This window comes from Rhinolophus ferrumequinum, chromosome 8 (assembly GCF_004115265.2).
Source record: "Rhinolophus ferrumequinum isolate MPI-CBG mRhiFer1 chromosome 8, mRhiFer1_v1.p, whole genome shotgun sequence".
Taxonomy (NCBI): Eukaryota; Metazoa; Chordata; class Mammalia; order Chiroptera; family Rhinolophidae; genus Rhinolophus; species Rhinolophus ferrumequinum.
In genome coordinates this window covers 55,377,852-56,531,284 of record NC_046291.1, presented here as the reverse complement: position 1 = coordinate 56,531,284, position 1,153,433 = coordinate 55,377,852, and the positions used below count along the sequence as shown (strand labels likewise).

General features: G+C 36.8%; 3 protein-coding genes and 4 pseudogenes across 13 annotated transcripts; 4 read left to right on the top strand and 3 right to left on the bottom strand.

Annotated features, from left to right (window-relative positions):
• The first annotated feature begins 63,120 nt into the window (after positions 1-63,120).
• On the top strand, positions 63,121-64,487 carry LOC117025716 (elongation factor 1-alpha 1-like; annotated as a pseudogene).
• A 49,101-nt stretch (positions 64,488-113,588) lies between these two features.
• XIRP2 (xin actin binding repeat containing 2) lies at positions 113,589-215,912 on the top strand. Of its 2 annotated transcripts, none has more exons than XM_033111811.1 (9): positions 113,589-113,730; positions 163,917-164,077; positions 171,841-171,978; positions 194,259-194,369; positions 194,752-194,824; positions 195,747-195,877; positions 196,545-205,929; positions 208,107-208,240; positions 214,022-215,912. In XM_033111811.1, exons 1-8 carry the CDS (start codon positions 113,694-113,696, stop codon positions 208,199-208,201), a joined length of 10,131 nt encoding a protein of 3,376 aa, XP_032967702.1. In that variant the 5' UTR covers positions 113,589-113,693; the 3' UTR covers positions 208,202-208,240; positions 214,022-215,912. The 2 variants fall into 2 exon arrangements, with proteins under 2 accessions (XP_032967702.1, XP_032967703.1); XM_033111812.1 differs by lacking the exon at positions 113,589-113,730 and adding an exon at positions 140,441-140,583 and having other exon boundaries at positions 214,022-214,158.
• A 31,113-nt stretch (positions 215,913-247,025) lies between these two features.
• On the top strand, positions 247,026-760,063 carry B3GALT1 (beta-1,3-galactosyltransferase 1). 6 transcript variants are annotated; one of them, XM_033113021.1, is made up of 7 exons: positions 247,026-247,335; positions 427,915-428,018; positions 722,167-722,293; positions 733,016-733,096; positions 736,856-736,897; positions 752,645-752,709; positions 755,257-760,063. In XM_033113021.1, exon 7 carries the CDS (start codon positions 755,482-755,484, stop codon positions 756,460-756,462), a length of 981 nt encoding a protein of 326 aa, XP_032968912.1. In that variant the 5' UTR covers positions 247,026-247,335; positions 427,915-428,018; positions 722,167-722,293; positions 733,016-733,096; positions 736,856-736,897; positions 752,645-752,709; positions 755,257-755,481; the 3' UTR covers positions 756,463-760,063. The 6 variants fall into 6 exon arrangements, with proteins under 6 accessions (XP_032968912.1, XP_032968913.1, XP_032968914.1 ...); XM_033113022.1 differs by lacking the exon at positions 733,016-733,096; XM_033113023.1 differs by lacking the exon at positions 736,856-736,897.
• LOC117026316 (tubulin alpha-1B chain-like) lies at positions 274,634-275,988 on the top strand (annotated as a pseudogene).
• On the bottom strand, positions 499,055-502,699 carry LOC117025557 (60S ribosomal protein L34-like; annotated as a pseudogene).
• A 73,119-nt stretch (positions 760,064-833,182) lies between the features above and the next one.
• STK39 (serine/threonine kinase 39) lies at positions 833,183-1,110,007 on the bottom strand. Of its 5 annotated transcripts, XM_033112648.1 has the most exons (18): positions 1,108,681-1,110,001; positions 1,054,328-1,054,440; positions 1,039,158-1,039,266; positions 1,035,942-1,036,083; positions 1,034,685-1,034,740; positions 1,012,067-1,012,176; positions 1,011,710-1,011,811; positions 1,009,412-1,009,545; positions 1,001,286-1,001,334; positions 1,001,118-1,001,183; positions 951,251-951,373; positions 951,093-951,122; positions 943,299-943,361; positions 941,419-941,486; positions 891,590-891,642; positions 887,328-887,396; positions 846,777-846,841; positions 833,183-834,734 (listed from the first exon to the last, which is right to left on the bottom strand). In XM_033112648.1, exons 1-18 carry the CDS (start codon positions 1,109,426-1,109,428, stop codon positions 834,660-834,662), a joined length of 2,175 nt encoding a protein of 724 aa, XP_032968539.1. In that variant the 5' UTR covers positions 1,109,429-1,110,001; the 3' UTR covers positions 833,183-834,659. The 5 variants fall into 5 exon arrangements, 4 of the variants coding, with proteins under 4 accessions (XP_032968539.1, XP_032968541.1, XP_032968540.1 ...); XM_033112650.1 differs by lacking the exon at positions 943,299-943,361 and having other exon boundaries at positions 1,108,681-1,110,002; XM_033112649.1 differs by lacking the exon at positions 951,093-951,122 and having other exon boundaries at positions 1,108,681-1,110,002.
• On the bottom strand, positions 911,423-920,358 carry LOC117025910 (translationally-controlled tumor protein-like; annotated as a pseudogene).
• Positions 1,110,008-1,153,433: the final 43,426 nt, after the last annotated feature.

Sequence of the window (1,153,433 nt, the reverse complement as noted above, 5' to 3'; positions counted from 1 at the left end):
CTTAATTAGTAGAGGCATAATTACAGGGAGCTATTGTAGAATAAAATCTAAATTGTATTAAAATATTTTTTCAACTGATTTGAAGATGGAAAAAGCATGTTTTACACTACAAACAATTTCTTCAAATTACTGCCCGTCTTTGAATTTCATAAATTAAAACTGAGTGCTAAAATAAAAGCCTGTTGCTACCATTCGTTTTGTTTAGTCAGTTTGGAGTGATATCCTAAGGCATTTTTAGAGCAGTACTATTGTTTCTTCCTGTTGTATATGATGAAAGCTGTCCAATTATTTTCAAGGTCAGAGATACCAGTGATTATTAAAATGTATAGATAATACAAAGCTCCCTTTTTAAGAAGTCGTTCAATTACTTGATCAATAAATGAGCAATTATTACATACATTGACAGCACAAAATAGGCTCTCAGCATGATTCTTGGTACAACTAGGGATGCTATCTGGGAGGAGCTAAAACTGATGTGTGTGTGTGTGTGTGTGTGTGTATATATATATATATATATATATATATATATATATTTGCCTCTCCTGTCTTTGGTCCCAAACAATCTCCAAAGAGGCATGAATTAACAGGGATATGACAATAAAGGATAGAGTAGAGGGTGGAAGATAAAAGTATTGAGTTATTATTACTACACAAACTATTTTAAATGCAAATATCCATATATTTAAGAATTTATAATGTCATAATAAATTAAGCTTGATTCTTTTAAAATAATTATTATGTTAGCTTTCAGAGTTTCTTGTCTATAGTTATGGCTTCTAGATTTTTATATTTCATAATTCAGTATATATATATATATATATATATATATATATATATATATATATATGGAAAAATAAATCCATTTCCAGCCATTTCCACATACAGTGTGGAGTTTGCACATTCTCCCCTAGTCTGTGTGGGTTTCTCCGGGGTCTCCAGTTTCCTCCAACATCCAGTAGCTGTGCACATTGCCTGAGTCGGCATGTCTACATCTTCCCAGTCTGAGTGAGTGTGGGTTGGTGTTTGTCTGCTCTGGATGGAATGGCGTCCTGTCCAGGGTGGGTTCCCACCTTGCACCCTGAGCTGCTGAGAGAGGACTTGGCCACCCATGATCCCAAACAGGAATAAGAGGGTTAGAAAATCATTATCTTTCTTAAATGTATGTATAGCTTCCGTTTATTTCAATGTTTAATATTAGATGTTAGATTCAGTCTTTATTTAGAAGTTCAATGATGTTTTGTGACCCGAAATATGCTGTAGGAACTTCTTTTGTTTGTATCAATTAGCCTATGGTAAAATTGGGTTTATTGTATGTTGTTTTGCATAAAGTTACAATTTCTAAGAACCTATTTCTGACAGTTGAGTGAAGACTTAACTGTACACACATACACATACACACACACAAACACAGAGAGACACATACACATGCATACACACAAATATGTATATATTAATTTGCCAAGTAGTAACATGAATAAAACAACTACAATGCTCCATTCTCTCATTTATTTTACAAAATAAAGTACATATATATTTTTTAATTTAGGAAGGATATTATTACAAATGAAGGGAGAGCCCTTCCAAGGAGGAAAAAATGAGTGGGCAATCTGAACATGTCATGTACTGAATATGTTATACTGTTATACTCTTTGGTTTTTTTTTTTTGGCATTTGTCAAGAATTGGTCAAAATTCCATTACCGACTAAAGTATGGGAATCATTGGCCCAGAGGTTAGGAAGTATGATGTACGGGCTTGTCACTGTATAGCTCTAACATTTCTCCTCTCAGATTCTACAAAGTTAGCCTTGAATTCTAAGCTTCAGCTGTACTGAACCACTCGTCACATCCCTAAAGAGCACATGCTTTGGAATGCACAGACTTTTGATCCGATCCAACTATAAGGCACTTCACTTCCCTGAACCTCGATGATCATGAGGCAGAGTATGATCGTAAGATCGTGCTTTGTACTTAGGTCCCTCCACTTATCAGTGTGACTTTGAGAAAGTCACTTAGCCTCTATGTACTTCAGTTTCCTCACTATAAAATGAGGACAATCATATTACCTTCCCCAATGAATTGTGTGGATTAAACTAATTAATAAAGGAAACTTCAAATGTGTAAGCACATTTATCAGTTTTCTGTTGTTGTATAACAAACCACCCTAAAATGAAATGGCTTAAAACAACAATGATATAGCATTTTTCACTATCTTTTGGTCGGCTGAGCAGTCCTTTTATTCCACATGTCACCAGGAGTCACTCATGCAGCTGACGTCAGCTACTGGATGAGCTGGACTGGAAGTTTCTGGAAGACTGTCAGCGTTGATACTGACAGCCAAATGGCGAGCCTGACACTTCTCCATATTGCCTCTTCTACATGTTGTCTCTCCCTCATGAGATGTCTTATCCCGCATAGTTTTTCCACATGACCTCTCTCTCTTGCAAAATATCCTGGACTTCCAAATGGCATGACAGCCAAATTTCAAAAGAGTAAAACCAGAAATATGCAGATATCAGAAGGACTAATCTTGAACCGGCACAGCTTCAGTTCTGTTGCATTCAATTGATCAATGCAAGTCATTGAGGGAAAGGGAAACTAGCCTCTTGCTAAGAGGATCGTCATGTTCATACAGGATGGGAGAAGTTGTGGGCAGCCATATATGCAAACAAAACAGCACAGTACATAATAAAGTTTAGTTATTATTTATGAAATTGAGTTAATGCTTTCTACCCACTCAGATCGCTGTGAGGATTAAGTGAAAAAATAAAAAGATATAAGGCACTGCCATTGTCATTGACTACTGATTTTCACTTGTAATGGATTCTCAGCCCAGCTGTGTTTTTGGAAGCTGTAACAGTTGAGATTCTGCTGTAGCTGAATCATTCCAGCACATGATTCTCAGGCCTTGGGCACAGCAGGACCAAGAGACCACCTGTACTCCTTTCCTACTTGGGCCCTCAGAATGTTCCAAGCCATAGATTGTCCTAAATCTTTCTGCCAGTTGGTAGAGAAAGAGCTGTAGGAGGGGACTTGTATCCGGAAAAGTGGTTTTATGAAACAATGTTAACCACAGAAACAAAAATGGCGATTATGTTCTCTAGAACTAAATTGAAACATGTTTTTGGTATTTATGGGCTGATTTGAGAAGTCAAACTTTCCAGTTTTGTTTTTTTTTTTTCTTTTTTCTTTTGTTTCTCTGACTCAGAAGAATGAATTTTTAACCTAAGCTGGTTCTGAATTGGGACATACAATGTCAAGAAGATGGGTTTCATACCTAATTTTTATGCACACCTAATATTAATAGTTAAGTACCATTTGTAGTTACAGTAGACCGTTTTTTCAAAGAGACTAAACCACTAAACCATTTACAAAATCTCCATTCCCTGCCAATCTCTTGTCTTTTTACTCTCTTATCTTCCACACCAAACCTCTTTTACACTGTTAATGTTCACTCAGTTTAAAATGAACAAAATTCAGATTTTAACACATTTTAATTTAGGTAATATCTGAACTACTGATGTTTTTATATGCCAGTATTTGACTTCATAAAGTAATAGATCTAAGAAACTCCCTGCAGAGACCTGATAAAATTCATTCTTCTGGGATTTTTGTAATTAGGACAAATATGTCTAGAATTATATATATTTCACAATTCTCCACATCCTGAGAGTAGGTTTTTATCACCATGAACACCAATTATCTTTGGGGATTAATATTAATATTCCTACATGAATCCTGAAATAATAAATTATTAGTCTTCTAAAGGTTTAATTTCTTGATATAGCAACTTTGATCAATTCATCAAATTTTAAAATGTAAAAGAACAATTTATATGTTCTACTGTGTTTTTTTTCTTTTTCTTTCAGTCAGACTATCCATGATTTTGGTTCTAAAAGTTTCATTTTAAATAAAACTTGAATTTCAGACTACAGCAGTGTTTCAACAACTGTCTTCACTACCAGTATAGACTGTAGTAAAACAGACGATTAAGAAAGTCTCCAGTAACATCAGTTACCTCAACTATATTGTACATATATGGATAATATCAAATTCAATTTAAAAATGAAGCATTTTTATAAATACTGTTGTTGCCGACATTGATAGAGATTATCTCAAGTAACATGTTCTTGATTTCAAAGGAACTAACTTGTTTATTCCTTACAATATCCTACTGCGATCAGTTAGGGTACCCTTGGCTCATACTGTAATGTTCCTGTCCTGTCACGCAAATGTAACACGTATTGCATGCTCTTAATGGCAGACACGCAGTGCACATCGCATTGCTGCTTGCAAAGTCAAGGCTCATACTATCGCCTCTTTAAGAGAAATAATTCAACACCATGTCAACATGAATCTAGAAAATCTCTTGGAATTGCAGGATTCCTAGGATGTTATCAGCCATATAAACTTGCATATATTTTTGGATTTGATCATATTGAAGTAGCAACAACAGATTGCAATTGTCACTTTCCGATTTCATTAGTCTAGCCTTGCCTTTGGAAAGGAAGTAGAATGTTCCATCAGCTCTGAAACCAGTATAGGGTCTAAGGGTGAGGACTCTGGATCACTGCTTCTGGTGCATAACCTCCTCAAAAGACCCTTATTTCACACAGGACAATCTACTGCAGAACATTCTTATAGTCTCCATAACACCCACCTTCCTTCCTTCTTTCTTTCCTTTTTGCCTTCCTTCTTTCTTTCCTTCCTTTCTTCCTTCCTTTCTTCCTTCTTTCCTTCCTTCATTCCTTCTTCCTTCCTTTCTTCCTTCTTTCCTTCTTCTGTCCTAATTCTTGCAAAGTGATCATAACTCAGTCTCTCCCCTCTAGCCTTCTTTCACTTTTTCAAAAACAAAACATTATTTTAATCATGCTGATAATGTCCAAATACACTATGTATGATGTCTTTATATTAAGATATAAAGAAATCATAGGAATTTTCCCCACATAATTTATTTTTACATTTTATTTTTTAATTGCAAAAGTATAAAATATTAAGATTAAAAAAATGCTTTATAAGCCCATCACCCTAGGCAATTAATACATCTTTTGTTTAAACCCATTAATCTTCTCTGTGTGTGTGTTAGCTTCCAGGATTTTATCCTTTGTACTATCAATATTGTGAAATATAATAGTTCTGATCATTTATTTAATATGAAGGGGTTTTTTTGTTGTTTTTTTTTTCCTGCTAGCATCATTTCCTCTGGGACAGCCTCATCCTTTTTATCACAACCACTTTCCTCATTTATGTCATAAGTTTCACTTCACTAAGTTCCTCTGGCTGCATATCTAGAGTCTCTCAAATGGCTGCAGTGTTGACACTCCCATGCTTAGCTATTACTTCTGTAACTTTATATATTACACTTGACTGGAATTTTACTTCCAGAATTTTCTCTTTTCATTTCTGTGCTTCATTGCCATCTTTGCTGGCCAAGTCCTTTCCATTATCTATTTTTCAAAAATGTTCAATGGATTTATCACTGGAAGACAATGCAACTCTACACTTTGCTGTCTGTGTGTGAAATGAACAACAGATGTGTAGTGACCAATCACTAACAGACCTTTGAAGAAGTGATATGATTGATCATTGATCATAATGTGCATTTGTTTTTTGTGTAATAATTTGTAAACTGAACAGCTAGAGTTGGAAATTTGACTTAATGCAATAGCTCACTGCTAATATTCTGTAGTAACTGAAATTAGAACTGTGGCTCTGTGGAACTGGTGTTGTTTAACCAAATTATAGTGACTGAAATAACTTAATGTTGACACTCTGCAAATCAAGGACTGCCTGCATTGTGTGTGTGTGTGTGTGTGTGTGTGTGTGTGTGTGTGTCTGATCGTTGTTTCATATTATTTGTTATACTTGTTATAGATTGCATTCAGACCTAAGTAACAAATCCCGAGAAAGAGTGGTTTAAACGTATTAGTTTTGTATTTTCTCTTCACATAAAAGAGAAGTACAGTGTAAACAGATGCCATGTACCCAGGCTAATGTCATGTCCCAGGTAGCTTGTGTTCTCATACATTCTCTCGTGGTTGTAAGATGGCTGCTGTATGTGTAGCATGACACTGGAATATTAGGCAGGAAGAAGGGGAAAGACCAATGGCAGAACATATACAAACAGATTCTGTTCCATTTTTGAAGAGTTTCCCTGGAAATTCCTCCCACTGACTTCCACTTACATCTCAATGGCCAGAAATGTGTCACGTGTCAGCTCTGCACAGCTGTCTAGCGAATGTTTATTGATTTTTGAATCTAGTTCTATTGTTACTCTTTTGAAACTGGAGTTCTGTTAATTAAGAAAAGAAGATTAGAATGGATATTGAACAGGTAACTAACAAATTATGCTACATTAAGTATTTTACAATTTCACTTTATTGTATTATAAGCACTTTATACAATGTTAACCATTGTTAAAAGCATCATGCTAGAATATTGTATAATATTCCATGAAACACAGGTATCACTAATAACATCTATTTTTATTTTGTTTAGTACCTTTTATTTGTTGTTCATTTTTCCGTTTTGATATTTTCATTAATTAATGATCAAAGAATACTAACATTTTATATTCTTAAAATTGTTGATTTGTAAAAGACATTCTTTATTAAAATTAAATTTTACAAGGGAAAAATATATATGAAAAGGCCCCTCCCAAAATTTATATCTACCTTTTCTTACTCCTTTGATTAAAACAATTTTCTTCAAACATCAACATTCAAAATAAAAATATCATTTTATTCCATTTGTACTTGGTTGTGTTTTTTTTTTTTGCTAAAACTTGGAAAATGTTTCGTACAATTTTCCTAGGCAAATATACATTAATTTACATTTATGATTCAATAAATGGATTAACCTAGGGCTTAACATGACTAATTATCTTCGTTTCTTTGAATTTTTTGGATGCTGCATACAATGCACATTTTGTGTATGCAAATTTGACTATACACAATTTCCAAAGGTGGGGACAGGTGGGGGGACCTTTTTATACAATATGGCTCCTAAATGTAAGCCAAGTGTTGTGCGTTATGCTCAACAGAGAAAACTGTTGTGTATTCCTACACAGAGGAAACAGTAAGCATGTAGAGACCCTATCAAGAGACAGCTCTGTTTAACCCAAAAACCATGTAGACAAGCGTATATATGTGATTTAGGATCTCTTCTGGGATAATTTTTTTGTCTAGCTAATATTCTCATTAATTGTTGACTTTATAACCTAACCCCATGTAAGATACCACTGCACAGGAAAATATTCTGCATTGTATAGAGCTGGTTTTCTTTTGAAACTGTGTCAGGAACTTCCTTTGTTATGTTAGATCCTTCTCTGTATGTGATTGATAGCTACTTGCTGAGTGTTGATGGTAGTTGAATATAATTGGAAACTAATGAAGAGGGAAAATCTTAAGACTCCAATATAATTGGAGATTTGGGGATCTAAGAGTCATTTATATTTGCCCTTGAAATATAACAGACTTTTCAAATTTTGTTTTTTGTACTAAAATAATGATAAAATTTAATTCGCTGCCTGAATATTTCCCAGAAATGCACTGATAGACAAGACCAACTAACAGTGGGTAAAGTGACTAGACTTATGTCAGGCAGTTATGGAGGGTGGTCATTAGAAATCTCAAGAAGTTGTATAAATTAGATATATATGTAGCAATAACTAAGCTGACTTAATTGCGTAGAGAAAGTAGTTGGATTTAATAGAGAGAGAAACTGAGGGCAGGTTTTACTTTCTTTGCTAATAAATTTTTATGAATTTATTGAAGGGACTTTAAGGGTTCTGCCTAAATGAATCATACTGATGATTCTCCCCAGAATCATACTAATGATTTTCAAGAAAGTATTCTCACTTACACACATTCTGTTAACTGTAGTTAACAGTTGAGTCTGAAGCCATATTGCCTACATTCTAGTCTCGGCCCCAGCACTGCAATGTGTGACCTTGTTGAATTACGAAACCTTCTTATGCCTTAATTTCTCTCTGTGCAAAAAAAAAAATCAAAAACAAACAAACAAAAAAAGATTAATAATAGTAGCTGCCTTGTAGGGTTGTGGGTTGTGAGAGTAAATGAAAACACACAGAAGATACTTAGGACAGTGCCGTGGACTTGGAAGTGCTCAATAAGTGTTAGCATTATTATTATTGTTTTATTTTATTGGACAAAAGAGCATCAAAAGTATGCCATCCATCTTTCTGTGGTGGAATTGCTTCTTTCCATGTCTTTCTCTTTCAATGTACAATATATATCTTTTTGTTTGGGTATCTTAAACTTAAATTATCTGCACCATAAATGTATTACCATCCTGTCACTCACATCATATGATCGTGGAATTTCAATGACGAAAAGGATTTTAGAGGACATCTATTCCAATCCCCTCTTTGTCAAAGAGGGACAGGAGGACTCCAGGACTGGCTCCTCCACCTTATACAGTGACTGCCCCACTTCCCATAATGCTTTGGCAGATATATCTGTTTTTTTTCCAACTTCTTAAAGTAAAAACATTCCTGAAAGAAGGCAGGGAGTCTCTGTGGTGATCGTCATCCCTCCTGCCTCAAGAGAATCTATTTTTAATGCATTTTTGTCCTGGTTGTATCCCTGTTTCTTCTCTTGCTGTCGTCTTTAACATATATCAAAAACAATTTAAAACTAAGAAAGTGCAAATGTCCCTGTTGTAAGAAGTAAATCTGGGCCATTTCTCTGATCAAACCATGAAAAGTTGCCCCTGGAGAGAGCCAGATAAACAAGGGCTATGGAGACCTTTCATGGACAAGAGTAATAACTCATTTTTGTGTATTTGCACTGCTACGCTTTACTACGCAGTTCTGAAGACACAAGCCAAGAGCAGTAGTGTGATTAGATTTTTAATCCCATTAACTTTAATTGCTTCTCAGAAGCTGTGCACTTACAGTATGTGTCTAGTTTTAGAAATGCAGGGGAAAGGGAAAGCAATGAAATGTTTCCTTCATTCTAGAGAGATAATGGAAAAGCAAGGAGTACAGTGTATAGGCAACCAGTTGTGGAGAAACACTGGCAGAGTTTTTTAAAGACTATTTACGATGATTAGATATGATTTTGGATATAGAAATCCTCCCGACTGCTCTAACATTTCAGTGTAGGAGGACTTATTTCCCGGCTGTTCGTTCTTTGGGGTTAGACTTTGACAACCTTATTGTGCTTTTGATAATTTGCCCACAAGTTACTGCACTGAAGATAATGAGGCTCCGAGGTTAAACATCTTCCATTTCAAAGGATACAATCCCAGCACCCATCCTTATGATTCCAAACGAGGTCTATTAAACACAAAGCTGACCTAGTGGAACTGATAAACACAATTGCTTTAAGGAAATGGAGACGGATTGTAGCTGAGGTTTAGGAAAATAGGAAAACATAATTGAGTAAATTAAAAATAATTTTAAATCATAATTATAACAGTGCTTCATTTATTTTTACCCTGCCAGTTTCCTGTCTCGTGGTCTGTAATTTGAGATGTTTCGGCGTAGCTAAACTTACCGTTTAAAAAATGCGGTTATTAACAAGCAAACTGTTCTGTATAATATCTATTCATTGGAGAACATTGGGCTAAAATTGGGGTTGCCTTTTTAACTAAGGACATCACAACTTTGGAGGATTTAACAGTTGGTGGAAATGGGATGTGTTAGTTGAATGATGAGAGAAAAAAAATGAAAAATGAGTGGAAAACAAAATGCCAACAACAAAAATCCATCTTATCTAGAGCCCATACAGCGAAGAGCAGAACAAGAAAAAAGAAGGGAGGAAGGGGAGAAAAGGTCAAATAGGTGAATGTGTCAATTTAGTTAGAACAGTTGTACTTATGAAAAGGGCATGTGAATGTTTCAAAAATAAGGATTCTAGGTCTCCTGCCAAGATCAGGTTGGATGCACTTTTGCAACCTCCTGCTTTGATGATCATATTCCTGGATGTTCTCACAAATTCAAGAAATCTTGGAAATGAATGTGCCCCCTTTGTTTTGAATCTATGCACTGCTCTTGAGAGGACAAATTTATGAGGATTCCCTTCAAACATCTTTATGAATCTCAGATTTAAAACAGTAGGTACTATCGGGGGTAAACTTAGTACAGGATCATAGTTTTCTTTGGGACTAAGTTAGTTTGTGCACGCCTATAAATCAGAGAATTGGGATCAATATCATGTATCTCAATGGGAACAGACATGAGCATAATTAATATTTGCAAAATACTTGAAAATGTAAGTCAAGTCAGGAGTTTTTATAAGGAGTTTATTAGAGAGACTAGAATTAAGTTTTTGTTTTGTTTTGTTTTTCCAAACCTCCTACTTTGAAGCACTTGCTGGCACATTGTAAGCATCCCCAACATTTTAACTTCTCCAGGAGGCATGGATTAAACTCATTGGGAGGACAATGATTTGTACCCTTAGAGGCACATGATTGCAATTAAAAGCTCAGTTTAGGTACCATATTGCATCAGATTTCTATATTTGTTCAATTAGCATAACATGAATATGAAGAGCACTGTTAATGTAAAGTGCCACTGCTTCTCCCCCTCTCCAGAACTCTGTGTGGTATTTCATAGATTTACTGGCAAACTTGCAGCTAGGAAGAGAATATTTTGCAGAGCAGCGTTAGCCCTCACTTCTGGAGGAGAGGATCAGAACCATTAACAACAATGATTGAGTCATGTTGTATGAATTGTCATTTAGAGATTGTTTCTTCCCTTGGACAAAAAGCGACCTGCCCAGCATGAGAGGAGTTATGGCAGAGAGCATTGAAACATGCCTCATCTAAATTCATCGGAATGGCATCAAATTAAAGCCTCAGAATATTTCTTGGAGATTTCAGAATTGATGTCCAATAAATTTCAGAGCCATGAGGTTGCTTTAAATTGCCTTAATTGTTGTGAGTTTGCATTATCAGTTACATAAAAGAGAGAAAAAATAAATTAAGAATAACTTCAATTCTGGCAGCTGAATTAGCCTTCAAACAGCTAATATATCTGTTTACTTATTTTGTATTCTATTTAGAAAACATGGAAATGAAATAAAACATGCTATACGCAACAAGAGAAGGTAGCTATAGCCTTGATCAAACATGCTTCCCCTTTTCCTATTTTATGAGGAATAGATATGAGCATTTTACCGTCCAAGTTTAGGAAGTAAGGGCTTCGAAAAGGGACATTGTAACTAACTACCTAGAAGTGTCTCCATTTATAAATGCACCAGATGGTCATCCTTTCTCATCTCCCTAAATTTATCTTCTCTACTTTTCTCCCCTAGAGCAGAACTCCAGTTCAGCATACCTGAAGTTCTTACCATTAATTTTAGTATTTTTGGATTAGTTAACAAATGTTAATGTTCTATGGCTAACGGAACACATTAAAATATGTATAATAATCTACTTAAGGAAAAAACATCCATTGAACATTTGCCAGGTAGGGAGGATAAGGATGAGTCAAGCATAAATCCAGGAGTCAGTCTAAGAATCTTAATATAGTAGAAAGATTGTAATATGCTCCTGAAGGGTGACTGAAGCCTAAAACAGGGTCAATGGAGGGAAAGAGAAGTTTAAAAGAGGATGAGATATTTTTCTAGTTGTTTCAATAGGGATGCTCTTAGATTCTTGGACAGAATAATATTACGTTTAGAATCCCTTGCTCCTGTCACCCACCAGTCTTGTAATAACTTAAAAATTAAAAAATATGTACATATTTCCAAAAGCCTTCTAAACAGCCTACATTGCTATTGTTGACAATCACATATTTCTAGAGGATTCAAAGGAGACTTTGGGGAAGAGATAGCTCTTGGAAAGTGCCTGTGACACTAAAGATGTTCTAAGCATGCAAAAATGGGGTGGAAAATCCATGTAGGGAAACAGGCTAGGGACCAGCATAAACAAAACCACAGAAACCGTATGTATGTTCATACAAAAGCTTATAGGACGGTAACATTGTATTGCTGTAGGATACACTGAGGGCAAATTTACCTCATCAGGACTGGTTTGTTATACAAAATCTAAATTATTTGGGGAGGCAGAAACAAAATGCCTCATACATCTATAATAGGAAATTAATTATTCATGCAATCGATATAATCATATGCTCAAAATTTGTTTCAGACTTGCTTCAAAAGCTAAAAATAATCTAGGAAAAAGCCACCTAAAGATTTTTCTCAGGCGAGATAAAGAAAAAAGGTGATACAGTAAAGGAATGCTTTGTTAAATTTATTAGTTTGTCACAGGGATCCAAGATCAGTAATTTATGGGAAGGGGAAGTGGTTTCTCTAACTTCCCAAATGGGATTCTTAATTTCATTAAATTCTACTCACTATTGCTCAAACATTTGATCAGAAATATTTGTTACTTTCAAGAGGTGTTCTAAATTAGAACATCCCCTAAATTCATGTCTCAGAACCAGTTTAGAACAATAGTTTTTTTCTCACATCTTAATATCCTAATACAATGCCAACCACTTAAAAATAAAAAATAAAAAATGTAAAAAATAAAAGATAAATCAAATCTGTTAAGAACTTATAAGCAACATAAATCCAAACTAGCACTGAATAACTGTTTGGTTATTTATATTTCGTTTTGATAATTTTTAAATTTATCCTCTCATTCATTCACTCATTCATTCATTCAAGCTGCTGGAGATTCACAAATGACAAGTCTGTTCACTCCCATAGAGTTATATGTTCAGAGAAAGGTAGACTAAAATAAGTAAATAACTAAGGTAATTTCAAATAGGTAGCAGTGAGTGTTAATGAAGGCTATAAAAAAAGTGTCAATGAAGAATAAAGACATGGAGGAGGAGAGAATATTTTACAAGGAATGGTCATGCATGGCATGTGTAAAGAAGAGACATTTGAACAGATATCTTAAAGATAAATGAATCATCAATGCAAAGATTTTGATTAAGAGAATTTCAGATAGAGAGATAAGTTATGACAGAGGAACTGAGGCAGATGTGGGATGGTGTAGGAACCTCAAAGAAAGAAGTCCAGCTTGGCTGAAGCAGAGCAAAAGAGAGTACTCACGGAACAAGATAGAATTCAGAGAAGTAAGGAAGATCTACATTATGTAGTCTTTTGTAATTAATGGTAGGGAATTTTTACTTTATTTTTAAATCAATGGAACATTCTTGAAAACTTTTAAACAGAGGAAGTGTGTGACGATTCTGGCTACTCTAAGGAAAATGGAAGCAACAATGATGGGAGGCAATTACAGTTGTCCAATTGAAGGGATGGTGTGTTCTAAAGTTGGGTTGTAAGAGGAAAGAGAAGTGGTTAGAGTCAAGATGAGTTTTTAAAGTGTATCTGACAGGACTTGTAGATGAAATGGATGTGAGAACTGAAGGAGGGGGAGTAAAGATGACTGATGTGTTTATGTATGGAAGATATAAGTACGTTGGCGCAGGGGTGGTCATTTTATTAGGCATTGTAATTTCATTCTACAGATATGCTGACTCTAAACATATGGATAAAAAATAATTGGGACCTGAATTTTTACTACAGCAGCTGTTGTAGGTCAATATCATTTAAAATTATATGGATAATATTTCCAAATATTTAATTGTGTTAAGCACACTGTCATTCTGTTAATATACAGGCAAATTGCATCTCATAGGAGGATGTTAGAATCAGCAAAAGTTAAAAATTTGAAATACTGATTGACAATGTTAAGGCCATCTAAGCTATAATTTTCTTCAAGAAATATCAGTGGTATAAATTTAAATATGTATATCTAATATTAATACTATCACCTTAAAATATTTTTAATTTGATTACCACAAATAGAAGGTTTTAAATGACTTTTAAGGAGTAAAACTTACTTATCTATTGAGTTTACAAGTCAGTTGAGAATAAGTTTGGTCCTGATCTCTTTTGCCATTTGTCCACTTATGTGGCTGCATACCTGTGGCTTTAGAACTATCAGTCTGCTGCTCACATGTCCACCTTCATAAGCTAATTGGACAGAGTTAAATCTTTTGGTCACCTCTGATTTAGCTGTGCTTATATATACAGTTAGATTTCATATGCATTTCAGAAAGGTTGGACAATATTTTGAAGTTAGTTAAGTTTGTCTCAGGCAGCCATCATGACCTCAGTCTGATCTACATCTTCTCCTTCTAAATCATTCAGATTAAAGTTAATTATGCCACGGCAACAAATAATGTTTATAACCAGAAGATTTGGTTTTTGTTCATGATCGTGTTATATATCCACCTGGAAGGTTCTGCTCATCATAGTCATTAAGAAACATGGTCTGTGAGAGCAGTAATGACCCTGAACATTGCAAGTTGACCACTAGAGGGAAAGAGCAAGGACAATCCTGTATTAGTCATCAACTACTGCAACCCAAATGGGATGTATGTTACTTATTCTTAAAACTCAGTAAATAGAACGAGTTATGTGGCCCAACCCAATCTAAGAGACAATTCTAACATGTGCTTAGAAGGCAGAGTCAGTAATATTTGGTGATATACCATATATGCATGTACATATATATATGGTATATATGTCATATATATCACATATAAATATATATATGAAATATATATGTATATATGATAGTGATGTCGGTGATGCAGATCATAAGGTGTGTTAGTCATTCACCTAATATTACTGATATTATATTGATCCGTCGATTCAGAGAGAGAGGCAGAGAAAGAGAGACAGACAGACAGACATTGAATGTCCCTCACATGTGCTCTAGTGGCTTATTCACTTTTATAATTTCACATGGGCAAAAGCAAATGGGTTAAGATTTCTAGAAAAAATAAACATCAAAAATAAAAAGCAGTACAGAGATAAATGGATACTAAACAATGATAGATTTGTACAAAATGCTACTATGGCCCCAAAATGTACATAATTTTGAATTCTATGCAAAACTACTTAGCATCACAGGTTGATGCATTGAAGATCTCTGATTTATTACTATTTGGCATTTACACATTGGAGTGTGTCTTTTTATAAGTACATTTTTAAAACTTATAGCCTCAGGAGCATGGTACTCAAGGAAGGGATATAATGTACACTCTACAAGAAAAAGATTCTTCTTCTAGCTGGTGAGACTTAGTCCTTTACTTATGAGTCAAACTTTGCAGTTTATGCAGCGTAGCAAGGGTTCAGAGTTGTATGTTTGACCCCAGATCCACTCAGCAACATTGATTCCTTACTCTCAAGGTATACCTTCTGGTCGTATACTCAGATAAGAAAACAGCAAAAGTACCGGTGTTCCTCAGGGGCCTCTGCTTAACATGAATACTGTTTTTACTTTCCTTTTCTTCCCCTTGACTTTTTGGTATGTTTAGTCTTTTGTCTTCCCTCCATCTTGTGGTTCTACTCTGTGATGAGCCAACCTCTTGAATGGGTTATTCATCTTTATTTGCTCCATCTAATTCTGCTATTGTAAAAAGATATGTGGAGCTTTAGATCATGAAGGTGGGTGATGGAGGAAAATAAAGGCTATCTAAATGTTTGGATGCCAGGGTAAATTATAGATAATCAGGCCATTTGCAAACAAATGTCAACCTACAGTTTGTGCATCTTCAAGCTGTCACATATATACATATATATATATATTCAATGTGTGATATTTGGACCAGCAGCATCAACATCACTTAGAACCCTGATAGAATCTCAGGCCCTTCTCAAATCTACTAAATCTGATTCTGCTTTTTGGCAAAGTCTGTATGTAATTTGTATGCACCCCAAAGTTTGAGAAGCATTGCTTATAGTCAATAAAGTACTATGCTGTATGTCTTTCTCCTTTTCTCCTTCGAGTTGCCTTATAAAATGTCACTTTCCATTGCCTACCCTTGATAGTTATCAGAATCTTGATAACTGGGGTCATAGGAAGAAAAAACTCATTCCATCACCCTAGTTAAGAAAACATTAAAAATAAATAAAATAAAATGTTTCAGAAACGCTGAGCAAGTTTTTATAAGAGATGGACCCACTGTTAAGAATCAAACTTTCCCCAGGTTAAGGAAGAACAGAGTACTCTCACATATTTGAAGTTTCCTTTAGTTGGAAAGCTCAAGCTTCTTAAATTATATGAAATTAGTTTAAAGCAATGTTGATGAGCCACTAATCCCAGGTAAAGCCCATAAAGCACAAGTGACATGTTGCTAAATTATATTGATTCACACATTGATCCTGTTTTTCAGCACAAAGTAGTCTGGGCTCTTCTGAAGGAATAGTGAAGAAATGCTTTTATCACTTTCTCTGGCATGTTTTGATCACTATGTGATCAAAAAGCTGATGTGAAGAAATACATGGTAAAGGGACACCACTTTATCTCATGCAAGGAGGAGAGAGGCTTATGCTCATATGTAACCATGTATAAGCATGCAATTTTCCACTAATTGTCATGTTACATACTCTTATCAGGAGTGTGCCTGTAATTAGTGAAACATTTCGTTTCCAAAAAGAATAGTTTTGCCATTTGAGTTATATTCCACACAACTATGTAATAGTAAATAGAAAAGAATTTTATTTATGTGACTCAGTGATTTTGAAGTCATTGAATCTATGCTGATGAAATATTTGTATGGTTGTAAGTCATTAAACTTCTATGTAAAGGATTGCATGTTTTAAGAAAAGCTGATAACAATAAGTATAATACAATGATTGAGTACAACAGATTTCTCCAAAAGAATATATTTAGCTACAGTTATAACACAAGTATGTCAGATGAGTTTCTAGAACTTCAAGGACTATGAAGGTTAAATATATATATGGAGGTACTAACCATTAGAGCTATATGAAAGTGGAATGAGCTTCTGAGAGGCTAATGGGTCCTTCACCAACAAAGGAATTCTGAAAGCGGCTCAGTGAAGACTTGGAGGACATGTTTTAAGGATCCACCCAATAGGAGAAAAGCTTTCTAGTTCTAACTTTTCAGGTTTCAAGTATTTAAAATATTTAACATCAAAGTGATTCTCTTTGGTGCATATAATTGGTTATGCAGAAACACTTAATGAAGATATCCAATCACGGAAAATTTAAATATTATCAAAGAGTATTTTGAGACAAACCATGCAGAGAACAGACAGAAGATCTGTAAGAACATGAACAGAAAAACAACACTATTTATAAAGGACAAAAGGATTCCACCTTTCCCGATGATGTCCATCTCCATTTGCTTTATGCCTCAATCACTTTTCTCTCAAACCCCTAATATTTCTTTGCCACAGAATCATAGCACATTAAAGCTGGAAGGAAACTTATAAATGATTTGTTGCAGTGTCTTTTCACATAGGAGGAAATATCCGGAAGCTGGTGTATTGCCACAATGTTCCTTTATATTGAATGTTCTGTTTTAAAAAATATGTGTAAATAATGGTAGACAGTTAACTCTTAAAGGTAAGAAAACTGATTTTAATATTTTCTATTTCTTTCTACAGAAGCTATTATAGTACAATAGTATGCGTGAATATTTTTGACTATCAGAAACAAAGCACATAAGCTGTTATAATACTAACATTTACAAGACTGATCAACATCCAACTTTTAGCTATCAACAATGTGGGTTAATGTTTAAAATGTCACCATTAAAGGTCTGAGCTATCTGAATAGCTCATTTGAATCTAAGCAGAAGCGATTAAACAATGTATGCTTTCAAATGGATAAGCGGTTTCAAAATTAGGGCATTGATATTTGCCAAAGGCAGTCATGTCACTCTTAGATTGCATATTCTTGATTCCAAAGGAGTTTAAATAATAAAGATAATTTATTTCTTTGCATAACATGAAAGCCTGAGGCCAACTCAAGTGCCAGGAAGAGTTTTATCAAATTTTGGTTCCTTTTTCTGCAATTCTCACAAGGACACCCTGCTCCACGTTTATGCTTAATCTTCCTCCTGGTGGCACAGTGGCTTCCAGAAGTTCCTGAGCCTACACTTTTCCTCATTCCCCTCCAGGTACTGAATAAAATCATTGAACAGAAGTCTTGAATATCATTTTGATGAGAACAAATGAAGAATATGCCAACTTCTGAAATAATCACAGTAGCAAGGAGATGGGATCAATTCCACCCAACCTCAAGAATCTGACACTTTGAGCAGGAATTCAAAGGGGTTGGGAGGACAGCACAATGTTTATTATATAATACAAATTTATGCGTAGTCAGTATTCACCAATTACAAAGGTTCTATGTTTCCATGTGTGAAAGTAGTTTATAAGACCTGCATCCTTTTAATTTGATAAATAACAACGTATTAATATGAAATGTGATAACCCATTAAAATAATTCAAAAATCCTGCTGGGTTTTGTAATGGCTTCTGCAGCATGGGTGAAAATAAATCATATCGCAATAAAAAAAAATTTAATCATTGTTCCTTTAAAAATGGTTACAATTGTAGAGCTTTATATATGAATTTTCTAAAAATATATTAAAGCATCCCAACTGGGAAAGCAATTTCATGCTTGCTTTTTAAAGATTCTATTCAAAGAACTCATTAAAACCATTCATTTAAATAATCTCGTGTATGTTCATTATGCTGTGTCCTTTGGGATAAAAAAAAACAAGTATAAACTGCTGCCAGAAAGCAAATGAAGGGAACAAATGTTAAATGTAAAAGGTTAGCCCTTCATTAAAATCATTTAAATAAGCAGTAACTCCCCCTGTACCTTTAAAACCCTTCCAAGAAACATTTGTACACATTTAAGACAGCAAATTAAAAGCAGAGACAGTGAAAAAAAATTCTATAGGTCAGTCTCATGAACTGTTAGCATTTGCATCATTTCTGCTTTCCATTTTTGTGACTGGAAGGGACACAGCCTGCCCACATATTGTCAAATGTTTGTGAACAACATGAACCTAAATGTTATGGGGAGAGAGGGGTCCTGTAAATGGCAGATATTAGAAACTTGTGCTTTAAAAAGCATCTTCAGGCTTAACATTTCCACCCTTACTTTTTTATAACAATCTTTAGGATCTGAAATGGGCTTGGTGAGGGAGACATAAATAATCTAAAATGATTTGATTTACCATTTAGGGTTGTTATATGGCATTTCTTTCACCCTTACTTCTTGCCTAAGTATGGAAATCACTATAATTTGATCTGATTGTTATATATGTCTTAAGTGATATGAGTTCTTGCCAAGGAGATTTCCTGTTGCTTTTTTTTTTGGGGGGGGGTGTTGTTATTGCTGTTGTTGTTCTTATTTTCTTTCTCCAGTTGCATTCAGTTGACTGTTAGTAACTGACAGAGTAATAATATGACAGTTTGGATTTAGTATATGATTCCCAATCACTTTTTCTCAAATAATATGGTGAACTAGTCTCACTTCTAGCTTTCACTGAATTTAAAGGAGAGCGTAATGGTTATATTCTCAATGAATGCATATCCTTTTGAGGGACTCATAGAAGACATGAACAAATGAAAAACATGATTTTAGAAAATTTGGGGCGATGTCGATTCTGCCTAATTAACATCTAGAAATCTAAAGTGATCCCAATAAAAATGTAAACAGTATTTCCCTTTGATAGCATGTAAGACTGATTCTGAAGTCCATATTTTAAAATAAATATATGATTATACATAGTATTAAAATATTATAAAGCTATAATAGTAAAACAGTTCATGAATAGATAAACTGAATACAAAGTCTATAAAGTGAACCAAATACATATACCAAATATATTGTAAGGTGTCATACAGATTTTTAGGGGAGAAATAGATCATTTAATATGAATGTTGGAATAATGCAATGACTATATAAAAAATTCGATCCTGGCTGAATGAGCAAGGAAGTAAGGGGAACATTAAGAGCAGTATGTCTATTGAGATTATTTTCCCATATCACATACTCTCCTAATAGTAAATCTCTACCTCTTAGCATTTAATACAATTGTAATTTTACTTTTTTTATAGTTTAGTCAGTCTCTTTTCCTAGAATATATGCTGTATCAGAGAGGGAACTGTGGATGATTTTGCTCATTGTTTTATAGAACCTAATACATTGCCTGACTCATTGCAGGAGCTCACTAAATGTTTGTTGAATAAATGAAAACTAACATAAAAATTCCAATTGTTTCTAGGAAACAGTTTGAAGACAGAAAATTCTATAAATTTAAATAATTTATTGGGCTCTGGTGATAACTAATTTGGGGAGATGTTTTAAAACTCAAATATCTTGCTTCATTAGATAAAAAACATGGATTAATTACTTCTGATATTTTAGACTCCCTACTCAGTTAGTCTCTTCCATCCATAAGCTTATGATTTCAAAGGTAAGAAATGAAAAATATTTTACTTGCTAGACATAATTAGTTCCCTTTAAAGGTACATTATATTAATATCATAACTTTTTCTCAAGGTGGCCATTTTGTTGTGGCTTTTATAAGTCATTCTACAAAATCAGACATTGACCTACAAGATTGAATTTAAGACTATGTCAGAAAATCTAATGAAAAATATTTTATACGTATCTTAGATATTCTTCGAAAATCGTTTTTAATTATCAAACTCTGAGGGAGGATATTTGAACAATGTAGCATGCACAGTATTGCAAAAATAGTTAACAGCTTTGGTGAAGAGCTTGCTTTAGTGCAAAGTAGTGCCCGTAACTAACTTGACATTTGCATGCCGCTTTTAAATACAATTAACAGAAAAATGCATGATGAAAATGGAAGTAAACATAAAGAACACTTGCTATGAAGAGCAAGTGTTCTCTCAAAATTCATATGTTAAAACTGGAATCCCCAATCTGATGGTATTTGGAAGTGGAGCCTTTGAGAGGTAATTAGGTTTATCTGAAGTCATGGGAATGGAGCCCATGATGGGATTAGTGTCCTTATAAGAAGAGGAAAAATCAGATCACTTTCTGTCTCTGCCACATGAGGTTATAGCAAGAAGGCTGCTGTCTGCCAATCAGGAAGAAGGCTCTCATCAGACACGAAATTTGTCAGTGAATTGATCTTGTACTTTCTGGTCTGCAGAACTATGAGAAATATGTTTGTGTTTAAGCCAACCAGTGTATGGTATTTTGTTACAGCCTTCCAAACTGACTTATACAACTATTTTCTCATGTACTACATGTCAGATAGAATGATCTTCATATGCGTATGAATAATCAGCAGCTCAATGATGTCAACAGGAAAGCAGCTACCAGCTACTGATTGGTTTAAACTAATCAGGATCTATACCTGTTACTGTATCACTTTTCCAGCTTTTCTGAGGAAAAGATTCTATTAGGAAGTAAGAGGGGAAAATGGATAAATGGGCACTGGATAGTGTGCACTAAAACACAGTTCATATTCTGCACCCCCCACACCCATAAAAGATTCCTTTGAGTAAAAAATATACTTGTAGATCGCAGTGAAATGAAGCTATCTAAAAACTTGAACTATTACAGCAAAAAGTTATTCCCTGACAGAGAATATAAAGAATTTATATATAAAGAAGAGATCTTTGCATGTATCTTGTTTCCCCGAAAATAAGACCTAGCCGGACAATCAGCTCTAATGCGTCTTTTGGAGCAAAAATTAATATAAGACCCGGTATTATATTACATTATGCTATGTTATGTTATGTTATGTTATGTTATGTTATGTTATATAAGACCTGGTCCTATTTTACTATAATTTTTTTAAATAAAAAAATTAATATTTACTAAATATTTTACTAAAATTAATATTTACTATTAATTTTTGCTCCAAAAGACACATTAGAGCTGATTGCCCAGCTAGGTCTTATTTTCGGGAAAACACAGTACATTTCTGGCACCCTTATTGGGCATGGAAAGCATAGCAACAGCTGTCTCCAGGGGACTGTTTTAATCTTCATTCCACTATGTTGTCAATTCAGACTCAAGGTGTAGCTAGTAATAAAGGAGAAGGATAAATTCCAGACTAAAATGGGACTTGTCAAAAGAAGAGTGGCAATTTTTGCAATAAAATATTTCATGTTCCAGATATCTTAATAATGCTTTCCAAATTTATCATCACTCTTCTGACATGATGTGAATTTTGAAAGTATACTTCATGTTTCAAAAAGATTGCACAATTTTGTTTAGCTTAGCTTTTTCTAGCAAATTTGTTAATGGGCTGAGTCAATCTAGCATGAATTATTGCTTCATATCACACCATTTACGTTTTGTTGGCTATTTTGCTTTTGTATAAATTTGCCATAGTTTGGCAAATGAAAAAAATCTTTTTAAAGCAGGAGAAGTGATTATGAATTTGACAGGGAGTATAGTATTTTAAGAAAGAAATATTAAGTGAGAAGTATCTGCTTATGTGGAAACTTGACATTGATTAGAAAATTGCAGAAACTATATTTTTTCTAAGCACAAGATGTTCAACTAGCGAGAGCTTCTATTATTATCTTTTATCTTTTGGCTTTGTTCCAAGTACCTTACAAACATTGAAGTTTTGTCAGGTGGTAAATTATTCCCTCTTTAAAAAAAAAAAAAGAAAGAAACAAAAATATATATGGCTAAGAAAATAAATTTATTTGCCCAAAGTCACACAGATCAGGGTGCTAAACTCAGGTCTGTCTGGTTACAAGATCCAAAATCTATGCAATGCCCCTGTGGGAGAGTGGAAATTGCCACTTTCCCGCTTGATTCTTATGGCTGGTACAATAATTAAAATGACAAAGGCAAATAAATAGGAGAAAATAAAATTTTAATACATATGCACGGATCATTCACATAAGCAGGAAAACTCCAAAGACAATAAGACAAAATGAGGTCTACGAGGTCTGACAATTAAGTTTGTGAACTTGTTGCAACGATGTTGCTAACTTTTTTTTTATATCAGAGGGATTATTCATTATGAATTTGTACCAATTGGACAAACAGTTAACCAAGTTTACTATCTGGAAGTGCTGTAAAGGCTGCATGAAAAAGTTAGACGAAAACCCCCTGAACTTTCTGCCAACAATTCATGGCTCTTGCATCATAACAATGCACCAGCCCACGTGGCACTGTCTGTGAGGGAGTTTTTAGCCGGTAAACAAATCATTGCATTGAAACACCCTCCCTACTCACCTGAGCTGGCCCCCAATGACTTCTTTCTTTACCGAAGATAAAAGAAACATTTAAAGGAGGACATTTTGATGACATTCAGGACATCAGAGTAATACAATGACAGCTCTGATGGCCATTCCAGAAAAAGAGTTCTAAAATTGCTTTGAAGAGTGGACTAGGCGCTGGCATTGGGGCGTAGCTTCCCAAGGGGAATACTTTGAAGGCAACTGTAGTGATATTGAGCAATGAGGTATGAGCAATGAGATATTCAGCAATGAGGCACTTTTTCTAGGATGAGTTCTGGAACTTAATTGTCAGACCTTGTATATGTGTTCTGGATTAAAGGGGGGGGGGATCTGAGACCTCAAAGGGAAGTAAGACAATTCATGGGGAGATAAAAAGAGATCATGTTTAGTAAACAAATGTTTACTGGGCCATCTACAGACAGTGAGCTCAGGAGAACATTGATCAAAAGGGCTTTGCTCCATTTTTCTCTATCTAGTACTCCTAGTTCAGATTAAACTATAGTCATCAATGTTAATAGCTGTTTCCAGGAAGAGGCCTTCTATCTTAAATTCTTTTAGGTAGTTAGGAGGAAAGTCAGAGGTTCTTCCTGAGCCATCTAGGCCTGAAAAATACCAGCTTAAAAAAATCAATATCCCAAAGAATCATATTTTGGGGTGGCAAACTCTGCTCCCTTTCATCACTCTCTACTATAGTGTCTCACTAAATGTGTTCCATAGACCAGTAGTATCGGTGTCACATGGACACTTCAGAGCACTGCAGAATCTCAGTCCCCACCTTAGGATACTGAACAGAATTGGCATTCTAATAATTCCCCATTAAAGTGCGTTAGGTTATTTGTGTCATTGAAGCCCAAAGAATGCAGTGTCTCAGTTATTTACCACGTATAGAGTAGGAAAAAATTACGAAAATTCCACAATAGGTCTAATGTTATACTCAGATTGTTAGACATGAAGTCATTTGGTAAACACCTTATTTTATAGAGATGAAGCAGAGACTGATAGAGATAAAATGATTTGTCTTATAATCCATGGACATTTAACCAAAGATGCATCACATAGCTACATACTTATCTCAATAAATACTCTTGAAAACATATTTTTATATATAGATAGATGCTTCCATTAGTTTTCCATTAAGTTGTGGATATAGGTCTTATTAATGGTTATTTATAACAGATAAATCCTTACGTTATAAAACCGAATTTTAAAATTGAGCAAATGAAGGGATCTATTGTCAGGAATGGCAGAGTGCCTCATAGCAGACAAACCTGTCAGAGATAAAACTTATGAACTTAGGATAAATTACAAAAGACAATTATGCAAAGGACCATCAGAGCAACCAATGTAGGGAGGAAATGGAAAATATTTTTTCCACTGAAAAAAGGAAAATGTACTGAGTGCAATCTACATTTATGTGGCTTTTACATGGAAACCGCTCCCCAGTCTGCTCAGTGCAAGTTGGCTAGAGACGAGCACGACTCTGATCTTACTGATTTGAGGGTTTCAGAAGACAGTCTCGTGGCAGACCCGACTACAAGAAACAATAAAGGAAATCCTTAAAGATGAAGATAAATAACACCAAGTGGAACCTCTGCTCTAGAGAGAGAAATGGAGAGCACCAGAGACGATAATGCTCATTTGTGGATGAAATATAAAACACTATCATTTTTTAAAATTTTTTTCTTTCCTTTTGTTAAAAGATAACAAACTATTTCATCAAAAATGAAACTTTATATTGTAGGGTTTAAAAATATATATGGAATTACATACATAAATATGTAGTTATGCTGTCCAAGCTTCCTACATTTTACATGAAGCAGTATAATATCTACTCTCAATAGACTGTTATAAGGATAAATATTAAAAAATAGTAGCACTTTCACTAAATAGAAAGTAATAAGTAACGAGGTAAAGCTAAAAGTAATTAAAACATCCTACCTAAAATTGATTATATTAAAATAAAGCAGGATAGGAAAAACAAAGGAAGAACAAAGGACCACATTGGACAAATATGAAAACATTGCAAATATGATACATCTACATCCAAATATCAATAACATCAAATGTAAATGGAATAAGCCTTTCAAAGCCAAAGAGTTAAAATAAATATAAAGTACGCTCCAACAATACGTTGTCCAATTGAATCACATTTTAAAATTAAAAAAAACAACAACATAGATTGAAAGTAAAGTGCTAAAAAGATTCACCATACAAATAGTAGATACAAGAAAGCTATATTAATATCAGACAAGACTTCAAGGCAAGAAGTATTTCCAGAGGTTAAAAGTATAATTTCATAATGATAAAGGTCAGTACATAAGTGAGACATAAATCCTTATAAATACATATGTATCTAATAAAAGTGCTTTAAACTACATGAAGCAGAGACTGCCAGAATTAAAGAAATAGATCCACAATAGTTGCAGATTTTAACACATTTTTGTCTTGGAAATTCACTGCTTACTACATTGTGTTGTAATTATTTGCCATAGAACCTTCAGAACTCCTGCTGTTGGATGTGTTATATAATTCTTTGTTTTCACATTTTGCACAAAGTTAGGTCCTTAATAACGATTGGATTGATACTAAACATAAGCTACAACTTTTTCCGCCTTTGTCTTCATTAAAAATGGAAATCAGTTAAAATAGCAATTAAAGAAATTATGAATACAGCTAAGTGACCCCAGATAACATAGGCATGAGAGAGAGAAAGAGATAGATACGAGAGAATGTATACAGTTATAAGAGCTTATAACAATGTGTATCTGCTCAAACATGTAGTTGTTTTTTTTACTCACTAGCTAACATTGCCAAAATGTTTTATTTATTAATAGTGTTTTCAATTACATAATTAGTTCAATTTCTTTACCTATTTTTTTTTTCTCACAGCTAGTCTTACTTAATATCGATCTGGGTATGGAGAGATGTTAGGAATTTCTAATCACTCAGCTCTGAAAACAACAGCAATAATATTCTCAGGGTCCAATTCCCACCAGAGGGAAGCACATTTCCAAGATCAAATGATCTAGTCATCTGGGAGGAGAAACAACAAGGCAGAAAAGGGCTCTTAACTGAGAGAACTGATGGAGATAGAAAGACTTACCCATCTTTCCTGTAAGGGCAGGAAGAGAAGAGCAAAGAACCAGACTGCGCCAGAGAAAGAAAGCATGTCATGCAAGTCCATCCAGATCTATCAGTCATGTCTGTGTCTGATAGAAGAGGTTTTGAGAATAAGAGACACACTTCATATATTTGAATTGATGAGGTTATTTTATGATATTTTGGAATGGCCAGATGAGTGCTCTGAGATCTCCTCAACCCATAGTGAGACCTTCTAACTGACCCTGTTGTTTTGAATATATTCTCCCAGTGTCCTCAGACTTTTATTAAATTAACATAGGGTGGGGAATCAACATAGCCAATATCTCAAAAATCTCTGTGTAACTGATATATTGTTGAGGATTCTTATAAAATGTTTTCAGTTCCATCAAGGCTGCGTAAAATAGCACTGATTATTTCAACTGATACCTTCAATGTGGACTATTGTTGCATTGTGACAATCATTTTGTTGGCAGTCAGTTATTCATAATAGATAGGTACATGTCAAAGTGGGGAAAGCATCACAGCATAAACAGCATCAAACAAGTCACATCTGCCTTTAGAGTCTGCTTCCTTTCTAGATGCTCATGTCACCAAATAGTTCCTAGATAGCAGGGAAGTACTCATTTTCCAATCAATTTAAAAAAGTACTTTATGATATTCTGAATGTAAATTTATGAGACTGGTCATGACAGATGGTCCTTTCAAATGTTCATCTGAGATCTTTGTTTTGAATTACTTTAACTTTTTTGGATTACGAAATAATGTAATAAAGCATATGTTTAAATAAATGATGTTATACTAGTGGTTGCACAGTGTAAATAAGTTGTATTCAGATTCTGACCTTCTTTCTTCTCACATACTGAGAAAGAACTAGGATAATCCTAGACTTAGTATTATGCATTTTGGTAACAGGAATCGTAACAATATGCAAAATACTTCCCAAAATATTTTACTTTACTTCATCACCAGGCCTGGAATTCGCTGAGTTAATAGTCAATCTCATTTAGACATTAAATTAAATTTGAAAATCTAAATGGAAGGTGGATGTCAGTGACAGTCAACTTAGTATGACCATGTTTACATCTACTGTTTTTCTCTCAATATCTAGCCATGTCAGCAGTTTTGAGGATTCAGGAATTTTGACTGGGACAGAAAGAGGGGAAAATATAGTGCAAGATAGGCTCCTACAAGGCAAGGTAAGCTCACCTGAGTCACCTCTGTGTTCCTTCTGAGTAATCAGGAGGCAGCACTAGGACAGTATCTGCCTAAGGGGCGAGGCTTGCTCTGGAGTAAGTCAAGAATTAAGGCCCAGAGATAAACCGATCTTGGTAAAAAGACTCTGGGAAGGAGGATGGCAACAACAGGAAGAGTGTCTAAACTGGAACAGGAAGACCAAGGTAATTGAAAGCAACCTGGGAACCATCAACATGCACCCACAGGACATCCCTGCAAGGAAATTTTGGCTTGCTAACGTCCATACAAACAATGAGATATCTGAGGAAATCTTAACAAAATACTGTGGTGTTTTGATATGGTCGTGTGTTCAGTAATGATGTGTTCATTAAGGTCAGATCATTCATAGCATCATTGAGTAATGACAACCTCACCAGTGAATAATATATTGAATGTTAAAAATAACAAATTTTTATTCTATAAAAGATCTTAAAAGCATGCGTTTAACTAGCATCCAGATCTTGATTTCTAACACACATATTCCAATGAGAGGAATCAGAGCTTCTTGCAGAAATGGTTGATTCCAGAGACTGGGAAAATAAAATACAGGATATACCTGAAATATTTTGATGTGCTAGAAAATAAGGAAGTGTTCAAAAAATAATGGGGTAATATATAAAGTATGTCAGGTCCTATTTGAAGGAATTCCCAATGTCCAAATACAGGACAAAGTGAACAACAAAATAAGTAATAGTAGCAACAGATTACAGCCAATAGAATAAAGTAAATATCCATGAATGAGTCCATATTGATATAAATAAAAAAATGAATACATAAAAAATGGGAAGGAACATATTCTTCTGTACGATGGATTCCAACTAATTAATATATAATGTATGAGAAATATAAAACAACCCTTAGGCAAACTCCACAGAAACTGTGGTGGCAAAAGACACTGATGGATTCAAAAGTTAGTGAGCAAAAGTATGATGAGAAATACTAGGCTTGGTTAGTTTCAAAGCATCTTCCTGCAAGATAATTTTTAATTAAAAAGGAAAACAAGAATAACTTTGCATCAGCAATAATAAGACATATGGACATCATGTGCTTCCTGCTATGAAACACTGAAAAGGATACAGCATCACCTCTGTCATTTTCTTGCCAAATACATATAAACATAATCTAATAATGAGAAAGCATCAGACAAACTCAACTTGAGAAACAGTCCACAAAATAACTGCCAGTATTCTTCAAAAGTGACAAAGCCCAGAAGACAAGGGAAGACTTTGAGAAACTGTCACAGATTGGAGGAGACAAAGAAGACATGACAACTACGTGCAATATGAGATCCTAGATTGAATCCTGGACCAGAAAAAGAGCATTAATGGGAAAACTGTTAAAATTTGAATAAGATCTGTAGCGCAGTTACTACTACGGCATTAATGTTAATTTCCTGGTTTTAATCATTGTACATGGGTATATAAATGACGCTGTAACTAGGGGAAATTGATTGAAGGGTTTGCAGAAAATTTGTACTACATTTGCAACTTTTCTCTAAGTCTATAAATATTGCAAAATATAAGTTAAAAAATAGAAAAATGTGTGCTTTGATTTTCTTTTTTTATTTTAACAAAAGCTCCATTAGAACTTTGAACATTTAACTTTAAACTTCAGTCCTTTCAATTTTTAATTTTTAATTTTTTTTTTTTTAGTTTTCTAGAACCTCTTCTTGTTTCTAGGAAGTGGCTAGTGTATACACAATGGTAGAAATTACCATCTGGGATTTGGGGATATGGCTTGTTGTGTGGTTGAATATGATTACATTTAATTTTTAAGGAAAAAAAAATTAGTGACCTCCTTTCTCTAAATGATGCTTTACCACAAGTGCTGCCTCTCTAAATTGCTGGCTCTACTCTCAACAAATTTTACCAGAATTCGTTAACGTCGATAACTAGTTGTGATGTCGCTTTAAAGATGAGGGATCAATAAGAACCTCTTTTTGTGAAATTTGTCAAATCTTCTATCAGATTCCTGATAATATTTGTTCTATTGCTGTCACCTTTAAAGAGATGGAGAAAAGTTCTCTTCTGATTCAAATATAAAATGAGAGAAACACTATTTAGTATCTTTATCTCTTATAATGGAGAGAGAAAAGAAGAAATAAAAACAATTAACATACAACAGTTTTGTAGCAAAAGTAATTTTTCAAATATAAATTTCTTAGCAGGTGTAGCATATTATTACTGACCTTTAAGCTGCTTTGAAATTTGTAACAAATTAAGAATTGAAGAAAATTCCTTCCCTTTTCTGTTTCCTTGAAGAGAATTTGTCTTTGTCCTCATGCCAAGCTGTCAAATGCCGCTTTTTAAAAATTAGTTTTAAGTGTACAAAACAATGTAATGGTTAGACATTTTACCCCTCACAAAGTGATAAACCCCCTCCCCCAATCTATTGCCCCTCTGACGTCATATATATCTATTACAATTCCACTGACTCTATTCCCTATGCTGTACTCCATATCCCATGACTCTATACAGCTGTTAAATTACAGTTGACATACAACGTTATTCAGCTTCAGCTTCAGGTGTGCAGTGCGGTGGTCAAGCATCTACTCTGTCCATGAAGTGATCTCCCTAATAAGACATGTGCCCATCTGACACCCTACAAAATCTTTAAAGCATTTTTTATTATATTCCCCATACTGTATTTCACATCCCCATGACTATTTTATGACTACCAGTTTGTACTTTCTGATCCCTTCACCTTCTCACCCATGCCCCAAACCCCTTTCATCCAGGAACCACGAGTCAATTTTTTTCTCTGTATCTATGAGTCTGGTTCTATCTTGTTTTCTTGTTTATTCTGGTCTTTGGATTCCACATATAAGTGAAATCAGGTGGTATTTGTCTTTCTCAGTTCGACTTATTTCACTTAGCATAAAATCTTCTAGGTCCATCCATGTTGTTGCAAACAATAAGATTTCATTCTTTTTTATGGCAGAGTAATACTTCATTGTATAAATGTACCACAGCTTCTTAATCCAGTCATCTCCCGTTGGGCATTTCAGTTGTTTCCAAGTCTTGGCTATTCTAAATAGTGCTGCAATAAACATGGGGGTGCATGCATTTTTTTTCCAAATTAGCATCTTGGATTTCTCTGGATAGATACTTAAAAATGGAATTTCTGGGTCATTAGGTAGTTCTGCTTCCAGTTTCTTGACATACCTCCATACTGATTTCCATAGTGGCTGCAACATTCTGCAATCCCACCAGCAGTGCACAAGGATTCCCTTTTCTCCACAGCCTCACCAGCACTTGTTGTTTGCTGATTTATTGATGATAGCCATTCTGAGTGGAGTGAGGTGGGATCTCATTGTGGTTTTTATCAAATGCCACTTTTTATTTCAGAACCTTAACTTACACTCGCTTGAAGTTTGCTTTCCTCTGTCTTCACAGCCTAAATTGACCGTCCTTTACTTTTCAATTCATCACCTTCATTAACTCTCCTTGATGTCTCCCCTCCTGTTCTCCTTCCTGCGCCCTTTCTTGTCTATGCCCTTTGAATAGTATTATCAAGGGACCAGTCACAGTGATTTATAATTACGTCATGTCTCAGAGTCCCCACTAAGTTGTAAGCTCCTTGAGTCTTATTCAAGGACTGAGTCTTAATCTTTTCCTATTCCTGCTCCGTAAGAGAGTGCCTGGTACATAGCAGATATGCAGGAATTATTTGTCAGAGAAATGAGTAAATATATGAATGACCTGGGAGAAAAGAGGATAATTGGTAACTATGAGGTGATGGATGTGTTAATTAGCTTGATTGTGATAATCATTTCACAGTGTGAGTGTATGTGTGTGTACACCTATGTATATGCATATGATATATATGTGTGTGTGTGTGTGTGTGTGTGTGTGTGTATCAAAGCATTATATTGTACACTATATTGGACAAAATATAGAAAACTATTACTTTTTAAGCATGAAAATGTGCAATATTGTGTTTGACCCCTCGGAGAATGGCTGCACCTGAAGAAGAAAAGAAATGCACAAACATGAATTTACTCCTTAAGGGTTACTCATGACCTGCCTAATGCATACTACATTCTGAAAACCAGATTTCAGAACTAGCAAATATTTGTGAGTCTTGAATGCTAAGGGAAGGTCTCTAAACCATTTTAAACCAAAGGGAGTGGGGATTGCCCAATATCTGTAATATAGCTGTACCTTTAAAAATCTCATTTTAAGATGGGGGTATCTAAAAACAAAGATGACAGACAGATAGATAGATAGATAGATAGATAGATAGATAGATAGATAGATAGATAGATGATAATTCAGCACAGAAAATACATATGTATATGAAGGAAGTATATATTCAATACATATATATATTTTATATTTATATTTATATATATATATATATTTTATTTATATTGGAAAAGGAACAAATTCTTGGTGTATCAGTCTCTTAGTTGTATGCAACACAAACTTTCTCTGGCTATCCGAGGGAAAAGGCTTAGGGATTTCGGAGTCTATCATGTAGTTTACAGATCTTGTAAAACTGCTGCAGAAGTAGAAAATAGGCAGGGGTTCTAGTTTGCAAGGAGAAGAGAGAGAGAAAAGCTGGGCATGAAGTTTCATAGTGGGGAGAGGTAAAGGCTTGTCTCCCACTAAAACCCATGAGAGGTGCATTTCCACCCAAACAGGAGGCGTGTTACGAGTTAGAGAGGTCTCAAATCATCAAAATCTCTACAGCATCCGTACAGGGATAAAAAAAAAGGTCAACTGAAAAAAAAAGAAAAAGAAACATCAAATTGGCATCAGAATTCTCTAAAACATATAAGACAATGGGAAATGTATAAAATTTTGGAGTGAAAAGCTTGTGACCCAAGATTTTTGTACTCAGCCAAGTTGTCATTCACATAAGACATCAGAAATATATTTAGAAGTACAAACCTATCTAGGAACTATATAACTCTGTACCCTTCGTGGAGAGATGACTTGAGGAAGCGCTATAGCCCAGCAGGAGAGTAATTAACATAGAGATGTGGTATCAGGTACTGAAACTTATATTAAGCATGGAATTACCTTCCTAATTATAAATATAGATTCAAACATAGTTAAATTGATAGTTATTTAAAGACAACACAAATAATGTAAAATGAAATAATTTTAAATATATTAGATTATAAAAAGAATAAAATTTGGGAGGCAAGAAGGAAGATGTATACTAATTTATTCTCAGATAAAAATAGACGGAGTTAATTAGTTTTGAAGAAGAAAATAGAAACATAGATTATCATGTATATAACATATTTATAGATACACATATTTTTTGGAAAAAATGAAGTGACTCAATGGCTGGAATAAAAACATTGGGTTAAGGATTAGGAATCATATTTAATAAGGACTTGCCTTGTTTTAATTCAGTTAGGTCTATAATAAATAATATTCTCAATATATTTTTTCTTTCCGTTTATATATGTACAGTAAATCTTAAGCTCTGAACATAAAATTATCACTTTTTGTATAAGATAGATTATGAAAGTAGGAAAAAATATGGCATTGGAAATAACACCATCACCCAGTGGTTACCTAATCATTACTATCAATGAAATCCTTATCAACATAAACTCTGCTGTTATTATTAGTTAACTATTTAAAACAGAAATGAAATGCATCCTACACAATACACAGCCTAGGATTTTCTAAGTGCCCCTAGTATAGAAACATATCTTTTGACTTTCAAATATCTATGTGCTTATTTGTCTTTATGTTTGAGACTTTATAATTCTCCAAGTGTAATGCGAGCTAAAAGAATCATAAATGAGACATCCGTGTTGAACATATCCATCGATTTTTGGTATTCCTAAACTGTTGTGCAGCACTTAAATTGATGTTATTATTTTCTTCATTTTACCTTTTATGTCAATCATCCATAGTAAAAATTATTCTTTAATTCCAATTACTTTATTTGAAATATTTTATTTTCACTTGAAATAAAGTATGGTTTAGAAAATTACTAAACTTGCTCACTAAAGTAATAGTCTAATTCTTTTAAAAAAGACATGATTTCTTAGAGAGCAATACATATAATTCTCAAAGAATTTCCTAGCTTGTTTCGGGTTGAATGTGGCCCAAATACATTTGAATGACTCTATGACAATATTATTTTTCTGGGATTTTAAAATCAAATTTCAATTATTTAAAATATCCAGATAAAAATAACTGAATAGCCCCAACTAGAGAAAGAGTCAGTCGTAAGCCTGGATAAATCTGTTAATCTAATTTAGTAATCCATTATTGGACAAATCCATTAGACTGTGACTCAACATCTAGTATTCGTACAGTTATTGTCATCATGATGTGAGTCGTAATGTTTTCTTACTGTAATTTAAGTATGTCTAAAGTGATTATGGTAGGTTTTTAATATCTATGCACTTTTGTTCACCAAAAAAAAAAAGACAAATATTGAAATGTTGGCAGTGTTTCATCATCAAATATCCAGAGATTGTTAATGTCTTAAGGTACAATTCAGAAGTTTTCTTCTCTATTTCTAAAAGGGAGTCACCTTTCCTTACTTTAAACTTTTATTGTATTTCATTATTATCTCATGTAATTTATCATTATCTGGCTTATTCATATGCACACCTTACCTCACCTTCTAGAATTTAAATTCTTTGAGAATAAGAAATATTTACCACAGTGTCAGGTCTAGTGTCATGCACATAGCAATTTTCCCAAAATATTTGTTGAATGAATGAAAATTAATTAATGAGATTATGTCAGTAAAACAAAAAATGATAAAGTTATCTTTGGTAAACAGCTCCTTAAATAGTCTAATGTGGTGCTAATGTATTTCAGGACATACTGTGCTTCCCATTTGATGCTTGAATTATCAGATGCTCATGGCTTATTAACCCTGTAGCTTATTAAACTTGAAAAAGAAAAGTCACTAGTATATTTGCATATTTCTCAAAACCATTACTTCTTATATTTCTCCTATTGAATAATTCATAAAATAAACAAATAGTTTTAAGGTAGAAATACCAAGAGAAAATAAAATATGTCTATATTAGAAAGAGAAGCAAGTAGAGATATAATTTGACGAAAAAAAGAAAACATGTAATATTCATTAATTGCAGGTGAATACTGCATACAAAAGGGCCTCATTTATTCAGTCAACAAACACTTGTGTAGGACTGGCATAGGTAGAAAGAAATGATGATAAAAAAAGGATACTTCTCTTGAAGAAATCTCATTAAGTTAGAAGAGAGAACTATAAAACCCTATGTACAATATTATGGATTAAATAAATTCTGTAAAAAGAAGACTGAAAAGTACAAAGGAAAAACCTAGAAGGACAGAGGACATTAAAAATTAATTGCTGGGGTTAGTCAGGAAACTTCAAAGAAGAGGTGGCATTTAAAGGATACAATACGTTTTATGTATAATATCTGTGTGGAGAAGGCAGTGAAAGGTATTCCAGATACAGAAAGCAGAAGTGCAAATTTATGGAAGGATGAAGAAATATGAAAGATTTAGGGAACAGGACATAATTCAGTATGATTGGGGTATCGATTATGAATGAATAATTTGGAGTAATTAGGGAGTTTGTTCCTAGAGAAAGCAATTTAGAATGACATCAGAAAAAAAGACTTTAAAAGAGTTTCTAAGTGTAAGACTTTATCCTCGAGGCAATGGAAAGCTGTTGGAGGTGTTTAGGTGGTAAATAACATAATGAAATGTGTATTTAAACTAATAACTCTAGTTGATGCTACAAATAAAAATAAAAAAATACAAGAATGTATTTAAGTATATATTTTGGCTCTTGTCTTAATAAATTGTGTTTCTCATAACACTTTCATCCATGCTGGAAATCTGAAACTGAAATCAAATAAGTTGCAAAACATGTGATCATTGGGTAGCAGAGCCTGAATTAAGATGCCCCTTTTTGTTGTTGGAAGATTTTTAATTATGATTTTCTTTTCTAGGTCACGAAATAATTTCTACATTCTTTCATTCTAATAAAGCTGTTAAATCCCTTAATTTCAAAGGTTATTTAAAGTAAAAGAAAAAGTCTGTGGAGTAGTTTTGTTTGTAGAGCATTATACAGAAAACCCAAATATTTTTAATCTATGAGGATATTCAGCAATATTAGAAGGCAGAGGCCACCATTATTTATTAAGTGTATACACACACACACACACACACACACACGTGTATGTATATATATATATATATATATATATATATATATATATATATATATATCTGTCACATTTTTGCCTGCATTTATATACATTATTCCATTGATTCTCTTTTAACCCTGTGAGATGTGCAGATGTGGGATCCAAACCCAAGAGAAGTTTAGTACCTTTCCCAAGTTAATCACTATAGTGGTGACAGATCCTCTTGACTTCGAAAACAAATCAAGTTAATGGATAAGTTTTAAAGAACAGATATCTTCTCCGTGAATTTGATCTGCTACATGTGAATGCATCTAAAACACTTAGAATTATGAGATAATTAGACGACAAATTGGATGGAAACACAGTGCTGTTTGTAAAAGAAAGATGTCACAACCTCAAATGAAACATGTAGATAGATTCTCACAAGAGTGGGATAATTGAAGGTCCTGACAATAGCTCTCCACATATAATCTCCATTTATACCTGACATCTGGTACAGTGTACCACTGTGTTTCCCAAGTGAGTTGAAGTCACTTAGTATTATCTGGCATTGATGGGGATATGTAGCAGATAGTCTAAGTCTCTATTGGCAAGAAATTGTAAATTCAAAACGAAAGCAACTGAAATACTTTAACATAAAAGTGCCATTGGGGGATAGACTTTTTATCTTACCTGTTTCTTGTGATACTTTTGCAGGTAACAACTTAGGACCAATTTTGGAGCTTTTCCAATTTTTTCTGAGTCATTCTACATACAATATGACAAGAAAAGTGAAATACTTTCCATCCTAAGTACACATACTCTTCCCACTTACTCTTTAGAAGAATCAAGAATGCATTTTATAGCATTCTTGAGAGACTAGGTTAGCCTAGAGCGTAGGTACTGAATTTTATCTATTTTGTTTGCCCTTGCAGACACCACAGGTGGTGAATCATAGGATCTTCTAGCTGGAGGGAACCTTCAAGAGAGTACTGTAGTTCAAGCCCATCATTCACAGATGAAAGAGCTAAAATATAGAGATTAAGATCACCCAGGGAGTTAGTGGGTGATGAAAATGTTGAGAATTATTTAGAAAAACTGAAGATTATTTAGAATAATTAAAAATTTGTAGAACAATTATAATGATCTTGAGAAGACGGTAGAATGAAAGACCCCATAAGTAACTTATAGGAATTGCTCGGTAGGAGAAGTTGTGTAGCTGTTATCAATTTACCCAGAGGTTAGCATAGAGCAGGATAAATTTAAACTCTTTGGTGTGGGAAATAAAGACCACAAAGAGCATCTGGAAAGTGCTGGTCAAGTTTTATGTATGGCAGGAAGAATGTCTTTATTGAAAGAACTGACGAGTTATACAATTTTTGCTGAGCTAAGATTAGAATCAGCTTAAAAATTCTTGACATCCCTCTATATCTGAGTTAGTGTGTGTTTGAGGGTGGCAATGCCGTTCTAAATATATTTAGTCTGGTGTATACCATGTCAGAATCATAACTCGTTTCAGTTGTAACTTTAGAAGTATTTATATGATAATTTACTGTCTGTTGTATTAACTTACTAGGGCTGTCATAACAAAATACCACAAATTTGGGGGGCTTTAACAACAAAAATTTATTTTCTCATAGTTCTGGAGGCAAGAAGTCCACTGTCAAGGTGTCAGTATGTTTGGTTTCTTCTGAGGCCTTTTCTCCATGGCTTGAAGCTAGGTGGCCACCTTCTTGCTGTGTTCTAAAATAGATATTCCTCGGTGCGCACATAATCCTTTTCTCTCCCTGTGCCCAAATTTCCTCTTCTTGTGAGGACACCAGTCAGATTTTGCACTCTAATGACCTCATTTTAACTTGAGATGAAGTTAAATATATCCCTAAATATAGTAATGTTCTGAAGTATTGGAGGTTAGGGCTTCATCATATGAATTTCAGAGGGACACAATTCTGCCATCATATCTGACTTACCTTTAGAATGTAAAATTCATGTGGCTATGTACTGTATTAATTTAATTCCTCACTGTATTCCAGTATCTAGCACTGCGCCAGCTTGTTTTAGATGTGTGATATTATTCTTGAATGAATGAATGAATGAATAGATATGAGGTAGAAACAAGAGTCACACACACACACGCGCACACACACACACATTTTGTGGAGATGTTTATAAGACATAAAAGTGTTCAGAAACTTGCTATTTTTGTTTTCCACAAACTATATATAATGTTAGAGGCTGTCGATGATTTTTTTTTTTTGTCTGGAAGTTATAAAGGACAGTGTACATGGCAAAGGAATGCACAATTCTAGGAAAAAAATAATGGAGTGTGTAGAAGATCCACATTCTTTGATAAAAAGAAGGGGGAGAAAGTCCGGTACTGCCCAAGTGGGAAAAGTTAGCTAAAATCTTGTGTATGAAGAACTGCCACATTAATTTTTGTAAAGACCCTTGTCCCTTATTTATTTATAGATGAGGAATAGTCTTCTTTGGAAATATAATATTTGTGTCATTTCTGCTTTTAAGCAGTATGCATTGTATTTCTATGGGGGTGTTCAGCTAGCCGATTGGCAAAACAGTCCCTTGTGAGGGCGAAAATGATACTCTATTATTCATAGCCAAAGCCCATTATATACAACAATCCTTTGAGTGCAAAGGAGACGCACCATCTCTGAAAAATGCATACAGCTTTCCTGTCAGTAGCTACATGAAAAATCCTTTGGGTGAGCTGAAAGCATCATTAAAATCCCAAAACATCAGTAAATTTATTTTTGTTTATAATATTTTTATCTTTGAATACTATTCTGACCACCATAAAGGTTTAAGTCTTAAATACTTTACCTTTCTAATACCTCTTATAATCTCATATTTTCCAGTTTTCTTTAAGGTGTTTGCTTTAAAACCTTTTCTATTTCACTAATCTAGAAAAGTAATAAGAAAATCTATAGGAATAATGAAGAAATCTTTCATGGACTACAGAATTAAAACAGATTTACTATACCAAAGGAAAATCACCTGAAACAACATCCCTTTTAATGAGCAGTAATGTTTTATCAAAAACAACACTTTATTTCTCTAGTTTGTGATTTTTTTAAAGATGTTGACAATAATTTCTATATTATAAGAAATATCGCATTACATCCCCCCAAAAAAGACGGATTTTTTTAGTCTAAATTGAAGATACACCTAGAAACCACACTCAAAACGAGGAGGTGAAATGAAGTTAGAAGTAATATAGTTCCAGATTCAGAAATCTCAGAGTTAGAAAAAATGGCATTACCGAAAATGTAAAGCTGAAAGAAACATTTCTAAGTTATAATTTAAAAATGGATAGTCAACCTTGCTAGAGAAAAAATGAGTTATCTTTCTAATACCTAACGGAAAATGATATTACAAGATTATTATCCAAAAATGATGTGATGGAGTGTATGCAGTCAAAAATATAAGAGGGAAAGTATTACAGAAGTAGATCAGAAACTTGACTAAATTAAATTAGGCTATTTTTTTTTTTTTGCCGTATTTGACATATTTTGAAAATGCATATTTTGTTGGATATTTTCTCATTCTAAATATTTACTTCAAAATGTATTTTTATATTCCAGTTATGTATTTCTGTTTGTTTTCTTAAAGATGACTCCCCAAATTGCAAAAACTTCAAGCCCCACAAAGCCAGGAGCCCTCCTTGGATTAAATTTACTTTATCTCCAATGCCATGTCATCATAGGACATGTTGCTAGAATTTTTTTCTTTATGTTAAACTTGAACTTCTCAACCTATATCTTTTGTTTATAGACCCAGGCTTGATCTTCAGAGGCCAAATGCAACAACTTTAATTTTTCTTCCAAAATAGAACTATCATTCTTTCTACTCTCTCTTATTATTGCTGGAAAGTATCCTCAATTTCTTCAATTGTTTTTTAATATGGACATATAGAACTGGTCTCCTTTCTCTCTATGCTTCATGTCACTCAAAGTGTGTTGACTATAACTGTAATAAGCAAGATGTAACATGATATACTTATAATGAAGTCATAAAATACTGTTATTTATACTACAAGAATATTTTTGCTACCCCATTTTACATGCTATTCATAACATAACTGAAAAAACAATCACCTTTTGTTCATGAGAGTTGCCTCACAATTAACCTCTCTCCTGGGTAAAATTGACTAGTTTAGCAACATCCTTTTCTGGATAATCATCTTATTCTCCTTAAATGAGGTATAAATCTACCATTATGTACTATTCAATTTTCCATAAGGAAATCTTCTATAAATATACTATGCCTGTCAAATATCTCTGCTCTGCAAAAACCCTTCTAAGAGGAAACTCTTTTTTAATTAAATTTATTGGGGTGACATTGGTTAGTAAAATTATAGGTTTCAAGCATGCAATTCTATAATACATCATCTATATATTGCATTGTGTCTTAGCTCTATATAGGTAATCTTAGTGAACTCATTTTTATTTTCAGTAATCTTTTTTCTACTGCACACAAAATATATTTTAATAACACAATATGTCACTTTGTCTACAAATGACATTGTTCATATTTTTTTGGACATTGAATAGAATTTGCTTTCTCCATATTTTGAATATCCAAATGACATTGTTGGGCTACACTTCTCCTTGCATCTCATGCTCCTACACATCTTGCTGAGTGAACGTGGCTACATAGGAACATAAGGTCCTAACTTCTCCTTCACTAAATGTTTGTTGAATAAATTAAGACCAATATAAAATATCCAATTGCTACTAGGAGATAGTTTGAAGAAAGAAAAATGAAGTGTGTAAATTTAACTAATTTATTGAGCTCTGATGATATTCATTTCATAGGATTCTGTTTGCCGTAAGCAACATTTAAGGATGAAGTAAAGATTGGAGCAAAGAGCTAGATTGATTGCTCGTGCTATAAAGTAAAGGGTTTCTGATATTCAGTGTTCTTCTCAAGAAACATAACAGGCTGTGTGCACAGGTATCCATCTAGGCCTCTCTGCATCACCCCTGTTGGAAATGGGATTTGGGAAACTGACACAAACTTACACCTGGGTATACCTTTTGCTATGAGTAATAAAGTCTTTTGTCTCTGCCCTAGGAAACTCATGTGTGCTGGCACCATGCATGACAGATTAACTCATCAGTTTATAAGTAGGTCAAATCTCAGACCCTTTATAGTTTCTGACAGACATATTTCCTTATGTTATTTTTCTCTCTATCCTCATTTCACAATTTCTCAAAGAGGTTAATAATGGCAATTGGTCGACTTCTGGTATAAAATGTCTGTGTTAGCCAACACTTGCTGTTTTTCCCAGAAATCATCCAAATGCAACAAGAAAAATAAAATAAATAAATAAAGCTTTAATTTGAATTTGGATAAAAGTGGGAGACACATGTAGTTGCAGCTTCCTAAGAACATACAAAAATTGACAAAATCAGCCAAAAGTGAGCAAATATCCTATAGGAAGAAATGAAATCTTCATTTTATCATCTTCCTGATGCTTCTCAGCAGGATGTGTGTATCTTGAGATACACTTGTCATGATTAATCAGTGGGTTTAGGTGGTATCAGTATAAAATTGCCCTTTCCTGATGCTGGTATGAGAGGCCAGCAGCAATACATCTCAGCAAAAATAATCTTCCTGGAAGGAAAAGGTGAGGCACAATGAGCAGAAGTTGTGCATTTTATTTTTTAAAAACTGGTGCAGGTGTGTGGGGATGAGCTGGTATAGTGACAGAAGCCTCTGTGAACCATGTTTGGTTTGAGGAGGCAGAGATACCTAAACAATCATCCTAAAAGATACTACATTCAGGAAACTATGTCTATACCTAGAAAAGAAATAACCTAGACGCCCATCAGTAGTGGACTACTTAAATAAATTTTGGTGCATCTATACAATAGACTACTATGCATCTATTTAAAATAGGCAATATAGTCGAATGATGAAATACAGGGCAATTAAAACTTCAATTCAAATAAGAGTACAGCAAATTTAAATAGATAAAAATTCATGAATTCAAAATGACAAAAAATACTTCATTAATCACTGTTGAAGAATGCTGGAACACCAGTTCATTATTCCAAAAAGTGATAAATTTTCTGTATGTATTTCACAGTACCCAAAATGTTGGTGAGTGAAAGTTCTTTATTAAAGAATTACAGCAAATTAAAGCAAGAATGATGATAGAATTATAAAGCCATCATTTTGCAATTCCTTACAAAATGGTGGATCTAGGCAACAAGCATCAATGGCTTCCTAAAGCTTCAGGGGAGTGTTGAGGGAGAATTTTATACTGAATGAACCAGGCTGATACCACCTAAAGCCACTGATTAGTCATGACAAGTGTAACTATCTCATGATACGTGCATCCTGCTGAGATGCATCAGGAAGAAGATAGAATCACTTATGAAGGATGCTTGTAAATAATTACACCTGAATTTAATAAAGCACCTGACTCTAATAAAGCCTCTAGTTTTATCTATCCCTTTATAGGAAGTAGAGAGGGAAGAGGCCCATGTTAAATACTAGGAGGAAACATTTAACCAAATCTTAATGTGGAAACAGTTAAATATGAATGTGGGAAATCCTATAAGAAAAATTATTCTTAGATTTAAAGGGGGACAGGGGAAAAGGGAAATGTTATAGATTAAAAAAGACTTAAGAGACATATCAACTAAATGCACTGTGTAGACTTGTGTGAATACGGATTCAAATAAACCAATGCAAAAATTAACTTTGAGCAAAGATGGAGAGGAGTTGAACATGATCTTATATACCTAAGGAAGTGATCACGACGATAATTCCAGCAACCGCATGATGCTGTACTATGCCATCATAATGTTATGGACTATTATTCTATATGTTAAAAGCCCATGACTTATTCATATTATACCCGGAAATTTAAACCTCCTATCCCCCTTCACCTTTCAATTTTTCACCCCGCTTTTTCAATTTTTCAGTTACAGGTGACATTCAATATTATTTTATATTAATTTCAGATGTACAGCATACTGGTTTGACATTTATATAATTAAGAAGTGATCCCTCTGACTAGTCTAGAACTATACATAGTTATTACCATATCATTGTTTATAGTCCCTATACTTCACGTCCCCATAGTAACTACCAACTTGGACTTCTTAATCCCCTCACCTTTTTCACCTTGCCCTGCAACACCCCTCTCATCTGTCAGCCCGATAAATCTAGTACCCATCTAACACTATGCATAGTTATTACAATATTATTGACTATATTCCTTATGTTATACCCTACATCCCCATGACTGCTGTGTGACAACCAATTTGTACGTCTTAATCCCTTCCCCTTTCTCACCCACACCCCCGAACCCCCTCTCATCTGGCAACCATCAAAATGTTCTCAGTTATCCATGAATTTGTTTCTGTTTTGTTTGTTTATTTATTTTGTTTTTTAGATTCCACATATAAGCAAAATCCCATTTCATCTCTCTGTCTCTATCTGACATTCCACTCAGCACAATACCCTCCAGGTCCATCCATGCTGCCACAGATGGCAAAAACCCATTCCCTTCCCAGGCAGAGCAATATTCCATTGTATATATGTATCACCTCCTCTTTATCCATTCATCCATTGATGGACTCCCAAGCTGCTTCCATATCTTGGCCATTGTGAACACTGCTGCAGTGAACATACGGATGCACATGTCCCCTTAAAGTAGCATTTTGGGATTCTTTGGATAAATACCCTGAAGTGTGATTACTGGGTCCTTTTTTGTCTCTTGTAATAGCCTTTGTTTTAAAATCTGTTTTGTCTGGTATAAGTATTGCTACCACAGCTTTCTTTGTTTGCTTTCATTTGCCCAAAATATCTTTTTTTATCCCTTTACTTTCAGTCTGTGTGTGTCTTTCTATCTGAAGTGAGTCTCTTCGAGGCAGCATATGCAAAGGTCTTGTTTTCTTCTCCATTCAGCCACCCTATGTCTTTTGATTAGAGCATTTAATCAATTTACATTGAAAGTAATTGTTGATAGATATGTAGTTATTGCCATTTTCTGATTCACGTTTTTTTATTTTTTATTTTTTTATTATTTTTTTTTGTCTTAAAGAAGTTCCTCTAAGATTCCTTGTAATTTTGGTTTAATGTTGGTGAACTCCTTTAAATTTTTCTTGTCTGAGAAACTCTTTATCTGTCCTTTGATTCAAAATGATAGTTTTGAGGGGTAGAGTAATATTGGTGGTAGATCCCTGCTTTTCATCCCTTTGAATATTTCCTGTCAATCCATTCTGGCCTGTAAAGTTTCTGTTGAGAAATCAGCTGATGGTCTTATGGAAGCTCCTTAAAAGGTAACTAAGTGCTTTTCTCTCGTTGCTTTTAAAATTCTTTCTTGTCTTTAACCTTTGGCATTTTAACTATGATGTGCTTTGGTGTGGGCCTCTTTGGGATCATCTTATTTGGGACTCTGCACTTTCTGGGCTTGTGTGTATATATATATATATATATATATATATATATATATATACATACACACACACACACATATATGTATATATATATAAGTATGTATATACATATATGTGTATATATATATAAGTATGTATATACATATATGTATATATATACATGTATGTATATACATACATACTTGTATGTATGTGTGTGTATATATATACACACACTATATATATATATATATATATATATATATATATACATTTCTTTCACCAAGTTAGGGAAATTTTCTATCATTATTTCTTCAAATATGTTTTCAATTCCTTGCTCTCTCTCTTCTCCTTTTGAAACCCTTATGATGCAAATGTTGGTATGCTTGATGTTGGCCCAGAGGTCCCTTAAACTGTCTTATTTTCTTTTTCTTTTTTGGATTTCCTTTTTGCTGTTTAGATTGGGTGTTTTCTACTATCTTATCTTCTAAATTGTTGATTCGATCCTCTGCTTCATCTAATCTATTGTTGATTCCCTCTAATTCATTCTTCATTTCTGACTGGTTCTTTTTATTTTGTTTTGTTTTTTATTCTTTATTTTTATTTTATTTTATTCTTTATTTCTGACTGGTTCTTGTTTGCTTTCTGTCTCCATTTTTTTTCTACCTCTTTGTTGAAGTTCTCCCTGAGATCATTGATCATCTGTATAACCAGTGCTTTGAACTTTGCATCTGGTTGATTGCCTGTCTCCATTTTGTTTAGTTCTTTTCCTAGAGTTTGTTATGTTCGTTTATTTGGGAAATGCTTCTTTGTATCACCATCTTGGCTTCTTCCCTGTGTTTGTTTCTATGGATTAGTCAGGGCTGCTATATCCCCTGGTCTTATTTGAGTGGCCTTATGTAGTAGGTGTGCTATAGGGCTCAGTGGCACGTCTTCCTGTCAACTGAGCTGGGTACTCTACATGTGTTCCTTGTATGGGTTGTGTGTGTCCTCCTGTTGCTGTTGAGTCTTGGTTGCTGTTTTGCACATCAGTGGGAGGGATTGACCCTCAGGCTAATTGGTTGTGAGGACTGGCCATGATTACAATGGAGGAACAGTTGTGTAGGGGCTGAACCTACAGAACAGGATTCCTTTTAGTAGGGCTCTGGTGCTTGCCCAGTGTACCTTTTGGGTGTGTCATCCCTGGAGTTATCCAGGTGATTGTTCATCTGGGTCCTAAGCAGGATACTGGGTGTGCCAGCCCTGGGCCCTCCTCAGAGGGGCCCTACTGCAGGCCAATTTCAGCCCCAGCCTATGCTCTACCTGGGGCCACCTGGCATGAGCCACATAGCAATCCATAAATGGCTGCCATCTGTGCTGGGCTTGGAGGTACCTCGAGAGGCCAAGCTGGGAACTGAGTCTAGTTGTTGCTAGTGCTGGGTTTAGGGCTGCTCAGCCATGGGTATGGAATATGCTGAAGCCAGATGCTGGCAGTTTAGGTTTTGTGAACCTTTGAGAGATTTTAGGAATGTCTGCAGTGTGAGCCAAGGCAAGCTGTTTATATGGAAAAGCAACTTGAAGTGGCTGGTGTACCTGAAAGGTGGGTAGGGCATGGTCTCCAGGAATCACCAGGGTGGGGCAGATGAAAGGTGATAGCCATTTTGATGGATAGTCAGATACGGCATCTGCCTACATCTGCATGCAGGATGGAGGAGGGCTAAACAAAGAAGCAATGGCCTCTACCAGCTCCTCTGTCCAGGAGAAAGCTGCCCCTCCAGTCCTTGCCCTGAAGCCAGACAACTTAGTTCCTACCTATATGTCCCTGGAGGCTTTTGAGCTGCTGCCCCAGCACTGGAGCTCACATCCAGTGATTCTGTCAGTGAGTAAGTCCATGCGCAGTCCATTTAAGAGGAGCACCTGGGACTGCAGTCACCCTCATTTCACTCAGTCACAATCTCTGCTGATTTTCACAGCCAGAAGTTATGGGGACTTCTCTCCCTGGCCCTGAAATCCTTGGCTGGGGAGCCTGGTGTGGGGCTGGGACCACTCACTCCTCCAGCGGAGAGGGGTACCTTTGTAGCTGAGCTATCCCTCTAGATTGTTAATGGTCATACACAGGTATGCGACCAGCCCATTCTGCATCTCCATCTCTCCATTAGTCTCGAGGGGACTTCTGTATGTCCGTAGTTTTACAGCTTCAGTTCAGCTAGACTTCAGGCAATTCTCAATGATGGGTGTTTGTAGTTGTAATTTTGATGTGGTTGTGACAGGAGGTAAGCACAGAGTTAACCTATTCTGCCATCTTCACCAGACATCTGACCAGTTTTCTTTTAGTCTCAGGCTAAGGGGTCATATCTAACATTATTTTATCATTTTTGAAATTTGCTTCCTATAATTTAACATGTCAGTCTGGCTATGCCTAGATTTCCCTCATTATCACAAGTTTGAGACAGTTAACCGTAATTCTCCAATATCCTATTATTTTCAATTCATCAACTGTCTCTTCCATGATGGTAAAATAGGACAAGAGCAGTAAAACTTCTTGTCAGTTATTCTTCCTTCTCAGTGGGAAAATCAACATTAAGTCATCAATTAAAGTGAAAAATTTATCATCAGCCATTCTGTTTTTGCACTGAATCATTCAGAAATTGCCTACTTAGTTAAAATATCCACCATTACTATATTTTATCTGATTTAATTTTGTCATCTCTAATATGGTCATGCCAGTTATTTTCTCTTTGAATTTATTTTCACCAGTGTTTTTCAGTACATTTCAACCCATATTGCCAAGTACATGGATTTTTGTGCAAATATATGACATGAAATGCTACTCATTGTTCTTCTCTAAGCTTTTGAGTTTCTTCTGAATATATTATACCAACGCTTCCAACATTTTGATTTCCAGTATGATTTTCAACATAAAACATAGTATAAGGAAAAAACAGTTCTAGAATAAAACATAATGACTCAATTTGATCTTCACTATCTACTGATGCAGACTTTAATGAGCATAAGAATCAGCTGGGAGTCTTGTTAAAATGCAGATTCTGATTCAAAAGGTCTGGGAAGGACTGAAATTCTGCATTTTTAACAAGCTCCCAGATGATAATGAAAATTCTTATTAGCTTTGTATAGCAAAGCTCTTCATCATATTAAAAGATATATAATAAATATATTGATTATACAAAAATTTCTAAGTTAATATTAAGACTATGCATGTAAAAATATAGGTGAATATACTAACTACAACATTAATATAAAGAACAAATATTTTTTATATTTGTTAAAGACAAATTTGTCTGCCATGTACAAGTCCTATTGGTCATGAAATTTATAGAGGCCTCTGATTTAATTCATGTGTCTCAATCTAAATCACCATTTAAAGACAGCACCCCATATTTTCAGAGTATTACCTTTAAGCTTTTGTTTCACCTGTCCATTTAGAAGGCTATTGTATGCTCTATCAAAATCCCATTGATTCTAGAACTTAGCAAGGCATTATGTTGTTTTCTTGGGAGTGAGCACCCTTAGCCTGTGATTTCCCATTCTTGTCTTTTTTTGTTGTAGGTGTTCAGCATCCTTTTTAGCTGCCTGTCTACTTGTCCCAAAGACATCTTGCTCTATTAAACATCATCACAACTCCCTTTGAGTCAATCCTTCCAGGTTTTCTGTTTGACTTTTTAGGTTATTACATTAATTTCAGTCTCTTAAATCCTGGCAGTTAAGCACTTCCACCTTGCCCCTAATCGTGGGAGGGAGGAATTATCCCCATGGATATTAATGATCCCAGCTCTGTGACTGCACTTCTTAACATTGTCCCTGGCCTGCAAATAGAGTCACCACTAAACTCTTTGGTGATGCTGGTGTTTCTTTTCCCAGTGAATTCCCAATGGTCTTGGTGAATGCTATGTCCTTTGGGTCCTCCTGTGAAACATAATCCTCTTTTGGGTCTTCTAGCCTCATATAATATATTTATTCTAGCATGTTCAGTTCCCTTACATCTTTATTTGTCTCCCATCTGCCAATACAACTCAGGCATTTCCACTTTGTTCAGCATGGAGCATAGCTTCTTTGGGTCTGTAAGAACCACCCTACCAGCAAATTTGCCTCATACCCTAAAGTAATGACAGGGTGTTAAATCCTGTGGTCCCCAAAAAGTGCCTCCAAGTGAATGGATCCTTGATTTCTTAACCTTACATCTCACCCCAGCGAATAGACACATTCAAAATTCAATCTCAGATTTATTCCCATTGTTCCTTTCAGTGCATGCTAACTAATGCTTACCACTCCGTCAGTGTATTCTATCTTTCATCTCTTAAGAATAACTTCACCTGAATAATGTTGGGATTTAACCCTAGTTACCAGCCTGGCAGCCAGAGAAGGAAGTTGGCACAGCTTCTGAAGGATGCACCTGTTGCCTTGAAGGGAAGAAACTTACACAGCATCTTCTAACACAGCAGATGTCCTACCTCTTAATAGGAAGAGGAGAACCTCCTCTGCAAGCTCTGATGGTTCAAGAGGTTCTTCAGTGCCAGCATTATCAGAGCCATTCCTCCAGATGTCCCTATCCCATATTTTAGAGTCCCAAGATTTCCCAACTGGAGCCTTGACCTCAGCATAAAGGACCAGCCTTGTCTAAACATTTGAACATCTCTGGAGCTCAATGAATCTAATATTAAGTCATGAGCTTGCCTCAGCTGGGTCCACAGTTTTACTGTAGGATACAAGACATTCCGTAAGCTACCAATGAGAACCTTTGGCTCTCACACTTTGTCTTTTACTGCTTGCTAACATCCCTCAGTTTCTCATTATCCCTTACAAGGGATATTGTACAAGGGATACAAGTCAATTCAACATAGTAATAAGCAAGCCAATTCTGAAGTCCTTGTAGGAATTGGTACCCTAATACTTTTAACAGGCTGGGATCTTTGCACCTTCTTGGAGTTTCCTCTATACCAGGACATTTCCCCAGGTTACCTGCAGTGAAATCTTTAGCAATTAGGCCACCAGCTTTGCTGGGGGCTATCTATACCCAAATACCATACAGGACAGTGCCCTCTTCCCTTACTGGGCAAGAGGTGAGCCAGTCCCTAACCCCATTTTCCTTGGACTACTCTTGGTACCACTTGTGTTAATTCAGGAATTTATGCTTAAATTCCTGAATTTAGAAGTCTCCAAAACAGGATTAGTCAGGAAAGAGATGTTTTGGGGGAACCAAATCTGAAGGATAAAGAGGAGAAAGAAGAAATAGAGAAAAACCATTCAGTCCATGATAAGAAGTCTTACACCTGAGAAAAGAGAGGTGAAAGGAAGGAATTAGAAGGAAGAATCTCACACTGCAGCACAATTCTAAAAAAGCTTCTCGGACCCAGAGGAGTGTAGCCGAAGTCATCCATTCGAAAAGTCCCACACCCCACAGGAATGGGCCCGAACAAGTACCCCACAGCTCAGTTGTTGGCTCAGAGCAGGCCAAGAGAAGCACGGCCTCTACATGAATAGAGTGACGAGTCCAGCCATGGATGCCAGTGAGCTATGTTCCCTGCAGCAGGAGATGTAAGCGGTGTATTTTCTTGGCCAGCAGAGACCTGAAGCATCATTCCTTACCACGTGCTGACATTTACCCATAATTCAAAATTTAGCATAATGTTTATTTCCACTGGGAAAACCTCCCTTCTCACTTTCTTTTCTCTGTGTTCTTATAACATGCAAAATTTTATCCATCCCCAGGTTCTCAGTGTACACCAATTGTCTGCTTGCTTTGATCTTCGATGTTGAGTGCCTGGAAGGCAGGGATTTTGTTTTTCTTTTTTAATCTTTGAGTTCTTACTGCCTAGCACGGTTCCTAGGATGTGGTAAATGCTGAACAAGTGTTTGCTGACTGAATAAATTCATTCACAAAAGACTAAAGGTGGGCTACTTGGTTAGATGTTAGAAAGCCTGTATACCACAGCGATTAAAACAAATTGCCAGGAAAGCTCTAAAGTCTGTCTGTACATAGAGAAATATTTTCAACCTCCTGGCATGGTTTAAAGACTTAACATTTTGAAGTGATTTAAAAAGGAAATGATTCCTCAAGGTGCCATTCAGTCCCTGCTGTTATCAAAATCTGAGAGTCAACCTATTAAAAAAAGAAAAAAAGTTGTACTTTAAACTAAAAATAAGATATACACTGAAAACAAGGAGTGACCCCAATAATAACACTATGAATGAGAAAGGTTAGCAGGTGAAATAAGTTACCACAGAAGGTGAGCAATGGATAAGGTTATTAGAAAGGATGAGAGTTTAGGAGAAATATAAATATAGAGGGAGTTGACCTCTTTACTATAAATCTAATCTCTGCAGCAGTGTGGTTGTCAAGAATTTTTGTCTTCATTAAAGAAGAAATTCAAAGTGAAAAAGAACAAGTCAATAAAGTAAAAGTCAAACATGCCCAATTAACCAGCTATGATTAAGATCTTCAGTCTTGAATATAAACTCAGATTTATAGTGTTTGAATTCATTTTTTAGAAGTGGCAATGTGGTCAGATTTTCCATTGATTAAAGTAAATTTACTTTAAAAATATTTCCATAATCTTGAATTTTTACTAATATGACATTTGGCAAAACTATCAGGAAATGAGTTATATACATTAGGAGTTATGAATTTTTAGTTATTACACTTTCTCCATCTGAGAACAATATCACATTTTTATTAATACATTAAACCTTGGACACATTTTATAGCAATCATTTATACTGCTAGTCTAAGTGCATCTATTTGTACCAAAATGACTTTTTAAAAGCTTGTATTTTTTTTTTTTTGTAGTTTTCAATAAACTTAGCTTTTAGGGGATAGATGTTAATATCACTCATTTTTTCAGGCATAATCAAAGCCATAATCAAAAAATGTCCACTGATCAACTTGTTTCCATCCATAGCAGAGCACATGTTTCAATTTTCATGTAGATTTTATACAGCCAAAATTGAATGTGAAAAGAAAACCAGGATGAAGGAATGTGTAGGTGATCCTAAAAATTAATACTAAAATCTTCGCTTTTATCTCATCTATCTGGATCTTTCAGGGAAAAGTTCATTAATGGATTTTTTTTAGATACTTTAATAGTAGCTAAAAATATGTCTACATAATATTTAAACATAATATTCAAATAATAATGAAACATAAGTAATAACCAATCAAAAGATTTAAAAAGTTCTAAATCTCTATTTCTACCATCAACAGATCATTATGTATTTTTTAAATGAACTCATGTGTGTGTATATGCATGTGTGTAGAGTATATTACACATACTACTATATACACAATATATTATATATAATATATAACACCATGTATTATGTAAATTGTGTATGTGTATCTTAACTGGAAAGTCTTTTTTTTTTTTATTGTGATTTCTTGAGACTAGGAATCAAGTCTACTCTGAAATGCGTTGCTCCACCTGTTTCATACTGGACAATATGTATTGTTAATTCATTGGCTGATGCTTTATTTTTATCTCTTTCTAATTGCCTCAAATGAAGGAATTTCTCTCAGTATCAGATGGCTTTATTTCCTATTTCATAATTATTTGTTTCAGCCATGTCTGTAATGTCATCACACCCTCCTCTGCTCAAAGGACTAAGTAATTTATTATTTTTATTCCTAAACTTATTTTTATTGAACTCTTACTTATTTTAAAGCATAATTTGTTCATTAATTCTCAATTAGAAACAATCTGTTATTTCAGTGGTCTTCTAAATTTATTGCTTAGATTCTGAAGTTAACAGGAGTAATCCAAGTGAATGGGTCCCCAGATCATCCTCTAATTCTTCCAGAGCCCTTGTCCGCATCCCTAGCTGCATGTTAGAATCACCCAGGAGGAAGGATTATTATTTTTAATTGTCTGTGAGGCAGTCTAATTGGTGTGCTTTTAAAACTTCCTAGATCATTTGCATATAGGGTGCCAAAAGAAAGTGCACACATTTTAAGAGATGTTAATACTTTGGTCAACGTTGCTCAAGCAGTAGTTTGCCATAATCAGAAGTGTCTGGACCACTTTGAGCACGTCTTGTAATTGCAGAAGTCAAACGTGACTTGTATTCATCTTTTGTTATCAGCATATATTAATACAGTTTTTTTCCCTTTCTTAAAGGGTGTATACATTTTTTTTTGGGCACCTTCTGTATAATCATTTGGCACCTGTCATTCTAGAGAAGCTATGCTTTCAGATGTGTTTTATAGTGTTATGGCTTTTAAGATTTTATTCGAATGAATGGTCTCCCTACAAAAACAGTTGAATGTTATGCTTTATTACTCCATTTGCCATGTAGTTCTTTTGTCAATAGCTTCAGTGATTTTTGCAGGAAAAGTTTTATGGTGATATAACTATTTATTAATTATATTCTGATATCTCTGCTTCCAAAGGATGATATTATATTAATAGTAATTATATTGCTATACTAGAAAAATTTATTGTTGGTAATATTGAACTTTATTAAACCTCTTACTTTTGGAATACTACTTTCAAACTCTATTTCCATTTTTTAATGAGTGTTTTCTAAAATTTGTTGGAAATTTTTCTTTTAAAAAGTTGCCATTATAAGAATGATTAATTATATAAATAAATCTGTAAAGTCAACTTTCTTAATAGTTTTTAGATGCATTTCCTATATTTCATCATAACATTGCCTTTTAATTTTGAATGTAAATATCCCTACAAAAGTAAAGGTTCAAAATATGGCACAAATATTAAATGTTAGTAGTTTTTTCACATGTTTTAATGACCACCACAGCAGTTTTCAATGCTTGAAGAACTTTTCAAAGTAGCTTGATTTATTTTATTTTCTGTTTTTCTCTTTCTTTATTAAATTTATTGGGATGACATTGGTTAGTAAAATTATATAGGTTACAAGTGTACAATTCTATAATATATCATTTATATATTGCATTGTATGTTCACCACCCAAAGTCAATTCTCCTTCTGTCACCATATATTTGACCCCCTTTTCCCTCTTCTGCCACCTCCCCCTTACCTCCGGTAACTGCTAAGCTGTTGTCTGTGTCTATGAGCTTTCGTTTATTTGTTTGTCTTGTTTGTTTGTTCTTTCAGTTTCATATTCCCCATATGAGTGAAGTCATTTGGTTCTTGACTTTTTCTGTCTGACTTATTTCACTTAGCATAATAATCTCAAGATCCACCAATATTGTCACAAATGGCAATATTTCATTAGAAAGCAGCTTTAAGATTCTATAATCAAGATCATAACATAACCCTTTATTTTTTTCTCCCAGAAAACATAGCCACACACATATAAATATTAAGGTAGAATATTCTTATAGATACATAGAATAGTAATATATGGAATTGTGAGGGTATCAGTATCTTGGATTCCTGAGACATCAAAACTTTCCAAGTAGAATGATTAGTAAACACCATAAAAAAATTAAAGGCAAATAAAATAGCCTGATAGTAGTTTTTGCTATATATACACACACACACACACACACACACACACACACACACACACATATACACACACACACACACACACACACATATATATATATATAAAACACGTAAGTACTTCATGTAATCAATATTATCTTGTATTTATTGAGTAAATGTTGTTGGGTATTATCCTAATTATTAATTCATTTAATTTTCCTGCAACATATTGATTACGTAATATTATGTATCAATTCTTATAGGTAAGAAAACTGAGTTCTTAAAACGTCTAAAAAAAAAACAGAATCATGCAACTGATAAGTGACAGAACTGGAGTTTGAATCAACATGTATTGATTTCAGTCATTGAGTTCTTAATCATAGAACAACACCACCATTCAAGGATCACAGATAATCCTAAAAAAAATAAGCATAAACCATAAACATAATTACTGTCATAAATTTGTCTCTTATAACTCTTTTCTACACTTTCATTATTTGTGTTTTCTGTACTCCATTCAGATTACATTCTATTTCTCTATATTGATGCACAGACTGGAAAAATTATTTCTGTGTGCCTCCCTTCTGCCCCATGATTTTGGCATGAAATTCTGGCCACTTTCATATCCCTGAATTCTGTTTTTTTCCTCGCTAGAATTGTGAGATTATCAAAAGCCCTTTTGGTCTCTCAGCCTCTTAGCTGCTTCTCTCTGTCCAGTTTCTTGGCCTCTTGTCCTGAACTAAGAGTAGGCAAATGCCTGGAAGGGAAAAGTAGTATGCAAATTTCTGAGCTTACCTCAGTGACTTGTTTTTTATTTTTTATTTTTCTGTTTTCTGTATCTAAGATTATTCTTCTCTAATTCTGGCTCTTTGGATGCTCTAAGTTATCTTTAAATGGATTTTTTTTTTAATCAGACTTTGTTGGTTGCTTTCTGTGTCATTATATGTCTGGTACAAGCATTGCCATCTTGGCCAGAAATTGAAGTGATTTTTTTATTTTTAAATTTGTTTTTATATAAATTTTTGTCTGTATTTAGTTTATTAGCAAATGAAAACCAACATTATATTTAGCTGAATGTAAGTATTAGATATCTTTTGCTTATGTGTTATAAAAATAAAGCGTTAACAGGATGGAATGCCATAGTTTGTATTTCTTTCTTAACTAGATTTTGTTTGTTTCACAGATATATTTTATAAATAATGGAGACTCTGCCCAGAAAAATGCACATAATTAAATTAACAAGATTTTATTTAATTACATGCTGTATTATATTAGTTTCAGGTGTACAACATAGTGCTTGGACATTTATATAACATATGAGGTTACCACCCCAATAAGTCTAGTACCCATCTGACACCATATATAATTATTACAATATTGCTGTATTCCCTGTGCTGCACTTTACATTCTCATGACTGTTTTTATAACTGGCAATTTGTACATTTTAATCCCCTTTATCACTCATCCTCCCAATACCTCTCCCATCTGGAAACCATCAAAATGTTCTCTGTATCTATGCATTTGTTTCTGTTTTGTCTGTTCATTTATTTTGTTTTTAAATTCCACATATGAGTGAAATCATGTGATATTTATCTTTCTCTGTCTGACTTATTTCACTTAGCATAATACTCTCTAAGTCCATTCATGTTGTTGCAAATGGGGAGATTTCATTCTTTTTTAAAGCTGAGTAATATTCCATTGCATATATTATATATATATATATATATATATATATATATATATATATCACTTCTTTATCCATTCATCTATCAATGGCCACTTAGGTTGTTTCCATATCTTGACTATTTTAAATAATGCTACAATGAATGTAAGGATGCATACGTCTTTTCAAATTACTATTTTTGGATTTCTTCAGATAAATACCCAAAGTGTGATTGATAGGTCATGGGGTAGTTCTATTTTTAATATGTTGAGGAAACTTCAACTGTTTTCCATAGTGGCTACAGCAACTTGTCAACAGTGCAGAAAGGTTTCCTTTTCTCTGCATCCTCGCCAACACTTGTTTTTTGTTGTTTTATTGATGATAGCCATACTGACAGTGTGAAGTGCTATCCCATTGTGGTTTTAATTTTCATTTTCCTGATGATTAGTGATGTGCATCTTTTTATATGTCTATATGCCATATGCATATCTTCTTTGGAGAAGTGTCTGTTTAAGTCCTCTGCCCATTTTTTAATGAGATTGTTTTTCTTTTCGGGGGTGTTAAGTCGTATGAATTCCTTATGTATTTTGGATATTAACCCTTATTGGATGTATCATTAGCAAATATCTTCTCCCATTCAGTAGGTTGTTTTTTCATTTTGTTGATAGTTTTCTTGGCTGTGCAAAAATTCTTTAGTTTGATGTACTCCCATTTGTTTATTTTTTCTTTTGTTTCCTGAAGAATGCACATGATTAAAATATGTGCAATGTAACTCTTTCCTTAGTTCACACTCTGTTAAAATGCTTTTATGGATCCTAAATGTATTACCTCTGTGTTCATCTATTGAAAATACATAGCACAGGAATTATCTTTTCACATTCACAGTAAAGAAAATTAGAATGTTTGAATTCATTTTTGCCTTTTTATCTGGCATTTGTGATGGGCAATTTTTTAGAAATACTAATTCTGTTCAAAGTACCAATTCATTTTAAAAGAAAAGAGACTGAGAATTAAAAGACAAATGAAAAATGATAGTGGGAGATAAAGTAAGTAGTAATGGAATCTATATGGAAAATTCCCTGATAAGAGCCCATGATGAACATAGTAGCCTTCATTTTGCTTCAGCTACAGCTACTACTTAAAAGAGGAAAGATTTCAGATTTCACATTCCCTCAGGCTTTGTTTTGGAAGAAACTATCTCACAAATGAGTTTGACATGCCGGGTGGGAGGCCACTCATTATAGCTATATGGAATTTTTCTTCCACTTCAGTACTTGCAATGTTAACAGCATCTGCCCTGTCTATGTGGAACAGTATAATACTCTTAACTTTGAAATCCAGTTGCCAATTGACTTGATATTTTGCTTTCTTCTAGTTTCTAATATGACTAGGGATGGAGTAATTGCCACAAACTTGGACTGTTGTTTTGAGGAAGGAACTACCTTTCTGCTATCACATCACATGTGGCAAAGCGTGCTCCAGTGATATAGAGATGGGATTTAATGCTAGCCTATTATATTACATATTGGTTTAGGTGTCCAAAAATAAGACCAAGCTTTCTTTTAGTAATGCATTGACTCTTATATTTAAACTTGGAAATCCTGTGTGAAATGCCCTCTCCAAGCAGGGTAGTTAATGAGTGGCTCAGAACGATGCTCCCTGTGATGTTTCTACTCTGGTGGCAATTTCCCTCACCCATTCTTGTGTCTCCTGTACCTACCAATTATTACTGTGTTTGTATTATCACTATATTTTCATGCAAATGCATGAATTCTCTGTTTTATTTTTTAAATGCTTTCAAAGCATGCCTCCTATTCTGTAGATATAACTGAGGGAATCCAGGTCTCCAATGTGACATGAGGCATATGGAAGGATTAAACATACTGGTGGTTGTTTACTTGCATGACTATGTTTACATAGGTGTTTATTTGTGTATATATGTACCATGTATATATTGTATATTTGATATGTTTAATTTTTCTTTATTTGACAAAATATAACGTTCAATTGTGTTCCTTGCACTATCACTTAACATTTGGGTCTTATTGGTATATTTTAAAATATGCAGTTCTTAGGAGGACAGGACACAACAGATTGTTTTATTAATCTTTCTATGTAAGCATCTTACACAGAGCCAACTGTGCAAGATGTGAGTATCTAATATAACACGGGATGATGTATCAGAAAACCAAGTTCTAAATTTTGTTCTTAGATATAAATATGACTCTTGTTATTGTTACAGGCAATGTAAAGACAGAAAAGAAAAAAAAAAACTTTTTGTACCCGAGCACTTTCTTGGCATTTCATGAAAATTTCGATAATTTATCATGTTTTACTATTAAGTAATTCTGTATGGTAATAGAGTCATTAGACATATAGTTTTAAGCTTTCAATTACTGATCTTTGACATCTTATATTCTTCGTTGTTCTCAAAATATCAAACTAAATAAGCACATTGCTCAAGACATGTTCATCATAATAACAATTTGCAAGTCAAATTTCTTGGTAAGGAGTAGGCTGAGTGAAGAAACATTAAGTTGTACATTTTGAGTAGTGTCCTGAAGTCATATTTCAGGGGAAATGATCTGTATTATGGCTTAAGAATTGCCTTGCCTTTGCCCTTGAAATTTTCCTAAACATATTGAGAAGTAGTTGCAATCGTTTTCACAATTAAAGTCAACAAACTAAGACTCCAAGATTATATGACCTCTTAATATTTGACCAGATGACCAGCATAATATTTTGCATTGACTGCCTTAAAAAAAAAATTTACTAGCATAGTATTTTTTATTATAATTTCAACTAAAACATGCAAAATGCCCAGAGAACTTTTCTTATTTCACCTCTATTTTCAACAGAGCTGATTTCTCACACTAACATGATTTGCAGTTTTTTATTGTTAACGATCTGTCTTTTGATAGCACGCACTTAACATCTTTGCTTAATGCTTTAGCAAAAACAGTTATTAAGTAATAAAAACCAACACACTAGTGATTAATTAACATGTGTTCTGAGGTCAAAGGGATCAGGATCAGGTTTTATCTGAAAGTTGATTTACCATACGTGAATTAACCTTTATTGGCAAGATGTGTGTAATTTTCCAGAGACAACTAAAATTCTCTCTCTCTCTCTCTCTCTCTCTCTCTCTCTCTCTCTCTCTCTCTCTCCCCCCCCACCTTACCCAACCCATGTGATCATAGAATCTCAAAGATGACATTGATATTTTGACTTACCTTCCCCAATTAAAATAGATTATTTTCAACCATGATAACTTAGTTTTTGTTACATAAAAATCTACTAACAATTTGCTACTTAAAAATGACTGGGTCAAAGAAGAAATAAAAGGAGAGATCAACAGATACATAGAAACAAATGAGAATGAAAATATATGACATCAAAATTATTGGGATCTGGCGAAAGCAGTATTAAAAGAGAAATGTATACCGTTACATGCCTATCTCAAGAAACAAGAAAAATCACAAATAAACAACCTAACATTACGTGTTAAAGAACTATAAAAAGAATAACAAATTAAACTCAAAGTCAGTAGAAAGAAGGAAATAATAAAAATTAGAGCAGAACGAAATGAAATAGAGAACAAAAAGACAATAGAAAAAGTTAATGCAACAAAGATCTGCTTCTTTGAAAACGTTAATAAAATTGACAAACCTTTGGCTAGACTCACTAAGGTAAAAAGAGAACAGACGCAAATAAAATCAGAAATGAAAGAGGATAAGTTACCACGGATACCATGGAAATACAAAGGATCATCCAAGAATACTATGAAGGACTATATGAAACCAAATTCAATAACCTAGAAGAAATGGATAAGTTCTTAGAAACATATTGGCTTCTTAGGCTGAATCATGAAGAACTGAAAATTTAAATAAACTGATCAACAGTAAGGAAATGGAAACAATCATCTAAAATCTCGCCAAAAGCAAAAGTCCAAGACCATCAGATGTCTTCACTAGTGAATTCTACCAAACATTCAAAGATGATTTAATACCTGTTCTCCTCAAACTCTTCCAGAAAACTGAAGAAGAGGCAATACTTTCTAACTCATTTTATGAGGCCAACATTACCCTGATACCAAAATCTGGTAAGGACAGCACACAAAAAAGAAAACTACATCAATGTCTCTGATGGATACAGACACAAAAATTCCTAACAAAACACTAGCAAACTGAATACAATAATACATTAAAAAGATTATACATCACGAGCAGTGGGGTTCATTCCAGGGGCACACGGATGGTTCAACATACTCAAACCAATCAATGTGAAACACCGCATAAACAAAATAAAGGACAAAAATCATGTGACCTTATCAATAGATGCTGAAAAAGCATTTGACAAAGTAAAACATCAATTTATGATTAAAATACTTAATAAACTGTGTATAGAAGGAATGTATTTCAATGTAAGAAAGGCCATATACAACAAACCTTCAGCTAATGTCATACTTAATGGTGAAAAACTGAAAGCTTTTCCTTTAAGATCAGGAATAAGACAGGGATGCCCCCTATCACCACTGTTATTCAACATGGTACTGGAAGTCCTAGCCAGAGCAATCAAACAAGAGACAAAATTAAAGGACATCCAAATTGTCACTTTTTGGAGATGACATGATTCTTTATATAGAAAAGCCCATAGACTCTTCAAAAAAACTATTAGAAACAATAAAAAATACTCTAAAGTTACAGGATAAATAACCAATGTACAAAAATCCATTGCATTCCTGTATACTAACAATGAAATTTCAGAAAAAGAAATTAGAAAAACAATTCATTTTGCAATTGCAAGAAAAAGAATGAAATACCTAGGAATAAACTTAACAAAGGATGTTAAGTCCCTATACAATGAAAACTGTAAGACATTATTATAAGAAATTAAAGAAGACACAAAGAAATGGAAAGATATTCCATGTTCATGGATTGGAAAAATCAATATGTTTAAAATGGTCATATTACCCAAAGCAATATACAGATTCAATGCAATCCCAATCAAAACCCAATAACGTTTTGTAAAAAATAGAACAAAAACTCATCAGATTTATACGGAATAAAATAGACCCCAAATATCCAAAACAATACTGAGAAAAAAGAACAAGGCTGGAGGTATCACACTCCCTGACTTCAATTTATGCTTCAAAGTGACAATAATCAAAGAAGCATGGTATTGGCAGAAAAAAACGGACACACAGACCAATGGACTAGAATTGAGAACCCAGAAATAAACCCACATATATATGCACAGATAATTTTCAACAAAGAAGCCAAAAAGATGCATTGAAGAAAAAGAAAGCCTCTTCAGTAAATGGTGCTGGGAAAAAGACACCTGCAAAAAAATGAAACTAGACTGCTATCTGTCACTATATATCAAAGTTAACTCAAAATGGATCAAAGACCTAAACATTAGACCTGAAATAATAAATTGCACAGAAGAAAGGATAGGTACTAAACTTATAGACCTTGGATTTAGAGAGGATTTTACGAATTAGACCTCAAATGCAAGGGAAGTAAAAACAAAAAATAAATACATGGGACTATATAAAACTAAAGAGCTTCTCCACAGCAAAAGAAACCATCAGCAAAACAAAGAGGTAACCAACCGAATGGGAGAAAATATTTGCAAACAACACTTCAAATAAAGAACTATCTAAAATATGCAAATAACTCATACAACTCAACATAAACAGATAGGTAGGTAGATAGATAGATAGATAGATAGATAGATAGATAGATAGATAGATAGATAGATAGTAAAACAATCCAATTAGAAAATGCGCAGGGGACCTGAACAGACACTTCTCTCAAGACATACAAATGACCAACAGATATGTGAAAAAATGCTCATCACTAGATATTAGGGAAATGCAAATCGAAACCACAATGAGATACCACCTCACATCTGTTAGTATGGCTATTATCAACAAGACAAGTAATAACAAGTTTTGGCAAAGCTGTGGTAAAAAAAGGAACCTTCATACACTGCTGGTGGGAATGTGAATTGGTATAGCCACTATGGAAAACAGTATGGAGGTTCCTCAAAAAATGAAAAATACAATTACCATATAGCCCAGTAATCCCTCTTCTGGGTATCTACCCAAAACATCTGAAACATTTGTCCGTAAAAGTATTTGTACCATTATGTTCATTGCAGCATTATTCACAATGTCCAAGACATGGAAACAACCAAAGTGTCCTCGATAGATGATTGGGTAAAGAAAAAGATTCCATATATACAATGGAATATTACTCAGCCATAACAAAAAATGAAAGACTGCCGTTTGTGACAACATGGATGGATCTTGATATTATCATTCTAGGCAAAATAAGTTAGACAGAAAAAAATCAAGAACTGTATGATTTCACTCATATGTGGGATATAAAACTGAAAGCAATGAGCAAACAGGACAAACAAACCAAAAAATTTCATAGACACAGACAAGAGTTTAATGGTTACCAGAGGGTAAGGAGGAAAAGGGTGGTAGAGTGGGTAAAGGGGATCAAATATGTGGTGATAGAAGGAGAACTGACTCTGGGTGGTGAACACACAATGTAATATACAGATGATGTATTATAAAATTGTACACTTGAAAGCCATATAATTTTATTAACCAATGTCACCCCAATAAATTTCTTTAAAAAAATAAAAAGAATTTGTAACTGAGCTAGCTGTAGTGTTTTTCTGATGTCTGAGCTCAGCAGGACTCACTAATGCATCTGCAGTCATGAAGATAACCTAGTTAGGGAAGGATCAGAAGCCCGTTCAAACTTATATACTTTCTGTTTTCAAGTCTTTTTGTATTGTACTGTAGTATTTTCTAAGAACTTTGAAAAATGCATTCTTTTTTTTAACCATGCCAACAAAGAGAAAAATCTCTGTGTCCATGCTTGAATAGAAATGATAAAAAACAAAAACAAACAAACAAACAAACAAACTGTACACTTCTGGGGACTGAGTAAAGGTAGCAAAAATACAATTCAAGAGCAACAGATGTGGAGTAACTCAGTCCAACTACTCTCCACCTAGTGATTATCTTTCTAGTAGTAAAACATTAAGGCCTTATGTGTTTATATTAATGAAGGAGGCAATTCCTTACAGGAAGGTGTTTTTCATCTAGGATATTGTATGACTCACTTCATAAATAATCAAATTAAAATCTATAAATTCTATGCTATAGGAATAAGTATATTCCTATATACTTATGAGAGGATTTATGTTTATCAGAAATATAAGCCTTTCTCATCAATGACTATAAAACATACCCCTTGTCTAAGTCAGTTGGGGCTGCTATCAATGTACCACACTCTGGGTGGCTTATGATAACAGACATTTATTGCACACAGTTCTGGGTGCTGGAAGTCTAAGATCAGGATGCCAGCATGGTCAAATCCTGATGAGAGTTCTCTTCTAGTTTCAAATAGTCAACTTCTCCTTGTATCCTCACATGGCAGGAAGAGGGCAAAAACCTGTCTGGGTCCCTTTTATAAGGGCACTAATCCCATTCAATAGGGCTCACCTGTCATGACCTCATCACCTCCTAAAGGCCCTACCACCTAATACCATCACATTGGGGGTTAAGATTTCAACGTACGAATTTTGGAAGGGACACAAACATTCAGGTCATAGCACCCCTCTTGGCTAAAAATATGACGATACAGTCTCATATCTTAATATGCTATTTGACCTAATATTAAGAAACCCGGTAAATGAACAGATTTACGATACTAACCTAGTATATTAAAGAACATATATTGGGAGAAGAAGAAATGTTTTTAATAAAAACAAACAAAAAAGTGGTTGATTAATATAATCTGAAAATCACAACCTGATCTCAGACTAGATAGTTATTATTTTCTCCATTTATGCAGTTTTAGGGCAATAGAATAAAGTTTTATCTGCTACCTTGGATTATAAGCTCTAGGATTCAATTTTATATGAAGTGCATTAATATATCAAACATTTGTGGATTTAAATAAGACCTAATTTCATAATTCTGTGGTGCATCACAGGCCTTTCTTCATAAATACACCAGGTTTAGTAAATACCTTCTATTCCGTTTTAATTTCTTTCTCCCTAATTTTCATTTTGAAACGTTAATACGTTCCTTTTTTTTTTTTTTTGTAATGGGTTTGCCACCAGAACACAGGTGTTTTGAGAACCACTGATAAATCTAAGCCAAAATGGGAAAGGAAAAGATTTTCATCAACATTGTTGTCATTGGACACATAGATTCCAACAAGTCTACCACTACTGGTCATCTGACCTAAAAATGCGATGGGATCAACAAACAACCATTGAAAAATTTGAGAAAGAAGCTGCTGAGATGGGAAAAGGCTCCTTTAAGTCTGCCTGGGTCTTGGATAAACTGAAAGCTGAGTGTGAGTGTGGTATCAACATTGATACCTCCCTGTGGAAATTCAATACCAGCAAGTATTATATGACTATTGTTGATGCCCCAGGACACAGAGACTGTATCAAAAACATGATTCCAGGCGCATCTCAGGCTGACGGTGCGGTCCTGATTGTTGCTGCTGCTGCTGGTGAATTTGAAGCAGATCTCCAAGAGTGGGCAGACTCGTGAGCATGCCCTTCTGGCTTACACACTGGGTGTGAAACAACTAATTGTTGATGTTAAGAAAATGGATTCCACTGAGCTGCCTTACAGCCAGAAGAGATTCGAGGACATCGTTAAGGAAGTCAGCATCTACATTGAGAAAAGTGGCTACAACCCTGACACGGTAGCATTTGTGCCAATTTCTGGTTGGAATAGTGACAACATGCTGGAGCCAAGTGCTAACCTGCCTGGGTTCAAGGGCAAAAGTGCCCCTAAGATGGTGATGCCAATGGAATTATGCTACTTGAAGCTCTGGATTGCAGCCTACCACCACCAACTCGTCCAACTGACAAGCCTTTGTGTCTGCCCCTGGAGGCGGGTAGTGGTCCTGTCCCTGTGGGCCGAGTGGAGACTGGTGTTCTCCAACCCTGCATGTGGTCATCTTTGCTCCAGTCAATATTACAACTGAAGTAAAGTCTGTTGATATGCACCATGAATCTTGGAGTGGAGTTCGTCCTGCGGACAGTGTGAGCTTCAATGTCAAGAATGTGTCTGTCAAAGATGTTCGTCATGGCAGTGTGGCTGGTGACAGCAAAAATGACCCACCAATGGAGGCAGCTGGCTTCATGGCTCAGGTGCTTATCCTGAACCATCCAGATCAAATCAGTGCTGCATAAGCACCTGAATTGGTTTGTCACACGGCTCACATAGCTTGCAAATTTGCTGAGCTGAAGGAGAATATTGATCATTGTTCAAAGAGAAAGCTGGAAGATGGATCAAAATTTTTGAAATCTGGTGATGCTGCCACCGTTGACATGGTTCCTGGCAAGCCCAGGTATGTTGAGAGCTTCTATGACTCTCCTCCTCTGGGCTGTTTTGCTGTCCGTGACATGAGACGGACAGTTGCTGTGGGTCATCAAAGTAGTGAACAAGAAGGCAGCTGGAGCTGACAAAGTCACCAAGTCTGCCCAGAAAGCTCAGAAGGCTAAATGAATATTATCCCTAGTACCTGCCACCCCAGTTTTAATCACTGGAAAGAAGGGTCTCAGAACTGTTTGTCTCAATTGGCCATTTAAGTTTAATAGTGAAAGACTGGTTAATGATTACAATGCATTATAAAGGGAAAGATAATGTTTTGTGGATCATTTGTTATTTTGTGTGTCTGTTTGGTGGTTTTTAAGTTATTAGTTTTTTAAATCAGTACTTTTTAATGAAAACAACTTGACCAAAAATCTGACACAGATTTTGAGACCCACTAAAACCAAATTTAATGAGAAAAAAAAGGTAAGATGTTCCTTAATAAGTGTACAATAAAAATTAATCCAGTTCTCCTTAGCTAGAGCACAAACCTTACCTGGAGTAGAGGTATTTTAATATGAAAAGCAAGCAACAGCTAGGGTGGCATTTACTGAAGAAACTGAATCCAAACAGGGTTTTTTGTTGGGCATGGATTTCTGAGTCACTGGGGGAAAGTAAAAGTGGACATTCCTCTCATTTGCTGCTAGAAGCCTGAAGTTATAAAATCAGTGTTGGAACATAAATGTGAAATTACTTTTTCTATGGATACATTTCTGCTGATTGATTCAGTGGCTCCTTGTTAATGTCTGCCCGCGCTCTCTCTGTAGACAGAACATCTCAACACGTATCTCTGGTTATTGAGAGTCCCTCTGTTCAAACTGGTAGCAAGAAGTGTGAAGTTTCCTTCTAGATAAATATTGGAAATTCCCAGTTTACATAAACTCTGGTTTTGTTTGTTTGTTTGCTTTGTTGTTGTTGTTGTTGTTTTATATATTTACACTTCCCTAAGATCTCCTCCAGGAGCTATTATGACAGCCTGATAATGAGTTCTGTCGCCACTCCTAATCTGTTGCTCATAATCACGTGATACCTTTGTGAGCTTGGGCAGATTGCTTAACATTACCGAGTGTTAGTTTCCTCAGCTGTAAAATAGGAACACGTTTAGCCATCATAATATTATATATATTAACATTTTATATGTTTAGTATAGCAAGATGATGTGGGTGTAATGGACCATTTTTGGCTAACTGAGCTGGGTACACAAGTTAATGTAGACAGCTCCTCCATATTTTCCTTTCTTCCTTATGTTTTCATTCTCTTACAAGGGAAAAGCTTTCGTACAAAATCAAGGAGATGGAATTGGGGGTGGGTTGAAAGTGTCTGGTGGCAATTAGACCTGGGTGAGCAAATGGAATGGGACATGACACCATCCAATTTCTTTGAACTGGACGTGTTCTCCTATGATCAGAGGAGTGACAAAAATTGATGTACTTTCTCAGAAACTTGTTTAATCTTGGGTAGTTTAACCTCTAAGTCTGCATTCCCATTTCTGAACTGATGATGATAATAGTATATTTCATAGAGGTTCTGGGTTTATTAAATGAAACTGTGGGTAAAAAGTAAAATGTTTAGTCAATGATCAATAAATATCTATTATTACTATAATAATTATTATTACTTTTATTATCTATGAGAATCTTTGCACAAGCTGACCTTTTTCAGGATACAGATAACAAGCACGGAAAATAATTGGGTAGGAGGCCATTTTTCTCAGCCATACTCTTAATCCCAAACCAAGGAATTCCAACCTTTGGGAATATAGGGAGACCACACTTGGTGTAGACTGGAATATTCATGATGCGATATCACACTATGAAATTCCAGCAAGTGAATTCGTGATCAGAAGCATAAATATGCGGAGCCAGAACAAGAGAAGAGTATGTAGTGTGGTAGCTTCTAGATGATGACTTTCTTTGATAAGCACTGAATACTGAGGTCTGGGACCCTGGATTACATATTTAAAGACCTTAACACAGTGCAGCAAGTAATCAAGAAACAATTGTTGTGATTATTATCATTGGGCCCATTTTCCACTACCGCAAGAGCCAGATAGCTAAAGAAGAAAATGAACTCCTGAAACAGCTTCAGTCATCTACAATAGCTGTTTTCGTGGCATGTCGACAGTTTATGATCACTTGGGTTTAAAATAATGATACAGTATTGTAGTTCCAGCTGGTTAATGAAAATAGAGACAACCATAAATCCTGGGAGATTTTCTGCTTGGTGAGGAGTAAGAAAGATAAGCCAAAACATATTAAAAATATAGGATGCTTTTATCACTTTGCTCAATACTTAATATCTCAACATCTTGAAGGATGTGTAGTATTACAATAGGCAGAAAGACATACATATTCTAGAAGGAAGTAAAAACATAAGAAAACCATAGAAGAAGCAAAATGAAAAGGAATTTATAGAAAACGTGAGTAGTCCAATTTGTCTGGGGACAGGGCATTCCATTGTGTATGTTTCCGTTATTTATTGCCTCATGACAAACACCCCAAACTTAGTGCCTTAAAACAGTGATTTGTTATTTCTTGTGATTCTGGGGTTTACTGGTCAGATCTTCTGATCCATATGGTGTTGGCAGGGGTCACATACGTGGCAGCATTCAGCGGGGACTCTGGTGGCATGCCTCAGTTCTCCTTTCTCCCAGTACATGAAGTCTCATCCACCAGGGCTTCTCCGTGTGACCTCTCTCCAGAATTACCTGGACTACTTTATAGCATGGCTCCTGGGTTCCATGGAGGAATATTTCAAGAGGATAACTCCCAATGTGGAAAAAAACTTGTATGAGTCTGCTTCAGTCTTTTTGCTAATACCCCGCTGAACAAAGCAAGTCATGTGAACAAGCCTGTGGAGTTAATGTGAGTACTTGGAGGTGTGACTTATGGATAGGTGTATTGTGAATAGGAGATGTTGCCTGTTCTAACAGAAACGATTCAGAAATGGGACCAACTGGAGTCATTTAGATTCACTTATAGAGAAAACTGTGCTCAAAGGAGACTTGAAGAAAAAAAAAATCTCTATAGAGGAAACAGTCACCCCAGAAAAACTGGAATCTAAGAGTGAAGAAATAGAATTAGCAGAATCCACTTTGAGGAAAATTTTCAGAAAAATATCTCCCTTTCCACCTACACAAAACCCAAATATAATAAGCAGTAGGCAGCCATGGCTGCCTGCTTAGGGTTCCAAATGTGTGGCAGACTGTTATATTGGAGACCCCCCATTGAAATTCATCTCCAGGATACACACCTTGTATCCTCCCTCCAAAGCTGAATCTGGCCTTGGCTGTATAACTTTCTTTTGTCAATGAGACATCAGCAAGCATGATACTAACTTTACAGCAGCTTACCTAATGAGCTGTATGCACATGAGAAGCTTTTATTAGCATCCTGCCTTAGAAGGAACTCTGCCGGTAAGTAGCACTTGATAAGAGAACACATGGAGAGAAGCCTTGAAAACTAGTGGACACTTTGGGCATTTCCATGCCACCTGAGCTTCTTCCAGCTAAATGTACTCCCATGAGTGGTCTCAACTGATGTCACAAGAGGATGAAAAAACAAGATTCCACCAAATTCTGCCCAAATTGCTGAATTTTGAGTGAACAGATACTTATTTCATTAACCATTACATTTTTGGAGGATTTGATAAGTGAAAACAAAAATAAATGACTATAGAAAAAAGACCAGAAATGTATGTAATTCCATATGTATGACACATTCATGAGGTGGAGTTTAAAGGAAAAAGGAAGGCAACTTACATATATCAGGGAAATGCACTGAAATCCCCACCACCCATGTTTAGTATGGTGGGAGTGGTATCTTCATGCGTCTCTATTCTGCAACTAAACTAAAGCAAATTCTTCTTATAAATACATCCTTTCCACTGACAACTAAGCCTAAAAAAGGGAAAGTATTTTTTCCTTTAAGTTTCCTTCTATGAGTTTTATTCTTTTAGTTCTTATGTTTTGATTCATTTTGAGATACTTTTGGTACATAGTATAAAGTAAGCATTGAGGTTCATTATTTTGCATATTAGTAGCCAATTGACCCAACACCATTTGTTGGAATTCCCCAACTAATTTCCTTGGAACTTCTCAAAAATCTTTGATAATGTATGTGTGAGTCTATTATGAAATCTATTGCATTTAATTGATCTATATGTTTATTTTCATGCTAATATAACACTATTTTAATTACTGTAGAATTATAGTAATTCTAGGAATCAGTTAAGTCCTTTTAAAAATATATTCTTTCTTCTTTTTCAAATTTGCCATGGTTGTCTAGATTCTTCCCATTTTCATATAAATCTTAGAATTAGCTTATCAATTTGTACAGAAAACGTGACAGAATTTTGATTAGTATTGCATTGAGGAGAATTTGTATCTGAACTATATTAAGTCTTCTGACCTATATTCATGCATTTTCTTTATTGAGGTATTCTTTAATTTATCATAGCAATATTTTACAGTTTTTAAGCATACAGTATTCAACATCTATTGTTAAATTTATGCCCAATTATTTCATGTTTTATATAATTGAAAATGCCTTTCTTTTATGTCAAGTTCCAGTTGTTTGTTGCCAGTATATAGAAATACAAATGACTTTTGTATACTGATCTTATTTCTTGTGACAATACTAAACTCAAGTTAGCTTTAATAGCTAATTTGTACATTACTTAAGATTTTCTACATGGACAATCAGGTGGTTTGTGAATAAAAAATATTTTATTATTTTTTCCAATCTGTATTTTTTTTTTTTGCCTTTGTTACTCAAATTGGGATCTTCAGTAAAATTCTGAGTAAAAGTGGTGTGACCAGAAAAGTGTGCCTTTTTTTCTAATCTTAGGGGAAAGCATTTGGTTTTTTAAGTGTGATGTTAGTGTTGGAGTTTTTGTAGATGTGATTTGCCCAAGTTTACTCAGTATTATGGATTGAATTGTGTTCCCCAAAAAGATATGTTGAAATTGTAACCCCTGGTACCTGTGGATATGACCTTACTTGGAAATAGGGTCTTTACAGATATAATCAAGTTAAGATGAGGTCATACTGAGTTAGGGGGACTCCTAATCCAATTAGACTGATGTCCTTATAAGAAGAGAGGCAGAGACAGACACAGAGAAGGCCCTTACAGGAGGAGGCAGAGATCAGAGTGATGTAACTCTAAACCAAGGAATACCAAGGATTGCTAACCACCACCAAAAGCTAAGAAGAGTTAAAGAAGAGTTTCTCTTAGAGGCTACAGAGAACGTGCAGCCCTACTACCAACAACTTTAATTTGGATTTCTAGCCTCCAGAACTATAAAACAATAAATCTTTGTTGTTTTAAATCATCCAAGTTTATGGTAATTTGTTGTGGCAGCCCTGGGAAACTAATACACTCAGGTTTCTTGATAATTTATATTGAATGTGTTCAAATTATTTTTCTGTATCTATTGAGATGATCACATGATTTATTTTATAGTCTGTTAATATAATCAATTATTTGACTTTTAAATGTTAAACCAGTGGCATACTGATTGTGTGCATTTTTTTTTTCAACTCTGCATTGGGTAAACAGTGATAACTGGAAGAAGTTGGTCGTAGTGGAAATTACACCAGGAAAACGGACAAATGCTACAAATTAGTTTTTCTTTCCTCCCCCACTCCATGGAGCTGGTTCTTATATATACATCCACATACCTCTCTGTTAAACCAACTTAGCATTGCTGTGATAAATCTGTCAGTCATGATGTAGTATTCTTTTTATATTTTTCTGAAATTTATTTGCTAACATTTTGTTAAGTTTTATCTATTGGTTTGTTTCTCAGTTCATGAGACCCACTATTCTTGTTAGGTTATTCCTTTCTCTTCTATTTCTGGAGAAGATTGTGTAAAATTAATATTATCTCTACCTTAACTGTTTGATGGAATTCACTAATGAAGATAGGTGGGCCTCGAGTTTTCCTTGTGGAACAGGTTTTACTGTTATGTCTGTATCTTTAATAGATAAAAAGGTTTTTCAGGTTATCTTTTCCTCTTGGGTGAGTCTGGAAATAGGCGACATTTCAGCATTAAACTGTGCATTTCATTCATCTAACTTGTTGAGTTCGTGGACATAAAGGTGTTTATTAAATTCCTGTATAGTGCTTTTAATGCCTAAAGGAGTGATAGCCCCCTTTCATTCTGATATTAATAATTGGTGTCTTTTCTCTTTTTCTCTTCATCAATTTTTTTTCGATCTTTTCAAGGAAACAGCTGTTAGACTTATTGATTTTTACCAATTTTCTGGTTTTTTGTTATTGATTTCTGTTATCTTTATTTTCTCATTTTGTTGTTTTTTTTTCAGTTTAATTTCATCTTTTTTTTTCAAGTTCTAGGTAGAAGTTTCTAACATTGCTTTGCGATCTTTCCTGTTTTCTATTATGAGCATTATTGCTCTAAGTTTCCTTCCATGAACTGCTTTAGCAATATCCTTCAAATGTTGTTTATATTTCCAGTCTTCAAAATATTGTCTAATTTTTCTTGTTAATTATTTTTATGTAGAAGTTGTTAATTTCCAAATATTTTGGATATTTTTCCAGAAATCTTTTTTTTTTACTGATTTTCAGTTTAATTTCATTGTATTCAGAGTCTATATTTTATATAATTTCAATCTTCTCGTGTTTACTGAGACTTGGTTAATGATCTATCATATGGTCTATCTTGGAGAATATTGTTTATGCACATGATTTATTTTCAATATTTTCTGTTGCTGTGCCTTCAAGTTCACTACTCTTTTATTCTGCAATATTTAATTAACTGTTAATTCCAATGTATTTTTAATTTCATATATTGTATTTTTTATATCTGAAATTTCTGATTTTTCTTCCATTTCTCTTTTTCTTGTGCTCATGTTTTCCTCTACTTACTTAAAAATATAGAGATATTTATAATCGGTATTTGGAAGCTATGAAGATGTTTATAATTGCATTGTGTGTTCTGCACCAAAGTCAGTTCTCCTTCCATCACCATATATTTGACCCCCTTTTCCCTCTTCTACAAACCCCTTCTCCCCCTTACTCCCTGATAACCACTAATCTGTTTTCTGTGTCTGTGAGTCTTTGTTTCTTTCTTTGTTTGTCTTGTTCATTTGTGGCTTTCAGTTTTATATCCCACATATGAGTGAAGTCAAATACTTCTCGACTTTTTCTGTCTGGCTTGATTCACTTAGCATGATAATCTCAAGATCCATCGTTATTGTTGCAAAAGGCAGTGTTTCATCTTTTCTTATGGCCAAGTAATAATATTCCACTGTATTAATGTACCACATCTTCTTTATCCAATCATATATCAAAGGATACTTTGGTTGTTTTCATGCTTTGGCCACCGTGAATAATGCTTCAATGAACATAGTGGTACATATATCTTTATGGATAAACATTTTAAGATTTTTTGGGTAGGTACCCAAAAGACGGATTGCTGGGTCGTATAGTACTTCTAGTCTTAATTTTTTGAGGAACCTCCATACTGTTTTCCATAGTGGCTATACCAATTTACATTCCCACCAGCAGTGTATGAGACTTCCTTTTTTACCACAGCCTCTCCAACACTTGTTATTACTTGTCTTGTTGATAATAGCCATTCTAACAGGTGTGAGGTGGTATCTCATTGTGGTTTTGATTTGCACTTCCCCTAATAGCTAGTGAAGTTGAGCATTTTTTTTCATATATATGTTGGCTGTTTATATGTCTTCTGGGAAGAACTGACCATTCAGTTCCTCTGCCCATTTTTTAATTGGATTGTTTTGTTGTTGTTGTTGTTGTTGTTGTTGTTGTTGAATTGCATGAGTTCTTTATATATTTTGGATATTAGCCCCTTATTGGAGATGTTGTTTGTAAATATCTTTTCCCTTTTGGTTGGTTGTCTCTTTGTTTTGTTGATGGCTTCTTTTGCTGTGCAGAAGCTTTTTAGTTTGATGTAGTCCCATTCATTTATTTTTGCTTGTACTTCCCTTGCCTTTGAGGTCAAATTCATAAAATCCTCTGTGAACCCAAGGTCCATAAGTTTAGTACCATGTTTCCCCGAAAAGAAGACCGAGCCGGACCATCAGCTCTAATGCGTCTTTTGGAGCAAAAATTAATATAAGACCCGGTCTTATTTTAATATAATATAAGACTTGGTATAGTATAATATATTACAGTATAATATAATACCAGGTTTTATATTAATTTTTGCTCCAAAAGATGGATTAGAACTGATTGTCCAGCTAGGTCTTATTTTCGGGGAAAAGAGGTATGTATGCTTCTTCTATCGATTTATTGTTTCAGGTCTTATGCTTAGGTCTTTGATCCATTTTGAGTTAATTTTGGTATATGGTGACAGATATAAATATGCATATTTTCTAATGTCATGTATTACACTTCATTAATCCTACCTTAATGTGTTATTTATCATAATTTTTCATAGTAGAGATTTCCATCTCTAGAAATTCCATTAGATCATATTGTGAAAATCTCCAGATCACCTTCTATGTTTCCATATTTTTCTCTAACTTCTTGACCATATTAATCATAGCAATTTTAAAATCTTCCGCAGCTAACACCAATATATGGTCATCTTTATATATCTGTTCCCATTGTTTGTTTTCTCTCTTGGTTTTCAGTCATATGGCCCTTTCTTTTACAAGAATTAGTTTCTTTAACTGAATGACAAACTGTACAAATAATTGTAGAAGCTATAGAGAAAGTGACAGCAAATATGTTTGGTTTTATAGGCCACATATGATCTCTGTCTCATATTTTTCTTTTTTCTTTCCCTTTATTTTTGGTAACAACCCTTTACAAATGAAAAACCTTTTAGCTTGTTGGCTGTAAAAAATAAAAACAGTCTACAGCAGTTTTGTCTCTGTGGCCATAGTTTGCGACCCTGTGGTGATTAGTACTATATTGGTAATTAGTTCAGTGCTTTGAAATTTTGAAAGGCTGGACTTTAGGAGATGAAAACTAACTGTGAACTAGGAAAAAGGATGCCAGTGGTACAAATGTAGACATCTTTCTGCGAGCAAAGTGGAGACAGGAAATGAGGTGGCAATTAAGTAATTGACTGCTTTCAAGATTAAATTCTTTTTCAAGAAGATAGTTTAGGGCAAGGTCAAAGGTACAGTTGAACAAAATAGGAATAATCAGACTTTTGTTTTGTGAATTTCCTAGATAAATATATCTGAAAAAAAAATTCCTGTTAAGTTAATACTGGGGCAGAAAAGCATATTTTGTAAACAATTTTTCAAACCACATGTTAATAAATAATATGTGTGAAACTTATGAATACCTGCCATAGCACCAGAATAAGTACTGACCAAACAACATGTCTTTCGTCATGCTTTGGTACAAAGTCAATCAAATAATAATATGTATTTTTTTAAATGACTAACTATATACTTACATAGATGAAATAATCCAACTTTTCAACCATGATCCTTTAACAATTATCTGTAACAACTCAAATAGGTATTTTTAAACCTAATCTTGAATATATATACGTGTATAATATATATATATATATATATATATATATATATATATATATATAAAACTACTAAAATTGTAATACACGATATATACTGATAACAAAAGATGAATACAAGTCACATTTAACTTCTGCAATTACAAGAGGTGCTCAAAGTGGTTACCATCAGCATAATTATAATACAGTTTTTTTCCTTTCTTAAAACATGTATACATTTTTTTGGCACCGTCTGTATATATATCTTTAACTTTCTTAAGTAGTAGTGGTTGTGATTAACATTTAGCTATTGTTAGTAAAACATTTTGGTGTTCAATACTCCTGTTGTAAGGTATTCTGTTATTGCCTTGCTCTAGAGTCTTATCTTCTATTATAGAGAATTTACCCTTCCTTGTAATTGGCAGATAGAGGGTGGTTGATCTTAATGTAAGCAAGGACTGTGCTGATTTGAAGCTGGGTGGAAGCCTGCTGATGTTCTATCTCTGCTGTAACCATGGTCCTCCAGCATTTTAAGTTAAGAACATGGTATAATCTGCAGATTACTCCTTTTAATGCATCCTACATTCTAATCATCATCTTGTCAGAACTCCAACATTTCCACTCTGATTCCAGCGGCTTTCTGCGCAGATTTTTAGTCTCCCACCTCATGAATCCCCAGTATTGGAAATATCCCGAGGGGAAAACTGGCCCATTAAACTCTCCCCAGTAGCTCTTCCGCATTTGTCAATGGCTGCAAAGGACAGGTGGGGTGGCACAGCCCTCCGGGAGTCCCCATCCCTCAGACTGGCTTCCTTGGACCTGCCTGTGGCACTGACAATATTCGGCTCCAGTATCTGCTGATTCCTTTTGTATATTCACCCTGCAGCTCTCCAGCGGGCATGTCCTGTGTGTGTGTGGGGGGGGGGGGGGGATGGGAGCAGGAGGAGCACTACTGTGAGCTTGGCAGAGGAGATGAAGCCTGCTGTTACCTGGCCAGTCTCCAGGCATGGTCTCACCCTAAGAGGTGAGCTTGGGAACCCTCTGATTCACCCCACCTCTGCCAGGGCTCAGCTCAGATCTCCACCCAGAGGAGTATTCACAGAATGTTTGTGAAAATAAATAATAACTATTAAGATTAAAAACAAACAAACAAACAAACAAAAATGCCTCCCAGGCCTCTGCCCTCCACCCCAGAATAGCATTCCCCAGAGATTTCCAACAAGCTTTGATCTGCATTCTCCATTTCCTATCCATTCTCAGGATTGGCATATACTCCTAAAATAAACTGGCAAAGGCCAGCTCACTTCTCTAGGTTAATTTCCTCTCTGTTATCTTAGCCTTTCTATTTCTCATTGCTTCTGCAATTTTCTTTCTCCTTCAGACAGATGATTCCTAAATTTTATTTGGCTTTCCTAATTTTTCTGGGAAGGAGTGCTGCCCTGCCATGAGCTATTCAGCTTACTGGACACAGAACTCTTTAAGATGGTTTTATATTTAAGCAGAAAAACAATAATTTAGTCTTACACAGTGTGACCTCGACTTATAATTCAATCATAGCTACATGCCTGCGTGTACGTAATGATTCAGTCCTAACTTGCTGAGTGCTCCAAATATTTTCTCAACATTCCTGACTGGAATTCCTTAATCTAACCTTTCTGGATCTCTGCTTGTAGAAGTCAGACCTACTTACCTCATCTTCACAGTTGTACGCTCTTTGAAGTTAGGGTTGAATCTTGCTTATGTTTGGATTCCCCGATGTCTCATAGCTCAGAGTTTTACACATAGCAGGAACCCAATCAATAGTTGATGACCTTAGTTGAGTAGCCTTTATTTAGTGATTTGATACTTTGCCCTTTCTTTCTATGACCTCCTACTCTAGAAAAGTTCAGTTCTAGATAAGTCTTTTATTAGCTAGGTTTATATTCCTGAGAGCACCAAATTTTGAGCTCACTGACTTTCAGGTTAGACATACAGAACCAAATAAACAGAAAATCCAATATGTAAATGAATTTAAGTAACTGAACAGGCTAGTGAAAGTGAAATCTTTATATTTGACATATTCTGAATTTAATGACAAAACATAGTTTGGAATTTAAATATAGATATATTGTTCTTTAAAATGTCCGTAGGAGCCCAACAATAAAAATAGGCTTTATTTTTTATCTCTCAACATAGGCTCCTGAAAAATAGGCTTTCTTATCATCATTTTTATCTATTCTTTCCTTTTATGAGTTTTTATTATAGGGACAGGCAATATGTCTGCTGGTAGAAAATCTGCCATTATAACTGTTAAAGATTTAAGATGGAACAAACTAGGGTCACAGAAAGTTGTTTTATCCCGACAATGATTTTGGCATTTTCTTTTAAAGAGCAAGTTTATTTTGTTATCCTTTTAGTAAATTGATTCAGAAGGAAAAAATAAAGAAACGACAGTATGCAATAGCAATGACAATTGTTTTTTGAAAGCTTCTTATTTTGGCATCACTGTATTAAGTGTATATGTCAAGATTATATCTCATTTAAAATTCATAACAACATCATGAGGGGTTTACTTTTATCATCCTCCTTTGTAACTGAAAAAGTTAAGCAGTTTGGCCAAGATCCAACATCTAGCAAGTGCCAAGATGAGGGTTTTACCAAATTTTGTCTGAATTCCAAATTGTGTTCACTTAAACTTATGAGTTATTAGCTTTCTACCAAGATGTGGAAAGTCATCAATAGTGAATTATTAGAGAAGGAATCAAATTAAAATAATAGATCGTGAACATAAGAGATTTAAAGTTTGACCTTGGTCGGGTTAACATAATATACTTAATTTTGACTATAAACTGATGTGACTGTTTTCTTTGAACTATCTCCACCAAAAAAATGTTCATTATTGGGAAGCAATGTAAGTCACAAATATAAGAATTTCAGGAGAAGCCTAAGGTATAATATATGCTGCTGCAGTTCCAGCATATCTGAACAAACATGCCTGGGGAGCTAGACGGGAAGTCAGAAGTCTATTTTATTTAGGGACTAAAATTTCTTATGGGAACAAACTTATAAGAGAGCTTGGTCTCATGTTAAAGCCCTCATTTTCTGAAGGGAAAGGGTATTCTGAAAATAGGGTGGAGTCAGTCACCCAGATTTAGCTCCTGGCCCATTTCCCCACCTATTGTTATCTGTAAGAAAAAATTAAAATAGCTATTAAATTGTGTGAAGCAGCACAGCAAAAACATGAGAAATAAGACAAGTGGGAGAGTGTCATTAACCCCATTTCCCATGGAAGCCAGCAGGCCTTCATCTAGGGGCGGGTCCTAAGAATGCGGCTCATTGCTGGCAACAGTGTCTGATAAGTGTGGCATCTCCTGTGAGAAAATGAAGACTCATCAGCCATTCTCAGTGGAAACAGGCACAGGGGTGGAGAATCAAGAGCCTAGATCACATCCAGCCACTACCAACTGTACATTTGGTGGGAGACTTTGGTCCTAAGTATGTGTGAGACATTATTCTCAGAAACTATAATTAAACATACAAGAAAGAATTAAAATAGAGTTGTAGATGAAATATTGAGAAATGATGGAGGATAGTGTAACTAATATTGAAAATAAATTGGAATACTTCACAGAGGAGATGGTACTTGAAACGGATTTTATGGTAAAGACAGACTTCATCAGGCAGATCAGGAGTGTCTTGAGCTTAAAAGTCCTGACAACCAGATTTCAGTGTCATCACGTTCATTATTTAGTGCCTCGTTTTGATTCAATCATTTTTGTAGCAAATGTCCACCTGTCTAAACCTACTGGTGATACTAGAGGCTAGAGTAAAGAACAAGTAGATAAATTAAATTTAGAAAAGAGTTTCCTTGGCTGTATCAAAGCTCTCTATTCTCATAAATATGGAATACTTTGATGACCATTTGGCCCTACTTAGAGGGGCTAGTTTTTCATTTCCCATTTGTGAAACTAAATAATGTCCTTTATGTTAAGCAGGAAAAAACACAAATGCATAAATAATACACATCTTAGATTTAAATTTCGTCTTTGAATGTCAAAGCAAGTTTAAGATTTTAATTGGATGTTTCAGCTTAGAATTTTTAAAATATTTTCTTCACTTTAAATTTTCATTTGGTTATTTAGTTAAAAGCTTCATTCTCACTGAAAGTCAGCAAGCTTTAAGAGACAATGAATTGGATCAGGCATCAGAGGTTCTATTTTATAGCACCACCTTTTCACCATTTAAGTAAAGTAGTGATCTCAGACATCTACCTGTAAGAGGTGCAAAGTCATCAACTGTGTATGGGGAATGGATGATTATCTTCATGTTTGCTCCCAGCTTTAACATCTATAATTTGTTTGATTATGTTAGTGTGTGTATGTGTGTGTGTGTTTACTCAATCTAAATCCTATTAATCATTAGCACCTAGAACACTATATGGTCCCTAGTAGTACTACATCTTTTTTTTTCCTAAAACAAGGAAGGAGCAAAAGGTAGAACAGAGGTGAGAAACAAGGGAAGGAAGGAGACAGGAAGGAGGGAAGGAAGAAGTGTTTAGAAATATGGTATAAAAAAGACCATTGCCTATTTAGTAAGCCTTTCCCTCTGGACACCTAATATCAAAGAACGATTTGAGGAGTTATTTACTTTTTTACAATCTAGCCCTTTCCCCCCACATCTGGAACAACAGTTCACTCACACTGAGGCTCATTCTTTCTAACAGCTTCACAGCTGCTCTACCTAAATATTGTCATCCTATCTTAGCAACAGCCAATTTTATTAGATTGTTAAAGATTTTGCTTCTTAGTATCTCTTGGTTTTATTTTCTCTGCCCATTTTTTAAAACATTATCATGTTTTAAAAAGGACCAACGTTTTAAAAGAGATTTATGTATACTCTTGTCCCTTTTAGTTAAGACTTGTCTTTCAACAATGTGTAATGAGTATTTACTTTGCAATCCAACAGAACAGGCAGTTCTGTACTGGAGTTTCCTTAAAGGAAAAATGGATTCCTGAAGTGTAACTTCCGTAATATGCAGAGGGTGGTATCATGAGAGTGGTGATACATGTTTACTAATTATGATAGAAAATGGTGGCTCACTTCTACTTTTCATAAATGTAAATGATCTAAACTTACTAGGTTTTCAAATGATCAGTGAAAGTTAACATTTCCAAGGAAATTTAGAAGCAATTTATATGGCATCCAGCACTTTCTGCCTTAGAGTATACTCAATCTTTTATTTTAATGCTGACACCTCGAGCTGAAAGTCTTTCAGTTACTGGTGAAGTTAAAATAACACAACTAGGGAAGTTAATAAACTATTATAAATACATGATGAATGTTCAGAAAACATTGTCTGTTATATAGAAGAGAAAACCCATAGAAGAGAAAAAAAATGAACTTGCAAAATGAATCAAGAAATGAAAGATAGACAACTACTTAATATGCAGAAAAGTGAATACAGACTGAAGAGGGAAGAAATTTTATTAAAGAAAAACAAGGACACTGTCTTCTTTAATTATAGTTTATAAGCTTTAGAAATGTTCTTTTTTAGCTTTTTAGCAGTCCTTTGTTAGACTTCAGGTTGACTGGTCTAGGTGAATTGATTATATGTTCAAGTTGTGAAAATTATTTTTGAAATGGAAAATTCACTGGATTCATAAATATTGAATCTGTATTCATTTTGCGGGTAAGAGGAGAGCTAAGGAAATATTTTTCTATTTTAAGGTAACTACTGCTGTGATTATTTGTCTTTGCTTTGTTTTTCTAAATTATTTGGGGGGAGAAACAATTATTCAATTAAGAAAATCTTTGTGACTGAAATGGAAATGGAATAGTTAGGTGAGTTTTGTCAGATTGCATTCAAAGGCTGGTAACACACTCGCTTTAATGGAAGTGTATGCTTTTCTGCTATTACGGTAATTATCACTCTTTCTTGGTGTCTATATTAAATCACTTATTCAACAAATATCATTGAGAGTTACAATGTACCCGGTGCTAATCTAGACACTGAAGATGGAGCAGGAAAAAATGAAAAAATAAAAAAGTCAAAATTTTCTCCATTTAATAGCTGATTTTCAGATGAGGAGACAAAATAAATAAATACATACACGGCATACCATAAATGCTATAGAGAAAGAAAAATAAATGGAAGGGCACAGGAACTACAGAGATGAAAAGAGGATTGCAATTTTAAATAGTGAGACCCAGGAAAGTAACTGAAATACCATGAAATATCTGAAAGCCATGAATAAATAAGCTGTAAGAATGTCTGGAGAAAGTGTGGTTCACACAGAACATCAAGTGCTAAGGCCCAAAGGCCAGAGCATGTCTGGAATGTCACAGAAAAGACCTGTAGACCATGTTTTAAGGTCTGACTGACACCCAGAGTCAAATGGGAAGCTGAGGAAGGTTTTGAAGAGAGAAGTGACAAGCTGTTTTAAGTTTCTATAGGATTATTTGGTTGTCTTTTTGAAAATAGACTGTTGGTGTCCAAGGGCAATAAAAACAGTGACCAGTTAGGAAGTATTGCAATAATCCAACCAAGATAAAATGGTGGCTTGAACCAAAGTGGTAGCATGGGGGAAAAAATAGCAAAAAGTGATTTGATTTTGGCTTTGGTGACATTGTTGTAATAATGACGTTAGTTACCTAAACCAACTCTGAAATAAAGATGCAGGGAAACAAAAGTAAAAATCTTTCTGTGAAAGCTTCAGAGAACTGACCAGATAGCAAGGAATTTCAGAAGAAAACCTCAGAGAATTCTAAACCACAGAAAGATAAAACAGGACACATAAACTACATTGACTCAGAATGCACTTGCTGACACTGCTATAGGAGCTGATATTGTGATGGACTCTCAAGGAGAGGGAGAAGAACTTTATGCCAGGGGTACCAAAGGGCAAATGAGATAACATGCATAATGTGGTAGAAACCTAAAGGGAAAGACCTTATTATGGTAAGGACAGCCCAGAAGTTAAGTCAATCCCCTTCACCCCTGAGGGCAAAAAAAGCAGAGCAAGGAGATGAAAGGAAGGAAAGTTGAAATACCCCAATCTCATTTCGGGGGTTGAGATATACATATTTGAATAAATGGATTAACTCGTAAATTTGTTTACTATGTGAATATTAGTTTGTGCTTTGGAGACAATATTTTTTCTCTTTATTATTTCAATGGAACTACATTTCATTTCCCTACGAAAATACGATTTCAATTTCCCTAGATGTAAGAATCATTTCTGGAGAGAAGTGTGGCCATTTCAATGATCTTTTTTTTTTTATTTAACTCCAATTTGTATAAAAATTTAATAAACATGACATTAAGATTGAATTAAGGATGTATTTTATAATTTCCAAAGTATTAGATGTGAAAATTTTGAAGGTCTTGGACCAATACTATGTAATAAATTTTTGTCCTAAGTATGTAATATTCAATTTAATTACTGTTTTTTTAAATAAAGTGAAGTGATTTGACCAAGAAATAGTGTAGGATTTGCTTTTCAGTATACTTTTTAAATCTTCACAGGGGCACAAATACTTAAATATCTAAATGAAGTAACACATATAACTTAGATCATTTAATACTGTTATAGCTTCAGAGAGAACCCAAAAAGCTCCATTCCTTTTCAGTTAAAAGGAATAGAAATACGTATTATATGGTTATTTTCAGTAAAAATTGTCATCTGTTAGTAAAATAATCAGATTAATCAAAGACTATTCTTGCATAAAACGCTTTCAATTTCTGAGATGTATTATCTTTTGTTATTTGTCCAAAATGAACAAAATAAATAATCTCTAATTACTGGGTCAGAAATTATTTAAATATAGATCCTTTAACTTATGATTGGAATTAAGCTATTCAAGAATTAAAAGAAATAGGCACACAAAAATATACAGCTGGCTGTTACATATGATTTGCTTTGAATTTCTTCAAATATTCAAGTAATATTTGGTACCTTCAGTGAGAAAGCACAGATAGCTAGGAGTAGCGGAATCATACAATTTCACCAATTAACCATGTATTTTAACTAATCCAATTTGATCTCTTAAAGATAAGTTCATATCATGTGTCCTATGAAAATATTTAATTGAGTGCTATTACATTTCTGGCAACAAAAATCTTAAAACTTTTCCTTTGGAGAGAATAGGAATTATAAATGGAATGTATAAAAGTATAAACACACTATGAAGTTAGATAAAAAGTTAAAAATGTTTATCCAGGACTTGTTCTACAGCATTTTAGATGTGCTCACTCCTTTTCCCAACCCCAAAAATGCAAGTCTGTCAAAAGTTCCCCGTATTCTTTATTCTAGTCAACACACAGGCATCCTTTACATGCCTGCTCAAACCTCATGTTCACTCCACCTCCAATTAGGTTACATTTCCATGATTCCACACCACTGTCACTGTCCCCCTGAAAGCCACTTCATCTCTCTTACACTGCTGTCTGCCTTTTTCCTGAGGTTTTGGCTTCTAGTTTATTCCCAGTGTAATCCATTCTCCACATTACAGCTAGAATGATCATTTTAAAAAAATGTTAATCTGAATATGTCAGGGACCAGATTTAAAACTTCAATACACTTGTGTATCTTTTAGGATAAAGTTTAAAATCTCTACTTTGTCTATAACATGCTAAGATTGCAACAGGACCCATCACTTTTCCAGCCTCTATGACTGCTATCCCTCGTTCGTTGTGCTTCAGGCATACTGGCCTCCCTAAACTTCCTAGCATGTGTTCCCTGCTTTCTAATACCTTAACAGCATTGATTCCTTTCTGGAAACTTTTCCCTATCCTTTATCCTAGACAATTCTTTTTCACCCTCCAGGTTTAGCTTATACCTAACATGAAGCACGCACTGGACCCCAGATTAGGTAACATTTCCATAGCGCGCTGAATCCCCTCATGCATTTAATTACAAGTTCATTCTCTATCTTCCCTATTGGAATTTAACTTCTGGTAGGTGAGGAACAGTGTCCTTTTCCCCTGTACCTGGCTTATAATTAGCATTCAGTAAATGTTTGGTAAGTAAGTAGGTAAATTAATGACCTGATCAAAGTGGAGTAGTAACCCTTGTACCAAAATACTGTCATACCTTCCATGTGTCACTTAGGATGTTGTTGGCTTTGTCCTCAGGTAAGCCGCTTTCTACCTTACAAGACGGTTGTCACAGGTTGGAGCATCATATGCATAGAGGACAATGTCCAGTGGAGGAAGAACGACTATTAGGGAGTCTCTTTTAATAGCAAAGACAACTTTTCCACAAAACTCCTTATAAGAGTTCGCTTCATGTTTCATCAGCTAGTCTATCAAATTTTAAAATCTAAGTTACTATAGTCATCTGTTACTTGTTCTTTCAAATACTGTGTTTTCCTGAAAATAAGACCCTAGCTGGACAATCAGCTCTTTTGGAGCAAAAATTAATATAAGACCTGGTCTTATTTTACTATAATATAAGACCAGGTCTTATATAATATATAATATAATATAATATAATATAATATAATATAATATAATATAATATAATATAATGAATATATAATATAATAAATACTGGTTCTTATATTAATTCTTGCTCCAAAAGATGCATTAGAGCTGATTGCCTGGCTAGGTCTTATTTTCGGGGAAACATGATAGCTATAGTATTCCATGGAGAAGCAGTTAGGTCAGCTCACAAATGATATAATCACATAAGAGCATTTCTTCAAGATATTCATCATACTTCAACATGCAGACAAAATGCTTTATGCTTATTTCTCATTATGTTATAAATATTCCTGAAAAGATGTGTATTCAAGGGTGAATCTTAAATAAAATCAATAATTTCTACTGCTTCAGCAAGAACATTCTTAAATAAACCTGTGTGTGTGTGTTTGTGTGTGTGTTACTTGTTTTTACTACAAATGTGTTTCATAGAATGGAGGTCAGCAAACTATGGCCCACAGGTCAAACGTAACCCACAGTTACTTTTTAAAAAATAACCCTTCATTGAAATATAAATACAGCCATTATTCATATACTGTCTATGGATGTTTCTTCACTTTAATTACAGAATTCAGTAATTGAGACACAGACTGCATGGCCTGCAAAGTCTAAAATATTCCCTATCCAGACCTTTACAGAAAAAAAAAAAAAAATGCTGACTCCCTAGCAAAGAAAAGTACAATGAAAACTAGTTGAGTTTAGTATCACTGCCTTGATTTGGAGCCAGCACTTTTAGTCACCATGGTTTCTGCCCAATCAACTCGAATGCCAACTCCATGTAAAGGACAAATAAAATCATGACAATAATTTTAATGGTAATAATGTTGTCTTTATGGACCCACTGAAAGGGTCTTGGGGATCCCTTAGAATTGTGGACCACACTTTGAGAATAGCTCTCCAGATTACTACACACATTCTTATAAAAATCTAATGTAAATTAGTAGTTTTACCTTTTCTCAGACAATGCAAACATTTTAGAAAAACTTTAAATCCATTTGCTACATTCATGATTGATGTACTATTGTTGTGATATGAATTCTCTATATATTTAACTCTACAGATGTTATTATTTTTAGTTTAGGCAGTTAAGATCCCTCAAATATTTTTTCATATATTTCTTCCTGAATCTCCAAACTTCTGTCAGGGAACACTAACCATCCATCTAAAAAAACAAACAAACAAAAAAACAGAAAACCTTATGGTATTTTGTTTGATCTGTGGCTGACGGTGATATATGATCTCTATTTTTTATTTATTTGACAGTTTTCCTATTGGGAGAATATTTTGCTGGATAAGGCATACCTTCAGTATGTTGAAATGAAATAGTTGTAATTCTAGATGTCATTCCATTGCTGGTTGGCTAACGGGGTTTCTGATGAGAAGTTAACAAACAGTCTTGCTGTTGTTCCTTTCAATGTGGTCCAGAATGTTTTTTCTTTGACTTTCAGTCATTTTCCCATGATGTTTCCTTAGTGTCATTCTTATAATATATGATTCTTAGATTTATGGAAATTTTTATACCTGTGATTTGATATCTTTATCAGTTTGGGGAAATTTTCAGTAAATTATCTCTTTAAACTTTGGTTCCCTCATATTCCCTCTCCCATCCCCTTCTGAGATTTCAATTATACTTACAGTAGGCCTTTTCACATATCCCCTGTCCTGTGTCTCTTCTGCTCTTGTCTGTTTTGCATCCTTGCTTGTTTGCATTTCAGTCTGTATATTTTTTCAGACATATTACCCACAAATTCCCTCTTCAACTGTGTCTAATATCATTTAAACCATTATATTAAATTCTTAATTTTTCTTCTTCTAGAGTTTCCCTTAGGTTCTTTTTAAACATATCTATTTCTTTCTTGAAATTCTTAGACTTGTCTTTTTATTTCCATATTAAGACATAGTTTAAATTCTGTATCTGATGATGTTTTCTATTGTCTGTTCCTCTTTGGGTCTTGAGGATTTATAGTCTCATGTTCCTGAATAATTTAGACAATGTATATGGAAACTTGTAGGCTATAATAATTGCAGTTGTCTTCCTTCAGAAAGAATTAATAATTACGTCTGGAAGGCTATTATGGGTACAAGACATCCCAGATCTTCATAACCCGATCAGGGATTGAGATAATATGAAATTGGTTCTCCTTCTATTTTAGTACTAGTCAATTGTCAGTTCGTCCTCATTTTTTAGTTTGTAATATCCCAGGGTTTAGTCTCAAAGCCTGGAATGTTTACTAGATCATCTCTCCTTAAGGGACTCCAAACTCTACTTGTCACTCTAGTCTCCACAGTTTGTCAACAGCCCTGCTCAACCTCTTTCTCCCTCTGCCACTTTTTATGGTATCAACAGCTAACTCTAAGAGAAAAGCTGCCCTAAATGTGAGGCTTACCATTCAGAGTCCACTTCTTCTCCTGGATCTTGGTTCTATACATCTATACTACTTTTAAAGCTTGCTGATGCTTCAAGCAACTTTTAAATATTTTGTCCAGCTTTTCAGCTAATTGCTATGGTTTGGAAGATTGAACCAAATTATCTACTCTACCATTATTGGAAGTAAATTCTGGATTGGTACATCTCTGCTACAGGCCATTCTGCATGTCACTCTTCATTAGCTCACTTTGTATATTCTTTGATTTTGAGTACTACATAGTTCATGCCCCATAATATTTTGCTACATTTACTTTTTCATATGAACTTCAGAACAAACATAGCAAAGTTTCTCAATCTCTCCAGCTGCAAGTGGTACTTCCATGCTTGAAGAAGAAAGACTTTATCGGTCACACTTTTATATCTAAAGCACATTCTTATCTTCATCACACAGAACTGCACAATATTAACACTGAAGACAAAATCGTTTATAAAAAAAATCCCACCAAACAATATACTTTTTAGAGGAAAGATGTATTTTTTTATGTGACATTGCAGTTTGCTATGATCTGTCCCTGGATTACATTCTGAATTTAGTATCTATGTTGAATCTAAAAATTATTTCTAAATAGGCAACATTTCTTGAACAGTATAATACTTCTTGCCAATTATCTTTAGTGACTCTCCTAACTATATCTGAACAGATTACATAATTAGACATGCCAATGCCGTGGATCTACCATGGTTTATCCAGGGATTGGCTTTAAGAGAGATACCTAGAGGTAGGAAGTGATGATGGTTGTGAGCTGTAGAGAGACATGGAAGCAGATTACAAGCCAGGCACTGATCTAGAAAGAAAAGACTCACTACCGAAAACTAGTGAACTTTAACTGGAGTATAAAAAGAACATAGCAGCAATTTTAGAAATATATGTGTGTGTGTGTGTGTGTGTGTATATATACACACACACACACACATATATTAAGTCATAGTTTAAATTCTGTATCTGGGTATATATAACATAGAAAAGTAATTTGCATATATATATCATAGAATATATGTGTAATTTGCATGTATATATCATAGAATACATATGTAATTTGTGTGTATATATATGCAGAAATGACTCTAATAGTGAATAATTGAATTGAGATATGAACACAGCCTTATTTGATCCCCCAAACCATGATTTTTCTCATTATACTATGTTGTCAAATAGGAGGAAAAATTGCGAAATCAGATGTCATAGTAGTGTTAACAACCATATACGAGGTCTGACAATTACGTTTGCAAACTCATCCTAGAAAAAAATGTTACATACCTCATTGCTGAATATCACTACAGTCACCTTCGAAGTACTCCCCTTGGGAAGCTATGCACTGATGCCAGTGCCTGTTCCACCCTTCAAAGCAATTTTGGAACTCTTTTTCTGGAATGGCCATCAGAGCTCTCGTCATATTACCCTTGATGTCCTGAATGTCATCAAAATGTCTTTCTTTCAATATTTCCTTTATCTTTGGGTAAAGAAAGAAGTCATTGGGGGCCAGATCAGGTGAGTAGGGAGGGTGTTCCAATACAGTTATTTGTTTACTGGCTAAAAACTCATAGACAGTGCCATGTGAGCTGGTGCGTTGTCGTGATGCAAAAGCCATGAATTCTCAGAGAAACATTCAGGTCATTTTTATCTAACTTTTTCAGTCAGCCTTCTCAGCACTTCCAAATAGTAAACTTGGTTAACTGTTTGTCCAGTTGGTACAAATTCATAATGAAGAATCCCTCTGATATCAAAAAGGTTAGCAACATCATTGCAACAAAGTTTGCAAACTTAATTGTCACACCTTGTATGATTTATGAAGTATTGTGCAAGGATTTCTGATTATGGTTAGGATAGTTAATTAGTAAAAAATTCTTTGAGAAATGTTGACTTCTTTAGAATATTTTTAAATCTCTTATTTTATCAGAGTAGATAAAACATCTTAATCTCTGAATTTATATGGGTAATAAGTAATGTAATAGTTGCATGGAAATTATTGAACCATATGTGACATGTTAGCCTGTCTAGATTATTATCCTGAGGAGATAGCCAACTTAATAGCACCAAATTCTCCCCCATAGAGGCAAACCACTAAAAACTACAGTACTTCCTGTTGGCCTGAGAAGGAAGCTACATGTAGTGTTAATATTTTCAGCAGACTTCTTGAGTCCATAATCATTCACCTGGGACTGAGCATATATTGTGCTGAATTGTCATTTGTCTTTCTAGATTAAAAATACGTAAGCATCTTGCTTGCTTTAATCACTCAGGAAATACTAGTTGACATGAAATCAAAGCGCTCTCTCTTGTCAGGTCTCTATATGCTGCTTTGATCTTCAGACTTCTACCTCCCACCTCATTCCTTCTATCGTTAGTAATTCCTTGCTTCCAAGTCCTGGCTAGAGTCATGTTTTAAACATTTTTCTCATTTCTTGCCAGCAAAATAAGTTATGGAGAATATAAAAGAGAAGTTTATTTCTTAGAGGTTCAAAAAGGATCTTTTCCAAATTTCTTTTTTTATTTTTACTGTTTTTCTTTATTCTATCTTTCTAATATCTTTATCCAGATGCTCAAGGTTACTGGAAGACTAAGACAAAAAACTGTTAAGTTATTTTGAGTTTGTAATTTCACAAAACTAAGATTTACCATTTACCTTACTCATTTCTTCCCTGTATTCTAATTCTAAAAGTACTATTTATAAACTGTCATATATTTCATACATTGGAAAACTATTTAGCTGTGAAAAAGAATGAGGGTCTAACTGTGATGATATAAATAATTTACAATATTTTTTGTTAAATAAAAATTAAGTTATAGGACTGTGTGTAGAATATAATGTCATTTGTAAAAAATGGTGAAATTATTTGAAAAAGTGCATATATACTTTTATATGCATTTACTGAGTGGAAAAATATGTAAGAGTAGTTTCTGAGTTCTATGGTGGAATGAAGACTTACATTTTACTCATACACTCTTTTGTACTATTCAAAATTTTTTTGAAATGCTTAAGGTAATTGAAATTTTAAAAAGTTAATAGACTGACACAATTCAAGATTTCTCAAAATATGGTTATAGAAGGTATAGTGCATTCATTCATTCATTCATTCATCAAAGAACCATTTATTAAACCTCCACAATGTGCTGCCTATTAAACTTGAATTTTTGTCAGGGAGGAATATGGGGAGTATAGGAGTCAGTGTGCTTCTAGGGTACAATGAATAGATGGGACGATATGAACATTTCTGAAAGTTAAAAGTGAATGCTTATCTGGCCAAGGTGAATTTCACACTCTGTGTCCAGGTAGCCCCGTGTAGATCAGTGGTCTCGACTGAAGGATTTAGTTGCCAGTATAGGGAAGTAAGCGGTTGCCCCTAGAGAACTTGTTGACCTTCAGTAATAACTGCTTGATTTGGGTTAGCTGGGGCACCAATTCATAGGGAGCAAACTTGAGATTGTGGAAACAGTTGTCAGAATCAGAGACATAGAGGTGCACTGTAAAGTGTAGGTGCTAGGAAGAAATAATCAGAATCCTAAAGCAAAGGAATTTGGGATGGTGGCTTTTAAAGCTTATCCTTTCTCACTGGTCATCTTTATACACTTCAACATGGCCACGTGTGAACCACTTTCTGTCAAATCCAGCTGCAAAAGGATGCACATTGGCCTTCACATACAAGTAACGTACAAGTTACTTGTATACTTAACAACATACAAGTAAATATCGTAGAGAATCAATTAGCTTCAAGACAACTAAGAGTTATAGGTACAGCCTGAAAACATGCTATGGGTGAAAACTACACTTTCTCTATCATTAACCTAGATATATTGCTATGAAGAGTTTGTTGTAAATCTGGAGTTTAAAATGCTGATGTTACCATCGCTTTTGGATGGAATAAAAATTATAATAAATGCTCTCCTTTAAGCTCCATAAAAGAACCATTTTCAGTAAGACGAGGAAAATGACAAGAGCATCAGCAGTTTTCATTAAGCACTTCTCCATTTGAAGGCAGTTTGGTCAGTTCACAGTGTCACATTTATTCTCCAAACTTCCTCTCTCTCTGCAGGATATAGCAGACTTTGTTGATAGCAAGTTTTTCATTCTACCACTATTTGGTTTTCAAACGAATGTTCTTTTTCTTCCCCCCCCCTCCTTTGAGATTCAGGTCATATTCTTTATCTCTTGGGCCATTTTATTAAAATATAATTTTTCTATAACTGGCCTGTCAGACAAAAGATTAATTTCCTGTAAATAAAAAGAATAAAACCCTTTGGATTTTGCCTACTGCAAACTACCAGATTAGCTTTCTATTTTCAAAGGAAGAATTGTACCCTATTTTGGCACAGTTCTGGGAGAATTAGCTTTTTCTTTTTCCAAATTAAAAATCATTGGCTATGATATCTGAACAGGATAGTGATCTATCAGACAAAACTTGCTTTAGCTTGTTTTTTCTTTTTCTTGTTGCTCTTTGAGATTGGCCTCTTCTGGATTTGCACAGTAAAACTTCTCTCTATGTCTTACCCTAACAGGCATTTGCAACAAATCTCAAGATTTAAGGGAGTCACCATTGCTTCCAGGAATTTATGGCACCCAAAGTCAGCAAACAGACTTAGCCAGTATTACAGCAATGCTCTAGGCTACAGGAAAGCTGTTATTTCACCAGATGTTATTACAGAGAAGAAAAACAGATTACTCTTTGTATTTTGGTTCTACAGAAACCTTTCATAAACTAGTTATATCTAAGGAAATACAGAAATGTACTTGTCAGGAAACACTTTAGTTAAATGGAGGTAAAAACTACTAGCTATGTCCTTGCCCAGTTTTGTGAAAACGTGTGTCTATGACCTTACATTATAAGAAAAAGCATATCTAGTAAAATACCAAAGCCACGCTGCAGCTATTTTAATTGTAACTACTCTTATCACTAGACTCTGTTCAGTCACTGCATCATTACCAGCACCAGTGATTGTTTTTGTGCCCTAATCTGTATTTCCTCTGTTGGAAAAAGCAGTCAGCTGAAGCCTTGCACGTTATAGGCATTGTTAGGGATCCTTTAGAAATTCTCTTACAAAGTGTTCACTTGGGTTTTGTATGAAAATAAAAATTAAGCTACCACCATACCAGTTGAATGAGTTGACCTCCTTCTATTAGTAATTCTCCTTAATAATAAATTACTGTCTTTTATTCTCTTGGTTATTTAGTATGTTTGTTTGGTTGAAATAATCATCTTACTTTTTCAATGCAATTTATCTGAGAATTTTTTGTTTCATTTTTATTTTCCATTTTATTCTTTTTAAAATTATATTTAAAAATGCATACTCGTAAAAATTTCAAAAAACAACAAAAAAAACAACTCATATCGAATAAAAATTGTTTCCCTTTACACTTTCAATAACCCTACATAACAACTTGATTCTTTCTCCCAAAATAAATGCTATCCTTACAGAATATTCTCAATTTACATTTATATACACTCACAGATTCTAATTTTCCACTTCCAACACACCAAATGACCAAGCTATTTAAATTTTTTCCTGAAGTAAAATTAAATGAATAAAGTAATGACCTGAACCAAACAATTGTGCTTTATTGTATGAACTTACTGACTTTTCTTGGCTTCTTAGAATATATGCTTGTTTTTATGAGTCTTTCTGAATTCTTAATAGTTGTAGTTGTCAAATAAGTAATGTCTGGGTAAATATTGTGTTTCAGTAGCTTTATTTCAATGTTGCTTTTTTATTTCTTCCCAAAAGAAATTGAGTTTTTGCCATTATTAATAGTGTTAGACAAATGTATGAATCAAATCAATTGACCCACAATCATATTCATGATGGATTTATACCACCAAAACTACTTTGGATTTGCTTTTTTTTTAATAAAGTTTATTGGGGTGACAATTGTTAGTAAAGTTAGATAAACTTCAGATATACAATTCTGTATTATATCCTCTATAAATCACATTGTGTGTTCACCAGCCAGAGTCAGTTCTCCTTCCATCACCGTATATTTGATCCCCCTTACCCTCATCTACCACCCGCCTCCCTTCTTACCCTCTGGTAACCACTAAACTATTGTCTGTGTCTATGAGTTTTTGTTTCTCATTTGCTTGTCTTGTTCTTTTGTTGTTTTTGTTTTATACACCACATATCAGTGAAATCATATGGTTCTCTATTTTTTCTGTCTGACATATTTCGCTTAGCATTAGGTTCCTCAAAAAATTACAGATAGAATTACCATATGACTTAGCAATCCCTCTTCTGGGTATCTACCAAAAAAAATCTGAAAACATTTATTCACAAAGACAAGTGTGTGCCAATGAACATTGCAACTTTATTTACGGTGGCCAAGACGTGGAAATAACCAAAATGTCCTTCGATAGACAAATGGATAAAGAAGTTGTGGTATACTATTCACACACCACATGTGGTATACAATGGAATACTATTCAGCAGTAAGAAAAGGTGAAATAGGACCATTTGTGACAACATGGATGGATCTTGAGATTATAATGCTAAGTGAAATAAGTCTGACTTTGCTTTTGTGATCCCTCACAATACCTAATAACATTTAATTATTCTGTACATACCTTTTAGCTAATTTGTGCCATTAGTTTAGATAATGAAATCATCTAATATAAATGTTGACAAAAAATAAAACCTAGTTCCTCCAGAAAGTTTTTTTGCTATATTGATCTAGGAACTAAGTGTTAAATTAATATATTGAGTAACAAAATCTACTTGTGATTAATAACTAATTATCAAATGACTTAGTTTTTTTAATCAAGCTTTATTTTGAGATAATTTTAGATTCACACATGAATGCAAGAAATAGAGATCCTGTGCACCCTTTACCCAGTTTCCCATGATGGTAACATCTTGCAAAACTCTAATACAATATCACAAATAGGGTATTCACATTGATACAAGGTACAGAATATTTCCATCACTACATAGATACTTCCTGTTCCCTTTCAGAGTCACACCCACTTCCATCCCAGCCCTATCACACCTCCTCAACCCTTAGCTACCACTGATCTGTTGTTCATTTCTATAATTTTGTCATTTCAGGAAAGTTCTATGAATGGAATCTTAGTTGTGACCTTTTAGAATTCGGATTTTTATTCAGCATAATTTCCTGGTGATTCATCTATCATCTATTTGACCCATCTAAGTTGTTGAATATATATAAAATACATATTCATGTCATATATATATATAAGTATATATATATCATATCTATCATATCTATCATATATATATGTATATACACACACACATAACACCACGGTGCCAAAAAAATGTATACAATTGGATACTTTGGTCAATGTTGCTCAAGCAGTGGTTCACCGTAATCAGAAGTGTCTGGACGCTGATGGTAACAACTTTGAGCACCAATTGTAATTCCAGAAGTCAAACGTTACTTGTATTCATCTTGTATTTTCAGTACATATTGAGTATTACAATTTAATAGCAGTTCTCCCATTTTAAAATGTGTATACATTTTTTTGCATCCTCAGTGTGTGTGCATGTGTGTGTGTGTGTGTGTGTGTGTGTGTGTGTGTGTATAATGGTTGTTTCTTTTCATTACTGAAAACTGTTTCATGACATGAATGCACCAGATTGTTTTGAGTGTTTTTTATATATTATAAATACTTGTCACTTGACATATATGTGATTTACAAATACTTTCTCTTATTTTGTTGCTTGTTTCTTCAACCTCTTAACAAAGTATTTTACTGAGCAAAAGTTTTGTTTTTTATTTTTTGGTATATAGACTTATTTTTTTTATTAAAGTTTGTTGGGGTGACAATTGTTAACAAAGTTACATAGATTTCAGGTGTACTATTCTGTATTACATCATCTATATATCACATTGTGTGTTCACCACCCAGAGTCAGTTCTCTTTCCATCACCATATATTTGAGACTTAATTTTTTTTCAATTACAGTTGTAGTCTAATTTATCAATATTCTCTGTAAGAATCATTACTTTGATGTCAAGTCTAAAAACTTTTCACCTAGATACTGAAAAACTTCCCCTATGTTTATTTCCTAAAAACTTTACAATTTTACATTTAAGCCCATAATGCATTGTGATTTAATTTTTGTGTAAGATTCGAGATTTACCTTGAAGTCTTTTATTTATTGTTCATTTATTTATTTTTGCCTCTCCAGCAATTGTTGAATAGGTTAAAAAGCTATGTTTCTTTATTAAATTTATTTTACACTATTGTCAAAAATCAAGTGGGCACATTTGCATGGGTCTTTTCTATAGGTTTTATATTGTTCCACAAATCTATATGTCTATGTGCTAATATAGCACAGTCTTGATTACTGTACCTGTGTGTAATTCTGAAAATCAGGTCGATTGCTTTTTCCCACATTATTTATTTTTCTTACAAAATTGTTTTAGCTCTTCTAGTTCCTTTGATTTCCATATAAATTTTAGAATAATCTGGTCTATATGTACAAAAAAATTGCTGATATATTTTATAGGAATTTGTTAAACCTGTATATTATTTTGAGTAAAATTGGCGTCTTTGCTATCTTCTAATCCCTAAGCACAATATGTCTCTCCATTTGTTTAGATCTTTTTTACTTCTTTCATGAATGTTTTGTAGTTTTTAGCATCTAAGTCCTGTGTATGTTTTGTTATATTTTCACTTACATATTTTATTTTTGAACAACTACAAATCTTATTGTATTTTTAATTTCAACGTCCAAGTGTTTATTTCTACTATAAGAAATACAATATTTTTTGTTTGATTATCTTGTATCCTGTGACTTTGCTGAACTTACTTTTTAATTCTAGCAAGTTATTTTGTAGGTTACTTGGAATTTTCTATGTAGTCAACACGACAGCTGCAAATAGGAACAGTTTTAACATTTCCTTTCCAATCTGTATGCATTTATTTCCTTTATTTGCCTTATTGCACTGGTTTTAACTTCCACCATTGAATCAGACTGGTATGGACATCCTTGCTTTGATGTAATCTCGGGGAAAACATTCAGGCTTCTCCATCAAGTATCATGTTAACTCTAGTTTTTTAGTAGATGCTTTTATCAAGTTGAGAAAGTTTCCCTCTGTTTGTACTTTACAGAGATTAAAAAAAAACTCATGAATTAGTGCTTAATTTTGTCAAAAACTTGTCTGCATTAACTCATACAACTCTGAGGTTTTTCCTTTTTTACCTATTCATATGGTAGATTTCATGGATTGCTTTTAGAATATTGAACAAACCTTGCATCCCTGTAAAAATTCCACTTGTTCATTGTAAAAAATTCTTTTATACATGATAAATTCTATTAATATTTTGTTAAGAATTTTCATACCTATATTTATGAGGGATATAGGTCTGCAGTTGTTTTGTTTGAGTACTATCTTTGTCTGGTGTTGCTATCAGTGCAATACTACCTTCATAAAGTGAATTAGGACGTATTCCCTATTCTTCTATTTTCTGGACGACATTCTGCACAATTTGTGCTGATTCCTCTTGAAAGATTTGGCAGATATCTCCAGTGAAACCATTTTGTGTTTGGATATTTCTGTGGTGGAGTTTTTAAAGTATAAATTCAATTTCCTTAATAGTTATAGAATTATATGAATTATCTATCTCATATTGAGTAAGTTGGTATTTAGTGCATTTCAAGGAAATAGTCCCTTTCATCTAATCTGTCATATGAACACATAGTATTCCTTTCTTATCCTTCTGATGTCTGCAAGGTCTCTAGGAAGCTATAAACATATAGATGGAAATCACAAAGACAAGATTTCCTAGAAAAGAAAAAGTGTCTCTCTCTCTCTCTCTCTCTCTCTCTCTCTCTCTCTCTCTCTCTCTCTCAATATATATATATATCAAGTTGTGAAAGTTCCCCTCTATTTGTACTTTACAGAGATTAAAAAAAAAACCTCATGAATTAGTGCTTAATTTTGTCAAAAACTTGTCTGCATTAACTCATACAACTCTGAGGTATATATCAACTTGATATATATATATATATATATATATATATATATATATATATATATATACACACATACACCAAGTTATACATATATATATATATATATATATATATATATATGTGTATATATATATACACACACACACACACTCACACACACACAAAGAGTGGCCAGAGAAATAGGAGGAAAATCAAGAGAATGCACTGTCATAGAAACCCAGGGAGGGGATGATTTCAAGGGGAGGAAGGGGCCTAGAGTATTCAGTGAGTTAAAGACTGAGACATTGATTTAAGCAGCGAGGAGGATATCGATCAGATTGATGCCATTGATGGCAAGATCAGTGCAGTGTATTGGTGGAAACAGAAGCTGGGTTGGGATGGGTTGAGGAGCAAGTGAAAAGTAATGAACTGGAGGTGGTGGCAGTGAACAGTCCTTTCAAGAGGAGGGGGAAGATAGGGAGCTCCTGAAAGGTAACCAAGAGAGGATTTTGTTTTTGTTCTTTTAACATTAGATAAACGTTGGAAACTTGGAATGTTATTTGGGAAGAATCTAAAAACAGTTAAATGTATTTAAAATATAATTTTCAAGATGGTAAAATCATAACAGACAAATGAAAATATGAAATCAAAGATTTTATGTAACTCATTAATTAATGAGGGAAACAGTATGATAGTATGACCCATTCCTGCATTATCTGAGAAGCTAAGATATGTATAGGCAATTTAACAAAGATATGTTAGGATAAGATTACTAGATATAAAAGTTGTTCATGTCCAACAGGCCATAAATCACTGGAATCATCAGTTGTACCAGTCAGAAATTATTTGCATTTCTATTGGACAAAATTATGCATAATAAGATGTGTCTTCTCTTAAATTTACACTTTGGACTTTTGATCAATAGTAAACATATGAGGTGAACTAAATACATTCAGCAAGACAATCATTGCACGTCCTTAGCTCCAATATGATATTAAAATGTGTTGCCCATCTTTCGGCCTCACCTTCAAGTTTTAGATAATTTTTCTGGCAAGGAACATTAGAAAAGCTGGATACCTGTAGAGTAATGTACCTAGGAAGATAAGAGGACGGTTTTCTCACCCTGGCAGCACATTGGAACTTCCTGGAAAAGTTTTAAATAGTACTTAAACCCTGGCTTCACACAGAGGAGTCCAATTTAATTAGTGCCTGGTGGGGCCCCAGCAACAGTCAGAGGTGAGAACCCTGGCAGACGGTGTGATAAGAGGGGTGCAGCTGAGACAATTAGCCTTAGGGAAAAAGGAGGATACATGTTGGTCTATAGGAAAGGACCAAGGGTGGACTGCAGCGGCAAGTTTATAGATTTGGAAAAAAATTAATAATACCTGCCTGCTTCATTTCATCTGGTTGTGAAACGCCAGTGAGAAAGCAGTTATGATTTCTTTGAAATGGGATACTATTTGAATTGGGTTGAATATATTCACCTCTCTTTTTTTATAGTTTCCTTGTGTGTGTGGACACAAACAGTATTTTAAGGTAAACCTAATGGTCTTCATACAATTTTAGTTGTTGAATTCACTCAGATTTAGCTTTTCCATTTAAAAATGTGATTTCTTAAACAATAGCCAGTTTTGAGAGCAAAATGTCCACAGACAAATGATTGTTTCAGATCTTGAATGTGAGACCGAACAATCGCATTAGGTTGTGGCCTAATTTTGGGATGGACGTGATAGATTGTAGTCATAAGAATGACACATTCTCCTAAGTAAGCTCATGGTTTTCTGCTGCAGTGGTTGCACTTGCATCCCTTTCTCAATTAATATAATGCTTTGAAATGCAGAGAAACAAGAATAAAATACTAAGGGATCACTGTGAACCCGAGTGAAGAGGGAGTCTATATGTAACTCACTTGCAAAGTTCATTACTTGAGCACAATCACAACTCGCCATCTCTGAGAACCATTTTACCAGCCTGTGGGTGCTTCTCCCAGACTGGGAACTCTTGAAGGACAAGTTCTTGACTGTTCATCTTTGCAAAATTTTAGTACTGATTTTGACAATGTTTTAGGCATTCAGTAGGTACTCAGTAATGTTTGCTGAATGAATGAATGGCTTATGCTTATGATGCTACAATTGTTCTAAAGGCTACAGAAATAATCACAATTCAAAACACACAGATTCAGAGTTAAGAAGATTGATTATTTCTTAATATGGCACATACTAAACTTCAGCAGTTTATTTATAGAAAGATTTTGTTTCTGCTTCTCTCCTTCGTTGCTGCAAATGTTAAACATCAGTCTGTCATGCACGCTAAATGCTGATCTAATTGGTCTATAAGAGCCCTCTTTTCCCATTCAGTGTAGTAAAGATGTTATAAGGATAATCCACTTAGAGCCTCCCTTCTGTGCTACTATATCTAAAATAGCTTGTTGTGGTGTTCATGTGGATTTATGAAATGAGTTTCTAAGAAATGAGAAATCATAGAGTGCTAGTGTGTTTTCCACTTTTCACAGAGCCTTTGAAAGAATTTACCTCAGTCCCAGTGGGGCTCACTCCCTTTGACACTTTTTGGCCATCTCTAGTCCAGTAATACAGAAATGGGAGCTCTCTCGGGAAAAGCTTTAGAAAAGATGAGGGCCTGTCTGTACTTCTTCAGTGCCACTCCGTGAACTTCTCCTCTCAAGGGCTCTAGCTGGCTTCCTAGAGCTCCTCCACGTTGTTATTTCTGGTGGAAAGCACAGTCCCTTGGGAGTGGGGAGGACTTGAGCAAGCTTCCTTTGCCATCTGTCCCTCCATGGGGTTCAGTGTTATACTCCTAGGAACAGCAAATAACTGTGTTAGCGTGTCCAATCCTCCACAAGTCTCAATAGAACTGCCTCTTGATCCAGAACAAGTCTAACTTGGAACGAGGGCACCCTGCCTCCGAAGCATTTAAGGCATTGTATAGGTATTGTGTTAAGTAATTATTTTAATTATCACTCCAGCAGGTCTGAGGTATCATGGCCCGCAATTTCTGGTAAAGAAAAAAAGTTACAGGGAGTTTATGATATATCAAAGTTTCCATAGCTCATAAGAGCTGAAAGAAGATAAAAGCCTTTTTTGGGGGGTAGGGGAAGGGAGATAATTAGAAGACTGACTTCTATAAAACACGGACAGCCAGAAACCTCATAAGACCATGTGTCTCAGGCTCTAACAAAATCCCAACATGGCATAATGAGCCCATGAATATAAATCTGTATGTCTTATGAGAATCACATTTTTTTCCTGAAGATTCTCTTTAGTGTCTACAAAAGAGTTCACAGCCAGAAATCAAATACACTCCTCTAGAAACTGTCTCTTTCATATGTCTTTAAATTTGGAAAACTCAGTTTCATTCTTAGCCTTCCACTGATGTTTGTGAAAACTGTGTATTGAAATATCTATGGAGTAGCTACCAGGTATTGGATGCTTACTCTAGCCAGTGCCATGTTTTGTATTCACCTCAAAGTAGCAATACTATCATAATTTGACAGATAAGGAAATGGAAGCTTATAAAGGTAAAGTAATTTTCTCAACTTCACTGAAGCGAAAACTTGGTGAAGTTGGGTTTTAAACCCAGGTCTGACTAGCTTCCAGCCACTTTCCACCATGTCACCCCAACTCAGTACAATTATGTGAATGTTCTGTCTGTCAGGGACTTTCTGCTCCTTAGGTAAACATAACCATTCACTCTGAACATTGTTTGATCACCAGCCACACAGATATACATTTTTTTTTCACGATATTCTTTTGCATATCTTTGGCATTTGAATACAGAATTGGATAGAGAAATGTGTTTTTAACTCATTCTTGCAACTCTAGGGAATATCATTGGGTTATCTCATTTTCAAAAAGTTAAGGGGAAATGAAATAGCAAATGAATATAAGAATAGGAAAAGAAGACACTTTGCATGCTAACACCTAAATCTCAAATGGCACATCAGTTTTAAAATGTGTTAAAGCAGATTAGCTTTAAAGGTTTAGCCATTAGGGATTTTCCCATTGCCAGTAATATGGTCAATTGAAACTAGTTAGAATATTTTAATAGAAGTTTTCTTTTCATTAGAATTATTTCAAGCTTGGATATAGTCTCATACTAATAAAGATAATCATGAAATACTTTAGGGCCCTATTTGAGAAAATGAGAGTGACTTGGGTTAAGTTGCAGAATTTTATTCTTGACTGAGAAAGGAAAGAAGGCAGTATTTCTGCTTTTTATGGAAAATTAACTGCCTAAATGTGATGCCAGCATGAAAATAAGAGTACATAGCCCTAAAAATCTGCATCTCGTGGGGAATTTGTATTCAGTTCTCCCTGAGCATAAAATGCCACAGGCTTTCTTAAGCACACAGCAAGTCGAATGAGCATGGTCTCTAAGGGGGTGAAAACAAAGGGACATAATGATATGCCCTGCCACTCAAATAGCAACTTTTTTTTGTCCACACATGGGAAATGTCAGTGAACTTCGAGACATACCTCTTTCAATTTTGCAGCATTCTTTCTGTTAGGTCAGTAGCAAATCACAAAATAACGTGTACATGCCGAGCTCGCGATTTCTCAAGAAATTAGGAAACATGAACACTAGACCTGATTCAGCTTTCCCCCTCCCTGTAGAGTCTTCCAAGAATATAACAGTGTACACACATATGCAGAATATTTTCTTTAAAAAGTTGGGACATATGAGCTTTAATTTTGGACCCAACCAAAATGGGGTATGAACCAGGACTATAATTGTAGTGCCTCTGTGCTTAATTTCCTCCACCTAGAAAATGAGGATAATAACATCCAACTAACCATGTAGGGCATAGCACAAGGTTTCTCACCTGCAAGGTGAATATGTGCTGAATTGTTTTATACTCATCTGCACAATCTAGGAATGGGGAGGAGGAACAGGCTCGTTCTGCAGAGAAATACCCTGACTCACAGGAAAGGTGGAAGGCCTCCCCAGAGTTAATAGCGGCGTTGTCTGTGGCCCGAGAAGTGAAGTATACGTGACACTGTTGTCTGGAATGTGCAGGCTCACCGGCCTCTCTGGCAGATCACGAGTACCAGAGAGGACCCAATTCTGTCTTCAGGGAGACCTGAGGCCCCTGTGGCTGAACTCTCCTAAGTCCTGTAGGTACATGGCTGCCCCCTAGTTGCATTTGTAAGCGAACGCCCCCCTTGTGAATGAATACATTTATCAAATTCTTTGACAATATAGTAACGATTGATAGGTGCATTACCTCAGACAATCTACAGAAATTCAAGCGACTGTCTTTTATTTTGAGAACATTTCTAAGTGCATGCCCTCTTCCATTCTTAGCCCTAGATGGGGCACTAAAAGGGAAAGAAGAAAGATGAAGGAGACATAGCTTGTTCCTGAGGGCTACCACATGCATTCCTGGAATCCTGAAAAAGAAATGTACATCTCAGGTTTAGGGATAATAGGCCAGAGTGGTAAAATTCAAGATGTCTTTACATCATTCTAGAACTAAAGTCAAGGTAAAGAATGGCCTTACGTGGTCAATCTAGAATTTAAGAAAATAAATTAAATGTAGTATAAAATAAAACAGAGAGAGAATGACCTTGAGGGTCAATGCTATTTATGTGTTTATAGTTTTTTGCTTTAGGTCTTCATGTCACAGAATTCTGTGGGACTTTGTGCCTTTATTTGTGCTAGCTTGTCAAGGGCCTGATAAGGTTTGCATTCATTTTACCTGAGGACATAAAATTCTGCCAGAATTTAGTACAATTGACTGCAATGCAAGCAGAGTCATATGGGAACATATTTGAAAAATTCAGCATTTCAAGAATGTTTATCTCACTTTGATCAGAAGGTGAGATAAACCTCCTAGGGAATAGCTAGGAAACCTTTTGCCTGTGGTTTTGTTTCAGAATCTAGGGCCTCGCATAGTTATATCACATATGATATATCACCCAATGCAGAGTAAACGTGGTGAGGTAAATATGCATTCAAAAATTGTGAATGGACAACTATCTCGGAAGTTGTTCTATTACAGTCATCCATCCAATAAGAGTGACTCAGTAGTAGTTAGTGAGGAGTTTTTTGTCTGTCTTTGGACACACAATCAGTTAAATAAGCCTAATGTTTCTAAAGCTACTGAGGAGCTGACTAGCTTTAATCGACATATTCAATGACCAGTTACATACCCTCATTGCCCTAAATCTAAGTGTAGTACATTAATTTGCTAGGGCTGCCATCACAAAATACAAAATACAATGACTGAGTGGCTTAAACAGCAAATATTTATTTTTGCATAGTTCTGGAAGGTGAAGTTCAAAATCAACTTGCCAGCAGGCGTGGTTATCTCTGCGGCCTCTCCCCTTGGCTTGCAGATGGCTGCCCTCTTTCTGCGTCTTCATACGATCGTTCCTCTGTGCACATGCACTCCTGGCATCTCTTTGAGAGTCCAAATTTCCTCCTATAAGGATACCAGTCAGATTGGATTAAGGCCCAAAGGAAAGGCCTCATTTTCACTTAATCACTTCTTTAAAGGTCCTTTCTCCAAATACAGTTACATTCTGAGCTACTGGGCGTTAGGGCTTCAACATACGAATGGGGAGAAAGGAGACCCAAATTCAGACCAGATCAGTTGTAAGTGAAATGAATGAATTATGGTTTCTGAATGTGCTGAATACATAAGAGTAGATCAGGAAACTGTAGACTACTTGGGCAAAGAGTTCCTATCAGAGTGACACGGTTGGCATTGATTTTAGGGCCGCATAGTCAATAAAGATTGATAAAAGTAATTTGAAAAATATTAAAAATTATCGATGCATTTTTTTCCCTGGAAAATTGTAGCTTTTATTTTGTTATTTACTATATAAACCCATTCTGGAAGGAGTAATAGAAATATAATGACAACTGATAACCTATGTTTAAAAAAGGAAATTGTTTTATAGTACTTTCGAAAAATGCGTATTTCCTTTTATTTATTTGTTTGTTTGTTTGTTTGTTTTTATTGGGGAACAGTGTGTTTCTCCAGGGCCCATCAGCTCCAAGTCTAGGCATTGTTCTTCAGTCTAGTTGTGGAGGGCGCAGCTCAGCTCTAAGTCCAGTCACTGTTTTCAATCTTCAGTTGCAGGTGGCACGCCCCACCATCCCATGTGGGAATTGAACTAGCAAACTTGTTGTTAAGTTTGCTTGTTGTTAAAGCTCACACTCTAACCAACTGAGCCATCCGGCTGCCCCTCCGGCAGCTCAGCTGCAGCTCATTGTCTTCAATCTTTTTGTGGCGGGTGCAGCTCACTGGCCCATGTGAGAATCGAACCAGCAACCCTGTTGTGAAGAGCTCACACTCTAACCAACTGAGCCATCCGGCCACACCAAAATACATATTTTCTTGTTCACAGAATACAATTTTAGTACTCTAATGGTCGCTCTCATGTATCGTGGGTTTTTTTAAGTTTAAAGTTATTAAAATTTTGGTACGATTATTTTGCATTAGACTACGAGGAAAATTTAGCCGCTAAGTTCTATCTAAAGGGACATTTAAAAGGTATTGGCAGTAAAGTTCTGGGTTGTTGTATGTGGGGTATAAATTTTGTTTTCCCTTTTCTCCCTGAGAGAGTCAGCCTCTTTTCTTTATGTCTGTCCCTTTCACTCTATGAGACATGTCTTCAGCATCTTTGGCCATTTCTAGATATTCGCCCATTGTATTTTCTTCTGAATGCTTTATGTGAATGTAAAATTTTTAAAAATTATTTCAGTCCATTCAACAAACATTTAGTAAATATCTGCAATGTTCAAGGGAAGTAATGCATTAGATTCTGTGTGGGCTGTAAAGATGAATAGAGCATGTCCTTAATGAGCTGACAGCGTAATTGGATGAAACACAATGTGTCTAAAATGACTCAAGTACAAGACCTAATGAGAAAGGCATTAAGGAGAAGGCAACTACAGAAGAAATTCTGATGTGAGAGGGATTGCTTTTCACTGTGGCAATTGGGGAAAGCTTCCTAAAGCAAGTGGCACTTAGACCTCATGTGAAAAGGCAATGGGAGTTTCTATAGGAAAATATCGCAAGTGGGGGCATGGGAGGAAGTGTTCTTTAGACAAACTTGTATGAATTCAAGTTTAGAAGTAGGAAGAAGGACAGAGATGATTCAGGGAAACACCAAGTGCTGTCCCTTTGAGAATAACCCAAAAGATGGCAATCACAGGCTGGTGGGACCCAGTGGAACCATGCTAAAAGGTTCTAAATGCCAAGTTCCTGAGAAGTACTGGGAAATCATGCAGCCCAGTTTACCCAGCTGGTAAACCCACATCAAAATTCTTTACCAAGTGTGCTTAAGTAGGGGAGCGAGCCGCATGGTTTCTTTTGGCGCTCTTAAGTGATGCATGCAGTAAAGTGTGATAATGTGACAATCATTATGCTTTCTCCATCTAATGATTGTATTTGCCTGTTTTCTTTGCTTCCATTCCTGGGTACTATGTGTATATAAAAGGTCATGAGATTTTGAAAACTCAGCTCAACCTTTATTAAATGCTTGCAGTGCATAAGGCATAATGAATGCTATGAGAGGTGTAAGGAGGAATAAGATATGTGTATAGCTGTGAAACACTTGATATTTTACCTGTCATCCCATTCTAACCCGTATTATTTCAGTTTCTGCAACTGATAAACAAATTACACTAGGAAGACAAGCTGATGTAGCAATTAAAAATATCAACTTAGAATCAGACAGACCAGCATTTGGAGTCTAGGTCTAACTAACATTTTTGACTGTGTGGCTTTGGGCAAGTACCTTAAGTTACTTCGTCTCTCTAACCTTAGTTTCTTCATTGTAAAATAGAAGTAACTATGTTCTTAGAAATATTAAATAAAAATATTACATGTAGAGCAAAGCATTTGGCACAAAGGAATATTAAGAATTGCTGGTCTTTACAATTTCTTTAAGGAGTTTTCTTATTTCTGAGTAGAAAAATGAGGGCCACACAAGCTCAGTGAATGGATATATAGTATGTGAGGATAATAACTTCTGGTTATTTATTACCGCATAACAAACCAATCCCCAAATTAGGTGACTTAATACAATTTGTTTTTTGTCTCTCAGGGATTGCCTTGTCTCAACTGGGCAGTTCTTAGAATCTTTCATTCAGTTCCAATCTAATGTGGCATAGGGCTACAGGTGTCTGAAGACTCTACAGGATTGAACGTCCAAGATGGCTCATGCACACTGCAGGCACTTGACGCTCCGGTTACCTGGAAAATCAGTTGGGGCGATAGAGTGGAGGGTCTACAAATGATCTCTCCCAGGGGGTGAGCTAAAAGGGAGCATCCAAAAAGTGAGCATTCTAAGGGACTTGGCCAGAAGCTGCAAGACTTCTTCACTTGAATGTCTGATCACCTTGTGCTTCTCTCTCTCTCCGTCTCTGTCTCTGTCTCTCTGTCCCTCTCTCACACACACACACACACATACCCCTCCTCATTCCCCAGGGCCCTTTATTCCAAGGCAGTCTCACTTGTAAGCATACCTGCTGTAGTCACTGGGCAAAGCTGCCAGGTCTCCACTGACTCAGGGAGGTGAAGAATTAGACCTTACTTCTTGGAGTAGAAGATGGGGAAGTAGAAGATGACATTCCACATGAGCATGTGGCTGAGGGATGCTGTTGGCACTTTGTAGCAAAAAATCAGTATTTTCACATAAAAGCATTGTGAAAATAGTTGAGGTAGACACAGTAGTTGTCTTCATTTTTCTGATGACAAAACTGAGGGTCAGGGATGTTAAGAGTTAGCCAAGGTAACTTCATTATTAAATAGAAGAACTTGACATTGAACTCTGAATCCAAATTGGGTCTTCTGGGAAAGTTACTCTCTGCCTCTCCCCATATAACTCAACATGAGCCCCTTTCAGAGATGGGAAAGAGACCATGGAGGCTCAAAGCAGTGATCTCCTTCTAGTTCCTTATGCATCTACTGTCACCCTTACTTTCTCTCTGTGCCCTTGTCCTTCTCCTGTGAGCTTCAGTTTCATCATCTTTAAAATAGAGATAATGGCACCTTCTCATAGAGTTGAAATGACAGTTGCATGAATGTAATGCATGTGAAGTGCTTAAAACAGTGCCTAATACATAATGAGTGTTCAATATCATTTAGCTTTTATCGTTATTATTATTATTATTATTATTATTATTATTCACCTTCTTCAGGATTGGGATATCCTTGTCTCTTTCTCCTCATTGTCAGTCTGTCCTAAACCAGCTCTCTTCAACAGGAGTGGTTTTGCCTAGGTTATCTCCTAATTGCCCAAACCCAATATTTTTCATTGCTTAGTTTTCTCTAAACTCCCTGCTGCATTTGGAATGCCCTCAGCGTTCATGGATTTCCCTCTTCCTTTTATCAATTTCAGAGATCCATTCAAATTCCCTCTTCTTCCGCTGCTTCTGGAAGCCAAGGTCACACATCTAAGGGAAAGCAGTGCACGTCAAAAATAGTCTTAAATCTATTATGACCATTTCCCAGCAGATGGCAGTAACATGTTCCGGTCTAACAAAATTAGTGTATTACGACAATTTTTTGCTACATTGAGTAAAGTGTCCTGAACAAGAAATCCCTTTTTCTAATTCACACAAAGGCACCATGTGGACCGGGAGTGCTCCTACTTCTGACTATTCCTCCTCTCATGAAGCTGTCTCATGAAGGTAGCTTCATGAGATAATCTTCCTTTTACTGTTTCTGAAATGCCCTCGAGGTTCTTTCCCTAGCTCTCTGACTTATTCTACATACAATGGACTCTTACTGTTGTAACTATCTCACCTTGTTAATGAGTCTTTCACTCCAGCACGGACTTGTCCTTTGAGTTCCAGAAGTCTGTATATCTTTATATATCAACCTTGAAAACTCATGTTCAACATGCCATAAACTTAATTTGCTATCAGCCCCTCAAAAATGAAACCCAAGCAATATTTTTAAAGCAAGACAACTCTGTTGTTTATCAGTATTTCCAAGGAAAAGTTCAGTTTCACTTTCATGTAGGAAATGTATATTGGGAGAAACAAAAGCATATATGTTTGTGGCTTCTCTCAAAAACAGTATTGACCCAAAACTGAGGGTGTAGCATATGCTTGATCCCCCAGAATCCCTTCAAGATCACTTTGTTCTTTGCGGTGGGTCTAAAAGGAACCCAAAATTGGTCTTCATCTCTCTGAAGCACTGATAGGTTTGGGGAAGAGGTTCATCCTTTTTTATCAGAGATCCATTCAAATTAGAAAATCAATGAGTTATGCTAGACTTCATTTAATCCTCCATTACTTTATTCTACAAATTACTAAATGCCTAAATTTTTTTTAATGTGCTCTCCTCTTTTTACTCCCCTTCTCAATTAACCTATTGTAGGCTTGTTCTACCTCTCAGTTGGAAATTTTTTAAAGTCCTTACTACGTGTATACTTACTGCGTAAGATGTTGACATCTTACTCCATTATTATATATTTTTACATAGCTGACAAATGTATCCATCTAAAGTATAAATCTAATATTTTCACCCCTATTTGATTCACTTTCAAGAATTTTTGCTACCTTCAGGATGAGTTTAACTCCAGCCCACAATTCAGCTCTGACATAACCTACTTCAGGAAACTTTCACACCTTCCAGGAATCCTCCCTCTGTGTGTCCAGGATGCCTACATTTCTTTATTATTCCTCACTCGTTTTTGTGTTATAAGGTTCAATTGATATCTCTTTCTCCACCACTAGACTACAAGCTTCTTGAGGGCCCAACTTGCACCTTAATCATTTTTATATTCACAGTGCCTAGAACAGTGCTTGACACATATTAACTGTTCAAAAATGTGTGGAATAAATGAAAAATGGCTGTTGAACAGAATGATTGAAGAAAGTTTTTAAAGGAGTTTACACTGAGGTCAGTTATGATGGAAGAAATACTTTTAATACACAGAGGGAGGACATAAATACTTTTAGGAAAAAGATTGGGACAACGGGATTATAAAACTTCAAAGGCATGAATGAACAAGAGACTTGCCCATCCAGGAATTGTTCAAGCTATGATTGGATTCCTCCTTTTCCCTCCATACAGCAGAATTCACTATGAGGAGGTTTCTTTTCTTGTCTCTCATATTTTGGTGATTTTCCTTTCTTTCTGGCATTCCTTTTTTTATGTTAGCATAAAACTTCCTATGTTTGTTTATTTCATATTTTTATTTCTCTAAAACCAATAACCCACTGAGTCTGGGGATGTGCATAAGCTAACTCAGCATTTTAAATATAGACAAGTCCAGACATTTTTATTTTATTAGCCTGTGCTCATCTTCTACCGCCTCCCACCTCATGACCTCTTCACTCATGAATTGATCCATACTGAGAGAAAAATATATAAACTAATAAAGCAAACTATTTTCTTTCGCAATGCCTGGTAAGATTTTCTGACTCTTTTATGTGATCCCATAGTTCCATGGTCTCTTGTAAAGTAGATGCTAGATCACGATGAAAGGCTGGTATTTTCCATTCCCATATTTTTAAATATATACATATATAATCTTCTAAACTTATAATTAGAGATTATGTTAAAGAAAGAAATGTACATAAATAACAAAGAAAAACTATCTTTTGTAAGCTTAAATTCTCCCTATTCTCCATGGTTTCAAGGTGTCTTAAAGCTAGAAAAGATTTGAAATATTATTGAGAAATTTTATTTATTGATTTAGATATTATTTAAGCTGGAGCTTCCACCAGTGCTTCTGGAACTCTCTCTCTAGTATCAGCAGCTTCCTGTGTACTCTCAATCTCTTCTCCAAATGCTTCCTCTACCTTCTTAGAGCCTTAACAGAGCATGATTCTTCCCTGAAAACCGCCATCCCCAAATCCTCCTCATGTATTTTGAAGCCACTATTCTTTCTGACCACTCCTCTCTCACTCTCATTAAAAGCTCTGCTCATTCGAAGTTCATGGCAATGAGGTGTATCCCTTTTGTCCCCCTTTACCACTATTATTTATTAAATTCCAATTAAGTTTCCTTTGTTTATCCAGGATCTTGACACATAACTTACAGTCTTTTTCAGCCTAATAAGCCCTTCCGTTATAGTAAGACATCGTGACAGCCTCTGAGTGCCTACTTTCCTCCTACTATGTAACGACTTTCTTCTCTATTCCACTTTAGTTTCCATTTTTATGGTCACAGCCAGATCTTAGCAATTGTAACCGTGCTACTTCCCAAATCACTAAAGCGAACATCTGGTTAGCTTTCTTTCTAATTTGCTTTGCCAAGTATTCAGTTACAAAGATTCTTTATATTCACCAAGATTCCAGTCTGTTGATCCTTTTTCTATCTTCCAATCCACTCTTCCTTTATTTTCTTCCTTTTTAAATCCATTTGCATTCCATGCTGTATTGTTTCACTCACTCTCTTAATTCTCTTGGTGGTAACCTAAATTCCCCTGTACCCCTCCCATAACTTAGCCTACCCTGCAACTCACATTTTACTTTTAATTTTTTTCCTCACAAAACCTCTTCCTGGTTGAAGTCACCTATCCACTTTCTCATTGCCTGAAGTAGAACTGTGGAGAATTTTCAGTCACTCACAAGGCCTATCAGTAGCCCTGTAAATGTAATATTACCAACCTCAAATGACATCCCAGTGCTACATTAGCCATTGTCATCTCTGTCTGCTCATCTCACTTCCCCATTCCTCACAGCAATGAGATTAAACTTTCTTTATTCTCTTCAAATACTCCTCCAACTTTCATCAGACCTCACATTCTAACAGAAAAAATATATGATTTCAGACTGGAATTTTTTTTTTTTTTTATCTTCCAGCTACCAAGCCACCAAATCATTTATATGTACAGTAATTTTACCTTCCTTCCCCTCTGTGACAACAGGAATGCTTTATGTTTTCCAATCTTTGGGTTATATTTCTATCTATGCTTTGTGATGCATCTTCTTACCCTCTCAGGAATTTTACGTCATTGATTTTACCTTCTCTCTGTACAGCCGACCTGTCTATCTTTCTAAATCCTTCCAAATGGTTTTTCAGTATATGCAAGTACCTCCCTTTAAAACAAAACACATGTCTTTTGAGTAACTGCTCTATTTCTCCCTCTACTTCAATGCTAATCTATTCAAGAAGTTTTCTGTACTTACTATCACCCAGTTAATTCTTTACCCATTTCATTCTGCTTTCTTACCTTCTTACTTCCGCTGAAACAGTTTTGTTCCACAGTTTATATTCATGCGGCTAAACTCAAGGGACATATATAAGTTTTTACCTAATTTATGCTGTCATTAAGAGTTCAATATTGTTAAAGATATTCTTCCCTTCTGATTTTTCTTCCTTTTTTTTTTTTTTGGGGGGGGGGGTCTGCTTTTGCTCCTCTGCCACAATATTAAATGTCAGCATTTTTCAAGGTTTGATTCTGGTCTTGTTCTTCCTCACACTGGAAGCAAGTTAATCGACATCTATTGTTTCAATTACCACTAAAAGGCAGATAACTCACAAATTACTTGTTCAGTTAGGACCTTTCCTCCAAGCTACAGGGCTACATATCCAGCTGCCTTTGGACATCTTTGGTACGCAGCTCATAATCTATCTTCTCTCCCACACCAGATGTCTTCTGATGCTCTGACATTATTTAATGGTATCACAATCCATTTAGTTGGGTACACCAGAAAGAAAATGAAATGTTCTCTCTCGCAAACCTCAGATTCAATCCATTACCTAGTCTTGTCGGTTTTACATCCTAAATCGTTTTTAACTTAGTTCACTTCTGTCTATTTTCATCACCACCCTTTGTTCAAGATGGTCATTGCTTGGCTGGAACACTGTCATGGTCTAACTGATCTTCCCACATATATTTTGACTTTCCTCCAGTCTAGCCTACTCTAGAGCAGCAGCTCTCAACCAGGGGTGACACCGCTCCCCACAGGAGATTTGGCAATATCTGAACACACTGTTGATCATGACAACTGGGGAGCAGTGCTACTGACATCTAGTGGATAGAAACAAGGAATGCTGCGAAGCATCCTAGAGTACACAGAATAGCACCCCCCCGCCCCCATGAGGAATTATCTAGTTCAAAATGTCAATGATGCCAAGGTTGAGAAAACCTACTCTAGTGACTGAGCTTTCTACACTACACACTGAGCATGTGTGCACATTCACACACACACACACACACACACACACACACACACACACACACACACGGTTAAAATTCTCCAGTAACTCCCCATTCAGTTAAGACCAGAATAGTTACTATGACCCTCCAGGTGCTTTGTGATCTAGCCTGTACCTACCTCTACAGGTCATTCTTCACCATATTCTCTTTCAGGCTCCCTGTTCCAGCCACATTTCTCTCCACTGTGCTTCCTGTCCACCCAAGACAGTTGCACGTGTTGTTCTCTCCACCTGGAGAGATCTTCACTTCATTAAGCCCCATTTTATCCTTTAAATACCATCTGAAGATTGTTTTCCCAGGGAGCTTTGCATGACCTTCCTCACTAGATTAATTTCCCCATATTAGATATTCAGGATTATGTGTCTCTCCTTCTGGGTCTGTACATTGTTGCATCTTTACATTGATTTATGTGCTTTATTGTTCTTTGTTTCCCTCACTGGACTGCAAGGTAAAAAAGATGAATGATATTTCTTTATTTTCTTTAAAATAGCATTAGAATGCAAGTGCTTGGTTATTGAATGTTAGATGTTTGGAGACTACGTTTCTTCATATGACATATGAGAAAATATGTTATAGACATGTCCCAGACATGTCAAGTGACCTGAGCAAGGCCATACAACTAATAAGTAGCAAAGGGAAGGCTTCAGTACAAGTTTCTCGAGTGCTGCATTTTTTCCCTCTAAACTGGTGTTTTGTGCATGTGTTGAAGCCTGTAGATTTTTTACTCAAAGCAAATCTTTTGTAGAAGCACAGTACATGAAACAGATTAAAAGAGATTAAAGCAGATCACTGCTTTGATTAGAGAAAGCTCAATTCCACCTCACCTAAGACGTTATTTTCCGTCTCTACACAGGCCCCTCCCCACCCCTTGCCAGGGTGCTAAGGAGGTTGCCTCAGAATGACTTGGATCTGATGATGGAGGTTTGCAAACAGGTCTACCTACTACATTCATCTGTAGATTGTCTGTGGGGTCCCTTCCTGCCTCCGGCTCTTGGTATTTGTGAATTCAAAATTGAGAATGCCGATATAGTAAAAGTTAATGTCATGCCTGACTGAAATATTTGCTTAAACATTTTCACCAAATCACATTTTCATGTTTCTATATGAAAGAGAGAGATGATCCTTTCACATCACCACTTGAGTCCATGGACCACGTTCAGCATTCTGCCCTTTGTCAAAACAAAAAATTTCCAGGGAATCACTACTTTTTGAGAATCTCCACTTTCTCTTTATTTACCTCATTTTATTCTGCCAGTGCTAGGAGTTGGATTAAATTGCTAAAACAGAAACAGACAAACATATTGCATCCATTTCATAGCAGTCCCTTTACGTGACAGTGGGAGAGGACCAGAATGAATCGAGGTGAGGATGCTGTGCTTATTCACTAGCTAAGAAGCCTACACCCACATAGCATGACATGTCTGACACTGTGTCTGAACAGCATAAAACATCACTATTATTAGGAACCTTTGGGTTTTGATAATAGCTGGAAACACAAATGTTAAAGGGAATGCACTGAAAAAAACAGAAACATTTTCCTGTGTTTTTCTCCTATAAATGTTTTTAGTTCCAGTTAAAGATCACAATAATGAAGATTATGTTATATATTTTATATATATGTTATATATTATGTTATATGTTATATATTTGGGGGTACTTAAAGATGAGATGATTAAACACATACCAATATTTTCTAATTATTCATATAATTATATGTGGATATAAATTATATAGAAGATACAGATATAGATAGATAGAAAAATTAGAAAACATAAACAAGTCAAGAGGTTATTTTTACAAAGCTTGCTTTTTGCAACCATATTATAGATATATAAAATGTGCCCACTTTATGAAATGTTTTAGAACTTTTAGCTGTCTCTCAAACTTGACTCACTCATGCTAGTGTATTTAAAATTTAACAAAAATGAAGAGTAAGTCATCACATCATTGTTTGAATGGCTGTTGTTTAGAAAACACAACCTTATGTACAAAACTCCAAAACTTATAAGTAGCTATTGAAAATATTTCTACATATTACTTGAATTTCATTTTTAATACATTATTGCTTCTCAACCTGTCTTGGCTTATTTACTTAATTTTTACAATTTTTTATTCAAAATAATTAGTCTATTTGACTTGGTTTGTCTTATTAGATTATACTACTCAATGTATAAAACAAGTAATATTAGATTCCCTATATTTGAAATACTCTTTACATTTTGGGGGTCAGTGGGAAACTTTCTCTCTCTAATTTTGAATTAGTATGTCAAAGAAGTAATTTCACAATTTTCATGAGCTGCCAAACTGTACTTACTGCATGGTGGCTGGATGATTTTGTAATTTGAGAGCTCTATTATTACTAAGATTATCATTATAAGATGAACATAACATTAAAAAACTAATTTCCTTCTGTCTTAAACATATAATGTTGATATATTGCTATTTTTTGAAATCCCTCATGGATATTTCTCAGGCCTCAGGAATTTGCATGTATTAGCATATTATATTGTATTGTGACCCTTATTTCCACTTTCTCCCTCCTTGTGGAAGAGCAAAAAAAAAAGAAAAAAGAAAAAAATATATACATGAAAGAAATGCCAATTCAGAAGTGGAAATCGTGGCAAAAAAGTAAACTAAGCATCAGATATGTGTTTGCAGTTCTTTGCTAACTTATCAAAATTTTCCCTGAAGCATATTGGCAAACATTACTCATAGAAGCCCCCTCCCTCTCTCATTGCTGCCTTCTAAACACCCTGAAAAGCACATCTGTTTCCCACTGATAGCTTTTAACACACATTCCTTTAATGTCTTCCAACAGGAAGTGGAAATAGAGAGAAGTTCACCAACATTTAAGAGTCACCCTGGGAGCCAGTCCGATGATTCACTGAAAGATTCAGACAAGAAAGGCGAGGAAACATCTTTTGACAAGATGTCACCTGAAAGTGGTCACAGCCACATATTTGAAGGTTAGCATAATATTTTGATATGATTTCTTGGGATCATACATTATACAAAATGAATGGCTAATAAATAAAACATGTCAGGGTTTTATTTTAAAATTAATAAGAAACAAGATGATAAAAGATAGCTCAAGAAACACAATTCAGTAGAAATAGTTGTATGTTTAAATATTTTTATCTCTGTTATATTTTACTTAAATTTTTAAAACTAAATAAAATATATTTTAATTGATTATAAACCAGTACAACTAGCATTTTTAGTATTCGGCTTTTGGAACAAAGCATTTTGACCATCATCTGACTTTCCTTTGGTGAAAAGAAAGGAAACATATCTGTCTTCCTGTCTGTGGCATAAAAAAGGATAAAATATGAGTAACTGTCAGGCAAAGTTAAAAAAATTAAAAATGCCTTCAGCATCTCTTTTTCAGACAATTAAATTAAATGTGCTTAATGAATTTGGAATAAAAAGTAACATGATAGTGTCATAATTTTAGGGAAAACCTCATAAATTTGATTAATGTTTTACAATGTCATTAAAAACTTAACAGCTCATATGTTAGAAATTACACTTTTAATATACTTTTCAACTATGACAAAAATGCAAAATATAAATAATTTATTGGAAAATACAGATATCATTTATCATTTCTGGTTAGTCAAATTCTGGAATTTTCTATTTTAACAAAGTAATGCATATTATAGTATTTGTGATGTTTGTTAGATATCATAATTAGTACAATCTTTAGGACATCATTTTGTGTGTGTGTGTGTATTGATTTATATCCAACTGTCAAGTTGCCAGTCAACATGAGCAATGCGGAATAGTCTATGGAATACGACAGACAGTTGACAATTGGGTAGCAAGTGATACACTCTGCTTTAAAAATGTGCTATACAGTGTCCTCTGTGAATCAGAGCATGAGCATCACTTGGAAGCATATTAGAAGCATGCAGAACTTTGGGCCCCACACCAGTCCTAATGAATCAGAATCTGCACTTTAGCAACATCCTCAGATGACTCATGTGCACATTAAAGTGTGAGAAGCTATACAGTACTCTGTGACAGTGCAGACTTGCGATTTAGCCCATTTTGATTCCAGTTGGTTGAAGTATGGAATTTAGAATGGGAGGTGGGTATGGGAGGAATAAAGGGGAATTTGCTAATGATGAACTTGGCTAACTACATGGATTCTAATTGCATGTAAATTGGGATCTCAATCTCTATCTTTTATTTTCAATTCATTTTGTATACCCAATATGATTAGTAGCAGTCTCTAGGAGTACGTACTCCATATATGTCTGGCCTGTGATTAAACTTTATGTGCATGTGGATGAAAGCAAAACAATGAGATTAACAGAGGCCCAAAACAGGAAGTTTTAGGGAATGATTTATTTTCTGATAATGCTGGCCCGTGGACATGTTAGCATAAGGGAGCAAATATGAGGTTGACAAACTGATCAAAATTGCATGAGATGAACATCTCCACTCATCTCACCTTTCTTCTCTCCTGTGTTTTCTTTGGTTTCTATGCAAAGATTTTCAAAAACCTGTATGTTACAAGCTTAGAAAAGGTATCCTAGAAGTTAACTATTATTTAGCGTCAAGATACAACTTAAATTTGAGTGACCTCAGATTTAAATTTCGAAGTATTTTTAAAATATCAAGAAGTAAACTTAAAAAAGGGATGGGAAAAGTGCACTGAGGATGAACATAGCAGTGTGAAAAATGACATAAATGGAGCGATTGTAAAATGGAACCAGAGCAGCCATTCTAGAGGAACTGCAATACTTCTCTTGTTCCTTGAAACTTTGAGCTGGGACAAACAATTCTTTGGAAAGCCAGCAGGAAAGCAGACATCCGGATCACAAGGACTGATAATGATGGACCTACTATCTAAAGATAGAATCAGTGACCAATCGTGCTCATATATACAAGAGTAGCTCATCTTGTCAGCATCAATAGGAACTTTTTTCTTCTTTTCATGTACTTATTTCTTTCATTTTTCTCATAAAAACCCCTTGCTTTCACTCTTCAGTCAGGACACTATCTGGGTTTCTCCCTGAATCCGTGCTTCCAGAATTGATAGCCTCACCTACTAGTTAAACATTTTAAGTAGCCTCAAGAGTTTCATACTTGAAAGCAGTATTTATTTCTAGCCCTTTCATAAACAGTAGAATTTTTAAAAATACACTTAAAATATCATTAAAATGTAGCTACCTAATGTTCTGCATTTTTAGAATTTAGTAAAATCCATGCGAATTGACAATTCCGTCTTAGAACTCAGGAATAGTGATGGTCGTGGGGTTAGTTCCCGCCCCTCATCCTCAGCAGCAGGTGGTGGCAGCACACTCCTTCCTAGGCCTGACTATCGACCCCCCCAGCTTGTGTTCAATTGCTCTCACCAGTCACCCTGATTCGATTCATCCCACTTTCCTCACTGAAGTATTGGTGTAAGGTAAATCAGAGTGCTTCATGGGCATGTTGGTGCATTCTAGTCATGTTTTCTTTGGGGTCTACTCTAAAGGGTAGTTGTTCCAATGATTCAAAGAAGACTTGACTCATGGGAAACTAAATATCCAGCATGACAAATCCACAATTTCACCAATTTGTGTAATAGATGTGAGGAAAAAAATAAATCCATGTAGATGGTTTAGACTAACTGTATGGTAGTGATGTAAAAATCTGATTTGTGGAATTTCCTTTAGATATTTTAAAAGTAAGTTGGAAAGTGAATATTGGGAGTCTAAGTACTGATTTACATGGTCCGATCTACTTATGCTTGCCCTTCCTGGATGTAGAGTAAAAAGCTATTGTTTTCTGCTGAAAAATTCTGGATCAAAGGATGTTTCAAATAGTACAAGTGATTGGTTAATGTTCATCAAGTTTAAATTACTTGGGATTTTTAATATGACAGTTACCTGCTTTTAGCTTTTATTCTCTGAACCATAATTTTAATATTAATCTTCTAAGTCATCAAAATGTAAAATGCTAACAGGTAAAATATACCTTCAAAGTCACCCTTTCAAGGCTTTTGTAATAAACCTTAGAAACGACCTGCTGTATTTCTCTTTTTTATTCTGCTCCATTAAAGCTAAATTCATTCTCTGTTCTTAAAATGGCCATTCATCTTCTCTGGCAGATTTTTCAAAACAAACTAAGGATTCTGTTCTTTTAAATTTTCTACTTCTCTTTAGTGATGGGATACTTTCAGTTTTTAAGGTTTCTAAAATAATTGATGTATGTGCAGTATATGTATTTGTCTGTGAATGATTGCTATTTACATATCTTATTTTTTGCTTAAAATCAGATATTTTGGAGTAGTGCTTTTTGTGATATAGAAGTTTTCCATATGGGTGCTGTTCAATATGGTAACCACTAGTGGCTATCAAGAATTTGAAAAGTGGCTCATGCGACAGAGCAACTTAATTGATAATTTTTTTGAATTTTAATTTAAATGCAAATAGTCACTGTTTTGGACAGTACAGTTTAAGCAGATGTTATTTCTCTAAGGAACTGGTTGTTCACCTTTCTTATAGAAGGGATCCAGATGCTAGTTATTCATTTAAATTCATCCTTTCTCTGCAAAGTTACCATTATTAAATATATATATATATATATATATATATATATATATATATATATATATATATATATGATAAGCATAAAGAGACTTCATGTAGGCAAAATAAACAAATAAGTAGCAATAATCCACATATTTTTTTAAAAATTGCCTTCAAGAGTTAGTGGTGGTCTCTTTTCTGTAGTATTTCCTAGTGATAAAATTAAGAAAAAGTAGTTTCACCTATGTTCCCTTTTCAACATGCTGAAAAACAATGGTTTTATCATAGGAATAGAAATATCCACTGTGAGGCTATGCCTTTTCCATACACCTTTTCTAGAGCTTAATTGTCTTGGGAATGTGAATCCTCTCAGGCTGGGAAGCAAACTGTTCTCTAAATACTTCGAGTCAACAAAGATAAATGAAATGCAGTAGCAGGACACTTTAAAATTAGCAGAACCATTGATTTAATAAAAAAGAGCTTTATTTGCAAATTTACAAATAAATCAGACATTTAGTCACAGAGGAGCTCCAGGGAAGGCCATGGGCATCATCATTTTGCTTTGACTGATTTGTTCTCTCTAATGAGAGAACAGACTTTATGACATACGACAATGGACTCAAGACTCCCGACACTGGCTTCTGCTTCCAGACTGGCTGCGTTACCCACCCGTCCGTACCTTCCTTCATGCCTTAGACAATCTCCTATAAAACAGCCATGTGACTTTAATTCACATAGGAGACATTTCATTACTAAAAATATTGTCAGTGAATTACCATTTTAAGTAATCCTGAGGTGACTCCCTTTACAAATTGAAGAATCCTTTTGTCATATCAAAAGTATTTGATCTGTTTATTCAATTTGGGTGTGTATTTTCTCTCTTTCTTAAAGTGGGTTTTACCTGCAGTATTTCAATGACTCCCACATGTTCCTGTTAGTAGCTTTTATAGTCGGTGAGTCAAAACAAATTCCAGAGTTAAATCATGGACTCTACTGGAAGAGTCAGCTGGGAGTTTGCTATTCTGAGGAAATTATAATGAAAGGTCTATTCATGAAGTCTTCCGCATGGTAGCTATAAGTCAGCACCTTGGAATCCTGGAAAATGTCCATCGATTAATATTCAAAATCCCAGGAACTCATTTTGAGCTCATTCATGGTCATGGTCACACTTAATTTTAAAAGATTGTATCATCAAAGAAAGAGAACAATGAATATAAATATCCCTCTTGAAAAACCATTCATTGATTTGATCTCCTTGCAACTGAAAAGAACGAAATATTATTTTTACACATTCTGATTGTAGAATAGAAATGTGTATCTATTCCTAGAGAATACTTTTGGCGTGCTGTTTTTATGTATCCATTTATTCATGCATTCAGCCAGTATTTATTGAATGCTTATATGTGCCAAGTACTGTTCTAGGTGCTTGGGGACATCAATGAACAAAAGAGACAAAAGAGAGAAGAGAAAAACTCTGCCCCTTGTGCAGGTTGTTTCCCACCAGGGAGAAACACGTGAACAATAAAAATAGTGAAGTAAATTACATATCAAAAGATAGTGAGTGCTACAGAAGCTGTGAACTAGAATAAAGGAGCTGAGGCACGGTGGAGCTTTGCAATTTTAATTAGGATGGTCATGATCAGCCACAGCGGAAAGATGACATTTAAGCAAAGACTTAATATTTTCTCTTTATCTTCATTCTTAAAAGCATATAAAGTCCTATTTTTAATGTGTTCAAGACAGCGCAACTAAAGACACTCACAAAAGAGGACTTCCAGAACTGCTTCAGAAAGTGGCAAGAACTATGGGATAAGTGTGTTCTAAGTGAGGGGGTGTATTTTGAGGGGGATTAATGGCAATGTGTCTTTTACTGTAGTATTTTTTTTAATTTAAATATTCACCATATTGTTTGATTACATCTCATATGTCCAGGAAGATTTGAGGTAGAATTCTTTCTTGGTGATCCCAGGCCCCATGATTAAAGCAACTATATTGTCAGTTTCTCTGCAGTTACTTGAAACAGAGAAAAGATATACATCAGTAAAACCCTTATGCTGACTACTGTCACCAATGCACAGTGTATGAAACTCCTCCTCCCTTTATTTCTCAGAATGTGTCCTACGCATCTGGGGAGTCATTGCTGTATTGTATTCTGGTCTCCAGAGGACAGGCCAACAGAGGAGGCAAGGCGTTCAGGCAGACTCATAGGGCTGGCTGAAGACTTGGCGCACACACAGGGGAGCCAAACCAGGAATTGGTTATTCTAGGGGAGGGGACATGAGAATTGTGTTACCTAATAAGTTTGAAATTAGAATGGCAGTACAAAGATGAAACACAAGAACCCCACATCTTAAACTGAGTCCATGATTCCATGTGTTTGTCCAGGTTGGCAAAGCTCATATGACCGTCAGTGTTCCAAAATAAAGACATCGTTAGAGGTTCATGAATGTGCTGTGTCCACACTGGACAAGTTTGTTGACAGGTGTTAATGATGCAATCCTAGCTGGGTTTTAGGATTAAAAATGCAGTCACTAAGGATTAGTGCATGACTAAGAAAACAGATTACTTTGATGCAGTGATTTTGAATGAAAGGGAAAATGAAAAAAGAAAGGAAGAGAGAGAGGGAGGGAGGAAAAGTAGGGGACAGAGAGAGAAAAAAAATGGAGGAAGAAAGGCAGAAGAGAAGGGGAGAAATAGTAAAACAGTTCTATGAATCTTTTGAGAAGCAACTAGAATCCAGTTATTAAAGAACTGTTTTTTTGGTGTCAGAGACAAACATGACGGGGAAGCAGTAGCAACACCCATAAATTCAGGAGACGCCTACAGAACACACACAATGGACCTGCCCCTGTGCTTGGTATTGGGGAGTGGGGAGTGTGAACACACAGATCCTTCTCTTGAGTAGCTTATAATTTAGGAAAGGAGGCAGGTTCAAAAACAAATATCAGTATTAGAGATGAGCAGTGCGAAAGTAGGAACACATACAGGGAGCAACAACTTCTGCTTCTAGGCCCAGAGATGCTTCATAGAAATGCTGATTTTCTTTTCTTTTAATTTTTTTTCTACCAATCTTGAAGCATGATCAGGAATTGAGAAAGAGGAGAAAGAAGGGATGTGTGAGAGGGAGGACTAGGAGGAAAGGATGACACCCCAGGTAAATCCAGCAAATTCGTGAAGGGACATTGAAAATAAGGAATTGGGCAGGGGGGATAGAGATGCTTCCATGGTTGATGCTTAGCAGTTCATGTCAGTAAATATTCTTATAGCCCCATGAGCTAGGGCTAGAGTGGGTTCTAGATTCTAAGCGGGGGAGTGAAACAATTCAGGTTAATTAGACTCAGCTGCCAGGTTAAGAAGGATGGTTTGAATGAAAAAGGAACACTTGATTTTTGTGATTTCAGAGTTGATTAAAATGTTTATTGACATATTTGAACAAAGTTTACAGACTATAAAGAGTTGGCTGTTTTCACCATGATAAAAAGCTAACATTCTAGGGACAATTCTAAGCTTTAGACAACCCCAGATATGGGGGGTAGGGGGGAGCCATTAAGTGTATTAGCTAATTAACATTTTTAAAAATCCAATTTTCAAAGTATATGAAATTTTTAATTGTGTTTGTATTTTCAGATTTTGAGCCAAATGTTCTTATTAAAAATATTTATTTTCTCCATAACAATTGGTTATGGACATTTAATGTTAGAAATATCTTACATAAATATTTAACTTTTAAACATAATTTCTGGTTGATGTAGCTTCACATACCCTTTAAAATACATAGTGTCCATGATGAATTATACAAACAATAACTTATTAATAATAAATGTGAAAACACAAATAATAGCACATGAATCTTTCGCTTTGTGGAGTCACATTTACAAAGAGCGACTTATTTCTATATTTGGTGCTTTTTCCACATCTATAAATATGGGTATGCAACTAAAATAATGTTCTATGAATAAATTCTGCATGTCACAGTAATGGTTCTTTATTTGCAACTTCCAAACTGATGAAATAGTATATGAGGCCTCAATTAGAAGGTACACGAAGTCCTAGCCAGAGGGTCTCAGGAATTCTGGAAGACTACCACAAAACTCTGCATTGCCTAATACAAAAGGTCAGTCATTCCATTTTTTGAAGATCATCTAGTAAAAAAAAATCAGTTCTTGCCAAATACAATAGGAATCTCTTTTTGTTTAATAGTTTATTTAGTCTAATATTTCAGCACTTAACATTCTAGATAGTTCTAGATTTATTATAAGATATGTAATCATTCTCTAGTGAATTGTTAAGACTATTGCTTTCCTTGAACATCAGGGAAGAATTTGATACACCACCTCCAAACATATTTTATTTCATCATATCACAATACTTTTGACTCATTGCTTAAATATCTTTATTTTCCATCCTTAATGATGACATACGGCGCCTGTATTGCCCTACAGGAAAATTTTGTCAAAGCATGGAGCCTATTACTTTTCATTGTATTATAAACATGAAACCATTAAGAAATGTTCATATTAATTTATAATGGATTTCGGTTGGTAAGCAGCTGGTAGAAGCAAAATACAAATCATCTTTAGAAGAATGCACCTTCAGCTGGGGCCTCAATAAAACTCCAGAGATAAGTTTCCAATAAATATGAGCTCACCACCAAAAATCACAATATAGACAAGAAATGCAGCTGTATAACAGTCAACAAGTATAACAAAGCAAAACTATACCTATGTAGACATCAGTTATGGATTAGAGATTTTATGAAAGAGAACTGTGTATATTATAGAATTTAGTTTGTAAAACATCTAGCATTCAAGTTAGTTGGAAATGAATGGACTAGAATTTGTATAGTTGTCTGCTATTTAAAAAAAAAAAATAGACCCTGTCTTTCATTATACACAAAATTTCTTCCAGTTGCTTAAAAGAACTAAACATAAAACTCATGACTCTAATGAATATTAGAAAAATTCTAGAAGGATATACTTATGACTTTAGAGGAGAAAGGAATTCATAAGAAACACTAAAAACAGAAGCCAGAAAGAGAAAATATAAGAGATAAAATATAAAAATATGTAAACTTCTGTTCTATTAACAATATATTAACTAATTAAAAGATAATAAAAATAGAAAGAAAATATTGCAGCACAAAAAAACAAAATATGAATATCCATGATATATAGGAAGCACCTACCAAAGAGGAGACAACCAAATTTAAAATTGTGCGAAGTCCATAAAGCAAAACAAAACTATAAGTGGATAATAAAAATATGAAAATGTGAATAGCACTACTAATAATTAGGAAAATAAAAATTAACATAATAATTAGGCATAGTATTTTCCATCAGAGTGAAAAAAAAATTGTACAACAGTTTACATTTGTAGGATGTGTAAAGAAATAAACCCTCTCAAAATTGATGGTAGTACAGAAATGGTATAGTTTCTTGGGGAGACAATTTAACAGTATTAATTATAATTCAAAATGTCACCCCCAAAATTCCATGCCAACTTTTATCTATTTGTGTAAATGTAACACTACACATGAGTACAATCATCAATGATGAATGATTTTATTAGAGACCAATTAAATACAATTTATATGTCTATCAATAGGGAAATGATTAAATAAATTATGGTTCACCCATACCATGAAATATTATGTAAAACTGATAAGAGTGAGATAATTAAGTTGGTACTAACATAGAAAGGTTTCTAAGATATATTGTTAGGTTGTTGTACGCTTTAATGATTTATAGCAAGAAAACATTCATGTCTTACTAATTTAAAATAGAAATTTTTAAATTTAATTTTTAAATTTAACGAAAGGAAAACAATTTAAAAAATAAAAAAAATTTAAAACTAGAAAAAAATATTTTAGTAGAATTATTTGAAAAAGTAGAAAAATCCCTAAGAGTGTAGCAACTTTCTGTTTAAGTAAAGATTAAAATTTTCATACTATCGAGGGGTATGCTGTGTGCTTAAGAATTTTTAATAGTTGTAAAGAGTTCACTTTAAATTTTATAATAACAATATAAACAAAAACTATCATATTAAAATATGGTCATTTGAGTAGCGAAACTGACCTTTTGTTCTTTATTTGATACCATATTTTTTTTAAATTTGATTCCACATGTTTCTTTAGAGACCATTGTTGTTTCAGTTTCTTTTCCATTTGGTGGAAATTTTTGGGGGATTATCATGTTTAAAAACATTAGTGAGTAAAGTATTTTAGGAGGGTTTAATATAAATCACATAACTTGAAATAAAATCTATTTGGGGGCACAGTTCAATTTGTTATATTTCATTGTCTGAAAACAAAGTCTAGATTCTTTTACAGGTTTGCAAAGGAGTGAATTCAATATTCAGATTCATCGCTAAGCAATCTGGACTAGGTCCCAGTTGCTGTAGGACTTTACCTAAATTGTTTGCATTTCAACTGGCTCTTAATAAACAATTTAGATATCTTAAAGTGATACTGTAAGTTGTTAATGGCATAAAGAAGTCTCTCATTAAATATAAATCAATAGGCTGAATTCCTATTGAGACCAGGCCTGTAGCACAGGATAAGAAATAATAGGAAATAAATTTGGGGACAGCAAAAGGTTAACAAAAGAAGACAGATCATGAGAAAACAGATTCTCTAGGGAGCATAGACATCTACATTTTAAGAGAGGATGTTAGCACCAGTTATGTGTTAGGCATAGGCACTGACAATGCAAGGATGCATAAAACATCCTCTCTGAACTCTCAAATCTTATGATCTAGCCCAGCTTTCTGAAATCTCTTTCTTAGCATGATTACTAAAATGCAAATTTCTCAGTGCAACCTACAGTTTAAAGCACAATGTAGCTTAATCTCATGTATTTAGACTCTCTGAGTATCGGTATATTTTAATAAACTACCCAAGTGATTTCTTTGCATTCTAGTCTAATTTGATAAACTATATTATCTTGGATTTTTGTTTGCTAAGGGAAATACCACTGAATTCTAACCTGTGTTTGGGGAGGGGCTGGGGTTGGGCTGGAGTGGGATCAAAGTTTTGAGTTTGGGGTAAGGGCCAGTCATCATGGAAATAACTACTAACGACATAAGGCACAGGAACACACAAAGTACTGTAAAAATTGAAATCAACAAAAAATCTTTTTACACACAGGGAAATAAGGAAAATTATTCTCAAGTGGATCCTGGGACCCTCCCTCTCTTTCCATTATAGTCATTTAAGTAAATTCTATGTTGAAGTTCTTTGTGTGAGTGAAGCATATTGCAACATCAGTGTTGCATTAATTCATTTAACATGTGATGGCTGAGTATCTCTCATAGACACAGACATGAGTTAAGACATATCTTGCTTTCAAGGAGCTCACAGTTCAGTGTAGAAGACTGGTATGAATATAAAAATACTAAGATAAATGCTAATAGAGCTATAGAAATCGCTATTCATGTATTCAAGCAACAAAATCATGAAATGACTACTGAGTACCACGCACCAGATATACCATGGTGAACAAAAATGTGGTCCCTGTTCATATGAGACTTTCATTCTGGTGGGGAAAGCAGACAATAAGTACTTACATCCATAACAAAATAGGTGATTATAAATTGTGTGAGTAAAGGAAGAAAACTGGGTGCACGTGGTTGTTATGGGGTTACTAGGGACAAAGAAACCATTTAAACATCATCTTTAAAACTCAATTTCTTACTAAATTTCAAAAGGATTCGTTTTTGAGTCTGGCAAGGTATTTCTGTACTGTTTATGTGTTGATAGTCTGTCAAATGATTGTAAAGGTGACATCAACTCTCTTTTCCTGTTGTCATATTTGTCAGGTTACAACTCCTGAAGTGAGCTCCTCGTGGCTGACAGTTCTTTCTGTGAGAGGAATATTCCAACTCTGTACTTTCTTTTCATTCAGCACAAGCTTACTTTTCAGACCAGCTGGGTATTAACATTTATGATTTTATGGTCTTAAGTTCACATATATAATCTTTGACTTTCTCACAGCCATAGATTTGATACGTTTTCTGTGCCTAGCATAACCTGGACTTCAAGAGCAAGAAGACAAGTTGAATCATATTTAATCGGGCCTAGAAAAACAGTGTAATAGAAACCTCAGCTCTAGATACGTGAATAGCTATTGCAGTAAGAGAAAATGGGCCTGTGGAGAATTGTTCACCACTTTGATGCCCTCCTTTGTCATCACTTTGAGAAGCACAAGAGTCTAAAAAATGAAAAATGCCCAGCTGGCTTAAAGGGAAGTTGGTATTCTGAGCCACTGGCATTAGAATAACAGAAAAAATGATCCCAGGATGGCTTCTTCAGACGTTTCCTCCAATGCAGCCGCTCCTTCAACTGCACAGGCAACTTCTACATATAGCTGTATAATGATTCTGGCATATTCTACACTGTTATGATTTGTCTGTCTTATTCAGAATTACATATCAACATGTGCCCTGTGTGGAATATATGTTTAAAATACTCGTTGAGTGTGTAAATGAATTAATTAATTTGAGTACCAGAATCATTGAACATAGTTGTAATTTGTGAGCATATGAGAATATGTTCTTTCATATACAGACTCATGTGATAAAATAGTTGAACATGAAATTTAGTGGTAGGAAAGCCCAGGTTAAATCCTGTATTTGGCACTTACAAATTGTGTGACCTTGAGAAAGTTACGTAACTACTCTAAGCTTTGGTTTTCTAGTCTTTAAAATAGTAAACCTAATAATAATAGTTATCTCTTAGTCATGTTGCGGGGATTGCCTGAAATATTACCTGAAAATAACTTAGTACGCTGCATAGCACTCAAAATGGCACTAGTTTTAGTAGAAATTTAAAACACAGATTTAGTTTGCCAACTAGGGGAAGTACATTCTACAAAACTTCTACAAAATATACTGAGAATTAGAGTGAACTATTTTAAAGCATCTCTCTAAGATTTTTCCAAGTTCTTTGAATTGCTAAATAACTGTAAATTCATCAAGTGCGATGTAAGCTGTACTTCCATTCTCAGTGCTTAGTAGACTTTCAATGAATATAACTTGGGTAAATGCAGGGATTTCCCAGTTTTTGACAAGATGATAGTTATGGATTTTGCATTTGAGGTATAAACTTAAAATAACAAACTCTGAAAAATATCCTGTCAAATAGAGCCTGCCATAACCATATTTTTATGACCTAGGAAAATTTTTTTTTTTTTGTAATGACCTAGTCTTGAGGAATAAGAGAAACTGACCTGTCCACCTAAAATGACAATTGAAGCAAAACATAGCTCTTTGGTCAGTCAATAAAAATGCCTGAGGAGATGGACACTTCTCAGCTTAAATGATAATGAAACTGATAGTTCTTGGTGTCGCTCTTCCAAGCTCTATACATTTCTAGACTTTTATTTACTTATTTATTTTTCCTTTTTTTTTTTCAGTTCATAGTCTAAAAATGCCCATACTAAACCATTCTTACAGTTTCCCGATTCCTAATATAAACAATTCAAATGTTGCCTGGAAAATCTACTATGCTTTTTTATTCACAACAACAAAATGCACCAAGTGTAATAAAGGCATGAAAACAAGCATACTCGATAGACACATAAAGTAGTTTATAACATTTAAATGACATTCTTGAAAATAGTGGTAGACTCATGAGAGAGCCCAGTGTTCCCAGTTATGTATTGCTGATCTGTTCCTCATACCTCTCAACTTTCATTCATTCATTCATCCATTTATTTTTTGTTATTCTGTATTTCATAAAACAACTCTACACTTTGGGTGTGGTTTTTACTTAAATTCATTATTCTTGCTTAGGATATCATTTGATCCTTGTATGTTCACTGGGATGTCCCTATATCTCAGAGTCTGTATTCACTTATACAGGATTTGTTTTTCATTTATATGAAGTAAAGGGAAAACGTGTACACATATATGATACTGTGTAAATATACATGAACAATTGTTTGGAGGCTTAATTTTTTTTTTTTTTAGAAACACCAAACAGACACGTACAACCCCCCCCACACACACACACACAGAAAAGGAAGTCCACTAAAAATAAGTGATATTTCATTACTTTTAGAAAAAGTGTAGGGAATCCAGAATCATTGCCTTTCTTTTCCCTCTACAATCAAAGTAGCTTGGGTAGTGTTATTAATTTCATGCTCTTAGAAAGAAAACAATGAAATTCCTTGACAAAGCTGCTGGAGAACATTTTGAAAAATGTTGCAGTAGGAAGAGCAAAGAGTACATGAGTATACAAGCCAATGCACTGAGACAAGAAGGAAAAGAACCATACAGCTTCATCTTGGCCATGGTAACATATTTTAGCTTGATGTTTGTCTAGACATTTTGATGAAAATATTGTAGGAGAGGCTATTAAGAGTGAAAACAAATCTATGAAAAGTATTTCTCTTCTCTCTAAAAATAAAGGGCATCAAATGTGAAGTTATTTATTCACTTAATAAATGCTTAAAACAACATTCTAGTTATGCTGTAACTTAAACAGTTTGCCCTCAGAACACGTGGCACATAAAGATAACAAAGGAACACTTGTGGTAAATTATATGCGCCTTATCAGTTTGCAAAGTAAATAACCTACAAAATGAGCCTGAAAATAGTTAATTAAACAGTGCAACGAAGTTTTGGTCTCTAGACTACATAGTTTTCTCCATATTTTCTATTTTTGTCTATAAGTACAAATGTGTTCTCAGTATGATCCTGGAATATTTTGGAATGCAGTTGAAGGATACTAAGTATATTTTTATCATATGATATTTACCTTCTGCAAAGTTGAAAGCACTAGATTTATTTAAGTGACATTTTGAAATTTAATTCAAATGGACTTAACAAGCATGAAATGGAGCAATATCAATGTGTTTATGCATCTGTTCATCAAACCAACATTTATTGAGTACCCACAGCATACAAGGCCCTGTGAAAATCACTGGGTATCCAGGAATGGCAGGACAGAAAGGGGCCCACCCTCACAGAGTTTACCACCTGGTAATAATAACATATTTCTACTGTGCTTTCACACTATGTAAAGCATTTTCACAAACATTGCATTGCCTATTCCTTCTTCTTTGAGATAGGTGTTATTATACCCAGCTTATAAATGAGACTATTGAAACTTGGAAATTTTAAAACTGAGATGTTTAGTGATAGCTACACATACATATACAGGTTTTCAACCACAAAAATAGCCATTTATATTTTGTTGCACTTAATGGTTTTGTCAATAAGGTTGAAATCAGAAGACAGGAACCAGATAGTAATTTGAACAAGGAAAGTTTACAATAAAGAATTATTAACTATAAGAGGAGATAAGGGTACCAGGAAATTGGACACCGAGGGGTAAAAAAATACTCCAAGGAATACAGAAATAGCAGGTATAGGAAACAGCCATTACCTCTAGGGGTAAGGCAGAGCATCCAATGTAGAAACAAATCAGTCACACCTGTTAGAATAGCTATCATCAAGAAGACAAGAAAAACAAGTGGTGGTGAGGATGTGGAGAAAGCGGGACTCGTTGCACTGTTGATGGGAATGTAAATTGGTTCAGCCCGTATGGAAAATAATTGAAAAGTTCCTCAAAAATTTAGAAAAAGTGCTGCCATGACCCAGCAATTGCACTTCTTGGTATATACCCAAAAGAAATGAAAACAGAATATTGAAGGGATACATGCACTCCCATGTTTATTATCCCATGTTACAATAAACATACAATTATGTTTATTGTAACATAATTCACCATAGCCAAGACATGGAAACAACCTAAGTGTCTGCCAAAGAATGGATAGATAAAGAAGATGTGGTATATAGATACAATGGAATGTTATTCAGCCACGAGACCATTGCGACAACATGGATGGGTCTCGAGGACTTTATGCTAAGTGAGATAAGTCAGACAGAGAAAGACAAATATTATCATTTGACATATAATATCATTCATATGTGGAATCTAAAAAATACAAAAACAAAAAACGATCTTGTAAAATCAGAGAGTAAAATGGTGGTTACCAGGGGTTGGGGTGTGGGAGAATAGGAGAGATGTTTAAGGGTGCAAACTTGCAACTAATAGATAAATAAGTCCTGGAAACCTAATGCACAGTGTAGTGATTATAGACAATATTGTATTATAAATATCAAATTTGCTAAGACACTAGATCTTAATTATTCTCACCACAAAAAAAGAAACGATAATTATCATATCACGTGGTAGAGATACTAGCTACATTATCATGACAATCACATTGCAATATATAAATGTATACATCAACATGTTGTACACCTTAAACTTCCATGATTTTATATGTCAAATATATTTCGATTGAAAAAAAATCTGGAAGTGGACTCCTACCCTTTAAGACTGAGATCCAGTTGTATATGGAGAGGGAACTATGGTGGCCCACTGGATGGCGGAGAAGTTTATTGAGGGGCTTCCCTGGGAAATTGACTGGGAAATCACATTCTGGGTCATGAGGGAGGTACCATGGAGAGGTGCCATGTGCTGCCGGCCACAAAGTGCTGCGGGTGCCTGCCAGGAAAGAGGAGGCACAGAAAATAAGAACTCCTTCTCCTCCAGAATCCCTCCAGGGTCCTGTATTGATGAAGCTTACCATCTTGTCAGCTGCCAAGGGAGAAGTGTCCCAGCATCGCAAGTAGAGCTTCATAGAGTAGATTTGGAGCTTATAGGAATAGAATGATCAGTGGTACGTTGGGATATCAAGAATATTTAGATAAATTATATCATATCATTTATTTGTCACAGCCAAATGATGGGGATACATATTTTATTATTATATCATGGGTGAAGTCATTTAAAAATATATGTTATGTAATTATTTCTAAAAGATAAAGAATTTTGAGATCAATTGTTTTGCTCCTGACTATAGAGAGTAAAACTACAGCCTGGTAATCGAAAACATCGAATTTGAACCAGACTGTTGTGATCCAGTTTCTGACTGTCAGACTTTAAGCAAAATATGTTGGGAAAAATATTTAACTTTCTTGTATCTCTGTTTCTTCATTAAAAACTAACAAACAAAGGACTTACCTTGTGTATTTCTTATGAAGATTATATTGGATGATGTTTGCAGGGTGCTTGGAATATAACTGGTACATGCATAATTCTAATGTATAGACTTCTGTTGTTATTATGTATTTTTATTAAGTTACATCTTCCATTACAAAATCTTAAATATCTGAGATAAAGAATAAAAAAAAGAACATGCATCCTGGAAAGAAAAATCAGTCACATACAAAAGAACAAAAGTCAACCTTCACTGAGTATTTATCCAACCTATGCAATACTAGAAAACAGGAGAATGGCATGTGCAGTTTCGGCGGAAAGGAGATTATTAATAAATAATTTCATAAACACTCTAGTTGTTTCTTATTTGTGTATATAGGCAACAGAAACATGAGACAAAAAATTATCTGGCTCTCAAAAGTTCAGCTACTTGTGTATAGTCTGACGGCAAATGACAGCATGTTCTTATTTGAAAATTTAAATGAGGTTTATTGTTTTGTTATTGTTCTAAATCTAACATGTGACTTTCTATTACAAAATAGAGAAAGTTTAAAAAAATAAAAGTTACTCATATTCCTACTCAGAGAGAAACAAGTGTATTTCCTTCTTGTTTTTTTCTGTATGCATGTACATGAATATATGCATATAGAAATATACATTTTTAAAAATTGATGTTCTACTAGATATGTAGTGATATTCTACATTTTACTAGATGTGTGGTGGTATTTGATTGTGGTTTTATTAGTTATAGTAATAGTGGAGATTTTCAAATATGTAATCATGCTATCTGAGAATAGTCATTATGTCTCATATTTCTTTTTCTTGCCCTAGTACATTGGCAAGGCACTCCAGTACGATGCCAAGTGGAAGGAGTGAAAGTAAACATTTTTGTCTTATTTTTAATAAAGACAAAGCATTCATATTTTTATCATTAAGTGTGATGTTAGCTAAAGGATTTTCTGTACGTACTGTTTATAAAGTCTAAAAAGTTTCCTATTATTCTTAGTTTGTTCAAGAATTTTAATTATGAATGGGTATTGAATGTTGTCAAGTATGTTTCTTCAGTTATTGAAATGATAGATGACAAAATTTTTAATCTATAGTTATAGTGAATGACTTTATTTCCTTTGGAGATGGAAATGAATTTGCAACATTGTTCAGTTAAAAAACAAATGTGGACCATTGGGTATATAACTCTCCCATTTGTATGAAAATGAAAAGTATAGTTTCATATACACATATATGTATACATGTGTTTTATGCATATATAAATACATATGTGTGCTTTTATAGACAGAGAACATTTCAGGATACATGAAAAACTTAATGGCAATCTGTTGCCCCTATGAAAAAGGACTAGGTATCTGGGCTAGCAGAAAAGTTTTATTTTATGCATATTCTCTTGTACTCTGTGAAATGCTGACTATGAAAAATAGTACCTACCTCTATTTCTTACAGTTGTTTATTGCATTTAGCGTTAAGTATTCTATGAGCTGAAGTATAAGTTGAGCCTTTGAAATAATTGATGTTTTCCCCCAATTATTTAGTTGAGTTTCCAAACTTTGGGAAATTTCTTCCATTGTTACGTTTACTGTTGTTAGATTCAGAATGGTTACTTTTATTCCACTAAAAGGAATGCTGATTTTAATGCCAGTTTCAAAGCATTTGAATTAATGTAGCTTCATAAATTGTAATTTTGTTGGGACTAGTGTACCACATTGGCTTATCAAGTTTTGTACCTCACTCTTCTTTTTTCTATTTATTCTTCTGATGAAATTTAAAATTTGGTCACAACCTTAAGATGCTTACCTTGACCACTCAAACTGAAGTGTTTACTTTTTTTCTTTACTCTGATTTCTCCTCCATAAAATTATCCCACACTATGTATACATATATCTATTTGTATATTTACTAGGGCCCATGACTGTTTTGTTCATCCTATAAGCACTACATCTAGCACAGCACTCGACATACAGGTGCCCCATAAATGTTTGATGACTTGCTCACTCAATGAATGAATGCAGGAATGAATGATTGAATAAACTTATCAAACTCCAAAAAAAAAAAAACCCTCAATTTTATTTCCCTTGCTTTTCTCCACTCTTGAGATTTAATGCCACAGAGTTTATTTTAATCTGTGATTACAGCCCTGAATTATTACATCATTAAGGTAAGATCATGTCATCAGTGCTAAAAATGTATTATTGCCCATAAACATTTTCTCAAAGTTTTTTGTATGTTTGCTTGTGGGTTTTGTTTTGTTTTGTTTTGTTTTTGCATTTACATTCAATTTTGTAACTACAACTACAATATTTGTTTAATTTTAACTAAAATAAGAAATAATTTTATACAATAAATTTCTCATTCTTCTATTTTTGATTTTGAATAATCTTTTGCACGCTTGCAGATATATTTTAGTTGCTTCCCCAGTGAGGATATAGTAATCGTTTTCTTTACCTGAGAAAATTTTTATATATTGAAAAATATGTCTTTATATCCCTCATACATAAATAATAGAAGCTTTTCTATAAAGAGAATCTTCAATCAAATTTATGTCCATCGTGCAACAAACGAAAACAAAACACCTTATATACAATATTCCACTTTATCAGAATATATAATGTTTTAGTGAAGAACTCTGAGGCCAGCTTGTTTTTTTTTCTTATTTGTTATTTCTTATCTTCAAAATTCAAAAGTGTTATAAGGACATATCCCGCTGTCTTGATGAGCCTTAGGTTTGTTTTCTCAGATCTTTTCTTAGCTAAATTTTTTTTTCCTTTAAATTTAATTATTTATGTCCTTGCTATTTTTCCCTTTATTCTTCTGAAATAGTAATGTTTCTCTGATGATATCTATATCCTTCATATCCATCATTATCGAGGTCATCATTTTCACCTCTGATTTTCCTCCTGCATTACAGGAAAAATAGTCAAATTTTTCCCCACTTGATTGACTGATTTTATTTAAATTTTTCCTGTGTGCTTTTTACTATATCAAATGCTATTTTAATTTTTTTAATGAAGTTTGCATTTTCTTGCAACCTATTGTAGCTTTCACTTTTTCCATTCTTTCATTTCATTCTATTTTCTCATTAATAATACCTATGACAGTTTTGTAGAAGTTTCTCCTCCTGAATCTTTTTGAGCATATCAAGAATAACTTGTAAATTTAACTGGTAAATTTTTCAGCTATTTTAGAAATGAACTAATTTTAAAAGCTATGTTATCAATTTACCTCACCATATCAATTCCTCTCAACATCTTCCAGCAATGCCTCTTTATGCCGTCTTGACTTATTTACTTTAGTTGCATTGTGTTGAGATTGATTCAGGTTTGGCATTCCCTTCAGATAAGATGGGTCAATTTTTCTTATTGTACAATCACTGAACCCTTGGCTCTTACAATTTCTTCCATATGTTTTCCTTTTTCCCTCTGAAATACATCTGAAATCTTTAATTTTTGGTCCTATGCAAATTTGCTGAATAGAGGTTGAAACTTCCCCCATTCCTTGTAATACTAACTTAGATTGTCAGATACAATGTGTAGACTTTCCTTTGTATGATGCAAGGTGTGAAAAATTACATAAAATTCCATATGCACTCTCTAAAGTGTTTCCTTAGGAATATAATAACCCATCCCGTCTCCGCCCTTCTGTTCTGGGAGATGCGGTGCATGGATACATATATACTGAGCAGGGTAGGGGTATAGACAAGTCAGGACTATAGCTCAGGTTGGTCCAGAAGATATTTCACATGGTATCGGGGGAAGACCTACAATACATAGCAACATGAGACTGTGTAATGAATCAATCTTGCTCAGTTATTTGAGAAACTATGTATCCACTTCTGACTCAGAGGATGCTCTTTGCAGTGTGTTATTCATATTTGTTGTTCTCCATGATAACCACTATTGAAAATTCTGTATAAACCTCAACCTATTCTCTCCTCCTCTTCCTCTCCCTTCTCTTCCTCCTCTCTTGCTCATTTTTGTCTTTGTGTTCTTCTTCGTCTTCTTCTTGCTCACACAAATACACAAACACACAAATAAATACTCTCTGTAATTATTAGCAATGTGTGCTATTTTGTGCTGCTTTTTCTTTTTTCTCTTTTACTATTTTAATTGAAAGTTGATAAGGAGCCTATCAGGAACATCTTGTCTTCTATCATTTTTTAACTAGGTAGCTCCATAATTACAATTTACCTCTTTTTTTCTGGATCTAATTCCATAGATTCCCTAGAGTTCTTTTATTCATTCCAGTCTTTCTTACAAGGGACATGTCTAATCCAAATTATATTTAAAGGATAGGGATGATTCATACACTGGTGTACCTAGTGAAGAACTTATTTGGCTTTATTTTTCATATTGGAAGCCAGGTCACTAGAAATCTCCCTGAGTATGGACCGCAATGATTAGTCAAGGGGATCTTCATTTGGCTTATTAGCAGGTGATTACGCATCCCTATTTGCATTGGACTCTCCCAGATTGTTCTGTTGTGCTAGCATAGTTATTAATAGTGCTCTTTCACTCTCAAAACCACCCTGGCTTGCATGATAAATTACATGATCACCCAATATAAGACTATGAGCTATGATTTAAGTATGAGTCATGTATGTCTTATTCATGCTTCCTTAAGATCATGATGTAATTCAAATGAAATTAAACTTGAATAGGTGAAAATTACAGTTATTTAAATTCAGCTGCAATTCAGTTACTAATACCCTAATACTCACATGACAACTGAATGGATCAGGCCACCAACAATGTTCAAAGTACATTGCTAAACCTTAATTGGTGGGCTAGTATTTCGTGTATGCTAGACAGTAATGTAGAATTTGAGTATACATCTACTCAAGTTCTTTTAAATTTAAAAATTCTACAATTTTTGTTCTTTATTCTTAAAAGTCTTAGATGAGCCCCATTGGTCCAGGGATTATATAGTAGATATACTATATAATAACTATATAATAATATAGTAGATAATACTATATAAAGACTATATAAGTTTTTCTGGCCTTAAAGTCCTTGTTTATCTATTCCTCTTGTCTCTGGGATGTCCAGTGATAGTTCACTCCACTACCATGAGCAAAGAGGGCCTTGCCAGAGCCTGTCTATTGCAGGCCTACGTGATGCCTTAACCACAGTATTGATTAATAAGTGAAAGATGTGATCCTTCTCAAAGCATATCATCCAGCATACTTAATAGTGATTGGATAGAACCTTTAGATTAAGGTCAAAATAAATAATATATCCAAAATAACCCAAACATATGAACAGAATTGAGTCAACAGAATGGAGTGAACAGAATTGAGTCCAATCCCCACTTTTTGTGAGTATTAACTTTTGTCTTTGGAGAAGTTACTTAACTTCACTCATCCTCAGTCTCCTTCTATGGAATGGTGGTAACACCAAAATCTTTGGGTTTCTGTGATAATAAGAGAAAATAAATGCAAATCACCTACTAAATCCCTGGTATAGTTATTTTACAAAGTGTAGATATTATTAAGGAAAAATTGAAGGAAGAAGAAAGATTTACTGTTTTTCCTGGAAACTTTTCGTGTTAATGAACAAGAAAAGAAAGTGAGACAAATGGATCTCTAGATATGTCTACCTTTTATAACAAGAATAGGCTTCAATCAACAAATGGTAGCACCAGCAAAAGTAGAAAAAGGAATAAATTTAAGATGACAGATGACCTAGTAAAGAAGAACATAAACTTTTTAAATCCCCTAAACAGATACATTTTATTTCAATAACACCTACAAATGTAAACTCATAAGTGGAACTAAATTCATATTCAGTTTCACCTCAGAGGGAGGTCTTTAGCAATAGTATGACTTAATGTGTTAATGGCTGTTTTGTTAAATATTCTTCATCATAGGCTTAGATAAGACATGGATTTCAACTTGTGAAGAGAACACCTATACTCGATGACAGAAGTAAGCTGAAATAATGGGGTGGCACCACTGCTATTTACTTCGGCATAAATTGAACAAATATAAGGGAATGGAGATGTGGCTTCTCAGTTTCCTATGCAAAAAAGACTTAGATTTTAGTGGACCATAGCTATATGATTCAACAGTGTCATATTGCTACAGAAAATCCAGTGAATACTTTTCTATATTTAATATAAAAATCAAGACCAAAGTCTTTTATTTAGTATCCACCCATCTTACTGGTTACTAATCTTCTCTTTTGTTGTCTCCAATCCACTGGTAAACCTTTCATTAATTTCTGATAATTGTATTTTTCAATTCTGGAATGTCTATTTCATGATTGTTTTGTAATTTTAATTTTCTTGTGAAATTCTCCCTATTTTATATACTTTGTTATTTTGTATATTATCATAAATATGTTAATCTTAATTATTTTAGAGTCCTTGTCTGCTAATTTAAATATCTACACCATCTGCTTCTTTTCCTGTTTTTCTTTTCCCTTCTCTTAATTACCAGTGAAGATGTTCTGTCTTTGCAAGCTTTGTATTTTTTTTTTAATTGAAAGTCAACCGTTGTGTTTTTGACAATAAAGGTGAAAAGCTCATGATGATGTTAATTTTATCAGAGAGGTTCAGCCTTTTCTCTGCTACACAGACATAGTGGAGTTGGGAGAGAGGCTGGCCACCTTCATTTAGGTTTTTCATTCAGAATCTGTCAGATCCTTTTCTCCTCAGCACTGAGACCACAGGAATCTCTGCTCTACTTTTCAGAGGTCTTCACCTTGGACATTTAGCCTTCTCCCCCGTGAAGCTTCAGAATTTGGCAAATATATTGAGGAGGAGACTGGCTATGTTTGAGTCTACTGAAGTCACCAATTTTTTCACCCCAAGCTTGATCAAGTACCAAAATCTTTGCTGGTTCAACTGTCTCCCATCTGCTGGAGGCCAAGACAGGATCCTTACTCAGCCTCTAGCTAACGCTCTACTATCAAGCACCTCCAGGGACAAAGCAGTTGTTGCAGATTATTTTAAAGTTAATTCTTCTTTCCTTTAAGGACTTTTAACGGTTACCTGTCCTCCTAGTGGGTCCTTGTCTCCTAAGTATCATGAAAAATATGAAGACTATTTCACTTTGTGTTTGGGATTATGATTGTAATCTGCTATCCTGTGAAATTTTGGAAAAAGGGGAGAAAAACGAATTTGAGGTTCAACTACTCTCTAATTTTGTCACTCTAGTCCCATGTAACTGCAAAAAGTTTTCTGTTTTTCTGTACCCCTGCAGTAGTGCTCTTCCTGGGCTCAGCCCAGATTCTTAGCCCTAGCTGCATCTAGAACTGAGAGATAACCTTCAGGGACAGCTTCAAAGCCTCAGATCCCATTTGAAATGTTCTTGCATTGCTTGAATTATACTCCCTCTGGTCCTTAGTATTTGGCTGATCTCTGATGCCTTACATATATTATTTTTGTAATTAATCCAGCTTTTCTAATCGTTCTTAGTGGGAGCATTGGTCTGATGTTAATTATTCATTCTCACTAGAAGCAACACTCCTGTGTAGGTTTCTGTTGAGTACAAGTTTTAATAGGTAGAGGTATCTAGGCACTGTGAAAATAATTTAAAGTGTGTTTATGGATTGGATAGGGGGCAACATTTTCCATTTAAACTTTCTAAGATTTGTGACACAAGGAATCACCTTGTGTATCCTTCTACATGTCTATCTATCTATCTACCTACCTATCTATCATCTATCTATCCACCTGTCCATCCTTCTTGCTTTCATAGTAATATCATAGTAATTGATTAGATTGCCATTACATAAAGAATGAAAATCAGTGTCTGAAACAAATGAAATAACGAATGGTAAGAATCTCCGTCTAATGTTGTCATTGTCTTCAAAACTAAAACAAATAAATCAAATTGTATGATAACTATTAGGCTAGTTCAAAAGTAATTGTGGTTTAAAAGGTTAAAAATAATTGCACAAACCGCAATTACTTTTGCACTAATCTAATAGTTAATTCTATAACTGAATTGTTCTTTGATCTTAGGATAATCAATTTATGCATGCTACTATAGATCTAATATTTATTGCTTAATCCATTATCCATTATTTTATAAATTTCCATCAAGGTTTCTTTTTCTATCCATTATTTTTTCTTTTAACAATGCATAATCCTTGAGTCTTTGCACTATTATAAACATTGGAAAATGAGAACAATATAAAAAAATAATTTATGTATATTTATTTAAATTACATATATTTCTTTCCCGAAAGGGCAAAAGCAGAAAGTTTGAAGTGAGGTTATCTTGAGTGAAACTTAAATGTGAAGAAAGTTATCACTACAATGGAATGAGAAAGCATATAGTTTTGAATAAAGAGAGAAAAACGAAGAAGCTAGAAGTCAGATCTTCGAGTAATTATAATATTTACAAAAAAAAAACAACCCCACCATAAGCATCGTTAGCATCTATATGCAAATACAAGAGTAAGGTTGACTGTATTTACCTTTAGGATCAATCTCCTCATAACTTCACTTGAACTGGTTCAATTTTAGATCTAGTGCCATTTTCTTAAGTATACAGTAAAGTAATAATAATTTTTAAACACGTATTTATCCTTGATTTATTTATCCTTAACTGTGTTTTCTATTTTATTTGTATTATGTCTTTTAATCTTCATAACAATCGTTTAAAGTAGGTAAACTTAGTCCTGTTTAGTCACAGGTGAGTAAAATAAAGCTTAGACAACCTATGAAATTTACCACATCACAGGGTTTACATCACAGGGTTTACTTAGTGTCAAAGCTGTACTGCAATCCTGTGCTCTAAATCAACATCATCCTATAGAATTTTCTGCAACAGTGGAAATGCTCTATATCTGCACCAGTACATAGCCACTAGCCATACGTGGAAATCAAGTTCTTGAAATGTGCCTGGTGCAGCCGAAAAGCTGAATTTTTAATGAATTGAAATTAAAGTAGTCACATGTGTCTAGTACCTACTATACTGGACAGCACGGCTCTAAAATAAGTAGACTATGCTGGCTCCTGATCCTGAAAAATCTTGTGGAGTATGCAGAAACACCATTTTAGAAACTTTTTCTTAGAGTTAATCTGCTGGAATATCATTCCTTGACCTACTTTAATAGAAATCAATATTGTATATAGGGGGAAATATAATGTATATACTGGTCTTTATTCATAAATAATATGGTAAATAGCTCATTTGTAAGCATTTTGTAGGAAATAAACACTATATAAGTCAGGTGCTTTCTTTAAGTCAGAGGGCAATTTCCTCTTTCTTTGGATTGTGAGACCATTTGGATACACACTTAACACCAAACTAGGAAAACACTGAAGAAGAGGAAAGACAAGGGAAGCTAGTTGTTTTACATTTACTTAGGATGTATTAGATGTTGACACTATGGAGCTAAATGGCAATTCTAGATGAATTCCCTTATTTCCTGTTAGGTTGGGTTGGCAGGGTGTGCTGAGTAAGTAGAGTGGCAGCAAAGGACATTTAATATGATTCTCTTAGGAGCATGTGAGGTAACTCCTTTCTGCTGCCTGCCCTTCCTCATGCCAAGTGATTTAAACCTAATATTACTGGACAGAAATCACAGGGTAAGTGTGCCCTAGAATGCCTTCTAACCTCTTTTCCCCTCACATTTTTAACCTAAAGAACACTTCCTTTACTCTAGAAATACAACAATAGTGTTTTGCTTTATATATGAAGCCTCAAGAAGCAAACCATTTTCTATACCTAAGAATGTTTTGTAAATAAAATAATGTTTCCTTTTCCTGAGAACCCAAATTCCACCAAAATAAATTGGAAGTTTCTCTATATGTTTAATTTTCATATTTTTGATTCTTAAAGTATTGAAATTATTAAAACAGATGCAAGTACTTCAAGTACTTTTCCTCATCAATGCTGGTTATTTTTCAGGCTTTGTTCAGAAGTTGAGAGTTGGCGTGATGGCTATGGGTATAGAAGAGAGTTTGATTGACTGCACATGTGTTAGAGCCATGCACACATACATGCCGAGAACACCACGAGGCAGAGAGCCCTCAGAGACACACTTCTGAAAAGAGTGGTTGACTCAAGCCCCACCTATACTCAGCTCAGTTCCTAAAAATAGGTGCCAATTTGCATCCTTTAGACACAGGGCTAAAATAAATTCAGCCGTCCCATCTACTTGCTTGATAGACCTTTCAGTGGAGCTGGCCTCCACTCCACCGATTGCTTTCAGGGGACTGGGAAATTTGCTGTACACGAAACGAGGAAGGAAACAAGTCTGTGAAGAGCTGTAAAGATATATGACATTCCACGGACTTGGGGTTAAGTCTGTGTATTACAAAAGGTATGTGTAATATAGGCATTGATATGTATCTGCTTCCGGGACTGTAAAATGTTCTTACTGATTGCTTAAGATCAATGAAGACCATAGGTCAAATTGTAATTCTTATAAAAGGAAGTATTCAGTTGGATTTTCTTTTTATGGCAATATTTAGCATTACTTTGTATTATTAAATTTAGGGCTTCATATATTAATCTCTGCAAAATTAGCATTTTTTTATATTTCATATTGAAGAATAATGAGCCAAAGGTGATAAATAGTCATGAGTGAAAATTATACTCCAACTTACAACTAAAAGGGAAAACTGAAAAAAAATAGTTTATCTTTTATGAGCATAAATTGATAACATAGGCAATGAATATATTTAAAAAATATAAACTGTATATGTATATTTTAGAATTTGGTGAGGGAAAGAAAGAGTTGGAAAGTATTTTCATCTGTTGCAGCTTGCTCAAAGAAATGTATGAAAATTATTCCTTCCCAGCCTTACTTTGATTTTGCACTTCTTGCTCCAGCCACAGTCTCATCTCCTTTGGGAGTATTACTGGAGTAAGGATTAAAGAATCAGGTTCTTACATGTTTTGCAGAATTAAGAAAAGCACTGCCAGTTGGATCTGCCAGCCCTAATTATAGTAACTGCAAATTTAAAGAGAGAAGACTGAGATTTTACTTTAAAAGTATCATGGCCTACATACTATTTCAAATGGATTTTTTTCTGTCTTCGATTGCTTGTGAACACCTTAATTTGGTCCTGTTGTGCTGTAAGTGTTTAGACGTTAGAGACTGAAGTGATTTGGGAGAGACATTGTAACAGAATCTCTTAACACACCAACTAAAAGCAGGGACACTGTAAGATTACATAATACAGAGTATAAATTTAGCCAGCTGGTGCGGAACTGAAAAATATTTTATTTTTACCAGGGCTCTATTTGGTCACTGATAAGCTTTAGGGTGTTTCAAAAAAATTTTTTTTTTAAATTATATGTGCAGGGTGTCAAAAGATGAGTAAAATATTTACATCAGCTACATTCAGAGTCATGCATTTTAACCTGAAAGAAAACCTGTTTTGAGTTTTAGAAGATATGACTACTGAGTGGCAGAAAATATTGGGTGAGAAATGAGAAAGCCTTAAACTCTAGGCTTAAATGTTTCTCTACTTCTCTGCCTAATATTTTAATATTTTACCTTCTTGCTATCAGCATGTAAATGAAAACTAAATCCATTTTTTAAAGTCAGTCAGCATTTCAGATGCCTGCAGTATGGCAAAGTGCCAAGTGTTTGGGGAGAATGTAGTCGGGAGTTTTCAATAAATGTTTCTGCTTTCATCCAGTGTTGGGTATCCTTAAGATACAACTTCCCTCAACCACCTGAAAAATAAAAGTAGACATTCTTTAATGATCACCGAGAGCTTGACTTCAGAAAATGGTCCTGCAAAATCGTCAGCCTGAGCCTCAAGTCTTCTGTGATTACAGAGGAACCAATGATTAGTTGTCTTTCCTCAGATTTACTTTTGAGTAAAAAGCTCACAAAATTATTGGATCATTTATTGTTGTTTACCATTGATAGCTCTCTGCTATTAGGTAGTGCCTGCTGTCTGCCTCCCACTTACATATACCACAATTGATAAACCTCTACACGTCAGTGTTCTTTTTAGTTGTTCGGTGAAACTTTACTTGTGATGAGGCAATTTGGGCTTGGACTCTCCTGGTAACCTTAGTACTGGAAACTGACATTTCCTCTCTTCTCTCCTTGCCTCCCTCTGTCTCTGTCCCCTTCTTTCTCATGCACACACTCAATTCTGGGCAATCAGACACCATTTTGTAAGACCTGTTTGATAGCTAGGAGTCGTGTGTAGATTCAGTAATTTATAGAGCAGGGAAGACACTTCCTAAGTGCCTGGCAGTGTAATTCCAAGATTTTTGATTGAACTACTTGTGGGGGATCAAATTTAATTGACATTAAATTGTCCATTTTATTTGCTTCTCATCCCCCTTTTTTGAAAGCATGCAAGTTACACTTCGAAATTTAATTAAATTGTAATTTGTTTTTCCTGCCTCTGAAACAAACCATGCTCATTCAAATTATAGATCATCCCTTGCACAGTAGTGTGTAACTTCAGACTTTTCTGATTCAGGAATGACTCTTTTAGAACACTGATTTATTCCATATAGGTGCATGATTTTTATATGACTGTGTGATGTCATATTGTGGTGTTTTATTTTTCCTGACACCACTTCTGATTTGGCAAATGTGTGATGTTTTCTGACACCAACTAATTCTCCAATTCTCAGACACCAACTAGGTGTACAACAATTCAATTTGATTCAATTCGATTCGATTCAATTCAATTCAATTCAATTTGATTCCATTCCATTTTCACACTAATGCCCATAGTTAAAGGAGACCCCACAGATTGCCTGCACTACAGCCTCCAACTCAAAGTACAATTTAGGAACAGCCACGATGGGGGGTGAGGGATAGTGACATAGAGCTTCCATGCCCTCTCTGAGTTTGACACCCATCAACACATTCACCAATCTGTAAGCTCACCAAACCCTGTTGTTGTTTAGAGGTTTTTATCAAGGTTTCATTATGTAGGATTATTGTTTAAATCATTGCCATTGGGGACTGAATTCAATCCTTAGCTCTCTCCTCTTAGAGGTAGGAAGTGGGTTTGAATGTGTTCTAACCCTCTAATCATTTGGTTGGTTTTCCTGGCCACTGGCTCCCATCCTGAAGCTACCTCTACTCCCACCCTGTCCCGCAGGCAGCCAGGAGTAATCTTATTAGCATCCTACAGACACTGCCACTCAGGATTCCAAGGGTTTAACAGTTCTGTGCCAAGAACAGGGGCAAAGACCAAATATTTATTTATTATACCCCTTATGTCCACAATGTCTCTTCTCTTTTGAAATGCTACCTATGAACTCCAGAATAAAAACTTCATACTATTTATTTTCCTAGTCATTGGAATCCATCTCTCGCAAATTTAACTAACCTGAGTTTTTTGGGTTTTTTATGCTTATTTTTTTTTCATTTGTACAATATAATCAGTAAAAATACAAAGAATAATGACAAATTGATAGGCAATGAAAAGAGCAAAGGTTTTGTTTTCTTAAAAAAGGTTGACACTCAGTAAATTCAATGAATCATTTGTGTCACTTTTGACACAACAAATGACAGTGTGGCTATATTTAATGACTCTTAAGACTTTGGGCTTAAATGATGGCATAAAAATAATCTGCCAGTAAGCAGCACAATAGGAATCTAAATTCCTGGTAGTGTAGCTATACTTCTTAAAAGGTCACCAAGGATAAAAGGAATTTATTGCATAGGTAACTGTTCGGTTTAACCCCTTTAAGTTTTAGGTAAGAAAATTGAGGCGTAGAAACATTACGTAGTAACTCATAAGATTTAAGCAGAAAGAACTAGAAACCATCTCCCCTGACTTATATGTTAACGCTATATGTTATTCTGCACATCTTTGTGCCATAATATCAAACTTTTTTTTCCATCCATATCTTTTGTTGCTTTTTGTTTTTCCATTTCATGTTTCTCTTAAAATCAAGATAAATTGTAGAAAAGGAGACATGATCCCCATATTCAGTTACAACTCAGAAATAGTGGTTGGTTTATTTTGTAATTTTACTAAGCTTTTAAGTGTGCTCATCTTCTGTGTTAGTTGAGCCCTTTCCCCATCGCCCACTAACTTGTCATTGAACACCTCATTTTTCACTGCTCTTTTTGGCAGACCTGCAAGCAGATTTTTTTCGTCTACATTTTTCGAATTGTATGCAGGATATATATCCTGTTGTCTGCTGAACGGAACGGTTTAGATATGTCTGGCTGTTCAAAAGTAAATAATTACCAAATTGCCCCATGCATGCATATGAGTTAAAATAAATATAATACTAAAATAATGTATTTTGGGAAGTTTCTCTGTCAGACCAAAAACCAATAGCATTTTCCTCCAAAATCTGAATATATCAGTATGTATATTTCTAAATGCGTTAACTTGGTAGTTACCAACACAGAAAAGCTAAAAAAAAAAAAAAAAAAAAACGTATCACCATTAATTTTAAAAACAAAGTCAGCATTTAAATGGTTTCAAAACATGTTCTCAGTGCTGTTGATTTAATGTTCGATAAATGTGCATCGAGTATAAAATAATGTTTGAATAACAATTGCATTATTTTATTTTGTAATTCACAGGAACTTAATTTCACTGAAACAAAATGTAGGTAGATCTCACATACAGTAGCTTTTTTTAAAGAACTATGCATATTAAATTTTGGTAAATAAAGTCACATTTCCCCCATTGAATTGCATTATAACATCATGCGTTCTTTATCAATATCTCTACTGTTGGTTATTTTGTTTGTTTTTAGGCAGTACTGTCATTATAAGAATTCAGCTTTATACTATCTAATCAGTAAGCCTTTTGTCAAATAATCAGACGTTTTTAAGTAACTACAGTAAATCAGTGCTCCAAGGAAACAGTGAAAAATCATTTTGTAAAGCTAAGGATTACCTTTTAATTGATCATTCTGTAAGTTAGACTTGTTGACTGTGGGACACAAGGATCATATTGTCAAGTTGGAATGTTCTGGGAAAGGGACAAGAATAAAGTAAGTCTGTTTCATTTACTGAAAGGTTGTCAGTTCCAGCTACAAGTTTTATTTAAAATTCACTGTCTCTGCTTCCATTGGATACTGAGCCATTTTCCTGAGCACTGGATAAGGGCGCTGGCTGTTCTGTTATGTAGGAAGGTGAAGCCCTGCAACAGTTTCTAGTTGGAACACAGGGCCTAGAGCTAGGGGTGCCAAAAGAAAAACAACTGATGGCCATCAGCAGCTTGATCAGCTCCTTCTGCCCTCTGTGCCATCCCAGGTCATCAGAGTGGGAGCAGAACCTCATTACAACCCTGACTTCTTCAGTAGAAATTATACTAGCCTTCGGAGTCCTGAAGGGCTTTAAAACATTTATTTTTAGGATTGTAACTGTATTAGTCCATGTCTGCTTCAGTCACTGACTCATTCTGAAATGGGGATAATTTCAGGAATCATCATCCATCCGTCATCCAGAGCTGGACTGCAGCCACTCCTTTTACACTGTAAAATATCAGAGAAAGGAAATTTGAAAAGAAGACATGTGTTTTTAATTAAGTTACAGTCATTTTTTTTCTGTAAAAGATCTAGCCCACTACTGTAATTCTCAACTCAAAACTACAATTTATAGTTTTTAATACTCGTCCTTTATATAGAAGCAGTAAGTTATCTCAAACTTCAATTTTCACCTCTTTTCATTTACTTCACCCTTTCAATCCAACTGTTCGTAGCTTTTTGATTGTTACTGTTATGTTATTACCATTTCTTTCATTTATGCTCCATTATTCTAATATATATATGTACATAGTATATATACACATATATATTATTTTCTGTAAATCATGGTGTTACCTGTGCCTCCATATTATTCTCAATTTTTTTCATATCCTTAAAGTAATTTGGACGTTCAAAGAAAGATCAGTAGTCTTCAAACAATAACGAATAATCAATAACCACAATATCATCCATAACAACACCCTTTTTTACCCTTTATGTAGCATTGTATAGTGAGCCTGACACATCATTTTGTAAACATTTGTACTGAGAAAGTGTCAAGCTACATTTTTCAATAATAATAATAGTAATAGTAGTAGTAGTAGTAATCAACCTTTTCTACAGGATTATTCTGCCATGGAGACATATATAAAAGGAGTTCCAGGAGTTGGTATATAAAATTTCATTATTGATACTATCTTTACATTTTGATTAATCTGAATAGATCTTGTAATGAGAAAGATTTCACAAATTATGTGCCGTGTTCTTTCTTTTTCCCTTTCTCCTTCCTTTTTTTTTTTAAAGAACTTTTGTCTCATTTCTATTAAAGACCTCTGAAATATATTCCTTAGTCTTAGAACCGTAACTATCCTTAAATAGTTGTGAAATGGACACAGTTAACCAGAATCACGAAAACATCATCTCCTAGGGCCAGAAGTGATTCCAAATGAACTCAACATATTACTTTGCTGGGAAACCAGAAAATGCTGTTAGATAAACCCTAATTATTTGAACACAGACTTTTGAACCAGACTGTCTGGGTTTGAAATCTGGCTCCTACACTTCCCTACTGGGTGACCTTGGGCAAATTATTTATCTCGGTGCCTGTTTTCTCATCTGAAAATGGAGATACTAATAGTATCTGTCTTATAGGGTTGTTTTGAGTATTAAATAAATTCATATTTGTAAAGTGATTAAAACAAAAGTGTTTGGTATATAGTAAGTGCTTTATAAGCTTTTGCTATTATTGTCATCATCATTATTATTATTTAATAGATGAGGCTAGTGTAATATAATAACCATTATCTCTTTTCCAGAGAACATGATAGGAATATAAAGTTTCAAGTTATTCTAGACACTGAACATTCAAAATAACAGCACACTAAAAAATTGTTCACGAGAGAAAATTGTCTCCCTGACTTAATAAGTTGTTCTGTTGTGAAAGGCATCCTTACCTTTCAGGAGGGCACTCTTGAGTTCAAATTAAATTTCTGTCCTTTCTGGAGTTGTAGAAAGCTGTTATGTGATCTCTTTTTATTACAATCATTCCGAAACTTAGAGCTAATAACCTTTCTGTTATCCTTGGTGATGTCAACATCACACTACTTCAAGCAACTGAATTCTTCAACCGCCTCAATCCTAATGACTGTCTCCTTTCCGATGGAACTGCTCAAAGCCATGGGCTGGACCTTCTCATTACTTTGACTTAGTTCTTGGACTCTCAAAATATTCTCTCAGACCTGAGGGTTTGTTGTTTTTTTTCCCCTTTTCAACTAAAACTGATCTTGACCCTCAACATAATCTCGCCATCCTCAACATGTCCTGCCCGTCAGCGCCTCTGCCGTAATTTGCCTCGGCTCTCTGTATTTTGTATCCCTTCACAGTATCTGAGTAAAGATGGAAGGAGAGCTCTCGCTTAGGAGGGAGGCACTGAAAGATGTGCCTGTGGGAGAACCAGACTGTTTATCAAGGGAATCTAGAGCAGCAAAGGCAAGAAGAAACCAATAGTTAAAGAGAAAGCAAAAAGATCATGAGCCAGTGAAATGGTGCAGGGTGTCAGGTTCAAGGGATGAAAAACTAAACTATGAACATGAAAGTAAATCACAAGGTCAGAAGTAAGGAGGGCTAGAGACAAGATAGGATGAAGCCTGTGGTGGACTACGTCATGCATTTCAAAACTAAGGCCAAGAACAGTTCAGGAGTCTTGGAGGCCTGGTGTTAAGGGTTCCTGACTCAAGTCTTCAGGGATGGATCTAAGAGCTGAAAGGAACCATGCTACACCTCCTGTCCCTCAGCCTGGCCTCCATTGTCAGCTGCCATTGACCCCTGTTTCCTTCATTCCTACAGTCTTGAGCTAAATCCACCTCACCAAAAGCCAATTCAATATTTTTCCCATGAACTGCTATTTTTCTCCCATTCCCAGGTTGTCCCCCCCTCTCCATCCCCCCCCACACACACAGAAGGGGCCAAAAAATGTATACACATTTCAAGAAAGGAAAAAAATGTATTAAAATTGTAATACTCAATGTATACCGATAACAAAAGATGAATACAAGTCATGTGTATATATTTTGGGGGCACCCTGATATATATAAAGGTTCATGATTTTGCACATATGCTCATACTCAACAATCATTTTATTCACTTTTAACTGACTCCTTATCACATTTATCATTATTCCTAAAGAGCTCAGATATTCTCTATTCTAATATACAACTTGAAAATTTGAGAATTGAATATGCTTGTGGGTAATATTAAAGAAAACAAGCCATGTTGAATTTCAGAAGGTTTGGCCACATAAGATTAGGGATTAAATACAGAAGGTGCCAAAAAATGTAGAAACATTTTAATAAAGGAAAAAACTATATTATAATTGTAATACTCAATATACTCGTATACTGATAACAAAAGATGAATACAAGTCATGTGTATATATATTTTTGGCACTCCCATAGTTTCTAGAGATATATTTTGTGTGTAATGTAAACGAAGCTGAGAGCTGATGGAGCATGTATGGTAAGAAAAAAAACGAAGACTGGTGATGGAGCCCTTGAGGAGATTATACATGGTTGGGTGTCAGGAATTGTGTGTGTGTGTGTGTGTGTGTGTGTGTGTGTGTGTGTAGACTGGTATTGATACATGAGTAGTATTTGTGTCTGGTCTAAGCCACTCACCAATTCTACACTCAAGTTGGAGATTGTGTAAAGAACAATGTGGAAAGTGCTTTACAGCATTAACATTTTGAATTGTTCCTTCTAAGATATTCTCTGTAATGGCAAGTGTCAGGCTTGGTGAAGTTTATGACATATTCCTCAGGCCCTGCACTGCTGGAGAATGGAACCTAGGGCTTTCTGCCACATCTGCTTTCCTTGGTAGGCTTCCAACTCAAGAGTGCACTGGGACATCCTGAAAATCTCCTGAGGTCTTCCTCCTAGATCTTGCAAATTGAGTAGGATACTACTTGTGATTAAATGGTCCTCCAAGGAAAAGTGTGCGTGCGTGTGTGTGTGTGTGTGTGTGTGTGTGTGTTGGTGTTTGGATGTTCTGCCTAGACTTGACCCACTGGGTTAGAGTGGCTAGTTATTTTCTTTTGGATTGAACTGTTGATGGAGACATGAATATATTTGGAAATTTTTTTTAACTCTAACACTTTTTTAATTGCTTACTGCAGATATGTAAAAACAGGAGAATTTCTGGCAGAAATTCAATTTGGCAGGGAGCCCAAAGTTGACTGGTTTCATTTTCCAAGCAAACATTTTTTGTGCAGTTCTGATTTTCACCTGCTCATGTGGTTTCCTGCTGAGCATTTTTGGTGATGAGCTGAATTTCATTGTGGGAGACTCACAGGTTCACAGGCAAGAAGTTTATTTTTGTTCCCTCCTGGAAGATCTAATCCCAAATTTCACATAACTTCTTTGTACTGTTTAAATAACTTCTGTTGCAGAATTTGGAACAGAAGTGTTTTCTACTCTATAAAAAGAAGTAGGAGAGAGAAGATAACAAAATCTGTCAGCAGAAACCATAAAAAGATGGGCATTGTCTTCAATATTATTTCAAGACAAATTCATTCAATAAATAATTAATGGGCATCCACTCTGTGTACGTCATGATGTTAATGTTAAATAACTGTGAAGTTGACCGTTTTAATCTCAGTTGTCAGTTTGCTTCTTGGCAATGTAGGAATTTTAGTTCCAGATAATGATAAAAATTTAATAATCAGTTATGCAAAAATGTTAGGAAAGGCTCTGCCTCTCATTGTTAGAGAAAGCACAAACATACCATTCTTAAAGATGCTTTATGTTTCTCCTAGTCCTATATACAGGTCTGTAAGGAGTGTTTCTGGACACTGTGTGACGGCCATCCTTCCATATTTGCAGTGTATATTTTGTCATTGTGAAAACTGATGAAGCTAAGAGAGTCTTTGACTGAAATCATGGTAGATGATAGTTACGTAAGTTACTAGAAGACTTAAGAGATGGAAACTGATGTCGAGTCCTGGCTTTGTGGTTGATAACTTGTAGTTGTAGTTAACTGCATAGAATTATAAAAGCAGTCTTTAAAGATAAAGAGATTCTTAACTTTACAATCTGAGTTCCTTTCCAGGTGAGTTGTCCTAATACAGTCACAATAAGTTGAAATGACTTCTCCATCTGCCCAAGGCTTTTGTTGCCTGAAAGGAATAGTCTAGGAAAGCGATTCTATTTTAAAGCTGTGAAAGCCTAGCTTCATATGGAATTTTACAAAGAAGCCCAATATATAGATATACGGATCTATACATATACATATATATATATATATGAAAATAATTGCTCTTTACATTTTACTCCCCCAAATTTCCTTCCTCTCACCTTCTACTATACTTGAGTTTAAATACCATTGGTTTAGGACAATTTTTGTTTGCAAGTTTTAATTAAATTCTCTGTTGTTCATAGATAGTACTAGCTTAGTTTTCATGGAAAAGAGCAAGTTTCAATCTGAATAACATTTCAAGGCTGAGTTTTACATTTTTCCCTCTGAAAACACGAGAGAAATAAGCAGCATAAACTGAGTTCCTCCATGTATGGTACACTCCAAGGATTAGGTTTTGAATCTGAGGGAAAAAAACAAATGCCAAGGCCAAATTTTTGAAGATAAGTAACTATAAATAAATCAAGGGATGATGAAACTGACTAACTATGCACTTCATGTGTATCTTAAGCAGGGGAGACTATTAAATTACTTCCGCTCTTTGGACTGTCCCGAGTACCAGTGTATCATTAGGAAGCTGAAGTCATCTCTTTATTTTGAAATTACAGGCTGCATTTGTATGCAGAAGGAATTCAGGGCATGTTAATGGTGACAGGGAGGATAACCCATCACCTGACTGATTCAAAGTTTTGATACATTAAAATTATGGCAGCTGTAATTTACAAACATCCCTGTTCAAAATGTATACAGCGTTAAGACTGTTCAAAATGTATGTAGCATTATCCAGTGTCCTCTACAATTATGGGGACAGTAGTCAGAATGCAGTTGTCAAAGTACAAACATTTGAACAAGATGCCAATGACCTTTCATTTTTGAGCACGCTAGAAGAACCATTGGATTTGGTAAGGAAAACAGTATATGTTACATGGATTCTTAACATTCTACCCAAAATTAAATGATTGAAGACCACAAAATGTTGAAAGAATTCAATTCTTCAGGTGAAATGTTTCTAAGTACATCACTCTTCTGAAAGAGTGAGTTTACTCCCAGAGGAGTCAGTTATCCACCAAACAATATGTTGCATTATTTAAGCATTTTCACTTTTCTCCTTGATTGCTTAGCTTTTCCAAATAACATTCAGTAAAGAAAGAATGTGAAATTAATGTAGTTTTCTTTTGATCAAGGTTATCAGCCACTAAGTTTAAAGGAAACATATCTCAGTATGCTGCTGCTTGTGGATTTAGGCGGAAAAGCATTTTAAAAAACGACTTCCTTAAAGTCATTGAAAAGAGTCTGTAAATTCAGAGACTGAACTTCTGTAAGACAAAAGGCAGATGGAATTAAATAGTCAAAGGAAATGGATGATTAGTAGGAGGAAAGCTGCCACAGCAATAATTGTCTAAGTCAGGGAGAGTCAGAATTTGATGATTTGGGTTTTCTTTTAATATCCTTTATCAGAATACATTTCAGATGCCAACCTTAACGGAGAGGTGAAAGTTGGAAAGAGGGTGAAGAATTGGGGAATTCCCAAAAACAGATGTAGAAAATCTGCAGCTGTTCCAGAATGCAACTGGTACAGAAATGATTTAAGCTAACAGTCAGTAAGTAAGGAACTTTTCCTACTTCTGCCTCTCCTCAAATAACTTAAAGGTGAGCAAGCCAAGGAAGAAGTCTTTTAAAGCTGCAGATTATTAAAAGTTCATCTCCATGACATTACTGTTGCTTATTTTTGATCAGTTAATAGCCAAGAGCATACTTGGAACGAAACAAAACAGTTTGGTAAACATGAACTAGCTTCATATGCAGTTTTACAAAACCTATGAGAGACAAAAGTGGATCATTTTGGGGAAAGACAGATTCTAAGCTACTGTGTGCATGAGTCATCGTTATCTACTAACACATTGCTTTGACCCTAGAATGAAATCACTTTCTGTGTTTTGGAGGCCCAAAACGGTTTGAAAGGTGCTGGTGGACATTTTAACCAGCCTGCTGCAGCAAGACCTTTCAGAGGCATGCGCGTTTGCTGTTAATCACAAACTCAGCTTGAAGACTGTCTCTCTGGCTGAAGGAGTGAGCTCTTGTCATTTCTCAAGTCCAGCGTAGAGAAACAGAAAGAAAATGCTATGCTCTTCACAAAGGCACTGCCCACTAGTAACCGAGCCACACAGGAAGGAGGATTTGGAGAGCTGGGAATCATGGGGAAGTTTGGAGAAAAGGAAAAACAGAAATTAAGAAGTAGGAATAAAAAGGGAATATGTTAGGAAATAACAGGTGAGAAAAACAAGTTATGTCAAAGAGGTAGCAACTTAGGGAGGGGTAGAACAATGTAAAGTGATATGAATTTGGGGATTTTCTAGAACAGAGACTTTAGGGAGAAAGGGATGGAAATCAATTTAAATAGAAGGAATATTCAAATTAAATAGAATACTTATATGCAAACTTACCCTAAATATAAAAACACTTCTTTATTTAGGAGTGTTTCGCACAATGTAGTTTTGTAATGCATAGGTACTTAGTAGAGCGACAGTAGAATGGACTGAGAATGAGGATTCCAAGACCTGTCTCTTTGCCTTTGGTAGGGTACAAGGGCAGCAGGGACTTGGGCAGTGGCCCTGTATCAACACCTGGCTGGTCCAGGACAGGGTCACTGTGCCAAGCCCACTGCTCAGAGGCCCCACAGGGAAGTGAAAATTGTGAATAACTTTGCGTTATGGTTTCATGCTTTTACCTAAAATACATATATAGCAGAAAACATGAAGAACCATTTGGGTAGAAAAAGGAGATGATCTTCCCCTAAAGTGTAATATATTAGGGTAATATTCATGAGCTTTGCATTTGCAGAGGACTGCCATGTTGCTGGTGAAAAATTGATGATTCATCAACTAGTACCCAAAATGCAGATAAACCAACACTTTGAATATCATATTCATTGAGTTGGTACTTTCTTCTCTTTTATGTATTTCCTCCATCCCCACGGCCATATGAGCTCGTAGCACTATGCCACCTTCTTTGCTCCAATTTCATTGGGCTATTATCCATTCTTTTATAATTTATTGTGTTCTTGGTACAGGGAACATGATAGAAACTTGGCTTATAAAGATGAATAGACTATTCTTACAGAAAGCTATAGAATCAGATGGAGTTGAATCAAGTCCTATCCTTGCTACTTACCAACTTTGAATTTTGGAAAATTTTCATAACTTTTTTAATTCTCAGAATTTTATCATCTCAGATTATCTGGATGAAAATACCTAGAGTATGTAATAACAGGTAGGGTGACTAGAAGATAGTGAGCATTTATTGTTTACTATGCACAAGATACTATGTAAAACTCTTTACTTTTATGAGATCTCCTTCAGTCCTCCCAGGCAATCATAGGTTCTGTTATCATTCTCATTATACAGGATAAGAAGGAGGCTTAGAGAGGTTAAGCAATTTGCTAAAAGTCAAAAGTAAGTGTCAGACATAGAAGCTTGTGTGCCCAGAGGTGACAGTTAATCTCCCTGCAGGTCTGCTTCCTCCAGGATAAAGTGGCCAAGACATAGCTCATGTAAAACAGGTTTACAACATTTGTTTAGCTCCACCCTGTCTTGGAGGAACTTGCATGTTGGTGAAAGGTGAAACTAGTGGGGAGGACAGAGGGACCAAAAGATACACTAAAAAGTAATACAAGTAGAAGCATACTTCTTAAATGTTGGGAGAACATAGCTGAGGGTGGCACTCACTGACTGGGTGAAGTGGAGACAATCTAAAAAGAAATTGAGTCACTATGAAGCTACATGTAAGAGATTTTTCAACCCGATCAATTCTGGGGTTGAAATTGGGCTGTATGCATTTTAATCTAATTTCATGTCTATATAAGTAAATGTGGTTTTGGGGGTGGGGGTATGGAGTGTGAGCCACCACGTTCCTCAAGATTCCCTACCTGATGCAAGGTTCATTTTGGTGTTTCTTCAAACAAGCCAACTTCCTTAGCAGGTCCAGCCATCTGGCAACTTGTTTTATTCAGAAGTCAGCAAGTTGAGAGGCAGCCAGATGGCTCAGTTGGTTAGAGCACAAGCTCTTAACAACAGGGTTGCTGGTTCAAGTCCCACATGGGCCAGTGAGCTGCACCCTCCATAACTAGATTGAAGACAATGAGCTGCTGCTGAGTTGCTGGTGGGGCAGCCAGATGGCTCAGTTGGTTAGAGCACATCCTCTCAACAACAAGGTTGCCGGTTCAATTCCCACACGGGATGCTGGGCTGTGCCCCCTGCTACTAGATTGAAAACGGCAACTGAACTTGGAGCTGAGCAGCGCCCTCCACAACTAGAATGAAGGACGACTTGACTTGGAGCTGATGGGCCCTGGAAAAAACACACTATTCTCCAATTAAAAAAAAAAAAAAATTAAAAGGAAAAAAAGTCAGCATGTTGAAATGATGCAACCTACTTATATTTTTGTTTTGGGAGATACGGCCAGATCAACAGTTCTTAGAATACTGTATTTCTTGAGGAACTCTGGTGTTTTCTTCTATTTTCAAGTAGACAGGACTGAATATAATGTTAATTAATAAATGCCCAGCCCTGAGCATCATGCTTGTCCAGCATTAGATGTGCAATAGATGTTTATGAAATGTATGATTAAAACAAAGGTTATCAAATACCCTCATTGTGCACCTGGGGTGCAGATTTAAACAAGAGGACAATTTGATGGAAGGCTGACACCACCCCCAACACTGGAGCAGAGCAGATCAGTAGAAAATGAGAGAGAGCAATGGTCCTTGCTTTGCATTTTCTTTCCTTTATATCGTAAAGCTCATTCTTCTTCCTTTTAATTTGAATTAATACTTAACCCTCTCTCCAGTTTCATCTGCATTGTGACCAAAAAACTATAACTGAGGAATTTGCTTTGATTTCTAAGTTTAAACTCAAGTTTGTAAGGGCAAAATAGGAGCCACATAAAGCCATAGAAATTCAACTTATTAGTTTCCCTTTGGTTTATCTCTAGGTAACTGAAATAAATGCTATGTAGAAAGGATTTGTGTGTAGATGTTTAGGAAGCATAAAGGAGTGTTCATACCTTTAATTAAAATTTTACTTTGTAACAAAATGTTTTATTTTAATGAAAATATACTTACATAGGTAACTATGAAGAGTTGAATAGCCTAGTATTCAGAAATACCTGAAGTCAATTGCAGGATCAGCCACTTACTATATGATTTTTCCTTTGGAAATTACTTTCCTTATTTGTAAAATGGAAATAACACCACTTGTCAGTATGGTTGTTATAAGAATTAGTGGGATAATACATGTAAAATGATTAGCACATAATTGGCACTCAGTAACAGATAGTTATCGTTATTATAATGCAATCTAAGTCTGGTTGTGCTAGGGAAATGTCCAACAAGACACTTATGCTATAAAAATATGTATCCTCTACGGGCATTCAGTGCTTCTAATTTATCTGACCATTTCAAAGAAATTAAGTCATTTTATTCAATTACTGATTTTCTTAAAACAAATTATTTAGCAAAACTAAGCAATTAATTCAAAAATATTTCATACCAATATGATTAAATTTTCAAATGCCCCAACTAACAATATTAACGTATTAATGATTATTTAATTTCTTACTAAATTCTGTTCATTCTTAACCGCTGTAGTACCAGGAACACTTCTTTTGAAATGGTGAACTGCAGATGACAGACGATAAGTCTATATATTAGTTTGGTACAAAAGTAATTACAGTTTTTGCAATTATTTTTAACCGTTTCAATCTCAATTACTTTTGCACCAACCTAATAACAAGAAGTTATTACACTTAGAAATGGCAGTTCATTTACTCTGATTAGAACCTAAATGTACATTCACATTGAGTCTTATCTATAAGTAGGTGGACATTTCTTTTTTGAGGCATAAAGAATAACTTCAAAGATGTTTCCATTACAGAGTGGTTTGTGTACATAAACCTGTGGGATTTGCAGGAGCTAGAACTGAAATATGCCTTATAAAGGATCTACTGTGCAATGAGTTCTGACTTGGACAGTTATATGTATGTTTACAGTGGATGCTTGTATTAGTTTCTTATTGCTGCTATAACAAATTATCACAAACAATAGTAGTTACAACAGCATAAATTTATTACATTACAGTTCTGGAAGTCCAAAGTGAGTTTCCTTGGGCCAAAATCAACGTGTTGGATGGGCTATGGTCCTTCCAGAAGCTCAGGGCAGGGGAAGGGGAAGGGGAAGGGGATCTTTTTCCTTGTCCTTTCCAGCTTCTAGAAACTACCTGCATTTTTTGACCCATGGACTTTCCTCCATTTTGAAAGTCAGCAGTGTAGAATCTGCATCTCTCTTTCCCTCCCTTCCTCCCTTCTTCCCTCCCTCTTTCTTTCTCTCTCTCTCTCCTTCTGCCTCTGCTTCTGTCATACTTCTCCTTTCTGACTCTGCCTCTCTCTTTCACTTTTGACAACCCTTGCAATTACATTAAAGCTACCTGGATAATCCAAGATACTCTCCAAATCTCAAGCTCCTTAACTTAATCACATCTGCAAAGTCCCATTTGCTGTGTGCAGTCACATATTACAGAATCTGGGGATAAGAATGTGAACATCTTTGGACAACCAATAGTTTGTGTACCACAGTGCTGAATCTTGTCTTCTTTCTCTGGCAGACAACTGGATGTACAGGATATCCTCCAGTATCTAGTTACCAAGGGGAATACTAGCTAGGGAAGGGTTACTAAGGAAGTAGGACAATTCCCTCTTATTACCCTCAGAGATCTGTTTTGGTTAATGTACAAAGGATGATAATCAGATGAACGGATGGATTTGGGGGAAGGTGACAAGTGTACATGGGATAACACAATGCATTTGGGGGAATAGGACTATAGGGAATATAGTTTAAAAAGTGGAATATGATTCACGGTGTTTGTAAAGTGGATGGATGCCAAAAACATAGTTTTGTGCTGTCACTTCCATTCATTTTACTCTGCCCCTTCCTCTCCATGTTTTTCTAAGAACTGTAAATCAATGCAAGATTGCACTAGATACTTGCTCTTTCCTTTTATTCTCCATCCATTTCTTGGTTTTATAATATTCAAATGAGGTAAAATGTATAAAACTCAAATTGATTACGAATTTGATTTGGCAGCTACATTCTGAATGTTTAAAAGAGATGAATTTTCTTATTAGCTGAGGGATATGCAAATATTAAGAATTATAGATTTATTCATGCTAATGGCTCTAAGCCTATGAAATGTCCATTGGTAAATATCCTGTACACAAATCCGAGCCGGGTTATAGGTCATATGTTTAGAGTTGTTAAAATTTAGTTCATCACTCTCCCAATTTAGCTCTAAATCAGTTTTCCGAATACTAAGAAGTTGACTTCTTTGTAATGCATCCAGAATATAATAGTGAAATTATTGATGTGTCATTGAAAGTGTGCTGACTTTCTTAAGTCAATGTCTGTATTTATGTCAGTTCTGTGGGATTTCATGGGACATGCCAGCTCACTCTCTGCTGGTTCTTAGTTCAGATTAAATAAATTCTTCTTAAATTAATTTTAGAAAATTTCAAAGCAAAAAGTCACTAAATTCTTGTTTTTCTGCTCAAGAGTTCAGGAGTTAAGAGTTCAATGAATCCTTAGAATTTCTTTTGAGTCATAATTATACACTGGATTAGCTATCTGGGGCTATTATATATATAGTATATACAGTATAAATCAGTGCACAACCAAAAGGCATCCCTTTGTTGTTTGAACTTCCATCTTTTTACTGGGCAAACTGACTGTTTGGGTTTGCTTTTTGCTTTTTGGACACCTGTACTTCTTGAGAAGCAGCATAGAATTGTAGTGCAGTCACAGAACCTGGAGCCAGACTGCCTGGCTTCCCCTTCCTGCTCTGATGTTCACCAGCCACTTGAACTTGAGCAAATTTTATAAGCTTTCTGTGTCTCTGTTTCTTTATCTGTAAAATGGAGATAAAAATAAAAATAGCCTCTGCCTCATAGGGTGGTTGAGAGCATTAAATGGATTAATGTCTGACAGATAGAAAGCACTTTATACATATGGCTTTTTTTTTTTTTTACTGCAATTCATTCTGTTGAGTCATTTATCCATTTTTCAGTAATTAGTTTTTTCTCGCCCCTCAATGTTCTTGACTGAAAACTAACACTTTATTTAGCCTCTTCGTCATAATTGTCCCACTTTGGTTTTCCTTTTGTCTTATAAATTTTGTTTAAAAGATTTCTTACTTTAAAATTTTTATGCTTAGAAAGTCCAACTGAAATCATTTTATGAATTACTTACATTTCTCTAAAGATTTTTCATCATTTTAAAAAATATTTAAGTCTTTAGCCTATCAAATACTCTATTTGCAATATGCAGTGTGGTGAGGAAGTCTTAATGTTTCCCTCAAAATTATTACCCAATTTTCTCAATGCGATTTGTTAGTAAAGCTGCTGTTTCATCCCCTTTCTGCATCTTTCTTTCTCCCACATATTCACATTGGCCAACTCCTTCCTGTTTCAGGGCACATATTCCACTTCTCAGGATGCCTTTCCTGCTGCCTGCTCACTGACACACCCAATAGAATATGTCCTCTCCTGTAGACTCCTAACTCACCCGGTATAAACCCAGTAATTTGGGGTTGTAATTGTCTATCTCTCTTTCCAACTAGACTGAGAGCTCTGAAGCATAGTGGACATATTTATGTTTATTGTACATAATCAATATGTATTTAATGACAATAAAGATATTAAACATATTGATTATATGATTCAAATCATTTATTTTTGAAATTGTATATGGCAAAGATGGAGGAAGATATGTTAATGTCACTCACAGCAACTATATTCCCATACAGTTCTTCTTTTTCTTTTTAGTGATGGTCTTTATGTGTTTCTGTAGTATGCTAGTCAGCATGTAGAGGCGTACAGTGTTACAGCTTCAGAGTGGGATCTTCTATCTATAGAATAGCCCTCTGACTCATTTCACGCTTCTCTGCATGAAAGAATATATCCATGATGACATTTATTCATTCATATTTACTTGGTAATTTTTTTACCCAATATTTTCTCTTTAAATTTTGTGGTTTATTTTAGGTTTGTTCCTTACAGGTGGCATATAGTTGGATTTATTTGTTTTTGTTTTTCAGTGTAAAGTCTGACCTGTGTTTATTTTCATGACTATTGTGTTTAATTTTACTTCTACCCTCTCTTTTAGGTATTATATTTTGAGACCCCTTGTTTTCTTTATAGCTGATTTTTTTTTAGACTGTGTTTGACTTTTGTGGCCTTTTCAGATGAGTACCAGCTTGGATTCATATAGTCTCTAGTTCACAAAACTAAAATTTCAGTAACCAATTCTCTAATTCCTTTTAGTTTTCAGTGTTATAAAGAATATATATGGATGTGTGACTTTCGTTACTTTATCACAGAAACTGTTCATGTGTCTGTATAATTGTAGAATTTTTCTTTTTCTTTGAACATGAAATGTTATACCAGGATTTGCAGATATATTGGTGTTTTAAAATTAATTTTATTCCTGGATTATGGTAAATATTTTTAAACTATACCCAAATTGCATCTTCAGCATTTTTGTCTTCTGTTACAGCTTACTTGTTCTTATATCTTATTTGTTCTGCCCACTCCCTACCGTCCCACTGAAATACTGTTGTTATCTTATAGTTTGGATTTTTCTCTCTGTCATCTTCTTTTACAGTGTTGTTAATATGTTAGTGATTTTCTTTTCTGCAGCATATATTATTCTATTTACTGCCCTCAATGTGTCTTTTAATTCTTCTAAAAACTTGAATACCCCTCATTCTTTTCTAATCTCTGGCAACTTTCTTGTGACTTCACCTCTGCTCTAATTCAGGCACAGCTAATATCATCTTCATAACCCAGATAGTAGCAAGTGGTCTCTTTACGAAATAAAAAGGTCAAAGTATTTTATACTTTATTCTATAGACTTTCACATTATCCAAATTGGGTAGGCAAAATAGAAGAGAAATAAGGTGACTCACATAAAGCGGAACAATATTTGGGTAAGCCAATTTTAAAGCACCTGGTGTTTAATATCTTCCATCCAATAACATCCTGTGTATTGTTACATGACCATCCTTTCCATAAAACTTGATCTACAACTGCAATATGGGAATGCGCCTTCCATATTTTGAGAGTAAGAAGAAATCTTTGTGTTTAGAAAATGTACTGAGATGGAATCTTGCTTTAGATATAAGATTAAGAGAAAGCACTTATGTGAACCCTGCCACATTGGACATCTTGTGAATAAACATTTTCAGATTTTGGCAGTATTTTTTAATAATACACTGATCCTAACACTATGTATCAAGCCATTGGCCTTCATTTCCAAATTGTTACTCTATAAAAGCTTAGGATCATATTCATAACTTGTTATTTCATATTTTTAGACAATTATTTAATGGGAAATGAGAATACATTTGTCATTTCTTAAATATTGTAAGAACATTGTTTTTATGAACCATTGAATTCCATATTTGAAACTTCCTTAATGACTAGTTAGAAGAATGGTTCATAACAAATGTAGCAATGACCTTTTTGAAATGTTTCATGATATTAGTCTGTGCATATGTCCCAGAATTCTTTCACTGATAATAGAAATTGTGAAATTAGGAAAAAAATCCAGAGTGTATTAATTACACTGGCTATTCCTCATTATTTTATATATCTGACTTCTTAAAGCTATTATTTTAGCACCTCTAAGTAAACATGACAGGGTGACTATGCAATCCCTTCTGTAACAACAGGTGTGTGAATAATTGCTTAAGAAGAGTATTTTGCCTTATAGTGTATTATTTTGCTTATTCAAAAATGTTTTAAATGTAGACTCTCCATAGAAAGTAAAATTTGGAAAGGCATAATGAATTTTTCCACCTGGGCATATTTGACTGCTTGATTTAGTCAGTTACTTCATTTTTAACCCCTACAGAAGAAGAAAAGCACATGTTTGCAGATGGAGAAAATAGATCTCTAGTTACACAATCTCTCATAATTTAAGAAAATAAGAAGTAGACAAAAGCTGGATCTATATGTATTGGATCTATATGTAGTATATAAATGTTTATATTTCCAAAAGTTACAATAAAAATATTTTCCCAAAGAACCTCAGAATTCTCATAAAAGCCACTCTTAACCTTGGTATCTAGTAGTTTTCATTATAATAGCTTGCATTTTTTAGTGCTTTATTTTCTTTCAAAGTACTTCCCTACATGTTCTTTCTGCTTCATAAGATTTATTCTATCACACAAATAATTAATATTTTGTGTGGATTAGAAATGATTTTCTGATCATCAAGTAAAGGAAAACATTTACTATTTAGGGTGCAATGGATTCTAGGCCTTGCTATGTTGTTAGCTGTGGAGACTGGAGAATTCACTGAAATTCTTGGGTTTTTGTTTATTCATTTGCACAATAAATTAGCTCTAGATCTCAGAGACAGGTAACTTCTAGTAAAGTCATTTGGTGATATTAATTATTATAATTCTTTCTAACAGAAATGGTCATGTGAAAATTTTATTTTTCCCTTCCTCTTTTTCATAGGCCATGTTAGCCTTGTAGCATGTTCCTCCTCTGTCTGAGTTGCATACTTACACGTTCCATCATTTCCCGTTTTTCCAGGCATTGTGACAATAGCATCTTTATTTGTTCTTCTACAACTCGTTTCACCTTGTTCTGCAATCTCAAATGCATTTAAGTCTTCTGAAATAGGCAGCCAATGTTCCTATCTCTTCCCCACACATCCTTAAGAAAGGAGCTGTCTTATCAACCTTAAAAATTTGCATCCGGTGTCATCAGCATCAAGATAGGAGTGACAGGTTCACTGCATTATAGTAGACTGGGCATGACACATCGCCTTGTTTGTCAGATGAAGAAAATGATAAAATATTGACTTAGGAGGTTAGGAAACAATATGCACACAGCTTGTTAGCTCAAAGTAAGTTTCCTACTCCATGACCCTACCTGAATAGGCAAAGTTACTAATGGGAAAAAGAAAGATGGAGATAGAGAGAGATTAAAATGTGGTGTCTTTTCTGTGATGAAAACAAAAGGCCACAAGGCAATGGAATCCAAATCTCTTACGTTCAGGCCACTGAATTTCTGAACATTAATCTCGGGCATGTCTCAGTAAGATGAAAAAAGATAAAAACTGAATATTTGAAAAGTAAATACTATCTGTAAATTTTAATAAAAATAAATTGTTTGTTAAGATTAATTAAAGAATGACATATTTTATAAATAATATACAAAATGGGTTTTATATTTTAAGATAGAAAATCTTTAGGGGGTCATGTTCAATAAAATCTATAAAATGATTACGCACAACGAAGTAAAAAGATAGAGTTGAATATAGACTGAACTGACCCGTGCAAATAGATAATCCACAGGGAAAAAATGAAGATATAGTATCATTAGCATGTGAAAGAATTTCAGTGGTTTGTGGGAGTCTCTTTCTAACAGAATAAACTGGAAGCGTGTACTTTTATATGGCAATGGTTTTGGATAACATGTGAATTTCAAAAAATAACTGACATTTGTTGTCAGCATATCAGTGTTGTACAATCACAGCATTCATATAATACAACTTCTTATTCCTTTATGTTTTATATTTTTTGAAAGCATGTTAAATAAAATATATTTACAATTTTAATTAAAATATATGAAAATGTTTATTTGAATAAGAAGTCCCTATGGAAAACCAAAAACTCAGAGAGTCAAAACACAAATGGTTTTTAATTTTTTCTGGGGAACAGTTGTTCTCAACTGCTTTGTGTACATTAACCTTAAAGAAACTAATAGAAAAAGCAAACAAATAAGATGCTTCAATATGAAGACTTGGGGAGGAGGTAGAAGGACCGGGGAAGGGAAAGAGCAGCTTGGCTATCTGTTACCTGGGGTTCTTCCGACTTTGGTTCACAGTGAGTCAATCAAACCGATCCGAATAACAAACTACACGAAAGAGCCCTACTCTATGAGTCGCACAAACTACCTGTTCTAAGGTGAAAAGCAGGAGGTACATGAATGAGTGATATAAATATATGTATATTATACACTGGTCCCAAAAAGAGTCCTTGAAATGATTTTGAAATTACAATATTCTGTTTAAGAGTGAATAGTAAACCATCAAACAGAGTGAAAACAGCAAAGAACACTAGATAAAATATGACAAACTAGTTTTAAAGTCAGCTCTGTCACATATAACTAAATAACCATGGAGAATCACATAGCCATGGAGAATCCTTATGTTCCTTTCACATAGAAGGAGCTGGTTAGATGAGGTAAGACTATGTGATCTCTTTTCTTTTGATGTTTGTATAAGCATATGGTCCTATATAGGCATTTTGTAGCTTTGCTTGAAAGCTTGAAGAAAAGAGGGTGACAATGAAACATCGTAAGTATTTGTGAAATGTTGCAGTCTGTTTCAGGAGACCAGATATTTTAAATGTCTTCACTGTTCATAAGGTGATGCTATTTTCTTTGCAAAGCCTGACACATATCTGAGCATGCTACATTTCTTTTCAGTGGCTGTTGGCCCTAACAAGCCTGCGAGTGGATTTGCAGAAGACAGTGCTGTGCAGGCTGAGGGTGTGTCAGACCTCCAGGAGGTGGTATCCTTGAAGGAGCGGATGGCGAGGTACCAAGCAGCTGTTTCCAAGGGTGACGGCCGAAGCTTCTCTGCCAACGTAAGGGGCTCCTGGTGGTTTTGCATTAGGCACTGTGTTTGTTGTCTACTCTTCACATACCCTCCTTATATTACAATATAAGAATACTACTGGACAATGGCATAAAGTAGAAAAAGCACAGAATAGTGTGAAACAAATTTAGAGGATCTGAATTTCAGCTTCAGCTCTGCTGCTTATTAACTGTGTGGATTTGGGCTACTATCTTAACCCCTCTCCGGGCTTCAGTTTCCTTAAGCGAAAAATGGGAATAGCCATCTACCTCAGAGGGTCTTAGTGAGGAGTCAAATAATTTATGTGTCAGCCACAAGGCACTCTATCATTGTGTTATTGCCATCATTGTCATTTGACCTATAGCTATTCTCCTCAGGAAGTGTGGGAATTAATTTCAAATTTTAATAATGTGGGCCTGAGTGCCTCCCTCCTTGGTCTCATGTATAGTTCATTTAAATTTACTGGCAGAAATTTTTTTCGCTTTTCTTCTTTCTCTGTGTGTACTACAAATCCACTATGAGTAGCTTAATCAACATAGGAACAAGGGAGATTAGCAATGTAGGCACTCTGCTAAACCAATTATGGTTATAGGAAACAGCAGGATTCAGTAAGACCACCAGTTTTTAGAGCCAATGCATAATAAAGTCATATTCAAAGAATATGTTGGGTTGCATATTCTGTGACCTGCAATCCACAGGATTTGATGAGTCATTTTATTAGTAGCAGCTTTATAGCTTAATGGAATATAAGTATATTATTTTATAATTATAATCTCCAAATTAGCAAAGTTGTTCATTTAACCAAAAGAGAAAGAGAGAGAATAGCCAAAAAGGCTGTATTCTAAAATAGCTACTCCTAACATTCTTCTTTATAAATGATTTAGAGACAAGGCTGACTATGCCAAACTCATTAACAATGTTGCAATTCTAAATGACATTTAAGTTTTTACACAGTCATTAAAATACATTTTAGATGCAGCATAGATTTTGAATGAATGTGCAGAACTGACATAAGTAGCTAAATCACTTCTAAAACAAATAGTATCCCTCCAGCACCTCCTGCCAGTCTTCTTAGATAGCACCCCCTGCTGGATCATTAAGGAACTTTACTTCAAATTAGTGTTTTAAATTGGAGAAATGATTCTTGGGGAAACAAACTGATTTTGAGAATAGCTAATTAAAGATTGGTTATTTAGTAAAGCATCTTTTATTTAGAAAGACGTTTATCTTTCCAGGCATAGGAGAATATACCATAAAACCATAAAAATTTCTGTAGGGCATGATTTGTATTTATAATGTGCTAAAAAGGGAATATTTAAATTGGGCACATAAGGAAACTAAATTATCATTATTTAATACAAAAATTTTAAAATGTAATTCTATTCTGGAGATAGTTTACATATAAGAAATTTAAGAATTCTCTTTCCTGCTTATTTACAGACAAAAAAAAAACTGAGGAAAAGTGATTTATGGAAATCATTGAATTAGCAACAAAGCCATGCTAAATGTCTAGTCTCTTTATTCCAGTATTATTTTGACTATAATTAACTCCTCTCATACAAGAAAGCATCTTTGGCCCAACAAATGCCCTCCTATTTGATTTGACCCTAAGTAAATATTGTGACAGAAAAACAAGAACACATATTATTATTTCAGAGAAATCCGGGTAAATATCTAAAGAAATGTAAAATAACTGCCTATTTGGTCAGTTGTATCAAATCCTTGTTCAACTTAAAAAAAATCATGGAAACTGCTTATGACTACAATTTCTGTCTAAACAAATAAACCAAATATTTTGCATGTAAAATCTGGAAGTCAGTGATTTGGCCCCAAACTGAATCAATTATATTTCAATCAAATTGAGATAGATGACAACAATCAATTTCTTGTTGTCCCAGACTCAGCCAGATGGCATTTGGTTGAACCTAAATGAATATCATACCCATGAAAAGGCAACAGACTGCAAAATCCCCCTGGAAGAGAAGGGGGAAGTAACATTTGTTCAGAAATAAATTTGAATGCCAGCTTCTGGGCTGTTCACCTTTATTTCTTTTATCTGTTTTAATACTCACAAGAAATCTGTGAGAAATATATTGGTATTCCAAGTTTATGAATAGGAAAACTCACGATCAGGAACTCTAGCCCAAGCTTTTAAGTGTCAGAACCGGGATTAGAATCACTGTCTGTCTAACTCCCCAAATTATATTATTTCTATTATGCCCTAGAACACAAGAAGAGTTTTTTATAAAGGAAATTGGTGATTATGAAATATATTTACCTAGGTTTAAATGTTGGGTATTTAAATTAACTTACTAAAATAACTTAATATTGGGTAAATTCTGTGTTAGATATTTAACTTAAGATAGCATTGTTATTTGCATATCCGTTAGATTCTAAATCTTACGTCTGAGTCCAAGAATAAGAAAGCTAGAATGAGGATAAACATGAACATGTTCAAAACAAAGCAACCTAAGTTATGTGGTCATTTACAAGAACATGGATGCGTTAGGATATTTAGTATATGGCGCTGAGCAACACAAAGTCATGGGAGTAATTTCCATCTGAGCCAGCTCCCGGCTACAGACGGCTGCGTGAGTGAATCCTGCCGTCTCACATATGTAAACCTTCACTTACAAGCTGAGCTGAACACCACTAAACTCCAGTTAAAAATCTTGCCTCACTTAGATAGGCGAATAGCAGCTGTAGTGTAACAGCAGTACCAGGGGCGTTAGGGGTAGTGGTAGCACTACTAGTAGTAAAAATAATCAGCTGTTAGCACTTCAGTGTAACTTGGTCTGATTCCAAAGCACAATGCGAAAGGAAATGAATGGGTATATCTGATTTTTAATACACTTGGTAGATCAGAGGCAACCTGTTCAGTATAGGAACTGATATTTTTGAGAAAACGCACTACTACGAAAGTATCCGTTCATTAGCATAATTACTGAAGTTTACCAGATTGATTTGCATGGGATTTGGACATTGTAGTTGTTGGAAAGGATAAGGTTCTTCTTAACTATACTTACCTTAATTTCTATAATTTAATATTTATGTATTTTCTATAATGATCAATTGAGAAAGGCCACTTATGTCAATTAAATGGCAAAGGGGTAAACAAAACAAAACAATGCAAAAACAAACAAAAACAAACAAAAACCAATATTGTAGCCTTAATTCACCCTTCCCCTTTATTATCTTAAATTTCAAAAGAAATGACATGCTTTCTCATGACTTTAACATGTATCAAATGGCAGTAATTGACCAGGACTTATATTTGAAGTTTTTTGCAAAATCTGACAAAATATATATGAGGTATGATCAAAACATACAGTGAATGTTTAAACTAAAAAAAAAAAGAATTGTTATAGTAAAACACACATTGCCATTAATCCCCCTCAAAATATTCTTCCTTGTTTCAAACACACTTATCCAGTCATTCTTGCCACTTTCTGAAGGGGTTCCGGAAATCCTCTTTCATGAGTGTCTTTAGTTGCACTGCTGTAGCCTCAATGTCCTGAATCATTTTGACTTTGGAGAAGAGCCAGAAGTTACATGGTGCCAGACCTGGTGAATAAGGTGGATGAGGATACACCATCACGTTTTTACTTGACAGAAATTGCCATATACCAGAAGTGATGTGTGACACGGAGTGTTGTCATGATGGAGGATGATTTAAGACACACTTTAAAACACACCTTCTCTCAACCGTAGCTTACATCTGACTGACTGCACCGAACAAGTTGAAACTTGTCACACACTGTTACTAAGGTTCGTTTCACTGCTTCCCGTATTGAGGATCCCTGCCTTTCCATTGGATGGCACTCAGCAGTAGCATTCACCATATTTTGTTATCACAGTGGAAAGGCTTCGTTTCACACATTGCTTCTGGTATGGCAATTTCTATCAAATAAAAACATTGCGGTGTGTCCTCATCCACCTTATTTACCAGATCTGGTACCATGCGACTTCTGGCTCTTCTCCAAAGTAAAAAGGACCATCAAAGGTAAACTTTGTGAATCGATTCAGGACATTGAGGCAGCCATGACAGCGCAAGTAAAGACACTCACAAAAGAAGACTTCCAGACTGCTTCAGAAAGTGGCAAGAACTATGGGATAAGTTTGTTCAAAGCGAGTAAGAATATTTTGAGGGAGATTAATGGAAATGTGTCTTTTACTGTAATAATTTTTTTTTATTTAAACATTCACCATTTGTTTGATCACACCTCGTATCTAGTACCTAGACTGTATTTCCCTGAAAATATGACCAGGTCTTATGTTAATTTTTTGCTCCAAAAGATGCATTAAGGCTTATTTTCAGGGGATGTCTTATTTTTTTTCATGTACAACAATCTACATTTATGTACAAAAATCTACATTTATTCAAATACAGTCATGTCATCTTCTTCTGGAACATTGTCGTAACTCTCCAAACCCCGAATTCTGGCTTGAATTTCTTGCGACTCCATTTCCTGTAGAACCATTGGCCCCAATCTCTCATGTCCAGGAATACAGCTCTCCTTAAATGAGCACTTCTTGTCCATGTAGCCTGCTCATAGTGCACTGGCAACACAGCTGTCAGCGATTTTAACCCATGAATTCTTCACCCAAATCACAACCTCTTGCAGGCTAGGCTTCACAAAGTTTTCACATTGATTTCTCTCCATTCAATTTTCAATGTAGTCATTGATTTCCATGCGCAAACGGTCCTTGAATGGCTTGTTTATTGCAATATCAAGAGTCTGGAGATAGGCAGCCATTCCTGCGGGAGTCATTATTTGATCTATTCTTCTCTCTGCAAGGAAGTTCGTCATGTCTTTAGCGCGGTGAGTGCTGGCTGAATCCCAGTCTAGCAGAACTCTTTGGCCACCTCGTAAAACAAGTGGCAGCATTAAATCGACCCACTTCCTTATAACTGCTTGTGTGCACCAGGCTTTTTTGGTTTCAAGACCATAAATGCCTGAAACACGTTCAACCTTATCTTTCTTGCCCTTAGTGATGATTAGAGGTGTGGCTTTCTTTCCATCCAGACTAATTGCCAAAATACAGGTAACACGTGCACTTTTGTAACCAGTGAAGGGAATGTAGATTGACGAGGCACCTCTCTTATCAATTGTCGTTTGAGATCCTTGGCCCATAAACACTGCAGTTTCATCCATAGCAATCATGCTGGAGAGTTGGTATTTAGAAAAGCCAATGCCATCGACAAAGGAGTTGAATGCAAGTGCACGTTTAATAACTTCAGTATCTGCCAGTTTGAACAGTGTTGTCGATCCTAGAAACAGTTCATGTTGCTGAAGGAAGCCAGCCAGCCAGTGTTGTGATGCTTTGAATTCTTCCGGGGGTATTTCTAACTGTGGTACCATTGCAAGGGCAAATGCTTGAACATCAGCCCTGAACACAACCAAAGCCTTTGCTCTTCTGTCAGCAATCCATTCATAGATGATGTCTTCCAGTTCAGGAAATAATGGTTGCCGACCGATCCACACTTGTGCTTCTTAATATTTCCCTCGTCCACCTGTTGACTGAGGTTATTGTACTCTGCTCATCATTTTCAGACCATTCGGAGATCCAACTTCTTTTCTTTACAGAAAGCTGTAAGATTCTTGCCCTGGGAGTCCTCCACGATTCCTTTCTTGTACTCGATGGAATAGCTCTTTCTTTTTGCATTCATCTTGTCTGGGAGTCAAAATATCATCCTCTTTAAAATCTACCATTAAATCAAGTGTTAACTGAAGACTTATGAGACAAGAGCGGCAACAAAAATGATGACAGTTAAGAATGATGATCCACGCAAAAGCTACGAAAAATTGAAGGCACCAAAATTCAGAAAATGTTTCTTTATTTCACACAAGTGCATTAAGTACGTCCGTTACAACACATGACATATTGAACTATGAAGATTCAGATTAGACACAACCATGTCCGATCATTATGAAATGCACAGGTTATTCGTGCTTTGTGTCTGTATTCCTATTGGTCATTCGCAATAAGTCTTGAGTTCATCTGTTTACATAGGCGTTTACCTCTCATCCAAAGGCACACACTTGGGTATTTACAAATAATTATAATTTACATTATCATTTATTTTAATTATCAATGTCAATAATATTATTTATTTATATTTAACTATATATTAATATTATTATCTTATAATTCAATACATCTGTCGTGCGTTGCAATGGATGTACGAAATGAGTCCATCTATCTGGCTGAAGATCTTAACTGGGACTTATTTTTGGAGTAGGGCTTATATTTACGAGCATCCTGAAAAATCATGCTATGGCTTATTTTCCAGGTAGTTCTTATTTTCAGAGAAATATGGTAATTACATAATCTTATCCCTCTTTCCATGGAGGCAATGTACATATTCTTAACTATTTAACAGTCCACATAATTGGAAAAGGTTATGGACTTGACGAAGCAACCCCTTGAGTATTAGCTAGTAATTCAGATAATCCTGAATTCAGTCTCCGTAGTTGATTTTTAGTATCTGTTTGAGAGAATGCATGTTGGGGAAAAGATTCCAGAACCCCAGGAGTCCACAGTCTGTGGTATGGGAACCTCAGCTCACGGGTATCCAGGACATCCAGTTTCTTTCATGTCTCAAGGCTTCCAAGGTTATGTCAGCAGTGGGCCAGACCTCAAGAGACCTCCTGTGATTTGAAGTGTTCCTGAGTCCCCCCCAGTTTTAAGCAGACCTGAAGGAGGGCACTTTGGCACGGGGCCTCTTTGCTGGAGAGCTGTCATTCCCATCTGGGCTTGAGTGCCTGCTGAGCTGAGGAGTGTGCTGAATTATCAAAACCAAAGCCCTTGAGTTTATAGCCCTTTCCGCTAGAGCATAAGATCTGATAAGACTCCTCAGTGTTTTTCCAGTTGCTCCAAGTGATGCCTATTGTAATAAACTTTCTTATCTGTAAAATGCTAGTGATAGACTACAATCTTTCTAATCTCAACCCCCTCCTGACCCGCCTCTGATTCTCACACACCTATACGAAGAGCTGAGTACTGCAGTCATATAGCTGCTGCTTTTCTGCCTGCCATTTAAGGCTAATAATTAAGTATGAATTCAAATTTCAGCTCCAACACTCACACACTAGCTGTGAGAACTTCACAGGCTGCCTTACTTTTCCAATACTCAATTTCCTCATTTTAAAATCAGGATAATAAGTATGCATATTTCACAGTATACAGAGAAGCATCAAATAACAAAATACATATAAGTACATAGCAACTCACTGTGCACTATGTATTAAGTAGTTGTTATTATTGCTGATATTAATCTTTTTATGTAAGAGATACTCAGAGTCTATTTTATTCGTTCTTGATGATTTAAATACATTTTGGAATTAATCAATTGTATTTTATGTTCTTAATAATGTGTTGCCTATATGTACATTTTGGATTTTATTAACTACTTATTGTGAGTTAAAATTGAATCCATTATTCGAATTTCTACTACTTGTGTATTATTAGAGAAATACATTCTAATAGGTCTAATTTCCAGATATCAAAATCTGAGGTAAGGAGAATTAACTCAATATTTTGAAGACTTTTCTAACTTCTGTCAAAGGACTGATAAATGAGAAAATAACATGGAGAGATTGTTTTTATTAGGGTTTTCTGTAACAGCCTACTGATGTAATTGTGTATATTAATATATTTTTAATATACCACCCATCAATCATTGTCAGCTATGAAAAGAAAAAAATAGCTTGAACATCCTGTTCTGAGCAGATATAAAGCTGAAGTTTCCTTTTTCTTAAATTGTCCTAGATGATGGAGGAATCAGAAATGTGCACAGTGCCTGGTGGTTTGGCCAGAGTGAAGAAACAATTTGAGAAAGACAAAACTGATTCTTCCTATAACACCTTTTCTCAGTATCAATACCAGCACCGGGACAGATCTGAGCAGGTAAGGCTACTGTAGTTAACGGACAAATCATGTATGGTTGAAATGCTCTCATTTCAGCACCAATGTAGGAACCGCCTCAACGACCGGCTGCCTCTTTGGTGGGATGGTACATGTATTTTCATTCTTCATTAACAAAAATGGTAAATTTTAAAAGTTTTAGAAAACCATTTTTAAATCATTATCAATGTATTGATTTTCTTACTTAGAGTATTTTGCCACGTTTCTTGGGAACCATGCTGGAATATTTTTTCCTCTAGTATCTAATGTTTCAAACATAAATGAAAATCAAATGGGTTAGTCAACAAGAAAATAGAAATGTTGAAAACACTGAGCCTCTGCTTCTAGATTATAAGTCATGGTAACTGTTGCTGCTTGTTGACATAGATTAAACTTAAAGCATTATTCAGCTATTTATTGTGGTGAGTTTTCTGTTTTCTTTAAAAATCATCAAAAATTGAATAGTGGAACCCAGATGTTACATAAAATTATATAATTTAACTTTTAAATGCTATCTTATATAAAATATTTGTTTTCCCCATTTCCTTATTCCATTATCATATATCATCAAATATCGTCATGGGATATAATGATTTTTGAGTGTGAGACTCTAAGTAATAAAACTAATTAAACTGAGCTTGGCACTTTGAAAAACAGTAATTGCATTGTAAACAGCTGCACTTAGGCCCGTGTTTTCCATAAGGAAGAAAAGTGGTGTATTTCTGAAATTTTGTAGTGGGAAATAAAAGTGGGTGTTTTTGTTTGTTTTAGAAAACCCTAGGATACTTAGAGTTGCCTAAACTTTAATAAATAGGCAATTGTGTATGGTGGGGGGGACTCTATCAGATAAAATGATTAAAAATCTGATATGTGAAATAGTATTTGTTTTCTTTATCTAGCTTTGTCTGAAAAGTAAAAATGAGCGATATAGGTAGCTTAATAAATTTCTGTAAGATTTTTAAAAATGTTACCTCAAGGTAACATAATGTAAATAAGAAATTAAAATTGGATATACTTGTGATCTAATATATAGCTGTTGCAACATAGGAATCTTTAAGTGAGTCATTAGTGTTTGTTTACTTGAAATTAGTCAATAATATGAAATAGTTATCATTAATAATTTGAGTAAATTCTACATAGAAGTGTAGGTAATGTATTTAAAGATCCTGTATTTTGCAGGGAACCAGTAAAATAGAATGTAAGGGCTATGGGACTTATAGATCTTGAGTGCAATGCTACCTCTGTCACCAGCTGAGTGTCGTAGACGCAGGGCCACCTTCACAAGTGTATGGCCTGGGCGGTTGCACAGAGCCCCACTCTTAGAAGAGCGCTGCACTTAGTTTCATGCTCTGCTGTCATCACCTCGAAATTCCTAATAATTTTTGAACAAGGGACTCCACATTTTCATTTTGCACTAGGTCTGGCAAATTATGTAGCTGTTACTATATAAACCAAATTCATAGCCAACTCAAGCCTCAGTATCTGATGAGTAAGATGGGAAAATTTTGGGTGATTTGTCTGTCTCATGAGGTTATTGTAGAGATCTAGGATAACAAAGAATAATTTCCATGAAAGTATTTCATTATATGTGAAACTTGGAATCACTTAGGACTCTTTAATATTACAAAAGACAAAACACAACCAAAAGTGGCTTAAACCAAAGGAACATTGTAGATTCACAAAAATGCAGTTGTGGAAGGGAGGTTTGGTGTAAGCTCCAGTCGTGTACTAGAGCAGCTGGCTCATACTAACTCTTCGATTATTCATTTTTTTTAGGAATTTTGGTAACCAGATAATGTTATGTTAATAGCTTACACTCAGCCACAGTGAGACTATTTATGGCAAGGAAATTGGCAAATGCAACAAATCAAGGGTTCCCTCTCTCTCTCCCTCTCTCTCTCTCTCCCTTTTGTGTTTTAGAACTGATTTTTAAGTATGTATTACCTTACCATTGACATAAGTAAGGGCTCAAACTACGTGCCTAGCATAGTGGCTAAGCACCGCATCGAGCCAAATCATTTGGGTCCAAGTTCCTGCTCCACTTATTAACTGTGTTTTCTTGGCCTCAGTTTCCTCAGTTGTAAAGTCAAGGTTATAATAATACTCACTTCATAGGTTTGTTAAGACGATTAAATTACTTGTTTTTGTAAAGTGTTTGAAACTGTGCCTGGCCCATTGTAAACACTACACAAGTGTTTGTTTAAAAAATATTAACTATCACCTTGATCATATTTCTTCTTTTTTATCTCTCAGCCTCGCTTTCTCTGAACTGGCCACATTCTCACACAGGATTCCCCCAAAGAGCTTTAAAAAAAAAAAAAATGCAGAGAAAGAGTAAGAATCCGTTTCCCAGAAGTCCTAGGAAAAGACCTTACTACATCTAAAAGGCTCTAAATTAAATAAACATGCTGCTCCTAGCACTAACTGCTATAGCCAGCTGAGGCCTCTGTATTTGTTTAGCTAAATGGAAATTCTCAGCATACAGTTATCAATAGAGAATAAATGGATACTGGGTAAAAACAAAACCAACCAAACAAAGTACAAGGTGTGATCCAAAAATACAGTGAATATTTAAATTAAAAAAAGAAATTTGTTACAATAAAATATACATTGCCATGAATCCCCCTCAAAATACTCCCCCTTCTTTCAAACACACCCCATCGTTCTTGCTACTTTCTGAAGCAGTTCTGGAAGTCCTTTTTTGTGAGTGTCTTTAATTGCACTGTCGTGGATGCCTCAGTGTCCTGAATCGATTCAAAACGTTTACCTTTCATGGTCATTTTGACTGTGGGGAAGAGCCAGAAGTCACATGGTACCAGATCCAGTGAATCAGGTGGATGAGGACACACTGTATTGTTTTTATTTGACAGAAATTTCCATACTAGAAGCAATGTGTGACATGAATGAAACTGCCAAGTAACATCCAACAGCGAAGCAGGGATCTTCAATACAGGAAGCGGCACATGGAACCTTAGTAACAGTGTGTGACAAGTTTCAACTTGTTCGGTGCAGTCAGGCAGGTGTGAGCTACAGTTGAGAGAAGATGTGTTTCAAAGTAAGTCATCCTCCATCATGACAATGCTCCATGTCACACATCGCTTCTCGTATACAGCAATTTCTGTCAGATAAAAACATGATAGTGTGTCCTCATCCACCTTATTCACTGGATCTCGCACCATGAGACTTCTGGCTCTTCCACAAAGTCAAAATGGTTTAGGACATCGAGGCAGCTACAACAGCGCAACTACCATAAAGACACTCATGAAAGAGGACTTCCAGAACTGCTTCAGAAAGTGGCAGGAATGATGGGATAAGTGTGTTCGAAGCGACGGGGAGTGTTTTGAGGGGGGATAATGGCAATGTGTCTTCTACTGTAACACATTTCTTTTTTAAATTTAAACATTTACTGTATTGTTTGATTGCACCATCTATATACCGGGGCTGCCAAAAAAATATATACAACTGGACACTTTGGTCAACATTGAGCAAGCAGTAGTTCGCCATAATCAGATGTGTCTGGATGCTGGTGGTAACCACTTTGAGCATCTCTTGTAATTGCAAAAGTCAAACATGATTTGTATTCATTTTTTGTTATTGGTTTCTATTGAGTATTGTAATTTTAATACAGTTTTCCTTTCTTAAAATATGTATACTTATTTATGGCACCATATATCTATATATCTATATAGATATATATATACACACACACAATAAAATGTAGTTGCTGCTCTATGGATATGAAAAACTAATCTGTGTGGGAGTCGTGAAAAACCAACCATTCACTAGAAGTCAGTATCTGCCTGACTGTAGTGACTACTCAGTTTCATTATCTGCTTCTAGACATGTTAATAATATCCAATAATTCCGTGAGGAATGACTAAATCTGATTCATAATGCAGAAAACATATATAAGAATAAACTCATAAATACTATTTATTGAAATGTATGCTACAGTCTGGGAAAATGAAAGAAAAGGGTCACCTGCACGTTAGAAAGTTAAAACTTTATAATACTTATTGGAAATTTAAAATACATGTCCAATTTAGTAACAGAGTGGAAAATGTAGGAAAATCATGTCTTAGATATTAACTTAAACTTTTAAACCTATCTATAGGTATTTTAAAAAACCGCTTCTTTCATCAGCAAGGATTGAAAATAAGACATTTACTGGTGGAGACAGACAGTTAATTCTTTTACCAAAGCTATTTTCAGCTCTAAGAGGGTTTTCAGTCTCTGCTTGTGGAAAGTACTTGAGATTTATCTCTCTGCTAAGTCTTCCCCTGGCCAAAAAAATATATATATTTATTTTGTTAACATATAAAATTGATATTAATTTGGAAATCAAGTTTAATTAGAGTTAAGAGAAAGAACATTTGTTTAAGGTTCCTAACAATATTTACTGTCACAACTAGTAATAATTTCACACGGTGTGATAATTAAGTCCAATATACCTATTTTCTTCATAATGTATTAAAGTCAGATGTTTCGGGATAATTAGCTGGTGATTTGATAACAGTTTGCCTGGGAGATCGGCAATGGGGCTAAACAAGTTTTGAAAATTGAACTATCTCTGAGGTTAAAGATCCCTTCTGTTTGCTGATTGAACAGACTATTTTATACCGATTGAAAAGGGGGTTCTGAAATAGAGAAAAAGAAAATGTGGTACGAGATATAGGAACATTCATTCATGCCAGACATTTTAAACTTGGGAAAATATCCTATTTATATATTCTAAACTTGTCCTGCCTTATGGCTCTGCCTGCTTAACATTTAGCAATATAACTGGGAGCCAGTGGAGTATCTTTATGGAAATTAGAAAAAAGAGCAACTGTGGACCATAGCAGCCCCTGGTTGTGGGAGGCATGGGGAGCAGATTCAGCTTCTTAAAAGAATGTGTTGGGAAAACTTTACTAGGTGGCTCTGGTCGGTAATAGTAACCCTTTTAACATCACCCATTTAGATTTTGCTTTTCAAAACCATCATTACTGATTCCAGTAGCTATTAATGAAACCCACTCCTCCTAAGGAAGTATAATCCACTCATTTCTGTCCTGTTGATATTTAGGATAAATGATCACATCAGCATTGTTTCTGACTTTGCCTTGAGACTGAGTTCTCAGCATTCCATGTCACTGAACATCAGTAGGTTCTTAACGCTAGAATGGAAAGGACCTCTTGAGAGGGATGTTTTGAATCCACTCATTACAGCAGGCTCCATTTGAGAAGAACATTCTGAATAATCCATCCTTCATCATTAAAAAGGTGTCTTTTTTTAATATGCCAGAACAGATATTGGATTAAATTATCAGTGTGAAATTGCCATTGTCTCTTTTCTGAGTTCATTTTCACTTGCCCATTTTATGGTTTCAGTTTTGTTGTTGTTGCTGCTGCTGTTGTTGTTTTTTCACAGTCTCTTTTTCTTTTTTTTTAATTAAATTTAATTTCATTATTAGTTTCAGGTGTACAGAACAACATAATGATTAGCCATTTACACCCCTCACAAAGTGGTAACCCCACAAAGTCTACTACCCCTCTGACATTGTACATAACTACTACAATACCAATCACTATATTCCCTGTGCTCTACTTCACATCCCATGGCTATATATGTGTGTATATATATATATATATTTATATATACACACACACACATATAAATATATATATATATATATATATATATATGTATATAACATTCAGTATTATTTTATATTAGTTTCAGGTGTACAGCACAGTGGTTAGGCATTTATATAATCTATGAAGTGACCCCCCCCCATAAGTCCAGTACCCATCTGACACCCTACATAGTCCTTACAACATTATTGATTATATTCTCCATACTGTATTTCACATCTCTGTGACTATTTTATGACTACCAATTTGTACTTTTCTAATCCCTTCACCTCCTCACCCATCCCCTTTCATCTAGGAACTATCAGTCAGTTTTTTTCTCTGTATTTAAGAATCTATTTCTCTCTTGTTTGCTTGTTTATTCTGGTCTTTCCACATATAAGTGAGATCATGTGGTATTTGTCTTTCTCCATCTGACTTAATTTCGCTTAGCATAAAATCCTTTAGGTCCATCCATGTTGTTGCAAATGGTAAGATCTCATTCTTTTCTATGGTAGAGTAATACTCCATTGTATGAATGTACCACCATTTCTTTATCCAATCGTCTGTTGATGGACATTTCGGTTGTTTCCATATCTTGGCCATTATGAATAGTGCTGCAGTAAACAGAGGGATGCGTATATTTTTTTGAATTAGTGTTTTGGATTTCTTTGGATAAATACCCAGGAGTGGAATTTCTGGGTCATAAGGTAGTTCTATTTTTGATTTTCTGAGGAAACTCCACACTGTTTTCCATAGTGGCTGCACCAATTTACAATCCCACCAAGAGGGTTCCCTTTTCTTCTCATTCTCGCCAGCACTTGTTGTTTGTTTATTGATTGATGATAGCCATTTTGACAGGAGTGAGGTGATATCTCATTGCAGTTTTTATTTGAATTTCTCTGATGATGACTGACTTGAGCAATTTTTCATACATCTGTTGGCTATTTCACACGTCGTCTTTGGAGAAATATCTATTCATGTCCTCTGCCCATTTTTTAACTGGATTGTTGTTGAATTGTATGAGTTCTTTCAATATAAATTTTAGATAATAAGCCCTTATCAGATGTATCATTGGCAAATATCTTCTCCCATTCAGTAGACTGTGTTTTTGTTTTGCTGTGAAAAAAAAAAAAACATTTTAGTTTGATGTAGTCCCATTTGTTTATTTTTTCTTTTGTTTCCCTTGCCTGAGGAGATGTATCAGTAAAAATATCACTGAGGGTGATGTCTGAGAGTTTCTTTCCTATATTTTCTTATAGGAGTTTTATGGTTTTGGGTCTTACATTTAAGTCTTTAATCCATTTTGAGTATATTCTTGTATATGGTATGAGAAGGTACTGTTGCAACAATCCTAATGTCAACGTTAGCACTCCATAAGATTATTTGGATTTGGAACAATCCCCGGACAATTTTAGATTGATAGAAATTATTCTTGACAGCTTCTGACAGGTATAATCTGACATTTGTGTGTTTAGACTCTTTAAAAATGACCTATAATTATTTTCTAGCAAACTAAACATATTTTTATCAGCTAAATGTCCACATTGCAAAGCATTCATTATAAATGTGCTTTAAACCTACTTTTAGCTTTCTGCCAAATACATAATTTTTCAAGGTCATAGATGGCTGTTAATAGCCCCAATCTAAACTAAATCGCCATCAGTATATAAGGTTATGACCGAAAGCATGTCTTGTATTGTATTTTAATTGTGTGCACCAATTTTAAATGACTATTACAACTTAAAGTAATATCACTCAAAATGTGGCAGTTTAGAGTAACGATTAGTTTGTCCTACTGCCTCCTGAATCCGATTTATCTCTGGTTATAATCCCTGAGCTCGCCACCTAATCTTGTCTGTAAAATGAGGATGAAGTAACAGGTGTATTTTAAGAATAAAATGAGATGGTTCATGTAAAACTCTTACTACAATGCCTAGCATATATGAATTGTTCAATAAACACTAGTTATTACATCAGTAGTCTTGCCACTATAGCCAACAGACTATAATCACATGGTAATTATTCTCCAAGTAGAATATGATTCATAAACATTTTATGTATATGTAAAAAGACAAAGAAGGATAGCATTGTTCTGTGCTTTCTTTTTAGTACCTTAGCTTTCTTTTCAGTACTTTGGCCCTGGGAGACAGAATCAATTCTCAGGAGCTCATTAAGTAATTAAAGATTAGTTTAAAATTAACATGCCTGTTTATGCTTTGGACATATGTTGCTCTGGAGTAATCAGTAACATTAGTGCATATTTAAAAAATTGTACTAGTAGACCTTCTTTGAGGAGAAAGTATTTAACCCTGACTCTAGGAAATGATAAGATGAGGGGACCTCTTGGAAGGCAGAGGAGGGGAATAGGTAAGACATGCTTTGCACAGGTACGCCGAAGCCGAGATGATGCCATTGTGAATCAAAACTTGCTTTTTTAAGTGGGAGCAAATGAATAACATAGCATTTGTTTTTGGATACTGCTTGCTTCACACTATTGTGACAAGATGCACTGGAAGGAAAATAATACAATTAATATATGAATTGAGTCAGGCAGGAGAGAAAAGCCCACACTGCTTGAATAAATGAAGAAAAGAAGAATTGAGGGAGTATTGATTTTTTTTTCCAGTTTCTATGAGTCTTATAGGTTTTCAGCATGTTTTAGCTGATGTATAGAAGGGAAAGAAAAGTATTTGTGAGGGACAGAAACTACCTCATGACATTTTCTGGTTTGTGCAGTTGAAACAATGAAGACAAATATATTCCTACAATTGTCTTAATAAAATATAGCAAGTGTTTTTTTCAACATACAGTGTTAATATGTATAAATACTAAGAAATACCGGCCTCTTTGCCAGAGAACTGTTTCTTTTCCAGGGAGTCATCTTGACCTTTCTCCAGATAGGCTGATGGATCCACATGAATATTACACAGGCTGAGTGATCTCAGCAGGGTCCCAGTGTGTGCTGGGTATGAGCTTGGTCTCAGGGAAACACAGTCTTTAAGAGGCTCACAAGTAAGGCTAATATGTCAACTAGACCTAACAGTCTCACTCTGTTAAAAATTAAAACTCTAACAACAAATCTTTTACCTCTTTTCCCTTCCAAATCCAGACCCTTTAAGCTGTTTATCTTCTACAACTCTTTCTCAGTGCCTGTCCCTGAGTGGGCTTTGGTGATGAAAAGAATACAATGTAAGACTCATTTTTGAACGATGTCTCAGAATCAGAATAATAAAACAATAGCCTCCGCCAGTTAAGGTCTATAATCTACTGGAGGCCAGACCTGTCCAAACTGGTTTATGCAGAATTCAGTTGACTGGGTTATCTATTGGTCAAAGTATCCCAGTTTTTGACTATGCCATACAGCAGGCCAGCTTTGCTCTACACTAGTAAGTTTTTCTTTCAATTCAGCAGGCAGTGGAAACGCAAACTCTGATTCAGTTGTCGGTTTCTAGATCCATATTTAATGAACTGCTTTTTTTCCCCTCCACTCTTGCATTCACATCTAGTTCTGTGATGATCACAAGTGTTCATTTCATTACTGTTTTCACACCTGTGTGCTGGCTACTGCTGCCTCGCCACTTTGTACCTGGTGACCTCCTACTGGTACTACTCTATCTCCATCTGTGTCTCCTCTCTTCCTACCCAAGGCCTCTGTAAGTAAGCCATGGTGGAATCCCGTACTTTTTTCTATAGAAATTCAATAGTTAAAAAGGTATATTTTGTGAAAAATTCCTTGCTCAAGTTGTGAAATAAATAAATTGCATTTAGCGCTGCTTGCTCCAATATGAGAAAACAAAGGCAAAACACAAACTAAAGTCCATGACAACTTGTATTTCCAAGGATGAAAGGAAGAGAGGCTTTCTCTACAAGCCTCAACAAACTACTAATTCTTCTCCTGCTTGCATTAAGACTTGCGTGAACCTGGTCTGTCTAGAAATGCACCCCACACTCTTTACGAAGCCCCTGTTAGGTGACTTTACCCCAGGCTTCCCGGGGTTGGGGTACAGGAATGTAGTGGGAGTGGGTTTGTGGACTTGAAGCAGGATATCTTTTCAGAGTCCCTGACATCTCACCTCCTACCTTTTACCTGACTGGATAAGGATTCAGAATCAAATCACTCCTCCTGTTAGGCTGGGACATGGAATTTCAGTGGGAGTTCTGATTATCTATGTCATCCAAGCCCTCAGTGAAGTGGCCTTGACTCTGACAGTACACAGCTCCCCAGGTGGCCCAGGTAATGATGATTTCATTGTTGTGCCATATGATCCGGAATCAGGGAACGGTATAGCACTGCAGGTGAGTCTAGTGTGCAGCAATGAACATGGCAGCCCAAACCTGAGCCAAGGTTTGTTATCCCAGAGACGACCATGACCCTCTTAATTTTTCATCTGAGGCTTGTACCTGCCCACCTCATTCTTTTCCTGATAGCAGGGCCCTTCTATTTACACTGACATTTCTCTTGAGGTGCCCACTGCAGTCAAGGAATAGAACAAGGGACTGCAAAGAGTAGAGAAAGCTAGAGATTACACAAACCATGCTAAATGTAATGAATGTCAGTTGTCCAAACAACTAATTTACTAGCACCCCAAACCCAGTTAACTCGCTTGTTAGTAGCAAAAAGTACTGAAATAGTGTTTTTGTATATATACAAAGATATATTTGAATATTAAAAATAAACAAATAATAGATAATATAAATGAACTAAAGAAATATATCAAAGCATTAAAAATAAACCAATTAGAATAAAAGTAAACTAAAAGTTAATGAAATTTTAGTTTAGGCCACACTACTAACCCAATAATTAATTAAAACTGAGATTTAACTTCTTTTAGATTATTGCAATCATTCATTAGAAAAGCTTTAATTGCATAGGATTATATAATCTATACACCTACTGTCTCGAGTTTGTACCTTTGATACTTCTATACAAACAATATTATTTTCTGAAAGACAGAGGACTTAATTATGAAGAGATAAACCTTATTATTAAATAATATTGACCTGCTCATAGTCATTCCTCTCTTTACATAACTAAACCAATTAGGGTCTTCCTCCGGGATGCAAGGTATGCCCATAAAGTGCAATAAGATTGTTTTCTGTGATCTCCTGACATCAATCACATTATTTTAGAGTCACACATTATAATTCTCAACCTCTGCTCTTTCTAAATGAAGTTGATGGCGATTGCTAACTGTCTGCTGAGGTGTGACCATCAAGTCTTAGTCACGGTCCCTTTGCAACTTCCAATTTCAGCTACTTCCTGCAGAATCTGTTGATATATGAGTTCTGCTAATGCATAGAGAGATTCATTCATTCTTCCCTCTCTTGTGGCAGCACTGCAGGCCATCTTAGTGTTATCATTATGAAGGGAAACTAATTCCAAGCCCACACTGTGAAGACATCCACAAAATGTTTGTCTGGGTCTCTTGTGACAATTCTGTCTCCTTGGTGAAATAGCAGTCCATCCAGTGAATGCATTCAGCTTGGCTTCCTTTACTATGCTGTTTAGTAACTAAACAAACTAATCTGCCTGATGACTTGGAGAGGGTTAGAAATATTTCCATATGAGGGGTGCCCTGACCCTGATCCTCAGGCAGTCAGGGTCTCAGTGGATAGTAGAAATGCCGGTAAGTAAGCCTGAGTAGCAAGTACAGATTCAAGTGCTTTCAAAAAATCCTGAAATGGTTGCTTTTCTTTCTACGGATCACCTTACTTGTTCTCCAAAATAGAATGTGTAGGAGCAACGTTTATCCCAATTATTGGAGTACCACAAGAAGAGCTTCTCTTCTTAATGATATTGTGGATTTCCTGTTTCTGTAAACCTGTTTGTTCTTATAGAACCCACTTTCAATTTCATTGCAGAAGACAAGCACGCTTACAGGTACACCCTTTCCACCTTTAAAGTACAAAAATATATATATATAAAAAGAGTACAATGGATTGGGATTGCATTAGGAAAAATAGAAGTGGTATTGTTCTTCTCTCAGGGCCCAGAATTGTTGAGGGAGTATCACCTGGACCCTTTCCCCCCAGCCCCCAATACAAAATTACAGCACAGTGTCATGTTCTCAGCGCTTGAGCAGATGATTTCAAAAAGTATTTGGTGGTGATAAACATGTAAAACACAGATATTTTGACATAATGGAATTTTATGTCTTCTTTTATGGGAGGGAGTGGACAAGTAGGGCAAGTAGGAATAGAAGAAATACATTTGTATAGCCCCTTCTTCAACAGGAAGACTTATGTTAGTTTAAAAATATGAATGTCTTCTTCCTATAATTACATTTTAAAAATTCTCAAGTATGTAGACAATATGTTATAATATACTAACTAAATTTATTTTTAAATTGTTATAATAGAAATGCAAGCTACAGAATTTTAAGTTCTTGGATTTTGCTAGTTTTTGATGAGCAAGGAAAATTATGATGAAAGAAACCATTGACATTACAGAATGACTATTTTTGGTAGAACTTAGTCACATCTGCGAAATGTTTTTCCACATACTTACTTATATGAAAATGGGTATTTTCCGTAACTACGTAACATAAGAAGTTATTATTAGCTTTCTGTTTCTTTTGAGTCTGGTATTTCTCAAAAAAAATTTATCCTCATGGGTCTTTGAAGATAATTAGATAAAGTCAAGCTTGTCTATTCTTTTGGATGTTCATTTATTCATTAGTTTGCATAATTACAAATGAATTATCATGCTATAAAAAAAACCTGGAAAAACACAAAGCCTGAGAAAAAGAAGAAACATTAAGAGATTCCACCTTTAATACCATGCTATTGCAGAGATATTGTTTGGGGAATTTTTTTGTCTTTTTTTCCAGCTTCTATGCAAATCTCAACATCACAGAACATCAAGTAAGATTATATCTTCTATCAGCCTTTTCTTGTGCTTGTTCTTTATCCCTCTCTGTTCTGAGTGACCTATGCAGGCATGGTGAAGAGCAAGTATTGTTCATCTCTGTAGGGACCAGTAGAGGCTACTTCATTTCCAACATTATATGGACAGACCACATTATAGACCAGGACACACCACATTATATACCAGGACAGACCACATTATAGACCAGCCACTAGATTGTTACCAAGAGAGGGAGCCAAGACCCAATGGACCTTCCTTATTTTGGGGTAAATACCAGAGCCTTCTAAAGATATCATCCTGCTATGGCATTTGAAATTAATTTATTTTCTTCAGAGGACAAATGGCAATAATCAAATGATACAGTTCATCATATTGTACAGTGTTGAGAAACATTTGGGGGAAATTTGGGGGATTTCAATGAAGTCTAGCCTGGGTTGTTGGTTTTTTTTTTGCCAGTAAGCATTTGTACTACTATTCTAAAAATATCAGCAAAGGTCCCCCCAAATCAAATGTTCTTTGTTGTTTCTTCTTTTGAAGGATCAGAAAAGGAGCTTTCCTTTTGTCCCTCAACTCCTTTCCTTCCCGTCCTTATTTTTTCTAAGCTTTCATTACAACAGAAGGGATTATGATCATGAGAAAGTGCACTATCAAGTCTGGGTTCAGAAAATAGAAAAAGAAAAGGAATGATTTGTGGGAAGGACAGAGTGTGAAAATATATGGATGAGAGAATTGTAAACACATACAGACATGCTTTTTCTATATCAGAATCAACTGCAAACATGTTAATTTCCTCCCATAAAAAATATTGGTGAGCCGACAGTATCATTTCACACAAAATGTAGGTTAAATTAGTTAACTAAAATGATCATGAGCTCTGCATTTGGTACCTACATTTCTATGTAAAATGAAACTATTTAAGCATCTACTTAAAGCAAATAATTTTTGTCCTTTTTTTTATAAGAACCTTTTTCAATTTTGAGACCCCCCTCTAACTTCTGATGTTGATTTTTCTATTTGTTGAATTTTTGCACTTGATGACTCATATTATGTTTCTAGAAAGATGTTTCACTGACTCACCCACCCTAAAAGATACAAATGTGTAGTTACCTGATACAGTAGTGAAAAGAATGTTATGATGAAAGACCCAGTGATTTTTTTAAAGAATTAATACACAATAAAAATTACTGCATGTGATTATTAATTTCTGGATTCTTTGAAGGCATTTCAGAATTGTGCATTTCTTCAGCATATTTAGCTACTTGAGGGTAATGGCTCTCCTTTCTTGTCTCCATTTTATTTTTTAAATTAAATTTATTGAGGTAACATTGGTTATTTAAGTTTAAGGTGTACACTTTTATAACACATTATCTGTATATTCCATTGTGTGCACACCACCCAAAGTCCACTGTCCTTCCATCACCATATATTTGACCCTCTTTGCCGTCTTCACCCTCCCCAAATCTCCCTCCCCTTCTGGTAACCACCATTCTGTTATCTGTGTCCACAATGGCCAACCCTGGCCAACCAATGTCTCTTTAACAAATTACCTTTCCTGTTTAAATCAGTCCGACGCTGATGCTTGAAATTGAAATAGTAGATTAAATCATGGTGAACTGACTGTTCATCATGTATCAGTTCATGAAAGATGAACCATAGAAAAATTGGATAGGTAATCACAAAGCCACTTTCTGGTCTTGTCTCCATAGACTATTTCCATGTCCTAGGGACTAAAATGATTTGGAAGAGTCATAGTACGCATGGGCACCTTTTTTGCTTCTCTCTCACTGAGTAATACTTTCCCCATCCCCAGTCAAATTCACTACTTCTCTGTTGGGGAAAAGAAAAAAAAAAAAACTGTATGTATTGCAACGTGCTTCTTTTTCAGTTTCTGGGCTTACTTCCATAATGAAAAGTTAATGGTAAAAGTCAGTGATATAGGCAGATAACCTACTTTCATTCAATCTTATTCTTTTTCTTTCCTTGTTTAATACCATGTTTCTCCGAAAATAAGACCTAGCCAGACAATCTGCTCTAATGTGTTTTTTGGAGCAAAAATTAATATAAGACCTGGTTTTATTTTACTATAACGTAAGACTGGGTCATATAATATAATATAATATAATATAAATATATAACATAATACCGGGTCTTATATTAATTTTTGCTCCAAAAGACGCATTAGAGCTGATTGTCCGGCTAGGTTTTATTTTCAGGGAAACAGGGTATATATCCTGAGTTACTGGGAAAATAGCTGACACAAAGTAAGATTGCAGTGAATATTTGTTCAATAAAGATAGTGATGTAACACTTATGAACCAGGTTTTCACATATATTAACGTACTTCCTCTTCACAATAACCTTTTGATATAGTACTATCATTATTACTTTTTTTGTACAAGAAATGGACACATGGAAGGTCCAAGTAACTTCCAAAGAAAGTGAGCAAATGTGATCCTAACCAGGGAGGCTGACTCCAGAATCTGTGCCTTAACTTTATTTGTTTTTTTATTCAGCTGATAATCATTAAGCATCCACAATATGCCAAGTACAAAAGATTCAATGATGAGTATATTTTTCCCTCAAGGAGTTCATTCTATCAGAGAGACAGACATACAACAAATAATTGCAACTGCAATGTGATAGATTCTATGATATAAAATATAAATGAGAGTTTTGGAGAAACAAAGAGGTTGTGATAAACTCTACTCTCAATAAAGGATTATGAAGGAGGACACCTGAGGGCAAAGAATACTTCAGCTGAGACTTGAAATAATTTTTCATGAATATAGAATTGCATTATAGGCAAAAGAAACAACTTATGCAAAAGGTAAAATAGCATGATATATTTGTGAATATAGTGAGGCATAATTGAGGCATGGAGCTGGAGCTGTAGGCAAAGGCCAGGTAATAGAGGACATTATATGCTATGTTAAAGAATTTTTACTTTATTCTAAGCAATCAAGAACCATTGAAAATACTTGCACAGGGAAGTAATATAAATAGACATGCATTTAACAAAGATTTTTTATGACTGTATAGGATTGATATACAGGGTATCTATCGAGGTTATAAGAATACGTATTAGGAAACTACTGAAATACCACATTAAACAAATGCGGACTTAAATGGGTCAGAAGTTCTAGAGTAAAGAGGGCTTTAACTCAAGAAATAATTAAAGACAGAATTGGCAGGACTTATAACTCATCAGTTGAATATTGGTGAGGGAGGGTGTAGTGCAGGGGATCCTGCCAACTTCACCATGTGTCATGCGGGGCGTCCTGCGGGGTCTCTGGTCCCGCTCCCCACATAAGAACGCAGGACACGGTGAGGCCAAAAAGGAACACCCACGGAGCCATAGGTAGGGGAGTCATACCATTATACTCTCACTGGCGGCTGGGTTGGAGACACAGGAACCAGGAGCAACACAATTCTCAACCCTCACTGTGCCGCTTGCAGGCTCAGCCACCATCTTCTTGCTAGCTCCCCCACTCTTCTGCTAGCGTAGCCATGGCGGTTATATTAGTGCCCAATGGCTCACTGGTTACAGCTGACGGCCAACTAGCCACAGCTGATGGCCATTTGATCGCAGTCAATGGCCATTTACTACCTGAGCCAGCACCTTTCTATGTGAGGCCGAGAGCCTGGAAACTGCTTTTTGGGGCTCTGTCCCCACAGAGGGGAATTAATTAAGAGGTATAATAATTCCGTTTCTCTATTTTGGTTTGCATTAATTGACAAAAGATACATGTTACCTCTGTTTTTTCTTTAGAATGTTTTGATTCATTTTGCAAGCTTTTTCTTTGCAATTTCACTGCTCCTGGAGGCTCTAAGTTTTAGCCTCTTTCCTTGTACTTTTATGTTTATTTATATCCTAGTGTCTCTTTGATTTTAAGAGGCTTTATGTCTATGTTAGATTGAAATATATATATATTTCACACAAATAATTGTGTGAGTTACACAAAGAATTGAATAACCGGCAGTTGCCTTGATTCGTCTTTCTCAATGTTATTTTTCCCATTTGTATAAATTAAAAATAAGGATAAAGTAGTGTTTTTCATTGTCATCATAAGTAATCTCAACTTAATTTTTTAATGTCATAGTAATTCTGCCCAATGTATTTTACTGCTGTTTCCACATGATGCTTGACAACAAGTCAGATGTCAGATTTATCAACACAGTGAATAATAATTCACTAAAAAGAGCATACAAACTAATTTGTTTAGCACAATGAAGATCTTTTTTAAAAAAAGGTTATTTGAAACTATATTTTCCTATTTTGAACGGTTCTTTACCTGTATGTATGTGTTTGCTGCCTTTGTGTGTATTTTGGTTTCTCGGTACAGGTTTCTCCTCTGGTGATGCCAACTACTCTTTACAGCATGAAGCACTGCCCATGTTCTTTCACAGATATTCTGAGTCCTTGCAGTGTTATCAGGAGGCCTCTTTCTGAGTACACTTTGTAAAGTGACTCACATGTTATTGTTGTGTGCATTAGCTTCAGAATCTCCACTTACTAATTATGAAATTTTCAGGTTCAAAGATTGTTAGCTGAAACACACACACACACACAGAAAAAAAAACAAAACAAAAAACAAATAAAAATCCTAGGAGTATGTGGAAAATATTTAAAATCACTCTTTTTAAGCTAGATTTGTGTAAAAATCAAAATTTTTACACTCCTAGAAAAAAAATGTGACTATTTGCCCGTGTGTTCACACCTTGATGTTTTGAGTGGCATCTACTATCCACCAGGAAGTTAAATATTGGGATTTGCAGATGCACGGGTTCAGTGAAAGGAGAGTTTCATATTATCAAGTAATGACTCTGAAATGTGATAGGTAGATAACAGAGGTGTGTACTGACAATACAGGAATAAAATTTTAAAAAAAGGAAGAAGAAGAAGAAGAGGAGGAGGAGGAGGAGGAGGAGGAGGAGGAGGAGGAGGAGGAGAAGAAGAAGAAGAAGAAGAAGAAGAAGAAGAAGAAGAAGAAGCAGAAGAAGAAGAAGAAGAAGAAGAAGAAGAAGAAGAAATTAGCAACTCTGTCTAGAAAGGTTGGGAAAGTTTTCAAAGAGAAAACAATTTTTGAGCTAGGACTTCCAAAATACATATGTGACTGTGGAAAAGCCTTAACCCGAAACTCAAACATGAGGGATGTCAAATTTCGTGCTGTAAATTTTTAAAGTACATTTTTAAAAAATAAAGAGAGAAAACTCAGGGCAAAAGAAAACATGTTTGAATTCGAATATATTCAAATCAAGACAAACACAATATATCAACCACTAATTTTTATGCTCATCACTTAAAGGAAAGAACTGAATATTCTTACAAACCTTGAATCCATTGACATTTTTGTTAACATAAATAGCACATTTTTGGTATTGTTTCTGCCTGACAACGATGCAAATAACATTAATACACCATAAGTCTAGTTTTATTAGAAATGAGATTACTGATGGGTAAAATTGTTTAATTACTGGCATTCAGCATGCACTGTTTTTTCCACTCTACCGAGGCAGTTATCATTTAGTATTCTGCCAGTCTTTCATCATCTTGTTTTCTATTGGCTATACTTCTAACAGTCACAATAATAGTGAGTCACCATAAAAAAAAAAAGTCTGTCCTTTTCTTTCCTTACTCATTATGCGAGAATGAGTTTGCATTTTTATTGACATAAATATGCAATGTCTTTTCCTATAATGATAGTAACGATGACGAGTTTGGTAGTCAGAATGTGAACTCTTCCTGTGCTGTAGAAATATCCTCAGGAGAAGTGTATATCAAGAATAGATTTTCGTAATATACTTGGCTAATATACGAGCTGACTTCACATTGGTGTGAGCTATGCAAACATCATGATATTATTTTACAATTGTGCCACATCTTCTCCTTTAGATTCCAAAATTAGAGCACATGTTTCATCTGTTTTTCTTTTTTTTAAAGGATGAATGGATGAACAAACCAAGTTTAGCTGTGATTTAGTAACTTACCCAAGATTATGGCATACCTAGTGGAGGAGAAATTAGGACTAATCCGCAATTTCTGACTCCTGGTTAATCCACCTGTGAAAAACACTGTACTTTGTCTCTTGCAGCTTTATCTAAATTTAATTTTAGGGAACCGATTGTATGAATTGTTTTGTGTGAATCGATATATGGTGTTCTGGCCAGAATTCTTTGTTACATTTTATTTGTGTAATTTCATTTTTTCCTGAGCGTTATGCTGATCCATCTTTTACCTAATCGTACACTCTACAAATATCAGCAATTGGGAATAATAACAATCAGATTTAAAATCCAAACTAAATTCATCGTAAAATATGAAAAGGTAAATGATGGAAACAAAACCTTGGAATATTTTAACAGACATTATATACATTACACTAACCAGGGGGCAGAAATATTGATGCATTAAAACTAATATGCCAAACTAGCGTAGCAATTACAGTTCTATTTAGTAATAGCACATAAGTGCTGAAGTAGAAATTTGTAATTCTAAACTAAATTTACATACCTTTGTGCTGTTTATCTTTTGTCATCTCTTACAAGAAAATATACGTAGAGATGATAGACATGGATTGTTTTTACTCAAGTAGGTACATATTAAGTATAAAATGTTTTTGCTCCAGAAAATGATAATTTTAAAAATGTATAAAAAATACATTTATTTACTCTTTTTCTACTACAAATATTTTGCATTTGTCTTTCTCAACACAGAGATTCACATTGCTAACTTTTTATTTCACTCAGATTATTAGCAACAAGTATCAGAAACTAAAATTTCTATGAGTTCCAGGCAGGTTTTTTAAAAATGTCAACGTGGTGTTAAATTGAGTGAGTGACGGAAATGGTGATTACTTGAAAAGCACATACTCCAAATAAAAAGGGCAGCTGCTACTTTGTTCCAGCAAGCCACTGCCATGTTGGAATGTGAATCCAGTGTTTGCCAGATCTTCAAAGTTTTCAAAGGCAGATAGAAATCTTGATTTTTGTATATGTTCATTGACTAATTCAAAACTTTGAAAGCATTGAGTGAGCCAAGTAAGCATGTCTCTGGGCCACAGCTTATCACAGGGGCCCTAGGTATAAATATGATTCTGTAGTAATGATGAATAAGATCATTGCCCTTCAATAAGAATCTGGTCAGGTTCTGTTTCCTTTTCTCTTCCACTGTCATTTAATCAGTACTTCCTATTGCTCAGTGTAGTATAAGGAAGCCATGGAATATTCTCATTATTCTATTCCCTATAGATGGAAAGACTTGTCACACTTGTAAACAGTTGTCATGCAAAGAGTTGATATTTATGCCCATGAATTTTTTCTATCTGCAGTCTTCTGTGATTGTTATTGTTCCCTCCAGTCTGATATTATTGGTATCCTTAAGTAAAACTTGTTATGCGAAGATTCTTATTATATGGAATCATGATCCTTTGAATTTAAAGCAAAGAATATGGTTTATTTATTTTCTATACTTCCTCTTGAGAAAGTAAAGTACATGTTTTGTTCATTGTTCTATCCCCAGTTCCTAGGACATTCTCTGGCAAATAGAAGGTTGAATTAAATTAATTTATTAATGGGAGTTTGCTATTTTAGTCATTTTTTCACTAAGTAAACTTTTCATTAGCACAAACTGTGTGTCAAGCATGTCGTTAAATATCATGTGATATATGTGGATAATTAACTTGGGCTAGAAAACCATTCTGCTTGGGAAAAAAATGACACTGGTCTTCCATTTAATGAGATATAATCTACGTTTTTCTTTTCAGCTTAATTGAGGTATAACTGACAAAATTTTAAGATATTTAAAATGTATATCATGATGACTTGGTATACATATACACTGTGAAAGAATTCCTCCCATCTACAAGTAGTTACTTAACACATCCAATGAAATATAATCTACATTTTAAAGTGTGAACCTACGTTCTGCCTTCAATTCCCTATAGAACTTGTGGGAGGGTATCAACTTTGTGTCTTAATTCTCCTTCCAAGAAAAGTGTAACAAATTAGATCATACTACTGTGTTGCCTTGAAAATAAGACCTAGCCGGACCATCAGCTCTAATGTATCTTTTGGAGCAAAAATTAATAAGTCTTATTTTATTATAATATAAAACCAGGCCTTATTTTACTATAATATAAAACCAGGTCTACTAATCATATAATGTAAGACCGAGTCTTATATTGATTTTTGCTCCAAAAGACGCATTAGAGCTGATGGTCTGGCTAGGTCTTATTTTCAGGAAAACAAGGTACACCGCTCTAAATAAACGTCTGACTGATGCTTGGTTAATCAGAACTTCAACCCTTATACCAAGTGCCCTTGTAGGGGAGGCGACAGGGAGCCACACACTACAAGCCAAAAAAAAAAAAAAAATCACAAGTCAAGATCTCATAAGTTTAAAATTAATAAGTTTAATTAATTTTAAACTTATTCTTAGTTTAAAGGATTAGAATTTGAAAGCTTAAAACTATTTAACCCCATGTAAAAAATAAACAAAACTTTAGTGTTCCTATTTAACTAATAGTAATAAAGCACTTTTGCTCACTTGATTATTCTCTACTAAGGTAAATTTTTAAAAAAATCAGATCTCAAAAACAGTATCTATTAGTTATGTAGATATCAAGATAAAAGTAAACTCCCAATTTCAAACAAGATCAAATACATGTGTTTTTGGAGAGTCATCTGTCCATATCCTTATTATTTGATGTTAAGATTTTTAGCGGTATGCCAACTGTCTCATCATATCAATCAATCAATCAATCAGTCAATCAATCAATCATATACTTGTGTCAGATCACATTCTGTAGTAACAGTAGGGCTGGATCAATAAAATAAATAGAAGTCACGGTTCCAATTCAGCTTGGATCATCTGTACTAACTTAACCAAAATCAAAAGTATCCCTATGTGTGAAGAGAGAGAGATACATACAAGCATAATGTGATCTGTTTATGTTGCTTATAGCTAATGGTTACATTCTTCAATTGAACACTGGCTGTATCATCAAACTAGATGGCCAACTTGAAGACTGGAATGTCTTCCTGTAACATGAAAATTTGACTGAAAAACAACAAAATATGTTTCTTTTTCATCAGGGATTTGCATTTTCTTTTTGAGGATAATATTTCTCATATTGGCTACAAAATGCATCATTAACATTTATTGCTTACTAAGGGTGGTAGGCAGAATAATGGCTCCCAAAGATATCTATGTCCTAATCCCTAGAATTTGTTAAGATGTTAAATTACATGGCAAAAAATAATTAAGAAAATGAAATTAGGATGGCTAATAACTTTACCTTTTGACAGGGACATAATCCTGGATTATCCAGATTGGTCCAATGTAATTACAAAGTCCTTAAATGTTGAAGAAGAGATCAAAAGAGAATCAGAGAGATAGCAATGTGAGAAACTCTCAGCCTGACAGAGGTGGGAGGCCATAAAGCAAGGAAAATGGGTAGCCTCTATAACTGCAAAAGACCAGGGCATGGAGTCTCTCCTAGAGATGCAAAAGGAATGTGTCCCTTCTAACATCTGCCAACACTGAGTAAGACCCATCTAGGGCTTCTGACCTATATAGAACAGTAAGATATTAAATTTGTGCAGTGTTAAGCCACTAAGTTAGAGGTAATTCATTATAGCAGCCAAGCAAACTAATACACTGAGGAACCTTAATTTTTTTTTTCAGAAGCCTCTGTCACTAAAATTGCATTAATAAAAAAAGTTAAAATTTTTAGACTTTTCTTAAGGTATTGTTTGTTCGTTTGTTCATTCATTCATTCATTCATTCATTCATTCCTTTTCAGGAGGTAATCAATAGCAGCCAGGTCAACATTTCAAGAAGCAGCCAGGAAATGGAAAGACATGAGCAAGAAGCTTCCAAAGTGCACAAAATGGATGTTCTTGGAACAGAAATGGTAATTACTTAGAAAAACAACACTTTCCAAATCGTTTTCAGAACTGTGTGGAAATTCTGATCCTTTTGTAAGCAATTGCTTTCTTTGTTCTTTATACATTTAGTAGCAGTACATATCAGTATCTCGCTCCCCTTTATGGAGTTGACATTCTTTGAAAAATAAAACAAGCATTCTAAAAATATAAGTGCACTTTAAGTATAAATTCATATATGTTCTGTGATAGCATGAGCCCTGCATTAAAATATGTGATAGAAATTTAATTATCATCTCTCAGTGTGCACGGAATTCCTGGATGAAAATCACAGTGAAATAAAGAATATATGTGCTGAAATAATTGACTTCTCAAAAACAATTACTTATTTAAAATTATTTTTAAATACAGGCCTCTCATCTTGAAAAACACACTGAAGAGATAAACCAAGCTTCTCAGTTACATCAATATGTTCAAGAAACAGGTAAGAATCTGGTATTATATGACTTCAGTATCCCTTTCTCCTATTCATACGCCTGGGTTTCAGTGGAAGAATTCCAAAGCACAGCCCCTCTCACTAAGTAAAGTTAGTAATTATGACTTATGGTCCCAAAAAACAGGGTAGTATTTCTATATATACTGAGGTTCTCCCTGTGGTGATAGCTGCAAAAGCTTCTAACCTACTTCATTGCCCATCAACCCTATGATGTATTCATCCTAAAAACCTAGAAGGTGATAGGCCAACCACCTCTGAATTGCTTTCGCCTCAGAGAATTAGAATAAAACTCGATATTTATCAAGCTCCCTGAGAACAGAAATGTTATGTATATTGTAGTACCTTTAATAACAGATTTAAGCACTTTTAAGTCCAGTTCTTCAACGTTCAGATATGAGATTAGACTACAGGCAAATCTGTGCAAGTGTTCATAAAATGAGTACAATTTGTCTTGCCTATAAAAGGGGAATGAGAAGTTTTGCTCTACAAAAGAGCTAAGCTAATTGTAACTGAAATGTTACCTGACTATATCTGTATTTTGGTTTTGCTTATGGAAGGCAGTCTTCCTTTTGTGTTCTTCTGCTGTTCTTTTCTTGTTTTATAACTTTTATTATTTTTTTCCCTGAGCATAAAAGTAAAACATGTTTGCAGAAAATTTGCAAAATATTTGCAATTAAAATAAACACCAGTTTCATCACTTATGACTTCCCATCCAGAGATAATCACCACCATTTTTCTTCCTGTATTTCTTGACATATACTAACTTATATAATGAAATAGTGCCATATGTATGCATTTGTACCTTGATCCTTTTTACTTAACTTTTAAGTTTCCCATGGCATTATAATTTCTTCTCAAACATCACGTTTATTAGTTGCATAATATCCCTGGTGTTCTTTTCTGTTTCTAGTCATAGATACACCTGAGGATGAAGAAATTCCAAAGGTTTCAACTAAGGTTTTAAGAGAACAATTTGAAAAGTCTGCCCAGGAAAAGGTCCTTTATTCTGACAAAGAGACAACTCCAGCCAAGCAGATCAAGGTAAGACAATGTCTCTACACAGAAACATATTAAGTGTAAAACCAGACTTAAATACATAACATTTTTCAAATTATGGAATGTTTGAGGTAGTTGTTCAACAACAAAAACTATCCTGACTGAATACTTATTCTATTCCACAAGAATATTATTACCCTACATGGGAAATGCGGTAGAAAGAGTTAGAACTTTTCTCACTAGAGAAAATTGGGGAAGAAAAAAAGTATGTGTGCTCCAAAGTTTAATAACTAAATTAGATAAAATAATAAAGTCAAGTTTAAGTGTCAGATACTTATTCTTTTTTGTTTAAAATTCCAAGGAAAACAAAACAACTCTCAAAATTATGTTACGACTTTTATTGTTTCCCTCTAGATTACTGGCATAGCAAATTAAGTAAAGGAGGAAAAATAATCAAGATTATGTGTATATGTTAAAATGCTGAGTCATTGATGTATTCAATAGTGAATATAACTCTAAAAGGACCAATGGATTATATGAAAGATAGTAACAAACACTGAATATTGCTCCTAAGTATAGATCTCTAAGTGGAGTATATCACCTGTTGTTCCCTATGGAGATGTCATAGCAGGTGGACAGGTGAAGGGCAATACCTAGGAAGTCTTTACCACGCCACCCACCTTTATAAGATTTGATTTTCTCTCCCTTAAAGATTGAAAATGAATATGAAGAGATTTTAAAGCCATCATCAGTTGTGGGTACCTCATTCACTTCTTGCGCTTCAACCAGCCAGAGGAAGGAAACATCAACCACAAGATGTAGTGACCACAGTGCCACTTCCTCAACTCTGGCACAAGCTCATGCCACTTCTTTGGGAAAGACAGAAGAATTTCCTCCTCCCCCGCCTGATATATTTCAAACTCCAATAGATGTAACAGCATTTTCCCAGTCCCCTGAATACCCCAGCCCTCCTAGAATACCACCAGTTCCCAAAGAATTATATTCCAAGCAAAGAAATTTGTATGAATTAAACCGTTTATATAAACACATCCATCCTGAGTTAAGAAAAAACTTAGAAAAAGAGTATATCAGTGAGGTTTCTGAGATTGTTTCTAGTCAAGTGAACCCAGGAAGCTCAGTTTCAGCAGATGTGCAACAGGCCCGGTATGTTTTTGAAAATACAAATGACAGTTCTCAAAAAGTTCAGAACTCAGAAAGAGAACACATGGAATGGGATGAAATTCTGAAGGGGGAGGTGCAATCTATGAGATGGATCTTTGAGAATCAGCCTCTAGATTCCATCAACAATGGCTCTCCTGAGGAAGATAACATCTCCAAGGGCATTGCTGATCAAGAAATCATTGCTGGTAGTGATGTGAAGTATACCACATGGATGTTTGAAACTCAGCCCATAGATACACTGGGGGATCATTCTTCTGGCACTGAAGAAAATGCTGAGAAAATTCCGGAGTTAGCCAGAGGAGATGTCCGCACAGCCCGGTGGATGTTTGAAACAAAGTCATTAGACTCAATGAATAAAATGCATCAGAGTCAAGAAGAATCAGTGGTAACTGCCATAAAGGACATAACTGGGGGGGATGTCAAGACTGTGAGATACATGTTTGAAACTCAGCATCTGGATCGTATTGGACAGCTTCATTCAGTAGATGAGGGTTATCTACTGCAACTGAGGTCTGAGCTCAGAGAAATTAAGGGGAATGTTAAGAGAAGTATAAAATGTTTTGAAACTCAGCCATTATATGTTATCAGAGATGGTTTAGGTCAAATGCTAGAAATTAAAACTGTTCACAGAGAAGATGTTGAAAAGGGGGATGTGAGAACAGCACGCTGGATGTTTGAGACACAGCCCTTGGACACAATTAACAAGGATATCACAGAAATTAAAGTTGTCCGAGGAATATCCATGGAAGAAAATGTCAAAGGTGGGGTGAGTAGGGCAAAGTGGTTATTTGAAACCCAACCTTTGGAGAAAATCAAAGAAGATTTAGAAGAAGTCATCACTGAAATGGAAACAATAATAGGCACAGATGTCTCCAGAAAGTGTTGGATGTTTGAAACACAACCATTAGACATTCTAAAAGAAGTTCCTGAGGCAGATCCTCTAAGATCTGAAGAGATAATAGGAGGAGATGTAAAAACTACTAAGCATCTATTTGAAACACTTCCGATAGAAGCTTTAAAAAATAGCCCAGATATAGGAAAACTTCAAAAAATTACTGCCTCTGAAGAAGAAAGAGGGGATGTTAGGCACCAGAAATGGATTTTTGAAACCCAACCTCTGGAAGAGATCAGAGAAGATAAAAAAGAGTACATACAAACAGTGAAACTTGAAGAAGTTGACAGAGGAGATGTAAGGAATTACACACATATCTTTGAATCAAACAATTTAATTAAATTTGATGCATCACATAAAATAGAGGTGGAAGGAATCACAAGAGGTGCTGTAGAGTTAAATAAATCACTCTTTGAAACAACACCACTATATGCCATTCAAGATCACCTTGGAAAATATCATCAGGTAAAGACAGTTCAGCAAGAAGAAATCCTAAGAGGTGATGTAAGAAGCTGTAGGTGGCTTTTTGAAACAAGGCCTATTGACCAGTTTGATGAAAGCATTCATAAATTTCAGATAATCAGAGGAATATCTGCTCAAGAAATACAGTCTGGAAATGTGAAATCTGCTAAATGGCTGTTTGAAACCCAACCTCTTGATTCAATTAAATATTTTAGTAATATGGAAGAATTAGAAAGTAACACTGAGCAAGCTACAGACATTGTTAAAGGAGATGTCAAAACCTGTAGATGGCTTTTTGAAACCCAGCCGATGGAGTCTCTTTATGAAAAAGTTTCATTAATGACTGGCAGTGAAGAAATTCACAAGGGAGATGTCAAAGCCTGTACTAGGCTCTTTGAAACTCAGCCACTGGATACCATAAAAGATGACTCTGAAGCAACAGTCCAATCGCAAACTGTAAAACAGGAGGAGATCCAAGGTGGGGATGTTCGTACAGCGTGTTTTCTTTTTGAGACAGAAAATTTGGATAGCATACAAGGAGAAGATGGAAAGGAAATCAAGTCTGTGCAAATGGATATCCAAGCTGGGGATGTCTCCAGCATGCGCCATAGATTTGAAAATCAGTCCTTAGATTCTATAAGTTCCAGTTCAGAGGAAGTTTTGAAAAAGATCAAAACCCTAAAGGCTGAAGATATTCAGAAAGGTGATGTTTTAAATTGTAGGTGGCTTTTCGAAAACCAACCAATTGATATGATTAAAGAAGGCCACGAAGGTGATGAACTAGTTAAGACAGTGACAGACATACAAGGTGGAGATGTAAGAAAAGGGTGCTTTATTTTTGAGACTTTTTCTTTAGATGAGATTAAAGAAGAATCGGACTATATCAGCGCCAAAGAACCAATTACTGAAGAAGAAATAAAGGGTGATGTAAAAAACTACAGAATGCTCTTTGAATCCCAGCCACTCTATGCAATTCAAGACCGAGAAGGGTATTATCATGAAGTGACAACAGTTAAAAAGGAAGAGGTAATTCATGGAGATGTTCGAGGGACTAGGTGGCTTTTTGAAACAAAACCATTAGACTCAATTAATGAATCAGAGACTGTGTATGTAATTAAATCAGTCACACAAGAAGATATTCAGAAAGGAAATGTCAGTTCTGTCAGATACAGATTTGAAACGCAGCCACTGGATCAGATTTCAGGAGAATCACGTGATATTGTGCCCACTGTAGACTGTATTCAAGGTGGGGATGTCAAGACAAGTAAACAATTCTTTGAGTCTGAAAATTTTGATACAAATGCATATATAAGAACAGTAAGTGTCAATGAAATACAAAAAGGCAACGTTAAAACATCTACTTGGCTCTTTGAAACCCACACTATAGATGAGCTGAGAGGAGAAGGGTCAGAATATGAAAGTATCAAAACAGTGACCCAGCAAGATATGCAGAAAGGTGATGTAAAGCAGGCAGTATGGCTTTTTGAAAATCAAACTTTGGATTCTATTAAGGAAGCAGATGAAAGCATCACAAAAATCACCAAGGAAGACATCCCTCCTTCTGATGTCAAGACAACTACCTGGCTCTTTGAAACTACACCCCTTCACGAATTTAACGGAAATAGGATAGAAAAGGTAGAAATTGTTGGCAAGAGCATTAAAGAAACTTTAGAAGAACTCTACTCTCAAAAAGTTATAGAGGCTCCTGGAATCATCATTGAAGCTGATGAAGTTGGGGATGTTCGAATGGCAAAATATAAACTAATGAATCAAACATCTCCAGAGATACAGAAAGAAGAAATTATCAGGGCTGATCTCAGAAATATAATGGTGAACCTACTTTCCAAAGGAGACAGTACAAAAAGAGAGATTTGGGTTAGTGAAGAAGAAAAGGGAAATGTTAATCTGACCAAAACTCAATTATTAAACAGATCAGGAGAATTTCATGCTGAAAAAGAAGAGATAGTGAGTGGTGATGTAAAACAAGCAATAAAAAACCTGTTCTCTGAGGAAAGATCTGTAAAGAAAGGCATTTTAATTCAGGAGGATGAAAGAGGAGATATCAACATGACCATCTACTGTCTTCTTCATGAAAATGCTGGTGACACAATTGAGCGTGAAGAAGTAATAGGCGGTGATGTAAAACGTACCATTCATAACCTGCTGTCTTCCATATCAAACAATAAAATATCTGAAAGGGCAAAAATCGATGCCTCTGAGAGAGGAAATGTTCAGTTTTTCACCACATGCATAGAAACTGGAGCTTTGGATTATCTCAAACAACTCCAGACAGAATCAGAGGAGACACTAACAGCTAAGACACAAGAAAGGGAGGAAGAAATAATCGGTGGTGACGTAGAGGGCACAAAACTGTTACTAAAGAAAAGACGGTCTCGGGTTGAACATACAGTTAATGAAACTGACATCATCCCAGGAGATGTGCAGAATACAGTTAAGGCTTTTATGACAGAGCATCAGAGTACATCTTGTAAGACACCCAAAGAAGAAATTATAAAAGGTGATTTGAAATCAACCCTAAATTCCCTCAGCCAGGCCACAAATCAGAAAACTTTGGCTAAAACAGAAGAAATTATAAAAGGTGACACACTGGCTACATTCAAGTCACTTAAGGAATCAAGCCACCAAAAAAAAGAAACTAAGCAGCCCGATGCCATCCCTGGTGATTTTAAGAAAGCTATTGAATGCCTTGAAAAGTCCGCACACACAAGGACAGAAATCTTGAAAAAGGAGCTTATCCGAGATGACCTTGAAACATCATTAAGGAATCTGAAAGAAGCAGAAAGAGCTTTCAAAGACGTGGATAAAAGAGGTGTAATCAAAGAACATGTGCAAGCTGTGATGGTCGGATCCTCACAAGGTCAGCAGAAAACAGAGATTCATCAGGTGGCTGTCCAGACGGACAAAAAAAGTGTTCTGCAGCCAAGACCAGGACCACTTGAGCCAGCAGCCAGGTGGCAAGGGGGAACAGACACTCTCAAACAAACTACAGGCACCTCTTGTCATGGGAATTTAACAGAAGAAAGAACTGAGGTTAATCTTCCAAAAGCCCCTAAAGGCACCGTAAAGATTGTCATAAATCGTGAACAAAACAATGATGCTCTTGAGAAAAGCCTTAGAAGACTGTCTAACTCACACCACAAAGCTATTAAAAATGTGTTGGAATCAGGGGACAGAATGGGTGTCTTGACTGATACCACAACAAAGCAGCATCTTCGAGATGAACAAATGAGCAGACAATTGACTTCGACTGTGTCAGTGAAGGAAAATCTAAAAACAAAAGAATCAGAGATAGTGAGAGAACAGAAGAAGGATGCTGTTTTCAATTCTGCCCAATCTATTGATGAAACAGTTGGAACGCAATGGACTCAGACTTGCAAACTGAGGCACGAACACCAAAAGACTGAGTCGTTCCCTGTGAAGAATTTAAAAAATGTCCAAAACACTGAAATATCAACAGAAACACAAAGCTCTAAGCCCAGTCCAACCCGGGGTCCACTCAACAAGACAGCTGGAGAAACTTGTGAAGTTTCAGGGGACTTTCAGCAACAAACTTTGTTAAAGCAAGAAATGCAATATTCTAATAAAGATATAAAGAAAAAGAAAGTGAACCCTCAACCAGTATGGCAGACTTTGCCTGTAGATCAAGACATGTCAAATACAACAGAAGTGAAAGTCTCCCAAAAAGGCCACAATACATTTAAGGCAACCAACAGAAAGCAGAAGACTGATGTTTATTTGAACAGCCAGGACTTTCTAATGAAGACAAACACTTCCACAGACTTAAAAAAGGCAATGGAAATGTCCTTTAATCCAATCAACTTGAACCCTGAAAATAATGTAAAAGAAAGCGACTGCTCTCTTCCACCTCCATCTCCACCTTCTCCTCCACCTTCCAATGCATCATCTGAAATAGAATTTCCTCTTCCTCCTCCACCTCCTTTAGTGATATTGCCTGAAAAGAATGTGTTTCCTCCCTCACTGTCCACAGAGAAGATAAAGGCTGAATTTGAAAGTTTCCCAGGCCTCCTTCTTCCTCCACCACCAGAAGATGAGAAATCTGAAAGAGAATGTCTGTCAGTGTTTCCTCCTCCTCCCCGTCCTCCAACTCCATCTCTGAAACCAGCACATCTCCTTTCCTCCTCTGTTCAAGAAAAGCATAGTGGAGCATTCGTACAATATTCCCAAGAAGAAGCCTCAAGCTCTCAACAAACTCATTCTCAGGCTAAAATCGTAACAGGGAAATCAAGAGCACGTCTACCACCTCCTACACTTCCCAAACCCAAACTACCTAAGCATATAGCAGATAAAATGTATCATGGTTCCCCAAAAGTTGTATCGGAAAATTCCCTGGCAGATATAGAATGTGAAATTCCTCCCTCAAAGGATGAGAAAAGAGTAATGGTGGCAACTAGCAGTGAACACACCGAGACAAAGCAGAATATGTCTAAAAAATGTACTGGTGAAAGAAAACAAGTGTCTATGGACTCTGCAAGGTCTCTCTCACAGACAGTTCCAGAAACTTCAACACCCAAGGACAAACAAGGAAAAACACCTCTCGTAAAATCTCATTCATTTCCTGTGGGCTCAGGACAACAAAGTCCAAAACCTTATGTGAGAAAATTTAAGACACCTTTAATGATTGCTGAAGAAAGGTACAGACAACAAAGAGAACAGCTTGAAAAACAGAAACAGCAGAGTTCTTGCTATAACATGGTCAAAAAGGAATGCCAAAATCAAAATATATCAGAGTTGGAAAAGGAAGTGCTGTTACAAAAAACAAACGCAGGGGTTCCCCAACCTGGAATAGAATCAGGGGTCACCATAGCCCAACCCAACCCAGACTCTCAAAATCATTCTCAGGCACTAGGACTATGTATGGATAACCAGCTTTCCACAATGCCAGCAGTAACACTTGCTGCCAAGAGGCTCCAACATGTTCTAGCAGCCTCAGAAGACAAAAGTACTACGAAAAAGGAAGTTTTACAGAGCTCAAGGAACATGATACAATCTAAATCAGCTTGCGAAATGAAGCAGAGTCGCCAAGAATGTAGTACACAACAAACACAGCAGAAGTATCTGGAGCAGCTGCACTTGCCCCAAAGTAAACCAGTTTCCCCAAGTATCAAAGTTAGAACCGTCAAGATTCCAACTCTAGATCATGAATTAAATGAAACAGACCACAGCTACGAAAGCCATAAAAAGCAATCTGAAGTTGCCGTGCGAACCATCACCAAACAACAGTACCAGGAATCCAAGAAAACTGAAGCACGCAATGAATATAGTGATAAGCAATCAGTACCTGAAAAATGTTACCAAGTACCTAAGAAGGAGAAAAGAGTAACACTAAGATTGCCTGTAGAACCTGCAGGGAAAAGCCTTGAAAGTAAGCTCAATGGAGTTAATGAGAAGCAGAGAGAATTTAGAGAATCTGAGAGTGGAAAACTTCCAGGAACGGAAGAAGCAATTGAGGGCGCACCGATGATTCGTTCAAAAGAAGAGAGACTAATAGTTGAAAGAAAACAAGGACATTTGAATAAATCAGAACAGAAGGTAGTCAAGCAAAAGGTTACTGATACACATCTTGATTCACAGACTGAGGATTTTCAGCAAACACACATACAGACTTCTGAAAGTCAAGTTGAACAGAAAAAATTGCCGCAGCCATATAATAATCTTCAGGAAGAAAAATGTCTTGGAGTCAAGGGCATACAACAGAAACAAATCTTTTCTAATACTAAAGATTCAAAGCAAGAGATTACACAGAACAAATCTTTATTTTCCTCTGTGAAAGAATCTCAGAAGGATAATGGAAAGTGTGCTATAAATATATTGGAGTTTTTGAGAAAACGTGAAGAACTACAACAGATTTTGTCTAGAGTAAAACAGTTTGAAGCAGAGCCAGATAAAAATGGCCTTCAAACATTTCAGACACTGTTAAATATTATTCCGGTATGGCTATTGAGTGAAGAAAAAAGAGAATATGGAGTTCACATTGCTCTGGAGAGTAACATAGAAAAAATTAAAGAAGAAATAATGCATATTAAAACTCAAGCGGAGGATATGCTCGAGTCCTGTGAAAATATAATTCAAACAGCCATGATATCCTCCAAAGCAGGAAAACAGAGAAATAAACCTACCGGTCTTAATGAAGCATTATCTAAAGTATCTCATGTCGATGTCAGCTGTAATAAAAGCACTGAGCAGAAAGAAAATACCATCACAGAAAAAACCCAGCACCGCCAAGCAGCAACTCATCACCAAGCAACTACTCATAATAACGTGAAAACCCATCAGGAAATTAAATTAGATAATAGGAAGGTTTCTCCTCCTTCTTTAAAAACACGCTCACCATCACCAACTTTTATAACAATCGAGTCGACCGCTCGACGAACAGAAACCTCTCCTAAGGATGAGTTTTCTCAGACTCCTAAAAAGGACAGTTTTGCTGAACCATCACCAAGGCCTGTGTCACAAACATCTGGAATTCACAGAGCAAATACTTCCCCTTCTCCACCCAGGAGTCGCTCTGAACAACTTGTCAAACTCAAAGACACCACTGCAAAGTTATCCAGAGGGGCCATTCCATGTTCACCAGTAAGCCCGGTTCCGATTGTAGAGAAAAGATCTGAGATCATCACGTCTCCTGCAACCCTTCGTCGTCAAATTAAAATAGAAACTCGTGGTACGGACTCTCCCCCTACAATCACAATACCTATAAATGTAAATCATGTTGATAGTGGTTCCTTCAGAGAATCCATGGAAGCTCAAGAGGAAGTTAGGAAAGTAGAGAAAAGGGCGACTTACGTTCACAAAGAGGGGATGAATTCTACTAAGCACCTAGTGCCGGAAACTGAAAGTTTTGACTCAGTCGAAATCATCCGCCAAGTGGAAGGGCCTCACCTGTCAGAGCACACGCAGAGATATGAAGCAGCCAACCGAACTGTTCAAATGGCTGAGAATTTCGTGAATGACCATGAAAATGAAATAAACAGATGGTTCAGGGAATTTGAAGATGACCCAGTTTTTGAAGCCAAGTCAAACACAAGAGTTTATGTAAATGGAGAAGCAAACCATAATAGAAAACAAGAAAGTCGTGCGTTTTGCAAGGAGGGATTTGGATTAACATCTTTAGAAAACACTAGTTTTACCGGCTTTTCTTGCAATCGTCCTAAAGAGTTGCAAGAAAACATTCCTGTTAAGCAGCCCAGTGTACGCTCTGAAACAAGGTCTCTAAGTGAACATTTCTCAGGCTTGGATGCGTTTGAGAATCAAATTGTTGGATCGAAGATGACGGTGTCTTCGCATAACTCAGAAGCTGGCAGATCTGGCTTTGACTTCAAGCATGCCCCACCGACCTACGAAGATGTCATCGCTGGACATATTTTAGATATTTCGGATTCACCTAAAGAGCTCAGGAAGAATTTTCAAAAGACGTGGCAGGAGAGTGAAAGAGTTTTTGGAAGTCTGGGATGTGCAACCTCAGATTCTTCTGCAGCTGAGATGAGAACTGCCTTCCAAGAGGAATCTGCATTTATAAGTGGTAACTAGGCTTGCAAAATGTGAAGGGAGATTAACCCATTTAAAGGCATGTGTTCCATAGCTAAGATGCAGTTAAAAGAGTGCGTGGAAGTAACTAAACAATATAACCTAAGACTAACCGCTTTCCCTGGTTGCCAATGTCCTTGTGTTTACAACGCTTCCTTTTACCACTTTCCCTTTACAAAAGCATATAATATGATTCACCTGCACTGTGTGAGAATAACAAATACTATTACATATATAGATTACAGTATTTTTCAAGGTACAAAGCAGCAGATAAAATAATTGTTATGATGACAGTATTAATGATTATATGCAACTATATATTTATTAATAATTGTACACCCATAGCACATTATTAATATTCCTTATTAAAAGTTATTATTTCATCCGCTTGTTTAAGACAATATTAGATAATATCCCTTGACCTACTATTGACACATTTTTCACTGCCAGACTGAAGTGGTGGTTGCAGTTGAACTCAATAAAGCCTGGTAATAATCCAAGAAATAATTTACACTCATGATATGTGCTTTAAGGATGTTTATTGATTGGTGTCTCTGACAAAAGTGTAGGTATGGAATTAGACCCTTTGTGTATTTAATTATTGTCATTGAGTTCAATGGAGTTAGCTTTCTTTAATGCCACTGATTTTTTTTCTATGACTGATTTTTTTCACCTTTCTTAAATCTTGAATGATAGCTCAGTTCACCTCATTCGCAGATGAACATGGATAGTGCATTTTAAAAATTTGATTGTATTTGGAAGGAGGGAGATTTAAAACATGAACTTAGTACATCAACGAACAGCTCATTTATTTATATTTCCTTACATTTTACAATTAATGAGGCTTCACAATAAAAGGATTTGACATAATTAATGTGTATCATTAGCCTAATCCATTCTTTTAGACAGATTGAAAGAAATAGCAAGCCTAAAAATAAAACTGCTGAAACTAATAACAATGCCTCTATCATATTTGCAACATATGTGTCTAGTTTCTTGGGTTAATATGATTTCTTAATGTGCTTGCTTCTGGCATAATTAAGCAAAGTTGTCTAATTAATTTCAAATGCTCGATTTCTGTTACGATAGCGACAAACATATAGAAAATACAAAAAAATACCCCACAAAACAAACAAACGAAAAATCACCCTGATGTTAAATATAGAAATATTTCTCCTACTAGAGCCCAATAAACAAAAGTGATCTCTCAATAGCTTAAATTGAGCCTCGAAGCACAAATAAGTATATATATATATATATATATATATATATATATATATATATATATATATATATATATTTATTTATTTGTATAAAAATCCTTGAGCTTGTATGCTTTTATGTATAACTAAGATGAAAACTTAGTCATTCTCACTGGATCATTGTGAGGATCCAAACGATACTGAGGTAACTTCTGAACCACTGTGCAAACACTGGTTAGTAATACAACTACTATTATTAGTCATAGGAGCTAGCATTCACCTGACAGCAGCATGTAAATATAGGTACTTTAAAGCAAGGGAAGTGGTGGGGGACTTTAACAGGCAGACATGCAAATCCAGAAAGACCTGAAATCCAAAGCCATTTAGACTGAGGACAAAAGGCCATGAACTCTTCAATGTAATCAGGAGTCTCTTTGGATTCAAGTTAAGAATTGGTGTCATAGAGGTCAACACTAAGTCATCCAGAAAATATTTAAACAAACACAACGTCCTTAGCTGAAAAGACATGTGCATATTTTAGAAAAATCTCTCCAGAATGCTTTAAACAATAAAAGCTTTGGACCAAGTTAGGTGTAAACCTTTATATACATGGAAAGTTCAGTTATCTAGCTAGAGTGATTAGCGGACTCCCCAGGCTGAGTTTACTATACATTCTTTTTAACGTATTAAAGTTAACAAACATATTTTACTTATATATGTTTCCTTAAACAATAAAAGTCAACTTGTACAATGTATAAAATAGTAGAGACACTAGAGTAAGGTTGATTGTACCAGAGTCTCAGACCTGTTGGTAGGACAGCTTATATCCAGAGAAGGAATGTCAGAACAAGATTCTTAGAGCTTTCTACTTGAACTGCATGACCAGTTAATATGTAGCTGATGTTTGTTTTGTTTCTACAGTATGACTGAAAAGAACACTAAATAAGCTTTTGTACATTTTTATTTTTAGAAACTGCTACTCCAAGACAAAGAAATATGTATACTTTGTCAAAAGACAGTTTACCCAATGGAGTGCCTAACAGCAGACAAGCAGAGTTTTCATAAGTCCTGCTTCCGTTGCCACCATTGCAACAGTAAACTGAGGTAAGTGTTCTGTGGTCTGCAGCACACATATTCAAGAGCCTGCGGTGGACTTACAACATCGTTTCTCCAGGAAGACGTAGATGGTTCCAGATCTTTCTGCCATCAGTTGACCCAAACACAAAAGGGATGTGGTCATGTTCTGTTATGTTTGCTTAGGATGGCTGTGAACATTTTCCTTTTGAAATTTTGCTTTCCAAATCAACCCCAGAAGGGTTCCTTTTGTCTAAACATGGAGATCATACAGATACAAAAAATTAAGAGTTACTGTGCAAGTCAGGATTTGTAAGTTGCTGCTTTAGTCTGAAGTCTAGACTCTAGGTCGGGCGTCAGCAAACTTCTTCTGTAAAGGGCCAGGTAGTAAATATTTTCAACTTTGCAGGCCATGCATTTTTTGTTGTTATGTAAACTTTCCAATAGAGTGGAAAAGCAGCCACAGATGACTGAATAAATGGGCGTGGCTATAAACTAATAGGCCTAGCTATATTCCAGTAGAACTTCATATACAAAAACAGGTGGTGGGCGCTGGAGTTTACCTATGTTTCGATTATTCCATCTGAAAAACAAATAAACCTTAGAATAATGTCAGTGTCAGGTCAAATAAAATGCTCTGTTATTCTCTGGTGAAACAGAAGCATCTTATCAACACAATAGCAAATGCAGTCATTTTCCAAACCTCTTGAAGTAAATGCATTTAAATGAATATGGCATTTGGTGTGGCAATGGTCTGAGATGTTGAAATGTAATTATTTTGCTAAATCCAATGTCCATCTCTCAGACTATATCTTTCCCGACTTTAGTTGACAATGTCAAACACCCCTTATTGCAACATTCTTTTCCCTTGGTTTCTGTGACACCAGAGTATAATGGTTTTTCTCCTATCCTTCTCAGACTCCTATGTGGGTGATTCTTTCTCTGTCAATTACAGAGATGTTAGAGTTCCTTAGAATTCTGTTATGGGCATTTATTTCTCTCACTGTTTATATTCTCTCTGGTTTATTGCATCCATTTACATAACTTTAATCATCATCCACGTGGCATTCTGAAATCTGTACCACTAGCCCAACTCTCTCCTCTGTGTGTCAGACATTTATATCTCAATGACTAGCATATATATCCAATTAGATTTCTCATAAGTACAGCAAATTCAATATGCCCCATTATCTACCAAAATTTCTTCCTTGAATTCATGGTCTGTGTGCTACTCTCTCAGGAAATGACATTAACTTTAATTCAATGACTGAAACATAAAAATTACCTTTGACTCCTTCCTATCCTTCTTTCCCTATACCCAGGCAATGACCAAGTTCTGTAATTTCTGTCCTATAAATGCCTCTTGACCTGTACACTTCTGTCCATCCCCACAGCTCAGGTATCTTTCAAGCAAGTGTCATCTCTCACCTGTACTAAGGCAACAGCCTTTCTAGCTAGTCAGCCTCCCCGCTTCCAGTATCTCTCACCAACATCACCACCGCTACCAATCTGCATCCATGCCATGCTCTGTAATGTAGGGAGAATAGTCTTTCTAAAATGCAAATCTGAGGTCACGTACGTTTAAAAGATAGAATAGTTTCCTCTATACAAAATTAACATCTTAATATGAATTAAAAGGTAATTCAGGATCTTGCCCCTGTTCCTCTCCCAACACCTCTCCCTCGCATTTTCTTTTCATGTTACTTTTCATGAAGACTGAACTTCTTTCAGTTCCACAAAATCACTATTTTTCTCTCTCATATCGATCTTGTCCCAAATGTTATTTCCACTCCTTCCAGGGGTGTTCCTCTGCTTCTCCCCCAGCTCTCCACCAAGCTAATACCCATGCATACTTCAGACTTTGGAAAAAAGCCAAAGTCTGGCTTCAGGTTTGGAAAAAGCCTGCTTGGACCCCCATAGTTGGATCAGGTGTCCTTCTCATGTGCTCCCAAAGTATCTCCTATACTCGCCCCATTCTTAACACAATCTAATGTAATTGTCCCCGCTGTACGAAATGTGTTAATGTTTGCCTTGCCAACATCAAATAAAGGCTGATATATAATAAGAACTCAAAAAAGATTATTTAATGACTATTTTTAAAAATCGTTGTATAAGCAACCATAAATACAGAAAACCAATCAAAGCAAGATATGGCTCAAAAAATTATTATAAAGTGAACATTTTATAGCCACTACTAAGGTCAAGAAATACAATATCACCAGCCACTCGAGAAGGTCCTTCCATGTTCCCTACCCAAACACAGCCTGCTCTGTCCTGTGAGTAGATAATATACTATTCAATAATTGCTTCCTTGGATTTTTATAGTTGCTTTTTTTAATCCAAATGTGCTTTCCTAGATACTATAATTTTATCCACTTTTTAATACTTTGATATGTCTTTTAAGTTTTTTTTTTCCATCCATTCCTTTCACTTCTTACAATTTATTTGTGAAGAATTCAGGACTTTTGACCTGTAGAGTTTTCCCCAGTGTAGACTTGCTGATTGCATACTTACAGTGCAGTTTTCATGCTCCTGTTTCCTCTGACAAATTGTCAGCTGAATCTAGATTCTGGTTTAAACTAAGATTTGATGCCTTTCACAAGAGCATAGGGAATATTGGCAAGAGTATATATAGTAAGCACGTATATCTGCTTCTCTCTCATTTTGTGATCATAGTTGGTATTGAAGCTTAGTACCTATATCCATTAATTGATGTTGGCAAAAAGTTCTTTTGTTCTCTCTTTTCATTATTAGTTAGAATACTTTTACAGGATCTGCTTCCCTTCTTCTATTTGGTTACATGGTGGTAGAGTCGGTGGAGGAAAGGCAGGATAAATGTATCATTCTGTCCTTTTCTTTATGAGTTTTGCCAACGCATCAGTTACTTATTTAACAATATAATGAAATGATGCCTCGTCATCCCCTACAGGTAACCAATTTTAAAATGTTTTTTAATATCTTTATAAACTCAAAGATTTACACGATTGGCTTCAATCAGATGCAATTATTATCATCACTGAAACTCAAATTATTCTATCCTTGGAGAGTAGAAGCCCCTTCAAGTTGTCTTCTGAGTCCTTTTGACAAGACCATAGCAGACTTTGCTAGTTTCCTCATTATCTTATGGGACTAGATGTTCCATACTCATTCTGTACAGTTATTGCCCCAGGCCTGAAATCAGTCATTTCTCCAGGCCCTGGTTCTTTTAGTGAGAAATAACATTTCAAGACAATAATCTTGAGGCTCTTTCTACTGGGTTGGTTACGATTTCTAAGTGTTTTAAGTGTTAACAGTCATAAAGGAAAAAATACATTGATTTTGTAGTGATATTACTAAATTGAATTCAAACTACTTTGCTTTTGCTTAGCCTCTTCTCCATGACGTTGGCATCTCCTTTCTTCCAGTTCAGGACTCAAAGACAAAGAAGACAACAGATGTAGAATATCCTATATTCATTTGGTCAACAGTATTGGAATAACAGAACTATCAGCACCACTAACTTGATTATCAAAACATTAAAAAATTTCCTTTACTCCCCACTCACACGCTGTTTTTAAAAATTGTTGTATTATATCGTCAGGGTCATATTACAGAGCCATTACATATCATATATCTCCCTCTTTGCGCTAATTTCAGCTTTAGTTTATCAGAAAATAAATATATCTAATGCTTGCCATCAGTCCTTATATTGATGTTTCTGTAGTTATTCTGGTTCTTCAAACTTGTTTTCTAGTAGATTCCTCAGAAAAGGCTCACGGAAACAATATTCCTTGAGCTCTTACATGCTGGTAACAATTTGTGTTTACAATGGAAAGTCAGTTTTACTGAAAGTAAAATCCTTGGCTTACACTTTATTTAAATGCATTATTCCATTTCTTTCTGGCATAAAATGTTGGAAATGTCTGATAATAATCTAACTTACTTTCCCTTATAAGCCATATGCTTCTTTCTTTTTCTTTTTAGAAACACAAAAGGATTTTCTTTTTCTTTAAAGTCCAGTAATTTTACTAGTATAGTTCTTGGCATTGGTCATTCTGGGTAAATAGCGTCAGTTACTCAGTGTGCGCTTTCAGTTTGTAGCTTCATACTTTTTATATCCGGAAAGTGTCCTTAAATTATAGCTTTTTAGTATTTAACCTGTTTCATTGCTTTCTTATCTTCTTCCAGAACTCTGGTTATCTATACATGACATTTTGTGCCTATCTTTATATTTATATTTCTCTCAAATCCTTATTTCTTTTTTCATATCTGTTTATAAATTTTTATCTCAATTCTCCTATTTCCTTCCTTAAGGCACTTTCTATTGTGTTTATTTGCTCTTTATTTCTTTTCATTTAGTTTTTGATTGCTCACTTTTTTTCTCTTTTATTCCTGTTTTTTTTCCTGATTTCCAGAACCTCATTTATGACTGTTTCTAATTCCAATTCATTGCCTTCTTTCACGTCTTTTATCATTTTCTTAATGTCTCCTAGCTCATTTTGAAATAGTAGGTTAAAATTTTGATGTTTTGAGAACATGTTTTTCTGGCACATTTTCATTGTCTACGGGGATATTATGATGTTCCTTACTCTTTTATTTCTTGTAATAACTTTGTGTAATATTTGGCTTTGATTCTTTTCTGTTGCTCATTTGTATGTAGAATTAGTTTTCCCAGATCTCAGAAGGAAGCACAATTCAGGATGGTTTTCACAACTTCACAGAGCTACCGCTTATAGTATTCATATTTTGTTCAAAAAACTATGATGTCTTGACTTCTAGGATTTCCTACCTTGGTTCCTATCACCCATGTTAGTGAGAACCTACTTTTTTATTTCTGTCATCATTATACAATTCAATTTTGATTCCACTCCCATATGTTTTTTTCCTCAGTGTGGGGTCTTATTTTGAAAGGGGATCTCCATGGGTCAGTTCTGAGAGTTTGATTCTCCAGCCTCTTCAGGCTTTCCTACCATAAACCCTTGCTCTCACTGGCTATTGGAGAGGGCAAAATCCCTCCCAATTTCAGCTGCTGTGCTCTGATTGGTATGTGGTACTTTCCAAGAAATATTATCTGGCTGTTTTGTCATCTCATATTTTCAGGTTCATCAGACACCTTCCTTGCTCCCTCTGTTTTCACTCATACAGATGTGACAAATTGTGCTAGTCTTGTAGCTGTTGGTGGTTTGTCCTTAACTTGTATTTTGGGGTCGGTGGGGTACCTTGTCACTTAGTTTTGTTATAAATTTTATCGATGGGTTTTAAGGTTTGCTGTCTGTTGATGTATCTGTTTTTATGTGGAGATTCATAGATATTCAAAAATGATGCCATTGCCTTTGACTAAATTCAATTTTAATTTTAACAGGCACTCTATTTGTTGATCACCCCAAAGAGGCCCGATAAACAATTGCATAGACAAGCTTTCCAGTTCGTTCAAAATCCAGTTAATAAGGAAGTTCAAATAGTTGATTTCTGTGTGTGTGCTATTCAGGATTTATTGCCACGCCTCACATAAGTTACTAAGTTAGCAAATATTTAGTCCTATCATTTTGCACCATCTATAACTGCATGTGCATTACACTGTACTATCTATTATAGCAATACCTGACATACGGCATGAAATCCTAAATATCACATGCCATGTATCATGTAGGGTATCATGGTAACTATTATCTAACAGAAATGTTCAATTATAATAATAAGCACATTCCTCTTGCCAGTAGTTAATTGCACAGAATCTCTGACTCATTCTTGAAATAATTAATTCCCTAATTCCCTATGAATTTGCAGGGCATATGTAGAATTTTCAATTTTTTCTTTTGTTCTTTTTGGCAGTCTGGGAAACTATGCATCACTTCATGGACAAATATATTGTAAACCTCACTTTAAACAACTTTTCAAATCTAAGGGAAATTATGATGAAGGGTTTGGACACAAACAGCATAAAGATCGATGGATTTACAAAAATCAAAGCAGCTCAGTGGACTTTATTCCGAATGAAGACCCAAATACGTATAAAAACAGTGCAGAAAATAACCCCGAACTTGAAGATCTTAATAAACATATAGATGCTGGTGACAATGAAGGGCAAAGGGATGACTTGAGAAAATTTGGGGAAAGGGGAAAATTAAAAATCATTTGGCCCCCTTCCAGGGAGATGCCTAAGAAAACCTTCCCCCTTGAGGAAGAGCTCAAAATGAGTAAACCTAAATGGCCTCCTGAAATGACAACCACTACACCTGCTGAATTTAAAAGTGAATTACTAATAGAGCACATTAAAACTCTGGAAAATAAAGGACAAGAGCTAGATAACATTTCTTTCCTGCAGCCATATCTGCAGTCCATTCATATGTATCAGAAAGAGGCTGTTATAGGAATCATAGCAAAGGATATGTATGAAGCAAGAAAAGATGAGAAGAAGGAAGGAAATAAGAATGTGCACGATAAGCTGAATGATGCTGAAGAGACAAAGAACAAGAGGAAAAGTGAAATGGATCTTAGTGACAATAATGTGCTTGTGCAGAGTGCTGAGAAAGAAAGAAATGAAAAAATGAATGAAGCTGATGGTGCAGAAGTTTTACAGGTTACTAACACTGACGATGAGATCGTGCCAGAAAATCATAAAGAGAATTTGAATAAGAATAATAATAACAATTATGTAGCAGTCTCATATTTGAATAATTGCAGGCAGAAGACATCTACTTCAGAATTTCCTCATCTATTACCACTGTCAAGTGAAGCGAACTACACTGCAAGTGAATATCAAACTGAAAATTTAGAAAATGCATCTAGAATCTCGGAGTTACTTGGTGTATTTGAATCTGAAAAGACTTATCCAAGGAACATACTAGCTATGGCTCTCGATAAGCAGACTGACAGAGCTACTGCTGGCAGTCCTGTGCAGTCTGCCCCCAAATCAGGCCTTAATAATGGTGGGTTAATAGTAAAGGCGAAAAGTTCAATAGCCTGTTCTGATACAAACATCTTAAACAACAAAGGAAACCACTCAAATAACAAAAATCTACACTTCTTCTTTTCTAACGCTGTGAAAATAGCTGCTTTTTCCAAGAAGAACGAGAACATTTTTGAACGCAATTTAATAGATTCTGTAGATCAAATAAAAAATATGCCATGTTTGTATTTAACAGAATTTGGGAAGGACATCAAACATTGTCATGGCGAAACAATAGGCGCCGCCCCCATCAATGGAAATACAAGTTTTCATGCTCTGAGCAGTGAATGTGCAGCTAAGCCTGTGTGTCCCACAGTGGAGGTCCAGTCTGAACAACTCACCGTGGAAGAGCAAATTAAGCGGAATAGGTGCTACAGTGACACTGAGTAAAACAACTTTGGCCACTTGCAGTCCACACTCAAGCACTGAGACATAGTGATGTCCTGAAATAAGACTTTGAGTATTTTGATAACATTTGTTGAATTTGTTGTAAAGGTAATGTTCAGATATCTCCTATCTATCACGGTGGGAGATTCTTTGTATTACACTGTATAATGTTTTCCGTAATTGGTTTGAATCTACTTTTATTCTGAATGGAAAGAAGACATGGAACAATATGGGTATGTTTTCCTGTCAAATGGCACTTAAGTATACCACTCTGTTTTACAACACGCCAGCAAACATCATTGGTGAGATTCTATACTGCTGATATTTATCACAATTCTTATACCTCCTCTATAATTTCTGTTGAAATAAAATTAAATTGCCTGGGATGTAAACCAAAACACTTCTGTTACTTTTTCCCATATATATGGTCATTCTACATATATACGTTTTCTATGGTTTCAGAAGTATTTGTCTTGGAGCAAGTATGTAATATGCACACGCATGTGCCCACACACATTCACACACAACCTTGGGAAAAATAAAATACGAAACCAAAGCCACAATATTATTAGAAAATATAAAATTGTCTTTCTCTTTTTTAAAGACAGAGGGATTATTATGGTTCTTTAAATAACTGTCTATATTAAACTACCATGGAATATGTCTACAAACTTTTAATGAAAAATATCCATTTTCCTCAGAATAATGTGGAGTCCATACTCAGAAATTAACTGGACTGGAAAGGTTTTGGAAGTTACTTAAATAAATTATGCACGTTGCATTTTTTTATTACTTACTATATGCAATTGATAAATATATAAACCGTTTTGCGTCAGGTTGTTTTCCCTTCAATTTAATGGGTATTAAGTTTTTCTGTTAGGAAAACATTGTCTTTTGAAAACTTCTGAATTTTCTGCTGATTTTGTCCTTCCTCAAATACATTTGATAATTCTGAGAGGAAAACATATCATGCATATAAATGAGTGGCTTCACATTAATTTGGAGTGTACGTATATGAAAGCAGAGTCCATGTCTTATAGATTCCTACAGAAACACAAACTTTTGACTTTCTATTAAGTATGAAACCAAAATGCAGTGTTGAAACTATTTTATTTTATTTTTTTAGAAAGTATCACAAATTCTTTCTTGCGGGTATGTTCTCAACAGATATCTATGACCTACATTATTAGTTTCCTGGAGCTGCCTTAAAAAATACCACAGACTGAGTGGCTTAAACAACAGAAACTGATTTTTGCACAGTACTGGAGGCTGAACATCCAAGATCAAGGTGCTAGCAGGATTGGTTTCTCCTGAGGTCTCTCTCCTTGACTTGCAGACAACTGCCTTCTCACTGTGTCCTCACAAGGTCTTTCCTCTGTGCGTGCACGTTTCTGATGTCTCTTCCTCTTCTTATGTGGACACCAGACTTATTAGATTAGGGCCCCACCCATATGACCTCATTTAACTTAATTACCTCTATAAAGGCCCTATGTCCAAATAGTACTTCAACATATGACTTTCATGGGGACACAACTCAGTTCATGACATACATTTTTACCCAATTTAATTGAATACTCTGAAAGTCTGCCAAAAAAATGGCTAACTATGGAGGTACAATAGCAAAAATTTTATTTAAATTGAGTTACAGTACTCTTGCACTGCTCTTTATATATTCTTAATGACACATCATTATTTCTACAATGATTTATGCTAAGATAACACAAATGTTTCCATAGAGAAAGAACTAATTTATGACATTCATGACATAATATTTTAATACATAGTTTCTTAATGTCAGTTGTCCTTTTATAGAAGTGGCTCTTGTTTTACAAAAATTCTTCCTTGGGACTCTGCCCACTTAATCTTGGTAGTCCAGTCCACTGTTCAATTATGTAAAAATTTGGGATTCAAATACACTAAAGTACACATCAGAAAAAACAATGTAAAAATATGAATTGATCTTCTGTTTTTTATTTAATCAACAAAGTATTGTTTTAAAATCTTCTTAAATAGAAATAGAATCTTCTCATAATTGTTGGCCGCATCACCTTCACTGGATGACATATAGGAGTTAAAAAAAAATTCAAATATGCTAAAGAAACCAAATACTGTTTTGATTTAGTAATGGTTATTGCTTCATTCTAATTATGACAAAATTTCCAGCTAAATAAATAGCAATATTTAGGAACTAAAGTATAGCTAAATACACAAATCAAAAATTCAGTAAATTTTCTTATTGTGCAGTGTATTAGTTTGCAAGGGCTGCCATAACAAAGTACCACAGACAGAGAGGCTTAAACAACATAAATTTATCTTTTCACAATTCTGGAGTCTAGAAGTCTGAGATCAAGTTGGCAAGTTAATTTCTTCTTCTGAGTCCTCTCTACTTGGCTTGTGGATGGCTATCTTCTGTCTGTACATCATCTTCCCTTTGTATGGATCTGTGTCCTTATTTCTTCCTCTTACAAAAACACCAGTCCTATTGAATTAGGGCTTACTTTAATGATCTCATTTTACCTTAATTACCTCTGTGAAGACCCTATCTCCAAATATATTCATGTTCTGAGATACTGAGGATTAGGACTTGAACATATTAATTTTAGGCAGGCACAATTCAGCCCATAACAGCAGTAATCACATTGCACCTTTAGATTTTTTTAAAAAAAATACGTTATCTATTAATATTATAAAACAACTTTTTGATATTCTTTCACTTGGGCTTTATATCACAGAACTATGTTCTATATTGACTTACTCTATGAAAATTAATATTTCCAGAAACATAATTATCTTATAAGAAATCAAGATAGGCCCATGATAGACCATATGTTTTACCAGAGGAGGCAGTGATGGCAGAGCTTGGCATGTAAGGGATTTTGCATTATTTATTCAAGAAAGGGCCTTCCAATGAATCTTGCAAAATGTTCTATTCCCCAGAAAATTGTGCTGAGTTGTCTTTTACAGCTCTCACACAATCAATCCTTGTGACAGATTTGGGACTCTGGGCAGCAGTTTCTTTGGATTGAGACAATGGTTTTCCCATAGTGCAAACTGTAGAATGCAAACCTACCACCAACTTACTAGTGTGCAACCAAATGTGCATCTGGCATATTTTCCCCATACTAACAATTTTCTGTAAACATCTCTAAAGTAATTTCTAAAGGCACATTAATTTTTTTTAAAGAACTGAAACAGAGAATAAAGAATACTTTCTCTGCTATGTTTTGATAGTTCCTGATTACTTGTTACTATCCAACTGAGTAGAAAAGTTTTCCCATCGCTGAGAAAATGAACTTACAGCAAGACAATCACAGATGTTGAAGTGAAAGAGAAGTGCAATACATTTTTTGTTGTTGTTGTTCCTCTCTGGAAATGTTATTGAGAACCAAAGGTGATTTCCAAATCTAATGTAAATATTTGAAATCTACAGGTATTAACGGTAATGTGAAATCTTATTTTGGAAAAATTGAATTTACGTGGAGATCAAAAATGAGCCAGGAACATGATACTCAGATTCAAAGTAAGGGCCATGAGAGCATGTGAGAGTTGCTGAAGAGTGCAGAGTCTCAATCCCCTGGAAATTAACTCGAATGGAAAACAAAAAATATTTTTGGATAAATGTAATCTAAAAGTAATTTAATCTCACCTTTTATGGAGTCCTTTGCAAAAGCTAATTTAAGCTATCTAACAAGGTCTATTTACCATGGATGTTGTCCCTAAAATATAATGAGAAATGTTAAAACTTCACTATTTGTATGCAAATTAAGAGGTAGAGAGAAAATAATAGAATATCTACAGTGTGGTCATTATCTTTCAATATAGGACATTTTTATAGGAAGTAAACTGATCTGTAGAAAGCCTGACAAATAAACACTGTCAACAGCCATTCCACAATCATTATAGATCCCTTGGTAGGTGTTGGCAGTTATTTTTTTAAAGGATAAATCATATCTTTCAGATAAGTTCTCATGCTAGAAAGAAAGTTGTCCACAAAAATAAAAAAATAAAACAAATTATAGTTGAGGCTTATGGATGTCGAGGGAACCGACCCAGGAAAATGTATAACCACAAAGAGTTCTCTTACATTGGAAGACTTTAAGATAACAATAAATAAACAGATGGAAAATTTTCAAGTTGGAAAGCTAAACTGTCTTATTTTGCCACCGTCATCATTTACTTAGATCTAATTATGTGGTTGAGGATTTTGTGATGCCCAGCGAAGATCCCCCTTCAGGAATGAAGGATTTACTTGTCCAGATGCTGGAAGTGCTGCCCACAGAAAGCCCTCAACTTTCAGCACCTCCTGAGGATTGCTTTAGATGAAGAGAGCCATTTCCCACAATTTGGAGTTCAATATTCAATAAGTGATCAATTAAAGCATGACTCTGAAGTGTCCATCACCCTGTTTGGTTGGCTGAGGCCTCCATTGAGACTGCATCGCAACTCAACTTCTCTTTCTGTCCAAACCTGCTTCTTCCCCATCCCTTCCCTTCCCTTGATATCAAGAGCACACCCTGATAAACCTCCTCCACATTCATCTCAGAATCTACTTCTTTGAGAACCTAACCTGGACTAGCTGGTGCTAGGAGTGGTGCTGGAGCTGAATTATTTTATGCCTGTCTGACAGTGGACACAAGATGGCAGTGCAATTGTTAAAATTCACAGCAGTGGTGAACTAAGATGGCTATACTAGTTGAAGCAAATGCATAACTTGTACTATGTACCAAATATCTGAGACATGTAGGAAAAATAGCAATTATAATCAAAATGGAATTGACCAGCCATTGTTAAACTCTATATCTCTAGGGGGGGAAATTAACAAAAAGCTGAAAGTATTAATTAACAATTAAAGTTTAAATCTAATTAAATTATAAATGTTGCTGAAGCTCGTGGAACGTGAAAGGTTTTGCCAAGGTCAAGGACCTGTTTGGAAAGAAATGGGATCCAGAACATGGGTGGAGACAAGCTGGCTGATGCAACCAAACATGTTGAAATGCTAGATTTCTGTGAATCCTCTAACCTACAGAAGTGGTGCATTGCTCCCCATTAAGAGTCACCACCTGTATGTCTACTCAAAGATGGTGCAGATGCCCCTCTCCAGCTCAACCGGGTGTTTCTGCTGGTCTTGACTGCCCTCACTCAAACATCAGCAAGTCAGCTTGACACTACCGTTTAAGGCTGTGCTTGCTTGAGGCACCTTAGTTTGGTCAGCTCTGTACTAGGTGATTTTCATCATCCTCCTGTGACCAGTTACTCTGAGCATGCTCTTCCCATGGCAATGGCAAAAGTAAAAGAGAAGAAGGAGAGACACTGGCACCCTGTCACTTCTGCCTCATTCTAATGGCCAAAGCAAGTCCTGTATTCAAAGAGTCAGTGAGAGCTCTGCAAGGCTCAAGTGGTACAATGTTTACCTATAACAAGAGAAAAGAGTGCACAAGATCCAGTCCCTTGCAAAGCATTGGTCCCCTACGGCTGGTGGATCCACTCCACAGCTTATGGGGGCAGCATGGCTGCACACACCTCACTACCTGCTGCAGTAGAAGGACCCTGACTCTTGCCCTGTGGGGTCTGAAATACAGAAAGTAGGGGCTCTCCCAAGAGCCATTCATGCTGAACAGTTCCAACCAAAGTTTGTGTGTGCAGGTTACAGAGGTGACAGGGATATATGTACTGGTTGTGCTTAAAGCTCTTTGCATACAATGTGATTTGTGAGCTTGCCAGCATGTCCTTTACCAAACACAAGGTTCTTTTTGGTAACAAAGGGGAGGTGGCTTGTTGTGCTTGGACCCATCCCACATATTACATTTTAACTTCACATCATTTCTGATGAATGAAGATTTAAAAGGTTCAAATAAGTAAATGGTAACAACCACTACTGTAGCCACCCTCTAATTTACTGCATGTTTTGTAAGATGGTGGCAGATGTTTACTTATTAATTTTTATGGTGTTTCTTTCCTCCCCATTAAACCATTTCCTTTAGAAGGAGGAAAAACTGGTTAAAGGATATTTCTGGTGAGCACACCTTCCTATATTGTATTTATTTGCCGATATAGAAATTTCCTCAGAAGAATTAGTTAAAAAGCCAATTCCAAAATAATTCACTATTTCCTGAATTCTAACCTAAAATATTTATTGTTCGATAAAAATTTCAATGATTTTGTAACTAAGATGATACATAAAACACAATGAACGTTGGCAATATCTCAGAACAAATAATGAAATAAATTATTACATTCCATGCCCTATCATTAACTGATCTTTTAAATCTTAATCCCTGAACTTCATACCGTAAGTGTGCATGTTTGTGTTTGTAAATGTGAGTGTATGAGCATGTGTTTAATAGTTAATGTTCAAATTATGAAAAAATCATTATCAAGCAGTTTCCAGTGCTATTCAGGATGTTTGTAGCAAACCAGCATGTTCAATCTTAATGCCATCCAAATCACCAACTCTGCATATATATTTGTTAAAAGTTAATAACATTATTTGGATAAATACTTATTATCAAGTGCATAACATCTTGGTTACCAATTGTAATATTCAGATTCTTCATTTCACTCCTCTAAATTTTATTAGTACCTGCATTAATTTGTTGTGATTTATGTACTTATATAAGGAAATGCACATCCACTAAACATAATTTCTTATAACCATGCTAGAGTTACTCAAAACCTTTTATGAATCTTTTTTACTTCCTCATCTATAGTAGTCCCAGCAACGTTCTCCATGCCCACGGCCTTAATTACCTCCTCAATACCAATGACTCCCAAATGGATATCACCTTCCCTGAGCGCTCTTCTGAATGCTGGAATCATACAGACTTGACAGTTTCTCTTGGATGCTTAAATGGCACCTAAAACCCAACATGTCTGAATCAGAGCATCACCCACTCCATCTCCAACCTCAGTATTGGGCCTCTTTCAACATTTCCTATCTCAGACACTGTTACCCATCCAGTTGCTAAAACCAGAAAACTAGGAGTCATATTTTATACCCTGTTTCTTTTATCCATTCCCAATTAAAATGTGACCAAACCCAGTCGACGTTCACTACTTAAATAACTCTCTTATCTTTTCTTTCTAGCTCATATCACATTTTTAATTTTACATATTTTTGTAAATTATTTGATTAGTGCCAATAGAATCCCACTTCCCCCTTGCCCTCCCACTCAGCCGTACGAACTGGAAGCTTTACAAAGACAGATGGTTCTGATTTTACTCTCCAGATTCCCCCAATTCCCAGTAAAAAGTTTCATAGGGTAGGCATTTCCTAAACTTTGTTGAAAGAGTTCATCACCATTTAAATCTAAAACTTGAGCCACTGTGCACACTGTGTTAGAGTAACATATAGAAATTGATAAAGATACCTTCTGAAATGATTTTTGGATTATATGCAAAATATCAACCACAGACCGTGTTGATAATGAGTAAAAACTATACTTCCAAGAGAACTGCATTTAGACTCCCAGATTGCATATCTGAGTGCCAATGGCACCCTTGGGTACTTTTCTAGAAAACTGCATAGGTACGTGCACCAATTCTGCCCTACATTTCATTATTACTAATAGGGCTAAGCAGATTTTATAATAAAATATGTTTATTATCTTAAAGATTGCCAAAATTAATCTAGTACCAGATAGACAAATTCATTTAGGAGTATATAAACACACATGTAATATATATACATGTATAGATATATATAGATAGATATAGATATAGATACATATATATGTATATAGGTGTTTGAAATGTAGAGGCATAGGTACCTGACTGTACTCATGGTATAATATACTTACATGTATATGTGTACAGACACACATATGCACATAGCAACAGACACACAAAATGGCATGTGTATATACCTTTTACATGTCTTCAGCATAATATGTAAATTTATATAGTCATAGATACATTATGATTCATACTTGTAATTTATGTACGAGGTCTGACAATTAAGTTCGCAAACTTGTAGCAATGATGTTGCTAATTTTTTTTTATATCAGAGGGATTATTAATTATGAATTTTTACCAATTTGGACAAACAGTTAACCAAGTTTACAATTTGGAAGTGTGAAAAGGCTGTGTGAAAAAGTTAGACAAAAAGGTACTGAACTTTTCATCAACAATTCATGGCTCTTGAATCATGACAATGCACCAGCTCACACACACACACATACATATAAATATATGTATGTATATATACATATATATATATATATGTATGTATGTATGTATGTGTGTGTATATATATATATATATTTATAACAATAGTCTTAAAGTATACATTTTCCCTTATATTAAAAGTTAACATTTTCTGTACAATAACTTGTATAGAACATTTAAGTTGGATAGTTAAAAGTTAGAATGATGGTAAGTCTTTGGTTTGATGATTATATTGCAAAATATATACTCACATACAAATAAAATGGTGTTATACATGGATTTTTAAAGGAAATATTTTTTTTAGTTATTCAAAGAACAAGAATTTGAATGTTAATACCTCTATTACTTTTATTAGCTATAGATGTTTGTATAATTCTTTGTAATTTATAAAGCATATTGATATGATTTAGCTCACTCAATTTTCACAACAGTCCTGCATTGTATGTAAATCTTGATCTCATTTGACATAGGAGGAAAGTGGGGCTCAGAGAGGTTAAGTATTTATCCCAAGATAACCCAGTGAGTTAGAAATGGAAGAGATTTTAGTATCCCTGGTTTATACTTGAGAAAAACAAGATTCAGAGATATTGAGTTGCCCACGATCACATTTCTAAGTACTGTGACACAAAGACATGAAGGAGTTATTGTTTCAAGTTCCATATCCTTTCCTCCTTCCAAGTAGTCTCTGAAATTATTGTAATTTTGCTACCATGCACTTAATTTTTATTCTCTGGCTTTATTTTTTGCTCTTGCATTTATCATTGTATGTAATTGTGCTGTATGTATATGTGTATATCTCACTCGTGCATGTATGTAGATGTATGTGTTCATGTTCATGTGCATGAAAACACAGATGTTCCAGGAACAAATAAGCATCCATTCCCTAATCAACGTTCTACTCATAATTTGGCTAAAATATATCATGATTTATTAGTTTTTACACATGCACATTCATAATTTAAATATATTTAGAAATTTAGCACACTGATCATTTTAATGAACGTAGATAATTTGTGGAGTCCATTGGTCTGGGAAGATTTTTAACACGAATTGAAAAGAAAACATGTTATGGATTAACCATTATTTAACCTGAAATAGATAGGCAGGAAACCAATTACTGTTAGAGAATGGCTTTGCATGTCCATACAAAAATCACATAAACTAGTAGAAGGTAGCATTCATCTCTTGCTGTATTCCAAGCTCACAGCAAGGGCAAGCACTGTGGTTCTTGATCTTCGCAAATATTCCATGGGTATAGTATGAGAAAATGTTTTATTATTCTTGATGAAGAATCTGTGGATGAGGGATAAAAATCTGTTGTTGATGGAGTTTACCAAGTTTCCAGCTTGTAAGTGCTGAGACATGGACTGAAATTAGTCCTGACAGACTGAAAAAAGTCTGTTAAGTATGGCTTTTACATATCCACCTCTCAACACTTCATTTTGTGTAAAACTATATGGATGAAATGTTCACACATACATGAGGTTTGACAATTAAGTTCATGAACTCATCCTAGAAAAAGTGTTACATACCTCATTGCTGAATATCACTACGGTCACCTTCGAAGTACTCCCCTTGGGAAGCTATGCACCAATGTCAGCACCTAGTCCACCCTTCAAAGCAATTTTGGAACTCTTTGTCTAGAATGGCCATCAGAGCTGTTGTTATATTACCTTTGATGTCCTGAATGTCATCAAAATGTCTTCCTTTCAATATTTCTTTTATCTTTAGATAAAGAAAGAAGTCATTGGGGGTCAGATCAGCTGAGTAGGGAGGGTGTTCAATACAATTATTTGTTTAGTGGCCAAAAACTCCCTCACAGACAGTGCCGCGTGAGCTGGTGCATTGTCATGAAGCAAGAGCCATGAATTGTTGGTGAAAATTTCAGGTCATTTTTGTCTAACTTTTTCACACAGCCTTTTCACACTTCCAAATAGTAAACTTGGTTAACTGTTTGTCCAAATTGGCACAAATGCATAATGAATAATCCCCCTGATATCAAAAAAAAGGTTAGCAACATATCATAGCTACAAGTTCGCAAACTTAATTGTCAGACCTCGTACATAAACTACAAGTATGCAACATAATGTGCCTATGACTATATAAATTTCCATATTATACTGAAGACATGTATAAGGTATATACACATGGCATTTTGTGTGTGTTGCTATGTGCATATGTGTGTCCGTACACACAAACATGTAAGTATATTACCATGAGTACAGCCAGGTACCTATGCCTCTACATTCCAAACACCTTTGTAATGCAAAGGAGAGAACCAAAAAATAAGATTACTTACTGAAAATGTCATCAACCTCAGGGAATGGAAGTGAAGGAAATACATCCCTCCTCGCGCCTACCTTGAAGCCGAGCAGAAAGCAGAACCGCTCTTTTTAAAAAATTGATGAAATTAACAAAAGCAATGGAATGTGGCAAAGAAGAGATGTCAGGTAGGAATCAGCACATGTGGGACCTAGAGTTTGTGAATCACTTAGAGAAAGACATCAATGCCTGTGCTGCTAGTGATTACCTCACTCTCTGTGTGGCTGTATAACATGGCAGCAATAGTCCCTGTGCCAGGAAACATCAGGATGTTAAAGGTTCAGCTCTGGTTATGTGAAACAGGACAGGAACTCTTTGTCCTTAATACGAAACGTTTTAATTTTCAAAGTTCTGAAATATTTAAGCTAGAAATACTTCCAACACTGAGAGATGTTAAAATGGATACTTTATTTAAAAAAAAGGAAGGAATGACATGTGCCTATTTTTTAATTCATAAGAAAATGATTAGATCACTAACATTTCAAAGAGCGCACTTTCAATTACCTATGAAGAGACTGCCTACAGAAAATTTTCAGTTCCAGGCTGGCTCTCGAACCTCCCCAGACCACTACCTCTCTTCCACCTTCACCTGTGTCCTCGGGGAATAAGAATGAACATCAATATCAGCAGAAGTAAAACATAATGGCCACATTTACAGAATAATTTCCTATATTTTTATTCCAAGGCAGAAGGAAAGGAGTTATGGGTGTAAATGGCATACCCAGGATTTCTGCTGCTTCTGCTTTCAATAGCAATATTCTGCAACATCCAGCTAAGGACCTTCCCCATGGTTCTCCTTTTCATCTTTCTTCTACCCTCAGGATGTGCAGCCACTTAATCCCACACCAGCTTTTCAACTTTTTTAACTAGCTATCATCCTGGCTCTGTGTCTCTTAACACTAGCATATGATGAGTCCTCAATGACTATTTGATGAATGAATGAATGATTGAATGAATGAATGAATGAATGAATGTCATAGGTTCCTGTGCACAGGAAATGGCAGCACTTTGCAGAAGCACCTTCTGTCCTTTGTCCCCAAAACATAGGTAATTGATTGAGGGTAGGGGGATACGGAAGGAAGGGAGGGAGCTTATATGGAATGCCTACATTTTGCTCAAGTTCAAGTTTTTCAAAATAAAGATCTGTTAATATCCATTTGATACTTACATTAAAATACAAGGCATATACTTTGACATCATGATTTTTTTAATTGAAGTAACTGATGTTCAATTAGTTTTGACAACATATGTCTGAGATAAGGTATTTTTATCTGTATGTAGAGAATTTAAGTCTTGAAGAGATTAAATGCCTTTCCCAAGGTCACACATCTAGAAAGTGGCATATCATAGTAAATTGTGAGAGACCAGGGGAAAACTAGCCAAAAATTAGTATACCTGAATTAATATGGGAGATCTCATCTCTACGAAATAGAGATATGTGGGAAGTAGTAAGAGAGAAAATTATATAAGGAAACAGCTTAAAAGGATGTTTTTATTTTTGCTTTTGGTTTTCATTTAAACGAATGTGGTAATGAGCAGATGAAGGAAAGTAAAGGGTGTAGCTGCGTAACTGGAGTTTCATTTGTGAGGACAGGTTAAAAACTGATGGGTTCAAGTTCTATGGCTGAAACCTCAGAAGCAAAGAAGGCACATAGATGTCATATATGTCATGCTCAGTACCTCCAGATGTATCAGATAAACCCTGAAACCTCCGTGGCTTAAGACAAGAAAATGTTAATTCTTGCTCAAATCACCATGCACTGTGGGTTGGTGAGGAAGTGACTGTGCTCCAGCCCCAAGTCCTTCAGGAACTCAGCCCTTTCGTGTGGTGGCTCTGCCCTCCCCCGAGGCCCTGGAGCCCCCTCCGTTGGCAAGCAGAGAGGGAAAAGAGAATAAGCCTCACCAGCTGGAGGTTTCTAAGTGCCAGGTTTGGAAGTGGGGCACATCGCTTTTGTCTACATTTCATTGTGCCGAACTCAGTGACACGGCCACACCTACCTGTACGGGAGCCTGAGACATGTAGTCAATGTCAGGCCCAGGAAGAAAATAAAAACATACATATCATGGAAGCTCTGCCACAAGGAGATAAAAGGAAGTCCAGACTTTCAGACACCACATCATATCTATGGTTCGGTACATTATTACTGAATATTATTATTTAATACTTGTATTTGTAGGATTTATAGTTTTCTATTTAAAAGCTTCCATTGATATTTTTTGTATGTATGAATGAATCTAAGTCGAAGCAGACATGTAGGCACCATCTGGGAGGTTGGGCACGAGGCTCGGGGATATGCCAAAAGGCCAGGAGCACGTAGATTCAGGCGTCAGCAACAGGCGAAGAGAGGCCAGGCGGGCAGGTACTTTACATCGCAGTACTGAAGGCAGGAAGGCTGGGGGATGTCAATCAAACTTGCATCTCTGCAAGACCTGAGTTCAAAGCAGCCCCTACCTGTAAAAGAGTTATGAGGCTTCCCAGGTGGGAAACGTGGCAGGAGAGAGGCTGCACTAGTGACTTAGTTATGACAGCTAAGATGCAAAGCAGAGTATCACTCCCTTAGAACAAGGTGAGAGCCCAGGTGCGAGCCTGTGGATAATGACTGACTGGGTTACTGGTCTCAGCCTCACCTACAGAGGTTTTTCAAGACACCCTGCCAGACACGGGGAACAATTGCTGCTAAATCTACAAGTATGTGCAAAGCAGAACAATGTTAAGAATAGAGATCATGAATAGGTTGGCAAAGATACGGCTCCAGCTTCAAATTCTGAGGGAAAAAGGGACAAGGTCCAAAGTCGATCATCACTGGTTTTAGATAAATGTGCTGGGGGCAAAGCACTCTAACTCCAAACACAAATGGATATGCCATTGGCATTATCTACTGCTTTGCATGATCTGTGGCCTCGGCTTTTTTGCTGGAGTAGATTATGGACAATTCCAAATTTTGGAAGGCAGTCACTGGCATATGACAGACCCATGGAGCCCATAACACATGACTGCAGGTGCCACCAACTACTGTGGCTCTGCCCCCTTCCTTCTGCAGGGATACTTCTTGGTAGTTGGCCATCTAAAACAATTGAATTTAGCTTTGTAGTTTTTGCTGTGTGTTCCCTCATGCTTTTTCTTGCAATCGTTCAATTTGGGTGCCTCTTTAAGCTTATGGGTGCAAAAATCTGGGACTACTTTGAAAGTATGGTCTTTACTTTAAATACATGTATGTCAAAAGAAGACTCATATTCTGCTCTTGTTAAGAGAATAAGAAAGTGGTCTCCTAGGGCCTGGATGCATGGAACAGAATATAGATATTAGATACATAAGTGGATAAGTTATTCTTTTTTCAAGTATTAAAATGCAGTTATATTTATAGAGATACCTGGCTGAGATTCCTAATCAAACACAGGTGTTTTCTAAAGCCTATTTGAATTCTAATTGTTGAAATACACTTCAAACATATTAACTAACTAGTTAATTCAATTCTATTGGCTATAAAATGACTAGCATCTACTATGAGTAATAGGTTAAAAGAATTTAGTGAAAGCAAAGGTAGAAATTTTGCCTGTGAAACAGTTGTTTATTTTCCCCCATCAAATAAATAAGTGACTTATGATGAATTGAATAGGAATATCATTATTAATAGATTTAGGTGTCACCTTACTATTCATTTGACTTTTTCAATACTGATTTTAAAAATAAGTTGTTAAACACTCATACTAAATGAGCTTAGATTTTTGGCAAATGTGTCGCACTGTATCTACAGGTATAAATGTCTTGTGCTTAAACTCCTCTAAATAGTGCAACCAGGCTCTCATACTACGCGTTCAAGTTTTACTAAGTTTCGTCATTAGTGTGGACAAAATAGGAGAAATGAAAGTGTCTGGGGTTTTTTTCCCCCTCGTATCAAAAGTCTCAGAACCTAAATGTGGCTAAACTTTCCTCCTCTCTTCTGGATTTGATCCTTCTGCCTGTTCTGGGCTCCTATTCCATCAATTATGCTTCCTGTCTCCCAGAGCTGTTACCTGGCCTTTTTCCATGTTCTGATCACTTATATGTTAAAGGAAAACAACACTCTAGATTATGCACCCTCCTTTAGCTGTGCTGTGTCTCGTCCCATTCACAATGATGCTGCCTTAGAACACATTATTTTTAGTTGCAGTTGATTCTTCTCCATTGTTCCTATATAGCTCAACCAACTATAAACTGGAATTGCCCAACACTGACTAGTGGAACTCTAGTTAGGGACCCTAATTACTACCTTTCTGTATGATTCTGGCCCTTCAACACCAATTCAACACCACTCTGTTTCTGGTCTTATTAGTGCTTTTTCCTTGTCCTCCTGACTCAATAACCGTAGTTTTATGTACTCTGTTGACCTCCCTGGACCTGGTAATGTTTTTCATTCTTCCCTTGACATTTGGAAACTTTGTGTTTTATGAGGTCTTTGGCTTTCCCTCTTTTTCTGTTTTAGAGGTTTTTTCTTTATGCAGGGATCACTGGCCTGGTTCTTAATTTGTGGCAACTCTCCCCAAAGCTGATTACTTGGAAGTAGCCCCTGAAATAGAAAGACTGGTTCAATTCCCTTCAATTCTCGGCGGTATTTGACACTGTTGATTACTACCTCATTGAAACCATCTTCTACCTTAGCTCCTCTGACACACGTCTCTTCTGGTTCTGTTCCAACTCTCTAGCTGTTCATTATCCACCTTTTCCATGTGCAGCTTCTCCTCTATCTCTCCCTGGAATGCGCACTCTCCAGACTTTTCTTTTTTGGCTCTCAATGCTTCTTTCATTATACATCTGCCTAGGCAATCTTATTCACATCCATATTCACTTTGTATGGAAAATCCCACCACTATGTCTCTAGCTCTTGACACCAGATATTCCTCCTGAGCTCTGGCTCTTGTTTCTAATTATTTGCTCTTCCACAAAGACCTTAAACACAGCAGGTTGAAGTGTTCTCCACAAGTATTGCCCTTTTGTGTGTGTATTTGTGTGTTCCACACACACAAATACATGGTATGTTAATTGAGTGGGATATCCACAGACAGCACTCAATTTAGCAGGCTGGTGATCATCCTTAATTTTTTTCTTTGTCTCCTCTTGGTCTCTCTTTCTTCCTTATGGCGTCCTTTTTTTCCTGAAGGCCCTTTCTCTTCCTTTGATTAGGTTAACTCATATCTCCTATGTCTCTCAAGATCTATTCAAGCATCACTTCATTTTGAGAATATTCTTACCACCCAAGATTGACTTAGTTGCCTCTTGTTTATACATTCTGTTGTCTTTGTGCATGGAATTATAGAAAATTGTGAAACATCTTGAGGTTGGAAATGTCTGTGTTTATCATGTCTATATTCTCAGTCATAGGGAAAAACGTAAGTCAAGATTAAAAAAACTAAAGACATATCAACTTGGAATTCATCCACACAAAATGGATATGGGTCTGGATGAAGTAACCTCAGCAGAATATGTAAGGACTGATGAATTGAAAACATCAGATTGTACATGAGCATAGCAATACATTTAGTTTGCAAAATAAATGACTGAACTTTGTATGTAGTACATATGAGCTCAGGATGTGAGACAAACAACATTTGATGCTGATAAACTAATAAATATCTACAACCAAAGAAAACAGAAGCATGAAAATACATGTTCAAGGAGTAAGATAAGCTGAAAAGAACAAGAGCAACCCAAAGGCTTTTGGAGACGACCACTCTGATTTCACTCTGACAAACTGACAAACAAGGTTTGATAAACTCTTTGGATAAACCAAGAAGACAATTGGATAAGCTACTAGACAGGACAAATAATTCCAGGAATGGTATGTTGATTACTAAAATTGGAGTAGGATAGTCTGATAAAGAATAAGCATATTGAAGTAAATGCACCCAATGCATGTAGGACTAGGATTAAGAGAACAGCAATCATATTGCTTATGTCATGATCCCTTTCATTTTTAATGTTTAGACTCTGAATACCATGAGGATGTATTAGTTTCCTATTGCTGCTGTAAGAAATAACCACACAGTTCGTTGGTTAAAACAGCACACATTTATAATCTTATACTTCTGGAGATGAGAGTTCCCCAAATCAAGATATCCACAGGATTGTGTGCCTCCCAGTGGATCTGGGTGAGACTCAGTTTTTTTGCTTTCCTTCACTTCTTAGAGGCCTCTTGTAATCCTTGGCTCATGTATGCCAGCATGGTAGGATAATCACATCATCTTAATATCTTTAACTTAATCACATCTGCGAAAGTCCAGTCAGCCATGTAACTAACATATTCACAGGGTCTGAAGATGAGGATGTGTATATCTTTGGGGGGCTGGCATTATTCTGTCTAACACAAATAGTCAAAAGGATATAAAATTAGGCAAGTATTTGCATTTCATTACTTCATTAACATTTGAGAGTCTATTTTCCATTTAAAAACAATCCCTTACATTAAGAGCTTCATGCTTTTTAAGGCATTATTATCACACTCATAACTATGATTATTTTCACACTCATAACCACACTCATAAAAAACAACACTGTGAAAGAGATAATGGAGATATTATATCAATTTAATAAATGGGTTTTATATCCATTTTATAGATGAGTTTATGCATGTGTTTATAAGAGTTTAGTGGCACTAAAGAGTTCACTAGGCACACAGCTAGTGAATGCCATATAAAAAATGCAATATCAAGTTTTCTAACTATAAATCTAGTGTTCCTTCCACTACTATATAACTTTTCCTTGTGAATAAAAAAATAAAGAAAAATTCCTAGATTCACTGAATGTTTCATGGCAGAAAGAAACAAACAAAACAATAATTTAGGTGTTGATCCAGCATTATATCTTTCCTAAATGTGTTCTTCAGTTTGAATGAAAGTGAGAAAGTGGAACACATTTTTATCCCTTTCAAATTTTGGATTTAGGGCTGAAGCACAGAGTGGTCTAGGAGACACAGAAACTGGTATAGACTTGGCACCCTGCCTCTTGGCGTCCTACAGAACTGAAAATGTATATAGCTCTGAGTAGCACACACAAATTCCCTTAGAGTCAAGCAGAGCTTCTAAATGTGGTAAGCAGATTGGATTGTGGATTGCAAACTGAAGCATAAGGAGTAACTATCACTCACCTTCTTTGACACGGAACAAAGGGGATCAGTGGGGCCTGTGACAAACTGACGTATCCTTAGTTTATCAGAAGGGGGAGCTTGTTCTCAGTACCAGACTATCGTTGCTTTAGAGAAACGTGGACACAATGTTGACAGATAATCATCTTTCAAAAACGGAAAAGCCAGAAATTTGAATTCTTATATTAAATCTCCCAAATTTTAAGGGTTAGCATTTTAAATTGTGGAAGCACATTGAATGGGCAGAGAAAAAAAGGAGGAAGACCAGAAAGAGTCTACAATAATTTCCAGTTTATTATTTCTAGCCGAAGGACATCAATAGTACTAGACTCATCTGTCCCAAAAAATGTTTGGAAATAAAGGGTTGAAAAGTTGTTGAGAGGTAGCCAAAGAGAGACAGAGTATGGAATATTGTCTTGATTGTCCTTTACACGTTCCAAAAATATATATCTGCTCTTTCATATCTTCTTTTTTCTACTTTATTAATAGAAACTGATGGCAACATTAATAATTAGGTCATCACAAAACAAACGAAAGAGTACATAGGTGCAGTAAGAAGACAATTTTTTTTCTATACTCGCACAAAAAATGACTGAATCACGGAAAAAAAATGGTTTTCGTCTTAAAGCTGTGAGGACAGATTGACAGATTCTGGAGAAACAGATCCCTTGGTTGAATGGGACTATATTCTAACATTCCAACCCAAAATTCTGCATCATTTTTAAGAGCTAAGAGTAAAATAAAAGAAAAATTAATTAAACCCAAACACTGTAAGTTAAGGGGACATTTAGGATAAAATGAGGATCCCCTTTGCCAAAGGCTGCTGGGCAGTCAGAACAGATCAGAGCAGGGAGAAATCCAGAAGCTCAGGTGTCAAAGAAAGCATGGATGACCTTGGCAACAGCTGTTTGCTGCTATGCAGCGAATGCGAGCTGAGAGGCTCATAAGAACTCACTTGTTAGGTAAGGGACAATGGCCTCAGGTGACAACAGTAGGCAACAAATAGGAGGAAAATCACTTCCTGGTTTGCAATTTTTGAAAATGTGGCCAGAATTGAATGAGGTGTGCAATGGCTCTGAGGCGATTCTGGAAACTCACTTTGAGTCTGTTGGTCTTCTTGGTGAGGAAGGTGTTAAAGGTGTTGGAATTAAATGTTTATGGGGTTGGGAAAGACTCTACAAGCCTGAAATTTGAAGTGGTAGAAGTTAGGTAAGCCAAGAAATACTTCAAGCAAGGTTTGGAATTTTTATAATGGTGCCCATTCCTCCCATTTTGACACAATTAAAATAACGTTCTTTAAAATGTCAATGTAATTTCATAACCAAGAGATAATCATTGCTATTTCTGGGAATATGTTTATATACCTTTGTCCCTGGGATCCGTTGACTCCCAAACCCTATATATATTTTTTCTACATATACATACCTATGATAAAGCTTAATTTATAAATTAGGTACATTATGATATTAGCAACAATGACTAATAATAAAATAGAACAATTATAGCAATTATACTGTAATAAAATTTATGTGAAATGTGAATGTGGTTTCTCTCTCTCAAAATATCTTATTGCACTATACTCACCCTTCTTCTTCTTGTGATGATGTAAAATGATACGATGCCTAAGTAATGAGATGAAGTGAGGTGAATGATGTAGGTATTGTGACAAAGTGTTAGGCCACTATCAGTGTTACTTGAACACAAGCGCTGCAATACTGCAACAGTCGGTCTGATAACGGAGATGGCTACTAAGTGACTAACGGGCAGGGATATGCACTAGAAAAAGGGATGAATCATGTTCCTGGCAGAAGGGAGCAGGATGGTGTGAGATTCCAACACACTACTCAGAACAGCACACAATTTAAAACTTATGAATTGTTTATTTCTGGCATTTTCCATTTAATATTTTCAGACCGTGGTTGACTGCAGGTAACTGCAAGTGCGGGAAGCGAAACGGCAGATAAGGGGGGACTGCTGTAGGTTTTGAACACATTCCTTGCTAATAAATATGCACTTATAGTTTCAAAATCCAGAAAAATACTGTCAGACAGAGAAAAGAAACAAGTAGGAAGGAATGTTTTCTAAGTTCATTAAGCATAAAATTAGTGCAAAAACTGGTTTTGGTCTTATGAATGAATGAATGTTTTATTTGAAACACAATTACCATTATATTCTCTGTATTTTTCTGATGATCTCTTCTTAACTTCTGTTCTGCTACCACCACTGTTGCATTGTCAAGGTTGATGCTTATAGATAATTAGAATGTTAACATGTCTTTGGTTGTGCTGCTTAAGGTAAAAACTAGTTATATAGTTTTATTTTATAGTCATACAAAATAAAAAGCTTTAAAATCTAATAATGGAACTTCAAAGAGGAAAGACTTAGTTGGAAGTGAATTTGAATCATAGACTTACTGACTTTAAAGATGAAATTCACAAGCCAGATCAGGATTATGTGTTCTTTGAGTCCCTTGGATCATTTTTGACTAATAACAATCAGGACAAGGAGACATTATAAATTAAGAGTTTGCACTTAATATTCCATTCTAAAATTTGTACACAAATTGCCTTTCAATTCTGATAATGTTAATCAAATAAATTAGTGTGTAATATATACCTGGGGGGAAAAAAATTACACCTTACCTTACGCCATTATATCTTCTAATCTTCATAATTTCTTTACACAGTAGCTATTATTATTACAGTTTATAACAAATGGAATATAGTTGTTGAACAGCTTACTAGTGGTAAACCCATTTCCCTTTCCTTCATGACAACTAGACTGTATTTCTCAACCTACCTCACAGTTAGTCTGGCCATAACCGTATATCACTTCTAGGCCTGGCCCATAAAAATCACCTATATAATCATCCTCTCTTTCTTTTCCTGGGCTTCTATCAGGATGAATGGCTGAGTGTAGTCAGTACCGCCTACTCCTTACAGAACTTTATGAGAGCAACGAATAAACTTTCAGTAATTTAAGCCAATACTATTTCTAGATTTATCTGTCACAGCAGCTAGTATTACCTTGACTCACACATAAATTGGTACCAGAATCGGGATGCTACAAAATAAAAACCTAAAATATGTGACACTGGTTTAGTAATTGGGCAGTAGGCTGCAAGAAAATTAATATTATGAGTTTGAAAGATATAGAATGATGCTATATCCAGACAAAATATTTGGGAAAAAATTTTTGTCAGCAGTAAAATGATAGTACCAAATATCCCCTGAGCCTTTAGAGCTAGAGGTAGAAGTTTGAATGTGCATTTGTAATAGTATGCATTATTTGCTAAAATTCACCAAGGTATTTAAAAAAAGGAAGACGAGGTCAATCGAGAATTGATCAGTTTATAAGCAGAAATGAAAGGAAATAGTGAAAAACCGAAAAATTGAGGATTTACAGTGTTGACAATTTTGACTCATGATGGTTCCTTACATATTGGGGACCAGCATCAGTCAAATAAAATAAATAAATAAATACATTGAGCAATTGATCCATTAAGGTAGTTTAAAATGTATCCACCGCACCCATTTCTGTTGATTTCAAAAAAGCTTCCATTGGGTTGAAGGACAGGGGATAGAAGTGCAAGGATAAAAACAAATAAATTAAGCTTGAGAATTATATCTAAGAAATAATTCCCAGTGTGAACAGTAAGTAATATACAGGACTGTCTGGAAACAAATAGGACAGAATCCTATTAAATTTTTGATGAATTGTATTATCGAAAACAATCGTTAAGTTCAGGCTTTCAAAATAAGTACAACAATAAAACTTGGACTCTTTAGGGTTTGAAACAACCAAGTTTCCAAATTTGCACCAACAAGAGGTAGGCTGCAAAAGGAGAACATATTCCCCATCACCAGCTTCATGTGGGATCACGGAGAATAACTTACAAGGGGAATTTCTTAGTGCAGGTGGAAGCAAGACCATGGAGAAATTTGCACAAGGGAGTTCTTCCCAGAAATTAGAATCAGGACCTCATTAAAGAACTTTGCTCACCCAGACTGAGGGCTTACAAGAGTCCCACAATAAAGTTTTCTTGATTGCTATAGACCAGTGTCTCCTTGATATCTCCTATTTTTATTTCTAAGGAGATAGTTTAATTGCTACCATATTTGCCATTGTTCATTGGGAATGGGTGGGGTAGCTAACTAGTCTTTTAGTTTATATTTTATGAGGAAGCCATCAAAATCTGATGGAGAAGAATGTGCAGCACACAAATATGTTGATGATTTTGAGCCAAATGCAGCAACTGGCTGGGAATAGGTTTATCTGTCTGACCATTGGTGAAGGGGGGTGGGAGGGGAAGGGGCGACTTAAAAAAAAATAAAAGGAAAGGCTGTGGCAGAAACTGACAAGCTGCTCACTAAAATCATTTCTATTTCCTCCGAGTACACAGTTAGTTAGACTCCTTCCCCAGCCTCCCTTGCAATTGATGTGGCCACGTTATTGAGTTTTGGCCGATGAAATATCAGTGGAAATGATGCCTACCACTCCTGAATAATCTTTCTGGCTCTCATATTCCATCTTTCATCTGGATGTTGATTCCCAGAATCATTTTGAAAGCTATGTGTTGAAGATGAAAGAGCCTGAATGAGCAAATCCCTTTGTTTCTGCTCCTCACAAAACCCATGGAATAAGAATGAGTGAGAAATAGATTTCAATTTTGTTAAGTCATTGGTATATTGGGGTTTATCTGTTGCAGGGTAACTATCCTAACAAATACTTTAGGAAAGACTTTTCAGAAAAAAAAAAGAGACTGACATGGTCCCTGAAATTTACTTGCAGTGAAGAAACAGATCTGCTTTAGTGGGAAAAGCATGAGCAGAAATTGAAGACTGGATTGAGCTTTAAAAGAAGGAATGGTAGTGGAGCAAGTCAACTATCTCACTTGGTGATTACTTCTGCTTTAAGATATTGATTGATCATAATGCTAAGTATCTACATAGCTAAAATATATTGAGCCGCTGTCTTCCAGGTACTGAACTAAGCACTTAGAATATATTATCTCATTTAAATGTCCCTCTAAGAACTAGATTATCTCATTTAAATGTCCCTCTAAGAACTAGATATTATCATTCTCATTTTACATGAGTGAGGAAAATGAGACACAGAGATATAAGTAACTTGGCTAGATCACACATCTCATATGAGGTAGACCTAGAATTTTAACTCAGGTTGGTCTGTCCCCAGATCTTCATTCTTAGTTACTTCATTCTCTTGCTGAGAAAGCAAAACACTTTAGAGCATTCCTGACATTAACCATTTGATGTAAATGAAAATGTGCATAGAATGATGGAGGTTTTGTAGTTGAGTTTTCCAAAACGATTCAAACAATGAAATGTTCAACACATTTTCAGTTGATCACTAAAACCAGCACTCACCTTATGGTACCGCTATCACTCAGTTAATATCCAGAAAAACCCATAAAGTACAGAGGGTGCCAAAAAAATGTATACACATTTTAAGAAAGGAACAAACTGCATTAAAATTGTAATACTCAATATATACTGATAACAAAAGATGAAGACAAGTCACGTTTGACTTCTGCAATTACAAGAGGTGCCCAAAGGGGTTACCATCAGCGTCCAGTCACTTCTGATTATAGTGAACTACTGCTTGAGCAATGCTGACCAAAGTGTCCACTTGTATTGCTGCACACGTTGTTTCAATTTCTTCACATAGTACCATGTGTCTCAAATGTATCACGAATGTGTACAATTGTTAGGCGTGTTGGAGGTTCTGTTGCATACTCATGCCTCCATTGTCGTCGTACTTCCACAACGTTCTCGAATTTCAAACACCACTTCAAAATGGTCTTGCACTCCTCGAATGACAACTGTGTTTCCTCCATTTTCTTTGACTGTCTTGCCTGTCACATGGTGATGCTAGCATTCATTTGGTTAATGTCATCTTTTGAGTGAATGTCATACTACACATCACTACCGTAACTCAATTCAACTTTGAAAAGTAATACATGGATGATAGCTCTTAAAATGTGTATACATTTCTTTGGATCCCCCGGTACATATCTCACTTGCATTTATGTCATTGTATACTAGCCACTCCATTCCAGTGAATATAGACATAACACATTAATGACTTAGTAGTTAATTTTCATTGGTTTCTCGTTGAAAATCAAACAAAAAAAGGATACTTACACATTTTTGAGTTTTCTTGTTATTTTCTTCTTTTGGCTGATCTAAAATTGTGCTTCATGCAATTATGTTATTACTCTTCAGAAAATTATGATGTTCTTGCCCCTAGAGGCTAAAGCCTAACAAAGAGGATCTATGGTCTAGTGCCAGTACCAGCTGTTGGAAATTATCTTCCAGCTCAAATTCGATCTGTTGCTTTTAGATTGCAGGGTCTTCTGTTCAATTCTCAGAAATAACAATTTTTTCAAAGACTAAAAGGACACCAGTTAGTTACATTATAGCACTTGATTTAAATGTTCTGTTAAGAAATGTCCAAGTTGTCACAACTTCTTGAGACCATATAACAGATAATGTGCTGTCCTGTTACATTTTTATATACTTGACTAGGGGATATAACCCTGGGGTGCTGTTAGAAAGGCTGAGATGACCTGTGACTTAGCACTGGATTTATTCAGGGTGATTTGCACTAAAGACTTAAAAACCACAGGGACAGGGCCATGGCTTTATGAAGGTTGAACATGCAGGAGGCACTGGGGGAGATAGTTAAATACAAGCAAAGTAAAATACATTGTCCTCCATATTTCTTATACATATTAACATTAATTATAATATAACATATTTCTACAATACTTAAGCCTAATAGAGATGTTATAAAAGTTTCATGTGGAGAATCTGACTTATCTTACCCTATGCAGCCACGTTTTGCAATGTCCTTGTTATAAATGTTTATAATTAATGTCCCAATTAAAAAGTGCTTGATAATAATCAGAATTACTTTTCTAAGAATGAAGTACTCAAGTCAAGTACTATATAGGTCTAACTTGTGCGTATAATTAAGAAAAAAACTGAATGTCGTGTATACACATAAAATCTCAATCAAAACACTCAAGGATACAAAAAATAATAGAAGCCATTATTGTTACAACTTTTTAAGATGAACTGAAATAATGAGTTTTTTCATAGACATTTACATAAAATATTAAGAATTCACATCTTTTGGAGAGAAAAAAATCTATAGAGGAAAAGAGTTGTAATATTTTAGAAAGGATTGTAAGCCTGGAACATAGAGATCTAGACTATAAGATTTCTGATTTCATATGTTACCTAAACTAGATTTCAAGAAAATTCTGAAACGTGCAACCAGATTTTCACTTTAGATGAAATGAATGCTAATAAGAAAATTAGGTTTCTCTACCACTCTTTAAAAATTGACTTCCACTTGCTCGCTCTAATCACATCTAAAAATCCTTTCTGCGAGCAGCTAGAGGCAAATGGGCATGACTGTGCAAAGCAACTTATAGTCTATGGTGTTAAGCTCATAAACACATGCTCTCAACTCCCTGGTTTATTTTAAAGCCTCAGAAATTCTTGACATAACAAGGGTATAAAATATTTTGTTGGGTATTTTTATTTAAGGCCTTCAACACTGAGATGTGCAAGTCTATTAGATTTTTTTTCTCATGAATGTAAAGTGTTCCACGGTTCTCCTTTGGTCTCTGTGTAGTCAACATGCAATAAAGCAGAAGCAGCAATGGCTTGCGTGCTTCACTTACCATCTAAACAACATAGCATACCTCCCCGAGGCATTGCCAGGTCAACAGCTACTATACTAGCAGATTGCAAGCAACGTACTGCAATAGGCTTGTGACTTGGTGTTATAGACATTCAGAGAAGTGGATTTAAAGATATAAGTCCTGTACAAGATATCAGGCCACTGTTACATAGACACCAAAGGTTACTGAATATAAGCTATGCATGAGGCCAAGCTCCATAGTAAAGTAACAACAACAAAAAAAGATTGCTAAAGGAAAACATGATAGGTACAAAGACTAAGGCAGGCTTTCGGAACAGAGAATATTTTTAAGGAACAAAAACACTTCAGAAACTTAATTTTTAGAAAGTAATTATCAAGCTGCATGGTAACATAAAGTCCTATTGATCCAAATGTCTCTTTCTGTATGAACTTCACAGACTTGCATGACTTGGCATCAGTAAAAGCTAATCATGATTCATGCTCTTACCTTCAGCAGCCTCAGTCCCTAGGAACCCAGCTTTGACCTTTTATTAGCACTTTTCTTCCAAGCAGGTAAGATCTTTCTCCAGGCATACTTCCTAATCTCCTTAAATCACCCCGAGAATTAGTTAAAAGCCTGATGGGGTGAGGGCTGGGATGCGAAGGGAAAAATGAAGATTCACTCCAAGGAGATAACACATCCAATGTGAAATCTGACCAGTAATCCTGGTAAACCCTGGAAAATAAAATTACATGCTAGGATTTCATTTATGTAAAGTTAAAATACTCGTAATTACAAGAAGAATGTTAAAAGTTATCAGGTGGCTCCAATTTTAGCAGCAGTCTTCTCCTTCTACACACCACCCAAAATCCCATGCAACATTTATGCATTCATTTTTTTCTTCATCAAACATTTATTGCCTCTTAACACTATGTTAGGCACTTAAATAGCATTCTGTTGTGGTAATGCAGAAGTCACTATTTTTTTAAATTAATTTTTTAGTGTCTTCTGCTTTAAGTGGCTTCTGAAAGAAGTATTGATTAATGAACCCATGGAGAACCACTACACAAAACTTTAAAACACTGCTCCTCTCCTGACTTTTCCCATCTCTTACTGCTCCTCCCTCACTTGCCTGCCCCGTCCCCAAAGTACACATACATGCACATATTTCATTTCCACTTTTCTACTTGATGCTGAACCAATGTAATATACAGCTCTTCTTTAATGATTAAGACTAAAGTGGGGGGAAAAAAACCTCATTTTTAAAAGAGTTTGTATTCTCTCATTCCAGCAAAGAACCTAATTCTAAATGATAAAAATTGAAGATGGAATCTATAGGGTAGGTTAAGAAATATAGTTTTGTCAATTTTGGTAATGGTTTGATTTCTATAACACAGACACTGATTGAAAGATTGGATATTTTTGCAAATAATTTTGTTTTAATAATAACAACAATAAAGACTGTCAATAATTTAAGACTTTATTTCAATTAAAATTCTTTAAACAGTCTTCTGCATAAATCATGACTCCACTTCTATATTAAAATATTGAACTTAAAATGACATACCTATTTTCTAATATTTTAGAAACATACCCATTTGAGCTATCCTTTCCTCATCCTGTGTGGATCAAATGGTTTTCACCCTAATTACCTACCATAAGTGTCGTTTTAAAAGAAACCAAAGATCTGAATCCACCATCTCTAGTCAATACAATCAAGAATTGATAAAAGTTACTTTCTAGTCCTTTAGCAACCTTATATTTTCTTGGATTCCATAATACCACATTACTTTGTATTGTCTTCTTAGATTTCAGATTAAATTTTCCTCTTCCCTCCAAAAAAAACCTCACCATCTTTACTTTCTCTTCATTATGTAAGTGGTCTCCTCGGTGTGTTTCTCTGTTTACATTTTGTCCTGGGATATCATTTACATTCTCTTAGTTTCAGTGACTCCTTCTCTACGGATAATTCCCAAATCTCAGGAGAAATTTATGATGTGGTGGAAAAAGTATAGGACTAGGAGTCTGAACATGTGCTTGGTTTGGAGTCCTATTTCCTATAAAATTTTGATAAGTGACCTTATTCTGTTTACACAGGTGTTGTATGTGTGTGTGTGTGTGTGTGTGTGTGTGTGTGTGTGTGTGTGTGTGTTGGGGGTGGGGCAGAGAGAACACTTGTCCTGGTATGTAGTATATATTTTTTTTTAAATACTAGTTATGATGAACCAAATACAATCCAATTCCACTCTGGTGGTTTTCGTTATTTTCTTGTTTAGATTTGCTTCAACATTTTAACATAAAAGACTTATATAGTAATCTTTTAACATGAGTTTGAACAATATCTACTGTTGTAGATGTTTTAGAGTTTTAAATATGAGAGGCTTTATGTGTTTTAAGTTATCAAATTAATTATATTGTTTGGGGAAATAGCTTTGTTCCAGGTGCTTGACATCCAATATTAAACAAAATGAGTTATTCTTCATTTAAATTATGGTGCCAGTATTTAAACTTGCATATTTCAACTATGGAAAAAACATTATTTCTGGACAACATCAACAAATAGTGTACCTGATGGTCAATGTATCATAAAATGAGTGTTAGTTTGGTGCAAAAGTAATTGCAGTTTAAAATGTTAAAAATAAGTGCAAAAACTGTAGTTACTTTTGCACCAACCTAGTAAAAGAGCCTCTTTGGAACTTAAATATGTTCACTTGTAGAGATGGCATTATGTATCCATAATGAACAGAGTTATTGTGAGAATTAAACTAAGTCACATTCAAGAAAGGGTAATATTGTCATTACATTCCAGTACTCTACCTTTTTGTAAGGGTTTTTCTGCAAAAAGCTCATTGTGGTTTGCAGTTCCAATTATAAGTTAATCCTCACATCTGAGAAAGGCAGCTATAGGTTTGATTTTGTTTATAATCTCTAATTTGCAGGTAAGGATAGATGGGAAAGTTTAAGTGACTGACCTACAATTTCTCACCCAGTCATAACAAGCACCAGAACTAGACTGATTTATTTCCTTTGTATTCAGTTTTTTGCTTCCTAGATATAGCTTTTGTCAGAACTAACTCTGAAGTATTCAGTTTCTATTCTTGATAAATATAGACTTTTTTGCATCAATTAACGTGAAATTATTTAATGTATTTTCAAGATCAGGCAAGTGGTTATTGATTTAAGTAGTGTCTATGCAAATATCTTCCTCCACTAAGTTGAATGAATTCTTTCATTGCATGGGGAGGCAAATGGATATACCTAAGTAGGCAAAAACAAATTATTTAATTAAACATGATCAGCTCATTAAATAGTCATCTAATTAAATAACACTAGACTTTCTGCCCGATACATTCCATGAAATTCAACAGCAATGCAAAACACCTAACATCCTGGTACATATACACAATGGAATGCTACTCAGCCATAAGAAAAGATGAAATAATGCCATTTGTGACAACATGGATAGATCTTGAGATTATCATGCTAAGTGAAATAAGTCAGACAGAAAAAGTCAAGAACCGTATGACTTCACTTATATGTGGGATATAAAACTGAAAGCAACAAAGGAACAAACAAATAAGAAACAAAAATTCATAGATACAGGCAACTGTTTAGTGGTGACTACAGGGTAAGGGGGGAGGTAGTAGAAGAGGGAAAAGGGGATTAAATATATAATGATGGAAGGAGATATGATTTTGGGTGGTGAACATACAATGCCATATATAGACGATGTATTATAGAAATGTATACTTGAAACCTGTATAATTTTACTAACCAATGTCACCCCCATAAATGTTAAAAACCTAACATCAGCATGCAATCTTTTCAGTTGTTTGTAAAATTTTCCCTTAATTTTCCATCTTCACTGATTTTAAATATTTCATGGTTATTACTGTTAGCAGGATGTTCATTTGCAAGTTTGTTTTGCTCAGAGCTACTTGTGTGTGGCACTAGTCATATAAAGTATTGCTGTTATATCTATATGCGTGTTGTTCATTTTCTTTAACATTTTTGCTTCTGTAACATAGTCATTTGATTATCTTAATCACTAAAGAGTATGGTACATAGGACCCATATATTTTCAAGATTAACTGTTGCAAAATACCAGATAACATGAAAAAATGTTACGAAATACTGGACAATAGTTTATTTGGCAGGGCATGGAGAAGAGGTTAGAAAAATTATGTGGGTATTTTTGTATGCACATCTCTGAAAGTTTCTCAGTATCGTACGACATTCTAAAGTCTTATAACATTTTCACATTTAGTGAAGATTAGTCTTTTGATTAAGATCATTCTAAACTAATCTTTAATCAGAGATATTTCTAAATTGTCATTGCAATTAAATTTCCCAGCATTAGGATTTAAGTTTAAATACTTCTACTTTTTGTAAATATCAACTCTCTTTCCCCCATGAAGTTTGAATAAAAATCTTATTTTTATCTTTCTCTCCCAGATTTAAACACCATTCCTCTACTGATAACCTCATATAGTTAATGAGGGTGTTGATTTTAAGTTACACAATAAATACAAACAAAAATGATTTTTAAAAACTAAATAAACAGTAACAACAACAAAATATTCTAGATTAAAAATTCAAAGTGACGTGGTACATATCTGTTTTTAGCCTAACAAATAAACGTATCATTATTTGTTTTAGCACAGTTGGTTCCTTAAGAAGCGTTGGTCTAGCTCCCAAACTAGATTGATCAAATGACTGAAGAAGGAAAGAGCACAAGAAAATTGGGAAGAATGGTGGTGATGTGCATACATTTTCTATAGTACTCAAAGGTGGCAATACACAAGTCTACTCTGCAATCAAATTTTCCTTATGGTGCTCATAAAATTTAGGCAGAGTTTATTTTGGGTATCACACGATACCTGGAGTTATCTTAAAAAGAAGATAATTGAAGAGAGGAGTGATTATTGCAAGGAAAAAAAAAAGAGGGACACTTAAAATATAATTAGAAACAGCAGCAGCAGCATAGCTAACATACTGAATTCCAAGTTTGTCAACTATGTATGTAGCTAACTTACACACTTGATTTTTGGCTCCCACAGTAACCTTGTAAGATAGCTATGACTATCCCCGTTAGAGAGAGAAGGTCACTTGGGGAAAGATCCAGACCTATTAAAGCCTTCAAGTAGAACTTAGCTTGCAGTTGTCAGTCGTTTTCAGTTGCCTTTTAACTGTGACGTGTATCATAGCCTTATCAGAACTCTGGACCATTCAGACACATTCAGATTGAAGGGACTTAAAATGCTTCACAAGAAAAGATCATTACAGTGTTGTAAAGAAAATAGTGCGGAAAAAAGTTTGCCACTTTCGTTGTCGTTTTCTTTCCCTGCTAAATAACATCACTTCTTTGGTGTTTGTGTCACACACACACACACACACACACACACACGCAAAACAAGCAAGAAAAAAAAACCCTATTGTATCACTCAAAAGTGATTCTTCAAAGAAAAAGAAAAAAAAAGCAAATCAGCTAGGTTTCCTGCTTAAGCTATCTTTCTCCATTTGCTTCTTGAGGTGTTTTGTTGGGTGTGTAAAGGTGGGGGCATTTATAACATTTGGAGGGAAGGTAGAGAAGGTCCACTCTACCTATAACTTTGAGAACATTTCTCTATGTGCCTCTTTTATTAGCTCGGGCACACTTCTGTACTGATTACTGTAAGGAGTGGTTCGGAAGCTCAGAAGTACCACTCTTTCCAGCGGCCAAAGCTGCCAAAGGGAGAAGGACGGGGGCGCTGTCTGGTGACTGTTCGCGTGATTCCTTCAAGGCGGCGACCACCTCCAGGGATTCGCTCTCCAGCAACGCCGTTTGTTCTCGCGTCCCACGACCGCTAGGCAGGGATGCCAAAATGCTGAACCGCCTGGTCCGGGCTCTGGGGACAGTCATCCCGGGGCGCCGATTTCTGCCAAGCCGCGAGTACCCGGCAGTCAGAAAAGACCCCAGGCCCACTTCGGTGGGCCCGGCTGTGTCGCCGCACCTAAGGTTCGGGAAGCAAGAGTCCTCCACCACGCGCCCCTCCCGCGCCTCCCCCATCCCAAACCCCAGCAGCGTCGCCTCCTCTCCCGGAAACAAGCCTGCTGAGCAAAGGCGGAGGAAAATCTTGGGCCTTCCGCTCTGATTGGTCTCCCCCCCTCCGCGCGGGGCGAGGCAGCGATTGGCTGCCGGGCGTTGTCAGTCGCGGAGGCCAGAGCCTTCGCCGGGGAAGCGCAGCCGGGCTCCGGTGCTCCGGCTGACGCCGCGGCTGCTGGGGCTGGTGCAGCTGGGCGAGCTCGAGCGGGCGCTGCCGCCGCCGCCACCGCTGCTGCCCACCCCGCCGCCGGCGCTGCCAGTCTTGCATTCGGCCGCCGGGGAGGGGCGGCCGAGAGAACAGAGCACTAGGAAGCGGAGGCGGCGAAGTGATGCTGGCGCCGGGCATCCGGACAGCGGCAGCGGAGCAGCAGCATCTCCGGGACCCCAGCTGCAGCGTCCCTGTGGCCCTCCGGCCAGCCGAGCGGCGGGAGACCGCGCGCCCCGCAGGTAAGGTCCGCCTGGGCAGTTCCTGTGCGGCCCGCGGGGCCACTGGTGTTAATCTTTGGGGGTTACGAGCCTTGTTGTGCCCGGGGCATCCTGACAAGGGTGTTTAGGAGCTGGACAGCTAGTCCGTACGCACGGCTAGGCTCATACCCGCGCCAGTGCCAATCCAGCTCATGTGTTCTCCCCTCGGCGCTGACGGACTTTGATAGCGTGGGGATGGCATTGTGTGTGTACATGCATGTGTGGGCGCGTGGTTTGGGGCACTTTGCAGGTAGCGCGTTGGGTTCCCTCTCGCGTGAACCGACGTCCTTCAAGGATCCAGGCTGGGATGGAGTGAATAGGATGCTCTTGGCTCAGCGGGAGGGAGAGCGCACGTTACGCCTGGGGAAGTCCACAGTAGCTCGGGACGAGCAGGGCAAATTGAACTTTATTGCCTTAATGAATACAGGGAGCTGTGTATCCAGCGCGTCAGGGGACAGGCGCGTTCACCGAGCCTCCTCAAAGTCCCACTTGGCGCTGGGGACTTAGGGAGGGCGAGGAGGGGAGGAGAAAGTAACGGTTGGTCCGCCTCTAAGAAGAAAAGAAAGGAGAAGGGGAGTGGAACTAGGCTAGACTTTTTTTGCGTGTGACGTCCCTTGGTAGAAAGCTCACTATACTTTTCGGGAGCGCAGATTTGGGGATGGAGAGAGTTCTGCTTTGAGGGGCTGACAGAGACTGATCTTGGCCGGCGCGGGCGTGGGGCGCGGGTATCAGCGAAAGGATAGCGTGGCAGAAGCGGGGCGGGGCTCGTGTGCGAGTCCAGGTGGAGCCGCTTCCCGGTGATCGGAATAGGCCTGGCGAGCCGGGGGCAGCTGCGGACTGCCCCGCGGCTCCGCACTCCGAGAAAGTTTTGGCGGGCTGGGGTCTGGACAACCAGACCTAGAGTACTTTGACCACCAAGACTAACCAGGTTTACGTACCCAGCTTCCTCCGTTGGCTACGCTGCTTTTATTCTATATTAAATTATTTTATTTTGTAAAGCCACTGGGAGTTCCACCCGCACTACAAATCTTTCCGCAGGAGGTGGATTTTATGGGGGCTGCAAATGGATGGTGTGGCTGGGCTAAGTCCGAATCTCCGTAGCTCCGTGCAGTGGTTTCTAGATCCCTCTTCAGGACGCACAAACTTAACTCTTGGCGATTGTTTTGTGTGTGGTCTTTGTCTCCATAGCAGTCTTAGCTTGGGAAAGTTCTTGAAATACCTAGTCACTAAGGAACTGTCCCCAACCTGGCACAGTTGAGAAAGGTTGTGGTCCTTGACCGAGGCGATGGGATTGCAGCGGGGAATGGAAGTGGACAGGGCAGTTCCCTGCTTGCCAGCTAGAATCTGTGGAAAAATAAAAATTGGCTTAATACAGGGAGCACTTGCCCTGTTGTGTAGCTTCTTAATATCTTTCACTGGAGGAATCTTGCCCTAAAACACAACAAAAATCAAACCCAAGCCCCAGAAACCACTCCGGTTGGGCTCATTTCTGATTTGGTAAAGCAGAAAAAAATCAAAGTGAGACACATAATAGAAATGCTGTAGGGAAAAAAAAAAAAAAAAAAAAAAAATCAGAAGGGAGCTGTCCAAAATGTCAGCATTTTCAGTCAGTGTTTTTTTAATAGTAAAGGTTTCATTTTCTCCCTGCTTAGTAATGTACATTATTCTGAAACAGATAAATAACTTACTGGCAAGCTAGCAGTGATGTTAGTTTTGTGTCTGAGGATAGATGCACATTTTTGCATTACTTAATTCATGAACTGTAAAATGGAATTTTAATATTCTTTTAATTGAATACTATGCATTACATTTGGGTTAGTACAAAATTAGTAGTAAATATATTCTCCTTAGAAGTTATCACATTTGGTTTAAAAGTCTAGTTTTCTGATAGGATTAGAGTATGATTGTGCTTGTTACACTCCCATAAAAAATTTATTTGCTGCCACGTGATTATTTTAATATTGCAATAGTTCAGTTGTTGTAACTTTCAGGACTTTATTAAGGTTATTAAACATATTAAGCAGTTGTTTTAGTTTTGTGTTTTCACTTATGCAATGCTATGAGCTGGTAACAACTGTTTTCCCGTATGCGTTGATATAGAGGTAATAGAATTAAAATGTGTTATTCATTACTAATCAATAATTTTAAAATAAGCTTAAATTAAAATCAAGTTACCAGTAAGAGCCAATAATAAAAGTTGAACTTCTGAGGAAAAGTTGATCTACATGGCTAAGAAAGTGTTTTTTTCACATTGCTATCAAGTAACAGCTTGTAAATCCACTGTGTTATGTATTGAGGTAAGCCACAAGTCTTTAAACAGAAACAGAGCCTTTTTACTCATTTGTAGTTTGTTTTTTTTTTAGGGGGACTTTTACTTTGGGAAATTTTTTTTCCCAGATAATTAAATATATGTTCACAGCTACCAGGACAAAATGTGATCAAGTACAGAGAAATGTGTCAATGAGCATAAATATTAGGATAAAGCAGTAGAGTCAACCTTTGACTGAAAGCAGAAATTGTGCAAGGTGTGTTTGGGGGTCGGGAGAAATTATGCAGGCTTTGGGGAGGAATAGTGGTAGCCACTGAGTTTATGCAAGCAATTCAAGTTCTGCCAGTTCTGCAAATTCACTTCAGTTTTGACTTGTCTTGCTGCAGGGCAGCCCATGAGCTCTCCGTCTGCCATATTTTCTAGATGGATTTTAGTAACACAAGTAAATGTCAACTTGTCAAGACTCTAGGTCACTAAATTCAATTTTTGACCTATACCAGATTTTAATTTCAATACTGGATAACTTTTATAAAAAGATCATATTTACTATGAATCACAATGCAATAAATACCATTATCTTATTAAATAAAACATATTTATTTTGTCAAGTGGTCATGATTAGAGTTTCTACATCGTTAAGTAAGATAGTGAGACTTATTTTCTTTTATTTAATAGTAATTTGTTTCTATTCAATTAATGATGAAATCATTTTGTGTGCCTGTGTGAAAACTAATACATTTAAGGGAATTAAAAACCTCATCCAGAAATTCATTCGCACTCTCTCTCTTTCTCACTCTCATACTCTCACTGGAAAGGCTCTCAGAAGGAATGCAATCACCCACATTTGAAACAAATTCATGAACCCATCCTGAGTGATGAATGCACTTCAGAAGGCAAAATTCTCATCTCTTAAGTAATCTAATACTAAATAATTGTGGTTTATTCAAGTAAAATTTAACAAATTTTACTGTGTTCCTACTATGTGCAGGACATTGATGTAGTTCCTTTGACTATATCAGAGAGTAAATGAGACAAACTCTCCTGCCCGCATGAAGCTTATATTTTATTGGGGTGAAATAGATCGTAAACAAAAAAATAATAAGTAAACAACTTATATAGAATATTTATCTCTTAGTAACCAATTTTTTCTACACCCCCATCCTATGGCCTAGTCGCTTTCCATCTTAACTTTATCTCCAATTAATACACACCTACCCACACAGGTATACTCAAATTAATCTAAGAATGGAAGGTAATCATGGTGGTAATCTAATAAATATTAGTCCTGAAGCTACGGATTCGAACAACAGCACTGCATACCATCAGGATTAAAGGCAGGAGAGGGATTCAAAGGTGATTAAGCAATTAAATGACAGGATATCTGCTTTTTAAAAAAACATATTTAAAATCGAATCATATTTTTCAGAGGAACCAAAGTGGGAAATATGTATTCTTTAACATATTTGTCAAATTAACAACATTTAAAAAGTCATTTATGACTACCCAAGATTAAATCTATATAACCTAATTTAAAGAGCATGAGTGAATTGGTAGTAAGGAAGAATTTAAAAGCATAATTTTAATGAGAAACATTCCATATTCCGCTTCTTCTATATTTGGAGTGACATATTCATGTACCTCTGTGAAAGCTGATCAAAAACCCTAGGGTCTGAGATCAAAGTTTCCCTAAAGTTTTCATAATATGATCTTTTGATAAGAAATGCCAAAGTACTCCCAAAATTTCAAAATAAGTTTGTCTTTAATTCAAAATCAATTTGGTTATCCAGTCAATCCAATGGCAGATAAACTGTGTGATATTTTCCCAAGTTCTATTCTCTTATGCATAAAACAGTGTGCAATTATGATTCCAGTTTCATTTCTGTGCTTTCCATTTCATTTTCTTTAGGGTCTTTAGCTTACATTTCAAAAGAATTGCTATTTTTTTTACCCTCATGTGAATGGAACCTAACTTCACTTTCAAAAACTGGTTGGTGAGCTAGGTTTTCATATTACAGATCTAAAATTGTCTTCCCAAGAAGCCATACCACATAATGAATTAACACCAGCTGACTAGCATCTTCTCTTATGACAAGATATAAGTTCAGAGTACACAATGCTAACAGTAATTTTTGACTGGATTTCCGTCATTCAAGAAAAATTTTTAAGACTGCTGCTATAAAATCCAGCTTTTTGAGATGGGGAAGTCTTGTATATAATGCCATGTCACTATGTTATTTATGCAGATTCAAGAATGCATATACCACCCACTTAAGCCTTACCCTTATCCGCCCCTCTCCCCGCCTCCCCCCTGTTTCTTTTCGCTTCTGAAAAGCAAAACTTTAGGAAAATAGTGTTTTAAAAGAGCAAGTAAACGAACCATTACCATATCTAGCACACAAAGTCACTCTGGATGATTATGAAACTCTTAGATGAGAGTTAAGCAGGAATCAGATATTTGGAGCAGGAAGAACCCAAGTCATTAGTCTAACTTCCTCTTTGTGTAAGGAAGAACTTTATTCCAAGAAGTCAATATTGACTATCCAAAGTCAGTTGAAGGTAGAGCCAGGTCTATAAACATTTTTTGTTAACTACCAAGGGTCAAAGTGAATCCCATGTCAGTTGTCCATGAAATAGCTCTACATTTTGTGAAATAGTAATTTAGGAAGAAATGACTGTATTTACCAATTTGTGCATGTACCTATTTTAATATCTGACATAATATTTCATTATATTAATATTATGTTGAGATCAAGAAAATGATAAATTGGAATGCATTTAGAGATGTTATCTAAGATTTACAGGGCTAAAGGTAAGTTTGCATGTAAAATATTTGCACTTAATTCAGTCATTGTCTATAGAATTTTAAGGAATTATTTAGTAAATTTAGCATCTCTAAAACAGGATTTCTTATTTCCAGAGGTCTGAGGACTTCAGAGTGATTGCTAGGTGAACTTCAGGGACTCCTGGTAATACCACAATTGTTTCAAGCTTTTTCCATTCTCATATGTTCCAGAGTAAGGAAAAATTGTTTAAAAAGCTTAGCAGCTACAGCTCTAAGTTAGCTTAAAACAGAATCAAAACCAAAACAAAATGAAAACCTGCGTGGATAAGGAGCATTTTAAAGAACTACTATCTCTCTCATATCATTCAAGGAAACAAAGGAAAACAAAACAAAAAGTTTTGCTAGATTCCATCAGAAAACAACCCCACAGTGGTTGGAAAAGACACTTCATTGAACTAAAATGTAAATTTGCAACTGAAGAAAAGAGATGGTTTATAACTGATGCGCAGCACTTGGTTCTGAGTTGCTGTAGTTAGCATTTTGTTTGGACTTTGACCATGAAATGTTTTCATGACATATAGATGACATCAGGGCTGAATCAATTACTCACTGAACGACAAAATTTGTGGGTGACTTCCCCAGGGCCCTAGCCCTCAGTCAAAAACAATAGCCAGAGGTAGAGGCTGGTTGTATACAATTAGTTGTAAATTTAAATACTTCTAGACAAGAAGAATTGCAGTAAGTATACACAAATACACTATGGCTTCATGAAAAGGGCATGTAAACTAATAGATTTCTCCATTCTGTATCTGTCTCTGTGTTGGTGAGTGCCTACATACCCATCACTACTTGAGTTTCTTTGTCTAGAAAATAATGATAGCACTTTGATTTCTTGAATTCCAATTTTTGAGGAGTTAGATGAATTGATGATAAGAAACACATGTTGACTTCTCTGAGTGAACATAGCTATCTAATTACAAACAAGAGAAGTACCATATTTTATATTAAGCAACAATTAGCAAATAATGGATTGCATTGATAAAGTTATTTTAGTGATAATGTTGGCCTAATTCTCTTCATTTAAAGAGATAAAAAATAATCTTTGGTTTTTAATCTAGCTGACTGAAACACAAAATAGGCTGATCCTGAAATTACTTGAAGGCAGCTAAAACATAATTTCTACCCTCTTTGTTGGTTCCTTCTCTCTGTGTATGTCTCTCTTCATCTGTTTCACTCTTTCCATATATATATATATGTGTATTTCAACTTTATAATTTAAATGTTATAAGGAGTTATTTCAATGCTGCCTGAAATGTTCTCATTTTGTTGTAATAAGCCAAAAATCAGAGGATATTACTCAAACCTTTACTAACAAATAATTACAATAGATATGAAGAAGTAGAGAAATTTCCAAAATAGAAGCACTGAATGTGTATGTATGTCTATAGACATACATATGTATGAGAATCCAAATTAAATTCCAAAGAGATCACTGTAAAATTTAGAGATTGTAAAGTTCATATGGAATATCAAATAGATTATAAGAGCAAATTTTTTTTTTAATTAAAAAAAAAATTGAGAGGAAGTCGCACTGTCAACCAATTTCAAAGATACTAAAAATGGCAGTAATTAATACAGTATATTAACCTCCAGACAAACATTCAGAATAAATTAAAAGAGGCTCAGACACAAACTCTAAGACATGTGAAAATAAAACACAATATAGACAATAATCATAAATCTATGGGAAAATTTAAATAAATTATATATATATGGTGTTGGGAAAATTGACTATTTGTTTAAAAAAAGTACACTTCCTATCTCACGTTGCATTCTGAAATAAATGTCAGATAAAGCAAAAAGTTGATATAAAGAAACTCTAAATCAAGTTAGAAGAAATTAGAGGCTATACAAACACAAAATATAAAGATTTGACCTTATAAAAATTAACAACTCAATTTTAAGTAAAAAATGCCATAAGTAAATCAAGGAAATATTTTAAACACGATACTAGTAATAGTTTAATATTCACTCTTATAAAAACCTCTTTCACTGTGTTTCCTTCTAGTATAGGATTTATCTCAAAATATTGTGATTCCCAGTTTATATCAATCCCCTTCATTAGACTGAAAACTTCTTCAAGGGAGAAACTCATATTCATCATTTGATCTCTAGTTCCTTGAATATAATTGGGATGCAATAGGCATTATTATTAGATAATAAAAAATTATAAGTACACCAACATAAAAAAAATAGACAAAGGAATAAATTGATACTATACAAAACCATAAGTAATAAGGCCAATAAGCAGCTAAAAATTTAACTTAATGATAAAAAGTAAAGGAAAATTTTAAAAAATGGTAACACTTTTGAGCTGATCAAATTAGCAAAGATTACAAGTGATTCATTTACAAAAGCTGCTGGAGATGATGAAGATGAGGTGAACTGCAGATTCTTCTGAAATGGTAAGGCTTATTATTCATTGGTGTTTACAGAATTCTGTTGCATTCTACAGAAATCAGTGATGACTAACTTAAAAAATAAGGCACACAGCAAAAAGAAGGTAGGTATTTGTAGCTTACAGAATCAAAAGAAAAGGGGAAGAAACAGAATAGTTACAGAGCAATAAGAGAAACTGATGAAATCTTTGCCAGCTACGGTCACTAGGCTGAATCAGCATTGGTCCTTTTCTGTCCATGTGTCAATTTGTTCCAGACCCAAATTTCCCGAATGAGATGTGTGACTGTCATAGACAGGTTTCATGCCTATACTTTAGTCCATGGATCACTAGGGCACCTTCATTGCCACTCCCACCAAAACCATATTCAAAGGAAAATCAAGGGACTTTTACCAGCAGAAGGGAAAATGGATGCTGGACTGGTAAAAACAGATAACCACTGTGTGTGTTAAAAGCCTTGAAAATGTTCCCTTTGTTACAGTAATACTGCTTCTAGAATTTAATTCCATATAATTAATCAGAAATATACACAGTTTTATTAAAATTTGATAATAAAAATAATCTATGTGGCCAATAATAAGGGAATAATTACATTATGATATATATGATATATACCATAAGACTATGATTTTGAAAGGTTGGTAATAACATTGGAAAATGCTGATGAAATAATAGTGAATAAAGCAGAATACAAGATTTAATATTAAGGAGGAATTTACATTCACATATACAAAAGGCTTAGATAAAATATTAACATTTGGAGGGATTATGGGAATTTTATTTTTAAGTATATAAATAAATTTTGCTAAGAATAGGTGCTACTATAACCATACAAAAACCTATACTAAACAAACAAAAGAATAATTGAAAAATTATAGTGCTTTTGGATTCTAGACAACTATATTGGAAGCAAAACATTGGACTGATAAACTTACTTTTGGAAGGAAAGGAGCTAATTGCACAATATTCCTTTATACACATTAAGTTACTATATATTAAGCAAAATTCGGCCAACAGTTTTTCACTTGGAATACTTTTCAGGAGTCATTTTGGACTTTATTTTCCAAATCTTTGTCTTGATGTAATAGAATTTAAAATGTATTTGAATTTTATGGTTCAAATAAAGAATTATTATTGGCATAGCAGCTTAAAAAATAAAAATAATAAATGTATTGATATGTATGTATATCTCATCAGTTACCCTGCTAATTCTCATTAGCTCAAGCTGAAATTGAGACATTATGAGCTGTTCTATCTTAAGATAAACTATAGTCTGACCCAGTTATTTATTAAATGCAATTAAAGATTATGTTAAATTTGACTTTAAATAAAGAAGAAAACCATGCTTCCTTATATAAATCAGAAAGCAAATACAGCTGAATGTTTTGAAATTTTTTTTCTCTTGGTTCATACTTACAGCTCAGGAATTATAACTGCCTAGAGCAAAGCGATATAGGAATGGGTGGAATTTTCCTAAAAGCATAAATGCATTGTTATTGTAACATATTTTTGAGTAACAGTTTCCTCTGGCATATTGGCTGAACTCTGTACAGCATGATTTTTATGATCTCATAAATTATACTTAAACAAATCATGCAATTATTGGAAAAGAAAGGAGAGGAAAAAGAAAATTGGTTGATTATTTGCTCCCTCTAATAGCCATTGCCTTCTTGTATAGCTCATGGGTATGTTCAATCTGACAGCTAGTCAAAGCACTAAACTTTTTGTTTGTGTGTTTGTTTTCTCAAATTTATATACAAATGGTAACATTTTATATACATGTTTTCCTTACTGCTTTTTAAACTCAACACTCTTGGAGGACTATCAAAGTTGATGCCTAAAGAGTATCCTCATTCATTTTTACAACTCTATGGCATTACATTTATTGAAAGCACCATAATTTATTATTTAACAGTCCCCTCCGATGAACAATTATATTTTCCCAAATCTTTTGGCTAACACAACCAACGCTGTCATGAATATTCTTGTACACATTATTTCACGTGTGCAAGAATCTGTAGGTCCTAGAAGTAGAGTTGCTGGATTCCTTTGAAAGTGTATGTACATTTGTTTATTTTCACACGTGAGTATCTTGCTTTCCTTGTCTTCAGTTGCATGATTAATAGTGCTGATTTATATTAGACCAAAGAGTTGGATTCATGACATTTCCCGAGGCTCCTGCCCAGGTTTACACTTACCTATCAGCATGTTTTATGTGTATGCGATTTATTGTGAACTCAACTTGTTTGGTGATTTTCCAGCATCTATTTAACCACCTTGACCACAAAGATTGTTAATGGAATAGGGATTTTTTTGTCAGATTGTTCCTTACTTTCAGATATTCTCCTTTCCCATCCTCTGGTCTCTTAGATTAAAAATGATATGAACAATATAAGGACTTGTTATTCATCTACTAAATGACAGTATTAAAAATAATCTTGTCCCATGTTGGCAGGGATGCAGTGAATCTGGTACTTTCAGAAACTGTTCGTTGCAATTAAAATTGGCACAGCCCTTTTGAAAAGCAATTTGGCAGTATATAGGGGGAAAAAAACTAGAAAAGTATTCATAGTGTCTGATCCATTAATATTCCTTCTGGGAATCTATCCTAAGGAAATAGTACAAAATATGGGAAAGGTCGTATGTTTAAAGATGCTGATGGATGTATTATGTGTAATAAAAACTCAGAAGCAACTGAAATGGCCAATAACACTCTTAGACACGCACATTTGTGGGTAATGTGCAAGCATTAAAGGTAAATATAAGGATTATAATAAAATAAAAATGCATAAGCTGTACTGTCTCTTGGGGAAAACGTGGTACAACATTCTGTGTGTCTTACTATAGCTACACACAACCTACACTCATGAACACGGAAATTATAAATATATTATAAAACAGTGGGAAAATAGGTGATTCCTTTCCTATATTTTTATCTCCAGTTTACAAGAATATTTGACAGTTCAAATTTTAAAAATGATAAAGCACAACAGATTTTCTCTTTTGTCTTTGATATTTTGCCCTGAATGTAAGCAATGCCTTTTGGTGGTTCTAACTTCTTTGCCGCTATTCAGTGATGTGAGATTTTTCACCTCTTTTTTTGTACAGGTGAGTTCATCCTATCGTTTGTAATGCAATGCACATTGTCTTCAAAAGTGATCTCTCACTCTCTTCTGTATATCAAAACATCTTCATCACTGAACTTTCTTTCACGCTCATTCCTCATGACAGATAGTCTTTCTCTATTGGAAGAACAAATTCTAATATTTTTCACTGTCCTGACTTTGCCTCTTGCCCGTTTCTCAGACTTCGTCTCCTAACGCTGTCCCCTTTGCTCACTAAACTCTTGTCGTACTAGTCTTGCTCCAGCTCATAAACACTAAGCTCAATCAGCCTAATTCCTAATTCTTTATCAAATTCCACGTATTTCATTAAAATATACTCCCAGATAATTAGTAACATGGCAAAAATATCATACATATAAATATACTTACCCTATAGAAGAGATAGACACTAGGTAAGATTGCCCATAATAGTTATTTACCTTAAAGAAAAAGCAAATAACTAAATATAATGAGAAAAATACCCTTATTGCACATATATATATATTTATATATATATATAATTTATATATATATATAATTATATATATATATATATATAATTTATATATATATATATATATGATTTAATTTGTTAACTTGAAGTGCAGAAGGAAGGAACATGAAGTATATATTTTTCTCCAGTAACTCTGGAAAATGAATCCAATGACATTATCTCTCTTTAGTAAAATACATTTCATATCATTAGACTACCTTGGTATCTTTGCCCAGTGGATTGTCACATTACCTTAAAAATATTAAGCTCAAGTTAATTTCAAAGAGACTGCAATGAGAAGAAGAGTGTCATCTCGTGTTTAAAACACTGTTTTACAGTTCTATCTACTTATCTGTCCAATCAAGTGAACTGATTTATAATTTCTTCATACTAAAGATGTTATTTTCTGAGGCAATACACCAATGATTAGATAGGGTCATTCTGAAGTCACTGTGGTGTAGCTGTTTAAAGGACTTGTTTCGGACAGCGCCCTCTCCAATGGTCTGCCAAGACTATCATCTGAGACTGGGTCCCATTGTATAGAATCCATCTGTTTTGCTTATATAATGTTAAAATTCCTCTTTCTCTCTCCACTGTATGCTTTAGGGATATCATTGCCAATATCATGCTTCTCCTTATCTTTTCCTAGTTGAATTCAGAGATTTCACTCAGCTACTCCAAAGTCCCCATGAACACCAGTTGATAGTTGAAAAATTTGTGGATATCTTTATTAAAAAGACCCTCAACAGCCTCTCACACATTGAAAACAAATTTATTTAAATTACATTTGTAGTTAAATGTTCAGTTCATGATTAGGAGTGGGTTTGACATAACAAAATTTGAAAAAGAAGTTAAAATATTATTTTATAAATGGGGCAATAGTTCCGATCTCATTAAACTTTTTATTAAGAATAATAATAACAACAGTAAATAATTTTTGGACTGTTACTAGGTTAGATATAGAATTGCTAATCACTTTATGAGAATTATATGATTTAATACGTAGCAAAACCTTATGAGGTACATGTTATTAATATCTCCATTTTATAGACATTGAAACTGAGAACAAGATATATGTAGGTTAGGTAACATTTTCAAGGCTCAAAAATGAGCCAAGACTTTTTGATATAGCCAGGACTTCAACATTAGAGCCTCAAACAAAAAGTGAACTATTTTTGCTTATTGGCTTTTGGTGTGGAGTAATTGAATTTTCAACTTCCCTTCCTCTGCTGAACATGTTCAACAAAGGAGGTGAAATTTCAAATATATACAGTGTGTGTGCGTGTGTGTGTGCGCGCGCGCGCATGCACATATATGTATAATTTGTCTCTGTCTCTATCTCGGTCTCTATCTCTATCATCTCTCTATCTCTGTCTGCCACTAGAAAGGAGATTTCAAGTGAGTAGGACCAGGGTAGTCTAATAAGTGGGAAAATAGCTCATCTTTCTCAATCTTTGGCTATAATTTCTGTCTATATTATTCATATTCTCTGTCATATCATTTACTATGCTGTTTCATTATTTTGTATTTCAATTTAAAATTGGGAAATTAAGTAAGTAGCATTTTTAAAATCAGATTTCAAAAACCCTCTAATAAGATTCCCTCCATGTAGTCTCTTTAAAACGATATTAAGAGATTTGGTCGATAACCAAAGCTCTTTTGGGGGAGGGTGTGGATGGAAATGAAGAGTTGAGTACATTTGTATTATTAAATTTCTTTAAGACTCACTTTAGTTTGATAGTTTATTTTCCTTTTTTGGTTGGTGATGGGAAAATGATAGCCTGTACTTAATTTTCCCTTATAACTCAGATAGAATGTGAGAACTACATTATGCCATCAGTGGCATGAGAAATTTTTATGATGGATGGTCTTTTTGATCTATAAATCATGAAAAATAATCAAAAATATACTAAGCAATGATTTCAGTATTCAGAAACTCAATGATTAACTCCTATTTGAACTTGGAACGTAAACCTGAAGCCTTATTTCCTAGTTATCTTTAAATCATAGTCATTGCGATATTTATAATCTACAACTTTGCCAGTTGCAAAAGATTTACCCAGCAAGATCTGGCTTAACATCCAAGGGACCATGGATTATAATCATGGGATTTTTTTTTTAACTAAATCTATTAGCGTTATATTTTAAGAAACTGAGTACTTATAGCTTGAGATCGAAACAAACTATTAAATGCAACATGGTCTATATTTGGTGCTAGATGCTCCAGAGCAGAAAGGTTAGATTTGGCATTAATCACTTCTTAGTTTCTTTCCTCATGTTTGCTTTGCTTTCTTTTCAGTTACTTTTTATAATATCCAGTGTTAGCTCAAAACTAAATTAATGTACTGTAAAATCCCAAATAAATAGCAGGATATCAGAATATATGAGAATGAAGAAAGAGATAATACATGAACACAGGAAAGATGATAGATAAAACCTTATAGTTTATATACCTTAAAATTATATACCCACTTCCTCTGTATTACTTTATATGCATGAACTATTTTTGTATGTGTACGTGGCAGAAGTACTGTTATGTTGGGCACACAATTATATGATTTAGTAGGACTCCATAGCTACATTGACCTACTTCTTAAAAATAATTTAGGCTGTTTCCTAATCTGTCATCTAATGAGTTAGAAAATATTTGGCATGTATATTCTCTTATGCCTGTCAAATCACGTTATAATTCCAAGAGCCTAATTCCTTACTGATGAAGGATGAAATGATAAAAATAATTTGTAACAAATTTAAGTTGATAATTTTGTAAAATTTAATTGGGAAAATATAGTGTTTGCAAACTTAATATTATATTTTCATTTTAATTTTTCAAATAGGTATTCCACAATTAGAAAAAAGTATTTAGAAACTTTTTATTTATATGTTTTATTCAAATTTTATTTTTTAGCAAATGATGTTCAAAATAGGCAAAAACTGCAACTCATCTAAAGTAATAATGGATAGGATAAATGAATATTTGGATATTGTACACACGCAATATATGTTGCTTTTAACAGAAATGTCATGTACATACCACAAAAATGACATACAAGAACATATAAAAGATTTTCTGGGTAGACATCAAAAACAAACTTAGCAGTGTACAATGTTGTTTATGATTTAACTTTTTTGATGGAATGCATTATTTTCACTGAGGAACTTATATTTTTATTGGTAAACCAGTATTTTCCTTGTATAGTGCTTATTTATCCTTTTTTTGGGGGGTAGCTTAAAAAAATTGAAAAATATTTAGCTCAATTACAGTCAACTATATAGTCATATATATATATAGTTATATATAGTTATATATATAGTTATGGTGAACTATAATTTGTTCAGTGTCTGTGATGTATCAGGCACTATTCTAGAGACTGGGAATACAGCAGGGAGTAATATAAAGTCCCTCCTCTCATTGAACTTACATTTTAGTAGGGGTGGAGGTGAAGAGAGAGAGACAGGGAGAGGGCAAGGAAGACAGAGGAGAATGGGCAATAGGAAAGGGGGAGGGACAGAGGGAGTGGAGAAGCGGGAGAGAGGCAACAAACAGATAAACAGCATAGCAGAGCATGTCAGGTAATGTGTATCACGAATATAAACAAAGCAGTAGAAGGGCATAACGACTGGTGGAAGAAGAGTGCTCAGTATGTTTTAGGTAGGGAGCTTAAGAACGGTTCTTTAGAAGATGTGATATTTGATGAGAGACCTGAGTTAAATGAAGGAACACCCATGTGACTATCTGGGGAAGAATCATCCAGTAAGAGGTGCTGCAGAAGGAATGAATCTGGTGTGTCAGGCAACCCAAGCAAACCAGGCAACACCTAAAGCAACTCGGTGCTACTAGAAAGAATGAGTGAGGAATAGTGGTAGGAAATAAGGTTGGAGAGGTAGCCAGGGCCCACAATGCGCCCTTTGTAGGTTGTATAAAGGATTATAGAGTTTGAAGTGTCACGGGTCGAATGGTTTTGATTGAGAAGGTAGGGTGATGTGTTTTCTGGCTGCCGTATGTAGAATTGACAATAGAAAAAAAGAGAGCCTGCTAGGAAATGAGTTAGAGGCTATTTCTAAGAATCAGATGAGAGCTATGGAATAGAACTCCTCAGCTGTGTGCAACCACTTTTCAAAATGATTATCTTGTTCGCTCATGTCTCACTTTTCATTCTATATTATATAAGGACAATGGAAGAAACCAAGGTTGTGTGGACTCATTTGGGAGCAGTATTATACACTTACCATGTATGTGCATTTTATTTTTCCCGAGGCAACTTATCAATAATAAAAACATGAAAAGATTTGACTACATGAAAATTAAATGTGCTCATTAGCATTTCTATCTTCTCTTTAGATTTACTTCCTGCTACACCATTATCATTTTATACGCTTTCTCCTCCTCATTTGGTTATTGCTTACTGACCTGCATGGAGAGGAGAGACACTCTAGAGTTATACACAGAATTTTATTGTGTACATAGATTGTAAAACTTTTTAATCAGTTCAGACTCTGAGTTATAAGAGACAGAAACCCAGTTCAAAATAGCTTAGGAGAATTTATTGGCTTGTATAACCGAGCAGTCCAGGGGGGAATTTCAGTGATGTCAGGATCCAAGGTTTCAACCGGTGATATGGAGGTATTCTCTAACCCTGCCTGTTTGTATTCTGGCTAGCTTATACAAGGCTTCGTTCTCAGGCAATTTCTCTTTCTCTCTTTTTACCACCTCACGCTCCCTCCCTTCCCACACCCCAAACCAGCAATCTCCAAATTAAAGATGTCAGAACGTGAGTGAGGTTCTTTACTGATAACTCTGGGAAAGGCCACAGTTTGAGTCATATAACCTAATCAATGAGACTAGGAGAAGATGGTGCTGACTCACACATCTGTACATTTCTTTTCTGGAACTCTCTATAAAGGCTGATCGTGACCCAGAGGAAAGTTAATGGGGAATTGAAAAGAAATTATGTCCACTTCAGTTGACTTACTTGAAATAAATTTCAGGCTTTCTTGGAAGCTGCCACTCCATATTTTTGGGTTAACATATGTGAGAAGAGGTAACAGAATATACCTCATTGTTATTTGGATGAATACAGAAATTTCTCAGTGGCCATTAGCTAACGATGAGTGTTCATCTTCTGTTAAACATTGCTTCCAATAATGCTACACACATTAATTTGAACCACCCTTTGCACCAAGAGCAATAAGAAAAGTTGGATGGAATTTGAAGAAAAATAAAAAAATTTAAAAGCGGTGTAGGTCATAAAGCATTACAGTGCTGAAATATGAGACAGGACAAACTTCACAGAGTTGATGAGTCCAGCATTTAAGGATATTTTTTATTGTCAGGAAGACATGACTAAAAGGCTGAATTGCACTTTTGGGGGTCTTGTGTATCTGGGTGGAATCTAAGAATCTTCATAGAGTATTCACTGGCTAACCATCCTCCGCAGAGGACTGGACTTCTAAAGAGCTGCACCTTAGGAGTAAGTTTGTTGAAAGCAAACTAGTCTTTGTGTGGACTTGAAATCCACCTCCATATCATATGGCCAGCCTGGAAAATTTCAAGCTTTGGAACCAAGTTAAGGTGGTTCAGCGTGGCTAGTACCTCGACTGCCTGGAAGAAGAAAATGAAAAGCCTCTCTGGAGGAAAATGCATCATCCTAGGCTTGAAATGCTTTCACAAATAATTGTTGTATGATACCCAGTATATACAGTGTATGATACCCAGCATACATTCAAACCAGGCATACAATGACCGAGTGATCAAAATTACATTGTCAATGAAGGGTAGAGAGTCATATGTGCTTCCATATTTGATGCTCTGAGAAGATAGTATTATTTATGTAGTGTTATGGTTGAGAAAGTATCATTTGAATCTAATCATTGGGAAACAACAGATAAACCTTAATGAGGTTATTCTATTTAAAAGAAGAAGAACAATACTAATATGTTGTTCAAATATGTCAATGTCATAAAAGACAAAGAAAGGATATAGAAATGTTCCAAATTAAAGGAGACAAAAGAGACATGACAACTAAATGCCATACATGGTCCTAAATTGGATTCTGTATGGGAGGGAAAATATGCTAAAAAATAACATTATTATTTAAATTCACAAAATAGGATATTGAGTGGAGAAATACATTAAAGTGTTTTTCTTAGTTTGGGATGCTACAACGAAGTACCCTAGATGGGGTGACTTATAAACAATAGAAATCTATTGCTCACTGTTCTGGAGTCTGGGCTTCTGAGATCAGAGTGGCAGCATGGTCAGGGTCTGGTGAGAGCTCTCTTCTAGGTTGTAGACTGTGACTTTCCACATCATAGAAAGACCTAACTAGCTCTCTGGCTTCTTTTTATAAGGACACTACTCTCATTCATGAGGGCTATACCCTCATTATCTAATTACCTCCCAAAGTCTCCACCTCCAGTTGCAATCACATTGGGATTAGGGTTTCAACATATGAATAGACACAAACATTCAGCCATTGCAGTATTATAACAATGTTAAACTAACTAAAGTTGGTAACTGTCATGTGGTTATATGGGATAATATCTTTATCTTAGAAACTAAATACTAAATATTTTATGAGTAAAGAGTCAAATATGCAACTGATTCTGAAATTTATCAGAGAAAAAGTTTATATTATACATACGTAATTACGTCGTATATATATTTATATGGACATAAATACATACACACACACACACACACAGAGTCAAAAAATGTATACACATTTTAAGAAAGGAAAACTGTATTAAAATTACTCTGATAGTAACCACTTTGAGCACCTTTTATAATTGCACAAGTCAAATGTGACTTGTAGTCATCTTTTGTTATCGGTGTATATTATTATAATTTTGTTACATTTTTTTCCTTTCTTAAAATGTGTGTACATTATTTTGGCACCGTGTGTGTGTGTGTGTGTGTGTGTGTGTGTGTGTGTGTGTGTGGTTATAAATCAAAGGGGCAAAATTTAAAAATTTTAACAGTATTTGAATTAGGGAAAGCTTGTATGGATGCTCTATATGCTCCTTTTATTCCTACAAATTACATTTAATTTTGAAATTATTTCCAAATGAAAAGTTAAAAAGGAAAATTAGGCCCAGCAAGACCTAAGATATTTAAATTGTCAAATGCAACCTGTAATACCACTAAATTTATATATATATATATATATATATATATATACACATATATATAATATATATGTAATATATACATTTATGATTTTCATTGAGATAAAAAAGCTAAATTTGAAATTTTATATAAAGGTGACATAGCTGATTTGAAAAAGTCATATTGAAATTATGAATTGAAAATATAATAATTGAAACTAAGAATTTTTAAATAAGTTTACAAGTAAATTAAACACAAAAGAAGAAGGTTTAGCAAGCTGGAAGATGGGGCAGAAGAAACAATCATGATTGTAAGATGAAGATATAAAAGGAGGGTAAGAGAAGAAAAAGAGGGGAGAACATACGTGCATCTAATTGGAGTTGTAGAAGGACAGGCAAGATAGATGCAGAAGCAGTATTTGATGAGATAATGCCTGAAAAATTTCCAGAACTTATTAAAAATTTTTATCCAAAGAATTAAAGAATCCAAGGAGTCCCTAAAAAGTTAATTAATAAATAAGTAAATAAATAAACAAACAAACCATACTCAGACACATAGCAGAAAGATATGCACCCGCATGAAATTGCAATAACAGAAATACAAGTGGAAAAAGACAGATTTTCTTTAACAGATTAGAACAATATGCAGGACACCAGTGGAAGCCAGAAGACAGTGAAATGTTATATTCAGTGTATTGAATGAAAATAACCTCTTATCTTTAAATTTATACTCAGTGGAAATAGTAAAACAAAAAAAGAATGGAATAAAACTAGTTGTCAGATTTAAAAAATAATGCCAAACAGAAACTGAATTTATCACCAACAAACCTGCATTAAGAGTTATTTGTGTATGAGGCAAATGATCCCAGAGGTTCAGGAAACAATAAAGAGTAAAGATGATAAATGTGCAGATAAATCAAAATGAAATTTGGCTTTATAAAATATTAATGACATTGAATAAATTGAACTGAAAGAACTAAAATATGTAAGAAAAAAATCATATGAGTAAAGGGGAAATTAAATGAAGTTAAATTGTGGGGTTTTTTTGGTCCTTGAATTGTCTGAGGAGAGATATACTGCTTTTTAAGTTGGAGAAACTAAATAAGATGAACTCACAAAAAGTGAAAGTAGAATGGTGGTTGCCAAGGGTTTGGAGTATGAGGGAAATGGGAAGATCTTGATCAAAAGGTACACACTTTCAGTTATAATATGAAGTTCTGGGGATATAATGTACAGCATGGTGACTATAGTTAATAATATTTATGTAAAATTTATGTAAATTAAAAAAAAATAACCTGTTCACTCATTTCATCCACCCCGCCAACCCCCGCCTCTGGCAACCATTAGTCAGTTCTCTGTATTTATGAGCTTACCTTTTTTGGTTTTTGTATTTTACGTTACACATGCAAGAGCAATCATATGGTATTTGTCTTTCTCTAGTTGACTTATTTAATGTAGCATAATGCCCTTGAGCTCTAGCCATGCTGTTGCAAATGGCAAAATTTCATTTTTTTTTATGGCTGAATAATATGAATAATATTCTGTTGTGTAGATAGATGGATGGATGGATAGATAGATATCACAATTTCTTTATCCATTCATCCACCTATGGATACTTATGTAGGTGGTTTCCATATCTTGGCTATTGTAGGTAATACTTCAGTGAACATGGGTGTGTATCTTTCTGAGTTAGTATTTTTGTTTTCTTTGGATAAATACCCTAAAGTAGAATTGCTGGATCATATGGTAGTTCTATTTTTATTTTTCTGAGGAACCTCCATACTGTAATCCAGAGTGGCTGCACCAATTTACATTCCCCCCTAATAGTGCACAAGGGTTCCCTTTTATCCACATCCTCACCAATACTTGTTATTTCTTGTTATTTTGGATAATAGCCATTCAAATAGTTGTGAGGTGATATCTCATTGTGGTTTTGATTTGTATTTTCCTGATGATTAATGATATTAAGCATCTTTTAATGTACCTGTTGGCCATCTGTATGTTTTCTTTGGGAAAATGTCTATTCAGATCTTTTGTCCATTTTTTAAAATCAGATTGCTCGTTTTTTTGCTATTGCATTTTATGAGTTATTTATATATTTTGGATATTAATTCTCAGGAATAATGATTTGCAAGTATTTTCTCCCATTCAGGCAGTTGCCTTTTCGTTTTTTTGTTGATTTCCTTTGCTATGCTGAAGGATTGTTTTCTTTTTAATTAAAGTATAATTGACATACAATATTATATTAGGTTCAGGTGTACAACATAGCGATTTGACATTTATATACTTTATTATGTGATCACCATGCACTATGATGTTTAATAACCATCTGTCACTACACAAAGTTATTATGATATTATTGACTCTATTCCCTATGCTGTACATTATATCCACATGACTTACTAATTTTACAGCTGAAATCAACTGAAGTCTGTACCGCTTATTCCCCTTCACCTTTTTCACTCCCCCATCCTTACTTCTCTGGCTTATTTTACTTAGCATAACATCCTCTAGTTATATCCATGTTATTTGTTGCAAATGGTAAGATTTCATTCTTTTTTATTGCTGACTAATAGTCCATATTGTGTGTGTGTGTGTGTGTGTGTGTATAGCATTTTTTTAATCCGTTCATCTGTGAATGGACACCTAGGTTGCTTCCATATTTTGGCTATTGCAAATAATGCTTCAATGAACATAGGAGTGCATATATCTTTCCAAATTAGTGTTTTTTGTTTTCCTTGAATAAATACCCAGAAGTGGAATTGCAAGGTTGTATTGTAGTTCCAGTTTTGATTTTTTGTTTGATGAAATCCCACTTGTTTATTTTTGCTTTTGTTGCTTTTGCTTTTGATATCAGATTTTAAAAAGTCATTGACAAGACCAAGGAATTTATTGTCTGGTTTTTTTTTCCTAGGAGTTTATGGTTTTATGTCTTATGTTCAAGTCTTTAATCCATTTTAAGTTAATTTTTGTGTGTTGTGTAAGTAGTGTTCCAGTTTCATTCTTTTGCATCTGACTATCCAATTTTCCTAACGCCATGACTGAAATGACTGTCCTTTTTCCATTGTATGTTCTTGGTTCTTTTGTTATCATAAATTAATTGATCATATATGTATGGGTTTATTTCTGGGCTTTGTATTATGTTCCATTAATCTATGAGTCTTGTTTTATGCCAATACCATACTGTTTTGATTAGTATAGCTTTGTAATATAGTTGGAAATCAGGGAGCCTGAATCCTCCAGCTTTATTCTTCATTCTCAAGACTGTTTTGGCTGTTTGAGGTCTTTTGTGTTCCATTCAAAATGTAGGATAACTTATTCTGTTCTGTGAAAAATGGCTTTGGAATTTTGATATGGATTACATTGAATCTGTTTATTGCTTCGGGTAGTATGGACATTTAAACAATATCATTTCTTCCAATCCATAGCATGAATTTTTTTTTTCCATTTATTTCTGTCTTCTTTCAATAGTGTCTTACAGTTTTCAATATACAGGTTTTTCACCTTCTTGGTGAAATTTATTCTTAGATATTTTATTCTTTTTGATGTAATTAAAAATGGTGTTTTCTTTTTAAATTTCTGTCTTTTATAGTTCATTATTAGTGTATAGAAATGCAACAGATTTTTATGTATTGTTATTGTACCCTGCAACTTTACTGAATTCATTCATTATAATGAATGAGTTCTGGGAATGTAATGTACAGTATAGTGACTATAGTTAACAGTCCTATTTATATACTTGAAAGTTGCTGAGAGAGTATATTTTAATGTTCTCCCCATACACATACCAAAAATGATAATATGTGAGTTGATGGAGGTATTAACTATAACACTAATTATGGTAATTATTTTGCAGTATGTAGATGTGTAAAATAATCTTAAATTTACACAAGGGTATATGTCAATTATACCCAAAAAAAGCTGGAAAATTTTATTTGTGATAAAACATTAGATCTTATTCACATAATATACCTAAATAGGTTAGTTTAAAAATAGTGCAAACAATAGACCTAAACATGTACCATTTAACTGAAACTACAATTCTACTATAGTTTTAGTTTATTTGTCTGCGAATTTTATTTTCTTTCTCCCTCACTTCCTCCAAGTATATGCAAATGCATTAAGCAACGTCCCAATATAATGATTCGGTAGAGTAATTAACGTGCTCAATGCTGCAATATCTTGGATTTATCATGGCCTGATTTTCTTCTTCATTCGTGGAAAAGCCAGGGCACCATTACTTTTGACATTTCTGTGACGATCTTACTAAACTAACTCTCCCCTCAGAATAATTTAGAATACATTTTTGTCTACCTGTTTTCTACTTTTCACAGAGAAAGGCAGGCACAGGGCATATGTTGAAGTCCACATCTCAACCCCTAAACCACCTTTTGGTAAATGACTTAGCTTAATTTAAATAATTTTACCTAAAGGATTGATGGACTTTTCCTGACCATGATCAACATGTTAATGGATTTAATTTAACTTTTGAATTTAAACATAAGTAGATGCCTGCATATAGAAAGATTAAGGGTATTTTTAAGATCTGAATCCAGGTTGGATCTCTCCCAATCCAACAGAACTCTTAAGGACTCTGGTTGGTCTTTTGATGACTGTAGTATAAGAGGCCAGATAAAATTCCCCTCCCATGTGAAGCATTCAGTTTTGTTTGCTCACCTGGTTAAGGCAGAAAGAGAAAACAGTTCTCTGCTTAGCCCATTTGGATTCTGTCATTTGGAATTTTTTCATTTGGGTCTGTCTCTTTGTGGAAGGTGGTTTCTAGTCCTATTTCTGTCAATCAATAATTGAGAAAATAATTGATTTACTGATAATTATCAGATGACAATTGAAATAACTGCATCTAATGAATGCACAGAAAGTTAGTCTACCTAATAAAAAAATATCCTTTCTTTGCAGACTTGTCAAAGCCCAGGTTACCTATAGTCACTTAGATTTTCTTCATCATTATTTTTCTTTGCCAGGGAAAAGTGCCCTTGTGTCTGTTGATTGCATTTCTTAAGACCTGAAGTGTGTTCTCAGACACCCATTAAGAGTAACATGGCTTTGTCATTAAGTTAAAATCCTCAGTGAGATCATTTCCTATTATGAGCACACTGACTAGGAGATTGGAGGGTCATAATCCTTCACAAAAAAATATGTTGTAGACAATATTAGCCAGATGTGATTTTGAACTGAACTTAGCAATGGACATTTTACAATACTCCCGACTCATGTGTGTATACATGTTGCTTGGCATTGGTTTCCAGATTTAAAATGTGGAAGAAAAATGTTTTTGAAAAGAAGTTTGGGGAAAATTGGCCTACATGCTGAGGAATCTAAGAGTCCCTTGGGAGGAGAGAGAAAATTGCTCAAATGACGTCTTTGCCCTATAATAACATATCCTGGCTTCCTACCAGCTCCAGACTCAGTATGTCACCGTGACTGAGCAAACACAATTTTATTTTTAATTGTGTGAACATCATAAGCTAATTGGTATATTGCCAATGTGTTCTTTGATAAGTATGGATGTTCACTGACTCCTCCAATGAAGACAAGATTTGTGCCAAGAGTTGACGTGTCACTTGTGGTTACCAAATTAATTGTTTGTGTGGAATCAAACTATAAATTTACTTTGTTGTTTTTTATATGCCAAACTATTTTAATCTAATAGTGATTTACTTTTAAATTGTCATTTTTATTAGGAATTCATATTTTGCCTTGGTTTGCATGCAAATAGGACACATCTTTATATGGACACATTTTTTTTTCTGAGTATGATGATGCTGTTATCTTGGGCTGCTGAAATGTTTTGCTACATTTATAATGACTAAATTAATGCTTCTATTTTGTATTTTAAAGCCCTTCAAGATTCTGGACCTCCCTTTTCTCACAAATAAAGGTCATAAGAGGTATTTTATATAAATTATATGACTATATAGTCTCATATCTTAATAAAAGTCTTATATTTATATAAATAGGTGTTATTATTGACTGTCCATTTCTAATTAGAGAGCTGTTTCATGACTCAATTCAGTGTGCCCGTTGCATGGCAAAATATCTCCAGGATAGGAATACTTAATAAATTATATCTCTTAAACATTATTAAAATAAATCATGCATATTTAATAAGAACTGTTATAATGATGTATATCCATTGATTTTTGAAACTTAATTGAACTATTAGTTCAAGGCTTTACTGTGTTTCCCTGAAAATAAGACCTAACCGGACCATCAACTCTAATGCGTCTTTTGGAGCAAAAATTAATATAAGACCGGGTCTTCTATTACAGTAAAGTAAGACTGTCTTATATTTATTTTTGCTCCAAAAGACGCATTAGAGCTGATGGTCCGGCTAGGTCTTATTTTCGGGGAAACACAGTAGTAATGAAAAAGCTTTAAAAATGAAATGTTTGTTCTGTATAATAAAAGCCAGAAAATAATAATCCATTATTTTTGTTCCATATGAACCCATATTTAAAATCCCCATTTAATAGCATAGAAGTATAAATCCAACTACTATGAAGAGGTTCCTAGAATAGTTGCTAATCTAGATACAAAACGAAGTTAGAATTTTTTTCTTTGTTATGTTTATATGTCTGCAGGAAACACCAAACTTTTTGAGTCTTGGTGGGATTCTTTCAGAGTGCATCACTCAGTGGCCTATGGCATGATATTTGGTTTTCTGTGACAAAGGGAGAATGAGTAATAGCAGCTACCACTAACTTCATCATCCCCTACCTTATATTTATTTTTCTTTATGGGCTTGCAGGGAGATCTTGACTGTTTGTCATATTTTCTACCTGGAAAAATGGAGGGGAAGTAGCACCTTACCTAGCTCAGAAAAGTTTTATGAGATTAAAATGAGATTTTTGTATCTTGAAAGCTTACACTGACATAATACTTTGTAATTACTATGAAATTCAAAATGACTTTCCTCCCCCGTTTTATCCTTCTGTTGCTAAACATAATCTAATTTTTGCTCCGTAACTTGAGCAGAATTACTTGTCCCTGCAGACCTGATTTCACAGCCTTCCTGTTTACTTCTAAGGCAACAGGTTTATGTTGAGAGATCTTTTGAAAATGTAATGATAGTTATGTTTCCACACAGGTAGAGAAGATGTACCATTGACTTAACATGATAAAATGTATTTTGATGCTTTTCTATCCAGCATATCATATTTAAATATGGTATCTATTATATCATATTTTAAATATTTTATCTATTAACAACAACAAAAAAATACATGTTTTTTAATACCTAGTCCTTCACATATTTACATAACTCCCCATAGCATAAAAAAAATATAAAACAATTGACCAGGATTTTCTTTCACATTTAATCAGGCTTTGGCAATAAAAACAATAAAATTCTGCTGAATTTCTAGCACAACTGTGCTTTTACCAAGATTATGAGAACTGACAGAGATAGACGGAAGGGTGGGAGAGCTAGCTGTTTGGTCCAAAAGATGTCATACCAACCTCTTTAGAACTTTTTTATTTCCTGGGAGGAAATGGTAAAGAATGCTTTATACACACCTAAAATATGAAAGTGCATGTGTAACAAGAATAACAAAAACTAAATGAGGATGGGCGTTTCATTCACAAAAACTTTTACCCTAAGATTCTTGCATAGCTCAGTGCTTCCTGACCAATAATAGGCAATGGAAAAATAATTATTGCGTATATAAATAACAGTCCTGCTATTATCACTTAAAGTATGACTTAAAATATTTTGGCATCACCTTTGCTATGTAAAGAAGAGTAGTATCTGACCTTTATTTTATTTCTGCCTATTAGTCACTCAGCATGACCATACTGGCATGTGTCCTTACTGCAAGTTTTGTCTCTCTCCAACTGATGCTTCCAAACCCCCTGCAGGACAGGTTGGACGTGCCCGGAGGTTATTGACTCCAGGAAGACATCCTTAGCTAATTTATTAAAGTTGGAGGTAAATATTAATATCTACGCTCGTTACTCCCTAGGTAGGACAAATCTGAGTTATATTCTATGTTGTCTCCCAACATTCCCTCGCAAGAAAGTTGCCTAAAGCAGTAACCCAGTCAAAGACACACCCTTTATTGGCTTACAGCCTTCTTTATCTCACTTCTGCATTCCCTTATTGGTGCTTTCTGAGTACAGTTCCCAAATAAACAATTTGCTCTCAAATCCTCCTTACAAGGTCTGATTCTGGGGGAATCCAAACTAACATAAGCACCATCCACAAAATTCTGAGGACACTAATAAGGGAAAAATCATAGCACAGATACTAAAGGGATACACTAGTCAGATTTTCTTTTATCAATTTTCATTTGGTGTCAATCCTCTGAGACTTGGTGATGTAACTAGTCCATTTTCCTAGACCACAAGGATTGAGTGGGGAGGATATTTTAGGATGAGAAGAATAAACAAATAGAACAGCTCCAATTATTTCACTGTGAAGCGCTATAGACATTTAGAAGGCTACATAAATAATGTGTGTGTGTGTGTGTGTGTGTGTGTCAGAAAATGGACTGAAACACCTGGGCTGTTCCAGCATTGATCCAAACATAAATGACCATTGCGGACAATGTGAGAGTGTCCAGATAATCAGCTCAGCTACCTGGGATGGCAGTCAAACAGACAAAGGAATGGATAAATCAGCTTTAAAGGGAAGGATGTGCTAATAGGACTCAGCCTGCCTCCCGTTCCTCCAGGAGTGAGGGAAAAGGCCAGGGTGATTTCAACTCTTTCAACATGGTAGTCACATTGTTCCTGGGGGTGATTTGAGAACACATTTAAAAGCATGTGAACCTTCTAAGCACCAAACCAAGAGGGTCTGTGCACTTCGTACAACCTTAATTAAGAAGCTTACCCTTGTATTTGAATTTCAAAACAAAGCCTTTTATGTTATCCTTGAATAACATCATCACAATATTAGGTGTATATATTTCATATTTGCGATCCAGTATATATAGGAATTCCTTTAAAACATCAAAAGTCAGAGTGCGTTACTTACCTTGACTCTCAACTTGTCAGGGACAGTAACCGGTGTCTGTTGTCTACTTCTGTTACCTGCGCCTGCTAACCCGTAGACATGTGTGAATGCATCTCCATCCACGTTGGCCAGGCTGGTGTCCAGATCAGCAATGCCTGCTGGGAGTTCCCTACTGCCTGGAACATGGCATCCAGCCCAATGGCCAGATGCCAAGTGACAAGACCATTGGAAGAGGAGATGACTCCTTCAACACCTTCTTGAGTGAGACAGACACTGGCAAGCATGTGCCCAAGGCAGTGTTTGTAGACCTGGAACCCACGGTCATTGATGAAGTTTGCACTGGCACCCACTGCCAGGTCTTCCACCCCAAGCAGCTCATCACAGGCAAGGAAGATGCTGCCAATATACTATGCCCAGGGGCATTACACCATTGGCAAGAAGATCATTGACCTTGTCTTGGACCAAATTTGGAAGCTGGCTGAGTGCCCAGGTCTTCAGGGCTTCCTGGTTTTCCATAGCTTTGGCGGGGGAACTGGTTCTGGGTTTACTTCCCTGCTGATGGAATGTCTCTCTGTCGATTATGGCAAGAAATCCAAGCTGGAGTTCTCCATTTACCCAGCCCCCCAGGTTTCCACAGCCGTAGTTGAGCCCTACAACTCCATCCTCACTAGCCACACCACCCTGGAGCACTCTGATTGTGCCTTCATGGTTGGCAATGAAGCCATCTACAACATCTGTCGTAGAAACCTTGATATTGAGTGCCCAACCTACACTAACCTTAAACGCCTTATTAGCCAGATTGTGTCCTCCATCACTCCTTGCCCCAGATTTGATGGAGCCCTGAATGTTGACCTGACCGAATTCCAGATCAACCTGAAATTTGCATCCAGTTCCCTCTGGCCGCATATGCCCCTGTCATCTCTATTGAGAAAGTTTACCATGAGTAGCTTTCTGTAGCAGAGATCGCCAATGCGTGCTTTGAGCCAGCCAACCAGATGGTGAAATGTGACCCTCGCCATGGCAAACACATGGCTTGCTGCCTGCTATATCATTGTGACGTGGTTCCCAAAGATGTCAATGCCACCGTTGCCACCATCAAGACCAAGCGCAGCATCCAGTTTGTGGACTGGTGTCCCACTGGCTTCAAAGTTGGCATTAATTAACAGCCTCCTACTGTGGTATCTGATGGAGACCTGGCCAAAATATAGCGAGCTGTGTGTGTGCTGAGCAATACAACAGCTATTAATGAGGCCTGGGCACGCTTGGACCACAAGTTTGACCTGATGTATGCCAAGCGTGCCTTTGTTCACTAGTACGTGGGTGAGGGCATAGAAGAAGGAGAGTTTTCTGAGGCCCGTGAGGACACGGCTGCCCTTGAGAAGGATTATAAGGAGGTTGGTGTCGATTCTGTTGAAGGAGAAGGTGAAGAAGAAGGAGAGGAATACTGATTACCATTACTTTTAGCCCTGCAACAGGTCATTCTCAGAACTTCAGCTTCAAGCTGACAGGCGTTAAAGCCTTCTGGATAGATTGTCTTTGCTTTTACCTGTGATCATGTCTGTCTTTTTAATGTGTGCCTACTAGATTTTTTCCCTCATGTCTCAAAGTAAAGGCATTGAGGAAAAAAGAAAGTCAGATAATTGAGGATAACTTTCGTCACAGCAATTACAGTAAAATATATCAATGCATCTTACAATGTTTTTGCAAAAGGTTGCTGCTTCTTACGCATGAAGAAATGATAGGATTTTTTTTTCCCTAAGCAAAGTGTATAAGTTAAATCCTGAGATGATTTCATTTGAAAAATGGGAACATTTATATCAGAATTCCCACAAGGTGAGTTTTCACATTGCAAATAGTCTCAATTCCAACATAAAGACCAAAAATTCATTATTGGAAGCAGAATAAAACTGGCTGAAAGTTTTGTGAGCATACTCATCACTAGTTGATTATAGGTCTATCCAATACCAAAATTATTACACTATGTATTTGATTTGTTTGCAACTTTAATATTCTGATACTTACATTAAGAAAAAAAGACAGCTGCAACTCAAATAGTAGCAGACATTTATACAAGTTTCATTCCCTAAGCAAATCTAGATATAAAATAGGATTTTCTTCTTATTGTTTTTGAGACGAATGAGTCATTCACTGTTGGTTCCACTCTCCAAATAGGTCCTTATCCTATTAAGAAATTTGATGTTTAGGAGGGGTTAAAAACAATCCAATTTACGTTTCTGCAGCGATTTTCTATAAAAGATGGGTATTTTTTAAAAATATTCATTAAGATTTCATAATTATTTAAGTTTAATATTTGTTAGTATTAATTATCCAATTTGGGTTCAGAAATGTAAGCCAACTGTAGTCCTTGGCTAAGGAGAGGAAACAAATTCCTTCTCCAATCTCCTGGATTCCCTGAGGTGCCTGGGCTTTCCGCCAGCCTCCCTGGGAGACATGCTCAGCTGCCCTGGCCTACAGACTCCTGTCTGCATGGAAGCTGAGAAAAGTCTCTCTGACAGGCTGAAAATCAGCCGCAGAAAGCCAGCTGCAAACAGGACAGCGGGGTCCCTGGGAAGCTGGGAGGCTCTAGCCTGTTGGATCCTGCAGGGTGCCATTTCCTGTCAGGAACACCTTTTTTTCTTTCTTTCTTTCTTTTTTTTTTTTTTTGTCACTTGGCTCTCAAAGGAGCTTGAGCCACTTCTTATAGCTGTGAGGAAGAAGGATGACTTCCAGAGCTGCCTTAGGTGGGTCAAACAGGCATTAGAGAATTCAGCATTAAATGTCATTGCCTTGTTCTGTGATGGGTTTTAGGATTCTTTGTGAAGAATAATAATGGTTAGGGCAAACTGAAGGTTGACCTCCTTTTGCTCATGTTGTCTGTTTGGAGCATATTAGAGGGAAGCTGCCATTAATCCCCAAAGCCTTGATCTCATTTCTACAATAGGCAGGTCTGCATGCAAACATTTCTAGTCTTCTGACCTAATGGTCTGGACATGGTACTCATGCACAAATGCAGCAAAAGCTTGAAATGGTTTTCAGTTATTAAATACCCATGCAAAGATACAAGTGATGATAACGTTTCTGTAAACAGTGTCCACTGTAATTAAAAAATAGAAGAGCACAGAGAATTTCTATAAGTCATACGTTGAACTTTCTAAGAATCCTCTTACAAGAATAATACCACTAGCCTAATAACTTTTTGACATGAAGGACAAAATAAAAAAAAAAGAAGAAGCATATTCTCTTTAGTTGGAACTCAAATGAAGAAACTTATCTCCTTATCATTTGAAGGAGGGGCATAAAGAAACATAATACATACGAGGTTTGTAATCCCTCGGATATAGGTACTTTGTCATACACAAAGAAAAGTCTTTTAATGATTAATAATACTGGCTTATGCCACTGAGTGTTTACTGTATGCCAAAGCCATATGCTCACCCTTTGTTATAGTTACCATCAGATCCCAACAGGCTACAATGTGGATGCATTAAATCCATTTTCAGATGAAAACACTGTGGCTCAGTAGTAAGGGACTTCGTTACTTACATGTCTTAGGTTTCATACTTTGAACCCAGATCTGTTAGAATATTGTGTTGCTTGTCTTCTCCTTTTTTTTTTTTTTAAAAAAAGGTGTACAACATGATTTAATATATGTATACATTGTGAAATGATTACCACTATCAAGTTAATTAACACATCCTTCACTTCACATTGAGACCATGTTTTTTGTGTGTGGTGAGAACATTTAAGATCTATGAAATTTGAGTTATACAATACGGTGTTATTAACTATAATCACCAGGCTGTACATTAGATCCCCAGAACTTATTCATCTTATAACAAAAAGATTATACCCTTCGGATTGTCTTATTTTTGAAACACAATAACACCTGCCTTATCCAGTTAGGTTGAAGAGTGTTCTGATATTATGAATGGTTTAAGTGTTTCTTAATTTATACAGTCCACATCTTGGGCTATTTTTAAAGACAGCCTATGGTCCTCTAGATCTAGGCTTCACACTTTCCACTATTATTTCTTTGTTCTTCCTTTCTTCAAAACATCCTCACCCTAATACATTTGAGCATAAAAACATTTTCAAAACACTTTCAGTAATGTTTTCTGTATAGATTATAAACTGATGTTATTTGGCTATATTTTTAGAAAACAGCATATTTTAAAAAAAAATAAGTTGAAAACATTTAAATGGAAAAATGAGAATCAAGCAATTCAGGAAGGGGCATTATGCCTGTGTAATGGCTCTTGAAGAATAGCATTCACCTAGGGTTTGCTTTATACATTAAAATGAAGATTTCTAACTTTAGATCCATCAATCACCATAAAACATAATCCTTATTTTCAAATATCTTAAACAAAACATAGTCACATCTTTTTAATGAATTTTGTTAATTGGGGCAGAAACGAAATCATTACAAAGATTGAAAAGAAAAATGAACCCAGGTCGAAAAGCTAGCATGCATTAAAAATAGAGAAAAAGCTAGAATTATAAGAATAAAATTAAGCCAAGACCTTCATATGACTTTTTCTAAGGAAAAGAAAAAGACTGCTTTTTTAGAGCAGTTTTAGGTTTACAACAAAATTAAGAGGATAGTAAAGAGATTTCCCATATACCCTCCGTGCCTACACATAAGCAGCCTCCCCCATTATCAACATTATTCACCCGAACTACAGATTTTTACCCAGGATGCACATACACTGACACATTATAATCATCCAAAGCCCATACTTGACATTACAGTCCACTCTTGGCGTCGTACATTCTGTGGGTTTGGACAAATGTATAATGGCATGTACTTATCATTATAATACCATACCGAATATTTTCACTGCCCTAAAAATCCTCTGTGCTCTGCCTATTCATCTCTTACCACCTCCCACCGCCAACCCCACAACCACTGATCATTTTACTGTCTTCATGGGTCGACCTTTCCCAGAATAGCATACAGTTGATGGCGTACAGTTGAAACATACAGTATGTAGCTTTTTTCATATGGGCTTCTTTCACTTAGTAACATGCATTTAAGGTTCCTCCATGTCTTCTCATGGCCTGACAGCGCCTTTCTTTTTAGCGCTGAATAATATTCCATTGTCCGGATGTACCACAGTTTATCCATTCGCTTACTAAAGAACATCTTGGTTTGCTTCAGTTTTTTGGCAATTGTGAAGAAAGTTGCTATAAATATCCATGTGCACGTTTTTGTGTGGACATAAGTTTTCAGCTCCTTTCGGTAAATACCAACGAGTGTGATTGCTGGATCATGTGGTAAGAGTATGTTTGGTTTTGTACAAACCTGCCAAGCTGTTTTCCAAAGTGGCTGTACTGTTTTGCATTCCCATCAGCAAGGAATGAGAGTTCCTGTTGCTCCACATCCATGCCAGCATTTGATGTCAGTGTTCTGGATTTTGGCCATGCTAATAGGTGTGTAGTGGTATCTCATATTAATTTGCATTTTCCTGATGGCATATGATGTGGAGCATCTGCTCATGTGCTTATTTGCCATCTGTGTATCTTTGGTGAGATGTCTGTTAAGGACTTTGGCCCAATTTTTTAAGGGGTTGTTTATTTTCTTATTGTTGAGTTATAAGTGTATTTTGTATATTTTGGATAACTATCCTTTATTAGATGTGTCTTCTGCAAATATTTCTCCCAGTCTGTGGCTTGTCTTCTGACTTACTTGATCATACTTTGTTTTCTTTCCAACTTTATCGAGATATAATTGACATATAATATTGTGTAACTTAAAGGTGTTCAACATGTTTATGTGATACTCTTATTTATTGCAATGATTATTACAAGAATGTTAGCTAACACCTCCATCACATACATAATTACAACTTTTTTCCTGTGGTGAGAACATTTAAGATCTATTCTTGTAGCAACTCTCAAGTGTATAGCACAGTGTTATTATCTGTAATCACAATGCTGTGCATCAGAACTTACCTTCTAACCAGAAGTCTGTACTCTTTGACTAACATCTCCCCATTTTCCCACCCCCAACCCCTGGTAACCACCATTCTACTTTCTGTTTTCATGAGTTCGGCTTTTCAGATCCCACATATAAGTCAGATCATACATATTTGTCTTTCTCTGACTTATGCTACGTAGCATAATGTCCTCAGTGACCATCCATATTATCACAAATGCCAGGGTTTTATTCTTCTCATAGCTGAATAATATTCTATCATATATAAATACCACATCTTTATCCTTTCATCCATTGACGGGCGATTAGGTTGTTTTCATATCTTGACTATTGTGAATAATGCTGCAGTAAATATGAAAGTGCAGATACCTCTTTGATATCCTGTTTTTATTCCCTTTGTATATATATCCAGAAATGCTGGATCATATGGCAGGTCTGCTTTGAATTTTTTGAGGACCCTCCATACTGTTTTCCATAGTGGATATACCAATTTACATTCATATCAATAGTGCAGAGGGCTCCCTTTTGTCTACATTCTTACTAGCTATTGTTATCCTTTGTCTTTTTTGTGATAGCTATTCTGACAAGTGTGAGGGGATATCTCATTGTGGTTTTGATTTGCATTTCCCTGATGATTAGTGATATTAAGCATCTTTTCATGTACCTGTTGGCCATCTGTATGTCTTCTTTGGAAAAATATATGTTCAGTCCCTCTGCCCATTTTAAAATCAGATTGTTTGGTTTTTGTTATTGATTTGTATGAGTACTTTATATGTTTTGGATATTAACCCTTTATCAAATATATGGTTTGCAATTATTTTCTTTCTGTAGGCTGCCTTTTCATATTTTTGATTGTTTCTTTCGCTGTGCAGAAGCTTTTTAGTTGAATGTAGTCCCATCTATTGATTTTTGCCTTTGTTATTTGTGCTTTTGTTGTCATATCCAAAAAATTGTTGCCAAGGCCTACGTCAAAGAGTTTTTTCCCTATTCTTTCTCTTAGGAATTTTATGTGTTTTAGACTGTGATTTAAATTACTAATCCATTTGACTGGTATAAGATAGAGTCAAATTTCATTTTTCTGCATGTGATTATCCAGTTTTCCCAACATCTTTTATGGAAGAGACTATCCATTCCCCATTCAATATAATGGGTTCCTTTGTCAAATATTGGTTGATAGTATATGTGGGGGATTATTTCTGGGTTCTTCATTCTGTTTTATTTGTCTATATGTTTGTGTTTATGACAGTACCAAACTGTTGCGATCACTATAGCTTTATGATGTAGTTTGAAATCAGAAAGTGTGGTAACTCCAACTTTGCTTTTCCTTCTCAAGATTGCTTTAGCTTTTTAGGGCTGTGATTCCATACAAATTTTAGGATTTTTTTTTTTTTCTGTTTCTGTGAAAATGCCATTGGGATATGGTAGGAATTACATTGACTCTATAGATGACTTCAGGGAGTGTGGACATTGTAACACTCCAGTCCATGAACATGGGGAATCTTTCCATTTGTATCTACTTCAGTTTCTTTGACTAGAGTATTACAGGTTTCAGTGTACCGATCTTTTGCCTCCTTGGTTAAATTTATTCCTCAGTATTTTATTGTTTTTAATGCATTCTTTTTAAATATGGAATATTTTGTGTTAACATATGATAATATGACACTTGAAATCTGTTAAATGTATTATAATCACAAAGTTAAAAACTAAAGAAGGATATTTATTGAAGTGAAATGAATACTGAAAAATTAGTTTTTATAAACCTGTTAGAGAAAATAAATTTCTGGGCATTTCATTTATACAGAACATAGTCTTTGAAAAAAAAAGTTACAATATATATAAAGTGATTGGTTTTAGCATACCGACTATTAATTATCTTAAACCATCAAGCTGAATATTTACTATATATGATATCTATTTGTCTCTTACAACACCTCCTTATGCAGCATTGAATTCCATCTTCCTACAATTCTCAGCTTCTAACATCTCCTGTCAATGTGCAGAGAAAATCAAAGTCAGGAAGGGAGGATCACCTCAATATCCAAACACCACAACTAATAAAACTCCTGCGTATTTCCACAAATCCATTGATCCTTTAACTAGGTCAAGGTGGGAGAAGCATCCCTCCACTTTGCTGTCAAGATTTTTCTTTCATATTTTCTCAGGAAACTTAACCTCCCTCTCTATTGGTGCCTCTCAATGTGCATTTAAAGATTTTCTTTCTATCTTGAAAACAATAACAGAAACAAAGTACCTGCCTATCCCAGAACTCATTTTAACTGCCACCCTTTCTCTCTCCTTTCACTATTTGAACTTGTCAAAGTGATAATCTAAACTTGGGTCTATTTTCCCAACTCCCATTCACTTCTCAACCAGTTTTAATCCAACTTCTGTAGTTATCACTCAGTTGAAAACCTGTCAAACCTTTCAACATTAGCATCCAAGGTGCTAAATACACGGGACACTTGTTGGTCCATTTCTTGCTTGAAATCTTGGAGTCATCCAATATCTTCAGCCACTCCTTTCTCACTCAGAAACTTTTCCTGGGTGTGTAAGACACTGCAGCATCCCGTTTTGTTTTGTTTTGTTTTGTTTTCCCCTAGGATTTGGTTGCTCAACCTCAGTCTCTTTTGTAGCTTATCTTCTACTGTCAATTCTTTAAATGACAGAGGTGATATTTTCATTAGTTTGTTCATTCTTTCATTCTATTAACAGTTAAGTATGTACTTCATAACCAGGCACTTTTCCGTGGCTATGTGGTCTGTGAGTTCCTCAAAGTGTTAGGACAATCTCTCTCTCTCTCTCTCTCTCTCTCTCTCTCTCTCTCTCTCTCTCTCTCTCTGTCACTTCTTACCTAGAGCATCTGCATAAAAATCTGACATTCAGAATTATTTAAATGCATCAATGTGCTATATTTTTTCCTATACATGATAGATAATTTTGCAGCTTTTATATACACAATAGCATTGACTAGGTGACAGAAGGTTAAAGAAGTAACAGACCAAAAGTAGAAAAACTAAAGTTGTATCCTTGTGCTTCTAAGGACATGGTAATTTTTGTCTACTTTCATATTTTTTATGGCAAGTATTTACGTTGTTAAAGGATGATAAAATGCCATTTTATAGGATTGCATTATCTTCCAGAGCACTGGCATTCAAAGCTATTAAGCTATTTTATTGTAATAGACTTGAAAACAATAAAAGAAACACACTTACAGAGTTAATTTCAAGGTAACTGTTACTTCTATCCTTCTTATTTTTAAAAGTTAAATTGAATAGTTTCAAATTTAATTCTCCTTGTAGGTACTGAAAAAAGATCTAAGTACTAACTATCTACTCCACCCATGAGCAGTAGTACACTGCATCTAGAGATGTTTGTTTCTGAAGAGAGATGGTTATATAAAACAATCCATGAAGAATTGACTGTCTTTCGAAGACTCCAGTGTAAGACCTATATAGTTAATTCCATTCGATTGAACCATCTGGGGATAACGTAATGTGCTTACAAGTTCAAAAATATGTGCTATATAGTATATATATGCATTTTAATAAAAAAGACAACACTAATATTGCATGACATATTACAGAAATAGTTCATTTGCGAAATTTTTATAGTTATAAAATTAGATTCCCTTGCCTCTGAAATATTTCTGCTGCTCACTTTGATGGCTTCTTATCAACTTCCTTGAAGAATTTATCAAAAGAAGTGTGCACTCCCGGTTTTCTCCTCTCTGTAAAGGAACCACTATGTGGCTACAGCTCTGCGGGACTGCGAAGGCCCTCTGAATCCAAATCACGGGCAAGATCTTAAACCTTGATTTTTAAACTTATAATTTTAAATGCTTATTTATTTTATCTCTCACTAAATGGAGGCTTTCAGACAAAATCTTCACTGATAGAAATCTGGTGGTTCTTTTTTCCTGCTTTGCATTGTGTTCTTTTTCTTCACAATTGAAAACAAAGCCAATCAGCTTAGGATTCATCACTTTTGGCATGACTAACCATTTCCAGTTTGTCTCAATTGTATTATTTCCAAAACAGTAGCTTTATTTTCTATTTCCTGGTCATTTTTAATGAAATAAAGGCAAAGAGCAATAAAACATTATTATGATTGCTCAAACAATCAAGGCTGCATAGACAAAAGTGTAATTTTTGTGAGGACACAGGCAGGCAGGTAGCCCCACGCTCAATAGCTTGAAATATTTGTTCACCAAGTGGTGTTACAAAGGTCATAATTTAGCAAAGGAAAGAAAATTTAAGGGTGTGAGTATATAAGTATGTAAAACTTTGTGTGGCATGCATGTTGGATATGCGAAAGACTCATTTCGAGTGATAAAATATACCCTAAAAGCAGATTGTTTTCTATCCTAGAAAATCCTTGGTCAAGGCCTCTGTATTCTTATGTCTGTAAATGCGACTGCATTTATTCTACCACTTTAAATAGATTGGTGTTCGGAAAATGTTTATTTAATGTATGTGTGATTAAATGAATGAATGAATGGCTATTTTGCTGAAATGCCAGGCTATTAGGAAACTCAATAACTGAACAAGAAAGGCAGCGACATTAAACTTAGAAAATGCAGAGGGGATGTTAACAGTGAGCATGTAGAGACAAAGGAAAAAAGAGTAATAGAGCTTTATTAGGAGAGAAAGTGATGCAGGAGAAAGAGCACATTGCAGTAGTGCACACATGTCTGCATATTCTACTCATGGCATTTCAAAGCAGTGAGAATGTCAGCCAGTTACTTACAATCTATATCTTCTCATTCATACAACTAAGCCTCAGTTTTTACATTCATGAAATGGGAATAATTGTATTTTTCTCATCAGGTTTTGTATATAAGCACTTAGCTCAGTGCTTTACATTTGGTAGACATTCAAAAACCCTTAGGTTTTTCTTTCATTCATTTGAGAAGTTGTATTTGTCCTTTGCCTATGGCATCTGGGATCTGGTGCTCCATAGTTATACTTTAAGTCCAAAATTTAACATTGGCTCAGTTGCCTGATTCCTTTTTGAAATATGGCTGATAATACTGTTTTGCTAGTGGGAGCCTGATAGAAACAATCCTGGCCACCAACATTATTCATGGTGGCTTATTACTTCGTGGCTCACATGTAACTGTGATTGATGAGTAATGTTTCAGCAGGTGCAAGACTTGGCTACACTATTCTGGCTGGAAATGCTCTAGTACCCTGCTTCAGAGTAAATACTAATGATTCAAAATGCAATTCAAGTTATCGCTATAGGTATTGAAATTCCTATGGATATGGGCCAGAATTACCACACCTATGTTTCTTTTTTCCTGCACATTAGCCTAACAGCTGAAATTGACAATAGCAGTTTGTAAAGCTATCCAGGAATGTAAGCAGGTGGAAAATCTACATCCTTGGAATTCTTTATTTGTTATGACTGCTTCAGTTCATCACATTCAGTTCACAGTACGAGACACATTAATATATGATAGATGATGTAATGTCAAGATAATAATTATGAGTAATCAATCATTTATAGTTTGTCCACATGGCACCAGAAATATGTGCTTAACTTTGCCGCCTGCTGCTGGCTGGTTTTTGTTATTGTTGCTAAAGTTTCTGGGTGGGTGTGGGGAGGTTCAGATTAAAAATGGCATGTTTTAATTTACTCATACCTAAGGCTTTTATTTTTTAGGACCTGAAGCCAACAAAAATAATTTTTACCTAGTAGATATAACACTGACTTGTTGTGCAAAAAATCCTGAAGCAATATTATGAAAATGTAAAATTATGTGATCATCTATGCAATACTGTATGAAAATGTAAAATTATATGGTCAATCTGTTGCAATAATGGGGCAGTTAAATAGTGTTAGATTGCTAGAGAAGAGTCACAGGATCCAAAAAGGCAACACATGCAAATCTACAATTTATTGCACAAAAAATGGTGAAATATAGCAACAACATGTAATTAAGTATATGCGTCACATCCAAAGGCTATTTCACAGCAAAGACTCAGCAAAGGGCAAGTGCCAGCTCCAATTGCTCTCCTTAATAAAGACCATACTAGATGTACTTTCTCTCTTGTTGGTTCCCAACCCTGAGAGCTCCCTGGGTGAAACCTGAAACTGGCCCCCATACCTGGAGGACAAGGAAAAGGTAGACCACTTCAGACTGAGTGGTAGTTTTAATATGGGAACTTACATATGAGGCTTGCCTTGTCTTGGATGCTGCAAGACTAGTAGATCGCCTCACTCACCTGCCACAATCTTAAAGTTTACATAGAGACCTTAAATGGGTTCAATCACATATACCGTCCAGATGGTCTCAACAACACATTACTTTCTCAAGGTTGGGTCCTTGAAACTGGCTCCTAGTACTAAATAGTGGGCTGGACGTAGATTTCAAAGACAAGGAAGAGATGAGGAGCCTCTGATTGCCTGAGTCCAGCTCACAGGACAACTGGCAGTCATGTCCTCTCAATGACCTTCAATATCTCTTAGGTCAAAATACCTTGGAGCCCAGGAGCTGAAATAATTCTCAGCTAAGATGACCTTGTCATGTAGGCAAGTTGTTTTGCAACATAACTAGCTCCAACTGCAGGCCCTGTAAGGGTCTCATGGAGACCAAGTGCAAATCATCCATCTCACTGTTACCAACCAACAGTGCTGACCAGCTTCTGCAAACCTCCCCCAAACTCTTTGGAATTAATGTGGATTAAAGCAACACTATTAATTAGTACATTTCATGCCTTAATCAGGTGTCAGTCCTGTGCAGGTACATTTTTTATTTTAGTAACCATGCTTAGGCCAATTTCAGGTCTGCTGGAATTAGCCCTCACGGCATACTTTTTCTGAAACAAGTTTAAGAAAACTTAATTCTAGTTAGTAATGGTAAGTTGGACATGCATATTTACTTCCACTCTTTTCTGAAATACTCTTAATAGCAAGGGCAGCTTTTTTAAAAGGCATTACAATTTCCAGTCAAGATGGTAGAGGAGGTAAATGCTGTGCTTACCTCCTCTCATGACCACATCAAAATTACAATTAAACTGCAGAACAACCATCCTGAGAATTACCTGAAGTATAGCTGAACTGAGGCACACAACTAATGACATACAGAAGAAGCCACCTTGAGACAGGTTGGCTGGCAACGGGCTGATGGAACGGGCTGACATGGAACGGGCTGATCCCACACATGTGTGACCTTTAAAAATTGGGAGGGATATCTTGGCTGCTGTGAAAGGCCTCCCTCCCTACTCCAGGAGAGACAGGTCCCAGTCCTACACCAGGCTCCCCACCCCAGGGTTCCAGTGCCAGGCAGAGAAGTTTTAACTTCTGGTTGTGAAAACCAACAGAGATTGTGGCTGAGGGATAGGGAGGGCTGCTGCAGTTCCAGGCACTCCTCTTAAAGGGCCTGCACATAGACCAATGGAATCACTGGGTCTGAATGCTAGGGCAGCATCTCAAAATGTTCCAGGGACATATGGGGAGGAATTGAGTTGTCTGGCTTCAGAGCAAGGTCTGGAGGGGCAGCTTTCTCCTGGACAGAAAGCTCGCACTAGAAATTGTTTCTTTGTTGAGCCCTACCCGCTCCTGGAATACAGAAGCAGGCATCCACCATATCTGAGACTTCATCAAACTGGCTAACACTGTTAATTCATCCTGCCCTGGTGATTCTGAGATCCTATGCTACCCAACTTTCAAGCACACCCACTCTGCCTCTAGTGGCTTTTCCATACAAACAGCCTGCCATTGCCCATCCTGCAGTCTTTCCTAAGATCTCGTAAAAGTTCACAAAACAAGCAGCATCTGCCTTTGGCATATCACAACACCTGGCTGAGCAACCCTAAGCCCGGCACTAGTGACAGTTAGTCGGCCTTTGTTCGTGGCTTGTCCTCAGCAGGCACCTCCAAGCGCAACACAGATGGCAGTCATCTGTGGATTGCTTTGTGGTTCATTCCAGGTGGCCCTGGGTAATGCAAAGTCTGCAGCTGAACTTGGCCTGCAGCGGGTCTTTTCCCAGGAGACCTGGGGACTGACACACTCAGTGGCCAGCTTCTGACCAAGTTGGAATATCACCCAGCCACCAAAGGGGATGAGACACCCAAAGAGTACACTGAATAGGCACCAGAGCTCTCCTAAAGTGAATACTATTCTGTAGGGTCAGCCCCTGTACCATAGTTTTTCCACTATAGTCATGTCCAGTCCTCACAATCACTGAGCCCAAGGGTCAATCCCTCCCATTAATATGCAAACAGAAACCAAGGCTTAACTACAACATGAGGGCACACAAAACCCACAAAAGTGACACACTTGAAGCACCTGGCTCAGGTGACCAGGAAGACTGAGCCACTGGCCCCACAGGACACTTACTACATAAGGCCACTTTACTAAGATTGGGAGACATAGCAGCCCTACCTAATACATAGAAACAAACACAGGGAGGCAGCCAAAATGGGGAGACAAGAAACATTTCCCAAATGTTTTCCCAACAACAGAACAAAGCTCCAGAAAAGGAACTAAAAAAATGGAGACAAGCAATCAACTGGATGCAGAGTTCAAAGCACTGGTTATAAGGATGCTCAAAGATCTCAGGGAGAACTTCAACAAAGAGATAGGAAACATAAAAATGGAGAAAGAAAGCATAAAAAGAACCAGTCAGAAATAAATTATACAATAACTGAAATGAAGAATACAGCAGTGGGAATCAACAATAGATTAGATGAAGCAGAGGATCAAATCAGCGATTTAGAAGATAAGGTAGCAAAAAATACCTAATCAGAACAGCAAAAAGAAAAAAAAAATCCAAATAAATGAGGACAGTTTAAGGGGTCTCAGACAACATCAGACATACCAATATTCACATTGTTGCGGTATCAGATGGAGAGGACAGAGAGCGAGGAATTGAAAACCTATTTGAAGAAATAATGACTGAAAACATCCCTAACCTGATGCAGGAAATAGATATACAAGTCCAGGAAGCACAGAGAGTTCCAAACAAGAGGAACTCAAAGAGGCCCAAACCAAGACACATCACAATTAAAATGCCAAGATTAAAGGAGAAAAAAAAAGGCATCTTTAAGGCAGCAAGAGAAAAGCAGTTAGTTATCTACAAGGGAGCTCGCATAAGACTATCAGCTGATTTCTGAACAGAAAATTTGTAGGCCTGAAGAGATTGGCAAGAAATATTAAAAGTGATAAAAAGCAAGGACCTACAACCAATATTACTCCACCCAGCAAGGCTATCATGTAGAATCAAAGGACAGATAAAGAGCGCACCAGACAAGGAAAAGGAATGTAGGACTTCTTAAGATGGACAAAAAAAATAAAAAATCAAAAATATGAGTAATAAAATAGCAACAACTACAGGTCTATCAATAATTACTTGAAATATAAATGGATTAAATGCTCCAATCAAAAGACATAAGGTGGCTGAATGGATAAGAAAACAAGACACATACATATGCTGCCTACAAGAGACTCACTTCAGAATGAAAGACACACAGAGACTGAAAGTAAAAAGACAGAAAACAATATTTCATGAAAATGGAAACAAACAAGCAAAACAGCTGGAGTAGCAGTAGTTATATCAGACAAAATAGACTTCAAAACAAAGGCTGTAACAAGAGACAAAGAAGGACCCAATAACCTTACCTCTGGGTATTTATTCAAAGAAAAACAAAATACTAAATACTTCAAAGGGACATGTGTGCATCCATATTCATTGCAACATTATTTACAATAATGAAGATATGAAGGCAACCTGGGTGTCCCTAAATGGATGAATAGGTAAAGAAGAGGTTTACATATATACAATGAAATATTACACAGCCATAAAAATGAATGAAATTTGCTTTCTGCAACAACATGAATGGACCTAGAGGTATTGCGCTGAATGTAGTAAGTCGGACATAGAAAGACAAATGTCATATGATTTCACTTATAAGTGGACTCTAAAGAAGAACATAAACACACAAACAAAATAGAAACAAATACATAGATACATAGAACATTTTGATAGTTGCCAGATGGGAGGGGGCTTGGGGTTGGGTTTAAAAGGGGAAGGGATTAAGTATAAATTGGTTGTTACGCAATAGTCATGGCAATAGTCATAGGGAATAGCGTAAGGATTATAGTCAATAATATTGTAATAACTATATGGTGTCGGATGGGTACTAGGTTTATCAGGGTGATAGACGGAAGGGGTTGGGGGGACAGGGTGAAAAAAGTGAAGGGATTAAGAAATACAAATTGGTAGTTCTAAAATAATCATGGCGATGTAAAGTAAAACATAGGGAATATAGTCAAGTATGCATAATATGTATAATGCATGTCAGGGGAATATGCTAGTTGGGGATCACTAGTTAAATTATATAAATGTCTAACCACTGGGCTGTACACCTGAAATTAATATAAAACAATATTGAATGTCAAAGAAAATTTAGAAATAAAAAAAGGCAGGAAGACAAAAGGACAAATATCAGAAGAGGAGATAACAGTAACATAATTTTGGAAACCAAAATGTAGATGGACAACTGGTAACTAATCTAGCAGTCCTAAAAATGTTAAATCCTAACGTAACTGCTTGGAAAGCCAAGACATACATAGCTTACTTCATAGCTCTCCAAAAGTCTTCAGCTGGTGCTCAGAGGTACCTCTGAAAGTAAGTGTAAAACAGGGCTAACGCCAGGAGAAATTGGTCCGAGTTCTGTTTAAGAATAAGTTAAATCCTCGGATCTCCAGCTGACCGCTTTCTGCCTGCCAAAGTGTTGTACAGATTCAGAGTTTCATCACCTGGAAGTCAATTTTAGGTTGTATTTGAGGCACGGACCTATTATGCCTTTCTCAAGCTCGGATTGCTAGTTAGTTACTGAGGCTTCAGGAGAACTGGGCTCTGAATTTTCTTCTACCCACGTTGAAACCACTTGAGAATCCAGAATGATTCTGCAAGGGAATGATTTGGACCTATAGGTATAGCCTGTCAGTAACAGGATATGCAGCTTAAGATTTGGAGCCGGACCATGTCATGAGAAATAATTGGTTGGTGCAATGCACTAGATGTGATTTAAATAGTAAGGAGGAAAATTATTTAAGTTATTGTAATATTTCTGGGAGGAAGTAAATTATGGTGAAATTACTGGGAATGGAAGGATAAGGACATGTTTAAAAGACTTAAAAGCAGCCTCTCAGACTTGTGTTTGGTGGCACTGAGAAACCTTCCTATTTAGGTTTAAGGAACTTCAAAAAAAAAAATCTTTCTAGTGTGAGAGCACTGCATTTTTTTGTCTCATCATTTTCTTAATGTTCATATAATAGCTTACTAAAACTTTTATTTGGGTGCTTATTTTTATTTTATTACTTATGTCAATTAGCGTCATTATTATAATTGAATACAACTTAGCACATGACCCTATTTATGGATAATAAATATAGTACAATGCAATACAACAAGTATTTTAGCTACTTGCTGTGATTAGTCTACTAGTGACCCTCAAAATATCTTATACACTATGCACAAAAGAATTTAATAATAGTATGCATCATTTGACATTTGACTGCCTTTAAGATTAGTATGGATGGACAGCTAACCATCTGGTATCTCCTCCTAATCTTCCTCAAAGAAGGATAATAAGTTGGAAAGTAAAAGGCCTCTATTCACTTTTAAATAGTCCCTCCAAGGTGATTTAACCAGGCCTTTTAATTCACTATGTTAAAAAGAGCTGACGAAGCATGAAGCTATCATTTCAGAAGTTAGTTTTAAAGGTCATGAGCCAAATATCATATGATCTTGCTTATATGTGGAATCTAAAGAGCAGAATCAACGAGCAAACAAAACAGAAATAGACTCATAGGTACAGAGAAAAAACTGATGGTTGCTAGATGGGAGAGGGGTTGGGGGATGGGGGAAGGTGAGGGATTAGAAAGTACAAATTGGTAGTCACAAAATAGCCACAGGGATGTAAAATACAGCATGAGGAATATAATCAATAATGTTGTAAAGACTATGTATAGTGTCAGATGGGTACTGGACTTATTGGGGGGGATCAATTCATAGATTATATAAATGCCTAAGCACTGCACTATACATCTGAAACTAATATAAAATAATATTGAATGTCAATTATAATTATATATATATATTTTTTTTTTCCACGCTATGTAAAGTACAGCAATGACATTGTAATAGCTATATACAATGTCAGAGGGGTAGTAGACTTGGGAGGGTTGCTACTTTGTGAGGGGTGTAAATGTCTAATCATTATGTTGTTTTGTACCCCTGAAACTAATAAAAAAAATAATAAAGAAGGTCATGAGCTGCTTCATTCAGGTTTACAATTCCCTTTGAAACTAGCTTTGAACCAAAGATATTTTGGGTTGGGCTAATCTTGAAACATATTCTCTACTGTTATTTGATTACTTACCGAAGGAAAAGGAGGTGAAATGGGCAATAAAATGTTTTCAGTCCTTACATGAAAGATAATAGCATAGCTTCTCTGCCTTAAGGAAAAGGATAGTATTTTAGGGTGCCATTATGTATGAGGAATTTAAATTTTATTTACAAAACCGATGAAATGTGATGTGTAAGGTGAATGCAGAGACATTTTAACAATTGAGAATATTTGAACATAATCAAAAGTTTATTTGTACTTACTAATTCTGGAATCATCTCTTAAGAATTATATGTTATAAACATGGGATAACTTTCCTTTGTGGGAAAATAATCTTCTAAGGTCTTTTCCTCAAGTTCCAAGTGATTGCATTCTGTAGTTTTATTTATTTATTTATTTATTTATTTATTTATTTATTTATTTATTTACTTACTTACTTACTTACTTATATTTGTTCTTAGTTCTAGTCTTTAAAAAAAAAAAACAAACCTTTTTATTTATTTAAATGCGTTTTTCCAGGACACATCAGCTCCAAGTCAAGTAGTTGTTTCAATCTAGTTGTGGAGGGCGCAGCTCACAGTGACCCATGTGGGGATCGAACCGGCAACTTTGTTCTTAAGAGCACCACGCTCTAACCAGCTGAGCTGTCCAGCTGTCCTTTTAGCTCATGTTCTTGCTTAATTTCTCAGATGTTCTGCGAAGCTTTACTACTATTGCTCTCTTGCTAGGATACTGGAACTTTTTATTTCCTCTTTTATATTTCAACTTTAGGTATATATTGTAGCTCTATTTATATGGCTAGGTCTCTAGGTTAAGCTCCATTCTCTTTAAAAGCCCCTTAATTCTTGGCCTGTTTTCTCCAAAACCCCTTGAAAAGGAAAACAAAACAAAACACACCAAAAATAGCAGCACAGCTTATTTTATTCCAAAAAGTGAACTGGCTTATCTTTCTAATGACCACAGGTATATTTTTGGCCACCTATTAACTTATATAGAAATGTTATTTGTATACTGGTAACCACTTCTTTATATACTGTCTGTTTTCCTCAGCTCAAGATCTTAGAAATAACTGTTATTAAATATTCGCTACTTAGCCTACAATTACTTACATTTTTAATAGATAGGCATAATGGGAAGCATATAATTCCAGTTTATCTTCACGAACCATTGAGTTTTAGTGCTATATTGACTTTTAGAAATTATCTAATAATTTAACACCTTCATTTTAGAAATGAGAAAAATGAGGACTCAGGGAAGTTTGGAATTTTAGTCAGAGTTCCCCAGCTAAATGATAGCAAATTCTAATTCATTTGTTAGTTTTTTGGTGACTGTATTGTTTGGAGAGAATAAGAAGTTCTAGTTTAAAAAAAAAAACTAGTTTGCATACACTATTGCCTGTTTTGCCTTATTGAAATTATATTTGCCATGCAATGGACTGCTTGCTAATATTTTGTTGTTGGGAAATCCATAGGATAACCTAATATAGTTCAGTTTACTTCCACAAATTGTGGCTACAGTGACTCACAGATTGAAGTATTTTTCTATGTGTCAATCTGGATTCTGTTTTGGGCCATGTGAAAACACTATTAAAGTAAGCATCATGAAGTGGAGTCCTTAAACACTACCTACATTCCCCCCCTGTTTAGAGGGTGGGCATTGGGATTCATCATGCTTGGTGAATCTTTTAGAGTTTACCCAGAAAGACAAGATTACTACCCAGAAGGCACTTGCTCTAATGTCATCAACAAAGATGCTGATCAGACTAAATAATTAGTTGGCATTCAAATTAATCTCTGAAAGATGTTGCTGCGGCAGTACTGTAGCACAGTCTTCAGTCAACTAGGACCTTCTTAACAAGGAAGCAGGTTAGATCAGTCTACTGAGGCAGGCTGATTATTGTTCTCCTTCATTCTTTTCTTGGTGCTTGACGATTGATTGGTGGTTATTTTTTCTAGTTGTTTTTATAGGTGTAAAAATTTAAGTTGGGTGTCTCCATTTCAAGGTCCACTCTTTATCTTAAAATATACTTATTGGTAATCATTTCTTCGTTTTCAACTCTTTACCAGTGTACCATAAAGTCTCTAAACTGGTGAATACAAGCTATGTAGTAATTTTAGTTTCTCTAAATCAATAAATGACTTACAATAATTTTAAAAGTTCTAAACGTTTCCCACACGTGCCCATGTCTTGAAATTTGTCCTGAATTTGGCCCAAGAGGCCCAGCCAGTTGTAACCTCAGCATGGAATCACGACTGAGCCGAGTTTTACCTGGAAATCCCTCCCTCATCTAGTAGGGGGTAGGGGGAAACAACAGAACTTCCACAGTTCCCCTCCAAAGTTTACCCTCCTTCTTTACCTTCCTGCCCTTTTTCCATGGATGGAATTAGGATGTAGAAAAGCCAGGGCTGGTTAGAGCAGGATCAAAATGTTGAGCAATACCACTGTTATATGGGGGCTGGTTCAGAACTATAGTTGGAGCGGAAGTTGTCCTTTAATTTTACTGAAAAATATACTCCACTACAGGAAAGTCAAAGGATATCATTGTTGTGGCTTCATATAATGCAGGTGCTTACCAGCAGATGTAGGTAATATGCTGTGAGGATAGTAGTATATAAAATTATTTCAGGAGAATATCCATCTATCATCCATTCCTTTGCTACACTTCTCAAACATACACATAAACACACATGCACACACACACAAACACACACACACCACAATAAAATGTTTCCCAAAATACATTTGCTTTGTGAAGAAATATCTGACCAGCTGGGTTTCCTGTATAATTTATTTTCTAGCAATAACTTTAGGAGCTGGGGTATGTAATTAATTCTTTCAGACTACTGAAATAGTCTTGAGTATTCATTTGCTAACTGTCATCCTAACAATTTAAAAAATAACAAAGGATGCACCTCCTTTGGTTTCCATTGTCCTTTCTTGGAGAAATTTATTATTAGAGACAATGTTGTTAGTTGCATAGTTGCTGCATAGGATATCTTTATTTAAATTCTGAACCTTAGGTAAAACTAATATTCCTTTATAGTCAATGACTTTTTAGTACTATGTAAAAAGCATGAAAATTAGTCTGTTAAAAAAGCAATAATTCATATGGATTTGTTTTCTCAAGTTACTATTAATAAAAAATAACCAATGTTGTCACTCTCATTGGACCAATTCTCTGGTTCCCAGAAAACAATTAGAGGGGGCTTCTCACGTTTATAGTACTGCCTTCATTTTACTGTCACAAGGGAAAACCTCTGAAACCCTAGCAGGCAATTGGTCTAGCAACTCTTGCTGCATTCTCCTCTATGAATAAGGGAAACACTGAATGTTATGGATTGAAAAGGTGATAAAATTGCAAACTTCAAAGATACTTTTGAAGGAAGTGACCTAATTTTTTAAGAAAATTTAATAAAGGCAAAATGGTTACATACAGAAGACAGAATCTATTGTTTCTTAGAACATATGTAAAAGTGTACAGGAATCATCAAAAGTGTTAAGCTAGAGAAAATAGACTTTTAGTGATTTTAGTGTTTGGTCTTGGCACACATAGCTTGGCATATAGTTGATATACTATCAAAGTTTATGGAGGGAATATAAATGTGCAAAATTAAATCATCCCATTCACCCATGGCTCTATAGTTCTGTAGCCAATTCTATTTCTCTATAAGAGTGGGTTTTCTAAAGATAATCTAAATAAATTAGAGAGATATACTAAATTTATGAGCAGAAATATTCAATATTAAAAAATATCATTTATGTCTTCTTTCACCATTACTTTTCAGCATTGTACTGGAAGTTCTACTTAATGCAATAAGACAAGAATACGAAAGAAAATGTATTCAGATTGGGAAAGAAGAAATAAAACTATCTTTCTTCACAAATGACAATGGTTATCTATGTAAAAATCTAAAAGAGTCAACCAAAAAACTTGAACTAATAAGCAATTATAGCAAGGATGCAAGATACAAAAGTAATATACAAAAGTCTATTGCTTTCCTATATACTAGCAATGAAAAAGTGGAATTTGAAATTAAAAACACAATATAATTTATATTATAATTATATTAGTATCCTCAAAAATGAAATACTTAGGTACAAAGCTAAAAAATGCACAATATCTACATGAGGAAAACTATAAAACTCTGATGAAATAAATCAAATAATTACTAAATAAATAGAGCAATTTCATATTCATGGATAGGAAGACTCAGTATTATGATGATATCAGTTCTTTTAAGCTTGATCTATAGATTTAATGCGATCCCAATTAAAATACCAGCAAGTTATTTTGTGGATATCCAGAAACTGACTGTAAAGTTTACATGGAGAAGCGGAATAGCTAGAATAGTTAATACAGTATCAAAGAAGAAGAATAAAATTGGAAGAATAATCCACCCAATTTTAAGACTTACTATAAAGCTGCAGTAATCAAGACAGTGTGGTATTGGTAAAAGAATAGGCAAGTAGATCAATGAAACAAAATAGAAAGCCCCAAAATAGACCCCCATAAATATAGTCAACTGATCTTTGACAAAAGAGCAAAGGCAACACAATGGAGCAAATATAGTATTTTTAACAAATGGTGTTGGAACAACTAGACATTCACATGCAAAAAAAAAATAATTTAGACACAGACTTTACATCCTTCACAAAAAATGGATCACAGACCCAAATGTAAAACATAAAAATATAAAATTTTTAGAAGATGACATAGGATAAAATGTTTATGATCTTGGGTATAGTGATGACTTTTTAGATACAACACAAATGTCATGATTCATGAAAAAAACATAATTGATGAGCTAGACTTTATTAAAATTAAAAATATCTGCTCTAAGGAAGACGATGTCGAAAGAATGAGAAGACATGCCACAGACTGGAAAAAAATATTTGCAAGACACAGCTGATGAAGGACAGCTATCCGAAAAATATAAAAGAAATAAAAAATAAAAAAATAAAAAATCCCTCTTCCCCAAACTGTATTTCACATATGAAATATATATGTGAATACATATGAAATACAGTTTGGGGAATATATTATATAATATTATTTATATACATATATATATATAAAACCTCTTGTAGCATATATATATATATTTATATATATTGTAGTAAATATATATATCTACATATATATGTAGATGTGTAGCATATATCTTGTACCATATATATATATTTATATATATGTATTTATATATATATATAACCTCTTATAGCTTAACAATAAGAAAACAAATAACCTGATTAAATAATGAGCCAAATAGACATCTCACCAAAGATATACAGATTGCAAATAAGCCTGTGAAAAGATGTTCCACACTATATATCATGAGGGCAATGTAAATTAAACAACAATGAAATAGGTACCACTACATATGTATTACAATGGTCAAAATCAAGATCACTGACAACACTAAATACTGGTAAGAATGTGGAGCTCTGGAACTCTCATTCATTACTGGTGGGAATTCAAATTGGTGAACGACTTTGGAAGAGTTTGGTGGGTTCTTATGAAATGAAAAATACCCTTACCATATGATCCAGCAATCATGCTCCTTGGTATTTAGCCAAAGGAGATGAAAACTTATGTCCACACAAAGAACTGCATGTGGATGTTTATAGCAGCTTTATTCATAATTGCCAAAACTTGGAAGCAAACCAAGATGTCTTTCAGTAAATGAATGGATAAATAAACTGCGGTACATTCAAGACAGTGGAATATTATTCAGCACTACAAAGAAATGAGCTATCAAACCATGAAAATACATGGAAGAACCTTAAATGCATATTACTACAGTGTTTCCCCAAAAATAAGACCAGGTCTTATATAAATTTTTGCTCCAAAAGACACATTAGGGATTATGTTCAGGGGATGTCATCCTGAAAAATCATGCTATGACTTATTTTCCAGTTAGGTCTTATTTTCAGGGAATAAGTGGAAGAAGCCAGTTTAAAAAGGCTACCTACTATATGATTCCAACTTTATGACATCCTTGAAAAGGCGAAACCATGGAGACAGTGAAAAGTTCAGTGGTTTCCAAGGATTAGGTGGTGGGAGGGATGAATAGGCAGAAAACGGAAGATTTTTAGAAGCGTGAATATATCCCGTATGATATTATAATATGTCATTATATGTTTGTCCAAATTCATAAAATGTGCAACACCAAGAGTGAACTGTAATTAATGAAAACTCTGGATTCTGGGTGATTATGTTGTATCAGTGTTGGTGCATTAACTGTGACAAACGCACCACTCCAGTGAGTGATGTTGGTAGTGGGGGAGGCTGTGCCAGTGTCAGGGCAGGGCATGTGGGGAAATCCCTGCACCATCCCCTAAAATGTGCTGTGAACCTAAAACTATTCTAAAATATTAGTCTTAATTAATATAAAATAAAATAAATCAGGGAGCGGCCGGATGGCTCAGTTGGTTAGAGCACGGCCTCTCAACAACAAGGTTGCCTGTTCAATTCCCACATGGGATGGTGGGCTGTGCCCCCTGCAACTGAAGATTGAAAACAGCAACTGGACTTGGAGCTGAGCTGTGCCCTCAGCAACTAGATTGAAGGACAACAACTTGGAGTCGAGGGTCCCTGGAGAAACACACTCTTCCCTAGTATTCCCCAATTAAAAAAAAAAAAATCAGTTTTCTTAAAATTAATCTATAAATTCAGTGAAATAGAATTAAAAATCACAGTAGGTTTTGCATGAATGTTTGTATGTTTAGCAGAAAGTATGTACCTTTACGTTTCCAAGCTTTCCATACAGTTAGTTTGGCCAGGTGATTAGCACTAGCCCAATAGAACATGAGAGGAAATGATATCCATGAAGGCAACTTTGAGGCCCACTGACATGTCCATGAGGCCACAAATGAAGTATCCTAGATCCCTGCTTTACCACTGAGAGGTGAGCCACTTTTTTTTTGTTTTTTTTAAGCCACTGAAATTTTATGAGGATTTTTTGCTTATAGAGCGTAGCCTCACCAATTTTGATTAATAAAACTAATACCAAAAATTGATAAAAAACAGCAAAATGCTAAGAATAGGCAGCTAATTTTGAAGACAAATAAATATGAGGTGAGAGATAGAATAGATGAATGGAATTAAATTGACATTCAAAACAACACATGTATACTTGACAATTTCGTATATGATATAGGTAGCACTGTGAATCAGTGGAAGAATGCTGAGTCCATTGGCTGCACATATGAAAAATAAAATTGGATATTTATCTCATACCTTATTCAGATATTGATTATAGATGGATTAAAAACCCAAAGTGGGATTAAAAACCTATAAAGCAAGCATATGACATGTAGAATAAAATTTAGAGAAGGGATTTTGTTCTTAAAAAATACATGTGTGTTTTAAAATATATATAAGCCATAAAGAAAAGAAGTGATAAAGATGAATACATTAAAAGACACAATGAACAAAAAGAAAAAGAAAAACTACAGACTGAGCAAAGGTTTTGCAATACATATAATAAAGAAAGCACCAATATGTGTTTGGCACATATAAAAATTCCTTCAATAAATAAGAAAATATAAATTAAAAAAAATCAAAATAAGGTAACAGTTTATATAATTAGATTGACAAAATTATAAAGGCTAAATAATCTCAGTATTAGTAAGGATGTAGATGAACAGAAACTCCCATAAATGTGGATGGCATTTAAATAATTAATGTCACCTTTGAGAGCAATTGGCTTAGTTTGAAGGTGTACATAACCTTTGACCTAGCAATTCTCCTTCTAGTTATATACTCTAGAGAAATTCTTATACATGGGAAAGGAGAAACTGCATAAGGATATTCATAACAGCATTGATTGCAATGGCAAAAGGACAGAAAACATTCAAATGCTTTGAAAGTGTATAACAAAAATTGCATGGATCAACACATTAAATTTCAAAATAAGAATGTTGCTTTAAAAAGTAAGTTACACAATGTAACACAATATATGATACCATTTACATAAACTATAGAGACATACAAAAAATACTAAGTAGTAAATTAAGAATTTGAATGCCTGTGTGTAGAGGATTGGGGAAGTGTGAATGTGGATTGGGTGGGTGTAAAATAAAGGGCATGATGATGTTATAAGAATAATAAATATTAAATTCAAGATAATAATTGGGAGGGAATTATATGCAGGAAACTTCTATTGCATTTGAAGTGCTTTATTGATTAATTTCGGAATATTTATTTCTTAAGCTGTGTGGGAGATACACTGGTGTTTGATGCATCATTCTCTATATGTCTTGCTAGTCTTAAAATACTTTATAAGCAAATGAGGGTTTCAGTCGAGTAATGAAAATTCAAACCAAAGGGAGCCTTCCATTTCCAAGAAGGATGAAATATTTCATAGTAGGCTAAGCATCTCACTAAAAACAAATAGAGAAGCCAATTCATTACAAAAATTATATATTTGAAGGCATTAAAGAGCAATGGAAGCAATGAGAACTAAAATTAGTAAAATTCCAGGCCGGGAGGACCTTTCAGATGTGAGTTCAGGATGTGCAGTGTTACCTGGGGGCAATTCCTGAATCTGCCCACAAGCTACAAATAGCAATTAATTATGGGCTATGCTCAGACAGAAGGTCACTTCTAGAAACAAAGAATCTAGCAGAACTTTTTACAACCTCAGAATTGGAGTAACAAAAATGGAACTTGAGGAGTCTCAAATGCATATTTAGTTTCCAACTCTGAATTCTGAAGCTACAGAAGCTTTGAGCAAAAACTTTGTAAAACCAGAGTGAGCTACTTCCATTCATGTATGTTTGGGGAATGAAGATCTGCCAAGAGTGGAGGCAAGGAGAGGTGCATGAGAACAAGAGGTGGGAGGTGGAAGTACTTGAGGGAGTGACACATTGACTTTGATGGTCTTCTCAAACCTGTTTATCCCTATGGTCACTTAAAAATCCTGACATAATGAAAGGCTGATAATCCAGGTGTGACCCTTGAGGGACAGAAAAAAACATAAAGAAAAACACAAAAACAAAAAACACAGAGCTTTGGCAATGAACAGGACGGGCATTACAAAATCAGGGACTTAAGGGACCTCAAAAGAATATGTAGTGTACCCCTAAGACATTTGTCAAAATCTGAAGCTGTGCAAAGAAAGAGCTAAAAAGTAGGTTATAAAAGTCTTTTTAAAAGGTGAAATTTTGCAGTCTTCCAGTGCTGAGGAGACAGATTCACAAGGTTTTCCAAGGAGAGTCGTAATGGGTTATCCTGTCAGAAGAAAGGAAACCAGATGTAGCCTGAATTTTACCAAACTAAAATTTCACCTTGACATAACTCTCCTTGACTACATTAAGGTTCTCAGCACCACCTCACACCTATCCACTCTAACTTCTCTAGTTGAAAGTATCATCATGAGAAGCCTGTAGCATTGTTTTGTTTATTTGTTTGTTTTAAATAAGCAATGTCTAGCATGCAAACAAAAATTACTGGGCATGGAAAGAAAATTACTGGCCATGAAATCGATTATGGAAAGCACCAGATGAGATGATTTATTTATTTGTGTTGGCAGGTATTCACTTGAAAATAACTGTGTTTAATATGTTTAAGATAATAGAGAAAAATAGGGGCAAGATGAAACAATGGAAAACTGCAACTCAAGTTTATCAATAAAATCAAACAGAAACTCTACAACTGAAAATTGATGTTAAGATTCAAAGGATGAACTTAACAACAAGCAACAGAAGATAGGAACATAGAACTTAATACAGGATATTAGAAAATATCCAAACTGAATAACAGGTAAATAACATGGATGAACAGGAGAGACAATTCTGGAAGATGAAGACAAAAGACCCCCCAAAATGATTCAAATGAATCATAGTGTTTTTGTTTTTTGTTTTTTTGTTTGTTTTGTTGTTGTTGTTGAGTGGCTTATTCCAGGGCTTCCCTGAGATGTGAGGGTGTTCTGATCAGACTAATGATTTGAAGTCTGATGTACTTCAAATATTTGTTTACCATTTACTTAGAAGAAAGACTGATATCAGAAAAAGGTAAAAATGAGGATTACTGCTCATCCTTTTTTCTCTTGTGATCAATTCACATTCAGCTCTGGTTCCAAATACACATTCTTCACTCAACTCTATAAATGTTTCTCATCAGACTAACTTTCCTTAGAAGGATAATAAGAATACCCTGCTGTTACTTGAGCATGACTTTTATAACCTCACACTTTATCCAAGGAGTTTATGAAAATATTCATTCCAATCACATGAAGTATTCTTTCAGAGAGTAGTTCTAGAAAATTACAATTTTCTTCACCTTATTAAGATTCTAGTAAATTTGGATGTTGTTTAAACAAATTGATGGATGTTGTTTGCCTGGCGGGATCATCACCTCTTAGTGCAATTTTTCTTGAACTCAGTTATCAAGCCACATAAAAATTATATTGAGCCTTATCAGAAATAACTAAAATAATCAAAGTCAGCAAGTCTTTGAAAGCATCTGAAAGATATTGCTTTAAGCAATAGAATTGTAAGCCTTTTAAAATCTAGAGTTCCAAGGAGAATTAAAGTGAGTAACATGAAATAAATATTCACAACAACAAAAAAAAGACATCTTGAAAATGTCTGAGAAGAGACAAAAGATCTTGGGATCAATATTTCCTAATATGAGGTGGAGTTTATCAACAGGGAATAAGAAACAACTTGTAAAATATTGCTGGAAATGAGTCTGTCATATTTTCTGGTTATTTAGTTCTCTGTTTGTTTTTCTCCCTGTATGCCTTTTTTGAGTTTCCTATCCCTTGAAATACAATTCCAATTCTGGTGTACATAGCCTGGTATGTATACTGAACATATAGAGTTTGGTCATAGAACACCTCTTTCTGTGGGTGTTGTCACGGTGTTTACCACCTGCTTTTATTGCTTTCTTTTTCATTATCTCAACAATTATGCTGCTGGGCTCCTAAGAATGTGCTCAAAGGAGGAAAAAAATAACAACAAAAAAAAGAACTCTTAAGGTTGTCCCAACTTGTCACCCCATGGGGGCATTCAGGATTTATTCATTTTTCTTTCTTCAGAGAAGTTCCTACCCTTCCCACTATAATGAGTGTCTGTGAGTATTATAAATTGGGATATCCTGTAATGGTAAGAAGTAGCTTTATTTTCATGCTAAGTGTGAAGCAAGTTGAGTGCAAAATGAAATCAGCATCAAAGGAAGGAGCAAAAGAGCAAACTTGCTTTATGACATTAAACTAGTTTTGGTCTGATATACCCATGTTTTTGCAAACATGGTATGAATGATTTCCTATGTTGAAACTCAAATTTTGGGAGGATTTTTATTCCAAAGCTGTAAAGAGATGAAATTAATTTTAAATAAAATAATTCATCAGTTTGAATAACTTTTTGTAAATTTGGCAAGCTGGTGGAAAAAGAAAAGAACCTTGTCCACTTACTCCCCAAATAAACTCACCTTCCAAAAGTGAAGAATAAGGGACAGGAAAAGCAGCATATTTGATAAACTATTTAATAGTATTTAAATTCATTTGACATTCTGTTCTGCTGATATTTTGATCATGTGCCTTATAATCAACAATTTTTTTCCTCATACTAATCAAATACTCTGAAATTAAATTAAACTTGAGGCTTTGGTTAGATGAACGCAGTGACAAATTACAAACTCTCCTTGGGGATATAAATCTATCAAGGTTTAGAGCAATATGCTAAGTAGAAAAAGAAAAGAGAAATATATTTGATCCTCATGGATATTACGACAAATCTAAGAAGCGGGCCCTGATTTGAAGTGAAAGAAGACTTCTGGGTCAAGGCAAGTGCTTAACGTGCTATCTATGTTGGATGGATTTATTTCCTTTTAAGTAGAATCAAATCTTACTAGATTAACCATGATTTTTATAGTGGAACCTCAATAGGAGATATAGAAATAATATCAAAGTTGATTAAAAAGAATGCATAATTGATTACACCTGAAAATAATATAATATTGCATGTCAACTGTAATTGAAAAATTAAAAAAATATTTTAAAATAATACATGAGAAGTTTAAGATTCTTTAATTAATTTAGAGAATTACCTCAAAACTTATATTTGAATGATTAAGTATGGGTAGAAAAGGAATAAAAACCTCAATTTTTACTTAAGAGGGACCTGAAAAGAATATGCTATAAACTGAAGTTTAACTTCAGTGAAATGTTTACATCTACTTCAAAAATAAGGTTGTCAATTTTAATAGGAAAGTAGTAATTTGACATAAATAAAAAAATAACAAAATTCCCATTATGCCTTAGGACTTAACCAAAAGACCTTTCCTGAAACACTGAGATAGTTTCAAATCAACCTTCAAAGTTACCTAAAATAAAGTTCTAAATCACTAACCTCTATTGGGAGAAAATATGTTGTAGACAAAAGTATTGTTAAATATGAATTTTTTTGCAGCAAAATATTGGTTGGGGGATATCTTTAGTATTTCAACCACAACCAGGAAGGAGTTAGTCATTATGTCAAAGTCCTTTGGGATTCTCCAGTTATAATTTAAATAATGTAGCCATCCTGATTGTGATTTGTCTTATGCACTATTCTGTTCAGGCTTCTATAAACAGAAATACCATAGACAGAATGGCTTATAAACAAAAGAAATTTATTTTTATCTTTTGAGTTTTATGAGAATCTGTTTTTATTATTTTTAAGTTTTTCAAGTATAATTGGCATTCAATATTATTTTATATTAGTTTCAGTGGTACAGTGTAATGTTTAGACATTTATATAATTTATGAAGTGATCCCCTGATAAGTCTAGTACCCACCTGGCACTATACATAGTTATTACACTATTATTGACTATATTCCCTATACTGTACTTTACAACCCCGTGACTATTTTGTAGCACCAATTTTTACTTTTTACTTACCTTCACGTTTTTCACCCAGACCCTTAACCTCCCCCTGCCATCTAGTAACCATCAGTTTGTTCTCTATCTATGAGTCCATTTCTGTTTTTCTTCTTTATTTTGATCTTCTGATTCCACATATAAGTGAGATCATATAGTATTTGTCTCTCTGATATATTTCACTTAACATAATACTCCCTAGGTTCATCCATGGTGTCACCAATAAATAGTAAGATTTCATTTTTTATGGCTGAGTAATATTCCATTGTGTGTATGTACCACATCTTCTTAATCCAATAGTCTATTGATGAGCATTTCAGCTGGTTCCATAGCTTGGCTACTGTAAATAGCACTATAGTGAACATAGGGATGTATATATCTTTTCGACTTGGTTAAACAACAGAAATTTATTTCTCTCATTTCTGGAGGCTGGCAAGTCCAAGATCAAAGTGTTGACAGATTCAGTGTCTGGTGAGGGTCTTTCTCCTCATGTACAGACAGCCGTCCTCTAGCTGTGTCCTTACAAGGTGCGAGGGAGCTCTCTGGGGTCTCATGAGGGATTTTTTCCCATTCATGAAGTACCCACCCTCCTAATCAACTCCCAAAGGCCTCACCTCCAAAAGCCATCACTAGTAACCGTAGAAGTCTAGAGATGAAAGGGATGAGCCTGACTGAGTGAAACGACATGAAGCTCTTTTACCTTAATGACCATGAGGAATCCCTAAAGCAAATCCAGTTCTGCAAGAAATGCCCTTTGCTGAGGGGGCTTCTGAGCAGTGTCATTTCTCTGATTATCAGAGCATCTTCCCAACTGGTTGCTGGAATCGTATTAGAGGTTCTGGATTAGAAGGTTTTGTTGTGTTTTGTTCTGTTGTTTAACACAGGAAAATTAAATTTCACTTGTACTGTATCACTCTTCAAACTCTGTGACTGGGGATTCACAAAAACTAATTATACGTGAAGTTGGCTTGCCATTTTCCAACATCAGTATCAGTGCCGGTAGAGTTCTTATAAAAGTTTGGCTAGAATGGATTCCTGCAGAATCTGTAATTCCATCTTGTCTTTGCCTTGGTATCCATGGGCTTTCTGCTCTTTCTTAAAGGTGTCACTTATGTCAGTGATCAGGTAAAAGAAGAAAATAGAAAATAATCCACTTTTATTTTTTCCCTGGAAGAGCTGCATTAGTATCTGGTAAATCCAAAATCAGCTTTACCTTTAGAGACACTAGTATGGTGTTTAGGCTTGTAAAAAGAAGTGACGATAGTTTTGTAGGTTGGCTGACCTGGGTAATCATCTCACACCCAATACTTATTTTACTGTGTCGTGTTGGGTATTTCTGATTCTTAATTTCTTCCTCTGCAAAATAGTATTAGTCATTCCCAAATTACAGAGCTGCTGTGATGATTGAAGACAATGTGGGCAAAAGAAAATTTTGCTTAGCACCTGGCATGTAATATATATTCAGAAAATGTTAACTCTTGTGAAATTGTTATTAGAAACTAATAATTTTTAAGATAAAAGACTCAGTACATTTAATATAAGTTTTAAGTCATGTTGGCATACATACATATATTTAGCCAGTTTTTCTCCCCAGATGCCTTTTCAATATTTTTACTTTGTTTCTTCTATATTATACGACACGGGAGATTGCATTGAGGCAATGTTTTGAGAACAAATTCATTTCTTTATATTCTTAATGGGAACTACTACCTTTAATTGTATAGAATATCTTCATGCATAGATAGAGCTCAACAAGATGAATTTTATTGATGAAGATCTTAGGGATTAAGATTTGCCAAAAAATTGAAGCAATTGATAGAACTTGGCATGCTTAACCATGTTAATTGACCCAAACCCAAACTTCTTAGTCTGTTGTTCAAAGCCTTCTATGAACTGTTTCCTTCTGCCCCAAACTTATCTTCTAATTTACTTCTTATGTGGGCTGAACTTCAGTTTCTGGCATCATAAATTATTTTTTATTCACTCAGCGTATAAAATATTTCCTTCCATCCCACTCAATATGTTTACATTTCCTTCATTGTCAAGGTCACCTATTCCAGGAAACCGTTCCAGATTCCCTTAGTAAAAGCAGTTACTCTACCACTAACTCCCATTGTTATTTTTCAATAGAGATTTTATAGTGTCTATGTTTCTGCTTTGCAATATAATAATATTCCCCATGTCTCACCTTCCCTATTATATTAACAGCTCCTTGAAAGTTGGATCTATGCTTGATTAATCTTTGTGTCCCTGCAGTAGTGAGCAAAGGGCCTTACACCTAGTAGGCACACCATATTTATTTGTTGAACTGGTCATAATTTTAAAATTTCAGTTCAGGATTGAACTGAAATAGCTATTGAAATACACTAAATGACAAGTGATGAGATGGATAACTCAGTCTTCTACAAAGACACAGCCTGTAACTTCTTCTTATATGAATGTTTAATGGAGCATACTATATCCATATCTGTAACAGTTTATCTTTAAAACTAACTCTTTTCATTTTCCTCTATAAATAATATTGAAGAACTGAAGTACACAATTAAACCTTAATTCCAATCAATGTATTCCATAAACAGAATACAAAAAAGAACTCCATTTATAAAATGCTTTTTATAAAATGTCTGATATCAATGCAAAGAACTGTAAATATATCTTTATACTAGTAATTGCCAGTAAGGACTAATCAGTATTTTCACATGGATAGCAAAACATTATTACTTCCAGTGTTTTAAACCTTAAGTAGAGCATGGTAGTTGAAAAAGATTTTAAATGCTTGTCAAAGTGACCAGAATCATAACACTAATTCCACCACTAATTTCCAGTGGGGTTTTTGGTAGATTTCCTAAATCTCTTTGAATTGCAGTTTATGTTTCACCTTAAAATGAGTATAATAGCACATGCCCTGCCGACCCTGTGGGTCGTTGAGAAGATCTACTGTGAAATTATATAACCAAAGGAACTTTAATCTTTGAATTGCTTATAAAATATAAATATTATAATTGATTATAATGCTTGTTTACAGATTTTTAAAAAGTTGTGTCAGTGTGGGAAGAGTTCAACCTCCCTTTGTTACCAAGAAGAACCTTGTGCTGGTTAAAGAAAATACTGGCAGTCTCCTAAATTGCAACGCATGCGTGAAGCTCTGAGCACAGATAGTACATCCGGGGGTGCTAAAAACATATACACATGACTTGTATTTATATTTTGTAATAGGTATATATTGAGTATTACCTTTCTTAAAATGTGTATACATTTTTTTGGCACCCTATGTATAGCCTTGTTCCCTCAGTATTCAGCACGTGCGAACTTTTCTTGGAATTGGCTAGCTATGTGCTCCGCTGGCCCTCGGGCATGCCCCCAGTTTTCCGTATTCCAGACCCCTCAGGGCAAGTGTCAAGGTGCTTCTACTGCAGTATGAAGCAGGATGTGTGCAGCTGCACTGCCCACCTCTGCTGCAGAGTGGATCCACCAGTCATGGCAGATCCATGCATTGCAAGGGACTGGATGTTGTACTCTCTCTGTCTCCTTGCTATAAATAAACACTGTACCACTGAAGCCAGGTGGTATGTGTGTTGTGTGTTCTCAGTGACCTTGATGCATGTACTGATCTCTTTCCCGGGTGGTATTTACGTGCCTTTCAACCTTGACCATACTCATGTTGTATTCTATACTGGGGTACAGTCCGACCACTTAGTGAACCAATATCATTTTAAGTTTTATTGTTATACTGGAGGTGTGTTATAATTTCTCCATGTGTTTGCAAATAAAGGTGCTATTCATGTAGTTTATTTTACAGCAAAACAAGATATGTCTCATGACCATAACAATCATCCTTTGTAATTTTGCGTTAATTCCTATTTATGGAATGAAAAGTAAAAAGCAATTCTGCTTTGGAAAGCACACTTACTTTGTGAAAAGAGATTTGGTCTGGCAAATCAAATACAGTATACAAGTATGTGTGGGGGAATGGTCAAGATGGAAGGTTTGTTTCGGGTTCAGGGATATTTTTATATTTCTGAAGTTTATATATATAATGAGCAACATACCGGTAACAGATAATAAGATGGAAGTCAAGGGGACTGAAAAGTTTGAGGAATATGAAATGATCCACTTTTCTTTCTCCCTTACTTTCCATGCCTACCTCCATTGTTTTAAAGTGTTATCTGTGTTCACTAACATGGGTACAAAGACATACACAACCACCACTCTACTTGATTTTCACTTTTAACACAGCTAATAAACTGTTGTGGTTATGGATTAATAGTATTGACTAGAAGTCACTGGTAGAATCTCCCAATTCTGTGAAATGAGGAAGTTCTTTTTGTATTACTTTAAGTCCGTTGCTATTTGCTTCTCTACATTATCAATTTATTAAGCAATATGTGAGTAGTTTGCTTCTCTGGTATAAACATGTCTACAGAGTTTGTTTATGTAAGTAGATCAGGAGTATGTGAGATAGTTCAGGAAATGTAGAAACTGTACTGAAAGGAGGAAGGACTAATGGAATAATAAACATTAGTGGCCATACTCGTAACCTGTTATAGAAAGTCCCAAAGAAGGTTTGAAAGTGATGGATTACCCAACAGTCTCAAAAGGAGAAGTATTGAGGAGACATCTCCCATCCTCTGGGAGGGTGAATCTTATGACAGTAATTATAATATTCTGATAATTACACATAATACTGTAAATAGTAAACGCAGTGTGATTTTGGGTGCCAAGGGATTATTGAGAATGGAGATTTAAAAAGAAGCCCTCTGGGGAAAAGTTAAGGGTGAGGACGCAGGAATAACAAAGATTATATCTCTGTTTTTTAAGTATGTAAGGTTTTTACTGGTTTATCATTCTTGATCAAACTGCGAGAATAAATGAGTTACCTTCAGAGGCTAAGGTTTCACTCAAATGGTATTAAGGTAAAAGTAGTTATGCCTCCTTTATTTCCTCCCTCAGTTGGGAAAAAAAAAAGTGGTATATGAGATGAGTGGGCAACAGTGATTTTTCTAGAATTTTATTTGGGGTGGGTGATTTGAGGTCTTGACATGGTATATTTTAGGTGCAAGATTATTGGCCAGGGTTCCACGTGTAGAGTCAGCAATTTGTTCAATAGAGTCCATTAAAACTCAAGCCATTCTGAAAGTTAGGTGACCTGTGACTTACTGTTTCACAGTTTTCTCAAATATTGCTTGAAATTTAAATTCAATGGTAATTCCTACAGTGGTTACTTTATTTCAGGTAGACAAATGGCTGTTTTGTGTTGGTCAGCTATTTTTATATAAGCATTGCTCCAATGTTGTTGGGTAGGATATTTTCTAAGGTCTTGAGGTATCTTATCCATTTATTGTACATATATATCTCAACTAAGAGGGCAAATTCAAGTATCATAAAGGGTAATTTTTTTTATTACTGTAGCGTGTATCATTGTAAAATCGAATACATCAGATAAATAATTAATAGTATAAAATATATATTAAATTCTGAAATTATTTTGAAATGTATCAATTTTGGAGATTTGCATGGGTTTTGTGTTTCACTGTATTGTACCTGGCTGAGTTGCTTGGAATACCTAATACCTGCTAATAAGTGCTGTGTTTGTTTATTTGATACTCCCTAGAGGTTAGGGGAAATAATTGAGTGTTGAAGTTTTGGATGATAGAATGCCAAGCCTACTTTTGTTTCTTGTAATAACAAAGGATGATATAGTCATAAATATAGTTCATCAATGATAATAGTGTAATCTTACAGAGCTAGTTCAATTCATAAAAGCATGAAATGTTGATACCGATATAGATTTCTAGTATTTTTCTTGTTCTGAAAGATACTACTACCATTTTGGCACATGGTTTCAGGATGCAATAAGTCATGAGGAAGCTTCCACCACCTTTGTGTCATCTTCTTTGTCCGATAGGCACATTCCATAACAATGCCCTGCCCAAGTTGTATAATGGCTCTTAGTTTTATATACATCTTTTTCTGACTTATCAAGCCACAGTACCAACCTGTCTTTACAATAGCTAAAACCTCTTTAGGTTATTTCCAGCTTTCCTTATTTCCTCTTTCTCATAGTGTAGTCGTTTCTTTCTTTGTTAAATTTTTTGTGTCTGTCCTTTTCTTACTACTTTCTTTGCCCTTGTTCTGGCTAATGACCTTATAACTTAGTACTCAGTTTTCAGGAGCCCTTTAATAGGACTGTATGCTTCAACGTATCACAGTATTTCATGCAAGTTATTCCCTGCTTCACAATCCTTCAGTTGTCTCCCATTGCCTGGGCCACGTTAACTGTCTGCCTGTGCCGTCTAATTTTAACTTATTTTTTCATCTTTACTTCTCATAATGTCATTATACCAGCCATTGATTCCCAGCAAATTGATTCACTAGAACATGCCATGAAGAAGCTAGACTGTCACCATGTTTTTGCTCATTCACTACTCCCTTTTTTCCTCTTCCTAAAATATCTTAATTATTTCCCCTCCTTCGTGGCTAACTTCAAGTCTTATCTCCTCCACAAAGTCTTCTAAATCCATCAATGCTGGCCCCAAAATAGCTGCAATCACAATAGGCTTTAAATTGTATACTGTAGGAGACTAGCTTAATTTGTTATGTAGAAAGTGGTCATTAAATATGAATTTCTTTACTTCCACTCTTTTCAACATATGTCTCAGGATGATAATGCATTTCCAGTTCAACCTTGTAGGTGACTATCTCAAGGACTTTTTAAGGCTCTCAGAGCCCTACGAGTAATTTGCAAATCACAGTTAGTCTAAAAGTGGAAACTGGATTGATTAAAATTGCATTACGTGGGTGAGGAAGTGAGAGCTGAGTGGACTCAGTGCTCTCATGAGGTATGCTAACTTATAAAGTTGAATTTGGTGAGTAACTATCAAATATACCTATGTATTATGTTTAACAATTTTACAGGGACAATAAATACGATATATTGCCTGGAAACAGCAGCCTTTTGCTTTCAAGCAATCTGAACTAAGTATGATATTTAAACATTTTATATATGATAAATGGTACAAGGGTACAAGGCTGATACTGAACAGTAAATCTAGGAATACATGTAAATATAGTATAATACATATACTATATTTACATGTATTACATGTTTACAAATATGTATACAAATACTATATTTACATGTATTGCTAGATTTACTGTTCAGTATTAGCCTTGTACCTTTGTACCATTTATCTTTCATGAAATATTTTTATTGAAATATTAGTTATTAGTTAATTAAACTATTTATTAGAACTAGTCCTTGTCCTTGTTTATATTATATTATTGTTTTTGTTATATTATATATGTTATATATATTATATATGTATATATTTCTGAAATTCAGAATGTCTTTTCTTTATAACGATTTGTTTGTCTTATGATTTTTAGTCCAAATGATTTTTCTCAGCAACTAAGTTTAAAAAGTGTGCAATTAGTTTTAACATTTGTACTGAATTCCAGAATTCAATGATGCCCATTTTTAGTGTAATAAAATGTAGAAATATTAGCATTCACAGCTTTCCTTTTCTAAAAAGCATGATTCATGGTAAATGTACTGAGACATGCAGTTGGGGTGGTAAGAGTGGGAGAGCATTTTTATTTCCGATGTGGAAGAAAGAGATCAAACTCTAGCACTAAGGGAGATTCATACAGTATAGTGTTTTCAAGTACGCCAGAGCAATGTTCATAGCAACTGAGTGTATCAAGTTTTCAAGGGAAAATGAGAAACTAAGCACAACTGGTGGAGTGTGAAACCCAAGATTGGTTAAATCTCCTCCAGCTGGGTAGTTACCACCCTAATTGCTCTCCCCTGCTCACTGAAGAAATTGCTCTGGATTTGGTGGTAAGGTCGATAGTTCATTTATAATACATTATGAACAGTGGTGTCTGAAGTGGTCATATTGTACACATATCTATAGTTACCTTGCTTTTATACTGACTACACCAACTAATGAAAATGAAGTAGACCTTCAACACACATATATGCCCTTGGCCAAAATGTGGGGGAATGAAGGATGGATGAGGATGTAGACTAGAGTGATATATTTGACTTTTTAAAGTATCATTGTCTTAAAACTGTAGCATAAGGTATACGATTTTTCGTATATAAATGTGTTAATTATGCTAAATTACATTTCTTCTTTTAGCAACACTGCAAATAGACAGGATATATAAACAAACATTACATATTATTGGGAGTCATATTTAAAGAAAACTAGTTTGAAATCCTTTTGTAAAGTGAAATTTTTGTTAATCTGAAAAATATAATTTTATTTAATATACTCTAGAATTAGAACATAGTGGTCTTCATTTTATATGTGTTCTAGAATTTTCTAATAGATTTGAGTAAGGTGATTGCTAAAGATTGGTTTTAATAAAATGTACATAGTCATATATTCATTAAGGATGGATAGATAGATAGATAGATAGATAGAGAGATAGATAGATAGATAGACGGACAGAGACCAGTGTATTGCTAGTTTCCAAATAATTACTTATATGAGTCAAGCATCATTAGGGTAGCATTTCAATTCACTGATAGTCACACAACAAATAACTCTCAAATGGATTCATATTTAAAATTAAGTAAGAAAACCATAAAAATACTAAGCAAAAAATATAGATACACAATTAACCTTATGCTTAGCATGACTATTGCAAATAATTTCTCTAGTTTAAGTTGTGTGCATACATACATATGTATGACCATAAACACATACCTGTAAATATCCATGTATGCAGATTTATCTTTTTAGTGCTTCTAGAACTTTGACTTGCATACAAGTTATATAAAAAGTGTATAATAAATACACAACCATATTTATATTTAATACCATTTAAAATATGTATTTTAATGCTTATCTTGGCATTTCTTTGTATTTTCAAAGTTTTTTAATTAACTTGCATTTCTTTTGTGTGTTGTTTTTTAAGTACAATAGGTGCAGAATGTTTAATTAATTAATGTTGCAAATCCAGGAAAAAAAAATTGTGATTAAAAAAGAAAGCCAGACATTTAATTAACTTAAAATTTGTTTTCTTTTGGAAATTCATTTCAATGTTACTATCCCTATTATTATTATTACTATTATAATTGATTATTATTACCAAAATATAACAGTGCTGGTGTTAATCTTAGCTTCACTCTAAAATAGAACATCTGGTGTATTGAATTACTTTTGGATACAGTTTGTCACTCCTGTAGTTTTGTTAAAGAGGAATTTTCTTCTTTTTTAAATCTCTGCTACTACAACTTTGTGTCAAAAAGCCAATCAATTCTGTCAGAGACCAGGATGGTGCTTAAGAAATTGAAAACATTTCTGCTGGCAGGTTCACTATTTATTTCTGACACCCAGCTGGTACAATATTGAGCACTTTAATTTATTGAAGTTGCTATTCGGAAAATAAAAGCCATACGTTTCCCTCATGGAACCTATTTTAACATTTCTTTATATCTGTTTGGATACAGTTCATAGCTTTTTAATAAAGCATTGAACATTCATCTTTTAAAATTGCAATTTAAATGACAGGTAAAACTATTAACTAATTTGAATCCAAGATTCATTTTTAACATTTGCAGAAATCATGGAGTATCAAAACTAAGAGCATTTGCAATGTGTCATCAAGTGAATTTTGTTTGGTTTGGTTATATCTTCAAAATGTGGGTATTTGGCACAGGATTTAAAATATAAATGCCTGTTTTCTTAAAAGCCCACTTATTTCATATCAAAATTACTATTGACTTCTTTTTGCAAGGGACAGGGCAAAACCTCTAGATAACGCTGATTACTTGGATAAATGCTGGGAACCAGAGCTAAGATGATCAGAAATTGAGCCTGTGCCAAATACCTTAGAAAGCCAAGATCAAGGCAGGGGAACCAAGATAAGTTCATAAACCCAGAGTCCTAGAATTGAAGCACATGTGAGGAGCAAGTACAATTTAAAAAAGGAGTGAAGCATAAAAGAGTCAAGGTGATTTTAATGAACTGCATTGAAGTTTAGGACTTACCTTTATGAGCAATTCCTTAGCGGTCCATGGGCAGATTAAGCTGGCAAAATGACAAAACCTCAGGCACATTCTGTTTAGTGGTTTTGTTTGGTTTTGTTGGAGACAGTATATGTGAAGGGTGTTTTTTTAATTACAGTTTTCTAATTATGAATAAAGCTAAGAAAATCTATCCAATGTTGTAGAACATCTTGAACTTATTTTTCAGTAGTAATTTGAGTATTTAACAAGAGGCTCAATCTGAAATTGTCAAACCTTATACTCGTTAAATCAGACATTAACAACCCTTTATTTAGATGTGATACCTGAATCACATACACTAATTATGTGACACCACACTCTATTATGTGACAGGGTTTTAATAAATGTTACCTATACGGATTGCTAACTTCTAGTAAACTAGACACTGCAATTGTTATTAACTATGTAAGGTAACAAAGAATTTTTTAGCAACATTCATATAATTTTAATTCTTCATATTTTGCAATTCATGCAAAGATCATTCTTATAAATTAATGTAGCTCAGAAAGTTCGGTTGTTATTGCCATTAGTGTCGTCTCTTTAGTTGCACACGGGGTCTACATAATAGATTTTAGAATATGTGAAGGCAAAAACTCAATCTGTTGAATTTATATGCAACACCCTCCCCAAATACAAAATATAGCTGCATACTGCTTCCTTCTGTGGTACCCACAGTAAATCTCCTCGGCCATTACCCATAACTGCAGGGATTCTGAAAATTTGGGGTGCAAACTTTCAGGTACACCTTAAAAATATTCATTCTTGACACTGTATGCCTTATAAATACACATTGTTTACACACATCCTGGGTAATTCTGACACAAGAGATCCACGGACCACATTTTGAAAACATCACAGTGGTGGCTACAGAGGGCAGCAACGCTGTTGGGTGCCAACAGTGCCTCCCTGTGGCTGCCAATGGGAAAGATTTAACCTAAGCTTGAATGCTTAGCACCTTTTTCTTTTTTTCCATTCAGGAATGCGTATCATTTGTACCCACTTGCAAAAGATTTTACCTAAATCCATCTTAAGAAATACGTTTACTGCTTTATACATCTCTGTCTTTCATCTCTTTCTATTACAACATTTGCCTTGTTAAACCAAGAAAACATTATGTTATTCTAGATACAGAACGAGGTGTTTTGAGAAAATCTACTTAGTAGGATTGATCTACTTCAGTGATTCCCAAAGTGTGTTCCCTGACAGCGGCATCTGCAGCACCTTGGAACTTCTTAGAACTGCAAATTCTTGGGCCTCACTTCAGACCTGCTGAATCAGAAACTGCAGGTGAAGCTTCATGTTCCTGATGCATTTTTAAACATGAGAAACACTGACCTGCATACATGGCAATATCGTTTATCGTGGGGGAGCGTATGACCAGTCGTACCACAAGAAAGCAAGAAAATTCTCTATGAATCATCTCTCCTAAATGATACAGAGAAAATTCTTCATTAAGGGGAAAAAAAATCAAGTGATCCAGCAAAAACTGACAATGCGTGTGGTAGTGTGGAAACCACACGAGACAAATGAACAGAGATTAAAGTCCGGTGCTAGTCAGGGTACCAGCAGTTGCTGAGCTTCTGTACATATAGCAGATTGTGATCCCTGAACAAAAATCCAAAAGGACAAATCAGAAGGAAAAAAATCTCTCTGCTTATCCTTTGTCAGAGCGTCTTACTGCTTAGCATTCTTGGTGACTATTCATCTGTTTCCTTCTTGTCAACATGCTGACAACCAGCACCAATCAACACTTATTCCTGATTCCTTCTGTTTCTCTTTCCTTTGTTTTTCATTCTAAAACCTTCTTTGTCCCAAATCAGAGTCTCAGATTCTAAGAAAATTACCTGTCACTGTAAAAGAGATTTTTAAAAAATAAACACATATTTCATAGTTCAAGCCATATGATTTGTTGTAAATCTTCCTTTTACATGTAAGTATGTACATTTATAAATAAATCCTCCTTTATTTATAATAAATAAACTGTCTCAATTTTGACTTTAAAAAGTCTTCAGGTATTGCCTGACAAAGATATAGTGATACATAAGAATATAAAGAAAATGTAATTAGTGCCATGAGATACATCTATATTTCTCCCTCTTCTATGTTTATCTTATTCTCTTTTCTCGCTTTTGTTATTTCTGCTTATCTGCATATACCTTTGTCTCTCCCTGCTGTAATCTGTCCTCTTTCTGCTGGGCCATACTTCACTGTCTGTTGGTCTCGTCCTTCTGAGCACCTTCTATATCAAATTATTTTCTTTCTTTACTTTCTTCTCCTTTTTACTTTTTTAAAAATAAAATTGTTAATTGAGAAAAGTACATTGAGAAAAATACATCCTGTATGCAAAGTTCTAAGTGTATCCTCATTGTAGCAAGGTGAATAAGGCGTGGCTCTTGCCCACAGAAAAGGAAGCATCCACAATGACTTGCCTTATTCCTCTGAAATGTATCCTGTCTCTTATCCACTGAGTCCTCAGTACTTGGTGATAATGACATACTCATTGTGACTGATAACACTTTCACACTTGCCTCATTTTTCTTCTTCCTTCAAGCCCTGTCTTAGTGTTCTCTATTGTTAGAAGATGGCTTTGCCTCTATATTCACAAACAAATAGATGCCATTGGTCATACAATTTCTCAATTTTTCTAATCCCCTCCTTCTCTCTCCTCAGTCCCCATACTTCTCCCGGTAAACCTTGAAGTCCATATAAAGTGGGATGCGTTCCTCCTCCAGTTTCTATTGTTCTGCAAGGAGTGGCCTGCCTTCTTTGTGGGTCATGCTTGCTTTTGTATGCCCGGTGCCTGCCTCACAAGAGGAACTTAATACATATTGGTGGAACCAAATTAAAGTAGATTTTCCCCAACCATACTATAGATACCATTTCCTCCCATTCTCTGTGGCCCACACACTTATTATTGCCAAATTGTTGTTTGACTTTTACTTTCCTTAGTTTTTAATAGCAAAATTCCCACCTCTGACTCCCAACATGCTAGTATCTAATACATATCAGAAGTTCTCAAAACAGTTTTACTAAATGTGAAAGTAAACATTGAATGAATCCATCATTTTGCCTGCTGTGAAAACCGAAGGCATTATCTATCCAGCTCCACTTCTTGCACTTCCGCCATTCTGTACATTGTTATCCAGGTGACTGGGAGTGATGCTGAGGTAGGTGCTCTCTGCATACACCTAAAGACTGGAATCCATTTATAAATAGGTGTCCTCTTACTGTTTCATACCCATTGTGTACTTGGACAGCTCTTGTATTTTGTATTTAGCATAAGTGTTGATACTAGCTCATCTCTTCATTTCATTTACTTTGTCCTTTCCAGTGTGCACACCATGGAAACTGCTAGACTAGAATCAAAATATGGAATCAAAATATGCATGCTATCCTCTTAAAACCCCTGTTATTTTTGGGAGCATTGGGTATTATTTTGATGAACAATCTAGATGTCTTTAAATTACTTCTTAAGAATGCCTCATTAGTAGGTGGAAATTTTTCCTTGGACTTTAAATATCTGAAATGTAACAGCAACAACAACAAAATGTGAGGTATGGGGATTTCCTTTTTCTGATTGACGTTGCACTATGTATGATTTTTTGATAATAACGCAATACAGACTCCGAAACAAGTTTTGGAATTTCTTGATACAGTTAATTTCTGGGGCTTCAGAGATTGAAGTACAGTTCAGGAGTTAGAAATAGAGACTTGCATTAGGATCTTTGTCCACCTCCCTTCATAGTTCAGGAGCTGAAGTCGAAGAACAGTCTCGGAGTAGGAAGAGATCAGAAAGAGTTATTTTATATTCTTCCTGCCCTTTCACATTGGAGCATTTGGTAAAGCTGCCTGGAAACCTGGCTTCAAAAACTAGTATTATACTTTAGACTGTTTGTCATTTAGTCTCACTAAAATTTGAAGAGATTATTTCACTATGAAAGAATCAGAGGTACTGGCTCTTGCATATCTGTTCTTATTGTTTTTGCTGCTGCTGCTGTCATGATGATGTTTTTCTTAATCACCCCTAGTTTACAAGATGCTGAACATAAGACATAAGATGGTCATATCTCTTTCCTTAGGGAGCTCTATTCATAATATGATATAAGTGTGCATACACACACACACACACACACACACACATTCACACAAAGTGCCTTTTGCCACATTCTCAGGGAGAAAAAAAAGTTTGCCTTGTTTCTCTTGTTTTCTCTCATTTTATTTCTTCTGCATGGAACTATAAAACCACTTTGTCCTAAAAATCTCTAAACCATAACAATGAAGACATGCCTACTAATAGGGCATACAAAAGAAATCAGGGTGGTAATAGTGACAATAACTATCGACGACCATTTATGGAATGCTTTTGTGGTGCCTCTAACAATAAGTACTTACACAAAACAGCAAGGCAGGAATAGTTATCCCTAATTTCTACAGAAGGAAACTGAATCTCAGAATGATTGAGTGACTGGCCAAAGGCTACACATATGTAAGATTCCTGTGTTCCTTTTGTCTAGCAATTTGGAAAGCATAAGAAGAAAGAGCAAAATTGCTTGCAGAGAACAAATTGGGAAATATATTATTGAAGACACATGTAAAGTTTGCAAAAAGTTTTTGAAAGATTAGTAATTCTGAAATACTTGGTAATTGCTTCTCGGAAATGACAGTTGTGCACAAGTATAGCAGCATCTTGTTTATTAAGTGTTCAAACCGCTGGCAACTGTGGCTCACCAACTTGAAATCAAGTACAAAATCAAGTATAATGATGCAAAAAATTTAAGTTACCTCTTTGGCTCTAGTTACTTTTATATAGGTAGTACTAGAAAAGAAATTGGACTTGGGAATTAAAGGTAATCGCTAACAGTTGAGTAGGTTCAGATTTATAGAATAGTTTTGAAACTACTGTGTTTTATGGCTCTCAAACTGTACAACAATCCTGTGGGATAGTCAAGATTTATACACGCGGAAATTGAGAATATGAATAACCAAGGAACCATGGTAATACATGGTGAACCTGGAAGAAGAATCCAGATATTCTTATGTCTACTGTTGTGCTCTTCAAAAAAATAATCATGATCATTATCCATTAAGAAAAGATCAAGTACAGTGTTTCAATTGACTATTTTCTTAAAACATAGTGACTTAGAATAGCAACCATTTATTTGCTGATATGCCTGTAATTTGGGCATGACAGTAGGGAGTAGCTCATCTCTGTTCTATGAGATGTCAGCTGGCTTGGCGCAAATGGGGCTGGAAGATTCCCTCAGAAGGTGGTTCACTCATATGTCTGCCAACTTGGTTTTATCTGTTGGCTGGAAGGTCAGCGGGGGCTGTCAGCCAGGGACTTCAGACCTCTTCATTGTGGGTTCTTCATGAAGCACAGGGTAATTGGACTTCTTATTGGGCATCTGGCTTCCTCTACAGCACAAACACCGAAGCTACCAGGCTGTCTTAAGGCTTTGGCCTTGACTGGCGTAGGGTGATGTTCACCACATTTTATTGGTTAAAACCAGTCATTAGGCTAGTCCAGACTCAAGGGGAAGAGACTACACCTTGCATAAATAATGGCAGGTGTGGTCCCTTGGGTGCCACTGATGTAACTGACTATTATATCACATAGAGTTTAGCATATTCTGATTAAGGACAGAGATGTTGTATACAGTTTTGAAAGAATTCCAACAAATCAGGTTTTTATAAAAATAAATTTCAGTTAATGGGAAATATCCTTTACTTCCTCCAATGAGCCAGGTAAAAGAATCTACTGTAATTTGAAAAGGATGCTAAAATAACAATCGTAATGATTTTTTTTTCCTTTTAGCAATTTGGTAATCTGACTTCAATTAGATCTTTGCAGTGAGGATGTGATGGGTTACACATTGCTTAGTTTGGGATCTTCTTTGGGCAAGTGGCCAACATTTTCTGGCATTATCTACTGGATATAGAGCCTAGAGAATAGCCTCTCATTCATATTACTGTGTTACCTTGGAGAAATCACTTATCATTTATAGAGGACACATTTTTGAAGAATAAGCTAATAAGATATGTTAGAGATGAGATGTAGGTTTGCATGTTACGTATTCAGTTCTTTCCAGCAAGAGGAACCAGCAATTCGATTAAGAATTGAAAAATCAACTATTTTTACCAACTTTACATTTGGGAAAGGCAATGAAGTTCTTTCCAGTTAAGTATATAGACTGGCCCTAGAGGAGTTTGATCAAGAATTTGAACATTTATTTGTCAACTAAATAAAAAACCACACAACTCTCCCCTAAGACTAGCCTCCTTCGTGGGATGTTTATCAAATACTATGTCTCCCTTGCTGACATCCCCTTACACTAGTCTAGTCATTCTTCAAATCATAAATAAGAATCTCCGGAGTGTTTCACGGGATAGTAAATCAAATATAACAGGACTTCAAAAGCAAGAATTTTCCCATTTATTCTTCTACCAATCTCATGAGCATGAAAATGAATTTTCTGTTGGTAAACACTAAACTGTAGCCTTCTACTGTGAATGCTTCTTCATTTAGCAGCAAGCCTAAGGAGCAAGAGGACCAAATAGCTATAAGGAACACTTTTTTCTAAGAATGAGAAAAGTATGACACCTTCATTTCAAGTAATCTATAGACCAGAAAATGTGAAGATTCTGGAAGCAGTTAAATGGGAGCCAAGAAAAAAATAATTTGAGGGGAAAATTGTCCTCTGGAGTATGTGACCAGAGTGTTCAAGCTCACACAAGTTTCATCGATAGGTTCCTTGAAGTTTTGTTCCATTTTTTTTTCCTTTATTACTTTTAACAATATATGAGATGTGTAGTTTAAGTCCAGAAGCTATTAAGAAAAATGAAATTCTGTTGCGTTTGCACTGAAACATAAATCCTGAGGATAGTATTTAAATTTTGGAAGCCTTAAATTCCACTGCCCTCACCCATGCTTTCCATTGTCCCTATGCCCTTCATCTGTTTCCCTAGTTGGCAGGAGTAGCTAAGACTGCTGTGATCACTTCATGGATATATAGAAATTATGTAAATAAAGTAAAATTCTCAGCCAGAATTTGCCACATATGATTCAGACAACCCTCTTTTTCTGTTCTGTGAAAGTCTGGCACTTCTGTTGCTCCTATTTAAGCGGTTTGCAGAGAGGAATCATGCTTGCCTGAAATGTCTGATGAGGACGTGTTAATTAAGATTTTATGTGATTCACAATTAACTCTGTAAATTTAACCTTGTCTATGTCTAAATAAATGTTATCCTTACTGTCTTCCTTACTACTAATAAGCCTGCTATGGACTCATGCTCTTTTGAATCTTAGGATCCCTGCACCTCCTCAGCTGCACTGCAAAATGCTGCAGTTTTCATTTTCATCATTATTATTTTTCTTTGTATTATGCTTACTAGCGGTTGCTTCTCTTCCCCACTGCAACCCCATCCGGAGAGTGAAGCTAGTAAATGGCATCTAAAGCAGCCAGTTTAAAATGAGGAATTTAATCAGTAAGTCAGTTATTCACAAGGAATTAGTTTGACTGTTTTTTAAATATTTTTCATTTTTCAATTACAGTTGACTTACAATATTAAATTAGTTTCAGGTGTACGACTTAGTGTTTAGACATTTACATACCTCACAAAGTGATCACCTTTAGCGTGACTGTTTTTATCACAAAATTTACTTTTTCAACTCAAAGTAAAAACATCTTTTTTTTTTCGTATTGGCTAGAGACAACTCGTGTATGTGTGTGTGTGTGTGTGTGTGTGTGTGTGTGTGTAAGTGTGTGTAACTCAGTATCTTTGAATAGGACAAAGATCGGTTTGTTTTTGTACGTGCGTAGCTTTGGACAGTGAGACCTCTGGGTGCTGATATATACATGGCTGAATATAGTGAAGTTGTTTTGCAGGTTTTGCCTTTTACTATTTCTGTATTCAGATAGTGGGAAAGAGTGAGGGGTACAATATTCTAGACTTGGAACCACAGTGTGGGAAAATCAAATGAAAAGTTGCTAAAAATGATAGTGTTTGTAATATTTTGTATTTACTTGTTGTATGAAAGATGGGAGAGGTTTTCAGGGAATGGTTGTAGCATGGAGGTTTTATTTTGAATGATAGCAGACAAGATTATAGTTTGAAGTATTACATTGAGTAAACTAGGGAATGGAAAATTTGGAAAATATTTGACATCGACTCACTACCAAATCAACTGAGCTGTGAAACAGTTGAGTAAAAATATATACCTTACAAAGGTAGTGGTAGTAATACTCAATTTTCGTGTAACCATCCAAGCATAGATTAGAGTACATTAAGTGAAGGAAATGAGGCGAGGAGAATTTTATAGGTCTGGAACAGGATTGCTTTTAGCTTCAATACAGCGTATATAGCGGCCAACAAGGAAAGGAATATGTGATATTAAGTATAACAGTCATTATGATTAAATAAAAAACAATTTTAGAGGATATCATAGCAGGATCACATTGGACCAACAAGCAAAGTGAAGTTAAAACATAGTGCAGGAGAAAATATTGTCCTTTATGGCTGTCCTTTATATTTATTTTTGGAAGGTGGTACAGATTTTTTGTTTTAATTCTGTCAGTTAAATTAATAAAATAAACCAGAAGACTAGTTTCTTTACTGAGACTTTGTAATCCTCTATGTTTTTATTTTGTTTCTTGGTGTGTTTTTTTTTAAATAATGGAAGCAGTGATGGTTGAAATTAACTGTAATTAAATGCAAAGCACGTTAGTGCTCTTTTTTTAAGCCAAAGTTTCTATTGCTATACAAATGTTAGTGCATTCCCATTGCTTGTATTATGAGATTTTAATATACTTTACAATGATTACCCAAATACCTCATTACCGTATGTACGTAGGAGTTTAGGTTCCATTCTCTGAAAAGGCCAAGATTGTATCCATTTAACTGCTGAGCCTGTGCACAGGATGGTTCATTGTGGTAAGCATATTTCTTGCAGAGGTATATCTTATACCTAATGGCAACATCTGCAGGACTGAATGACAGAACCTGGAATTCCTGTAATGCTTTCATTCAACGAACAGTAACTAAACACATAACCTGTGCGAGCCCAGTGCTAGGCCTTGTGGGAAGAGAATGAAGAAGATACAGTAGAGCATATATACACTCAGGCTCCATTTTGATGATCCTAAGATGGGAAGATTAGTCTACTGGAGGAATTAGAGAAAGAATGGCTACTTTGGTGGAAGGGCATTGAGGAAGGTAAGGAGGTAGAAAACATGTAGATATAATTAATTGGTAGTATTCTAATTATTTGTCTGGGCTCTATCTCCATGGTGTTCATTATTTTTTAAAATAAAAATACCTTGTTCATCAATTTTGTGGAAAAATAATGAAATTTTATCATTAACCATGAATTACAAAAATTCAATTTTGTGCACTTAATATCCTCATGAGGGGGTGGGACAGCAGTGATATAGTAGAGATAGAAGAAATCAATGGAAAGAGCTATTGCAAAATTTCTACTGTGAGTCAGGAATGTCCAAGAAAATTCACTGGTCTTATTCTTCTTCTTATTTGCATTCACAAGAATATTTGTTCTGTGAGGGCAGAGTACTTTTGTTTTTGTGTGTGTAGTTTTGCTCATTGCTATATCCTTGGGGCCTTGTATACAGTATGTGCTTCGAAACATATCTTAATGTTAACATAGTACAAGGTCTGACAATGAAGTTCGTGAACTGATCCTAGAAAAAGTGCTGTATACCTCATTGCTGAATATCAAAGTACTCCCCTTGGGAAGCTATGCACCGACACTAGTGCCTAGTTCACCCTTCAAAGCAATTTTGAAACTCTTTTTCTGGAATGGCCATCAGAGCTGTGATCATATTACCCTTGATGTCCTGAATGTCATCAAAATGTCTTCCTTTCAACATTTTCTTTCTCTTTGGGTAAAGAAAGAAGTCATTGGGGGCCAGATCAGGTGAGTAGGGAGGATATTCCAATACAGTTATTTTTTTGCTGGCTAAAAACTCCGTTTGCTTTTGTTCATTGGTGAGCTCCTTCGGGACCATTTTTGCACACACCTTTCTCATGCCAAGATTTTCAGTTAAGATTTTCCTAACTGTTTCTCTATCGATGTTTACTTGGTCTGCTATGCCTCTCACGGTCAGCTGACAATTTTGACACACAATTCGACGTATTTTTGGAATGTTTTCGTCAGTTGTGCTTGTTACTGGCCGCCCTGAACTCTCTTCATCAGTGACATGTTCTCGCCCCTCAGAAAAACGTTTAATCCATTTGTACACTGCTGTTTTCTTCATGGCATTATCCCCATAACCTTGTACTAACATGTCCCTGATTTCACGTCCACTCTTGCCAAGTTTAGCAAGAAATTTAACGTTTGTTCATTGCTCTAATTCAAGCTCAGACATTCTCACGATGATACACGAAAACATACAACAGCAATAATGAACGCCACTCAGCAAGACACCGCCACACATCGACCCGAACACAGCTGTGAGACACTGATATACCAAGGTTATGAAACCTTACTGAGCTGTTTGTACAGTGTTGCCAATGTAAGTGCATGGTGGCAAGTTCGCGAACTTAATTGTCAGACCTCATTATGTTATATAATTCTAATGTCTTTATAAGTCACGCGTCTTTTAATTTCTTTCAAAATTTAATAACTGTGTTTCTGTACTAAAGAGTACATATTACTAAAAGGGCAACGTTTAAATCTTAAAGATCTTGCTTGGCTATCTAAAAGCAATGTGATTAAATAGATAATACTATTGCATCTCCACTCCATATATAAGGAGAAAGTCCAAAATTGCCAAATATGTTCTTGTGAAGTACTTTAAAAACTCCCCAAATAGACATAATTAATATTATTGGCAGGCTAAATTTATGCAAACTTTAGGTGAAACATTTAATACCTTTTCTGAAGAAACTAATAGCATAACTTTGAATTAATAGGCTGTTGTAGCTGGGTAAATTTGTAGACATTATCTCTCTCTTTTTTTTTTTTTAACTTTGTCAGCTTTCCATTTACTAAATACCAGAAAACATGAAGGAAGAAAATGGCTCCTACTTTCTACTGTCTCTCTTCTATTTAATATGTAATCATTAAACTCTATGGAATATAGATGAATTATAATGTATTCAAGAAAACTTGAAGGTAAAACATGTCACTGTGAGTACATTTCAAACCATGCAGTTGAACTGTGTCATAATACATCAATGAAGTCACCAATAGACATTATCTCTTTATTTCACAAGTTAGGAAAGTGAAAAGAAGGGTAGAAATTATGAATTGCCAAACTATATATGTTCTTAAGGGGAAATAAAATAATTGCTTTGGATAAGTTGTTACAGCTTAATTCTGAATCTAATAAGAAATATTTAGATAGTATTTTTGCTATCAATTCTAAAATTTCAAATGCAAGATGAAATTTTTGGAAATTAGAAACTTAAAAACATTTGTTAACATAAAATAAAGTGGATTTGATCATCTAACTTTAAGAAATAAATATATTTGCAATATTTTTCTTCAAAATTGGTAATCTATAAAAATGTGGTTAAAACATAATTGAAATAATAAATTACAATTAAAAATACATTAGATAGAACTATATCTATTAAAGGAATTAAATTTATAATAAAAATATTCCCACAAAGTCTGGATAGTGTCATTGGTGAATTCTCTTGTACATTTAAAGAAAAAATAATACCAATTTTACACAAACTGCTTTACTCTTTTATGAAGACCGCATAAATTTCATAACCATGACCAAATCATTAAAAGTAAGGAAAATTATAAACCATATTTCTCATGAATATAGATGCAAAATTCATAACAAAATGGTAGCAAATTGAATCCAGCAATACATAAAAAGGTAAAACATCATGACCAAGTGGGATTTATCGCAGAAATGAAAAGCTAATTTAACATCCAATCATCACTTCCTGTGATTTACTGTATTTACAAAATAAAGGAGTAAAAAATATGATTAATAGGTGCAAAAAGAAGCAAATTAAACACCCATTTGGCCAAATTAAACACCCATTTATGGTTTAAAAAAGAACCTCAGGAAACTGAGACTAGATGGAAATACTCTCAAGCTTATAAAGGAAATCTGTGAAAAGCCTATAATTAATATCATATCATGGTGAAATACTAAATGATTTTTGTGGGACTGGGGACAAAACAAAGAAGTGTACTCTTACCACTTCTATTCTACCTTTGGTGAAGGCTCAAGTCATTAAAATAAGAGAAGAAATAATAATAAAATTCCTACAAATTGGAAATGAAGAAGTAACGAAAACCTGACTATTTGTTTAGAAAATCTTAAGAGTCCAAAGAATAACTTCTAAATGAATAAAGAAATCAATATCATCGTTTAACAAGTAAATATATAAAAATCAATTTTATTTCTATATATCAAAAGCAAACAATTAGAAAATGAAAATTTAAAAAGTCCTTTACAATAATATCAAAGTAAAACAATACTTAGAAAAATTTAACAAAAGATGTGAAAGGCCTGTAAACTAAAAACTTTAAAACATTGCTGAAAGGAATTAAGGAAGACCTAAATAAATGGAGAGCTATATCATGTTCAAATATTTAAAAAGTCAGTATTGTTAAGATGTCAATTCTCAATCTGATTTACATATTTAACATAATTTTAATCATAATCTCATGGCAGCCTTTTTTGTAGAAATGTAGGAGGTTAAAATTTATGTGGAAATACAAATCACCTGACCTAGAATAGCCAAAACAATTGCAAAAGAAGAAATTGCAAAAGTAGAATTGCAAAAGAAGAAAGTTACAGGACTCATACTGCCTGATTTTAAGATATACTATAAAGGTCTGATAATAAAGACAGAGTGGTGTTAGCATAATGATAGACAAATACATCAATGGGATATAATACAGAACCCAGAAATAGACCTACACATTATGGCCGATGGATATTTGAATTAGGTTCGAAGTTAATTCCATTGTGAAAAGAACATCGTTTCAAGAAATAATTTTGAAACAATTAGATACGTTTATGGGGAAAAATAGGAGCCCTAACTCTTCTACAAATCATGATGTAAAAACTAATTAAAGATGGATCATAAACCTAAATTTAAAATCTGACAGATTTGAAGCTTCTAGAAGAAAATAAAGAAGAATATATATTTAAAACTTTTTGGGGTAAACAGGAAGCAAAGCACAAACCATACGAGAACATAATTTATAAATTGGGCTTCATCTAAATTTAAAACATCTGCTCTTTGAAGGAAAAAAATGAAAAAGTAAGCCACAGTCTGGGAGAAAGTATTCTCAGTACATACAGCAAAGAACTCAATATATACCTCAAAGAAAGAACTGGTATCCAGACTACATAAATAATTTCTATAAATCACTAAGAAAAACAGACAAATAAAAAGGGAGCAAAAGATTTAAACAGATTCTTCATAAGAGAAGGAGTTTAATATCATCATGGCTTGAAGAAGAAAAATTGATACAATTAGCATTCAGGTGTTGACTTGTAAATGCTTTCGTAATTTTTCCAAATTATATTCTGATTCATCAGGAATATCTAAACCAGTGATTTTCAATATTGGCTGCCTTTTGGAATCACTTTGGCACCCTTTAAAAACAGTAATGCCCAGGGTCCATCCGTGACCAGAATAACTGGAGTGAGGATCCTGGGATATCAGTATTAGATGAAAGCTTTTTGGTGATTGTAATGTGCTGTCAGAGTTGAGAACTAATGCTTGGATATTTACATGATGTTACACTTGTGACTCTAGATCTGAGGGAAGCTTACATAAACTGCTGAATTTGTACCATGAAAATCTGATATACGATCACCAACGTGAAGATGTATTAGTCATTATACAACAGAAACCTATGGGGAACAAGTAATACCAACTGTTAACCAGAGAGGAACTGTTGTTTTAAGGATCACATAAAAAGCCTTTCTGGTATTGAGACTGCAAAATTGGCAGCCGTCTCATTTAATGGTTTATTTGCCTACAATTTTGATCAATTTATCCTTCTTACTCTGATGACAAAGACAGCAGGATTCTTTAAATTTGGATCAAGTATGTCGGGCATTGCCTATTACCTCAGTAACCAGTGCTGCCAACTGTTTTATTGGAGATTGATGTTGTGAGCCAAAGGTGGCTGGTTCTAACAACAGTAGCAAGAATAAGTTACTGGGCTTAAGTTGAGGCTATTCATTTTACAGTTGCAGGTAGTCATTTTCCCATATCTCCTTTTACAGACTTAGCAAGTCACCTTTAAGTCCCATTTACATAATGTCAGTGATTTCATCATTAAATAATTTTCTCTCATGTGGCGAAACTTTGTTGCTGTTATTTAGAATTGGTGTCCCAATCATAGTTTTGGGATTAAAGCTCTTCTCATTCGCATTCCACCCTGTTGCATGAGTATTTTTCTCCCTTCTTTGTTTTTTCTTCCCTAATATTTTGTTTGTTTGCTTGTTTTCCCTTCCCCTTCCGCCCCCCACAACTTCGATTCAAGCCATGGTTCTCGGTCTAGTTGTGTAGGAGACACAGCTCCCTGACCCATGCTGGTATTATGAGACTTGTGCTCACCCCGTCCCCCACCCCCAACAGTCAGTGGGTTGCCGGCCTTTGGTCCACTGCTCACGGCAGCCCAGCTGTAGAGGGCGCAGCTCACTGGCCCATGCGGGAATCGAACCAGCGACTTCAGGGTTAGGAGCACCGTGCTCCAACCACCTGAGCCAACGAGCTGTACCCCCCATATGTTTTTGTTTTTGTTTTTGTTTTTGTTTTTTTTTAGTTGAACACTTTCTGACCTTCTTCACTACCTTTCCATTACTTTTTTCTTTAGTTAAGAATATCACTTATGGTCAAAAAATTATATTTAAGCTGAGTCCCTGTCTATCCTTCTCTTCCCCTTCCTTCCTCTTTTCCTTCATTCCTGTCTTTCTTTCTCCATCCTCCCCCATAAATTTATCCAGAACGCTATGAAAATCGTTCAAGAGCTAATTGGGGCTTTACCTTAGAATGGAAATCAGCAGTTTTAAAAGATCACTGTTAGAATACAATAGGCAGAAGAAACTGCAAATTATATACCTAGAAATTAAACTTGGTGAGTATAGTATATGGAAACCTAGCCAACCGTCTCTGCAGGTGAAGTGAGGAAGAGTGGGGGATGGGAAGAGGGGGATGGGGGAACAAGTCATGTCTTAATTTTCATGTGTGCTAAATATATTACTTTTAATAAATCATCAGGGAGGGTTGCACCTATCTCCTTAACCTTAGATGCTGTACTCTATACCTTAGTTGTAAACACCTCCTACATTCCCAGGTTCCCTAGATGTACACACTAAAAGAGTTGGATTCAATTCCCTTCCAGCTCTAGCATTTTGTGATTCTATATGTAGAGCCTTATTTTCACGGAAATTCATTTGATAACCCCTGGAATTCATTTGGTAACCCCTTTACCGAAGTTTGCCACCAGAGGACGGGGGCAACTCTGGTTTAATTTTGACTAATTTCTAATCACAGCTGTTCAAGATAGAAGCTCCAAAGTAAGTCAATCTGAGGACTCAAATCAGAGCAGGAAGTTTCCAAACAATGGGAAGGGGGTCTTGACTGTTCCCACGATTTAACCATCAGCTTGCCCAGCTTTTATCTTGGTTAACTACTACACACCCTTCACACTCAGGTCACCTCCCCTGCAGGCCTGCCTCAGCTTTAGAGCCTAGGTTAGGGTCCACTCCTCTGAATTTCCTCCATCATAACATGTAACACGTGGTATTACAATAATAACTTCTGTGTCCTTTTTTGACTCCTCTACTGGACTAGGATCGGGGATCATATTTTTTAGCTCTGAAACACCAGGTGTAGATGCACAGTCTTGTTTTTTGGGGGTTTTTTCGTTTGTTTGTTTGTTTTGTTTTTTTGTTTTTGTTTTTGGTTTTGGTTTTTGTAAGCCAATGCTTATTATTCTGTCTGGGTGGTAAAACTATCCACAGTTCCCTTCTGCTCGTGAGCACTTCAGTACTGGTGAGCCAAGCACTTCATGGCCGTTTGTAGTATAAACCTTTAATTATTGCTGTTGGCGAAGTTTTTCTCAATATTTTTTTAATGCAAATTTCAACTTTTCTCAAATTTCAACTTTTATGATTAAAGTTTTACATGCTATGGCTAAAGTTTTTATTTGTGCATTTTGAAATGTAGTGTAACATTACTATGAAATTTCTAAAAAGAGATGTCATACTTTTAAAATGGAAAATATTTTATATACATACTTACACTTTTATACTTTTACATGTTACATATACAGCTGTGGTTAGAAAGAGTATGGATTAGAAAAAAAAGCAGCAGGTGATTCAGTAAACCTGCTATTTGTATTTGAGCAAATCTTTCTCTTTTAGTTTTGAAATAGTGGCAAAATCCCATCCCTTTAATGTATAGGAGATGGTGCAGCAGAATGAGATAATGAATTTGGAAGAGTTTGAAGACCATAAAGACCACACACCACGATAGCAAAATGGTGCTACCTGATAGTCTTTTCTGAATCCTTTAAGATTCAGAATAGTACTAGAAAGTATCTCCCTCTGTAGACAGTGCAGATACATACTGAATAAGCCTTGTTAACTGACACACAGCATTTTCCTTGAAGAAACTATCATATAATGTGAACACATGTGCTTCCTCAGGGAGGATGCTAGGGCATCCTGTAGGAAGCTTGGGTAGTTTAAATTCTAAATTATTATTTTTGAAACCATCTCTTGACTGCCATGCACTCATTCCCTCACACATACTCTTATATTCCCTGATTTACTTGTCAGAAATCATTATGCAGTCAGGTGTCCAACCTAGAAACCTCTGATTTGCCTCCCCTTCCTCCTGCATGCTGCCATCACCTGGCTTCTCCAAAACGTCTGTCATATTGTCTCACCCTCACTGGGTGTACTGCCGCTGCTCTGGGGTCAGCCGTCTACATCTCTCTCCTGAACCACTGACTGCCATAGTCCCTGCTCCTTCCTCTTAGCAGCTGGCCCTGCCTTTCTTTCTCCCATCAAAACCATCATCCATACTTCACACCTCTCACCCACGTATAAAACCTCCGTTTCCCAGTTTTTGTGGGCTAAAAGCCCAGTCTTCCCTAGCTGGACCAGAAGTTCCCAAAGGACCACTGGTCTCCTTTATACTTTTCCATCCCCATCTTCCTTTAAGTCATCCTCTGTATCATCACCATCATTCCCCCCCCCCACTCTCCCCACACAGAACCACAGTAGTAACTTAACCATCTGCCAAGCACTGTGCAGAGAACCAGAGTATTTCACTTAATCTTTACCACAGTCAAGCACAGTGGTGATAGGGAAAAGGAAATTGAGGTTTGGGGAAACTCAGTAAAAGCTGGGAAGCAGAACCCCAACTCACGACCACTGAGACCCCAGAGTCAGAGCTTTGATCTACTGTTTCCTTGCCAGTCTTCCCTAAGAGCAGGCAGGGGATAAGTCCCCACTCTTTTCACCCATGCTGTCCTTTCGGACCCAACTGTTCTCTCCTCTCCTCTGCCTGCCAATTCCACATTCATCCCTGTGAGATACTGCCCTGATTCTTCATGCCAGAAGGGTTGTGAAGATTCCAAAGGCCACTCTGCTAGGAAACAACATAATTGGGATTAAAAATGAGGTGACATCACTACCACTTTCCTTTCATCACAACTGTTGCTTTAATGGACATCACTAGCACAGATTTGGAAATCTGTCCAAGACCACTCGTTGACTATCACAGAATTCCAATTTGCAGCCTAATCTCAAGTTTCTTGGAGGATGGCTATTAGAAGGGTTCTATTAACCCATCTCCCAAATTTTCCTTTCTGCAAACACATTGATCATTGAAAGGAGGACTGTTTACAAACTTGCATTTATATCCTTGGGGAACATATTACACTGAAAGCAAATAACACCCAGTTTCTTAGGTCTCTCCTTTCCTATTTGTCTTTCAGGCTGCAGTTGTTAAGTCAACGCAGGTTGGTTTCCTACACGAGATTCTAAGCCTGTAGTGGCTTTTGCTAATTGATATAGACTAGAATTGAAATAGATGCACAGTGTAAAATCCAGTTATTTTTTCTTCAGCAGAAACCTAGCACTATTACTCCTTAAAAGATGCTAATAAAGATCAGCTAGGTATGGAGAGCACTCTGAGTGCCTTGGCAGGCCATTTTGTATAAGACTGTACTGCTCACTTTATTATTATTATTATTAATTTTTAATTTTTCAATTACAATCGACATATGATATTATATTAGTTTCAAGTGCAAAACAGTGATTAGACATGTATATAACTTACGAAGTGATCACCCTGATAAATCTAGTAACCATCTCTCACCACACATAGTTATTCCAATATTATGAACTATATTCCTTATGCTATACACTGTATCCCCATGACTAGTGTATAACAACCAATTTGTACTTCTTAATTCCTTCTGAATTTTCCCCTACCCCCAATCCCTCTCCCATTTGGCAACCATCAAAATGTTGTCTGTATCTGTAAGATTGTTTCTGTTTTGATTGTTATTTTATTTTGTTCTTACATTCCACATATAAGTGAAATTACATTGCATTTTTCTTTGTCTGTCTGACGTACTCCACTCAGCACAATACCCTCCAGGTCCATCCATGCTGCTGCAAATGGCAAGAACCCATTCACTTCCCTGGAAGAGGCAATATTCATTGTATATATGTACTACCTACTCTTTATCCACTCATCCATTGAGGGACACCCAAGCTGCCTCTACATCTTGGCCATTGTAAACAATGTCGCAATGAATATATGGATGCATATCCTCTCGAAGTAGCATTTTGGGTTTCTTTGGATAAGTGCCCTAAAGTGGAATAACTGGGTCCTTCTTTGTCTCCTGTGATAGATTTTGTTTTAAAGTCTATTTTGTCTAATATAGCTATTGCTACCCCAGCTTCCTGTTTGTTTCCATTTTGATGAAATATATTTTTTCATTCCTTTAGTTCCAGTCTGTGTGTATCTTTTGACCTGAAGTGAGTTTCTTATAGACGGCACATGTAAGGGTCTTGTTTTCTTATCCCTTCAGTCACCCTATATCTTCACTGGAGCATTTAACCATTTACCTTTAAAATAATTGCTGATAGATATGTGGTTATTGACATTTTCTTATTTATATTTTTTACCCTTTCTTTTCTCTCTCTTTTTTGTTTTTTTCCATCTTAAAAAAGTCCCTCTAAAATTCCTTGTAATTCTGGTTTGGTGGTGATGAATTCCTTTAGTTTTTCCTTTAGTTTTTTTGAAAACACCTAAATGATAGGTTTGCAGGATAGAATAATCTTAGTTTTAGGTCGTTGCTTTTCATTACTTTGAATATTTCCAGCCAGTCTCTTTGCCCTGCAAAGTTTATTGAGAAATTAGCTGATAATCTTATGGGAGCTCCCTTGTAGATAATGAACTGCTTTTTTCTTGCTGCCTTTAAGATTTTTTCTTTTTCTTTAACCTTTGGGATTTTAATTATGATGTGTCTTGATGTGGGCCTCTTTGTGTTCATCTTGTTTGGGACTCTCTGTACTTCCTGGGCTTGTACACCAGCTTAGGCAAGTTTTTCTCTGTCATTATTTCATCAAATAGGTTTTCAATTCCTTGCTCTCTCCCTTCTTTTTCTCATACCCCTATGATACGAATGTTAGTATACTTGATGTTGTCCTAGAGGAACCTTACACTATCTTCATTTTTTTGGATTCTTTTTTCTTTTTGCTGTTCTGATTGGGTGTTTTCTGCTACTTTGTCTTCTAAATCATTGATTCAGTCCTCTGCTTCATCAAGTCCACTGTTGATTCCCTCTAATGTATTCCTCATTTCAGTTATTGTAGTCTTTATTTCTGATGAGTTCTTTTTTATGTTTTCTATCACCATTTTTATGTTTTCTATCTCTTTGTGGAAATTCTCTTTGAAATTGTTGAAAATCCTTATCACAAGTGTTTTGAACTCTGCATCTGGTAGGTTGCTTGTTTCTATTTTATTTAGTTCTTTTCTGGAGCTTTGTTCTATTCTTTTATTTGGGACGTGTTCCTTTTCTTCCCCATTTTGGCTGCATCCCTGTGTTTTTTTCTATGTATTAGGTAGGGCTGCTATGACTCGTGGCCTATTATAGTAGGTGTCCTATGGGGCCTAGTGGCACAGTCTCCCTGTTCATTTAAGCTGGGTGGTCCAGGGGTGTCCCTTTTGTGGATTGTGTGTGCTCTCATGTTGTAGTTGAGCCTTGGTTGATGTTTGTACATCAGTGGAAAGTATTGATTCTCTGGCTGATTGGTTGTGAGCACTGACTGTGACTACAGTGAAGGAGCTGTTGTGCAGGGCCTGACACTACAGAGCAGGATTTGCTTTAACAGGGCTCTGGTGCCTACACAGTGTGCCTTTTGTGTGTGTTGTCCCCAGAGGTGGCTGGGTCATGCTCCAGCTAAGTACAAAGCTACTCACAGGGCTTGCCAGCCCCAGGACCTTCCAGGAGGGGCCCCATCACAGGCCAAGTTCAGCCACTGTCTGTGCCTTACCCCCGGCCAACTGGCATGAGCCACAAAGCAATCCACAGACGGCCACTGCTCGTGCTGGGCTTGCAGGTGCCTCCAGAGGCCAAGACAGGAATTGAGGCTGGCTGGCACTTGTGCCAGGCTTATGGCTGCTCAACCAGAGGTATGTGATATGCCAAAGCCAGATGCTGCTTGTTTGGGTTTTGTGAAGCTTTAGAGATTTTAGGAAAGTCCATAGCATGAGCCAAGACAAGCTATTTATATGACAAAGCCACTGGAAGTGGCTTGGGTGGGCCCAGAAGTTTGGTGGGGTGGGGTCTCAGGGAATCAGGGCTAATGAATGGTGTTAGCCAGGTTGACGGAAACTCAGATAAGGTGGCCTCCTGTGTCTGTATGCTCTAAGGGGGAGGGCTCAACAAAGAAACAATGGTTATCTGCAAGCTCCTCTGTCTGGGAGAAATTTGCCCCTTCATCCTTTGCCCTGAAGCCAGACAATTCAGTTCCTCCTTGTATGTCCCTGGTGCCTTTTGAGCTACTGCCCCAGCGCTGGAGCTCAGAGTGAGTGAGTTTGTCTGCAAGTTAAGTCCGTGTGCATTCCTTTTAAGAGGAGTTCCTGGGACTGCAGCTGTCCTCATCTCACTCAGCCACAATCTCCTCTGGTTTTCACAGCCAGAAGTTATGGGTTCTTCTCTTCCAAGTATGAGAACCCTGGGCTGGGGATCCCAGTGTGGGGCTGGGACACCTTTCTCCTCCAGGTGGGTACCTCTGCAGCTGAGATATCCCTCCCAGTTTTTAATGGTCACACAAGGGTGTGGGACCAGCTCATTCCCCATCTCTGTCCTTTCTACCAGTCTTGAGGTGGCTTCTTCTGTATGCCTGCTCACTCTTTACAAAGAAAGTTCTTTAATACAAAATGATAATTCTACTTCCAAAACCTAGTTGATTGCAATGGTCATATTCATTTTATGGTGGGAAGTCAAATAGAAAACTAAAGAGTGAAAACACATAAAACAATAGTGTAAATAATGGTTCTTAGTTGGAGGTTAGCAGCAAAATAACTTGGGAGCATGTTTTCAAATATATACCAACATAGCCAACTCACATTTCCTTCAGATTCTGGCTCAGTACAGCTGGAATGTTGCCAGGTATTGAAAAAAAATTTTTTTCCCAAAGCTTTTCAAGTAATTCTGATGTACTATACTGTATTACTAATAAGAATGACAGTCTCAAACCATGTTAATAGCCTTACACACTCTTAGGGTTTCATCGTCTAATATTGAAATCCAACATAGTATCGCTGTCTAATATGCAAATTCAAATTTCCTGTCAGAGGCTTAGGAAACATGAGCTTAGCTCCTATTGTAAAGTGTTCTTTCACTTTAGGAATTGGGTAAGACCTTGGCCAATTTTTGTTTCTGTGGTGTTTCAAACCTGTTTTAGAAACTGAAACCTTTATGTTTTTTATTTTGTTTTGTTTTGTTTTTTCTAATAGAAATAGCCCTAACTATAAAATTGATGAAAAAGGACACCTGTTGGATGAAGTGGGGACTGCTTAACTGCCTCCCACTTCCTTTGGGCCTTGATTCTCCTTGATTCTCTTAGGGCTCCATGGTTTTAACCACTAGTCTAACCATTTCATTTCACAAGTGAAGAAACTGAGGCTCAGTGAAGTAAAGTGGCTTGCCTTGGAAACCAGTATTAGAACACGAGAGTCCTCGCTGCTGGTAACATTTTGATCAACAACATGCCATTCATGAACTCAGATTTATGATTGCTAAAATAAATTGAAAAATACATGTAAAATCAAATTAGTTTTATTATCCCATTAAAGGAACCATTTGATTTTGTCAGTTGGGAAAAATCTAATAAAATCAGATGTATTAATTAAGTAGAGTAATATAATGAAGCTTCAAAATTGTAAATTGGATCTGGATTGGCCTGTGTAAAGGAAATGATATGTTATGAAATCTCATGGGTGTTTCTCTTGTATTTATTCAACAGCAAAATGTAGAAATTAGTTGAGTCCCCATCCCTGTAGTCAAAAAAAGGCTAAGAGGCATTACAAAAGGAAATTCTGATGGTAAAGAAAACCAAACTATTTAAGTCAACATTATCTTTTTACTTTAGCAAGTACTAAGCTTACCTTAAAAACTTACCAAAAAGAGGCTGATTCAATTTAAGTTGTTACTAAACTTGCACCTTTTATTTTTAAATACACCTATTTACTAGTTAAATCATAGTCTGTGTTGATTTACATTGCATTTAATTCAGGTTGAATAAGTCTAAACCATATAATACTGCAGATGTATTTTATTTGGAATACGAAAAAAAGTGTATTTTAAATCTCAGCTGACAACCCACCCCCAAAAGGCTAATAATACCTTATTTTCTGCAGCTGGCAGACTATAGAATATTGCATTTCAAAATTCAATTTTCTTTATTTCATAATAGCATTGAAGCATATTTGAAAGGAACATATGTAACTTAATGGGATGCCACTTATTACATCACTAGTGGCATTTTCTAAAGAGCATAACTTGAATAAAAATTGAAAACAAATACTGAATATTTTTGAATAGCAGGTGACATTGGGCAGAAAGATAGCTTTCCTGTTGGCAGCATTAAATACAATTTTTTAAAGGGAGCATTTTAGATGGAGGAGAGCTTTTGAGGCATTACAGTACTAAATCCTACATTTTGGGGGAGATGAAAGATGATGAGATAAATGTATATAACCAAATAAAGGGATAATGAACTTGGGGGCTATGTAATTCACTGAGGAGGGTAGAATAAGCTTTACCTGGTAGGGTTTAAAATTGCCTTGAAACCCACTGAAGGCTTCTGTGCAATCCGAGGGAAGAAGCTGGCCTTAAATCATCAAAGAAATTAAAAATAGCAAAAAGTTTTGTTAAGTAAACCATCTGTTCCAAAGCATCAGAAGGAGAGAGGCTGAGGAAATCTCCCGGAAGACTCTTGGGGTTTAGGAGTAGGATAGTCACACTGCGACTGATCTCCTCTGTGCTTCACTCAAGTTCATTATTGATCCAACCTAGCCAGACTTGAAGGTCATATCTGGAAATTAGAAAGTGAAAATGTCTGAGGTCAGTATTCTGTCTGGGTCACCAGGATTCCAGTGCTCAGAAACAAAGACAAACAGAGACAAACTTATCTGGTAGCAAGGGTTCTAGACCCTGGCTGCACAGTAGGATTGCCTGGGGAGCTTTGAAAAAAAAATATCTCCAATGCCTGGGCCCCACTTCAGGTCAATTTAAATCGGGGGAGGGGTGGTGTTAGGGGAGAGATGATGCAAAGCATTAGAACGAATTGTTAAAAACTCTGCAGGTGATTTAATATTCAACCAGCCTTGAGAACTTCTGTAATAAGAATACAATAGAAATACTTCCTGTAGAAACTAGGAGAGTCATCTCCCTAATAAAACATACACTGACATGGCAAATTGGGCTTTTGTAATAGCAGGACAAGGAGGTCTTGTCCCTTAAGGGCAAATGCATCTGCTTTTGTGGACAAAATAATTTCCTAGAATGTAAATTATCTTTTTTAAAAAAAATGCTGGAAGAGATATTTCCAAGAATGTATCAGGTTTTTTTGGCTGGCAGAAAGAAGTCACAATCTGGTTACAGAGAGAGCCAGTATATTATATAAGAAGAACATCTTGTCATAGACTCAATTCTGTGATTCTGGTGTGCCTGTGAATACTTTTGACGGTAAAGGAAAGTCTTAGGTTATTTATTTTTCCCTATAGCCAAAAGCATTGGATCTGAGGAATTTGAGATTTTTGTCTATGTTCAGCATTCTGGTTCTTCTATTTGCAAGTCAGAGAACAAATTCAGATCTAGACCTTAGTAGTTTCATTCAATAGAAACCTGGGGGAAATAAAAATGCCAATGAACCAACCACTGATGGGACCCAGGTGTGAGTTTTCAGTGAGTTGGTACCATTTTATTATTTCAATGTCAGTTTGAGTAACTGGCATTACTCAATAGTTGTAGGAGACAACTACCCTAAGAATAAGAAGAGTCACCATCAAGAGTGTCTGCTGTAGATAGTGTGAATTAATCAGCTTCCTGATGCTACCTTGATTGAGGTCACCCAAATACTTCAGGGCCTAAAGAAGGGAGCATAAATATCTCATGCATCAACAGGACCCCAAAATGGGAAAGCCTAGTTGATTGTACAGTGAACTAGAGTTGCATGGTGGTGTGGGAAATTTGCTTATTTACAAAAGGACCCTAGTCAGAAACCAGTGGTATGAGAAGCTATATCTAGCCACCTACAGTAAAAGGTGCTGGCCAGTTGAGTTACAAGAGGGCAACCCCATGAGAAGAGGTTCTAGAAATGTCCCCTTTCTGAAGGGGCCCAGCCATATTAAGGAGGGATCAATGCAGAAGCCCAGACCTATTCACTGGGTCACTGTGGAGGAAGAAGGTAAAGTATCAGCTAAGTCAGACCCCAGGACTAAGCCATTGGTGCACTCCACTAATAGCCTCTGAGCCCCAACAGCAGGTAAGACTAAGGCTGTTCAAATACTTGCTGTTCCAACTAGGATTTATACAGGATTAGAGCTAGACTGGTATGCAGTATGGCAAAATAGTTGACTTAAGTCTCGGGAACCTATAGAGATACACAAGAAATGAGGCCAGAGATGATGGAGTTGTTCCCAGTGTACATGATCCTGATTGTGTCACCTCTCGAAATTGCCAACAGTGGTCCGCCACCCGTCTTTAACAGAGATGAGCTCGTACTCACCAGCCAAAGTACCTTACTTCTTTCCTCTCCTACTCTTCTCATTGTCATTGGACATGGAACAGCAGAAGGTTCTCTTTAAAGCTCTCAGACTTTGACATAGATTCCAAGCAGGGGCCACCAATTGGAGTACACATAGTATCATCATCTTTGGAGATTTCGCAAACTAAACATATCACTACCTTCTCTTTATATTTCCCTGAAAATTCTGATTATATCCTCTTCTTCTATCCCTTAGTCACCTTATCCAGGTCCTGTACAAAATGCAGAAATATTTCCTATTTAAGATCCTTCCTCCATGTCATTCACACACTTGTAATTATGTGTTTAATGTATTCTATGCTAGGATGTGAGCCATGCTACTGATTTCTATGAGGGAAAAAATGTGTGTCTGAAGCAGAAAAGCATTTGGTAAATATCTAAATGAATGAATGAATGAATGAGTGGATCCACTTAGTTAGGTAATTGTTTTTAATTCACCACATTCATTGATCTTCCTTCCTTCTTTAACAACCACAACACAGAGATGAAGTCTTTTTATTTGTTTTTAATTATGTTACCTCTTAACCACCTTTGTCATTTTTAGTGGCTTTAGATATAGGAGCATGGAAATATACTATAAAAATTGTTTTCAGACAGAATTTCTCACCGCTGTCACCTTGAATTATTGAAGGAAGAAGAATGTGCCTACTACATGAAGGAATCTGATTTCTTGCCTTCCTGAAAATGGAGATCATACTCTTAGTCCTGTCATTCATTGTCATCATGACTAAGTAGTTTTATTGTATTATATTAGTTTGGTGCAAAAGTAATTGTGGTTTATAAGGTTAAAAATGACAAAAACTGCAATTACTTTTGCACCAACCTAATAGAAAATTTGTCTCTGCAGAACACATCAATACTATGCAGATAAATAAGTGAAGTGGATAGCAGTGTATTTATGTGGCAGTTTGAATTATAGTTCCAATTACCACGAGGTGTGATCAAACAATACAGTGAAAGTTCAAATAAAAAATGATTACAGTAAGAAACACATTGCCATTAATCCCTCTCAGAATACTCCCCTTCGCTTCTAATACACCTATCCCATCATTCTTGCCACTTTCTAAAGCAGTTCTGGAAGTCCTCTTTTGTGAGTATCTTTAGTCGCACTGTCATGGCTGCCTTGATATCCTGAATCATTTTGACTTTGGGGAAGACCTCAGAGTCTCATGGTGCCAGATCTGGTGAATGAGGTGGATGAGGACACACTGTAATGTTTTAATTTGACAGAAATTGCCGTATACCAGAAGCAATGTATGACGTGGAGTGTTGTCATGATGGAGGATGATTTACAGCACACTTTAAAACACATCTTCTCTCAACCGTAGCTCACACCTGACTGACTGCACCAAACAAGTTGAAACTTGTCACATACTGTTACTAAGGTGTACTGCTTCCCATACTGAAGATCTCTTCCTTTCTGTTGGATGGCACTCAGTAGCAGCATTCACCATATTTTGTGATCACAACGGAAAGGCTCCGTGCTACACATTGCTTCTGGTAAGGCAATTTCTGTCAAATAAAAACATTATAGTGTGTCCTCATGGACCTTATTCACCAGGTCTGGCACCATGTGCCTTCTGGCTCTTCTCCAAAGTCAAAATGACCATGAAAGGTAAATGTTTTGAATCAAGTCAGGACATCGAGGCAGCTATAACAGCACAACTAAAAGACACTCATGACAGAGGACTTCCAGAACTACTTCAGAAAGTGGCAAGAATGATGGGATAAGTGTATTCGAAGCAAGGTGGCAGGGGGTGGGGGGAGTTTTTTGAGAGGGTTTAATAGCAGTGTGTCTTTTACTATAATAAATATTTTTTTATTTTAACATTCACCGTAATTTTTTTATCACACCTCATCAGATAGCAAGAGTTTTTTTCAACTTTGTGAGCTCCTTGGATCCTTTTTGTTCCTTTATTATACCTCACTTATCATTCATTAAACTTTTGCATAACAGCTTTGTGCTTTGATAAGATTTAGATTTACCTTACATTATTGGATTTTAGACCTGAATCTGTTGCTGAAGAACATTTGTATGAATCATGAACACTTGATGAAAGAATAATGAATGCTCTTACACCCACTGCTGGTTGCTTTAATGATAGCTTTCATTTGGTAGGTATAATTTTGTTCAAGCTCAATCTCGAATAATCTAATAGATTTTTATGGCAAATGTAAGCTTTCAAAGTTTTCTATTTTTAAAGGATCGATAATGTACTAAGAGTATTGTCCTCCCAACTACCATTACAAACTTAATCCCCATTTTCCCTTCAATCCCAGTATTTGCGATTTATTTTTTATCCTACTGTAAACGAACTGTAACTTCTATAAGGAGAGCAGGTTGTCTACTTTGTCTCAACTTTTGATCTCTTATATCTAAAGCAGAGCCTAGGACAATGAAAGCGTGCAATATATACCTGTTGAATCATTAAATGATAGCACCTTAACTACCATCTCTCTTTGAATAAGGTGTGTGTAAATCTGATTAGCAAGTGCACATGTTTTAAAAATGACTAAATATTGAATCTATCCCACAACCTTATCAGACTTGACGTTTTGGTCTCTGTGGAGCTCCATAGTCTTCACCAGTTCCACGCACGTAATATTTTCTGGCATTTGAACTACTCAGATAGATCACTGTTGTTACCTTCCTGTGACCTTTTTATTCCTCTCTTCTTCTCCCCAGGTCCTACAAGTAAACTAGACCAGGAATCTCTCGTCCTCCTTGTTCTTCAACTTTTAACAATTATCTAACTAGGGAAGTTTTCTCTCAAGGACAAAAGGGTTGGTAATGTGTTAGAATCTGAAAATATGAGCGCTCCCTGCCCCTGAAAAAAAAGACAAAGAGAAATGCCCCAAAGATGATGCTTTTTAGGGATATATACTTCTTTTCAAGCTGTTGATTTGCTTCTTTCAGTGCTCTTTTAGAATGCATGTCCTTTGAGTACAAGAATGTAATTAATCTATCATATCTCAAACTGCTCCAGGTAATTTTGATGCTCAACTCATAGTAAAAGCAATACACTGTGAATTTTAATGGCTTTAGGATTATCTGTGGTAGGAAAAGTCAGAGTTCACAGAAGCAGTTTGACTTTCATTTTTGAAACTTCTCTTGTGATGTACCGTTGTTTTAAAGTTGAATTATTTTTCAAGTCAAGGAAGATATAATTACAATTTCTTGGTTAATAAATATTTTTAAGTAACTACTCTGTCTTAGAGAACTTTAGTGTTTTGGAAAACAACATAAAATATCACAAAAGAACATTACAACTTACAGATAATAACAGACAGAATTTTAACACATTTATTCGGCTCAATATATTGTTTTTGTTGTAATTCAACAAAAATTAGTCATGCCCAAAACAATTTATAACCCATATCATACCCATGGATATATATCGTACGTAACACACTCTTCTTTAGAATGAACACTTCTGAAAAAGCCATGTATTTCTGGGCTGAATGTAAACCATTAAGTGTGTTTTGTTTGTGATCTGGTGGAAACTCACCTAAGCACCACGGTTCATTAAAGCACATTTGTGTAATACTGAATCGTTCAAGGGCAGGGAGAGTGTGGACGGTAAGAGCGGACATGCTGGGGTTGGAGGAGAGCAGTGAAGGCAGCATGGTCTCTTTCGTGTTTTGTTTCTCTCCCAATAGACACACAGCATGAAACACAATAACATTGTAGAAAACAAAACAACTAAAGGTCAATTTATATAGCCCTTACTTCTTTTCTGAAAAATAAATAGAACTGTACAAGATTTTTTCAAAAGATAAATGATTATGAAAACCATTTAACTTCCTACATTCCTCCTTTTGAAATCAGGGATTATTCTATCTCAGTAAAGAGGACCTGCTTTCAATGAGACAGAAATCCACTGTGTAATATTTTGGAGGTCACCTCAACAAAATCTTTCAGCATAATGTGGTATTTTTTTTCAACTGCAAGCCTACAATGTCACCTATTAATACTCATTACATAGGGCAAGAGTTTAAGGCAATAAATAGAGCAGAAAAATGCCTCATGTTTTAGAGGCCTTATCTACTTATCTGACTTTGCTCTAATTTATTCTAAATTGGATATGGAGTGAACAATATTCTTTATCATTATATTTAAATATGATAATTTAATTTTTACAACTTATTACTCTGCGGTCGTCATCCAGTTAGATTTTCTCCTTCGTTATCAGAGCTAGCTAGTGGAATTAGAGGGAGAGATGGCTCACAGTTCAAAGACATCACAACTTTGTTCTAGTTGGAATTCTTATCTAGAATAAACAATCCAAACTTCCTATTCAATTTTAGCTGTGAAAGTAATCCAAAAGTAAATAGAAAAACAAATTGCTGCCTTACTGTGTACCTTTTAACAATGAATTCCCCACCTACCTCTTAATTATAAAGATTTCCAACAAGTTTGTTTCCAACAAAAGTTTGGGGTCAGGAAAAAATTTTAAATGAATCATTCCTTCTACTGATTTAAACATTTATAGTTTTAAGTCAAACACACTTTGTTTTTTATATCGATGTGGGAGAAATTTGGCAATTCTTCTAAATTTCATCCATCTTTACAGAAGCCAGATTATCCCAAGGTAGTCATTGCATTTAGTTCAGAAACAAAACTGCCCTATCCAAATTTTCATTATACAAGATGTGCTCTGATGTATTTCTGAAATAGTATAGATCATTGTAGCAACATACATTTTTATATATATATATATTACTCCAGTTGTGTACATGATATTTTGATACTGTAGTTTGGTGCGGTCCTATTGTAGCACAATTCTTTTTTTTTTTCTCTCTCTCTTTTGGGGATGTTTTGAAGTGATCTTTTTGGTAGGAGCAATTTGACGTGAGGACATTTTTATACATTACACGTTTTTTAAAAACCAAAGTATTATTTTCAGCATTTCATTTCTAAGTGCTAGGCAAACTTGACATTTTGCTTCCAACTCTGAGACACACTCCACCCCACCAAATATTTCCTACTCCCCTGACCTTGGAAACTGGGAATGAGGTGCCTTAGGGGTGGAGGAAAGTCCCAGATGGCAGAAGTGCACACCACGGAGGATTACACCCAAGAACTGCAACCTAATGGAGTTTCCCCAGTTAGATTGGACTTTGTTTAGGGCCAGTGATTCCTTTCTTCCTTCTATTGTCTTCTCTGTGGAAGGGAATGTCTATAACTGTTATCCTATGCTGTCCCACTATTGTATTTTGGGAACAGATCATTTATCCTCTAATTTTACAAATCCACAGATAGGGAGGACTTTTACCCCAGAATAGCTCATACCCAGAGTCTCATCCCCACCTGGTTTAGATGAAGAGATTTGGGACTTTTGAGCTGATTATATTTAGATGAGAGTTTTTACTTTGAGCTGATGCTGTAATGGGTTGAGACTCTGGGTGATATTAGGACGGGGTGAATATTCCCGGGCCAGAGGGTAGACTATTGCAAGCTGAATAATGACAGATTCGTTCATGTCCTAGTTCCTGAAACTTGTGAAGGTTACTTTATATAACAAAAGGAGGGACATTTGTAAGTAATCAAGTTAAGGATTTTGAAAATCGGGATTTTTCTAGATGATCTGTGTGAGCCTGATGTAATCACAAGGCTCCATATAAAAGGAATACAGGAGGAGTCAGAGTTAGAGGAGAAAGTGATCATGGAGGCAGAGATTGAATAACATGTTTTGAAGATGGAGGAAGAAGCTACAAGCCAAGGAATACAAGTGGCAAAAACGAACTGGAAAAGGTCACAAAACCAATTTCCCCCTTGAGCCTCCAGAACCAATGCAGCCTTGCTGACAGCTTAACTTCAGTCCAGTGGAACTGATCTCAGGCTTCTGACCTCCAGAATTCAAAGATTAAAATTCATGTTGTTTTATGCCACTAATTTGTAGTAATTTGTTACAACAGCAATACACTAATACAGAAGGTCCATATGAAACTGCTGTGTAATGATTGATTCTGGTGGAAAACCAATGATTCCTTGAATATTAAATTCATGCTTTTTGAAAAAATTCAAGCAAGTACAGGAAAGAAAACTATGTAATGGGGGTGGGAGCCGGAGATGAAGTAAAGGTCAGAAACGTCTGCTGCACACATTAGAGGGTAATAAAGAAGAGGGATTTTACAGTTTGATAAGGCCTTTTTGACTAGTGTCCAAAAAATTATCGAAAATCATTTTCATCTTGTTTTTTGGGGATATTTTCTTTCCTGTGTCACCCACTCCCACTCCTCCAGAGCATTTCAAATTAGACCTGCAAAGACCCTTTTGAAGGTTAAATGAAATTCATGAACTTCACTCTTAGTTTCCCTGCTAAGATAAAAAATATACTAATTAATGGCATTTATAAAGACTTGGTTTTTACTGGAAATAAAACCAAATAATTCCTCTGAAAAGTTTATAACTAATTGCTATTTAGCATAATTTGATTTGAATTTCTTATGGAAAAAGTTGAACGGAAACAGAGTTGATTATTGTGAATTTAATAGTTTTTTCATCTTAAGATTAGCCAGGCTAAAAGCCTGTATATCACTTATAAATATCATTCTGCAATACATTTTCTGTTTGGCTGCACATTACATGTTAGAATCCTTATTAAATAGAATGAGACTTTGAAGGAACAAAAAACTTACTTTATTACGTAAACTAAAATCTTTACCACCAGGAACTCTCAGTAAAATCAGTTGTTCCAGACTGAAACATTTTCTGGAGACATATATATCTATATCTATATCTATCTATCTATCTATCTATCTATCTATCTATCTATCTATCTATCTATCATCTATTGTACACACATACACACACACACACACAATTACATTTGTGAACTCATCCTGGAACTCATACCTCATTGCTGAATATCACTACGGTCACCTTTGAAGTACTCTCCTTGGGAAGCTACGCACTGATGCCAGCATCTAGTCCACCCTTCAAAGCAATTTTGGAACTCTTTTTCTGGAATGGCCATTAGTGCTGTCATCATGTTACCCTTGATGTCCTGAATATCATCAAAATGACTTCCTTTCAATGTTTCCTTTATCTTCAGGTAAAGAAAGAAGTCATTGGGGGCCAGATCAGGTGAGTAGGGAGGGTGTTCCAATACAGTTATTTGTTTATGGCTAAAAACTCCCTCACAGATAGTGTCATGTGAGCTGGTGCATTGTCATGATGGAAGACTCACAAATTGTCGGCGAAAAGTTCAGGTCATCTAACTTTTTCACAGTCTTTCCAGCACTTCCAAATAGTAAACTTGGTTAACTGTTTGTCCAGTTCGTACAAATTCATAAGGAATAATCCTTCTGATATCAAAAAAATGTTAGCTACATCGTTGCAACAAGTTTGTGAACTTAATTGTCCAACCTTGTATATTTGCATGTTTGTTTTTTTTTTTATTTTAAACATTATAGAAAGAAACTCTTACAATATGTAAATCATACTTACTTATTTATGATTTTTAAATAATATATGGAATATAAGTTAATTTTTCTTTAGTGACACTGTATTAGCAATAATTTCCCTGGTCCAAGCACAAGAACACAAGAATAAGCCTGTTGAGATTATAAAACCTGAGTGTGTATGAGGTCTAGAACATGCCCAAGGAGAGTCATATGTATGGTTGTGAACTTTCTAAAAAGTAGTGCAAAAAAGGGTATTATTATCATTTACATGATTTAGTATGTATGAAGAAAAAGGAGTACAACTAGTTGTTGCAAAGAGAAAATATTTCTTCAGAAGGCCCTCATGAAAACTGGCATACTCTAACGCAGTGAAGAAAGTCATCAGCAGCATCCTTCTGGTTATTATTACAGAGATTTTATAGGACTTTTTCAAATAATGAACATTCATATTGGCTCATGGAGTAAAGCCAAAGTAAAGTTTGAATAAAACAATTGTAATCAGAAGCTTCCAAATCTTCAAATCTAAGACTTCCTGAAAGACTTTGAAATTGTGCCATTTTTAAGACCATATGATGTTTAGAATGAGATCTGTATTTGTTACAACCCTACGTGAAATCTGATCTTTGTATTATTAATCATCTTTTATATAGATTGAGATTCCTTCCTTCCTTCCTCCCTCCCTTATCTCTTTCTCTTCCCTCTTTCCGCCTTCATTTTACCTCTCTCCCTCTCATCCCCCCTTCTTCCTTTACTTTCTACCTTTCTTCTTCTTTCCCTTGCTTCCTTCCCTCCTTCCTGTCCTTTTTTTCTTTTTCTTTCTGTCTTCTGTCCCTCCTTCCTTCAACCACCTAAGAGGACAAATCAAAGTTGAATCTAAACTGCTGAGCCCATTTTCTGGGGCAAATATGAAGAAAATTTATTAAAAAACAAGTTTTTGAAGAGGTGAGGGGGAAAGTCTACTTCCTCTCAACTCAGAAGCCATTGTATCGAAATGTCATTAATATAGTTTGAAAACCTCTTGAAACATCTTATTGTCACTTGCTCCCTAATTGTACTGACTAGCCCTCAATGCAAACAGACTCTTGGACAGTTAAAGAGAATGGAAGATAATTAGGGGGGAGTGATCATTTTCTACTCAAGTATTTCATATTGCATATGTGACAAATGAGTTATTAAGAAATGTATTGGTGTCATGTCTTTTCATGATATTATAGATTTATCACCTAAAGGATGAAAAGTTGTTTTCCCCTGCATGCTTTTGTGTTCTCGGGTTCTGGAGTTTGTCCAATAAGTGGATGGAATTTGCCCTTATTCCATCCAAGAACATCTTCGTCAATTAAAGACAGCAGATCAATGAGTAGAGTGACGTCTCTCCCATTTTGCAAGCAGTGATATCCTAGGTTCTTCCACAATCTAAGAAAGACGGCAAGAAACTCTGCGATTGAACTTCTTACTAAACTAGGTGACTAGCTTCAGTCCTAGCTTTGATTTGATTTGTACAAAAGCAAAGTAATATGATATTTCTTGCACTACGAGGGTTATGGAGCAATTAATCTTTATTAGCCACACAAAATAACAGGAAACATTTTAATATACAGTAGTCTCTTCTTATCCATGGGGGATATGTTCTAAGATCCCCAAAGGATGCCTGAAACTATGTATACTACCAAACCCTATGTATATTATGTTTCTTTCCTATACCCTTTATGCTTTATGCTTTTCTTGGCATATATGAGTTGTCAGTGCTTTGGGGCTATTAAGTAAAACAGGGGTTACTTGAGCACAAACACTGCAATAAACCCCACAGTGGATCTGATAACTGAGGTGGCTCCTAAGTCACTCATGGGTTGGGGAGAGCATACAGTGTGGATCCACTGGAGAAAGGGCTGATTCACATTCTGGGCAGGGACTGTGCAAGATTTTATCATGCTGCTCAGAATGGCAAGCAATTTAAAACTTATGAATTGTTCATTTCTGGAATTTTCCATTTAGTATTTTCAGACTATGGTTGATTACAGGTGATTGAAACCATGAAAAGCGAAACCGTGGATACAGGAGGACTCCTGTCTTCCTGTATTTGAAATCCAGTTCATTGAGTTATAACTATAAAAAATGTGTTTTATTTACTAACATGAACAAAGTGTATGGTTCAGTCTTTGAGGATATAATCAAAGTCAATTCAAGTTAGTAGTCAGTAGTTACGCAATTGAATGGATCAGCTTCCCAGAAATGACCAAAAATCGTATATATTCACATTGTTCATCCAACCTTGGCAGTTATATTTTCCCTGAGGTAATGAGAGAAATATTTGATTTTGCCTTTCTAATCTCTCTTTTCTCTTTCCCTTCCACCTTCCTTCCTCCATTGCTAGTGTGATATCTCTCTACCTCTAGCTCTATCTTTATTTCTATCTCTGTTTCCCTATTATTCTCCAACTCTTAAAAAGTAACAATAGTTAATAGCTGATCTTTACTGAATGTTTACTGTGTGCCCGGTATAAATCTACATGAATTTCAGTTGTATTTGAAGGGATGGCAAAATGGAGAACAAAGCCAATTGTTGGACTTGAAGGTATTATAAAAAGTAAACTTCAATATACATTTTAAAGGGTTAACCATTCATGAGAGGAATACTCAAAGATATTCATGAAAGAAATGTCCACTAAGATTATAAGTCTGATTAAACTAACTGGTCAGAATATCATTTATTCAATCACTCATTTAATTTACTCCTCCTCTTCTTCATTCATCAAGCATATCTTAGGTACTTACTATATCTCAAGAGTTATACCAGGGAGTGGCTGGTTAGCTCAGTTGGTTAGAGCTTGGTGCTAATCACACCAACATTGCCAGTTCGATCCTATGAGCTGCACCTTCATTTAAAAAAAAAAAAAAATGTTGCATTTTTATGCGAGAGCTCTGTCTTCAGGGATCTATATTCTGACATCGTTAATATCTAATGCCAAGATGACATCTGCCAGCACAGGCCTTCATCTGCTAAGATTTTACTGACTGCAGTCAATCGGTAGAGTTCACAGCTTCCAGCAGTTTGAGCAGCTCTAGTGGTGGCAAACTGCCATGGCCACGTCTGGCAGAAGCATGTTCACAGCCATTACAGTGTAGACTTCTCATTTCAGTGAGATGCCTTGGATAGCAGTGGTGCAGGTGGCTTCATTAGCTGTGTTACAGAATGCAGTCAGCCACGGCCCTCTGAAATTCTAGAAACACATGGTGCAGCAGGAGCAACACACACTAGTAATTGAGTTGAAACCTCCCATCAGGAATCATTTTCAAAACAATTAACAATTGTCCCTTAGAATGTATCAAATGTGTTTGATTTCTTAGAGGTCAGAATAGTTATTAATTTGTAGCATAGACAAAAATAAATCAGATAAAACAATACTTAAACACCCCCTATTTTTCCCCACTAAAATATAAATGAAGCAGTGTAAGTCTAATGTAGTAACACCTGTGCCACTTGACAGTACATATTTCTAGCATCAAGGCCAGATGGCTCAGACTCATTGTCTTTCTCTTTCATTCTATTTCTTTTTTTTTTACTTTCAATTGTTTAAAATTTTGATATAATAGTCTTTATTTTAACATTCATTGTTTTGCTTTCAGTATTTATTGAGTTGTTTTAGTATTGCCTTTGCTTTTGCTGGTTCATAGAAGTAATATATTCCTTTATTCTTCCAAATTAATCATTTTTTTCTATTATACAAGGAATGATCTTTCCTCCCAGTGAGGGCCATCCCATAGTCCTTGATCTTTCACTCTACTGTGGATTATTTGTTTTCTTTGCATGCTTCACAATTATCTTTATGAGACTTCTCTTAGATGAACTTCTGTGTTAGAGGCACTGTTTTCTGGGGTTTTATAATTTTTTCTACCTTATTTGGCCCTCATGTTGCTAGAATATATACTCAAGTTGGTTTCTCAGAAGCAGAAACTGAAGAATAAAGAAGTAACAATTAATAGTTGCATATGAGCAAGTGTGTTTATTATACTTTTATTCTTGATTAATACTTCGTTGGACATGAAACTATAAATTATTTTCCTTTAAAATTTAAACAGGTCACTCCAATATTGTCTAATATTTATTTTTGCTTATCAGTGATTCTTGTTCTATTACAAGAGATCTGAATTTTTAGTCTTTCTAAGTTGTGAGAATTTTCTTTCACTTTGGACTTGTAAAATTTCATAGGTATGTGTTAAGACAGAACTTGCCTCAGTCATTCTGCTTGGATGTAGGTGAGCCATTTCAATCTAAAGACTTACTTTCTTCAGTGTTGTGTCAAGTTTTTTGTTACCTCTTTGATAATTTCTTCCCCTAATTTATTCTGTCCTTTTTTCAAAATTCTTTTTAATTAAATCTCTGATCTCTTGAGTAAGAAATATTTATTCATTTATATATTTTGCTCACATTTCCCTGTCTCCTTTTATATCTTGCAATAAATTCTATTGTTATGTTTTATCCATTTTTATCTACTTCCTATCAGCTTTTCCAAATGAATGTCTGTTAGGCTTTTTTAATTGGGAGAGATGGAATCCTGTGCTCTGACTAGACCCTGGAGATATGCCATTTTCAGAAATTTGTTGTGAACTCATTCTATTTCTTTCACTGTTGCAGATTTATCCTATTCTTTGTGCATCTTCACTGTCAATTCCGTGGGATTTGGAAAGGGCTGGAGGGAAAACTTGTGTAGCAATTTTGCCATCTTGAACTGAACAGGGTGCACATTTTTAGTAACTTAATTAGATGAAGAGCCTACTAAAAAATCTGGCTTTGTGTAGGAAATCTATCCCTCAAGATTGCCAGCATAGACAGAAAAGAGAAACTGCACCCTAAACTTCCAAAGACCTGAATTAAATAGGAAATTCTCATACTTAATCAGCTAGAACTTCTAACAGACTTGCCAATGACTGATATAGGGTGAGAATGTTATTTTGCTTCAGTGTAATTTTTCAGTTCCTTTTTTTCATGCACACATATGTAATCAATTTGAGTAGGCAGGTCTCCCGGGATATAGTTAGAAATCGTCATTATTTTTGTCTTCTACTGTCCCCTTAAGTCTGCTTGGTGAGTGAATATATGTTCCTGCCACTGGAAAATCCCAAGCCAAATCAAGAGTTATTTTAAAATTACCAAAAGATTCTCAATTAAATAAGTAAAGTTGCTTGGTCCCAGATAATATACAAAATTTCACACTTTATTTAAAATTAGCCTTCCATCTTTTCTTGCTCTTCTTTCAGCAGGATCACCTTCCAACGGGAGTTAGAAGAAAGCAAGGGCAGGATGATCTTGCATTCTCTGAGTTTAGCAGATGTTTAAAACTGACTCTCTCATTGGGACTTTTGTGAATTCTGTGAGGAATCCCCTAGTGAGCACCTCTCTGCTACTGCCTTGAGGTGGGCATTGCCCTCCTTTGCCAGGCTTCTCCCGAGCTCCGTAGCTTCAGTCCCTACACATAGGCTTCTTACTGTTGGAGTCGTCTTGCCCCAGCAGGCTGTCTTCTTTAGCAGGATCCTTTTCACAATGCCCCTGTCACTAATCCACTGTATCCACAACTACAGTGGTTGCACATCAGGTTCTCTGAGAAATCCCTTAGACTTCTCTGTTACTTTTCCTTGGGGTTAGAAGATAACACCCTCATGATCCTTCCGCCTCAGGGATGGACTCCCTCCACAGTTCTTTTCACATAAATCCTCCTCTCAAATTTCAGCAGTTATGGTGATTGCTCTCAGAATTGTCTTTGCCAGCACCTTCACACCTCAGCCAAAACTGGGGAGGGTCATATTTTAACAGCATGTTGAGCGCCAGTTAATACTTGAGGACAAGTTTGGATTACTTTTGTAAAAGTCTGTGAACTAAAGAAGATTACTTAGGCTTGAATTCTGTACCTGGAGTAGAATTTCATTAAAAGCAAGGAACTCATTGGAAATGAATGCACTGTTACCAATAAATTGTTTGAGATAATCATTAATTTGGAGGTGAAATGTTCTGAGGGAAATCCGAGAATGTACTGGCTTTTAAATAGTTCAGATAACATGTATTTGAGTAAGAATTGGTTTTGAGTTGAGTTAAATAATAAAAATATAAACAATTTTATTAGGAGAGCTAAATGGTAGGAGGTGTTAAAATACGTACTGTTTAATTCTATTATTAATATAAAGTATTTTAATTTCTCAAAAAAGTTCATAAAGAGCTATGGATGATCTTGATCTTTTTGAATAATTGAAAATCATTAATTTAAAAAAATTCAGAAGTGTAACAAAAACATTTTTTGTTGATTATCTTATGTGCCTATATCACTACTTAAAAGAAAAAAGAAAAAAAAAAAAGTCGAAAGACCTGACAAATCAGGTGGCACCTGGAAATAAGCATAGTAAATTCTGAAAAACTACTGGCTAATAGAATATATAACTGGACCACTATTCTGGTCTCAATTCTTACAAATTGATTGCAGGTTAACAGCTAAACACCTAATAAGGCTTTCTTTAAAATTAATGTATTTTAATTAAATGTGTCCACACACACACAACACTAAGGTAGGTATTATTGTTATTTCCATTGTACAGATAAAGAAATAGCACAAGGAGTGTGTAAGTAAGATTCCACAACTACTAAATAACAGAACTTGGATTAAAGGTCAGGTGGTCAGGGGCCAGAGTTCCGCTCTTCCGTGACCAGGCCCTTCCAGTGAACTTCCCAGTGAAAAGTGGAAGTTATCATGATATGTGAGTTGGCCCACACGTCAGGGTCATCAAATGAGATTTCTGAAGTTCCAGAAGTTAGTCACATTTCCACGGCATCAGAATTTGGAAGATGATTGTAGTGTATTAGGAGGCGCTTAGCAATGCCATTTTGATAGTGCGATTAAAATTCAAAAATTTCTAACCAGCACATATGGAATAATGGGAAGACCTACCACACATTGCATTTGCCTCTAAATAATGAACAAGATTTGGCTAAATAGAAGCGTGTTTTGTAAAAAAGGCAGCATGTTTTTTGTTTGTTTGTTTGTTTGTTTTAAAAGACTCAGATGTCTTTGCACAAATATGGTTTTAGTTGAGTCAGCTAGAAAGTTAAGTGATTAATACTGTGATGTGGCCAATGAATTTCTTCTTCTTGTTTTTTTTTTTTAAGATTATATTGCGGAAGGGGAACAGGACTTTATTGGGGAACAGTGTGTACTTCCAGGCCTTTTTTCTAAGTCAAGTTGTTGTCCTTTCAGTCTTAGTTGTGGAGGGCGCAGCTCAGCTCCAGGTCCAGTTGCTGTTGCTAGTTGCAGGGGGCGCAGCCCACCATCCCTTGCGGGAGTCGAACCGGCAACCTTGTGGTTGAAAGGACGCACCACAATGGCCAATGAATTTCTGATGATGGCTCTATGAAGAGTGGCTAGAAAGAGGAATAGAAGGCCTGATCTAATCTGCACTGGAATGACCAGACTGGAATTCTGCACACAACTATCGGCAAACTGGATACATTCATAAGGGAGACAATTCAATGTGGGAAGAACCTGAAACCAGGTTGATGAAGAATAGTTGACTGTTATTTTGGAAAGAGGGGAAGGAAAATGAAGAACATGATTTTTTTTTTGTAATGTAAACGTTTAAGGTCTATTCATAAAAAGGGATTAAAATTATTATTGTTTTTCTTTTTTGCTTGATCCCAGATGGATATAAATAGGTTTCAGGACAATATAAAGAAGTACTTTGTCACATACATTGTCAAGTACATTGTATTTTGACAAAAATACAATAGACTATTATGAGATTAGTGATCAAGGAATTAAACTGGAGATAATTTCAGTTAATTAACAGGTAGTTCTGTTTTGTCATTTTGTTTCTTCACTGTTCAATACAACTTGTTTGCCTGGTATTTGGCTGATATGCCCAACTTGACTAATTATTTTGAAATTGTGAAGATGCTTCACAATCAATATAAAGATGTTTATTATAATGTAAATCCTCTTTTCATAGTGAAAATTGATGTTAGATGGCACAGTCATCCTTCACTCAGTATAGTTTGCTTAAAGACATCTCCATTAACAGGAATGTCTTACCTTCACATAGATTTCAAATGCTTTGGTGATTTGTATTATGCTTAAATAAAGCACCTCCCGGCATGAAAATGAATGAATGCTTCCTGGCACTCGGCTCATGCATTCCTCAGAGTTTATGATAATTAGAATGTTTGTTTCATTGCTGTCCTTTTATTTCCACTGGGTTGTGGCAGCTAAAGAACAGCTTTCAAACCATGTGTGTTATACACAGGTAATTTGTAAACTCATTTTTTCTGTTATGAGCACAGGAAAAAAAAATGCTGAATGTCAGTAGGTCAATGTTTTAATCATTTTGTGCTCACTTTTACTAAAGGTACATTTGTTCTGTTCCTTAGACAAGGAGGATGACAGTTTGGCTGCATTTCATGGCTGTGTTCACTGTGTTCACTTTAGCCACAGTGAGTGTGCATCATGTTGCTGTAGTAATTTTTATAGAATAAGAACTCTTCAGATTACTTATAGGTGCAACCAGTTTACAAATGCAGTTAGTTAAAATAGTATAAAGTAGCTTTCAATTACATCTGGAACACATATTTTCTTCTATATCAGTATTATTAAATAATAACTGTAACTTAAAAGGACTGTAGTGTAATAATGCCTTTAGTAATCCCAAATATATCTATTTTACTATGTTAGGAATACTTAAATAATATTGAATTTCTTTCTTTTAAATTTTTGTTTATTTATTTGTTTGTTTCAGGTGTATAAAACAACATAGTGATTAGACATTTATATACCACATAAAGGGAGATATGTAAATGAATTTCTAAAGGTTGCTAATGTTAACTCTTACAGGACAATAATTGTTTTACAAATACTATTCTTATTATAGCACTTTTAAGTTATAATGAACCTGTATCCTGGGTGTTGTTACTGGGTCAGAAGCTGGGGTAGTATGTAATATTATTCCTTATAGGAATTAATTTGCCCGTTCACGTTAAAGGCAGGATGAGATCAAAATAAAGAGAATGTGACTGCTTTGGTACATTAGCATACAAAGGAGTTTATATATATATATACATACACATATTGTTATAGAATTACTTAATCTTTAGATTATTCATGCCTTCCCTTTTATGTGAAATGTAAAATATTAAATATATCGTGTCGTTTGATTCAGTCTCATTTCTTTTATTTTTAAAAGATTTTTTTAAAGTACAATACTATATTAGTTTCAGGTATAACCGTAGTTATTCAACATTTATATACCTAAAGAAGTGATTACCATGATAAGTCCAGCAACCATCTGACACTGTAAACATCTGACACTATCACAATGCTATTGACTCTATTCCCCGTGCTGTACATTGTATCCCCATGACTTATTTATTTTATAAATGCAAATTTGAACCTCTTATCCCTTTCACCTTTTCCACCCATTTAAAAAATTTTTCAGTTACAGTTGACAATGCATATTAATTTCAGGTGTACTGTGTAGTGGTTAGACATATAATTTAAGAAGTGATTCCCCTCAATAGTCTAGTACCCACCTGGCACTATACATAGTTATTACCAATAATGTTACCATATTATTGACTATATATTTCTCATGATTTACTTTACATCACCATGACTATTTCATAACTATAAATTTGTACTTTTTAACCTCTTCCCCTTTCCCCCAACCCTCCCCATTTAATACTATCAGCTTCTCTGTATCTATGAGTCTATTTGTGTTTTGTTTGTTTATATTTTTTGTTATTTAGATTCCACATATAAGTGAGGTCATATTGTATTTGTCTTTCTATGTCTAACTTTTTTCACTTTGTATAAAATACATTCCAAGTCCATCCATGTTGTCACAAATGGTTACAAGAAAAAAACTGAAAAACATACAAACACATAGAGGCTAAATAATAATGAGTTAACACTGACAATGCTACTAAACAATGAATGAGTTAATACTGACATCAAAGAAGAAATCAAAAGATTCCTTGAGACAAATGAAAATACAAACACAATGAGCCAAAATCTACGGGACACTGTGAAAGCAGTCCTAAGAGGGAAATTCATAGCAATATAAGACTACCTCAAGAAACAAGAACAATCTCAAACAATCTAACCCTACACTTAAAGGAATTAGAAAAAGAAAAGCAAACAAAGCCCGAAGTAAGTAGAAGGAAGGAAATAATAAAGATCAGAGCAAAAATAAATGAAATGGTGTCACACACACACACACACACACAAATCAGTGGAACCAAGAGCTGGTTCTTTGAAAAGTTAAACAAAATCGATAAACCTTTCACCAGACTCATCAAGAAAAAAGACAAATGACCCAAATAAATAAACTCAGATATGAAAGAGAAGTGACAACTGATACCACAGAAATACAAAGCATTATGAGAAAATATTATGAACAGTTATATGCCAACAAATTGGACAATCTGGAAGAAATGGATAAATTCCTAGAAACAAACAGTCTTCCAAGACTGAATCAAGAAGAAGCGGAAAATCTGAACAGACCGATCACTAGTCATGAAATTTTACCAGTAAAAAAAAAAAAAATTCCCCACAAACAAAAGTTGGACCAGGTGGCTTCAATTGTGAATTTTACCAAACAATCAAAAAAGAATTAACAGCTATTCTTTTCAAACTATTCCAAAAAATTCAAGAAGATGGAAGCCTTCCGACCTCATTTTATGAGGCCACTGTATCCTGATTCCAAAGCCAAAGATATTACAAAAAAGGAAAACTATAGGGCAATATCCCTGATAAATACGGATGCAAAAATCCTCAACAAAACACAAACAAACCAAATTAAGCAATATGTTAAAAAGATCATACACCATGATCACGTCAGATTTATTCCTGGGATTCAAGATTGGTTTGATATCTGCAAATTAATTAACGTGATACACCACTTAAACAAATGTTGGATAAAAATCATGTGATCGTATTAATATATGCAGAAAAAGCATTTGACAAAACCTAGCATCCACTTATCTTAAAAACTCTCAGCAAAGTGGGAATAGAGGGAACATATCTCAATGTAATAAAGGCCATATGTGACAAACCCACAGCTAACATCATACTCAACAGAGAAAAGCTAAAAGCCTTAAGATCACGAACAAGACAAGGATGTCCACTTTCACCATAGTATTGGAAGTCTTAGCCACATAAGTCAGACAAGAAAAAGAAATAAGAGGCATCCAAGTGAGAAAGGAAGAAGTAAACTGTCATTATTTGCAGACATAGTACTATATAGAGAGAATCCCAACATTCCACCAATAAAATACTAGAACTGATAAATGCATTCAATAAAATAGCAGAATACAAAATTAATATTTAGAAATTGGTTGCATATCTGTACACCAATACTGAAATATCAGAAAGAGAAATTAAGAAAACAATCCCATTTATAATTACATTAAAAACTACCTAGGAATAAATTTAACCAAAGAGGTAAAAGAATTGTATCGGAAAATTATAAGACATTGAAGAAAAAAGTTGAAGAAGCATATATCATGTTCATGGATAGGAAAAATTAACATAGTTAAAATGTCCATACTACCCACAGCAATCTATAGATTTAATTCAATCCTTATCAAATTACCAATGGCATTTTTTCACAAACTAGAAAAAATAATTCTAAAATTTGTATGAAACCACAAAAGACCCTGAATAGCCACAGCAATCTTGAGAACGAAGAACAAAGTTGGAGGTATCGTAATACCTGATATCAAACTGTATTGTAAGGCTATAGTAATCAAAACAGCATGGTACTGGCATAAAAAAGACACGTAAATCAATGAAACAGAATAGAGGGCTCAGAAATAAACCCACAAATATATGGTCAGTTAATCTATGACAAAGGAAGCAAGAATATACAATGAGGTAAAGACAGTCTATTTGATAAATGGCATTGGGAAAACTGGACAGATACATGCCAAAAAAGTGAAACTAGGCCGTGTTCTTACTACATTTACAAGAATATATTTAAAATGGGTTAAAGACTTAAACTAAGACCTGAAACCATAAAACTCTTAGAAGAAAACATAGTCAGTAAATTCTCTGATATTGCTTTTAGTAATATTTTTTTTCCTGATATGTTGCCTTAGGCAAGGGAAACAAAAGAAAAAATAAACAAATGGGATTACATCAAACTACATCACAGCAAAGGAAACCATCAGCAAAACGGAAAGACAACATACTGAATGGGAGAAGATAATCACCAATGATACATCTGATAAGGGATTAATATCCAAAATTTATTTTTAAAAAAACTCACGTATCGTAACACACACACACAAATAACAAAACAAAAGCACAACCCTAACAATTTAATTAAAACATGGGCAGAGGACCTGAATAGACACTTCTCAAAATAGGACATACAGATGGCCAACAGACATATGAAAAGATCCTCACGGTCACTAATCATCAGAGAAATGCAAATTAAAACCACAAAGAGATACCACCTCACTCCTGTAAATGGCCATCATCAATAAATCAACTACAGGTGTTGGCAAGGATGTGAAGAAAAGCGAACCCTGCTGTACGGCTGGTGGGATTGCAAATTGGTGCAGCCACTATGGAAAACAGTATGGAGGTTCCTCAAAAAATTAAAAACAGAACTACCTTATGACTTAGCAATTCCACTTCTGGGTATTTATCCGAGGAAATCCCAAAGTAATTTGAAAAGGTATATGCACCCCTCGGTTCGTTGCAATATTCTTTACAATAGACACGATATGGAAGCAACCTAAGTGCCCATCAGTAGACAATTGGATAAAGAAATCCAATCATGGTACATATATACAGTGGAATATTATGATGCAGCCTGTCCCATTTATTTTAGCCTTCCTTCAGTATTTCTTGTAATGCAGGTCATGTGTTAGAAAATTCCCTCAGCTTCTATATGTCTGGAAAGGTCTTTATTTCTCCTTCATATCTAAAGGACACCTGTGCTGAATATATTATTCTTGGCTCATAAATTCTCTCTTTCAATTGTTTGAATATTTGATTCCATTCCCTCCTGGCTTGTAGTTTCTGCTGAAAAATCTGATGATAATCTAATGGGCTTTCCTTTGTACGTTACCGTCTTCTTTTCCCTGGCTGCCTTCAGGATTCTTTCATTGTTGTTAATTTTATCTCATTTATTTTAAACCTTATTTTGTTTTTGGCTATGATTTAAATTGAACTTCCCTATAGAGAATCATGAAATAAACAAATCTGACTATTATCTAAAGAAGTCAAGAAAGCCATAGTGAATTGCCTACTCTAGGAACTCAAATAGTAGAATTATATTAAAATACTATGGTTGAATAAATGAAATATGTAAATGTATATTGGTAAGTATGTAAAAATGAAGAAAAATAGTGGAACAAAATACTGGGAAATAAAGCAGTTGTAAGGATTGATGGTATTTGGGGAAATATTTGTATTTTGTTAAGTTTTAACATCATTGAAATATTTTAAATTAATCATTTAAAATGGACACCCAGTGCAATTTCTTGCCTTGAACCAGGGTGGCATAAAAGTATTCCGGAAGGGAAAAAATTAGAACTGGAAGGAAAGATCTTAGCAGGAATTTGAATCAAAACCCACACATGTTATGGCTGAGGAGAATGATGTCCAGAAACTGATTTGCTTCAGTGTTGACAGCCATGGAGATGAATGATCATCTGATTTCCATGACATTGTTCAAAGAAGAATATTGAATTTATGAGATCATTTCTAGGTTTAAGCTATTTTTTTTAAGTTTTTTAAATTTTTTTTTTTTATTCATTGGTGGTACCATGTAGTAGTTGCTTCAGAGCAGAAGGTAATATTTAAAGCTGTGACCCAACTTCAGAAAAGATAAGTTTGAAAAAAAAAAAAGTTATATTGACTCTATGTCATATACAAAAAGCAACTCCAGATGGATTATAGGAACAAGCATGAAAGGCAAAACAAAAAGGCTTTTTAAACACAGACAAGTGGGAATTTTTTCATGACATGTTGTTGGCAAAGATTACATAAATAGCATGTAAAATACTGACGATGTAGGAAAAAAATGATGAAAAATAAAGAAGAGAAGTAAACTAAGTTACATTTTAACTACAAATTTCTGTTCATCAAATGGTGTCATTAAGTAGTGAAAAAACCCAGCCATAAAATTGGAGAACATATTCACAATACCTTGATCTAGCAAAGGACTTGTATCTAGAATATGTAAAGAATTTCAATAAATCAACTAAAATACAATCAAATACAGAAATGGGCAAAAATCTTGAACTATTGTGTATATATACCGTAACATGGAATACTATTTGGCGGTAAGAAAAGATGAAATAGGACCATTTGTGACAACATGGGTGGATCTTGAGATTATAATGCTAATCGAAATAAGTCAGACAGAAAAAGTAGAGAACCATATGATTTCACTGATATGTGGTATATAAACTGAAAACAACAAAAGAACAAGACAAACAACTGAAAGAACAAAAACTCACAAACGTAGACAATAGTTTAGGGGTTACTAGAGGATAAGGGGGAGAGGGAAGTGGGGCTCTGGAAGAGGGTAAACGGGGTCTAATATATGGTGATGGAAAGAGAACTGACTCTGGGTGGTGAACACCCAATGTGAGATATAGATAATGTATTACAGAATTGTCCACCTGAAATCTATGTAACTTTACTAACAATTGTCACCCCAATAAACTTGAATTTAAAGAAGAAAAAAAAGTCTTGAACTAGCACCTTGTAAAAGAGGATAATCCAAATGACCAATAAAACTATGAAAATGTGTTCAACTTCATTATAGAAACAAAACTTGAATTTGCAATGTAATACCATACGTACTTGCCAAGTGGCTACTATAAAAAAGAAAAAAAAAAACACACCAAGTGTTGGCAAGGGTATGAATGAAGCATCTGAAACTTTTATATGTTGGTAACGAGTGTGTAAATTGGTACAAGTACTTTGGATAATTGTTTAGCAATATTTACTGAAGTTTAACATATGCGTATACCTTATAACGCAGCAATTGCATACCTACTATAGAGTCAAAAGAAATGTGTATGTCTCTTTACCAAATGGCATGTACAAACATATTTATGGAAGCCCTGGAACTGGAAATAGCTACAAAGAACTCAAATGCCCATTAATGGATTGGAGTATATTTGAATACCTTACAAAATGAGAAGAAAATGAAAGAAAAAAAAATGAGAAAGCTACAAACTAGATGGATCTCACAAGTGTAATGTTGAACAAAAGACATCATACACAAAAGAATACATATTATATAATTCCATATGTTGTATTAGAAATGATGATATCCCTTGCAAAGGTATAACATCTAGAAGAGGACAAGAAGGGGCTTTGTAGATTCTGGTAATATTTTATTTCTTATTTGGTAGACGGATTATACTCTAAGTTCACTTTGTAAACAATGAGCGTACAATCTATGATTTTTGTACTTTTCTATATGTGGATTATGCTAAATAAAACAGAGTGGGAGGGAGGAAGGTAGAGAAAGACAGAGGGATAGAAATACCGAGAGACAGAGGAGGGAAGGGAAAAAAACTGGAGAATATAGTCAGCGTTATATTGATCCTTTGGAATTTATTGAGGCTTTCTTTTTGACCTAATAAATGGCCAAATTTGTAAATTTGTACATGTGTTAAAACACATTGTGTATTCAGATTTGGTAGACAACATTTCATGTCTAATGGCTCAAACCCAGCAATAGTTGTAAAGTTCTTTTGTTGAGGTTTTCTTGATCACTTGCATTTTTTTGTTGTTGTTGCGTGAACTGCATTTTCTGAGAGGAGTATGATAAAATCTTCAATCCAAATTTTTTATTTATCACTTCCTTCCCCTTGTTTTGTCAGATAGTTTTTCTTATATATTTTGAAGATACGTTTGATGCATCTGTATTTATGATGAATGTATTTTGTTCATCTCTTGCTCATTTTAAAATTATGTAACATCTTTTTTGTACTCTATTTTTTTACTTTAAGGTCTATGTTTTCAAATGTTAATATTACTAGAGGTTTCGAGGTTTCTTTGGTTTCTTATTTTCCTGATTTACCTTCTTCAGAAATTATATCATAATTTCTATGTATTTTGTTTAGTGTCATTTACGTATATCGTAATTGCTGTTTTATTAGGGCTTAAGTTTGTCTTCTTATGCATATTTTCAACTTTTTATGCTATGATTTGTTTCATTTTTTACTCATTTTTGCTTTCTTATAGTAGCTCAGTTTGTTGGGATATTTTTTCTGATGGTTTAAAAGTTATGTATTCTATTTTTTTTATTATTATTGTAGTTGCCATAAACTTAAGAACCATATTCAGCTTATTTACCCCTATTGTTGTATTTAACATATCAACATTTTCCCCTAACAGGACAGGCCCTTTTAGTAGTTGAGGGAAAGTATTGTTTCATGATTTAATACTGATATGTGTGTTTATTGGATCAAGATATGAGATGTTTCTTATTGTAGCTGATGATTAAAAATGTTGAAAGTCATGAGTCTACTCTATAGGCCCTTTTTAAAAGGTTGGCATATTTGTTTTAGATCTTCAATATATTTCTCCGCTCCAGTACATTACCAAGATTATTTTTATTCTGGTATTTACTGCAGCACACATCCAGCAGGGAGTGGTTCTTAGAATGATTGAAGAGCATTCAGGTATCAAACTTATAATGGAAAGGTCTCAACGATCAATCTGCTATGCTTCTTTAACTGAACTCTAGACATTCCAAGTATAATGACAAGTTATTTTAATCTTTGGAAATAGTTTCAAAAGAGACAAAGAAAAAGGAAATTATTAAAAATTAAAATAGTTTTACTTTTTCTGTTTCTTTAAGGGAAAAAAAAGGAACCTGTATCAATGATCTGATAGAGTGGGAAAGAGATAGCCAACCTCCTCATGTGTAAAAAGTAAAGGTTAATGGAAGCACGAGGCCATTCAGGTTACAGGGTAATTTTGATTAAACAGGAATGAGAGAGACTTACTGCTGATACCTAAGCATTATGCCTCCATTGATTTCTCATTTTGCAACATCACTTTTAAATCTTTATCTACACAATAGGCTATTGCACTACATTAACTCATTGACTTTAGGAACTGGTAACACTACGTAAAAATTGAAACAAGTAAAGTTTTCACTGAGAGCTAATAAAGTTGTTATTCACTCTGTAGTGCTTACAATGTACAGCCACTATCCATTTTGATTGGCCAGTGCTCCTATTGTACATGTTTTAAGATCTTTTTATTAACATGAATGATTAAAAGTTCTCTTTACAAATGAATTTCACAATACCCCTTGATATAGGTTAAACATAAAACTCCTTTACTAAATAGAGGGACTGAAGTAAAAGAGATTCAAGTTTTCATTATTTGCTTTTCATATAAATAATACAAAGAGTGAAGGCGACTTTTTTTTTTTTTTTTTTAATCCTGGGTCAGTGAATCCTAGCAATTTCTATGAAAACCCCGAATACCACTAAGTTTCTTCTTACTACTTCTTGAGAGAACACAGCAAATAGAATGAATATTAACTTTGAATCCAGAAGATTTGAGTTTAAATCTTGAGTTGGCAATTAACTGACCGTGTAATTCTGGCCAAGCAATATAACCCTTCTGTGATGCAATTTTTTTTTCTGTAATTAGCTGTAATTCATAAGGTGCAAGTAACCAATTAGCTTATAATGTTCACTTTATGAAAGTTATTTTTGTTCACTGTGTGTTACATTTCTCCTAAAGTGGCACATAATTAAACATGTGTCTTCCTCTTGGTTCAGCGCCTTTTATAAGAACCACAATAAATTAAAGGTGCCAAATCCTAGATTTCAATGCAGAAAAGTAAAGTGTTCTTTGTCCATAAAAGCCACTAATATGAACTGTGGAATCTGAAAAAGGATAAGTTATGATAAAGGTTTATTACATTTTTAACAATTTTGGTAACCTTCAATATGAGGAGTATGAGGTATATGCATATTCTCTATATGCATGTGTAGTGCAGGGGATCCTGTAGACTACGCCACGTGTCGTGCGGGGCAGCCTGCGGGGTCTCTGGTCCCGCTCCCCACATAACAACGCAGGACATGGTGAGGCCAAAAAGGAACACCCACGGAGCCATAGGTAGGGGAGTCATACCACTACACTCTCACTGGCGGCTGGGTTGGAGACACAGGAACCAGGAGCAACACAATTCTCAACCCTCACTGTGCCGCTTGCAGGCTCAGCCCCATCTTCTTGCTAGCCCCCATTTGCTGCTAGCATAGCCACGGCAGTTATATTATTGCCCAATGGCTCACTGGTTACAGCTGACGGCCAACTAGCCACAGCTGATGGCCATTTGATCGCAGTCAATGGCCATTTACTACCTGAGCCAGCACCTTTCCATGTGAGGCCGAGAGCCTGGAAACTGCTTTTTGGGGCTCTGTCCACACAGCATGGCACAGACTTCTGTTTTAATATTTTAACAGACATTTGCAAAGTAACATACATTTAGTGCTTTTCAACTGAGAAGGAAATTCGTGTTTACTGAGTGTTTATTACATGTTTTACATGCATTAGCTCATTTAATTTTGTAGCAACTCAATGAGATAGAGATATGTTATCCCCCCTTTTGCAGATTAGAAACTGCGTCTCACAGTGATCATGTCACTTGGCTAAATTTACATGGGCAGTCAACTCCCCAAGTCAAGATCTGTGCTCTGTTAAGAAGTAGTTAAAAGAAACTAACATTACCTAGGATTTTACTGGAAATTTCTAGGACTCACTGGCCCACCACTGAGATGTAGCCTCAGGAAGAATGGCTAATCTACAAGTGAATAGTATCATGATTTCGCTTAACCCATTCGGCCCAATGACTCACAAACTATCACAAACTATCAACCATCATGGTTGTTGAAAGTACAATAGTCACACCCCCATCCAAGGTTTTGCTTTCTCTGATTTCAGTTATTCACAGTCAACTATGGTCCAAAAATATTAAATGGAAAATTTCAGAAATAAACAATTCATTAGTTTTAAATTGCATGCCATTCTAAGTAGCGTGAGGAAATCTCGCGTGACCCGCTCCATCCCACGAGACATGGATCCCCCCTACCCGTTAGTCACTTAGTAGCTATCCTGGTTATCAGATTGACTGTGGTAGTGTTTATGTAACCATTATAGTACCTAATGATGGTCCCGAAGTGCTGGCAATTCAGATTTGCCAAAGAGAAGCTGTAAAGTGCTTTCTTTGAGTGATAACGTGAAAGTTCTTAATAAGGAAAGAAAAAACCTGTAAGCTGAGGTTGCTACGATCTGTCGTAAGAACGAATCTTCTATCCGTGAAATTGTGAAGAAGGAAAAAGAAATGTATGCTAGTTTTGATCCTCCTTCTGATGAATAGTCAGAAGTCAATGGTAGCCCAATGTACGTCAGAATGCCTGCATTACTCATCTCACTTCATCCTACCACGCAGGCATTTTATCATCTCACATCACCACAAGAAGAAGGGTGAGTATGGTACAAAAAAATATTTTATTGTTTTATTTAAGAGAGAATATTTTATTGTTTTATTTATTGTTTTACTTTATTATTTTATTGTTTATTTAAGAGAGAAAGACCACATTCACATAACTTTTATTACAGTGTATTGTTATAATTGTTCTATTTTATTATTGTTTTTAATCTCATACTGTGCCTAATTTATAAATTAAACTTTCTTATAGGTATGTACATATAGGAAAAACATAGTATATATAGGGTTTAATACTGTTCGTGGTTTCAGGCAGCCACTGGGGGTGGGAACATCCTCCCATGGATAAGAGGGGACTACTGTATTAACTACTAAAATAAACACTAAGTTCTCTGGCAAGATGACGGTTTTCCTATTGCAGTGCTGACTCAGATGCTATCACGAGCATTGTACAGATCTTGATCCAGTAATTGTACAATATGAATTGCATGGCATAATCAGGTCAATGTATCGCGGTAGTAATTCCTGATGCTTTTATGATGTTAAGCACTATTTATTGTGTTGCAAAAGTTCCATTGTGTTCTGCAGTTTAAAAGAGTTTCTTAGCTCTTGGAAATGGCAGATTTTGGTCAGAGTTTAATATTCACTTAGAGTTTGCCTGTGACTTATTTCCACTTGGACCTCCTACCTTGTGACAACTTTATTCTTTGATTGAAAGCAATTTCAGGAACCACTTGCATTTGTTTTCATCATGCCAGTGACCCCCAAAGTGGCACACAGCTCTCAGTCCGCATACTTTCCAAGCACTTCCAGAAAGCACAGATCTCCAAATATCTATGAATCAACTCTGACTATTCCTACTTTCTTTCACTTTCTCTCGTTAGATACAGGTATAAAAGCTGTGACTTACCTGGGGAAAACAGCGTGATGCAAAGTCTAATGTCCTCAATACCTTGGGGAACTAACAGTAGGAGGTTAAGGTATGAATGTGGGGAAAGGATTATGAAAAAGGAGAGTTCATGTTTTCTCTCTAGTGGTTGAATGGACCTTGTCAGAAAAAAGCCAATTGCCTCAGTGCCAGAGAAAACCAATTTCCCATTATCTGCCAATATGTTAAATGGCATTGCGGAGAACTTCTACAGACTCCACTTGCCCTAAAGCAATTGTAGAATGGAGTTTGTGCTTCCTAGCGGTTCCTCAGCCTTTTCTCATGAACAGGACTGCTAGTGTGACAAAGGTTACAGCTGAAGCCACTTTCTCAGCTTCTTCCTTTCTTCCACCTTCTCTCTTTTCCACTCATCTGAGTGAGGAGATGCAGGATGCTTGACCGAGGGGTAAAATCGCTGTGGTGGTTCTAACTCCATTGGAGAGGACTGTGTGTTTGCTATTGCTAAGTGGCACAGGGTTCAGCTAGTCCCTGAGTGCTGTGTTGCCTTCATTTGCGTCCTACTGTAGGAATGACGTGGTGCTATGTGTTCAGTCATTGTTTGTTTTTTGTTTCTTTACTTTCCCAGAAAAAATAAATAAATAAAATAATTAGGAAAGTAACTTGCTGCCCTCTGGAATGATGTAGAAGGGAATACTACCACGAAATTAAAAAAAAAAATAGCTTGACTATAGGTGAGTAAACTTTATCTAAATGAAAAGGTCTTATCAAATAAATAACTATTAAGCAATCCCCAGAATTTAATCTATTGGCAGCTACTGTGCTTTCAAATAGGATCACAAAAAACGACAGAGTGCCTTATCAGAGTAAATGAGGTCTTAATGCTTAATCACTGCCCATAAAGTGTAACAACTTTTCAATCTAGTTTCTCCAACCCAAGAATGGTTGGCATTATGCTTAATGCTGATACAGACATATTTATGAGCCACCTTCTATTTGTCTAGCACCAGGCTGGCACTATGAAAAATATAGGAAATGTGTGAGGCGTGCCTCCTGTCCATAAGCGTAGTCTGAGTGTGAGAGGTGATACTAGAAGACGTCATTAAATTCGCAAATCAGATATTAGCAGCAAGTACCACAGGAATTTAGAAAACGTGAGAGACTGATACAAGTTAAAGCAGCTGGGATGGTCTATGGGGGGAAGTTGGGACAGAATGCCTTTAATCATGTCATCAGTCATACTCAAGAATGAAGCATTTTAAATCATATGCGAGTTAATGTACTTTAATACACCAAGATGCATCCTGATAGCCTCTTCAAATCTGCACATCCACAATGATGATTGTGCTTGTTATTTCAGTTGCTCTTGACTCTATTCACCACCTTCCCTCTGAAACAATTCCGTGGACCTGATTGAATCAAAACCAGTAGTCTGCTAATAATGTTATTTCCCAGCATATTCCAGCAGTCCTAAATCATATGAAGTTACCATAGTGGACTAAAACCACTGCTAAAATCAGAATAATTGGTGTTAAGTAAACTGTATTTTTTTCCTTTGGAATTTGTACTGAGGATTTAAAGGGCGATTAAATATCAACTTCATGGGATAACTTCCATAAGATTAGTTCCAGCAAACTGATGTCTAGGTTCCCTCCATCCCTTAGAGCGTAACTCCAAAGTGAAGCTTTAAAACAAACTGAAGGTTTTTGCAGCAGTCTAAATGGATATATATATACATACACACACACACACACACACACACACACACATATATACACACATATATGATTTAGAAATTATTCAGAATTCACATAAGACTTCTACAGATCGGTGTCAGTATTTCTTCTGTGCAATCCATTGTTTCAAATGACAGAATCAGTAACCAATGAAATCCTGGAGTGTGCCCACAACATAGCCACTGAATCTCAGTGCCAATAATGAATGATGGATAGAATAATGGTGAATAATGGATAGAAGCTGAATTGGCAAACTAATGAACGGTAACTACAAAAATAACAAGAAGCAGAAAATACTGCAAATTTACTAGATGAACTAAAAGCAATGTGGGAGCTTCTAGTAAACCTCAGGAGTAGCTAGTTCAGCATAAAGTTGAGTTATCAGAGATGATATGGTTTTGTTTGTATAAACACATTGTGCATTTCAGGAAGCAAGGACAGATTCATAAACCAGAAAAACTCATGGCATACCGGGATTAACCCCAGAAAAGACTAGCGGGCACTGCATGACTTCAGCGTGGCTTTTGCCACTCTAGAGTGTTTTGAAATAGATATCAATGATCTCATACCCAACAGGGTCATCACAATCCATATCTACCATTATGACTGGCCTTGGAAATGATATGACGATTATATCTGTGTCCATTCTATCAATTGTACAGACTCAGTCTCAGAACATATATAGTAATTAAAGCTTCTTCTTTGAAGCACAAATAATGTCTTAAGTCCTATTTCCCAAAATTACTTTATTGTATGAAGTAGAAGGGCATAGGCATAGTTGTGGTAGCAAATAGAAAGGGACATTATTTGGTATTGGAATGTTATCAAAAGTGACTTAACACTAATATCACCAACTACACATATTTAAGTGGTAATCTTTGCTAATGTGAAAATGATGAAATAGAGCCGTTTAGTATTTATTGAGTAGAATAATATAATGCACTATAAGTAGGACATCATCATGAGTATTGTTCTGCAAAGGAAAAGAATTAGAAATCAAGATTCTAATCATTTGGCACTGCAACATTTGATATAGTAGGTACGAATCACATGTGGCTATTAAAATTTAAAGTTAATTAACTTTCTAATGTAATTTGAGTTAAATTAATTAACATTAAATGAAATTAGAAGTTCAGATCTGTAGTTGCACTAACCACATTACAAGAGCTCACAAAGATGGATATTGGCTACCATATTGAACAGGGCAGATCTTTTCATTATCACAAAAGGTTCTATGGGAACTTTCCCCTTGAGCTAAATGGTGGTTTAGTCTAGAGCTAAATGATTTTAAAGTACATGAAGAAGACAGGGCACACAACAATAAAGCAAATTCAAACAGTTACTATCATAGTATAAGAACATTTATGAATCTCTCGGGCTCTACTGAATTTAATGTAGTTATTCTTAGTGTGTGTAGTTTGCTGTCAAAGACTTTATGAAGGAGGAGACAAATATTTAAAAGAAAATATGAGGCTGTATAAACGGAAGAAGGATGTTAGTTTCTCAAGCATTCATGTTTTTATGAATGTTGGCACATTAACCACTGCTATAGCCTGAATTGTGTCCCCACCCCCCCAATTTATATGTTGACGCCTTAACCCCCAGTGTGATGGAGACTTTGGGAGGTAATTAGGTTACGGAGGCAGAGCCACCATGATGGGATTAGTGCCCTTGTAAGAAGAGACACAAGAGAGCTCTTTCTTTCTCTTCTGCATATGAGGACACAGCAGGAGAGTGGCCATCTGCAAGTCAGGAGGGTACTCCCCAAGAGCTGAATCTGCTGGCACCTTGATCTTGGACTTCCCAGCTTCTAAAACTGTGAAAAATATTAATTAAATGTCTGTTGCCCAAGCCACTCAATCTGTGGTATTTTGTTATGATTCCAAACTAAGACAACCTTGTTTTGGCTTTCAGGTTGATGAAACATGGTAAATAGGATTTCTTCACAGACAAACTAGATGTAATGCTGTGGCATTTCTCATCTTCAGTGCAGGCAAAAAGTGCTCTTTCCCCTTCACTTCATGCCAAATGAGGGAGAATCCTAAAGAAACCTTGGGCCTGCTTCACTTGAGTCTCTGGAGATTTGGGGATGAGGTTATGGATAACGGATTCATACCCATAAAAGCATAGAAGTCAGTGACTCACAGCTGAGCAGGGTTACCTTTTGCAGCAGGGCCAAGAGCACGCTCTGGTCATGGTCTCCCCTTCGAAAGATTGGCAGGGCAAAGGTGCATTTTTCCCATGAGCCTGCTGCAGACTCTACATAAGGTCTTATCTTGAAGACTTACCAGACTTATCTTGAAGTGGACACCAGCCAAGAGTCATGGGGTATATCATCTTTAAGGGTCAGATGATTTATTGAAGAAGTCATGCGGGGTAAATTACTGCGAAAGAGGGCTGAGGAAAGCCAGAAGCATCACACATGTCAGAGTATCGGAGGTGGGAAACCCTCAGCAACAGAAGTCTGAAAATCCCTCAAAAGCATCCCAGAAGAGAAAAGCAGCATCTGGACATCAAAATTTGTAGGGAACCAATAGTAGGTTAGACCTGTATTATTCAACTGAGACCTACCTGCTTTTTGCTTCTTTATCACCCATTCCAATCTGTGATACCAAGAGACAGTGCCATGAATAAGGAAAACACCTAGAAGAGACAGGGGTGGGGAGTAAAGTAGTTGACTGTATCCCCTGTCCTTATCGGGGCGTTGAGTCCAGGCTTCAGCTGGGAGGAGGAAAAAATTTTCAGCTGGGTGAGTGATTAAATTAAACTGGACTGATCTTTAAAATACCAGAAAACAACTTTAAAAAGCAGCAGAAAGGAAATGTTATGGACATCGTTTGAAGGGGACTTCGTGGAAAAGAATCTGTTTGCTTTCTGCTCATAACCCTCTAGGACCAGATTATGCAATAAAAGAGATACATATCCCCAAAATATTTATCCTGAATACAATTAATAATTTAAAATCCTTTAGTACAAAGAGCCTTTAAAAATGCACATAATAGGGTGGCTGGTTAGCTCAGTTGGTTAGAGCATGGTGATGCCAGTTCCAAGCTTGCCAGTTCGATCCCCACATGGGCCACTATGAGCCTCCTTAATAAAATAAAATAAGCACATGATATATTGTCCAAATCAAGCTGAAGGTTTCCATTCAAATGAACAAACTGAATATTTCTGCTCTGGGTTTGTCACCATCATTCTTTGCAGCAATTAGTACCAATCCAAAGAGGTGTTGTGAATAACCTGGGAACCAAGAGCAGGACCCAGAAGACCTGATGACTAATTGTGTCCCTGCAACTGCTTACTATGGACCAATGTTTAATTCTCGATACTTCTGTCCCCTCATTTGCAGATTGGTAATGATAACCTCCAGAATATAATCCCCTCCCCTTAACACAGGGAAGTATCCTTTATTTATCTCTCTATTCCTAGTGCCAAGAATAGTGCCTGGTGCGTGTATTTACAATAAACAGTAAATGCATGCCTTTCTTGCCTAGCTCACAAAAATACAGTGAAGTTCAGATGAGGTGACAGACATGACAATGTGCTCTAAACACTACACCAATGCCAAAGGTATACAAAGTATCATTTTGCAAGATGGAGATGCTTTGCAATGTCCAGATGCCATCTTTCCCGGGCACATTTGGCATCTCTAATCATTTCAGTTATAATTTATTAAATGCCTAACATGTTAAGTTTTTTTGTTTTGGTGTGTCTATTCCAGTCTGGCTTAAGTACTACACATGCCATAAGTGAAAGGGTATTAAAAGGAACCAAAAAGGTAAAGAAAAAGAAATTTTAGAACAAAAAATGTTTCCTTAAGAATAAATAAAATATGAGGAAATTTGGGATAACTCTCATGCCACAAAATGCGGATAGGTGCCAGACGATCTGGTTTTTATAGGCATCTAAAAATGATGGTGAAAATAATGTAATTCTAGATCAGTGGACTGGCAGACTAGCATAATATGCAGGGAAGCCAGATGCTGGAGCTTCATTGATCACTGAAATACCACCTGCTAAAATGCCAGAAGGAAGACATAATTAAAATTATGGAATCTGAGGAAGAGCCTTTTTATTCCCAACTTGAAACTTTCAGAAGTGTTCCCTATAGTTGTGTGTGTGTGTGTGTATTTGTGTGTGTGTACTGATTTCCAAAATGATGAAGCAAAAATAGGTTGTAAGCCATATTTAGATCGAGGCAAATCTGTAAGTCCTAGGGCTCTCTCATCCTCTGCTCATTTTTCTAAAGCTGACAATGAGAATATACAGTTTCGTAACAGCCATTGCCTTTTACAGCCAAGGGGGTTGTTGTGAAGGATTGTGGACTTATAGCAATAATAGAAGTCTTACATATACTATACCTGATTTCCTGCAGCAGGCAGACAATGAAATTTAAAAGTATCCTGTTTAGGTCCTGTACCTTGGGGTGAGCATAGGAGAAGGAAGAGAATTGTTTTCCTATCATTTGGAAGTCAACATTGCATTTTAGCCAAATGCACACCCATATGCCTGCACTTCTTTCCCCAGCTGCTCCTTCTGGTTAATTTGTTTACTTCTACAAGCTACATCTTGCCAGTGGTTTTATCAGCCTCTCCCGCTACTATAAATCTACCCTATTACTTAATATGCTACAGTAAGTAATTTGTATTTGTCACTGTAAACAGTGCTGGCAACCTCTCAGGAAAATAGGCACTTGATGAAGCCTGCAAGAGTTTTCATTTGTCCATGGCAGACAGAACCCCACTGTTTGTATCCTGTATTGAGTGCAAATCCAAAACTTGGAGATTTACACATTCCGTTGGCAGTTGCCATTTATCACTTTAAACTAATTTTGAAGTCTGCTACTGCTTTGATTGTTATTTTGTATGTGATTCATACTTTTTGCATATTTCGTTGAAGCAATGCAGTGACAAGTTGCATGGAATAATCAAGAGATGCTACACAGATTTAAATAGCCACCATGGAATGTTAAAGTATGAATCCCACCAAGGGGAAAAAAATTGCCAATTTAAAAGAAATGTTTATCTTAAATAATATGAGTTTTAAAGAATAAGAAGTGTAGTAATCGAGTTGAGAAAAATCACTTTTTCACACATCTCCAGATAATATGTAATTCTTCAGTTACATGCTGTGGGTCCACTGCCAGCTTTGGGTTATCAGAATTAATTCCTCTGGCAAATTAGTATGGGAATAAGAGAATTGCTATGTTGTATACAGAGGGTGCCAAAAAAAATGTATACACATTTTAAGAAAGGCAAAAACTGTATTAAAATTGTAATACTCAATATACACTGATAACAAAAGATGAATACAAGTCACGTTTGACTTCTGCAATTACAAGAGGTGCTCAAAGTGGTGACCATCAGTGTAATGTTAATACAGTTTTTTCCTTTCTTAAAATGTGTATACATTTTTTTGGCTCCCTCTGTAGATAGGCTTTTACTTGATATTCAGTGCCAGATTTCCTCAGATTCTTTTTTGTTTTCTTTTCATTCTGAATTTATGTACACAAATATATATTTGTATGTGAGTATCAAAGCTCTAATTATTCAGTATCTTTGTAGATGATTTATATGCACTAACTTTGAGATTAGGAGCAGTAGATGCATGTGCAAAACCAGAGGCACTCAGAACAGTGTGTCCATTGAATTTAAATGAAATCAGAATTCCTATTTAAAAACCGAATTGATTAAATAATATTCTGACATGAAGCATAGCATACCATTTGTTGCTGTTTTGAGGCACCTCTTCTTCCTCCCGTCAGTAATTTGTCAAGCTAGGACATGTGACCTATAACCCCCAAAGCAACAATCCAGGGATTGTTTCCTGTGACATCAAAGAAAAATATTCCCCATGTAAGGCCATTTAAGATGTGCATCTCAAACCAATAGAAGTGAAGCAACTTGAACTGCTGTTGAATATGATCTCTAATCATTACCAGTATGATGCATTAGAGTCATTACCTGTGCAATAGGACTCTTTCCTGAAAAATCATGTTCAGAGTTTATTGGCCCACTGGAGTGCTGACAGAAATCTGAATCCTGAGGGGCACTCAGGATTTGTTCATCGTCATTTCAGTTTATAATGCACACAGTGAAATAGAGTCTGTTGTATTAATATTCTATTTTGTGTTCTCAGTGCCTAGCACACTGACTGGGACATACAAAATCTTAAAAATTATTGAATGAATGGATGGATGAGTGAATCAATATAATAAACTAACTAACCTGACAAAGTTACAAATTAGGTAGTAACAAAGTTCTCAGAAATACTCATGCACTGCTAATAATTATGTAAATTGGCAAAACCACTTGAAAATGGTATAGTGTTATTTAGTTAAGTTGAAGATATGCATACCCTGTGGCCTGCATTCCACTGCTAGATATATATCTGAGAGAAATGCATGGTTAAGTGCCGTGGGAATGTAACAGCATTGCTTAATATATCCTTAAACTGGATTCAACCTAAATGTTCCCCAATAGTGGAATATATAAATGAGTGTGGTCTAGTCATGTAGTAGAATATTATACAGCAATTAAAATCAAAGATCCACTATGGCTCAACTTTCCAAACATTAAAAACTGAACAGCACAAAGGAACACAAAATACAATTCCATTTATAACAAGCTCAAAAATAGGCAAAACCAGTTTTAGTTTATATAGCGTATACAAGGACTCACACGATTAAGATAACAAGGAAATTAGTATTATAAAGTCAAGATAGTGGTGACCTCTGTGGGAAAGAAAGAGTTGTGACTTAAGGAGATCATGGGTAGGGGAGAAGATCGATGATGTTCTATTTCTTAACTTGATTGTTACACTAATAATCACTTTATAATTATTGATTAAATTCTGAAGGTTTTATATACTCTGCTATAAATATAATGCATGCGTATATCATAAAAAGGTAAAACAAGTAGAAAGTTCAATCCAACTTATATTAACCAGAATCTACTTAAAGCAGTTGGACAGTAATTTAATCATGAATTCCCCACTCAAGGAGCTGTTGGGAAAAAAGCAGTGTTATTCCCCCACTTTACTGAGATAGAATTGATATGTAACCTTGTATAAGTTTGAGGTGTACAACATAATGACTTGATATATGTATATATTGTGAAATGTTTACCACAATAAGCTTAGGTAATATATTTATCACCTAACGTAGTTACAATTTTTTTTTTTATGATGAGAACTTTTCAGATTTTATCTTTTAGCAACTTTCAAATATACAATATGATATTGTTAACTATAGTAGAGCACTAAAAACCGATTACTAATTACTTTCTTTTGATCACTAATACTATACTTATCAAGTTATCATAATCACCTTTAATGTTAGAACCATAAGATATTAATATCAACATTAGTTGACAAAGCCAGTCAAGTAGTCCAACCCTTTATGTCACGATCCAGATGAAGACATTAGGTCCAAAAGGAATTGGATAAGTTTAGATAAATCTGAGTGTTAAAGGCCAGAAAGTCCAGTCTTAGTTCTCTCTGATACTGCATGTTATTCCTACATTTCTCTCCTGTCAGGAAAGTTAAGGGGAAAATGTTGATCCTTCATTCCCAGTTGGACTCCAGGTTTCTGTTTTTTGAGGCTATGTCAGTATTCACCTCATAATGCTTCTTTGTCTTTCAATGTTCTTTTCTCGATAGTCTAGCTTCAGTGGGCTGAATAGGATGGGGCCATGTCTTAATATAATAGTATTTACTGATTCTACTGTGAGCTAAATAGTGTGCAAAGTAAAGCATTAGTGTTTCTGCAGAGAGGGGGGTCTTCTATAGAGATTTTAATGTAAGATTGAATATGGTGCAGAAGTTCTTGAATATCAGGAAGCTCGTTAGATAAGAACCTAAGGATGGAATTAATACATTGAGATTAGACTCTACAACACTCCTTAACAAATACCCATAAGATTCTGATGCTGTAGCACAAGCAAAGCATAGATTGGGTTGAATTGGCATGAAACACAGTGGGTTGAAAACCCACCATGAGCAGGTTTCCCAGTCTCTGTGTTACATGTTTCCCCGAAAATAAGACCTAGCCAGACAATCAGGTCTAATGCGTCTTTTGGAGCAAAAATTAATATAAGACCCCGTATTATATTATATTATATTATGTTATATATATTATATTATTATATTATATTATGTTATGTTATATTATGTTATAATATAATATAGTAAAATAAGTCTTATAGTATCTTAAGTATTATAGTAAAATAAGACCGGGTCTTATATTAATTTTTGCTCTAAAAGATTCATTAGAGCTGATTGTCTGGCTAGGTCTTATTTTCAGGGAAACACGGTATTGAACATTTTACCAGAAACTTTTATGAGTTTACAGATTGACCTTAACTTGAAGAATTTCGTTTTTTTTCTTTTTTAGTGTGAATTTTGACTTATTTTTGAATCTCAAAAAATATATACTATGACATTAAAATGTTAACATTTACGAAAGGCACATACCATGGAAAGTACGAATAACAATGCCAGTTTCCACTCCAACAGCTCCTCTATAATTTCTGTAAAATAAATAAGAGAGTTTAGGCCTAAAACTTTGACTACTTTGGATCTTTTATAAAACCTTTATATGACATTAATTAATTTTTTTAGTTCAGCTGTTTAATGAATGAAAACTAAATTTTAAAATGACACAATAAACTCTACCTGAAAGCCTATTTATTACAATACTTTTTGGTAAACTGGAAATTCATATAGGGTATTTTGGAAGTATTGCATAAGACAATGGATCTCCATTTTCATCTAAGAGAATTATGGGCACCCGTAAAAGAACATCCCTAGGGGTAACTACATTTTTCAATCCCACATCCTGCTGGAAGCTCAAGGAGCACAGGCACATTGTCCTGATAGAACCAGTGGGAAAAGAAGGTTTTATCTGTGACCCTCTATTCTGGGAACATGCTCCTCCTGCTTAACGGAAACGGCCCAGATTTCAGACATAACATCCCAGAATTATAGTGGAAGTGGAGCTGGTAAGGCACTAGACAAGGCCATAATGAATTTGAGAGATGTGTTTGTTCTACACATCATAGGAGACCAAAGTTTACGTGACTACTTTAATAGTAAAGTGCACATTAACTTAGAATGTAACACAATCATTATTATTCATTTCTTCTTATTCTGTAACCAGTCTTTAAAAAAAAGTAACAAATGGAGGGGAAGAGTGCCTGAAGGTTATGTTTTAAAATTCAGAGTATAGAACTGAAAATATATAACTAATAATAGCAATGACTATTTACCAAAGACTTAGATTAATAAAGTACTTCATATTAAATTATTGGTTGTTCCTCAAATGATACTTTAAGATGTGTAATCTATCTTGTAGGAAAGAGAAATTTGATAGAATAGACTTTAATTCAGCCTTCAGGGTATCAATAGCAAGATCATTTGAATGTCGTTTAGAGATTATACTTTAAACCTTGTCATATCGTTTTAACTCTGAATTCTTTATCTTTCATTCGTATCACTTTATTTGTATGTTTTCTTATTGGTTCATGTATTTATTTGTCGTTGGGTTGATTGGTTAGTTTGGACTGTGTCGGGTTCCAAAAGTAACTGGAAGCAGCTTATGCATGTGTAGGTTCACAAACTCAAGTTTGCAAAAATGTTACTTTTTACAAAACTATTTTCACTGACTCAACTCAGTATCTGACCCTGATCTCCCAGGAGGTGGTAGAAAAAATAACCTCGGTGCTTCCTACATTCTTACTCATCCCGGGGATGGTTCCTCAACTTTGGTGTCTTTCAGAATGCCATGGTCATTCTTTTCCAGGTCATCTTCTAAACAGATGGCTTCGGGGAAGCTCCACTGCCTCTGGCTGCATAAACCCTCAGCTCTCCACCACTTCTGTGCTAACCGGGAAACCCTGGGGTTTTCTGTGAGACTGCCTATGGTCTAGTGGGCCCAGACCCTCCACATAGGCTTTCAGGGCTCTGGATGCCTCCTAGTAATGCCGCCAGAGGCAGGGCTCATCTCTGCTCTTCTGGGTCTCGTTGGCCATTCTCTGGTTTCCCTCATCTTCCCTTCTTCATCCACAAAGGCCTTCTCCCTTGCTTCTCTCTCTTCCACCAACCTCCTTTACATTTTTTTGAGGATATAAGCATCTGGAAAGCAAAAGCAAGTAATACTTGCATGCTGTTCTTGTTTCATGGATGCTCCTCATGGTACGTCACCCACAATATAAGCTGAGAACATAACACTAAAGGACAATTGAGGAATACGCAATTTTCTAAGCGGTTAAAGCAATTTGGTACAAGAACACAACTCTTTGATTTAATTTATAAATAAATATACGTGTCTCTTTTCCATCTCATCCCAAAAGAGATTTGGGGAGTTTACACAAATCTTTTTTGGGATGAGATGGGGAGTTTGTAGGATAGTTGTACCGTACACTACAAAACATAAAACACGTAATGAAAGAAATTTGAATGTGTATGGGAGTAGGGACTTTTACAAAGTGGTGTGAAGTCAGGGTTAAGATGAGGACCCAACACTATGCTAAAACGGAGTTCAAAATTGCTCTCTGAGTTTCCTGGTGAAGAACCCAGCTGGAAACACAAACACTCAGATACTTCACAGTGCCCAAAAGATAAAAATGAGCTAGATATCTAGAGAAACATACCTTTCTGTTCTTGAGACCTGAGAGAAATTTCTTCCATGGGTTTACATAAAAGAGAAACTCTCTCAAATAGTGAACAATGTCCTCTAGTAAAAACAAAGACAAAACAACAACAACAACAACAACAAAAGGCATCCAGTGTCCCATGAGTTTCTGATAAAAGCAAGTGCAGTGCTGAGATTAAGGAAGTGGAAACTTACGGGACAAAGAGAGGATTTGGATTTTAGCTCATCCACTGCCAAATGTGTGACCTCAGTAAGTTTTCCCTATGGAGAAACTTCATTTCCTCCCATGGAGAAAAAAGCACCAAGTTGATAGGATTGTGAGCATAATTAATTCCCATGAAGACCATACCTGGCCAATAAGAAAAGGAAATTTGTGTTAGCCTCTAACATTGTCATTATTCTTCATAATTATTTACTCAACACATACTTATTGAGTGCTTGCTATATGGGAGGCACCATTCTAGACTTTGGGGATGCAATAACGAACAAAACAAAATCCCTGCCTGCAGAGAGCTTCAATTAAACTAGGAGGCGGCAGACAACCATCAAAGTATTTAAGTAAAATGCATAGTGTGACAGGAGACCATAACTGCTATGGAAAATAATCGGAATCAGGATAAATGGTGCCAATGGTGACTGTGGGTGGTCTCGATTTTAGGTAAAGTAGCTGAGAGAGGCCTCTCCTGAAGGGATAGAGAGAAGACATGACTATATCTGAAGGAAGGCATGCCAGACAGAGGGGGCATTATAGGTGTCCATAAGTGTTTGAGGGATGACCAACGGACCAGTTTGGTTGAAACAAGGGAATGAGGAGGAGAGTAACAGAAGATAAGGTCAGGGAGCTAATGAGGGGCCAGACCCAGGAGGTCTGTAAACCCCTTGTTGCCTTCTCAGTGCTGTGGGGGCTACTGGAGAATTTGAGCAGAAGAGTGGTACAATCTGACTTACATTTTAATGAGGTCATCTGATTCCTTTGTCCGGAGGCTCTTGGATTTATCCAGGTGAGTAGCAATAGTAGCTTGCATCATAATGGTAGCAATGGCGGTGGTGAAAACTAGTCAGCATCTGTATTATTATTATTACTATTATAATAATAATAATAATAATAATTATTATTATTATTATTATTATTATTTTGAGGTTAGAGGCAACAAAATGTGTGAAGGAGTACATGTGGGATATCAGAGGAAAAGAGGAGGCAGGATGGCCCCAGTGTTTTTCAGCCTAAGCAAATGGAGTGATGGACCTGATACCAACTAGATAGAGTCAGAGAGGTACTAGGGAAAGATTATAATAGCCAGTTTCAGGGAGAATAATATCAGCATCAATATTATCATTGTTACTGTTAATACTGTTTTCCTCAGAGCAAAGTAATGGCACGCCTCCAGAATGTAATTGAGAGAAAGCACTTCAATGAGGATCTGAGAGAATGCAATGTGCAGATTGTTGATGGTCTAACTAAAGCAAGAATAAAATTTAGATATTCGGAGAAGTTAATGAACTGTTTATCCTTCAGGCAACCTTCCATTTATTTCTTACAACTGCAATGTTGATAATATTTGAACAACAGAATTCTTTGGCATGAAACTGTCATGTTCTTCATGCTGCTGCCCAGGGAAAATCCATGTGCTTTGATAGTCAATTGAGTGGATAGTATAATTAATTATCTACAATGAAAATGAAAAAAAGTTGTAGTTGAAGAGATAATCAAACCCCCTTCACATAGAGGAAGGTGAGGGAGTAAGTGGTTGGAGTAAATATTTTTCTCAGGAAACAACCCTTAGACAAATGAGAAAATAAAGGGCCCCCAAATTCTTTTCCAAGGAACATTGCTCTAATAACTTAGGCCTGGCAAAATTTCAAAGCAGTATTACCAATTACTTACCATAGAAAAATTTCATTAGTGGACCCATGCGAGTTTTAATTTTAAAATAATATAACTTCTTGATGAATTCTGCAAGACTAATTAAGTTGCAAAATTGCATCTGCAAGTAGCTAAGTGGGTTAACCTTCTATAAGTTGTTATGTTTACAAGGCAATTTAGTGTTAGAAGGCATCTCCTTCAGATAGACATTTTTTTTTTGCTTTTAGAATATTAATCCTTAAGTCATTTTTTCTTGACAATAATTGGACATCATGTACAGTTGTCTATTGAAACTTCTCTTTGAGATAATAAAAATACATCTTTGGCAAGTTTCTGTTTACCGTTACTGTTTAAAGGTACTTGTGTTCAAATTGTCCAAAAGCAGTTTTAAGTCATTAGGATACCGGTTAAGAAAAGAGGGGCAAATCTCACCGTTCGTTTAGACCACTTACAATTATTATCTGAAATTTGGTCAGTCTTTGTGGAAAAAATGATTGCCTGGGAATTTTGGGGGGCAGAGTGTCCTCTTCTAAGAAAAATATCTAGAACATATTAATTAGGGAGAAATCTGCAACAACATTGGAAACTAGGGAATAAAACCATAAAATGCCACTAACTTTAAAATGCTTTCTGCTAGAATCAGTATAGATGAGCAATGAATAAACAAGAATCTACTTGTAAATCACTGGCCCAGAAGGAAAGGATTGTCTCATAGGAAGCATGCAATCCCTATCCTGGAGGACATATGCCTTCCTGGGCTTTAGAGCAATGACCAGGCTGAATCCATATACAGCCCTATCGAGTCCCGTGGATCAGCAGAAATCCCATGCATTGTAGTGGCATTGGAGCTGGGAATTTAGAAAAGTAAAAAGAGCAGAAAGCTGCAGTAATGATGACTGCAGTGAGGTGACTCCACACGCTAGTGACTTATAAGATGAAATTGAATTGAGACGGCAGGAGCTGTCGATCTGGAATAGTGGTATCCCGATACTGAGTGGCAGGTTTTGTTGACTATAAAGTTAGTACGTTTGGTATAAAGAAACAAAGACTATTTGTGTACCTAGAAGAAAGCTGAGTCTCACCAAATCTAGCTACTGACCCAGAGGCTTCTGCAAAGACAGAAGAGAAAGCATGCAGGAATGAAGATGGCCTGCTAGCATCATTTTGAGCCTTGGTGGCCCCACTCCTCATATACCCTATGTCAACACATAAGCAGCAAGCCCTACGGTTTGAGCTTTAAAAGAATTTTTCTAACAGCATGAAAGTGTAAAATAAAGAGGCCTAAGAAGAACCCCTTTGCCCTGTTTTTGTGGGAAAATACCAGGCGTAGATAGTGTTGCCATTTTGGGGGGGTAAAAAAATTCAAGGAGGGGCCTTATGAAAAGATTTTATAAAAAATGGAGCATAAAGCATTCAAGAAGCAGAGGCAAAACATTTTTAAGAAATAGTTTACTTTTTAGAGCAGCAAAATTGAGCCGGAAGTACAGAGATTTCCTCGATAGCCCCTCCCTGCCCCACCCCCCACGCATAGCCGGCCCTTGTTCACAGCGCCCTCCACAAGAATGATGCCTTTGTGACTATCAATGAATGTGCATTAACACGAAAGTGTCACCCAAAGTCCATAGTTTGCATTATGATGCATCCTTGGGGTTGTACATTCTATGGGTTTGGAGAAATGTATAATGACATGTATCCATCATTATAGTATCACGCAGGGCATTTCTACCACCCTAGAAATGTTCCACCTATTCATCCCTCACCGTATTCCCCACTCCGTACCACATGCCCTGGCAACCACTGATCTTTTTACTGTCTCCATAGTTTTGTCTTTTCCAGAATGTCATGAAGTTGAAATCAAATAGTATGTAGGCTTTACAGATTGGCTTCTTTCACTAAGTAATATGCATTTAAATTTCCTCCATGAGTTGCCATGGCTTGATAGTGCGTTTATTTTTTAGTGCTGAATAATATTCCATTGTCTGGCTGTATATACCACAATTTATTCATCCATTTACCCACTGAAGGACATTCTTGGTTGCTTCCAAGTGTTGGCAGTTATGAATAAAGCTGCTGTAAATATCCAGAAACATATTCTTAAAACATATTTTATATATGAAGCAAGAAATTTCAGATTCTATTTGCTTTGTCCTTTGACAAAAGAAGAAAACATAGACTACTATATCAGGCAAGAGATAAAAGGTAAAAGAAAAGAGATTATTAAAATGGAGCTGTCTAAGAGGTAAATAGAAGTGTGAAGAGAGAGCAGTCATATGAAAAAGTAAGACTATGAAGTTTATGGAAGAATTTTTAATTGTTTTATAACCAATTAAGAACAGAAAGCCGTACAACAGAAAACTGAACAAATGCTGTAGATCTTACAATGGCGATAATAATAACAAACTTATAACAGCAGAAGAAGATGTGATGTGGAAAACAACATAGAATTGCTGAAAAAAATCAGTACATTAAAAATGATATTAAAATCATTTCATTCATGATATTAAAAACATTTCATAAATAAAGATAATTTGGTAATGAACAAAATTTGTACAATTGATTTTAAATGACTAATGGATATATTTTAAAAAACTGAAATTGAAATAAAAGGAATCCAACAAGCATTCCAGCAGGAAATAATGAGTAAATATTACTTTTCTTGACAGGGCAACTATATCCTTAGATCTTTTCTTCTGCAACTGTAGAAAAGAATAAACAATAACTAACCTTTATTTTCTTTGTTGTTCTATTATAGAAATTTTCAAATATATGCAAAAGTAGGGAAACTCATATAATAAATCCATATGTATCCATTCCCCACCTCAACATTTATCAACTCATGCCAAGCTGGTTTCATCAGTATCTCCACTCACTCCCCCCACTCCAGTCTTGGAATCAATTCCAAGGCATTGTGTCCCTTCTTTCATAAATATGTCAGTCCGTATCTCTAAATATAAGGGTTCTTAAAAAAACATAACTACAAACTATAACCATACCTAAAAAATAAAAGTTCTGTCATATCAGTCCTAGCCAATCAGTGTATAAATCTCCCCTAATTTTATATATTTACTTTTGGTTTATTAAAATCAGGATCCCAAATACATTCACAAATCATTTGGTTGCTTAAGTCTCTAAAGTGTAATTTAATCTACAAATGTCTTCTTTTTCCCTTATAATTTTATTTGTTGAGGAAATTGTTATTTCTCCATTCTACAGAGTTTGAGGGAAAACACTGGATTTAAAAGTTCTAAATTTAGTCAACTAGACATTTATTTTTCTGTGAGATTACAAAATGTGTTATCCATGTACGTTTCTTGCAATGTAAGCAAACAAAAATCTATGAAAATAAAGAATCTCAAATTGGCATATAGAACGGACAATAAAAATAGGATTACGTCTTAAAATTACAAGTCTACAAAGTTGAATGAAAATATCATGACTGGTTCTTAAAAGCAAAGATAGATAATGTATGAGTCTATAATCCTCGATGATTTCAACAAAACCCTATTAAACTGATTTTTTCCTTCATAATGGATAGTCAGTACATTTCTTCTTCATGGTTAAAGTAGATCATTAGAAAAGCAAAGTTTAAGAAACTGAAAGCAAATTTTATGATACATAGTTTTTCTAAGTTTTTTCAACAACTTTTGCTTAATATTAATCACAAGTACTAATATATTGAAGAGGATTTGTCTAGTTACTTATTACTTGTTACCAAATTCTGGACTTAACTTTTGCAAGAGAACCACGTTTTCATCCTACTTTATTATTATTATTATTATTATTATTATTGATAGGTCATTTAGCAAAAGCTTGAATTTTCTGCTCATCGGGATGCTAAGGGCTTTTTATGATCTTTCCAGTGTGAATATTCTGATGTGAATTCCAACTGCTCTTTTCCCCTTTTTATTTTAGAATCGATATATTCTCAATGTGAGATCTTTCATGTTGACTAAAGAATGAGTGATCTTAAAGACATCCCCTTCATCATGACACTAAGGGTGTTTTATAATGCGAATCCTCACATCTTTTATAAGTATCACTCTATGAGTAATGGATTTTCAATGTAATTAATTTTCAACGTTTACTTTACTCAGTTCCTTCTCCAGTATGAATTACATGCTTGGTGTCCCCCAAGAGGATTCCCTCTCTCAGTAAGAACCCATACAAGACAGAAAGCCAATGTCTGTAATCCTTGTGGTAGAGACTTCAGTGACCATTTATCCCTCAAGCAACTTAGTGAATTCATACTGGAGAAAAGCCATTATGAGTCTCTACGTGGCAAAGCTGTTTATGCATTTTCTGTCCTTAGACAGCATCAGAAACTTCACACTGGTGAAGTTTCCAATAAATGAGTGTGGGTAATGCATCAGCCAGAGTGTGCATTTACATAGACACCAGAGAATTCACACAGGGGGAAAACTATATAAATATACTGAATGTAGGGAAGATGTCAGCCAGAGAGCTAACCTTTATTCGCCCCAAAGAACACATGGTAGAAAATCTCCATGTCTATAATCATTGTTGAAAGACTTTCATTGATCACTAATATTAAAAAAGAAAGAAAGAAAGAAAAGAAAAGAAAAAGCATGAGCAGGTTCACTTTGAAGAGCAGCCCCAGTTCTGAAATCAAGGTGGAGGGCTTCAGCTCAGCTCCAGCCTTGGTGTGCACAAGAAAACTCTGGATTGAAGTAACACATAAAATAGGAAGAAGGCAGGAAAGGCTTTACCAAGAGATAGATGCTTTAAGAACATATACTTTACCAAAAAAACAAAACAAAAAGAACCGAGATGTATACTTCTAAAAATAACTGAGAGGTAGGATGTGGAGAGAAATCATAAGAAGTCCTGGACCAGGGATGGGGGAGAGGGTAGGGTGAGGGTTGTTCTGAGACAAAGATCGGAGAAATGTAAGCCTCGCAGTTGTGCAATCTTGCTCTATGTCTGGGTGAACAAGAGGATGGCCACAAGGATCCTCGTTTAATAAAGACTGTCCGGTGATAAGCTAAAAGTTATCCAGAGGTCTTTAAAATATTTCCAGTAGGTTAGATTTGTTGTCTATTCTATCACTGTTAATGTTGAATTTAATTTTGTTGTGATTGAAAAATGTTGCCTATGTCCATTCTACATTTTAGAATTGATTGAGTTTTAACTGATATCCTCGCAAATGATTCATTTTTATCAATGTCTCATCGTTGCCTGAAATGAATATGTAGTCTCGGTCTGACGGCGTGGAATTGCTCTGCCTTTCTGCCTTGGTCTCTGTCTTTCTCTATCTTTATCCTCCAAGGACATGGACCCCCCTGACACACACCCACACACACACACACACACACACACACACAAACACACACACACACACATACACCTTAGTCCAAGTCACCATTATGTCCCATCTTGATGACTGCCATAGCGCTTAACTAAGCTCCCTGCCCAATACTCCACCCCCATATTCCACAGGGCCACAATAATCCTTTGGAAAGTTACTCATGTCGTATCACTCTTACAGTTCAAAACCTTCATTTCATTCAAAACACAATTCAGAGTGCTAACCAAGGCCTAAAACACCTTACACCATCTGGCCCTCGACAACCACTCTAACCACTTCTACTAGTTTTCTCCATTTGCTAGCTGCTCTGCTCACACTGGCCTCCTTGCCTTTCCTTCAACCTGCCAATTACAGTCTCACATCATGTGCTTTGCATGTACTACCCCCTCTCTGCTGTGCTTTTCCCCAGACATGTGTATGACTTGCTCTCTCATTTCTTTCAGGTCTCTGTTAACATGTGTCCTTAAGCAGGGGTCCTTTGGCCAGCCAACCAAATAAAAATAACCTCTATCCATTCTCTGACCCTGATTGAATTTTCTCCAAAGCTCGGAAGCTCCACTCAGAACACTGCATATGTCTTTATTATCTACATATTTATTATTTATTTAATACATTTGCTTATTATCTGTCTCCCTCCAATGGAATATAAACTACATTGCAATATCCCCAGGTCTTAGAACAGTGCATTTACTCAATTTTTGTTAATGAATGCAACCCACTCTCATGTCTCACTTCATACAGGTAAAATCTGGACCACCCTAATATGGTGTGGGCTTCTAATACTCCCCCATTCTGCTTTTACCCTGCAGTTCCCAACTGAGGAGCATTCAATCTAATTTGGTACCATTGGTTAAGTAGCCTAACTTCCACACTGATACTAAGAGGTATTATTCCTCAAATCTCTCCCTGAGATTAGCTGCATACTGGTTTTTGTATTATATTATAACCTCCATCACTCACACAATACAGATAAATGGTAGCTGCGGTATGTTTCCCAATATGAAAAACAGAGGATAAATCAATGGCATTATTCTTGTAGTATTATGGAGGAACACTATATTTTCTTGGGGAATGTATCCTCAAGATATTTAGCATGTTTTCATTAAATGTCTCTGGTGTCTCTTGTGGAGGGACGGAAGGTTCTGGATTTCTGAACTCCCACTAGGGGGAGCACTTTCCACACCAAGTTTCTCCCCACCATGTTTCAAACCAAGGGTTTCGGGAAAGCCCCTAATTGAGGTACAAAAACTCATACAGTGAAAAGTGAGAACCATTTGTCCCTTCTCATCTTGGGCAGGATAAGTTGGGCCTAAAAGGTGAAGTGCTCAGCCACTGCATATTCCCTAGTTCTACACGAAGGTCTATGAACATGAATTCCAATGCTTCCTTGTTTGGATTGTCTTCAAGTTAAGCTGCTTGTGCGAGCAGAGTATTCTACTAGGAGCAGCAGGCAAACATTTTCCATTTGGATATGATGACTTCTATAAATTGGGGGGTAGAGGTTGGAACTCACTGTCGACTTCATTTTAAAATTTGTGTCCCCATTCAGAAATCCAAAATCATCATGTAATGTTCTCAAAATCAGGGAGATACTCATGGAGTGAAGCCATTTGTATCCTCTGACTTTGAACTGAGAGAACCATAACTTATTTAAGAACTCACTACCCAAGAAACATTTTAAGGCTTGGAAGTGGGCTTGGTCTGTCTGTTTAAATAGCTTTTGATCTTCCTCTTTATCACCTGAAGTGATGGAAACAATCGAGGTTTCCCCAGTGTCACATACTTCTCAGCCACCACAAAATCCCCAAATGCTCAGCCATTTCTTCTTCCAGAATGTTTTATGCCACCATTGAGTTGCAGATTGCCTTGATTCTCATAGGAAACACTGTCCATGATGTGAGCTGGAGAATTTCACATCTTCATTGCTGATATGTGATGTATCACAGACACTGGGAAATTATAGTCTATGAAGGTGGACCTGTTCTCCCCAATGCCACTCACTGTGTAACAAGATGTTTAATGGGACGTTAGTCTAAGATTCTAGTGAGGCCAAAATGACAGAATAGGAAACAATAGATGACAACTTCTGTGGGGCAAAGGTGTTAGACCACACATGCCTTGCAAAGGAGGTTTTCAGCTTCTATCTAACCTGTAAAAGATGCGTGTAAAAAGGGATAGAAAGGATGAAAGGGAATTGGAGGTTGTAGAGAAAATTTCTTTGTAAAAGGTTGTTAGAATACTGTGCCAAATTCCCACATATAACATGAGGAGAGGAGGGAGGTGCTTGTCCTCTAACCTCAAGCAGATGGAAGGAGGTTTGAAAGAGACCATTCGGAAAGGTGATGTTTTCTGTGGAGGCTTGAGTGACATTGTTGGTTAGTGCCTGACAAGCCTGAGGGAACCAGACGGCAAGAAATGGAAGTTGCTTGGGGCAGCCCAGTAGAAGACTGTGATTGGGAGAATAATGGCTTTCTCAAAGATTAGCTAGAGACATGTTTCCTGTGGCAATATTTACAGAGTTGTCATATTGGGAGTATTCCTAAGAGTGCAACCTGGAGATTTGGTGGAATTCCAAGAGAGCTTCTTGGATGGGCTTAGATTGTTGAGAACCCAAATCTGAAATGTGTGTATGTGTGTGTGGAGGGGGGAGCGGGGGCAAAGGGGGGAGGGGTTGTCATCATAAACAGCCAGCTGCCAAGTTCATCAAAGATTTCAGCCAGACAGTCAAAACAATGAGTATTCTTCATGGAATCCACAAAGCACTGAGGAGAGAAAGTCAGCATTACCATCTTCGGAGCTAACAGAATACTGACTCCAACTTACAATTCTTTCAGTTTAGGAAGTTATTCTGTGTCTTAATTCTCCCCACCATGTTTCAAACTTCAAACAGCATTGACAGTGTAGTGAATTGGTACCGGGCAGAGGGACTGTAGCTTCAGGTGAGGGCAATAGAGAAGAAGTAACTTATGTCCCTTTTCCCCGTGAAATGTTTTCATCTGTAGCACACAGAAGGACTGTACCATCTAAAAGGGAGCAAATAAGAGATGGGATCTGTCTGAGTTTTTATCCAAGGACAAGGAAAGACCTAGACCCCACAGAGTGAATTTTCAGAGTTAGTCAAGAAAAAAATAATAAAGTTGCCTTATTTTGCCTCTTTCTTTGGCTCTTTGCATGCGCTATATATATATTATATATGTAATGTATGATATACATAACATGTATATGTTTTATATAATATATACAATATTCAATATTATAATATATACATTTTATGCATATTTAGTATATAATGTATACACAGTATATATACTACATATACAGAGGGTGCCAAAAAAATGTATACACATTTTCAAAAAGGACAACTGTATTAAAATTGTAATATTCAATATATACCAATAACAAAAAATAAATACACGTCACGTTTGACTTGTGCAATTACAAGAGGTGCTCAAAGTGGTTACCATCAGCTTCCAGACACTTCTGATTATGGCAAACTACTGCTTGACCAACGTTGACCAAAGTGTCCACTTGTATACATTTTTTTGGCATCCCCAGTATATATACACAAAGTCAGTATTTGTTATCCGAATCCTTTGTATCCTAAGTAGGTTTTGCCTTTATATTCCGATACCTAAAATAGTAGCGGTAAATTCAATGTGCTCATTGTTTTGTCAATTTTCATCTATACTAACAGGTTTTAGTTTTTATACTTTAAAGCAATATTGTTTGATGTATAAAGGCTGTGGTTACTATATCATCTTAGAACACTTTAATTATTTGAATCCTAATTTTCATATGAATATGATAAATTCTGCTTTTGATTTATTAATATTTTTCTATATTTTATATCTCCTTATTTTCACAGGTGTAATTTATTTGTTACTTTGCATTTTTTTTTTTTTTGGATTTGGGTATATATTTTCCCCAATCTGCAAATTATTTTTAGAATTACAGATATCTTTTTGGTTTCATTTCTGTTATATTATTCTATTTTATTTCTCTACTAGTAAAAATTACCTGTAAGTTTTTAATAGATATTGTTAAAGAATAAAAATTCAACTGAGTAAATTTAAAAATCTGATGGGCTTTATTAAGTGATTTGTGAATTGGGCAGTATCCCATTGAGCAAGGAGAGAGGGACTCCCAAGGACTGTACAAACTAGAAGGGTTTTTGTGGGCTGGAATACAGGGCAAGGAAGTCATTAGCAAAATAAAAGAATGAATTGTTTCAGGCCAACTCATCTTCTTTTGGGGGGAAGGAACAGGCAAGGGTTTTTCCTCAGATTACCTCACTATTGTTAATTTCAGGTCGACTCTAGGAGTTCAATTTCCTAGGAGAGGTGAAGTTGCAGTTAAGTCTTGGTTTGCTGTTGTGGAAGCAAATGACATCATTTTGGGCCTGTCATTTATTTTTAACAATATATTTAAACATACATTTTGCTATCAATGAAAATATCCAGTCAATATCTATAATGTCTCTGGTGAATGAAAAATATTTAGCAAAATTTTTACCTATTTCTTTTTCTACCCTATTCATCTTTCAGATTTTGTAATAATTGTTTACGATTTTAGTTTCAATATGATATATTGTGTTTTTCCATTATGCCCCTTTCATGAATCTTTATGTTATAAAAGCAGTATACCAGTACTTCACAGCTACAATGTAACCAATTATTTAGAGTTAAATACTCATTTTCCAGAGCTCATGGCTTACCTTTCTTTTAGCTTTTGTATTCTTGTACTTTGGATCTTTGTTCTGTCTTGTTGTTTTCTCAGACATCACCAAGAAAAAATTTCAAAGTCCCATAATCATAATATTTTGAGGTTTTAAATATATTATGAATATGAATTGAAAATACTGGTTTAACTAGTATAAGAGTTGATGTTTGCATTTGTTTCTCTTTGTGCTTTATAAATATTGCACTGTGTTTTTCCTAAAATTTCATGTTTCAGGTTAAAGTCTTATGTAAGTATGATTCTTTTACCTATGAAAATAACATTTTTTATCCTTACATGGTTTTATGATTATTTTCTTTATTTATTTGATTCTTAATTTAATTTAGTTATGTCCAAGTCTTCCCTTCCTTCCTTCCTTTTTTCCTTCCTTCCTTTCTTTCTTCCTTTTTTAAATTTCTTTCTTTTTCTCCCCTATTCTTTTTTTTTCCTTTTTTTTTTAATATTAGCATTTATTTTTATTTGATTATTTCTTCCTCCTCCTTAGCTCTGTTATGTACTTCCCTCTGGAATAACAATTTTGCTGTTTATTTTAATAGATCTGTTAAATTGACCCTTCATACCTCATAGCTTTTCTTTCATAATTTTCTTTTTCTTTCCATTTGCATTGTGTTCTGAGAGAACTTCTTTCTTCAACTTTCCAGATCGCTAAGTTTATCTTTTTGTTTTGCTCTTTTTCTTTTTCCTCCAGCCATAACCATTATTTTACTCAACTTTGTTCTTGAGCCTTTAAAATAATGATCATGATTAATTTTTGAGAAGTCTAATTAAACATGATTGGTCATTGATATTATAAAGGATATATATAGTCTAGATTGATCTGTACTATTGTTAGACTGGGTTTATTTCTCTCTAATGGCCCTCAAGGACAATAAATCTAGAATTTGATTACAGAATCCTTGGCTGTCATGGGTTGGATTGGGCATATGTTTAGTCAAATGGACTCAAGTATTACATGCCATGAGTAATTGAATTCCAAGTTTCACGTAGTTGAATTCCAAGGATCTGGAAGTTGCCTAGACCTTGGCTCCATTTTTGGGTTTGGTCCTTGCACCCACAGTGTGAATTTCTGGTGGTGGGTTGTTTACTTTAGAGGGCTGTTCTTTCATGTTTAGTTGGATCAAACTACAGAGCCAGCAATTCTGAGAGCAGAGGAATTAAATAGGTTTGTACAGCCTTTTTATTAATGAGCTCACAGACTGCCCACCCTTCAGCCTTGCACTCAGTTTCTGCTGTTTCAAGTCTTATGTTTGTTAACAGAGCCTTCTGAGAAAGCTCATTTTTTGGATGTTCTGTTTTTATAATATTGTGAGTTCTTAAATTTTGCATGGTTTTCCCACTAATCTTATATCATACTTATATTAGCTTCTGGAAATTCATCCAGATTTGATTTGATGGCACCCTTTCCTGTTAACCACTATTACAATGCTGGATTAACTCTTACTTTTATTTCCATTTTAACATTTCAGTGGGGTTTGGAAAGAATGAGTATAGTCAGATGCCCTTCTGGTTTTAATGACCCAGATTATTGGATTTAGATATCTGATCGTTAAAAGGCCCATACATTTTTTTCCTTAATGTAAGGTGTCTTGTAATAGTTACAAAATAATCATTTGAGGTAACTGTGATTCTGACACCCAGTTCTCTAAATTACTTGTAAAGAATTGAAGTCACATACTTTGCTATTTACAGCTTCTCTAGCTCACATTCCTTAACTTTTACTGGACAGATACATTGAAAATCTGCCAAGAGAACACATTCTGAAGCAGAGATACTTAGGAAGAATATCAGCTGCTTTGTTTTCGCTTCCTGAATTCAGAGAGAAATGTTCAGTTATATGCTCTCATCCCACTCAAACAAAGGAGGTTGCCAGAGTGTATGAGGTGGAGAGAATCATCCTTCTTTTGATACTACTAGCAAATAATGGCAGGGACTCTTCCTCATCTCTGTATCTCGTCATTCATTCATTAAAGGGGGATATTACAGACATCCCCCATAAAGTGGGAACTCTACTGGAAAAAAGGTCATGACATGGCATCCTAAACATACTTATTCTGTTATCAAGCAATTGTATTTGAGGGAACCATTCTCTAATTGAAGCTCTTCCTTTCTGAAGCACTTACTGGGTCAAGATCATGGACTCTTATTGATGACTAGGTGTTTTCCACCTTTAACTTCTCCCCTAAATGATGGAAGGATCTTTTATCCTTTTGCTCTGTGAGTACATCAGCACGTAGGGACTTGTTATCCACCAAAGAGGAAAGAAAAATGAATGTGCACTGGACAATTTCATTTCTAAAGCACTTTATCCTTTTCCTGGGAGAGACTCTCAGCCATGCAACCTTCAGAATGTAAGCAAAAATGAATGAATGATTTAGCAGTAATATTGTTTTCAATTGTGATGTGAATTAAAAAGTGAGTTATTCAGAATATTCTTTCATTCAAATTAATGTTGCCTGGATCCCTCATACATTATTCAGAATGCTGTTGTAGAATGGCCAATTCCATCGGAATGCTACATGGTTTATTTTCTTCTACATAGGGCCTCCACCAGCTATGTGAATACCCATAACTCAATGACAAACATTTTTAATGTAAAATGCATTTTTCAAAATTTTTTTCCTGTTTAGTAACTGTTTTTATTGCCATGCTGGTTTCTAAGTGGCTAAATAACAGCCTAGATTCATCAAAAAGAGAATTACTACTCTTCTAATATTTTTGGGATAGATGATTAATTTTAAAATAATTCACATGTTGTAAACAATTCATGATTACATTATGTGTGTGTCTCAGAATTATTTGAAACATTTATTGATGATGAAAAAGACAGAAGTGAGAAAGTAGTCACAGGAGTAAGCTGACTAGCTGCATAGTCATTATGTGCAGTCTGGGTGTGGCCCAGGAATTTGCATTTGTAGCATCATTCAGGTATACAGGTGTAAGAATTGTATTTTGAGAAACATGAAAGTACAGTGCTTTTCAAACTTTAATGGGAAAATAATCAACTAAATATCTTGTTAAAATACAGATGTTGAATCAGTAGGTATTAGGACTGCCCTAAGAGTCTGAGTTTCTAAGAAGCTTCCAGATAATGCCAATACTGCTTGTTCAGAAAACCGTACATCGAGAAGCAAAACCTCTAGAGATAGGTCTTCAACTTTGCAAATCCAAAATCACAATTTTGCCAATTCACATAGAATTTGATCCTGAGAAGATGGCACCCAACAACCAAAGAGACAAGAGCCTGATATATAAGCCAAATTGCCAGTTTAATTATGGCACTGGTTCTTAATCCTGAGTGTCATGAGAATCACTTATGGAATTGCAGGGTTTAGACCAAATTCCAAGGAATTCTGATTTAACAGATCTCGAATCATCCTGACATCAGTAGTTGTTCAAATTTCCCAGGTGATTCTAATATGCAGCCACATTGAGGATCACTGATTTTACATTGACAATTGTAATGCCATGCAGATCAAATACCAATGTTAGTTGATCACCACAGTCTCTCTCCTGAAGAGATATCTGCATAGGGAGCCAATATGAAATGGGTGGCTTGATTGGGGAATGTAGAATCACAAGGGAAGGTGTTAGATAACCTGAGTGGCTATGTTAATCAAGCCTGATATGTACACCGTCACCAGAGGTTCCACTCGCAAGGGAGGCAGGTGTTCAGGTAGACCCTTTAGGACCCTTCTCCAATCAATATAGCCTTGCATTCTGAGCTCCTATTTTCTACACTAGTACAGACTATCCCACCTCTGCTATTTTCCTTTATTCTTCAAAACAATTTCACACAAATACTTTGGCATTACTTACTTGTTCATGTTTACCTTAATTACCTGTTTTCAGATCCCTAAAATTCTTAGCCCCCTTGACTGAAAGTGGATGTCCCAGTATCTCTTCCATGGTTGATTTCATTGTTTATGTCTTAGGGTGGATTTTCTTTATATATTCTAGTATTTCTTGTTTTATTTCACACTTTTTAAGTTTTTTTCTTAGAGACTAAGCCTTATTTTCAAATTGTTGGACAGCCATGCTGACTTTATATTTCCTAAATCAGTATGAATTAGATGAATATGTGAAATGCCATGTATATATTTTGCTAATTTTCACAAATGTAGTGCAAGAGCTGAAATATTTGAAGACAAAGCTGAAATGAAATTAAGTAGAGATACTTTGATTCAGGGTCATAGAACAATGTTACATTTTTATTTTATTTTATTTTTTTGTCATTTAGGAAAAAGTGCTTACATAAAATTGAAATGATATGTACAAAGGCACTTTCTCATAAAGGCACTTCAACTTGAAAACTAGGGAAGTGACAATGAAGTGTTTAACAGAATTTCTATTTTAAGTGAGAAAATGGTTGACCAAGAATTATTCTTTTTGAGGGGATACACTTTTACTATCATTAAATTCAGTGGAAATTTGAACAAGATATCATTTTGAAAACATGTAAAAGGAAGAAGGTAGTAATCAGGCTTTCTTTGTGAAATTTTATCAGACTAATTGAATTCTCCTCTCTGTCAGAGTGATAGAATTGATATATCAGTTGAAATAACAGCTGTAATTTACCTTGACTTTAAATAAGCTTCAGCTACTACTTGTTTGGCATACAGATTATAGATTTTTAAAAAGTTGTATAGACTAGAAACTTGCATGGCTAGAGTTTAATTTATCCACACCAGAGACTTATCGAAATTATATGATTTTTGTGTCTGTGCCCTGAATTTTATTAATATATAATGTCTATGTTATATTTGTGTATTCTTAACACACAACTGCAGATAAACCACAGTTATCAGATATAGTAATAAAAAGAACATTTTGTGTGTGTATGTGTGTGTGTTTGTGTAAACCACAGACCCAGAAATCAGCAAGTGGAATGTTAGCATGGCTAGGGATATCAGGACTGACCTTCTGGATAAGCCGTAACATACCGCATGTTATCTTGGAATGGACTGTGTATTAATCAGGTTTCTCCAGAGAACAGAAACAATAGAATATACATATGATGGAACAATGGCATTGTTATTTTGCTCCCCTATCTTGAAGCCCACAAAAATCAACAAAACTTAAGTGTATGGATCCTTGCGAGTGGATGAAGCCTAAACATTGCCTGGAAAGTGGCAGGCATTGTATATATACGGGGTGTGTGTGTGTGTGTGTGTGTGTGTGTGTGTGTGTGTGTGTATGTGGTGTGTGTAATATATATATAGAGAGATAGATATAGATATAGGTATAGGTATAGATATATAGATATATAGATAAAATTGGCTCGTGTGATGATCATGGGGGCTAAAAAGTCCCACAATGTGCTCTCTGCAAGCTGAAGATCCAGGAAAGCTAGTGGTGTAATTCAGTCCAAGTCCAAAGACCTAAGAATCAGGGTTATAGATGGCGTAAGTCCCAGTCAGAGGGCAGAAGAAGACTGATGGAACAGCTCAAGCAGTCAGGCTGAGAGACTGACTATTTGTTCTACCTATTTGTTCTATTCAGGCTTTCAGTGGATTGGATGATGCCCACCCATATCAAGGAAGACAATCTGCTTTACTCAGTCCAGTGATTCAAATACTAATGTCATCTGGAAATACCTTCACACACACACCCAGAAATAATGTTTAGCCCAGCATCAGGGCTCTTCATGACCCAGTCAAGTTGGCACATGAAATTAACTACCACAGATAGCCACTTGCATCCCAGCCCTCCAATGTCCTTCTACTCCATTATCTGCTGGCCCTGGAAGACCTAAAGTCAATATCATTTCAGAAAAGAAAAAAGTACCTAGAGAGCTATATGGAAAGAAAAATGCTTTACAAGTTCAGAGACCAATTTCTCAAATATAATTGATGCAGCAGGAGAGACGTGGTTTGGACTTGTGCCTCTCGTAATAGCATCTGCTTTTTGACGTGTCAACGTTGTTCTCCTAGAAAACTGAATATGCTGAGAGAGAAAAGCAATGTTAGAAATAATAACCCCTTTGAATAAGATTTATAGTAATAAAAGTCCCATTGTTACTTCATTTGCTCCTCAGAATATTCCTCTGAAGTAAGATGGCAGTTGTTACTGTAATACCAGGTTTTCATATGAGAAACATCAGGGTTAATAAGTGTTAATCTTTACCGTGCTAAAAACAATCAACGTAACATACATGTATTGAATTCCTGGCACTTTTCCGGCAACATTTAGGCCTCACCCACTCCAAAGAATCCCAAGACACATACAGGTACCTGAAGGCTGTGCATTTCTGACCTAAGACCAAATACTGAGCAGCAAGTCAGGGAACTCTACGCTTGGAGAACATACTTCAAAACATAAAGCCTTTATTTCAACTTACTAACTCCATTCACAAGAATTTCATGTACGTAAGTTCAATGTTTTCAAATCGTAACTTATTCACACGTGAGGTTCCATGTATGGAACATTTCATATTTTTTCTGTCTCATGATTCCTTTAGATTGAGAACCTATAAGAAAATGTGCTTGTACATTGGACATTTCCTAATGATGATGTTTACATTTAGGGAAAACTCTAACTGGATCAAGGTTAACTTTTAGTATTTTCCCAGACTTAAATCCAAGTTTCACCAGATTTGAAAAAATATACCTAATATTATTTTGGGGATAAAGCAAGTTACTTATTTCTTTTACATATATGGTATATATAATGTATTATACATATGTCTATATTGTTTAGATTTGTTGATTTTGGTGGGCTTCAAGATAGGGGAGCAAAATAAAACACCACTGCTCCATCATCTTGCAGCAGAATTCAGTCCTTTACTTTTGATGTAATACTCTAAATGCTATACTCCTAATAAATATCTCTAGAATTATAAAGTATAGCATGTTACATTCCCTTAAAGACAAGGTCCAACCAACACATATATGATCACGTGATTTATGGCAGAGACCATACAGTGCAGTGGAGTAAAGATGATCTTTTCAATAAATTGTCAGTTGTATGTAAAAGAATGACTCTAACCCCTAGCTAATACCATACATATAAATCAACTGCAGATAATATCAGATCTATGTATGATAATTAAAACAATAAAACTCTCAGAAGAGGACATACAAAATTTCTTCCTAACCATGGAATAGGCAAGGATTCCTTAAGTAGGAAACAAAAAGAGCTAATAAAGAAATTTAAAAAATTATAAATAGGGCCATACTAAGAGAAAGAATTTTGGTTCCTCAAAGTACACGACTAAGGCAGTAAAAAAGCAAGACACAGACTCGGAGAAGATTTTATATTTTATATATGTATATATACGGCCTGTGAGCTACAGTTTACTGACCCCTGGTCTAGACAATGGAGGTAAATGAAAGGAAGATTGAGAGACTAAGCATTTTGTCAAAGAAAGAAGACATTTTCTCACTAAGCTATTGGAATAGACTTCAGAAGGACTGGCTTATCAAACATAAGCCCATCAGGTTATCTCAAGAAAAAAATAAAAACCTACTCTAATTTCCAAGGTTATCAAATTTATGATCAATCTGTTCATTGTGGGAAATTACCATACTTTTACCCTCAAATGAATATCTTATCTGCAAATGTCAAGACATATCTTAAGAAGTGAGCATTGCAACAGTCCAGGGTTAAGTTGTTTTATTAGAGTATGTTAGAGGAAATTTTCATTTATTTGGGGGACTTTAATTACTCTGGGTAACCTTTTTGTGTTGTTTTTTTCTTGGAATGCAAAATGCAGATTCCTGATTAGAATGTGATGTGCATACTTTTTCTTAATGGCAACAAGAGAAAGTATCCATTTTGTACTCACTTATGAAGGGTCCTCCCCAGCAATCTCAGTTCATAGAGATTATTGTAAAAAACATAATGGGTTCAGATATATTTCTAGAAAAATTTTTAAATACTTTGTTTTATCAAAGATATAGGTGTATTAGTTACGATTGTTTTCACTAGAAGGAAAAGAAAATTCAACTCAAACCAGCTTAAACAATATTGAGAATTCTGAGGGTCTCTATTAACTGAATCAATTCAGAGGTGGTTTAGGAATCAAGTTCATTTCTCTTTTCTTCTGTGGCTCTCCCTCTTCTATGTGTAGGTTTCATCCTCAGGCTCTATAAGATGGCTACTGTACTCCTTGTTTCACAGGTATAGGTAGATCAAAGGCAGAGAGTGTGACTTGGAAAATTTGGCCCATAAAGGAAAGCTCCTACTTTCCCAGGAGCCATCATCAAACCTGTGTTACATGTCTTTGGTCTGAAATATATCATACACCCTTTTTTTGAGCAAATCTTTGTTGCCTGGGGAATAGCCCTATCTTAAGCTCTCCATCTAGATTGAATCTTAAATGAACCACTGCGGCAAGTTGCCTGGAGTTACCTTGAGTAACTTAACTCAACGGTTCTCAAAGTATGGTGCCTGAACCAACAGTGTCAATACCAACTGAGAATTTAATAGAGATGTAATTTCCTGGGCCTCATTCTGGGCCAATTGAATTAGAAAACTCTAAGGGAGGGCCCCAGCAATCTGTATTTCATTGAGCCTTTCAGGAGATTCTCTATGCACTGAAATTTGAGAACGTTTGTTTTTTGACTAATCAGAGGCTACATCTAGAGCTGGAAACAAACCTTTAAACCACACAGCTACTGATTAATTGGAAATGTGTGAAATGTATTACAGATATAGCCATGAAGTCAAGCACATACAACATCTATAAAGTATATTTGATGGTGAAAAATTTTCAAAAGCATTATGTTTAGTCAATTAAATTTGTGAAATGTCATTTCTTAGAGTATATTTTAAATGAGATAAAGTCTTATCTATTTGGATTGGTTTATTTTTCATTCTTTGGATTGAGATTCTTTCAGGGGATTATGGAGGTTATTTGTGACCAGATTTATAAACCACATTAGATTTAACGTAGAGAATAGAATGGAATAGAGTGAAGCAATGTAAAACTTTGATTCAAATCTGTATCTATATGTATAAATATGTATGTGCCACAAGTTTCCAATAGAAAATGCTTACCAACTAGCTGTCTGGGGGCAAACTGCTCTGGTTTATAGTTTGCCAATTTCCATGGTATAAATATACCTTCCTCCTGCCCCTAGCAGATGTCAAGCTACGGTATCAGTGTGACATCACCGAAGATGGAGTTGGGTAACATACACAGTTCACACCATTATATAGTATTTCAACCATAAAGATATATGCAAATAAGCTCAAGAGCATAATTAGAAATTGATGTTTCGAGTGTTTATTTACCTTTGTTTTTAATATGATGCATTTGACTTTAAATTACATAATTTCATGTTTAAGAATGGCCATTCTTCACCACTGTTTCACAACATTTCTGAAAATTTAATAATCATCTCTCATGAGCTGGTATGAGCCAGATCAAGTACACAACTGGGCTGTGCCAAAAAGTTTGAAATCCACTGATTTAGCCATTCCCCATGCTTACTGTTGACTCAAAATTAATGAAAGAAAGTGGCAAATGTAATAAACCTTTTCAAGATCTTTGTTTTTTGTTCCTCTGGACTACCTAAGTTTTTCTATTAAGAGAGAAAATCTATCCAATCCTATTTTCTGTAATCAAATTATTTTCTCCCTAAAAATTGGCAACTGTATCCATCTTTGTCTTAATACACCTCTTAAGTTTCATTTAGGCATTGAAGGGAAGAGAGGAGTTGAAAAACATCTGACATTCAAAGGTTGGTGTGATTTTATCATTAACTTCAGTGAAAAGATAGGAATAATAATAATTTAAATGCAGTTAGCTTCTGTCGGCTATTCCATGTTCACCATTCTAAGAATCCCTTCACTATAAGCTTTCTCATAGTAATCTATATCTCATCATAGGGTTACTAAAAATGAAAGAATACTAATTAAACCCTTTCTGTCTACATATCATTTCTAATAGTCCATTAAAGGATGTCAAAGGATGTACCCTATTCAGGGAACAAACTTTCAAATATAACAATAGGACAAATGCCGCATAACTTTGTTACACTTTTCCTTGGAGTTTTTTTTAACATGTTAATAATAAAATAAATGCAATTTATTCAAGAATGAAATTCAGTTTTCACTTAAGCTTATGGAAAACATCGTAAGACTTTTCCTTAAGCTACAACTTGTAGCCTGTCTTCTTTGCAAAATCTTTTCTAATAACTTGCCCTAGTTTATTTACTTTTTTTTTTCCCCTGGTATCTATTATAAGTACATTCTTTGTGGCAAAACTAGAGCTCCATTGTTCCCTCCTGACCACTTTACCTTCACTAAATGTTAAGATCCATAAGATCAGAACCTTTTCCTTTATTTTTGTCCCCATACCCCCTACCAGCATCAGGATCATAGTAGTATGCAGTGCCTTTTAAAGTTTTTTAGAAAGAAGTGTAAAGTTCTGTACATGGGTCTATACACTCAGACCCTCTTAGTATTATTAGTAGTAGTATTTAGTGCTTAATAATACTAATCATTTCCAAATGTTTTGCATGGATTGATCATATAATTTTCACCACCAAGTAACAGACAACAAACTTATCCTATGATCACATAGGATAAGGACTGGCACCCAGGAAGTTTGACTGTAAAATCAGCGCTCGTCATCATTCACTCTACCACCTCACGTACTGATAGGAGTAAGCAGTAGTAGCATGTTTTAAATGTCTGCCAACAAAAATTTCATCATTGATGGATTTCAGTGCTTTTAAGATTGTGTGAAACTGGAATTTAGAGTTTGGGAAGATCTCTAAGGGTAACTCAGGAAAAGATAAGAAAATGGCAAGTATAAGACCAAATGTAACAGTAGCACTGAGAATAAACTCTGAGTAATATAGACATTTAATTTGAGTTCCTTAGAAAGTGAAAAACAACAGATGTATGGTAATCCATTGAAAATTTACTGTGGAGACAGAAAGCATTTGTAAGAGCAGACCTGACATTTTAGAACTGGAGCTCATGTCTGTGGCAAGGCCTGTCCAACCCGGAGGACGTGAGGAAGGGCTAAGATAAGCTGAGCTTTCAAAGGCACTGCCTTATTCAGGTCTAAGAAACTTTATTGTTCCATCTTTAATCTTTAATAGAATTTCTAAAAAAAAGTCAAACTGAAAGAGAAGGGCTTTCTACAACATAGTTAACTTAAATGATTTGTATGAGGATTTCATGACTAGGCACCAAGAGTCCTATGTGATTTTTTTTTTAATCTCTTTCTATTTAAAATAATGATCTGAAAAACCCAAAGCATCAGGGGAATAATCATATAATGCCCTTATTGCATTGCTTCAGCTATTTCTTAAAGACAGTAACCTAAAAGTAAAGACAATAAAAATGCAAGTAATCATTCTTCTTTTCAGACAAGAATAAAATGGATGCTATTTAGAGTGGGCTTTTTTTCCCTTGTAAGAAGTCAGTTGTTCTTCCCTGCAGCAGATTTTATTTGGCCATCTGAAAGTTCCATGACTTTCCAATTAAGAAGCAAAAATTACTCAATCTGTAATTAGAAAAAAGGCATTTGAGTGTTAATTGTGGGCAATCCTTATCTGTTTAGTAGAATCAGAATCTACCTGGTATAAAGAAGAATACAGCAACACAGGATACTGACTATGAGTAATCTTAAATTAGAAACTCGGTTTTTCTGATTATTAGTTAAGTGACCTTAAGTTATCTAATTTTCCATATCCTCAACATCAATATCTCTGATATGGATACGAATGGAAATATTGACTCAAATAATCATTGCAGGAAATAGATGATCTAATAGATAAGAGTTGCCAAGAGCAATAAATGGGAGTTACAATGTTATAATATAAACTCAACACTCTGCTCTTCATTCGTGTATTATTCACAGCGTAATTGATCACAAGATCATTTTTCAAATTTGTATTGGCATCATGGTCAATTCTGCTCAATTCTTTATGTGTTGACATAAATAACATGTTATTTTAAAGTATCCAAATGGTTCTTGAGAGGGAGGGTCTTTTAAACATAGATAGCTAGATAGACAGACAGAGAGATGAATAGGTAAATAGAAAAATAGATACCTTGTTTTTACAGATAAGGCATTACCACTGTTATTTTGGAGGCAACTGCCAACAGCCCTATATTACTTGTTTGTGTGAATCTAAGATTTTTTTTTTCCATTCTGGAATATGAAGAAAAAAGTATCTGAGAAATATTTAAGTATTAAGAAAGAGGAAAATATTTAAGAAGAAAAAAAAACAGTCCACTGAACTTGTTTGAGTGTTTTTGATATGGCTTAAAGTATTTATTCATAACAAAATCAAAGATGTGTATATTCAAATGTATTTTTAATAACAAAATGTGTATATTCAAATGTATTTTTTAATATACAAAATGTGTATATTCAAATGTATTTTTTAAAAGAATTCCAGGCCAACCCGGTGGCTCAGGTGGTTAGAGCTCCATGCTCCTAACTCCGAAGGCTGCCGGTTCGATTCCCACATGCGCCAGTGGGCTCTCAACCACAAGGTTGCCGGTTCAATTCCTCGAGTCCCCCAAGGGATGGTGGGCTCCGCCCCCTGCAACTAAGATTGAACACGGCACCTTGAGCTGAGCTGCCACTGAGCTCCTGGATGGTTCAGTTGGTTGGAGTGCGTCTCGTCAACCACAAGGTTGCTGGTTCGACTCCCGCAAGGAATGGTGGGCTGTGCCCCCTGCAACTAGCAACGGCAACTGGACCTGGAGCTGAGCTGTGTCCTCCACAACTAAGACTGAAAGGAGAACAACTTGAAGCTGAACGGCACCCACCACAACTAAGATTGAAAGGACAACAACTTGACTTGGAAGTGCACACTGTTCCCCAATAAAGTCCTGTTCCCCTTCCCCAATAAAATCTTAAAAAAAAAAAAAAAAGAATTCCAAAAAGCAACTATACATTATTTTTAATTATTTAAAAATTTGTCCAGTATTTGAGATTGAACCGTCAAACAGAATAACGCCAAGTGATAAAAAGGAACTTCACATCACATAAAGGGTAAATGAACAATTTAATGAAGATATGATTAGATTTCTTTTTCCCTCCCTTCAGTAAGATTATTACTTTCCATCTCCAAGGGCCTTTATCACAAGGATCGTTGTGAAAGAAAAGCTCAATGGCATTGCCTGTAGAAATCATCTGCTGCTTCTAAGTCAGTCACAGGTTTCGCTTCAAGGCAAGAAAACATTGCTCCCAATGACACCTCAGCGTTTTGTCTTCAGAAAGCCTCACCCTCCTATAAATGCAAATCCATCTCTTATAGTCAGGCTGAACTATTTTAATGAATTCTTCAAGGAAATGTTACTTTTGGTCCAGTTTCATTGATGTGTCCAGGGAGCTGCGCAGTTTTTTGTTTTTTGGTTTTTTTTAAAAGAAATAAGGTGCTAAGATGTCAAAAAAGGAAACAATAAATTTGATAATCAAATGGATATATTCAACATATATTAAACAACATACATACTATTTATGAATATTTTAAGCCGAGTGATCTTAAAAATGCTTTTTTCTAAAACAGTTATTGACTTGGTCTCAGTAAACTGTGTACCTGATTTGTATAATTATTACCTACTGTCACTTTCCTTTCTATGAAAAAAAGGACACTGCTATGCGGTAGCAGTAGACCTTTGGATGGAAGCAAATTAATTTATCCTTCCTTTTAGTTGATCTAATGACCAACAAAGATAGGAGACATTTCCATTCTGGAGATGAGAAGGCAGAGTTGAAGGAAAAGGAGGCGTGCTTAGCTAGGAAAAGAGCAAAACTGATGGAACTACACAGGGCTGCATTAATATCATGCATTTTTATCTGAGCTAATCAATAACTATTCTGTGTTCTCCTGGCAAAAAAGTAACAAAAAGTACAGAACCCCAGTTATTCCCTTGGCTTATTACTTAATGTAGGGCCTCCTGCACGCATTGAGGTCTCTGAGAACTCAAAAATAGTCCTCAGCAACCATGTTGAATTATCATATTCCTTAGTAGAGTGAACAGTAAAGAATAAAAATGTCACATTAAGATTCTCAAAAGAAGACTACTTTATTTCTTTGAATTCTTATTCACACATATTTGTAAAACCCATTTTATAAACTGTTCACTGGTGATTATTTGTTTTGTCCTGTCATCTAGAGTTTTGACATGATGACATATGACTGACAGGGTCGTGTCCTTGTACAGGATGGGAGCAGAAGCCCATTCCATGGTAAAGATAATGAGGACATTAATAAATTGGCTTTAATTCAAAATGCTATTTTGTATAGCATTTGTATTTTGTTCATCAAAGATATTTGTTTTCCATGACTGGAAAAAAGCAACCAAGTAAGCAAATTAATTTAGCATACACTTTATAAACTTGATACAATACACATTCATATAAATAAGCTAGAATATATAGTATGAGATAAATGCATTCATTCATTCAACAAATATTTATTAAGTGTTTAGCATGTGCCAGACACTGTATAAACCATTGGAATAAACCAAAGACCCTACTTCACGCAGTGTATATTCCAGTGGATGAAAATAGACAACTAATAAACATCCAAACAAATACAAATATGATATGTTAGTTGGTGATTAGTTCTTAGGAGATATATAAAGCATAGTAAGGAGGCAGAAAGAAACAGATAGTGACGCCACTTAATTATTCAGTTGGAAACTCAAAGGCCCTGTAATTGTGAAAGAGCATAACTTTCTGGAATGATGTCAATCTCCGTAAAATGCTATATATCACTGATTTTCACAACCTGAAGGACCGTAATATTGAAAATAGGCCTATGACAAATAATTTTCAATATAACTATAAATTACTTGGAGAGTGGACTATACAATTTTTTTAATCAAATCTAATAAAAATATGACAGGGACATGACAAGAAAAATAAGTCCAGACTACTTTTTCTCATCACATAAATACAAAAGTCTTACCCCAAATATTAGTAAGTGAAATTCCATGATATATAAATAAAATAATGCATAATCATCTAGTTGGGTTTATTTCAATGATGCAAGATTCAAAACTTAAATCAATGTAACTTTTACCATGTTAGCAAAATAAAAGAAGAAATGAGATGGTCATCTCAATAAATACAGAAAAGGAATTTGATAAAATTCAACATTTCTTCATAATTAAAAAAATAAACTCCTAACCTAGCAATAGGAAAGATTTTTCCCAGTCTGACAAAGTATTTCTGACATTATACTTAATGATTAAATACTTAATACTTATCCCATAAGAATGGAAATAAGGTAACGATAACATTATACCCACTTCTATCCAACACTGCACTATCCAGCATCTATCAATGAATAAAATGAAGAGAAACAAATATCAAGGGTTTAGGAAAAAATGAAAAATGATGACATGGTAGTATATGAAGACAAGACAAAAGCATCTACAGAAAAATTATTAGATTAACTCTTTTGCTGCATCAATTGATTTTAAGTTTTTTTAATTCCAAAATGGGTCAGAAATCCACAAAAAACAAAAAGTTGATATTTTGACTGTTTTATGCATTTAATAATAACAATTTGAGCTGCTTTGTATATAAATGGCATCATTTTTATGTATAAAAATTTAGGATATATTCATTTGAGTATATCCGATTGTCACGGCATAAGGGTTAATAATAAGTGAATTTAGCAAGATTTCTGGACCTGAAGTCAACATTTAAAAAAAATATGTTTCTATATAGCATTGTGATAGATTTGAAAAGATGATCCCTAAATATAGCTAGCTAGCTAGCTAGCTAGATAGATAAAAAGACATGGGACATGTACAAGAATTTTTTTTATGGGTTGAATTATATCTCCTTAAAAAAAAGCTGAATTCCTATCCTCTAGAACCTCAGAAAGTGACTTTATTTGGAAATAGGGTCTTCGCAGATGTAATTAAGTTAAAGTGATGTCAGTAGAGTGGGCCCCATCCAATATGGCTGGTGTTCTTATAAGAAGGGGAAATTTGGACACAGAGACAGACACGCACAGAAGGAAGATGGTGTCAACGCACACAGGCAGAAGATGACCATGTAACTGGAAGGATGCATCTGCAAACCAGGGAATGCCAGGCATTACCCACAAACTATCAGAAGTGAGTAAGAGGCAAGGAAGGATTCCTGCTTCCGGAGGTTTCAGAAGGAGCATGGCCCTTCTGGTAGCTTTCAGAACTATGTGATAATAAGTTTCTGTCTTAAGCCACTCATTTTTGGGGACTTTGTTACAGTAGCCCTAGGAAGTCAACATAGTTCATATCAACATTATTTGTTGTATGCATATTTTCCAAAATATTTGGAAATAACCCAATTGTCCATCAATAGTAGCAAGGATTTTTTTTTTTTTTTTTAACTTGGTATGTTCACATGTTGGAATAAATAGATTCATGTATTGGAATAGGAATAAAAATGAAAAGAATACTGCTACAACCAGATACAAATAGATAGATGATAGGTAGACAGATATGGTAGATCCATATATAAAGTTAAAAAACAGTTAACTAATCTCTGATGTTGAATGGTGACCTGTTTGGAAGAAAGAGAGAGAGTGATTTAAGGAGCTACACGGAGGTCTTTTGTGGCCCTGTTACTCCTGAAATAGTCCGCAACACTCATTCTATAACTAAGAGAATTATAGAAGCCAAATCTATAAGATAAGCTACTTAGTGCTATCCTGAGAAACGTAGTGTCATAATTATAATAAAATTGTGGACTCTGGAGCCAGCCTACCGAAGTGAAACCACTTGCTAGTTAAATAACTGAGGGGAACTTCTCTGTGTTTCAGTTTCTCATCTGTGAAATGGGGTAACATTATCTATCTCAGGGGATTGGCATGGAGATTAAATAAGTTAATGCTTTCAAAACATTTAGAATAGTGCTTATATGTTTATTTAATATGTTTTAGTATATATTTATTAAATAAATACTTAATATGTTTATATATAGCATATATTTATTATATATGTATTACATATATAGTATATACTTATTAAATAAATAATATATTGGAAAAAATTGAACTATGGAATTTTAAGATTTCGCGTTTGGAATTAAAATGGTTTTCCCCATGGATATGCACCCATGTACAAACTAGTAAGTAGTACCTGAGTGCCTATACTAAAGTGTTACGCAGTACATGTGAACAAATGTGTCCATGATAAGAACACAATCTGAATCTTAATAAAATGCATCTTAAATACCTATTAATGGTACTGAAAATGGGATCAAAGAGATACTTGCAATCATTGTAAAATAAAGTTAACAGTATCGTCTATAAAGAGATTTTGATAACGTACTGTCAAACCATAGTCGTTCTTCTAGAAACATGAAACTATACTGGAAAGCAGTTTTTAATTATCATTCATATTTTTACATATCAGTACTTGATTTTAATTAATATATACAATCATTAAAAATTCATGGCAGGTAAGAAAAAGCTATTGTTAGTTAGCATTGAAATGTGACTAGTCTTATATATCTCCAAAGCCTATGCAAATTGTCAAGTATTCTTTATTTCCTAATTAGTAGCAAATTATAGAAAATTATTTCTATAGGATGTACAGCAAAAGACTGTCTTGCTACAGTGTTGATTCTCAAGAATAGAATTGTTATTTTATTCTGAACACTCATTTGTTCACTTTCAAAAATAAACTCCCACACTCATTTGTTCACTTTCAAAAATAAACTCCCATCACAGTAGCTTTCCTTTAAAACCATAATCCTAATGTATATTCATGAGTTCTGGGACCAAGGGCTCAGCAGTATGTCTCCCTAACTTCAAACTCAGTGTCTCTCTACTTGATTTTTGCCCTATCCCAAAGGGAGTTTATTTGATGCCATTAATTTCATAATACCAAGAAGGTCCATTAAGTTCACTGGCATAATCATCCCCGAGAATAGGCCCATTAATCATTTTCTGCTGTCAGATCAATCCAGAAAATACTAAAAATCGGTTAACTTTTTTTCTGAGTTCTAGCAATTAAAAATTAAATAGAAATAATAGTCTGAAAATGTTGTCTTCCTTTTCTTGTATTAAGAAATAGATTTTAGTCTCAGCATCCTAACTTTAAATTGTAAATAATGTATAAATACATTTGTTATCTAATGCAGTGCTTGGAATGTTGTAAAGATTTGGATTGTAAAGAATACAGGTGATGTCAGCTTATTTTAATAACTATGATAGCACTTAAGTGTTCTGTTTTCTTTCTTTTAACTGTCAATATCTAAATTGTTGGAAACAGAAGGAGCTGGAGAGGAATTGGAACTGTGAGTGAGATCGCCCATCCTGCCATAATCTCTACAGCCCATACTCCTATTCTACTAAGTGCACAATACCATGATCCATTCCACCCACATTGAAGACTTCACAGTGTTAAGATTATATTCACCAGTCTTTCAGTTTTACTTTGTGAGATACAGTACACCAGTTTCTGGGAGCTTATTTCTATTTTAAAAACTTTGAAAAATATTAGGAAATGTAAAATTTTAAATAAAACCTATATCTATTTTTCCATGTAACTTGATCAATTTCATGTAGCTATTGTAAGGGAGCGTTCAAAGCCTCTGTCCTGAGGAGTCATTATTCTACCTAGAAAATAGGCTTCCTGGCTTTCGGCAACTTGATATTTTGTTATCCCTTATACAAGTAGGAAAGAGCAGACTGATTGAAAAGATTCATTGTGATGTGTTTTCAGCTCCTTGATCCTTTCCAACAGGGAAAATTGAAGGAGAATCTGCTAAAATAGATAAGCAGAATGCTATATAAACAAAAGGAAAAGACTCTTGTTTAGTTTTTGTTGTTGTTGTTGTTTTTGTTTTTTATCCTGAAAGAGCCTATGGAAACTGTTGTTTCTGAAAAGGACCTCCTAATTAATTAGTACATATTAAATATATGTGAATTTTGAAAGTGACAAACAACATTTGGTTCATTTATGCCACATGAATAGAAAACTAAAACTTGGTGGGAAGATATACTCCTATATGCAAATGATTCTTTCATAGACAGAATGGTTTTATCCCTTCAAAGTTAGCTGAGAGGAAAAAATAATTGATATACCAAACTTGATCCCCTAAATTACTCCCATTGAAATTGAAAGATGAATTTTGGAGTTGAAGACGTAAGAGAGCAGATGTAGAAACTGAGATTTTGGCAGTCTCTGTCAGAAACTAATGAGCTTTGGGGAAATCCAGCTGATACAGAGTTTGAGTAGATTACTGTCAACACTATAGTGTGTCATAGCACCTACAGTGAAGCGACTTCAAGGTGGCATGTGGAAACTGACCAGAGGTAGCCTTTCCAAATTACTTAAAGAATCATTCAGCATTACAAAAAACTAGCCAGTGTAGTATTATCCACTAAATCAAGAATTAATTTTCCTGTTAAGATACACTCCTTTTCCTCTTAAGATATGCACCGCATATACTCCTTTTGAAGCAAGAGTAAAAATTCACAGTACTTTAAGCTCTTGGTGGGTGACTCACAGGGTGCATTAGTCATAATAAAGCTGCAGAAGGCCTTTTTTTCATAGTGCCTACCTAGGCCAAGCCTTTGGCTAATATCTAATTCAAAGAGCCTCCAGCCAGGAGGGAGAAGGGTGAAGGGTTATTATGAGCCACTGTAGTAGGGTAAATACTATCAGACCATGAAAGCTTGTGCTCTAAGGTAAAGAACTCCCTTCTCTAATTGGTTCTCTGGTGTTTTTGTTGTTTATTTCCTTGATATGATCGGTTATATACTAACTAGCTAATTTTAGTGTGTTTAATATTTCAGTATGTTTTCAGTGTTTAAGTATAATCAGTGCATGTTTGAGTCTGCTATCTAGCTGTAGGTTTTACAGGATATACAAATTTGTCAGTCTTTGTGTGTTGATGCTGATAAGATGCTGTCATGGGACTTCAATTCAGAATTCAGACATACGCATTTTTCTGTTAGTCCTGTTATATCCACGTGTGTCTTTGGAAGGGTGTGAAACAAAAGTGGAGGGGGGAGATGGTAACAAGAATGAGTAGGAACCCCTTTGCCAAAGATGGTAGCCCCCAAGTATATTGGACTGTATTGGTCCTTTCCAAACCATCTCAGCACCCTCCCAGTTCTTGGGTCTGGTTCACATTTCCCATACAATCTAATCTCACTGTTGGCTCTAGTCTTCATAGTCTTTAGTTGGCAGCATCCAAGGAATAGAGCTGTCAAATGTGAAGTGACACATGGTAGCAAACTGGCAATGACCTGCAGTGATGTCAGTATTTTAATTTGTTTGTGATGCTTTATGACAAATTGCGATATACTATATGAGAGAGAGGTCTAAATGTCCTTCCTATTTTGGGGGAAAAAAGTGAAGGAATGTTAAGTCATTTTCTATGTGGAACATTAAATTTGCCAAAACTAAATCTGGCCTGAATTTGACTACTTAATTATATAATTAACTTAGAAATCTGTATCGGGTACACTATATATGCAGAACTCTCCAATGAGTTCTACTTGGAACCGTAAAGTCTATTTGTAGAGGCTAATTATTCACAAGCTCACATCTCATAAATTCAGTCTTTCAATCAATAATCATTTATTGAGCAACTACTATATGCCAATCATTCTAAAAGTTAGCACCACATTTCCAATTATCATGTAGATTCTAAAGAAACATGACCCAAAGGAATAGGCACAGTTGTAATAACCTGTTAAAGATATTTCACTTACTTGCAAATGCTACCTTAGACACATTACTGTGCACTGAGACTATAGAGCCCTTGATTAAAAAGTTCACATTTTTTTGGCAGACATAGACTTTAAAAATTCAATATAGTGTCATAAGTACAATAAACATGTTAAAGGTACAGAGGTCATAAAAATAAAAAGGTAGAGGGAGCAATCAATTAATAGTGAAGAACATTGCAGTGTGTCATGAGGTTGGTTTTCCTGGAGTCTCTGAGAGTATTTCAGTTTTGAAAAAAGAAGGAACACGTGAACATAGCATATCCCCAGTCTTTCCCTTCCACCTGGAGCTACAGGTGGTTTTCTTATTTTCTTTCCCTGCACTGCTCTCCTAGAAAGGTTTGCCTTTGGCTGATCAGTTCTTTGATTATACAAGTCAAGAGAAGGAAGAAGGGGAATGTGTGAGTGAACTAGGATGGGGGAGAAGTTTGTAGATACTTTAGAAGGAATATTGAACAGGGGCCGCTCTTGAACATGAGGGAAGTAAATAGGAGAGAAAGGTGGAGACTTTTAAAAGTATGGCTCTTCTTAGACTATGTATCACACTTATGGGTTCAAGAACATAACTATCCTGGAGTAATGTAGAGTAATGTAAAGTAATAAATCCTCAACCCATTATTTTAACTTTTTCGTTGTGTTAATTCATTTCAAGGCTTTGTTGTTTTTTTCCAAAATGTGTCAGAAATCGACAAGAAAACAAAAATTTGATATTTTAGGTGTTTTATGCATTTAATAATAACAATTTGAGCTGCTTTGTATATAAATGACATTATTTTTATGTATAAAAATTTCCTGTTTTTATTCATTTATGAAAAACACAAAAATATAGAAAAATGTACATCTGTTTTCCTAAACTTCCTTGCTGGAAGTTTCCATCCTCAATTAGTGGATGGAAATATTCGGATCTATCCAACCATTGCGGCAAAAGGGTTAAGGCCTGGGACTAAACCATATGGGACACAGAAAAGAAAGAAGACATTTACTGAGAAGACAAAGAGAGATACAACCAAATAGAGAAACCAGAATGGACAGAGGTACAAACACATGAAATAGCACAGGTTCTTGAGCTGACTCAAAAAGGCTTGGTACTCAATACTGTACAGAGTGGGAAGGAATGTCACAGAATGGAGATGTTAGTATATGAAGCTGTGTCTCTGGGGTCTACCACAGGAATATGGAAAATTTCTAATCAATCAATCGGCTCATACTTCAATAGCTGTTTTGACTTACTATTTGTGTTAGGTTGCCAAACTGGGCAGGTAATGGATTTGATTTCTCGTTGACACAATCTTACTCGTTGCCTATACAGTATAGTTGCTTGTGGAGAAATGCTGACATGAAATTAGACCAGACTGATCTGTCTAGAACATTTGCAGCATTTTCCCTTGTGTTTCAACTTCTATTTACTTCATAGTTATAGGCTAGCAAAATTGTGTTGATATAAGCATCACTTCATTCCTGTGAGACTGATTGTATTATCCCTGGTCTGTATTGTCACTGTCTTATGGCCAGAGGTAGATTTCAGGTGAAGTTAATGAAAACGAAGCTTCAGGGCCTGTCACTTACATGGGCCTATTCACTATGAATCTAATTTTTGACTTGTAATCTTGTCTTTTTTTTTTTTCCTTAGAGAAGCTAAAGTTGTATAAGATTCGGGCCTCATAAAAGTTGGATCTACTCCTGCAGTTATCTCAGATACAAATTATGTGGCACAAGTTGAAATAGCTACCAACAGTACTTTAATCAGTTCTTGAAGCTACATTGTAGGTTCTTATCACTATTTTGATAGACTCCTAAAATTTGATGTGATTTTGACCCAGATGTAAATTATCCATCGGGTAGTTTCCTCTCCAAAAGGAGTACATAAATGTGATTCTAAAGTGATTCTAAAAATTTTGAATTGCCAATTCAAATAAAATTATTGGATGAGTAAAAATTTTATCTCCTCATAATAACAAATAAGTATGCATGCCATGCATTGTAAATATCACATCAGAATTTATATATCTTCTTCCTAAACAACTATTAGTTTGCTCGAGCTGTCATAACAAAGTACCCCAAATTGTGTGGCTCAAACAACAAAAATTTATTGTCTCACAGTTCTGGGGACTGGAAATCTCAGATCAAGGTGGCAGGGTTGATTCCTACTGAGGGAGGGCTCGACCTCTCCATGCCTCTCTTCTAGCTCGTGTGCATTCGCTGGCAGTCTCTGTTGTTCCCTGGCTTCTGCTGCATTATCCTGATCTCTGCATTCATCTTCACATGGCATTCTCCCCATGTGTCTCTGTGTCCAAATTTCCCCATTTTACAAGCACAGCAGTCATGTTGGGTTAGGGGCCCACTCAGCTCCACTATGACCTCATCTTAATTAATTACATGGATAACAATCCTACTTCCCAGTAAGGTCACATTCTGAAGTTCTGGGAATTAGGACTTCAGCATATGAATTTGGGGAGGACAGGACACGCTACAACCCATAGCAACTTATGATAATAAATGGGTCTGAAAGAACACTATGACATTCATGCAATTGCCTTGCTTCTATTGTGGATAGAGCTTAGAATTTAAGTTAGGAGCTCTAGGTATTTATCTTGAGTAGGACAGAGTTAGGACAGCTAAAAGTATTGAGCATGTTTTTAATGTCAGTGGACATATAGTTAGAAGTATTCATTATTCTTATGGTTTGTAGTTCAGAAAATGTCATCTCTTGCCCACTAGGTTGTGGCCTCAAGACACATTTCAATTCTGGGGCCTAAAACTTTACAAAAACAACTAATGTTGAAGGATACAAAGCATGATGCTTCTTATCCTATGAACCCTTGTCCTTATTAAACAGCTTTTTGGGATTTTTCCTTTGAGAGGGGAATACGGTTGACAGTTTTGAAATTCTGTCAACTGCTTCAGGGTCTCAGTATCTTAATAAACATTCTGTGCAAAAGTCTACGCCTTCATTTAAAAATATAGGTACCCCATTCAAAATAAAACTTTAAAATTCCTTTATCTGTACCTCTTCACTGAGATCATCTGGCTTCCTTAAGTATTTGAGCAATTTATTTCATCATCTACAATCCATATTTCATTTTAATTGTTGAAATGGAATTATTTAATTATTAAAAAGAAGGAGGTTAAGGAAGAGAAGGCAAAGAAGTAAAAGAATAAAAGAGAAATGAGTATAACCAAATATGAAGAAAATAAAACGAGAAAAGACTTTCTTCTGAATTTTCAGAAAGCCTCTCTTAAGGCTTTCTTATTGTACTTATTGTACAATAATACTTATTGTAGTTCCTTAAATAATTCTGTCTGCAGAAGATAAAAGGAGCAGATTGGCCAATTACTTTCAAACTGTTTGATCACATCCATGTGTTTATTAATTATTCAAGTTTTAGGAGTCATCAAAGTATCCTAATGCATACCTCAAAAGGAAGAGCAAAAGCCAAGGCACTGGGAAATGCTTTTTATGTTTTAAGATTTCTCCCACTTATGAGCACAAGAGTATGGGCTTTTGAATGTTGGGCTGATTTAAACTCTGTAACTTGGGAAGGTGATTGACAGTTTAGCCTTTTGGAGAAAGGGAAAGAAAATAAAGGTGCTTAAAAAATCATGTCAGCAAGTAGAGCTAGAGGTGCAGAATGAAATGACATCCTTGGCGTTATATGACCCACTCTCAGATTGCCGCCTTTGTACCCTCATCCTTGGACCAGTGGCACATTTATTGCTCCAGACCAAGAGTGACTGACCACATACACAAATAGTACTTGGGTCTTGAAACAAAAACTAGCTGCGAGAACAGTTTAAAGATCCTAAGGAAAAGGCAATGGGACGATTAGACAGAAAAAAAGAGGAAGGATGATGCAGTGAGATCGTATAATGATGTGAGAATGAGTTTCAAAGAAACATTTTTACCAAGTATGTAATATATTACTTTAGTTTTATCCCAATTGTAAGTTATCAGACCATTTTATGGGCACTAAATGTCACTTGAAGTGCATGTCTAACAAAAGAGGAGAGTGCATTACCAATTCTTCTGCGATGACCATGTCAGAGAAACTATTAGACCCATTTGTCAATGTACCTTGGTGTCTAATAGTTTTAAAGAATGGATGGTTGTGGAAACCATTCAACATTTTAAAGATATAATTTCTCCTTATACACATTCCATTAAATCATCAGTTTTGAGTATATCTGTTTGTCCACCCATGTCTTTTCAGTAAGCTGATTGAAAATTCAACAATAAAAGCACATTTTGAATCACAGAATAGGAAAGACTAACAACATGTGAATAGTATTTGGAAGGTCTATTTATTGTTTCAAATAATTGATATTTTGATATATTTTGGGTATTGTGCAAGTTTGCCCAGAACATTAAAATAGAATATTATACATAAAATAGATCTTTAAAATAGCTTTACAATAAAATATCTTAGAGGTCTGAGATAATAGTATTCATGCCATTTTAAAGAATTTCTTTACAATGGATACATTTGGCAGCAAGCTCTTTAAAAGCGTAGCTTTAGATATTGTTTCTAATACTATATTTACACAAATGGGTTTGCTTTACCAATTTTAGCTTCAACCTTCATTGACTGATCTCGTGTTTCTAATCCCTTGTAATCACCTTTTCAACTCATTTAACAATTATTAAAATGGGTGAGGGAAATAAATAATAAACTGGTGTTCAAGGTCAACTGTACGAGTTCCCAATGTGCCCTTGAATGTCAATTCCATGGTCTGAACCAGGTGATCTATAAAGTCCTCCCTCCTTCCCCAGATCTGATGTGCTATGATGCTGAGTGAGGGCACTAAAATAAAAACAAAATGGCAAATAAGAGAAAATGGTAGGGTGGACTTTCCAAAATTGTTTAAATTATTCAAAATCAACTTTTTAAATTAAAATTCAACATTGCAGTGTTTGAGATTTTGCACTTTTAAATCCCAGATATGCTACTTACCAGCTCTGGGACTTTGAACAGATCATTTAACTCCTATCGTCTACAACTTCCTACTCTGTTAAATAACAAAAAACAATAATACTTACCATATAAATATATGAGGACTAAATGAGTAGTATAGGCAACAATTTAGTACCAATTCAGGGATCAATGTTAGCATTTATTATTATTATCCAGATGTGTATTGGCAATGATTAATTTATTCTTTAATTACTTATTCAAAAATACTCACCTGTATTTAATGTCAAGCCTTGTACAAAATGCTGGAGATCTAGTAGTCGTGGAACAATCTTTTCTCCTCTCTGTTGGTTACTACTTGAGTATTTGAATGTGGATTGTTATGTGTTCGTGAAAAAGCATATATTTTGTATGTATTAGCTTTCGTTTTTAAAATATATACGGTTGAGAAGGCAATAACCCTTTAGGCTCACTGATTCTCAACTTATAACTCTTTTCTTCCTCAGCCACGGTCTTGAGAATTTCTGTTACTTCTTCCATAAGTTATGAGAGCTGAAGAAAGCTGAGCAGGATAGCGATATATACTTCAGGCCTTCTCTTTACCTGGTTCTGCCCGGCTGACGTTTCTACCTCATGCAGCTGACTAGTTTGATGAAGGGTAGCCAGCAAGGAACTTCTTGAGTTCCAGAGTAGATACGGGGTTAGTTGTCAGTGCAGCTTACTGAATATTTTGGGGAGTTTCTGTCACCCAACTGTCAGAGTTTCAGTCCCAAACTAGGTTCAGGGAATAGAGCCACCTCCCCACCACAAACGTACTATCTGTACTCTTTTATTCTCCCTTAGGGAACAATCCTTTTCTAGTCCAAAAAGGATTTTTATTTTTATCATCTCTCCCTTTTGTAGTAAAACTGCTCCTATGTTATTATTTATTTATTTATTTATTTTCCTACCCTCTCTATGGTCTAAACCCTTTGCTTCAAGTCCTCCAGGATTTGGCTCTTGATATTTAAATCCAAGCTTTTGGAATTTTTTTCCTCCTAAGGTACTGGTACTTGCAATTCAAAGCCATCGTTTTAAAGACTATTGTCTGCACTTTTCTCCACTGTTGACGTACAAAGGTCAAATTAATTGCTCAAAGGCCCAAAATGTGATTCTGTGTTCTCTCTCTGAATCAACCATACCCTGAGGCATCCAGAAAAATCCTCTTTGCTACTTAACTATAGTAGAAAAATAGAACTAAAAGAGATTGAAAAAAATCAGCACTTAGTTTACTAGCAAAATACCTTTCTACAGAAGGAAACCCACAGTGGAATAAAATAATAGGTGTACTGTATATTTATCTATATTTGCCTATCTCCATAAGCTACAACAAAACAAAACAAAAATATGCCAATTGTATGTCTTTGTATTCTAACTTAAATAATGTTCTTAAATTAAAACAATTAATGTTAAAATAGTTTTGCTATCATAGTTCTGCATCTTTTAATATGAGCATGCTGTCTTAGTCAAACCCTCTTACCTGTAATCATCATTGATTCATTGATTGAATGCCTACTATACACCAGGAACTACGGATAAATAAGTAAAAAAGAACAGTAGGCACATTCCCTAATGTACTAAATGCTGAGAATCCCTCAGTCACCAAGTGAACATCGAAAATCCTCAAATTTCCATCCCACAGAGCAGAACCTCTCAAACCCTACCTTTCTAAGAAGTTCAAAGCCACACCTGGAATCTTCACTTATTCCATCTGGTGATGGAACTGTGTATTTGATATTTCCTTCTTCACCACTAGAGAGAGCACTCTGTTAGATCCCTAAAGAGTTAATTCAAGATACTCAGTTTTAAGGCTAAGTTCTATAAAAAGGCTCTGTTAAATGAATAATATGCAGAAAGAAATGTGTTTTCTTAAATAATTAAAACATACTTCCCACCTAATCATTTCCCAAGATGCAACTGGTTTTTAGAACAGTAGAAAATGATGCCATCAGTTTAAACAAGATATATTTAACTTATTTTCTTTCTTCTTGGTATTAAAATGAATGCAGCAAAATCCATTTCTCCTTTCATTTCTTTGCTAATAAAATAATCTCATAATTGGATTCTAATGTTACTAAACTCAAATTAATAATAAATCAGAATCTGAAGAGATAAATGATTTTTCACAGTTACACAGGGGATCTTTCAAAGTTTTATTAGGACTAGGCTTTTTTAAAACAATGACATTTATTTTGAGCCTTCTTTATTCTTATAGCACATGATCTGATGGGAAGTCAGAATGAATTAAAAATGATCATGAGATTAAAATAACTTTCAGGATACCAGAGTTTTATCTGTTAAATACTAAATTTCGAAAATTGCGAAATTTGAAATATGCATTTCCCATAATCCTTTAGGCCAGTGTTTCTTAAATTTGTATAGTATATAGAGTCTTTTTAAAGGAAAAACAAGGAGGAAAAAAATCTTTTTTGAACCCCAGCATCAAATCATTTTCATGACAATTACTTAAAATTACTTAAAAATATGCAAAATTAAAACCAGGCATAAACACTTTATGCTTATATATCTTACAAAATATAATTTCAAGTAAAATGCAAAAAGATCTTCAAATCTGAAGAATTTAATTTTGCAATATTGGTTTTTAATGTAATAGAAGATATTATATTATGCTTATACCTCTTACAAAATATAATTTGAAGTAAAATACAAAAAGATCTACAAATCTGAGAAATTTCATTTCATGATATTGGTTTTTAATGTAGTAGGAGATATTGTGTTTAAATGAAATATCTGTTTACCATGTGAGTATGTCATTAGCTTGCTATACACAGGTTCTTAATATTTAGTATGGCAATATAGTATGCACAGTAGTGACAATTCTCCTAGTATTTTGTTCGTGGAAATCTCTTTGTGCACTGTCATCATTAGCCTTTGTCTGTCTCTGTTCTTACTAATACTTCTTTTTTTTTTCCTTTTTTTTTTAAAATTAAAGTTTGTTGGGGTAACAATTGTTAGTAAAGTTACATAGGTTTCAAGTGTATAATTCTGTAATACATCATCTATATATCACATTGTGTGTTCAGCACCCAGAGCCAGTTCTCTTTCATCACCATATATTTGATCCCTTTTACCCTCATCTCCCACCCCACTCCCTCCCTACCCTCTGGTAACCACTAAACTATTGTCTGTGTCTATAAGATTTTGTTTCTTCATTTGTTTCTCTTGTTCTTTTGTTGCTTTCAGTCTTATATCCCACATATCAGTGAAATCATATGGTTCTCAACTTTTTCTGTCTGACTTATTTCACTTAGCATAATAATTTCAAAATCCATCCATGTTGTCGCAAATGGCACTATTTTATCTTTTCTTCTGGCAGAATTGTATTCCATTGTGTATATATACCACAACTTCTTTATCCAATGATCTATCAAAGGACACTTTGGATGTTTCCATGTCTTGGCCACTGTAAATAAAGCTGCAATGAACTTTGGAGCACATAGCTTTACAGATAAATGTTTTCAGATATTTTGGGTAGACACCCAGGAGAGGGATTGTTGGGTCATCACTAATACTTCTTGATGCCGAAATAGTTGTATCTATAAACATGAACACTGGGTTCATATGAGAGTGTATGTTTAGAAGATAGTGGTTTAATAGACCCCCAAATCATTTAGATTATTTATTAAATTATTATGAGACTTCAAAACAAAACTATAAAATAATATTTTTAGAGAATAATTTTAAAAGGGGCAAACTCAAGATCCTTATATAAACATAAAAAACTATCAAAAATTATATTTAATTTGGTTATTAATGAGGAAACTAATAAGATGTTATCAATTGGCTCAGTAGGGCATTCAAAATACCACACGTACATAGTTGAATCTGGAATGTTGAAATGAATCTATGAATAGATGCAAAACTGACTTTTTTCCTTAGGGTTGGAGTGGGGAGAAATCAATTTTCCCTCTACCAGAAGGAATTTGCTTATCTTTGAATAATTATCATTTTAACTATCTGTTATCTACAATTTACAACTTTGTAAAATAGCTCAGTTGCCCTCCAAAGAATCACATAACCAAAAAGGGGTGTGCTAGATAATGCCTTCTTTCCATTAAAGATACTCTCAATGCATTTCAAAGTCTTTCAAATTTGTCCATCCATTGTGTTTAAGAGGAATATGCAGACCCATAATATGCACGATCTCTGTGAAAACCTTGAGGATCTCCCATAACTCACCTGTCTCCCTTGAGACCTTACCTCTACCTACAGATGGGTGCCCCATATGAGTCCTATTCTTAGAGGAATGTGTGTCTCTCCCCTGAGATATAAACACCAAGCAATCTGTTTGGGTGAGTTGGATGACTTCCAAGGGAAGAAGTGTGATAACTAATCCCAGATCTTTTAAACATGAAAATTTTGCCCAAGGGCAGAGAGTTACAATGGTAAACCAAATCTTTAGTTGGGATGATTGAGCTTTATTTTTTCTCTCTTTTTTGTCTTTTCTTTTCTTTTGCTTTCTTTAGTTTTATTTTTATTTTTTGAGGGGAGAACAGTTAGCACATACCAGGTACCATGTACTGTACGAAGTATTTTACATATATTATTTCATTATATATCACAATAACTGTATAAGTATGTGCATTTTATGGGTGAGAAAATTCTGCCTGAACTAGTCACATGGTAACTATTAAAAAAAGATTATTGAATGAAACAACAGAGCAAAACCAAATGTGTAAGTATTTAATAAATTCTGCAACTAATAATCAGAACAGTATCTTAAGAACTCATTTAGATGACACATATCCCAAAGTTAGATACTCAGTCAATATATACAGAACATATCCTAGTCCTTCCCACCTCATTTGGAAAATAGAGTCTACAACCTACATTTTTTCCATAGCCTGGTGTATACATTTGTCATAGCACTTGCCAAATGGCATTAAATTATCTTTTTATGTTTATGTCTTTCTACCTTCATTGGCTAAGCTATGAGTTACTTTAGAGGAAGAGTCATGTTTTATGTACGTATCCATTGTGTCTTGTACAGTCACTGGCCCATGTTGGGACTTAAATATACACTTTTGAACTTATCTGAAGTATGCATACGAGCTATGCAGTGAAGCTAATTCCTAAAACTGAACCTCTGGAAAAATTCAATCCTAAATCACTAATGACAAAGATTTTATTTCATCTTTCAAAATGTTTCAGTGCAATTAGATAAATTTTAGTTTTAATAAATTTATTAAACTTGGATCTGCTTAAAATTGGCTCTAAGGACACATGGGAAAGGCTTGTCTTACCAGTGGGTACAGGCCTGTGGACCCTGTGAACTGAATGTCATGATGTGACATCTCTGAGAGTTTAGTGGAAAAGAAAACTTGAGACAATGCAAAACCTTTAGAAATTAACTACAATTTTGCACTACAATTATGTATCCAATGGACTGAGATTAAAAAATCTTAAATGCCAGTGTTTTTAAGTTCTTCAAATCTCACAAACTCAATACCACGTTTTTCCTTAAAGTATTTCTTAAAATACCAGTGAATATCAAAGAATGACTAAGGAACTGGGAACACAGAGAGCTGACATTCACATTGGCAGAAAGAAAGAATAGAAACCAAAACTAAAGTGAGATTGGGAGAGAAAACATTAGAAAAATGGAAGAAAAATTACACTAACACGCTAGGAAAATGTCCCTTTGTGTTAACTATTCTAATCATCAACTATTTGGTTGGAGAATAAAAATAAAACATGGAATTAAAAAATATGTATTACTTGATATATATATATATATATATATATATATATATATATACACACACACACACACACACACATATGTTTGTGTGTGTGTGTGTCTTTATATGTATATATACATATTTCTTAAATATGTTAAACCTATGCAAGCAAGGACCATATTTCCTAATCATCAATAGAGGATTTCTTTTGACCAGAGTAAGAAAGATACTCAGTTTGGATTGCAATCTGACAATATTTTCTGTGAATACATGGAATGGTTCCCATGTGTGAGAGAGTTATCTAGAATCCCAGTTACTTTAGAGTTTTAGTAGCCATTTTCTTTCCTGCCAATAGAATGCAACCCAAACCCTAAGTTGTCTGGTCACAGATTGGGAAGGACAGTAGAGGCCAGTAAGAGGTAATGTTGTGGATGTTTGGTTGATTAAATACAAAGCATCCATCTGCCCATTGTGGTCTTGGTGTGAAGTAAGCTTCTCACTCGAAAGCTAATTTTTGAACTATTCCGTTTCATAGCAAGTTTCCTCTTAGAACAATTTTTAAAAAAACATGTAGGTTTCCTTCTAGAGAGTTTCACAAGATGGTTTGGGTTTTGTTTTGTTTTTAATTATATTATTTCATTTTTGAAATCTCATAAATGGTTCCTCCCATTTTGGAGAGAATTTTGGAAAAAAAATAGGTTAGAAAGCCGTTAAAAGGAATCTGATGATATTTAGTACCAGGTAGGCTAAGAAAAATTTTCATATGCTTTAAAAATTGGAATGCCCACAGGGAGGACTTCATTTAAAAGTGTGTGTGGGATTGGTGGTCCAGGAGATGTATTTATCTGAAAGCATTTCTTATTGGAATGCTGCTGTATTCATGGTTATATTTTGTATATCAAATACTGCACCTGTCACAAGCTTGGATTTATTGTAAGTATTCATAATGCTTGTTGTTGGGAGAGCCTGCAAATCCCTCGTTGGCAGCACTCTCACCAGAAGTAGATGCACCTGTCTTCCCAGCTGGGATTTGCTCATGGGAAAGGCAGTCTTGTAACATGTTATCCTTATGGACAGCTGTATGTATAAGTTGCCCTAGCCTAGAGTGTAGAAGACTTAAATTTTGTTAAAAAAAAAAAAAAAAGAAAGACTTCATTGTCCCAATGAAATTTGACATGAAAAATATTTCGATGTTTTGATTCAGTAAACTTAGAGGATATACAGGCTGGGTTTAAGAGAATAACATTATTTGATTTGCTTTGGTCTGATCACTCCAACAGCTTTTAGTGACTCAGTGAACACCAATATTTTCAGCTCAGATGAGCTTGGGGTTTAGCATAAAATAGTTCATTCTGTTTCTGTGCAAGATCTCACTTAAAGCATGGACCTCCCCTTAATGCTACAGCCATAACTCTTTGTTCTTGTCCATTTTATTGTTCATTTTCCCCCAACAGAATCTATGCTCATAATAGAGGTTGTGTCTATTTTGCTAACATTGTTTCCTCTAACATGCTGCCCCTGTGTTAACTCTGGATATATCTGTGCTTAATAAATCTTTGTTAAGTGGATGCATGAATGAAAGAATGAAGAATTGTTTTTTACTACCCAGAAGGAGGTATAGAGATTCCTTCTTAAAGACTCCCGGATTCAAAATCATTCCAAAACTGAGAGGTCTCTTTGAGTCCCATTGTTTGTTCATTTTTTATTGCTGTATAATTTACTTACACTGAAATACAGATTTTTAAGGGCAAAGTTCCATGGAGTTTTTTCAAGTGTATGCACCCATATAACTACCACCCCAATCAAGAGGTAGAATTTTTCTATTATTACCATAAGGTCCCTCGTGCTACATTCCAGTTAGTTTCTTACAAACACTGTTTGATTATAATCATAGTCTTTTTCTTTTTTTCCTTTTCTAGAACATCATATAAATGTAACCATAAAATATGCACTTTTTGTATATGGATCATTTCACTTCACTTTAAGGTTTTTAGATATATCTATATTGTCCCCATTGATATTTAAAAGGATTAATGAGAGTCAAGAAATTACCCATGTTGAAAATAATATTAATAAGGAAGGACTGTATATATACATACATATATATATGTGTATATATATATATATACCTTTTATATTTATAACATATGTATATACCTTTTATATATATATACCTTTTATATATATACACACACACACACATATATGTGTGTGTGTGTGTGTGTGTGTGTGTGTGTGTATATATATATATATATATATATATATACACTTTATATATATATACCTTTTGTGTGCCTCTCCTTGGAAGATGTATTGGTTCCACTTCTCCTGTCTCCAAAGACTTGCTCTTAGGAATTCCAAAGATATGCAAAATAAGATTCTGAGAAGTAGTCAGAGTTCAGAAGTACCATCCAATTTATATTATTGTACTATGAGCCTCCATAGGTAGATTATTTGACAAATCAAGCCAGTCTGGCGGGGGGAGGCACATTTTAGAGCTGGTAACACTGCCCAGACTTCCTGACTTCTCTGACCTTTACACAGCACTACACTATTGGTTTCCCCTATGCTCCAGACAGTTCTGTGGGTGAATAACATGTACAAAATGTAGAGGTTCAGAAAGAGCTCTCAAATGAGATATTTCTACTACAAGTCTGATTTAAAATACATTTTCAACCAAATATAATTCTTAAGGTTGTAGAGGGTAGTGTTTGGGTAGCATTGAAAGGAGGTTTGGGTAGAATTGAATAGTCTGTTTTCAGGAAATGGGAAGAAGAGGCCTGGCAAGTAAAGCCTGTAGAAAACGGATTCGTTGAATTACAGCAGGACATGATCAACTGCCAAAGCTAGCTTATTTTCTTTGCTAGTTCCAAAACAGAATGCCTAAAACTTTGTGATGACAGAAGGCTATCTTGTAGAACATGCTGGCAGAGGATGCTTTTTCACTGGCTCAGGCCAGTATTATTATAGACTTGATAGGGTACTTAGGGCTCCAGTAGGGATATCTAGGTGAGAAAGTTAGGTATTGGAGATTAGGGACCAAAATGTGTTAGTTTATTTCAGAGTAAAGCAATAAAACAGTCTTAGTGAAGCCACAGAAAGGACTGTATAATCCTAACAACTTTCTACTTCTCTTGCAGAAACATTTGCTATTACTAATGAGATAAAGAATAAAAATATAATCTAGGGGAAAGTAGTAAGTAAACAATCATGGAAAATAGTTAACATTAGACGTTTTAACAGGTAAAGGCACATTCATTCAAAGGTGGATAAGGGGGAAATTATAAATGATTTAAAGAAAGACAATTCCCTTTTCAAATACGTGCTCTTTAAAAAATGCTGATTATTTTCTACAAGATAGTTTGATGCAAGATATGTGGAAATTTCATGAAATGGCAAAAAGAGAATCTAAACAATTTGAAACGGAGTTTAATGTTAGCTGGAGCATACCAAGAAGTGTATTTATATATATTTCTTTCCCCTTAGACCCGGTAGAGACACTTCAAGAACTACTCAGTCCCGGAGTGGAGGGATTGTGTGAAGACACGGATGTTTTACACTGAGACGAGTACGGGAGTTTTCATTATAAGGTAACAGTCGATTCCCACTTTTCGTTTTGTAGACTTTAAAAATGAACAAAATTGTGATGTAAAAATAGGCAGTATTATCAGAAGTATTAAGGGCACGTTGAATTTGTGAACAGCTTTGTAGTAGTTCATATTTTATACCTTTCATGTGTAGTGCATTCAGAAATAATTCCTTGGCAAATACTATCCTTATGTAAAAGTGAGATGATATGGAGACACAATGGGAATTGCCAAGTACCCACCGAGCCATTTTGGATTAAACCATTGTCAACAGATATTTTCTTGTGAGGTGCTTCTCAAGCTTGTTCTTGTCATGCGCACACAGACAATGATGGTGTCGCTAGGATGCACTGCAGAGGTTGCTCACAACCAGAGATGACCAGCTCTGCCGTGCTGCTCCAGGGCAGCTCCAGGCTGAAGGGACTGAATCTTACTGCATCTGTAAACTGTCGTTTGGAGGAGCAGTGCTGGGGAGCCATGGAAGCTTTTTCCTGTTTGAAAGCCCTAAAGTGTCATCTGCTTTTCATGTGTATGCATCTCTGTTGTTGGAGTCTATGTTTAGAGGAGTTTTCCTTAGTAAAGAACGCTAGTTGGAGACCTAAATTTTCACATGAAGTTAATTGTACCTAAAGATTTACCAGTATTTTTAGTTTTAGCAATTCTTTTTCAATATCAAGAAACTTGAACTCAGAGTATTTGCCTCCTCCCTATTAGCTCTCTCCTAGAGAATCCACAGAAGCATCTCAATAGTAGCAGGACCCCTTGTTGTCCTAGGGCTCTGGGGAAGTTTACGAAAGACACATTCTGCCCCAAGGGTCATAAAGCCTTCAGGGGTCTGAAGTAATTGTATAGCTTAGGCCTCACTTCAATAATTGACGTTGTCTGGTAAGTCCTGATTTAGTCATCTCAGTAGTCATTCCAAAAATGATTAACGGTTCAAGAGATTTGGGGCCTGACTCACACCCAGACTGAATGTTGCATAATCATAGGATTTAAGCTAATGGGACACTCTTTGGCATTTCTTCTGGGCCTGAGGAATAAGAGGTAACAACTAAGATGCTCAGTGGTATCATCATGTAAAACTGGCACAAAATACCCTTTGGTCACAATTCTAGAAGCCGTCTTATTTTTACCAGGATTTTTGTCTTATTTTGGTTTGGTTTAGTCTTATAACCTCAGTTTTAAGTATTGCCTTTTTTTTTTTAAAGCAGATTTAGATAAATTAATTGAAAACTACAGAGCGTTCTACATACGCTTCCCCTCAAACACACATAGTCTTCTCTATTATTAACATGAGTGTGGTACATTTGTTACAGTGGATGAACCGATATTGATAATGATTAACTGAAATCCATTACACAGGGTTCACTTTGTATTGAATATTATATGGGTTTTGAAAAATATATAATGACATATTTCAATTGTTATTGTATCATACAGAATATTTTTACTGCCCTAAAAACACCCTACTCCCCTATTCACCCTTTCCTCCCCTCGCTGAAACCATGGCAACCTCTGATCATTTTACTGCCTCAAACTTTGCCTTTTCAAGAATGTCATATAATTGAAATCATATAATATATCGTATTTACAGATTGGTTTCTTTCACTTAGTAATATGCTTTTAAGTTTCCTCCATGTCTTTTTGTAGCTGAATAGTTCATTTCTTTTTATTGCTGAATATTGTTCCGTTGTCTGGATGGACCCCAGTGTGTTTATCCATTCACCTACTGAGGGACATCTTGGTTGCTTCCAAGTTTGACAGTTATGAAAAAAGCTTCTATAAATATTTCTCTGCAGACCTTCGTGGTGCATACCTTTTCAGCTCATTTAGGTATATAGCAAGGAATGTATTTACTTGACCATGTGGTAAGAGTATGTTTGGTTTTGTAAGTTGCCAAACTGTATTTCATAGTGACTATACCATTTTGCATTCCCACCAGCAACGAATAAGGGTTCCTTATCAGCATTTGGCATTGTCAGTGTTTTGAATTTTAGCCATTCTAATAGGTGTGTAATATTTTCTCATTGTCTTAGTTTTTAAAACAATTGATTACAAAAGATATTGACACTGCCCAGAAGACTCTGGACACTTAGCCACTAGAAATATCTTCAGTATTTACTTGGTAATGACATTGATTAAGAATTTGAGCTTTCCCCTGGCAATATCTACTGTGGTAACACAGTTTTATGAGATAAGTGTGTGTATATACCTACGTACGAAGGTCTGACAATTAAGTTCGCAAACTTGTTGCAACGATATTGCTAACATTTTTGATATCAGAGGGATTCTTCATTATGAATTTGTACCAACTGGACAAACAGTTAACCAAGTATACTATTGGTGCTGAAAAGTGCTGAAAAGGCTGCCTGAAAAAGTTAGATGAAAATGACCTTAACTTTTCACCAACAATTTATGGCTCTTGCATCATGAATATGCACCAGGTCACACGGCACTGTCTGTGAGGGAGTTTTTAGCCAGTAAACAAATAACTGTATTGAAACACCCTCCCTACTCACCTGATCTGGCCCCCAATGACTTCTTTCTTTACCAGAAGATAAAGGAAATATTGAAAAGAAGACATTTTGATGACTTTCAGGACATCAAGGGTAATACGATGACAGCTCTGATGACCATTCCAGAAAAAGAGTTCCAAAATTGTTTTGAAGGGTGGATTAGGCTCTGGCTCGGGATATAGCTTCCCAAAGGGAGTGCTTCAATGGTGACTGTAGTGGTATTCAGCAATGAGGTATGTAGCACTCTTTTTAGGATGAGTTCGCGAACTTAATTTTCTGACGTCATTTGTATGTATGTATGTATGTATGTATGTATGTATGTATGTGTATAACTACTGGAAACCAAAATTAATTTTAGACTGTAATAAAGAATAAAAAACACAATTGTTTGAGCAAAAAGAGCTGTAGCCCAGGAAACACTGACTTGGGTAGCAACCTAAATTGTGCTCCACTGAGCAAAAGGGGAGACTGCTTTTTAATCTTGAAAGTATCTGCCAGGTTCACAGTTTGGTCCATTTCATGTATACAAGGTCTCTGAATTCATACACTTTTTGTCCTAATCATACAGTCCTAATTGTTCAGCATTATGCATCCTGATTGGTTATTATGGAGCAGTTATGATTGAGTGGGGAAGGTATTAATCCATTTGTCAAAATGAAACTAGGAATACCCTTATAATAATTGATTTGGATGGTGTAAACAAGCAAGGCATAGAGCAGGAAGCCAAGAGTTCAGTCTGAGGTTCTTCCCAGTATATAGAGTACATGAGAAGCCCCTGTCAGCAAATGGCCACTATGCTCCTACTAGTTATTAAATTTGGGCCCATGGTTGACGATGGGGAGTCTGTCTCAGCAGATAAATTTCTTCTCAGGGCTCAAACGAAATTAATCTTTCTACGTGGAGTCCACATTACTATTCTCTTATAGAAAGAGGTCATAACAGGAAAGACTTTTCTAATAATACACCATTAAAATGAATATGTGCAGAGTATATCAAAGATATTTTTGTTTCTAAAAATGAAATATTTGTATTCTATAGATCCTCATATTAAATCAGGTCATGCTTGATGTTATTTAAAGCTAGCTTTCTGGCATGAACAGCAGTATTATATATATATGCCACGACAAATTAGGCATTTCTCATGTTTGTATTTAGTTCATTTCAGCCATGCAGATATAGGCATAGGAAGAAATTCTTCATAATCTTCTCAAATTATAGTAATTTTTCTGTATGCTTGGCCCATATTTCTGCATTAGATTTTGTTGTATTACTTTGTAAATACTAGTCCTTGTGAGAAAACTTTCATACTAGAGGGTTATTTTCTCCAATGTAAGGAACACCGGTAGGGATTTTCACATCCCTACCTTCAAAACATAGCAAAATATCTATATTAAAGAAAATAATTATCATGACAGTTTTTAAAGATAGGAAGACCTTTTTCAAGAGGGACTACTGCAATAGAGTTTTACAGTAGAGGAGAGATTGGACTCAACTCTCAATACAACAAGGACAAATAGACATTTACAGCCAAGGAGCAGGGTAGGGATCAGTGGATAAAAAATTGCTAAGAGTCTAGGGGATCCTTGCTAGATTGTCTCAACAGGATTCTTGTTGAGGGCAAGCCAGGGTGAAAAAATATGGATGGTGGGGGATGGGGAATGTGATCAGATACCAAGGGAAGCGGATTTCCCCTAACATGACTCCATAGGATCTTGCTAAAGCTGGACTAAATGGACCAAGGAGAGAACCCAAGGTTAGAGCCTAGTAAAGAAGAGGATTCAGGGGAGGCTGATCCAGATAAAATAGATATGTTCTCTACTTTATAAAAAAGATGCACTCTAGTGGAGGAAGGATGGAGCAGAGGGACAAAATATTTGTCTTGTATTAGTGATCACAGATTAAATACATACACTAATTTTATAGGAAGTAGAATGATAAGAGGCATATTGTCATTGGATATACTTTAAATCTAGGTTTCTAAGTTATTGATATCCTAGTATATGGGAGACTGGCTTTTCAAACATTGGTGTGCATAAAAATTACTTTGAGGTCTTGTTTAAATTTTATTCTCTTAGACCTCACATCTAAATGTCTGAGTAATTTCAAAGGTCTGTTATTCTATTATAGGTATCCTGAGGGCCACACGTTAAGTACACTGATTTATACCATTTACAATTCTCCCTGCAGTGTGGTTGATGTTAGAAAGTACCCTTGAGAATATGGTGATAGGGAGTTCAGGCCCAAATATAGGAATCAGGTGAATGTGCCAACAAGATTGAGTAACTTCATGGCCCCTTACGGTGATGTGGTTGGTGAAGAATGGTTCTAAACATCTGAAAACAAGAAAACAAGCTAATTGGAGAGACCATCACAAAAATTGTGTCCAAGATTGGAACAGTTAAAGAGTAAAATGCATATTTTGTAAAAAGAATAAGTATTTTCTAAAAAGATAAACTATAATACAATTACATCAATATTCAATGAAATGTTTATTTCAAAGATATCGATTATAATATTTACAATTACACAGAAAGAAGTCGAAATGTGGGGAAATGATTAAGTTAATCCGTACTCCCATCCCAGTAGAATATTATTTTCACTGCTTTAAAGAATGATGACATTAGGAAATATCTAACATAATATTATGTCAAAAGAAAAATGAGAATCCACAGCTATATGTCACATATGGCTTTTCCCACAAAAGTATATATGTATAGGTGATGAAATTTTAGATATTTTGAACTCCAAAATTTTCTTACATACGACATGGTACTCACAAAATCAAATGCTAGAATCTAAAACCTAGATGAATCAGTAATCTCCAGAATCAGAAGATTTGGTCCTGAATTTTTCATAGTTAAAAGTGAATAATTTTCATGTCAAAAGGTATTTTGAGATTATGCTACTTATTAAGCCCCAGGTAAACTATGAAAAGCACTCCTACCCTTGTCTGGGCGATTATCAGAATCTTTCGGGGCGGGGGGGGGGGGGGGGGCGTTGCTTTTTGAAATGTGGATTCCTTAGAAACCAGACAAGTGATTCAGTTTCTGTAGCTCTGAGTAGGGCCTCTCAAACTGGAATTTTTCAAATGCTTTACTGGTGACTTAATTGATTAGCAAGGGTTGGTAACCACTGCTGTGGGAAAGAAAATTTACGTCTACAAGAATTTCTGCAACGATCAGTGTATGACCCCTCTCCCCCAAAAAGATGGGGCAAAATAATGTCAAATTCTAGATTGTTTAATGTACATAAATAGTAAATGAAGTAGAAGTTCAGAGGAAGGGAGGAATAAGATAAGGAGGATTATTTGGGTGGTTCTTCTAAAACAAGAACCTTGTAAGTATTGGTGGCAGCGGTAGGTGCAGAAACCAAAACTTCACTGCAGAAACCAAAAGCTTCATCATCTTAACAACCTTCATGTTAAGATGGAAAGTGGTGAGAAAATGAGACCTTGAAACACTCAGAGATGGCAGTAAAAGAATGGCACCATTTTGAGATGCCAGCTTTCTCATCAATGCAAAGTATAAGCCTTCCCTAGAGGCCAGGTCCATTTCCAGGCCTTTCCTCCCAAGTTAGATACTGGCTTTGCGGCAAGAGATGTCTCCTGGGAGAAGGAGCTCCTTTAGCGTTTTGGGATGAAAATGCATGCATAGTCTATAAATCAGTGTTTCTTAAGGTAAGGGGAAGGAAATTGAGGAAAGGCATTTCCGAATATTTGTGGAAGGACAAAACTTTTATTATTTGTGTTTATTGAAAGGAATTATGGCTTTTAAAGGCAGAAGATCAACCACAAGTTGAATTTGCACCTTTACAAATATATATGATTTGCTTTCCCAGAACATGAAAGGTGGAGGTGAGATACATTTCAGTGACGGGGACCACATATACCTGACTATGTTACCCAAGTGTCTTTCTTCTGTGGACTCAATTTCTTCTTCCGTACAAATGGTATTGTTTAAACTTACGTTCCTCTAGCTTATGTTGCCTAAACTGACAGTAAATTAGTATTATGTCACATAGGACCCGGGGCTAAGTCAATAAATTTTCCTAAATGAAAAGAAGCCAATACCAGCTTGAGTAGAGTCGATTGAAGAGTGTGTATAGATGAGGCTGGATGTGACTGGTAATCATATTGAGCCAGTTCTTACCTTCCAGAATAAAGAGTTCTGACTTGGCCTTCCAGGGAAGGCTCCTGAGGATAATGAGGAGATAAATTTGGGTTTTGAAGAAGAAAATCAGCCAACAGTAAAGGAGATGGATTAAAGAGAGGGGAAGAGGAAATGCAATTAACATGCTAATTACCTAATTACCATGCGAGGCAACCTGGACTGTGCTGTTGGCACTGAAAAGAAAAAAAAGGTAGTGGATAATATAGGGAAGGTTTTCAATTTAATGAAAATAATATTGATTCATCATCTACTAAGTGCCAGTCATGGTTCTAGGCCACAGGGACATGAGAGAACAAAACAGAGCATATATTCTATCGGGGAAAGCCACCATAAGGAACAATAACTAATAAATATAATAAATAATATATATATATATATATATATATATATATATGTATAATATGTTGGAAGTTGGAAATGTTATAGAAAAACAGAAATTTGAGCAGAGTAAGGGGAATCAAGGTGGGCAGTTTGCAATATTAAATAGACCTGACAGTCAGGGGCGCCTCATTAAGAAGGCAAGATTTCAGCCACGATTTTAAGAAGCTGAGTGAGCCAGTACCGGGAAGGAAGGACATTCCAGGAAGAAGGAAAAGGAAGAGCAAAGACCCAAAAGTGGCAGCAGGGCGAGGGTATTTCAAGAACAGCCACATTTTGAATTTAACATCTATCTCAGGCATGGTGCTCAATTATACCGATCACCAACTACTGAAATGCAGGACTTTGCTGCTGGAATGAATCTTCCTCCTTTGCCGTTCTGCTTCAGGCCAGATTGGATGCAAACTCTCTAGGACCAAAGAGACAAAGAAAAAGAGTGAATTAAGGAGTCAGCTTTGGGTTATACCCATAGTTAAATCAGTTAGAGAAAGTGAAGGAGAACTGAAGAAAGCAGAGAAAAAAATAGGATAGTGTCTGTCTTTAAAGTTGTAGAACGAGGCATAACAGACAGGAGGTTCCCAGATGCCAAATACAGCAGAAAGATTAAGAGGAATAAAGACTACACAAACAGAAAACCAAACCACTGGGGTTGAAAGAAGGGGCACTGGAGTTAAGAAGCTCATTGATGGCCCTAGAGAGAGCAGTTTCCGCTGACTGAGAGCTCAGGCTTACAAAGTACACAGCTGGCCATGTTTCCTGTACTGGACATAATGAAAAATCTGTGCTGTTAAGAATTAGTGGTATACTGGACAAAGAGTATATTGGTTTTCCACTATCCATTAAAGATATTTTAATGTTTTGAAATCTGTCTTTGATAAAAAGTGTTGACAGTTTAGAAAGACTAAAATTAAATGTGTTAGGCTTCAAACTAAAGATGTGTGTAACTTCTCCATTCCCTTTTCTCTTCCTGTCTGCTCCGATTTTATGACACAGCCCAGTATTGACATGTTGAAGAACTGAGATGTCTCCACAGGCTTAGGTGAAGTGATGTTGCACGGTTGCTCTATTTGCAGAAATTCTCTGGCCTGAAGAATAGTTTTCTTTAGCTCATCACCACGTTTGTATTTTATTAATGCATCAAGACTGTTTTTAGGACACATTGATATTCTGGTTTCAAAAAGCCAGCAGAAGCACATAGTTATCATAGGGTTAAGAGCAGAGTCTGTCAGTATTTGATAGCCTCTTCAATAATTCCCTTATTGGATTTTTTAAAAGTTTGTAAGAATTAAAACTGTAATGACTCAATATACTTCTGTCAGAGTATTAATAAAAAAGGTATACAGAAGTCAGAGATTTATAAAATTGGTACAGTCAGCTGTGGTTCCTGCTCTCTCTGCAATGACCTAGAATTCAATTTTTCAAGTATCTTTTTATGTAATGTAATGAGCCTACCAGAAAAGGTGAGTTGAAAGCAGTGGAATATTCGACATTTCAAGAATGGAAAAACATCTCAGTATAAGAAAAAGGATGGACTTGTTATTCTGAATTTCAGGATTGACTACAAGGAACTTTCTAAAGGAGATCAGATTCATATTTAAGGTCAATCCTTTGCCCCTTGTTCTTTTCTTTTCTCTTCCTTCCAGATTCCCATCAGCCTGCCCCTATTAAAACCTGCTCTCAGGAAATGATCCACTGTCAGTCTTCCTTACTTCATACGAATTTAAATCAGAATGTTACTTTTCCCAAGTGCCTTTACCTTTTAAATAGTAGGAAAGAAAGATTGCGTCTCCATTTAAAATAGTTACAAAACAGCCTGCTCTGTCTGTATGAAAAAACTGGGGAATTTTATGGGTTGTTTTTTTGACTTGGTGGTTGCACTTTTATAATTATTTTTTGTTTCTGTTTTATATTAAGGGAGCTGTGTAGTTTCCATAATTGCAGCATGATAATAGTCTGCTTGCTTTTAATTAACCTGCTTTTTTTCTTTCTCAACTCTACAATTAATTTGGCTAAGTTTGTTAGCAAATGAAAAATTCTAACTGCACTAGTTGTATGTACTTTTACTGTTTACTATTTGATACAACCATCATTATGTTTAAAATTAAAAATTCTTAAAGTAAATCTCAATTTTATGTTCTCTGATAAAAATCACCACATTTTCTTTGAAGGCATTGTCCCAGAAATGATTTTTTAAAAGGTAGCACTATTGGTTTTATTTTGTGAGAGGTGAAAATCATCAGTCTTGGTAGTAAGATAGTAATCCAGTATATATGAGACTCAAGGATTTAGAAGTAAAAAGAAATCTTTATTGAAGAAAAATTTGGCGTATTTTGTTAAGAGAGAGAGAGTCGAATTGCTACATTTAACTTCTAATCTGGCAAAGCAAGAGGAGGTTACTTAGAAATAAGAGATTGTACAAAACTTTTTATTTAAATTAGTCATTGTAATTGCATAAACAACAGAACTCTTAATTTTTATAAGTACAGATGTAGACATGTTTTTAAATCCTTCAATATCTAAAAAAGCATAAGACATATGCTTCATAGAAACAGAGTAAGAGAGAAAATAATGCTTTATCAAAGCATCTCAAAATTCTACATCAAAGGATGAAAGGAATGGTTTTTCCCTTGCCTAGCAAAAAGCAGAAAAAGAAACATTTGGGTGGAGGAAATAAGTGAACCAAGTGAGATTGTGTGGCTAGGTTGGAACCTGAAGATACCATCGTTAAATTAACTTGATTATTTGCCTGCTCTACTACAAGAGTAGTTTATGGAAAATCTTGGAGATTATGGGGAGGGAGTAAGGAGTGTGTGTGTGTGTGTGTGTGTGGTGTGTGTGTGTGTGTGTGTGTGTGTGTGTGTGTGTGTGTGTGTGTGTGTATGCATACAAGAGAGACAGTCCAAGAGACAGACACTGAAAACAAGTTCAGAGGGAAGAATTGGAGTTTCAAGAGAAGGAGATGTTTAATTATCCTTCAGGCTTACAATTTGACGCTCGCAATGACTTTTGTTGCTTTGGAAACATCATTTCACCTTTTTGCATCTGAATTTTTTTGAGAACACCTTCCACTAAATGTCACAATAGCCTCACAGGAACAATTTTAGAGTTCCCGCTAAAAGCCTGTAAGAACTATCAGAAAATGCAGTTTTCCAAAATCGTTCTCAGCCTCTGTCAGTCTTAATTTATCAGATGGAGGACTTGATGGGTTTATTTAGCATACCATCATTTGTAGAAAATAGAAAGCAAGAATAATTCTTTAGAAATTTTTAAAATGCTAGTTAAGTAATGGCCAGAAAATTACAAAGTTGACCATCTTCAATGGTACTTCTCAATTATAGCTGTAATATGCCCATTTTTATTTCACCACTTTTAAATAATAAATAATCAGGAAAAAATTCCCCTGGGGTTCCTGGAGAAAATTCTCTTTCTCTATATTTGTTTTATGACTTGTGGGATTTTCTCTCAATTTGACCATATCTGGATGATCGGGCTATAGCCATCACTAAAGTAACTGCAAGCATCTCAGAGGCTCTCTGCCTGCCAAAACAGGCAGAATTTAGGAGGGAAACAAAAAAAAATACTCATGTTGTGCTTTTTATAAAGGCAAGGGTGTTTGCCCAGAGCCACATGTTTATCTGACATCATCAATAATTCCTAAAAACATTGCTAGTGCATAAATATAAAGATTGGAGGCCTGACCATCTTTTAGCCACCGTTATTGGAACTTTCAACGCATTTGCTGATTCTAACTTATTCCTACTGAGAGTGAAAATATTTTCTGAAGAATGATACATAGAAAAAGATTGATCCCCATGAGCTAATTATGGGCTCTTTAATAATGGTTGATAGTTTAAACCACAATCCTTTACTGACAGCTGATCTGTCATACTATCTGGCATAGTGAAAGTATTAACTACATTGAATAATTAGATTATTTCATTGGTTTGCTTCTAAATTCCTAAAGTAGAATAGTAGGATATCCTTTTAAAATTGACATGTAAGGAACCACTGAGTTAAACAACTTCATGCTATATGTATTTCAATAAATTAAAGTGATCATAAAATTATTGACCTTTTAATTAACTTTATAAGAAGTTGTGTGGTGAACATAAGTGGAAATGGGCCTTGATGTCACAACACAAAAACTCCTTAAAGTGGATATTTTGAACTAATTTGTTTTTTCCTTCTGGTAATATATCTACCATGTTTCCCCAAAAATAAGACCTAACCGGAAAATAAGCCCTAGCATGATTTTTCAGGATGACATCCGCTCAATATAAACCCTAATGCGTCTTTTGGAGCAAAAATTAATATCAGACCCGGTCTTATTTTTGGGGAAACACGGCACTGAATGGTAAATGAAAGCAAATAGAAAAAGGGTTATTAACTCAAAATTCCAAAATATTATATTAATCACTTTGTAATTGTGATCAATATTGCAATATTTTAATAATACTAATGTATAAGACATCTCATGACTATTTCTGGTTTTCAAATCTCAACTTTTCAGTTTGGTCCACTTGAGTTTTTAAATATGCTCTTAAAAATGTCCTGACTTGAGCTTGAAGTTCAACCTCAAAAGACAGCAATAAGCCAAAATAAAAACACCAATACGTTTTATTTACAAAACAAAAGCAATATTTTAAACATTACAAAATAGCTTATAGTTGCCTCTGAATTGTAATGTAAATATAAAATCAATTAGATTTTTCCCAAATATAGAAACCTTTTCTCCCCTAAAGACAGCTCTCAGAAATATTAACTCCTCTGTAGCAGTAAAAGAATGTCAATGAAGTTGAACCACCACTGGGCTGCTCTCCCAGTAATTAAACACCTTAGACTTTACCTTGAAGTGCTTGGCATTTAGTCTTCCAAGTAGTATTGAGTTTGAGACAAGTACATGAATGACTTACACGTGACATTTATGGCAAGACTCTAGAGTCTCATTTCCACTCTAAACTCTTAAAGTGTTCATTCCTTTGAAGTTTTCAGCATCCTACTGAAATAAACTTGTCTTATGTCACTTCTATATTCCGTTTTGTTTTGTTTTTTCAATAGAAGCAAAAGACAAAGGACCCTGGGTGCTTCACTCATTCACTTAAGGAACATTCACTAAAATTCTCCTTTGTGCTAGGCAATAAACAAGGTTTACATTTTAGTAGTGTAGATAAACATTAAACACAACATTTCCCCAATCTTTCCATAGGTACAATTATGAGGAACACCATTTAAAAAGGAATAGGGTGGGATGAGTACATATAACAGAACACCTTAACATAGTCAGATGGTTCAGGAATCTCAGGAGAAGGACAAGTGAAGGTACAGGGAACATCCTGGTGAAAGCAACCCGAATGTTCCAAGGATACAATCATTAGATTTTTTGTGTCCTGGACAAAACTGTAGAATCACAAATGTGTAGAATTTTAATTAATACTTTATAACATATAGATTATTTCACGATACTTTTAAAGTTAAGGTTATCAATATACTGCCCACTAAAACTTCTTAAATTTCTCTTCATAATTCTTCCTCCTACCCAATCTCATGGATTGATTCAACTATTACAAAAGTGTTTACAAACAGTAACTAGACCTGATGGGTGTTCATATATGATTATTTGTGGAGAATTCAGGGATCCATGTACTTCAAATCAAGATCTGCTGAGCATCTGGCTGCCGTGAGGCTTCCCTACCCTTCACTACAACCTATCATATGTTAATGCAGGATCATGAACACTTGGAGATGTAAAAAAGGTTCCTGTTCAGTTTATTTCATGTTAGACTTTTTAAACGTTCCAATAACTGGCGTATTTTATATGGTAATGTCAAAATGTAGTAGCTTGGCACTGAAAACTCTTAACTGTCAATGTGATCTCAAAACCTACATTTCTAGTATCATCATCCACTACTTTCCAACACAAATTCTATACTTTGGCCAAAGCAGTTCATTTACTTTTTGTCTAGCATACCTTAAGTTATCTCATTTCCAATAAATGTCTCCAATATTCTATGCCTATCCAATTTCTCTTCTGCAAAAGCCTACTCAGTCTTCATATCACTGACCACCTTACTGTGGAGTGCTTTTTTATCTGAATTCCAATTTTAGAAATTATACAGCCTCCCTAATACTATTCTGCATTCCCAGATGCCCATCTACTTGGTATCACTTATGAAATTGTGATTGTCTTCCTTCTGTTAAGATTTCAAGAGTACTTTATCTTTATTTTGTGCATAGGTTCCATTTACATAACAGATCTATATATTTTCTATATTCTAGGTATCCTTTTTCTGTTTCAAATTCATCTTTGTAGCTTGTCTTTATATCCTTAAAGTCAGGGTGCTTTCCCCAAATTCAGTGTTCAATAAATGCACGTTGCTGGGTTGATGACAAAGAATAGAGACTTAGGAATAACCACCAAGCAAAAGAACTGCTGCATCATCACCAGGAACTTTCTGGCTCCCTGGATTAATATATAATGGATACAATTCCATAACAGATTAACTGCTACTAATTATGAAGCAGTTAAAATACTCTCAGAATTTAGAAGCCTTAAGTGGCATCTCTTCATAGGCATCCCTCTCTATGAAGAGATGTTCCTTTTCTCTTAAATTAGTGATGAATAAAAAATAGAAAGAAAAATAGAATAAAAAATTATCAGAAAGGAGTAGCTTCCTTCAATTTCCATTTATAGCTGGATGATTAATTAACTTACGTTGCATCTATGCAACATAATACAGCCATAAAAAAGAATGAGTATAATTCTTTATATACTGATATGGAGAGTCCTCCGAAAGATATGAAATGAGCAAAGCCAGGTTCAGTTCAATATACATGATATGCTACCTTTTGTATTAATATAAATAAAAAGAAATAAGGGAGGATCTACATGTATGAGCAAACATGTATCAGAAGATTGTGCAATGTTCTGATTATGCAAATAACTTTGGAGGAGAGGGGAGATGACTAATTGAAGCCATTAGAAGGGAATTTTTCACTGAATAACTATCTTCTGAAGTTTGAGCCATCTGAATGTATTCACTATTAAAAATAAATAACATTTAAAATTTTTAAATGAAAATATATGGGGAGAAACAAAAGAAAGGAATAATTTTCTTTAAGTGTGACAGAGTCAGTGAAAGTTTCCTCAAAACAATAGATTTGTATCAAGCCTGTAAGAACCTGAAAAACATCTTCAAAACTCTTTTTTTGATATCGTTAATACTCACAAATGCTACAATGTCAGGCTCAAGAAATGTGATTAGGAATTCCCAGAAGAAGGGAAATGGAGTAAAATCTCCTGACTCCCTATGGAAGGACATGGAAGTAGTCATCTAAAAAGCCAATATATTTGGTCATGAGCTGTCAATCAATTTGGAGTCCAAGCACATATTCAAGGCTTGATGGAGAGAGCTGCCCAGAACTCATGAACCCCCTCTATCCCCTTCACAAAAATGCACTTTAGATCCAAGTGTATTGAGCACATTCTATTATATCAAGCACTGAAAATAACAACCAATAATATAGCAAACAACAAAAATCCCTGCTTTCAGGAAGCTGTGTAGTGGGAGAGAAAGTTGATAAATATGATATGTAAGGAAATATATGGCATATCAAAGGGTGATGATTGCTAAGGAAAAAAAAACAAAGGGAAAATGGATGAGAAATATTGAAGTTGGATTTGCAATTTTTTTAAGATGGCCAGAGAAGACCTTTCTGAGAAGGTGCCATTTAATTGAAGTCGTGAAGGAAATGAGACAGTAGGCAAGCTATGCAGAAATCCAACTGAGAGTATTAGCAAGCGTAAAGACCTTGACATGAGAGAATACCTGGTATAGTCAATGAACGGTAAGTCCAGTGTGGCTGGAGCTGAGTGAGTCTGGGGAAGAGCAATAGAAAACGAGTTCAGAGAAGTGAAGGGACGAGACGTTGCAAATCACACAGGACTTTGTAGTTCTTTGAAAGGAACTTGGCGTTTACTCTGAGAGAGCTGAAAAGTTTAGAACAAAAAGATTGATGTGATCCATTTACCTTTTCTTTTTTCCTTAAGGATTATGGGACTGACTGTTGTGTAGAGAATAGAATGAAAGAGGTTGAGAGCAGAAGTAAGGATGCCACTTAGAAAACTAATGAGAGTCTGGGAAATAGATGACGGATGGCGTACTAGGAAGTAGAGAGAAGTAGGAGACTAGCAGGTACATTCTGAAGGCAGATCCAAAGGGTGTGTTGACCACAACTATGAAGAGTGAGATAAATTTAAGGGTCAGATTGTCAAAGCAGACTCAAGATGGATTATAGATCGCACTAAGTATCAAGTTTACTAATTCATGCATACAGGTAATAACTAAACACAAGCCAAGCATTCTTCCCTTGCAAAGGTGTGAAACGATAGTACATGTCTCCATAAAATGTCTTTTTCATGCATGATGACACGTTCTGGTTCAGGTTTAACATGAGAGCTTTAAATAATGTATGTGAAACATCGGTTGCACAGGAGTCATTTCAGTTATGAAGCATCTTCCTTTTATACCTCTCTAATTACATAACGTGATATTTTTCATGGAGACATGCTTTACAAATTCATAAATTCCAAGATTGTTGTTGTGGTGGTGGTAGTAGTGGTGGTAGTTTTTTCAACATAACTCTGGATGGGCCAGAAACATTCTCCTAATACCATTCCCTAGATAAGGACTCTCACACTAGTAAATACCCTTTGTATATTTGCTAGGATTGTCCTTGACATATTTTACAGAAGTCAAGTGGGTCATCCCTTTCTTTCCCTGATAGGTTTAAGGTGCAAACAGATTTCAAGTCTGCTGCTAACCCTTGCCATCCTAAAGAGTCATTGATGATGTTCAGGGGTTTTCACCTGAACAAGGACAGAGTTGTCATTAACCGTGATGGGGAAGACAGTGAGAAGAGCAGTGTTTGTAGGGTAAAACTGTAGGAGCTTGATTTTGCACATTCTATGTTTAAGTTGGGAATTAAGCACTCACATAGAAATGAAAATTAGTCAATTAGCTTTATGAATCTGGAATTCAGAGAGAAATCTAGAATGTAGATACAAATTTGGGAATCATAAGCATAAAGATGATATGTGGTCATCACAAGAATCAGGAGAGAAGAGTAAAACTTATAAAAGACAGATACCATTGCATTAAAAAAATTCAGTTTAAATTTTTCACTCTGTGGGATAATCATAGAAATGCTGAAAGGTGTTTATTGTCATGTTATTTTAATAAAAATACACTGAAAACAATAAATAATAGAAAATAAATTAATTGTGTTCATCCTTTAAAAATAATGGACAAATATATGAAAAATAAAAACAAGTAAAATAGATTAATAATCTACTTGATTTGAGATAAACCAAAAGAATTTTTTGCAGTTTTTTTTTTTAATCAGGAAAGTCTTCTAAATGTTAACAAGTAATTATCTCTGAATAAAAGGTTTTCCTTTATCTACTTTTTCAGTATTTTCAAAATTTTCTAAATAAATTAAACATTCATAAAAAATAAGTCATCTATAAAAAAAAGGAACAATGAATTATATGAAAACATAAAAACAACTAATTAGGACTTGAATTTTAATATAAAGAACATTTTTTAATTTATTACTTTCATTCTCTCAAAACACATTTATTATTGAGCAGCCACCATGGACCAGCACAGGGATACAGCAGCAAACACAAAAGACAAAGCCCTTCCCACATGAAACTCACATTCTGACAATAAAGTGAAATACAAATAAATATAATATCTGTTGGCAAGTGGTAAATACTATGAAGACAAATGAAGCAGGATAGAGGGCAAGTTGTCAAATTGATGACACACATTGAACTTAAAGTACAATTTGAAATGGAAGCTGTAACAGTAAGTATCCTTTTCTCATTCCTCACCTGAAGTGAAAAGATTTCAATATGTCATCATTAGACATGATGCTTGCTATACATATTTTTGTAGAAACATTTTATTGCTTAAAGAGTATCCCTTATATTCCTAGTGTTCTATAAGTTATTTTGAATTTTATCAAATCTTTTTATGTATTTATTGAGAGAAATCATATTTTTCTTCTTTGTTCTGTCAAATTAATATTCTGAAATGTATTAATTTTCAAATGCTAAATCAACAATGCATTCCTGGAATAAACCTATTTAGGTTTTTATTTATTGTATAAATTCCTACAATATTTTGTGTTTGTTTATATTATGAATGCAATTTTATATTTATATAAATCTATGTGATTTATATAAATACACATACTTATAATGTATTCTTTTTTAAATTTTGTATTTGTCAATTATAGTTGATATTCAGTATTATTTTATATTAGTTTCAGGTGTACAGCATATTGGTTAGACATTTATATAATTTATGAAGCAATCCCCCCGATAAGTCTAGTACTCACCTGGCACTATACAGAGTTATTACAATATTATTGACTATATTCCCTAATTGTACTTTACATCCCCATTACTATTTTGTCACTACCAATTTGTACATCTTAATGCCTTCACATTTTTCATCTAACCTCCCATCTGTTAACCATCAGTTTGTTCTCTGTGTCTATGGATCCATTTCTGTTTTGTTTTGGGTTTTGTTTATTTGTTTGTTTTGTTCTTTATATTACACATATAAGTAGATCATATTGTACTGATCTCTCTTTGTCTGACTTATTTCACTTAGCATAATACCCTCTAGGTCTATCCATGTTGTCACAAATGGTAACATTTCATTTTTTTATGGCTCAGTAATATGCCATTGTATATATGTACTATATCTTTTTTTTCCAGTCATCTATTTTTTAAATAATTGTTTTATTTTTCAATTGCAGTTGACATACAATATTATATTAATATTAATCTCAGGTGTCCAACATAGTGATTAGACATTTATGTAACTTACAAAGTCATAAAGTCATCACCCTGATAAATCTAGTACCGATCTAATACCATACATAATTATTACAATATTATTGACTATATTCCTATACTATACTTTACATTGGCTAATGTTTTGTAACTACCAATCTGTACTTCTTAATCCCTTCCCCTTTCACCCACTTTCCAACCCCCCTCCCAGCTGACAACCATCAAAATGTTCTCTGTATCTGCGAATTTGTTTCTGTTTTTTGTGCTTGTTTTCTTCTTTAGTTTTCACATATAAGTAAAAGTATATGGCAGTTATCTTTCTCTGTCTGACTTACTCCACTCAGCACAATATCCTTTAGGTCTATTCATGTTGTTGCAACTGGCAAGATTTCATTCTATTTTCCGGCTGAGTGATATTCCATTGTGTAAATATACCACCTCTTCTTTATCCATTTATCCATTGATAGGTGCCCAAATTGTCTCCATATCTTGGCTATTGTAAATAATGCTGCAATGAACATATGGATGCACATGTCCCTTTGAAGTAGTGTTTTGGGTTACTTTGGATAGATACCCAGAAGTGGGATTACTGGGTCCTTTTTGTCCTTTGTTATAGCCTTTGTTTTAAAATCTATTTTTTCTGCTATAAATATTACGACCCCAGCTTTTATTTTTTATTTCCATTATTGTGAAATATCTTTTCCATCCTTTTACTTTCAGTCTTTATGTATCTTTTGATCTGAAGTGTCTCTTGTAGGCAGCATATGTAAGGGTCTTTTTTTCTTCTCCATTCAGTCAGCCTATCTTTTGAGTGAAGCATTTAATCCATTTACATTTAAAGTAATTGATAATAGATATATATTTGTTGCCATTTTATTATTCATATTTTTTATCTTTTTTTTTTTTCTTTTCATCTTAAGAAGTCCCTCTAAGATTCCTTGTAATACTGGTTTCATGTTGATGAACTTTTTTTATCATTTTCTTGTCTGGGAAACTCTCTCTCCTTCGATTCTAAATAATAGGTTTGCTGGGTAGAGTAATCTTGGTTGTAGGTCCTTCCTTTTCATCATATTGAATATTTTGTGCCAATCCCTTTTGGCCTGCAAAGCTTCTGTTGAGAAATCATCTGACAGTGGTATGGTAACTAATTGCTTTTTTCTTGCTACTTTTAAGATTCTTTCTTTGTCTTTAACCTTTGGCATTTTAATTTGATGTGTCTTGGTGTGGGCCTCTTTGGGTTCATCTTGTTTGAGACTCTCTGTGCTTCCTGAGTTTGTATGTGTAGTTCCTTTGCCAGGTTAGGGGAGTTTTCTGTCATTGTTTCTTCAAATAGGTTTGCAATTTCTTGCTATCTCTCTTCTCCTTGTGGTACCATTATAATGCAGAAGTTGGTATGCTTGATGTTCTCCCAGAAGCTCCTTAAACTGCCCTTATATTTTTTAGATTTTTTTTTTTCTCTTCTTGCTGCACTGATTGGGTGTTTTCTGCTACCTTAACTTCTATATCACTGATTCAATCCTCTGCTTCATCTAAACTATTATTGATTCCCTTTAATGTATTCTTTATTTAAGTTATTGTATTCTTTATTTCTGACTGGTCTTTTTTTATGTTTTCTATCTCCATTTTTATGTTTCCTGTCTCTTTGTAAAGTTTTCACTTAGTTCATATACTCTTCCTTTAAGTTCATTGAGCATCCTTATAATCAGTGCTATGAATTCTGCATGCGGTTGATTGCTTGTCTCCATTTTGTTTTTTTGTTTTTTGTTTTTTTTAATTTCTTGAACTTTGTTCTGTTGTTTCATTTGGGACATGTTTCTTTGTCTCCCCATTTTAGCTGCTTCCCTGTGTTTGTATTAGGTAGGGCTGCTATGTCTCCTGGTGTTAGTACAGTCTCCTTATGAAGTAGGTGTCTTGTGGGTCTCAGTGGTTCAGTCTCCCTGTTCACCAGAACCGTGTACTCCAGGTGTGTTCCTTTTTATACGTTGTGCATTCCCTCTTGTTGTGGTTTTTAGTCTTAGTTGCTGTTTCTACATCAATGGGAGGGATTGACCCTCAAGCTGGTTGGTGGTGAGGACTGGATGTGACTATAGTGGTGAAGCTGCTGTGCGGGAGCTGATGCTGTGGAATAGGATTCACTTTAATAGGGCTCTGGTACCTGAAAAATCTGCCCTTTGTGTGTATAATCCACAAAGGCAGCTGAGTGGTACTCTGGCTTGATCTGAAGCTGGGCACTGGCCACTGGGCGTGCCAGTCCTGGGGTCCCTGGGAGAGGCCCCACTCCGCACCAAGTTCAGCCAGAGCCTGTGGCCTGCCCAGGCTTTGCTTTGCCACAAAGCAATCCACAGATAGCAGCAACCCCTCTGGGCCTGGAAAAAACTAAGCCATGAACCAAGGTTAGCTGCCGCTAGTGTGGGACTTAGGACTGCTCAGTGTGAAATATGGGACATGCTGAGCCCAGATGCTGTCTGTTTGGGTTTTGTGAACCTTTGAGAGATTTTAGGAATGTCCTCAGCATGAGCCAAGAAAAATCATTTATACAGAAAAGCCACTTGGGTGGTCCCAGAAGTTTCATGGGGCAGGGTCTCAAGGAATCACCAGGTCTAGGTGAAGTATGTTGGCCAGGTTGATGGAGACTCAGATATGACAGCCACCTGTGTCTGCATGGTGGGAGAGGGGAGGGTACAAGAAGGAAATAATGGATTCTGCCAGCAGTTTTGTCCAGGAGAAAGCTGCCCCTCCAGCCCTCGCTCTGAAGTCAGACAATTCAGTTCTTCCCCATATGTCCCTGGTGCCTTTCAAACTGTTATACCAGCACTGAAGCTCAGAGCAAGTGAGTCCATCAGTGAGTAAGTCCATGTGCAGGCCCATTTAATAAAAGCACCTGGGACTCCAGCAGCCCTCAGACTCACTCAGTAACAATCTTTTCTGGTTGTGGGAAATTCTCTTCCCTGCACTGGCACCCTGAATTGGGGAAGCTGGTATGAGGCTGGGATCCCTCGCTTCTCTTGGAAGGACTTCCACAGCAGAGATATCGCTCCCAATTTTTAATGCCACAGAAGGGTGTGGGACCAGCCTGTTCCATGTCTCTGACTCTCCTACCAGTCTCAAGCTGGTTTCTTCTGTATGTCCTTAGCTATAGGACTTCTGCTAGATTTTACGCAATTCTCAGTGACAGTTGTTCTGTAGTTTAATTGTAATTTTGATGTTTTCCTGAGAGGAAACAAACTCAATGTTTACCTTCTCTGCCGTCTTGACCAGAAATCCTATCCAATTGTCTGTTTATGGGCATTTCGTTTGCTTCCATATCTTGGCTATTGTAAATAGCTCTGCAGTGATCATAGAGGTGCATATAGCTTTTCAAAATAGTATTTTGGATTTCTTCAGATGAATACCCAGAAGTGGGATTACTGGATTATGAGGTAGTTCTATTTTTAATATTTTGAGGAACTTCCAAACTGTTTTCTATAGTGGCTATACCAATTTTCAGTTCCACTAACAGTCCGGAGGATTCCCTTTTTTCCACATCCTCACCAACACTTGTTGTTTGTTGATTTATTGGTGATAGCCATCCTGACAAGTGGGAGGTGATATCTCATTGTGGTTTTAATTTGCATTCCTCTAATGATTTGTGATGTTGAGCATGTTTTCATATGTCTGCTTGCCATGTGTATGTGGTCTTTGGAGAAATGTCTATTCAGGTCTTCTGTCCATTTTTTAATTAATTAATTAATTAATTTTTGGTGTTGAATTGTATGAGTTCTTTATAAATTTTGGATATTAACCCCCTTATCAGATGCATCATCTCTCATTCAATGGGTTGTCTTTTCATTTTGATGGTGGTCTCCTTTGCTGTGCAAAAACTTTTTAGTTTGATGTAGTCCCATTTGTTTATTTTTCCTTTTATTTCCTGTGCCCAAGGAGATAGATCAAAAAACCATCACTAAAAGCAATGTCAGAGTTTACTGTTTATGTTTTCTTCTAGGACTTTTATGGTTTTGGGTCTTACGTTTAAGTCTTTAATCCATTTTGATTTTATTCTTGTATATGGAGTAAGTAGGTGGTCCACTTTCATTTTTGGGCATGTATCTGTCCAGTTTTCCCAGCACTGTTTATTGAACAGACTGTCTTTAACCCATTGTATATTCTTGCCTCCTTTGTCATAGATTAAATGATCATATAGGTGTGGGTTTATTTCTGGGCTCTCTATTTTGGTCCATTGATCTGTGTATGTTTTTATTCCAGTACCATGCTGTTGATTACTATAGTTTTGTAGTATAGTTTGATATTAAGCAGCATGATACCTCCAACTATTTTTTCTTTCTCAAGATTGCTGTGGCTATTCAGGTTCTTTTGGAATCAGGTTAATGGTGGCCTCATAGAATGACTTTGGGAGCCTTCCCTCCTCTAGAAGTTTTTGGAATGCTTTTAGGAAAATAGTTGTTAATTTTTTTTTTTTTTTTTTTTTGAATGTTTGGTAAAATTCACCTGTGAAGCCACCTGGTCCAGGACTTTTGTTTGTTGGGAGATTGTTGATTACTAATTTTATTTTGTTAGTAGTAATCTGTCAGTTCAGATTTTCTGTTTCTTCTCAATTTAGCCTTAGAAGATTGCATGCTTCTAGGAATTTATCAATTTCTTCCAGATTATCCAATTCATTGGCTTATAATTGTTCCTAGTATTTTCTTATATTTTTTTAAATTTCTTTGGTGTCATCACTTCTCCTATTTCATTTTTTATTTAATTTATTTGGGTTCTCTCTCTTTTTTTTCTTGAGGAGTCTAGTTAAAGTCTTATCAATTTTGTTTATCTTTTCAAAGAACCAGCTCTTGGTTTCATTGATCTTTTGTAATGTGTTTTTAGACACAATTTCATTTATTTCCACTCTAATCTTTATTATTTTCTTTCTTCTTTTTCCTTTAGGCTTTGTTTGCTGTTCTTTTTCTAGTTTTTTTAAGTGTAAAGTTAGTTTGTTTATTTGAGATTTTTCTTTTGCTTTTTACAGGTAGGCTTATATTGCTATGAATTTTCCTCTGAGGTCTGCTTTTGCTGTGTCCTATAGATACGTTATTTATGTCAATACACGTGCTTATAATTATTCTTAAAATATATTTATATTTAGTGTCAAAAATTGTATACAACTTGCTGTTATTTCTTCCTTATATGTTTGGAATAATTCATAGCATCATCTGTGTATGGAGTAATATTGCCTCCCCCGCCCCTAAAAAAATTGAGGGGGAATCTTTTCAAACCTCTAGGGGTATTAATATCTACCAGTTCACAGAAAATTTATCCAATTCTAGAACAAGTTAAATGACACATGAAGAAGTAATCAGCCATATATAAAATAACAGAAGTTATAAAGTATAAATGACCTGTTTTCTTCATCATATTTAATGGTGAAATATTGAAGTCTTGTTTTTTTACGCTTCTATTTTCAATTCTGCTTGCTACTCCATGGTATAAAAAGGGAATCTATTATAAAGAGTTAAATTACTTTATATATAAAAAAATAAGTAAATGATATTGTTAGTGTACAAATGTACAGTTTTTGTTTCTACTGCTGCTATAAACTCATACATATTATTTTTTCCTACTGTACATGACTTATTTTAAACTTTGAGGAAATTTTCAAAATTGATGTGTATTTTGCGAGCAACTTTTTAAAGATATTTTAACGACAATTTGAAGAGGATATCAATTATTCCATTTTGCAAAAGAAAAATAAATGTTTGGAACTAAATGAGCAATATCATGGCAATTTTTAAAAAATATTTATTTTTGAACATTAGATGATTGTCCCTAGCAACATTTCCCTGTAGGAACAAAAATTGTCCTTTCTCTCTTCTTTCTGCCTTCCAATCTCGCTTTAATGTCCTTTATTGAAAGAATCTAATTGGAAGCTATGTGATAATGGAAAAATAAAATGTATAGTGTCCACGACCCACCTTTGCAGAGCCAAGTGTAAATGAGTAAATTTGGGGCTAAGATGTAATAACAACTGGCAAGCAGAATATTTATTATTTTATGCACTAAATTTTAACCTTGTATTATATTTTGTTTGTAGTCAAATAATATAAACTGCATAGAATAATGACTAATGATGTAGACTTTTTTTTTAAGCAGCTAAATTCTGGTTCCTATCTGTGGTAATATGAGTATAATTACTGAAACTCTTCAAGTCACAGTCTTTTCATCCATAACATGAGAATGATAATCAGAGTACTTCATAAGGTTATTGTGAAGAAAACATGAAATGTAAAATGAGTAGCCTGGTCACATAGTACCTTGTTAGTAAATATAAACGACTATTTATTTTCTTTCTACCATTATTATCATTGTGATTGTATCTTCTACTTAATAATACACCAAAAAGTTTAATAAAAACAATAATAAGAATATTAATATTTTGATAATTTAGAAACTAATTTGACTATTTTTAGTGTTGTTATTCACATTCATTTTACAAGTTATCGCCTTTAATGATATTGCATTTCATAATCAAAATAGTATTGAGCAATAAAAATAATGAATGTCTTCAGCCTGAGTTAACATAATATAGCTTAGAAAATCCAGAATTATATCAGAGATTTTCCTCTGGAGGTAAGGAGGAACACAGATTTTAGTTAAATACTTCTAGAATTGATGTATATATCCATTTTAGTGTTATTATTTCATTCAATATGTTTAAGGCCAACCAAGCATCCTTCAAGAAATACACTTGATATGGAGAAGGTGTTCACTTCAAATTATCCCCATATTAATGTAGGAGTTTGGAGTTTACAAAAGAATTTTTTAGCGACGTGCCACTGAATGATGTTAATTAAAATAGTCCTAATGATTAAGCATCAGCTGAGAAACCATAAAATTATGGTGAAGCATAAATCGAGATGTTGAAAAATGCCTCTGTGAACTATTTTAAGGATGATGTGTGGCTATTCATTGTTTTTTCTTCATACTGAGTATAAAGCCACCTCCATTACTGTTTATTAGGATGTCATATTTATGTCAGCTGTGTTTTTGATCTTTTAACCTTTAATTACTTTATTTTCCTAGGGAAACTAAACCCATCATAAAACAAATTCATCTAAAAATTATATTCTAAGATGCATAAAGGAATTATTTAAATTTTGTTCCCTTTTTATGACATATGTATCTAATGAATCTCCTCAATTTTACTAGATAATCAAGATATTTTTATTATGAAATGATTTTTATGCTATAAGATTAAATAATATTCTGGTCAAATAAATAACTTTTGAAAACCAACTTTGTTTGGTCACAAGATAGACTACATTAATTTTCCAGGCCCACCTATGTATTCAATGTGTTCTAGCAGTACCTATTATGAAGCAAAGATTAGGCGGAATTTACCATTAATTTTAATCATAGTTGCCCATTTGCTATCTTTTCTAGACAACACCCCATAATTAAAACCGCCTGTGATATTGCACATAGCTAGAAGATTCTGTTCAAATATGCTGAAAAATTTAACAATTTTTTTTTCTGCCAAGGGACAATTGTCATCTGTCTTCTTCCTTCTCTCATCCCTTTATTATTTCTTATTTGAACTGATGCAAAAAATTCTGTAATGATTGCCCTACCAGTGTCTTACTTTCTTTCAAGCCATCCTCAACACTTCTGCTTGAGAGAGTTCTCTAAATCTGAATTTATTTTTTGCTTAGTAGTTTTCAGTGGTTCTATATCATTCTCAGAATTAATTCCAAATTTTACTGTGATGTACAAGTCCATACTTACTATTCTGACCTTGGACTCTGACCGATGTGTCATAATGAGGTTAAATTCCAATTCAGTAATTAGTTATACAGGTCATTTTTGGCAAGCCATTTAATCTCTGCGGGCCTGTATTTTCTCATCTGTAAAATGCTGGAAATAATAGTATTGTTATTAAGAAGGTATTGTTGAAAAGATTAAATGAGTTAATCTGTAAAATGTTTAGAACAGTGCCTGGCATGAAGTAAAAATTACATAATTTGAGCTACTGTTATTATTTTGTTGTTGCTTTCCTTGTTATTTTTTTCTGATCATAGCTCTATCAAGTCCATGTAAAAGCACAATATGCTGCAACGATAATGATCTGATTCTATTCACTGAGCACTCCTTTGTCTGCCTATGTAACTTCTACTTGCTTCTCAGGAGTTACTTCATTTTTCAATCATGTGACCACCTCCTTGTAGATTAACTCCTTATCCTAGATGTTATCTAAATATTTCCTTATACATATAAAATGTAATCTTCTTGGCTACGTAAACTATAAGATTGCAAATGCTTTCAAGACAGGAATTGGCTGTTTTGGATTTTTTTACATTTATGGACCTCTAACAGAACAGAGACCACCATATATTAGGTGCTTGATAAATAATTGAATTATTGTGTTTGTGAAATGGAGACAAAGAAGAAAGTTCTCCTCAAATGGATTTTCTACTCTGTTAAAGCAGGAAGTTGTCACTTCCTATTTTGGGGATGTTATTATTGATGTTTCATTTCTGTGAATTTAAAGAGAAACAAAATAACTCAATATGTGGAAGCTGCCTTTTCCTTTAGGACCAACATGTTAGTAGCAGCAACCCCAGCTCATCCACAAAGCAAGCTTTTGTATTCTCTAAGGGAGACACTATATGTTTATAGGATTTATAAGAAAATGTTCTCAAAGCAAAGTGGTTTTAGTCTGGAAAGAGTTAAAACTATTGCACATATTATACTGAAGTAATTTCTAGTCTTAACCAATTCTAGCCAGCTAGTATACTGCCCGTATAATCAAGAAGTGCTTTTCTGAAATTATATGCATTTTTTATTTCCTATTTTATAAGTAAGCCTCTTACTTTTTCATTGATTTCCATTACAGTGAGAAAAGCAGTGGTCCAGAAACAACCCATGGATTACATTTAATTTAATTAAGGTGAACTGGAAATTTCTCTAAAGATTCAACATTCACCAGACAACTGAAAATGAAACTTGAAACTAGCTTTGTAGTGGACGTAAGCTTCTGCCATTTACCATCGCTATCCACTCTTACATTCCTTGACATGGGTTTATGAATAATTCCGCAGATACCACAATGCTGGATTTACATAAGCAAAACAAGTGTTTCCAAATGCTAGTCTATTGCTTAGTCCCAAACAATCTTAGTCCCATAAAATCTATAATTTTATGGGCCACATTTTTGATTGTGTGGCACTCAAGTCTATAAAAACTTTTATTAGATCAATATAATCTCATTTGATCCGAGTATCTGTGAACTCTCTTTGCCAGGGGTTTCCTGATCAGAGGATGCAATGTGTGTCCATCAGTAGAATTTTGATAGTAAGTGGCTTTCTGGGAAAAGATAAGTCCCTGGGGTAGGGAGAAAGGTTACGGCTGTAAGAAAAGAAAAGATCAGGCATTAAGTATTTTCCTTCAAGTGTACTGTAACCACTTGGCACACCTGGGAAATCCTAACATGGAAAGTGAGAAGGTGACTGACTGCCAATCATGAGATTTTGTTCTAGATTTTCATATGACTATAACAGACACCCATCTTTCATACACAGATAAAACGTGAAAACAGTTCCCAAATTGATGTTCATACCAGCTACTGAATGCTGAATTCTTACCTATAATTTTCTTTATGTTACCTAGGTAGAACAAATATTCAGTATTCATATTCATTTGTCTTAACCTCTCTCACATTTTACCCTAAAATCCCAAAGACTTTTCGTTTTTATTCAGTTATTCTTTAAATCAATTTTTACATTTATTTCTCGTAAAGCTTCAAACTGCATGTGAAAAGGTCTAATAACTTCACTGTATTCCATTATTGTAACCCATTTGCTGGAAAGAATAAAATGAGCAATGTGAATTTACATTAAGCTTAAGAAAATATTTTTTTCCCATTTGCTGATTTTTGAGTAAATAGGAGTCAACTAAATTGGTTAGAATATTATGCTAATGAGATTAAAATTGCAGGTTTGATTCCATAGAGGGTAATTAGCCTTATGTGGAAGATAACTATTCGCAGGCCATAATTTTGATTCCCCAGTAGGAATTCCTATGAAAGGAGGACCAGGATGTGAGTTGTAAACAACTTGTGGGAAGGCAAGTTTTCCTCCTTGGGTAAAAAGAGACAGATATAAAAATTTAAAATAATTTAGCACATGTAGCTTGTCAGCTGGCCAGTAGCATCATCATTTTATATGAGGCTATATATCATCATTTAAATGGGCATTTAAATGGAGTACGGACTCAGTTTATTTCTCCTTTAGTTCCACACCATTGGAGATCACTTAGAATCAGTGGGAATACTGAGTACAGACCAGAGCTGCACAATAGAAAGAATCATTGAGAAATGGCCCCCTGCTAGAATAATTATTAAGAATTATTCTTTAATTGCTATAAATGTTCTATCAAACTGAGTAATACCAACTTGAAAAATATGCATATTTTCATTAGATACCTACATTAAGATAAGCAATGATATTAAATGGAATTTTATCCTGTTTGTTTCTGATATTGGAAATCTTACCTAATAAACATGGTAAGGTTGTTGGGTAAGTACATTTTATATGTGCTGTATGTTTTCATCATAATAGCCAGCTGTTGGGGTATTAAAAGTAAAATTGAAAACCCCAACCTTATTTTAGGCCTGTTGAATATATTAAATTACTTTTCAATTATTTGTTTTTTTAAATTAAAAACTATATAGTTTTATTCTAATGGAAATATTTGGTCATCGTAAGGAATTTGGAAAATATTTGAAAGTTCAAATAAAATGAACATATAAAATATTCATAATCCCAGCCAATAAACACAATCATGTCATTACATTTCCTTTTATGTTTCTTGTCCCTTTTTAGAAAAATGTATTAGTATGAAAAACTAGGATCAAATATACATGTAAAATTGTAGTCTGTTCTTTCCCCCACTCTCCTGTCAGTTGTTCTTCAAACACACTAGTTTAATGACTGTATATATCCTTTTTAGGTATATACTGTAATTTGTTTAACTATTGTCTAAATCTTAGAACTTACAGTTTTTATATTTTCATTATTAGAGATACTGCTTCAGTGAACATCTTTGTCTATAAATATGGCCAATTTGTAGACAAGATAATCTATACTGGTTCTTTAGATAGTCTTAGGACTGAGGTTGTTGGGTAAACAGGTTTGAATATTTTCAAGTCTCTTATCACAAATTACCAAATTTCTTCTCTCCACCTCAAATTGTCCCAATTTATCCTGCCAACATCGGAACACAAGAATACTCAATTCTTTACTGTTTTACCACATCTACTATTATCATTTTAAAATCATAAATTCTACAATTTAATGTAATTCCTAGAATTTGCTTTCCAAAACCGCCTTTATTTCTAGGCCAATTTATGTTTGTAAAGTCATATAACTCATATATATTTATTTCATTGTATCAAAATCATAAAGTACTGTTTAGAAAGATCTAGTCTAGCTACAAAGCAATATTAGTTTTTTTTTGTAAATTGATGAATATAGATAAACTATCAACATAAAAATATGAGTTTTAAAAGGTAAGATTATTTCAATGTTGATCAAAATATATTATTATTAACATGACCATAGTATCACAAAAATGACAAGTTGTAATGTTACTTCTGTCATTTCTAGAAAGGAAATGGCAATCTAGCTTTTATGAATTAAGCTTTTGGTATTTTTACTGAAGAGTAGAGCCATTAAATACTCAACCTCTTGGAGGACGGGTCTGAGAAGTCCATTGGGTATTTGAGGGGGCAAAGTAAATATACAAATTCTTTTGCAGAGTTGGTCAATCAACGTGTTGCTCAGGTTTGCCTCTTCTCCCAGTTTTAGTCACTTGAGTTTAAAAGCATAGTCATTCAAAAATGATTAATTAGCAGCAGACTAGCAAATTTTCCAAATATCTCTAGATTTTTTTCACAGCCACAGCCCGAAATGTTTATGAAAGTTGCAATGCTGGGCTAATTTTTCACTATTAAAAGACATATTTGATCAGAAGGAAGAAAGATTACCCAGGAATATGTTTTCCAGTGTTTTTTGCGTATTAAATTCACAGATTAAAATACATTGCTAATTAGCAATTTTTAAAGTAACTTACAGAGTTATTTTAGAATCTGACGTCATAGAAAAATCTGGTCCACATTGAAACGAACAGATTAAACCATTACCTGATCTTCCTGAGTTCAAAATGAAATATGTCTCCCTCAATTGTTATTAATGTGAAATTGTAAATGGTATCCAGTGCTTTTCAAATTAAATAACTAGTTTTGTACCAAGACTAGAGTTCACTGGAGTTCCTCATTTCTGCCTATACATTCCAACAAGATTTTTAGTAAAAGTACTATAAAGCAGGAAGTACTTCCGAGTAGGAAGAGCCCTTGAGAGATTTTCAATCTAGGATTAGCCCAAAGCATCATGGTAAACCAGGGATGTTCGTGTGGAAGGTCCCTTGGCCCTTTCTCCCTTTACATGCCATCAAATACCCATGGCACCCCCTCAAAAGCACGTGCTGTTCCATGAGCATTCATTCACCAGGCCTCTTCTATTTTACCCCAGGCTTAATTAACCCTAGTCACAATTTAATCTCATTCATAGTTCTGTGCTGTTGAAACTGAGATTGATTGCCATAGACTTTTAGAAAGAACATCTTAACCCCAAAAGAATGCCTTCTACAATGGAATTAAAATCTTGTAGTTGAAAACACATTTTGGACCAATACTTCAAATCACATCAATTAACAGAAGTGTGTGTGAAGTGAAAAGTTATCCTCCTGCTCTTGTTCCCTAGTAACGCAGTTCTCCTTCTTTAGAACAACCATTGTGAGACGTTTCCTATGTATCCTTTCAAAGATAGGCCATTCATTTGTAAGCATTTATATGGATTCCTTATAATTTTTACACACATAAGACCAGTATATACAGAGTCCTATACTTGGCCATTTAAAAATTACACATAGAGCTGGCTCACTCTTTCAAATGGCTTCTTGGTCCATTAGATGGGTGCAGCATCATTTATTTAATCAATCACTATTATTGTTATTTAGGTAGGATATTGTCAAACCTTTATTCTTATAAACAATAATGCACAACTCCTCTTGTATATATGTAGGATTTTCTTGATTGTAGAATGTGAACATGTTTAAAACTTTTACTTATAATGCCAATTGCCCACCATAGAGATCACCATTCAAAGTTTGTCTTTGCCCTCACTAATTCAGCTTATCAAACATTTTTATTTTTGTCAAAGAGAAGCAAAAATCATACCACGTTTAAAGTATGAATTTCTTAGATTATTTGCAAACATCAGATATTACCAAAAAATGCTGCAGTGAATTTTCATATGCATATGGTATTTCCCACAGGTACATGGATCTCTTATGAGGAGGATAAATTATGAGGACAATTCCTAGATAAAATAGTAGGTGCATTTTTAGTTTGTACGTGGTGTCAAATTGCCTTCCATGATGCTTTATGCTAATTGTATTTCCACTTACATGTCTCTCAATGAGAATGCCTGTTTCTCCATACTCTGAACAACTCAGTATTATCCTTGTTTTGATATTTGTCAGTTTTATTTCAGAAAGGAAATTGTATTTTGCTGTGTTGTTTGTTTGTTCATTTTGATGTATTTTGTATTTTATTTTCTAAATTGGAATCATATAGTTTTTTCAGGTTTTCAGTCTATTTTTATTCATTTAACAAAATATTGAGAACATTTTCCATTTATTATATATTCTTTATAAACTTTTTAATAAATTTACTATTTTGATAATTTTAAACTTACAGAAGCATTGAAAAAGTAATACATTTGTCATTTGTCCCACTATTATTTATTTATATCAATATGGACTCATGCATATTTTATGCTTTGGAATGTAATTCAGCACTATGTTATTTATTTTTTACTCAAATTTCTCCAGATTTAGCCATTGGGAGCTCTTTCAGTTTGGCTTCTGTGTCCCTTTGACATAGTCCCCAACCTTTTATTAGTCGAACATATTCTTATTTTCTGATACAAGATGCTCTGGGATCATCTCGTATTTCCCTTGCCCTGGCCTAGAATCAGCCATTTCTCCAAGGACCCTCGATATTCCGTTATTTGACAATAGTATTTAGAAACGAAGATCTAGACACTGAATATGTTTATCATTACTGGAGTGTTTATGTTTCAAGGCCCTCTCAATGGACAGAATTGGGTAATATATGTATATACATACATCTATAATTATGTCTTTATCCCTCTGTATGTATATTATGGTAAACATGAGTTTGAGTTTGTCTCCAACTCTAATTCAGTAGTGAAGAGTTCATTCTAGTCTTCCTTTTTTGTTTATAAGTAACTTCCCTCTCCAACAATGTGAATAAACTGACTCCCACCAATCACCCACCATTTACTTATTTGTTCAACCTAAGAGTCCCTGTGAAGCAGTTTTAGAATTATTAGCCTATATGTATATGAGAAATAAATTTACCAACTAGGATTTTTGTTGTAGTTCTAATTTGCATTTTTCATATTATCCATGATATTGAGTATCTTTGCATGTGTTTAAGAAATATTTGATTTTTTCAATTAAGTATTACATATGTGGGTAGTTGGAAAACTGAGTTATTAGCCTAATCTTATTCATTCGTAAGTATCTTTTATCTGAGAGAAATTAGCCCTTTATTCATGATGTGAGTTGCAAATGTTTTTCCAGTTTGTCCTTTGACAGTGTGTGTGTGTGTGTGTGTGTGTGTTTGTGTGTGTGTGTTATCCATGTAAATGCTTTTATTTTAAGAAGTTAAATGTATCATTTTTTTTCTTTCATGCCTGTGGATAAAATATTTTTTTTAACTTGACTTTTTTTCCCCATATGTTTATACACAGCCCTCTGAGTGAATGGCTGATCAAAATAACTACATGTAATTTTTTTTAAACCCAAATAATATAAAAGGATGATTTCACCTCTTTTATCTACCCAAATCTTATATTTTCATGAATGTGTACAAAATCCCACGTATGTAAGTAAGAATCAGTGTTTGTCCAATTTGTAGTTCAGTTTTTATTTATTCCTAGCAGAATTTGGCCTCGTAAAAGTGTAAATTTACTGCAAAACTCTTTTAAAGAAATATTCAACCAACATTATAACTGACCTAATTCAAACCATGTAACGAGATTGTTTCATTTCTAGAGGGAAAACATCTAACAGTCTTCGTTTGTAAGGTTTTCTTGTACACACAAAATTCTCAGGACCAACCACAACATCTTCTGCAAATTAGTTGCTTCTCAATTACTTGCTGCAGTTCCTCTATTTTACAAACACAGGTTCCACGCTTGTTATGGTGCTGAATTTTACACCAGAACTAAGCTGTGGTGTACCACTGGGAGATTTCTTATTTGCAACTATATTAATATCATGGATATATCTTTCCTGATTGGCATGCCCATAACTATAATAAATTTATAAACTTTGTTTATACAAAACAAGAAAATCCCCACATGAAATATATAGGCTGCTTTCCCCCCGCCTCAGGCAACAAAGCCGTGATTCTATCAAGTGTTCATTTAAGGCACAAACCCAGAGCTATGAATCATAGACAAATAATTAGGTTAATTTTTGATCGTGAGTTATTTACTATCTTTCTTCCCCTTGACTTCTTTTAAATATGAACGTATACTGTACACAGTCCTGAAAGGGTCACAGTATAGACACTTAATTAAAATTTTCCGATTTCCCCACAAGAATAAAACCTATTAATGAACTAGCTAAAATGGAGTTATTTAATTCTCTAATTATTTAATATTCAGCTATTTCTTTTCTTAGTCTACTATTTAATTTCTAAAAATGAACTTTGCTTTTTAAATTTATGGGTATGATGCAAAATGGATGTTTTTGATGCTTTTATCTTATATTTTATTTTTATAATAATTCATTTAAAATACTCTTCATTGCAAAAGGAAAATATATTCATTACGATAGATTTAAGAAAAGTACCTTAAACTTAGAAAAAAGAGAGACAAGTCACTCATATTCTCACCTTTCAAAAATCACCACTATTAATATTGCGATGTATTCTATTGTCTTTTTCTATTGATAGAGTTATTTGTCTTTTGATTCTGTTTTGTACACAACTTTATGTTCACTTTTTAACTTAATATTATCATATAAATATTTCTTGTGTTATAACTATGCATAGCTTTATTTCAATTGGCATACAATATAAATCATCTGAAAACATTTCTAGTAAAAGTTAATGTTAATTTTTAATATTAGTTAATTAATATCTGTAATTCTTACTTATTTGGATGTATTATGGATCTGTTAGACTGTTATAGCAGGAGTTAGCAAGGACTTTGTAAAAAGTCAGATAGTAAATATTTTAATCTTTGCAGGCTATGAAGTATTTCACAACTGTTCAATTCTGCTGTTGTAGTGTGAAAGCAGAAATAGACAATATATAAACACACCATAGGGCAAGTTTAGACCATGGGCCGTAGTATACCAGGCTATACTACGTATTAGGCTATTAGGCAAACTCAGTAAACAGAAATTGAAATATACATGTTTATAAAAAATAATTAACCTACTCTCTTCATTTAAATATCTATAAATATGTATTATGTCATTTTGTATCACTGTGTCACATACTGTGTGTGTGTGTGTGTGTGTGTGTGTGTGTGTGTGTGTCTTTCTCTCTCTCTCTCTTTCTGATAGGTACAACTACCCAAGTATTCATGCACATGTCTGTGAACACACAAACATAATCTGCATTTTTATCTTTAGGGCTCTTCCTATGAAGGAATTTAGTGTGGCCATTTTATATCTTGAAATCTAGAATATTTTTGCTACTTCACTTTATTTCATAATTTGTAACCATGTAGTTTTTTTCTTATTATAAAAAAAAAAAATTCATGGTCTTTGTTAATATTTGAAAAACTAAAATGAAGATAACCTGTTTTCAATATTTCTACCACCTACAGATAGTCATTATTAACATTTTAGTGTATTTTTTTCAAAAATATTTTCAATGAATCTATATATGGGTGCATTCTTTATTTACAAAATTTATATCCAATTATATATACAGCTTTTACATACTGTTTCTATTTGATGTTAAATAAAGAACATTTTCTATTTTTTTCTAACTTATTGAAATTTTTATTATAGCTTATGAATTTATCATAATTTATTTAATCGGATCCTATGATGTGATGTTTATATTCTTCCATTTTTTCCCCCCATTTGATTCCTTTGGGGGAAATTTCTAATTGTAAAATTATTATGGTTAATTATATGAAAGATTTGTCTTTTTATATAGATTACAAGAGTTTATTCCAAAAAAAGTTTCCATTTACAACCATACCAATGGTTTTTAAGTTTGCTCATCTCACATAACTCTCTCAATATTATAAACTTGAAAAATATCTATTATATCTTTTGTCCTTTTTTTTCCTACTAGGATTTCAGCATTTGGTTGATTTTAATCAATTTTCCTCATTTTAAGGATATTAAATCTTTATCCACTTTATTTGATATAAATGTGTCCCCATTTTGTGATTTACACCTTCATTTTACAGGAATTGAAAAAGGCTAATAAATTTATGATTGATTATCCAGAATAAAACCGAAGATCATATTTTGTCATTTAGTTACAAAAGATTCATATTCAGTTGAGTTTGGCTAGTAAATTCACTGGCTTCTTCCCCCACCCCCACCTCCACAAAACGACAAATAATAGAACTCTATTTCCAAACTGAAGTGTATTCATAAAAAAAAAAAAAAAATCAATTTGACCCCACGTTGTCTGATGCTTTATAGCACAATAATAATAGTATACATTTATGTATAATTAAAAAAAATATTTTTCATTCAAAATCCTATCCTATTCACCTACAACCTTGTGCTTTTCCTTCCTAAGAATTGAAGAAATCAAGGCATGGTAAGGTCAAGTGGCTTTCCGAAGATTAGCTGCCTATGACGGGCAACACCAAATTTAAAACCTGAAGTCTACCCACTTTAACCAGAAAAAAAGAACATTTTTAAAGATATTTGTTTGTGTTCTGATTTCCAGAATTGTTTTTAAAAAGAAAGCAATTTGAGAAATTGTTCTTTTTTTATTTTGGGTTAAGGAAGAAATGGAAGAAGAGTATGAAAGATAAGATTAAGTCAGATATGAGGTTAAAAAAAGAAAAATCGTGCTGCAGAATACTATATACCATGAAGAGATGGGCCATACGTGTTGTTTCATTTGTAGCAGCCAGCACAAAGAAGTAAACATGATCTTTCACCTGGGCTTACAGTACAAGCCACACTGGTGACAGTAGTCCATAAGGCCAGACGTCATCGGGCCCCTGCCTGTCTCTCTAACCCCATTTGTTCTACTGTCTCACTGCACTTCTGTTTTTCAAGCTCCCTGCACTGGCCTGCACTCTATTACAAGAAAACATCAGCTTTCTTGTGTGTCAGGGACTTCACATTTGCATTTCTTCAGAGAACTGGACTGTCAGGCCCCTGCATATCTGGCTCCTTTGTATCCTTAGATCTATGTTGTGCTTCTGGAGTCCTGGCAACCCTGTTAAGGGACCCTCTCCTCCTCCATTTATTCACTATCACATTGCCCTGCTCATTTCCTTCACAGCACTTTTCCTTGTTCACTCCCTCAGAGAGACAATATTGATTAGTATCAGGACTGCGTACTCCACAACCAGAAAACCTAGATCAAGTTCCACTTTGCTGCTTATGATGGTATGACAGTTGCCAAGTCACTTTCTCTCTCCATGCCTGAGTTTTCTCAGATGTAAAATGTCCTTCACTAAATACTTGTACATGAAATAGAACTACATATTTTATACAGTTCTTTCTGTTGTTAATTCTTCTTTCATCAATATAGGTCTGTGGAATAATGGGAAAGTACAAAAGAGAAAGGTTAATCCATTTTACATCAAATAAGGCTCTAACTGTTGCAATAGCTTTTGTTTGTTTTTCAAAACATAAAAGTCCTAGAATTCCTAGGAGGTCTCCTGTTTTTCAGCTTTGCATTCTTGATTCTCATTCCACTTTTCTCTTCTCTGACCCCGTTTGGAATAAAACTCTTCCAAAGGACTGTCTATACTCCCTGTTATTTCCTTTTAAGTTTTGATCAGTTTAATTGAATTATCTTTCCTACCACTCCATGAAAACTGCTTTAGCCATGTCTCCAGTGATCTCCACCTCGTTAAACCCACATTGTTTCTCAGTTTTCATCGCACTTGACAGGATTTGGCACAGTGGTCACTTGATCTTGATTGAACACACCCTTCACCTTGCCACCAAGACACATACCCTCCGGTTTTCCTCCAGTTTTACTGCCTCTTCCGTCTCTGTTTTATTGCTTGTTTCTCCTCATCTGCCCAACACGAAATGCTAGCATATCACAGAAGTATACTTCTGATTTCTGATTCCATCTATATCTTCACTCACTTGCAAGGAGTTTTCCTTGTCATATGTCTGAAATACTGTCTACACTGACAACCCCCAAAGTAATCCTTCCAAACCAAACCCTTTTATACTGACGCCACAGTCTTTTTTTTTTTTTTGTCTTTTTTTGAATTTTATTGGGTAAGGGTGTGTTTTTTTCCAGGACCCCTAAGCTCCAAGTCATGTTGTTGTCCTTCAGTCTCGTTGTGAAGGGTGCAGCTCACTGGCCCATGTGGGAATTGAACTGGCAACCTTGTTGTTAAGAGCACTTGCTCTAACCAACTGAGCCAACCGGCCTCCCCCTGATGCCACATTGCTGACACTTACCTCCTTGACATCTCCAGTAGGTCATCTAATAGAAGTCTCAAACTCAGCATATCCAAGATTTCATTCCTAACCTCACTCTCCTCCAAATGAGCATCACCACTAGCTGCCCCCATCTCAGTGGTAGCAACTCCATCCTTCTAGTAGCTCGAGCCAAAAACACTTGGAATCATCCTTGGTTACCCTCTTTTTTTCATTGTCTCATATCTTTTCATAACTTCTGTTGATTATATCTTAAAATATATCTAGAACCTAAGCACTTCTCATTCCACTTTGTTGCTATTATTCTCACAACTTTGTGGCTGCCACTCTGGTCTGGTATAAGCTGTATTGGGGTAGAATTAACCCCTGGTCATTCACAGAAGACAAAAGAATTCCTAAGACTGAAAAAATTAGGAAAGCAAAGACAGTTTTATTAAAGGTTGGGCAGAGAGAGAATGCCCATGGCAGTGTCTAAAGAAGACAGTTGCCACCAGTGGTAAGGAGAGAACCACTGGCGGGGGGGTTGTTGGGGGCAGAGTTTCGAGTGGACCACTGCAGAGGGTTGCTGTTTAGCTGGGGTTTTGTATTTCTCTATGCATGACACAGGGGACTAGTCATCTTGCAGTTGTTTTCCATTGCTGCTAGCCCCTTCTGAGAACCATTGTTACAGTTGGCTTCCTCTGAAAATTGTCCTGGTGTTTGTCAGCCTGCAAGGGTAGTGCTAGCCAGGAGACTCAGAGCGAGGTGGTTAATCTTTAAACCTGTTCTTGTCAGCTCCCAGACTGATTCTTATTAATACTTTCTGACTTCATCAGTTAATCTTTAGGCTTATTCCTGTTAGCTCTCAGACTCATTCTCGTTTCCTCATTTTCTGACTCATCATTAGCCACTACCATTTCTCAGCCATTATCTCAATAGCCTCTTATATAGTCTCCCGGTCTCCACTCTTACCCTCAAATCTATTCTCCATAGAGTGGCCAGAGCAATCCTTTTAAATCATAAACCAGATCATGTCACTCTCCTTCTCTCAACTCTCTAATGGAGTATGATTATATTTAAAATAATATCAAAATTCTTTACTGGGGCCCATAGACTTTTCTTGATCTAGCCCCTGTTTACTTCTCTGCGCTCACTTCCTACAAGAGTCTCTCCTTGCCTATTCTTTCCTTGAACTTGAAAGGCCATCCAGTCTCTGTGACGTGGATCTTGCTGTTTCTTCTGCTTAGAACTGTCTTCCCTCAGATATTTGTATAATTCACTCCCCCGTTTTATCCAGGTCTCTGCTCAAATATCACCTTCTCTAAGTATCATCTCTCTACTGCCCACTGCTAATTAAAATAGTACTCATGTCTCCCTCTGTCTCTTACCTGTTGTGTTTGTTTGTTTATAGTTACAATACCTGATGTATTATGAATTTTTGTTTATCTCTTTTTTTGTCTGTTTCCTCCACTAGGATGTACATTCATGAGGTCACAGGCTTTCTATAATTTCCCAACGCCTAAATCAGGGCTTGGCACCCAAAACGTCACTAAACATCTTCTAAAAGAAAAAAATAATAATTAATGGCCTCTGTGCAAATGAATTATATACATGCTGCTATAATAACTCCTTAAATATAGTTTTTAATGCTCTCTTTTGTTGGATTGGACTGAATAATCCATTTTCTTAGATATCTAGTGTTTGTTTTAAGTGAGGCCCTGAAACACCTAGTAAAAACTGTGAGAATGAAGGATGGGAACGAAACTGGCAGCTCATCAGAAGCAGTTACCGTCCTCTCGTCTGCGAAGCACGCAAGCAACCGTCCATCGTTATTGAATGTTTGTCTTATTTTTACAACTTTTTTAGTGTTTCACAAACTTGATGGGACACCATTTCCAATATTTAATTATTCTTTCAATTGACGCTCGTGATTAAAAAGCTAGCCATTGGCAGAGCTAGATTCAGATGCAAGTCAGACTTCAAGGACCACAATCTTTCACAAAACCGTGCTGTTTTATCAGAGGTCCTATTTCCCAAGTCATCAAGGAAAGAGAAGAAGAAGAAGAAGAAAAGATTATTCTATTATCTTAGAGTAAGTAGCTAAAGAGCATCATAGAACTATAGATTGTATTGGAAGATACGCCCATTTAAGGTAGGGATGTATTGGCTGATGGTCACAGAGCATCGCAGCACACTTGAACTCTGCACATCTCTAAGGATGTGATGGAAGTGGTGCTCCCTTGAGTTCTCCAGTCTCCAGCCTCCACAGCACAGCAGCCCATCATAGGAAAATCATGGCCATCTGGTCTTCCTAGCTCTGAGGTACCACCTGCAATGTAATTTCAGGACTGCATTAGAAGTGAAGATACTGAATCTCAGAGAAAATCAAGCTTGGTCAGCTGACAAAGTTAACTTAGTGCTTCAACATTTTACTGCTCAGGTTTTACGAGAGAGGTGGCCCAATCTTTTGAATGTGTTTAGTCTGGGAAGAAGGCACAAAACAATAGCAACAGAAACAGATAAAAAGCATAGGGATATGGAAGAAGAGGCATACTTTGTCATCCCCCAGGTTTAACTAATGCTATGTTACTTCTCGGAAATAAATGGTTGGCATGAATTATGTTTTCAAAACAATTAAATTAGAGGATTTTTCTTCTATATTAGAAAGAAAAGATGCTGTTTACTTGTATCATTTCTATTAGACAATCAGTATGACATACAATCCAATAATAAGAGCCATTTTAAGTCAAAGTGTATTTTGTCTTTAAGTGTACAGGGTCAAAAGTCCAGTTTCAAAATTGTCTTACTCAACAAAATTTGTTCAGTGTAGCAGAATTATAATAAGATATTGCAATTCATGCCAGACACAAAGTTTCTAAAATGTTAGAAAGAAAAGGGGAGAGAGAGAGAGAGAGAGACAGAGAGAGAGAGACAGAGAGAGAGAGAGAGAGAGAGAAGGAAGGAAGGAAGGAAGGAAAAAAGGAGGGAGAGGGAATAGGAAAAAAGGAGGAAAGAGAACAGGAAAGAAAGAAATTAAGGAGAGAGGGAAGGAGGGAAAGAGGAAATAAGAGAAAAAGAAAGTGATGTGATAATCAAAGAATTCTTAAATGGTATCAAATCAGTTGAGGTATTTGTCATTTTAAAGATGCAATTTCTTTTGTAAAGCAGACTTCAAAATATTTTATTTGTTCCAAAGTGGTAAATGTACAAAAGGAAAGATATTTATACAATCTCATTCATCATTGCTCTATAAAGTCTTTCAACCTGTATTTGAATGCCCCTCAGGGTCATTCATTGCCCTTCCTTTTCTGCCTCCCTATTCCTCAGCTCCCAAGACAGCAATGCTAGTGTTAGAGACAAGAGTGCATTTCTGTGTTGAGAGGAGGGAGAAGAGAAAGAAAAATGTGCAAGAAAAACAAAATTTTTCTGGTCCATTTTATACAGGATTCATCCCCTGATGACTCCAGGAGAGGTAAGAACCTTGTAGGAACCAATACACCCAGGTCCTTCCTCCGTTTTACCCTAACTGCAGGGATTAATTGGAAACTAAACCAGTAAAAGTGCAGAAAGAAACAGAAAGTTTTATCTGTCCTTTCATCTGGATACTCTGACACTATTTTGGAAGGTAAACTGATCTTTCTACTTCTTGTCAAAGTTGGGTTTCTAAAAGCCTGTGAAAAGCCCAAGATCCCTGACTTAAATAACTGAATATTGACATAATGATCAAGAAAACGGGGGAAATTACAATAGCTATTAATGCAGTATGTCTCTGAGAGAACTGCATGAAGATGGAGTAGGAAGTGATACAATCAAGAAAAGGACTTAAAATCTGAAGATATTGTACTATATTTTATATGTACAATAGCATATATATATGTATATATGTGTGTAAACACACACACACACACACACACACACAAGTTCTGACAATTAAGTTCGTGAATTTGTTGCAATGATGCTGCTAACCTTTTTTGATGTCAGAGGGATTATTCATTATGAATTTGTACCAACTGGACAAACAGTTCACCAAGTTTACTATTTGGAAGTGCTGAAAAGGCTGCCTGAAAGAGTTAGACGATTTGAACTTTTCGCCAACAATTCATGGCTCTTGCCTAATGACAATGCACCAACTCACAGGGCACTGTCTGTGAGGGAGGTTTTAGCCAGTAAACAAATAACTGTATTGGAACACCCTCCATACTCACCCGATCAGGCCCCCAGTGAATTCTTTCTTTACCTGAAGGTAAAGGAAATATTGAAAGGACGACATTTTGATGACATTGAGGACATCAAGGGTAATACGATGAAAGTTCTGATGGCCATTCCAGAGAAAGAGTTCCAATATTGCTTTGCAGGGTGGACTAGACGCTGGCATGGGAAGCATAGCTTCCCAAGGCGGTGTCCTTCAAAGGTGTCTGTAGTGATATTCAACAATGAGGTATGGAGCACTTTTTCTAGGATGAGTTCACGAATGTAATTTATAATTCTTCCAATTTCTTTTCCCCTGTTTCTGTAAGTGGAATCAGAGCCATTCCAATTCTTCCTTTTCCCTGTCTCCAAGCCCCTCCCCACTCCATTACCAAGCATTGGCAGAGTCTCTCAATTCTACCTTAAAACCTTTCTGACCTCTTCTCCTATTGGAATTCCAAAGTAATACAAAATCTGTGCTCTCTAGTTGGAAGCATTTTCCAGACATTTTTTTTTCTTTAAATTCCTTGATGTTTGTTCTGAAGTCAGCTATGCTCTCAGCTTCTTGCCTTTGTGAATGCTTCCTCTGATCCAAATCATATTAACTCAGATATGCTAAGAATTACACTATATCTGGATACTAGAGAACTGACAAACAAAATATTTTAAATACTGTAAATAAAAAACTTGGTGTAGCAGAGTAAACCACACACATGTATGCGTGTTTATACATACATGTGTGTATGATATATATGTTTTGTGTATGTGTGTGTGTACGTGTACATTATGTGTGTATGTGTATATATGTTTTTATATATGTTTTAAAAACACACATATGTTTTTAAGGCCTTGTGAAGGGTAGGTTTGTTGTGGACATAAAACCTGCAATATTGGTGAGAACACATTCGTCTTTGTGCGCTCTGTCGCACTCTTTTGCTCCTCTGTAATAGAGTTGACTGCTTAAGACTTGTAATACAGTAGTGAGCACATTCCACCGAGTCACCCTGGGTGAAGCGGTGATTTTATCCCACGGTTCACAGAAGACAGCTTTGATTATTCTCTAAAACTAGGTTCGCTTTGCTCACCAACATGACAAATTTAAAAAGAAAATAACTTCAGTTCATTCTTGTATAACCCAAATAGTATTTTAGAACATTACGTAAAGCATAGAAAATGCTGAGTTGAATATGAAACTAAAGAGATTTATTTTAGCAGGAACTTCTTAAAAATACTTAACTGAGGCTTCTTACCTTTGACAAAAAAAATCTATACCTGCTTCTAGAGCACTGATACAATAGATGTTAGACTAAAGAATGTGAAAAAATTGTATTTATCCATCCAGCCTAATAGTACCTCAAAACCTATGGGACAAATATTTCTTGGACTTCAAATTATTGCCTTATTGCTGGTAAAAAGAATCTAAAGGTGATGGATCTGATTCTACTTAATTATAGTTAATGTAAAAATTATAGAAAGATACATATACTGGCTTTCTTTTGCTGTTGTTAATTGTTAAAGACACTGTACTCAAAATTAATGACAAATGAAAGCAGTCCAATAAGAATAATGAAAGCAGGTCAATCTACCTAAGCTCATAGGGAATATGTAAGCCTCTGTTTTTCCCTCAATAGTGTAAACATGATTAAAATTCTCAAAAAGAACTTAAGTACAATATAGTCATTTATTTTTCTATTTAAAGCATTTTGGACTATACCAGAGTTAGCTTTAGCAATGAAAAAAATCTTTGTAATGTAATACAAAGCAGACAAATGACACCTCCAAGGACAAAAAAAAAAAAAATCCAAATATGCAAATATTTGTAATTTCCCAGAGCGTACACTTCAAGCAAAGGGTAGACAAGAATTATTCATTATTCCAAACAAACCAGAACAATACATTCCTTTGCAAAGACAGGTTGCCCTCTTTAAACAAAGTGGTATATTTTAAGCCTCAGTGTGATATGATTTATGGTACTGGTATATTTTATGAAAATATGGGATAGGGCTGATTATTCCTTGACATTACAGCATAAACTATAGGTCATATAATATGTGGAAATTGAAGTATAGTAAAATCACTTGCAGAGCTATACCTATTCTCTTCTCTTATAACTCTGTTCATAGTTAAGCAAAAATAGCCTTCATTCTATTTTTACAGCTTTATTTTTGAGATGTACAGAAGGTAACCTGAAATAAAGATAATATGATTTGGTTTACACAAAATATATATGTAAATAGGAAATCATCAGATGTAATTTTAAATTAAAATTAATTCAAGCAGCTTTTTGGAAAGCTTTAATTCTTTTCTATTTTTCAAACCTTGGCTAATAATCAAATCAATAATGAGTTTCTCTTTCTCCAACTGTTAAAAAACAACTCTGTTCCTTAAAGGAGAAAGGGCATATTGAATATGTCTCAGATTTTATTTATTAGGAACAAGTAGAATCCATTAAAACAAATTAGTCTAAAGTAATTACAAAATGGTCAGTTCCCCAGTGTTGTGTTTGGTAGAACTACTATTCATCTTTTGTATTTCCAGAAGAATCCTGCTGACTCTACACATGTCTCTCCTCTTGGTGGTCCAGTCACCCTAGGGTGATGTCGATAAGAAAGAAAACCATTTATGCCAGAAATTGTCCAGATTGCCTCAATCTTGAGTTACTCATCCAACCCATGGGCTGAAAAAGCTCCTGTTTCTACACCATATAATAGAGCCCTGCTACTCAAATTAGTTTCTAGATTAACAGTGTCCTTCTCTCCTGGAAGCTCATGGGAGAAACAAAAATCCCAGGCCCCACCCCAGAACTATTGAATCAGAGTCCACATTCTTACAAAACATCCAGGTGATTCACGTACACACCAATATTTCAGAGGTGCTGCTCTAGGCTACTTCTTTGGTGCCTGAGCACTCTTCCTAGTGATAAACCTAATACTTCTTGGCTTTCTTTTAAGTATGGAAACTATGGATCATGCCTGTTGGATTCAAATTGTGCCAAAAACCAGATGCTCACTTTCTGTTACATCTTAGAGATGCCAATTAGTATTAAACTAACCAATTTGGGTTTTGTGGTTGTTTTGTTGTCCTTACACTATTGGCTCTCTTTGGTGAGTGTGTTTCACCTCACATATGTCTATTATTTTTAAAGTACCATTAAATCTACTGTTAGATTTTATTTAACTCACCATTAAATCTGATTCTGAATAATTAAATTATTTTCTCAATTAGACCTTGAGAAAGAGGAAGTGAGGACATGGGGAATATGAAGTGACCTCATTCAAACAAGGCTACCAACCAAATGGCAGCAATGGGTATTTATATAATATTATTGCAATGATCACTTTTCAGTCTTGGCACATATAAATCAACCATTAAAACAACCCAAAATAAAAGCATTAGTCATGCTTTGTTTGGGTGAAACTCTAAAATTACTCTAAAACAGAAGTATTTGTTCTTGCCAAGCAGTAGCATTTTTATAATTAATGACTTGTTCTTATTTTTTTAGTAGTCTCTTTATGTTAATGCTTTTTTACTGAAGACTAAGCTCCAGGCGTTAGTTTTCACACAGCTACCACTTTTTGTGTTCTCACCCTGCACTGTTCCCTTAAAAAAAAAAAAAAAAAAAAAAAAAATATTCCCTTCTGATTTTACTCTGATTATATAATCAAGAGACTAAACTGTCAGTTTAAGCTTTTCCAACTCATCCTGATTTATGATGCTGTTCATGCCCAAGCCATGTTTCTTTCTATTTTCCTCCTCATCTCTAAGTGCTAAGTTATTTTACAGCAACCAACTTAAACAATATCAAACGAGAATTTAAAATACTTTGTAGGTAAATTGAAGTTTTAAAAGTTCTGTGAGTGGCTTTCTCCTGCCCCACCAATTTCTGTGGGTAAAGATGTCTCACCCAGGATTTAAACTATCTGCACACAGTGAGGTAGATTAAGATTTGAAGTAATTTGAGTTTCTCTAGAGTAATCTGGATATTTTAGTTTTGACTTTTGGAAAGCCTGATCTATTTATTTAGAAATCATCTTAATTTTCTACTTCCTTTTAATCTTTATAGTAAGATTTTTCTACAATCACTGCAATAGTACAGCAGAATAGTTACTGAAGGCATATTAGACTTTTACATGTGATGATCATATCATCCTTCATGAATGTCTCCCAGCTCAGCAAACTCCAACTTGTGGCTACAGAAGGCTGTAATTATTTAACTCATTAGTCCTCATTAATCTATGCTTTGAATTTCTATAGTGGTTAATGTCTTTAATATGACCAGTTCCCTTAAAAGACAATTCATCTAGTGGAAATGGAACTGAATTCAGAGGTTATAACACAAAACTTTTGGTCCCGAGGCTGCTACTTGCGGACTGATATCCTAGAAGGAACTACTTGGGTCCATTTTTTTTTAATGGCAATATTAATACTAATGCTAAACTTAGAGGGTTATTTTGAAAGGCCATTAAATGCTTTCTTTAATAAGTTCTCACCAATGTTTAAATAAACCCAAACTATTAACTGTTTTCTACTGCTTTTATTCACTCTCTACATTTTTCTCTATACTCCTTTAATATGTGAGACAAGTACGTTTCACATGTTATCTTGTATAAATGATGGGAGACGATTTTTCTGCCTGCTCTGATAAAAGAAAAAGGAAAGGATCTGCCCTTTTATAATTAATCTATATTTTCTTTGTGCTTTCAACAGTTTCACTCAGTTGTATTCAATTTTCTTTTCCAAGGTAAGTTTCAAGATTTAAAATAAGGCTTAAGAACTGATTCTGCTATGAGGTATCCTACAAAACTTACAACTCTGTGATGGGGAACCCAGATGGTGGTTTTGCTGTATGCTTGTTTTGTTTAAATGTGGGCAAGTCCATGTCTTATCTTTTCCACCTTAAAAATCTCCATATTTGGAAGAAGGAAAAAGCACTGGCTCCATTTCTTCCTTATAGACAAACTATATATAGTAATTTAGAAGCCTCTACTTGTTATTATGCCAATAAAATGAGATATAAATTCATCAGAATGCATTTACAAAAGAATGAAAGAGTATTTGGAGTGACTGTAGTCATTCCTGTATACAAGTAATCTCCTACTGGTATAAATGTACTTTATTCTTAAAGATGTGGCCAGAATGCTGATGGAAAATCAGTAAGTGGAATTCTGCTTCTCCGATCTTGTTTCTGAAATGCATAGGTTACATAGGATAGGCAAAATATTTTCAGTACTACGGTATAATGTTCTAGAGATCTGTATGTGATTTGGTATTAAGCCGTTTTCTTTTGTAAAATGAAAGGAAAGAAAGTTAGGTAAATTCAAAAACTGACAATGACATTCTGTACATGCATACCGTCTCTTAATTTTTACACTATACATTCAAAAAAAAATACTCCATAGTAGTACATTTTGAAGTATGAGCTTAAAGTTCTCTGTGTGGAAATACAGCTGTAAATAGCCTCATAGAAGGTTTACTAATTAAATATTCATATTAAGAGATTAGAGAGACTGAAAAGTGATTGATTTATTAGTTAGTTGTTACTTAGTTCAGACATTTTGGAGGGAAATACGTACTATTTATGCTCTCAGCTGGGTCAATAATGGAGAAAAATCTTAATTTATGGTATTTATCCTCTAGAACGGGATGCCTGTTCTTGTAAATATGCAAAACATTGTCAAAGAATTCTATTTAATAATTACTTAGAAATTCATAGAATTTAATATTTACTTTAAATCAAATAAGAAACAAATTTATTTTGAGCACGGACTACATAGATATTTTTAGGCAGCTAAGATCAGATTAATAAACTTTTTGAAGTTCTTTAAAATTATTGATGCTTTGGTGAATGAGTGATTTTAATATGAATGGCTATAATATGATTATGCACTACATATGAACCCATTGGGAATTTGATGGGATGGGATGTAGTAAAAGTCAAGAGAAAAAGATGTATTAAAAAATAAGAAAACTAAAATTATGCAAAAATCGAATTGATTATTCAATTTAAAATGTTCTTTTGAGGATCTGGTAATGGAACGTTGAGCTGTATATAACTTTAAATAAGTTTCTGTTACGGGAAGATTATTTCATTTATTATACTATCCAGAATAGTATGTAGACCTTTACACTTATTATCATTAATAAAATGAGGGACAAAATAGCAAAAGAAAAGAAGTGTTGGGAAAGGTGTGTGGGGATGGGATTCAGAACAGAGCACAGTCCTGGTGCAACCTCTGACTGAACATGGTGCTTCACTGTTTCTTTCTGTGGGGACTTGTACCCATTATCAGTGCACCTGACTACAAAGAGCAGAGAACTAGATGTACACTGGCTGTGAAAAAATACAAGTTTATTTTTCTTACTTAGCAAGAATTCCTTAAACAGGTCGCCCAAAGCCAATGCCATGGCTCAAACATGTCATGACTGCCCCAGGCTCAATCCAGGTCTCCTTAGCTTTGTAGGCTTATAGGCTTATGCTTGCCTTCCAGGCAATATGTCACATGAAGACAGACAAAAAGCAGCAGGAGAAAAGCTATATGCTTATAGCTCTTATCAGGAAGGTGAAAATTTCCCCAGGATACATGCACCTCTAGCAGAAATCTATTTAGGGCTCAATGGCCAGAACATGAAGACTTGTAGATTAAAGGGACAGCAGAAAACCAAATTGTCATGATCGACTTTATCCAAATTTGATCCAACACCTGGCCCAGATAAATACGTTGGCCATCCTTAAAAATGCCAAGAAAAGGACAATGCATTTTGAATGACCTACTAACAGTGTCAACCACAAGGATCCAACAGACCCTAAAGAGACGGAGATTTTAGAGGAGGGATACCCAGAGTTATTCAAACTCATGGTTAAGGGCACAGGCCTCCAGATAGTGAAGTCAGCAGAAGACATCGGACACCAAATGCAACGAGATTGTCAAACAGCAAGCCTGAGGGTACAGTCCTCTACAAAGCTGCTCTCACATAGGATACCAGCCACAGAGTCAGAGGTCTTCGGGGCCACCCTAACTTTATACCTGCTGGCTAAAAATCTGGAGTCCCCACAGACTCTCTTGGGTTTAATAATTCACTAGAATGACTTATAGAACTCAAAATGCTGTAGTTAAAATTATAGTTTTATTATAAGTAGGATGCCAATTAGAACCAGCCAAAGGAAGAGACACATAGCAAAGTCAGGGAGGGGGTCCAAACACAGAGTTTCCGCTCATCTCCTTTCGAGCACTGGGTGGCATTCCCTCTTGCCCACTAGTTTGACACGCAGCATCGAGACTCAACATCTCAAAGAGTGTTGCCAACCAGGGAAGCTCACTTTAGTGTTTGGTGCCCAGAGTTTTTATTGGGGCTCAATTATCTACTGCCCATATGCTGGCCTTTAGTCTTCAACCACTCTGGGAAGTTAGGGATAATAACTTTAGTTTCTAGTCCCTCCAGAGGACAAAACTGCTATGGTGACTTCCAAGTCCCCATTATGTATCACATTGTTACACTGCCTCGTAACCAAAGGACCCGAACAAACAGATACACTCCTATCAGGCAGGACATTCCAGGGGCCTAGATCACCTCCTAGTAGCCAGGGGCAAAGGCCAGACCTCTCCTTAGCTTAAAGTTAATCTTCACTATACAAAGGGATTGAAAAATTCTGAGGCATCTCTCACAATTCTGGCATCGAAAGTGCCACCAATTTACAATGTTAAGTTCCTGCTTAATATAGAACACTGCTTTCCACATTACCTCTCTATATATTTTTTTTGGCCTTGAACTTTTCCTCCCACCCACATCTTCCCCTGTCCCTGTGGTGCAGTCAAGCATCTTCCAATGACACCAACCTGGAGGAGGAGGATGCATTCCTAGCACCAAAACACAACGGTCCTTTCTCCAGTGTTTCTATATTGAGCCAAGCCTTCATAAGGTCATGATGTATCCTCATCCTTTACGTTCCTTCACCCCACCGTGGCCCCTCGCCATTCCCCAGCATTCAGCATTGCATCTGGATTCTGCTACTCAGCTTCCATGAGCTGGGCGTACAGGCTGCTGGAAATGAGCCCTCACTAGCTCAGGAAGTGAGCTCTTAGGTGTGCTGGCTCAGTGCCACCACTGCAGCACATCCTTGGTCTTCTCAATGCCGTACAGAGTTTCTCTGCCTCAGATGCCATGCTGTTGTTGTTGCTGCTGCTACTGCTGTAACCAGCCACCTAGGAGCAGCTACCTGTGTCACCAGATCATTCCGTGGTCATATTTTTCCCCACATGGCCATCTTTCTCGGTATATCTGCATGTTAAAACTTTGTCAAATCCCTGAGAAGGAGGGAGAGAGATCTCTGGATCTGTACATTATTTTGTTTTTCACTAAGTTGTACGTGTAGTGAAACAGACACGACGAAGTTAAACGATTGGGTGAAAATCCCAGAGATAGTGAGAGGCCACGTCAGGACAGGAATCAAGGTCCTTTCACTTCCTCCCCTGATTTCCTTAAGCTGCCTGCCAAAAAGAATTGGAGCCAGCAGACTTTGCTGCATGAAATTTTCTGATTACAGAGGCTCACAAAGCATTAGATCAACAGTTTCCTTGGCTATGTGTACTACGACCAAAATCATGGAGGAAGGAGTCCCCTCCCTTCATGACTGAGACTATAAACCTTTCTTTAGATCAATGACCTAATCTAATCTTTTAAGTGTTAAACTTTTGAACCTTTTCCAATTTTTAAAGTCACTGGGTCCAGCTCCATCAGTCTGCTTTTACCCATGATGGAATTCGAGAATTTCAGCTCAGTTAAAGGAGCTAGCTCTCTTTTTACAAGTGAGAAAATGAAGTAGCAAGAGATGCAGTAAACTTATCTAATTAGTGAGAGATCTGGCACTGGAGCCCAGGTCTCCTTTCTGTCTTCCCACTGTGTTCTAGGGGCATGTTTTAATTTTCTGCGTAGAAAAGGAAAAACAAAATAGAAATCAAGCTTATGAGATACTCACCCTCTCTACAAATCTCCACCCCTGCCACCCAATCAATACCCATTCTTTTTTGCTCTAATAAATGCTTAGACTCCAGTTATCAGAAGCCCTGAATCTTGGTATGGCCACATGACTAAGGTCTGAAAATGATGAGTAAATGGAAATATAGTTTGTTATTTCTAGAATGTGTTCTTAAAAGAGGTGGAGTGGGCCCCTCTTTGCCCTTCCCTCCTTCCTGATGCCTATAATGCAGATGTATGGCTGGAGTTCTAGCAGATGTCAGGTCAGGCAGAGCCAGGAAGTAGAAGCATCAAGCTAGAGACTGACAAGATGTCATACCAGCTCTGGATTGCCTATCCAGACCCTCTGTGTGTGTGTGTGTGTGTGTGTGTGTGTGTGTGTGTGTGAGAGAGAGAGAGAGAGAGAGAGAGAGAGAGAGAGAGAGAGAGAGAGAGAAAGAGACTGAGAGAGAGAGAGAGATTGAAAGAGAGAGAGAAAGCGGAAGAGAGAGAGAGAGAGGGAGGGAGGGAGGGACGGGGGAGAGAAATTTGCCTTAAATTTTAAATTAAATTACTCTTATTTGGGTTTTCTGTCACAGGCAGCCAAAATTATGCAACTAAATTTCTAAGATTAAGGTGAACTAAAAAAACTTAACTTGAATGGGCTCATTTTTTAAATTTGTTTTTTGCTCCTTAACTAATATTTAATATCTCCTGTTCAGGAATATAGTTTGCCCAGTTCAAGCCCTATCTCTCATTTTGTATTATTTATCATCTACAACCCACATTTGCTCTTAATAGCATATGATTCTGTATTAATATTTGTTGCTTCCTGAGTATATCTTGACTCCCCAAATAGTTGTCATCTCCTTGAGACCAAGGTCCATCCACTTCTTAGGTTCACTTATAGTTTCTAACTCAATATTGAGAACACCTAAGCCTCTTCGTAATTACTTAGAGAATTATGTTAAATGAATTATTGACATGTATTATCAATGAAAGTTATTTATAATAGTTAAAACCAACAACGTGTGTGTGTGTGCGCACTCACACGCATGTGTATATAGCTCACAAAGTTGTTAGGCAGGTATTAGTATCCCTGTTTTGTATAAAAGGAAACTGAATCAGAGAAGTTCATAATCTGCCCAATAACCTAGAATGCTCATCCGGGAAGAGAAAGAATTAGAACAAACACTGGCCTTCAGAATACACATAGACTTTCCACTGCACCCTGCTGCCTTAAATTCACAAATAACTCCATGCTCTTCACTCAGGATGGCATACCTTAGGTAGTGTCCCTGCCGTTTAGGAGCTACCATTAACATCATTAAACCCTTCACATTAGCAAATAATTACCCCTTTCCCTTGCTATGGTCTATTCTCAGCTCCATCTCAGGGGACAGTGGCAGAAGTGGCTTAGCTATACACACACCAAGCATGCTTCTGCTCCCTTAGTGTGGGGTTGTCACTAGAAAAGTGGTCACCAGCTTCTCTTCCTTCCTGTGATGCCATCCAGGCAGTAGGTTTCCATTCCTCAGCACCAAGTAGTCTGGAGGTCCAAATGGTTTCCTGGGCCTCGCAGTCGACCTGAGTGCCAATTAGTGAGTATTTTATATAGTCAGAGAATATGAATGTGTATGATTTGTAACCTCCCGGAAGCTTGCTGCCTTCTCCCAACCTAATTTTAGCCTCCAATATTATTACCATTAAAAGGTCATAATTTCATTTTCCCTTTCATTGTTTGTGTTAGATTGTGCCAAGACAGCAATAGTTCCTAGAAAAAAATATCGCAAAAATACTCTTCTGTACTCTTAATCGTTGATCTGATGAACAGCTGTACCAGGCATACCTTGAAATTTGATATTTTCTCAATATTTTTTTAAGATTTTTGGTTTTAAAGGTCTTAATTTTCAACTATGGTCTTTGATTATCTACAGTAGTATTTTCTTCCATTTTCTACTTTGTTGTGAACCTACTTGTCTTGCCACCAATTCAAAATTAATCATAACAGGTGGTTCTAATCTATCAAAAGTAAACATCCTTCCTATCTCTCTGCGGTACTCTTCACTAAGGGACTGGGAGAAAGCAGATGGAATACACAAGCTAATCTCAGATAATGAAGTAATTTTGTGTAGTGCATACATTTTCAAAAAAAATTAACTACATTTATTATCCTTTAGATGAAAGTATGAGTACTTGGGGGAAAAGTTGTAGAGTTTAAAGCATATCCTACAGGATTTTGTGATCTGAAAGGCAGTAAGTCTCTGGAAACGTTTCTTTCAAAAGTAGCCTGTGGCAGTATGAATAAGAAGAGAAAACAAATTCTCTATGTTCTTTTACAGCAATAAGGAAGGTATCTCAAACCCAGAGAGCTGACTCAATTCAATGATAGCAGCATGGAAGAGTAGAAATTGCATGATGATCTCCTAAATTTTGATAAGCTGGAGCTACTCTTCATTATCCTGAAGGCTTGATGTCTTTGGGAGTAGAGTGAGAAGGCATGATAGCGTTGAATTTCTTATGTACCACACAAAGGGTAGCTGCCTCTGGTAGTTGTCTGATTCCTCTCTAGAGCCTAACAAATGTTGGAAAGTGGTGCATTTTGCAGTGGGCTTTTGTGCCCTACTCTAACGAACAACTGCCAAAGCTCAGTGACTTGATCCAAAAACTTTCTCATTTCTGTTACAGCCCAGTGAGAGTTGGGATGGGTGGTCAGCTCTAGTTATTCAGGGACCCAGGTTCCTTTGATCTAATGACCCCAGCATCCCCCAAGGGGTGGGGGTGGGGGTCCTCTGTTGAATCTTCTGAACTTAAAAAATTGTGGAGAACATGGAAGATTGCACAGAAAGCTTCGTAGGCTAGATTCACATGTAGCTTATTTGGTTTTGTCCGCCTGCCCAATTGCCACATCTTAGTCATAAAGCACACCTGAATGTTAGGGAGGCTGGAAAATGTCTGAGCCCTGGAGGAAAAGTGAACAGTCAGCCAAAATAATTATGAATGAGAAAGGAGTCAGGAAACATAAAAAGATGAAGATAAATAATCAAAAACATAATGTTTGGTTGAGTTTGGAAGAGATGAGATAGAAGGCATTGGGAGAGTTATTGCCTTTCAACAAGGGGTAGAAAAACTCATTCTCTGAGAATAGAGAGAAGGCAATGTAAGTTTTAACAAGCATTAATAGAGGAGTCTACAACCACATTTCATTCTAATCTCCAGGGGAACGCATGAGACAGACAGCCTATCCAAAAGCAACATCACCACATAAAGTACCAGCAACGCAGGGAGGGATGAATATCAGCTGTTGGTTGGCTCTCTAAAGCAGTGTGCTCTGTGGGCCTCTGTTTCCTGCTGGAAGAGGGGTAATTTTTTCTGGGCACAGAGTCGTCTTGTCCAGAGGGGCTGCAAATCACCCGGATGAGGTGCTTTTTTCTAATTCAACCATCCAGAGGGAACACCTTCCCCTAAATTCACACAAAGACACTGTATGAGTTAACATGAGTTAACTGAAAGTTATGGGTGAGTTTGGACCCCAGAGTAAAGCAGATATATAAGAAGTGGTGCTGTGCTTCTCCTGTGTGGGGGCTGGGCATACTGGAAAGGACACTGGAGAAGTAGTCTCAGGTCCACAGTGCTGTGTCCTTACATTATAACCTTGCTATTTTGTTTAAAAATCACTCTTTATTCCAGTACTTTAAACAAACAGTGGAACATTTCTGCCATCCTACAGTTTTTAAAGACTTATTGTAAGGAGACGATTTGTTCTTCTTAGAACCTTACCTTCATTGCTAGTTACTGCTGATAGCTTGCAGCTATATGGATTTTGCTTGTTGTGGAAAATTGTCAGCTCTGGAAGCAGAGAGGTGGGTGTAACTTTACCCTTAACTAACTAGATGACCTTGAGAATCTTTTCACATCTTCCATCCTGCATTGTCTCAGCTGTAAAATGCTCTCATTTTGTTAATACTGACAGTTCCTTTAGTACATGATGACCAATCTCCCCTTCAGTTCTGACATTTATAGATTCTAGGATATGTAGCAAGCACAATATTTCAGACAGATATATTTTCATATACAAATTTAGGAAACCCAGATATATGCAACCTTGCATTTATCAGTTTTAAAGAAAATAAACAAGACTACCTATTTAGAATATAAATGTAAAGTATCTTTGTAAAAATTTTGTAAACTACTCATCACTATTATAAAAGCAGATAAATAATAAAATAAATTTACATCATAAAATTAAATCTGTGTTTTTATGTACCTATATTAGAACAGTATTTGTCACATAGTAAATACAATACAGATATATGTTATTATCATTATCATTATTCCTATTATTAACACTTTCCTCACTGGGAGCATATAGAGTAAATAGCCCAAAAGTAATAAAAAAAAAATCTTCAAAACTGAGGTTGCATTTTAGTGGAGTTTGGCATGTGTTTTGAAGTCCCTTCATTCTGGTGTAGCTTTGGCCTTCTAGGAGGACACTAGTAAGTCTTTACTGAAATATTTTCCTTTGTGAAAACTAGTTAGAATGACAAAGAATATTAAAATTGCATGCATTTCCCAGCAAGATAGTCTCCTCATATTTTTAGTCATATACTAAGTCACATTTTGTTTTTGTTTTTTTTTAAATGTGCTTTGAGTCCTTGAATTTTTTCACTGGACATCTTTCTCTCTCATTTCTTATGCCTTAAAAGCTGTCTTAATCAAGCCTCTGTACTTGAATGTGTTGTTAACCACCTTCAGGGGGGTACTATTTTATCCCTGATTATATGACCGAAACGTATCATCAAATATTTATTGTATAATAATTATTAAGATACTTAATCCCTATACAGAGAATTTTTAAGATACCTTAGTAGACTTTTATAAACGTTTCAAGAATAATAAATCCAACACAAAACTTATATCTTAGCATAAGAAACTATTCATATCAAAAGAGCAAATGAGGGCAGTATTTGCGTTCTGAATTAGGATGGTAGTAGGCGTAAACATGAATAAATAATAGCAATGTCTATCTGACATAACCAAATTGACCATAATGGAATGAAACTCAGGATAATAAAATGTTAGAATTAGAAGCAAACTAAGAAATTAAAAGTGAGAAACCCCTTTTCACACTAGGAAATTGAGACCCAGAGAGCATAAATTACTGCCCGAAGAAAGCACAGCCATTCATTTAGTGGCAGAACATGGACTGAGAACATCCTTGACTACTAGTCAGTTTGTCGGATGTGTCTCTAAGAAAACCTGCAGAATCCTACGGCTGTGTTCCGCTCCCAGCTCCACCTAATAGTGAGACGTAGGACCCATCAAGGACCCTCCTGGGCCTTCCATCCTCATCTGTAACATGATAAGGCTGACCCAGACAGAGCTTAGACCTTTGTTAGCTCTAAACTGCCCTGATTCCCTGTCCTGGTTTGTTTTTCTTAGTGATATAAACCAGATCTTTTTCTTGGGCACAGTTTAAACTTATAATTTTGGAACTATAGATATGAGGCTCTTAATCATCAAGGCATTTTTTTTCTTAAACACATAAGCTGATGCAATTTTCAGAAATTCAGATAACAAATTTTGCAGTCACTTTTCCTAGTGATTGAAAAGAAAGCGAAAGGACAGATATGAGAGGCATAATTATATGGTATATTTAGTCAACAAGTATGCAGGCAAAATGTCAAAAAATAAGGGCATCTATCAGGCACTTGAACTGTACCATGACTCACCGTATTATGGATTTTCCTCCATGGGATCTATGTTTATTACGAGCCTGGCCTCTAGTCATTGGCTTTGATTCTAATTCTGACCCTTTTGCCTGCAAACAATAGGACTTTGAGCAAGTGATGAGCTTTTTTGAGAAAAGCTCAGTTTTCTCATGTGTGAAATGGGAATAAGAGTAGTTCTTACCTGACAGTGCTTAAAGAAACAAATGGCGACAATGTGTATAAACATTTAGTATCATGCTGGACATGTAGTAAGCATTTAAGAAACGTCCTTTCTTAATAGTTAGTTCCTATGCTGTGCAAGTTGTTAAATAATGTGAACATCTGTCTATAATGAAGAGTGATTGGGAAGAAAGACATCAATTGGAGAAACACCTGGACTGGTGCCAGCTCACTGAGGAGCGTGCTCAGTTGGTAGTGACTGGGGGAACCAATGGTTAGATGGCCGGATATCAGACCAAGATAACACTAAAAATTGTTTCAAAACTAATACTCTTTTAGGAACCAATATTATGCAGATTGTCTGCCTATTGTCTTCCTTCTTAATATATAAAACTCTTAGTTTTCTTCTTTTCCCTTCTCTTCAATTACAGAGCTGGTGTGAAGAAAGGGAATATATGAAATGAGGAAATATAATATTTTATAAATTTACATTTCACATTTGATTGTCATTGCTAATCCATAGAAATCATTAGCAAATCTTCCATAAAATATGTTTTGCTTATTTGCCTGAAGATTACTTTAAGCCTAGCCTTTATTTTTCCTTACCAAAGTATAAAACTTTACTGCTAATAAAACTATCTTTTGAATTTCTAGCAAGGTACTTAGTACCTTTAGTACACTGAGCTACGCAATTCATTGTGTTCTTTCCTAGTGTTTTTTTTTTACATGTCTTAACATTTGGTTGCCATAAAAAATATCAGGTAACTCATCATATAACTTGTATTAAGTAATCACACCCCTATGATATAGGGCAGGGAGAGAAGCATGAGCCTACCTTCTGAGTCCTCTACCATAAAACAGATGACATAATGACAGAATGTGCTGATACACAAATCCAAATTTGTATGATAGACTTATACTTCAACTAACTGAACTATGCCAAGACAATGCATAAAGGACTTCTATTATGTGTAAGCTTTAGTTTTCAAAGTGACAGTTTCTATCTGATCTATCTGGAAAATCTCGGGGAAGCATTAGGGAGTGGGGAAGGCATAGGAACAGATAGCTATTGAATGTATTACAACTTGAATTTTGTGCCATGGCACCATGCTCTGGAAATTTTGCACACATTATCTTACATAAATCTCACCACAGTCTTAGGAAATGAGTTATTATCTCTCTGAGTTCAAAAGTAACTTTGCCCTACATTACACAATGAGTCATAAGCTGAGAAAAAACTGCAAAGTCTCTGTTGTTTCCACTGTACCACTTTTGTGGGATAAAGTATAATTCAATCTTTTATGGGCATTTTCTTCTTGCCAGTGTACAGCTCAACTACTTTTCACTGAATTACCACATCTGGAGCTATTTCATATTTTTGCTTATATTCACTTTTATACACTGTTATTAAAAAGCTGCTTTCTAAAAAGAAACACAGGCTTTTATGCAGACATAAAAATAGGCTAATAGCAATGACAGGGGATGACTGTGAAAGGGGAAGAAAAGTAAGTGATATTGCCAAATCTATATTAGGAGTTACAGTATTCATCAGAAAAGAACTTGAGCATGTCATACAGTGAAATAGCATGTGATAGAAGATACAATATGGTGCTATGACTGATTCCATTTACAATACGTTGTGTTGATATGTCCTATTTCCTTGGGTAATGCACTAAGGATGAAAGGAGAAAGGAAGCCTTCGAAAGTGTATTGAATAATCACCTGAGTCAGAATGGATTTTGATTATACCACCAGCACAATGACTCCACGAGGATAATGAAACACTAGACTCTGAATACATGTCGTGCCATTCGCCAGCTATTGACATCGGACAAATAGGTATTAATTATTTCAACAGGATGGAATTTCCAAGGATTATTCCATGGATTCCAGGGACAGTAGGAAAGGGACCTAGGCCAAGTGCACTTATTTGTGAATTGCTGTTTTTATAATTATAGCACAATAAAGCTTCACATTTTCATTGGTAATCTGAGACACAAGTAATGAAAAGAAAAAGAAAAATATACCAAATAAGGTCTCTCCATATGGAAGGATTCAGCAATAATATCAAGAGTATATTTAAATGCATAATTATGGAACATTCACCTACTCAGAAGCTAGATAAAAAGAATACTGATTTAATCACTATGCTTAAAGTTGAGCACAATTCAGGCATTGGAATAGAAGCAGCTAGGCATTCTTATAAGAACTGAACAAAGTATTTAAATTATTTTTAATTTGTAAAAGCTCTACTTATTTATTTTTCTATCTATAGTGCACAATAGTGGAATGTACAATTTTTTGGAAACAATTATTGTCAAGCACGCAGCTGACATGTTAAAAATGTAATATAAGGACACCATGGGGAGATGAAAGTAACATAAGGAGGTCTTTTTAAAATCATTCATAATTTTTACTCTTTTTAAGACTTTTCTTTTTCTCAATTACAAAAAAATAGTTTTATTTTGACCAAAATATTTAAACTCAAGAATCTCACTGTTTTTTTAAAGCGTGGATCTAAGACAGTGAGGAATTATTCACCAAAACATTGCAGAAACAGACATAGCGAGTAGACTGTCCTTCATCTTCACTAGTCAATGATATCCTTAGCTTGGACATTTTCCTTCACTGCACTGCATCTTCAATGAGTAATGAATATTCTGGGTATGCTGCTCTTTTCAGGGTGCTATTTGGAAATAATTGTTCTCTTGTGGAAAAACTGATTTACTCCTTACTATGTACAAGGCTTTTATAGGTAATATTGTTCCTGTTTTACAGTTGAAATTTAGGGAGGTGAAAAAGCTTGGGTCATCCGGAACCCATCTATTAAAATAAGCCATTTGGCTGCACATTATAGATCACTCTACATTGTAGAATAACAATATGTACCCACTGCCAGAATTACTGATGACACGAGCTAGCTATCTATATAAAACACACAACTCTTTTTTCTTTTAAATTGTATTCATATGCAACAAAGTTAATTGTAACGTGAGTTTGGAGATGGATTACGTGACCAAAGACATTTTCATTTAAACACCTTATTTTGTATATTTTTATGAATTACAAACACTGACGAACAAGCAGTCTTTGTTGCCAAGAATTCCACCTTTCCTTATAAAAAGTTATGGATATTTTTACCTTCTTAACTAAAACCATATCATCTTAAGGCAAAGTAATAAAATACTTGGCTAGAGAATGGAAGTTACTCTACCTGATTGAAGTTTTATGGTATATATTTTTTAATATCTAAATTATTTGGCTCTAAAAGTTTCTATTATACAAAACAGAGAAGCGTTGTATCTTGATTTCAAGAACAAACCAATATTTGAAAGGACACAGGGCAGCCCCTGATTTTTCTTTCTTCTCTTTAGAGGGCAGAATATACGAGCAGAGAGCCCTATGTTCTGCCATTGATTATCAAGGTCATCACCGATGACACTCCATCCCACAGTCCACAGATGCCTGTTGTTTTTCTTTGGTAGCTGGTGTAGGAGACAAAGGGCATATGTTGGTTTCTTTAACCCACCCAACACAAATGAATGTTATGTACATTTCTGTTCCACATAAACAGACACCACTAGCCTGATTGGAGGAGACCAAGAAGAATGTGTAGTAAAGTTTCATCCTAGGAAAGGACGCATCAAACCTATTTGCTGGTCACTTGCACAGTAGTTTTATATTCAGTCTAAATCTTTTGAAAACTATCAGGTTACACCTACATTTAATTACTTTGCCCATTCAAGAGAAAAGGGGGAAAATACCCCCAACACATCCAATCACTTTTTCTTTTAACGTTGTTTCGTGGTTCAGAATGTAAACCTTTTTTTTTTTTTTTTTTTTGGCTCAGTTGACTTATGAAGTCATTCAGGAATCCAAGTGGGGTAAAGAGGAGTAATAATGCTGAGTTCTGGTTAAAGTCACAAAGCTCATTAATTTTTTTTATGACTTGTCTCTGAAAAAAAATGGAGACAATGTGTGGTACTGTGAAAAAGACACGTCTTAGGTTATCAGTAAAAAGCTGCCTTTAAAGCTCATTTTGAAAACATATGGCTTAAATAAAATAACATGAAGAGAAAATGTAAAGAAAACTCAAGGTCTACACCTCATTCACAGAACTTTGAAGCTGACTGTGATTTTTGGAATACTGTAATCCAGTCTACCACTACGTGAAATACGTGAGGATTAGTGAAGCTGTGGGGTTTGCTAATTGGGCCATATAACCTGTCAATAGCATTGCTGGAACTAGACGCCACATGTCGAGTGGCTTGAATATGGATGGTATGGGAGTTAGAAAGAGTTATGAAGTAAGGAAGGGTGGGCATTTCTATACTGAAGTTCTGAGTGACCCTTATCTTAAGTCCTTTCCCAGACAGTGCCAATGGCTAAGCCTTCTAGGAGTGGGAGGGAAATTGAGTTTAAATACAATGAAAATTGGTCTGTCCTGGGAACATGCTTTTCCACTACAATTTTTGAGTATTGAACCATGGACCATGATCTGAATCACCTGAGTTACTTCTTAAAGATGGATATTCTAGGGCCTCATACACTCCTATTGAATCAATCTCTGGGAGATGGCCCAGAGAATTGACATTTTTAATAAGCTCTGTGGTGATTTATGTGGACAAAGGCTTGAGAAAGCACTTGTGAAGAAACCCCGAATTAAAGTGAAATTATGTTCCCCTCCTTGCAGAGGATCTCAATATATACTTTTCTTTTTCTTTTTTTGATACTGAGGAGAGTGTGGCTATATTAAATTAATATTAAGACAGTAGCTTTGGTAATTAGGAAGCTGTATTTTAAAATTTGAAAATATAAGAAATAGAATTAATCTGTAATACTGTAGATAGTAATAGCTGATTATTTTTCAAATTGTGTTCAAATGAAGGTAATCCTTTGATTTCAATATAGGAGTTGTCTTTTATTATGCATAGAATTTTTATTTGGTTTTAATAATCCAAGACCATCTCAAGGATGTATTAAGCTCTCTGTATCATTTGAACAAAAGGATTATTTTTTAATTAAACAAAGTGAAATGATAGTGAGTTTGATGATTAAATTGATTTTTGAAAAAAATCTGTCATTATGCATGTTTCTTTGTAGTGTTTTCAATAATGCTATAAATGTTTTTAAAGCTTCATGCATTTACACCTTATTTGCTTCCAAGATAGTTAATGGAAAATCATGAGTGCTATAATTTTAACGTAATGGAGGAATTATATTAACTAAAGAGGTATTTTGGATACTCTGAATGGTATATTTAGTTTTGTTTTTCTTTGCAGTTGTCAAAAAGGAATGCAAAAAAAAATTACATCCTAACATTCAAAGTGGTTTTTTGTTTTTTAGATTTTTATTTAGTTCTTTAATTATTTAGAGAGATTTTAATAGTGGCCTGAAAACAAGGGTTTTATCTTCCAGTAGGCTTGGGAAATGTGGCTATTAAATCTCTTTCTTGGAGACTCACAGTACACATTACCAAATCAAAGTCTTGAAGACATCCTACAGTTAAAAATAAACCTGTTCAATTTTTGAATCTTAGTTCAATTGTTTAACAAATTTACTTTCTACAGGCATAGACGTTTTTACTTTTTATACATAATAACATCCTCCACAATAATTTTCTTTTAAAACTATTTTAGAAACTGTAAAGTTGCATAATTCTCTTTCGGGTGAAAAGAAGTGTTCCATTTCTTCAAGAAATACATTTCTTTCGGGTATCACACTGTAAGAGCAATTTACCATGGGGGAAAAGGGGATCTTCACAGTCCCCTTTAAACAACACAGCATATAGGACCTTAACAGAAAACACAGAAAAATTCTTTATATACTCATTCCTTGTATCTGCTCTCACTGAATGTCTCTGCATTTACACTGAAGTGTAATTCTATACCAGTAATGGGGAAATCGCATGTCATTTAGATGTGCAGTCATGTAACCTGACACAAGACTGGAGCTCAGAGCACCTAAGGAGAGGATTTCCCTTAACTCTCTCTATTAAATATCACTCTGACAGCCAGACGTTTGATAGGCCAGGAGAGAGCAAATGGAAGGTATTATCCTCCTTGGGCGTTCGTGTTGCTGATAGAAGGGCAACAAGCAGACAAAGGCAGGATTGGTACTTAGTTAGGAATGAAGAAAATCTCACGAGGATCTTAACCAGTCCACCTCACACAGAGGTGTGCTGCAAAGTTTCCTCTAGAAGCACACAGTCTCTGATCAGGTACCAGGACAAAGATTCAGTTAAAACCCCAAGTTCCAAACTATTGAACAAGATTTTTTATCCTGGACTTTTCAAAGGTCAAGAGTAACTAGCAGTTCTAATTAAGCATAAGAATTCCAGTACTTCTCCCATGACACTTCTGAATTTAAGGTAGTCTTTGCAATACTGCAAAGCATGAGTAAACCAAACCATATAACCCCAAACAACTGAAAGTAATTGACCTGCTAATTGAGTAATTCAGACACTTAAAATTTTACAAATAAAGAAAAAATAAAAAGAAAATAAAATAGAAAGAAACAAATAAAATGATATCATAACCTAGTTGTGTCAGAACCATAAATAACAAGAAAGAAATCATACTGATGCAACTTGGAAAAAGTGTGGAATCTAACTCTTGACCATGATCTCATTATGTTATTATAAGTCTTATAAGTCAATAATGAACATAAAAAATAAAAATAAAAGAAATAAGAGAAATATTTAATTTGGACAGCCAACATAATAAACCAAACTGTAAATAATAATAATAATAATAATAATAATAATAATAATAAATATATATGCAATTATTAGAAACAAAAGGAAAAACAGAATAATTAAAACGAAGCTCATTCATTTACATTAAGTATAGGCAATAAGTATAATGTTCTTTCTTTAAGTGTCTGCTTGCTAGTAAGTTCCTTCACTTTAAAAACATTCCATGAAAATACGCAAATGCTATATCTTCAGAAATATTTCTAAATGATTAACTTTGCTATGTCTATTCAAATTTTTAATTACAGAGCATAAATTCTTTTTTTATTTTTAAGTTTTTGACATATTCAACTTTATGGAAGACCCTTCCAGAAAACATTTTTCAGACTTGGAAGATCTCCTTTCTTAGTTTATTAAGGATTAACTATCCCAGTACATTAAACTTGCCACAAACTATAAGCATGTAAAATGAAACAAGACTTTCTCTTTATAGTCATGTCTCACCAACCAATCAGGAGTTGAGATACATGAATATTTAAGTAAAGCCTGTGAATCTGCCTGAATATCTGGTATGTATCTACCTATTTAGGTCACAACTTTCACTTTGCAGAGTGCTTCTATCTGGGTTGGATCTTTTGTTGTTAATACCGTCCTTGATGTGATGATCATCTGGTAGGTAGCATAGCTCTGTTTATAGCAAGTATATTTATACGTTTCAATCTTACGGTCACAGCCTTGAGGCCAAAGGAGCCCTTCTGTGACTTTTGAACAGACCTAGTTGGTTGGTGAATGATGCTGGTGTGCAGATGCCTTAGGTTAGAGGGAAAGAATATTGCTAGTTGCCTGTTAATTAGAAATAATGAGGGAAAGGAAATTAAATCCTGCTGCCTCTTTGCCCTGATTCAAAGAGACATTGATGAATTGAAGCTTCTAAAATTTCCCTCTCAGATTATCTCAAGTCCTTAATTATGCTTATTCAAGTTCCTGCTCCCAAGAATTTCTTTCACATTTGCAATTTCTGCTATGTCCAAAGCTGATCTATGAGTCAAAAGATGTGCTGAGATAAGACAGGTGGGAGGTGAGAAGAAGAGCTTTTCCTAGTCTGCAAAAACACAGATTTATCCTGAAAGTAAATTCAGAAAAAAAAGAAAGGAAGGAAGGAAGGGAGGGAGGGAGGGAGGGAGGGAGAGAGGGAGGGAGAAGAAAAAAAAAGAAAAAGATTTTTAAACTAAGAAAATACAATATTCATGTTTTCCATAAATACACTTTGGGTGTCACTTGATTATCTCAGGAAACTGCTTTTGGTTTCCATTAAGTGAATTAAAACATAAAAGATATAAACTTTTAAAAACTATTTAGAATATTATTGAATTTTGTTTGACACCAGAGATGACAGCAAATGTGATTAATTGCCACTCGTAATTGCAGTTTCATTCCAGTGGTTATTACTTGTCAGTATCAATTAATAGCTCAACCAAAACCTCATTCATTCTAGAATATTAAAGAATGATGGCTTGTGGGAATTATGCTAAACTAGCACTTTCAATTAGATTTTGAATTTTATAGGGTACTGAATAATAGTTTATGAGTTTATAATAGTAAGTACCAGTGAGTTATTGTTGAATTGTAATTACTATAATTATGTGTGTTTATCTGGAGAATTGTAATTCGTATTATCTTCATGTTTAAAAATAGACTATTGTACTTAATTTTTCACTTAATGTATAGTTTCTGACGTTCATTGTATAAGGGAATGGGCTTCAAAAATAATCAGTTCCAATAATCTGGCAGAAATGTAATGATCATGACTGTTAGCTTATCTGGGGGTGGGAGAAAGATGGAAGGGAAACAACCTGACACGGTGCAGTTCAAGAGACGAAGCTTCTGTACATTCAGTGAGTGATCTGAACTCAATGTTTGAGTTTTCTTCTGTGGTATAAATAATTGGCCACATGAGTTTGTAAAAATAAGGATATATAAAAGAGTAGCAAAATGAATGCAGTACAAATTCTAGTTGAAAGGATTGAACCTTAAATTTCTTTTTACTTCCTGAATCTTTTTGAATTTGCTTACAAAATTATTTTTTCACAGAATTCAAGTTCCCATCAATCCTTAGAATATTAGAGAAAGCATATAAATTTCAACTTTGATGCCATGAGATATAAGCTTTGTTTATTTTTATGAGCTTAAATATAAGCTTGTTAAGTAATACTGTATAAAGCAAACAAGTTACAAGGGCATTTAGCATTTAAATAATATTCTTAAAAAGTAGATTACAGAGAGTTCAGCAATCCAGTCCTGAATTTAAAATTCAAAACTGAAATCTAATAAAATTGTTAATCTGGAATATTCCGAGTAGATTGAATCCAACTAAATGTAGCTCCAATTCCTTTTTTCTTAACATAACTGAGCCAATAGCATTCAACTGAAAAGAAAAGAAAAATTAGGGACCATGTGATCATATGAATTGAATGCTGAAAGAAGGTCTGGTTATTTGGGAAACATAAAGATTTCCCCAGTTCATTCAGTTGATGTGGTAATTGTACATTGATATGATTGAAAGAGAAATGAATAGACTAAGTCACAGGCTTCAATTTCACTTTATGTAGATTGGTGACTTCATCAACTTGATTTATTGAATTAATTGCTCAAATTATTTCAAAGTGTTGTGTATTGAGCTCAAATTATGTTATATTTTGTTTTATGTTATTGTTTCTTCATTAATGAGTTAAGTACCTTTATTGGTGTCGATTTAATGCAAGAAATGTGCAGAGCATAAAATTAGATTACAAATGAATTTCAAGCAGGATGACACCATATGGAAGAACAGGAATGTTATCTCTCTTGTTCTAGATAAATTTCTTCCACAAATGTTGCTGGAGATTCCATTAACCATTCTGGCAACACTGATGCCTCCTGTTGAACTCTCTTTCACTATGGGCTGTTAAACAGTGTCTGCCCTAGCAACCTATGCTATGGATTGATTTTTGAAACCCAAGTGCACAATTTATGACATAGTGCTTCTTGAATTAGATGTCCTGTGCTCTATTCTCACCCTCTCTCTACTTACTTGTTCTGTAACTTACAGAAGGTAACTTTACTTCTTCTCTTTGACTTGGTTTTCTCATTTGTAAAATGGGAATGACAGTATCTCACAGCCCTGTTTTAAGGATTAAATGTACAGGTAAACACGTAGAAGAGCACCTGCACATAGTAAGACTAAAATAAAGTTGTCATTGTTATTATTACCTTTGTTCTTTTTATACCAAGGACTGGATTAGCAAATGCTGAGTCTACAATCTTGGCTTAAGCCTGGATATGGACTCTCTCAGAACACTGATAATACTTTTGTTAATTTCAGCCAATCAATTTGCTTTAGGTCCCTGATGCTGTTTTAAGCTATGTAAGATCTACAAATATGACAGGTTTCCCTTTATGTCTTCATACAAGTCATTCATAATAATGTTCAGGAAGCCATGGCTGAGTACAGAGCTGTCTGGCACATCAACAGGGGTCTCCTTGCCAGGGTGAAACTGATCCACTAATTTCATACTCTTTATACAATGATTCAACCAGCTTTGTATCTGCTTAACTAGATTATCATTCTGTTCACACAGCTTCTGAAATACATTTTCATAAAACGAACAATGACTTGCTCCAAATCACCTGAAAGTTTAATAAAGCAATCTGTAGGCATACTCAATTATCTCACTCATTGCAGAATACCTATAGAGAGCTCTATCCCCACGTACAAAGAACAAAGGAACATGCACCAATGGAATAGTCATTATTATCATTATTATAACTTGACTGTCATGGCTTTCCAAATGTTTTAAAAACAGGAATTCACATTTTTAATTTCTAGGGTATATATGAAATAAAGCAGTATATCTCTTTGTTTTGTAGTTGCCCCTTGAAACATATATAGTTAATCGCTAAATAATCTTATACCCCATAAGTGACAATCCCCTTGCTGCTCATGTATGATGGTACCTATCTTTAAACTCCACATATACAGTTTGTAAGGAAAAATTGCTGGAGAACACATCAACGAAAATCCTACCTCTCATTCTATTATCGAATATTATTCTAGGTTTCCAGGAGCACCAGGCTTAATGTACACAGGGACTTTCCCTATGTCCTCGTCTTTTCTCTCCTGTTTTCCTCCTCTCCTCAGACATTAAGCATTCTTCTCTTGAACAGGCAACTACTTGGTCGTATAGACAGCTTGCGAAACTGATGGCGCTTTGGTGTCAGTGAATATGAAATCTTAATAACTCCAAAGGCAATTATAAAATCTCTCCCTCTGTCTTTTTATAATATATGATACTTTCACCACCTTCTGCACCCTACTCACCCCACCACAATATTTAACAAACGGCCTGGTACTAGAAGAACTTGTATCATGGGAAGATGGTTAAATTAAAACCAAGAGACTAAAATTCAAATACTGGTAATAACAGTATCTCAATTACATTGAAAACGTTCCTTCTTTGTGTCTTGGGATATTCATTTATAAAACGGAAAGATGAGACTATATTAATAATGATATACTGAGGGGGGCCCGAGTTTTCCACCCCAAAATATGCCTTTCAGGATACTGACTATTTTAAACTGGTTACTTTTAAGAAACTGAAGACTTTACATCGCTAAAGGAATTCAGACAGAATAGCCTGCTTCAGGAAGGGAATCTTAGCATATTCGCTTCATCATACTCACCTCAGTATATATGAATTATGTGTGGCAGACAGGGAGGAGTCAAGCAGGTCTGTCTGTTAGATCCCTATCTATGTCCCACTGTTTCTGGGTGGCCCTGCAAGAATTTGTTTACCACGTTTGCTCTTTCTCATCTACCAGTGAATTGCATACTTTCCATTTGAATTTCTAGACCCCTTTCTCCCTCTCCTGAGTCCAGAATGATGTATAAGCTGCAACTGCTCAATGAGTCCTCAGGTCTCATATTTTTATGGAACCCCCATATGTACCTACATAATAAATTTGGTCATTTTTTTCTGTTAATCTGTTTCATGGTAATTTGGCTATTAGTCCAGCCAGACTAATTTAGAAAAGTGGGAGGAAAATTATTTTTTCCACCCCTACAACATCAATCAATTTTTAAAAAGCAACTTTACTTTTATTGTGATCATCAGCATCTGTACAAAGTGACAGAACAATTGGAGCAATAAGGCATTGCTTTCATTTAATCAATGAATGTGCATTAATTGATCAGTTAATCTGTGCTTCATGCTGCCTTTCTTTTCCTGACTCACCTGAACCTCTTTGAGCTAAATCACATTTCTGATTTGTATATAACATTTTTTTTTCATATGGAATATGGCTTCAGGAATTACAAACATTGAAATTAATTTTCTGCAGGTCCTAAAATGTTTTGAAAGAAATATCAAGCAGCATGCTTGATAAGTTTACTTCATTCAAGTGCATTCTTAATCAGTAAAATTAACTTAGAGTCCCTGTAGTACTTTACTGAAAAATGTTAAGAGAAGTCAAGTAAGGTGTTCCCTTGTGGACAATAACAAAAATCTGCTCCTATTGCCCTATGAGACACTTACCTTTTCAAATTGTCCTTTGAAAATAAATATATAAAAACCCTGATACCCGTTATTCTTATGTTGCTCTTTCTGATGGAGTCAGAAAGTTCTTGTAGAGTTCTTTTGTTTCTTTTAACTCTCGAGTCTCTCTTCTTCCATCTGTATCATTTCAAGATTTCTATCTTTGATATCACTAATTCTTTCCTTCATCTGGTCAGCTCTATTTCCTAAGCTGGCTGTTTCATTCTTCATTTCTTTTATTGAGTTCTTCATTTCCAGAATTTCTATTTGATTCTCTTTTTTAATTTCAATCTTTTTGGTAAAATATTCATTTTGTTCATTGATTTCGTTTCTGAGTTCATTATTTTTGAGTTCTCAGCATTATATTGGCATGTGAGCAATCACTCTTGTATGGCACAGCATTGAGTTGTAGAAGGGGCCATTCAGATATTACCTGGCTTAGCTCCCTGGCAAGAAGAACATACCCAAATTATCTCAATGGAGTAAGAAGGAAAATTGCCCAATTATAGATGTGAAAACTCGATTAAGGAAAAGTTCAAGTCTATCCAAGGACAAATCAAAATGCAATGCTATCAATGGATTGTATTCACACTCTGAGTTCCCCAGACCCATGTTCGCTCCATTAGCATTACTTCTCTGATGAGAAACTGAATTTTAAAGTGCCACTGGAATGATGAATCAGGCCAGGATTTTCTTTCTTTGCATCAATATCTTCAGACAAAAATCTTGTTGCAGTTATTCAGGGGAGAAAAAAACTCACCTTTGAAAATCAAGCACAGATATCTTCAGCTTCTGTAATAAGTATATTTTCTCCAGAGAACAGAGCAACTGAAACCAGATGTTCTAATAAGAGCTCTCTTAAAATCATAACAGGTGTCCTGATAGAGGTGAAGAAACAAAAATAGCCTGAGTCGGGAGGTGCATATGCTCATGAGCTTTAACATAGTCCTTTTTTCTCATTTCAACATATTTCAGGGAAATCCCAGAAATTGAAAGTTAGCGATGCTATGGAAGTTAACAAGTAGTGAGAGTTGGCGAGACACTTGGAGGGTAGATATGCTCCTTTTTACCTGCAAAACTCTGACATTCGAACATTCCAGGATGGAATGTGTATAGTAGGAAACCTAATAATATAGTGGAAAGCATTTCCTTTCAGCAGAGAGGAACATACAAAGGAAACAGATGGTGATAAGTTTGTGGTAACAGGGCAAAGCACTAAATAGCCTTTGACAGTTTGCCCCCAGATAGAATGGCAGTGGAGGGGCTTAAATCATTTGTTTGTACATTGCTCATTGACTTTCTTTGCCTACTAATAAGTCTTCAGAGAATGAATTTAGTTTGCAGCCTGACTTTGCCTTTCTCTGTTAATGTCACTTGCCCTATGCTGAATTTGTTTAACCTATGGCCCCAATTTTGGTTTCAGGACCCTCTTTTCAATCCTTTCCTCTCTTAAAATGTAATTTTATAGAAAGTAACTATTGTCCTCACCTATTCTCTTTTTAAATTTTGCATAATTACCAGGAAAACCTGGAGAAAGAAATGGTTCTCAGCCTTAACTTTACAGCGAAAGAGGTTGGGGAATTTTTTTCCCCCTTTAAATGTTGATGCTCCGTCTCCCCCCCTGAAAATTAAAACTCTAGAAATATCTAGATTTCTCTCTAGCCTGAGCAGTCTGGACATAGGTATATCCTCAATGGATACTGATGCTTAGTATGAGTTGATAACCTCTCGGTTAGAGCCCCGAAGAAGAGCAAGTATTTTACACAGGCTATACTAGTTGGCCATTTGATGCACTGCAGAGAAAAGAAGAAATTTAGCTGAATTGGAAGCTATTCATTCTTCCCTGATGCTATAATACTCTGGGCTATTTTATCATATTGCTTATTGTATTTTATCATAATTGTGGCTTTCTCTCTCTTCTGCTCATAGAGGGCAGAAATTAGATTTTAATATCTGTGTCTTTCAAGTTCCTAGCCTTTCATAATACATTGTGGAAAACCAACTCTTGGAGGGCAGGGAATAGTGGGTTTTCTTTGTTTTGTTTGCCTTTTAATTTAATTGTTTGTGTTACTCAAAAAAGCTTCATTTTTTTTTATTTAGCTTTCTGACTCTGTGCTTGTGCCTTCCACACGTTCACAGTGATTTTCTGCTCCTCAGTAAGAAAAGCACGCTGGGTCCTGTCACGGACACATTTAGCACATGGGGACCCACCATAGGCCCTACTGACATGTTGTTTTGTTTAGACATGCAGCCTCATTTTAGATCTTTTGGTCTCACAGCACGAACTCCACGAAGTTGGCCTGCACACATACCACGTGCGGGTTTTATTGCTTTTCCAACCTTCTAGGTGTAAAGGTAAACAATTCTATTACCAAGGGTTCGGGGCAGTCTGGGATCATTAGAGGCTGTGTTATAGGACAGCCTCCACTCTATGGACCATTCTGAATGCCTGTAGACACCTTCCCCGGAAGAGCTTTTTTTTAATATGTATTTTTTCTTTCAAGTTTCCAGCCTTTATATAAGTTATTGATAGTAAGTGATTGAAAAACAGCAGAGTTCAATATTTTTTTAACTGAATTTAAGCTGTTGCAAATGGCAAATTAGATCAGTGCTTCACACATTTCAGGCATTCTTGCATCTTCTTTACAATTTTGGGAAACACAGTGTTGAATAAAGTAAAGATATTTTGATGTAGTTCAGTATTGTATTGCGTCTTCTGCAGCCAGATAAGTCCTGTGGTGAGCCACAACTGGGATCATGAAAGGATAACTTTGAAAACATGTTTCTGCTTTTATTAGGTTAAGGAGGACACTAAATCTGTTTAGATGATGGAATTGGAACACAAATGCTTTTAGAAACGTATTTTGCTGTTGTTCCTCTACAATAAAGCCTGCTCTTTAGAACAAAAGTAGCCTATTAATCCAACAGTCTCCTTCTCCTGACTTCTCTTATCTAAGTGGGCATTTACTGCTCCATTCTTCCTTCCTCCCCTCGCTGTTACCTTGCAGTGATGGGGCAGGATGAGGGAGGAGGCTGCAAAGGACTAACGAGGGATGTCTGTAGAGACGCTGATATGTGTTCACTACTATAGTGTCTGTCATTATATATCTGATTTAAAAATTTGGGGTAGGGAATCAGAATGACTTCTTACATCTTTTATTATAACTGGTCCTCTCTTTTTCCATTCACTCCACTCTAGACTCAATATAAGAAATACTATATTCTATTTATCCCAAAACATTTCATCCGAATAAGCTCTTAAAATTATTCAATAATATTCCAATTTGATTCATCTTTAAGGCTTCCATCCCTATAGAGTAAAGGATCACTAGTTCTCAATCAATAGCATTAATTGAATGTCAGCATCATAATAAGATTTTTAAAAATGTCCCTGTTCAAGACACGCCTACATTTACCTACAGAAAACTATGTGTTAAATAAGTAATGTCAAAACAACATATTATGTGCTATAGTAGATGTACATACAAAATGTTTAAGGGCATTATGCCTTAGAAATGCTGGAATACATTGCTAATAATCATTAGAATCATACTTCTCTGAGTGCTCTATTATTAATTTAGTCAAAAATTTATAAGTGTTCCCTTATTCTTCCTCTGAGATTTTTAATCCACTAGAAAATACATTTGCCTTGAATACAACTGTAATAGACTAAGTACCTCTGCTGGATTGTCTGTTGTTTTAAAATATTTCTTATGCAGATACATTTAGATATCATTAGATCTCATAGTTCTTATGAACTAAGTGTTTTCTGATTCCAGCCCTGCCAAGCCTCCAGTGCCATTCTTGCAATTACATCAAGTGAGAAATCATGAATCACAAAGTAATGGCAAAGAACTGTATTGCAAGACCAACATAATGTCCATTAAATCAGAACATTAATTTCAGGAACACAGAGGATTTTGAAAAACCATAAAGGGGTTTGCAAATTGTTTGAGGAGCCGCACTCCAAATATGTCCAGAAGGCAGCTACCGTTCCTATTTATGTATTTGTCTGCTGGGAGTCACGTGGACACAGCAAATTAGAGTGCCCAGAAATGATTTCTGAGGTCTGCATGATGTTTGTGTTTGTTAATAACCATCAGATTTGATGTGCTCTCTCCTCTGTACATGTGTGTCATGGTGATACAGCAGAGCTCCCTCTCTGCCACAGGTTATCAGCAGCTTGCAGGGTGACAGTAGTAAGATAGAGGATAGTTCTTCTCCAGTGCACTGATTTAAAAGTGAAAGGAAAACCAAGTCCAGGTTTTTTGGTCCATCTTCCAGATTATAGAAACTGACTATCTCCTTAGTGATTAAAACAGTAGCTGTTAACATCTGAGAGCTGGTAGACCACCGTAATTATCTTGAAATCTGGCTAAGTTCCTCTACTTTTAGCCAACATGGGGATTTCATTCTCTCCAAACTCACCCCAAAGCAAAATATTTTCAAATGGTCCTGAAAAGTGAGTATTGTTGCCTGCTACGGGTTTACAGACTTGGTATGCTATTGTTTTAGCAGTAGCTGTAGGTGTGATGGTGCAGTGAGCTGTGTGGTTAATACTGCAGTTGCATCATATATTTACACACTGTATCCTCAGATGTGCCAGAAAAATATGTGTCATTATTCTGTAAAATAGCTCTTATCTCTTTCACTAACCTCTCCACACTAAGTAGATAATAGAAAGTAGAAACATGCTGAAGTTAGTCCAAACATAGCCTGAGCGAATGATTTAGTTTCTCTAGATTTAACTGTTTCTTTTCAAAACTTATTTCATTTCAACATTTTTTCTTTTTCTTATTTTGATCCTTCGGGGCCCCCAGTGATCCTTGGGTTTGTGCCATCAGAAGTCTACCAAAAAATGACCCATCCAGGCCCATCTCTGGGCTTTCTAATGGGACATGCTGCTGAGTAGAGAGAATGGTACCTCCATGGTCTCACTTCTCATTTCTAGATCAAGGCCTGGGGATCCACAGCTAGCTCCCTCTCATATTCATGTTGAGCCTTTGCCATGCTCTCCAAGGTGGCCCATTGGCTCTTAATCAGCATTCCTGCCATGTGGGCACTGACAGAGCCGTGAGGCTGATGTACACTCTATGCCCGGCCATCCTTCCCCACCTAGTGACTTGTCTGTGAAATCTCCCTGTTGGAAAGAGTTTACCCCACACTATATTCTTTTCCGAAGGCACCTCTGCTCTCATTGTTGCCTTAAATTTCTGTAACACACCTGCAGCTTCAACTGAAGAAGGAAGGGCTCAGGAGCCTGATACTCTGCCACGTTCATCACTGTGTTTCCCACTCTCCCCCCACCCCCATCCCGTAAGTGGCAAGGGGCAGGCTTTTCTTTTATTTCCCTGTGTCATTTCCTCCTTCTACCATATGACTGCAAGCTTCACGATGTAGTTGCAAAAGGAGCATCTTCCCCACATTGAGGGAGAAATTCTATGATCTGTCAATTTCATGATTAGACCTTCTTACCCATATGTAAAGCAGTTTAAGAAATGCAGTCCCTCTCTCCTCCTTCCTTTTCCTACCTCGCCCCACTCTCTCCTTTGCGTGGCAGGTCATTTTGTTGTTGCTGTTAAACGCATCAAATACCTGCCCCTTCTCTGGGTTGTTAGGTATCTGAGGGAATGTTTCTGAAAGGATAAATTACAATGCACTAGTATATGTTTACAAATATTACATCTCAACTTTCAGCATTCATCTTAATATACCAACGCCTCACACTACTGGGCATTTCTCCGGTTAGTGTGAACATCACCTGGGATGTTTAAATATTTTAACTTGATATCAGTATACTTGATAAACTGTGTTTGGTATTATAGGGGAGGAAAAACTTCCCCACTATCCCACTCCTTTCTCCTATTGAGGCTTTGGAAATTAGACTGATAAAAAATAGATTAACAAGAGAAAACAGAGTCTTATTAACATGTGTAATATGTACACACGTGGAAGAACTCAGTGATGAATAATAACTCAAAGGGATGGTTAGAACTTGGAGTTTATATAACCTCTGGACAAAGAACAATACTTCTTTAGAGAAGTGACAAGACAAAGGAAAAGAGGTGTAGGCTCTTAAGGATGGTAGGCTGTAGAAAGATAAATATATAGGGAAAATGGAAGATAAGGGTTGTTTTAATAAGGTTTGGTATGTAGATTTCTCTCCCTGCTGTCTCTGGGGTGATAAGAGTCTAGAGTTGTCTCCAATGATTAATAGTCACTCTTCCCATCCTGGTAGAGAGAGGGATGACAGAAAAGTGTGTGTATATATGAGTGTGTGTGTATGTGTCTGTGTCGTCTTTTCAATTGCCTTTAACTCAAAATAATCCTCATGTCAGGGTGTCATATTTTGGGGTGGCGTACTCTGAACTTCTTCACTCCCCCCGGTTGAAATTTTAAGAAACATCATATATTAAAACTCATTGTTGGTAGCTTGGGAGACAGACCTGAGTTAGAAGTTATGAGATAAGAGACCTGTAAAGGAGAAAAACAGATTGGAACAAGCAGAAAAGAACAAATGTAAGCAAATTGCTCCATATCTTCCTGCATCAGTCTCTCCTTCGTCCTGTGTGTAGTTCAGTCCAGATAAACAGTGTTTGTCATTTCTGGAGGCAGTGGTACCATTGGGAATAGGACAGCTACTTAAGTTAGGCCTCTATGGGGTGTGAGCATTCGGACATTTAATGAGGGGCATTTCTGTGTAAACAAAAGAAAAACAAACTTTAATAGAACAAATTATAAAACAGTTTTGAGCAGTTAGTCAGATTTCTAGATGTTGGGCTTCAAACATCCTTCAATGGTGGAATGAGAACAAGTAGTGGCCTTTGAGAACAAAATGTCCTATTTTGTGGTGTGAATGTCTCTGGTGATGGCATATACATCAGTGTCACAGGCATGGTTATTTTTCAGAGTAGCGTATGGGAGCTTCCAGCTTCATTTTCTAGGGCTTTTTCAGATAGTTGTAATTCTCAGTGATGCAGGTCAGGGACGTGAGAGAAAAACTGGAAACCTTAATTACTGACAAAATGTATAAAACTATAAGATCTAGTTTACAAAGAGATGAAAATAGCTCAAAAGTAATGAACATACAAAAGGGTGGGTTATAATTGTTCACTGAAACAGAATTACTTGCTACCATCACCCCCAATTCTGTCAAAGATAACCAAAGTGAGGCTAATTCGTTTACAAATAAGTCTAGTCTCATTAAATTATTTGGCCTGATTATTTACATGAGGGCAGCCAGAATGGTGATTGACCATATAGGCTCTTTTCTTTTTTTTTTTTCCTAGGTGTGCTTCACTGGAATTTTTAATGAAGAATCTCAGGCTAGACTTTTAAAAGCCTCTCAGGCCTGGGAAGTCAAACCATGAACTTCCCCTTAGACTTTTCCTTCAATACCTACAGATTTGGTAAATTGCTCTCTTGCTGAGGCCTCTGAAATATTTTAAGATTCCTCAGCCTGACAGGGAGTGACCTTTCTGACCCACCTATAAGTCTGGGAACCCTGAAAACAACATCAGTTTTTTCAAGCAGACTTGTGAGCATTGGCTCTATAAAGTCAATTCACTTCCTTAAATCTGTCTGGTCATATCTGATTTTGTGCACATCACTCTCAAATATGACATTCCTATCAAAGCCTTGGTAATATAACCAATATTTTCACTTGTGTCCTATTGCAAGGAGAAGAGATTCTTATTGAATTTATGCAAATAACTATATCACCATGAAAATAAGGATAGTCAATAAGAGTTTTCCAAATTCTGTAGGGATTAGGTGGGGAGAAAAATAAATGTTTCATTTTTGTTTATAAAAGTATAATCTACCAGTTTGCTATAAGCCATATAGATAGCTTCAGAAAACAAAGAGAGAAAAGGGTTCCTTAAATCTGGAAAACAAAAACATTAAAGAACCAGTAATGGTTCAAACAAAAAGTCATAAAAAGTATAATCCTCCTCATCTGTTCATTTGGTCTCATGTAATTAATTTTCGTTCTGCTCTACGTTGGATTAGCAGTTTTATGAATCCATCAGTTTTTCCATTAGAGTTCTGGAAAGTCTTAACCAGTCCAACGGCATGATCATAAAAGTTACCAGAAATCTATATTCCAGAGTACTTGTCAGTGATTTTTTCATCAGTCTCTTTGAAGACAAACACTTTTGGACTATATATAACTGATTGCAAATGCTGTCAGAGAAAAATCAAAGTAAAACAGTAACAGTCTGTAAGTCACAAAAGACTTAAAACGGTCATGGTTAAAGATCTGGTGAGAGTTCATTATAATACAATTGACAAAGAAATTTAGTTATTTCTGTGACACAACATTTTAAGATAATACCTAGCATTATGACTGATAACATTGTATCAGGACATATGGACAGTAGGCACATTGACAAATTTCTAGGAATTTCATAAGATTTTTGAAATACTTTTATCAACAACATATACTCATACAAATATAACCTAAGGAAGGTTAGGCATCACTATTTTTCCTGCTTTCAGATCTCTGTGTTCAGTATTTCCACTTTATTTTTTTAATTTTTCAATTAAAGTTGACATACAATATTATATGATACTTTACATCCCCCTGACAATTTTGTAACTACCAATTTGTACTTCTTAATCCCTTCACCTTTTTCACCCAGTCCCCCAATACCCCTTCCATCTGGCAACCATCAAAATGTTCTGTGTCTGAGTTTGTTTCTGTTTTTTTTGTGTGTTCATTTATTTTTAAACATGACTTCTTATTTGATAATGCTTACCATGTAATTTAATATATCAAATAAAGCTAATCAGTTTAATGTCTTTTTTACAAGGTGAAAGAACAAATTCTTTGAGGTTTTTCCAATGGCTCTTAGGGAAATCTTAAAGTCAGTTTGAGGTCAAAAAGACTTCATTTTGAGTTTGATTTTGTCAAAATTTAGAATTAGAAGCTTGTCAAAAATCACTAATCACTATGAGAAAATACCTGTAACTACTGTTATCTATTTAACAAAAATAACAATAAAAGAGTTAAAATGCTAATATAGTAACATACTTGAAAAGAAAACCAACAAACAAACAAAAAAACTTTAGCTCTTTCAATATTTAGCACACTTGATTTTCTTGAGTAATTAATCAAACACCCTACCCGATAAAGACAACATGAAATATAGGAAATTATTCTGATAAGACACATAATTTGTTTTTCTAGGTAGATTATTCAACAGGTAAAGAAAAAAATAAATTGTATTTCTGGTAGATGGAACAACTTAGCTGTTCAATGAGGGCTAAAGCTTTTTGCCAGTATTTATTGAGAAGACTTTTAAGATTTCATTTGCCCTACTATGTAATCTTATGAAGACTGTGGACTAAAATTTGGACTAAGTGCCCTTTAGAAATACCAAGTAAGAGTTTTATTTTATTCCCCTCCCCACCAAACCTCTTTTGTCTTTTTTTATTTTTTTCTTCAATTTCAGGTAGTTTTAAGTGTTTGCTTTAGCCAGGAATTGTCTCCTTGAAAGTTTACGTTTTAAGGACATGGCAAAATTTATCTATCAAAGGGACAGAGAAAGGATCTGGGGTTTTTTCTGAGTTGAGAGGCATATTTCCTTGTTATCCCAAATCTAGGGCAATTGCTATTGAAGTTTTTATTTTCCTTAAGTGTAGACAGTCCAATGAATCCTTTGTGGTGGGGAATTGAAAATACATTCGTAAAAGGCTTTGTATGGGAAGGCCTGAAACTTTTGGGACCTGGTCATAGACTAAGGGACAGTAAACCCAGGATTGCTGTGTGTTCCAAGGAACTTTGCTAAAGCTATTTCCTGGCTGTCAGTATTTACGTAAGTCTCACAATGGCCTGAGTGTTTTTTTTTGCAATTCTTAACTTCTGTTATAAATCTGATCTCCACTTCCTAATCTTTTTAAGGGCCAGGAAAGGGGCTCTCCTGTTTCTTTTCTCTCTCTCTCTCTCTCTTTCTTCTTTTAATTTGATCTACCCATAAGAACCAATAGGACATTTGTTTAGGATGAGAGCTCTCTAAAAATCATTTTAAATATTTTCCAAATCAAAAATCCATTGTCAGCACTTCAGGGGGTAGGCTCTCCAAAGATATACCCATTCCAAATGTGGCACAAACCAAGATGCCTTTTTATGGGAAAACCCATAGACAACATTCTAGGCTTAAAGTCAATTTTTACCATGGACACAAGAGGTTTCCTGGAGTGGATGCAGATCATGTAGCCCTCACTATCCTAAAAGGTCACTTCCAAAGTCAGCAAAAGAAAGCAAAGACCTTCACTGTCACAGGCAAGAAGGAAACTCAGTCTCCCACAAAAATGAGCCGCCTTCAATCACAGACCTGCTGATCTATGATAACAGGTAGGTGATACAGGATAAGATTTTCCCAGCACTGACAAGGCAATGAAGGGAATGATGACCTTCATTCCTTTATGAAGGTCATCATTCATTCCCTTATGAGCTGCGGACCCTTATTCAGACAAATCCCCTTATCATGGCACAATGAGTAAGGATGTGTCTTAGGTTCCCAGCCGGATGGATGGTCACCTGCAGATGCAGGCCCCATAACCTGTGTCTCCCAGCAAGCAGAAAAAACAGCTTATGCTTTCTCTGGATCTAAGACAAGCTCCCAAGACCCAAAACAAGACGGAAAAATAATCTCATCCATTTTTCTTAAACTCGTGACTTCCAGCAAAGTTTGTTTAAACAGACCGGTCTAGGGAGAACTGCAAACCCACCAGTCTGTGAGGCCAGCTCAAATAACAGGCTTATAGGATTTATGTCTGTGTTTTACCCTTTCATTCTCCCCCTCTTGACAGATGAGACAAAAGACAGAGACAAAGGGAAATTGTGGAGAGAGAAACAGATCAATAACAAATAGCAAAAACTACACCCAAAGAAGTAGTTCACACAAATGTTTTCTCTTGTTAATCTAAATTTGGATTTAGATTAACATTCCACCCTTCCTTGACCGGACCCTGTAGACAGAAATCTGGGAGGCTGATTTTGGTAAGAATTCTTGCTTTTTGCTAACTTTGTCAGTTGTCCCAAGATTTAGCTGTAGCCTGCAGAGTAAGTGGGATGTCCCAGGTGTATCCCACCGGAATCACCAACACTGTAAGGAAAGAAAAAGTTCTTCTACCCTCTTAGGTTCAGAGGCTGGGCCTTCAAAATAAACTGACAAAAAACAGATAAACAAGAGAAAACAATTATAGTTCATTAACACGTGTGTTATACATACAGGTGGGAAACTCAGTGATGAGTTCTCAAATGGGTGGTTAGAATTTATATATGAACGAAGAACAATACATTTTTAGAGAAGTGACAAGAGAGAGGAAAAGGGGTTTCAGCTCTTAGGGGTGGTAAACTGACAAAATTAATGGAAGATAAGAGCTAATTAGTAAAGTTTGTTATGCAGATTTTTCTGGTTCTGTCTTTAGGATGATAAGTGTCTAAAGTTGTCCCTGGTGGTTAAGAATCACCTTGCTCTCCTGGTGGAGACAGAGAGGGCAGAGAGTTTTTTCTTGTGTCTGTTTCTTTTTAATTACCTTTAATGCAAAATAATCCTTTTGTCAGAGTGGCGTATTTTGGAGGGGTATACTCAGAACTCAATATACATATTGATCGTGTATATTAGGTTTGTAAGATTATAATGAGCCACTTTAAATATCCACAGCAGTAATTTTTAATTTTTTTAATGTCATAGCGTTTTCATGAATCTGATAAAAAATTATGGATTTTCCGCCCCCTCCCAATATTTTTCCACTCACAAAATTCTACTTTAATTTCAGAAACAAAACACAGATTATGAGTTCAGCAACCAGTCATTACAGAATAGCTTATATCAAAACAATTATTGCTCTAAAACGGCTATAATAAAATAATAATACTAACAAAATAAACAGCTGTCTGAGGGCATTGGAGAGCAATCAAGACAGCCAGGGACAGGATACTACATAAGATCTCACGGGGAAGGGAAATACCTTCCGGTAAACTTGGAATTTGTTTTTTCACTTTTCATTCCAAGATCCTTGTCATTCTTTAAGTGTCATGGGCTGAGAGGCTGAGCAGAATGTGGTAACCTGGAGCTTTAAGCAGTTTCATAAGGCTAAAGAGATGAAAATTAGGATTAAGAGTAACAGTAATGCCAAGATCTACAGCACCAAGATTTCCTGGGGAAGGAAACACAGAGACAAGGGCCCTTTTCCGCCAGAGGCATTTGCTAATAACTGTGATCAAAGGCTAAGTAATGCTCTTAGTAGTGTCACGGTTCTAAGCAAACCGAGTTGGAATTCAAGTTCAAGGCCCATATTCAGGATAGACATAAAATTCATGTCCAAAATATCGAGGTAGGCCCTACAAATCAAGTAAACAAAAACAGAAAACCTCTTTAAACATTGGGCAACGCATTTGACCAGGCACTTCACAAAAGAGGCTATCCAAATAGTTAATAATCAGAAGGGAAGATGTTCATCTCATTACCTCATCGGTCACTGAAAAATTGCATATGAAGTTCAAATTCGATGTAGCTACACACCCACCAGAATAGCTAAATTTTTTTTTTTTTAATGACAATTTTAAGCACATGGAACAAGTTGAACACCTATACACTACTGGTGGGATATAAGTAGGAAAACTCTTTTGCCAAATTTATCAAGACTGAACATTCATTCTATATGACCCGATATATCATACCTAATAGCAATGAGTAGCTCCCAAAGACAGATATAAGTTTGTAATAACTTATTCATAACATTGAAAAGTTAGAAATAACTCAAATATCCAACTATAGTAGAGTAGATAAATACATTTTCATATATTTATACTACAGAAAAATATGCATAGTACATAAATAAAAATAATATGAATGCTTCTCTTGAACATAGTGTTCATGTTAAGCAGACACAAAAGAATGTGCACTACATGTATATATGTATGTATGTATGTATGTATGTATGTATGAACTCAAAAACAGACAAAACTGAGGAGAGGTCAAAATAGTAATGACACGTGGAAGGAGTAACTGCTGAAACAGCATAGGCAAGGATCTGGGTTATGGCCTGTTTCTTCAAGTGGGCGCATCTACTTGTACTCACTAATGAAGCTGTGTACTTTTCATTTGTGCATTTTGCTCGATGTACATTATTATTATTTTTTTTATTTTCCTTTTTTAACAAAATCTCTTTTATTAACAAAATCCCTTAATCCTTCCTTACTCAGAACAAAGAGCCCAGAGTTTGAAGTTACAAGCAAATCAATATGTCACTTGGAACAAGAGTCAGAATATTGATAACCAGTTTGAACATGAGTTAAGAAATATGGGGGTTCATTATACTATTTTTCTATGTGTGTGTATGTTTGAAATTTTTCATAAGATTTTTTTTTTTTTTTTTTTTTTTTTTTTAGGAAGGGAGCTACAAGCATCTGCCAATTCAGTAACAAAACAAAACAAAACAAAAATCGATTTATATTATAAATGGATTTCCATAGGGGAGGAGAAAGAATAGTCAGAAAAAAATAATATATAATACTGGATGATAAAATTTGGTTTGCTTCAGCTACAAATTTTAGTTAAACATCTTGTACTTCTACTTTCTTTCTTGCAAACTAAATCCTATTTCTGTTTCTAGGGCTTATTCTAACTCCATCCTCTCTAAGAAGCCGTAATTATTACTCTTGCCTCTGAACACCAATTGCTCAAATATTATTTATCACTTAATTAATCCTCATTATATGCTGTGCTACCCAAGTTGTTCTATTTTTATGCATGTTATTTTTCTTTGAAATATTTTATTGCATGCCTGGGAACCTTGTCATATCTGGAAAATGTTAAAAAGAATCAATTTGTTTTTATGTATAAGTTATCGATCTTACATTTTCATTTTATTGATTATTTATTTATTGAATACTTATTTGTCAGCACCTTTTAAAAAATGGCTTGTTCTTCTTAGGTGTCACATATTAAATATGCTCATTAACTTATTTAGTCCTTGGAAAACCCATATGAATTTGCTGTGATTATCCTTATTTTATGAATCAGATAACTGAGTCACAGAGAGTAGGTTACAGGATGTCAGACAGTAAGTGTAGGAGCTCCAGACCTAAATTCTGAAATCCACCTAATGGTGCTTTTTAATTGTTTATTGGGCACCGCATAGTGCTGTAGGAAAAGAAGCCCTTCCAAGGTGCTTCAAGAATCTAAAGCATTTTCTTTTGAGTGTTGACTTTTTCTTAATTAAAGCAGAATTTTCTTTACTTCAGAAGCCATGGGACATAAAGTCTGTTCTCATTGAAACTGAATTTGTACTTCCTTCACATGACTATTTGAATTACGAGTATGTCATTAAAATTTAGGCCTAACTTTCTGCAAGTTATATTAAACTTTTCACCACTAATTCTATTTGTAAATTCTTCAGCCTGGTACTTAAATATATTTATGTTAGCTTAGGAAAAAAAAAAGTCTACAACCTTATGAGATTAATAAAGAGGGAATCTTAATTAATTCTTTTACTGTTCTTTGGAAATAGGATTCAGATTTCATTGTGGAGTCAGAGAAATAACTGCCATGTTGTATCACAAAGGCTCATTAGATGGAAGTTTAGTGCAGTGTTAAATGAGGACCAGAAATTACTGACACTGATGAGAATTTGCTCACTGATCCATGAAGTCATTGCACCTCTTTAAACATTCTTTGCTCTTTTTAGCTACCAGGAAACCCACTGTGCTGCTGAAAATAGCTCTCAGGACTATACCTAGAGATGTATTCCTGTTGTTTCCAAATAGGGCTTCTAATCAAAACATATGGGCACACATTCTAATTTAAATTAGAAAACTAATTTAAATCACTTGAAATCTCAAAAGCCCATAATTGCCACTGATAAGATTGTGGTATATATTTCCTGTCTCTTTCTTGCACAAATATTAACCTTGTTAATTAAACCAAAAAGAAACAACGAACACTATCGTGGATTTCACACATTTGCCTAATTAACAATTATTATGTGTATTAAATGCTGAAAGACTTGCTAAAACCAGTGGAATATTAGACTTTGTATGGACACTGTTAATTCACTTCCTTGAAATTTTTAAGCAATTTACACTCCCCACAATAGCATATAAGAACACTGGTTTCCCATGCCCATACCAACAACGGTTATTATTTTTCAATATTTATCAGGTTTAATGGCATTTCACTATTTTACTTTGCCTTTATGTAATTACTGAGGTAATTGAATATTCCCATGTGTTTATTGACATTTGAATTTCTTTTGGGAAGAATTGGTTCTTTCTGATATTTTTCCCTATTATGTTATTCAGGTCTTTTGTATTAATTTACAAGTCTGCTGTTGCTCTTTCTTGTGCTGTCTCCTCCCTCTCTGTATATAGGCATATACATTATATTTATATGTATGAGTATATCCATTTATATATTAGCTATTAATGTATCCATATATACATATATTTATTTTATAAATGTTAGATATTTTTATTTTTTATGTTTTTGCTATATAAAAGTTTAAAATTTTTAAGTAGTTAGACCTATCAGACTTTTCTTTTGTTGTTTGGGCCTTCTTTGTTATGCTGAGGACAGTCTTCCCATACCAAGTTTTCATAATAGTATACATTACTTGGAATTGTTTTATGATTATATTTTTACTTTAAAAATCTAACCTGCCTAAAATTAATTTTGCTAGAAGGTGTAAGGTAGGGATCAAAACATTTTCGTTTTTTAAAAAAACTATCTACTTTGTTTCCAAACAATATGGGGAGGACAGATTTAATTTGTAGATAGGGCAGATTGGCCACGAGTTGGGGTTATGAGGCCCGGGTGATCGCTCAGGGCAGGGCGGGGAGGTTACACTGGTTTATGTACTTTTGCATATTAAGAAGTAATAGTTAAAAATAGAATAACTATCTACTTATTCGAATACTATTTATTCAATAATCTATACTTTTCCCACAAATCTAATGTTTTATCACACACTATTGATATAATTGGGTCTCTTTCTAGACTTTTATTTCATACCATTAATCTCTTTTCCTATCCTGACACTAGTACCACTTGTTGGGATTTTTATTAAATTCCATTAAAATTATATGTTTTATTTTGGGAAAAATCATTGTAATCTACTTAAAAATTTTATTATAGATACAATAAAACACTGGCAGTTTTCTAATAGCACAAACCTGAGAATTTTATTCTTATTTCATTAGTGTTGAAAGGCATAATGCTCTGAATAATAAGAAGCTCGGCAATAAAATTTGGTTTCATCGCCAATGACTCAATAGGACTTTAAGATACACATTTTGTGTATCAACCCTATCCTTAACTTTATCACTTTTCCCATCTCTATTTCCCCTCTCCATCGCCTAATTTGATTATCTTAAAAAATCATTTGAATTGTGTTCACATCTGCTAACCACCTTACCTCATGTTTTGAAATGACTTGGAAGTATAAATAAATGCTTTCAATAGATTCTCCAAGGAATTTATGATCATAAATATTAAGAACCACTGTTCTGGACCATTTAAAGTGCCTCATTAGTGGGCAAAATTGAATACAGCTTTACAAATTTCCTGACACCATGCTATTTAAAAAGTCCACATGACTCAAATAGCACTCACATTATTTGAAGAAATATGTGTGAAATTAAAATGTTAATGTCTAGAAGGCTGATGCTGAAATAAAGTACCACTCACAGAGTCTATGGCATAATGCTTATGTTGCAGGATAGCTGCAATAAAAACACGCAACTAGAGAAACAACAGGGAGTGATATCTGGTCTGTATCAACCTCATTGACAGGACTTCATTCATTCATTCATTCATTCATACATACATACATAAAACTTGTTGAGCTCTTTTGTGCCAAACACTGTGATAGGCAACAGATTTATGGCAATGAACAAAAATCTCTGTCTTCTTGGAGCCTACGTTCTTCAGGGAAGACACAAATAATACAAAAAAAGATAAATAAGGAGACTACTAAGTGAGCTGTTGCTAAGTATAATGGGAAATTGGGAAGTTGATACTACGTGTATATGCAAGGCTGGAAATTTTAGACAGGGTGGCAGGAAAGTCTCACTGTGAAGGTGATGTTTGAATTAAGGTTTGCTGTCCAAAAGCCCTTACTCGGGGGGCATGCCAGACATGTCAAGGAATGATGAAGAGGTGGTATGGGTGAAGTGAAGTGAGGTAGGGAAGGAGAGTAATAGTGGATGAGGTTAGACAGACAGTGCAAGCATTGAAGGCCATTGTAAACTGTTTATCTCTTACAGCAACACTGGAGGATGTAGACTAGAGGAGTAACTTGGTCTGATCCATGCTCTAACAGTCTCATTCTAGCTGCTGTCTTGAGAGTTAAAGTAGAGAGGGACAGGTCAGATGGACGGACCAGTAGGGAGGCTATATCTATATATACAGATATGTATGTATGTATGTATGTATATGGATAGATCCAAAGGTATTATTGAGTAAAAAAAGCAAATCGCAGAAATACACATATACAAAAATATCATATTAAATATACACATTCACTTACCATAATTCCATCTATTTTATATGGGTGCAAAGTTTATAGATGTAAAATAATTTTTAAACATCTGAAAGTATATCTTAAAATTCACGATAGTGGCTATAGGGAGTGGGCAAGGGAACTAGGATTAAAATAGTAGTCAAATGATTTTAGCTTTGTTGATATACTTGGAATTTTAAAAAAGAATAATGAATTCTTGTGTGCTTTGGTGATTAAACATTAATCAGAAATAAAACTGTTGAAGTAAATTAAAGATAGTAAAAATGAAAAGATAGATACAAGAAGAGGTTCAAATCAAAATCCATTGGCATGAGGTGATGTAGGGGAAGAAGTGTTGGGTCAAGAGCAGTGCCAAGGTCCCAGGTTGGATGATGGGTGGTGTGGTTCAACCACAGTGAGTTCAAGAGGAGGAGCCAGTTTGGCAAGGGAGTTTTCAGGAATGATGGACGTAAAGCATAGCAATAGAGAAAAACTAAAGTAGATTGAAGGTGAAGGAGGAAAGTACCTGAGGTATAAATTGAAAAGTTATCAGCAGGAGATAGGCTGAAACCATGAGAATAGAGGAACTATCCCAGAGATAGAGTTGAAAACAAATAAAAAGTCAAATTTTCCTCTTACTTTGCTTTGACCATATCTATCCATCTATGAGATGAAAATGAACACTTATTATATACCGGGCTTATTATATATATATTTTATATATATTTTATATATATTTTTTGTATATAAAAAATCACTTATTATATATTTTTTTGTATATATACAAAAAAAAAAACCCATTTAAATACAGATGTACAATACAACAGGAAGAAGACCAGAAGGACAGAATACAGTATGTTAATACCTCTGTGGAGGTAACTTTTAATTTAGGAGGTGATATAGTGTATGTCAGAATCATAGACTTTGCTACTTCCTACTTGGGTCACATTAGACAAATGCATGCAAAGTAAACCCTTAGCACATAGTGTTCAGTCAATCATAGACCTTTTGTTTTTACTGTATATTGCATATATCCATAAATTTCTTTTTCAGTCAGGACAATATTATTATGAACAATTCTCTGGATTAATCGGTTGTCTAACATATTATGACTATATAGTAAAATAATGCATGTGTTTCCTGCTATGTGCATGAGTAAACTATGATTTGATGTATATCATAGAACCTGATTTGTCACCATATCAAGACAGTTTTTTCCAGTGTTTTTTAAACTGTCTGATATCAGGTAGCCACCACAGCCTATGCCTCCACAGCCTTGCATTATAAATGTGTATGAAAATTGTGGCTAATGGACTAAGGTATAGGCAGCTACTTGTTCTGAACTTTAATGATGGAACGAGAAGTCAGGCATACAGGAGAGGATGCAGCAGGTTGCGAGTTAGAAGCAAAGCAGGGGAGCTGGGGTGGGATGCCCATGTTGTGGGGGGCAGAGAAAGAGTCCTGACGAAGAAGACACTGAAAGATTAACATTAGGAAGCTAAAACTGGTTGTAAAGCTCTCTGGGGTTACAGGGCAAAAATATACAAAAAGAAGTCATTGTGGCTGTCTGCTCTGGATCACTACCCTTATCATGTGTTATCCCATTAATCTGTTTTGCTAGTTTAATTCTTCTTGGAATTAAGAACAATTAGAGCAAAGCTGGTTCCATTAAATCATGGGTAAGTAAAGCCTTCAGATTGTCCAAGAATATTTTGAAATATCGTGCCTTCATCTACGTGTGTGTGTCTGTGTGTGTGTGTGTGTGTATGTGTGTGTGTGTGAAGAGAGAGAGAGAGAGAGAGAGAAGAATTTATAAAAATATTCTACTCTTTATTCTATTTTACATTTAAAAAATAAACTGGAGAATCAATGAATCCCAAACTCAAAACATCATGGAATCTCCTAGCAATGGCCAGTGTCTTTGGCTGATGACTTCAGCATGGGGGAGAAGGAAAAAGGTTAAATTATTCACTTTAGAAATACAATCCCCAACATTAATTCCCACCAAAATGTGACTCACATACAATTCAATACTTATGTAAATTGAAATATAGGTTTATATATTTCGATAGAATAAAGATAAAAGTTCTTTCTCTATTTTAAAATATCAAAGACCTGTGCAAGAGAGATTAAAAGGGCTGATTTGTCTCTATCTGTGTTGTTATATGCATGTAATGGTTATTGTCTTTTATCCCAGAGGGATTTAAGCTTTTCAATTCTTTTGACTTTATCTTCTTACCTTCTAGTACTGCTGTTTTGTAAGAGAAGAAAATGATCCTAGGAGCCTTCCTTGACGAGATAATTGTGCAGGACTCCCTGGTCTCCTTGTTCAGCAGTATAACATACATCAGTTGGTAATTGTTAATTATTAGTTTTTGCACTTGCAGCTTGATTCCCTGAGGAGGGAAATTAAATTTCTTCCTTTTAGCCTAGAAGAGCATAGATATTTTATGAATATGTTCATCTTATTGGTACTTTAAGGCAATGCCTTGAGCATCTATTGAGACGATTGACATGAGAACAACCTAAGCTCAGAGAATGACAGGCCATTTCTGAGAATACCAGTTATTTAACAGAAGTACCTAAGATGTTAGGTGCCTTATTTGACTGCTCCTATTGGATTTAATATTGGACTGTACATATAGTCACATTTTTACATGATTATTCATTTGATCATTTTATTGAAAAAGAGAGGTATAGTAATATTTGAGAGAACACCAGCTTCGGAGTCATTTTTACCTAAGTTCCAAACAGGACCCTATCACTTACTAGTTGCACAACCTTTGAAGATGTAATAATATTCCAAGTTTCACTTTTTCTCATCTGTAAAATAGTGATAATATTACTATACACTTGAAGGATAATTGAATTAGAAATAATCTGTATATAACAATGTGTATGGTATATGCCACGTAGTAAATTTTCAATAAATGATAGAATTCTTATTGTTATTATTGATATCCACCTAATTTCTCTGCCCCATAGTTCTTTTTCCCTGTAATGTATAACATAAAAATTAACAAAAAATAGTGTAGATACGTTTAAATAATAATACGTATTATTTAACGTTTAAATAATAATACGTATTATTAATACAGTAATACATTTAAATAATAAGTGTTAAGATGACCATGTTAGTGTCCACAGCAGTTGAATAATTTTAAAGGAAACTTGGATGACACATTTATTACAAGGTTTTCTTGGGAGTCCTCAGTGTAATTAGTTATTTGTAAAACAGGAATGGCATAAATAACAAACAGTTGTATGAGCTAAATGGTATGAGATTCATAGAAATACTTTGCGAGTTATAAAAGATTATGCAAATGTCAAATTGGTACTGGAAAACACTTTAGAGTTCATCCAAACCCCTTATTTTAAGGAGGATAAAAGTGAGAATTAGAGTACTGTGACTTACCCAAGGGTACACAATTAGTGAGTGGTGGAGCAAAACTCTAGACTTAGTGACTACTATTCCAGAGCATCATTCACTAATGTTGATACTGTGTGTCCATTGTCACATTTTAATGGGTCATTTAATGTCCTTCTAGTTCTCTAATACTCCATTGCTATAGCTACCATCCAGGGGAAGAATGTGTAAAATGTGTAAAATCAGTATGAAATAATGCTGCCAACTGACATTGAAGAAGATGTGTGTCTGTCTTAGAGAAATGTGAGAGCCGTGATCTTGCCACATCACTCATCTTCCCTGAATTAGCTCCAGTTTGCAAATACCACTGCCACGTGCCGTCTGGTACTATTTTAAAAGAGGTGTTAGACTGTGTTTCCCCCAAAATAAGACCTAACCGGAAAATAAGCCCTAGCATGATTTTTCAGGAGGACATCTCCTGAACATAAGCCCTAATGCATCTTTTGGAGCAAAAAATAATATAAGACCCGGTCTTATTTTCTAGGAAACACAGTATTAAAGCTAAAGCCCTAGGATTCTGTAGTTTCATTCAGGAGAAATATTTGATTCCAAATCTAGGCAGCCATTTTGTAGATAGATGTTGAGGTCACTTTCTGCTGCTGAAGAAAAACAAAACAAAACATGTAAAGGTGAAAGTCCAGTAATGTCATATTTGAGTATTAAGAACAACTCTGCCTCTGCAAAGATAGTTACCATCCCCAAGCTATGCTCAGAAACTGAAATCTCATTGGATTTCTTGATATTTATAGAAGGAAGTAAGTAGTGGTAAGAAGGTAGAATCTAAGATAGGCCTGCTTACTGAGAGCTGCCTACTAAACTAGACAATTCTAATGTATCATTTGGATGTAGACTGACAGATAGAATACATTTATTCCTTATTGGAAAATTGAAGAAAAATGAAATAAAGAGTAGTCAGTTAATGTAAGCCGCCTTCATGTTCAAATGCTCAATTCTAGTTTCCCTCCCTCTCTCTCCCTCTCTGTCTCTCTCTCTAGTGGATGTGTATGTGTATGTATGTATATATGTATAGCATGTATGTGCCTCTCTATATATGTAAATCATGTGTACATACACTATATCTAGTGTATATTTATGTGCATGCTACATATTATAAAAATATATTTATTTGTTTTAATATCCTAAGAAATTGTAAAAATAAACTGTTATTAGTTCATTAAAGTTAGGGAGACACAGCCAATGTTACTGGTGAAAAGAGTCCATGTGAATTGCCTCAGGTATCAGGTGTTATGCAGAATTTAAGTTTTACCACTAATAAAGACCAGTGCTCATAATATGCAGAGTGAAAATCCTGCCAAAATAATAAAACCTCAAAAACAATATTTGAAAAATTTTTATATCATAGACTCAGATATAGACTCGGGTATAATTAACTTACTCTACCATGAAGAATTAAACTGGTTTTCTCTAACACATTCTCAGATGATGTGTCCAATATCAGTGTCTTATGGAATATGTTTTCCTGTATGAGTTTTAGGTGCTTATTACATATATAATAGGCTTCTTTGCAACAATACCTGAACTGGCTTCAATTACTCCATTTTTATTGGCTTAAAATCGTAACTGCTTAAAACTCTTAGCAGATAAATTCTAATATAAAGGTGGCTTAATTAAAATGTGGTAGAAAGGGCATTCCCTTCTCTTTGTTAATCTTGTGAACTATCCAGTGCTGTGTCACAGAATCATAGACTGCCAAAACTTTTTTAAAACTGTTATATAGGTAGAGGGCATCTGGTCCAAATGGCCTTTTGTTTACAAATGGGAAGTATGAGGCTCAAAGAATCACAGCTTGCAATAGGTGAGCCACAGAGCAAGTAAAATTAGGGCTCCTCAGTTTATAATTCTTACTATTATTCCACATTACTTATATCTGCATTTGCTTCTGATACTCTAAAATATTCAGTTCTCTCTGATTCAGAAATGACTATAACTAATAATATTTTATGATTAACAAAATTTCATTATTTTTCATTAAGTTTTGTGTGACTTTTAGAGTCTGGAGTATAATGCATCCATAATAGAAGATAAAATAACCAAGGAGGTGAAAAATAATGGGATTTCATTTTATGAAGATAACAAATCTAAAAACAGATTGCACTTTTGCTTTTGGTTTTTAATGATATTATCAAAATCTTCATCTGCACAGCACATTGCAGAGCCCACTAAAAGCTTTGTTATTAAATTAAGACTTTACACTGCATAGGTGGCAAATGACGGGTGATTTTTCATGATGCATGTATTGGAAAAGCTGTGATTTTTTTGGGGGGGGTGTTCTTTTTCTCTACATTTCATAATAATATCCCCAAATTATTTTTGTTGTGTGTCACCCAAACTGTGTGTCAGTTTATAATAGAATGTTTCATTTTACATCTGATATGGTCCTAACTTTAGATAAACATAAACTACAATCAGATTCTTTATCAAAATGTATACTGCTAAAATTGTTATTGCTACAAAATTGAACAATACTAATGCACTGCCAACTGCACATGTGATTTTTCCCATTGCTGACAGGTTATTTCTGTCAAAAAGTTAGTTGTATCCAAGTTATTAAACACTTGGTTGTTGATCATTAATTATAGATGTGGAAAAAGACAGCAATAAGCAAAAATAGGACATTTATCTCATTTTTACCTGTATGTAGCATAAATGTGTCTCTATATGGATACATGCCTTTGTAAGTATTTGATGTTATATATTATCAATCTACTTTTGTGTTACTTGGTACATTCTTTATTTCCCTTCTATATGGAGACGGCCAATTTAGGATAATAAAGATTCTTAAAGGAGGATAATTCTAAATTACAATCAAGAGTGAAATGATTGTTAAAACCAAAGTAGGGACAAAATTCAGCAAAAGCCTAAGAAATAACCATGATGGCAACATCGCAGAATTAGTCATCACCCTTCCGTTACAATTCCAAGTCCACAATGTTATTGAGAGAGGCCAGCCCCATAAACTAATAAGCTTTCATAGCTTTCATAGCTTTTCCTAATGTTTAGCCACTAATTTTTTAACAACTTTATTGAAATATCATTGACATATAATTCACCCATTTAAAAGGTACAATTCAATGGTTTATAATATATTCACAGAGTTGTGCAGTCATCACTACAATCAATTTTCAACCATTTTCATCACCTCAAAAAGATACCTGTACCATTTAACTATTACACCCTAATGCCCCATTCTCCTCATTTTTCCAACCTGAAGCAGCTACAAATCTACTTTCTATTTCTACAGATTTGCCTATTCTGGACATTTTATAAATGGAATCATATAATACATGGTATTTTTGCGACTGACTTCTCTCACTTAGCATAATGTTTTCAAGGTTTATTCAAGTTCGTTTATAGTATGTGTCAGTATTTCATTCCTTTCTCTAGCTGAATAATATTGTTATATGGGTATGCCACATTTTGCTTATCCAATTCTTGTTTATTCACTCAAAAGATGTTGTTTCTACCATGTCGTCACTATAAATAATACTTCTGTAAACACTCATGTGTAAGTTTATCTGTGAACTTATGTGTTTATTTCTCTTGAATACACACACACACACACACACACACACACACACACATACATACACCTAGGAGTGGAATTGCTGGACTATTTAACCACTTTTAATTTTTTAAAAAGAATTTATTTTTATTTCTAACTAGATTCTCCTACTGTCAGATGATTATTTTGACCTGTGGAGGACAACTAGATTCTTTTTTGTAGTTGCCTCTCAGGTCATAGAGACGATTACTTATCTCATTGTCTCAATTCCAGATTAAATCATTTGAATTCCCATAATATTTCAGATTTTTTAAATCTGCTGCTCTGGTCACATTTACTTTAACCTGAAACTACTCTATCTTCATAACTTGTGTTTATACTTCTTATAAACCAACCTTCCACTGTTAGAATTATAGTGTCCGTTTATTAACCATTTTCTATGTGCAGGTACTATGCTAAGTGTTGTACACGCATTTTTTTAATCCTTACAACAGCCATGTGAGGTATATATTATTACCCCAATACTGTAAGTGAGGGAACTAAGACTCAAAGAAATTAAGTGACTTATCCTAGGCCTCCAGCTAAGTAAATGGTAAAAACAGATTAGAAGCCAAAAGCCATCTATCTCAGAAGCCTGGGGTCTTCTCTTCTCCCAGACCAGGCTGTTCTATATTGAGAGTCTTTGACCGGTGACACCAAATAAAATAAGTTTCTTCACAATTCCTATTAATTGTTTCAACTATTTACTTCAACAGACACAACCAGAGGTGAGCATGAAAAGCTTAATAGTAAAATCTCAAATATCTGCCAATAGTTGGATAGTGAATATAATACATTTAAGAATATAGAAGAGTAATTTTCCAAGTTGCTTCTATCATGATCCAAAATAAGAAATGTGTCCTATATAAAAACCCCAGTTGTCATTTATAAACAAAAGTTTCAAGCATGGATTCATATTCTATGCAAGTTTCAAGACCCATAGATCTCTAACCACAATTTTAAAACCGTTGTCATAGACTACAGTTGGAGAAGACTATTTATTGTTTTTATTGCAGACTGATCTGGAAGTTACTCCTTTTTCTTGAAAATAGTCAGGAACTATAAAAATTCTTCCCATTGCCGTAGAACTGTGAAGGAGCTGAGTAAAGATAGCGGGCAGATTGGACACACAGCAGTTTACGGAGGTTGCTGCTAGCATTTCCAGAGCTAAATGAGCTCCCACCACAGAAAGCATACAGAAAGACAAAGCCGCAGGGCCACACGAACTGAGAGTTGCAGAGTAATAATCACCAATCGTTGGCAATTTGTAAAGCATATCAAATGAAAGAAAACCACTTTAGAAATATGGCTAAGACCTATTTTCAAACAAGTGCAAATTTGTTTGAAATTTAGAAGCAAATTTAGAAACAAAGAATTGCAGGATAATCTGCAATTTATGTTAACGGACTTGCTATAGGGAAATGACCTTCTACTACATAGATCAATGTAGACTCACAACAAGCCTAAAATAGGTCAATCATCAAGAATAAAGCAATAATACTAACACTAGTCTCCATGAGAAACATTTCTATTGGGTACAATTCTTTAAAGGGTCCGGTAATTTCTAGGGAGAATGAATTAAATATTTTACCATAACAATATAAATGTTACCTGAAGTTTGTTTGTTGTAGGCTCAAATTATATTTAACTCTTTAATTTTCGACTCATAGGAATCATTTGTTCATTTAACCTTTTCTGTTGCCTTAAGAAAACCTTGGGTTTAAAAACAGTGTACATTTAGAGATGACTATTTAGATGGGATGGTCCCAAATGACAGTTGCTCCGAAGCAAGGAAGATAAGGGAAGCAGCACCTTTAGTATAATATTCCTTTAGCAAGCATTCTTCTTGTTTGGCTATGAACCGTATCCACAGGAGTGAGGTTACCACAGTACCCAATAATTAGCATAATCAAATAAAATGCTACTATAGCCACATCTCCTGCTTGGAGAGCTTCCTTAGCTTTCCTCTTGACAGTAAACAGGAAGGACAGACAGGTGAAGTTTTCAGTGCATGTTATCAAGCTTTCAGTAAAGAAATGTTTAGAACACATACCTCTGGTTGTGATAACCAGTTTTAATCCTTCCTCAGCATTGGGCAGATGTGATCTTTCATGTGATTTCTAAACCTTATCCACTTCCACTCGCCTGTGTTTCAAAATTTGTGCCACAAAATGATACAGGGGAAGGAGCCAAGCCCAGGAGTCAGAAGATACAGATAAATGCCAGCTTTGTCTTTTTAGCTATATCTTGGATTGTCTCCTAGTGAAAGTAATATGAGGAAAATGCAATCTTCTTGGAACCTCAGTTTCCTCATAGGTAAAAGGGGGAAACATTACTGTCCTGGCCTCAGTCATGAGGTTGTTGTAAGAACTGAATGAGATAAAGGATGTGGAAGTTCTCTGTAAATTGAACATTACTACACAAATGGAAAGATGAAAGGAACCTCATTAGGCAGTCCCTTTCTTTGCACCTGTGATCCTTACAAGCTAGTCATCTAACTATTTCTACCCACGATACTAACAAGTTGTTAGTACCGCTCTCTTAGATTCCTTGTTCAAGTCCATATTTGAGAGCCAGTGCCTCTGAATGTGATCCTTACCTCTTTGTCTTTCTGGATCTCAGCTTGAATCCCCTTTCCCTGTGTGCTATTGTGAAATGCAGAAGACTGCCACCATGTAGACTGTGGCATGGGGGAAACACATAGCTGAGGAGTAAATGTGTAAAACATTTTTTTCAAATTGAAGTTTTAAAAAATATTTTTTTCAAAGCCACATAGAACAAAAACTGCTGCAATTTTGAATAATTTAAAACTTTTATAGTTTAATTGAGTTATCTCAATTAAAATAACACAATAAGAAAATTTCCATAGAAAAATTTCCAGAGAAGAAATAATTAAAGTAATTACAATGTTTAAGAGGAAATTTCCTGAACTGAATGTATTGTTCAGACTAAAAATCTTAAATCCTTATAATCTACAGTAATCATTTTCTTCACATTGCAAATACATAATTAGTACTCTGTCCCTAAATTGGTTGTGACTTCTTTTGGTAAAGGAAAGGTAGCTCCCAAAACAGGGCAAGCATGCCATGATAATTACTCAGCTGTCCCATATTGTTATATTTGATTACAGACCCCACCAAAGATGTCAAGAATTTGCTCCCCTGGAAGTAGGAGCTTTCAAAAGATTCAGAAGCTTGGCTGTATTTCAACAATAGAGTATGATTGGTTACTGAATATTCGGTTGTACATTTTGCTACTATCACCTCTATTAGGAAATTTACCTAGAATCACATTACCATTTTGTTTTGTAGATTACTATAATTTTCCTTCATGTCCTGGGTCCAGAAAACATTGTACATTTACACATTACACCTGCAATTAAGATAATACTATATTTAGTGCCACACTGGGCATAGCAACAATGATTCAAGGTAGAGCAAGAAAGGCCAAGACTGGAAATCTAAAACTAGTGTCCAGTAGATGAAATAAATCTGGGGAGATAACTAATCAAGGTCAATGGTGGGAGAGGGAGAGAGACAGGGGCATAGGGAGAAGAAAAAATACTGTAAGGAAGATACATGAAGCGTACAAAAGTAGGAAATGGGGGCAGACAGGTAAGTGTGATGCTAGGTCTACGATGTCCACAAAGACAGATGGGACGAGGAGCAAGAAGGCCAACAGAATATAAATCTGAGAAGGCCATAGGCACAGACAAGCGAGTGAGTCTTTGAGAGCTGTGCTCTTTAAACAGGTTGTAATGTCTGGTTTTAGGGCAGACATATTCTCTGTCCCACGATTCATCACCATATCAGAATGCACAGGTGTGTGGGACATAATGAGAGGATATACACTACAGTGAAGATTACTATGGAAAGAAAGCACTAGTCCTTCTAGAGATCTTTTATGTAAGTGAAATTTCCTTTCCTTTTTTTTTTTTCTGAAGCCCCTACTTTTACATCCCCAGTGCTTTGGCATTGAGTGGTTGTGCAGGGTGTATTGACCCTAAAAGATCTAACTACAGCAAAGACACTATTTTCGTCCATCATTGGAGAATAATAGTAATAATTGTTCCATTATTGAGCACTATTTTGGCTATGTAACAAACTACCCAAAACCTTGAAAATTAATGGCTTAACTTTGTGACTTAGAAAACAAATCTATTATCTCTTGAGTCTGTGGGTTGACCTGGCACAGCTGGGTGGTTCCACGTAGAGTTTGCTAGGGCTGTAGTTACCTGGAGGTTTGACTGGCCTGGAGTGTCTGAGATGACTCACTGACATAGCTGGTGCTTGGCACTGGCCATTAGCTGAGATGAGGCTGTCAACTCAAGTACCTTGCCTCCTCCGCATGGCCTTTGTATGCGGCTTGGGCTTCTCATTGCTTGTTGGCTGGGTTCAAAGGTGCATTCCCAGCATGAGAGTGAAAGCTGCACAGCTTTTAAAACCCAGCTTTGGAAGTTATTGCTGCTGCATTCTTTTGGTGAAGGCAAGTCTCAGGAGAGACCCAGATTCAAAGTGAGGAGAAACAGATTGGGAGGACTGGCCAAGAATATGCAACCGTCTTTATTTCACCACAACTTCCTGCTATGTTCTAGGCACTTTGGTAAGTGCTTTATCCACTGTACCGCATGTAAACCTCTGAACCACACAGCTGGTTAAATATCGCTATCCTGTTTGTCGATTAGAAAATTTGATGATCAGAGATATTAAATTATGGAGTTAATAAATGGATGAGGTGGGATTTGAATCCAAGTCTATCTATCTCCACAGAAAGCCAGAGAAAGAGTATGGGATGACAACTGCTTATGTTTTACTAGGTAAGTTGTATAGCTCTACTAGTGGATCCCAAGCTATTGATTGCATTCCCTCCCCATGCCTATTATCTTAAGATTATGAAGATATTTTTTTTAAGCCTATAAGGCTAAGTTGATTAAATTTTCTAAAAATTTCAATGATACAGTATTCTGTACTAGTTCACTTTGCTTCTCCTCGTTCTTCTAAATAAATGGGTGTTGTGCATTCTTACTACTTGGACAGTTACAACAATAAGATTAAGACAAATTTGCCTCCAAGTTTTTTCAATCATGTTCAGTTCTGGCCTGATCAAACATACTTAACTGATAGAAACCTATGGAAATGTGCCTTGCCTAATTGAAAGTAACTATTATTATAACTAAATTAAATCTAAAAGAATTGTACTGTGGAATATGCTTAGACATACAACACTTTAAACCCATAAAATGTTTATTTCCTTAAACTCATTCATTACAATTTTCCTTGAGTATTCTGTCTGTTTCAAATTCTGTTTTGTAAGGCTACAAAAACTATTTGACATAAAGGAACATTCAGTCAGAAGTAGTTCTGTCTATATAAACAGCTGGTTGGATGGATTTCTTTTCTGCTTCAGTTAGTTTACTTTTCTACCAAATAGATCAATTATGTGACTATGGCTTATGAAAGTTGGAACTGTTTGAAGTTTGGAAATTCATTTATAAGGAAAGATTAAAAGGCTGCTGTGATTTATTTTAGCCTAGAAAAGAAAAAAAAATGTGGAAAACTTGAAGTATTCTCAGTGATAGGAAGAACTATATTGAAAGTAAGATGAATGTGAATTGTTGAAATGACAGTTACAGGGTGGTTAGACTTTTTACAGGTAAACTTCAACAAGAACAGTATTGTAAATGCTGGATTAGACTTTGAAATAAGGATGCACTCTTTTGTCATAAGCTCCTTTCAAAACAATGAAGATTTATATATAATTTGTATCACTAAGGGGACAGATTCTACATGAAGGCATGGAAATGAAGGCGTTTGCCTGCAAAAGGCGCTGGGTTATGATTTTATGAAATGCTTTAGGGTGTATCCTTGGGTTAATGCTTGGGAATATGAAACCTAACAAAGTTAAGTAGCCTAATTAAGGTCATTACTAGATCAATGATAATGAAACATAGAGCATTAGAAGAAGATGTTTCCTTTTTTTCTTCAATAGGTAGATTCTACTCTTTGTAGAAAGGTAAAATTTTTAAAAAGGAAGGAAGGAAAGTGAAGAAAGAAGAGACAGGATGATCTAACTGCACTGCAATCAGTCCTACATTCTCAGAAATTTAACACTATAATTTTCCCTTTTCTGCTTACTAAGAATTCAGTATGGATATTTAGGAAGCATCTGGCTTCAGAGTTCTCTTCTGGAGCCTCTGTTTTATGCAAGGAGAAAAGAAGCGAACAAGTAAAATTGTGAAGTGGGTTTTTGTGGGTCATGATTAATGCCCACATTCATTACACAGAACTCAGTCATATGTCCCTACCTTACTGCAAGGGAGGCTAGTACATCTAATTTAGCTATGTGTCCAGGAGAGAGAGGGAGAGGGGGCGGAGGAGAGAGGAAGAGAAAGAGAGACAGAGACAGAGACAGAGAGACAGAGACAGAGAGACAGAGACAGAGAGACAGAGAGAGAGAGAGAGAGAGAGAGAGAGAGAGAGAGAGAGAGAGAGAGAATGACAGAGAATGCAGGCAGAAGAACGAGTAACAAGCTACGAACAGATCCAGACTTCCTTTCCGAGCACTGTTAAACATGAATTATGGCATGGCCATTGTAATAGTAGAATAGATTAGTACTTCAAGCACAAGACCATTTTTAATCCTTTCAAAAATATACTTTAAGAACAAATGTTGAACTTTTTTCTTATGGACTCCTATTATAATTTCACTTGAAAATCAAACTTGCTGTGAATTCTACTAGAAATTCTTAGAGCTGAGCAATGAAATAGTGTAATTTTTAGCAAGTGCCAACAATTTCCATGTGAATAGGGCCTTTCTTAAACATATTTTAACACTCCTGTGGATTAATAATGTGTTCGCAGAAAAAGACATGTTGAGCTTAGTGCAATTATCCTTCCATCCCAATTATACTGTGACATTAAATCTTGTGACATTTAATAAGAAAGGCCATTTCACCCATGGCTACCTCTAGTGCAGACGATTTATGCAACAGTGTTCCCATAGACAAAATTATGAAAAGAAGGCATTCCAACATGCTGATATGTCTAACTGCCCATGTAAATTAAATAAGGTGTAGCAAAATATATAAATTGTTGATATTATGATTGCCTGGTACCCGAGACAAAGAAAGTGAAATTAACAGCACTGGCTTTTAATCCATCAAAATTAAACAATAGGGGAGGAACTTGTTTAGCAAATAGGGATTCAGGAAGTTATTTTTCCCCATAGGAGGCATTTAAAGATTTTTTTCATAATGTATATCCATCTGGCATACTTGGCCTGTAACATAGTTTAATTTGTTCAGACAAATTAATTTGACATTACAGTTATAAAATGCCTTGATTACCTTAGAGAGTTGAAACTCTTACATTTAAGGTTGAATAATTGATCTTTTAATTTAAAGTGTTTTGATATCCTCAATGTCCAAATTTTATTTTTATGTGTGTGTATGGATGTGTGCACTTAATCTGCCAATGATTATGTAACATATCCCCTTCCAAAGAGTTATGTCTAACACTGATTCTATGAGTTTTACTATTGAATTTAGTAGCATTAAGTACTAAAGAAAAAGGAAGTATATGAGGTGCTGATAAAATATTTGTGAAGGTGAATATTTACTTTTATTTCTGATCTTTACACTTTTGGCATAATGGAAAACATAAAATGTAATAGAAAACAAATCATCAAATCAGACATTTAGAGGGCTACCTTAGATCTGAAATGGTCAGAATGAACTTTTTATTTATATAAATAAATTTCCCAGTTGTGTTTGGAGTTAAATACAGAAACAGTGTTTTCAAGAGAAACTGCAATATGTACAAATAGCCATATTTTTGGTAAGCTGAGAAGTGTAAAGGAGGAAAGACTTTTTTTTTCCTCTGCCCTCTTAGGTTATATGACTGGGCCTGAGAATTAAACTGACAAAAGACAGATTAACAAGAGAAAAATATACAAACTTTATATGATGTTAATATTTGTGCATGTACACAGAGAGCTTCATATATAAGAAATGAAAACCAAAAGAAGCAGGTATGTCCGAGGGCTGACACAACATCTTAACAAAGAATGGTAAATTGTGGAGATGTAGCAAGACAAATACAAAAGGGTTTTGGTTTAGAGGCAGTAAATGTGGGGACAATGACTAGGAAATACATGGGGGAAATTAATGGAAAATAATGGTGATTTTGGCAGGTTTGTTTGTACAAATTCATCTCAGTATCTATTCTCTGTCCCTGGTGATAAGAATGGTCTTTCCTTCCTAGTACAGGGAGGGTATCTTTCTCATGAGAAATTTGTGCCCTGCTTTTAGGTAAAAAGGGGAATGTCAGAGAACGCTTCCTGCATCTGCTGTTTCTCAATCAGCCTCATCTCAAAATATTCAATCTGCCAAAGTAGCATATTTTGGAATGGCACGTTCTGATCTCCTTCAGTTTTGTATTTATTTAGTTAGTATTTGTATGTGTGTAACTATACATACATGTAAATAGAAAATTAGGAAAGATAACTAGCTGAATAAAGGCACATCTTAATCCAATAGTCTGAAAAATTATGACTATTTGTAAATTTAAAGCTTTTAAGAATTTTAATGCTTAGACCCACAGATGAGAAATGGTCCTAATCACAGAACATTGAAATTGAAATATTCCTGCTAGCTCCAAGAATGCTAACGATTCTGAAGACAGCCCATATCTATGATAGCAGTAGATTTAAAGGGCCATAATCTTGAGATTAAGAACTGCCTCCTAATATCAATACCCTTAGCTCAGAACCACTCGCTCTCTCTCATAAATATAAGTAATACCATGTCCTTTAGATGGATGTGGTTTCATCCGGCAGGTGAAAGGCCCTCATTAACTTGGGGAGGGGCTGACTCCTAATGAACCTAGAGTAGTTCCTCAATAGAAGAACAATATTGTACTTATTAGCTATTCTCGTTCTCATCCTGAAAGTTCCATCTTGAGAATAGGATCCATGACTTATTTATCTTTATAACCTCATGGCTACTGTGTGGTTTATCATTGTTGGCCTAACCAGAGGCTGACCAGTTGTCGTGATCATATAAATATGTGTGGATATTTAAGCTGTTTAGATATAGAGACCAGTAAGAATCTATTTTCTTCTGTGTTTTCATGACTTAGATTTGAAGGGAAACTATAAAGAAGTAAAACCCTAGCTCTCACTGGGAACTGTCTTTACCAATGGGATAGTTTTTTTTAACTATCCCAACTAGTAATATATGGAGCAAAGTGTGCCAGTTTGGGTCCTTTGGAATAAAATAACAGAAAAGCCAAGTCAACCAGATGTAAGCAATAAGAAAGCAGAAGGACATCTGATAGGATGAGTCCAGTGGCTCAATAATGTCTTCAGGTCCTAGAGCTTTTCTCTCTCAATGCTCTACCACCCAGAGTGTTGTGTTCATCCTGAGGCTACTTTCTCTTCGATTTAGAATGACTTCCAGTGGCTGCTACACACTACCTTGTTCAAGTCAAGAGGGAAATAGAGCGCTTAGCTTTAACTGTTCTCTTCGCTTAAGAGATAGGGAGAACCTTCCCCGAGGTCACCACCACATATCTTCTTATATCTCATTATTCATCATTGCGTCATGTACTATTCCTGAACTACTCACTGGCATAGAAGATGGATTGCCCAAAAGCTGATCACGATGACATTAATTCCCCCAATTGTTCTTTTCCTTCTGCATGGAAAAGGAATGGAATGGACGTTGAGGACTAATTATGCACAGTATTTACCACAGTGGAATAAGTGCAAGGAAAATGAACAGGGAGCTAATTGAGAAATAGATGTGTAATGAAGGCACTGAGAATGAAGGCACTGGAGGCCCAATGGGATCACTCTTTTGCCAGAGAGAAGTAGAAGCAACACAAGCCAAGCAAGACAGTATAGTTAAAAGAGGAAGAGAAATGAAAAGTCAAAACTATTTCGTTAAAAAAAGCTGAGTGCTGGCCTGCTGGATGGCTCAGTTGGTTAAAGCGCAAGCTCTGAACAACAGGGCTATAGGTTCGATTCCCGCCTGGGATGGTGGGCTGCACCCCCTGCAACTAATATTAAAAAGGGTGACTGGCCTTGGACTTGAGCTGCGCCCTCCACGACTAGATTGAAGGACAACAACTTGGAGCTGATGGGCCCTGGAGAAACACACTGTTCCCCAATATTCCCCAATATTCCTCAATAAAAAATAAAAAAATATTTAAAAAGCTGAGTGCTAACCTTTTGCAGAAAAAAATTGTTAGTAGAGATATTCATTTTTCTAAGAGGAAGATGAGAAAGGATAAGACTTAAAAAGAATAAGAAAAAAATAGGGAGACAGCGCTTTCTTTTAGTGAATGTCACTTCATGATTTGGGATAAGAGTTACATATGAAAAACACTAACCTATTGATCCTGTTTGTATGGATGCATTTTGTTGGTGTGGAAAGATTAAACCACATAAATGGTGACATATTGGATGGTTTGTTACAAGTAGGCAGAGTATAGATAATGAGAAATTCAACTGTACCTAAAATCAATGGGCTTGTCTTTGTGATGGGCTGTAATGCACCTTGGAAAAATCCAAGTTCTTTAGAGAAAGCCTATCTCCACATCCTTTTGGGATTTCTGTTTCCAGGGAGAGATTTACCATTTCCTAATCAAAATTATATGCAACTATCAGTTATAAAACTTACACTGCTACAATCCAAACGAGTCAACACAGAGTCCTAGGAGACTGACAGATTCCTCTGATCCAAGGAGGAGCTGTCACTATGGCAGGCTATCATTAAATATAGAGAACCATACGATTTCCTCTAATAGTATTTCAAGTGTAGAATAAGAACCACAACTGGTAGTGGTAATCATTCCAAAATGTCTTCCTTCATAACAAATTTTATCTTGAACCAACTCAGATCTCAAAATCAAAGGAGTGGGGCAGATCTCTGTGTTTGGAACAAGTGTCTGTGGCTATGATTGGAGCAAAGAGGAAAGCACATCTGTATATGAGACAGAATCTAGGGACCAAAATCTGTGTCACAAGCCAAGCAAACAATAAGATGGGGTCATCGAACCAATGTTTGTTCAAAAGTTGCTTTTAGGAATTCTATTTCTGGTTTACTTGGGGGGAAAAAAAACAATTACTATTGAGACCTCAATCCTCTGATTAATTTTTATGTTGATTGAGTTTGCTGTGTAAGTGCTTCACTTATCATATTGCCTAGGCAATATATAGACCAATTCTAAGCATATTTACAGCTTTTCCAAATGTGTTTGTTTTTAAAAACTAGGTATTTTACGATATAATATTTTATACCTGTGAAAGTATAGCAAGCTGTCCTTCCAGGAGGTTGCCTGGAGCCCTTCATCGTTTTCTTTCATTTTTCTGAAAACTCTCCTTCTGGCCAAATCCAGGCTGCATATTGGAGTTTCACTTATGAAAGTGTTGAAAAGTCACATAAAGTCATTTCTGCATTAAGGTCCTGGCAAGATAGCTTCTTTCTGAAATGTGTGTGTGTGTGTGTGTGTGTGTGTGTGTGTATAAAGATAGCTGCTTTCTGAAATGTACATATATATATAATATATATATATAATGTGTATATATATGTAAACAATGTATATATATATATATATATATATACACACACACACACACACACACACACAATGTATATATTATTTATAGTATAAATAGACATTGCCAGGGAGTTGTAATTTAAAAATGATGTGGCCTGCAGTGCTCAATAAGGGGGGTCGGGGGGTTGTCTGTGAGAATTTCAGTGTACCAAGCAAATTTTGAGGTAGAAGAAAGAGTGCGCTGGGGTCACACAGTTTCCTCTTGGCCAAACAAGTTAAAGCTTTATGCAAATGAATTAATAACAGTATCACAGACCTCCAATTCACCAAAATGCAATTTTCTTTGCCTAGTAAAGTGTAATCTTTTCATGTTTGAAACCCGTGGTTTTGAAACAAGCATCTAATATCCGCTTCGTAGTTCTCTCATATTCCATTGCTGATGTGGTGAAATTGAGCTAGTGTACCTGGAGCACCTCTACTCTAACCTTAAGAATGACTTTGCCTTATGAAAGTTATTTTTTCCCCTTGTCAAGTTTAAGCAGAAACATTTCAGACATGGTGACTCAAAAAGCATTTACAGTCTGGGAAATAAAATCCATCATATTTCTTCTCTGATGGAAAAGAGTATCTGACAGATTGTTTAATTTGAAAAAGAGAACAAGTGGCCTATTGCTGAATTGCTTTAGTTCCTAATATTCCTGGAAGAAGGCTGATAAAATTATCTTTATATATAATCATTAACAGTGGGATTTTTTTTTAGGGGATTGGTGATAGCCTGTGGATAAACGAAAGAATTAACTTACTTCATTCTAAAGCAGTATGCACATCTATCTTTCATTGTTAAACAAAAGTTAAGAAAATTATCGAGTTCTATAAATGATCTAGTTTGTAGCTTTTATCCCTAGACGGTTAATTTATGAATAGTAGAACTAAAAAAATGCAATATTTTCTTCCCAGTAACAATAAGTTTGTAATAAATAAAACATTAATTAACCTTTTAATTTTTTTACTGAAACCAGGTGTCAAATGGTTTAAACAGACATTACTGGGGCCATTTTTTTTCTTTGGAGTGGTGAAGTGTGCTTCCTATGACAAGCTTAATCACTGTGCTTTTACATTCTGAATCAGCATAGAACTGCATAATGCAAACTAACCAGTTCTCTGATAATCCTTTATGTTGTAATTTTCATAAAACATTGAATCCACTGGGCTCTATATTTGTTTTGCATAGGGTAAGTTATCCAAGTTTCTGTATGTCTTGAAGTCTAATATTCAAAATTCATGCATCCTTTTCAAAAATATTAAATAATTATTGCTAGATTTTAGATATTCTAAAATTCTATTACATGTGAGTTTTACAATGGAAAAAAAAAATAATCTTCTTTTCCTTGAAGAATAACATGTTGGTATTGACAAAAATGCCAGGCTCTAATAGTGCATCATGGGAGCATTTTTGAAGATTTACCAACTTGAGCAATTCTAAACATTCTTTTTGTACTTTTGATAAAAACTCCTGTTACTTTTTCATCCTATTTAGAAAGCAGGATATAAAAGATATAATTCTATTTTTAATGTATTTTATGTACACACTATATTATAAAGAGGAAAGAAAATATGTGAAAAACAAATGCCAAATACTGACTAGCAATCATCTCTTATTTGTGACCATATGGGTTTTTGTTGTTTCTTGTCTTGTTTATAGTTCTAATTTTTAAAATAAATGGATACAATGTGTCGTGCGGGTTGTCAGGTCGGGTCTCTGGTCCCACTCCCCACATAAGAACGCAGGACATGGTGAGGCCAAAAAGGAACACCCACGGAGCCATAGGTAGGGGAGTCATACCACTATACTCTCACTGGCGGCTGGGTTGGAGACACAGGAAACAGGAGCCACACAATTCTCAACCCTCACTGTGCCGCTTGCAGACTCAGCCACCACCTTCTTGCTAGCTCCCCCTTTTTTCGCTAGCGTAGCCACGGCAGTTATATTAGTGCCCAATGGCTCACTGGTTACAGCTGACGGCCAACTAGCCACAGCTGCTGGCCATTTGATCACAGTCGATGGCCATTTACTACCTGAGCCAGCACCTTTCTATGTGAGGCTGAGAGCCTGGAAACTGCTTTTTGGGGCTCTGTCCCCACACAATGTTACTTCTCTAGGGGAAAATATTTTTAAAATAATCTTAAGCACTTTTCTTCTGAAGATGTCTGTCCCGATAGTTTGGAAGGGAAGCCCAGATTTGACAGAACTGATAATTGGCAATTAACTGATTTCTTTCAGTGCTTTATCTTTTGAGAAGCACAATAAAAACATTGCAGAACTTCTCTATACTTTTTATTTTTAGAAATATTTACTATGTAACAAAAATCTTCCAAGAATTTTAAAATAGTTAAACATCAGGGATATTTTTTTTTCATAAATTTTATTGGGGATATCGGGGAACAGTGTGTTTCTCCAGGGCCCATCAGCTCCAAGTCGTTGTCCTTCAATCTAGTTGTTGAGGGCTCAGCTCAGCTCCAAGTCGCCATTTTCAATCTTTTAGTTGCCGGGGGTGCAGTCTACCATCCCATGTGGGAATTGAACTGGCAATCTTGTTGAGAGTTCTAACCGAGTCATCCAGCTGCCCCTCTGGAAGCTCAGCGGCTGCTCGTTGTCTTCAGTCTATGTATGTAGTTGTGGAGGGCGCAGCTCACTGGCCCATGTGGGAATTGAACCGGCAGCCCTGTTATTCAGAACTCACATTGTAACCAACTGAGCCATCCAGCCACCCCAGGGATATTTTTTATTAATTATAAACACATAAACATTCATTACCAATAAATGTCTAAGTAACTAGGAATAAAGTTTGTTTTTTTTAAATTATAATCTACCAGAAACAAGAAACAGTGAAATATTGAAGCTGTGTTCATTAAAGGTGAGGATAAGACCAAGTTCCCACTGACATTATTATCATTCAGTATTTTTCTGGAAGTTCTAGCAAATGAAGTAAAATAATAACAATAGATAAATTATAAGTATGGAAAAAGAAAAGGCAAAATTATCAAAATCATTATTATTTATATATGATACAAGTGTCTACTGAGGAAAATGTAAGCAAACCATCAAGTAAATGCTTTAGAAAATAATTTAATAAATTGCCTATTCTTGATTGCACCAAAATTCAAACCTCCCTTTATATGTCATTCGTAATATCAGTATCAAAGAGAATACAAAATAAAAGTTCTCCCTTATAAAATAATTATTAAACATATGAAAAATCTACCAAGAGATTTAATAAAAAGAGGGAGAGCCTCTGTGAAGAAAATGACAAAATCTTGAGGACAAACATTAAAAACAAACCTGAATGGAAAGTCCAAATATTTAAAATCGTCAATTCTCTCTTAATCCATTTGTAAATGTAAAGAAATCTTCATGGACATTTAATAGGATTGTGGGAGAGTGTAGAGCTCTCAGGAAAAAAAATGAATCTAAAATTCATCCAGGAAAATATTAAAATACCTAAATATTCTAAAAAAAAGATTAATGCATGTGGACTTAGTAAAATGTATGCTAGAGTTCCAATAATGAAAATAGTATGGAAGTGATAGATATTCAGGAATTCATATAGGTCAGTGGGACATAATGCAATGTCCAAAAGCTGACTGAAATTCAAATGCAAAGTTACAATGTGATAAATATAGTTTAAATATATTAAAAAAGGATAAAATATTTAGTATATCAAACTGAGACAACTAGCTTATAATATATATGGAGAGAAAGATGATAGATACATAGATAGATAGATAGATAGATAGATAGATAGATAGATAGATAGATAGATAGATAGATAGACAGACAGATAGAGTTGTACCCATAGGTTACTCCTAAATAAATTCAAGATGGATTTGAATGTGAAAATAAGAACATATAAATAGTAAAAGAAAACATAGGAGTTCAAAAATAAATATTGGATTGAGAATAAGCTTGTTAAGCATAGTACCAAAGCCCGAGATGACAAATGAAAAAGAAAAAAAAAGTTGATTTACCCACATGGAAATGTAAAATTTTGTGTGTTACATATGATAACATTTAAAGAGTTGACAAACAATAAATATTAACAAAATTTAGGACAGAATGCTATCTTTAACAAGAGTAAGAATAATGCCTAGCCCTTATGTAGTGCTTATCATGTGTCAGACCTTATGCTAAGTGCTTTAAATAGGTTAACTAGTTGAATCCTTCCAAGGCCTCCATGCAGAGGTGCATTATTATTCTCATTTTACAAGCAATGAAATTGAAGTATAAAAGGATTTTAGTACCCCAAGGTTAGATAATTAGTAAATAGTGGACCCAGAATTTGAACTCAGGTGTATTGGATATTGAGACTATGCTCTTCCCACTCTGATGTGGGTTACTTAACACTTACGAGTTATTAGCAATCAGTAAGATAAAGATAAACATTCAAATAGAATAACGGACAGAAAAGAATATTTAAAAAGAAAGAAATGCTATAATCGATAAATACTTAGAAAACGTTAAACACTAATGGTAATCAAGCAATGAAAAATAAAAGGGGATTGAAAACATAATTTTTCATACTAGTAATGATTAAAACATTGATTAAATCTTCTGATGCTTAAATGTCCTGATGATTAAATCTCCTGAGGAGTTAGATGTGGGGAAACAGCAACTCTTAAGTTTGTTGATAGAGGACGTTCCTAGAGAGCAATTTTGCAAACTGTATTAAAAAGTTTTTAATCACATAGTTTGACCCAGTAATTATTTCCCTAAGGAAACTATTAAGTGTGTGTGTGTGTGTGTGTGTGTGTGTGTGTGTGTACATCATTAAAATGAGTTTGAATTATATCAACTGAGTGGCTTATAAACAACAGGGATTTATTTCTCATAGTGCTGTAGACAGGGAAGTACGAGATCAAGGTGCTAGCAGATTTGGTGTCTGGTGAGAGCTTGCTTCCTGCTTCATAGATGGCTGTCTTCTTGCTCTGACCTTACTTGTCAGAAGGGTCAAGATTGCTCTCTGGGGTTCCTTTAATATGGGCAATAATTTCATTCATGAATGTTCCACCCTCATATGCCAATCACTTCCTAATACCATCACATTGGGGACCGGGATTTCAATATATGAATTTTATGGGGACACAAATATTCAATACATAACACCAGGCATTTCTTGTTTTTGTGTTTTTTTTTGTCTCCCACTCTCAGCATATTTACTTTTCCACTTTAAACTTAAAGCTTCACGGTCATAAGATGGTGGTTGCCCCAGCTCTAACCATCGCATTCTTCATCCAGCCACATTAGAAGCAGAAAACGTAATGGGGAGGCGGGATGAATACGGCCGCCTTGTGTGTTTCCCTCTTTCTATCTGAAAAGAAATTTTTTGGATTCTCCATATTGCAATTTTGTTTAACTCCTTTATCTAACAAATAGTGAACTGTAGTTTTAAAAGTGTGATTTTTTTGTAATGCCTTTTATTAAAACCTCAAATTTGTAATATTTGGTCACATGTTGACAGTTTTAATTCAATCTATGTGGATGCACGCGCACGTGCGCGCACACACACACACACACTCCAAGACAATGGCAGTAAACCTCAGATTTCAGATGATTAATGATTAATTTCAAATACTGAAGATTGTTGGAGTGGTATCAGCAGGAGTAGGGTTTCTATCCCAGCTCTACCCTGTACTGGCTCTATGATCTGGGGGTAAATTCCTTAACTCCTCTAAACTTCAGTCTTCATCCAAACCGTTAAATGATGCGTGTATGTAGCACCTAACACTATCTCAAAATATCACATCGAAATAGCATGGGGGCCACATGAGATAATGCATATAAAGTGTTGGTTCTAAGCCTGACTCATTGAAAATGTTCAACAATCTTAATTATTGATAGTGACCAAGGATCTTCCTATAGAAATACGGCTGAAATTAATGAAAATTCAGCTTAAAGGTGAGCAGGCTGATTTTTTTTTCTTCCTTTCCATGTGCTGGAGGTTTTCACAGAGTTTTAGAACAAGATGGTAGGGGAATACTGCAGTCCAGCTGCTAGATGCCTAGCAACATCCTCCTTTGGGTACTTGTAAGAATTGTTTGCCTTGGTGCTATTCTGTCCTACATATATTTATTAAGAACCTGCCCTCTCCCATGGATTTAAAACATGCCTGGATTTTGATGATTCTCACGAGTACCACTTCAACTCAAAATTATCTTTGATTTCCTGTTTCCTCCCCATTGAATGCCCTCTTAATGTTTTTATTTTACTCTATAGCACTTATGACAATTGCAATTATATATTTGTGTTTCACTATTTGTCTAAATACTGCCCCTACCCTCAGACTAGGTACTAAGCTGCATGAGGGCAGGGACCACATCTATCTCAATCCACCAACATCCAGTGGAGTGCCTGATCAAAGTGGTTGCTTTTTGAAAGAACACTTCTGTACTTGAAAATATTTTAAGGACACAAACCCGTATGTAAATTGCATTCTGCCTTGTTTTTCCTGGCATTATCATTGAGAGGCTGTAGTTTGAAGGATAAAGAAACAAATTAAGAGGTAATAGTAACTGGTTCCATCTAGGTAATAAGATGGAATCTCCCAGATATTTTGTGGCAATTCTCCCTGTGTGTTTATGTGTGGAGATTCTAATATGGAGAAATAACATTGTTTCTTGTTATATTGCAACATGATACTAGCGAATTGTTTGTATTGTGTTCTATCCTCAATGCCTATCTCAGTGTCTAGAGATGGATGATGCTCAGTAAATATGTGTTAAGTGACTAAGTTTGCACATGAAGCTCAAAAGCCTCTTTGGCAAGGGCAGGCAAATATGTGTGTCTTCCTTTAAAATATTCATTCATTCTCTGGTAATTTTGCTCTATCATATTCTGCCTGTACACCGTATTCCCCAGATCTCAGCAGTGATGATCCTTACTGGTTGTAACAGAAGTGTAATGCAAAGCAGCTGCCTGTGTGGTCGCATCCTGCCAACAGTATTTGTGTCGCACTATTGTATGTTGCACATAAATGTCATCTGCCCAAACTTCTGGGCTGTGTGTAGGATTGATGAATGGTTTAAGCCTTACAAAGGTGAGTTTTACCAGCTACTAGTTGTCAATTGCCAGATTTTTGTGTAGTGAAAAGAAATTAATACTTTAAAGCACTGTTCATTCATCCCGTCAAGTCAGTAGGTGAGCTAATATTTATTGAGGGACTGCAATGGCCAGACACGATGTTAGGGACAGGTATACATCAATAATAAAAGAGGCTGTCTTCATGGAGCTGGCAGCCCAGTAAGAGTGATGGGCACTAAACAAATATATACCTAACTACTAATTGTACTAAGTTATTAAAACGCACAAAGCACAAAAAGGATATTATGAGAGATGATAACAGGAAGTACCTACTTTAAATTGGATGATTAACAGGTAGGTTGAGGATAGGTGTACGCTCACTACTACTTTCTTCCTCGCTGGTCTTCTAGGAAGAATTAGTAATAAAATTCTAATCTTTGACCCCTGACAATTGCTACCGTCCCACTCTCATTTATGTTGGAATTCCTTAAAAGCAAGAACTGGATCTTCGACTTTCTTTAATATGCTTCCTCACAGTTTTCCCAAGAAACTTAAGACAGCACAGAGCAGAGCTGGAAAGGAAACTGCAACTAAACACACATAGCAATTAAAATTAAAACAAAAATCAAAACAGTAATCTTGTTATGTGCCAGCACTGTGCTGAGCATTTCACATATTATTTTATTTAATGTTCAGAACAACTTTATGTCATATGAGCTTCCTTTTATTTGTGAGAAAACTGAGTTCCGGTACCTTGCCAAAGGTCAAACAGCTATTAGAACTTGAATTTGACTCCAGGTCTGCCTAACCCTAAAATTTAAATTTAAATTCACTATATCCATATGTTAGACTGTCTTTCAATCTCTTCTCAAGCATGGCTTTTAACATGTGGTATTAGCTCTTTAGTTTGCCATGTTGAAAAAGAGATTTGGAAGAATTTTTCTCTTTTAATTAGGGGTTTGGAGGTAGTTTTTCTATTTCTTTTAGTTTCTTTGTTCTTCTTGCAAAGTCCTGTTTGCTTTAGTTTGTTATTTGCAGTAAACCATATGAAAAATGTTCTTGAAGAACATCTAGTATTTATTACTAGGAAATAACCTATAATTACCTATTTCATTAAAAAATTACTGAATAGCTGTCTAAAGATTGGTCAATCCCAACTGATCAACTAGCTATTGATTTTCTATCAGCTAAAAGTATTTACCGTTCCCTTAGGTCAAATTTCATTCCATAAGGAACAGAGGGCCAAGCCTAATTGGAGAATAAATCTCATGCATGCATCATGAGGAATATAGATTTTATTTTGTTTTCTACAAATAACTTGTCATAGAGGTGCCTTGAACTTCAGAGAAATGTTGGAGTTTTGTAGACAAAAGTGAAAGTAAAATAGAAAAGTATCAACCCTTCCATCGTTTTCTTTCAAACAGTTTGTGTACTTTTTTTTGTAAGCATAGACCAGTCTGCAACTACAAAGGCCACAAAATGCCATAGAATTAAAAATGGGTGTCTAACCTTTGAGGCACTGCCAACCTGGCCACAATCATTCTGACCTTCACCAAGTATAATCCTGTTATAAAAGCTTTGTTATTCCTTTATTTGAACGTGCTTTTAAATATTATATAATAGACTAAAACATTTGTTTTTAACCAAACATCAGTATTTAATGGAACAGTACAAAGCAGATATCAGTGCTCATACAATATGATTATTTGATCAGTAAAATAAAAATATAAAAGGCTAAATATCAGAGGAAGAAATTGGGTACTAAACATTAAACCAAACCAACCCACACACTGATTTGTATTTTCACATTCAGAAGAAAAAATCCACTAACTATTTTCCATGTCAAAGGAGAGCTTTAGATTAGTGTTATAATTAACTGTATGACATGATTCATTCCAAACTATAGTTTCTCTGCACTTTGCTTATAATTAATTTTCTTCTTTTTAATCTTTTAAAACTGGCTTTGTTTCCTTCTCCCATTTCATTTGTCCATCTTATGTAATGACTGCCTATTGACTTCAAAATTATCTCTGGGTGTGACAAATTAGGTGAGGTGGTAGAAATCAATAAGTATAGAGATATTTGTACTGCATGCTTTTTGCTTGAAGCTAGGTCATATAAATAAGAAAGCACCCAGGTAACAGAAAAATCAACATGTAGGCTGCTTTATACTTTATGTATTTATTTTTTTCCACATCAGAAATTTCAAAATCTGAGGCATGGCAATGGTTGCTGAAAACTCGAAACAATTTTACTTTAAAAGGAACAATTTTCAGCTCAGCTGAAACTGTACCAACAGGGTAAGCAAAAAGAAACAGAGAAGGTGATTTTAAAAACAAACAAACAAACAAACAAACAAAAAGTAAAGTTGATCATGAGTAGAATAAAAAATATTTTAGTAAGTACCAATACCATATTTTTCCTTATATTTTAAAAGTGATAGTGGCCCCTCGCCATATCAAGAATTTTTTTAAATTATAAATTCATAAAGATAGCTCTAGTTCTAATCCAACCCCACATTGATTTTCTCTGCCTTCCCCCATTAAATATTTATATTTTCTTTATCCCACAATAAGAACCTTTGCATTGAACAATATAGTATATTAACTAATTTGTTCCATCCTGCAATACTCGTATACAACAACAAACCTATTAAGTAAAAGTTAATATTACTTTATGGTTCTATGTCAAGAAGTTTGATATCTGGATATTATATTTTGAAGCTGAAAAATATAATAGGTAGCTTTCATCAGAAATAGATCTGGAGAAAGCACACAGTTCTTTTTACTTCCTTATTCATTTTATTAAAAGACCAAAAAACAGAGGAATATTTAACGAAGCTGTATTTTTTCTCCTTAGTGATTTTGGCTTGCCTTCTATCTTTCTGTGATATCAATTGAGTGAGGAAAATTAGAATAATTGAAAAAACATAGTACATTTATTTATTTATGTGTCTCTGACATATAGTATTCTGTGAGCTGCTAAAAAATAAATTATTTCACAGCCAAATACATTTGTTAAATATTCAATTAAATATTATTTACAGGCACTGTAGAGACTCTTGGGGTTCTTAATACGTGGGTATATTAATAAGATTTACTTGATCATAGAACCCTGTCCTCATGCGATTTTCTTTAGAAGACAAAGCAGTTGTGACAGTGTGTGGCCTCACATGTATACAGTTATTGAATTAACACCTCTCCTCCAGTAAATGAATGCTCCAGGAGAGCAAGACCTTGTCTGTTGTTCCTCGTCATTTGGACATAAGTACCAGGCATGATTCAGGGCACATGTGCTTTTGAGGACTTCATGATAAAGCTTTACAATACCCACCTGCCTCCACACCACTGGCTTTCCTACCCCTCTTCTCTGCTTTCTCTGTTGCTTCCATTGTACTTTAGACCATCTGACATATAGATGTATATGTTCATTTCTCTTAGGTAAATACCAAGAAATGGAGTGGCTGGGTCATATGATAAGTTAATGCGCAACTTTTTAAATATACTACTAAATCGTTTTCTGATGTGGCTGTACCACTTTGTGTTCCCATCACTAGCAATGTATGGACATTTTAGTTGCTCTGCATCCTTGTCAGCATTTGATATTGTCAGAATTTTTATTTTGAGACAGGTGTGTGGTGGTATCTTGTGATTGGTATTTGCATTCCTCTAGTGACTGATAATTTTGAATAACTTTCCATGTGCTTATTTTCCTTCTGCATCTAATCTTTGGTAAAGTTTCTGTTTAATTGACCCTTTTGTAAAAATTATGATGGTGTTTTTTTTACTACTGAGATTTAAGAATTTTTTATGTATTCTAGTGAGCAATCCTTCATCATACATGTGATTTCAAAATATTTTCTCCCAGTCTATGGCTTGTCTTTTCACTCTCTGGACAGTATACATTGTGCATTTGACCCGGAATGCTTTTTTCTAACATGGTATCCTGTTGTGAATTGGAGGTAATAAACTAAACCTCTTTTAGTGGAGGTGACCCTTTGTATATCAGTACACATTAGTGATTCCACTTCAAATCCAATTCAAGTCTATGAGAGTAAACTTTTGGGGGGACAGAGTTGAGATATTTGCTTTTACAATCATTCCCCTTATTTGGAAATGACTTGCTTTACCATTCAATAAAAAACTCAGATTGTATTTTTAGCCCCTACCCTAAACATAGGCGGATATGTGGCCAATCTTGGAAGAGGTAAACCTAGAAGTTGATCATCCCTGGCCCCTAGGTAACTGATGCACAGTTGCCAGCAGCGTTTATGTAGAATGGTACAATTAAAAGATAATCTGGCCAGTGGATTTTAAAATCCTCATTATTAAATCTATTGAGTGAGTATAAATAGGTGTAAGAATTCACTCAAAACCTCTTGTATCTCTAATATCACTGAAGTAGGTAAATGCAACAAAAATATGGAGGGAGAAAGGACAGCTGGGGACAAATTATTTAAACTATGTGGGACTTTGGTAGCAAGTTACCATGCTTCCATCTTTATTGTATTAACTATAGGCAGTAAAGGCCTATATCTTACTTATTACATATTTTGCTTATGTTCAAAGGAGTGCAGTGATAATCTGTCATATCAGAGATTTTATAGGTTTCAGTCCTTTAGCATGGAAATATTATTTGTTCTGAGGAAATTATGTGGATAGTGCTAAGTGGTATAGAAGAAAATGCACAAGGTTGAGGAGATAAGAAGCTGACAATCTATACAAAGATCAGTAGTAGCAACGGTTAATGTTTGGAGACTACCATGAATTAGACATAAAAGAAGTGAAAATAATCTCTCTGAGTCACATTATATATCCAATAGGGGATGGATCGGAGCAGAGATATGATTCCTTAAAAGGGCAAACAATCTTCCCAGACATGGCTTCCAAGTAACTATATATTGGATGTGAGCATATCTAATCAATCAGAGGAGAGAATCGGTCATCTTGTAAAGTCTAACAGACAGGAAATTGTGGATAGTGGTGCTTCAGTGCAAAGGTCCCATTGGCAAGTCCAGCTATGTTCTGAGGATGGACGCAATGGCATATTTTACTTAAAGTTATTAAGCCTAAGAATTATTTAGATAACTTTTCTTGTTTTAATTATGAGGTCCGCATACAGCTGGTAATTTACTTGTCACATAGATGAGAGTTTCAGTGCACACAATCGTTTTATTTCTCGTCATGAATTACTAAATGTACACTCTGATTTCATGCGTGAATTAAGATAACATGAGCTCCCCCTAAAAGACAGAGCTCCTCTGTGGAATCATTCCTTCTCTGTCATCATGAGTTCTTTTTGGCCCTAACTGAAGCTCTCTATACCATTACTTTATCAACATTTTTAAAATCGGTGTTAAAGTAACTCACCTTTGTTTTTAACACACCCTCAGGCTAAACAATAATTTGGGGGGTTAATGTACTAGTTATATTATTTCTTTAAGATGCACTAAAATAAATAACTATGAAAACTAGAATTGTTCATGGACCTAAAATTACCTTGTATATCATACTTTGTAAACACTGCTCTGTACCTTGGCAGATTTACAAATGTTATGCCACCCTGAGAGAAGCCAGCTGAACTTCCCCAGTGATTAAATCCTTTTTACAGTTGAAAATTATGTACTCTATAATTACATGACTAAGCATATAACACAACTGGTCTCCCTGGGCCTCTTTTTCTTCTATGTAAAATTCAGTATTTTCCAACTCTAAACGTTACAGTATTAGACAAAACTATATGAGACACATACAATGAACAGGGAAGAAAACACAGGCAATATGTGACTTGAGAGCATCAAATTAACCTCTCTAAGCTCCCTTTTCTTATCAGCAAACTAGATGTACTAGTATTCTTAATGTCTTAGGGTTGTTGTAACGATTAAATGAGATTAAATGCATAAAATGCACTTGCAGCTTTCATTAAACGTAGCATATCAGTTGGGTATAAAGAAGATGAGTGAGTAGAGGAACAAGTTAAACAATACCCTGAGGAAACAACCAATTGGAGCTCTTCACAAAGGTAGTATAGAGTCATCCCTCCCTCCACCCTCTTATTAATGGTTTCGCTTTCTGTGGTTTCAGTTACTCACAGTCAATTATGGTCCAAAAATGTTAAATGGAAAGTTCTAGAAAGTTTCAGAAGTTTTCAATTGTGCACCTTTCTAAGTACTGTGATGAAATCTCATGTGACCTGCTCCATCCCACAGGACGTGAGTTATCCCTTTGTCCAGCATGTCCATGCTGTACACACTCCCTGCCCGTTAGTCACTTAGTAGACATCTTGGTTATCAGATCACCTGTTGTGGTATCACAGTGCTTGTGTTCAAGTAACCCTTATTTTACTTAATAGTGGCCCCAAAACACAAGAGTAGTGATGCTGGCAATTCAGATATACCAAAGAGAAGTAGTAAAGTATTTTCTTTAAGAGAAACGGATAAAGAAAGTTCTCAACTTAATAAGAAAAGAAAATCATATGCTGACGTTGCTAAAATCTACAGTAAGAGCAAATCCTCTATTTGTGAAATTGTGGAGAAGGAAAAAGAAATTCGTGCTAGTTTTGACCTCCTTCTGACATTTTGTCAGAAGGTCAATGGCAGCCTAACACATCAGAGTGCCTCCGTCATTCACTCCCTTCCTGTCTTCTCCTAGGCATCGTATCATCTCATCATCACAAGAAGGGTGAGTATAGTACAATAAGCTATTTTGAGATAGAGAAACACCTATCACATAACTTTTATTACAATTATTCTATTAAATGATAACTTTTATTATAATTATTCAATTGTATTATTAATTATTGTTAATTGCTTACTGTGTCTAATTTATAAATTAAACTTTATCATAAGTATGTATGTATAGGAAAAACATAATGTATATAGGGTTCTGTACTATTTGTGGTTTCAAGCATCCACTGGGGTTCTTGGAATGTATCCCCCATAGATAAGAGAGGGGGTTGGGTATCTACTCTGGTTTTTTTGAAAAAGTCTGAAGGGGAACATTGTTTTAGATTATAAGAGATTTTGCATCCAAATTCAAAGTGTGATTCTTTAAAAAAAAATTTTTTTATTAGTTTCAGGTGCACAAAACAACATAATGATTAGACATTTACACACCTCACACAGTGAAGGATTGTAGCAATTCTACTACTCATCTGACATCATACATAGCTGTTACAATACTATTGACTATATTCCCTATGCTGTACTTTACATCCTGTGACATATATATATCATATATATATATATGATAGCTGACATTCAATATCAATGTGTGATTCTTAATTAAATAAAAGTTCCTCCCCCCAAAATCTATTAATGACATTGGAAAATTGGAGACATTTGAGTAGTTACTGGATATTATGTTATATTTGAGACATACTATTCATTTTGTTAAGTATAAAAATGGCTATGCAGGATGATGTTCTTCTCCTATAAGTATTCAGGAATGAAATGTCTTGATATCTGCAGTTTACTTTGAAATGATTCAGCAAAAATAGGTAATTGAAAAATAGAATATTAGCAAATTGGGCAAAATGTTAACAATCTTGATCAAGGTGGGGGATATAGGTACTTATTATACCAAAAACTTTATTCCTTTTTGTATATTTGAAAATTCTTACAATAAAAAAATTTTTAAATGATCTAACTAGGGAAAGGGTTCCAAGATATACTGCAGAGCAAGTAGACCCAAAGGCTAAGGATTATACAGAATAATCCCATGGTATACATCTTTCTCCTTCCTTCCTTCCTTCTTTCCATTTTTTCTTTTTTATTCTGGAAGAATGAACAAGAAACTTTAAATCATGATATAGTTTCAGAAGAGAACTACAATTGGGGAAAGGAGGTTTTGCTTTTCATTTTATTTCTTTCAATTGTTTGAATTTTTATGAAATTTATATATTAACTTTATTTTTAATGTTTAAATAAAAGTCACAGCCAAAAAATAAAGGTAATTATTATTAGCTATTTAACCAAAGTTGTTAGTGTTTCTCTGAACTAGAATCTTCCCTTGAGTATGTCTGGGCACCATATTCTGAAATCAATGCTTTTGTGCAGAGTACCAACTGGCTGGAGATACTGATTTGACCATAAAGAAAATAAGGGTTTAATCAGGACACAAACACCTGAAGAAGAAAAACTGTTGGCACTACAACAGTTATCATTTATCTGAATAGAATAAATATCCAAATACTTGTTCTTTATCTTATACAATTTGCATTAAAAATATAGATTGGTTGACTGATCATTTTCTGTGTTAAAATATAATTTTTTTAAATTTCTCTTGGGATATAGTTTCTTGGCTGTCTCTGTTGAAAATTGAGTATGGATAACTGCAAGTACTATCTTAAGCCTCTCCCCACCCCCCACTCTTTCCTACCTCTCCTTCCCTGAAGAGATTAAAAAAGAAATTGAACTGAACTATGCAGTAATGGGCAGAGTAAGAGCAACTTTGTCAGTAGCTGAAGAGATTAAGACTCTCAAAGCAATATTAACTTCCCATCACCAGTTCTTGTCCTGCCTGCTCTGAGTGAGCCTGGCAGGGCAGGGGCATACACCTTCTGGGAGCAGTGAAATAAAGAGGCTTAGTCCAGCCCCACCAAGAAAGCAAGGAGGACCTGTTCCATACCAAAATGAAAACTTTGTCTGTGGCAAGTTAGATATTCAACAGTGTGCCTCTGTGGCTATTCCTACCCATTCTGATTGGTTAGTGCCCAGGCTATTCCAGTTTGTTAAGATACTTTGACGACTCCCTCTGTCTGCAGGAATGTACATAGGAAACATAATGAGACACACACTCACATACTGAATCAAGATGGATTTCTGTTACTTCCAATTCTAGTCTGTGAGGCATATGGTGTTTGAATGATAATAGAAGGGCCTGAAATTACTCTGCTGCTCTTTAGGAAACTAGAACATTATGGAGATTCTTCTATCACCAGTACCTTTATTGCCCCAGCCACCACCACCATACTGCTACCCAGAGCAGTCAGATGCTTCCAATTTGATTCATTCCTGGTTTGTCTGCCTGCTCTATGCCTCCCTGTCTAAAGTCTCCGGCCACATTCACTGAGCCAACAAAGAAAGTAAATTAGAGGACAAATCAATGAAAGTGTCAGTGGGGTCTAAGGGAGAGATCAGAATCAGGCGAGCTGTGACTTTATCGACCTGTGACAAGTATTTGTTATGCACATATTATAAACAATACTTATTTATTACAAAATAAGACCAATAAATAATATATCTGTAAATTCCAGACCGACAGATGTGCCACTGAAGTGGGTCCATGGAAAGGGCAACCTTTAGGATCTTGTTTAATCAATTTCAAAATTAAGCGTGGGATCTATAATTTCAAAACTATTCCAACAAATTACAAAAAAAATGTGTTTTGTGCTACTGTATTATAATGAGACATTTTTATATCTTCACTGCAAAAATAAAATAACATTGGCATGGCAGTCATATTTCATAAATGAAAACAGAGTTTAATGAAATGACACTTTATGAACTTAAAGCAAATTGATTTTTAAATGATCTTATTTAAAGCAAGCTGCCATGCTCTTTGGCTTTCCATAGTCAGCATGTGTCTTGTTTATGTTTCACTGGACAATGCAATGAGATTTGTGTTTGAAGCCTCATAAGTCAAAGAGAGAGGAAAGAAAAGAGGGGACACAGACTAGAATGGTTCAAAGGCGTGATTTGGTTGTTAGAGCTCAGTGTAGAATAAATTTGCCGTCTTCCAAAATGATAGTGAAGTAAGATCCTGAACTTTTGCTTTTTTGGCCTATAATTTTGAAATTAACACTGGATTCATTAAGTTTTATGATTTTATTGTGTGTATTTGTGCCTTCATTAAAAAGATAATTTGGGCTAATATCCATAGCAAATAATAAATTTAAATTAGAATCTTATTTATAGTTTTCAAGTCCTACTTGAATATTATGCTTTTAATTATAAACAGTGTCTGTTAATTACAGTATAAGGAAAATCAATCTAGGATTCTAGTTGTAACTCTACCAGAGATTATTAACTTGGGCAAGTTACTTTTCTGTCCCTTGATTTCCTGGTCTAATAATTCTGTTCTAGCAATGTGTGGTAACCAGTTTGTAATTCCATAGGTCTGTCTATGGTGAGAGCAAGGAGCTATGCTTAGGTAATATTCTCATAAGTTTAAATTTCTAATTAAGACATAGTTTTACATATGTTTCAAAATGATTAGCAGTTAGAAATATTCATAGGAACCCAAACAAGAAGTCTGTATGTATTCTCTCCTTCTAAGACATATATTATCTCTGGAAGGGATAAAGATAGAAAGTTACATATTGTAAACTTTTGTGGGGTCATTTCATTATATACAATATTAGACCTAAGAAATATCATGTTGCAAATTTAATTTCACAGTACTGTACTAGATCCCTGGTTTATATATGATTTGAGAATTCATCTACATTTCAGGAATCAGTTTGCATTCTTAATTTGAGCTTTGAGGCTTATCAAAATTATTTATTCTTAAATATCAAGTAACAAACCTATAAAGATTATTCTGTCAAAACAGAAACACATTAAAGAAATAAAGTTCATTCTTTTCAGTAATTTCTTCACATTGTTCATTCATAATAAATTGGTGAGTAAATCTGTGTTTATTTGTTCATGTATTATTATTGTTTCAATTTAATCCAGGAACTATATATTAAGCAATTACTGTAGACTTCAGACAGACAGACAGACAGAGGGATAGATAGACAATATTATGGTTAATCAGCTTTCTCTAACTTATTCTCATGTAAATAAAGTAACCTTGCAGCACCAATACATTTTTTTAAAAAATTACATGTAATCTTTCTTTAGTCTATCTGTGTGTAAATGATATATCATTCTATAGATCCAGGCAACAAAGCACTCTGCTGCCTTGTTGATCAAAAGAAATAATTTAGTCGACATCTAAATCATTGAAGAATTAGCTGGTTTCTGCATATAACACTTCAGTTCCACACTCGCTTGATGTCAAACCCCAAAGACCCCACCAGTAGAAATGATATGATGTGTGAAAGTGGATGAAAGAAAACTTCTTTTGAGGTTACCTGGGAGATATTGTAATTTGAGATGCTAAAAAAAAAAAATCATTTTAAGAATATATGATGGATTAGAATATTATTTGTCAGCATTGCAACAGGCAATAGTTTTATGTAATATGGTGTTCCAAATAACATCTCTGTAGAGATATTCTTTTGATCTAAGCAGTATGTTATGAGATATGCCAAGCAGTTATGAAATATTTACCTGACTATAAAAGGTATTTTTTTCCCTTAGAAAAAATTGACCTCATTCTCCACTGCTGTGGATACTGTCTAAGACTGTCTCCTCAACTGGGAGAGAGGTCTAAAACGTTGTACACCGTGTACAGTGGTCCTCAGAGCCATCCCCATGCATTGGGTTTTCCTTGGATTACAGTTTTTCAGGAAGATCTGTTTTAAAAACTAATTATGACAGCTTTCTATGCTTTTCTGTTCTACTCTCATTGATGGCCTTGAAATATATATATTTTTTTCCTGGTTTTATTTTTAAACTATAAACTGTCCTGCTATCTAAAATTCTCATACACTATATCAAAAAGTTTTTAAATTCACTTGGTTTACTATAAGTTTGACTCATTCCCACCCACCACCCCTAATCAACTTTATTTGCTGGGTTGACATTGGGCAGATCCAGACAACACGTTATAAATTAGTGCCCCTTGGACCATCCATGTCTGTCCTACAGATGTGTTATGTTTACACTGAACAGTATTATCCAAAAAATGTATTAGATGCCAGCATTAAAATTGGGAAAGATGTCATATAAAATGCCCAATGTCCGGCTTCTCCCCAATATACCCCAATCTTCTTATTTCTAAGCTTACAACTGGCATGTTTTATTCATATCCATTGTAGCCTGGTCTCTGTAGCTTATGAGCTTTGGACCTCTGATCTAGACAGACAGACCTATCATCCCATATATGAAAATTTTGGACAAATTATTCACTTAACATTTCACAAAATTTTCTATGTTGAGCTCAGCAATGGTCTGAGCACCTTTGCTGATATTATACTTGACCTTTCTATCTGTTAAACTTCTACCTATCTAAAAAGGCATTCTAAAATAAATTTCTTCCATGAATCTCTTCCTCATCGTCACCCTAATCAACACTAACTGGACACATAACAGATGAGAGAAATTGGGGTAAGGGCCAAAATACAGAGATTGGAAAATACAAAGTGTGCCCTCAGAGCGTTCATAGTTCAGCAGAAAAGTCAGTTATCTGAAAGAATGATTGCAATAAAATATTATCAGTACTATTTTAATAGTAGCCATTAATTATTGAATATTCTAAGTGCTAAGCAATAGTGTGCATGCCTGTATCCACTATCTCTGCCTTCTTACTTCCCATTTGCTCTTGAAGTCTCTCCAGTTGGTCCAGTTTGTGCGCTGCGTTACTGAAACAGCTCTGTTTAAGGCCATCAAATGTCTCCATCTTCCTAAATCCAGTAGTCAGACTGAATGACCAGTGGCAAGTTATTAATATTCTGTCCCATTGTCTCCTCCTCTGTAAGATTATGACAATATCAGTATCCACCACGTACAATTGTCTGGGATACTCCATGTGAAGATGGATTATATGGGATATTGTGAGGATTGTAGTGATAATCCATGTAAACCTTTAAAACAATGTTTTGCAGATAATAAGGATGCAATGCATGTTAGTTATTATTATTATTATTATTGTTATTATTATTGTTTTTGTTTTTGTTATTACACTACTACTATTACTATTTATTTTTGCAGTAGTATTCAACATAAATTGGCATTCCCTTTTTCTTGAAACACTTTCCTGATATCACGCTCTCCTGGTTTCCGTGTAATGTGACTGGCCTTGGTTTTCTTTGCTAGCTTCTTCCCCTTGTGAGACCTGCAAATATTGGAGTACTCCAGAGCTTGATACTGGGACTTCTTCTCTTTTCTATCTACTCTCTCTCCATAATAATCATATCTAGTCTGTGGCTTTAGATGCCATCTAGGCCCTAATAACTGGAAAATTTATGTCTCCATCCCTTACTTTTTCTCTAAACCCCAGGCTTGCATAGCCAGGTGCTTTCGCAGCGTATCTTTTAGGCATCTGCCAACTTCAACTTCTGATTTTCCTTCACTCGTCTGTTCGCCTCATTTTGACTCTTTCTCCGGAGGGCCAATTCTCTACACAACAGTATTTTTTTTTTTTTTTAAGTTTCAAGTCACTCCGCGCATCTCTGTTGGTTGACTGATTTCTGTGAGCACCATCTAGTTTGCTGATATCCCTGCTGGTGTGTGACAGCTACTTTCTCTCACTGCATACTTGGGGAGACAGAATTCAATAGCAATCACTGTTTCTACCTCCTCTCTGGGTGTATAACGTGCTGCTGGACTTCTAGAATAAAAAAGGGTAATAATTACCAAAGATGACCATCAGGGGCTCCAGTGAGAGATTTTATTTTGCTCCAAGAGCCTGTGACTCTAAGACTGTACATTACTTTGTGTTCATAAAATCAGCTGGTGTAAAGAGTGAAAAATTCAGACTACAAGCCACTTGTTTGATCCATGTTTATTAGACCAAATAGTTGATTTAATTTTATATTCTGATTGCCTTGTTGGATTCGTGTTGCGTAAATACAGCCCATCAGAGATTGAACGTTCTCTCAGTGATTCCCAAACTTGTCCTTCCTGAGACCTGTTAAGACTGCTCCAGTGCCGACCTATTAGGGAAGCCATCCCCGATGACCTGATCGCAAACAGCACCCCTCACTGATCTGTGCTCACTCTCCCTGTTTTGTCTTTAAATGTATATGTTTTCTGTTGAGTTGTTTGTCACTGCAGTTGTAGTTGCTTTGTTGTTATCTGTTTTCTTCTTCAAAAATAGAAACTCCACAAGAAGCGGCACATCATATTTTGTGCTCCTATTATATTCCCAGCGCCTAAAAAACTGGCTCATATTATTAGGCTTTCAATAAATAGGTATGACTACACATATGTATCAATGAATGAGTACTATTCATGTGCGAAATTGAGTGCTCTCAGCGGGCTCATGTCGCATCATTTCTCCACATAAGAATCGAAGTCTGTATTATGTGTAAGAATGTAAGGAACCTACTCATTATGGGGTTGGTTGGGGCTGCAGTTTACTTCACAGTATTTTTTAAATATGACTTATAACCACGGAATGGCTTATGTTATATGGAAGTAATTCTTCATCTAGCAAGCTTCGTGCACATACCCTTTCTAAAATTCTCAGTTACAAAGAAAATATGAAACTAATGTACATTAAATCTGTCTTTGAGATTTAGGGGGAAACAATTACAGTAAGAATGAGAAATTCAAAACCTGTTCTTCATCTTTGGTTGATGACACAAAGATTATTGGTATATTGTCTCTTTTTATCTCTGCTGTCACTAATCACACTTACAAGTGTATGTAATAAGAGTTAAGGTTGGAGAAAATCCATAACTTCCATGGTTTACAGCATTGCCCATCTGTTGCCATTAGTGACCATGGAGGTGCCCTGGCATGGCATGCATCTCAGGCCCCCTTTTCTTGTCAGGTGGTAGAGGCAGGAAAAGAAAAGCCATAAAATTAAAGTGATCTGTGGAGAGTCGGGATGATCATACTGAAACCTGAATTTGGAATGCTGATTCAGGTACCTGATTAGAAAAAGAGAGGTGAAGGAAAAGGCAATAATGCCAAATTACTCAGGACTTACTCAAAACACACCATAACTCCGTCCCCTATAGTCTTCATGCTAAATGGAAGAGATCCCCATGCATACCTTACTCTTCCAAATATAACACATTCTCCCTTCTCTCAGGTTCATCTGAATTGAACTTTATCTGTTTACAAAAGTATAAGATATGGGTAACGGGCAATATGATTTACGTAGGTCTGAGAACCCTAGGTGCCATGTGCAGACTGGCCTGTATTATCATAGCAGTTACTTATAGTTATAATTCCTTGTGCAAGGTGAACTAGAGGACCAATGCAGTTGTTTTGAATTGTCTTGCCATTACCTCCATCTTTCTTTCATGTACAGACACTGTCAATGTCTGTAAATCGGGTGGAATTATATACGTGGGAAGAAGAGAGGAGAGGAGCAAAATACAACTGAAATCCAAAATGGAAAGTAACATAAAAGAGCACAAAATTACCACTGGAGTTCAGGGTTCACAGTTCTGAAGGTGGTGATTAGAAGTGATAGCACTAATTATTTTTATCATATGGATTATTATTTTTGATATTAGCAGGAGTGGATGGTCATTGGAATGTCAATTTTGGAGTGAGTGGTCAATAGTCAAAACGTTGGATCTAAAATAAGAATGTGTATCAATGAGTTTATGAGATGTTTCGGGTGAAAGAGAACAAGTTCTTACTGTTAGAAATCAAACAAACAAAAAAAAACTTATTATGTGGTTAAAAAAAGGAGGAGGCTATTTGCTAGATGGCTTGAAAGGAGTGCCACCATTGATTTGACTTACATCATTCAGAACCAAGAAAAACTATGAAGACTCTTCAAGATCACCCATTGAACTGATCTCAAAAAAACATTTTACAGGCTTTTATTCTGACTAATTTTTTCCTAAGAGATTTTCTTCTGCACTCCCAAACAGGAGACTTCTTTTCATAATTTACCATATTGACTATGTTATCTTAAGTTTGAGCACCATTCAGACTCAGAGCCATGTTTATCTAAAGTGCTTAATTGCAACTGGATATTTACAGGAGAAAGTTTGAAGCATCACTTTGAGAATATTTTCCAATATGTTTTCCATTTTTCCTGAGTGCAACACTACAGTTGGGCCAAGAGCTTTCTTTGTCTCCCACTGTAATCCACTGCTCTTGTTATCTTTAGACAAAACTCCTTTTGAAGCAGGTAAGGCTTAAAGGGCTGACTTGAATTAGACTCAACCATCCAAGGCTATTTAGGCTGCCTGCAGAATTGACCACCATATGCTCATTACCCTGACTTATTTTTTTATAGCTCTTCCAGATCTTTTCTAGCAATACTTTTTGTTAAAAAAAAAAAAAAGAAAGAAAGAAAAAAAAGAAAAGAAAGGAAAAAGGAATTACTATACTGAAACATAATATTTAAAATTCTTAGCAATATTTTGCATACATTATTCTCTACAATGTCAATAACAGCTTTTTGGAGAAGCAGGATAATGCACATGGGATATAACATTGAACTATCAAGTTATGAACTCAAAAGAGGAAATCTGTGGACATGATCAGAAATAACAGGCACTGCTACACAGAGATGTAAGTTGTCAACAAGTTTCATAATGCTTCAGTGGTTTTAGAAGTGTTCGCACTTGTTCTACTTTTGGCCACTACTAATAAAAATTTAAAAATTGGAGGCTTGTAGCTGTTGTAAAACATCTGTGTGAGTTTACCATTAAAAGAATGGCTGTAAAAACTATCAATGAAAATGTAGAAGTAACTTGTGGGTAAATTCCCCCTGCTTCAATTCTCTTTCCTAGTGAATAGCTTTCTGTCCCTTTTCTGAAATTATGGAAGGTTCAAGTTGGAAGAAAGCTTAGAGATTATCTCTCTTGACCCCTTCCTTTTACAGAAAGGTACCTAAGCCTTGGTGAAAAGAAATGGCTTGATACAAAGAGTGATTTAAATTTCCCAAAGATAAATTGTGAAAGGCTACCACAACTTCACTAATAGTCAACACAGGCATAATAGAGATCTGAGAGCAGGTCTAAGTAGACCAGGACGGTTGGGTAAAGAAAAAGACCTCCTTGTGTTAGACTTTTTGGTCTCTCGTAGATAGGACTTTTTCCAAGATCGTCTCACTCTAAGTCTTCTTGATCAGAAAGGAGTTCTTTCCTGGGGTGAAGGGAACAAGAGGGTACATTTTATTATTACCCTGTCCCTTCCCCTTCTCTTATCTTCTCCAAGTCTCCGCCTACCTGGTATTCTCTGTCTAAACCCTAGTATAGCTGACACAGCTGAAGACACCTTTTTGTGAATTTCTGGTTGCTGAGTTTTGATTTGTTTCCCATCTCAACCTCATTCACCATCACACGATCCAATTAAACCCATAGCAACAATGGTGGACAATCAGATACTAGTAAAAATGCATTCAACAAACAAATCTGAATTAGCACAGTTCTGAAGACATCTATTCACTGAAGGTGAGTGAGGACCCACTCAGCCTTGTGAGAAGAAATAAAATGGAAAGGAAAAAAGCCAAAAGAATAGCATTAGGCTGGTCAGTGATCATTTATTAGCTAAATGTAACATTTTTCTGGCAATGACTTTTGAAAGACATTGAATTGTATTAACAGATTTGTATGGGATCTGTTTACATTATCTATAAGATCTTAATCTAAAAGTTTGATTTTTTTTTTTTTTTGTCTTCTCTTGATTCACTCAATAGGCATTGTTGTGCCACAGGGTCTTCAGAAGTGTTCCAGACATATTCTCTTTGAAAGTATAAGTGTAAAGTCCATTGGTCATAGTTTAGTTGGTATTATTGTGTTTGCTTGTGGCACTCAGTGTCCTCATCTCACCTTCTATACTGGAAAACTGCCTTTAATAGAATAGATTTTTCCCAAGACCCCTGCCAGATGAGCTAGTTTATAGTTGGACATGAATCTTCTCAACTATATTCAATGTACATCTCAGAGAAGAAGTGGCAACTTTCCTCATGGAGGCACGCCATACAGCTCGCATGATGGGTCAAGTAGGGAGCTCAAATACATTTCTAAATGTTCCTGCAAATCCAACTAGATTATATACATTTGAGTTTGTATTTCCTACCTGGCTTGTATTTCTTCCACCACCAACTACCATCTTACATACAAGATTTTCCCCACATCTTCAAAACAGAGCTGAGCATGAACAGGAAAAAAAGAAGCCCAGGAAAAGAATCTTTCAGGAGAAGCAGCAGCGTGCTCACTGGGTGATACTCTATGGCTGTACTCCACTCCATCTCATAGCAAGTATATATATTTTTTTCATTATATTAGTTAGAATACACATATGAAAGAAGAAAGGCAAATAGTTCATTAAATAATGATGCAATATACTATTTAAATCATTTACCCAGAGTATCTCTAAAATATGAAACCCTTGAGAGAGTACTAGACGTAGTCAAACAATGACTCTCAAATATATGTCTTCTGGCCTGGATTTTCTCTTTACTTCCTGTTGTGGGTGTTTTCCCTACAGGAAATCTCTTCTTCCTGGAATCTTAAACTCTGAATGTCCAATCGGACTCATTGTTCATGCACCAAATCTGGTTCTTCTTCGCAATCATCCCATTTTTGATAGAGTTTCTACTGTCCTTCTAGTTCTTCGTCTTATAAACCTTAAAATTATCTAAGAATTTTCTAGTCTAATAAATCTCTTACAGTTATTGGTCACTAAGTTTCACATCCATATATCCTTTCTTTCAGTCTCAAGTTAATAACCCTGGCACCATGATAATCTTGCCTGGATTACCATCAAAACCTCCTCCCCAATCATCTTCCTATTATGATCTCCCATATTTTCAATTCATCCTGAATACAATTACATTTATCTTCTAAAATTCTGCTCTTATGATATCATAGCCTTGCTCAAAATTCTGTAATGGATTCCATCTGCATATAGGATAACATCCAAACTCTTCACATCGGCATTTAAACATTTCATTTGTCAGGTCCTAAGTAACAGATCCAATCTTAATTTATTTCCCTGTACAACATAAAACTTTATATTTAACAAAGTTCTCACTGTCTCATCTGTCTTCCATGTCATGTCCATTTTATCTGCTCCTTACTTCCAAGGAATGTCTCTAACCATTCCGTCTGTGACCTACCCTATTCCTTGGTTTATAAATCCCATTTACCATATGAAATATTCTCACCCAACTTTACCCCGTACTAATCTATGCGTTCCCCTTGTAATCACCTATGAAGATACCGGGTCCTGGGCTTTTTTTTGTTGTTGTTGGGAGGTGTTTTGTTTTTTTTAATTACTAATACAGTCTCTTGTTATAGGTCTATTCAGATTTTCTATTTCTCCTTAAACATGGTAGTTTCCATGTTTCTTGGATGTCTTTCTTTCATCACATTTTATTTCTCCTTCCATTTTCAGAGGTTAAGTAAAGCTTAAACTCAAAGGAAAGATATTCCCCATTTGAAAGTAAATCTAAATAAGAATACATTAACTAGAGTTAAGGCACTTTCTTCACCAAAACTAACTAAATGAGACAAGAAAATATTTCTATTTTCCATATAATAAGTGACCCTTCATTATATGTTTCCCATGTTTTGAAACAAAATTCCTATTGAAAACAGGTATTAGGTTTGACTGCCTAAAGCCTTTTCTAGATCTATATTTTTTCCAGAAAAGTAAATTGTCCTGAGACTTGAAGTGAGAAAAGTACTCTTGATATTTTATGCAGTCAATTTTTGTTAGGAAACTCAACAATTGTTCTAGTCCTTCTCTTGTCATGTTGCTTCTCCTAGAAATTGTATATCAGCTTTATATACATACCCAAACATATTTCTGGAAGAGCAGAAAAATGTGTTTGTGTGTGGGGGGAGGGAGATACAGAGAGAGAGAGAGAGAGAGAGAGAGACTTTATTTGTGATTATTAGTCGCTCTGAAAGAACAGGGTAGAGTTTAGTCAGAATAGTATTACCCACATCTGAAAATGTCTTCTGAGCTACCCAGCATCTTCATTACTTTTCCTATACATCCATTACCTCTTATAATCTGAGCAAACTAAATTATTTTTTAGCCTGTGTCATCAATCTAGATAATTAGGCTTCTCCATTTAAAGGGAAAAAAAGAGCTATCTGCTGAAATACGCACACACACGCACACTAATTCTCCAAGTTCATTTACTCAACAAACACTTATTGAACACCTACTATGTGTGACACGTGTATTATATTAGACTTAAAGTACACAATGTGAACAAAACAGATGTGGTTTGTCAAAGATTCAGGTCATGATTCCTTTTATCAAAGATCCAGTTCATGAGAAGCCTACTTTTATCACGTGCAGAGTTCAATAGTGCAGTTAAACAAAACAGTTGAAGGCTCACATACCAGTGGAAGTTAAATGATAATTCACCAATGACCCAGAGTTTCTGCTGCCAGGGAAACATTTAATGATGTTACCCAGGAAATATCATGACACTGTACAAAGGGGCATCTGTTTGCAACTCTAACCTCAACAAAGAAGCAATTCTTCTTGCCAACGGGAGTAGAATAAATCCCTTCCCTTTGCCCCAGCATGCCCCACACCACTGATCCGGCAGAGAATGCTGAATCTCACAATAGACAGAAGGCTGCAGGGTCAACCAAACCAACACGAGCCACACCAGGGGTTAACAAGGAAAGCAGAAAGCCAACACTTTGCTGAGCATATTGGAGGGAAGAAAAACCTTGAAGTCATTGATAGAGGTGATACCCAGCACAATCTGACCAGCCAAGGGTGAGATGATCTCCCAATAACTCAAAGAGTGCAGAAACGAGGAAGCAGGCAATCTCACTCAGAACAGACAGCCTGGGAAAAGAGTGGCCCTGTCTACAGAAAAGATCAGCAGAGCAAGGCCAGACAAGCTCGTTCTTGCTTTAGTGGTGTGGAACTGTGGCTGGACCTAGGATTGAATCCCAGCTCTGTCACTATCCCGCTGTGACATTGTGTAAGTCACTGAACCTCACTGAAACTTAGACTTTTTCCCTGTAAAACAAGCTTACAAGACTGTGAGAATTAGAGAAAATGAATATAAAGTAGGCATTTAATAAATGTCAGCTACTTTTATTTCGAAGTGTGTATTCAATCATTACAAATGACTCTCTTTAGCCTTAAAGTTCCAACATGTCTTGTGCTGTTAAGAGTCTGGTGGCAGATGAGGATGCTTGCCTTACAGATGACTTTTAAATGGCTTATTTGGCCTAAATGTGGTACACCTGATAATGTCCTCATTACGTATTACAGTAGACCTTTGAATAATACAGGTTTGAACTGCATGGGTCTACTTATTCACAGGTTTTTGTTTTTTTCCCCAATAAATACATATAGTACTGTAAATGTATTTTCTTTTCCTTATGATTTTTCTTAATAACATTTTCTTTTCTCTAGCTTACTAAGAATACAAGATATAATACATATAGCATAAAAGATATGTGTTAATCGATCATTTATGTTATCAGTAAAGCTTCCGGTCAACAGTAGGCTATTCATAGTTAAGTTTCAGGGGAGTCAAAAGATATACATGGATTTTTGACTGCACAGGATGTTGGCATCCCTAACTTCCATGTTGTTCAAGGTTCAACTGTAGTTATATATTTATTTGTCTTCCTCATTATCTCCTACTTCTGTCCACTCCATACCAGAACCTCTTTGGGGTCAGACCCATGCCTTATTCATCTTTGTCCCAGAGACTGTCATAGTTTTTACACAGAGTAGGTACTCAGTACAATTTAACACTATGTATGCCTTTGTTTCTTCACTTTGTGCCCCATTTTCATGCTTTTTTTTACTTGAAAAGTCAGATCACAATGAAAGTGAAGTATTTTATGTGTGTGTGTATATGAACATATGTATGTATGTATGTACATGAGCATGTGACTGTGTGTACAAAATGGGAAAACACCTCACTTTTATTAATTAGTTAGATGTCTACATATGCTAAGGATTTGTGGAGAACACCTTTCTGTTTATTAAAGGGAATACCTACAAATGGGACTTTTAAGAATGTTTATACATATTACATGCTAATAATAGTAAAAGTATATGAAGAAGTCTCCCCAGCTATGCTTCAAATATAGAATGCAGTCATTTAATCCGTGTGACCATTTGTGTAGTTATGTCCTGAAAGTATTTAATACAAGGACTAAAAAGATTACGGTTCAAAACCGCAGGTAGATACCCAATGGTGGCCCGTGTGGACATTAACCATTGCGTCTCATTTCCCATTCATCGTTGCTTATCCTAGTCTTCAGGCTCACGAGTAGATAGCAGTCTTTTTTTTTCTTTTCTTTTAAAAACTTCATCATTTTTTTTCTTTCTTTTTTTTTTTTTAAGTGTGTTTCTCCAGGACCCATCAGCTCCAAGTCAAGTAGTTGTTTCAATCTAGTTGTGGAGGGCGCAGCTCACAGTGGCCCATGCAGGGATCGAACAGGCAACCTTGTTGTTAAGAGCGCTGCACTGTAACCAACTGACCTAACTGGCTGCACCTAGATAGCAGTTTTAAAGCACTGAAAATCCCACGAGCTCTTTTGTTAAAACCCAGCCTCACCTGTGATCATCTCACTGTTAATTATTTTTTAATAAGTAGCTTCACTTCAGCATCCCAGAACATATTTCACCTTACAACATTAGAAGATAGAAACTTTGGAAAGAGCAGCAATATCTCCCTGGAATCACAGAATTATCAAGCCTCCAAAATGCAAGAACTTTAGAAGTCAGCAGGCTCTGCTTCCCTCCCCATGCTCCATCCAGCATCCTCTTCCAGGTTATTTACATGGAATGCAGCAGCCTCAACCTTCCAACAGGCATCCATGTATGCTGAGCGGTGCTTGCACCCAGTGTTGAGGGCCGATGATTGAGTCTCCTTGAAATCACAAGAATTGAAGTGGCAGAACTATTTTAGTAGCCAAAAATTGTGTGTGCCACCACCGCCACTAGCCTGGGGGGAGTTCATCAGTTGTCTCCCTCTTTGCCAGGTCATCACCACTCCCAGATATCCAAAGTCCCACTCTGCATTTGGGGGCTTATGAGTGATCATCCTGGGCTATTGAAATAGGAGCTATCTACACACAATAGATGACCCATGGCCTTGTGTATCACTCCTGCTGGACAATACATAGGTGACACACTGGCTGACTACTTACATGGACCATCTTGAAAGGGCAGTAGACTGGTATTGATGTGGCCTCTGGAGTCAGATTAGCTGGTTGACATCTTAGCTTCAGCACTTATTAGTTATGTGATCTTGGGCATTTCACTTTTTGTGCCTCTGTTTCCCCTTCCATAGAATGGAAATAATAATAATAGTACTTGTTATAGGAGACTTGTGAGGATTAAATGAATTAATACCCATAACTCACTTAGGCTGCTTGGCATTTAGGATATGCTTAGTAACAGTACTAGCTATATTAACCTCATCAAATGAAACTGAGAATAACCGTATAACTCCGCATTACCAACTTCTGCTCTGTTGGAAAGTTATAATGCTGGCTGTTCAGGCTGAACTCTGAGGTCTGACCCTGTAAAGTCCTTTTTAGTCTTTCTCCTTACCGTCTCTCCTAGCCCAGGAATGAGGTAGAAGTGTAAGCTTAAAAGTTTATTCTGTAAGTCTGCGTCAGAATTTTCCCTCTTCTATCTAGACAAACTCCTTTTGTTTTTTTACACGTAAGACTTTGTTGTTCTTGACTCTCAGGTTCTGTAATGACACTTTTCATATTCCTCCTACCCCAAGTAATTAGTGCCTCTGTCTAATTGTCTGGGAAAGATAGAAAAGACCTCTGTTGTAGATTTTATGATTAAAGGGGGAAAAAGGAATTGGTTAATATTTTTGGAAATAGTATTATGTCATATAAATCGGAAACTATACTTCTTATCTTTTTAGTCCTTGTATTAAATACTTTGAATATCTTATTCAAACCTACTTAATACTATAAACATTTTAGCATACTGAATGAAACACACAAATCCCATTTGAATCCTGGCAAAATGATTGACTATAACATGTTTTTAAATGGGAGCTTAAAACAAGCAAGAAGATTAATAAGACTACTCAGTGCTAAAATCTAGAATCTCAGCTTAAACAACATTCAAGCCTAATGCAGGCTGGCATGTATTGTGATTCCATGATGTAACTCAGGAAAGTAAAATTACAAACTGAATGGAAAAGGGTGAACTTCAAGAATTCAGAAAAAAAAAACTAAACAAATATTCCTGACCTGACCAAATCACGGTCGTTTGTTTCTCAACCACAAACGTCACCGAAAAATTTGATTATGCAGGTTTAAAAACTAATAATTTTGCTATGGAAGGCAGTGTGGAGGTTCCTCAAAAAATTACGAATAGACTTACCATATGACCCAGCAATCCCTCTCCTGGGTATCTACCCAAAAAATCTGCAAACATTTATTCATAAAGACAAGTGTGCTCCAATGTTGATTGCAGCTTTATTTACGGTGGCCAAGACATGGAAACAAACAAAATGTCCTTTGATAGATGAGTAGATAAAGAAGTTGTGGTCTGTATACACAATGGAATACTGTTCGGCAGTAAGAAAAGATGAAATAGGACCATGAGTGACAACATGGATGGATCTTGAGATTATAATGCTAAGTGAAATAAGTCAGACAGAAAAAGTAGAGAACCATATGATTTCCCTGATATGTGGTATATAAACCGAAAACAACAAAAGAACAAGACAAACAACTGAAAGAACAAAATCTCATAGACACAGACAATAGTTTAAGGGTTACCAGAGGGTAAGAGGGGAGGGGCAGGGGGGCTCTAGAAGAGGGCAAATGGGGTATAATATATGGTGATGGAAAGAGAACTGACTCTGGGTGGTGAACACACAATGTGAGATATAGATAATGTATTACGGAATTGTATACCTGAAATCTATGTAACTTTACTAACAGTTGTCACCCAAAAAATTTTAATTTAAAGAAAAACATAATAATAATTTAAATCCTAAAAATCAACATATTGTGATACATATATAGAAATTATGAAATCACACGGAAATAAAATACCACCCTAGTAAGGGAGCTCAGAAAAATATTTTGGGCATTGGACATTTTATTTTGGGATGAGAACATGAGAATAATTTTAAAATTGTTTATTGACAGTTGGTAAATCATTTTTTTCTCATTTTTCTCTGTGTGGTACAGATGGGAGGCTAACATCTTCCAAATTCATTTCTGTTATACATATGTGTAAATTAGCACAGGCAAATAACAAGTTTTCTTTGTGTGCTTTATTAAATCCTGTAAAAGCTGTTATTAGGACTGATTTTATATCGTCTAGTATTTATGAAAAATGACAATGTAGATTTGTGAGTTAGTCACTCCAAAAGACTTTTAAATATCTGATTAAATGTCAACAAACTGATGAAAATACTTGGTGTATAAATATCTATGCTCACATACCACTAACATTTTCAATCATATAAATACAGTACTCAATTTAGAAAGAGTCAAAGTATTCCCTTACATTGGGCCAGCCACTCTGGAACTCCTCTCTCCCCATGATACAGACAGTGAGTCTCACTGTTAGTTTAAATATTAGACGGTACAGTTGACTCAGATAACACTACTGTTCTCTATTCCCATCCCATACACACCTTCTAGATGTGAGGGGAAAATGTTAGGCTGCCTAAGACAGTAGAGGTCTTCAAACTGAAGCCCACTCATTACTCTTCCTCCTGCCCATAATTTCCCTAGTCAAACGGTGTCTTCCCACTGTCGCCAGGTTATAGAGCCCAGTTTCAATTTAAGAAGCTAATCATTCTTACGTCTTTCCTGTGGTTCAACACTTGGGTCTAATCACACAATGGCTCCATGGAGACTTTATCACAAAGCAAAAACAAGCAAGACTATCACAAAGCAAAAACAAGCGAAGTAACTGCAATAAGTTTAAGTGTAAAGCTCGTTGTTGAATAGATACATTTTCAGGGTCTGACTTTTGTCTTTTAGAATTGCACTTAGCAGAGTTGAATTTTCTTGTAAAATGTTAACGTTTTCAATCCTCTTCTATATGCATTCCCCTTAAAATTCTAAGGAATCTAAATTTAAACCATTATGACATTAAGAAAAAGAATTATACTTTAGTGTATTGTGCTTCAAGCATGTAATTGGAAAGAAAGAGGCATCAAAAATGAGAATAATGACAAGGCGTTCAGGCATTGAAAAGGCATATTTGAAAGTTGTGATAGACATCCTAAAGCTTACTATTGGTGCAGCAAAGGGAAAACTGATTATAGGGTATAATCTATACAGAATTCAACCACATTCACTTTAAGAAATACTCAATTATGGCACTTCCCTAATAGATGTGGTGTCTGCATTTTGGAGAGAGATGGAAGACTAAAAGAATCCCCAGATATTTTCTCTAAAAACTTAGAGAAAAACAGCTTTCAATAAACACTTAATGAGAGCCTGTATTTGTTAAGTAGAGTGGTGGGTGCTGGAGATACTGCAGTGAGGAAGATAGAGTTCACCGTCTAGTGAGAGAGTTAATAAGGAGAAAGGCAACTCAGAAACAGAGTAATAAAGGTCTATAATAGGGGAGAAAATGTTTCTTTCAGCTGAGTGAAGGGTGGCACTATTCTCTGAGATAGGCAAAATTGGCAGATAGAAGTGTGCTTAGTGGCAAGTGGAAAAAGATACGTTCATTTTGGTACCAGTTCCTTTGAGATACCCATGGGATATTCAAATGGAGATGTCTGGTGGACAGTTGAATTTGCAAATTTTGAAGCTCAAGAGAGATACTCAGGCTGGAGAATAAGATCTGGGGAGTTTTCAGCTTGTGATCATTGAAACCTCAGGGCAGGCTGAAATTAACAGGGGGGAGAGTGTACAGAGAGAAAAAAGCAGAGAGTCTAGGGAAGAAAGTCTATGGGTAACTAATATTTAAGCAATGGGCTTGAGCAGAGAAGCCTGAACAACAGGCTGAGAGGGGCAGTATCAATTCTGAAAGATGCAAGCCAGCATGTGTTCTCAACAAGAAAGGAGCAGGGTATATCTTGATGAGTTATGTGTCATCTATCACCAAAATGTTTAAGAAAGACCATATGCTTTGAATTCATATAAAATTTTATCTGTTAAATTTAGTTTCTAGTGTGAAAATATACAATATTAAATTTGGACGAATATCATGTAATTCATTTAGCAACAGTTATAACCAAGAAGCAAGTAATAAGGATTTTTTGAACCCTTCTTTAACAGTAATGGTGAAGACATTTACCAATAAATATCAATTAAATTAATGTGGTATATGTTATAATAAGACTGTATAGGAATACGTAAGCATGTGTTTATTACTTTCAAACTGATATGATTCCCTCAGTAATTGCTTGAAGTATTTTGATGATTCATGCATACATTAGCCTTTCCCTACTCTTTAGAGAACCAGCACACAGACTCTATTAATTTGTTTTAATAATCAGAGCATATCTGAGACCAGCAGGTAGAATTAGGAAAAGACTCAGATCCACCAACATAAAGAAGAAATTTTTAATTTGCTATCAGAAACAAAAGGATGTATTATGAAGTTTCCTATTGTTTCCATAAATCAATAACTGTTTGTTGAGTATGTGTTATGTGCCTAGAACTATTGTAGGTTCTGGATATAAGGCTATGAGCAAGACAAAAAAAAAAAAAAAAGGCCTCTGAAATTGCAAGGCTTCCACTCTAATTGAGGGAGACTGAATATAAATACAACTGAAAATTTAAATATACAAGAAAAACTATCAAGCACTAATGAGAGCTATTGAAAGAATGAAAAAAAAGTGCTGTGATCATACATATCATGATAGATGCTGGTAGAAAAATTTCTCCAGAAATGAAGAAATTGATTATTTAGGAGAGAGGAAATTTAACTGTGAGTGTAATTTTGAGAAACTAAGGGGATTGGATCTAGAACTAATGTTGAGGGGTTGGCCTTTGACAGAACAGTTTCGTCAAAGTAACAAAAGGGAAGGACTATTTGCTTACGAAAAGAGATTATAGATGTATGTATCTTCCCCACTCTGCTGTCAGAGTTCTTGACATCAGTATTTACACCATGAGAATTGGCAAATGATACAAATCAAGGCTTAATTTCCCATGGACAACTGTTTGTTAAACATTTAGCAGCACATCACTGACAAAGTGTATGAATAGGTTGATATATTTAACATAGGAAGATAAGGCATTCCTGCTTGATATCTATTTACTTCTATGAAGTATGTAGCAAAGTTATCCATAGAGTGGTTTATAGGAGATTTGAGGCACTTAAATAAGTTCTGAATGGCTGCTGTCTTTGGATGCTATGTAGATTCATATATCTGGTTGGAGTCTGAACTAGATGATCTTGAAACTCTAAGAATATGTAATAATATTGTAAAAGTGATTGCTAAGAGGCAACAAATTCTAATCCATGTTTCTCTTTTTAAACTGGTTTTCCAAATTTTCTCCTAGAGTCGTAGCTATAAATATAAGAATCACTTGTCATTTTTTCTTATTTTAGTTATTTTTTATCACTGCTATTCATTTGTTCATTGTCATTTTGAAAAGTCTATAATTCTACGATTTAGAAATTTTTGCAATTTGGAAAAGCAAAATAACCAAATCAGAGATGTAAACAAAAAGTATATCTGAATGGTTAAAATTATGGAACTGGTATTAAAGCTTTAATTGGAAAAGCATCCTGGGTTAGTTCCACATATTTTTTTGTTTGTTTGTAATTTATTTATTTTTACATTTAATTTTTGGCCTTTGTCAATGGTTCTTTCATTATGCTTCTTTGGCGCAAAGTTGTAATGCACATACTACAGAGTAGTAGTTCAACACATATAATCAAACAGAAGCCTTTAGACAAGTGACCAGTCAAATGAAAACTTCAGTATTGAAATATTACTAGATAAAAGCATTGAAATTTTATCAAAATAAACCGCAAGGGAAACTTTAAAAATTTACACTATACAAATTAGAAATTTTCTTCTACCACATTGTGGGATGTTTATTTTCCTTATTATTTCTTCAACACTGTCTAGATGACCTTGATTCCTCAGACATTAGCATAAATTGTACAGATATAGGGAAAAAAATTACAAAGTCAAATAATGTTTTCAGTGGATTGCAGATGGTGATGCAAATACCAAAAAGCCCACTTGTGTGGGACTCTCTCTTCTTGCTCCATTACTAGCCTATGGTAAAGCCAGAAAATAATTTCTGAAGAGATCATTTTAACCAGTCCAGTTGTAAAATATTTCTGTTGTCTGATGTGGATTTCTTATGGGAGGGTTCTTTTGCAGGGACACACCAAGGAGTTACTGTCCCTACCAGATCACTCATAAGTGAGTCGTAGGGCATTTCAGAGAGACAGAGAATCTCCTCCGTTCTTCCTACAGTGGAGAAAAATTTCACTCCTACCCTGGAACCAGAGCCTCGGCTGCTCCTTCTAGTGACGACTAATAGTGATAGTTCTGCAATTCCAGAAGTGAGTGATACCCAATTCCAATTTTTATCTCAGTTTCCGGAAGTCTGTTTGTCTTGCTCTGAGTCTGGCCTTCCACGAGAAGGTTATTTGCTAGAAAGAGACCTGACTCTTTCAAATTACCAGTTTCCTCCATATCTTTGGTCCAACTCCAAATAGGTCTTATTTGTAAATCAAATGACATTTCATAAACATAGTAATGCTTTGGGGCAGGAAAATTTGAAGTTTATGCAGCATATTTGGTAAGTGGATTTTGTCACTTGACCCTTTAGAGATCTCTCTTCTTAAGTCATAACAAAGATGCAAACCCTGGAAACTGTCTCTAGTTCTTATTTTGTCCTCTCTCCTACTTGTGTGGTTCTCTACCTTATGCAAATAGGAATAATGATGGCTACTGTCGTGTGTACCTGGCCTGTGTTTTAAGGGACTAGAAACAGTCCAGTAGATCAAGAAAGAACATTAGTGCAGTACAAATACGTTCAAGTGGGATTCAGTAGAAGGAACAGCTTGCTCTTCTCTATGATTCCAAAGGTATCTTAAGAGAAGATTCTATTATTGTGATTTGGCTTTTTTTTTTATTATTGTGATAGAGGCCTGAGTACTTTCCATATTGTATTAATAATTGCTTGCTTACTCTTTCTAGGATAATTCATCAAGGGATTGTGTGAATTAATATCTGTGAAGAACCTTTCAAAATACAATTTGTGAAAATCTGGCTCTTCATTTCATTATGCATATCAGTCTCACTGTGGTTAGAAGATTTTGGCTACACCTCTGTTGGTAGACATCTAGGGAAACACCATTACTTTATTGAACGATGAATACATTGATGGTGACATTTTCTTTATCTTATCAGAAGTTTTTAACATAACTGAAGCATCACTGCTACCTGGCTGACAGTGATTGCACGGTGCATTGCACTGTAAGATAAACCTTATTTCAGGAAGGTTAAAAAGTGAATATATGTGCAGCTGAGAATCAATCAAATAAAGTAATAAAGGATAATTTCCTGGACTGCCCCATTGCATTTAAACATTTGATAAATAGCCTTTGAAGAATTGTTCCCGATAGTTTGTCATTGTTAATGTAATTTGTAGTCTTCAGATGTGTGTTTGATCAGCTAGAAGGGGTAAAAAAAGGGTGGGTTGTAATCTCTGGATTTTCTTCACTGTGCAGTGGAGCTAAATCCTCAGTACAGGGTGGACATTTACCATCATCACTCAGGCTAGAAAGAAATTAATTGCATAAGTGGGAGAATATTCCTTTAAATCTGGGAAGCAGAGCTATCAGTCTCTTGTCCCTCAGTTATAATGTGCAGTGTCTTGTTAGTATTTTATTGAAGATGATTTTATAGCTCTTTCTGTTTCATTAAGCCCCAAAGCAATTTCTATAATACCGTGTTTCCCCGAAAATAAAACCTAACTGGACAATCAGGTCTAATGCGACTTTTGGAGCAAAAATTAATATAAGACCCAGTCTTATTTATATATTTATATAAGACTGGGTCTTATTTTACTATAGTATAAAACCGGGTCTTATCTAAAATAATATAATGTAACACTGGGTTTTATATTAATTTTTGCTCCAAAAGTCGTATTAGAGCTGATTGTCTGGCTAGGTCTTATGTTCGGGAAAACACAGTATACTATAGCAGGTGCTGAACTCTTACTCTATGGAAAAGCCCATGGTGGATGAGCATTAACTCACTCTATTCCCAGGAGGACAATCTGTATAATTTGATTTCTTCACTCTGATGAAAAGTTCTGTGTGCCTGGAATGCCATCCACCGCAATCAAGTGCTTCTAAGCTATTGTTCTACAGCAGGGTTTCATAATCTCACTACTACTGACATTTGGGATTAGATAATTCTATGTCAAAGGGAGCTGTCTGGTGACCTGTAGGATGTTTGGAAGAATAGTTCCTAGCTATCAGGTGCCAGAGGCACCTCTCCCCAAAGGTGACAATCAAAGTTATCCCCTGGGCACAAAATTGCCTTGGTTGAGAACCATTGTTCTAGAGTGTTCTTTTTCAAGCTAGAGCTGCCTTGGAAGGACAAGGATCAGATGCTTTTGAGAATTAGTTTTCATCCATGTTATTATGATGATCAAATGTCAAGCCAAACGATGAACTAGCCAGAGGTTGTATAGCAGCTATAAAAGCAGTAAAACAGATGCTTTCAGCTTATGAACTCAGTATTGCAACATGAAGCTACACTGTGAGATAATTTAGTGTGAGGAGTGGGTTTGAAGACAGGAAGGATGACATAATACTTCTCTCCCTCAAACACAATATCTGTAAAGGAAAAACTGAAAATTTCACAAGTGTGAGGAAACTGTCAAAAGCACACAAAATCAGTTTATTCATTGTAGACTGTGTCTTGGCCCTATTTATTTTTTAAAGACAATAAAAAACTGTTAATTTTTCATAAAGATAAAGAAGGAAAACAGAAAAATAACAAACTCTGGTATAATTCAAATGAAAATGTATACTAACACTACTCCCACCCCACTTGTGTTTTACTCATCCATGTGAAAATACTTGTCACCTACATGCTTGCCCAGAAGTGTATCTTTTTGTATATAAATGTCCTATTCTTTAGTAATTCAGTAGTTCACTATCCAGCCATGATTGCTTTCTTTTTTTTAAATTATTTTTTAAATATGTCAAAACAAAATCTACACTCTTATTCTGCACATATAGAAAAAACTCTCCAAGTGTTTGTGTAAGGAAAGTACTGTCCCTAATGCCGTCGTAAGAAAAACCAGGTATGTCATCACCTGTAATGATCAGTGCTCACTTGGCGCCAATATGGAATGGCATCCTGTCTCACATGACTTACTGCAGTAGCCCATTTGCTAGTCTCCCTGCTTCCACCCTGCCCCTTAAAGTCTCCTGGCTCCGCTGGAACAGACAGAGCAATCCTATTAGGCATCATGAGATCATGTAAATCCTCTGCTCAAAGCCCTTTTTATTGGTTCCCCATCTGAATGAAAGCTAAAGACCACAGAATGGCCTGCAAAGCCCCACCACTCTGATTTCCCCTTCTGTTCCTCTTCCCCTGCTCATGCTACTCCAGATACACTGGCCTCCTGGGTGTTCTGAAAACACAACAGCCCTATTTCAGGAATTTTGTACCTACTGTTTCTTGTGCCTGCAATGCTCTTCCAAGGATATATACATGCATCACTCTTTCATCTCCTTCAAGTCGGTTTCAATGTTACCTTCTCAATGATGCCTCCTCCCCGTTCACTACCCTTCTCTTCTCCTCTTGCTCTTTATTTTTCATCAGAACATGTATCTTTCTAATATATTAATTCATTTTTGTTTTGGTCTATATTCTCCACTCCTGAAAAACGAAATTCAATAAAGACTAAGATTTTTTTTACTGTTTGATTTTCTATTATATCACAAAGGCCTAATAACAGCTGTTGATATTTGTATTTATTGAATGGATCAATGATCATGAATATAAGTAATAGATATTATAATCAAAATTTATTTTTAAAGTATAAGTTCAAAGATCATGACGATATCTTGATACTCAGTTTTTTTAAAGAGCGGAGTGTCAAATTATATTAGATGTGGTATGCTTCTATCTCTATTGCCCTAAGAAACAAAGTCAGTTGTGGAGAGGATTAAATTACAATTCAAAGAATTTCTCATTATGAAAAAAAATTTTCTCATTATGAAATATGAAGTTTATTAAATGTTTTTTAAGTCATCATGATTTTGAAGTGGATATAAATTTTGTGGGGAAATGTCAAACACTAGATTATTATGATTTGGCATGAATCAAGTTGAGGAAACAGTGATGGATCTATAATTTATCGTTTTGAATATTTCATTTATTTAAAAACACATTACGAGAGGATAACCAAATTATTTAATCTAGGAATGATATATTTAATATATAATCAAATGTGTTTTTAAACATCAAGTTAGTGACTCAAGGGATTTTCTGTCAATGGTTCCAAATTTTAATTTATATTTGTTTATTAGTCAAGGTTCTCCAGAGAAACAGAACCAATTATAGATAGATGATAGATAGATAGATAGATAGATAGATAGATAGATAGATAGATAGATATAGATATTCCCATATAGTGATATTTATATTTATAAAGAGACTTATGGTAAGAAATTGGCTCATGCAATTATAAAGGCTAAGAAGTCTGAAGATTTGCAGTCAGCAAAGTGGAAACTCAGGAGACCCAATAGTGTAAGTTTCAGTTGGAAACCCAGTAAGCCAAAGACCTAAGAAAAATTGGTGTTTCAGTTCAAATCCAAAGGCAAGAAAAGGTCAGTGTCCTAGCTCAAGCCCTCAGATGGAAGGGGTTCCCTCTTACTTGAGGAAAGGCCAGCCTTTTTATTCTATTCAGGCTATCAACTGATTGAGTGAGCACCGCCCACATTAGGGAGGGCCAATCTGCGTTACTCAGTTTACATAGTTATTCTCATCCTAACGGACACACCCAGAATGTTTGACGGCATATCTGGACGCCCTGTTGTCTCGTCAATTTAACACATAAAGTGTACCATTACATTGTGTTCCAAATTTCTTTACAATTTCCTGAAAGATTTTTTCTAATAATGACTCTACAATAAAACTATATACACCTTAATGGTCTGTAAAAGTAAACGCAATAAGCTTATTATGTGAGAGAAAAATGAATGTTTCAAAATCTATTTGAGAAAATATCAAAAATTATATTTTTTAAAATCTCTAAAGGTTTTTTATTGAAAATCCTCTATTTAAAGAAGAAAGCAAATTCTGAGATGAAGGATTATGACAACTTTTAGAGTGCATTTCTATTTCATTTTAAAAATAGTATAAGCGTAACATTTCATCAAACAAGGAGCTTCTATATTATTAAATTTCATTTTAATGTTTTATACAATGGTTGAAAGGAAATGAAACCCTTCAGAACTACTTTTTCAAAATTTCATTGCTAATGTTTTCCAAGTCAAGACAATTCTAAAATGTTACAGCTGAATGGGACCTGCAAGATCATTGAATCCAGTCCCTATCTTATAAATCAGGAAACAATGATCCACGCAAGCTGGGTGAGAGGTGTAAGGTCTGTGGCTGACTGGTGCACAGGCTTAGAATCCAGTTCTTGTGGTATTTTGTACACGTATAAGGATTCTGCTTCATGTTTGTGTTGATTAAGTGCTCATTTGACTCATTCATTTATATTTATTGCCCATTTCGTCTTAAATTTCTTCTATTTCTTTGGTGCTCCTATTTTCTCTAAGATTTGCGATTAATAAAGTTCAGTCAAATGGAGTGACTCTAATATAAACCAGCAAATATTATTATTGGTTATTTGGTGAATACCAAGTCCATTTCTATGTAAAACAATGACATCCATGGTACACAGTGAAGCTGAGAGAGAAACTTCTATCATCCAATGAAAATGACTACTCGCTGGGTCTGATCTCGATTTAGTGAAAAGCACTTGTAGCTCCCACTTGTTTAAATGTTAGTACAGTGCTGAGCCTTTCACACATCTTTGTTTTTAATCCTTATGGTGACCATATGAGGTAAATAAGATGATACTCACTTTACACATTAATATGTGTAAAGTTAATTAATTAATAAACTGACACTCAGAAATGTTAAATAACTTGCCAAGGTCACACCACTAAAAAGTCACAGAGCTTGGCTGATGGTCTGGAACTACTGGAACTACTGCCCCTTATGGGAAACTCCTGTGGAGCTCAAGGCCTGCCATGTGAATCTTCCCTCAGAGGCTCAACAAGATTCTCCCCCTATGATAAATATGGAAGTTAAAAATAACTAAAGTTTATTTAGCATATAGCATAAGCCACTCATTGAGTGGAGCATATTAAAGACATTGAGGTAGGGACAATTATAATCCAGTTTTATAGATGAGAACAACTGATGCTCAGAGATGTTGGGTAACTTTTTTTCAGTGTCATCCAGCTCATAAAAGGCAGAGCCACAGGCTGACAGATTCTGAACCCACAGTCTTAACAACTGAAAGTGCTGAAAAACCAAAATCTGAAAAAATTCTCAGAGAGCCCTAAAAAGGCCTGAATTAAGATACACTGGGGAAAAAAATGAATGTAATTGTCATAAATGAGTAAGTAAAAGGATAGGTGTAAAAAGGTTGAACAGATCAATATTACACATAATTATAAAGATAAAAAATGAATTTTGGAAAAATAGAAATAAAAATATATCCTTTCCTTAGTTTATATCTTATAGGAAAAAGCCCATTTAATATAGTATCATGAATAATACATATTATATGAAACAATTCCCTATTGAATAAGCACATTTAATATATTAACATAAAGTTTGTTCAGAAAAGTTATAAATCTATTAATTGAATTTACTGTTAAATATTTTCAATTTCTATTACCGATTGAGCTGCGTGCTATTGCACTGTGATCTAATATTGTTAGTTTTATCAGCTTATAGTAAGAAAGTAATGAAAGCGAAGAAAAGGAGATATCATTATCGGAAGACCAATAAGCATTTTATGAGTTTTTGAATTAAAGTCTCTTTCTAGGTTGAACCCATGAAAAAATCATTCATTTTGATTCTTTCAACAGCACATTTTGATGCTTATTGAGCACTGGGTATAGGAAGATACATAAGCTGTGACTGACACTTCAAGGGATTTCCGGATTTCCGGTAGAAGATAGCAGAAGTTAAAAAAAAACAAATTATGATAATCTGATCAAGCAGACTACCTAAATTTAGACTGTGGTAGCTCAGGAAAGACCCGAAAAATAGCATTTGATTTGAGAACTGTGAAGAGCTGAGGAAGAACATCCTAAGCAGGTACAAAGGGCCCGAGGCAGGAATGAGCTTGGTATGTTTAAGGAATGGAACAGGCTGCTGAGACTAGAAAAGAATGCTGTGCAAGAGGTGAAATATGAGTTAGAGAGAGGAGCAGAGGCCAAGGGAAAGAGTTTGGGTTTTATCCTATGCAGTGAAGCACCACTGGGAAATTCTAAGGCAGCACAGTCATATATTCAGCAGCCTCAAACTACTGCTCTTTAAGCCACATTTTTCCTTCGGAGGAAAGTGCTAGGCAGCCCAATAATCTCAAAGGCAAATTTAAACCAACAAAGACACACAGTATTTTGTTTGCTTTCTTAAATCTGTTTAATATTTTACTGCACCTGCTTCATGTAAATGAAAAGGTCACTTTTAATTTATTTATTATTGGTTTGCTTTACTGAAAACCAAAATAAGATCAGGAGTGATTTGCAATAAGTAGTGAATGTCAGTCTGTGATCCTGAAATTCAAAGTGAAAGAGTCTTAGTCTTCTTTCCCTGGTTTCACTTATTTTTAATTTTCTGTTTTAAGATTAAGTGGAGGTAGGAAGATTAGACAGTATATAAGAATTGATGAACAACCCATTTTAATAAAAACTTTTAATACTTCATACGAAATTAGGTTTACTAATAAAAATATATGGTACAGATCATCCCAATATTCCCATACATTTATCCACAAGTATGTACTGGGCTTACAGTTTTGTAGTTATTTAGAATTTGATCATGTAGTTTTCACCTAGGCAAAATCCTTATCTGCTTAAATTAAGATTTTTAAATACTGAACAAATGAAACATGGCATTGAAAAATTTAGTAATTCTTATTAGCTCATGTGCATTTCTATATGCATAGCCATTAGAAGACTCTAGATATATTTGTTGTATTTCAATTCTATAAAATTTAAAGAAGTACCATTTTAAAAATCAAAGCGTTATCAGGATCAAGTTATTTTTTTCTATTTTATATTGTTACTTATTTAAAGATTTCGTTTTTAATTTCAATTGGAAAGAACAATATGTAAATGAGGTTAAACTCCTCTTTCAAGCCAGTCGGGTTTTTAAAAATTAGTATTTAAGCAATCTGGAGTATGCAAATCATGTGATGATCCTATACCATGCTCATTCCAAAATACCTGCGCACACGTGGGCACATGCATGCACACACAGAGGTCATTCGTATCTTCACTCTAATATATGAAGCTCCCAGAAAAGAGGTGAACAAGTATAAAGTTTTGGGTGCTCTTTTTCGTTTAGGGCAGCAGCTTTTGCTCTCTGCAAGGCTCACCCCTGATTAACTGAGTCAGTATGGAATCATTACAATGTATTACACAACAATCACACCCTCACAGAGGGGGTAAAGGGGGCTGTGTCTAGACAGACATTTCTGAATCAGTCAGGAAGAAACCTTTGTTGTCTCCTGAGGGTTTTTCAATATTCTGGTGTGGGTGTGTGGGTATGTTTAAGAAGTCTCACTATAGGGGGACTGCTGGATGGCTCAGTTGATTAGAGCGCGAGCTTTGAATAATGGGGTTGCCGGTTCGATTCCCACATGGGCCAGTGAGCTGTGCCCTCCACAACTGTATTGAAGGACAATGACTTGGGGCTGATGGGCCCTGGAGAAACACACTGTTCCCCAATACTCCCCAGTTGAAAAAAAAAACAAAGAATTTATTTAAAAAAAGAAAAAAGAAAAAATATATAGGTGATGGTCAGGAGGAAAAGAGTAAAAGTTTAAAAGTTCTATACACTACATGGAATTTTACTAGGGGAAAAAAAGGTCTGAGTTTTTAAGAGGCTTAAATTAAATAACTCTAAAGCCCATTTTTGCCCTAGGACTCTGGGTATTTTCAGGAGTAGCAGGTACTTACATTTCAAGCATGTGTATAAGAGGTGAGAAGAAATAAAAATAACCTCTGTCCCAGGAACAATGGAAGACTTCGATCACAAAGTGGTACATAGCATTCGGCTACATCACCCGTTGATGTACACTGCCTATTGTAAATGGAATCAAATGACAGGCTTTCTAGGGATCAAATGGTGCGTTTCACTGTCTAGCTCCCTAAAGTGTTTCTATAGTGAACTGCTCCTGAGTGAATCACATAAATCCCCAGAGAAAAGTTTCCAACATTCATACTAAGACTGATTTTTGTAGCAATGACTTTCATTAGAAATTTAATTGCTGTGTATTCAAATATTAGAACTGGAAGGATATATTTTGTCCTCTTTTGTTTTGTTTTGCTCTTTCCCTAATATTAATAGTGATTTCTCATTTTACCATAGCCCTTCTGTCAAGATTCTGGCAATCAGGATGTTGTGAAAAACAGAATGCATTCTCTAGCATTTATTAAAGAGAGATTTTCCTCTCACAGCCCCATAAGTGAGAAAACATGGCCCCTTTTATCAATCTGGAGCCAAAGTGATCATCTTATTAATAAATCTGACCATTTTCTCCGTGGTTAAATCTTTAAATGATTTTCAACAAGCCTCTGAGTATCTTCACAGCCTACAAATTACTTAAATTTTATCTTGTTCTTGTTTTCATACCTCAAAGCTCTGAAAAATTACCTGGTGTCTGATTTAATTTCAAAAGAGTCATGAGTTGTATAGACTAGAAGGACTGGAAGGGCAACCATCTGTGTTTTGTCCTGTCTCTACCAATATCCCCCACTAAAAAATTTTTAAAAAGAAGAAGAAGAAAATGATTAAAAAAGAAGTTTCAATATCAACCCAAATATCTTGGAATTTAGGAAAAGCTTTCTGATTTATTTCATGACATTCATAAATTTTGCTCTGTACTTGAATGACAAATTCCTATACAGAACTGAAAAAGCTCTCTTAGACAATTGTTGATCTTTTTTACAAACGGCTTTTGGAGGAATTATGAAATAGAATAGATATTCTATAGCCAGCAACTCTCTGGCACTATTCTCATTGAAAAAGTGAACTTGATCGTATAACCAAGTGTTTTAAACAAAAATTATAGAATATCTCAAATTGCTTAAGTTACATCTCTAATTTAACAGTCAGTATATTTAAATGAAGATGTGCTAAAGGGTTTGGTAGTCATGGCAACAGATGTGAAAATATACCATGTCATTCAAGTCTATTAGAAAAAAATATATTACCATTCCAAAGGGTTTTTTTGCTACTTTAAATACTGACTGTTGAGAAAAAGAAAAGGATGATAGAATAGAGGGGACATGGAATATATTTAATTTTTTTCACTACAAAAATGCTGGTTTGAAAATAATGTGATCTAAATTCTAAATAAATTTGACTATAGACAAAATTGATATTAAAAATAAAGAATATGAAAAAATAAACATAAATCAAATTTGCTGCCTTACAAAAATGTGGTAAATCTACTTTCTGCAAGTAAGAGTAGAAGTAAAGAGTGATGTTATATATTTTTTTTAACATTTAAGTGAGTTGCTTTTAGAGCACATAATTTGTAACTATTAATATGAGAAACAAAACCTCAAAAACATAACTTTCAATGAGTTTAAACAAACATGCACAATATTCACAGATTTATTCAAAATCATAAGGTAGGTGATTAAATTGAGATTATTGTGGATAATTTAAGGCACAGAGACAAAAATGGAAATCATTCGAATATACTCATTAAAAATCCCAGCTAACATTTTGAGATCTATTCTTATTTTTTTTCTATGCTACAAAACTTTATCTAGCTGTACATTTTTTCTTGTAAACAGAGAATCACACTATACATATTTATCTATAATTTGAGAGCTGAAGAGCCTGGCTTTGATGTCAGATATACTTGGATTCTAGTTTCAGCTCCTGATCACATTTCCAAAGGTGTGTTTTGGAGCCCGTCTGAGCTTCCATTCCTTTATGTGAAAAACACACATAATGAAAGCACCTCTAGCAATGGACCACTGTCAGACCAGGAGATAGCAAACTGAGTGAAAAAAGACAATCAATAGATGCCAAAGCAGATCTGACAGAATGTTAGGATTTTCTGCCAAAGATTTTAACACAGCCATCATAAAAATGCTTCAACAAGCAATTATGAACACACTTAAAACAAATGAAAAACATTTTTCAGCAAAGAAATAGAAAGTGTAAAGAAGAACCAAGTGAAAATTTTAGAAGTGCAGAGTACAATAACTGAAATTTTTAAAATTCTGTAGATGGACTCAACAATAGAATGGAGGGGGCAGAAAAAAGAAAAATCAGTGAACTAAAAGAGAACAATAGAAATTACTGATTCTGAACAATAGAAAGGAAATTGACTTTAGAAAAGAAAAACAGAGCCTCAGGGACCTGTAGGACTAATACATAAATTCAACAGCAATATCATCACAGTCCTGGAAGGAGAGGAGTAATAGGGTAGTACTGGAAAGGAATTAGAAGAAACAATGGCTGAGAATTTGCCACATTTGTCAAAACAAACAAACAAAAAACCCACAATAGATTCAAGAAGCTGAGCAGATCATAAATAGAATAAGCCTAAGGAAATCCACACCAAAAACATCAGAGTCAAATTTCTGAAAAATAAAGACAAAAAAAAAATCTTAAAATTAGCAAGAAAGAAACACCTAACTTTTAGAATGGTTTTGAATGAGAGTGGACTTCTCATGAGAAACCATGGAGGCCAGAAGTAAGTACGATATTTTTAAAGTGCTGAAATAAAAGAATTATCAACCGAGAAATCTATATTCAGCAAAAAAGTATTCTTCCGGATTGATGGGAAAATCAACATATTTTCAGATGAAGGAAAACAAAGAAAACTTGTCACTAACACGCCTACCTCAAAAAAATGGCTACAAGAAATTCTTTAAACAGAAAGCAAATAAAAGGAGGAAACTTGGAGTATCAGGAAGTAAGAAAGTATGTGGTAAACAAAAATGTAAGTAATATAATAGACTTTTCTTTTCCTCTTGAGTCTTTAGTAAGAGGGCTAATCTCCTTGAAAGATACGAGGAGCCATTGGAAGACCTTGCATAGAAGAGTGATATGATCTGATCTAGCATTTAAAAGGGTCTTCCTGGCTTCTATAGGGACACCAGAGTGAAATCAGGGAGATTGGGACCCGGTAATGCATGGTGAGATGATGGAGACCTAGACCAGAAAAAGTGATGAGAAATGGCCTATTTATGGATATGTTTTGAAAGTACTGTCAACGGGGTTTTCTATTGATGATTGTATAGCAAGAGGGAAGGAGTAGCTTCATCAAGGATTATGCCAGGCCTTTTGTTCTCAACAAACAGAAGCATAAGGTTGCTACTATCAACTGATGGACATGGCTACTGGTAGAGCAGATATGGAGGGTGAGTGGGGGTGGGGATCATAAGTTTAGTAATACGCCAATGAGAATTAAAATTAGAGAACACTTAAATTCTCTGATTATTTTCTCATACAAACATCCAAAAACGTTTATCTATTTGCATACTAGTGCCATCCTCAAATTTGGAGATTTGGAAATATGAAGACCATTAACTATGATTTGAGCAATACATGCACAATGAGGAAATGCAAAAGAAAAATGATAAAACTACCATTTAAAACTGTTCAGAATTCATGATTTTTAAGTGAAAATAAATATTTAATATGCTTAAAGTATGAAAATTTATAAACATTAAATAGAAATTAACTATAAAATATGAATGATAGACATACCTTAGCGTTCCAATGAAAATAATTTACTAGATAGAAGTAATTACAATAAAATGTTCAAAAATAAACTATTTAAAATGTAAAAAATAAATAAAATTCAACCAATAATTTTTAAAAAGAAAGTAAAACAATATTTATTTTTCAAAAAGTGAAATTCTTTAAAAACAAAGGGAGTTAATAATGTCATATTTGAGCTTTGATACATTTTTGGTATACATTTTCTAGCTCTTGCAAAAAAGTATTTCTGAGATTAAAAGGATTTGGGGAAGAGTGAGGACATAATTATATACAAACTCCAAATATTTTTCTTTGACTTTTATTTTCAAATAATTTTGGCACTTTTTTGACACTGTTGAAGACTGTTTCCCAACAACATTTTTATTAAGAGCAGAAATGTTTTTGTTGAGTCAAAGCTACAATTTGTATTTCAAAGAATATATTACCAATTTATTTTTATTTAGTTTCATCACTTACAGATGTATATTCAATTTTTCAGAAAGTCTTTGAACTAAAGTAAAAGTCATTTGTGCACTAGAAGCTTTGCTCTGTCGATTTTCATTGTTCTTTTTCTTTTGGAAATTACATATGGAAGAATGCTTTCTAAGCAGATGTACCTTTGTTTATACAACACTTAAATCATTTAAAAACTGGCTAAATTGTAAGATGGAAATGATTCAAGTTTCAGATTCCTTTTAAAATCAGAAATGACAATAAGAATACCAACAAAAATACCAGTATTTCATTTTTCAAAAATAGCACTAAATACCAGTATACCTGAATATGGAAAGTTGATATTTAAATTCATTAATAAATAACTTCCTATTCTAGTGTCTTTAAAATAATTACAGCTAAGTTCTAAAAACCTGAAGTTCTCACAAGTAGTTTAAGATCATGTTCCTGTTTCATTTTTTTTTTCTCTTTAGAGCTTGGTAGAGTTTACCTTTATATCTATATCAGTATCACTTTTGTTCCAAAGTATATAGAATTTAAGCTGGATTTGACTGGCCCATTTAATCCTTCCCACGTGGGATGGGAGCTCCTTTCTAATTACAGCTGAACATCCCATCTGCAAGTGTTATGATTACTTATATTGTCTACAGATAATATTGAAAAGTTACATTTTATTTTAACTGTGCAATCACAGTTTTCATCATGTGAACATAAAATTTAATTATAGGTTCCCTTGTATTTTTTCACATCCAGTAAATATTAATACAAACAAAGATCATTACAAGAGAAGCTCTTTTTTTTTTTCATTGTCCAGAATTTACTCACATGGTCATCACTAGCAGCTAGGGTGCTGGGAAATGTAGTTTTCATTTTGGACAGACATGTGCTCAGCTCTATTACTAAAGGAAAAATAGATGCTGACAGATAACTAGTCATCTTCAACAGGGAGTAACTTTCCTATTTGCCTTTTGGAAAGATCTCTCTTGGGAAGGGTGGAGAATGGTCCGGATGGTAAGAGATCAGAGCCAAGGAAATAATTCAAATGAAAGCTAGTATGGCCTGAACCAAGGCAGAGACATCTGGGGAGGAGGAAGTGGTCAAAGGCTTAGGAGATATTTGGAAGGTGAGTGGACAGGACATCATGAACAATTCACTGTACTTATAATACTGTGCATAGCACGGTGTCTGGCCTATAATAAGTGATCATGAGTTAATGAATGTATGAGGTGAAAGGAGTGAATAAGTGAATGAATAAGGTGAAAGAGGAGGAGCCAAGGACAATAATAATAATGGCTCCTGGAGCTAGTTTGATTGACTAATGTTGCATTTAAAGGTAAATATCATAGTTTAAAAAAAGTAGTAACTTCTGCCAACTGTAATCTGTCATTCCCCATTTCCTGAAGGGCATTTGGTCCTGTTGATGACATCACCAGTAGGTTGTAAAATATTCAGTCATTTTTAGTTATTAATGCAGTCTCTTCTTTCAGGAATTCACTTGGTCTTTCCATTTCTTTCCCATGCATCCCCCACTTCCAATCCCATTTTGGCAACCATAAGCTTATTTTGTATGGGTCTGTTTATGTTTTCTTTTGTTTATTTATTTATTTTGTTTTTCTAGATTCCACATACGAGGGAAATCATACAGGATTTGTCTTTCTCTGTCTGACTTATTTTGCTTATTATCCATCCGAATCACAAATGGCAAGATTTCATTCTTTTTTATGGCTGACTAATATTATATCCTATTGTGTGTGTGTGTGTGTGTGTGTGTGTGTGTGTGTACGTGTGTACATGGAATATATATATATATATATACACACACACACACACATATATATACACATATATTCATACATGGAATATATATATACACACCTAGGTTGCTTCCATATCTTGGAATTTGTAAGTAATGCTGCAGTGAGCATAGGGGTGTATATATGTTTTTGAATTCGTGTTTTTCCTGTCTTGGGATAAATACCCAGAAGTGGAATTGCTGATCACATGGAAGCTCTATTTTTAATTTTAAGGGCATCTTCCATACCGTTTTCCATAGTGGCTGCACCAGTTTACAATCCCACCAACAGTACATAAGGGTTCCCTTTTCTCCACATCCTCACCAGCATTTGTTATTTGTTGATTTTTGATGATAGCCATTTTGACTGGTATGAAGTGATATTTCATTGTGATTTCAATTTCCATTTCCCTGATCAGTGATATTGAGTATCTTTTCATGCGTCTCTTGGCCATTTGTATGCCCTCTTCAGAAAAATATTTATTCAGGTCATCTCTCATTTTTTAACTGGATTTTTGTTTTTTGGTGTTAACTTGTATAAGTTCCTTATATATTTGGGATATTAACCCCTTATCATATGTATCATTTGCAGATATCTTCTCCCATTCCATTTCGTAAATTGTCTTTTAATCTTTTTATGCTTTATTTATTTTGACATTCAATATTATTTTATATTAATTTCAGGTGTACTGCATAGTTTTTAGACATTTATGTAATTTAAGTGATACTCCTTGACTAGTCTAGTACCCACCTGGCATTATGCATTGTTATTCCCCTATTATTGACTATATTCTCTATGCTTTACTTTATATTCCCATGACTATTTTGTAACTACCAATTTATACTTCTTAATCCCTTCACCTTTTTCACCTGCCCCAAAGCCCTCTCTATCACCCTGATATATCTCATACCCATCTGCCACCATACATAGTTAATGCAATATTAGTGGCTGTATTCCTAATGCCATACCCTCCCTACATTCCCATGACTACTGTGTAACAACCAATTAGTATTTCTTAATCCATTCCCATTTTTCACTCACCCAAGTCCCCTCCCATCTGGCAACCATCAAAATGTTTTCTGTATCTAGGAGTTTGTTTCTGTTTTGTTTGTTTGTTTGTTTATGGTGTTCTTTAGATTCCACATATAAGTGAAATTGCATTGCCTCTGTCTTTCTCTGCCTGACATACTCCACTCAGCACACTACCCTCCAAGTCCATCTACGCTGCTGCAGATGGCCAAAACCCTTTCCCATCCATAGCTAAGCAATATTCCATTGTATATATGTACCACCTGCTCTTTATCTATTCATCCATCGACAGACACCCAGGCTGCCTCCACATCTTGGCCATTGTAAACAACGTTGCAATGAATATATGGATGCACATGTCCCCTTGAAGTGGCATTTTGGGTTTCTTTGGATAAATACCCAGAAGTGGGATCACTGGGTCCTTCTTGGTTTGTTGTTATAGTTTTTGTTTTAAAGTCTATTTTGTCTGGTGCAGTATTGCTAACTCAACTTTTTGTTTGTTTCCAGTTTCATAAAATATCTTTTCCCCATTCCTTTACTTTCAGTCTATGTTGTCTTTCAATATGAAGTGAGTCTCTTATAAGCAGCACATGTAATGGTCTTGTTTTCCTATCCATTCAGCCATCCTATCTTTTGATTGGAGCATTTAATCCATTTACATTTAAAGTAATTTTTGATAGATATGTAGTTATTGCCATTTTATTATTCATATTTTTAATCTTTATTTTCTTCTTCTTCTTCTTAAAGAAGTCCCTCTAACATTCTTTGTAATACTGGTTTGGTAGTGATGAACTCTTTTAGCTTTTTCTTGTCTGGGAAGCTCTTTACCTGTCTTTTAATTCTAAATGATAGCTTTGCTGGGTAGAGTAATCTTGGTTGTAGGTCCTTGCTTTTCATCATTTAAATACCCCCTGACAATCCCTTCTGGCCTGCAAAACTTCTGTTGAGAAATCAACTGATAATCTTATGGGAGCTCCCTTGAAGGTAACTAACTGCTTTTCTCTTGCTGCTTTTAAGATTCTATCTTTGTCTTTAACCTTTGGCATTTCAATTATGATGTGACTTGGTGTGGTCCTGTTTGGGTTCATCTTGTTTGGGACTCTCTGCTTCCTAGGCTTTTATTTCTATTTCCTTCACCAGGTTAGGGAAGTTTTCCATCATAATTATTTCTTCAAATAGGTTTTTAATTCCTTGCACTCTCTCTTCTCCTTCTGGTACCCCTGTGATGTGAATGTTGGTATGCTAAAGGCCCCTTAAACTCTTCCCTTTTTTTTTTGGGGGGGGGGGTGTTCTTTTTTCTTTTTTGCTGTTCTGATTGGGTGTTTTCTACTACCTTCTCTTCTAAATTGCTGATTCAATCCTCTGCTCATCTAATCTACTGTTGATTCCCTCTAATGTATTCTTAATTTCAGTTACTATATTCTTTATTTCTGACTGGTTCTTTTTTATGTTTTATATCTCCATTTTTATGTTTCCTGTCTCTTTCTTGAAGTTCTCCTTGAGATCATGGAGCATTCTAAAAACCAGTGTTTGTAACTCTGTGTCTGGTAGATTGCTTGTCTCTAGTTTGTTTAGTTCTTTTTCTGGAGCTCTGTTCTGTTCTTTTATTTGGGGCATGTTTCTTTGCTTCCCCATTGTGTCTGCCTCCCTGTGTTTGTTTCTATATATTAGGTAGGGCTGCTATGCATCCCGGTCTTAGTTAGGTGGCCTTATATAGTAGGTGTCCTGTGGGACACAGTGGTGAAGTCTCCCTGGTCACCAGAGCTGGGTGCTCCAGGTGTGTCCTTGGTATGGGTTGTGTGTGCCCTCCCACTGTAGTTGAGACTTGATTGCTATTGCATTCAGTGGGAGTGATTGACCCTCAGGCTCATTGGTTGTGATAATTGGCCATGACTACAGTGGAGGAGCTGTTGTGCAAGGGCTGTCCCTACAGAGCAGGGTTCACTTTAGTGGGGCTCTTGTGCCTGCCCACTCCGACCTTTGCATGTATTGTCCGTGGAGGAGGCCGGGTGATTCTCTGGCTTGGTCTGAAGCTGGCCACCATGTTTGCTAGCCCTGGCGCCTCCTGGGAGTGGACCCACAGCAGACCGAGTTTAGCTGCAGCCTATGCTCTGCTCTGGGCCACCTGGTATGAACCACAAAGCAATCTGCAGATGGCTACCACCTGCACTCAGTTTAGAGGTGCCTTGAGAGGCCAATCTGCAGACCGAGGCTGGCTGTTGCTAGTGCTGGGCTTGAGGCTGCTCAGGCAGAGACATGCCAAAGCCAGATGCTGCTTGTTTGCGTTTTGTGAACCTTTGAGAGATTTTAGGAAAGTCTAGCATGAGCCAAGGCAGGCCGTTTATACATAAAAGCTACTGGAAGCAGCTTGGGTGTGCCTGAAAGTTGGGTGAGGCATGATCCCTGGGAATTACTAGGGCGGGGCATACGAATGGTGATAGCCAGTTTGATGGAGATTCAGTTATGGTGTCTGCCTGCATCAGCAGGCAGGAATGGGAAGGGCTCAACAAAGAAACAATGGCTTCCACCACTCCTCAGTCTGGGAGAAAGCTGCTCCTCCAGCCCTCACCTTGAAGCTAGACAATTCAGTTCCTCACCATGTCCTTGGCACCTTTCAAGCTGCTGCCCCACCGCTGGAGCTCAGAGCAAGTGAGTAAGTTGTGTGCGATCCCTTTAAGAGGAGATCTGGGGACTCCAGTGGCCCTCTGTCTCATTCAGCCCCAGTCTCCACTCAGGTTATGGAGACTTCTCTCCCGGGGAATTGGAACCCTGTGCTGGGGAGCCTCGTTTGGGCTTCTGACCACACCCCCCTGCAGCCGAGATATCCCTCCCAATTTTCACACATGGGTGTGGACCAGCTTCTTCCACGTCTCAGTCTACTTACCAGTCTCGAGGTGGCTTGTTCTGTATGTCTGTAGTTGTAGACTTTCAGCTACACTTCAGCTAGACTTCAGGTGATTCTCAATGATGATTGTTCTGTAGTTTAGTTGTAATTGATGTGGTCCTGAGAGGAAATGAGCACAGCACTACACTGCCATCTTGACTGGAAATCGATGGTTGTCTTTTCATTTTGTTTATGGTTTCCTTTGCTTTGTAAACAGTTTTAAATTTTATGTAGTCCCATTTGTTTATTTTTTACTTTGTTCCCTTGCCTGAGAAAACATATCCAAAAAGATATTGCCAAGACTGATGTCAAAGACTTTAATCCCTATGTTTTCTTCTAGAAGTTTTATGGTTTTGGGTCTTACATTTAAGTCTTATTCCATTTTGTGTTTATTTTTGTATATGATATAAGAAAGTGATTCAATTTCAATTGTTACATGTATTTGTCTGGTTTTTCTAAACATTGGTTATTGAAGAGACTGTAAATACCCCATTGTATAGTCTTGCCTCCTTTGTCATATTAATTGACCATATAAGTGAGGATTTATTTCTGGCTCTCTATTCTATTCCATTGATCTGTGTACCTGTTTTTATGCCAGAACAATACTGTTTGATTATTGTAGCTTTGTAGTATAATTTGAATTGGGGAGCATGATACTTCCCACTTTGTTCTTTTTTCAAGGTTTCTTTGGCTATTGGTTTTTTTTGTGATCCATATAAATTTTAGGGTTAGTTTTAGTTCTGAGATAAATGTTATTGGTATTTTAATAGTGATTGCATTGAATCTGAAAAACAAAATCTTAAAAATACATATATTGTAGCATCACCATGAATAAAAAGTTTGACCACGCAAAATCCATTAGAATATTTTGGCTCATTGTTCTCTGCTGAAGAAGCAGAATTTTTTGTGTCTATTTTGTTCTCTACTGTATCATCAGTACTTGAAATTTACCTAGTACATGGTAGATGTTCAAAACACATTTGCTAAATAAATGTTGTGTAATATGCATATGCTGTATTTGAAAATATTTTATTCTGCTATGGAAACAAGAAAATGGGGTGGATTTGTTAAGCAGAGATAATAAATACCTCAGTATCTTATAAAGCATAAGCAAAATTCATAGGCTGTGTTAGGTAAAGATAATGGCTAAGGAACTAGCTTTTGAAACATAGGCAGAACTTTTAAGAGACATAGACATAGACACAGACATAGACATAGACATAGATATAGATGTTAGTTCAGTTACCTATGAGACACATTGGTCATGGATTAAGTAATGCATGTACGTACTAAGCACCTAATATGCATCATCCATTATATACTATGTATACACGAGGCATATACGATACTCAACATTCAGGTGTATTAAGTTGGCCATCTTTTAATAACATACATTTTGACAAATGAAACCTATTGCTGCCCATCAGGCTAATTGGCAACCTTTAGCAACCTTTAACTGTGACCAGGTGTACTTGCCTCTGTTATAAAGTGTGTCTGTCTGTTTGTCGAGGCACCTTCCATCTGCCAAGTCCCTTAACTCAAATATCATTCCTCATTCCTGGTCCTCATAACCGCAGCAGCGGCAAGAGAGTTATAGGATATGTAACGCTGCATAATCCAGGATTCAAATAGAAGACTCCTGCTCTGCTTTCACTTTTCCTATCACATCTTTTGTCTCTTTCTTCTTGCTATGTGTTTAAATTGATTTAATGAACCAAGTGATTTAAGCATCTTAATTTGGTCTGTGAGCTTTTCCATGGCCTTTGGGTAATTTACTTAAGCATCTGCTTAGAGTCTACCTTGCATCGTATACATGTGGCATAATTTTCATAATATTAGTATATGTATGAATATGTATTACTTTATGATAAAAGGAGCATGCATACTCATTTTTACAAATTTAGAACTCAGTAAAATTCCTTCTTCTTCTTCCCAGTGAGTTGGTTCAAGAACCAAAGTGCGCTTATTGTTAGTTAGTCTAGTTGGTACAAGCCTTTAAGTTCCCCATAGTTTAAATTTATGTTTTTCTTTGTACTTAAATAGTAATTTTTACTTTAATGGGTTTGGATATATATCTGATTAATAATAATTTAAAAATAATAGAACTTTGCAAAAGTTTTTAAATTATCCCAAATCATAAAAATCAAATGCCAAGTGGCATCTAGTTGGGAACATAAATATAAATGATTCTAAAATAAAATAATATCCTTTTTTTTTTTTTTAATCATTGAGCTCTGCTATTTTAACTCAGTGAAGACAACATAGCCTGTGGGTAATCCAGGAGAAAACTGATGAGACGTGCTGTTCTTTCAGGTCCCTAGCTATGCAATTCAGGCCGATTTCCAAAAAGTTTGATGAGCCAAGAAAAGGAAGGAAGTCTGCAAGAGTGCAGACTGACAGCATGACAAGTAATATTATAGCCCTTAGGGAAGCAAGATCAACATAAAGGGTTGCTGAACTTGTGATTGAATTGTCTGGGGCTCTCAGTGGGAGCACGGAGATGTTGGTAAGCCTAATGAGAATTCACAACACAAGAGTTCCCAAGGTCTTGCTGCAAAACCCTGTAGAGAGTATGGGTAAATGGTTACCTAAGCTCAGTTATTTCAAGAGGCTTTCTTTTATAAGAGCCAGACTCGCAATTGAATCCTAACTTGAAAATCAGTGGGAGATAGAAACAAACAAACGAAAAGAGATATTAGTAGATGTTGTACCAGATGCTAATGTGCATGGTGTCTCTCTAACTATAGGAAGCAGAATCCTGATATTTAAAAGGCACAGATCCTTGGGTTCATCCCTTAATAAGTTCTTAGTGGAAGATGATGAGTAAACTTGAGCAACCTTGAATAGACAAGGAAATCAGTAGAACTTGAGACTTCAGCCTTATGATGAATGAATGAATGAATGAATGAATGAATGAATGAATGAAGGGACTCCGCTTTAGGATGCTCTATATACAAATATTCTCTTTTGAAAACAGTACCATAATTTGGAAGAAAGGAATTCTGACAGTGTTGATTCATTCAGTAAGTGGAAAAAAGAAAATGCCCCTTTTACAAAATGAACACACTAATGACAAGCTCAGATATTTCACTATGCTCTTTGGCACTACTGATAATGCCTATACATTTTAAATGAATGATGTTGCCTGATTTCTTTACATTTGATACTGTAGATTGTTCCCTGATTGAAATGCTCTCTTTCCTCTGCTTCTGTAACACTATGTGATTCCAATCTTTCTCCAGCCCTCCTAGATTTCTTTCTTCTTCTGTGTCACATAGCTATTGTTGCATAACAAACCACCCCAAAACATAGAGGCTTAAAACAACAATTTACTTTTTCTCACAATATTATTGGTTAGCTGGTCTAAGCTGTGTGGTTCTTCTTTTCCATGTGATATTGGCTAGGGTTCCTTATGCAGCTATATTTATTAGGAGTTCAGCTGGGATTGGTACATCCAAGTTGGCCTCACAAATCTTTGGAGCCTCATCTATGGGGACTAGAACTTTCTGGGCCTTTCATTCCAGCAGGGTGTCAGGCATGGTGGTGCAGACCTCTAAGATGACAAAAATGAAAGTTGGAAGACCTTCTAAGGTCTAGGTCGAACTGAACATCCACCAGTATCATTTCCACCATATTCTATTGGTAAAAGCAAGTCATCCACTTCAAGGGACAGCCAAGAGTCAAGATACAGAGCCATAAACTGTACCTTTCAATGAGAAGAATGGCAAATAATTTGTAGCCCTCTTTAATACAGCACATCTATTTATTCCTCTTCATTTTCCCCAACCAATAAGTATTTCTGTTCCTAAAGAGTTGGACCTTAACTCACTACTTCTCTCTTTTTAAATTTCTTCCTTTAGAGAACTTCATCTGAAAGCTCTTCAGGTACTCCCAACACTTTTTATATTGTGACTCTCCTGGATTGCTGCTTCCCCCCCCCCCCCCCCCGCCAGAATGATCAGTGCTGTCTTACATGACCTCTGCTCAAGATATTCTCTACCATAAAACTCCTCTCCTAATATGATTTACTCTTAATCACACTATAGATCTCAAATTAAGTTTCACTTCTAGATTGTGTTCTCTGATAATCCAAATTAGAATTAAGTTTTATACTATGCACTCCAATAACATTACATCTTCTCTCTTATTCTTGAATTCAATTTACTCTGTGGTGAGTTTCTAATTTGTATATCAGCACTCCCTAGTAAATATCATTTCTTTCTATATTATTAAATAATTATCTAACTTTCATTCCTATTTCCTGACTATTGAAGTATTTTGATCAAGTATTTGTATTTATGAATTCATTAACTCCCTCATTCACAACTAAATGTTTAAAAACAGTTTTTATTATATCACACAGAATAATCAACATATTTTTGCTGAATGAGGGAGTTAATGAACTAATAAATAAATATACAAACACTTGCTTAAAACATTTCAATTGCTCTTGTTTATTAAAATGTATAACCCAACCGGGGAAATTCCTTCCCAACCTGACCCCTGTATATATCTAAGAATATTTCCTGCGGTTTATCAAATGCAACCTTGGCTTTAATTTTTTCCAAACACAATTATGTTTATAACTACTCTGCCTCTTATCCTTTGTTTTCCCTTCTGATGAGTTATTTTAGATGCAAGTCCCTGAGTATTAAAGTTTGAAATGACAGTGACTTAAATAAGTTAAAAGCTATTTCTTTCTTATATAATAACAAAACATAATGATTCCAGGGCTGACATTGCAACCCTGTGATATTGGAAACCTCTCTTCCTTTCACCATTCCCAATATTTAGCTTTCCTCTCACGACCTAAGATGGCTTTCCTAGTTCCCACCACCATGTCTACATTCCAGTGAGAGAGAAAGGAATTGGACAGAGCAACATTTATATACCAGCTCTGCTTTTCTCTGGTTGTGTGACCTTAGGCAAATGATTCAACCTTTTTTAGTCTCATTGGCAAATGTGAAAAATGGTACCCACCTGTCAAGGCTATTGAGAGGAATATACATATAAAACACCTAGCACTGCATCTGACATGTAGTAAGTGCTCAGTAAATGATAGTTACTATGGAGATTATGCTGTACCACTTCCTTCCTTAAAACTTGCTGAGTGCCTCAGCCCTTAGGGAATCCCTTGTTCTTACATCCAATTTTACACATGTAGCAATCAGGTCCATGCCATCAGATTTACTATAATTTCCTATGTTGTGATTGTGTTTCCAGCTAAAAACAGAAACTATATCACATTTCGGTTCTACAGACTTACCCCACGTTGCCCAACCTCACATATAATAAAATAATTGGCAAACATTTCAGAGTTAAGGTCAATGTAGAAAAACTTCAAGCTGGAATCAAGAGACAGGAATATCATCCACATTATAGGTTTTCCATATTATACTGAGTAACATATTGACATTATGATTTAAATGGGAACGTAAGTTAAGAACAGCATTGTAAAACAGGCTTTTGTAAATATTAACACATTCAAGATAACTTGTCTATGTCTTTTATCAAAAGATAAGAAGTCTTGAGAACAGTACCTTTGATTTACTTAATCTGAGTTTAATACGTTTGGTATGTATAACCACAGGGATTTACTTAATATCTCTGCAAATTTATAAGCTACAAAATCAGGTAAGTGCTTCCTAATACCATGGGTTATTGTGAGGGTTACGTGAGATAATGGACATAAATTGTTTTGTATGGTGCCTTGCACACAATAAGGGCTTAATAATATTGAGCAATCATTGTTGCTGATGGTGGCGTTCATGCATTGCCCTTATGATGGATATTGCTTTAATTGAGTGATTCAGGTGTTATAGATTTTTTAAAACCTGGACAATTGCCATGGATCAAATCAAATTGAACGTGTTACATGGAAACGAGTATATTTTAAAATCAAATACTTGTAACAATTATATACCCATTTGTAATGTTTAAATAGGATCATTGAAGTCACTCATGATTGAAGGATTAATAGAGATGAGAAAACAAGGAGTCAGTGAGCTGGGGGAAGCAAACAATGCCTTGGATGGCCATGCACTTGTGAAGGACAAACTTCCATCCTAGCACCAGAGTGCCAAATCTGGGCAGCGATGGTTGTTTGCACTCCAGTGTGATGGCTGCAGCGGGCAGTTGGTGGGCCTGCTCAGTGAGGTAACCCGCTGTCTCTGGTTTCCTATTTGAGAAATGCACTGAGTCCCCTACACTGACGGATTCTTCCAGAGAACAAGACAACTTGCTGTTTCTTAAAGTGGCATCTCATTATCTCCTACTTGATCTGCTTCTCTGGGTTAACAAGTGTTCTATTTGCCATTAAAGTTTGTACTTAGTACAGCCACCAAGGAACTTAGATATAGTAAGAGAGTTAACTAGATACAAGTATTATCATACACTGTTGTAAATGTTATAATAAATATAGGTACTTGTTGTTTGGGAAGGAAAATGTATCAGAGGTAAGGTGCCCAATATTTTTCCCGGGAGAGCCTAGTTCAAGAAGGAAATAGATAAAGGCATTGGTTAGGTTGACACTGAAAAACAAACCTACCTTACTCCCCCTCCAAAAAAGTAAAATTTAGAAGCTAATTTGGACTTCATTAGAAGAGACAGTTTTATCATTTGAAATGGTATTTCATCTACCAATATCAATACAGTTGCTTCAGACACACCTGAGTTGTGCAATTTCAGTTTTGCTGTATCTGCTAGGGGAAAGCTTTAAAATTTTTAATTTATGTAACATTGAAAATATATTTATTTGCTGGGTATTGTCCTGATTGCACTTCATAAATGAATTTTTAAAAGTTCATGTTTATTTATGCCTGCTCTGTGATTTCTTGGCCAGTCTTAGAAAGCTTCACAGTTTCATAGGGAGTTAGTTACATTACTTAACCATGTTAAGTAAATTGGTTCTGTAAATTGGTAGGTTTTATGGAAATAAGGAAAGTATTTTGAACCATCTTGGTCATTGTGGATCTTTTGTTTATAGGCAACTTAAAGTTTTGTGGTTCAAATTTTATTTATGGCTCATTAAGCCATGCTTTCAGGTTCAAGAACACTCTGAAAAATAAACTTAGTGAGGACAAAATAGAAAACAATTTTTGAAGCACTTATTTCAAGGTCACCTGCTTTCTGTTCTGCAATCCATTAGAGTGTAAATGGATTTAGGTTTTAAAAAGATATTTAAAATGGGGCATTAGAAAGATATTTCTATATCTCATTTTACCAATTATCGCAGCAATTCAAAGTCAAGGGACCTACCCAATCCAGGCAGAGGCGAGAGCTGACGCTTAGATCACCACCTCCCAGTCTCTACTGGGCTTTTCTCCATCCAAATTGTCAGTCCTGAATAAGTAGGAAAGAAAAGTAAAATGAACTCATTGGCTTTTATTTTAGAGCTTCTTAAAGTTATATAAAGGGCAGGACTGTGACAAGTTCATTCAAGGGTAAACTACTCCAAGAAAATCTTGTTGAAACAGAAATGTTAGGGAATAATTATTCACAGTTACAAAAAAAAAACAAAACTTCTGTTCAATACAATTTTGGCTTTCGGAGGTGTAGCATTGGCACTTTTGACCCTGTAAGCCCCTAACATGGTTTAAGGCAGGAATTTGAGTCCATTCAGGAGAGCTATGTTTTCTCTACTTATCTTTGAATACAAAGTTTCTTCTGAGGATATTATTTGTATAATTTCCAACTCCAAAGGGAATCCATCTTTAATGGTCAAAATGAAAATGAAGACAGAGTAAGGAGATTTAAAAAAAAAACAACACATTCTTCTTAGCTTTAAAACAATTTTTAAATTATTCTATATTTAAGGAGTCATCAGAAGCCAAAAGCAATTCCTAACAATTTCAGTTATGGGGGAAATAATATGCCATAGAGTTATTGTGAATTTACAAAGATCTGAATGTTATTTTCCCTCTTAAATTTAAGTATTCCTTGTGTTTATAATGGCATTAAGATAGTAACTTGGTTTTTTTGTTCGTTTCTTTGTTTTTCCCATAATTAAAAAAATGACTGCTTACTAGAGGCATGCTTATATAAGGATAGATCTGTAAGCATCATTTATATAATATTGTCTTTCTGAAGTTGTGGCCATGATGGGCACAATATGTAGGTGTTTTGTTATTGCTTTTGGGGGGCATTATTCTTAATTTTTTAAAAAAATATATTAACTATAGAAACCATTAACCAAAATATAATCAACTGTGCTTTTAGGTATAAGGGTAAGTGACCAAAAAGGTGAATAGGAAACTTTTGCAAAAATTAAATTTCACATATATATATCATCATTGGGACATATTTAATCTTATATAACTTCTATGTCTTAATGTTTAAAAGTAAAATTGAATTACATGAAAAATTACTTTTAGTCATTGTAGCATCTTAATTTTCAATAAAAGATTAGGGAACATTCAGTACATTTAGAAAGGCAAGATTATGAACCAATGTATTATAGACAAATTTTTAACTAGAATTTAATACAGAGTTATTGTTATCCAATATTTTATCATATATAAAAGCAGTATAAACATCAGTATGGGAAAGGCTAGCTTTTCTTGATCATTTAGATTTTTTTGTTTGTTTTCCTAGTTTGTCATTGCTATAGAAATAATCTAGAAAAATAGTTCCCCTTCATTCAAAAGGAAAAGTATTATCTTTATTGTTACCCGATATTTTCCTTCAGAAATAACTTTGGGATCGCTTCTTGGCCTTTTGGCTAAGATCAAGTGTAGAAATAACTTTGGGAACTGATATACCTGGGAAAAAATGTGCATTTTTCTGAGATTTAACATCTAATTCTCAATGGATGAGGTTCTAAAATTTATTTGGTTCATAAAAATTTATCTATTCAAAGAGAAACAGAGGGAATAAATTAATGGAACACTTGTTTACTGTCATAACTCACATGGGTTCAAAAAGCATGTTGGATTCTCAGTAGAGAATCAAAAAGGACAGTGACCCACAGGCTAACTCAGTAACTAATTCTGGGCCTAGGATGGCCCTAATACCCAGGGATTCATCAAGGGGTAGGGGTAGAAGTGAAGAGGGATTCGAAAGAAGGTATCTCCAAGAAAGTGTGGCATTTGTAGTCACATAGGTCATATTTGTTAGTTTGTTTTCAGTGAAAACCTTTATTGGTAAACAGACACTTAACACTTTTTGATTACACACGTCATGCAAAACAATTGACCTCACGCATGGTTGTCTAACTGCTCATTGTGATATAATCTTTTTTGAGATGATTATAAATTTTTAAAACTTACAGTGACTGTAGTAGTAAAAGGAATTCAGGAGGATGATTCTAAATGAAGCAAAACACGGTATAACATCAAGTTTCAACAAATTGTCCTTTCTCAGAATCAAGATCCCAGCACCTCTTCATCATAATAATAATTTCTTGAATGTTAAGTATGCTCCATGGATTATACCTAGCACTTAAAGGAATTTAATATTCACAAAAACCTTCTGAGACAAACACTATTGTTGTCTTTATTTTATAGAGGACAGAAAACAAATAGACAGGAATCCACCATTAGGGAGAGGAGCAAACAAGGGTCACACAGCTTGGGAAAGTCCCACGAGGGCAATGAGTTCTATACCAGAACTGGGCTAAACGGAAATTCAGAAGTGTCTGGCGGCTGGCGGGGCATGGAAGTTGCAAATGCTAAAGCACTGCTGCCTCGCCCTTGCTTATGGGAGGATGACTGCTGTGGCCACCATAGATGGTGAGCTGGAGGGAGTTCCTCAGAAATAGCCTTGGTGCTATGTGTGGTGGAATGACTACCTGAGGCTGTGGGCAAAGAAGCCATAGGCACTGATGCTTATACTAACCAAAGCCATCGACATTTTCTTTAAGAAAATTAGCAGCTTCCTATGAAGATGCCAGTGATGGTCATAAAAGTTCCTTTCTAAGTGCATCAACAGAGTAATGAATGCTAGGTTTCATCAAAATAAAAATAAGTTATGTCATGAGCTTGATTTTTTTCCCCTAAGGGAGGTTAAATTGAAAAAACTTTAAGCTTTTATGACTTCTTTATGTTCCTTTGTTTTTACTGAAGGAGATATTCTTGATCAAAAATTAATTAGTTAAATATCAATCTGTGGGTTATGATAACTGCAAATAACATGCAGTATACAAGGCTGTCTTTTTCTTTGACTACAAGTTAGACACACTTTTCATTTGGCATAAAGTTTTCCAGCCAGGCAATTTGAGGACAGATGGTATTTGGCGGGGATCAGCAAACCATATCAAGCCTCTTTTGAGTCCTTTGTGAGAGCTTTTGTGCTTTACTATTGCATCACATTTGGACCTCTTAACACCTTTGATAATTTCTCATCCATTTCAAATTATGCCCATTACAATTTGGCATGTCAGCTACCAGCCTGGGTTATGATTGAGTTTTAAAAGGGTTGAGGTTCTTTGGAATCCTTTGCAGAATAAACAACATGCATTCATAACATTAGGACCTGAGACTGTTTGAACTAAACTCCGTAGTAGTGGCCTGTAACAATCTCTGTGTGATACAGCCCTCTCTTTATCAGAAGTTCCTTCTTTGTGGCTCCATGAGGATCTCTGAGCCTACTACCCCAACATGGCAAAAGCCCAAAATCTTCCTTGGTCCTTCACCAGCAAGCATGTGGAAAAGCAAACATGATAAGAGAAAATATTTCATTTTTTAAGCCTAAGCCAGATCCATTTCTATATCCACCAAATATTGTATATTGTCTCACCATGATATTATTTTTTTCTGAGAAATATTTTACTCAATGAAGCAATATCCTTCCATTTTCAATTTCTGGGAGAGTGTAACTAAAATAATGTGCCTATATACATTGAAGGGCAGAAGAGAGTATTACACAATAGAGATAAAATTGTCATTAGTTTGTTTTACATTCTATGCATTTTTAATAAGCAAATTCCCATTTACGGGAATTTAATTCCCATTTACAGGAATTAAATGTTCCAGATATTGATTTCAGAGGGATAGTATGTAATATGGAAATAAAATTCAATAACATTATGTGATGATGTGTAATTCAATATAGCTAGAACCCTGGAAAGTGAATAATGAGTCTCCTATTGAAATATTTAAGAAAATTAAATTCATTTCCTAAAGTATGTTACAATAAAATTGAAACAATGTTACATGATTTATAGTCATCTAATTTTGGTTTTTAAAGTGACTTTCATGTCAAAAACAAGGAATTCTTTGCCTCCCCCCCTTTATTCGATCACATATATATTCTATAATGACATAAGAAACAGCTAAAAAAAAGAAGCCTAATAAAGCAAAATGTGCCCCCAAATTTGCTCCTGTTGAAACTTCAGTTTTCAGCATCCTCTGCATGTGAAATACTCAATACGCCCTCTTGTTTTATTGTCACAGGACCTGATGATGTATGTGTCATTTTTCTCCCCACTTTGCAAGAGGAGAAAATGAGGCTCACTAAAGTTTTAGTTACTCACCAGAGGTTATACAATATAGTAATGGAGACAGCCAGGCTTCAAACTCAGGAATCAAAGGGCCTGCCCTCTAATCACTGGACCACTCTTCTTACCGTTAGACACCCTGAAAGTATGCAAATGGCTGGAGTGCGGGGACTGACTTCCTGTCATGAATGTGATTTATGAAACTTTGAGAGACACTAAAGTGACCCAGAAGTAACCTGGTTTGGGGAATTTTGTGTTTCGTAATTTTTTTTTCTCTTTTTGGGAGTTGGTACTGTAGGATTGATATTCTTTTAAGGTGAAAACAGGAATGTTTAAGGGAAGCAAAAATCTCTTGCTGTTAGAATAGATGACATCTGTTGCCTGGCTACAAGTCATTTTAAGACGACACAAAATGATGCTATAGAGACCACAGAGATTTTTAAGAAAACAGAAACTCTTGGTCACTTTTCCTTTAAGTGACTTCCCTTTACGGGCAGCTGAGCAATCTGGAATGCTTAGAGATGGCTGCAAAGGTGGATCATTTTAGAGTAAAAGCTGTTTAGAAATCAAGGACTAAAGAAAACTCAATTGAAACTACAGCAGTACAAAATAAAATCTGCTGAACCCTAAAAGAGTTCTGACCCCTTAAAAGCATTCACACCTTTTTCTCTCCTCCTCTGAAAAGGTAACTCAAAATTAGAAACTTGTAAATAATGGAAATATGAGGTTTCTTTCTATCCTGCCAACTATGACAGCCTGTCAAAATACTTGAAGTATAATGATATGGTTTTATTTTTAACAACTTTTTGTCATAAAAATAATATTTTCTTACTGAATAATAATCTAATAATATGATGGTATGGAAAGAATAAAATGAAAACAAGACACCACCACCTCTTCCCAGAGGTAACCTAGCCTTCCTAATCTCTTCTAAACACATACAAACACAAACATTTGTGTATATAAATAGTGTCATTCTAGCTATCTAATTCTCTAATTGACTTTTTAAAATAACAATATGTCATTAATTTTAAAGATTTGGATTCTAAAAGTTTTGACCAATTTAGACTAAGCTGGAATTAGACGCCATAGAGCTCCAAGTGGGATAGCTCTAAAGAGATCGGGTGCTAAAGTAGTTGGTTGGTTTTTAACTAAATGAACATGAAAGGCTTTAAGTAAAATAGAAAAGTTAATAAGATTGATGCATTGAGACCAATTCTTCTATCACATCACATTTAGAATATCAAATACGTTATTAAAGATCCCAATTAGTAAGCTGGTTTCCAGATAAAGAAACTTGCTGATATATTTGCCACAAGAAGGTGATTTATGTAAAGTTTCCTAAAGATGGAAGTGAAAAAGAAGTCAAAGCATCATCTTTCCTGCTATAAAAAGGGCTTTTCAAAAGAATTTTTTTACACTACTAGAAAACTGTGTGTGTGTGTGTGTGAGAGAGAGAGAGAGAGAGAGAGAGAGAGAGAGAGAGAGACTGATGTCGGTGTGGTAAATTAAATTACTGTTGTTAATTCCTCACTCTCCTGTAGTAGTGCTCTACATCCATACCTCCTTCCTGGCCTCAGAGTGGGAAGAATGTACATCTCACCCTGTGATTCTGGCTCAATTATGTAACTTGCTTTGGCCAATGGGATGTTAGCCAATGTGATTTGAGCAAAGACTTGAAATGTGCTTGCAAGACTAGGCTTTCTCTCTTGAGCATCTAACATCTCTATGAAAACATGTCCTAAAAATGCATAGAGTGAACCTGAACCTATTCTGTGGCCTGGAGGCAAACTCATCTGTACTCCACCCAGATCAACTGAACCCAGACAACCTGTACTTGTTTCTGTTGTAAGCCACTGAGTTTTGGGGAGTGATTTGTTACCTAGAATTATTGTTTCAATATCTGACTTATTGGTAGTTATTATTGACCCAAAATAAAAGCTGTATCAGCTTTAAGCCTTGAAAATCTCTTTTTTGGACTCTGCTAAGCTATTCATCATGTTGGAAAAATTGGAAGAAAGGTGACACAGGCCTGAGGCAGACTGCCAATATCAAAGCAAGATTTGGGGAGCCTTATGAGAGGATTCAGGATGCTCTTTCTACTAAAAGCAGCCTTGAGATTCATGATCACAAAATAATTGGTATAGCTGTGTCTTTGGTGAATGAGACTAACCTTGTAAATTAAAACTAGTCAGGGATAAAGCCAGAGTCCAGTTGAACTTCTCATGCCTTTAAATTCAGTGGCACAACTAGAATTATAACCATATGTAAAAGGCTTATGAAAGCTTTGCATACTCACAAATCTTGTTGGGGCTCTGATGGCTTCAAACCTCCTTCCTTGGCTGTGAGGGAGTTTACAGAAACTGATGACCTGGAAATCACTCTAGGATTCCATCATTATGAGGTATGATCAAAAAATACTATGAATGTTTAAATTAAAAAAATTTATTACAGTAAAAGACACATTGCCATTAATCCCCCTTAAAATACTCCCCCTCACTTAAAACACACTTATCCCATCGCTCTTGCCACTTTCTGAAGCAGTTCTGGAAGTCGTCTTTCATGAGTGTCTTTAGTTGCACTGTCGTGGCTGCTTCAGTGCCCTGAATTGATTCAAAACGTTTACCTTTCATGGTCATTTTGACTTTGGGGAAGAGCCAGAAGTAGCATGGAGCCAGATCTGGTGAATTAGGTGAATGAGGATACACTGTGAAGCAATGTGTGTCACGGAGTGTTGTCATGATGGAGGATGAAGTAAAGAAAATCACAAAAGAGGACTTCCAGAACTGCTTCAGAAAGTGGCAAGAACAATGGGGTAAATGTGTTTGAAGTGAGGGGAGTCTTTTGAGCGGGGGTTAACGGCAATGTGTCTTTTACTGTAATAAATATATTTATTTAAACATTCACCGTATCTTTTGATGACACCTCGTAGAGTCATACTATCCAATATGGTAGTTACTAATCACATGTGGCCATTTACCTTTAAATTAAGTGGAATTCAGTGAAAAATGTAATTGCTCAGACACACTAGCCACCTTTCAGATGCCTAATAGCCACATTTGGCTAGTGGTTACCATATTGGACAGCTTAGACATAGAGCACAATTAACATCACAAATATTTCTAATGGACCGCATTGACTACAGGCAAGAAGATCCATTCGTTAGTCATCTCCTACAGTCAGGAGGTGGAAGCCATTTGCGAAGAGGGCCACATTGTTGCAGGCCCTTGTTTGAAGTGGAAATAGCCCCAAAGAAGGGGGCAGTTATAAAGGGTGGGATCTCCATATGGCACCTACTTTAGTTGATATAAAAAAATAGCACAGGATTTAGGATCTGTCATTTTACCTATTTTGTCTGTCATTTAACCAAGCTTAGTCTTCCACCAAGAAAAGACAAAAATAAAGGTAATGTGGCAAAGAAGGCAGAGGAGATCCTAATCCTTGTAACTGCAAATCAGCTAAGACTATGTGGGATCATGTACCTTGCGCAATTTAAATTTCCAAAGGCTACCTAAATCTCAATTTCGTTATTGTGAGTCTAAACCTAATACGCATACTTCAGCATTCAATTAGGTCTTGACTTGCTAGACTTTATTTGCATAAGGGACTGAGCAGCTTCTTAAAGAACTAGGGTCCTATTGGGGCATTCCTTAACAGTAACACTGAAAGCAGAGACCAAAAGCTGCCGTTCCTCTTTTGTACAGACTAATATGCACTTGGTTTCTCAGGAGTGAGAGTGCAGTGAGAATAACAACAAATCTTTCATCATCCGGAAGACACAGCTATACTCAGAAACGGGTTGGAAACAAGAGAAGAAAAATAAAACTGCCTATACCAGGTGGTAAATACAAAGCTTATTTTTAAACACACATGGGAAGGATGCTGTGGTCTTCCAGAAATAATTTTGAGACTTTATTTGCACAAAAGGCTGAGATTTCACATAAGTGAGTGTTGCAGACTGTATCTTTCAAAGATGGCCTCCCCACTATAATATCTCCCATCTCGCATGTGGTGCCACTCCCTATCTAGAGATGAATTTCTGTCCCCTCCCTTTGAGCCTGAGCGGGCCAATAGAGTATGACGGAAGTGAAATGTTACTTCTCAATCTAATCATGACAATGGTATGCACTTCTGCTTTGTTCTTCTCCCTTGTTCTCTTGGGATGCTTGATCTTGTAGTCATTTTGCACCATGCTCTGAGGAAGCCCACACAGCCTGTGGAGAGACACATGAGACACAGGCTCAGCTGAGCTCCCACCCAGGCTCCCAGCTAACAGCTAATACTTACTCAGCTACAGGAGCTATCTTGAAAATATACTCTCCATCTCCCGAAAGAAGCACCAAGTTGATGGTGTGTAGAACTGAGACAACCTGCCCTGTTAATTCTTGGCCAAATTGCAAGTTCACAAGCAAAATAAATTATTATTTTTGTGTAGGTCACTACATTTTCAGGTGGTTTATTATGTGGCAATGGGTAACTGATGCAGATAAACTTTGGCTGCCATAACTTTGTGGCTTAAACCAAATTTGTCATCTCAACTTTCTATAGGTTAGAAGTCCAATATGGTCCCACTGGCCTAAGATCAAGATGTTGACAGGGCTGCGTTCCTTCTGGAGGCTCTAGGGTAGAATCCATTTCCTTGCCTTTTCCAGCTTCTAGAGACTATCTCCATTTCTTGGCTCATGCTTCCCTTTTTCATCTTGAAAACCAGCAATGGAGTGGAGTCTTTCTGTCATAGCATTGCCCTGACCCTTGCTTCTGCCTCCCTCTTCCACTGTTAAGGACGCTCGTGATTACTTTGGGTCCACTCAGATAATCCAGGATAATCTCCTTATTTTAAGGCCATCTGATTCGCAACCTTAAGTCTCCTTTGGCATCTAACCCAACATATCCAAAGCTTCCAAGGATTAGGATGTGGGCATCTTCTGGGTGGCTATTCTGCTTCTACTTCAGGTACAGAAAGAATCGATGAAATCTGCATTATAGTTTTAAAATAGCAGTTGAGTTGGTAATTGGCCTTTAGATATCAGCCAAAGCACCCCATCCATTGAGATTTAAATGCAGTTGGTTCAAACATCATGTGTAGTGAAGGCTTCACATTCTTCCCAGTCATGCCCGGAATTCTGGTGGAGAGCATGGCTTACATTGTTCAGAGTCACCTCTACTTTTATACTCCCACATCTCCTAAATTTATTCAGTTTATGAATTTTCTCACCATCCCACATATTGTATCCCTGCTCTGTACTCTATCTCACTTAGATATAATATTTCTCCTTTCCTAGATTGCCACAAAAGAGCAAATCAAATCAAACTGAACATAGAAAATAAAGCACACAGAAAGATCTTCCTAAAAATATGCAATGGAAGGCATGAACATCACAAAAGAAACGTAAAGTTACCCTTTAGCCAGTTCTGCCAACTCAGGTCAGCCTACCCACATGGCATAGCTCTTTCTTCTGGAGCAAAACAAAAGAAAATGGAGTCATCTTAGTGCTTCCTGAAGAATGTGCTAACACCCTCCAGCCTCTGACACTGAGCTCAGCTGCAGCCCTCCCATTATGTACACAAAGTTCACTGATGTACCCCATTTCTCACTTCTTCCCTCTTCAGCGTCTGCAAGAGAAAGGGAGGGAGAAGGAGAGAGGGAGGGGTAAGCGTGGGGAGAGTAGGAGAGGGATGGGGGGTCCCTCATATTACTCTGGAAGATGGACTTCCAGAGTAATATCAACAATACACTACTTCCCTCTACTGCCTTAGAAGGTAGTGACTGTTAGTATTTATTTTGCTCTGAAATATTTCCCCTCCACTCAATTATAGGAACATAAAGAAAATATTTATGTAATGCTGAGATTTAGAAAGTCCTGTAGGGATCTGGGGACCTCAGGATAAATGTTTTTCTGTTGTGTGTGTGGTGTTTTTTTTTTTTTCTTTTGCTTCCTCTTAACCACCTCATGCCCCACTGTGACCTTAAAACCCAACAGTAGACAAAGCAGGCCAACCAAGGAGCCTGCTAATCCACAGGCCAAAGTACCAGGTACTGTGCATTTAGAAACAAAAGGCAGCGTTCTTGCCAGGAGCTGGCCTTGGCCCAAGGCAGTGGGGTGCCAGAGGCAGAAAGGATAGCAAGCCCAGATGGAACCCAGAGTCTGCAGGAGCCCGGCAGACTTTCCAAGGAAAAATTAAAAACTAATAACCAGATAATACATTCTGAGCTCTGTGCCCTGTGGACTTCTGCTGAATTTTGGATAAGGTGAGAAAGAGAGGGAAGGAAGGGGGACTAGGGAAAGAAACAAGCCTTCCACAAAGGCCACGGGCATAGCATAAACCTTTCTTCTATCTGGTGCCCAAGAGCTCAAAAAGTCGCTGGGGTTTTGTGTATGCTAAAATGGTGGTAACACTTGTTTGGGAAGATGTACTCAGCTTTGGTAGAAAATTGCAGTGGGGCAGAGTTATGAATAATTGGAAAATTTTAGAAAGACTGAAGCCTCAAATAGCATAAAGGACAGAAGTGATGTCTGCATGGTCGGATGCTGCTGGGAACAGCTGGGGCCATGCGTCTACTTTGGAGGGTCGAGCCCAGGCCATGGAGTCCCACCGAACTGTCGTGACATCCTAGCTCTACCACAGGCTATGTTCAGTTAACTCATTGGTGAAGTAGGATAAATATGTCAAGGACTCTTTGTGAGGATGGAGTTAGTTCATATATTAAATCATGTCCCACAATGCAGTGTATGAACCACAGCATATGCTCCAGGAAAGGCAAATATATGTTACATGTACATGTGTGTAACTGTAGATATTATGTGTTTTCCACTTAGGGGAGTGGATCCTGCAGGGGGGAAAAATGCTTATTAGAATAAAGGGAAACATCCCAGCTAGGGTTTATGTATCTCTAAAGAAAAGAGTTTTGTCCCAGGTGCAGAGAAGACTTAATATTCAAGTAAAAAGGAGTTTACTTGCTATCACTTCAGAAGAGTATAAATTCTAAACCAAAACAAACACTTTATTTTTAAAGTCCAGAATTAAGTGTAGGAATGAAACCATAAAAACCACCTCAAGTATCTTTATTACTGTAATTTGCTTACTGTGTGTGGCTTAAACATTCAAGATTTCTAGACTAGACCCAGAGGGGTTTTAAAACACAGAGCTTTAAAATTGGAAGCAAGCGAAGAGAACACCTAATTTTAAACTCCTTACTTTCTAGACAAAAACTGTGGCTCTTCAACAGTGAAACTCTTGTGCTCCAAAGCTCCCCATGGGTGTTGAAACTGCTAGAGAAGTTTCCGTCAAAAGCTCACCCTGGCTACCTTGTAGACTTGGCTGTACTTCTCCAGGTGTTGTCTGTGGGTCTTCCTCAGCAGAGGACAGACTAACCTCCTGGGGCATTAATGCCTACAATGAAATGCGTACACCTAATGCAATTAAGATATCACTTCATGGGAATTTCGATGGCAGCTCCCTGTTTCCCATTAGTTTGGGAAAGTTGGGAATATTTTTACTGTTTTTTTAGTCTATTTAACATAATCACCCTTGATTCCCCTCTTTCTTTTTCCCCTCACCCCGTTAAAACAACCAGCAAAGCCCACAGTATCTCTCTTTAAAACACGTAACAAATCCATTTCCTCCATTCCCACCCCCTCAGCCTCCCAAGTCGAAGATGCCATCACCTCCCACCTGGTCTAAGGCAGTAGCCTCCCAGCTGCTCTCCTTACTTCCATCTCATCTCCTCCAAGGGCAGCGATTTTCAAAGTGTAGTTCAGATTGTAGTGATTCTGCATAGTGGCTCTGGGTAAAGCTCCTCTGGGTTTCCCACTGCCTTTAAAATAATATCCAAATGCCTCACGCTGCCTACAAGACCATGTGTCATCTGACCCGTCTTCCTCATCAAACTCACCTTTCACCCATCGTCCATGGGGTCCTATGCTCCAGCCATACTTGCCTTTATTCTCTACCTTGAACACCTCCGGTTCATTCTCTCTTTATGGCCCTAGTCCTGTGTTGTTTCTACTTCAAATGCTATTCCACCGATGTCTCCCGTATATAATTACTTGTTGTCAATCACATCGCCACTTACAAGTCAACTCCTCAAAGACACCTTTCTCAATGATCTAGTCTAAACAAGACCGTAGTCACATTCTGTTTTATTTTCCGTGTACCATTTACTATCTTTAGTTTAGTCTGTTTGGTTTATCATTGTAATCCCAGCACCTACAGCAATGGCTCGTGAGAGCAGATGTTCAGTAAATGTTTGTAATAAGAGAATGAATGAGTGCAGTGGCAGTACAGGTAGAAAAGGTGGTACACGAAAGCCCTCTTAGTCACTGAAGGGGTTTACAGACAGACAAGAACCTGGGAGATGGAGCACCAAGTGGTGTTCTGATTTAAGGGCCAAAGTAAAATTACTTGGTATTTTTTCCTAAGCCTAAACCTGCTAACACAACTTCCAAATGATAAGAAATTTTGTCACTGCCAGTTCTAGGTAAGTAGCCTAAATCTTGTAAATAAAAACAATAAATTTAAAAACTTTCAACGTTTCCTTGGAAATATAATATAAAACGTATTAGATCTTCTGTATAATTTTTTTCTCAATATTTATTTTTTTTATGTTTTGGCGTTCACTTCTTTTCAGCCTTTCACAAAGCATTCCTTTCTGAATGTTTAGGGTTTTCAATTGTGGATTGACTCCCAACTTTTAATCCAAACTTTTAATAATGGGGCAGTGGGAAAACAGAAAGAAATCAAGGAAATAGAATCCCAAACCAGATTTGTCTCCTTGATTTGGCCTACTATTCGTATTTTAAAGAAAGCCTCCAAATATGCTGCAAAATGAAATAATCATGACACCAACCAGATGGTTTCCAAAGTACAGACCAACACATGTGATTAAGGAAGGAGATGAAGAAATAAGAATGAGAATGGCATGGACTCGAAAGGGTTCACCTGCCAGCAAATAGCACTAAACTTCAGCCTTTCACAACAACCAGCCCTCCACAGACTGCAGCCAGCCAACAGCCTTAGACACCACCTAGCACCTCCTCTGAGAAGACTGAATGGCAGCTTGGCCCATACTTGAAAGAATGCTTCCTTAGTCTTAAGTTTTGTGAGTTTTCTTTTGCTTTTTTTAAAAAAAAAAAAAAAAACTGACTTTAGTTTTTTAGAGCAGTTTTTGGTTCACAGCAAAATTGAGGTTGGAAAGTATAACAATTTCACATGGATTTTCCACCCCCGCACATGCGCGGCCTCCTCATTAACGCCCCCCCGCCGCCTCCCCCGCCCCACACACAGAAAGTGGTACATTTGCTACAACCAATGAACCTACACTGACACGTCCCAATCATCCAGAGTTACATTAGGGTTCACTCTTGGTGCCGTACCTAGGTTTGGACAAATGTATAATGACATGTATCCATTATTATAGTATCTCACAGAGTGGTTTCTCTGTCCTAAAAATCCTCTGTGCTTTGTCTATTCATCCCTTCCCCTACCCCAACCCCTGCCAACCACTGAGCTGTTTACTGTCTCCACACTTTTGCCTTCTCCAGAATGTCATATAGTTGGAATCATACAACATGTTGCCTTTTCAGATTGGCTTCCTTCATTTAGTAATACGAGTATGCATTTAAGGTTTTTCTGTCTTTTCACTACTTGGTAGCTCATTTCTTCTTAGTGCTGAATAAAATTCCATTGTCTGGATGTATCACAGTTTTTTGATCCATTCACCTACTGAAGGACATCTATGTTGCTTCCAAGTGTTGGCAAGTATGAATAAAGTTTTTAAAAAACATACATGTGCAGTTTTTTGTATGGATACAACTTTTCATCCCCTTTGGGTAAATACCAAGGAGTGCAATTGCTGGACCATATGATAAAAGTATATTTAGTTTTGTAAGAAACTGCCCAACTGTCTTCCAAAGGGGCTGTACCATTTTGCATTTTCATTGGCAATTAATGAGAGTTCCTGTTGCTCCACATCCTCAACAGCATTTGATGTTGTTCTGAATTTTACCAATTCTAATAGGTGTGTAGTGGTATCTCACTTTTGTTTTAATTTGCATTTCCCTGAAGCATCTTTTCATATACTTACATGCCATGTGGGTACCTTCTTGGTGAGGTGTCTGTTTAGGTCTTTGGCCCATTTTTAAAAACCTGGATGTTTGTTCTTATTTCTTAGTTTTAAGATTTCTTTGTATATATTGGATAACATTCTTTATAAGATATGTCTTTTGCAAATATGGTTTCACAGTCTGTGACTTGTTTTCTCAGTTTCCTGACAGTGCCTTTTGCAGAGCCGAAGTTTTTAATTTTCAGAAAGTCCAGCTTATCAATTATTTCTTTCATAGAGCATGTCTTTGGCATTGTATCTAAAAAGTCATCACCATACCCAAGGTCATGTAGGTTTTGTCTAATGTTATCTTCTAGAAGTTTCATAGTTTTGCATTTTATATTTGTGATGTGATCCATTTTGAGTTGATTTTTGTAAAGGGTGTAGGTCTGTGTCTAGAGTCGTTTCTTTCCATGTGGATGTCCAGTTGTTCAGCACCACTAGTTGAAAAGATTATCTTTGTGCCATTGTATTGCATTTGTTCCTTTGTCAAAAATCAGTTGGCTCTATTTATATGTGTCTATTTCTGGTTCTCTTTTCTGTTCCATTGAACTATTTGTCTGCTCTTTCACTAACACCAAGCTGTCTTGATTAATGAAACTTTATATAATAGTAAGTCTTGAAATCAGATAGTGTCAACCAACCTTTTTCTTCCCTTTAATATTGTGTTGGCTATTCTGGGTCTTTTTGCCTCTCCATATAAACTTTAGAATCAGTTTGCCAATACCCACAGAATAACTTGCTGGAAGTTCGGTTGGAATTGCATTGAATGTATAGATCAAGTTTGGAAGAAATTATATCTTGACAATTTTGAGTCTTCCTACCCATGAACATGAAATATCTCTCCATTTATTTAGTTCTTATTTGATTTTGTTCTTCAGAGTATTGTAGCTTTCCTCATATTGATCTTGTATATAACTTGTTAAATTTATACCTTGGTGTTTAATTTTTGTGGTACTGTTGTAAAGAGTATTATTTTAAATTTCAAATTCCACTTGTTTTTTGTTGGCACATAGGAAAGCAATTGATTTTTGTATATTAACCTCATATCCTGCAACCTTGCTATTATCATTTATTAGTTCTGGGACTATTTTTGTCAGTTCTTTCAGATTTTCTATATACCGTGTTTCCCCAAAAATAAGACCTAATCAGAAAATAAGCCCTAGCGTGATTTTTCAGGATGACATCCCCTGACCATAAGCCCTAATGTGTCTTTTGGAGCAAAACTTAGTATAAGACCCGGTCTTATTTTTGGGGAAACACAGTAGATGATCATGCCACTTGTGAACAAAGACAGTTTTGTTTCTTCCTTTCAAGTATGTATGCTTTTTATTTCCTCTACTTATCTTATTGCATTAGGTAGAACTTGCAGTACATTGTTGAACAGGAGTGGTGAGAGGAGACACACTTACCTAGCACCTGATCTTAGTGAAAAACCTCCAAGTTTCTCGCCGTTAAGTATGATGTTAGCTGTAGGTATATTCTGGATATTCTTTATCAAGTTGAAGATGTTCTTCTCTCCTAGTTTCCTGAGAGTTTTTGCCATAAGTGAGTGTTGGATTTTATCAAATGCATGTATTAATATGATTATATGAGTTTTCTTTTTTAGGTTGTTGATCTGGATTACATTAATTGATTTTCAAATATCGAACCAGCCTTTATACTTGGGTTAAATCTCACCGGGTCATTGTGTATAACTCTTTTTAATCTGAAGGTACTTGAAGAAAAACTCACTGGCCACGTTGGACTAAATTTCTAGCAAATTGAAATTATTCTGTGCTTACTTGGGAGAACTTGGACTTGTAACAAGGCCCTTTCCCTTTTGTTCTTTTTCCAGATCCTATTGTGGATTCTACTGCATATGTATTTCTTTGAGCCACGAAGATTGCATAGGTTAAGGGGTGGATTTTATTGTTTCAAACTCTAGCAAAAACGATTGCTTCCTGTTTCGAGTGACCTCATTTCTAGTAGCAAAGATACAGAAGAAAACTATATTCGAAGTTAAATTTGTTTAAATAATTACAGTGAATAGTTTCTCTGCTGTCAATATAAAAACAAAATTACCAAGAGGTGAAATTAGTTACCTTTTTGACCAGAGGATATGAAAATATTAGATAATAAGAAAATTCCATGCAAAAATTTCATATGAAAATATTAGATAATAATTAGTAATTGGAGAAGGAGGCCCTATGAATTTTGCAGTTGTTTCATATGGCAATTATTATCCCTTCTGAGCAGAATAGAAAAATGAATATATGTGTCCCCAACTTTTAGTCACAATACTTGCTATTAATGAAACCCAGGATCCATTTATAAAATCTTATGTTCATTTTCTAAATCTAGGACCAAATTAATGCAGCTTACTAACTTATTGCAAGTAAAATTATAACTATAATGCCAGAACTTATTAAAATTCCAAAATTAAGATGTAAATAAGGTGTTATGAAAGTTTTCTTGGAAGGGAGGCTATTTGAACTAGAATTTTAAAAATGAATTCAAATTATTATAATTTATTGTTATCATGAAATGGCATGAAAATATTATACAGTGTTTGGAAAATACATTGAAAACACAAATTTCATCATCCTAACAAACCTGTTACCTGTGTTATATGCCTTTCAAGCATGTTTTCACATGTATTTTATATAGTGATAATCATATTGTATTTATGCTTTTTTAACTTTTTAACTTACTTGTCAAAAGTATTTTCCTTTGTTGCCTAACTTGTTCTCATAATTATCATTTTTTTGTTTGCAACATAATATTCTATGAGGTAGCTCTACCATAATTTAACTAATACTTCTACTATTTTGATATTTAAATTTTTTTCCATATCAAAAATTATATTGGAAGTGGACCTCTTCATAGGTAAGATATTTTTTCTCCTCCTTTGGTTTATTTCCTTGGGGAAAAATGTCCAAAAGTTGGATTATCAAATCTATACTTCTGAGCTTTTTTTTACAACTCTTATTATATTATTCTAACTTACTTCATAGAGGCAAAATAATCCTTTCTCTAGCCACATAAGAACACTCCAGATTCACCTCAACCTCACCAGCAAAGGGAAATCTACCCATCTGTCTCTCTGAAATTTAATAGGTAAAAATGATATTTTATTTATGCTTTCGTATCCGTTTCTTGGATCATTAGTGAGATCATTTTGACATGTTAGGTAATAATTGTACTTCCTCTTTTTTGTATAGTCTATTACAGTTTTTAAATGAGATTTTCCAATTGTGAGGAGGTCTTTTCAATAGAAAATGCAGGCTAGTGAGAGCACAGTACATAAATTCAGAATATGTAGATTTGTTTGGATTATAGAATCAACAAGGGGGGAGGATAGAAAACAAAGATATGCATCAAATCACAGAGGTCAGAGAAGGGAAAACAATTTCCTAACAAGACTTAAAGAGTCTGTTCTTCTAAGAATTGTGTCAGATGTGAATTAACAGTTCTTAAATATGATTTATCCACATGGGCTCATAAACCAAAAAAGTTAATAAATCCCCAGTTTCCTCTCTTCCCCATGACCCTTGAAACAATTAAATATGTTCTTTGTTCTCCAGGACAAAGTTATAAAATTATCTTCATGTCCTTCTTCTTATAGTGAAGGTATTCTTAATAAATATTGTTCAGAATGTTATTCTTAGTTTTTGCAATCACTGAAATTTAAGTGTAGGATAAATAAATAAGAATTCTACCTCCCAGTTGATAATATAAACTAAATTATGAACATATTTGAGTATTGCAATATCATCCCAGTAGTAGATTAATTACCAGTATACAAAACAACTTTTAAAATAGTATCAGTTACAGCAATAAAGGTTGAGTAAAATGTGCCACTATGTTTCCCCAAAAATAAGACCTAGCCAGACAATCGGCTCTAATGCGTCTTTTGGAGCAAAAATTAATATAAGACCCGGTATTATATTATATTACATTACATTAATTTACATTATATTACATTACATTATATTATATTATATAACACCCAGTCTTATAGTAAAATAAGACCGGGTCATATTAATTTTTGCTCCAAAAGATGCATTATTGCTGATTGTCCAGCTAGGTTTTGTTTTGGGGGAAACAGGGCATTACAATATGATTATCAAAGCATCCCTACTCAGAGAGAGTTTGAAATTTTCCCTGGTTTTATGACTATAATTTAACTTGATTTTACTCATTTTCTATTTTTTGTCTTCTGTGTGTCTGTGTGTGTGTGTCTGAGTCTATATGTGTGTGTGTGTGTATTTGTATGTGTGTGTGTGTGTTGCTTTTAGGATGTTCTTAAAATAGCATAAATAAGTTTTGTTACTTTAGTTATTAATTTTATCAAATAGTGTTTGATGAAAATGTATAGATGAAATGTACAGATTCAGTGAATTTGTTGTTGATGTGCTATAACAGTAGTAAATACTAAATGATTACAAGTACCTTTTTGTCATCAAATTTGCATAATATAATTTAACGTAAGCTTATCAAATCTACAGAAAATAGGATTCATTTCCATGAATGCTGTCTGGTATAGCAGAATCCTAATGCCTATATACCAACAGAGGAAAAATTTGTTGATCGCTAAATACAACTACTTTCTATGAAAGTCTTGGTTCTTTATCAGAGCAGTGAGTGATAAAGGTGATAAGCAAGTGTAAGAAGTCTGGCCTAGTGACAGTTTTCTTAGTGAAGAGGAGGAAACATCTACTGCTCTTGAGTAAAGCAAATCGCACTTCTGCTTTGATTTGCCCAGTGATATAATTATCAAAACAGCTACACTATTGAAACTCATGCATGGAAAACATTATCCTATGCCTAAAATTCTGGCTCCCTATTTCCTTTTCCATCCTATATTGTGGTTCAAATGTGATTCTTTTTTTATAACGGATTTTCTTGGTAATGCAATTCTGAAGATACAGCAAAACGGACTATTTTGACAAAAATTCTACTTGTTTTGCCTCAGCATTTGCTATTTAGAAATTTTTATGGTAAAACTATTTTTTGTTTGCTTGCTTGTTTATTTTTGTGGGGTTTTTTTATTGGTTATTTATTAATTTACTCATTTGGTTGTTGCTGGAGAAGGTGTGTCATGGGGATACCAGCTAAAACATCTGGATGGAAGTTAAATATTCAATATCTGAATGTTTCATCTATCTCATGCCAAACATCTGTACACGGGAAATTGTTTTCAGTTTCTATTCAGATGATTACAAATTGTACCAAACTCAATGATTGTCAATAAACACTGCTTGCATTAAAATACCAGGGTCATTCAACTTGCAAGGCATACACAAAATGTATCCCAGTTGGGGAGTTTGACAAAAAGAAGGCTGCTAAACAGCTGCATAGTCGCCAAGAAAGAATTCCAGGGACAGGATATGGTATTCTTGGAAATTCTTGGCTCTTGCCCCATCCACTAACTCCCTCCCTCCCTCACACATCTACTAAGTGTATGCATGCTATTGAAATCAGACTTTAGTTTGGGAAATGATGCGTTGGAGTGTGGCATTATTTAAATTTCCTCCAAGAGAAAATTCCTCTGCTACACATTTACCCTTTTAATTAACCATTCTTGAACTTTTGGCTTGCTTACTTTTTTGACTGACTATATAATATGCGGTTGTTTGACAGGCTCCTGTCCTTTATGCATTGAGAATAAATACGTTATTCTAAAAGTTACCGCAGAAAAGAGAAACAAAGGATACATCATCCACGTGGAGGTTATATTGAGGACCTCACATGAGCCATTCTGTAGGATTAACTTTCTATTGTGTTTTGTTTTTATTGTTATTGCTAGATGTGTTCTCTCTCTCTCTCTCTCCCTCCCTCCCCTACCCGCTTCTCTCTCTATCTTTCTCTCCTCAGCCAGAAAATGCTGTGCAGGTGTTTTTCACGATTGAATATACACTCTGTTACAGACAATTTAGTTCATGTGCTAGAGCAAATACACACAGTTACAGACAATTTATTTAATGCAACCATGAAGTTTTGGTATCTGATCAAGAAGCTAAGGACTGCAGGAAAGAGAAGAATTTGCAGGTTTACACGCAGTTAAAGCAGAGGAAACGGAAACAATTTGTGAGCAGCTGAAGCAATGCAGGAAAGGCAGTTGGTATGTCTCACTGTCTGTACTGCCTTTGATCGTTCTCCACTGTAAACTTTCCTCTTATGGACAGACAAAGGCGAATGCAGAAAATAACAGCATAAATTAGAAGTTTTCTTCTGTCAGAGAATGGCAGGTGTATCTTAAAAGAAGAACAGTAGTGTGTGTTGTCTGGATCAGCAGCCTGTGGGAACAAGATTTCAGGCAGCAGCTAGGAATGGGTGGGACAAGAATCAGACCCCAAAATGAGAAAAGGAGGAGAAAATTGGGGAAAGCTTTGCAGAGTGCCAGGGCCCAAACCAACTGGGGAAAGAAGAGGAAATCAAGGTACCATCTCAGGGATCCACTGTAACTGACACATCTCGAAAATTCATAGCTGCCCAGAGGTCCACACACATGGCCAGTCAGGGAGCAATGGCTCTGAATCTTGGCGGGGCTGGTCCTGTAGACAAATGAATTCCAATTGTGTAGTAAAGGGAGGGACTGGCATTTGTCATATCAGCAGCATTATTTTCTTTTTTTTCAGTTTCTGACTTCTTTTGCGGTAGGCTTATGTGCCCCTGATCTTTTTCTAATGATAAACTCTGTATTTTTCACTTATTTTGATTGGCTTCTTCAAGAATATTACCCTTGGCTTTAGGATTCTATGTTGCTTTTGTTGAAAAATAAATCTGTTTTGTGTAAAGAGGATAAAGAAGTCAACTAATTACTCTTCCCAAATGTTAATTGTAATACCAGTACTTACTTGGAATCTTAGTATAATAATCATAGGCTTTGATGTAGTCTACAGTATTAATGTACTGTAAAGTAAATATAAATTCATCTGTATTAGAAAATTCCCTGCACAGATACTCTGAAGTTAATGAATTTGTGCAATACATTACAGACCATTACAGACTGAATAGTCCTTCCTTCTTTGGATGTGAGTGGATTAAATATTATGTAAACAATTGACCCCTTTTCTCAAACTATGTCAAGAGGCTGAAATTACCCCAAGAGAAAGACTTTAGTATCTTTTACCTGTCATTGACCACAGTTTTCAACTCTCCAGATGACCTGAATAGAGAAAGTCAGATATTCAAAAAATCTTATCCTTTTAAATTAGCTTTTAATTAACTTTCTATGCCCTTTAATGAAGATTCAAGATTTTTGTAATCATACAGAGTTCATGACCTCTGCATATCCTTAATGCCACTGAAGCCAGAATTTTACATGATAATTGGTTACTTAAAATGCAATAGCATGACAGATAAGCTATAAGCTGATGACTTTGATTTAGTGCAGCCTTTGATAAAATTTTTATTCCACTGCCTTGGGAATCATACTTTAGAAAAGAGTTACTTAGAATTGGATAAAACTCAGGAGTCATGAAAACTGAAATTCCTAAATCAAGTGACACAAATTTTAGTGAAACAGTGAAATAAAAATTGAATGGCCCAAGAATTATTCCTTCCTCTCAACTCTATACTTACTCCATTCCCACCACGCCCAAGATAACCCAGAAAAATGTGTAAAGGAAAAAAGTATACTCAATGATCAAGTGGATCTAAAATTATGTTATTGAAAAATCTAAATTCCTAAGGGTAAAAACTCTACTCTTTTTAAAATACCTTAAATTTTCCATGAAGCTAATCTTGAGGTCTACAAAACGTGACGGAACTGTTGTCACCATTTACTATTTTGTGATGATTAATCTAAGGTTGTAATGAATTTTGCCTTTGAACTTCATAGCAAAAATAGTTTATAGGGTAAACAAATGAATTATAAAACAGCAGGTGACATGTTTTATTACCTGAAAGAACAAAATATATTAAAGAGACCTACTTTTTGTTTATGGCTTACATATGAATGAATGTTATAACTGGTAATTACTGATTCATTTTCCTCATTTAGTAGATATAAAAACAGACTTACTTGTTCAAAATCCTAAAGCAGATATTTTGCTTTCATTAAAGTAAGTCCAGTAATACATGTATTTTTAATACCATTATACATTAGCTGTAATATGACATATTATAAAACATTAAAATATTATCTTAATATTTTATTTGAAAGTATTTCCATTCTAAATTTATTTTCATATATTTTGTTTGGACTTCATCTCAATTAGCCTAGTTTACTGAGATTTACCCATGGTCATAATTTTTTTTGCTCCAAAGACAAAGCTTAAGAGTATCATTTACTGTTTCCTGTAAATTACATTACAGTGAAATATTGAGAGATACTTTTACATTTGATATACCTAAGTGATGAAATTTCAACCAATTACCTAGAGATAATATTTTAAAATGTAATATTACTCATCAACATTAATAGATTTTCCTTGCATTTATCCCAAGTTTTTATTTTTGTTGTTGGTTTTTTTTTCCCATTCAGTTTAATCATGCCTGGTTGCAGGACACTTTCTTTCATCATTGGTTTATTCTAGAGGCTGAAGTATGAGTGACTAATGCTATGCCCACTGATATTATCTGTCAAGACGTACTCCAGAGCTCAAAGGTAACCCAAGGTAGAGAGATTCAGAGCCCTGAAAGAGGAACCTTACATGCTCGATGGGTCAACCCACATCAAACCAAGTAAATAATCTAAATACACTACGGGCAGTTTCTATATCTCCCAAACAACTTAACATCTCATATAAACTCAGAAACCAAAAATCTTTGCTCACTTTACTCTATTATTAAAATACTGATTACCTACCAGAAAAGCTTGAATTCTGAATTCATAAGGGTTGTCAAATTTTTTTATCTCTTTATACTCTTAAAAATTATTGAAGACCTCCAAAGGACTTTTTATTGTGTGGGTTATATTTATCAATATTTGCCACATTAGAAATTAAAACGGGTGGCCGGTTAGCTCAGTTGGTTAGAGTGTGATGCCAATAGCACAGAGGTTGCCAGTTGTGTCCTCACATGGGCCACTGTGAGCTGTGCCCTCCTTAACAAAAAAAGAAAACAAAACAAAACAAAAAAGAAATTAAAACAGATTTACATTTTTATTTAATTACCTTTTAAGAATCAATAAAGCATTTTATATGAAAAATAAATAATATTTTTTTAAGACTATGACTCCATTTTCCAAAACAAATTAGTAAGAAGATGGCTCTGTTTTGTAGTTTTGCAAATCTAGTTACAATACTATGGCCCAATAGAAAACAACTGGATTCTTATAGTTTCTTTTGCAATCAATCTGTTGTGATCCATTATTTTGGTTGAAGTATAAGAAGAAAATTAGGCCTCTTGGAGGAGTGGGAAAGGGAGGCTATTATAGACCTCCTAAAATGGTATCAGAGAAATACAGCGATCCAAGGGCCATGCTTTGAGAATCATTGCTCCAGAAAATACAGCCCTTATTCTAAGCAGTGCTTGAAGAATATGACAACTGATGATTCCCAATTTCATTATTCAGAAATGGCAATGAGACTCCTTATTCCAAGAAAACATAAAAGCCCATCAGTCAAACAAGCTGTGTCAAAGGGGTTCCTGTAATTCAAAGTTTGTATGACCCGGTAGGGTCATTTTTGTCCCCAGCGCTCTCCTGTGTTTTGACACACTGCCATTCAGACATTTTGGACTTTGTAAAACCATTCTGTCATCTGAAAGTCTTGGAACTTGGAGGATGACTGTCAATTCAAAGCCATGATATAAAGCCTGTATTTCTGCCAATTCCTGATGTAGAAGATCTAAGGAGTTATTCCACCCTTTTCCCAGTTCTAAGACACCATAGTGCTTTGCAACTAAGCATATTATGGTTCTTTTATCCCCTTGCTAATGATAACTTGATTTTCTTGTGGTCCTGGTAGTGCTTGGTTGAGTCCCAATTCTATACACCATTGCAGTTATCTTTTTCCTGAGGGATAGATTCTGTATCTCTGGAGTCTCTGAACTAATAATTTTAAACCAACTACTCCAAATAACTTCATCTTTTATAACGGGACTTCTTGTCTTCCCCTAAGATATTATAGTTCAACCCCTTTGTATTTCAGATGAGAAAACAGACACCAAGAAGGACCAAATGACTTTTGCAGAGTTTCACAGAAAGTAGAGCAGAATTTATGTTCACCCCTTTATGGATCCTTAACAGCAGTTTGACTAGACTATGTAAAGGACTAAAACAAATATGGCCCTAGAACTATACACCTGGGGCCCTCTCCCATACTCATCACCTCACATAGTTGAAACATTCTACAGTTGACCCACCACTGACTCTAAACTGCAACATCATATTAGTGTTAAGGGAGGTGGAGACCTTCCGGATAGAACCATGAATTAGCTCAGGATCTGCAAAAATGAAGAACAACCCTAATCAAACTAATTAAGATCACTGTAGATCTCCATCTCTGTAAAGGAGAACCAGTTCTGAACAGATCTGTCCAGATATTATGCTGTTGTTAACCTATATTTAGAAGTATTGAAAGGATGAAAGTTTCCTCTGGTGTTGGGTATCAAATATGCCTTAATAGATGTTGGTCTTTTAAGGCAGAGAGATGTTGGCTTCTCCATAAACTTGGCTTGAATAATCCTGAGTTGCCTCCTTGTCAGGGAGGAGGAACGGACCTCTCTTGGAACTGTCCGTGGTGCTTATTTTAGGGCATTATTTTTCAGCCTGCTTTGCCAGCTTAGGTCTGCCCTCCTTCCAAATACTTCTAGAACACAAAACTTCATTGTGAGTCTTGCCATGGTTATTTCTTGACATGGTGCCTGTTTTCACACCCAGAAACCTTTCCCTGCAAGTTAATATTGCCAGTCCTACCCCCTACTTTTCCTTTCCCTCTCTGTGTTAGCCTTATCTCTGTCAGGAATCTGCCCACCTACCTCTTCCCTGTCTTGGACTCCACTGGTCCAAGCACATTGCCCTGCCTGAACCAGAGCAGCAACCAAGACTCACCTTAAAGGTAAGTTGTAAGCATGATTTAAGGATGACAGGAAAGTCTTTCTTGTCCCAAAGCATCTCCCCTCTGTAGACTTGCAGTGTGACAAAATCCATATTCGGTGATTTAGTATCAAAGAACAATAGTGACTAACTAGATTTACATAGGGCAGTGGATTAAATGCTTTAGATAATTTAGCTAATTAACTTTCACAAACTACCCATGGAACAGATATCATTATCCTACAATGTGTGGTCAAGAGAACCAAGACTCAAAGAAGTTAATAACATAATCCAATTTTTAGTACAACTAGTATGTATCAGACGCAATTTCATCCTTAGTTCTATCTGACTGTACACCCAGTGCATTCTGACTTGTAAAATGGAGTTTGGAAGATCCTCAGGCATCTTTAAATTCATTGCTCTTAACATGTAAGCAACATTTATCATTTGTCCTTTAGTATCTCTTTGACTTAGGCACTTTATCATTTCTATATCACATGTTCACTCACCCTTGACTGAGGGTGGGAAAGATATATGTCCTTTACAAACCAACTGAGTGCAGGTATAAAGCTATGTCATCATAAACATCAAATCGCTTTCTCTGTACAAGGTAATAGGCAATTAAATCAGAGTGATTTGCTCCAGGCCAGAAGCTCAGTGACCAGCACAGGCACCTTGTACTTTTTTTGAGCTTAGAGGTACCATTAGTACCACAAAGCCTCATAGCCAGAGTGAAGGAAAGTTTGGCAAGTGATGGATTTGAACTTTGTCCTTTGGGAGTTAGATGCAATTATCTCCATCCACTTTTGCTCACACGTTTAGAGTTCACTTTCTAGTTTCACTTAATCTTCAGCCTCTTCAAATTTCAAAGCCCCAGGGCTCAGAGAACTAACTCTGGGGTAAGCACTTCTTTGACCAGCCAGCTATAATTTTAAGCAATGAAATGATGCTATCGGTGAAGAGTTTCCGTCATTCTTCTTTTAAGATATTCAATAAATGGCTTTTGGTAGATGTATAGAATCTTCTTTTACCTCCATTTATGACTTTTGTTTTTCTCTTTTTGCACTTTTTTCTTATTTTAGTATTACATAGGCGGTGTAAAAAAATAAATTGTGAAAGAAGACATCCATCCCCCACTGTCCTAAGTTGAGGACTTCATTTTAACTGCCAAGTAGGGCAGTCGGAGGTTGTCCTCACCACTCCCACAATACCCAAAGGTTCTCTTTAACTCTTAAAGTCCCTGGGTGTGTCCTAAGGTCCTTACACGGTCACGGGGCAGGGACTTTTGGTACCGCCAGGCATGGCTCCCATGCCTGAGGTAAAGTACCCACCCAAAGACCTTGTACCCTGCTATCTAGACCTGACTCCTTCTCTCTTTACCCTTCTTCCTCAGTCCCCTCCTTTATTTATACTTTCATCCTTTTCATCCGTCCCCATCAAAGTCCTATCTTCTTATCATTAGTGATTCTTAGGTTGTCTGGAAATGTTTGAGAATCTACTGACCTAGAGTTCATTCGTTACAAGAGAAACGAAAACAAAAATGATTCCCCCTTCTCAAGGGCAGTGAAGTCTTCAGAATGTAACCTTTATTCCCTGTAAAATAAGAGAATTACCTGTGTTTTTCTCTGGAGAGAGTGATGTTTCTTACCCTGAATGGGTCAAATGATCAATTCAAGGGCAAGAGTTATTTTCATGTCAACAATGGTTAATATTTATATTCCATATATACATATGAAAGAATATGATTAAATATTACCTAAACTTTCAGTTTCCAGAAATACTGCATTATATGATGTTACGAACTGAATGTTTGTGTCCCCTCCCCACCCCAAATTTGTATGTTGAGACTCTAACTGCAATGAGATGTGATGGTATTAGAAGTTTGGATCTTGAAGAGGTAATTAGGTGTAGATGAGGTCATAAGGGTGGGACCCTCATAATGAGATTAGTGACTTTATAAGGAGAGGAAGAGAGATCAGAGCTCTCCTTCTCATTATCATGTGAAGATAGAGTAAGAAGACTGCAAGCCTAAAAGAGAGCTCTCAGCAGACCCTGACCTTGCTAGCACCCTGATCTCCATTTCTAGCTTCCAGAACTGTGAAAGAAAAAAAAAGTTCTGCTGTTTAAGCCTCCCAGTCTGTGGTATTTTGTTATAGTTACCCACTCAAAATAAGACAAATTGTCTTCCAGGTGTGTTTAGCTATTCACTCATTCACTCATTTATTTATAGCTGCTATTTTAAAATTAAAATAGCATTATACTACAGTGTGTTTTTAACTTTTTTTACTTAGTAAGTCCTGATAATGCCACACCATGTTAATGATATGCCTCTGTCTTTTGCATTAGTTTCCTGGGGCTGCTGAAATGACCACAAACTTGATAATTTAAACCAACAGATTTTTTTTTTATTTTTTTTTTACCTCACAGTTCTGGAGGCCAGAAGTCTGAAATCAAGGTTTTGGCAAGACCACACTTGCTGTGGAGCATCTAGGCAGAATCTGTTTCTTGCCTCCTCTAGCTTGTGGTGATGGTATGTGTTCCTTAGAATGTGGCTGCATCACTTTAATCTCTGCCTTCATCTTCATAATGCCTCCTCTGCTGTTTGTGTGTGTTTCTATCTCAGAATTCCCTCTGCTGCTTTCTTATAAGTATACTTGTGAATGGATTTAGGGCTCCATCAAATAACCCCGTCTAAATGCCTACTCACATGATCCTTAACCACGTTGTTTGCCATGTAAAGTAATAGTCACTCTTTTGACATATAAGGGAATATTCATGGGTTCTGAGGATTAGAAGGAAAAATATACCTTTGGAGACGTGCCATGTTTTTCTATCTACCAAAGTCCATCCACTGGTCACCAAAGGTTGGTATCCATCCCCCATGCAAGTTACATCCCATCCCAATATCCCCCAAAGTCTCAACCTGTTAGTATCAATTCAAGCCTCAAATCTCAGGCTCAGTTGTCCTAAATCTTATCATATAAATTATTTGAATCAGATATGTGTGAGGATTGGATGTGTTCCATCGTGGGGCAGAATTCTTAGAATCCCTCTCCATCTGTGGACCTGTGAAACCAGAAAACAAATAATCAGCTTCCAAAATACAAGGGTAGGACAGGTACAGGATAGCAGTTACAGACATTCCCATTCCCCAAGGGGGAAGAAAAGGAAAGATTTTAGAAAGAATCTAAGTCATTCATAGTCATAGTTTTGTGCTTGCCGTGCTGGCCACCAACAGTTCTATGCTGTTTCCCAATTACAACACAGGATCTTTATTTTGACACCTTCCCACTTTCAGGGTTGATATTAAAAATTTGAGGCAAATGAAAGGGCTCCAAACTCCACATAGGCTTTTTTTTCCTTCCTAGATTCAGTTTCGTGTTCTGCTTAATTGTATTATAAATGGATGGAAGTCAAACAGCTTCTCTTGAAAGTCATCCAGAAGCTTTTGATTTGTTGGTGCCTCAGTGAGATTCCTTCGTGATGTGTGAATCCGTCACACTAGCTTCTCCTGGCTCTGAAAACCCTGTAACCTATTGCTGGAGATTTGGCTATTTCTAGTTCCTTTAATTGCATTATCTGGTACATGTTAGACACACTCTTCTGCATACACAATATTTTTCATGCCAAAGCTGCCTCAAAGTGTATTTTAAGGCAATTAAAATGACAACTAAAATGACAGAAGTATAAAGTTAAAATTCAGCATATATGCTTGTACCATTACAAATAACTGAAATGACACACAGATAAACAGAAACATTTCTCTTTATATACAGCTACACTTGTAATGCAGGCAACATCTTATGTCACGACTTACTCATCTGTTTAGTAACTTGAATTGTTTCAAGATTGGCCATGAGATACTTCCCATTCAGAAATGTGAAAAAGCAAACCATTGTGTTATCTTAGACTAAGGTGATATGGTATTTCATATAATCAAATATGCTTTTACAGTATTCTTTTTAATGGCTACCTATTATTTTATTGTTTGGATGTATACAACAAGCCTCTTCTTATTGAACAATTAGTTTGTTTCCAGCATTTGAGGTTTGTAATAAATATCTGGTACCGAAAAGGAGTTCACACATTTAACATTTATTCCAGGAAATATCTTAATGGGAACTAAGAAGATATCCTGGATTAACATGCAAATGAAAATGCCCTTGTATTTTTTTGTATGTCCATTTCTCTTTTTTTTCACCCTTATTTTAACTTGCTAGTATATTCTTTGTTTGAATAAATTGACTAGATAGTGCATTAAGTCATTATCAGTCATTACCACCTTATCTATGTACCTTTTTTGTTACATTACTTTTAATTCACTAGGAAGAACAGAGGACGATGGGCTTGGCCAGGGTGAGGGTGAGAGAGGAGAGATTAAAAGGAAAGGCATAGGAAGTGTCAGTAAAAGTCAGCCCTGCCCACTCAAAGGGTCAGCTAAGAATCATTAGAAAGAATTTGTTGAATAGGCAGGTGGTGACAGGTGCTAGCACGAATGATGGAGGAGGGTCAAAAGCAAACTTTGCCTACTTCTTAATATACCCTTAGGGATTCAGCTGGTCGGCATGCATAAGCTAACACACATTCCACTACGTTTTCTCTACTGTAAAATGCTGGTGCAAGAAGTGAATACAAGTCTGATGTCAGGGCATTAGGGAAGAGTGGTGGAAAAATGGAGGGAGTGTGTAAGCACCTGAAGCACCTGCTCTGTGATTGTATTCATCAGTATGTGAGGAAGGCAACAGCCTGGGATTGTGTACTGGGACACACCTCACCAGGGACAGCTGTGGAGCTTCTGCTGAGTAAAAGTTGTCTAATCTATATATCTCTCCCTCTCCCTATGATTTAAGGCTTTTCTTTAAATCTTTAATAAGTGAAGTCTGGGTTTATTCTTAAGCATGTTGTTGCTTTACCAAATGTTAGGATGTATTTTTATCAATCACCATATCACTCCATTCTTTCTGATATATTCTCAGTGGTCTCCTCTTTCCTACCCTCTTTCTTCCACACTTAGACTCACATCAGGTACAAACAGATCCCAAAGAATCCCGCACAGAGGTGAAATGGCAAAATCCCTTTGGGGGATTATGCCCCCAAAGAGCTAAGGGGTTATTCCATTGCCCTGCAGATACACCCGTTTCCTCTTTCTAGACAGAATCCCTGGGTGTGTGAGTGAGTGAGTGAGTGAGTGAGTGAGTGAGTGAGTGAGTGATTTTGTGTGTGTGTGTGTGTGTGTGTGTGTGTGTGTGTGTGTGTGTGTGTATGGGGCATGTACCCACTGGTCTTAGAGCTGACCTTCAGGGCCCTGTAGTGTGCTCAACCAGCATTGCCCTGACTCCTGAAGGAAGAAAGGAGCCCATTGTCTCTTGCTAAAATCCTAAAATAGAACTGCCCTGTTAAATGCTGCATGACATTGTAAATGCTCAAATCTATTTTCTGACTTACTAGAACCCACTGGGTAGCTCATCCACAATGTTGCTCTCTAGGTTTCTCTGAATCTATTTCAGCGTTATTTCTCTATGTATCCCAAGTGACATTTTTTTCAAGATTGAATTACATTTCATTTTTTTTGGTTGATTTAAATTAAATTTAGTACAGTGTGTCTCAGTTCTTAATACTGTCTGCAACGATTCCTAAATTAGAAAGCTCTTCTAAGTTCATTAGCAATGTGTTGCTTTCTTGCTTTTTTCAAACTTTCTCACTGTGTTAACATAAAAACTAATATTTGTACAGTCCTTTACAGTTTATAAAATACTTTCAAACCTATCACCTCCTGAGAGTGGGTATTTTTCAGAACCCTTTTTTACCAAAGCAGAGACTGAGGCTTTGATGATCTAACTGGTTTGTCAAAGTTTACACAGCTACTAACAGAGTTGAAGTTGAAGCTGGTCTTTTGGCTCAAAACCCCATACCTTTTATAGCACACAGTGCTGCTTCTAGTACCGAATGTGTTTCCACGTGAAATAATGGATAGCAGAAACAAGTGTTATTATTTAACAAATAAGAATAAATCTCAGTGTCTAAAAAGATGTCTCACCTATAGGTTTCGGTCAAAAATATGTCTTTGTTTCTGTTAACATAAAAGCAACATACAAAAGCCAGTAGCAAGTGCTTTTAGGGATATTAATAGCTAACATTTATTAAATATTTATAAGCACCATACTCCGTACTCAGTGCTTTCCAAATGCTATCTCAATTAATCCTCAGAACAAACCTATGTATATAAGTACTAGGACCTTAGTCAACTCAGGCTGCTATAACAGAATACTTTGGACTGAATGGCTTACACGACAATTTCTTTCTCACAGTCTGGAGGCTGGAGGTCCCAGAGCAGAGGACCAGTATGACTGGGTTTTTGGTGAGGGCCCTCTTAGTTCACAGACAGCTGTCTTCTGGGTATTCTCACATGGCAGAGAGGTCATTTCATTGGGGATTCACCCTAATGACCTCATCTAAATGTAATTAGCTCCCAAAGGCTCCACCTCCAAATACCATCATACTGGGAATTAAGGGTTCAACATATGAATTTGGAGGGCGAGGGCAGCACAAACATTCGATAGCAACTAGTATCGTTCCCATTTTGTAGATGAGGAAACAGAGTTGTAAGTGATTCTATAAGTCACTTACGCTAGTAAGTGCTGGCGGGAGGACATGAAGCAGGAAAAATGGCTACAGTGAGCATATTCTTGACCACTAACCCATAGGGAATAACATGTCTAGTTCTATAATCAATTAGGTTAGGATTTTAGATACACCAGTGACCAGCTGCATTCAACGGAAAATATTTAATCTCTCTCAAGCTTAGTTTTTCCATCTATAAAATGATTAAATAAGTTAACAAAAATTGGCATTTAATTAGTAGTCAATAAATGTTAGCCAGTATTGTTCTACTTATGCTACACACAACTTCACTTATTTATTTCTCAAATATATGTTGAACACCGGCTATGTGTGACTCTATATTTCTCTGCACACTCGGTTTTTAGAAGCTTCATCTCTTCTGTACCCCCAAGATCAATAGCCTTCAAGGCTAACCAGGCACTTTGCGTCTTTCTTGCAATGGCACCATTCTCTCACGATACAGTCAGGATTACTCTCTTTTAGTCTGTTGTTGATGTTGTTTCAAATGAGTTTGTAACTCTAGCATCTTTTGTTTTGTAACATTACTGTCACTCTATCTCCTCCTTTAAAATGCCAAAATTCATTTGTCTATTTTCTAGGGCTGTTTGAGGACACCCTCTCTTGTGCATGAAGGAAACCAGTCTGTTTTACTACAAACATCTCTGATTTACACAACATGATTTAAAATAAAGGCTTTCATCTTGAGGCCCCCTCTTTTTTTTATTTTTTTCTGTTTCATTTTGTTCTCTGCTTATAGATTGGATCATGGCCTGATGCCTCAGGATGAAAACATTGGTGCTTGATGATTCTTTAAAAGTGAGTGGATTTGTTTCCAGGCCCCTTTGCCCTGACTGTCCAGTGTCTTTTCCCAAAATTCTGTTTTCCCCATTCCTTGGCTCTTAGAACTTAGTTGACAAACTTTCACTTTGCTTTTGACCTGGGATAATTTGGTGAAACACTTTTATTAAGCTTTGCTATACTCACTTGAATGCCATTGTTTTATATACAGTATTGCAACGTATATAATACTGTTTTATATGAATATAGCCAAACAAAAACTCTAAGCTCAGTGGCAAACCTGATGCCACTGTGATAAAACGAATACAGAATGCCTTTAATTGGAACGGATGTTTTATGATCTGAATATTTCTGTAAACCCAGTCTACACAGTCAACATAGCCAAAAGTAGAATACATTATGAGGCATAAAATTGTAAATTGGACATGTGGATAAGCTTTATTGATATTGTAAAATATTATGGTAGAACTTTCTGTCAAATCTCCTCATTTGTGGGCTCCACATTAAGAAGGAAAACACTAAGAGTTGTGAGTAGTACTGACGTAATTAGAATTTGAACCTATTTGGATTCACAGCACTCACTCTAGACAACTACAGTTTTAAACTTCCAGCAGATGGCCGAATTAAGTCCTGGTGAGCCTTTCTTCCCACAGCACTGAAGCCAACATGCAGTTAGATCTACCAATGGCAAGAAATTAACTTTACCTGGAAATAAGCTAGTGGGATGGAAACTGCTGAATCTGATGGTGTGCCTGTAACTTCAGCCAAACAGCTGCGTCCATTGTAAGTCCCTAGTGTTTCTGCGTAGGACTAAAACAATGGTCAATTTGGTGGGAAACCCGTAATTGAAGAAAGTAGGGGGAAAGAGGTAGAAAAGGGAGGAAAATGAAGCGGTTGAATTCGTTGTTTGCTTTGTGGAAGCAAAACAACATGCTCTTTAATGGGAGGCATTGCTCTTATACATGCAGTACTGGTACTCTGTTGACAGAACAGTAATTTTTCATGGCCCTATGTTGAAGAAAATTAGATGAAAGGAAAAGGAGGGAGCAAAGACTATTCTCTGGGAGATATATGAAAATTATGCTGTGGTAACAGCCCATCCTTTTTAAATGTTTACTGTATTTGGGGGATGGTATAAGCTTTTTAGATATTAGGTTGGTGCAAAAGTAATTGTGGTTTTTGCAATTATTTTTAACCTTTTAAATCGCAATTGCTTTTGCACCAACCTAATATGTTACCTTTTTAGATCCTCATAACATCCCATGAGCTAGATTCTGTTTCTCTCTTTTTTAATAGACTTTATTTTTTAGAGCAGTTTTAGTTTCATAGCAAACTTTAGCAGAAAGTACAGAGATTTCTCATATACCCTGTGCCCCCACACCTGTATAGCCTCCCCCATTATTGACATTCTCCACTAGCATGGCACATTTGTTACAATTGATGAACCTACATTGACACATCATTACCACCCCAAATCCATAGTTTACATTAGGGTTCACTCTTGATGTTGTGCATTCTATGGTTTTGGACCAATGTTTAATGGCACGTAGCCACCATTATTAGATACTATTTTTATTCCTGTTTTACAGCTGAAGAGACTAAGGCAAGGGGAAGTCTCACAGCTGGTAATTGGCAGAGCTGGACTGAAAGGGGTCTGCTGGATCTAGCCATTCAGACGTGACCCCAGTGAGGGCAGATTTAGGAGAGTTGTTGGGTGGGGGTGCGAGAGGAACATAATTTTCTTATTAGCAGGATCTCTGGAGGCAGATGCATGCGAGCTATCAGAGCACCTACACATTCACTTACGTGGATGACACCCTGCATGTTGTTCATCCAGGCATTTTGCTCCAGTGTGCTCTTAACCATTAGCAACCTACTTCTTGGTGCCTCATTTATTTAAGTAGTTCCTAACTTTCTAAACCCATTTTAATGGAATACAGTGTGATTGCCACAACAGTCCTAGAAGACATACTATCTACATTTCATAGACTAGCAGCAGAGGCACAGAAAGAGTTCAAATGATGTGCCAAGAGCACAAAGCTGGTTGCTGGTAAAGTCAATATGAGAACTCAGGCCTAGTGTTCTACTATTGAACTTAATATTCTTCAGAATCATTCATCTTTGGCTCACGTTTCCACAAACAACTCTGATGGGGATGCTTTCCTGTGTCTCTGATGTTCTTGAGAAGAGCTTTTGTGGTGATTGATAGGATCCATGAGACCCTCTCATCTCCTCCCCTCCCCGAGTGTGCTAAGCACAGGCCATTGATATGGTGGTGTTATTGGACTAACTTCACTTGAGAGCACGGCATTTTGCCATTTCCTGGTTTAACCCAAGTAATATTACCCAGCTTTCAAAGCCAGGAAAGTTAAGAAGCACGCAATGTGAGTTCAAGGTCATAGAGTGAGTCAGAAGAGCTTAGAAGTTCTTTAGCAACATGTCATTCCCCCTTATGCACAGGCAGGAGATTTAACTCATTGATTTATTGACATCTGAGAGTCATATTTACAGGTCTATAAAAATTATCGTGTGCTGCAAGGATTCAGAAATGTGAGTCCAGGGTATGTTCTGCTGAGTAAACTCCCCAGTGATATTTTCTAGAGCCAATCAGTAAGAAAGTAAACATGTTGGTCCAGTCATTATTCACCCAAGCCAGGATATAAAGAAAAAAAAGTAGCTGGTCTTTGATTTCATTTCCTACCAGTTTATAAGTTTGTTTGCTTATGGCTGCTGCTGTAACATCAAGTTAAAGCAATTTCCAGGCCATTACTGCTCTAAGGCAATATGAACTTTTCAGTTGTTGACATGACATTGCCTGGATGTATTGGAAACTTCAGAGATTACCCAGACATCAGCAAAAAATAAATTGTGTGAGTGAGAGTCCCATGCATCATGTGAGTCCTTGGCCAGGAAATCAGCAGCATGATCCATTTGCTCCTGAGTGCACTAGAAGTCGTGCAGGCAGTCCCAAAGCTGCAAAGGCCACACTTAAAAAGTACTCACATATAAATCTTAGAGAACTGAGAATAAATTATGCAAGTTTCTCTTTTAAAATTCCCTTCTTTTTAAAAATCCAGTTCTTCAAATATCATTCCTGGACCTCTTTTCTATTAAATCAAGCAGATAATGTAAAGAGGAGACAGAGCGATGTACTGAAAGTCCATTGACTGCCTTCTTTTTATCATGTTGTTTCTGAATCTTTAATTCTTCCAGTTTTTCTCTTTTATATGTGTTTTTCCATCCATTTTTCTTTGCTTGACTTTCAACTATTTTCAAATACCTTAATAATTGCCATTTGTGTGTCCTTTTCATTTTTAATATGTTCAGGATTTTGTTTCTCTTCTCTTTCTGCTTATGCTGCCATCATCTTCACACTCCTTCAAGTAACTGAGCTTACACATGGTTTTATATTTTTAAACACATACTCCAACAATATTCCAACTGTCTCTGGGAAAAGGAATAAGTCTTAAATATAAATCATCCTGAGCCAAGTGATAGCATGTTCAAGCAAGGCATTAAATCCCTCCTTCCAATTTCCAAAATCACACTGAGAAATAGCTTAGGTCAGGTAGAGAGGATGTGGCAAAGGTGAAAAATGATAGCAGGAAGAGCCTCAGGTTTTATCAAATTTTGCTTTTTTTATTACTTTGGACTTGCCAATAAATTCTGGGAGCCATGCCTTTTTCATATATTTCCTTGATCTCTGCTAACTCCAGCATTTGGCAGATGAAATTCCAATAGACTGTCTAGAGACCTCTTGCCCCAACAGCAGCTAAATATCGCAGTTGGCCAAACACAGAGCAAGAGCAATGAGGGTGTAAATTTCAATCTATTTCTACCTTTGCAATCTTAGCAGGAACTGCTTATATTTTATAATATGTAGAATAATAATATTTGAGAAATGTTTTTCCTGGCTCAAAGCTCATGTAAAAATAAGGAAACAAACACACCCATATATCAGTGAAGAATGAAAAAAAGTGTTGAAGACAAGAAGGGAAAGAAATAAGGTATGATGGTTCACTGAGCCTCTACTCTGTCCCAACTAATTTAGATATATTAATTTAATTTTACAATTATCCTATGAAGTACTTACAACTGGACCTTTTAAAAAGATAAGGCATAGGATGGTTAAGTAACTTGCCAGTGGTCACACAGCAAATGTAGAATTATATATGAATCCAGATGATGATGATGATAAAGGCAATGAAGAACAGGAAAAGGAAGGAGAAGGAGGAGGAAGAAAAGAAGTAACATTCACTGAGCCAGACCCTGTGCTAAGCATTTTATATATATTATTTTATTTACAGCAATTTTCTGAAGTGGATATTATGACTTCCATTTTATTTATGAGTGACCAAAGGATAGCATAGGTAAAAAAATTTGCCCAAGTTACAGAGCTCCTGGGTGGAAGCTCTAGGATTTGAACAATAGCCAACTAACTTCAGATCCTACACTGAGAACTCCAAATCCACATGCTTTTCTCTATATAACTATGTCTCTTGAGACCTCAGAAATGGAAATTCAACACCAAAAATATATTTTAGTGCCATATTTAAGAAAAGTAAAAATTCTGTTTCATTCAAGATGTGAATAACATGTCAGTGTAGCCCAAGTACTGGAAGGGTGATGTCTAAAGATTACTCAGCATGCCTGGAAAGTGTTCACTAACATTTTGTCATCACTGCAGTGCATGTGGGACTCCTTCAGAATGTATTGGGGAGTCAAGGTAGTATTAGTGAGAGAAAGAGAGAGCCATCTTAAAATTTCAGGGTCAGCATATGCAGTTAACTCTATCACTCATGCAGAACTAGCAGATCGCTGTTGAGTTGGATTGATAAATGCAAACAATTGCATGAACTCAATTAGAATAAATTCCAGATATTAGGATTCCAAACTAAATAAGACCAATTAACTTATAAGTTCCTTTTACAGGATTAAATCATTTAAATGTCTTTCCTTTGATAAAACTATTCTTATAAGCAATGCAGATTATAAAATGTTATTCCAAAAATATTTTCCTTTTAACTCTTTTGATTTCCTTGTGTCTCACAATGTTAATTTTGAATAGGTAGAAAAGTATGGACTTACAGGAGCTTCCATTAATTAAATATTTACTCTGTCCAGGCACTGTGCTAAGTACTTGCATTCTGTTATGTGAGATAGGTACTGTGTAATGTCTATTAAGTGGATGAGGAAAAACTAGCTTAATGAGATTAATTAATTTTTCTGTGTCACATAACTAACAAACAAGGCTTCAAACCCAGGTCTTTCTGACTACAGACTCTGAGCTCTTAGTTAATATTCATTGAATTCATAGGTAGTTAAATCATCACATTCAAAAGGTGTGGATTAATAAATCATGTCAGCATGGAAGGGCCATGTATTATTCAGTTCTGGATCTTACAATTTAAAATAAAAAACAGATCAATTGGGGTGTGCTCAGGGCCCACAACCACTGCAGTTGAAGAGGGACCTTAGGAGCCAGCAATGTTTAGCCAAGAGAAGTCTCAATATGGTCCTGCCTTCAGATATTTGGAGAGCTGCCTTGAAGTGAAATGAGCCTATGAACAGAGGGGTCTGGAAGAGACTATTTTCAAGGTTCTCTGACATTCTGGGTTTCTATGATATGTTCTTCATGAATCCAAGGACTAACTATGTCTTAATCAGTGAAGGCAGCTATAACAAGATACTGTAGACTAGGTACCTTAATGAACAAACCTTTATTTCTCGTGTTTCTGGAAGCTGAAAAGTCCAAGATCAAGGTGCCAGCAGGACCAGTGTCTGCTAAGGATACTCTTCTCGGTTTGCTGTTGGTCATCTTCTCTTGTATCCTCACAAGGCAGAGAGCAGAGAGGGGTCCTCTTTTCCTCTTATAAGGACACTAGTCCCATCGTGGGGGCTCCACTCTCAGGACCTAGTTGCTTCCCAAAGTCCCTACATCTCCATACTATCTCATCAGAGTTTCAGCATATTAATTTGAGGGTGCAGAGAGACACAAACATTCAGTGCATAGAAGAGGAGAGCTAGTGGAAGCTGCATGGCAGTTTAGCTTGAAGAAGAATTCTCTACTAGAGCAATCTAATGGTGGCAGTTGTGCCTCAGGCTCACCCCTTCATTTCTATTTCTAGCATAGGTCAGAAAAACAGTTGGCAGGAATTTTGGAAAGGAAGTTTAAGTATAGGGTGATTGAATAAACTATATGCCTTTTCCAGACTGGAGAGTCCAAGAATTGACACACAAAGGCTTAAAGGTTACAACCCCACCCCTCCAAAAATTGTGCTACAATTTCTGAGCCTAAGATCCCATGCTTCTTCCACTCATCTCAAGAAGCGTACAGTAGGAAGGGAGGACTATAGAGAAGAACTTATAATGACAGTAGTATAGGTCTCAGCTCTTGCACTTGAGTTCTAAAATGGCACAGACAGGATTGTAAGAAAATCCGTGCAATTATTCACAATAGCCAAGACGTGAAGGCAACCCAAATGTTCATCGATAGATGAATGGATAAACAAAACCTCTAACTGGAATATCATTCAGCCTTAAAAAAGAATGAAACCTCGTCATATGCTACAACATGGATGAACACAGCTAGTCACAAGAAGATAAATATTGCATGATACGACTCACAGGTGGCATCTAAAGTAGTCACCTCTTAGGAAAAGAAATGTGAGTCCCAGAGATTAGAGGGAGGAGGAAGGATGAAGTTGTATTTCAAAGGGTATAGAGTTTCAGTTTTACAAGATGAAAAGTTCTAGAGATCTGTTGCACAACAATATGAATATACTTAACATTACTGAACTGTTCCCTTAAAAATGGTTAAGGTGGTAAATTTTATGTTACATGGTTTTTACCACAATAAAAAAAATAAAAGAAAATCCACGTAAGAAATAATGATATGACTCATAAGAAAATATTTTGAAAAGAAAAAAACTCCAGTCGAGTTAGGGAACATAAATAATAACAAATTACAGAGGTGACATTCCTAATAGATAGGGACTCTTTCCTGGTTAAATGAAACTATATGCAGATGTGCGTTAATGAGTGAAAATTCAAAATAATTGATAGGATTGAATTCATTTCTAAAATGCAGGAAAATTAGTCTTAATAATGAACACAATGAGATTGATAAGACCCACTCAACAAATATTCTGAAGCTGGGGTCAATTTTATCTTTAGCCTTTCTCAAGTGATATTTTTCAAAGAAGTCACTACAGTGGTGGTCTTTTTATATGTTTTTTTGTTTGTTTGTTTCATTCTCAAATACCCTTAATGTCTTCTATATGGAACACATACATGTGGATACACAAGCACATAAAAAATTAGTTTAGAATCCCTCTCCAGAAAGACAGGGTTACAATTCAGACCTCTGAGAAGAAAGGTTTCAAATAGCACCTTGAAGTTTCCTAGCCTTTCCAATAGCTAGAAGTTTCAGAGAAAAGTCAAACTCTCCCTTCTGATTGTCTTTTGTTGTTTGTTGTTTCCATTATAGGACCAACTCTCGTCTATATTTGAAACCAAGAAACAATTGCCTTAAAACTTCGTATGTCCCTAACATCTTCCATTTTCTGACATTCACCATTTCTAGGTTTCCGTTGATAGCTCTTGTATTGAAATGTTTAACTATTGAGACAGTATTATAAGCAGTTATTTCTTTATGGTTAGATGTGAAATGGTCTGTCTCTTGAAAGTACAGCTACCCTAGTTTTCAGTTTTATGATGGTTAATTCCGGATCAGATTTCATTCCACCTGCCCTTCTTGCTCTAGGTTGGGTTGATTTCTTTTCAGCTGCCCAAACTATAACAATTGAGAGTATGCGATGAAAGATAAATTAGTTATGATTCTAAACTGCACCCTTTCACATGGGGATATTTTTAAATAAATTATTGTTCCTAACTTTTTTCTAAGCAAATATAATTGCTAAACTTCTAACTCACATATAGTTCTGGTGTAACACATAGGATAGCTTGATGTAGTGATAGAAAGTTTAAGTAATCTCTAAGATAAAAGGTCAGAGAGCTATCAGTAAGAAGTAGTCGCTTCCTTGGTCCGAAGAGGGAAAGCATGGGGGGAAGATGGTAAAGATAGGAATCAGGAAACATTTGTTCATTGGCCAAGGCTAAGGACTTTGGCTGAAAGCCTCTGTCAAAAGGATTGTGGTCCATGTGGCTTTATTTGCTCTGTGTTCTCTTCAACCTCCTATTTTCTAGGTATTTAGCATTTTTCTCCCTTCTTTCTGATTCTAGTCTACCTTGTATTCTCCATAGTGCTTTCTCCACCTAACATATATTTATGGGTTTATTGTCAACCTCATATCACTAGACTATAAGCTCCCTACCATTTCAAAGATTAGCCCATAGAAAGGGGTTCAATAACTATTTGTGAAATGAAGGAATGAATGAATTGTGAGACAGCCTTTATTATTATAATCCACATTGCATTAAAAGTAATTCTATTGGGGATACTTATGGAGCAATGTGTTTGGCACTATACAGATTAGGGTAAATGGAACAAATTTAATGGTTTCTCTGAGATGTCCAGTTTTCACCATAGTAAAGATAGATGGTACCTACAATCTCTCTCGTTTCATGCCGGAAACTGAAGCATATATTTTAATGCATACGTACAGAATTTTCTGAGTTCTTTGTCTTATTTCTTTCCAGGAATGTTACTACATGCAGCTTTTGAACACTAGTGATAACACTGTATAGTGAAAGGTCTTTGGCCCATCTTGCATTCTTGAATTGGATGCAAAATAATAGTCCACTTTCATGGACTTTTTTAAAATCAAAGTCAAATCTGGCAAGTAAAACAGTAACTATTATAGAATTATAATAAATAACTATTATTTTTAATTCTTTGCAAATGCATTATGGGAGTAGTCCACATAGTAAATTGCAATAAAAAAGGTACAAAGTAGAAATATCTTTCCTGGGGTGGCTAGTTAGCTCAGTTGGTTAGAGCATGATGCTAATAACGCCAATGTTGCTGGTTCAATCCCCGCATGGGTCACTGTGAGCTGTGCCCTCCTTACAAAAAAAAGAGAAATATCTTTCCTGGCTACCCTTCTAAATGATAAAAAGGAACAGATAAGATAATCTCCATAGCAAATACTCTGAAATATAAAACATTAACAATAAAAACAACAAAATATATAAACAAAAATTTTGCTAAGAATGGTTCATATACATTTGATCATTTTTAGGTTTTGCCCAGTATCATAATCTCTGTTCAAAGCCAAAACCTGCCTTCAGACCCCATTATACAACCAATTATACTTTATTCCTTTGGTGGACACTGTGGTGGCCTCTCAATTTTCATTCCCACTGGCAAATATTCCAGTTTTTCTTCCAGTCTCTGAGAGGAGTTTCCTTTTTCCTTGGCTCTAGGAGGCATCGATTCAGGGGTGAAGGTAATGAGAATGGAGAACAAGATATGGAAAAGAAGCTTCCTTGCTCTGTGGCATCGCTTCTGGGAATTACTCTTACTTATTTCTCTTTGTTATGGGCAAGGACTTCTGTAGCCTCTGGAGTTGTTAGCAGCCAGTTTGTATCTATCTGGGTGATCTGACACGCCAGAAGGTAGAGTGAACAAGCAAAACGAAGGTGGGTGTTGGATTATTAGGACCAAGTTTCTCTTGTGAATCAGTGTATCTGCTTCATTGTTAATATCAATGTAAATTGGATGTTTGGTTACTTGTCAACAAGCACTTCCTAACAAATGCAATTGCTTTCTTCAACAAACATTCGCAAAGAATCTACAGTCTTCGGCTTTGTCATCCAAACGTAATTAAGATCTCTTTCATGCCCTCAAAGAAGTTACAGTCCAGTAGGAAAAAGAAAATAAATACCAAGATAGGGTGATGATGAGGTGAGAGAGATCCATCACAGATGCAAACAGTAAGCGGTAAAGAGAATTGTTAAAATAACTAACTTGACTAAATTTAGTTATTTCTATATTAATTTCTATAATAATTTCTTTTTATTATCACTGTGCACTGTCAATTCTATAATAAATAGTGTCAGTGCAATGATAAATTCTCCTCTCACCCAAGAGGACCATTCCCACTTCCTTCAGCCCCCAGACCTTGTATGACATTGTTAAATGACTACCTATGAGTCACACTAAGTTATCTCTACAGCATGAAGCTCACATTTACAGAAATAAGACTTCCAAAGAATGCTGGTCTTTGATCATCTGGGAACCAAAATCTTGATTGCAGTAATGGAGTACATCTATCTAACCATCCCAATGTTGGCAACAGAGAATAAATTCAGTACTGTATGAAGGCAGCTTAGGAACTAATTGAGACTATATGAAGCTACATAATGGGATAAGGAAAAGTATATGCCACACAATATTGATGCTATAAAGCAGAGAGCTTTTAATTTGTCCTTACTAAGGAATTGATGGCATTTTCCAGCCAGGTGTGTCTAAGAGAACAGACTCTAATGACTCTGAGGGATTCTTAGGAGTTCCTGTTGAAGTAGTTTTATCCATTGATGCTGTTGTATGCATCTGCCATTCTGGCTGCAATCTAGTCCTTGCCAGGAGGTCACTTTACTCCATCAGTACTTTGTACTCTCACTTTGTCATGAATGCTTGCTTCATGATTGCTTTAAGTGTAGTCTTTATCCATTATAGTATGAAAGACTGTTGCTTCACCACTACAACTTGGCTATTTCCTACCTAGATGCAGATTACCCTGCAGTGTAGGTACAAGTACCACGGAGTGAGGGAACTGATGCTTGTGAAGTCAGTCCTCACTAGGGAGATGAGGAAGAGCTGGGGCCTGACAGATGAGAAAGACATTTATGTAAGCAGAGGGAGAAAACTGAGGAAATGGTTTAAGAAAAGATACAAGAGCATAATAATGTATTTGTGTATTAAATAAAGGAAAGTAAAGCAACAAGACTAAACTATGAGCATGTGACGGCATATGTGAGAGAAAGAAATCTAGTCTAACATTACATCATAGCAGGAAGAAGTTGCATCTAGAACATCATGCTAATTACTTAGAACCTTTTTTGGTAAATAATAAGGAGCCATAAAAAAGTGTGAATGCAGAAATGATATAATTCTGTTTTTTCCATTTTGTATTATGTAATATTTAAATATTCAAAAATTTCAATATGTAAATTATGAATAATATGATTAATATCTATAAAACTATCACCAACTTAAAGAACTAAAATAATTCTGACACTATTGTATATGTATTTTACTTCTGTAACCTGCTTTTTACTTCTTGCTCCGAGTTACCTACTATAATGAATTTTGTTTTGTCATTTCTTTGCTATTTAAAAAGAGAAAAGATTTAGCATGTATATATCCCTAAACAATATACTGCTTGGTTTTCCTTGGTTTTGAACTTCATAAAAATTATATTATACTATATAAAGTCTTTATGACTTGATTTTTCTGTGAATATTACTTTTAAAGTTTATCAGTAGATAGTTTTCATTATAGCGATAGTCCATCCATTTCCATCACAGTCTAATATTCTAATGTGAGTATGCCATATTTATTTATTCTGCTAATGAAAATTCCAGATGTTTTGTTATTGCAAGCAATGTCTTCTAGTGCACAGGAGCAAGCGTTTCTCAGGTATATATACCTAGGAGAGGAATTGCTGGAAGTTACATTTATGAAGTTACATTATTGAAAAGGTTCAATTTTGTAAAATAGTGCCATTTTTTTCTATAGTAGTTAAAACAATTTAAACACCAGCCAGCACTGAAATACATCAGCAGTAGCAGCATTTAGTATAGTCCAATGTCTTGTCTTTCTGCCAAATAAGAAAACAACAAAATGTTTATCGTTTTAGTGTTGTCTTTCCCTGATTACTAATGAAATTGACAAAAACGTATTTATGTGTGATTATATCTTTTTTAAGATGTCTGTTCTTATCTTTTGCCCATTTCTCCATTGAAATGTTTACATAGTTATAGAACTGTTTCAATTTTCTACATTTTAAATCAGCTATTGATAAGAATGTTTCCTGTCCATTTTGTCTAAATTTCCAGGTTATTGCCATAATTTCTCTGAATATCTTTTCATTATATTTTTAAATCTTAGATGTATCTATAGTTACGTTCTCATTTATACTCCAAATATCTTTTATTTGCACCTTCTTTCTTTTTGTCTTTATAAATCTGTCCATTTGTCTATTTTAACAGTTCTTTAAAAAAACAACTATGACTTTGTTGACCACCTATTTTAATATTTCTTATTTTGCTTATTTTTTAAAAAACTCGTCTCTATCATCTCTATTATTCTTCTTTCTTGTGACTTACTCTGTTTTTCTAACTTCTTAATATGTTGGCTTTGCCACAAGCATATAACATGGCAATCCTTCTTTGAGTACTGTTTCAGTATATTATCATTCATTTAAATCTTTTTAATTTCTATTTAAAATGTTTTGACTTGTGAGTTATTCAGCAGTGTGTGTTTAATTTCCAACTTCATGGAAATTTTTATTAATCCTTTGGTTATTACTTTCTAATTTATTTGAATTGTCGGAGAAAATGGTTCACATGTACTGATTTTCCAACATTTAAACATTCATGGCTTAGTATGTGGATATTTTTTTAAAAGCCTCATGTTTCTTGATAAGGATACAATCTCTAGTTCTATGCAGGGTTCAATAAATCAAGCTTGTTAATTGTATTGATCAAATATTTTATGTATTCATTATTTTTATCTGCTTGATCTATTTATAACTTAAAGAATTATATTAGAGTTTTTCATGATGATGAAAGATTTTTCTTTGTATTTTTAGAACTCTAGCACTACTTAGAACTGTGGCTCTAGTTTTTTCTGTTTGTACTCGGGGTGCCAAAAAATGTATACAAGTGGACACTTTGGTCAATGTTGCTCAAGCAGTAGATCGCCGTAATCAGAGGTGTCTGGATGGTGATGGTAACCACTTTGAGCATCTCTTGTAATTGCAGAAGTCAAACATAGCTTGTTGATCTTTTGTTATCAGTGTAGATTGAGTATTACAATTTTAATATAGTTTTCCTTTCTTAAAATGTATATACATTTTTTGGCACCTTCTGAGTGTGTGTGTATGTGTGTGTGTGTGTGTGTGTGTGTATTTGTTATTTTATTAGGTGCATACAAGTTTACAATATTATTTTAGCTTTCTAGTGAATTTACCCTTTTTACCATTATGTACTTACTCTTTCTATTTCCAAAGTTTTTTTTTTCCTTTAAGAATATTTTATATTCTCCACTTTTTTGTTGTTGTTGTTGTTGTTAATATTTGCCTGGTATCCCTTTCCCATTCTTTTATTTTTTCAATTTTTCTGTTTTCTCACAGGCATGCCTCTTATACACACTAAATGACTGGGTTTGTTTTCATATTCATTCTAATAATCTCTAATTTCAAGAAGCAATTTAAGATCATTCACACTTATTGTGATTACTAGTATGCTTGGACTTATTTTTATCATCTTACTTTATGCTTTTTCTGTGCCTCTATCTCTGAAACCCCTCATTTTGCTCCTTTATATTTTGGATTGACAGAGGCTATTTTTTTTTCTTTTTCCATTTTTGCCATCTACTGGTTTGGAAGGTCTCTTATCTGTATTATTTTAGTGGTTTCCCTAGAAATTTTACCATGCATGGTAAGTAAAGTCAAATATTAATCAAAATATTACTTCTACCCTAAAAATACATGAGGATCTTAGAATATTTACTGTTCATTGCTGTTAGTCTCCTAACTTTCACATGACTGTTTATCTTTTATTTTATTCCCTAAATTAGAAGCTCTTTTGATTATTTATATAGGCAGTATTTATTTCGATTCATCTGCTCATTCAACAGTTTCTTCTCAACATTGTTTCTTGCATTTCAGACTGTCCTTTTGAGATCATTTTCCTTCTCCTAAGAAGAATATAACTTCAATATTTTCTTAGTGATTGCCTATTGTTAGTTTGTTTTGTTTTTAATGAAAATGCCTCTATTTTATCCTCATTCTTAAAAGGTAGTTTATGTTGAAAATCATTTTTCCTCAGCACTTTGAAGATATTATTCTATTGTCTTAATGGGTTCCATTGTTATTATTAAGAATCTTGTAGTCAAGTTTTCATCCTGTATAGCTGTTCTGTCATCTCCCTCTGGCTATGTTGGGAGCTTCTCTTTATCTTTGGTAGTCTGCAGTTTTGCTAGATATGTCTAGTTGTGTATTTCTAAAAATTTAATTTGTTGTGTATGGTATGCTTCTATTATATATAGATTAGTGTTTTTCATCAGATCTGAAAGTTTTTCAACCAAATATTGAATTTAAATATCACAACTCCATTATCTCTGGCCTCTCTAACTGGGACTAGAGTTGCATATATATTAGTGTTCTCATATTATTCTCCATATCTCTTCTCTTTAATAATGTCCATCTCTTGTGTCTACATAATTATATCAGATCTAAGTCTTTATCTGCATCTAATCTCCAAAATCTCATAAATTGTTTGTAGATGGAAATGGAGAAGTAGAGTATAGAATGATTCAGGAATTTAGTAGAGTGATTTCAGAGGTAGAGGAGACAAATTCCTTTCCTAGTTAACTTATATTAAAGACCATTATTGTTGTTCTGTTTGTTGTAGAATATCTATAAAACTTACACTGTACAATTAAGTGAAGTTTGCACTTTAAAAGACATTTTAAATCATGATTGTTTTTGAAAAAGACAAATAAAATAAGATCTTTATTAAGTTTCAAAGTTCAGTTAAGAAACTTAAGAGTCAATACAGTAACATGCATTTGAAGGCTCACTGCCTTGATTTATTTGATGTGGAATCATCTCCCAAACCTTCCTGAGTCTTTTACCTACATCTTTAAGAGAGCATGTATGACCTAACCAGAAGCCAGCACCATATTCTGTGACTGTGTGATTTATTGTTTTTCCAAAAATATCAAAAAAGTCATGAGTTCAACAAATGCAACTACATTCTCCTGCTTTTGAGCAAATTCATTTCTTAATGACTTTCTTCCAAAATTCGTGATTACAGAACCACTTTCCTAACGTCCTTAGCAGTGACAAACTGGTCATATACTTCAATTAATAATAATTTGGTAAATAGCCATGAGGCACCTGTTTGTCAAAGTTAGTATTTCTTATTATAAACTTAAGATACAGAGGTGCAAGTATAAAATTTGTTTTTAAATTTTAGCACATTATGTTTAATAGCCCTTAAATGTGTTGTGTCTTTTAAGTCTCTTTCCCCACAGGCTATTTTATTCAAAAAGTTGGGTTAATAGATACAATTTGATCTCAGAAGTGGTACTAAAAATACATTCTGTATATCTAATAATATAATAACATTCAGATAAAAGAGATAATTCTTTCATTCTGTATGTTGACCGTCCTTCTCCCTCCCTTCCTGCTTCCCTTTCTTCCTTCTTTTCCTTCCACCAAATTCAGAAATCATCTGGAACCAGTGCGATGACATTTTTTTCTTTTATAATGAGTGCAGCATTTGCCATTGTCAGCATTTGGGGCTTATGTAGATAACGTCTTGATTATTCATGGTGATAAAATACTCCTTGATTATTCATGGTGATAAAGGGGGATGGCATTGAGGCAGTGGAAGTTCTCTGCACTGTTAGAGCTGGCAGCCAATATGAGGGGTCGCAAGACTTTCTGACCCTTGATGCTATCCCTGAAGACTTAAATTCTACTGTTAGCAATTTGATCCTTTGGGTTAGGACATTGGCCCTTATTAAAATGCAAATCCCTCTGGGTCAGAAAATGTCTTAACTGCTATCATTCATTAACATCATATGACTAATTTATATATTGGAATCTTTCCAACAGAACTAGCCACCAAGCAGATTTTGTAAGGAGCACTAGAGAGATTCAGTTTGAAAGAGATTCAGGACTAGATGAGGTCACAGAACATCCAAAGAGCAGTAGGAGGCCATTGCAGGCAGGAGACAAAGAACAATGAAATGTTGAAAAGGCTCAAGAGAAACGCATCTAATTCCCATTCTTACCCATCCTTACTCCTAGTTGTGAATTTTTTTAAAAAGAAGAAAAAAAAATCCAAATGAACATCCTGTGAACCTAGATCAGGGGATATAATTTCCTGCATAATTTCATCTGGAATCACTTTAGGCAAGAATCTTGGAGAGTTGGAAGCATCAGTAGAAATTACTTTGTAAGTGATCAAAAGCATGAAGGGGACAGAGAGCTAGAGGTCATTTACTGTATTTACAGGATTTCAGAACTCATGTCATTCTGATGGCGACTATTAAAAACAGGCACAAAAACTGGTTAAAAGTCTCACATCAATCCAATAGTTATATATCATTTCTCCAAACTACAGTTGGATATATTTGTATATGCTTCCTTTGTCTTTTATATTTAGTAAGCATTTCTAGTGTCCTTACTTGTATAAGTTTATTGCTAGTGTTCTGTGGAATACAGTGACTAACAAAAGAACCATTCCCAAGTAGCTATCAAAGGGCTTCAAGAAGGAAATAAAGCAATAAATATAACGCGAGGTGGACTACAATACAAAGAGCTCTCTGGGAAATACAGGTGAAGCACAGTGTCATATACCAGGAGTGTTAAATAATGCTCAACACTTTAGTTATAAATAACCAGTTCAGTCATTGCTCTAAAGATTGGCAGTTGAGGGTGACAGTTACTTGCATGCATATCACCTAAGGCAAGCCATTAGTTATCTACGGAGTTAAGAATTAACCAGAAAATCCTCGGAATTCATCAGTGATGAAAAGAGGCTGCTCTCACCTTTGCTAGAAATTCTCAAAGATCCATCAGTTTTCAAGGAAGGAAACAAAAATTAAATTATCTTTTGAAGCCTTTCCTGAGATTATTCCTTCCAGGTCAAGATCCCTCCTTGTCATAGAGTAGGGTTGGGGTTGGGAGATGCCAAAGTGCTAAAGTGCTCAGACTTTGTGAGCTGAGGTGGTAGTCGGCACCAAGGCTAAGGAGAGTTTCAAAGTGGACAACTCTGTGGAAGTGCATGATCCAGAATTTCAGAAGGAGTAACTTAGTGGACCACAAATTAGAAGAAGTCCAGAGGCAGGTACTGAAGTCAGGGTATGAAGCCAGAATTCTGTAAGTTAGTTGTATTGGACGCCATGATAAATGTTCCTGTTTGGAACTTACTTTAATGGGGTGTATGGGAGAAAGGTCTGTGGTCAAACTTATTAGGCCAGAGACTGAGTGGATATTTCCAGTTATTGCCAAAGCCAGTCTTTCTTGGACAGGTCAGGTCAGCATCTCTATCTTTGTCTTCTCACACTGCTTAATATTAAGTGAGCAAAATCGTTCTTGCAGTCATGTATGCCGTATGCATTTACTAAGCGATTATTGTGTTCTGGAGTCCATGCTGAGTGTGCAAGGAGAGTCAAGTAGAAACGGTTGGTGCTCCAGAACCTAGAGTCCAAAGGGCATGTATGAAATACCTGCCAGCTATACACAACTAAGTTGCATATATTTCTGTGAGGTTGGCCAAGAGCTGGACTTAGAAGTCTAGCTTCAGCTTTTATATAGTCATGATTAGACTTCCCACAGAACTCACATGATTAATGATAAAATCATAGCTCACAACCTTTTCATAGGCTGATGTATTATAACCAGTTGTCCTTGAATACATATGCCTTTAAAGGACTGATGAGCAGAAGATAAGTAGGCTGATTGCAGGTAACATTGAGGGAACTTTTGAATTGTCGTATCTGTTCTCTTGCACCTCACCTACATGTCCCATCCCCCAGGCCATCTGTTCCTTTCACTCAAGGATCCGGAATCCCATGGGCAGGATTTTCACTTCTCAATATAGAACTGTGTACCTTACCTCATGGCGCAACTGACTTCCTGAGAATAAATCATTGTCCTTGTATTTCGTAAGAGACAACAAACACTGATTTTGTTGTTAGCATATGTGAGCTTCTGCTCATTCAACAGGCTATATATTTTAATCACCAATACATGTGCTAAAATTTCAGACTTAGAAGGCCCTGAAAGATCAACTTTTAATCAGATACTGATTGCAACTTGAGGGGCCCTGTGTCCACATTCAAAGGAGTGTGACTTATCCTGTGGTAAGTAACTCCTCTTCATTTGAAGTTTTGAAGTTGTTTTAAATATCTTAAACCAAGTTTCTTCAACACAGTGTCAGGACTGTGACATTGTATGCTAGTTTTACAGCTAAAGGGTTCTTTAGCAGTGTGTTGAAAGGCAACGTGAGTTCACTCTGAATCTTTGATTATATTTAATAATTTCACTGTCAGACGATGAGTCCTGATCTTTCTCTTCTGCTTGGTAGTTTGTGTTTACACTTCCTTGCCTTTGATAAAAGCAACGTAACGGGCTCTGCCCATTGACAATGATGACTCCTTTATTTTAATTAGAGCACAGGGAAAAAATATAAAACATGGCATAATAGGGTATAAAACCCCTTTCGTCAACCATTTTAAATTTTAGTAGTTATATATGTACTCTTATAAAATGACTGCTTTGTGAAACTAAATGTCAGCATATTCAGTCATTTGATTTACACAGGAGATTTTGCCTTCTTTCTATCAGGTTCAATTTAGCAAATAAGATTAAGAACTTTTTTTTATCTTGTCTATTTGCAAGCGTTGGTGATGTAACCATTCCTTTGTGTAATATTTTATTTAATGGGAGAAAATCAATGCTCATTCTCTCTTCAATACAGTGGGGCTCACCTTGTCTAGCCACACGAGGGTGTTGTCACTGTACATGAACTGGAAAGAAAGCACCCACTGAGTAGTAAGTGGTATTTCTGAATCCCTATTAGACTACAATAATTGTTAATAATTTGTCTCAAGTTTGCCTTTCTGGAGGCTGTATTTTTTTTTAAATATTTTATTTCAATTACAATTGACATATAATATTATATTAGTTCCAGGTGTACAACATAGTGATTAGACATTTAGACAACTTATGAAGTGGTCACCCCAATAAGTCTACTACCTATCTAGAACCATACATAGTTATTACAATATTATTGACTATATTCCCTATACTGCAGTTTACATCTTCGTGACCATTTTTATACCTGCTAATATTTACTTCCTGATCCCTTCACTTTTTCGTTCATCCCCAATCTCCCTCTCATATGGTGACCATCAATTTGTTCTCTGTATCTATGAGTCTGTTTCTGTTGTATTTATTTACTTTATTTTGTAGATTCCACATATAAGTGAAATATGGTATTTCTATTTCAGTGTCTAATTTATTTCACTTAGCATAATACCCTCTAGGTCCATCCATGTTGTCCCAAATGGCAAGATTTTATTACTTTTTTATGCCTGAGTAATATTCCATTGTCTATAAGTACGTCTTATTTATCCAATCATCTATTGATGGACATTTAGGTTGCTTCCATATCTTGGCTATTGTAAAGAGGACTGCAATGAACATAAAGGTACATATGTCTTTTCAAATTAGTGTGATGGATTTCTCTGGATAAATACCCAGAAGTAAAATTGCTGGGTCATACGTTAGTTCTATTTTTAATATTTTGAGGAACCTCCATACTGTGTTCGATAGTGGCTGCACCAATTTATGATCCCACCAACAGTACATGAGGGTTCCCTTTACTCCACATCCTCGCCATCACTGTTTGTTGATTTATTGATGATAGCCATTCTGACAGCTGTGAGGTGGTATCTCATTGTGGACTTGATTTGCATTTCCCTGATGATTAGTGATGTTGAGCATCTTTTCATATACATATTGGCCATGTGTATGTCCTCTTTAGAGAAATGTTTATTCAGGTCCTCTGTCCAATTGTAATGAGATTGTTTTTGATGTTGAGCTGTATGAGTTCCTTATATATTTTAGATATTAACCCCTTGTGGAATGTATCATTGATGACTACCTTCTTCTACTGAATAGATTGTCTTTTCGTTTTATTGATAGTTTCCTTCCTTATGCAAAAAAAAAAAAAATTAGTTTGATGTAATCCCATTTGTTTATTTTTTCTTTTGTTTCACTTGCACAAGGAGATATATCCAAAAAAATACTGCTAAAAACAGTGTCAAAGAGTTTACTGCCTGTGTTTTCTTCTAGGAGTTTGTGGTTTCAGATCTTACATTTAAGTCTTTAATCCATTTTTGAGTTTATTCCTATATAAGAAATTGGTATAAGAAAGTGGACTAGTTTCTTTTTTTTTTTTCATGTATCTGTCCAGTTTTCTGATCACTATTTATGAAGAGACTGCCTTAACCCCATTGTATAAATTTGCCTCCTTTGTCAAAGATTAATTGACCAGATAAGCAAGAATTTATTTCTGGGCTCTCTATTCTGTTCTATTGATCTTTGTGTCTGTTTTTATGCCAGTATTATGCTGTTTTAATTACTATAGCCTTGTAGTATTTTGAAAGCAAGTAGCACAATACCTCCAACTTTGTTCTTCTTTCTCAAGATTGCTGTGGTTATTGTGGGTCTTTTGTCATTCCATACAAAAATTTAATATTATTTGTTCTGGTTCTGTGCAAAATGCCATTGGTATTTTCATTGGGATTGCAATGAATCTGTAGATTGCTTGCGCAGTAAGGACATTTTAATGATGTTATTTCTTCCAGGAGCATGGTATATACTTCCATTTAATTGTATCTTCAATTTCTTTGTTCCAACTTTGCTGAGAGTTTTTAATCATAAATGGATGCCGGATTTTGTCAAATGCTTTTTCTGCATCTAATGATATGATCATATGATTTTTATCCTTTATTTTGTTTATGTGGTGTATCACGTTAATTGATTTGTGGATATTGAACCAACCTTGAACCTGGGAATAAATCCCACTTGATCCTTGTGTATGATCTTTTTAATGTATTGCTGAATTTGGTTTGCTACTATTTTATTGAGGATTTTTACATCAGTGTTCATCAGGGATATTGGCCTATGATCTTCTTTTTTTATAGTGTATTTCTGGTTTTGGTATCAGGGTAATGCTCACCTCATAAAATGAATTTGGGAGGCTTCCCCCCTCCTCAGTATTTTGGAATAGTTTGAGAAGGATAAGCATTAATTCTTTGAATGTTTAGTAAAATTAACTTGTGAAGCCATCTGGTCCAGGACTTTTGTTTGTTGGGAGTTTTTTTTTTTTTTTCATTACTGATTCAATTTCATTTCTAGTAATTAGTCTGTTCAAATTTTGTGTTTCATCCTGATTAGGCCTAGAAAGTTAGGAATTTATCCATTTTGTCCAGTGTTGTCATATAATTTTTCACAGTATTTTGTTATAATGCTTTGCATTTCTGTGGTGTTGATTGTCATTGTCCACTTTCTTATCTGATTTTATTTATTTTGGCCCTATTTCTTTTTTTCTTTGTGAGTCTGGCTAAAGGTTTATTGATTTTATTTATCTTTTCAAAGAACCAGATCTTTTCAAAGATTTTGGTTTCATTGATCTTTTGTATTGTTTTTTAGGACTCTGTTTCAATTATTTCTAATCTGATCTTTATTATTTCCTTCCATCTACACACTTTAAGCTTTGTTTGTTCTTTTTCTAGTTCCTTCAGTTATAAGTTTTGGTTGTTTATTTGAGATTGTTTTTGTTGCTTGAGGTAGGCCTATATTGTCATGAGTTTCCCTCTTAGAGCTACTTTCATGGAGTCACACAGATTTTAGGTTGTGGTGTTTTCATTTTTGTTTGTCTCAAGTTACTTTTTGATTTCTTGAACTCGTTAACTCATTATTTAGTAGTATGGTATGCAGTAGTGTGTTATGTGGAGACATGTTTATGTGGTTTTCAGTTTTTTTTAAATTGATTACTAGTGTCATACCATTGTGATTGGGAAGGATGCTTGCTAAGATTTCAATCTTTTTAAATTTATTGAGACATGTTATGTGGCCTAACTTATGATCTATTCTAGAGAATGTTCCATGCGTACTTGAAAAAAATGTATATTCTGCTGCCTTTGTGTAAAATGTCCCAAAAATGTCAACTGAATCCATTTGGTCTAATGTGTCATTTAAGACCACTGTTTCCTTGTTCATTTTCTGTCTGGATGATCTATCCATTAATGTCAATAGGCTACTAAAGTCCCATACTATTACTGTATTACTGTCAATCTCTCCCTTTATGTTCATCAGTATTTGCTTCATTTATATATATATATATTTAGGTGCTATCACTTGGGTGCACAAATGTTTACAAAACTTATATCCTCTTGTTAGATTGTTCCCCTTAGCATTATGAAATGTCCTTCCTTGTCTCTTATTATAGGCTTTGTTTTAAAGTCTATTTTGTCTGACATAAGTATTGCTACACTAGCTTTTTCTTTCTTTCTTTCTGTTTGTATAAAATATCTTTTTCCATCTCTTTACTTTCATTCTGTGTGTTTTTCGATCTGAAGTGGGTCTCTTGTAGGCAGCATATTATGAGTCTTGTTTTTTGTTGTTGTTGTTTTTCCATTTAGTCACCCTATGTGTTTGGAGCATTTAGTCCATTTACATTTAAAGTAATTGTTGCTAGGTACATAGTCATCACCATTTGTTTTCTGATTGTTTTTGTAGTTTTCCATTCCTTTCTTATTCCTTTTCTCTCTTCTTTTGTGTGTAGATGACTTTCTATAGTGTTATTTGGATTCCTTTCTCTTTATTTTTTGTATATCTCTTGTAGATTTTTGTATTGTGGTATTCTGTGCTTTCTGTATACCAAACCATATTAATAACAGTCTGTTTTAAGTTGATGGTCACTTAAATTTGAACACATTCTAAAATCACTACCATTTTTACTCACCCCCTTCATGTTTTTGTCATTATTTTGTTTTATTCTTTTTTATGTGTGTTTCTGTTTATCGTTTAAAATGTTGTAGTAATTATACATGGTCTTCCTACTTTTGCCTTCTAACCTTTTACTAGCTTTATAGTTGTTTGACCCACTGCTTTTATTAAGTGTTTCCCTTTTTCAGTGAGAATTTGTTTCTTTCTTATATTTTCTTATTCACAGTTTTGATCTTTTCTTCTTAAAGAATTCCCTTTACCATTTCTTTTAATACTTGTTTAGTGATGATGAACTCCTTTAGCTTTTTCTTGTCTGGAAAGCTCTGTATCTATCCTTAAAGTCTAAATGATAGCTTTACTGGGTAGAATAACCTTGGTTGTAGGTCCTTGCTTTTCATCACTACGAATATTTTGTGCCAATCTCTCCCTTTCTGGCCTACAAAGTTTTGTTGAGAAATCAGCTGACAGTCTTATGAGCACTCCCTTGTAGGTAACTAACAGCTTTCTCTTGCTGTTTTCAAAATTCTCTCTTTGACTATAACCTTTATCATTTAAACTAAGGTCTGTCTTGGTGAGGGCCTATTTGGATTCATTTTGTTTGAGACTCTGCACTTCCTGGGCTTGTATGTCTATTTTCTTCTCCAGGGTCAGAAAATTTTCTGTCATTATTTCTTCAAATAGGTTTTCAATCCCTTGCTCTCTCTTTTCTCCTTCTGGTACCCCTATGTTGGTATGCTTGATATTGTTCCAGAGGTCCCTTAAACTATTCTCATTCTTTTTTATTCATTTTTCTTTTTGCTATTCCGATAGGGTGTTTTTCACTGAACTGTATTCCAGATTGCTGATTCAGTCCTCTGCTTACTCTAGTCTGCTATTGATTCCCTCTAATGTATTCTTATTTTCAGTTATTGTATTTTTAATTTCTGACCAGTTCTTTTTTGTTTGTTTGTTTTCTATCTCCATTTTTGTGTTTCCTATATCTTTGTTGAATTTCTCACTGTGTTCATTTATTGTTAACTTCATTGAGCATCCTTATGACCAGTGTTTTGAACTCTGTGTCTGGTAGGTTGCTTGTCTACATTTCCTTTAGTTATTTTTCTTTCATTTAGGACATGCTTGTCTCCTCATTTTCAATGACTACTTGTGTTTCTTTCTATATATTAGGTAAATCAATTATGTCTCCACATCTTGGCAGAGTGGCTTTCTATAGTAGGTGTTCGGTAGAGCCCAATGGCTCTACCAGACGACCTGAGCTGTATGCTCCAGGAGTGTCCCTTGTGTGGGTTGTGTGTGCCTATCCATTATATTTGAGGCTTTATTGCTGTTGGCACCTCAGTGGGAGGGTTGACCCTCAGGCTGACTGGCTGTGAGGGCTGGGCATAACTACAGCATTCAAGCTGTTGTATAGGAGCTTACCCCACAGAGTGGGGCTCTAGTGACAGCCAAGTCTGCCCATCAGGTGTGTCATTTGCAGAGATGGCTGGGTGGTGCTCTGGTGTGGTCTGAATCTGGCCATCAGGTGTGTTAGTTCTAGAGCCTCTTGGGAGGGGCTCCTTCTAGGCCAAGGTCAGCCACCAGTTGGGCATGGGGCTGCTTGTTAGGAGCTACAGAGTGATCTATGGTTGGTTACCACTTGTGCTGGGCTTAGAGGCACTTGGGAGAGGCTATTCTGCAAACTGAGGGTGGCTGCAACTTGTGCCAGGCTTGGGACCCTTTGATGGGCACCATGATGTGAGCTGAGGCCGGATGCCACTTGTGGCCACTTAGTTGCAACCAAGCCAAGACTGGCTGCCACTTATGCCAGGTTTGGGGCCACCTGTTGGGAATTATAATACAAGTTGAAACTTGTCGTCTCTTGTGCTGGGCATGGGGCCACATAGCAAGAAGTACAAGGCACACTGAGGCAAGCTTCTTCTAGTTTGGGGTTTGTGGATCATTTACAAATTTTAGGAAAGTCCACAGCACAAGGTGAGGCAGGCTGCTCCTGTGGAAAAGCCACTGGAAGAGGCTTGGGCTCAGTGCATGAGTTGGTTTGGGCAGGGTCTCAGGGAATCACTAGGGCAGGTTAAATAGTTTTAGCCAGGTTATCAGGGAGGACAGATTTGGCACCTGCCTGCACTGGTCAATTGGGAGGAGAGTTCAACAAAGGAACAATAGCTCCTGCCAGCACTTCCATCCCAGCAGAAAGTTTCCCCAACTCCTGCCCTGCCAGCCCTTTCCCTGAATATATTCAATTTAGTTCCTCTCTGGATATTCCTGGAGCTTTCTGATCTGCTGCCCTGCACTGAGGTTTAAAGCGAGCAAGTTTGTGAGGCAGTGAGTCCGTGCATGGGCCCCTCAAGGTGAACACCTAGATCTCCAGCAGCTCTCTCTCTCACCTGGTGTAATTCCCGCTGGTTTTCACAGACAGATATTATGGGGACTCCTCTTCCTGTCACTGGGGCCCCAGGCTAGGGAACTAGAGTATTGGGCTGTGACCCCTCACTCCTCAGGGGAACCTCCAGAGTCGAGATATCCCTCCCTATTCTTAATTGTTACACCATGGGTGTGGGACCTGCCCATTTCATGTCTCAGCCCCTCCTCCCAGTCTTAACATGTTTCTTCTTTATATTCTTTATTATAGGAATTCTATTCAACCAGTCTTCAGGTGTTCAGTAATGGTTGTTCTATAATTTTGTTGTCATTTTGATGTGTTCATGGTTGGAAGTAAGCACAGAATTTATCTGCTCTGCCATCTTGACCAGAAGTGCTAGTTTGCATTTTTTTAAACATATTTCTAGAAGTCTTTGATCTTAGCTTTGTAATTTTTTTTTCCACATACACTAGCTAATGACTTTAGTCAGATGTCACTAATTTGCAAATAGGTTTCATCCCCTTTGGTGAAAATAATTTGGAGTTCAACAAGGTGTATGTCTGAGTACTTGCCCCTCAGGTAGACACCAGTTCGGACTGATAGAAGGTATCTGTGTTGGGGGAAATGTTGGGGGAACTGATGGGGTGAAGGCATGAGAGGAAGCAAGGAGTAGTTGATGAGACATTCAGAAAAGTGGAGACTTGTGTTATTCAGCAGCTAACATAGACACGCAAATTTATCCCAGACAATCTAATTCCTGGGATATTGAACATTTAATTAAGGTACCTCTGGAATGTATGACTGAGTTTCTGACCTATAGATCATGTAGATATCTGAAGATAGCACTGCAGAGGCTGGAGAAGGGTATCATGAAGACCCAGGCTCTAGGCAGCAGCTGACCAGATTAGGATTGTATACATTATGCTCATATTTGACAGAAAACTACTAGGGCCAGAAATGAACTCTTTCTTTAGAAAGTCACATTTATACCTCCAGGAAAAATCAAACCCTTTGCCTAACACTGCATTTTCTCTGAGAGTCTTAGCTACTGAAAATCGTATTGTCTACCTTTTTTTTTCTTTGACACATGAAGAATTTTCACATTTTAAAAAGATTTTTAAAAATGCAGTGAGAATTTAACTTGAAAATGGAAGCATTTTCAAGTTAAAATGCTTGAAGTTGAAACAATGAACAGCAATAATAGGTATTATGTTCAGTAGACATTTCAAATTAAGATGAGTTATTGTATTATAGAATTTTTTTAATAAAGAGAACAATACTTTTAACCTTTATGTGTATATTTATATACTCATAAAACATTTTTACTTTTTATGAAAAGAATTTCGATGTACTTACAAATGGAAGTAAAGACGAATGCTTGATATTAATTGTGTAAAGGCAGTATAAAAGTATATTGCTTTTCTAGCCATGTGGACACCCATGTGACTTTGTGCACCATTTGTGTATGTTTATTGTACATTTGCAAAAAGAGGTACTCTATTTGATCTTTAATAAAGTGCAGGACTTACCATTGATGAAGAATAATAGCCACCTTTTAACTTCACAATTAGTGGCTTCTCTAGATAAAATTTTCCTGAGAGGAAATATGCATTCTAGTTTCAAGAAATTAACATCTCCTATGAACAAAGCTCTAAAAAGAAAAAGAAAATATCCTTAGCTCAGATCCTGACAATAGTTGGAGACAACAGGACCGACACCTTAATCTCATGGCTCTTTGGCAACCACATCTGGGGAGCTGGTATTTGACTGACAGAATTAGAGAAGCTGAATTTGATAGAAACAGAACTGAGGTGCTCCCAAAGTGAACCAGAAGAGATGAGACAGCTAAATGCAAGCAGTGCTAATTGTATTCAGTACCCTCAGCTCTCAGGATAAATCTACATGTGAAAAGTGGGGTCTAGGTAGGAACCATGTTAGAATATTGGCCTACCGACAGCTCGAGCACTGATTCTGGAAAATAACTCTGTGCCAGACAGCCCACCAGCATTGATGAAGGTCCTGCTGCACGAAGAACATTGGACAGAAGGGCCATTTCATAACACCGAGAACCCAAATCCTAAGTTTGAAACTTAGAAATGTGAGTAGCACTCATTTTAAGTAAAGGAAAAAATAGAAAAACTAAGTTAATAACAAAAGGCCACTCACACTTGTCCAGACTAGAGAATACCCAGAACCCAGACCCTCTACAGAAACTGCTGGTGAGCCCTGGGTCCCCCATCTGTGCTGGCTTAAGTCAAGTTAGGCTACCAGTAGGTGACCAGTCCCTGACCAGTAGGTGAAACCCAACCAAACAACCTGCTGAGAAGTGAAACCTTGGGTCTGGCTCTGAGGTTCCTGGTCCTTACACCACTTGTTTAACCTCCTACTTTCCATGTTGAGAGATGAGTTTGGACACTAAAAATGCCCTTGTGAAGCTTTGTTCGTTTCCTAGAGCACTTTCGTCCACTGAGCTGGCCTCCTGAGGAGATTCTGAAATGCACTCTGTCCCCACAGACTTCATAACCCTCCCTCTCCCCTTCCTGTGAAAATGTGGGAAAATGCACTTACTCACCAGGTGGTTTGTCTAGATGCCAAACAATTCACTTGGTAATTGGTTTAATTGCAGTAAATTAGCTTATCAATGATTTTGGAAGAGTTACAACTCTATATTGCAGATCTTCTTCACTCAGACCGCTTCCCCACAGACCAATGTGAGGGCACTTAGAGAAGATGAATTCTTCTGCTTGCTAATCTAAGGTGAAAACCCACCAGAAGCATTCACTAGCCTCTCCATTAACTTTGCACTGTGATAAACTAGGGTTTGCTAGTTTTGTGCCAGCTTTATTCAATAGGGGTAGTGGAAATAAAATGAATACTTCAAAACAAACGCAATAGAGTATTATTATGGCTAATGAAGGAATGATTTGTTTTGAATGCCAGTTGCTTAGAGTCCATGATTGTGTAAAAATCAAATAATGAATGATTATCATATTGGCAATGTTAATATTCTGTTATTGATCTTCTATGGAAATCAGATTTCAGATAGAAAAATGCCCGATATACTTAAGAATAGATTCTAGAGCAAGTATCTCTGATGAATTGTTATCAAGTTCTAAGTTGCTTACATTACATTTTCAGAGACACCCTGATACTTAGATTTATAATTTTTCCTGTTACTTTGATTTCTATATTCTATAGGTTGCTAAAATTGAAGAGTGAAAGTCTCATGAGTTAGAAGAATCAGAACAAGACTGTAATGAAGCAGTTCTCGTAAGTCTGCACTAGACTAACCTGAAGAGTTTATTTAAAAGGCAGACTCCTAGTAGATAATCCTGCAGAACCTTTGAATCAGAAGATCTGGGAGGGCCTAGGAATCAGCATTCATACTACATACGCCACGTGTTTCTATGATTGTGGCCTTTGATCGTATTTTGAGAAAAACTGCAATAGTGTACGTCCTGCTTTTGGATTGGGTTTCACAGGGCACATCTAAGAAAGAGGGCAGAAAGTTAAGAGGCTTAAAATATCCGAAATCATAGCTGAGATCTAGCTTCTAGTTCAGAGTAGAGCGCCAAAAGACAGGAGAGGATAAAAAGGAGTATATATAGCCAGGCCACTCACCTTGCTCCCCTTTTCTGATCCACATCGAGTTCACGTCTTACAAGAGAACCCAAAGCTAATCACCACAGTCTCCAGTGTACCCACTGAGTTCAATACTCCCTGTTTCTCAGGATTAAAGGCAGGTTTTAGTAGGCAACACTGCAGTTATAAAAAGGAGGGCTACTCAATACCAAAAAAAAAGAAAGGTAAAAGCATCAATCACAAATGCATTGTCTGCCCTACAAATTATTTTAAAACATCTGGATAGGCTATTCAGTCTACAGTTCATCTAAATGTTTTAATTTTGTATGCAGAGCCATGCAGTGCATTCAAGCCTTCTGTTTTAATGTGTGTTGACATATTTGAATAGACAGTGTCTGATGAGTATGTTGTGGGGTCCAGGGTGAAGATACAGCCTGGAGCTATGTATAAACAGCCCCCAGTTTCAAACAGACTCTCTCTCAAAAAGGTTGGTTTGTAACTTAGATGTTCAACATTCAGAGCATAGTTTCCTCTGGAAACCATATTACACACATTGGTTAACTGCTCGAGCCTGTCCACAAAAGGCTCATTAATCCATAACATGGCTAAAGTAGGGTATGGATTAAATTACCTGACTGGGTTATGGAAGTAGAATGTCTCCATGAAGCCCTCTGGAAGAGCAGGAGGAGAGGAAGAATTTTTTTCTCTGTTCTGGATTCGAGGATGAATCCCTCCTCCACACCCAGCCAAAACTCACATTCCTAAATTCAATTGATCTGAATTAAATGTAATGAAAAGAAATTTGGACAGATTTCATAAAGTGGATAAGTGATCAATAACCTCCTAACCTTCCAGGAGATAGTCACCTTTTAAAAGAGGCTTTATATATATATATATATAATATATATATTATATATGTAAATATATATATATAATTGTTGAAATGGCAGACAATGTAGCATAATATTAGAACTACATGAACATAAAAAAGAAATATTCAGATTATTTTGGAGAAAGGCGGAGTATAAATAGGCTGTACTTGTCTAGAAATCCTCTCCTAACCTATCCCCCAAGATGTTTTTTATAGTTTTACCAATAGTTTTTATGTCTCTGCTTCTAAGTACTCAGATTTTCCAAAGATTATACATTCTGTTTTGAAGCAGCCCATATGAAGGCAATTTGTGTGGTGGGCAGGGCGAAGGTATAGAGGCAAAGGGCATTTGAAAATATGGATCATTTCTGAGATGAGTTCTTTCAGTACTGAAAACCGTATTGGCCTATATAGACAAATACCCATACTGATTATATATAAATACACATAGTGTTGATGGAGAATGGTGTTATTAACACCAACTTACACTTCTTAGTGATATGCTACAATCAATACTGTTCTATTATGATATTCACTTTCTAATTAATTTTGGCAGGCTGAAATGGCAGACTGTGGTTACTCAGGGAATGGAATTTGAAATACACATTGCTTTACTTGTGCACTAAACTAGTGAATGGCTAAGCTTGGAGGGTGAAAGAAGCCATTTCACATCACTACCCTCTGCTGATGTATTTCAACCAGAGAACCTCTGCAGAAACAATAAAAATAATAGTAGTAGTAATAATAATAATAAACTAATGAAGAATTCCAGAGGTAGAATGAAAAAAAAAAAAAGATGTAAATATCCAAGAGAATCTTGGGGCTTGAGTAGAAGTTAGCCAGAATATACTGGTCAGTTTACTGGCATTTACTGCAGAAGCTGGACACTCATCAGTCTCACATCATTCTCTTTCTAACGTTGGAAAGCAGTGTATTAGAGCTATAAATAGAGGAGCGTCTCAGGTCCAAATGAGTGGGTTCAAATCCCACCTTTCACTACTGATTGGCCATGACGTTTGAGAAAAGTTATTTTCTCAAGTATCCTTCTCATCTGTAATAAGGAACTAATAATAGTTATTGTCACTGCCTCAGAGGAAGTGGTGAAGAAGATATGCCTTCAAGGGGCCTGAAACCCTATAAGCATTCAAAAAGTGTAAGCTGTTATTAGGTTAGGGACATAATTTGCTTTCATTTAGTATAATAATGGGCTATGTGTAATAGCGTTCAAGTCTACCCATTCTGACAAAATCATTACACTATAAGCCAATTCTACAATGCCTGTGACTCTACGAGGCTAGAATGACAAGATACACTATTTTTCAAAGCTGCCCTTCAGTGACCTCAGGTTTCAGACTATATAAGCAGCGTGGTCTTGGACTGGGAAAGAGTAATTAGTTAAGTTTCTGGAAGGATGTGGCCATCTCCATTGTACTCTTAGAATGGGACTGATCACAGTAGAAAAAGAGAGAAGGGCCCCCTCTCACCCAGGCATTGTACATACAAAGTTGAACCTGTGGTTATTTAATCTGATTTCCTATTTACTTTGAAACTCTGGGCCAGATCTAGCACTGGGACATCCAGGGTGCACGTTATTAAACCAGCCAACAATTCAGACTGTGATTTCAGTCCCCCCCAAGGTGAAGGAGAGGAGCAAACTACCCCCCAGGACTGAAGAAGTCGTCACAGGTTCCCTCTTCATTTTGCAATGCTGTCACTCATTTGCTATTTGTCCCTCACTCTAATGAGCACCGAACTCACTCAAAATATAGAGATAGTTTTTATTAAACATGATATTAAGAAAAAGGTTAGGTTCTCTTTTAGCACTGCAGGCAATTACTGAACTATATGAATTCAAATGGGAGCAGAATTATAATAGGTTTTTGCTGTTTTAGTCTTCCCAGATTCCACCCTTTCTCTTCCTCTTCTCTCTGTTTCCAGCTCTGTCATATGGGCCTGTAATTGAGAACATGTAACGATGTCCCAGAAGCCCCTTTCAGAGAGACTTTTGTTATGTAGTGCAGCCCATCCAGGCATATTTAGTCTTGAATTATAATCACCTATCTGCCTCATTAGATCATAGCTCCTTAAAAATTGGGATCATGTGTTTTCATCATTTTTTACCCCTGGTCTGCAACCCTTTGCCTTGGCAACTGGCTCTAAGACAGTTTGAGCTAATCTCAGTAATGGGGATACAAAGGAAGGAAGGAAGCCGAGGAGGTGGGCTCAGCAGCCTGGAGAACAGGTTCATCACTGGGGACACAAGACAACTCTGGTGGGCCAGTGACTCCAGCCCTGTTCCTGCTCCCACCACTGCTCTGCCGTCTGCCCAAGCTCCAGCTCCCTCATGTCTTCTGCTATCTCCTGACCTTCCCTTAGTGTATTTTTTTCTGGGTATCTCTTGGTATTAGTGCCATCTCACAGTCAAACTCTCAGGGAGGGGATTTGATTAGTTTAATTATTACACAAGGCTCTCACATCCAGTTATCTCATAGACCAGAGGCTGGTCTACAGATGGCCAGGCTCGGAATCCTGACCCAGTCAGCTGTGGTCCAGAGTAACTGTGTTACCTGTAACAAAACATGTCCACCTGCGACAGTGTACTTATGGGTGAGCTACAGAAAGAAGCGTTAGGTGTGAGGTGTCCTCAGCCTTGCAGCACCTTCCTCCAGCAAAGAAGAATAAGCCCTCTAAAAATGTTTCCTAAATGGCCTGCTGGCTCTGGGGGCTGAGCCTTTGCCTTAGGCATAGCATATAAAAGATTTTTTTTTTTTTAATATAACCACAAGCCTGAATGTAATTACTAAATTCCAACACTGTACAAAACACAAAGGAGGAAAATGACTGACTAAAATGCTGTCCCCGTTCTCAAGGTGCCCACAGACTAGTAGGAAAAACAGATATATAAGCCACTAAGAGCAGCAACATATGACAATGACTACAAGGATGGGCTTTGGACAACAGTTCAAAACATGGGTTTTCTACTTACTAGTTGAACGCCTTTATCTTCCGTAGGATTCCATTTTTTTTGCACTTTTCTCATTTGTAAGTTATAGCTTTGTTCTGGGAATATACAGAGAAGAAAGAATGCCCAGGAAATGAACTCAAAAGCCACACTCCGTCTGGTGCTTTGTGGAGAACTGGAATATGGAGATGGTAATTCCTTACTTGCATAATGTTAAAATACATAAATTTGTACGTAAATCACTTAGCACAGTGCCTGGTACACAGAGAGATCTTACTGAAGAATAGCCAAATGTTTCCTAATGCAATCTAAATGTTAAAATGGAAGTATCCACAAAGTGACATGGAAAGCAAAAAAAGGAAAAAGTGGAAGCGACAGAAGCCCCTGCTGAGAGGTGGTTGTTCAGAGCAAGTAGTTGGCAGGACCAAGGCTGAAAGCCAGGAGCATGGTGGTGTTTTTTTCCACTGTGCCATCCTGAGCTGCTGCAGTTTTTTGTCCATCCAGACAGGAACCAAGAGGCAACCACATAAGGAAGAACTGAGGCATGCCAGTGTACTAAGGGACAACTGCAGCCATGTCTGTAATAAGCTACTCTGTTATGTTGCAAAGCACATATTCTGTTTTAATGAGAGAATTCAGAATTTCTACACATTTGTATTATTATTTTTTGTTCATCTAGGCCTGTTAGGGTGTTATTGTAGCTGATACACCATTTGGAAGGTTTGTTTACTTAAGTTTAACAGCGCCTGGGGAAAGCATAGTATGAAAATCACGTGACTGTGTTCTTGGATTTATTTAGCTCAAGTTTTTTTATCATTGGAATCACAACTCGAGGTACTAGTTTGAAAGTCTAATTAACAGCCAACAAGGTCATTGGAGAAGGACTTGAAAATTCATTTAAGAATACAGCCATTCTTAGTTTACTTCACATGAAAAATTAAACACAAAAGTAATAGCCGCAAAGATTTGTTTTTGCTATGTGATTGTTTTAGACCAGAGAGGGAAAATTTATACTGGTTTAAGTCTCTGATTAAAGTAAAAGATCCCCTTTAATAATAAAAGAACTAATTTTGACCAGAAGTCACATTTGGAATTATGATGACAGTGACACTTTTGTGAATCACTCAAAGTATAAGGACCTGAGGTAGGGGAAAGCGAATTGTTCTGATGCATGAAGAAAGCTGGACATCACAGCAGCCATTGTCCTTCGAGGTAATCAGGCCAGCCTACCAACTGCGACATGCTGAGCAAGTACATAATCAAGGTCAGTGCCATGCATTAAAATGACAAGAAGGATCTGCTAAAAATCAGGCCCATAGCATCACGGTCACCCTTTCTTCTGAGATAAAATGAAATGCTAAACTTTTTTCAGTTCCTATCATCTTCCTTTTAGACATAAGGAAATTGTCTTCTATTACCAGATTAATTTTACCTTATAAATTTATTAAGACATAGGCTGATATAAAAAATAGCAGTTGACATTGCATGCCTTTGTCTTCTCCAGTCGTTTCTTCAGCTACCTAAGAAGTTTAAATTATTTCTTTTCATCTGTGCTTTAGGATGCTTGATAAATGTCATGCAATAATAATGTAACAGTCTACAAAAGGAAGATCAAAGGAATAAAGATGTCACCCATGTTGTTGGCATTCATGTTACAGTGTTTATTACATTTTTACTGTATACACCATTGCATGCAATGGACACAGGATTTGAGCTGTAGCATATTTGAACCTGGAGTGTAGTGAGGTGCTTTGTAATTCAATGATACATTTGATTATTCGACCTGAAGTTCCCTGAGAACAGCCTGTCTTCAATGGTGCATTTCTTGGCAGTGTTGTTCCAAGGCTCTAGATAACTTTTCCAAATGAAAAAGTAATAGATCTAGTGAAATCGTGCTCATCTTGTGATAGCTTAGCCTGTTATCAGCACCCTCTTTGTAATAATAAAAACAAGTTCAAGTTTGAATTTCAGTAGCAGTTTTTTCTTCTGCAGCAAGACAGATTTTTCAAATGATGATGCTGGATTTTTACAAGGCACCATTTCCCTCAGAACATTGCTGCTTTGCCATTATCAGATCCTTGTTCCTTGGGCAAATTGCATTGATGCAGAAAAAGAGTACATTTGTAAAAGTTAGAAATACAGGTTGGACATATGTTCCTAGGAAGAATACATTTTAAGTCAGTAGATTCACATTATTTTTCTTTTCTCTGTGTATGCGTTTATTTAATTTTATCCATTTTTACGGTATTGTATGGTGATACCATAAATCAAGGCATTTTTCCATTTATCCACTGAATATTTAAGGGGAAGGTTAAGTATGAGAAGAGGAGAGATTGTTTGAAAGGGTTCTTATTTGGTAACCCAAGGCAATGAACCAGTACTTTATAGATTATAACTAGCCATGGCAAGTGAAACCCCTGCTATTTCATAAGCATCCTTCTGGGTCTTTGTTTAGAGGTGTAAGTCTTTCCAAAGCAATGGAGCTCAACATCTGAAAATAGAGAAAAGAAATTGATTCTCTCCCAACCCCAACAGTTAAAATGTCTGACTCCTACGAATTCATTTAACCAAGACATTTAATCTACATATTTAGGAACAGGGTCAGATCTCATGGACTTACATTTATGTTAAATATTCAAGTTCCAAACAGTCCACCTCTGGTTCATTGATGACTCCTCCACAATGCTTGGCACGTAGAGGCACACAATCAATGTTAGTTGAATCAACCTGAAACATTGAGAAAGTCAGGGAGCCTAGACTTGAAAGGGAAATGATCAGATTCCAACTTCTCATTTTTCCTTTACTAATTAAAAGAAATACAGGTACGTAGGGAAAGGTACATAAAATATATGTATTGTTTAACAAATGATTGAATAGTAACACCCCTGTGAATACCACCCGGTAGTTTTCAACCTCTTTGTTTTAGATTCCAAATGGTTTTCTTTTATTCCCTACAGTTCTCAGAACAATATTTCATAATTGAATAAAAATAAAATTTAAAAATATTTTCGTGGAATCCATTAAAAATATAACTTATCAATACATGAAATTCAGATCACTAGACCAAGGAATGTGGCATTTCAAAAGAGAACTATTCCTTCTCTAATTTATTTTCAGTTATAATGATATTTTGGGAGAAAATGTACCATCCCCATGACAATGCTGAGATTATAACTTCAGAAATTTCAAAAAAGAAAATGAAAATGGTTCTTCTTCCTCTGTAGCAGACCACGACTCCTGCCACTCAGGTCAACTAAATGCCACAGAAGTCTTAAGACATTTTTAAAGAAAAATGGCTTTATGAATACAAAGAAGTCTAGACTGAAAAAAACCTAATGAACTGAACAGGTAAAATTTAAGAAGATAGCTATTTCTTGTTTAATGATTTATTTATGTGCTGATTGATCTGATACCCCCTCACACTTAGAGTTTGGGATGTGCCCAGGCTCCTTTCTGGAAAAAAGAACTCCACCAAAATTTCCCTAAGAGGCTAGAGAGGAATTTAGACTGAATATTTTGTGTTAAGTTTTTCAGAAGTGGCTCAATTTAGCTAGCTTACAGTTGAAATAGTGAGAAAAACCAATAAGATCCCAAAGGCAAAATTCTTTGTTCTGTAAAAGATAATCTTTCACCAAAAATGCTTGCTTTAGAGCACAAAAAGAACTCCATTAGAGTTGTGATTTTAAAACAGTTTCTATCATTCTTGCCCAGAGGGTGAATAAACCTGAAACTCTTCAGCCGTGTAGTAAAGTTACATCTCTTAATAAAGTGCATTTTTTTTTCTTCATGGGAAGGACTAATCTACGTTTTATACGTGATCTCTAGGTTTCATAACAATTAAGCTGCATTTATCGTTTTAAAAGTTTAAAACATTGAACACTTATCAAGTGCCTAAGCTGTATACAAAATGATCCTAGGTATTCTGAAAATGCTGTAGTAGATAACTATTCAGACTCTTCTTGAAATAAATAAAAGCTGAAAATATTCATGAAAGTGAAGATTAGGAACACTAACATTTTCTTTCAATTTTTAGTTGGCTTTTTCTATTAATAATCATCAGAAGGGCATGAAGTAACAACTTTGGTTTAATAAGTTTATCAATAAAAAAGTAAATAAACACTTTGGAATGTACATAAGAGCTGCATGTTTTACACCAAGCCCAGACTGGATAGCGTCTATGGAGACAAAGGAGACAAATTATGGTCTGCTCTTTCTTCTCAACAGCCTACTCTATGTCCAACAGAGTCATTTTGAGAATGCTAGTAAACTATTCAGGTGTAAAAATAGAAGCTAGCATGTTTAGCATATTGAAAAAAATAGATTTTCAATTATTGAATTTATCTCTGGTTCCTAAAGTACTAAGTAGCCTTAAGAGGAATAAAGGAGCACATGAGCTGCAAGCATATTCTTGGAGACAAGGGACCCTAGTCCTGATGAGTTCTCACACAGGACCAAAGGTTTGGGATAAAAAACAGCCAAGCGTCATTTACATGGAAGTATAGGAGATACTTTTGGAAAAGAAATCACTCTATGCTTAAAAGGCATGGAATATAAAGGACTTAACTTTTATGTGCTATGGGAACAGATACCCTGCATTTAAATATACAATTATGTTAATTTTCAACAGCAAGATTTGTTGAAATGGAGAAGTTCTCTTTATTTATGTTTAAGAGTTCCAAATAGCACTATAATCCACATTACACTTGAAGTGCCTCTTTTCCTCACAAAACTCCCCTGGTCTATTCAAGTCATTGAATTCCAAATAATCCTCTTTGTGGTTCTGACATTAGTCCCCATTATTATGTTAATAAATTAATCCTAAATAGATTATAATCCTGCAAAGTCGGCTTCTCATTTTTTCCTTTCAATTACATGATGTAGTCCATAGTTTTCACTACATAGAGATATTAATAATATAAGAGTACAGTGTTGCAAAGGCTGCACAGCTGGGAAGAGGGGCACGTGCAGGTGGAGGTATGCAGATGTTCGCTGAAGTCCAAAGACATGATTGGGTTCGTCCCAGAAACAGTCTTACCTTGTTATGGTTTTATAAATGTCTAAATAAGGTTGACATAAATACGAAAAAAGCATTCATTTTTATTTATGCATCTTGAATGCCCTGTTATAAATATGTAACAGAAACACATTTTGAGAGTTTAATGAGTTTTATAATTCTATTCCTAGATAAACTATTTTTGAGAAAAAAATAATTATTTCTTGATTTATTCCAAATTAGCTAAAAGGCCCAAAATATAACAGAGTAAATAATGAATACAAATAAGAAAAAGAGTCTGCATATTGCTTTCCTTCAGCTCCAGATTTATTAGAACATGAGTATAGAAAAACAAGTAAAATAAGTAATGGCTTTCTACGCTGGATCTTGATCTGTGCCAGTAGACTGACTATGTATAAACCGGGAAAGCCTTGGTAGTCCACACTTTACAAAGGCCAGAAAAAGCAAGTTGGGATATCATCATAGGGGCTCTTTCTTTGGGTATTTCTGGCACCCGATGCCTTTGAGTGACCCATCACCAGATGATGTGGAGGCAGAAACTTTGACCCACTTCAGAAAACACTCGAATGCCATTTTGAAAGGAGCAGGGGTCCTGTCCAGTTCTGAAATCACCAGACTTGGTTTAATATCACCCTTTGATCATCGTGACTGTGTGAAATGACTTATCTGAAAAATGCAGCCTGGAGACCCACCATAGTGTGAGAGTGATTCCTGCCTGCAGCTGGACTGCCTCATTATTCATGATTCATTGCAGAATTATTATGTGGCCGTATGTAATCATTTTGCTTGTATTAGTATGTGGAAGATGAACGGTTACACTGAAGAGAAACTGAAGAGAAACAGAAGTCCAGGTAGAAAGTTTAATGAGAACCCTCTTCCCTTTTGTTCTACTTGGAGCCATGGCAAATTTGTGAATCCAAAAGGAAGTGGGAACCCTTATCTGTAAGCTGTGTTAAGGCTGGAACAAATGACATGTTGCTAGTGGGAAAATAGAAATAATCAATAAATCTTTGATCCTGATCCAAGTTAATTCAGAATAGGTTTTATTTCTAAACAATTGGGTTTATAATCAGGATTTGCTTATTGGCCAAATGAACCTTATTTGTTTTTTCACTTGCCTTTATTGTATCAAATAAATAATATCCTTTGTATAAGGAGCAAGTAGTATTTTCATGACAATGTAACAGGATACCAAATTTGACTTGGCAATACGTACACTTAAAAATGCTTTAAAACCTAAGTTTAAATTCAGTTAATGCATCTTAGAAAATGACTTTTCTTCCTTTTCTTCCTGAAGATAGAACTAACAAATTGTGTGCATTGACTCTGTAGTCTAAAATGCATTGTTCACTGACAGATCTTTAGCACAATAATAAGTTTACACCTACTTGATACCTTCCTCACAATCTGGCTAAGGATCTTCCAGAAACATTCAAAGCTTATTGCCATCTATTAACACATTACTTGAGAGTGAGACAAGAAACACAATCTGCCAACTAGTTTGCTACCCACCTCTGCCCAATAATGGGCACTGGAATGAAGAAGGGTGATTGAATAGGATTCTCCTAAATACGCCAGCTATTTTAAATGACTCCCACTCTCTGCCCCCAACACACAAACACACTGGGTACAAAGTGGATTGACTTCCTTAGGTAACTGATTCTCTAATGATATTTCTACCTACTTGGTTTTGTATCCACAGCAGGAAGGTACATGTGACTAAGTCTGACAAAACTACCACTGAGAAATCAAAGTTGGAACCAGTGTCAAAGAAGGAATTTGCAATTGGCAGGGAGATCATTTAAAATTCAGTGGTGTGGCACTCCAAAAGTACATGAGTCTCCTAGCATTAATTAATTCTATTCGTTACTACTAGGAAATGAGATAAAACTCAGGAAAATAAAATTTCTACAGAAACCTGAGCCATGTACCAAAATGACGTATATGAGTTAACTTGCCAGGTTGAGAAGAAAAGGGAGCAATTTAGTTAAATTAGCCATAACTAAGTAAATTTCATTATAAAGTAGTTTCTCAAAAGGAGAACTGTATGAAAATGTTTATAAATATTTACAGTAGAATTGTAGGCATTTGTTAAATATGTTTAGTAATGTATTTATTCCATGCCTCCCTGCAACCAAAATTTTTCTCTACTCCAAATAATAGGACTGGGTTTATTTGCATCTGGCTATAGTTCTTCTCTTTTCTTTCTTTCTTTTTTTTTTTTTTGCCCCTTAAAACATATAAAGTCATCATGGTCTGAAAATGGTGGGCAAAAAGACCTCCCCTCTCAGAGTTTATGATGTTTCCTTCCAATGAAAGCCTTTAAACTTGTGTGGCATATCCATTCTAGTTTAGGTGATGTGGAATGAAGATCACTACACATTCCACTCATAGTAGAGGCAATTATTATTATTATCATTCTTTAATTAAAGTTTATTGGGGTGACAATTGTTAGTAAAGTTACATAGGTTTCAGGTGTACAATTCTGTAATACATCATCTATATCTCACATTGTGTGTTCACCACCCAAGAGGCGATTATTTTGATGACAGGGACACATTTATTCTCAAAGATATCACAATATAAATTAAAATGTCAGATGCTCACATTGACATCTAGAAAAACAAAGGTTTTTCCCAGTGGGTAAAGTAGACATTTTTGCCTCTGACAAGTTCATAAAACGCATCTTTTTCTTGGTGTTGTCACCAGCAACTCACCCACACACCTAAAATGTCCCTACTTTTAAAATACACTTAAAGTTCCCTAAAGTATATGAGAAATCTCAAGGTTTCTCAAGGTGTTTAATAGCAACTGTGGAATTCTAGCAATAACCAGGTGCCTTCGGATCCTGTTTGCGTTTACTAATGCCTTAATCTGCTGTTACATTTAGAAAATTATTGCTTAACAGGACCCCAGTTGTCTTAGAAAGTTAGCATACTTCTAGAATGGCCTGATTTTCTCACCTTTAAAAGTTTAACTAATATAAGGATTTTTCTTTGAAATCTATCTTTAAAGGGCTAAGTGGCAGCAGAAAAAAATGTATTTGAAGTTGCACTGAATTCGTTGGATTGTGCTAGGGCTACGTGATGTCCACGGACAGTCAGTCCTGCATCTCTAGGGAGCCTGGGCCAGCCCCACAGTGGCCAAGAAGCCTCTGAGCTCTGAGGCCCTGTAGCTAGAGGTTCGGCCTGCACAGGTCCTGGAGAGTGCAAGATGTGGTGTGCTCCAAGAAACAAGACTGGAACCAAACCCCAGGTCCTCTAGGTGCTTTCCACTATCCTCCAAGGCCAAGTAGGGAAGAATAGAGTCTTCCTCTGAATTTCCTAAATCTCAGGACCTATTTTTTGTTGGTTTGAATTTTCACCATTTAAAAATTTATGTAGAATAAGATTCACTTTCTGGTGTATAATTTTATGTTTTGATAAATGTAGAGTAATATAACCACCACCACGATTAAGATACAGAATAGTTCCATTATCCTATGCCCCCAAAAATCCATTATGCTACCCCTTTGTAGTCAAACTGCCTCCCCGTCCTTAACAGGGAACAGAACTGTTCTGTCTCTACAGTTTTGTCATTTCCAGAATATCATATAAATGTAATCATAAAGTGTATATAGCCTTTTGAATCTGTCTTCTTTTGTTTACCATAATGCATTTGAGATTCAGCAAGTGCATTACATATTGTATATATAGATGCATGTTCTTGCATGTATCAATAGTTTCTTCATGTTTATTGCTGAGTAATATTTCATTATAATGATATACCGCAGTTTGTGTATCTATTCCTCAGCTGAGGGATATTAGGTTGTTGCCAGATTTGGGTAAATATGAACAATACATTCATGGTTTTGTGTGAACATGGATTTAATTTATCTGAAATATCTGGGAGTGGGATTTCTGGGTACTATGGTAAATGTATGTTTAACTTTGGTAGAAACCACCAAACTCTTTTCCAGTACCATTTGGCATCCCCTCCAGCAATGCATGCAAGTTTCAGTTGGTCTCCATCCTCTTCTGTACTTGGTATAGTCAATTGTTTCACTTGCATGTTTGTTTTCTTTAATAAGCATCTAGTAATATCTTTTTGTGGATTTAAATTGCATTTCCCTAAAGACTAAGATTGAACATTCTTTCATATACTTATTTGCCATTTGTACGTCCTCTTTGGAAAAGTTTCATTCAAATCTTTTGTTCATTTCTTTACTGGGTTGTTGTTGCTGAGTTTTGAGAGTTCTTTAGATATCCTGGATCCAAGTTCTTTGTCAATTATGTGGTTTGGAGATATTTTCTCCCAGTGTGTGTCTGGGCTTTTCATTCTCTTAGCAATGTCTTTCTCAGGGCAAAATTTTTATCTTGATAAAGTCCAATTTACCAACTTTTTCCTTTCATGGATTCTGCTATTGATACTAAACCTAAGAAATTTTTGCCTAACCCAAGGTCACAAAGATTTTCTTTTATGTTGCCTGCAAAATGTTTATAGTTTCTTGTATCGCTGCCCTCTTTTAATGAGGCCATTAAGTATTCTGTGAATTCTGAGTATTGCAAATGGACATAGAAAATTTAAGATGTCAGATAAATTTTTTAAATGCACTTAGGTTTTTAGCTCCTTGAAATTAAAGGCTACGTCTCACAGTGACCCCACTGTGCCTCACCCTAGCCCCGTACTTGTCAGCACTTAGGTGTTCAATAAACACTTATTAAGAATTGATAAATCCTCTCAGAGAAGTGAACTTATTATTTCATCATTATGTAGTACAAGGATAGGCTTTGCAGTCAGCTCTGCATTCAAATTACAGCTGTATGTCTCCTGGCTCCATGACCTTGGGCATGCGTTACTTAAGTTCTTTGGACAGTGTTTCCTGACTTTAAAATATGGACTAATAATACTTTCTGAGAATTTTGTGAGCATTAAGTGTGGTAATGTGAGAAAGGGTCTTCAATCAGACCTAATAATTGATAAGCTAAATAATAATTAAATAAAAACTGGAAAAGAATAGTTCTGCTCATGATTTGCTTACCAGATCATTACCCATAACTTACCAAATGTAAGTTGTGCTTCGTGGAATCACTATCTCAAATTTTTATTGAAGCAAAAAGATTTTTCTATTTAAAATAGCTCATTAATGACTGGCTGGGCAAAGCAAAATGGCTGGTAGAGTTTCTATTGCCCAACGTTAGGTTGGTAAGCTGGTTGATCATGTTGTTTAATTGACAAGCTATAGCATAAACCCCCAAATTAGTTTAGAAGCAAAGGTTAATGTACTATCATAGGTGCTCTTAATATTGGTTATTTTGAGAAATGACCTAAGAAGAAAATCATGATTATATTTTTTCTAATAATAGTGCTATTAACTAAGCACTTGCTCAATGCCAGGCAGTGTCTTTGAGGCTTTTTGTACATTATCTAATTTAATTCTCATAACAACCCTGTGAAGTGGGCGTTTTTATTCTCCTTATTTTATGAACAAGAAACTTCAAGTTTAGGTTAAATGTTTGTCCCCAGGTTGTACTGCTTATAAGCGACAAACTCAGAATTTGAATTCAAGTCTGTGTAACTGGAAAGCCTTATTTAACTGCTATACATTATCGCCTTGACTTGCATGGTTTACAACATGCATTCTTAATCTGGGAGGCCCAGTGAATCACTAATGTTCCTACTTTTAGATATGCAGCACAGGGCTTTTTGATTAGGTGCATATGTATTTCAATTCACAATTACAGGATTAAAGGTCACTCTGGTTTTATGTTTCCGTATTAATCTTTTAAAAATTTTAGCACTTTCATATGTAGAACATATAAAGTATGTTATTCTCTTCAAGCTCATGTAAACATGTGCAGTGACACTGATTAAACTTTATTGATAACTGTCAAGAAGTAATTATGATTTAGTAAGGCTGTCTAAATGTTTTTAATTTCCTAAATGCAGAATTTTCCCAGCAAAAAATAAAGAAACATTCCCTTAACCCCTTAGGCAGGGAACATCTGGGAGCCTCTACTATCACTCTTATCAAAAATGTCTATTAGCTTCTTAGGGGAAGGACAGTACGCTATTGACCATGGCACCGTGCATTACTTTGAAGAGATAAATGTTTATTGGGTTCATGAATGAATGAATGAATGAATGAGTGGGCCTGTCAGCAAATTTCAGCTCAAGAAATGTTTTTAGGATGGAAGAATTAATCTATTTACAAATTTTAGCTCATAAAGCAAAAGCTTTGCCCACTTAGAATGAATTTTAGAACTAGGTAATTTAGAAGCAACTTTTGATACTATATATATTATATTTGAAAGTATAAACACAACTATATATATGTGTATATGTGTATGTACACATATATAGATTTTATTAAGTTTATTGGGGTGACATTGCTTAATAAAATTATATAGGTTTCAAGTGTACAATTCTAGAATACATCATTTGTATATTGCATGGTGTGTTCACCACCCAAAGTCAAATCTCCTGTCACCATATATTTCACCCCATTTACTCTTTTCTGTCTCCCCTACCCTTCTTTTCCTCTGGTAACTACCATATTGTTATCTGTGTCTATACATTTTTGTTTGTTTGTCTTGTTTGTGGCTTTCAGTTTTATATCCCACATATGAATGAAATCATACTGTTTTTTACTTTTCCCATCTGATTTATTTCGCTTAGCATGGTATTCTCATGATCTATCCATGTTGTCACAAATGGCAATAGTTTTTCTTTCCTTATGGCTGAGTAGTATTCCATTGTATATATGTATCCCATCTTCTTTATCCAGTCATCTATCGAAGGGCACTTTGAATGTTTTTATGTTTTGGCCGCTGTGAATAATACTGCAATGAACATATAGGTACATATATCTTTACAAATAAATGTTTCCAAATTTTTCAGGTAGATACCCAGAAGAGGGATTGCTGGGTCATATGGTAACTCTATTCTTCATTTTTTGAGAAAACTCCGTACTGTTTTCCATAGTGGCTGTATCAATTTACATTCCCACCAGCAGTGTATAGGGTTCCTTTAGTCTCCACAACCTTTCCAACATTTGTTATTACATGTCTTGTTGATGATGGCCATTCTAACAGGTGTGAGGTGATATTCCATTGTGGCTTTGATTTGCATTTCCCTAATAGCTAGTGAAGTTGAGCATCTTTTCATATACCTGTTGGCCATTTGTATATCTTCTTGGGAGAAATATCTGTTCAGGTCTTCTGTCCATCTTTTAATTGGATTGTTTGTATTTTTTTGTTGTTGAGTTGTATGAGTTCTTTATATATTTTGTATATTAACCCCTTATCTGAGATGTTGTTTGCAAATATCTTCTCCCATTCAGTTGGTTGCCTCTTTGTTTTGTTGATGATTTCTTTTGCAGTGCAGAAGCTTTTTGGTTTGATATAGTCCCATTTATTTTTTCTTTTGCTTCCCTTGCCTTTGATGTCAAATTCATAAAATCCTCTCTAAAACCAAGGTCCATAAGTTTATCACTCATGTTTTCTTCTATGTATTTTATTGTTTCAGGTCTTATATTTAGATCTTTGATCCATTTTGAGTTAATGTTTGTGTATGGTTACAAATAGGAGTCTAGTTTCATTCGTTTGTAAGTGGCTCTCCAATTTTCTAGCACCATTTATTGAAGAGTCTTTCTTTTCTCCATTGTATGTTTTTAGCTCCTTTCTTGAAAATTATTTGCCCATATATATGTAGGTTTGTTTCTGGGCTCTCAGTTGTGTTCCATTGGTCTGTGCATCTGTGTTTCTACCAATACCATGCTGTTTTGATAATTGTCACTTTGTAGTATAATTTGAAGCCAGGGAGTGAGATACTTCTGGCTTTGTTCTTTTTTTTCTCAAGATTACTTGGGCTATTCAGGGTCTTTTGTGGTTTCGTACAAATCTGATGATTTTTTGTTCTATTTATTTTTAAAATGCCATTGGGATTTTGATTGAGATTGCATTAAATCCATATACTGCTTTGGGTAAGTGGCCCGTTTGCACTATGTTGATTCTTCCAATCCATGAACATGGAATATCTTTTTATTTCTTTATCTTCTTCAATTTCTTTTAATAATGTCTTATAGTTTTCAGTGTATAACTCCTTCACATCCTTTGTTTATTCCTAGGTATTTTATTCTTTTTGTTGCAATTGCAAAAGGAATGTTTTTTCTTTTTTTCCCTGAAATTTCATTGTTAGTATAGAGGAACACAGTGGATTTTTTTACATTGATTTTGTATTCTGCAACTTACTGTATTTGTTTATCGTTTCTGATAGTTTTTTGGTGGAGTCTTTAGGGTTTTCTATATAAAGAATCATGTCATCCGCAAAAAGTGACAATTTTACTTCTTCATTTCCAGTTTGGATACCTTTTATTTTTTTCTCTTGCCTGATTGCTCTGGCGAGGACTTTTCGTACTATGCTGAAAAGCAGTGATGAGAGTGGGCCTCCTTTTCTTTTTCTTGATCTTAGAGGAAAATTTTTCAGTTTTTTATCACTGAGTATGATATTAGCTGAGGATTTGTCATATATGGCCTTTATTATGTTGAAGTACTTTCTTTCTATACCCATTTTATTGAGTGTTTTAATTATAAATGGATGTTGTATCTTGTCAAAAGCTTTTTTGCAACTATTGGTATGATCATATAATTTTTATCCTTTATTTTGTTAATGTGATGTATCACATTGACCGATTTGCATATGTTGAACCATCCATGTGCCCCTGGAATAAACCCCACTTGATTGTGATGTATTATCTTTCTAATATATTGTTGTATTAGATTTGCTAGTATTTTGTTTAGGATTTTTATCTCTGTATTCATGAAATACATATATATGAAAACATTAATGTCAAATTTACTTTACCCTAATTTACTATACAATTTCATAATGTCAAATTTATAGCTCATAGATATGTCTTCATTACTGGTACCTTTAAGTGGTTTATTAAAAGCTAGACCACTTCTACAAAGAACTGCATAAAAGATACATGAAATAATAGAAGTCACAAGCAGCAGACAAAATTGAGGTTTGGGGCCTTAGATAGGCCTATGATAAGTAAAAAATAGAAGGAGGAAGAAATTAACTGCAGAAGAACAAGGCATGGCCTGCATGGTAGTGGTCAGACCCTTCAATTCCACACAACCTTCTCCAAGCTAAATTTATAAAATTCAGTGAGCACATAATTCTAGGCTCCTATTGCAGATTTCTCACTCCACATAGGCTGCTTCAGTGTTTCTGGAAAGAATTCCAAAGGCAATGGGAGCCATATCCAGTCACATATATTTTGATCTCTAATCTCTCTTCTGCTTATTTGTAAGCTGGTTCCTAGGTAAAACAATTTGTGGGTCAAACATAACCTAGACCAAGTGGTCATTCACTTGCTAATCTACTCATCTGGAGGAGCCTTAATCTTCTGACCTAAAAGAAATCAGCCCTGAGCCTGGATTTATTGGTAATAAGCTAATTGAAAGGTTAAACTGATAACTAGCTATATTGAGTACTCAATTTAAAGATTCATGCTTCAGATATTCCCATTGAAATGGCATCCCATTTTTAAAGTATTTAAAGCACTGTTATTTATGCCTAAACTTACAGGACCTTTTTTCAAAACCTATTATTCACTTGTTTATTTGTTGAGACATCATGTGGCTGTTAAGTAGGTGATAACTTAGAAAATAATTTCTATTTAGTTCAAGAATACCATGTTATAATAAACCAACTATGTGACCCAGTTCAAAATCTATAATAATCATTATTTGAATATTTACTGTTAGTCAGCATTAGAATAAATACGATTAAAGGGCAAAAATCCCCTACCTTTCTTATAACTTTACCTGGAAACCACCTATAGCTCAAATTAAAATGAGAATATTACCAAAAAGATATAAAATTGAAGAGCCTTTTTTATTTTTGGCCATTGTCATTTTAATAGTTCTATCTTTCCATATGAACCTGGAGAAACCACTGTCCTTTGGATCTTTGATTCTGTAGCTTCCCTGTGTTTGTGGGATTTTTTTCTCTTTTTTAAAATTTTATTTTTTAAATTAGTTTCAGGTGTATCTGTGTTTATTCTTAAAACTTGGGCATAATCTAATGAACTGGGGGGTTTTAATTACATTAATAAACTTATTTAAAAAATCAAACTCACTAATAATCAAAGGAATGCAAATTAAGATAGCAATAAGATATTATCATTTGCAAAAAGCTTTTCTCAGCACAAGCATTAATTTTTAAATGATAATGTTTAAAGCAGTTAAATATTCACAATTTGAAATTAGTTAAATTATAGTACATACAAATAATGGCATATTTTTTTTTAATCCAGTAAAAGGTATGTTTACAAAAATAATGAAATGCTCATGATCTGTTATATAAGCATATGAACTGTAAAGAGTATAAGAGTATAAATCCAATTTATTTTTTAAAACTATACACAGAGAAAGAGGACAGGATGGAGGGATAGAGGGAGACAGAGAGACAGAGAGAAAGAGAGAGATTGCATGGGGAAATCAGATTCTAAGGCAAACCACCCCAAACAGTAATGGTGTTTATCCCTGAGCTATGGAAGTTAGTCTTTTCTTTCTTACTCTTTTCTATAATTTCCATATTTTCAACAATAGACTTGTTAATACATTATAAGTAGAAAATAATTATTTGTAAGTAGTTCATAAAACCGTCCATGGGAATTATCATGGTGTAGAAGAAAAAGCCCTGCCTCTGATAAGGAGCTAATATCCAAAATATACAAGGAACTCATGAAACTCAACAAGAAAAAAACAAACAACCCAATTGAAAAATGGGCAGAGGATCTGAAGAGACATTTCTCCAAAGAGGACATACAAATGGTAAATAGACATATGAAAACATGCTCAACATCACTAATCATCAGAGAAATGCAAATAAAAACCACAACGAGATATCACTTCACCCCAGTCAGAATGGCTATCATCAACAAGACAAATAGTAACAAGTGTTGGAGAGACTGTGGAGAAAAAGGAACCCTCATACACTGTTGGTGGGAATGCAGACTGGTACAGCCGTTATGGAAGGCATGTGAAGGTTCCTCAAAAAATTACGAATAGAATTACCATATGACCCAGCAATCCCTCTCCTGGGTATCTACCCAAAAAATCTGAAAATATCTACACATAAAGACACGTGTGCTCCAATGTCCATTGCAGCTTTGTTTACGGTGGTCAAGACATGGAAACAATCAAAATGTCCTTCAATAGATGCATGGATAAAGAAGTTGTGGTATATATACACAATGGAATATTATTCGGTGGTAAGAAAAGATGATATAGGAACATTTGTGACAACATGGATGGATCTTGAGAGTATAATGCTAAGCGAAATAAGTGAGACAGAAAAAGCACAGAACCATATGATTTCACTGATATGTGGTATATAAACCAAAAACAACAAAAGAACAAGACAAACAAATGAGAAACAAGAACTCATAGACACAGACAATAGTTTAGTGGTTACCAGAGGGTAAGGGGGGTGGGGGGCGGGAGATGAGGGTAAGGGGGATCAAATATATGGTGATGGAAGGAGAACTGACTCCAGGTGGTGAACACACAATGGGATTTATAGATGATGTAATACAGAATTGTACTCCTGAAATCTACGTAATTTTACTAACAATTGTCATCCCAATAAATTAAAAAAAAAAAAAATTAGAGAACACAGGTAATGAGCTAGTTGGAGTGCTGACACACTGTAGGCACTCAACAAGCTTAGCTGGAATTGGAGTCAGAGCCTGAATGTGAATTAACCAACAGTATGGCAGGCCAAGAAGTCTTCCCTCACGGCTTCTCTGTATCTGACATACTTCTTCTTTTTTAAGTATTTTTTAATTAAAATATAGCATACAATGTTTTATTAGTTCCAGAGGTACACTATTGTTACTCCACATTTATATACCCAAAGAAGTGATCAGCATGATAACCCCAGTAACCACGTGAGACCTTACCATGCTGTCACAATGTTATTGACGATGTTGTACATTATATCCCCATGACTGATTTTACACCTGGAAATTTGGACCTCTTATTTCTTTTTGCCTTTTCTCCCCCACTTTTTAAATTTTTCAATTACAGTTGGCATGCAATATTTTATATGAATTTCAGGTGTACAGCATAGTGGTTAGACATTTGTATAATTTAAGAAGTGATCCCCCTGACTAGTCTAGTACCCACCTCGCACTATACATAGTTATTACCATATGATTGACTATATTCCCTATGCTTTACTTTACATCCCCATGACTATTCTGTAGCTACCAATTTATACTTCTTAATCCTTTCCCTTTTTCACTCACCTTCCCATCTGACAACCATCAAAATGTTCTCTGTATTTATGATTTTGTTTCTGTTTTGTTTATTCAAGTATTTTGTTCCTTATATTTCACATGTAAGTGAAATCACATTGCATCTGTCTTTCTCTGTCTTACATACTCCACTCAGCACAATACCCTCCAGGTCCATCTATGCAGCTACAGATGGCAAGTACCCATTCTCTTCCATGGCTAAGTAATACTCCATTGTATATATGTACCACCTCCTCTTTATCCATTCATCCATCTATGGACACCCAGGCTGCCTCCACATCTTGGCTATTGTAAATAATGCTGCAATGAATATGGATGCATAGGTCCCCTTGAAGTAGTGTTTTGGATTTCTCCAGTTAAATACTCAGAAGTGGAATTATGGTTCCCTTTTGATCTGTTGTTGTAGCCTTTGTTTTAAAGTTTATTATGTCTGGTATAAATGTTGCTACCCAAGCTTTTTTTTCCCCCCCATTTTCATGAAATAACTTTTTCCATCCCTTTATTTCAGTCTGTATGTGACTTTCAACCTGAAGTCTTTTGTAGGTAGCAGTCTTTTGTAAAGGTTTTATTTTCTGACCCATTCAGCCACCCTGTGTTTTTGATTGAAATATTTAATATATTACATTGAAAGTAAATGTTGATAGATATGTAGTTATTGCCACTTTATTATTCATATGTTTTTCTTTCTGTCTTAAAGAAGTCCCTCTAACATTCCTTGTAATATTGGTTTGGTGATGATGAACTCCTTTAGCTTTTTCTTGTCTGGGAAGCTCTTTATCTGCCCTTCAATTCTAAATGATGGCCTTGTTGGGTAGAGTAATCTTGGTTGTAAGCCCCTGCTTTTCATCATATTGAGTACTTTGTGCCAATCCCTTCTGGCCTGCAAAGTTTCTGTTGAGAATTTAGCTGACAGTCTTATGGGAGCTCTCTTATAAGTTACTAGTTGCCTTTCTCTTGCTGCTTTTAGGATTCTCTCTTTGTCTTTAACCTTTGTGATTTTAAATAAAATGTATAAAGGTGCGGGCCTGTTTGGGTTCATACTTGTGGGACTCTTTGCACTTCCTGGACTTGTATCTCTATTTCCTTCACCAGCTTAGGGAAGTTTTCAGTCATTATTTCTTCAAATAGATTCTCAATCTTTTGCTTTCTCTCTTCTCCTTCTGGTACCCTTATGATGTGAATGTTCTTACACTTGATATTGTCCCAGAGGTCTCTTAAACTATCCTCACTTTTTTGGATTCTTTTTTCTTTTTTGCTCTTCCAATTTGGTGTTTTCTGCTACCTTGTCTTCCAAATTGCTGATTTGATCCTCTGCTTCATTTAATCTGCTATTAATTTCTTGTAGTGCACTATCATTTTAGTTATTTTATTCTTCTGACTGGTTCTTTTTTATGGTTTCTATGTCTTTGTGTGTGTGTGTGTGTGTGTGCGTGTGTGTGTGTTTTTCTTATGTGTTTGTTGACGTTCTCACTAAGCTCTTTAAGCATCAGTATAACCAGTATTTTGAACTCTGTCTCTGGTAAGTTGCTTGCCTCCATTTCATTTAATTCTTTTTCTATAGTTTTCTCCTATTCTTTCATTTGGAATGTATTTCTTTGTTTCCTCATTTTTGCTCCCTTTTTGTGTTTGTTTCTATGTATTAGGTAGATCAGCTATGTCTCCCAGTCTTGGCCAGTGGCCTTATATAGTAGGTGCTCTGTGGGGCACTGGCTCAGTCTCCGTGGTCACCTGCTCTGTGTGCTCCAGGAGTGTCCCTTGTGTGGGTTGTGTGTGCCCTCCTGTTATAGTTGAGCCTTGAGTGCTATTGGCATGTCAGTGGGTGGGGTTGACCCTCAGACTAACTAGCTGTGGGGTTTAGCCATTTCCACAGCTTATGGGCAGGGGTCTTATCCCATTAAGTGAGATTCAACCCAGCTAGCTATGGTGACTGTTGAGACTGCCCTTTGTGTGTGCCACTTGTGGGGCTAATTGGGCAGTGCTCTGCTGTGGTCTGAAACCAACTGCCAAGTATGTTGGTTCTGGGGAGTCTTGGGAAGGGCTCTGGTGCAAGCCCGGTCACCCACAGCCTGAGGCCTACCTGGTAGGAGCTACAAAACAATCTACCTTTGTTTGCTGCCTGTGCTAACCCTGGAGGCATGTGGGAGATGCCACACTGTGAACCCAGGATGTCTACCACCAGTACCAGGACAGGGGTAGCTATGCAAAAAGCCAGGATACCTTGAGGCCTGCTACCACCTGCTGGATCCCTTAAGGTTATCCACTGATAAAGCCTTGTGCGGTACACAAGATGGGTGAGGCAGAGTCTCAGGGAGTCACTAGAATGGAAAAAGTTGTGGTCACAAGTTTAATGTAGATTCTGATTTGGTACCAGTGCTGAGCCTGGAGCTATTCAGCAAAAGTCTGAGAGCACACCGAGGCCAGTTGCCACCCATCTGGGGCCTGCAGACTCTAATAGTTTTCCAAGAAAGAGTGATATGTGGGTGGGGCTAGCTGTTCATAAGAAAGTGCCTCTGGCTTTGAAGGAGTTGGGTGGGGCAGGGTCCCAGTGGAGCTCACCAGACCAATTCAGATTCAGAGTTGGCCATGTGGGAGAAAGCTCAGCATAGAAAAGATGGCACCCACCTCTTGGTTGCATGGGCACCAATAGGGAAAATGACAACTGTCCTCCATCCCTTCTCCAGGAGCCACACACCTCAGTCTGCTCCTAGTATATCTCTGATGACCCCTGAATCATCATCCCTCTGCCAGAGCCCAGGGCGAGTGCCTGCAAGTGAGTGAATTTGTGAACAGACCCTTTAAGAGGATGTCTGGTTTTCCAACAGCCTCTGTCCCACCCAGATGCTCAGAATCCTCACTGTTTTTTGCAGCCAGATGTTGTGGTGGCTCCTCTTCCCAGCACCAGTACTCCAGGCTGGGGAGCCTGATGTGAAGTTGGGGTCTCTTGCTCCTCCAGGGGAACCTCTACAGCTGACATAGCCCTGATTCTCAACTGCCACATGGAGGCTTGGGGCCAGCCCATTTCATGTCTCCACCTCTACTACCAGTCTCAATGTGGCTTCTTTATATCCTTAGTTACAAAACTTCTGTTTATCTAGTCTTCAAATGGTTGTCCAGGTTGATTGTTCTATAACTTTGTTATAATTTTAATGTGTTCATGGAAAGAAGCAGGCACAGTGTTTATCTACTCCACCATCTTGCATCTCTCTTCCCCTCTGACATACTTCTAGATGAACATGAATTTATTTTCATCTGCTTCCTGCGTTGATTTCCCAGTCTGTGAAATGGGAATGTTATATAACTTCAATTTCTGTGTTTTAAACATCTGTGGAACTATAGTGACAAATATGATTTAAAGTATAAGAGAAGTTGAAATGATACTTAAAACCTTTCTGAATTCCTTTTACAGTTGTTCCCCTTGAGTTTGGTGTTGTCTTTCTCTTTGAAAAAAATTCCATTTAAAATCCTGTCTTTTGGTTTCGGTTTCCACATATGTGTGTTACTTCTCTGTGTATGCATTGATTAAAGGTTTTTTGTTTAGTTTTGTTTTTTGTTTGTGTTGTTCTTTAAGGTGAAGTAATGATATACAAATATAGAATGAAAGTAGATCAGAGTAACTTCCCAATGACTATTGGAGAGAAGAGTGAGAGAAAATTAAAATCACATTTAAATTTTCTGAGTATCAGGCATACACCAGATTTAACTTGGAACTAGAAATATACAGTCCCACTGTTTAATAGAGTTTAGAGAAAAGAATTTATAATGGAGTTTTTGTACTAATAAAAATGTAAAATGCACAAGTAAACAATCCACACCTATAATATGGACATGACACTTGATAACGTTTATCCATAGACCAACTACAAATGAGCATTATGAATTATCATACCTACCAACTAAATGATTTTCTTTAAAAAAAAGTAATCCTTTGACATTGTTATAGCATTCCTCTAAAGGAGGACATTTACAATCCCCTAAAAACAATTAAATGTCATAATTTCTCAACTACAATGTGATTTTTTTTTGATGTCTCTACAGTTTATTGTCATTAATTATCACATACATTTTATAGCACTGACTAGGTATATTCCAGTGTGTTTATATGCCACAACAGTAGTTATCAACCACGGGTGATTATGCCCTCAGAGGACACTTGGCAATGTCTGGAGAAATATTTTGTTTGTTATAATTGTCTAGGGATCATGATACTACTGGTTCTAATGGGTAGAGGCCAGAGATGTTGCTAAACGTCCTACAATGCACAAGCTATCCCCCACAGCAAAAAATTATCTAGCCAAAATCGTCAATAGTTCCGAGGTGGAAAAACACTCGCTTAGAACAAGAATGAATTTAGGGATGATCTGTGACATATCCATTTATTCAGTCCACATGTAACGAATACCAATGCAAGGTTGACAAATAGTTAGACATTTGGTAAATGAACATTTGCAGTTGAATAATAAAATAGTAAACAGGTTTTTCTCCTTAACTCTGAATCTTTTCAATATTTTATCACTTTATCTTTCTGTGTTCTACTTTGCTTCTCTGTACTGTCTACTCCGTATTTCATTTTCCCTTTTCCCTTGCCTCCATCTCCCTTTCATCATCTCCTCTGTGTCCATTTTCTTGTTTCCCTACAATCCAGTCTACACTTTTCCTTTCCTATAGTTTTCACCTTCCCATCCTTTTGTTTTTTTCTATGTGATTGAAGTGTTTGAACATTCTTCTCTATCAATGCATAAGCTGTGTAGAATCATGGAACTAAGTTTTATTTGTATGGATACAACGAGAAGAGACTATATGCCTCTTCAGTTAGAATGTAAAATAGAGATCCAACAACTATTTCAGTGTTCTCTCCTTATGTTAAGATTTTGAGAAAATTTTGGGTTTATAAGTAACTTACGTCCTTTCAATAGCAGAACCTTGTGTTTTCTTTTAGACCACATTTTCACAAGGAAAAGAGAACTTACGAAGTAGTATCAACCGTACAAATTGGTGTGCGTAGCAAATCCTTTAGCATGATATTCTCTAGGGATAAAAATATTAAAGGAAGCCATTTTCTCTAACTCACCCCATTCTGCTGCATTGAGGCGTAGGCCCAGTCAGAGCAAGCCTCTAGTACCTCCTTGGAAAGTTAGGGTACATGGGCCGATTATTACAACCATCTTCTGTTTATCCTGATGAGATACTTCTCAATTAACCATGACATCAAATGTAAAAACTGGGGCCACAGAATTGGGAGGAGGCTAAATCAATGCTCGTGTACTATCACCTGAAAGTCCAGAAAAGTATTAAATGGGCTTTACCAAGCAGAAACGCATCTTCTTTTCATTCACTTTTTTCATCCATTCATTGAATATTACATATGCCAGATATAAGTGAAGTGTTTGGATAGCATGCCCAGGTTATTTTTTCTCTCTCTCTCCACACAGTTTTTCAGGCTTTTTAAACAAGCCATGTAGCAGAAGAAAGACGTTTGGAGCCACTTAGAATTGCTTGCCATGTGTAGATAATCTAAATTTAATGATCTGCATGATGAGAAGGAAATGGCAGACTCATCAGGAAAGTAGTGGAAATGTTTCAAGCTGGTAAATATTTTAAGAACAACAGATTTCTTTAAGTTACCTGCTATGATAGGCACATTTTCTTTTTGTGCAGAAAGGGCTGTGATTTGCATAAAATATATCCACAGTGATTTCCTGTTTTTCAAATGCAGTTAGCCCTGATCAATAAGCATTTTTTTTTCCATTGTTTGGTATTTATTTATCATAGCTAGTACCCTGAGAATGACTGTTAAAATTTAAGTCTCTTAGTATGTTTATTCTGAGGGACTATTAGTACCTCTCACTCATTCGTAGGTTCTAGTCATTTCATGTGTGCAGTAGTTCTGTTATTCAGTGCGGAGCAGGCAGGGCCAAACTTAACGTCTATTTATGAAAACAACCATCAAAAAAGCAGTAAGAACTGGAGCATCACATATTGTATTGTTTTCATGGTGCCACTCAAACCCATAATTGTTATTAATTTCAGAGTAATCACTGGATAAGAGTTATATCCATCTGTTCAGAGAATTGTGGAAAACTATTAAAAGATTTACCACATATGTAGTCCCTTCCACTTGATATCAGATATCCTAAAAACATTAAACATTTTAAACTTTTAAATCAAAATGTCAATGTGAACATTGTGAAAATTATTTCATTGCTAATTGCCAAGGTCTATCTCACTGCATTCATCAAAAAATAGTTTTTTAGAGATTCTAGTTTTAAAGAGATTCAAGAAAATATAATACAAGAATTTGTTTTTTATTTTTGTTATTACAGCTCCACCATATTCGAGACAGTGGTTCAAATGAGTTGATCAAGATTTGTAAGCAGTTTTGGCAAAAACAGACTTTCTATAACTAAGATTTTTTTTTAAATTTTCTTTTGTCTTAAGTAAATTGACCCCCTTCACTCATTTCTCCCACCCTTCATGCACCACCTCTGGCAGCCGCAGATCTATTATTTGATATATGAACTTGTTTTTTTGTTTTGTTTTTAGCTTTTTGTCTTTTTTCAAATTCTATATATAAGATAGATCAAACAGTATTTGTCTTTCTCTATCTGAATTAGTTCACTTGCATACTGCTTTCAAGGTCCATCCATGTTGTCACTAATGGCAAAATTTTGTTCTTTTTTATGAATGAGCAGAATTCCTTGGTATATGAGGAATGATCAAACAATATGGTGAATGTTTAAATTTAAAAAATCTATTACAGTAAAAGACACATTGCCATTAATCCCCCTCAAAATGCTCACCCTCACTTCGAACACACTTATCCCATCATTCTTGCCATTTTCTGAATCAGTTCTGGAAGTCCTCTTTTGTGAGTATCTTTAGTTGCACTGTCATGGCTACCTCCGTGTCCTGAATCAATTCAAAACCTTTACCTTTCATGGTGATTTTGACTTTGGGTAGAACCAGAAGTTGCACGGTGCCAGATATGGTGAATAAGATTAATGAGGACACATGGTAATGTTTTTATTTGACAGAAATTTCTGTACCAAGAGTGATGTGTGACATGGAACATTGTCATGATAGAGGATGAAGTGAAGACACTTATGAAAGAGGACTTCCAGAACTGTTTCAAAAAGTGGGAAGAACAATGGGATAAGTGTGTTCGAAGCAACGGGGATTAATGGCAATGTGTCTTTTACTGTAATATTTTTTTTTATTTAAACTTTCACTGTATCTTGTGATCAGACTTCATATATACCAAATCGTATCTATCCATTCATTCACCAATGGACACTTAGGTTTTCCCATGTCTTGGCTGTTGTAAATAATGCTGCAGTGAACATGGGACTGCATATATCTTTCCAAATAGTGTTATTGTTTTCTTCAGACAAATACCCAGAAGTGAAATTGCTGGATCACATGGTAGTTCTATTTTTAATCTTTTGAGGAACTTTCATTCTATTTTCCAAAAGTGGCTGCACCAATTTATAATCCCACCATAGTGCACGAGGGTTCCCTTTTCTGCACATCCTTGCCAACACGTTATTTCTTGTCTTTTTTGATAATATCTATTCCAACAGGTGCTAGGTGATATTTCATTGTGGCTTTAATTTACATTTCCCTAACGATTAATGATGCTGAGCATCTTTTCATGTACATGTTGACCATCTGTATGTCTCCTAAGAGTATCTTTAATAGCAAATACTTACGGATGATATTGAATTGCACACAGTGTTTTAGATCAGAGTCTCCAAGCTGGTGTGCTGAGATATTGAACTCTGAGCCCTAGGATGGTTCATGGGCTCCACTCTTCTCCAGGCTTGATCAACTTTGACCGTTGACTCCAGTGTGCTATTCTAATATAGTTTCCTGTGTGTTTATTGGTATAGACCAGGTTGAGAGCACTGTTATCAGCAATCAACTTCAGTAATCATGCTCTAAGAAAGGCATGTTGTACTCTTCAAGGTCCAATAAAATTGTAAGAACTCACTAACAAAGAGAAGGCAATTATTATGATGCCATCTCTACACCGCTGTCCATTGCCAGGCACTTTCAAATAGGCAGTCAATTTCAACAACGGAACTCTGTTCATAAAGCTTCTAGGGACTCTCTCCCATCTTTTTGTTAATACATCTTGACAGGCTCTTAGAGATGCATACTTTGTTGATAAAGCCTTACTTGTTGACAGGATTGCTACGTTTAGGAAGCACAATTTTCCCCTGGAATATTTTTTCCCGACACTACCAAAATGCCACTTTTCTAAAATCATAAAAAGGATCTATGCTGAAGTTTCAGTGAAAGACTTAAACTTGATGTCAACTCTGCAGGTGTTACTATACCTGACAAGCAGTCTGAGTGAGTGGAGAAGGTGTCACTTTATGATCATGGACAGAATACGCTGAAAGGGATCAGAGTTACCTGCAAAAGCACAGCTGTGTTCTTGTATGTATATCAGAGGGCTGAAGACCATGGACAACATTTCTTTCAAATAAAAGAATTTCAAAGTTGAAGATCTCTAACGGGCTACATAGGCTATTCATTTCTTTCAGTAACACCAGGAATGAACCAATAGATAGGGATGGCATGTGATAGAGGGAAACATTTTGTAGCTCTTGAGTAAACAGTACTTTGGTTTTCTAGAAGTTGAATATGAAATATGACCACATCTGTTATCTTTTGCATTTATCTTTCAAGCCATGTCAGGAAAGAATCAGTCGTATGCTGTTAAAAGCACATGCAGGTATGAACTACTGATTCATGCTAAAACATGGACGAACCTCAAAAACATTTTGCTAAGTGAAAGAAGCCAGACACAGATGGTCATTTATTGTATCATTCCATTTATATATAATTTCTAGATAGGAAAATCCATAGAAACAGAAAGTCAATTTGTGGTTGCCAGGGACTGAAGGGAGGTGAAAATGGAGAATGACTACTTAATGGGTACAGGGTTTCCGTTTAGGGTGATGAAAATATTTGGGAAGTCAATAGAATTGGTGGCAAACGATATTGGCAGTGTACTAAATGCCACTGAATTGTTCACTTCAAAATGGTTAATTTTTTTCTTGTGTGAATTTCATTTCAGTTTTAAAAATTAAAATTTAAATCACACACTAGGGAATAAAAGAATGGTCCATGGTTGACTTCTTGCACTCTGGACAACCGGGCTGTGGGGGGATGTTTGTTGGCTGCCCACGCTCGTCTATGACTGTGATGGGGGAGCCAGAGATTGGAGACCAGAAGCTATGAAAGCTACAGAATGCCAAAGGCTAAAACTAGAATAAAAATCTCGAACTAGGTCCAGGATATAGGGCCTGGGTGGAGTATATGAACTCAAATTTCAGGCTTGAGCAGGAAGCTGAAAAGCTGAGAAAGCAACAGCAGAGCAGGCAAATGAAAGTGGCTGGGGGAAATTGTGAAAAGAAATGGTGATGCCCCTGGCAATTTTATTTAACATCCCTGCATGGGTTTGGGTAGATGTGCAGAGATTGTTTAAAGGGCCAAAGAGGATAGACGGGGAACTCAGACCCAGCAAACGGGCCAGGAGGCAAGACATGGCATGTTCTAAGTGTACATCAAGAAATGTCAGCATCTGTCTGATAAGATAGGGCACAGCTCTTGACATTCTAGGCAAATAGTTCACCTGTTTTCATAATATGAATCCCATCTTATAAATATCCTTTCCAAAGAAAATCAATTCTAGACTTTTAAATATAACAATACAATGAAGGGACATGCTCATCCAAATGAATGTGGTATGTTATCTCAATTATTCCATAAATAAAATAGGTAATGATATACCCTTCCCAACTCTTGGAGGGCGAATTGTTTTAACAGAGCATGTACTTCAAAATTCTCAATAGAAAACCATGCAAGTATTTTTCTAAATATAATTTCTAAAAACCTGGAATTGTTTGTGAAACCTGAAAAATGAGAGTAAAATGATATTATCTATCAAAGCCCTTTTGAAAGCTATGTTTATAAGGTCATGAAATTAGCTTAGTAAAGAATAAAGAGAATGATAAGAATATACTAAAGAAATAAACATTTTAGATTAAATACTACACAGTTTCTGACTATGATTCACTTGATTATCGGAGAGTTCTCTCAAATGTGTGGGCACAGAGTCTGGTGGGATGTTTAATTTATGGTGGTTTGGCAGAGAACAGAAAGCAGGCTGTCTGCTGCAGTTCTGCACTCGTGAGGAATAAGGCAGACAATTTTAAATTTACTACTTCTTCCTTCCGTTATGGCCCCGATCTCATTCCAAACAAGCAAAGTTTGAAAGACAAGGAAAAGTGATTAAAAAGAATAAAGAAGTTACAAAAAAATGTAATATTCTTTCAATGAGGTTTAATCATTGAACTCAATAGGAGTACAGAGAGGAAAAATATGCCAAATGTTTGTGGCCTACGAGAGGACATTTTTCTATTTATTAATATCTTCGTGTCAACTACAACTGATAATTGTGAGGGAGAAGATAGAGGATATTTTTCTATTTATCTTCGTGTCAGCTACAACTGATGATTGTGAGGAAGGAGATGGCAAAATCTGAGGGTCCATGCAATTACTTTTCTCCTTGAGCCAAGTGAGGTGCAAGGTCCATTACACTCCCTCCCCACCTTCATCTGAAAACTGACTTTGAGCCACTATGTGATGCTTCTACCAGCAGAATGGAAGTTATTTTTCTGGAATCAGAAAGAAAAAAACAGCAGTTATTTTCCTCACATTTTCTTCTAGTGAAGCTAGTTGGGAATTTATTTTCTTATCCCCAACAGAGCTGATGCCTTTAAAAGCAAATAATAAGAAGGATAAGCTGACTACTTAGCATGGGGTGGAGGAGAGGGCAAAGAAACTCTATGATCCTGTCCATATGGCTCCCCAGCCACTCTGGGGAGGCAAGGAATAGAAGTCAAAGAGACAATGTGCCCTTCTAGCTAATCTTAGTTTCAAATGCCAACTCCTGCAGTCAGGTGAAATGGAAGTCAACAAAGTTGCTGTGGTCATTAACTTCCTGTTTCTTGAGGACAACACCCATCTCATTAGATTTAAAAGCAGTTTTCCCAAGCCCATAATCTCCGGCAGGAGCCAGGGCGGATGACTGCATAGAGCAGAAATAAGCACGACCATTTGCAATGGCAGTGGTGAGAGGGTCGGTCTGGGGAAGAACCAATGATAGTAGCTGTGAATGTGTATGAAATAGATTGCATGAGGAATTTGAAGCTGAGAGTACTGGGAGAATTCTAAGCCACGTTATCTAACGTGTTTCTCAAATTCTGAGCCATTGCTCCTCAATTCTGTTCCCCAAGCTGTCCCTGGAGTGCCGAATTCCAGCAAGCCAGCTAGAATGCATCAAGGGCAGGAGGCCAAGTGAGCTGCATACACAGTGGCCCATCACTGGGCTCACAGGTTTGTGGCCAGCCACAAGGAGACACGTGTGCCTTTGAGGAGTCCTGTGGGCACACTCGGCTGCAGAAAATGTTCACAACCTACTGTTTTTGTAGAGATTTGAAACCATATTAGGTTTTCGGGGGTTTTGTTTGTTTTTGGTTTTTTTATGACAATATAAACATTCATGGAGTTAAAAAAAAAAAAAAAAGGATGGAGATGCCCAGGTGCCCTCTTTCGTTGACAGTGGCATTGCTAATCCAGTCTATGTTTAGAGAGTATTCTGGCACTGCGAGAGCTGAATAAAATGATCATGCCTTTTGAGCTGGTATCCTCACCTTGGGGAATTATCTGAAGAAAATAGCATTTAAGCCTACTTGTATAAAGATGTTTATAGCCACCTTATTTGTACTAGCACCTGACTGGTGATAACCCAAGTGCTCAACAATTAGGGAGTGATTAAACAAACTTTGGAACTTCAATATGGTGATAAAGTCTGTGGCAATGAAAATGATGAATATCTGGATTATGTAAATGCTGAGAAAGCCTATGTAAAACAATGATACATTAAAAAGGAGAACACAATATTCCAAGCACAAAATGATAAAATGTTGATAAGACAATGTGAAGACCACATCTGGAGAATGATAGGAACAGAAAGAGACCACCCTCTTCTATATATAATTAGTGCCGGAGTGAATGAGAACTTTGTATTTTTATGGCAGTAATTTAAGTCGGGTTGCTTTTAACATAAAACTATGAAGCTGTTTTAAAATACAATATTTAAAGATAGTGTTTATTACTGTGTAAAGTAATTGAAACCAAGAGCATTGAAACCATCCATGTACATTAGTCTGCTCATTCATGTGGGCAGATTCACACCACAAGGTCAACATAAATGGGTGGTCCTGGAGAAGTCAATGCATTAAAACAATATGGAAGTTACCTTATCGAAAAGTAAGTGCTAACTTTGCTTTTAGTAATGGTCACCATTTGAATCAGGATATAAGTCAAAGTCAAGAATTCCATGGCTGAATAATCAAACACAAGGAGAACCAGAGCCAGAAGAGCAGAGCTAAGTTAGAAGCACAGGTGAGGGATATGTGGGAAGAAGATCAGGAGCATCGGCCATGGGCACATAGAACAGAGCAGAGGGAGGACAGCCAGACACAGACTGGAATAGAGAATTGACTGAGAAGCAAATCCCCAAAAGTCCTTGGTACCAAGTATTAATCATCTCAGAGACGGCTTTTACTCTCTTTAGTCCTTGTTGTCAGATTTCAAAGGATAGTGACACAGGAACACCTTGGACAGGACCCAGCTTGGGTTTTCTAAAGAGTTAACGTACTGTTCCAGTCAGTTTGTGTTTCAGTGACGAAGTCATGTAAATTCCGAGTTTCAAATAAACAGTATAATTTTCAGTGTAATCACCACAATGCACTGATTTAGGTCTTATTATTAGAAATATGTCATTTCCTATTTCTGGAATAAGTCAAATAGTTAGTTGGAACACAATGAGTAAAATCCTTGCATGTCATGCTTTGCTGAGCATTTAACAGGAGTACTTGGGTATAGAATTGATGTGGATGATGTTGGATCTGCCGGCAGTGTCTGGGTGTGGGCCGGGATTGTGTCTCGTGAGACCGAAGAATGGAAACACAGACCCACGAGAGGCAGAATTTTAAAAAGAGGATAATTTATTGAAAGCAATGGGCCGGAGCTCCCAAGTGGGAGGGGGTCCCAAATGGGGGTGCCCAGTGACAGAGGCAAAAAGTTTTATACCTTCCCTTGCCGGTTTGGGAAAGAGGGCTGGAGACTTCTAATGGAATTCATCTGTCAGGTTTCTTCTGTCTGCGCATCCTGAAGGGATTAATGGAATAACCCATTCCTATCTGTCAGATCTGCTCCTTTGTCCAGGCAAAAGGGGTTTGAGATAATTTATTAACCTCAAGGCACTTTCACATATCTTTGTCCTGGAGTGAAGGAGACATTCCAGGACCTGAAGTTTCAGGATATGGCTGTTTTTTTGTTTATTCCACCAGGGACCTTCTGTCTACCTAGCAACATACTAACTAACCTGTCTCCGAATTATTTGCGTAAGGATTTCTTTATGAATGTAGTGGCCAAACCCCAGATTCCTTCTGGTTACTGGGTCCTTGGTTAGAGAGTGGCATCTGTTTTCACTCTGCTCAGTGTTCATGAGGTCAAATGAGAAGTCAAAAGCCCCCTGTGAAGGTTAACAAAGCTCTGCTCACCCACAGGGCTTTTCTACGCTGCTTTTCTAACTTCATTCAAATCAGTAAACTCTTTCCAACTGTTCACATCAGCAAGAACCATTGATTCATGGGTGCTACATTGAAAGCAATTTCCACTGCTCATTTCTAATCATTCCCACTAGTCAGCTTTTCTGAATCACTATAGCTATTAAATCAACACATACGCAAGTGGCAGGTCTGCCTCTCACTCTATGAATTTGGATTGGCTTTGACTAAAAGATCTGCTGCATCTAGATCATTCCTGTTAGTGTAAGTAGTGAAAAGAGGAAATTTTTCAGCTGAGAAACCTGGGTTTTAGCTCCACCGTGGGTAAGTTGTTCACATACAGAATCTCAGGATCACCTGTTGCACAGGAGTTATAGCATTATTTGCCTTCGGAGGAAGTTATAAGAATCAAATGAAATGCTCATTAATAGGGAAATGGTAATTAAGCTATACAGCATTATTTTATTCTCTTTAAAGGAATAGTGCTATGGTAGTTGTGCTCATTTTCTATGTTGGCTGCATTCGTACTACCCTTATTCAGGGCTTATTTAATAATGTGACCGCAGGTTATTGCCAGAAAAATCTAGCTCCTGTGTTTGGTCTCTATAAGTATGTTAGTAAGTTAAATGGCAAATTGAAGTAAGTACAGTGGCAGGCACTAATAAATATAAGTGTATCTTCATTCCTTTGTCACATGTGTTAGCATAGAGTGGCAATTAGGAACATAGAATATTTATAACTAAAATATGAAGGATGTACTGTTTTGTAACTTCCCTTTTGATTCACTAGTAGTTTTTCTTTTTCAAACCTTTCTACTATTATCTACTAGTTTTTCTTTTTCAAACCTTTTATCTACTGTCTTAGAGAAAATGATTCTCACTTACAACCCAGGCAAGTATTTAAATTAAGCATTATCTCTGTGTATAAATGAATGGTTCTCAGCCTGGGGCTGCAATTAGAAACACAGGGAAAGCTTGGGCCCATCCCTAGCCCCTGAGATTTTGATTTCTTTGGTTGTGAATTACTCCCAGGAATGTCTTTTTTTTTTAGCTCCCCCCATGATTGAAATGCACAATCATGGCTGAGAATCACTGCTTTACACTTTAACTAGAAGTAAGAAATCCTTGGGCCATGATTATTTGGATTGGTTTTGACATCCATATTTAGGCCAGCTAGAAAACCATCACAGCCACACTACCTGAATTCTGTTATGGACATGCAATGTAAAATAGTGAGAAAAACACAGACTTCAAACCCAGCTCGGGGCCAAAATATGACTTGGCCACATTCTAACTGTTATCATCGGTGAATGATGGGAACTCCATTTCCTTGTCTCTCACATGGAGATAAGAGCATCTATCATACAGGACCTCTGTGAGGTTTATATCAGGAAATGCACTTACTAGCAGGTACTCAAAAATGATAGCTCTGTTGATAATTAATACAGCAAACAGATCCCTATGTTCTCATTAGAAGTGAACAAACTGAAAAAAAGAAGGTCAGAAAAATTACCTTGATGCTAAAACGGGAGTAGGGTCTACCAGCTAAATCAAATGAAAACTTTCTGGTTCTGTGATATCTGATCAATCATATTTCTCTTGAAATAAGAGATTAATTGGAACTTTGCTCATTGTCTTAAGTCTCTGCTGAGGGCTCCAATCTGACCTATTAGGAATTATATACCATCACATTTCAAAGAGAGATGCTTCCCCATTCGTGCAAGACATGCCAAGATGTAGCAAACTTGAATCTACCGTGTTTCCCCGAAAATAAGACCTAGCTGGACAATCAGCTCTAATGTGTCTTTTGGAGCAAAAATTAATATAAAACCCAGTATTATATTATATTATATTATATTATATTATATTATATTATATTAGTCTGGTCTTATAGTAAAATAAGCCCGGGTCTTATATTAATTTTTGCTCCAAAAGACGCGTTAGAGCTGATTATCCGGCTAGGTTTTATTTTTGGGGAAACACGGTATGACCCCTTACCCGTCAGGCATTTCAGAACACAGCATGTTACTAAATAATGCTGGGCTAGAGCCATCTTTAAAGGATCTTTCCCAAGAGTTTCCCTCGAGGGCAAGGCAGCCTTAGCCCAAAGATCCAGAGCTAAGAGGAGGTCAGCTGGAGAGAGCACCACCAATGTCAATAATGAGTGCTGTTCTGGGGGTCCTGGTGGTGAGGCATGAGGTGGTAATTAGAGACATGAAGAAATCGTGAATCTGCCCCCCAAGAGCCAGCATCCACAGTTACCAAGAGTATCAATGCCAGATCACAGTATCGCATGCAGGTGAGACCTTGCAGATTTTCTCTCAGTCCTCCCCTTCTGCCTGACCCTGGCAGAACCAGGGGCAGCACTGTGAGAGGAGAGGAAAGTAGTAGAAGAAGAAAGTGAAAGAAAAGGCAATGGCCCCACCCCTGCCTGATTGCCTGTCAGGTCTGAGCTGGGAAATAATTTCTTCAAATTGGATGAGAGATTGGAGTTTTGATTTAGATGACACTCGACTTTTCAATAACTAGGAAATGAAACTCTTCTACTGCCCCAAAGTGGAATCTATGGAGTGAAATACAAAATGTATGGGATGAACCCAAGATAATGATCAGGGGAGGGAAAGGAAGAACCAATAGAACAGATTTGGGGAACTGGTGTGAGAAAAATGAATGATATTCCGTAACTGCCTCCTACCCAGACCAGCTTATATCATATTCCTGTGTATATGTCCTCCCATGCAGACAGTCCAATGCTCTCCTGCCAGCGCCAGAATCTAAATGCACAGATGAGTTGAAATGGCATCAGAACTCTTCTGACACAGATCATTCTAGTCTCGTAATAGCTCCCTCTATTTCTTTCACACTAAGGAATTCCTGGTATTTTTTTTTTTTAAATTGGTGCCAGCTATTAGCTCACATGTCATATCACTATTTCAATTCTTATAACACATCAGAAGATCATTGGATCAATTCTAGTTCTTCCGGCAGTCTCAGCAGAAAGATATCACCATGTCTTTGTGACATTGTTGTATAACTCATTTCTCCTGATGGTCCTGATCCCCTAATATACAGGGTTGTAGAGAATGTTAGGAGCATGGGTTTGAGGGTCACTCTGATCCAAGTTTTAATCCTGGCTGTCTCTTTTTTTCTTTTTTTCTTTTATTGGTGAATATCGGGGAACAGTGTGTTTTTCCAGGACCCATCAAGTCATTGTTTTTCAGTCTAGTTCTGGAGCTGTGGGGGGCAGCTCAGGTCCAAGTCAAGTCATTTTTCAATCTAGTTGTGGAGGGTGCAGCTCACTGACCTATGTGGGACTCAAACCGGCGACCTTGGTGTTATGAGCACCATCTTCTAACCACTAAGCAAACCGGTCACCCAATCCTAGCTCTCTTAGTAACAATCGAATACTAGTATGTTTCTTAATCCCTTTGGCCTTGGTATTCTTAACCAAATGGGCATAATATCTGCTTTACAGGATTATTTTAAGGGTTAAATGAAAGAATGTAAATAAAGCCTTTGGCACAGTGCCTGGCACATAAGTTCTCAATAATTATAGATTCCAAAATGATAATAATAATAAAAGCACTAATAGTGATAATTACATTAATATCCATGATATTGACTGGATCTTTTCAAAGCAAATTGTTACATTAATTATCACAAAAAGGACACTTTCCTCTAGTGTATGTTGGAGGAAAGGAATGTTATCATAAGTCTCTCTAGAGGTTTCCATCTCTCCCCACTGCTTCTCTGCATTCCCTGCTCCTCCCACAGCTCCGTGCTCCCCCATGGATCAACAATCACTGTGCGCAGTGATTACAGTGTGGAAATTATAGACACAGGCTGCTTGGAACAATGTTATCAAATCGGCCCAAATGCAAACAGAAGGCTGCATTTGGGACAGGCCCACCTGCCCTTTGCTTATTGCTTTATTTTCCCCACAACCACCACCATGCAAGGACGGACAAGCAGTTCAGTCTTCTCTGGGGGTTAGCAATAACTAAAAAGAATTATAAAAGAGGCAGAGATTCCTTTTTAACTATACACTTCATCAGCCTATCCCGTAGTATAATAAAAGCTCCAGAAGAAATCAGTCCTTTCCCTGCTGTCTTCTTGAAGACACACTCAAGTTCCCAATCTTGCTCCCTTGAACTCAGGTTTGCCCACCAGTCCTGCACATCTAAGAACATTTCAACCTACCATTTGGGAAATACAATTCTACGCAGTGAGCTTGTCTCAACTGAGGTTTAGCTCCTTTTTCTGAAGGATTATTTCCCCAAGGCTGCATTGTTCAGTCTAGACTAAAACCCCACTGGGGCTCAACTAGGGCAATCAGATGGATTTGGATATTACAGGTCCACTGGCCTTCTGAGTCTGGTTTTATTTGAGATCGCTCCACCTGGGCAAGCTGTAGCCAAGTCTTCCTATTCTTCTGAGTATCTAAGAGGTAACTAACAGTTGGACCACCCACGCCACACACCCGCCTCCCACCCCGACCCATACAACCGCATATTTCCCAAGCACAAACTCAGAGGTGGGGCTTTGAAACTCATACAAAGGAAGAAAAGTGTTTTTTCTAGCTGAAAGACTCCGTCTCTTTCACACCCTGCCCAGAATGGGGTCAGTGTCCACATTCTTGTGCAGAGCCTCGTTAGCTCCTTCCATCAGCCCTCTGTTCCTCCTTTTCCTGTCTAATTGTGCCAATCCTTGTTCTATCAGGAGCGGTTTAAAATAGCAAGTTTCTACCTTTTAATGGCTGTTTCCTTAACTACAAAAACGCCCAGCCAAAGCTTTGAAATTACCATTTATATTGACCTAATTAAATTCTTAAACGAGGTGCCTCCTTTTTCTCCTAGTTACATTATTACATTATTTTCTTCTGGTTGCTTTTTTATATAGATGTGGCACAAATACAAAGATCTCCCCTTTAGATTTTTATTTGCTGGAACTATGTCAAGAGATGAATATAAATTACTATTTATCCACCAGACACTTACATAGCACTTGCTATGTGCCAGCCAGTGTTCTAAGTGTTTTACAAACATTAACCCATTTAATCCTCATGATAACCGTCCATTATTATCACCTCCACTTACTTGTGGGGAAACACAGCACAGAGAGAGTAAGTAACTCAATCAAGGACACACAGCTGGTGAGTAGTAGGATTTATACCCAGGCAGCCTTGCTCTGGGGACCATGCTTTAACCAATAGTCAGTCCTGCCTGATGATGTCATACAAGCCATTTTCTCATTTTTCATTTCACTGGGAAAAAAAATTCCTGACTTAGGTGATTTTGTTACCATTTTTAGATCTGGAAGGAACTGGGCTCTAAATGGCCAAGTGGCTTTTCCAAGTCACAATAGATAGGTCTCAAATTCAGAGCAGTCTTGTAAATCCAAAATCTGGTTACGATATACTACTTTCTGCTTAATTGGGTCTCTTCGGATAGTCTCTGATGGATGAACATGAAGGAATTTTTGCTATAAAACATTATTTCCTCACTGACTTTGCTATCAGTATAATCATTTGATCAGGCCTCTAATACAGAGCATATACAAAGGGTGCCAAAAAAATTTATACACATTTTAAGAAAGGAAAAAACTGTATTAAAATTGTAATAGTCAATATATACCAAAAACAAAAGATGAATACAAGTCATGTTTGACTTCTGCAATTACAAAAGGTGCCCAAAGTGGTTACCATCAGCATCCAGACACTTCTGATTACGGCGAACTACTGCTTGAGCAACGTTGACCAAAGTGTCCACTTGTGTACATTTTTTGGCAACCCCAGTATGCTCAGAGTATCCTACAATGAACCTATTTTGTGAATTACAGAAAAAGCCATGTTATCTCTACGTAAAATGAGCAGAGTCGAGACTGCCATATTTCTATGAACATTGTGACACACCCTTAACGAGAATTGTGTTTTCTCCCTGTAAATGGCAATAAAAATTATATTGTTTTGACCTTTGGATAATTGGATCTTGCATTTATTTTATATATTTCTTAAAAGAATTCACAGATATCAACAGTCATTTAACCTGCTCTTAGAAAGGAAAAATATAAAAAAGCAAAAATATTGGACATAAGGGGGCTCAGTTAGCTCAGTTGGTTAGAGCGTGGTGCTCTTATATGAATTGCTATTGGACAATTCAGACTTTGATCATTATTTAGTGTAATTTGTGGCTTCTCAGAGGACATTTATTAATAGCTTTCATTTCTTTGATGGGATCCTGGATATTGTAATGTTGAACTCCCTCATATCATGACTTAGGTATTATTAGCTCAAGGTAAAGATAGCAGAGATGCTAGTATGTACATTTCTTACACTGAAACTTAAGTTCTCTTTAGTTAAAATTTCCCATGTTTGCACTATAGACCTCCCTCTAGAATCAATCACAATATACTTGTTAAACACCTCACATAAGCAAATACTGGATTGAGGACCAGAGATTCAGAAATACAAAGGGTTGGCCTCTGGCTTCAAGGAGTTTGCAGTTTATTGAAGCAGACAGACTTATAAAGAAGTACCAAGAATATTGTGAGATAAGTATTGGTAAAGTTACCTACAAATACTTAGACGGCAAAAAAAACAAAAAAAAAACGAGTGATTAATTGACCAGAATGGGTCAGCGATATCACAGAGAGAACTTCTTGCTTTTTTAGCTAGGTCTTGAAAAATGTGTAGGAGCCAGTTGAACAATGCATAAAAACAGCATTTCAGGACACAAAACTTGGGAAGAACCAGATTATAGAATACCTTGAAAGCATAAGAATAGTTTGGACTTCTATTCACCATGTCCAACAGTGAGACACTGTTAGAGAATTTAAGTGGAAGAATAATGTGATTTAGTTTTCCTTCTAGAAAGGGCAGGGTGGTTACAATCTGCTGGATCTATCCAATGACCAAGGCTGAAGATAGAGAAGTCAATTAGAAATTATTGTAAGAGCCCAAAAGAAAGACATTCAGGAAAAAAACCAAGACAGGAGGGCAGAATTTAGATGATAGATGATAGATAGATGATAGATAGAATTGGGGATGAGAACGGGAAAGAAATAGAAGCTGATTAATTACTTGTGTAGTTGAAGGGAATAGAAATGTATTAATTAAGGTGCTTTCCAGGATTTTATTACCTCATACTTCCATACCACAAATATGGAAGTCAAGTAAGCCCAGGACGGGCCGATTCAACCATGTCCATCAGCCCAGGTTCCTTTTCCTTCCTTCCTTCCACTCTCCCACCTCTCAGAAGCACAATGGACTGCTCGCAGACAGTTGCAAGCATTACATACAAACACAGCAATGATTTGGCAGCATAAAAGGGAGGAGGTACACCTGAATGCCTTTTTCTTGAATGAAGGAAGCCATTCCCAGAAGCCCTCAGCAGATCTCCTCTCAAGTCTCAGAGCCAGAATGGAATCAAATGCCGCTGCCTGACCCAATCACTGACAGGAAATGAAGCCACCACAGAGCAGCTTTGATCAATATGACTCAGCTGGGGCTGTGGTCTGCTTTTCCTGGAACACAGGGATGGTGCAGATGAACAAAATTTTGTTACTAAGAAAGAGCCCGAAAAGAATGGGGATCAACTAGGAACTAACGTTGTCGGCCTCAGAGAAGATTAGTTTGGCTTTTCTTCCACAGTCTAGTTGTGGAGGCAAGGCATGTGGGGGAAAGATAAACTATAACAATAAGGTGTTAAGTAAAATTTCCCAAATATAAATAATCTAAATGGTCACTATTTTGGAGACTCAGAGGATAAAACACACATCTCCCACTGCTTTTTATTTTTACAAATGAAAAATTCAGCTCCGAATCAGTTTGACCCTCATGGCATATAGTAATCATCTGAATGATGGGTTTTCATTCATCATTTTTCAGATGTTAGGGTTTCACAGGCTACACATTGCCTCTCTCTAAATTCCCTGAGCAACTTTCCTTTTAAACGTAGTCCCTCTTTCCCTCCGCATAGGATATAGATGAAGAAATCAAACCTGAGACTTTACCTCTCAGCTGATGCACTTTTTACTTCCAAACTAGTCCGTTTTTCAAATGGGTTTTTCCAAAAAGTGGAAATTTTGAAGATTCTCCACCGCCAGATATTTTATTAGATAGTAGGAACCTCTGCAAGCATATTATGCACTTTTTACTCCTTAAAAAGCCCCAGTCCTCTGGGTTTTTCTCTTATTCTAGAGGTCTGTCTCTAACTGCTTAGAAATATTTCTAATGTTTCTTGAAACATAAATGTGTTCCTCTGTGTTGAACACTAATCCGACTCAATTATTTTTGAGCTTTATTATCACTGAATAAACTAAAACCTTCCAGTGAGCCTAATGAATGTATGTCTTATTCAAATAAGTCTGGTTGAATTTGATATTTTTAATAAAGAAACACACACTCTGGAACATGTTGTTTTAGTTCATAAAGTTAAACACAATTCTTTCTGTTGATTCACTGTTGCATAAAAAACTATAGTAGGAATGCCAGCTCCTATATTGTACTTTGCATAACATTAAGCAGAACATTTAATAAACTGTATGTTAAAAATTCTCTCATTTAGCAGGCACCCAATTTAATTGATAGTTTAAGATTCTGACCTTTCTCTAGGTAAGCCAATAGATCAAAAAACCAGAAAGCTTTGCTGTGTATTGGTTAGTTCTCTGAACCTTGAAATGTATCCATAAAGTACTTAGTAAAGTCCCTTTGTGGTAATAGAAAGTTCAACTTCATTGTCACTGTTTTTCTAACATGCTATTTGTTGAAAAAATCTTTTTCATTTCCCTCTTTTTAAAAAGTTTAAGTTGGAATGTGCTAATGTGATAAACTGTTGATTTTCATTCTGGTCACCCGATTCTACACTAAAGAACAGAATAAACAAGCAAACAGAACAGAAATAAACTCAGATATAGAGAAAAAACTAATGGTTGCTAGATGGGAGGGGGGTAGGAATGGGGGAGAAGGAAGTACAAACTGGTAGTCACAAAATCATCACGGATATATGAAATACAATGGAAATATCAATAATGTTGTAAAGATTATGTAAGGTGCCAGATGGGTACTGGATTTATCAGGGAATCACTTCATAGACTGTGTAGATGCCTGACCACTGCGCTACACACCTGAAGCTGAAGTAGTATATTGACTGTCAATATATATATATATATAATACATATATATATATATGTATGTATGTAAGTGTAAGTCACAGGATGTAAAGTATAGCATAGGGAATATAGTCAATGATATTGTAAGAGCCATAAACGACGTCAGAGGAGTAGTAGATTGGGGACTTATCACTTTATGTGGTTTAAAAAGTCTAATTATTATGTTGTTTTGTATCCCTGAAACTAATAAAAAAAATAAATTAAAAAAAATGATCAAAGACTAAGCTATTTCTCACCTTGCTTTAATCTCACTGCTTCCATAGAAGATGGAAGTAAACAGTCACACAGAGCTCCAATTACCAATATCAAGATAAAAAAGAAATGGCTTTCCTTTGCCACCTTTGAAATTATAAGTGGATTGATTAAAAGAAATTTCAGAGCCTCAAGTGCTCACGTGCTTTCTGATTGCAAACAATGGGTGCTGAACAAGAGAAAATAAATGGGTGATGGAGAAGCAGTAATCCGGTTAGTAGGCAGTCTCCGTGAGTACCATTACAGCACACGCAGATTTCTGCTTATCAAACTCAGTTTCCTTTGCTTTTTTATTATCTGGATTAAAATTCTGTATGCAAACTATCTTTCGTATTTTCCCAAGAACATATGTAGTAGCTATATTGTTAAGAGAATTAAACAATTAAATGAGATCCAAAGTATAAGAAAAGATAGAAATAATTTAATATTATATTGCTTCAGAACAGAATACTATGGGGAAGAATATTCTGGAACCATATGACGCTATTGCTCCCTTTTGAAAATTTTAATTAGGGGGGGAAAAAAAAACAACCTCTGAACAATTTCTCCTTTGCACGTGGGTTGCTTTCTTTTTTGTCCTGGTTAGGGTCATCATTGATTCTTTGGCAGAATTGCTCTTTTATTTGCATGATTTAACTAAAATAATTGGTTATTTTATATCTGTTTTAAAAATAACTCTTCCATAAAGCCATTTTTTCTCTGGTAATGTTTAGGATATTTATTCAAATCTTAGAATCAACTTAATGCTGTATCTGAGGAAAATCCTGATCCTTTAGTTCATTTCTGTGCTAAGATGGAGTGTTCCCCACATCCTGTACAAGCAGAGATCCATGCTGGTTTGTTTTCTCATCTCAAGCTAACAATTCTATCATTAGTGATTTAAATTTCAGTTTATAGACCACCCCTCCACCTTCAATCAGAATTACAGAAAACCAGCTCTCCAAAGTTTTTTCCAGAGTTAACTTTAAATCGTCAATGTTGCAGATATTCTCAAAGCTAGATGAAAGGGTGATTTGAGGGAAAATGGACAGCAACTGATCTATCCATGTATTCGTATTCTGAGCCATGTGATTAGACCATAATGATCTGGTTATTTCTGGAATGGCCTTCACTAAATTGTGCTTTAATATTTGTCTTTGGTTTGTATTAGACTTGATTTAGTAAATTGTATGAAATATTTTTGATAGTGGCTATTATATAATTAAACTTTCCTCGCCATGTAAAAGTTATTCTAGAGCTTAAAAAATAACTTGATCTCCCCTGAGAAGCTGGTATGTTTAATCCTTTCATGTTTTAAAAAAGTTATGTAACTAACTTGTCATGATTCTCAGTTTTGCACTTGCTGCCAGGAAGCTGAAATGCAAATCTAAATAATGCCTCCAAATATTAGTAAAAATAACTTTATGCTTTAATTTATCTGATTGTTTATAACTTGGGTCTAGTTTTCCATTTCTTTTTTATTTGCCTTGTGATTATATCTTCTGCTTTAAGCCTTTGAAATCTTTGTTGGAAAGAGATAGTGTAGAAGTAACTTCAGCAATTAAAATATTCTTGTTTTGGTATAATAATTTTCAGATCCTAAAACATGTAAAGGGTTTTATAAAGAAATGGTAATCAGACATTTTATCTTTTTTTCTTAGAACAGTGTAAAACAGAAATGAACATAATGGATTTCAGTAGACATTAAGCAATAATTAGTAAAAATAAAAGTTTTTCTCTAGTGAGCTGGGTTGATGAGGGAGATTGCTGGAACATATTTGCAATAATTGCGCCTCAGATAAACCTCATTGGCTGCTGGAACATATTTGAGAGGCCATGAAATGGAGGGCAGTTTTGGCAATTTTTTTCATATCACCTTTACTATGCCATCATTATAACACCAGGTTTTACTTACCTTGTCTATACTTCTGATGTTTTATTAAGCTGTTGGCTTCTTGAAAATATGACCCATGATTTAGTCATTCACAGTGCATAGCACAATATCTGACCTATACTGAGGTTCAATAAATATTTTTGAATGCCAAATGAGTTTTTATCTATTCAGAGCCATTCCTGTGTTAAGAAGTATTTCAAGGTGCTTTCCAGTTTTATGATTTCAATGGAAGTAATTTTCTTTATGTTGTCATAGTTACCATTTCCTAATATGGTGTTTGATGCAGCCTCTTGATTCTATAATCATTTCACCTGTGAATGGGACATACATTATCAGATTAAAATAAGCCTGTAGCCAACAATTTGTCTTGCTGTTAGTAAAATGTATCAAAATCAACTCTCAAAAACAGACCATTTTCAGAAACCAAGAAAAATTGATATAATATATTGGGGAAAATTTTTTTTTTTAATTTACTAACTTCTGATTAAAATGATAGTCTAGCAAATATAAAGAGAAAGTTTGACCAATTGTTTCAAATCAAATCATTAAACCTGATTTTAAATGTTTTTTTATTGATGTATAATTGACATATAACATTATGTTAGTTTCAGGTGTACAACATTTGATGCAAATGTGTACAGCATTTACTGCAAAATGATCACGGCGATATGTCTAATTACCATATGTCACCATACAAAGTTACAAAAACTTTTCTTTTTTTTCCATGATGACAACTTTTAAGATTTATTCTCTTGGTAACTATCAAATACACACTATGATGTTATTGACTGTAGTCACCGTTCTGTACATTACGCCCTATAACATTTACTTTAGAAGTGGAAGTTTGTACCCCTTGACCCCCTCCACACATTTTGCCCATGCCCCAAACCACATCCCATCAGGTAGACACCCCTCTGTTCTCTGTATTAAGAATTTTGTTTTGTTCTGTTTGTTCATTTGTTTGCTCTCTAGATTCCACATATAAGTCAAATCACATGGTATTTGTCTCTCTCTGTCTGGCTTATTTCCCTTAGCATAATACCCTCAAGGTCTATCCATGTTATCACAAATAGCAAGTTTTTTGGTATGAGTAGTATTACATCATATATACCACATCTTCTGTATCTATTCACCCATTGATGGAAACTTCGATTGTTTCCATGTTTTGACTATTTTGAATAATGCCACAATGAATATAAGCGCACATGTATCTTTTAGAATTAGTGTTTTTGTTTTCTTTGGATAAATACCCAGAAGTGGAATTGCTAGATCATATAGTAATTCTATTTTAAAATTTTTGAGTAACCTCTATACTATTTTCCACAGTGCCTGCACCAATTTACATTACCTCCAAAAGTGCACAAGGGTTTCTTTTTCTCCACATCGTTGCCAACACTTGTTATTTTTTGTCTTTTTTATAACAGCCTTTCTAACAAGCGTGAGGTGGTATCTTATTGTGGTTTTGATTCTCTTGGTAACTATCAAATACACACTATGATGCTGTTGACTGTAGTCACCGTTCTGTACGTTACTCCCTATAACATTTGTTTTAGAAGTGGAAGTGCATTTTTCTGATGATTAGTGAGGTTGAGCATCTTTTCATGTGCCTGTTGGTCATCTATATATCTTCTTTGGATATAGGTCTATTCAGATCCTTTGCTCATTTTTTGATTTGCATTGTTTGTTTTTTTGCTATTGAGTTATATGAATTCTTTATGCATTTGGATATTACCCATATATTGGACATATGATTCACAAATATTTTCTCTCATTCAGTAGGTTGGCTTTTCAATTTGCTGATGGTTTCCTTTGCTGTGCAGAAGTATAGTCCCACTTGTTTATTTTTGCTTTTGTTGCCTTTGTTTTTGGAGTCAGATCCCAAAAAATCATCACCAAGGTCATTGTCAAGGAGCTTACTACCTACGTTTTCTTCTAAGAGTTTTATTGTTTTAGACCTTGCATTCAAGTCTTTAATCCATTTTGTGTTAATTTTTGTGTATAATGTAATATACTAATATAATTTCATTCTTTTGCATGTGGCTGTTTAGTTTTCCCAAAACCATTTATTTTTTATTTTTTTAGTTTATTAGTTTCAGGTGTACAAAACAGTGTAATAGTTACACATTTATCATTTACGTCCCTCACACAGTGATAACCCCCTAGCCCCATCTATGACCCCTCTGACATCGCATACAGCCATTATATTTCCACTGTCTCTATTCCTAATGCTGTACTCCACTTCTTGTAAATATATATATATATATATATATATATATATATATATATATATAAAATTGTAGTTAATGTTCATTATTGTTCAGCTTCAGCTTCAGGTCCCAACACCGTTTATTGAAGAGACTGTCTTTACCCTATTGTATATTCTTGAGTCCTTTGTTATAAATTAATTGACCATATATACATGTGTTTGTTTCTGGACTGTTTATTCTGTTCCGTTGATCTATGTGTCTGTTTTTATGCCAATACTATACTCTTTTAATTACTATGGTTTTGTAATATAGTTTGAAATCAAGGAGCCTCCAGCTTTGTTCCTTTCTCAAGATTGCTTTGTCTATTCAGAGTTGTGGTTCAATATAAATTGTAAGATTGTTCTAGTTCTGTAGAAATGACATTAGAATTCTGATAGGGATTACATTGAATCTGTAGATTGCTTTGAGTAATATGGACATTTTAACAATATTAATTCTTCTAATCCATGAGCATGGAATATCTTTCCATTTATTTGTCTTTAATCTCTGTCACTAGTGTCCTATCATTTTCAGTGCACAGGCTTTCATTTCCTTGGTTAAATTTATTATGAGGTATTTTATTCTTCTTGAGGTAATTATAAATAGATTGTTTTCTTAATTTCTCTTTTAATAGTTTATTGTTAGTATATAGAAACACAAGATTTTCATATATTGATTTTGTACTCTACAACTTTGCGGAATTCATTTATTATTTCTAATACCTTTTTAGTGGTCTTCAGGATTTCTATATCTAAAATCATGTTGTCCCCAAGTAGTAACAGTTTTACTTCTTCCTTTCCAATTTGGAGGCATATTTTATTGCCTAATTTCTCTGTCTAGGACTTCCAATACTATGTTGAATAAAAGTGGCGAGTGTGGGCATCCATGTCTTGTTCCTGATCTTAGAGGAAAAGCTTTGAGTATAATGTTAGCTGTGGGCTTGTCATATATGGTCTTTATTATGTTGATGTACAATCCTCTCTATACCCACTTTGTTGAGATTTTTTTTTTAACCATAAATGGATTTTGAATTTTTTCAAATGCTTTTTCTGCATCTATTGAAATGATTATATGAATTTTATCCTTCGTTTTATTAATATGGTGAATCACCTTGGTTAATTGAGTTGCAGATGTCAAACCATCTTTGCACCCACTAAATAAATCCCAATTGTTCATAGTGTATGATTCTTTTAATGTATTGTTGAATTCTATTTGCTAATATTTTGTTAAGGGTTTTTGCATCTATGTTCATCAGGGATATTGGCCTGTAATTTTCTTTTTTGTGTGTGGTGTCTTTGTCTGGTTTTGGGATTAGAGTAATGCTTGCCTTGTAAAATGAGTTTGGAAGCATTCCCTTATTTTCATTTTTTTTTTTAAAAATAGTTTGAGAAGCATAAGTATTAAATCTTTGAATGTTTGGTAAAATTCACCAGTGAAGCCATTTGGTTCTGGGCTTTTGTTTGCTGGGAGGTTTTGGATTACTGATTTAATCTCCTTACAAGTAATGGGCCTATTCAAATATTCTGTTTCTTCATTCAGTCTTGGAAGATTGTACGTTTCTAGAAATTTATACATTTCTTTTAGGTTGTCCAATTTATTGGTATAAACAGTTGCCCCTTGAACCACAGGGATTAAACTGCACAGGTACACTTTTATACAGACTTTTTTTCAATAGGTACACTTGCCTTTGTATTTGCTGGTTTCGCGTCTGCAAATTAAACCAACCACTCATTGAAAATAATAGTTTGATCTGCAGCTGGGAATCTGTGGCTGTGAAGGGCTGACTGTATGAGTGTTTTGACACACCATTTTATGTAAGCTACCTGAGCATCCGCAGATTTTGGTATCTGCAGGGAGTCTTGGAACTGATCTTTCACAGATATTGAGAACCAACTATACTGAAGCTTTTGGGATATTAAAGTTATATGTGGATTTTCGATTGCTCAGGAAGTTGGCATCCAAAGTTCAACCCAGTTTTCAAAGTAATCTCTTAAGATTCTTTGTATTTCTTTGGTATCACTTGTAACTTCTCTTTCATTTCTCATCTAACTTATTTGAGCTCGCTCTTCCCCACCTTACCCCCTCGCCTTGATGAGTCTAGCTAAAGTTTGTCAATTTCATTTATCTCTTCAAAGAACTGGCTCTTATTTCCATTGACCTTTTCTATTGTCTTTTTAATCTCTATTTCATTCTTTTTCTGCTCTGATATTCATTTATTTCCTTTTGTTAACTTTGGGCTTTGTTTGTTCTCTATTTAGTTCCTTTAGGTGTGAAGTGACATTGTTTACTTTAGATTTTTCTTGTTTTTGTGGTAGGCCTGAATTTCCCTCTTCACTATATCACTGCTACTTTCCCTCTTCGAACTGCTTTTGCTGCATCCCACAGATTTTTGTATGTTGTATTTTCATTTTCATTTGTCTCAAAGTATTTCTGGCTTTCTCCTTTTCATTGTTGTTCAGCAGTATGTTGTTTAATCTCCATATGTTCGTGAATTTTCCAGTTTTCTTCTTGTAATTGATTTCTACCTTCATACCATTGCAGTCAGAAAACCTTACTGATATGATTTTAATCTTCTTAAACTTATTGTGTCTTATTTTGTGGCCTAACATATGGTCTAACCTAGAGAATGTTCCACATTCACTTGGAAAGAATTTGTATTTGCTTCTTTTGGATGGCATGCCTGCTAAATATCTGTTAAGTCCATCAGGTTTAATGTATCATTTATGGCCGATGTTTTCTTATTTATTTTCTGTCTTGAATGATATATTCATTGATGTAAGTGGGGCATTAATACTATTATTATATTGCTATAAATGTCTCCCTTTCTATCTGTTAATATTTGCTTTTTATATTTAGGTGCTCCTATGATGATATATAAATATTTACAAATGTTATATCCTCTTGTTAGATAGACCATTTTATTATTATGTAATATTCTTCTTTGCTTTTATCACAGTCTTTTTTTTAAAGCCTATTTTATCTAATATAAGTATAGCTACCCCAGCTTTCTTTTGGTTTCCATTTTCATGGAACATCTTTTTCCATACCTTCACTTTCAGTCTGTGTGTGCCTCTATATCTGAAGTGTTTCTTGTATTAGCATATACAGATGGGTCCTTCTTTCTTTATTTTTTGTCTATATTTTTTGATTGGAGATATTCCATTTACATTTGAAGTAATTATTGATAGGTATGTACTTATTGTCATTTTGTTCATTGTTTCCTGGCTGTTTTTGTAGTTCCTCTCTGTTTCTTTCTTTCTCTTTTTCTCTTCCCTTGTGATTTGATGAAAGAGACTTTCTTTAATGTTGTATTTAGATTCCTTTCTCATAATCTTTTGTGTATCTACTATAGATTTAACAGTGCACATGCGTATACACACACACACACACACACACACACATACTTTTAAGTTGATAGCAACTTAAGTTTGAACACATCTTAAAACTACATTTTTACTCCCCCCCCCCATGTTTTATGTTTTTGATGTCACATTTTGCATCTTTTTATTTTGTGTGTGCTTTAACTAATTATTGTAGTTATAGTTATGTGTCCTATTTTTGTCTTTTAACATTCATACTAACTTTATAAATGATTACTACACTTCCTTTACTATAGATTTGCCTTTCTTGTGAGATTTATTCTTTTATCTGTTATTGTTACTAGTGTCCTTTTTTTCAACTTAAAGAAGTACCTATACCATTTCTTGTAAAGCCATTTTAGTGATGAGGAACTCTTTTAGCTTTTTCTTGCCTGAAAACTTTATCTCTACTTCACTTCTGAATGATAACCTACTGGATAGATATTCCTGATCAGGGAATATTTTTCTTTCAGCACTTTGAATCTACGCATATTGTGCCTCTCACTTCTGGCCTGCAAGGTCTGTGCTGAAAAATCTGCTGATAGTCTTATGGAGGTCCTCTTGTACATGACAAGTTGTTTTTCTTGCTGCTTTTAAAATTCTCTCTTTATAGTTAATTTTTGATATTTTGATTATGTCTTGGTGTGAATCTCTTTGGGTTCACCTCAATTAAAATTCTATGGGCTTCCTAGATCTGAATGTCTATTTCCTTCCAAGTTAGGGAAGTTTTCAGCCATTATTTCTTCAGATCAGTTTTCTGCTCTTTTCGTTCTCTTCTCCTCCTGAGAACCCTATAATGCAAATGTTATTCTACTTGATGTTGTCCCATAAGCTGTCTTCACTTTAAAAAAAATTTTTTTCCCCGTTATTTTTGGGTGAGTTCCACTGCCCTGTCTTCTAAATCACTGATCCTTTCTTCTGCTTCATTCAGTCTGCTGTTGAACCCCTCTAGTGTACTTTTCAGTGCAGTTATTGTATTGTCAGCTCTTTAATTTCTGTTTGGTATTTTCTTAAATTTTCTGTCTTTTCATTGAAGTTCTCACTGTATTCATCCATTCTTCTCCAATGTTTGATGAATATCTTTATGACCATTACTTTGAACTCTTTGTCAGGTAAATTACTTATTTCTGTTTCATTCAAGTGTTTGTTTGTTTGTTTGTTTGTTTTTCCTAAGGTTTTTATCTTGTTTCTTCATTTGGAGCACATGCCTTTGTTTCTTCATTTTATTTAACTCTCTGTGTTAGTTTCTATGTATTGTGTAAAATAGCTACCTCTCCCTGTCTTAGAGGCGTGGCCTTCTGTAGGTAATAACCCTTAATATTCAACATTGCCCTAGCTTTAGGTTATCTCTCAAACCTTCGTGATTGTGTAAGCAGCCATATTTATTCTTGATGGGTCCCAGTTGTTGAGGGTGCACCAAGACCTATCAGTTTTCCAAAGGGAGGGATTTCAGTCAGCACCCAGTTTCAGGCTGGTTGGAAACAAGAGCTTTCAAAGTATGCAAATATATATACAGTGTTGTGGGACCACAATCTTAAACCCTGCTGGCCTCCAGACCACATGATCTGGAGGTATCCTCTAGGCATCAGTGGCAAAAATCAGGGCTCCACATGAGTGTATAAGCTTCTTTCTGGGAGGTGCCTGTGAGCTATAAGAAGGCTGAGGGGGAGCACAAAGGTGGAGTCCCCTGGCTTACTTTCCCTAAGAGCACCTCTATAGCTTCTAGATGTGTGACAAATCAAAAGCATTCCCCTGACGCTGAAGTTCCAGAACAAGTAAATAGGCCTTTTTCTAGAAACACTGGGGGTGTGCTTCGGTCTGCTGTCTGTGCAGTGCCCTGGGATTGGAAGCTTCCCAAGAACTGTCTGTCTGATTGTCACAGTTCCATGGGACCCAGGAATGCAAGCCCTCCTTGGCCACCAGAGCTAGGTGATCAAGAAGCATCCCATGGAGACCGTGTGCTCTCACTGGTTTTAGTGAGGTAGTGGAAGAGCTTAGCAAAGCAGTGGGAATGTGCAGGGCCCTCGCACGCCCACTGGCTTTAGCTAGGCAGCAGGAAAGTACAGGGATGGATGATGTCTCGTCTAAAGTAGAGAAAGTGCAAAAATGGTGCCTGCCAATGCTTCTATCCCTGGAGAGTCCCAACAGATCCATCCCCCTCTGGCAGACGCATCAACATTAGCAAACAAGTCTCCTTCAAATATAGTCTAAGTGCTTTCAAACTGCTGCTTTTGTGCTGTGCCCTAGGGTGAGTGAGTCTGCATGTGAGCCCTTTAAGAATAGTCTCACTTCACAAGCCCTTAGGTCTCCAAGATATAAGCCCTGTGCTTTTCAAAGACAGGTGTTTTGGGGGCTCTTCTCTCTGGCACAGCCCCCAAGGGTGGGAGTGCCTAAAGTGGGCCCAAACCCCTCACTCCTCAGGGAGAAGCTCTGGAGTTCTAAGATCTCTCCCGATTGTAGGTCACCACAAGAGGTGGGATTTTTAGTGAGACCATGTTTCTGCCTCTCCTACCCATCTCTATGTGCCCATTTATTGTTTATTGTGAAGAAGCTGTTCAGCCAGTTTTCAGGGTTTTTTCAGCGTAAATTGTTCCATACATAGCTGTAGATCCAATGTGTCCATAGGAGTTCAGGATCTTTCTATGCCGACATGTTGGACACACACCCCTAAGTTTTGAGAAATCATGCTTTCTAGAACACCCTAAATGGTTCTTCGTGGTTTTATTCCTGTGGCTGGTACCTGCTCTTGTCAAGCTGTACAGAGACTGTAATCTTATTAAGAAATGAAGGGGAAAGTTTAAAGCAAACGTTAAAGGGCGATCTAATTACTTTATGAAATCTGCAATGTGTACAAGACCCACAAAGTTCTTATTTTAAAAAAATTCTTTCTGACTTCAATAAAAGTTCTCTTAATGAATTATGTCTATACACAATGTATGTCTACATATAGTATACATATACATATAGTAGAATATAAGCTTCACCAGAACACGGATTTTTGTCTGTCTTGTGCACTGATTTATCGCCAAGTGCCTAGAACAATGCCCAGCATAAATCGATTCTCATTAGACGTTTGCTGAATAAATATAAAAAGTTCATACTGAGCTAATGATAAAATTAGCTCTAGAATTAAATGATAATTAGCTCTCTTTCAGTCCAATTAAATTTTTCCCATTATTTTATTTCACAGACTTAAAATCATTGAGACAGGAAGCCGAGGACGAAAAACATGGGCTATGCAAGCAGCTTCCAGGATAGGTAGCACTAAGCAACTTTGTGTAATTCTTTCTAAAATTTGGAACCTCAAGATTATTTATTCCCATGATCAAACAACTTCTGGAGTTTTTTTCTTACTATTAAATCAAATGTTTAGGAAGGGAAAACTGCTGCCACATATACCATTCTCTCCACAACACATTACAACCGCACCACCCCCTAAATCCTCCTCAACAAAATCAAAACAAATATAAAGATATGAAAATACAAGAACCAAATTAAAATGAAAGTAGTAAATACCCTAAAATGTATTATATGCAACTCGGCTTCCCCACCTAACCAAAGATCTATGAGACTTTGAAATTATTACTTAGTATTGAAAAGCCCTCTGGAAACTCTTGGCCTTACACTATATTTAACCTTATATTTTTTCCCTCACAAAAGAGGTTTTTGTTTGGGGAACCAAAAGGCGTCTGTTGATCCTTGTCTATGTCTGTTCATATGGATGGAAATTTCTGTGAATGAGACCTGTCTTGCTGAGTCCTCCTAGACCATGTAGCGCTTAGATGCCCAGCATTTAGGCCCTAACCTAGGGGCCCTCAGCTCACTCAGCTTTGAAAGGTGGAGTCTAGAGAAATTATTTGCAGAATAGAACTATGTTCTGCACCTGAATGTAAAACCATACATGAAAAACTATTTCAAAAGAATCATTCACTGAATATATTAATTGAGGATTGTTTTTATGTGTCAGAAATTCATCAGAATGAAAGGTGAACTAGGCAATCAAACATATGAATAATGAATTGATTCACTGGCTATTTGACAGTGCATGCTCTTGTATAGATTATATAATCATACTCTGAATATATATATATATATATATACATATATATGTATATACACACACACATATAGAGATGGGAAAGGAAGGGAATTAAAAGAGTAGAGTATTTAAAACCATATATATATATATATATGTATATATATATACAGTTTTCGTATAAATGTAGTATATAGTATATATTCATATATACATATACAGAGGGTGCCAAAAAAATGTATACACATTTTAAAAAAGGGAAAAAATGTATTAAAATTGTAATAATATATACCAATAACAAAAGATGAATACAAGTCATGTGCATACATTTTTTTGGCACCCCCGGTGTAGTTTTTAACACTGCAAAGATCGGGGCCTGAGACTCTGATTAAGTCCTTAAGGGCAATAGTGACAACAAAACCAGATTGGTCTAGATTGATCTTAAACAAAAAAAAACCTGTCAATCAGGAAAATCACCCCATCTTGTTTGTCCTTCCTTTGATTGAATAAGGAAAAGCATTGTAGACATGGGAGACAGAAGAGAAAATGTGAACCTTAGATTTAAATAATTCTCTTTCCTCAGACCATACTTAAATTTTAAGGGTCTACTTTATGCATAAAATAAAAAACTGGAGTCTTATATTTGTGATGTTTTATCCACTTCACATATGCATTACTGATATAGGACTAAATTCCTTAGAAAAAAATAACAGTGCATCTGCTTTTCATGAAATCTCCCTAAAGGATATTAATGTTTTTATTTGCTACAATGAACTACTTGAATGCCATGACATGACATTACTTAACTTGACATGACAATACTTGGGATAATTCAGCATGGCAGCATTTTTTTGTTTTTTGGACAGACTTTAAAGTATTTTAGATTAATTTACCATACTGGTCAGTGTTGCACAGAATGTGCTATAGCTTTTAGAGTCTAAATGCATTATATATCACATGATCGCTGTACATCACTAACACTACGTACCAGCTCATAGAATTATCGTGGGAAGGAGACATCATGGATCAGCCAGCTGTAATCTCTTCCTGGCATAGGACTAAGTGTGATTTCATAAATGCTCCCTGGAGTATCCCAGCATATGTTTGATGACAGGAGGCAAGAATCATTTTTCTCTCTGCACCCACAGGCAGCTGAACTGCAAGACACAGGTGGGTGGGAGTTTACTCTAATCCTGTAACCCTCAAACACATGGACATGTTGGTATGGCAGCTTGCACTGTGGTCTTTCATATGAAGTGTGCAGTCCAGTGCCCCGCAGAGGGCTTTAGCATGCGGTGAACATCATTGTCAAGTTGGCAGCAGCCTTCAAAGTTACAAGGAATAAGAAGTAATTCTCAGTCTCCTAATGCAAGCCTAGTGGAGGAGAATGCATGTGCGAGAGGCACATAGGAGCCGGCACCTCACTGGGCTCGTTTTTATTTTAATCTTTTCTTAATATAAAGTAATATTTGAATATATGTTTGTTGTAAACAATTCAAATACAAAAGTATAGAGAATAGAAATAGGTGTTGTTGCGCTGGCTGCTCACGCTATTCTACTCCTATCCCCAGAGGTAGTGGCTGTTAATTGTTTTCTGAGTGTTTTATTTTGGTGCTAGGCCTAAACATTTAAACTTGATATAACCAAATGGTCTAATGATTCTTATAATGGAACTCATTCATAATTGAAAAGCCCATTATATCTATCGTATCCCCCATTATATTATATATTTCCAGTAAGACCCTACTATAACTATTTTATCAGTAACTCTTGAAATATGTTACCACAGTGCATCTAATCCAGGAAGAACTCCTTCTTAACATTTAAAATATTCTGGTTGCCAGTAGGTAATTGCTATGTTTTTATAGTGCATGGATTGAAAAATAGTAATAACAAAAATTTACAATGTAGTCGACACTTTAGAATGAAATCACATCTCTCTTATCACAAAAGCATATATACACATTTGAAAAATAATACCTGCATGTGTAAGACATTTTTTATTTAGGCTGCAAATAACAATTGGTGTGCTCATGGGTGTGTGGCTCAGATCACTTGAGGAAATTAATCCATCACGACTGACCCTGTCCAGCCAGCCCTCAACTCTCTCTCTCTCACACACACACACACACACACACACACACACACACACACCAGGTTCAGAAATATTAGTATCGGACTATAGAAACTTTGCATCAAGCAGGGAAATTCACCTAAAGTGAACCCTTTAAAAAATAACGGTGAAGCAATACTGTTCTAAATGGGTCATCATTTAATTTTCAGATATTTATGTGTTTAGAAGAGCAAATAGGCTTCCTATTCTGAAATAGCTCAATTATGTTTTGATTGCAACATGAAATTTTCCAAGAATCTTAGATCTCAAATACTGTAATCATTTATACATAAGTTGATAATTGCTTTACAAAAATAAAAACAGTGTTGCTGTGGTGGTGGTATGGTGTGAGCATATGTGGTGTTTTCTATCATCCTAGAGATTTCAAACTGAGCTCAGCTCTATTGATTTTGGAAAATACATTGTTTGCTTCTGCGTGATTTGAGGTATGTGTGTCTTCCAGGTAAGGAAGAGCAGAAAATGGATTGGTTGCCGGTGCCTCTGGCAGGACCTCGCCCAGGCGAGGGCTTGCAACAGCTCCCTCATCTCTGTGACCTTTAGTAGATGGTTTTGCTCTGAGCACTTGGCTTCATTGGCTTCCTCAGCAAAAGCCTCAGAAATGAAAGAACATTCAGCTCATTTATCCAAAATTCCCCCAAGGAATACATTCTTTTAAATAAAGTGCACTCTGAGTGACGCATTTACACTCTCGTTCCATCATATGTATCAGAGTCCCGTGGAGTAGCGAGCAGTTCAGGTATGCAGTTAGCCCCATGAAAGTGTTTCTCTTCACTTTAATGGAGGCATATGTCACAGGTCCTTTGTATTTATTACCGTTTTTCCCCAGGTAAACTGTCTTATGAGGAGTACACACACCATCGCCCTGATTTGAGACTTTTCTCAAAATTCCTTTTTTTAAGTTTTCCACTGAAAGAGAAAACTGAATGGATTGCTTTTTAGGAGCCAGACTAAAAATCTTTTAATACAGGGCACAGATGGACTGCTTAAGATACCAAATCATTGGGGCTACTATCACGCTAAATTTAACGATTATAGGCAGAACCAGGTAATTCTTAATGTACGGTAGTCCTACCCTTATCCTCTGTTTTGCTTTCCACGGTTTCAGGGACCTGAGGTCAACAGCAATCCAAAAAAGATTGAATGGAAAATTCCGGAAATAGCAAGTCATATACTTTAAATGGTGAGGACTGTGGTGAAATCTCTCACCAACCAGCCCCGTCCCACTTGGGAATATAATTGTGAATCCAGCATATCCATACTGTATAAGCTACCTCCCCATTAGTGACTTACTAGGCATCTCAGTTAGGAGCTGAGTGTCATGGCATTGCACTGCTTGTGTTCAAGTAATTCTTATTTTAGTTAATAAGGCCACAAAGCCATTCACATAACTTCTATTATAGTATATCGTTACAATTGTTTTATTTTATTAGCTATTGTCATTAATCTCTTACTATGCCTAACTTATAAATTAAACTTTATCATAGGTGTGTGTGTATAGGAAAAAAATAGTACAGTAAGTCCTCACTTAATGTCATCAATAGGTTCTGCAACTTTAAGCAAAGGGAATATAACAAAACCAATTTTACCATAGCCTAATTGATATAAACAAGTTCCTGTGTCATCTCACCAATGTCATAATAAAATGACATCGAACGAACAAAGTTATTCGAAGATGTGCTGTATGTGTAAGGTTCAATACTATCCACAGTTTTAGGCATCCACTCAGGGTTTTGGAACATGTCCCTACAGATCATTTCAGCTCTAAAATTGATCATTCCAGTCATCTGTGCACTACTGAGCACATCTTTGTTTACTGCCTAAAGTTTACGTAACATCCAGCTAAGCTTGCTAAGCTTAGTAGGTCCCACTTCTTGCCCCACACAAAGAAAACAACACAGAGATCCAAAGACAGCTTAGCAGATAGTTTTTTAATAGAATTCCAAAAAACTCTGCACATATTGCCCACGGTCATCAAATGTTATCTAGGGAGAAAATAGTTTATTTTCCTCATAGTTGCCCTGTTAAAATGTATAACTTCCTCCTGGGAAGAAATCATGCAAAAATAATAACACAAGAAGAAAACATGAGTACGTAGCTCACTCACCCTGTTCTCAGTGCCAGAGTGGGCTGCCTAAACATCAGAGAAGTTCAAGAGACAAAGAATGGTAACCAGCCCAGGTGATTCTGCTGTCAAGGGAATGAGGTGTAAGTGGTTTCCAGGACCCTTAGTGAGCAGGAGAATTTGAAAAAAAAAATAGCATTAATCCACGTATTAGAATAGCAGGTATAAACCTGCATTTATGTGGCACAGTTGCAGTGAAAATTGTTAAGTCTTCTCTTAGGAACCTATTTCTTGAGTGTCTAATATTTACATTGAGTTCTATGAGGTCATTAGTCTACAACCTTCAGTTATCTTTGTTTTCCAAATAAAAGGACTTGTGTTTTTAACACGAGTGCTAACCATTTCTCCATTCACTCATGACATCTCTCAACTGCTTTCTCTCACAGCTTAGCTAAGGCATGGAAAATACTTTCACAGTGGCAAGTTTAACTCCCCATTCGTTTGGAAGGTCTACTAAGGAAAATGTGCTCAATTTGGAAGTAACGGATGTGCATTTTCTTTTCACATCTAAGTGCCCGTCTATAAAAAACTAGGGTGAGAGAAGAACTTTATATTTCAGAGGAAAAGATGCTCTCCTCCCATACTGGGCCTATTGCTTGCCATGCCACAACTTCAGCAAGTCTCATTGATCTCGGAATGCAAAAATCCCCATACAGTATGATCCATTATGGGCCAAGGGGCCTCTCTGTAAGTCCTACCTCCCAAACTCCCACTCTGCAGGAGCTGCTGCAGGTTCTCTGTCTTGCCTCTCCCTGGGTAATATGGCCACTGGCATCTGCACGCAATGTGCCTGGGTATCATGGGGAACGTCATAAGTCAGAAGGAGGATCATTTTCCAGGCACATGACAGGTCAAGATGCTACCCTTTAAATTAAGAGATGCTATTGCTGCGCCAGTCGTCCATAAGGCACACACTTCAGACTTTTGGTTTTGTTTTGCCGGTTTGTTTGTTTGTTTGTTTGTTTAATGGTAGTGATATATTTGTACAGGCACTGGCCTATTCCCTCACCCATTGTCTCCAGAGACAGATGCCATATCCATTTCTAAAAAGACTGATCTAGAATGAAATGTGTAGAAAAAGACAAAAAGAAAGCAAAGCAACTTCCCACAGTTGGGTCATACTTAATTTTCATTGACGCTAGCTGGCTGGAGACAGTCTCTGTCTAAATCAGAAGTCATGTTTAAATTCCATGTGCTTACATGGCATGATTTATTGTAACAGTATTTGATAGATGATAGAAGAGCAAGATAAAGTGAGCATGACCTGACCTGAAAATCCAGCAAGGCAGTAGTAGTTGACTCAGTCAATATGCAAGCTTTGCAAAATTCCTTTGCAATATGCCCTGGAATGGTCTTAATTTTCAGAACCAGCTTCTGCCATCTATAAAGGCAGAGACCTAAAGCTGTAGCTAAAAAGTTTGGCAGCCAAATAAAAACAAGGATCTATTCCATTGTTTCATGTTTGCTTGTTATAAAGATAAATTCATGTTCTATCAAAATCGTTCATGAAACCACTTATACAAGCTAAAATTTTCTAAGTAGGCATAAATTAGAACATTGGTATTTCTGAAAAGTATCATGAAATTATATCAAACTTTTGAAAGGCTCGTAGCATGTCAGATATTTGGAATTTCTTGCTTAGAAAGACTTTGAAAGCAATTTAGATTTTCTTCTTCTTTAAATTACCAGGATCTAGTATGTGAATTGCACTTAAAAGGAAAATAAAAAATATTGTTGAACTGTTGAATGACTAGCCCAGATGAATTCATCTTAAAAATCAGGAAAAATAGGCCAATGATTATTCTTAGGGCTCGATGCCACATTCCTCATCCTCACACTATCTCCTATTTGACGAACAGAAAGATTAACTGCATTCATATTTTATAGTCAGAACAAATGATTCCATTGGTCTTCATTATCAATATTCTGAATGCTTCATTCAAGAGAAAAAATGCATTTGTTTACATACAAAGACACACACATATACATATACACACCTGGTTCGGGGGTCTCTCCTTTGTGCTTCAGTATCTCCCTTACTATGTTTAATTATCTGACTTTTATCTGTCTCAGAAAGGATATGAGTTCCTCCGTATTTCCAGCTCCTAGTAAAATACCACAACGTAGAAAATACTTAGCACAGTTTTGTTGAATGAAACCATGGATATTATAAGAGAGGAATTAAGAAGCTGATTATCGAATCCAAATGTGGATTCATCACTTTGTCTAACAAGATTTTGAGAGATACTGAGCTCTTACCTTGTGCAAGGCTCTGTGCTAAATTCTGAGGCATAAGAAAGAGTTGGCACCCAGTAATTTTATGTTGGAAACTTCACTTCCTGTCTGCTTTGAGGCCTGTTACAGAAATGTGATAGATGATAGAAGAGATATAGTCAATATTGAGACACTTTTTAATCACTGAATTTCAGACTCATCCACACTTTTCTTACTGAGTTTCCTAATTCTAACCTCATATACTAAAATTATGACAAGTTCTCTTCCATTTCCTATGTATTGTTTTTACCTAAATTGAATACCTAAGTGATGTTTTTGCAATTGGTACATTGCCAAGATTTAGTGTGGGTATATGATGTAAAGGGCAAAGTTGAGAAGAATGTATAATTTGTCAAATCTTGGGTCTTCCTTCATTATCTTTTTCTGTGGAGTAAAGGATTCAGAAGAAGAACTTTGAGACATACAGCTTTGTTCAGAATGGTGCCCTTGAAAGTTTCTGCTACCCCAGTTAATGGTGAACGCTCTCATATAAACTCTCTGAGTTCCAGAAGATACTGATATTTGCAAATAAATTGGCTTAGTTCATTTTCTTAGGAATTAACTTTTTAAAAAGCTGAAACAATTTTAACCCAAATTCTTTGTGTGTCTCCACTAATATATTTAAAATCATCTCCCACCTATGGTATACATTCTAAATTGGCTCCAGAAATATTTTATGACTTCATTAAACAAAGATATGCTGCTTTTATTATTCTACTTTATTGGTATGTATGACCGTTTTTCCAAATAAAGAAATGGCATTACTTTTAAAATCATTTCAGTTGGCTTTTTTCTAAGTATTTTATCCAGGATGTTGTTCTTTGTCAGTACTGACTCCTTTGATAACTGTCACTTAGGCTTTGGCAGTCATGTCACCAAGTTGTATGTTGTAGGGATGGGTGTGTTTCCATGGGAGCTTGGTTGCTTCTTTCAGAAAGGCAACAATAAAGATTACTGACAACACAGCAGAACTAGAAATCCTGGGATTAAAATATATTCTGTGTAGGACAGAGAACACCTTTCCTGAAGAAGTTACAGTAATACAAGACCTAGCAGTATAGGATATCATTCCCATGTGCAATTAAGAACTTACCATATGGAGTGGGCAGACAGGTGAGCAAATCAATCTTTCATAACTGGGGGTTTGTTGGTAAACCAGCTCTCCAGAGATTGAGGAATTGGAAGAAGAGAGTGACAGGAGCTCTGGTTTCTAAAATTTGTCAATTATTATGTTGTAAACACCCTACACATATGCCTCCAAATTCAAGGTATCATCATGATGTCACCGCCTGTGAAGTTGGGAAGAGATGCACAGTCAGCTCTGTCTGAGCCCATGCAAGCCAACTCTAGCACACACTGGACCTCTGCAGGCCCATCCCAGCTCCAGGGTGCCCTAGGGGGTTGCCTCAAGCCTCTGCTGTGACTGCATCACATTTCTGTCTCTCCCTCCCCTTCTTCCTTCTCCCCTCAGAACAGGTGTTGCTCCTGAGAATATGCTCCTATAAACTTTCTGCGTGGGTATCTCAGAGTCTCCCTGGGTCTGTTTCCCTGGGACTCGACTTATGACAAAGAGAAATAGAAAAATAAGTTCATCATATTGAAACCTCAGAGAATGAAAACCCTCTGTTCTCTCTCCTAAATCCATTAACTAATAAGATCAACTATTACCTCTACCTACTTTCCTAATGAATCTGAGAATTTATCTTGATAAATTAATAAACAGGCAACTCAGTGGTACTTTATTTGGTCTTTATTCAATTCTTTGGTTGCAGACAGACCATACACAAACCAGATAAAATGTGGCCAGATCCTGACATTTGAGATTCACAGTGCAAATTTATTTATTGTCACAGAGGGTTATTGGAAAACTGAGAATGTTAAAATATTATTACTATCTTATTTCTGTCACTAAAATATTTCATAGCTAACTGTAGTGTGGAGGTACACAAAAATGAATGGATTCCTTAGACATAAATGGCACTGGCAAAATTCCTTTTTCCACATGAAACTAAAAAGAAGATATTAATGAGATGTAGTAGAATAATATACTACAGTAGCTATAATTTTTAGGCCTGGTAAAATTGTAACTTAAATTAACACATGGGTGACAAATTTTGAGCCTAGTCTATTTCACCAGAAAAACATGACAATTTATATAGTCAATTTTCAATTATCTGCCCAAGGAGAAATAACAATAATGGTAATTATCCAAAAGAGTAGATAGTGAAATTCATTTCTATTTGACTTTGAAATATTGTTTTGTATTATAAAACCAACATTTGAATGTAGATGTATTTTATATTCTGGAAAGTTGCAATACTTCTAGCTTAAAAACTGACATTACACTTTTTGATAAGGCACTGGAGAGGTGGGTTAAACAAATGGTTAAGCTGAGTAGACCTAGATTCAAACACTGGGTCCACTACATACCAGGGTGGCGTTAGACAAGAGACTTGATCTCCCAAGTTCATGAGTTTCTCATTATTAAAGTGAAGACAATAACATAAAACAAAGAGGATTGTGGTGATGATTACAGGTAATAAATGTAAGTAAATTAGTGTATAGAAGGCACTCCATAAATGCTGAGACCCAAGGATCAGATAAACTGGAGAGCTCCAGGTTGGCCGGTCTCAGAGTGGTCATAAGTGAAAGTGAAAGTCTTAAGTAAAAGGGAAGATACTCATGGCTAGAAACCCCAGCTCTACCATGAATTAGCGGAGTGTCTTTGTCCAAGTGGCTTCAGCCCTCTGGACCCTTTTTTGTCATTTGGAAATTAAAGATGTTACTCTAGATTTTAGGAGAAAAGCTGGCCCCTTGAGAGCTAACCCTGACCCGCAGATAGGCTTTTGCTTTAGTCTAGTTTGAACCTCACTAAGTTTTGTTTCGTTTAATTGAACACTAAAAATAAAGAGATTTCACATTAAAATCTGCATTTTTGCCTTCCCTTGAAAATCTGAAGTTGTGGCATTATCGGGCTTGTTTTTCTCTATAGCGTCAATGAAAACCATCAGCTAGACCTGAGCAGTGCTGCCCCTTCAGATGGGACACGTACTCACTAGTGTACCACAGCCCTGCTATATTCCCTGTTGTCTCACAGCCAGTCCGCTTCCTCATTTACCCTACTTGCCTGGTCTTGTAGGTGTATAGGTTTGCAATCCTAGGAGCAGTTCTGACCTTCATTTGTTCATTTATTTATTCTCTTTTCATCTGCTCAACCTTCATTGAGTGCTTACCCACATGTCATTCTATGTATTGTACTTATAGACTAAACATGTCTTTTTTTTTTTTTTAATGACAGAACTATCTTCATTTCTCAGAGCCTGATGAATTTCCATTGTTTCTAAAGTTTTCTCTCTTCTTATCCACACAGGATCCCGCAGTTTGCTAAGCAGCAGCTGTTCCTGGCACGAGCGACTCCAAGTCTTCTCATCAGATTGAGACCATGGTTTGTGCCCTGCACCTGTAGTCAGAAGAAAACAGCAGGCTCAGTCCAACAGGTAGGAGAACCTACTGTTCAGTTATGTGGCCCGTCATGCTGGAAAAATAACAGCTTTCCTATAAAATCGGAAATCAACATGTAAGTACTAATGAGTAGAGAGAATAGGTTTTTTTTGCTTTTATTAATGTTTACCTGCTATAGTACGTAAAATAACCTTGTCATAAATGACTTTTCCTGAATGATACAGGAGAAAAAAACATGATAGCTAAAAAAAAGTCCTTTTTTAAACAGTCATACTTATAAGTATCTATGAAACCTTTGACTTATTTTAGTGGTGGCCTCTTTTAAGAAGAAATATTAGGGAACTAAAGAACTGCCTTAGGTGACCTGAGAGGATGCCTATTTAAAAATCCATTTCTCTAAGGCCATAGCTAATTGATTCTTGAAACTTCTTTGCTGAAATAACCTGTCCCACAGGCAGTTATACTTCAATTATTTCTTATTTCCCTTGAAAATAATAGTATTTCATCTAGAAAATGTTGGTATAGTAATAAAGAAGTGTCAAGTGTAACAATTAATCATGAAAATGTTTTTTTCCATGAATATGTTTTTATTGAAAGTGATAAAAAGCAAGCCAAATACCCAGAATATTCTTTTCTACACTTACTTTTTGCCCTACATTGCGTGCTATGTTTATGAAAATGATTGCAGCCTTCCTGTTGTGTGACTCGGGAAAAGAAGCACCACACTAGTGAGGAGAGACTTGAATCATACTTTTATCTTTCCCACCATCAGCTCTGTGATTTGTGCCAACAACTTAATCTCTTTAAACTAAATTTTTTTGCCCATAAAAAGGACAGTTATTTCAGAGTACCTTCTAATTAGCAGGCTCAGTCTGACAATGAAGTACATCTGTTACTGGAGCGCAAGAGGGTAGCTCGGAGCTGTTTCCCTGCAAGCTAATTTGCTAAAAGTAAATTCAACAAAATGCCAATTCACCAAGTTTCTTTCTTCTTTTCTTGTATTACAAAGTGTACAGTGATTTGCATTGAGTATATTGGTTTTCACCACCTTAGAAGATTTCTGTGAGGTTTTAGTGACTAGTTTTCCAGTTTACTTCCTAACAGCCTGTGAAGGAATGCCCAGTTTGTCTTGACCTTAGCCTCTGTCATTGTGTAGAGAGAGATGATAAGGAGTGATGGAGAGCGGAGAGTGTACAGCCAGGAAGGACTGACACTCAGAGACACGAGGTCATCGCTGCAAGGAGTCTCCAAATTCAAGACAAATAAATTCAGTGTTTAAACATATTAAGCAGATTGACCATTTTTGAGAACTATTCATGGACTTAGCCTACCGACATGGTTCTTCCTCTTAGGGGATCTTATAGTTCAACAGTGGAAACTGACCGAAAACCAAACAAAAACTAAATAAATAATGCAATTACACAGTATGATAGGCACTATGAAAAAATACGAAAGGGTGCTCCGGCAGTGAAGAGCTAGAACCTGCTTTATAGAGGGTGATCAGGGGAGGTGTGAGAGTCAAGAGAGCTGTCCTATTCCCTTCCTTTTCCAGGCATGCGATAGGGTTGCATTGCCTTGGTCTCCCTGAGGTTTAAGGGGCCATGGGATTTGGTCTGGCCAATGAGTTATGCTGAGAAACAACAGATGTCACTTTCATGCTGGAGCACTTCGTTGGTTGTTGTTGCTTTAGCTCCCTTGCCCTGTGGCATTCTGACTGGAGGTGTGGTCCAAGATGTGGTTGCTCCCATACCCTGGAACTTACCGACTTCAAAGAACAGAGACCCACGCCCCCTCAGCCTCTGGGCATGTAGCATGAGCAAACAACAAACGTTTATTGTCTTAAGCCACTGAGATATGGAAGCTATTTGTTAATGCAGCTTAACGGAGACAATCGTGACTATTACCAGAGGCATCTCTGAAGAGGCAGAAGGATGATTTGTAGAGGCTTTAAGACAAGAGGCTTTCAGCTTGGCTAGTTCACAGAACAGAAAGAAGGCCAATACAGCTGGATCATAGTAAATCAGGGAAAAGTAGCAAATAATCTTTATTTGCTTCTACTCTCTCAATTTATTCCTGTTCGGGCTCCCAGGCTGTTCTGATGTTTATATTCCTGTCAATGCTTTAAGATAGATTAAGTAGCTTGACTCTAAACGCCTTTGATTTGTTTACACAAGTCAAACTCACATTTTTTATCTCTTGCCTCTGGGTTATCATCTTTTTTTTTTTTACCAAGAACTTTGCATGTGGGGCTACTGATATGATAATGCAATCCTAAAGCCTTCTCAAGGAGCTGAGGGCCTCTGTCCTTTCAGTCAATACAGAGATGCACTCCCGTGTATAGGCCATTCATAGCTGAGCTGAGGCACGGCCTGAGCACGTGGCATTTGCAATTGAATAATGTGTAATATTGTACAATGTTTAAGCTCTCCGCTTTTCATGTCAATTTGTATTATTCTGGTAAAAGAATCTAGAGAAAAGCCCAAACTTTTATGGGATTCATCATGGCCCTTTTAATGCACACGTAGGAGAATTTGTCTTTTGCACTGAAGATCTTGTTTGAAAACAAAACAAGAAGCCCCTAGCAAAAAGTAAATTGCAAGAGATGCAGTTTATCTTCTTTGGAAGAAATGAAGAGCTGAGTCAGCCTTCCTTGGATTTGACAACTGAAGTATTGCTTTATGCTTGACATCGCTCACGCAGAGCCACTGATATTATAACTCCCTTTATTGAAGTTTGGTAGACTTAGAGGAAGTACATCCATCGGATATTACAGTCATTCTTGTACAGTTCTTAAAGTCTTAAGGATTTTTATTGAGGTGAATGAAAGCCTGCTTTAAGAAAAAGAAAGTGGGAGAACAGAAGGGAAATGGATCTAAAATTTAAAAATGGGTTTTTAATATAGTACAGGCTCAGTGCTAAGTGCTTTCATATGTATTACTATCCCCATACAGTGGAGGAAGCAGTTCAGAGAGGTTATGATCACCCAGCCAATAAGTGGCAAACCAAGGAAGGGACAGAGGTCTTCTACCCCTACAGACCCTGCTCTTTCCTCGATCCCACTTAGACTCGAGTGTATGTTTCCCTATACCGGCACCAGGGTCAAATTCAAAATGGACAACCCCTGCATTTCTAAAATCTCTCCAGACTTGTCCTCTAAAAGAGAAATACTAGATCACTCTTGATATATTACATATCTAGATTCAGAAGAGCCTCTAAACAGGGCTGGTTTTAAATTATGCTCTGCTAATTGTGTACCTTCCCTTTGTTCGGCCTTTGCCTGTATAATTAGCATAGTCTTGAAAATAGAACTTTTCCATGACATTAAAATTGTTACACAGAACACCCTCTAATTATTTCATATCTTCACATTAGGGATTAAGATACTCATGTGGAGGGGGTAATTCTGTTTGTTATTTAATGACTTATAGGAGGAATTCAGGAAAACCAGGAAAAAGAGATTATTAAAATAATTTCAACGTGACACACTGATATGTACACATAGGCCAAGGTGCAAGCATACATTTTTTTCTCACACCCTTACTTCCTCCTGACTTCAGACCTCACCATTTTGTCACTGGTCTCAGTTACAAGGAAATCTCTATCAAGGACTTACCTATCCTTTAAGATGGCACTAAAAATACCCTCCTCCAAAGACCTTTCTAGATGCCCACTGTTAAAATTCAGCTCCATCTTCCCATATTCCAGGGCACTTTGAACTGATCTTATAACATCTCTCCGCTTTATATTACAGGGATGGGAGAGTGGGACCAAGATGGCTGGTGACTCACTCACTCAAATATGTTTTCTCTCTTTTCTTCCTGGGCATATAACTAGACAGCATTTCCTTGCCTTCCTTAGAGTTGGCTGCGAACACATGACGAAATTCTAGCAATGGGATATGAGTGGAAGTGACATGCTTCTTTTGGGGGCCAGGATTTTTAGGAAGTGGGTGTGCCTTCTCTCTGCTTGCTGTCCACTGCTGCTGTCTGGGTGAGAGAACCCTGAGGCCCTCAGGCACGGAGGGAGCCTGCGCTCCTGGATCACGAGGTAGAAAGATGTCTGGCCACGCAGGAACACCCCCATTAGGTTATTACTCAAATAAGAAATAATCAACTATTTTTTAAGCTGAAAAAGTTAGGGTTTATTGTTACAGCTGCTAGTGTGGAATCACACATGTTTGTAAGTGTGTGTGTGTGTGTGTGTGTGTGTGTGTGTGTGTGTGTGTGTGATTCCCTCTGTTTTAGAAGCCTCCAAAGAACTGGTACAAAAAAAAAAAAAGAAAAAAGAAACATCCTTTGCTGTGAGCAAAATTAAACTAAATTGCTGCCTCCTTTGGAAATGTAGCAGATGGTCATCAACAGGAAGAGTGGAAGGTACTCTAAAACATCTCTAGTATTGGGAATGCCACTGTCTCATTTGCAAGCAACTGTCTAGAATTTGTAAATAATCTCACAGTAGAGAATAAAAGGGCTACCCAGTTAGTTTTAATATTAAATCATGTCCTGATTCATTACTCACTCAAAATTTATCATTCTTTCAATCAACAAGTAGGTATTGAACACATTCTACGTGCCAGGTAGTCCTCTAACAATGCCGATCAGTCACAGACCTGGCCCCTGCTCACTCCAAGTACACATTCCAGTGGGAGAGCCAAATATTCACCACGTCATCATACTACCGAATAGGCACTCAGCTTCCCACCCGGGTTCTCAGGTTCCTTCTCTGTAAAAGAGAAAAATAATAATAATACCTACTTCTCGGATTTCATTGCAATTTTAGTTAGATAATATTTCAATATAATGGATGCAAAACATTTAGCATTGTGCTTGATACTTGAACTCGATAAGCACCAATAAATCTTAGCTATTATGATTCATATTAATTTAGATAAATACTCTGAGGCTGTATAACAAAGGAATCTGACTAGACTGAGGGAGGAGAGTGTGGAACACAACAGTTTTCCCCTCGAAGTGACTCTTGATAGGAGAGTTGAGAGGTTGGGAATAATTCTGTACATTTTTAAACAATGAAAACAGTATGTACAAAAGGTCAGTGATATGCGGAAGGATTTTCAAGAAACTGAGTAAAAAGTGAGGTTCGATGGAGTGTGGAGAGGAAGGAGGAAATTGCTGCGGGATGATACCCTGCAGGACCTTGGGAACCACCATGTGGTCATGTGAAGAATTCAGCCTTCCCGAGCACAATAGAAAGTCACAGAATGGTTTCCAACAGGTAGTGACGCTGAATGATATAATCAGCTTTAGTTTTTAGAAAAGATTACTGTGACTGGAGTGTGTGAAGAAAAAAGATTAATGGAGAAACAGAATGGGCAGCTAGCTAGCTCCACTTGAAAAGTTACCATAGGAGTCAAGATAAGAAATACCCACAGGTTGAGTAAGGCGGTGGTAGTGGAGATAGAGAGAAGTAAAAAGGTACGAGAAATTCCTGAAGTGACATTGGCAGGACACAGTGATGGATTCAGTAGGGAGGTAAGGGAGAGAGCACCGTTAAGAATGGTTCCTAGTCTTTCTGATAGATACAGGTCCATTTTACAAAGATAGAAAACCCTGAAAGAGAATCAGAGTTGCAGGATCATGAATTTACTTTGTACATGCTACAGTCAGGTGCCCCACAGATACCCAAGAACGTGTGCTAAAATACATGGTTGGATATATAGGTCCATAGATACATCTGAGTTAGAAGAGTCATTGGCATATAGATAATAATTGAGGCCATGGACAGGAAAAATTTGCTTATAAAACAAGCAAAACTTTGAGAAAAATAGAAGGCCTAGGTCCAAACCTTGAGGAACATTTTAGCAAAGGAGACTAGTAGTCAGGGTTCTCAAGACAAACAGGACCAGTAGGATGTATATATAAGAAGAGTTTTATTTTAAGAAATGGCTCACACAGTTGTGGAGGCCTGGCAAGTCCCAAAGCTGATAGGGGAGGCTGGCAGGCTGGAAACTGAGGAATTGCAGCTGGAGTCCAAAGGCAGTTTGCTGGAGAATTCACTCTTGCTCAGGGAAGATCAGTCTTTTGTTCTATTCAGGATTTAATCTATTTGGATGAGACCCACCCTCATTATGGATAGCAAAGTGCTTTACTCCAAGTCCACTGATTTAAATGTAAATCTCATCTAAACAGATCCTCACAGAAACATCCAGAATAATGTTTGACCAAATATCTGGGCACTCTGGCCAGATATGGGTCTCATGTTGACCCATAAAATTAACCATCAGAAAGACATAAAAGGAAAATCAGAAGCAATGACTGTTTTCCAGGCATTGTACTAGGTGCCAGGAATACAATCTATATCACGGTTTACAGCGTGAGCCTGGGAGTCAGATAGCTTGGGTTTGAATCCTAACTTGCCATTTCATTGTCCTCTCTGTGACCTTAGGCAGACTGTTCAATGGCTCCATGCCTCATCTTTAAAATGGTCATAGAATCATCTATCTTTGAAGGTTGTACAACGAAATTAGTCAATAATCGTAAAGGGCTTAGAAAACTAACTGAACATAGGATGCGCACATAAATGTTCTCCCTTATTTGTAAGACAGAGACAGTCTTTTTTGTCATGGAATTACAGTGTACTGAAAGCATCGCAAGCAGACAGCCGTGACAAGGAAGGCAAAGACAACATTAGTCCCCAAGCTCATTGCAGATGAGGCCTGAGCTATACAGGAAGCAGACAGCTATCTACCTGCAGTGATTTCGGGAATTTTGAAACTTGCCCATTCTCTTCCTCCATTCAAAGATACATGCCATGTGAACAGTTTGTGACACTTGTGAAACAAAAGGCTCCTTCCCTCTTTTCTGATAAGGCCTTAAAGGACTCCCTGGTGAAATACAAATGTTACCTAATAGACTACTAGTGTCAGCCTCCACTGCATGCGTGAATTCCTTTTCAGGTAAACGATTCAGTTCTGATGGAACAAGACCCTCATCAGGTTGAAATAGAAGGCAGGACCAAGGAGGCTGCTGGTAGCTAAGAAGTAGCTGGGGGAGACAGGAAGATGGGAAGGAAAGAGGAGGCATGAACAAGGAATGTGCTAAGGAAAGCCAGAGGACAGCAGGGACCCTCCTGTTACCCATCCCTGGGTTTCCCCTAGTGACCACTCGCTTCCATGCCTCACAGCCACTCATGCCTGGGGCCCCTTGAAATATTTTTCCATGTCTTTTATCTCTTTGTTTTAAGTAAGCATTAATTTTTACGGTTTTGTTTTTATTATTTTCCCTACTATGGGCCAAAGTAATTTGTCTAGAAATGTCAATGGACGAAAGTCCTCTTACTAATCCCATGTTATAATATTCAGAGTACACCAAGAATAATTGTCTCCCTTAGCATATCCCTTTCATTTTCACTTCTGTAAAGGGATCCACCCTTTTTCTCTGCCCAGGGCAGTTGTTCAGAAAGTTCACCACCCTTCGCTCCAGCCCTGGTAGCAATTGGAGAATTTGACATTGTGCATTGGCTTCTCCATCTTTGCCCTGGGCTTGGGTAGGGGACTCTGTGCAGTAGCACTTGGATTCACTCCCTAATCTCTTTAGAATTTGCTAAGGTGTTTGATGAACTAGCCAGCTTGTAATTCAGTATCCACTGAGAGGTTGGTATGTTATTTTATTTATTTTTTAAATGAGACACTGATCAAGATCTTGGACCATGACGAATTCAGAGCTAATTTTGAAACGTTTTCTCTCTGATTTTTTCTCTTTCAGTCCTGCAAACTGAGTCATTAATTCAGGCATCATTTATTTTTATTTAGATAGAAATTGGGGCCATGCAGTTTTCCGCCACTTGGGCGTTTCTTGACATTCTTCAGCTGAGCAAAGTAGTAAGCCCCATCTGCATCTGGTTCCTACATTCCTCAAGTGGCCTTGGTCACATAGCTGGGAAGGGGTTATCACTTGATACTCTTCCACTCTGCCCTACAGGGCTCACAGATGCTCCTCTCCTGCCGGAAAACCAGCACCTGGAAAGGTTTCCCCTCAGGTTTCCAGAGCCCCCATGAAAAGAAACTGACAGGAAGGTCAGGAGCCAATGTCCTTTGCTCTCTGAGGGACCTCTTCCAGGGTAACTCCCCAAGCAGCTGAGCCACAGCGGAGGAAGAGGGGAGATAGGAGATTTTGGGGTAGACTCAAGCCCCTACACTCTAGTTCAGGGGCCTATTGCCTCTCTGTGCCCCTACAGAGGTCTCTGAGTCCCAAACCCTCAAAGGAAATTAATTAGGAGACACCCTGTCAGGAGTAGGGAGAAGGGAAGGGAATGAGGTTCAAAGAAGGTATGCAGGTAGCACACATGAATTGATCAATAAAATGCATAGTTTTACACTGTGGTCTGCCAAGTGTCCTCTACACCAAAACAATCAGGCTTCATGTCAGAGGAGTAACTCCAGGCCTCAAGAATATAGATGTGACAAAACATACAAAGACCCGGACTCAGACACCAACACAAATTGTGCACCTTCCCTGTGACAGGTGCCTCACAGGTCATCTCATTTGTTGCTAAAAACAGCCCTGCGACTGGGTGTTTACATATTCACCTGACAATTGAGAAAATGAGGCCCCAAAGAGTGAGGTACCCAGAATAAGACAGGTGCCTGTTACAGTACACAGGATACAGGATGTTCCACTTAGACACAAAGAAAAACAAAACAAAATATACTTGGTTCTGCTCCTAAGGGTTGGGCAAACAGTCAGTTGGGAATCTGAGGCGATTCCAAGCCACTCTGTTACTGGCCACAGGTCCCCTCAGTTCTCCTTATAGGCACCTGGGTTGGCCTTGGCTGGCACCTGGGCGAGACTGAACGAGCAAGATGAAGCCAAGCAGCTCCCACCATGGGCAGCAGAGGAGCCAGGAGCCAGGCACGTTCTCTGCAAATAACGCTCACCCAACCTTTCTCTGGCCGTGGACACGGTGGTTCCCTTTCATTGCATGGCTACTGCCCAGGAGTTTGCTTTACTGATTCTGTCGGTTTATGGCCCGGCATGCTCTATAACCGAAGTCTTTCCCCAGCTGTGCCTCAGCCACTAAACAGGCTGGAGTGGAAACCAGAACATCATACAATTCCTAGCTTAAAAAAAGAAAAAGAATAGAGAAGTCCCCAAGGGCAGGAATTGGGTTTTGGATTGGCCACTGCACAGTGCCCTGTCCTGGGACTTTGTGCCAGGAATTCTCAGTGGATTTCGCTGAGCCCTGGACAGACAGCACAGAGGGATGTTTAAGCACAGTAAGGACTTCTCCAGGCAGCAAACCTGTCACAAGCCAGAGAAGTTGGTCCCTCCCCTGCCTATCTGGGGTACTTTGTTTTTAGCTCTCTAACAGCATTTATGATTAAGGAAGGGCTTATTTCCAAGTTGCCTCAACAAATATTTATTCAGCTGTGTGCAAGCCCCTGTGCTTTCTCACCAGGCTGTGACATGTCTAATGCACCTTTGACTCCCTGGCACCCAGCCCAGAGCCAGAAAGTAGTGGATGCTCTATAGATATTGGTCAAAAGAATTAGCATAAACCATGTAGTTCTGGGATTCGAAAAATGCCCTATAATAAGAAATGGTCAACAAATCCTCCCTCACCAGTAAAGTCTACCTGCCATCCCAGAAATGGCTTCACATATCTTTCCTAATAGCACGAATTGTCCCTCGGACCTTAGTGAAATAAATCTAGCGTATGGTGAACTGCCTTATGAACTACTGAACACCACTCTGTTGGAAAATGTTCTATGGGCATTTGAAATGACCAGAAGTATGATAGGCAGGTGTCATAGAGTTGATGAGTAACCGACCGTCATGGTGCCTGATATTTTTCCTGCCTTAGTCCACATAAGAAATGAATTTCTCATGGGTCACAGACTCCAAAAGGGTTAGATAACTCAAGCCCCTTTCTTTGTCTCTCAAGAAAAGGAAATCAGAAGGCAAGGGAGTAAAATCAATGTTTTTACGAAGATAAACATGAATCTGCTCTAATTAAAATTGTAACCCAATAGTGGACAGCCTTTATTGAGTGATTACTATGTGCTAAGCTCTGCCATCCACTTTGCTTATGTGACCCCATTGGAGCTCGGAACAACCCTGTGCGGTTGGTTCTCTAGTATCTCCGTTATGCAGAGTAGAGAAAAAGAGCCTGGAGGTTACAGAATATTTCCAAGACTAATACAAGTGTAGAACTGGAGTCCAGGTCTTTACATTTATACTCTCCTGTTTCCAAAATCATCATTCTCAAATGTCAGTGCTTGGTGACTATTGTTATATATTTCCTGACAATCCTCACAACTGACTGCCACACTCTGTATGTTATAACATAGAGAACCAAGAACACAGTGCTGCCTCTATCAAAATTAGATATTACTCCATGGTTTGAACCCAATTCTCATATTTATTTGAATCACTTTGGGTCTTAAAAAGCAAGAAGGTAATAACCATCTTTTTTTGAGTATCTATTATGTTCCACATACTATGTCAGACATTTTACAAAAATTATTTCTGATATATTAATTACTATGGTTAATTATTTCTAACATATTAATTAATTTAGTATATTAATATATTTCTAATATAATAGATGTACAAACTGTTATATGTAAAGTTGGAACAGAACAGAAAAGCCAAGTGTTGCCCCACTTATTAGTTTTATTTTTAGGCTCCAAGGGCCTCTAATTTCCCCTTCCCCCATTCTTTGCAAGTCTCTTTTGATGCCTTTCTTCCTCCTTTGTCGGTTTTCTTCTCCACGGGCCTCACCTCCACCTCTCTCCTCAGCTGAGACTGATGCATGGGCTACCTGACTAATGGACCCTGAGGAGACAGTCTAGGAGAACAGTCCTCAGCCACGGGAGGAAGGTGAGAGAACAGAACAGAAAATGTTAGAAAGAGAAGCGTAGGAGGATAAATGTTCCAAAGAGGAATACAAATCCCAAATAGGATAAAGGAGAAATGCGAGTGGGGTGAGACGTGAGCAAGGAGGTAACACAGTGGGGCAGCCAGCTCTTTCAGTTGAGAGAATGGAAGAGAAGAAGGGGCTACCAAGTACCACAGAGTCTTTAGGGAGGAAAGGGAAAGAAATCTAGAGAGCACTGCTGATTTTTTACAAAGAAGGAGAGCCTCACAGAAAGAAAAAGCAGCTTTTCCTAGCCAAGGTTTGACGTTTATGTGAGAGTCCAGTCCTATTGACGGACAGCCAGATCTTTTTCTCTTGTCCTCACCAATTGCCACCAGGGAAATGCCTTCGAGGACTAAGCAACAGTGAATTCTCTCAAGCCCTTGCCACTTGAGCAGCCTTTGGAATGACAAGCCTCACTAAGGCCAGGCCTTTTTCACAGACCTTGGAAGCAGGGGTCAGCCGGCTGTTGGGCAAACCTACTATTGTCCAGATTTGAATGAGGAGAGACATTGAACTGGAATGGGGTAGAGTAGGGATCATTTCATGCTAAAAATAATAATAGTAATAATAGACATGATGATGATGATTGTGGGGACAGAGCCAGGAGTGCAGGCTCTCGCCCTCACGTGGAAAGGTACTGGCTCAGGTAGTAAATGGCCATCAACTGTGATTTGGATGGCCATCAGCTGTGGCTAGTTGGCCATCAGCTGTAACCTGTTGAGTCACTGGCCACTAATATAACTGCTGTGGCTATGCTAGCAGAAAATGGGGGCTAGCAAGAAGATGGTGGCTGAGCTAGCAAGAGCGGATTGCAGCTAGCGAGTGGGGTTGGTTGGCAGAGACAAGTGGATGGCGGGTTGCAGATCGTGTGGCTCCCGCCTCCTGTGTCTCCAACCCAGCCGCCAGTCAGACTATAGTGGTGTGACTGCCCTATCTATGGCTCCGTGAGTGTTCCTTTTTGGCCTCAGCATATCCTGCGTTTTCATGTGGGGAGCAGGACTAGAGACCCCACATGCCACCCCGCATGACAATGATGATATATCAGAAAGGAAAAATCAACGACATATGCAAGTTTTTCCCAGCCATCAGCAAAATGCTATCAAGATTCCAACTGAGGAGTTTGTAAATTCTTTTATTTCATACTTGCTCATAATTTTAAACCATCAATTTCAATATGAGCACATTGTTCTACATGTTTGAAGATGTTACCAGTGGTGATTATCCTGGCTGTGTACAAATTTAGTTTAAAAACTGGTGCGTGTCTGGCAATCTCCCATGTTGCACAAAGAATGGATTTCAAACTGTAGCTTTTTGAAAATACATAACAACAAAACCAAGAGTTTGATGTTAAAATAAACAAGCACTTCTTAACCTGTGTTTTCACAAACAACTGATTCAATCACTTTGATTTTAAACTAACAAATCAAAAGGTCAATCAATTTGTTTTAAAACACACACAGTCTAATTGATTTGTTGACTGAACTGACTGTTTGAAGAAGCAGCGTGGTGTGAACTGGGGAGACAGGCAGCCTGGGCTCGGGTTTGGGCTCCACCATACACCCCCTGGAGAACCTGGGTGTTACACGGGAGGCCTGCGGGGACTCTGGTCCCGCTCCCCACATAAGAAAGCAGGATATGGTGAGGTCAAAAAGGAAAACCCACAGAGCCATAGGTAGGGGTGTCATACCACTATAGTCTCACTGAAGGCTGGATTCACAAGACGTGCGACCTGCTGTCTGCTTTTCTGCCAACCGACCGACTCTCCTCGACTTCCTCTAGATTCTACTCCCACCAGAGCTGCGGCAGTTATATTAGTGGCCAATGGCTCAATGGTTACAGCTGATAGCCAACTAGCCACAGCTGACGGCCATCTACTACCCGATTCAGCACCTTTCCACATGAGGCCGAGAGCCTGGAAACTGCTCTCTGGGGCTCTGTCCCCACACTGGGTGACCTCTGAACCTCAAGACATGCAAACCTACGTCCTGGATTCCAATGATAATCAAGTGAGATAATGTAAGTAGAAATAAGTTTGTACACTTAGCTCTACAAAATTCAGCTATACTGACAACTGTCACCTAACCCCAAAGCCAAGGATTCGTCAACCCTTTGAAATGCTGACACTATATTTGATACACTTCCTCATAGGAACTTTTCCATGTTTGACATCTGTCCCTCTCCTATCTGAGTCATACTTCCTGATAGTTTTCAACAGTGCCCTCTCTTCTCAATTTAATCCAGCACCACTGAAGATAATAAGTCTAACTACTGCTATAGTTAATAGAAATTCTCCCTTAAATGAGGTGCATCTGCTGTGACATCTGTTTAAAACCCATGGAGAGGATTCAATGTTCACAGGCAAATGGAGTAATTACTATGTAATTACACTATAAATCGTGCAGTCATTGATTTGCTCTCAAAATTCATATCTTTTGGACATACTAAATATGAAAACCACCTGGGTTCTTCCAAAATGTGTGGGTATGTTCTTAAAATGGTCAATATAAGGACTTGAGCTAAATACCTGTGGCTCAGAAAATCAGAGTATTATCTCCAGAGTGGGAAGAAATAAAAGTGTGGCTGTTAACGCAGAAAGAAAGGGGAGGGATATTTTAAAGGTGGATTATCTAAGTACTTTCTTGGTCACTTCATAAAACCTGTGAAATTGCTAACCCACACTGGCAGGAGAAAACAAAGGAAGAAGGCAGATCAGAGATGTAGGATTTCACCTGTCCCAAAAAGATCCCATCATTAATGATAGCTATTTGGACGCTGGGAAATTGTGCCATATGTAGAAAATAGAGGAATTAGTGATTCAAAAAATAGTATCTAATAGTACTTTATTACCACCCACATTTACAGCAGTAAAAACTGAAATGCCTAATACTTTGCTAAATGGTTACAAAACATAGTTCTATGGTGCTTTCTCTAAATCCATTTTTCAAAAGCCAATCAATAAATATTTTTTAACCACATATTATGTTGAGTCTATAATGCCTACATGGCTAGATATTTGGAGCAGCACAAGAATATAAACATGGAAGGCAGCAGCATGGGTTAGTGGAAGGGAGGCTAACTTTCATCCTGGCTGGCTGGAGTTTGGTTCCTAGCTCTCCTGAATGGTTGTTGGATTGCGCCAATAAAGCTGCTGATGTTCAACCATTTTTAAGCTACATAAAAATGGCATTTTCATGTGGTCCAATGAAAAGGAACGGGAAACAGGTCTTAATAATCTGGGCCTCAGTTGCCTCATTGCTAAAGAGAAGGATGATTATTTGAGGATTAGAGAAAATGTTTATAAAATATTTGTGATAAATGTTTATATAAATGTTTAGCAAGTGTTTATAGTAGAAGGGATATAGAAACCTCCCACCTTTGGTCCTCCCAGAGAATGTACTAAACACCATTACAGATGGGAATGGGGACCGAGGTTAGACAATGTCGCAAAAGTCAAAGTTGTGGGAGTCTCCCTTCTGATCACTGTATTTTTAAAAATACACGTTTCACTGACTATTTAATGTTAGGAATTTTATTAAAATGAGAGGACCAATTTGTTAAAACAAAGACATCTATTTGATGCTGCACAAACATGCAAATAGATATATATCCAGCCTCTAAAAGCAAAATTCTATGCCAAACACCCACCGTCAACAAACAGCCTGTTAAAATGAGAGAGTCTGCAATTACGTTAGCATCAAATTGTTTTTACGTTTTTACAGCACATCGCTTCTGAACATACATGTTCCTCCACAGTCTTAAAGGTAAGTCCTATTTAGGGGTGAGATACACTTTTTAAAAAATAAAGTAAAAAAAAAAAAAATGTACCCCAAATCAGCTAGTCACATTTCCATCAGTTCCTGTCCTTTGGGAGAGGAGCAGCTACACTCAGCAGCGTCAGAGATAGCAACAGGGGAAGAGCCAGCGCCGTTAGTCAGTTTGCTAGGTGGAGACAAGAAGCAAGTTCAGTGGGGCAGAAAGGTCCCTGCCTCTGTGGGGTTGATGGAGAGAAGGAATGTGATTGGGTTCTTAAGGGGCAGGCAGAGGAGCGAGGCATAATTTCCCCTCCCCTCACTAAACGTGCCTGTCTTTCAGAGATGAATCAACACTTTAGATTACACATTATGCAAATGACAGTGGCAGCTTGGCACCTAATGCAGTCTCCTGCCAGAATTTAGATTCCCTCCCACTGTTGTCTGTGAAAAGTGAAAATAAACTGTCCCTCTTTGCTTCCTTGGCTTCTTGTCCTTGAAATATACATACTTCCTCCAAGCCCACAGCTCAGAGATTAAGCTATATGGCAGATGGCCATATGTCTTCTTGCAGAGGTTGTGAGCTCAAAAGTCCCAGACTAGGAAATAAACTTAACAAATACAAAAGTAGAGGCACCAATGACTGTTGCAGATTTTACTGTGAGGATCTCAAGGAAATTCAATTCCTTAAATGAAATTCAGAAAGATCCCGAAGATGTTCGATGCTAATGAGTCAAATGGAAACCATTTCCCAAAGGAAGCTATTTCCTGATTCACTCATTGAAAAGTGATACTGGGCAACATTGGAACAGCTATGTGGAGTGTAAACTCGTCTTCTCTCCCACCATCGAAATGGGCATGTCTTAATCTGGGGAAAGGAAAGCTAAAACTTACTGATCTGTGCTCACATAAGTACTATAAAAGGGAATTGATTTCACTCCCACCAAGTCCCAAGGTAAACTGGAAGATATGTGCTGAAATGATAGGAATATAGCTAGTCTATACGTGAAAAATGACAGCTTTAAGTGAACATGGTTAGATCCTAGTACAAATTCCCCCGGGGAAATTCTGGAAACTCTCTTCTTGTAGTTCCTAAAATACGCCCATATCTAAGATGTTGTGATTTATCTCTGGAGTAGGAGATTGTCTTCAGTCATCTCTTAAGATCACTTTCCACATTGAAATTTCGATTGTAAGGATAAAATCAGAGTTTTTAACCAAAACAAGCTCAATCTTGGACTTGTATATCTGTGAAGAATCGAACTCTATTGTAGATTACTATCGAAAAAGACAACTTTCCTGGATAAAATAGGGTCTCCATTCCAAAAAGATTCTGACATAGATTAGAATTCAAAAATAAAGAGAATCAGGTCAGGGCAGTGGCGGTTTTGTGAGTCATAGGACCTTTATATCTACTCAGACTAAAAGGAGCCTCCATTTTGTGTCATGAAAACCTAGTGCATGTAACTGGCTTCTGTATGAACACTTGTGCCCACAATAGAAAACTTAAGCTTGAAGTCAATAAATCGATGGCATCCAGATGGAGGTTAGATTTTTCTTTATAAAAAGTCAGCCCTGTCTGAATAACGATCTTCTTAGCGTGCATCCTCTGGAAGGGCATAATATGGGGAAGATGAAGAACGACCAGTTTACTCACTGGCTTGTCTATCCTTGAAAGGCAGCGTGGTCTCTTTTCCAGAAGATAACAAGCCTCTTAGTAGAATCAGAGACCCAAGGTCTAGCTGTAGATTCCACTGGTTCTTCTACTTTGGTTACACATGATTAATCTCTCTAGAGACTTTCTCCCTATAAAACTGTAGTAATGAAGTTTCTAAACTAATCATGCTTATAAACATATAGAAATCCTATTAATGCCAGCTAAGAAACTGTCACTGCCTTACATACTGCCATTCATTTCACTAAGAATGAACACTTGATAGACAAACCTATGTGATACTCCGAACCTCCTTGAACAGCTTTTTTTTTAAAAAAGCTACTCCAGAGCAATCTCCTCTATCCATTGTTACAAAACAATATGGATGAAGTCAAGGTTTTCAGCCTTAAGACAAAAAAGTTGACTTCTGTGGTTCATTCACATATAATATTTGATCATTGCGAGCCACTCCATCTGCATGGAGGCCAAATATTTGAGATAGTGCCGTTCTATGCCTTTAGGAAAAGAAAGACAATGGGATTAAATCTCCAATTTGGCAAATTCCCCAGACACAATGAGATGATATGAATACACTTTCACATTCTCCAATTAGCAAACCTGGCCACAGCGGCATTGCCATACTTGCCTGAGCACCTTCTGCAAAATGTACAAATGAAACATATCAGCCATCTAATGAGGACCAAAGGTCCCTTTCAGGCTCCCCCTTTTCCTAATGGGGTGAAAAAGAACACCAGGCTGTTTTTTAGCCAGTAGCCACTGAAGCCACATTCCTAATTAGGCAAGGAAAATGCCTCAGACAGATGCAAGAAATCCACATGGTTACAGTGAGTACAAATTTTGAGATTCTGTATTTGCTGCTAAGAGACTATCTCAGGGAGAAGGGAAAATATGTAAACTGTGGGAAATAAGGATGAAAGGCTAATATAGTTAAGTAATTTTCCCTACCATTACCATAATGTGTTTTCTTTAAAATATAATTCCTTTTTTTTTTTGCTTGTTTTTGCTTAATTAAACACCAGAAACTATTACTTTTTTAAAACTATTGAATAGAATGTGGTTTGGTGTTAAATGTTAAGCTGGAAAAAGAAACAAATCCAGATGAATTAAAATTTATTCCCTGAACTAGGCTATATAAAGATACATAGTATTACAATAGCTACTTTGTACAGAGAATAATAGGGACTTGTTTTAGTACATTTTCTTTAAGATAATAAAAGCAAATGGTCAAAACAAAACAAAAACACTTGAGGTCTCTCCAGTGCTTTCCATTTCAATGAAAGCTCTAGAAGGAAGCAGCAACCGCATTTTAGTAACCCAGGCTGATGCCGGACAAGTAAAACTCTACTGCCTGTGCCATGTAACTCCAGCAAGTGTTCCCTACATCAGTCTACACCGAGCAATCAATCTTCACAACATCTCATACCTACTTTTATGTCGTGTATTTCATTGCTTACAACACTATATCGAGTTAAACAGCAGGTGGCTACTCACTAAACTTCATCTCCTTAAAGGACAGCATGTTATTCACCATTCTTCCCCAGGAAATAACACAGTGCCTGCACATAGTAGCGATAGGAATAACATTATTGATAAGACATTGCATTAAAATATTTAAATGTTGTTATAATTTTCCTTAAATATTAAAATTAATAATAATAGTACTTGGTAAGCCCTAACATGTGCCAAGACTGCTTTCCTGATATTTCTTTCCTGTTCTTTTCATGAATCTGAAGTAGACACACGTTTTCTGTCTTCCAGCTGAGAAAGTGATTGCCGATCAGTGATACAGCTAGCAGATGACAGAATTTGAACTCAAGTTGCCTGACTACATGATCTGTAGTTTTAACACCTCACAATACTGTCTCCTGGTACAAGTACTTTAACAAAGCCTTTTCAGGATTACTGACAAAATCCAAACTCTGGGACTCAAAAAATAAAAGTTTGTAGCTACAAGTTTTCAGAAATATTTGACTCATAGAGATAGTCAAGGTATTTCTAGTCCAGTTTGACTTCCTTTGTTTGAAGTATTGCTTTAAGGTGCATCACAGTTAGGGACACTGGGATACAAAGCAATCAATATTTTATGCTCATAAGACAGCGTGCCTGGAGGAGAGCTCCATTCAGACCGGGGAAATGCAGCCCGGCAGGCTCCCTCACGTCACACCTGCCCAGATGCCCAGAACTTCCGCGCTGAATCTCCAGATAGGGTTCCTCGGGACTTGGCAGTCAGCTCAAATCAGTACTGGAGTTGGCTCATCAAACAGACTACCAGGATGTGCTGATTTCAGCCTCTTACTAGCTGCCCCTGTGGTACTGAAGGTACTATCTACGGTGTAAGTGAGGTGGACATTCAAGAACAAGCTCTGAGATAAATAGTTTTTTTGAAAAAAGGACTTCAAACAAAACAGGGAACTGTCTCAGGCTGCCATCCTAAAGGCCCCCAGATCCCATATTATTTCCATCACCAGTGACAGAAGGTTTGACTTAGTCCTTTTCTGTGGATTTGACCCATCAATGGCAGATTTTGATTGCTCATATTGTTCCTTTGAAATATCAGTGGCCTGGGAGTAAGTTGTAGTTATAGGTTGATGAGCCAGGTTGGCAAGTTATGACTGTCAGCAGTACCATGAGTATGATTTCAGGGACTGCAGGCAGCAGCCCGTTGTTTTCTGACACCGCGATTGAGACGTGAAGTTTCTAGGACAAGACTGGATTGGACCAAGAACAATGTCATCTGTTCTAATATTCACACCACTGGACTCTGAGAATACTAAAAGAGTAAATTTGGAAAGAATAGGAAGCCTGTAAGGCTAAATATCCAACCGTGAAGGGATGATTCCATAAATGAAGTACGGCAATTACTGAAAACAAAGTAGCAGGAAAGTAGGGAATAGCAGGCAAAGGCGTTGATGATGCTTGCTAAGTGCAAAAAAAGTGCATGAAATTGTCCGTACAACATGAACCTATATTTACACATTAAAATATATAAATTGCAAATAGAGAAAAGGGCTACTACTACTTGTCAACAGTGCTTATATCTGTTTGATAGGATTATGGGTGATTTTTATTTTCTTTTTACTTATGTTGATCCTCTAAATTTTGTCTTAAGTATGCATTGTAATACTAAAACAAAAGCTTTCTCAAAAGCAATAAATTCTTGAAATCCCCTGTTAGAAAAAGAGACGTTAAGAATATCAAGAGTTATAAGATATCAGACTTACATGAATTTTTGTTTAGATAGATATTCTAATAGCATTATGTTTATGCCATCAAGTAACCAAAAAGGCGGTGACTGGTCTGCCTTTTTTTTTTTAGATCACTTTTTAAGAAACAAAAAATATAATACCAAAAAAGCAGTGATAGTCATTTATAATTCCAAAAGGGAAGTAATGGAGCATTTTAACTGTCCAATAGGGCAAGGTATCCCAAATTGTTCCCAAGAAGCTCCTATTAATAACAAAATTCTGTGAGCCATGTTGTATCTCTGTCTTGAGATTCTTAAAGGAATGGGTCATATTAAGTACTCTGAGCAGTCCTGCAGTAAACAGATCTGAAGAATTTTGTTTAACCCAGTGTTTCAACCCATTCACATCTTACGACCCAGAGTAATAAGGACATGGATACATAATGAGGATATGGCTATAGGCAGCACTTTGAAAAGCTTCTTTCAGATCACATGAATACATTACTCGTATTGGGCATTCACTTATTTGCTTCACTCTGTGACCCACGTGGAAGATCAATAATAATCCTGATTTCTGACAATTTTCCCAGACAACCTGCCCTAGAGCTCCCTGGGGACCCAGAAGCATCTATACTTCTCTGTTAGTCTTCTGGGACTGACATGTGCCCAGGTAACCCTTGGAACCCCTTATTGCTGTTGTGCTTCATGCCTTGAAAATTTTCCAGTTATTAGAGCATTATTCTTCATCCCAGTCCTATTACCCCAAAATGCAAATTATGTTCTTAAATCTGGCAACATATTCTCTATAAAGAATTTCCAAGCCTATTAAAACCAACCTAAATTAGCTCTGAAAATAATTTCCTGGAAGGACAATTTTGGCAGTGAAGTTGAATTGGCTCCAAACTCTTCAATGTGTATACTCTTCTCAGTAGCTTGGATGTGTCATGAGGTGGAGCACCTTGTTAGGAGATTTTATAGAAGAACACAGCACAGTAGCTACTGCAAATAGCTACTGTGGCTATGGTAACACAGGTGAAAAGCACTATTTACATCACTTTATCACTCCTTGGAGATCCAATTTACACATGTTACTGCTGTAACTGGACAAGATGGATGGAATCACAAATGACCCACCACAACAGCAAGCCAGATGATTTATAAAAAATCAGTTCAGAGAGACATTCAGGGAAGAATAATTCAAGGATTTGACAGTTGACAACTTCTGAAAAAACTTTGAAAAATATTCACTCCAGTAAAGGTTCAGATTCTACATTATTTTTCCTGAATTTCTCTCTTATTAGTTCTGAGTGTGTGTTTGTATGTGTGTGTATGTTTATTGTCTTCCACAGAAAAGGTATCTTTCATCCAGCAAATTTATTAATCTAGAAACATTATAACAATGTCATGAGTTCAAGAATGAAATCACAAGCCAAAATTTACTTTGAATGGCATAGTGAAAAAGACCAGGCATGGAAGAAGATATCACACACTCAAACTACCAATCACCTTTCAGTGTATTTTCCCAGCACGTTACATAAATACTTGCTTTAGAATAGGGTCCACTTCTCTATGATATCTTACCAAAGGGTTCTTCTTGAGGCTACTATTGAATGATAAATTTCTGTTTATGGCTATCCGGGAAACATTTATTCAACAATTATTTTTTCATCAACCAAAGTATTTCTTGCACCATGCCCTTATGCTTAGGCATAGTGCTAAAGATAGACATAATAATGAGAGTAATAAAATAATGATAAAGCCACATAAAATCTTTTCCCTTACATAGGTTTCAGTTTATCGAAGAGACACAGTAAAAAGCAGTTGAGGAAACTAGCATATTGATTGAGAGGTCTTTCCATATGACACAAAGTAACCATCAACCTAAATTACAGTTATGAAAGTATATTGAAGATGAAGAAGTGATGAAGGCATAGTTAAAAATAATGTACTCATGAGCAGTGACTCCCTTTGCATTCTTAATTTCAACTACAGTCCACCATGAATCCAACACTCTGCCAAACTGAACAGTTGCCTATTCTCCAAATAAATCAAATAAAACCTTTGTTGTTTTTGTAAATGCTTTTGTTACCATTGAATGTCTCTCCCCACAATTAACTTTTCTGCTATTGAGATTTGTCTGTTCATTCTTTCAAATTTGAGATCCGAGTCAAATTTTGTCTCTTCCATGAGTCTAGCCCAATCATCCCCATTAAGAATTAATTATTTCGGTGGTAGTACCATACCTCTGATTATTCCTTATTTCTTCCCACATAGATTATAGTTAATGTAGCTATACACACTTTAAAGGTAGGGAATTTGCATTTTCGTTTGTATATTTATCATAACATTTATAAATTTTAATCGTGGGCTGTCAAATATAATGAATGAATAAATTCAAAGAAAAGCATAGTGGTCCTTTTCAGTAATATATATATATATATATATATTTTATATATATATATTTTATATATTTTTATACATATTTTTATATATATTATATATATTTTTATATATATAATTTATATATACTTATATATATTTATATATTTTATATATTTTTCTAATATATATTATATATATTTAATATAATATATCTATTTAATATATTTTTTATATTATATATATGTTTTATATATATAATTATATTCAGTAATATATATATATACATATATATATATAATAAGTTATCTACCATATAATAAGTTATCAGCATGTCTCCAGACTCAAGAGTAGGAACAGGTGTCATGACATATATAATTTTATAAGTAAAATGACAAAAGTATCATGAAAAAAGAACCAGTGAATTTTCCACAATTTTTGAGCGTGTATTTATGGTGGCCTGTTTTAAATGAAGGCTCTCTGGTTTCCAGGGAAGGCTTTCTAGGGAAAGGGGCACAAGTGTTCTCTGAAAGACATAACCAGTTGTGATTCAGGACATCTTGCCCTAAGCAAGATAACACCAAGAGGGACATATGACATTCAGCCAAAAGACACATGCCATACATTTTAGACAGCATGAAGAGAGAAAATAGAGTTTTTAAATGTAATCCTCAATTTAATAAGCTACTGCTCACTCGGGCAATGCTACAGAGCATTTTCCAATGTGAGTACAGCAGGGGCTTATTTATTTTATGATGGTTGGTAGTTCTCTCAAGCAACGCTTAATAAAATAAATACTAAAGATTAATAATAAAAATTAAATACTGTATGCCATTTTAAAGTTTACCAGGTACTTCTCAACCAACCTGAAAACTAGATTATCATCATCTCAGTTTGTACCTAAAGAAGTAGAGAGAATGGTGTATGGCTTGGAGTTCTTACAACAGCAGATTCATACAACAGAATCTACTTTACCAGGTTAAGAAGAAAAGGAATTCTTTGAAAGGCATTAGGAAGTTCATGGAATCTCCAGAGGTCAAGACTCAGATTTGATTACTAACGAGCTAAAAGAGCATTGCCGTGAACCACGCATCCCAAATTGTGTCTGATAATTCTTTGGAGTCATTTTAGAGGACACATCACTGCTTACTGTTCACATTTGGAAACTAGAAATGTGAACAGTAAGCAGTGATGTGTTCACGTTTGGAAACTAAATTCTATCACAGTGGTTCCAGAAGAACCAGATAACTGTCGTTCCATGTACTTTCCAGTCAACTCAAATCACAAGAAAGAAGCTGCCATCTTCTCTTGCTCACTCCTGTATCTGTATCTCACCCACAGGCATCTGATTGGGGGGAACTAAGTCAAATGTCTTATCCTAGTTATAAACAGACTTGGAAAATTTAGTTTTGGACTTTAGCTTCTTTCATAACTGGCCAGTTTCTTGAAAGGGAAGCTAACGGGGAGTTGGAATGGGAAATCAGTTTGCTAAACTACCAAATCTACCATAAATGGATAATTTATTTGACTACAGTCACGTAGCTAGTAAGTGATAGAGCCTCAGATACCGTGTCTTACACTCTTCCCCAGATAAAATGACTGCCTCATTATAGTAGAGATGAGTAGCTCATCTGGCCTTCAGAACTTAATTAAAATATTCCTTAAGAGCAACTATTTCCGTTTACTTATAGTTGCATGAATTCCAAGCAGTATCATTGGTTTGGTTTTCTAGATATCTTAATATTGTGCAGTGAGTAGTCTTGTGAAGGGAGATGACTCGTTCATCGTGTCTCCAGTTCTCATTAAAAAATCATGACTGATACATGAAAGTTATCAAATTAAGAATCTCAGAGCCAGAAAGACCCTTGAGCCATTGTAATATGCACAGCAATCCATTTTTTTCTACCTCTCACATTACTCCACAGATAGTTAAAGGAAATAAGAAAAACAAAAAAATTTTAATCTGACTACCATGTGAAAAATGATAAACACAATATAGTGTATGGACCCACACATTACAGTTCAACAGACTGGTATTCAAATCCAGGTATAATCACTCACTAGCTATGTGACAGAGGGGCAAGTTGCATAATCTGTTTGGGCTTCAGTTTTCTCTTCTGTAAAATGGGAACAAGGATGCCTATTTCTTATAATTGTTAGTAAGATTATATATAAATTATAGAGAACATCATAGGTGTGAGAAGCAGCAGAAGCAATGATGTATCTTCTAAATATGTCAATTATATGTAAAAATAGTTATTTCTAAAGCACTTATATAGTCCTGTGTAGATGCCTGACCACTGTGCTATACTCCTGAAGCTGAAATAGAATAATATTGAATGTCAACTATGCACACACACACACACACACACACACACACACACACACGATGTAAAGTACAGCATAGGGAATATAGTCAATGGTATACTAACAGCTATAAACGATGTCAGAGGGATAGTAGACTGGGGGGTTATCACTTTGTGAGGGCTGTAAATGTCTAACTATTACATTGTTTTGTACACCTGAAACTAATCATATAAATAAATAAATAAAGCTACTCTGCCAAATGAAATTGTCATTGTCACCGAGACTTTCCTCTGGGTGCATTTCTAGAACAATTCATAAAGCTGATTTTAATCAGTAAACATTGATGAGTCCCTTATTAGTTAAGTGATGGCATGATGATATACATTGTAATGTATTTTGAGTAGGTTCTATCACAACCCTGACAAGAAAAACGTGATGAATCTCATATTGTCTTTGTCTTAAACATCTATGAAACAACCATGGTATAGCCATTTCAGGCTATCTTAGTGTACATACAATGTTGATTATGGCTATGTAAATGCTACTCACAGGGCTATTTAAATCTGGTATAATTTTTTTTCTGCTTTTCTTTTTTTAATTAAAGTCTGTTGGGGTGACAATTGTTAGTAAAGTTACATAGTTTGCAGGTGTACACTGCTGTAATACATCATCTATATATCACATTGTGTGTTCACTACCCAGAGTCAGTTCTCCTTCCACCAAAATCTGGTATAATTTTTATATTCTAAAGTTGTATTTGAAAAATTCTGATTATACAACACATTAGTGCTAATAATAATAGTCATAATAATATTTCCTGTAACTTGTGCACCCTTTTTTATTAAAGTTTATTGGGTGACAATGGTTAGTAAAGTCACATAGGTTTCAAGTATGCAATTCTGTAATCCATCATCTATACCTCACATTGTGTGTTTACCACCCAGAGTCAGTGCTCCTTCCATCACCATATATTTCATCCCATTTATCCTCATCTACCACCCGTGCACCCCTTTTTTTAACTGAAGTGTAAGACCTTTTACATAGGCATTATAAAATGAAATTGAAACTTCTTATAAAAACAGTACTGGAAATGCCGACCTTTTCTTTTTTCTTTTGAAACTGCCAAGTGAAAAACTGCTTTTGCAGTAAATTGTCAGGATGCACTCACTGATCATTGTTCATGAATCATTTTATAGGTGATCATCTCTGGATTTGTCTTTATTTATTGTGTGTATATTAATAATGATAATACTTTTCATTCATATAGCAGTATTCAGTACACAAAGTATTTTCAAATATAGTATCTCATTTGATCCTTACAATGACCCTGCAAAGTATGGCCAGATTTTATCATACTCATTTTATAGATGGGGAAACAAGGCAGAGATGCATTGAGTTCAGAACCAATGACTAAAAATCTAGAATTTGAATTCAGGTCTCCCAGTGCCATAAGATTGACTGCCTACAAAATAATTTCGATTGGCGGCATCTCCATAAAATTAGTTTGGGCTATTTTGTATTCCAGTAAATTGATATTGTATAAGGAGCATTTGAGTTAGAAAAGACCAAAAAAAATTAAAAGGAAAATAAAAATTGTATATTCTGTTCCATATGTTAGAAGTTGCTGTATGATATTAATATCATCATTCTTTTAAACATGACCTAAAATAATACCTCTCTGTGATGAGATGTCTAAGAAACATCACCTTAGACTTTGTAAATGTTAGATAGCAAGTACAGTAACATCTTTCTGATTTCCAAGAATATCTATTTATATCAGTTCCCCCACCCCCCAAATAATGGGTCAGATGAATACTGTTTTGGGTATCACACAGCTCATCATTTTTAAATTCTCTCAGGTGCTGATTATATTAGTAGAATGCCTTTCTTCTCATCCTTTTCCACATCTGTAATAAAAAAAATCCTGGCATTTCCTTTCCCAATGGAGAAACCCTATCCAACCACATTGCCAGGCTCCCAGGCTCTTACAATTAAATAAATGATTGCTCTTCCCATCTTTTAAAATGTGTCTCATGTAAGGCAGTCAAGACACAATATCCATCACTGCAAAGGAAGCCAAGCATTTATTTAAAATAATGAGATATCCTAATTTTTAGTTTTCCCTGAGAGGATTGTAGCGATGTTTAAAAATTCTCTGAATTCTAGAAGTAGGGCAACACATTGATTTGAAGAAAGCTATAATATTCCTTCTAATTTGAAATGGATTTGTTCTACATTCTGAAAGAGTGTAGCTTTCAGAATAGGATGTGCCCTATATCCACACAAAGACATCCACCTCTCGACCACTCCTCTTACAAGCTGGCCCCATTCTCCTGAACAGTTTATAAAGACCCTTTCAATAAATTTCAAGGTGTATTAAACTGAAAGGAGAAAGGTGCAAGTAATGTCTTCCAGATTTAGGAGGGAAATCATTTCAACTGCCAAGTCATGATGAATATCACCTTTTGCTTTGCGCCACTTCCTCTTTGCAAATGATCTGCTGGGCGACTTCCTTTACGGGGTCTCTTTGAAAGGATTCATAATTAAATTTTTAAAGAAACAAATGAGCTCTGTGTCTTTCTGAGGCAGAGAAGTCAGAACACGTACTTCTGTGAGCATTCAGGGATTTTGACTTCTTTGGGTAGGATACCTCCCACAGCCAAGGAGGCTTACTTCAAAGAAAGGCTAGGAGAGAAAGCCAGCCCTCTGTGATCTGGAGAGATAATAAGTTAGCAAGCTGTGTAACATGATGGTTTATGAAATTCTCCCTTCAAGGACCATTATCTAGTGCTAATAGTGCTTTATTTCTTCCTTTCCTCTGTATATTTAGAGCATAATTATAAGAGCAAGAGGAAAGGAGGGAGTTGGGCATCACGATAATCATTTGCCAAATTAATGCAGCCCAGTAGAATTTCTGGCCTTTGGGGCTCATTTATCAATTAGTTCTATTGCTGTCTGAGTGCCTATATTTCCCCATAGAATGAATGGTTTTTTTTTTTCCTTTTACTTCACTCATACACCAGTTCTGACGAAAGTCATTTAAGATCAAAACATTTTTCGGAAAGACTCTCATTTACCCTACTTAATGTCATGATGTACTACAGAGCCAGCTACTCATCCATTTCGAGAGCATTTCATAACCACTAATAGCCTCTCTCTCTCTCTCTCTCTTTTCACTTTTTCTGAATTTCTGTTTTTCTTTCTTCTTTTTTAACTGGTTAAAATTGTTTGTTTGTTTTTTCAACTGTCTTACCTTTCTGCACCAGGATTTTAAAGTTACTATGTGGATTTTAATGTTAAAACCACTTTTGTAATGCAATGTGGTCTCTGAATATTCAAAATTGGCTCTGAATAATAGAAATGCTGGTAGGGTTTCACCCAGGCTGTCAGGAGTGGGGGTGGGGGTGGGGGTCGGAGTGGGGAGACAGGAGCATTGTTTTTATTTCCCAGACACTAGTTCGCATCTCAGGCATGGTTGGCCCCAACCTTTTGGAAAATGTGTCACAGTCCTGGCTTATCTTTCTCCACGCATTAGTGTTTTTAAGAGGAAAAAGAAAGTGGCAGGAGTGAAGGGCTGCTTCAAACTACGCCATATTCTTCACATGGTCTTAAAATAAATAAGCTGATCTAACTTTTTTTAAATCTAAAAATAAACCAAACTTTATGTCCCTTTTCATACTCATGTTTCATTCTTCTTTGAATGCTAATTACAAATGTTTCACCCTTTAAAAGCTAGTTTACCACAACCCAAGAATTTACCTGCTCAAATCTAGAAGACAAAATGTGAAGTCTTCTGGAGCAAAGTATTTCATTTTTTTTGCTACCAAGGAAAGTAGGTGTTATGAGTAGAATTGTGCCCTCCAAAAAAAAGATATATTGAAGTCCTAACTGCCAGTAATTCAATATATGGCCTTATTTGGAAATAAGGCCCTTATAGAAGTAACTAAATTGAAATGAGGTCATTAGGGTAGACCCTTTTCTAACATGACAGGTATCCTAATTAAAAGGGGAAATATGGACATAGAGACACATGGTAACAACACCAAGTAAAGATGAATCCAGAGATCTGGGTAATGACTCTATAAGCCAGAAGTGCCAAAGATTACCAGAAAACCACCAGAAGCTCGGGGAGAACCTTGGAACAAATTCTCCCTTACAGCCCTCAGGAGAAACCAAGCCTACCAACATCATTGTTGACTTCTAGCCTTCAGAATTGTTGGACCACACATCAGTGTTGTTTAAGCTATCCAGTTTGTGGTACTTTGTTACGGCAGTCCTAGAAAACGAATGCCAGTCACATAACCTACATTTCGAGACACTAAGACCATTTGCAGGAATGGGTGGAATGGCCACAGGTGGAAAACAGGAAGCCAAGAAGATGCAAAAGACGAGGGAGGGGCAGAGGTCAAAACCAAAAAGATGTTCCTAATATAGCATTAATTCCAAAGAGCCAAGCAACGAAACAAAACCTTGGTTAAAGACTCAAAGACTGAACCAGAGTTTGCAAGGCATTCTGTTCTCATCTCAAACGTCGCTTCCTCAGGGAGAGACCAATTTATCTAAAGCAGTCCCTGCCACTACCTCTGTTCAGTCTCTATTCCATTACCCCACTTTATTTACATCACAGCATTTATGGCTACCAGAAATTATTTTTGCATTCATTTATCATGTGTTTTATTTTTTGCCTCCCTCTCCTAGAAAATTAGCTCCCCATCTGTCGTACAGCTTGTAGAACAGTGCCTGACATCTCTAACAGGTGTTCAGTATGTCTTTGATGAACAAATAAAGTAGATTTGAAAATCCAGTGGAAGTCAGAACCTGGAGATTATACTCCTTGAGACACCAGAGATTGAACGCAGGCCTTTTGGTGGGGCCCTGAAGCCTCGCCCAAGAGTGTAGGGAAGATGGAATATTTGCTAAGGCAACTAAGTGGCAACCGAGGCATCATAAATCATTGTTGACTTGTACCTGCCTCAACCCTGATGGGGAAAGACATGAACTTGGCACTCCAACTTATGCACAGGCCACCCGAGAGATCCTATCCACCTGCTCCGAGGGCTTACCTCTGGCCATACAACATAGGAACTTTGGCAAATGTAGGGACTTTTTAAAAACTAAATTACTCAAAATAAACTATCCACTATGCGATTTCTAGGCAAAACATGTGCTTCTTAAATTGAAAATTCTGTCCCATTAACTTCCTGAAAGGTGAAGGTGGACAGTTACTGGAGAGTTCTGTGAATGAGGTAATCTGCGATACAGTAAGGACCCTGGGGGGGAAATCTTTCAAGCGTTCTAGTGAATGTTTCTATTTGGAGGGATTTTATTTAATGGATGACAAGTTAATGTGTCATCAGTGTCTGTGGTTGTGGAAGGCTGCTGAAAGGAATGACAAATGTTTCATGTACAACTTATTTTACAGACACATTAACATGTCAATAAACAAGATTTAAAAAAAATAACAAAATCTTGTAAAACTGAAAGGACCCTCCAGAGGATTGCCCTTTTTGACACATAGCTCCTTCCCCAGAATTTTTCAGTTGACTTATTTTCTTTGCTTTTCAGTGGACGTTTAGCTTTGAATTTCCCAGAAAGAAAAAAGAATTCTCTAGCAGGAAAATCTGTGCAGTATAGTAACTAACCTTAGGCAAACAAACCCCCAAACTGATACCAATCCTACCGTGTTTCCCCAAAAATAAGACCTAGCTGGACAATCAGCTCTAATGTGTCTTTTGGAACAAAAATTAATATAAGACCCGGTATTATATTATATTATATTATATTATATTATATTATATTATATTATATTATATTATCATATAAGACCTGGTCTTACATTATAGTAAAATAAGACTGGGTCTTATATTAATTTTTGCTCCAAAAGACGAATTAGAGATGATGGTCTGGCTAGATCTTATTTTTGGGGAAACACGCTGTCTCTGAGTTTACATTCCGTCATCAATACAATGGAGAAAATACCTCTCGTAACCCTGTAGGGAGCGAGTGCTATAAAATGCATGACATAGAATACAGCATATATCATAGCGCCTGGTGTATATATGCATTTTAAAATGAGGCCTAAAATAATGATGGAGTGAAGTATCATGGGTTAGCTGTCTAGAGAAGAATTCTTATTCTTCAATGAAAAGTGTGTATAGATACATATACTTATTCACAATCTCACCTATTTCTCTTCTGTTTCTCCCTCTTTTAGCTCTTTCTAAATTTCCTGGTACCTGTGTTTATGGAGTCCCTCCCCCCAGAAAATCACACAGAAAGGTATTGGATAAAACAAATTGTCACTTATTCTTCTGGGTCATAGAACAATGGGAGAAAGAAATCCTTAATATGGAAGAATGAATTGCTATTGAAATCAGTGTTCAGGATTTGGGGAAGGTAAAAAAAACTCCGTTATACCCTTTAGATTGCAAAGATGGGTAAGCAGCAACTCAGCTCAGAACAGTTTCTGAGTGCCACTCATCCTGGGGCCCTGCCTATTGCCATAGCCCCAAACCTCACCACGCCCGCCCTTCTCCCCATCACCCTGTCCCCTCCCTAACTCCACTGTTTACAGTCCTGGCACACACCATACTCTCTCATTTTATGCCTTTGCATATACTGTTCCTTTTGCCTAGAATGTCCAACTCGCATCCAGATAATTCCTAATTGTCCTTGAAGATTCAGCTTAGATAGTAACTTTTCTGAAATTCTCATGGCATCCTCTCCAGAGGCGACTCATCACTTGACTCCAGGATGAAATGGAGGAATGGGATTCACACTGCAGTCTATGAGCATGGTGCCCTCTGCAGCTGTGCTGTGCAGTCTGCAGCGCTGGACCTGGTTCTCTCACATCCCGTCCACCAGCCCACCTCTCCTGTGTACTCTGATAGCCTCGGGATGGAAATTTTTATCCCATTGTTTTAATCATTTACTTGAAGTCTTTCCTCATAGATTGAGTTCTTTGAGGAGGAGTATGAGTTCTATTTCTGTTTTTCCAATGTTTTTCACACACCGTTAATCCTCCACTAATAGCCTGGTTAATGGCTTCAATCAAGAACTTGACAAGAGCCTCTTCCAGGTGAGGTTCTTGGGTCTTTTAACAGCTCAGTAATAGGACAGTCTGAAAGGCGACAAGGGCCATATGATGATAAAGATAGGCTAAGAAGAATCAGCTAAGTAGGCTAGGATACTGGTGGAGAACATTTGCTTTCTAGTACCATCCTGAGACTCACATTCCTTTGGGATTCAAATGGAGGTGATGTCTATGTATCACAAGGTGAGAAATCCTTTTCTAAACTATTGCTGGTTTCTCTCACTTCCTTTTGCTTCCTGTTTAAAGTTTCAAAGCTTGGTGCATATCACATCCTTCTTTTTATCAACTTTGGTGCACCTTGGAGCAGATGTTTCCTCCAGGAGGACAAGGATACTGGAGCCTGTATTTGGAGAGTACTTGTTGTGGGTTGGATGAAGGCCTGACTATGCCTAGAGTCATGCTGCTTGAAGCCACTCTAATATCCATTTAGTGAGAACCGTAACCACACTGAGTTATTGCTGGTCTCATGTGGATCATATCTTCACTGTCAGTTATTGGCTTATACAAGCGGAGGTGTATTATCTCTGCTGTTGCCCATCATGTCTTCTTATTTCGGTATGACTATTGTGCTTCGAAGCATGATTTTCAATCTATAATCCCAGTTAAAGTCTTTCCACACAGTATGTACATGTAAGTGTATAGTTTTCTTTGAAGCAGACCTTGTTGATATTGATATCCATTATCTGCTATCTCTGGCTTCCAGGACTGCCACATTTTGTTGTAGCTAAGAAGGAAGAGACCATTTTTTTTACATGAATAGACTTTGTAACTTAGCACATATTTTTAACTGGCATGTTAGCAGCTGAAGTTCTGGAAAGGATTTGAGTTCCAAAGGACAACTTTTTTATTTGAACACCAGTGAAAGCGCCCTGTCCCATCTTCATTGACTTTGTGGCCCCCAAGCTCAATTGCCTCTTATACTCCTGTGATGTTTATAGGCAAGTGTAACTAAGTAAGAAGAATTAGAAGAGCTAGTGTAATTTCATCAAGGGAACATAAGGGTGAATTGTTAAAAACCAAAAAAAGTGATACCATTTAGATCAACTCTAAAATGAATGCTGCCAGCTGTCCACTACGGCATTTGTGCAATGGTCTTCATGCATGAGGAGTAAGGATATTCTCTATATGAAGCCTCAGAAAACTGAGAAGTATGAATTAACATTTGTGAAAGGCAAAGTAAAAAAAGGTGACGGAAAGTTGGGAATTATTTCTAAGCCTGAACCGAAGGAGACAATTTTAGCAGAGATTTTCCATTGGTGATTGACATTTTCAAATACAGGGCTAGAGAAAGCAAGGAGATGTTGAGAACTGATTGCTTCATTGGAGTCGAGAAAACAAAAACCCAGACTTGGGGAAATGGAAAAGAGATATGAGGCCTTGTGTGAAACTTCCTGCTTGAAAAAAGACTTTAGTGTCAGAAAGTGTTTGACTGCAAAGAAGTCCTCTTGTGAAGAGGGGGAAACTTGTTTTAGTTACTAATGTTCAGTTTACTTCATATTTATCCAGAGTTTATAATCTATATGCTTGTTAATTGGGTATTAATATACATAAACCATTTCTATCAAGGGAAGAAAAGAGAGGATGGTTGTGTCAAGAAGTTTTCAGAACTGATGGAAATGAATGATTATGTTTCTTTTCGTCATTGTGGGTAATTCTTCTACCCTTATTATATTTATCTGAGCATGCGAAATGACTACATATATCTGAACAACTTTACTTTATTGATTTTGCAGAGTTAAGAAGAAGATTTTTGAGGCATGGAAGCTTCCGTCAGGTTTGGGAGAAAGTAGAATGAATGCAGAGATACAAGACTGCCACTGAGACACATGGACAATCCCACACACACACTTCTCTATCGAACTTTATGATTAGTACTATGCTGCCTTTGCAAGATGAAAAGAAACTAATGCCAAAAAGGCATATTCTTCAGTATTTGAAATAGACGTGCTCTCAAGACCATGGCTTCAAAAGTCTCCTGTTTATATGTTTTGACAGTTGTGTGCTGGGCCAGTGCTCTCTGGTACTTGAGCGTAACTCGTCCTACTTCTTCCTACACTGGCTCCAAGCCATTCAGCCACATAACAGTCGCCAGGAAAAACTTCACCTTTGGCAATATAAGAACTCGACCTATCAACCCACATTCTTTTGAATTTCTTATAAATGAGCCCACCAAATGTGAGAAAAACATTCCTTTCCTTGTTATCCTCATCAGCACCACCCACAAGGAATTTGATGCCCGCCAGGCAATCCGAGAGACTTGGGGGGATGAGAACAACTTTAAAGGGATCAAGATAGCCACTCTCTTCCTCCTGGGCAAGAATGCGGATCCTGTCCTGAATCAGATGGTGGAGCAAGAGAGCCAAATCTTCCACGACATTATTGTGGAGGACTTTATTGATTCCTATCATAACCTTACCCTCAAAACATTAATGGGGATGAGATGGGTGGCCACTTTTTGTTCAAAAGCCAAGTATGTCATGAAAACAGACAGTGACATTTTTGTAAACATGGACAATCTTATTTATAAGCTACTAAAACCCTCCACCAAGCCAAGAAGAAGGTATTTTACTGGTTATGTCATCAATGGAGGGCCAATCCGGGACGTCCGCAGTAAGTGGTACATGCCCAGGGATTTGTATCCTGACAGTAACTACCCACCATTCTGTTCGGGGACTGGTTATATCTTTTCAGCTGATGTGGCCGAACTCATTTACAAGACTTCACTCCACACAAGGCTGCTTCACCTTGAGGATGTATATGTGGGACTGTGTCTCCGAAAGCTGGGCATACATCCTTTTCAGAACAGTGGCTTCAATCACTGGAAAATGGCCTACAGTTTGTGTAGGTATCGCCGAGTTATCACTGTGCATCAGATCTCTCCAGAAGAAATGCACAGAATCTGGAATGACATGTCAAGCAAGAAACATCTCAGATGTTAGGATTTTTACCAATGTAAATACGTTTCTTTTCTTTTTTAAGAAATGGGGCCTAGGGTGTTGGTATTTTACAGGTGTCACCAGGAGAAATAAACTGGTGAAGGGGTTTTGTAAAAAAGCTTTTTCTTCCTGCTCCTAGTTCCTTTCTTGTATTACCAATTTACAAATGTTAGGCTCTGGTCATAGAAACAATGCATAAGTTAGAAGGGCCAGATTTTATTCTCAGGCCCTAAGGCATTGCATTTATCTCAAAAAGCAACTTCCTAACAACTGCTAGGATTTATATACTGTGCATCTGAGATAAAAATCTGGTTCTGAGAAACTGAAACTCATGGTAATGTTTTCATATCATCTCTGCAAAAATAAACACATAACTCCTTCAAAAAACAATTCAGAAATAATGCACAGGCAGGAAGACATACTGGATGTGATTATTAATATTGTGTGTGCTGTTACATTGAATTTTTACATATATTGTTACATACTGTGTATAGCATTTGTGGTTCCAACAAGAAATGAACTTCATACTGGCAGGGAAGTTGCAGTCAAATAAACGGAACCTTAAACTTGAGAATGAAATATTCTGTACGTTTGGAAGACAATTCTGCTTGCTCATCCAACAAACAATACCTGGTGCCTCCAAGGAGACTTTGCCAAATGTCACCTGCTTCCCTCCATACCGTGTCGCCAAGTACATTTTACAGTTTCTGGTTCAGGCAGGCACATGTGTAGAAATAAGTTGGTAGGAGGCCAAAAGAACAATAAATCACACAGAGAGAATACAAATTTATGTATGCATTATAAGTGACATAAGCTTAGCAATAGTATAGGATGCCCTCTCACACATTTGCAAAGCAGGTGAGAAAATCTTTTAACAGATGCCAATGTTATTGAATAATTTAGCCCCACAGTTGATAGATGTAATACTCTCTAATGTCCGAAACATCCAAGTACCTCTAGCAGCAATGCTGGTAGGAGGTGTTCTGGAGGCTCTGTAATTAATGTTCATGGGAAAGAAGAGAGGGAAGGAAGCTTGGGTTCAGGTTTTACTGATGCCATCATACTCACTGTGTCATGTGAGCAGGCATCTTAAGCTTGCTGTTCTTCAATATGCTCACTTATAAAATGGCTGGGAAAAAACACCTACTTCACAGATACTGTGAGAGCAAATCACATTTGCTAAGTATTAGTTTACACGGTGCTATGAAATGCAATGTATCATGCATTATGCTTATTGGTAAAATAATTACATAGTTACAGTGATGGTCACCAGTGGTAGTAATATGATCTTAATATAAAATCTGCCAAGATAAAAATCGAATATGAACTATTAGTGTACCTGAGTCTTCTAAGATGTTAACTTTTCCTTGGAAACGTTAGGTGTTTGGGGAAGCTTCAATTTCTCTGTCATTTCTTCTAGTTTCAATGAATAAGTTATTTTAGTGCATTGTCTTGATTTCCCAGGGTGCTGAAAGCGAAGGTACCCTAAGGAAGGAGCTTCTGGCTGTAAGTATATTAGAGTAACTGAAGCACATGCTTTGCAAAATGTATCACATCAACTTAGATCTCAGAAAGCACTTGATCTGAATTCTCAGTAAGAACTTTGAGGAATCATAGAGGTAGTCCACTTCTATTAGGAGAACAGGCTCTCAGCAAACCTACACATTGTACATCTTCTACCATTCATTAGAAAACTTCTGTTTGTTTTCATTCAAAGGCTCACAACTGAAGTGTATCCCTTTTTTTTTTTTTTTTCACTTGACCTTTGGAAGCCTCCCTAGAAGTTGATAGCAGTGAGACAAAAATGAATAAATGGAAGTCATGGCCTATTTCTTGAAAACACTGAATCTCTTATCCCCAGTCCAAAAGAACCCAATGTGAGACAGGCCTCCCAGACCCTTAATATATCTTCATCTTACAGTCAGCAGGACTGCTGAGTGTGATGAGAAAACAGCATTAGGTAGCCTTGGGAGAAATGGATCAGCATAAGGTGAGCCACCCTCCAACCTTCGACCACTGTGAGTTCCCTTCGCTGGAAAAGTCTCATGACTTTGGACTTGGTTCGCCTTTCAATCGTGTGGCCGTCAGGCCTCTATCCCATGCTACCATCTTGCTCAGTCAAGCCATCTTTGGTGTCAAGGAATTGCACATTATAAACATCATACATGTACATCTATGAATTGGTGTGTGTGTGTGTGTGTGTGTGTGTGTACATTAGGAATAGAGCCCTAATCTTTCAAAGGAGCAAAAATCAGAGAATCATATGTCTTAAAGAACTATTTCCTAACTTTTTTATGCTAGATAGTGCCCATGTGACAAACATGTAAATAGTCATCAAAGACCATTTGTATATATTTTAAAGGCATTTTTTTCTCTTCTCCCCAACTGTACATATAGCTAGAATGTGCTTGCTGTATACATTTTCTTCTGCATGGAGCTTGGTGAGGCAAGGTCATTTGTCCAGTGTTTCAATAGCCTAAAGCATGTTTGCCCTTCATTTTCTGAATGTTCAAAAATGTTTAAGTCAAGTAATCAAAAAAGCTCTAATTTTCTACTTTTGTTAATTTTATGACACTGGCCAATTATGGTTTCAGTTATTTGTTATGCCATTTTTTAAAAAAATTTATTATCAGTTCTCTGGCATAAAATAATGTTTCAGACAGTATTGTGCTAGGAGTCATTCAGACAATTTTTACAAAAAACCTTCTGACTGTCCCTCCACCTGTTTTGTTCATTTTGCATTGGATAGCAAAAGGTATCAATAATTAATGTCTGTACTCTTAAATTTTCTTTTTTAAATTTATTTTTTGAAAAAATAAGTTTTATCTTTGGTGGCTAGTTTGTGTGGCTTTGTGTCTTCTTATTTTGGCACAAATGCCAGTTTTAATATATAATATTGTATTTTTAAATAACCAGAATCAAAAAAAGAAGATCATTTTTGATTTGGATTAAATTCAGAAGAACAAAACCCCATTTGCTTGATATGCTATGGGGAAAACAAACTCTTTACAGAGAAGCTAAAGAAGGAATTTTTCAATCAAATCTCTTCTATCAAAAGACAAAGGAATATTTATATAAAGCATCTGGGATTCATTTTCTACCTTTCCTAATATGTGGGTTTAGTGGAGGAATTGATTATGTCATTTCTTCTGTAAAGGTGAAGATAGTTTTTATGAGCAAGACAAAGTACCTTGTGAATGAAAGAAGTAATTTACTAGAAATGCTTGTTGATGATAATTGCCACTGAGGTATATTGTTATATATGAATGATTGTATTTATGTATTTATTTGTCAAAATTGTACATACTATTTCGCCAAACGTAACTGTCTGTAAAAGTGCACTCTCCAGGTTTGTAGTACTATTTAGGGTTACGTGGGTTGCCAATCAAGCTGCTAATCAGAATACTATTTTTTGTATCAATGTTATAAAACTGAAAATGACAAATAGGCGCTGAAGATATCCTTACATTCAGTTTCTTCACCTTCCTCTTGAAATGTAAACTGTTGATTGAAAGCACGATGCTAATGTATAAGCCCATCTGTCATGATGAATATTATGATTCCATAACGCTGATTTTTTAAACCATTGGGACAAATAAACAGAAGGAGAACATATTTTCCATTTTGCTTCTTTTCGGAAAGAATCTTTTTGGTGAGATCTGATCATTACAATTAGACAATGCCTTGCCGTTCATTATCAGGCTTCTCCACAGCTTCAATATAGGTGATAGTTCAAACCATTCAGAGCTGGTCCGTCCGTGAGAGCCCAGTGCAACTTAACAGTCAACTAAAAGATGATTTGGTCTAGTAGACCATGGGCTACTCCAGGATTTACTGTTATCTGGTATCTCCTTTGACTCTTGGCGGCCTCAGGAAAGTCTCTGTGTTAAGTTCTATGGGTCGAACATGTAAACGAATTCTGCCCAAAAATCATTGTATTGATAATGTGCTTGGTGAATTAGGACAGGTTAAATCTAAAGCGAAACTGGCATTCTTATGTTTCCCCCACATATCCTTTGGAATATTGCATACTATTTTAGAAGTTTGCTTGGCCTGGGAAAATGCTATTCAGACATTCTTTACAGAAGACAGGTATAAGTAGATGCTGATGGCTGATGCCTGACTTTGTAAGCAAGCAACAAATAGCTAAGAGTTCTTTTTATTATCAATCCTGATCTAGCTAAATAGTTCTTAATTTTTTAAATTAAATATTTAACTTTGGATTTACTAAACCTGTACTTTGGAGTTCAAAAAGGTAAAGTCTATCAAGTGAGCTGAAATATGTAAGCAAATGATGAAAACATAAGATATATAGATTTGTATTCAATGTGATTTATTTTTTTAAAGACCAACATCAAGTGCAGTGTTTTAAAAGTATGACCTCAGACCAGGAGCATCATCATTAATGCTAATTTGTTAGAAATGCAAATCCATGGGCCTCACCGGAAATGGGGGGACAGGACTCAGCAATCTGCTTTAACAAGCCCTGTAAGAAATTATGATGTGCATTCAAGTTGAGAACACTGATCAAGAGCAGGGGTTAGCACACTATACTCTGTGAACCGCAGCTAGCCTGCTGTCCAGGAACTAAGAATGGTTTTACGATGAATATTTGCGATGACTTGATGATAGAGGACACTACTATTGAACACCAACTAAGCAAAATCGTATCCCAACAGTAAGATTTTTGCCCTCTCATGAGTAGATGTACATTGCAAAACCAAATTGTGTTCAGTTACTTGATTATAGTTTTAATTCCATCAATGCAGAAACTGGAAATTTGTTATTTAACTACTTTCATATATCTCAATTTTGCCTCTTGGCCTGCACAGCTTGAAGTATTTCTTACCTGGTCCTTTATAGGAGAAGTTTGCAAACCTCTAACTTAGAGAAACAGGGAAACATTTGCAAAATGTGCTATGTACAAAATTCCTCCAATTGTAAATGAGAAGTCACATCAGTAAAAGACACTGGAATTGTCTCCATGCATCCAGGGAAATGACAATGTAGTCATGATAATGAATTGCATTAAAACCCAACAGCTGTGTATATTTTTTAAATATTTCCTTTCCTCTCAGTGATTTTTTAAAATTATAGAAGCTTGATTTTAATTGTAACAATTACCCAAAGCTTAATTAATATATTGCTTAAAGATGTGTGGGTTTTAGACCTAAGAGGGTGGGTTTCATATAGCTTGATTATCATAATTACAAGCATTCTATTTTCCCATTTATTTAATTGATTGTCATAGCTTTCCAGATGAATTCACACTGCTGGAAGAAAATTGAATACATTTCTGTGAGGGAAAAAAAAGAAAAAACAGAAATGGGGCTATTTAGAAGAGCAATGTCCCAGAATATAATCCATGTGAGAATGAAAAATTACCCTCGATAATATCTCCTTACCACTTTTGCTGGCTAAAATAGGCATTTTTGTGAAATGAAAGAGAAATGAATGAAAAAGTATTATTGATTTAACTACATCTATAATAACACTGGCTTCACTGTCTCTTCAGCCAGAGGTGCCTAGCACTCAAGAAAAATTTTCCATTTAGTTTCCTTATAGAATCTATTAGTTTGGTACATTATGTGGACTATTTGTTATGCCTCTTGCAGTGACCTCAGTCCTCACCTGGAGGGAGCATGGCATGAGAGGTGATTTATTCCAGAGCGTTTACTCAGCATTGGCTGCCCTGATATGGCAGGCTGGGCAGAGTTACGTGTGGGGGGTTCGTGATGAAGACTATTTTTCAGCAGAGACAAGCGTGACCTCACCAAGAGTGAGGTGAGGGGGAAAAAAAAAATCAGAGACTTTCTCCCATTACAAAGCCTTACATTTTCAGTGCCCAGGCCTCTGTTTTGTCATTGTTGTTGTTTCACATTTACAATAGCCCCAGGAGGCAGATGCTGCTATTCACTCGATTGACAGATTAGGAAACTGAGGCAACAGAGAATTCTTACAGGGTGAATTCAGTCCCCCTGCTCTAAAGGCTGTATTCTTAACCAAAAGAGCATGCTGCCTCTGAAAAGTAAGAACATATACCCCTACCATCACCCCACCACCACTCTCATTCCTGCGGAACTCAGTGTAACTATTTCGTTTGCAGATTGGGACTCCGCCCACATTCATTATTGAGTTATATTTTATATAATTTAAAATTCACTCCTTTAAAGTGCACAGTTCTATAAGTTTTGACAAATGCATGCATGCAGGTAACCACCACCATAATCAAGATACAGAACAGTTCTGTCACACCTCCTCCCAGATTCTCTCAGGCCCTTTTGTAATCAGCCCCCCCCCCCCCCCCCCCCCCCCCACCCCCCGCCTTCAGCCTCTGGTATTTATTGATTTCTTTTCAAACCTCGATTTTCTGTGAGATTTGCATTTTATTCAGTAGTCATTCTATATAACGTTCAATGTTTAATTTTTTGAAAAAAGTTCATATATAATGTTTAATGTTTAGAAAAATGTGGCCTAATTATTGTCATAGGCTAACCCCTTATGACAACTTAGTACGAAGAAAAGGAAACCTCTGAAAAGAAAGAAAATAGAAAAGGACAAAAAAAATTCTTAAGAAAATAGTTAAACGACATAAAGTACAAGTAAAAGATTCAAGGCCTTTATAATAAACCACCATTGATTCAATAATATCCAAATCTAATGACTGCTAATAAGATGGTACAAATCAAAAATCTGTGACCGCACTCAGTGAGAGTCTAGCTCAGCTCACTGGGAACTTTGATAAAGCTTTTGTCCTTCAGAGCTCACACACACATTTCTGTAGAGTAGAAAGAACGATCTATAAGCTCAATTATACTTTTTTTTCCTGTCTTGGAAGCAAAGGATCCTCTAGAGAAGCATCCATCACCCGCCAGCTCATTAAAAAAGTAAGCCCTCTCTGCACTCAGGGATTTGTCTCCACACCTGTCTCACACCACTCAGACGAGCTCTACTTCTGTATCTGCCTGTGCATCCTGTTGATGTCTTCAACATATGCTAGTTCACATTTCCTTGTGGAGAAAATAACTTCACGACTACAAGCTTCTCTGCAAACTTTATTGACAGAAGTATCCGAGTTAACTTGGAAAGCATGCCATTTGTAATAAAATGCTCCGCAGCCCTAGAGACAATCCAAGCTTTAGGCAGCATGGCTGTGGGAGCAAAACAGGAAGCTGGAGCAGGAAGGACAGCGCCAGGAACATGCACACATTTATACCCACACAGGTATAAGTGGGGCCTAATCATGGCCACAGGATGACCATTCAGTTTAGTAATCTGACGTCTACAGCAATGTAGCTCGATCGTAATGTGTCTTGGAATTACCTGAGAATCTTGTGAAAGTGCAGCTTGGTAGTTCAGGGTACAACCGAAGGTTCTGATTTTCCTATAAGCTCTCAGATAATACTGATGTTTTTTGAATATGGACTTCCCTGAGTAGTAAGACTCTAGTATTCCAGGCTAGATTCTAGACAGAGATACTAGAATTTGTTAAGCATATATTATGGACCATACCAGGGGCTTTTGTGTATATCACCTCTTTAAATCTTCACAAAAACTTGCCGGAAGCTGTTTGAAGTTAATGTGAGGTGTGAATCTCTAGTACAGTCTTGGGTTAGAAACTCCTTCTTTTTATTTCTTGTATACAGATTTCTCTAAGATTTTATGGGAGAAAGTTGAGATCCTCAAGGAAGCAACAGACCCAAGAAACCAAAACAATAGCAAGCAAAATACCACACACACTCTTATTTTGCTGACACAAAGCCCAGTCACCCAGTACTACAGGATTCTAGCTTAAAACCGAGTTGGAACTCATAACTTAGGTCCAGGTCAAAGATGGCTTCATCTTACTACCAACCACAAAACTCTTCCCAAGCCTAAGTGTAGGAGCACTATGTAGCACCTAGGGGAGAAAGAGAGGAGCAACATGTGTGGCCAGGCTTCAGGGCCCCTGGTACCAGAGCATGGAAACAATAGGAACAGGACAGCAGCAGAGAGAGAAACACACACGTCTGTCATCTGTTGACAAATAGTGAACCCGCACAGGTATAAATGGGACCTAATCATGGTCATAGGATAACCATTCAGATTAGTAATCTGACCTCTTGAAGAGGAGCAATGATTAGGGTAGGAGAAAGGATGCTTTATGGCATAAAATCAGAAACTAGGTTGTGCCTCCCAAGTAAGGATTCTAATATTGGTACGATTTTGAGCTTGAAGAATCCAGGAGTCAGAGGAATTAAGTGACTTCTCCAGTGGAAACAGAAAAAGAAAAAGAAAATGATAAGTGGAAAGATAGTATTCAAACCCCAGGTCTTTTGACCTGAATCCCCTTCCTTCCTTCTTTCTTTCTTCTTCTTTCTTTCTTTCTTCTTCTTTCTTTCTTTCTTTCTTTCTTCTTTCTTTCTTTCTTTCTTTCTTTCTTCCTTCCTTCCTTCCTTCCTTCCTTCCTTCCTTCCTTCCTTCCTTCCTCCTTCCTTCCTTCCTTCTTTCTTCTTTCTTTCTTTCTTTCTTCTTTCTTTCTTTCTTCTTTCTTTCTTTCTTTCTTTCTTCTTTCTTTTTCATTATGTCATACTGCTCTCAATTCCTTTCACAATATTGGAAACAAAGTACAGGCCTACCTCAGAAATATTGCAGGTTTATTTGTTTGTTGCTTTGTTTTTAGTTGACAACCTGATCCTAAGAATTTTATGGAAATGCAAAGAACCCAGAATGGCCAAGATAATTTTAGAAAAGAAGCGGGGGGGGGGGGGGGGCGGGGGGAGAAGGGAGGGAGGGAGGGAAGGAAGGAAGAAGAAAAACCTGGAAGACTTACATTACCCACTTTCAAAACTTAATACAAAGTGAATCACAATAGTGTGGTTCACAGTTACAATCACTGATGTTCAACAAAGGTGCCAAGGTAATTCAATATTCAATAGGGAAAGGATAGTGTTTTTAACAAATGATCTGATCTGCCACAGCTGGATATGCTCGTGCAAAAAAAAAAAAAAAATTTTACACAGTTGCCTCACACCATACACAAAAAGTAACTCAAAATATATCAAAGACCTAAATATAAAAGTTAAAATCTGACCTGAAAATATACATCTAATAATTATCAAGTTGGGATGAAATTTTGGTTGTGTTGATAATATATTGTTACCAGGGAATACAGGAATAAACACTGCCCCAATAATAGTATCCTGGTAAAGATAAAAGCACAAGGAGCAATAGCTGAAGAAATGACAGCACCATTTTATGATTAACTGGATTTGTGTCCCAAATCTGAATGATTAAAACTGGTGAAATGACTTGTAGAGCCTGGAATTGAACCCCCTTCTTTAATTGACATATTCCCATTTTAAGGGACAGGTGTCATCCAAATTGGCCTAAGTAAGAAAAGAGAAAATGTATCAGGTTGTAAATTAAAAGCTCAAGGGTAGAGCTGGTTTCAGGGATACTTTGTCCTGCAGCTCAATCTCCCAGTATCGTTCTATCCATATCTTAACATATCCTTGTGCTTTGGCTCCATTCTCAGGCAGGCTTTCACCTTGTGATTGCAGATGGCTGCCAGAAGTTCCAACATCACATCTTGCCATCTTAAGTCTAGTGGAGAAGAGCATTTTCCTTACATTCCCAGAAAAAGTCTCATTGGTTTCTGGTCCCTGAAACAAGCACTGTGACCAGGGCAATGCAATGCTCTGATTGCTGGGGCCTAACCCACATGTTCCATGGGATGTGAATATGAATTGAGGGTGTGGAAGAGGATAGCCTCCCAGAGATAAACTGAGTAACTGTTTCCAGGAGAAGAGAAAAATGATGCTAGGAGATAAAAACAATAGAGGTCCACTACAACTATTCTTCTAAGCTAATAAATCTCATGCAAACCTCATTTGCTTCATACAAAATACAGCTAGAAAATATCCATCAGATCTAGAGGGAGCGAGAAAGAGTCAAGAGAAAAAAGTACATTTGAAAATCAAATACTAAATAAACAAACAAATAAATATATAAATAAATACAGGAAAAAAAAGAAAAAAAATTATAAAGGACGTTTGTTCCTAAGTCCTGTTGCTTAACCAGACAAGACCCCAACTACAGCAGCTGCCACAGCTCCGCTGCTACATGGGAGAAAGAGAAAAAAGAAAGGGAGAGAGAAGGTGATAGAGAAAAAAAAAAGTAGAGGGCTGAATTTTTACTCCATGCAAAGCGGTCCCTGGCCTCAATCATACCGACCATGGTGAAGAGGATGAAGGCAGCCCAGGAAAAATCAACAGCAGCAGATGGTGGCCAGGTCTACTTAGAAGCAGCAGGCCCCCAAGCAGCCAACCAAGGCTGCTGCATGGAGAGCAGAGACAGAGAAAGATGGCAGAGCTTTCTCTCATGCATGATTAAAAATTGGTCTTTACTATTCAAGATGGGAGAAAGGAAGAAAGAAATGAAAGAGGCACACCCATGAACTGATCTTTCAACATATAGTTGTGAGATAACAGAAAATACACATATTGGTCTCGGCCGTGGTTCCTAGTGCAGAAGTTCCTCAATCCCTTGTAATTTCTTAAGAAGAGCTCTAGGAGCATCTTTTGTTCTAATGAGGAGACTGTGGGTGGGCTCCTGGATGGATCTTGGAGGGGAGCTGGTCACTAGAAAGATCAAGCCACGATTAAAAGCTTGAAATTTTCAGCCCTGCCCCCACTTCTCTAGGGAGGAGAAGAGGAGATGGAGACTGAGTTAATGATCAATTATACCTATCACGTGATGAAGCCTCCATAAAATCCCAATAGCAGGGGGTTTGGAGAACTTCCAGGGTGGGGAGTGAACACAACCATACAGAGAGGGTAGTGCACCCCAACTCCACGGCCACAGAGCTTCTGCGCTCAGGACCCTCCCAGACTTGGTCTTACGTATTTCTTCATCTGGCTGTTCATCTGTATCCTTTATCATGTCCTTTAGTAAACTGATAAACGTAAGTGTTTCCTGAGTTCTGTGAGACTGTGGGGACAGAGCCAGGAGTGCAGTTTCCAGGCTCTCGGCCTCATGTGGAAAGGTGCTGGCTCAGGTAGTAAATGGCCATCAACTGTGATTGGATGGCCATCAGCTATGGCTAGTTGGCCGTCAGCTGTAATCAGTGAGCCACTGGCCACTAATATAACTGCCGTGGCTATGCTAGCAGCAAATGGGGGCTAGCAAGGAGATGGTGGCTGAGCTAGCAAGAGTGGATTGCAGTTAGCACAACAGAGTACAGTTAGCAAGGGGTTGGTTGGTTGGCAGAGAAGCAGATGGCAGGTTGCGGATCATGTAGCTCCTGCTTCCTGTGTCTCCAACCTAGCCGCCGGCGAGACTATAGTGGTGTGACTCCCTTATCTATGGCTCCGACAGTGTTCCTTTTTGGCCTCACCATGTCCTGCGTTCTTATGTGGGGAGCAGGGCTACAGACCCTGCATGACACCCTACATGACAGAGACACTCTAATAAATTAATCAAATCCAAAGGGGAGGAGAGTCATGGGAACCTCAGATTTATAGCCAAGTGGTCAGAGCACAGGTGACAATCTGGACTTGCAATTGGCATCTGAAGTGGGGCAGTCTTGTAGGACTGATCCCTGAATTTGTGGCATCTGATGCTGTCTCCAGGTAAACAGTGTCAGAATTGAGTTGAGTTGTGGGACACCCAGCTGGTGTTGGAGAATTGCTTGGTGGTGGGGGAAAGCCATCCCAGAACCCAAACATCAGTGATTCTGCCTACTTTTGCAAGGGGGCCATTCATCAGATGAGTATTCCTCTGCCTTGGAGAGGAATAAGGAGAAGGGGGAGACCAACTTTCTCCCAGGTATCTACAAATTTGGAGATGGCTTTTGAAGCCATGGATGTAAATATGGTATTTAGGAGTGTGTAAAGCAAGGAGGAGAGGAAAGGAATGAAAAATGGAGGAAGATACAGATGGGCCTCAGTTAGATCCTGGAAAAGCCTGAATCTTTAAGGAAAGGGTAGGCTTTCTTGTCCTTCCCAGGTTTTGTTGGCTACAGTTTGCTGAGTCTCTGAAGGTTAGTAGCAGGCTGGACACAGGCTTGGTGCCCTAGTTCCTTGGGACACTGCCTGGAACTCAAGCTTTGCATGGAGGATGTTTGGCAAATAGGTGAATCACCTTACGTGCTTAGGACTGAAGACACAGTAGCCCCTACTGCTAATGTGGAACACTGTAGTTTTATTTTCTGGGTTTGAGAGGAAGTATTTTCCTTTTTAAAATCTGGTGTGACCATTACAAACCTCAATAACCTAAAACTTTGAGAAAGTTACCAATTAGATTCTCTCCAGAATCCTTCACACAGATTTCTCAGGTTAGCAGGTATTGTGAGGTGCTAGGGGAAGAACAGCTGTAGAAAGAGAAAGGTGCTCACTCATCAAGGGGAAAGAAGTATTGGAGTCTTAAGGATTTGAAGCTCTCAGGGAGAGGGAGCCTAAGATGCAAAGCATCAGAGCAGACTCCTTTTTCCTGAGCAGGTACAGTGCCTGATCAGAGAGAACAGGTTGGGAAGGAAAACTGATTGCTTTCCCAATCCATAGTCAATTACATGGAGACAGATCATATTGGCCCTTGGGGATCTTTTGTTTAAAATCCTGGGGCAAATTTTTTGAGGCTAGAAAGGCATGGTGAGAAGAAAGTTGGTGAGGAAATCATTCCTTAAAACCTCAAGCCACTCAGACCTTTGTGCAGGTATTGCATACATTACCTCACTTAGTTCCCATTAAAATCTTACAAAGAGCAGGCTATTGCTATCAGTTGTCTTTACAGTAAGCCAAGGCACAAACTATGTAGCTTGTCCGAGGTCACAAAACTAGTTAGAGCTGGAGCGAGGATTAGAAACCTGAAACCATTATACTCTCCAAGCCTGAGGTTGGCTTAGGGGCTTTCTATGACACCTCATTTCAGAGGGGCTGTGGGCTGAGTGGACACCTGTCCACATCCTGCAAACAGTTTTTGGCTGCACAGAGTTTCAGTACCTTGGAGCAGCTTGCCTTAGAGTGATAGACTGTTGGAGATGGACATTTGTAGAGTGGGGTGAGGTGAGGTGACATGGGGTGATAGGGGGAAGGAAGGAAGAGAATGATCCCAGCACTGAAGAATAGGATGCATTTCACACAGGGCACCAGGACATAAGACTTAGGTCTTCTTTTCAAGATCTGTTTTCTTCTCAATGAGCACACTTAAAGCGGGGAAAGCGAATTCTGCCCATTGAAAAAGGGCCGACTGTAATGAAAAACAACTTTAAAGACCCCTCCGCCCATAAAGTCTTTGAGCTACCTCACTGACAATGGTTTACAAGTTTATTTTCAATTTGCGGCTATGCTGAGCAGACATTTTGGGCAGTGCAGCCGTAATTCAGGCAGCGTGCGGCAGCATCATCTGCTGAGCGTCCATCTGTACAGGAGTGTATTGTCACAGACCATCAGGTGTGGATTCATCCAGACACATCATCTGCAACATGACCAGCCAGCAGAATTTTCAAAATTATTTGCCTCACCATTTTTGCTAAGTGTACAATTCTAAGAAAGCAGATTTCTTAGCAAAGACATTTTTTTCCCCCTGAAGAAAAAACTTAGCTTGAACAGAGCAAAGAAAGCACAGGCTGTGGGTCCCTGTTTGAATCCCAGCCTTGGCCTTTGCTAATTGGCAACCTTGAACAAGTTCCGTAAACCCTCTGAACTTGATTTGCTTATTTATAACGTGGGAGGAAGACTTCACTTATAAAACGAGGCTGTGGGGGAAATTAAAAGAGATAATAACCATTATCTTTTTATGTTACGTAAAAACAAAAGATGTGGGGGTTCACTGCTGTGTTTCCAGCACTTAGCATAGCGATGGCACATAGTAAGTGCACAAAAAAGAGGTGCTGAGTGAATGAATGTGTGAATAACAATATCCATTGAAACCCACATTTTGAGGCATATCCAAGCTAATTTCCTTTTGATTATTTCTCCCAAAGGGAAACAAAAAAAACTGAGCTCTCCCTCTCAGCTGCTGCTTCTTTCTAAGGTGGTTACTTCCCGTGAATATTTGTCCTAGGAACTTCTTCAAATCCTTTCTTGTTTTCTGTTTGTTTGTTTCATACATCGTGTGTTCTGCTTCATTTGTTTATTGCCTTGTTTTATAATATATCATTTTCACTGAGCTTTCTAAAAAGGACAAATAGAAGCAACATTTTTAAACTACTTTCATGTCTAACACATCTTTATCCTAACCGCTATTGCTAATCAATTAGATCGGCATAGAATTCTAGGCTCAGAATTTCCCCTCAGAATTTTAAAGGCAGCACTCCAGTGTTTTCTATAATCGGGTATTGCTTATTAAAGAAAATTTGGAAAATGTGGGTAAGTGTATGAAAGAAGATTAAAAGCATCAGTAATCCTATTAACTAGACACAACTCTGTTAACATTATGATGATATTTTTCCACTTTGCAGGACACATATAACACACACACATGGCCATGTTGTATATATAGTTTCACATCATGACTTTGTTTAATTTTATATCATGGTGTCTTCATATCATATGTAACTAATTTCCTTCAAGGCTCTTTTCAACACTAAGGATCCGCGATTCTATGACTTGTTAAGGAGAAATGGTGGCCTATGGATGGTTTCAGTCAAGGTAGCAGACAGTTGGTTTCAGTGATACAATCAGGAAATAGAACAGTGGCAAAGGAAGATAAGGTTAACTACCTGCCGAGTGCTTTTCATTTAGGGACACAAGGTTCTCAGTGAGTATAAGGGATTCAAAGACATTACAGACAAGGCTCCGTAAATCATGAGTGTAACCTCCAGTGAGGAAAAGCATATTAGAATGGAGAACAGGGCACAGCAAGGCCTCCTGGAAAGAACATGGTGTGCAGCCTTTATGATGAAATGGGGCTACCTATAAGCAAAGTGCTCAAGGTTCTGAATGGGAGACATGGAACCACTGCCAGTCTGCAGCCTACAATTAAAGCTGCCAAGCAATAACAGAACACAGTTGCCCAACTGGACCCAGAAAGTCTTTGGTGCTGTAAGAGCACATAGCCTGAAGGTAAGGAAGTCAGGAAAATAGAGCAAGTCTCCAGGGAAACGTGGTATGCAGAGGTGACAGCCCCAGCTGAGGACAAGAAGTACTTAGGCAGCAAAGATACCTTTTCCATGCTGACTTCTGGGTTATGGTAGTGGTACCCATTCATGATGAGGAACAGAGTTCTGGCAGCACTGAAAATCAGAAGTGAATATTAACAATTTGACACTCTGAAAGGAATAGCGACTCAAAAAGCCCACGTGAGGTCAGGTGGTAAAAAAAAAAAAAAAAAAAAAACAGTAGCAAAAAATTGCTTTATCATGTGAGACAGAACCTGCAGGAGAGAGGGGTGGAGGGGAGGAAAGGGAGAGGGAGTGAGAGGGAGAGAGAGGGAGACCCCTACCTATGTCCTTTGTCCTGTGTGAATCCTCAAAGATGGAAGTCCTAAGTAAAGCATGCACACATACACACACACACAGACATTAATAGAAACTTCATCCCATCAATAATTACCTCTATTTCCACAGACTTGGAGATGCCCTAGTGTGAGATGAGGCAAGGGTAAAAGCAGACAGGTTGTAGGTGACATTGTCACATGTGGAACAGGCTTCAAGATGGAATATAAACAGGAAGCTTCAGGGATTAATGCACTCTTGGGACTGTATTTTTCATGCTTCATCTTGAAATTCCAGAGAAATTCCAGAGAAAAATGTCAGGAAAATGTCTAATATGAAAGGACAAGTTTCTTTCCCGTGAATCAGAAGAGTAGGAAGCAGTAGACAATTCTTCCTCAGTTCTAGAGAGCTGCATTTGATCATGTTTGTCAGAATCAACACTGGATAATCCCTCCAAGTCAAGATCTGCGGGGGAGAAGCCACCAGTCTCCATGTGGAAGGTGAGGGTACCATTAGTTCCTAATGTTTGGTACTGATAGAGCTATCTTCTGCAGAATATAAAGAGAAAATAAGCTCAAATAATTATTTGATAATTATTTGAGATGACTGGGGTTTTGAAAAGCATAAGTTAAAAAAAGAACAACACAAGGATGCTGAAAATACTATAGTATATTAAAATCTACATTGAAAGTAGTAAAGAGCAGAGATGATATTAGAAAAATGGGGATTCATGATTTGAAAGACAGAATGTGAGAGAAAGAGTAATGTAATGAAGCCTCTGGACAAAAAATCCTATACGATGAGAGGCCAGAGGCTAAGTAGGAAAACATGGAGGGCAATGCTTTTGAAGGACAGCCAGGAGGCCACAAAGCCTGGAGTGAGAGCAGAGAAGTCAGTGGTTAGGGCTGTGGACCCTGGAGGCAACAGGATGATGGGTGCAAAGCTGATCAGCTGGAAAAACTACTCAACTTTTTAAAGCTTTGGGCTTATCCTCTGTATAACGCGGATCACAATTATTTCTACTTGGTATGGTTGTTTTCATAATTAAAACACTGTGCCTGCCACCAAGGAAGAACTCTAAAATACCTAAATTTGTGGGGAAGATGGGAAAAAATCCTTGCCTAGACATGTACTGATTTGTTTCTAGTGTCAATTAAAACAATTCTTGTTCCTTTGTATTTTCTATTTTCTGATTGGGAAATGACGGACTTGTTTTTATTTCAAGGATGAAGGAAGAAGGGAAATCACACAATTAGGAAAATAGAAAACTATGTTACTTTCAAAGGAAAAGAGTACTTTGATTTTAGTATTCTGTCCTATATTAAAGAATAGATGATGATGTGCCAATATCCTTAGAGGTTTTTTTCTTTTTCATCTTTATCCAAATTTAATTCAGAAAATTGACAAACAATTAGGTTTGTAGAGAGATTAGTTGGAGCTTGATTATTTTGTTCCCAGTGATCCCCTCAGCCCACTCCACAGTCACTGTATCCTATTAATGTAACAAATGACCACAAACTTAGTGGGTTAAAACAATACAGATTTATCATCCTATGGTTTTGTAGGTCAAAAGTCCTACCCAGGTCTCATTGGACTGAAATGAAGGTGCTGACAGGTCTGCATTTCTTCCAGAGACTCAACAGAAGAATCAGTTTCCTGGCCTTTGCCAGCTTCTAGAAACCTCCAACATTTCTTGGATTATGGCCCCCTTCCTGTCTTCAAAGTCAGCAAGAGCAGGTAGAGTTGTTCTCACATCACATCACTCCCACTTCCTCTCCTGCCTTCTCTTTCCCTTGAAAGAGCCCCTGTGATAATACTGAGCCCACCAGATAATCCGGAATAACCTCCCTACCTTAAAGTCAGCTGCTGGTAACCTTAGTTCCATCTGCAACCTTAATTCCCTCTTGCCATGTAAAATAACATATTCACAGGTTACAGCTATTAGGATGAGGACATCTTCGGGGGGGCCACTATTCTGCCTACCACAGCCACTATACAAGTTTTATCAGTAGAAAGGAACATTTTAGACCCTGGGAACAAGGGCCTTCAAGAAGCATTCTCTCCCTAACAGAGACACAGCGTCTCTTACTGAAAACTAAGAGATTGGTTTTGGAGAGTATAAACACCAACACCATCTAGTCACTGTTTGGGTTTGTTCATTTTGTTTTTAATGAATTAGTAATATGTGCTCATGTTTGAATATAGAATATGAAAACAAGTATCCTGTGAACTATCCCTCTCGCAATGCTAATTCACACGTCTACATGTTCCAAACTTTTACCCTTTTATATTATACAGCTTTTATTGACATATCCCTGTTCATATTATACTGTTTGTGCATATTCAAGTAATTACAAAGATATCTATATTTTTTTAACCCTTTTTGTATCTTGAAGTTTTCATACTCTGTAAAATGATTTTTCAATTATGGTAAAAATGCATGACAGAACATTTACCCTTTTAACCATTTCTAAGTTTCCAGTTCAGTAGTGTTACATACATTCACATTATGGTGCAACCAATCTCCAGAATTTTTTCATCTTGCAAAACTGAAACTCTATACTCATTAAAAATAACTTCCCACACCCTACGCCTCCCCGGCCCCAGACAACTACCACTTGACTTTTTGTTACTATGAATTTGACTACTGTAGATACTTCTTATAAGTAGAATCGTATAGTATTTGTTTTGTGACTAGCTTATTTCATTCAGCATAATGTCCTCGAGATTCTTGTTGTAGTACGTGTCAGAATTTCCTTCCTTTTAGGGCTGAATAATATTCTATTGTATAAACCACATTTTGTTTATCCATTCATGGATGAGTACGTGGGTTGCTTCCACCTCTTAGCTATTGTTAATAATGCTGCTATGAACATGGGTGTATAATGTACATAATATTTTCATTTCATCAAAATTTTAACTTGGAGACCATGAAATATTATGTAGGGAGAGCTTTTTTTGTTTCTTTTTTTCAAAAAATAGTATCATAGTATTTTGTTGTAGTGATGGACCACTACAGACCTAACTAACACCATGTTTGTGAACATCTGTGCTGTGTCCACTTAGTAGAGCTCTCAAGGTGAAAAATTTGTATTCCCAGAAACCTACTGATATCCAACTTATCTTTTTTATGAGAAGTCAGCAGTAAGAGATTTCCAGGTATTTTGACTGAACTTCTCTGATAAAATTAAAGATGTATTCAAGTAGAGCTAGAGATGAATAAAAATATTGTACTCAGGATAGGAAATGTCTTGATGGTTAGCATTGAAAGTGTTTAAAGGATTAAATGAAGTGATTGTTATAATATGGCTACATAACTAAATACATATTTAAAAAAATAGAAATTAAGAAAAGACACAATACTAAATTAATAATGAATTGAAAATAATCTGAATGAAAGAGTTCAGATATTATAACAAACACCAGAATGTATTTAAAAAAAAAAAGATGAGGGGAAATAAAAATTAGCTAAATTCCTTAGCCTATATAGACAAGAATAAATGTCTTTATTTTTTGTATGTGTGTTTTTGGCAATTCAAGAAATATAAATCAAAACATGTTCAACATAAAGATTACCAGTAATAGGATTGAAAATGATATGACTGCATCACAAATTACCAAAGGATAATGACTCATCTCCATTCGAAATCTTGAGGGGAGGAAGAAAAGGCAAGAGCATTGAGGAAATTATCAAAGAAAATGAAAATAATAATAAAAGAAATTCAAATACAGGAGAAGAGAATAACACAGCACTCTCAACAAGGTCAAGAGTTAGAATTTAAGGAGTCAAAAGAAAGGAATGAAGTCGAAGGAAATCTTAACCAAATAAAAAAAATCACTAAACTGGAAAAATAATATAAATAGGGTGGGAAAGCTGAAAACTGCCAATGCCATCAGACCATGAGAAAAGAAAGTGACAAATGTCATAATTGAGAAGGGAGACAAAATTTTACTGGCTACAAGGGAACTAGGGACAGGTATTTGCACCCCCTCCAAAAATATGTTAGGAAACGAGGAACCTAGGGGGCTTTATTTCTCTGTGAAGTGTCGGGTTATCAGTCAGACACTAGAAGATCCCTGAGATCTGTATTGGAAAGAGAAAGCACAGATATGAATTGGAACAGGCACAAGATCAAATTTGTAAAGCACATATACTCCCAAAAGAAATGTGAGAAGATACTTATTTAAGTCTCTGCTACACTTTCTGCATACAACAAAGATGGCATAAGGATTGCACTGCTTTGAGAAAAATCTGGATGGGAACAAAAGTAACCTATAAAGTTAAATATTTAAAATCAGTGTGTAAGATACACTTTTAAGAAAAGACACATTTTTAGGTTTCCACTTTAAGGGTCTAGAATAAAATTACTTTTAAAAAATATTGGCTAGTAGCATTTACATAATTAATTTGCAAGGTAGGAGAGAAGTCAAATATAAAGTGAAAGGCACATTTTTTTATGATGCTATGAAAATAACCAAAATTGATTTATTAAAAGTTGGGAATTTGATCAAAATTTTTGTAGAAGAGAAGCAAATTCCTTGTAATCATAATATTTTAGAACTAAATGGGGCCTTAAATAATATTCTATAGTCCTATTATATTAGAAAATAAAGACATAAAACAATCTACGGTGAACAAGGAAGGGGCAGAAAACAAATCAGCCTTAAAAAAGAGCCAACATTGGAAATGTCAGAAACATTGTATTTTCTCCAAGGAAAGAGTAAAAATAAAGACTTGGAGATCTGAATTAGATATCCTTGTTTATGAATAAATTTAATGTGTATAATAAGTAGAAAAAATAGATGAAGAAGTTCAAGAACAAATATAGAAAATTTTTAAAATAAGAGGTATTCTTGTTTACAGATTGTGACACAAAGAGAAAAGAAAAAAACAAAAGGCAAACAAAACACTTTTACATTTAGACATCTGAAAACATGAAGAAAGAGCTATGCACCAAAGAATTAAAAATAAATGCTTTCAGGTGGCACAGAAGGAGACAAGCCACCGATGAGGTAGGAGGTCACCAGCCACAGGTGAGGAGGAGGGGATCAGACCGGAAATATGTGGGGTAACTGTGGCATGGATGGCTTATGTGACAAGAAATAAAAGGACTGATGAGCTAGGGCAGAGGCAGAGGTGATCTGAGCCTGAAATTTTAATGATCTGATCTTGCAGTTTGGTATATATTTTTTTTCCTCCTAGCAATGTTCAGAGGCCCAAAAACTGCAGTAGAGAGAAACTGGGATGAGTTTACAACATGCCACTGGGATTTCCCTAGAACAGAAGGATTTCAAAATGACTTTTGCCACTGCTCCCTTATGCAGACCACTTCTTTAGGATGGATGGATCAGATCACCAGGGCTGACAGTTCCTTCTTTCCTGGCTCTACACCCTGCAATTTTGGAAATAATCCACTTCAGAAGTTGTCAGAATGGGCACCTGGCTCCTTGTTGTGATGACTGGGAAATATTCCAACCTGATCTCTCTCCCACAGTCTTTGAAATCCCCACCACCGATTTATCATTCAGATGTGGGAGACTGCTCTGCCTAGCTTCACACGTGCTCTTCCTATGACCTAAGAAGCTCCCACTGCTCCCTAATCTGTCTAACCAAGGCCTACTTATCCTCCACAGGTTCGTTGAAGGTCATTCCTCAAGGAAGCCATACCTGTTCACAGCACTGTCACAGCTGTAATTGTAGATCTTTGTAAAAAGTGAATACAATTTAAATATTTTGTCCTGATTATCAAGAGAAGAACCATATATATGTGATCCCTAATGAATCATCAATATAGAGCAAAGCACTTTGCAGTAAATGTTGAATGAATGTATGAATGAATGAATGAAAATATAGCTATCCCATCGAGGGCAATACCTGAAAGCAGTGGTTCTCATACTGTGGTCCTTGGAACAGCAGTATCTCCATCACCTAAGAATTTGTTAGCGTGCAACTTCTCAGGCTCCTCCTGAGAACCACTGAATGGGGGTTGAGCCCAGACATCCACACCTTAACAAACCCTCCGTATAATTTTATTACGTGCTGAAGAACCACAACCTTAAAGTTAAGTCTTAATCAGTTTCTGCCTTAGAGGAGGGGGACACGAACTCAGATGCCTCCAGGAATAATGAAAGTTGCATAAATGACTGACATAAGGAAGAGTGGACCATAGCAAAACAGAGCAAGAATACATGCCCAGCCTGAAGCATGAGCTTCAAGTAACATCGCCAAAGAGGCAGAGTAGGTACCCCCATAAATAACAGCAATTAGCTATCCACAAATGAAAATAGCTTTGAGAGAGTTTAAAGAAGTTTTAACAACACAGTGAAGCAAAAAACCTGAGAATAACCACACCAAAGAGGTAGGAAGACCAGTTTCATTTTTCTCCATCAGCTCATTCCCCCAGGTTGGCACGCCTCAGGACCAAGAGGAAACTCCTCTCACCAGGAAAAGGAAAGTAGGATGAGCGACCAGCTTCCCCAGCATTTTAGGACACTTCACAGAGAGCCTGCTTTGGTTTCACCCGTCCCAGAGACCAGCAGATCTGACATTTAGAGATGGCTAGTAACTAAGAAGGGCACAGGCTACCAGTATCAGCCACTTGGTGGGAGTGACAGCAGTTCCCAGTGGCCTGCTCTGCAGAGGACCCTAGCAGCCATCACTGCTGAGAATCTTGACAGCTCTTGTGGACACTGTGGACTCCTGAAGCTTTCATCACTGAGGATCACATCAGAGACCTCAGCAGACGGCTCCGCAGTGGAACCCAACAGCTTTTTTTTAAATAAATTTATTGGGGTGACAATTGTTAGTAAAATTACATAGATTTCAGGTGTACAATTCTGTATTACTTCATCTATAAATCCCATGTGTGTTCACCACCCAGAGTCAGTTCTCCTTCCATCACCATATATTTGGTCCCTCTTACCCTCAGCTTTTTTTTTTAATTAAATTTATTGGGGTGACAATGGTTAGTAAAATTACATGGGTTTCAAGTGTGCAACTCTATAATACATCATCTATATCTCACATTGTGTGCTCACCACCCAGAGTCAGTTCTCCCATCACCATATATTTGACCCCCTTTACCCTCTTCTAGAATTCCCGTCCCCGTTTACCCTCTGGTAACCACTAAACTGTTGTCCGTGTCTATGAGTTTTTTTTCTTTATTTGTTTATCTTGTTCCTTTGTGGCTTTCGGTTGTACATCACACATATGAGTGAAATCATATGGTTCTCGAATTTTTCTGTTGGACTGAATTCGAACCCAACAGCTTTGCCATTGAGGAAACCAACAGCCAGCACAGCTGAAGGCCCCACAGGTTTCTGTCTTCACAGACTCCAGCTGCCTGAGCCCCTCCCTCTCCTCCACCCCTATCAGAGTCACCCAATACTGCTGTGGACAGCTTAGGCCTGTATTCCCCACAGCCGCCCAACCTGCAGCTGTGTGTGTGCACGACACCAGCCCACGTACACAAACCTGCTCCAGCACCCAGAGCAGGCCTTTGCTCCTGTCGCTGACATGAAAATTGGACCCTTATCTTATACCATACACAAAAATTAACTCAAAATGGATTAAAGACTTAAACATAATCTGAAAATGCAATAATTTAGAAGAAAACGTAGGGGAAAGCTCTTTGACATTGGTCTTGGCAAGGATTTTTTGGAATTGACACCAAAAGCACAGGCAACAAAAGCAAAAGTAAACAAGTGGGACTATATCAAACTATAACTTTTTGCACGGCAAAGGAAACAACCAACAAATTGAAAAAAAAAAAAACCTATGAAATGAGAGAAAAGTTTGCAAATCATATATCACATAAGGGGTTACTATCTAAAATACAGAGAGTGCCAAAAAAATGTATACACATTTTAAGAAAGGAAAAAACTATTAAAATTGTGATACTCAATATATACTGATAAAAAAAGATGAATACAAGTCATGTTTGACTTTTGCATTTACAAGAGGTGCTCAAAGTGCACCAGCATCCAGATACTATTACAGTGAACTACTGCTTGAGCAACGTTGACCATTTCTTAAAATGTGTATACACTTTTTTGGAACCTCTGGTATATAAATTTATACAGCTCAATAGCACAAAAACAAATAACCAGATTAAAAAAATAAGCAATGGACTTGAATAGATATTTTTCCAAATAAGACTTACAAATGGTTAACGGTTATAAAAAGTCACTCAATATCACTAATGCAAATCAAAAACACAATGAGGTATCACCTCACAACTCTTTGGATGACTATTATCAAAAAGTCAAAAGATAACAAGTATCAAAGAGAATGTGGAGAAAAGGGAACCCTTGTGCACTGTTGGTGGAAATGTAAATTGGTACAGCCATTATGGAAAACATTATTGAGGGTCCTCAAAAACAATAAACATTGAAATACTATATGATCCAGCCATCTCACTTCCGGGTATATATCTGAAGGAAATCAAATGCCTATCTTGAAGAGATATCTGCACTCCCATGTTCATTGAAGCATTGTTCTCAGTTACCAAGGTATGGAAACAACCTAAGTGTCCCTCAGTAGATGAATGAAGAAAATGTGCAATACAATATTATTCAACCTTAAAAAAGAAGGAAGTTCTGCCATTTGCAACAATATGGATGAACCTGGAGCACAGGTTCTCAGTGAAATAAGCCAGACACTGAAAGACAAATATTGAATGATCTCACTTATGTGGAATCTACAAAAAAAAAAAAAAAAAAAAGTTGAACTTACACTAATAGACAGCAGAAAGGGGAAATGAATTATATTGACTAAAGGGCACAAACTTTCAGTAATAAAATGAATCAGTTCTGGAGACCTGATGTACAGCATAATGTGTATGGTTAATGATAATAACTTGAAAATTGCTAAGAGAGTAGATCTCAAGTGTTCTCACCACACACAAAAATAGGTACCTATGCGAGATGATGGATATGGTAATTAGTTTCATTGTGGTAATCATTTTACAATGTATCAAGACATCACATTTTATACTTTAAATATATACAATTTTTATTCGTCAAATATAAATAAGTAAAAATTTAAACATTCAAAAACAAGTGGTGAGCTGCTATTCTGAAGGACTCTTAAGTTTTGTAGGCCAAGTTTCTCAATTTTCCAAGAGATTCTGATACTTGAATTTTGATGTGACATTTACCAATTGTTAATAGTGTCCAAGCTTCACAATATATGTCGGCCAGGCAAATGCAACCTGTGGGAAATGTTTGCTCTGGAGTGTGGGTTGTCTTTCAAGGCAACACAGAAGGGTTATTGCCAGGGCCCCCTAGCAAGAACCAAAGTAAGAGAAGAGACAATAACACTGTGCCTACTTGATCCCCCCCCCCCCACCCCCAGAATTGGCCCTGATTGTGACAAAAAAGAAGGAAATATTTGGTTTTATTAGCTTGGTCAGATTTGTCTCAGTCTAGCAGTAGATTTGATATAAAAACCTAATCAATACAGCACTTGTTTTAAGAACTCACTGGGAAATTAGATATAGAACTTTAACAGAAGGAAGGAGTATAATATACTTACAACAAAATTATAGGTTTTTACTCTGAATATCATCTCAACCCCAAATTATACTGAGAGAAGTTGAAACTAATGGTTTGAAAGATTGCATTTTGTTTTACCTAGTTTCGTTTTAGACAGTTCTTTTCCTTTAGTGGTTATGTAATTGCCCAAACCTTTATGGAAATAGCCATATCTTTAAAAACCAAAACAAAACACAAGAACGAAAATCAAATCAAAAACAAAAAACATACACTGCAAGTACTTTCATGACACCCCTCCCCAAATTAGAAATGCAACCAAAGCACCAACAAACTTCATTTCAGTCTAAGAATCTTACAAATGAAGAATTTAATCAGAGAAGTCCTGCCTGAGATATAAAACACACATCTTGAGAGTTCTTTATGGAGATTGTTCCAGAGAAATGGTTTTAATTTCTTAAGAGGCTTTATAATGATAGCTCGTGTCTCCACATCAACTAGTAAAAGGAGAACAAAAACTCAAAGGAATTCTCTTAAAATCCACACATAAAAACACTAATGAGACAGTTAAATTACCCATTGAAGGAGCTGAAAGCAAAATTGACAGGTTTTAGTCAAAGGAATGTTTATGTCTCCCAAGTAAACAAAGACTAGTGAGCAAATAAAAGGAAGCAAAAGAACGTCCTGTTCTTCTGGGAACTATTCTGTGAGAAATTATTGGGAAGGGGGAGCTTACAGAAACCTGAGGGTAAAATGAGGCCCTGGGCCTGGAGGAAAATGGGGATCTAAGGAGAGGAGTAAGGCATACCACCCCATGCTAGGCAGTCAGACAGAAAAATCCAGGAGAGAGTGAGGACAGTGATTGAGTTTCCTTCAGGTAACAAAGTCTTGAGGACTCTACTCAAAGAAAACCAGATATTTTCTAGTTTTCTGCTAGCATACTATGGGAGTATGGCAGGTAATAATGAGGCCCATAGTTAACTGCTGCCGGCATTTTGTGCCAAATAATTGGACGATAAGATTTTTTTATTAATTCACTTTTAAGTAAAAAAATGTATTTTTTAGAGATTATAAAAATAATATATGTGACTATTAAAACCAGAAAATATAGAAAAGCACAAAGAAGAAAATTAAAACCAACTGCAATACTACTAAGTATAACAATTGTTAATACTTTATGCACATCTTCTAGTCTTTATATAGCTATATTATGTAGATCTATAGGTATAAATATATGGAAAAGGATATTAATTTTGGGATCAAATTGCGCAATTTGTTAACTGCTTTATCACTTAATATATTTTATATAGCATATGAAATATCTATATTTTAAACATTTTAAGTCATTATTTTTTATTCAATCTGATTTTAATATTTATACAACATTACATATTTTGAGGCTAGAATAATTTATGTAATCAACCGCCTGTATTGATTATTATTTCTGCACATGAGTCTTTGTACAGTCATTTGGTGCATAATGACGTTTCTGTCAACTATAAACCACATAGGTGACAGTGGTCTCCTTAAGATTATAATGGAGCTGAATTTCCTGTAAGAAATGGAAAGAGATGTGGTTTGGGAGGAATGTTTTTTTCTCTGATGGGAACAATATCTGTGAGGCTTGGAAGTAGATTCCTTCTCACTCACAGCACCTCAGTTTTGAGTGTGCAGTTTACATCCTAAGCAGTCAGCCACTGGCCTGTTTCAGCACAGAGGAGCCTGTCCCCAAGCACTGCATATTCAGAGGGTGCTACTGCACATGCAAATCTAGCTGATGGTCTTCAGAGTACATTGCTGTAAGTTCTTTGTCAAAGACCTAAGAACCTGTACAAGAACACAGGTCCACAGAAGCTACCTTAACAAGTAATAAGTGCCACTGCCACTTGAGTAAAAACTTTCTGTGGTAGTGTCAGGCCAGCCTGTCCCTGTACTTTGGAAATATTTTCAGATTGTAACAATATAAAGCATAGAAAAATTGTATTTCTTCCATCAATTCAATGCCAGAGAGAGCCCTTTATGCCAGATAGGGTCAATGAACCAAAACCAAATTTCCAAATTCAAAAATAATGAATCCTCAGTTCTACAACCTCTCCATATTAAACATACTCTTTTTAAAATGAATACCTCAAATTTCCTTAATCTGACCACTGCTCCAACATATAGTAGGCACAAGCACATTGCCATGACAATCTCCTGTGTTCTTTTATCTCTCTATCTTGATTCTAATTCCTACTGATACTCAGGCCACCTTTCAGTCTCTCCTGACAGTCACTATTATGGTGATCTATGCCTTACCTAGCCAGCTTCTCCTAGATATTTCCATCCATCCAGCCCACATCCCTATTTATGGAGTATCATTGCCAGCTTTGATGGTCTATTTCTAACTCTGTTGGAAGGAATCGGGAGAGGGCTTGTGGGACAGTGTTTACATAGTCTATAGTAGTGAATAGTAAAGTCCTGGGCCTTCTCATTCTCTCCCCACTCACTCACTGACTCACACAGAGCAACTTGGAGTCCTGCAAACTTCATTCATAGTTAAATGCCCCATACAGGTATGCCATTTTTTAAAAATCTTTGTGCCATATTTTTACTGTACATCTTCTATGTTTAGATATGTTTAGATACACAAATACTTGCTATTGAGTTATAATTACCTACAGTATTCAGTACAGTAACATTCTGTACAGGCTTGCAGTAATAGGCTACACCCTACAGCCGTGGTATGTAGTAGGCTGTACTATTTAGTGTAAGTGCACTCCATGTTCATATAACGATGAAATCACCTAATGACACATTTCTCAGAATGTATCCCTGTCATTAAGTGATACATGACTGTAAAAACCTTTGACATTTTATTGGCTAAATCATTTGAAATGGAATTGCCAAACCAAACTTCAACTCTATGCTGAAGATTCAAGAGATTTTTTTTTTATAAAAAAAAGTAATTCAGACATATTGAAAATGAAAGGATTGACTAAGACACAGAGGCATGCAAAAAAAAAAAAAAATGGGTCACAATCTTAATATCAGAGAAGGTATAATTCAAGACCAAAAGCAATAATCAGGACACAGGTGGCTACTTTATAATATTAATGGTACTTAATAAAGTGGTAATAAGTATGAATATCTATGAAGCAAATAAGTTGGCAGCAACATTCATAAATCATAAACTAGGAATTAAAGGAGATAAATGCAGAAATACATTAGAAAGAAAACTTTAATTCATTTCTCTCAGGCAATGACTGAGCAAATGGATAAAACAATAATTATGGACATCAAACTTTATACTGGAAACAGAGAACAATTCTACTTTTCAAGAATCTATAGAATGGCCATAAAACTGATTCAGTCACAACAAAAAACTGTGTTCCCAAGGTAGAGGTAATATAATCACTAACCATAATGTATTAAAACTTGAAATTAGTAACAAAACCAGAAAACAACATGGAAATTTAAACAACTTATTTTAACCATACGGAAAAGAGAAACTCCAAAACAAATCTTGGAATAGCTCAAAAAATAATAATACAAATGCTACATGTCAGATTCTGTGTAATTGGATAGAGCAGCACTCAGAAAAAAATGCAGACTTCAATACTTACATTAATAAAAAAATATATAAAAACAAATCTAATATCCAACATAAGAATTTAGAAAAGGGGCAACAAAATAAACCAAAGGAAAAGCAGAATAAAACAATCAATAAAGATAAATGCAAAAAGTAATAAATTGAGAAACAGACAAATAATAGAACTAATAAATAAATACAAATACCAGTTAGATTATTTGGAAAAATAAAACAGGTAAGCCCATAACAATCAAGAAAATTGAAGGAGACATTAATACACAAAGTAAGAAATACTAACAGGGAAGAAATTATATTTATAGAAATAATTAAAGGAATCATAAAACACAACTTTACTCAATTTCAGTTAACTAAATTTGAAAATCCAGATAAAATAGGTAATTATCTAGGTAAATATAATCTTTTATATCAAAATATATTCAAGTACAGTAAAATGTGTAAACTTTTATTTTTTAATTTTATTGGGTAAACAGTGTGTTTCTCCAGGGCCCTCCAGGGCCCTCCAAGTCGTTGTCTTCAATCTAGTTGTGGAAAGTGCAGCCCATTGGCCCATGTGGGAATCGAACTAGCAACCTGCTCTAACCAACTGAGCTAACTGGCTGCCCCTAAACATATATTTTTTTTAATGTTATTTGCACAGCTGGTAAACCATCTGAAAAACAATAGACCAAAAATCATATGTCTTACTTTACCCAAGGATAAATTTAAAAAGTACCTAATATTTAAATGTTAAAAAAATTAAGCTATGAAATCACTACAATAAACTACGTAAAGATTTTTAAAAGAAGTACTTTTAGAGTGGAAAGGCCTTTCTAATTATGAAACAAAACTCAAATACCAAAAAATACTGACAAAGTACTTAAAAATCAGAAATGTTTATATGAAAAATGAAGTATCATTTAAAGAAAGGCAAAAGGCAGAAGATAAACTTGGAAAATCAGGCAGAAGAAGTAGTTTCCCTAATAAATAAAAAGCTCACAAATCCATTATTTTAAAGATACAACAAGGATATAAGAGAATTCACAGGAAAACAGTCCAAATTAAACATATGAAAAGGTATTTAACCTCACTCAAAATAAGAGCATGTACTCTGGAGCCAAACTTTCCAAACCTGCTTCTAACCCTGGTTCTACCTACGTATTAATAGTTGTATGACCAGGTGCAACTTGCTTAACTTCATTCAGTGTGCCTCAGTTTTCATGTCAATACTTTGGAGACAGTAGTAGAACCCACCTCTTTGGGTAGTTATGAATATTAAATGAATTGATATTTGTGAAGTGCTTCTAACAGGGCGTGGCACATACTGAGAGCCATATAAATGTTATAGAAATTAAATAAATAAATAAATAAGTAAACAAATGTAAATTAAAATTATACTGATATGCCATTGTTTTGCCTATCAGATATGCGAAGGCTAAAGCATTTGATAATGCATTGTGTTGATGAGCGTTGAGGAAACAGCCTTTCTCATACATTGCCAGACTTCCTGGAAGATGGTTTGGCCATATGCATTAAAATTACAGGTATACATATCTTGTAAACTAGCAATTTCACTTTTAGGAATTCATTGTACATATAAACTCACATATGAATGAAATGAGGGAAGTACAAGATTATTCATTATAACAGTGTTTGCAACAGCAAGTGATTGGAAAAGAAAACCTAAATATTTACCAATAGGTAATGGGTTAAATAATTCATTATATATCCATATAAAATGCTACCCTAAGAAATAAAATAATAATGAAGAAGATTCCCTAAAAACTGACATGATTGAAACCAATGTATTTTAAGTGAAAAGAGCAAGAGCAGAACAATATATATAGTAAACTACCATTTGTGTAAAAAGGAGGAAAATAATATCTATATGTATTTAATTACATTACAAGTATCATGAAACATCTCTGGAAAAACAAAATAAATTAATTAACATTGGTTACCTCTAGGAGGAAGTAACTTGGAGCCTGGAGGACATGGTAGGAAGATGCTCTTCTTTATGAATCTATAGTGGATGCTGTGGTGTGTCACCAGATTCCTTTTTCCGAACAGAGGCATTCATTTCCCCAGTTCCTGGAAGTGTCTGGATCTCAGTTACAGTCCCTCTCTGGGAATTGCCCTCAGCTCTAGGGCAGCCTGACTTAAAGTTGATGGAGAGAAGGAGTTATAAAATGGCCTCCTTACCTGAGGGAGAGACAAGTCTGAAGCAACATCTCAGCTCCAGGATTCCTCATGGTTTATGGAATTGTGTTATTACCTGAGGCCTTTGTTTCTAATTGTATCTCTGGTCAGCTTTTTTCTCTGTCCAAACCCATTTCCTTTACTCCCCGCCTCATGTAGATACCCAGGGCTTTCTTCCATCTCACAAGCATATCTCCACTTAAGAGTCCATTTCCCCACGGAATCCAACCTAAGGAAAAAAATGTGCTTCTGAACCTTTTGAATTTTAATATTTTTTTTGGCCATTTATATAAATGAATTAATGGATAACTAAATACATTTTAAATTTTAAAAATTTTAAGATTTTTCCCCTACATTACTAATGTTAACTCTTGTTATTTTCAATATGTCAATAAAGTTCCCATTTTATCATTTGTCTTTTAATTTTATTCTTGGCTTTTTATGAGAGGAAATATTTAATTTTTGACAGCACATTTTTCAAAATGCAACATTTTTGAACACTATGTTCAAGAGCTATGCTGGGTATCATGGAATATACAGGGAAATATAAAACTGTATCATCACCCTTAAAGCAGGGACATGATATGGTACCACAGAAGGAGAATGGGCCCCAGAGTCAAATCCCCGGGTAAAATTTCTGTTTAGATTTATGTTAGCAGCACCCTCAGCCACTTTACTAAACCTCTCAGAGACTCAATTGCCTTAACTGTAAAATACAGATAAAATACCTCCTTCTCAATATTATTGCTAAAATACGGTGATGTTAAAACACCTAATATAATACCCAGACTCTAACAACTGTTTTTTGAAAAATAAAAAGTTGGGGAGGAAATACGTATCACATGAAAATATGTGCTGGAAATGCTAAGTGATAAACTGATAACAGATGATCATTACCATAAAATTCAAAGGAAGCAGATCATTTCTAAAGGAATGTGGTCCTAACGTATTGATTGAAGAAAGGAGAACTGAAGCTGGCTCTTGAAGTGTAAATAGTCTGTGGAGAAGAGCAAGGGTCTCAGCCCAGAGAGAGAGCAATGGGGTGGACCCAAGAGAGAACTGAAAATGTTTGGATACAGGCATGAGCCCACCTTGAGTAGAAGACAGAGCGCTGGAAAGATAAATTGCTGTTAGATTAGAGAGAGAATTCAATGCCAGGCTAATGAGTTCAGGTTTTGCTCATAGGAAGCCTTTTTAAATTTATAAGCAGCGTAATAGCATGATGGAGGTAGTGTTTTAGATTGATGACATTCTGGCAGCCAGCCATATAGGTTAGGGTCAGCAAAAGTGGCAAGGACAGAGACTGGCTTAGGCTGTAGATGGAGCGTTAACTAATAAGGACATCTACTGGGTTCTGGGGCAGTGGACAGAGAATGAGACTGGGGAGAAAGGTGTGAGAATTACGCAAGAACTGAGGAGACTTAATTTTGATTAGATAATGCGGAATGGTGATGATGAGGAAGTCCTCAGAGATGGCCTGGGTGACTGGCTGAGTAACAGTACCATGGAACAAAAGTAGAGATGGAGGCAGGGGAGAATCATGTCCTAGTAACTGGGGGGAAATATGGTTCGTTTATATTAACCTATACTGAATTTGAAGTGAAGGCAAGATACTCTAGTGGAAGAGTCCACCATGGCACTGGAAGTCCAAGCGTGGATGGACAATGGTGTTGGAACACTAATTCATCGGCAGATGACACCGTTGAAGGCTTGGGGTGAGAGACTTTATATTAAGAGTGGCAAAGACTTAACAACTAAAATGTGGGTCATGCTCGTATTTATTAAGAGAAGAAAATAGAGCTAGCAAGGAAGACAAAGAAAGATCAGAGAGAACAGTATGGTGCTATGAGAGCCAAAGGACAGGGGAGGGCAAAAGGAGATGGGGACAGATCAACCCTATCAGACACTGCAGAAAGGTGGATGAGAATCAACAACTGATATTGTCAATGGATTTAGCTCTTAGAGGTCAGTGCACTTCCTTCAGGTGGGTTCAGAAGGCTGGAAGCGCTGACTGCAGAAGGGGAGAGCAATCAGACTACCTGGATTTTAATCCTATCTTGCTGTGTGATGTTGTGCATGCTGTTCAGCTCCTTTGTGCCTCCGTTTCCCCACCTTTAAAATGGAGATAATAACGGGAATACGGTTTTTGTGAGGCTAAAGGACAATGTATGTAAATTGCTCAACACAGTGTAGGTACTCAAATGTTATACATAGTTTCCTATTATTATTGTGTTATACTATTACAGGAATTGGATGCTGGGTGTCATTTGGCCACAGGTCTTGGTAGGGAAAAGCAGACGTAAACTAGCAGGATAGCTTGCGAAATCTTCCCAGGCACAGGTGTGCACATATCTGCAGGCAATTGGGAAGGGGAGCCAAGGCAGGAATAGAACACGAAAGTGCCAGGGAAAGAAGAAATATGAAGGAGCAAAGTCCCTGCGGGCAAGAAGAGGAGAGGATGGGTTTAAGAATTCAGGTTGACTAACCTGGGAAGAAAGGGCCAGACACCAAAAAAGACGATTCATACAGACATGGAATTATGAAGACACCAGAGGGAGAACAAGAAAACACATGCGTGAGGACTTTTTTCCTCCCAGGAAAGGAATCAATGATGCCATTGGCCAAGAGCCACTGGCCAAGAGTGGGATGGAGGTCTCTGCAAGTATCAGGACAGAGCCCCAGAGAGCAGTTCCCAGGCTCTCGGCCTCACTTGGAAAGGTGCTGGCTCAGGTAGTAGATGGCCATCAGCTGTGACTAGTTGGCCATCAGCTGTTACCGGTTAGCCATTAGCCACTGATATAACTGCCGTGGCTAAGCTCACAAGCGCGGATTGCAGTTAGCAAGTGGGGTCGGTTGGCAGAAAAGCGAAAGGCGGATTGCGCATCGTGTGGCTCCTGCTTCCTGTGTCTCCAACCCAGCCGCCAGTGAGAATATAGTGGTATGAACCCTGTATCTATGGCTCCGTGGGTGTTCCTTTTTGGCCTCACCATATCCTGTGTTCTTGTGCAGGGAGTGGGACCAGAGACCCTGCATTACAGCAAGCATTTGCAATGTTTTATTTTAAAAATTCTGTTTTTTTTCAAGTTTAAACTTCCTTCAAATATTTTTTTTTACCCCATAGTGGCTTCAAGTAGAAAGTAAAGAACAATGAACAGTCAGAAGCAATTATGAAATACTGTAGGATTAACCTGGTGCTACCCAGCAATATCCATAGGGTAGCTGGCAGTGGAAACCGGCACTCCACCTGAGAAACCAGCTTGCCGCATACTGGGAGGAAAACCAGGGAGAACAAACTACAGAAGAGGACAAGGCTCAAAAACTGAAATCAACCATACAAATACTTTTCATCTAGTAGTTTGAGCAATGAGCCAACAACCTGGACCTCTTCAAGGTCATTTTAGATCTGTGGTTTTAGAAAGCTTTCCATTTTCACCTAGAATTACATTTGACACTGGGTGATCTTCCAGGTTTAATTTCTCTTTGGAACCACAAATCATCAAAAGCAAGTTGCCCTCTCAATTAAAAAATCATTTTCACCAAAGTTCATATCTAGTGTGAACAGGCCAACTAAATCTGATGGTTTGTTCCTTTTTTCCCAAATGGTATTTGGCCAATTGGAAGGGAACATGCAGTCATTCTCAGGAATGGTGCTGGTAGAGCCAAAATGTTATCCATATGGGCCTTCATCTGTCTTCTGAGTTCTCTCTATGCAAGCATTTGTCTTGGTGAAACAACTTCAAATATTAACTCAAAGTGTGGAGGGAAGAGCTTGTCCTGTAGAGCTATAAGCCTGTTTGATCCTAAGGGAATATGGGCATTTCAGAGGCTTTAAACAAGCAGAGGGAAAAATCTAATGAAGATAAAGTGCTACGTGCCATAGCTCATTATTCTGAGCAGCTTTGAGGCTGCCAGGCCATTAGACTTGCTTCTGTTTTTGCCATCCATACCGCCCTGGAGATGGTTTATTTGTAAAAGGAGCAAGATCTAGGACATACATTCATTTGTAAAAGATACCAGGACACAACATTCTGCAGCTAATACCACGATCGTGAACTTTACCTGTGACTAAATACATTTCATTTCTTACAGCTGAGCTTCAATAATTGGTTTTTGCAGCCACAAACACATCCAGTAAGGAAAACATGAGAAGCCCAGCTCTCTCCCTGCATTTTGAAATGGCTTTCGCTGCAGATGGAAAAAGCCATCCCAGCTCTGAGTTGGCAGTTCCCAAGGTCAAATCGTAGAGACCTGGCACCTGGGAACTCAAAGGCGAGAAGGAGCAGGTGGCTTTGAAAGAGTAAATGACCCTGAAGGTAGGCAGCTCAGGGGAGGAGAGGAGCAAATGACAGCGGAAGGGAGGTGGTGGTTAGGGAGCCGAAAAACTAGAGTCCCTGCAGAAATAAACCTCATATCCACAGTTCACAGCAGCTCGGTGTAGTTTGTTTTGTCAGGTCTAATGCAGTCATTGAGGTCTCTTGAAGTGCTTAATAAGCCAGCAAATCGTATAGCACAACGGATTCCAGACTAAACTACCACTGGGGGATGGAGAATCATTATCATGTTATGTGGGATTTGGCTGTGAAAAAGGAAATTTGGGTTCATCCGGTGGGTTGATTAATTTATTCAGAGAAAGGAAGGCTAAATATGCAGCATTTGCTTTGGCCTTGAAAGCACTGAATTATACACTTCAACAGTTTGGTTCATTGGGTCCCACACTGCCAAGAGAATTACACTAGTTGGTATAACTCTGATATCTACACATAAACTTGATACTAAAATAAGCACCAGGATTCCAAAAATTCATCAAAGGGATATGCAGAATAATCATTACTTTTCCTCTGCGCTAGTTCTAGAGACAATTATGATGTAAGGAAATTGGTCTAAAATCCCCCATCCCCTTCCTTTACCTTCTCTCTTTTCCTGCTGAGAAATTCAGTGTCTCTGGCGTTTTCCCTTTTGCCTGGGACACCCGTTGTGGGCACCATCACATCGCAGTCTCTTCCTTCCCTGAAACTCACTTAAAAAAAAAAAAAATCATCTCCTGTCTAATAGCTACAGGCTGATGAAGAATTAATTACTTTCCCAATGCGATTTGCATTTTCACAACTCCTTGATTATGGCAGAATGTCATATACAGAAGCAGGACCAGGAAGGAGATTTGAGGGGACAGGAGGGTTTATTCTCAGGACATAGTGAATCATATCATAAAGGTGTTAGTGCCATTATCTGCTTCTCCTTCTCCCTTTCTATTTTGTTTTGCCTTCAACCATAGGACCTATTATGTGTAAAGCACTGTGCTCAGTGAAGAGGCCCAAAGATGGATGAGGCAGAGTCCTGGCCTTTGAGAGGCTCATAATCTGGTGAAAGAATAAGTATGTAAGTAATCAATTATAATGCAGCCTAGTCAGTGCTAAGTAAAGCTACGGTCAAGGTGCTGTGAAAATTCCAGAATGGGGATTCTGCCTGTTGCAGGAGAGATCTGAGTTGGTATTTTAAAAATAGGTAGAAAATTGCCCTCATTGCAAAGGACGTAAGTATAGATTCAGCAAGTAAGAACTCATAATCATTCTGGAAGAAAAACGCATAGATGGCCTTGGACCAGTTGTGCCAAATTCTGCCCCATCTAGTGATAAAAGCTAAAGATTCCAGGAGCCTGGCTATCAGGCACCTCCCGGATGCAGAGCGGGTGGAGGGCTTCACCAGCTTCCTCAGAGCACACGGATAAGACTGTGACTGCATCAAGGGGTTGATCCTGGTGACAGATTCTTTGAGTGATGTGTAATTAGAAGCACAGTAGCAACCTAGGACCAGAGAAAATTCTCCCTGCCGTTCAGCAGCTTATAAATGAAAGCTCCTGATCAGATTCAAAACCAAGAGTCCAATCACTCCAGACTCATCACTTTAGACTTGTATTCCATTCCATTCTGTCTCTAGCACATGAGATCCTGATGAATTTGGGCCTGTGGTGTAAAGGCACAGAAAGAAAATTGAGTTGATTTTTCTCCAGTTCTCTTTGCTTGGGTATCAGGTGCTGAGAACAGGTACCTCATATCAACCCCTCAATGCCTTCTCTTTTGCTCACATTCTTGGGAACAGCTATCCTCCGGAGCCCTTGTTTGAACCCTTGGCACCATATTTGAGATGGTAGAATGCCAAGGTTAAGACTGCAGGTTTCTGGGGGCAGATGTCCTGGTTTAAATCAAAGCCCCTCCAGTTACTAGATATATGGCTTTAGCAAGTTGTTTAACATCCAGTGCCTAAGTTTTCTCAGCTGTAACATAGGAATGATATTAATACCTGTCTCAAGTGGTTGTTATGAGGATTAAACAATATATAAAAAGCACCTAAACATGTACCTGGTACATTATAAACTATCTATATGTATTAGCTATTATTAACACACATTCGGTCTCATCTTTCCAGCTTTCAAGAAGGAGGAGCTATGATAAAGTCCAAGAACCACCAAGGATATCCTGGACACAGGTAGGGGACACCACCGTGGCCAATGGCCCCCTTAACCCTATCCCAAGACTGGGAGGCAGGACGTTTCGGTGGGATTATCTATCATGCAGACAGTCTGAAGGGGCAACTCTCTTTCCTCTGCAGCCGACTTAGTGGTAAAATGTAGCCACATGTGCCCTCTGTTTCAGGCCCTTCAGCATTGGGAGTGGGGTGTGGAGGGGTGGGGGTTAATTAAGCTCTGGAGAAAAAACAGGAAATCTTGCTATAGGCAGTTTTGGAAAAGACTTAAAGGGATCTTTGATGTTCCTTCATGGTTCAGACCAGCAGACAGGGTTTTGAAAACAAGCCGTAATAAGGAATAATCTGTGTGGAATTGGGCTGTGCTCTGTGCTATGTTTCTCTGTAACTATTATAGTGTCAGTAACTATAATTCAGGCATTAATATTTTTAGTACACTCTACTCCTCCCAACCTCTCCCACTGACCTAATCCAGACTCCTCATTAATTCTCCTAGAATATTATGGTAGCTTTACATCTTCCTGGCTCTCCCATTGCTAGCATCTTTCCTTTCCAGTGTCCACCTTCCCTAGGACTGTCAGCTCTTCCTGAAACAATGCTCTGATCACATCACCTTACTGCCACTAAACCCCCATAAGCTCTCCAGTGGCTCATTTACCTACTGGGGCCTATCCTGTTTTATTGTTTCACAGATATTGCATTTTTTAACAAATTGAAAGCAAGAACCTCCACCAGCAAAAACAAAACACCTCACTTTATTATGGTACTTGCTTTATTGTGGTGGACTAGAAATGAACCCACGATATCTCCAAGGTATGCCTGTATCATAAATGAGCAAAGTGGGAAGGACAAAATAAAACAGGCACACTTGGGATCTGAAAACCTGGAAATCTCTTGAAAATGGACGTTTTCTAGATTCATTTTCTTCCCATTTTTAATCTAGACTTGGTACAAGAAATATCACTTTCACTCTTAACTGTGTTTTAAGGAAAACACCCTGTCGGTCAAATGATTGTCTTAGTTAGGATGTTGGTTTGACTGCTTACACAGTGATCAAAGTACAGTGGATTAAAACAGAGGATTTATTTATCATTCACATGAAGGTCCGTGTTGGTGGGTGGTCTGAGCCCTGGGGCTTAGAGCCTGCTGTTCCCCTGAGGCACAGAGGGACCCCAGTCTCTCCTATCTTGTGGTTCTCAAGGTCTAGGCTAGGAACTCCTGAGGAGTCTGAGACCCTTTCAGGGTCAAAGATCAAAGTTGTTTTTATAAGAATACTAAGATATTTTTGCCTCTTTCATTTTCAGTTTTTCATGAATATATAGTGAAGTATTCTATAGGTTACATAACAAGTGATGTTACAACAAATTAAATGTAAAGTGAGATATAAGAATCTAGCCATCTTCTTGTCAGACTTTAAAGAGATTTCCAAAAATGCAAAACAATACCATACTTTTCACTGAGTTTTTTTAAAGTACTCTGTCTAAAAATGTTATTTACATTATCAAATAATGGGTTCATTGTTATTTTAAAATAAATAGTATTTTTAAATGTTCTCACTTTTAATTTTAAATATGATAAATATCGGTAGATATAACCCACATATGTAAAAATTCTTTGTGGTCCTCCATATTTTTTTTTTTTTTACTTTTATTTATTTAAGTGTGGTTTTCCAGGACCCACCACTTCCAAGTCAAAATTTTCAGAAAAATTTAATATACTTAAAAATATATATGTTTCGATCTAGTTATGGAGGGCATAGCTCACAGTGGCCCATGTGGGGATTGAACCCACAACCTTGTTATTAACAGCTCTGCGCTCTAACCAACTGAGCTAACTGGCTGCCCTATGTGGTCCTCCATTTTTAAGAGTATAAAGGAGTGCAGAAAACAAATTTGAGAACCACTGTCCTAGGGTGTTGCCTCCATCTGTAAAGTAGAAGCTGGCTCATACCATGTTCCAGCTGGAGGGAAGGGGGATAGGAAGTGGAAGGCAAGCAGCTTTCATTAAGGATGTTGCCCAGAACCTGCTCTCATTGCTCTGCTCACATCTCATTGGCCAGAATATCATTACACGGCCATGCCCTGAGAGGAAAAATGGCAAAGACTGCCAGCAAGCTACCAGAAGGTAGGAAAGAGGCAAGGAACGAATTCTCCCTTACAGCCCTCAGAAGGAACCCACCCTGCTGACACCTTGATCTAGGACTTCTAGCCTGTAAAACTATGAGAAAATGAATTTCTGTTGCTTAAGTCACCCTGTTTGTGGTACTATTTGGCAGCCCTGGCAAACTAATACAGAAGGTAAAGCAGCTTCAGAAAGCTGCCCAGCCAACTAATGAAAATTAACATACGTGGCAGAAATGCACTGAAGGAAAAAGATACTTTCCACATTTAGAAAAGTTCTGTGTATAACATCCCCATGTGTCAACCTGCTTCGTTGGTGCCAAAAAGGCAGCTGAACATCATGCCACTACCAGTCAGGCACATTTATATTTATGTGCATTGCTTTGCCTTTTCTCTATCTCCCAGACTAAGTATAAATTCAGGAATCAGAAGTTTGCTTAAGGTCCCATTTATCTGTGCTCAGTTCGCTGTCAGGAATATATGGCTGACACATGCTAATACATTAACTGCTATCTCACTATAAACATCCTGTGTTAAACAAGCATAACTGAGCTTTCAAAGGAAAAAAAAATCATCTCTTTCTCCACATCACAATGTGCCTGGTAAAATGTTTCTTTCTTTTGCTACTTTAGCACAGTCATTTTGAAACCAATAATTCTTCTTCACTAGGTATTTTCTTTGGAGTTGAACCTTGTGAAATTACAAGCTACCTTAAAAAATGTTTACCATGTTGATTATTTCACAATGTATACATATATCAAAACAGCAAATTGCACAAAATAAATATATACAATTTTTGTCAATTATACCTCATTAAAACTAGAAAAGAAAAAGAAAAATTTCACCACGTAGTCAGCTACGAAAAGCAGGTCAAATGTAAATTGATCATATACCCTTGTTCAGCTTGGTGGGTCTGTTCAACGGCCTGGCCAACATTCAGGACTCTGGAAGAATGACTCCTAAGTTGATGCATAATTATACGTTGCTTTAATGCATAATTGAGGTATCCCCTTTACAAATACCTCTAATGAGTTAGCATTTATAGAAAGCCTACAAGTCACTGCAATAGTATGGGAGGGATAACATAGTTAAGTCGCAGTAAAGAGGAGGCAGCCTGGCACAGGGAAAGAGAGTGAGCCTGGGGATAGAGTTACTTGAGTTCTAGACTTGGGTATGCCACTACCAAGGTGTGTGTGGCAGGGGCAATGAGCTTCACCTCTCTGGGCCCAGCTTTCTTTATATGTGAACAGATATGACTGGAATGTAGAATTGATCAAGTTCATGACTTCTGTCAGAATGTTCTCCTGAGTCTAAGCTCGCAGATATTATACTGTGTTCAGTATTTTCAAGAGCCAAGAAATGGGAAAAGATACGTTGTTAGAAAGAGCTCAATGTGACTCTATCACTGTGTTTGCTCATTCCTTTTATTCACAAATATTTGTTGAGTGTCTACTTGTTTAGCTTAGCCATAGTTGGCTCGGTAAAACCTGATTACTGACTATGTGAAGAATCTATTAGGTTGGTGCAAACATAATTGCAGTTCAAAAGGTTAAAAATAATTGCATAAACCGCAATGACGTTTGCACCAGCCTAATATATTGTCCCTAGTTCTGAGCTGGTAATTGAGATTGTGGATAAGGACGTGGATGTCTAGCTTCAGTTCCATTTATGTGTGATTCCAGAAAGTCATCCTTGAACAGATAAGCAGGTTTGTGGTGCAGTATGTCCAATTTAGAATTCTTTCTTCACCTACTCTTTCAGTCAAAACTGAAAATCCTGACCTTTTATGTTCCTTTTAGATAAATGAAGAACTTCTCTGGCTACGTATTCTGTACTTCCTAGTGCTCTATATATCAGTTTCTTTTTGAGCCTCAAGGATTCCTGACACTCGGTTTTGATGCTATTATAAAAATAATTGTTGGTTACACGCTTTGCAATATAAGCAAAAAAAAAAAAAAAATGTACACATCAACCAAGGTATACATAGACCTAATTCCAAGCAAGAATAAGATAGGCATGAACAAAGTTCCCCATTTAGGATTATCACAGAGACAAAGGACTTGATTCCCTCACTAGAGAACAGTATTTCACTACCCTTTGGTTTGACCAATTGATGGAGTTTAGAAATGTGCTATGTAAGTGTTGAATTTTCAGAAAAACTTAATATAATTGGAAATATATATGCTTCATTTCTGAGTTGTGGACTTCTGTGGTTTTCATTATAGATTGGTTTTTACGACTTGTTTTTAATAGTAAAAAAAAAAAGCATCCTGTGGCAGCAATACCCTGTAAATAGTACCAAGAAAGCATCTGAAGTAAAGAAATTCTTTAAGAAACAACAGTAAAATGGATCCAGTGCATTTTATGGGTCAAGAAAAAATTAAGAGCAAGTGTTTATTCTTTTGCTCATGTGTTATTTTATAGTCTTTCTAATTCAACTTTCCACCTGTAATACCCAATGGTATAAGTACTTATAAAGTTTATCATAAATACTGAATATATACTTAATATTTAAAGACATGGCTCTTCTCCAGAAGCCTTTCCAAATTACAGCGCATTAGGGTTCTTACATCCAGTCCTTGTTCCAGATAAAAAGGAAGCATTTATCTTAAATATTTTCCAAATTTTTACCCAAATTATACATTTTCACATCCCCAAAGGCATTTGGCAACAGAGAAATGTAATATTCATTCACATTAACCCATTTTAAAACACTTAAGGAGACAACGTGAGGTCTCCTAATCCCCATATCAGTGCTACCAACTAATGAGAACTCTCCAGGTTCTTGCTGAAGAAGAGAAAACATTTGGATCATTTTGTGAAGGAAACAAAGCAAGACCTTGCCTCATCTGCTTTGCCTTTTGTTGCCTAAAGCTTTTAGGGAACAATAATGAGGGTGCTTTGCTAAATGAGAATAGAAAGGCAACGCTAGGAATGTTTAAAAAATTTCATGTCTGATGGGGAAGTAGGACAAACATTCCTGATCATGAACAGTCGACCTTTGTCTAAGAGTAAACACTTTTATTAAAAAAAAAAACAAAAAACTCTTTCTTACTCTTCAACTTTTTTCTGTCAGCCTCTTCACCAACACTTAATTCGTTGTTGTCTTCTTGATAACAGCCATTCTGACAATTGTAAAGTGATATTGTGGTTTTGATTTGCATTCCCATGATGATTAGTGATGGTGAGCATCTTTTATATGACTGGTGGCCATCAGTATGTGATCTTTGGAGAAATGTCTACTGAGGTCCTCTGCCCATTTTTTAATCAGATTTTTTATTTTTCATGTTGAGGTGTATGAGTCTGCACATTGATGACTTTTTATAGTGGTTTGTTTGAATTCCTTCGTCTTTATTTTTGTGTATCTAGTATATGTTTTTGGTTTGTGGTTACTATGAAATTCGTGCATATCAAGTTATGTTTATAGCAATCAATTTAAGTTGATGGTCATTTAGTTTCAACATATTCTAGAAGCATTGCATTTTTACTCACCCCCCATGTTCATGTCTTTTCCATCATATTTTACATCTTTTGTGTTCATCTGTTCCTTGTTTTATTATTGCATTTATAAATGATTTTACTACTTTTGTTTTTTAACCTTCAGACTAGCTTTATAATTGGTTGAACCACTACTTTTACTGTTTGCCTACCACATAGTAGGTTGTTTGACTCAATTTCAATCAGTTTTTTTTCTGGAGTTTTGACTTGTTCTTTCATTTGGAACATACTTTTCTGTCTCTTCACTTTGGCCATCTCTCTGTTTGTTTCTGTATATGGGTGAATCTTTTACATCCCCTGGTTTTGAAATAGTGGGCTTATGTACGAGATGTTTTGTGGGAGCCAGTTGCACAATCCTCCCCAATAGTAACCAGAGCCAGGTACTCCAGGAGTGTCCCCTGTGTGGGTTGCATGTGCCCTCCTGTTCTAGTTGGGCTATGACTGCTGTGGGCACATCAGTGAGTGTGATTGACCCTCAGCTGACTGGCTGTGGGGACCAGCCATGATTTCAGTGGAGAAGCTATTATGTGGTGGCTGGATCCACAGACCTGGCGTCACTTTAACAGGGTTCTGGTGCCAGCTGTGGCTGCCTGTCAAATGTGTCAGTTATGGAGTCACTTGGATGGGGGTCTGATGCAGTCCCAGGCTTGCTGCCTGGTGTGTCATATCTGGAGCCGCTTTGGAGAGTCTCTGGTGCAGGACAAGGCTGCCCACTGATCATGCCAGGTTTGGAGGCACTTGAGAGAGACTACAGTGTGAGCCGATACTGTCTGCTGATTGGTAGGAACTACAATGAGAGATGAGTGTAGTCGCCATTTGTGCCAGGCTTGGGGCAGCTTGGAAGGCAATACAATGTGAGCCAAGGCTTGGCCACCTCTTGTGGCAAGCTGGAGGGCACTTGGAAAAGGCTATGATGTGAGCTGAAGCTGGCCACAATGTATACCAGGCTCGAGGCCACTTAATAGGCGCGACAGTGTGAGCCGAGGTCAGCTGCCACTTATGTGGAGCTTGAGGGCATTTGGGAGAGACTGTGATACATGCTGAGGATGGATGCTATTTGTGTGGAGAGTCTGGAGCCACTGAAAGAGACTCTGGCCAACTAAACAGTTTGGGTGGGGTGCAGTCTAGGGGAGATGTGGAAGAGGAGTGGATAGTGTTAGCCAGGTTAATGGAGAGTGAAAGGTTTTGTGCTTACCTACACTAGGCTAACTAAGTGGAAGGAGAGCTCAACAAAGGAACAATGGTGCCTGATAGTGCTTCCATCCCTTGAGAGAGTTCCCACCAATCCCTGACCCTCCAGCCTTCACTCTAAAGTTATTGAATTTACTTCCTCCCCTTATGACCCAGGTGCATCTCGAACTGCTGCCTCTGCACTGGAGCTTGGAGGGAGTGAGTTTGTTGTGACCCCTTCAGAAACAGTGTCTCGGTCCCCTGCTGGTGTTCAAAGCCAGACATTATGGGGACTCCTCTTCCTGGTACAGATGCCCTGGGCTGGGAGGCCCAGTGTGGGGCTTGAACACCTTGCTCCTTGGGGGAATCTTCTCAGCTGAGGTATCCATCCAATTTATTAATTGCCATACCATGGGTGTGGTCCTGCCCAGACTATGTCTCTGCCCCTCCCACCTGTCTCATCGTGGCTTTTTCTTTATATCCTTAATTATAGGAATTCTGTTCAGCCAGTTTTCATGCGGTTCTCAGTGATGGTTGTTCTACAATTTAGTTGTAATTTTGATGCGTTTGTGGGAGGCAGTGAGTTAAGGATTTACCGATGCTCCCATCTTGACTTCTTCCCACAACCTCTTTATCCATTAATACACTGATGGACATTCGGGTTGTTTCTGTCTTGGCTATTCTAAATAATGGTATTATGAACGTGGGGGTCCAGATATCTATTCAAGTTAGTGTTTTTGTTTTCTTTGGCTATATTCCCAGAACTAGAATTACTGGATCATATGGCAGTTCTATTTTTAATTTTGGGGGGATCCTCCATACTGTTTTCCATAGTGGCTGTACCAGTTTACAATCCCACCAGCAGTACACAAGGTTCACTTTTCTCCACATCCACAGCACCATTTGTTATCTCTTATCTTTTTTAAAATTATTATTATGACCATTAAAACAGTCATAAGGTGATATCTTATTGTGATTTTTTAATTTGCATTTCCCTAATGACGAGTGATGTTAAGCATCTTTTTGTGTATCTGTTGGCCACTTGTATATTTTCTTTGGAAAAATGTCATTTGGGTCTTTGCTCATTTTTAATGGGGTTATTGGGTTTTTTTTGCTGTTGAGTTTTATGAGTACTTTATATATTTCGGAATATTAACTCCTGATCAGATATATGGTCTGCAAATATTTTTCTCATTCAGTAGGTTGTCATTTCACTTAGTTGATGGTTTATTTTGCCTCATAGAAGCGTTTTAGTTTGATGTAATCCCACTTGTTTATTTTTTTATTCTGTTGCTTGTGCTTCAGGTATAATTTAAAACAAAAACCAAAAAACCATTACAAAGACCCATGTCAAGAACCTTTTTTTCAATGTTTCTTCTATGTGTTTCAAGATTTCAGGTCTCACATTTAAGTCTTTAATCCATTTGGAGTTATTTTTTGTGAGTAGTGTAAAATAAGGACCCAGTTTCATACTTTTACATGTAAATATTCAATTTTCCCAACATTATTTATTGAAGAGACTGTCTTTCCTGGAGTATTTATAGATCCCTTGTCAAATATTAGTTGACCATAGTCTGACAATTAAGTTCTAGAACTCATCCTAGATGAGTTCTAGAAAAAGTGCTACATATCTCATTGCTGAATATCACTACAGTCACCTTTGAAGTACTCCCCTAGGGAAACTATGCACTGATGCCAGCACCTAGTCCACCCTTCAAAGCAATTTTGGAACTCTTTTTCTGGAATGGCCATCAGAGCTGTCATCATATTACTCTTGATGTCCTGAATGTCATCAAAATGTCATCCTTTCAATATTTCCTTTATCTTCATATAAAGAAAGAAGTCACTGGGGGCCAGATCAGGTGAGTAGGGAGGATGTTCCAATACAGTTACTTGTTTACTGGCTAAAAATTCCCTCACAGACAGTGCCATGTGAGCTGGTGCACTGTAGTGAAGCAAGAGCCATGAATTGTTGGAGAAAATTTCAAGTCATCTAACTTTTTCATGCAGCCTTTTCAGGACTTTGAAATAGTAAACTTGATTGACTGTTTCTCCAGTTGGTACAAATTCATAATGAATAATCCCTCTGATATAAAAAAAGGTTAGCAACATGTTGCAACAAGTTCGTGAATTTAATTGTCAGACCTCATATGTTTGGGTTTATTTTTATGATCTCTATTCTGTTCCACTGGTCTATTTGTCTGTTTTTACAACAGCATTATATTGTTTTAATTACTATAGCTTTATAGTGTAGCATGAAATCAGGAAGTGTGATGCTTTCTGTTTTGTTCTTCTTTCTCAAGATTTCCTTTGCTATTTGGAGTCATTTGTGGTTCTATATAAATTTTAGGAGTGTTTTTTCTACTTATTTAAAAAATGCCATTTGAATCTTGATAGAGATTACATTGACTCTACAGTTGACTTCTGGTAGTATTGATATTCTAACACTATTCTTCTAATCCATGATCATGGGATAGCTTTCCACTTATTTGGTGTCCTCTTTGATTTCTTTTATCACTGTCTTGTAGTTTTCAGAGCAGAGATCTTTCACCTCCTTGGTTAAATGTATTCCTAAATATTTCGTTTTTATACTATCTTATAAGGTATTAAATTCTTTATTTCTTTTTCAGAAAATTTGTTAATGTGTAGAAATGATCATTTTTATATGTTAATTTTGTATATTCAACTCTACTAAATTTGTTGATTAATTCTAACAATTTTTTTGTTGTTGTTGAATCTTTACGATTTCCTATATAGAAAATTATGGCTTCTGCAAATAGAGACAATTTTACTTCTTCCTTTCCAATACTGATTTTTATTTCTTTTCCTTGCCTAATTGCTCTAGATAGGACTTTCAGTACTATGCTGAATTGTAGTAGTGAGAGTGGGCACCCATGCCTTGTTCCTGATTTTAGAGTAAAAGCTTTCAGCCTTTCACCACTGAATATGATATTAACTGTGGGCTTGTCATATATGGCCTTTATTATGTCGAGATGTGTTCTTTCTATGCTTACTTTGTTAAGAATTTTTGTCACAAATGCTGTTGAATGTGGTGAAATGTTTTTTCTATGGCTATTGAGATGATCATGTGATTCTTTCATTCTATTTATGTGATGTATCACATTGATTGATTTGTATATAGGGATAAATCCCACTTGATCATGGTGAACGATTATTTTAATGTGCTAATGAATTTGTTTTCTAGTTTATGTTTGTTTGTTTTTCTGGAGAATTTTTGCATCTATATTTATGATGGATACTGGCCTATAATTTTCTTTACTTGTAGTATTCTTACTGGCGTTGGCATCAGGATACGTAATGCTGGCCTTGAGTAATGAGTTTGGAAGTATTCACTCTTGATGAATTTGGAAGTATTCACTCTTCAGTTTTTTTGGAAGTTTGAAAAAGATTTGTGTTAATTCTTTTTTTAAATTAATGTCTATTGGGATGACAATTGTTAGTAAAGTTACATAAATTGCAGGTATACAATTCTGTATTATATCATCTATAAATCACATTGTATGTTCATCACCCAGAGTTAATTCTCCCTCCATCACCATATATTTGATACCCTTTACCATCATCTACCGGCCCGCCCCCCTTACCCTCTGGTAAACACTAAATTATTATCTGTGTCTATGAGTTTTTGTTTCTCATTTGCTTGTCTTGTTCTTTTCTTGTTTTTGGTTTATATACCACATATCAGTGAAATCATATGGTTGTCTGCTTTTTCTGTCTGACTTATTTTGCTTAGCATTATAATCTCAAGATCCATCCATGTCGTCACAAAGGGTACTATTTCATTTTTTCTTACCGCTGAATAGTATTCCATTGTGTATATATACCACAACTTCTTTATCCATTCATCTGTCAAAGGGCATTTTGGTTCTTTCCATGTCTTGGTCACCATAAATAAAGCTGCAATGAACATTGGAGCACACTTGTCTTTATGGATAAATGTTTTTAGATTTTTTTGGGTAGATACCCAGGAGAGGCATTGCTGGGTCATATGGTAATTCTATTCTTAATTTTTTGAGGAACCTCCATACTGCCTTCCATAGCGGCTGCACCAATCTGCATTCCCACCAACAGTGTATGAGGGTTCCTTTTTCTCCACAGCCTCTCCAACACTTGTTACTATTTGTCTTGTTGATGATAGCCATTCTGACTGGGGTGAGGTGATATTTCATTATGGTTTTTATTTGCATTTCTCTGATGATTAGTGATGTTGAGCATTGTTTCACATGTCTATTTGCCATTTGTATGTCCTCTTTGGAGAAATGTCTCTTCGGTCCTCTGCCCATTTTTCAATTGGATTGTTTGTTTTTCTGTTGTTGAGTTGTATGAGTTCCTTGTATATTTTGGATGTTAGCCCCTTATTAAAGGCACTGTTTGCAAAAATCTTCTCCCATCCAGTTGGTTGCCTCTTTATTTTATCAATGGTTTCTTTTGCTGTGCAGAAGCTTTTAAGTTTCATATAGTCCCATTCGTTTATTTTAGCTTTTACTTCCCTTGCCTTTGCAGTCAAATTCATAAAATGCTCTTTGACATAAAGTTCATAAGTTTAATACCTATGTTTTCTTCTATGTAGTTTATTGTTTCAGGTCTTATGCTTAAATATTTGATCCATTTTGAATTAATTTTGGTACATGGTGACAGATAGCAGTCCAGTTTCATTCTTTTGCACGTGGCTTTCCAGTTCTGCCAGCACGATTTATTGAAGAGGCTGTCTTTTCTGCATTGTAAGTTTTTTGCTTCTTTGTCAAAAATTGTCTGTCCATATTTATGTGGTTTTATTTCTGGGTTCTCATTTCTATTCCATTGGTCTGTGTGTCTGTTTTTCTGCCAGTGCCATGCTGTTTTGATTATTGTTGCCCTGTAGTACAAGCTAAAGTCAGGAAGTGTGATACCTCCAGCATTGTTCTTTTTTCTTAGAATTGTTTTTGGCTATTCAGGGTCTTTTGTGGTTCCAAACAAATCTGATGATTTTTCGTTCTTTCAAAAATGTCACTGGGATTTTGATGGGGATTGCATTAAATCTGTATATTGCTTGGGGTAATATGGCTATTTTTAACTATGTTGAGTCTTCCAATCCATGAGCATGGAATGTCTTTACATTTCTTTGTGTCTTCTTCAATTTTTTTAAAAAATGTCTTATAGTTCTCAGCATGTAGGTCTTTCACATCCTTGGTTAAGTTTATTCCTAGGTATTTTATTCTTTTTGTTGCAATTGCAAAAGGAATTTTTTTTTTTTCCTTTTTCTGAGATTTCATTGTTAGTATATAGGAATGCAATGGACTTTTGTACATTGATTTTGTAGCCAGCAACTTTACTGTATTCGTTGATGTCTCTAATAGCTTTTTGGTCGAGTCTTTAGGGTTTTCTATATATAGCATCATGTCATCTGCAAAGAGTGACAATTTAACTATTTCATTCCCAATTTGGATGCCTTTTATTTCTTTCTCTTGCCTGATTGCTGTGGCAAGGACTTCCAACACTGTGTTGAAAAGCAGAGGTGATAGGGGACAGCCCTGTCATGTTCCTGAATGCAGAGCAAAGGGCTTCAGTTTTTCGCTGTTAATTATGAGATTAGCTGAGGGGTTGTCATATATGGCCTTTATTATGTTAAGATATTTTCCTTCTATACCTATTTTATTAAGTGTTTTCATCATAAATGGATGTTGTATCTTCTCAAATGCTTTTTCTGCATCAATTGATATAATCATATGATTGTTGTCCTTTATTTTGTTTATGTGATGTATCACATTGATGGATTTGCGTATGTTGAACCTTCCTTCTGCCCCTGGGATAAACCCCCCTTGGTCGTGATGAATAATCTTTTTAATGTATTGTTGCATTTGATTTGCTAGAATTTTGTTTAGGACTTTTGCATCTGTATTCATCAGAGATGTTGGTCTGTAATTTTCTTTTTTTGTGTTATCCTTACCAGGGTTTGGTATCAGGGTAATGTTTGCCTCATAAAATGAGTTAGGGAGTACTGTCTCTTCTTCAATTTTTTGGAAGAGTTTGAGCAGGACAGGTATTAGATCCTCTTTGAAAGTTTGGTAGAATTCACTATTGAAGCCATCTGGTCCCGGAATTTTGCTTTTCAGAAGGTTTTGGATGACTGACTCAATTTCCTTACAGGTGATCGGTCTATTTAGATTTTCCAATTCTTCATGATTCACCCTAGGAAGGTTATATGTTTCTAAGAACTTGTCCATTTCATCTAGGTTATTAAATTTGGTGGCATGTAATAGTAATCTTCATAGTAATCTTGGATGATCCTTTGTATTTCTGTGGCATCTGTGATAACTTCCTCTTTCTCATTTCTGATTTTGTTTATTAGTGTTTTTTTTTTAGTGAGTCTAGCGAAGGGTTTGTCAATTTTATTAATCTTTTCAAAGAACCATCTCTTAGTCACATTAATTTTTTTCTATTGTCTTTTTGTTCTCTATTTCATTTAGTTCTGTTCTGATTTTTATTATTTCCTTTCTTCTGCTGAACTTGGGTGTTATTTGTTCTTCTTTTTCTAGTTCTTTAAGGTGCAACGTGAGGTTATTTATGTGGGATTTTTCTTGTTTCTTGAGATAGGCCTGTAATAATATAAATTTCCCTCTTAAAACTGCTTTCGCTGCATCCCAAAAATTTTGGTAGGATGTATTTTCATTATCATTTGTTTCTATGTATCTTTTGATCTCTCCTCTTATTTCTTCTTTGACCCAGTCGTTCTTTAAAAGTATGTTGTTTAATCACCACGTATTTGTGTTTTTTCCTGCTTTCTTTTTGCAAGTTGATATACAATTTCAAAGCCTTGTGATCAGAGAATATGCTTGGTATGATTTCAATCTTCTTAAATTTGCTGAGGCTAGTTTTATATCCCAATATATGGTCTATCCTTGAGAATGTTCCATGTACACTTGAAGAAATGTATAGTCTGATGTTTTAGGGTGAAGTGTTCTACAAATGTCAACTATGTCCATTTCATCTAATGTGTCATTTAGGGCTGCTATTTCTTTATTTATTTTCTGTTTGGATGACCTATCCATAGCAGTCAATGATGTATTTAGGTCCTCAGTATAATTGTGATTTGTTCAATTTCTCCCTTTAGTTCTGTTATTAGTTGCTTGGTATATTTCAGTGCTCCCTGATTGGGGACATAAATATTGATGAGTGTTATGTCTTCTTGTTGTATAGTCCCCTTTACCATTATGAAATGTCCATCTTTGTCTCTTGTTACTTTATCCTGAAGTCTGTTTCATCTGATATCAGTATGGTTACACCTGATTTTTTCTGGATACCATTTGCTTGGAGTGTCAATTTCCACCCTTTCACTTTGAGTCTATGTTTGTCCTTGTAGCTGAGATGTGTCTCTTGGAGAAAGCATATGGTTGGGTTTAGTTTTTTGATCCAATCTGCTACTCTGTGCCTTTTTATTTGTGAGTTCAGTCCATTTACATTTAGGGTGATTATTGATATGTGAGGATTTCCTATCGTTCTATCTTTGGTTTTCTGGTAAGACTGTGTCTCCATTGTTTCTTTGCCTTTTTGTTGTTGTCTATTATTTCTGTGTGGTGGTATTCTATTATTTTTCCCTCTGTTTCTTCTTTCATTACAGTATATATTTCAGTTCTGGATTTTTTTTTTTTTTGAGTGGTAACCATTAAGTTTGTGTAAAAGAAAGTTTCATATTTAGAGTATTCTGTTTTCTTCAGCATGCTTACTTTCTCCATGCCCGAATTCCGGTTCAGGTCTTTAGTATCCTCTCTTTTATATTTTGGTTGTCACAAGTTATCCCTATTTATCCCTATTTATGCTGGTCAAATAGCCTCCTTCAGTATTTCTTGTCGTGCAGGTCGTGTGTTAGAAAATGCCCTCAGCTTCTGTATGTCTGGTAAGGTCTTTATTCCTCCTTCATATCTAAAGGATATCTTTGCTGGATATATTATTCTTGGCTCATAATTTCTCTTTTTCAATAGTTTGAATATTTGATTCCACTCCCTCCTGGCTTGTAGAGTTTCTGCTGAAAAAAAATCTGATGGTAATCTAATGGGCTTTCCTTTGAGGTTACTGTCTTCTTTTCCCTGGCTGCCTTCAGGATTCTTTCTTTGTCATTGATTTTTGACAGCTTTAATATAATGTGCCTTGGAGAAGGCCTGTTGGGGTTGAGGTAATCAGGTGTTCTATTTGGATTCGAGGATCCTTTTCTTTCCACAAGTTTGGGAAGTTCTCGTCGACTCTTTGTTTGAATATACTCTCTGTTCCCTTCTCTCTTTCTTCTCCTTCTGGTATGCCCATTATTCTTATATTGCTCTTTCTGATGGAGTCAGAAAGTTCTTGTAGAGTTCTTTCATTTCTTTTAATTCTCAAGTCTCTTTCTTCTTCCATCCGTGTCATTTCCAGATTTCTATCTTTGATGTCACTGATTCTTTCCTCCATCTGGTCAACTCTACTACCTAAGCTGGCTGTTTCATTCTTCATTTCTTTTATTGAGTCCTTAATATCCAGAAATTCTATGTGGTTCTCTTTTAAAGTTTCAATCTCTTTGGTAAAATGTTCATTTTGTTCTTTGATTGTGTTTCTGAGTTCATTAAACTGCCTGTCTGTGTTTGCTTGCATCTCGTTGAGTTTTTTAAGAACTGCAATCTTGAATTCTCTGTTATTTAAGTCACATATATCCATATCTTTAAGTTTATTTTCTGGAAACTTTTCATTTTCTTCTGAGCTGTCTTGTTATCTTGGTTATTCATGGTCATTAATGATTTATGATTTCTCCTCTTAGACACCTACAGTAGTGGGTTCTGCAACAGGTTGATAGAAAGAGGTCTTTCTTTTGTTTTTCAGTAGGTGTTTGTTGAATGTTTTATTTTCTTTCCGAATGCAGCCTTTTGTTCTCTCTCACACTGTAGTGTTATGTTTTCTCTGCACTATTCCGGCTTCTCACACAATGGGGAGATTCTCTGGAAGGCAGACTTCTCCTCTGTCAACAGTTGGCCTTAGTCATGCGGCACCACTTCTGTGGGGGGATGTGGAGAGCTTCTGAGGTTCCAAAGCTATTCCTGCCCCAGATTCAGAACTTGTGTGCTTCATCAGCTCTGTTGACTCCTGCAGGGATCCACCCAGATAATTCGGGACAGGGGTGGGGTGGATTGTGAGAGTAGCTAGAGCAATGGCGGCGGCCACCACCTCAGCCAGTCCTGCACAACAGCTCCCTCCCCTTTGCCGCAACTAGTTGGGCTGCACGTCTGAGTCTATGGAGCACAGTTCTCAGAATGGCAAATATTCTGTTCTTTTGACCTGTTAATTCTTTTTTAACTGTTTAATAAAATTCACCAATGAAGCCATGTGATCCTGGGTTTTTCTTCACTGGGATATTTTTTTTTGATTAGTTTCAGTTGTACAAAACAATGTATTAGTTAGTCATTTATCATTTATATCCCTCACACAATGATAACCCCTCTCCCCCCATCTACTACCCCTCTGACATCGCACACAGCCATTACATTTCTACTGTCTCTATTCCTTATGCTATACTCCACTTCTTGTAAATATATATATATATATATATAGTAGTTATATATGTATATACAAATGTATATATAAAGTTGTAGTTGACATTCATTGTTGTTCAGCTTCAGCATCAGGTGTACAATGCAGTGATCAGGCATCTACGTCATCCCTGAGGCGGTCTCCCTAATGGGACAAGTTTCCATCGGATACCCTACAAAATCTTTGCAACATTATTGATTACATTCCCCAAATTGGCTTTCGTATCCCCGTGGCCATCTTGTAATTACCGATTGTGCTTTCTAATCCCCTCACCTTCCCCCTTATTCACCCCCCCCATAGCAACCCTCAGTTTTTCCTCTATGTCTCTGAGACCGTTTCTGATTAGTTCAGTCATTTATTCTTTTCTTTAGATTCCACATATAAGTGAGATCATATGGTATTTGTCTTTCTCTGTCTGACTTATTTCACTCAGCATAATGTCCTCTAGGTCCATCCATATTGTTGCAAATGGTAAGATTTCATTCTTCTTTATGGCTGCATTGTATGAATGTCCCACAGTTTCTTAATCCAGTTGTCTACCGATGGGCACTTCAGTTGTTTCCATGTCTTGACTATTGTGTATAGTGCTACAATAAATATAGGGGTGCATAAATTTTTTCAAATTAGAGTTTTTGATTTCTCCTGATAGATACCTAGGAGTGGAATTGCTGGGTTATAAGGTAGTTCCAATTTCAGTTTTTTGAGATACCTCCATACTGTTTTCCATAGTGACCGCACCAATCTGCAATCCCACCAACAGTGGGGTTCCCTTTTCTCCCCATCCTCTCCAGCACTTGTTTTTTGTCGATTTATTGATAATATCCATTTTGACTGGGGGTGAGGTGGTATCTCATTGTGGTTTTTATTTGCATTTCTCTAATGATTAGTGAGGTTGAGCATTTTTTTCATATGTCTGTTTGCCATCTGTATGTCCTCTTTAGAAAAATATCTATGTCCTCTGCCCATTTTTTAATTGGGTTGTTTGTTTTTTTGGAGTCGAGTGAGTTTTTTATAAATTTTGGATATTAACTCCTTATCTGATATATCATTGGCAAATATCTTCTCCTTCAGTAGGATTCCTTTTTGTTCTATTGATGGTTTCCTTTACTGTGAAAAACCTTTTTAGTTTGATGTAATCCCACATGTTTATTTTTTTCTCTTACTTCCCTTGCCCGAGGGGATATATCAGTAAAAGTCTTACTCGGGGTAATGTCTGTAAACTTTCTTCCTATATTTTCTTCTAGGAGTTTTATGGTTTCAGATCTTACATTTAAATCTTTAATCCATTTTGAATTTATTCTTGTATATGGTGTAAGTAGGTGGTCCAGCTTCATGTTTTTGCATGTGTCTGTCCAGGTTTCCCAGTACACTGGGAGATTTTTGATTACTGATTGAGTCTCTTTACTAGTAATTGATCTATGCAGATTTTCTATTTCTTCCTGATTCAATCTTAGTAGGTAGTATTTTTCTAAGGAGTTTTCCACTTCTAAGATGTCCAATTTGTTGGTGTGTGCTTGTTCATAGTAGCCTCTAATGATCCTTTGTATTTCTGTAGTATCATTTGTAATGTCCCTTTTTTTTCATTTGTAATCTTGTTGATTTGGGTGTTCTCTTTTTTCCATGTTAGTCTAGCTAAGGGTTTGTCAAATTTTTTTTATCTTTTCAAAGAACCAACTCTTTGGTCAATCTTTTCTATTGTTTTTCTGTTCTCTGTTTCATTTATTTCTATTCTAACCTTTATTATGTCATTCCTCCGCTAACTTTGGTTTTGGTTTGTTTTTCCTATTCTAGTTTCTTAAAGCATAGAGTTAGGTTGTTTATTTGGGATCTTTCTTGCTTCTTAATGTAGGCTTTTATTGCTATAAACGTCTCTCTTAGAACTGCTTTTGCTGCACCCAATGAGTTCTGGTATGTTGTTTTTTCATTTTCATTTGTTTCAAGAAACTCTTTCCCTTTTAATCCATTGGTTGTTCAGGAGAGTGTTGTTTAATTTCTATGTATTCATAAATTTTCCAGTTATCCTCTGGTTATTGATTTTTAGATTCATGCCATGTGGTCAGAGAAGATACTTTATATAATTTCAGTCGTCTTGAATTTCCTAAGACTTGTTTTTTGCCCTAACATATGGTCTATTCTAGAAAATGTTCCTTGCACACTTGAGAAGACTGTGTATTCTACTGGTGTTGGACAGAATATTTTGTATATAGATCCAGGTAGTCTTTAGTGTTTTTCAAATATACTCTTTCCTTATTGATTCTTTGACTCAATAATCTATCCATTGTTAAGTGTAGAGTATTAAACTCCCCAACTATTATTGTATTGCTGTTTATTTCTCCTTTTTAGCTCTATTAGTTTATACTTTATATATTTAGGTGTTCCAATGTTGGGTGTATAAATATTTACAATTGTTATATCTTCTTCTTCTTTTTATATTTTTTTTTATTGGTGAAGAGGAACACAGGAATTTATTGGAGAACAGTGTGTACTTCCAGGTCTTTTTCCAAGTCAAATTGTTGTCCTTTTGATCTTAGTTGTGGAGGGTGCAGCTCAGCTCCAGGTCCAGTTGCCATTGTGAGTTGCAGGGGGCACAGCCCACCATCCCTTGTGGGAAGTCGAACCGGCAACCTTGTGGTTGAGAGGACGCGTTCCAATAAACTGAGCCATCTGGGAGCTCAGCGGCAGCTCAGCTCAATGTGCCGTGTTCAATCTTAGTTACAGTGGGCGGAGCGCACCATCCCTTGCTGGAGTCGAGGAGTTGAACCGGAAACCTTGTCGTTGAGAGCCTGTGTTCCAACCAACTGAGCCATCTGGTCACCCAGGAGCTAAGTGGCAGCTCATTGACTTCATTCTAGTTGCAGAGGGTGCAGCTCGCTGGCCCATGTGGGAATCGAACTGGCAGCCCCATTGCCCAGAGCTCGTGCTCTAACCGAGTCCACCCCTGTCATATCTTCTTGATGTTTAGAACCATTTATCGTTATAAAATGACCTTCTTTGTCTCTTTCCTAATATTTTTCAGTTCAAAGTCTATTTTATTTGATATAAGTATAGCCATCCCTGCCTTTGTTTGTTTGTTTGTTTTATTACCATCTACTTGAAATGTCTTTTCCATCCCTTCACTTTTATTATATGTGTGTCTTTAAGACTAAAGTTACTGTTCTGAAGGAAGCATATTGTTGGATCTTATTTTTTTTAATTCAGCCATTCTTTGTCTTTTGATTGCATAATTTAATCTATTTGCATTGACAGTAATTATTGATAACTAAGGAATTACTATTGCCATTTTGTTAATTGTTTTCTTGGGTTCCTTGTTCCTTATCCTGCTGTCTTTATTTTTTTTTCATGTTTTGATGCCTTTTGATATCAGTATGATTTGACTCTTTATCAGATTCTTTTGTGTAATTACTATAGGTTTTTCCCTTGTGGTCACCATAAGGCTTACATAAAACATCTTAAAGTTATAGCACCCTATTTTAGTTGACAACAACTTAAATAGTATTGCTAAACTTTAAACTTTTACTTCTCCCCCTCACATTTATATTGTGTAACCAGTAACAGATTACTGCAGTTATTGTTTTATTACTGCAGTTATTTTACTATATATATTTTTTTAACTTTTAAACTAGAGTTGTAAGTGAATTATGCATCACCATTACCATATTGCAGAATCTAACTTCAACTACATATATACCATGACCCATGAGTTCTATGCTACCTGTTAGTGTCCTTTTTCTTCTCCCAGAGAACTTCCTTTAGCATTTCTTGTAAGACAGGTGTAGTTGTAACAAATTTCAACTTTTGTTTATTCAAGAAAGTCTTTATCACTACTTCATTTCTGAAAAACAGATTTTCCAAGTATAGAATTCTTGATTGACAGATTTTTTTTTTTCTGTCTAGTTTGAATATGTCATCCCAGTCCTGCCCTGAAAAGTTTCTTTTGAGAAATCTGCTGATAGTCTTATGGGGACTCCCTTGTATTTAACTTCCTTTCTTTTGCTGCTTTTAAAATTCTTTGACTTTTGATAATTTAATTATAATGTGTTCAGCCTATTTGGGGTCTTTTGGGTTTTATGAACCTGGATTTCCATTTCTCTCCCCTGGTTTGGAAAGTTTTCAGCCATTTTGTTTTAAATATATTTTCTTTTCCCTTTCTGTTTCTCGTCTCCTGAAATTCCAATAATGCAAATATTGTTTCTTTTTATTGTGTCCCCTAAGTCCTTTTGGCTTTCTTTACTCTTTTTCTTTTTTTTTCTTTTTGTTCCTCTGACTAGATAATTTCAAATATCCTATCTTCCAGGTTGCTCATTCTTTCTTTTGCGTGGTCAAGTCTGCTTTTGAAACTCTACTGAATTCTTTCATTCAGTTAATTGTATTTTTCAACTCTAGGATTTTTTTGTGACAGTTTCCATTTCTTTGTCAAACTTCTTGTTTTGTCCATGCATTGTTCTCTTAATTTTGTTTAGTTATCTCTACATATGTTCTTGTAGTTTGCTAAATTTTCGTAAGGGGAGTATTCTGAACTTTTTGTTTGACTGTTCATAGGTATCCATTTCCTTTGGGTCAGTTATTGGAGCTTTATTAGTTTCCCTTGGTGGTGTCATATTTACCAGGTTTTTTATTATTCTTGATTCTTTATATTGATATAAAAGTATTTATGTAATCAGTCTCCTCTTCCCACACTTTACAGGCTATCTTTGTCAGAGACAAATTTTCACCAGTCAGCTCAGTTTGAGTTTCTTTTTGCGTCTGCTGATAATATTCTTGGTCACATGAGACCTGCTTATTTTGGTCTATTTTTGGGTGAGGCAACTATTTGAGCTCTTTAGTGTGCAACTGGCTAAGAACAGTTGGATAGGACTCCTGGCTTTATTCCTTACCCAAATGAGGCTGTAAGACGGACTCCATAGTTGCCTGGATTTTTCTGGTCAGGCTTACTAGATGATTAGGACTGGATCCTATATTCAGTAGTAGATGGGGCTATGAATTAGCGTCCCTGCCCTTGCGGGGCAGCAGGACAGGACCCAGGGCCTGTATAGCTTATTGTTTGGGGAGTCCAATCAGGCAAGGGTGTGCACTGAACTCCCTGGTCAGGTGAGGCCACTGGTTTTGCTCTATCGATGGGTAAGCCATCAGCTGTATGCTCTGTTCAAGTGCCACTGTACATAGGACTGTTGAATGGGTTACACAGCTTCCCTGATGGTTACATTCCCTGGTTGGGCAGAATAAAGCCTGTATTCAGCAGAGAGTGGGGCTATGAATTAGTTTCCCTACCTGAGCGCAGTGGGAGAAGTAGCTCTGAAGCTGGTAAAGCTCTTTGTTCATTGCCTTCACTCAAGCAGACCCATGCCCCAAGTTCCCTGGCCAAACACAGCCACTGGCTTTGCTCTGCAGAGTATTGACTATGCCTGCCTGTCTCTTGGTTAGAGTGTTGCTGTCTTATGTAGCTTCCAGGTATTCTTACCAGCATTTCTGGTTGCATTGAGCTAGGAGACTCTCTCCAGGGCAGGTAGGGCTATGTCTCAGTTCCTTTGTTTGGGCAGGATGGGGAGGGGCCACTCCAGGTCTCTCCCAATTTTTCCCAAACAGGCTTTCCGGTCCAGAGAGGCCAGAATCTACTCTCAGACTGGGCTATTAACTAATTCCCCTGCCTGGGTAGCAGGGGAACACTCTACGCCTATACTGATTTTGCTCTGGGGATAATCGGCTCTGCCTGCCTGAGTGTTTTTGTGTTACATCACTTCCGGGTGCTCTCACCTGCCTCTCTTGCCAGATGGGTCCAGAAGACATTCTCCCCGGTGGGTGAGGCTCTGACAGCTTCTTGCCAGAGCATAGGCAAATCAGCCTTTAGGGTCCACAGAACTCTTCCTTTGAGGATTCTAATCAGGCAGATTTGCATCCTATCCCACCGAGTTCCCTGGTGAGAATCCACCAGCAACTTGGTTCTGCAGATGAGCAATGCCATTGGTTGGTGTATCTACTTGGGCACTGCAGGTATTATCTCAGTCTGCCAAGATCCAATTGCTGGTTGTTGGAAACCCTTTCCCCCTTCTCCATCACAATCAGATTCCCAGTGGTGGAGCACCACAGATTCCCCTGCCATCCTCATGGTGTAAGACCAGAGTAGGGGCTCCCACAAACTGACACACAATGTTGGGGGAGCTGATTGTGCCCCTTGGCTCTCTTTTCCCACTGGAGGAACTGAAGGTTTAGGGGAGACCTCTCCACATGGTGCTGTGCTGGCCAGGGTGAGGGACAAGGCAGTCAGTATGTAGCCATTTCTCTTCCCCTTCTAATGCAGTCTGTCTTGGTCTCTGCTGCAGAGGGGTGCTTCAGCCTCACCCCTATGTTCTAGGATTCTCTCACTGGTGTCTTGCTCATGAATAGTTTTTACTTTTTCTTGTGAGGAGGAGTGAAGTCAGGAACGTCTTATGTTGCCATTTTGGTGACTTTGCTTGCTAGGTATAATCCACAGTCCTAGCCACGTGAAGTTTACGGCCCTGAGCAACAGAGAAGAATGCGTGCTTTTTATGGGCAGCTAGATGCCCACTTGGGAGGAAGAGGCTGAGTCCACACCACTCATTTAGTGACAGGGTTTGTTTAAAAGAGAAGGATGAAGGGAATTTTCATTCTAAAACCTGACACTGAGCTCTAATGAGGGAAATTTCTGATGTAAAATAAATCTCTTGAAATACTCTTCACAGGCAGAGCCAAGAGAACTAGATACCCCTTCACGGTCCCTTGTAGAAACAGTATAATAAAGCGAAGAGGGGCATAGGTAGTAGCTCAGCCACTGGTTTAGGCCCTGATTCTGCCCCTTCCTCGCTTTGGGAACCTAAGCAGATATCCACTGAGCTAGAACTTATTATAGGTTTTTTATATGTAGAACAAGGATAACACCTGTCTCTAGGGGCTATTATGAGGATTAAATGCAATCCTATGTACACAGTGCTAGGTAAGGAGTGAGCATTCATGAAATGGCAGCTCTTATTATTATTTGTTGCAGAAAACTTTCAATCCAAAGAGTTTGTAGAGAATTTTCAGCTTTTCTGTAAAGACGTCCCTCCATTTGCCTCACAGGGACACAATGCCCTGAGAGTCTATAGATCTCTCATCCTATTCTCTTTTTCTGTTTTCTCAAAAATTTCAAATCATTCTACAGTCATTTGGTTTCCAGGAAGAATGGGAGGAAAATTATTTCATTAAGCTTCTGCAGCCCCATACTGTGTGATTAACTTGAATGACCACAGACTTTTAAGCCTGAGCTCGTCAATGCATTGCTGCCTATCCCAACCCCACATGGCCCCCCACCATTATCCCAAAGTTGTTTGGTTCAGGTCTTTGTTTGGATCTGAAATCTCTGGACACTAAAGGATGATGGGTTGACTCTGAAAACAGCTTGACCATCAACAATCTAACAATCATAAACTACCCATAAAGCTGTGTTTGTGTGGGCTGTAATATTGGTGTTATTCATGGTGGCCAAATAAATTATGGAAGTGCCATAATGCTAGGCAGTGAAATCTGGATAGCTAATCAGCTGGACCAGCCTGAAGAGAGCTGCAGGGGAAGCATACAACCATTCTTTCTAGATGAAGCAAATCTGATAAGCATTTTCAGTCTCTTGGCAGGAGACACATTGAGAGATCCAGGAAGCCAAATGCCCGTCCCTGTTCCCATTTACTCCTTTAAACAACTTCCTGCTGGGCACATTTTGGAAAGTAGGCTACACTTGGCCAACAGATGTTATTGACGTAAGGGAGGTCATTGATCTAAACAAGCTTTTCTTGGAGGGATTTTGAAAAGATCGTCATAGAACTCAACATTAATATGTAAATGTGGCGTTGCCATTTCCATCTCTCCAGGCTGAGCTCTATTATGCTGACTAAAGCCTCATCACTTTGGCTCCCACCTAGGATTTCCACACTCCCTAGAGTGGTCTGTGTTCTAAAATGTCCTAGCTTCCTTTACGATTCCTGTTCTCATCAGGAATCTGGTCTCCATTAGAGACTGGCAGAGAGTGATGAGCTCAAATCGATTCACAATAATGTGTAAGTAACTTACAGTCTTTATGTAGCAACACTACTATAGTATTTACATTTTAAAAGATAATGCCTTTTAAGTCAAATAAATCCATAACTGGTGCAATTTCAGGCTGAGTGAAAAAGGAAAATAAAATATCCAGAAGGGAGCTCTTTTGGTTAGCTTCTCTGAGTTTTTGCTGTTGTGTCACAGCTTTTCCCATGTTTTCTCTTAAAAATTCAGCATGTGTTTATTGAGAGACTGAAATATCCTCATTACTGTTCTGGAAGTTTAAGTCCAGCAGTAAACAAAATTAAGATCTCTAAACTTGGGGAGCAGAATGAGAGACTATATACTTGACACAATAAGTACATTTTACAGCCTTTCAGAAGGTGATAAGTGCTTCGGAAAAAGAAAAGAAAGTAGCAGAGTAAGGAGGTATAAGTGCTTTGTAGGTGGGTTGAAGTTTAATTTTAAATGAGAGTTTAGGGAGGTCTCATTAAGGTACTAACATTTATACAAAAATGTGGAGAAGGAATTAACCAATGAGAAACCTGTCTTTGAAGGAATAGCTAAAGCAGTGCCTGGTATCTTAAAGGAAGAGTGAGGAGGCCAGGGTGGCTGAAGTTGAGAAAACACAGAGGAGAGTAGTACTCATAGGAGATGAGATCATGGAGGTGATGGGGAGCCAGACAACTTGCAGATCCTTAGCCACTCCACCCCTGTTCCCAGGACAGTGAGTGGGTCTTTGGTAGAAGATAAGAATGACAAAAGTGAGACAGAGGGTTCAGTTTGCTTGCACATAGAATTTTTTTTGTAGATACGGAGCTCATCAATACAAAGCTTCACAATCAAACAATAAAAGGAAGTTTAAAAAATTATTGAAATCTATACTCCCATCCTCATGTGTTCTGCGCTAGGCGGACAATGTTGCTCTTTGGAGAATATGTTTGAAGAAAAAGTCATCATGGTTGAGTGCTTGTCTCTCCTTCCTCATTTTGGGTTTGGTCAAAGAGCTCCTTTGAGGTTGACTTTCCTAATATGGCCGCCTTATAGACAGCGGTGCAAACTCAAGGGTAAGGAATGAATACGGTGCCTCGACAGTCTTCAACAGAGAACACAGGAGTAGACAAATTTCCCTGGCTCAGTCATTGTTTACAGATTAATCATTTCTCTGCAGTTAAGAGCTTCGTTGATTTGGTGAAACTTTTAAGTTCATATATCAAACATTTCCTTATGTATTTATGTGCTGATGCCAGACCAGCTGTCACTGGGGATGATAGTTTTGGCATCATCCTACTTTTAATATTCTCTTTATGATTAAAAACTTTAGAAACACAAACTCTGGCTCTACTCAAAAAACGGCTCTCATATTTACATGATATTTCTCCTTTTAACAATAAAATAATTTCTTTCTGAAGAGTACATAATATAAAACTGGGAGTTAGGAACCTGGGTTCCAAGAAAGATTGCCAGAAGATTAGATCAGTTGATCTCTGAAATCCTGTGATCTTTTAAAAATATATATATTCAATGCGTCTAAATTTGAGGGAATTGGTAGAAATCAGCCATGCCATATATTCATTCATTCAACAATTGTTGTGTAATTATCCTAAGTCCTATGCATATGGTTAATAAAATAGACATGAGGCTCTTGTTTTCATGGCTTAGCTCTCTTCACAAGCGCCTAATTCATTGGGGTTGTCTGAATTTCAGTTGGAAATACTCTGAGGCTCAGTGAGGATATTGGCTGTGAGTCCTTAGCCATGTCTACCCTGAGCAAATGCAAAATCTCCTCGCACAAATGGAGCAGACACTGATGATACTGCTTTTAAGAGGTAGCGCTGAACTATTTCCTAAAATTTCAGGGCTTTAGCATATAGAGCCCAGCATTATATTATGGGGACTAAAGAAAAAAAAATAAAGTAAAAAAAAATAAAATAAATGAATATTTTCCTTCCACCTTCCAAGTTCTTCTAGGTGGGCTAATCAATAATCAAATTAGTAGATTAACAGGAGAAAATCTAGTTTTTCATTCGTGCACATGGGGAATTCACATAAGCATGAAAATTCCAAAGATAGTGAAGCGTCATTGGGTATATATGACATTTTTGGACAAAGGAGAAAGAAGGGGGTGGGGTATTAGATGTCAGAAATGAGGATGGGCGATTTACGGGTAGTTGAGGAAAAGCAGAACATACATGGCAGGAACATTGTTGCTGGGCAACTCAGAAACAATGGGACACCGGGATATCTAGTAGCTAATAGGCCCCTGCCTGAAACCTTCCTATTTACCATATTTAATTCAAAGTAGGGCTAAGTAAACATCCTAAGATTCTCCTCCTGAAGCAGGTTTTTCTGTCTGAAATCTCTTGGCAGAGAAGTGGGGAGGTTCAAAGATTCTGAGTCTTGTTTCTTAACAAACACCTTAAAATCAATATCCCAAAAGGCAGACTCAGGGTGGCAAAACTTTGGTTCCCTTCAGTATCATTGTTTAAAAACAAGTCTCCTATCTTAATGATGGAGGGCACAGAGCTCTAGTATTAAACAAGGGACAGAAAGGATTCACTCTAAGGTGGTCTTGTTATGATGGTATTGTCTAAGTGATACTTAAAGGAAAGATGAACCTTATTCTACAAGGTCTGACAATTAAGCTTGCGAACTTGTTGAAATGATGTTGCTCACCTTTTTTTGATATCAGAGGGATTATTCATTATGAATTTGTGCCAACTGGACAGTTAACCAAGTTTATTCTTTCAAAGTGCTGAAAAGGATGCATGAAAAAGTTGGATGATCTGAACTTTTCGCCAACAATTCATGGCTCTTGCATCACGACAATGCACCAACTCACACGGCACTGTCTATAAGGGAGTTTTTAGCCAGTAAACAAATAATTGTATTGGAACACCCTCTCTACTCATCTTATCTGGCCCCCAATGACTTCTTTCTTTACCGAAAGATAAAGGAAATATTGAAAGGAAGACATTTCAATGACATTCAGGACATCAAGGGTAATACGACATCTCTGATGGCCATTCCAGACAAAGAGTTCCAGAATTGCTTTGAAGGGTGGACTAGGCAGTGGCGTCAGTGCATAGCTTCTCAAGGGGAGTACTTCAAAGGTGACTGTAGTTATATTCAGCAATGAGGTATGTAGCAGTTTTTCTAGGATGAGTTTGTGAACATAATTGTCCGACCGTGTATACCATGCTGGTACTGAGAAGTTCCAGAAATACTTGACTGATCCCCAAGGTGGCTCTAGTGATAGACAAATCAACTCTTTCTCTTTTAACCCACACTAAAGTATCATTCTGTTTCACAGTTTGGGGCTGATCTTCTTAGCAATTTGCTACTTCAAGTCTACTTATCTGTCAGTCACTTTTAAATTCATTTTGCACAGCTGACTATGGTGTTATCACAGTCTTCCTTATACTAATGCATTTAATAGTCGTGTGGCTTTGAAAGATTGCCAACATAGGGCAACAGCTGAAAATACTACTGTCCAGCCAGATTCTTTTTCTTGATTGGTTTAAAACTACCATTTGCAATTTTTATAGCCTAAATTCTTTACTGGTCTGATTGCAGTCCTTGGTTTTCAACAGTATATTTCTTCCAATATATTTTGTTTTGGGGGGCCAGTTATATTTTTAAATTTTCCAACACACGTTGACTAAGATCTGATACCGCACAATTTAACATTACCAAGTTTCATTTGAAATATTTCCTGTGAGGAGCTATACTCTATTGGTGGGTTGAAAAGTAATCAAATAACATTATAATAAATATGGAAAGTGCATATTTAACTGGGAGGTAACGTAGTATGGTAGGGAAGACATTAAACATGTGAGTGCCATGTACTTAGGGTATAGCCCCAGAAACAGGAATATTTTAAATATTTTAAAACCATATCAGCAAGCTAATATAGCATCCAGAGAAAATACCAATAAACATAAGGAGCCCAGAGCTGTCTGCTGCTTCCTGCAGCTGGAAGACTGCCATTTCTCCTTCCTGCCCCTTCTCCTCTCTCCCACCAGCTCTCTTTTCAAGAGGCTCCAGGGAAAGAAGCAGAAAGCAATAAAGCTGTGTTGTAGACTATGACCCTGCACCTCTTCTTATTACTCCCAGGTAAAATTGACAAATAAAAAAATTGTTTAAGGTGTACAACTTGGTTTTGATATACATTGTAAAATAGTCACCATAATCAAGCAAGCAAATTAGCATATCCATGCTTTTAACTTCCCCTAGGTGGGTCCTGACTCTCCCTGTACAACTGTTTGTATAACACAAGATTCTAATTAGCTGATCAGAATTTCTAAAACTCAATTCAGCAACAGCTTAACTGTACACCTCAATGGATGGACCAGTTCAGTCAAGTAGCAACCAGTTTATTTGTACCTTGCTCAGTTAGGCCCCTAGAATGTTCATGTTGGAAAGGAAGTTAATCAACTGATGAATCCCCCTCAATCTCAAAATAGTAAACTGAGGCTTAGGGAAGTGAAATAGAACTTGAGTGAAGTCACACTGACAACAAAAAGCCTGAGCAGAAGCCATTTTGGTTTTACAATTTTATTTCCAAAGAATGTAATTTGTTTCTTTTTTATTTAAAAACATTTTTTTAAAGGCATTTAAGATAAAGAATCAGACTGAAAACTGTCCCTTCTCAAACAACCTCTCCTGGTTCTTTGAGCTTGGGAAAACTAATTACCTTCCTGGATTTGGAAGCCATATCATACAAGGTTCTGATACGCACAATAGTTGTAACACAAATCATGAAATAAAACAAGTACATCTATGGCTAAGTTACCAGGAGTAATCTTCAGGTCCCAGTCTAGAACTCAGCACCTAATTTTCTATGGATAATTTTGTAACCAAAACTTAAGAGTCCCCTATCCTAACTTGTGTAAACTTAAAAGCCCCACTAAACCTGGATTTGCCCTTAGAGAGGCAGCTCTCAAAGGGATAGTGGAAACACTTTGGGAGTCAGATTGACTTGAATTCAGTTCCCCTCTATCACCTAATAGCTGGCTGACCTTGGAGAAGTTACTTAAGACCTCTGTACATCTATTTCCTCATCTATAAAATTCAGATAATGAAACTGGTTTCCTGGAGTTGTAAGGCTTACACAAAGCAAGGTAGAAAAAGTCTTTGGTTTAGTGCCCCATGCAGAGCAAACTGGCAATAAAGTGTATCTTGTCTTATGTAGTGAGGTTGTCTGATATGATTAAGAACATGGGCTTTATAATCAAATATATCTACATTCAAATTCCTGCTTCATATTCTAGTACTTACTGTGTTACTTTAAGTAGCTTACTCTTTCTGAGCCTTAGTTTTCTCATCTTTAAAATGGGGTAATAAAACCTAACTGGTAGAATTGTTTAAGATTAAATGATGATGTAAAGTGCTTAGCAGAGTGACTGCTTCTGCCTGCAAATAACAACAAAAACATTCAAAGTGGCTTCAAGTAGTGGCTTTCTGGCTACAACCCATAGTAAGAAATAGATCTTATATCGTTACTCAGTCCACATATACACATTACCACAGGACTATTGAATCAAATTTCACTGGCCAAATGTTTTTGGCCAAGCTCCATAAGTGTTGGAGAATGGGAAAATAGAGTGCTGGATTGGAACTCAGGCTTTTCCAATATGCATGCACACCACTGGCATCTCGGAAAGCCACACACTTCTACTTTTCCTCAATCCTCCATTTCATTTTAACTTGCTTCCTTCCTTTTTCAGAATCCCATAGAATTTAGAGAGAGGGGAAAAAAAGACTTCAGTATGTGAAAAATCTGCCTGAATGTACTAAACCTGATCACTTGTTCATTTTGAACCTAATGCCACTTGACACGTCTAAGTGCTGCTGCCAGAATTGCTCAATACCACATTTGTTTATCTGGGTGAAGCTTGGGCTAGAGCATTGTCGATACCATTTTTTAAAGAAGGGTACTATCTTCTCCCAGATTTATGGACCCATTTATAGAACATTCTATCTAAACAAAAGCTGGTTGCCTCTGTGACGAATTACAAGTCTTGGCTTCTCAAACCAGTATTCTATATGAGGAATAAACATACTTTAGGAATGATTATTCTGTTACTGACTTTTCATCATTCTGTAGCAAATTCAAACAACAGCATAAGATTGTAATGTTTAATAACACTCCTTGCCCTCTGATGAGTTATGAGCTGAATGTTATGGGCTCAATAAGCCTTTTTCAGCTAATGATGCATATTTTGTCCACTACATCTCATGTGGATAAAGTTTTCTTTGTGTTTCTTAGCTTGTTCACCTGGGAATGCATTCATCGGTTTGGCACAAAATGCAAAGTAGTAGATAACCTAATTTTGCAAAATTTTCTTCACTGCTCTTAGATCCCCCAAGTAGTCCTGGCTAGGTTTGATGAACACGGCACAGGTAGGCAGGTAAAGGGCCATCACTGTTATTTGACCATGCATTTTCTCTGCAGCAAAATAGCATCTAGGCAATCACTGGGATATTTGGGAAACAGGTACTTTTGACCATTTTTTTAATGGCTTGTCTATTCTAGGGGGATGCCAGCCCTCTTTCTGTAATGTTTTGGGTATTAATTGACAAATATTGTATCTAGAGCCTTGAGGGAGTCCGTCACTTTATCATATTTTAAATGTGTGCTCTTACAGTCCACACAATTTACATGTATAGGCCTAGTAATAGACCTCTTGAAACTTAGAACCCTAGAAAGCATTACATAGTTCTAGGTTGGGTCATTCTGGCCCTGAGGGAATGTTCTAGCACCTCCCACCCTAGCACACCACTTATACTCAGTCTGCCCCTTAATATCTCCATGACAGTTAGAGTTGTTAGCTAGAATTTCCTAACAGATTTGACAAAAAAAGTGTGCAGCAGAAAAACCGGGGTATATTTAAGTTCCCTTTAAGTTGATTTGTAATCATATAACGTTCTTTTGCATGAGCTAGAAGGATGATCTCAGTTATAAGGAATGGATAAACATTTTAAACTGGTCATATGATTTCATTATCAAACTAAATGGGCTTCACTAAGCAACAGCTTCTCTCATCAAATATACTTGCAAGAAAAAAGACCACCCCCTCACACCAAAAAAGAAAAAAGACCTAAGATCATTTACTATTGAATGCAAATCCTAATTTTTGACAGAAGCCCTCCGTTGCTAATCAGCTCATATTCACCATCTCTTTAATCACTTAATGGTAGCTTCTGCTTACTAATTTTAACTTGGAAGTTCACCAGGAAGTTATATTGCTTAACACTAAACAGATCATAGGTGTGCTATTGAAATGAGTAATTGAAAATTTTGATGTAAAATTTTCCCATGCTAAGATCATTGTACATGGGACTACAATTATGTGAGGGAATTCTCGGCTCTCCCCTAAAGATTACTACTTCACCCTACTCAGACATAAGATGAGGTGGTCACGTAACATATTTACCAGTACATGATATATATCATATGGGGAACTTTACAGGGATAATTTTTTAATTAAGAAATTTTCATCACATAGGATTTATAGGCATTTTCTAAAAGTTGTGTTAAATACAGAAAACCATTTTGTTCATATAAGAATTTTGTTCATTTTGACAAAATTTAACCATTTTGTTAAAATGAGATAAAAGGGAACTTCCTTTCTTTTTACATCGTTGACCACAGGAGAGGCCCAACAGATGTAGAACAGTTTTTGCTTGTATTTAGGTATGAGACGTGGGTGCCTTGATTTTACTAAAAGGTTCTGCACCTTCCTGTTTGTCAAAGCATATGAATCTGTCCCACTATATAGTACCAAAGATACGTGTTTAGTGAATTTTAGATCCTTGCTAGTGAACAGAACCACAGGATTGCATTGCTACAGCCAGTTTTAATCAGCAGCTTGGTTAAGAGAAATAGTCATAGAGGATTAACTAAAGAATTTATAGTCCACTTATTCCTTCCAACTTTAACTCTGATTATCATATCTTTTTAGACCACAAATGAGAGTAACTGCTTGGATCATTCGATCAGCTCCTCGCTGACTGGCATTTCCTATCATGTAACCTACCCCAGGCCTCCACTGAAAGTATTAGAAAAGGAAAGTGTTCAAAACTACTATGCATGTATTGTGTGAATGTTTTGAGAGTTTCTAAGTTTCTATAACTCCAACTTCCTAGAAGAATTTCATTTTAGGCTTTAGTACCGGGAAAAATCGTTTTTTTCTCCTAATTGGGGAAAAAAAAACTGTTAGAGTAGGCTATATCTGATCAGATATTCCTTTTCGCTTCTGTTGGGAAACTCTAATCCAAATCTGTGCCCTCCTCCAGCAAATGCAGGACGTATGGTTCATTTCTTTGTACTAACTTTATTTACCCTTACATTGATCTGGTTAACCAATTCTTGTCTTCTCCTCCTAATTTCTTTATGAAATTTTAAATCTTTTTCCTATTATATGAATGTATATAAACTCAACCACCATTAGAAAAAATAGGGGAATATGGGTGTAAATTACAGATATTAAATGATATTTAGTAATATGTTGGGTTCTCCAGTTATTCAGGTGATTTTACCCTCTTGAGGAGAAGATGAGGGTGTTTCCTCCAAACGTTTCCGCCCACAAGTTACATAGAAGAGCGTTAAAAACATGCTCTGGATGTCAGGAAACTGGGGTCCTGGAAATCTAACTCTGCAGGTAGCTCTGTGAAGTCCTGGACAAATCTCTTAGCCACCCCAAGCCTCAGCACCCACAACACAAAACTGAAGCACTTGGAAGAAAATTTTCTCCCCTGCATCCCTGTGGGTTTTTTTTTTTTAATTTATTTTAAATTATAGTTGACATATTAGTTTTAGGTATATAACATAATGATTCAACATTTATATACCTTACAAAGTGATCACCACAATAAGTCTAGTAAGCATTTGTCACCGTACTTAACTATATTACTATGTTCTCTATGCTTTACTTTACAACCCAATGACAGTTTATAACCAGAAGTTTATACGTCTTAACCCCCTACCACTTTTACAGCACTTCCCCTCTGGCAACCATCAGTTTGTTCTCTGTATCTGTGAGTTTATTTGTTTCATTTTGTACCTTTGTATTGTTTTTTAAGATTCCACATAAAAGTGAAATCATGGTATTTGTCTACCTCTGTCCAACTTATTTCACTTAACGTAATATTCTCTAGGTCCACCCATGTAGTCGCAAATGGCAAGATTTCATTATTTTTATGCACAGTAATATTCCACTGTGTATATATTCTACTTCTTTATCCATTCATCTACTGGTGAACACTTAGGTTGTACCCATATATTGACTATTGTAAACAATGCTGTAATGAACAGAGGAGTGCATATATCTTTTCAAATTAGTGTTTGTTTTCTTTGGATAAATACCCAGTAATGGAATTGCTGGGTCATTTGGTAGTCATTAAAAATATGGTCATATTTTTAATATTTTGAGGAACCTCCATACTGTTCTCCATAGTGGCTGCACCAGTTTACAACACCAAGGGAGCAGCCGTTCTCTTTGCTCCACATCCTTACCAACATGTATTCTTTGTTGATTTTTTGATAATAGCCATTCTGACAGGTGTGAGGTGATACCACATTGTGGATATGATTTGCGCTTCCCTAATGATTAGTGACGTTGAGCATCTTTTCATATGTCTATTGGCCATCTGTATGTCCTCTTTGGTGAAATGTCTATTCAGATCCTCTGCTCATTTTTTAATGGGATTATTTGTTTTTGGGGTTGAGTTGTATGAGTTCTTTATGTATTTCTGGAGTTTCACCCTTATCAGATATATCATTTGCAAATATCTTCTTCCATCCAGTAGGCTGCCTTTTCGTTTTGCACATGGTTTCCTTCTCTGTGCAAAAGCTTTTTAGTTTTAGTCCCATTTGTTTATTTTTTGCTACTGTTGTCTTTGCCCAAGGAGACATATACAAAAAAAAAAAAATGTATTACTAAAGAATGATGTGAAAATGTCCATTGCCTATCTTATCTTCTAGGCATTTTATGATTTTTTATGAGCGGGTCTGACATTTAAGTCTTTAATCCATTTTTGAGTTTATTTTTGTGAATGATGTAAGAAAGCAATCTAGATCAATTTTTTTCATGTATCTGTCCAGTTTTCCCAGAGCCATTTATTAAATAGATTGCCTTTACCCCAATGTAAATTCTTGCTTCCTTTGTCATAGATTAAATGACCATATAGGCATGGATCTATTCCCAGGCTCTCTATTCTTTTTTTTTTTTTAATTTTTTACTGGGGAATATTGGGCAACAGTGTCTTTCTCCAGCACCCATCCGCTCCAAGTCGTTGTCCTTCTATCTGGTTGAGGAGGGTGCAGCTCAACTCCAAGTCCAGTCACTCGTTTTCAATCTTATTTGCAGGGGGCATAACCCACCATCCCATGTGGGAATTGAACAGGCAACCATGTTGTTAAGAGCTCACGGTCTAACCAACTGAGCCATCTGGGCCACCCTGGGCACTCTATTCCACTGATTTATGTGTCTGTTTTTATGCCAATACCATACTGTTTTGATTACTATAACTTTTTAATATAGTTTGAATCAGGGAGTATGATACCTCCAGCTTTGTTGTTCTATCTCATTTGTTTTGGTTATTTGGGGTCTTTGTGGTTCCATATAAATTTTAGGATTATTCTAGTTCTGTGAAAACATATGATAGGCATCGCATTCAATCTGCAGAGTACCTTGGGTAATATGTAAGTTTTAATATTCTTTCAATCCAGGAGCATCATGATATATCCTTTTTATTTGTATTTTCTTCAATTTCTTTCATCAGTGTCTTATAGTTTCCAGAGTACAGGTTTTTAACCTCCTTGGTAAAATTTAATCCTGGATATTTTATTCTTTTTGATGCAATTGTAAATGGGATTGTTTTCTTAATTTCTCCCTCTGAAGTTCGTTATTGTATAAAACATGCAGCTGATTTCTGAATATTAATTTTGTATCCTCCAACTTTATTGAATTCATTTATTCTGATAGTTTTATGTGGGATACTTAGGATTTTTTTACATATAGTATCATGTCATTTCCAAAGAGTGACAGCTTTACTTCCTCCTTTCCAATTTGGATGCCTATTATTTCTTGTCTAATGCTGTGGCTAGGACTTCCAATACTATGTTCATTAAGAATGCTGAGGGTGGGCATCCTTGTCTTGTTCTTCATCTTAGAGAGAAAGCTTTCAGCTTTTCACCATTGAGTAGGATGTTAGCCGTTAGTTTGTCATATATCGCCTTTATTATGTTGACATATGTTTACTCTTCACTTACTTTGTTGAGTTTTTATCATAAATGTACATTGAATTTTGTCAAATGCTTTTTCTGCATCTATTGATAAAATCATATGATTTTTATCGTTTTGTTTATGTGGTATATCATGTTAATTGATTTGCAGATATCGAACCATCCTTGCATCCCTGGAATAAATATCACTTGATCATGGTGTATATCTTTTTAATGTATTGCTGAATATGGTTTGTTTATATTTTGTTGAGGATTTTTGCATTTATGTTCATCATGGATATTAGCGTGTAATTTTCTTTTTCTGTAGTGTTTTTGTCTGGTTTTGATATCGGGGTAATACAAGCCTCATAGAATGAGTTGAGTGCTATCCCTCTTCTTGAACTTTTTTGGAATAGTTTCAGAAGGATGGGTATTAATTTTTCTGTGAATTTTTGGTAGATTTCACCTATAAAGCAATTTGGTCTTGGACTTTGGCTTATTGGGACTTTTTAATTACTGATTTGATTTTGATAGTAGTTATCAGTCTGTTCAGATTTTGTTTCTTCCTGATTCAGTCTTAGAAGACAATTTCTCTAAGAATTTATCCATTTCTTCTAGGTTATCCAATTTATTGTTTGTTTATATGTTCTATTATAATCCTTTGTATTTGTGTGGTGTCCATTTATACTTCTTTTTACTTTCCTATTTTCTTGGGCCCTCTCTTTTTTTCTTGTTGAATCTGGCTAAAGGGTCATCTGTTTCATTTATCCTTTCAAAGCATCAGCTTTTAGTTTCATTTAACTTTTGAGTCTCTATTTCATTTATTTTCTCTCTGATCTTTATTTCATTCTTTCTACTCACTTAGGGCTTTGCCTGTTCTTCTTTTCCTAGTTCTTTTAGGTGTAAAGTTGGATTGTTGAGATTCTTTTTGTTTCTTGAAGTGGGTTTGTATTGCTATGGATTTCCCTCTTAGAACTGCTTTTGTTGTTTCCCAAAGGTTTTGGATGATTGTGTTTCCATTTTCATTTGACTCAGGATATTTTTCATTTCTTCATTAATTCATTGGTTGTTTAGTAACATGTTGTTTAGCCTCCATGTGTTTGTGGGATATTTTTTTCCATTTATTTTTTGTAATTGATTTCTAGTTTCATGCCATTGTGATCAGAGATGATGCTTGATGTAATTTTTATCTTCTTAAATTTACTGAGACTTTTTTGTAGTCTAATAAGTGGTCTATCCTGGAAGTTCCATATGCACTTGAAAAGAATGTATATTCTGCTGTTTTGGGGTATAGTGTTCAATAAATATCAAATCCATTTAGACTAAAAACAGTATCATTTATGGTCACTCTTTTCTTGTTGATTTTCTGTAAGGATGTTCTATTGATGTCAGTGGGGTGTTACAGTCCCTACTCTTATTGTATTACTGTCGACCTCTCCCATTATATGCTATATATTTGCTTTATGTATTTAGGTTCTCCTATGTTGGATGTGTACATGTTTACAAGTGATATATCCTCTTATTTGAATCATATTTATATGATTATGAAATGCTCTTCTATGTCTCTTGGTATAGTCTATTGTGTAATATAAGTATTGCTACCTCAGCTTTGTTTCCATTTACATAAAAAATACTTTTCCATGCCTTCATTGTCATTCTTTTTGTGTCTTGTTCTGAAATGAATCTCTTGTAGGCAGTATATGTATGGAACTTCTTTTATCCATCAGCCTCCCTATGTGTTTTGACTGGAGCATTTAGTCCATTTACATTTAAAGTAATATGGATAGATGATTAATACACATTGCCATTTTATTGTTTTCTTTCTTTTTTTGTAGTTCTCTGTTCTTTCTTCTTCTTTGCTCTCTTCTCTTGTATGTTGAATGCTTTTTTTAGTGATGGTTTGGGTTCCTTTTTCTTTATTTTTTTGTATATCTATTATAGGTTTTTTATATAGTCGTGCTGTACATGACTATGAGATATATAACGTTATGTTTCTAGCAGTTTATTTTAAGTTGATGGTTGCTTAAGTTGGAACACATTTTAAAAGCACTACATTTTTACTCAACCCCCATTTGTTTTTTTAATATTATATTTTACATTTTGTGTTATATTTTACATTTTAATATTATATTTTACATTTATATTTTACCCTTGTAAAGGGTTTATATCCTTTAATCTATTACTCTACTTACACATGATCATACTACTTTTGTCCTTTAACTTTCATACTAGCTTTATAATTGTGTGATCCACTACTTTTAAGAAATGTTTGCCTTTCTCAGTGAGATGTTTTTCTTTCATATATTTTCTTATTGTTAGTTTTGGCCTTTTTAAATAAATCTATTTATTTAACATTTCTTGTAGTGCTGGTTTAGTGGGGATGAATTCCTTTACAGTTGCTTGTCTGGAAAACTCTCTTCTTCAATTCTGAATGATAAACTTGCTGGGTAGAGTGTTCTTGGTTACTAGTTTCCCTTTCATCACTTTGAATATATTGTGTCATTCCTTCTGTCCTATGAAGTTTCTGCTGAAAAATCAGCTGAAAGTGTCACTGAGGACCCCTTGTATATAACTAGCTGCTTTTGTCTTGCTTCTTTTCAGATTCTCTTTTTATCTTTAACTTTTGGCATTTTAATTATGCTGTTTCTTGTGTGGACCTCTTTGGATTCATTGTGTTTGGGACTCTGTGCTTCCTGTACTGGGATGTCTGTTTCCTTCACCAGGTTAGGGTAGTTACAGACATTATTTCTTGAAATAGGTTTTATGTCTATTTCTCTCTCTTCTCTTTCTATGATGCAAATGATGGTATGCTTGATGTTGTCCCAGAGGTTGCTTAAACTATCCTCATTTCTTAAAATTCTTTTTTCTTTTTGCTGTTCCGATTGGGTGATTTCCACTACCATGTCTTCCAGCTCGCTGACTTGTTCTTGAGCATCATCTAATCTGTTGATCCTCTCTAGGGTGTTTTTAAGTTATTGTATTCTTCAGTTCTGATGGGTTCTTTTTTTATATTTTCTATCAATTTGTTCAAGTTCTCACTGAGTCCATCTAGTCTTCTCCTGAGTTGACCGAGCATCTTTATAATCACTGTTTTGAACTCTATCTGGTAGATTGCTTTTGTCTGATTCATTTAGTTCTTTTTCTGAGGTTTTGTCCTAGTCTTTGAATTAGGAAATATTTCTCTACTTCCTCATTTTGGCTGTTATCTCTGTGTTTGTTTCTATGAATAGGGTGAAACAACCACATCTCCAGGTTTTGAAGGAGTGGCCTTGTGTAGGAGTTTCCCATTTGTAGATTGGGTGTTCCATATATCTCAGTCTGGCCAGCTGGAGTTGCAGCTGGAGTGGGCATGGGCTGCAGGGAAACCTGGGGGAAAGGCAATTTAGGGCATCCTTGGCAGGCAAATTGGAGCTAGAACTAGAGTGGGCTTTGGTTACAGAAAGTCCAGGAGCAAGTCATGCCAGGGCCTGGAGCAGTAGATGGAACAGGCTGTGTGTGTGTGTGTGTGGGGGGGGGGATGGAGAGGGAGAGCACCAGGTGAAAGCTGTGTCAGGGCTGCCTTGCCAGGATGGTTGGAGCTGTAGTTGGCATCAAGTTGGCCTATGGGGAGTCCTGGGGGCACCTGAAGCAGATATGTGCTGTAAGAAGGGGGAACTGCTCTGTCTGTAGGTGTAGATCTGATGTGTTCATGGGAGGAGGTGAATTCGGGGTCTTCCTACATCCTGGACCCCTCCTGAGCCTTATGGTTTTCATTCAAAGACTGTCTGTGTGACGTGTGAATATTTCTTTCATTTTTTCCTCAAGCTAATTCAAGTTACTTGTCAAAATTGATTCTCTGTGTAACTGGTCGGGTGCCTTATTCTTTCTCTAGAACACTTTTCTCAGTTAATTCTTACAAGGCATTTTTATGAAAGTGATAAATATCACTATAGCAATGCAGATAATACGTAAAGGAGGGACAAAACAATGTGACACAATTTCTTTGTGCAATACACTTTTATTTTCCTTTTACCTTTGCAGTCATCTTTGAGTAATCGTTGTGTAAACAATAGAATGGAATGAAATTACATTAAATTTTATGCAAATGGCTCTAGAACACCTTAAGAATTATGACAAGGCAATTATAAATAACTTTGTCTTCCTTAGTAATATATATATTTGCTTTTTAAAGTACATTAAAGAGCTGCCATATCTAGGGTTAGCAAGGAAAGAGCGAATGGTACCATCCTGGGAGCCCATCTCCCTGAAATTTTAGATTCCAATTTTGAAAATCCTAAGGGTTCCTATTTCGTAATATATAGTCGGGAAGAGGGCTACTTGAGTTGAAAGTATTTATTCTTGAAACTTAACAGCGTTTTACCTTTTATTCATTGCACAAAACCCTTTCTATTATTTTTCACTCCATCTGGGTATTCTGCAGAATTTCAAGTAAAACTCAGATTCTGGTATTTTCAAGTTTATCACCTTTGGGACAACAAATCCTACCATTTAAGGAGAAGTCAAATCAGAGATGGGTATATAACTAGCAATCTAATAGAATGGCAACATTTTATATAGCATTCTAAATGTTCCAATGAAGCAAAACTTACAAATACCACTTTATGTAGAGGAAGTTTTAGATCTGAGACTATTCCAGAGTAAAGCAGCCTCAGGCACATTCTTAATATGAAAGTTTCCAAGGCACCTCCCTCTCCCAAGAGACAATCAGATTGTGGATTGGTTTTTAGGCAAACAAACCAAAAGAATAAGCATCCTAGTTCCTAATTCAGTCATTTCAAAAGTCAGAAGTTATAAATACTCCAAAGATAGACCTGAAACTTTTTGTTTAAATAACAAGAGATTAACTGCAAGAAGCATATAATCAAAAACTTTTCTTCTCGTAGCCAAGGTGTGTAATGCATAAATATATGAAAAATAAAATTCACAGTCAGTTTTAAAACTAGAATTCAAGTTTGGCTAATAAATCTTAACTTTATAAGTATATTAATTTCTAAATACAACATAAGAGAGGCAGCATTATCAGATGTACAGTTAAAATATAACAGAAAGAACAACAATGAAAGAAGAAATAGCTTCTGATAGAAAAAATTCCTTTTGTTGCCAATAAATAGGACCACCTGAGTGTATTTCAGATTCTTTTCACTTAAGAGATATATCCGAATTAATTGCTAAGAATATTAAACAGCTTTTGGAAAAATTAGCAACATTCGTGCAGCTGTGGCATTTGTTTGTTCTCATACTGTGGATTGCTAGACAATAAAGCAGAACTCCGAGTGTTAAGTTTTAAAAAATTACTTTTTATCCCATTTTGTTGAAGCCGGCCTCTTCACAATCTTCTGATTTTGCTGGGAACTGGGAGTGAGGGGGTGGGAGGATGTGGGGAGGGAAAAGTTGAGGGGGAGTGTGGTGTGTTGGGAGGCATGACAGATTAGGGCGACATCAAGGGACAAAATATCAGCTGACACTCAACTGAGCAAACCCGATCAGCTTCACTTCATCAGGAATCTCTGACCCATCACAGCCAGAAGCCTGAAAATAAGCACACAAATTTTCAGCATTGGTTTGTCTCTGCTGGTTTTTACAGACTTGTTCATGTGATAGCAGATCCAAGCAAAGGCACAGTCAGTACGGGGACATGTGACCCATCTCTTGCAGGAGAGATCCTAAGAATCAGTCTCTTAAATGACTACTGGGTGCTAACTGCTGTAAGAAATCTGATCATCACATGCTAACAAGTACAGAAAATGGGGAAAAGGGACTTTTTTCCGTTAACATACCACCGTACCCAGGCTATCAGCTTTGGAACTGCCAGTGACCCATATGACTGCCAAGAAACCACATACAAAGTTTCAATCACTAAAGTGATTTTTAAATATGCTTTTAAATTAGAGCTCCTTAATAATACTTTTTAAAAGAATATTATGAAAATAAACAGAAGAGATCTAACAGGTCACTCGGGGCAATTTGTTTTTAGCAAAATTACTTCTGTAAAACTAAGAAAGAAAAAAAGTCAGAAAGTACTGGAATGGCTCCTCATAGATAAGTGTTATTTAAATACCAGTAATTTTTTTTACAGGAACAGGTACCATAACAGATATTTTTCTATAACAGAATTTTGTTTGTAATAATGTAGGGCATATTTATTGCCAAAAATTGGCCCAAATTACAGTGTCAAATATTATTTTTTTTTACTTCAAAATCAACAGGAACTGGAAAGAAGCCATTGCCCATCAAACCTCTCAGTGATCCTAATTCATAAGTTATTTTAATTTTCTTTCTCATCTCCCTCTCTCTCCTTCACACGCGCTAACTCAGACCACCATTCTAAGCTGCTGCTTCACTCTATATGCAAGTACCACAAGTATGGAGAAAAATATCTGATGAATTACTAAAAAAAATAGGCAACTAATTACCAAAGGGCCATACAAACCTTGTCTTGGCCTACTTCTCGCTAAATTATTGTCAAAATAATTAGTTTCCCGTGGGGGGAAAAGCCCTTTCCAATCCTCACAATGAGCCCACTTAGCACTGCTCCATAAACTGAGCCCTTTGTCAACCCCAGCGTTTTCTTTTAAACAGCTAATTAGAACATATAACTTGAATATTTTAAAATAATTACCTTTAAAATAACATTCAGCGTAAGTAGTTATGCTTACATAAGAAAATCAGTAGCCTAAGGGGTAGGAACATTAGTTAGCATTTAAAGAACCTACTTTGTGCCTGTCCAATGATTTCTCCCCTTTTACTTGACAGGTAAGATATTCAGTAAAGTATAATTTTCATTGTTTGCATTGCCAGGGGCAGACCAAAAACATTCCTTTCCTCATCATTTTTAACAAAGTATCATAGGCATACAAGGGTTTTCTGCTGAGAGATTTTATGATAGATTTGTAATCCTGATAACTAATATTCACCTCCCCTACCAATTTTCTCATTCCACTATCACTGTTTCTTTATAAGTCTCCCTAAATTTTTTTCCTGCCTGCTTAGCTATTGCTAACCATGTCGTGTACTCAACCCACTGAATGGGGGCAGAGCCGATCTGTATAATAGGCAACTGACAAACATGTAAGGCCAAATTCTGCTGGTGGTGACACAAAGGTCAGACTCGCAAGTGTGAAGCACATCAGCGCATCTGAAAGCTACATCAGGAGTTTGGTATGGTGAATAGAGGAGGTTAAAATTATTAGAAATTAAAAAAAAATACGTATCCAGTCGTGGTTGAACACACTAGACATAAAGAAAAATATTAAATCCTTCTTGTGAAGAGTAATGGAAGTGAGATTTTACAATGAGAATGGGTGATGAAACCAGTAGTTATTTGGGGCACATAGTATAGGGAGTCTCTGGGGAGTCCTATCCCACCCTCCATCCCAGTGCCTCCTGCAGCTCCACAGGAATGTTCCGTTTCCTGGCAGAGGCACAGACCGGGTTGTCTGGCTCTGTGTCCAGGCACTCAGCCCTTCCTCCACCTTGCTCGCTCTCCTTTAACCAAGGCCAACCCCTTGTCGCTGTCAGTGTAGCCTGCAAAACACTAATATGCAAAAGACTCGGAAATCTAGAGAAAAAGGACCAGAGACATTTAAAGCAGCATTTCTCAAACTTTTTGGTCTCAGGATCCCTTAACAGTCTTAAAAAGTACAGAGGACTTCAGAAGCTTATGTTTATGTGGGTTGCATTTATTGTACTAACTTGTCTTAGAATTAATATTTTAAACCGATTTTAAGTTAAGGTATTATTATTAAAATACTATTTAAAATATGAAATGTTTAAGTAGCTTATATTATACTATCTTGAAAATTAAAACTGAGAAATTTCTAAAGTATTCACTTACTAATTCATTAAACATAAAATAAACGCATTACATGCTAATATAAATAAAATCTTCGTGAAAAATAACGTTTACCAAAACAAAAAAATTTGAGAAGATTGGCACTGCTTTACATTCAAGCTGTATTTTTATGTTGTTTGCCTTGAAGTATATAAAGAAAATCCACTCTGATACAAATAATGTAGTTGAAAAAGGGAAGAGTATTTTAAGACTTTACAGATAATTGTGGATATTATTTGTTACTATACTAAAACTTGACAAGTGGTAGTTTCCTAAAGCCTAGTGGTAATGTGGAATCTAAAACTATAGCATCAAACTTTTCATACTCTGTTATGTTAAAATCCATTGTTCTACGTTGCATTTTGACTGGATCTTCTTTTATATTTTTAAAAAAAGTATTTTCAGTTAGTTGACATACAACATTTTTACTAGTTTTGGGTATATATCATAGTGATTATTAGGCATTTTATAACTTACAGAGTGATTACCCAGTTAAATCTAGTACCCATCTGATACCACACATAGTTACAAAAAATATTATTGATTACATTCCCTATGCTGTACTTCATTTCTCTGTGATTGTTTTTATAACTGGCAATTTGTACTTCTTAACACCTTCACCTTTTTCACCAGTCTGCCCAATACCCCTCCCATTTGGCAACCATCTATGTTCTCTGTATTTATGAGTTTGTTTCTGTTTTGTTAGTTCATTTATTTTATTTTTTTAGATTCCACATATAAGTGAAATCATATGGTATTTGTCTTTCTCTGACATATTTCAGTTAGCATAAGACCCTCTATCCATGGTCCATCCATGTTGTCAGAAATGGCAATATTTCATTCCTCTTTATAGCTGAATAATATTCTATTCTCTATATATATCACATCTTCTTTATCTATTTGTCTATCGATGGATATTTAGGTTGCTTCTATATCTTGGCTATTGCAAATAATGCTGCAATGAACACTGGGGTGCATAAATCTTCTCGAATTAGTATTTTGGGTTTCCTCATATAAATACCCAGAAGTGGGATTGCTGGGTCATACAGTAGTTTTAGATTTAATGTTTTAAGGAAACTTCAAACTGTTTTCCATAGTGGTTACACCAATTTGCAATCCCACCAACAGTGCATGAGGTTTCCCTTCTCTCCACATCCTCGCCAATACTTGTTTGTTGATTTATTGATGATAGCTATTCTGACAGCTGTGAGGTGATATTATGGTTTTGATTTGCATTTCTCTGATGATTAGTGATGTTGAGCATTTTTTTACATGTCTATTGGCCATCTGCATGTCCTCTTTGGAGAAATTTCTATTCAGGTCCTCTGCCCATTTTTTAAACAGGCCGTCTGTTTTTCTTGGTGTTATGTTGTATGAGTCCCTTACATATTTTGGATATTAACGACTTATTGGATGTATCATTAGTGAATATCTTCTTCCATTCAATAGGTTGTCTTTTTGTTTTGTTGACCTTTCATTTTTTTATGGTTTCCTTCACTGTGCAAAAACTCTAGTTTGATGTGTTTCATTCATTTTTTTTCTTTTGTTTCCTTTGCCTGAGGAGACATATCCAAAAATATATATATATATATATATATATATATATATATATATATATATATATATTAAGATTAATGTCAAATAGTCCACTGTGTATATATTCTTCTAGGGCCTTTTATTTGTCTTTAATCCATTTTGAGTTTATTCTTGTATATGGTATAAGAAAGTGATCCAATTTCATTCTTTAGCATGTATCTGTCCAGTTTTCTCAACACCATTTATTAAAGAGACTGTCTACCTCATTGAGTATTCTTGCCTTTGTCATAGATTAATTGACCATATCAGTGTGTGTTTATTTCTGGGCTCTCTTTTCTGTTCCATTGATCTCTGTGTCTTTTTTATGCCAGCATTATGCTGTTTTGATTACAATAGCCTTGTAGTATAGTTTGATATCAGGTATCATGATACCTCCAACTTTATTCTTTCTCAAGATAGTTTTGCATATTTGGGGTCTTTTGTGGTTGCATATAAAATTTAATATTTGTTCTACTTCTGTGAAAAACGCCATTGGTATTTTGATAGGGATTGCATTGAATCTGTTGATTGTTTTGAGTAGTATGGACAATTTGACAATGTTAATTCTTCCCATCCATAAGCATGGTTTAGCCTTCCATTTATTTGTATCTTCTTCAACTTTTTTCTTCAGTATCTTATAGTTTTCTGAGTACAGGTCTTTACTTCCTTGATTAAATTTATTCCTAGGTGTTTTATTCTTCTTGATGCATTTGTAAGTGGGATTGTTTTCTTAATTTCTCTTTGTGATAGTTCGTTACTAATGTATAAAAATGCAATCAATTTCTGAATATTAATTTTGTATCCTGCTACTTACTGAATTCTTTTATTCTAATAGTTTTTTGGTAGAATCTTTAGGTTTCTCTCTATATATAGTATCACGTCATTTGTAAATAATGATAACTACTTCTTACCAATTTGGATGCCTCCTTTTTTTTGGTCTGATTGCTGTGACTAGGATTTCTATTACTACGTTGAATAAAAGTGGGGAAAATGGACATCTTCGTCTTGTTCTTGATCTTAGAGAAAAAGACTTCAGCTTTTCACCATTGAGTATGATGTTAGGTGTGGGTTTGTCATACATGGCCTTTATTAAGTTGAGATATGTTCCCTCTATCCCCAGTTTGCTGAGAGTTTTTTATCATAAGTGGACGTTGGATTTTGTCAAATGCTTTTTCTGTATCTATTGATATGATCATATGATTTTCATCTTTCATCCTTCATTTTCTTTATGTGGTGTATCACATTAATTGACCTCTATTGTTAATTAATTTGTAGATACTGGATCACCTTGCATCCTGGGAACAAATCCCACTTCACTGTGGTATATAATCTTTTTAATGTATTGCTGAATTCAGTTTGCTAATATCTCGTTGAGGATTTCTGCATCTATGTTCATCAGGGATATTGTCACATATATCTCTATCTCTATATCTATAGATTAGTGTATTTGTCTTGTTTTGGTATGAGGGTAATGCTGGTCTTGTAAAATGAGTTTGGAAGCTTTCCCTTCTTTCAATTTTTTTGAAATAGTTTGAGATGGATAAGTAGGTATTAACTGGAATGTTTGGTAAAATGTACCCGTGAAGCCCCTGAGTCCAGGGATTTTGTTTGGAGTGTTTTGATTACTGATTCAATTTCGTTAGTTGTTATTGGTCTGTTCAGATTTATTGTTTCTTCCTGATCCAGCCTTGGCATATCATATGATTCTAGAAATTTATCCATTACTTTTAGGTTTTCCAATTTGTTGGCATATAATTAATTGTTCATAGTATTAGCTTGTAGTTCTGTGTAGTTGGTTGTCATTTCTCTTCTTACATTGCTGATTTTATTTATTTGAGCGCTCTCTCTTCCACTCTGATAAGTCTGGCTAAATAAAGGTTGATCAATTTTGCTCAATTTTTCAAAGAACCAGGTCTTGGTTTCATTGATTGTTTTCTATTTTTTTTTATAGATTCTATTATTTCATTGATTTCCACACTGATCTTTATTTTTTCCTTCCTTCTACTCCCCCTGGGCTTTATTTGTTCTTCTTTATGTAGTTCCATTAGGTGTAAGGTTAGATTGTTTCTTTGAGATTTTTCTTGTGGTAGGCCTGTATTGCCATGAATTTCACTCTTAGAACTGCTTAGGCTGTGTCCCATAGATTCAGGGTCATTGTGTTTTCATTTTCATTTGTCTCAAGGTATCTTTCGATTTCTTCCTTGATCTCATTGTTAACCTATTCATTGTTTAGTAGCACGTTATTTAGCCTCCATGTTTATGTGATTTTCAGTATTCTTCTTGCAACTGTATTCTAGTGTCATACCACTGTAATCAGAGCAGATGCTTGATACGATTTCAATCTTCTTAAATTTCCTGGACTCATTCTGTGGCCTAACATGTGGTATATCCTGGAAAAATGTTCCATGCACACTTGGAAAGATGGTATATTCTGCTGCTTTAGAGTGAAATGTTTTAAAATTAAGTTCAGCAGCTCTAATGTGTCATTTAAAGCCACTGTTTCCTTTTTGATCTTCTGTCTGGATGACCTACCCAATGATGTTGATGGGTTGTTAAAGTCCCCTACTATAACTGTTAATCTCTCCCTTTATGTCAGTCAATATTTGTTCTATGTATTTAGGTGCTCCTATGTTGGTACTAGATGTTTACAACTATGTTGGATTGATCACTTTATCATTATGCAATGCCCTTATTGGTCTCGTTACAGTCCTTGTTTTAATATCTATTTTATCTGATATAAGTATTGCTACCCTAGCTTTTATTTGGTTTCTATTTGCACGAAATACCTTTTTCTATCCCTTTACTTTCAGTCTGTATGTGTCTTTTGCTCTGAAGTGGGTCTCTTGCAGGCAGTGTATGTGTAGGCTTGTTGTTTTTTATCCATTCAGCCACCCTATGTCTTTTGATTGGGTTATTTAGTCCACTGACATTTAATTATTTATAGGTATGTAGTTATTGCCATTTTATTTACTGTTTTTTGATTGTTTCTGTAGTTCTCTATTCCATTCTTTTTCTCTTGCTTTCTTTTTCTTGTATGTTGATAACCTTCTATAGCGTAGTTTGGATTCTTTTCTCTTTATTTCTTGCATATCTCTTGTAGATATGTTATTTGTGGTTACTATGTACATATACCAAGCTATGTTTGTAGCAGTCTATTTTAAATTGCTGTTCACGTAAGTTCAAACACATTCTAAAATCGCTATAAATTTTACTCCCTCCATGTTTTTTTGTCATGATTTTTTACTTTTGTGTGTGCTTCTGTTTATCCTTTAATATATTGTTGTAATTACACATGATCTTCCTACTCTTGCCTTTTAACCTTTACACTAGCTTTATAGTTAGTTGATCCATTGCTTTTACTAAGTGTATACCTTTGTCAATAAGAATATTTTCTTTTCTCTATTTTCTTATCCCTATTTTTCATCTTTTTTTTCCTTTCCTTAAAGAAATCCTTATAAGCAGTGTTTTTGAATTCTCTATCTGGTAGATTGCTTGTCTCGATTTTGTTTAGTTCTTTTTCTGGAGTTTTCTTCAGACTGACTAGCTGTTAGGGCTGGCCATGACTATAGCAGACAAGCTGTCTTATGGCGGCTGACCCCACAGAGTGGGAGTAGCTTAAGCTGGATTCAGGTGCCAGTTGAGTCTGCCCTTTGGATGTGTCATTTGTGGAACTGGTTTGGAGGTGCTCAGGTGTGGTCTGAAGTCAATCACTGAATGTGTTGGTTCTCATGCCTCTTGGGAGAAGCACAGGATGTGGATCAAGAACAGCTGCCAATTGTGCCCAGCTTGGGGACACCTGGTGGGAGCTACAATGTGATCTGGAGTTGTTTGACCCTCGTGCTGAGCTTGGAGGTGCTTGGGAGAGACTATGCTGCTAACCGAGGCTGGCTGCCACCAGTGCCGGGGTAGGGACCCTTTGTTGGGCACCACGATGTGAGCTCAGGCCAGCCACTACTTGTGCCACACTTGTAGCCACTTAGTTGAAGCAATTATATCCCAAGCCAACATTGGCCAGTGCTTATGCCAGGTTTGGGGCAATTTGATGGAAGTTACCATGCAAGTTGAGACAGGTTACTGCTTGTACCAAGCTGCTTAGTAAGAGGTACAGGGCACCCTGAGGCCAGTTGCTGCTTGTTTGGTGCTTGTAGACCTTTGGGAGATTTTATGAAAGTCCGAAGTGTGAGGTCCGGCAGAATGCTTGTGTTGAAAAGCCACTGGAAGGTTCAGGCTGGGTGTTTGAGTTGGGTGGGGCTTTAGGGAATCATCAGAGCAGGGAGAAGGGTGTTTGTCAGGCGAATGGAGAGCTCAGGTTTGGCACCCATGGCCTGGGTGGGGATGGGCTCAACAAAGGAACAATGACATCTGCCAGCGCTTCTGTCCTTGGAGACAGATGCCCTGACTCTCCAGCCCTTTCTCTGAATCTAGTCAATTCAATTCTTCCCTGTATGTCCTTAGTGCTTTTTGAGCTGCTGCCGTTGCACTGGAGCCCAGAGTGAGTGAGAGAGTCCATGCGTAAGCTCTTCAAGAGGAACACCTGGGACTCTAGCAGCCCTCCGTGTCACTCAGATGCCATCCCTGCTGGTTTTCACACTGAGATGGTACGGGGACTCCTCTTCCTGGCACTGGTATGACTTGTTCCTCAGTGGGGTCCTCCACAGACAAGATATCCTTCAGATTATTAATCACCACACTGTGAGTATGGAACCTGCCGGTTCTGCATCTCTGCCCCTCCTAGCAGTCTCATTGTGGCCTCTTCTGTATGTCCTTAGCTATAGAACTTCTGTCCAGCAAGACTTCCGGTGGTTCTCAATAATGGTTAAATAATTTAGTTGTAATTTTGATGTGGTTATGGGAGGAGGCGAGCACAGCGTTTCCATACTCCACCATCGTGACCAAAAGTCTGAATGGATCTTTTACACATGTATGATTTTTTTTCAGCACAACTAAGTTATGGAGATTTTCCAACATTGACAAATTTCATTATAAAATATCGACATGTCAGTATACCATGTCAACAAATCATATTCATTAACATCGCCCATCTCATCAGAAAAGTGTTTAAGTAGTAGAGGAGCTGTCAAACTTACAGGAGCAGAAACAAGCATTCCAAATCCTATTTTTGCTCAAAAGCTAAAAATTTATCCACAACAAATATTGTCAGTTGTTTTCCTTGACTTGCCAGGCTTACTTGCTTCATTTGGAAAAAATGTCTGCCAATTCCCTTGTCTGAATAAGCATAGTTTGTCAGTTATTCTTCCAAGTAAAAATGTGTTCCATAAACACACACACATGGAAAATGGCTAGTTCAGCTCACAATTCAAATAATCTCACAAGTGCTTTTTCTGAAAAAGTGCTTCCCCACTTCATCACACAGAATATTAAAAAGATCTGTCCTCAGTAGAGATTTAATAAAATCAATAATGTCTCTTGCCTTATTAGGAAATTTCTTAATTGAAACTGGTTTTTGTATTTTTAAAATGTTTTTTCAGTGACTGAGCATGTGCCAGGCCTTGAAGAACATGATGGCTACTAGTACAGTTTGGAGTTCCTGCCCTGATTCATGCCAACATCAGCCGTTGTACCCACTATGGCTTTTCTGCCAATGTCAACACAATAGAACAGGCAAGTAATATCTTAGTATTACTATAAAGAGTTTTGCCACCCGAGATTCACTAAAAAGGGTCCCAAGGAACCCCAGAAGTCCAACACTCACACTTTGTGAACCTCTGCTTCAAAGGAAAATGTATACATAAGCAGGAAGTTTGCATGACAGTATAATGGCTGCATGCTTTTACTCAAATGTCTGTGCTCCTGGAAACTCACCCCTCCTGCCAGGCCAGCAGGTGTGGCCTACTTCCTGTAGGGGACCTAAATCCTCCAGTGTCAACCACAAGGATCCCTTTCACCCCAAACCTGGGTATACTTTGGAAACAACCCAAAGAGTTTGAAAACATCCTAATGCCCGTGTTCACCCCAGAGGTTGTGTCTGGTCTGGGGATACGGCCTGGACACTGGGATATTTTGAGCTCCCCAGATGACTCAAAGATTCCGTAAGGTTTGAGAACCACTGTTCTACCCTAGTGCTTCCTAAGATGTGAACTTCCAAGTTTCCTTTAGAGCAGTAGTTCTCAAACTTTAGCCTGCATTGGAAACTTTGTTAAAACAGATTCCTGTACCGCCTCTCCCAGAGATTCTGATGCCTTAAGCCCGAGATGGGCCCTAGCGTTTACATTTTTATCATGTCTAGTTTCCAGATGAAGCTGACACTGCCAGTCTTGGGACTACACTTGGAGAAAACCGCTGCTTTAGGTCTGGAGCAGGAGGAGTAGAGCTGCTCCACGGACCTTCTTGAACTGACAATTTCCTGGCTTTCCCTGTTTTTTTGGGAAATGTCACCTTAGTCATGCAGCCTCTGACTGCACCTAAGCTGAAAACCTCTAAAAATAAGGCTCTCTAGTTGTTAATTACCAAAATGCTCACGAAATTGCTATGTGCAATGCATGTTATTCAACTTCAGTAACTAAAATCTATAATGCTCATGTAAATGTGTACCAATTGGATGCTAATTACATGTACTTACAATTTGTATTTCAAGGGCAAATTAAATATCTTACTTCATATTTTCACTAATGTAGTTTCAAAAATTCCACACTGAAAGTAAGACTCATTTACTTTACAAAATTGCTAGGTAGAAAATTTTTTTAAAAAAATGACTTAAAAAAATGTTTATGAAGACTTGTCTCAAGGCTTACACCAACAACAAAACAGTACTGATATGTGAAACCCAAAGCACGTTACACATGAGCTGGAATGTCCTCTATGGCTGAACCACTTTGTTAGAAGTAATGAAAAAAGGTTTCTGCTCTCCCTGCCCCAGCAGTGTCAACAATGGAAATCATACTTCACTTATTATTTTATCTGTCAAATGAAGCTAAAGATCTCTAAAGCTTAAGATTGGACAGAAAAAAAAAGTAAACACACTTCTTTATGCAACCTCTATCCTTGCCCCTTGGGCTACTGTTTTTCTTATATAAGCAGACATACAAGATAAGAACTGATGCCTTTTTAAACCTGAGCCAAATATTTCTAATAGTGGTAGGAGTGGGGAGAGGAAAGAGATTGGAGAAGGAATGCTTTTCAGCCTCAGCTAAACACTAAAATCATCAGGGGGTGCTTTCAAAATCCCCAAAACCCAGGCTGCACCAAGAGCAACTAAAACTTTCAAGAAAATATTTGCTTTTGACTGTCTGGGCTTCTCCCTATTTCCAGCCATCATCACCATCTCTTGGTTTCACAACGATCCTGAATGCTCAGTATTTTATATCTCTTGACCAACCCAGTTCTTAAATTAAAAATTGACTTGTACAGATAAACTGCTGGAATATCTCCACTCTATTAGAAACTGTTACTGTGATTTGAAATGTGGAGTTAAAATGCTGTGTCTTTGTTCCCTAGCTGTTTTGCAATTGCTTCCAATTACCTAAACCATTTCTATAATAATCAGCCTCAATTTTTTAAAAGTTAGAACCACTTGGCTTTCACTTCAGGAATGCTTTAGCAAAAGTTTTAGCAAACAGTACATTAAGTGACTGATTTTTAAATTATCGGTTAATCTTATCAAGGGCCAGTCAGAATGCTGCAAGCAATTTCAGGCCTAGATAACCAACACTGCTGTGTACAACATATGTTCATGTGTAATAACTATATTGTACACCCAAAACTAACAGAACATTGTAAGTCAACTGTCATTGAAAAAAAAAATGCTCTTAAGCAAATTACTGGAAACTATGAAATATATCATCCAAATAATAAATGTTTTAATCCTGACAAAAAAAAAGTTACTTGGAATTGTTTAATTTTGTTCCACATGGTCAAGTTGCCATACAAACGGGAAGCCAAATGGTATGGGGCTCAAGGTTTCTCAAACGGCCACTCTTAGTTAAAGATGTAATGGTAAAAGAACAAGCTATGCTCATGGAAGAGGATATTTCTGGTCATGATCAGAAAATGTTCCCAAATGTTGAACAGGCAAATGACGAATGCAAAAATGGATCCCAAAAGAAAACAGCAACAAAATTACAGAGCAGGTTATGAAACTATATTATTATTCCTTGATGGCGCATTATGGCAAAATATTTACCTACTTTCCATAACATCCCACTTACCAACTTAAATGTCAAGGTTTTTAAAGCTTTTGGATCATCTACAATCTTCTGTAAATTAGCAGCCACTGTAAAATACAAACATGGAGAAAAAGTGTCCAAATTATTTCCATTAACACTGGATTTTCACATCAATGATTCAGAAAATTTGACTAATGATGCAATTAGCTGCAAAATCATTTCTTTCACAGACATTATGAAGTTCATATAAATGACCAAATTACTCTCACACAGACATTTTCTACACCAATTTATATCTTCAGCACATCTGAATAAATGTATAGTTAATCTGAGTTAACTATACATTGACCCACGTTTCTGAAAATAAAATGAGAAGCTAGTTTCTGATGGAAAATAGAAATGATGGCAGCCCTCAGTATTTCCACTTGGTTTTTCTTACACTCACTACTAAGGAATTTATTAGCCAGGAGAGGGCAGTACAAAACAAAGAGGAGGAGTTCGCTAGGACTTGTTTCTTTGGAAATAATAGGTCAGCAGTTTTGAACTCTTGTCCTGTAAATTCGCTCAATTCTCAGCACCCATTTTTCTCAAAGCAACAAAGTTAGTGGATAACCCCTATGACTCGGGCATGTGTTTTAATGTTTTCAGAGCACAGTGACCTGTCAAACCAGAAAAGTGCCACCTTCAACAATTCCCAAGACGGCTGAACAGGGTCAAGCACTAGAGGCTGTCAATTTGGAGCTCAATAGTGAAGATATGTTGTCACTATTAGCCCAATTCTTCAGAGACCTGTCCCATTCTCCATGGTGTCACGACATTTGATACTCTACCAGAGAAGTCAGCTTTTCCTGCTTAGGGTACTGTTTACAAACAAAATTATCAAAGAGTAATGATTACGGAAGTTTAAAACCTTGCTCTTTCAATATCCAAACCTAAAGTACAAAGTGCTGAAAAGTTAAATAAGGGCTATTGGTTAGGGAAAGAGAAGTTACTAGTGAAGAAACTAAAGAAGGTCCGTTTATCATTCAAATTATCTGCTGCTTCAGTAATTAGGTATCTGAAAAGGTACCTGAATATTTTAAGATAAAAACAGTTAAAATAAATAGTAAACATATACAGCATTTTGAGTAAAATGTTTCAAGTAGAAAGTTTATAAGTAGAAAGAAATCTGTACAAATTTCATTTTTCTCTAAGTTTGAAACCTACATACATGGATTTTATGCAGATTATTTCATGTAATCTGTCAGCTGTAGAGAGGAAAAATGAAAATTATATACAGTAGTCCTCTCCCCCTTATCCACAGGGAAAATGTTCCAAGACCCTCAGTGGATGCCTGAAACTGGATAGTACTGAACCCTATATATATATTCTGTTTTTTTCCTATACATACATACCTTATCACTTAAAGGAAGAGCTGTATAGTTTCTCTTTGGCATGTCTGAATTGGCAGCATCACTACTCTTGACTTTGGGGCCATTATTAAGTAAAATAAGGGTTACTTGAACACAAACACTGTGATACCAAGACCGCTGACAGGGTAACCAGGACAGCTACGAAGTGACGCATAGGCAGGGAGCGTGCTGCACCGCACAGGCTGAACAGACTGCGACGGTGCAAGATTTCATCATGCTACTCGGAATTGCATTCAATTTAAATCTTATGATTCGTTTCTGTCTAGAATCTTCCATTTAATATTTTTCACACCATGGTTGACTGTAGGTAACTGAAATCGTGGAAAACAAAACCATGCATAAGGGCAGACTCTTATAGTCAGTATGGCCTGTTTCTGTGTATAAGCCATAATTACAAGCATCATTTTATTTTCCTCTATTGCCCTCTTTAATACTTCCATTCTGAGCGATCTGCAGTTTCATATATGCTGAGAACCTACTCCTTGTCACCTTTTTCTCCTCCTTTTGCCACACAAGCAAACTTATAACATGCGTCAGGTATATCCTGGGCCACCGACCTCAGAACAGTCATTCACCAACCTTCCTTTAGCCTCCTTAACAGCTTCCTGACACATGCCAGATGCTAAAATCATCTAGTAATCCAGGCAACACATACAAGTTCATGGAGTGAAAAGCTCTGCTGTAAAACGTTGTCCACCAAAGTCAGTATTTATGATGTTAGGGCATTCTGACTAGATGCAAATTGCAGCAACTGGACACAGTCACCGTTTTCTTAAAGCATGAAAGCGTTCTAATTGTTCCTCTGATTGAAGCTGATTTCATGGGTAGCCATTAAGTTTTCACATGAATTTCAGTCTTTTCATTAGAGTCTCTCAGTTAATGTGGATGATTTACTGCCTTGATCTGGGTCATCTATTTCTAGTCTGCTCTCCACTATTCCATCAGAAGCAGAGCTCGGTCCTACACTAACTCACCACCCTGTCTCTGGTGTACACACATATGTGCGTCAATTTCTGAGGAACATGGCTAAGCAAGTTGTAGACAGGAGGGTATGACTGAGCCGCTAATATCTTAAACAATCGTCCCAGAAACCATGCTCCCCAATTGTGAATACTACACCTCGGGGACATTAGAAATTCAAATTCCGTCTTCAGCTCAAAGCAAAAATAGCAAAACTGCCCTCTTACCTGATTACTTGTCCCAGCTGCTAGGCTTATTTTCAATTTAGTTGATTCTAATTTGTTGTAAAGTGCTATAAAATACCTTCACTTAACTGACATCACATAAAATTCAGGGTGATGCTAATTTTGCATCCAGTAGCAATGCTCATTAAAAGGATGGGTGTCACTGTTTCGCCTTTCTGACTGTGCACCTGGATTTCAAAATTAAAAATGCTCCTTACCTGGAACGTGAGCTGAGAAGAAAGAGCTGAGTAGGCCTAGTTGTGACTTTAGAGCAGGGGTGTCCAAACTGTGGCCCGCAATCCATTGTTAATTGGCCCACAGCAAATTCCAAAAACATTTAGTTTACTTAAATAAACCAGGTGAGGCAATACGTACTTCACCTCGAGTGAGTGGCCCGGCTGTTTGTGTATTTTACTGCATATGGCCCTTGGTGAAAACCGTTGAAAAAAGTTTGGACACCCCTGCTTTAGAGCTTCTCAAGTATGTGCTCGTAACACTCGACTTCATATTTTAAGGTACTCGAGTTTCCAAAAAATATGGGGCTTTTGAACCCTGCTTACTCAGTGGCCATCAACTTATTTCCAGTCCCTCCCGGCTTTCCCAAAATGCAACACATTCCCCTCGTTTCTGATTTAGACTCTGTCATCTTCCTTGAGCTCATCCCTTCCCTGCTCCCCAACCCACTGCCTTTGGCCACAAGTGGTGTCTCTGTCTCTTGGCCACACAGGACACACACTACTCCCCGAGGCCCCAGGAGCTGTGGCCTTCTTGCCCTCCCACTGACACTACACGACACCTTTGTGCGAGCAGGCTATTTCTTGCTATTTTTGTGTCCCTGTGTTACGCTTTAGGTTTGAATCCCTGTCAGGGCTGGAAGTTTCTATTTGCTCTTTTGGATAACATTTAGTCTAAGGTACAGTAAGTATTGTGCTTCATGAAACTGTAAAAGTATCATTAAGAAGCACATAAAAAAGACACGGATGCTCAGAACCTCCCTGAACAGAGGCGAGGCAGCAGAGCTGCCATGTCTTAGGCAAAGTGAGTCAGGCATTCTCCAGACAGTTTTCTCTAGGAAACCCTTGTACTACTCAAATTCTCCACATTTTGACAGTTAGGAAAATAACAGTCATATGACTATTTTACAGTCTGTGTTTGTATTCTGAGTGATTAGTCAAAAGATACACTTTTCTCCCTGGATACCAGTGTATTTCACAACAATCTCATACAGTACTGATGTGGTGGCAGCGAGTTAATGTAGGGAATTTGAGCTAAAAGCACACCAGTGTAGACCAAGTCTGAGGTATTCCCCTAGGAAGACATTCTGAGATGAGACAAAAGCATACACTTGGGTTACCTGACAAGGTGATGATGTCACAATATTGTTTCATCCAAAGATATACCCTGAACATCTGCTCTGTACACTGCATTGCTACGGAAAGGAAACACGAGACTGTGCAGAAAGAGAAACGGGTGCCAAAAGAGAACGCAGGCCCTGAGCAAGCAGAAAAGGAGATGCCACGAGGGTGGGTTTCTTATGGATACTGCTAAAAGACTAAGGCAAAGGCATTAAGAATTCAGATTCTGACAGAATAAGAGATTCGTGCTGTTATTCTCTGTAAATCTCCAGGCCCTTATATTCATGAGATGAGTGTAACACAGTGTGTAAGGGTGAGAATCCACCAGTCAGAGGGCCTGGGTTCAAATCTCACCTCCTGCTTAGAGCTGTGTGGCCCCATGAACTTGGGCACGTTTTCTTAACCTATCTGTGCCTGAGGCTACGCATCTGTAAAAGGTGGATATTAATGGTATCTACCTGATAAGAGTTGTTTCAAGAATAAAGTGTTTAGAATAGTGCTTAGTATACAGCAAAGACATAATAAATATTACCTTATTATCTCCCCCCGCCCCAGGGACAACTGCGGATCTTAACTGTGCTCCCTGCCTTTAGCCTTAACACCTCCTTAGCTTTCTCACACTCTCCAGAGTTACTTGGTAAATCAAAATCATCAATTGGAATGTGTTGGCTCCTCACGTAATACTGTTTAACTGTTCAGATAAACTTCAGGATTAAAACAGAAGTTTTTAACCTGGTCCAGTCTCAGCCTATGTCATCAGTCTAGGTTTTGCTATTTCCTACCCTGGATTTTCCCGGAAGGGCTCCAGGAACCCCACTATCCTCTACGTCCCTACCTCTGCTCTTACCATCGTGGGATGAGATAATCCATTACAGATCTGATTTCCCCGCAAGATTGAAACTCTTTTATAACCCAGGCAAAATCTCATTCACTACTGCAAAAGGTTAATATTTGAAACGTATCTACATACACAGGAACAGATGCTTTCTCAACACCTCTACTGCTACTAACCAAGTACAGTGGCCATCATGGCTCACCTAATCTCGTACAAATAGTCTGTTGTCTCTCCGCCTCCATTCTTGTCCCCGAATGGCCTACCGCCCACCCAGCCGTCAGGTGAGCCCTCCAACGTGTAATCTGACCCTGTTACTTTGCTATTCTGATGGCGTTCCAGCTCAGAGTACAAGCAACGTCTCGACAATGGTCTACGAAACCCACCTGCTCCGGCCTCCTGCTCCCTCTCTGACCTCATCCCACATCACCCTGCTCCTGCCGCTCCAGCCACAGCAGCCTTCCTGCTGATCCGTGAGCGTTCAAAGCAGGCTGCCACCGAGAACCTCTGCACCTGCCATTTCCCGTGTCGGAAATGCTCCTTCTTCTCCACGACTGCCTTCCTCCTTCCAGCTTCTGCTCAAATGTCTCCGGCGACCTGTTAACACCCCCGCCACTATCACCTCACTCTCTGTTTCTTTTCCCAGCATTTTTTCCCCATAGCACCACACCTGCTATATATTCGTGAAGACATTTTGGATGTGGCCCTTCATTTACCTCCACACACCCAGAACAAAAGCTGCAATGAGTACAGAAAATTCATCTGTCTTGTTCACTGGCATGTTTCTAGTGTATGACATACAGTGCATGTCAATTTAAGAGGGTGCCAAGATTCTAAAAACCCCAGGTTACGACCCTCTTGTATCTTACAGAAGAATTATTCATATGTTAGGTGAATTTTTACAAATGTTTCCCTTAAGAAACAATTCCATTTAGTTTTCCCAAAGCAAATAAATTAACTCTGGGCTCATCTCTAATGAATATCGAGTATCTTAGGCAACCATGACTTTAAAGATTGGCCATTTTTTTCATTCAGAGTTTTTCAGAGATGAGAGTGTAGGCCACCCCAGGTCATACCCAGACTGGCATAGGTGGAAGCCAGATGAAGGGAGCATGCAGCGGGTAATAGAGGATGAGCATAGTGAGTGTCAGTATGGCCTCAGGACTACATGCATACTAACCGAATCTTCCCTCTTATAGCTCTCACCAGGAAAGAGACCAGCCACTCCTGTGGGAACTATTCCAAGGTGGATCCATGCAGTGCAGGGGGTGTGGACTGTAATGGATCCTGCAGTGTGCGGCCCACATCTTCTCTTCAGGAATGAGGCAACTGTCCTCCCACCTGCTGGGGTCACTGGTGGCTGATGACTCAGCTTCATCACCCTTTGCTCAAAGACTGCTGTCTCAGCCAAGGTCAGGCCCTCCCCCGGAGGCCGCCTGCATCCAAAGACTGGCAATGAGAGCAAACGGGCTCTGTTTTCTCAGGGCAGGACAACCCCAAGGGTCACCTCAGATCCAAAGCTCCCTATGGGATTAGCTGAGGTGTTTGTTATGGTTCAGTGACAATTTAATTCCTCCATTTGCCGAATTCTACTTCCTTAATCCCTCACAGATGTTGACTATGAAAGCACTCCTCAAAAAACTGTCTGCGTGCAAATCTATGTCTCTGAGTCTTTTTCCTGGGAAACTTGAAGACTCTGTCCAAGGATGAACTTGGTATAATCACCTTAAGAAGACATTTCCACTATCATATGTATAAGAAAGTGCAAATGATAAATATTAGAGGAAAAGGGGAAATGTATATATTACATGACATGTTTTTTTGCATTTCACTCAGAATTCTGGATGGTGAGAAAAAGCAGTAGCTAAGAGATTTTAGGAGTGTTACGGATACTGTAAGCAAGCAGTCCTTCACACCAAAATGTCAAACAGACTTGAGTATTAGTATTGTTTACACATAGCAGGAAAGGATTATGGGACATAAACAGAAATACACTTGCCATTCTCCTTAAAGTTCAGGTAAATTCCAGTTCATTAGTATTATCTTGGCATAATGAAAAATTGTGAAACAGCTTGGAATAGCTAAACTGACTGGTATCGAGTCTGTCCTTTAAAATATAATCATAAAATAGATATTTTGATCCTGAATTTCCTTTACTATTGTTAAGAGTTTTATGAACTGGACCACCATGTGGTTACTGGAAGTATCCGATAATCATTATGCTACCTATTCTTGCTCATTTTAAAAGCAATGAAATGGTATCATCAATGAAATTATAGCCTCATTTAGCTGGTGCAGGTGATATACCAGTGTGTGTCTAGTTTAATTCCTCTTAAAATGAGGATGAAGAAATTAAAAAAAAAACAAAAAGTTAAAGTCATGCTTGCCAAAAATATCCAACATTCATCTGAGATGAAGGGAAGAATTAATCTTTTTGCTTTGGAAAAACAAAGAGGATTATTGCTTGTGAGACACAGCTGTTGAAAAGTACTTTGGTTCTTCAACAAATATGAAGAATTCTGTATGTGTCCTAACCTGGGGTTTTTCATGTTGTAAACGTCTAAACTGTAGGCAAAATTTTGTGTGCACATTTCTGGGGAGAAGGTGTGTAGCTTTTACCAGATTCTCAATGGGGTCACGTCCTTTATAATCTTAACAATCACTGTTCCAAAGGCTTACCAACATCCTCTTTTACACTATTGTAAGCAGGTTAGAAGTGAGGCCTGTTGTCAGTCTGTAACAGTTGTTAGTTTGTAACAGTAAGACTGTACACTTCAGTCTGACTGAAGTATAATTGACATATAATAAACCGCACAATTAAAGTGTACCATTTGATCAATTCTAACATATGTCCACACTAGTGAAACCATCACCACAAGCAAGATAATGAACATATCCGTCACATTCAAACATTTCCTCACGTCCTGTGTAAATCCCCCCACCTTCTCCTGCCTGCCCTTCTTTCTGCTCTCTCCAGGAAACTGCTTTATAGATTAGTTTGCATTTTCTAAAATTTTATACAAATGGAGCCATACAGTGTATATTCATTTTGTCTGGCTTTTCTCACACATAATTATTTTGAAATCCATCCATGTGGTATCATGTATCAATAATTCATTCCTGTGTATTGCTAAGTAGCGTTCCGTTGCGTGGATGCACTACAGTCTGTTTATATTTTCACCTCTTGACGGATGTATGGGTGGTTTTGGGCTTTTGCTATTACCAACATTCAGGTGCAAGTTTTCATATAGACATACATTTTCCTTTCACTTCGGTAGGTACCTAGGAGTAGAATGACTGGATCACATGGTAGATGTATGTCTAATTTTTTTTTTAAATTGCTGAAATGCTTTCTAGAGTTGGAGCATTTTTATATTTCCACCAGCAGTGTATCCGAGTTTCAGTTTCTTACATACTTGCCAACACCTGGTATGATCAGCCATTTTAATTTGAGCCATTCTAATTAATGTATAGTACTATGTCATTGTAGTTTTAATTTGCATTTCCTTAATAGAGTGTCTTTCCACATGCATATTTTGGTGGAGTCTTTTTATGGCTGCTTTTTGACGAGAAAAGTAAAAGAGTACTGAAAATGTTAAGTAAAGTGTATATGAAAGAAAGTATTAAGGATTTCCATAAATGTAAGTGTGGTTTTTCTGGGTTACTTAGAAGGCTTTCTCTAAAAAACCAAATACCTTTGTTTAAGGAACTACAGGTGTTACTTCAGCCGAGAGGTAAGATGTTCAGAGCGTGCCTGTCAGATCTTCTACCTCATCTAGTAAATGAATAAACACACACACACACACACACACACACACACACGTGTGTGTGTGCACGTGCGCCCCAGACAGAGCTCAAGCAGCTTCAGCGCATATGCTGGAAGAACATCTAGAGCTTCCTATACAGTTCAGAAACCTCCACCCTCTTCTACTAGGGCTTTTTAAATGTATAGGTTATGAGTTTGACTAGAATTAAGAGAAGGAAATGATCATATCATGGAAGGCACAAGCGATAAGACACAAGGAATCCACCCAACTTTGATTCTAGACGCACAAAGAAAGCCTTTGCTGTCTACAGCAATAAGGTCTTATTTCATTAAACTGGATGTCTAGATTCCAAGAAGAACCTTACACCCAGGAGCACATTCTGGAAATATTAACAAGACTATATGCATATAAGGCATGAAGGTAAAACATACTCTGGGATTATAGTGACAATCTTACAACCATTGTTGAAGGAAGACTGACATGCAGCAAGTGCTACAAACTAAGGCAACAGGCCACTGCTCTCCAGTATTCTCTGAATCAGACGGAAGACAATTTGTGTCTCCTTCAATGCCTCTAACCACTTGACTAAAAACACATTTTGTTTTTATTGGGCTTTAAGCTGTTTTTATGACCTTGTCAAATCATACACATTCTAGAAAAGTTCTAATCAGTCAGAGAAAACATGCCAAAGGGAAACGACACACTTAATTTCATAGGATCAATTTTTCTTATTGTCACTGTTGCTATACGCCTTGATCTGTTTTATAGAGGTTTTTTAATAGTCACATATTAATAGGACACACATAGTTTGAGATTTAACCTAGTGGCTTCTGGACTGGGAGAAGCTATGGAAAAGTTAAAATTAATGAGACAGTAAACACACTGATATGAGGAATGCTACTTAAATTATGGGCCAATGCAGCCGACTAAGGCCGAGCCATCTGGCATAAGCACAGAGAGCGGAGAAACCTGAAGGACACCAAGCCCAGCACTTGCTGGCAGGCTTCCAAAGAGAAGCAGCTCTCAGGCATGGGGCCAGCCCAAGTGGAGGAGGAGAGAGCCGGGCGTTTATTTACATTACATGGCAACGCCCCAGAGGACATCTATTTTGTCCTCATTTCTTGAGCTATTTTTTTTTTCTTTACTTGGAGTATATTGCAAAGCATTTAAAGTCAGGTTTCAGGAGCCAATGACAGGTACAGAGCAAGGGTGAATAACTCACTTCTTTAATAATAATAAGTCAGGTCAATTCAAGGGTTGACTGGGACTTCACTCTAGGTTAGGCTATAGCCTTAAATGTAAAGGACTTGAAATCTAATCCCGTTTATAATACTTCATGTGAGACTTGAAAACCACCTTCCCTGTGGCTTAGACCAGTGAAACTCAAGGTAGCCAGTTGCAAACATGTCTTCCTGTCCACATGAGGTATGGAGTGTGCATCAGGATGGAAGTAAACCATTGCTTCCTTTACTGAGAAAGTCTTGCTACCAAAAACAAAACAAAACAAAACAAACCCCAAACAAGTCAACTGTACTATACAATGTGCTTAATAATGTAGTTTGGTTGACACTGCAGCACGAGATAGTACGTAGATCATACTTTAAATAGTCCTATTTAAACTGTTTCCAAAATAATATTAACCTGTCCTTCCCTCTTATACAATCCTTGATGGATTGCTTTGGATCGAGTGTGAGAAAACTGGCTGACTGTGTTATATAGTATTTCTAACAACAAGGTAAAATATTTAAATGGAACTTATTGCAGAAACTTTACAATCAATGGTAGAATGAGAGATGAAGAGAAAATTATAGGAATGCAGCAAAGAGCTTATGGAATACAAAAATTAAGCACTTCATAAAGAAGTTTCTTGTTCTGGCGTCATTCAATTTAACACTTGTCTTATATTTTTCTTTCTTTTTTTTTTTTAACAAATTATTGTTAATCCTTGTATGAAAATAAGCTGGGATGGGTTTGGCAGACTTTTGCTTTGTACCTGAAGCTTTGATCTTATAAAGTGTGAGACATAACTGCACTGAATAAAGGTCTCACTTTAACACATGGTTAAATCTGAAAGGCCATTTCCACAACCTCCTTCTCCTCTACCCTGGCCCCCACCTTCCCCTATGCGAGGTGACTCTCCACCTCTATTTGAAGGATAGCAGGCAGAACTTACTGATAACATAAAGGGACGGCCAGGGATAGCTAACTGCTCTGGGTAAGGTGGTTGTGGGAGCAATAGTCAATGTTGATGCCCCTGCCAGAAACTGAGGTGCCAGCTAGTTGTGCTGAGGTCCACTGGGTAGCCCACAAAATACCAAAAGCTGATAGGCCAGCAGTTGGTGGAGTCATCAGGAAATTAGAGGTTAATGAACATAAAATATGTGCAGAAATGAAAGGCTGATCAGTCCTGCCATAGAGCATAGAGGATAGTTTGAACATTGTTATAATGGTTCTGAGATTTGTTGTATGAGATCAGTCTACAACTGTTTATTTTCTTATTTAGTAACCTTTTCTATTTTGTATTAAACCCCTTTCACACCAATGAGCTTTTTCAAACATGCATGTGTAATAAAAAGTTAAGTACAGAATTTGTTTCTCCAGTCAGCCATGTAACCCACAGAAAACGTCTGTCAATATAGTTCTATCACTATAGAGCTATAGTGATAGTTCTATACCCCCTGGGGGCCATAGTTCTACCACTGGCCTCAAGAACAGCAGGAGACACAGTTGGCTGAAGAAGCATAAGGCTCTCCTTCAAGAGATGGTAATTACTTTTAAAGGCTGTTCCCGAACAAAATGACTTAACAGGGGCAGCTGCAGGAGGTATTACCCTGTGAGGGGTGCCTTTTCATCAGTACCCTCAGAAACGTCCTGGTCTGCGTGATACACTGACATGGTCATCCTACTCACAAGGGGGTTAGCCTAGGGCTCCCTGAAAGGATACACCACCTGTCACCCCTAGATGCCCAGTAAGTATCCAACACTGAGACTGGCATCTAGTAGGTGCTAAATTAATAACAGAAAGAGCTGCAAGTACCTGGCCGCCAAGAATAGGCAGTTCTTTTTCAGAAGCTGTTTTTTTCCCTCCACACAGATGAAGGTAAGTAGAGCTGATCAGAGTGAAGTTACAAGATCTTGTCTTTTCAGACCTCCAGCTTCCAGTTTACATTACTTTTCCCACCCCGTAGAAGTAACCTTGAATTTATTAGACGCTTATAAAACTCTTTCCCTCTCCAACTGGCATAGGCCAAAGTAGCACGAAGACAGAGACAAGGTCTGTTTAGCTCACTACTGTACACCAATACCCAGCACAGGGTCTGGCTGACAGAAGGTGCACATAAATAATAATGGAATGAATGAATGAACGAATGAATGAATATAAACTAGCAATACATGTTGTTAAAGATACTATGTTAATTCATCCACGTATCTGTAATTAAATCTGAGTGTTGATCTCTCATTATATATAAAAGGATGGATCGCAGTAAAGAAATTTTAGGCAATTAGAAACAGTAGAGATGGAATAATTCTCCTTTAAAGTGAAAGGAAGGGTGGAACCCCCCTTGGCTCCTAAAATTCACCTAAACCTACAAGGAGAGTTCAGGCATTCAAGTGTACTGTCTGATTATAGTACATTGAGCCTGAAGCATCCTCGTCATTCCCTTCTACACCAAGTCTCTCAGATGCTGGAAACTGGGTATGGAGCGTTCACTCTTATAAGATTATCCCTTCTTATCCCTTCCACCCTGACGACATGCCCTGGGTCTTCTCTCCCTAAATTATAATATAGGGTATGGGTTATGTTCTCTTACCTTCCTGTGCCTGCTCCTATCCCAACTTGAAAACTCAAAGCCTTCTGGATGCTAATTTCTGCTGTTTCCAACCCTCCAGAGTCTCCAGGGATAGTTGACAGTGGTACTTATTTTTCAGAGCTTTCAGATGTATATTTTATTATGACAAAGTAGCTCATGAGGAGACTGCAGAGAACTTGGTCCCTCTACATTATGGGGCCAAAGGTTGAGGGTTAGGAGGCATAGAGGGTTGAGAAGCTGTGTACAAGGAAATTCAAGCTGTTGCCTATTCAGATCCATGACTTTTTGTTAAAGCAGACGTGTGTTCCAATATGTGTACTATGATCATTCAGCTATTAAACAAATTCTTACAAAAGTATGTACCATAAGCTGGTGTTCCCACGAGATGTCGGGGAGACACAAACAGAAGCAGTATGTGGGAAGATTCATAAACAACTGATTACAGCCCAAGCCCGTAAGTGCTATTCGAGGCAAGGTGCAAGGACAGCACTGAGGCAAACTGCCTGGAGACTTCTGGGTAGGATTCTGGGAAGAGGTGATACTTCATCTATGTCCTGAAAGAAGAGGAGGAGTTTGCCAGGTGACCGGAAGCATAGCAGGTAGAGGAAGAGCTGAAAGACTGAAGCAGAGCAAGGCTGAGAGTGGCACTGAAGGATTTCAGCACCCTGGAGGCAGACTGGAGCTGAGGGATCATGGGAGACACAGCTGAGGAAGCTGGCAGGGCCCAGTCATCTAGGCCTTGTCACCAAAGAGCTTGGACTCTAGCTTGTATGGAAGGGTTTTAAATAAAACTCCAGTTAATAATGATGTAAACTATACACGCTGGAAAACATTATCGTTGTTTATAAAACTTTGGAGACAGCGTACACCTGAAGCTGAAGCTGAAGAATAATGAATGTCAATTATAATAGTCACAGGACGTGGAGCACAGCGTAAGGAATAGAGTCAATGGAACTGTAACAGCAATATACCATGTCAGGGGGTAATAGATTGGAGGAGGGAGGTTATCACTCTGTGAGGGGTATAAACGTCTAACTATTACATTGTTTTATACACCTGAAACTAACAATAATAATAAAAAACAAACTTTGGAGAAAGAAATCTAAAATTTCGATTTGGTTTTATAAAAATATTTTAAGTCGTGTGATTGTTGATTACAACTGAACATATCATTAAATATGCCAATATTTTTATACATTATAAAATGGAAGTTTTATACATTTACAGCCAGTGTTTATATTTACTGCCCATTTAAAATTATGTTTTCCCATAGAGTGTGAAAAAGATACATAAATAATAAAGTACATTGCCTGTATGAAGATAAAGTAGGCATTACAACACCTGACTTTAGTATTCTCATGTAGGCAGACCTGCCTCATATATTCTAAGACGCCTGTGTGCAGGGGGTGTGGGTTTTAACACAACTAACCTTATATAGAGAAGCTTTTCTCCCCAGATGAGTCATTAATTGAGAAATCACTATATCTCACCTAATTAAACCTCCTATCAGGGAATTCATTTTTCTTTCCTGATACTATTCCCTTACCACTAGGGTAATGCAGAAAGAAGAGTTATTATTACAAAGAAGCAAAAACGACACTGGGAAAAAAAACATCTTCAGTGGAAGAACTCCTGAATTGATTTTTTTTGTTTGTACATTTACTTGTTTCCCCACAACATGCATGAATAAAATTAGCAATGGAAAAGCAGCTGATACTGTGTTCTGATGTTAGAAGTGACATTTAGGGGTTAGGACAGCCTTTCTTCTTCAGGCAGGAGTGTCTGACCGTCACTCAAGACTAAGAGGAAGTGTTTAGCCTACGTTTGAGATGGTGTATAGAAGGAAGTGTATTCCTTCATTACCCATTTCTATAACACACTGGTTACATCTTATTACCTGGTAGTGCATCTTAATGAAACCACTAGCCTTTTTCAACTCTTGGTGGATACATGACATTAATTTAGGGAGAAAATCGGTTCTCTAAACAGTAAGACATAGGCTTAAAGAGTCCACGTACGCATTACTATCATTACTAATACTAAATGTTAACTTTCATGCGTTAGGGTATCAAGACATTCATTCAGCACCTGCTACCAAGCCACAAAACGGTATTTTCGGGAAATAAATATCCCAAAATTCAACAGCTTCAAAATAACCTCCTATTTAAAACTCTTAGAAACCTAACACTCATTGCTATTATGGGCCTGCCCTTCTTTCTATCCTATTCATGAAATAAAATGCAGTATTCTGGGAAGAAAGGAAATACAAGTATGCCAAATACTTAGATAACAGAGTCCACAGTCACAGCTTTTTAACTTTTTATCCCACTAACATTTCTCTGGATTGGAATTCACCAGTCCTATGTGCTTAGCCAGCATGGTCAGCTTGCACAGTAAACTGATTTATTGGAAATTCCAATCTTGTTTGGGGTGGGGAAAGCTGAGATGATTCTTAAATGAACGCTTCAAGAACATTGATCTTAATGCCAAACAGTCAAGATAATGATCAATAAGATTTTTTTTGTTACCATTATCAGAAATTATTTGAAAGGATGCCAGGGGAAATAAGACAGCCTGCAGTGAGGATGTGCTGGGTCTCTAAGGACTATCAGGGACCAAATCATTCTGATGCTTAAAAATATCAACCTAAAGCAATCTGGGGAACAACTACTGTAATTTTGCTTCGGTCCTTGCAATGATATTGGAATTTCTGAACTAGAAGATTACCAAACTTTCAGAAATGTTATGTATTTCTAAGGAAATCAGATATCACAAGTTCCTTGCAAGTATGTGAAACATTAAAAAAACTATTTGAATTTCAGATTTCTAGTCCCTCCCTAATAGTAGATCAAGAGAGAAGATACCAATTTGCTGTCTTTCAGCCTTAGATACTTGAGCACAACAAATGGATTTAGGCTTTTTATAACAAGTAGTAGGTAAAAAAAAAAAATAAATAAGTGGAATAGATGTCACATTGATTTGGGGAATAAAAAAAAAAACAGGAGACAAACAAAACACTTCTGGCGAGGGAAGAGACAAGAAAGGAACACCGTGCGGTTATTAGGAGACACAGGTAATTTGCTAGCCGTGTAAATAAAGCTGCTGATTATCTCAGGGAAGGGAGCCATTTGTAGGAGGATGTGGACAAGGGCCTCATGCCGTGTGTAGTAATGAGATTGAGGACGAAGAGGAGTCACAAGTAATCAAAATACAGAGGAGAAACCAGAAAAGAGATGCGGACTCGGGGATGATCATCAATAATGCACTAAGGAATAAAAATCAGACGAATGCTTGACAGCAGTGAAAAGGGCAAACAAGACTGTGGGCTGTATACGTAGCCTCAGAGAGAACAACTCAGCACTGCTTATTCCGATGCTATTTAAGGCAACACGATCTCATTAACTCTGGGCAGATCTGCCTTCTCCTACCCATTGGAAGAAATCGAATTAAAGGCTGTGAGTTGCAACTAAAGTTGATTCCTGGTTCAAAAGACGGGGCACAAGACAATGCAGATCCCAGGCCCACAGTAGTTCCACTACACAACCAACACCCTCCTTTCTCTTTCCCCTTCCCCAGGTTTATCATAATCCTATACTTGTAGGGTGTTAAGAAAAGGATTAGCAGACTTAGATCAGCTACCTAAGAGTGAGAAGAGGATGTATAGACTCTGCAGCCTTTTTAAACTCTGTGATAGCATCACCTTCTTCATAAAATCCTCCATGGCAGCAGAATTAACTATGGAAGGCTGTAGAGTATTTATGAGAAAAATAAAGATAAGCTTATCCTGAGACAAAAGACAATGTTTCTCTTTTTTATTGATGTATTTTGTTCATGGCTGTCCAATCATTTAATAAAACAGATCATTAAGGAGATGATCCTTGAAATTCTAATCAGACCCTAGGAATGGCATGAGAGAGGTAACCCCAGCTGGCCAAGATTCTGAAGTTTTCACAAAGATCATTATGCAGTAAACCACCCAGGGATTAGTGAAACCTCCAAATAACCCCCAAATAATTGTCTTTTTGTGTTCCTTTTAATGAGATTTTAATTTCATTGATGGCTAATGACCACTGGTTGAGCAAGTTCCTGAGTTGAAAGTTCCTCATTTTGACTTTGAGGAATTCTGCAAACTGGAATAATGAAATAATTCTGAATAAATAAAACTATTATTACTGACTAAAAATGATAAAATATTGAGTGAGACTTACTATGCTTTATATGTCTCAACCTGTAACCCTTACAGCCATGCTAGAAGTTAGAACTAGCATGTGCCCCATTTTACAGTGGAAACTGAGGCACAGAGAGATGAAGACTCTGCCCAAGGCTACACAGCTGGCAGGGGCTGAGGCGGGATCTGAACGCAGGCAGTTTGGCTCTCCAGAGCGCGGATACATAACCTCTCAGATAGCTACCATCTTAGAACAGATGGTTACTGTTGTAAGGCAGGGTACTTAAAATAAAAATCAGGAATTAAGAGGCAGTATTGGTGCCCCTCATGTTTGGGGTCCCCTCCCCTACATCAAAGAGCAGGTGCCAGTGGGGCTTCCCTCTCATCTAAAAGCTAATTTTGCTCCTGCAAAGTAGTCATGAGGCTTACATAAAGATTCCCTTGGGGACCCAAAGAGTGAATGAACCAAGAAAGGAAGTGAAACACACATCAAATAGCCCTCCATGTTCTCTAGCGTGACCATTTTTAAAAGAATCAGGGCTAATACTGCCCAACATAAAATACCATCTTTTTTTTCTTTTTATTTAATCTTAGTACCTTTTAGGCAAGATTTTTCAAACACCTCAACACTCAAAAACTTGACAGCTGGTCCCACTTAAAGCTATAGAAAAGTAAAGCTGTTTTGAGGATTATTTTGTTGTTGATGCTTCTATGTCTTTATTCCTGCTTAAAAAAAAAAAAAAGCAACACATTTTTCCTTAGGTGAAAGCTTCATCTTGTTCATATACGGAAAAAAAAGTGTTGCTGGAATAGAAGATGGTGACAGAGCTGGTTCAGTGTACATTAAATGATGATTTTATTCACACGGAAAACTTCTGAGAGATCATAAGCATGTTTAAAAACACCTAAAAAAACCCAACTATGTATTTGGATTTATTCAGAAAACAAAATGCCCCTAGCAGGTAAAAGGGGTATGAAGACGTGGTGTGAAGGGCAGTCACAGTGATAAAGAGGGCGCAACCAATGATCTCTGGCTTTAACCAAGAGCGGGACTGAAGACGCCCGCCCGGCGCAGACCAGAGCGCTCGGGCCCCACAGAACTAGGATGAACAGCACTCCCAGTGGTTCCTTTCCTTCCTCGGCACTCATGTAGACAGTGAGCTGGTACAGCTGAGACCCGGTTAGAGGAGGGCTGAGGAGTGTGATACATGTTCCATCAATCCATCAGCTGCTTTGGGGCTCCGAACCCACTCCCAGTCTTAAGGAACCACCTTGTAGCTCATCCTCTAAGCAGTAAAGCTAGTCATTCCCCCAAGCAAGGAATAATAAAACTGTGGTGAATGGAGGACCATACATGTGCTTGGGGGACCATACCAATGCTTGGTAATAACTTCAAGGAATTGGTCCTTAGGGCAAATCATCACATATATTGTCTTCACTAAATAGCTCTTCTCAGGTGGAATTCCCTTTGCTACCCAATGCATTCCCATCCACTGGCCTCAAAAACCAACAGTACCTGGTTCAGGCAATCCATCTGATTTTTGTGCAAATCAAACAGCTAACTCTCCAACTACTTCTGGAAGAGAGGAAATAAGTTTGACACCTAAGAGGCCCCAGGCTGATGGAGTTAAGGGGGCCGAGTTGAAGATTTGGACTCTAGGTGAGGAATAATTATTCAAGAAATTGAACAAAGATACTGTTTGTAAGTTTTCATCTGACTGTATATATCCAGAAACAGGGATGTTTTTCTAAAAGAGTAAAAATGAAATAGTCACTTAGTCTAATTAAGTGTTACTTACATCATACACATTACAGACAGGGAATTTTTTTAATTGCAGGAAATTCTGAACCAAAAAGGAAAAACAACAGCATATCAGTCACCCATTAGAAGTATAGCTAAATAAACAAGGTGTTAAGAAATGGGAAATCATGATCAAAGTTGTCCACCTAGATGCATAAGAGAACTTATTTTTAAACGTAGTGAGGTAGATTAAAATCTCCAGTTGCCACAAGACTAGAACTTAATGTAATATATACTACCAGGGCTAGCTGGAAAAAAGCAATCTGTTGAAAGTTGGAGAACAAATTAGAAACATGGTGAAACACCAACTAAATGGTTATTAGAAACGAAACTAAAAAAAAAAAAATCCTATCCAACAGATGTTTCAATAAGGTAAGAATGCAGCTAATGACAAAGTAAAAGACGACGGTTATATTTCTTCACCTTATCAAAGACGCAGCTGCTTGGGAGGACAAAAGAGAAGCAGAAAAGCCTGCAGAGGCCTGGCACTTGGTATGCAGGCTCTCACAAGACAAATGAGGGGCCCTGGACAACCAAATGACATTTTGGCAAGATTATGCAGAGGATTTATTTCTGACTTGCTGGAAGTCAGTCAAATATACGTATATATTTCCCATTTCCAAAGAGTTAATCTGCCATAGGCCCACAGTGTGCTGTTCAAACATACATTCACTTCTTAGTTTAGCAGAATGCGAAATTTGGCACTATTCTGGATGAGATATTGGCATTAGGCTTTTAATGAGAAATGGTGAGATAAAAATGATGAATTCATTCTTGCCTGGGTAATGTAGTAAAAAACGATTACATTCCAGCTTCTGGTTTCTGAGACATAATTCTGGAAGACAGAAGCCTCTGGAATGGCCATCCTGCTTAATCTATAAATCTGAACAGTTTAAATATGCACCCCCAATTTTGCAGCTAACACATGTCCGCTATTTGCTTAAGACCAACAAAACCTGGTAGGAAAAAGTAAGTCACACATTTTTTATAGTATGTACAATGGTATGTTTTAAGTTAACTCGATCATTCATTCACTCAACAAATATTTATTGAATATTCACTAAGCACTCAATATTATTCTATTCTATTCTAGTGTTCCAGGACATACCAGTCAACAAAGCAGACCAAAAAAAAAAAAAAAAAAAAAAAAAAAAAAGAAGAAGAAGAAGAAGAAAGAAAGAAAAGAAAAGAAAACAACAACAATGAAAACCCTGTGTGCATAGAGCTTAGTCCAGTGATTAGTAAACTCTCAGCAAAGCCATTGAAAAAGGCCAGCATTTTCCAGAAATCACATTTTACCAGGCATTACCTGCCACAATGCTCCGAGTCCCAAGTGACATCAACCTACTAGGAACCTGGACTAGGAGGGGATGCCATGGCGAAATGGTGCAGAGTATTTAAAGGACAATTTAAATTTAAATTTAAAGCTCCAATTTAAAGGACAACCCAAATTACTTTGTTGAGTAAAGGAACAAATACTTGCTATATGCGTCTGCTTAGCAGATGTTAACGAACAACTGTTCAAAACTTGCTAGTCTGCAAAATGCTATTTACCACAAAAATTTTATAACGGCCAACTACGTCATTCCTGAGAGAATCTTAAGTGTTTCTCCCAACCTGCACACTTCCCCAAGGATGGGACTTCCCATGACAAGCATGTAAGTCAGACTAGACAAACTGAGTCCAGAACAGAGCATTACTTGAAGTTGAGCACCTGGTCTGAGGTGGTCGTTAGTGCTGGAATAGTCAACCCTGGGCGGCACCCTGATATTCATTCTGAAGAGGGGGTGAGGGGGGAACGGTGACCTAAGGAGTGACAGTCTGCCTCCAAAAACGTAACGGGATGTGAGTTAGCTTTAAAATGACTTTGTCTGATGAGGATGGAAGAGGGCTCGGAGTTAGGTCAGAATTACAATCTTCCCGAGGTGAAAGGCATGTTAGGGTGACAAGGAGTCATCTTGAGCAGAAGACCATGTGTTGCTGCTGCTGCTGGTTCATTATCTAGTCATGTGAACACGGCTTGTACATTAATGCTGCAGTTTTACTTGTTAGGTGGGGAGCACATACTGACGGAGTTTAGCACTAATGAGCTTTATCATAAACTATTAATGAATGACCAGGGGATGTGTAGAGGAGACAGAAGATCAGCAGGAGAGACCCTCACAGCGGGTGTTCTTAGGGGCCTGGCTCCTTGAGAAGTCTGTGTCTCCTAGGCTACAGATGACCAGTCCCGGTGGGGACATATGACTTCTCCTTCCTTACAGGAAACGGTTAAGGACGTCATGGTCTACTGGTCTGGTATGAAACCTCTTCCCAAACTGGAGAAGTAGGTGCACACTGAATTCTTCTGGTCCAAGATCTGGTCTAAGGACGCTGGTGATTTCCAATAAGTTATGAGGGGGACGGAGTCTTTAAAAAGCTGTAGAGCCTTATTTACATCAATCGCCTCATCAAAGGGGGAACAATTGTACGTGTGTTTTGCTTAGAAAAATATTCTTTAACTTTATCTAGGTATGCCGAGATGACGTGCTGTGTACTTAAGAATAAAACAGAATGGTACCAGTTAGCACTAATGTACTCTACAGGAATCATAAATGCAAATGCCTTCAGCGGTCAGGGGGATAATGTAAATCAGAGAAGTAGGGTCAGAATTTTTGCCATTTAGGATTTTATGTCCAGTGTTTTTCAGATCTTCTGGTTTTTCTAAGACAAGCCAGAACTGGATTCTATGTCAACTCTCTCACCTTTTAAATGGTGGCAACTAATTCCAAAATCTAAAAACATTGTCCAAGCCAAACAAAACACATTTGTAGGCAAAGATCCAAGCTTTGGGCCACTGGGTTACCACCTCTGCACTATAGCAAAAAAAAAAAAAAAAAAAGAAGGAACTGTTGGGAACTGTTGGGAAAATAGGTGTGGGATGGATTATTGACTAAAATGTGATTCAGAGGCTTTGCGGTAAAAACTTAAGAAGCTAAACACACTTCATTTTTGGTATGCCAACAGAAAAAGAATTCCACAGGCACAGAGATGGGTAATTACGATTGCATAGGTTCACTGCCTTAAGAACTGTGTTTAAATTAACACTGAGATAGAAAATGTGGGCTGAAGTAATTTTGAAAATCAGTTTTTCACAGTTTGGGATTTATTGTTTTTTAACATATTCAAACAAAAGTAGTCATGCCTTAAAGTCAGGGAAAAGTCCACAATATACAATTAAGGCTGAATTTTTGCATACCAAATAGAGTTAAGAAAATGGAACAAAACAACACAATCAGCAATGCAGCACCAAGTGTATACCAACTTTAAAAGAGGATTGTTCTATTAAAAACAAACCTATATAGCTTGCAAAATCCAAAAAAAGGGGCATGAACGAACTAAATTGTGCTCTTTTGTCAAGTATGAGACACTCATCAATGAAATACGAGCACAAATGAAGGCACATGTTGGCTTTTCCTCCTCTTTAATATTCCTCTCTTTTGAAAATGGGCTGCAAATAGCCCATCTCAATAGCACATTTGAAAGATACATTACACTGCCATGGCATAACCTGAAAACAACATAATATTCTGAAGACCTGTCTATACCTAAGATGCAGATAATTTAAAAAGAAGACCATTTAAAAAGCAAATCTAAGACTATTTAACAAGAATATTAAATATGGGGCCAGCAGTGGATGTTGTGGCTGATGCCCCACAATGAGTTCCTGGGGATGTTACGTCCCCCCAAAAAAACTGGGCCTGTTAGGGAGGGTCAGTAAGCCAAATGGTGCAATGGCAGAGGAGGAGAGGCCTACTGGCTTGTAAGAGAGAATCTTTCTTGCTCCTCAGAAAGGACCAGGAAAAGCCACATGTGAACTAGGAAACATGCAGCAGTGTTCGCCAGCAGCAGCCTTTGAGGACAATGAGGGAATCAGCCTAGGTCTCAAGTCAAAGCTGTGGAGAACTGGGCTCTGAGAGGAAAGGCCCCAGGTCCTGACTGATGTCCGAGATGTCCAACAACCCTGAAACCTTCCCTTCCTCTGGATTTCCAGTTTTGTAAGCTAAAAGCCCTTTTTGTTTAAATCATTTTAACAGAATTTTCCATTACTTGTAGCTTACGTCATTCCAACTAAAAACGCACTTTCTCCTGCACAATCATTCAAATTCTCCAAACGGTTGAGGGTCAATTTTTACCCACTGTGCTTTTCTCATAGGCATTGTGTTCAAAGAAAAAATATTGAATGAGAAGATTCCCTTTGTCTTATCTCCTTATCAGTTTCTTAAAACACCATAATCTGCTAAGAATGATGTATTTTATTTGGAAATGAATGTTAATAGGCTAAATACAAATGGAACAGTATTTACAATTCTGTCCAAGGGACATTCCTTTGGAGTCTCCCCAAAGGAAAACTTTCTGGGTTTGACCTAGCCACTTTCATTTGCCTTTCTGGAATACAGTCTTAACCAACCAGTGAGCAGTTTAGGTGAATGCCAAGAGAGTACATACCAGTAACCAAGACATCACTAAATTACAGAACTACCACTGCTGTGAACACAATGAAGCCACAATCTCCAACGCTGGGATTATATGGACTTAATTTAGGTTCTTAAAACACCGTTTATCTGCAAGCATTGCTCCACAATGCTTCCCACCCACCAAGCAAAAGTAGCAGTACTGATACACAGTTACTATTCAGTTGGTGTAAAAGTCATTGCGGTTTTTGCAATTATTTTCACCTTTTGAATTGCAATTACTTTTGCACTAACCTATCAACATTACTAATTCCAATATTTATATATAATGCTAAATTTCAAATATTTGGATATCATTTCATAGAACATTTATTTTGAGATGAAATTTACGTAACATAAAACTCTTTCAAAGAGAACAATTCAGTGGCATTTAGTATATTCAAAATGTTGTGCAACCACCACCTCTATCTAGTTCCAAAACATTCTCATCACTCCCAAAGGAAGACCCCTTAAGCAGTCACTCCCCATTCCCACCTTCCCCCAGCTCCCAGCAACCACTAATCTGCTTTCTGTCTCTACAGATTTATCTATTCTGGATATTTCATCTAAGTGGAATCATACGATATGTGATCTTTTGTGTCTAGCTTCTTTCGTTTAGCATTAATGCGTTTGAGGTTCATTTCAAAGAATTTTAATAAACTTAAAAATTATGCCAGAAATACTTCAGGTCACAAATCTCCACTATACAAATACGGAATAAGAGTACAGAGTAAGTAGCAGCCATTTGGAAAAATATTTTAAAAGGGTATGTGGGAAAGAGAGAGTGGTCTACAGCAAACGTGTCAATAACAATAAAATCTCAACGATAAGTGGAACTCTACTATTTTACATACCTCCCTGTGAATTTGAATTATTTCATAATGAAACATCAAACTTTTTTTTTTTTTTTTAAACAGAGTAAGTGGTTTTCTTTGCTAAGATGTTCAGGATAAAAATATGGCGTCTACACGATCTAACATTCTAAGATAGTATTTGATGCCACCAGTGAGAATGTAGTACTCGCATCATGAATTAGAAGCCCCCGTGCTTTGCAAAGCCGGTATCACGTGAGGAATTTGGAGTTGGTATACGATAAGGATGGGCACTGTCCTTCAGGAGGATACAGGACAACTAGAGAGTATCAGGGAGAGATGAGAGGAAGGAGGTTTAAAAAACTACATTGCCACCAGGAAAGTTCAGGAAGAGGAAGAAATAAGGGGAAGCTTCGGCAAGTTGCAAGTATTTGAATATTTGATGAAGAGATTAGGTATGGTGTGCATTGTTTCAGAGGACAGTATCAAAGGAAAGTACGGGCTCAGTATAAAGACCTGCTAACCAGCAATTCACCAGTGGCAGGTACTGCCCACAGGGGACACTCCTTGGCACTAGAAAGTCAGAAGCTGGGTAACAGCCCAAAAACCTCTCCCGCCCAGACCCTTCATCTGTTGTCAGGCACGGCTTCAAGGGCTTTAACCTGTGCGGACACACAAAGCCCCAGGATTCCAGGGCTCGGCACTTGTTCTAATGCTCTGCCACAACCATTCTGAACTTAATTTAGAACAAGAGCCCCTGCGTTTTCATCTTGCACTGGGCCCTGCAGATTATGTAGCCAGTCCTGTGTGCAGGTACAGAAGAAATACCCTTCTCTGATGACGCTAGCAGTGGTATTTGGTTGGTTAATGTAAAAAGGTAGTTTGAGCAGGGAAACAGAAAATTGTGCCTTAACATAAAAACATAAATATAAGCCTTAAATGTGATGTTTTAAGTTAGATCATTAATTTACATTAACTTACCAATCTTGTGATGCACAGTCAAAGCCATTTAAAATCTTGGATTTTTAAAATCTCTCTGTTTTAGTCGTCTTTTCCACATCTAATTTAACAAGTTTGTGTTTATTTTAATAACCAGCCTTTACCATTAAAGTTCCCAAAGTATCCCAATTGTTTTTTAAAGAAACATTTTTTTTTTCCTGAACTCATGCTTTATCAATTACTTAAATGATATAATTTGAATACGATGTAAGCGGCATAAACCAGTTTGGGGACAAACTCTTGTTTAACATAGAACATACCTGGGAGCAGACATGGGGGTGAGGGGCACACGAGAGTGTCATCCCCCAGCGGTGCGCATCCAGCATTTTCGGGGCTTCACCAGTGCAGTTTACAGAGGGAACCGAAACTTAATTCAGTGGGTCAAGTTCATGGAGGTTGGCTATTCTTCTGTAGAAATATTTGGCTTACTGAAGTGCCTTCTGTTTGGGTGGTCTGGACACAGCCACACCCCCTTGGGCCAACTGTGAGCTTCCTGGAAATAGGGGTGTAAACTCCTCCTGGAGCTGGTGGACATTCCTGTTGCCAAGTATCAGAGGAAGATGGAGGTCTTTGGTGAGGGAACTGACACTCAAAAGGTGAGAGAGAAAGAGGCAGATCCTTGGCTATGGAACCAGAGCTCAGGAGGACAAAGAAATTCCCATTTGTCCCCAGACCTCTCTTCTCAGGCCAAGCAGTACACACACGCTTGGCGTCCGCGCTGGCAGTAGGAAAGGGTAACTGCAGCCACAGGGAAGCAGGTGGAAGACTGAGCACGGAAGTGCCCCTGGTCACCTCCAGGCTGACCACAAGTAAACTATTTGACAGGACCTACTTGCCTATTCCTGAGTGTCCGTTTTCGTTTTGTTGTTTTTACACCACTTCCAAGCACTGCTTGGGCCAGAGCAGTAACAAAAGAAAGTGACTCCCCTTGCTAGCACAGAGGGGACAGAGGCAAAGTCTGTGGATGTCATGGACTATTGTGCTTCAGTTATTCTTCCTCACGAGGAGTTTCCACCTCCACTCCTGCCTGCCACGGACCTGAGTCTCATTTTATTTGGGGAAACCGGAGGCTGCCTTCCATTCTCCGACGGGTATTTCATAAAAGAAGTCTTACACTGAGTCCAAATGAATTGACTCCAAAATAAAAAGAAGGAAGCACTACCACTACTGAGTGCCTCTTAAGGACCCACTGTCACACCAACTACTCCATGGAACCAATAGGCTCAAAACAACCCGACGAGTTAAGGGGCTCACTCCATGGAAAAGAAGAAATGGAGGACCAGAGACAGCAAGGAACTTCCCACAGTCACATCTACGCACTGGCAGAGCTGGCGTCTGAGCCTGTGTCTTTCTGATTCGAAAGCCAGCACTCCTTCCCTACATCACAAAGTCTCCACATATTTCAGATTTTCAGAGTCTAAGAAAGAAGAAGGGGATGTTTTACCAATACAATCGCAAAAAGCAGTATACAATGTGGAAAGCCACGCAGCAGCTGCTCAAGAGACAGATAAAAACTGATGTTAAAATTTACCAATAAGCACCCAACCTGAAATCAGTTACTTAAATAAATACAGGAGTAGTACGGCACAGGGAAGGTAGTCAATATATGGTAATGACTATGTATAGTGCCAGGGGCATATTAGACTAATTGGGGGGAATCACTTGGTAAATTATATAAATGACTAACCACTATGCTGCACACCTGAAACTAATAAAATAACAATGTCAACTATAATTGAAAAATAAATAATTACAGATGTCAGTTAAGGCAGGCCGTATAGTAACGGAGCTTATATAGATAGAGTCCTGTATAGTAATTTCTACGCCACTCACTGTTTTTATTAACCTCTACCCCTCAGAAGTTTGGAAAGCTGTTTTTTCCCCCTAGTAAGAGAATATTGCCCAGAGAGTAAAGCCAATAAAGGAAGAGTATAAAAAGGAATGACCAGCACTATCAGAGAGTTTTAGTAGTTTATCAACCTCCAGAAATCACCACTGTGAGGAAGCACTGGCCCAGCTCTATACCTCGTTCACCAGAACAAAGATTAGCGAAACCAGACCTACTTTACTACACCTACATGCTGAACACGATGCCACGTGAATGCTTACTTTAATTTGGGTAATTAGGCTGTTAGGCCCTGAAAGAAAATTCACTAAATTCAACTGCAATTAATGGCCTTGAAATGGCAAGTTTGCTTTCACCTGATGAATATTAGTACTGTATGTCTTTGGTACTCTCTTTTAACGATAATTGTCCTATTGTATGTATGGTGCTACCTTAACCCACACCATAATTTGTGTGAGAATAAAGGCAATATTATGACATGGAAAATATACTTCATCCTCCTTGGGAATATATATGTAGGCTTTTTGGTTACCAATTAATATAAAGAAAACGCCTGCAATCCACGTCCACATTTTTGCCTTTTCTAGGAATCCTAAGTTCCTTTCGATAGAGTAATTGGATTCAGAATTACTGGAGGGTATCTCTGAAGCTCTCCTGATCCCCAAACATTAAATTACAAGTCACTTTTCCATGCCCGGGAGCATAAATGAACCTGAATGTTGCAACATCATTTCCGCTTTTATTTCTCCAGGCCCCCAGTCCTACTGTCCGGTCACCGCAGCCAGCTGGGAATCAAGTCTAGGCAGCAAAGCGGTCTGGGCCCATATAAACTGTGAGCTGACTCTGCAGGATGAATGAGGCTGAAGGGAAGTGTTTCTTTGCCCTGTGTGATTGGAAAAAGGCAGGGAAGGTGCAAGATTTATACTTGACCTACACAGAGACTCAACTGACGTTGAATAACTAGGACTTAGCTTTCACAAGGCATTATAACAAATGGCAACTTACAAGGTCCTGCACTATTTGGTCCCTGCTGCCCACGCTGGCCTTATTTCATGTCACCCTCTCTTCACTCACCACACTGGTCACCTTTTACAGAGCTCACTCTCTTTGCACAAGCTGTGCCTCTGCCCAGCATGGCCAGGCTACATCTAAGACTTCACTCAGATGTTTCTCCCTCAGAGGGGCTTACCTTACTGCTGAATCTACTGAGGACGCCCTGTTTATTACTGTTTTTCTGTAAAGTGCATTGTTTTTCCTTCAGAGTACCTCCTGCAAGTTGTAATTTCCCCTATACCTGTGTACGGACATAACTGATGTCTGCCTCTCCTGCTAGACTGGAAGCTTCGGGGAGGCAGGAACTCTGTCTGCTTTGCTCACCAGGTGTGCCCAGCACAGAGAAGATTCAATGCCTTTTTTTATTAAATGAGACAAGGCTGCTTCGGGTCCTGGGTGACAAAGTGTGGCAGAAGGCCATTCTCCCCACTGCTACATGGAAGCAGGTACCACCGTGGCTCAATAACAGGAAGTGCCCTCGGACTTTCTAGAAGCATCATCCCTGTTGTAGGCACTGGGTCCCTCATGCTTTCTGGGAACTAGTGAGGATTCTTCAGGCAGCCTCTTGGGCAGGGAACAAGGAGGAGGCCGGGAGCCCACCACATGGTAACCAGCACTGACAAAGTGATTTAAGGACCCTGAGACATATCCCTTTGGGTACGCTCAGTAATACCCCAGGGGAGTACCTGTTGTTATTGGCTAAGAACTATTTAGTCTGCATACATTTGAACTGTATATTTCAGATTATGCCTAGAAGCCTGAGCTGTTATATTTAATTATTGCTAATTAACCATATAAAGCCATTGTTCAGAGTTATTTTAAATGCAGAGTTCTGTATTTTTGACATTAAAAACTCCTTCCTGAAAACAAATAACAAAAATTAATTTCTTATACCCATTCCTTACCTAATAACAATTTTCACAAGCACTAAATAAAAAACCCAAGGTTTTTCTTTGTTTTGTTTTGTTTTTAAAGAAATCCTAAGAGCTCCAGCAAGCCTACTGTGCCAGCACCCGAGAAGCCCATTAGTAGGAATAATCTAGAGCATCTTTATGCTTCCCAAGAGCAGTGCTGTCTAAATCAAGTCCCCTAATATGTACCCTACCTTTCTATTAGATGTTAAATTTCCAGTGCATGCCATTCCTACCTTATTTCTCAGTGCCATTGACAACTACAAGTATTAGAAGCAAAACAGTGAGAAGGATAAGTGAGAAATTAATAGTCATCTGACAGGGAAGGAAAATAAGGCTGGTGCCTAAGCAATTTGGAAGTCCTTTCCTGTCCTTCTGACCTTGCATATCACAGACAGACTAGAAGCGGGTAAACACACACACACACACACACACACACACACACACACACACACACAGAGTAACTAGAGCCAAAGACAGATCAATCTACCAATGGAGCAGACTGTTCAGGAAGAGAGCTATTTAATTTAAATCCTACACACCTGGTAGTCTTAGACAAATGTATACTATCAGAATGGCTAGGTTTCTTGAACTGGAGTAAACCTACTTTACTTCCACTGGAAAGATGTTCTCTTATTACAAATAGGGACTAGTAATTTGGGCCTGACTGTAATTCTGAAGTCAGAAAGTTTGGCTGGATTGAGTGTCATCTTCAGGCATATCTGATTCTAGAGTTAAAAGATAGGTTAATATAAATTAAAACAGGAGAATTTAAAGTAATTGAAAAAAGCAAGACTCTACTGACTTAGTGAATATCTAAGACAAATCCACTAGCTAGCTCTAGTTTCACATCAGTGAAATTAAGTATATAGATCTTAACTAGAGTCTATTTATAGCAATGGTTTTAAAGAGGATCCACAACTCCTAACTAAATAAAAAGGACAAAGTTAATTAGAAAATCAGAGCTTACCGTGTGTTTACTGCTGCAAGGATTCATAATCATGTAACACAGAAACTGAGGACATCTTTGGGGACATTACACGTTATTTTCTACTTTTTTAGAACTTCCTGGAAATAACATTTGCCCACCTTTTGAAAGGTAATTTTGAATCGCCACTACCCTCCCTCCCCCATCCCCAATCAGAATGTCTTTATAAACAATTCTGCCAACTCTTATCTGGATAGTCTATCATTTTCCATTAGAATTGGCAGATAAGTAAGCACAGGGGGTGGCTGGGGCTGGCAGCAGATTCAATCACAGGAGTGGGCAGCTTATTTTAGCTTCTGATGCGGTGTGTTAGGAAAATGTTTCTTTTGTTTAATTCCCTTGAATTTTGGGGGGCCAGGGGAGTGTGGTCACCAGATTATAAAAATGATACTCTTTTAAAACAAGAATTATATTTGACTTTAGTCTATCTGTTGTAATTGAATTAACTTTAACATACATTAACCCTTAGGCTGTTAGCTTCAAAATTAATGCTGGGAGAGCAGGAGAGAGTGAGCGAGTGTGCCCTCTGTACATTTTTTCAGGCCTTGTTCCCAGCATTCCACAGGGCGAACTGCTCTTTGGATATTTAAACACCACCACTGTGGTTCTACCATCTCTCCAACGAGTTCAACTGATGAATATTTTAATTCATCTACAAATGGCAGTCATGCGTGGTATTTTTATATTAGTCCGGACTATCACTTGTAAATATTTAAAAGTAATTTTGTATACTAATTTTAATATTAAAATTAATATTAAACTTTCCTGTTTAGGGAATAAATATCTCAATAAAGATTTTTTTTTTTTAAAGAAGATACTTGGGAAACCAGGGACATTGATCTACAATCAAATTGGCAGTGGCACATTTTTGAAAACAGTCACCCTATGCCCTATTAAACTGTTCAGCATTTATTTCTGCAAAAAAATATACAAGGAAAGTAATCAGTTTAGTACTCCCAAGCCATTTCTAGCTCCTAGTTCCTTAGACTATTAAAATTAACATACAGACAACTTTTAATCAGGAATCACTCGACTGTATTTATTGATATCATTCAACTAACCCTGAGTCTGTCTAAACCCAGAAAGGGCTTATGGAGTTTTCTTCCCTTTTTAAATTATCTTTCACCATTTTAAAATCATAGCACGGTTGTGTAATAGAGACCCTATTTTCTGAACAAAAGTTTTCCTTCAGTGAATTTCAACATCATAGCACAATCATTGAACTGAATATAAGAGAGAATACGAACTTTCATTGCAAAAGTGCACTGCTGGTCAATAAATCCCAGACCACTCACAACAGACTTAAATGTCCCTGACTAGAGCTGGAGGACAAAGCACTTCACACATCCAACCTCATGCTCATGGATGAGCACAGGTTCTGTTGCCTGCATACTGTGGAGCTTAAAGATGTTTCGCTCTTATACGGAAAAATAAAAGCCAAAGGCCACGTGGAGGATCCTACTGCACTCTGAGCAACAACAGTTGTTTTCATAAAAACCGTAATGACTCATTATGGGGAAAATTTATACCAGTGATGCTTTTCCACACATCTACACTGTTTATACACACACAATTTATCAAGTTGACTGGCACCTTTTTAAAATGGACTCCTAAAGAGAGAAGAGAATCAAGCATGAAAGAAAAGCAAAGGAAATTAGTGAAATTAGAAAGAATATACAGATAATAAAATGAGCTCAACACTCTCCAAAGGTTACTGCTAACAGAAACTACAGAAGTGGCCATGAAATTCTATTGTGTATAAGAATCACCTGGGATGCTTGTTAAAAACACAAACTTCCACAATATATGTCCAACACTCCAAATTCTGTAATTCTAGGCTGGAACCCAGAAATGTGCATTTTTGATGCAGGCATCTCACGGTTCATACTTTGAGACAAACAGTGTAATCTCAGTAAGCACTAGAGGCCTTCTAGACCAACCACATTTCCTTCCAAAGAGTCAAGACTCAAAAAGTCATGTGGAAAATCAAGAAGGAGAAAGGGAAGAAGGTGGGGAGGAAGGAAGGATGCATAGAAGGGAAGAGGGGCAGAGAGAAAGAAAAGAAAATCAATCATGGTGAATTATTATTCAATTTTGAGAGGGTACAACAATATTTGTATTGTCCAAATCAACTATTCCAGTATTCAATTTGTCAGAAGGAATTAAATGTATTCATTTATCCATGGGCATAGAAGACAGGCCTTTTTCTAAAGGTGCCCTCCATCTCCTCACAAAGAGAAGACAGCCACCAGGAAGTACAGCAGGATGAAAGCCACATGGCACTAAAAATGGTGAAAATACAGTTCTCTGGCATGCAAGACCATGAAAAGCTGTCCTCCAGAATCTATGACAGAGGAGGTGAGCATCAGAGAAGGCTTCACAGAGGTGGCATTTATGGTGACTCTTGAAAGGCAGCCAGGTGTTGAAAGGATTGTCCGTATGCAGGAAAAGAACACTGCAGGGACACAAACTCCCCGCAAAAGTCCACTGAGAGAGCTCAAAGGATGTATATATGGTGAATATCAGCTTCCAGTGCAGTGATAACTAGTCAGCTAGGCTCCAAATCCATCAAAGGAGAACTATACAAATGAACTATACAGCTCCCTTCTTGGGAAACAGAAATTCCAACATCTGGCACTTCTCCAGAAGGCAGCTGCCAAGTGGCTGCTTCTTCCATGTTCAGTAGTACCTTGGCCCCTGAAGGGGGCACTGCAGATGGGAGCTCAGCAGCTTTGTAGGAGCTGGTGAGCAGGCCAGGCAACCGAAAAACACCAACTGGTGTGCTTTCTGTTGCTAAGGCTCTAACATTCATTCAAGAGAGGCTCAAAAATATCATGTATCACAAGGTCTGAAGAGAATTCAGAACTTTGTTGTCTTTTGCACATGAGTTGTTTTTTTCTCTCCTGTGCTTCTAGTCCAGAGGAAACTTGTGATTGGTGTTTATTCACTAGGAGGCAAAGGAAACACGTTTCTGCTGCCTCACTCTATCAGTCATGCTCAGGATTCCTCTTTGAAACAATTGGGATGGGGACTCAGATCGGTCTATTGCCATTTGTCAGCCATCCCAGCCAGGTAAAATAAGCAAATTTATACATGCATACTATCAACGTGTGCATCTTGCAAAGTTAACTTATTTTCTTAGACCAATACTCACTCACCCAGGAGGTCTTACCAAGCTTACCAGTTTCCACTTTACACAAGGCCTAAAAATGTTTCCTGCTTTTTGCCTATGGTACTAGTGCATTTAAGCACAAGTGAAGTGGGTTTATGATTTTAGTTGAAGGCGACCACTTTCGCCTCCCCAAAATGTGCCTTTTGGAATATTGATTCTAAGCTGGGCATTAAGAAACAAGAGACTCAGAAAGAACCTTTGACCCTCTGCCTTTCCTAAAAGATTCAGATGGAAAAGCCTGCTCCAGACAGGAATCTTAGCATCCTCATTTTAGTATTAAATCGGAAGGATCTAAGCAGGGGCCTGTTAGCTAGAGCCCCCTGGTGTCCCATTATTTCTGGGTTGCCTAGCAGAAATTTGTTTGCCAGGTGTTCAGCTCTGCCTCGGCTACCTATACATTGCCTATTATCCCTTCAAAATCCCAGACACCTGCCTGCTCCCTTTTTCTCCTTTGTCCATAACAGCACATAAAACTCAACTGTCCAATGCGTCTCAGGTCTCATTCTTATGGCATCCCAAATGTGCATTCGCAGAATAAACTTTGGTTATTTTCTCTTGTTAATTTGTCTCTGTTAATTTGATTATTAGCCCAGTTATAAGAACTTAGAAGGTGGGAGGAAAATTATTTTTTTAGGCCCTCCGATAGTCTGTAAACACTGTATTTTTAATTTTTGCACTGCTCTGCTTCTGCACGAAAGCAATCACTCCAAGTCACTACACCTGGTCCTTCTTCAATCTAAATTCTGCTTTGTAAAGGTTCCCTCACTAAAGGAAGATTACCCTGAAGCTAGGTATGGAAGATTTTTCTGTAACATCTGCTGCATTATAGTAAAAATCATAATATTCACTGCTCCAAAACATATACTATTGCTTTTCTCAGGTTTTTCATGTTGCCCTAAGCATTTACTCCAATCGAAGCAAAAATTCTGATGGGAAAGAAAATTTTTTTAATCTATTTAAATGTTAGTTGTTTTATATTATGAAAGCTGAAAAATACACACATAAGAAATCATTCAAACCTCTGCATGCCAATGTTCTAAGTTGAATTGGACTTTTTCATGTACCGCTTTTGTCAAGTGAATTTCGTATTTATAAAATGATACTTGAATTCTGTACTTTCAAAAGATTCTTAAAATACTAAACTCAAAATAGTCTCCGTTTCTAAAGTTAATGTTACAAGATACCTACCTGTGTATTTCAAAATGGAATGTATTTATCTCTAACAAGTTTATGGAGTGCCAATTATGGGAAATGCACAGTTTGGAGGCACTGGGAACATAGCATTAACAAAACAGATGAAAATCCTGGCCTGCAAGGAACTTATTCTCAAGCAAAAACTGATATAGTTCACAAAATAAATGAATGAAACATATACCTATTAGATGGGGAGAGACTGGGTAAAATAATAAAGGAAAGTGCATATAGATTTGGGAGTGGGTTTCAATTTTAACTAGCCTGGTCAGGGAAGGCCGCTTTGACAGGTAGTATTTAAACACTAGGAGATAAACCCATGTACCTGGGGAAGGAGCATCCTGGCAGAAGGAAGAAGAAGTACAAAAGCCAGTGTAGCTGGGGCAGAATGAGCAAGGGGGAAAGTACAAGAGAGAAAGGTCTGAGAAGTGATAGAGGACAGACCACGTAGGGGACTGCAGGCCACTGACATGTGAGATGGAACACCATCAGTTATATCTAAAGCATTAATATGATATGGCTTACTCTTCCTGAGACCTAATTCACATCATAAAATTCACCCCTTTAAAGTGCACAATTCACTGTTTTTCAGTATAGTCAGAAGGTTGCGCAACCATTACCATTTCTAATTCTAGAACATTTTCATTACCCCCCAAAGAAACTCATATCCATTATCAGTCACTTTCCTTTCCCCACCTGACCCTAAGGCCCTAGCAACCCCTAATCTACTTTCTGATTTTATGGGTTCGCATATTCTGGTCATTTCACATAAATGAAATCACACTTTATGTGGCCTTGTGCAAATGACTTACTTTTTACTCGGATCACTCTGGCTGCTGAGATGAGAATAGGCTGAAGGTAGGCAAGAACAGAAGAGAAGGGAGACCAGCGAAGAGATGAATGCAATCATTCAGGTGAGATGAGAAACCGGATGGTAAGCAAGATGGTGAGTAGTGGCCAGATCATGGGTACACATTCAGACAGACTGGATGTTGGGTATGAGAGAAAGAAAAGTTAAGGAGAACTCTTAGGTTTGTGGCTCGAGTACCTGAAAAGATGGAGCTGACATCACCTTAGAGTGTAAGGCTATTGGACGGGCAGGTTGGGAGGAAAGCCCAGGGGCTGGATTTTGGAGGTGCTAATTAAATCTGGGATGCCTATTAGCCTTCTAAGTGAAGACACCAAAAGGGGAGCTGGATATGAGTCTGGGATTCAAAGGAGAGGTCTGAGCTGGCGATATTAATTTGGGAGAGAGAGACTAGAAGGCATCAATACCATGAAACTAGATGAGAAGTGATTAAAGGGAAGAGATCCAAGGAAAGAGTCCGTGGACATGTGAATATTCACAGGTCAGAGAAATGAGGAGAAAACAACAAAAAAGACCAAGAAGGGAACACCAGTAAGATGGGGGAATCGAGAGAGAATAGTCTCAAAAACCAAATGAAAGAAGCTTATCATGGAGGAGAGCATTGTCAACTGTGCCCAATGCTGCTGACAGGTCAAGAAGTAAGATGAGGACTGAGAATTAAGCACTGGATTTAGGATCACGGCAGTCGTTCACGGACCACTTATCTTCCCCCTCCACTCTAGCCTCCAGACCTTTGCATCGGCCATTTCATCTGCCAGGCATGTGCTTTACCCAGATATGGCTTTGAAAAGAAAGGTTTGCATGAAGACAAGAGGTCAAAGGTCTCGTTGGAGTGGGTTTGTGAGATAGTGGTAGGAAAGGAATTGAAGTCGGGGGGGCAATTCTTTTGAGGAGTTTAGCTCTAATGGGTAGGAAGGGGGTTTTTTAACATGAGAGAAAAATATAACCATACGCTAGTGGGACAAATTCAGTAAGAGAGAAATAGGTGATAAGGGAGGGAGCAGAGAAGTGCTGAGATAGGTTAGAGGGGACACAATTAAACACACTTTATCTGTCAAGTAGTCAACAATTAAAATAGAAATCACCTACTGATGCAGAAAAATAGAATGATCTATTTTGCAGGAAAATCAGAAAAATCAATGAGAAAAGGCTTTGTTTTCCCCCGAGACACAAAAACCACCATCATTTAAATTTATCGAGGTCTACTTTTCAAGGCTGAAGATATCGGATTCACTGCACACAGAGTGTCAGGGTTAAACTCTGGGCTTGGAGTCACAAGAGCCATATTAAAGGACCATGACAAGTTGCAATATCCAGAAACATCTTTTCATCTCCATTTTTCCTCTATAAGATACTGATTAAAAACAATCTGTCCTTTCTACCTTATAACACTGATGCAATGATCAGACGAAATATGCAAATGTTGTTTGTAACTCTAAAGTGTGATATCTCTATAAGGCATTTTTAATGCTACTAGATAAGGAAGAATCGCACATGCATTGTCTTACTCCAATATGCTACACTTAGCTCTTAGGGGAAAAAAGACAAAACTAAAAAAAAAAAAAAAAAAAAATTGTAAGAATGAGTAATTAAACTGTGGAAAAATGAGCTTTCTGGTTATGTACTATATTGAAAACACACTCAATAAGTTGTCCATGAAATATGCCTTAATCTATTCCTTTAAAAAAACGCAACCATTTTGCTTGTTGCCCTTGCCCTGGGAGACATATCTAAAAAAATGTTGTTAAGACTGATGTCAAAGAGTTTACTGCCTATGTTTTTGTCTAGTTTTATGGTTTCCGGTCTTACATGTAAGTCTAATCCATTTTGAGTTTATTTTTGTATATAGTGCAAGAAAGTGGTCCAGTTTCATTTTTCTTTGCATGTACCTGTTCAGTTTTCCCAACATCATTTATTGAAGAGACTGTCATTTCCCCATTGTATATTCTTGCTTCCTCTGTCGTAGATTCACTGACCATATAAATGTGGGTTAACTTCTGGGCTCTCTATTCTGTTCCACTGATCTACTGTATTTCCCCGAAAATAAGACCTAGCTGGACAATCAGCTCTAATGCGTCTTTTGGAGCAAAAATTAATATAAGATGCAGTCTTATTTTACTATAAGACTGGGTCTTATATAATACAATACAATACAATATAATGTCATGTCATGTCATGTAATATAATAGTATAATACCCAGTCTTATAATAAAATAAGACTGGGTCTTATATTAATTTTTGCTCCAAAAGACGCATTAGAGCTGATTGTCCAGCTAGGTCTTATTTTCGGGGAAACACGGTATTTGTCTGTTTTTGTGCGGGTACCATATTGTTTTAATTTCTATAGCTTTGTGGCCTAGTTTGAAATCAAAGAGCATGATACCTCCAACTTTGTTCTTTCTCAAGATTACTTTGAATATCTGGGGTCTTTTGTGGTTCATATAAATTTTAATATTGTTTGTTCTAGTTCTGTGAAAAATGCCATTGGTGTTTTGATAGGGATTGCACTGAATGTACAGATTAGATTGTTTTTGGAAATATGGACATTTTAATGATGTGACTCCTCCCAATCCATGAGCCAGTATATCCTTCCATTTATTTGTGTTGTCTTCAATTTCTTTCATCAGTATCTTATAGTTTTTAGAGTACAGGTCATTCACCTCTTTGGTTAAATTTATTCGTAGGTATTTTATTCTTTATGATGCAGTTGTAAATGGAGTTTTCTCAATTTCTCTTTCTGATAGTTCGTACTGTATATAGAAATGCAACAGATTGCTGTATCAAACTAAAAAGCTTTTTCACAGCGAAGGAAACCATCGATAAAACAAAAAAGACAACCTACTGAAAATATTTGTAAATCATATACCAAATAAGGGGTTAACGTCCAAAGTATATAAAAAGCTCATATAACTCAAAAGAAAAAAAAATCAAAAAACCAAAAACAAACAATCCAATTGAAAAATGGGGAGAAGACCTTAACAGATATTTATTCAAAGACATACAGATGGCCAAACAGACACATGAAAAGATGCTCTACATCATTAATCATCAAGGAAATGCAAACCAAAACTACACTGAGATATCATCTCACACCTATGAGAATCGCTATTATGAAAAAAGTCAACAAATAACAAATGTTGGCGACAATGTGGAACCTTCATGAACTGTTGGTAGAATTGTAAATTGTGGCAGACACTATGAAAAACAGTATGGAGGTTCCTCAAAAAATTCAAAACAAACAAAAAAACACTACTGTATGACTCATCAATTCCAGTTCTAAGAATTTAACCAAAGAAAACAAAACCACTAATTAAAAAAAATATACATGAGTATGCACCGCTCTGTTCATTGCAGCATTATTTATACTAACCCAAATATGGAAGCAACCTAGGTATTCATTGACAGATGAATGGATAAAGAAGATGTGGGGTGTGTGTGTGTGTGTGTGTGTGTGTGTGTGTGTGTGTGTGTGTGTGTGTGTGTGAATACACACATCTATACACATAATGGAATATTACTCAGCCATAAAAAAGAATGAAATCGTGCCATTTGTGACATAGACGAATCTAGAGGGTATTATGCTAAAAGTAAGTCAGACAGAGAAAGACAAATACCATATGACTTCACTTATATGTGGAATCCAAAAAAACAAAACCAAACAAAAGCCAAACCAAAATGAACAAACAAAACAGAAACAGGCTCCTAGACAAAGAGAACAAACTGATGGTCGCCAGAGGGAAAGGGGGATGGAGGAATGGGTGAAGGGATGAAGGAGAGTAAGAGGTACTTATAACTTCCAGTTATAAGTAAGTAAATCATGGGGATGTAATGTACAGCATAAGGAATATAGTCAATACTATCGTAATAACTTTGTATGGTGATGGATGGTTAATAGACTTGTGATCACAACATAATATGATAAACATTGAATCTTTATCTTGTGTACCTGAAACTAATATTATGTCAACTCTAATTAAAAAACAACAACCACCACCACCACAACAAAAAAACTTAGGAACCAAAAACTCCTCTAGTTTAGAGTCCACTGAGCATGGGGCAGAAAACAATGTACACTAAATCTGACTATGTCTGAAGGAAGACCGCACTTAAATAAAGATGTCACCTAGTATCTTTTCATGAATCCCTTTTATTCTCCACGTTCCCTGCCACATGCCAGCATCAACTCAAATCAAAAGATTATTTGATCTTTGACTTGTTGCTCAATAGGAGACATTATTCAGTGTTTTAAAAAAGTGTTTTTGATTATTATTTTCATCTATTATTTTACTTAGGAACTATTAGCATAAAAACTCTGATATGGAATTCACAGTAGATATCAAAGTTGAACTGACCTTTTTACTCATCTCCCCCTCATATTTAATCAGAAAACTTAGCTAAAAACTCTACTGGCCATGAGATCTCACAAGATTTTAAAGGAAAGTGTGAAAGACAGGATATATAGGGAGATATACACAAATACTTTACTTTAAAATGTCTCTATTTACTTGTATATGCACCATTTGGCAGAGGAATCAGAGCTTCCTCATGAAATCAATGTGTACACATACAACTAATAGAAAAAAGAGGTTTTTCTTCTAATTATGAAGATATTTTTGTATTTTTACATTTATGAAATATTGTTTGTATATCAGTAATATTAGATACTGATTCTTTAGTAAGAATTCTCATCTCCCACTAAAAACTCAGTTACTCTAATTTAAACAATTCACTTTACAATGATCTACATTATAGAATTTCTAGGAACAAATTATTCTCATGGGTGAGTATATCTGCCTCAAGCTCGCTCTTGGTCACATACTCCAGCATTATCTAGGAAGAACTTACTTTGAGTAAGTGATGTTTCTTAGTTCAAACATATCATTTAAGAGGCTCAAGCATTGGTTTTGATTTGAATATTTTTGAAGAAAGTTTTATCATAATACACATTCCTCTAACATATTATTATTATAATTAACAATATATTTATTATGTCATAATTAACATTAGGATAATGTTAACGAATCTGGATTACCGACATCTGGATTACAGTCATCATTATGAATATCCAATAATAAACTAAATTATAAAATCTTCATAACTAAGAATTTGCCAAGTAATGTGGAGCCATCCACCCTCACCCTAGGTAGAATGAGGCCACACTTTCTCTTAGATGACATTGTCTGCCTCCTACAGCTTTTCTGCCTCCTTTGCCTTGTAAGGAGGCCACCAGTCACTTCTTGCTCCAATCAGTATGCCTGTTATCTTCCAGCCTCCCCTGTCTCCAGGCAGCTATATTCTGATTATAAAGGTGGTAGAAAGAGCCACAGTCTCAAAGTGGGTCTCCCAGCAGCACGGCTCTGGACAAATCACTTTAGGAATTTATTTCCTCGTCTATACAATAAAGCACGGGCCTGAATGATCTTTAAGTTCAACTTTAAGACTTTATGAGGAATCTTGCTAAGGACTGAAAAAACTAACATCTAAGTTTATTAGAACTGTGTCCAAAAAAAAAAACCAGAGAAAATTCTCATAAAGGACCTCAAAGGTCCCCATACTTCGGCGCATAGAATTTATAGCATCTTAATTTTTGCCTTGTCGTGGACTTTTGGACTTTAGCATCTTAATTTTTGCCTTGTCGTGAACCTTACTTCCAGGTTCTTTGTTACATTTCTAACAAGTGAGATTCCTTATTGGATAAATCAGGATAAATCACCTCCAGAGTAATAGGATGAATTACATTAAGAGCTTTTTTAAAAAGAAAATTAAATATGACTCTTAAATATACTTCCTTCACATAGAAGATTAAAATTCAAAAAGAAATTTTCAAAAATCCATAGAATACATTATTCTTTTATGAAAATGTTGCTTCTAAGTGCATTTCCATTTGACATATCAAAAAAATGACATTGCATACTAAAAAATGATTTACCTATAACTACATCGTGACCGTCAACCAAGCCAGCAGAGAAGAGCTCCTGAGAAACACCATCTGCCGTATCTGTCCAAATGTGAAATGAATATGTATTAGCAACAAAAAATAAAAATCAGCAGTCTAGTACAACATAAAATATATATTTTTCAATTATAAAAATTATTCACATGTGTTTTAATTCAACAATTCAGATTCTATCAGGAGGGAAAATCAGAAGCAATGTGCAATACATTATGCCACGTACAATTTGCATCTTGCTATTTATTCAACAGAAGTTACACAAAATTATGTTTCATTTTTGGTGAACCAAGAAGCTTTTGCTCTTGGGCTACTTTCTAAATTAATCCTCCAATGTATCTCTAGAAGTTATCTCATAACTGGTCCCTATGACACTGCTTTTCTTTCTTTCCAAGGTCAATCACTTCTAGCCATCATCAGTCCTTTTCCATCATTAGCTACTGAGTCAGAATTTACGGGAAAGGTTGAATAGGCAGCACTTGGTACAACCTTATATTTGGTACAAACAGCCTGTGAGCTTGTTGGATTATTAAGATGAGCTATTTAAATGTATGCTATTAAGAAACTCCTTTAACACGGCATTGATCATTTGATAGCAACAGATTCATTTCCTTAGAAAATGTGGCTAAATAAAAGAATGTAGTTTTCAGTGATAAGTAACAGGAATTAGCAATCCCATAAAGATGGGACCGAACAAGCTGTAGTGAGTAAATATGGCTGAAATTACTCAATTGAAAGATTACGAATGAATATGGTAAGAATGAGAAGTCTGAAGATCTTGTAAAGAGAAACTGATAAAACTGCAATGTGCTCAAAAAGAACGATTATGAACCCCTAAGCTTTTACAGGGAAGATGACGTGGTCCCCATGGCTGTCTGATATTCACACCAACATCCAGAACTGTAACTAGATAAGAAGAAAACGGCTCAGTAGCTGGTAACAGCCAAGATGGATGTTTGACTTTAAATGTCTCCCAAGGTCTGGGAGTACTTGAAAATATAGCTGCTGAATCAAACAAGCACCTAAACAGAACTGCCACTTGCTATGCAAGGCTGCCTTCAACATAGAGTGGGTTTCCTTGCTTACTCTGTGTCTCGGATGTGGTGACTAGGCGAGAGAGAGAGAGAGAGAGAGAGAGAGAGAGAGAGAGAGAGAGAGAGAGAAAGAAAGAGAGAATTTAACTGGAGGTACAATTATCTTTCATAATTTTGGGGCTTTAAAGGGCTTAGCCCAGAGCCTAACACATAGTAATTATTCAATAAATGGTAACTGTGATGATGATAAAGCAGCAAAGATCATCCGAGAGGCATCTTACACTCTTGTTCACTCTCTCCCTTTCATACATGGCCCAAGTTCCCAAATCTCCAATAAAAATTTGAGAGCCAATGGATATTCTACGTACTTCCAAGAAACTGTGGTACTTTATCATTTTACTCATTCCACAGATGATTTACCTATAACTACGTCATGGACAGTAAATACATAGGAATCTTACTAAACTATAAAAATCCACATAAGGTAGGCTTATCTTGGGCCCTGTCCTCACTGCTAGAAGTACAAAAACACCTGATAAAATTCTGTTAGGATTGAAATGATCCCCTGGCATGAAACCTAGAGTAGTGTAATGTAAGGTTCTATTCTGAATGTGAGTTAGCTTTATGAAGTTGGCTAGAACATTCAGCCTCACAATCTCCATCTTCTTGGATGCTCCCGCAAGCTTCAGAAAAAGAAGCATATTGAATTAAAGGACCTACTAGGGCACACACCAGGCAGTCGTTATATTTTTATTGATTGATCATCTGTTAAAGCATCTGAATGAATTACCATTATCTCTAAAGTATCAGTAAGATCTTACACTTAAGGAGCTACAATCACAGAATGTAACGGAAAATGGAATAATCAAACACAGCCACATTGAGGGCTACCACTCAAACAGTACCAAAGCAGATGACATTCACAAACAATTAAAGTGTACAGCATCTCCTACCATTTCCAGGACTGCTGGTACCAGATGAGTCATATTAAAACAGCAAAAAGGTCATGCTGGCTGGCCAAAAATGGAAATAGTCCTGGCGCACACGCATGCAATTAAGCAGTTACTTTGTATGCACCCAAGTAATAAATGCATCAGTAATAGTTTAGAACAGAAACATGAAGGTAATTGGTAATTTGTTTTTCTTTAAGCTGCTTAACATTCCAAATGTGCAAACAAGTTAAATAATCATATGTGCTCTGCTTTCCAGAGCACATCACAACATAACAAACACAAAGGGCTTGCGCTCAATGAGGACAGAGAATACTGGGTACGTTTGTGTTACACATTCTAGCCACATGTGCCTATTTATGTGTACATACAGCATAGACATAGTACACCTGTGGTGTGCATGCACCGAGTACTGCAGACAAGGTCCGAAACGCAGACTGCATCAGTAATCACAGAGGTACGCAACAGCGATATATCCATGCTGTTTCCCTTACTAACCGGCCTGTGCTCACTGCCCAAGGAAGGTCAGTTATCATTGAGAAGCCAACGCTATGGTTTCTGTCTGGGCAACAAAAGCGGAGACTCTTGATCTAACTGTGACAAACGAGGTTGCCAAAGCCAGCACAAAGCGCCGGGTAATGCTGATAGGGCCATCTTATCCCCCTAAATCCTCCACGCAGAAATTCATTTCTTTGTTAGCTATTTACATTAAAATTGATTTTTATTGCCATCACCAATTTTAAACAATCAGATGAAAAGAACAAACCTGAAAATAAGAATATGTTCTTTTACTTACTTTACTTGAAACATTTATTATATAACTACTAGACTTTATCATATCATTGACCGGTCAGTATTTTTATGACAAAATAGGTAGCTTTTTGATAACAGTAACTGGTGCTGTACAATTCCACACTGACTCTAAACTGTCAAAGATGATGTTCCCAGAAAGAAAGATCAATTAACAAACTTATTAGGGCCTTATTTGCATTACTTTGTAAAAGGTAGTTAACATGTTAGGTTAATTCAAATATGCAGGGAATCATTAAATCCTTGCACCTACCGGGGACTAGAGATCAAAGCCAGGGAGCACACGACCATGTGTGGCCCAGGAACTTATTTTCTTTGGCTGACAGTGTTTTTGAGAAACTGAACCTAAATGTAAGTACTTAGACTAGTTTCTCTAGTTGCCTGATATCCGCACCATTAACGTTGGCTCCTACGAGCATCTAAGTTTGTGTTTTATTACAAATGATAATAGCAGAGATGTCAAAGCAGTTAACTGAACGACCCGATAGCAAACTTCAGCGTTTGCAAAAGTTAGCAAATACAACTTATTTAATCAAATTAAAATTTACATGGAGCTCTAATACATAAAATACAGTGTTATTAGCTTATATATTAATACATTCAAATATATTTTAGAAAGGTGTTCAGTATAGACATCAAAGCTATTTGCATATATGTAAAAATCTGAAACCAGAGGTTAGGGAAAACAATTATAGTCTTAGTGCTAGCATGTGATTTTTCATTTCTCTAGGTTGTTTTGGTTATAAACTAAATAGCAGAAATAGTAATTTTTGTTGAACAACTAGTCTTGTGGTCTCCAAAGTCTATTTATATGTTACTTATCCATTAATTAACCAAAATCACTTCAAATTCTCCTGCATACCAGGCTCTTGCCAGGTGCTAGAGATACCAAGAAATATGACATGGTTCTATGACTTCCAGGCATCCAGGAGCTGCAAAAGCAACCAGTCTAACCTTTCAGCTGTTATAATAGCTATTTAAATCACTAAAATTGTGTTCAGCTGCAAGACTGGCATTGTTCCTATCCAGCTTACCAGTGGTGCCTGAGCAAATGTAGGCCACAAATACTCCCTGATGTAGGCTCATGTAATCCGACCTGAGTACAGAGGCAAAGTACGTTACCTCTCGCATGGTATCATGTTTGCTGCTGAGCCCTCATTAGGAGTTCTGTATGCTTCTCACCACACTCATCATAATATCCCTACATAAAGGCCCTACATCGCCACGCCAGGGCACTGGAGTTCATGTAGTCAGTAGTGGTTCAGTTTGGATTCCCTACAATTATCCTGAGTCCTTCCTTCCTGCCTTCCCTCCCGTGCTCCCGTTATCCTTCCTTTCTGTGTTTTTAGAGAGAGTATTTTTGAAAACAAATTATAAATACACGCTTGGAATCAATTTCTGAAATATTCTTTGTAGCAATAACATAATAATTTCAATGAAAACTCACCTCTTCCTGGAGTAAACTCAAATCGTATGTCATTAAGTTCCTTTCTGGAGTTTCTGAAATACATGACGTATAGCACATTAAAATCTAATGAAGCAGAGTTTAATCAAACTAAATATATTCCAATTTTCACACGATACTACCAACATGTAGATAGCATTTTACAGTTTTGGGTTACATCCAAATACTTCCTCAACTATAAGTGATAGTTATGACAATAATAAAGGGCAATATTTGTTTAGCTAATTGAATTTACATTATATAAACATGCTCATATCACAAAATACCAAAAATAAAAAGCTCATTTTATAAATCTACACTAAATCAATACTAGTATATTTACTTAAATACAATTTCATAAACATTTCAGAAGCTTCTGGTTTAGAATAAATGATATTAAATGCATTTTCTTATTTTTCCTGAGAAAATAATATTTTATCAAATTATTTTTTGAAGTTTAACAAACAGGGATGACAGTGGCAACACTGAAGTTCATGACAGAATTATACATTAAATCACACAACAAAATGCCCAGAATGAGGTGTATATTTTGTAGTTAAAAATTTTATCTAGAGGTGGAACTCTGAATGTTGTGAAATTACCCATTGAATACATAAAACTTTATTTAAGTAAATGTAAAATGCTTATGTAAAACTATAATATGTACATATATATGTATATTCAATCAAATTAAGTGGCACTGGGGAAATATGGAAAAAGTAAATATTTAAGATATTAGTTTTCCATTCATATTAATTCCAAGAAATGATAATATGGGGCAGTGAGCTATAATTAGAATGGTTTTAAATTTTCATTAAGAACACTTAAATATTATGACTAACTCAACAGATGCTAAATTCAAGTTAACAAAAACACCTTAAGGAACTGCAGCAGGAAATAAGAAATAGTAATTTCTGTAAGCACTCAACTACTTGCTCGGCTGCCAAGGGTGTCCAAGACAGAGACAGAAATACCTGAATACACATCCCTGAGTATTATCCTTCCGGAGGCTGATCAAATCCTGAGTAGTGCTCCGGCTTTGGCGTTCTACAACTGGGTACTATCTCCTGGTTGCTACGTACAGTGCCCAAATCATAATGGCTCCTGCCACTCTCTGGGCCCTTTTTGGTGTATTGCCTGATCTTAGTTCTTTATGTTCTATTACATCTTGCCACACTCAGCGTGAGGAGGCCCAAAAAGATACCAAAGGATGATACCGGCTGAGAGAAAGCCCATCTCCCCAGCGCCTATAGGAGCTAGCCCAAGTCTAAAACCTTGCCACAAGCAGAGAAGTAAAGAGTCAAGAAATCAAGGCATGCCCAAGCCTAGGCCACAGACATAAGAGCTTTGAACCACTCTGCATCTTCTCAGGTGTCCCCACCTTAACTTTACCACTACTCTTCTCAGAGATAGAGTGGGACTAGGGGACACCAGCAATTCCTATCGCTGTGCTTCTTTTAGAACCTTCTCAGAATCTGAAAACTGAAAATTCTGAACTCTCACTCTAAAAAGCAGACACATGACTGACATACGAATTGCAGGTAATTGTAGATGGTTCAGAGGTCATCTTGTACCCCTGAACCCTACCCTGAATAAGTAACCCTACCCTGGAGATGGAGTGTGTGCCACAATCAGTGTTTGCAGTACAAATACTGTTTGCATGTTGGATTGTTTAAACAGCCTAAATTTTCTTAAATCTCTCCAATGTCATCACACAATTATATAGTGTTTTCATTTACAGAGGGTGCCAAAAAAAGTATACACATTTTAAGAAAGGAAAAAAACTGTATTAAAATTGTAATACTCGATATATACTGATAACAAAAAAGATTAATACAAGTCACGTTTGACTTCTGCAATTACAAGAGGTGCTCAAAGTGGTTACCATCAGTGTACTTGTAATACAGATTTTTTTCCTTTCTTAAAATGTGTATACTTTTTTTGGCACCCTCTGTATATCCGTAGTGCTCAGACTTTTTAGTCTTAGGACCACTTTCCATTCTTAAAAAGTATTAAGGTCTTCTAAGGAGCTTTAGTTTATTTTGGTTACATCTATCAATAACTATTGTATTGAAAATGAAAACTAATACATTTTAAAACATATACTACTTTATTTGAAAATGACTATAATTAACCTATCACATGTTAATGTAGGTTTTTTTAAATGAAAATTACTTTACTTTCCAAAAGAAAAACTAATCAGTGAAAAGCATGCATTATTTTTTATTTTTGTAAACCTCTGTAATGTCTGGCTTAACATAGGTGGATTCTTGTATTTGCTTCTGTACTCAACCTGCTGCAATATCATGTATCATGTAGCCAGCAACTGGAAAATTCCACTGTACATGTGTGAAAGAATGAGAATGAAAAAACAAATAATTTCTTAAAATTATTATAAAAATAGTTTTGACCTCATGGGCTCCCTGAAAGGGTCTCAAGGACCCCTATGGGTCACAGGACCACTCTTTGAGAACCAGGGATATCAAATCTCATGGACCAAATCTCATTTTATCCAACAATCAATCTTAGCAGTATACAAAGTAGGTATTACTTGTTTTCCATGTTTTAGGTGAGTATGCTCAAGGCTTTTCCAAGTTTACAAATTTGATGAGTGGCAGAGGACCAAGAGTTCAACATTGGAAATACCTAAGACAAATAGAAATGCTCAATTCCTTTCACTTTTAGGAGAAAACAACATTCCCCAAGATTTTACATATTACCATAAAAAGATCAGCAAGCATTCATTTACCTAATAATCTTGGTTTTGTGTGCTATGTATCAGCAAAGGTTGAATTAGAACTAAAGTAATCCAATAAGAAAAAAAGATCACTAGGAAAGCAAGGATTTAAGTGATTTAATAATGAAATGACAAAAGGATAAAAAGATGAAAAGGAACTTGGTTTGATACTAATTTATGTCATTGTTCCTTTCCTCTTTCCTTTGACCAGTCTTATCTAAATTATTTTGTTCTACTAAGGCCATCAGAAGAGAGGTAACCAGAATATCATCATACACACCCTGATTCTTTAAAATGTTAATATTACAGAAGTAATATCCAACACCCATAGTCTCTCATCTACATCAGCTGTGGCTCAAGTTATAAAGGTTGCCCAGTCAAGTCATTCTTTTATGACTCAACCTAAAATACCTGCTTTTGAAAAGATCACAGTGATTGATTGTGAGTGGTAGACTTGTCCCATTGGGATGAAATATAGTTGAGAAAATGCCTAATTGGATCTAACTACTGAAGGTCATCCTTTTATAAAGAATTAATCTTTTCAGACTCATACTTAACACCTTTAATTGAAAGTACATTTACTTTAATTGATATGGCACAGGGTACCCTTGACTTCAGGGAAACTGAAAATAGGTGTGATTTAAGGCCAGAAGCTTAAGTCTGTGTAATTTTACAGAGGAAACATTAAAAAATTCAGAGCAACAGCTTCAAGACCCAGGCCACCTTTGATAACTTTTACTAAAAACTCTTTAAACCTTAAAGGAAAAAAAAAAAAAAAAAAACCTAAACTCTTAATTTTGGTAAGGCCCAACCCCTTATTTCTCACTGTATGTATATATTGCATCACAAATGTACATGCCTACAGGGCTCAGGCAAGAAATTTATTTTTAAATGTGTGATACAACTAAATGGCTTAAAAATCAAAAAGTACAATAGGACATCATATAAAAACTAGCCCTCCCACTCTTGTCACTCAACTACCTGGCTCCCATCACAGAGATAATCAAAGCTATAGGCTCTCTGTGCATCCTTCCTGAGATGTTTTATGCATAGAAGAGCAAATGTACACACACAGTTCCCTCTAACCTGTTTAACACAAATGGTAGCCTACTATGTCCACTGTTCTGCAACCTGCTTTTTCTTTAAACTTAGTAATATACCTTGGAATTTCTCCATATTGGTTCATAGAATTTTTCTTTTTTTATTAGTTTCAGGTGTCCAAAACAACAATGATTAGACATTTATATACCTTACAAAGGTGATAACCCCAATAAGTTTATTACCCATCTGACACTGTACATAGTTATTAAAATATTATTGACTATATTCCCTATGCTGTACTTTGCATCCTCATGCCTGTATTTTTTAAAATTATAGTCGACATTCAATATTATTTTATATTATTTACAGATAAACAGTGTAGTGGTTAGATAGCTTTCTCATGCTTTTTTTTTTACTGCCATGTAGTATTCCATTGTGAATCTTTTTTTAACCAGTTCCCATTCTATGAACAGACTGTTTCTAGTCTTTAACTATTATAAACAACACTTCAATGAATAACCTTGTTCTTACGTGATTTTGCAAATATGACTATAAAAATAAATTTCTAGAAGCAAATTGCTTGATCAAAGGATATATGCATTTGCAATCTGATATTGTCACATTCCCCTTCATTTAAGTTGTACTAATTTGCACTTTCATAAGCTATTTGTAAGCACCATTGTAGGAACTTTAAATAAGTAAAGCAGAAAGTATATTTTAAAAAAAAAAGATAGGGCAATGTGGGGACTCTGCCAGCTAGAAAGCTTATCAGTCATTTAAAGGGGCAACCACATTACTCAGGACCAGCTGATTAGGCCAGGCGGGAATTTAGGCTCAATTTTATTAACTGTATTATATATATGTATGTATGTATGTGTACGTATGTATATGTGTGTGTATTTTGCTATGTCTATTCAAAGTGAGGAATTCAGAGATACAGATTGTCACGCGTAAGGTTTTCTGTCTTGCTCTTTCAATTCATCTGCAAGGGACACAGTGAACAGTCAAACAAGGCAGCTGGCTAAGAGGGTGATGATGGCAAACACATGAGTGAACACATAACTCTTCCAGGTGGCAGAGGTGCAGAAGGCCCGTGAAGTTGAAGTACATATTTTACACGATGCAGCATGTTTCTACACCTCTTAATATACCATGTCAGGACAATCTGGCGAGTTATTGCTCCTGGAGGGCTCCAAAGCCAAAATGCTAGCTCAGGACTATTTGCATTCCTCAGCTTCACATTAGTTGCCCATGCCAACCAATGCATGGGGGCACACACACCCTAAGAACCAGATGTGATCAAAAGTCTTAGGAGTCCAAAGCCCACTCGTTGTCAAAGGGTATCATAAAGTGTATCATTGGCACGGCGTACCCTCCACCACAGGGGTGCTCTGGAGTGAGGCTGAAAGTCATCCACTTTCCCAAGCTCTGGGGTGGAAGGATGCAATGGGGGTAACACTACCCAAGTCCCTATAAGACCAGTAGGTACAGTGTTCCCCAGGCAGCCAGAGGCAGCCCCGCCCTCCTAAGCAGATCAGGATTTTCTGAGCCAACAGCCCTTTTCTTCTTTATTTGAACCTGAGATTCCAGGTCAAGGTGAAGCAGCTGGTGTCCAAGACAATCCAGAGGGACTCCCACACACTCGTGGGATGTCCCCCCAGCAGGAGCTCGACGGGGACCTTTCAAACAGGCTGGGCCCGGAACCAGTCAGGGCATCACTGTTAATTCAGCAGGCTTCTTGCCTACTTCTGGCACTCAACTGAAGTGCTGATTTAGGAACAGAAATGGACTACATTTCTCTTCACACCAGGAGGCAGCCAAGCACAGAATGAGACGCGTGAGCTATAAAGAAAGAGGTCTGTGCTCAAATCCACTTGCCACTTGTTTGGCCTCTATAACATGTTTCCTCCACTGTCAGAAGGGGAAAGGATTATTAATAGCATTTACTATCTGCAGATACGTGCTCAGTGCTTCACATATGTTATCTCATTCCATGCTCAAAACAACTTGGAAACAGGGATGACTGTGATCCCCTATTATTTTACAGATGAGGAAACGGAGGCTTAGGAAAGGTAAAGATGTATCCAAAATCATGTGTCTGAACAGCAAATCTGAACGAAAGCTAGAACTTAATAAATGCTACCCATTGTCTTCTTCAGTGCACAATCCTTACCCGAGGCACACTGGCCTTGCCCTGACATCTGTAGAAGCTCCTAACTGGTCTCTCCACGTTCAAGCTCATAATCTGCAGAGAAGCCAGTTAGCTTGTTTCTTGGAAATCTGATCATGTCACTCACTTGCTGAAGGATCCCATTCCGCCTCCCCTTCTTAAAACAAAATTCAAAATCATTAGCATGACCCTCCAAGACTTGCTTCTGCCCCTGTATACCTTGCTGCCATCTTCCCTCCGTTCCCAGATACAACTTTGCAAAGAACAGTTTGAATGGAGCGGGGAGGTCAAAAGCCTGACAGTAGTGGGTTCAGGAGACCATGGTAGGAAAGGAAATGAAGTCAGGGGCGATTCTTTTGAGCAGTTCAGTTATAAGGGGATGGAGAGAAATAACTCTAATGGCAGGTGAGGTAAAGAGAAGGCTTTTTCAAGATGGGAGAGAATAAACATATCTGTGTGCCAGTAGGACATGTCTAGTGAAGAGGGAAACAGATGCAGAGGGAGGTAAGGGAGGATCACTGCTGGAGGTTGCAGCATCTGGGGGAGCCATCTTCTGCTCCTGCTTGGAAATTTGTCACTCACTCTCCCTCCACCTGACTGATCCAATCATGCCCTGGCGCCTAGCTGTGTCTTTCTGGGGAGAACCAGAAAGGGAGGTAAGGGTGGACAGACAGGGGTAAGTCCATCTCCTGTTTGCTCTCCTAGCTTACAGATCTGTGCTCGGTACTGTACATTTTACATACACGTAACCGTATGGTTATCACTTTAATGTGTGTCTCAGCCACTAGAAAATAAATTCCAAAAGAGAAAAGACCCTCATCTGGCCTGTTCACTCTTCTTCCCCTCAGCACTCAGCAAAGTGCCCACGGAGCGCACAGATAGTATTTCTTCAATGGATCAACACATGAATAAATGAAGAATTTACAAGCCTGGCTTTCATGAAGCGCCTCTCCCTTGGCCTGTGTGAAATTCACCTCCTTCCAGTCTTCCTAGCTGCCCTTTCTCTGTGTGCCCCAAACATTCCTCTGTTGTGTCTGCCTGGCCTCCAATGTTAATGTCCCATGTTCCACCATCTTCTCTCCTCATTCTTTCCCGGCACGACCAATTCTAAATCCATAACTCAAACCCAAGCACTACCCCACAGTTATAAACCCATTATCCAACTGCCCATACAACACTTCTCCATCCAATGTCCAAACAGACACAGGAACTCTTGGCATATCCAAAATGGAATGCATCATTTTTCCTTTCAAATTAACTTCTCTTTCTCTGCTCCCTGTGGTAGTAAATGGTGGTGACAGCCAACTACCATGACCTGTGGGTTATCCCCCCTTAAGATATCTCAAATCATCCATTTCTCTAAAACTCCACTACTACTGACCAAGGACAGGTCACCAATTATCTGCTACAGACGAGAATAAATGGCTTAATGAACAAAGGATATTTTAACCACACTCACGCATGTTCACATAGAGAACGCTGTTGCTAAAGTTAAAGATATACAGCAAAAGGGGGAAAAGCCATAAACCGTTGACGGTGCTCTTGTTCAGGGTGTAATCCTTGACAGATGAATGTGTTGCAGCCCAGGAAGAAAACCGCTGGGCTTAATGAGATGTGAAAGATGATGCCAATGTAACGCTCAGTTGAAGGACACCTACCACGTGAGGCCAGGAACAAAAGAATGAGGAACAGAGAACAGAAGCTTCCCGTGGCCAGGCCAATGGTTGCTCTCACAAAGTGTTTATGTTCACCTCTGGGCTTCCCGACAGCCAAGCTAACTAGACTGCCTTACGAACTGGAGGCTCTCGGCTGGAGCCTGGTCATCTGAGGTCAACTGCAGTGCAGCCATTCGCCAGCCACGACGTTTAGTTAGCCTTTCCATCCCTCTAACCTTCAGTTTCTTCTGCAGCAAAGGGGAAATAATGCTTCCCTGACAGATTAGATGAGCTGTGTGAAAACACCAAGTGGAACCCCTCACACTGCTCTACCGTGTTTCCCCGAAAATAAGACCGGGTCTTATATTAATTTTTGCTCCAAAGGACACATTAGGGCTTATGCTCAGGGGACGTCATTCTGCAAAAACATTCTAGGGCTTATTTTCCCGTTAGGTCTTATTTTCGGGAATACACAGTATGGCATTATGATGCCTTGTATTTTGAGGCACACAGAAGTAGGGAGAGAAAGTAATGGTTCCAGTCCTTGAAGAGATTATTGTCTTCCCAGAGAGTGATTGCTGACAATGGAAAACAACCAGGCAAGCCCCAAGTTAAATAAGTGCTTAATTAATAGTAATCAAGAAGGAAACATTAGACTAAGTCAGAAAAAGGAGCATTTCCCCTCTCTTGGCTCTCATTTTATCCATCCTTCACATTCCTGTCAAGTTAATCTTCTCTGAGGTAAAGGTCCAATCAAAGAATCACAAAGTTTCACAACTGAAAGGGGCTCTAGAGGTCACCTAATCCTTTGCCCTTGTTCCACAGGTGAAAACACTGAAGCTTGCTTAACATTACACAGATGGTTAATTTATGCTACACCCCATAATTACGTGCTATCACCTACTAGATGTCACACCTATCCTAAGCGCCAGGGTGGCAGGAATGACACCCAAACCTGGGATGGAGACTTGCTTTTTATTCTCAATTGATGGTTCCCAAAGTGCAGGCAGGGTGAGCTGAGGTGCAAGCTCCAAAGAGAGAATTTTCCCCCCAGTGACAGCATTGCCCCTAGTTCATAAGTACTGTATGTAGTGAGAGATGTTACAAATGAGAATGTGTTTCACATATGATTAACATGATGACCGAAATAAAGATTGAGAGCCACTGCTATACCCATCAGCACCATGTCACAAAGCCCTGCCTGAAATGGAAGCTCTCCAAAAAGTATGTATCTCCATATATCATGAACCACGTGCTCCAGGAGTGTGAGAATAACTGAGTCATATACCCCTCCCCACAACCCAGGGCCTTGCATTTGATTTGCCTTGAAGGAGGTTTTTGGATCAGTGAATCTCCTAAAATGTGTAAGTGAAAATTCTTTTCAGTGTTGTATTTTCAGACACCCAAAAGTGTGCCTATGGCCTAGGAATTATAAGTTGGTAGCATCCGAAAGTCTAGTCTACTCCAAGCCATGCAGCATCACATAGCCCATGATCAATGTCAAATACATGAGGAAGTCCTACTGTTCCCTTCAATAAACAAACAAAAAAACAAAACAAAACTGAGCAGTGACTAACAAATGTGCACACACACATACACATACACACTGAAATTGATACTCCATAAAATGTTGACACTTGTGAATAAATCAAATGCAAACATATTACCATAAATGACTACCTTTACTGTCTACAAAAAATAATTTTCATCTAGAAATAATCTAAACTAAATTAAGGTTTTTTTCCTTTAACAGAAACCTCTTGAAAATATCCATGCCTATCAAGTAGAGGACACGGCTGTTTGCTCTCGCTCACTCTACCCATTCTCCAACCTAAACAAATGTATTTCTTTTTTTCTCCAGAACATACTTCAGAAAATCAGGAGAAAATTTTAACACACAGGAAAGTGCAAAGAATAATAAAACAAATACATATGACCAACCATCCAGAACTTCCAAATGGTAACATTTTGTCATATTTAGTTCAGAGCTTAATACATAAAATTTTAATGTTGTTTTACCTACACAATATAAAATCGATTGTGTTACATCCCAGGTGTGGTAAATCACATATGAACAGGTTATTGTATGGGCTCTGCGTCCTGTAAAGATTATATAGCTATATTTTCATGGGAGCAGTCCTTTTCAGCCTTTAGAATATCTAGTGAGATTTCTGGTCAAAATGACCAAGATGACACAGGCCCACAGGAAGACACATCATAATTAAAAAGCCAAAGGTTAAAAACAAAGAAAGAATCTTAAAAGCAACAAGAGAAAAGCAATTAGTTACCTACAAGGTAACCAAGACTGCCAGCTGATTTCTCAACAGAAATTGTACAGGCCAGAAGGCACTGGCATGAAATATTCAAAGTGATGAAAATCCAGGATCTACAACCAAGATTACTCTACCCAGCAAAGCCATCATTTAGAATCGAAGAACAGATAAAGAGCTTCACAGACAAGAAAATCTAAAGGAACATATCACCACCAAACCAGTATTACAAGAAATGTTAAAGGACTTCTTTAAGAAGAAGATAAAAAATATGAATTATAAAATGGCCATAGATAGACAGATATAGGTAGATAAATAGATAGATAGCCATTTAATATATGTACTTTAAATGTAAATGGATTAAATGTTCCAATCAAAAGCCATAGGGTGGCTACATGGATAAGACAATAACACCCTTACATTTGTAGCCTACAAGAGACTCACTACAGATTGAAAGACATGCAACATAAACTGAAAGTAAAGGGATTGTGAAAAGATATTTCATGAAAATGGAAATGACACAAGAAGTTGGGGCAGCAATACTTATACCATATAAAGTAGACTTTAAGGCAAAGACTATAACAAGAGACAAAAAAGGACCCCATTACTCCACTTCTGGGTATTTATCTGAAGAAATCCAAAATGCTACTTTGAAAGGACATGTGCAGCCATATGTTCACTGCAGCATTATTTATAATAGCCAAGATATGGAGGCAACCTGGGTGTCCATCAACAGATGAATGAATAAAGAGGAGGTACATATGTACACTGGAATATTACTCAGCTATCCAAAAGAATGAAATCTTGCCATCTGCAACAAGCTGGATGGACCTAGAGGGTATTGTGCTGAAGGTAGTAAGTCAAAGAAAAATAAATGTCATACAATTTCACTTATATGTGGAATCTAGAGAACATGACAAATGAACAATCAAAACAGAAACAAGTTCATTGACACAGAGAGCATTTTGATGGTTGGCAGATGGGGCATTTGGAGAGATGGGTGAAGTAGGGGAGGAGATCAAGAAGTACAAAATGTTCATGGGAAATATAGTCGGTAGTATTATATGTATGGTGTGTATAGGTATGGTGTCTGATGGGTACTGGATTTATCAGGGTGATCACCTCATAAATTACATAAATGTCTAATCACTATGTTGTACACCTGAAACTAATATAATATTGCATGTCAATTGTCATTGAAAAGTAAAAAATTAAGAAAAAAAATAAAGAGCCAAGGTAGATGAAAAAAAAAAAAATGTACACTGAATGTATTTATTGAGCTGAATTTTTTACCTATAGTGCAAAAAGGAAATTAAGTGACCACATAAAAACTAGAATCATGTGTATAGCTGATTGGAGCAGAAACATTATAGTTCAAAGTTCAAATTTTTTAGTAGTACCAAAATTGTTAAGTTCATTTATTAGTTAGAGGCTTTTGTTTATGCCTCGATAGAAATCCACTGATGGAAAATAATTAAGAGATGACGTCATAAAAATGGTGGCATGAGATGAGCCTCTTGAACTCTCCCTTGGAATTTACAACAAATTGAACAACTATAACTCCACAAAGGACTCCCTGCGCAGCAGACAGGCAAGACTAAGAGGCGCACTACTGAAATCATATAAAGGTGGGCAAATTGCATGGGCGGGGGAGGAGGGAAAGGAGAAGTGCAGAGATGGGGCCGCACGGACCTAGCTCAGTGCTCCGAGTTCACTGCATTCTGGAATTATCGCAGCTGCAGGAGAGGGAAGAACTCGGACTGCTAGGGCTCTGCTTATCTCAAACAGGGCTGAGGCGACAGCACACAACACAGCTGAACCCAATGCTCATGGCAGAGACCTTGGAGAAAGACTGAGAGAAGAAGGCTTAAAATGGTGGTTCAAGCCCTCACTGCCGAGCAGAGAACGGAAGCCTTAGGCACTGAGCCTAGCCGTCCCCTCCTTAACCTCCCAGAGCTCGCCCCACCTCCACCTTCCCAGTGCTAGAAGCAGAACAGTAGCAGTGTCAGATTAAAAGAATAGAATATTTCCAATTCTGAGAACTGTGGTCCATAGACACGGACTCGCAGCTCAACTAGTTGAAGCAAAGGGCAGGGAGCCGTGGAAGCGGGACTGGCTGTGGTGGTGGTTGCCACCATTGCTCCAGGCCACCTCTCTCAACCCACCCCGCCCCTGTCCTCACCTATCTGGACAGATCCCCAAAGGAGTAAACAGAGCTGCTGAAACACACGGGCTCTGAATCTGATGCAGGGAGAGCTTTGGAACTTCAGAAAATCTCCACATCCCCCCCACGGAGGCAGCACTCTATGACCCAGGTGAACTGTTCACAGTGGAGAAGCCCACCTTCCAGGGAATCCCCCCATTCTGTGAGCCGGAATAGTACAGAGAAAATATAACACTACAGTGTGTGAGAGAATAAAAGGCTGCAGTCAGAGAGAAAATAAACCATCTACCAACACCTACTGGAAAATAAAAGAAAGACCTCTTTCTATCAACCTGTTGCAAAGCCCACTCCTGCAGATGTCTAGGAAGATAAATAATAAATCATTAATAGCCATAAATAACCAAGGTAATAAGACAGCTCAGAAAGAAAATGAAAAGTCTCCAGAAAATGAACTTAAAGACATGGAAACATATAACTTAAATGACAGGGAATTCAAGATTGCAGTTCTTAAAAACTCAATGAGATGCAAGAAAACAAAGACAGGCAGTTTAATGAACTCAGAAACACAATCAAAGAACAAAATGAACATTTTACCAAAGATATTTAAATTTTAAAAAAGAACCAAATAGAATTTCTGGAGATTAAGAACTCAATAAAAGAAATGAAAAAGGAAATAGCCAGCTTAAGTAAGTAGTAGAGTTCACCAGATGGAGGAAACAATCAGTGACATTGAAGATAGAAATCTGGAAATGACACGGATGGAAGAAGAGAGAAACTTGAGATTTAAAAGAAATGAAAGAACTCTACAAGAACTTTCTGACGCCATCAGAAAGAGCAATATAAGAATAATGGGCATACCAGAAGGAGAAGAAAGAGAGAAGGGAACAGAGAGTACATTCAAACAAATAGTCAACGAGAACTTCCCAAACTTGTGAAAATAACTGGACCCTCAAATCCAAGAAGCAAATAGAACACCTAATTTCCTCAACCACAACAGGTCTTCTCCAAGGTACATTGCATTGAACCTGCCAACAATTAACGACAAAGAGAGAATCCTCAAGGCAGGCAGGGAAAAGAAGATGGTAACCTACAAAGGAAAGCCCATTAGATTATCATCAGATTTTTCTGCAGAAACTCTACAAGCCAGGAGGGAATGGAATCAAATATTCAAACTACTGAAAGAAAGAAATTATGAGCCAAGAATTATATATCCAGCAAAGGTATCCTTTAGATATGAAGGAGGAATAAAGACCTTTCCAGACATACAGAAGCTGAGGGAATTTTCTAACACATGACCTGCATGACAAGAAATACTGAAGGAGGCTATTTGACCAGAATAAATAGGGATAACTTGTGACAACCAAAATATAAAACAGGGGAGAGTGAAGGCCTGAACCGGAATTTGGGAATGGAGAAAGTAAGCGTGCTAAAGAAAATGGAATACTCTAAATATCAAACTTTCTTTTACATAAACTGAATGGTAACTACTCAAACAAAAATCCAGAACTGAAATATATACTGTAATAAAAGAAGAAACAGAGGAAAAATCATAGAATACCACCACACAGAAATAATAGACAACAAGAAAAAGGCAAAGAAACAATGGAGACACAGTCTTACCAGAAAACCAAAGATAGAATGATAGGAAATCCTCACATATCAATAATCATCCTAAATGTAAATGGACTGAACTCACAAATAAAAAGGCACAGAGTAGCAGACTGGATCAAAAAACTAAACCCAACCGTATGCTGTCTCCAAGAGACACATCTCAGCTACAAGGACAAACATAGGCTCAAAGTGAAAGGGTAGAAATTGATACTCCAAGCAAATGGAGAAAATCAGATATAGCCATACTAATATCAGATGAAACAGACTTCAGGACATAAAAGGTAACAAGAGACAAAGATGGACATTTCGTATGATAAAGGGGACTATACAACAAGAAGACATAACACTCATCAATATTTCTGCCCCCAATCAGGGAGCACAGAAATATACCAATAGACTACTAACAGAACTAAAGGGAGAAATTGAACAAAACACAATTATACTAGGGGACCTAAATACATCATCGACGGCTATGGATAGATCATCCAAACAGAAAATAAATAAAGATATAGCAGCCCTAAATGACACATTAGATGAAATGGACATAATTGACATTTATAGAGCACTTCATCCTATAACATCAGACTATACATTTTTTACTAGTATACATGGAACATTCTCAAGGATAGACCATATATTGGGATATAAAACTAGCCTCAGCAAATTTAAGAAGATTGAAATCATACCAAGCATATTCTCTGATCACAAGGCTTTGAAATTGGATATCAACTGCAAACATAGAGCAGGAAAAAACACAAATAGGTGGAGATTAAACAACATAATTTTAAAGAATGACCGGGTCAAAGAAGAAATAAGAGGAGAGATAAAAAGATACATAGAAACAAATGAGGATGAAAATACACCCTACCAAAAATTTTGGGATGCAGCGAAAGCAGTTTTAAGAGGGAAATTTTTATCATTACAGGCCATCTCAAGAAACAAAAAAAATCCCACATAAATAACCTCACGCTACACCTCAAAGAACTAGAAAAAGAACAAGTAAAATCCAAGGTCAGCAGAAGAAAGGAAATAATAAAAATCAGAGCAGAACTAAATGAAATAGAGAACAAAAAGACAACAGAAAAAATTAATCTGACAATAGACAAAATTAATGTGACAAAGAGCTGGTTCTTTGAAAAGATTAATAAAATTGACAAACCCTTGGCTAGACTCACTAAGATAAAAAGAGAAAAGACACTTATAAACAAAATCAGAAATAAAAGAGAAGTTATCACGGATGCCACAGAAATACAAAGGATCATCCAACAATACTATAAAGGACTATATGCCACCAAGTTTAATAACCTGGAAGTAATGGACATGTTCTTAGAAACATATAGCCTTCCTAGGCTGTATCACAAAGAATTGGAAAATCTAAACACAATGATCACCAGTAAGGAAATTGAATCAGTCATCTGAAACCTTCCCAAAAGCAAACTATGGGACCAGATGGTTTCTCCAGTGAATTCTACCAAACCTTCAAAGAGGATCTAGTGCCTGCCCTACTCAAACTGTTCCAAAAAATTGACGAAGAGACAATACCCCCTAACTCATTTTATTAGGCCAACATTACCCTGATACCAAAACCTGGTAAGGATAACACACACACAAAAAAGTACAGACCAGTATCTGTGATGAATACAGATGCAAAAATCTTAAACAAAATTCTAGCAAATCGAATTCAAGAGTGCATTAAAAAGATTTTTCATCATGATCAAGTGGGGTTCATCCCAGGGGCACAAGGATGGTTCAACATATGCAAATCCATTAATGTTATACACCACATAAACAAAATAAAGGACAAAAATCATATGATTATATCAATTGATGTAGAAAAAGCGTTTGACAAGATACAACATCCATTTATAATTAAAATACTTAATAAAATAGGTATGGAAGGAAAATACCTTAACATAGTAAAGGCCATATATGACAAACCCTCAGCTAATCTCATAATTAACGGTGAAAAACTGAAGCCCTTTGCTCTAAGTTCAGGAACACGACAGGGCTGTCCCCTATCACCTCTGCTTTTCAACATAGTGTTGGAAGTCCTTGCCAGAGCAATCAAGCAAGAGAAAGAAATAAAAGGCATCCAAATTGGGAATGAAGAAGTTAAATTGTCACTCTTTACAGACGACATGATGCTATATATAGAAAACCCTAAAGACTCCACCAAAAAGCTATTAGAAACAATAAACAATTAGAGTAAAGTTGAAGGCTATAAAATTAATGTACAAAAGTCCATTGCATTCCTATATACTAACAATGAAATCTTAGAAAAAGAAATTAAAAAAACAATTCCTTTTGCAATTGCAATAAAAAGAATAAAATATCTAGGAATAAACTTAACCAAGGATGTGAAAGGCCTATATGCTGAAAACCGTAAGACATTTTTAAAAGAAATTTAAGAAGACACAAAGAAATGGAAAGACATTCCGTGCTCACGGATTGGAAGAATCAACATAATTAAAATGGCCATATTACCCAAAGCAATATACAGATTTAATGCAATCCCCATCAAAATCCCAATGGTATTTTTTAGAGAAACCCCGAACAAAAAAATCATCAGATTTGTATGGAACCACAAAAGTCCCCGACTAGCCAACGCAATCCTAAGAAAAAAGAACAATGCTGGAGCTATCACACTCCCTGACTTATATATATGTATGTATGTATGTATATATATATATATATATATATATATATATATATATATATACACATATATATATATTTTAATTGGGGAAGGGAAACAGGACTTTATTGGAGAACAGTGTGTACTTCCAGGACTTTTTTCCAAGTCAAGTTGTTGTCCTTTCAATCTTAGTTGTGGAGGGTGTAGACAGATAATTTTTGACAAAGAAGCAAAAAACATACAATGGAGAAAAGACAGCCTCTTCAATAAATGGTGCTGGGAGATTTGGAAAGCCACGTGCAAAAGAATGAAACTGGACTGCTATCTGTCACCATGTACCAAAATTAATTCAAAATGGATTAAAGACCTAAACATAAGACCTGAAACAATAAACTGCATATAAGAAAACATAGGTACTAAACTTATGGACCTTGGGTTTGAAGAGCATTTTATGAATTTGACTCCAAAGGCAAGGGAAGTAAAAGCTAAAATTAATAAATGGGACTATATCAAACTTAAAAGCTTCTGCACAGCAAAAGAAACCATCGACAAAATAAAGAGGCAACCAACTGGATGGGAGAAGATTTTTACAAACAGTGCCTCCGATGAGGAGCTAATATCCAAAATATACAAGGAACTCAGAGAACTCAACAACAACAACAAAAAAACAACCCAATTGAAAAATGGGCAGAGGACCTGAAGAGACATTTCTCCAAAGAGGACACACAAATGGCAAATAGACATATGAAAAAATGCTCAACATCACTAATCATCAGAGAAATGCAAAAACTACAATGAGATATCACCTCACCCCAGTCAGAACGGTTATCATCAACAAGACAAATAAGAGAACTCACTCTAGGTGGTGAGCACACAATGTGAGATATAGATAATGTATTACAGAATTGTACACCTGAAATCTATGTAACTTTACTAACAATTGTCACCCCAATAAACTTTAAACAACAACAAAAAAGAAATCCATTGATGTAAGTATAGAGACCTCCTTCATTAATATGATTTGTGCTTGAAAGTTGGAGTGAGTTAGGGTTTCCTGCAGAAAACCTAGACTCATTAATATTTCCGTGATGGGTGCCTCTCTTCAATGCATCAGCCTCCCAAGTGGACATGCCAAGTCCATTATTCTAAAAATGTAAAGGAACCTCTAAGACATGAATTCAGTAAGTGTGCATTTGGGCTCTAGACATCAGGTCATGGTAGCTATATTTATGCAGATCAACACAGTATATGAGGAGGAGGCTGGTGTTGCACATATTTGTAGATTCCAGGATCAGTAAATTTTCAAGATAACGGAAGTTTATTTGTTTATGGTACAAACTGTTACAAACTCTAATTATTATGGGCAATTATCACTTTTCTTGCCAATGACTTATTTCGTTTAAGTCCTGCAAAAAGTAAGTAGTTTCAAAATTAAATCAAATACAGAAATAAAAATTTGATTATCCGAAACAACAGAAATTAGTTAAAGGGAAGGGAGAAAGAGATACTACACATACTGGAGATGTCAGTTACTCCCACAGAGCACTGCATTTAGCTTTGTTTGCTTGCAGCTAAGGAAAAAAGGAGGGAAAGTGTTGCATGATACCGTTCTTACTTTATCAAAAACGAAAAATGCTAGGCAGATATTTTTTCCCCTTGGCATTTAATACCAAGGAGAAACTTTTTATGGAAGCTGCTTTATAAGAGACACTGAGTAATGTCTTCAACTCTGTGTAGCAAAAAACAGAAACTTTTTTTTCCATATAAATGTCTGCAACTATGTAGTGCAAAAGATGGGGATTTTTTTTCTCCCATGTGCTGAAGGCACAATATTAAATCTTACCTGAGTGATGGAATTTCTGCTGGGACTGGAAATAATATAGCTGAGCCACATTTTTTCCTGATGATTTACCTTAATAGAGGAAGCTCAAAGAACCTGGAGAAATGAATGGCCTATATAGACTACTTCCTGATGACCCAAAAGTATCTTTGTCAAGTTCTGGAATGGGTAATTTCATGACTGAACTCTGGCAAGTATTCGAAGATGCCTGATAGTCTGTGTGTTGATTAAACATAGACATTTCCACCTTAGCTAAATACATGAGAAGCAGAGGTACTATTCTGCTATGAACATGTAGGAGACTGACTTATGTTATGCCCTCCCCTAGGGAGTTGAGTTAAAGTTCAGATACCCTGCTAAGGGAGGTGGGCTGCAGGGTGTCTGAACTTCAAAACGAAGCTCAGCGATCTGGCTAAGAACTTGAATACGTGCTCAGCTGGACACCAAAGCTGTAGCTTCAGAATGGAGAAAGGATAACTTTTTGCTTTCAAGTTTTAGAGAATGTGTGCTACTAATCAAGAGTTAGCCATAAAAGAACTTTAGTATAGGTGCAAATATATAAAGGGAGCAGACAACAATAAGAGTCTTTAAACTTTAGCCAGGTGATCACAAAAGTAACAAGAACCATGCTTTATTTTAACTTTCCTATTCCTGTGGTTTTCCTACTAGTTTACATCTATAATCAAACCCAGGGAAAGCTGTATTAAGGATTAGCAAATTTAAAGGGAAAATGATCACTTTCAACTAGGTTTAAAATACGCACTCAACAAAGGAGAAAACTATGAAGGACCAATGAATAATCAGTGTCCTCTAGGTTAGAAATGTAAGCAGAATCTGCCCTGGTTTTTCACAGGTGGTATCTTTTTTTTTTTTTTTTTTGCTTCCAATTGTATTAGTCTCTTTTTAATCTTTTGATAATCTCTTCCAGAGTTAACTACTTCCATTTGTAGGTGATGAAAAGTCCAAGGAATGCACTTCAAATGTTGGTTGTGAGCATGGTCTTTCTCGTCACTTCAACTCAGAATTGAGACTTGATCCTTGTTTTTTTTATAGTCCAGTCCCAGAAATAGGTTTTTTTTTAATAAACTTTATTGGGGGATATTGGGGGACAGTGTGTTCTCCAGGGCCCATAAGCTCCAAGTTGTTGTCCTTCAATCTTTAGTTGCAGGGGGTGGAGCCCACCATCCCATGCGGGAACTGAACCTGCAACCCTGTTGTTTAGAGCTCGCACTCTAACCAACTGAGCCATCCGTCTGCCCCCATAGAAATAGTTTTCACTGTAGAAATTATCTGTAGACAGTCTTATGCTTTATGGTGGTGGTCTACAACCAGGCTTAGCTTCCCCAGGAACACCACACAGGATGGATTTAACTATGTATTAAACTAAGAGGCATTCTCTCAAATGAGTTTAAATGCATTTTATTTTCAGACAATGTACATGACATGTTTTTCTTAAAAACAATGCCTCTGGTCCAAGTAAGTCAAGGTCAAAGTCAACACAGATCTCAAGGTGACATCAGTCCCATCTGTCCTAGTCCTGGTGTGTGGGTGAAAAGCAGCAGCCAGTTATGATAATGACAGGTGATGGATCCCAACAGCCAACTGTGTTAACATATTCCATTTTTAAACCATCCTTAAGGAAACTCATATATGGGGTCACATCATCCTCACAGTAGTCCAGCAGAACAACCATGCCATCTGGATTTCCTATTTTCACCAATAAAGAACTGGTAAGGTTTTGAAATTTGCAAAGATGTGCTTGATTTGTTCTGCAGCCCCGTCATAAAAGTTTTTACTCTTTCTGGTCTCTGTTCCTCAAGTTTCCTTTGACTGATTACATGTAATCTTTGATGTACTTCTTGTATACTTCTTTTGTGAAGCTGGTTTCCTCCAAATGATGGTTCATGACAATATCGACACCAGTGACTACTGTGCTTTGGGTACCTTCGCCCTCGGAGACTTCAGGGGAGGCGTTTCCACCAATGAGCGAGTCATCAATGTTACCCTCTCTCCTACTGACCACCTTCCTCTCCACCTTCAGGCACAGCCTGTCTGCGATCTCCTGGACCTTGCAGATGTCGGAGAACTTCTCATCATGGCTGATGAGGTCCCGGAAGAGGTCATGGTGGCTGCCGAAAGGAGAGCATGGTGGCACTGGCTTAGCAGGAACTCAGGGCGAGTGCTTTGCAGGCGGAGCGGTATTGGGGGTCAGGGGGGAGCGGGTGGAAAAGCCTCAGGTCGTATTTAATTGTAAGACAATTAAATCTAAATGAGAACGAGCAAGTATTTTTCCTTTTTGATCCACTTCAGAGAAATGACCTCTAAGTAAATGTAGGTAACAGTCTAGTATGGATGACCCTTTGGCAAATCATAAATCCTCAAATTGGACTTTTCTGAAATTACTGCTGCAAATGGCTATAAAGTACACAGTTGCACAGAAAATAACATTGTTACTAGGCATTTGTTATGCTGTTGATGGGCATCAGAAGGAAATATACACATATTAGAACACATCAGGTAAGATTAGGACAGGACTTTTATTTAGAATAATGTAAAAACAAAAATTAAAAAATCCCAAAACTTTCTCAAGGCACAGACAAACAAACAAAACCCATCCACTTGCTTCAAGCTATGTGATTCTCCAGTACTGACTGGTAACTGATACTATGAGGGCTAAAAAAGCAGACAGCAGGAGGGCAGGCACCTGAGAGTGATGTAGGAAGCTTGCTTTGGGTTAACACATCCCAGAAAAGCAAGGGGATATAAAGGAGTTCATTACTTGCATGATATTATTTAAAGGGCTAATATTATTTAAAGGGATATTATTTGAGGGCTAATATCTGAAAACGTTTCCAGGTGTTTTTACAACACTGATTTTCTTTTTCATATCTGAAGATTGCCACAAGTAAGAGAAGGGAAACCTGAATTTCGGTCTTATCTGCTTCTCCGGGATACTCTTTTGAAAGCCTCACTGCTGATCTCGGTGCACAACTCTTCTTATTACTGTAAAGTGGTCCTTAAAATGCAACCACCGTGTGATGCCTTCTTCCTTCTCATCTGATCCTGGCAAGTTTTTAAAAGTCAGCATTTATACATTCAGCAAACACTATATTCATTCTCAGTCTCTGGAGCACTAATTTATGGCACTCATTATTACAATGCTGTGGGAAGAAACCATCCCTTCAACAGTTCCAGGTAAAGTAAATAAAATGGCATTGATCACTTGGAATAGAAATCAAATCATCCTACCTGGAAAATGCCAAGTGCCTATAGTTCACCAACATTGGAAAAACCCTTGGCTTAATCATGAAACTAACTGCAATGATGCAATACCACCTCACCATGAATGGCACAGCTGAGGACGAGACCAAAGCAGAGAGTGTAATATGTGATCTTATTCCAAATGTTCAAAATAAACTGCCTGCCTGTGTTCAAACACATGCTGTGTGACTGTCAAATAAAGAAACTGACATTCATGTGTGAGTCATGGAATCCATATTTTAGAACCACACTAACATTTTGATGATTTTGAAAAACATGTGTGAGAATGTTTAATAAGCGACTCCCATGTTTGTAACTGCACCACCAAGAGAAGGCCTTACCAAGGCTGCGTGGATCCTGTGTTTTTCTTAGCTAAGAATCACTAATAAAAAAAATATACCCAACACCTTCCTTCAAGATGGAGGTCTCAGTGACTGACCTTTACACCCAGTCCCTTGATCTCTGACAAGTTTTAAGACTAAGCTTTCCAGATCTCTTGATTTAAGTTGATTTAAGTGAAAATTTAATAAAGGATGTCAGGCTGGATAAAGAAGAGTTATTCTACAGAAATATTTATACAGTTCATCCTGCAAACTACTTTCTATTTGCTTCTTTACTGTAAATAGATAGATGTGCTTTTCATAAAGGAAGCACAAAAAAATAATGCTGCTAGACTAGGGAGGAGAAAGGGGTTCAGAAGCAAAAGTCAAAGGGCTCCTTCCGAAATGATTCACGTAACAGTAGAGCATTTCTCTATTGATTTAAGGCAAAAATAAAATAACCACTGATGATTTGTCAAGTGTAAGAGAATTCGTTGATAAAAATTAAACTCGCCACTGAATATCCACAAGATAAAGGGATGACAAAGGTGAACAAGTATGAACATTCTAAGTAAGTATACAGAATTCAAAAGATGGGCCAACACAGCTACAATGCTATGTTGTATAATGCTATATAATACCTTTCCCCAGAGCGCTTAGCATAGGGTCTCTCTCAATAAATATTCAAGAAATCAAATTGGATCAGCAGTACGTTATTCCTCCTTACCTGTTGCACGACATTATAGTAAATGTAAGCACATGTGACAAAACTCCTAGGTATGGAGGTAACCAACCCTATATAAATACCTAAATAACAACAACAACAACAAAATGAGTTTCTGGGATGAGGGCATTTAAGTTGCTATGCAGGCCAGAGGTATGATCAATACATGTCACATTAGGAATGAATCTGGGAGAGGTAAACAGGGTCTGTTATACTGAAGAGATATCTAGCCAAAAAGCTATTCCTCATGAGCAGGGAGCTAGCTGTCAACATCTGGGGGTGAGGGGTGGTAGATTCAAGCTGAACAAGACTTGCATTAAATATAAGCTGTGGACTTGTCTGCCTGACACCAAGGCTCCGGGTGGCTGCAAAGGCTTTATAGCTACAGGTAGGAAACGCCGCTGCTTTGCCACCTGTGCACTGAGCTCCAGGCTATTCTAATGTCCACAACACACTTATTTTTAAGCATAGAAGGCAAGGGAACATGTCTCCAGGTAACATACTTTTCTACCTCCTCTCCCCTGCCCTCTACCTCAAATCTTTGAGTTGGTTTTAAGGGGAGTCAAAGGAGAAAAAAACATACTTTTTTGTTAGATCCATTCAGCCTGTCAGACCTCGGTTCCTTGAGTTTAAATATCAATTGAAACCCTGACTAGCTATGAGACCTTCTGGCAATTTACTTAACTTTCCAAGTCTTAGTATCTCTATCTGTAAAATCAGGTGGGAACAGTAACTACCGCATAGGCAGCTAAGAGGATTAGGTGAGAGAAGGCCTGGATAGTGCCTGGCACACAGCAAGCATTCAGTCAGTGTTAGTTCAATAACAACAGGAAGAATAAACATAACCTTTAGCCGTTGAGTTCTCGTCAGATAACGGCCTCTGCCCTGAGATCCATTCCTTCTCATCCCTTCACCTAACCCGAGCATCCAGTCCTCCACTGGATCCTATAGTAGCTTCTAACCATAAACCCCAACAAATATAACAAGATTTCAGGGGGTACAGGTCGCTATGTCTCATTAAGAATCTCAATAATGCTTGAAGAAATGGAGCCTGATCATTTGGAGTTGGAGAACAGCGCTCTCCAGCTGAGAGTCTGAAGAAAAACAGTCTGGAAACGGGCTACTTTGGAATCCTTGACGATCCTCAGAGAGTATAATAAACCCATGAGGATCGGAGAATCCTCCTGGTAAACCATCCCATACCTCTTTCCCTTATGAATAATTTAAATTCTCTGCTTTGTTTGGTCAAATCAAAGGTCATTGTTTACGGGAAGGTAGAAAGGTACCACAGTTAAGACTGAAACATGCTTAAAATACGTAATCCTATGTTCCAGATTAGGGGAATTCCCTGAGAAAAGAGACACAAGAATAGTACATGTTGTCGGTAATTCAGCCAGCATTTCTGGCAACCTTCTTCCTTCACACCAGACGACAGCACAGCACACACATGTTATTTGTATTATATCCTCTCACCATCCAGGGCCTCTCTGGACTTGGGAAGGCCTGAAGGAACAGTGCTCCAAGCTCAGAGTGCTATTTAATTGTGGTTCTCATCATCATCACTGTTATTACGGGTCTGTCATTCTGAAATGCTCTCGGCTATCAGTGACAACGTGGAGTGTTATGAAGATGACATTTCCATGTTTTGTATTCTGACATTAAAAACCAGTTTGGCTCACCAAATGAGCAGCGGGTGCCATGCTAATTATATAACATTTTAGAACACTAATAGGATCTCCCGCTGAGCCAACTGGGAGGAAAAAAAATATGATAGTCATTTTTATCTGTGCCTCAGCACACTGACCTCCTTTAGCTTGTTGATATGGCCATTAATAAAATATTGTAAAATGACCTGAAAAGGCTTTTTACGCACTAGTGCCTGGACCTGGCTGCTGAACAGCTGTGTACTTGAGAGACTTGGAGTTGGTATCAAAGTTGGCTGCTGATGATTCAAGCTTGTTCTGGGAACCTCCCGTATCCAGAATGTTCTCACTTTTGATGTGTTCCACTCTTGAGAGGAGTTTTCAAAGCCATTCCACCAAAGGAATAAGGATACCTGTGATGATGGCCCTGCTTTGTTTGGGACACATCCAGACTTGATTTAGTTTACTTCAGTGCCTGCTATACAACCACCAACATTTCTTTCACACAAGCTCCTTTCAATTTTGGAATAATAGTTTAAAATAAAAACTTTGCTACTCTTGAAATTCTAAAATACCCTAATGGGTAGTTCTTAAAAGCATATCAGAGAGGAGTGTGATATTTTCTTACTTTGCCTCCCTTTTCTTCTGGAAAAAAATAACACAAGTAAAAATACGCATTAAATATAATTCTTTATACTTCAAACAAAACATGTATTAGGCCATTTAACTGAGTAGATGTGATTACATCTGGGAACTGAGCTATACGTTAGACTGCGTTAAAAATGAGGTAAGCCAAGAAACTGACTCATTCAGCTCAGATACAGGTTGGCCGTGTGTAAGACTTGGGAGGAGAGAACATAAAGAGATGAACTAACGCACAGACTGCTATATGAGCTTACGGCCAATCACAGCATTCAGAGCTGAAAAGAAATTCTACAGGTGAACAGCTGAGGTGCATCAAAGGTATATGGGGTGCTAGGCTTAGGAGAATTCTCACCTCAGATGTTGGGACCATGAAGGCCTCTTTTTTCGCCTTTGAAATATCTACTCTATCATACCCCGCTACTCCCCATCCCGACCATTCTCTCCTTAAACACACATACTTAGAGAGCAAGGGAACTACTTGTTCGTTAATCCTGTGAAGGAAGTGCTAACATACCCAGACTCCACGGTTCCTAAAATGAACTTGTACGTATATGCTTAGCATAGAAAATTTTCAAGTCTCTAAAACTGGGGGACAATGACTACAGAATTTCAGTGGCACTCTACAGGTTTCTTACATGAAGACATATGAGAAAAGGTTTACCAAGAAACAATACATAAATCAGAATATTTTTCTATGGGATTATCCCAAATCCATGTGGCTACTCTACCAATACCAAAATGTAGTACTGCGAGCTGTACAGGGAAAGGATTTGCTGCTTTGGTAGAAAGACGATAAAGCTGGTGGAGAAGGCTCACATCCTTACCCATTCTGGTAACTATATTTTTAATTAAAGTTTATTGGGGTTGATGATGGTAAGTAAAGTTACATTCTGGTGATTTTTAATCATCAGAAGGTTATACTATAGGACTGCAGAGTCAGAAACATGTCCCCATGCACTTTTGGGAGAAAACAAGTGCCATATTATTGATTTTTTCCTGGCATCTGGCAAGCCAAATGATTCTGGCCCTGGAGTTGAGGAAAACAGGATTGGCCCAATAGCTCTACTAAGTTCTCACTCTAAAAATGGGCCTTCCTGTTCTTAAGTGGAGCAAAAATGTTGACTGATATAATTGGACAACAGGTTCACAGGCAGAGATTTTAAGGGGAGACCACCGTCGCCAGACTTACTTGGATCTCTCTCTGCTGGTCGAGCTCAGAGCCAATTCCACTGGATACTCCTAAGTCTAGGGTTTCCCTCAGACGCCCCGCTTCTGCTTTCTACAAGCCAGTGAGAAAACCTAGCAACAGGACTCCCATTGGCCACTGATGAAGCAAGAATGAAGACAAGAGCATGCACGCAATCTTTTGAGGGAAAAGATGGGAACGAAGAAGAAACAACGAGACGGCCATGACAAGGCTGCGCCTCGGCATCTCCTTATTAAAGGGACCATCTGAGAGCACTCAGCAGACGGAAGAAGGATCACTGGACGTCAGCAAGTAATTGCTAAGAACACGTAAGTTCGGAATAACCTAATTTTTTTCTTTGCTATTATGATAAACTTTCAATTTCAAGAGAAAGCCTTAGGCTTGCTTTGTTAAGACTAATGCACATTTTGGGACATGGTGTGAATTCTTTCAGAATAATACTAAAAATATCAATTTCTGCTTACATAGGCATTTATTGTACGGGACTTGGAAACCCTCTAACAATCCAAGGGTCTTTCAATGCCCTCCCTGACTCTGTCCACATGGGGATTTTGAAATTTGTCTCAGCAGAAATGCAAACTAAAAAATCGAATCACTACTTTTTAATCTACCAAATAAAATTAGCAAAGATAAAAAATGATAGCAGGAAATGTGAAATGCTTGCACGGACACAGTCTATCAGACCTTCCTTCACTGCTATTGGAAGTATAAACTGATACTACCTTTAGAGAGGGTTATTTGGCAATATGTTTCCAGAATTTTAAAAGAGTCATATCCCTTGATATACTAATTCCACATCTATAACTCTAACATGAAAAATAAATTAAACACCTGAGTTTTCTGTATAAGACCAGTCTTTCGAGCATTTCTTTTATAGCAAAAATCTGGAACCAAATTAAATCTTCAGTGATAGAGAGATGGTGAAATAAATTGCAGTGGAATAACCACAGGATGCAATATTACATAGCTATTAAAATGTTATTTATAAAAGACTTTTAACAACATGAGAAAATGATTACAATGTAATACTAGGTGTAAAAAAGGAGGGTACAAAACTGCATCTGTAATGTAATTGGAACAATAAAAAAAATACGCAGAGTAAAAGAAACAGAAGAAAATACACCAAAATATTAAATGTGCTTATCCCTGAATGGTGGTCAGATGGCTAAATTTCTTTTTCACAACTGTCGGTGTTTCTCAGATTTCCACTAACAAATGTCCCTATTACTTTCATAATGCAGGGGAATAAAAAGTTCCTTTAAAAAAAATCCACTAAGATTTGAAAGAGATGCTGTGCTACAGTGATTCATCAGCATTAGAGTAAAAGACTTGAACAGGCAGAAAATTGAGCTAAAACTTAAAAAAATAAAAGCAACACTAAGTATTTTTGGTCACCACTGGTGTGGGGTGGGTAGTGAAATCGGGATTACTTGGGTGAGATTTAGATGATAACACGAAACATTTAGAGAAATGTTACCTGAAGTTAGCTAGACTCGGTTACAAAGCCTTGTCCGTGGTGTATTTACAAACACACATGCAAGAATGGAGAAAGTGCTTGAAAGAACGATAACAAAATGTTAATAGGTGCATTGCTTAGGTGGGAGACTCTCTCACGAGTTTATACTTTTGAACTCCTCCCCCAACTCTAGCAAAAAACAAAAACTAAACCAAACAAACCCAAAAAACCTCATTATTTTTATTATGACAAACTTACTTCAAATGTTCAGCTCATTGAACAAATGAGGCCAGAACCTGAATATAAGGAAAAACAATGGGCGTTGACTTTTACTTTACCACCCCCTCCACACACACATTAACTTAGGATAGCCACAGACCTACATGTAAAAGCTAAAACGATACAACTTCTAGAAAAAAACACAGGGAAAATAGGAGGAAGTCACTGTAACCTTGAAGTCGGTAATTTTTCTTAAAGAGTATACAAAAAGTACACACCACAAAAAATTAAGTTAAACTACTTATCTAGATTTAAAACTTTTGTTATTCAAAGGACACCATTAAGAAAGCAAAATACAAGTCATAGCATGGCAGAAAATATTATACACACACACACACACACACACACACATATGTCTTACGAGTATATTCAGAATACATAAAGAATTCCTACAACTCAGTAATAAGACAAACAATTTGATAAGATATTGACAGAAGATTTGAATGGCTATTAAACACATGAGAAAATGCTCAATGTCACTAATCAGAGAAACAAAAGTTAAAACCATAATGAGATACCACTACGCACCTATTAGAAGGGCTAAACTTAAAAAGAATACCAAGTCCTGGCATGGATGTGGTGGAATTAGAACTCTCATACACTGCTGGGTGGGGGTATAAAATAGAAAATCCACTTCTGAATACTGTTTGATAGTTTCTTAAGAAGTTAAACACAAACCTACCATCTAACTCAGCTGTTTCACAACTAGGTATTTTCCCAAGAGAAATCAAAATGTAGTCCACATAAAGAGTTGTACATGAAAGTTCATAGCAGCAATATTCATAATAGTAAAATATTGGGGAAAAGAAACAAACAAATGTCCATCAACAGGTGAAAGAAGCAACGAGACATGGTAAATCCATCTGATGAAATACTACTCAGCAATAAAAAGTAACGAGCTATTCATACATGCAACATGGGTGAATCTCAAAATAATAAAGTTGGGTGAAAAGAGCTCTCTTTTAGTTCATGAAAACTGACAAAACTGCACAAGTCCCAGGCATATACCCCCGTAAATTTTATGCATCACGCGAGTTGAGGGCATAATGCATCTTCTAATATATCCTAAAAAAAAAAAAAAAGTGGAATATATCAATTCCACTTTCTCTTTCATTAATACATCTAAATAATGTCTTGCTTTTTAAATTACTTGGTGTTATGCCTGTTTAACACAGCATATAGAAAGGGAAGAATGCGCTTCATTTATTTTTTTTACCAGGTGTTTACTAAGCTCTTCTGTGGCAGGAACTGTGTAGCCACAGGGCTGATCCTACTAGGAGCGTTGATCTTTTTTACTTTGTTTTTAACAAGTGAAATATTAGCATGCTAACACCAACATTGTGGTTTGTGATAAACACTAAAATGAAAAATGTCCAATCCTTCCAACTCTTGACACCAAACTCTTGGAGATGTATTTAGAAGGCAGCATTTAATATAATCAAAGTTTCCAACGGTATACCTTAGGCTTATGGAGGAGGAAGCCATTGATCACGTCTACTTGAAAAGTGACTTGCCCAAGCTAAAAGCACTTCTATATTGTACAGTTTAGAATTATGGGTATAAACTGAAAACCTGAAAAAAAGTACTAGAGGCTCATTTAGAAAAAAAAATGCATGATCTATCCCCACAATTCCTTCTCTGCAGCACTTTTGCAAATGAGGACTCCTCTGGATGACATACAAATCAGCTTCTTGAATGTTCCTATAAGAATGGCAACATTAGTTGCTCATTTAATATCTACCCATAAGATTTCCCTTAGATCAACACACACTGCGAAAGGGGACTTTGGTTGTCCGAACTCTTAACTTGGACTAACTACTATCCTCTCCCTGCCAAAAGCATTTCCTTAACTTCTCTAAACTCAGCTGCTCTCTTAGAGTTGACCAGCAGAAAGAAAACAGATGTAAACCTAGTTTAGTCCCTAAAGAAATAACTTTATGCTGTTAATTCAATGAGGACAAGCCCTAGACTTCTAAGGACGGTCATTCTAAGAAAAAACAATTCAAGAACATTTTTGCAAACATATAGTAGGTCAAATTTTCTGCTGTGTTATCCAAGGTTCTCTAGAAAGAACCATGAGATAAATTTCTCTTGAATTTAGTTTCAAGCAAAAGCTTGCCACTCTATATAGTTTTTTAATTGTACATGTTTACTTTTATCAGGAAAGGAGAACTATATAGACTAATTTCCTGGTTGCTAAGAAGCTGAGAGCTAAATTTACTTCTGTGGTTTTATCACTCTGGGTTCCTGGTCCAGTTCTCTATCCACTCTCAAAATAGTTTTAAAATCCCATTTGGTTTCATTTTCCTTCTCTTACGTTATGTTTTGGTATTGTAATTTACCTCAAATCTTCTCTAGAAAAAGGCCTGGTAGAAAGAATACATCATTCATTTACATCATGTGGTTAAATCAATGTTGACTTAAGTTTTGGTTCCTCTAAATATCGTTAAAGTATGTCACACCAATTCCTTTTTTCCAACTCATTATTCAATATGATGTTTTCCACACACATCACAAAGTTCCTGTAGTTAAGTAATTCTTGCTTAGTTTAAAACAACACAGTTTAAAAATATGTATTTTCTATGGCGATGGAAGGAGAACTGTCTCTGGGTGGTGAGCACACAATGTGATATATAGATGATGTATTATAGAAATGCACACTTGAAATCTATGTAATCTTACTAATCATCGTCAACCCAATAAATTTAATATATAGATTCTCACAATGTTTACTCCCTCGTTTGCAATAGGTGACATACTCTCAAAACACATTACGTGGGGCATATGAACATTGCCGTAATTTTACATGAATATATGTCCAAGTTCACCAGCACTCACTCCTTCAGAGAGAGCCTGGGGACTGGTTCATGTGGGATATTTCTGGCCTCTGACAAAGGAGAACACAGATCCCGATAAAAAGAAAGAAGAACTGAGAATTATGCAGAAACCAAAAGGAATTCAGAGAGGAAATCCAAGGGGTTCACCAAACTATATCAAAAGTAAGTTAAAAAGCCAGAGAATGACCTAGGATTATGGGACTGGAGATAGGGAAGCGAGCAGGAGGCAAAGGCCAAAGTGGGGAGGGGCTGTGGGAGTGGGGTGGGGAGCGGGGCTGTAGATCCTGGGCAAAGACTTAAGATAGAGACTGCTGGCTGAAGCTTGTGGGGCTGCAGTGTGTGCCTGAGTTAAATGCATGGGTTTTATTAGAGGTTGTTTGTTTGTTTGTTTGTTTGTTTAAATCTCCCTTTATGACTCCTAGCTTGAATCAGTGCTTACCTCTTTCCTTGCTCCATTTTTCACAAATATGTAATTATTTCAATGACCAATAAGCAGAAGTTAAAACTGCAAAGGGGTCAAATGCATGGAAATAATTTTTTGCCCATTTAACGCAGTTTTCATCCCTCTGCTCTGCCACTGGATTAGCAGCAGCTCCATCTATCCATCTATCCAAGAAAGAGTTCTCCCTTCAGAAACCATCTTTGCACATAACCTACACTACTGTAGACACGAGAAATCATCCCTTTGCATATTTAAAACATCAAACAAATGTGTGACAACACAAATTCATATTTCAAGTCAGGTTTTAATTGTTTCACAGCTGTTTTTGTAGTCCCTCTCCATTCCTTTCTTCTCTTGCTCTCTTTGTGGTTTGATGACTTTCTTTAGTGATATGGTTACAGTCCCTTATCTTTATATTTTATGTATTAACTGCAGATTTTTGCTTTGTGTTTTCCATGAGGTTTCCATATAATAGCTTATATGTATAAAGTGTATTTTAAGTGAATAACTACCTAAGTTTGATCCCATTCTAAAGCTCACACTTTTACTCTCCCATTTCGTTTTTGATGTCACATTTTTATCCTTAATTACATACTGTAATCATAGTTATTTTCACTATTTTTGTCTTTTCACCTTCATCTTAGCTTTATAAGTAATTAATACATAACTTTTACTATACATTTACTTTTCCTGTGAGATTTATTCTCTCATATGTGATCTTGTTACTATTATACTTAGCACTCTTTCTTTTCAGCGTAAAGAAGTCCCATTACCATTTCTTGTAAGGCAAATTTAGTGGTGATGAACTCCTTTAGTTTTTGCTTGTCTGAAAAGTTCTTTCTTTCTCCTTTAATACTAAATGATAGCTTTGCTGGGTATTGTTGGTAGGAAGTTTTTTTTCTCTCAGAACTTTGAGCATATCATGCCACTCCCTTCTGGCCTGTAAAGTCTGTGCTGAAAATCCAGTCATAGTCTTATGGGGGTTCCCTTGTACATAACAGGTTGTTTTTCTCTTGACGTTTTTAATCTTCTCCTTGTCTTTAACTTTTTAATTATAATGTGTTTTGGTGTGGGTTCCTTTGGGTTCATTTTATTTGGAATTCTCTGGACTTCCTGGATCTGGATGTCAGTTCTTTTCGCCAATTTAGAGAAGTTTTCAGCCATTATTTCTTCAAATAAGATTTCTGTCCCTTTCCCTCTTTCTTCTCCTTCTAGGATCCCTATAATTCAAGTGTTAGTCCCTTTGATGTTGTCTCATAAGTCCTCCAAGTTATCTTTACATTTTTAAACTTTTTAAAAAAATTTTTGCTGCTCTGATTGGGTGACTTCTACTGCTTTTTCTTCGTATTGACTGATCCTTTCTTCTGCTTCATCTAGTCTGCTGCTGGACCCATTCTTGACCTCAGTTTGGTGAGCATCTTCATGACCACTACTTTGAACTCTTTTATCAGGTAAATTACTTATCTCCATTTCATTATGAATTTTTTCTGAGGTTTTATTTTATTTTTTCATTTGGAACATACTTCTCTTTCTTTATTTTGCTTGACTCTCTGTGTTGGTTACTTTATAGTAGATAAAACAACCACCTCTCCCAGTCTTGAAGGAGTGCCTCAATGTAGGAGATGAACCTTTTGAATCAGCCCTGCCCCAACTCTTGTCTTCTCTCAAACTTCTGTGTTTGTCCAAGCCATCCTATTATATTTTTTAATAGCTCCAAGTAGTTGAGGATGTGCCAAGACCTGTCAGTGTCCCAAAGGGGAAGATCTCAGCATCTAGATTTAGGCTGACTAGAAGCCAGACCCTCAGGCATCAGCTTTTAAAAGTATGCAAATATATATAGTCCTGAGGGGCCACAGTAGCCACTGGTACCAGGCGATTTGGATCGGTACCAGTTGCTAGGTGGCAACTGCAAAAATCTGGTTCCAGATGAGTGTATCAGCTCCTTTTTTGAGAGATACCAGAAAGTTGGAACAAAGCAGAAGGAGGGTGCCAAGATGGCATCCACAGCCTAACAGGCCACTAAGTGTATCCATAAGCCATTTAAAATGTATCGTCTTTATGTGGCCCCTTTTCCTGTGTTATACAGAGATGTCATTACCAACAACAGCTGACTTTTGAGGGACAAAATAGTTCCTACAATACTGTTGAGCATATCAGGGGTGCTGGCAATGAATGGCAGAGATAGCCTCCCCTTTAAGGTAACCTCAGGATTAATGGACCTTTCCACAGTTTCAACATTAAAGATATAGTAGAGAATAAAAGAAAAACAAAGAATTTTCCTTACCACTCAATATGCAACTTGAAGTCCAAGGCTACTATGAAAGTTTTGGAGTCCTCAAACATGGTGATTTAATGAACATCGCAAAGTCTATTCTAGCCTTAGAGAAGTTACTGCGCATCAGCTTGATTTGTTATTAATCTTAATAAAACTCACATATGCCAAGTCTGTTTATAGAAAAGATGAAAATGCCGAATAAGTAGCCTTTAGTAATTCTTTAAGAAACAGAAAAGAAAGTATAAAAAGACCAGGAGTTTACAAAAAGAGAAGAAAGCAGACTATTAAACTGTACACACCACCAAATCTACTAACACCCAAATTCACATACTGCCTGTTGCACTCAGGCGAGGCAGCCCCAGTGAAGTCAATGATAGCTTCCTGGGATTGTGAGTGAGGACTTGCAGAGCGTACGGAGAGGGTGACGAGCGTGCTGGGGTATGGGGCATGGCAGACACATACGACTGGGGAAGCGAGGCTGAGAACAAAGCACGCAGCAAACACGGGGTGACCTAACCAATCACATCTAAAAGCCCAAACTCAGTAACAATTCTAACAGGACCATTACCCAAGGTGATTATTTTAAATTCTCCTTTCAAATCAATATAGGAAAATAATGAATGAGGACACTGAAGAGTAATAAACCTGATAACAGAGATGAGAAAAAAAGCTGTTTTAGTAAACAGCAAGCTCCTCAGAACTTCTATTTAATACTTAAAAAGTAAACGCATAATTCTCAAATATCCATTGCTCATTTAAACCTTAGAAATTAGGACATACACCCCCACAAAAAGTTATAAACAAGAATATAATGATGTAATTTCAAAATTCAATCTAATTAAAAAAAAAAAAAGTCAGTCCTAAAACTGTGCATTAGTTCGTTTTCACATTCCTTTTCACATTTCCTCCTCCAGTCCCCCAGTTCCTATATTCTGCAGAGCACAGCTGGGAGCTGCATAGCAGAGCTGGAAAACACCGCACTTGCCTCGTGACTCACCCACTCCCACAGCCCTCACAACAGGTCAGAGAAAGTCGCACAGAAAGGGGACAGTGGAAAAGGGTGAAAGAGCTGATTGTGTCACCTCTTCAGCAAGAGGAGGCCAGTGGAGGAGAGGAGGGAATAAAGGCTAAACTGAATATAACATTGAAGTTTAGGCTAGACTTTACTTTTTTGTATCCTAACTGACAGAAAAATGATGGCCTAATGCACAAGATGCCATTAAAAGATGGCAAAGGAAGATTCAACAATACTCTTTGAAGACAATGACTAAAGAAGAACAAAACTTTCATTTTTTACGCCAGAAAGTATAAATTATTCAATAAACTGATCACAAGACAATGAAGGATTGTTAAATATCTTCTAGTCCTGATTTTTTTTCAGTTCCTCGTTTTCTTTTAGATCTTCTGGGATGAGAGAGGTGAAGGAGATGGAATATTTTAAGAAACTAACAAGGTTCATCTTAGCTCCCTAAATATTGCTGACAATGCTCTAAGCAAATACTATTACTTCGTTGCAACAGAGCAGTTAGCCTAATGCAGTCAAAAGGCCAACGTGACAAGGATCCTTGGTGTGATTTATAATGTAAGAGTTTACAATAGTATAGGCCATGCTGTGGTAATAAACATTCATTTTAAGCCTTTTGAAAGACTAATACTTCATTTGAACATTCTCAGAGAAAGCTTTCTCTTTGTAGGAGGGACAAAATGGTACGATCAAGCCATAAAAAGAGAATGGATCAAAGTACAACAACCCAACAGTTTTTGCACTGAGGTGACCCCGTTGTATCCACTCTACTGCACAAAAATCTAGAACCAACTCCAGTCAAATGGGCAGAGCTTAATTTTACTGAATCTCCAAAGCTTCTACATTAAGATAGCAAAGGCAACCAGCTGGAACACTGACAAATTCTCCATGTAGGGAACTGAAAAGTCATCTTAAAGTACCCACCCACAGCGTGCTCTGACTTACACAATCAGTGCAGACACCCGGCCCCATATTGATGGGTGTGGGAGAGCAACCCCAGCTCCCCAGGGCTCCCTGGAGTGTGAGAGAAAGTGGTTGGCTTCTTACTCAGGCTAGAAACCCTGCAGCACTTCCTTGAAATAAGACGTATTTCTGCAAATAAAAATGAGCTAAAGGGTTTTGAGGAAGACTTATGTAAATATTTTGTGGCCAGGTATGCTTGCTTTACATCATCTCCAATATCCAAACACATTAAAAAACTGCACCAAAAACTTTTGGATATTAAAATTACTTACTACTTACTTCACTGGGGAAACTCACTGAAATAAGCAGATTACCAGAGAGTGTACAGTTCTATTTTCTGAAAATTGTTAAAAAGGGTGGTTCTCATATTTGTGTGATAGTCTGATTTCCACATGGCCCAGAAGCTGGGAGCTCAGAAGATAATCTCTAGGTACTCCATACAGCCAAATTTTGAGGAAAGAGTCTTATCAAGTGATAGGTTTATATTTTGCTACAGTTCCCTAAAGTATAATGGATATTTTCTACCTATTCTTCATTCTATGCTTTTAAGGTTAGGTAAGTTAATGATAAAAAAACTCTCAGGAAACTAGGAATAGAGGGGAACTTCCTGAACTTGATAAAGAATATCTATAAAACCTACAGTAAATATTATAATGATGCAAAACTTGAAGCTTTCTCAGTAAGATCAAGTAGCAGGCATAGATGGGACGTCCCCTCTCACCACCTCTTTTCAACATCATACTGGAAGTACTAGCTAATGCATTAAGACAAGAAAAGGAAATAATATACAGATTGTGAAGAAAGAAAGAAAACTGTCCTTCACAGATGACATGATCATCTGTGTAGAATCTTTTTTTTTTTTTAAATGGACCAAAAAACCCCTCCTGGAACTAATAAGTAATAATAACAAGATTACAGGATTACTATATAAAAGTTGACTGTTTTCCTCTGTACTAGCAATGAACAAGTAAAACTGGAAATTAAAAACATAGTGTCATTTATATTAGCAACCACCCCCACAAATGGAACCCATAGGTATAAATCTAGCAAAATATGTGTAAGATCCATATGAGGGCAACTACAAAACTCTGATGAAATAAATCAAAAAAGAACTAAATAAATGGAGAGATATTCCATTTTAACAGACAGGAAGACCCATATTGTCAGACTGTCAGTTCTTCCCAACATGACTATAAATTCAATCTTGATCAAAATTCCAGCAAGTTGTTTTGTGGATATCAACAAACTTACTCTAAAGTTTATATGGAGGACAAAAACCCAGAATAGACAACACAGTATTGAAGGAGAAGAACAAAGTTGGAGGACTGTCACTACCCAACTTTAAGACTTATTATAAAGTTGTACTAGTCAAGACAGTGTGGTATTGGTGAAAGAATACAAAAATAGATCAATGGAACAGAACAGAGAACCCAGAAAAACACTCTATAAATACAGTCAGCCGATCTTTCACAAAGGAGCAAAAATAATAGAATGAAGCAAAATAGTCTTCTTAACAAATGGTGCTTGAACAACAGGGTGTCCACATGTAAGAGAATGAATCTAGACACAGACCTTACATCCTTCATAAAAAGGAACTTAAAATAGATTACAGACCTAAATGTAAAATGTAAAACTATAAAACTGCTAGGAGAAAACATAGATGACATTGGGAATGGTAATGCCTTTTTAAATACAACACCAAAGGCATAGTCCATTAAATAAATAATTGATAAGCTGGACTTCATTAAATTTAAAAACTTCTGCCCTGCGAAATGCAGTATCAAGTGAATGAGAAGATAAGCCACAGACCAAGAGAAAACATTTGAAAAATACATATATGATAAAGGACTGTTGTCCAAAATATATAAAAAAAAACTCCTGAAACTCAACAATAAGAGAACATATGAGAAGAAAACAAAGAACAAAGAAAAGAAAATTGGGCCCAAAACTTTAAGACACCTCACCAAAGAATATAGACAGATGGTAAACAAGCACATGAAAAGATGCTCCACATCATATATCATCAGGGAAATGCGAATTAAAATAACAATGAGATACCACTCTATACCTCTTAGAAGGGCCAAAATCTGGAACACTGACAACGACCACACCAACATCAAATGCTGACAAGGACGTGGAGCAACAGGAACTCTCATTCATTGCTGGTGGGAATGCAAAATGGTACAGCCACATTGAAAGGCAGTTATCAATTTCTTAACAAAATGAAACACACTCTTACCACACAATCCAACAATCGTGTTCCTTGGCGTTGGTATTTACTCAAAGGAACTGAAAATTTATATCCACACAAAAACCTGCACATGGATGTTTATAACAGATTTATGCATAACTGCCCAAACTTGGAAGCAAACCAGATGTCCTTCAGAGGTGAATGGATAAAACACAAAAACAAAAACCCCAGAAAAAAACTGTGGGACATACAGACAATGCATATTATTCATAGCTAAAAAGAAATGAGCTATCAAGACATGAAAAGACAGGGAGGAACCTTAAATGCATATTACTAAGTGAAAGAAGCCCATCTGAAAAGGCCACATGTTGTATGATTCCAACTATGTGACCTTCTGGGAAAAAGCAAAACTATGGAGACAATAAAAGAGATCAGTGGTTGCCAGGAGTGTGGGAGAACACAGAGGATTTTTAGGGCAGTAAAAACACCGTATGATACTATTAAGTTAGATACATTTCATTACACATTTGTCCAAACCCATGCAACATACAAAACCAAGAGTGAACCATAATGTAAACTACGGACTTTGGGTAATAAAGATGTATCAACATATGTTCACAGATTGTGACAAACCAAACATACCACTCTGTTGGGGATATTGGTAACAGGACGTCTATGAATGTGTGGGGTCAGGGGGCAAATGGGAAATCTTTGTACCTTTCTCTTAATTTTGTTGTGAAACTAAAACTGCTCTTAAATAAATAAATAAAGTCTTTAAAAAGAAGTTAAGGAAACAGACTCTCCACAGAAAGGGACACAGCTCTGCCAACATCTTGATTTTAGCCCAGTGGGACCCATGTTAGACTTCTGACTTTAGAACTGTAAGATCATAATTTTTTGCTGTTTTAAGCCACTAGGTATGGGGTAATCTCTTACAGCAGAGATAGAAAACTAATATAAAGGCCAACCAATGAAATTCACTGAGCAGCAGAGATTTCCCACTACATCACCAGTTAAGAACTGTACAAAGAACGAAGTTTTCCAGTACTCTGAGAATTGCAAGATAACGTTGCATGTATATTCCAGGAAGCCTGGTTTCAATGGGGAAAGAAAAGTTAATGCAAAGAAAGCCCCCAAACTGAAATACGCTTGCTACCATCACCATTTCGAGGAAGAAATTTTACCACTCATTATCTCCAGGGATATGGCAAGTGAGAACTGAAATAACATTGCAAACGGTCCTCAGAATTATTCAGCTCTGATCAAGAGGACACATCCTAAGAGACACCCTTCCCCCAGTAAAACTGGAGAGGAGAATTTTTAGAATGCTAAGAGCAGCAGGTTACTTCATCAGGAGCCAGGAAAGGTGGAATATAAAAAAAGGGAAAGGGAGACAGCCTCTGCATAGTGACAGAAAGGATAACTTGAAAACACTACGGCATCTGTTAAAATTTCAGGCTATTACCAGCCAAGGAATCAGGTAATTAATATTGACTTAAATGCCACCAAAGCTTGTTAAGGTACTCACTATTTTTAACACATTTCCTCTTCATGCATATCTATGCAATGATATTAAAAAGCTCACGAGAAAGAAGCAGGAGTTCAACGAAGATGAGAAAGTTCTGGAAATGTGACCAAACAATTAGTTCAGCAAGTAAGACCAGCAGGCCAGAGCACTGGGGAACTTACAATGAGAGAGAGGAGAGCAAGGAGGCTACCTCTGTGGAGTTGGTGTCGGGGAACTGTTCTTGGCACTGACAGTGACTGGTCACGTGACATTGCACAATTCACTGCAGTTCTCTGAAGTCAGATGAGAGCTCCCCTGAAAACACTCTGAGTTGCAGTTATGAATAAGTTCCATAAGAGCATGCCAGCTTCCACCCTTAAGTGGCCTAAAGAGGCAGGATGAATATTTTTTATTTTTATTTCTTTTCTTATTTTTTCTTTTTCTTTTTTTTTTTTTACTTGGGAGACTTCTACCAGAGAGGGGTCTTGAGGAGGAAGCATAGCGACACTTCAAAACTCACATGTTGAGACTTGGTCCTGAGACCCTGAGGTAGCTACAGCCAATGGATAGCCTAGCAGAAGGAACCTAAGCTGGGTATATAGAAGGGAAGAGAATGGTTCCATAAGGATCCTTGTTCACCATGACTTCCCTTTATATCTCTGCCACAGAAATTATATCTGGCAGTTCTTATAGCATGGAATCCATATAGGTTTTAAAAAATAAGATATAATATTGTATCGAAAGTATTACCTTGGGAGTTTTTGTAAAGGACATCTAGTAAAGAGTAATTTTTGTACACATTTCCAGTATGACATCAAAAATAAAGAGCTGCACACATAAAAAATGTCTTGCGCAGCACCTTGATATTAAAAGTGTGTGCAACATGCCTTTAGTTAAGAATCCTTCAGTCAGCACTTGTGTAATATACACTTATTAAGGGTCTGTCACACGTTAGGCATTGTGTGCCGTTCTAAAAGAATGAAGAAAATCTCTCCTGTCTCCAATTGTTATGTCCCACACATCACTTCCTCTAACCCCAGCAAGCAGCCAAGGGAGGATTTCCTAAAGAATAGGTCTGCACTGGAAGGAAGAAGCCAAAAGAACAGCGGCAAAATGGAATCCTACATTTGTGTTCTATCACTGGTGAGCATGTTACACTGAGGAATCATGCATTTTTGTGGCTTCTCAGTGCAGTGCCTTAGTGAAAATGCTGCTATAAGAACTCAGGTCTAACACAGTGTGAGGACGCAGCGTCAGCTGCTACAGGGGTAGTGACATCCCCCGCTGACCCAAAGCAACAACCAGTCTTATAACCCCCATGCACTTTGATACTGCGCTTACTCAATTATGTATCTCCAGGTTTCTTAACCTCTAAGAAGAACATTTCACCAACGTCAAAAAGATTTTTTTTACTGGCCACTTTTCAAACATCATTTTTGCATATATAAGCTTTTATATGCTGCTATACTTAAAACTGGGAACTCCGCATATATCAAACAATACTTTTTAAGTAATGTTTTGGCACAGTTAGTCAAAATATAAGACAGCCACTTAAAAGGATTGTGTAGACTTATACTCATTGATAAGATAGATATCAAGGACATTAACAAACAAAGCAGATTATAAAACAACTATGTTTCATAAAAATAAGCAAAATATTTATATACTAACATCAAAAACATTTAAAGTATACGTTATCATAAAGGTAGAAAAAAGACTAGAAGAATATTTATTAAGAAGCTAATACTAATGTGTCTCTGGGTAGGATTATGGATGATTTTATTTCTTGTTCTTCTTTCTTTTAATTGAGATTCTAAATTTCTAAGATGATCATGCATCATTCAAAACTAAAGAACTTTATGCAATCCCTATTGCTGAAAGTATTTATACTCACAAACATCATGCTCCATTGTCAGAAAAAAAAATGACATCTCATAATCAATGATTTTTAATGTGTCTATTTTGCTTCCCTTCCTTACAGTACCACATTTTTCTGAATATACATGTGACTTAATTTAGCATGTTTACTAGCAGGAAAATTTTGTATATGCAAAAGCCCTTTACCCTACACTACTGTATATCATGTATATTTATACTATCTCCATGGACCATATGATCAATAACACTGAATTAACATCAGAAGACCCAGTCTCCAGCCTGGGTATACTAGCTCTGTGACTGTAGGAAAGCAACAAACATAGAATGAAATGAAAAATTATACCGGGCAAGGGATGTGACACTGCTTTCAAAATTATAAAAGACTACAAATGCTGGCTGCTATTTGCATCATTATCTTCAGCATCTCCTCCAAAATATTTTCAGGTATTCCTGTCACAATATTTAATGATGAGTTTATCAGGAAACATTGTTAAAAGAACATTTATGTGAAATATTAAAGAAAAGAGGGTAAAGGTAACAATCCTGGATGTGTATGAGTTTCTTATTACGTTCAAAATGGAACTGGAGAGAGCTCGGCCACAGGGCCAAGCGGAGAAGAGCAAGAACAGACCCAGGTTCAAGCCCTATTTCTGCGTCTTCTGAGCTGTACAGCATTGGGCAAATTACTGCCATGATTTTACACCTTACTCTCCTCAGCTATGAAATGTCTGTCACAGGATTGATGCCATGGAGGTTTCATGATGATTACACTAGAAGAAGCACACCCAGTGCTTATCACCATGCCTGGCACGTAGGAGAAACGTCATCACTTAAAGGACCTCATGGACGATAAAGCAAAGATGTGTAACAATGAGTCCAGTTCTCAGAGAAATGGAAAGAACCAAAAGAGAACATTTTTAAAAATTGAGTAAAATGTCAAATATTTTTCATTTTAAAGAACTGTATTTCTAATAAGCTGCTGCCTACATATTTACACATACCACTACTGGAAAACAAACAGGGTCTTGTCAGAAATAATTGAAGTCTCAGGAGGTCCGCATCAAAGACCACAGCCTGACACTGCCCCTGGATTCAACCTAACCATCCCTCTTCTCGAAATTTGGATGTTGGAAAAAAATAAACACTGGTTACTATGGGAACTAGTAACCCAAAGGTAACATTCAGACAAAAGGGTTCTCACCTACCTTTAATTACCCATAGCTCTCCTTTTCATCTGTCTTCTTAGTGCATTTATCACTTTCTACCTTGTATTATAGTCATTTGTGCAGGGTCTGATCTCTCCGCCTACACGGTAAGCTTTTTTGACTACAGAAACTCTGTCTTACTCATCTTTGGATTTTCAACAAAGACTTGCACAAAGAAAGTCATAAATAAGTAGTTTGTTGAGGAAAAAAAAAAAGAACACGTACTAAAAATCATTGCCACAATTGAACACTATGCCTACACTATTTAACCTTCTGGGATAAATTAATCAAGCTTCTAAACCACTTGACTAGTAAGAATTATGCAATTAGCCTGATTTTACAGGCTAGGGAACGATTTAAGAATTCTGATCCCTCCAGAATAATAATACAGAATTATAATTCAGGCATACAGATGCTAAAACAGTGATCAACATTGTTTTTATCAACTTCAGCTTTCTTTATGAAATTATAATTTACTAAAGTCTATACCAATAGCTAAGTTCACCATTTAATACATTAAATTAATAAATCAAATTAGACAATATTGTCATGCTAAAGGATTTTTGTTAAAATAAATATCCTACTCTAGAGATCATTTTTCCCTACAAGCAGGAAAGCTCTTTTGTTGGCCTCCGGTCTTTAAGTGGCCCATCAAGATATAATGATACTGCTACATAATGACAAGGTAAATTCATTTTGAGCAAATTGATGGGCTATACCATATCAGAGCATCTCTGTATAACAACTGCCATGGTTGCCTTTAGTGAAACCATAACTACAATCCACTGGGCTGAGCTGTCAAAAAGTATGAATTGTGCCCGGCACAAAGGAATTAGCAATTTAATTGGTAAGTTCATCATTTTTCCAAACTACTGATGCTGATTGTGAAAACATGTTTTGTGTCAAATACATGACTATTCTATTTTATGAAAAATATACTAATGACAAATATTTGTACAATGTTTAGCTCAAATCAGAAATTGTTCTGCCATTCATTGGCAGTATATAAACTATGAGATCACCTACTTGGTGTTTTCCTCCTGAAATGTGTTTAAGAGGATTTCTTTATCTTGTGCCTAACTTTATGATATTCAGGGTTGTTTTTTTTTTAAATAACAAAAATGACATCACCATATACACAATGGACAAGAGAACATTTGCAGAAAAGTACATACAGGAAAAAAAGAAAAAACTACATTTTAACTATCTCCATGCAACATTTGATTTTTGAGACCTAAGGTCTAATCCTTTATCTCCAAGCTTACAAAACAACAGGTCAGTTTTAAAAGTATGTTAAAGCAATATTGTATTTTTTTCAAGGAAGGTATTAGCCTTTGCCATCTCAGTCTTTTGCCTATGATCACCAGAAATGAATAATAGAAAAATAAATATACTACTTCTAGCCACAATGTATGTCTTTTTTTACAGAATGTGACATTTTGAAAAGTGAAATATTCCCAGTTTCCTACTTGCAGAATGAAGGTGAGGTTTATCTGGCAACTGGGAGTGAGGTGTGTGGGGGGAGCCACACTTCTAGGAGGTAGGTCTGTAAAATGCTATGTCAAAAAGTAAGTCAGAATGACCTTTCTGAGAGGTGGAGAAGGCAGCCATCCACAGAGCACTAGTTAAGAACTGATGAAAGGCCGGCTTGAACTGAAGTCTCTACCCAGTAGCCTGTAGAGCACAACACACATAAATGTCATGTCCAGATGACCTCGGAGGATAAGAAAGGCAAGCGTACTGTTTCCCAGTACCCAATAGCCACACATTGTCTAGACCAGTGATTCGCAAAGAGAGTGAGGGTGTGTGTGTGTGTGTGTGTGTGTGTGTGTGTGTATCTATATGTGTATATGTGTGTGCTTACTTACGTATATGTATTGCAATTTTGATGTGGGAAAAGGAATGAGAAGGGTACAAACGAGGGAATGGATCTTATAAAATCTGATAAACACTAGCCAGAACCTTCCAGCTTCCTCTCACACAGAATGGTTTAGGAAATAACTTCTCTGGGCCTGGAGGGGATACAAGTGATCTGGAGTAAATTTCAAATGGGGAATGCGGTATGAAAAAATTGTATGACCGAGCCAACACTGGATGACAGGTTTCTGATACTCAACAAGCATGTAACTTTGAGGGTTCTAAGGGAAGGGAGCCAGACCTATGAGGGGGTGCTGGTGGTGAGACAAAAAGGCAGGAGACTGCCACACTGCACACAGGAGATCACTGAGTTCGATGATCCATATTTGTTTACAATTGAAACAGTGATTCTAAAACTGGGACCCGTGGGTGTTCTCTCAGAATCTTCTATGAATGTTTTAAAATGTTGTTTCCGTTTCAATTACATTCACACTCACATCTATATTTATATTCTGGGACATCAGGATAATGTCCTTAAATTCAGCCACTAACATGGTAAATTTACTCTGCAGCAGCTCTCCTACACAATTATCACCTCATTTCTCAAACCTTGAACATATTTTCCTTCCTCACTCTCAACAGATGACACACCTTATTTTACCAAGAAAACAGAAACGAGAAGAGGACTTCTACCTGCCCTGGCCAATCCTCTAGTCTCCTTGCACCTCTGCCTGCCCTTCACGATGCTGGCTACACTGTCCAACAGGTGAACTCTCCGTTCTCCAAAGTCTGACCTACGTGGATGCCTGGGCATCATCCCTTTCCACCCATCTGAGGACATCAGTCTTACAATGTCCCCTCTTTTATTCCATTTTTCCTTCTCGATGGGATCATTCCTATTAACCTATATAAATGATGCTTCTAAAAAAGAACTCCCTTCACTCCATATTCTCATTGAGCTATCACCCCATTTCTTTGCTCCCCTGTATATCGCAAATTTCTAGCAAGAGTTATCTGTGCTAACAAGTAATCTATCCTTGTTACCTCATGTTCTCTCTTGCCACTCTGTCCTGACCCCAATTCAATCAGGCTTTTGTCTCTATCACTCCACTGAAACAATTCTTGCCAAGGTCGAAAACATGCTGCATTTTGCCAAATACAATGGTGAATTCTTAGTTTCCATTTTACTTGCTCTATTAATAGCAATCGATAACAGCTTTTCTCTCCTTTCTGGAGACACTTCCTCTGGTTTACCAGACCACCTTTTCCTCCTGTGCTGCACCCGCCTCTCCTTATCAATCAGGTCATTGTTCCTCATCCATGACCCACCTGAGAGCATACCAGACCACTTCTCTTCTTTTCCTTCATCACTCCCTAGGTGATCTCATATAATTGCATGGCTTTAAATACCATATGTGCCAACAGTTCTCAAATTTACATCTGTAGCTCAGAAATCCATTTCCTTTGAAACCTAGACTGATGCACCCTACTTGTCATCATCACATAGATGTCCACCAGACAAGCCAAACTTAACATGTCTGAAAATGAACTCTTGATTCCACCCCACCCACAACTCCAACTCTCCTCCCCATCTCAGGAAACAGCAATTCCATTCACTCATATTTTCAGGCCCAGTCCTTGAATAATCTTTGATTTCTCACATCTCCAACTAGAGTCCAATAATTGCTTGTCACCTCCATTACTCCCCACCCTGGTCCAGGTCCCATCATCACTCTCTGCATCTCTATGATAGCTGCCAGTGGGCTCTCTGCTTCCACCTAAGTGGTGTCTTTATGGTTTATTCTCCATAAAGCAATCGCAGTGCTCATTTTAAAATTTAACTCACATCATATCACTCACAAACCTTCAATGGTTCCCACCCACTAACAGTGAAATCCAACGTCTTTACCACAGGCCACATGGCCCTATGTGATTCAGCCTGTGGTAGCTCTCTGACCTCATCCTGCACCACTCTGTCCACACGGGTCCCCCGCTGTTGTTTTATAACTGCTTATAACATGCTTCTGACCAAGAACCTTTGCAGTCACTGTTTGCTCTGTCGAGAACGCTCTCCTTCCAAACAACCTCATGGTTTGAATCCTTACTCCATCAGTGGTCTGCTCAAATATCACTTTATTTAGAGAGCCCTCTGTGGTAGGCAGTATTTTCTGTCTGGCTCCAATATTCTTGTCCCCGGGTGTACATGTCCTGCATGATCCTCCCCCCTGAGTGTGAAGAGGATCTTTAAACAGGATGGGCTGTCACTCCCATGATTAAGTTATGTTATGTGGAAAAGGTGAACGGATTTTGCAGTTGTAATGAAAGTTCCAAATCAGCAGATTTTGACTTAATCAAAAAGGAGGATATCCTAATGGGACTGGCTTAATCAGGTAAAAAAACCTTTAACAGAGGGACTGAGCTCTTGGAGGAGAGAGGAGGGGAGATGGTGTCCTGCTGCCCTTGAATAAAGCCAAGTCATGTTGTGAACTGTCTGTGGACTGGGATGGTCTGAAGGAGCGGAGCACTTCGGTCCACAGTCGCAAGGAACTGAATTCTGACAACATCCAAATAAGCTTGGAAGACGACCTCGAGCTCCAGGTAAGCATGACTTACTTGCAGACTTATAAAACATAGCAGAGAACCCACCTAAGTGGTGCCCAGACTTCTGACCTAAAGCAACCGTGAGGTAGTAAATCTAGGTTGTCTTAAGTCACTAAGTTTGTGGTAACTTGTTACACAGCAGTTGAAAACTAATATGCGTTCCTTAATACAGAATAGCACCTCCTATAGTTTCTATCCTCCTGATGTAGCTTTTCCTTCGGAGAACTTGATGTATCATAATATATCATATAAGTAATATGAATATTTGAATTGTTCTTCTCCCTGCCTCTAGAATATAAGCTCCTGGAGGGCAAGAAATGCGTCTTCTTTTCCTTCCCCATCGCATCACAAATGCACATAGCAGGTGCTCAATAAATATTTACAAAATGAATGAATATATTGGCTTTTTACATTTACATCAGCACAGAGTGATCACAAAAATTTAAAAGCATTTAACTTTTAACTTTCAAAGGCTGTTTCTCAAAGTATAAGGTTTGCCCTTCGAGGAGTCCAACATTATATTCTGAGAAATTCACAAGTTCTCAAATATGAAAAACATTAGCTTAAAAAAAAACCTGTAAAAAATATAGGGGAAAAACGTATACAAACAATTGGGCATCAACATATGTTCACTAAAATAAGTTATTCTAAAAACCATTTCCATATTTTCTAGGCTGTTAGATTCAGGAAAATACCATTGTTATAATATGTCTTAATTTCAGCAACACTTTCAATGAATTCTTTTATGATATCCTTCTGAATGGTTAATGTCCACTAAAAGGCAGGGGAGTCGATAGGATTTGGTTTTGGTTGAACAACTATACCATAAAATACTAGTTAATTATTGAAAGCCATTCAAAAAGTGAGCAATTTCTAACAGCGCCAGAGGCTCTGTCATACTTGGAATTGTTGAACATGTTAATCAATGTTTTGGAAAAAGATGTCAAAAATAGGTTCATCAAACTGGCAAGTGATATATATTCAAACACTGAAATATGACACATTGACAATCAAGAGTGAAATGTATGGTGGGCAAGCAATGAGTCAAAAGCAAGTTCATTATTATAGTAGTAAAGGTTAAGACAGAGAGAGAGTTTTAAAACACATTGCAATTCAGAATTAGGCTTGGTAGAGCCTGTCAAATAGAAAAAACAAAATCAAGTTTAGTTTGACTGTTAGGTCATGCTAAATTTGCCACCACGGTACATGGATGTTGCAAAAGGCAATAAAACCGGCTGATTTAGGAGAAATACAGAGCATGATTTGCAAAAATCACAAGATTTTCCTACTGTATTCCAGCCTGCTCAGACCACATCTGGAGGCCTGCATTTAAATATGGGTGCTTGCTTATATTTAAAAGGAACACTGTTAAAATGGAAAACAATTCCATGAAAAGAGTTCTGAGGTCAAATAGGTTTTAGAGTAAACAACTTCCTTTCTTGTAGGACTTCTTTGAACATTTAATGTTAATGCTCCTTGTAATTTCCAAAATAGGTGTGTGTGTATGTACACAATAGATGGACACCATGCACCACTGTTTCTTAACTTATCTGAAAATGGAACCCTTTCTATTTAAAGCATCCTGTAGGACTAGTGATCTGAGCCACAAATTCAGGAAAACCACCACTTAGACCCATGAGCAAAAGGAAACAAAAGTAGATGCAGACTAAATGTCAACAAAGGTGAACAACCAGGATTATGAGTGCGATATAGAACTGTGTTATGAGAAGCACAGCTAAAGTTACTTGCACAGCTTTGCCTAGGAAAATAGAAGAACAAGCCTTGCAAATATACAAATGGCTCTCAAAAAAATGAGGAAATGCATTTGTATTACATTGTTCTATTACCTAGAACAAGACAATATTGAAAAGTAAGGTTCAAAATATACATGTTAACACCCTTCAGGAGACTTTTATCCAGGGAGCCTGATATTTGTTCTGAGGGCCAGAATTTGAGCCCATAGGAACCCAGAACAGGCAGGTCAGTAGAATCTTCAGGAGAAGATGAACTATAACAATTAAAGCTTTTCAATATCATAGGGGTGATCATGGAAAAAGAGTGAGCTGAAGTATGCACAGAGGCTTGGTAAATACCCAGCGGGACACTATAAAAAAGATCCCTATATATATAAAGTAGGAGATTATATGACTGGATTCTAAAGCTTACTTCCAACACTGGACTCTCAGTGGACTAGACTATAACCTCCATAGTCTCACTTACACCTGCATCTCAATGACAAACACCGGGCCAGGCACAGAATGGGTTTCTCAGAAATACTGGTGAATTGAATGTATAAACAAACAAGTGAAAAATAAATGAAAGGAGCACCTGGTTCCAAAGTCAGATGAGAAGGGAATAGGCTATTTCATTCTTTGGAGATTGTGCAACATGCTAATTGCAACTCATAATCAAGGCTTCCTCCAAATATAAGGAAACCAGTTTTGTAATAATTTCACTTCTTGACTGGGAAATCAACTCTGAATTAAATCACACCAAGGGTTGTTGTGAGGGTCCCCTGGTAAGCGTGTGAAAATGCACTGCAGATTGTAAATGGCCATCAGAAGGAAGGGGTGATTACCACAATGGTAATCTGCTCTGACAGACTCTGACAACTCAGAGCGCTGAAAACTAACCTTGAACGTGAACCTTCTTTTTATAGCCACAGCCCTGAAAACGGTCCATTCGCCATGTGTTTTATTTGTTTAATTGTCAAAGGAGAACATGTATAACTTGTTTTAAAACACCTTAAAAATGTGACCATATTCTGATTGACCTGGTAAATTAAGCTTTTTATAATTAAGTTTAAGCAAATTTCTTTTGTCTTGAGATACCAAATTCTTAACAAAGAATATACACTAAGATGGACATTAAAATTTAAGAATCCTTTAGTTGAAAGAGCTTTCATTCCCTAGATACAAAGACTATATTGCAGGCACCATATTTGTGTCCATTTTCTAGAAGACTGAGGGTTCTTTCAAAATACATCTGTCATCTCTCCATAGAGGCTGATCAAACCTGCCACTGAAAAATGTTCTGAACAGGCAACTTGTAGCACAAGCATGGTTTATTCCTGACAGAGACCGACTGCTGAAGTGTGAAAGAAACTCATTAAAAATCTCTTACTGTGATCTCACATTGTAAAAAACGAAAAGGAAAAACCCAAGAATGAAACGGCAAGGCACGCTTGCACGGTGCTTTTCTTTTTGACTCTTCTTTAGTAAGCAGAGCTCAGATAGAGCAATTAGTCCTCACAACACAGCATACACTGGCTCTTTCGGGAAATCAAGTAAGTTAACAATGTTAATTTATGCTAATCTTATGAAAAGTTAAGGAATGTGATCAGAATATTGTACTATAGGAAAAGTGATAGAAAATAAACAACAATATTATTTACCTTAATCTTAAAACGAGGTTCACAGCGCAAGAAGCTTCTCTATAGTCCTCACTAGCATTGGGTAGGGCCTTTAAAAACAAAACAGCAAACAGTGTTATAAACTCAGGAAACAAACAAAATCATGATATCCCTTGATTCACAGAGCCCTTTCTTTCTGGAAATTTCAAAACTATGTCTTTACACATGCTGGTCTTATTTAGCCACATATCATCTGTGTGTGAAGGTTGGAACGATGCCTAATTTCCATCACAGTTGTGAATATGAGTATTTCATATAGGAAGCCTCATCATAGGATGAGCCTATAAACAGTTGGTATAAACTGCAATAAGTCCAGAAAAGAAGACTCAGCCATCTAAATAGGCACCTTGCAACCAGAGCCATTGGGCTTTGGTGATGCACAGAGGTTTTGGTGATGCAGAGGTTTGTTTGGGAACCTTAAACTTGAACCTCATGATGCAGAGGAAGGTGGAAGCCAGATTAGGCCATTGTTTTATCTTTCCTGCCTTTCTCACCTAGAGCCTATTTCCTTGAATAAATATCATCAACCATGGCCGCTACTACACAGCCCTTTCCATACCTATGAATCCCTGGACATGAGCAGGCCTTCCTGTTGGAGTAGGACACTAAGAAATTTCAGGCCAAGCCTTGGCTCTGCCACTGACCAGCTATACAACTATAGGCTAGTCATTTTCTGAACCTATTTTCCCATTTACAACATGGGGATAATACCTGCCTCAAAATGTTGCTGGGAGAACAAAATAATATATATGAAAATGAGTTATAAACTACATGTTATACAACACTAGTTCTCTTAATCCCTTTTCCTGTTTACTCTCTTTGCCTTCTGACCCATTATTATTCCTAACTTGCATTTAATCATTCAACCAATCCCTACAGTTTATGTCCAGGTGTTCTACTGAGTTGCCTGATACAGTGTAAAAACCTAAACTGAACCCTGCCTCTGCCTCAAACCTGTTGTGTGACCTTGGATGAGCCACTGAACCTTTGCAAATTTTTGTTTCCTCAGCCTAACATAAGGGCCAAGGACTAAATATCTGACCTCAAATAGGTTTCCGGCAACCATGAATTCCCACTCTGTTTCCTATCCTATACAGCTGTTTCATAAAACACAGATCAGGAAGGATGGAAATGAATTTAAATGGAATATGCCGATTTGATTTTAAAAAAAAAAAACTCAAAACAAACTATGATCGAAAAGCTTCATAGTATAGCTACTTTGAGAGCAGAGGGCTTGCCTATTAATTATACAGCAAAGCCAGAATGGCAGCCTACACTCTGGCTCCATGTCCATCATTTCTCCCATGCAGTGCTCAGCACCCTTCATCAACACCCAACATGACTCTGCTCACACACACATGTCTTCTGTCATATAACTTCTAATATAAATGCATTTCACAGTCACTGAACTATTATTTTTTACAAGGCAAGTTGTAAAGATAAATTGGCCCATAAAATTCAATGATAAAAGAATTATGAAAACAGGTTATAGTAATCCAACCAGGACCAAAAAAAAAAAAAAAAAGTATCATTTAACTATTACTACAATGTTTTGTGGCCAGAATCTAACAGAATGGTCAGTCATTTTCTTTCCTTTTCTTATTTCACACAGTACCAGCAATTTCAGAAGCAGTCTGGTAATCAATTCTTGCTCTTGAACCCATCATTTAAAGGTTGGAGGTCCTGAAAATCATGATCAATAGTGACAACACTCTTGTCCTCCATGCCCATTAAAAAAGAGAGTTTACAAGCCTCTGATTTGGAAGCACTACCCTGGAATTGTCTATCTTTCTAAAATGTTAGTTTTCTAAAAATCTGTCTACCAAGCATTTTGGACATAAGCGACTGGTAGAGAAACATACCTGAGAGTCCTGCACAGAAAGAGACTGTATTTGCTCGGGTATGTTGCTGGCATTCACCGCTATCTGTTAAGAGAGCCACTGTTATAGCACTTTAGGAAACCAAAATGAGACATCAGGGTCAGTGTGGTTACATTAAGTCTCAATTATGAGACGCAAAGATTTTAAATAATTTAAGTAATATTAAAGCAGTATTTCCCAAAGTGTGGTCCTTTGACTCTCTGCATCGGACTCACTTAGGACACGTGTGAAAGACTCCTGGGACCCCCTAGCCTAATCAGAACGTCATGGAGATGGGAGAGAATCTGTATCGTTAACAAGTGGCCTGGGTGATCTTTATGCTTTTACAGAACCACTGGGCTACAGTGAAAGGCTTGGATTATTTGGTATTTTAAACTTATAACAGGAAGATGCCCTAGGACCATTTTTTCTTGTCCCATGATTTCATCTAAAGTTAAGGGCCTCCTAATGAAAGGATGTTAGGATTAATAAAACCTGTCCCTTTCATGATTATTTTGAACAATTTATTCACTGGATTTCAAAAACATAATAGAGCAGTGGGTTTTTAAAACATTTTCCCAAACAGAAATGCCAGAGTGATAGGTTATATTTTTCTAAGTTGGAAACCCGACCCTAGTGATACTCAAAATATTTTTGCCTCACAACCTACTTTGGTGAACTCTCCCTTGAATAAAAATTGAAAGACAAACAAACTCAAAGAGGAATAGGAATGAAAAAGAATGAAAAGGACTTTCCTTTCCTAAAGTTACTATGAATTTTAACATAATCAGAAGTCATCAGAAATTCTTTGTGGCAAGAGTTTTCTAAAGTTAAAGAGCATAAAATTCTTACTCTGTGCTTCCTCAAAAATAACTGTGTCAGCAATGAAGTAATAGGGGTAAGTATAGATGTCCACAACATACTTTGAAAGGCATCAAACAATGAAGACGGACTGACGGATGAATAGATGGCTGTGTGTTTGATAAAGCAAACACAGCCATGGCAGGATCTAGGAGATAGGTACGTGGGTGTCCACCATGAACGCTTTCACCACTCCTATATTTCTGAAAATTTTCATACTAAGCTGTTGGGGTGAAATGACTAGGTTAGAGGAAGAAACAACCTGTGTTCCTTAACCAGCCAGAGGTCTGGCCGGGGCCTACAACAAACGACCTCTTTTGTAAACAATCTTTCAGGCTGATTTTACAATCTTAATTAAGGTTTGAGATACAACCAAAAGCCACAACAGCACTTACAGAACATCCTGCCTTTCAGCCAAAGAACCACTATAATCAGAAAGACCTTAATAGCAGTGACTAGAGGTGCTAACCTCTCTTTCCCTTGGGGAGCCCCCTTGTTCCTTGCACATATCAGGATGGAGAGCTGGCTAACTCTCCTGGGGGCGGGGACCTCACGCACCCCGCAACCTCACTGTGTAAGTTTAACCCTGCATGTGAAGCAGGCAGCAGCCTCAGGCTATCTCCGGTGCATAAGCAATACGGGTGATTTCTCAGAAAATGTGCAGAAAGGGAGTTTCTCTGTACAAAACAGCTCCTTTGACAACCAACTGTAGTCCTTTAAATTTCACCATTAGGGACTCCATTCTATCCATTTAGGGCATGCATTTTGGGCACACATTTTTGCCTGTCAAAACTTACAACAAAGCTAACACATCAAGTAGCTGCCATTCATCAATAGTATACGTAAATTTGTTGTTTGGAATGTTTTTGCTGTTAAACAGTTTGCTATAAGAAGAACAGTTGACAGAATGCAATTTTGATAGGTGTGGGAGAGAAAAAATTAATAGATTAATGTTGGATGCCACACTGGAAATTGGCCTCTGGGACTGGGTGAAAGAAAGGAAAAGATTTTAGACTAGAGAGAAGAAAGGGACAGCATCCGCTTTCCAATTTTTCACAAGAGCTCTGCCTAATCCTCTCATTTACTATTTTTAAATTAGTGTGGCTAAAGGCAATATGTTATCCTGGATTGGATCCTGGAACAGAAGAAGGATGTTAGAGGGCAAACGAGTGAAATACGAAGAGAGTCTGAGGTTTACTTGGTAGTGATGTAGTGCTATGGGTTTCTTAGTTGTGACAAACGTACCAGGGTTACATAAGAAATTAATGCGGCAGAGGAACCTGGGTGAAGAATGTATGGAAAATCTACTATCTTTGCAACTTTTCCATAAATCTAAAATTATTCCAAAATTTCAGAAATACGGAAGATTTCTGATCACAAATCTAACTTTTATCACAACTAGTCAGAAAGCCAGTCACTTGCAATAAGAATACCTTTTAAAAAGAGGTATCATAAAAGTATCAAGTTAAAGCCATCTGTGATGACTAAGGTTAAGTATAATAAATTTGGAGGGAGAAATCAAATCTTTCCCTTCATCAACAAATGGATATAAAACAAACATGTATGAGAGCTAGCAGGCATTTGGAAAACTCAATGTTATCAGAAATACTTTTTAAAAGCTAAAGGCAGTTTTAATAATTATCAGAAATAGCAATGAGTAACATAACCAATAAAGTTAGCTTTCATATTGTGACCAATCTCTAGTAAAATTAACTTAACCTAAATCCACACCAAATGTATTTTTCTCCTCAGAACAAAATATCAGAGTTAGGAAACAGAACATTTGCACAATTAACTTAGTTTAGATTTTTTTAACAAAATTCTTCAATGTATCTATTGGGCGTGCCTGGTGTCTCCTGTGTGTCCAAATTGCCTCTTATAAGCACACTGGTCAAATTCGATTAGGCCCCATCTTAAGGCCCTATGTTTTAAGCCCTACTTTTTTTTTTGTTTTTTTTTGAAGCACTCACAGAGGAAAGACCATGTGAGGACACCGTGAGAAGATAGCTATCTGCAAACCGAGCGGAGAAGCTTCAGAAGAAATCAACCCTGCTGACACATTGATTTTGAACTTCTATCCTCCAGAACTGTTAGAAAATAAATTTCTGTTTGTGACAAACTCAACTCCGCTCCCCCAACCCTCAAAATGTATACACCTCTTGTGGATCCTACAGGGCTTCAGTCAACAACAAACCTTCCGACTTGGCTTCATTACTCTTCATTAAATAAGGACAACTTTTCCAAGGGATTTCTGAAACATCTTTCTTAACTTTTTTCCCTCTTTCCCTCTTTCTTTCTTTCTTTTTTTCTTTCTTTTCTTTCCTTCTTTCCTTCTTTCCTTCTTTCTTTCTTTCTTTCAGATTTCTGATATATTTAAAACAAATCTTCAGGAATTTTGAGCACACAATCTTACTGGATTCCAATCTGGACTTTTGGATTCAGAGCAACTGTTGTGGTATTCCTAGTCAGTGGTCCTGGATCCTAGACATGTATCAGAATCATGTGAGCAGCTTTCTAAAAATCAGAGTTGCCTGGACATCACCCTAAACCATCAAATCATAATTTCAGGGCTGGGTCTAGGCATCCACATTTCTAAAGCGTTCCATCTTTCTGACGTGGAGCCAGAGTTTGAACCAGGTGTTTTCATGCCACCTGTGGAGGGGCTGCAGTAAAAAGAATGCATCTTTAAAGAAGTCTTAGCAAATGTCCTCCTCCTCAGTTAAATGAAACCAAAAGAAACTGAGAATTTAAAGATAAAATCAGTTTCACTTTTATATAGAACATTAATTAGGGTATAAACCAAAATTGACGGGCCAAAAAATCATAAAACTTGTACTGATCATTTCAGTGTCTGAAAAAAATTCCAAAATCACAGGCCAAAAATAAAATCAATAATGGGGTAATAATTGAATGGTTTTATATAAGCTAGGATGCTATATGCGTGTAAGCCAGGAAACCTCCCCTAAGGAAGCCAGTCCTTGTAAATACCATCTCTGGCCCCCGCTTGTAAAGAGATGAGAAGCTTCCAGAGAGCCGGCTCTGTTCTTTGCTTGTGTATAATTCCCACAATGCTAGTGCCTAACACAGCTCCATGTAAAAATCAGGCATAGATTAATAAATATTCAATTAACTAACTTTATTGTTAATGTTATTATACAATTAACCTTTAGTCTCCACTGGCTTCCACCATCCACATGGAGTAAGATAATAAATAAATGAAATGCACATGAATTACCTACTTGCTAGAAACTATTAATTACTAGTGGGTGACTAATACTTGGCAAGTCTATTTCTAAAAAATCAGGTTCGGAACACAGGACCAGTTTTTTCAATGGGTTTGGCTATGAATCGCTAGATAAGTGGTGTAACTCTGCAACTTTCCAGTTTACACTGGAAATTCTCTTAGACTTAAGGGGGTCTCCAAATTGGGTCTAGTACCAGGCACGTCTACCTGATGTCCCTCTGACAAACCCCCTACCCTGGCCTTCCCAATCTTCTCTGACTAATGCTGTATTACCTGGAGAGAAATTCTACCTCATACTTCCCAGGAAGCCAAATAGCCCCTCACAAGGCAAGCACGGCTAAAATACCCCTCCTCTACTGAAACATCTTACTCTGTCTAAACATGGAACTGCTAAGGCTACTACTTTTTCTGAACTTCACCTCAATTACAATATACAACGTCTCCTGATTTTGCCCTCCACTTCTGACCTACTCATAAATTTCATATGCCTATCCATGCACTCGGTTTAATGTATATATTTCATTGTGTGGGCATTCATGTCTCCAACAAACATCTATAGAATGTCTATTAGATGCTAAGGCAATACAAACATGAACAAAACACTAATCCAGTCTTTTAGTATAGTCAAGGAAAACACTAAACTGGAATTTAAATGACAAGAACTATTGAAAAGCTTATTAAAATGTAAACACTCTGGCATTTGGCACAGATAAGCCTTTTCCCCCTCAAAGATGTTTAAAGGAATAAGGTACAATGTCTGTATGCATTGATATATCTTCCCCCTACCCAGCTTTACTGAGGTATAACTGACAAATAAAATTTTATGATATTTAAAATGTAACTGTTTTTATATTTCACAGCAACTATAAAAAATTTGATATTGGCAAATGCTTCAAACGAAACAAACAATTTTATGAACCTATACTTCAGTTCTATGTGTGCCCCTCAAAGTGCATATACAAAAATGTTAATGGACTGAAGTTTGTAATAATAACTCAAATGCTTACCAAGAAGGAGATTAAATAAACCATTTCAATCCATTCATCATACTATGTGGCAGTTAAAAATAAAGAGGCAGATCTATAGCAACTAATGTGGAAAATTTTCCAAGGCATAAGGTAAGCTGAAAAAAAATTGTTTTAGCTTATATAATCCCATTCGTGTTTTAAAAATAATATTCTAGGCTGCTTTATGTACATATTTGTATATGAATGAGCAGAAAAGGTCTGGAAGAAAACACTGCAAACTGATAACCTCTGTGGAGAGAAGTGACAGTCACGAAGTGAGAAGGGTAGCAAGATAAAAATGATCTTTCAGATTTTATTCTACTTAACTACTTCATAACTTCTACAGGTCTTTAAGTCCCTGCTCAATAAGGCCTACGCTGACCAATGCGTTTAAAAATATAACCCCTGTGACACTTGTACCTTCCACCCATTCTATTTTTTTCCATTACTCCTATTCCATTGTAGCAAACCACATAATTTATTAACTTATGAAGGCTGTTGTATATTGTTTATGTACTCCCTTTAAATGTGAACTCCACAAGAATAGGGATTTCACTCTGCTTTTCTCACTAATATATCTCCAATACCAACTAAAACGGTGCTTATAATAGTAGGCATATATATATATATATATATATATACACACACACACACATATATACATATACATACATATACATATGCACATATATACATATTTGTTGAATATTTGCATGTTCAATAATTTTACTTCCCTTTGTAATAGGTAAATATTTTCTGCTTCACTTACAAAAGTGATTTGGCGTGGTTGGCAGATGAAAGGAATACTTTAATAAAAAGCTGAAAGGACACAGGAACCATCATCATAGCTGCTCTTAACATAGCTCAAGACACTGAAATGCCAGCCTTGTGAAAAAACTGGCCTAAGAAGCTGTGCAATAGCAGGTGGGCTGAAGTGTTTACATTCAATTAAACACATGCAGGATTTCACAAAAACAAGAAACCTGTCTACATGCTTCCTTAATAATAAGCTAGTGTGGGAACAGACATAGGCCACTGGGAAATCAATTGAGTCTAGATATAGTGACGTGCCTAAGACTTCCAAACCCCTCTCAAGAAGGTCAGTAGTGATACCTGATGATTAACTGACAGCATGCTACACATTACTCTCTTTCCTATCTAGGCAGAAAATATTCTTGCCAAAAAGATACTCCTATAACACGTCAGAGCAATTTTGACAAGCACATGGTGAGATATTGTCACAATAAACTTAAATCCTCATGAGGAAAGATCTACACCTGTCAGTCTGCACTGGTATGGAAGGATCCAGTGAATATTACCCATGGAAGATACTCGGTAGTGAGCCAATAACAAATGACTTCTGAGTCAATGATGCTACTTCAATCATGTTATTTTGCTCTATTTCTAAGCAGAACTGACAATTTTAGTTAGAAATACTCTTAGAAATAGATGAAAAACCTTGACTCTGTACTTCACTCTAGATAAAATAGCAAAGTGGGCAACAAGAGGGCAGAGTTCATGATACCTGGTTAAGATCATTCTAAACAACCAGCACGGCATCTGTGTGGTCAACGTGTCCTACTGTGAAGTTCATCACCATCATTCCTAACACAGACAAGTAACTTCCTTGACCAAAGTTTATATTTTATGTATGAAATGGAAAGATTAATTCATAAGATAAACATAGGAGGACACAGGATCTGAAAGAGAGCTGCCTATGGGAGGCAGACAGACTCAAAAATCCCTTGGAAAGGCCTATCAACATGGCATGAAGGATGAAAAGAAAACAAGAGAGGGGACAGTAACGGGAAGGAGTGGCTTGTAGCTCTGATGCTGTCTTTTTAGAAGGTCCAGCTGGCTAGTGCCACTAAAAGCAGAATGATAAGATTTACGCCTTGTAATCAAAAGAAAATGTCTGCTAATTTATAAAAAGTTGGAATGGATATCATTTATAACCCAAAGTCTTCTGTTTCCTTAATGAGAATTTATCAAGGTATACATTGATTACTAGGTCTGTAAAATATTTGGAGCTATTTAAATATGCTCAAATTTCCTCTAGGAGAATTAGCAAGTCCTTTGAACTATAGTCATCATTAGTCAGTCGGTATTAGGATAATGAACCAGATGGAAGAAGTAAAGTTAATCAAAAGATGACCAGCTGTCAAAGGGAAGCTGATAAAAGAGTGTTCCTTGCCTACTTAGTTACCCTGATTTAAAAATCAAGACCAACAGATTCAACACAGATTTGCTAACCATTTAAATATCTTGCTTTATTGAAAGCCATAAATCTAAAATGAATTTTTCTTATATGTCGACTATGTTTTCTAAATGACAGTACTATTAAGAGTTAAGACTAATTGTCTAACTAGTCTGTCCTAAGGCCCCCAATGAGTGCTCTGTGTAGGCGATTTCACCAATCCTCAGGGCAATTTTACAAGCATTGTAACCATGCTCCTTTGACACAGGAGGAAACTGAGGCTCAGAGAGTAAGGCAACCTGCCCCAATTTATACAGCTCAAAAGTAACTGAGACAGAATTGGGACCTGCAAAGTCTATATCCATTTTTATTTTTCTACACATGAAGTCTCTTCCCCAAATGGATCAGAGTCTGATACCTCGAGGGATGACAGGGGAGAAAATGAAGTGGCAAAAAATTGTAAAAATCAATAAGTAACCACTACTCACCTCTGGGTTTTCTTCTTTTACTCTTCGTGACTGTAAAATAATTATGTATCCATTAATACACACACCACACACACACACACACACACACACACACACACACAAAATACCACAAAAACAAAATTTACACAAGCTAGCTAACCATCATCAATGTCATTTACCTTTTCTTGAGAAAAGGCTGCTTTCCCTTCTTCACTCTTTTCATCCATCTCGTCGTCACTCCATTCCCAGTCACCGTCTTCGGTTTTATGAAGGTGACCGCTTGACCCAGGAACTCTTCTTACCTGAATCAAAACAAACCCAACCAATTCTTCACTAGTCGAATGTGAACGGTGCTCGCTGGTGCTGCTACTTGGGTTACACAGCACACACCTATACTGAAAATAAGCTAAGTGGTTATGAATTCAGGGATAACTAGTAGTTAATACCGAAACATACTACAAAGCCTCCAGACGCCCACACTCATCCTCTTTCCAAAGATAGTGTGTTCTTGAAATGCATTACTATACATGTAGAACAAAATATTTTGGAAGAGTATTACACGTATCAGCCATTAAGTTCATCTTTCACTTTGCTTCAGTTAACTTTATTAATTACTATACATAAAGGGCCACGTGGTAAGCTTCAACATTGCCTAAAGAAATGCATGCAAGCAACAGACGGCTGACTGAGAAAAGGCAGGAGAATCCGGCAGCCTAATGAAGCATACAAGACTAGCGGTATCAGCGATCTAAAACCTAAATCAAAACAGCAAATACCCTTTTGTTGCCACCTTGCTCTTTTTCAGAACCTGACATCATGCTTGTTTTCCCAGGATTCTGCTCAACCTACTTGAGCAAAAAAAACAGTATCAGACTATTCTTAACAAACATTGTAGCACTTTGAGACTTGTGAGATTGCTAGGAATCCAGCAAGATAATAAGCAGTCGTGCCAGATAATCTAGAGATTATAATCAGTCTTCTGGAATTATTTCAATTTTTTAAACTAGGGTAGAGATGCAATCCACGGGCCTACTTTCCAAATGTCTTCGTGATTAAAAAAGCAAAACTTTTTAAAAGATAGGATGATGGAGAGTGATGAGCTTCCGAACAAAGCAATTTGCCTTAAAAAAAAAAATGGACTGAGACATAAGTAAGCAAAGCAATGTACCAGGTGACCATGATGTGAACGTAACAGCTAGTGACCTACTGATTCAGAGAAATATCAAATGGAAAGGGACCTTGGAGACTGTCTTATTCAATCCCCTCATTTTACTGAAGAGACGAAGGCCCAGAAAGTGACCCAAGACCACGGCTATCAGGGTAAAATTAAGGCAAGAAAAAAAACCCTTCAGACTCCCATTCAAATCTGAGAGTCTTCTTAATACCATTGAATAATAACTGTGAAACAGAAGTTGTCCAAAGATGTCCTGTGAAGACTTTGAAAGACTATGATGTGAAGAAAGGCTATTTTCCATAATAGAAACTACTTAGTTCTATCACAAGTACTTCATTAATCCCAAGGGAAACACCACAGAACTTAATTGTTTAGAAAGTAAGCATTTACACATGTCAATCAATGTGAAGTCACAAACAATACAGGCTTAGATTGGGTTTGATTTGCAGGCATTACCACATAAAACCTGTAAACATAAGCCTGACCACTTGTCTAGAAGACCTGAGGTCCAACATGGAAAGTTAAAAATTAAGTAAAAAGTTCTTATTCATAATTGCAAACAGTTATGCTCAATTCAAAAAGGAAAAAAAAAAAGCTTTCTTTCCACTCCAAAAAAAATTTGTTTTAAACTAATTCTTCTTTGAAACACTTAGCATTTAGTAAAACCCCTTCTGTGCTTAGCATAAGTTATTTTTTCCACTTGCATTTTGAGTCATTGGAAAGACCTATTCTAACAACAGTGATTTTAATGGTGCCTATAGATGCAGGCAAAGTACGGTAGAAAAAATGCTGAAATGCACTTCTGGATTTTCAGAACAGATTGCTCCTTTTAAAGCTACAAAGAAAGGGATAGGAGAATAGAAAAATTATTTTCTCTTGATGTATGCAATAAAATTATTTTCTTAGCAACACTAATTATGATAGCAACATAGAGGAAAATCTGTTAATGACTACATTCAAAAGAAAGAATTTAAAGCCACATCTATCACAAAACATATTAACTAAGAACTGAAAAAACAAGAAACAAGTAAAATTGTGCATTAGAAACAGAACAAAACTACTTTTAATGAAATTATAAACCCAAGCATTGGTTGATGAATTAGTATTCTGTAAGTACCTATCCAAAAGATTATACGAAGGAAATGGCTCTTTCTGAAAATAGTCAGAGATAATGCAGCCTCACACCCTACCATTTAAGTTATGATCTTTTTCCTCTCATTCTCTGTTTACAAGATCTGTCAGTATCGTTTACAAAAGCAGGATCCAACTACAGACAATAAAATGGCGATTTTCTATTTCTATTTTAGAATGCTGGCTGTCTCCCTCTTGGTTTTATTTGCTGGAAGAGAGAAAGATAAAGCAAAATGTCTAGGATTTGTAAGCTTGGACATTGAAAGAAATGGTGGGATGGACCTATAAGTAATAAATATCGGTTGAACAAATACTTGTAGAAATTAAGACAAAGAACATTCAAAAACTTACATAGCATAAAATATTGGTATAGGAGTAGCAAGAATAAGAATACAAATTTGTTCGTTAAGAACGTTCTCTCAGTTTACTGGAAGGGAAAAAACTTGCTGCATAATTTGAAACCCAGGTTTCATAGTGTATTGAGATGACACTGACCTCTACTGAAGAGACCGGAAAGCAATTTACAGTTAACATCCTTGCAGGGAGTTTGTAGGGATGACAGAAAACGACTTTTTAGAGCGGACGCAACTAAGTTTCACATAGTTTAACAAATGGGGTTCTTATTTAGGAACTTCTATTTAGGAACACTATACCCAATAAAAAAAAAACCTGTGTGAAAGCTTCTATCGTCCCCCAACTCCTACAAGGACGAGAATGGAGGTTATTCACACTCAAGACTCTGCATTACTATTACATTACTCTTACTCTATTAAATAATAATTTACTCAGTAAAAGCCAAGAAAGAAGTGATATAATGGTTTTTTTTTTGTCTACCATGGGTTTAAAAATATAATCCAATGATTCTCAGAGAAACAAGTTCAATTTAAGCAACAGCTAGAGATATTCATAAGCCCACAAACTCCTCAGGTCAGAATTGGCAATAGGGAGGTTAGAAAAGTTTTATGCGCAGTAACATTTATTCCTAAGACTGGGAATAAAATGCAATTGAGCAGTTCTATGCACACCATACCTCCGAAAAGGAAAGTAACATTTTCTTCTTTTTCTCAAAACAGCATCTTTATGAAAATCCATTGAAGAAATGAAGTCCTGATTTCCACAAGAAAAGAAGTCAGGCTCAGCCAGACAGAGAGGAATGGAATGGTTCCTTGACTGGTTCTGGTGGCTGCAGGGTCAGATGTAGAGGCAGAGCTAGGACGGAGCAGCCAGAAAGGGGGAATGACAGCAAGTAGGCAAAGTCACCGGAGCGGTCTGCCTAGTCTTCCCCAGTGCTGCCCCTCTAAACAGGAGCTTTTTATAAATATCAGGACACGGGGTCTCTGTACAACATCTCAGGCTGCCACCTGACCCCTGACTCCAGAACAGGAAGAAGGGTATGAAGGAGAGTATAAGAGAGCCAATGGATGAACTATCTATGCAGGGTGTAAAATATGTTAAAAATTGAAATGTGTTTCTCTAACACACTCTAAACAAGGGATAAATGTGATTTCTTTGTTGTTATTTGTGTAAAGATTTTAGTGCTCGCCCGGGCAGACAGAAAACAAACACTGACCAAAATTTAGTACTTTTTGTCCCATCATTCATGCCCCCTCCTTCCAAGCACCTGCCAGTTGTTCTCCCGGGACGTGGGATTTCGGAATCTCCCTGGAAGGATTTTCCCCATCAGTGGGAATCCTGCGCTCTACTTCTCCTCTGATGGTTGCACACACTGCATGCCTGACTGCAGCCTGACCCCAGTAACCCGGGAAGCCCACCCACCTCACGTCTGCCCACTGAAGATGGACTGGACATGGCACAAAACAACACCCAGTAATTTTTCTCTTATCAGGCATTCTACTGACCAGAAGTATAAAAAAATGTTTCCAATCAACTGTTGTTTATAATGTCCTTGACACACCACCAAACGAAAAGCCTTCTAAATCATCAAACATTTAAAAATAAAATTAGCTTTGGTAAGGTTTCAGTAGTAAATAAACATTACTCTCCCCTTTCACTGTCAACATTTTTTCTAAAGATCAGCTCCAATTGCTGCCCTCACTTCCTCAGCCCATCCTCACTCTCATACAAAGTGTTATCTGTCCCCCATAAGTCACCAAAACGGTTCTCTCTCCCCAAGATTTAATGAATTCACAATTGTGGAGTTCAATGCTTCTCTCTGTTACCACAACGCTCTCTTGTAGACACAGCTGAATGCCCTTCGTTTACTTCGCGCTCTCTCCACACCTGTGCTCATAACATTTCTCCTTCCACTTCACTCATCCTTCGCTAGCTCCTCCTGTTCTTTCTTCTCTGTCTTGACCATACAAACGGCTGCTCTTAGGCTACTACCTGCTTTTAGCTCACTAGGAATTATCTCCCCGAGTGCACACACATTCTCCATGGCCTCTCCTCTCTCATTTAGGCTGATGACCTTAGGAATTTCATCTCTTAGTCTCGTTTTCCAAATGCTTTTGGATGTGAACATCTGATTCAATTCTAGTTGGCCATCTCCCACCCATTTGTTAAGGCGCCCCCCCCCCCCAGCCTCATCCTGACACTTCTGCACTGTTGTCCTGTCTCAGTGAACACCTCCGTGCTGGAGTGAAGTCACATCGACTCGGGAGAGCTCATTGCTGAAATTTCAGAAAGTTTGCCAGACTTTACACTGGCCGCATAAAATTGGCCAGAGTAGGGGTATTGACACAATGGAAATTAGAAAATGCTGTAGTACAAATTAGGATTTGTTTCACCCTCACTGCCAGAGCGCCAGTTTTCAATGTTTACCAGTACAACGCTGATGATAAGACTCGGCTCATGGAAACATTGTAAAATTTGACAAACACATTGAACGTGAATTCAGTAGTTATTCAGGGAATAATTACTTTACTTTACAGTGGGAAATATCTCAATTTTATTGTACAAGCCTCTCAAATTTCGCCTTTAAAAGCAAAACACTAATTGATTTTTACGCATATGTACCAAACATATACCAATATAAATACTGGAGGGAACTATATTAATATTACTCAAATTGATACATACGGCTTGGGACAACATTTCTTACAAAAGCATCATGAGAAAACAGTGCTGTGTCTATACATATATTTAATGCAGATGAAAGTGAAAAAAGTATCCTCTGAAAAACTGCATTAGATGATGCAAAAACTGCCTCTATGATGACTGATGCCAATATTGCAAGTTAAGAGCCTAATAATACGGCTTAATACAAAGTAAGAAAGGAAAACCAATGACGTATTTCTAAATAAAAATGTTTGGAGATGTTATTTAACAGTTACACATAATTATACTAATAAATTATAATCAGTAAATAAATATTTATTTTATCTATATCCCTAAATGTTCATAATGTTCAAAATGACCAGAAAACTTTTTTTTTTGGAATCTGTACATTTAGAAAACAAAATATCACATTATTTTCTAGTTTCTTTTATATATAGGAAAACAATATACGTTCTGCAAATTGGATCAAGAGTTTTACACCTGATAATTTTTCTGTACAATGGCAATATAGATCCTTGCCACTTACAGCATGAAATTAGGTTCTCAAACTTCCAGTAAATATTAATATGACCATATATTGATGATAAACATAAATGTCACTGAAAATTATTCATTTTGTTTATAACAATTTGGAACATTGATTATTTGATCAAATATTTAGGAGACGTGAAATGTAAAAGATGGAGAACTACTGGCCTAGCTGACATTGCTGTTTGTTCTTTCTAATCCCAGAAAAACAGAAACACATCAATGTATCATTCCTGCTAAGCGTGTCACTATATATACATACAGCGTTGTAGAAACTGTCTGAATGTAGCAGTCACCGAGTATTGGCTTAACAAGGCACATATTTCCTATAAATTGTTTTAATTACAAAGCATTTAAAATACAATTCCATTTTGGGTTAAAAATGGAACTCCCGCCTTCCCTACACACCTGTCATCTTGGCAAAGGGCACAGTCATATAAAGTCCTTAACATGGCACCTGGCACATAATAAACACTCGAGGCATGACAGGTGCTATTATAACACGTTTCATCTTTCTCACAACCCAAATCTATCAAATGTTATATTCTGCAAATTTTTCCTCCTCAGCTACCACTGTGCTAAGTCACATCCCCTCCAATGTTGATCTCTTGTCTCTCCTATTAAAATAAACTTCTAATCAATCTTTTGGCTTCTAATCTCTTTCCTAGTTTATCCTTCCAACTGCCACTGGTCACACATTAGCACTTTTTCTAAAAAACCAACAAGAGTTCACTACCACCTACTGAAAGAGTCTGGCTTCCTTAATGTTCAAGTCTTTCCACACCCGGCTCATCCTTTTGTGCCCAGCACCTGGCACGGAGCTACAGTGGGCACTCGTAATTGCGGATGAAGGAGTGAAGGAGTGAATGAACCCGGGAATGAACAAACTCCATAGGAGGCGCCAAGGAAGGCACGATCCAACTGTGTGCAAGTGGCATACTTTCACAGTTCTACCTTTTTACATACGAATCACAAATATACCTCGGCCTGATCTGCCCTTCCTCATTCTCTACTTTCCTAATCGAAGAGGCTTTTTTTGCCTGCAGCTTTATATCATCCTAGTCTGTATTAGTTACTGAATGACATACAGAACTGTATATACCTTCAGGGCAGAGAGCTAGCTTTGCCTTTTTTAAGAATCAATCACCTGTTTATTCTTTCAGTCAACAAAGTTATATTTAATGCCTACCTTGGTGACATGTTCTAGACAAAAGACTAATAAAATAAAAGCTTACACCTTGGAGCAGTTCACAATCCAGGCAGGTGGACAGACATTTAAGCTAATAATTTCAATAAAATGTGAATGCAACATTAGAAGAAAGATACAAACACTGTGAGATCGCAGGAAAGAGGATGACCATCTCTCAAGGACAGCATGGAAGGCTGGAGGTTGAGGGATAGCAAGAGCTCACCAGGCAGAGAAAGCGGAGAGGTTTTCCCACCCAGACAGAAGGTAAGAACTTACGGGGATCTGCGGACTCATAGAACATGGCTGGGTCACAAGGTACTAGGGTCTAGGGGTTGGGTTTAAGGAAATGGCTGAGAATAAGGCTGGAAAAGCTGTGTGAAGAGCCTGCACAGTAAGAATGGCAAATTCCAAGGCCTACAGAAGCCCGTTGGAAAAAGGAGAACGGCTGAGTGAGGACCTGGGTGGCCTAGAGAGGAGGGTCCCACCTAAAGGGAGTGCCCAACATTAGCTCACTGCGGCCACAGAAAGGCAACCCCAGTGCTGCCGGGTCCTCGTTCTTCCCGAGAGGTGGATAATTTGGATTATTTATGGGAATGCTCTTGATTTTTTGTGGTGGTTGTTGTTGTTGTTAACAACAATGGCAAGGTAAAAATAATTCGTCTGCACAGCCGGAAAAAACGACGTGTCTATGGGGCAAACTGGGCCTGCCAGTTTGCACCCTCAGCTGTACACCAAGTCAGAGGGCTTAGGATTCAGACAATAGAAAAACACAGAAAGGGGATGATTATATTTGGACTCCTGCAAGCAGCACTGAGCATGTACTAGGGCTTGAGGGTGACAAAGGCCAGAACGGAAACAGTATTATTCATTGTCCCGGTTACTATTGACATATAATTAATCACCCCCAAACCGAGTCACTGAAAGCAACAACAATCGAGAAGCTCTGTGGCAGTCAGACTTGCTTCCTCAGTGGCTCAGGGCCCCAGCACAGCGAATGCAAGAGGACCCCGAGTCAGGACAAGCCCTTCCCAAATTCCTGACACGCAAAAACCATGCAAGATAATTAAAAGGACTGTTGTTTTGAGAAGGTGGTCGGTGAGGGCTCAAGTGAAAGTGAGGAGAATGTTACTGGAAGCTAGAGGACAAGAGGACCCAACTAGGCAGCGGCAGTTTGGCAACGCTGATATCTACGGTAAAGTGGGAAACGGAAATGCACACGACGAACTCAATGATCTAGCTCAAGAGATTTCCAGGCAGAATACTTAAAGTGACACCTGGTTTCTGCTTGTTGCCTATGATAAAATGTGAGCAGAGAGAGAAAAGCTAAAGAGCACACTGTTACCTATAAAACTGGTTCTCATTTCCAGCCTCGCCAGATTATCAAGCAATTCTCGAATGAAGAAATGACTTCAGAGCAAGGACCAGATCCTGGGCGTAAGGGTGTGACACTGTTAAGACTTCAGAGTGATTTAAGGCAGTGCCTCCTAGACACTTTCAAACTGACCGAAGGCCTTCTAACAAGCTTAAGAGCAAACCTTACAGAAACTTTACATTAAATAATAAAGCGTTATTATTAAACGCTTGTTATTATTAAATGCATGTTAAATAAAGCATGGCAGACTTTCTTCCAAAGTTGACTATGTCTCCTTTCCCATGTGTTCTTTCAGAATCTTGCCACTCCACTATCAAAAGATGGGGGGTCCAGTGCCCTCTCCATAAATCTGGGTGGGTTTGTGACTCGCCTCTAACCAATAAAACTAAGTAAGCAGTGTGTCTTCCAGGGCCAGGCCAGGAAAGGTGATGCAACGTCCACCTTGCTCACTGGAATACTGGCAATTGATGCCTTCAGCCATCACAGAAGCAGTCTGACTGCCCCGAGGCTCCCTGCTGTCAAGCAGCCCAGACTGGACCCCATGAAGACAAGGCCTGACCATCTGATTGCAGCTACATGAAACCAAAAAGCAGCTTTCCAAAGTTCTTCAGAAACCCTGACCCACAGAAACTTAATAAAATGACTGTTGTTTTAAGCTGCTAAATTTAGGGTGATTTTGTCACACAGCAATAGATTATCAAAATAAAGATGGTGAAAAGGTGATTTATTAAATTTCATTTTTATTTGTGTATAGCTAGTAATTCTTTGAAAATGAACAGGTCATATTTGACACCCCTTACCATGAAACATAACAGATTCTACCACACTTTGCTTCTTGGTCAGTGTTTTCTGACTATGGACCTTCTGGGCCTCTGAACAATTTATACTTAAAACTTTTCCATCTGACCATGTTATTACTCATTAAAATACCAAGAAGTAAAAAGTCCATTTCTATTAATCATAGATAAGTGGCTACAACTAAATCTTAGACCTTTTTGCCAGTGATTCAAATTAATACTTTTTGACCTCTTGGAATTCAATGCTTATCTAGTCCTGCTAAAAGCTGACATTTCCTTTTTCTAGAATGTAAAAGGGCAAACTAAAAGAATGAAGATATATTAAAATATTCTGTAGGCAATTAGAAAAAAATTCTAGAGAAACAAAGACTTTTATAATAATAACAACTCAAAATACTGGGCTAAGTTTAGTGAAGGGCACACTTAGAGCAACTTCCTCATAATACTTTAACATTTTATACTGTGAAAAGAATCAAATTTTGATAAATGTTGCTCTTCAGATAATGATAATGGAATTTTGTAACTCTGAAAATCCAACATGAAAGGGCAATGTCTTGAAAGAGAAAGTGCTGGAAGCTAGAAGGGAGTTATTCTGAAGAAGCAGCATAAAACACAGAGAAGCAATTAGATTCCTCATTCTGTTTTAGTCCTATCAAACCTCCAGTATGGAATTTCCCCAAGTTAGGGTGACAAAGAACAATGACAACAACTAGGAGCCAAGAAAGCAGCATCCAATTTTGCAACTATTGTCTCTGAGAGCTGAAACTCCTGCTGGAATGGGTGCCAAGCTGATCTGTAACTCTAGCTAATAAAGAAAACAATGGGAACGTTCAGTCCTGGGTAGACAAATAACACAAATGAGAAAACACACTTCATGTAAAACCAAAGGAAGAAAAGAGAAAATAAATGTTTGGCACTGGAGCAGAGTGGAAGCTGCTCTGGATACAGCAATAAATTACAAAGTTAACTTAATTGCAGAAAAGGCGGGGGTGGGGGGGGGGGGGGGGGGGGTGGTGGAATGAGAAAGAAAAGCATACAGCCAATGGAATGAAACTCTAGGCAGGCCACAGGAATAAGTACCAGAACCAGAATAATTCTAACAAGCAACAGAGAAACACACTGTGCTGGTCAGTGTTAGGTGTCGACTTGGCTACACTCCAGTCCAAATTATTCCACCAAACACTCACTAATCTCAACATTGCTGAGAAGGCACTTAGAAGAAATGATTGAAGTCCATAATTGACTTTAAACACAGAAATCATCCTTGATAATCTGGGTGGGCCTGATTAAATCACTTGAAATGATTTAAGGCTTCTCTGGAGAAGAAGAAATTCCACGTGTGGACAAGAGCTTCAGCCATGCCCTAGACTTCCTATGGATTTCAGATGTGCCTAGCCTGCCCCCCAAATCATGTAAACCAATTCCTTGTAATAAATCTTTTTTTATATATCTCCCACTGATTCAGTTTCTCTGGTTGAAGAAACTCGTTCAGTTTCTCTGACACACTAAATCCAGCAGCCTCACTGTTGGTATTGGAAAACAAAAGGTAAATTAACTAGCAGAAGAGCAATACCAGTAACAGCATGCACTGATTTTTGGTAATGGAACATATTAATGCCCCCAAATGAAATATAAAGAAGTTGAACAGAAAGAACAATAAAACAAAACAAAAAAATAACTAAGAGAATATGAACTACCATAACTTAATACAAACTCAATTCTTACGTTGCAGAAACACCCAACGTAAAGACTAGGGGTTACTGGTTAAACATCACTCGTGTTAGCTCTGAGTAATGCAATCAACAACACCACCTTGGAAAACATTCTGGCAAGAACTAAATCTGTTTAGGGAATAATGACCCATGAAAGGTACTTAAATGCATTGAGTTTTGTAGAATGAAAACTGCATTTAGATTCTGCAATTCTTACATAGACTGGAATAACAGAAAATACCTATAAATATTATAATTTCACTAAGCTATCTGATTTTTAAAATACACACATTTATATAAACATTTTATGGTTTGAAACTTTTTAGAATAACTTTTACCATGTTTCCCCAAAAATAATCCCAGGTTTTATATTAAGTTTTGCTCCAAAATATGCATTAGGGCTTATGTTCAGGGATGTCATCCTGAAAAATCATGCGAGAGCTTATTTTCCGGTTAAGTCTTACTTTCCGGAAACACGGTAATTGTCAGTACCAAGGAGTTCCTTCATAAAAAAATTACTTCTAACTGCCCTAAAGATACATTTTAACTATTATTCAGCTTATAGTTCCCAGGTAAGTGTCTGCCATAGTTTCTCTGAAAATGTAGGTCCCTCCATAAAAGATTTTCTGCATGCTCTCCATTACCAAGGACAAAGTTTTTCCACCTTGAGATACATACTGTGCCTCTACCGTGTGAAAAAGAAATCATAGAAAGCAGTTGCTATCCCTGTTGGCCAGCAGCAGAGCGTTACAGTTTCTCACTATTCATCATGGTTTGGGGCTCAAACAGAGGCAAGTTTATTCTTTCTGGTTGTAAAATCAATACAACATCAACATTATGGAATAGTATGCAGCCAACAACAAGTATCAAATCATCAAAATACAGGATGTGGAAACAGCTGGTAGAGAACAGAACATTCCGCATTCTTTAACATAAAAAAAAGGGAGGTACACATACATATTTCTAGATACATTTGTATATGCACAAAGCATTTCTGGAAGGATTTACAGGATTGGTAATGGGTTCTGGATTGAGGGGGGATTTCTTTCTCACTCTGTTGTGCACTTTAAGGAACCCCAATAAATAACACCCCTTTTCCCCTCTCTAGTTCTGAACTAATTTAGAAATAAGACCAATAAGCATAGAGGGGTCAAAACATCACCCTTATTCCTTATAAAGGTGGTGAATGGGGCTGAAACGCTGAGCCAGCAGCCTTCCTTGATGAACTGAACCCTGGATTAAGACAAGACTTACCTATCCAGTCCTCGGCAAGGATGACCAGCACATTCCTCCCTCACACATGCAGGGCCACAGTGACCAAGAGCACCTCCCTCTACGAGCAGGCTGGTTCCAGGAGGAGGGGAGAGGAAGGGGCCGGACTGCACGAACCCTATTTCTCCCTCTAAACTCACCAATCAGATAAGTCACTGGGTAGAGCCAAGCCAAGAATGTTTCACTAACGAAACATCATCTGCGGAGAGGAAACCCTCCCTCTGCCTTTTCACCCAATATATCCTTTTGCATCATTTGAGCTTTTATTATTATATATAATGTTGTCAGTCAAAAAACAAGTATTTAAAAATTAAATACATACATATCTCTTAAAATACTCAGACAATATAGTATTATATAAGACAGCAAGTAAAAGCAATCACTTCCTACTTCTAAACAATGTTCAAAGATTGTGACTTTTCCTAGAGCAAAAAAAAAAAAAAAAACCTTCTAAAACCTTCACATGACAATGGGGTCAAAACAATAACATCAACTTCTATTCACCTGCATTTATTACAGTAAACGTTAACAATTTAGGATTTCCAACATTTTTTAATATTTTATTTTTAAGCAACAAATTCTGGAATGAAGACTCACCATCACAATAAGCTATTGGTCTAGTCAATGAAACTATCGTCACATTTCTGAACACAGAACAAATGTAATGATAGGAGTTCATGATTATTAATGCCCTGCCTTTATGTTTTTCTTAGCCAAGTAGATGAGAATAATGGACTCTGTTGTTTTTTTTAATCTGGTATTTGCTACAAAATTCCAAAGATGTTAAAATATTCTGGCATATAAGAAAATCTGAAGCTGGGAAAGTACATGTCCTGGAGGGTAAATTGTAGTTAAATCTATTCTGAGTTCTTATATTTAGAGTAGCTTGTATTTGGCAGGAAGTAAATATATATATTTGTTGAATGAATGAATAACATTGTTTCTGCTTTTTTCCAAAAAAAGCTATGCCAAAAGCAAACCCTGCACCAGGAGGGAACTTCTCCCCTTCCTTCTCCCACTGTTCCCCCTTGGAGAGGCATGTCCGGGGCAGGAAACAAAGCATCATAGTTTCTTCTGAAGGGATATGAGGGGAAAGGCAAGTTAAGACCCCATTACTTCCTGAAACCCTTTAGCTCATGTTCATACTCCACAGATCCAGAAAATAACTGAAATTTGCTGCCATGAATAAAAAACCTTGCTCTGTGAACCAGCACCCAACAGACTATTAGTACATAATAAATACCTAAGAAATGTTAGTTGGACAAATGAATGGTTAGTTGGACAAATGTTAGTTGGACAAATAAGTAATCCTAGGCTTAAACATAAAGACACAGTAAAGTTCTGCGTCAAGATATCTCAACCTGCAACTCAAGAGGCATTTTATCACGTCCTCAGAAAACTACCACCCTTAGCCATCAAGTGACATGATTGGCAGAGATGAGTACGGGGAGACAAAAGAGCTTAATTTAGTCTATCTGCTTAAGCAAAGCAGCAGCTGGTGTCAAGAAAACTCTGGGCCTTCCTCTAAGCCTCTGAAGATCCTGAGAGGAAAGGCAGAGTTCTAAATGCCAAATAACAGCAAAGATGATGATCAAAATGGATGGGCCCATATGCCTCTGAGATGACATATTAACATCCTACAGTGTTGGGAATAATTCAAAGAAGCAAACAAGTTCATGCTGGTTTGCTGAAATCACGTTCCCTTTGTAGCCAGCTCATTTCACTATCCTGCTGTCTGCAAAGGGCAGAGACTTCAGACGGGAGTTTAGTTTAAGCAAAACAAAACAAAACAAAAACCATACACACAGCACAGACTTACACCTTGGCTTGAAAGAGTGAAGGGGCTGATTCCAGCACAGGTTTGAACTATGAAGAAGAGCCGTGATTACATCATGAGGTCTACATGTGGAAACATGACTCATATTTAAATTTCTACCCTCTTCTACTTTACCTCTTTATAGATCATCCCATGTCTCACTCAATCAAAAGTCTCAAAAATGTAGGGAAACAAGGAATTCCCTACATGGTCATATCCACTGGAGTCTAAAACCTCTGAAGAGGATGAGATAGGAACTGCCGAGAACACTGCCCAAGTCCGGGGTGTACGGTGTTATCATCACAGAAACCCAATCTAGCTGTGGTGCCATATTCCTCAATTTGTGGGTCAGAAAGGCATAAAGAGTATCGCTCTACATGCAGAAAGAGTGACATACATGCCACAGAAGTGTCGAAAAACGGGGGAGAAGAGACCTTCAACTCCCTCCTGTTCTTGCACACTGCATTCACTTTTGTTAAAGCTTTCTAAAATGGAAAGCTTTTTATACAGGCATATAAGGTGAGAATGGTATCATGAATCTTATTCACCCACCTTCAACAATTATCAATGTTCTGCCATTGAGATTTCATCTCTACACCCCAACACATCTTGCTTCAGAGTTTTGAAAGCAAATATTAGACATCATACCATTTTGCCCGTAAATACGTCAGCACACCTCTCTAATTGATAAGAACATTTTAAAAGATGATCAGAGTACCATTTTCTCAAACAACAAAATCACCCATAATTCCTCAGTAGAATTTAACACCAGCCTATGTTCACTCTTGTCCCACTGACTCAAAAATGTATTTTTCAGTTTATTTATTCCAAACAGGATCTAAAGAAGATCCACATGCGGTTCACACTCTTAAATCTGTAACAGTTCTTTTTAGAGTCTCTCTTAAGAAGCTGGCCATCATAGCCACTTAAGCAAGCTCCGATTTAGATGTTATTTTTTCAACTAACAAGACAGTGTAAGAGCTTCATTGTTTCCCTATTGCTAAGAGGAAACACCACCTCCACAGGGATAACCCTTATATCCTTAACATCACTGGGCAAATTAATCCTCAGTAATAAATCAAAGCTATGATGAAGGCTCCAATTTAAAAACGCTCCAGATAGGAGTTTTATTTCTGGGGCTATGTCTCAATTGTGATTCAATTCGATACTGAAAAGGGCCTTAAATTCTATTTTTGTTAGTTCATTTAGTACTAAAAAGAGATTGCTAGAGCAGCAAAATAAGTAACATAGAGATCCCTGTAAAAGATTCTTAAAAACTGTATATTCTAATTCATGTATTTTCCAAACAAAGACAATATCTGTCCCTCCACTGATTTTAAAAAGAAACCAAGAAATAGCCTAGTTGTATATTTTCCTTGGGGTTAATTTATTTTTTTTAATTGGAGCTTCAGAGTCCTTGGCAGGGGATAGGGGAGAGCAAGTGTTGACACATAAAGAAGTTTCACAAGTAATCCAAGTCTCACGGTGGGATATAATCCTTTTCTTCTAAGGATCTAATGCTTTCATCACATCGGCTAATTAGTAGTAAAACTAAGCATATTTGTGTATCATCACTTTCTCTTTTTCTGCCCGATCCCAAAAAGAGTCCAATGGCTAACTTGTCGATAACTAAGAACAGAAAGGCAGAGGGCATCCAGAAAATATAGAAAATGGATCATTAGTTCTTCAGTGCAGGGCGTGTGTGTGTGTGTGTGTGTGTGTGTGTGTGTGTGTATACAACCTACGCACTCCCAGGAATCTTTTGCACACACTGGTCTCTACTATCACTTTTGTGCTGAGGGTGTCCATGTTTTTATCTTCAGGCCACACCGTCCCGTTATTTATATACAACACGTACACTTGTCTGCTCTACATCTCCATTTGAGATGAGGCATACCGTGAGCACCTCAAGCCCAACACGTTCAAAACATTCAGCATCTATCCCAGTTAAGTGTTTCTTTCCACCTTCCAGTCTCTGTGAGAAAGCTGGAAGTCAACCTCAGCTTTTCCTGAAATCTCCTATCTCCATGAAAAGCTTTCAAAACCTATGTCAACTCTGTTTCCCAACTACCTCTTCCGCCTATTCTCTGCCTGTTCTACCTAAGTCTCCACCAATCCTCACCTGGAATAACCAGCAGCCCACCTACCTGGCTGCTTCTTCCAGTCTTGCCTCTCTCAACCATCCTTCACACCGCTGCCAGCCTAGTCTTTCTAAAGGCAAACGAGCTCATTGCACATCTCTGCTAAAATCCTTATCATAGTTCCCCCAAAGCTTTCAAGAAAAACAAAAACAAAAAGTGAAAACACCCAAACTCCTCATCAAGAGACATAAGACATTTTGTGTTCTGGCTCCTGCCCACACCACCGATAGACTCACCTCTGAATATCTCCCCTCTGCTTCAATCATACAAATAATTGTTCTTCCAACATGTTTCTGAGTATTTGCCCACGCTGTTCCCCCCACTCGAGATAAGCGTCCTTGCCTCTGGTGAGGGAAGATCCCCACATATCCTGCACAGACAACCAAAGCACCTGTCCTCGATGGACTCCTTGTGCCCTCCCCCTCTGCCCTCTACACGCCTCAGAACTCGTGCACCATTTCATCATTTTATTTATCCTGATGCTCCGCTGCTGCTTCCAAGTCCTCCCCTAGTCTGTGGAGCCTCCATCCCTGAGTCATCCAGGCTCAATTTCACACCGTCCACCGCCATTCTTCTCTGGGTTACCTACAGAATAAGACCGAGCCTTATCTCTGTAGCCCTAGCACAATCCTGGAACTGGACACATGAGGAGTAGATATGCACCAAATGAGTAATTGTCTTTGAACCACGGCCCTCTAGAATCCTCCATGACGCATACCCTACTTCACTCATCTTTCTCCTCCCCCACACTGAGCTTCTGAATACACACAAGTCTCCGATGACCTCAAAAACCGCCTCACATCCCAAGCTATGAAGGTCTCTTCCTGTCCTACACCTCAAACTGAAAAATTACTCACCAGCCCTTCCTCATCATCTCTTTATCATTAAATCTAACTGTCCAGCTTCTCCCCTTGTTATTAAAACTGAGCAAACTCCAATGTCCTTTTGTAAGACCTCATTTTCCTTACTCTCTCTGCAAAATTCAGAATTGCTGACTACTTCCACCTTCTCAGTTTCTGTAACAGCACTTTCTTTTTGCCCTCAAATAGCTCTCTCTTCACCACTTGTCCCATAACTGTTCCCCCACGAATTCTCCATACTCTCTGTAACGTCCTCCTTGGCAACCTCATCTGATCACGTGATTTCCACAATGGTATCCATGAAGAGTACTGCTAATGTAGCTCTCTTCAGTCATTGTCTCTCCTGAGCTACACATTTCCGTTGTCCTACAGGACACCTCAAATCAAAGTCACAGTGGAACTTCAAACTCAAATAGATGCCAACAAACGTGCATCCATCTTCCCTCCCAAATTCTCCCCTACTACCATCCTCCTATGCATACAGCCTCAGACTCTCTCTGCTATCTCCTTTCTGGGTTTCTGCCTTCCACATACAATCACTTACCAGGCTCTTTCGAGTCCAGCATTTCAACAGCACTTATGTTCTTTCCTCCCTACACCTCTGCCAATGAAGTTCAGACTTTCATTACCTCATGCCTACATGTCTCTAACAAGTTCGGCCAGCCCACATCTGTGCCTTCAGGCTGCCCCTTCCTCTCCACTCCTTCCAATCCAACTTCCACAGTTGTTTCCCTGCTTACAGGGTGCTCATCACCGGCTCCCCACAGCTTCCAGCACCATGTCCCAAAACCATGGCTTACAATCTAAGGCTCTTAACATTCTGGACCAATCCAGCTTTAAAAATCTCATTTTCGGAGAACTGACTCTGGGTGGTGAACACACAATGTAATTTATAGATGATGTGATATAGAATTGCACACCTGAAATCTATGTAATTTTAATAACAATTGTCACCCCAATAAATTTAAATAAAAAAAAAATCTCATTTTCTACTGTTTCTCTTCATTCAGGTTTTATTCTAGCCCCGGAGTTTTCAGATATGTCTGATCATACAACTTAACTAGCTCATTTGTTAAAAATTCAGATTTCCAGGTCTTACCCAAGAACCCACTGAAGTAAACCCTTAAGCGATCTTTGGGACAAGCTCAAGGCCAAAAAGGAAGGAGCTTTGGGGAGTAGGTATGTGGGGCAGGGCGGAGGAGAGAGAGGGAGAACTAAAGAAACAGACTAAAGTTAGTTGATTTAATTATCTAAATTAATTTGTCTTCTGCAGTGCAAATAGCTGAGCTTGAAATCCAATTATGCTGGGGGGGTGGAAGAAAAGATTGGGGGAAATGACCAAATCTCCACTATCAGCAGAAACCTTTACTGAGTCTTCTAGACCCTCAGGGATCTCCTTATTCCTCTAATCACCAAATTTCATCAAAAATCACCTATAACCTTTCTATTGCCATAAATGCCTACAACAGGAAGAGTATGCTTTTCTTGTCCTTGCCAAAAGACAATTCCACAATTAGGTTGACAATGAAATAAAATCAATTTAGAATCTGGGACTAAATATCTTAAATCAATAGGTGTTATTTTCCTAAGAAAAATAACTGAAGTAGAAACCTTAATACTTATGGTGTATGTCTACTGCATTTCATTTTAAACATTAATTATAATATCTGATGGCTAAACATAGGGTTATAGTGTTCAGGTTCATGTAGTTTTATATTTTTCACACTACCCTAAAAAATGTTTGTTTGTTTTTAAATTTAACTGTGTCAAAACACATTTTAAATTATATTGGTCGATATTTTTGGAATATAAAATTGATTCACGTTTATTATAGAAAATTTAGGAACTCAAAGAGAGAACAAGGAAAAATCAGAATCCTTCTACAGTACAACATAGCAATTACCAATAAGGACTTTGGCATCAGACAGATCTGATGCTCAATTCCAACTTGACCACTCACTGGACATCATTACTTAGCCAAAGTCTCCGTTTCTTCACCTGTAAAACTGAGTGATAATACCTACCTCAACAAGTTATGAGGACAAACAAGATAATGAATGTAAAACATTTAGTCCAGTACACAAAATTTAGAAATGTGTTCAAAAAATACTGATTTGTATTGACTTCTCCTCTGAAAACAAACAAACAAACAAACAAAAAACTGGGTATGTCCTCAGCTTCAAGAACCCAGAGAATGAATCACTGTGGGCTACATCCAATTATGTGGAGTTTAAAAGCCTGCTGCAGACTTACCTATTTTCTTAGAAACATGTGGCCTAATATAGCTATTTTGGGATAGTTGGTATCTCATTAGAACACTGATAATAAATGAATGGATGAAGATGGCATCAGGCTACAATTTTTCTCTAAGGTCTCCATACAGGAAGAAGGATGTAGCATTCAGGTTATCATGTTATAATGAGATTTAAAGTATTAATGATATAATGTCAGAGTTAAAGATAAACTTCCTTATGAGAACTTTTCCATATTTATATTCCGATTTATGCTCTTATACACACACACACACACACACATACACAGGGTGCCAAAAAATGTATTTACATTTTACGAAAGGAAAAAACTGTATTAAAATTGTAATACTCAATCTATACTGATAATAAAAGATGAATACAAGTCATGTGTATACATGTTTTTGGCACTCCAGGTATATATGTAAAATCAGTGAGCATAGAAAAAAAATTTGCAACAGATATAATTACATCCAAAATGCTACATGGAAGAGGGAAGAACAAGCTATTGACTTACTAGTCTAGGACCCTTTCTTACTCCATGCTACTTACTACATATCCTGTGCAACTAAAGTTGATTTCCTAACACCAGCCTGGGTTAAAGTTGACAAGTACTACCAAGTAGAGCATTTCCTCCAGAACTCTAAAACTATTCAGGCAATGCACTGCACTCAGAGATGACTTCTTTGAAAATGCCAGTTCTACTGTATATTTGCTGACTGCTTTTTAGCCACTCAAAACCGTTTCCACACTGCATCTACCTGGAATATAAGTACCCTTTCTGAGAATGCACACAGGTGACTATATTTCCTTATGTATCCATTTTACCTGTTCACTAAGTCTTATGCATTTTCAAATCTTTTCCACAGAGGAACCCTCCTCGTGTAGGTTCCACAGATCAGAAACTTTGTCCAGCTTTTTCATCTCTGAATCCCAGAGCCTGGTACACTAATTAGCATACTCCAGGTATTAAACCAAGAGTAGTGGGACAAATGAACGCATATAATCATTGAATGCTTGAATGTATACCACTATGCCACACACCTCTGCTTTAGAACATCTGATGGAGTCACAGTCAATAAAGGGACTGAAATTCAGTATTTATGAAGTGCTCCCCGTATGTTTTCTCATTTTACAAACATGTCTCCCCTACCTACAAGAGCTGTACAAATGGGTATTACAGATAGTGTGAAACATTGAGTCTGTTCGAAGCTAAAGGATTTACTGGATGCCTCATAGCAAGCTAATCCTAGCCCTTTCTAGAATTCATAACAGGTAAATGAAACAATTGTATAAAACAATACTAAGTAATCACTTGATTTATTCTTCTTTAGCCAAATACCTCAACCTTGAATAGTGCCTAGAATATTGTAAGCACTCAATAAACACTGATTATTTTTTATCAAGTGTACATATTTTAATAATCGAAATAAATATTTGTTGCAAGGGAAGGAAGAAGTGAGAAAGGACAACTGTAAGTGCCCATTTTCTCATTCAAAGTCTACACAATCATTTTACACTAGTATCTTTTACTTCCCCTATAGGAAGACTAGAAATCCACCTCAATCACAAAGTGATTTTGATACTTTACCTAGTCTACAACACTGATTGTACTTTTACCACGTGCTACCATGGCCAGTTTATTAGGGCCACTAGAGAGTGACTCTACTGTGCCCCAAATGCTAAGTGTCATTGGTCAATATGCTTTGTACTTCTCACCAGAATAGTGACAAGGGCACACGCTCAGGCATAATTCCTGTGACTGTGACCCCATAAGCATCCTGGACACCCTTCACTAGGGGCTGTCTGTCCTGCCTCCCCCACAGCTCCATCTGTGCTGTTTTCTCTCCTGCCTTTATCTCCTGCTCTCATTTTTGCAGGCTGCACTCAACTATTGCCACTCCACGACCAACCCCTGGGGTTCTTTTCCTCCTTATTTCTTGTCTTGTCTCCTCCTCCCATTATTACCTTTTACTCAAAAAGTGAGTACACAGATTGTGTTTTCCAACATAACCGCAAGATTTCCCATCCCACACTCTCGTTACAATGTTACAGTGACATCCATCCCATTGATTTGGGCAGAGTCTATGTTCCTTCTTCCTGAATGGGGGTAAGCCTTTTACCACAAAAGAAGTGATGCGATGTGGCTTCCAAGGCTAGGTCATAAAAGGTCATAGGGGTTTTGCCTGGTCCACTCGGGAAACTCACTCTTGGAACCTAGTCACTGTGATTGAGGAGGAGAAACCACATGGCAAGGCCGTATGTAGGTGTCTAGGTAACTTTCCCCATTGGTGTCCAGGACAACAGCCGTATTCAATTTCCTCCAGCCATGTGAGTGGGCTAGTTAGTCACTCATGGCTGCAACTGCATGAGACAACTCCAGCCAGATGCACCTAGCTGAGCCCAGTCATGCTCTAGACCATGAAATAATAATAAATAAAATGACTGCTGCGGAGCTAAGCCACCAAGTTTTGGGGTGATTTATTACACAGCGATAAAAAAAACCAACAGATAATAATGCATATGACCTAACACATCAGAGTGTGCCTTCACATCTACAGAGTGGAATTACAATCCAAACACAAGTGGGCTGTTCCTGTGAAGAGTTAACATCTTCATTAAATTCGTATTAATTTTTACTACTTGGTGACTACTTTTATGCTCCAATGAGGGCTCTTATTACTTTATTCCCCAACTATTTCTAAAGAGAGAGCTATTCTGGAAACCCGAGTATACCTGATATCTAATTTTCAGAAAGCTCCCTAAATTTTACTGCAATATTTGTCAAACCCTCAGGTACACCTTTTAAGGCACTAACTTTTATATAAAGTTAAATATACACATTGTACAAGTCATTGAAAATGTATGTGTTTCTTAATACCAACGTATAACAAACTAATATAATTCAAATCATCTAAAACCCTATCAGTTTCACGGCATTGAGAATACCAGGCTGATACTGACCTTCATATTTTCTTCATTTCACAATGTTTTGGCAATGCCCAGAGGCAGTAGCCAAAGTCATTTTTTTAAAAAAATACCATAACATAAACATACACAAAAAAAATTGTAATAGGAAACCCAAATTCACTTCACACCAGTACTATGAATTCAAAAGTTATAAACTGCTTTTGAGATTTGCTTCTGAGAAAACTCATGATATAGGGGTCTCCATTGCTTTTGACTGCCCGGCCTATTTCAAGTAGAAAAGTTTGAAAAGTGAAATGCCCATAGATAGGCCCTCTGGAGAAAAAGGAAAAAAAGCAAAGCACCTGGGTAATTCTTAGATGTGCTAATCAGTCTCTGAAAAGTCAAGAGCAGGCAGGGCCACACATCAATTTTTCTGTTTATCATGGCTAATTCAAAATTTTACTATTTCAAGGTTTCTATTGCATCCAGGATTGAGAAACTTGAAAATCTTTACAGCAAGAAGGTTTAAGACAAAAGCGAAAGTCCAAATAATGGAGGACCTTGTTAGAAGGGAATGCAAGTACAATACCGCCTTTGCAGCTAGCTGCCCTCCTGCAGGGAAGCACCTGCTGATTTGGTCTTCTGGAGAACTAGGGCCTCGTTTAGGCAACAGAGCCCCACGATCAGGATAAGGCATTACACCGTTCTGGGCCTCGGTTCATCATTTGATTAAAAAAGAAAAAAAAAAATTTCACCTACATTTATTGAGCGCTTATATAGTAATACTGCTTACTGCATTATGCGAACAACTTTGCGATGTAGTATCTTTATATATATATATATGGCTTTATTGAGATGTAATTCACCTACCATACAATTCACCTATTTAAAGTGCACAAGTCAATGGTTTTTAGTATATTCACGAAATTGTTCAACAATCACCATAATTAATGTTAGAAAAAAATTATCACCCAAAAAAGAAACCCCTGCCCATTAGCAATTACTCCCCATTTTCCCCTCACCTCTGGCCCTAGGCAAACACTAATCTACTTGCTGTAGATTTGCCTATTCTGGACATTTTATATAAATAGAATCATGCAACATAGCATCCCTTTTTCCCTTTATTAGTCGATGATATTTGAGCTGTTTCCACTTTGGGCTCTTATGAATAATTCTGCAATGAACACTCCTGTACACGTTTTGGTGTTTTCTCCTCAGTATGCATGTAGCAGTGGAATTTCTGGGTCATATGTTAACCTTTTGAGGAACTGCCAGACTTTTTTCCAAAGCAGATGCATCATTTTACATTCCCACCAGCAACGTGTGCTCTTTCCAATTTCTCCACATCCTCACCAACACTTGTTATTGTCTGTCTTTTTGATTATGGCCAACCTAGTGAGCATGAAGTAGTATCTCACTGTGGTTGTGATTTGCAGTCCCCTCCCTTGTGTTCTTGTTTAACCCTCGTGACAACATTATGAGGTATGAACCAATCCTTATTTCTACTTGGTACACAAGGAAACTGTGGACTGGCGAGGTTAAGCAACTGACTCAAGGTCAGAGTCATGCACACTCTGCACCCCGCAGAAGCCCCTCTAACGCACTGCCCAAGAACAAGGCCTCACACAATAATCCTAAGAAGGCAGAATAGGACAGCCCCTCAAGGCCCTTCCAGCGGTGACCTTCTGGGATTATGAGTTCATGCTGTTTAAAAACCTCTTCCCTAGGTAAATTTTCTCTTTGGCCTCAATATTAGGGATATTTGGACTTCTTCTGAGTCAGGGGTTTGTGTTCTAATCAGAAAGATAATGAGGCTACGACCCCATCACGCTGGCTCAGAGCCAGATTTTAGGTTCACCTCAAACAAGTACAAAGGACTTCATATTGTGGTTAAACCATAGAAAGTTGTCCATATTCAATCTTTTTGGAACTCCAAAGATGCCAATTACACGTGGCATGTGCATTTTCATGAACTAACCTTACTGCTGCTTGTCTCTTACTTTCCTATCCTTATTTTCTCTTTATGTCCTTTTTCTCATCTATCAGATAAATTTTATCCTGCCCATTGTTTGCATCTTTGTAAATTAGCGCAAATCTTTTCTGAAATAAAGTGAAGTAAAGAAATGACTACACCAAAATGTCTTCCAGTGAGCTTCAAAATAGCTCCCCAGATGGAGGCCCTGTCATTAGTGTGTACTTTCCTAAGCAAACTGTTCTCCAAGAAACAGAAAACACTGCTCTTCTCTGTACTTTGGCAGGAGAGAAAATGCTGTTATAATATTCTAAATTAGACAAACTTTCCAAAATTGTTTGGGGAAGGAAAAATATAGGTAGTTACTGCCCAGCCAGATAAAAGGAAGAAAGTAATGATTCATTTGTACACTCATGAATACATGCAAATGTTATTATCTCTCCTAGGGTATCGCTTTGAGATTTTTTTTCCTTTTATTTATGTAATAAAATTTCTTGGTAGTTTCTGATGCATTCATTCATAAAGACTATAAACCACAAATGTCAATCAGTTCATCACTGGTTAAATAAACTATGGTTTGTGTATAGAAACAACTACTATGTAGCCATTAAAAATTATATAGATCCATACCCGTTGATATGGGGAAAGATCTAAATCTTTTATTGAAGAAAAACAAGGTACCTGACAGTTGGAACAGTGTGAGGTCATGTGTAAAACTGTACACATCTATCTGAATATATATGTATATATATATATGTATATATATATATGTTTATATATACATATATATTCATAAAGAGATAACGGGAAGGACATGTAACAGAATGTCAAGAGTAATTATCTCTGGACAGTGATATTTTGGGGAGTTTTTACATATATGGCACTATTCTGTATCATTTTTTTTTCATAATAAGCATATATTTTTTTACCAAAACAATGAATCTATTTTCCACACAAGATTAAGAAAGAATCTTACAATGTACAAAGCATTGTCCTAGACATTAAGGAATACAAAATGAGAAAAAGAAAGCGAAGAGTTTTCAAACAGCTGATAATCCTGATGGGAAGGCCAGACATTGCAAAAATTTTTATGTACAGGCCATAAAAATTCAGAAAAGAAAAGCAGCATAAACTGTGAAGCTGTGAGCCCATAAGAGAGAGGAGTTTCCCATGTGTCTGGGAAGGATTTGTGAAGGTGTAGAATGGACTAGAAGGAAGTAATGTTTTCAGAAATTCAGAAAACAAGTGAAAATCTATATCATATTTTCCAGAGCCACTAATTAGGATTCCTAATTAGTCTAGCTGAAGCTTAGCATTCTGACTGAAGAGTAGTGGGAGATGAGGATTCAAAAACCCATATTTTAGAAAACAATTGGACAAAAATCTATTGAAATTACATACGCACACACCCTTTGATCTTGCAGTACTGTTAATGGTTTGACTATTCATCTTACAGAAAAACTAAAACACATGCAAAATGAGAAATGTACAAGAACAATTAAGAAACACTGCTTGTGAATGAAAAAGCTTGGAAATACCCAGATGCCCAACAGTAGAGAACTGGTAAAATACATTATAATCAATAGAATATTAGGTAGCAAAAAAAAAAAAGAAAGAAAAAATGGAGAAAGTTGTATGAGATGTGGAAATATATTCAGTGAAAAGAAGCAAGGCAAACGACTGCATCATATGTTGCCTTTTAGGATTAAAATGAGTAAAACTAAGACTGTATGTTCATACTGGGCAGATAAACACGTGAAAAACAATTTCAAAAAGGCAATTCTGGCAGTGGTAAGCAAGTTGGATTTTCAAAGTGCTTCTTCATTATAACCTCTAGTTTCTGCCAGAAAGTGTGTTAATATGAGAATGAAAGAGAACTCAGGCCACCCTACTGATTCTGATGAACTTCACAGCTTCCCCACACTCTTCCAACCTGACATTCACTGGAAACCAAACAAGGCCTGTGCTCCATGAGGTACAGCATAACTCAATGATTCAGCAAACCGCAGATCAGCTCGGGCCCATGCAGGCCCGAGTCATTTTATACAACAAAGTCAGCAGATCAGGCCTCCGAAAAGCAGGCCTTCTTTCAGTAGGCATACTTCACAAAATCCCCACCATGTAATGTGATCTACCTGGCATAGAAATAAAGGGTCTCGGAAAAGGGAGTCTGGGGTTGTAAATCCATTTCAAACGTAAGTTCAGACTGACAAGGTACAGCCATAAAACCTGGAAAATTAAAGTGAACATTTTAAATAAGCAAACACCATTTCTTAGAGGAACTTACATCTGCAGGAAATACCAATCGAGTATTTGAGAAGGATTGTGTGGAGCTGTGCACATTTAATTGAGATTTTTTAAAGCCAGGGTTTGCAGGATTCATAACCAAAAGGGCAAGACCTTATTTGAGTAATGACTCCAATTCTGAGAGATTTGAGATCGGCTGTGTCCTATACTATTCTAGAACCTCACTTTAGCACTGAAATGTAAGATAAGAGTTCTGTTTAAAGAACAATGAAGGTTTTGCTCAAGGCAGTCTTGCCTTGAAGTTCTAGTGTTTAGATTCTGAGAACACTAATACATCAAGACTCCAATATATTTTTTTTTCACTTTTGGGGGTGTGTTTTATTGAAAATCATACTTAGCTCACTGGTTCATGAGTAAGGGAATGCCTATGAAACATGTCTAGACTCCAATATATTTTTAAAGTAATGATACTCAATGTGGAGGCAGGATTGCGTAGTATTTTAAAACATTAGCTTTAGAATCAGGCTGCCACTGGACATATCCCCAGTTTAATACAGACGAGTTGTGAGACTCCAGATAAATTACTGACACTCTATGCACCTCAGTTTTCTTACCTGCACTATGTAGATATACTAGTACCTCTTTGATACGGATCTTGTGATAATTCAACGAGAAAATATCAAGCATGGCCTTAGCACAGAATTTGGCCTATTATGTTATTATTCTTGTTACCGTTATTGTTGTTATTAATACTTCCTTGCTTACTGACTACACATATGTTAGAACTAAAATTTAAGAGAATTCTATTCCAGATTAAATTGCACCTGGGTTAAAGCTTAAACTATAGTCCAGAATTAGGTGGAATACATGGTAATATAAAACTCACTCAAAAATAATCAAGGAATTGTCTTAATGATCTGCTGTTTTTATAATAGATGAGTCACCTGAAGAATGACAATTGTTTCACATGGAATGGCTTTAAATATTAAAAATTACCTCAGGTGGTTATTTTACCATAAGTATCTATTTGGTATTAATGGCACTGTTTACAAAATACTTCTAAAATAATCATTAGTTAACTGTATGGCTATTAAATTGAAAATCAGAGGATGACTACAATTTTATCCTTAGGCTTTATTCTCAAATATTGTAAACTGTGCTTTTTTTCTGATTCTAATTCCCAGATGAATAACTTTACAACATGATGAATTGGTCTTTTAAAAACCCTTAGGTCTTGAACTTAGGGGTTCTTCTGTAATACAGCTTGCCATAGGAAACCTTTAGGGAATCTGGAGCTTTCCAGAACAGTGTCTCACCTCACTTACCACCTACCTGCTGGAAAGAAGAAACCATCTGTCCTAAAAGACATTAGAATAATTATACTTAGTGTACAGCAAGAACCATCTCTGTTTGTCAGCCTCTGTAAAGCACTTACATGCGGAATTAGCTAGAACATTTCTTATCAGGGCGTTGCCATCAAATAAAGGATTTGGATTCACTGACTTACTACTTGACCTTCAAAAGAAAAACCATTTCACATCTATGTACCTATGTTCAACTTTGTAACACACAGACTGCCCCATGAAGTATCTATCTGGCCTTTCATTTGCCTCCCAGTTACACTGAATAGTAAAATTAAAGTACATGTGAATAAAACCCAAACTGTGGGGCATTACTGGGAATTCTACCCATTTTCACATTCTTCATCAATCCACCGTAATTGGTAATAGCTACAGTACCAGTGTTCATAGGGACTATGCCCTTTGACCTAAAGAAAGTTTGATCTTTCCTAAGCTTTTGGTAAAGGGCTAAAGAACCACTCACTTTATAGTGACTCCTGTTGCACCAATAATACCGTCCATTATTGACGAATCCAGTTAGTGTTTCCCAAAGTGTGCATTCAAAACTTTCAAACCAACCAAATTTTAAATGTTCTCTTCCCAATTCCAATACAACTGTTGTTTCAACAATCCTGGGAAAACCCTCCTGACTACAGAATGTGTTGGAGGAGGTATTCAAGAAGACGTGACCATCAGTTCACCTGTGAGCTGGACCCGGGCAATCAGAGGCTCTCCACCACCTCCCCTGTGCTCAGCATGTACGCTTTCCCCACTGTTCCCACAGTGGGAGCAGTTTTCAGGGACATAACCTTGAAAGAGCACTGTGTTGTTGAGACTAGGTAGATGGTATACATACCTGAACCCCATTAAGGCCTCTTATGTAAACTTTTAAGATTCTGGCAGGGAGAGGTACAAAACTACTCGTCATGTGGCCTCCTGCGACAAGCCTCAGAAGTAAGTTCCCTTGCATATTAAAACTGCCACCTACCAATCTGGAATGGTCTGCCTCTTCCTTCGGTCTCTCCCTGCCCACTGAGTCTAGGGGCTGGTTTTCTAGTATACAGGAAGCCCCCAGAAGCAACAACACACACACCACTTTCAATTATCCACAGCACATTTTCTAAAGCGTCTTCTGGGTTACTGAGCTGCATTCATAACTGCTGGAATTAAATGGGATTATGTCTAAGTCAAAGCACCAACATTTTGGGATGTCCGCGCCCCATGGTGTAGCAACCTGTGACCCACTTTTAGAAAACTGCCTTTCTCCAGTGTTCCCTCGCTATAGTCTAGCAATGATGGGACATCCTTGCTAATATTCCAGAATTTGAAAGACATAGCCGCGCATAAAGGCTGCTCTTCCCTCCAGGAGGCCTCTTCTTTGGTCTGTCAGAAGGAAGGAATCTCTGCTAAACTCATTAACCCTTCAGAGTAACTCAGTATATATTATTTATGCACATTGAAATGCATCTGTGAACATCGCATCTCTATTGTACATACAGTCAGGACAGCAGTGCACTGTGTGTAGGAGCACTGCCGCTTTTAATTCTAGTTGAAGTACATAGCATCACACATCATGTGTTAAGGGGAAAAAGAATGAAATAAATGCTAAAGACGCTGTACGCTTACTCTGTATTAGACATTACCCTAAGTCTTGCGGAGTGTCCCACTTATGACTCAGGACAATTCAGTGACGCAGGTACTACTGCTATCATCCCATTTTTCTGATAAGGAAGCTCAGCTTTGAAGAGGTTAGGTAACGAACGGGTCCATTATTGAACCGTTAGTGAACTGAGGTGCCATGACGGACTCTTTATGTTCCTGTCATATGATATTGGCTACATCCAAATGAATATATGCACCATATATGTAAGTTATTAAGCCTAATACTAATACCTAACATTAAACAGTGCTGCATTGACACGTGTTCCTCCCTTGTCCCAGTACCATGTATTTTCTGTTTGTCATTTACCTCTTTTTAAAAGATATGATCTCAAATACATATCCCTAAAGATTTTATCATCAGTACTAGAAAACTGCGTTTCTCCAGTGTTCCCTCGCTATAGTCAAGAGGTTAGGTAATGAAAACCAGTAAGGCTGTTTTCAGCTTTATAAAAATGGTATCACTCTGATTATAGTCTTCTGCAGTTTGCTTAGTTTCCCTCAATACTACATTTCTAAGACTTACCTGCTCCTTTTCTCTGCTGTCTAATATTCTAATGTGGATGTACACAACATTTAAGCATTCTCCTGTGTAAAGATAGCTGCGTTATTTTCTTAACATTTACAATTACAAACACTGATGTTCTGAACATTCTCGTCAATGTCTCCTGGCACGGTGTGCAAAAGTTTCTCTGGGTATGGAGTTCTCTAAGTATAGAATTGCTGGGCTATAGGATACAGATGTATTTTTTATAAGAAGGTGCCACATTCTCTTCCAAATTGCTTGTATAACTTTTCACACCACCAGCTATTTATAAGATGTGCAGGAGGCCTACATCTTGAACAAATATGGTTATTACCAGGCTTGTTAATTTTTGTTGATCTAATAGTGGTAAAATAGTATCGTTTTGTTTTTCTGGTTTACATTTTGTTGATACTAATGATGTTGATATGTTTGAGACCATCTAGTTTCTTTTTAATCTCTGCTGAAACTGTTGTTTAATTTGTTTGCGATATCTTTTTGTTGTTTTAAATTACACTAATTTTTGCTCATGACTTTATCAACTCCTTTCTTCCAGTTTCTTCAGATTAACGTTGTTCTTTTTCTATGTCAAACACATCATTGATAGCATCTTTTAATATGTTTCTGGGCCAATTGTATTTCTTCATCTGGAAAATGCCTGTTTGTGTATTTATGTTCATTTTTCTATTGATCTGAAGAAATGCTTTATATATTTTAGATACCAATCACTTGTTTGTTGTATATCTTAAAAATATCTTTTCCCAGTTCAAGTTTTACCTTTTTATCATATAAATGACGTTCTCTGATACGCAGCTGTCCTTAATTTTTATGCAGGTGACTTTAACAGTCATTTTTACAGACAAACCTTTTGAATCTTGTTTAAGAAAATCTTCCCTCCTCCAAAGTAATAGGTTTTCTTTTTCTAAAAGTTTAAAAATGTTGCCTTTACATTAAAATTTTCATTAGTCAGGAAGAAAGTTATATGTATGGTGTAGGAGAGGAATTTTTTCCCATGTGGATACATATCTTATCCCAGAACTATTCCTTAACACAATAGTCCCTCTTTCCACACAGGTCTGCAATGTACTCGTATCTGTCCCACATTGGAAGGCTCTTGTTTCTGGAGTCTTTATTTTATATTCCATCGATCATTTGTCTATCCCCAAAATTACACTGTTTTATGGAGCAACACTGTGTATTCTTGAGCCTTTGTTCTTCAAATCAATTTTGGAATGAGCTTGTCAAGTTTCTGTAAAATCTGTAGAAAATCTGATTTGGAACAGCATTGCCTCCATCAACAAATCTGAAGGCAACTGCCTCTTATACTGAGTGTTCTCATCGACGAGCATGGTTTTTCTCTCCAGTTACTAGGTTTTCTTCAGTAGCTTCTTAATAAGTTTTATACTATTTCTACCTAAAATTCTTATACACTTTTTGTTAGATTTATTTCACAAGGTTCTAGAAATAATATATAATACCCTGTTCTGTCTGTTAACCTGTAGGACTACTCAGATTTTTTTTCTTGACTTAGTTTTGGTTAATTATATTTTTTTCAGAATTTATCCATCTCCTCTAGATATATGGCATATAATAATTCATAGCATTATTATAGTTTCTTTTTAATCTCTACTGAACCTGTAGTTTAATTTGTTTACATTATCTTCTTTGTGCTTTCAAATTTCACTGACTTTTGCTCATACCTTTATCAACTCCTTCCTCCAGTTTCTTCAGATTAACATTGTTCTTTTTCTAATTCAAGTTAGATGCTTAGCTTGTTCATTTTCACTTTCCTTCTTCCTGAAGGTTCCTTTAGTGTAAGTTCATTAGGTATAAATTTTCTGGTTTTGTTAATCTTAAAATGTCTTTATTTCATCCTCAGCCTTGAAAATTTTAATGTTCTCTCAATACTTTGAAGATGCTATTATTCCTCTGTTTCAGGCTTTGATTATTGCTACTGAGGTTTCTGTCTGCTGTCAGTCTGGTTAGTATTCCCTGATAGGTGATCTGTTCTCCTGCTCTACCTGATTTTAGATCTTCCTTTTATCTCTGGGTTCTGCAGTTTTACTTTAAAATACCAAAGTGCAGATTTCTTTTTATTTATCTTTATTGTTCACAATACTTTTCCTATTTTAGTGGACTCCTAGCCTTTGTAACTTCTGGTAAATTATTCCAACACTACCTCACCTGTATTTTCTCTACTATGTTCCTCTAACACTATAATTAGATTTATATCACTTCTCATTCTGTCTTTTAGATCTCTCTCTCTCTCTCTCTCTCTCTCTCTCTCTCTCTCTCTCTCTCTCTCTGTGTCTCTCTCTCTCTCTCTCTTCTCTCCCTCCCTCCCTCCTTCTCGCCCTGCCTCCTTCATAATTTTCATCTTCCTGTGTCTCTATGTTGCATTCTTGGTAATTTTCTGTTCATCAATTTTCTTTTCACCTGTATCTAATCTGTATAATCACCATTTTTGTTTTCCATTTAACTTCTTCCATTGAGGGTTTTTCTTGGGGTTATTTTTTTGGTTTGTTTTTATTTTTATTATTTTAACAGTTATAAGATTCATTTCTAAATGCTATTTATTTTTCAAATCTTCCTGGTCAGTTTAGATACTTTGTCACTTATTCATTTTTTGTGATTCTATCCTTTCTTTAAACATTTCATATATGATGGTCTATATAGAATATATAATATAGATAATTCTGATATCTGAATTTCTTGAGGGGGTACCTAAATTAGTTGTTTATTTCTAATGCTTTATTTATCTTTGGAGATAAGTGTTCCTCCAAACACAAGAGTACTTGTATTTGCTTCTGCCAGAAGGCAAGAGGCACCATCCACTTAGGGACATCTCAGCCATCTTTTGAATAAGCTTAATTCAGGAGTCTCAGGCTTACTTTGTAATTGTCAACTTTCAAAATAAATAAATTAAACATCAATGCATGAGCTCAGCACATGCATTGTTTAGACACAGCTCTGTTCCCTTGCTGCTGCAAAGCTGAATTAAGCATTTACCCTCACATGTAACACACCAATCACATTTCACCTTCCATCTTTTTCTTTTTACTTTTGGATCTTTACATAGTATCTCTACTTTCTATGAACTCAGAAATACAATGGTTTCTATGTTTAAGGCAGGATCTAGTTACTGAGAACATCAACTTATTTTATTTCTCACATATACACAATGAAGGTGGAAGATACTTTAAAACAAACAAAATTCATTCCAAAAAATGAGCAATTATCTCTTTCTAAATTCAAGGAGAAGTTTTCAATAACTATTTGAATTCCATTTCCTAATTCTTCTGCACTTCTTAAGGCTCTTGGAAGTTTAAATGTGACATGCAATGTAAGGGCTTCCACTATCAAGTTCAACAGAAAAAACCTTGCCCTCCTTCCATCCAGACACTAGTAAGAAATAAAAACATCATTGAATCTGTATTGTAGGATGGTTGAAAGACATCTAGCCAAACTTCCCAGTAGAGGAAAAAAATAAATCCCGTCACATTTATTCCGTTGACCAACATCTACTGAGCACTTATTTTGTCACATAACATGGTAAGCACTAAAGATAACCAAATAGGACGGTTCCTGCTCTTCAATGAACTTACAATCCATTAATTCTTCTTATTTGTGTCATTTTCCTTCAGCTTAAGCAATATCAAAAAATAGCACTGAACCAGGAGCCAAAGGTAGTGATCTAGATCTTGGTCACTGATTTAAAATCCATTCACTCTCCACAGAACTCAGTATCTGCTTGCTACATCAGGAGGATAGGTTCAGATCAATAGTCTTCAAACTAAACTCTTCGAACTCCTAAGCTTTCTCAAAATCTCCTATAATCAAAGTTTTGGACTTCTAGGTGACATTTTCTTTTGAAGGCTCACAGAATTTTAATACCAGTGGGTTGGAAGATTCTTTTACAAACTTGTGCACCTTGTGGCACGTGTAGAAAATGACAGTATTTATACAGCATACTGGGACCTGCTAAAATGAATCACAGCAACTGGCCCCACGGCTTGGAGAAGCCCTGCTTAATTGTCCTGAAGAATGAGGGGACCAATACTGTGGCTCACCTGTAACCCACTCACAATCCACCTGTGCACTCTGGCCACTGATTGGGAAGCTCTGGTTGAGACGACAGCTCGGGTCTCTTCCAGTCTTGTAGGTCCTTATGATTTTTAATTCCTGTCTATTTAATCTTTGGACAATTTCCATTATTAGAAACTCTCCCACAGTATGAGCCCAAAGCTGTTTCCCAATCCTCTCTTCATTGTTCAAATACAAACTCTCCATCCACATCACCGGATGACCACTCTGCATGACCGTAGGCTCATTGCACCCATCTTACCTCCTCGGCCCGTTAGACTGCCACCCACCTTCCTACATTCATCATCAAACAAACTAGCATTATGAGAATGGTCGAAATGAGTGCCTATATTCACAATGCTAGTCAAGTCAGAGCACCCTGAAGACAGATGTGCCCACTTGAATAATGAATATAAGATCTTTTAAGCAATACCAAAAGAAGCCATGGTTTAAGCAGACACTGTAGCTGTGTGCTTCATATCTTACAGCTCACCTTGCAACTGGTGGAATGCAGATAAGGTAGATCCCACACGAAATTACTAGGAGGGGCTGCTCCAGTGGGGTTGAGTGTACATGACAGAGAGGCGGGAATGACATTGACCAAGGGCCAGCAGGAAAAGGGGGAAAAGTGGTAGATGAAATACAGGCATTTTAGCTATGTCTAATATAATGACAAAGCAGGATTACTAAATATTTTTTTGGTAAACTGAGCCTAGCAACATGGTTTTCTTCCAATCCTGAAGACAGACCCAAAGGTCTGTCTCAATCACCTGCCCAATATCAACTGACCTGCTTCTTAAAAATGCAGAGTCCTGGGTTATGGCCGTAGAGCTATTGACTGTGAATCTTTGCTTGAGGGGCCTGGATATCTGCACAGTAAGTTTCAGAACAACTAGGCATAAGCTTCTATGAGGAAAGGGGGCAGCAGAATATCTAAATGGTGAATAACAGAAAAGCAGAGGTATCGCATAGGAATGCCATCATATTACAGAAAACGCAGTGGGGGAAGGACTGATTTAGAAGTCATTGATTTCAGAAAACTTTTACTTCATTCCAATAGATAAGTTCATTATAACTGTTAAAAAAATGCATTGAATAGGGAACTTGTCTAATTATAACTTAAAAATTCACAAATATATAAAGAAATTGGAAATCTTACAATTAAAACAGAAATAAATAATAGAGCTCTAAATAAATTCCAGTAATTTGCAGTCCTTAAGGAAACTAGCAAGACTGTATGTGTTGGCAGAAGAGTGAGAACAGTTTTATTTGAAGAACAAGGATTAGCTGCTGGGCCTCTACAGAGACAGGAAGAAAGAAGGGAAGAGCGGGATAAAATTCACTAACCTTAGACATTAATTTCCTTAAGAAAATAAAAGACAATCCTCGCGTGACATTTAAATACTTCCTTATGCTCTCTTGTATAACACACAACTCCTTCCTTACAAAATGTTCCCTGATGAGCAATGAGGGAAGAGAGAAGACAAAAGCATTTATGGAAGCTCCGTTATGCTCCAGATGCTGCATAAGCATATGATATAAACTGTCACATTTAAACTTCACAAAAACTCTCGAAGGTTAAGAAGGTGAGGAAACCGAGCTCGGGTGACTGACCCGTGGTTGCAAAGCCAACCACAGGGCAGTAAGGATGTAACATCAAGGTTGTATGTTTTAAAGACATCCTATGCAATAATTCAGAAAAATGGGGTTTCCAACTCTAAAAGTTATAAATGGTTAAGATCTTAGGGGATCTGAACCAAGACACTAGAATATGACAAAAGGAAATACACAAGGAGAAGCTCGGCATGCGAACTGTGTGGTGCTGTCCTCGGACTGCAGATGCCTGGCGTGACCGGCACCTGGTCCAGCACAAATGGCTGACACCAATCTCTGTAACGAGCACTCTAAAATCATAAACGAAGGGATGATGAAAATGCTTTCACTGTTACTCTCAGCCTGGCAGCTGGTGGATCATTTGTTTGTTCTGGACAGAAGACTGCAGTGACAAAATAATGAACAAAAACACCTCCGTAACACTGCACACTCAGCCCAGTCCCCACTCTAAAATCAATTCCTTATCCAAGAACAGGCTGCAGGACAATAGGGCTCCCCATATTTCTCATCACCAATGACTCTCACTACCTTCAGTGGCCCTAAGAGTTCAGGGCCCCAAGCTGGGACCTCCATGATAGGCTCTATGTCGATCACCTTTTAGTGCATGGTGCACTCTTATCTCTCCTAAGGTTACTGAAAGTCTGAAGGTTACAGAACTGACAGAAGACCTGGAATGTTTCCTACAAAATAGCTAACTGCAGACTAGAAAAAAATAAAATAAAATAAATGTACATGAATAACATTTCAATACCAAAAATAAATAATATTAAATAATATATGCTAGGCACTAAATGTGCGTGAGAGAGAGAGAGAGAGAGAGAGAGAGAGAGAGAGAGAGAGAGAGAGAGAGATTATTCTACAAGTAAAAGACCAGAGACTCAGGCTGGGATCTAAATACAGTATCTCCCATTTTAAACATTAGTAAGCCAATATGCATCAATAATTACAAGGTACATATATTCTCTGACCAAGCAATTCCATTCCTAGGAACATATCCTAACAAAATAAGTAACACTATTTGCAATAAATGCATGTACAATGATGTTCATCCCAGTCTGGTTAACAATTAAAAAAACAGAAATAATCGAAATGTCCATAAGGAAAGCACTGATTATTAACTACAGTCATTCTTGCAATAAAATATTAGGCAGCCATTAAAAATGATTAAGTAAATCTATGTATCTTGACACAAAAAGATGTCTAGAGATATCTTAAATGAAAATGCTCACAGAGCAATAAATACAGCATGATTCCAATTTTGTTTTCTGGAGAAATGACTCTTTGAGCTGAAACTGAGGTCTGTTGAGGACGGAGGGGGCTGCCACTTCCACACAGAGGGAAGAGCAGCATGTGCAAGAACAATGGGCAAATAGAGACGCAGGGTGGGGAGTCCGAGTCAGGTCTTAAAGATGAGGAAGGGGGGCGGACGGGTGGCTCAGCTGGTTAGAGCGCAGGCTCTGGGCAACAGGACTGCTGGTTCGATTCCCACGTGGGTCAGCGAGCTGCACCCTCCGCAACGAAAATGCAATCAATGAGCTGCCGCCAAGCTCCCGGATGGCTCAGTTGGTTGGAGCGCGTCCTCTCAACCACAAGGTTGCCGGTTCAACTCCCACAAGGAATGGTGGGCTGCGCCCCCTGCAACCAACAACGGCGACTGGACCTGGAGCTGAGCTGTGCCCTCCATAACTAAGATTGAAAGGACAACAACTTGATTTGGATGGAGCTGATGAGATTCCTGGGGAAAACACACCACTGTTCCCCAGTAAAAAGTCCTGGAAATACACACTGTTCCACAATAAAAGTCCTGTTCCCCTTTCCCAATAAAATCTTAAAAAAAAAAAAAAAAAAAAAAGATGAGGAAGGAACCAGACCATGCCACCAAGCACTTGAGGCCCGATTACGGATTTGATTTTCCCTCTAGAGGACCAATGAGAAGTCACTGAACAATCTGCATTTCACAGACGAGGCAAAGGGAGGGTGGGGGTTCAGCTGATGCTCCAGGTTACCAGGTAAGTAAGTGGGACTTTCCTCTTCCTTCTCTCCTTCCCCTCTCCTACTACTTTCCACAAAGTCACAGAGAAAACCCACTTCTCAGTACTTGGTCTTTATCCCTGAAAGGGTCCTTCCAGTCTTGATAAGACAGGATCTACCCAGTTCCTCCCCAATTGAATTGTATCAGCTAACAAACTGATTGCATAACAACTAAAACAATTTCAAATGTCCTTTCAAATTGGGTTACAGACTGTTTGAATTTCTTAGCTCTATTATTGCTTTGTAAGTGGTACAAGGGCTCCTTTCCCTTCTGTATATGAGGGGAAAAAATGAAAGTTATTATTCACTCTTCTAAATCAGTATTTGAAATTTTGTGAGAAGTAATTTAATGGGAAGCTTAGAAAATCCTGTAACAGAATAACCTTAACTAGGACTCTTTGAATTTTAATTTGTTTTAAAACTACCTCATTTCAAAGTAAAAAGAAATGTAAAAAAATAGAGCCGTGCATCTCTATTATAACAATCAAATTTGATTAACATTAAACAAGCCCCCCAACGCTCACATAATGATTTTTTTAAGTATGTGTATCCCGCCCTCTGCTGGCCTCACCACATTTCCTGAATGACCATATGGTAATGGACCAGGGAGGAAGGAGGGCAAAACGTCTGGAGTCCTTCCCCGGGCATGGACTTCCTTTCCCAGTTATGCACAAAAGTTCCCTTACTGTTTATCTCCTTCACCTTCCTTTTTCTAAAATGTCCTACTCATTCTAAAGATTGAGAGGATCATGATAGAAAATTAAATGTAAAGAATTAATTTTAAATTATTTCCCGTAATGAAGGGATAAATAACAGGTAATCCAAAATTAGTGAGTACTAAAAAGTAATTTAAATCTGATTTCAAAATATCTTCCTAATTAGATGTGGCTTCAGGTAACAGGAAAACTTATGTGCATACTGGCTAGAAGAAAATGCCGATATAGAAAATTCTGAATGTTAGGGTCTAAATTTTTGCGGTCAAATAATCCAAAATAGATAATGCACAATTGTTATGTAATAAAATCTAATTATTCTAGTTTATGATAAGGTGGCAAAGGGGAGCCAAACAAATTGGCTCACCCAAGACTCTTTGCAAGTTGGTGATAACAAAGGATTTTAAGCCTAAACTTGGAGTCCTAGACGTGAAATACAAGACTACAACACCAACTGAGAAACATCTTAACTCTTGTCCTTTGACACTAAAAGCGGATTTGCTTTGCCTCCCCTCATGCTCTCCCATTAACTCCCATACAGGAATCACCATGATGTTATAATCTTGCTGGCTGAACTTCTATTCCACAAGCAGGTACTGACTGACCAAGGTACTATGCTGGATATAGGAGACACAGGGAATATTACAACACCACTCCTGCACCCCAGGAGCTCACAGTCTGGCACAGAAGGCAAAAGAGTGAGGAAGTAAACCATATATGAAGATAAATACAACAGGGAATTATGTCCAGGGCACAGAAGCAGGACAGATGACAGACTGATGAACTGTCTAGGGGGTGTGGGGGAAGAGTATGAGAAAGCTTCCCAGAAGAGGTGCTAGACTTGCAAAGATGCAAGTTCAGGTAGACACCTTCTGAACAGAGGGACTAGTACATGCACCTTCATGGAAAACAAATGTGGGAATTTCAGAAGTGTAACCGCACAGGAACTTCACTTCCTTACCATGCATTCTGCTTTAATCCAAGCTAGCTTGGTTTAGCCTGATAGAACTGTGACTCACTAGCATTCTTTCCCCCAGAGCCTCCTACCTGTACATATACTGTATGTCCGCTCCTTTTAATCATTAAGCCCTTAGGACATTGGGTTCCGGTGAGAATCAAACTCACTTAAGAATAAAGTTTCAGGTCTGTCAACCATGACCAAGAACCAAACCTCAAACTAGAATAAGGTTTTAGTCAAACAAAGATAACACCTTGGCCTCAGTTATGTTTCCACTCGGGACTCATGAAAACGGAAGAGCCCCATGGAGCTCATCCCCTGGGAACCCGACAGAACAATGTCACGACTGACAGCAGGACCTGGAACCATGATCTGCCGCTCCCTGCCTCCGCCCCCACCAATCAGGAGAGCCCACGGCCCCAGCTCCCATAGTAACCATAGATAATGATTTTTTCCCCCTTATATAACTTGGCTACCAGAGGCCATCGGAGAGCCAGGTTTTTGAGAGCAGTAGCTCACCTGTGTCTCCGGGCTGGGTGCCATTTCCTTAAACAAACCTTTCCTCTCCTTGCTGCAAACCCCTGTTCGTGTCTTACTTGGCTGGGATGTATGCAGGCAAACAGGCCCTTCGGGTCTGCGGGAGCAGGAGTGCATTGGTAGAAAAGCAGAATCAGTAATTCCATCGGGATGATGTTAAGGGTGAGGTGGTGAGTGGCTGAAGGAAAAGCTGGAGGCGTGGCCCAAACAGGTGATGGGAGCCTTGCATGGTCCTTACCCTACAAGTGATGCGGACCCCATCCTATAAGTGGCAGGAACTTGGGACTTACCTTTAATTAAAAAGAAGCCATGGTTTAAAGGTTTTAAACCAGGGAGAGGGCCCAATCATATTAGAGTTTTTCACAAGATCAAAAGAGCATCTAACATGTTTTATTAGTTTTTCTGCAACTTTGGCCAATTTCCTTTCCATTATTCATGGTTCACCTACTTTTAAAAGAAATGGTATGCTAGTATTAGAGTGAGCTGGAAAGGAGAATAAAGGCAATCTGCCTTCCTGGCGGCCAGTACCTCAGTCATCACCAGTGATGCAGCTGAGTACTTCTCTGGACACACACATGCCAATTAAATTTCAGAAAAGTAAGCTACTGCACACGAGCTTTGGAAAGAGTTAGCAAACTTCCCAAAGGCAAAAAAAAAAAAAAACAAGGAAGCACATAATGCATTTGAACAGGCAGATCTCAAAAATCTAACTGGATATGAAATAAGGCCATTGGTTTGGCCTATTCATTTCCATGAAAGAAAACAATCGGTTCTCTACAAACTAAAGGTGTACAAATAGTACCTCTCATAATATTTGCAAAATGTATGTCATCATTTTATATTTTCTAAAAGTATATCTACAAAAGATCCGTAAAAGTTTAAAAAGCTCTCTTAAGAGATTGGTGTCTTTAAAAGATACCTCACAGACCTTATCCTAGCAATACACTACAATCTGAAAATACAAATATTTCCCCTAAATGGGCATACCAGGATTAGCAAATCACAATTTCCAGAGTGGATCCTTTTAGCTCACAGTCAAATGCCACCAGAAATATATGCATTTTTCTTTTTTACTCAATTCACCAATTGACTTGTAGTAATTTATGATGCTTTTTCCTCTTGCTGTTTCCTCTATCCCACCTCTGCCTAATTCACCCCAACACAAACCATTCAAGCTCTTTTACAGCAGGCACAGTGCAAAAGGAGAAATTCTACAACTGCAAGAGTTTTTATAGGCTGCTATCGTGTTTCCCTGAAAATAAGACCTAGCCGGACAATCAGCTCTAATGAGTAAAAATTAATGTAAGACCCGGTATTATATTATATTATATTATATTATATTATATTATATTATATTATATTATACCCGGTCTTATATTATAGTAAAATAAGACTGGGTCTTATATTAATTTTTGCTCCAAAAGACGCATTAGAGCTGATTGTCCAGTTAGGTCTTACTTTCTGGTAAACACGGTAAGCAATTCCTATCCAGATTCTTAGAGTAAATGAACTATTCTCATAGCACCCCCTAGTGTCCAAAAGCCCTTTTCTGCCCAAATAAACTTTACATTCTAAACTGGCTAAAATAATACATTTAAAATAAAAAAATTAAGGAAATATCCATGAGCTTACACTCAGGAAACATCTGTCCCAGTTACAGATCCACTTAAACCAATAACTTGAACCTGTCTGGACAACTGTTCTCTCACCTCTAAAATAGGAAAAATAACATCCTCAACTACCATTTTCTTCCTTCCTCCCTTTGAGCATGTATGTGAGTTCCTCAAATAAGATATATTACCAATACAAATGGCTGTTTTTAAACAAGAGGATGGGGAAAAGAAACACAAAGCAATAAGAGAACATGCACCCTCAGGCCTACCTGAATACTCAGGAGTATTTTATATTAAATCCATAATAAATGTGAGAGTTACAGAGGTCAGTTCACTTGTCCTTCAGAGGTATCATGCACTTTGACTCCATGCTCTATTTACTTGACCTTGAGAGAGAACCGCAGGAGAACTACAGGAACTAACAAACTTTCTGGAAATAGTCTGCCATCACCCTGAACTGCATTCATTGGACCACAAAATACTAGAAACTCTCTATCCCAATTTCAAAATTGTGATTTTTGGTTTTGACATAAATTACGTTAAAATACAAATGTTTGATTACTTTGATTTTTAATTTAAAATGAAAGCGGTAATAGTAAAAAGTACTTAAACCATCACCCTTCGACCTCCTGCCCAGTAAAAAAAACACCCCAACTGACTAAGTTGCCTAGTATCCAGGGCTCAACAGGGACCTAACTCACCCTTGATCCTTCTACTCCAAACCTGAGACCTTCAACAAAGCCCAAAACTATTGGTCAGTTTGTTTACTTTGCACACCTCACAGAATTAAAATCCATCGTTGCCCTCTGCTGGACAGACTTAGAACAAAACTAAAATCCATTTATAAGCATTTGAAATCACCACATTTCCTCCCAGGTTTCTTGATAGTGTATAACCTTTGATGTCTTATATATTAATTATAAGATTTCAGGAGGGGAAAAAAGGCATATTTTCAGAAATTCAGTATGATGTTCCCTCTTTATTGGCTAAAAGAAGATACTAACGGGTAGCAAATGGGAATGTTGATCTGGACTCCGCCACCACAAGACGTTGTGGCCTTGATCAAGGCCCAACCTCCCCAGGTCTCAATTTTCAGGAATCCAAATCTAAGGACCGTGAAGCAGGAGAGATTTACGATCCTCGTTGTTCTTTTCCACTCAAAGTTCAAAATGTTTATAGCTTTTTTTTTTTTAACCAGTCCTAATAACCTAACATATCTCATCCTCTGTCCTACCTCTCAGGACTTCATTGATTGTTATAAGGCTGCAGGAATTGAGATAAGTATAAACCGAGTGTCTAGCACAGTACGTGAAGGTGCACAGGAAGCATGAGTTGTTCTCTCTCTTCCCTCCCCACGCTCCCCCATCTAACAGCTCCATGACCGTTCCCAGGCCTGTAGTACACAGTCTATATCCATACCCAAAGCATTTATTCTCTGCGACTCTGAGTTTCACATGTCTTATGATGCGTGCACCGTGCTCCCCACTGGAAGGTGAGCTGCGCTGCCTGGACCTGCCTGCATCTCAGGGCCCATTGTTAGTAGCAGTGACTGTAATGGTAGCACTTGTTACAGCAGCAGCAGAAATGGGAACAGCAGCAGTGGTGTTTACAGCAGCAATGAAAACTGTTACAAAAAGTAAGAATGACATCACGATACCAAAACTGTAGTAATAAAGCAATATATGTGATTATGAAAAACAATAAAATTTGTTATAATTATTCTAATAACGAGTGGCATTTATTACTTTGTGCCAATCACTGCACTATACACTTCCTATTTTTTACCTAATATTGTCCTCAAAAATACAGATAGGTATTATTACCTTCCCTATTTTATGAATAAGCTGAGCTTTTGGCAGATTTTAACAACTACTGATGCTACCAAACTCTTACTAGCCATCTCTCTCTTCCCATCAGAATCTTCAAAGCCATTTTCTCACCTTATTCCCTTCACATATGCCAGAACCCTGGCAAACTTCCAGATTCCTACAGTGATACTCAGAGCACCTCCAAGTGTCCGTGAATGGCATGGGCACCCCCGTCATCTGTGCTAAGTGGCAGACTACTCGTTCTGAGAATGACAAATGTATCCCCCACATATCTTTTCTCACTTATGCCATTGAACTGAGCTTACGCCTCTCCATCTGTATTCCCTTCCTATCCTCACCCTTCTCTTCTTCCTTCTGACGTATGATTTAGTGAAAAAAGCATGGACCAGAAGTAAGAATTGCCTCTTATTAGTCATATGACTTTAGGCCAGTCGTTTCAACTCTCACGTTTTCATCTATAACATGTGATAGTACCTGCCCTACCTGTCTTCAAGGATACTTGTTAAGGATAAACAAGGAAACATATAGGAAAGTGTTCCAAAAGCTGTAAAAGAATATCAGCTATGTGTGTATTTAATTCTTACTATTCTTATGCTCTTCACACACACCCCACACTTGTCATGGTAGAGGATGGCTGCAGTGAGGAAAAGTCCTGGCTATCGCCCACTGACAGCACCTTGATGGGGCAGAAAAGGAAACATGAAAACAGGTGAACAGGCAATAGCAACGTCATTCTTTTCCTTCTTTTTGTTGGCTTCCATGGGCTTTTTCTCCATTCTATCCAAAACAAAAGCAAGAGAATCAACCTTCATCAGCCACCCCCACAGGCACCACTGCCAGGACTCTGTACTTCTAAAATGCCATGTATCTTCTGTAACCACAATCTTTTTCCTCACTTACATGGCAGTCATGGCAGCCACTGTTGGACTGAGCATCCACTACGTGCCAAAAACAGTGCCAGACATCCTGCGTGGATCATCTCTCATCCTCAGGGCAACACAAATGTAAGTATCCATGGCTCCATTTGACAGTTTAGGCTCAGAAAGATTAGGCAGCTCACCCAGTGAAGGACACAGATCCAGCTATTGCTGCTTGCAGAACAGAGTCAGAGGCCATCTCCACTTCCTACCTCAACATCACACTCTAGCAAAGTGTTCCTTGCCCACAAGACTGCTTAAAAATCAGAGACATCCTATCATTATTAACCAGAATGACATGACGCATAAACGTTTCTTCGGTAAAAGACTAATGATCCTGTCCAGTAAGTACACTCACTTTACCTTTCCATGTTTAGCATCATGTAGGAATATAATAATAATGCGTCTCTCCCAAGAATGAATTGTGTTTACAATGGCAGGCACCACGTGAAGTATGCGGTCAAAGCTAACATCCCAATACAGGAATACGTCAACACCACGTATCTCTTCATGTGATGCCCCAAGAACACAACATCATATTCCTGCCAAAGAGTGCATAAGCTGAGTCTAATGATGAAGACATACCAGACAAACCTAACTGAGGGCCGTTCCACGAAGGAATTTGCCTACATTCTTCAAGTGTCAGCTGATAAAGAAAAAGACTATTTCAGGGTAAAGGAGACCTAACAACTAGAGGATTCTGGATTGGATCCCGAACTACATAAATGACTAGTGGCAAGATTGGCAAAATGTATACAAGATCTGACAATTAAATACTAGTGTTGTGTCAATTTCCTGACTTTGATAATTATACTGTTATGTAAGAGAACGTCCTTATTTTTAGGAAATATACATTTAAGTATATTTAAAAATAACGGGGATAATAGCTACAACTTTGGAATGTTTCAAAAAAAGGGGTGAAAGAAAAAAATATACACAAAATTTCTGTACTATTTTTGTAACTTTTTTGTAAGTGTGAAGTTGTTTCAAAATAAAAAGCAAAAATAGTAAGGACAAATATTGAACACATGTGAAGTACAGTCAGCCCTCCACATCCACGAATTCCCAACTACAGATGGAAAGTAAGTACTGTTCCAATCCAGGTTGGTTGACTTCATGGATGTGAAACCTGTGGATAGGACAGACTGACTGTACATTTATTGAAAAAAAATGTGTTATAAGTGGGCCCACACAGTTCAAACCCACGTTCTTCAAGGGTCAACTGTATTAAATAAATGTGAATTTTAATATCTCTACCATCTATTCCTAAGCACGTCGGAGGATCAAACGAGGAAGCCAACCCCTTGGGTCTTCAATAGGAAACCAATATTACAGCCTGATATAAGAAATTCTGGGACCCACAAAAACTATCCCAGTTGTTCCAGTTCACAATGGTTCCACCTAAATGTAGCAGTGATATAATTTCCCTTTCCTCTTTCTGATGATGACTAACCATTTCTAACTTACCAATTTCATGATTAAGAAAATTTAAACAAAACCCTTCCAGTGATTCTACTTCCCATGAAAACACGGAAAACTGCAACAACAACAACAACAAAAAGAATTGTGTGTTATATTTCTTTACCTCATCCCTTCTCTGGCCAATGTGCTTGTTGGCTGAGCAACTGACATTTCAACATCTATGTAGCTACTAACCCTTCACTCCTGTCCTGCTGTTGGTGGGTTTTAGCAACGTCAAGTTTATGAATATGAATGTGAATGTGGTGACTCAAGGTTCGTCTCACTAACACAAAGCGGAGACATCCGCCAACTCTGAGGCTTAGATGCTCCAACAGAAAATGCACACAGCCCCGAAGCATTTGATTTTAACAGAATGATGTATGTCTTTCGCCTCCCAGTGAATACAGTAAATGGTGTAACACCACATGGTCAAGCTTTCGAACCCCCATAGATGGCTGGAGACAGGTTCCTAAAAAATCCCATGAGAAGGAGTAACAGTTATGAAGCCTTTTCTTCTCATGCATAAGGAGAAGTGAAAAGTTGAAAAGAAGTCACATAGCTGCTCTTAACCCTGTTCTCATTGGTCCTTACTAGCATGTCCTCAGTTAGAATTTACAGAGTGTCTTAGGGCTCACGAACATCACGTCTCTCACTACCTGCCGTTCACCACATTCCTGAGCTCAGACAAAATTTCCATTTTACAGACAGAAAACTTAGGGCAAAATAAAATCAAGATGATCTCTGTTAGGGAAAGAACCCAGAATGGACCAAATACTCTGTGCCTCCCAGGAGAACACAGACAGCCCTAACTTCTGCAATTACCAGACATACAAAAATGATTTTACATCACAGAATTACTGTTTCTATTTCTTATACTTTTTTCCTCATTTAAAGGAGTCAATCTGGATGAAGAGAAGATCACCTACGCATATGGGTTATGTGCTAATGTCGCACATTCCGGCCAAACACGAGCACGATAGGCGTCTGCCTCTCACACCAAAGGACGGCACTGGTGGGCTCCGTGGCACGTCCTGAGAACAACTACAATACCAGCCTTTCTCTCTTTTAAATATGAGAATTGTTCATGGCAAAGAAAAATACATACTGAAAGTTATCTCTTAATTTTAGTTACCATAAGGGAAGAGAAGAGACTTGTTTATGACAACAAATTTCAAATAAACATGGTTGCTTCAATGTCCAGAGCTAGGTCAACAGGCCCAGGTATCGTGTAAACACTGGTATATCAATGGACTGTCTGTTTCTATTTTAAAAACAACAAACTGAGAAGACAAAAATCAAAGGACTAACATCAACAAGTAGTCTCTGAGGACCAAATCTACACCAGGAAACTAGAACACGATCAGCTAGGAGGCACCGTAGCAAACAGGAAAGTAAGCAGTGAGCAGATGTCAACGAAGAGAAGTCCAAAATCATTAAAAAACACGAAAGACTCCCCTGTACCAACTTTTAAATTAAATTTATTTAAACCCTGTGAAAACTTAAAACAAGCAAAGACATCCTATCACAAAGATTTTCAGTGCACATGGTGATTAAAATAATATTTACTTCCTAGTGGCCAAGCCTGCATGAGAAGTTTCAAATAAGGAACAGCATGGCTTCTTACCAATATCACGAGCCCCGGAGAGGGAGGGAGGTTTGTCTGCTAGTAACAGGAATCAGAGGAACGAGTGTACGCCAAGCATTTTGGGGGTTCAAGTGAGTGAAAAACAGGGTTTCAAATGGCCTTTCCTTGGTACACTCAAGCACCTGTGTTCACCGAGTCAGCCAACCTCTGTGGGTGCTCACTCCTATGAACAAGATATGCACCGGGATCCATGCTGATGTGGTCGGTGTCCCTGCCATGGGACCTACGGGTAAAGGCCAGAGTGGAGCTGATAACCAAAGTGCACTTTGAAGTGAGAATTACGACAGGAAAACAGCCAACTTTATGAAGCTAGAGAGCCGGGATAACATTGCAATGGGCCACTCCCTCTTCTGTAAGATGTTTAAGGAACTAATTTACATTCTCCCTTTAGTCTTCTGTGTGACTCTGAAATGTGTGGCATTTTCCATTTGAAGGGATGAATGACGAAACAAGCCCTGAGGTTTAAGTCTAAAATCAAAGAGCAAGGAAAACGGCAGAGGACATGGTTGAAAAAAATCATATCTCCCAAAACTTTAGCTGCTTATTGTTTAAAATACATGCAAAATGGGATCTGCAATGCACAGCATACTAATATGCAATAAATCATTTAAATATATTTTTTTTTTAAAGAAAGGAAATAAAGTCGCAGCCTGAACAGATTCTTCATTTTCTCAAGTTGATGGAGGAAGTTCCAAAGGAACGTATGGGTTATTCAGTGAGAACTCTAAGTGGTTCAGTTCTGCTGGAGTTGAGAATATACAGTTAGAATTTGAAATGATGCCACGAATTCAAGGCTAAGGAGCTTGACCTTTATTTGATAGGAACCTTTTTTCCATTTATTTGCTTTAATTTTTGTTTAACTTTGGAAACCACTTTTGTGCAATTAAGTGACATGATCAGAAAGTTAATCCTGCACTACTGTCTAAGAAGAAACAGAAAGGAGGAATGGAGGAAGAACAGTTAGAAATCTACTGCAATTGTCCAGTTAAAACCAGGAGGAAAACGTTCTGAGCCATGTTGCAGAGGGAAATGTGGAGAGATGCGGAGAGTGACTAGATGGGGAAAGCAAGGAGGGAAGCAGGTCTCAAACATAAAAAGAAGCCCAGTGTTCTGAGGTTGGGTGGCTCAGAACGAACACAGCACAGGGAGATTAGGTCTGGGAGGGAAGGAAGGCGAACCCTATGGAAACACTGCCCGTGAGAGAATGGTCAGTCACTTAACAAGGAGCTGGAGGTGTGAGGCTAACGCTCTGCAGAGAACGCAGGCCTGGGAAACCCCTTCTCAGGGAACAGCTACAGGATGAGATCAGGTGAATCTTCTAACAAAAAAAGCAAAGACAAAAAAAAAAAAAATCTTCTTCTTTGTGGACACATACTGTACAAGCCAATGACTTTCTAACAGCTTTTTTCCAACTCTGGCTGACATTTTAGATATCTGATCAAAAGAACTCATGCTCCACTCCAAACCCCCAGGGAATCTCTGCAGGATCCTCCTTCAGCCTCTCTATGGAGTCCTCAGACTCTGGTCACGCGTGTCCAGTTTGTTTCCTCAAACTGAAGCTCTAGCTCTCTCTGCCGCCCCTGAAGATGTGCCACTCTGATGAACTATCTGCCAAACTTTCCCGTGTCCCTCAGACATGCCACAGGCCAACCTTGCTCAGGTCTCTGCTGTCAACAAGGCAGCCCCCTACCCCTCATCCAGGCCCACAGCCTGAGAACCAGCCCCACCCACAGAAGTCTGCAGATACCTATACACAGCGGGTCGTTTCTTGAAGTCTATTTAAAATCTATTTTAAACAATTCTAAAACATTAGCTAAGTTCATTTCATACAAAGTGTTCTAGAAAAGGCAATGTCTGAAAGTTAATATTCAAAGTTACTTACAGCTATGCATGATGAGATACAATCATTAATGCATATTTCTTTGCCAATTTTTATTTACGGAGCAGACAACTTAGATTAATATCAGCTTTTCCTATAACTATCAACTGTAAAAAGGGGGGGAAGGGAACTACCTTTCTAAATCTGTGACTATATAAACATTTATCATTATAAATATCTAATATAATTTTAAAACCAAACTAAACCAAACCAGAGGTTAAATTTTATTAGGTTTCATACCATAATGGAATCAGTAATTGTACATAAGGAAATCTCTGGATAAAAAAATAAATACACTCACACATACATACCATTTTAAAAACCTCAAAGCTAGATGGAAAGTTTTTCAAGTAATCATTAATATAATTTCATTAACATAAGGTAGACTACAAAAGGGACCACAGGACCTTTCTGAGGAAAGAACCTATATCCCAAAGATATTCCAAATAACCATTAAAGACAAAAGTTTTGTTTTTCCTTTTGTCACTCCAAGCTGCTTAAAAAAAGATTGTTCATCTTCTGCAAAATCCAAAGGAAAGCTACTCAAGGATATTTTACCTTTCCAGTGTTCAAAACGCATGACTATCCCCTCCCTTCTGACCTTCTTTAAGCAAAGGGGATAAATGGAAACATGAAATCGTTTGAGCTATATCATACTGTTTCCACACCCAAACACATAAGAGCAAGCTGAGACAACCAAAAGTCAGACTAGTTATCTAGGTAATCACTGTTCAGATAACCCCTAAATAACCACATCATGAGGATGTAGCACTCTCTTTCCTCCTTTTCCTATGGGTTTCATTTTCCTACGTGGGGGATCAGTTCTTCCTGGGTCAGCAGGGCTAATGGCACTTACCTTTTTGGCTCTTTGAGCTATGTCTGGTGTTCTTGTAAGCAGCTTCTCGATCAGGTACTCTCTGTTCTGCAAAACAAATATTCCCGACAGTTTAATATCAAATACGATACATAGAAATTCATAGTGATTTCAAAATAGCAGATTTACTTGGGTTTTTAAGCATGTTACCTTGGCTTTCTGGAAGAATTTGCATTTTAAAAGTTCTGCTGCTGTGGGCCTGAAAGATCAATAATAAATTAGAGTTGAAACAATGACCACTCGATACATACACTGCCTTGATGAAACAACTTAATCCTAGAGTATTTCTGGAAGACTAGTTTTAGGAACAGCAAAACCAGACACTAAATTAATCACAAGCTGGCACCAAATAAAATAGTGCCAATTTTCCAGTTCTTTCCAAACTCCTCTACTGCAAAACACACAAACTCCTCTAAGCTAAATATTTGGGGCATGATCAATTTTCCATCCTTCATCCTCACACTTCACTAAGTGAATTCAGTGTTTCGAAAAGGCGGCAGACTAACACATCTGTAAGCTAAATTCCTATATTTATTAAGAAACTGTACAAGCTGCAATATGACCCTGTCAAGAAACTACAGTCTACAGTGCGCTGTGAGTCCCCAAGAGAGGCAGTGACTGCAAGAGGTCCGCACATCATGTGTACAAGCTCTGTCTGCCCACTGAGTAACCTTGTCTCAGGTGTACGCGGACTATTGCTTTTCAGGGGAAGGTAAATGTGATGACGATTAATAAAATGCAAATTCACTTAAAAGCATGACTGCATTGGTCTGATTGTTTCTTCACGGTGCCATTTAACTTGTTTCTCTATCTTATATTGCCTATTAACTGAACGTTAGGTCTAAAGGCTTGACTAAGATGAACCAAGCATTTGGGGCAAGAATACTGCATAGACGACGCTATGCACATCTTACTGCAGCACGTCAGAGGCATATAATGGTAGGTGATTTCACTGGGGTGATGCTAAATTTAACTGCTTGGTTCCCCAGGCCCGAGATCTCTCCATTGTAAAGGTAGGTTTTCCCCACTGCAATTGGCAAGTATTCTTTTGGGTAATACTTTGGTATTATATGAATATCCTATTCCCAAAACACTTTTACCTTATGGTTTTAGCATCTTTGCCTTAAATAATTATCATAGGAGGTGGCAGAATACAGATTTTCTACTTCTGTCATTCCTTCTACGTTTATTAACTGGCATCCTTCTGTAAAGAACAGCTTCCTTCATTGGTAGTTCCTTCTAAAACCAGCAGCAATGCAGAAAAGAAAAATTACATAAATCTAGAATACAGGCCAGTTCGGTAAGACAACTGACTTGATCTCAAAAAGTCAGTGTCAAAGAGGAAAAGTGGAGATGTGAGGGGACTGTGCTAAATTTAAAAAGACGTAAAGAAACATAAACCCAAATGCAACACGTGACCCTTGCCTGAATCTGTGTTTGAAAGGGAAGGAGGAGAAGTCCCAAAAGACATTTGGAAATAATAAGAGGTAAGTGAATATGCTAGGTACTAGACAAATTTGGGAAATTACTGTTCACTTTCTTAGGTGTGGAAAAGTACTGTGGTTATGCAGGAACAGGTCTCTATTTGTAGGGAATGCAAGCTGAAGTATTAAGTCTGTTACTCATTTTCAAACTGTTCAGCAAATAAAACGTAGATAAAAAGATACAGCAAATATGAAGAATGGTAATAATTGTTGAATCTAGGTGGTGGTATAGAAGTAAACGTGTACTATTCTTTCACCTTTTCTGTATGTCTTAAATCTTTCGTAATAAAAAAATGGGAGGAGGGACAGAACTACCACTAAGTATCATTAGGTATTCTCTCAGGCAATGATTAGCAAAGGTACAAATAGCATTACGCTGAGAGGGCTGCAAGTTCAAAAAGAGTCCTCATATTTGAAGAGATTAGAAACTATTTTTTTGGAACCAGGAAGCTCCATTAAAATGTTTCCAGGGACCAAACCCAAGGATATAAAAGAATTAGGAAACGTCACTAAGTGCAACTATATCCAAACTGTGTACGTCTACAGGGGCCCTAAACTGTATTTCTGTGCCAAGAAATTTGCTATTTAAATTGTTATTGCTTTTTTCCTCAGTTTCAAGGGGAACACTGGTTACAGGTACCTGAAAAGAACCCTGAATGGCCATATCCATTGCAATAAACAGTCGCTAATTGCTAATTGCTTTGAATAAATAAAGGTCTAAAGAACAGGTGGGCCACGTTTTACATTTTGTATGCCATATCCCTGGGTGAACTCATTCAAATTTATGAATTTGTACCTGGTTAAACAGGCACAAGAACTGAAAAAAACGATACTGTTCTTTTACATGATTTAACTTTGGTTGTTATTTTAATGTATACTCTTACTGATTGTCTGCAACGTTTTTGGCCCCCAGCTACTCCAAATTCATCCTTTCATCCTCAGTAAATATTTATTGAGCATCTATTGCACTTGTCAGGCACTATGGTAGATGCTAGACATACTATAGTGAATATGGCAGATATAAATACTACCTTCAGCAACTTACATCTAGTAGATAAGAGAGTGTGATGCTAGACTGCCCGAGGAGCGTCAGAACAGTCAAACACTTCTGAATTGCGTTTGGGTGGAACTGTGTTCTCTCTAGTGAGAGAACATGTAGGAGGACCATTCATTATACAATAGACTGAGCAAGAGTTGGTACCATGGTTGGTACCTCACAACAAAACTTTTAAACAAAACTTTCAAACAAAACTTTTAAAAACCGAGGGGCATGCAAAATAATTTAGGTTGCATTTTTTAAAAGTGAAAAGAAACCTAAGAAAAATCAAGATGATGAAGGAACTCAAAGCCACGGTTTTGGCTGAAACCCTCCCAGCGTCTGGGCAGTACAGTTACAACAGTCTCCCAGTTTGTCTCTCTGCTACTTCTCTCTTTTTCATTCCCCATCACCCACACTGCTCCCAAGCTGGTTTCTACAAAGTCCGAATTTCTTATCCATCCTAATGGATTTCAGTAGCCTAAGAGACCATGACTTCTCCATCCTGATTTCCCACCACATCCCACGTGAACTCTATCCTCCAGCTACAATGATGTTCTCGCCTATGTCTTGCTCTCTCATGACAAAGCACGCACTGCTTTTCTTGCTTTAAAATTGTTTTGTAAATAACTGGCACATCCTTGTTTATAGGTCAAGAACCAATGAGGTGTCAGTCATCGTCACAAATACTCCTCCCAGCTCCTACAAGTCTAATTCACTGCTCCGTACTTGGTGCTCAGACATCAATCCACCCGCATTCCCATTCTGTGACTATCTGTTCCTCTGTCTCCCCGCCTCCACCCCACTAGGCTGTAAGGCCTTCCCAGACTGGGACAACACGGTATTCATATTTATACACCCAATGCCAAGCACAGACCAGAAAATTGCTACAGCTCAATTTCATACCACAATCAAATATGGCATAAAAGTGATGCCACTAGACATTTGGACACAGGACCACGACTCCTAGGGCTAGGTTTAGTCAGCACTTAAAGTCTAAGCATCTGTTCAATATAGTGAGGAAGAGCAGAATGACATAATGAAAATTAGACTCACGCCAGCCCTACCTCCACCCCACCCCACCCGCCAAAAAAAAAAGGAAAGGGGGAAAGTCTGTGCACAGTGAATGCAATGAAGTAGAGAGCCAAACCATCCAGAGATCTCCTCTCGACCCCCTCCTCCCTCTCTGCCCACTAAGGGTCAAGTGTAGGACCAGTATAGAGAGAATCTGGGAAATGTCATCTATACCTTGAGATTCAGGGCTGGGAAAATACTTTCCCTTCCCCAGCAAGGTCATTTCTATGGTAACCAAAATTATTGTAAGGGGGAAAGGCATGCTACAGAGAAAACTCCTTTCTCTGCACTCCACTCTTAGCCTTCATCAATAAATACAAAAACGCAATGACCTAAAAATTGAGAATTAGTTTAAGGAAGTCACATTCTTTTTCTATAGGCTTAATATTTATGTTAAATAATAGGTGATTTCTACTGCATACAGAGAAGAACTAAATAGCAGGTCCTTTTGAAGCTAAATTAAATCAAGGTCTGTAGCTTTAAATCATGTGCCAAACTAACTCCATAAGAAAATATGGAAAAATAGAACTGGAAAGAATGAGGAAGACGAGAGAGGGAAGAAAGTGACAGAAGGTATGAAAAAAGCTGAAGTGTGCACTGCCCACCTGACTTTTCATTTTTTTGTGTGTTTTGTGTGTTTGTTTTAATTTTATGCTCTAACAACCACCAGTATAGGGTTAATGTGGAACTAACCGTGTTTCCCCCAAAAGAAGACCTAACCGGAAAATAAGCCATAGCATAATTTTTCAGGATGCTCATAATATAAAATAAGCCCTAATGCGTATTTGGAGCAAAAAATAATATAAAACTCAGTCTTATTTTGGGGAAAATATGGGAGGGCTTATTTTAGATTCCGAGCATCCTGAAAAATCATGCTATTTTCCGGTTATGTCTTATTTTCAGGGAAACACGGTATCTGTACTGCCTGCTGCTTGGTTAAGTACTACAGGGGAAAGACTTCTGAAAACACATGGCCTTACATGGCCACTATCAGCTATCAAGCAATACAGTGTAGTACAAATATGAACACTGTTTTACAAGAAATGTTACACCGGCAACCAAAGTTTGCTGGTCCCAGCTTTGAATGATGATTCCATTTTAAATCCTGAAAAACAATGCAGTAGTCTGCAAGTATCAACATTCTCAGAAGAAAATCTCTTAAAGGATTCAGTTAATACATATGGATGAAGCAAAGTCCACCAGAGACTTAAAATAATTTTCAAAGGATTTAGGATGAAAATGACACAGTTTATAGAGTTAAACAATTTGCATTATAATTCCTAATTGTTCACTGACCTCAGGCAGAGCTGCATTTCTCACCCCACCTCTCCCCCAAAAAGGAAATAAATATTCAAGTTTAATTCGTTTCTAACGGATTTATCTATGCAACATCCACCCCCTTGTTACCCAAAGAAAATGTTGCTTCCTTTTATAGTTACCAACTATAAGAAGCATGTAATCTATAAGATTAAGGCTCATTTTTTTAAGAAATAGCAAAATGTTCTGCTGCTATGCAAATATAAGCAATCTTCGTCTGTGCAGAGCACAGCCTTGAATGAAGCAAACAGCTCCAACACCCCAGCTCTCTTCTTTTGGGAAAGTTCCATGAGCTCTCAAGGTTGAAGGAAAGCATATCCCTGTCTCAACTAGCTTGAGGTATGCTGCACAGGAGTGAATCTGCCTGGTCACTGTTCCCCCGTGATATGCTTTCATTCATTCTAAACAGGTACTTCGCAAGACCAGGGTTTTGGTACCACTGAATTGGTTTCAGATTGCAAGTATATGATCTATATGCCCGCAACAGAAATAATTATAAATTACCAAAAGTCTTGCATTCGCTCCTCAACCCACTCGAATCCAGTTTGTCTCTGAAACTCTTTCCAATGAGTCCAAATCATCCCCAAGTAGCTAGCACCCAACTGTCTCTGGTTATTCAAGAAATACCACTGAGTATATAAGACAGACTGGACACTACAGATAAAAAGATATAAGGATGAGTGTCATGGGTTCTCCTCATAAAAAACTTACAAACTCATGAGGAAATTGGATATATAAGTAAATATACTTGTATATACACAGCGTGATAAGTGCTACAAGAGACATGTATTCAACATAGGGCAGGAAAACTGAAATTTTTTTTAAAAATTCCATTTGGCCAGGAAGAAAAAGACAAATAATGAATGGTAATCCCAATTTCTTGTCTATTTAGGAACCGTCAGGCACTGTGCTATCCGTTTTAAATGTATTATCTTATTCCATCCTCATAGCAATCCTATGAAGTAGGTGATATTAGGCCCATTTACAGAAAAGGAAACTAAGTCACGGAGCTGATGATAAAGTACAGCTAGGAATCTCACCCAGAGGTATCTAAGTTTAAGAAGATGGAGCCTTTGAACAAAGCGTTGAAGGAGAGGTGGAAAGGGGACAGAGGAAGAGGAAGAACAACATAAGCAAGGTAAAGAAGACAGGAAATAGTTATGATTTCTTTCATAACTGTGCAGCAATTAAACGTTTCCTTATTAATTCATTAATGAATACATGTTTTATATTTAATTACATGTTTATTATTTAATTAAATAATTAAATAATGTTGCGTTTTTCTCTCCGTTCTCACATTTCATGAAGCCTTTTCCTCCAAACTTTGCCATCCATGTCTTTTCATTAAAAGAAAGAGTCACGTGGGAAGTTTTTGCACCACTAACACTCTGTTATAAAGGAAAACTGCACAAGAGTGAGAACAGTTTATGTTACAGGGAAAATATCTAAAGGAAGTCCTTCAACTATTAATACTTTGTAGATCAATAATGCTACTAAAAGAGTAATTTGAGGGAAAGACTTTGTAAAAATCTGAGTGCGTGGCTCTTTGCTAAAAAAATTTGGGGGGTGGGGTAGTGGGAACCTGATATTTGAGCTCATACAATAAATAAAACCTGGAAAGACTTTCAAGATTATTAAGAAATAAGGATGGTTTGTTACATATAATATATGATAATCTAATCTAGTTTATTTTGACCCAATTACAACTGTCCTAAAGAAAAATATTGTTACATCATTAAGTACACTAACAATTCTACCTTACAGAATCATTTTCTGAAAGAACTGCAACTGTATGACATTATACATGACCACCACTAGGTGGGCTCTCAACTGGTTCAAGAATCACAAAGACCAGTGTAATAATAACCCAGCGCTAACTGGGAAGTCAAGTGCTTTTCTCAATGGGCTTTAGAGGATTAAATTCTGTTTCCTTGGTGATGCCAAAAATCTATGTTTGGAGATGATGCCAAATACAGGGGAAAGCAAGCAAGGGTTGCAGAACAAAATCAGAAATCTAAGAGCACTTTCACCCAATAGGAAAGTGAAGAAGTAATCTTAATGAAAGATCAGTATAGCTTCAGAGGAAACAAACCCTATGTATCAAATATAAAGGGCAACAGAGATGTTTAAGCAGAAACAGTCTACAGGTGTGAAAATAATCATCCCTTTTACAACAACAACAACAAAAAATTTCAAAATTCTTAATAGCAAACAATCTTTAGACCTAGCTCTATGAGACAGATGGATGATACAGAAAGATTCTAGGCAAATTCCGTAAAATGTAAAGGAATGAAGAGAGTAGCTACTAAGAATGGTCAAAATAATGGAAACTGTTTAATGTTGAGAAGGGTAGCCTACTCAAACAGTAGATTATGGTGTAAAGGTAAAAGGCTTAAGTTTCATAAAGAATTTAAGATAAGAATAAAGGAATCCTTCGAAAAGCAGTGTTCTGCCCTGCAAAGTAAAGTTTTAGACGAGAAGCTGATTTACATTTTAAAATACAAGTATCCAGTTGGACCCTAGGATGACGAAGGTTGCAGTACCTTCTCAGAGTCCTCTCCAGATCTGTCATCTACGATCACTGTGTGTAAGGATGGTGCCACACACACAGGCAAGCTCTACGAAGGGACTCTACCCCGGCCAGGCCTGTGTGTGGTTCACATTATTAACATTCTCCTTTAAATGATAAAGGACACCGGCTCTATTATTACCACCCAGGATATTTCAAAGTCACGGAAATTAAGACGGAAGAAACAAACTCAGAAAACAGACACACCACAGTGCAGGGCAACTGACCAAGAATACAGAGGAACTGCTAAAGTTAATTTAAAACAATTTGCTTCTGTTTATATGATTAATGTTTCTCATGTAAAAATCTTAATCTTCTTTACTGATAATCTTTCAAACAGTACAAACAACTGGCTCTGCAACTAAAAGGAATCTTATGCAAAATTCAATAGCTTTGCTTGGTTTAGACTGGAGCTAGCAGGATATTCAAATCCTGAGAGGTCAGCTCAACCTACACAGTGCAGAATATTAGCTGAGCTTCTGAATGCACCACTGCCAATTACTTTTGATCTCTGTTTCACTTCATTTCCTTTATGACAAAGCCCACACCTAACAAGCACAGTGCATCTTATTAACACGAAAATTTTCCTCTGCCTCTCCCCCATCCTTAGTCACTCTTTTCCTTTACGGACCCATATTGTCTTCCACTAACAGGCTGGCAATCTGGGGGCCAGAGCAGGATTTCCCTTGAACTACAAGTACTTCGCAGGTGTCCTCACACAGCCTTTCCCCATCCACAAGCAAAGCTTTGTGTGTCTCAAACCAGGTCAATAACTCATCCACCAAGTTTGACATACCTTTTGGAAGGATCTTTCTGAAGACACAGTGAAAGTAATTTTCTAAAGGACTTGCCGTATTTTTTCATCATTTCCTTATCCTCTATTCCTGTTTCTAAAGTTGGTGGATCGTTTTGCAAAGTCAACATTAACACCTGCAGCAGAAACAAACATAATGATAGACCCTCAGTACAGCAATTGCTACAACTGAGTCTTTAATTTTTCACAAAAGTATCAAAGACCAACCTTGATTAGGTACAAATGTGTTTTCTCATGATTTTAACTTTCCAGAAGGTGTGTATTGAAAGTATTTATTTCCTTTTGCATATTGGTTCAAGTGCTCTTTAACCTTTTTGTTATTCCATTGACAGAACTTACAAAATCTGTTCTATGTGTTCAGAATGATCTCCCAAAGCAATGAGGACAGAGCTCCCTGGGAACTGGCTCGCACACAGCCTCGAGGAGCACGTAGCTCCAGCAGAGGCTTAGTGAAGACTGGGGCTCTGGCTGGGAAAGAGGGTGGTGGAGGGAGAGAAAGAGAGGCCCGGAGCAGTAGTGAACGTTCATGTGTACAGGTCATTCATAAGCAAGGAACCGCCTGTACTCAGGGTTCTGTAACATTACCAACTCCAAAAATAAATTCACAAAGTCCCAGGGGGTAACACATGATTTCCTTTTTTTTTAATGAAAAAACATACAGAAAATTGCTTAAAGACGTGACAAAACTGAGAGAGTGAAAGACGCTGGAAGAGAGCCAGAATACAAGTCAGTTGTTAAAAACCATAACCAGAGCAAAAGGCCATGCTGTTCATGGAGGGGGACAAAACAAAATCAAAATACAGCTTCAGATCAAAAAAGGCAAAAATTCCACTTTCACACTAACATTAAAATTATTTGCTTAAAAAAAAGAATTTGTAATAAATTATTGACCTAGAAGATGAATAAACTTTATTAATGCATAAATCCGCCTTAATTTATGCAAATGATATACATGCCAAGACTCTTTTCAAACACTTTTAGATGTGTGAATAGATGGAGGATTAAAGTGACCGTTTATTGTTTGTGGAGGATAATAGCAAACAGAAGAAAGGGGGAGAACTATAAAGTCTGAAGAAAAGTCCTGCAGGACTTCAGGCTGGGATTAGCAATGTGTCTTTGGATTCAGGTGGGAAACACTAAATGGGAAAAGAAAGAAAACAAGAAATAAGAAAAAATAATAAAGAAAAACCAAATGGGAGAAAAAGTCCTGAGCTGCTTCAGTGCTTTTCCTCTGAAAGGTCACTTCGATTGTTTACACCTCAACTTACTAACAAAATGAAGTATGTATACACACACAAAACTTAATTATGTTTATATAGATATATACATATATATGTGTATATATATACATATATATACATATATACATATACATATATATATATAGAGAGAGAGAGAGAAACAATGTAATGAACTGTACTAAAACCTTAATAGTGATTATCTATGTTTGATGAGATTATGGATGATTTTCTTCTTTATTCCTCTGAGTACTTCAGATTTTCAAAAATAAGAATGTATTAACTTTTTAATCAGTAAAATTATTTATATTTTTTATCCTCAGGTTTTTGTTTGTTTTTTAAATCCTTCTAAATTTTTCCAATATTTTCCTAGGGAAAAGTTGAAACGAACATGGACCATATTCTCTGTCAAAATACCTTCATAATTTCCACTCAACTATTTCAGCCTCAAAATAAAATCCAGTCGGGTAAATTAGCCCTGATACCACCGTCTCAAAAACTAAGAGAAATAATGATGCAGGCCAGTTAAAAGAGCAAAAATCCCAAAATAGCATCCAAACGTATGTCATTTCCTAAAAATATGGGGCTCATTTATTTCAGATGAGTCACCAACACGACACTATGAAAAGAGGGGTCAAATGTTATAGACCACTTTAAAAAAGAGGTCAAAAAACTTGGGAAATCCATTTGCAAAGATGATTACCACTATAATGTATTTTCAGATTTTCCTTGGGGTGCTGGGGATATTCTGCTATCAAAAGAGTAATGGCCAGTATTTGTCACAGCTATCAACCTCCATCGACCAATCTGATCACATTCTTTAGTCAGCTCTGTGCTAAGAACAAAAAGCAAGTTTCAAAGCTGGGCATTGTACTTGTCCTATTCTGTCCACTGAGAACATCAGAAAACATTTAACTTGGCTGCGTTCCTCCATTAATTCTCCTCAGGTCTAAGAGAAAAATGACTACGTTTAAGAGAACTACAGAATAGATCCTGTTAAACCATATTTCAAACCCGGCATAGTATTTTGAATAATAATTACTTTCATAGGAGGATATTTGTGATAAGGCGCTGCTCCTGTTGCTAATTCAATGGCAGTTATTCCAAAACTCCACATGTCAGCCTTGAAGTCATAGCCTCTCACCTAAGAAAGGAACCAAGAAAAAGCACAATTATACAGCAGGCATGTTACATATCACGAAGTCCATAGTATGCCAGAAGTCCACAGCTGTGTCTGCACAATTTGATATTAGTTTGCTAAGGGCCAGCAATCGGGAATTAAACCTTAATACATGATGGATTCTAGTAAAATGAATGATTTGAATGAAATGTTAGTGTATTAATGATATGTGCTACAGTACTGTGCCAATGAAAACATCACTTCTTTTTTATTTTTTACCTGTTCCATGACTTCTGGGGCCATCCAACATGGGGTGCCAACAAATGTTTTTCTTACTTTATTCCGGGTGACATCACCCCCTGTTGCTAAGAATGCACTTACCCCAAAATCTGAAAGGAAAAGAAAAAAATCAGCCTTATTTTATGGACGACATTATTGCTTACAAATTTTGACTTTATCAACCTCTCTTTTCCTGGTGATTTTTACTATGGCGATGAATTGTCCCAGATGCCATGGAGCTCTCAGGCAGACACCAGGCAGTCCTGCCACCAACCCACCATCCCTTACACTCTGGAGAACACCGTCATGGGAATGTGTCAGCAAGCCCACCAGTCCAAAAGCTCAGCATACCAAATTATATTTCCCACCAAAAAGGTATCAAAAATCATAACGAACCACAAATGATTACATCAATGAAAATATAAACACATCCCCAAAGCTCAACACATAAAGGATCTTAGCTCTTAGCTAAGATTCATTTTAGAAAATAATTCATAAGAAAAAGCACTGGAGGCAGTAAAATTAGTATATGATGTAGTTTCTTTTTATGTTTTTCTTTTATTATGATTATTTTCTAGCCTCTTTAATTCCATATCATCAATGTTTGGATAGTGGATTTTTTTTTTTTAAATGAGGGATGAATAACATCTATCTTCCACATTCCCATGCCTTTGCTTAAACAGTGTTCTCTAACACCTTATCCAAAATCAGATTGGCACATCCACAAACCCCGGTACACACAGCCGGCATGCCCAGGTTTATCTACATGTAGCAATCAACACAAAGGAAAAGCTCAATCAGCAAAGGTTGCTTATTTTTTCAATGTTTGCTTTCTGGATAATTTTCCTAGATATAGATGGAATGGTTGGTAGAATGAAGTAAAACTATTCTTAACATTTCATTTTATACCAGAAGTTCTTTTTGTGAGAAAATGAATTAATTAGGCATATTGCATATACAGACATTCAAATACACAAAAATGGTGTTTGTATGTGACAGTAGAGAAGGGGGGATACCCAATTATTAATGCATGCATTTCTTAAATTTTTACTGAAGGTTAAAATTAGTTAATAAGTACCAACTACTTAGGGCTAGTAAAGACCTACCAGTAAGCCAACTCAAGGACACCTGGATAGTAAGCTGGTAAATACCGTGTTTCCCCGAAAATAAGACGTAGTTGGACCATCAGCTCTAATGCATCTTTTGGAGCAAAAATTAATATAAGACCCGCTCTGATATTATATTATATTGTACCCAGTCTTATATTAAAATAAGACGGGGTCTTATATTAATTTTTGCTCCAAAAGACGCATTAGAGCTGATGGTCCAGCTACATCTTATTTTCAGGGAAACACAGTAGTAATAAAAAAGGGTACACCTCAAAACGCTGCAGTGTGAGCCCCTTCAAATTGCTTTCATATAACTTTCCTTTGCTGGTCCCCTTTGTTGACTGCCAGGATGACAGCAATTACTAAAGAACAACATCAAGTACAAGCCAAGGTCAGAATGTAGTAGCATTTCCTCTAGGTCTACAATATTAAGGTATATAATAACACTGTTGAAGTTGACTGTTTCATTTTATTTACGTTAAAATATACTCAACTCTCAATCTACAAGCAAAAGGAATAAAAACTGACAAATGGGGTCTTTGTTTCAACTGTTACTCTCATACTAATATTGAGAAATATATTTTGAAAATGCTATATAATTAAATGTGCCAAACTCTAAAACTCTTTGAATTTTTATACTGTAGTCAGAATAATGAAGCCTTGTGAAAAAAATCTCTGGAACCCATGAGCCAGTCTCCTGAAGGGAGAAGGAGATAAAATTCATTCTTATACAAGAGCTAGATGAATTGAATCATTAGTTTGGCTGGGGGAAAGACAATATGATATGGCTTTCAAAAATATTAATTTCAACTTAATTTATATTTCTGAAAAGAAGTTCAATAAATCAGACATTCCATTTTTATTAAAATAATTTTGCAACATGATCATATTATATAAATACATATCTGTAAATAATTAAGGATACGGGTAAAAGTTGCTTTAAGGACAAATAGATTATTTTAAATGCAGTTGAAGCAAACGCAAAGTCCCTTCCTAAAAAATACAATCCAGATTAAAAAATCCATATTTAATATTAGATTTTTTTCAATTCCTTAAAAATAACATCTGATTACATTAGACTTTTTTAAAGCTGCAAAATAGCCGAGAAAGTGTATAGCAGCAATTCACTATTGACGATACCCCTTCAATGTGTCTTTCATGATTCACATATTTCTTCATAGCCTCCACTTAGAACACTCCCTTTAAAGTCATAAACAAATGATTAAACATCTTTAAAGCTCAAAACAAAAATTCCATAAGCAGAAAACACCCATCTTAACATCTACTCACCCTTACAACTACAGAATAAATGCACAATTTGCTCCTATTTATGGCTAATGTGTATACAGGAAGACTTATATGTACTGAGAAATAGAACATTTGGACCTAAGTACATAGTGTGCTTGTGTGAACAGGAAAATCGGTATATTCTGTGGAGACAGCTTACATATGACAGTGAGAAGGTGGCGGAGCAGAACAGTGAAAAGCGTCCTTGTTTCCCAAGGGGTACATCTTATACAGCCAAAGGGCATGGAGCCAGATACACTTGAGTCAGAAACCATGAACATTTCTCTGGAAACATGGAATCAAAGGCTACACATAAAGTTAGCCAGCCCATCTTCCTGTCTCCAGGAATAACTGCATCTCACCCTAGAAAGAATACTGTCATCCTGCTAGCTTTTGAAAAGCTCTCATGTCTTTTGAATCCGTCCACTTCTCTCCATCCCCACGGCCCCTGCCTTGGGTTAAGCCAAGATTCCTGTGCAGCCTCCAAAAATCACCACCTCCCTGCTTTCCCCAGAGCCATGCTCCAGCTACCAGACCTGATTCCTCCTAAAAAGCCTCTAAAGGCACCTGCTTCTCGGAGATAAGTCAAAATCCCCTGGCACAACATGCAAATCGGACTGCCTTTCCTCTCCTGCCTCACCTACCACGACTCACAGATGCAGACCTTGAGCTTCTGCCGTGCTCAACTGCTTCCTTTTCCCCCCGAGTCCATCACCATCCTTGCTTGCCCTCACCAGTGCTGCCTTTGCTCCAATGCTCTGTCATTGTCCAGTCCAGTCCACATTGCTCCCTCCACTAAGTGTATGGTCATCAGCAGAGGACATTCTGCTTGTCCTCATTAATGACAAAAGCATCTTTGGCATCCTGACTTTTGGTGCCTTGGGGCTTTTTCACAGTCCTCTTTGTGCCAAGGTGTGGTTAGTTTGATATGCATCCACCATCTCCTTTGTCTAATTTGTGGTGTACTATTGAAGTAACTTTGGGACTTGTCTTATTTTGATATGTGAATATTAAACCTTAAGAAGGATCTGCGGGGTTGTGCAGTGCAGCTACCTGATTTGAAGAGTGGCACATCCTCTAGGAAATAGCACAGCCCTAACTGGCAAGGATAGACATCACAGTGGTTAGACAAAGGCTAGACTATTCCCCAACCGTGTGACGTAGCAAGGCACTTAACCTTTCTGGGCTTCTGTTTCCTTATCAGGCTTCTTGGTTACGCCTATGTTTACATCACTTGCATATTTGTAACACTTGCCTACTTCTTTTCACCATGTATGCTTTACAATAACTGTTAGGTAGATTAATAAGCTACTGTTCTCTGCCTTTTAAAAAAACAAGGTAAATGGGGGTGGCCAGATGGCTCAGTTGGTTAGAGCGTGAGCTCTGAACAACAGGGCTGCTGGTTCGATTCTCACATGGGCCAGTGAGCTGGGCCCCCTACAACTAGACTGAAGACAACGAGCTGCCGCTGAGCTGCCCGGTGGGGCAGCCGGATGGCTCAGTTGGTTAGAGTGCGAGCCCTGAACAACAGGGCTGCAGGTTCGATTCCCACATAGGATAGTGGGTTGTGTGCCCTGCAACTAAAGATTGAAAACGGCGACTGGACTTGGAGGTGAGCTGCGCCCTCCACAACTAGATTAAAGGACAACGACTTGGAGCTGATGGGCCCTGGAGAAACACACTGTTTCCCAATATTCCCCAATTTAAAAAAAAAAAAAATGAGGTAACTAGGCTGGTAAATATAAAATATGAGAAAGATATGTTTCCTGACCTTAAGAATATTACCATCTAGGAGGGAGAAGATCTGAAACAATAAACAATGTGTAAAAGCAAATGCTACAGCATGCTGTCTGTGTAGAAACAGAGAAGGTAGGACGGTAACAGCCATGAGAGACTGCATCGAAGTGGGTCTTGGACTTGGCCTTAAAGACAAAGTTAGGATTTGGACAGGCAAGCCTAAAAAGAAATGGCATTCCAAAGAAACAGCATGAGTAAAGCACAGTGTTGAGCCAACAACAGTTGCAAGGGTCAAAAACTCAAGTATCTACAGGGACCAGGCAAGAATATAAAAGGTAGAGGGTTCTAATAAACAACAGCATGATCTCAATAATTAAGGGCACTTGGTACTTCGTCTCAGCACAGGGGAGACGTGAGAAGTGCTAGGCCCTTCCCAGGAGCCCATTCTCCGTGCCCTCCCACCCGGGGCCTAAAGCTGTCTTCCGCTATTCAGCTGGAAAAGAAAAGTTGCCATGGAGAAGACAGATCTGGTGTTGCAGATGTCCCACGTTTCTCAGAGAAAGCCAAACATCAAGATGTTAATGTAAAACCTCTTTTTGTTGTTGTTGTTGTTGTTGTGGCTGCAATAAATTCATTTTTTCTGAAGTGGAAAAGCAAAATAAAGCAAGTCCACCGGCCTGATTTAGCCTGCAAACCCAGTCTGCCAACTATGTTGTCGTGAGGTTTAAAATTTACCTAAAATACTTTGACATATACCATGCGATACTATTGTGATACTACAACCCAGGTAGTCAACTGGCGTTCCGACCCAAGATGCCAGAGGCAGCTGTGGAAGTATTTCTGTTCTCTGTATCTAAGTATAGATAAGTTTGGGCCAGGTGAATGCCCCAAAGGGGCTGTTACCCGGGAAAAGAGTCACCTGTTGACAGGCATGATGCATATTAGAAACGGGCTTTCGATGGTGAAAGTAAAGGTAGTTAGCACAAAGAGTAGCTAAAATATTTTAGATATACTCCCCACTCTTGCATAAATAGAAAGAAACAATCCAACGATGCCCAAGTGTAAGCTAAATCCCTAACCAGTTTTGTATCTATCCCGTTAGCTTCTAGATGCCAAGAACAAGTGTACAGGAAAACTGCACCTGCCATTTGGTGTGTCTGCTCTCAGTGAAACCTGCATTCACCTCGCAGCACAGAGAGCAGGGATTTCTTTGAGCTTACAGAACAAACTTGGAGACTTCATTAGGGGTTTGCTGGCTAATGACTGGCAAAATTTGGTCTCCAACTTGACTTCCTTATATCCTGGGAATGACATTGTGGCTGAGCGGCCAACCCCGACCTACCTCAAACATCTACAACGTCTACTAACGTCTGTGACAAGGAATCTGAGTTGTACATGAAAAAAACTCGCTTCAGTCCACTCAACACTTGATAGTTGAGAGCTCCCTAAAATGTATTCAGACTGGGTTACAGCAGATACTGATCCCTTCAGATTTCCAAGTGGCTGGCTGGGGCAGGGGCTGGGGCACCAGGAGCCACCACAGCTGCAGGGGGTTCTGGTTGTTCCTTGCTGGCAGCAGCCTCTTCCCCAGAGGCCACAATCTAGAAAAGCAAGGAAGCACTTGAAACTGTTAAGAAGCTCAACCACACGAGTCCTGAGTACCAAGTATGGGAAGTTGTACTCAGAACTAAACGTGTCAACCTTCTGTGTGCTGGGAAGTCCTAGATGCCCTCCCCACCCCCTCATTCTCTCGGTGAGAGAAGGAAAACGCAGACCAGGGAAAGTCAAGGCTTCCACAGTCACAGAATCAGAGGCACGCCTCTTCCCACTGCAATCCAGACTCCTTATTCCATCCAAGTTAATCTTCCTAAAGTGCAGTTCCCATTAGCACCCTGGACTACTGTTGCTCTCTCTCTAGTGAAGAGGAAAATTGGGGGAAAGTAACGGTGCAGAAGTGTTCAGGAAAGGAGGAAGACTAGCGGAGGGGAAGATCACAGCTACAACCCAGGAGTAAAATCAACAGGGCCTGTGTTTGAATAGGGACCATGGAAATGGATTGACAAATTCTTAAGAAAATATGATGACTGCGTGGATGTTGGAATTGAAAAAGAGGAGGGGGAGAAAAAAAGATTAGACGACTTGCCACAGACCACACAGCAAGTTACTGAGGGTCGGAATAAAACCCACAGTCCTTCACAGAAGAGTTAGCCACTTAGCCTCAGTCTCCTCCTTGGAAAAAATCAGTGTATTTTTCTGTACTGAAAAGGAAATGCAAAATGGAATAATGGGGTTAATCCTCCACAGCTCCTAAGCTCTTCCTTGAGTAAAGATCAAGTTATGATTACCCAACACAGAAAAACTAGTTTGAGGTTCTCTCGTTAATCTTAAATGTCATATTTATATCATCAAAAAACAATCCCTTCATAATTTGGTTTGAGTCCCAGGTTTTTTGTTTGTTTTTTTTTCCCTCGTAAGTGACTCTCAGGACTTTACTGGCAAAACTGAACTGTACTTCTAAACACTCAGGAACATTTTCAGGGCTACCAGCACCTAGCTTTTCTGAGTCCCACAGGTTTCCTTAAAATGTTATATCACCAATGTTGGATGAGCAAAGAAGCATGTAAAGAAGTACATTATTATTTAAATTATGCAAACTATGTGAAAACGGTATATTTTCTTAATTCTGTTAGGAAAAAACTATGGAAAGTTATTTCGTTTTAAACAATGTAGTTTGTTCTTTTTGTGTTGTTTTTTATAGTACAATGCGTGTCAGCACCCTACTTACCCTGAGCAAGCATAGGGTGTGTACAACAGCGTCTAAATGCCGTGGGTTTGCATACCATGGGGCTTATAGAGCTTTGATTTGGACACGATCTTGGCCTTTTGGTAAGAGCTAACATGGGAAAATATTAATTTTAACAGAGTGATGAGTACACGAGCTAGACAGCATGAATAGAACAAATATGCTAAGAGGATCAATATACTACCCTCAGAACTAAACATGTACGTCTTCTATTTGCTGGGAAGTCCTAGATGCCCTCCCCACACCTTCATTCTCTCGGTGAGAGAAAGAAAACGCAGACCAGGGAAAGTCAAGGCTTCCTCAGTCCCAGAATCAGAGGCACGCCTCTTCCCACTGCAATCCAGACTCCTTATTCCATCCAGATTAATCTTCCTACAGTGCAGTTCTGATCACAGCACTCTCTGGTCAAACTCTCTCTCCCCACATGGCTCTTGAAGAACGACAAGGCAGCCCGCCCCTGGCCATGACTTGTCACGTATACGGAAGCCAACAGGCCTCCGGTGCCGTTTCCTTCTCACCGCAATGATTACCCAGCTAGCGCATCCGTTAGCAGCGTGCTTTGAGCTTCTTTAACTGATCAAATTACCATTTCTCAATTTTATTTTTTTAATGTACAATCAAACCCAGCATTTGCTATCAGGTCTTCTGTCTGTTTTTGTTTATAAATTACGTAGGAACAACTCCTCACTCCCCTGGAGCTTTGCCATCTTCATAGTGTCATCAGACCTCTGAGCAAGAAGAGTCTGAGTAGAAACGGGGAGGGCTGTCCCTTGTGTCTGCTGGAAAGTCCTCCAAACCGAGGCAGGGGAGAGCTCAGGGCAGCAGAGTTCGGAGGTGGCAGAAGGGACAGACACATCAAGTCCTCCAGATGGACGCCACGCCTCGGGGTACCTGTCCCGTGCTCAGTGGAACTCAGCAAACACAGAGCAAGAAGCAGGGCCCAGAGCCCAAGGAGCCAAGTCAGGATGTGGCAACATGTAGGACAGCAGCTGCCAACACTCACTGGGCTCCTTTCCTCTTCAAATAATGCCAGTCTGCTCATGGAAGCAGTTTTCTAATTAGTCTAATAGTGAGATTTCATTGCATCGTGACTGTGAGCATAACTATCAGGAGACCAAGCAGTGACAGCCTTGGTGTGAGATGTGTAGCCCCTGTGCAGAGGCATATACCATGGGGTCCTGATCTTTCCCAGTGAGGATCCCACCACCAATCCCTGAAACTAAAAGGAAGAGGAGAGGCAGCGAGGGCGGACGCAGTGAGTAGGAAGGAGCTGCATTTCCACCCCAAGAAGCACTCTGGAGTCAAACAGGCCCGCGTGTGATGCCAATTACACTCCCTGCTGATTTACTTAATTCTTGGAGCAAGTTTCACAAGCTATAAAATGGGGAGCTGAGGATATCTATGGTAGGTTTTCCGTATTAGTCCTTGTAGCACACAGTTGGTTGCCTACTCAATACGATACCCTGTTCTTCTCTACCAGAATCCTGACTCTGTTTGCAGGCCTCAGGGTATTAATTGTACTGATCTAAGCCAATCAAGGTGCTTGGTTTCTCCCAGGAGTGAATGGTCTGAGGGTCTGTCCCAGTTCTGGCTCATGAAATCAAGGGAAATAGGGTGCAGTCTCTTTTGGGAAATTTTCCACCTGGATATAAGAAACAATCTACAAGGTTCCTTTGCTCCCTTCTCCCTTGTCTTGTTTGGGACACTGTCATGTGAGGATGTGATGCTGGCAGCAAGAGCATCACATGGGGACATGTGCTACTTGACATGACTGAGGCGCAGACCAGGAAGTAGGAAAGAACCCATGACCTCTCTGATATCCCTGCGTTTCTGCACCAACCTTGGAAACAAATGCCCCAGACTTCTGTTATGTGCGATAATTAAAGGTCTGCCTTGCTTAATAACCTGCCAGTCAAGCATTCTAGTATTTATACCCAAAGGCTTCTTAACTCTTACAGCCCGTCTTTCCCCAGCTCAGCCATGTTTATTCATACTTCCTGACTGCTAAGTGTTAACCATTGCATCAGAGGCCAAAGCCGTTGCAATCTCCAAAAGGAGTTGGTAAAAAATCAGCAATTCAGCACACAGTGCAATTTTGCCATTTTAAACAGCTCTGATATTAAGCGTGGCTTTTAATGCCAGGGGCAAAATCAAACAAATAAATGCACAGGCATCTCAAGGGGGAAAATCATACTGCAAGAAGAGTCCAATTCACTTTTTTGCCAATAGTTTCTGTTTGAGGCGTTGCTTACATAAATGTTCCCGGAAGAGAACAATACACTTCTAAAGAAATAGGAGAGGGGTATCTTCAACATTCTAGTCTAAACCCTTGCTACTCAAAGTGGGGTCCCCAGAGCAGAATCATCAGCATCATCTGGGAGCCGCTGAGAAATGCAGACTTTTGGGTCCCACCCTAGTCCCACTGAACCAGAATTGGCATTGTAGCAAGATCTCTAGCTGACTCGATGCGCGAGTTGGAGAAGCACTGCTCAGGAGTACTGTGTTCCTACCAGGGGCTATGGCACGATTCAGTGTGAATGGAAGACCTCAAAGTACAGCCCATCCACAGCTTCCCTCTTGCATCTCTGAGATGCACAGAACCACAGTAGTAGGAAGAGAGTGCCGGGAAAAAAGTTTAGTGCACATTCATGTATCTCATGGCACAGTAAGTACACGGGTAAGTAGTCCCCAATCCCAGATTTCGCTTTATATGGTTTCAATTACCTGCAGTAACTGATTTCAACCAACCAGGATCTGAAAATATTAAATAGAAAATTCCAGAAATAAACAATTCGTGAGTCAAATTACACACTGGTCTGAGTAGTATGACAGAGTCTCTCACCATCCCTCTCTGTGCCTCCCAGGACGTGGATCACCCCTTTGTCCAGCATATCCACACTGTGCATGCTCCCCGTCAACAGTCACTTAGTAGCCATCTCAGGTAGCAGATTGGTGTCATGGTATCGCAGTGCTTGTGTTCAAGTAACCCTTATTTTACTTAATAATGGTCCCAAAGTGCAAGAGTAGTTTAAACTTTATCATATGTACGTATGTATGGGGGGAAAAAAAACATAGTATGTACTGGGTTCAGTACCATGGTTTCAGGCATCCAATGGGCGTCTTGGGACATATCCCCCATGGATAAGGAGGGACTACTGTACTAAAAATGCAAACCACATCCTACATAAAGCTGTCTGACTCAGTGATTCTAATTGTCAAGCAAGACGAACAAATTCACATACATGGCATACATCTATGGGAGCACTCATATTTGTACAAATTCTTTTTTTAGTACATGAAAATAACTGATAATCATAATACTTATGAACAGTCCATTACTAACTGAGGGCACAGAGAAGATCAACTGCGGTAAGCATCATTCTCAGATGTTTATAACAATAGTCCTTTCTCACCCATTCATGAGAACTTCTGAAATGCAGCTGTGTGCAGGTTATATCATTATACTATTAAAGTGATAACACTGAATCAACTCATCTTTTAAGCAAGTCAATGATAAATATGTAGCCACCTTATCTACGATTAGCAATCAATCATACACTGCTTCACTATGGATTGGGACACAAAACCTGTCCCGCTCAGGAGGGGCGGACCCCAAGAGGAACCAGACAGAAAAAAGAATTTTCTGAAACCCTTGCTCGCCACCCAGTCTCCTTTGCCCCCAATCAGATTCCTGGTTTTCAATTCCACTTATTCCTTCTTGCAAGCAAATGGTGCTTAAGAACTTCATTTGGCTCTCTAGGCTACAGCCCCCAGCCACCCACGGCACGGTGTCTGATGCATTTACAGTCAGAAAACACAATCTGCCATGTTTCCAGAGTCTGGGCCCTAGAGAATCACTTCTCAGCTGCTCTATACAAATTCACTTTCCCATCTATTAATGAGAGAGAGGTAGTCCTGACCTTCTTTGGAACATCAGAGAATGACAATTTCATAGTCTTTTCCGACAGCAAAAGAAGAAATCAGAAGACATCACCTTCTTATTCCCTAAAAGTAGAGTCTCACCTTTCAAAATAAAAGAAACACAACGAAGCAAACTGTCCCATGGCTCAGGGGGGTAGACTCTTGAAATTGCCATCAACTGGTTTCCTTCAAATATGCCATATTTCTCCTCATAAGGGACAAGTCCTTAGAACTGGGCTTGCACTTTGTACATGCCATCGACATCAATTTACAATGACATAGACAAATTACAAGAAAAATTCAACAGGAAGACTCTTGGTCAAAATGCCAAGGCTATACAAGCTGCCACTCCCTCCCCAATTCCTGAACCGTTCACACCATCAAGGCAGCACAGGCTTAAAAAAGACAGAGACAGAAGAATAAGTGGAAGTTGGTGTCAATTCACATTTGGCTCACAGTTCAGCTGACTAATGCCCACAATTAGACACAGGGTGAAGTAGAGCACTAGTTTAAGGCACCAGCAAATTGCAGAGAACCTGCCCATTTAAGTAAGAGTCACAGAACCCTTCCCCAAAGCAGGTGTATTTCCAGTGAGAAGTGCAGAGAGAGGCCACACCCAGAAGGGAGAGGAGCCAGGAAGGATGGAGCAGTAACTCCAGGCCCGCTGGGCTGAAGGGACCAGGCAAGAACCACCTTTCTTCTCGAGTCCAATGACAGACATGACCAAGAACTCACTAGTGGCCAACTGTCTATCAAACACGGTCATTACAGTGAACAAAGGAAAACCACAGCTAATCCCCAAATCACAAATTCATTCTTCCCTGGCTTCCCCGTGGGAGGCAGGAAGGATATTCGTAAAGTTGCTCTGGTAAAAGAAACCACAGATTACTTGGCTCACTCTCCCTTCCATGCCCAAGACCATCATGTGATTTGAATGCTTTCAAATAGGACGGAGAATATCTTAGTGACTAAGGGCTAATGAAGGGACACTCAGACTATTTTGATGCAAGACAGATACGTCTTGGAGAAAGTCTTGTCAAGCTTCCTCATTTTGCAGCTGAAAAAACTGAGCCCCAGGGCAGCTGAACTGTGAAAGGCATAGAGTTAAGAGGCAAGAGGGCAGGGTGGGGGTGGAGGGGCATAAATGACAAGGAAGTGAGCCAAGGACCGAAAGTGAAGTCAGGAGATTTCAGAGTGATCTGCTTTTCCAATCTTCAGAATGACCTTAAACACGTCCCCAGTGGCTCAGCAGCCCTCAGTCCCCTCATCTGAACTGACCTGCTCAGCTGAATTGACAGGGCTCTTGTAAGGAGAGCACCAGGTAAGCATATCATACAAGTGTTATTTCCCGAGTCAAAGGCATGCTCTGCAGTCAACGGGGGCTTCCTCACGGGCCATACCCACAAAGATGAGCACAAGAAACTTAGATCAAATATGAGTAAGTCTAATTTCCGATGCAATATTCATATACCTGCAGGTGGTCTTTTTCATACAAATCTCCACTCAGCTACCTCTATTCTCAGAAGCTTCCGATACATCAGAATGACCCATCTATACAGGTTTAAAGAGATGGTCCCTCTATGGGAGGTGATTAAAATAGGACAATTCCAGTATTTAAAGCAACGATTTACATAATTTCCACAACGTTTTGAGAAGGACGAGTTGAGGCTAATCCAACCTTCAAAGAATCTACAGATTTTTTAATCTGTGACAAAGAAAACCTGACATTTAAAACTCCTAACACTGAAAAGTCACTAAAATATGAGGCTCGTATATTAAACTCTGTTGCTCGGTATTCTTTTCATCTAAATTTACTACATAGTCTTATGTTCATTAATTCATTCAGCAACTCTTTACTGAGCTCTAACTCAGTGTCATGTCCAGTTCCAAACACTGGGACTATAGAGCAGAAACCCCTGCCTTCAAGAAGCTGAACTTTAAATTGGGGCGAGGGTGGGACAGAGAGGCAAACAGAGAATAAATAAAATCATGAAGTATACTATACAGTGGTGGTTTTCAGACTTGAGTGTGCATCACAGTCACTAGAGGGCTTCTTACAATAAAGGTTGCTGGGCCCTACCTTGAGAGTGTCTGATTCCGCAGGTCTGGGGGTGAAGAAGCACGAGAATTTGTATTTAATCAAATTCCCAAGGTGATGGTGATGCTGCTGGCCTAGGATCAGGCCTGGAGAACCACTAACATGGCGTACACTGATGCATACAATAAAGGAAACCAGATCAAGGGTGGGAGCTGGGGGGGCTACGATGTACCATAGGATGGCCACAGAAGCCGCACTGATGTGCCATTTGAGCCGAGAATTTTACTGCGGTACCGAAAAGAGTATTCCAGATAGAACAGCAGGCAATGCAAAGGTCCTGAGGCAGGAGCATGCATGGCAAGGAGGTCAGTTTGACTTGAGTGGAGGAAGGAAGAGACAAAAGCAAGAAATTAGGTCAAGCAAGATAGTGAGGAGCCAGCTCTTTGAAGGCCTGGTGGGCCACCATAAGGATTTTGACTTCATTTTGAAAAGGGAAGGCACTGGAGGGTTTTGAGCAAAGGCATGATACAAGCCTTTAATTCAGTGCAACAGTATCACTCTGGGTCTTATGGAGAGAACTGAGCACAGAGGGGAAGGGCAGAAGATGAGCACCTCTTAGGAGGCGACCATAAGAATCCAGGCAAGAGCTGATGGAGCACGACGACAGCAGGGGAAGTGGCGTGACGTCATTAACGATAGGATTTGCTGACAGATTTGGACAGAACTTAGGGTAGAAGAGAAAGGGAAGGCTCAAGGAACCCCAGATTTCTGGCCTAATCAATAGAATGATGGAGCTGCCATTAAAAGAAGTGGGAAGACTGTGAGAAGGGAAGTTTGCTGGGGGGTCTACAGGTTATAGAGTTCTTTTGTACGGCAGTTATACAGTTGAGCGAGTTGAAAGGAAAGTTGAGCCCAGCAACATCATTTTACAGGTGATACAGGGCCAGCAATGACCTTGATAGAGGGCATAGGGTAAGTCAGTGACCGAGGGGGCTACATAATCTTGGCTACTGGAGTCCTCAAGTGTACTCTGTAAAATCAATCAGTGTTAAACTATATTCCACAGAGTACAAATACATTTAACTCTATTTAAATTTTCTAAAGCTCTCTAATATACTTACAATATATGCAGTAACTTATAAGATGTTATTAATCAGAAACAACTATTCCGGAATCATTCATATTTACAACACATATTTAAGATTTATCCCCAGAACAACCTATTAAACTAGACCTAATAAGGCTAACTTAGATTCCTCAAGGATATGCATTTTTCTCCGCCTCTAAATTTTGGAAATTAAATTCTATAGCTAACTTTCACCTGAATGGTAAACTCCCTGACAGTAGACATGATGTCTGTATTGCTTACCACCGTTATCAAATCAGAGGACTGTGCCTGAAACACAGTAAATGCTCAGTAAATATCTGTCAGCTAACCACTTAAGATGCATTGAACCCAAACACCTAATGTTTGCCTTTTTACCAGGGAAAGACCATTTTTTGTTATAACAAATGGAGGTTCTGGGAAATAGAAAAATAAATGAAAAAAAAAAAAAAAGATCTAGCAAAGAACTGACTTGAATGGCTCTGCTCCCAATCTAAAAACTCTTGTTTTTCTGGGCCTTAACAGCTTCTGGTAATATATAAAATTTAATTTAATAATGACACAGAAGGCCCTTAAAAGCAGAATGGAAGAAAGGAAGGCTGAGAGAGAGGGAGGGACGGGGTGGGAGAGAAGAAAGGAGGCCATCTGTCTCAGGCCCTCCTAGACACTCTTCCTTGAAGTTCAGCCCTGTCCCCCACGCAGCTATACACACACAGCTGAGGAAAAATTCCAGCAGGAGGGCAGAGCAAAGTGATTCTCCCCAACTGGGTTCACCCAGTAAGACTTCCTAAAGCCGGTGCTCAAACAACTGCTAGCAGCTGTTAAAGGATGGAAAGCTGCTTAAAATGTCCCCAAGTATTTCTCCCCAGTGGTGCACACATGGAATGGAAAACTAAGTTTCCAGAACTGACTGCATGCTCTGTTCATGCCAGAGGTTTCACAAATGTTACCATTTTTATCAAGACCCCAAAATTCAGAGGGTCACATTAATTTGCGGTCTTTATTTACTTAAACCAAAAAAAAAGAAGTATACATGAGAATTTTGGCATAGTTTGTTAAATGATAATTCACATAATTATAAACTTCCTGAAACTCAAACCCTACATTTTTGGCTCACTATAAAACACTTTACAAGCCCCAAAGATGTTAATTTGCACTTGTATTCTATGTTGAGTGTACCCAATGTCTCTTAATTGGTGTGCTCTGCTTTGCTCTTCCTTAGCATTATTAATCGTTTCATTGTCAGCTGGCTAAGGCCAGCTGCCTAAAATCAGAGCTGAAAGTGTTTGTTAAAAAACTATGTTTAGCCTTTAAACTATGCACTAGTATGCATACCTAAATATTTTAAATACGTTCGCCTCCCTCTCCGTTAAGCTGCTATCTTCTTACTTGTTTGAGCTTTCAGCTATACCTTGCATACACACCACCTACCACCATCAGGCGCGTGCACGTACACAGCCTGCAGAGTCAGGCAGTTCAGATCACGCTGACCAAAAGTTCGTGAACACCTGCCATGTGTCAGGCACTACTGGGGGGTGTTGAGATGAACAACACGGACTTTCTACCACTGGCATAAGTACATGGTCGGGAGGGCAGAGGGGGATGCAGGGGCCGAATTTCAGCTCCATGGCATAGGCCTTCCAGCTGGAGTGTGTAAAGCAGTGGACTTTCAAGCCACTAGGGTAAGGTGCTTGATGCAGAGAGGGTGCGGGTGGCAAAGGAAAGGGTGCAGAAAGGTTTCTCAAGGAAAGAATGCCCTGAATTGAGTTGTGAAAGAGAAATGAGCCAGGTAAAGAAGGGAGATCGTGAAGAAGTGAAGCAAAAAGCACCGGTAGAAGAGACTGGAAAAACAGGCAGGGCCTTCATATATCATATGCAGGAGCTGGGGCTTGATTGCATCAGCAACCGTTTTAAACTTCATGCCAGGGAATTTTACGGTCAGATCTGCATTGTAGATTTTTCACTCCAGTGATATTGGGAAAATCGGTGGGGTAAAGAAGGAGGGAGAGCAAAATGACACGGCAGGAGGTCACATGGGGTGCTGACAGCGTGGCCTCCTGAATCACTTCCTTGAGATCTTACAACACCCTAAATAATGAAAGGGCACCATCCCTATTTCAGTACAAAAGCACTATGACCTAATTCTAAACTGGAATGTGCATTAACTCCTTTAGCACTGCAGTTTTTTCCCATCACACAGACGTGGAATCTGAGGTACAGAGAGGTTACAGGGTTAGAAGAAGCAGTGTCAGCCTGCGGGCCACAGCAGTCTGGTGTCAGAGCCTATGCACTCGTACATTCAGTGACACCATCACTTCCTGATTTGGGGGCCTCAGGGGCTCTCAGAGCTTCCTGACACTAATCAGAGTGCACACAGGGAGCCCCTAGTACCTCCTTAAGCAGCAGCCAGTCTTCCCTACAACACAAGAATTATTCTCTTTTATTCCCATCCAAGTGTACTTTACTGGAGCCAAAGAACAGAGAAAAGCAACAAAAAGAACCTAGCAGTTATGGGTATAAACACTCCACCACCTTGCACACCTCCGTCTGGCTCCTTGAGAATAACATCTGAATACTGGAAGCAAGTTAAATCTAGTTGCATGTTTTCCTGGCAGAAGTTTTAGTCATAGGGTTTTCAGTTGTTTAAGACACAGACTGAAGCTAAAAATGTATTCAAAGGCTGACTAAGGATATAATCTGCTTCCCAGAAAACCAAGATGCTACCCAAAGTCATACCAATGTGCCTTGGACAGTGAAAAACCTAGGGCTTAAGACTCAGATACACTGAGACAGATGTGGTGATAACTTTCTAGAATTCTAGACTGCCTTAGCTCAGTACCAGATGTAATTTCTGTTAGAAAAACTAGGGGTGGGAAATTGACATTCACACATGCACACACACAGAAAAGGCAAAAAAAGTAAGTGAAAATGAGCATGAGCTCTACCTTATATAAGGTATGCTTCAAGAAAGTTACTTACAAAAAACAAGTGTTTTGAAATCCATATTTTTAAAGTACATTAAAAGTGGTCACTATTTAAAAGAACCCTAAGACAAATATATCTGTGGTGACCACCCCAAAGGGACCTGTTTTATATGATTTTTCCGTTTGCTTAGAATAACATCTCTCATTAATTCTGGACAAACAGGCTTAGTCACTTGCCAGACAAAGCACTAAGCTCTTCCTGACAGTATGACAGAACATGAAACTGGAAAATAAAATGCTAGGCCGTGGGAACAGCATGACATTCAAACAGCCACTCTTTCAATTTCATATCACAGTAAAAACTATTACACTTACCAAGGTATCCTATCCAAGTTTATTATCAGGAAGTCATACATACAGGTCATCTAAGCACAGTGGGGAAAAAAAAAGTAAAGCATTTTTTTTCAAACCAAGGAAAGCGTCTTCAGGTTTTCATTCACTATATCAAACCTGAAGTTCTCCAGTCTGAAAAGAGCGTGGTGTCACTACTGTGATTCTGCACCAAATGACACCTAACATGATTGCTTCTGTCCCTTAAAACCTTACCAGTGACCTATGCACCTCCACATGAAAAAGCAAGGGGGAAAAGATGCTGAATATTATGTAAAGATGTAGAAGAGCTAGTGATTTGATTGCTATTGGTCGTCCACCAAAAACAGAGTTCACTTCAATCCAGATGTAGTTTCTCTTTCTGGAAATCCTACAGATGTGAGGTCACAGATGCTAGAGCCAGACTGCCCAAATCTGAAGCCTGACTCCACCACTTATCCTACGTATGACCTAGGCAACTGCCTCCCCCTCTCTGAACTTGAGCTTTTCTAGCCTGTAAAAATGGACATAAAAACAGCATCTTCCCGACATCAGGCTGTGGTGATGGTTTGAATGAGTCACAAAGCACTCAGCCCATGAACCTGGCTTGGCACACAGGAAACAGCCAATGCACATCAGTCACTCATGTTATATCCCCAGTCAATAAAAATGTATATAATTCCCCCAAAATGCGTACTGTTGGAAATAGAACCAAGTATATTAGCCTTACTCGCCACACTTGGCTGCATAGTAAGGCGAGAGGTTTTCATGGTCTAAACCAGGCCCCTTAATTTTCCCTTTCCTAACAAAAAATTCTGAGGAGGGAAAGAAAAAAAAAAAAAAAAAAAAAAATATATATATATATATATATATATATATATATATACACACACATACACACACACAGTAGAGTGAGTGATTATTTTAAAATAAAAATTATGTTTTCTATTAGAATAGGAAAAATACTCTTTTTAAAAACAATGTTCATACTAGTACTCTCAAGGTAAACAAACATTACATCCAAAGAAATAAATGCAAACTTTTCCCCTGCTTAACTTTCATTTCAGAAAACAAGGCCTAAAGAGCATGAAGATGTAAGAGGAAGAGGGCACAAATAGTCTGTGTGCAAGCAATGTATTATTTGTCTAAGTATAATTGGTAGCAACACAAAGAGACGGTCTGGCGCTGCTGTTGCTGTTGAGTCTCTGCTTTCAAATCTCCTACCCACCTCCTGCACTTCGCCCACCATATAAAGAGGTCAGCAAAAGGCCTGGCTACTCCCGGTCCTAGTCGTGGTTTGGGCAGTGGGCAACTGCCTGACCAAGGAGGCAAACTAATAAAATGGGATAGTGGCAGCAGCATTTACCTGTTTCAAGGAAACAGTCCAAATTTTCTTAAAGCAATAATCTTATTTTATACTTAAAACTAAAAAAACAACAACAAAAAAAGTTTTAAATACTGTATGAATTCAACGTTGTGCTCAGCTCAGAGAACATTGAGAAAATTAAATGTGAATTCTAGAAAGCTATAGCTCCAGAGATGTAGAGACTGCAATTTAAATGCCTGTTCACCCACCATTATGCATCTGGCGATGGCAATTCCAGTTTGTGTTATTTATTACACAAGCAGGAAGTCACAGACACAGACAGGTCTGTAAAGCCAGAGTGGCTTTACACAAGGTCCTCACTACGTGCCAGGCACTGTTCTAAGCACTCTACACGCTGGCTCACTTAATCCTCACAACAACCCAGGCGGTGGCTTTCTGCACGTGCCCTTCGGAACCCGGCAGCCCCCACAGTGCAAGTGGTACTTGGTTATACTCGACACCACCACCCATGGGGAGGAAAAAACCCACAGGCCTGAAAGGGAGAGAAAAAGTAAGAAAGCCTTACCTCACAGGATCCTAACTGAGAAAAAGAAAAGGATAATGCTCCAGAAGGCGCAGAGAAGGAGCTCAGGTCATTAATCTGACAAGAATAATGGGATGAGGTGACTGGCAGAGCACCAAGTGGCAGAATCAGGCAGGAGTTGACCCACCTTCATGTTGCAAAGGGCAGTTCACTGCTATTTTGATCCTCTTAGTGAGAAATGATCATTTTATCACAGAATAGAGAAAATGAGTTGTACTTCCTTATCAGCTTAGACCAAGATTAATGACAACTTCTAAGTTCCATAATTAACAAACATTACCTTTTCATAACTCATAAAGCCCCTCAGAGCTGAATCTCTTGTAAGACAAATTTGACATATGATCTCCAGGCAGGGAGAGTTGGTGTGATCCTGTTGGTCGTAGTAACAGTAGTAATAGCAGTATTAGTATTAGAAGTAGCAGCAACGGCCTCGGTGGAGCAGCAGCTATTGATATTTACTACGTGCCTATTATATGCTAGCCATTGTTAAGATCACTGGATATAAAGGGCCTCATTTGATTTCACACAAAAATGATGAGGTGGGTTGTATTTGCATTCCTCTTTAAGGAAACTGAGTCTTAAAGAGGTTAGGTAACGTGTGGTGACCTGGGAATTTCAACCAAGCATGATGATCCCAGAGCTTGTACTCTCCGCAACTAAACTGATTACTCTGGTGATGGACTGTTTGAAGCTTTTGTCCACAAATTCTTTCAGTTGTCACTTGTTCAGTTGAAGTATTTTTTTAGTGTTATTTTAGCAGAAGTATTTTTTTTTCAAACTGCCCCTACCCTGTGGAATAAGGGACACACACTCTCTAGAGTGAGGACAAGATACACATACATAAGGCAGTAACTTAGATGCCTCAAGAACAAAATTTAGCGTTAATAATAATAATAATAATACCAAAGTAGGGAGGGAAAATACACATGAATCAAGAATGGCCAAAGACTGATAATTATTGAAGCGAAGTGATGGGTACAATCTTCTCTCTACTTTGGGCTCTGTTTGAAAATTTTTACCAGAAGAGGTTTAAAAATGGCTTTGACTACTGAGAGTTCATTAAGTTTACTGAGTCATTTCCTTTCATTTGTTTCACCAGGTCAGACTTGCACATGGTTTACAATTCAGAATGTTATAAAAGGAATACACAAAGCAGTCCCCCCACCACTATCCTTTTAGTGTTTCTTTGTACAAATGTATAGAGATTCTTATTTCTCCTCACTTCTTTCACAAGAGGTGGCATATTATACACACTATATACTTATAATAAGTGAATACCTTATTGTATTCACTTAACCAAGCAGCCTGGCGATTTTTTTCATGTCATGCATAGAGAGCTTTTCATCCCCTGTAACATAGATTATTCCATAATGTAGATACACCACACACCATATTTGACTGGGCCGCCTAAGTTGTTTCCAATCTTTTGCTATCCCAAACAATGAATACGAGTCAGCTTATACTGTCTATTCCTGTCTCTTGCCCACTTTTTTGCTTGCACTAAGCATTTTTCACATTTATGTCCTTATTGTAACAACCCTATAAGGAAGGGTAGACCCAGGTTTCGTGAACATGAAATTTATGCAATTTAGAAGACCCTTTTTAAAACAGAGGAAAACAAAATTACAAATACAAAATTGGGTACAAATATGTGCATTTCTTTAAAATTAAAAAGTCGTATCAATTCATTGTAGTCCTAAAGATTCAGGTTCTTTTTTCTAGGATTTTTCAGACAATTTAACAAAAATGCTTACATAGAAATACTTCCTGATTTCAAACTGGCTTCTCCTCTCCACCTAAACACTCTGCAACTCCCAGAAGCACACTGCACTTACAGGAGCCTGAATCTGGAGTTTCAAAGCTGCCCAGAATATTTGTGTCTCCCTGAATGATGGGCATTACCATCACCACCTCACAGGTGGGGAAACTGAGGCTTAGAGATGCAACCACTTGCCCCAGTTGCACAATGGGTATTAAGTCAGGCTGGGTTGAGTTCAAAGCCTTCTCGTTGAACTGATACACAGAGTGCCTCCCCAGCGGTCTTAAACCAATGACTGTATTTGACCAAATTCATCTTTTTTAAAGGGGAAGATTATTAATAAGAGATATCACTTTCATGATTAGTGCTTCAAGGCAGAAAAGTTTGATTTGAAACAAATTCTCAGTTTCCCTTTATATTTTCAAAACATCTTTTCTCTCCTTTGAAAAAACTAAAACTAAAGTCCCCTTAAGTGAACCTAACTAACTAAACAGAGCCTAACATCAGCATCATGCTTGTCATATGGGCCAGGGCATCACCTGAAGGTTCTCTGGCACCACAGAGGGGCAAGCAATGAATCAAAAAGATGACTCAGGCTTATCCTTGTGTTGATGTGTGTTTGTTTTCTGCTGAAACTCTTGCATTTCTAATAATCACCCCAGACCCTCAGATTTGTCTAGAAACAAGACAGGGATCAAGGACTGTGATCAACTTTAATCTAATAACTAAATTCATGTGAAGACCCTAAACCTAAGCTAAACAATAGGACTCTTCCACTCCAACTCAAAAACAAAACAAAAAAAAAACAAAAAACAAGCATATTAGATTCAACACTTGGGGCAAACTTCAACATTCTTCAACAGATGCCAGATCAATAATTCTCGCAAGGATGCTGCTAGTAATATTTAATGCCTGGAGCCAGAAGCCTAAACAGCCTGAAATAAGAGGGGCACTCCAGTATAGGGAAGGACTGTCCAGTCAAAAATGCCAAAAGCGGTGATGGCTGAGAGGGTTGCTGACACAGACCTTCATGGAATGGAGTAAAACAAGAGTCAGTGTGGATAGGGCTACATTTGATCCCAGGTCATTCAGGTTACTCTAGAAGCAATAACAAATTGAGAGGTTCTGTACATAGTAGGCCCTTGTCTGATACTTTCACTCAAGAGACATTTACTCATCTGCATGCCTACCACCTGTCAAGAATAGCCAGGTAGGGTCAGATTTAAGAGAAAAGTAAACCCTAGATTTTAAGAGCTCACAATTTTTTCAGCCACATCTTCAGAAATAAAAGGTTTTAAATTAATGTGTACAATGTTTTAAACTTTCAAACTCATCAAAAAACTCTCAAAAATGCTTTTCTTGTTGTTATATAAACATTATCAATCTGAAAGGTAGGGAATAAAAATTGAAAGTAAATTGTTCTTTATCAAAAGGCTATGTTCTAAAATAGCATTATTTATAGGATGATCTAACAATGATTTATTAAAACAACAGAAAAACATGTTAGTCCTCAGAACCAAACATTTTATAACAGATCAGTCCAGGTTCATTCTTAAAACCAATTATATGCATTTATTCATTTCTTAGAACAATTCTACATTCCTTCAAAGTGCAATACTTCTGCACATAAGAATTGTTTATCTTTATCAGGTATACCTGCTATTTGCACTGAACCATCCTCACCCAGAAGAATATTACCAGCTTTCAAATCCCTATTAGAAAAAGAAAAATGGAGAATAAATTGCTGAGTACAGACATTACATTGCATTAATTCATTCAGGGAGATTTTAAAACATATCATATAATGCAGCTATTTGATATAATTATTATTTTATGAGTACTAAAATTATATCACAGATTTAAAAAGTCATAAGGATACATTGTGATTTTACAGTTTGCTTTTGGGGGATCGCTAGAATTTTAGTAACAAATGTTTTATTTAAAATAATTATCCAGATTTAATTAAATCAATAATGAGTAGATTATTTTTTGTTACAGAGTTAGAAATTGTCCATGTACTCACAATACTATCATTTTATCAAGAATTAAAGCCTAGCCTATGTAAAGCTATTCGATTTCCACTTAAATTTGTCTGTGGTGCAATTCCAAATTAATCCCACTGGCTTCTTAAACAATGGATTTGATCAGTGTCTCCGCAGAGAAGATTATAAATATTCATTATAACATTCTATAATATATACCTTCACTATATACAAATGTGCTGAATAGTCTTAACACTTAAAAAAATGACAATTTACAACTTATAAGTTTGACTTCTAAAGTAAAATTTTTTCCAATTATTGAAAAACAAAGTACATAATAGCATTAAACGTATAGCTGACTTATAGTTCCAGATAGGAGAGTTACAATATTGGTATTACTGGTAAAGGGTTATTTACTTGCAACTATTCCTCATACCCGAAATAACACCCACTCAAAAGCTCAGGTACTCATAGTCTATGCTGCTTGGCTAGCTAAAGAGTTTGCATTTTATGTTATAAAAAAAGAAATTAGTGCCTCCTCCTCCCCTCTCACCACTATGTCAAAGATAATCAACATATTATAATGCTTGGAACAATCTTGCCCGTAAAAGAAAATTAGAAATGTTATCCAGTTCAAATAAGCATATTTCAAGAGCTGTATGCTAACTGGTTTTTTTAATGAGTTTACTCAGTACTTTTTATATCTGCGTTTATTCAAGTGAAAGCAAATAAACCAATCCTGAGGACACTGATATAACTCATCAAAATTTATTCTCTTATTTCTTTCTTACGTACATTTCTCCCATCGATTTAGCCTAAGTTAGAAATGTCAATACCTACCTACCTACAATCTGTGTTTCCTTAATATTCTTTACTAATTAGGATTAAAGTGACAGACAGTTGAATTTAAACATCTCTGCAGAGGTCGTACCTGTGAATCTGACCATTTCTGTGTAGATAGTCTAAGCCTTCCAAAACCTCTTTAAGAATCGTTGCTATTATTGCCTCTTCCAGAACTCCATTCTTATGTTCTCCTCGGCTGACGATGTATTTTATGATATCCAACATTGAACCTAAGTGGACAGACAAAAAAAACTGAAAAAAACTGGAGAAGCATCTTCATTACCTTTCCAGAATAGGACTCCCTATTTAGAAAACTAAATGAGAACATCAAAATATTTTTGTTGTTGTTTGTTTATTTAACACAAATATTCCCAAGACACACAAACAATGATGTGGCAGCCTGTGACCGGAAACACTAAATGCAAGTTTGCAAGCGTACTTTCAGTTAAACTAAATGAGAAGAATTCTGGGTCAGAAACCAGAAGACCGTTGAGGGACAATTCACAGTTAGTCCCTTTGCTCTAGACAGAAAATTGGGTACAGACTCAAAAGAGGGTTCAAGATGGCTGAACTGAAAAGGAAAGGAAAAGGAGGCCAGGAGAAAGACAGAGGTGAACTGCTGGGAGCCAGCAGCACAGCTCTCCAGAACGTCAGAAACACAGGTGAGAGGGGAGGGGAAAAAGTAGGTTGGCTCTAGACTCCTGCTTGCAACCAGAAGATTCCTTCCTGTGACTCTAGGCAACCTTTATTTTCACTTACCTGATGCTTAATATGCTGACTTTTATAATAAATACGCAGTACTTTGTTACTATAAACAGATTAGTATCCTTGGCACTGTGAATTCATGTTTCAACACATATTAATTAATGTTCCAAACCTCCAGGTCATTTTAAAAACCATAATTACCTGGGGGAGTGGGGGTTCGACATTTCTGAAGAATTAACAAATGGTTTGCCTCAGAACCTGAATTTGGCCCTCCATTCTCTACGATTAGCTAAGAGGACTGAGTTTCCCCATCAGATATTACTACACCAGACTAGCCACCCACCCCTCATTAAGAGATTTAATGTGATAAAATATAGAGGAAAATAAATTCATATTTTTTTACCTCAGAGAGACACAAAACATCTGTGTATTCATTGACTCTAGAATTTGGGGATCATTTAGAAAATGATACTTCCAAAAACATTTTATTTTAATCTTATAAGGATATACCATACCCGGTGTGTATTTCTGGCCTGCTGAAAGAAAAGTAAGCAAGAGTCCACATCTGCCCACATTCCCCTTCCCTCTGGAAACCTGTTTAAAATCTTCTAAGGCCCAGGAGACTGAACTGGATTCTTTTCAAAAGACAATGAAATTTCCTATTAAGGTTAATTGGGATAAAAATAAAGGAAATAAAATCCTCAGTTTGAACGAAGTATTTGGGGACATCCAGGGTCCCAGGTGACCAGCATTTCTCAGACTTGGTGAACCCCCCACAAGAAGAGACTAGGTTAAGATCATCTTACTGATAACATAACACCCTCCACGGAACCAAGAAGCAGACCTGACACTCGACACTGCAGTCCAGCTCCAACTGACTTCCTTTTGCCTTTTTCTTTCCTTTTTTCTTTTCCTTTTTAATTAAAAACCAAAGTAGACACTCAAGGAAACAATGGCTAATGGGACTGACAAGACTGGGAACAGAGCCGAACCAAGGGCTCCCCGGCTCCCAACTGCGACTGACACAAGCGGCGGACTCAAGGCAATTACAATGTGTTCGTCATCTCATTTCTGGGCCTCTGCTTGATCCAAGATAGTTTCTTTAAAAAGAAAAAAATTAAATGCCTCCCTGGTTCAGCCTTAGCTGGAACTGGGTCTGTGGATAAAAATGGGCTCTACAATATAAATTCTAGCTATGCCAGTTTGGGCTTTGTCCAGACACCGCAAAATGTTCTCGTCTGCTCCTAAACTACACTTCATGTCTCAGGAAGACAGATATTTAGGGAGTGACACCCTGGAAAGAGAACACACTAGAAAAGTGGGTATGCTAGATGTTATGAAGGAAATCACTCGGACTTTCTAAGCTTCAATTTTCGGGTCTGTAAAGTGAAGGTGACAATATGTCCAGCGTAGCATAGCTTTTAAGTCAACAGGTCCCTCAGTCACAAATTCCAGCACTAACAGTTACTATGTGTGTGATGCTGGGCAAGCTGCTTAACTGTCTTGAGCTTTGATGTACTTTCTGAGAAACAAGGATGGTGACACCTGCCATTCAAGGATGTTATCCACATTAAATGAAATAAGGTAAGCAAATCTCCTGACCAGGATCTAGCCACAGAGTGAGTGTTCAGTGAAGTTATTGGTTATCATTTTCATTCCTTATGTTGTTAAGAGATTAAAAGAAATAAAACACAAAAATGCAAAAGTACCTTATAAATTAAATTGGTCATGCCTTGTATAACTTCAGTGATCTGAGGCTAGTGAGGGAAAGTCACTTTCCCTTCCCAAGTGTAAACATAAGATGAAAATAAGGCCACTTCTGCTCAACACTGTAAGCAAATAATCCAGCGTGCAGAAAGTTTCTCTCTGTTTCAATTGAGACAACATTCACTGAGCACCCACTGGATGCCAGGTTCAATAAATTAAAGTGCAGCAGACGATGCTTTTGTCAGGAAGTCCACAACCGAAATCTGCACTGTCCAACACCATGGCCACCAGCCACCTGAGTTATTTAAATATAAGCTAATTAAAATTGAATAGAAATTCAGTCCCTCAGTAACCCTAGCCACATGTCAAGTACTGAAGAGCCACATGTAACTAGTAGAAACTGGATAGCACAGCTATAGAACATATCCATCACCGCAGAACTTTTTATTAACAGTACTGGAATAATTCATTATATTGCAATGTGTTAAGGACTTGAACAATGCTGAAAATGAAGGGTTTGAATAGGAAGAGAATAAGGGGTGGCCGCAGAGAGGTGACCTTTTAGGACCTGAACGCGTGGAGAAGAAAGGATAGATGTAGAGCAGGGGAACAGCACTGGGCACAGAGCCATCAGCGTGCAGAAGGGATTTAGGGGTCTAACCTACGCCAAGAAGGCCGGGGTAGAAGAAGACACATATTCTAAAGGTTAAGCTGAATTTTGAAAGGCTTTGAATATCAATGTGAAGAAACCTGGACTTTATTCTTTAAGCAAATAATAAACCAAGCAAAACATTTAAATACTGGAGTGAGGGAATCAAATCTGAAATCTTATTCAGTATGCTGGCTCGCACAAAAGGAAAATAAACACACAACAATGACAAAATCCACTTACCTCCACTTAGTAATTTCATGACCAGCCAAAGTTCATCTTTTACCACAAAAGAGGTGTAATAAGTCACTACGTTGGGATGGCTGCACTGACTCATGGCTTGAATTTCTTTCTATAAAAAGAGCAAAACATGACATAGCACCACGGGGTGAAAATTGGGAAGCAAAACACAAGTGAACCATAGTTACGTATACCACTTTCCTACTTAAAAGCAGACCTAGGGGTGGGTTGCCTAAACATTTACTTCAAAGAAGCTACGTAAGCACCAACCCTCGTGATCAACTTGCTAGAATTAGAAAGGCCCCTACTGGAGACCACAGAGCCCCGGGGACCAGCCACAGGACGGAGACACTGCACATCAGCATATCACCCAGGTGTCCCCCACGCGTGACTGTCTCCGACCTGAACTGAAGGCCTCCACAGAGTGAGTGATAACTGCCTGCGTGAATTATTAGGAAACCAGGGTCCCAGTACCAGCCTAAACTCTGGTGAGTCTTAGCTCCCTCATCTTTCTGCTTCTCAGGACTGCTGTGATGGTAAACGAGAAAACACTTATGAAAATGCCAGAGTATCATTTCCCAAACTATCTTTCATGGTAGATACTCCATCAAAGGAAAAAAGGAGCAGAGGGGGACTGGTAGAGTGAAATAAGCTTGAGAAACATCAGATACTAAATCTCACTCTAAGAGTCACACGGAATATTAGTACTGTCAAAGGCTCTGAGAAGTCCTGCAATAGGTAAACTGTCATAGTTGAATCCATATTAATAATGAAGGAAAATAATGCTTTGTGTCACAGTTTAGGAAACACTGATATAGAGAAAAAAGTTTTAGAGAGACATAAAACAACAAAGCTTTGAAATCAAACAAGTAGGAAACTTCAATAAACTGTATTTTTCTGAAATAGTCAAGTTCATATTGGTTTTGATTTGTCATTTTAAATTATTGCCAGGTGACTCCTATAAAACTTCAGTCAAATGCTAACCCTCAATCAAAGGTATCAGACCAGTGTAACTCATTTTTAAGGTGCTGTGCAAAAGCCACAAGAATAACCTAAGTCATCAAAGAAACTTCATTTATGCTATTATGCATTTATGCTGAAAGAAAAGTGTATTTCTGCAACCTGTAAATATTTTTAATAACAGCATCTAGTTAACTTCAAGTTAACTTAAAATTGCCTGACCACCATAATATTCCAATTTGGTCTGCAATCTTTGCATATTCAGTACTAATTAATCCTCAAATTACCACAATCCTACATGTCAGATAACTTGGCCAAAACACCAAAACATGTTTTAGATAAATAGATAGATAGATAGATAGATAGATAGATAGATAGATAGATAGATAGATAGATAGATACCAAGGGTGCCAAAAACTTGTATATAGGTGGACACTTTGGTCAACGTTGCTCAAGCAATAGTTCACCAGAAGTGTCTGGACGCTGATGGTAACCACTTTGAGCACCTCTTGTAATTGCAGAAGTCAAATGTGACTTGTATTTATCTTTCGGTATCAGTATATATTGAATATTACAGTTAATATAGTTTTTCTTTCTTAAAATGTGTATACATGTTTTGGCACCCTCTGTGTGTGTGTGTGTGTGTGTGTGTGTGTGTGTGTGTGTCTTAATATATATGCTTACGTAAGGGCTTTTCACCATCGACAAACTCCTAAGAAAATTACTGTTATTTCCATTTTCTTTCCATTATTTAACAACTCTTTCCCTTCATCATTTCCCTCATCCATTTAACTGATTACAGGTTTTCTAAATCTGACACTTTTGAAGTCAGCAACTCCTGTCCTTTAAACAAGATCTGAAACCTGAGTTCCAGTTTCCATCTGTCTGTGGTGTTAGGTTTTGATACCATAAGATGCTTCTGAAGGAGAAATGGAACACTGCCCGTGCCATTCCTATTTCAAGTTGCTAGCATCTGCTCATTGGCCCACTTTGAAGACCTGCAGCATTAGGCAAGGTCCTGTTTAAAAAGATGCCTCCGTTGTTCACAGAAATGTTTCTCGAAAGCATGTGCACTCTACACTCTCACCATTTTATATTCAATGTTAATGAATGCCTTTCTAGCTTTCAAATGTCAAACTTTTAAATCATTAATCAAAATGCACAATAAACAACCAGTGCCCATATGAAAGAAGATTCTTTTGAACTGATGCAAAGTTGGGTCAGAGTCTGGAAAAACACGTTTTTTCAGCCCTCTGCATTTAAATGGCCTGTATCACCTCCTACCCAAAGTATCAGGTTCACTGACATGACAGTGAACAAACTGTGTGTGTGTGCGCGGAGGGAGGGAGAGAGAGGAACTCTTTTAATTAACCTAAGGAGAAATTCTTTTAGATAACCTGTGGATATAATTTAAATTCCATGCCTTCAACATTTTGGGTCTTAGAAGTGCCAGCTGCACATTTAAAGGTCCTGATGATTTAAAAGAATAAGGGGGAGGAACAAAGATACACCCTACTAATATACCCCCAGGATCAGTGTAAAGGGAGGTCAAAGAACAGGCTGAAGGCTGAGAGTGGAGCTGCACCTGTCTGACCACTCAGAACCTCACATTCTTCTTCAGTGCAGTCTCACTGTTCCTCTTTCCCGCTTATCTATGGGTCCATACCCCCTACTCCTACACCATCCATTTCACAGCACAATTTTTCCATCCAGCATAGCCTCTAACACTTAAAGACAAGAGGAAAACTTGACTTAGGGAAAAACACTAGTCACTCTGCCTTGTGCTATCATTGAACTCCCATGATAAATAATATTTCTACAAATGGGATAGAAAGACACTGAAAGAAGAAAGAACGAGGTGTTCTACCTGCCTATACCACCCTTATTTTACTTTATATTTAAACCTTGTGTTTAGTTGCCTTGTAGAGAGGTACAAAATTTATACATTTATATTTTTGCTATGGTTTGAATGTTTGTGTCCCCCTAAAATTCTTAAGGTGATGATAAGTAGGAGGTGGGGCTGTTGGAAGGTGATTGCATCATGAAGGTGGAACCCTCATGAATGAGATTAGTGCCCTTATAAAAGAGACCCCAGAAAGCTCCCTCGCCCTTTCTACCATGGGAAGAAGCGTGAGAAGTTTGCAACCTAAAAGATGGTCCCTGTTGGCTCTCTGACTTCAGACTTCCAGCCTCCAGAACTGTGAGAAATAAACTTCTGTTGTTTAAGTCACCCCATCCATGGTGTTTTTGTTATAGCATTCCAAACTAATTAAGAAAATTTTATATTTTTTTATATTTTATATTTTGAAAAATATAAATATCGCTTGAATCAAAGTGTCTTTCCACAGAACTAGTTTCTCTATTTCTTTTCAAAACAGTGATGATGGCTGCTATTTTAATTCTTTCTCAGTAACAGTCTATCAGCTAAATTATCCGTTCCCAATGCCCTAACTTCGCTCATAAGGTAGGGCAAAGCCATTTATTCCCAAACATATTAATTTCTTCCTATCTCTACAAGTGACGAAAGTTATGGCCAAAGATGAATAAATGGATATAACTGAAAAAAATCCTTTTAATCCAATTCTTCTTACAGGTTGAATGAGTTCTAATACTCTAGTCCCTTAATTAGAGCACAGTCCATGAAAAAAGGATGATTCAGAGCAATGCTTCTCAAACTCGAATACACAGATCGCCTGAACCTTATAAAACGTTGGTTCTGAAGCAGTAGGTTTGAGGTGGGGCCTGAAATTCTGCATTTCCAATAGACTTCCAACTGATGCTGATGCTTTGGATCCAGAAACCAGACTTTGGGTGGCAAAGTGGTAGAAGACAGGCCGAGAGGCACCAGAGTGGAGGGAATGTGAAAGGAAGCCCTGAGCCGGAGAGCAGGCCCAGAGGCACCACCTGAGTCTGACCTGAAGCTGAGTCTGACCTGAAGAAAATCAAGATGGATATAAGGGAGACCGTAGCATTAAAGTGGTTGGAATTTCACAAGTATGGGAAAAGGTGAAAAATTCAAAGGGAGGAAAAAAACACGAGGTCAAAGATGGAACTCAAAGAACTCTGGAATCCAGGCAACACATTTGCCAAAACTATCATCAAGGAATATGACACAGTGGCTCCCTTGGAAGTGTAGTGAAATAAGACTCAGACATGTCGCCAAGTGCCAAACCAAGCTATGGCACAGTATTTAATCTTCCCTGTGGCTTAAAGAGCTGGATCTGCTCATGCCGCTTCGTCTGAAACATGTCACAAGTGAAATGTCACAAGAGTGGGAAAACTGACCTAAAATGGAGTAGCAAGTAAAAGGCCTTTCCATCTGCTGAAACTGAAGTGGCAGCCACGGCAGCATCCCTGTGCTGTGAGCCATGTAGGTGGCAGACAGATCAAAGAGGGACTCCCACACACGGCCGCTACGTCAGCCCAGCCAAATCTGCCAATCCAGGGCAAGACGAGGCCTCCCATGAGGGACATACTAGGTTTGCTAGGGAGTACCATAGAAAACACATAGTGTCCTATCCTGGGAATATGATGAGTTAGGAGGAAAAAAACTACCAAAAAAAACCCCCAAAAACTGGAAAAATGAAAAAGAAACTGTGTTTAAATACGTATGAGGGATTTTCTAATGCTGCTATATAGCCTTTATCCTCCACCCTAACCCCGTGCAAAAAAAAAAAAAATTACTTTCCTATAAATAGTACTGAGGACAAACAAGAACTGTGATTAACAGGGATGTGACCTAGCTGGAGACACATAAGAAGAGCCACAGCCCACGACACAGCTGGCTTGGAAGCCTGGCGATGTCACTGACCGATTTGATAACCTAGACAGGTTATGCAGTGTCTTTGAGCCTCAGTCTCCTTTTCTGTAAAGGGAGCTTAATAATGACGCCTACGTAGGACTGTTGTGAAATAAGCGAACTGAGACGTGTAAAACTTCTTGCAGAATGCTTAGCACATAACACAAATGTTAAGTCAGTCTCTCAATGTCTCGGTGCCTTCTTAGCCTGTGAGCACCCCGGTACTGATCACTAACCTCAAGTGTCCCAAGTTCCTGACTGAGCCTCAAAGGCGCAGAGACAGACCCTGGCAGCAGCACTCACCTTTTCCTACAGAAAGGTCATATAATGCACTGTGTGTGTCCCTGCTGGTTCAAGGAGTATCCTGTACAGGTCTTGGGGCCGTGAATGTTTAGCTTTATTCCTGAGTCTACAGTGTCCCCAGAGTGTTTCTCCTAGTTATCTGACCCTGTGTTTAATTTATATCACTTTGTCACACTCCATGATTCCTGGTATGTTGGCTCAAACCCTTTTGCAATAAGGAATCTAAATATATACTCATGCAAAGAGTTCAGGACAAAGAAACAAGAGAGAATTTGAAGATGTAAGAATTAGGAAAAAGTTAAATCTTAATTTCTTTTGTCCCTTAAGACCATGAGATTCACACTGGGGAAAAAAAAAAGAAATTACAACCAGTTTAAATGAATTCTGAATTCAAAATACGAAACTATACTTAACCAAATTAGCAGTTTTTCACAACTTTGTAAATCCTAAGTAAATGCTTCTTTATCTGATATTGGTTGCAAAATATCCTACTCAGCCTTAGTTAAGAAATCAAACCCACTCAAGCTCTAACATTAAGTGCGGTTAAATCTGAGGAGATGCTAAATCTAAGTTTATTCTAAAGTGAGGGGTTCTCAACCTTCACCACACAGTGAACTTGTCTGGGGAACTTTAAAAAGTACTAATGCCTGGATCCCAGCCCCAGGGATGATGATGTAAATTGGTTTAGAATACAGCCTGGGAATGAAAATTTTCAAAAGCTCCTGGATGATTCTAAAGTGCAGCCAAGGTTGAGAACCACTGCTTTCAAGCTACGCACTGAGATACATTCTTCTTTCAACGAAATGCTGAGAGAAACAGCTACCTCCCAGGCATATTTCCACACTGCAATTTAATCTAAAAAGGAAAAAAATAGATCTGATCTATAAATACTGTCAAATGGAATATGTATTTCCAAATGCAAGAGATCAACAAATACATCTTTAAAATGTACTCCACACCCTGCAATCATTTAAATAATTCCTTAAATAATATGGAGGTAAAGCCATGTTAAATAAAAACACTGCAGGAATTCATTCTCCAGCGTGTACGGCCATAGCATCAGCACCATTACGAAGGGTGACCTAATCCATATTCATAAATAACCCAACACTTGAAGCAGCAGAATTTAAAAAAATAAATAAATAAACTTCCATGATTTCAAACGTCAGCCACGAAATGGAAGAAAAAGATTGACAAAGCTCTTGTAAGAGCAGTGTATTTTTCTGGACTGTCATTTTCAATCATGAAAAATGTCACTGAGAGTTTCTTTAAATTATAAGAAGTGATATATTGCATATGCAGAAAACTTTACTTCTTTCAAAATAAGAGAAGCAATAGGGAAAAACCTACTCAAGGAGGAGTAACTCCAATATCCTGACTTATACCACTTACCAATGAATCAACCAATGTCCCTCGCCACTTAATTTCATAATTGTTTTCATATGATTTGGTATGTGTGTTTATCCAAGGACAGTCCAATGCACAGCAGGATTAGAAATGGAACAAATCTAGATATTTTGAAGACAGGGAAACGTTTTGAAAGTTAGAAAAAGGGAAGCATAAACTCTGTGATAGCCTTAATCAGTGTTTGTAGAGACATATTTAAAGCTAGAGAGAGCAGCTATGAAAAGGTAAAGAGTCATGGTAGTTGGAGGTCCAGAAAAGCCTTCAAAATCTTCAGGGATCATGGTATCTACTTGCTGACAGAACAGTATGTACATTCCCGGGCCTTGGTTATGTTGTCACAAAATTGGACACTCTGCAAAAACTGTCTAAAGAAAAAGCTAAGAAATTTTGCTTGGAAATGTAGAAGCTGCTGGTATAGTTATTTTCTTGAAAAGAAACAAGGAGGGGGAAGAAAGCAAAGAATAAAAGAGTGATGCTGAAACACTAGAGGAAAACAGCACTGGTAAAGAGCCATTTTCTTTTAGAGTTGACTAAAAGAGTTCTTCAGCAAGCAGTCGTAAGGAAGCCTCATGGGTTCTGAAAGCTGTTCAGTTGGCCACCATGGAATCTGAATCGGACTCAGTCACCAACAACTGCTATTTGATCACTTAATTATCGATGATTGGGGGTATGGGAAAAAGTAGAAGTCGAAGACTTCATTAATAACAGAATCACAAAGACTTTTTCTTGTCAGCCAATTGATGCTGCTAGAAACCGCCAGGCCAACTTTTAGCACTGTTGCTGTATTTGGGTTTATCACCAAAAGATGAGAATGTGAGGTGAAATGTGTCTTTTTCTTTTGTGGGATGTCCCGTCCCATGCCTGGGTACAAGCTGCAGTCTGGGGTTCCGCCAGGGAATAACCCCCTGAAAAAGTGGCAAAAACCCTAACACGCTCCAACCTTCCTTAGTTTTACAGTGTCCCTCTTTTTCAGCAGCAGCTTAATTGTGGAAATAACCTAACCAAAATCAGAAAGAAGATAATGTAGGAAAGAACAAAATCATTTGCCTCAGCCCAAGCAACAAGTCTAAGAAGTCTAACAAGTCTAAGAAGATGGCAAAAGTGAGGTATTAAAAAAAAAAGAGAGAGAGATGTAACTGAAGTTGTATTCAATCTGGGTACATTTTCCCCATTTTCTCCTGCTCTGAAAATGAGTATGTGCTAGGTTTCTTTGTTACTGAGCTCATGTAGTCCAGAAACATAAGTGTCCTTGCAATGTTAATTTCTGCTTACTTTTTGAAAAAACATGAGATGTTAAACATTTTAGCAAGCTATTTTTAATAAATGTATAAAAATACAAAAGTAAATATACTTAGTATATTTAATTATCTGAATCAACAATAATATAACTTTTAAATTTGATGTTCCGAAAATGGAAATTGTTTCCTCCAACCAAATCATACATATTCCCTAAACTAATGTAACTTTGGAGCTGTAGAAATGAATTCGTTTTTATATATATAGTATTTATTCTCTAATTACTTAAAAATATATGTCTTCAAAATATCCAAACATTTCCCACTTCTAGTTCTGCTCTCAATTGGATTAAATTTGGGTAAAAACAAACGCCTAATCATATGAAAATTATTACAAAGCTAAGTGGCAAGGGACAAACAACAACATAAAATTCAATGATTGAGACCTGAAATGCTCAAAACAGTACCACACATTCCGTGAAGCAGGCTTGGATTTTAATGCTATATCCTTGGTATAAAAGATTCTACAAGAATCTACAAGAACAGTTAAATGTAATTTGTTTCCACATATGATGAGGAATGAGCTGGGATACAAACGATTAATTTACTAATTAGAAAGTTATTTGGTTCAAAAAGAATGGAAAAATACTTTCATTGATACAATAAAGAAAACACACACACTATAGCTTCCAGTCTTTTAAGTTGACCTCCTCAACCTGGTATAATTTTTTCTACAATAAACAAGATTTGTAAATGTATCAACACAGTTACAGAGATTAGGTAAAACAATTCAAAAAGGTTTTTAATTTTTTTTTTTAAACATGAATTGAAAGGAAAATAAAAAATACCTTCTGGCTATAGGAACTGCTCAGAGGTCCCCAAATGTAATTTAATTTTAAAAGGATGAGAGAAGCCTACCGTCAGATAACAGTTAGGAGATAACTATTCTCTCAAATGGCCATTAGGCAAAGTAAATAGCTAAAGTTTGGGACCGCCTGGTGGCTCAGGCGGTTAGAGCTCCATGCTCCCAACTCCGAAGGCTGCCGGTTGATTCCCACATGGACCAGTGGGCTCTCAACCACAAGGTTGCCAGTTCAATTCCTCAAGTCCCGCAAGGGATGGTGGGCAGTGCCCCCTGCAACTAAGATTGAACACGGCTCCTTGAGCTGAGCTGCCGCTGAGCTCCCCAATGGCTCAGTTGGTTGGAGCGCATCCTCTCAATCACAAGGTAGCCAGTTCGATTCCTCGAGTCCCGCAAGGGATGGTGGCTGTGCCCCCTGCAACTAGCAACCGCAACTGGACCTGGAGCTGAGCTGCGCCCTCCACAACTAAGACTGAAAGGACAACAACTTGAAGCTGAACGGCACCCTCCACAACGAAGATTGAAAAAAAAAAGGACAAACAACTTGAAGCCAAGACATGGAAACAACCGAAATGCCCATTGGTAGATGACTGGATTAAGAAACTGTGGTACATTTATACAATGGAGTATTACGCAGCCATAAAGAAGAAAGAAATCTTATCATTTGCAACAACATGGATGGACCTAGAGAACATTATGTTAAGTGACATAAGTCAGACAGAGAAAGACAAATACCATATGATCTCACTTATATGTGGAATCTAAAGAAAAGAATAAGGGAATGAACTAATCAGAAACAGTTTTGGAGACATAGAGGAAAAACTGAGGGTTGCTACATGGGAGGGGGGTGGGGATAAAGGGGAAGGTGAGGGATTAGAAAACAGTCAGTAACCACAAAATGGCCACGGGGTTTTGAAAATTAATTTGGGGAATGTAATCAATAATGTTGTAAAGATTTTGTAGGGTATCCAATGGACACTTGTCCCATTAGGGAGACCACCTCAGGGATGATGTAGATGCCTGATCAGTGCACTGTACACCTGAAGCTGAAGCTGAACAATAATGAATGTCAACTACAAGTTTGTATGTATATGTGTGTGTGTGTGTGTGTGTGTGTGTGTGTATGTATGTACTTACAAGAAGCGGAGTACAGCATTAGGAATAGAAACGGTGGAAATGTCATGGCTCTGTGCGATGTCAGAGGGGTAGTGGATGGGGGAGGGGTTCACACAGTGTGAGGGATATAAAAGATAAACGTCTAAGTATTACTTTGTCTTGTGCACCTGAAACTAATAAAAATAAATAAATAAATAAATAAATAAATAAATAAATAAAATAGCTAAAGCTTTATTCTCCATAATAATCTACAAATTATAACTAATTCATTCCTCTAAACAGGAGGAAGAAAAGTAGGAAAAAAGGGAGGGAAGAGGAAAGGGGAGAGGGGAGAAGGAGGGAGAAGAAGTGGGGAGAAAACAGCATATCAAGAGATGAGAAATTTAAAAAAAAAACAAACACTACAGCAAAAAGCAAAATGAAGGCAGTGGCTTTCTTCTGAAAAAAGAAAGCTCTTGATTTATTTACAAATACTATCGGTGAGATGAATAAAATACCTTTATAAAGATGACACAGGAAGAGGAGGGTGTATACCAGAATTTTTTGAGTTCAAGACTGAGAAACTCTTTCATTATGTACATAGGAGAAACAGATGGCATCCTGTGCACTCAAATCTATGAATTTACAGGAATTTTATCGTTATACCACAATACTGGGGTAACTTGACTCTATCCTAAGTTATAAAGCATAATTTGCTAGTAATTAGTGTCTTTGTTCAAGTAATTTTAAAGTGATTTCGTTAACAGAATTTTTAAATACACAGAATCATACAAATTTGGTGATGAAAATAAATGTTTACCATTGGGTAGAATTCTTTATTGAATGGGCGAGGAGACTGAGGACCAGAGGTGAAACTGATTTGTCCAAAGACCGTGATTCTGGTGAAGAACACAGACCCTCTGACCTGAGGAGCTCTTTTCCCTCCATCACAAGTTTCGGCATTCATCACTTCTGTGTAGCCGTTGTTGTTTGAAATGACTTTGCTCACACTTGTCACTCATCACAAACTAAAATATTTTAATGATCGTTACATATTATTTCATAATCACTTAACTAGACTATTTTTTTCTTTCATTTATTTTTTTAAGAAACAAGCACTTTGTCTAGCCTCAGGGCCATGACTTCTACATATGTAACTCACCTGCCCCTAAGAATTAAACTGTAAGTTTTGATGGCATTGTGTGAAAAAATGAGAAAATGCTACTTGGTTTTCTGTGACTTGGTACCAAAGACAGACTAAAAATATGAGACCTGAAGTCTAGAGAAAAAAATTGAGAATGATATGGCTAAAGTCTAAAAACCATAAATAAAGTCAAGGATGATGATGAACCAAAATGATCTCTAGGTGAAAATAAAGAAAAGTGGCCCAAAGATTGGAAAAGTAGGTTTTAGGATAAATAAAAGGAAGACCATTCACATTTAAGGAATTTGCTGTCACCTAGTGATAGAGATTGAAAAGATAGATAACTTCAGAAAAAGCAAATTAATTCCTCACTCATGTAATGGTTTTTAAGGGAAGCAAAGTGTGCCCTGGAGTAGCATCCCTAACCTTTGAGGTTGACCACAAACCAGAGAGCCAAGTTTTTTCAAGAAACTTCAAGGCTACTTTCACATAGAATATACTAGTCTGCATGACAGTGGGTCAGACCCATTTAGCAAGTCTTAAATTCTTATTAGAAAGCAAGAACTCCCTCAGTGGAATATACTTTAGAGAATCTATCAATCTGCTAAACCATTTCTAGGCAAATAGAGGGGAAAGGTGCAGAAAGATATCCCTAGCTCAAAAAATCTCACCAACACAATACAAAAACGAATAGACTCATTTACTAGTCCGAAGACTCCCCAAGAAACAGGAACCCTCTTTGTTTTCCCATCACCTAGCTCAGTATCGACCATCTAACAGGGTTTAACAATTACGGAGTAAACAAGTTCTGCTCTAAAACTATAAATATCTCCCAGAGGGTGTTACTAGTCATTTACATCACTATGGGGTTAACAACAAATGTGGGATTAACAAATCTCAGAAATTACCCAAGCATTTAGGTTAGGATGGTCAGTAATGTGAAAGAGACCAGTAACACCCCCTTAGGGCCTGGGAAGTTAACGACCAAAATCACACCTAAAGAGATTAGGATATATTTAAAGGTCAAAATCCAAAACATATATGAAAATTTAAAAGAATGCATAGAAAAATCATTAGTTTACATGCTATTCATGTGATGCCAAGGAAAACACTTATTCTAGGGTGTTTTAATTGCTGTTAAAGTTAAATGAATTTTTAGTAAGCATATACCTTTGTCCTCCCATATATATACCCAAAACTAATCCTTTTTATGTATCTAAGCACAATATATATTATTATACATATAATAATATATATTAATTTATCTAGTATAGTACTGTATATTAGATATGAAACCAAATTATCTTTGAGGAATATTGCAGTACTCATATCAACAGTATAAATTTTATTTAAATTACCAATTATTTAGCACCAATGATCTTATCTAACATTTATTCTCTTCATTCTCAGAGAATCTGGCCCTGTAATTATCACTTTGATTCAGAAATCATAGAATCACTTGAATCTTTCTTCACCCAAACTTGGAACAAACTCTATGGCCACAGAAATATCTACTAATGGTCTCCACTCCAAAAAGCAGCAGAATCCAGGGCCAATTGTCCACAACTCTTCTGTGCCATTACATCTGACCTCTGTGCATAAATCCTGCCTCACTACTGGAGTCGGGGCAAGGAGGATGGGGTGAGAGCAGAGGTGGGAGATGATACAGTTTCAGCAGGGGAGGCAGATGCTCCAATAGCCAGCAAATAGCTGATAACTGCGACTTCTATGGCATAACTCTCTCACAAGATAAGGATTCCAGTGACCACTATGTCTTATGAGAACAATGGTTTCTAGTGAACACATGATACAGAGTGTGAAATGATGCAGAGCACTGACCTGTATATAATACACACACACACCCCCACACCCCCGGAATTAAAAGATTATTAGGATAGCGGATGTCCAAACACTGCCAAAATGTGAACCCACAGAGATAATAAAAGTGTGAGCACTAGCAGTATTAGAAGGCCAAAGGATTACCTCAACTTCGCTCCACACAATCTCATGTGCCAATAGCTCGGCCACAAAAGCCTGGCAACATTAGACGACCTGTACTGTAAATGCCATTGTTTTTGTTTGTTTGAAAAGGATCTGGGAGTAATAATCCTAAACAACCACAGCCATCCCACCGTCTCTAGAAACATCAAGACTTCAAAAGGTCAAAGTTTCAAGATAAAGGACAGATCAAAGCAATGAAACAATATACTTTTTTAAATAAAAAGTAATTACGTATATATACTGTATAATACAACCTGGGCATGAAGCGGGGGAAGGGCTGAGAGAGAGAAATTCACTGCCACTAAGCAAACTCATCAATCCTAGATCCTCAGAGGAGAGGAGCCACGCACAGTCACAGAATCACCAGTCCTTATGTTGACAGCGCTGCCTACATCATGAGCGCCTCCAAAGGACACCGACAGGCTTCCTGCTCCCAGGGAAACAGAGCAAAGGGCCTGGAATGTCCGTCTCCTGCGGACCTCCACTTGGACCCTTCCACAGCTACCGGTACCATCACTTACCGCTAAATGCTAATAAAAAGCCAGCAGAGGGAAAACATGCAGGTTTTGGGCAACTATAAGGGCTTGGTAGAGACCAGGGACCACAGCACTGGCCCAGAAAGGTGGTTCCAGAACAGTTGGGCACAGTGCACACAAGCCTTATACATATTCTGGATAGTCAGTCTTCTGCTGGTAGCAAAAGATGGCTGTGAAACATCCAACAGAGCAGTACAATCACACACATGGGCAAATTCTTCAGTAATATTTCTAAACAGTGCAGAAGTTTAAATGTGTACTACAACTTTAAAAAAAAAAAAATTAACGTATACTCAGTCAGCCACAGAATTTGAGGCCTCCTAAAGGGATCTTAGAGACCTTCCGATTCAATTCCCTTTCTAAATAGGACAGAGCTGCTAGGTAATTTGACTAAAGTTAAAAAATCAGTTAGTGGCAGAAGCAGGATCTTACTCTCCCCAGTTTGTTCAACACTTTTTCCACTCAAGGAAAGTGACCTTGAAAATTGGTCAGATGCCAATGGCACAATTATTGGTCACCACGATAGCAAGCAACAGAATTATGCAATAATAGTTCAGTAAGAGAAAAACACAGATGACATTCTGAAGAGGGTAAAAGCCTTAAATGTATGTAATTTTTTTTTGAAATTATTAAATTGTGGCAATTATTAAATTGTTTGAAATTATTAAATTGCTTGAATCTGAGTTTTAGCAAACAATATGTTGCTTCAATCCCAGTGAAATCTATGCCTTGTGTAGCCTAATTTAAAATGTAAGGCCACACAGATCTGGAAAAGCACAGCTTTATCCTTGTGTTTAATTTATACTATAGGGTGCTGTAATTAAGCCTGAAATAAAAGCTATATTCTGAGTAAAGACAAAAAGCTCTTGTTAATGACATTCCATTCCCAATGTAGAATATAACAAAAGCCTTCTTCATTTGGAGCCAACTGTCATTATACTTTGTGCCTTGTGTGGGGCTATTGGACTAATATTTGTACTGGGATTAGTGTTGGGATAACCAATCAGTTAACTCCTCCACTGTGGTCTCCTATTATCCTCAAATAAATGGCCAAAAGGAAAAAAAGAAAATTGGCAGGCTGAATGACAACTATATTTATGAGATTAAACTCAAACCCTTCACAGTTTGCCGGGCAACTAATAACCATTTGCCAAGCTGTTCATTTAATAATGAATCAGTGAAGCCAAAAGCAAATGTTCCTTTAATCAACCAATGCTACTAGAGTCATATCCACACTGACAAGCTCCAATTATTTACGTTATATACTTCATTTACAATAAGAAGTACGAATTGACGTGTATAAGAAACAAATTCCTCTTATTAGCCAAATGCAAGCTAGCCTGCAGTACTTTGAATAACTGGAAATTTGCAGGTAATTTTGTAATTTATGAAAGCCAAAATGACCAAAAAATTGTCTGGGGAGTAATTCCTATTTGTGTCACGATTCTAGACCAAGGGCCAGGAGCTCCCTATCCAACCCTGCACACAGTATCACATGACCTTAGGTCATCTAACTGACTCCGTTCCCTCATTTTATAAAACGGTCAACACTGAGACCATCCCCCCCTAGGAATTATGATGACTGAGCAAAATACTGTTTGTCAAAGTGAAGTAAGTTGTGTACTATACAACATAGTCAATAAGGTACAGTACAATTAATCAGGGAAGAAAAAAGTGGTGGGGGCTGTGTTCCAAGAAATGCGTGTGTCAAAACAGGAGATAAAACCAAGTTGTCTCAGATCTCTGCTCTGCTTCTCCCACCCATCTCCACATACCTCTACCCATAAATTAAGAAAAACAACCAGCAGATGTGTCCTTCACTTTTACTTACTAATAGTTCGTCCATACTGGTCTGGCATTTTTCCAAGTTGATCCGCTTGATTGCCACACGTTCTTGCCTGGGTTTGCACAGGGCAGCCTGAACCACAGCAGTAGCTCCACTGCCTGAAACGAAACAAAAACAACATCAGCTATTGAATGGCACACTTGCTGGTTACTATACGTGACCCCCTTCATAAATATCTATTTTTTTAAAGGTCTTCTACTCAAGGTATTCAAAACATTATAATTTGACATCTTTTTAAATAATTTCTTAAGTCTGAAAATAATTATCTGGAGGGGAAAAGAAAGGGAAAAGTGGACTTTTCTACAGGATACAAAGACAGTATCTGATCTCCAGAGACTCACAATGGGGGGGGGGGGTGACCCACATGAAAAGAGCCCACAGCTATGCAGCGTGTTTATGGTCCCCCAGAACAAAGGCTGAAAGAATGGCAGGTCAACAACACGGGGACCAGCGACATGAGCATCTAGGAATAACCCTTCATGAAAACCACTACCATCCTCAGGTCCTGATATTTTCTAACTTCAGTGCCTTTGAAATACCTCAGGCTCTTCTTCCACTACAGCCCAAACCAAACCACTCCAGCCTGAGCTCCTGCAGGGTTTCCATGAGATGCTGTGACAAACTTATCTGCTCTGAGCACTCTTTGAGCTTATCTCCTCTGAGCTGGCTCTCCAATTAGAAAAACAGGCAGCCACCTGAGTATTCTCATGTTGAAAGCGCGACTTTCAAGGATGCCAAGCAAAATGATGCAAATGTGTCATTACCAAAGCTCTCTCAGCATTCATATGAATTTCCTAAGGTTTCATGATCATTAGCTAATGCACTCAAACTCCTAGGAGACAGAGTCACGTCATTATCTATATTTTATAAGAGCAAAATGTAGACATGTAATGATCTGTGGCAGAGCACAAAAAGCTCCTAATCGGATTTATATTCCATAGGGGCAAAAAGACCTCTACGTTAAGGCATTTCAATTCTGCAAAGAAGACCAAACATCTCATTCTGATCACATAAATCCTCTACTACTGCCAGACTATCAATGAGCTAAAAAGCTCATGGTTATGAAGGGGCCGCAAGTGACCATATACCTTTCTTCTTCAAGTCTTTTTTTTTTTTTCCAGGCACCACTTCCCAAATGAGTCATCAAATATTACCAAAAGGGAGAGGGGGCATCTTTTGGCAATAAGGAAGAGAGAACAGTATTAGCTTTCCTTACACATGTGATAGAAAGGCATGACATTCCTAGTGCATACCAAGGCTTTCCCACCCCTTGGAAGAGCTAAAGTTCTACCCTTTCTTCTGCCCTGTGGTCTCAACCATCAGCGCTGGCTTCCTGACCCGGGGACCGAACATACCACCCTAGTGCTCTAAACCCAGGTCTCCAACTTCAAGACTCCCATTCCAACTTGTGTTCCCTGAAGAAGAAAATCCACACATACTGATCACCCACTGTACAGTAGGCACCATACTCACATAATTGTCCTTACAGGCCTGTACATTTTTTTTTATCATTAGCCTCATTTTATATTTGACAATATGGGACTCGGAAAAGTTGCCCACACAGCTGACGAGTACCTGAACTGGGATCCGAGTCAGGTCTGCCAGATCCCAAGCTCCATGCTTTTTCCTACTTCCCACAAGACACAGCACACTCTTCCTTTCCCCACTTGTTTTGGCCTTGCTAAGAAAGTACTTGTTTGTGTCATATATGGTTGAAGAAAAGAGAAACAACCTAGAGGGAAGGTTCAAGGGAGCCTCACTCTCTCTAGAATTCAGTTCCCAGAGAGAGTGCTATTCTCAGAGACTATTTAAAAGGGCCTCCCTGCCCGTAACCTCACTGCTTGCTCTGTCAGCTGCTACTCCAAGTTTCACTGGATTGGCTTCACTGGCCCTGCAGATCACAGCATGTTGGGCTCAATCCAGAATGTTCCAGATACCAGAGCCAAACACTACAAAGAGCCCTGCTGATAGCAAAGTGTATTTTGCAGTCAAAGTCTCCAGAACAAGACACCATCACTGAAGGAGCCACATAGAAAGTGATAAGTAGTTAGTTAGCACTGGGCCTGGTAGCCAGCAGAGAAATCAACAAACATCTTTAAGTAGCTGCTGATGGGAAGCCATTTTCAGCCCTACCTACTGTAAATCTCCCCACAATCCCACCCCTCCAACCTCAATCCACATCCCAGAGCATTCTCAGGGAAACTGAGAAACAGGAAAGAAGGAAACAAAGTCCCCGAAAAGATCAAACAAGCGCATGTAATACAGGGCTACCTATCACAGTCAGTTAAGTTCTTGCCTGGGGAAGTCTCCTGACTTCCACCGACACAAATGAGAAGTCTGTACAGCGGGAGGGAGTGGTAAGGAAAGTCTTTTACTACAGCTTTACAACCAGAGAACTGTTGTTGCTTTACAGTTACAGCTGACTAAAGAACAACTGGCAGCTTCTCAGCTCCAGAGAGAATAAATGTGAAACTTCATGACCTGAGGTTATTGCCATAGCGTGAATGCGTTTAACCATTCATTGGACAATTCGAAAGATTCTGCTTTGAATCCAAAGATTTCCTTCAACTATAAGAGAGATCAAGAGCAACGTCAGAGGTGCAAGGAGCTTTAAAGACCATCGAGTCCAACCCCTCACTTTATGAATGAGGAAGGAAAAGAAAGGGAAGAGATCTCTCACTAACATCCAATCGGACAACACTTTGATCGGAACTTGCCAGCCTCCAAAACTGTGAGAAATAAATTTCTGCTGTTTCAGGCACCCATTCTATGGCATTTTGTTATGGCAGCCGGAGCTGATTAATACAAAAGCCTTTCATTGCCTGTTCTAAGTCACTGTCCACTATCACCTGTGGTAAATAATGCCCTACAAATTAGAAGTTCTCAGAAACTTCCTAATTAAGACTACAGCAATAAGAGACAAGATCCAACTGAAGGGCTTCTGGTAGGCCATATAGTTCCCAGGTCTTAGCTTAGCAGGACCCATGAAAAGAAGGTTAGATGGGGATTCTCTCCAACCCTGGTACTGATCCCCTGCGGTGCTGGGCCTCATTTCTCTCTAAACCTCAGATTCCTTAATGGGCATAATAAAACCTACCTATAAGGCCTAATACCGTAATGTGCTTCACATCCCTAGAAACATTGACTCATTAAGCATTAGGCTCGCTCTCCGGGACTCACTTCACATCTGTGACATGAAAGAGGGAGACTATATCTATAGTTCATATGGCACCCCGGGGGAAAAGGGAGAGAGGGCAAAGCATCTCCAGGCCACGACTAACTTGCATTTTGCTGACCAAAAGGATTCAATTGGTTTAAAAGGGGGAAGAGGAGGGCTAAACTGGAAAACCAGAAGACTAAATAAATGATTTCTAAGGACTGATCCAGCGTGACAAGTCTAAGCCAGAGAATTCAGGAACAGCTATGAATTAATATTCTATAGTTAAACTTCTCGCTGATAATGTACTTTGCTAACCTAAAAAAATGACTTTCAAAAGTCTTTGCCCATCCAGATGACATGAGTTCGTATACCAGCCCTGTACATGGTAACTAACTGCTTATCCTTGGATGACTTTCTTGATTTCTCCATGCCTCAGTTTCTTCATTTATAAGATGGCGATAACAGCATTAATGATCCAATGAGTTAATAATACATCGAAAGCCCTTGGAACTGTGCCTGGCAAGCACATAGGAAGCACTAATTAAATCTTAGCTGGTATTACTCCTCAGGGAAATCCCTCCAGGTCAACTGGTGTCCTGCCAATTTGTCGTTTTAATGCCACATAACACTTCACGATGTTGATGTACAGCAACTTGTCCAGCCCTTCTTCTCCTGAGGGGCATTCTCTTTATTTCCACTCCCCCCTCCGTAAGGACAATGTAGCAATAAACATCTGGTACTTTTCAAAACATACATTAGTCTACATACATTTTTTTATGCTAAAGTTAGGCTATCAAGTGGTCAATTGTCCAGTAATCCCTTCCCGTAAATGTGAGGATTTAAAAAAATAAACAAAAAAAAGTCATTACGTTAGCCTCTGACATGAATGGTGGCCAGTGGAAGGAAGTTCTGCCCTCACAACCCACCTAAATGAGGAGCTCCAAGCCAAACCTTTAATAAGAGTTTGCCCATGTCCTTGAAAGGACATGAAAGGAGTTCGTAATTACATGCGTACCTGTCCTTTCTCAAGTAAATAGTCCAGAGCTGTATCAGGCTTTCTTTTTGGAGGTGCTGGCTGGTGGCGCGTAGTAAACAAAACCAATGGCTTTGGTCCAGCCGATGATTTCTTCCAGTTCTCTCTTTACCCAACTTACTCTGTGTGCTCTATTTATATCATGTGTTCAACCTCAAAGCCCCTGCAGCCAATCAGGTCACATGAGGGCCAGAAGCTGGCCAGGGTGTGAATGGACACACACGTGAGCTCTGCAGGGGTGCAGCTGCCATTCTGCCTCTGCCCATTGTCACTACGTGAGATGGCTCACCTAGCAAGGCAAGATTCTGCTTTTTGCAGGAAAGTTGAAAAAGCCAGAATTTTGCGAAACTTCCTAACAGGATAACATTAGCAATTAAATATTCAAATATTGTGAGTCACTTAAATGCTTCCTGTAGGCTGTGATTTGCCTGCATTGCTGTCATTTGGCTTCAAAGGTATACCCTTCCTTACCGGATGGTCCACATTTTTCATTATTTATTAGATTACACATATGAACTTGCCATTCTCCTAGATTAAAAAAAAAAATGATCACATTTCCTATGGCTCAACGTAACATGCAAATGTACTCAGGACATGGCCCCAAACTGATTTACTCTGTCACCGTGTCACCACCCACCTCATCCTACTATTTCACACACAGAGAAAAGTATCAGATGTATTCACCTGTCATTTGGTGCGTTCTGTGTGAAAGGAACACGCACAGTGAACTCTCTAGTAAAATACAAGGTACAGAAACAGTGAGACAAATGTTATGTGGGATTTGCTCTATGGATTCCTTTACAAAACAGACGCTACTGCTGGCCTGTCTGGATAAAAGGTGCACAGACCTTGTGTGTACACCAGACTGGGCACAGGAAGGCCATGTTTTTCAGGGCAGCTACACACACAGGACCCTCCTGAGTAACCTGGTTTGTGTTACAGCCAAGCTGGCTGAGTCATGAGAACCAGTTAGTAGAGCCTCCTTCTGAGGCTGCCGAAGCAGATTGAGAGCTCACTAAAAAAATAAATAAATAAAGACCACGGTGAGGTAGAGAAATGACCACTCAGTGAATGTACTTACATTTCACCACTGACCTGGATAAACCACCGTATTTGGGAAAGCATGATTTAAACCTTTAGAGGTCACAGACCTCACCAAAGAAAATCAGCACTTGTATGCAACTCAGCAAGAACCATCTGATAATAACACAGAAAAACAAAAAGTAGCCTCGGGTTCCGATCGGAAGAGAGATAGAGGGAAACTGGTGTGGGGAATCAAAATGGAATGAATGTCAATAAACTCACCTTGGACTTCAAGCTGCATCTAAGGCAACAATTTTAAGAAAAGAAAAGAACACAACATAAAAAACAAACCTATACTATACTATACTTAAAATCAGAACAGGGGTAGATTGGGATTACCTAGCATAAAGAAAATCAATAATGAAGTTATTAGTGGGTACAGGGAAATTCTAAGCACCAGGTTAAAGAGGAGGGGTTTGACTGTGATAAGGAGCTGTTTTTAAAATTAACAGACTCTAATTTCCATTTAATTCAGTGTAATTAACACTGGGATTTACTTCTAGTCATTTTGTTTTCTTACTGATACACAGTAGCTAAAAATTACTCTGTGAATGCTTACTTGCCGTTAAAAAAAAAATAACAATTAGTCTGAAGGGCATTCAGGTTAGACCCCTCGAGGCGGAGAGTGTATTCTAGGATTCTAGTTCTAATGTTGACACTGACCAACATGAAACTTGGAGTAAACATATAATGGCTCTGTAGGTGAATGTGTGTTTACTTTTTAAGAAAAAGACTATCCTAGTATTTTGATGGGGGTGGGGCGGAGTTGATAACGTGTCCCAGGGACTGGCTACGAGTCACTTGAGATGTTACCTTAACAACCCCAAGTGGACTTGCTTCAGTACTGCCTCATCGGAGGATTTACAAGCTCACGAGCTGTCTCACTCAGCATTGTCACTCCTGGAATTGGACCCTTCACGGAGGCCCCCCACCTGGAACCCAGGAGACCCTCAGTGTTTGCTAAGTGAATGAAAACTCTCCTCAACCCAGCCACCTGTACATGAGAGAGGTGAAGCAGTGCTCAAAGTTGGGTCTACACACAGGAGAGCATGCCCAGTGTAGACTATATATAATGTAGAAGCAAGAAGAGCACTTTTGTTCAATATGCTAGCTCTGGACAGTGCACCGTGTGTGTTGTTAGGTTAGTTGCTGGTGGATGTAGCAGTTAACTTCAAGAAAGGAGCCCAGGGAGGCCACCTGCCTGAATGCGCTTCTGATTTGCAGAACATCCCTTTCAATGCTGGAGTCAAGAGTCACAGGAAAGCGCTTATTGAAGAGCAGTGTTCCAGCAGAATGGGTGTGGACCTCAGTTTTTAAAAATTAAATCCCCCAGCCACAGCTCAGCATGGAGAAGCCACACAAAATGAGGCAGGCTAAAATAAAGCAGGGCCTTCTGTGATTCTACTTGAGCATAAAGAGGTGACAGAAAACACCTAAGAAGGTGAGGAGATGACAGACAGGAGCCGATGACAGCCCTCCAAAGCCACCTCAGGAAACGGTGCCAGGCCCTGGACTGCAGGAGGGACACAGCCCTACGGAGCAAACTGGATTTTCACATTCCACTAAAGGTCACTTTGACGTCCTTTGTTGGGCCCTGCAAACTCAAAGCCCCCAGATCTGGCAGGACTGAAAAACTTCCTATTCTGCTTTGAGGGGGTAGCAACAACTCCCAGCAAAACTCACTCGTTTCACTCATTAAATCGGCCAAAGAGAAGCCAGGATTCCACAAAGGAATGTCCACTGCTATTCCTGCAGATAAAGACATCCCCATTGGCAAAGGCCAAAAGATACAAGTGTCCTGCTTCTAACGTGGTGCTCTAATAAAGGTATGGCGGTGGTCTCCAATTCCTTTCTGCTCCAATCTTAAGCTACCTGGAAATGGGAAGGGCACAAAATGCTAAAAGAAGAACCAGTGTCTACTTTGACATTAGTCCCATTCATCCCATCTCAGCTATGTTTCCACGCAGCAGCCTACCCGTCTGTGTCCTCGTACCTGCACCTAAAGAGAGTCTGTGAGACGGATCCTTTCAGGGACTTTGCTTCACCTTTGTGCTTTCACCTTATGTCTCCATTTGGCCCCAAAATATGGCTGGTCAGCCAATGACGGGTAAGACTCCCCACGGGGGTGGGGGGTAGGGGACAACCCAAGCCAGGCGGAGCCACGTGGGGACCAACAGGAGAACCCACGGGGTAGATAGAGGTGGGCACAGTCCCCAACCTTCCCCCGGCTAAGGAGAGCCTCTGCCTCTGTGGCTGCATTCCTTCCCACAACCTGGGGAAGTGACTCAATTCTGTGCTCTCCATCTATTCATACGCATAAAGGTTTTGTCCCTTGGGGAAGTACATACATTCTGAGACTTGCGGTTCTACTGCCTGCAGGCAAGGGTGATTGGCTTGAATCAGTTTCCTATTATAATGTCTGGGATTCACAGATCTTGAGATTGACAAGCTTTATCTCCTTTACTTCCTCACCTAACTAATAAAACTAAGCGTTGGCCCTATTTGGGGCTCAGTCCTTGAGGCTTGAGTCCCTTGCCTGCTTGCACTCTACTGCTGTCTTTCTTAAGCCTGTGCCGCCCTCCTGGCTCCCCACAATGCTCGTTGCGCGGGACACGACACAGCTGCATGCATGTTGTATGAAGAAAAAGGGAACCCTCTGAATGGAGAGTGACCTGGGAGAGCAAGGCCTAACACATAGACACAATTAGGGGAAAGCTCCTTTCTCCAGCTAATTTCATGAGAGCTTGTTGGGCTGAACAAGGGTTAAATGTGCAGTCTCCAGGGGCAATGTACACCCCTGTTGGACTTGTAGCATTTCCATAGCCTCCATTCAATATGAGAAAGAGAGAGAGAGAGAGAGAGAGAGAGAGAGAGAGAGAGAGAGAGAGAGAGAGAGAGAGAGAGAGAGAAATAAAATTGGTTTCTAAGTCCCAGGACAACCCCAGACTTAAGAAATTAGCCTCATGAGAAGGTCCTGGGTTGAGGTCAATTTTCTCAGAGCCTCTGAGACCAGGCAACTACACTAGAAACACCTGAGATGTCTGTTTATAAAGCAGATTCTTGAACCCATATCCAACCTATTGAATCAGAATTATTTCAACTGGAGGCCTGAAATCTGGATTTTTTAATACGCTTCTCCAGTGATTCCCCTATACTTTTGAGAACCACGGACCCTGGTATCAGCTTCCCTGCCCACTCCCCTGCCAGGACACCAGGACTTGGGAACATTTATTTATCAGCCAGGGGCCAGTTGGGAAAACTAGGTAAACTAGATACTGCAGGAGACATTATTTAATATAAAGAATAGTTTCAATAGGTGTTAGAGAACTGAAAAAAACTAAGTGATACAGAGTAATTGTAGGAAGTGCCTACCACCTTTACAGCCAGGGGTGGGGTGAGGTTATCAGAATCTAACAGTTCAGAGAAGGCCACCCACAGAGCTAGGACCAGACCTCTGAAAGGCAGGTGCTGACCCCTCAGGATCTGTGAGGAAAGACTCTCAGTGAGGGTCCACATGGGGCTGGCACTCAAAACTTCTGAGGACTGGCCGGGGCGGGCATCTCTGAGGGGCGCCAGGAGACTGGCTCCAGGATGCAGAAGGAAGCTGGAGCCCGGAACCCACTGCTGCTAGCAGAGTAGAAGACCCTTTTTGGACCGAAGCTGACAGGAACAGTAAGCAAGCAGGATGAAGCATGTCCCTTCTCCCTCCGCCAGCTCCCCAGAATCCCCCTAGCACTCCTTATTAGCAGAGCTTCACGGGGAAACAGCAGACAAAGAAGAAAGGTGCTTTGCCTAATACCAGCCCAATATACATGACAGTCTAGAAAGGAGGCCTATCTAGACAAACGCTTCAAGATAATCACTTAATAAGCAGCCAAGAGAGCATGACGTGCATCTGCTCCATCAAGAGGTCCGGGCCTATTCCAAGCTCCACCGAACAAAGACCAGGCTTTCCAAAAAATCATTTCACTCTGTTTTCAAACATAATTCCTAACATGACCCTTTTTACTGTCTAAGACTCCCAAATTGTTCACTCTGTACTTCCAACTCCAGCCCAGCCCCACTGTATTTCCTCTTGGTCACGTAGTAGTTATGAGTGGGAATCTGACGCCAGACAGCTCTCCTGGCCATGTGACCCTGGGCAAGTTGCTTGTGCATCTGAGCCTCGGTTTCCTCAATTATAAAAAGGGAATGACAACAGTATCTACCTCACAGGATGGCTGTAAATATTAAATGAGATAATGCATGCAAACATAATAATATAAGTGAACGTGCCTGGCACTTGTGTTTAATTACATTTTGATTGTTAATATTAATATTATAAACAATATGATTACCCTAGACACCTAGATAGAAACTAGAACGAGGTCTACTGCAAGCTTCTGAAAAAAATTCCTTTTTCCCCCATCCCCCATCACTGCGGCTCCCATGGAGCCCCCAGTTCCTGCCGGCTTCTTACTAATTCCATCGTATTGATCCCTGCTCCTGGCAGCCGGCACTGACAAATAACTTCTATACCACAGTGATTGGGTGTACCGAAAATTATGCAGGGAAATGATTCATTGTTCCAGATCCACTTCTCCAGTAATAAAATATCCTTGGCTACGACATCCATGAAGCAGCAAGTAACTAAAAAATTTCTCCTAGCTCAAGGACAAAGGGGAAAAAAAATCCATTCATATTAATGCCACCCACCCCTCCCTATCTCTCCATTTGATTTGATTTGATTCATAATCGAATTCCTGTTTATCTGGTCTCCCCTGGCAACCTGAGGTTCTCCCCCAAGTTATAGCCATACAACAGGAAGTTACGGCAGGCCTCTAGGTAGCGTAAAGGTCTTCTCGTCCTCTTTCTTTTGACACACTTTCACCCAGAAGCAGGGGAATGATGCCACACTGAAGTGACATCAGAAGAGTCATGAGGGAACAGGAGCGCTGATTACAGGAACGCAGATGTCCAGGGCAGTGGAAAGCAGTGTCTTGACAAACCCAGTGTGCCCTGAGAGCATGGCTGCGTGAGAAGGAAGATAAGGAAACACCCCATGAAGGGCCCCGACAACCCACTAGGCCCTGACGGAAGCAGCAGCATTCTGTCAGTTCCTGCCTCCCCCAGCTCTGCCCTGGGGGTCCTCCTAATGGAAGCTACTGGAATGATTCCACATTGCCATTAGTGGGAGCCTGGCTGGAGGACATGAGGAGAACTCTCCCTCCCATAGTCTTGGGGTTGGGGGGCCAAAGTGCTAGGACTATGTAAGAATTGGAAGATGTGCAGAGAGCGTAAGGGGTCACCTGGATATCATGTGTGCTGGTTTAATGGGTCTAGAAGGGGTCTGAGGTTCTGTTTCTACAAGCTCCCAGGGGATCCGATGGTTCCATGGATCATACTTTGAATTGCTAGCGCATAGGGGATACCAGCTGACACAAATCACTCCAAAGGTTCAAGGTACCCACCTCCTAACACAGGAGTAGGAAGTTTAGAAACTTCCTGACACACCTCCTAGTCCCCTGTGGCTGACTGAGCCGTGGGAAAGCAAATGCCTAGGGAGTCAGGAATGAGGCACCAGCTTGGGACCAAGCTTGCAAAAATCCAGGAGAAAATTCCCCTCCATAGAACCACACATAGGAATTTTATGTGCATTTACCCCTTCAGAAATGAAGATTCTACACTCCTCCCATTAACATGTAATTTACTATCCAATTTTTCTACATTTTCAGAAATTCACTACAAATAAAAAGGTGAGAACTACTACCGTGTTTCCCCGAAAATAAGACCTACCCAGACCATCAGCTCTAAAGCATCTTTTGGAGCAAAAATTAATATAAGACCTGGTATTATATTATATTATATTATACCTGGTCTTATAGTAAAATAAGACCAGGTCTTATGTTAATATTTGCTCCAAAAGACGCATTAGAGCTGATGGTCCAGCTAGGTCTTATTTTCGGGGAAACGGTATACTTTCCTGCCTCAACAGACAAAGTACAATTAAACTTCAGAATTATTTCTAGCAACTATGGTTAAAATTTAGTTGGGCTTCAGTTAACTGGAAATTTATTTTATGAATTCAGAAAACACGATTCCTCAACTATCATGGGTAAATAAGGACACACAGTAAGCAGCCAGATCATTGTATATGCTTTTAATTTAACATATATTGGGTCCCCAGTCACACTCGCACCAAACAATTAAACTTGATCATAGCAACGTTATGTCTAAATTCAATGTATACAGATTACCTCGTATGATATTCAAACATTACAAACATTAATTTTTTTAAAAATGAAAACTAGTTTCTTAGAGCATGAGACCCAGGTCCCCATATCTGTGACCATATCTCTAAAAGGAAGCAAATGTGTAGTCTATGGATAGCTGCTTAGGGTGGCATTAGTTTCAATATGACTGATAGCCACTCATTTGTTACCTCTTTTTAATAGCTAGGATGATTAGATTGATAAGATACTTGTTCAATTAATCTGTTAACAGACTTGTTTATTTCCTTTCTCATTTACTCAACAAATGATAATACTTAGTTTTATGTCTTTGCTATCAAGTTTTTGGTTAACTGACATTTCTACCTTGAACTCTAAGCTCTCAGGAGGCAGTTACCTACACCTTTGATTCACCCTGTTCGCTGGCAAGATGACCTCTCAAGCACATAATGTGATAAAAACCTGTTGTGGTGCTGGCCAGAACCCTCAGGTCTAGGCTCTGGGCTGTGACCTACTAGGTACAGTGTATGGACCAAAATCCTAAAAAAAAAAAGGAAAAAAAAAGCCTAAGTTTCAGATTCAGTCTCTTCATGTGTCAATTAGCTTCATTAGTTAATTCAGCCCATCCAGTCCCAGTAAGGAAAACAAAATGGACAGATAGTATAACATCTCCACCACCACTAATGAAGAGGGGTGGGGAGGGGCCCCCAAAGCCCACAATCTACTAGCTACGTATAACTGTAACAATGCCTTCAACACACAGAGAATAACAGCATGTTGGAGTTGGAAAGACCTTCAATTTACAGCTCATACAATCATATAATGACAGAGAATATGTACTTGTTTATTCATTCAGCAGATTTTATTGAGCTTCGAGAATGTGCCAGGCACTATTTCAAGTGCTGGAAAAGAGACAAAGTGCAGAAAGTGCCTGCCACATAGGTTTCCATGTTAGTGGCTGGGGGAGGGGAAATTGTTTTTAAATCATTAATAAGATATTTCATTTTGTGGTAAGTGCTGCAACAAAACTAAAACTGAGGAATGATCGCGATTGGTGGGGAGAGCTCCTGAGCTATGACGGCCAGGGAGTGGTGCCATCTGAGGTGGTGCCATCTGGGCTGATGAGAAGGGGCTGCCACGCAAACATCCATGGTTGGAGTATTCCAGGAAGAAAGGCAGCACAGGTACAGGGCCTGAGGCAGGAATGAGTTTGGAGAGCTCGAGGGACAGAGGTAAGGGCGGTGTGGCTGGAGCTTGCTGACCGAGAAGGCAGGTGGAAAAAAATGATGGCCGGACAGGTAGGAAGGAAAAACATTTAGGTTCTAAAACTAAGTATGTATTCATCTCTACTATATCCATCAATACATTTTATAATGAATAGCTCTTCCCAAAACTCGGCCACCAGAGCAGGTCCACCCACCAGAATATATTCTGATGGCTCCAGAGGACAATTTGAAATGCTTTGGCTACCACGCATTGTTCAATCAACATCCAAGGAAGGAGATATGAAAAGCAAGCTGCTGCTATCTCCATTTACTCAGTGAAAAGAAGCAAGCAAGAGGGGGGGATGTGTTTCCACATATTCAAGAGAGATTCCTGGGAAAAAGGAATTGTTCAGTCATCTCTTACAAATGACTATTGATGTGCACTGCCTCCTAGGAAGAAACATTTTATAAAATTAAAAGTATAAATATTTGGTATTTGAAGGTATTTTTTTCCATCCCACTCTTTTACTTTTGGATGCTTAAAAAAAATAATTAACCAAATGAGAGCTTTTATCCTCCCTTCCTTAAACCACACTAAATAATGATGAAGAGTGTTTTAAATAAGTTTTTAAAAATCCCATTATCCAAACACAACAATGTTCATGGTAGTGTATTACATGTAATCCTTATTCATACACACACACTTATATACATATATATATAGTCATAATAATTATGGCTGTGTATTCTGCATTGTGAATTAGATGGCAAATATATTTCATGTTTCTAAAATAGATTTATATTAGTTGCACCACAACATCCCCACATTACTGAAACATAAATTATTGCCTTTAACCCTAGAATTGGGGCACTTGAATCTTCCTTTGTATCAGTTTTGTATAATTTTAAAGGGATGGTCCACCTTTGGTGCAAATGAAAGCTAAAACAATGCGAAATGCATAAGCTATAAGACTCTTACAAAGTTGCTATGTTTGCTAACTCATTTAATTGCTTATAAAATCATTTGTCTGTCAATGATTTGCCAAACCAAGTGAATAAAAAGAAATACATCAACTTCATTCAAGGATTATTTACCTAGGATACTAGAATAACTCACAAAGCACAACAGGAAATCAACTGAACATGCACCAGACAATGTGAACTTTTTTTTTTTTTTTAATGAGTGAACAGAGTGTGGACTTAGGTGGGACACCACATTCTCCAACTATGATTCCACCAGTCTTAGCCTTCACCAGGTGGCTAAGCACTGTTAAGAACCCACAGACGAAATGCTGCAAGGGTCAACTCTCTGAATGTTTTTAAAATAGTACATTAAAATAGTTTACTATATTTAAACGTGTGTGGGTAATTTAGAAATATATATAACATGCACGTACATGTTATATAGAGAAAATGCTATACTATGTTCTAAAGGTGGCTTTCCTTTAAGGCTTCCTAACTCCTCAATGCATGTCTAAAAAAATGTCACATGCTCATGCAATTGCCAGTTCCCAGCTGTCCTCCAGATTCTTCACTATGGCTTCGTATTTTAGGCAATGCTAAAAGTAGCAGTGGGGCTGGGGAACTTCAGGGGCTTTAGCTTCAAGAAATGTTTAAAAGAAAAACCTCACATCCCTTGATACCCTGATACTTAAGGGGTTATGACATTCAGTAGAGATGAGGCTGACACTACTGAAATTTGTTCTCAGCTTTAAAAGGAGGCCAGCAGCAGCCTCTCTGTAAAGACTCTCACAAGCGTTGGAGACAAAAATGGGTCACATCTCCCATGTTTTTATTTGCTCTCCTTACCTTGTGAGTCCACCCATTTCGGGAGAAGGACCGAAGGAGAAACGTGATGGCTGTCTGCAGATCAGATCCCATCACGGGAAAACCTATACTCCATCCTGGAAAACTGAGGAAGTCGTTCAGTTTTGTAAACTGCATCATATTTCTAAATCACTGGTAGAGAAGTGCCACTTATAAGAATTCCATGATGATTCCCTTTGTACAGGGAAATGGTAACCCTGTATTTTAACAGTATGTCAATGCAGGCTTTCACATCTTCTGCCAGGGCTTACACTGGAAGAAGACTCCAAAGGGATGTCCAAATTCTTGGACAACTGGTATTCCGTGATATCAGATACTGCCTGAAATGATGAAGCTGTCAGCAGGGCCTTGGAACTGTTTGCCTATAAGAGTATCTGGATGTCATATTATGTTTCACGATAGTATCTGACCTGCATTACCATTCCACACATTCTCCAGCCAAAACCAAAATGACCGAATAGGGCCAGCAAATAATGTTTATTTTCCATTCACCTTCATTTCTCTCTTGAACTTTAAAGTAATATTTCCATGCTTTTTTTCATCTGTGTATCAAAACTATACACCGAATTATTTTAAAAAGGTAAAAACGGCTATGAGTAATTAGTCAAAAGAATCCATGGAACTATTAAATGTCTTACCAGTAATCTTAGAAATCCCCACACTTTAAATCTACAAGAAACCTGCATACCGAACTACCATCTCACCTCACTCTCAACTCTAAACCAAATGTATTTTAAGGATATCACTAACTAAAACTGGAATTAAAAACTATTCAGTTCAGCAAATTCTTTCTCCTTTTTCATTATCACTTAACCATTAAACATTCATCTTTTACATTTTTATCAGTCTATAAATAATTACATGTCCTCCATTTGGCTTTATTTTTATTAAATCCACAGAAATGTCTACCTGCCATGGGCTCAGGGGCTCAACAGTACCAAACAGAATAATCTATTAACTCAAACAGGCTAAGACTTATTTGATAAACATCTTACATGTGGGATTGAAAAACAACAACCGAGAACAACCTGACTCTTTGATTTACATACTTTTCATGTAAGACTCACATTCACAGCTTCAAATTCATTAAATTCAACTGAGTTCTTGGGGAAGAAAATTACCCACCAGGAGTGAAAACTTTAAAGGCACATCTCACGTGGTTTACATTTTCCAACTACACTCCCTAGTTGACCATTAATTTTGACCTCTTGATTTCATTTATTAAATAAATGATGAAAATTCCTTCCAAGATTTAATTTAAAATATTTTGGATTCACAGCCCACATTGCAAAGGCCAAACCTTAGCTGGCAGTAAGACGCTCTGTGCCTGACAGAAAAATGTGGGTAAAACATATCCCACAAAACGATCTCTCTGAGAACACACGCAGACCCAGAACTGCAGCACAGAAGCACTAAAATACATTTCTGGGCAAGCCTGGGATGTTTATTTTGTCCTTACGTCAGGAAACTACAAACATTCACTTCAGGAGTGAGCAAGCTCTGGTCATCACAGGCCCGCTTAGTGGGGCAGCCTCCCATCCCTCAAACCTCAACCTGAAAAAGAAATTCTTTAAAATACTAATGCAGTCAATATCTATACTGCCAGCCATAATTCAATGAGAGAAGAGATAAACTAAACACAAATAATTTGTAAGTGGACGGAATATGGCCATTTTCATCCCATTCCTCAAGGAATGAAATTTGGAGCTGGGAAAAATCCTGTCCATGTTTCACCTTTTTTTTCCCCCCGAAAGCCTTCCAAAAACCCCATTGAGAATAAACACCACCTCCATCCAACCTCCCCTATCCCCACCCCAAATCACAATTCCATTAGCCAATGAACAAGGAGATTTTTCCCAGGCTGGGCTCCTGAGCTGGTTCCCAAAAGACTTAGGACTCTAAGTTAAACTAATGTTCAAGGAGACCATCCAATAAAAAGATATCTCTAGTTGTCATTAAAAACAAGAACAAAGAACAGCTTTGTTCTGCTTGAAATAACTAAAAGATTATTCTCTGTCAATGGCCCCAGAAAAAACAGAAAACAACTAGCCAGAGATGAGGCTTCCTGAGAAGGTTGAGGCCCCTCCTTCTCCAACAGAAAGGGTGGACCCAGTAAACTAAAACACCAAGTCCTTGCTTACTCACAAGTGCTAATGGTCATTAGTACAGACACAGTCTCATTCACTTTATGCTTCCAACCACCCTGTGAAGTATTTTATCCCCATTTTATGCCTGAGAAAACTGAGGCCCAAGGTCACTTTCCATAAGTGGCAGAGTAAAGATTTGTATCCAGCTCTCTCTGATACAGAAAAGTTTTTCCTTCCACGTGATCTAGTAAGAAGAAAACCACACAAATGGCATAAAATATCATCACCACCATAAGAAGCAGCTCACAAGTACTCAGAGGAAAACTTAGTATGACCTGGTCATTTTACATAGCTGAGAGTGTGGCCTTCATTTCTCTGTGCTCAGCAGTTCTCAAGGCTCACAACTTTCTGACTGGTTCTGCACATGGGAAGTTGTACCTGGTAAGGAAAAAGAGAAGTGCAAATGAATCTCTCCTAAAGTCGGAATCTCATAAAGTGAGTGGATTTATATGGAGTTATACTTGTAGTGTGGACCCAACTTGTTGTGTTAATGAAGTCAGTTTCCTTTCCTCTGGAAGGGCATGATAGGTCTTCCTGCCTCTGCTCCCGGGGCATCACAAGAAGCTTGGAATCGTGTGGGAGTTCTCGCTCCCCTCCTTACCTGCCTTGGGTTGATCCCTGCCTTTGGACACTGGATCCTCAGAGATATCCTGCAGAAAACCCTTGTTTGTTCATTCCTTTATTCTCTCCCGGAAGTGAGCGGAATGGTGAGTATCTGTCTTCGATCTATAACACTATAAATGTTAAAGAAGGTGGAGAGACCTTCGTGTGCTGAGACAAGCAAGCACTCTCGTTTTACAGTGAGGGGTCATGTGATTTTCTCAAAGTCACCGAAAGAATCAAGAGTTTGATCTCATTTCGGCTACAACACGTGACTCACCAGGCATATCTTTGTGCTTGTGCTGGGAAGCAGGTACTGTGCTCTACCCACTGGACAAAGAAACAGCATAGACATACCAGCTGTGGGCTTTTGCAGAGACCAAAGGAGGCCCCCATGAGCACACCGCTGTCAGGGATTGTGCTATGTGTTGGTGGTAAACTATATGGATATTAGGGGGCTAGTGGCATGATACATATTGGGGGCTTTGACTTGAAAATCTGCTTAAAAGGAACTGACTGCTAAAACACATTTCCTCATTTCTTGCTTTTATTGTCAAGCGTAGGGCTTATGCGATTATCTTCTGGTGAGTTGCTTTTTAAAAAATCTGCTGTTAAGGGAATTGAATATATATATACATATATAAAACACTGTAATAAAACTTACTATAGTCCCTATAATTCTCAATAGTAAGTAATTTAGATTTGGCTTTAGATAAATTTTTTTAACTTAAATATTATGAAGTAATTTTTTACTGCAAAACAATGCTTACTCATTGAAAAAAATGAGAAATATAGAAAAGCATAAAGAAGAAAAAAGTCACCCATAATTCCATCTCCGAAAGAGAAAACAATATTTTAGTGTTCATTGTATATTCACAAAATTGGGATTATATTGTATATAATGTTTTATAATGTTACTTCTATTAAATATTATTAGTTTTCCCCTTATCATTACATATAAATGAACCCTAAGATAAATGGTTATTTAAAACTTGCTTTCAGCATTTTCTTATAAAGAATTTTCAAATGTGCAGTGAAGTTGGAAGAAATTTACAGTGAATACCTACGTATATGTCCATCACCTATATTCTACCATCTATCCACCCCCTCTATTCATCCATCAATCTATGTTACTGTTTCTTCCCTGCATTTCAAAGTAACTTTCAGTGTGGTATGTTACTTTTAACCAAGCTAGTTTACTTTTATAATTGCTTTTGGTTTATACTAATATTCAAGGGGATTTGTATCCTATGAGCACACACTAAGGAAAGCCCAGAAAACTTGCCAGGAAAATTTTGTTGGGTGTAGTGAGAAAGGACATTCAGGGATTTAAAATTTGCTGTGGAGCCGAATATGTATCATTAGCATCTGAAGTGGCAAATAAAGAACCAGGAAGAATGATCTGGTCACTTATCTGCTTTTATGCCTAATTTGGACTTCACCTTGGGGACAAGAAAAGTCTTTAGAGGGGTTAATACTTTTCTCAATTGTCATTCTCAACGCTGTTAGAGATCCTGATGCTTTTTCGTAAATAGTGAATGTGGACTGACTTGTTGGTAGGAAAAGCAGTTGGTTTCCACCAGCCTCCAGGTAGGGCGGTTGACTCCCATCTCCCCTTTTTCCCACCTCGAGTTCCCTGGGCAGGAGATGGAGGCACTGTTGCTCTGCTCTGTAACTTCACTCTGGTTTCTGCTATGGACAGATTTCCTGACGGTTTACTTGGCCTTCCTATTTGAGTGACAGGTTCTTGCCTGTTTAGGTGGTGGTGGTGGAATGTTGAAGGGCCAATGTGGGTCAACCTCGGCGGGCACAGAAAACACCTCTTGCTTGTATCTCTCCAATGCTCGCTTTTAAAGTTGCCTTAACTTGTATATCCCAAGGGGCAAGGCCAGGTGTGGTGACCTTGCTTTGTGTACAGTTCCCATCATTGCACCTTGTGTATTTAGGTACTTAATAAATGCTGATTGACAAGTAGCCTGCCCTTGTTAAACCCTCCAGAATCCCTGTAGTTATTCTTCTCTGCAAGCAGGAGGTGCTTTGCACAAACATTTCAAGAACACACATTGGTTCTCCAAATTGTATAACCTTGTCTTGTGTTTTCAAGTGGCTGAAGGCCCTTAAGAGAGAGCAGGCTCTGTGTTTCTCTCCCCTTCTTCTTTTCCCATGTTTTACATTCCAGGGTGTTCAATCTCGGTGTCACTTCAGCACCATTTAAAATGATAAGAAGCCTCAACTCTGATAACGGCAACAGCTCTGACATGTTCTTTCTCATAAACTCAACCTCCACTACAATGCTTTCCTAGGAACTGAGGTCTGTGAAGGTCTGCCTGGCTCTACATAACCAGGTCCAACAGGCAGAGTGATTCCTCTTCCCTTGTTTTGTCTCCGTCTCTTCCTTGTTGCTGTTTTCCTGAGGACAATCTATTCTTGGCCATCTCAGACAGAGCATCCAGTTTCTGGATTATCCAGGTTCCTCGATTTTTTCCCTCAGGCAATTTCAGTTCTCAGTGACTGGGTGGGCCAGGACCTTGATACTTGGACAGGACTTCTGGTTTCTCTCCCACCTCACCTACTTTCTCTTCCTTATGTCAGGCAGAACACCTCTAACTCCTAAAGCTATGGTTATCAACTGGGACATTTTGATCTCTTCTCCTTCTGCCCTCTGGGGCTTTTGTCAGTATCTGGAGATACCTTTGGTTGTCACAACTGGGGAGGGCTGAGAGAATGCTACTGGCCTCTACTGGATGGAGGTCAGGCCCTGACAACAAAGAATTATCTGGCCCAAAATGTCAGTATTGCTGAGGTTTAGAAACCCTACCCTGGGTATAAAGGTGCTTTTTTGAAAATCTTCCCATCAATGGCATTAGGTAACCTCCATGCCAGTATTACACTCTCCCATCAGAGGTTCACCTGCACTTCTCACCTAAGTCCCTCATGTTTCGGTGAGCTGCTCTGAAGTGGAGATGAACCTGTGCTCACCATCTTCTGCATGTGACCGTACTTTTGAGATGTTTTCCAAATTCTTCATGTAATGTATCTCTTAAATTGTAGTGACCTAGTAATCCAGAGGCAGCATTCTAGGAGTTGGTCCACTGCCGCCTATGATGGCAGTGGTTATCTTAGAAGGGTGGGCATCATGACTGACCATGTAAATGGCCATTAGGAGAACCCTAATAGGGAGGCTACTTTATCAATGTATCACAGCCCTCTCCCCTTACATCTCATTTTGACTCAGTTTAAGCTTCACCTGGGCACCTACTACTTGCACCACGGAATGCAGACAATGCAGCAGACACAGCAATGAGTGAAGGATGCCCACAGTACCGTGGGATGTTAAGTCTCAGTACACAGCACATGTATACAGGAAGAAAAACACAAAACATCAGCGAAGACCTAAAGTGCTTTGGCAATTCAATGGAGTAAATCATATCCACTGCCTGGTGAAAATGAAGAAAAGGTTTTCATGAAAGAATTATTTAAGATGCATCTTGAAATATGGGGAACAACAATAATATTAATCATAGCTAACATTTATGGAGCAATTTAAGTGTACCAGGTACTGCAGTATTTTGCATATATTACTAAAAACTAAGAATTCCACAAAGCAGCTATTCAGCCCCATGTTACAGATAAGGACACTGAGGCTTGGAAGGTGATTTGCCCAATGTCAAACAGCTGGTCACAGAAAAAAGCTCCAAATCCAGGTCTGCCTGCTCCCCAAGACCATAGAGGGAAGAGTAAACGGGAAGAGTTGCTGGGAAGGAAGAATAGTGGTGGGAAAGGCAAGATCAGAGAAGAAAAACCAGAGCAGTAAACACCCATTAAAACTAGCTCATCGTGCGACCCAGAAGGCCGCTTCTCTGGGGATGTTCTGGGTATAGTAGCAGAAGTAGTATGGTCATACATTCCAATGTCAAGGTCAAGTAATGAACACTCTTGGAAAAAAAGATAATAGAAAGGCAGTGTCCTCATAAAGTTTAATATGCATAAGAGTATATACAAACGCTCTCTTAATCCCATTGAGGAGATAATAATAATATTAATAATAATGATAATAATAATAATAATAAGCATTTTTACCAGCTCATCACCTAAGCTCTGGCCAAGACAACCTGTTGGCATCAAGATTTAAGAATATGCTAACCTACAAGATCGCACCACTCTAAAATGATCAATCAACCAAGTACAGGTATACACTTTTGGAGGCAGAAAAATGTCAACATAGGACAAAAATAAATAACAAGACCAACAGAACCTTTCGGACTTCCCTGACAGCAGCAATAGCTATCATACTTTTCTAGAGCACCATCCTGCCTGGGTCGCAAAGAAAGCTATGTGCAGAAAAACCATCATGGAAAACATTTACCCTCTAAGTGTACACTTTTCCTTATAAATTCACTCCACTGTTTCCTTTACTGAAAGTGACTTTCCCCAAATCTTCTTCATCTCTAGTTCTAATCTCTTCTCTAAGCCCCCAATCCTCAATGAGACGTATGTGGTAGACATTACTGAGGCTCACCGCTATCTCCCTCCTAAGCACAAAAGCACTGCATTGCCTTGCAAAAGTCAGGCCACGTAAATGGCTGGATGATGAAATGTGAGCTGTGATGAGTGACTTTTCATCACTGAGGGCAGAGGAAAGCTACCCACAACTCCTCCCCTCCTGCAGCAATCAGATGACAAAACCACAAGACTGAAGCAGCCTGGATTACTGAGTTGCTGCAGGAAGGACATCTGACCTGGAGCATCTCCCAGACTCACAGAGGACTCTGAGAGCAAGAAATACACTTTTGTTGTGTTAGGCTCCTGTGATTTGGGGGTTGTCTAGTACTATACCAAAGCCCAGCCTAACTGACAGAACCTGCTTGATGGCTATCCCAAGGGTACCGAAAAATCCAATTAAATTAAATTATCCACTTTCTTCCACCTAAATCCAGAGAAGCCTACCTACTTCTTATCTTGGTTAACCCCCCAGAATCTTAAATTTTGCCCCTCTACTTTGCATCCCTAGGCCTGCATGAAGACAGTGCACAGAAGCAGTGTGATAAATTTTTATTGATGGTGATGAAAGTCTTAAGCAAAAGTCAAATGAATTTTAATAAATTAGCCCTTAAAAAAATAATGAAAATTATCAAGAGACCACCACAAGAAAAAAAAAATCATTTATTTTTGGCGGGATGGGGGACAGGCTCAATCAAGAAGTTGACGGTCTCCTTAGATATACGGCTTTGCAACTTTTCTCTTACCATCAGATACTAATGTAATTGAAAAAAAATCTCAATTCTCACCTAGGCTGCAAGGGCATGACAATTCTGAAGGCATCAGAACAGATAAAATAGGCGTGTGCTTACATTTTTTTAAGGGTCATACTGCCACAACTCAGAACAGTGGAAACTGACACTCTTTACAAATTATCAATTACAATTGTAAAAATTAAAAGCTTACACGCACAGGATTGTAATGCAAATATCTAAAGTTCACTTCAAAAGTCATTTCTCACCATTTTTTTTCTCAGCCCTCCCTCAATGGGGCCCACACATGCAGGCTCAGAGAACAGCTATGAAAGAAAATGTATGTTGTGGTTTCATAAAAAAATTCTAGCTTAGAAGTGTTGTGAATTTCATTACCAGTTCTCAGATCACACAAGCTACACAGACACATCAAGACACACACGCTCCCATTTGTTTATCTACGATTAAGCAAACTATCACACTTCGAAAAATGGATCTAAAATCTGCACTTGGAAAAAACTTTAATCTCCTTTTGTTTTGTTTTTATCTGAAAAACAATCTACACAAAATGATATACAATTGAACTATTATTCCACTTGTCTTTCTCTGAAATAAAGCAAAAACGTGCTCACCAAAATTTCAATCAGGAGCAAGCATTATATAGTTTTAAAAAGGGAGGGTAATTAATTCGCCCATTTTCTCTGTGGTCATTTACAATAGCCTCACTGAACAAACTGGAAACTTCAGTTCCTCTCAGCCCAACTTAAAAATCTTGCACTGCTAATATTCCAGGGCAAAAAGATTATCAAGTACCTATGAATCCAGACAATAAAAAGGTTTTAACTTAGAGTCACCCAAAAGGTAACCCATGACAAGCCTACCTAATTCCTCTCAAGAGTGTTACTGAAATGTGTCACGATTGCTCAACTTCCCTGCTCAAGAACAAATACATATTGCAGTTAGATTGACTATCCTTTATTTCAAACTTATGAGTCAAGAGGAAGTGGTATTAGTTATTAATCGGTTAGCATACATCCATCTGGTACTTACCACACATATGCACCTGTTTATAAGGGTCATTTCTGCTCCAGAGTTTACACAGAGTTCACCAACCCTGGGAACAACAGATAAGCCAGAAGTTCCGCCTTCTCAACCATGCTTTTTTGCCTTTAATCTCTGAACCAGTGAGTGAGTTCCGGGTAACATTTGGTGGCAGGAAATATTCCTGCCTTAAAGATGTGACTTTGTATCTGTATCTGGCTTCTAATTTATGTTTATTTTTTTTAATTTTACTTAGTTGTAAGTAGCAAAAACCGGTCTACTTAATAAAGCATCACCAACATCTTTTCTGTGTCAAAGTAGCTCATCAGAAGAAACCTGTATTATCACTGGGCAAGAGTGAAAAAGAACCTATCAGTGTAGTTGTGTGCAAACACATCCTTTTTCAGCACAGTGCATTTGTGTAAATATTCCTATTCTTAGCTGTGAAAGTAAAATTCATACACAAACACTTACTGGTACTGTTATAAATCAAGTTATGCACCATTATCAGGGTGTGGTGAAGGGAATGGTACCAGAGAATGGAGAGTTCCTTAGAGATAACGGCCCTGCTCTATCACGGTTATTTAAAAACTCACTCACTGATTGTTATTAATTTGGGATCCATAAAAAGAATGAGACATCTCAGTTGAAAGTCATATCCAAGAGGAACCCAAATGGCACCTTTAAAAAGTATCTCTTCAGTCAACCAGAACTTTTATTTCTCTCACTTTAGAAGAGGTGAAAAGAAGAAAGCTGGAGTGCTTGACTTGAAGACCACGCACTTTCATTTTACAGAGAAGCCTTTGGCAAAGATTATCGTAGTATCTTGTGCTTCGTGAACAGACCAAACTAATACATTCATTCAGTTAAGTGTTTGCACAAGGAAGTTACTGAAACTTACTGTTCTTGAAAATGTGTCCTTCCTCCCCATCTCACCTGCAGGAAAATAGCACTGACTTCCTCCCCATCCTTGATTTCCAATGAGGACTCCAAAAAGAAGTCTTCTGCTCTGGTCCACTTCTACACATTAAACTTGGTCAGCTCTCCTGACCCTGTGACCTTGGGAATATCACTTAACCTCTCTGAGCCACCTGACAGGTGGGGGACCTGGATTAAATGTATAAAGAGGACTTGCAGGTATTATTAGGGTAACTGTTCAGAGCATGCCTCAAAAAGCACCAAGCTACAAAAGAACTCATCCATCTTAACCCACGCATTCACAATTCCAGATGTTTTCATAGAATGAAATTGTAAACTTTAGACAAAGGTCATCTTTCCAGACCTTCTTAAAAAGTAAATTATAATGACAAGTTATACACAAAGACATTCTCCCTACAACACATCAAATCGTGACCAATAAGGCTCAAGTACCATCACATCTCTCCAGGTCCCCTTGTATATGTCCCAGTGTTGCCGGTTTGGCATGTCCTTCTGGTCCATTTTTTAGGCATTTATATACATATCTTTGAAACCACAGAAAACACAGAGCACAGGAGTGTAGACTCCAGCACAGCCATTCTGGAGAAGAATCTGCCTCCGTCGATACTTAGTCAATACAATAAGTACATATATACTCCCATGATCCACTTATCCTGTTCCTGGACATATACTGCAGTGCCTCCTCCCACAGGTCCACAAAGGTATATACAAGGATGTTCCCTGTAGTCCTGTGCATGGAGTTGGAGGAAAAGATAAGGAAACACGTGGTGGAAACCAATGTTAGGTAAACACAGCAAGGTAAATACATTAATCAATCAGAATAACATAGGGTTGAATTTAAAAAGAAATAGTAAGAGTCAGAGCACAAAACCATTTATGTAAATTTAAAACATACATAAATCTCATCTGCTATAATAACCACACACACCTCATGTGATTCCCGGGAAATGGTATAAGACATAAAACAGTCCCTGTCTCATTTCATGTGCTTAGTAAATATTCACTGTTTTTAGTTAGATAAAAAGATGTTCACAATATATTGCAAACCTCCTATTATAAAACTTCACGCACAGTATCACCCTTTCTCCTAAAGGGCTTCCTTTTCCCCCTATGTATAAATGTAGAAAAGAGACTGGAAAGCTATTAAAAACATTTAGAGTAGTTACCTCTGAGGGGAATCATATGTGTGTTTTAGCTTATTCTCCTTGGCTGGCCATATTTCTACAATGAATAAATATTACGTTAGACCTTTCTTTGGTCCTTGATGTTTCAAGGACCAAAGAAAAAAAAAAAAAGAAAAAGAAAAGAAGCATTCCTAAAATCCATCAATAATGGTACATACAAATAGCAGAATATTCTACAGCCACTTTTTGTCAATGTGGGAAAATAGCATACTGTTGTGTGGGAGAAAGCAAGCTCCGGAATTACACACGTGAAAGACCTGAGAGGCCGTGGACAACACTGGTCAGCAGCATGGACTGTGGAGCCCGCCCACCCACGTTCACAACCTGCCTGCCACTCAGAAACTGCACAACCTCAGGCAGATTACTCAGCCTCCCTGACCCTCAACTCAGTCCTCATCTGTAAAACTGCGGTGATAACAGTGTCCGCCACGGGCTTGCAGTAAAGAAATGTGAAAAATGCAAAAGAAACAAAAGAAACCTATGCACAAGGTCCACTAAAAAAAGTGTGCATTTTATTTATGTAAATGAAATCTCAATAAAGTTGATTTTAACACACACACACACACAAAAGGTCACACACAGTATAATTCCATTTATATGAAATATCCAGAGTAGGTAAATCTTACAAATAGAAAGCAGACTGATGGTTGCCAAAGGCTGGGGAAAAGGGAAGCTGGAGAGTAACTGCTGAATGGGTCCAGGGTTTTTTTATGGAGTGATGGAAGTTTTGGAACTAGACAGAGGTGGTGGTTGCCAAACATTGTGAGTGTACTAAATGCAATTGAATTGTTCGTTTAAACAGGGTTAATTTTATGTTATGTGAATTTCACCTCAGAAAAAAATACATGCATGCAAAACATGTTTTACAAGAATACAAATTTGTATATACAAATTAAAGGATAAACATAAGTATTTGAAATGTTGAAAGGGGGAAAAGGATGAGTGAGAGGAACAGACATAAATGAAAGCCCAAACAAGGTGACACGGCATAGTTCTGAGAAGAGCCCAGCCCAGACCACAGATGACAGGGTGCCATGAACTGCCACAGGAGTGGCTGAGTCCTCTACACCTGGAGCCCAAAACACTGATTTAGTATGTATGCTGCCTCCCTTTTTTTTTTTTTTTTTTTTTTTTTAAAAATGGTGTTCATCTCCATTCTTTGCCATTTGCTATTTGTACCCACTGGTATACATCTTACAGCTCTTCACGCTAGCACATACCATAACTTCATCATTGTATTGAAGCTCTAGGGAGCTACCATGAGCCACGTTTTCAACTTGCTTTACCTTGATCATACATAATATTTCACACGTGATCATACATAATATGCCAATTAATAGAAACTTTCATAACTATCAAATATGGTATACAACTGCCTATACCAAAGTAAAACCCTATTCTGAATAACTTTAATTTTTAGGGCTATTTTATATGCATCCTTCATAGCCAAACCCCTCCCACAAACCACTACTGCTACCATCAAACAGCCAAAAGAGTGCAAAGACACCCCTTCCATTCCCACACCCTCCAAACTAAAGTTGATTGAATTTGATTTTGCAGAAAAAACAGTAATAATTGTTAGCTGCATAGGACTTCATTGTATGATCCTTTGCTCCAAGATGGCCCTTCCCTAAGCCCAGTGACCGCCTGGCCTGGCTGTTTGGTATTAAGTTTAAAGGCCTGGAATTAGTTCAGAGGATACACACAGTGTCAGTAATATATCCATGAAGCATCTGGCTCCTCCAACCACCACACTAAAAACTACTTTTTCTGGATCTATTTTCCGAACCCCAAACATCAACATGTCACCTGCTCAATTACAGTGCATCTAGTAGACTTCTCTGGGATTTTGTTTTCATCAAAATAAACTAAAAGGCTACCCTTTTAAATAATTAGTCCCGGATGTCAGTTGCCTCAAGGTGACACAGGACAGACAAATTTGACATTTGTGAAGAAATGGCAGCTGGAAAGAATCACACAGGGAAAACATTCCCTTCTGGGCTAAGGAAAGACAAGCATTTCAGAAATCTAAAATAAGTCTTTTATCAGAGCTGGGGTAAAGGTCATCCCCGTGGTACTAGAGTGGAGGACAGAGCCACCTCTCAGATGCACTGTGCCCTGCTCTCACAGGACCTGCCAGAAAGCAGGGTCTGTTCCGGTGCCAAAGGCGATCTGGCATCTCTAAGGACTGGGCAGTTATGCAATACAATTATTTTTTTTGCATAGCATCCCTCCCACAGGGCATTCCAATAAGCTTGACAAAGGGAGTCATTCATAGACTTGATAAAAGCAAAGTAAGAAGAAACTGTAACGAGGAGGAAAGAAGGGAAATAAACAGTTGAGATATGGAAAGGGCTCTTAGGCACCTCCCTCCTAGGCTTTCACCTCCCCACCCAATACACAGGTCAGACGCAGTAAGGGGCCAGGTGATCAAAGAAAGATGGAACAGTGAATAAAATCAAAGGGTGACAGAGAATATACCTTCCCTGAGAAGGTGTAGCCTCACTGTTGGCAAACAGTGAAATGATCTTCTGTCAAGCAACCCAGGATTGGTTAAGATTTTTGTTTTGTTTTTTGAGGCCAGCTATTTATTCTACTTGTTAAATAATAAACGTAAGTCACAAACTGTTTCCCTAACTTATGACTTACCAGCCTAATTTATTTTGACAGAACAGGAGTGTGCCTACACACCAAGGCACAAGTGGTATTTAGCTGTTGGAATTCCTGCGAGAACTTTCTGGGTCGGGGCTTTCCAGGAGTAGGGGCGAAATGTCACTTTTCAGTTAGGTGAGTCATCCAGTCCAGTGGTCAATGCCCACCCTCAGCTTGAGCAAACCTTACAGAAATTCGAGTCTTTAGGCAGAGAAATGTTGTTATAAGCCACCTTCGAAAGAGGACATTATTCACAAGCCTTCAACCTTCTAAAGGCAGAGCTCATTCCACCAGGGCACCACTCGTCCCGGGATGAGCTCAAGGACAGAAGTCTCTATCATGGCTGCATCAGGCACTCCCTGGCTTGATGACGACCTGGACAGCCCGCCCCTTCTCAGTACAGAGAAGTTTTCCCCAACAATGTCTGGGGACAAAGATCTTTAAAAAGTCAGCCCAGGTGCCCGGGGCGCTGGCGGGAATAAGGTCAGTTCCTGCCGTGGGTCCTTGGCAGCAGCGGCGGCAGCAACACTTGTCAGGATGCATTGCCACAGACGCTTCCTTATGAATCTGAACAAATGCCCCAAACCTAGCTCTACCAGGATCTTCGAAAGCATCCCACTCTCCTGAGTTTTCTAAGCAGAACATTCCACAAAGGGTGCCTGGAAAGTAATGCGTTGGAATTCCTTAAGTCACCCAGGGAATGCATTCCACTACAGGTCAACCTTGTTCAATTTCCTATCGACCATCATTATCAGAGAAGGAGATTCATATATACGAGGCATGGATATAGATCTCAAAGCCAGCCCTGGAAACGCATGTGTTCTACAAAACAAAACAAAAAAACAACAACACTGCTTTCAAGGTCAAGTTCATGTGAAGACCATGATTTATAGTTAGAAACAGCTTACTGGCAGCAAATTAGCAAATCACTTCTATTCTCTCTCCTCTGCAAATACTAAGATATATAAGGATCACATCAACATCTTGTAATACAACATCACCATTAAGGAGGCAATAAATGGAAATAGTGGTAGGAGTCTTGCTGATAGGACTCCTCAGGGAGAAAGGGTGTAAGCAGCACCGGACACATAAACTGGAAGCGGGTGCCGCTGACGAGGCCTGTGCTCTGCCCAACAAAGCCTTTCTCTTCCGAACTATCAGCACTGCTGCTGTCACTCACTAAAGGCCAGAGAACAGCAGAGGTGTTTATTTCCTTTTTATAGATGGTCCAGCAGCCTGCCCTGAATCCAAAGTAGACAAAACACTTGTACAGAATCAAAAGAGTTCAGAAATCTCTTATAGGACAAACGCCTACCACCCAAAAGAGTGACCATGGGGTACAGAAGCACGACATGTACCAGGTAAGGGCAGAGGTGTCCTCTACTCTCCCAGTTCCTCACAGCAAACACTCAACCAAGGTGGGTTCATGAGAGCACGAGCCAAGTCACCTAAAGAACATGACCATCCTGAGAGAAACTCCCGAAAGTGAGGCTGAGACAAAATAAAAAAGGTGTCATGTTTCTCCAATTCTAGGCACAGAGAACAAAGGCAAGAGCACAGAATGAACTTCTCAGGAAAAAAAAAGAAAGAAAAGTAAAGTAAATAAAAGCAGATTCCAAAAGGTCTCCAAGCGAGATGAGAAAGCCTGAATTGGACACAGAGAAACCAGTAGGACAGTCAAAACACTGATGTTTATGCAGCCACTCAAATAATGACCAGCTCCCTCCAAGTGACAAGAACCATGTTAAACATTACTCAGGATATAAAACCTGGGAAAGACACGTTTCCTATTCTCAAGGAACTTAAAAGCTACCAGGGCAAATAAGCTTTATGCCCAAATAGCTGCAATATCCAGCCAGAGGTGATTCTCCCTATGAACTGCATGAATCAAGAATTTGGGATGGGCATTTAGTTTGAACCTTAAAAGATTCATAGAACATATATTAGAAGACAAAACAAAAACAGCAACAAAAAACAAAAACACAAGAGATGTTAGCATTCTAGAAAGTGGTAAGAGGAGCAACAAAGGTAAAAAGATGTGACTAACCATTATTTTCAGGAAGCAGGAGACAGTACTGATGAGGAGTAATGAATGATTACTTCAAAAAGCGGACTGGTACCAGATCATGAATAGGCTTAAATAATAACACACAAGAAACAAAAAGATGAAAGCCTCAAACAGCAGACTACCAGGGCCCTGAGTAGGAAGAGCAGAGATTTATCAGGGCAACCAAAGTCACCTACTATGACCACCCATGCCCTAGCTTCAAAATGCAATCATAGTAGTACGAAATGTGGGGTAATTGTTGCTTTTCTCTGTTCCTTTTGCATGAAGTACTATTTGTTTAGGAGAGAAGAGGTATCCAACTGGTCTAACAAACAATGACACCAGGTACCCAGGAAGGTAACACCCATCCTTGTGGGGCACTGTTATCTTGGCCAAGCAACATCTCAATTCTCTTACCAGTCCTATGTGGTACCTAAAGCACCTTGGTGGCCCAAACATGTTTCTTTATGTCCAATAAGTGGGGGGAAAAAAAAATTCAGATAGTTTGGGTGTGTTCATACACTTTCCATAGACTCTCAATTTGTTGCCAAGTACAAATGAGTCAAGTCTGCCTCCCTCCCCATGCTGAGGAAGTCTCGCTGCCCGCTTATCTCTTCCTCAGGGAGAGGAAGGCTTTTCCTTCAGCTTCTTTTACTTCCCTCCTATTAGACCAGAAGGTTGTTTGTAAGTCTCCTCTGTCCCTGCACTGTCCAAACCCAATGCCAGACAGACAGATGCCCTCCGCTAAAGAAAACTAACACATCCCCAAACTCCTTTCCAAGTGGTCTGTAGCAAGCTAGCACTCCTTTCTCAATGCAAAAACCACCTCTCGTCTCTCAATTACTTTCCTAGAAATCTCAGTGTTGTCTAACACCCCAGGCTTTGGGATAAAAGAATCCATTTCTTAGAAACAACCTTTAAAAAGATGAGGCTGTGTTCGCAGCTTCACAGATACCGTCTAGGCCCTTGCTTACCTTGATGTTAGTTAGGACGCAGGACAAGTCAAGTTTTTCTTGCTTCCATCTAGTTATATGTACATACATAGCTAATTTTGATTCATAAACTGCTATAAACTTTATCATGTAAGCCTGTATTTGCTTATCTTACTGTCGAATGCATCTCCAAACAGAATGGCGCATTATGGAGCATTCACGCAGAAAAGAGATAAAGAGTCATCATTTTCTTCTGTTTTTGAATAATCACGATAATCAATAAATTTCAATGTGAGTAAAAGTAATGGGATGAAACTAAACATCTCAATTAGCAACAGCAATAAATGCCAAACAAAGCATTTTGACAGTGACGCAAGTGAAAATGCTGTCAGGTTTACCTGGTGAAAGCTCTTCTGGGACAAAGAGAAAACCACTCTATGCTGTACAGCAGTAATGGTGAAGAGTATGGTCTTTGAAGAGACACAAACTAAATCTGATCCTGGCAATCTTTTAAATCTTCCGGCTTTGGTTTCCTCATCGGCTTGATATGAGTATTAAATGAAATGTGTGTGTAAAGTACTTGGCAGAGTAGCTATTAATACAGCCCTGATGAAGCGTAAGAAATGACTAGCAACACGGATACAGAGCTTTACTCTCAGAGATGACACGTACCAGCGATGCCAAAAGAGACCAATATCAAAAGCAAGACATTTTGATTAGATCAAGAAAAACAGTCCACAAAACAAAAGCCAGTATTTCTAGGGAAAGTTCTAGTTCGAAACTGTTCTCCACTAAATGCTTCAGTTTATCCTGGATGGGGAAAAAAAACATATTTAAATTGTCAAAGATAATACATATAATTGTATATGTGTGCAATTGAAGAGTAAGATTATATACCCTGACTCACTGCCAATCAAACAGCACCTCCAATTAAATCTAGGCTAAGGGGTTATATTTTAAAGTGGGCCACCTGACATAGAAAATTATTTTTCCAGAAAAGGTAAAAATCTTTGATTTTGAAAGCTGATCTAGAAGACAGAATCAGAAATGCAAGTTCTTTTTGTTTCCCAAGTCCATTTCTTTTGTACTGAAATTATTATTTGTTAACTCGGTTAAATCATAGTGCAGTGTTCATTTCAGCACAGGGAGACATGTGAACAGGATAATGGGAGGTAAAAATTTCCACTACAACCAGGATACCTTTGTTCAAAGGCACAACTTGATTCAATTCACATCCTGTGGTCATTTGTTGAGTTCTCAGAACAATGATAAATTTACTTACTGGGAAAACAAAAAACCACTGTTCCTTTTCATTATTTCTCTTCCTTGTTGAAAGTTTAAACACTGACTGTCTCAGAGTCCACAGTTTACATATAAGATAAAAGCATGATGTTAATACATGCACATCAAAAAGCCATATATATAGCCATTTGTTGTTAGCATTTAACACTTGCTTGTATAGACAGCACTGAACTTCAGAAATTGTTTTAACAAAGAGAATTACCAAGATTGATCAAAACATTAATCCTCTCTCTTCCTACAATTCTGCCTTGGAACAAACTTTGCAACACACAGCAGGTGGCGGGCATTTCACAAATCCCTTCCTTTAGGATTCTGACAACAAATATGTGACATGCAACAAATGTGACAACAAATATGTTGACAAAAGACAGAAGGACTTTGGAGATGGAGCGATTAGCTCTGAATTTTACAGACATCCACTAGAGAATTAGTCCAGCGGAGTGTAATCGGTTCCCTGTCTGCTTTCTCCTGTAGACACGTTCTAAGTTCCTCAAAGTCAAAATCTCATGGGACCTTCCTCTTTATGTTACCAAGACGTAGCAATGCCTGTCACACACCAGAGCTCAAAACACACCAAATAAATAGATGTAGGGTAACCAACCTACCCTCTGACCAAGCAAAAGCAGGGAGGTTTCAATTCTGACCTTCAGCCAGCTCACAGGTGCTCAGGTCTTTCTAAAGAACAGACTATTCACTCTCCTCACCTCTTTTATGTGTTCTGAGAACCATGGTTCCACTTTCTCCAACACGTGAGGAAGGACTTTCTTAATCGACACAAAGCCTCATACTACCTGCCAGGAGATCCCAGGATGTTACAGGAGAGTTTAAACAGGGGTGTGTTTGCATGATTTTTTCCCCCTTTTCAATGTTTAATAGCCTGGTGTTTGGGCTGAATTTTTCAGTCTGATTTCAATGTTGAGAAGCATGAGCAAAGCCCTCCGATTCTCTCTCTCTTCTATAATGAAATGTACAGTCTGCTGCCAGAGTCCTGTGTTCTTTACAGTTGTCAACACTTCAGCATTAATGTTAATAACTTTTTTAAACCTCTCCATGTCCCCCATCATTGATAGGTAGATGACAGGCCATGAGGACTGATGCTTTATACAACCATTTATTGATTAAATTCAGGTACTTTGTATGATAGAGAAGAAAGGATGAGAGGTCAGATGGCAGAGGGCATTTTAAAAGATTCCTCATCCTCTCATATAATTTCCAGAGCCCTTTACACCAATGTAATAGTTTATTTTGAGGACACATAAACGTTGGTTTAGAATGTAGGCACTTCTGTTCATGATTTTCCTGCTTGTGAAATGTTTAAATCAATGCTTGAGTTATCATAAAATTAATCCTTTTTAACAACACAAAAGAAACCTGCTAAAATATTAGGTAAAAAGTTATCACTAAAATAAGTCTTTGCGGGAGAAACTTTATCTATTTTAATGACCACATAGTAGTTGTTAATTAAAGTTTATTGAATTCTCTAAGTCAGTGAATACTCAATTATCCACACCAATGGAAGGGTACACTGGTGTAGAAAATATAAATAAAAACGGCCTTCACGTACTGAGGACTCTGTGTGTAAAACAGGGATAACTGAACTTGCCTCATTGGATTGTTGTGAGGATTCAATGAACTAACTGTGAAAAGCCTTTAGCCTAGGGTTGATATATACCCTATTTCCCCGAAAATAAGATGTAGCTGGACCATCAACTCTAATGCGTCTTTTGGAGCAAAAATTAATGTAAGACCTGGTCTTATTTTAATATAAGACCGGGTATAATACAATCTCATTATAATATAATATAATATAATATAATATAATATAATATAATATAATATAATATAATATAATAATACTGGGTCTTATATTAATTTTTGCTCCAAAAGACGCACTAGAGCTGATGATGGTCCAGCTACATCTTATTTTCGGGAAAACACGGTACTAGCTCCTCAGTGCTAACTGCTCATCATTCTTTATTACACATTATATATAATTTATTATGCATTATGTTATCCTGCAAGGCCGATATAGTGGTCCTGATTTTGATGATGAAACACCATGAAGCACAATAAGGCCAAGAAACTGGCTCAGTCACAAAGCTGGTAAATGATGCCACTGGATGCAAGCCCAGCTTGGCCTGATAGGCAAGTTTCAGCTCTGCCATGTGATTGAGGCTGCTTTAAAAATAGGGACCTTTCTTGCAGAAATTAACTCCTTGCCCTGATAGCTTGAGAATCCTATTAGCAAAAGCAGAGGAGGCAAAAGGAACCCTGGAAAGGGCAGGGGCTTTGCAACCAGACATCACTGGGTTCGGACTACCTTCAAAAGGATTTGATCACCCAACTCTCTGCTTCCTAATCTGTACAATTGGGATAATCATATCAATCTGGCAGGAATAAGGTAAAGATGAGACATAAAATATGTAAAGTACTTGGTCCAGTCATTGCGACACAGCGGGTGCTCCATAAATTTGAATCAGAATCATCCTGTCAGCTTAAATCACCTTTACATGTCCTCAAGTCAAATAACTTTAATTACCCATAATTTTTCTTTGGTCATATATAACTTGATATATACACATCTTTTGCCTCCATAAACATAAAAAATGGTGTATCATCATATATAACAGGTGTAATCGTATTTACACACACTTTGGCATTTTCAAAGAGAGAAAGAAAAGAGTGTAATGAAAATTAAACCTAAATGGAAAAGAATAGGAAATTCTTAAAGAAACAAAAAAATTCACTTTCCTAGAGCCCGTATCATGCTACAAAGTAACTGATGAAAGGGCAGCTCACTGTATATACACACCTGCACCAGCATTTAAAAGAAAAAATAAGGATAAATAAAGGGACATACAGCCAAAAGGAAAAAGGTTAAACCTTTTATTTAAATCTGGTAATCAGATAAACAGTCAAATCTATAATAAAACAACATGCAGGAAAACTCACTTTATTATTTCACAAAATGAAAACCAAAAGAAAGCACATTTACAAACGCACTCTAAGCCAAGTATTAGGTGATTTTCAACTCCCCACCAAAGCAATCAAACAGAGATTAACATACCTATCAGCTAAGACCAGGCTGTCAAAATGAAAGTTCTAAATTACATATGTCCTATCCAAAAAGTAATTAAAATATTTTTCCCCTAAATAACAAAGAGCATTGCACAGACTTTAATAAAACAATGATTAATTTTGCTTATATGCTAAACGGCATTTTAAAGCAGATTAAAACACAGAATTCAAGACCACCAGAAGAAACTTTCCAAAATGAAATAAGACCATTTGGATGTCTTTTCCAAAGGCAAATAATAATATGCTGTTCGTTTTTCTTTTACCCAACAAAAATTCCTACAAGATGATAATAATCAAAACCTTTTGGTAAACAGCTTAAATGCTATCTCTCAAATCAGACTACATTTCAAGTGATCTGAAACTAAACTAAGACAGACTCTTAGGAGCATGGTCCTCATTTTTAAAAATAACCAGGAAACTGCCCTTTGAGATGCTCAGAGACATAGGTAAACAAAGTTAAGGACTCAGGTATTCAAGAGTCACTGAAACAGTCAACTGGCTAGTACTACTTTGAAGGACAAGCAGACTAGGGTTGAGGAGGAAACAGAATGAAGAAAAACAGGGTGGGGTAGAGTGGGATGCTTGATTGTGACCCTCAGGAAGAAAAGGCAGCTTAGAGAAATCTTCCAGAGAAATAGTAAAAACTCCTCTTCTCTGAAACACTGGAGTGCCAAACATCTAATAAAATTAGGGAGGGCCAGATATTCCCCCCAATATACATGGAGAAGATACAACTGAGATAAAACTACTCATATAAGGAAAATGAGTTGTTCCAGCAGTACTGGGTTCCACGTATATTTTGCAGAACTTCACTGACATTACATAAACAGGATGAACTATTTCACAGTACTTTCAAGACCAGCAGAAAAAGCACAACCATATTTTATGATCCAGGCATCGGTATTTCAGAATTGAAGACAATTTACAACTGAGATGAGGCACAAGTTGTCCCATTTTACACTCCAAATGGAAAAAGGAGAGGTTGTTTCCCAGGGGAAGTATTTACTCACTTAAAAGAATAAACTGCTTTTTAAGCCTGTTGTAAGTATCTAAGTATATACATACGTGTGTGTGTGTGTGTGTGTGTGTGTGTGTGTGTGTATGTTTAACAACAAAGTACACTAATCAGGATTACATTTTGGATATGTTCCTTACCTAAAGGTAATGCTACATAAATACTAACTCGTGGTACCTGCCATAACACTCAAGCCCCCTTCCCAGGCAGGAGCTTCAAATATTACACGCTTCGCAGCTCTTAATCAGAGGACACTACCTGGGCAGCAGTTCCTAGGTTGGCAGGTGTCCTATACAGGGACCCTGCTAAAAACTGAATTCTCAACCTTTGGGATTAAAATTGGAAAATAAAGAGAGAATCCAGCAATTAGCAGCTGGAGCTATGGCTGAAAAGGAAAGCGGAAGAGAGAACCTAGAAGGACCATATGGACTGTGAATGAGCCAAAATTCCGACTTGGCAGAAACTACAGGACAGAGAAGAGATGAACAGGTAGCCATGAACAAAAGCAGATGCACATTGATTGGCAAAATCACAGCAAGGTTAGAGCACCAAGAAGTGAGGATCCAAAATTTCCTGCTGCTGAGGTCTCGTGTGCATCCAGGATTCGTGAGAACACATTTGACTACAATTCCCAAAGACCTGGATGCTCAGTTTTTCCTGGACTGCTGTAAAACCTGGGAATCTGAATGACATTCCTGTCTCCCTAGTCCCACATCTATCTATAAATAATGCCCTATTGCTTGGAAGTCATTTTAGTGAGTCTCTGGTCCTTGTAACAAAAAGGGTATATTAATCAATTTTGTTACATTCTATACACCAGACTTTTCACCAATTCAGAAAATCTTTCCATAAATTTGTTCGTAGTATCAAACTTCATAACATTTCAATTTTTTAGTCCATAAAATGATGCAACTTTCATTTCCTAAACTTGGATGGTAATTTTTGTCTTTTCTAATCTACCACCACCCTACCCCATCTACCCTTTTCTTCTCTTAGTCTTAAATTTTAGGTGCGGGTCAAGTAGGGGATAAGGCAAGATGCCTTTTCAGTCTAACTGGCTTCTACCTTTAAGGCAGAAATGGGAGCAACTAAGAAGATGATTAATTAGCAAAACAATTGGAGGAAATGTTTACAGTATCTATCAAAAGCACAACTGCAATACCATTTGTCCCTGCAATCCCATTTCTGGATAATATCCCACAGAAATATTGAAAGATGAGACAACCAATAAGTTAATCAATAAAGGATTAGTTAAATAAAGTACATCCATAGAATAGAAATGGACCTGAAATAGAAATAAATTGGCTTATTTTTAAATGAGGTGGCTCTATGAGAAATGACTTAGAATGATAGCTGTGAATATTTGTGATGTGTATATTTTACTACAAATATATTCAGAAACACACAGAAGTAAAATATGCATGTAATACATATTACTTTACAGAAGTAAAATTTGTAAGTTGTAGAATAATATGCATAGTTACAATATTACATGTATGATAATTGCATTTTGGGAAAATCTAAGTGTGTATGTATACACAGGAAAACATATGGAACGATATATACGAAAATGACCATGGAGACAGGTATCTCTGGGAAATTAAAAGTGAGGGTTATTTTCACCTACTTGATATGAAAGTATTTATTATATCTTTGTAGTTTAAAAACTTTTTAAATAAAGACTAGTCACGTCAATAGTTATTTTGTTCAAAATACTATGAAATCCTTGAAATTTAAAAGACAAAAAACTCAATATTCAGATCAAATTAAATTGATATTCATTTTTCCCACATGTCCATGAAATCAATAGCCAGTTCTACAAAAAGATATCATATATTTAACCAACCTAGAAAATTCTACCACTGCCAGCTCTAGGTTTGTTGTGAAAGGTCAGTATGAAATCTAGAAGTCATTATTGGGCTCAAATGCACCCAGACAATGAGAAAGTTACTTACTCTTAGCTTTCCTCTTTCCCAGAACTTTCTGTAAAATGTTTTCACTTCCAATCAGCAAAGGACCAAATATCAGAATAAGGTTATCCATATCACCCAGAGGACAAAGGCAAGGTATAACAGATATTTTATTATTATTATTATTTTTTTTTTATTAGTTTCAGGTGTACAAAACAATGTAATAGACGTTTTATCATTTATATCCCTCACACAGTGACAACCCTCCTCCCCCATCCACTATCCCTCTGACATCGCACACAGCCATTACATATCTACTGTCTCTATTCCTAACGCTGTACTCCGCTTCTTGTAACTATATATACATATATATGCATATATATGTATATATATATATGCATATACATATACATGTATATATATGCATATAATGTCCACATATATATGCATATATATACATATATATGTATATACATAGAATTGTAGTTGACATTCATTATTGTTCAGCTTCAGGTTCAGGTGTACAGTGCAGTGATCAGGCATCTACATCTCCCCTGAGGTGGTCTTCTTAATAAAACAAGTGTCCATTGGATACCCTACAAAATCTTTACAACATTATTAATTACATTCCCCAAATTGATTTTCGTATCCCAGTGGCAATCTTGTGGTTACTGATTGTTCTTTCTAATCCCCTAACAGATACTTCTAAGAAATATTAAATGGTAACATATAGGCAGTAAGATTAGATTATATTCTGGGGTTCTGTAAACATTTAAATATAAGAAAAATACATACGCATATTCTGTCCAGTAGTCATAAAGTATGCTTGACTCAGTGTGTACCAAATTCTCAATAAACAAATCACTTTTGCCAAGCAAGTATTAAGACTGGTTTATTTTTCTTACTCAAATTAAATTTAACAGTACTGGGAACGCTAAAAAGTATCAATTTCCAAAATTATCAATTGATTTTTTTTAAAAGTCCTATCACATTTAAACTTACACTCCTAAATCAAAATTCAAAGAATAGCTAGCCATTCTTTGATGAGCCATGCGTGATGAGGTAACTGGTGACTTTTCCCCCTTTTTACTCATGTGTATTTTACAAATTTTTATGATGACCGTCTATTATTACTTGTATAATATTTGGGAAGTTTAAAATAAATAGGTTTGGAGTTGTTTTTTTTTAATAACTCAGAGGTCTAGGTAACATCCCTTTCTCAGTCATTCTTCCTTACATGAGAAAGAGTCATTGGAGAACCACAGAAAGGACACTCCACAATTATAATCCATGTGCAGCTCTGTCTCCCTTTTGGAATAAACATCAAGTCACTTAGCATTTAAATTTGTAAATTTATAAAGATAACGTTCAACCCTCTCCCCACATCTAAAAGCATGTATCTTATGATAACGGCTTTTACCAGAAACTTTGCAATTTAATAAATGGTATACTTGCATATCTCTCGTCCTTTTACTATTTCTACCACTAGTATATGATAAACTAAAGAAAATAGGCAAATTCTCTCAATAACTATTACTACGTTTCTCATTTTATCCTAATAATTTATCCTGGCAATAAATTAAAAAAAAGCTTTTTTTTTAAAAAAAAAAAAAGCTGACTATAAAACTGGCAGTTAAATATTGCTGGAATGACTTCAAAGAAAAGAAAAATGTTCCTCATTGTCTACGCAACAATCTATCCTTAAACTGAGTGATGATGCACAGACAACATTTTATTTTTAGTTCTGTGATAGATCTAGTTCACTGACTTCTAGGTAGCAGGAGAAATAATTACATATGAGCGCAAACAATCTATATTTTTAATGTGGTGTTGAGTTTCAAGAATGTCAGTCTGGAATAAAACACCTCAAGGCCTTTGAAACGGATCAACATTACACACACACACACACACACACACACACACACGAACACACCATTTCACCCTTCAAATGTCACATTAGAATCTACATCTTTAGTGTTTTTTTTTACCTAGTTATACATTTCTGAAGTCAGTTTTCAAGCAAAAACTCACTCTGGTGGATAGTTCACACAGCAGACTAGTTTATGAAACCTGTAATCTGCCGCACTGCAACTGGGCTGAAGGTCACTGGGCATTGAGCTCCCCCACCACAAGCAAAAAACAAAAGTTCAATGAATGACAAACACTGTATATTCATCACTCTCGAGCTAAATAAAGCTGCTGTGGTAGAGTGTTAGCAAAGATGGCTGTAAGAATCCCTCCCATCCCTGTATACACATGTCCGTTGGCCATGTGATTTTACCACTCCTCCCAACAAGTGGGAAAATCAATTGTCCTTGAATCTGAGCTGGCCTTGTGAGGAGCTCTAGACAACTGAATGAGGCAGAGTGGCGCTGTGTGACTACCAAGCCTAGGCCTCAAGAGTCCTTGCAGAAAGGCAAGGGATAAAGTACGGGCGAGCCTCCTTGAGAATGTGGAATCAGTGGCAACAGAGGGCCAGCCAACCGCCAGCACCAACCACAATGCACACAAGTGAGACCACCTTAAAATGGGTCACCCCAGCCGAGCTGGCCAGGGACTGATCCTGGGCCAGACCAGCAAACTGCCCAGCCCAGCCAAGCCCTAACTGCCAACCCACAGAATCGGAGGCAAATACGCATAAAGTTCTCATTATTTTAAGCCACTAAATTTGAGGGTGGTTTGTTACACAGCTATATGTAGCTGATACAGAGACCATCAAAATCTACACTCAGAGAACTCAGGCTTTCAGTTTGTCAGAGGCACTCTTGAAGGCAAAACTTCAAATGAGGTGCCCACCTCAACAAGATGCTGCCACTAAAACTTTCTGGGAAAAATTACACTGTCCCTACCCGCCTTGACCCCTTGCTGAACCCCTGCAAATTTTAAACTTGCATATGCCTATGACTGCTTACTCTCTCTCTTACTCACTCCGCTGAGGGCTGAGGTCTTCTGCTGCCCTGTGTTAGTCTTTGCTTTTCGGGACTCCATCCTGTCTCTGGCTTTACAGATCTGATTGTGGAATCCTACCCCACCCCTCGACATGCTTGCTCTCAGTCCACTGTCAGCTGTTGCTTTTGCCATCCCTTCCTCCAGACAAACAGCTCATTGTCATCTCAAAGCACAGTCCTGGATAATCTCACTATTTCCATGAAGCAGTGATGCAGATTCTATTAAAAACAATAGTAACATGAAGCTCCCTTTAAAACACTAACAGCACTGTTCGGGCTAGAGTCATTCTGCAAAGTTATATAGTTAGCCCAATAAAGTTACAATCACTTAAAACATTTTTGGAAATATCATTAGAGAAAATTAATGTCACATTAGAAAAGCAGTCTCATTTCTTCATAGAATGGCTGATGGAAATGGGTAATTTTTAAAATTTAAAATAAAATACAGCTATTAAATCTAAGTGGACACCATCCCATCATGTCCCCTTGAAGGAAACAATTATTTCTTGTATATACAAGAAATGCTGATATGATCGATTTTAAAGTCAGTCATACCTCATAAAGATCACCTTTCATATTTTTGTCACTCTCTTGCTTCCAAGTAGCTCCAAGAGACAAGGAATATTTAATTTTTAAACAACAACATACAGCTGAAAACAATTCATTCTTAATATGGGAGACTAAATGGACTTAACCAGCACAAGCAAAACAAGTGCCTGACTGTAACTTTTACCTGTCCTAGTGACGACGCGTCAGTTATCCCCCTTTCCTGGCCTAGTGACGGCGCGCCAGTTATCCCCCTTACCTGGCCTAGTGACGGCGCGCCAGTTATCCCCCTTACGTGGCCTAGTGACGATGCGTCAGTTATCCCCCTTACCTGGCCTAGTGACGGCGCGTCAGTTATCCCTAGTTACTGCGCATCAGTTATCCCCCTTACGTATCCTAATAAATGCACGACAGTTATCCCCTTTGTCCTTCAGGATATTTAAGTAAATATATAAGCTACAAAGCCACCTATATTGTCTATTTTTAATAGGTGATAAAGGGCAGGATGTGAAATTATATCCCTTAAAAAGTCTTGCTGCTTCTACGGAAACAGGAAAATGGCTATAGATGAACTAAGAGGGACATTATCTCATAGCCCTTGAAATAAACAACTAAAGAATAATTATTTTAGTAAAGATAAACAATCTAGCCCTGATCTTGCCTTATGCCAAAAATACTCAGTTTGTCCTAATGATCACAATTTCAAACTACACAGAAACACTTTTCCTAGCCCTATTTCAACCACCCAAGTGCCCAGGAAAGGTGCCATATTAAAAATGTTTCCACAACAACACTTGCTAAAGGTCAGGCAATAGATTTAGGATTCCAGAAACTTGAAAGGGCATCTACAAGGAAAAATAAAAAAGGATTACATAGTAAAACATTCTCTTTTACGGCCTCGGTCACTCAGGGGACACTAAACATGAGAAAGTACAGACTGTTCCTGAATTGCCCCAAATTAAACCCAGTTAATCTCCCTACACTGATTTTTTTCACCCCTCAGTCATTAATTCCCTTTCCTAACAAAAAAGGTACCCTATACAAACAGTGGTTATTGAGTTTGAATTTCTATTAAGGTACTGACTTAATACTGGATGTTTTATTTACTTTGTGATATATAACTTGGGCTAAACCATTAATCTTTTAATTATTCAAATACCAAAATTCTTTAAACTCAAAGGGAAAGAAGTGACCATGATTCAAACACACAATTTAAGTGACTAAAATTGATATAGGTATTATTTTTCGTAAGTAGAGTTAATTTCACAACTTCTTTGAAATTTCTTCAAAACAAAAACCTTTCAGTCAGTTCCTTCTTCATAACATAAAAGATAAACTGAAGTGACTCTGTCTACCACATCCAACCCTAAGACTCTGTTACATCTTAAAAAATGTAACATTTTGATACTTCTGAAAATATCAGATTTCATTTGGAAGGATGCTCTGTGTTTACAGTAATCACAAGAACATCCCAGAATGAGTTAAGTGGGTAAGATAAAAACTCATGCTTCAAAACTATCTCCCCATGGGGGCAGCGGATGGCTCAGTTGGTTAGAGCATGAGCTCTCAACAACAAGGTTGCCGGTTCAATTCCCACATGGATGGTGGGCTGCGCCCCCCCTGCAACTAAAGATTGAAAACCCCGACTGGACTTGGAGCTGAGCTGCGCCCTCCACAACGACTTGGAGCTGATGGGCCCTGGAAAAACACACTGTTCCCCAATATTCCCCAATAATTAAAAAAAAAATCTCCCTATGTCAACAGGGCTATCTGTTTCACCACACATAAAAAATAATAATAATAACTGTTCTTCTGAAAATATTTATCAATAAGCTTTCAAATGGAGCACAGAGTAAAAATGAAAGAATGTGTTTTAATCAGTTAGCACTGCCTGTGTATTTCTAAATCAGTAGCAAGGCCATAACATATTATCAGGAGGTGGCCTCATGCCATTTATAGCCATCATAATAACATTTCGTCAGGTTTTTTTTACATTTCTGAGAAATTACTAACCAACACTGTCTAATAAAACTTCGTGTGGTGATTGCAATAGTCTGTATCTGCCCTATCCAACAAAGTACCTAATTGGATAATGTGGATTATAGACTTAAAAATAAATATATAAAATACAGTTCCTCAGGTACATTAGCAACAATTGGCTACTGAGCACTTGAAATGTGGCTAGTGCAACTGAGGAACTGTATTTTATTTAATTTTTTAAGAATTTATTTTTTAAAAGCAGTTTTAGGTTCATAGCAAAATTAAAAACACAGAGATTTCCCATATACCTGCTGCCCCCACACATGCTCCCCCATTATCAACATCCCCCCGCCCCCCCCACACACAGAGAGATGCTTATGTCACAACTGACGGACCTACACTGACACATCAGCATCACCCAGAGTCCATAGTTTACGTTAGGGTTCACTCTCGGCGGCGTACATTCTGTGGGTTTGGACAAATGTACAGTGATGTGTATCCATCCTTATAACATCATACAGGGTAGTTTCACCACCCTGAACATCTGTGCTCTGCCTATTCATCCCTCTCCCCCTCAATAATTTATTTCATTTTAATTAAATTTAAATAGTCACATGTGGCTAGTGGCTACCACACTGGACTGCTCAGAGCTAGACACTCTGACAGGAATGTATTGCTGCTCTGTTGTCAAGTTCTCAGCCGGGCAGAAGAGACCTGGCTCTAGAGCAGGGGCTTTGCTCCAGTAATGACCAGCCGTGAAGTACATCTACTTCGTATGCTTTCTTCACCCTCAACCTGCTGCTCCTCAACCCTTCACTTTCCAACACACACACACACACACACACACACACACACACACACACACACCCCTCTTCCTCACTGCACTGGCAGGCTATAACCAAAGATTAAAAATACAGTCTATTGTACCAGACCAGGCAAAAGATGACAGTTGAAATGAAGCTTTTTTTCACCTGACTTATGTGCTAAATAAATATACCCTGATGAAGGGGGGAAAAAAAAAAAAATATATATATATATATATATATATATATACACACACACACACCTATCTATCATGGGGGGAGAGAGGGAGAGATCATTTTAACACCTCTATAGAAATAAACAAAACTTAAAAAAATTAAAAAATAAAACTTTTACTATGATAGCTACATGGGAAATATATGCCTAGATATATTTACTTTATTAAAATGGTAGTTATAAAATTAATCGAGTCGATACTTTTTTTAACTTCTTCACTCCCACCAATGAGGAATCAATGTGACGGAAGCAGATGAAAATAATGAACTGAGTAGGAATCATGGGCCTGAGATTCTAAGGACTTTTGGACCACAGGCAAATTTCTTCATCTTAGACTGTTAGAGTCTTCAGTTGGAAAACAAAGGAGCAGGAATGGATTTTCTCTTCAGTCTCTTCCAAAATTTAAAATTAAATTTCATTATCCCCCTATGCTATTAGGCCATCCCTCACTTGGGAACTGACTTATAAAAGCCAGCACTGATCTATCATTCCTTCCCTGAGCACTCTCTTCCCCTGCTTTCTTGAGTCACCCTATAATTAAGCAAAGGGGATGGTGACCTTGCCAGTTAGGAAAGATGGATGGAAGGAAGGAAGGAAGGAAGGACCAGTTAATTCATATTAAAATGTAAGCAACACAAGACAGGCAAATAAGCACTAATCCAGCAAATATAATCCTTTTTTGCAATCCCTAAACTAAACAAGGCAAGAACCAAAGCAATTGGAATGCCCCTTGTTACAAACCCTGGCACAAACTGATGCTACCAGTTCAAAACAAGATCACAAATTCTTCTAAGACCTAAACCATCAATAAAGTTTCTGAGAAGTATCAGAATTGTCAGAGGTCACTGGCTTCCAAAATACTCCCCAAATGAAGATCTATAATTCATATGACAGAAAGCCATCAATCTCTACTTACCACACCAGTTCTTCCGATAAATAGCTCTAGTAGTGACCAAAGCTTGGGAAACCTAAACCTCATAAATGTCACCAAAACATGTATTTTTACCTAAGGGAAGAACTGAATGAGCTAGGCCTCTGAGAGTTATACTAAAAGCCGCTTACTGAGAAGTTTGAAAATAAAACTATTTTAAGGTGTTTTAATTTCTATCTTAAAATGATGTTTTCCCATATATCAAAATATACAATCAGCTTAAAGGGTTAACTAATCTAATTCCTCAATACCCAAGAAGTTTCTTAAAGCTAAGCCAGAGTTTATTCTCAAATAACTGTTTTGGCAAGTGAAAAGAAACTTGAAATACATCAGCATTTACTCACATCAGATTCCAAAGTGTTTATCTAAATCAATTCTAGAACTAAAGCACTGCCAATCCATTCTCTAAAGGACTGCTATTTCTCCTCTGCTTTCCAGTTAAGCCAAATCTAAAATGCTGTTTTAATTAATATATTGAATTCTTCTTTAGTAGCAGAAACTTGACCAATGAATAGCAGATTTGGAAAAAGAAACACTTGAAACACTTGAATCACTTCAACCATCTTGGAGCTGTCTTGGTATAATTTAAACAAAGCTGTGGGGCAGGGGGCAGGTAAAATCTCATGTGCTTACATGGAGAATTCTATTTAAATAGAAAAAAAAAGTTTCAAAAATACTATACACCATACAGGAATTATAACAGCTAGCAGATTGGTTTTGACTTAAAAAGAAAGACCCAGTTCTATGCTTTTAGCAGGTACCACACCAATCCTATCATCCTTGGTCCCTTGTCATTGATAAAAGTACTACTCCTGCCATCATATGGTAACAATCTTTGAAACCACCTGTCCTGATATTCTGCCCCTGTGTTTCACCTGTATCCCTGATCTCCTCTAGCAGTCCCCATTTCTACACAGCAAAAAGCCCACAGAACTCTCCAAGGTTGGGCTATATATAAACACACATAAGAGAGAGATCATGAGTATAGTCAAGAAAGGAGAGCAGTGTTGGGGCTTTCCCATCCTGCTCTATGATGCCCACATAAAAGGACGCCACACCTGCAGCAGGGAACCTGGGTCCTTGAAACCAAAGAAGCCACCTCGCAGTCCGATGACCTCAGGAAAGCCAGGCCTCTGCCTGCTTGCCTACCTGCACAACACAGGCAGGTGGAAGCATGCAAAGTGCTTACTCTTGATTTGGGAGGATTAATGAACTAATTTCTACAGAGCCCTTTAAGCTGATTGGCCCAAACACAACTAAATAAGCACCATCATTAACCACAGGCAAGATCAAATATTCAGGATCCAGGGAGGCAAATTTTTACAAGTCAGGCAATGCTCCTCTTCCACAAGGAGGGAGGGAGAATGTGTCCCCAGAATTCAGACTTTCATCCAGAAAACATTAATCAAATCCTTAATATGGGGTATGGAGTATAGAGGCCAAAATTGCTGCTCTCGAGGAATTAACATCTAGCAACAGGATGCGCAAGGAGACAAACAATTTTCACATAGTGTGAGGACTGTTGAGTGAAACACCCACCAGAGCAGGAGACCAAAAGGAAGGAGGCTCAGGGGCAAGTTTTTCTGTGAAGAGAGATCATTTACTCTGAGTCTTAAAAGAGCCAGATTAGGGTGTGCTCAATTTATGAACGTGCATCAAGCTATACATTTATGACGTGGACACTTTTCCACATGCATACTAGACTTCAATAAAGGTGAGACTTAAGGAAGGCAGAGGTCTCTGTTAAATAGGTAAATACCGTAGGGAAGAAGGGTGGCAGAATGGTTTTCAAAGCAGGGGGAAAACTCACCCAGCAGAGGTTACAAAACCATGAAGCATTTCAGCAAATGCAAAAGGTTCCCACCAGATGGGAGCCTGTACTAAGAATGGAAATGACAAGGTCTGGCTGGAAAGGGAGGCAAAAGCTAATTCCCAAAAGGTCTTCAACACTGTGCTTAGAGGTAATCTTGATGATGAGAGAGAGCCACTAAAGGTTGTTTAAGCCTGGGGGTAATAAAAATGTGGGTACAGCAGCATGACTTTGGTAGCAATGCATACAGAGCTGGAAGCGAGAATGGAGACAAGGAACCTGGTGACCAAGATGAGAACTGATAAAGGGCCCTAAATAAACTGGTGATAGCCAAGAGTGAGAGACGAATCAAAGAAGACATCAAGTATGCAAAATGCTTAAGACTGATGAACAATTCCATATGGGAGATGGAGGAAAATGGGAAAGTGCAGGATGACCAGCACGTTTCTGTTTTATACTCGAGGGAGTCTTAAGGAAGACGGAGAATGTTGAAGGAGTAGAATTAGAATTGAAGCAAAAGTGGAGAGACCATGAGTTTAATTTTGAGTATGAAGTTCTGTGGAATATCTAAACACATGCAAAAGGAAGCCCACACACCAATCCAAAGATCAAGCAGAACCTCAGCATTTTAGGTGGTGGTTGAAGCCTCTGATATAGAGAAGTGGAACCTGGAGCAGGGGCAGGCAGGAAAGGAGGAGAATTGACAGACGGTGCCAAATCCTGCAGACAGAGGAAGACAGAGAGAAGGACTGCAGTGTCCACTGGCTCTGGTCACAGACGGGTCACAGTGATTATGGAGATTGCAAATTTGGTTTCTTAGCAAAAGGGCAGAAGCCAGATTGCAGTGGGCTGAAAAGTGAATGGGAGGCTCTTTCAAACAGCCGAGCTGTGAAAGGAAGGAAAGAGATAAGGTAGTAGCCTGAGGAGGAAGGAGTAGTAAGAGTGTCTTGTTTTGTTCTTTTTTGTTGTTCAAGATAAGAGAGAGACTTGAGAATATTTATAAGCTGAGGGAAAAGCAGAGAGGGAAGGAAGAAGATAGGGGAGCAATAGTGATGACTTTATCTGAAAACAAATGCCCCTGTCCTCTCACTCATTGGGACAGTGAATATTTCTTTTAGTCAGCAGCATTTCCTGCCAGCATGGCAGCCTCCACAGGGCAAATTCAGAGGTGGAAGAAAAGTGCAGTCTTAGCAGGTTGTTCCCAGAGCCCTTTCATAATGGGCTGTTCCTCCCAGCAACCTTCCCGCAGGATGCTCTCACCACTTGTCAGAGGGCCATTTGGCACCTAAACCCCTGAGCTGTCCAAATCACCAGGAGCTCCCCAGGCCTCTCCAGCTTCCTCCTTGCAGTAGAGGTACACAGGTACAAGGGGAAGCCAGCCCCACACCCCCTGCAAGCCACCTTCTAGCCACCCACAGGAAAGAGACTAGCTGGCAACCTCTCCCTCCTGCTTCCTCCCGGGTAGATACCAGAGAAAACTCTTCAAGCCACTTCAAAATCTTGCCAGAGACGGACTGTGTTCTCTCCTGATAACCTGAATCTGATTAGCAAATGAGGTTTAGAGTAGTTATGGCTAAAACTAACTGAGAGTATGCCCTGTGCCAGGCACTATTCTAAGTGCTTTACATTCTCTCAACCCTCACCACCTTATTTTTACCATCTCAGTGTTACACATGAGGAAACCGAATGCAGACACATCTAAGTAATTTGCTCAAGGTCGCAAGGCCTGTGATTGCCACTGCCAAGATGTGAAATAGACCAGGCTGTCTGACTCCAAAGCCCGCAATGTTTTAATTTATTCTCAAACACCATCAAAATGTAGTCTACAGCAGACTACAAGAGTCAGGGAAAATTTCATGTTATCGGTCACAAATCAAATGCATAAATAAAGCAAGTATCGTAGCAATTCTACCGTTTTTTTCCTAGAGATTTTTCCCACGTGGTAGTTTGAACAGCATATTTGAAAGAGCATTTCTGTTGTGAATGTAATTAATGCCACTGAATTGTACACTTAGGAAGTGGTTAAAATAGTAAATCTTATGTATGTTTATATATTTTACCACAATAATTTTAAAAATACAAAAAGAACATTTCTATATACATTTTTCTCTTTAACCAAAAAACAAAGTAAAGTTAAATGATAGGAATCAAAAGCTCTGTCTTAGGCCAAGCATCTATGGCCTCTTATAGTTAAAAAAACAAAAACAAATTAACAAACTGACAGCAATAGGAAAGCAAACCTAGTTTAAAGGTCTGGGAGACCAGAATACACACTCAGTGCGCTGGCTCTCTGCGGTCCTACAAAAACAACCAGGACCTAGTGTAGCTCCCATTGTCCTCAAGGTCCCTCTAGAACATTTATAAAACCATTTCTAATCCCTAAACCACAGAACTCTACAGAAACTCTGAGAGCACAGAGCAAAGCAGGAGTGCTCTGAACTACTGCAAATCTCATTTTGAGAAAGGCTGTTGCTCCTTGAAGACCTACCTGGCCACACACCTACTACCTGGGCCTGGGGAAAATACACCTGAATTGTTAGTTTAGTTTTCTCCAGAGGAGAGAAGTACTCGGAGTACTCAGAGGATCCCTTGGTCAAACTATGCCTAGGAGTCTAGGAATCAAATTATTTTTGCCTGCTTAGGACTGCAAAGTAGGTAGGTATTACTTTTAGATAATTCTAAATGACCCCCCAGGACCAAAATGAAACAACGCTAGGAAATCAAGTGCAAAACTACAGGAAGAAAGGCTCATCCTGCAAAAAATCTAAGAAACTCAAAATACAATGAGGCATAACTCTCTAGTGTTTCTCTAAGGAAAATCAGCAACGATGACAGCCCTTGCTAGGCTTACCTGATTCAAATACAGAAACTGATCTGCAATGACTACCACTCTGACAGAAGAGTTCCTTGATGTTGTTCAATTCTTTTACAGATGCCCAAGTCAACACTGATGTGATTCACCTTTTAGTCTTTGTGTGGGGAATCAAGGTGACACTATTAATATCGCCAACAAACAATTTCTCAGTGCGCATTACCTTTGGGTGTTTCTTATATTTACTTCTAAAGAAGGAATTTGAGGGTGAGATGTGGGGGAAAGGTGGAGAGAAGTGAGGAACAAAGACTAATGAGCCTGAAGAGTCTAAACTGGCAAGAAAGCCTCCAAAGAACAGTTACTCGTATAGGAGATAGAAATATTTGGAATCTATGAAGACAAGACTACTGATGGCTAAAAGAAATAATTTAATAATTTCACAGCATAGCTAACCCCTGAGTATAAAGCTCCCTCCAACAGACTTTACATCATTTCCAGGTAATGCATAACTTTCGGAACCAGATTACCCCTAAAAGCATTACAAATTCTCCATTGATCTTTTACAACACAAGAACAAGAACAATATAACAAAGAGAAAACTTTATTTTTAGACTTGTAAAATCCTGTTTATTTTTCTAAAGCAGAATTCAAACAACTGAACCTGCTTTGTTTGGATTTTAGTAAACCTATTCTCTCCTAATCTTGAGGCCCCAACCTCTGCCCAGAAGGAAATGAAGAAAAAGTGCTCCGTGCCACGCTGGAAAGTTAGAACACCCTGGCCTCCTTCTGCTCAGACACATCCGAGCCTCCTGCTGGTCACGGTTCACACTGCTGGAGCCCTGTCAGATGACACCTGCCTTATGGTGGGGAGACGCAAAGGCTGTCCACCCACATTCATGTCCAAACTGGTTCAGTGTTAGAACTAACTACTAACTTCTGCGTGTAATGTTGAAGCAAAAGTGCGTTTAACCACAGTTCACTCTTAATTGCTCAACTAGCATTAAACACTAAGTGGAAATGGGTTTATAATTCCCTATAAACATTAAGCCCTTACGAAATCCTATTCCAACAATTTGATTTTTCAATAACATGGCCACTACACAGGCCATCTCTATTCGTTGGGAAAATATGATAAATTTAAAATGTAGAAAAGCTCTTCCCACAATGTGAACATGCAAAAAATGGGATACAAATAATGAGCAAGTATTTATTTCTGTTCTCAAATTCCTCAGGTAAATTTGTTTTTCAGCTATTATTAAACTGATCAATCATAATTAACAATGCTGTTACTGCAAGCAGAAAGAACCTCTGCAATTAATACCATCGCTTAAATTAAACTAAGATTTTACTCATTAGTTCACAAAACTGGTCAACTCAAAATCTTATGTTTTTAAAATGGCAAAGTTTGCATATTAACCCTAATAATTAACAAAGATATAAATTGATTATAAATAAATTCTGGTCCCCACCCTGTGGAAAACTATATGGCAGATACCATCATTCAACTTTTATGGCCATTCCTATGTGCTGGAGACAGAGTGATAAATAAGACCCCGGAAGAGTTAGGGTGAGCAGCAATGGAAATAATTAAGCACCGTACAACCTCTTACTCAGACTTCAAAATCCAGCTCAACTACAGTCTTCTGTGTAGTAATATCCTGCTTCCTTCTTTCTCCTAAGAGTCACTCCCTCCTTTGCCTCTCCCAATGCTCACTGATCACATCCTATAGATTTATATACATAAACTCCTGAAGTCCATGAGGGCAGGTACCATTTTTATTAACTTCTATACTGCAAGCACCTAGCACAATGCTTGGGATATAGTAGGCCCGCAGATTTTGTAGAGCAAATAAAAACTATGGGGTTACATGCTCTGAGGTATATAAAAAGAGAAGCCACAGTACTTTGCCTCGGGAGAAGCAGGTTAATCAAGAACATGCACTCTGGCTGGCCTTGGAAGTTGAGTGAGATTCACTACAATGATGGGTACTCAGAGAAGAGACTGTGGCAAAGGCAGCAAAGAATGGAAGACCAGATGTGTCCTAGGAGAGCTGACTATTCCGGGTACAATTATACCGTAAGCAGAATATGGGAGGAAGCAAATGGGTTGAAGGCAGGCAGTAAAACTGCAAAGATGAAGGGGCTTATATGCCAGGTTCAAGGGGTTTTCATTGAATACTCTAGGCTTCCAGACACCCTTGAAGTTATTTAATCCAGGCAATGACACCGAGACTCATTCCCCGAGAATCTTTGGCCACAAGTTATGAAAAGTCTGGTTTTTCAAAGAATTTTACCTACAGATGCTATTTTAGGGTATTTGAAGCTTTTATATCCCAGGTTACAGTTCTGCTGATCATTTTTTCATATGTTTTATTTATTTATGTATGTATGCATCTATCTACTTATCTATTTGAGTCTGCACTATGTTTCACTCACACTGTAACAACTGATAAAGGATCATTTAAACACCTAATAAAATTCTTGTTTTAATTTTTTTAAAGGAGAGGTGGAGGATTTTTTTAATGAAAAGCAAAAAAAAAATATTTAAGATAAATACCCTGAATTCCTTTTTCATCACCATACTTAAATATTAAGCTATGGGAAGGCAGCATCCCATCCCAGTGCCAGTAAGATTAGAAGCCCAGGGCCCACTTTACGTGGAGGCTTCCCTAACTGGGCTTAACAGGCCTCTCAAACGGGATGATCCAATGGGGAAGGTTCTAAGGGACGGGTCAACACAAATCTCCTGGCCCTTCACGGGCTTGGCCCAAGGAAAAGTAACTCAGGCTTCTTGCTGTTCCACTTTGCCAGGTTTTTAGAAATGTAACATAAGGTGATATTGGTGAGCCGACTAGAAAGGCAGGGAGCCGATCACCGACAGCCTCGTGTTTCACTCTTGCTGTTCGGCCCTGGACCAGCGGAAAGCATCGGCCCGGTGCAGGGCAGAAGGCCAGGAAGCCTGCTTTCCCCAGGCGGCAGGCTGGGCAGCAGGCGGCGCGCCCGGGCACTGAAGAGAAGCGGGTACCCGTGCGGCGCGGAGAGCCCGGCTGCACCGCGGGCGTGGAGGAGCGGCTGTCAAGGAGGGAGCCCAGCATCCTCCCGGCCTCGAGTAAGACGCTGGGCCTCCGCGACTTCTACGTTGCCCCGTTACCCACCGCGAGAGGCTGCAGACAAGGGGCAGAGGCTCGGAGATGGAGGGCAGAGACGCTGCTGCGCCCGTAGGGTGCCCCAGGGCGCGGCGCGAGGGCGCTGGAAATGCAGGGCGGCGCCCCCGCAACCCCACCCCTCCCGCGGCTGTCTGCCCGCGTGGCCACTGGCCACGGGCTGCGGCCCCAGCGCGCGGGTGAAGGGAGATGCGGCGGCGTTGCCGGGCCCCCTACACCGCCGGCCCGGCGATCTGGAAGATAAAAGTTTGCAGCATGCGGCTCGTCTGCAGTGCGAGTCACATCCGCCGCGCCGCCTCCTGCAGCACTAGTGCTCACAGACGAACAAATAAATTGAAAAAAAAAAAAAAAAAAAAACTGTTGAAGCCGGTAGGCCCCGAAGCCGGCCGCTCTGCCTCCAGGGCGTGCATGCAGGCAAGCCCAGCATCCCGCGCCCTCTCCCGCCCCCGGCCGCGCCTCCCGCCGGGCCTCGGCAGCCAGCCTGGACCGGCCCCACCGCGCCCACCGCACTGACCGATAACCTCCTGCAGCTCGTACGCGTCCCTGCAGATGGGCCAGCCGACGGCCTGCGCCGCCGGGGCCGGAGCCGGGGCTGCGGGCGCCGCCGGGGCCGGCGCTGCTGTCGCGGCTGCCGGGGCCGCGGCCACCGCCGCAGCTGTCACCGGGGCCGCCTGCTGGGGCTGCTGGACGTGCACGGGCGAGCCGCTCGGCTCCGCCATGATGCTGCCGGAGGAGAGCAGGAGGACGCGCCGGCCCGCGGACGACCTTCCACTTGAAACTTCCCTTCCCTCGCCGCGGACACCTCTCGGCCGGCGCACGCCCTCCCCACCCGCCGCCGCCGCCGCCGCCGCCGGAGCCAGCCACGAGGGGAGGGAGCTAGAGAGGCCGAGCGGGGCGGAGGGAGGAGGCAGAGCCGGCGGAGGCGGGGAGGGGAGGAGGCGGCGGCCGCCGCTCTCGCCGCGCGCCCCGAGCCTCGCGCGCGCTGTTCTCTGCCTCGGCGAGGGGAACCGCCGCCCCACCGCCCCCACCCCCCTGCTCGCGGCCGGGGAAGTTTCCACCCAAGGGGACCAAGGCCGGTTTGTGTTTGCTTTCGGGGCCCGCGTCCCCCGATCCCTGGACTTCCTGCTTTCCCTGCGCATTGGCCCCAGACAGTCCGCCCCTCCAGAAGATGCCGCCTGGGGACCCCGAGGGCGGAGTCGTTGAACTGCCGCCAGGTTCTCAGATTCAGCAGTCTCCCCAACTAAAGAGAACTTGAAGTTCATTTACAAGTTAGCGAGTGAGACACCTACACGCCGGCCGTTTGTAGGACGCCAGTTAAAAAATAACCCAAGTTGTAACTTTCCGACGCTTTACCTGCCAACATCCGTTCCCCACCTTGCCTAATCTAATCGCCGCCCTTCTATTTTTTCTTAATGAAACATGATTCCTTAGGTCCCTGGCTGTTTCACAGACTTTATTCGTTTGTTCCAAGCCGCTTGGGTCCCAGAGAGGTGATGTAAGGGCCTGTGAAGTTAGAACAAGAAATGTAAGAAAGATTTCCACACTTTATTTGAAGTTCTATACCCTTAGTTGCATGCCACATTAACCCGTTAGGTCAACAGATAGCAGGCGTTTCTTTTACAGAGCATACTGGGTGTCACAATGTACTTCGGCATAAATAAACTGCATTGAAAACTTAATGAATTGCTGCTTTTTCAACACTCCCCAAATTACCTCATCTTTAAAACTGCTATGGCATAACCATAGGTCTCCCTAATTATAGGTGTATTTAACACTGAATGTTCTCTGTCTTCCCTTGTTTGAGATGACCAAAATTACACCATTCTTGTCTTAAGCTGAAGCCGTGAAGTGAACCAAGGCTCCTATTGGTCATTTAGCCAAAATTATCTTGTGTAGTTTTCATAGTGACAACTAAGAATAATGAACATTAAAAAACAAACAAACAAAAACTCTAAGATTGTAATACTTGGTCTCCTGCATTTATACACAAAAGTCAACCTTATTTTTTTTTAAAGATAATTCAGAGGAAACCCAGAAATTTGTTAGGAGAAATGACATATGTCTAATCAAAACATTAAACTGAAAATGAATGTGCTTAATCTCTTATCAAACAGTTGTCATAAAGCAGCTACGTTGCCCTGGTCTATGAGCTGAATTAAGAAAGTGTACATTCTTTTATGCGTGGGTGTTCAAAAACTATTGATTTTAATGTCTGTCAAGAAGCAGACAACTTCATGAACCAATAAATTCTAGGCCTCTGATGTTTTAAGTGGGCAGGAATACAGAACAGGGGTGCTTTCTATACATGCTTACCTCTTCAAGTGCTACTCCCCACCCCCAAAGAACTTGTAAGGATTATTTTTAAGGGAAAAGAAAAGTGATTACATGGATAGGACTCCCATTTTGTCACATGAATTTATATTTTGATTTTCAACTATAAAGTGGGACTGTGGAGGCCGGGAAAGTTCTTGGAACTTAATAGGAAAACATGATTCCGTCAAGACCAATAGCAGATTTGAATCAAACACAGATCACTTAGTTTTCCACAAAGAACAACTGTTCTATAGTCACATACCAATATCTACCCAACAGAGCACTTTCCCAATGGCTACCAGAAGGATGACTTTCAAGCACTGATGACTCAGTGCAGACCCATCATTAGTACCAGGAAATCAGTTTAAAGAATGTCTACTCTCAAGGGCCTTTGGCATCATTTTTATATATAAAGAATATAACATGAATTATATTTAAAAATTATGTAAAAGTATTAGATTATAATTTTAAGTTAATGTTTCCATAAACAATTGAGTAAAGTGGTATTTAAAACATGGAAATATATGTATTTAAATAGTATTCAATCGATATACAGTTTTCCCTGAAAACCCATTACTAAATTTAAACTGAAGGATGGCAGGGGAGGAAAACTTTAAAATACAAACAAGGTTTATTTCAATGCATAAAGAATACATTCAGTCAGACTTTAAAACATAGAAAAAAATAAGAGTCTAAATTTTGTTAAGTGTTTACAACTGCCTCATTATATGTTAGGGTTCCTCAACTTCAACACTGTTGATATTTTGTGCCAGATAATTCTGTGTTGTAGAGGTCTGTTCCCCTGGCCTTTACTTGCTAGATGCCAGTAGCACACCCGTTCTCAGTCATGACTACTAAAAATGTCTCCAGACATTGCCAAATGTCTTCTGAAGAGCAAACTACTGCTTCAGGTAAACTGAATATTAAAAAATTGGAATTTTATAAACAGATTATTACAATTATTTGCTTTACAAAGAGCTGAAATAGTGTTCATTTATTTATACATAAATCCTGAAGGGGTCAGATTGTGCTGCTCCGAAATTTGCCACTTTAGCATAAGGATTATTTTGAGCTGAAGGTAATTAAGAAACAACAGACACAGGATAAGGTCTCTACCCTCCCCCTATTGCCTAAAAGCAGGGCATAAATTTCACTTTTCTAAATGGAATTTCCATTTATAAAGGAAATTTCCATTTCTAAAGGTGCCCCCCTTTCACAATCCAGAAAGAGGAGAATGACTCTTATCACCACAGAAGGCACTGAGATGAGTCTGCATAAACAGCCCTTACCTACCCTTAGCTTCCCCCATACAATTTCCTAGTTACCTTCCCACAATTTACCCTGCCTAGGAGCCCAAACCCCCTTTTCCTGTGTCTAGTCACTTCTCCACAATTTATCACCCTTTCTTAACATGGTATGTAAATCCCTGATTCTAACCACCCCTTTGAGTTACGTATCACTGAGTACTCCCTCATGTATGTGCATCTCACAGGCGGACTGTTTTCTCCTCTTGCTAATATTTTTTGTCAGTTTAATTTGCAGGTCTCGAGTTACTAAATTTGAGAGGTTCGAAGAAAAGTTTTGGTTCTCTACAACTCTTTGAATAGCTAAGAGAAGATGTGTCGTGTAGAGGCCAAGGCCTTCAATAAAGAAAGTGCCAGATTCAATTTTTGCCTTCAACATTTTTTTATCTCTGACTTTGGACTTAAACTCTCTGAGTCTTAATTTCCTCATTCACAAAATGAGCACCATAATAACTTGCACATGGGTTGTTACAACATAATTTATATGTAAACAGCTTAGCATAATGGCTGACACATAGAGATGTTCAATAAAATGAAAACCCTCATCAATGTCATCATCATTATTCTTATCTGCCAAGATTTGTAACAAACTATATAGGAGAAAAATATATAACAATGGAAATCATGAGCTGTACAGAATATAAGCTCCTGAGGGCAGGAATTTTCATTCCTTTGGTTCACTGCTATATCCCAATGACTAGAATAACATCTGGCACAGAATATACTCAGTAAATATTTGTTGAATGAACATAACCCTTTTTAAATATATAAAAAAAAACGTGCTTTTAAGCATTAAAATGAATCAGCTATGTTAAGGGTGGATTAGATGGGAGGAAAGAGGAGGCGGAGAGACTTATTTGGAAGCCACTGCAATAGTCAAGTTAGAGAATAAAGCCATGATATTGAAGATAATGATGAGGGGGTAGATTTAAGAATTATTTAAAGAGCAGAGAACTGGAACTTGATGACAGATGCGATTCCTTTAAAAGTCAAATTGCCTCGATGTATTAAAAAATATATGTACACAAGTGCAATTTATAAAATGTTGTAGAAATTCATCTATTAAAGGAATAGGAGGCACTCTTGATTGACAGATGGTCTTTCTCCCATGGCCAACCTGTAATTTATCATTGCATAGTGGGAAAGGTCACATGTTCTTGGGTGTGAAGAAAATCTATCACCCTATTTTCCATTTCCAACTCTTTCCTACTGACTGTTTTAGTAACTATGTTTGAGGGGAAAGTTGTAACAGAGCTGAATTTGATTTAAATGATTGCTTCCAAAGATAAGGATCCAACTTTTCTTTTAATTAGGTGATGCCAGGACATAGTAGAAAAGGTATGGTATAAGTCAGATATAGCGAGATGTAAATACTTTCTCAGTACTCACTAGCTGCCAGCTTAAACTCTCTGAGCCTCTGTTAAAATCGGGATAATTATCCCAGTATAACTGGGTTGCTCTAAGGATGAAGTGAGCTGATGTGTGCAACACACCTGACACACAGCACATGCTGTAGTAGTAGAGTAGTGGTTCCAGAACTTATGACTGGGAGTGACTCAGGGGTGGTGATCTCAAGGGAAGGTGGGTATTATAGGTTGAATTGTATCACTACCCCCTGCCCACCAAAAAAGTAGATATTTAAATTCTAAACCTCAAAACTTGTGAATGTGACCTTATTTGCAAATAGGGTTTTGACAAATGTTACCAAGTTAAGATTAAGCCATACTGAATTAGGCTGGGCTCTATTCCAATTACTGGTATCTTTATAAGAAGAAATTTGGACCCAGAGACACAGACACACACAGGAAGAATGCCATGTGATGACAAGGGAGGCAGAGAGTGGAGTGATATGTCTACAAGTCAAGGAATGCCAAAGATTGCTGGCAGCAACCGGAAGCTAGAAAAATGAGGTGTGGAACAGATTCTTTCTCAGAGCCTCCAGTTGGAACCAACGCTGCCAACACCTTGATCTTGGTCTTCTAGCCTCCAGACTGTGAGAGAATAAATTTATGTTGTTGTAAGCTACCCAGTTTGTGGTACTTTGTTACAGCAGCCCTAGGGAACTAATACAGAGGCATCACAGGATTTATTCTTTAGCTAACTGCATTTTATTTGGACCTACTTTAGTTATGAGTACCAATGGGAATTAGCTGCTTTTGGAGCCACCATTCTACCAAAGCCCTGGACTTGACAACTTGTTTTTAATATTATTTTAAATGCAAAACAACACAAAACAAAAAAACCCAACGGAGTAAATATCTGAATGAATTTTCGGGAGAGACGGCAAATTTCCGTCTGAAAAATGCATTTGAGAATATATGAACCTTTCCAACTTTGAAGACCAAGCCATCTTATACTTAGTGTACTGATAGAAATGTCATGTGTTTCCACTCACCCAGCTGATGCTACCTTATCCAAAGTCCAGATCTGGTGTGATTTGATTTTATCAACTTTAACACAATTTAGGGTTAAGATGCCTATTTTCCAACCATAAATGAAAAGAGAGCCTTAAATCTATTTTAAGCCGAATTATTGCAGACACTGTTTTAAATTCATCACATGTGATTGAAGGGATTAAACTTATATGAATTATAACTTCCAGACATGTGTTTTCATTTATTTCACAACCAGCTCTTGAAATTGACTTTCTATTGCATTTTCTATTACAGACAAAATTGCTCTGGTGACCGTTAATGCCTCTTCATTAATCTCAGAGGATTCTGACCCTGATTTGGGTCCTGACAAAGGTCTCGCTAGAAGCCCTACTTTCTGTATCCATAATGGAAGGACTTTGCATTTAGCAAGGCTTGCCCTTTACTAAAACATCCAACGGCAGTGTAGTAAATCTGTGCAGCACACGTATTTCTTTTATGATGTAATCGGTCTAAGACCTGATAGTCCTGTCCCAGGTAGAATGACATAAAAATTTAATTAAAAGCAATTTGATTCTTGAATGCTGTCTCCACTGAAGAATCACAAATATGAATCCCATTCAATACACAAAACAGCACTTTCTGAAAATATTTTGTCCATGCCTCTCGCCTTCAGATTTTTCCAAACACCAAGGGTGTCTCAAAGCTTCTTTGTTCCTCTCTATTAAAAAATCCTCCCACAAAGCTATCCACAAACCCTGAACACTCTTCCATGTCTGCCATTCTGGCCTCCCTGCCAGGCTCAGATCTTTATCAGGAGAGTCATCTTGGGTTACATGTATTCTGAAAAACAAAGGAGGCCTAGGGGCTGCCCTAGCTTGTAAGAAGGGGTGTATAATAAAATACTTATAATTCAACTTATTAATACTCTTTCATTCAGTAAATACAGTTTCAGGGACTGCAATTTGCGTGGCAGTTTGCCAAATGCTGTAGAAAAATAAAAGAAAAATTATTTCAGTCCTTAAGAATTGTATAATCCATAAAACCCCACTTTATTCAGTGTCTGGTCTTCCAGTGCCCCAGCTGCCTCCAAAAGTTACCAAAACATGTGAATGACACTTCAAAATGGGAGAATAGCCAAAACCAGAGATCACAGAGATGTAATATGATGGGTTCATTTGCTGACCAAAACAAATAACTTCTTTTACTCTTGACTGGCAAAGTCTAAAATAAAAATAAAAACAAAAACATAAAGCCATGCTCTTCTGGTGCTAAAATCAAGAATCCTAAGAGAAATGGCAGGAAATAGCAAGAAAATTAAAATGAAGACTAGAAAAAAGAGAGGAGGGAGCAGACGAAGAGGTGGCTATTAGAGGCAGCTAGGGATACAATGAGAGGGAGAAGCCTTTGGTAGTAAGCTGTTAAGCGAGGACAGCGGAAATCGCCTTGAAGAAAGAAAAGAATTATAATGGAAGGAAGTTCAGAATCAGGGGCCAGACCTGCACCAAAGGAGACACAGTCCAGGTGCAAGCGCATATGTCTACACAGTGTGAGCAGTGGAGCTGTGTCACACCAAACAACGCTGGCCTGGCACGGCACATTGTCATGCCAGAAAGCTAGCCTAATGTTGCCAGATCTTCTGGTTGTTTCAAGAGAAGCCAACAAATCTGATTTCATGTGAAATTTTTCAGTTTTTAAATATTGGCCCAACTTTATAAAACACTGCACAGAATCTGGTACCATATACATAATGTTTAAAAACAAGAAAACACTAAACACAATCTTTGAATAAATACATATGAATATTTAGTGAAACACGGGTCGGAATGATGAACTCCAAATTCAGGGTCATTACTGCTGAAGGGGAGAGACAGGGAAAGGCACTCAAAATGCTTTCTATGGCACCTGGAATGTTTTATTACTTTAATAAAAATCCGTAATAAAGATGGCAAAATGATAAGAATTGTTAGACTGGTTGGTAGGTCCATGAGTTTTTATTACTTTATTATTCCTACTGCTCTGTATGATGGAAATATTTCAAGATTATAAAACGCTAATACTGTGCAGGCCAAACATCTGTAGTCCCCATCAGACTAGTGGAATACCCTTTGGCAGCCTTCGCACAGCATGTTTCAAAAGATGTAGAGCCTATGCTCGGGTTAAACCAGAGAGAACACTAGTCATGAGGTGTCACCAAGGGAAAGCCCAGGTGGTCCAGGAGTTTTCCAGCCTGGTGGAACATCAAAATCACCTGTGCAGCTTGTTAAAACTCCTCATGCCTAAGTGTCACCTATCTTCTACGAAACCATAGACTACATATAGAAATGGAGCATCTAGATTATTCTGATGTGCAGCCAGAGTCAAAAATAACTGTGATAGCCCTGAGAATATCACTGTGACACAGAAAAGCCACCACTAGAAAAGCACTCGAGTCAGGGGGCTCCTAGCAAGGCAACAACCTTAAAAGGCTTAATGGTCACTGGTGGCTTTCCTGAATTAGTCATCACAAATTACAGTAAAAGCAAAACAACCACTAAACAAGACTCAGTCTTTTTGAAATAAGAAAGTAAGAACTATTGAAATAGTAACTATTTTTTTAAATATTTTCATTGAAATGGTGTGTATAAAATGATATTCAGTGCATTATTTTAATGAAACAAATTGTGTACCTACTGCATACACGCTTTCTGCACAGGACTGGAATAATGGAAAGATAAATGGGACTCATCCCTACTCTCAAAGGAGCTTAATGTCCAATAGGACAGAGATATGTAAACAATTTGTCCCTGACAACAGGAAAATAGACTGGTCCTGTGAGTAAGACTGCAGTTTTGCCTTAGACTCCAAAACTAGAACATTCATGTTATTGGGCCGTAGGGTCCTATTTTAACCATTCTTTGATGGCCTGGGTTTGGTGGAGAGACCGCTGAAGCTGGGAAAGAAGAACAGAAAGAGAGAATGGGCCATTTAAAACAACTTAGATTTCAGACACTGTTAAGATATGAAGGGTTCAAAAATGGCAAGTCTTAAAAGTATACTCTTACCATAAATTAATCAGGTTTACCCACAAAATTAAGCTTTTTCCCTGATATAAAGAGATTTTTTTTCTTTGATATGAAAAAGACACCAGTGTGACTTTCTCTCAGAACACTACATGAGTGAATAAATGAAATTTTAATCCTCATAACAAAGATAACATTGGATCATAATATATTGTTTTAGGATAATTTTCAGGAATGTCTATAATTCAAAGCATTTCCTTTTGCAACAATAAATAGCTACAGGTTATGGAGACATTGTAGGAAGCATTTTAGATGCGTTATTTTAATGATCTTCACCTACAACCTGATGATGCAGACCACAGTGTGTGCATTTTTGTAGATGGAGAAAATGGAGGTCACAATGGTTAAGCAACTTAACAGGAAACCTTAATAGCAGTTTATCTAGAGCAGAGCCAAGATTCAATTTGCTCTGTTCAACCCCAAAGCCTGAAACTTACACGCTGCACTATATTCCTCTATCTCTTGACAAAGGCATGTTTGCTGTTATTACGTTAAAACTGTTCAACAAAATTGTACTAATTAAATAACAATTTAATTTTAATTGACTACTGATGTGCTATGCAGTTTAAGTCCATTTTAAAACCAAAAAGTAACACTATAGACTTAGCCAAGAAACAACAACCAAAGGTGGAGTACTATATTTCTTCTTAAATAGTTTTTGGCAACTTTGAGTTTGGATATAAATATTCCACATGTACCTCTATTCCTCCATCCAAATATTATAGATATTAGTTCCCAAACTACCTTTTTGCACCCTCAACAAAACTCTGAACAATGACCAGTGTTAATCTGTGTTTTAAAAAATGCTGAAGTAACTGTAAGTTTGAATAATCAAAACAAATAATTTATTAAGCTGATCACCAAATCAAGTAAACGTTATATGACAGTATTTCATGGTTCATGATCTAAATGGAGTAGTTAATTTAGTTAAGTAGTGAATAATCTTCAAATCAATTGTTCTTCAGATACAAGGATAATGGTAGATACAAGCAATTCGAGACTAGAAAAGGCCAGGTAATATTTAGAAACTTTGGAACATATTTCAATAAATAATCCAATATTTTTTATTAGTTGAAATCTTTAAAAATTTCATTAAAACATAAAAGAAAAATTTTTTAAAAAGAAAAAATTATGATTATTTGGTGTTATTTTCAAGTCACTTTATGCACACATTATTTGAATATTGGGAATCATAACAGGCTTACCATGTTGTGTTCCTGTGGCTGGGCTATCAGAGCAAGTTGGTCACTGCCTTAATTAGCTGTGTACATAAGGAACAGGCATTATTTTTTCCTTTCTCATGAAAATGCGTGGCCCATTTAGTATTTTCCATAGATATTGTACGAATTTAATTCAGCAAGTGAGGTACTCGCCATACTGAAAAACGATCTTATGGAGGAAATACCATGTCAAAATTTTTTTATTGGCATAAACATTTTATTGAAAGATAGCAAGAATGTTTATTATGAGGTGGAAAGCAGCAGCACAGTAACCCAAAGGGTTCATATAGCTATAGACAGAATTCTCTAATTCTTTCAAGTAATTCTTTCTAATTCTTTCTAGTTCTTTCAAGTAAGCAACAGTGGCTGATGACAAATTTAGATTACAAAAGAGCTTCATTTAAAAAAATTATTTTCCTTTTGAATACATATTACATGTACAAGTTAAAAAAATTTAAAGTTAGAAAGGGTGAGACTGAAAACTAAATCTCTCTTCTGCCCACATGGTTCTCCTTCTGAGAAACAAGTACTATTACCTTGCTTTTACATCCTTCAAGAGATATTTATGCATTTGCAACTATAGTCACATATTATTTTCTATATTAATGGTAATATACATACTGATCCATAGTCCCATTTTTCACTTAACAAATGTCTTGAAAAAGCTATCATAGAGTCCCAACTTTTTTTTTTTTTACCTAACTCTATGCTGTCCGTGTTTCTTATTTTACTGAGGTGTAATTTTCATTCACTAAGATGAACAGATTCAATTTGATACATTTTGAGAATTGAATACATGATATAACCACCTCCCAAGGTAGGATATAAAATATTGATAAATTATTCTTCTTAAGAGCTGATTAATATTCCATCACATGGATGTGTGATGATTGATTTAACCAAACCTCTATTGATGGACTATTTTGTTGCTATAAACATGATTGCGATGAATAATATGTACATATATGATATTGTATGTGTCCAAGTATACCTATGGGAAAATTCCTAGAAGTAGGTTTGCTGGATCAGGGGTATGTACATTTTTAATTTAGAAGGATATTGCCAAATTACTTTCCAGAGGGGTTGTACCCATTTATACTCCTGTTTACAATTTATGGAGGCTCCTTTTGCAATACAGGTTATTAAACTTTATCTCTGCCCATCAGGTAGGTGAAAAATGTATGGTTGTAGCTTTAGTTTTATTTTTCTCATTTGGAGGGATGCTGAGCATCTTTCCCTGTGTTTAAGGGCTATGAAACAGCTTCATTCCAAAAGAAAATTTGAGCAAAAGCAAAGGTGCTGTGAAGAATGTACCATGCATGTGGAGTAATGAATAGAAACACAGAAGACTTGACATTTATTCTGACCTTTCCAGAGAAGCTGGACAAAGTAATGTGCTTTGGGGACAATAGAAACTTGACGAAACTTGATATCTCCAGTATGACCTGAAAAGAAGATGCCAAAATCTTGAATGGAAAACTCCAAGAAACCAAAGATCTAAGAAAGTATGCCTGCCCAAATCACAGATTAAGACAATGTTAATTTGCTTCTTCAACACCAATGGTATTGTCCATCCTGAATTAATCTACAAGGTCAAACAGTCAGGCAGGCTTATTATGCAGAAATTCTAAGACATTTGAGGGATTGTGTGCTGCACAAATCGCTGCTTGATAATTCATTTTATTCACTATGCTTTGCTCTGAACAACTTTTGGCTGGTCTTTAAAATCAGAGCCACTGTAAAAGGGAAAAAAATCAACCTAAAAGGAAAAGAAAACCTACCATTGAAGATATTGAAAAGAGTGTGACTCCAGTTCCAATGGCAATTCCAACAGAAAAGATTCAAAGTACTTGGGGCAATATTTGAAATTACTACATAGCTCCCAATGTGACTTATTTGAAAGGAAAAATACTCCATTATATTTAGTTCTTATTTTAAAGTAATTTAATTGCTGGATAATTACATCATTTATGCCATGTGAATCTTTCAATCAGAGATACTTAAAATCCTTCAACTACCCTCTCCCCCTTCAATAAAGTACTTCATTGAACAATAGAGCAATAGAAAGAACATTATTGTTTAATTTATTAGACTCCCACTTAGTAGCTGCAAAATATTGTTACAGTGACTTCTGTTTTCTGGGCCTCAGTTTTCTGTTAAATTCAGATCATAAATGGCACCGCTGAATTAAACAATCAAGTCTCTGGCATATAGTAGTCTCTCAGTAAATGCTGGTTCTCTCCCCCCAGTCTGTATCTAATTAGGACTTTATTGATAGACCCAGAAGAAGAAATTAACAATGAAACTCTTGAGATTTCAAAAGTACTAGTTATGAAAGATTTAGGTATCAAATTAGGAAGCATTTTCTTTTACAACACCTATGATAAAAAGCAAAACCTTATGTTAAACACTTAAGAAAAAATATATAAAGACATATTAATATTCCTGTTAACTCCTGTTATATAATAATAATATATTATATAAGACCCGGGGTCTTATAGTAAAATAAGTACTGGTCTTATATTAATTTTTGCTCCAAAAAACGCATTAGAGCTGATTGTCTGGCTAGGTCTTATATTCCAGGAAACATGGTAGTACTGTTAGAGCCGCCCTATAAAACTGATGCAGGCACAAGGGAGCTGCTGAAGCTTCCACAATCAGGAATCCTTCAGTTCCAAAAGGATCCATATTTCTACCTCCTTAGTGAATAAGACTTCAGGATCAGGAAAGGACTACAATTAGGAAACCAACAGGAAGGGGGAAACTGCGACAATCAGGAAGTGCCATTACTGCTGCTGGCTGCAGAATTGTGCCACACATGATACAAACAGTCCACACCTGGTCTTAAGACATCGAGGAGTGGTCTTTGAACGGTGGGATCTTAGCTAATACTCCCAAAGAGAACGCAAATGCCTCTATCATGGTTTTTTTCCATCAGTGGAGGAAAAATATGCAGCAGAAGCATAGCCTAGACTTCTTCACAGTTCCAAGGGCATCTGCTTGGTTGATCCTAAATCACATCCAGAACATTAGCTGCAAAGGAGTCTGGGAAGTACAGTTATTATTTTTGTTTTCCAGCCTCCACAGTATAGGAAGATGGGACAGATGTTAGGTATCAATCAACCACATCTACTACAGACAGTTTGTGAAATTATTCCTTGAATTCAGAAATTACCAGTATTATATTTATTAAATTAATTTCCTAGTTATCTCATCTGTAGAAAACTGGAGGGGACCTCCAAGGTATGCTCAGATTTTAAAATTCTGAATATTTTAACCATGTAAAAATCTGAACATACAAACATCATATATATATACATATACATATATATATGTATATGCATACATATATATGTATATGTATATATATATATAGTTTTCTAGACTTTCTTGAAAAGATACTGGATAGAAATTCCATAGTACTTCTCTGCTAACACTATGTAAACTTTCTACTGGCTGGAGTTCAAAGAGGTGCACATAGCAGATTTACTTTTTGGAGGGTGAGAATTTGTATAGGGATGTGTGTGTGTGTGTGTGTGTGTGTGTGTGTGTGTGTTTGGGGGTGTGTATGTGTGTGAATTCATTGTGCATGTAAACTCAAGTCAACTAAATTTTCTCATGACTAGGTAAAATCAAACTGGCAGAAATTCAATACAAAATGTAAAGATTGACATTGAAATGGACTCTGCTTAATGTTTTGGTCTGGTTTGGAATTCTTATATTTTCTTCCCACATTTCCTTTTTCCTAAAATGAATCAGGCTCATTAAACTGCATGACTAAGGTTTTCAAATCTAAACAAAAATAGCAAGTTGTTAATGTGCCTAACAATGTTGAATAAGTATTATAAAAGTCAATTTTTATTAACTTTATAATTAATTACATACAAATAGGTTGATTACTTATAATGTTATCACTAAAGATATTTATATATGTTTCATATCTTTAGCATTCAGTATATTTATCTGTTTATAAAATAAGGACTAGTGTTCAGTATAATAGTATTAATGTCATAATAGTAAAAATGGCCACGAAGTACTCCCCGCCCTGTATCCAAACCCTTTCCTGATGTGACTTGTAAGGTCCTTCCATTAACAGGTGGAGTCTCTTTTTCTACCTCTGGAATCTGGGCTGGTCTTGTGACTTGCTTTGGCCAATGTGTGCCAGTTTCACCAGGACCTGAAAAGTCCTTGCACACTTCCACTAGCTCTGTTGGAAACTTGCTAAGTGATTGTGTGAACAAGCCTAGGCTAGCCTGCTAGATGATGAGAAACAACAAAAAGAGACCAAGACACTGCAGCCAACAACCAGCCACCCCCAGTCAATCTGGCAGATGTACACAGTCATGAGTTAGCCCACACTGCTGACCCACAGAATCGTGAATTAAATAAATGGTCATTGTTAAAGACTAAGTTTTGGGGTGATTTGTTATGCCACAAAATTAACTCCTATTCTCAGTTAAGCTTGTTTCAATTTCCTGACTGCCTCAAATATTTGGATTATTTCCTTCCAAGAATAGCACTTATTCCTTTTTTCTATTCAAAATTAATATATTAACTGTAGAAAACTTGAAAAACACTGAAATGTAAGAAAATGAATAAAATAGTATAATTCATTTTCTAATGTACTGTAAGATAATGCTTGATAAAATTTTAGTGTATATCTTTTCAGTCAACTTTCTAAATATTGACACAAAATTTTATATAATTTATTCTCTTCTTAAATACAATTTTAACTTTTAAGCATTTTATGATAATGTCTCTTTGCAATTGATAGTTTAAAACTTTTTAGAATTGTTTGTTTAGTAGTCCATCTTATATACATATAACACTTAACTTTAAAATATTGTAAATTTAACAAATCAATTACAATTAATTAGATTTATGAATAATAACATAAACATTTACACATTAATATTCCCATCAATCATGTATAACAGTGCCCATTTCACTGAAATAGCAGTACTGTATATTTCCTTTGAAAACACACACAAACTTTGCTTCTTAAGAGATGAAAATATATTTAGTATTTATTATATTTAATATATTTACTATGTATTAACTATGCATGTATATCATTAACTAGAGTTCAATATTTGTTTAAGATTATTTTTTAAAGTTAAAGGTATATACAGTGAAATACCCAAATCTATAAGGTTTGACCTGTGAAACTCAAACCCCTTTTAAGATACAGAACATTACCATCAACCTTAGAAAGTTTCTTCATTTTCTTTTAAGTCAATACTCAACCTTACCATTCAGAGGCAACCACTGTCCTAATTTTTTCCACCATAGTTTAGTTTTGCCTGTTCTAGAACTTTATATATGTGGAATGATACCATATGTAGTGTTGTGCTTAAAATTTTTTTCAATCACTATAATGTCTTTTAAATGTATCCATACTGCTCGATCTCAGAGTAGTGTCTTGGTCTGTTTGGGCTGCTCTAACAAAAATACCATAGACTGGGTGGCTTATAAACAACAGAAGTTTGGGGTGGTCGGTTAGCTCAGTTGGTTAGAGCATAGTGCTAATGGCACCAAGGTTGCCGGTTCAATCCCCGCATGGGCCACTGTGAGCTGTGTCCTTAAAAATAAATAAATAAATAAATAAATAAATAAATAAATAAATAAACACAAATTTTTAAAAATAAAATAAATAAAAAATAAACAACAGAAGTTTATGTGACATTCTTCTGGTGCCTAGGAAGTCCAAGATCAAGGTATTAGCAGATTTGGTGCCTGATTTGGTGCCTGGTTAAAGGCGTGCTTCCTGGTTCATAAATGTCTGTCTTCCTGCTGTGTCTTTACATAGTGGAAGGGGTAAGGGAGCTCTCTGAGGTCTTTTTTTTACAAGGGCACTAATTACATTCAGGAGAAATCTACCTTCATGACCTAATCACATCCCAAAAGCCCCACCTCCAAATACCATCATCACATGAGGGGTTAGATTTCAAGGTATGAATTTGGTGAGGCACAAACACTCAGTCTGTAAGCAAGTAGTTCCTTCCATTATCTTACTGAGTAGTATTCCATTGTATGAACGTACCATGGTAAGTTTAACCATTTTTTTTGTTGAGGAACCTCTGGGCTGTTTTCAGTTTCTGGTTATCGAGAATAAAAGGTGTTATGAACATTCTTGTACAATTGTCTTTTTTTGTTGACCTGTGCATTTATTTCTCTTAGGTAAACACCTAGGAGTGAAATTATTAGACTACTGGATAAATAGATGTTTAATTAAATAAGAAACCACCAAACTTTTTCCAAAGTGGTTTACTTACCATTTTATAGTCCCAACAGCCGTGCCTGAGAATTATGGCCACTCCACATCCTGGCCCGCATTTGGTGCTGTCAGTCTTCTTAATTTTAGCCATTCTGAGGATGAATAAACAGCTTGCTTTTTAACTATTTAATTTGGGGAATAAAGAACAGTCATCTAGTTCAAAATTCCAAGGGTCCTAAATGTAAAAAAAGGTAAGTTTCTGTCTAGTCTTTACTCTATCATGCAGTTTCTTGCATATTCTTCCAGAGATTGTCTACAGTGCAATAAGCATGAATTATTTTTAAAGATATTTTCACACAAAATGGCATCTTGTTTTCTTAACCTAACTATATAGCAGCTACTTCATCTCAGTATATATAATATGTAATCAATCCTCTCTTTCTGTACATTTAGGTAGTGCCTAGTCTTTTCGTTATTATAAAAAAATGCTGCAATGATTTTCCATATATATATGTGTATTTATGTAAAATTCCACATGCACAAATATATCTTTAGAGTAAACACTTAGGAGTGAGTTTGGGGACTATGACGTTCATATCAACTAGTGAGGTAGAGGACCCGAGTATTTGATCAAGCACTAATAGCAGTGTTGCTGTGAAGGTATATTGCGGATGTGGTTAACATCTACAATCAGTTGACTTTAAGTAAATATTATCTTCAATAACATGGATGGGCCTCATCCAATCAGAGGAAAAAAAACAGGTTTTCCAAAAATGGAGGAAGTCTGCCTCACTACTGAGCTTCCAGCCTACTGGCCTGCCCTACATATTTGGACTTGCCAGCCCCTGCAAACCTGTGTACCAATTCCTTAAACTATTAGGTTGGTGAAAAAGTTATTGCGGTTTAAAAGGTTAAAAATAATTGCAAAAACCGCAATTACTTTTGCACCAACCAACCTAAGATATACCCTATTGGTTCTGTTTCTCTGGAGAACCCTGAATGATAAAGTGAGTCAGAGAGGATGAGTATTTTTAATTGTCATGGTTATTGCCAAATAGTCCTCTAAGGGGCTATGCCAATTTATATACCCACAAGCAACATTTCAGAAGCCTCTCGTCTGCACCTTCACCAGCATAGTGTGATTTCAAACGTTTTACCTGCTAAGTTTAAGAAAGTATCACATTTTCATTTTCATTTCCATTTCCATCTCTTAAACATTTTAATCTTTCTAGAATATACTGTTTTGTTTGATAGGAGTTAGGAAAATGTTTTAATTTTCCCATATAATTAATTATCCCAGTGCCATGAATTCAGTAAACTATATCTTTTCTCACTATAAATTACCACCTTTGTCATGTACTAAAAACGTATATGTAAATATTTGGAATACCCATTCATACACATATCTATCTCTGGGTCAGGGCATATAAATAGTTTCAAGGTATGAATCTCATTTATGAACCATCATTAACTAGATTAGGCTATGGAAAACTGGCATATTTATAGTGCTAGGTTTTCACACGACTCTTTAAGAGAGTTTATTTCTCTGAAAAGACAATCATATCTATAATGATAAATGTATACTGTCCTTTCCAGGATTTATCGTATTTATTTTGATTTGGGGATTAGTTGCATTGGTTATCTCTGAAAAGACAATATTAAATTATAGTAACAATTGATTGCATTGAATGTGTCTAATTTTTCCACATCAATCATAGTATCAGTTAATAGTTATATGTATATTCATATATGTTATATGTATATTCATATCATATTTATAAATAAAAAATTCTACTATACATTCTATTATATATGGGAGTGTGGGGAGGATTTCTCCTTTTCATAAATACACAAATATTCCATTTTTATTTTACTAATGCTGACACCTGTGTCCAGTTCCATTTAATATTTTCTTTTATGCAAGGATAGTGATAGCACGAGGGAAGGAAGTGGATTAAGAAACAATTGGTGTCGTTAACGTTGTTCAAGCTCATCTACTAATACAATGCTTCTTGTGGCACTTAAAAATCACGTGGAGTGTTTATTCAAACACAGATTCCTGTGCCCACCCCGCGTCCCCAGTGCCCTCCATAAATCCTGCTTTGTTAGGTCTGGGGTGGGGCCCAAGATTTGCCTTCTGACAAACTTTCCGGTGCTGCTGCTGCTGTTGGTCTATCAACAGCACTTCAAATAGCACTAAGAGTCAGGTAACTTGCCCAGGATGCTCTTCCAAAAGCTGACCCAGAATGTCCCTATTACTGGACATCTAGCCTTCCCCATCTCATCTCACCTGTTCCCACATTTCACCAAAATCCTCTGTCCCAGTGGATCTCGACATATCACATATTGCTCTGCCATTAATAAGCACTTATATGATTCATACATGCCTTTTTCATTTTAATAGGAAATGTGGGGAAAAGCCAATTAATCAACCATAATAGAATCTTCTCCGTATTTCCAACGGCAGTGTTTGTCAGTACCCCAGGTATCCTGTAGTATGCTTTCTCTCCTTCCCCCAAAACAAAATATTTGGCTGAGTCCGTGGCAGTCAGGAACAAATAGAACATTTCTGAGCTTCTCGTTCTGCTAAATTTAGTCACGTATTCAATGGGATTTAGGAGGAAATATAGTATGGCACCTTCCAGAAACCTCCCTTAAGAGACAGCTCCTAAACACTCTTTGTCTCCCTTTTCTCCTTTGGTGGCTTGGAACGAGTTACCACCATCTGCGACCTTAAAATTAAGGCAACACACAGAGAAGTAAGTAGAAGGAGCCCAGTCACAAAACAATGCCTTGTCCTGGACCATTTGCCCAGAGCTCCACAAGAAAGAAGTACTCATTTCTACCTTGCTTAAGTGACTGTTAGTTTGGGTTTTCAGTTGAACCTAATCTTCAACTAAATCATTGGGGTAATTAGAAATGGTGTCTAAATAGTTAAGTCTTAGCTGTGGGCTTTGTTCCAAATTGATGAACTGCAACTGTGTCTCATTTTTGTGGTTTCAGGATTATAAACAAGTGGTCGCCTCCTTTTTATCCTGCCAGTGTCATCATACATCAAATTGACTAAGACATGGTCTCATAAATCCACTAATTTAGAACATTCTGTTTCTAGTGCCACATAATACATAATATGCCCAAATATACATAATTATTTAATTATATGCTTATAAACCCTCTCAGCAAAAACATTTATGTACTTATCATTAACCTAAGACATTTTTCTTCTGATCAGTATTACCCATCATTTTCCCATCTGTTACAGGAGTCTAAATGTCTTCTCTTTCCATTACAGTAGTCTGCCTCCGTCCCTCTCCTATCCCCCAGATCAATACTACCCCACCACGAAACTAATAAGCAATAGTTTATACATTTATACGTATGTCTCTCTATATTTTAAGTTTAATCTCATCATGTCTTTTTTACATTTCTCACCATTTGTGGTTGTTAGATTGCATATTGACCAACAATTAATATTCAAAGGGAATATATGCTCAGTAGGATGTAAATCTTGGCGCACGTGTGTATAAATACAAAATGACAGACTTTAGGTTACAATTTTATCTGATGAGAAGCTTTGAAAAGAGAATAATCTGTAGATGTAAGTACTCATTCACATGCTAGGTTGAAATTATTCTTTTTGCATTTATTATATTCTGGTGGCCACAAAGATGCAATAAACAAAGAACACCATTGGAGATTAGCCAGGGGGAGCAGTGAGTTTAAATCTACGTATGCTCTGTTTTTCGTTAGCATTATTATCACTTCCTGTTTTTATGTTTGATGATAAGGGCAAGTGGATTTCTGTGATACTTAACTGTTTACCCATAACGTTTTAGTTATGTCTCCCAGAAAGGCAGTTTATCATGAGGCTTGCATGACCAAGAAGCTTGTTAAAGTTGTTTACTAAAGAAAATGTGCTTGTTATCTAAGTCACTAAATGCATCCCTCATGTGCTAGAGCCAACTGGAACTGACTTGTGAGAGCCAGTTGGGTATATGTCTTCCTAACTCTGCCTTCAGTGACTTCATATTATTAGCTTAAAATCAGCTAATGTTGGAAGTATGTACTCCACAGAAATGAGCAAATACTACATATCAGAGCCCTTTTCTCCCCCTGGAGAGCTGGTTGTAAAATATTTACCAGCATACCACTGAAGATATTTGTTGTGGGAAATTGAATGTGCTCATTTAAGCTGTAAAGCTATAAATAAATTCATCAGACTTGTGTTAATTAATCCATCATTTTATCTGCTGTTGTCTTATCAGACAAAGTATTTTGATTCACTCTCTCTTACAGATGTAGAAAAAACTGAAGTGATCTCTGGCAGAGCTGATGCAAAAATTTTTCCACATATCTTTGTAATTATACTTGCTTTTTCCATTTATCCATTTCTTGATTAATTTTTTTTCTAATTGATCTATAAAAACAGATGGAAGTATGCTAAATATTCTCACTAGTGATTTCACTTTGTATCTGTCAATCATTTATATATTTTAAAAGTATGTCATTTAGCATATAGATGTTACTACGTATTATATTTTTTGGATTTTACCTTTAATCAATGTAAAATGATTCTTTGCTTCATTTAATGTTTTTTGTCTTGACTTCTACTTTGATATAATTAATTCCACTTTTTCTTTGTCTGTTTTATCTTTTGTCCATAATTTTAACTCTTCATATTATTTTGTTTAATTGGGCCTTTAACTAATAGCTTATACTTGGAAGTGGGTTTTTGATCCAATCTGAGGATCTTTTTTACTTTATAGTAGAATTTAAGCTATTTACAGTATTGTGAAAATGGATATATTTAATTTTCCTTAGCTTTTTATTTATTTTATGGTTTCTTGTTATTTAAAAAAAAAATCATTTACTGTGTTGACTTAGTATCCTTGCTTATTCTTTCGCCCTTCGGTGATTTGGAATTTTTATTTTGTTAATGGTTATGGTGATTGGCAAAATAATCCCCATTCAAAAAATTTCAGGCCCTAATGCCTGTAAGCTATAAATGTTACTCTAACAGGAAAAAGGGGTCTTTGCAGATTTACAAGTAATTAAGTTAAGGATTCTGAGAAGGAGAAATTATCCTGTATTATCTGAGTGAGCCATAAGTACACAAGAGTCCTACAAGAGAAAGACAGAGAAAGATTTCAGAGACAGAGAAAAAGAGAGAGAAGGGAAAAAAACCATTGAGGCAGAAATTGGGATGATGTGGCCACAACTCAAGGAATGCTGGCAGCCACCAGAAGCTGAAAGAAGCAAGAAACAGATTCTCCCCTGTGCCTGCAGAGAGCGCACAGCCCAGTCAATGCCTTCATTTCAGCCCAGTGATACTGGCCTCCAGAACTGTGGGAGACTAAATTCACAGTTGTTTTAAGCCATCAACTTTGTGGTAATTTGTTACAACAGTGATGGGAAACTAGTTCAGGTATCTAAACTTTTGGAAAACAAATTTGAACATATATTTTCTATGAATGTGAACATACATACATATAAGTTTGGAATATATTTTATTTATCTATCTATCTATCTATCTATCTATTTATTTCTGGAATTCCCTGCTAAACAGATATTGATTTATTTTTGATTTAGCATATATTTTATTGTTCCATTTCATCTCCTTTGCTTCCCCCCCCCAATGGGATTATTCAGGACTTTAAGTTCCAAGTGTTAATATTATATTCTTTTTTTATATTTGTATTCTTATCAAATAATTATTTTCAAAACGTATGCTAATTTTTATAACCATACTTTCAAATGAACAATTATTTAATTACAAACTCCAAGTTGTATTAATTACTACTAATTATTTGAAATGTACTTTCCATATTTTACTTTCTTTATACTTTGGGCCAATCCTGACCTGGAATAATTTTAAGAAGTTTATGTAATAAACTGAAAAAAATATTTGCAGCTAATACTACAAAGTGCGTTTCTCTCCCCAATGTGTGTAGAATTCCTAGTAATTAAGAAGTATAACACTCACAGCCCAATTAACAAATGGGCAAAAGATAAAAACAGACAGTTCACACAAAAAGAAATACAAATGAAAATATGCTTTACTTTTTTTATAATAAAAAATGAAAATTAAAACTAGACTTAGATATAGTTTATGACCTGTCAGATTTGCAAAACTGAAAATATTTTAGAATTCTTAGTCGAAAATCAGTTCCCTTCAGACTATCAGAATTATCTTCTCACATTTAATACAAGTCTTATTTTTTAATTCATAATCTTCCTCCAACCTGACTTAGTGTGATTTTTGGGTTTTTTTCCCCTTTAATTTTTACATTTCAGTTTCTCCATGATTTATCTAAGAATCTGTGGCCTTTAATTAATTTTTGAAAGGTACTTGCTGAGTCCTTTCTATTTGAAGACTTACATTTTGCTTTTCTAGGTTATAAACATTTTCCTCTATTATTTCTTTATTGTTTTTCTTCTACCTGCTTTCTTCTTTCTTTCTGGAATTCCCTGTTCAACAGATATTGAATCTTTGAGTTCTGTCTCTAATCTTTTCTTTCATTATTTTAAATTTATCTTTTTCCATTTAAGTTCTGGGACATTTTCTTGAACATGTTTTCTAGCTCCCTGAATCAATATTCTATCATATTTAATTTGCTTTTTATTGCTTCTTGTTTAATTTATTTTTTTTTAAATTTATTTTTAATTTATTGGGGTGACAATTGTTAGTATAATTACATAGATTTCAGGTGTGCAATTCTGTATCACATCATCCATAATGCTTCTTGTTTATAATTTAGCAGTTGTGACGTGCATTTCCAAGTGCGCTTTTCTTCTCTCAATCATTTTCTTTTTCATGATTACCTGTTACAGTTTCGTCAATGTTTTGTCTCTATGAATCTCATTGTAAGCGTACGTTACAAGTTTTCATTTTTTTCGAATTTCCTTAGGAACAACTTAATGTGATGACTCAGATTGGCTCCAACTTTCAAAATGTTATGCAGTTTTCTATAGTTATGATTTTCTCTATTTGATCGTTCTATCAGAAGGGGTTCTAATTGTACTGTTAGTAATAATGGCTAATATTTATCGTGCAGGATTATTCTGAGGCAGGATTTGTGCTAAACGATTTACACACACCATTTTGTTTAATTTCAGAACAACTGGAGCTAATTATTACCATCCTCATGACCCATTGCCGTTGCAAGTTGTCTATTCCTCCACATGACTAAGGCTGCTTACACAGAATCCTGACCATATCCCAACCTGCACACTAGCAAGGAATGAACACTTAACTAAAAGGAGAATGGATTTCCTCTATTTATGCATGAGACTTAGTTTCCCAGCTACTACCTCTGAGTCAAATGTCTTCTGTCATCCACAGCTGTATTCCAGTTTGCTTTAGCTGCTCATGATTAGCTGAGCAGTTCTGCTTGATCTATTAGCCAATCCCAGCCACACTAAGTAATTTTCTTCACATGTCCTTTAGAGACTTATGTAAAAAGGCAATATTACATGTTTATTGAACTTGTAAAACCTCTCTAAACAATTCATAACACTGACACATTGGAAACAATTTTGGCTCATCTCTCTGAAAGTTCTTGTTGCAAAGTCTCAGACCTAGAACAAATAGTTTTATAGCAATTTTATTTCCCAGTCAGCTTAGAAGTCCAGCATCCTGTGGCTATATAGTGACACAGGAAAGCTATATCAGGATGCTTGCATACCACATTCCCTGTAGCAACATGGGAATACTATCCCATTTTGTTACCTCACACAGTTGCCCTCTCTGTGAGTAAGCTATGTTAAGTTGCCTGCTCTTTTCCTGACCTGCTTTCCTCACCACATGAAGCCTAAATCCAAATCAGATTAACGGGTAAACCTGCCGGGTAGTTATTTGGGCTGCCAACCAATATACAGGGGTCTATATTGGTCAGCTTCTGCTGCATAACAATCTCAAAGCTTAGTGGCTAAATATGACAATTATTTTTTTTTTCCACTTATGTGTCTATGGCTGGTTGGAGACTGGCTTTTCTATGCTGGATTAGTTTAATGATTCCATTAATCTTGGCTGGGTTTGTTCTTAAGTCTGTGGATCAACTGATGGGGCAACTCTGCTATGCTTGTTTCTCATTCTCTGGGCCAGTGGGCTAGGAGAGTGAAGGCAGAGATGCAAGAGGAAATGTAGAAAGATTCACAGTCTCCTACAGCCTAGGCTTGGAACAAGCCCACTATCACTTCTGACCCTATGTCAATGGCTGTAACAAGTCGTATAGTGGGTTCCATGTCAAGGGCAGAGAAGAAGAGAAGACTGTTGGCTGACTCTGAGGTGATGGCAAAGGTGTAGTTGGAGGAAGGGGGTAAAGAACTGGGATGGATAATGGAATTTAGCTCAGGGGCAAATCATCAATGCAAATACAATGATATGGAATAAATGCATATATTAAGACCTACTTTTAAGGACAGTACTGTATGTGTTTGGAAGGAATACTTTGTCAAGAAATTGGAAAGGAGAGAAAAGAATCTTTTTCTTCTACTCACCTTGGGTTCTATGGCTGGGGCTCTGTAAATTAGACTAACAAAAGACAGATTAACAAGCGAAAAAGCAAAGAGATGTTTACTAACACATATATCATGCATACACATGGGAGCACTTAGTGATGGACAACTCAAATGAGTAGTTAGAATTTGGGCTTATATAGTACCTTAATAAAAGAACAATAAATTTTTGGAGAAGTGACAAAACAAAGGAAAAAGACTGAGTTGGTAAGGCTGCAAATTGTGGGAAGACAAATATATTAAGAAAACTAATAGAAGATGAGGGCTAGTTAGTGAAGTTTCTTATGCAGATTCTTCTGGTTCCATCATCTCTGGGCTGATAAGGGCCTAGAACTGTTTCTGTAGATTAACTTCTGTCCTTCCTGGTAGAGAGAGAAGAGGGGATGTCTTAAATTTATGTCCTGATTTTAGGCAAATAGAGAAGAGAGAGTTTTTATTGTATCTAATTCTTCTCAATTATCTTCAGGTCAAAATAATCTTTATGCCAAAGTGGCATATTTTAGAGTGGCATATTCTGCTACCCTTGAGAATTTAAGGTTTGAGATTAAACACCTGTAAGACTTGTATGTTTATAACTAGCTGATTGCTAACCTTTCCGAGGAAGGTTGTCGGGTTAACTAGAGGAAATTTACAGAGTAGGATATGTGAGTCTGGACCAGAGCCAAATGCTTGGGAGGAGAGAAGAGACTCAGTACTGCTACCATTCTCTGTCTTTTATTCATAGGATGTTTAACCCCACCTATAAAACAGATGCTGAACAATAGAAATTCAATGTGACAGGGCAGCTGTGGGCCCTGCCCGCATATTCTGTTCCAGCCCTAACTAGAGAAAGCCTCGCTATAGAATCACTGGACCCAGCTACCCAGTGTATTTTTGAGAGGAGCTGCTGGGCTCAGACTGTGCCTCCCCAAAGCCCTGTAGACTTGTGGTCTATTGTGTGGAAATTCCTCAAACTATGTGAAACAAATAGCATTTGTTGTTGTTGTTTTGTTTTGGTATGTAATCCACACGGTATCTCAGCCAAGGTCTAACCTAGAAACAGAAACCATCTGAATATTTAGATTGAGAGTTTTCAATGCAGAGAATGGGTTATCCCAAGAAATTAAAAAGCTGAAAGGCCAAAATGGTGACATTAGAGCAACTCAGAGATTAGCAAAAGCAGGAAACCTCTACCATGTGCAGGCTGGAGGGACAGAGTTACAAGGGCAGGGTGAGAAGTCACCAGAGGGAAAGTGGAATTGGGCTGAGTCTGACTGCCTGGAATGCCCCATCTTCCCCCCAAAGCAGCTGCTAGAAGAAAGCTGCCTAAGGTGGGCGGGGAGAAAAGCCTGCCCCCTCCTTCCTTCAGTCCTCTAAGGTCCTCCAGAGCTTCCCATCAGCTGAACCCAGCTCTCAACAGCTGCCACAAGGAGCCTAGGAAATTCCGCTTATAGCCAGCCTTCTGCACACAGAGAAAGCAGGGGAGACAAGGGAAGGATCTGGGGAATATGGGCTCTGGGCTGGCAGGTTTCTTCCCCCCATTCCATGTACTTAAAAATTCCAGTGCCTACCCCAAGATTTCTATGAGTTCCCAGGAAACTTGGTTGGCTCTGAACTGCCCTTCCAATGAAATTGTTAGGTTTAGAGATTATCGTGTTACTGTAGGCAAAAAGAACAGGGCCACGGAGAAAGATGTGGAGGAAGTGAAAGGGAAGTGTGGGAAAACAAACGAGGGAGGAGATGAGATCATCCTTAAGAAAATATACAGCAACCAGGTTGGCCAGAACCAGATTTGGTTGGCCAAGAGTCGATCCAGGATGCCATCTTGTCCCTCAAGGTGAACTTCAGCTAATTGTAATGGATTGTAATATTATAATATTAGCATTGCAGTTAGGGAAAATCTCCACCCCCGGTACAGCTATGACAGTTCCGACAAGGGCCAAATAAGGACAAAAACCCCTCCTCCTCATGGGAAGGAGTGGTCAGCAAGGATCCGCCTGGAAATGCCTATAATGCCACTCCTAAATTTTGAATATTTTGTGCCCTCATTTTAGAAGTAATAAATTATTAATCCTCTTTGTTCTTTGACTCAGTTGCTCTTATCCAGGCCTGCCTACTCTCCTTTCTTGAGAGTGTACTCTCTCTCTCTCTAATAATGGATCACCTGCTTGACTTATTAGATTCATCTTGGAATTCTTTCTTGTGATGATACTAAGAACTCGTTTCCAACAACAATCTCACACCTTCCAAATGTGCCGTTCTGATTGGCCCAGATAAAAACTTTCCTTAATTTTCATTAAACAAACAAAATGACAAAGAAAACTTTTAAGACATTTGTGAATATATTTGATTCTGTGAAGATTTGCAGAGTAATACAATTTTAAAGTGAATATTAGAAAATCTTGTGTTTTAAAAATCTAATCTATAGACACATAGATTAGGAGACATACCCCCTTTCTGTTAAACAAAATTGGATTTCTATATCCTAACTCCTCAGTCTCCGTACTAGGAAGCTAATTCATTATGAATGAGGGATGGAGTTACTTTTCTAGGTGTCCTCTTCACTTTAGTGACCAGAGAAGACCATTACTGGTCAGAGAGTGCTGCTAAAATGAAATCACAGCACAAAAAGGACAATTCCTCAGACTGGCTCTGGATCAACTGCAGCCAGGAATAGGGAAGATTCTTATGGGTTCCTTCATGGTCCTGGATCAGTCAGCTTTTGCCAGGACTTCTTTAAAGATACTGTTAGGATCCAGATTTTGACACTGACTAAAGAATCAAAAACAAACAAACAAACAAAATAATTAAAATAATTAATTAAATAATTAATCATTGATAATTAAAATAATTAAACTTATTTAAACAAGAATAATTGCTAGGAAAGATTCCTATTAGAGGTCTAGTGTTAAATCAGAATTGGAGAAAACAATGTTGACAGGCAGAAAACTTAAAAATCTATTCTTCTTTGTCCTAAGGATTTGAAGAATCCCTGAGAGAGTGTGACTATATAAGTCTCCTCTCTCCCATCTAATAGTTAAGTTTTCACGTAAAACCAGGGTCCCTGGGGTGTTTGAAATGGTTGTAACGACCTTATTGCCAGGACTATGCATTGATATGTTCCAGAAAGATGCTTAGAGTCCTTGGAAAGCCAGTCATCACAAGTCTTCCCTCCCTCCATTATTCACTGTAGAATTTAGGGTGGTAAGTAGACTGGTTTTAGGAGTCTGAAGAAAATATGGTCTATTTAGTAGACACTCATCTATAACATTATTATGGAAGCTTCCTTCTTCGAGTAGGGCTTGGTATACCCCTTGGATCGACAACATTTCACGATGACATTGTATGACCCCAAGGAATCTCCAACATCTCTTTTCTGTTCACCAGGTCTTTGAAAGATCTCACACATTCCGTGAAATATTTTATCATTATTAAGAAATATTAAGTCCATCCTGAATAAAGCCAATCTAAATGTAAAATATGATAGGTATTAGCTTTGTTAACTAAGCTTCCATTGGCAAAATTTACTATTGTTTTGGAACTGAGAATTATAGTACTGGCAGGTTCGCTTTTTAATCAGGATTTTAGTGGATGTAACTATAATTTTTAATCAACTCAATGTTATAATTATTAATAGCATTCCTTCTATAAGTAAGGCAGTTTGTTTTAGAGTGGAATTGTTGTACTTAACCAAGACATAAGTGAATTATGTGTTCTCTGTTGTTTTAAATTTTCCAATTAACAAAAAGATACATGTAATATCTTTTGGCTTTTTTTACATGCATTCGTGTGTTTAGTTAACTTGTTATGCTTTCATTGCAGGATGTTAGAGGGTTTCACATATGCATTCATGAAAGTATTGCATTTCACATTTAAAAGCCAAGTTCAACGAATAAAAATTATGTTTCAGTGGATTCAGTGTAATATTTGAATTAAAAAAAATAAGCAAATGGATAGACTGTGAGAAATGAGTCACAGAAGTTCAAAAGATTTGAAAAAAAATGTTCTATATTAAGATAGTTCTGGAGGTTATTCTGATTATCTTCATTCATTCCTTTTGACCCCCGTAATCTTACAGATCTTCAGAAACATAAACATCTCTTGCCAATGTGCAGTACTATGGAAGTGGAAGGTACTGGTATATTTTTAGATTTTTGTTGTTTCTCCAGTTAGTCACTTGTAAATGTTAGGTATCTTTTGCCTAAAATAAGGATTCTAAAAATCTGTGTTACAGTGATAAGACCTGACATTGCTTGATTTTGTTGTTGTTAATCCCTTTTTCTATCTCATTTTCAGTTTCAGTAGTTTCTATTGCACTGTCTTCCAATTCACTTATTCTTTTTTTCTGCAGTGCCTGATGTATTAGGTCCATCCAGCAAAATTTTCATTTCAGATATTTTAATTTTCAGTTCTAAAATTTTGACTTGGCTCTTTTTTATAGCATCCATTTCTTTCCTCATTGTATATGTTTTCTTTAAATCCTTAATTATGTTTATTATAGAAGATTTAAAGTCCTTATGTATTAATTTAATTGTTACTGCCATTTCTGGGTCTGCTTCTATTGACTGATTTTCTCTTCATTATGGGTCACATTTTCCTGCTTCCTTGCAGTTCCAGTGAATTGTTGTTGTGTGCCTTGTGAATGTTACTGAGTGTATGAATTTTGTTATCTTTCTTTGAAGAAGGTTGGGTTTTATTCTTGTGAGCAGTTAATCTATTGCAGATACCCTTGATCATTTTGAGGCTTGTTTTAAAGCTTTGGTAGGGCATGTGTGGTTTTACGTATACTGCAGTGGTAATTTAGCTTTAGTCTCAGAACAGAGCCTTTCTGAGGCCTCTACTAAATGCCCAGTTGTCTAAGGATGTCTCTCCACTCTGGCTCAAGTACAGAAGTTGAATGTTTTCCAGTTCTGTGGAAGCTCTAGTGCTTCAGTTTATAGTTTCTTTGTCATTGTTTTTGCGTGGTCTCATTTTCAACCTATGCATGTACAGATTAATTTTAGCCAATTCAAGGAAGTCCTGTGAAGATTTTTGGAATTCTCATTCTGTTTAGTTCCCCTTTCTCTTGTTTTTTGTACCACAAATTCTAGCTGTCTTGGCCTCCCTCATCTCTGCTCTGTCTTCTTAGCTCAGTGAGACTATTGTATTTTCCTGGGGTTCTCCCTCTCTGCCCCATGACCTGGAAAGTGCCTCTATGCAGTTAATCTGGGTAATTGTAGGGTTTGCCTGCTTGTTTTACTTCTCTCAGGGATAATAGTCCTGCTTGTAGCTCAATATCTGAAGATAATTGCTTCAAATATTTTACCCAGTTTTTCAGTGTTTTACCACAGGAGAACTAATCTAGTACAAATACTCCATCAGAGCAAAAACCTTAAGTTTCAAGACTAAATTTTTAAACCAGAAACATTTTTTTCCAGGAGCTTTCTTATAATGCTAAACAGTATTTTAAATTGTTTTTAAATTACCAAAGACATATTAAAGTAAATAAAAAAATAAATAGGAGAAATTTCCAACGTGTTCAACTGTTGCTACCTTTTTGCAGGTCAATGAAAAATAAAACTTTAAGACCCAAGTAGTAATTATGTTTATATCAAGATTTTTCAGTGCATGTCCCTCCCATTTTTATCTCTACCTTCATATTCCCAAGATGAGCCATTCATTTGCAATTATTTTTATTTAAAAATAAATTGTTTCCAGAAGGGGTTTATATTTGATTTAAGATAGTTATCTGGAAAATGCTTAACTATACAAAATGTGTCTTAAAATATTCTCTAAGTAGAAATTGTATTAGCTAGATAACTCCATGGGTTCAGAACAAATGTAAATATTTCTAGTTTCTCTCTAGCAATCTAATAATATTAGTAATAATAATAGCTAATACTTATATAGATTATGTTCCACATAATCCAAGTACTTTACGTATGTAACTTGTTTAATAAGCCTACGAGGTAAGTGCTGTTATTTATTTACTGTGCAGATGAAGAAAACAGAGATACAGAGAGATCAAATAATTTTTCAAGGTCACCCAGCTAGAATGATTCAAATGTATTCTGAATAAATTTTGGAGACAGTGCCTCTGCCCTAGCCAAAAAGCAGACTTCATTAGATGATGTAATCATTTAAGTTTACAATGCTCTGATTGCTGGCTCAAGGCCCAAACTCATACTCATACCTAAGGAAGATCTTGCCAGATTAAGTCAACTGGAGTGTTGCCTGCATTCATTGTGTAAGACTCATATCATCCTAAATATCCTGTAACTCAGGCCGGAATTGAGGAGAAAAGCAGTCATTCATATCAGCAGTATTACTTGGATTTAAAAAGCTGGCATTTTTGCTAACATGAAAATGTTTTATTTAAGATATTGTTTATGTCAATTTAAACGAAAACAACATTCTCTGTTGTTTCACTACAGGGTTGGAGGTTGAAAGACTTGGAAAGTAGCTGTACTTTTGGAACTCTTGGTGGGAGACAGTCTTTCAGCACAAAAAAATCTTCATGATTAAATTGTTTCTGTGTTAAAAGCCCCCAGAAGAGAATTGCTCATCTTATTTGGTATAAAAATCTACTGATGGAGGCAGAAAGTAGTGGCTAAAAGAGGGGACAAGAAGGTGCCTCTGACAAAGGTAGGAATTCAAGTCAGGAAAGGGGTGACCTGGTGATACCTTCTTTGAAAAAGAAGTATGCCCTGGGGCCCTGACCCATATAGTGCATGCTGTGTTTCAGTCACAAACAAACCAGGAAGAAGTGCCACTTTGGTGGGTGAAATCTCCCAGGAGCCGAGCTATGATAGGTGGTGATCTATGAATGCTAGTGACAGGAGACACTATAGACCTGGATTTTCTGGAATACTGAAAGCTTCTCTATAGGCACCTGAAACTGAGGGCCATGTGTAGGGTAGTTAGCATGACCTCTTCAGGGATTTCCTCCCATCTGAGTCCCTGGCTGGCATGACCTAGGGCATATATTGATTATATCTGACCTGAAATGTACTATTGCCTGACCAACATGGCTTAACTTTATGGTACAAATACATCTCCTCTGGATAGAGACTCTGAGCATTGGAAAAAAAAACCCAAAATAAAAACAGGTGCCCCTTTCCCAATACCAATGGCCAAACAATCAAAACAATATTAAGCCAGAATATGCACATTTTATGTTAAAGAGGAATTAAAACAGTTTTCTCCCCCTGGATTTTCAGATTGCAATATTCTAGATAACTTCATCGAAGCTAAACTTAACTTTTTTCCTTTATTGTTTTTTTTTTTTTTTTTAATTTATTTTTAATTTATTGGAGACAATGAGGAAAAACTGAGGGTTGCTAGATGGGCGGGAGGGGTGGGGGGTGGGGGGGAGGGTGAGGGGATTGGAGGGCAATCGGTGACCTTTCTTGTTTTTTTGATGCCCAAGCATGTTTACTCTACCCATTCAGTAATTCAGCATAGTCCACTAGACAGCTCAAATGTGAACATTTTTTCATGTCGCAGCTTTATTTCAGTTTTGAACTTACTTGCCAATCATTCTCAAAACTACACAAAATTGAATTATTGTATGAGTATGCAGCTGAGACAATAATGCTTACTTTTGTAAACTTGGAAAAAAGCTCAAAGAGAATTATTACAGCTCTTTGACCTTTTACCATCGTAAATATCCTATAACTGAAACCAGGATTTAGAAGTGGGAGCAGCAGACTTTCGGGATAGGGTGGGTTGAGCGAGGCTTAGCATACTCAATCGGAAATGTATTTTGGTAAACGTTTCTTCTGGGAAACAGGGAATTGAACAATTAAAACCTTTTATATGGTACTGGGCAGGGAAATGTCTAAGAGCTACAGGTAATAAATAGGTTGCAGAGAACTTGAAAACAGTGGAAGAGTGAGAAAGCATTGAAGCCATTATGCATATTAATGCCAACCTGGTGCATTTGTAAAGTGTGACACGAATAATCTATGTACAAAAATGAACATAATTTTATGATTACCAAATAAAGGGGTTAAATTTCTAAGAAAAGCATGTGCTTGGGATGAGTCAAATATTTCATAGCACTATCATTTAAAAATTCATTTTATGACAATCATGGAAATATTTTAAATTAACAGAAGTATTTCCCCAAATCTAATCAGTACAAAAATCTCCACTGCAATTTTGAAGATGGGTTAATTCATCTGAAAATAGGACAATTTTTACTACGAATTTTAACATATATAGGAAGTCTGTCATATGTAGATCCTTGAATAGAAACCAAATATTTGCAATGGAGATCAAATCTGCCTAAATGGACTGAAAAACTTTATTTAGAACTTAGTAAACAAAAAAGTTCATATATACAATTATGCTATTTGTTGAGATATTGTGGGTTTAAAATTGTTAATAAAAATTATAGCTTACTGGAATTTATATACATCTTTAAAATTTTCATTAGTTATTCAGAAAGTGTTTTAGAATTAACTTTACCATTTTAATACCTGAATTAAGTTTCCTTGGAAGGTGGGCACGTCTCATCTGCTAATTTGCCAGTTATTTGGGTCTCTTTCCAATTGGAGTATTTGTAAATGTGGGATATTTGTACAAACCCATTTGGGATGAGCTGCAGCACGTGTCTTCATGAAATAAATATTAATTGCTCCACCACACCAAGGGTACATGTAACATCAAGTCTATTTTCTTTTTCTCTACTTAAATTAAAATTGCTTAACCCCCTACATGCCAGATTGGAAAGAAATCCTATAATACACACTTGGGGCTCCCGTAATCCCTTTGCTCATTCAAAATTGTAGTGGGTTTTCACCCAATAAAAGAGGTCCATCCACTTTCACTTCGACCTGGGGAAGAATTTTGTGTCTGAAGACCTGCTGTTGCCTTGCGGTCATTGCTCCTTGCTGCAACACTGTCCCTCTTGAGTGTCCACTTGATGGTCCACAGCCAAAGGGAAGTCACCCTCAAGCAACTTCTGCCCCAGGTCATCCTAAGCTCCCAAAGGAGGCCACATCTGTGGATGGCTCCTCTCGACCCAGGGTGTTTCTCTGGATTTCCTGGACATCACCTATGTGCCCATGCAGCTAAGTTCTTCTGCTTAGAGGTGCTGTGCTTGAGCTGATTAGAGGATTAGTCCATCACAGAATATGCAACTCCTGTCCTTCTTTCCGGTCTCAGAAATTCAGGGAGGTTGGGGGAGGGATTGACTACCCCTTTCTTTTCCAACTCTAAAGACACAGAGTGCTCATTTCAGACCCATCAGAAAACAGAGCTTGCTTGTCTTTGAGAGGGACCCAGGTTATTTTTAATGGGAAATACTTTCTCTGCTTCCATCATCAATCCTCCTGCCCAGGATAATCCAAGGGAATCTCTGCCATCTATCTTGCTAAAGCAACAAATAAATAACCTCCAGTACTACCAACAGCAACACAATTCAAAATAGAAGTTAAATACCCAGCAGGTCACCCCACCACTTTTATACCATTAGATAGCATTAGATAGCATTAAAATAGTTCTCCACTATTTTTTAAAATCTCTACTGTTTCCAGTAAACTACCTACATCTTCTTTTAGGTACTGAATTTAAGTAACAATTTTAGATGGGACCTATTGTTGACTATTCTCCAGGTAGGATACAGAGCACTGATGTTCAGAACTTTTTGTGATGATGGAAATGTTCTCTATCTGTGCTGTTTAATATGGTAGCCACTAGCTACATGTGGTCACTAAGCACCTGAAATGTGGCACATGCAACTGAGAAACTGAACTTTTCATTGTATTTACTTTTAAAGAATTTAAATTTAAATAGCACATGTGGCTAATAGCTAATGCATTGGGCAGAGTATTTGCCTTAACTAGTCTTTATGAAAAATATCAATCAAAATTCATTTCCAGAGTGAATTTTTTTTTCTTAAACTCTGAGCTTAAATAGACTCCTCTTTAAAGAAAACAAGACACTTCATCTGGTATTAAGAAAAACACACACGCTGAAACGACGTATTTTTGTTCTTTTATCAAAACAAAAGTTTATTATAAACTTTAGGGCCAGATATTTTTGCTGGATAAGCCTTACCCATCAGCTTTTCCCTCTTCCACAGCATGGCTCTTATAAGTTAAACATTTGCAGTGGTAACATAAATAATTTCTCTCCAAAATTAACACACACTGAATTTTGAGCGCAGAGACATTCTCTGCCCCTCCTCAACCCATCTGTCTGTCAACATCACCTGCCCCAAAGAGCTGTTCTGTGAATTGACTCATTTATAAAATGTGCTTTTTTGCCTCTTGAGAATAAGACTCTACTGTGTAGAGAAATTGAAAATTAAAAATAAATGTGAACTTACGCTATTTCTTTGGATTTACTATCTCTTTGACAACTTGCCTTCCACTAAGATGGGACTGTGTTTGGTTAATAGTCTCATCCAACAGTCTTGAGGTTATGTCCCACCCAAAAAGCTAAATATATATGAAGCTTGATTGTCTTCAGTAGGAGGTATTTTAATTTACCACGAGGCCACAGTTTTTCCCACAGTTATTTTTAGAAACATGTTCATATTGGACAATTGTATCCTCTGCCATAAGGGCTAAAGTTAGTTGCCAAAGATCCATTTATCTTCTCTCACACTCAGGAGGTCCGCAGTCTCGAAAATTATATATATATAAGAAATGTCTGACCACTCAGGAATAATTACAATGTCCAAATATTATACATTTCTGGGTAGCCAAAACTTGAATTTCCAAAGAAAATGATTCACTTTTGATTCTGTGACAAAAAGACTGAGGAATTTCACTTGAAAAAGTTATCTATATTTAGGAAGTCTAATTTATGCAATTTGTGGTCAACTGGTCTTTTAATAAACAATTGGTATATCAGAGTCTTCAGTAAACATGCTTTAAAAACTGGCTCTGTAAGAATTTGTTTGAAAAGAATTCCAATTCCAATTTAGTTACTGGTATACACAACAAATTATTTTCTACTGGAATGAAAAATTACAGCTGATTTAAAAAATACATTTTCCCTTCATCTGTCTAATATAGTGGCCTGAGAGATGTGCCATGACTATAATGATATTTTTTTCCAGAATTCAAAGCTATTGCACAGTCTATACAAGTATCATGTAAAATCATGTTTAATTGAAAATGCCTGCTACTGAAGAAGGGGAGTCATACACCAGAGTGTGCATTAGAAACGTACCAATGGGGATATGTGAGCAAACAAATGCTGGGAATTTCGGGCTGATGCCTTAGAAGTTTTCTCTGGTGGGTCTGAGCATGAAAAAGAATTACATTCTGGAGGAAGGTAATAACACTGCGTCACTGGGTCGGTGTCTGAGCTCAGACTGGGATTGATTAAATCTCTCATGCACACAATATGGCTAGGGGCAAGCACATGAGAAACACAGAGATATACATTATTTATTTCTGTTGTACTTAGCTCAGTGGGATCGGTGCCCTTTAAAAATTAACTACTTAGACACTGAGATGGATAATTTGAAGTCAACGAAGGGATTGTTACACTGAACATGTTCTCTGTCTTCACCAAAGAAGGGGCAGGATGAAGGAGCTCAGATTACAGCAAAAATTTTGCCTAAAGGAGGATAGAAACTTCCTAAATGAAGTAATGAGATATGAAAGCAGCTCTTGGAAAAATTGCTACAATCTTTTTCCCTAAAATATTTTTAAAAATAGGGTAGTCTCCCTTTGTCTGGTAGAGGTGCCTTAAATGCAGCTTCTTTGGAAATAGGGGCTGTTCTGCAACTAAGGCTGGGAGTTGCCCAGTTGTGACCATAAGTCTGAGATGCAGCTGTTTCTTTCTATCCGTGGATCCTTGTACTGTGCATCCCGCCACAGATTCACTTTGCAATGGAGCCAGCAAGTCTCAATAATTATTTGTTGGACCAAATGAACAAAAATGAGGACGCTAGTTATCTATTGCTACATATCAACATATTCTGTATTTAGCAGCTTAAAACACAAACACTTGTTATCTCACAATGTCTGTGGATCAGGAATTTGGGAGTGGCTTAGCTGGGTGGTTCTAGCTCAGGGTTGCTCCTGAGGTTGCAGTTAAGAGGTTGACGGGGCTATGGAAGCAGAGACTATGGCCCCTCTACTGTAGGAGTTTGGGATCCAAAGGGGCAATTATAAAGGAACAGGAGGCAAATACAGTGAAGCAATGGGTAGAAATCCCAAATTTAGGCACACCTGGAATTAGGCCAGCAAAAACAGAACTATGTGAGAAAGAACAAGGAGGAGTCAGAATGTCAAAGTAGAATGAAGAGTAACAAGAGGTGAGCTAAGAAGCAAGTGTAGTATAGTTGTACCCCGTTATCTGTGGGGCATGTTCCAAGCCCCCCAGGGGATGCCTGAAATTACAGATCATTCTGAACCCTATATACAGAGGGTGCCAAAAAATGTATACACATTTTAAGAAAGGAAAAAACTGTGTTGAAATTGTAACACTCAATATATACCGATAACAAAAGATGAATACAAATCATATGTACACATTTTTTTGGCACCCCCAGTATACTATGATTTTGCTGTACATACATACCTATAAAATTGAAACTACTTTGCACTTTGGGGCCATTACTAAGTAAAAGAAGGGTTTCTTGAATACAGCACTGCAACACCTTGACTGTCGATCTGATCACGGAGACATACAGTAAGTGACTTACAGGTGGGTAGCGTGTACAACACGGACACACTGGACAAAAGGATGATTCACATCCCAGGAGGGACAGAGTGGATCGTGTGAGATTTCATCATGTTACTCAGAACAGTATGCCATTTAGAATTTATGAATTATTTCAAAATTTTCCGTTTAATATTTTCGGACCATGGTTGACTGCAGGTAACCGAAACTGTGGAAAGCAAAACCACTGCTAAGGGGGAACTACTGTACATGACTTGGACCAGAGAGGACTGGAGGGTAGATCAGGTGAGAAAAGAAGCTAGGCTGGAAGTACCAGCCAGAGCATCCTGATTTGGCCCTCTGCTGCTTCCTGCCCGGGCTTGTGCCACCGAGGTAATAGAAAAGGGTTAACAGATAGGGTAGATGGAGAGGGAGTTTTAGGAGGTAGTTTAGAAGGGGATTTTTTACCCTGAAAGCCTCCCCCTGTAGGAGTTGCCTACTCACCCTGGGGTAGTTCTGGCATTTCCATGAACACTACCTCAGTCCAGCTCCTGACCTTGCGAAAGTCTCTGCTATGACATCATGCTACTGCTTCTGTCACTATAGAATTCTGAAAATATTTATTTGCAACCCCCACAGATAGAACATAAAATCGATCAACATTAGGCTCCATCAAAATCTTTGAAAATATGTCACCATAAGAAATGTGTAAAGAATTTCCCTCTTATTATTTTAAAAACAATTGAGAAAATTAGAAAATGGATTGGGCACTGGATAATATTAAGTCACCATTGCTTTATTTATTTATTTATGTTTGGTGTGGTAATGGTATTGTGGTTACCTAAGAAAACATCATTGGTACTTAAAGTTCTAGAGCCTCAGACTAGTATCTGGATGCAATCTCTCCAGAAGATTCCTAGTTTTGAATAATCTTGATCTGCAAAACATTTCCCATGTTGCTGATGTCATGTATTTGACAACCTCACATCGGACACAGCCTTCATGCTGATCCACCGTCTTTGCCCTGCTCACCCTCTGGATTTGGACCTGTAGCCAACCTTCTAACTTCTGACATGGGGATACGATAGCGCAGTGGCCTTGCTTCACTCCTTAGACCTGAAACCGGCACTCTTTTTCTGGCTTCAATATTTTGCTCCTTCCTCAACTATAATAGGAACTCTCCTTCTGGCAATATGATATGAGTTTTCCTAATATAGATCTTTGGATTTCACATCCGAGTTCAGAGTGTTTGTGTTTGTACATGTGTGTTGCGTGCTTGCTGGATTTGTCATGAATATGAAATGAGATCTTCACATTGATGACCCTGTTTTATACTCTGAAACCTGTCTGAGACACATCAGCTCTTCATTTTGTATACAAAGTCCCTCCTTAGACCACCCACTAGGTTTGTTTCTTTTCTGAAGGATGCTTCCTACACTGAACTTACTGGTTGAGTGAAAATTACTGGCATGCACTGAATCCAATGAATGACCAAAGTTGTCCTGACTTGGAAGATCAACCCAACCCATATCTCTTCAACCACTTATTAATCATGTTTCCTCAAATACCAACTTCTCTATTCTACTCTTGTATTATGTATTATCAAATTCATGTCAGAATTTCTACCAAATGTTTGCAGTAGTTAACTGACTTATAGAGAGTGCCTTAGGGGGTACGTGGCCTGGGAAACCTCACAGAGCCAGAACTTAAACTTCCAAATTCCAACATAATAATTCATAGAAGGAGTGATTTAAATCACTCATACTGGGAGAAGCAAATTCTTCACCTGACTATTAAATAGAAAACTAAGCACACAAGAGCATTATGGAGTAAGAACTATATCTTTAGAAGTTGTTATAATACATTTTAGCAATTTGCATTTGTTCTTCACTTGGCTGGAGAGAATTACAAGCAGCCCTGTGGGCTCACTCAATTCCAGGCTTACACTTACATTATGCTCTGGGACCCTCCTCCTCGGTCCCCCCCCCCCCCACACACACACACACTCAGGTGAATAACGCTCCTTGGAGCAGCAAAAACTGAGGCCCAAGCTAAGACGAACCGTCTCGTTCATTTTTAGGAACCCAGAAAATGGCTTATATTTATTTGACCCTAATTGAATTCAATTGGAAATATTTACAAAGTTTATTTCGTCTATAACACATTTTATTAGATGCTGGGAAGCTTGAAGGAATTTGTAAAAAGAGAAAAAATAAGAACTAATCCCTAGTCTCAAGGTGCTTTCAGCCTAATAAAAATTTACACATATACTTATTGTATAAGAGAGAAAAGTAAGAGCTCTGAGATAGTCTAAAAAATCCCTAAGGGGGTTCAAAAGAAAGGAGCCGTTTGGGCAGTTGGGCAGACAGGGGGTGGTGTGAGGCTGCATTTAGCATAGTCCTGAAGTGAACAACGTGATTTTAATGGCAGCAATAGGGGTCAGAAGGGTATTCTCTAGGCCAGAGATTGGCAAACATTTCTTGTAAAGGGCCAGGTAATAAATACTTTAAGGTTTGCTGCTCACATCCTGTCTCCATTGCTTACTCTTACCCTCTACCTTTTAAACATGTGAAAACCGTTCTTAGCTTCCGGGCTGTACAAAAACAGGCTGCAGACAAAATCCCATAGGGCATAGTTTGCCAAGCCCTGTTGTAGGTGCCTGATCAAAGATGTAGATGTGGAAAGCTACAGTATGTTTCCTTTGGCTGAAGCTATGGACGTTTTTTGGGGGGAGAGAGTGGGAGATAGGATGAGAAAAACTGTTTGAAGCTCTAGTATGTGGAACTTTGGATGCCAGAAAGGGGGTGGTGTGAGGCAACAGAGAAAAGCTGGAGGTTTCCAAGCAAGGAAAATACTGTGACAGAGCTTCAATTTGGTTGATTAATTTGATGAGAGGATGTAGGATGGAGTCGTGTGGGGAAATGGGGAACGTACACAGGGGAAAACACATGAGGTCTGAATTAGGATCATAGTTATAGAGATTGAAAGGTGGAGCCAGGACGGACCAGGTGCCTTTTTATGAAGTAAAGAACTGAGCATATTGTTATAGAAAGTACATTCGCATAAATAAAGCATGGGATTATGAATGCAAGGCTTAGTGGAACAAAATGAATCATTCATACAGTCATTAGTAATACAACATTTCACAATGTCACTGTCAAGTTTTATTTTACCAACTGGAATTTTGATTCTGATTCTCAAGCTGCTGAATGCAGGAAAGTAATTTCCCATCAAACTGACACCTGGTCAGCTGAGATTCTTCTGGAGATCTCCTATCTGATGGTCGACTGAGGATTTATTAAAGACTATTTGTCATTAAAGATGGCCATTCTCAGGAGAAAAGCAGACAAGAGCCATTTATGACAAAAAAAGTGTGGGAGAGAGAGACATTCAATTGCATTTGTTAAATATGAAGAAGAACTGAAGTAATATTACTGTAATTAGTTCACAAAGCTATCAAATCTAACTTCTTTTTGTAAGCTGTGTAGAATGACTAAAAACAGAGACCTCACAAAGGACAATCTAGCAATCCTAATTTTTCTCCTAGTCATCAAAGAGTTTTCCCCTCTAGAAGGAATAGAAACTATATACCAATGCTGTTTTGTTATTACTTAAACAATCAATACCCAAGGACACTCTGTTGTGTAACTCCAAACATGTGCTAGAATCAGACAGCTCCCCAAGCAGAATACTGTCGGTCAACAGCAGAAAGAACTTCAAGGGAATATTGGGGGAGCGGCGGCGAAGGGTGAAAGGAAAGCCCTAAATCCCTCTATATATAACAGTGAAATGTAATAGTGAAAACGACCGTACTGAAAAGATAAATAGAAACTAGTAAGTGCTCCAAACATTCTCGTGTGTATTTGAGACCTTTTCCTAGGACTTAGAAACTATTGAGTCTTCAGAAACATAGATGGGAGTAGTTTCATAGAAGGCGCTAAATGGTTATTGGCTCTTGTGATTACAGTCTCTAAATACTGAACGTTATTCCTTTCATGAGCTTCTTGGGCAGAGGATTTAAAAAATGTTTTTAGACAAAGCAACTCCCTGTCCTGCACCCGCTTATACACTGAGTAGTTTTTCAATTTCATTTGATGAAAATGGCTTCCTTTCATATATCAAGAAATTGTACCACAATTTTAAACTATTGTGTTTTTTTTCACTTAGCCTATATAGCTAAAAATGGCCAACTCAAAAAAAAACAACACCACGTTTTTCCTGTCACTGTCTGCAGCTTGTGAATTTGAGGCAACAGAACAAATTCATTCCAAATGCAGAATTCTCAGAGAATTATGCCTTTTTAAAGAAATAACACCACCTATTGTAAATTATGGGTAATGATTGATGGAGAAGAATTTATGCTTGTAGCCCAAAGGGTAAAATTCTCTAGAATCTTCCTAATTCTATTCTTTCCTTTCAAAGAAATTCATTGCAAACTAGTAAATTCATTATTTCTCTATTGAGGACACTTAGCCACCAATTACATGAAAATGTATTATAAAAATAATTGCTCTCCATCCTCGTTAACCAACTGTTAGGAAGAAAATGATAGAAAAATCATTCAACATTTTATTAATTCTACAACAGTATTTCTAATAAATCCTCTTATCGAAGTGTGTGTAGAAAAGCATTTCCCTCCCCATTTTCTAGTGAATTAGGCAGCACATGAACAAAAAGATAGATAGTCCTGTGTGAACACATTACAACATTCCCCGTGGACTAGGGAGACTGTTCAGTATCTGGGGGAAAATTAAATTTTGCCTTCCCACTCACTGCTCCTTCTCACAGGCATAGTACAAGGTTTAGTTGAACCTGGCACACCCTCATAGATTTTCTACACAAAATTCACTATTTATTCCCTTTTGAGTAATTGCAAGGAAGTGAAGTAACCTTAGATTAGGTGTGCCATAAAGCTTAAAAGAAAAGTGCTCTCAGAGATCTCCATAAACCTGCAGGGAGCCAGCTGGGAACAAAAGCCTCGCACCTGTGCTTTACCCCACCCTTCCCTCTGGTGGATGATTCCCCACCCCCACCCCCCATCTGTGGCTACAGCTGAGCCCTACTCATTTCCTGAAAGAAATGCTTATCAGGTGCCACCTGATTGATTTTCACTTCAGTTCACACTACCCACATTTGGTTCCAGGTCGGTAAGTCGTGGTTGGATTTCTGTCTGAAGGGTCTGCTTATTCATCAATAATTTGGGACTGAAAACAGGGCACTTTAGCTAGTCTGACGGGACTGGAGCTGTAGTCGGAGAAGCTCCTCTCCTGCCTTTTAAATTCACTAGAGGTAAAGCAAATCTACTGAAATCAATACAATTAAATTGTTACCTGCCATGTGCAAGACACAGAGGACACAAGCCAGTCGGGACAAACTGCTGAATGGCTGGTAGAAAAGGCCCATCAGAATGCAGAGCTGGGAGAAGGATTTTCCGTAGGGGATTCAACAGAGGCTGCGTGAAGAAGGTGTTAAATGACTCAGAGCACAAAGAGAGGTAATCTCTGGCAGGTGAGATAGTAGAGGACAAAATCACCTGGCAACACGAGAAGTATTTGGGGAACAGTCAGTGGTCCGTCAGCTACAGCAGTGGTTCTCAAACTCAGAATCACATGGAGGACTTATTAGAACACAAGTTGCTAGGTTCCACACTTCCCACCCTTCTTGATGGAACAGGTATGAGGCAGCCTAAAAAGGTATATTTCTAACAAGTTACCAAATAATGCTGGTCCTGGTGGTCCAGGGGTCATACTCTGAGAACCCCTAGGCAAGAATTTCTAGGGCAAGATAAGGCTGAAACAGATGAAAGGAGCCCAAAGGTGAATGGCTCTGAAAGTCAGGCCAAGGAGTTTGGATTTTATTGCTTACGCCACGAAAACTGCTGAAATGTTTTGGAAAAAGCTGGGATGGATTTGAGACATTAGAGAGGTGTTTTAAGAAGGGTACTCTGACCACCGTGCCGAGGATAACTTGGAAAAGGAAAGAACTGATCATGGGATATTCATGTCATGGTTTTAGGATCTAAACATGGATGGGGAAGAGGGAATAGCAAAAGAAAAGAAATAGTGCTAGCACCCTTTCATTCATTCTTATTTATTTATTTGTTTATTTCAGGTGTACAAACAACTTAATATTTGTTAGATATTTACACCCTCACAAAGTGATAACCCCCACACAATCTACTACCCCTCTGACGTCGTATATAGCTGTTGACTATATTCCCTATGTACCATTGACTATATTCCCTATGCTGTACTTTACATCCCGTGACTATGTATATATATGTGTGTGTGTATATATATATATATATATATATATATATATATATATATTTTTAATTATAGTTGACATTCAATATTATTCTACTCCAGCGTCAGGTGTACAGCGCATTGGTCAGGCATCTACACAGTCTATGAAGTGATCCCCTGATAAGTCCAGTGCCCATCTGGCGCCCTACGTAATCTTTGCAACATTATTGATTATATTCCCCGTACTGTATCTCATATCCCTGTGGCTATATTGTGGCTGCCAATTTGTACTTTCTAATCCCTTCACCTTCTCCCCCATGCCCACCCCCTCCCAGCTAGCAACCATCAGTTTTTTTTCTCCATGTCTCTGAGTCTGTTTCTGGTTTCTTTGCTCACATTCATTCTTCTTTAAGCAAAACTAAATTTCAAGATACATTTGCACAAGATTTGACAAAAAAAAAAAAAAATTGACTAGTGAAGCTTCTAAACTAGTAGCTATCAAATTTTACAGCAAGAGGCTCAATAGAGAAGCTCGTTAAAAATGCAAACGATTATATACTCAAAAGAATTCGAAAGGACTGTAACAAATATTTGTACACCCATGTTCATAGCAGCATTATCCACAACAGCCAACAGATGGAAATAACCCAAATATCTATCGATTGATGACTGGACAATGAAAATGTGATACAAACAGATCGTGGAATATTACTCAGCCTTAAAAAGTGATGGAATTTGATACATGCTACAATACGGATGAACCGTGAAAACATTATACTAAGTGAAACAGCCAGACATAAAAAGACAAGTATTGTATGATTCCACTTATGTACCCAGAATAGTCAGATTCGTAGAGACAGAAAGTATAACAGCAGTTACTAGGGGCCGAGGAAGGGGGGGTGTGGGGAGACACTGTTTAATGGATATGGAGTTTTAGCTTGAGATGATGGAAGGTTCTGGAGATGATGGTGATGATGGTTGAACATCAATGTGAATGTATTTAATGCCACTGAACTATACATACATACAACTGGAACAATTTGAAAATTGTTAAATATTGTTATGTGTATATATACGAGGTATGGTCAAAAACTACGGTGAATGTTTCAATTAAAAAAAAAAATTACAGTAAAAGACACATCGCCACTTGTCCCATTGTTCTTGCCACTTTCTGAAGCAGTTCTGGAAGTCCTCTTTTGTGAGTGTCTTTAGTTGTGCTGTTCTGGCTACTTTAATATCCTGAATAGATTCAAAACATTTACCTTTCATGGTCATTTTGACTTTGGGGAAGAGCCAGAAGTCACACAATGCCAGATTCAGTGAATAAGGTGGATGAGGACGCACTGTAATGTTTTTATTTGACAGAAATTGCTGTACCAGAAGCGATGTGTGACATGGAGCATCGTCATGATGGAGGATGAATTAAAGA

Coding starts and splice junctions, on each gene's coding strand:
- STK39 (XM_033112648.1), bottom strand. CDS start 1,109,428: ATGAACTTCAAGTTCTCTTTAGTTGGGGAGACTGCTGAATCTGAGAAC. Junction 1,054,441..1,108,680: donor CGAGCTGCAGGAGGTTATCG/GTCAGTGCGGTG, acceptor GTTTCGTTTCAG/GCAGTGGAGCTACTGCTGTG. Junction 1,039,267..1,054,327: donor CCAGTATGGACGAACTATTA/GTAAGTAAAAGT, acceptor CTCTTTTTATAG/AAAGAAATTCAAGCCATGAG.
- B3GALT1 (XM_033113024.1), top strand. CDS start 755,482: ATGGCTTCAAAAGTCTCCTGTTTATATGTTTTGACAGTTGTGTGCTGG.
- XIRP2 (XM_033111811.1), top strand. CDS start 113,694: ATGTCACCTGAAAGTGGTCACAGCCACATATTTGAAG. Junction 113,731..163,916: donor TCACAGCCACATATTTGAAG/GTTAGCATAATA, acceptor ATTTCTTTTCAG/TGGCTGTTGGCCCTAACAAG. Junction 194,825..195,746: donor TCAATATGTTCAAGAAACAG/GTAAGAATCTGG, acceptor TTCTGTTTCTAG/TCATAGATACACCTGAGGAT.